The 1153433-nt window shown below is 37.0% G+C and overlaps 82 protein-coding genes, 4 long non-coding RNA genes, 3 other non-coding genes and 1 pseudogene across 152 annotated transcripts; 35 read left to right on the forward strand and 55 right to left on the reverse strand.

Annotated features, from left to right (window-relative positions):
- Positions 1 to 1391: 1391 nt before the first annotated feature.
- On the reverse strand, positions 1392 to 32605 carry LOC118277118 (zinc transporter 2). Of its 2 annotated transcripts, none has more exons than XM_035595809.2 (10): positions 32229 to 32605; positions 10878 to 11006; positions 8295 to 8457; positions 7634 to 7825; positions 6650 to 6851; positions 6003 to 6096; positions 4896 to 5020; positions 4201 to 4316; positions 3346 to 3525; positions 1392 to 2881 (listed from the first exon to the last, which is right to left on the reverse strand). In XM_035595809.2, the coding sequence occupies exons 1-9, from the start codon at positions 32361 to 32363 to the stop codon at positions 3371 to 3373; spliced, it is 1311 nt and encodes a 436-aa protein (XP_035451702.1). In that variant the 5' UTR covers positions 32364 to 32605; the 3' UTR covers positions 1392 to 2881; positions 3346 to 3370. The 2 variants fall into 2 exon arrangements, with proteins under 2 accessions (XP_035451702.1, XP_035451703.1); XM_035595810.2 differs by lacking the exon at positions 32229 to 32605 and adding an exon at positions 13371 to 13524.
- A 1315-nt stretch (positions 32606 to 33920) lies between these two features.
- Positions 33921 to 47528, reverse strand: LOC118277110 (phosphatidylinositol-3-phosphatase SAC1). 2 transcript variants are annotated; one of them, XM_035595798.2, is made up of 14 exons: positions 47374 to 47528; positions 46161 to 46255; positions 45375 to 45493; positions 45157 to 45249; positions 44484 to 44615; positions 43888 to 43996; positions 43209 to 43324; positions 42543 to 42767; positions 41723 to 41890; positions 40989 to 41198; positions 40348 to 40515; positions 39524 to 39625; positions 38135 to 38271; positions 33921 to 37499 (listed from the first exon to the last, which is right to left on the reverse strand). In XM_035595798.2, exons 1-14 carry the CDS (start codon positions 47409 to 47411, stop codon positions 37412 to 37414), a joined length of 1800 nt encoding a protein of 599 aa, XP_035451691.2. In that variant the 5' UTR covers positions 47412 to 47528; the 3' UTR covers positions 33921 to 37411. The 2 variants fall into 2 exon arrangements, with proteins under 2 accessions (XP_035451691.2, XP_050552190.1); XM_050696233.1 differs by lacking the exon at positions 40348 to 40515 and having other exon boundaries at positions 36633 to 37499.
- Positions 47529 to 47643: 115 nt separating this feature from the next.
- On the forward strand, positions 47644 to 57482 carry LOC118277106 (probable ATP-dependent RNA helicase DDX27). The gene is made up of 15 exons (XM_035595785.2): positions 47644 to 47838; positions 48242 to 48328; positions 48817 to 48958; positions 49199 to 49299; positions 49663 to 49858; positions 50453 to 50604; positions 51057 to 51140; positions 51512 to 51639; positions 52378 to 52575; positions 53233 to 53377; positions 53884 to 54066; positions 54485 to 54665; positions 55507 to 55710; positions 56224 to 56369; positions 57133 to 57482. The coding sequence occupies exons 1-15, from the start codon at positions 47743 to 47745 to the stop codon at positions 57466 to 57468; spliced, it is 2379 nt and encodes a 792-aa protein (XP_035451678.2). The 5' UTR covers positions 47644 to 47742; the 3' UTR covers positions 57469 to 57482.
- Positions 57483 to 58105: 623 nt separating this feature from the next.
- LOC118277130 (uncharacterized) lies at positions 58106 to 60017 on the forward strand. Of its 3 annotated transcripts, none has more exons than XM_035595829.2 (2): positions 58106 to 58261; positions 59540 to 60016. In XM_035595829.2, the coding sequence occupies exon 2, from the start codon at positions 59551 to 59553 to the stop codon at positions 59986 to 59988; it is 438 nt and encodes a 145-aa protein (XP_035451722.1). In that variant the 5' UTR covers positions 58106 to 58261; positions 59540 to 59550; the 3' UTR covers positions 59989 to 60016. The 3 variants fall into 3 exon arrangements, with proteins under 3 accessions (XP_035451722.1, XP_035451724.1, XP_035451723.1); XM_035595831.2 differs by lacking the exon at positions 58106 to 58261 and adding an exon at positions 58306 to 58478 and having other exon boundaries at positions 59540 to 60017; XM_035595830.2 differs by lacking the exon at positions 58106 to 58261 and adding an exon at positions 58307 to 58620.
- A 461-nt stretch (positions 60018 to 60478) lies between these two features.
- Positions 60479 to 86387, reverse strand: LOC118277105 (uncharacterized). Of its 2 annotated transcripts, XM_050696235.1 has the most exons (14): positions 85844 to 86387; positions 83750 to 84061; positions 83250 to 83354; positions 82125 to 82183; positions 81011 to 81049; positions 79085 to 79285; positions 78575 to 78672; positions 78136 to 78331; positions 77588 to 77763; positions 69387 to 69546; positions 68465 to 68581; positions 67838 to 67983; positions 67293 to 67533; positions 60479 to 66955 (listed from the first exon to the last, which is right to left on the reverse strand). In XM_050696235.1, the coding sequence occupies exons 1-14, from the start codon at positions 86007 to 86009 to the stop codon at positions 66284 to 66286; spliced, it is 2688 nt and encodes an 895-aa protein (XP_050552192.1). In that variant the 5' UTR covers positions 86010 to 86387; the 3' UTR covers positions 60479 to 66283. The 2 variants fall into 2 exon arrangements, with proteins under 2 accessions (XP_050552192.1, XP_035451677.2); XM_035595784.2 differs by lacking the exon at positions 81011 to 81049.
- Positions 86388 to 86816: 429 nt separating this feature from the next.
- LOC118277100 (vitellogenin receptor) lies at positions 86817 to 108499 on the reverse strand. Its single transcript, XM_035595777.2, has 36 exons — positions 108336 to 108499; positions 108014 to 108210; positions 107255 to 107418; positions 106742 to 106856; positions 105731 to 105907; positions 105034 to 105297; positions 104569 to 104666; positions 104371 to 104478; positions 103615 to 103799; positions 102958 to 103150; positions 102172 to 102334; positions 101589 to 101738; positions 100916 to 101065; positions 100468 to 100593; positions 99912 to 100056; positions 99306 to 99415; positions 98921 to 99013; positions 98311 to 98463; positions 97746 to 98093; positions 97275 to 97379; positions 96958 to 97120; positions 96493 to 96578; positions 95851 to 95990; positions 95391 to 95470; positions 94429 to 94610; positions 93591 to 93743; positions 92843 to 93053; positions 92222 to 92377; positions 91660 to 91762; positions 91056 to 91184; positions 90317 to 90543; positions 89691 to 90024; positions 88656 to 88825; positions 88291 to 88362; positions 87962 to 88046; positions 86817 to 87545 (listed from the first exon to the last, which is right to left on the reverse strand). The coding sequence occupies exons 2-36, from the start codon at positions 108207 to 108209 to the stop codon at positions 87432 to 87434; spliced, it is 5448 nt and encodes a 1815-aa protein (XP_035451670.2). The 5' UTR covers position 108210; positions 108336 to 108499; the 3' UTR covers positions 86817 to 87431.
- A 497-nt stretch (positions 108500 to 108996) lies between these two features.
- LOC118277114 (trifunctional enzyme subunit beta, mitochondrial) lies at positions 108997 to 118759 on the forward strand. Its single transcript, XM_035595802.2, has 11 exons — positions 108997 to 109216; positions 109578 to 109752; positions 113058 to 113245; positions 114131 to 114318; positions 114715 to 114889; positions 115308 to 115438; positions 116084 to 116185; positions 116626 to 116739; positions 117160 to 117234; positions 117425 to 117502; positions 117967 to 118759. Exons 1-11 carry the CDS (start codon positions 109153 to 109155, stop codon positions 118099 to 118101), a joined length of 1425 nt encoding a protein of 474 aa, XP_035451695.1. The 5' UTR covers positions 108997 to 109152; the 3' UTR covers positions 118102 to 118759.
- A 578-nt stretch (positions 118760 to 119337) lies between these two features.
- Positions 119338 to 120724, reverse strand: LOC118277121 (26S proteasome regulatory subunit 8). Its single transcript, XM_035595814.2, has one exon. The coding sequence runs from the start codon at positions 120605 to 120607 to the stop codon at positions 119399 to 119401; it is 1209 nt and encodes a 402-aa protein (XP_035451707.1). The 5' UTR covers positions 120608 to 120724; the 3' UTR covers positions 119338 to 119398.
- Positions 120725 to 122387: 1663 nt separating this feature from the next.
- Positions 122388 to 148488, forward strand: LOC118277117 (MTOR-associated protein MEAK7). 4 transcript variants are annotated; one of them, XM_035595806.2, is made up of 10 exons: positions 122388 to 122542; positions 123832 to 123994; positions 141056 to 141188; positions 141674 to 141765; positions 142296 to 142492; positions 143218 to 143354; positions 143929 to 144075; positions 144655 to 144881; positions 145653 to 145838; positions 147851 to 148486. In XM_035595806.2, the coding sequence occupies exons 2-10, from the start codon at positions 123833 to 123835 to the stop codon at positions 147959 to 147961; spliced, it is 1392 nt and encodes a 463-aa protein (XP_035451699.1). In that variant the 5' UTR covers positions 122388 to 122542; position 123832; the 3' UTR covers positions 147962 to 148486. The 4 variants fall into 4 exon arrangements, with proteins under 4 accessions (XP_035451699.1, XP_050552196.1, XP_035451700.1 ...); XM_050696239.1 differs by lacking the exon at positions 122388 to 122542 and adding an exon at positions 122549 to 122755 and having other exon boundaries at positions 123832 to 123961; positions 147851 to 148488; XM_035595807.2 differs by lacking the exon at positions 122388 to 122542 and adding an exon at positions 122549 to 122755.
- A 6186-nt stretch (positions 148489 to 154674) lies between these two features.
- Positions 154675 to 160456, reverse strand: LOC118277125 (zinc finger protein 568). Its single transcript, XM_050696267.1, has 6 exons — positions 160274 to 160456; positions 158203 to 158667; positions 157630 to 157782; positions 156104 to 156284; positions 155442 to 155573; positions 154675 to 154922 (listed from the first exon to the last, which is right to left on the reverse strand). Exons 1-6 carry the CDS (start codon positions 160350 to 160352, stop codon positions 154724 to 154726), a joined length of 1209 nt encoding a protein of 402 aa, XP_050552224.1. The 5' UTR covers positions 160353 to 160456; the 3' UTR covers positions 154675 to 154723.
- A 549-nt stretch (positions 160457 to 161005) lies between these two features.
- On the forward strand, positions 161006 to 228238 carry LOC118277102 (uncharacterized). 4 transcript variants are annotated; one of them, XM_050696242.1, is made up of 25 exons: positions 161006 to 161309; positions 184096 to 184125; positions 200184 to 200356; positions 201559 to 201747; positions 202553 to 202720; positions 204038 to 204188; positions 204792 to 204948; positions 205660 to 205818; positions 206155 to 206327; positions 206759 to 206851; positions 207265 to 207393; positions 209052 to 209157; positions 209646 to 209808; positions 210538 to 210746; positions 216260 to 216518; positions 217089 to 217270; positions 217701 to 217777; positions 218077 to 218625; positions 219131 to 219248; positions 219707 to 219836; positions 220428 to 220500; positions 220829 to 220965; positions 221614 to 221814; positions 222570 to 222704; positions 224124 to 228238. In XM_050696242.1, exons 1-25 carry the CDS (start codon positions 161242 to 161244, stop codon positions 224360 to 224362), a joined length of 4068 nt encoding a protein of 1355 aa, XP_050552199.1. In that variant the 5' UTR covers positions 161006 to 161241; the 3' UTR covers positions 224363 to 228238. The 4 variants fall into 4 exon arrangements, with proteins under 4 accessions (XP_050552199.1, XP_050552200.1, XP_050552201.1 ...); XM_050696243.1 differs by having other exon boundaries at positions 200205 to 200356; XM_050696244.1 differs by lacking the exon at positions 184096 to 184125.
- LOC126911105 (uncharacterized) lies at positions 193006 to 194584 on the reverse strand. The gene has a single exon (XM_050696266.1). The coding sequence runs from the start codon at positions 194390 to 194392 to the stop codon at positions 193148 to 193150; it is 1245 nt and encodes a 414-aa protein (XP_050552223.1). The 5' UTR covers positions 194393 to 194584; the 3' UTR covers positions 193006 to 193147.
- On the forward strand, positions 211163 to 213346 carry LOC126911104 (putative uncharacterized protein DDB_G0282133). The gene is made up of 2 exons (XM_050696240.1): positions 211163 to 213086; positions 213167 to 213346. The coding sequence occupies exons 1-2, from the start codon at positions 211199 to 211201 to the stop codon at positions 213331 to 213333; spliced, it is 2055 nt and encodes a 684-aa protein (XP_050552197.1). The 5' UTR covers positions 211163 to 211198; the 3' UTR covers positions 213334 to 213346.
- An 865-nt stretch (positions 228239 to 229103) lies between the features above and the next one.
- Positions 229104 to 231451, reverse strand: LOC118277136 (cytochrome c oxidase subunit 6C). The gene is made up of 3 exons (XM_035595839.2): positions 231284 to 231451; positions 230098 to 230267; positions 229104 to 229245 (listed from the first exon to the last, which is right to left on the reverse strand). Exons 2-3 carry the CDS (start codon positions 230265 to 230267, stop codon positions 229182 to 229184), a joined length of 234 nt encoding a protein of 77 aa, XP_035451732.1. The 5' UTR covers positions 231284 to 231451; the 3' UTR covers positions 229104 to 229181.
- Positions 231452 to 233112: 1661 nt separating this feature from the next.
- LOC118277101 (uncharacterized) lies at positions 233113 to 253540 on the reverse strand. Its single transcript, XM_035595778.2, is given in 10 exon segments — positions 233113 to 237136; positions 237222 to 238712; positions 239447 to 241832; positions 241960 to 242127; positions 242130 to 242414; positions 242523 to 242800; positions 242990 to 243268; positions 243600 to 243795; positions 246937 to 247111; positions 252776 to 253540. Coding segments are annotated over 9 exon segments (5319 nt in total). The 5' UTR covers position 247111; positions 252776 to 253540; the 3' UTR covers positions 233113 to 237074.
- Positions 253541 to 254287: 747 nt separating this feature from the next.
- On the reverse strand, positions 254288 to 258561 carry LOC118277134 (acrosin-like). Its single transcript, XM_035595837.2, has 3 exons — positions 258421 to 258561; positions 256995 to 257249; positions 254288 to 254485 (listed from the first exon to the last, which is right to left on the reverse strand). The coding sequence occupies exons 2-3, from the start codon at positions 257243 to 257245 to the stop codon at positions 254404 to 254406; spliced, it is 333 nt and encodes a 110-aa protein (XP_035451730.1). The 5' UTR covers positions 257246 to 257249; positions 258421 to 258561; the 3' UTR covers positions 254288 to 254403.
- On the forward strand, positions 254810 to 259874 carry LOC118277124 (coiled-coil domain-containing protein 102A). The gene is made up of 2 exons (XM_035595820.2): positions 254810 to 255051; positions 257406 to 259874. The coding sequence occupies exon 2, from the start codon at positions 257428 to 257430 to the stop codon at positions 258559 to 258561; it is 1134 nt and encodes a 377-aa protein (XP_035451713.1). The 5' UTR covers positions 254810 to 255051; positions 257406 to 257427; the 3' UTR covers positions 258562 to 259874.
- A 3452-nt stretch (positions 259875 to 263326) lies between these two features.
- Positions 263327 to 275162, reverse strand: LOC118277119 (snRNA-activating protein complex subunit 1-like). 2 transcript variants are annotated; one of them, XM_050696264.1, is made up of 8 exons: positions 274941 to 275162; positions 274421 to 274591; positions 274022 to 274115; positions 273389 to 273635; positions 266352 to 266483; positions 265510 to 265635; positions 264893 to 264992; positions 263327 to 264375 (listed from the first exon to the last, which is right to left on the reverse strand). In XM_050696264.1, the coding sequence occupies exons 2-8, from the start codon at positions 274570 to 274572 to the stop codon at positions 263937 to 263939; spliced, it is 1290 nt and encodes a 429-aa protein (XP_050552221.1). In that variant the 5' UTR covers positions 274573 to 274591; positions 274941 to 275162; the 3' UTR covers positions 263327 to 263936. The 2 variants fall into 2 exon arrangements, with proteins under 2 accessions (XP_050552221.1, XP_050552222.1); XM_050696265.1 differs by having other exon boundaries at positions 274421 to 274574; positions 274941 to 275138.
- Positions 275163 to 276097: 935 nt separating this feature from the next.
- On the reverse strand, positions 276098 to 279876 carry LOC118277133 (cytochrome c oxidase subunit 5B, mitochondrial). Its single transcript, XM_035595836.2, has 4 exons — positions 279708 to 279876; positions 278416 to 278589; positions 276715 to 276758; positions 276098 to 276417 (listed from the first exon to the last, which is right to left on the reverse strand). Exons 1-4 carry the CDS (start codon positions 279793 to 279795, stop codon positions 276355 to 276357), a joined length of 369 nt encoding a protein of 122 aa, XP_035451729.1. The 5' UTR covers positions 279796 to 279876; the 3' UTR covers positions 276098 to 276354.
- A 2433-nt stretch (positions 279877 to 282309) lies between these two features.
- LOC118277108 (uncharacterized) lies at positions 282310 to 386253 on the forward strand. Of its 12 annotated transcripts, none has more exons than XM_050696247.1 (14): positions 282310 to 282552; positions 331083 to 331290; positions 331977 to 332163; positions 333350 to 333455; positions 371451 to 371600; positions 372474 to 372569; positions 375472 to 375594; positions 377722 to 377885; positions 378519 to 378717; positions 381673 to 381864; positions 382334 to 382495; positions 383081 to 383151; positions 383885 to 384058; positions 384469 to 386253. In XM_050696247.1, exons 2-14 carry the CDS (start codon positions 331119 to 331121, stop codon positions 384662 to 384664), a joined length of 1992 nt encoding a protein of 663 aa, XP_050552204.1. In that variant the 5' UTR covers positions 282310 to 282552; positions 331083 to 331118; the 3' UTR covers positions 384665 to 386253. The 12 variants fall into 12 exon arrangements, with proteins under 12 accessions (XP_050552204.1, XP_050552206.1, XP_050552207.1 ...); XM_050696249.1 differs by having other exon boundaries at positions 382337 to 382495; XM_050696250.1 differs by having other exon boundaries at positions 282311 to 282552; positions 331977 to 332164; positions 333360 to 333455.
- A 19074-nt stretch (positions 386254 to 405327) lies between these two features.
- On the forward strand, positions 405328 to 465793 carry LOC118277107 (sodium-dependent neutral amino acid transporter B(0)AT3). 3 transcript variants are annotated; one of them, XM_050696246.1, is made up of 14 exons: positions 405328 to 405505; positions 418126 to 418918; positions 428652 to 428884; positions 429597 to 429827; positions 430247 to 430357; positions 431608 to 431849; positions 433854 to 434004; positions 434545 to 434746; positions 435366 to 435525; positions 436255 to 436417; positions 455088 to 455288; positions 460531 to 460617; positions 461691 to 461767; positions 463452 to 463594. In XM_050696246.1, exons 2-13 carry the CDS (start codon positions 418657 to 418659, stop codon positions 461763 to 461765), a joined length of 2118 nt encoding a protein of 705 aa, XP_050552203.1. In that variant the 5' UTR covers positions 405328 to 405505; positions 418126 to 418656; the 3' UTR covers positions 461766 to 461767; positions 463452 to 463594. The 3 variants fall into 3 exon arrangements, with proteins under 3 accessions (XP_050552203.1, XP_035451682.1, XP_035451679.2); XM_035595789.2 differs by lacking the exon at positions 460531 to 460617; XM_035595786.2 differs by lacking the exons at positions 460531 to 460617; positions 461691 to 461767 and having other exon boundaries at positions 463452 to 465793.
- Positions 436922 to 440806, reverse strand: LOC118277113 (juvenile hormone esterase-like). The gene is made up of 3 exons (XM_035595801.2): positions 440582 to 440806; positions 438519 to 439741; positions 436922 to 437182 (listed from the first exon to the last, which is right to left on the reverse strand). The coding sequence occupies exons 1-3, from the start codon at positions 440750 to 440752 to the stop codon at positions 437011 to 437013; spliced, it is 1566 nt and encodes a 521-aa protein (XP_035451694.2). The 5' UTR covers positions 440753 to 440806; the 3' UTR covers positions 436922 to 437010.
- On the reverse strand, positions 443737 to 449429 carry LOC118277112 (juvenile hormone esterase). The gene is made up of 3 exons (XM_035595800.2): positions 449156 to 449429; positions 444592 to 445823; positions 443737 to 443980 (listed from the first exon to the last, which is right to left on the reverse strand). The coding sequence occupies exons 1-3, from the start codon at positions 449330 to 449332 to the stop codon at positions 443803 to 443805; spliced, it is 1587 nt and encodes a 528-aa protein (XP_035451693.2). The 5' UTR covers positions 449333 to 449429; the 3' UTR covers positions 443737 to 443802.
- A 3986-nt stretch (positions 465794 to 469779) lies between the features above and the next one.
- On the forward strand, positions 469780 to 481022 carry LOC118277126 (uncharacterized). Of its 4 annotated transcripts, XM_050696268.1 has the most exons (8): positions 469801 to 470035; positions 471741 to 471977; positions 473547 to 473627; positions 474948 to 475139; positions 476119 to 476196; positions 477292 to 477516; positions 477951 to 478075; positions 480843 to 481022. In XM_050696268.1, the coding sequence occupies exons 1-8, from the start codon at positions 469942 to 469944 to the stop codon at positions 480984 to 480986; spliced, it is 1176 nt and encodes a 391-aa protein (XP_050552225.1). In that variant the 5' UTR covers positions 469801 to 469941; the 3' UTR covers positions 480987 to 481022. The 4 variants fall into 4 exon arrangements, with proteins under 4 accessions (XP_035451717.2, XP_050552225.1, XP_050552227.1 ...); XM_035595824.2 differs by lacking the exon at positions 471741 to 471977 and having other exon boundaries at positions 469780 to 470035; XM_050696270.1 differs by lacking the exon at positions 474948 to 475139.
- Positions 481023 to 486287: 5265 nt separating this feature from the next.
- Positions 486288 to 491525, reverse strand: LOC118277129 (NF-kappa-B inhibitor-interacting Ras-like protein). 2 transcript variants are annotated; one of them, XM_035595828.2, is made up of 3 exons: positions 491061 to 491525; positions 488851 to 489020; positions 486288 to 486639 (listed from the first exon to the last, which is right to left on the reverse strand). In XM_035595828.2, exons 1-3 carry the CDS (start codon positions 491269 to 491271, stop codon positions 486379 to 486381), a joined length of 642 nt encoding a protein of 213 aa, XP_035451721.2. In that variant the 5' UTR covers positions 491272 to 491525; the 3' UTR covers positions 486288 to 486378. The 2 variants fall into 2 exon arrangements, with proteins under 2 accessions (XP_035451721.2, XP_035451720.2); XM_035595827.2 differs by having other exon boundaries at positions 491049 to 491523.
- Positions 491526 to 491777: 252 nt separating this feature from the next.
- On the forward strand, positions 491778 to 496286 carry LOC118277127 (dolichol-phosphate mannosyltransferase subunit 1). The gene is made up of 5 exons (XM_035595825.2): positions 491778 to 491950; positions 492046 to 492256; positions 492449 to 492639; positions 495134 to 495217; positions 495624 to 496286. Exons 1-5 carry the CDS (start codon positions 491823 to 491825, stop codon positions 495757 to 495759), a joined length of 750 nt encoding a protein of 249 aa, XP_035451718.2. The 5' UTR covers positions 491778 to 491822; the 3' UTR covers positions 495760 to 496286.
- A 525-nt stretch (positions 496287 to 496811) lies between these two features.
- Positions 496812 to 499752, forward strand: LOC118277128 (uncharacterized). The gene is made up of 4 exons (XM_050696272.1): positions 496812 to 497238; positions 498298 to 498417; positions 499015 to 499087; positions 499507 to 499752. Exons 1-4 carry the CDS (start codon positions 496979 to 496981, stop codon positions 499714 to 499716), a joined length of 663 nt encoding a protein of 220 aa, XP_050552229.1. The 5' UTR covers positions 496812 to 496978; the 3' UTR covers positions 499717 to 499752.
- Positions 497667 to 497756, forward strand: Trnay-gua (transfer RNA tyrosine (anticodon GUA)). The gene is given in 2 exon segments: positions 497667 to 497703; positions 497721 to 497756. It is a non-coding gene; the product is annotated as a tRNA-Tyr (tRNA).
- Positions 499753 to 500587: 835 nt separating the features above from the next.
- On the forward strand, positions 500588 to 511847 carry LOC118277111 (heparan-alpha-glucosaminide N-acetyltransferase). 3 transcript variants are annotated; one of them, XM_050696261.1, is made up of 11 exons: positions 500588 to 500962; positions 503679 to 503898; positions 504436 to 504559; positions 506049 to 506225; positions 506617 to 506788; positions 507148 to 507221; positions 507442 to 507575; positions 508128 to 508295; positions 509086 to 509309; positions 509793 to 509955; positions 510251 to 511847. In XM_050696261.1, exons 1-11 carry the CDS (start codon positions 500713 to 500715, stop codon positions 510264 to 510266), a joined length of 1722 nt encoding a protein of 573 aa, XP_050552218.1. In that variant the 5' UTR covers positions 500588 to 500712; the 3' UTR covers positions 510267 to 511847. The 3 variants fall into 3 exon arrangements, with proteins under 3 accessions (XP_050552218.1, XP_050552220.1, XP_050552217.1); XM_050696263.1 differs by lacking the exon at positions 510251 to 511847 and adding an exon at positions 510095 to 510157 and having other exon boundaries at positions 509793 to 509961; XM_050696260.1 differs by lacking the exon at positions 510251 to 511847 and having other exon boundaries at positions 509793 to 510055.
- LOC126911106 (uncharacterized) lies at positions 510060 to 510650 on the reverse strand. Its single transcript, XR_007705670.1, has 3 exons — positions 510503 to 510650; positions 510260 to 510421; positions 510060 to 510178 (listed from the first exon to the last, which is right to left on the reverse strand). It is a non-coding gene; the product is annotated as an uncharacterized LOC126911106 (long non-coding RNA).
- Positions 511848 to 514700: 2853 nt separating the features above from the next.
- On the forward strand, positions 514701 to 526078 carry LOC118277306 (glucose-6-phosphate isomerase). Its single transcript, XM_035596038.2, has 12 exons — positions 514701 to 514920; positions 515660 to 515799; positions 517382 to 517550; positions 518337 to 518445; positions 518897 to 519061; positions 519725 to 519837; positions 520355 to 520481; positions 520953 to 521047; positions 521572 to 521730; positions 522359 to 522491; positions 523538 to 523679; positions 524504 to 526078. The coding sequence occupies exons 1-12, from the start codon at positions 514706 to 514708 to the stop codon at positions 524689 to 524691; spliced, it is 1755 nt and encodes a 584-aa protein (XP_035451931.2). The 5' UTR covers positions 514701 to 514705; the 3' UTR covers positions 524692 to 526078.
- A 508-nt stretch (positions 526079 to 526586) lies between these two features.
- Positions 526587 to 536613, reverse strand: LOC118277548 (flap endonuclease 1). The gene is made up of 8 exons (XM_035596394.2): positions 536379 to 536613; positions 535960 to 536025; positions 534881 to 535084; positions 533885 to 534030; positions 531903 to 532070; positions 531334 to 531552; positions 529160 to 529309; positions 526587 to 528114 (listed from the first exon to the last, which is right to left on the reverse strand). The coding sequence occupies exons 1-8, from the start codon at positions 536458 to 536460 to the stop codon at positions 528007 to 528009; spliced, it is 1143 nt and encodes a 380-aa protein (XP_035452287.1). The 5' UTR covers positions 536461 to 536613; the 3' UTR covers positions 526587 to 528006.
- Positions 536614 to 536854: 241 nt separating this feature from the next.
- Positions 536855 to 540475, forward strand: LOC118277456 (plasminogen receptor (KT)). The gene is made up of 4 exons (XM_035596243.2): positions 536855 to 537167; positions 537240 to 537370; positions 537690 to 537799; positions 538500 to 540475. The coding sequence occupies exons 1-4, from the start codon at positions 537096 to 537098 to the stop codon at positions 538634 to 538636; spliced, it is 450 nt and encodes a 149-aa protein (XP_035452136.1). The 5' UTR covers positions 536855 to 537095; the 3' UTR covers positions 538637 to 540475.
- A 116-nt stretch (positions 540476 to 540591) lies between these two features.
- On the forward strand, positions 540592 to 551066 carry LOC118277455 (mitogen-activated protein kinase 15). The gene is made up of 8 exons (XM_035596242.2): positions 540592 to 540791; positions 541034 to 541407; positions 545011 to 545217; positions 545511 to 545651; positions 546232 to 546371; positions 546735 to 546933; positions 549461 to 549622; positions 550293 to 551066. Exons 2-8 carry the CDS (start codon positions 541085 to 541087, stop codon positions 550756 to 550758), a joined length of 1638 nt encoding a protein of 545 aa, XP_035452135.1. The 5' UTR covers positions 540592 to 540791; positions 541034 to 541084; the 3' UTR covers positions 550759 to 551066.
- Positions 551067 to 558019: 6953 nt separating this feature from the next.
- On the forward strand, positions 558020 to 569952 carry LOC118277433 (uncharacterized). 2 transcript variants are annotated; one of them, XM_050696273.1, is made up of 14 exons: positions 558020 to 558249; positions 558804 to 558999; positions 561305 to 561377; positions 561975 to 562102; positions 562564 to 562635; positions 563632 to 563715; positions 564031 to 564076; positions 564329 to 564495; positions 564758 to 564825; positions 564954 to 565086; positions 566079 to 566188; positions 566727 to 566820; positions 567754 to 567867; positions 569843 to 569952. In XM_050696273.1, the coding sequence occupies exons 1-14, from the start codon at positions 558103 to 558105 to the stop codon at positions 569923 to 569925; spliced, it is 1515 nt and encodes a 504-aa protein (XP_050552230.1). In that variant the 5' UTR covers positions 558020 to 558102; the 3' UTR covers positions 569926 to 569952. The 2 variants fall into 2 exon arrangements, with proteins under 2 accessions (XP_050552230.1, XP_050552231.1); XM_050696274.1 differs by having other exon boundaries at positions 569846 to 569952.
- Positions 569953 to 571539: 1587 nt separating this feature from the next.
- LOC118277337 (GMP reductase 1) lies at positions 571540 to 592145 on the forward strand. Its single transcript, XM_050696275.1, has 8 exons — positions 571540 to 571747; positions 580910 to 581029; positions 587735 to 587825; positions 588765 to 588931; positions 589459 to 589528; positions 590009 to 590127; positions 590708 to 590924; positions 591636 to 592145. Exons 1-8 carry the CDS (start codon positions 571661 to 571663, stop codon positions 591803 to 591805), a joined length of 1041 nt encoding a protein of 346 aa, XP_050552232.1. The 5' UTR covers positions 571540 to 571660; the 3' UTR covers positions 591806 to 592145.
- A 3884-nt stretch (positions 592146 to 596029) lies between these two features.
- LOC118277336 (uncharacterized) lies at positions 596030 to 598783 on the reverse strand. The gene is made up of 3 exons (XM_035596087.2): positions 598592 to 598783; positions 597606 to 597752; positions 596030 to 597439 (listed from the first exon to the last, which is right to left on the reverse strand). Exons 1-3 carry the CDS (start codon positions 598659 to 598661, stop codon positions 596181 to 596183), a joined length of 1476 nt encoding a protein of 491 aa, XP_035451980.2. The 5' UTR covers positions 598662 to 598783; the 3' UTR covers positions 596030 to 596180.
- A 1311-nt stretch (positions 598784 to 600094) lies between these two features.
- Positions 600095 to 602283, reverse strand: LOC118277335 (uncharacterized). Its single transcript, XM_035596086.2, has 3 exons — positions 602150 to 602283; positions 601818 to 601943; positions 600095 to 601704 (listed from the first exon to the last, which is right to left on the reverse strand). Exons 1-3 carry the CDS (start codon positions 602208 to 602210, stop codon positions 600419 to 600421), a joined length of 1473 nt encoding a protein of 490 aa, XP_035451979.2. The 5' UTR covers positions 602211 to 602283; the 3' UTR covers positions 600095 to 600418.
- A 1342-nt stretch (positions 602284 to 603625) lies between these two features.
- LOC118277334 (uncharacterized) lies at positions 603626 to 610648 on the reverse strand. Its single transcript, XM_035596084.2, has 6 exons — positions 610326 to 610648; positions 609555 to 609754; positions 607191 to 609094; positions 605144 to 605406; positions 604551 to 604681; positions 603626 to 603929 (listed from the first exon to the last, which is right to left on the reverse strand). Exons 2-6 carry the CDS (start codon positions 609616 to 609618, stop codon positions 603661 to 603663), a joined length of 2631 nt encoding a protein of 876 aa, XP_035451977.2. The 5' UTR covers positions 609619 to 609754; positions 610326 to 610648; the 3' UTR covers positions 603626 to 603660.
- A 617-nt stretch (positions 610649 to 611265) lies between these two features.
- Positions 611266 to 617363, reverse strand: LOC118277659 (uncharacterized). Its single transcript, XM_035596555.2, has 7 exons — positions 617205 to 617363; positions 616699 to 616821; positions 615280 to 616063; positions 614585 to 615072; positions 613939 to 614163; positions 613191 to 613389; positions 611266 to 611580 (listed from the first exon to the last, which is right to left on the reverse strand). The coding sequence occupies exons 1-7, from the start codon at positions 617269 to 617271 to the stop codon at positions 611451 to 611453; spliced, it is 2016 nt and encodes a 671-aa protein (XP_035452448.2). The 5' UTR covers positions 617272 to 617363; the 3' UTR covers positions 611266 to 611450.
- Positions 617364 to 617931: 568 nt separating this feature from the next.
- Positions 617932 to 648121, reverse strand: LOC118277363 (uncharacterized). 4 transcript variants are annotated; one of them, XM_035596125.2, is made up of 11 exons: positions 647954 to 648121; positions 630461 to 630529; positions 629859 to 629996; positions 629015 to 629125; positions 628154 to 628251; positions 624344 to 624523; positions 623191 to 623328; positions 621732 to 621770; positions 620602 to 620761; positions 620058 to 620198; positions 617932 to 619484 (listed from the first exon to the last, which is right to left on the reverse strand). In XM_035596125.2, the coding sequence occupies exons 1-11, from the start codon at positions 648012 to 648014 to the stop codon at positions 619348 to 619350; spliced, it is 1272 nt and encodes a 423-aa protein (XP_035452018.1). In that variant the 5' UTR covers positions 648015 to 648121; the 3' UTR covers positions 617932 to 619347. The 4 variants fall into 4 exon arrangements, with proteins under 4 accessions (XP_035452018.1, XP_035452019.1, XP_050552233.1 ...); XM_035596126.2 differs by having other exon boundaries at positions 620054 to 620198; XM_050696276.1 differs by lacking the exon at positions 623191 to 623328.
- Positions 648122 to 658548: 10427 nt separating this feature from the next.
- On the forward strand, positions 658549 to 666203 carry LOC118277488 (EARP and GARP complex-interacting protein 1). The gene is made up of 9 exons (XM_035596313.2): positions 658549 to 658710; positions 659495 to 659629; positions 660965 to 661111; positions 661745 to 661831; positions 662371 to 662556; positions 663247 to 663371; positions 664555 to 664656; positions 664871 to 665005; positions 665373 to 666203. The coding sequence occupies exons 1-9, from the start codon at positions 658669 to 658671 to the stop codon at positions 665533 to 665535; spliced, it is 1122 nt and encodes a 373-aa protein (XP_035452206.1). The 5' UTR covers positions 658549 to 658668; the 3' UTR covers positions 665536 to 666203.
- Positions 666188 to 668066, reverse strand: LOC118277489 (RNA-binding protein pno1). Its single transcript, XM_035596314.2, has 3 exons — positions 667707 to 668066; positions 666871 to 667033; positions 666188 to 666562 (listed from the first exon to the last, which is right to left on the reverse strand). The coding sequence occupies exons 1-3, from the start codon at positions 667961 to 667963 to the stop codon at positions 666218 to 666220; spliced, it is 765 nt and encodes a 254-aa protein (XP_035452207.2). The 5' UTR covers positions 667964 to 668066; the 3' UTR covers positions 666188 to 666217.
- A 184-nt stretch (positions 668067 to 668250) lies between these two features.
- LOC118277465 (NADH dehydrogenase [ubiquinone] 1 alpha subcomplex subunit 10, mitochondrial) lies at positions 668251 to 671564 on the forward strand. Its single transcript, XM_035596253.2, has 5 exons — positions 668251 to 668411; positions 668484 to 669223; positions 669874 to 670047; positions 670446 to 670661; positions 671403 to 671564. Exons 2-5 carry the CDS (start codon positions 668516 to 668518, stop codon positions 671499 to 671501), a joined length of 1197 nt encoding a protein of 398 aa, XP_035452146.1. The 5' UTR covers positions 668251 to 668411; positions 668484 to 668515; the 3' UTR covers positions 671502 to 671564.
- Positions 671565 to 675055: 3491 nt separating this feature from the next.
- On the reverse strand, positions 675056 to 693810 carry LOC118277326 (glutathione synthetase). Its single transcript, XM_050696426.1, has 12 exons — positions 693458 to 693810; positions 692705 to 692800; positions 692342 to 692458; positions 691628 to 691797; positions 687280 to 687429; positions 682247 to 682289; positions 681326 to 681496; positions 680884 to 680951; positions 678490 to 678711; positions 676755 to 676894; positions 676154 to 676232; positions 675056 to 675804 (listed from the first exon to the last, which is right to left on the reverse strand). The coding sequence occupies exons 1-12, from the start codon at positions 693602 to 693604 to the stop codon at positions 675675 to 675677; spliced, it is 1533 nt and encodes a 510-aa protein (XP_050552383.1). The 5' UTR covers positions 693605 to 693810; the 3' UTR covers positions 675056 to 675674.
- Positions 693811 to 695224: 1414 nt separating this feature from the next.
- On the reverse strand, positions 695225 to 697444 carry LOC118272602 (zinc finger MYM-type protein 1-like). The gene is made up of 2 exons (XM_050696277.1): positions 695678 to 697444; positions 695225 to 695494 (listed from the first exon to the last, which is right to left on the reverse strand). Exons 1-2 carry the CDS (start codon positions 697164 to 697166, stop codon positions 695289 to 695291), a joined length of 1695 nt encoding a protein of 564 aa, XP_050552234.1. The 5' UTR covers positions 697167 to 697444; the 3' UTR covers positions 695225 to 695288.
- Positions 697445 to 697501: 57 nt separating this feature from the next.
- LOC118266141 (zinc finger BED domain-containing protein 4-like) lies at positions 697502 to 700436 on the reverse strand. Its single transcript, XM_035579517.2, has 2 exons — positions 698665 to 700436; positions 697502 to 697645 (listed from the first exon to the last, which is right to left on the reverse strand). The coding sequence occupies exon 1, from the start codon at positions 700407 to 700409 to the stop codon at positions 699564 to 699566; it is 846 nt and encodes a 281-aa protein (XP_035435410.2). The 5' UTR covers positions 700410 to 700436; the 3' UTR covers positions 697502 to 697645; positions 698665 to 699563.
- A 9300-nt stretch (positions 700437 to 709736) lies between these two features.
- Positions 709737 to 712302, forward strand: LOC126911107 (uncharacterized). The gene is made up of 2 exons (XM_050696278.1): positions 709737 to 710854; positions 711088 to 712302. Exons 1-2 carry the CDS (start codon positions 710746 to 710748, stop codon positions 712269 to 712271), a joined length of 1293 nt encoding a protein of 430 aa, XP_050552235.1. The 5' UTR covers positions 709737 to 710745; the 3' UTR covers positions 712272 to 712302.
- A 181-nt stretch (positions 712303 to 712483) lies between these two features.
- Positions 712484 to 716438, reverse strand: LOC126911108 (uncharacterized). Its single transcript, XM_050696279.1, has 2 exons — positions 714653 to 716438; positions 712484 to 713999 (listed from the first exon to the last, which is right to left on the reverse strand). Exons 1-2 carry the CDS (start codon positions 714977 to 714979, stop codon positions 713118 to 713120), a joined length of 1209 nt encoding a protein of 402 aa, XP_050552236.1. The 5' UTR covers positions 714980 to 716438; the 3' UTR covers positions 712484 to 713117.
- Positions 716439 to 721697: 5259 nt separating this feature from the next.
- On the forward strand, positions 721698 to 730057 carry LOC126911109 (uncharacterized). The gene is made up of 2 exons (XM_050696280.1): positions 721698 to 724063; positions 729042 to 730057. Exons 1-2 carry the CDS (start codon positions 723711 to 723713, stop codon positions 729772 to 729774), a joined length of 1086 nt encoding a protein of 361 aa, XP_050552237.1. The 5' UTR covers positions 721698 to 723710; the 3' UTR covers positions 729775 to 730057.
- A 552-nt stretch (positions 730058 to 730609) lies between these two features.
- Positions 730610 to 757289, reverse strand: LOC118277417 (SCAN domain-containing protein 3). Its single transcript, XM_050696299.1, has 2 exons — positions 757083 to 757289; positions 730610 to 732891 (listed from the first exon to the last, which is right to left on the reverse strand). Exon 2 carries the CDS (start codon positions 732885 to 732887, stop codon positions 731085 to 731087), a length of 1803 nt encoding a protein of 600 aa, XP_050552256.1. The 5' UTR covers positions 732888 to 732891; positions 757083 to 757289; the 3' UTR covers positions 730610 to 731084.
- On the forward strand, positions 732922 to 740448 carry LOC118267534 (uncharacterized). 2 transcript variants are annotated; one of them, XR_007705685.1, is made up of 4 exons: positions 732922 to 733917; positions 734230 to 738899; positions 739113 to 739324; positions 739807 to 740448. It is a non-coding gene; the product is annotated as an uncharacterized LOC118267534 (long non-coding RNA). The 2 variants fall into 2 exon arrangements; XR_007705684.1 differs by lacking the exon at positions 739807 to 740448 and having other exon boundaries at positions 739113 to 739781.
- A 1421-nt stretch (positions 757290 to 758710) lies between the features above and the next one.
- LOC118276120 (piggyBac transposable element-derived protein 4) lies at positions 758711 to 783452 on the reverse strand. Of its 14 annotated transcripts, XM_050696290.1 has the most exons (11): positions 779544 to 780021; positions 779399 to 779461; positions 779261 to 779314; positions 779100 to 779188; positions 767629 to 767907; positions 767440 to 767546; positions 767187 to 767369; positions 767027 to 767102; positions 766881 to 766945; positions 766749 to 766805; positions 763624 to 766649 (listed from the first exon to the last, which is right to left on the reverse strand). In XM_050696290.1, exons 3-11 carry the CDS (start codon positions 779264 to 779266, stop codon positions 764746 to 764748), a joined length of 2766 nt encoding a protein of 921 aa, XP_050552247.1. In that variant the 5' UTR covers positions 779267 to 779314; positions 779399 to 779461; positions 779544 to 780021; the 3' UTR covers positions 763624 to 764745. The 14 variants fall into 14 exon arrangements, with proteins under 14 accessions (XP_035443424.2, XP_050552247.1, XP_050552241.1 ...); XM_050696284.1 differs by having other exon boundaries at positions 779100 to 779314; XM_050696291.1 differs by having other exon boundaries at positions 767629 to 767904; positions 779399 to 780021.
- Positions 783453 to 783940: 488 nt separating this feature from the next.
- LOC118277297 (piggyBac transposable element-derived protein 4-like) lies at positions 783941 to 786688 on the reverse strand. The gene is made up of 2 exons (XM_050696427.1): positions 786522 to 786688; positions 783941 to 786383 (listed from the first exon to the last, which is right to left on the reverse strand). The coding sequence occupies exons 1-2, from the start codon at positions 786686 to 786688 to the stop codon at positions 785597 to 785599; spliced, it is 954 nt and encodes a 317-aa protein (XP_050552384.1). The 3' UTR covers positions 783941 to 785596.
- Positions 786689 to 790233: 3545 nt separating this feature from the next.
- On the reverse strand, positions 790234 to 791788 carry LOC118267377 (uncharacterized). Of its 3 annotated transcripts, none has more exons than XR_007705683.1 (3): positions 791356 to 791788; positions 790878 to 791100; positions 790234 to 790744 (listed from the first exon to the last, which is right to left on the reverse strand). It is a non-coding gene; the product is annotated as an uncharacterized LOC118267377 (long non-coding RNA). The 3 variants fall into 3 exon arrangements; XR_007705682.1 differs by having other exon boundaries at positions 790234 to 790747; positions 790887 to 791100; positions 791356 to 791786; XR_007705681.1 differs by having other exon boundaries at positions 790234 to 790747; positions 791356 to 791784.
- Positions 791789 to 796737: 4949 nt separating this feature from the next.
- LOC126911121 (uncharacterized) lies at positions 796738 to 804924 on the reverse strand (annotated as a pseudogene).
- A 4708-nt stretch (positions 804925 to 809632) lies between these two features.
- LOC126911120 (uncharacterized) lies at positions 809633 to 812253 on the reverse strand. Its single transcript, XM_050696322.1, has 2 exons — positions 812118 to 812253; positions 809633 to 810703 (listed from the first exon to the last, which is right to left on the reverse strand). Exons 1-2 carry the CDS (start codon positions 812143 to 812145, stop codon positions 810033 to 810035), a joined length of 699 nt encoding a protein of 232 aa, XP_050552279.1. The 5' UTR covers positions 812146 to 812253; the 3' UTR covers positions 809633 to 810032.
- On the forward strand, positions 809666 to 812196 carry LOC118271420 (uncharacterized). Its single transcript, XM_035587512.2, has 2 exons — positions 809666 to 809970; positions 810884 to 812196. The coding sequence occupies exons 1-2, from the start codon at positions 809666 to 809668 to the stop codon at positions 811527 to 811529; spliced, it is 951 nt and encodes a 316-aa protein (XP_035443405.2). The 3' UTR covers positions 811530 to 812196.
- Positions 812254 to 814164: 1911 nt separating the features above from the next.
- LOC126911116 (piggyBac transposable element-derived protein 3-like) lies at positions 814165 to 818340 on the reverse strand. The gene is made up of 2 exons (XM_050696309.1): positions 818135 to 818340; positions 814165 to 817934 (listed from the first exon to the last, which is right to left on the reverse strand). Exons 1-2 carry the CDS (start codon positions 818140 to 818142, stop codon positions 816500 to 816502), a joined length of 1443 nt encoding a protein of 480 aa, XP_050552266.1. The 5' UTR covers positions 818143 to 818340; the 3' UTR covers positions 814165 to 816499.
- LOC126911139 (uncharacterized) lies at positions 814165 to 827788 on the reverse strand. Its single transcript, XM_050696428.1, has 2 exons — positions 823962 to 827788; positions 814165 to 820820 (listed from the first exon to the last, which is right to left on the reverse strand). Exons 1-2 carry the CDS (start codon positions 824187 to 824189, stop codon positions 820209 to 820211), a joined length of 840 nt encoding a protein of 279 aa, XP_050552385.1. The 5' UTR covers positions 824190 to 827788; the 3' UTR covers positions 814165 to 820208.
- A 5751-nt stretch (positions 827789 to 833539) lies between these two features.
- On the reverse strand, positions 833540 to 835413 carry LOC118270976 (putative nuclease HARBI1). The gene is made up of 5 exons (XM_050696320.1): positions 835192 to 835413; positions 834915 to 835105; positions 834585 to 834717; positions 834334 to 834475; positions 833540 to 834066 (listed from the first exon to the last, which is right to left on the reverse strand). Exons 1-5 carry the CDS (start codon positions 835411 to 835413, stop codon positions 833678 to 833680), a joined length of 1077 nt encoding a protein of 358 aa, XP_050552277.1. The 3' UTR covers positions 833540 to 833677.
- A 3095-nt stretch (positions 835414 to 838508) lies between these two features.
- LOC126911140 (52 kDa repressor of the inhibitor of the protein kinase-like) lies at positions 838509 to 839591 on the reverse strand. The gene is made up of 2 exons (XM_050696429.1): positions 839502 to 839591; positions 838509 to 839423 (listed from the first exon to the last, which is right to left on the reverse strand). Exons 1-2 carry the CDS (start codon positions 839589 to 839591, stop codon positions 838509 to 838511), a joined length of 1005 nt encoding a protein of 334 aa, XP_050552386.1.
- A 2243-nt stretch (positions 839592 to 841834) lies between these two features.
- On the reverse strand, positions 841835 to 852414 carry LOC126911113 (zinc finger MYM-type protein 1-like). Of its 2 annotated transcripts, none has more exons than XM_050696303.1 (2): positions 851050 to 852414; positions 841835 to 845783 (listed from the first exon to the last, which is right to left on the reverse strand). In XM_050696303.1, exon 2 carries the CDS (start codon positions 845645 to 845647, stop codon positions 844067 to 844069), a length of 1581 nt encoding a protein of 526 aa, XP_050552260.1. In that variant the 5' UTR covers positions 845648 to 845783; positions 851050 to 852414; the 3' UTR covers positions 841835 to 844066. The 2 variants fall into 2 exon arrangements, with proteins under 2 accessions (XP_050552260.1, XP_050552261.1); XM_050696304.1 differs by having other exon boundaries at positions 841835 to 846078; positions 850975 to 852414.
- A 7588-nt stretch (positions 852415 to 860002) lies between these two features.
- On the reverse strand, positions 860003 to 866864 carry LOC126911115 (piggyBac transposable element-derived protein 4-like). Its single transcript, XM_050696307.1, has one exon. The coding sequence runs from the start codon at positions 866436 to 866438 to the stop codon at positions 864927 to 864929; it is 1512 nt and encodes a 503-aa protein (XP_050552264.1). The 5' UTR covers positions 866439 to 866864; the 3' UTR covers positions 860003 to 864926.
- Positions 866865 to 868097: 1233 nt separating this feature from the next.
- Positions 868098 to 874749, forward strand: LOC118277418 (uncharacterized). 2 transcript variants are annotated; one of them, XM_050696315.1, is made up of 3 exons: positions 868098 to 870127; positions 870882 to 871582; positions 872877 to 874749. In XM_050696315.1, the coding sequence occupies exons 2-3, from the start codon at positions 871221 to 871223 to the stop codon at positions 873769 to 873771; spliced, it is 1257 nt and encodes a 418-aa protein (XP_050552272.1). In that variant the 5' UTR covers positions 868098 to 870127; positions 870882 to 871220; the 3' UTR covers positions 873772 to 874749. The 2 variants fall into 2 exon arrangements, with proteins under 2 accessions (XP_050552272.1, XP_050552271.1); XM_050696314.1 differs by having other exon boundaries at positions 868098 to 871582.
- A 1484-nt stretch (positions 874750 to 876233) lies between these two features.
- Positions 876234 to 876765, reverse strand: LOC118266898 (uncharacterized). The gene is made up of 2 exons (XR_007705687.1): positions 876581 to 876765; positions 876234 to 876471 (listed from the first exon to the last, which is right to left on the reverse strand). It is a non-coding gene; the product is annotated as an uncharacterized LOC118266898 (long non-coding RNA).
- A 5748-nt stretch (positions 876766 to 882513) lies between these two features.
- LOC126911118 (piggyBac transposable element-derived protein 3-like) lies at positions 882514 to 892082 on the reverse strand. The gene is made up of 2 exons (XM_050696312.1): positions 886885 to 892082; positions 882514 to 882617 (listed from the first exon to the last, which is right to left on the reverse strand). Exon 1 carries the CDS (start codon positions 888872 to 888874, stop codon positions 887606 to 887608), a length of 1269 nt encoding a protein of 422 aa, XP_050552269.1. The 5' UTR covers positions 888875 to 892082; the 3' UTR covers positions 882514 to 882617; positions 886885 to 887605.
- On the reverse strand, positions 890324 to 894820 carry LOC126911142 (uncharacterized). The gene is made up of 2 exons (XM_050696430.1): positions 894521 to 894820; positions 890324 to 891136 (listed from the first exon to the last, which is right to left on the reverse strand). The coding sequence occupies exons 1-2, from the start codon at positions 894818 to 894820 to the stop codon at positions 890324 to 890326; spliced, it is 1113 nt and encodes a 370-aa protein (XP_050552387.1).
- On the reverse strand, positions 894314 to 896843 carry LOC118277419 (piggyBac transposable element-derived protein 3-like; the record flags this gene model as incomplete). Its single annotated transcript, XM_050696431.1, has 1 exon — positions 894314 to 896843. A coding segment is annotated over one exon (1275 nt), but the record flags the coding sequence as incomplete, so codon positions are not given.
- A 60-nt stretch (positions 896844 to 896903) lies between these two features.
- LOC118270336 (zinc finger MYM-type protein 1-like) lies at positions 896904 to 899123 on the reverse strand. Its single transcript, XM_050696301.1, has 2 exons — positions 897357 to 899123; positions 896904 to 897173 (listed from the first exon to the last, which is right to left on the reverse strand). The coding sequence occupies exons 1-2, from the start codon at positions 898843 to 898845 to the stop codon at positions 896968 to 896970; spliced, it is 1695 nt and encodes a 564-aa protein (XP_050552258.1). The 5' UTR covers positions 898846 to 899123; the 3' UTR covers positions 896904 to 896967.
- Positions 899124 to 899180: 57 nt separating this feature from the next.
- Positions 899181 to 901888, reverse strand: LOC118271681 (piggyBac transposable element-derived protein 3). Of its 2 annotated transcripts, XR_007705673.1 has the most exons (3): positions 901731 to 901888; positions 900342 to 901487; positions 899181 to 899324 (listed from the first exon to the last, which is right to left on the reverse strand). XR_007705673.1 is itself a non-coding variant. In XM_050696323.1 (2 exons), the coding sequence occupies exons 1-2, from the start codon at positions 901745 to 901747 to the stop codon at positions 900833 to 900835; spliced, it is 672 nt and encodes a 223-aa protein (XP_050552280.1). In that variant the 5' UTR covers positions 901748 to 901888; the 3' UTR covers positions 899931 to 900832. The 2 variants fall into 2 exon arrangements, 1 of the variants encoding a protein (XP_050552280.1); XM_050696323.1 differs by lacking the exon at positions 899181 to 899324 and having other exon boundaries at positions 899931 to 901487.
- A 6832-nt stretch (positions 901889 to 908720) lies between these two features.
- On the reverse strand, positions 908721 to 910388 carry LOC126911119 (E3 SUMO-protein ligase ZBED1-like). Its single transcript, XM_050696319.1, has one exon. The coding sequence runs from the start codon at positions 910239 to 910241 to the stop codon at positions 909093 to 909095; it is 1149 nt and encodes a 382-aa protein (XP_050552276.1). The 5' UTR covers positions 910242 to 910388; the 3' UTR covers positions 908721 to 909092.
- A 5401-nt stretch (positions 910389 to 915789) lies between these two features.
- Positions 915790 to 918689, reverse strand: LOC118277359 (uncharacterized). The gene is made up of 2 exons (XM_050696321.1): positions 918160 to 918689; positions 915790 to 916895 (listed from the first exon to the last, which is right to left on the reverse strand). Exons 1-2 carry the CDS (start codon positions 918519 to 918521, stop codon positions 916334 to 916336), a joined length of 924 nt encoding a protein of 307 aa, XP_050552278.1. The 5' UTR covers positions 918522 to 918689; the 3' UTR covers positions 915790 to 916333.
- A 34731-nt stretch (positions 918690 to 953420) lies between these two features.
- On the forward strand, positions 953421 to 956178 carry LOC118270866 (uncharacterized). Its single transcript, XM_035586651.2, has 2 exons — positions 953421 to 955481; positions 955563 to 956178. The coding sequence occupies exon 1, from the start codon at positions 953775 to 953777 to the stop codon at positions 955248 to 955250; it is 1476 nt and encodes a 491-aa protein (XP_035442544.2). The 5' UTR covers positions 953421 to 953774; the 3' UTR covers positions 955251 to 955481; positions 955563 to 956178.
- Positions 956134 to 958027, forward strand: LOC118277070 (uncharacterized; the record flags this gene model as incomplete). The annotated part of the gene is made up of 1 exon (XM_050696325.1): positions 956134 to 958027. A coding segment is annotated over one exon (852 nt), but the record flags the coding sequence as incomplete, so codon positions are not given.
- Positions 958028 to 967516: 9489 nt separating this feature from the next.
- On the forward strand, positions 967517 to 971843 carry LOC118265584 (piggyBac transposable element-derived protein 3-like). Its single transcript, XM_050696432.1, has 3 exons — positions 967517 to 967664; positions 968624 to 968772; positions 969455 to 971843. Exons 1-3 carry the CDS (start codon positions 967517 to 967519, stop codon positions 971003 to 971005), a joined length of 1848 nt encoding a protein of 615 aa, XP_050552389.1. The 3' UTR covers positions 971006 to 971843.
- Positions 971844 to 982150: 10307 nt separating this feature from the next.
- LOC118277441 (uncharacterized) lies at positions 982151 to 988173 on the reverse strand. The gene is made up of 2 exons (XR_007705671.1): positions 986462 to 988173; positions 982151 to 986174 (listed from the first exon to the last, which is right to left on the reverse strand). It is a non-coding gene; the product is annotated as an uncharacterized LOC118277441 (transcript).
- A 4761-nt stretch (positions 988174 to 992934) lies between these two features.
- On the reverse strand, positions 992935 to 999268 carry LOC126911110 (zinc finger MYM-type protein 1-like). The gene has a single exon (XM_050696294.1). The coding sequence runs from the start codon at positions 998682 to 998684 to the stop codon at positions 996456 to 996458; it is 2229 nt and encodes a 742-aa protein (XP_050552251.1). The 5' UTR covers positions 998685 to 999268; the 3' UTR covers positions 992935 to 996455.
- Positions 999269 to 999457: 189 nt separating this feature from the next.
- On the reverse strand, positions 999458 to 1007769 carry LOC126911143 (uncharacterized; the record flags this gene model as incomplete). The annotated part of the gene is made up of 2 exons (XM_050696433.1): positions 999458 to 1001851; positions 1007320 to 1007769. Coding segments are annotated over 2 exons (705 nt in total), but the record flags the coding sequence as incomplete, so codon positions are not given.
- A 1771-nt stretch (positions 1007770 to 1009540) lies between these two features.
- Positions 1009541 to 1016970, reverse strand: LOC118277509 (uncharacterized). 7 transcript variants are annotated; one of them, XR_007705675.1, is made up of 6 exons: positions 1016433 to 1016970; positions 1015906 to 1015975; positions 1015675 to 1015787; positions 1015110 to 1015203; positions 1010555 to 1015009; positions 1009541 to 1009683 (listed from the first exon to the last, which is right to left on the reverse strand). XR_007705675.1 is itself a non-coding variant. In XM_050696324.1 (5 exons), exons 1-5 carry the CDS (start codon positions 1016625 to 1016627, stop codon positions 1014981 to 1014983), a joined length of 501 nt encoding a protein of 166 aa, XP_050552281.1. In that variant the 5' UTR covers positions 1016628 to 1016970; the 3' UTR covers positions 1010018 to 1014980. The 7 variants fall into 7 exon arrangements, 1 of the variants encoding a protein (XP_050552281.1); XR_007705680.1 differs by having other exon boundaries at positions 1010555 to 1015006; positions 1015906 to 1016970; XR_007705678.1 differs by having other exon boundaries at positions 1010555 to 1015006; positions 1015291 to 1015787; positions 1015906 to 1016970.
- An 11788-nt stretch (positions 1016971 to 1028758) lies between these two features.
- On the reverse strand, positions 1028759 to 1031501 carry LOC126911144 (piggyBac transposable element-derived protein 4-like). The gene is made up of 4 exons (XM_050696434.1): positions 1031417 to 1031501; positions 1030053 to 1030458; positions 1029223 to 1029950; positions 1028759 to 1028892 (listed from the first exon to the last, which is right to left on the reverse strand). The coding sequence occupies exons 1-4, from the start codon at positions 1031499 to 1031501 to the stop codon at positions 1028759 to 1028761; spliced, it is 1353 nt and encodes a 450-aa protein (XP_050552391.1).
- Positions 1031502 to 1035803: 4302 nt separating this feature from the next.
- On the forward strand, positions 1035804 to 1038315 carry LOC118261856 (uncharacterized). The gene is made up of 2 exons (XR_007705674.1): positions 1035804 to 1037542; positions 1037705 to 1038315. It is a non-coding gene; the product is annotated as an uncharacterized LOC118261856 (transcript).
- Positions 1038316 to 1039613: 1298 nt separating this feature from the next.
- Positions 1039614 to 1041242, reverse strand: LOC118261857 (uncharacterized). The gene has a single exon (XM_035572857.2). It carries the CDS (start codon positions 1040937 to 1040939, stop codon positions 1039632 to 1039634), a length of 1308 nt encoding a protein of 435 aa, XP_035428750.1. The 5' UTR covers positions 1040940 to 1041242; the 3' UTR covers positions 1039614 to 1039631.
- A 1730-nt stretch (positions 1041243 to 1042972) lies between these two features.
- Positions 1042973 to 1046074, forward strand: LOC118281443 (piggyBac transposable element-derived protein 3-like). Its single transcript, XM_050696308.1, has 2 exons — positions 1042973 to 1043196; positions 1043397 to 1046074. The coding sequence occupies exons 1-2, from the start codon at positions 1043189 to 1043191 to the stop codon at positions 1044844 to 1044846; spliced, it is 1458 nt and encodes a 485-aa protein (XP_050552265.1). The 5' UTR covers positions 1042973 to 1043188; the 3' UTR covers positions 1044847 to 1046074.
- Positions 1046075 to 1070788: 24714 nt separating this feature from the next.
- LOC118265838 (uncharacterized) lies at positions 1070789 to 1074712 on the forward strand. Of its 2 annotated transcripts, XM_035579070.2 has the most exons (3): positions 1070789 to 1071417; positions 1071695 to 1073708; positions 1073796 to 1074712. In XM_035579070.2, the coding sequence occupies exons 2-3, from the start codon at positions 1071888 to 1071890 to the stop codon at positions 1074183 to 1074185; spliced, it is 2211 nt and encodes a 736-aa protein (XP_035434963.2). In that variant the 5' UTR covers positions 1070789 to 1071417; positions 1071695 to 1071887; the 3' UTR covers positions 1074186 to 1074712. The 2 variants fall into 2 exon arrangements, with proteins under 2 accessions (XP_035434963.2, XP_050552252.1); XM_050696295.1 differs by having other exon boundaries at positions 1070789 to 1073708.
- A 6122-nt stretch (positions 1074713 to 1080834) lies between these two features.
- On the forward strand, positions 1080835 to 1085848 carry LOC118264236 (uncharacterized). Its single transcript, XM_035576680.2, has 2 exons — positions 1080835 to 1083677; positions 1084333 to 1085848. The coding sequence occupies exons 1-2, from the start codon at positions 1083351 to 1083353 to the stop codon at positions 1085452 to 1085454; spliced, it is 1449 nt and encodes a 482-aa protein (XP_035432573.2). The 5' UTR covers positions 1080835 to 1083350; the 3' UTR covers positions 1085455 to 1085848.
- Positions 1085130 to 1090977, reverse strand: LOC118264231 (uncharacterized). Its single transcript, XM_035576674.2, has 2 exons — positions 1087478 to 1090977; positions 1085130 to 1087244 (listed from the first exon to the last, which is right to left on the reverse strand). The coding sequence occupies exons 1-2, from the start codon at positions 1088358 to 1088360 to the stop codon at positions 1086061 to 1086063; spliced, it is 2067 nt and encodes a 688-aa protein (XP_035432567.1). The 5' UTR covers positions 1088361 to 1090977; the 3' UTR covers positions 1085130 to 1086060.
- A 22255-nt stretch (positions 1090978 to 1113232) lies between these two features.
- LOC126911145 (uncharacterized) lies at positions 1113233 to 1116428 on the forward strand. The gene is made up of 4 exons (XM_050696435.1): positions 1113233 to 1113343; positions 1114807 to 1114935; positions 1115035 to 1115547; positions 1115650 to 1116428. The coding sequence occupies exons 1-4, from the start codon at positions 1113233 to 1113235 to the stop codon at positions 1115836 to 1115838; spliced, it is 942 nt and encodes a 313-aa protein (XP_050552392.1). The 3' UTR covers positions 1115839 to 1116428.
- Positions 1116429 to 1119047: 2619 nt separating this feature from the next.
- LOC126911117 (trichohyalin-like) lies at positions 1119048 to 1131260 on the forward strand. Of its 2 annotated transcripts, none has more exons than XM_050696310.1 (2): positions 1119048 to 1120208; positions 1127662 to 1131260. In XM_050696310.1, the coding sequence occupies exon 2, from the start codon at positions 1128825 to 1128827 to the stop codon at positions 1130121 to 1130123; it is 1299 nt and encodes a 432-aa protein (XP_050552267.1). In that variant the 5' UTR covers positions 1119048 to 1120208; positions 1127662 to 1128824; the 3' UTR covers positions 1130124 to 1131260. The 2 variants fall into 2 exon arrangements, with proteins under 2 accessions (XP_050552267.1, XP_050552268.1); XM_050696311.1 differs by having other exon boundaries at positions 1127662 to 1131252.
- Positions 1131261 to 1144118: 12858 nt separating this feature from the next.
- LOC118275338 (putative nuclease HARBI1) lies at positions 1144119 to 1149956 on the reverse strand. 2 transcript variants are annotated; one of them, XM_050696318.1, is made up of 4 exons: positions 1149555 to 1149956; positions 1147024 to 1148781; positions 1146414 to 1146605; positions 1144119 to 1146122 (listed from the first exon to the last, which is right to left on the reverse strand). In XM_050696318.1, exons 1-2 carry the CDS (start codon positions 1149936 to 1149938, stop codon positions 1148005 to 1148007), a joined length of 1161 nt encoding a protein of 386 aa, XP_050552275.1. In that variant the 5' UTR covers positions 1149939 to 1149956; the 3' UTR covers positions 1144119 to 1146122; positions 1146414 to 1146605; positions 1147024 to 1148004. The 2 variants fall into 2 exon arrangements, with proteins under 2 accessions (XP_050552275.1, XP_050552274.1); XM_050696317.1 differs by having other exon boundaries at positions 1146414 to 1148781.
- Between the last annotated feature and the right edge of the window lie 3477 nt (positions 1149957 to 1153433).

The following is a 1153433-nucleotide window of genomic DNA, read 5'->3' on the forward strand; positions in this document are numbered from 1 at the left end:
TTATATATACATATATATAATACACAACAAGGGAATGCATTGAATCTATCACAATAATTCACTATTTGAGCACAAAACATAACATCTTAATGGGGTAGGCAGAAGTACACGTGTTATTATGTATTATGTAACACTAATGGCCCTTTTCACCAACCACCCACTAAAGGTAAGCGTCCACAGGCCCGCATCGTACGCATCGCACGCAACGGATTTTTAGTTTGTCTCGTATAGAAACTCATACAACTGCGTCCACTGATCCGCATCGCACGCATCGTATGGACCGCATCATCAACAAAGCTTGCGATGCGTACTGATGACGTCATTCGGAATGCAAACGATGCGTACGAGGCTTGTGGACACCTTAAACCACCTCTTAACTAAAACTTACTTATCGTGACTTAGCACCTAAACTAACCCCTTACTTGTACTGTTAGGCGTCACTTACAGATTGGTGAAAAACAAATTGTCGTTGAGTGTCACCTATCTTACGTTAAGGGTTCCTTAAAATTTAGTAGAGGTCGGTGAAAAAGGCATGATTTCTCGGCAGTACCCATAGTATGAGTTTGCTTTACGTTTAAAGTAATCGGCGCATTGATTGACCGGCTCGAATGAACCAATCAATCAATGCGCCGAACGCACTATCGTTTCGATTACTTTAAACGTAAAACAAACTCGTACTAAGGGTACAGTTATGTTATGAGTCCCGTGTTATAGGAGTCTTGAGCACAAAAGTCAACGGTTAAGCTTTGGACATTGAATACTAATAATACAGATGTTTTTAATTTAAGTACATTGTTATTTCTGTTTGATGAAACGTGATTTTGAAGAATGTAACCTGTAAAAGTACTGTTTTAAAGTATATGTTTAAATGGTAAAATCTCAAGAAGTTACAATTAATACTGTTTACTACTGTTTTTTGAAATTTAAGTACATAGGAAAGGGATTTGTAATACACGACTATGGAAATACACATGAATAAATGTCACCAGAGACCTAACCAAAATACGTGTTATTGTCAGAATATCGTGGAAGTAAAATCATAAGAAGAAAATATGTAATTAGAAATTAATTATGATGTCAGGAGCCACAGACGCATTGCCGGCCTTTTAAAAAGGAGTACGCTCTTTTCTTAATACAAATTCACGTTTCATCAAACACCAACAGTCAGTCGCCATAACTTATGAATCACAATTAAACAAATAAACTGACACATTTACTTTTTTCTACGTATGTTGTAAAACTGCACGAATGGAAGGTAGGTAATAATATAATTATTGTTACTGCTACTGTATTTTATATTTTCCTTATGAAAATACTTTTTGTCATAGCTTCCTGTTCGCAATTATTTTATGTTTTCAACGAAATACATATTTTGTCATAATTTCGTCTAATATAATTGCGTCTCTTAATTTTGCATACAAGTTTTTATAGTAGAAAATCACAATAATCAAGCTTTATGAAAATCGGTCCAGCCGTTATCGAGTTTAGTGAGACTAAGGAACAGCAATAGATTTTTGTATGTAGAGATATAAAATACAGTAACAACGATAACACAAATTGCACATTTCGTTCATATTTCTTAAAAAGTCACTTCTAACTTGGTATACCCATGCAAAATAACTTCATAATTTCATTTCAGACATAAATTAAACAAATAAATATTAAGATTACAGTATATTTGGAATCAATTGCAAAATAATTTATGTACTGCCAAAAGTTGCGTATACCTTTTATTTTTCATAGTTAAATTATAGTATTTTTAGGAGGGAAAATCATCCAATGACTTCTCCCGCTTTGGGTGAGGCGAGAGAACCTGTTGGACTATCCGATCCCGATAACTCCGGATAAATTATAGTCTAAACTCTAAAATAACACATTTAATGATGATGATGCACGGTTGGCACGGTGGCGGTTGGTTCTAGCGGGTTCGATTCCCACACGGAACAACTCTTTTGTAAAAGTTAGTCTGGAATGGTTTACGCAACTTTTGACAGATCCCTAATAGCTTCACTACAGCGTTTTTAAAAAATAAATCATATTTTATGTACAAAAATCTATTTTCTTTCTATATTATACACATTTTTATACAATTATAATTGATTTTGATTATTTCGCTTTATAACTTATAAAATACGCTTTTAAAGTTAAAATAATAATAATTAAGCTAAATAAATAAATATAATGCAATATCTTTTTTATATTTAATACAATCCGTTCAACGATTACGTAACTTGTCTTTTTTTTTTATTTTTGGCACGAATTTACTAATACTTTTAATTTTACAAAGTCTACGTTTTATTATTCAACGTTTAATACAAAAAATAACAATTATTAATTATTATATTATGCGTTTTTTTTATTATTCAAATGTCAAAAATGTTTTCTTTACAAATTCATAGGCGAACACACTCAGCGAGTAGGGTAACACTGAAATACATGCTTAGTGTTGCCAGCCCTACCATTTTAATTGAACACTTTGCTGACACGCGATAGAAAAATCGTTTAAATATTATTTTGGAAATTATCTTGTTGAGATCACTGACATTACAAATTACAATACATTTTCAAAGTCTTCCTAATAAACTAATTCAACAATTTATCAATCAATCAATCTTTCAATCATATTGTCGATTGATGTCACTAACACTTGGTCCTTTAACGTTTGGAAAAATACAAAACTCGCAACATTTATCAATCAACTTGTCGATAGATAACACAGCACTGTTCAATCGTTTTAATCACTTAGTTTATAATATCAACACAGTTCAAATCAATCAATCATTCAATCGCCTGACTGATTGACAGCTGGCCCCTTAGATTGATCAATCATTTAGCGTCAATCGTTAGTTTTCTGAGGCTTCCGTTATTATGTTCTCGTTGCCTGTAATATTAATGTAATATTAGTATTTTATATTTAACAATTACAACTTACCGAAGATTGCTCTTCTCGTTGACAGTTTAAGTAAAAATGCCAAAAATATATAATTTAAAACTTTGATCTCTGATTTCTATACAATCGTGAAGTTTATATGAACGTCGAGTGGAAATATCACGAAGAAGTGTCCATTGATTCATTCATTGCTGCCGTGGAACTCATTCAAGGTTAACAAAAGAACAATAAAGATCGAAATCAATAAACGATTTCAATCCACAATCTTTAGATTAGGATCCAGTTAGAAATTAACTTTAAGAAGTTCTGTCACTGTAAGAAACAGATATTTTGGAATCACATAGCTTTTTAATTTTAACTGAAAAGAAAATAGAAGAAGTATAAAGACGAAAAAGAAGAAGAGGAAAACATCCTGTTGAACAACACAATAAAATAAATATAAGAGCGCTACTAACCTGGCTAGGCGAGCGTGGAGAGATGTCAGGGCGTGTGCGCGGGCTGCAGCGTGCAGTCGGGGCAGCTGCGCATGCGCGCGTCGTACCGCTCCACCTGCAGCGTGCACAGAGACACGCCGTGCTCCACGCGCGCTACTGCCTGGCACGCGCGCAGGACCCCCTCGCTGTCCGTCAGCTCGTCTGGGGGACAAGACAGTTTAGTATTTTACCCATTATAACGGTTGGGTTATTTTTCAAAAAACTTTAACTTTTAATTAACGAATCATTAATCTCCTGCGTTATTAAGCATCGCGGTAGCTTATTATCATCCTAATTTTTATTGGATTGGTTGAGAGCGGTGTCACAGCTTAATTTATTGAAACCAAATTTTGTGTTCTAATCTGCAGAATTGTTAACGTTTGGTTGAGGATAATGACGCCGTTAACATTTTGTGATTTTTTTCGGAAAATCACCCGGTTATATCCTAGCTATACAGGACATTAGTCGAGGAACTAACATAGTGACGACCCGCGGGCAAAGCTACAGTCAGCCGGGAGTCAACCATTAGACCGACAACTATATTAAGTCTTTGACGGCCAATAAAAAAATGTTGAAGGAAAATCCTCCGCTAACGTCGGTCACCGGTGATCCCCGTGACGTTTAAAGTGTTAAGATATAAGTTGCCGACCCGTGAGAGAAAAAAAGAGAGAGTAAAATACATATTTCATTCAAAAATATTTTAACAACAACTTTAAATAAATAACTACAGAAAAAAATATATTTATGTAACTCTAAATACAAAAAAGATGTGATTAATGAAGGAATGAATGAATGAATTAATTAATTATTCATGATGCGCCATGACACAATACATACCGATAGCTATATGTGCGGACAGTACGACGTAGTGTGTGGACAGCGCCCATACATGCAGCGAGTGCACGTGTCGTACGCCAGGCACTGACGACAACGACGCTACGCATTCACGATACCTGTGGTAAACATAATATTTGTTAGTTTTAGGGAATAAAAACACAGACGGATGGTAAGCTATCAGTATCGCTCGTGAACATAAGAGTTGTTAGAAGTCCTTTCGATGGTTTAAGTTAAAAAACTAAAGGTAAAATCAATATTGAGCAAATATTGTAACTTTTCATTTCAAATCAACTCCAATTGTACAAACTTAACGTAAAGACTACAGAGTTAATTATTATTTTAGGACTTATCTAAGGCATTCGACATGGTAACCCATTATTAGACGGGTTATTTTACATCTCCATAATACATTAATAGCTACTATAGCTGGCACATCTTTGCTACAATTGTTTATATCATATTTATAATTAGATTCAAAAGCTTGAGACTAATGAGTTAAGATCGGTAAAGAAAATTGGAGTTCCACAGGGCACAATCCTCGGTCCATTTTAGTCTACCATCAAAATATTGACTATGTTTTACATTTTAAAGATGTGAGTAAAGAGTGATTATGTTATGTTTTTATTATGTAAATGAATTCGATATTAATTTATTGTAATGAAGTAATATTTCCCTGAATTATTATATTAATTTACCTGAAGTTCTTGGGCACAGCTTGCATGAGCATGGCGAGTGCATCCCGCACGACCTGCGCCGACGTCAGTAGCACCAGGAAGCTGAACACGAATGTACAGATCGGATCCACTATCTTCGCTTCAGGCTGAAATATAAACATAGGTACATAGGTACATAAGTTTTACAAGGAGTATGGAGGTGGGTGATTCTTCAAAAAACTTTAACTTTTAGTTAACAAATCATTATTCTCCCGCGTTGTTAAGCATCGTGGTAGCTTATTATCATCCTTATGTTTATTGGATTGAGGGTTGAATTTATTGAAACAAAATTTTGTGTTTCGATCCACAGAATTTGGTTGAGTATAATAATGCCGTTAAATTTTTTAAGAACCCAGGACTTTAATTTAAATGGAGGTCCTTGATTTTAAAATTGACATACCTAATTACATCGAGTAATAACTAGTGAGCCCATTTTGAACAACTTTATTAATATTAGAGTAAAACTTAACTCAATTCAAGAAAAGTTTGTGGAACGAAAGAAATAGTAAAATTGCCTTAGTAAAATTACTTGGAACTTTGAGTATACATTATAATATAATCGACTAGCAACGCGCCTCGGCGTCACACGAGAGTTGTTTGGAAATATAATAGTATAACTTCAGTCAAGTCTGTACACGACACGATTCCAGTTTCTGTCCTGTTTTTATAACACTTCTTCAGTACCGTTAGTACGAGTTTGTTTTACATTTAAAGTAAGCGGATGACAGAAGTCGCACATAGACTATCGACGAGCAAATCAACGTATGACGTCATAAAAATCCTGCATCGCACACGTTTACATGCGAATAAACATGAATAGAAAATCCCAACGAACAACAGTTGGGCAGAAAGCCCGCCAGGCACGATCACCTCGCCTGGTTGGAGGATCCTCCTTTTCTTAGGGAACTTTACTCACTGTTCGATAAAAGTTTATTCGGGCCGGCCAATTAGAGCGCCGAACTCGCGCTTGTTTTGATTACTGTAAATGTAATACAAACTCGTACTAAGGATACTGATATAAAAATCTTGCACAGCAGTCGCATTTGTGAAATTGTCATCAAATACAATAAAATAAAATACAATACTCACATAGAACTTAATAAGTATGGAGGCGAGCAAGACTCCGCAGCTCTGTATGAGATCTCCTATCACGTGGATCAGCGCCGCGCGGAGATTTATATTCCTGGAACCAATGATTACAGTTTATTATTGTTCATATGTATTGTCGTTGTGTCGTAGCGCTACGTACCATAGTAATTTTTTCCGAATAGTTTTGTTTATTCATTTTCATTCATTGTTCATTCATTCAAAAGCATTTCATGGGCGAAATTAATTACTCAATATTTTACTAAAAGTAAAACGCGAGAACGATGTGATCAATTTCGATAATTATGTATATTATTTAATTCAAATACCTATCAGCTGAAACTAGTAGCCGTGGGAAAATATTTACGCCTAGACGGCATAACATGTAGCTCATGTAACTATCTTAACACCATTACATGTACTGCTTATGTGTAATATCACTCATAATAATACAAATAAAAAAATATTTATAATATACTAAGGCACTGTAAAAGGTTTATAGGCAAATAGCTGCACTAGAGGACTGACCGACAGACAGACGTTATTAATATATTTGCTTTGACGTTCAAAAGTGCCTTCCTGGTCTATTTGAAATAAATGATTTTGACTTTGACTTTGACTTGGTTTGTATAAATTAAAATGGTAGTTACCTAGGCTGTGAGCCCACAACACTAGCTTCTACAGCGGCGAGGTCCTTCATGTTGTAGTCTCCGTTGGCGAGCGCGCCGTTGGCGTGCTTGTGGTCGCGAGCTCGCCGGAACAGGCGCCAGCCGCGCGAGCCGCCGCCGTTGTTGTTGTGCGAGTGCGCGTGCGCATGCGAACACGCTGCGCCGCCGTGCGTGTGGTGGTGGGCTGGCGGGAGGGAGAATTGGGTTTAATACTAATATTTCTTGGAAAGTATTGTGATTTTTGGTCATTTACACCTACGGAAACAGCAGACACCCAAAAATGGTTTGTATTTCTACGATTTCTTCAAGCATATTTATGTTGGACATAAAATAAAGCCTACCGAGTGTATGTAGATCCGACAGATGAAGCTCAATTCTTATCTATGCACCACCATGTTATAACTTTATCGTAGTAAAAATTTATACCACTACGCTAATATTTGATAGAAAAAAAACAAACGTAATAAAACAGGAAATATCTATACTAAATACTAAAATAGTAACAATCCTTTACTTTTTTATTACAACAGTTTATTTTGTTTAACGAAAACACTTTAGTAAAGTATATTTGTAAACATAGAATAAGGATTTCTCGCTCTTTTATATAATGTTTATTTTCTGAAATGAAAGTTTTTTACTGCCTCGTTGGTCGAGTGGTCGCAAATGCGACTGCCGAACAAGGGGTCTCGGGTTCGATTTCCGGGTCGGGCAAAGTATTACTGGGCTTTTTTCGAATTTTCGAAAATTTCTCGGTAGTAGTACGGAGTCTGGAATTGTGTCCAGTATATGGCAAAAGGCTCACCCCCTATTACATGGGACTTATAACACAAATGGTGAAAAGTGGGTGTACATTGTATAGCGGCATTACGTGCCGTAATGTGCACCTCTGCCTACCCCTTCGGGGATAAAAGGCATGACGTTGTGTGTGTGTGTGTGTGTGTGTGAAAGAATTTTAATTCCACTCACCGATATCAGAGGCGCATCCATGTAGAACGAGCGCCAGTATGACGTTGAAGCCGACCCCGCAGCCAGACACGATCATCATCATGTCCGGCTCGATGTTGTACTCTCCCGTGTGCAGCCGCACCACCGCCACGTACACGAAGATACCCGTCAGGATCCAGATTAGCAGCACTGACAGCATCGCGCCTAGCACCTCTGGAAGTAAGGGGAATTAGGAATTAAAGTTGGGGATTGAGTAAATAATGGCGTCTAATGAGAAACTCTTAATGAGAACCCCCGATTAAATCTTTTAAAAGTGTGGGAGGGCCATGTTTTGACATGAATAGGCCAGCTCGAGGCTTAAAATGAGAATAATTTTATGAGACTAAATCTTTTAAAAGTGTAGGAGAGGCATGTTTCATCACGAATGGGCTGGCTCGACCGGATTGATACCACGGCCTTGCAGAAAACAGACGTGAAACAACGCTTGCATTGTATTTCATGTTGTGAGTGTGGTTTCCAGACGCCCAATTACCCCCTTTCCCAATCTTCCCAATCCCCGAATTCCCAAGAATCCTTAAATCCCTAAACCAAACAACAAAAATCAAACAGTGTACATGGTACATGAGTAAGCTGTAAAAATTAAATAGTTAAATAAAACAAAAAAAAAATATTGTGGCCTTACCAGCGCGCTTGTACCCGTAGGACATGTGGACATCAGGCCGTCGTTTGGCGCAGTGGAAGGCGAGCAGTGCCAGCGCGAACCCGCCACAGTCGCTGAGCATGTGAGCAGCATCGCTCATCACTGAGAGACTGCCTGCTAGGTACCCGCCGATTAGCTCGCAAACCTGTGGAAATAACGAAAGAGGAATTTATAGGGTACTTTCGGTTGGTCAAATTAATAACAGGATTCAGATTGTTTCCAACTGGCAGATCTAGAAGTGACTAGGGTAAGCCTATGTTCAACAGTGGACGTCCTGTGGATGATATGATGATGATGATCTACCTACAAGTTAGCAAGTCTCAAGTAAGGCTTCTCAATTGTCATGTCGGGCAACGCACTAATGGATTATTCTGCTATCGAAATACTATAATAAAAATTGGACCTAATATTGAGCCCTGAGCTATCCCTGTTCCGCAAAATGAAATAAATATATACAAGACTACACCTCTATCCCATAATTACGACATTTAAAGCTAAAATTAAACTTATTCATATCAAAGGAGACAATTGAAAGAAGCAACTGATTTCAATAATCCAAAAGTCATTATTTTTATTATAAGTGAACGAAAAAACCTGAGTGTGGGGTCCCACACTTAGGTTTCATATAAAAAGGTAATAGTTATAGTGGTCCTTTACCTAACAACTAACAAGAATGATATGAAAGCGTTCCTTGGTCAGAAAAAGGTTGAGAATGGGCACCCCTGGGGTAGACCAACAATACCAAAAAGCTTACACTTAACATGTACTCCCAAAGAAATTGGCACAATCACCCTTAGCCAAACAAATAAAATAAAGTACCTATCTTACACAGCATCCTGGAAAGTGGGTAAACTGTTGTATTGACAGTTTATAGGTCAAACTATGTAGGTTAGCGTTGCCCGTACTCGTGTCAACAACTTTGAATTTATTGTTAAAGCACCATTCTTGCAAATAGGTCAGAGTGATTGCATTTATTTTTATTGTGCACCCCGTGATTGCGTAATATGTGCGGCAATATATTTGATACTAGCTGATGCCCGCGACTTCGCTCGCCTGGATTATGGACTTTCTGATTAATAGAGGTAAGTAAGCCTAAGTTACTCCTTAGTACATCAGCTACCTGCCAATAAAAGTCTCGTCAAAATCGGTCCAGCTATTTCAGAGATTAGCCAGAACAAACAGACAGACAGACAAAAATTGTAAAAAATATTATTTTTATGTATATTCATATGCATGTAGTAGAACCGGTAGTTCAAGATTGCAAACAGATACTCCAATTTTATTTATAAGTAAGTAGACTTATTATTTTCTTATAGTTCCGATAAAACAAAATATACGCGTCTAATATTTCTTCATTACCTAACTGACGGACTAAATATGTTTTTAGTTTTTCATACCCCGTCAACATCCCTATTATAAAAGTGGTCCTTAACCAGAAAAAGGTTTGGGAACACCTGATATAAATCATAGGACCCTTTTTTATCGAAAGCACCTAACTGAACACTCGACGAATTTATCAAAGCCTTTCAACATTGAGTGTCGCGGATAACCACTACACATGATGACGTGAACGCGTGTATAAAGTATTTACACTTTGAGATAAACCTCGCGTCCTCAAATACCGGGCAATTGGGAACTCTGTAGGTCTACTCCGGTTCTCGAATCCGAAGTTTCGTTTAATCTTCGGCCGTAGGTTTTATTGATTTACTAATGAAATTACTTAAAATAACGTTTAATTTTTAATTTCAAATCAAAACCTATTTATTTATCTTTATTTCATTCGTTCATTTTTGTTCACAAAAGTTCGCAATAAATGGAATTGTAGTACGAAATCTGCAAAGTTTCGGACGAAACTTCGTTTTTCGTTGAATTAGAGTAGACCTCCCGATCCGATAGGTCAATGGATCGTGTAAATACCTTGTAGGTTGTCGCCATTAGGATCATTTACGGCGATCCCAAATACTAAACATCGGGCAATTTGGTGTCGTCTGATCCGATAGGTCAATCGACCGTGTTGTTATGTTCATAGGTCGTATAATTCTATAGACTTATAGATAGTTGAGTCATGATAGGCGGACAAATCGGTTAGGGACTTAGTGGGTGTTTATGTTGGTGCGATGAGCGAGCGATGTTCTAAGGGACCGCTCTTAAAGTAAATATTAATACCATTTCGACGAAAGGTATTGTGAACTATAAGTAAGTAGATTTGTTCCCTAATGAGACAAAACCAGCCTCAGCAGTAGCAGGAGGAAATTAAACTTCTGTTGTATTTCGCCGTATGAGTGAGGGAGGTTACCAGAGACCTAACCCATCCCAAGAGGCCGGCAACGCACTTGTAACTCCTCTCTACCTAGCCGGTTTAAAGCGGCGCAAAAAGCAGGAGCAGGAACGGGATGGTTTTTAGTCAATAAGGGTCTGACATTCTAACAAGTCGAGAGACCATTGGATGATTTTTGGGGGCTTAAATAGTGTTGCGAATGTCCAAGGGCCTCGCCGATTGCTTACCATCAGCCCATCAGGTGATAATGACCATTCGCCAACCTATATCATAAAAACGTTACGTACCATAAAAATCCCACATAACACTAGCGCTATAAGCAGCTGTGGTATTGCGCTGGGCGGCTGCGCAGGCGGCGGCCAGTGACAGTGCTCCACGTCCGAAGAGGGCGCCACCGGCACGTCCGTGTACGTTTCCTGGGGACAACGTAAAATTATTGTTAGTTAAATATGAACTTTAATTACTATTATGTAAGTCTGAATTTATCAGATTTGTCAGTTGTCAGTTATGGTTTGATTTTGAGTACCGTGTAATAGGCATGTGCTTCATTGCAATTTACCACGATAAATCCTATCTGCATGCTATTATTACTGAAGTATCTAAAAAAACTTACAACAGAAGTTTCGCTTCATGCACCTACCACTGGTTTGTCTCTGCATCACCCAAAGGTTTGGTTGGTGTAAAATGCCTACGGCATTAAGCCCACCTTGTGTACATATTTATGTGCATGAAGAGTTAAATAACATTTTTAAATAAATAAATTAGTCTCTTCCAGAAGAACGAACTAGAAACTGGATCTTTGTGTTCCGTAGTCAATCGCCAGAAACTACAGAGTTAGAAATTATGCCTTGTGTAACATCACATATTAAAATCAACAGCAAAATACAAAATACCTCCTCATCCATACAAAGTACAACACAAACGAGGTACCTATAATAGCCAGGCCGTAACAGCCCACACAAGAGTACTTTAGCACGTCATAACACAAAAAGCCGTTATAAGAACAACGTAAACAGTTTTACACAACGTAACGTAAAACGTTACGTCAACGTTATAACAACGGTGCTTACGGTAAATGGGGGGGTATAAATATCACGCCTATAATCTCCCTGTTGCTAGGCAGGGTTGTTTTTTACTGAGAGATTGCTAGTAAAATTTTATGTGTAGTATATACACTTAATATGAGGTTGCTTTACGTTTAAAGTAATCGAAACGAGAGCACATTCGGCGTTCTGATTGGCCGGCTCGAATAAACCAACCAATCAGAGCCCGGATCGCGCTCTCGTTTTGATTTTTTTATGGAACACAAAAATAGCAGACGTATCACTTGATGGTAAGCAATCACGGCCGCCCATTGTCACATGAGACACCAGAGGCGTTACAAGTGCGTTGCCGGCCTTTTGGGGGATTAGGAATTTAAGGGTTGTTGGGAAATCGGGGATTGGGAAAATTGGGGAAGGGGAAATTGGGCCTCCGGTAACCTCATTCACACAACGAAACACAACGCAAGCGTAATTTCACGTCGGTTTTCGGTGAGGCCGTGGTATCATTCCGGTCGAGCCGGCTTGCTTTAAATGTAAAGCAAACTCATACTAAAGGGACAGACATCACAATATACAACCACTTTATCATGAACTCCTTTTCATGATCTCTCCTCACATTCAACGGTCACCTTATACTGGTTTCGTATACCTTAATGTGTGTACTGTTCTTCGGTTAAAATACTTTAGTCTTTAAAATAATATCACGCTTCGTTGGCTCCTCGGAGCTAAGAATGTTAGTAATGCCGATATTGTACGCTCAGCCATAACTAATGGAGTAGAATCTTATTAAAATGTAATATAAAAAAGTATCGTAACAAACATTTTAAACGCAACGACCGAAACGAAAGAGTGTGAGTTAAAATAATCGTGCAGATATTTAAAAAAAATATTTTAAGTAGGTACGTATACAATAATAACTTAACTATAGCAATAAGATTTTTGAAACACCCTGAATAATTATGAGACCCGTGCGCGCAAAGAGCCATCAGACCACCACAGATGGGGCCCAGTAGTACTGATGCCTGATCCGGAGCTGCGGAGTACCTAGCGGGTTTACCGGGGCTCCGGCTCGAAGGGCAGGTGTAAGAACGGGGTGGTTTTTAGTCAATAAGAGTCTGACACTCTCTTCTCGCCCAAGTCGGGAGAAGTCATTGGATAATTTTCCCCCTTAAAAAAAGGTACCAAAACTCCCTATCAGAAACAGTACGAACTAAATATTTACTTAAACAAAGGTGCACCAGATTCATTATCTTATGAGCACAGTAAATATGATAATTACACAAATCTTCTAAAAACATATTATAGTAGGTTAAAAAACGTTACATGATCTGGTATGGAACACTATTAAATGGCTCAAAATAGAAGAAGACAGTATAGAACACCTGGAAGTCATGTAATGAGTAGCTTAAACCGGGTTAAAAATGGCATAAAGGCATTCAGTTTTTAAATTGACACGGACACTAACAATAGGTCATTAGAACTTGAAACGGGATATTAACCATGTTTATTTATTATAAGCATCCACCCGCATATACTCCAGTTCATCCGTGATCATGGCGCTTGCAACAGTGCCGAAATATCATTAACATACCGACATTAATAAACATGGTAAATATCCCGTTTCAAGTTCTAATGATATTAAAGGCATTAACCTTGCAGCAGATTGCCAAAATTCGCAAAACCCATAAAAGATGAAATTATTAACCAAAATTAGACAATAACTAGAAAAATACTCACACTAAGCATCTCCATTCTCCCTATAAACACAGTTTCTCTTTCTTTTAAATCCCAAGACCTCATCATGGCTGAATTCACTCAATCACGAGTACTAAACGATTCCACTACATTAAGGTACAAAATGTTATTTTTCTTTATACGTGGGTACTATACAAAGAGAAATTAAAGCGGCCCATGGACTCTGCGTTTTTGTCGCCTGAATGTCGCGACATGACGCGACAAGGTTACTTTTTATTGTGTACGTCGTACGACAAAAGACAAAAACAATGGATTCTTGTCTTATTTTCGACGTGAGTTATCAATCAATGAGTTTTGAGAACAACGAATTTCAATGAGAATTTATGTACGGTGTGAATAACATTAAGGTTTACGTGCTTCGAGTATATAAGTGCAATTTTAAGCATTGTCATGTTATTTTGAACATGAATTCCATCTTTTATTGTAGTTTCTTATTAATTAACTAGCTAATGAGCGGGTTCGCTCGCGTGAATTACGAACTTGGTGACTAATAATAGTAAACTTAGTTACTCCTTAGCACATCAGCTACCTACCAATAAATGTCCCGTCACAACGAGAACAAACAGACCGATAAAAATCTTAAAATATGTTATTTTCGTGTAACTAGTTATGTATCGTATGTATATTTATAATGCATGTAGTACTAAGCGGTTATTTTAATATTACTAACGGACACTATAATTTTATTTATTGTAAGTATCTAGTAACTTAGATATTAGTCTAGATATTATATTGGCATACTAAGTATAAATTAAGTAAGTATTGAGTATTTAAAAAAAAATATTTTCTCAGTGTCAATAAGTACACCGTCTAGACTATAAACTAGTCAATCATATTACTAACACATAAACAAAGGTAAAATATTGCAAAAACTCGCAATACACGCAATTAATTTACATTGTAACAAGTTCCATTCATGCCACGAACGAAATTAATTCACACGACAGACAAAGGCCGCTTTACATTAATTGGCAAACTGAGATTGTCGTGCATTGAATGCCGCGCTTTATATCTTTAGTATTGAAAAATTGTTGGTAGATGATTATTTTATTATGATTACATTTTTTACGTACCTACTATATGTATTAAAAAAATAAGGTATAGTGTGACCAAGTTATTTAATATGGAACGGAAAATAAATTGATTAAATATTTAAAAGTATTGGAATGCATTAGGAACCTACTTATATTTTTATGACAAACATAATATTTTTCTACCCATTACAAACCTAGTTGTAATCTAATCTATCTAAAAAATAAAATTAGGGGCCACTTTTTACTACATGCATATTATGAATATACATACGACATATAAGTACCTACACCTAAATCACATTTTTTGCCTGTCTGTCTGTTTGTTCTTGTTAATCTCTGAAATGGCTGGACCGATTTTGAAGGGACTTTTATTGAGAGGTAGCTGATGTACTGAGGAGTAATTTAGGCTACTTTTATTTTAGAAAAAATACTTATGCTAGTAGTAATTAGAACTTGAAACGGCATATTTACCATGTCTTTCTAATTCTATGAGTTTCCGATATTTCGGCACTGTTGCAAGCGCCATGATCAGATGAAAAAAATACTTATGTCCCAATTAGTCCTAAAGACATCAACAGACTTGTTCTTGTTAGTAGAGAGCACCCTCATTCTTCAACCCCTTTCACCAATTACGTCATTAATTGACTACTAATCCGTCGACAAACAAGACATAATACACCCAGCTTATAACCAGTAGATTTTCAATTTTATTACAAAACAGCAAGGTCGAAAGTACATTGTCAATAAAACATCTTCGGATGAAAACTCGACGACTCTCATCACTCAGAGGCGGGAGGAGGGGGAGAGGACCTTATTCAGAGGTTTTAGGAAGTTTTATGGAAATTTAATGCCCTTCTAAACCCAGTCTGAGAGCCGACAGTGAATGAACGAATCCAAGACGGTTATTAGAAAAGTTTTTACAAAGAAATCAAGTGAGGAATTGGAAGAATTTCTTTATTAACTGGACTATTTGATTCGTGATGTTTGTATTTAATTTAGTTAATGTTTTTTTAAAGCAATTTGCTGAGGTAGTATAATAATTACTTCTGGAGCTACTGAGGCTACTACTACTGGGGCTCAGGCCCGAAAAGCAGGAGTTAGAACGGGATGGTTTTTAGTCAGTAAGAGTCTGACATCCATTCTCGCCTCGCCCAACGTGGGAGAATCGCTAATATGGTCGATATATAGCCATCTAGGGTATATCGACAGTCCTCTTCATGTCTGCTCTGTATACTTCTCTCGTAACTTCTTTCATCCATTCTTTCTACCACCACCGTTATCTATAAAATATATTACCAAATCAAAATGTTATTCCTTACCTTTCGTATAAACTGAATACACACCCAAGTATATTTTCTGATCCGAATAATACGAATACAAATTCATAGTCCATATTTCAGCCTGTCAATTTGTCTAGCACTTTGTATATTAGACAGCTCGGCCTAAATACGGATTCGTCCGCAACTACACAATACAGAATACAGCAATATCATTCACTATCGATCAAATGCTGTTAGTCTATTTCTAGACATTGTTGCATGATATCTGGCTAGATTTATGTTCCTAGGTACCGAGCAAAAGTATAAGGTATAAGATTAAGGCTATATATCTGTTATCGGATAGTATTTCTAATATATAGAATAGAATCAGGCGTTACTTTGTAGAAATCCATGCTACACTAACAATACAATTTTTATTCCGCTTGTAGATGTATTTTCAGCATGCGGTGTGCAGCATTTGCAATTAAATGCTCACACAGCAGAGGTGCAACAGAAAAATACACTAATATTATAGCTAGCTTTAGCTTTCCTAATATTATAAATACCAAAGTTTAAAGGCACAATACGAGGAATTAGAAAATTAAGAAAGAAAGAAAAATGCACATGCGTGGCTTCACATTTGAAAGAATTACTCATCATTTTACAACTATTGAACAATTTTTGTTACAACTTTCGTGAAACATACCAAATTAATTATTATGTTATCGGCTTACTCACGTAACTGTTTGACGAGGAACTCGACTAATTTCACAGCACAGCGACAGTCGCCGCGTCGTGTGTCGCAGAATCCTCTAGCATGGCTTGAAACTAGTCGAGTTCTTCATCAAACAGTTACGTGAGTAAGCCGATAACATAATATAACTATTGAAGAATGTTCAACCATAGAAGATTGATTTGCTGAAGACTCACGTCCACACCTCTGAAAGAAGTCAATAAACCTAATACATTGCTTCCTCACATTCTACACTTCAGCGACAAAAAACAACAGGAAAATTGACATAAACCATTTCTTACAACAACATGCCAAGCGAAAACTTACCTTGTTACAGTTATTACGAATTGTATCGAATCGGTACACGCTCAAACGCCCTCGGCAGAGTAAATAGAGCGGTTAATAGCTTGGCAATCATTGACCGTTATTCAGTTAACTTTGATAATGAAGTGACCTGCCTAGTGCAATGTCGACTAGGAGCGTTGATCTTGTCTGCTTGTGAATTTATTAAGCCTTAAAGAAAATAATATGTATAAGGGCCATACTCTTTGTTTAGTGAGACCTTTTGATCGGCCAAGCGTGGCTCAGGCAAAGAGTTGAATATATCTATTGATTATTTGATTTTGGAGTTCATCGTACAACTTGGAGTGAATAAGGTATATTGGCATAGATAGATATATAGAATACTTAATATCCCGTGGTATGTCGGAACGCTGATCTACGCGAGACACAATTTGTTTTTTATTATGTCGCATACGATATAGGTAAAAATCGCAGATTGGTAACGAAACTTGTCCCTATACAAAATTTCATCGTATTACCAATAATTTTGAAACCCTAAACCTCCACACTACAATAAGACGATATAGGTAAAAATCGCAGCATGCTAAGAAGACTTGATCCTATACACAATTTTATCGTTTAACAAAGAATTTTGAAACCCTAAACCGCCACACAACACTGGAATACGATCCGTCTAACCGATCATTACCAAAACAAATTCTTCTACCAACGACCGAAAAAAGGGAACAATCCATCTTGTATCTCTAATCTACTTTACACAGCCGTCTATACATCTTCCCGCAAACTTTATTCGTACATAAACTAGTTTACATCGACAGCCTATATAAAGGATGTCTCCGACTTCTGACAGCTAACGGTCTGGTCATGGAAACTTTAGAGTGAGCGAGAGCGGCAGCGATAGCGGTCTTTGAATTATGTATATTCAACCACATCAACAGATTGTGACAGTCTTCTATTGCATTTTGGACCACCATGCCATAATCTCCACACTTAGCATTTTAGCTGAGCACTGGCCTTACGGTTTTTTTTTATGAAACACGTCGGGTAAACGAGCAGACGTATCACCAATAAGTTACCAGCTTTTTGGGGGTTAGGAATTTAAGGGTTGTTGTTCGGGAATCGGGGATTGGGAAGATTGGGAAAGGGGGAATTGGGCCTCCAGTAACCTCAACTCACACAACGCAAGCGTTGTTTCACGTCGGTTTTCGGCGAGGCCGTGGTATCACTCCGGTCGAGCTGTCCCATTCGTAAACTTTGAATTACATATCATCAACCACATCAACAGCTTGTGACAGTCTTGTATTGGCTTTTGAACCAACATACTCTTCACGGTTAGCATTTTAGCTGAACATTGGCTTTTTGCGGCGTGTTGATTATTTATTTATTTTGTAATTATTTTGCTTGTTTTGCCTGCAATCTCTTGTAACGGTACAAATACACTGTTTTTCTTTCTTTCTTTCGTTCTTTCTTAGGGAGCGGGTTAAAAATCTCAGACATGTTTGTCAGAGAACAGTACAGCCTGGTCTCTGTCAAATGAGTATCTCCTTAGTTGAAATTTCTCGTCACCCATAAGAAGAGTAGGACCGGGCATATTAGTGTCTTTAATCGACTTGCAAAATATTCATTTTTGACGATTTCGTACGTCTTACGAACAAAATGACCCTGAACGAACAAAATGGCTCCATAATTCCTGATGGCAATTTTTGTTTATATCGCTTGTCGCTCTCGCTGCTACATATTACCGTAACCAGCCTATAATGGATCGATGAACCACATTGTACGACCTTACAGATTCTATCGAACATCTTTCTACACGACGAGAAAAGTACTCGACTTGACTTAAGACTCTTCAGAGGACGACAGCCCTTGGAAAAAAGACGCGTTTTCAATATTCAAAATGTTACCGGATTTTCCTTCTCGAGGGCATTTTGATGTTTTGTGACTGCTTTGATTCTTACTACTGGATAAATCTTTCAAAGATTAGAGTAAATGAAGAGATGCCAGGATTATGTATCATTTACTTAGTTTGTTCTTTCTAAGATTATTTAGACACCAGCGACACACGGCGAAGGAAAACATCGTGAAGGAAAACATTGTGAAGGAACAAGGACTTCTAATTTCTAATTATAAGTTTGAAAGCGTTTGAAACGTTTGCTCAATGCGGGTTGGCGATGAATGCTCACCTTCTCCGTGTGAGAAGACGGCCTAGCCTAGAGTGGTCACTTATAGTTTTTTTTTTAAGCGTGGAAAATCATCCTATGATTTCTCTCGCCTTAGGCGAGGCGAGAGAGAGTGTCAGACTCTGACTGACTAAAAACCACCCCGTTCCTACACCTGCTTTTCAAGCCGGAGCCCTGGTAAACCCGCTAGGTAGTCCACAGCTCCGGATCAAGCATCAGCTATTGGGCCTCATCTGTGGTGGTCTGATGGCTCTTTGAGGTCGCTTATAGTTAGGCTGTTGAAGTCATGTGTTGTGATATCCAAGTTATCTGTTATTTATTAGTAATGATGTCACAATGCATTTTAAAGGTCGTTCATTAGCGCAGCCATATTTATATTATATTAGCTGTTATTAATAATATAACAATACCTACATAATAAATAAACAAAAAACAATAAATGTGAATAGTACTAGTAGATTATTGACTATTTATTATTTATTTAATTGTTTACGTAAGCACCTAGTTACAATACAAACAGGCAAGGACAGTAAAAACACGTTTCATTATAAAACAGCTACTTATTATTAGTAGTTATTATTTTATAAACTAGCTTTTGCCCGCGACTTTGTTTCCCGTGGAATATTGACAAACATTTTTTAATCACATTTTTGGGTTCGGTATCTACCTACCTAGTAACACCCCTACTATTTACGGTAGTACACTTCTGATTTTATTATACATAATGTATAGACCACGCGTACTAGCTACTATGTAGCTGTGTCGTATCGTCTATGTATGACGAGCCACATATAAGGAACAGTCTAGTATGAGACTGTGGAGATTTATGTTTTCTATATAGCAGTTACATAATGAAATACAATATCACAATATGTTTTAAACGTCACACCCACTTTTTATCATCCCTACGTGTAGACTATGTTTTAGAATGAGAATTTTCAACAACCGAAAAACCTTTAGCATTATTTTACAGTATATCGAGACAGAGACTACTCGATCCTCGGTCATTTCGCTCGGTACTCCATAGATAAAGCAGTTCACGCATTTCATTAAAAAAGTTAACAACAGTTCAGAAACCTGTGTGTATAAGCTTACAAATAAATTGAAACGAAACAACTGAATACCAGAGAGAATTTCAATCGTCCAGGAATATAACATCGCTTTTACGACGCAGACGAGGAACTTTTGTCCACTGAGGACGAAAATCAATTCACGGTTGTAAAAGGGATCCACAGACAATTGGACTCAATTGTAACGCGACAACGTACTTTTAAAAAACTGACTTGAAAAATAAAGAGGATATTTTCAATCGGATTGTTTTTTGTCACTCATATGCCATCGAATTAGTTAAGTCATGAAGATGACTAACGGTTGAAAATGTAACCGATATCAAACTAAAATCTTTGGAGCTCTAAGTGATTGGCCTTAGTACGAGTTTGCTTTACGTTTAACGAAATCGAAACGAGAGTATTTTTAGGCGCTGTGATTGGTCAGCTCCAATGAACTCACCAATAACCGAACGCGCCTTTGTAGATTCCTATGGAGATCATTGAGCAAGAAACTCATAGAATAGTAATCATACATAGATATTTCTGATATTTCCGTGGAACTAAGTAGTTTTGGTCGTAAGAAATTAAGAATATTCCATTTTACACGTTGTTACGTTAAGTAAATAAAAAAGTATCCCGTCTGCACAGCCCCTTTAAGATGATTACATCAGTATTAAATGGGCGTTAGAAAGACGGTCCAAAAATATTCTTTTGCCAAAGCGCCATACATTGGAGCTTGGAAGGGGATGAAATGAAAAGATACTTTGTGAAGAAAGATACATGTAAATTGTAAATGAGGTCGAGGAGTATTTTAATGTGTATGTGGGGAAAAGGGAATAACAAAAACATTGTGGTTCTTTTTCCGTATTAGGAATCAGGATAATAAAGTGGTTATGTACTTATATGTGTACGTGGTGGCCCGTGGCCCGGAGATTTAAGACGTACGAGGGTGCGGGTTCGAAACCTACCAACGGCAACTACCAATGTGACTTTTTCCGAGTTATATGTACTTTCTAAAATTATTTAGGCACCACTGACAAACGGTGAAGGGTTATAATTTTTAATTATAAGTTTGAAATCGCCAACCCGCATTGATGCGGGTTGGCGTCAAGCAAGCGTGGTAATTAATGCTCAAACCTTCTACATGTTGCAAGAAGAAGCCTTTGGTAAGCAGTGCTGTTCCTGTGTAGCTATATGGGCTTTGAGCATGCTGTAAATATAACAATAATATACCTATGTAGGCTTTTCTTTTAAGATATTTTAATATCGGAAAATCTTATAGATTGATACAGGTTTCAAGTGATCTAGCTAGACTTAAATTAATTTTCTTTCATGGTCAATTCGTAATTCCATTATCAATGTTGATTGTATACATTTTCTAAAGGATATATGTATGTACTTTGTCTACACCAAATTTTTGGTGCATAACTAAAAGTTCAATAACCCTACATTCGCTTCGGTTAACGACCCTTTTATTTCAGTACACAGTAACTTCCTACATTTACACAATATTACAAATACATATGCAAATAAAACAATCTACTCACACAGCGGATGTTAAAATCCTGCAGTAAAATAAAATATAGTTCACTGTTATCACGGCATTTCGTCAAAACCTTCCGATAACGCGGCTTGACAACGCTTGCTAACTATAGTACCTACCTAACTATAAATTAAATATCAAGTACAACTATTTGCTATGGGTGGTTAGTAACTAGAATGTACTTCAGTATTTTTTTAAGGGGTGAATATCATCCAATGACTTCTCCCGCCTTGGGCGAGGCGAGAGGGAGTGTCAGACTCTTACTGACTAAAAACCACCCCGTTCTTACTCCTGCCCTTTGAGCCGGAGAACCGGGATACCCGTTAGGAAGTCCGCAGCTACGGATCATGTACTTCAGTATGGAGTTTCTTGCTCGTTCTTCTCCATTCGAAGCTATACTATGGAACGAGGACCTAGCTTCACTGACAGACAGATTGATGGACAATTCAACTTGACGTTTCAAAAGTGTCTAAATAATCCTTAATTGAAATAAATGCTTTAACTTTGACATTATTTAAGTAAAGTATAATCAATTCAGATTGTTTAATAATAATTAATTTTAGACAATTCTGTTGAGGAATAATAATTATGTCATAGTCAACACTACTGGCGATTTGTCTATTCTGAGTAAACCTGTGTCTTCGGATACATGGGATAAATGTAATAATTTCGACATTAAATACTTTTTAAACCACGCCTGGCCAGTAACAACAACCGCAGCCAGGTATGTTTTATTTATTAAATAACACTGCGCGGTTTGAAACACAATTTTTTAATTAAAAATCGTGTGAACCTGGAGCCAACAGCAATTTCCACGCTGTCGTATATTTTTAATTTACTAACATCGTTGTACCTTCGCTTTTTTCGTTGATTTTAATTAAAAATATTTATAAAGTATGAAATGTCGAGCATAAATCACTGCGGCTTCACGAGTTCACGCCAAACACAGGACAGAATTTTCTAGAAAATAAATACTAAAAGTAGATTACGAATAATAAACGACCTGTATTTAATTTTGTAAATGAGTTAAGTAAAAATTATTACTCTGAATTTAAAACTGTTGGAAACGCTGAAACCAACATTTGGTTATCAACGTTCAAAATACCGTAGTTAGCACTAAATAGCTCCACTAATGGTGCAAAGCTTGGAGAATTGAGACGTTAGTTCGGTACTGCGTCCAGGTTTTGCCGAGCACTTTTCTCCAGCACCACATTTCTAGATGCATCTATCTTCTATTTCTCACTTTCCAAGAGTCCAAGTCTCGGCACCAAAAGAAACGCCCTGACCAGTCAAACTTTAGTGGTCTTTATGATATTTCTATTTCTCCATATTTTCTTCAGTCGATCCCTGTTGGATCTAGTGATAGCCATTCTTCGCCTGATCTAACAAAATTATATTTAATGCTAAATTTACCATACCAATGAATTCACGTTCAAACGTCTCTCAGGCTCATTATAAACTATTAACAAAGCTACGACAGCAAAGTAAAAGGAACTTCTAACTAATTGTCAGAAAACTTGGGACTTAGAAACTTGTAGTTTCTGTTAGTGAGACGGAGTTAGTCTTCCTAAGAAACAGAACTACAGCACAGGATCTTTGTGAACACGCGAGTTACTTGAACAACTTTAATCTGGGGCAATCTAAACTTTAACAGCACTAGTCTTCAATTGCACGGTTATAAACTGAGTTAGGGTGCTTTTCCAGCAGAGATGTGCTATGTAGCTATGCTACGAAGATGTAATAGGTAAGCTGTGAAACTATGTCACCGTTTCTAGCGATACTAAGCTATGGAGTTGTGCGAGTAAGATGTACTATGTAGAGGCGTCGTTGCAAAGTAGCTGTGCGAGGAAAATGCGCAGCTCGAGTTTGCGATGTATCAATAGCAGGAAAGCCATCCATAGCACACATCCATAACACGCATCTTTTCATATAAAAAACATAGCTTAACTGAGTCCGTTTCCACCAGTGCTAAGCTATGTGTACCAATGAATATGATTGGTGGAAGCCAAATGCATCCACAGCAACGTAGCATAGCACATCTCTGGTAGCAAAGCAGCCTTAATCTCAACTAGTTAGATCACAGTTATATTGATATTTGTTTTACTGTTTGTTTATTTGTTCCGTCTATAATTTCTGATATGAAATCTTCGAAGACACTTCAACTTGTTACAAGAATTTTGTCTTTCTTTACAACGAAAGTCACATAAAAATCTGTTCAGTAATATTTGAGTTTATTGCGCACAAGACGTGGTGCGTATTTTTATGTCCGTGCAAACGAGCAGACGGATCACCTGAAGTGACCATGCAGCATCGCTAATTTTATTCGGCTGGGTGATAAATGGCACACCCTTTTAAAATGTGCGAATAAATGTTAATCAATTTAAAATATATTTGTACTTGTTTCATAAACTGCCTCGTTGGTCTAGTGGTTGCAAGTGCGACTGCCGAACAAGGGGTCTCGGGTTTGATTCCCGGGTCGAGCAAAGTATAACTGGGTTTTTTTCGGATTTTCGAAAAAAAACTCGTTAACTAGTTAGTAGCACGGAGTCTGGAATTGTGCCCAGTATATGGCAATAGGCTCAGCCCCTATTACATAGGACTTATAACACAAATGGTGAAAAGTGGATGTACATTGTATAGTGGCATTACGTGCCGTCATGTGCACCTCTGCCTACCCCTTCGGGGATAAAAGGCGACGTTGACGTTGTGTTGTTTGTTTCATAAAATAAATTACCACATAATTAATTTAGTGATCTTAAAACCCAAATACGTCGGTACTAAGTTCACGGTCGAAAATCTCAAGACCAATATGGCAATGTTTTTGCCTTTAAAATCAATACACTAGCAGAGAAGACCTTGAATGTTTGGTAAGAACGTCTTTCAAACAATATTTACAAGGCAGAACATCAAGCTACCCCAAAACCCAAATTACGTAATACATTCTCGACTTTAACACAAAACTATAAAGTTGAGTATCAATTGAGGAGATTTAGCAGCATGGTTACTTCGCACACGATTGAGTAATCTTGGTAAATTATGTAGAACAGTTCATGAGCAATGGATCGGAATAATCTTGTTTGTTGTATAATGCCAGTGAGATTAGAAAAACATGGACACAATATTAGGGGATTAACTGATACATATTTTGACACACTTCGTAGGGAAAATACATTAAAATATGTTTGGGGATTAGGAATTTAAGGGTTGTTGGGGAATCGGGGATTGGGAAGATTGGGAAGAGGGAATCGGGCCTCCGGTAACCTCACTCACACAATGAAACACAACGCAAGCGTTGTTTCACGTCGGTCTTCGGTGAGGTCGTTGTATCACGCCGGTCGAGCCGGCCCATTCGTGCCGAAGCATGGCTCTCCCACACTTGAAATGTCTATGTTAAAATGAATTCCTTGAATTGTCCGTAAATGTTATAAAGGGCGACTTTATAGGACACAATTCAATAAATACCAATGCACTACATAAGCACTTAGTACAGAAAAACATCAAAGATATGTAGTTACGTAATTGTAAATTTGATAGGGCAGGCGTACCTCAGGGAAGCATATTAGGTCCAATCAATATAAAATTACCTACCTTACCTTACCTTAAAAAATATACAGGGTTAAAGGGTAAGTCGACCTAAATCCTTTAAGACGTGATAGTTTACATCATTTGACTGATTTAACCATGGGACCCCATATCCCAAACTTAACCGTTTTCAAATTATCGGCATTTTAACTTTTTTGATAAAATTTCCCATTTTTTTCTATTTCTCCCTTGTTTTGTCTTTGGTGGCTAAATTTTGTTTTGTTAATGCATTTTTTGTGTAGTAGATTAGTTGCTTTATTATTTAGCTAAAATTGTAAATAACTTACCAACTAGTCGTATCGAATGTTAAAAAAAGTAAATAAATTTGTGATAAGTTGTTTTTCTTTGTAAGATATTTAAAAAAAGATGACACTGTTCTGATGTGCGTTAAAATATCACAATTCTTCAGCTTTCTGATAAGGTATAACATGATAGGGAATTTGAATTCTTTGCCAAAACATCGATGAAGTACTACAAGGTAGTAATAAGAATATGATATTTAGCTTCAAATTTAACTTTAGTAACAAAATAAAACAAACTGGTTCACTTCACTTCAGAAGGTAGTGTCAGGGAGTGGTTTTTTTTAGTGGAGAAAATCATCCAATGTCTTCTCCCACCTTTGTCAGACTTACTGACTAAAAACCACTCTGTTCCTTCTCCTGCTTTTCGAGCCGGAGCCCCGGTAAACCCGCTAGGCAGTCCGCAGCTCCAGCATCAGCCCTACTGGACCCCATCTGTGGTGGTCTGGTGGCTCTTTGAGGCGCGCAATCGATGAAGACCTTGTAGTACTTCATCGATGTTTTGGCAAAGAATTCAAATTATTCCCTATCATGTTAACCTTATCAGAAAGCTGAAGAATTGTAGATATTTTACGCACATTTGCAGAACAGTTGTCATAGACTTTTTTTAAATATCTTACAAAGAAGTACAACTTATCACAAATTTATTTACTTTTTTTAACATTCGATCGTCTGCTACGACTCAGTTGGTACAGTATTTACAGTTTTAGTTTTCATAGCAACTAATCTTAACAATTTAGCCACCAAAGACAAAACAAGGGAGAAATAGCCAAAAAATGGGAAATGCTTCGAAAAAGTTAAAATGCCGATAATTTGAAAACGGTTAAGTTTGGGATATGGGGTCCCATGGTCAAATCAGTCAGGAATGATGTAAACTATCACGTCTTAAAGGATTTAGGTCGACTTACCCTTTAACCCTGTATATTGGAAAATCCCATTAATACATAGCCTAACCTAAATATTGAGAGAAGTGGCGCTTGAGAATCAAACTCGTTATTAAAAAACAAATTACAGACATGTAGAACGCATCACGTGCAATCGAGCGGTAACGATAATTGATGATTGTATAATATCAACGAGATTAGAATGCGGATTAATCGATTTTGATAGTCGAAAGTCTGATTACAATTTGTCATCTTATCGAGTTTGCGTTAATTGGCGCAGGGCCTTCGTCACAGGTCGATGTAATCATTAATTAATGAGGATAGATTATCGATATCGTAGCTTTAATTTTATACTTATCGAATCAACTTAATTATTTTGAATTAAAAACACATTTTCAAGTAGACTCATTGCTTCTTGAATGATCATAAGAATTTGGAGGATCATTCGGAGGTTTGACGTTTCAAAAGTGCCTTCCCCGTCTATTTGAAATAAATAATTTTGACTTTGAGTTTCATTAGACGACTGTAAAAAAAAATTGTATAAGTAAATATGTTTCTTTTGATGTGAGATTTTTTATCAATTTTGTCTTCAGTAATAAAAATAAAATCTCATTTGCATAACTAGCTAGTTTACGTCAATAGGAGATTACCATATAGAAGAGACAAAACCCAATAATCCGATGTTTGGTATTCACAATTCGGAAATCAAAATCGTATTTCGCGAGAACCATGCAGTTGGCGCCACTGAAGCTTATAATCCTGTTAGTTCAACCACTGCAGTTATTACCAGTCAGTCAAAATGAACACGCACAAAATTAATTGGACTTTTCACTACACACAATCATAAAACAAGAAAACACAATAGTACATACTATTGTTAGTAAATATCGATCATGTTTTTAACTACAGTTACGGTATTGCATACAAAATTAGATAACTAATTACGTAGTGCAACAACAGATGTGTCATATTAAGCAAAGACTTTCAGGGGACATGATAAAGTCAACGCATATTCATTTACATATAAGTAGATTGTTATTGACACAGTTTGCCTAGGTAGATATGTATACCATGCACTGAGACTAATCGGACACAGGCCTTTCGTGGCAAGACGTCTTTGATATTCTTTAGTTTCACTAGTCTATCATCATCATCATCATTTCAGCCACAAAACGTCTACTGTTCAACATAAGCTTCCAGATAGACTGGATAGATGACCCTGCATATCATCCAATGACTTCTCTCGCCTTGGGCGAGGCTAGAGGAGTGTCAGACATCTTACTGACTAAAAATCACCCCGTCCCTACTCCTGCTTTTCATGCCTTAGCCTCGGTAAATCCGTTAGGTAGTCCGTAGTAGCTCCGGAAGCTAGTAGATCCCTGCGACCTTTATTTAGTTCTTATACTCGTAGGGTTTATTTACCTTTTACTTACTGGTCTAACTAGTTACCTAATTATAAAAATTCAGGACCAATTAACACTCGTAAGAACACAAAATGCTTAACAAACGTCTTGAGTCGCAATTGTAACGCTAAATTTTTAGGTTAGAGTTTGAACTAATCTATAAGTAGTTTATGCCCTTTATTGAGGTTGAGGACATCTACAAAACTTTCTATAGCTAGCTTCTAATGGATCTACCACCATTAATTATTATGAACACAGTTAATCTATAAGACGTCAACGTACCTAAGAAATATCGATCAGAATATTTTACCATAGTTAGTATGATGTATCATGCTCTATAATGGAGGAAGGAGGGCAATACCCTCAGACAGATGTATCGATTCCATTCTGTTGACAAGAACATTATGACGAGCGTACAAACAAGAACACATATAACTAATAAATATACATAAGCTGCGAGGTAAACAACTTGGAATGAGGCATCGTATTGAAGCTAAGTAAACTACAATTACTTATATGAACTTGTGTAGTTAGTATTGTCGTAGTCGTTTGCTACGAAATGTATACCTGCTTAAGTAAATGGATAATAATAATAGATTTTAAATGGATATTGTGGTTTTTTTTATTATAACTTTCGTGAGACATACTATAAATTATTATTATATCGGCTTACACACGTAACTGTTTGACGAGTAACTCGACTGGTTTCAAGCCATGCTGTATATTTTATCTGAGTATCATTCTGCGACAATCGCCAATTTGATATTGTATTAGTTCGAATTTAAAATAAAACTAAAGAAATAAGAATAGTGCTTGGGGAACTATGTTCGTCAAATAGATACGTTATTGATATAATGGTAGGTAGTAACTTAGTAAGTACCCAACCCACTGTTAAAAAGGTCATAACTAGGTAATCATCCTCGATAGCTGCAATTATGACGACACGGTCAAGCTTTTCAGTTCAGTCTAAGAAACTGAACAACCTTTTGTTTAATTAACTAAAAGTCACAGTTTACTCACGTACATTAATGGAGAAAAGCTCTACTAGTTTCGAGTCACAAAGGAACTCTTCATCATGAGCAGCGTGCGCAGACGCGGCGACGTCGCAAAGCCTACGTAGGCTGCCTGCTGCTGACTCGAAACTAGTAGAACTTTTCCCCAAACTAGTAGCGATTTTTAGGTTAATATTTAGTATGTCTCACGATACAGTTTATTATAAAAATAAACCTTTTGCTTATTTGAACACAGTATCATTCAAATTCAGTAGATTTAAAAACATATAGTTATGTATTTGAATTTGCAAGTGTTCAGTGTGCTCTCTAGATTAACGAACGCAGATAAGTCTAGTGCCTAGGTATTATTTTAATACTTTTAGGCGGCTAACGAATTCTTATCGGTGTTTATTAACGCAGCCGTTATAATAACGAGCTCATTCGTTACCGGCGTTATCATCACGGTCATAAATTACAATTAAAGTGTTAAAAAGCCTAAAAATATCAAGGTAATACCTACTGTATATTTTATCTGAGTACCTACAGTCAGCGTTGTAATTTTGTTGATATAGGTGATTATTTATCATCAAATTAGTTATTTAATAATTGTTTCTATTTCCACAAGTGTACTCGACGTACTACACTCTGCGGACTATCTAGCGGTTTACCGGGGCTCCGGCTCCAGAAGCAGGAGTATAAACGGAATGGTTTTTAGTCAGGTGAGAGTCTGGCACTCCTAAGAAGTAATTTGATGATAACTAATTCTCCCCTAAAAATAGCCTACTACTTCACTACCGACGCTGCGTACGAGATTCTTGAATGAAGACCACACTCTAACTGCTGTTTTTCAACCTATGAGCTCCATAAACTACTACTTTAACCACATTGGTAATACGCTACTACACACTTTCAATTCGATCTCGGTAAAAGATAGTTTGTTATTTTGGAATAAACATAAAAGTTTTCGAAAAGTGTATTCAAAATGTTTCTTATTTTTCTTGCCTACTGTACACCACATACACTATTAATTGATAGACTTCGAATAGAACTGATTAGTGCTTATGTTTATATCTACAATAAATACTACATACTATAAAATGTACAGATAAGCCAATAGAATATCTGCATGTATTTTATATCAGTTGTAGTATCAAATGTATGTAGATAAAATACACGAAATATCTATTGTCATAGCCTAATTGATTTTATGCTTGTGCCCTTGTATACAATATACAGTAGAAGCTCCTTATTCCCGGGGTATGCGTTCCGTAAATATGCCGCGAATACAGAAACCGTGAATATGGAATGGTAATTTGTATGGGGTTATAGGGGATACGTTCCTAGATGACGAAATTAAGAAGCTAATAGTATATAAAAAAAATGTTTAATTGAACTTTCTGATCATACAGATTGCCTGATGATAATTTTATTATCATCAGGTTTAGGTCACACTAGGTTTAGGCAGAAGTCACAATCTAGACGTAGCTGTAATAAGGTCTATTTTATTTTTTTATCCTTCTACTGACGCGTTGACAAAGGATAGCGAATGTATTTTTTTAGGTTACGCACCGATATTTCGATTCGATCCGCGAATAAAGAAATTTTAGACCGCGAATATGGGAATTGGGTCGCAATTTTTCAATCCGCGAATAGTGAAACCGCGAATGAAGGAAGCGCGAATAAGGAGCTTCTACTGTATTAAATGGAGATAACAACTAATACAAGTGTAAAAACGACTACCAGACCATTTTGTGCCTATTTACATAACAAATTATAATATTTTTAATTGAATATGACATAAATAATCACTTCTTAAGTAGTCTAAATCGTAATTTTGAATAGTTTTTGAGCCCCATATAATAGGTGGTAAGTCTTATGCAAAATATGCTATGACTTCATGCTAACAAGCACAATTTTGTAAAACAAAATATTTAATTAACTACCTGTACTATATTTGATCCAGGAAATTGACACCGGTTTATTGGAAACCTTCCATCAACTAGTAGTTGCAATAAGTTTTCCTGATGTTAATATTAATAAATTAGTCTATATAAGTATGATGATTAATGCTGAAACCTTCTCCGTGTGAGAAGAGGCCTTTGATCAGCAGTGGCCCATGTATAGATTGTCAATGTAAATAATCTATTAGTTATCACATGACTATACTAATTAGTTAGAAATCAGTAGCCAATATTTATGTTATAACTACTCATTACCAATGCGTTTGTAAACCATATTAATTATGGAATATTCCATAACACCATGTTTATTTACATAATGATAAATGCAACCTATGGTAATTATTTTAATTTTTTCTATTATCAGTAGGCCATGGTCTCCATAAGTTACCATATATGCAGGTCTATTATGGTGTTAGAAGCCCCCATACTGATATAAAAATATTTGAGAATTCTATAGGGTCGCTCTACATGACATGGGAGTAAAATTAAAAGAATTCTATATAGAGTTGGCCCACATTACATGGCAATCTTATCTGGTTTAAAGTGTGTTGTTCCTTTGGGGCATAAAATCTACACTAATATAGTTATAAAGCTGAAGAGTTTGTTTGTTGGTTTGAATGTGCTATTCTCCGGAAGTACTGGTCCGAATTGAATACATAGTTAATGTTTTTTTTTTGTGTTAGATATCCAACTTTAGAAAAGATAGTTCATCTATTGTAATTTTAATACCCATTATACAATAGACATTTTGTAGTTAGTCTACAAAAAATCCTATGTGCATAACTTCCAGTTTGAGAGAAATTCTGTCAATTATTCTAACTCTGGAATTTATTTTCTAATATTATAGGTATTATTGTAGAATTACAATAAAAGGGAAATAGTTTTAAAAATTTAGTAATATTATAAATGCCAATGTTTGTCTGGATGAAATTTAGAACAGGGGTAGATTATGGTTTGGAATAACACATAATTATGACTCTTTTTGTCCCATGGGACCACAAATGAAGTCGCTGGCAGAAGCTAGTATATTAATGAATGAACTTATTCATTATTTAACTAGAGAATCCAATGAAAAAGAGAAAAGCAACATCACTATTTATCTCAGTGAAGGAAAATAAGTATTATGGTATACAAATAACTTATTTGGTTAGATAAAACAGTTTCCTGTGCAGTATACAATATTGTAGGAGATGACAAAACACAAAAAGATAAAATTGTAATGAATCTGTCTAGTTACTTACTTCGATAATATTTAAAAAACTAGATAAGTGGAACATGCTGTTATCTTATCATTATCAAATATTTCCTTTATCAGTCTCTGGATAAGGCCTTTTGGCTACTCTTTGTTTTTAGCCTTGTAAGGTTTTAATTTAATTGGTTTCTTGTAACAATAAAGACATTAGTTATTTTAAAATATAAATTTCCCTTACTAAGAAAATATTTTTTATGAATTGTTCATAAAACTGATTAGAGGCACCTAAATAATAACATACAGAAAGGAAGTAACATATTGGAAACACGAGTCAGTTTTATAGAATAAAATATAAAATGTTATGAACACAATAAACGTTGTTATGACTTTAGCGATGAAAAAAAAATACATAAAAATTGGTTTTACCTCAGACAACAAAGGTGCTCTGTCCAAATGCTCTGATGAGGCGAAAGCTGACTCGAAGTAGGGGCCACCACGGCCCCTGGACTCGTACCGGGAGGCTCCATCGTCCCACATCCGAGCTTCGAGCTCATCAGACATTCTGGCGCCGACAATCGCAAAAAAAAACAAGCAGAATCGTTCACTTTGCTAAACACATTTTTTTTCTACAAGTTCACAGAAAACTCCCCGCACGTATCACAGGATATCAGTGAATAAATGAATTTAGAAATATATTATCATTGAATTATTGTACTTTATTAGCGCACGAGATAATACGGCGATAAATATCAGTCGACTCGTTTCGCGTTATTCCCAATACCGACAGACGGACGGAACTTGCGTTCTGAAACTGCTTGCAGCGTGGCAGTCATTTATTGACGTTCCATTTTTTTCTAACTAGAACTTTCATTGATAATTTACTGACATATTTAGGCTTATTTATGATTTTTATAATATCGTAGCATATCTAAGTTTGTCGGAAATCGTTGTTTGCTGAGTCTATAATGTTTTAGACTAAATATATAACAAAATATGTGTGAAATAACTTAGACACCAATTCTTTTAAATATGGTTTTCGAACAGCCGTAGACAGAGCGGTGACAGTTTGACTGACAGCATCACAGCAATCGATATGAATGCGTTCACAAACCTAATGACGCATTCAAAATGAATTCGTTTGGAATGAATAAAAAATATGTACTTAATTTACATAACCTTTGTAAAGGTAGTTTATTTATAAACATTATGACTCACAAAGTTATTGACTTTACTACGAAATCGTTGACCTAGTACAAACGAACGAAAATATAATAAATTTTACCTTTCAATATAATTTAATTATGTAATTCTCAGTAATTAATATTAATTCACTGATAAGGAAAATGATAAATGAATGGTATGAAATATGAAGCATCCTTCATTCATAATTATATTTTAGGTGTTAATAAATAAAACAAAACCAAAGTATGATTAATTGTTTATTGAAATATCTTCTTCATAAAAATTACAAGATTAAAATTATTAAATTACATAAGATGACAAAATATAACAATATTATTTTAATAACACACCATTTGAAATAACACTGCGGAAATAAAAATATATTTTGTATCACTCAACATGGGAGTGGTAGACACTACAGAGAGGTAGATCGAAAGGCTTTAATTGTTTAATTTCTTTATAGTACATAGTTATAAATCACAAAACCTAAATAGCATCTCTATCTACACGTAATGGGTACATTAGATTTTTTTAAAGTTTATGGTATTAGTGGAGTACAGTGCCAATTTAAGGGTTAATTACTACCGTAATAAAGAAAACAAAATTACAAGATTAAAATTATTAAATTACATAAGATGACAAAATATAACAATATTATTTTAATAACACACCATTTGAAATAACACTGCGGAAATAAAAATATATTTTGTACCATAAAAATCATACAGAGGTACCTATAATCATATCATTCATAGATTTACATAAAACGAAAAAAAGGCAAAGATTTTAAATGCTTTTTTTAATTATATTCGCAATGTTATTCCTATGGTAATCGACTATCGGCCGCCTCGAGTCGTCGTTTAGATTTCGGTATCGGAAACGAAACTACACGCGGGATGTTGGGTTTTTAATTACATTTGAATTTGGAATGCGATATTTTTATGACGCCATTTTAATTTGGCGCCAAATGTTGTACCTTTTGCTGTGAAACTTTTATTTGAAATTACGGTGAAGTTAGTTATTTATCAGGAACCTTTAAAAACTATTTTTGAAGAAAAAATTGGAGATCCTAAATTCGTACCTAGCAAATGTTAGAAAGAAGCCAATGTAATGTGAGTATATTTATTTGGTCATGCATACCTTCATCATAATTGATGAACCAATTTCTATTAATTTTGGTACTTAAACAGGGCTGTTTTATTTAAGCAAAAATATGTATTTCACGTAGTAACGACATGTAAAGACTAACAAAAGTTAATAAATGTTCTCAGTTCTTTATGGCATCACTAAATAAATTCATGCTTTGTCCAAAGTAAGGTGAATGACCCGTCATAGCTGTCAGATAAACAATGCATTTTTTTATACGATGTTTATCTCATTGATATTCATCAGTTTGAATATTACAATATGTGAATTGATTATATTATTGTAAGTATTTGTTGTTAGATTTGATATCGACATAATATAATTAGGTATTAGTCTCTATTAATATATATTTTGTTTTAAGGCGTCAAAATTTAAACTTCTGTCTGTTCTTTAGCAACTAAACTCGGTCTACCAATATAATTAAGTACATATATGACGAAGAAACCATAACACTACCATTCGTTACTCAAATTTCACCTCTACTCCCTCAAAAATAAGTTCGTAATTACCCCAAACGTATTAAAAAACCCAACTTCCCGCGCATCCATACACAATAAACTGTCAATTCCTTGACCAGGAACATAATTATAGGACCACAGATCACACACCATATTTAATGAAAAGAGGTATAAAAGCTAGAACCTACATACTGGTTGGCTACCAATAAGATTTGTTCTGTTAGGACAAGACCATGCGATTTGTTGAACTTTTGACTTTATTTTTTATGATATAAAGTATATTTTTGTATAGAAATAATGGGTGGGTACTTACTGTATCGGTTTTACTAGTTATTTTAGTCCTATCGTGATAGGAGGCAAATATATAGTAATAGTAAATAGAAGTTCGTTTGTTTGGATGTTTGTCCGTCAATTACGCTGAAACTACTAAACGGATTTTGATGAAATTTGGTATACAGACAGGGTATGAGCTTGGATGATAGGATATTTTACTTTTTTATCAAACGGTAACGCGGGCGAAGCCGCTGGCAGTGCCTAGTATAACATATAACTACGAATCGCGATACTTAATAATACTTTGGAGGAATTGCTCTAGAGGTATATTACCTTACAATATAGTTCGATGTATGTCAAAATAAATTCAGTTAAAATAAATAAGTTCAACAAATCGCATACGACTTACAAATGGAATGCTAATACATATTACTACAAAATATTTATTGAACATGGCGGTTTATTTGAACTTGACGAGATAAAAAGAAAAAAATAAGGAATTCATGAATTTCGATACTTTCAGTTCAAAAGATTTGTTTAAAACTATGTTTGAATATAATTTGAACGTTTTCTGACTGCACATAAAATTAAACAAAGCAAAACTAAAATTCAGTTACCAATTGTAGTGTTTAAATCTATCTCGGTACGAGAGGAATAGAACCATAATCAGATAGTGCTATCCCTGTCTAACAGACTTCCAAAGGCGTTTTTAAAAGATCAAGTTCAAATAAACACCTAATAAATACCAATAAATTGACAATAAGCAAAAATAGCAACAATTTTGGTCTAACAAAATGTCTATGGTAATTATTTGTATAGACAAGAAAAATTAATTACTGTAAACTAATTATTATGTCCATCGCTACACATGTTGTTCAGGTTTATAAGCCCCAGTTGTGGCTTGAAACTAGTCGAGCACTCCCGAACAGTTACGCGTAAACACTATATTCTCAATAGTAATAATAGTTAACTGGTTAACTATTCCATAGCCACCCACACCCATAACCCTATCATTTATTATTACCATATTTCACAATAGTCCTGCATCAACCGGGATTGTCTTTGGGTGCACTTTCATAGTGCATACAGGGATAATTGCAGGCTGATGTCCCATTTCACATAGATTAAAATTGTTCAACGGGCCTCTGCGAGTTGGTTTTGGCCCATCATACGCCTTCCAAAGGTCCCGTGATAGGAAAAAGACTAACATAATTATAGAAAAAAACTTTGTTTCATTCAAATATACTTTTTCTTGTCTATAAAAACAACTATCCAAAAGACATTAATAATTTTGTACATGGACATTTGATCTTTACTCGGCAAAGATACAAAATGAACTCTATACTATAAGGAATAAGTTTTAAATTCAAAACTGTGGTAGACTTGGATTCATGTGTTCTAAGGAAGAAGGTTGTATATGAAGGTTTTATGAAACGCCTTTCTATTCTAGTGTTGCCTGTCTTAAAAAATAGTTTTGTTTCGAGTAATTTTCTCTAAAATATTTCATTTTGGTACAATGTAATACTCGCTAATGTTTGATTATTTTGTACTATATAAAAATGCTTGTTTTTAAATTATATTTTAGCTCATTGATATACAAAAAATCCTAAAAAAATAAGATAGTTGGGAAACAAAAAATTTTTGTTTAATATTTTAGTCTTAAGCCGTCTTTAAATCTTTTCCATTGAAGCGGAGCGGAGATTTCGAGCATAGTGATTGGTCAATTCGTGCACCGGTAAGCTCCTCTGCTCCGCGTCAGGGGAAACGCGGCCTTAGGATCGTTGTCACGCCTTTTACCACCGAACAGTTTTCTTTCGACAGTTAATGCTTTAACACATATATGTAATTGTATATCAATGAACTATAAGTACTTTAAATACTCCGAAAACCCCAAAATACTAATAACCGTTTACCCTAATAAAGATAACGCATTTCAATTCTCTATTTTCACTCAAATAACACCATTCACACAAACACAGAACCTCTTTATTTAAATTAAATAATTGAACTACACACATTCCCTAATATTTATATAGCAACCATGATAAATACTTGAAAATAAACCCTATTGAAAGGGACATAAGAACCAAGAAGGCTTAAATCACATCACCAATTTCCATTGTGAACAATTTTAAACCTTATCTTCATACTTTAAGATATTCATTCAACTAAAGATTTGACAAGGCAAGATAACATCAGGATTTTCCACCGTAAATCATTTTAAACTGGGCCTTTTCAGACTAGCGGTTAAGGAGCATGTTAAAAGGGGAACGGGAGTGCAACGAATACGACAAACACGCCTCGGCGTATTTGCGACACAGCCGCGACGTATTCGCGACACAACCGCGGCGTATTCGCTCCCAAACCGCTAGTATAGCCCTTTAACATCCTAACATTAAGACCGGTATTCAACTAAAGATTAGACAACACTAGAATAAAAAGGCGTGGTTAGCAAAAAGCTGTCTGTCTCGCTCGGCCACAGTGCGTGCGAGCGAGAGAGAGTGGGATGGGTATCGAGTTAGACGACGACAACGAGCGGCGTGTCTATGATCATAACGACTGCGGCGGCGGCAGGGCGCGCGCCGCGGCCAGCCCGCCCGCGTCCAGCCGGGGCCAGTCCACGAACTCCTTGCCGTGTCTGGAACAACATATTCATTTAAATTACTCTAAACCTAATCAGGTGGCGGCTTGTTGTTCTATGTGAAGGACTAAGGAGAGTCCTTTGTTCAACAGTGGACGTCTTCCGGCTGATAATGATGATGAAACCTAACTTGACTTGTCTAATGAATTACACTATCTATTGGTGAAAATCATAATGACAACACTTGCAAATAGCAATTACAACAGATAGGTGGCGGGTATTTCTCTCAGTCTAACATTGAAAAGAAATATTCAATCCCTGTTTGCGTCGAAACTGAGCCCAAATTACCTAATTACAAAGCTCTATTTACACTTGATTATCTGCCATTTAAAATACCAAGAATTGATTTTTGTACTCTACAAGATCTAGGTATCTGAACTGGATCTAGGCTACACTATCAGATAGATTGAAAACAATTTCTTTTTTTTTTAAGAGTACCGATTCTACACTTTGTAACGAGCACCTAGCTTCACTGAGTGATAGACTGACTGACAATTGAATTTGACGCTTCGAAGGTGCCTAATTGAGGATTATTTTAAATAAATGCTTTGACTATGGCTATACTCGTATAGTGGCTTAATTCTACATTACTATTATACTTTTTATATATCTTAAAGCTACTCGCTACGTACCTGAAGATGAAGGTGAGCGTGGCGGTGACGGCGGCGCCCCAGAACATGAGGTACAGCAGCACCTCGCTGGTGTAGCGCTGCGGCAGCGTCGCGCTCGCGCAGAACATCGACATCGCCACCAGTAGCACCGACGGGAACTACACCACATATTAAAAGGTCAGTTATACAAGAATATTACATAACTAGCTACTTCCGCGCGGTTTCACCCGCTCTGCTCGGTTCCTATTGATCGTAGCGTAATGATTTATAGCCTATAACCTTCCTCGATAAATGCGCTATCCAACACAAAAAGAATTATTCAAATCGGACCCGTAGTTCCTGAGATTAGCGCGTTCAAACAAACAAACAAACAAACTCTTCAGCTTTATAATATTAATAGTATAGATTAGTATAGATTAGTATAGAGGGTTTTTCGGTTTTTCGAAAACGTTAGTACGGAGTCTGAAATTGTGCCCAGTATATGGCAATAGGCTCACCCCCTATTACATGAGACTTATAACACAAATGGTGAAAAAGTGCCTGTACATTGTATAACCGATAGCGGCATTACGTGCCGTAACGTGCACCTCTGCCTACCCCTTCGGGGGTAAAAGGCGTGACGTTGCTTTATACAAGAATATTACAGTATTATGTTGTAAAGAGTAGAGAATAAAGTGTAATTTATCACTTTCTCACACTGGACTTCCACCTTTCGAGGCCGCTGACGACCGCAATTTATTATACCGCGGGTTATTTCATCTTCTTTTTTTATGAGAGAGTTTGCTTTACGTTGAACAAAAACGAAATTGATGAGAACGCGTTCGGCACTCTGATTGGCCGGCGCGAATGAACCAACCAATCAGGCCGAACACGGTAACGTGTCGATCTTGGTAACCGTAAAACAAACTAGTACTAAACGCTTTGTACTGCTCTTGTAAGACAAACGTGTCGGTGTATAATATGTATACCTTGTGCGCCGTAGCATGGTGCGGCTGACAGATTCAGTAAAGTTTCGTATCACTCTTGAAAGTTGCTGCGATTTAAAAATTATGCCTTAGTATTTTAGCTGTATCACATTCGTATTATGTTAAATCATTCGGAAGTGTAGTTAATTAAATAAAAACCATCCGGAATGTTCTAGTCTTTAAATAAAATCTAATGAAATGAAATAAAGTAAAGTATTGTGCGTATAACGTAACGCCATAGTCGTGTTTAGAGATGGGATGTACTGCTACGATGGATAGGTAGTCGATGTTTTTTTAGAATAAAAAACGAAAATCGTGCGTCCTTCAATTATCACTCTTTTTCTAATGTCCATCCCTAAAGAAAGACGCCAACGTCATATAGGCAACTGTCACCCGCCCCATGCTACAGCGCACTTAGGTATAGTAGAATGATGGTACAACGTACCGTGATATACTTCCAGTCTCTGTCCCTGCGCAGTGGACAGGGCAGCGTGTTGCCCTCGCCGTCCGTCACCACGTACTTACCCAGGAACAGGTCGATCGAGTCCTGGGGAACGACAACAACAGTTTTATTTTACCATTTTGAAGAGCGTAAGATCTGTTGTCGCCTTTTTTTATGGCTGAATATCATCAATGATGCCTTGGGCGAGGCTAACAGAGGCAGAAAACGGAGAGAGGTGGCCTCCTATTGTGAAACTGTGATGTCCCAAAAGGAGGCGGCCGAGCGGGATCGTGAGATCCCACCTTTTATCCCCAGAAAGCGTGCACTACATTACAAGGTATCCCCCCGTCACAAAAAAAAAAAAGGTATAGTAGAATGATGGTACAACGTACCGTGATATACGGGCAGTCTCTGTCACCTGCGCAGTGGCTCCGGGGTTGCGCTGTTACCTATCGCCGTCCGTCACCACGTACTTACTCCATAGGAACAGGTCGATCGAGTCCTGGGGAACGAGCAAACAGTTTTATTATTTTATTGTAACTTTCGTGACAGACATACGTAAATTAATTATTATTATTTGACGTTCAAAGATCTTTTGTCGCCTTTTTTTGATGGCTGAATATCATCAATGATGCCTTGGGCGAGGCTAGTGCGTGTATCATACTTTTACCGACTAAAAATCACCCCGTTCCTACCCCTAGTGTCGAGTGTTAGCCATGGTAACCCGCCGAGCAGTCCGTCGCCAAAATCGATTTTAATCTAAACATTCTGGATTACGACACCCGCCAGAAGGCTAGGAGTGGTGACTAATGTACTATATTAGGTACCTGTCTAAACCCATCACTGAAGTTGTTCTTGTAGTATCGCGTGAGAGAGTTGACCCCATCGCGCACAAGTCCCAGTCGAGTCCGCTTGCCTGTACGGGTGAAGTCTGTCTTCAGGGCGCCTGTACCCGAGTACTGTGTCGATATTATGTCTGCGTGGTCTGCCCATACCTGGGGGAGGAGACGGGAATATGTAATAATATGTTATACCGCCGATGGATGGAGATACCGTGAAGATTAACTCAACTGTAAATTACCACAAATCCAGAAACTCTATATCCGAAACAAAGATTATAAGTATCTTTAGCAAGGATCTTAAGTTTCCGTGGGATAAAAAGTAGTCTGTGACCATAATCTATCCCTGTTCCAAATTTCATTCCGATCCCTTCAGCCGTTTCAACGGGATTGAGTAACAAACATACACAAACTTTTACATTTATAATGTAAGTAAGATATAGAGGCTATATCCAATCAGGCCCTAAGTATACTCACATTACATACATACATACGCCAATTGCTACGAATCTTACATACTTCTTTCGCTTCATCAACAGTCATCAGTCTTATAATGCATGCTCGTCGGTTAAACGTACTTCTAATTAGGCCCTTTTTTAATATATCGCTAATCTGGTCGCTATACTCACATTGTTAAACAAGTTGTCGAACTCAGCATGCTTCTCGTCGTCGCTGTTGGTGACGGCGAGTATCCTGAGCGCGGCCGTGAGCTGCAGGCGCGCCAGCAGGCTCTGCACCACGTTGGTGCGGTCCAGGCAGTCCACGCAGTTCGTGCGGAACACTCCGTTCTGCCGGAGGAGGACTGTTCCTCCGCGGGAGAGGAAGTAACCGAATTCTGCCTGGAAGAGAGAGGAGAGAGAGGAAAATTAGGAAAAAATATTGATTGTTTTCAGTGTTTTCTCCTGTGTCGTAGGTGCATTTACAAACACACAATTTCACATACACATGACACCTAGAGCCGGAACAACAATCTTTGAATCACACAAACGGTTGCTCCGTGAGAGAATTGAACCCGCGGCACGTTACACATTACAAATTTTGCAGCGAACGACATCGCACAATCAATTCATGATCATGAATCCCAATCTGACTCGAAATTAAACGAGTGTCGTCGAAAATATAAAAGTTTTTTTTTCACGTATATAAATCTATACTAATATAATAAAGCTGAAGAGTGTGTTTGTTTGACTACGCTAGTCTCCGGAACTACTGGTCCGATTCGAATTATTCTTTTTGTGTTAAATATTGCATTAATCGAGGAAGGTTATAGGCTATAAATCATCACGCTATAATCAATAGGAACCGAGCAGAGCGGGTGAAACCGCGCGGAAGTAGCTAGTTAACAATAAAAATGTATAGTTACCTGTTCCAACTTGATCCTGTCAATGAGCACGTTGAGCCGGTAGTACCGCATGGAGCGGCACTCGGCGTGGAAGTCGAACGGTTCGTACCTGACGCCGGGCAGCGCGGCCGCCGCCACTGCCGCGCGGAACCCGCGCTCCAACGCTTCTTCCTTGCCGTGCTGGTCGATCTGGGGGGGCGAACGGGGAATTTAACATTTAAAAAAACCTGTTTAACCGCCGCACTCAGAGTAATTTAATGGTTACTTAACCCAGTCCTTAGCATTGTTTTCGGAACAAAATCTTTACTAAGGAATAGGTTAAGTAACCATTAAATGTCTTTGAGTGCGGCACTAAAGTGTGTTTAATTATGATTTTTGTTGTTTGTTTCGTCGCGAGTTTTATTATACATACATAACTTCACGTCTGTCTCTTAGAAGTCCCATATTTATGAGCAGCATTCCGAAATGAATATGTGCTTCTAGCATGACTTGAAACTAGTCGAGTTCCTCGACAAATAGTTACATGAATACGCCGAAAAACAACTGTTTAATTAATTTAGTAATGTGGATTCGGCTATCATTATGCCGATGGTTGTGTCGGCCAATGGTTTGATCCCTAAAAGCGTCGACATCCATCTTACGTAAGTACTCCTCAAAACGGCATGTATTGTGAGGAGGTTTCTGTGTTTGGAGCACTAACCACCGATATCTTGGAGTCGGCTCCTATTTTTATATTTTGAAATGTTATTTTATTTTGTATTTTATACGTAATATTTAAGAGAATTTTATATCTCACGAAAGTTACAATATAGACATCTTCTCATCAAATATCATCACTTACCAAATTAACCAACACCTGATTCCCATATCTCTGTTGCTGATCCCTCAAATGCTTAGTATAAGCGGCGACATGGTCCTCATGCGACAGTTGCATGGCGGGCTTGTACTTGATGTCGGGGTACTGGCTCCAGAACAACGGGATCGAACCCCGCGTCTGCACGAACGAAGACTTCTCCCCACCACGCTCTATTATCTGTTCCGTTTCCACGAAGTTCGCTACGTTACCCTGTGAGGAGGAATGGGTTATATTATTGAAGGCTGTGTTCATACAATTATATATTACAGACTTAAAAAAAGGATATTCTCAGTATGACCTGTATGTGTGTTTGTGCGCGATTATCTCGCGTTTGGCTGAACCGATTTTGTTGCGGTTTTCAGCATAGTATTTTTCAGACTAAGGAGAAGGTTTTAGGGATATTACCTGACTTAAAATAAATGGAGGTGGTAAAGAAAATTTAAGGCGGTTCTCTGTTTAAATAAAAGGTTTTATGTAAGCTATGTTTACTTAAATTTTCATGAACAAACATGTATTTTGACAAAAGTCAATATTATTAAGCGATATCTGTATGTTAATTTTATTCCAAAGCTACAAAAATATTACTAAACTAAACAAACTACAAATCAGCCAAGCAAAAGTCCACCTTATCACCTATGTCATAAGCCTCACCTGCGCATCGACTCCTCGCATGAAGAACCTGGTCCCTGCCCTGTCGACACACCGCCGCGACACCAGCGACCACGTCAACGAGTGACCGTTCACTGTCACGTTGTTTATAGACACGACTGTATACGAGTTAAGGGAATAAAGGCTTTATTCTTGTGGAGATTAAGGTTGAAAATTTGTTGTAGACATTATCTGTATCTAGACGGAACTCCGGTTTATTTTTCTTTAATTCAAATTAACTTTTGTAATTAAAAAATAGACAAGTGTAGTATACTTGTCATAATCATAGGATTATATACTGTAACTGTTGTACCCATACTGTAAAAAGGGGTAAATAGAATTGAAAGGGTGAATAGACACACCTTCTGTCTTGTGTCTATTCACCCTGGATGATAAGTTAGAATATTTTCCCAACATTTATTCACCCCTCTGCTGTATCTTTTTACCCCTGGAATTCTATTCACCCCGTTTTGCGGTACATGGTAAAACTGCAAGCAGCCCCCAACAGACTTAAAGTATATTATCCTAATTATACACTTTCAGTAGCATAACTGTCATCCCCAAGCCACCGTTTACTCATGGGGATTAGAACCACCCCTCATCTTCGTCCTCCAATTCATGATTATGACCATGATGATGATGCTCCTATCATACCTTTCTAAGGTATAATAAAAAAGGATACAGCCTTGTATGATCGGCAGCGTGAACCGCGAGAACTGCTGGTGAGAGTAGTCGCGCAGTAGGAAGCCGTTCCACAGGAACCGAGGGTCCGCGCGGTTTGCTATGGACATCTGGAAATTAATACACAAAATTACATAAAATATTAAATTCATTAGCAGTCCATTGTCTCTGCCTACCCCCCATGGGAGACAGGCGTGAGGTTATGTCACGCCATGCGTTGTTTCACGTCATACATACGTATGTATGAAACGCATAAGGTGCGTGAAACAACGCTTGCATTATGTTTCATTGTGTGAGTGAGGTTATAGAAGCCCAGTAGTCAGTAAAACTCTTTTAGCAGTGTTTCGGGTGTCCATTTGCGGCACCGTTTGCTTACCATCAGGTGAACCACGAATTATAATACTCGAATAAAATCGGGACACATCATCCTTATGAAACTTTGGCTTGCAAGTGACACATCAATTTAAAAATATTGAACCAATTTAAAAATCGATTAGACAAATATTTAGTCAACTGCAAGAAATGAACTAGTGAAAATTAACAGGATGCGGGCGTTATCAGTTATTTCAACTGCTAAATAAAAAAAAGTCTGCTCACCCTATGGAAGTCCGGAGTGACGGAGTGCAGGCGCTGCAGGCAGTGCGTGAGGTCGTAGCTGTAGGAGAAGTAGATGCCCACCGTGTCCAGCGCCGCGCGGAGCATGCGCTCGTATGTCGCGTTGTCTTCTATCTGTACATACAAACATATATAAGATCACACTTGTAAATCTTTGTATAAGTCAGTGGTGCAAATATTAAAGGCATGTTTCACAATATTAGCATACGTCACACATAACTTAAATGGAAAAAAATCGAACCATCAAATGTAAAAAAAAAACTATCTGCAAAAATTGTGTCTAACAGGTATACAAACTAAATTAACTTTTTATTAAAAAAATCACAGTTTGCTCACGTATATTAATGGAGAAAAGCTCTACTAGTTGGTCACGCTGCTCATGATGAAGATTTGACTCAGAACTGGTAGAACTTTTCTCCATTAATATATGTGAGGAAACCATGATTTTTAGTTAACACGTTAACTGCCACGTAGGTCACCGGTGACCTACATTAGTGGAAGATTTGCCTTTAACAGTTTTCTAATGGCAGTTAAAGGTTTAATTTAGTATGTCTTATGACAATTATTATAACAAAAAGTATATCTTTAAATTACGTATTTTCATGTCAAATATCAACCATAATAATACAAATAGAGTTGGTACTAGTATACATACCTGTTTGCTAGTTAAATGTGTGTTGGAGCGTGCATAAGGTATGATGTCTGTGCCCGCCAGCTGGTATATCTCGTGCCCATTTAGTTTGCCCACCTGTAGGGGAAATAATAATATTTTTTTACACTTAACAAAGGTGTGACAGGTATATGACATTAATGTTTTTGAATGCATTCATGGAGCAATGGAAAATACTAAAAAGTTAATAGTTTTTAACGTACCAAAATTCTGTATTTGGCGACAACTAAATATAATCCAGATATAAGCTTGATTGAACCCAGGAAGCCACATACTGGTCGGTATGCATTCGCTGGGATAGGAATTTTTACTGAACCAATGTCTGCAAAAAATTAAATTATAATAATATTTATCAATTTTTTCACCATAAGTAAAGAATGAGGTTGTCAAAAGTTATGTTATCAATATAATATAATAAAAAAATTACAAGTTATCACAACAAGATTTAGAAGAATTAAAAGTAATGGAAGTCAGGAACCGAAACTAGAATAAGCTGTGCTATTGGCTCCCAATTTAAAAAACACATTGGTAATAACCTATTTATGTATATTACTTAGTACAGCAGGACCTCTTTAATCCGAACCCCTCTAGTCCGAACACCTCTGTAATCCGAACCCCCGACCCGAGTCCGCGCTGTCTCGCTCTCGCCCGCCAGATACTTTCTGAACGTCAAAATACTGGATTTCTTCAAAAATGTTGAATAAATAATATGTAACGTTTATAGATTAATACAACTATTGTATTATGTATGTACCCATTATGTAGTTTTATTCGCAAAAAATACCCTTATCATCTATATCCCTATAATCCGAACGCTCCACCAATCCGAACGGGGGCTAAATTTTCCGAGTTCGGATTAAAGAGGTCCTGCTGTAGTAGTAGTAGTACTTAATTAAATAGGATAGTTTAAACCAAATAAAATAACCAATTATGAAATCATGTGATGTAATATATCAGATTGGTGTAATCTATTTATTTCTAAATATTACCTTTGACAGAAGCTTCCCCAGTGACTCTGTCTATAACTAGAATCTCTGTGGGATGTATTGTGGGCTCCAAATAGAATTTGTCTGAAGTTGTATATCTGAAAGTAAGACATTCCAACATTAGGTCAATTTTCAACTCTATTGGTTTGTGATAAAGTAGAAAATCGAAAATTTATTGGCAGATGTGCTGGCCTTCTGTGATTCAGTGATTAGTGCACTTGTTTAAACAGCTTCGAGTATCATTTATAACTACAGTTACTAACAATACATTGGGCAATCAAGATTTAAGGTATTTTGGTAAACATTACAACATATTTATTGTATACTAAAGTAGCATTTACATAAGCAGCGGCTTTGCCTGTATATATAGTATATTCTTTTAGGATTAAAAATAATCTTCCTGTACTTTTACTTTACTTTTTTTATGTCTGTACTTTTCCAATTTTAAGAAGAGTGATGTAGTAGATAAATTTAGAGATTTCAAACTTTGCTTTGCATATAAATGTAATAATTAGTTCTTTGATAAAACTTTTCTACAATAATATTATTTATTCAGTTATTAAAAATCCTAATTTAAAAGTACTAATTAAATAATTAAATTAGTAACATAAGTAATCATATTTATTAGAAGAAGATATAAACATAAGTATAGTAGCAATTTTCTTAGATTCTTATTGAGAAGCCATTTTAAATTGAAAACAAATAGCTTCTATGTATAAGAGCAAAGGTTAGCGTAAATAATGACACGCAAATTAGTTTCATTTACAGTCTTAACAAGCTTGCAATGACTTGCAATACAACATTTTTTATTTTCTACTTTTTTTTCAAGGGAATGGTTGAAAAGCATGAAGTTTATACACAATATTGCTAGTATAGCTTAAACTATCGTCAAATAATTGTATGTGACGTAATTATCAGATACGGCTGACTTAATTTTACGACTTGTATCGCTCTAAGCAGTCCCTTTATAATGCAAATTATGGTGATTGAAAAACGTAAATATAACAATAACATCTTTAAATCTTGAGCATGTCACCAGTTTTTATTCAATTTTCAATGACTATTAGTGACAAATACACCGCATATTGTACAAAATTGTATACGGCTTCGAGGAAAACATGAATGCAAGATACACGTAAGGTAAAGATTTGAGGGAGCCGTATTTACAAAATATAACGCACATGCCATGATTTTTTTAAGAAAATAAGAAACTTACAATTTAATATCATCGTGAATACTTAGCAGATCTGCCATTATCAACGATTTATCGGCAAAATAAATTTAATTTTCTAACATACACTTGTGAAAACTTGACATTTACTACATGACATGACACTAGTGTTGCTAAAATAAATTTTTATTTGAGTGATTGTCATGGTTAGTACGAGTCAAGGTTAGGAAAATCGACTAAAGCGTTATACATTATACGCAAAATCTCTGTAACAAAATTACCAAATTGACAGTTCGGAAAATGTTGATGTGAAACGGAACGTCAGAGCAACATGCGATTTTGAAGGATAACCTCCAAAAGCATTTATTTACAAAAATTGTGTCAGCATGTCGTGTGAATAAAAAGGAAATAATAATGGAGAAACCTATAGAATTACCGACGTATATTAAAACAATACAGGATGGCGAAGAAGTCGAAGATTTCTCCGAGGAATCGGATGAAGAAGTAGAGGTAAGTTATCACACCGCATTTAGTTTAAAAACATTGTAAATAATTGTGAAATATTGTTGAAAATCCAACAGCATGTTGATTTTATGCATTAAGAATTACATTTATACCTGCAGTTTATTTAAATAAGTTACTTTTAAGCTGTCCAGATAATTATAGATATTTATTTTGATGCATGGTTTTGCAGGAATAAACTGGTTAATTTGTACGTTTACTCGGTATCTCGAGGCCAGTATTATTCTATATATTTTCCCTTTTATTTCCTACATGATATAAATCACCACAATAATGTGTACAAAAAGAAAAATACTGACAAATAATTGTTGTCATATATTACTTCAATGCACTTATTTTCTAGAACACTCCAGAGTCTGCTATGTAATGAAATTGTTTTGTTTACTTCCAGTATCAACCATCAAAACAGAAAATCAAAAGGAAGGCAGATATCAACCCTAGTTTTAAATTTGTTGGATCTGTAGACGAATATAATAAGGTATGTATACTGTATTACTCTTAGGGTTTCTTCTACATTAAAATTAAAATGTGCTTAAAATAATAAATATACCTAGATGGACTTATAGAGACCACATTGGCAATATTTATTAAATAAGGGCCAAATTAAAAGTACCCTTAACTGACAAGCTTGCCTGAAAATACTGATGACTGTTGTTGAAGTGAACATAGTATTCAGTATTCGTAGCCATTAGTATTCCATTGTCTCTGCCTATCCCCATGGGAGACAGGCGTGAGGTCCCCATGAAAGACATGTATGTATATAATTATATAATAATAAATATTAGTATTGCAATGTTACAGGCCCACTTATCATCAGAATATGTGTCTGATCATTTGTCTCCCCTATCCTAGTAAAATTTGAGGTATCCCTACTTCATAATAATAATTATGTATTATTAAGTACCATTTAGTTACAAACTAACATACAATATTCCATGTTACTAAAATAATAATGAAATATTTCAGAGTCCATGGGATGACCTCCAGAAGTATGTGAAGCGCAATGTGAAGCACACTCTAGATGACAAGATTCAGATGCGGAGAGCCGCTGTCAAGGTCAACGGGAATGCTGAGGATGTGGACACAGACTCCGATGTAGAAAACAATGGTAACATATGCTTCAAAGACAGTTTAACCATTTAATCACAATTCAATATCAATAATCCAGTAAAATATCAATTAAGGGTATATCTACACTAAATACCGAGGAGCTATTGTGTGAATAGAACGAAAATCATTCATGTTATCTGTTGTATTCACGTGAGGACATGGAAAATGCGACACAGGTGATTAAAGAGTTAATATTAGTTTTTTATAATAATACTTTAACACTTATTATAATTTTCAGACAATGACACAAGAGAGCTGGAGATATCTGATGATGAACTCAAGAGAGATGAGATCAAGAATAAACCCAAGAAGCTCACTAAGAAAGAGAAGTTGAAACAGGTAGGTCTAGGTACTCTAGGTGCCATCTTTTAGTTTATTGTTTGTTCAGGAGTTCAGGAGACAGAGCTTGATGTAATTTCGATGTTGGTATAACTAGAAATATCGATACAAACGTGTGTATCGATACAAACGCGCGTCTATATCGCTACACGCGCGTTAGCATCGCGTCTGTTTCGCTACACAAGCGCGTCAGGTGTCCAAAGGCGCGTCTAACTTGTGTGCGTATCACGTCTGTATCGCTACAAACGCGCATCGATGGCGCGTTTTAAAAACGTGGTGTGCATAGGCACTAAAAGCTCCGCAGCAACATATTCCCTACTTTTATACTTTTTTATTTAATATATTATACTCCCTCACACACAGGAACTAGAGGACGAGACGGAGCAGGGCGCCCGCATCGAATACGACTCGGACTTCTTCGAGGAGCCGCCGCCGTACGACGAGCACGCGTCCTTCTACATGATGAACCTGTCGCGGCCGCTGCTGAAGGCCATCGGCGCCCTCAACTACGTGCACCCCACGCCCATCCAGGCCGCTACCATACCTGTCGCGTTGCTTGGTAAGTTGTGGACTCTTTAGTCGATTTTATGTTTAAAAACTAAAGGTACTTTGCGATTGGGAAACGAGCGAAAACGTTTAACCCTGGAAAGTCAAGGTTTTATTTCAATTAGACCACAAAGAAATTCATATAAAAGCACTTTTGAAATGTTAAAATTTAATTTTCCGTCTGTTACCTACCCATTTCTTAGCCACACTAGCGGTTGACCGCCTAGGCGGTTCAAATAACCTGACCCAGTTAGCTATTAAATTGGAAATATAGTCAACCGCAAGAGGTGGCTAGACGCACGGTCAACCGCTAGTGCGGGTTAGAAAAATATCTCATACTAGCTGGCCCGGAAAATTTCGTATCGCTTCAATAAAAAAAATTCTCACCTTTTAAACCTTCCCTGGACTTCTAATTCAACACCAAAATTTGCCAAATCGGTCTACCCATTCTCGACTTTTAGAGAGACTAACGAATAGCAATTCATCAAATAATTTATTTATTTATTCACAAATTCACATTTACAACATTACAGCAAAAGAAGAAATTAAAAAGTAAGAAAAGACTATTACAATGAATGAATAAATAATGAACACCCCTTACCCGCAGGCAAGGACGTATGTGCGTGCGCGGCGACGGGTACGGGTAAGACGGCGGCGTACATGCTGCCCATCCTGGAGCGCCTGCTGTACAAGACCTCCGGCGGGGAGCGCCTCACCAGGGTCCTCGTCCTCGTGCCCACCAGGGAGCTGGGGGCGCAGGTATGTACTCACACCACTTTGGAGAATACCAGCATTTAAAGGTTCTTTTGGCGTCGTTTGTATGATTACGAGCCCCTATAGTGACTAGAAACTAGTTGAGATACCTTGTCAAAATATTCTACATAATAAGTAGCCTCGTTATTTATTTATTTTACACTTTATGTACTATCTTACAATGGTAGACTTAATGCTAATTACTGTCACTCTATCTTAAGCCTATTTCACTCTCCAGCCTTCTAAGTAGGTTCTCCATAATAAAATATAATAACTAAATTGTCTCCTTTTCCCTTCAGCCGTTTGGTGATTAGAAAGAGTAATGTTATGATGCTGATAAAAAATAGTTTTTGTATTCCATCACATAAATCTATCCTTATAAACGTTATTTGGTTTTGCCAAGATAGTGTTCCTTATATATTTTCATTATTAAAATGATATAATTTGTGCATTCCCAGGTACACACGGTGACGCGACAGCTGTCTCAGTTCACGGCGGTCACAGTCGGTCTGTCCATCGGTGGGCTCGACGTCAAGTATCAGGTCAGTGTTTAATCACATTTTACTCCTCTTCTATAAATAAACTAATAAAATTCTACTCTTCTTAGAGGGATCAGCGTTCTTAATTTCCATTAATTTATTTAAGGTTTGCCAACAGCTTCTATATAAAGAATATAGAGTGCAGTAAATACATGTCAGTTTTGGGGTTATTTAAAGATCCAATAACGATCTATTTCACTGTTGTTACATTAATATTGGAAGAAGTATGTTTACCTATTTATACCTGATAAAATGAATTGTTTTCATGTCCACAGCAGTTTGATAGAATCCTAATAAGTCATATCTTCCTTTGTCTGTAGCAATCGATCAACATCAAGTGTAATAATTATTATTAATAATGATGCTCTCCCCAGGAAACCATGCTGCGTCGTAACCCGGACATAGTGATCGCGACCCCGGGCCGGCTCATAGACCACATCCGCAACACTCCCTCGTTCGGACTGCACTCTATTGAAGTACTCGTGCTCGATGAAGCTGACAGGTACATATTTGCTACAATAAACAATCACTTTTATAATAACTCTCGTGAAACATACTAAAGTAACTAAAAGTCACAGTTTACTCACGTAATCGTGATGTACTAAAGTAGGCTGCGTGACGTCGCCGCACGCTGCTCATGATGAAGAGTTTCTCTGTGACTCGAAACTAGTAGAGCTTTTCTCCAGTAATTTACGTGAGTAAACCGTGATTTTTAGTTAATAAATAATAATATTATTTTTCTTCTTAGTCGTTTCGCTGTTGGCATAATAATATGGCAAAGCGGTCGTGAGTTGTGTCGTTGAGGCCGAAAATTTATTGGGGCCGACCATAGCTTTCACTGACACCTGTTCTGGACCCCAAGTTATTGCAGACATACATACATAACTTCACGCCTGTCTTCCATGGGGGTAGGCAGAGACAATGGACCGCCCATTGTTATGACTCTTACATACCTCATTCGCTTCATCAAAAGTCATCAGTCTTTTCATGCATACTCTTCGGGTACTTTTAATTTGGCCCTTCTTTAATATATCGCCAATCTGGTCTATATATGTCCGTCTAGGGCGGTTTTTGCCGACGGCCCCATTCATATTCGCCTTGTATTTAGAGCTGTATATGCCATTGCGTAGAGTTAAAAAAATCCAAACAACATTTACCTAACCATGGTATTCGAAGCCAAGGCACCTTGCTCAAATATTCAACAAACAAGGTAATTAACAACATTTCCTTATCTCCCCAGGATGCTGGACGAGTACTTCGCGGAGCAGATGAAGGAGATCATCCGGCAGTGCTCCCCGAAGCGGCAGACCATGCTGTTCTCCGCCACCATGTCGGACCAGGTCCGGGACCTCGCCGCCGTCTCGCTCAACAAGCCCGTCAAACTGTTCGTGGACTCTAACAAGGATGTCGCGTTCAATCTGAGGCAGGAGTTTGTCAGGTTAGTTCATTTGCAATGACGAGAGTTAGGGAGCGTATGATGAGACGTGTTTGTCTTATGAATATCTTTAATTGACTATCCTTATACGACTAACTTACTCTACTTATAGGTGCGAGGTCTCACACACACTACACATTAATACATTACTATCTATTTCTAAAAACTATAATTTTATTATATGTTTTGTGAGACATACTAAATCAATAAAATTATTATGTTATCGGCTTACTCATTGTAACTGTCTGACGAGGAACTCGACTAGTTTCAAGCCACGCGCACGACGTAGCAGTCAATCGCCGCGTCGCGGAATGCTGTTCATGAATATGAGCCTCTAGCATGGCTTGAAACTAGTCGAGTTTCTCGTCAAACTGGAAAACTACTGGATGAAATAATTGTATTCCGACATTTCAAAGTCATAGTCAAAGTTGAATCGACCAATATGTTTTGCCTATTGTACTTTAATTCTTTCGAACCAACTTATTTTATCATTCATAATCACCTCAACGCTCAAATCTTAAAGAACTTTCCTCAAGAGTTACTCATTGAATCATCGAAACCATTTAAAAACTCGTTCACTAGTTATTGAACTTATTTAAATATACTATCAGTCACGTTAAATTCGACCTTCCACCGTACTAAATAAGCTTCACATTCCAGAATCCGTCGCGAGCGCGAGTGCGACCGCGAGGCGATGCTGGCGGCGCTGGTGTGTCGCACGTTCCGCGACCGCGCCGTCGTCTTCGTGCAGACCAAGAAACAGGCGCACCGCCTGCATGTCGCGCTCGGGCTGCTGGGCGTTAAGGTACATACTATATTATATTATTAAGTAATAAAATACGATTATTATTCCTATTAAAGCATTTCGACTATGAGGTGCACGTTATAAGTGCAATGTGATGTGATGATCAAAAGACCAGTAATTTAAAGTAAACACCTGAAATAGATATCTGTCTATTTCTATTTCTATATCATACTTACTGTATCTGCAGTAGATCCATATCAATGATAGACTGTACCTAGTGTCTCTATGTCATAGAAATACGAGATACAGTCTTTATGATATAGATACTATATCTACTAAGACTCTATTTACAGTCTCTATGTTATCACTTAGAGATACAATTTTGGGATGTAAAAAATCCCAATATTAAAAGGAATAAAAAAACATTTTATTGCACATAATCTTTATTTTAAAATCCTATACACACACATAGTCTTACACAAGTTTAAACCAACCTTTGCATTGCAATAAACCCTTATTATTTTCTATAGAATTCAAATACGTAATCTACATATGTATGTTCCCAGGTAGCAGAGCTCCACGGCGCCCTGAACCAGCCCCAGCGTCTGGACTCGCTGAAACGGTTCAAGGAGGAACAAGTCGACGTACTGGTCGCCACCGACGTGGCGGCGCGCGGGTTGGACATACCCGGCGTCAAGACTGTACTCAACTTCACACTGCCCGCCACTCTGGAGCATTATATTCACAGGGTGAGTTGGTTAGACTTACATTACATATTGACTAAGTATTTGTACTCAAAAGTCTAATTGTTTGATGGCGGTAGAGTACAATATATTTGTTATTTACTCTGATTGGCTGGCTCGAATAAACCAACCAATCAGAGCAATCAATCAATCAAAACTATACTTTTTAACCTTTTACAAATCATTAATAAATTTAAGAAACACTATATAATATAATAAATATCTGGGTTTGTTGTCTGTCAGCGGCTTCGCCCGCGTTTTTGTAGGATAAAAATATCCTATCACCCAAGCCAGCTCATACCCTATCTGTATACCAAATTTCATCAAAATCCGTTCAGTAGTTTCAGCTAATTGACGGACAAACATCCAAACAAACTTTCACATTTATAACATTAATGTGATAAACTACTATCTTCCCCTACAGGTGGGTAGAACAGCGCGAGCGGGTCGCGCGGGGGTGTCGGTGTCGCTGGCGGGCGAGGCGGAGCGCCAGCTGGTGAAGGCCATCGTGAAGCGCGCGCGCCGCCCCGTCAAGTCGCGCCAGATCCCGCCCGACATCGTCGCCAAGTACCGGGACAGGTTGGCCAGGCTGGAGCCCGAGATTGGTGAGAATTTACTTGGAAAATACTGTGTTAATCGCCATAATCAAACATTACTGACGAGATTAAATCTTATATTTGTCGAGGAATATTTGATTTGTATAAAAATTAGTTTTTTACCGTTGATGCAAGTATTTTAAGTAATCATCTATTTTTGTAACATGCTTTAATAAATAAAAACTCTAGTGTGTACTTATACAAAATAGTTTACCACCTTACTCAGAGACATTGAGTGATTACTTAATTCGTTATTAACGATTGTTAAGGACTGGGTTATTTGACCAATAAATGACTCTTTCCCACGGTAAATGTACGTAAGAACATTTTCCCCGAACTTATATAACCCGGCAACTGAAGCATATACAATGTGATAGGGTTCGGACTTCTAACCCGTTAAGGCTGAATACTACATCTAATTTTATGGACAAAAGTCGGGGGTCGAAAAGGTCGAATCCCCTCCCCTTAAAATTATGGCTATTTTAATATTTTTCTTACTTTATGTGATATCAAAAGCTGTATGCGTCGTAGAAACAAAAAAAAACGACAAACGGTGGCTAATAACCTTGGCTAATTAATTCATTACTTTTTCATATGTTTGATAATGTTTTGGTGAGAAAAAAATAATTTCTGAATAATCTTTACCGAAAAAAATCGCTATTATTCAATATTTTCAATTGGGATTTCAAACCCCCATATTACTTTTTTGTCGATAAAATTAGATGTAGTACTCAGCCTTAACGGGTTAGAAGTCCCACACCTATCACATTGTATAAAGACACTGACATATAAAACACATTTCACTTATATTAATTTTCTAACCCTTAAATTTTCTTATTCTCTTACACAGCCGCAATCCTAGACGAAGAATACGCAGAAAAACAGATGAACAAAATGGAGAAACAAACAGCTAAGTTAGAAGGAGCCATCAAGACAGAGGGAGAACAGGTCGGGCCCAAGATAGAGGTGAAGCGGCAGAGGGAGTGGTTCCAGACTCCTAAAGAAAAGAGGGAGGAGAAAGAGAGGCTCGCTCTTACTAAACATCCTGATAAAGGTATGTTGAGGGAGATTGGAGTGGGGTTTTTCTATATTTTTGGATATTTTGAGTGGTTCTTAGTGCAAATTGTGAGGGTTCGTGTTTGATTCACAACTTTTACAAGATAATAAAAAACAGACAAACAATCTATTGATCTTTTCTATGGAATAAGCCGGTAAACGACAGACGTATCACCTGATGGTAAGCTATCGCCGCCGCCCATGGACACTTGAAACAACAGAAGCGTTTTGGGTGTTAGGAATTTAAGGGTTTTTGAGGAATCGGGGATTGGGAAAATTGGGAAGGGGGTAATTGGGCCTCCGGTAACCTCATTCACACAAAGAAACACAATGCAACGTTGGTTTTCTGTGAGGCCGTCGTATCACTTCTGAATTATTAAAAATGAATTTTCAATTAGTACGCCATATTTAGCAATAATTTAGCTTTTTATATAAATGTCACTAGTAAGATAACGGCAAATAAAAATAAGTAATATTTGGAGAATTAATATCAGTACTTCTGTACAAACAGATAAGAAGAAGGGCGGTAAAGGCAAGAAGCGTAAACACTCGGAGGACGGCGATGACTCGGACGACGGCGGGCGCAAGAAGAAGAAGCCCAACAAACATAAACCTAAGGACACGCCCGAGGAACGAGTCAATCGGGAGATGGAGAAGGTAACACTATTATATTATGATATATAAAAAATTATATAAAAAAAATAAAAAAAATACGGTCGAATTGAGAACCTACTCCTTTTTTTTAAGTCGGTTAAAAATGTGAGCTACATTATTTCTTGGGATGGAAAGTATAATAATTATTGTGTTATCGGCTTAATCACGTAATTGGTTGACAAAGAACTCGACTAATTTCAAGCCTTGCTAGAGGCTCGTGTTGTATTTATGAGCAGTATTCCGTAAAACAAGCCGCGGCATTGTCACGTTTCTCGTCAAACAGTTACGTGATTAAGCTGATACATGTGTGTACGTAATTTAAGAAGATGTATCCCATAATAATGATTAATAAACATTGATTTTTATTCATATGTGTTTGTTGTTTTTAATATATACATAACATCGTATGTTCAACATAATATGTATGCACAAAATTCGCTTTTCTTCGTAAATTCGATTATCCGGATTTTCGATTATCCGAATGCCTAACGACAATAATTAGTTCGGTTAATCGAGTTTCTACTGTAAATGACTTTAATAAGTGTTGTGGTAGTGGGTTCGATTCCTCCACGGATCCACATTTTGTATGATCTGGTCTGGGTGTCATGTGTATGGGAACCTGTATGTTCGTAAACTCGCCCACGACACAGGAAAAAAACCTATGGCTTTGATTGAAAAACAATGCGATATCAGATATAGCCAGTATCTAAAACAACTAAACAAAAGTAATTACTTGATAACTAACAAAACATTTATTTCCAAACAGGTCGCCCTCCTCCAATCAAGAATGGAGAAACGCAAAAAGAAACAGCGCAGGATACGTGCAGTCGACGACGATGACGACCGCCCACAACACGCACCTAGGAAATCTAATAAAATGAAGAAGAAACAAAGTAATTTCGCCAACGACCTCACGGACACATCAAGAGCTGCAACTAAGAGACTCCGTTATGACGCTAATAAGGCCCAAAAGGACAATAGAGGGCCTCGAAAAGGCAAAGGCCCCGCTAAAGGAAAAGGCCCGGGTAAAGGCAAGCCCAATGCCAAACCCAAGGCGTTCGGCAAACCGCAGGCTGCGAAGGGACGTAGGAAAAATAAATAAATGTGCCTATTATACTTATTGTTGTTTTATTTTCTTTTCTTTTTAGCATGTGTGGTTAAATTAGTTGTTAATTGATTATGAAAAAATACTTAAAGACAAAGTCAAATCATTTATTCCAATTAAACCATATACTTAGGTACCTACTTTTGAAACGTCAACAAAGAAAGAAATAATAGTCTGTCAGTCTGTTCATCATTGAAACTAGAGTTTGGCTAACAAAAGCTGACCAAAAGCTTTTAGGTGCTTAGCAGATACGCTAGGAACTACCCACAGGAGTGTGCCTTATGAAAACCACGTGACTACTACATTTGAATTTACCGCGAAAATTGATAGTACTGAGGTTTATTCCAATACATAACACAAACAATGATATTAGTGTAAAATATAACATTTTAGCATAATCAAAATTATTGTTGTTATTTTATATCTGCCCTCAGAGTTTCCTATAAATTAGGCGATCGAATTAGTCGATTTTTACTTACTAAGTAATACAAGATGGATTCCGTTAGTATTTTAATAACAATCACTTATCAATTTTAACTACCAATAAATTATGATACAATATAAAATAAGTTTATTTGCAAATAAAACCATAAACAAAACGCAAAAACACTGAGGTGCGCGCGCTACATCACGCACGTGACGTCACCGATCGTTACTCCCGACAACGCGCGCAGTTAGTACAAGCTTTAGGCATAGACTTTGTAAACAGACCTGCGTCAATGGCTTACAGCCTTCCGCAATACATACCAAAGGCAAATATTTACAATAATGCTCATAATTTATGCATGACGTAAGTAGACGCTCAAATCGACCATAACAAACTATTGATTTAAGACTTTAGCCACAAGAATACGACTTATATTTAGGTTTAGACATTTAGTACTCATTCCCTATAACATGTCCTATCTACCTAGCCCTAGATCTGTCATTTGGTTCCGCCAATGGGCATCGTTTAGCAAGGGAAGGGGGATACCTATATTTAGTGCATCTATGCAGTTACGTGGAAGGTAATCAATCGTCCAAGACATAAATCACTGTTCGCGCAGCCGGACAAACAAGTTCATGTTTGTTTGAGCATTTGATAGCTTTTGAATAAACAAGTTGGTGATTTACATATCGTTTTGTTAGGGGAAAACAAAGGTTTAAGAGGTAGGTATTTACTGAATAAAGTTGAATAAATAATAACTTTGCAGTGTTGATATAAAGACGAATTTAATTGTTGATGCGGAATGAGATGATATTTTTTAAACATTTTAATTTGTTGATATCACTGATTTTATGATTATTTTATTGTTATTATTATGAAAAAGCGTTGCCAAATGAATTGCGACTGTATTAACTGTTATGTGCCTACTATATGTTGTGTTGGCACGTCGGCGTCTCAGCCGAGTGTGAGACGCGTCGAGACGCCACCCACCGTGGTACACCAGCTTGCGTGTTTTGCGACTAATCAGACGTAACGCCGGCGCGAGTACGTAAAGCTCTTCCCTCGTAAAGCGATGCTCGTAACTTTTAAGAAGGCGCTCTTTCTGCACATTTATATATCTGCTGAATTTTAATGCAAGTGCCAAAGTGTGGGTTTAAATGTTCGTATTTATTTATATGTAACTATAAACCTAACTACATTGAACTGGTACCACTAAAATTAAAGTAATATACCCCAGAATTTTCCATTTGCTTAAGAAAATAACAAACGACGCATCGTATAAACAAAAAACTTTTCCAAATACACACACATACACAGCGACGCTCGCCGCTTCCTCGCGCCATTTCACGTAGTGGAACGTCTGGGCCTGCGCGGTCCACAAGTTATAACGATATGTACAGTAAAGCAGACGAAGGGTTATTATTATTTTATGTTACACTTCTGTATTCTGAACTTATTTCATTAATCATTTAACGTTTAAATACACATTAAAGTCAAGATATAATTTTGGATATTAGCCTTTTCGATAGCGCGGTATAGGTACCACCTGATCCTAGTCTTTAGCATCCAAATCCCATCCACTTTCAAAACATAGGAGACCCGACTTCATAGTAATTTTATGTATAACTAATTGCCTTCTAGGATCCTTAACAATGGCAGAACAAGATGAAGCGAGGGCGCGGAGTGACGACGAGGCCGACGGCAACAGCTCAAGTTCGGACCAGCCTGCGACCAGTGGCTCCAAGTCCGTGGTGATGCCGTGCACCTCCACCACGGACTCCATGGGCCGAGAGTACTCGGAACCAACGAGAGTATACACGTATTTTACTGATGAAGAGTCTAATGAGAGCGAGGACCAGACGCGGTACCTCACAGTCACTTACACAGCTGAAGACACCGCGGAGGAAATCGCCACAGCCACCCTCATCATTAAGCGGCAAGACCACGTCGATCAGTTCCTACCCTTCGTCGGAGCCCTGCTCCGGAGTATCCAGGACGAACAAATCAAACTGAAGCTCATGGAAGATATATCTCAGATTCTGATTAATGCTAAGACAGAGGAAATACAGAGGATGCGATATCAATTATAACTGGTCGTTTCATTTCTGTCTTTTGTAAAGTAATAAATATTCTTATATGATTTTAAAGTATTCTGTGGCGTTTTAAACCATTTAGTAATGACAAAATTATACTGCATATTATAAAAAAATATATTGATTATCGTTATTAATTATCAATTTTATCACTGAGTCGTCAAAATCTATATGTACTTAGATTAATGACATCAAAAACAGGTTGTAGTCTCCGATATTTTATATTACTTAAACAAAATCTGGTTAAAATAACTTTCATTTGTGTACAGACTAAATTGAAATCGATTCGAACTGTTTGTCTGTAAATCACGCTGAAATTACAGAACAGGTTTTTATAAAATTTGGTATACAACCAGGGTATGAGCTGGTTTGGGTGATAGGATTTTATACACTCTTTGTTCCACGACAACGCGGGTGATGTCGTTGGCAAGCTAGTACCTTATGAAATATTACATAGTGAAGGGTATAAAAAATAAAACAGCATATATATCGGCAACCATTTATTCACAAGTCGCCCTTGCTTAGTAGCAAAGTTGTCTTTAAACCTATATAAACCTAATTATACAATAGATCCTGCGTCGCGGCCCACAACAACCCAACGGAATACCAACTTGAGGTTACATGCATTCCTCGACAGCAATTGAACCTTGATCCCATCAATTAAGACAGCAAATAGGCAAAAGAATGAAAAAATAAACATGATTTGGTCTGCAATTTTTAAATAATTTATGTACAGCAAAGTCACCTTTTGGTAAAATAAACTGAACTAAAATTATGAATAAATAAAAATAGGTACGGAGAATTCTAGACTTAAAACAAGTATCTAGAACAATCCTACACATAACATCAAGTTGTGATACCCACAACACACGTAATTATCATCATTTACATTTTTTACACAAACTTAAAGTCACCGAGGGCAATCCCGCCAAAATTATAAACTAGTTTACAAGAAGCTTTAAGAGATTATTAACAATAGACTACAGAGTCTAAATTATATTTAAAAAAGCTATGCTTTAACACAAGTCATGGTGTTAATCCTAAGTCAGTATATAAAGGAGCTGAGATAATTAAACAATACATAGCGAGGCTTTTGATGAACAATATTTATTAAGGTATGCAATACCAGTTTTACTTGGTCTAGCTGTGTCTGAACTATCCACACATTCAAGTATCAGTTTATATTGATTTTGCATAGCTTAATCTATAGTATGTAACTATGTACATTTTGTTGAAACATTACGTAGCTATAATGCGATTTTTCTTTAAATTTGATTTAGACTTTCGATCAAGTTGCACCATTCTCGGTTGTAAGCAGGTATATAGTGAATAGAACTAAGTTTTAACTACATAGTTTTTGAAGAAACTTTCACCAATTCAATTGGCTTTAATTAACAATTACAACAATTGTATATAAACTTAGTTTCTCCAATACTTTGTAGATGTACTTGCGAAGATACAGTGCATCCTGGTCCAAACATGCTAAATATATAGAAAGAAGTTCACATTAATTCCCATAATTATATATAAGGTATAAATCGCATAGCGAAAACCTGGTTTTCTGTCTTGTCCCTAAAACAAATAGTTTTATCAAGCCACGCTAACGTTAAATAATTATCTCAGCTTTAGGCTTCGGAGATATAAGTGAACATTTTATTTTACTACGAAAATAATAGAAAAATGAACTAATTTACTCATACAGTAAATTCACAAGAAATACCACATTCATAATGAAGTTATAATCAGTAAAATAAATATTTTATTGTCACAAATACACTCTGAAGCCTCAAACGCAATAAAAATAATTTAAAAAACGCCACTAAACCATAAAAAGAAAAATCTATGACACCTGCGTTTTATAATCTGTTACCAAACGCCACGCCCTCTCTCGTGATTGGCCAATTACACGTTTTAATCAACCAATCAGGTGACAGAGTGACATTTTGACAGATTATAAAGTCAGGTGTCGATAGTTTTTCTGAGATCGTGATTTTGGTTATATGCTCAGGCGTGTTAGTTAAATGTTGAAAGTAATATAATCCCGCAATTAATATAGATATTTTCATAGCCCACGCGGTATTCTTATAACCGAGATGCTTCGGTGTCTCGCTCAAACGAAATACTATGTTCATAATGATAATATTGTATAGTCAACATAATTTTATACATTTTACTTTTGATTGGAAGGAAAATACATAACATCACGCCTTGTTTAATCCTGGAAGGTGTAGGCAGAGGTGCACAGCACATATGCTATGTAATACCGAATACCTTTTTGTCTTTGTCTCTGTATAAAAATAAATTCACGATTACTTAATATAATCTGTCTGTCCAAGACACCGACGCATCGACGTACACGCAAGCTTGTACTTCGCATATACAAGACTAAAAAATAATAATATATTTAAAACATTGCCACATAATTTTACTACTAATTAAATAAAAACCAAAGTTTAATTTGAAACTAGACACATGTGTTTTATGTTCAAATAATATTTTATGTCTAGTCAAAATTTCGGACCAAAATGATAGAAAATTATTACTAATTTGCAGCCAAACTTGAAAAATCTTGATCAGACGTAATTTTTTATTATTTGAAATAAAATCCATGTGTCTAATCCCCAACTAAGCATTCCCTTATCAGTTTGCAAGTAGAAGAAATCGCTACATTATAGAAGCAAGTTCCACTGCTTTCAAACAGTAACCATTGCACATCTAATATAAAGGATCTTGGGTACACATCGGGCTATACAAAACCAGTAAACTAATCATGGTCTCACTTTATATGATCTTAATGAACAATTAACGGTCGGCTTACACTGGCTTTGCATAGCACGATGAGCAATCGTACGTACAAGACATTCTTACATAATTTCTTTAAAAATATCTTAAAAATTCCTTACTTTTTAGCCTTAAAAGTGACTCAGTCTTCATCCTAACATTACTTGCCGAACGATATAATTTAATTTTAGATTTTTGGAATCACTTGGGCATTTCTTTACTTCGGTTTACAGATAAATGTCAAAATTAAACCTGCTGATAGATTTTCAACCTTATTTTGAAGTAATAATGTCGATAGTACAGAGACAGTAGCTATTGTTATATTAAATTGAATGCTTTTAAATGAAACTATTGGTAACTGACGACCAAAATAGCCTCTTACATCTAAAATCTCTGAATCAATCTTGGTTTTTAACATAATTCTATAGAAGCAACCTTAAAAATCGATCTAAATCCAATGATTTTAGAAAGATTATTTAAACCCCGGTCGTCAGTAGTCAATTAATAGCTTCTGTCTCTATACCGAATCTTTGGTACGCGTCCACAGGCTAGCTCGTACGCCTCGCACGCAACGGAATTTAGTTTGTCTTGTATAGAAACTCATACAACTGCATCCACTGATCCGCATCGTACGGACCACATCATCAGCAATGCCTACATGCGATGCGTACTAATGACGTCATACGGAATGCGTACGATGCGGGTCTGTGGACGCTTACCTTTATTCTCCTTATGGATACCAAACACATTGGCTGACTGTACATAACTATTGGCTTGAAAACAGAAACTCTATATAAGATGTGCAATTACAAAACTAAAAGAAAACCTTTCTAAAACAAACCACGCCTCCTATGACCGAAATATAAATCAATTTTAGGCACTGATCACTATACCTTAGAGAATATGTACAAGTCTTAGTAATAAAACATTTTTTAATATAATATAATAATTATATATGTGTTTTTCTTTAATAAAACTATTAACTCCCCATTAGTTTAACCTAGTACTTCATTTACATTGTAGGGCATTTCAAATTGGTGTTTTGAAAGTATTGTTATTATAAAAAATATATCTATTTATGTACCAATACGAATATGAGTTCTATGTAAGCGAATTAAGACACATTATTAGAATACGGTGTTCTGGAACTGTTTTGTAGTTTATTTTGACTTGTTTAGCCCTTTCTGATGTACATATTGACATAATAATTAATCTTTAGCATCAATTTATCAGGTAGACGTCTGTTGACATTTGGGAATAACAAAATTCAATGGTCAATTGTTATAACTAAAATCGGACTAAGATTTCTATCTCTTTTTTACATAACCTGTTAACAAGAGATAGCAATATTTGAATCTATAACAAAATCAAAGGTCTATTACCTATCAAAAAGTAATAAAGAGTAACACTTTAGGCCGAAATGAATACCTGATCCCAATACATCATATTTTTGAATCTATGTTTTTAATATAACTCAATAGAATTAATATCAAAACACTACCTCAACCTAAACATTTCGTATTGAGATTAGTAACCCTAGTACGAATTTGTTTTACGTTGAACGAAAACGAAACGAGAGCGCGTTCGGCGCTGTGATTGGCCGGTGCGAATGAACCAACCAATCAGAGCGCCGAATGCGATCTCGTTTCGATTACTTTAAACGTAAAGCAAACTCGCACTAAGCCCTCAGGTATTTATTTCTAACTTTGCAGACTCAACAACCTATTTATCTGTAGATTGTTCTACTAAAGAAAGATATTTAACATTCATTACATACAAAATGTCAAAATTCTCTCTCTAGTACACATATCAACAGAAATATAGGTTTTTGAGACTAGCCATGAGCCCGGATCTGTCTGGTTAACAAAGCAAGCGTTGTATAATGTATAATATAGTTAAAAATAACTCGTGAATTACCTAACCCGCAGTATATATTATGTACTATATTGTAACAAGTACCGGTTGGTACAATAACGTCATTGTTTTATCTAAATATTTACTAATTATGCAACTTATCTTGGTAAAAGTGAACACAGGGATCCTTTTTTCCTATATGTTACTCCAGACCATAATAAATCCGGAGCTGCGGACTACCTAGCGGGTTTACCGGGGCTCCGGCTCGAAAAGCAGGAGAAGGAACGGGGTGGTTTTTAGTCAGTAAGAGTCTGGCACTCCCTCTCACCTCGCCCAAGGCGGGAGAAGTAATTGGATGATTTCCCCCTCAAAAAAAAAGACCATAATAAATGCTTGATCCAAATTTCATCCCGATCCCTTCAGCCGTTTTGACGTGATTGAGTAACAAATACACACACAAACTTTCGCATTTATAATATTAGTAAGATAAACGAGCAGACGATTCATCCGATGGTAAGATATCGGGCTACCCATGGCATAAAAGTACTTTCCGAGATTATTTAGGCAACACTGAAGGTAAGTAGCGTGAGGAAACCTGGCCTTGCATTTTCTACTTATGATTTTGGTTGCCAATACGACTTGTGATTAAAACTCACATTTACTCAGTGTGAGAACAGTCTTTTACTGAAAATAAGATATTCCGCAAGATCCCAAGTTCGATTACCAAGAGAAGTCACAAAACAAGTTTATAACGATTGTATACTAAATAAATATAATGTATAATATAATAAAATATAATATACTAGTATAATATGGTAGATATCGACCGCTGTGAGCCCCTATATACTAATATTTATGTACATAATATATTCTCTGCTACCTCTAATGTAAAATATCTTTGTAAGGCGATATACGGGATATACTGGTATTGAACGCTAGACTTGGAGTCACTGGGGGATAAAATTTAGTAAGTGGGGGGACAAAACATTAATCCGCGTATATAAATAACATTTAAAACTCGAGAATGGTAATAACTATCTTGAGGAATACTAAATTAATGGAAAATAATCCTTCACGTGAACTGTTTGAGAAAAGCTCTACTATTTTCAAGTTATATTGGGACTCTTATTCATGAGTAGCGTCCACGACTGATTGTTGGGTAAAGTCCGCTAAAGATGGTTAGAGTTTCTAGCGACCCACACCTTGCTTCTATTATTCCCCAGTGAATCCAAAGCCCAGTTTGTAATAATTACATGTCTAATATAATATGAGTCGTCTAGCTTTTTTATTGCTTGCGTTAACCTTACAACAGGTATAGTCCAACTGTATGTTCACTACAAATATCTCTTAGCGTTCAAAGGCTATATTCCAACTACATATAGTACAATATACTATGTTTCTCTATTTTCATATTTTACAAAATAGATTTCCCTATTATATTGACGAACCATTAGTAATCTGTTTAAAATCTAATAACATAACAAGGTTTAGTAAATTGTAGTTGTTTATAAATTCAATTCCAAGCTAAGATATTATTGTTTTTAGCTTATATTCAGTTAACGAGGGCGTGAGTTAGTGTGCATTAACTTGTCGGGCAGTTACAACAATATATAGTCATATATCTAGTGATATAAGTATGTACACGGTAAGTAGTATGTTACTGGAAGTCGGCGAGCGACTGGCGCCAGGTGGCGTGGAAGGGGATGCGCAGCAGCTTGAGCTTGGTGTGGGGCAGCTGCTGCGACAGCAGGCGCTGCAGCGTGGGCAGCGGCAGGATCTCCACCTGCGGGGGGCCGGCCGGGCCCGCGTGCTCCGCCGGCAGCCTGCAGCCCGGCACCGGCTTCAGCACGGGGATGCACTCGCCCACGTCGCGCCGCTTGGGCTCGCCGGCCTGCTCGCACTGGTCGATGAACAGCTCGGTGACGCGCAGCAGCTCGATGGTGACGCCCCACATGAGGTGCGTGAGCGACGCGCTCAGCCGCAGCACGCCCGACAGCACCTGGCGGTTGGTGGTGGCCGACTGCGACACGTACGTGGGGATGATGAGCAGGCGCTGCACGTTGCTGCAGGCGGCCAGCGCGTCGTCGAAGCCGGGCTTCACGTCGATGTTGACGAGCTCGAGGCGCGTGAGCAGCGGGCGCGTGGCCAGCGCGCGCAGGATGGCGGGCGCGGCGCAGTGCGGCGTGCCGCGCTCCAGGCGCACGCGCCGCAGCCGCGCCAGCCGCGCCAGCACGCCCGCGAACGACGCGCCGAACGTGCACTCGCCCAGCTCCAGCGACTCCAGACCCTCCAGGGACCCGATCACGTCGCATGCACACCAGCCCAACTCCTAAAAACATTTCCACGTTCAATATGGTATATTTACAAGTTGTACATCACACACAGTCACATAATGTCACGTCTTTTATATTGGTACATAAAGTAAACGTATACACACACATACGTATCACAACTACAAATTGCAATATCAAAAGATAAAATGACAATAACTTGATTTGCATGAATTTTTAAAAATATGTCGCCTATTTTTGCCATCGTCTGCTATAATTTTATGATTTCTTTAAAGCTTGAAACTCGTAAATGACTGTCAAATTTATCATCACGAATCAAAAACTTCAAAGTTAAAAACATCAAAATCAAAAATGTTGCAAATAAACGACACATACCTTGATGCTAGTGAGCGACAAGTGCTGCAGCTTGGTGAGCGAGGCGAGATGGCGCAGGTCCTGCGTGAGCGAGAGGCCGGCCATGCTCTTGAGGCGCAGCTCGTGCAGTAGAGGCAGGTCTGCCAGCGGCGAGGGGTCGAGCAGCGCGTCCCGGATGGCCAGCGCCGACAGCGCGCGCAGCCCCGGCAGCCCGCGGCACACCGCCTCCACGGCGCGGGCCGGGCAGCGACACATCTCTATCCTGTAACAATAGTAATCATGCTATAATAAACTGAATCTAATTCATTCTAATAAGAAAATTTTATTGTATCACTCTACACTTCATTAACAAATTTACACTGTTAAATATTTTATACGCGTTTCTTTATAATAATCAGAAAACACGCATAGCAATGCACACAGCACAGAAATATAGATACATGATGTATATTTATACAAAAATGCTCTTCATGGTAATCTATTCTACAATATCTATTGTGTAAATCCTAACAAGACACTACATTTTGTGTGCATCATTGATTAATATGTATATTCTTTAATCTTACCTCTCGAGCGTGTCGACTGTGGAGATGTGTTCGGCGAACTGTTCCCAGAAGACGGTGTCGTTCTGCGGCAGTAACATCTTGCGCAGGTCTAGTCTCTTCGTGCCGTGCCGTTTCAGCGCTGCGCATAGCCCTCCCCAGTCACTCACCTATTACAAATGAAGCACGCGATTAATATTAATTACAGTATACAATTTTTTATTTTAGAAATGCTATAGTATGTTTGTTTATTACCTATTTACGAGGTATAGTCTTCGGCACGTAACTTGGCTTTTTTTTTAAATAATAAGAAACTTCCGCCAATCGCACAGGGATTGATTCTCACAAGCATCGTGCGCAGACGCGGCGACGTTGCGCTGACTATTGAACATCCGCGTCCGCGTATTCTTAGTTAACAAAGTAACTTTCTTGAAAAAAATGGTAACAAAATCTTGCCAAGTTATCTGCCAACCTTTTTATAACAACAGGTATGGAGGCAGATATAGGTTAAATTTACATGGACTAAGCCGCTATTTAAAACTAGTTTTTAGTGTTACTCATGTATCTCATCATGACAGTGTACTGTTAAGACTACAGGTTTCCTTTACATAATGTATTGATTGGTGATATCCAATAATGAATGCGACTTACATGTGAATTCTTCATCCTAACGTGCCTCCAGAGCGCGGGCGTGGCCGACAGTTGTCGCCACAGCTTGCACACACGCGCGCAGTGGGCCAGGTCCCGCATGCCTAGGTACTGGAAGATCTGGAATTTGGGAATAGTATATTATTTATTTTATGGTGTTTGTTAAAATGTTTGGTGAAAGGATGGCAGCTATGCCAATGATTATTGCAATTTATAATAAAATAATGAGGTATTTATTCGAAATAAGGATTAAAATAAGAAACTTAAAAGAAAAGGTCTTCAGTTGTCGTACCAATATCAAGCACGAAACATGCCAAAAATACCTATAATAGATTCATGTATTTAGGAGCTATTCTTCCGCATACAGATCTATAACCACGTAAACATTTCCCCAACACGTTTTAATTCTTTTTTGTTAATGTGGGGTTCTCAAAGACATACTATTTGAGTAGCAACGCGACAGCCGCGTCGTATGTCGCAGATTGCTGCTCATTAACATGAGCCTCTAGCATGGCTTGAAACTAGTTAGTCGAGTTCCTCGTCAAACAGTTACGTGAGTATGCCGATAACACAATAATTAATTTAGTATGTCTCACGGAAGTTACAATAAAACATAATTTATGAATTTCCTCATGGTGAAACTTCACTATATTTACAAATATTTCCTACAACATTATTTTGAGATTAAATTTAAAATTAATTGACTGCACGGTTGGTGCGGTGGCTGGGCAACTGGCTGCTGCGCAACGGGTAGCGGGTTCGATTCCCGCACGGAGTAACTCTTTGTGTTATACACAAATTGTCGTTTCGGGTATGGGTGTCATGTGCATGTGAACTTATGTATGTTTGTAAACGCACCCACGACACAGGAGAAAATCCTAAAGTGGGGCAACGTTTAAAAAAAAAAAATTAAAGCTACATATACCTGTACAACTACATTGTAGTTCCTCTCCTGCGCTTTATTATAGAAGGCAGTAAAGTGGTCGGTATCGTCGGCGCGCTGCCGCCCGCGACGTCGCGGCGACATCGTCGCGGTGGGCGGAGACGCAGCGCCGTTTGCCACGCGACCGCGTCTCTTGTCGTCACTGGGGACAAAATATTTATTTCAGTTAACAAGTAGCATATTATTTTAATGAAGTTTAGTAGTTGAAAAAAAGGGAAAGAGTTATAGAGTTGGGTAGTCGGCTTTAATATAGCCATCGAGTGTTATTTTGTAACACTGATTAACCTAACGTGTTGATGTTGTAGTTGATGAAACAAATTGTTATGAGTTTAAAATAGTATATTTTAGCAAATGAACATAGAACAAGTTTTTCTGTTTTTTTTTTCTTTGATATGTTTAATTCATAAGGGGTTTGTAAATGAATTAATGAGTGCCTAATTAAGGGAAGCACTATTACTCTCACTGTAAAGTAAATTATAATTATAAAACAGTTAAGTACATACCTTATCCTCGAACAAAAACGTTCCGGTGTACCGTCAAATCAAAACGTGAAACGCATTCCGACTGTTTTTATTGTTCACTCTTTTTAACTTTTGATACATTCCTTTACATTTAGTATTTAAAATAAATAAATTAGGATAACTACTGCACGTAGTCAGTGTGGTTAAACCACAAATAGGGTAGGGATAAGCAAATTTACATGTTATTCTTATTGAAATAGAGACTAAATTAACTTTTAAAGATACGTTATTTCTTCATATAATACAATAATATACCTTATTTTGTACGGATTAACATCTAAATTTGCTTGGCAATGTTTGGAATCAAAAGATCAAGCGAAAATCTCATTTGAAAACAATCATATTTAATACATAAAAATACAATTAAATTAGAGATTAGCGCTTGAAAAGGGATACAAAATAAACAAAACCTCCCTCTTTTAAGAGGTCGGTTGAAAGCAATAAGATAATTAATTTACTTGAGAAAACTTACAATATTAAAACTTATAATAGATATTGTGGTTCGCCATGTAATTATGGCACCATGACTATTAACATAAATAAAGAAATACATCTTAAACATAGAGATATTATAGATAGAGCAAAGAAAGCATATTTTCAACTGTCCTTTGGTTAAAATGAGAGAAAAGATTGCGATACATTCTCTATGTATTTTATTACGGCTATAAGGAGCAAACGAGAAGGCAGACAGATTACCAGTACACAGCATGATTTTGCTTTAGGTTAAACGAAAACGAAATGGAAGCGAGATCGGAGCTCTGATTGGTTGGAAAGAATGAACCAACCAATCAGAGCGCCGAATGCTCTTGTTTCTATTTCGTAAAACGTAAAGCAAAGCCATACTATGGGTACTGATGGTAAGCGTTTAGCGCTGCCCAAGGATACTCGATTCACAATTCACCAACTGAGTAAAATATAATTGATCCGATAGTTGCACTGCACCCTTAAAGCGAGTTTGCTTTACGTCTTACAAAATGGAAAAGAGAACGCTTTCGGCTCTCTCATTGGCAGGCTCGAATAAACCAATCAATCAGATCGACGAAAGAGCTCTATCTCGTTAAACGTAAAGCAAACTCGTACTAAGGACATTGTTCTTTACTACGCAATCTTATCTTCTAACCATTCGGAAGTTTTATACAGGCAGCCTCTCTTATTCTATGTATTCAACCTCTGTGATCCTAAAACGGTGATGTAGTCACTAAACATAGTTTTTGTTCTAAAAGAAACACACAAGTGGAGTACCTAATGAGATTTAAAGACAATTTGAAGTAAACTAGGTACACGAAAAATAACAGCCGAATAAAGGTAAGCGTTCACAGACCCGCATCGCACGCATCGGACGGATCGTATCAAACGGATTAATTTTTCAGACTGCGTCCACTGTATCGACAGCGATTGGATTGCCGACGCGAGTATCAGCAGTCGGATTGCGGAAAATGTTTGTGAGATACCGAGAATGGTAGGTAGGAAAGCGCAGAAGTTGTTATTGTTTGTTTATCAGCAGAAGAAGAAGAATAAGTAGTCTAGAAAAAGTCGCAGTGCGTCCACTGATCGTCATTTCGTATAACGTCATCGGTACGCATCCCATGTAGGCATTGCCGATGTTCGCTGTTGTATGAGTTTCTATACAAGACAAACTAAAGTCCGTTGCGAGCCGTGCGGGTCTGTGGACGTTTACCTTAAAACTAATCATAATCCAAAAAAAATGGGATTCCATTACTAACTCGATTCCGTTACTGACTAAGTCATAAATCAATATTTGGAATACATTCTCCAGTACATTTATGTTTACAAACTAATATGTGAATAAATTAAACCTAACTTATATTTAGCCGACTTTGTCTTACTCATTGAATTGAAATTTCAAACAATTAAATAACTAGAACATAGATATTCTTAAAAAAAGTTGGTCTACATTGAAAATGTTTAGTTTAGTGAATGCATAGGTATATCATATCTTACACCTGAAATATTTTTTTAAATGGTCAAGTTTATTGTATCCCAAGAATTTTATAATAAAGTATAAAATAAAAGTTTCAGTTTATAACTTATTTTTCTTTTATATTGCATTATTATTGCACACAAGAATTGTTATTTCAGGTATAAGACATCTATGATAAAGTGAATCTATCATAATTGTTTCACTTTCTTCATAAAAAACGTAAACAGTAAAGTTACTTTAAGTATGTGTACGCTGTATATGGTCTGAATTATGGTCCTAAAAATATTTTCTTTCCTTTGTAGTATGTTAACAAAATTTCTGACTTGTACAATGGTGGTCACATGCGCCTGACCACCACTAAGGGAATTTTGCATACACGTGATAAGACACTCTTTAGCCCCGCCTCATGACCCATGAATTGACAAATGAAGCGGGTGGTGGGCGGTGCCGCCGGTTACAGCTGGACAACATCAAACACACCACTGATTAAGTAATTACACGTCACTGAGCAACGACGTTATCGCTTTTATATTTGATGAGACATTTTTTTTTCTTTTAAAACGTTGCCACACAGTAGGATTTTCTCCTGTGTCGTGGGTGCGTTTACAAACATACAATTTCACATACACATGACACCCAGACCCGAAGAAACAATTTGTGGATCACACAAAGAATCGAGAATCGAACCCGCTACACGTTGTGCGGCAGTCGATTGCCCAGGCACCGCACCAACCGTGCAGTCAAACACAAGAGTAAGCTATTACACGTCACTAAGCTACGACATTATCGCTTTTCTATTTGATGAGACATTTATGGAGTATGGCTTAATGTTTTTACTGGGTTCAAGAAATAAAATTTTAAAATGATCAGGCGTATCTGTCCTCCACTGTACCTATAATTTAGCACCTGTTATCACTAAAGTTCCGTATAACATGTGTTCTTGTGATAGCCTGTAGAACCTATTGTAAAGCTATATATTTAATGTTCACAGTCTTATTATTACATAAACTTCTACCTACTTATCATACCGTACACTAAAGTAGTTGTACCGAGTTTTAGAAAGGCCGATTTCTTGATTCTAGTAACATGACGATTTAATTTTAACCACATACACTTTCATATGAAGCGATTATCACTCTGATTTAGTCGGCCCATGCGTTCCGAAGCATGGCAAGACAAATTTGATATTTAGACTGAGGGCTTAGTACTTTGGTTTACATTTAACGAGATCGAATCGAGAGCGCGTTCGGCGCTCTAATTGGTTAGTTCTTTCGTGTCGGATTATCAGAACACCGAACGCGCTCTCGTTTCGTTTTCGTTCAACGTAAAGCAAACTCATACTAAGGGTACTGATCTTTGTTAGAAAATGTTACTTGTTCATATTCTACAACATAAAATATCATCTAGCCTTTCTAAAACTAAGTACTATTAGAATACTAAAACACAGATCATGTTAAAACATTGAAGTGTTTCCATTTTAAACCTAAATTGTGATTCGAAACGTATTGTAATCCTATTTTCTATTATACAATATTACATGCGAATGTGTGGACTAAGTCTTAGGCACTGCGGCACAATCAGCGTTTTATATAACTATTTCATATCTTTAATTTATAAATGCATACAATATTTCAGTTTATGGCCTGAACTATAGGCTAGTTTATTAAATATATTTCCTAGCAATAAATTATGTGAAACTTATCCATGAAAATATTAAAAAGATAGTTCAAAAGTGAAGTTAGTTGATATACATACTATATTTTTAATGCTTCCGGCATGCATGGTTAGAAAATCTACTTCATATTCGCTATGCAGTGAATCCAGTACAAATAGGGAATTAGAAATGTCTTAAATTCCATACCCAAAAGAAACATTAAAATGTTAATATTCCTAGCTAAAAATATGCAATTTTAGTGTCAAATGCCAGCCTAGACTTCAAAAGTGCATATTCTAATACCTAACTATAAATCCCTTGTAATATTTCTGCAGTTACTGGTTTTATGCTCATATAAACTAGTTGTAATGATATCGTTTAATAATATAGCTTCCGTTATAATCTACCTGTATGCTAAGTTCCATTTTAATCTAATCAGAAGTTTTTGCTTGAAAATGGCGCAAACATACATACATACATCATCGCGAACTTTCACATTTATAAAATTAGTAAGACAAGATAATGTCTTGTCATTTTCTTGTTCTGCCTGCAATATTTTATAACAGTGCAAATAAACTGTTCTCTCTTTCTTTCTGCATTGAGTGGTAATTAATGCCTAAACCTTCTGTCTGTGCCTTTTGCTCAGCAGTCGGCACTTATAGGTTTGATGTTAAGATAGTGTAATATAAATAGTAAGAAGGTATCATTTAGCTGCGGGTTGCACCATGCTGCGCGGGACGACGACGAACCGCCGGCCGTTGAGGACTGCCAGGCTCTGCGGCAGGGCTGCGTGGGGCGCCAGCGCCCTGCTCGCCAGCGGCGGGGGCGTCGGCGCGGGGGGCGGGGCCACTGGAGCTGGCGCGGGGGGCGCAGCCCCGGGGCCTGGGGCTGCCGCCGCCTGCACCGGCCCGGGGCCCGCGCCTGCCACCGCCCATACTCGCTCTCCGTCTGGAGTACCACCTGCCACCTAGGATAAGGACAAGTTTCATTATTTTAACTGAATTTATGAACTTCTATTACAACTAGTTCTCTGCACGCGGTTTTGCGCAAGTGGTGTACGTATTTAAAAATCTCTCTATTAAATAATCTGCAAAATCCGTTTACGTAACGGATTTCAAAGACCCAAGTACTTAAGTAGTATACAAGTATTCATTTTACACTAATAGTTATGATGAAAATAAAAATTATCAATAAAACCAACCTTCATCCTGAGCAACACCCGTTTATCCCTGGGCACTTTAGCGGGCACGGGTATGGGCACAGGCACGGGCACACGTCGGGGCACCGGCGCGAGTACAGGCACCGGCACGGGGACTGGCACCGGCACGGGTATCGGCAGACTGGATGTTGTTATACCCGACTTGTGGGTCAGCGGGGGCGGGTCCGGCCGCGGCGGGGGTGATGTTGACTTGCGACAGTTCTGCGGAAGAAAAATGTTGATAAATAACCCTCCTTCTGGCGCAGTCGGGTAAATATTTGTATCTCTGATAAATAATGAGGCATGGTGACAGAACTAGTTATACTTTAATATTTCATTTCATTAAAGACAAGTAAAAAACACTTACAACATGTTTGTGAAAAGAATATGACACCTAAGAATTCTCTTGTAATGATACAATAGTTTCTAATTGGTGAGACGATAACATAACATTAAATGAATACGATAGACTCTATATCAAACCTAACTATAGCTAAAAAGTTAAATAGTATAATAGACTGCCTCGTTGGTCGAGTGGTCGCAAGTGCGACTGCCGAACAAGGGGTCTCGGGTTCGATTCCCGGGTCGGGCAAAGTATTACTGGGCTTTTTTCGGATTTTCGAAAAAATTCTCAGTGGTAGCACGGAGTCTGGAATTGTGTCCAGGATATGGCAATAGGCTCACCCCTATTACATGGGACTTCACAAAATGGTGAAAAGTGGGTGTACATTGTATAGCGGCATTACGTGCCGTAATGTGCACCTCTGCCTACCCCTTCGGGGATAAAAGGCGTGACGTTGTGTGTGTGTGTGTAAAAGACAGACAGACAGACAGACACGTCAAACTTATAACACCTCTTTTTGCGTCGGGGTTTAAAATAGTAATTATTTAATTAAGGTAAAGAACATATTTACCTTGCAGAGGAAGGGATCCGGCGGCGCGGCGTGCGTGTAGCCGACACAGGCGGGGTGGTAGAGGCACAGACAGGCGGCGCAGGCCAGCGACGGCACGGCGCCGCGCCCGCACGACATGCTGCACGGCTGCACCACGCGCCCCGCCACCTGCGCCCACCAGTTAGTAGGGGCGAGGGACTATGCTGGCATAGCAACTCACTAACAACCAAACTCAAAGTAGACTTTGTTTTAATTAATCTTTAAAACTGGTGCTTTTGATACGTCAAAATTGACTTCATTAAATGTTAAGCCAGAACATTGCTTTTATTTCTTTATTTAATTTAATTTTAATTTAATTTTAGTAGTAAATGATGTTTTAAATTGTTTTAATTTTTACATATCTATTTATCATTGTCATGTGGAGACATCACTTGTATGTGGAATGTAAGCCTTCTCCAATGATTTTTAGATATAGTTTTATCTTTAATATTATTACTTTAGTGAGTTGCCAAGCCAGTGAGTCTTACTTATAAAAGAAAAACATTTCTAACTACATTTTTACTAACTACTCTTTAAAGCTTTGCCAGCATTGTCGATTGCATGCATTTTAAGTGGATCAAAAGAGTCTGTATAATCCAAAGCCCTTTAATTGGACTATCTATAATTTATGTAACAAATGTCTTAAAAAAAGAAAAAGAAAACTCAAAATTACTGTGCAATACACTGGGACTAATAACAAACTATGACATAAAAACAAAATTGAAGTTAAATGATGTTTTTCTTTAATTATAAACTCAATTTCTACTTTTGATAGTAATCAATCTACTAAAGGTCGTGTTATATGGAAGGATACAATACTCACGGTGGCGGGCGGGTCGGTGGGCGAGGGCGGCGGCCGGGGCTGCGGCGGCGGCGCGGGCTGCGGCCTGGCCACGACCGCACTACACTCGCTGAGGCTCAGTACCGCGGGGGCAACCAGCCACAACACGGTACCGTTATATAATCCACGCTCAACACCGTACTACTACTCTAATTATCTCTACTTCAATCGAAAGCTATTGCAAAATAAACCTCTAATACGAGTAAGGTACATTTTGCATTGATCAAACTTGCAATTTTGTATGTAGAATCATTCCTATTCACTAATGGCCAGTCTCAATAACCTATTTGTCGATATATTTGGCCACTAAAGATAGAATTTTGATACATTGAAGTTTGGAATTTAGTTAATATCAAAAGTCTAAGTCTAGCATCCAAATCTACCAAAGTATAGGTTATTGAAACTAGCCATTAGTAACATAGGACTCAAAAATTTAAAGTTACAACAAGACAGCATGGATTATATAACATTTATAAACACATATAACGTAGAAAAATTGAAAACTGATTACAGAATCAGTGATCAAGATGTTTTGTTACAAAAATAACATAAAGACGTGTACATAACATAAATAATAACGTATAACTATCCTAATTTATTTGTAAAGGAATGTATCAAACGTTTTTTTTTTGTCTTTTACCCGTATCGGAACGACGTTATGTTGAAACCGCGCTTACGTACTAGTTTTGGTTAAGAAATGTTAGATGGTAATGTAAACAAAAGTAATTAACAAGTTGAAAAGTTATTAGAACTACAATGCCTTGTATAATGAAAGATGTATTATTTATTTTTCGTAAATCGTTAAAGTTAAAACATATATTTGCATGGAGATGGCAAGGTTTATTATTGAACAGAAATTATTATGAGAGTACATATAAATAAGACATCACAGTATTAATTTACAAAACGAAATATATAGTAATAAAAAAATAAGTATCTAGTTCATATCTTCCTATGATTCAACATAAATTGAGCCTTTTTCAAATTAAGTCTGCGACTTTTTCCTATGGACAACTTTCTCAAATGTCATATATCAATTAATTTTGTTTACATCACCAAAATAAATGTTTAAACAAATAATAGTACATCAAATACCTCGGTTTCTTCCAGGCAGCAGAGTTGTTGTTGTCAGTGTTGCTCGGCGTTGTTGCTGGTTGTTGCGCCGGTTGGGGTTTTTGCTCGGCTGGTTGCGGTTTTTTCTGTTGCTTTGCTGGTGGGGTTGGTGCCGCAGGAGCTGCGTTGTTGCTGAGGCGGGAGCCCATTGATTTTACCTGGGGAGTTGAAATCAGGTTTATTAAGTTTTCTGTACCTTTTTCAGTAATTAAATAGTAAATAACCTTTATTGAATTACCTTTAAATAGGTTTTGTAAGTATGCAAAAATCGTATAGCATGATAAGACAAATGTTTAATAATGTACTGAACAAATGTTTAATCTAGTCTGAAATGTAGATCCACGAGAGACATCATTTATTTTCTATTATTATGATGATGAAGCGAAAGAAGTGTGTAAGAACCGTGGCTATTGGCGTTCCATTGTCTCTGCCTACCCGCATGGGAGACAGGCGTGAGGTTATGTATGTAGGTCTCATATAATAGCAGAAAAGAGGTTAATGTACTCATTTATTAAAGGATAATAATTCACCTTTAGCTTAGCCGGAGGTGATTTAGCGGCAGCGGTAGCAGTGGTAGTGGTGGTGGCGGTGGTGGCGGCGGGGGCGACAGGTTCAGGGCTCGCTCCCTTGGGGGGCTTCGGTTTGGGGGTCCTCTTGCCCTCCACCTGTGCTGGGGGCACCGTGGCCGCTATCGGGGAGTCCACTCGACGAATCAGTTTGGCGTCTCTGCAAAGGATATATGTCTTTAATTAATGTGAGTTTGTTGACCTAGGCGCAACAAAATCCGGAGCTGCGGACTACCTAGAGGATTTACCGGGGCTCCGGCTCGAAAAGCAGGAGTAGGAACGGGTTAGTTTTTAGTCAGTAAGAGTCTGACATTCCCTCTCACCTCGCCCAAGGCGGGAGAAGTCATTGGATGATTTTCCACATAATACACATAGAATATAAAACATTCAATAAATAATTTACCTGATAATTTCCTTCTCGGGATCATCAACGCCCAGTGGTTCTTTGAAGAAGGAGAAGTTCTCCACAGTCAGGCCAGTACCAGCTAAGTGTTCTGCTACCTGTCAAGTTTAAATACATATTTTGTTGTAAATTTGTATTATTGAAGACTTTTATAGTGTTACATCTTACTAATATTATAAGTAAAGCGAAAATTCATGAGTATGTGTGTGTTTGTAACTCAATCACGTCAAATGGCTGAACGAATTCCCAATCTTCCCAAACCCAGATTCTCCAACAACCATAAATTCCTGACCCCTAAAAAGCCGACTTCACATTCGTAACGCCTCTGGTGTTTCAAGTGTCCATGGGCGGCAGCGATTGCTTACCATTAGGTGATCCGCTTGCTCGTTTACCGGCTTATTTCATAAAAAATAAAGGAATTTAAACTAGCCACTTGTAACGTGGCACTCATAGCAAAACTACATACAGACTTTTCAATAAAAAATATTATTACAACATATTATATTATACCTCTCTAGTAGACCGCAGCTTCTTGCCATAAGGCGTATAGTAATAGATGTCGGCATTCCGCCTCGAGTGCGCATCCAGCGCGGCCCTGTACACGAGTTCGCGTTTCCAGCCGCGCTCCAGCGGCACTCGCAGTAGGGGTGACGACATCTCTATGGTCGACCGGCGACCGCCGCGGTGCGCAGGCGATGACGCCGCGCTAACCTGGGTTGGGGGAAAATGGTAGGGAATGTTAGAAGTTGAGAATTTTACATTGTTCTCACATAGTTGAAGCAATCGAAACAATGTAACCAAGAATTGTATTGTGAATCTGATTGTATAAAAGAGTAACCTATGGAGTTTATTGCTCGTTCTTCTCCATAGGAATCTACACTTTGGAACGAGCAAATAGCTTCACTAGAGGACTGACCGACAGACAGACGTTATTATTGCTTTGACGTTCAAAAGTGCCTTCCTGGTCTATTTGAAATAAATTATTTTGACTTTGATTTTTTTTTTAAACTTGCTCCACATTATGAGTTCTCCTGTGTCGTGGGTGCGTTTACAAACATACAAGTTCACATATACATGGGTTCACAGACCAAAAACAACAACTTGTGGATCACAAAAAGAGTTGCGGGAATCGAACCCGCTACACATTACTTGGCAGCCGGTTGCCCAGCCACCACGCCATCCGTGCAGTCAAATTGATGAATGGGGGTGAATAATATTGCCTGTTGTTAGACATTAAGAAAAATAAAGTAGTAAAATTAATATGGGCAAATCTCCATAACTGTAAAGCTAATTCTGACTACATATAACATTTTGAGCCTAAATACACTGATTATAAGTGCCATATTATTGGCACTTCGTTACGGTACATCTGCAAAAGTGGTAGTGTTTCATCATCACATCAGCCATTGCTGAACATAGACCTCCGCCAATGTCTTATAGTGTTAGTTAAATATAGATATTCATTAGGTAACATCCGTTAACATATTACTTAACATAAAGTAACATGCAACCATGACACCCATCAATTCTATAACACCTCATGCATTATAATTAACTACTGAATTCTGTTTTCATGTAACCATAGCAGTTTTACACATAGAGCTAATACTAAATCTACAACATTGTATGTATCACGCTAAACTTATACTGAAACATAAAATCGTTCCATCACCTCACACCTGGAAAATTAGGCTCGTTGCTATATTGACTTAAAATCACGGTTTACTCACTTAAATTAATAGAGAAAAGCTCTACTAGTTTCGAGAAAAGCTCTACTAGTTTCGAGTCACAAAGGGATTCTTCATCATGAGCAGTGTGCGCAGACGCGGCGACGTCGCGTCGTACTAGTAGAGCTTTTCTCCATTAATTTACGTGAGTAAACCGTGATTTTTAGTTAATTTAGTATCTCTCACGATAGTTATTATAAAAATATACATATTTCATTTGCTATATGAAAATAGATATTTCAAATACTCTAGAGGCTGCCCTAATGTTACTAATAGCCGAAAAATTTCGTTATTTTTTTTTGTGAAAGTCTTCCAAAACGACCCCTTAGCTGCTAAACTATTTTTTATTATTCAGTTCTTCCGTGTTCATGGCGCTTGCCATGAACAATGCCAAAATATCGGACACACATAGAAATTAATAAAATGGTAAATATCCCGTTTCAAGTTCTAATGATAAACTGAATTTTGACATTGATCCGAATCAGAACTGCGATTGACAAAAAAAAAAACAATGCCGATCTCAACCTAGTTGAGATAAAGCAGTACAAATAAACTAGCATTCATATGCAATAGCTTATGAGGTATGAAAATCATTTCGAAGCGTTGTGCATACATACTTTATCTATAGTTATATTATTTATTAGAAAAGTAATTATTTATACTCCACGTCCCATCTACGTTCATGCAAATAAGAAATGTCGGTCCTAACCTTTCTTCGTCTGATTTGAACCTCAATTTTGAATGCTGGCTAGATAAAAAAGAATACGTTTTAAAGTGTTAGTAAACCATAAAATGCCTACATGATTTGCTCGATGTTTGTCGACCGCTTAGCTTGTAAAAAAGAAGCTAAATTGATTAGTTATAATAGTTGGAAAAATTTTTGGTTTGAAGAATTGGTTTTTATCCATGAAAAGTGAATGATAGCAATAGCTCCTAATGAAAATCTAATGTATGAATGAATTGGCTTGCCTTATACAATTTGTTTAGCATGAAAGGCATGATATTTATTTGCCTGAAATGTTAAGCTAAACCATAGTCAAGTGTTAGTAAACTAAACGCTATGGAACTAAAAACAAAATCCGTTATTAACTAAATTTTAGTAATGAATCACTTAGCGGATTTTAATCGACAGTGGCGCCGTCTAGTGAGCTAATCAACCAACAAAATCGAGCAAAGATGTAGGCACCTCTAAAGTGTTTGTCCTCTAAATGAACAGACCCTCTTTAAAAAGTTATTTTGAATCAGTGATTGGTCAGTAATTGTTAGTAAATTATTTAATGCACATGCAGACATTATTTTTTTTAATTCATAATAGTCCTTTGTAAATGCCACCATTTACAGATAGTCCCATTAACATCTGATTTGTCTACTAGAGACAAAAATTTCATGTATTTTGTTAGATATGGCAAAATTTTATCTTTAGTAGCCAAACAAATTCACCAACTGTGACTCCTACATTTTCACCAACTTCTAATCGTAGTGGTTGGTGAAAGCGATCATGTGTTTCATATTTGACCAAACTATAAGTGACATTGTAGTAACAGTACTAGTAACGGGTTAGTTTAGGTGCACCCTTACTTAAGTGAGTCTTAGTTAAGGGATTATCCCTTAACTTAGGAGTGGTCAGGTAAATTGACCATGACCATGAATTGTAATTTCTTCTCTAAACTGACATATAGATCATGAATTATACAGTACCAAAATCATTATGTAATATGTTTTGTATCATATAACATGTCCTAGGTATAAAAGAGGGTCATATTCAATAAGAGGACTTTGTGAGTGTTAGTAAAAGCCTTGTAATGAGAAGTGTGAGTACTCACATCAGTGGTCCCTCCGTCGTCAGATCTTGAAGATAAGGCTGATGATGGTCTGGATCCATCTGTAATAAGAAACATTCAATTAGTGTTGTGTGTACACAATTTTTTTTTAATTGGTTAACAAGTTAAAAGCATTTTTAATGTAATTGAATTCATTCTAATGATAATGTACAATGTAGTAATATTAGATAACATTATCAAGAATTTTGAGGTTTCCATATTTTTAACATAAATTCCGAACCCTTGGTGTTTCGGGTGTCCATAGCAATAGCTTCAACCCATCAGGTGATCCTTATCCCCGTTTCCAAGCTTAACCTTGTTTTTTGTTTTAGTTTTACTTTTATGTAACTTTTTTTTTCATATTGTGTAGTATTTTTTTCCTGTTTTTATAAAAGAATAATTATGAATGTTTATATTACTTTTATATTTGTTTTAATTTTATGTTTTTGGTGCATCATGGCCGGTGCAAAATCAAATTTTTTGCTTCTTTCTTATACCATAAGAAAAATGAATTTATTAACTTCTTTGTAGATAGTAAAAGTGTAAGACCAGTTAGTCTGGTAATTACTTTGACTAGGTTTTAAGATTTAAGTGATTAATTGTACAACTTTATAATCGTGTTTTGAAACCGCTGTAAAGCAATTAGTTGAGATTGTCTAGCTGTCTACATTAGGAGTTGCAACATTGCTTACACAGCATGGAATTACTTTCAAGGCGTTTCATTATAAAGGCCATTTCAAACTATTGCCATTAATAACTTCTTTTCGCCAGATATGAACCTTTTTTTGAGGGAAGAAAATCATCCAATGACTTCTCCACCTTGGGCGCCACCAACGAGAGTGAGTGTCAGAATCTTACTGACTAAAAAACTAAAAACCACCCTGTACTTCCTACTTTTCGACCCAGAGCCCTGGAAACCAGCTAGGCAAAAACAAACCTAACCTAAATCTAGGTACAATACGACTGTACGTTACATCAAATCGTAAGATGTGGCATGCATAAGGGAACCTTCCTCTGTCCTCTAAAATATCAATCATAAACTGGGAGATGCACAAAGTTGCATTAAATATTAGATCAATTTTCATTATTTTAATCATTTTGTGTAAAGGATGACAAATAATCACATACCAGTATCCTTGCGTGGTCGCTTGGAGGCTTTACCAGGGGCAGCCATCACAGTCCTTAAGGGCACCAGGTCCTTGCTCGCTTCAGTCACCTCCGCTTCCAGCCGTTCTGAATATTAAACATTGTCCAATGTAGTACAAGTTAGATATTATGTATTGCTAACAAGTTGTTCTTAATTATCCAGATAAAAAAACAAAAGTAGTTTTTTATCAATTGAAACACAATGATATTTAAGACATACCTAATAGAAAATCACAAATATGCACATCAACATTGCTTGTATACATATTGTCACAAAAGTAAATATGTACTAAACTGGCAAGATCAATTTTATTTTTATTCTAGTCTGTCTGTCTGATTGCAGACATATCATGAAGTAAATAAAGTTCGACGGTTCTGTATCCACTTGCCTTCACCATTACATGCCATAATGAGCACCTCTGCCTGCCTCTTCAAGGATTAAAATCTAAATTACAGATTCTATAAGATGTGCTAGAACTCACCCAAAACCCGACTGTAGTCCTCAGTCTTGATTTCAATTTTGATATCGTCAAAGCCTTTGAAGTCTTCATCACCATTGTCACTGAAAGCTGACGAGGCTCTCCGTTTGATCCCTCTCTTGATATCTTCCTCAATATTATGCTCGAAGGTCTCAAATTCATCTTTCACATCCTCCAGTTCCTCCTTCTTGAGATCCACGTCAGTGTGGAGAGTCTCCAGCGGTATATCTATCTCCTCGGTCAAAGGTTCGGTTTTGACTGCTGGTTTCTCTTCTTCAATCTCTGGTTCTGGTTCCTTCTCAGGTTCCGGGGCATCTGTAAGGAATTGAGTGGGTAAGTTTATTTGTGTCGTAGTGTAGGTAATACTTAGTAAATATAGACTTTAAGCATTTAGCAGTAAGAAAATGTTGAATATTCTCTTCCTTTCTATCATAAGTAAACAGTAGGCCAGTGATGTTTTACCAATTTCAAGAGATTATAATATAATTCAATAATTCCATGTCACAAAAACAACATGATTTGACTATTCATTGAGTAAAAATGAGGTGGTAACAATAGCAGATAGATAAGGAAACATTATTATTAGGAACACATGATTAGTGTATTGCAGTTATCCTTCCGATTGCATAGGAAGGAAAAGTCTATAAATATTACAGTCAATTTTAATATATATTATCATCATATGCCACATAAAGGGGTAGCTATGTTTCCAAAAGACTATGCACTATAGCTATGCATCCAATAAATATAATGAACTAGCTACTGTCAGCGGCTTTCCCTGCATTCTTATGGGATAAAGAGTACCCTGTCTTTGTACCAAATTTCATCAAATTCCATTCACTAGTTGCATTGTGATGAACAAAGAAACAAGATATGTAATGGATCCACATATAAGTTATCTCTCATCTATTATTAGTTTTGAAATATAATACTGTATGTGAAGGATATTTATTATTCAACTTTTGCCTATTTTGTTGAAAAGTAACCAAAAATACTAAACTTCCTACTAATGAGTGCATGTGGAAACCAAAATGAGCTATTTTTAAAATTCTGACACTAAAAGCGCAGACTATGAGTTACATTTCATGGAATTAAATCAATGTCTATATTTTATAAACAAAATATTGTATAAAAATAAGCTTGGCATGAATGGTTCTTAGTTAAAAAAAGAAAATTACAACATTCCCTTATTATTAGAACAAAAATAAAGGCAGCATGACTTATGGAAACAAATAAAAAATAGAAACTCGAAATACTATAAAATAAAAATTGGGACAAAAAATAATCGGAAACAAACATAAGACAAGGTTTTTAAAATTTCAACATTTATTTACTATTAAGTAAGTAATTTATTTGTTCAAATGTAAGTAATGCAACACTAAGCCTAATGTATACTAATGGGATAATTAGAGATGTACCATTAATTGTCATTAGGAATGAGCAAGAGAAGTCGTAATACTAAAAGAAAAGTAGAAAATATAAAAATATGTTTAAACAACATGAAAATAAACAACCTGAAATGTTAGAATCATGACCACTAGCATGCTTGAAATCATTATTAGCCTGTTGAGAAAGCAAAAATGTTGCAACCACATACAGAAGATACGGAATCCATTCAGAGACAATAGTATAAGTTAATAAAATGATATAGATACAGTAAAGATTAGCATTATTAATATCCATGTAATTTAAACACACTCTAACGGTCACAATGTCCCATAGTATGCAAGTAATGCGATGATGTCACCAACTTGTGGCCACCGATTCAAAGCCGATCATAGGATTTGGTTTTACAGTGAAATGAGTTCGCTTCTGCATTACAAAACACATACAGTGTCCACATCTGTTAATTACTATCTAATTGACACTGAGATATGCTGTCTGTTATTGTGAACTGATAACTAATGAGCTAAACACAAGCAAACTAACTTTATAAAACTAAAATAAGCAATGAAAGTGAACATATTTGACCTCAATATGCAACACAATGGTTGCAACTGCAGCTTAGAACGAATAAAACTACTAAACTACTGGCCAAATGACGAATAAATATGTCGTGATGTTGGCACTTAGGTTATGTGAAAGTTTTTATTTTACCTTCTTCCATCGCTGGGGGCTCCTCCACAACAGGAGCAACAGGCTCGCTCGGCTCTCCTGTCGCTACCTCCTCTGGCTCCACCACAGGTGCCGCTGGTTGCTCATCGTTGCTAACTTTAGCTTCATCCCCAGTTGTGTTATCAGACACCGCCATTTCCTCAGACATTGTCAAATAAAACAATTTTTATCACGAGTCCACTGTCAAAATATAAATGGCCACATAACCGTGCTGTTACGACACTCCGCCAGCGCTCGGGACGAATAATCTCGGTTTGTGCGCGTCACAACGTAGATTTCCCGCTATAATGGTCGCGAAAAAAACTTTAGCCTTATTGGCATACACATAACGTTCATACGCCACAGTTTGGTGTGAATTTGATTCAATTTCAGAAAACGTACTCAATGCACTAATGTTTGCATAAAATAACAACTAATTAGACGGAATTTTGATAAAAATTACGTCCTAAATCTAAATTTTCTAAAGATTTAGAAAATGTCGATCATAAACAATATCCGCTCGAACGACGCCACAGTGGTTGTCTATGGTAAATGCTTATTGGTCTTGTCGTTTCGTTCATTCGTTCGTCTATTTTTTATATACTCTATGATAGTCAGGTTTAGTAATAAAATAATCAATGACTAATTAAATTAAATTAATTTATTCACATTTAACACAACGTTGAATAGTTGAAAAAATCTATTGGTTGCAAAAATATAAATAATTAGTGATCGTTTTTAGTTTGATAGTCATATGTGTGGAACAACACTAGACTCCCTACTTCCGTTATGGATAATTTGGCGCTTTTTTTAAAGACACGTAAACGTAAATGTGTATAATGTGTCTCTTTTTCTTTTTATAGTTATTTTTGTGGAAAAATAGCAATTTGTATTGTAAATGTAAAAGTAAAACGTTCGTTCCTATTTTCGCGATAAGTTAAATAAGTGAGTTATAATGTGAAAATGACAAAAACTGTTCCACGTGATACTTTTATTGGAATAAGTATTAATTACTTACTCGATGGCACACTAATTTATTGATTTGTATTATCTATAACTCTGCAAATCGAATAAATAATTCATAAATAACAATACAATTTTAATTATTTCAGTATTCATAGTCCAGTCATTTTGTATGAAAAAGAGAGGTTAAAAAGCTCATCCACATCAAGGTAGTGTGGATTTTGTGGTTTCTGACCGAACTGGCCAGGATATGAATGAATAAAGATGAGTTTCGAAAAGAGACCGTGGCTAACAGTCATGGTTCAGCAATGAACTGCCACACAGGCTACTGATGAGGTGAATAATATTATCAAAATGTATAATCACCTATACCAAATGATTGGACTATGAAAAATTACATTAATTTTAATTTCAATAAATTAAACTTTGTACATTTTATACTAACATAATATAAAACACATAATTCAATTACACACAATCATAATAATTAAATTATTAAAACATAAAAAATAAAGCAATAAAAATAATAATTACAAAATAATTCTAAGCTTGATCATTAATCAAGTGAATAAAAATAAACGTGCTACAGATTAAAAATTAAATTATTTTGTAGGCTCATTGAATAAAATTAATTATATTTTAAAATTCTCTGACTCTCTTTATCGTCTAAGTCGGATTCTGTGTCGGAGAAATCTGGTTGCGGCGGGGATGCGGGCGTGGTGACTGGTAGACCGGAGATGACCTGTAACAAATTACATTTACTTTATACATTGTAAACATAATTTAAATTCAAATTGGCCTGGATTGTGTGACAAGAAAATTTCAAATGTACTTATTATGTAGCGTCTACTGAAATTGGATTTCTGGCCGAAACCGAATCCTGACGTTCGGCCCCGGTATAGTTTCGGCTTCGGTTTAATGCTTTGATTGGTTATGATTAAAATATATGTATGATTGTATGCGGATTATGTTACAAATACAAAAAGGCCTGTATTAATTTTAAACTCAGTCACCAAACCGTGACCCAAAGTTCGGTTTCGGTTTCGGCAAAAATCCAGTATCGGTTGGACACAAGTAATGAGTACCAGAAATTTTCAATAGACCTTGAATACCCTGTCTACTTATGGTCATTTAATACCAAGTGGTGTTCAAACTTACATTTGGTCGTCTATCTTTCCTAAAGGGCCCATACCACATGTTTCTTACGAACTGAAGAGGGTTTATGAACTCGTGTGAAACGGAACTGAGGAAATAAAAACAGTTAGTTAAATCATAAACAAAAAACAAGGGTTTTAGGAAGAAAGAAAAAATACACAATATTCCATTTAATTCTAATTTATTGTCATAAATAAAATAAATAAATCCATTCAGTTAATAAATATATCACCTGTTTCTATTTTTTTAATAAATAATGTCAAAACTTTTGTCAATTTGATTATGTCATACGTTTTTTTTTGGTTATAAAATTGGTTAACTAAGGTAGATACCTTGAGGGATGCATCTCCACTGTCGGGTCTGATTCGGGATAGGGCGAACTATTTGTGTTCTGGAACCGCACTCTGAAAATAATTGTTTAAATTAATTTACATGGTTTATAGATTTGACCTAATCTAGGTAAGATTTCCTAATCTAGGTAAGAACCGCAATATCGATTGCAGTCACATAACGGTTTTATAAGAGCAGATTATGAGAAAAATTAATTAGTATAACGTTAAACCCGGATCCATTAAGCTACCCCCATGAGTTCACTTGAAATGGAAAGTTCAAACGATTTCGGACTCAACACAATTTATACTAAACTCAATACAACTCATACTCTACTCAACTCGACTAAGGATACAATTTAACTCACTCAGTGTAAGTGGCAGCTAACATTCTCTTCCTGGGTAGGTATACGAAGTGGTAATACACGAACACGCCAAGGTATATAGCGATTAGGCTCAGCACTCCAACGATGATGGTGAAGGAGACGCTGTGAGCTGATTTCAGTTCCTCGTACGACCAGCCGTTGAATAATGGTACCTGGGAGATGATAGTGATCAGAATATTTTTTTTTTATTTCAAACCGATATGGTCACTAACAATTTTGTTCTGCATTCAGTTCATCCGTGATCATGGCGCTTGCAACAGTTGCAAATATCCCGTCTCAAGTTCTAATGATAATGAGAATTGTCTAAAACGAAGATTGAATTGTTTTATGGGTACTCTAATTGATACCGATTTCCTAAAATGTATTTTTATTAAAATACTCTATCTTATAATTGTCTGAAGCGAAGATTGAAATGTTTTATGGATACTCTAATTGATTTCATGAAATGAAATTTTATTAAAATAGTTATAATCTCTTAAGCTAGTCACAGAGATCAATATCGCTTTCAAATATGTCGAAGACAGGAACTCATGGAGGGCTATGCTTAGAGAAAGATTCCTAAGCAGACGAGAACTTAAGTAATGAAGAAACACCGAAGAAGAAAAGGAGAAAAGCTATCCACGAATTGGCTAGCTGTAGTTAGATGCAATGAACTGAAGTGATGCACAGTCGGACGTTGCTATATCTAGAAGTGGAGGACATCGGGCAAATCGTGGTTAAATTTTATCCAAAACTAGACAGGCATTTGACTGAGATCGCTGTCACCTGATGGTAAGCGACGATGCGGTCGAAAATGGAACTTCATCATCAACAGCCTATAAATAGCTTCCGCTAACCAAAGACCTCGTCTCGCACGGAGAAGGTTCGAGCATTTACTCGTATCACCACCCTTGCTCAATCCAGGAACATGCCTGGTTAGAAACAGACAATTCACTCTGTCCTTGAAGACATCCAAGCTATAATGATCGGGAAACACGCTAGCAGGTAGAGCGATGGTAATGATAAAGAAGTTCTTACCAGTTTCTTATCAACCTCAGGACACTTCCCACGCTTCGCCAAAGCTCCGTCATCACACAGACATTTGGGCCCATCCTCGTCCACGGCGCAAATATTGTCACAGACCACATCTTCACACTCATTGACTATGTCATCACGTTGGATGCTCTCGTGGCGAATGACAAAGGTGTTGGCGTCAAACACGCGATACACGTATGTTTCACAATGCTTGGCTCCATATAGCTGGCAGCGGCTGAGGCGGAAGGAGTTGGCTTCCAAGTAGTAAATGTAGTCTTCGAAGATTACTAGTCCATGTGGCGCTTGAAGACGTGGGTGATCTGAGAGGATCTTGTTGCTGAAAGTAGTGTATTTAAAATTATAATAGTCAAAAGGGTAGGTATACAATAGTAATTTCATACAAGGGTAAGTATACAATAGTCATGTCATACAAGGGTAAGTATACAATAGTATACAGAAGTATACAGAAGATCTTCAAAATTTATCTAATGATATTCACTCGGGCTGTTCACTCCCTAGCAGTTCGCACAGGGAAGCTTGAAGCGAAGCGCTTCGTGCGAGTGGGAATGGAGTGTGAGTGGGAGTGAAGAATATTCTAAAGTTCCTATTAAAAGAAAATTGCAACTTACAAATTCTCCCCTTCATAATCCATCCTAATGATATGCGCTGGGCCCGTCTCTGCCACATACAACTTCTTCTTGAAAGAGTCTGCGGCCAAACCGGTGCAGTTCCGTACAGTAGCCAGGTCAGTCACGTGTCTGCCCGCCAGGTTTGCTGTCCAGATCACTGACTCCAGCTTCCGAGTGACGCAGTAGAACATTCGGCTCGAACTAGGCTCTACTATCAACGCTGTGACCTGGGTAAAAGGAAATTGATTGGTGGTAATAAAATTATCATAAAAATGTGTGGTTTTTGGATAGTATAGAAAGCATGCTTGTTATATTATTGGCTATACTTGGAATAGTTATACAAGAATCTTCGGCTTGATTATGTAGTTACAAGTAAACGTACTAACGTGAAGGCGATGCGGTGCGGTGCGGTTAATATTTTCACGCGAACTGGACGGGACCGTTATGTTTTTTGTTTATAATGTCAGGAACAGATCAAACCGCAATGATTCACATGCACGTAGGACATACAACGCATCCTGTGTCACCGCACCACTTCGCGTTCGTTTCTAGTTCGCTCACGCAGGACGTCGTCGCGAAAAATGCGAAAGTGGGTATATTTAGAGGATGATCAAGATGAGACATTTTTTGGGAAAATCAATCTCAAAAAAAGTACGGTTGTCTATTTCCACAACGACGACCATCTGTGCTGATCAGCGCTAAAGCTAGTCTTAAGCATAGGCATTAAAAGTTAACATACCGTGGCATCAGACGGCAGTTTCAGCAGGGAGGCGCAGCGCTTCCTCTTGACATGGCAGACTCGTATGCGCTGGTCGTACGGAGTCGTGTCCACGAAGTACACGTTGCCTGTCACCCAGTCCACCGCCACCTAATATTAAGGGAATAACGAAAAGGTTTTAAACTGACATGGTCACTAACACTAGTATTAGAACTTGAGACGGGATATTTACCATGTTCATCGACATAAATAAACTCATAGACAATAGACATAAATAAACATGGTAAATATCCCGTGTCAAGTTATAATAATAATAACGAAAAGGTTTTTAAAAACTGTTTAGAATACTGTATTATATTATCATTAAGTCAGTCACATTGCTAATATAGGCCTCCTCTAACGTCTATCCAAAGTTTGCTGAAAACCGACTGAATGATCTGGAAGTCGTTGGAGGAAGTTTTTATTCAGCATCAGTAGCAATGTACCGAACTCCTGCATTAGTTCTAAACCTTACTCTTGCTTAAGGATATCCATTTGATAGATTATTAAACAAAAGCTGTTGTTTTAATGTTGTCACTGAATTGTAAATGTCTAATCAAAATCTCATAATAGAGGTATACGTTACCCGCGATGGTTTCCCAACGTTCGTGACTGCGATCACATTCTGCGTCTCATTCACTTCTAATAACTTGCTGCCCTCTTCCGACGCCACGTATAGCTTCTTCTGCCTGTTATAAACACAAATATCAAACTAAATAAATGCCTGCAGCAATAGTTATTACAAACTAACTATATTCTAATTCATGTCACAGTGGCCCGAAGGTAAGAAGCCCGCTCCTCATGCTTGAAAGTGCCGGTTTGAAACCTACCAATGGCAATAGTACCAATGTGACTCCAAGTTAGATGTGAAGGAAAATATCGTAAGGAAATCTAGGCCTATAATTTCTAATTATAAGTTTGAAATCGCCAACCCCCATTGAGCAAGCGAAGTGATTAATGCTCTAACCTTTTCTGTATGAGAAGAGGCCTTTGGCCAGCAGTGGCCACTTATAGAGCTGATGATGTGATATTCTAATTCTATTCAAGTTCTATTAAGTCTTTGACTGCCAATAGACCAAAACTGTTGAAGGCAAATCCTCTGCTAACTTCGGTCACCGGTGACCACCACGGTGTGTTAAATCACTCACCTGACATTATAATCCATATCAGTGATGGCCGAGGCGTCAGTATCGGTGTACTCTATAGCGCCGTACCCGTCCGCTGAGATGGACCGCACGGAGTTACCCGACACGTAGAGGATGGACATGTTGCCGCGGATCGCCTTGCAGGAGCGACGGTCTGACCTGGTGATGAGGAGGTGATAATGATAATGATATTATTAATTCTACTAGAAATCACCTATCTACTAGGTTCTTGTAATTAAAAGCTTTTTCTTAGAAGAATCATGCTACAGCATAGAAGGATCAATTAGATCGATGAGATACCACGACCTCATAGAAAACCGACGTAAAACAGCAAGCGTTGTGTGCAACGCACTTTTAACACCTGGGTGTTACTGGTGTCCATGGGTGGTATTGCTTTCCACCAATTTATCCGTCTACTCTTTTGCTTTTCCTGACCGTAAAAAGCTATGATTCTTTGGCACAGAAATTGCTATGGAAGGCTGTTAAGAGAAATGAAAATCGAAAATGTCTAGCAAAGATAAGTTGATTGGAGAGCGATAAAAATAGGTAGGTAGGTCACTCCAAGGTTGACTGTTAGAGAATGCCAAATTAAATAAATAAATAAAAATAGTTTAATGTTATTACCTCCTGATGGCATAACCATGATGGCACCAGCACAGGAAGGATCCTGGCACGTTGATACAACCTTGGGAGCAGACGTCTTCAGTGCACTCGTCGATGTCCTCGCACGAGAACTGATCCTGGGACACTTGGAAGCCGAAGGGGCAGAGACAGCGCCGTCCGAATGGAGTCGGCTGGCACATGAACGTACATGTGCTGTTTGCACATGCAGTATCTGAGGAGTCAAGTTTGTGTGTTGAAGATTCTTAACCAACCAGTTACTATGAACTATATTTTAATACCATTTTATACCAGTATATTCTGATAAACGATGATGATGATTTATGATTTTTTTATTACAATAGCCAGTCTTTTAACCAAATTAGCGTGATAGGTGCGAAGGAGATATTTTGGAGTACCTAATTATTATGCGCACTCTTGAGTTGAGACACAAGAAAACGTAGTAGAAACACTGTATATACAGTATAGTTCAGGCATAGTGTAAAAATCAGGTGGTGAGCTAGGTAGATGGTCATGTGTATGGCTCGATCGCAGGATCACAGGATATACATTTTTATTATTTTTAAGAAGAACACAAAAGACATCATAAAAGTAATACACAGAACTGACATATATGTATAAGAGCGCATTTTCATTGGTCGTTAGCGCCCGCATGCGGGGTGACCTCGCATTCGAGCTAAAGAGCGACTTATCGATCAATGAAAATGTGTTATAACAGTGTAAATAGAATAGAACCATATTATATCCTCACCACAGAGTCCGTTTTCATCTGTACCGTCGACACAGTCCCTCTTCTTGTCACACACCTGTGACCATTCAATGCACTGACCATTGTTACACTTGTAACCCTCCGTACAGTCGCTGAATGTACGGGATACTGGGAATAAGTGGGAGGTCCTGTTCACTGAAATGAGGGAAAAATAACAGTTATAATATGCACATGGGAAGATCACTAGGGAGTCTTTTTTTTTTGAGGGGGGAGGGGGAAATCATCCAATGACTTCTCCTGGCTTGGGCGAGGCGGGAGGGAGTGTCAGACTTTTACTGACTGAAAACCACCCCGTTCCTACTCCTTCTTTTCGAGCCGGAGCCCCAGTAAACACGCTAGGTAGTCCGCAGCTCCGGAACATCACTAGGGAGTCTTGAAATACAAAATGGATGGACTGATAATATACGGATATTTCATAGTATAGTGACTCATCCATCTAATACTATGTGAGTAATAGGGACAAGTGATGCATTTTTAATAGGCGGCAACAACGGCAGACGCATCACCCGATGATAAAAGTAATCGATGCTGCCTATGGACACCCGCAACGCCAGAGGAATTACAAGTGCGTTGCGGGCCTTTTGGGGGTTTCGTATTGGGAAACAATGAAAAAAAAAACAATTGCCTAACACTAGGATTTTCTCCTGTGTCGTGGGTGCGTAAACAAACATACAATTTTACATGCACATGACACCCAGACCCGAAACAACAATTTGTGGATCACACAAAGAGTTGTTTCGTGCGGGAATCACGATGCACGGCAGCCAGTTGCCCAGCCACCGCGCCAACCGTGCAGTCAAATAACATAAAACTTGCTTACCCCGAGAACAAGCATCAGGCGTCTCGTCGGATCCATCATCACAGTCCAGACGGCCGTTGCAGACCTTGTTCAAGGTTATACACGTAACCTGTTGCCCACACGCAAACATTCCTTTTGGGGCACAGCGCAGGTCGCAGCCGTGCTCATCCGTGCCACCTGGGCAGTCTGTCTTCATGTTGCACCTGAGATAAAAGCATTGTATCACAGATTAGCAAACACTATCATCATTATAATCTATAATTGGACTTTGGTTCTCCCTTTACTAATAGACCCTGAGCCAAGTACCAAATTTTGTTAGTTACCTACTGTGAGTCAGTTGAGAATTTGTATAGTTATTGAGAGTCAACAGCAAAAAATAACTAAAATAGGAATAAAATAGATGTTTTATTGATTTACTTTTACTTAATTCTAATATATATACCTACAAATTACCACCACCATGTAAACCTATCACCACAAGAAGGATATTGTAGATTGATTGTTACTTAAAATGATATGATAATAATATCGTAGTTTATTAACTGCCGCACTCAGAGAACAATCGCTAAAGACTGGGTTAAGTAACCATTAAATGACTGAATACGGTAGTAAGTCTTCTTGTTAATCTTGGGATCAACAATGATGAATACGATTTACCATTTTTTCAATCCACCAATTTCTTCTCATTTTTGTTATACTTGTTACCATACCTCCATGTTACCACATAAATGATTCAAAGGATTAATTGGTTTCAAAATATAAACCAACTTCTGCCAGGGGCTCAACCGTGTTCCCGTAGGATAAAAAAGTAGCATATACTCGTATGTGTTATTCTAGACCATAATCTACCCCTGTTTCAAATTTCATCCCAAACCCTTTAACCGTTTTGACGTGATTGAGTAACAAACATACATTTTATAATATTAGTAAGATATTTAGTGCTGTTAATGGGACGTCACAATACAGCAGTAAGCAGTTCTAACCGAGCAGTTTCAGGCAAACAAATGCTAGTATTTTTTTCACAAGTATACTCCCACGCAGCACATTTTGGGGCTTCTTCTACCTGGAAACGATGTTTAGAAAATGGATGATGAAATGGAAATGAAGAAGTAGAATAAGAAGAATTGAGTTGTGTTGATAGATTGAGTAAATTATGAAGGTACCACACTTATTCCAACAATTATATTATAAAAGTGTGGAAAGAAACAAAGCTCTTTATAAAACTAAGTAGGTATACGCTTATGAGAAAAGTGCGAAGCGTTCATGAATTAAAGCAGGAAATTGGAAAGAAGACTAACGATTGATATCTTTAGTCTAACAGTTCTAATCAATTTTTATTTACCCAGCAACTAATATTTGAGATTCGGTTACAAAAGAACAAATGATTTAACAGAACAGAAAAGCACAATGAATCTTCTAAGCCAAATAAAAATGAATACTGACTTTCTCGATAACTTGAGCCTCATCACAGTCTTCTTCGTCGGAGTAATCCGAACAGTCCCGGCGTCCATCACACCTCTTCGATAGCTCTACGCACTCCCTGTCTCTGCACTGGTAGAAACCAGGGCCGCAGGTCATGTTCACTGGAAAGGTAGATCAATGAATAAAGGTTTAGGAAAGTACGTATCATTATTTAAGGGATACGAATCTTCTTATTCTTCTAGAGCAGCACCATTAGTATGAGTTTGCTTTACGTTCAAAGCAATCGCTGGCGCTCTGATTGGCCGGCTAGAAAAAACCAACCGATCAGAGCGCCGAACTCGATTTCGTTTCGATAACTTTAAGCATAAAGCAAACTGGTACTAAAGGTACAGAAGTATAAGGACGACAAGTGTTAGTATTTCGCAATAGGCTCACCCCCTGGGATTATAAATATCATGGAAAGCATTCTATGTCATTCATTGTGTAAGTCTTTCATTCTGTCTCTTGCATTAAATTCACCGAGGGAAGTGGAGACGATTATTTTCTTTTTGTTCTCCTCTAATAATATTTTCTGATTTATTTCGTAGCGGGATCCAAGACAGTCATTCATGTCCCTGGGCCCCATGACTTCAGTGTTCCGGTGTTTGCAAGGATTTAACTTACCGCAGTTGATTTCATCAGATCCATCGTTACAGTCGCGGTCTCCATCACATGTCCACGTTTTGAATATACACGAGCCGGACGCACACCTGGATTTGTTCAAAAAATGAGGTAAAATATTAAGTTTGTTTTTTGTGTCAAAGAGGTTGATTTCTTGTGCCAATTACCTATGTTAGGAGTTCCATTATAAGACACGGTTAGTCACAGTATGAAATTACATGGAATTTATTTATACCAATCTTTGTCTAGTCGAGAGTTTAATGCGGTCTTTCGGTCTTTTTGAGATCTAAAAGATTGATAAAATAAGTTTATTTAACTTATTTGGAAAATAGTCTAGGCACTTTTAAAGCCCTACTGTATCTGTACCACCCCTGGGTAAACTGGAAGATAATGCCTAACGCCTTCAGTCCGTCTTTACAAGTTTCTACTCTATATCATGTAACGTAACTAAACAGTCTCAACACTCACATGAACTCAGTTTCGTGACAAGCGTAGGTGTCACACTCTGAGAGATGTTCATCCGATCCATTGGGGCAGTCGACGTGTTGGTCGCAGACTTGCAACCGAGAGATGCAGATAGAGGTGTCCGTGCATTGGAATTCTGTGCTGCTGCAGTTGTTCGAAGGTAGCGCTGGTGGAAAAACAGAAGGTTACTTAAATTAATTACGGGAATATCTCTTATTCGATCTAAGTTTTTGAGAGCAACGTCATAAAACTATAATGTTAATTTAAATAAGGTACTCGTATCTTAAATCAAGCTTATTTTAATAAATATTTTAACAAACCTTTATTAGGTTTTTCACCAGTAGAGCACATCGAGGCCTTCTCCTTATTTATGCACAAGCCGCGACAGAATATCTCATCTGATGTACATATGTTTGCCGGATCCACTGAAACGTACATAATAAAAAAATATAATTATTGCATAGAAAGTTGTTAAGTATACTACGCCGTAGCATTTGTACTACGACGTAGTAAGTACCTACGTCGTAGCATTTTAGCTACGTTTTAGCGTACGTATTTTTTCAATAACAAATGAAACCCTTTCAACTTTAAAGTAATAATTAATTAATGTTAATATGTAGTTAAATTACATTAAAACATTTATTCATCGTAGTAAATAGTTCTTAATTTAACAAGTAATTTTAACCAATCTCGTAGACTTTGTAGCAGAATACTACGCCGTAGCGCTCGTAGCACTTCTTAACTACGTCGTAGACCTAATTAAGTTTGGTTTTCAACAAGCGACTACTTACCTATACAACCTTCCTCGTCCTCACTCTTAGGACAGTCCGTCTTTCCATCACACCGGGCATCTTGCTTCACACAAACATTGCTCCTATGGCACAGTATCTCATCCGAACCACACGCCGCAGGTTTGGCGCACTGGTTACCGTTAACCAGTAATCCAGGGGGGCACAAACACTTGTACTTCATCTCGAAGTTGGCCAGTTTCGGGTGATCTTGTGGAGTCTCATGGGGAAGTTGGACGCAGACGTCAGAACAAGGGTTCTTTAGACAGGGATGGTTCAGAAGAGGGTCTTTTGGGTCAGGTAGCGAGTTTGTGGCTTGGATTAGGAGCTGGGTGGTGTTTGGGAAAAGTGCTGAAAGAAAACGAAGGAAAATTATTTAAATACGGGTTAGGTTCTTTTCTAGGTTCTAGATTAGATTAACAAAATGTATTAAACCTTATACGACTTAGAAATAGGGTTTGAATTCATTTTTGGCGGTTAAAACTCTGATACACTGCTGATTCTCACTAAGATTCAATACCGACCTCATTTCTTAAGCCCGAAAAGACACAAAAACTGCGTATCTTACCCAGATCCATCCTCCTTATCTTCGGTGAGGCCTCGTGTATGTCAGACCAGAACAGCCTGGGGGTCTTTCGGTCTGTCCAGAAGACGTAGTTGTCTGCTATTGCGAGGCTGGTCACCGTCGAGGTGAGCTCCCGATAGTTCTCTCGCCCGGTGCCTGTTTGAAAGTGTATTATTACTATAAGTGACTGGCAAATCCAGGGAACTCTGTTTCGCCACCAATGATATTCCTTGTTTTCCTTCTTTTCTCTTTAATTTTTTCCTAAATTTTCTTTCCTGTAAACCTCACGGAGCCCGAGACCTTTCCAATGAAAGCAAAACCGTGGAAATCGGTTCGTGCGTTCTGGAGTTATAGCGTCAGGAAGGAAAACCCGACTTATTTTTATATTATAGACTAGCAAACCTGGCGAACTCCGTTTCGCCACCATGTCTTTTTTCCTAAATTTTTTTTTGCTATAAACCTCACGGAACCCGAGACCTTTCCAACAAATGCAAAACCATGGAAATCGGTTCGTGCGTTCTGGAGTTATAGCGTCAGGAAGGAAAACCCGACTTATTTTTATATAATAGATTTATTCATGTGAATCAAGAAGATACTTGATTGGGTCTCTTACCTTCAGGATGTATGAAGTCGATGATGCCGTTGCTCTCGTCGGATATAAATACCTGTTCCGTTTCTGGCACGTACCGCAATCTAATGTGGGGACCTGGATAATATGATATAGATAATAGAATATAAAAAGTACTAGTCATCGATGCTTAACCCATTGTGTGCCAGAACGCAGATCCATAAGCGAGGACTTGTAATTGGCTTTATGTTGTCTATGAAATCTCGGCATACAAAAGTTTTTATATAGCTAAAATAGTTCTTAGCTGAAGGAGATATATATCATGTTCTTTTTTATTTCCCGAAAAAGATAGAAAGAAGTACACAAAGTACCACCAACTTATCGCCAGTTATGTTGAAGATCCAAGAACACTTATAAGAGTTGAATTTACCTTTCAAATTGTTCATGAGGACGTGTCTCCGCTGGTTCCCGTCGAGCCCGATGCTGTCAATGTGTATGGTATTGTGCATCTCACTCTCCACCACAGCCACCAACATTCTCCTGCAATACAACATTCGTTATAATGTCTGTATAAATAAACATTTTAAAACCTGGCAGGACTCTTTGGTATGATAATTTCATCAGCATATCTTCACATGGGTAAGCCATACTTTCTCATGAATGCAGTGACAAGCCGGCCTCAGAGAAAACTGGCGTGAAACAACGTTTGCGTGGTGATTCGCTGTGTGAGCGACAACAACGGAGGATAAATTTGCCCGTCCCTAAAAAGCCAGCAACGCACTAGTAATTCCTCTAAGCGTGCGAATGCCCATAGGCGGCACCAATCTTCTGATTTGTTTCGTTGCGGGATCCAAGACATTCATTCATTTCCTTGGGACGAGTCGGACTTCAATGTTCCCGTGTTTTCATGTTTGTATCTATTGTAGATCCTGGTTTACAGGAGTTGCAGCGGTATGGGAGGTTGTGCCGGGCATGTCCCATAAAAAAGGCGCCACCGATTGCTTAACAAGCCATAATGTATCCAGTGCTGACTCACCCGTAGTCGGAAAGAATACAGAAGCTAATAGGCAGTTCTTGAATGTCGAACCGATGCACTATGGCGCGCTTCTGAGTCCTCAGAGATACAGCTTCCACCACACGACGACTCGCGTCCAGTACGTACAGGTTATCTGTCACGTAATCTGGAAGGGAAGAAGAGTAATGAACAGTTTCACTTCATCATGGTTATAAAAAAGGATAGACGATTTGAAAGACCATGAACCTCACAGAACACAAGAAAACTGTTATCCAAAAATTGTTGTTTTGGGTCTAGGTGTGGTATGTATGAAGGCTCCGGAGCAAGTCTATTAGAGGACCCGGTGCCCCTTACAGGTGCTGACGGTGGTCACCAGGGTGGTTTTACAGACTTTAAAATTCGACACTGCCTAAGTCTTTTATCCCCAGAAACATAGGCGGTTTTTGAAGGTCATCAAAAAATGGGATGTATGTTTGTAAACGCAACCCAACGTCCAGAACACAGGAGACAATGCTAGGGTTTTTAATTTTTCTTCACATTCTTTTTTATTTTTTTAACCAAAAATATCTAGACTTACCATAATCCATGTCGACGACGTTCTCCAGCCCGTTGTAGATCAACAAGTGCGTGACGCCGAGCGTGAAGTCACTCATGTTGATGTAGTTGATGGTCCGCCGCTGGCCGTCGTATATGAATAGTGAATCTGTTCACAAGAGAACCTTATTTAAGCGACTGGTAGAAGAACAATCTGCTGCAAGAAATTCACATTTATTTAAAGAAAAATGTAGAAAACGGTTTATTAGTGCCGTTGTTACTGAGGAATCCTCCCCGAAAATGATGTCGACTGTCCGATCGTCAAAAGCCCGACCAATCTACAATTAGTTCTCACTTATCAGACCAAATGCAGTACAGCACCATTCACGCTTATATTCTATAGGAAGGTTCTTCCACATTTGATTGAATATGAAACTAATTCCAACGCGTATCAAACTAAAGCTAATTCATATTGAGGATACTGAGCTTACCTCTATACCGATCATAGGCCATGGCCTGCACGCGTCCGATGTCGAAGTGCGTGGCGTGACACTCCGGGTTGCCGAGCGCGTTGTACTGGATCTTCGTGAACAGCTGCCCGCTGCCCACCACCAGGTACTTGGCACGGTAGTTCCCTACATCTATAAATGTTGATTTTAATAAAAATGTTAAAATTTTAAAGGTGCGTTGCATTGTAAGACCGTAGTTGGTATAGACCTGGCTGGGCTGGCTGTTTTGGTAAAGTTTTGAAGTCGCCATCAGTTTTGGCATTAACTTCCACTTATAAGTGTGGGAGAGTGATGCTTCGGCACGAATGGGCCGGCTCGACTGGAGTAATACCACAATAAACTGACGTAAAACATCGCTTGTGTTGTGTTGCGTTGTGTGAGTGAGGTTACCGGAGGCCCAATTATCCCCCTTCCTTATCATCCAAATCCCTCATTTCCCCAACAACCCTCAAAATTCCTTAAAATTCTAACCTCCAAAAGGCCGGCAACGCACTTGTAACGCCTCTGCTGTTTCGAGTATCCATGGTTAGCGGCGATTGTTTACCATCAGGTGATCCGTCTACTATAAAACTGGCGTATATTACAAAAAAAACAGTACAAACTAAAGCTGATACTGGCAAATGATCTAAGATAGAATAATGATTGGTGGACTCACGATGACACTGATTATTCTCGATCTCCATGCCGTCGGGGCAGGCGCAGACGTGCGTGGCGTTGGAGGTGACGAAGCAGAGGTGCGAGCAGTTGTTGTTGCTGCACGGGTTCGATGTCGTGTTCATCAGCACCGGGTGGTACATGTGCATCCCTGTAACATGGTGGGGTTTCAAGTTGCGCATTTCCCATAAGGATGGAGAAACGGGTACGAAAAAACCTCTTATGACTTCATTTAAACCACATATTTGTTATCATCTTGACTGACAATATACAAAAAAATAGCGATATAGGCCCATTAGTTAAAAATACAACATTATAACAACCGCACTGCATTTCCGTAATATTCCTAGACAACCTACAACATTACAACTCTTCTGTGGTCAAGGAACATGGAGCTTTTCACACAGAATTTAATACTTGATTAATTTAGTTAAAACGATTTTTTTTTAATTTTCTGTTTTCGTTGAAATATGAATTATTTATTTCCCTTTTAGTGTCTTTCTTTAATGTCTTTCCCTTTTAGTGTCTTTTTTTAAATCCCTTAAACTGCTGAATCGTATTCATCAGGCAACAAGTCCTATTACCTAGTACAGGTGTATCAAGTTTGAGTAGAACGTTCCTCTTCTGCGCGGTCCCGTGCACTTTGTCAGTCGTCTGTATGCTGTTGGAGGTCCAGTCGCTCCAGAACACCGTGTTCTCGAACACGGAGATGGAGTACGGGTGGTGGAACGGCTCTTCGAATAACGACTGGAACAAATTATACCATATAATATTATAAAGTTATCGCATGGTTTTATTTAGGTTGACTCGGTTGTGTATTTGGAATTTCATCCACTTCCTGACAAAATATCGGTCTGATTTTTGGTGCACACTTTTGAATTTTGATGACCGAACATAAATCTATTTTTTTACCACAACTACCTCCACTATGGATATCAAACTATTGACGTGAAAAAGACTTACATTCTATCCTACAAAAATAAATATCATTAAATTATCATTTATCCTCTATCAACTAAAGGGCAAGCCCTTTTAATGAACTCGATTCTACCTTACATGTATCCGTAATATTTTTCTTTATGTATCGTACTTATGTCTAATTCTTTATACTAATGTTGACTGTCTGCAGAATCACGATTCTTAGCAACGAGGGAAGGATGGTTAAGAAGTTATACTTGGCTGCTTTTGGTAAAATGAAAAACGAAATCGGGTGTCATAGACGACGCTGATCGCTAACCATCAGGTGATCCATCTACTCACTTACTGCCATCCTCCATAAAAGATTTGACGTTTCAAAAGTGCCTTATTTAGGATTAATTGAAATAAATGCTTTGACTTTGACTTTGAAGAAAAAGCTATCCACCACTCACATAAACATGCTTCTCTGCAATCATGACGACTTTAACAGTTTTGTCGACGAAGTAGAGTCTCCCGTTGGGCGCGTCCACTGCCAGGCCGGTGGCGAAGTTCTCCAAGGTGTCCACCAGCGTGTCGTGGTGGCTGCCGTCCATGCGAGCTGACATTATCACCGGCCGCTCGTGCCAGTCTGCCCAGTACATCTTACTGCGGAGAAAATTACCATTTAAGTTTTTTTTTAGCTTTAATAAGTCTGCGTTTGGCCACCAATCCGCTTTCTGCCAGAACGGCGAAGCGAAGATGTGGCCGAAGATGGAGCACACAAACTTAGAAAGTACTTGTTTATTCTGACCCTGAAAAGACCCGGTGGATTCCCTGGCTGCACGGTGTGACTTAGATAGCGTTTTTCAACCATGTTTGTTTCTATGCCCAGACCATTCCTTCTTTTTCATTTCGTTCAACAATTTTACTTTAATACAACTTATTTTAACTTCTCAAAGCTTTTAATGTCGCTTTACTTTCTTAACCTGAGACGCCTACTAAAGTCTACGCCTAATAAAGGGTGTCAGTAGTCGACAAAAAATACTGACATTCAACCAAATCTGGTTGAGACTCAGAGTCCATCTAACTAACCTAGTCGGGGAAAATGCCTATTAAAAGATTATACTAACCCATTCTTAGGATCAAGTGTGACGAATCGTGGGTTTTTAGCATAGGTCTTGATGGTGGTGCAGATGGAGCCGTCGACCCTGCAGGCGGAGATGGTCCCTCGCTCCGCATCACTGAAGTATATGTTCCCGCCCAGGTAGTCCACTGCTATGTCACCAGGGTCCTCCAGACCGAGACCTACCAGCACCTGTACATAGTCATCTGTTTTTTAATCCGCTACCTTACAAGCCTCACATACTTATGTGTTTTCTCCTGTGTCGTGGGTAAAAAATAGGTAAATCTAGAACATCTACAAACCACTAAGGCTCATGCTTGTTAAGTTTAAGCTGGTCCCAAATCTAAGTTCCTATTGAATCAAGAAAGTAAAATAGACATTGCATTGGTTACAAAATGAACAAGGTAATATTTGAGTAGCCAGTTTTTGAAACGTTTAAGTAAGGGTACAGTATCCTTAGTACGAGTTTGCCCTACGTTGAACGAAAATGAAATGAGTTCGGCGCTTTGATTGGCCAGTGCGAATAAACTAACCAATCAGAGTACCGAACTTGCTCTCGTTTCGATTTTGTTGAACGTAAAACAAACTCGTGCCCTCAGAATTTAAATTTGCACAATCCCCGATTCCCCAACAACCCTTAAATTCGTAACCCACAAAAGGCCGGCAACGCACTTAGAACGCCTCTGGTGTGTCAAGTGATTGCTTACAAAGTGATTCGTCCGCTCGTTTACCAGCTTATTCCATAAAAAGAAGTTGAACTTGCCTCCTTTGTATCCTTGACGTCTCCGAGCTGCGCTTTGAAGATAGACTGATGTCCCTGTGCAGTCTCCACCCAGTAAATGTAAGTGCCATCGAATGATACGCCGTGACCCTTTCGAACAAAATTGAAAACTATTAGCTTAAGTTTCTTAACATAGAAACCAATGGTATTTGTATATTTTAAAGTGATTCAATTTCTGACCTCTATGATATCGGTAGCCACTGTGACCATTTCTTTACTCTTGATTTTCAGGTATCTGATATCGTTCCGAGTATTGAAGAACAGCATCGCTTCGGGACCTGGAAATATAAAACATTTATAACATCACGCCATTTATTCCCCGAAGGAAAAGTAGTATACGCAGATACGCACTACTATAAAAGTGCAGGGAAATAACAAATGATGTCACCGCGTTAAGAATGCTGCTCAAGAAATATGAGTCCCAGTGTGATTTAAAACTAGTAGAGCTTAATTAATTTATTACAAAGTCAAAGTCAAATCATTTATCCCAATTAAAAATAGGTACTTTATCAATCTCAAATATATTAATTTCTTAATAATAGTCCGTCCGTCAGTGAAGCTAGGTGCTCGTTCCGCAGATACTCCTTTCGTACGTTCTACGAAAACTATATTTTAAAAATATTAAAAGCTTATTAAATGACTCACCAGTAGCATAACAAAGGTATCCATACACATCCCTCTTGTACCCAGGATCACATTCGCAAATATAGTGACCATCAGCGTTGATACATTTATGGGAGCACGGTGGACGTTCCATCAGGCACTCGTTGACGTCCTGGCATTGCTTGGTGATGTAGTCGTACTGGCGCATGAAGTGGGAGGGCAGGCACAGGCAGGTGGGCCCGTACCTCTCCGGGGAGCATCGCGTGTCGTTACCCATGCATTTGAAGTTGTCGCACATTGTGTTCCCTGTGGAGGTGATTAGGTGTTCAAATTATGAAAAGGAAAAGGTTGGTGACTGCATTAATTTTTATATATTTGAAGTGATATGACAGAGGTGCACATATCCAATTCAATATCAATTCTTCACCAATTATGTTTATAAGTCCCACGTTATAGGGCGTAATATGCAATTCCAGACTCCGAGCTATTACACAGAAAACCGAAAACATCCCAATAAGTACTTTTCTTTGCCCAGGAATTGAACCCGAGACCCCTTACTCAAAAAACCACATTCTAATAGTAGACGAGTATAATTGCACTCCAGCGTCTAAGCCAAAGCTTGTCGTTCTACGTGGAGGACTAAGGGCGAGGCCTTTGTTCAGCAGTGGACGTCTCTCGGCTGATGATGATTATGTCTAAGCCAAAATCAAGATCCTAAAAAACTAAGAACAAAACTCACAGTCCTTGCAAAAGGGTCCCTCATCGCTGCCATCGCGGCAGTCCTGCAGTCCATCGCACATCATACTGCTTGGCAGGCAGAAGGAGGCGTCAAGACATTTGTAGTTCCGGTCATCCATCGTATGCAGCTCCTGGCAGTACGAGCCGTCGACGATTGCGTGGGGACGGGACACGTGTCCTAAGAAAATATAAACGTTTTAAATGAAGGTGAAGATTTCTTCTGCACCAAGTAGTTACATAAATATATCTACGGGGAAAAGAATAGCACTCATGCTGTTATGCCTGTTATTTGTACGTGTGTGTGTGTGTCTTCTCTGAATACCTATAGACAGTTTCAGATGGATTATTCAGAAATCAGCGTTGTGTTTCGTTGTGTGAGTGAGGTTACTTATATCTTCCCAATCCCCAATTCCCCCTTAAATTCCTAACCCCCAAAAAGCCGGCAACGCACTTGTAACGTCTCTGGTGTTTCAAGTGTCAATGGGCGGCGGCGATTGCTTACCATCAGATGATACGTCTGCTCGTTTACAACCACGTTCCAACTTATTCTTGATGACTCTGATGTAACTGGTGTGCATTGGTATGGTGACGCTTTACCATCTCACGGTCCATAAACTTTGTTGGTAGTACAAAAAGAAATTTAAGGGAGAAAAGAGCAAGGCTCTTGAGAATTCGATAATGCATAGAAGCATCTAGAAATACAGCAAAACATCTCCAGATCAGACCACCACAAATGTGGTCCAGTAGGGCTGACGCCTGATCCAAAGCTGCGGACTATCTACAGGGTTACCGGAGCTCCGGTTCGAAAAGCAAGAGTAAGAATGGGGTGGTTTTTAGTCAGTAAGAGTCTGACACTCCCTTTCGCCTCGCCCAAGGCGGGAGAAATCATTGGATGATCCTTCAAAAAAAGCATATTATTGAATAATGAAATATGCCAATGTCCTAATGTCCTTTCTCCAACCTTTCTCCTAAAAGAATTAAGGAGTAAATACGGTTTGTAAATATGACTTACTGCAGAGCTCCTCAGCATACTCATCGCTTTTATCTTCGCAGTCGTACACGCCGTCGCAGACCCACAGGAAGGAGATACACTTGCCGTCTCCACATTGGAAGCCTTTGCATGTCGACTGGAGACAAATGGAATTCAAACATTAGGCAAAAAGGGTACTAAGATACTGCTTTAATTTTATTAAAAACGTTTACGTTATTAAATTAGATTTCATTTACTTTATAAAATGAGAGCTGGAAGTGTCGAGAGAACAATTTATTTAGAAGTGACACTTTGTCTTAGGTCTGGGTGACACTCATTTACATGTACGAATACTTGTATTTTACGATAAAATCAACGTTAAAAATGAAATCTTTTTTTTTGCCCTTCCCAAGAATTCGTAACCCAAAAGGCCGGCAACGCACTTGTATCGCCTATGGAAATTTGCGGCAATAACTTACCATCAGGTGATCCGTATGCTCGTTTACCAGCTTATACCATTAAAGAAGAATCTACCCCTAGATAATCACAACTTACATTAACATTGACAGCCGGCAGCGCGGTGCAGTTGAACTCATCGCTGCCGTCATCACAGTCCGGCTCGTTGTTGCACAGCCAGGACAGAGGAACACACTTCGTGGAGTCCTGGCACATGTACTGGTGGGTCTCGTTGCAGAACTCTTGGAACGGCTTGTGTTCGACTGTACGAAAGAGAAAAAAAAAACAATTAAGGATAAGCAGCCTGTTTGTGCCACTACCCAGGGGGGTGTAATGGGGCGATGGCCCAGGGCAATTTTTTTTGTCTGTCTGTCTGTATATTCAGGCATCACGTGAAAACTAACGGTTCGATTTCGATGAAACTTAGTATAATTACACCTTATTATCCTGGGCATAAAATAGGAAATTTTTATCCTGGAAAGGTACGTAGAAAAATTATTTGTTTTCAGTTTTATACTACAGAACGCGAGCTCAACAGCAGTAGCTCAATTGAGGGATCTCCTTAATTATTATGGGCCTAGCCGTATTTGAGTCCAATAGATAGATATTTATATGTCATTGCCAGAGTTACTCAAAATGGAGAAATAAAACATCCATGCGAAGACCGACATCCGCGCGGACGGAGTCGCGAGCGGAAGCTAGTTCTTAATATAATTTTACTTGAGATTAGATTAGATTAGAGACTTATTCCAAAAAAGATATTGTGATCAAACCAAGACTGCTAATTTCAAATCTTGTACAAGGCACAAAATTTTTATGTAATAAATTTGTTAAAGGTAGATAGAAAAAAAAACTTACTGCAAAAATTTTCGTCGCTACCATCTTCACAGTCCAGGTTCCCGTCACAGTACTGAGACACCGAGATACACCCTCCTCCCATGCAGGGGAACTTGTCCTCCGTCATGCACTCCGGCTCAAACATCTGCATGTCATCCGTGAGCTGAGCCGAGCACCACGCCACACTAACTATCAATACCAAGCTTTGATACTTCATTCTGAAAATAAATAACAAGATTTATTAACTAAATTCAAAATGTAAGGCTTTAAAATTAAAACATGTCTGGAAAATGTTCTTATTTATTTTATAAGTAAGTAATACATTAATCGATATAAAACTCACATTTATATTTCCTTCATTGATACTTAATAAGTAAAAAAAATAACGATTGTTTAATTATTAAAATTGATTGATTGAATTAATAGATTGATTAATTATTATTTTAATTGATACACGTGGTTGCTGGCACGGCGGAAGAGCAACGGAACGGAAATCGAGAACGTAGAGAAATCTGCAAAAAATGTTTTTCAACTACCCGCATCCATCTGATCTAACAAAAATAACTAAACGTCATTACAAAATGATTTTAATTTTATTTTTTTATTATTATCTATAGGTTCACGCTTGACCGCTATCTTATCAACGTATTTCATTTCATTGAAATTATACAAACCCTAATTTATAAATTTGGTTTTTAAACGATAAATTCATTTAATTTTTATTAGGAAAATCTTGTAATAACGAAACGTAAAATTGAAAACTCATCTAAATCATTGCCAACAATAAATCAATACTTAAATTAGGGGTGAAAAAATATACAACTAACATAATGAAATTACAGCAAATAAGAAATAAAATGTTGACTTCAATAATATAAATGCATATTGAAATGTATATTAAATTTTCACAAGACATAATTATTACTAAAACAAATAAAGTTGAAATAATATAAAAATCGTACTCATAAAACAGGCGCGATTTTTTTATTTAACTGTGCAACCCTATTTTTTACTCTGTGCGGTTGACAGGTCAGAGTCCAACTTTCTTTTAAGTTTATTAGAAGTTTAAATTAGAATTTACAGTAGTTTTTAATTTACATTAATTGTTTTAGTAGTCTCCGTCGTGTCCAGTGATAATCGGTATTAAATTTCCGGCAGCCATGGCATCTCAAATATCAAAAACTTTATTGAAAGTATCCCACGTTAGCTCTACGGCTAAATTCGGTAGGTTTTCTATTACTCCTCTATTTTTATAAATCTTATATGAATTATTGCAGTGTTTAAAGTAATATTTAGTTAATTTCATGACAAGTGAGCAGAAAAAAACATGATTTATATGGAATATTTTGTATGTTTTCGTAATACTTATATGGAGGTAAACTTTGGACTTTTGTGAGAAATAATTTGTTGGCATAGTTGGCTATTAATTTTGTTCAGTTCCCTGCCAAATTATTAGTTCAAGGTTCATGTTGTATGCATTCTGGAAGATCGAAATCTATTCTTAGTGTGTTGTTACTAGTTGGATTGATGAAGGATTTCGTTTTAATGTTTTTATTTTGCTAATTAGTGTTGATTGTGGTTTTAGACACTGCCAGGAGGGCTCTCAGTGTAGGAGCAGCTTTGCACCAGAAGAGGAACTCCCTGCCAGACCGCACAGGCAAGAATGTGGTCCTTGTGGACGGAGTACGGACTCCATTCTTGGTATCCTTCACTGATTATGCCAAGATGATGCCTCATGAACTCGCCAGACATTCCTTGTTGTGAGTACTACTTGATTAACCATTACTTCCTATAAGAAAACTCATAAAAACACTCAATGTTTACACCAACTATGTTTTTATTAATGTTTATTAGATAAATGATAAAAAAAATACAAAAGAAAGTTTTGTCAAGCAAAACAAACACAAACAGTAGTTAGGTAAATAAATAAAATGTAATTAAGTGCATTAAATTTCCAGTGGAATAAACAGAAGGTGTAAATAATTAATTTAATTGCATTTGGGGATGATTCCTATGTTGTACCTACATAACTATCTTAGAAATAATCTTATGTTATCAAAGTATATAATAGATAGTTTAGTTTGTAAATATTTACTTTTTTATTATATTATAGTGAATGTTTTTTTGTATTTCAAACATAAGTCATGTTTGGTTTGAAAATCAAATGAAATATTATTTTACATTGATTTATTTCTATAGTGCATAGTTAATGCAAAAAATCAATTGATCATTATTTCATACATATTGTTAATCTATGAAAATCTCAACAATTCATTTCCAAAAACATGTATGAATATTTACCAATAAGTATTATTACTGTAAAAGTGTGTTTATTTATTTCTCTTTCCTTCACATCATAATACAGCAGTTTTTAGATTTTTGTGTCTAGAAATAATATTTGAGAAGGAACAAATGATATAAGCATAGAAGCATATAAGCAGGCAGAGTGGGAATTTTTAAATCATTACTTTTTTTTTTATTCCATTTCTAAAGACTCAATACTAAATACTGTATTGTTTTTTCACAATAGTAAATACAATAGTGGTCCCTGTTGGGCACAGCATATAGGAAACAGGATGCTGGATGGATAGGCATTGATATTATGGGATACTAGTTAATGATCATGGCTTCACTCATGTGGATTACGGACTTAAGGACTAATAAAAGTAGCCTATGTTACTCCTTCTCCTAAATAGGTCCAGCCATTTCAGAGATTAGCCAAAACAAACAGACAGACAGACAAAAATAAAAATTGTAAAAAGTATTCTTGTATAGTATAAATATTCATATGCACATAGTAAAAAGTGGTTATTTCAATATTACAAACAGACACTCCAATTTTATTTATAAGTCTAGATACATATATAAATAATCACTATCTAGACACAGGCACCTAGTATATAGATACATGTTTACATTGTTTATATAACCTGTACACACATTTACATGCAAGCTGACTTTAATTGAAAGACCAAAGTCCGTGTTCATACACACACACATACTCAGTTACTACACAGATAACTACTTACAAATTGTATTATTAGATTAATTATATAGCATGATAATGGTACTCATGGTGGCCTGGTAGTAAAAGATGTCCACTTCTCATGCATGAGAATGTAGGTTCAAAACATAACAACAGCAAGTACCAATGTGAATTTTCCGAGTTATGTGTAATTTTTAAGAGGCTTTAGACACCACTGACATTAAGTGCGCCTAAACAGTTTTAAGTTAGAAAAAGAACCAAAAGTTTTCTATGAGTTTTGTATGAAATATTAACTTATTTATTTTTAAAAACTAGGAAAATACGAAAGTATTGTATGTAGTAAAAATTATTATGAATGTATTCGTTATTATATTTTGATAACCTTTTTATTATACAGTGAAGTCAAAATAATTTTGATTAGGGAAGATATCCAATTTTTGTTCCAAGACTCTGTAAATTGAAGAGCATATTTAAAAAAATCTACATTACTAAACTAATATGTTGCTGTTTATATAAATAGTAGGTAGATTAAAATTAATAGTTTGCAATTATAATATACTTATTCAATTTATGTAATAAAGATTTATTATTACAAAACACATGTTCAGTATATTCTTCAAATTCAAGTTGAGTAATTGCATTAATGTCTATTTTAATTTTTAATACAGAATATGTGAATACTAAATTGTTTTTAAACTAGTTTGTCAGTTAAAGACTTTTTTGTATTTCCCAATTATTGTTGCCTAACTTTGTCAAAGAAAAATAACTTGCAAAATGAAACAAAAAACATATAAAAATTTCAAGATTATACTAATGGCATTAGTTAAATTTCCTGGACATAAATATTGATTATATTTACAGAGAGTAATATGTGTATATCTGTGTCACAGTTCAAACAAATATTAAGACTTGTACGACAGGAAAGACGTGTGCTATGCATGTGAATGGCTTCCCTACTATCGATATATCACATACTCGAACTACGGTGGAAACAGTCACATAGTTTCACAGCTTAGCTATTACATCTTCGTAGCATAGCTACATAGTACATATCTGATGAAAAAGCACCCTAAAGGCATTCCATGATGGAATATCGTATCATATTCGTGGGTGGGTTTTTAGAAAGGTGGCTTATACGAATTTATAAAATCGTGTTTTTCTAGTATTTTTAACTATGAATTTCTTAACAATAGTGAGAATTTATTTATATTTAAATAATACTTTAAGATGTTTCACATAGTCTAATCACCTTAGGAACAGACTATTGCAAGTAATATAATATATGTTAATAATGGTAGTATACATAGTTATAGCTGTCACAAGATTTCATCCTATAGTTAGAAATTTCTACAGCTTGCCAATTTTATACTGTTTCAAATATTTCTTAAGTATTTGGCATGGCCTCATGGTAACACACTGTATATGGACACATCACAATGTATGATTATCTAAAATATACAATTCTAAAACTTTCATCAATGAACTTGGACTTTGAAAGGGATATAATTAGATCTGACGTACAGGAACTCATCCGATAGTAAGGTGTTACCATCCAGACTTCTCCGGCTGGTATCATAAGAGGGTTACCGTGGCTCCGGCTCGAAAAGCAAGAACCGGGTGGTTTTTAAACAGTAAAAGTCTTACATTCCCTCTCGCCTCGCTCAAGGCGGGAGAAGACATGGGATGTTTTTCCCCCCTTGAAAAATAAAATAAAAAAGGGACTACAAGGTCGCCTGTAGCGTTGACTTGTTAAACTAAAATTTCAGTTTTCAGACAGCGTCAGCATATCGGACACAAGACGTTACTGCATCTGAGAATTGACGTTAAATGAACCCAAATTACTTTTTCTTTTTTGTTTAAAAAACCTTGCCCTACATTATTATTTTTCTCCTGTATCGTGGGTGCGTTAACAAACATAGGTACATACACATCACACCCAGACCTGAAACAACAATTTGTGGATCACATAAAGAATTGCTCCGTGCGGGAATCGAACCCGCTACACGTTGCACGACAGCCGGTTATCACCGCGTCCACCGACCAACCGTGCAATCAAATACCAATGTTTCCTTGTTCCAGGGGTCTTCTCCAAAAGACGGGTATCTCGAAAGATATCATCGACTACATCGTGTACGGTACCGTGATCCAGGAGGTGAAGACTTCCAACATCGGCCGCGAGGCGGCGCTGGCTGCCGGCTTCAGCGACAAGACTCCTGCGCACACCGTCACCATGGCCTGCATCTCTTCCAACCAGGCTATTACTACTGGTATGTAGATCTGATACTCTTTGAGCTATTATTTCTATGCTATGGGAGAGATGAGCTACCAGAGTAGCGATGAGCATACCATGGCTGGTATGGAGTAAGAGTTGGAATTGGATGGTTTTTAGTCAGTAAGAGTCTGACACTTCTTCACGCAGGGCGGGAGAAGTCATATTATGATTCCCCATAAAAAGGGAGAGGTAGCACCAGAAATGCACTACTGAATCTTGGTGATGCGAGTATCTAAGGGCGGTGCTGATCACCTTACCATTAGGTGATCGGTAGAGTCCGACCGAAACTGGTTTTCCAGCCGAAACCGAAACCGAAACCGAATATTCGGCCGTGGCTTTAGTTTCGGCCGAAACCGAAACCGAAACTCACGTGGTCATGTATAAAATTACTTAGAATACTGAAATTTGGTACATTTTATCGATTATTCTGCATTAATTATTAATTAGGACATGAAATGGAAACACAGTATATTAATTTTCTTGTTGTAATGATTTATTATTTAATATAATTTAGAAAAATATTAATAATATTTTTATTATTTTTTCAAATAAAGTTGTCATCGCAAAATTTTTATTAGTTATAAATAATCAAATTACGGCGCACGACAATTCCCGAACATGGCTGCCAGCGGCCGCCAAAGCGTTGCTGACAACTTCCGAAATCAGTTTCTGTTTCGGCAAAAATTTCGGCCAATTTTGGCCGAAACCGAAATTGTCGCCGAAACTTGATTTTTGGCCGAAACTCGGCCGAAACCGAAACCGAAACCGAACTTTCGGTCGGACACTAGTGATCGGTCTGCTTGTTTGCCCCCATTTGGTAAAAAAGGAGACTCTCAACCCATCGAAAAGTCCTTTTCTCACATTATCTCTTTTTCTCCAGGCGTGGGTATGATAGCGGCTGGTGCCTATGACATCATAGTGGCGGGTGGCGTGGAGTTCATGTCGGACGTGCCCATCCGCCACTCGCGCAAGATGCGCTCCCTGCTGCTGCGCCTCAACCGCGCCAAGACTCCCGCGCAGCGACTCTCCCTCATTGCCTCTATTAGACCTGATTTCTTCGCGCCTGAGGTGAGTTTGTTTGTTTTTTTATTTGCAATTTGTAAACCTGCATGATATAACTACGGCGTTTTCATAATAGAAAATTAAAAATCTATTTAGTTCGTCAGTAAAAAAAATTAGTATTTTTTTATTTTGTCATATAAGATAACAATACTTGGATAAAATGAATCAAAGGTTTAGGATTCAGAGCAAATACGTCATTTCTACTTATAAAACGTACTTAGAAATAAAGTCACTACCTATATTTCAAATCCGCGATATTTCAAAAAAATAAAATATACGTGTCTAATATATTAAAATAAAGACGGCGATTCTTGACAAGACAGACGGATTAAAATAAATATAGTCATCTACCCTATTATTCAAGTTATATGGGTACTATAATAAACCATTTTGGTCTCCTAGTTACCAGCCGTAGCAGAGTTCTCGTCGGGCGAGACGATGGGCCACAGCGCGGACCGGCTGGCGGCCGCCTTCGGAGCCTCGCGCCAGGAACAGGACGACTACGCCCTCCGCTCGCATAAACTCGCCGCTGAAGCACAGCAGAAGGGATACTTCACTGATCTGATCCCCGTTAAAGGTACGTCTAAATATGTAGTACAATATTAATTACATTAACTTACTCTCAATGAAAAGCACATTTTTGAGCTCTTGAGTTTCCATAAGGTTACCTTATGGAAACTTTTTTGTGCATTATGAGTTAAAATAAATAAATATAATCATTATCAGATATCTTAACTAACGAAAACTAAATGTTCTGTAAAGTCAAACTCAAAATTATTTATTTCAAATAGACTGGGAAGGCAGTTTTGAACGTCAAAGCAAATAAGAAAACAAAATGTCTGTTTGTCGGTCAGTCATGCAGTGAAGCTATTTGCTCGTTCCAAAAATAGATTCCTGTGGAGCAAAACGAGAAGGAAACTCCGTAGGTTAACCCCAAAAGAGTATCCTAATCGTGATGATATATATATATGAATATACGTTTTTGTATCGTCCAGTTGACGGCAAGGACGGCGTGGTGGACAAGGACAACGGCATCCGCGTGTCGACGCCGGAGCAGCTGGCCAAGCTGAAGCCCGCCTTCATCAAGCCGCACGGCACCGTCACCGCTGCCAACGCTTCCTTCTTGGTGAGTCGAGGAACGGTATCCTTAGTACGAGTTTTGTCTTACGTTTAAAGTAAACAAAACGACAGCGCGATCAGCGCTTTGATTAATTGGTTTATTCGAACCGGCCAATCCAGAACGTCGAACGTGCTGTCGTTTCGTTTACTTTAAACGTAAAGCGAACTCGTACGAAGGGTACTGGTTCATTTATCGAGATGTTCTATTAACAGTCGGATTTAATAAATAATCTATCTATAATAAGTCTTTATCCAAAACTAGCTACTTCTACACTGTTTCACCCGTCCTGCTCGGTTCCTTTTGATCGTAGCGTGATGTTTCACAGTCTATAACCTTCTTCGATAAATGAACAATCCAACATAAAAAGAATTATTCGAATCCGACCAGTAGTTTCGGATATAAGCGCGTTTAAATAAAAAACTCGTCGGTTTTATATAGGTATTAGTGTAGATCTCTAGCAGCCGAACTTACTTGTATGGAGTTTCTGTGAAAAAACAATCTCAATAAACTTATGCCAATTTAGCTTAATTTAAAGATTTTAGATTGCTTAATAGACAAAGTGACGAGGGATAGAACAAATAAATAATACCCGTACAATCCAAATAAATAAATGACTTAATTAACGAATATTTATGCTCTATCTCCTTGCAGACTGACGGCGCGTCGGCTTGCCTGGTGATGTCGGAGGCGAAGGCCAAGGAGCTCGGCCTCAAGCCCAAGGCGTACCTGCGTGACTTCACCTACGTCGCTCAGGTAATAACAACATTGTAAATACTCGTACTACTGATTTTCTTAGTCTATGCTGACTTTCTTTGAAGGGACTGGATAAGACCTGGACTCGTTGATTTATCAAACTCATATTGTTGTATCGAGTCTAAGATAAGTATAATGTGTAATCCAAATTGTGCATTTTTTCAATAATAAGAATATTAATTCCTGGTAAAATACAACGCCTTTTTATCCATGAAGAGGTTGGCAGAGGTGTACATTACGGCACGTAATGCCGCTACACAATGTACACCCAGTTTTCACTATTTGTGTTATAAGTCCCATGTAATATTTTAAATTTAGAGTGAAACAATAAAATAATGTATCTTTGGAGCAGAGTTTTAGAAGAAAAGTGATCTCTTTAACGATCTGTCATAATATGAAGAAGACTAAGCAAGAAACTTCATGGTTACTCTTTTCCCCAGGATCCCGTTGACCAGCTGTTGTTGGGACCCGCGTACGGTATCCCCAAGATCTTGGAGAAGGCTGGACTCAAGATGAGCGACATCGACACCTGGGAGATCCACGAGGCTTTCGCTGTGAGTATACCACCCTCATCATAGCAGCCAGAAGACGACCAGTGTTTAACATAGACTATGTTCATAGGCCTTAGTACGAGTTTATTTTACGTTTAACGAGATCGAAACGAGAGCGCGTTCGGCGCTCCGATTGGCCAGCGCAAATCAACTAACCAATAAGAGCGACGAAAGCGCTATCGTTTTGTTTTTGTACAACGTAAAACAAACTCGTACTAAAGGTATACTGGGCGTGATTTGTCCCCTAGTGATTTCCAGATCAGGTGATTGGAAGCAACCTGCATCCTGGGTGAAATACCCAAACTTATAAATATCCTGTGTTTACACCAAATAAAAAAATACTTTAATTACTACCTTTAAAGATTATTGTCAGAAACCCTTTTCAGTCAGTTATAATATTCTAATCGCCTTTTTTATGTTTAGGGTCAAATCCTGGCCAACTTGAAGGCCATGGACTCCGATTGGTTCGCGCAGACCTATCTTGGCCGTCAGACTAAGGTGAGTCAGTTTATATACTAAGTCGCAACCCGCAGGCTAATTTATTACAATATTATTTATTAGAAGACCTACTTGAAAGTAATCTTTTATATTCTATTAATAGGCGATGCCGAACAACAGTACTCTTAGTACAAGATTGCTTTACGTTTAACAAAATCGATCTCTATAATGTTGTATTGTCTTTCTACAGGTGGGTGCTCCCGACCTTGACAAGTGGAACAAGTGGGGCGGCTCGCTCTCTATCGGACATCCTTTCGCTGCCACTGGGGTGAGTTACACGTCTAACGTTATTGTAACTACACAGCTCCACATAGTGTTACTATATTTGAGTGATAACCCTAAGATCTTATGTTTTCGTCGCGTTTTTTGATAAACCCCGAAAAGAAGTTTATTCAAGAGCCTGATTACATAATATAATATGAATTTCGTTATAACTTTCGTTAGACATACTAAATTATTATGTTATCGGCTTACTCACGTTACATAGAGCAACATATACATGAGCAGCATTCCGCGACACGACGCGGCAATTGTCGTGCTGCTACTGCGCAAGTGTAAGCTCATGATTATGAGCCTTTAGCATGGCTTGAAACTAGTCGAGTTCCTCGTCAAATAGTTACGTGAGTGAGCCGATAACATAATAATTAATTTGATATGAATTTCTCCTGGAATAATAAGTTTAACTTAACAATGTTCAAATATAATTTTAGTAACATTGGAAAATTTCTCCAGGTCCGTCTCGCTATGCACACTGCCCACCGTCTGGTACGTGAAGACGGTCAGTTCGGTGTGATCTCTGCCTGCGCCGCTGGCGGACAGGGAGTCGCCATGATTCTCGAGAGACACCCCGACGCCACTTGCAACTAAACCATCATCATATACGGACATAACCAGGCTGAAATAATAAAAAAGAATCCTAAAAAGGCAACAAAATTACTGCCTTATATGGCAATACCAAAAATTTGGATTATTAATGTGGCAACACAGTTATTTTTAGACGAAATGGTTAAGATATGTCCAAACATGTACTGTCAACGCACTAGCACGAAAGTTTTAATGGATAATTGCGAGGTTATGTTATTCGGAAACTAAAAGAATAATTGGCAAACAGATAGCCATTGTGTGAGAAATTATCATTCATTCACTTTGAAACGCAGCTGCTCTTCAACACAAAGGAACATAGAAATAAATGTCTCTAAAATTCCTACTACAACCAACAAATGATGATCCTTTCAATAACTTACTTTTAAGCAAATAAGTGTCAAAGAATTTAAGTCGAAATAACTCGAAAATTGTATAAAAATGTAACTAAATTTTATACAACTTTGTACACTAAGTAAAGTCAAATACTTTTGTATGTTTGTCTAAATTTTAGGACTTATATCATGTAATCTGTTAGTTTGGTAGTATGTCTGCGAGGTAAATGCCCTGATATTTATTTCATAATCATTAGTTTTAAGTATACATTTATATATCTGATGATTTATTCTTATTGTTGTTATTAAAACTTAATCGAAATATAAAATTTTTGTTTTCTTTATTTTAACTTTCACTGGTATTTCCTGTGTTACGATATAGGCCGATGTATATTACAACGTCACGCCTTTTAGCCTCGAATGGTAAGGCAGAAGTGAACATTACGGCACGTAATGCCATTGTACAATGTACACCCACTTTTTACCATTTGTGTTATAAGTCCCATGTAAAAAAAGACCAGTAATACTTTGCCCGACACGGGAATTGAACACGAGACCCCTTGCTCGACAGTCGCAATTGCGACCACTCGACCAACGAGGCAGTCAACTGTACTAAATTAAAAATAAAATATGTAAAATATATTTGTGCCTGTCTTATAAATTACCAAGTCTCCAAATACGGAAGATTTCATGGGGTGTATTAATTGTGTGTATAAAATGTTTATAGGCTAAAACTGAATGTTTTCTCTTAAAAGCAAGGTCATTTCCAAAAACATACAAGTCATCTTGCAAGGCACAGATGTAATTCCTTAGTTATCAATTCTTATTTGAGTGAAATTACGATTAGGTATAACTAATGGGAAAAATGCATCTAAGTTGTGTAATCAGAATGAAATAAAACAAACAATGATTACAAAAAAAGAATTATTAATTTCCTAAAGCATACAATACATTTAATATTATTAAAATTATTTCCAGAGTTTCTTGATAGACATATTCTTCTCCGAGTCCTTCTGCATGACCTTAGCTACAGCCATCTCGAAGTCCTCCTGGGTGACGTGGACTCTGCGCTCACGGAGAGCATACATGCCAGCCTCAGTACAAACACCCTTGACCTCAGCACCAGATGCACCAGGCATCAGCTCCGCAATCTTACGTAGATTAATACCTCTGGTCAGATTCATCTTCCTAGAGTGAATTTTCAAGATGTCAAGACGAGCCTCCTCGTTTGGTGGGGGGAACTCAATCTTCCTGTCAATACGACCAGGTCTAAGCAGGGCAGGATCCAAAATGTCAATCCTATTGGTAGCCATAATAACCTTAATGTTCTTTGTTGCCTCAAACCCGTCAAGCTGGTTCAGCAACTCCAACATAGTTCTTTGTACTTCAGAGTCTCCACCACTGCCTGACTCAATACGAGATGAACCAATGGAGTCGATTTCGTCCATGAAAATGATAGAGGGAGCATGTTCACGGGCCATAACGAAAAGCTCTCGGACCATACGACTGCCCTCACCAATGAATTTCTGTACTAACTCAGAACCTGAGACACGGATGAAGGTGCACTCGGTGTGGTGGGCGACGGCACGGGCCAGCAGCGTCTTACCAGTACCTGGTGGTCCATACAACAACACACCCTTAGGTTGAGCAATACCTAGAGCATCAAACAACTCTGGATGTTTCACGGGCAGCTCAATAACCTCTTTGATCTCCTTGATCTGTTTGTCTAGACCTCCCACCATCTCGTAAGTGGAATCAGGAACCTTCTCCACCATCATAAGTGACACAAGAGGATCTACTTTGTTTGGCAGGATTTTGTGAAGAGTGTAGCTTTCATTACGCAGCGCGACTCGGCAGTTAGCTGTAACGTCGTTGATGTCTACATTCTTGTCCAAGTCTACCACGAATTTACCTTCAGGGTGCACTTTCACTAGAACCTTCTTCTTGTCCATAGGTTTGACGACTTCGCCCACATATGAGCCCTGTTCTTGCAAGAGCTGGAGCTCCTCGCGCAACATACGAACTTTGGCGTTAAGTTCATTACGCTGGGCTTGCAGACGACGAAGATTCTGAGACTTCTCAGCAACAATCAGTTGAAGCTCTTCAATCTTCGTAATGTAGTAAGGGCGAAACCCTTCACCCTTACCAGAGTCCACCTCCATTTTAGTGAGAGTCATTTTAATGACTTATTTTGGCCACATTCACTAACAAAACACCTATTTTATTCCGACTCAACACAATAATTTCAGCCGAACAATATATTTTTCCGAGTCACGATGACGTGTGACGATGCAATATTTAAAATTCTACCAATATTTGCTAAACTATTTTTAAAGCAATGTTTAAGTATCAATTTATTATCAATATGTTGTCAAATTAGATTATAACTGCATTTTATTAAAATTACATTTATAATATCAAAATAAATACGAAAATAAACTATCAAACACATTTTGAAAAATTACCAAACCAACTTTTTTTTCGCAACTTGCCACATTTTTAAGTGTACGTTCAAATATTAATAATAGACAACAATGCCTGCGTTCATAGTTTAATAGACTAAATGATTGTTCTATTCTATTGTTTTAGTTACGGTATAATTTTTTAATGAATTTATTAATAAAGCTATCTAAAATTGGATTAGCGTAGTATCAAAAAACCTGTAATGCAATAAAATATTTTTAACAAATTCAAATTTACAAAAACGTTTTTGATTTTGTCACGAAAGTCACTATTTTTCAAGTCATGGTGACAACAATAGTGAAAAAAATCTAAAAACAGCAACAATGTAAATTAAAATAGCCCAAATTTTCATCTTTCCGTCACAAATTCACAACATGATCCATTAAACAGAAGTAAAACCTGGTCTAGCAATCCAATGAAGAATTTATTACTGAAAATGTGTCTGGTAACCACAATACTGGTCGTCGCATGCAGTACAATTATTTTAAAATTTTTATGGTTGGCCCGAATTGGTTCTTTGGCACATTGGAGCTACTTAATTGGCAATGCTTTGTATCCAACAGATCCTTCAGGAAGTTTAATTTTAAGTGCAAGCGTATTCGGTTTCATAGCGTTGGGGACTGTAGTACCCACATTCTTGTTTCCAAGATATAAGTTTGTGGCGACTGCATTGAGTGTGCCTCCTCAAATCCATATGCTTTTATTGTTACACAGAAACGTAACGCGGCGATTTGAAAACGATGCAATTGGAAAATCTGTCCAGGTTTATACGGCAGTCACTTTGGTTTCTACATTATGGACCATTTTTTCCCTTTTAAGATAGTGAAACTAGAATAGGATTATGAAGATTAGATAAACATTTGAGCAAGATTCATCAAAGACTGGAACTGTACAGATGATATCGATATAAACTTACCTATATTTAAATTGTGTTTGTAAAACAATAGAGTTCATACCCGACTGTTTGTCTTAACCGCTACAGTTCAACCAAGATGGAAAATTAATATTCTTATCCTACATACTGTTTATCTATCAATAGAAATACAATAAGAAAATCCGTATTTTACTAGATTTCTTACCAATCCAGAGTTTATCTTTACATAATAAAGAAATAGTTCACATTTGCTGTTATTCATTTCTAATACGATTACCAATAAGCATCAATACGTATAATCAATTTTTAGATCAAAGTGAGTAAAAGTCTCGTGATAAAAGTTTATTTACACAAGAGATTCACACTAATGGATCGTAATGAATGAATGAAATAGACCAAAGGCCAACACGTTATCTTGATCTCGATTAATTATTTTGTAAACTGTTTAATCACAAATGCATTTCAGTTCATGTCTACAAAGCTTCAGAAATCAATGGGATTGCGATTTGCGATCAGATAAAAATGTTTAATCAATAAGTGAGGTAAAACAACGTTCAAATATTTGTACAATACCTATACTTAATACATAGCGGTTTATTTCCAGTAGCTGAACCAAAATTCACGATAAGGCAGTTGCGTTGACGCGGTGCTAAACGGTAGTCGTTTCGCGCTTCGCGCGTAGTGTGGTGGTACGAGGCATCGTAAAATTCCTTATCCGACTACGAAAAAGTTTTAAAAACATCCTTGACAGTTGACATTGACATAAGGTTGACAGGTAACCTAGTTTATTAATTTGTAATTTTGTCAAAAAATATTGATTTATTGCGTTGAATATTTTCAGCGGTATGTTATCATTAAAACTTAGTTTAATAATGTGATAGGTGCTCAAGATTATGTGTAATAAAAAAGTTCTTGATCGATAAAGCGAGTCAATAGTGTGCAGTGTATTTGTAAAACAAGGTTTAGCATTGTTTTTATTCGTAATAAGGTAATGTTTATGTTATGTTTACGGATTAAATCGTATTTAATTATTACAAGACGTCCGAATTTTTTATATACCCTTACTGTCTGTAGAAAATCTTTACAATTTGTGTAAAAAAAAGATATAAAAAAATATTTTCATGACAAGGACAAGGGGTATTAATTTTTTTTTCAGTGCAAGGTCGAAGGTAGGCAATGACATTGCACTATAAGTCCATAAGTTCGGTATCAGGATACGAAGGAGGTTGTGTACGTCTTGACGAGTGTAAAGTGTAAAAGTGAATTTGTGTTACACCTGCTTATCTTCCTGTTGATTCAAGGTAGAATAGTAATGTCATAATGTGTCAAGTTGTCCTCTATCATGGGCAATGATTATACAAACAATATCACATGACTCTCATGGCAACAAGTGCTATTTTTGAACATATATAGACAATACTTACAGTCTTTATTATTTCTGTCATATTCCATCATATTTGTTAAGAATAATTAATTATAATATTATTATGTAAATGTATGTATTGTTAGTGTGTTTTTAAATGTGCTCACTTTATCCTTAAGTTTAAAGATGTAGTTATTTTCCAATTGGACATAAAAGTACACTTGAGTCTAATTAGAAAAAAAATTGTCAAATCTACTCTAAGTACCCACAGTTTATAAATAACTTATTGAGGTACAGAATTTGAATGAATATGTGCATTTTTTATTAGATTACCTATATTATTTTAACTATAATTTACCAGGTGCTCAGATATATTTAATTCATAGTTCATACTACTATAATATCAGCTGACTAAGAGCATGTCTGCATGTTGTAGTTCTAGCTCTGATTTTCACTTGTTACTGTTATATTTATATTTCCATCTAAAGAAAAAAATGTTTTGTACTATACACAGAATTTTATAGTTTGATTTAAATTTATAACTATACTACCACTATTAAACTACCCACAAGTAGTACAATTTTGGTCGTAATTTGAAAGTGCCAGTCAAGATGAAAAAATATAATAATCTGTTAGTACTTAATGTAATTTATATTTTTACAAATCACAGCAATTTATTAATTCAAAATTAATATTTCCAGTATGGGTAACACAAGTAAGAAGTTAGCAGCGAAATGCACGCTTCTAACAAAAGATGAACAGAAGTACCTTGCGGCTACGTTCAGGGCGGCCAGCAAGAACTCGGACAAGATACGAGAGGAGGACCTCATCGTGAGTGGCAAATTAGACGCAGTGTTGCTAGAAGTGTGTTCATTTTCCTTTATTTTTTCGATTTAGTTCACTTTTTGATTGGTGATGAAATGAGAGATAGGGAATGTTGCCATACTTCCTGATTTGCCATAATTCGGGGAGTATTTTAGCTGTTGGTTTTGTTTTCTGCAATGTGGGTAGTTTTACAATAAAACACATTCTCAAATAACTAATGAGGACTACTGATTAAAATGTTTTGGAAGAATACTTTTTAACTGCTATTATTTATAAGATATTTTGTTTATATATATTTTGAATACATTTTATTTCATCACCAATCAAACTGATCATTACATACAAGGTGTTGTAAGTAGAAAAATATCATATTCAGTTAAGTTCAGTCCTTAGCTAGTTCATTGTTTAGCTTGTTTTTATTTATTATTAAACAACCAATTTACTCATAAGAAATATTTAAATTACATATATTATGTTAACTTGATTGAAACTTAAGTCTCCTTGATAATACAATGACTGGTGTAGTTTCCTATTCCACTGACACCATTTGTATTTTGGGTGTAATTATACTTGAGACCCTATAGTAATTTACTGGCTTTACTGATCCAGTCCAGCCAGGTAAATACTCCAGTATTAAAAAAATAAAAACTTTAAATAAATGTCTATCACCCAACTCAGCTCATATATCTGTATACAAATTTTCATCAAAATCCGTTCAGCAGTTTCAGTGTGATTGACATACAAACATAGTTATTATAATGTGATTATTACTGTTGAAGTGATTCACATCTTGAATAAATATTTCCTTATGAGTACATTGGTTTTGTTCTATTTTCTATTTGTAAATGAGTTAAGAGTAACTTGTATGTAGTAAAACAATTATATTTTAAGTTCTAGTTTTGTCCCCCATTTTGTTTTTAATGAAATTGTGTTTAATTTGGTTTCTTTGTCACATAGTAGCTTCTAGATTTATTTGTTGGTGGTGGTATTACTTAAATATTTTTTGTGACTAGCAATCATCCCGTTTTTTACTTCATTGTATAGTTTTTATTTTTGTTTTGGACATGTACCTTTTGGTCCTGTTTGCGTTTTAGCACGTTTTTAATATTGCGGCTTATTTTTTTATCTGTATCTTTGATATGGCACACGTTTTTAATAGTTAGTCACAGTTTTCGTAATCGTATTGTTTTCCTAGTTTTGGCACTTTTTAAATTAGCTTCTGATTGCAATTAGCACGTTTTATAAAATGTTACGTTTGCTTTTTTTGCATATATTACGTTTTAATGGCTGAACTAGTCGTTAAAGAAACGAGTCGTTAAATGTAAAATTACATTTTCAAGAGAACAACACTAGTGGCGTTAAGATGAAACTTCAACAAATCCTACATGGTCGGCGACACATTCGCGGCGCATCTAGTGTAGCAAGTGTATTTAGGCTACGGTGACTCCTTACCACCAGTCAGGCCGTAAGCTTGTTGCCGATAGTAACTACTATAAAACAAGGTTCTAGGCATACAAATATGCCTAGAAGTGTGGGAAACCGACGTGAAACAACGCAAGCGTTGTTTTTTTACCAGACATTTCCTCTTCTCAATCCCCGATTCCCTAACAACTCCCAAATTCCTAACCCCCAAAAAGCCAGTAACGCACTTGTAACGCCTCTGGTGTTTCAGGTGTCCATGAGCGGCTGCGATTGCTTGCTTACCATCAGGTGATCCGTTCTCGTTTACCGGCTCACACATTACAAATATGCTCAAATTTTGTATTTCTCAATTGAGTATTCAGGGCCGTTCGGTCTAATTCTGTGCCCATGGTATTGTGTCGATCGGGAACGAACTGGCGACCTGTCAAAACTGTAATTAGTTAGCGCTGTGTTGTTTTTAATAGACGCATTGATTGTAAGCTTGCGTGATGTTATGTGGTTTCCGATTTTGTCGTCCGTTTCTACGCTGAGAATAGACGTTAAACACTTAATATACGAGCTGTGTGGTGATGTAAGAGTAGAATAGGATTTTGGTTTTGATTGCTGGTTAGGTAAAGTATTATTATAACTTTAAAACCGCTTTTTTTACGAGGGGAAGTCATACAATGACTTATCTCGCTCTGGGTGAGAGGGAGTGTCAGACTCTTATTAACTAAGAACCACCCCGTTCCTACTCCTGCTTTTTGAGCCGGAGCCCGGTAACTCGCTAGGCAGTCCACTGCTCCTGGTCGTATTATAACCGCTGGATGCCAGTCTGCCTGATCTCTCTCATTACAAAACATTAAAATCTTATGTCGTATGATATTTCATAACGTCAATATAAAAAGGCACTTTTATCCTCAATCATTCTTGATGAGTTGAGGAAATGGCAAATATCTGGAACGATTTAAAGCACTATAACAGCTCCAATGTTCCGTTTTCCCACAGGTGGCTAGTGTCATCAATTTATCAGCCGGTTTCATAAACAAACGGACACAATTTACGGCTGATAGAGCCGAAACTATCATTGAAATGTTTGCGTACACACATAACTTAGGCAATATTCAATGTTGCCAATATATAAATATTATGTATAGAAATACAGATGTTTCTGTATCTGATTTATAAGATGCCCAACCCGCTACCCGCTGTGTTTAGAGTTGTCGTTTTCGGGACGTCCGTTCCTCAGAAACTATTGACAATGCAAATTATATGGTTCCCTACCCTACGCGGTCCCCAACATAAGGCTCGGCCTTCAGTAATGCCCTCTAAGCCTGGTTAGGGGATCGTGCGTGCGGCGCGTCGCGTTCTGCGCGCGCCTCTAAGAGCCATCAGACCACCACAGATGGGGACTAGTAGGGCTGATGCCTGATCCGGAGCTGCGGACTACCTAGCGGGTTTACCGGGGTCCAGCTCGAAGTAGGAACAGAAACAAGAACGGGGTGGTTTTTAGTCAGTAAGAGTCTGACATGCCCCTTTCGCCTCGCCCAAGGCGGGGAAAGTCATTGGATGTTTTTACCCCTAAAAAAGCCTGGTTAGGGGATAACATAACATCTCAATATTTACCTATTTATTCCTAACACTCGCTCTTGAAGATAAAATCTCAACAGATAATGAATAGATCATGTCATGATAAGTAGGATTCGGTGATGATACAGCTACAAAGTTATCAATGAAATAATTCTATGAGTCAATCAATTGAGAAAAGCTTGTGCAATAAGTTAGTGTGTATTTTCATGATTTATTTATATATTAATAGCGGAGACCAAACTCAACAGAGAATAATATAATTAATCCTTCGATAGGATGACGCCTGAAAAGGGCCTGCGTGTTTATGTGGGAGAATTGTGCTTCGAAACGAATACTGTAAAACGGGATGAAAAGAATTAGAGGGGTGAATAAATGCAGAAGAGCCCTTTCCCAATCTTCCCAATCCCCGATTCCCCAACAACCCTTAAATTCCTAACCCCTACAAGGCCGGCAACGCACTTGTAACGCTTCTGTTGTTCCGAGTGTCCATGTGGCGGCGACGATTACTTACCATCAGGTGATCCGTCGGCTCGTATACCATAAAAACAGCAATATTTCTCACATCGTCCTCGTAATGTTATTTTAGTCGTATGCACGTACATAACTCATAACCTAAGTAGAGCGCGTTCAGTCTGTTTAGAAACTCGATATAACATGAAAAACATTTCGGAATATTTACAGCAACATTGAACATTTTGATTTATCCCGTGTTCCAAGTTTACGTTACATTACATCGATATTTTGCACCGAGCCGCGGGTTTAATGCAGTGTTTTAATTTTATTTGTTTTACTGCCAATAACTAGAATGGAGTCTGGGAAAACAAATAGAGGAGGCGTAGACGGATTCTTTAATGAGAGTAGACTTGTATGCTTTTTGTTTAACTCATTTGTTGGGAAACTAAACTCAAATTATTTATTGCATTCATGTGTGAGATATTACATAATTAAGCATATTTGTCTCAACATGAAACCAACCAAATAACTCGTGGTTTACCGAAACGCTGATCTACGCGAGACAAAATGTGGTTTCTATTGTGTCTCATATATCGGAAATCGGTAAATTATATAATACAAGAGGTTACTATTTTCATTTCTACTTGCGGACACATATATTATCTACATTTCAGTGGTTTCCACCTCATTTAATTTATTTTTTGCGGTGAAAAATTATCAAGTAAATGTCATATTATGGTACAGGTACAGGATAATTGGGCCTCTGGTAACCTCACACAACGGTAACCCTATGCAAGCGTTGTTTCAAGAAGAAGAAGCATGGCTGGGTATTTCTTCGAAATTTGATTCTTCGATTGATTCATATGGCCAAAATTTAATTTCACTTTAAGATCTGTAACACGTGTTCATATGAAAATAGATATACCAAATAAAGTATATTTACTTACTAAAAACTTTTTGTAAATTTTTTTTTTTTTTTTATTAAATTTTGGCCATATGAATCAGTCGAAGAATCAATTTTCGAAGAACTACCCGGCTCTCCTCCACTTAAATTCAGAGGAGACGAATAATCGATCTGCAACAACTCGTGGATATTACGAATCATCACTTTTTTTTTTACCAATGCATTTGCGTTCAAGAAGCGAACGTTAAGTTTAAAAAAGAAACAGAAACAACAGAACAAAGAAAAGAAAGAAACAGATATATAAGTAAAAGAAACAGATTATATCCTTCTACTGTACTTAATAGCATCCCCCATATCTATATCAACTGCGAATGATTTGAATAATGAAGAACATTAACATTATTTAATACTTTATTAAGACCACAGAATGGGTGGGCGTGCATAAATCATCAAGTCGTATCCACAAGGAAGCTGTTTCTCGTTACTATTGCAGTAGTAAACTTACACGGGCTGTTGCATTCGTAATGTGGCATAAACTATGAATTAGCAGGAAATGTGCCAAGTTCTAGTAGGTACTATTGAAGATAGGTACTAGGTAGACTCGCGCGGTTTTAACTGCTGTTAAATAGTCTCCTTTTTGGGCTTTTTTTTTTGAGGGGGAAAATCATCCAAACCACCCCGTTCCTACTCCTGCTTTTCGAGCCGGAGCCCCGGTAACCCCGCTAGGTAGTCCGCAGCTCCGGATCAGGCATTAGCCCTACTGGGCCCCATCTGTGGTCCTTTTTTTGGGCTTAGTGTCATGTTATATGGCCTTTCTCTGTAAATAGATATGATTTATCCAACACAAACTATAATTCTTTAGCTGGGACACGCAGTTCCGGAGATTAGCGCTTTCTACCAAACAAAAATAAAGCGAAGTAAAAAATAGTTCTACACTATAAATATCCTGTTATTTACCTTCTTCGACCTAAGAGGATGGACACAATATATTTGGAGGTTTCTCCTACCCAGGATTAAATAAAAGAAAAATAAGTTGCTTCTATCGTACCAGTAGTGCAAAAAGTATAATTGACTTTTTATGTCACAAGGAAAAAGATGGTCTTGCACTTCCGTGAGAGCAAAAAATCTATGAAAAGAAGCGGTCAAGAAATGAAGCAATGGAATTTGGTGTTGGTTGAGGAGATTTATAGCATTACTTTTTCTATAAATACAAACAAAGACTTGATATTCTATCTAGTAGCTATTCTATGCTAGTATAGTACTAAAAAGTTCTATTAAGAGTTGGTCAGTTTGGGATAGCTGGATATCCTGACGTCTGAATGATGTGCTTCGGAAACTATTATCACGGAACAGTGGTGTAGCGTGCCTTGACGAGGCTCTGTATAAAATTTTGTTTGCGTTTCCTTTTTTGAGGGGGAAAATCATCCAGTAACTTTTCCCACCCTGTCTCTCAAGCCACAAAGAAAGGACTTACAGATACTATAACAGTGAGCCCATGCTTAGGGGCCTTTATATGACGATATGAATTTATCTAAAGTTGCTGACCAATTTTTTAACGTTTGCTTTACGCAGAAAATAAAACATGTTTTTTTTCATCAACATCATTCTGAAATGAAAAATCGGAAGTTTTTGTTTTTTGCTTACGCACGTTGAATTAATACAGCAGATACGGCGCTAACTACGCCCCCCTGTCACAAAACAATCTCCGATCACAAAGCTCTACCTCGCATAACTTAATATTTTTAATAGCAACATTAATAAAGTTTGCAACACATGCCCATGCGCATTCTACAAAGTTTATAGCACTGGCTGTGTTCGTGAAATGATTTACACCTCACTAAACCGATGTTTACGTGTAAACTTTGTTGGAAATAGAAAATGTAGTGTTGGTTGCGCAGGCGCACGAGTGTTAGCGTTAAACGGTCACGACCGCGACCGTTTGTTTGTGTCTGCTGTTGTATTGGATTGAGTTATGGAATGGCGCTGTTGTACAATACTTTTTTTGGATGAAAGTTTGTCGGACCGTTTGTAATGCAGTTTTGGAGTTGTAGAAATGTCGCTCCTTTTTTTTTAAGGGGGGATAATCTCCCTACTACATCATAAAATCTTACTATCATCTTACTCACTCACTTCCATCCTATGACTTCTCTCGCCCAGGGCGTAGTACTAGTAGTTGGATGGGATGAACTACCAACCCCTTTTTTTGAGGAAGCCCCGGTAACCTGTTACGTTATCCGCAGTTCCAAATACACAGTACCAATCTAAATTTAATTTTAAAGCCAGAAGGAGTGTCAGACTCTTACTGACTAAAACCACCCCGTTCCTTCTTCAGAGCCGGAGCACCGGTAACCTGTTACATTGTCCGCAGCTCCGAAAACTCAGTGCCAGTCTTAAAAGAGAAACCTCTTACGATGTTCAAGGACAAAAAATTCTTTGTACACTGAAACTGTATATTGTACTAAAGCTGAACATTTTATTTTTAATTTAAAACTCTTTGTATCCGCGAGTCGTCTTCTTTCTCCTTTCACGCACATGAAGAAAAAACAAACAACTATTGCTTTGTATTAGCGATTTTTTGAAATGTAAATATTTTTACGAATTTATACACCAACGCTTATGATTCGTCATGATATGATTCAAGATTAATTTAAGATTGGTCCACAGTGTGATTTGTTTGAAAACAAACTTCAGTTCGTGCTCTCTTCTTTGTGTGAAGTTAAATTGTAAAGAAATGAGGTTGAATAAAGTTCAGTGCACGCGGTATATTCCTTTGTTTTATAAATTTTGTTTTTATTCAGACTTTTATGTCTTTTTATCCAAACATTTGTGTCCTTTTAGCGTGCTCAAGGACTCACCCACTTCTTCATGAAGTTTTGAAACCACCATATAACATTTTAAACTTTTTTTAATTTGCGTTGATCATTAATAGGTACTAACTAATCTACTTAAAATTAAAACTTTTACAAATCTATGAGGAACAACAGCCATAAGTAATTTTATGACAATCTCTACAAATTAAGTTACCGTAACTTATTACCCCAATATTTGACTGCACGGTTACCGCGGTGGCTGGGCAACTGGCTGCCGTGCAACGTGTAGCGGGTCTTATAATGCGCACGGAGCAACTCTTTGTGTGATCCACAAATTGTTGTTTCGGGTCTGGATGTCATGTGCATGTAAAATTGTATGTTTGTAAACGCACCCACGACACAGGAGAAAACCCTAGTGTATGGATTCTTCTATCCTATTTCCTAAAAATAAATGAACTTGTGGTAAGTAAGTAGTGATTGTTTGGGCCTGGCCTTGTGTACAGGGCGGCTGACGTCACTGTCTGTTTGTCTGTCCCCGTAATTTATCGGCAGCCGTCTGGGGGCGCGGTGGTACACGTGTTCGGGCCAATTTTCTATATTGGTTCCGAATTGACCGACTCTTTATGTGGTTTGTTGGGCCATTTCTTCTCTCTTGACTGCAAGGATACTTTGATGGATGAGGATCGAGTTTGGTAGGATTATTGGATTGTTTTGGACTGTGATTCATGATTTGAGGTCCCTACATCCTCATTGGTCTTGTGATATGATATAGTGACCACGGAGTTCCTTGCTCATATTAGAATAGAAATCTACACAAACAAATACTTGCAAACCGACATACACAATTTTATCTTTAAACATTCTGTTTTGTGTTTTTAAAATCCTGGTGATCTTCTTTTTTTTAAGCGTTTCTCCACACAAGTATTTCTTCTGTGTCGTGAGTGCGTTTACAAACATACAAGTTCACATACACACAACAATTTGTGGATCACACAAAACGTTGCTCCGTGCGGGAATAGAACCCGCTACACGTTGTATAGTAGCCCAGTCATTGCACTGTCCGTGCTGTCATCTATCTGATATTATATCGATCTAATTGAAATAAATTATTTGGCTTCTGTTTTTGATTAGAAATGAACCATTGATCTCCATCGTTCATAAACATAAATTAATTGTAAGACTGTCTTCAGTGGACTATTGATAATTTATCTTCCAATTCTATTTCAAGAGTAACGCGATATTTCATAAATCTTTTGTGTTTAGCTTGACATTGGCTCCAGCTAAACGGTTTTCATGTTTATTAAACATTCTGTAAACAAACTGGACTGGTGCAATTAGCAACTTAAACATGCAACTTTTTTTTCACTGCGATCCACAATGCTTATAATATCCTTTATTTATGTGTGTATTCACACAAATATTTGTGTGTATGCTCTTTGGGCTCACCGAATTCTGTGGAATTTGGCCTCTTAGAAACTAGTTACTTAGGGCGATTTCATTCGCTGCTCGTAAGCATCCCTGTAACAGTTCACTGATGAGCCTCCTCTACACAAGAGCGCCATAATCTCTATGCTTGGCCGTTGGGTTTGAGATCGCAGTTTAAAATGTTTAAAGCCTAGTACAAGTTTGCTTTACGTTTAATGATATCGAAAAGTTACCGCCTCTGATTGGTTGGTTCATTGGATCTAGCCAATCAGATCGCCGAACACTATAACCCTAATCTTGTTAAAAGAACAACAAACCCGTTGTAAACCAGGTTCAGGTTTATCAGAGACCGGAGCTGCGGACAACATAACAGGTTACCGAGGCTCCGGCTCAAAGCAGGGGTAGGTATGAGGTGGTTTTTAGTCACTAAAGGTCTGAAACTCACCCAAGAAATTGGATATTCCCCCATCAAAAAAAAAAAAAAAGAAAACAACGGTTTATCACAGAGCACTGCTCTGCTGCTCCTTCTCTGTCAAGTGTATAACTGTGTAGTCCCTAATTCGTCTCTTATAATACACACGGGTAGAGTAGGGTAACAAACTTATAGTTTTCTGCTGTCTACATTATCTTGTAGTGACGAAATTAGTACTTCTATTAGCTGATTGCCTACTGATGGTGGAAGGTCGATGGCAATGGTGGGGATTGAATTTACACCCTGCAAAGCTTAGTTAATGTAATTACTGTAGGTGACGGTTTAGCAGTAAAACCTCATTGTTTAATGCTTTGAGCTTTCATTAGTGGCCAACCCACTTCTAGAACTGTAGTATAGAGAAATTTAATGATTACTTAAACTATTCCTTAGTAATGATTTTGTATCGAAAACAATTGCTAAGGACTGGGTTAAGTAATCATATATGCACAAAAGTTATAAATGAGATCCCGTAGATAGATGAGATCCCTATTCCCTGTTCGGTTAAATCTTTACTTCACAACCTGTGTAAATGTCATACCTGCATGAGTTTTTCAAAAAAAGCACTAAAGCATCTTTTCTCCTTATTGATTCTTCTTAAGGGCTCGGCCGCATTGACGCGAAACCGCGGCGGTTTTTAACCGCGTAATTTTGTGAAACAAGGACAGGTTCTGTCTCGCGCCTGGTTTTCGACACAACACAATTGTTACGTAACTGAAAACCGCTGTGCTTTCGCGCTTCTGCAGCTAGGGCCTTTTTTTAAAGGGTTGAAAATCGTCTAATGACTAGAGTGTCAGACCCTTATTGACTAAAAACCACCCCGTTCTTCTCCTGCTTTTCGAGCCGGAGCCCCAGTAACCCGCTAGACAGTCCGCAGCTTCGGATCAGGCATCAGCCATACTGTGCCCCATCTATGCAGCTAGGGCCTAAAGCATATTCTTCTCCCATATCTAATCAGAAAACAGTGCCCAAACTCAGATACTAACTGACTATATCGAGTCTGGCTCGTGATCAGTTCAGCGGACAGTGGCGCTATAAATCTGATCGTCCAGACATTGATCACATACCGCGATGGACGTCATCCGTGTTTATATGAACGACGATGCCGTTGGGATTCTAGTAGGTATGGGCCATAACACCAGCGGACGAAGCAGCGTAGTATGAAGCATTGTTGTAAATGATGACGAAAATTGCTTATAGTCATGCTTTTAACCTCGTGCATGTTTAAGAAAGATAGCTCATGCCCGTTTCTTTACTCTAAACCATATACAATTACAAGAAGATTAGGTCAAACAAAGAAACTTACATTGGAGTTTTAGTTTTTGGAATGGCTGCCTCGTTCACTTGACGAGTGGCCGTACGTGCGTCTACCGGGCAAGGGTTCTCGGGTTCGATTCCCGGGTCGGGCAAAGTACTACTGGACTTTTCTCGGTTTTCGAAAATTTCTCAGTAGTAGCACGGAGTCTGAAATTGTGCCCAGTATATGGCTATAGGTTTACCCCCTATTACATGGGACTTATAACAAAAATGGTGAAAAGTGGGTGTACGTTGTGTAGTGGCATTACGTGCCGTAAAGTGTATCTCTGCCTATCGGTTCGGGTATAAAAGGCGTGACGTTGCATGCATTTACCTATAGTTAGTTCGCTCAAATGGGAAGAAAGAAAATTAGACTAATTGAAACTTTCATATCCTGCTACAATAAACAATGAACAATTCGCTAGTTTAATGGCCCAAAAGCCAAACAATTGTTTAGTACAACCATAGACACGTTGTTGAAGAAAACCATGCGCGCCATAAACATCAGAGTTCAACCTTAAATATTGTGAGAAAAAAAAATATAATGTGAATATATGGCCGACTGATTGATTGGTTTATTTTTGTGAACAATTTCGGAATATTTCTCCAGATTTAGGCGCGAAAAGGTTGAAGGAAGGTTGTTATGAGTTTTGAAGGTAATTTTACGTCATTGGTCGAGTGTACTTCTAACTCCGGTTTCTTTCGGTTTTAGTGAACACTACCCTAGCAGTTCGCACGGCTTGAAGCGAAGCGCAAGGAAGCTTGAAGCGAAGCGCTTCGTGCGAGTGGGTGGGATATCTACCATGAAGCGGTGACGCCTCGCCGATTGTCTTGTGGTCGATGTGAAAAGGACTACGGGGAATCAAGTTGTGCAATTCCCCCGCACACTCTCCGAAATGTATCCGGTAAAAAACGGAAAGGCTTGCGACGCCTGTGTTCAAGGCTTTGAAGCCGGGCCTCCACAAGCGCATCATCATTGAGGCTTCTTGGCACGCCTTTCTGTGTTCGAGCGCATCCAGCTGGTATTTAGCCGAGCCGTCCCAAAGGTGAGAACAGTACTCCATACATGACCGAACCTGCGCTTGGTAAAGGCTCAGGTTGTTCTGTGAAGTACCGTCTACCTTCGAGAGGATACCCAACGTCTACCAGACAGATGCGCCTTCGACTCTATATAAGAGCCGAAGTTAAGCGTAGGCGATAGAGTTACGCCCAGAAGCTAGATGATCCGCTTGGAACGGACACATTATCGGGAAGTCGGAGCCATTAAATTGACTCCGTTTGGCAGAGAATAAACGCCTGGGTTTTGGTAGCGTTGAAAGTGACCAAGTTGGCGTCACCCCAACGGTCATTGGTCATTACTTCTTTTTATCTCCGGTTTGTGAGTCCACGGTATTATTGAGCGAGAGATACTCCGGGCGTCGGGGATCGCGCGATGATCTCCGGCTGCCGTAAGTCCGGGCCTGTAAACGGCGAGCAAGGCAAGCTCGCCACCCGACCAGAACCAGAGCGCATGCAGCGCGTCGCGTTCTGCGTGCGCCCCAAAGAGCCAGTAGGGCTGATGCTTGATCCGGAGCTGCGGACTACCTAGCTGGTTTACCGGGGCTCCGTCTCGGAAAGCAGGAGGAACGGGGTGGTTTTTAGTCCGTAAGAGTCTGACACTCCCTCTCGCCTTGCCCAAGGCGAGAGAAGTCATTGGATAATTTTCTCCCCTAAAAAAAAAAACCCATACCATTTTTAATGCATTTCTGACTGCCTCGTCGGTCGAGTGGTCGCAAGTGCGACAGCCGGGTCTAGGCTTCGATTCCCGAGTTGAGCAAAGTATTGCTGAGCTTTTTTCGGTTTTATATGTATATGTATATGGCAATAGGCTCATCCCCTGTTACATGGGACTTAATAACGAAAATGGTGAAAAGTGGGTATACATTGTACAGTGCATTGCGTACCGCAATGTGCACTTCTACCTTCTTTGTCTGCCTCTATTTCTTTTGTTACATATAAAATTCGATACGCATTCCTAAAAAAATAGGTAAATTTACTGAAAGTTAGTTCCTAAACAAACGTTCACCGATTTCTTCGGAGAAAATGAGTGATGTTTTAAAAATGTTGTTTTTTCGATACTAGACGAATGTTGGAGCGACTATTTATTATTGTTTACGGCCATTAAAGCTCGCTAACTAAAATAAAAGCACGTAAAACGTACATGAAAGTCACTTTGATACGTTAACGATATTTTCATATTTGTTTTTTGAAATTTATAGTGAGATTCTTTGATGAGGTTTCGAGAGCAATGCCCAGATTTTTAGGCAAGTTATTGTAGGACACATTAGCTTGTAGTACAATGGCTGTAGACTTGTAGTACAAAGCAGGTCATATGTTGATAATAGAGAAGATACATCCACATTGCAGTTTACTTTTTGGAACGACAAATTGCAACACGTTACTTTAGGTTACTATCTGTAACTTATGTGACATTAATTGTCTTTGAATGTGATTTTTATAGTCGGATGTTGCTGAGTAACACTTGAAAGCTTTGATCTACAAATTGAAACAGCGGTGTGGATGCACAGTTAGGTTACATGTTTCGCTACCCCTATTCATCAAGTGGGTGTCATAGTAAGAGTGACATGAAAATATTTGGGGTCTCCTTTTATATAGTAACTGGCGAATATTAGCTGTCCTCTGTGAATTCGTCAAAAACAATAGGTAGATTTAACGTTGCCGTCGTGTGTAGTTTAAGTTTTCTAAAAAAGAAGCAAGCTTTTATCGTTTATGGGCCGCCTATTGAAGGGTACTTGCATTCGTTAAATGACGAAACGTGGATTACCCTTAAAATTATATCACAAAACCATCACTGTTTTAAGTGTGGGAGAGCCATGCTTCATGCCATGCTGGGCTGGCTCGACCGGATTGATACCACGGCCTCACAGAAAACCGACGTGAGACATCGCTTGCGTTGTGTTTCGTTGTGAGAGAGAAGTTACCGGAGGCCCAATTCCCCTCTTACCAATCTTCCCCATTTCCATTCCCGAACAACAACCCTCAAATTCCTAACTCCCAAAAAGCCGGTAACGCACTTGTAAAGCCTCTGGTGTTTCAAGTGTCCATGGGCGGCGACGATTGCTTACCATCAGGTAATACGTCTGCTCGATTACCGGCATGTTTCATAAAAAAATAAAAATAAAACTGTATTTTACCTGCTTTTAAAATCAAATCCGAGATCTCGTAATCCATAGTCATTTATAACAATAAACTAACGAATTAAATAAACATAGTAATCGAAAATGCCAGTTTATTATTGAGGTAAATGCACCAATCACCGTCCATACTAGATCCTGTTGGTTCGCCATACGATTTTACTTGTTGCTATTTCAAGCCTTTGTTAATCAAGATTTGGTATGCGAAATGATGAGGAAAATGTATCTTAGTCATACATTACAAGTTTGAGGAATTTCGTATGTTTATAATTCTGGTTTTCGCCTGTTCTTGTTAATATATCGATCGAAATTAATAGTTTTGGTGTAGGAAAATACGGCACGTGGTCTGTGTAATGTGTGCTTTACCTTATGGGTATATGTAGTAGTTGTTTTGTTTTTCAATCTATGAAAAAATACTCAATCACCACTTTTGACCATAAATTGTTATACAACCAATCCGTTATAAGGTATGATGGGGTTGACATATCCTTGTTTGACAAAAACCCCTTATAAAAAATAATAATAGTAAAGATTAAAAAAAAACCAATCCGTGGCAGTGGACTTACAAATTGACTCTACAGAAGATTTGGATTATTCAAATCTACTCTTCTGTAGGGTAGATCCATAGTTCAGGGATTATTGCATGGATGTGAGCGTTAAGAACTGTCTCGTTAGTCGAGTGGTCGTAAGTGCGACTGTCGGACAAAGAATTACTGTGTTTTTTTCGGTGTTTATAAAAAATATTTTGGTAGTAGCACGGAGTCTGACCAGTATGTGGCAATAGGCTCATCCCCTGTTACATGGGACTTTAACACAAATACTGAAAAGTGGGTGTACATTGTACAGCGGCATTACGTGTCGTAATGTGCACCTTTGCCTACCCTTTCGATAAAAAGCTGCTACTGAGAAAAATCCGAAAAAAAAGTCCAGTAAAACTGAAATTATCTAAACTAATAATTTATTATCCAATTATTAGTTTAGATTCACGCCTGTACTATCGTTAAATAGATATCTATTAAACATATTTCTTTTCATCTCGCATTTTATCACCGGTACCTTGAAACGAAAGTAAAGCTATCGTGTGGGACTGATTTTATAACGTTCCTCGTAAAACTACAATTTACTCACAATAAACAATTGTATAAAAATAGTTCATTGATGCGGTCTGGGTTTCTGATCTTTTTATCTAGCGTAGGAGTCGATTTGATTGTAATAAAACTAGTATAATAATATGTTACTGTCTCACATTTCTTGTTGGCAGAATAGAAAGATAATTATACATAATTTGACATAACTCCTCCTCTTTCCGCGGTTGTCGTTAGAGTCGACCAAGGGTGCTTTTCCACCAGAGATGTGCTATGCTACATTACTGTGCAATCCAATCATATTCATTAGTATATATGTTACGGTAAATCTGATTAATTGAAAGTTATTAATAAATATACAAAATTATTATTCATAATAACCACACGTTTTGGTAAATGTGAATAATCGATCGAAATTTATTACTTTTAGTAGTGATTATTAATAATTCACAACACATATCGGTGAAAGTAATAAAATAAATATAAACCCAATGTTTTTTGACCAGCATGTATTTATTTATAATATTAAACACCGTCTTACGATTATAGTAATTAAAGATCACACAAACAAGGTTACTTGTACTTGCTTTTAACCCGAAAGGACAACAAATTCACATATTCTGAATTAGAATATTAAATAGTGTCCTTCTAGGGCATATTTATCTCATTTATTTATTAGTCCTCTGTTTGAGGTGTAGCTAGAGAGACGCCACGGCGTCCTCACCTACCGCCTGACGCAGGTGCTTACCGGACATGGGAGCTTCGGCAGGTTCCTATTTCTGATTGGGCAGGAGGAAACGCACGGGTGACATCACTGTCAGGACTGCCCGAAGGACACGGTGGCGCATACGGTGGTGGTGTGTCCTGCATGGACTGAAAATCGCCGTTTCCTCAGGGATGTGGTCAGTGACGGCGACCTCTCGCGCCCGGCATTGGTTCAAGCCATGGTATGAAGCCCCTCGCTTCATACCATGGCCTGAACCAATGTTGGGATGCCGTCTCCTCCTTTTGCGAAGCAGTCATGCTAGCTAAGGAGGAGCCGGGGCGCGTGAGAGAATGAACCTCCTCACGCGTCAGCCATCGCGATAGACACTCCGGGCGTCGGGGATCGCAGGACGATCTCCGACCATCGTAAATGCGGGTCTCTGCGGACGGCGAGTAGAGGTAGCTCGCCGACCAGAACCAGACCCGTGCGTGCGGCGCGTCGCGTTCTGCGCGCGCCCTAAAGAGCCATCAGACCACCACAGATGGGGCCCAGTAGGGCTGATGCCTGATCCGCAGCTGCGGACTACCTAGCGGGTTTACCGTGGCCCTGGTTCGAAAATCAGGAGTAGGAACGGGGTGGTAGTAAAAGTCTGACACTCCCTCTCGCTTCGCCAAAAAGGGCACATTTATAACAAAATTAACAATAAAATCCTTTTAAAAATCAAATCTACCATCAAACTTATGCAAGAAAGTCTATCGTGGTACATAAAATTGTAACAAAAATAAAATTAAACAATTATTGTTTTATTAACAAAATCAACACGAATCCTAAAAGCAATCATCAACAATCATATTTGGTTTGCCTGTAAATCTTCTGTAGCACCTACAAATGCAACAAATTAAAATTTTAAAAATATTTTCATAGAATTCAACAAATATTTGTTGTGCAAGTACGATATATTGCCGTTTAAATTGAAATAAAAAGAGTCCCATAGTCCAGCAATGGACTATCTAGTTGTTGATCTTGATATAGCCACTTACTCCCATTGATTACATCAGAAACGGATCTGAACTGACGATATACTGACGGACAATTAACCTTGTTACCGTCAGGGTTCACATCCATATTTGTAAACTTGAAACTGCCTATCCGTTACGGCATGACAATATAAAAACAATGGGCCTATACATTTGTAGAGGATTATTGTATTCAGATTACTATTTCTCTCGCGTCTTCCACACAAATTAAGTGTGGGAGAGTCATGCTTCGGCACGAATGGGCCGGCTCGTCTGGAGTAATACCACTGTCTCACAGAAAACCAACACAACGCTTGCGTTATGTGTCGTTGTGTGAGTGAGGATACAGGAGGCCTATTTAATCTCTTCCTAATCTTCCCAATACCCAAATGCCCAACAACCTTATAAATTCCTAACCCCCATAAGGCCGGCAACGCACTTGTAACGCCTCTGGTGATTTCGGTGTCCATGGGCGGCGGGGATTGTTTACCATCACCTGAAATACATAAGAAGAGCTACGGAAATACTTTCAAACATAGAGACAAAAACATATGTTATTTTACGGTGCAATAGCATTCGTAGGTAAATAAGGTTTCATGGATGATTAAATCAATCACCAATGGTTTAACAGTAGGTGGATCTCTATATCTTTTTAGTAGAAAACAAATTACAATTTTTAATACCAGAAACTATCCTGGAAAATTCCAATATGTTCTTTTTCTAATTATCGTTTGTTTGTTTCCATTTCCAGAGGTTTTGGGGTCCCCAGATAGACCCGCGGCTGGCGCAGTACCTCACCAACTTCCTGTTCGGGTACGGACCGAACAAGCTGCCGTCCTGCGACTTCAACAGATTCGCTGAATTATACGTGTATAATGTTAGAGGTGAGTACATCGTAATATGTTTATATACAGACATACTTAGATATTTATATGTACCGATTTGGCTAGTTCCCGGTCGGATAAAGAATTATTATAGAGATTTTAGATTTTCGAAATTTTTTGATAATATTTCGACTAAACGATTAGCGTGGTGATTGGACAACCGGCTGCCGCGCAGCTTGTAGCGAATTCGTTTCCCGCACGGAGCAACTCTTTGTGTGATCCACAAATTGTTGTTTCGGGTTTGGGAGTCATGTGTATGTGAACTTGTGTGTTTGTAAACGCACCCACGCGCACAGAAGAAAATCTAAAAATTTCTTAAAGAGTAACCCAGATTAATGCCTCGATAAAATTATGACTACTATTACTTGGGAATCAGTATACTGTTTAACTAGTGAAAAGCGGGTCTTGTATTGTATATGCAACCCATCGCGGATTCAGATTCGGATGGAAGATTTTTCTTTCGTTTAAGTTTTGGTTTGTTGCAGGTACGTCGGAGGAGCGTATGATGGTGGCATACAACAGTCTTGGTATGGACTTCAACGATACTATTGAGCTGCCCTACCAGCTACTTAGAGAGGTACGAGTGTACGACACCTTTACTTATCTACGAAGACATATTTAGTTGCTCTAAGTATTATTTTTGTTAATAATTGAGTCTAAAATGGTTTTTGTTATCTAACCGACTCTTTTTGTATAAACGTGTGTCCCAATAAACAATTCCTGAATGTCGTCGTTTTTTATAAACGTAAAATTTTACACACACATGTGACATCTACAGATTGAAGTCGGGACAGACCTTTTCACAAACAGTGCGCTAACTTTATAGTTAAAAAAATACTACTAGACATAAATAACTTTTTATTTTAATACACTGTCATTGTAATGACATTTTATAATAAGGCAACCATTGAATTGACTGCACGGTTGGTGCGGTGGCTGGGCAACTGGCTGCCGCGCAACGGGTAGCGGGTTCGATTCCCACACGGAGCAACTCTTTGTGTGATCCACAAATTGTTGTGTCGGGTCTGGGTGTCATGTGTATGTGAACTTGTATGTTTGTAAACGCACCCACGACACAGGAGAAAATTTTGAATTATTTGTCCGCAGTATTGCGAAAGCATAGCGTCAACGTACATAAAGGTATTAAAGTCCGCGTCCTCAAGCCGGGCCAAGACGTGGATCAACAAGGGGTTCCGGGGCCGCGCGTCGCACGTGCAGGCGCTGGGGGAGGCCATCGCCGCTAGCGTCGAGGGGGACGCCGACGTCACGCTCAACGCTTGCACCTCCAACCAGCTTAATAAATGGTAAGTGGCTTTAAACAGAGTACGTTTATCACCACCTCTCCAAAGTCAAAGTCAAAGTCAAATCAATCTAATCGATAATTCCAATTAACCAATAAATACCTTTGGAATGTCAACAAATAAGAGTTAGAGAGTGCCGTTAGAGCCAACTTAGAGACTAGGTAATAGTCATTACTACCGTATAAGTGGCCACTGCTGACCAAAGGTTTTTCTCACACGGAGAATGTTTGATCATTAATTGGCGATTTCAAACTTATAATCTATATATTGTTATATAAAGATCAATTGCTGATCATTAATCTCGCTACAGCTCGAAAACGACTGGACCAATTTGACTTATTTTGGTCTTGAATTACTCGTAGAAGCCCAGGGAAGATTTAAAAGATGAGAAAGTAATGTTTGAGGCGGTACGAAGTACGGTCAGCTAGTTAGAAATAAAATAATATGTCCACATTTCTTCCCGATGTTGTCCTTTACCGTGTGTTTAACCCTAGACAGTACAGTACACTTGCCAGGTTTCGCGCACCCTCAATTTCTCGGTTTGCCTTAACCAAACCATTACGACATTCTACTACTATACTATAAACAAATATTAATTTCAAAATACATAGTCCATCCAGTTAAACTGTCCAGTGTTTACACTTATTCTGTTTTTTTTTTAACTTACTTAAGCTGTCCTTTGTTTATAAATTGTCTTTTATTTTATTTACTGTGTTATGTTATCGCAGGCTACAGATGAACACGTTACTGCGTCAGATGACGGAGGCGGTGTTCGTGAACCTGTACGGCATCAACAAGAAGACCGGCGACGAGAGCCCCGGGCCCGTCGCCAGGGCGGAGCCCTGTCTCATGCCGCTGCCTATAGGTACGGTTATTGAACAATAACTGTCACTACTACACCATTATATTAAAATTTATGTTGTTGACTGACTTGTGGTCCTTCGTTGCTTACGCGATGTCCTGTGCCAGTGATCTAGAAGCGAACACGAAGTGGTGCGGTGATACGCGACATCAACGCGATGCAGTGTGACGGCGGCTATGTCCTACGTGCATGTGAATCGTTTCGTTGTGTTTCTGTTTCTGAAATTTAAATAAAAACGTGACGGTACCGTGTCCAGTTCGCGCTACTATATCGAGCCAATTGATTGCATTCGTGCCGTGCCGCACCGCGCCTCACTGCATCCCTCATGCAGTTGTTCAAGTAGACCACGTCAGTAGATTTTGACAGATTGTTGTTTTTGCGTCATGCCGGACGTCGCGTTATGGGACGTTATTTTGTTGCATGAAGTTTTGGTGTAAAAACTTTCTCTCTATATTTGAACAGCCTCACATTATCCTTAGTAAAGTATGTCTGCTTAGTACGATGATGAATTCTTCAGTTCCAACCCTCAAAATGGTTTATTAAGCGTATTAGTAATACAGGTTTTCTTTTAATCCAGGGTTGGACTCGATGCCGGACTACCCGGCCTTCATAGACCTGTCGCACATCGTGTGGCTGAACAGCCACATCCCGCAGAAGCACCAGGACAAGTGGCGGTTCCTGTTCTCCTCGCACATACACGGCGAGTCGTTCTCCACCATGACCGGTAAGCACAATACGGAATTAATTACAAGTAGGCACTCAGTAGACTGCATGACGAAGCCTCACTTGCGCACGTTGCTCATGATGAAGACTTCTCTGTGTCTTGAAACTAGTAGAGCTTTACTAGTAGAGAAAAGCTCTACCGTGATTTTAGTTAATTTAGTACGTCTCACGATAGTTATTATAATAGTGCAATACTGAATATTGCTTTTAAAAACTAATCGACTTTTGATGTAATTTTTATAGAGTGTATGTCAAAAACAGAGTGATCCAAAGATTTAGGTTCATGTTTTTTTATTAATTTCTGTATTTATTTACATAGTAAGACTAATGACTGTTGATGAAAGGAAACAGATATGTAAGAGGTTATGTATATATGGCAAGACTATGTAATATGAGTAGTATAATATTTATGACTTACTCATATGCCTATGTTCGAGTATACTCGACTAGTTTCTAGCCATAACGGGATCAATGCTAATGATTTGTCGACATATTCACCTCTCTGAACACTAAATACATAATTAAAGAGCTCGAAACTACTGCGATACTTAAAAAAACTACATCCAAATCTCATTTCCAGGCCGAATCCAAGACCAGGGCGCCTCTCTCCTAATTATCGAGGATAACTCGGGCTACATCTTCGGAGGCTACGCCCCAGCGTCGTGGTCGCTGGGCCCCAACTTCGTGGGCACCGAGGAATCGTTCCTGTTCACACTCGCGCCCAAGATGCGCGTCTACCCGGCCACCACGTACAACAACCATTATCAGTACATTAATCACCATACTAAGACACTGCCTAATGGACTGGTGAGTAGTTTAAGACAACAACAAAACTTCACGCCTTTTATCCCCGAAGGGGTAGGCAGAGGTGCACATTACGATATGTAATGCCGCTATACAATGTACACCTACTTTTCACCTATGTGCCTATTGCCATATCCTGGACACAATTCCTGACTCCGTGCTGCTACCGAGAAATTTTTGAAAATCCGAAAATAGCCCAGTAATACTTTGCTCGACCCGGGAATCGAACCCTAGACCCCTTGTCAGGCAGTCGCACTTGCGACCACTCGACCAACAAGGCAGTCTGAGTAGATTAAGATCTTGTTGTATTTAAAAACGTTGCTCACGCAAAGATTTTCTCCTGTATCGTTGTCTGGTATACCGGGTATAAGCCGGTAAACTAGCAGACGGATCACGTGATGGTAAGCAATCGCTGCCGCCCATGGACACCTGCAACATCAGATGGGTTTTACAAATGCGTTGCCGGCCTTTTCGGGGGTAGGAATTTAAGGGTTGTTGGGGAATTGGAGGTTGGGAAGAGGGGTAATTGGACCTCCGGTATCCTCACTTACACAACGCAAGCGTTGTTTCACGTCGTTTTTCTATGAGGCCGTGGTAATACTTCAGTCGAGCCGGCCCATTCGTGCCGAAGCATGACTCTCCCACACTTAAATTCACTTTCTACAATAAATAAGCTTAATATAACAGAGCATACCACTATTCAATTGATCTAATCTTAAAATCTATTTCTAAACTAAAAATGGTTCCCAAACAATACCTAAACATTGTTTCCAGTTAATGGGTGGCCAATTTCACTTCGGTGCTATCTGGGTGAACGGCGACCCGTTCGGCGAGGGATCGTCGGCCGAGTCCTGCAGTACGTACAAAGGGTACAAGCGGCTCAGCAAGGAGCCCAACTTCCGCATCAAGAGCCTGGAGGTCTGGGGCGTCGGAGACAAGCCCATGTCTTTGAAGGAATCTGTGAGTATTGCTACTGTTTTGTTCTTTTATTCTGAAGCGTTAATGTCAATTAAACGAAGTACAGAAACTTAATACAGGGACATTCAAATGAAGTTGTCTGTTAGTCTGTACGTCAGTGTAACTATGCTGTTTCTGGGATTTTCTTGTGTATTACATAAAATATTAACTTAGACCCACAATTCTGAAACAAATTACATAAAAAATAAACTTAGGCCTAAGTTTATTTTTTATATTCTGAATCACATTCATGGTAAAGTATAAATAACGTGACGTTTCTTTTATAGAGATTTTAAAATTAGTTTGAATTTTACTCGCAAGAGGTATCAGGATATTTTAGAAGAAACACCTTATCGTGAACTATTTTAAAATTTTCACAATGAAGGCTTATAAAATAATGTCCAACTTTAAACCTCTAGTTCCAACAACGGCATCCCACGAACTTACTTCTAGAACCATCTAGAAGATTCCAACCCCATCCTAATCCTAATCCTGTCCTTATTCCCTCTCAGCTGGTGACGATGAAGAGCAGTAAGAGTATCCTGGACCCCCACCAGCCCGACAGAGCGTTCCTAGAGATTTGCGGCAAATATCCCAGTAAAAACATCGGATATTATGACTTGCACTCTTTCTGACGTCACGTTGTTAGACTGCGATGTTAGAAGTCAAAATGTCAGAATTTAGAAGTCGGAATGTCAAAAGTTAGAAGTCGGAATGTCAGAATTTAGAAGTCGGAATGTCAAATTTAGAAGTCGGAATGTCAAAAGTTAGAAGTCGGAATGTCAAAAGTTAGAAGTCGGAATGTCAGAATTTAGAAGTCGGAATGTCAAACGTTAGAAGTCTGATTAATATTGAACATTATGTATTATAGTTGAATTTGTTCAATTGAAGAAGTTGATATAATATGTACTTTAGTAAGTGCTAAAGTCAGAATGTTACAAATATGGCGTAAACTGTCATATATTTGAAAAATATTGAACACTAGCTGGCTCGGCAAACTTCGTGCCGCCTCAAGCATTTTGTTATCGCCTTGTAAACCTTCCCTGGACTTCCACAACTAATTCAAGACCAAAATTAACCAAATCGGTCCAGCCGTTCTCGAGTTTCAGCGAGAGTAACGAACAGCAATTGATTTTTATATATAGAGATAAGGTGTACATATTATTGTTGACTTTGTGCCTTTGGACTTGATCGGATGCTGACGTCAGCAATTTAGATGTCAAAGCTAGAAGTCTGAAGGCTCATATATATTGAAGATTAAAAAAAATGTAAATAGTTGAATTAATAATCATGAAGATTTGTTTCAAGGTATGCATAAAATAATGCCAATAAGTTCGGGTTACTACAGCCCGCTGGGGTAACTTTGATATATAATAAATAGAAATCCAGAACAAATAGTATATTAGTTTTTCATTGGTCTAACAGTTTGGGTCTTACGTTTATCTTGTACTAAATACGAATTTATTATAGAAAGACTATAAAAGGTAGTTTTATCAGTATTTGGTAATAGATTTGAACTATTTGTATTATTATAGTTTATTTGTCATATTATTTTTTTTATTTGAAGAGTTGTAGGTCTGTTACTGTATGTATGTAGGTAAGTCGTGTAGTATTTTTATATTGTATATAGAAAAAATATAGAATACAACTTAAAGGTGTACTTAGAAGTAATTCCTATACAGGATTATTTTTAAACCAGCTTCTGTCAACGGCTTCGCCCACGTTCCTGTGGTATAAAAAGTATCCTATCACCCAAGTCAGCCATAATCCGTTCAGCAGTTTCAGCGTGTCATCCAAACAAACAAACATTCACATCCCCCTTCCTAATCTTCTCAATCCACAATTTCCCAACAAACCTTAAATTCATTACTCCCAAAAGGCGATCGCTTAACATCAGGTGATCTGTCTTATTGTTTACCGGCTTATACCAAAAAATACAATAAACATACTTTTAGATTTGGGACCCTAGACGAAAAATTAGACTTAAACTATAATTAAATTTAAATGTATTACAGGACGAAAGAGACCTAAGTGTCCTGGACGTGAACCCTGAAGCCAAGGCAATCCTGGACATGGCAGGCCGCACGAGACACAGCGAGGGCATCCGCGAGCCCCCACCGTTATAATGTAAATACCTAGACTAGACCTAACTCTAAGTGCCGCACTCAAACACATTTAATGATTACTTAACACGTTCACTGCCACCATTATTTTTTGAAGTTCATAGCGATGTCAAAATCTAATGATTATAGCGATGCCGTCCCATAATCATTAGGTTATTGCTAGCAGATTATGTAATGAGAATTCCAAAAGGCAATTTTGGCTAATTTTCGAAATATCACTAAAACATTTAGGACACGCCTGGCGTGTTCGATGCGTAGTTATAGAAATTAGCAAGAACACGCTTGGCGTGTCGGCGGCATTGAACGTGTTAAGCCAGTCCTTAGTAATGGTTTTCAGTACAAAATCGTTACTAAGGAATAGTTTAAGTAATCATTAAATGTCTCTGAGTGTGGCAGTAACTAGCCATAATTAACTCCTATAAAGTCTTATTATATGAACCGTGGTTTATGTCAGTTTTCGTATAAAGTTTGCTGATATAAAGCAATGTTTATAGTTTCATATAAAAAGTTTTTTTTTTTGTTTTTGTTACAGTAGGTAGTTGCTATTGCGACTGCTTATGGCTAATTTCAATAATCTATCTATCTGTACATTTGCTAGAGAGATAGTATTTTAACACAAGCTGCCTCGTTGGTGGATTGATCGCAAGTGCGACTGCTGGACAAGAGGTCTTGGGTTCGATTCCCGCGTCGGGCAAAGTATTACTGGGCATTTTTCGGTATTTCCGAAAATTTCTCAGTAGTACCACGGAGTCTGGAATTGTGCCCAGTATATGGCAATAGGATCACCCCCTATTACATGGGACTTATAATACAAATGGTGAATAGTAGGTGTATATTATACAGTGGTATTACGTGCCATACACGTTACGTGTGCACCTTTGCCTACTCCTTCGGGGATAAAAGGCGTGACGTTGCGCTTCATACAAAATGTGTCAAAATTCTCTCTCTCTAGTAGTCAAATCTGCAGATAGATAGGTTATTGAAATTGGTGGTTAGTGTAAAGTCTCTGATTCGATTCTCAGTTTGAGTAATTTACGGTTTTCAGTATTCTCACATAGATTTGTCCCTCTATGTGAGATACTGTATTAAATATAAATATATTTTTATGTATTTTTTTTTTTATTTTAAGTTGACATGCGACATAATAATATTATTATAAGACTTTATAGGAAAATTAAAAAATGATATAATAATATGAGAATCTAAAGTTTATACCAAAATTAGCTGTATGCCAGTCATTATGCGTATAAGGTATAATTTGTATAAATAACGCATTGTTAATGGTGCGTCAAAGGTAACTAGAATAACTTATTATATGTACGTAGTATCTTTGATTTATTATAATATGCAGAAATGTATGAAAATTTGCCTAAAGAGTAACGCAAAATTGAACCTTATTTCTGTATCGGAAATAATTTCAAACAGTATTATAAAAGTGCCATATAAACTAAATATCGGTCTTAAATTAAGTTTACTCAATGTAAAGTTCTTCAATTTGTATATTAAAAACAAAAAAAAAACAATTTTTAAAAATTTCAATCTAGTAACATATTTGTTACCCTGCCAAAATATAATTATAATATTTAATAATTGGCATCTTAATAGGCTCAGATTAACGTTAAAATTACTAAAACAAACAACATACCGACTGAATTGACAACCTCCTTTTTGGTAAGTCGGTTAAAACTTAAAAACCACTGCATAAAATAATAAATCTTGTTTCTACCAAAATAAGAACTATAATCCTACACTAGTTACCTCTGATGTGCTATTGACAATGCTGGGAACATTATTTATATGTCAAGGTATTGAATGAAGTATTTAGTTGTTAAAAATAACCTTTTCTAAAGTAGCTTTTGTTCCTACTATTTCGAATTTTCGTACCAATATTCCTCTAAAATGTACACTGTAGCTTTTGTAGCTAAAAAGTCATTATTTTTATATACAATACGTACCAACATACATATAGTATTTCTTTATATACAAAAAATTCTATATACATGAATAGGAGTCATTTCAAAAATGAAATTTTTTTTGGTAAAATTTCGGTATCGAAAATCCGTTCTTTAACATCCTGTATATCTCATAGAAAAATGTAGTAAAACGAATTTTGGATGAAAATGACGTAATTTCGTAAGTTTATAACAAAACTAATATTCCTTTAAACAATTCCGTTGGTTGTAAAAAATGAATCGATTTTTTCTTAATTAAAAAAATAATATAATTTTTAATCTACGTCCTTAGTTCAAAAACGTCCAATATATACAATTATGTATCGCACAATTTTATACTTTAACCACCTTAACATAAGGTTTATAATGAAATTGAATTATGATCTTATTATTATTATTGATTGACTAGCTTATTAGCTTTTGTCCGTGGTTTCGCTTGTCTGTCTGTGTAGAATGATTTTTGTGGTGAAGTTCGGTAAGTTAAGTATTGTCTGCCTTATTAAAAACTAGTGTCTGCCCGCGACTTTCACCGTGTAGAATGGTTAGTTAGCTAGGCAGATTTTGTTATTTATTATAGCCTATGTTACATACTAAGTCTTTATTTACCGTGCAACACAGGCTATAATTAAACATTAAATGCAGCTTTGTAATGGTGAAAGAAGTGTTTAAATTAGTCTAGATATTACAAAAACGTTTCCTCTATAATATAATACTGCATCTACATTAAAAGAAAGGTGTAAACTCAATTTTGCTTAGCAATACATACTGCTTATCACCGCTAGGGAGCACTGCTGTCGAATAAAGTCTCTAACTTAATAGTTTTTATAACATCATCATTATTTGTTAAGTGATTAGACTGACATGACTTTAAGCGATAGTGGCGCCGCCTAGCGAGAACTAATTTGTTTAAAATTTTGCAGTTTGGAATACACAGATGGTCTAGTTTTTATATTAGTTTCATTGTAATACAGTGTAACGTTAAAAGCAGTTGATTGTTTGAGAAAATTAAAAATCAAAGCATTAATTGTTTAAATTAATCCTTAATAAGACACTTTTCAAACGTCAAATTGAATGTCCGTAAGTCTATCTGTGAATAAAGCTAGGTGCTCGTTCCAAAGTGTAGTTGAATGGAGAAGAACGAGTAAGAAATTTCATCGTTAGTCAGTATAACCTTACATAATCGGAGCTGATTGGCTGAGGAAACTAAATATGGGGTTTAAAATAGCCAATAAAAATATATAATTTGTCTGGACTACAAATCACCACACGATTTAAAAAAAAATCAAAGAAAGACCAAATACGATACTTACCGAACTTCACCATATAAGCAGTAAATGATCTGTTATACATATAAATAAATATTTAAATTAAATATAATAATAAATAAATAAATAAATTATACAATTATTATAATCAGCAATAAGAAGTGCATTTATAAATAGAGAGGTGCCTTTGTATTTGTGTCTCGTTTCTTTTTAATAATTATTAATTATTATTATTGTAAATTAGTAGCTTTTATTATTTATTCTCTTCATGGTCGGCCGCGGAACGCATTAGTTTGTGATTTTAAAGATTTTAGAATTTAATAGAAATAGTATTTTTTTTTTCTTTCAAACTGTCTTTGGTTATAATAGTATGATTTGATCAGGTTAGACAAAGTTTCATAAAGTAATATTTCGTTTTCAATTAATTGTATAATGTACTACGTTTTCAAAGAGTTCTTCTTAGCTTCATTTTAATATTCAAAGTATATTTGAATGACATATTTGCAGTGATTATTTAGTATTTGAAAGTTTCCTATAATAATTTGAGGACACTTTCTGCTTACTCTTTTAGTTTTTAGATAAATTATTTGTTTGAAAATAGTCAAAATTAGATGGAATTCATTCTCGTTTTGTTACTGAATTAATAATATGATATTTTTTGTCAAAATGTCTAAAATCTTGTATGTCAGTACGCGGCCGACCAGTATACATATACATTCTAAATATGTAGGCGTTAGTCGTATTTGTACATTTGTTGTTACATAGCTTAAGTTTTCTTAAATGTGGCCAATGTACAGGTTGTTGTTTTTTAAACCCACTGTTATGTTTCATAATATGTGATATGACTACTAGAGTGCACGTCTCCTCTATTCGTTTTTTTTTTTTTGTTTTTAGAAATCCTCACATTATGTTCGTATGGTTGTATTTGTTTTGTCAACTATTGAGATTTTAGTTCAGTTTAGTTCATTTTGCATACAAAGTTAGTGTTAACATTATTTTCTTATTAAAAATTTATCCAAAAATACTTCAAAGCAGTAAATAAATCTCAATTTTAGATAACAACAGCCTGTATGTCCACATACATATACTTTAATATGTTTAGTTTAAATTATCTCATTTCATTTCCATACTAGTCATTGCTGTGAATCATACATTTACTATTTACTTAAAATAATACATAGTTATAATAATTTATATTTTTTTAACCGATTTTGCCAAGAGATTTATTCATATTTTAGTTTCGTACTTATTTATCAATTACCAAGTTCCAATTAAATACATCTACCTCGTTGGTCGAGTAGGAAGATCTTAGGTTTGATTTTCAACTCTAGCTAAGTAAAATTACGACAATTCGGAATTAATAAAAGCAAAGAATCTGAATTAGTGACCGGTGTATAGCAATAGGTCCGTCCTATATAACATGGGACCCATAACACAAATGGTGAAAAGTGGATGTCACATTATTCACGAGCTTCGTCTCTGCCTACCCCTTCTGGGTATCATAAGTCAATTGAAAATGTGTCAACTATTAACAATAAAGTGCCAAAACTTATGTCATTTACGAAATTATTATGCATTCATAAATTTATCATAAGTCTCATAGTTAAAATTGAACGAATATCAACTTTAATTGTAGGCTTTTTAAGTCGTATTTTTCAATGGCAAATGTTTATTCAAAAATGTGTAATAAATTCACGTGAGGCTTAAGTCGTTGTCTTTTACAGAAAAATCTACCTTATTTCTAAGCCCTGTAAGTTGATTTTTCAGTAAACAGGATTTAAAAACGAGGTTTTAACATAAATAATATTAGGTGCAGTGAATAATGAACTTTATAGCTTTGGTTTAACGTTCATCATCGCCTTGTCAAGTGCCAATATAATCATTTCCATTTATTTAAGCTATTCATATCATAGAACGCGTCTAAATATTTGGTCGCTCTCTATTGAAACGTGATTTTGTATGAAAAAGTAATTGTTTGTTCATAAGATACATTATAGATTCTGAGTAAATATTAAAAAAAAAACTTTATAGTTTAGAAATTATATTTACTTCTTCATAAATAATTAATCATTCAAAAAGTTTCTTGATTTTAGTAACATTTGCGAGATAATATTATAACTTATAACACAAATGGTTAAAAGTGGGTGTATATTGTATAGCGGCATTACATGCGTAATATGCACCTCTGACTATCCCTTCGGGGATAAAAGGCGTGACGTTGCTAATTCAATAAACTCCTAGTATATTATAAAAAGAAAATATATTCTAAGCCCAAGCGATTACTTTTTCATAAATATCTCACCTCTTATAAATAATTCCATTAAAAATATCTATTTTACATTTTTTCAGTGAAATTAGCTTCGAGTAGGCTTTGCTCGTATTAATGTGAATATTTTTTTATTTCTTTACTATATTATGCTGTGTTCAAAATGTTCAATTTGAGGTTATAACTACGATTTTTCACCCATAGATGGGTCAATCTCCGTCTATGTGATTACGATTTTAGACCTTATTTTGATGTGCAAAAAGAACACAATTGAAATAATTTTGTTTTGTATTAGTGTCTCACTATAGTCTCGTATTATTTCGGGGTACACCGAAAGGTTTCGAGCTTGAATGGAAACTCTTAAGATTTATAAATCTCGAAAAGATCTGCTTAGAAAGTTTAATAAAACTAATTAAAATGAATTTATTTCAATTGATGGACATTGTTTTGTAATTTCATCTGCAAATAAAACATTCAAATTGATAAACTCATTACCTATCTCTGTGTAGCAGTCGGGTAAGAAGAAAAATGCAATGTTTATAAGATGCGTAGTTGTAACCTCAAAAGAAAGCTTAGATATAATAACATTGTGAAGCTAAGTTGTACAAAATGTATTTATTTATTATTATATTGTAATTAAAATAATATTTCACTACAATTTGTGTGAGTTTTTTATTTATTTGGTAAGTTTATATCCTCCTTCCCTACGGTTTCCCTATTTCCTAATATTATTCGACTAATTTACAAGTGTTGTGGCGTAAGGCGCGTTGCGATACGCGCGCGCCTCAAAGGGCTATCAGACCACCACAGATGGGGCCCAGTAGGGCTGATGCCTGATCCGGAGCTGCGGACTACCTAGCGGGTTACCGGGGCTTCGGCTCGAAAACCAGGTGTAGAAACAGGATGGTTTTCAGTCAGTAAGAATCTGACACTCCCTCTCGCCTCGCACAAGGCAAGGGAAGCCATAGAATGATTGTGGCCTGTGGCCCCTTTAAAAAAAAAAAACTAAAGACCTCTTCTACATAAAAGTCATTACCATACCATGTCCTTCTTCATGCTTGGCTAGCAAGTTTAAAAATTGCAGTTTTACGGCGCATTCCAATAAACTACGGATCGGTAGATGTGCCTACTACGCCGTTAAAGGTTCAGAACTAACCAGAGAACGCTACTGGCGGTCATTGTTACTCCACATCCACGAGAAGACATGGGGTGACAAAAATAAAACCAAAAATTAAAAACAATCAGTCCACTATTTAATACTAACAATAACAACAAGACAATCTTAAACTACATCCTCCTCCATCCTCCGTTTCCCTATAGAGAGGTCGATGGGTCCCTCGCAGCACTCCGCAGTTGCCTCCGGTCCCACCTTCGACTCCGGGTTGTGCCTAATAATGCCGTACATTGGAACTTGCGCGGGCACAGTTTTCTGGACCACTTTCAAAGTATTGTTGTATTTTGTCGAGTTTCGCGTGTGCATCCTGGGGGAAAGTTAGCAGATATTAGTTTTGGGATTCCATGTTGAGAAAACTACGAAAATTCGTTATGATTGGTATATGCCTGAAAAATATACCTAACAGAGTACATATATAATATGAGAACCGGTGTACTTCTAGTTACTTCCTTATGCAGTAACTAGCGGCTCTTACGCTTTTACACCAGCTACTCGGCTCCTATTTGTCGTACGGTCGTAGGGTGATGTTTTATAACCTTATTCCTTAATAAATGGACTATCCAACACAAAAATAATCGTCCAATTCTAACGAGTAGTTCAGAGATTAGCTTTTTTTATGGAACACGCCGAGCAAACTATAAACGAACAGACGTATCACCTGATGGTAAGCAATCGTCGCTGCCCATGGACACTTGAAACACCAGACGCGTTACAAGAGTATTTGTATTACAGCCTTTTGGGGGTTAGAAATTTAAAGGTTGTTGGGCTCTTTCAAACAAACAAACTTTTCAGCTTATATTAGTAAGTGTATAGGTTCAAATAATACTTGTATTTGCGGCAAGCGTCATCCCGGTGCCGCTCCAGATACCGTCGCTGGCTGAATGCCTTGTCGCAGGCAGCGCAACGCCACTGCCACGAGTGGTGGCCGCGCGTGCGCTGGTGCGCGCGGAGATTCGAACTGAAGATACATACGATTATATTTTAGAGGATATAACGAGCTGATAGATCTCCTGTACCCTTGGTATGCCGTATGCGGTATGAGTTTGCTTTATATGCGCTTTCGGTGCTCTCGTAAAACAAACTCGTACTAAGGGTGCTAATATATAGGAATTGGTGCTGTATTTAAAGTATATAACACCCCTTTCTTAAAATAGAGTGTCTTTTTCTTAAAGGTTTGTGAACGACAATAGAAATAACAGAGATATGTAGGTCAAATGCAGAATCAACTATGTTTCTTTCGGAGTACCCCCAAATCTTCGATCACTAATGTAAATTAGTGATCGAAGCCCCTGATACTTCAGAAGCGGGCGCCCTAACCTTAACCTCTGGACCACTATAACATATAGTACTAAGAGCCTCATCTAGCTATTTGAAATATTGACGTGTAAAAGTGTTATTTTATAACCTACTTATAGAAATAAATATCATTTATCATTTATACAAGTTTTCGTGTGTGTGTTACTCAGTTACACATATTTACTAACTCACCGATCAGCAAAAGTCCTGCCGCAATGTTGGTGAGGGCACGGGAAGGGTCTCTCCCCCGTATGTAGACGCAGGTGGCCCTTCAGCACCCACGGCCGGTCGAAGCTCTTCCCGCAGTAGGAACACGTGTGGGTGGCGCGCGCGCAACGCCGCGGCTCCGACCAATCGCGGACGTCTTGCAGTTCTAGGGGTAAAAAGTAAGGGAATCTTTACTTAAGTCGTGTGTGCAACAATAAACATACGAATTCCAAGTTTTTGTATCACACAAAGAGTTGTTCCGTGCGAGCATCATATCCGCGACACTTTGCGCAGTAGCTGGTTGCCCAGACACTACCGCGTCAACCGAGCAATTAACAATGAACTTAGGACTTGTTTCACAATGTCTGGATAGCCGCTATGTATCAGATAACTTTGAATTAAGATCGTAATTTGTATGCACTATCTGTTACATAAGTTTATCGAGAACTTAGATGAAGGTGGTGAAACAGGCGTTTAAAGTAAGCTTGGTTGACTTTATACGGACCGTGTCTCTACTATGAGACTACGACAATTTCCTTGAATTGACAACTAAACAATAGTTTCTATAAAAGTCGTCAGAAATTATCACGAAAATATGTAAAAAGAGCAATCGTAGTGTGTAAAATATTCACATTCATCAGAAGTTGCTAGCCAATACTCAAATCTAGGTTAGATTGACCCGAACTGAATTAGGAAAAGGCTTAGAGAGAAGCCACGATTCAACAACTTCTAGATACTTTACCGGACACTGCTGACTTGCATGATTAATGTGGTGTACCAAAGAATATTCGATTCTCGAGAGCTGCTTATTTATTTAGTTTTATTTTAAGGCCTCGTCCGTTCAAGTTTTGCTCTGTTGTAGGCGTTCCCCAAGGGAGCGTCCTGGGCACAAAACTTTCCTATATTCATTTTAGTGACACAACGCAATATACTCCAGTTTGCAGAGGTCAGTCGGTAAAATTAGAATATATATTTCACTTGCTATAGTTTTAAAATACTCTGAAATATTTCTGTTGTTTTGTTTGCTTTGTTTTTCTTAGAACGTGAAAAGATCATTGTTTATGTATTTGTATAAAAGAGAATTTAAGGTAGAGAGACCGTAGAATAGAGAAACAAGACTACATTTTTTTTTGGAAATGTCGTTCAGCAAAATATTGGGTGCTAGACTATATACCGCCGAATTATATTGTTAGAAAAATGTTTATGGGATACGACGGTAACCGAACAGCGCCGTCCATGCAAATGCTATTACCTACCATTTTACCAGTAAACAATCCTACAAACAAGACATCACTACAAATAAATATTGTACGTAAATCAGTTTAAAATAACGACAGCTCTCGGTCAGTAACGGCCAGTTTCAATAACCTATCTATCGGTAGATTTGCCTACTAGAGATAGTATTTTGACATAAGCTCCATACAAAATGTGTCAAAATTCTATCTCTATAGATAGATAGGTTATTGAAACTGGCCGTAAGTCGTTTTAGGGGCGGGTTTTCTAACACTTACCATTTTCCTTGCCATCTTCCTTGTCTACGCTGTCGACGCTATCCTTGTCGAAAGACTCGGTGCAGGTGAGCAGTTCCTTGTCCAGCTTCTCATCAGCGCTGGCCTTCACCAGGCTCTTTAGTTTCTCCGCTATCTTGTCTATTTCTGAACCACCTAACGATAGGATTAAATGTATATTTAGCTGCTACAATATTTCTTTGTACCACTTTCACGCGGTTTTCATATTGTCGGTACGTTAATTTCAAATGTAACTGTTTTCACACACTCTATATCTGTTCGGAAGGCAGACCTTTTAAAAAGTGCCTCATTCAATGATATTCTTATAAAATATCATTCGCCTCATTGTAAGCTTTATTTATTCTTACCAGTTTCTACTATAATAGGGAAATTATGTGAAAAATCACTTACGTCAATGTGGCATTTTTAAACCTCGTTGTTTATGTCATTATGTTTAAAAATTAAGAATATTTTTGGCTAACAAATTGATATGAACCTATTTAGTTCTGCCGGTACTGTGTTGTAGACAAAAATTTTGGATATATCAATTAAAATCAGTATGAAATAGAAACAAACCTTTATTATTAAACTTCAGAGGTTCCCTGCTCTTAATTTCTTCAATGATTGGAGCCAAAGGTTCCTTCCTCGGTTTCCGTCTCCTGTTGACTTCCTGTATCAGTTCGGAAATCGATTGCGTTTCGTTGTCGCATCCGTTGCGTTTCCGTCGATGCGTTTTGTCGTACGTCTTACGTTCCGTTTTTGCTTCAGATGATCTCAAATTGTACGTTTTATCTGTATCCTTCTTCGTTAAGTTTTTAGTTTTAGTTAATTCTGGTGATTTCACTGGTTTCTCGCTCTCTGACGCGTATTCATAAGGCTCCGTGTCTTGGAAATGTTGTAGAAACTGGCTTTTCTTAAGCAGTTGCAGGTAAAATCGCGTGGAGATTGGCACTTTGTCGTGGTATATCGTTTCGTTTGTTTTTAGTAAGTTCTTCTGCCGTTTTATGTTCAGTTTCGATATGCGAGTCGATTTCATTTCATCTGTAAATTGAAAATTATGATCTACTACTGCTAGCTTTAGCCAGCGGTTTTACCTGCGTTTACATGGGATAAAAAGTGATCTATGGTCTATTCTAGACCATAATTGATCCAAATTTCGTTATACATATTATGTAGTTTATTTCTATATAATATTTGACGGGAAGGAGTAACAAACAAACAAACCTTCGCATTTATAATATTAGTAGGATGGACTTTATTGGTCAGCGTTTGACCATTAAATCAACTGGTGGTGAGCTATGATAAACAACCTATTTACTCGAAACTTCAATAAAATCTCTACGTCATTAATTCTTTTACCATACCTCGCAAATATCAAATGTCTCAAGTACATAATTGTATTTGAACTGTACCAAATCAGTCCATAGGATCTTCTATCTGAGGATGAGTTTGCACTAACATCCTCGATAAATTTTCAAAATCAGACTGTTTATTTACGCTGAACCATATCACGGAGACAGAACTTTAAAACTACAATCCAAATAGAATTATTCATTTTATTTATTGAATCAAGCTACGAATTGATAACGATTGAACGATCGCCTCTACCTCCGAAGTGCTAAGAGGTTTTCGGTAACTTTTCCTCTAGCACGCCTACACAACATCCCAAAGAGGGTGTACCTCTGAAATATAATCCGCACTTATCAAGGTTTATATTTATCCTGTATGCACGTGAAACAATAAAACAATGAATTTATTTTTGTAAATAGGCTACTAAAGAGCACTTTTACACGTCAAAATAATTTAAAAAAATCTGAGGTGGGCATTTCCTAACGGACTACTCCTCTGCCTACCTCTTCAGGGATTAAAAGTTGTGATGTTAAGTGTTATATATTATTAGAATATTTATTATTTCGTGTCGTCTTCAATTTTCATTTAAAAATCATACCGGTCTAATTGAGAACCTCCTCCTTTTTGTGAAGTCGGTTAGTTATAGGTAGTGCTTCTTCGTGTACCTTTTGGTAAAGGGTTAGGGGTATAAAATGTTCTCTTGCCACATACAGAATATTTATATGAGTTTTTATATAAAAGTAATCAGTATCCGTTTGCGATGCTTTAGAGCTTTTAATATACCTATCATGGTGATAGATTTATAAAACTTAATAAATCTCGTTGACAAATATACTAAAGAGTGCGTCGGGATACGTCGTCGCCTTAAAACTATGTATCTCGTGAATAAAAACGCAGGAATTACGTATCAAAAGAAACGACAATATTCCGAGAATCGTAAAAATTCGACCAAACTTCAACCGATACAGATTCCCAGTAAATTAACAGTTCACAACTAACGGAAATAATAAAAACGTAATTGACTACGCTCATTACGTTTTCTAATGTAACATTTTCATTTAAATTTGCATCATAAAAATATTTTTATTCAAAAAATTATAGTGACACTGTCAGCACAGTTCGAAAGATAAAGTTTGGAAAATAGTGTTTGTGACAAGAAAAAACGCTTAAATCGTCCGAAAAAACCGTAAGTATTGAAGAATAATCCATTTCCTATCGTTTTAAACCACAAACTTGCCCCCACTTACACAGCGAATGAAAATATTTGAAACAATTCTTGGAATACAAAGTGACTTACTTTCGACCGAAAATTCACCAAATTCCTGTATGAAACTCCTCTTCAGCCGTCTCACAGAGTTTATAAAACACCTGGGCATGATGCCAACGATAGAAAAATATTTTATTATATTACAGTTTACTTAAAATTATAAATCAAATTATGTGAAGTTCTCAGTACTTGTGAGCACTTGCTGCAGGGAAAGACAGAAACAAACGACATTAAATTTTATTTTAAGAATTCCAAATTCGAATGTAGCGGCCATTTCTTGCTAGTCCGTGAAGGTTTTACATTTCGTTGGAATTATATTAAACCTCTATGTATCATCGCCAGTGTGCTTTTCATAAAGATTTTCCGCAAGTACATTTGTGTACAGAGCAGGTACTGAAATAATGAAATACTTTAGTCTGTTGTCGTATTCGCGGTGAGAAAAGTGTTTGAGTGTTTGTGATGCAGCGTGCCTAATCTTTTGATCTCCCGCCAAGAAGTCATTAACTTCACTGAAGAATCTATGAGTTTATTGATGACTAGGCTCTCAAAATTGAAGTCGACATGATCGATTTGGGCAATAAGTAGATTTACTGGGTAAAATCTCAGAGTTTCCTCATTATTGACAGTAACGGCTTTAAAAGATTGCCAATACTGAAAATTAGGAAACCTCTACGGTTCTGAAAAGCTCTCATCACGGCATGTGTCGTGAAAAGCGTAGATAATGAGCAGGCGCGCGGGAGGCGTGCGCGGGTGTGGCGGGGGGAGACTGCGCATCGATTATTCGGCGGCGAGCGCGCGTCGCGACTGCACGCGCGCACTCATGCTCCCGTTTACCGCCCGAAACGATCGCGACGCCGGGAAATGTTAAATTATTACAAGAAAACATATATCAGCCGGATCGGACGCGTGTGTACGTGTGACCAGAGTGTGTAGTGCATGAGGTGACGGTGGTGCGGGTGATGTCAAGCTAAGGGCGGCGCGGCCGAGCCGGCGACGACATGGGCAACTCTTGCAGCTCGGGGCAGGCACACAAGGACAAGGATAATGTATCACAACATTCTGAAGAGTGAGTACCTACTGCCGAGTGCCGAGACTATGGAGTGACGCGTGAAGGTCGCCACGCTCACAATACTATCGTTAGCTAAATGACTTGAAAGAAAACAACGTAGTTATTTATGTATCATATTTGTTGTACATGCGGCAGCCGCCGAGATAAGCGCACTGTTGTGAAATCGTCAAAATAAATCAATACATCGACCGCGCTTGCCTACAGGTTGTCTAGAAAATGTATTTACGAAGGAATTGATAAAAAGAAAAATGTTCCGAACGACCTTGGTCTGTTTTGGGTGGTCAAGAGAAACGTAAAAATGATGGAGTATTCCACACTAAGAATATTCTGACACGCGCATTTGTAGAAACTGATAAGTAGCATGAATGAACTCATTAATCAATTAAAACAGTTGGCGACATTGTTCAGTCAAGTGTCCGATCCTCTCGTTTGTCCACTCCAATTAAATATGGCAAAGATTGTTCTCTGTACCCAGAGTAGGTATGTAAAACCCTGCCCTTTTCCCATCTACGCAATGAAGTCATTTTGATGAAGAAATGTAAAACAATTTGAATCTAAACAAAAGCTTATACTTATTACAATTTTATAGATATTATTCTATAATATCTATAAATGTACCTATCTTTTCAAAATGGTTGCACGATAGCAGCATTTGAACCTAATATTAAACAAGGACATTATTTTAGAAAACTTCGTTTCACAATAAATAATCCCAGATTTAAGAATAAGACTCTCTGACTTGTGTCTTTCTAAAAATCAGTGACTGAAATGAAAGCATTCTCTAAAGTTTTCCAGAAAAGAGAGATCGAAAAAACTGTTTTAACTCATAATTTCTAGACATGAATTGGAAAATTCTATCATTCCACAAAGGATTTTTTTTTATCACTAGCATAGATCACTTTTTTCGATGTAATCTATAAATATAGAGCTACGTGTATCCTTATTTCTAAGGAATTAATTCACCCTAAATATTGACACAAAATTGGTAATGGTTATCGAAACCGATACCTACTGAATATGAGAAATAGTTAACTATTAAGAATTTACACTCATGATCACAATTTTAGTAAAGAGAAGTGAGATCTGTTCATATATAATGAGAGAGCCTGCCCATATATAATATGAGTGAGGTAATGAGTGAGTGTACTCACACTACTTATAGTGTATAAGAGAATCCTAAAGGTTTTCTGGATCAGATTGTTAATAGAAAAAATATAGCAAGATTATTAGGTTTTAAAACTAAAGAATTACAACAGACGGGGTATTGCTTGCATTTTTATGTAAAAAGATTTCCACTAACGCCTTATTGATCACGCTTTTCCAATACCCGCAATGGATATAATGACACCTATTAACATAAGTTGAAAAACCATTTAGTGGTTTTTGAGTCTATCGTATACAAAGCTACAAACAATCCAATGCATTGTAGTGTCAGTTAGTAGAGTCGTCAAAAACTAAGACCAACCAAAATAACTGCTCTAGCATTTTGTATTAATGTTATATGTTTGTAAATGCAACTGTATTTGTTTGTCCGCTACTGAAAAATAATTACACGACTCACACATCAACAGCCTATAAGTAGCCACTGCTAAGCAAAGGCCTCTTTTCGCACGGAGAAGACTAAAAGCATTAATCACCACGCTTGCACAATGCGAGTTGGCGATTATAAGTTATAATTACTTAGTAGACGCATCAACAGCCTATAAGTGGCTATTGTTGACCATATGCCTCGTCTCACGAAAAAAGGTCTAAGTATTAATCACTACGCTTGCAAACTTATAATTACTATTTTAAGTATGTTGCGATTTCCGATATTATCTTATCCTTTGACTTAAAAGATTGTATGGTTAATCCATCACTATTCGTCCTTTATCTGCTCAAAATACTCCAGAATAATATTGATTGCTCTTGCGTTGTAATAGCTATTGCCTTATGATATAAAGAAAATGGCATCTTTGAATAGAATGACCCCATTTAAAATCTATTAGGGATATACAACACAGTGGGTGACATTATGATTGATACTTTTGAGCGTCTTTTTTTTTGACGGGAGAAAATCAGTCAACAAAATGATGATTGAAATGATTAAATTTTTCTGTAAATAGGCTACAAAAGAGCACATTTACACGTCAAAAATTATAAAAAAAATCTAGATGAGGTCTCCAATGACTTCTCCTGCTTTGGGTGAGGCGAGAGAGAGTGTCAGACTCTTATTGACTAAAAACCACCCCGTTCCTACTCTTGCTGTTCGAGCCGCAGTCTCGTGAGGCGAGAGGGAGTGTCAGACTCTTACGGACTAAACACCACCCGGTTCCTATTCCTGCTCTTCGAGCCGGAGCCCCGTTATATAGATACCCGATATAGTTCGCAGCTCTGGATCAGGCATCAGCCCAACTGGGGCCTTAGTCTGCTATTACAATTGTGTCAGAATGGTCGATTACTGAGGTCAAAATTGTTGAATTTCACGAGTTTGGTAGTCTACTAATATAATGCCCCGGCAACTGGTCAGATCTTCCGCGGTTCGGTATCGAGCATCCGCCCATCTGGTCTGATGGCTCTATGCAGCACGGACGGAACGCAACGCGCCGTACGCTCGGGTCTAGTTCTGGTTGGGCGGCGAGCTACCCTTGCTCTCCGACTTTTAAGCGTCTCCCTTTCTGATACAATTCCCACAGACATTTATTTGCTTGCTATAAATAAAATAAAACAAAAATAGATACAAACAAGTTATGTTTAGCTATCATTATCGTTGGCAAAGATGTCAATGAAATGTTGGTAATTCTTATTTTTAGTCTCAATCAATCAGTCAAGCAGTAGATTATGAATCAGTCAAGTGAGTAGTTTGATTATCAGTCATTTAAGTCTTTAACTGCCAATAGAAAACTATTGAAGGCAAATCCTCCGCTAACGTCGGTCACCTGGTGTCCCCCATGGCGTTTAACGTGTTAAGCAGCACTCAAATCAAATCAAATTTATTTTCAGAATTGTTTCCATAATTTGTCAGTAACAATGTTCTTAGCCTATGTTAGTAATAGAATAATAACAAGTAAATCATAACTTTCAATTGAGAAGAATACTTTCTTTTAGGCACTTATTTTCATGTCGAAATATCGTTTATAAAATTAACTATATTTGTAAATGCTTAGTTTAATCGGTCTGCGCACGCGGCCAGGATGCCGCTACAGTACCGAGGCACTGACTAAATAGTCAGTCAAACACTAGACCATGAAGCAAATACAAAGAGTAAATGTCATAACTGGATTTCCTTTACGGGGAGCGCGGGACGTTACAAACCACGCCCTTTTCAATTTTTCATCTAGCGGTCCCATACTACAAAAACGTTGCGAATTGCCTACATTTTAATGTGCCATTTTCTGGACGCTTATTAACCTATCTACACCTTTTTACTTATAATAGTTGCTGTTTTACATTGGGCAGGGCCGTTTTTTGTGTCACAATGCACAATCACATTATGGCATCTCCTCTTTGTACTTGCTTCATGCAATGCAACAGACTAACTAGTTCCATGACGATCTAGTAATTTAATAACCTCTCAGAAAATCGATGGAAATAACCAACCCCTCACTTTTAGGTAGAGGAGTGACAACCTCAAGAAAGACGGTAGTCACAGTAGTGGACTGTGCATGCGGTGCAACTTGCACAGTGACAGCATCATGGGTAGACGCGTCTCCTTAGGGATGACAGCGTAACAGACGTTCTACCGTGGGGGCTCCGATAGACAGGTTTAATTAAGGGACTTGGTGCCCCTTACAGGTGGTGCGAATGGCTCACCAGGCTAGATGTACATTTTGTTAGTTGATATGCTGTAGACTAAAGACTAGGTACCGTGGGGGCTCAGAGCTAGGTCTTTTATCCCTAAAATGCTAGGTGTTGTATGGAGGTTTACCCCGCCACCAATAGAAAGGGGTGCTGACAAATGTATTCTCGACATATTGAATTAAAATATTACATTGTGTTACCAATTTCATTACCTACATAGATAGGTATCTACAGGTAATGAAATGCTCTCGTGGTGTCCAGGAAGTAAGACGCTCGCTTCTCATGCATGAGAGTGCGGGTTTGAAACCTACCAACGGCAAATCCCAATATGACTTTTTTCGAGTTTATGTAATTTGTAAGATGAATTGACAAACGGTGAAGCAAAACATCATGAGGAAACCTAAGCTTTTAATTCCTAATTATAAATTTGAAATCGCCAACCCGCATTGACAAAATGTGATGATTAATGCTCAGCTCAAACCTTTCCCGTGTGAGACCTTTGGTCAGCAGTAGCCACTTATAGGCTGTTGATGTGATGTCAGGTATCTACTTAATTTATTTACATACCTTCATATTGTAGCGACTATATTTAGAAATCAAGTTATAAGCTGTATATTTGTGTATACAGAAACTAATGAACCTATTAATGTGTAATTACCTCTACCAGGTGTCTACGTCATTGTCTTGTCGAGCTTACTCGTGACGTCAATGACGTACGGTGACAGACTGACAGTGACCGGTACGACTACATTGCACCGGGTTATTCGCTATTGCAGCGTAAAATGTAACCTAGGGGTCTACTCTAATTCAACGAAAAACGAAATTTCGTCCGAAACTTCGCAAATTTCGTACTACAATTCCATTTATTACGAACCTTTGTGAACAAAAATGAACGAATGAAATGAAGATAAATAAATAGGTTTTGATTTGAAATTAAAAATAAAACGTTATTTTAAGTAATTTAATTATTAAATCAATAAAACCTACGGCCGAAAATTAAACGAAACTTCGGATTCGAGAACCGGAGTAGGCCCCTGTTATAAGTTATGCAACTAAGGATACCATTAACAATTTAATTTTTAGAGGAGTTAAGTTGAAAAAAGAAAATAGTTCTGGTTTTCTTATATTTTTCTGACTAGGTTAGGGTTTAGGTCTATGAGATTTCGGAGCTGCGGACTACCCTTAAAAAGCCTTGTTTATAGGTAATATTTTAAGGAGATATTGTAACATTTTTGTAATTTCAAAGCAAATTATTACGCATCGTATACGAAAAATGAAACAAAACAAACAGATACGAGAAAATCCGGAAAGTTTATGCACACAAAATACATATCATGAACAAAATCAAATACCTAACTCATAGGAAGCTTAATATACATAATATAATATTCCTTAAGGTAAACATTTTAGATCGTAGACTACGTCGGTTTCAATGCAACAGTGCACATAATTTAGAGCACAAACATTCTAGAGCCAGGCAAGTAAAGCCTCGCCTGTGATCTCTCTGAGATTGTGCGAGATTGAATTTCTATCTGACTATCAAAGTAAAGGATACTTGCTGTAAACTTCTGTTGCTTTGTGTGATATAGAGTACCTATGTAAAGACTTCTTTCTTATAAAACTTCTTTGTGATGCGACCTTCTTAAATGCTTTCGTTGCGTCATTGTACAATTTGTGCATGTGTGCACTTGTGTATTCTCTATTCGAGGATTCAAAAGAAAATTTCCAAAGTTATAAATAAATAATAAACATTTATAAAATTAATGATCACCATTGTTTTTATTTTAAATTTGCACCGCACTAGGATTTTATCCTGTGTCGTGGGTGCGTTTAAAAACATACAAGTTTACATACACATGACACCCAGATCAGAAACAACAATTTGTGGATCACACAAAGAGTTATTCCGTGCGGGAATCGAACCCGCTACGCACCACGCCAACTGTACAGTCAGATTAGGGTTTTATAAATCAACGATGATAACTGAATTACTAGAAAATAGCATAACAGTAAACAATAGAAAAGTTAAAGCTAATTAAGTCATAGCACATCATTTAAGGATCATGAGCACTTCCTGACACTGCATTTTAGGCAAGAATGGGCCGGCTCGACCGGAGTGATATCACGGCCTCACCGAAAACCGACGTGAAATAACGCTTGCGTTTCGTTGTTTGAGATTATCAGAGGCCCAATTCCCCCCTTCCAAATCTTCCCAATCCCCGATTCCCCAAAAACCCTTAAATTCCTAACCCCCAAAATGCCGGCAACGCACTTGTCACGCCTCTGGTGTTTCAAGTGACCATGGGCGGCGGCGATTGCCTAGCATCAGGTGATACATCTGCTCGTGTTCCATAAAAAAAAGTTTCCTACATTTCTCCAAAGTAATTTTCTAATAGTAAGTCCGTTATGTGAACTATAAAATCGAAAAGGAAAGCATGCAGAAAGCGTGGAGCAACTGCCATCTGTCGTCCACAAATCACTGAGTTCTTATGACGTTCTCACTCAGCCAGCCAGACTTACATAATAATAATAGTAAATATTTCTACGACAGTCTAAACAAATTCTTAAAAAATATAATAATAAGAAATATAACATCTCGCTTAAACTTCTTAGAAAATGTAGGCAGAAGCATGCTTCGAATAAATACATTGATACACCCACTTTTCTGCCGCGATCAATAGTTAAACATTTTGCAGTATCTATCTCATAGGTAATGGTGTCAATAGGGATGATGACTGTGTCAAAAATAAATTATTACAACTTTTCAATACAATAAAATATTCAAAAATAATCACACTCTCAACTACTTCATTTTCGATTTTTTCTAGCTAAATTTCTAGAAATTAGTCTGCTATTTGACGTCAAAAACTTATGACGTCATAATAGAGTATTTCATACAAAGTTCATAGAAAATATAGTTTTTGACGTTTCGAAAAAAGTATTGAATTTGACTAGTATGAAACTAGCCTATTCATTTCATGTATCTATGGTCACCTGTCAAAATGCGTCGCCATTTTGAAAATTTTCCCGCGAACGCGTCTCGTGTGAATTGTCAAGCGGTCATGTTTATAGTTACACTCGCTTCCCACCAAAATAGAATGAATCATTTTTGTATTTCTATTAAAATACTTTACTCGCGATGAAAGCGCCTGAATCACTGGCTATTTTAAAACGAAGACGACAAGACTACATAATATTGTGTGGAATTTGAATAAAGATATGCTAAGTATATAGTTAATTTTTGAAAGACGCAGATGTAATTGATTTTGTATATTTAACTAAAGGATACCCATTCTCTTAAACATATTGGAGATTGGTACCTCAACGTGGAAGAGCCATGCTTCAGCACGCATGGGCCGGCTTGACCGGAGTGATACCAAGGCCTCACAGAAAACCAACGTGAAACAACGCTTGCGTTATGTGAGTGAAGTTACCGAAGGCCCCCCTTCCCAATCTTCCCAACCCCGATTCTCCAACAATCCTTAATTTCCTAACCTACAAAAGGCCGTCAACGCACTTGTAACGCCTCTGGTGTTTCGGGTGTCTATGGGCGGCGACGATTACTTACCATCAGGTGATTCGTCTGCTCGTTTACCGGCTTATTCCATAAAAAAACCTATATGTCGCGTGTCAAATATGATTGTGCCTAGTCTCTGTATGTGGCACTTAATTTGCTCGATATGACACCCGCAGAAAGAATAGGGGTGGTGCCAAATCTATACTTAATATTATAAAGCTGAAGAGTTTGTTTGAACGCGCTAATCTCCGGAATTACTGGTCCAATTTAAATAATTATTTTTGTGTTGGATAGTCCATTTATCGAGGAAGGCTATAGGCTATAAAATATCACGCTATGACCAATAGGAGTCGAGCAGAGCGGGTGAAACCGAGCAGAAGTAGCTAGTGTACAATACAGTAAGACCTTTAAAAACCAACTTTAAAAGGCTTTCTTATTAAATAATTCCTTTTTTCGACTTGGCATTGTTTGCACTGACATCTTATCTTAATTAGAGGTTCCTTTTGAATCAGCTGCCGGCTGCCGGCCGCCGCGTGCTACTGAGCAAAGAACGGTCCATATCTCTATAAATAAGGCCCAGCAGATAATTACAAGTCCGGTCGTCTTTAAGCAAGGAGTTTTTAATTATTCACAGCTTTCTTTTTTTGCTAGATGGATACCTATTTCTTTCTTTCATTTTTTTCTTCAATATTTTCCAATCAGCTCTGTGTAGGGATGTGACTACTTTTTTAGTTATTAGTTTTTTGATCGGGCGTCGGGGATTAAAAAGGCGTGGTCTAAAAAAAAATCTCTATTAGATCCTCAGTTTTCAACCTGTCCATCATGATCAACACTTCTATAAGTAATCATACTATTTGTAACATAGAATGCAATAAAATGTTGAAGGGCAAAATCTTCCAATGACTTCTCCCGCCTTAGGTGATGCAAGAGAGAGTGTCAGACTCTTACTGAGTGAAGCAAGAGAGAGTTTCAGACTCTTACTGACTAAAAGCCACTCCGTTCCTACTCCTAGTAACCGCAGCTATATATTTTTCTTCTCTTCTAATAAAATCTTCTGAATGTATTTCATTGCGGAATCCAAGACAATCATTGATGTCCCTGAGACGCGCCGGACTTCAATGTCCCGGTGTCTTCATGGTTGTATCCACTGTAGATCCTGACTTATAGCAGTTGCAACGACATGGGTAGGATGTCTCTACATGGAGGAATTGTCCTCAAAAAATAAGATAAGCCGCAGCTCCGGGATGTAATAAAGAATTAAGTCAGAAATTCAACCTTTACTACCTACAGAACGATGATGCTTGCACGCGCATTATAGAACACATTTCACCTTTAAGAAAGGGTAGAAATACATACATGTAGTTACATATTTACCTACATACGTATGTAAAAGGTCAGAGTGCATAGCTAAGGAAGATGTAGCGAGCGTAAACAGCGCATTTTATCATAAGGAGATATTTTATATCAAACGTTATGACGATGTTTAAAGCAAAACTGTTTATGGAATGGAAACCTTTTACGTTATATGGTAAACTTAATATGTTCTTTGAAATAACAGGCATCTTATGTGAAAGAATCTTTTATACTTTTATAGACAGAAGTGGATTGTCTCAGGCTTTTGTTGATATTATCGCTGTTGGTATATTTTGATATTCCACGCTTGCTCATTGCGGGTTGGAGATTAGTAAGTGTGGGAGAGCCATGCTTCGGCACGAATGGGCCGGCTCGACCGGAGTGATACCACGGCCTCACAGAAAACCGACGTGAAACAACGCTTGCATTGTGTGAGTGAGGTTACTGGAGGCCCAATTCCCCCTTCCCAATCACCGATTCCCCAACAACACTTAAATTCCTAACCCCCAAAATACCGGCAACGCACTTGTAACGCCTCTGGTGTCGATCAGGTGATACGTCTGCTCGTTTACTTGTGTTCCATAAAAAAATTAGTATCAAAATATTCTGCAAGCGTGGTGATTAATACTCAAACCTTCTCAGTGTGAAAAGAGGCCTTTGGTCAGTGAGCCACTTATAGGCTGTTGATGTGATGTGTGATATATTACTAACTTTCTAGCCGCTTGATCAACCACATATAAAATATACACCTAAGATACCAAAATCTATGTGTTAGGTGTCTTTATAGTGAAAGGTAGACACGAAATGGGTTTTTGTATAGTATATCATATGCAACGTCACGCACGTGCACATTACGGCACGTAATGCCGCTATATAATATACACCCACTTTTCACCATTTGTGTTATAAGTCCTATGTATCTAATAGGGTGTGAGCCATATATTAGACACGACGACACAGACTCCATACTATACTGAGAAATTTTCGAAAAACCAAAAAAGCCCAGTAATACTTTTCCCGACCCAGGAATCGAACCCGAGACCTCTTGTCCGGCAGACCAACGTTTTTTTATAATACGTAAGAATAATAAACGTCTCTTTTATAGAACCATCATGTAATAACCGAAAATCACTACAATTTAACAGCACAATGTGACATAAGTATTGTTTCGCGTCTTGTACGGCACATTGATTGCTCGGGCGCAGATAATTGTGGCTATTAGGATGCAGCGACCGCCCCGCCAGTCCACGTATCAATCACTCGACTGACACTGTTTGTTGACTCAGTCAAGTGGCCAAGATTGACTGTGTAATGAGTATAAAGTGTCATGCAATGTTTTATAATGGCCACGCCTTTTTGTTTTGTGGTTTAGGATGCCATAAATATGTGGACTTCCGTTTTTTTTTTGGCTCAGTTAGTGGCGGTAACGTGAGGTGGGGTCCTGTTTGTGAAATAGAGAATTATTTAGTGTTTAAAGTTTTTATTGGAAATGGCAAATTAACTAAAAATTACGGTTTACTTACGTAAACTAATGGAGAATAGTTCTACTAGAGTAGGCTGCGCGACGTCGCCGCGTCTACGCATGCTGCTCATGATGAAGAGTCCCTCTGAGACTCGAAACTAGTAGAGCTTTTCTCCATTAATGTACGTGAGTAACATGTGATTTTTAGTTAATTTAGTATGTCTGACAATAGTTACTATAAAAATATTGGAAATGCCATTTTGCAGCTAAATTGATTAGACAATGATCTTATGATACATATCAATCCATCCTGGCCATCTGGTACGCAATAATACGGTACTGAGCCCTTATTGGGATGTATCCATAGCAACAGATAAATCTCACACATCCATTAATTTAGATTTAAACTAGCTGACCCGGCAAACTTCGTACCGCCACAAAAACGAAACTCGCCTTTTAAACCTTCCCTGGACTTTCACAAATAATTCAAGATCAAAATTAGCCAAAACAGTCCATCCGTTCTCGAGTTTTAGCGAAACTAACGAAACAACAATTGATTTTTATTTATAACTAGCTGGCCCGACAAACTTCGTATTGCCTCAAATAGTTTTTTTTTCTCAACTTTTAAACCTTCCCTGGACTTTCACAAATAATTCAAGATCAAAATTAGCCAAATCAGTCCATCCGTTCTCGAGTTTTAGCGAGACTAACGAACAGCAATTGATTTTTATTTAGATTTAGAGTAGAATTTAGCCATGATCGTCTCACTGCAGGGCAAAGGCCTACCCTCCTTCCACTCCTCCATTAATTTCATATAAATGATAAACTAAAATCTCAAAAATACTTTTGCCCGACCCAGCAATTGAACCCGAGAGTTCACCAGACGCGTATAACCGATGCCCAAGGACGTCATAAATATGTCGTTAATTATTCTAAGTATTACCCAATAGCCATTATTGATGAAAGACGGACTTTACGAGGTACGCGAAGGCCGAACCAGGCAGAATATAAAAATAAATTGTTATCTATAACGTTACGTTAATATACTCTGTGGCGACCGGAGCGTGACGCGCGAGCCTGCGTCCTGTTCAAATTAAAAAGTTTTATTTTTGCCGCCAATTTTCGTAATTGGAATGTGACAGATAAATTAAAATAGTGGAATATAGACTATATTTTTTTATATTTACTACTCGGTATGGTGGACTTTTGTACTGCTGCAGAATCAATAAAAAAAATGATTTTATTAATCTAAATAAATAATAAAAGTATGATAAACAGTACAACCTATCGATTCTTGTTATGATGTGTAAGAAAATGCATGAACCACGATGCATAACAAAATTATTAATTGCTATAAAAATATCTCCTTCATTCAAATAGGAACAGCACCATTATAATACTTACCTTCAAACCTCTTGTTTTGAGGGGGGAAAATCATCCAATGACTTCTCTCGCCTTGGGCGAGGTGAGAGGGAGTGTCAGACTTTTCCTGACTAAAAACCACCCCGTTCCTACTCCTGCTTTTCGAGCCGGAGTCCCGGTAAACCCGCTGAGGTAGTCCGGTAGCTGCAAGTTTTAATCAGAGTTCCTTCGAGACATGAGGATATAACTATTTGCTACAGTCACTAAGTACTTGACATATGCCGAAGGAAAAGTAAGTGAGGAAATCTCAATTTTTAATAACAAGTTTGAAATCGCCGGGGCTCCGGTTCGAAAAGTTTCGAACCGGAGCCCCGGTAAACCTTCAAACCTCTGGAACCATCTTTACTAGAAAGAAAATGCACATTATGTAGCTACTGTACTGTACTAGTAATTGTCCCGTAACGAATTTCGAATTGAATTTTCGATTCCATCCGGCCTCGGCCATCTCCCGCTCAATTTCCAAACCGGATGTGTCTTTGAAGTGAGCAACTCTTTGCTGCAAGTTTTAAACAAAAGAGTTCCTACTGAGGCTGAGGATATAACATTGCTAAGTTAATATTTATTTACAACGTTCTGCGACCTGAAAATGTGAAATTGGAATGAACAAAATACTCTTGGACGTATTTTTTTTGTTGACGGGGTGAAACCTTCAAAAGGCGCCTAGTTTTTTAGGGGAAAAAATAAGGAGTGAGGGATTTTTACCTCACTAAAACCTCCCCGATGATGGCCACCATCTGCACCGGGTGTAAAGGAGACACCGGGCCCACTTAGTATACCAACCCCGGAGCCCCCATGGTTAACCCCACGCCAGTTATGACACCTCCCTATGGAGATACATTCTCTCATTTTAACTTGGACCTAACGTAAAAATAGAATTTCTTATATGGAGAGATGCATGCTATGCATGGCTATCCTACTAACGATACACCGCATACTCGAGCTTCGCATCTTTTTCGCACTACTACATAGCTTAGTATCAGTCGAAACAGTCACATAGTTTCACAGCTTAGCTATTACATCTTCGTAGCATAGCGTCACACCACATCTCTGGTGGGAAAAGCACCTTGATACCACAATTTCTAAACCCGTGTCTACTAGAAACATTAAAGAAAAACAATAAATCTGTTCAGAGAGTGCATTTACGTTTACTTTTAGCTTTTTATAATGAAAAACTTTTTCAACTGTATCTATGACGCTTTTTACCAAACAAATAGCCTAGTTACAATTTTCATTGACGCATGTTGTTTCTGACGCCATATTACGTCGACCATGACGAAAGATCCTCGTCCGCACCGGTCGAACTGTCTAATAATATAAATCTGTTCGGAAATTATTGATTTAAGAAAATTTCGGCACGCAAAAATGTGTTTTTTAAAAGCTTTTCAACAGTCACTTGATGTTTAGTGGGAGTCGTTTGAGAGGTTACACGTAATTCGTAGATTGTTTTGTAAAAAACAGCATTTGTAATTAATCGATTAATCCTTTTGATCAAATAATAAAAATTGCTTTAGTAAGTAGGTACTCAAACCAGAAAGATCTGCTCAAATACGAAAACGAGAATCAAAAACAAAATAGATTCAACCGTAAACACAATTTACTAGTCAATCCTTGGCCGATGTGCGGTCGTAAAACAGCGTTGATGTTCTTATTTATTTTTTATTCAGATCTTCTTAACCACAATCCAAAACAACCGATTAAATGAAATCTAGTTCACGTACACATCAATTAAATGTAGTAATAAGTATTTAGATGCGAGGATCACCGACTGTTGCATACTTATCGTGTGTAAACAACATGTAAAAAAAATGGCTGCCTGTCAAATTTTGGCGCGCTGCCAGAGACAAAGTAGATGATTCAATACAAGGTATTCGTTCCTCTTCCTATTATAATGGACGCATTGAATACTTGTGACCGTTTAGTCGGACGTTCACGAAATATGTAAATTAAAGCAATTATATTTTATTAGTTATAAGAAACGTAGTTTGTTTAGTGTTACTCTGGAAGCACATTGGTTTTGTGATAATAATCCTTTGTGTCTTGGTTAAAATTAGTATTTTTTTAATGTCAATGTGCAAAATTAGCCCTAAAACACTCGCGTCAACGTATTTAGGCAATGTTCCTATATCGTGAGATAGGATCTGTTGTCATTAAAGGTTTACTGTGCTTAGGCCTCATCCAAGGCGGAAAGTCAATGGATAATTTTCCCCCTCTAAAAAATCTTACAAAATTGCTAATTAGTATCAAGTGGGCGCTATTCGGATCCTGTACAATTATATATTTTTCTATTAATGGCAACAGGCCCGCCCTATTTTATGTATTTGGGACTACAACTTAATTGGCGTTCTTGGCCTAAGAAACGTTATTTAAAATTATTTCTTTTTTAAGGGGGGAAATGACTTCTCTCGTCAGGGCGAGGCGAGAGGGAGTGTCAAACTCTAACTGACTAAACACCACCCCGTTCCTACTCCTGCTTTTCGAGCCGGAGTCACGGTAAACCCTCTAGGTAGTCTGCAGCTCCAGTAGAATTACACCTGCCAATTACCATAACTTTAATAATTACTAGCAAATCCCGGCGAGTTCCTTTTCACCACCAACGATTGTCCCTGTTTTCCTACTTTTCTCTTGATTTTTTCCTGAATTTTCTTTGCTAGAAACCTCACAGAGCTTGAGACCTTTCCAACGAATGCAATACCGTGGAAATTGGTTCGTGCGCTCTGTCTGTAGTTACAGCGTCAGGAAGGAAAACCCGACATATAATAGAATAAACCAAAATTAAAACATCAACATTAATTAACGAATTAACTAAACACCTAAAAATACTGAAACAACACACATTTCTAAGATCAATATAACAATCTTAAGACCTTAACAACCATCGTTACGCCATACAGCCAACAATTACACTGTACAATGTAGGGGCATAGACAAAGCGTGACGTCACGAGTGCGTCATACAGTAACTGGGTCACCACGGATCCATAGAGAATGGAAGCGGCTTTGTATGGCCAGTTCGTTACGGGCAGACTTCGAATCTTTTTTTGTTTTAATTTTTCACGGCTTGTTAGCGTGTATGTATGTAGGCTTGTCTTGCAAATTGGTATTGGTTCGGTTATGTTTAAATGTTTGGTAATGATGTGTTTTTGGAGATGCGTTATTTTCAAATAGTATAGCGTTTAGGGAACTGTTTTTGAATGCCAACAGAAAACTGTTGAAGGCAAATCCTCCGCTAACGTCGGTCACCGGTGACCACCACGGCGTTCAATGTGTTAAAAAATAGTTGTCATTATTTTTTTGCTAACTTTTCCATGATTTGTGTCCTATTTTTAACTCGGATTCTGGTCGTTTAGATATTTTAGTTTGGTTTTAATCAGGTTGCAGTTTTTGTACATCGGTGCCATACGCATAAGCTTCTTACCCTTGATTCTCATACATTTACTATTATAAAAATTGTAAAAAGAAAATCATGTCATTACAAGCGCGATTGATGAAAATTATTTTCTTCCAGATTTGGAATCTGATCCCTTGTAAAATATTTCCAATTAAAACTTGAAGTTTACAAATATTAATTTTATTTGATAATTCGACATAATTTCTATACATATTAACCCCACTTTTAAACCCTCAATACCGATTTTAAAACTTCCCTTTGACTGAATATTAGTGTTACGTTGTTCTCACATAGTTGAAGCAATCGAAAACAATGTAACCAAAAATTGTAGGTATTGTGAATCTGATTGAAAAAGAGTAACCTATGGAGTTTCTTGCTCGTTCTTCTCCATAGGAATCTACACTTTGGAACAAGCAAATAGCTTCACTAGAGAACTGACCGATAGACAGACGTTGTTAATCACTACATAGTATAAAACAAAGTCAGTTTCTCTGTCCCTATATGCCTTTGTATGCTTAAATCTTTAAAACTACGCGACGGATTTTGATGCGTTTTTTTTTTGTAATACATAGTGTTTCAAGAGGAAGATTTATATGTATAATACATGTATAATATATCACCGTTACACCCATGCGAAGCTGGGGCGGTTCGCTAATATTATTATATTTGTTTTGACGTTCAAAAGTAGGTTCCTTCATAAATAAAGTTGACTTTAACTTTGAGATAAACGCACCTGACCAGTAGTTACTCGTCAAATGACCGGTACCTCATGCGTATCTCGGTACAGTACAGTAAGTATGACACAATAACAGTAGTACTAACTATATAATAATACCATAACTCGACATCATCAATCACCTGTACGATATTGGAGTGGTGCTGCGGGTGACGCACGCGTCCTCACGGCCGTATTCGAGAATAAATAGACACATATCATTTGAAAATAGACGCTCGATAACGTTTTGAAGGCGGCTCTTCCGTTTACCTGGTTTTGGTGGATGGTGACGTTTTTTTTAATACATAAATTGCAGTTTTATTATGTCTCTTTAATTTTAAAAATGATTGCTAACGGGCCGGGCCATCCAAAGACACTGGGTGGAATTAGCTATAGGATTATGTAATTCAGTACTAATAACACTAACATAGCATATATACGCATTTTCTGTTAGATACTAACTCATCAACAACGTATGGACTACTATTGGGTCTGATATAATATTTAAACAAATATACAATTATAGGAAATACCTTTTAAGCATTTTTTTCCTTGTGTTAGGTAGTTCCGCTAAGAGAAATCGAACCTGCAACATCTTGAAATGTAACCGTCCAACCACTGCATCATGAATAACATTTTGTAAAATCTAAATAAAAATAAAGCTACCACGATGCTTAATAACGCGACAGAATAATGATTTGTTAAATAAAAGTTATTTTTTTTATGAAAAACCCAACCTCTTTTCATTATTCTCAAAAGGCTAGTTTCCTACTAGTCAAATTCAATACTTTTTTCGAAACGTCATAAACGATATTTTCTATGAACTTTGTATGAAATACTCTATTATGACGTCATAAGTTTTTGATGTCAAATAGCAGACTTATTTCTAGAAATTTAGCTAGAAAAAATCGAAAATTAAGTAGTTCATCAAATTTATGAGTGAGAATGTGATTATTTTTCAATATTTTATTGTATTGAAAGTTGTAATAATTTATTTTTGACCCGGTCTTCATCCCTATTCATTGCCCCATCTAGTTGTATAAACCAATGTACAGTTTCACACAAGGGCGCTTGGTTCCTGAAATCTGTCCAGGCATTGTGTACGGCTAATAGGATTCAACCAAACAACTTTACGCTTTTGTTTCCAAGCTAAAAGGGAAAAATGAGCTTACGTACTCATTATTGTAGTGTGCTATTGTTCTTGTAATCTTAATAGGACGATCATTACTGTTTTAAGACTTTTTGAACTACATAAAAGTAGTTAGCAAATGGTTGTCTTGTCGTATAAAGATATTTACGAAAAAATTGCGTTTTTTTTTTGGTCTCTGGTCATACTGAATAGAGATTTGAAAGTACTGTTATGTGTGCTTGATAAGTTTTAAATGAATATTGTGGCAAATTATATTTTTCGTTGCATTTTATCAATTTGAAATCTGTAAAAAAATAATATGCTATTTATAGAAGAATGTATTTAAGTTCATGTTATGTCTATTACAATGTGTTACATAGAATGTTTTGAAATAATAAAAATGGTACTTATAGAAGACAACTTAGTTTATTTATCCAAAAAATGTTGCCTACATCCAAACCCTCTAAAACCAAACGCTCGTAACCTTGCGAAAGAAAAAGTGTCAGCCCTCTTTAAAAAAAACAATAAACACTACTTGCATTCCCTCCTAAATAAACTAAACAATAAATAACGTAATTCCAAAACCCCTTGTGTCCCACGAACTATCCAAACATTACCCGAAACTTAAAAAATCCATTACAAACTCCTTGCGATAAATCTTCGACGAGCAAAACGTTGCCAGCACGTTACCATAGACAAAGTCAACGACAAAACTTTTGTTTCTTTTATAAAGTTTCGGCGGGAACTTTGTAATTCTTTAATCTTTGCCCGTGATCACATTGATTGATTCGTATTGTCTTTCTTTACGTAATTATGTAGGCTGGCAGCTTGTCAAACTTTAACTTCAGTCACGTAATTAATTTTGATTTGTTTTATAATCGTTCCGATGGGACGGTTGATAAGTTAATTTTATTGGCTATTGCGCTGCGCATTTGTCAAAAGTCTTGAATAATGGTGTAATTTCTCTTTAGTTGGGTATTGCTCATGGTATCCTTGGTTTTTTTTTCAATCTTCAAATTACCCTTACCGACTAAAAGCCACCCCGTTTCTGCTGCTACTTTTAAGTAAACCCGCTAGGTAGTCCGCAGCTCCGAATTAGGCATCAGCACTACTGCGGCCCATCTGTGGTGGTCTGATGGCTCTTTGAGGCGCGCGCGGAACACGACGCGCCGCACGCACGGGTCGACAGACCCGCAATGGTTTCCTTGGCTAGTTTCAAGCTTTATCTAAATTAAAGTAAAAAGCAGTCTATTATTTCTTGATTTATTTTTATCTGATATTACAGTATACATAACAGATAGATTATTTATCCCGGATTTAACTTTGAGACTTAGTTAGACTCGTTATGAGACTTTCAAATGTATAAGTTTATGATTACCTGTGACAGGGTGTGTACTTGTACGTCTGTACGTCCGCTGGCTTTACGTGCCCATCCAATGGAAGAACGGATAAATGTTACAGCATACATACATAAACTTACATATATTTACTTATATGTATTTGTAGATAGTTACACTCACACAGGGTCCTGAACGTTTCCTGAACGTAATTGTACTTTTTTTCAAATGTATAAATATATTCCGCATTTATGACATGAATAAGCAACTAACATACACACAAACTATTATGAGATAGCTACTTAAGAACAAACTTCAAGTAATTGTTGAAGTTAAAATTAGGCGATACTTGAAAATCTCGGCAAACGTACCTAGCATAGGACAATCTTCAGCTAGTGTAGTGACGATATGTGCAAGGTTTCAAATCGAAAAAAAAAAACTAATAAGCGCCAATTTGTTCAAACCCAACCTGAGACTAATTTCTATGCAGTAAAAAAATCTTGATTCAATCAGACGCACTTACTATCATATCTCCAAAAAAGCTTTCAAAAATTTTAAAAAAATTCATGAGCGGTATTCCGCTACACACGACGCAGCGATTGTCGCGGAATGCTGCTCATGAATTTGAGCCTCTAGCATGGCTTGAAACTAGTCGAGTTCCTCGTCAAACAGACTCTTACTGAGTAAAACCACCCCGTTCCTTCTCCTGCTTTTCGATCCGGAGTCCCGGTAAACCCGCTAAGTAGTCTGCAGCTTCGGAATCAGTCACACTTAAGATCATAACTCCAATAAGAAAGTAAAAAAATTTAAATCGTAGTTGCCATTCATCAGTATCAAAATCAATATCAAGAGTTTATAGTAAATAGAGAACTATATAAATGATGATACACACTACATATATCGTATAACATCGCATAGGTTGTTGAGCAGTAATCGTTGGATCGGTGTGAGGTCACTCGTGGCTGCGAGCTCGTTCATACTGAGCGCAGATGCAATCTGCACTCACAGGTTACTTGCAGAAGGTTCATTGTTCATTGTGTTGGATATTTTTCTATGGAAACCACTAATATTTTGTATTTTATTTATATTCTAATAACCTTATGATAGCAAAATATTTTATTCTGCTTATTTATCCAATAGTTTTGGAGTCATAATATCAGTCAGAGCTTTGAATTCGTGACTTTTGATTAAATTATACAACTCCTTCTTTTCGCCAGTTAAGCCATTAGCCCCATATCATATGGGATAAAGCTCTTATCATTCTATATATCGGACACAATTTCAAACTCCATGCATCCCAATAGTAGTACCTTCATCAAAACTGAGACTCCTTGCTCTACAGTTACACTTACGACCAACAACAACGTGACGCCGTTTTATCCCGAAAGTGGTAGGTAGTGCAATTTACAGCACGTAATACCGCTATACAATGTACACCCACTTTTCACTATTTGTGTTATAAGTCCCATGTAATAGGTTGAGATACTTACTTTTATTTTTAAGTGGAGAAAATCATCCAATTACTTCTCCCGCCTTGGGCGACGCGAGAGGGAGTGTCAGACTCTTACTCACTAAAACCACCCCGCTTGAAAAGCAGGAGTAATATCGGGGTGGTTTGTAGTCAGTAACAATCTGACACCCTCTCGCCTCGCCCAAGGCGAGAGAAATCATTGGATAATTTTACCCCTTAAAAAAACCACCCTTGTTTCTAGTTAACCTTCTGACAAAGCTGCTGTGTAACAGTCAGTTGGCAAAACATCAAAGTGTAGCCGACGATTGAGCGCGTCCATTCCGTCAGGTGTTGCGATAACCGATCTTGTTTGATGCACTCGCCACTCGCCTTCACCTCGTCCGATTATGAACTGATTACTGATTGCACACAAACGCTTACACTTGTATACGTCACGCCTTTAATCCCTGAAGGGGTAGGCAGAGGCATGTAATGCCACTACAATTTACACTTACTTTTCACAATATATGTTGTAAGTCCCATGTAATAGGGGGTGAGCCTATTGCCATATACCGGGCACATTTCCAGACTCCGTGCGTCCGTGACTACTGAGAAATTTTAATACTTTGCCAGACTCGGGAATCGAACCCGAGACCCTTTGCTCGACAGTCGCACTTGCGACCAATCGACCAACGAAGCAGGCTTGCTCTTACATATTATTTTTACGAGCAATTTACCCGCTGCCGCTGTAGCAGTTTCTAAAAAGAAAGTAATCGTCATACGGATGATATCGGTATAATTATGTCCTTCCCAAATATAGAGCAAATGTTTAAATAAAATTATTGGTTTACTCACATGAATATACTGAGAAAAGCTCTACTAGTTTCGTGTCACAGAGAGACTTTTGCTCGTGAGCAGCGTGCGCGGACGCGGTGACATAACTAGACGTGGTTAATATATTTAGTTATTTAAAAAAACTTATTTTATCAATTACTCCGTGGCGTCTCAAATTATAGCGGGGATATGGGGTAAAAGGCTCACTCTCTATATTTCTATAACACAGGACTCATAACACAACTACTGACAAGTAATAGTACATTGTAGATACTTCGAGGATTGCAAAGCGCGAGCTATGTTATGTAATTGAAAGAAATAAGCGTGATAGACATTAAGATGAGCTCATCCGTCAGATGTACTTGCACATAATTGCCAGTTACTGTCTAAACGTGCTGCAACAAAACACCACAGCATGAATTACAATTATGTCGTAAATCATCATTACAGTATTGAGACTGACAACACACTGATTCTCACGTACTTAATATTTTGCTAACAAAAAAATTTAACTGGCTTCAATGTAAAGTTTCTTAGTGTGTATGTGAACTTGTATGTTTGTAAACGCACCCACGATACAGGAGAAAATCCTAATGTGGGGTAACGTTTATAAAAAAAGAAAGAAAATAGTGATTCTTAATTCGCGTCTCAGGTGGCGCTAGTGTAGCTTTATGTTAAATTATATAAACTTAATTGTAGAATTGAATTGAATAAATAAAAAAATAAAAAAATGTCTATTATCTAATAGAATATTTTGCTATCATTAACTCATTGATCAGTAATTGTTGATTACACTAAAAGGATCCTTCAAGAATCATACAGTTTTATGGAAAATCCTACTTCCTATTTAGGCTTTTTTTATGAGGGTTGAAAAGACATTAATTAATTTTCTCTCCTCAAAAAAATGACAATTATATTGAATTAGTCAATAAAAGAACAAACACCACACATACTTATTGAAGTTTCTTTTTATCTCCCAATCACAAACGTACCACAGAAAGGGTTAAACTGTTAACTAAGACAAGACCAAATAAGTAAAAAAAGCATTTATTTTAATGAATCCTAAATTAGACACTTTTGAAGCTCCGGCTCGAAAAGCAGGAATAGGAAGGAGGTGGTTTTTAGTCAGTAAGTAAGACTAACACTCCCTCTAGCCTCGCCCAGGACGGGAGAAGTCATTGGATGATTTTCCCCCTTAAAAAAGGCATTATTGAAACGTCAAATTGAATTATCCGTCAGTCTGTCTGTCAGTGAAGCTAGGCGCTCGTGCCAAAGTGTAGCTTCGAATGGAGAAAAACGAGCAAGAAACTCCATCGTTACTCTTAAGACTCAAAGAAAACAAACATACGATAGTAATTTATCTCAATAATCGGCCCGTGTAAACTGAATGTCAGTGTATGTTAGTTAAAATTATAATGGCTAAAAATAAACGCACTCCCGTTACTCGTCCGCTCTCGGAGTAAACAATTAATAAACTAAGTGTTATGAGGAGATAAACGAATTATTACAGCAATTGTGAATATTTGCGGCCGGGCGCCATCTTGTTTTTAGGCTTTTATTTGGCGCGCTTTTTGTAATGAATGGAGATAGATTAAATACGATGCACATGAAGGATATTTTTTCTGTTGAAATATCAATTCAGGTTTGAGAAAAATTTGCAATTGCAATTTGACTCAACTGCATCATGGGATGTACATTTTTATTAATATTTATTTATTTAAAGTAAAAATAGTAATATAGAATTCTTATAAAACATGATTTATTATAACAAACATTCAAGAAAAGAGCATACTCCTTTTTAAAAAGCCGGCAACGCACCTGTGACTCCTCTGGTATTGCGGGTGTCTATGGGCGGCGCTGATCGCTTACCATCAGGTGACTCGTCTGCTCGTTTACTATCTATTCCATAAAAAATATATATCAAATAAGTTACGAAGAGTATTAAGAGACAAGATACAATTCAATCAAGTCAGGTATAGTATATCACCATTGCACCCATGCGAAGCTGGGGCGGGTCGATGTATTTTTTTGCTAATTTTTCTTCTTGTAAAAGATACTGTTTTATATTTTAAACTGATGTTATTGCTTCATTTACACACTATAATAGACATAACATGAACATGCATAGACTAAATAAAAAAATTAAAACTAAGATTCAACATTTACAACTATATTATGTAAGAAACATAAAAAAGGGAAAATAAAAAATATAAGTATTTTTGCTTAATCGTTTTTACGTACAGGTGTTTCGTTAAATTTATCGTACACATGTTTATCGTAGATAACAAAATATAGGCTATTGTTATTAAACTATCTACATACACATATGTTTATGTTTTCAGTCACGATATAAATGATAATTACATACAGTTTTCATAACGTTATTATTTTATACAGGTACACAGTATCGACTGGAGGCCGGGACAGGTTACAAAGAGTTTCGTGTTCATTCCTTGCTAACCATTGACTAACAACCGTTTGATTTGCAGTGGGAATTGGTGCTAATTTAACCTAACTAATAACATTTGCGTAAATTAAGATAATAAACACAAAAGATTGGTTTGTTTCAAAACTTAGTATAATTTATATCATTGTGAAAGAAGCACTTCATTTACTGGTGTATTAAATTAGAAAAAAATACGTGTTGATTGGATGACTTCATTAAAAGACTTATAAAATACGAGCCAGTCAGTTTATCTACGTGTTCTTAATATTTATCAATGGCTTTTTGAATAGTTGTTGGCTTGTTTAGCATTCGTTTTTGCGATAATAATAATTAATATCAACCAGTTCATAGTTAAACTTGATATGGAAATGTTTTATATTTTTAGCAATATATTCGTCTATTTATCATTACTTTATTGAAACTATTTCAGTTTCGCTTATGTTCGACGTCTGAACTTTGACGTTCCAACTTGAAAATTTTGGCGCGTAACTGTCAAACTACAAAAAAGGCGTCAATGGTATAGATGACTAATTTTTGTTTTAAAGTTATTTTCGAAGTTTATATCGACTTGAAACATTCCGTCACTTCTAGGTACATTTCCACGTAGAAATGACGTATTTGCTACCACTCCTAAACTTTGATTCGTTTTATCTAAGTATTGTTAACTTATATGACAAAATAAAAAAATACGTGCCTAATATTTTTTCATTACCTAACTGATGAACTAAATAGATTTTTATTTTTCATACCCCGTCATTATCCCTATTCCAGATTCTATGATACTGCTAGTAAAATGTGTGTCCGTACGTTTGTGTGGAAACTATCTCGGTCAATAGCTACAGCTACCGCTACAAGTACTACACCGCTTCAGTTCAAGGCTGAAAGTTTTTCATACACTTGGCACAGCCACCAAGCATGTTTACTACGAACTTTTAACAACTCGTAACTATGAGAAAAGGTTATAGTTCCGAGAATTTCTTGTCTTGTGTGAACACTCTATGGAATGCCGTTTCGTTGTGTGTGAAACTTTACTTCGTTTGTAAGCACTTCCTTCCTTGAGTTTTTTAATTAGATTGCTTTTTTTATTGATACGACCTTCAAAAAATCAATAATGAAAGAGGAATTATCATCTGGTGTTGTTATTGTTCATGGGTGGCGTTAATCGCTTACTAACGATTATCGCAGCGTGATGCGTCCCTTCTCCCTCTCCCTCTCTCTATCTCTCTCTTTCTTTCTCTCTGTCTCTCCCTTTCTTTCTCTCTCTCTTGATCTCTCTCTATATCTCTCTCTCGTGCTCTCTCTCATCACTCTCTCTCTGCTGCTCGCAACGCAACGTGAAATGAAAACAAACAACAACTAATTTTACCTTTTACAATAGTATTAGTAAAGTACACACCTCTGCTGACCCACATTCAGTATAAAAGTCGTAGTATAAAACACTATTACATTGAGATAACACATAGAAATCTATTTATAACCATTAATGAGATTCCTTGCAACAGCTGACTCCACGCGTCTTCGTCTTAGTAAAAATCGTTTACACATATCGTTCCTATATCTTTACCGTTTTCTAACGATCACACAATAAACTCAACGTCACACCTTTTATCCTCGAAGGGGTAGGCAGAGGTGTACATTACGGCACATAATGCCGCTATACAATGTACACCCACTTTTCATCATTTGTGTTATAAGTCCCATGTAATAGGGGGTGAGTTTATTGCCATATACTGGACACAATAATTCCAGACTCCATGCTACTACTGAAAAAATTTTCGAAAAACCGAAACAATCCCAGTAATACTTTGCCCGATACGGGAATCGAACCCGAGACCCATTGCCCCGGCAGTTGCACAAACTCGTGTAGAATGTTTTCTACACCATTCGATCAGGCTATTAGTGCTATGATCAGGATGGTACTATCTTTGAATCTAAGGACATATTATATCTGAGCTAGCGACACGCCCCAGCTACGCATGGGTGCATTGGTGATATATTATGCCTGTATTATACATATAAACCTTCCTCTTGAATCACTCTACCTATTACAAAAAACCGCATCAAAATCCGTTGCGTAATTTTAAAGATTTAAGCATACAGACAAACAGACAAAAATAGCAACTTTGTTTTATACTATGTAGTGAAGAGTTGCTTTGAAATAGGATAGATGACTAATTTTTATTTTAATGTCCGTCTTGTAGATTATTTTAAAACATTAGACACGTATTTTTTATTTTACTTACGGAAACAAATACTTTCGAAGATATGTATATCGATTTGAAATATCGCGTGACGTCATGTTATACGTAGACATGACGCTGGTATTTGCTCCCACTCCTAAACTTTGATTCGTTTTATCTAAGTATTGTTATCTTATTTGACAAAATAAAAAATACGTGTCTAATATTTTTCATTACCTAACTGACGGACTAAATAGATTTTTAATTTTCATACCCCGTCATTATCCCTACACGATAAAATGTTTCGTAACACTAACATTAGAACTTAAGACGGGATATTTACCATGTTTATCTATTTTTATGAGTTTCCAATATTTCGGCACTGTTGATCCCGGATGAACTCTTTCATCCGTGATCATGGCGCTTGCAAAATAGATAATGATAAATATCCCATCTCAAGTTCTAATGTTAGTCTTAGTGACCATGTCAGTTTAAAAACTTATATTGTGTCGTAACACTCTCCTCTCTTTACACACTATTAGTGTACCTCTTTGCTTAGCCTCTTTATAATAACGCGTTCCAATAATGTTGTCTGGTTACCCATCCACGTATATTCCACAACAAACGCAGCTTGGCCCAAACGACTGACGCACCACAACTGTTGCTCACAACTCGAAGCTGTTTTGGTGACTGACAAAAATATTGATACGTTTTTGATCTTTTAGCCAACCAAACATTACCTTAAAAGAAAAACTATATTCTTGGGATGTTAATAAAATCTTTCTCTTAGCTTCACAAATCCAAAAATCTATCAAATTAGTACAGGTTTGATATATTTTCTTTGAAAAGAAGCTTTTTCTTCAGTCATCCGTTGCTTCAGTCATGCTTGCAACAGTACCGAAATATCGGAAACTCACAAAAACTAATAAACATGGTAAATATCCCGTTTTAAGTTCTAATGATATTGCTAGTGATCATATCAGTTTAAAAACATATATGTCTAAAGAAGCCTGAGAAATACAACCCGGGTCTTTTCAAGGTCAGAGTAAATAGGTAATTTCTAAGTCTGTGTGCTCCATCCTCAGCCACATCTTCGCTTCGCCGTCCTGGCAGTAAGCGGGTTGGATTTTTTTACGAAAAACGAGCAGACGTATCACCTGATGGTAAGCAATCGCCGCCGCCCATGAACACTTGAAACACCAGAGGCGTACAAGTGCATTCCCGGATTTTTGGGGGTTAGGAATTTAAGGGTTTTTGTTCGGGAATCGGGGATTGGGAAGATTGGAAAAGGGGGAATTGGGCCTCCGGTAACCTCACTCACACAACGAAACACAACACAAGCGTTGGTTGCCAAACGCAGACTTATCAACGTTAAAAAAAGCTTTTATCAAAATGCTTCTGTAGTCGCGAAATCTACCAACAGCTAGGTTATATTGCTCTGTACCAAAGCTTTCTCAATCATCCACGCGTACCATAAAATTGTAGGAACGAAGAGACGCAAATCAATTCACGCTACAAAATATCTTCGGTCGGAAAGCGCGCGTAAAACTAGGTCGGTACCGCGTCACTGTGACGTCATGCCGTGACGTCATGGCCCCTCCTCCTGCCACGCCTCGTACGTACTTGCGTAGCTACTGCTTGCTTGTGTGAGTTGTTCCGTGTCTGTGTGTGTAAGGAAGTGTTAGGGATTCTAGAAATTTCTATTTTTAAATCCTGAATTTGTTATGTGTTTGTTTACCTATAATGGTGATGCTTTTGTTCGAGCTTGGAGCTTTTCTTAGTGTTTGATACAATATTTCTTTTAATTCAATTAAATATTATGATCTTTACTACTTTCTTGAACTATTTTTCTAATCAAAAAGAGTTTTATTTAGACAGAAGCACAAAGAAGACTTTATGACAAAATGCCTCAATATCTTCAAATACTCTGAACAGCTGATGCGACTGCCAAACAAAAGCTCTTGAATACAATCACGTAGACAGCAAAATATCACTTGATTTTCCTACGTCCTAATAGTATCCTCGCATTCTATAATACATATATAACAATAAAGTTACCAACAAATTATAAAAATAAGAAAACTACTATTAAGCAAAAACAAAGAAATGTAAATTCTAAAGTTACTGGCACAAGCTTGACATTTGAATGCAGAACTGCGTAGACCCTTTTGCATCCCGATTAGAACTTCCTTTTTTAACGTTGAGTTATTTTAATCGTACATTGACGGTAGATAGAAAACATCTGTCTACACCTCTACTGGTCTCATGGATGTGATCTGACTACGGGACTACACAATCGCCGCGTCGTGTGTCGAAACTAGTCATTAATTTAGTAGTTATGTCTCACGAAATTTATAAGTAATAAAATTAAAATTCTGATAATTAAATGTACATAATGTAGTATTTTTGATAGTTTGAAACTAATTTAATACTACGTCGTTGCTCTTTTATTTTATTTGTTTTATGGTGTAGGCCGGTAAGCAATCGCCGCCGCTCATGGACACTCGAAACACCACGTTACAAGTGCGTTACCGGTCTTTTGGGAGTTAGAAATTGAAGGGTTGTTGGGGAATAGGGGATTGGGAAACTTGGGAAGGGTGGCAATTAGGCTTCCGGTAACCACACTCACACTACGCAAGCGTTATTTCACTTCGGTTTTCTATGAGGCCGCGGTATCACTCCGGTTGAACCGGCGCTTTCGTGCCGAAGCATGTCTCTCCCACACGTATAGAATATCCACAATTACGATGGAAGAACGAAACTATCAAAACAAAACTACTATAAATAAAGACTTAAAAACTGAAAATGACTGTAATTTCTTTACCTATACCTAATTCTTAAGATACTAACTGCCGTACTCAGAATCATTTAATGGTTACTTAACCCATTCATTAGCAATCGTTTTCGATACAAAATCGTTACTAAGGAATAGTTTAAGTAATCATTAAAGGTCTCTGAGTGCGGTAGTAAGGTCCATTTTGTAAGATGAAGGTTATACCAACAATCGGTATGACGTAGAAACGTCTGCCAATATTGCCGGCCCGTGCTAGTCCCGAGGTGAGGCAGTACAAACTTACAAACAGCTGATTTATTTCAATGTTTGTATAGAAAGTATAGATACACCGTAGTGTAGGGCGGATTGAAGATTCTAGTATTTTCTATCGATGTGGTAAACTTGTATAAATTGGGAATTCCTTTCATCCGATTTCATATCGATTATTAATTTTAGCCGAAAGTCATGTTAGATTATTTTGAGATTTACAGTATTATAAGTACTTAAGTATTTCTTTAAAATAGATGGAAAAAATATTGAATAAGAAAGAGAGGTCATTGATTTAATTTAAAGGTAAACCAACAGCTTTTGTATAAAGTACAGTAAATACATTGTAAATCTTTGGGCTTGTACGGTCGGTAATTACAGGTTAACCAACAATTTTGATAATAAGTGATAACTTAAGACTAAAAGCATAGATCATAGATCACATGTATAATTAAAATGACTCAGATGTTGAGGTAAAAACAAAAAATGGTCTTAAGAATAACAATCGGAAAAACTAAGTTAATCTAGGCTAATACATATAGGCAATAATAAAATAAAAAACAGTTCTAATTTTAAATATAGGGACTACCCGAACTAGGTTCTTTTAAACCTGTGTTTCAGGCTATCAAGGCTTAGAATATTTGTCGGATATCATTTTAATATCATTACCACATTACATAATTATTGAAGACTAAGCAAGGGCAAAGTGTCCTTATTTATTAAAATACACTATACTAGTTATTATATAATTTACTAAAATAAGCAATTTATTTTAACACTTCTAGCAATTTTTCCGTATCTGAGTAATTGAGGGACTGTAAATATTCTGTTAGTACTATATTACACTTATTTAAACTTACACTATAAATCTTTAGCAATCTGTTAATTTTGTTATATAAATATGGTCCTAGAAATAAATAGAATCTGTTAGTAAATACATGTTTCGTCCGAGTGTTAGTGCAAACTAAATCCTTTCTCCTATTGCCAGAAGGTACAGGGCTAAAACCAAGTTCAGCATGCTGGAGTAGTACTATATTCAAAATAAATAGCTGGCGTACTGTGAGTACTTTGCATTCCCTGTAAAGCTGGTGGGTGGGGAATCTGAATGGACGAAAGCTAGCAACCTTCAGGATTGCTCTTTGGGCACGTTCCAGGGGCAAGAGGATAGTTTTAGGAGCCCCACCCCAGGAGCTAATACAATAGGTAAGAATAGACTGACATAGGGCCATATACACCTGCCGAATTAAAGTGAAGTCTGCTATGTTACGCAAATTTTTAAAAACATATATTAATTTACGTACTCGAGTGCATAATAAGTCAATATGTTTCCGGAAGTTAAGCTGGGCGTCAATCGTAACACCTAAATATTTTATATGGTCAGTTGTTTGTAAAGTAGGGCAAGCGCATACTGTGTCAGCGGAGGTACTCACATGACAATTGTGTGCATAAATGTTTAGGTTAGTGGTAGAATTGTTAGTATTTCTTAAACTAAATAACATGTACTTGGTTTTATTTGGATTCAATGTCAGCAGGTTATTGTGAAGCCAATTAGACACTATATTGAAACCATTTTGGGCAAGTTCATAGACCTCATCTTTTGATTTGCCTGAGAACACAAGAGCTGTGTCATCAGCATATGACATAATGACACCATTTTCAAGTGACAAGCTGCTCAATTCATTTATATAAATTAAGAAAAGGGTAGGGCCCAGAATACTACCTTGAGGAATACCGAACCCACTGTTTTTTAGGTCAGAACTTTTGTTTTGACCAATTTTCACACACTGGTGACGATCACTGAGATAGTCAGAGAATAATTTTAATTGTGCTCCTCTTATACCCATTTTTTCCAGTTTGTGCAATAATAGGGAACAAGAAATGGTGTCAAATGCTTTCGCAAGGTCTAAGAAGATCCCAATAGTGACCATGCCATTATCTAGATTAGAACAGATGAGATTTGTTAATTTATGAACTGCTTGGTTTGTTGATCTTTTAGGCCTAAATCCGAATTGTTTATCTGATAGTAAGTTGTTCTTTTCAAGATACTTAATTAATCTAGTGTTTATAATTTTTTCCAAAATCTTTGAAAGGCCTGTTAATACTGCTATGGGTCGATAATTAGTGACATCGGTTTTGTCCCCAGCTTTAAAAACAGGGCTCACGACAGCTTTTTTAAGCAGATTCGGAAATATTCCTTTACTTAGGCATAAGTTAAAGATGTGTGTTAGAGGCGGTGCAATAAGGTGTTTGAATTTTTTTAGTACATTATTAGGGATGTTATCCCAACCAACAGCACAAACGTCTTTTAGTCCATCTATTATACATAAAACTTCCTGAACGTCTGTTTCTAATAATACGAAAGAGCCCAGAGAGTTATGTGCCACAGGCATACATTGAGTGATTGCATTTCTGGAAAAGGATTTCTCAGCTAAATTTTTGCCAACGTTAACAAAGTAGTTGTTTACTTTATTTGTTGCTTCAGATGGGTTCAAACAGATTGACAAAAGATCAAGCTGAGTGTCTGGTTTTGTTGGTCTGAAGGTATTGCTTTTTATAAATTTCCATATTAGTTTATTATTCTTTCCCGCTTTCTGAAGCTGTGCTCGGTCATATTGTATTTTTTGTTTTTTCAATAGAGTATTGCAAAAGTTTCTGTATCGTTTATAGGTAACTGAAAGTATTAGATTGTCTGGAGTTTGCTTCAACTTTTGATGAAGTTTGTCTCTATGGCGTATACAGCGGACAAGACCTGGGGTTATCCATGGTTTGATGTTACTATACTTTCTAGGTAATAATTTGCTTAATGTGTTTTTGCTGATGCGTGTTTGTAACGCCTCAATAAAATACTGCAACGAGGCATTAGGATCATTGGAATTAAAAACAGCGTCAAAATTGATGTCACGCATGTCGTTTTCAAGACTCTTCATATTTAGTTTTTCAAAGTTACGCAAACAGTTTTTTCTAGATGGAGATATTTGTAGAGTTAATAATATAGCCTGATGATCCGTGAGCGAAGAATTAGTAATAAATGTTTTAGATGGTGATTTTGTCTTAATAATGATATGATCTAAGCATGAACCACTCTGGTGAGTGGGATGATTATGTGCTGGCAAAAGTCCATGAAATGTGCAGATGTTCAGGTAGTTATGTGCTTGGGTTTCGGTTTTCCCAGAGGCTATATTAATATTAATGTCACCTAATAGTATAATATTTTTATGACAAGATATTTTACTTAATGTAGTACTAAGCGAGTCTAGAAATAGGTCCATGTTTTGAGATGGAGGCCTATAAATAGCCATAACTACAATGTCGGGGTTAATTTTAATTAATAGGCAATTACAGCCTGGAAATAAAGGTTCTTCTACTGTTACTTCTAAGGTATGTTTAATGTAAGCAACTAGGCCATCGTTTTGGTTAGTATTTAAGTTAGTTTTATATAGCGTATAACCGTCAAGCGATGGCAAATTGTCTGCTTGTTTAGATAACCAGCATTCTGTTAGCACAATAATATCACAGCATAAGTCGAGATTCTGTAATAGCAATTGAAAACCGGTAAAATTGCGATTTATACTGCGAATATTTTGGGTTAGTAAGGTAATCGTTTTGTTATCGGCCGTAAAAAAGTTCTTGCACTGCTCAACGTTACAAACTATGACTTCAGATACGGAAAAATTGTCAATGTCACTGATTAATTGCTCTGACATAAAGTTAGAAACTATAGAAATAAATAAAGATAAAACCCTACTGTATATGTGCTACTTAATAAATATATAATTGGCGCTCTTAGGCGCCTTCATAATCAATTGAATTAATGTAATTGTCTTCAGCATACTTGCGTGCCGGGCAGTTCATATCACCAGTGGGATGATCACACTTGCGCTGAAAGCGTTTGCAGGTCGCACAATTGGGTGGAGACGATTTGTTGGGACACTCTTTAAAAGCATGACCCATCTCACCGCAGAGGTTGCATGTGGGTCTGGTTTCGCGGCAATACTTGGCTGCATGTCCAAACTGTTGGCAGTTGAAGCATCTGGTTACAATTGTAAAATCCCTTACTGGGCATGACGTCCAATTTATAAAAATGCGGCCTTGAATTATCAGCATTTTTCTAATGCTTGCAGGTACCTCTAGGATATAATTACAGGTAGGCCGATCTTTCTTCCCTGATTTGTGGCTGACTTTTATCTCTTCTAAAAAGGACTCACGCGAGGTATTGGCCAGCTTTTCGGATAGGTTTTGTTCGAATATACAGTCCAATACTTCTTTTTCCGTAAGAGCAACCGGGACACCAATGACTGCTATTCTAGGACGGCGTTTGGAAGGCTCTTCGACTTTGAGGCCTGAAGAAACGAGTTTTTCGGAAGCTTTTAGTTTCTCAATATCTCCTTTGCTATCCGCACTTATGATTACGCCTCCATTCCTAATTTTTTTCATGCCACGGACTCGCAATTTTAATTCTTCAGGCGAGATTATTTTTTGTACTAGAGTCTTTGTGTCGTCACTGGACTGCGTCTTATCTGCAGGGTATATGGCTATAGATTGTAAATTAGCTGGGCGTACTAAATTTTCTCCTTTTTTCACCACATTGGCATAGGAAATACTACCAGTATTCCGCTCCGTTTCAACTGCCTTTTTTATTTCTTTAATTGAGTCTGCAATGTCCTGCCGACCCTGAAGATGCTGAATGGTTACATGTGCTTGGAGGGTTTTTTGCTTTAGGGACTGGTACTGTACCGCCAGTTGCGATGTACCATGCGAGACCTTACGGCAAAGGTTAGTGACGCGTAACTTCTGGTCATTATTCATTTTTCCCTCCGACACGATAGTGCAAACTTCCGATAATATTGTTTCTATGGCACCCATCCATTTCTGTATTTCTGGCGTAGAAATAAATTCAACTTCAGGCTCTGAGGACGCTGGCGGCTCTTGGTCTCTTGGTTGATGTTGTTCTGAAGGTGAGGGCGTTGGGGGTGGGCTACGTCTTAGCAATTGGCTACGCCCGAAAGGGCTTAAACCCGGGTTTGACATATTAACACAGAATAGTCTAATAGTTTTAGTTCATCTTGTACCAAACAATGATGACTCACTTAAAACAATGCGACACACTTTACTCAATATTACAACTCCGCAGAATTATTGATAGGAAAGTATAATAATTAATTAAAATGTTTCATTTTACTCAGCACAAAAAACACGACCGCTTAGTATCGAGTCTAATGAATAGTGAATAGAGATTTATTAATTAAACCGTTGCTGAACAATCCTCAAGTGAAAGGAACCACCGACAACGTATTTATTTAAGAGGAAAATATAATCATCCCCAGAATTCACCCTTAACATATCCCGCTAACGACCAACTAGATCAACAAAACAGTTAACAATTTCACACTCCTCGTTCGTACGTACCGTGAAAATATCGAACAAAAATTTTCACTTACACACACAAAACATCGACCCTTAAAAGTTGCCACTAAAAAAAGACACGCAGCAACGCGGAGTTTAGGGAAAACTTTTAATTAAAAAACTGGCATATGTTGGCAACATTTTCGAATAATATCGCTTCGGAAGCATTTTAACAAGACGTGTTTTGGAATACTCCCCTATTTGAAGTGCACCCCTAAATATTAACAAGGTAAACCGTTCTCCCTCGGTTTACGTTCCAGCCGTTTTTCACCCCCTCCCCTACCCCTGAAGGGTGGGTCGCCCCTAAGATCGAATTATGGTAGTACTTGTGTGCTTTAATTATTTATATCGTGTTTTCGTAAGTGAATTAAGTGTTTAAATAGAACCTGGAGTATTGTTGTTTGTGTGTAAACTAGCTTGTTGGTTTTGTAGAGGAATTCGTAATTTTTTTGTTGTTGCTAATCATTAGTCAGTGATATGTAGTTTTAAGAACTTTAATTTTGCCTTTTTTCATAGCATTTTAGCATCACCATTATCATCTGAGGCTATACTTTTTACTGTATCATTTAATCATTTCATTTTTTAGTTTGAATCCTATAATGAGGCTGACGTTTTTCGATGACGTCTCAGGTTTTATTGGGTCATTTTCAAATTTTCAAAAATTTCTCAGTAGTAGCATGGAGTCTGGGATTGTGACCATTATATGGCAATAGGCTCACCCTCTATTGTACGGGACTTACAACACAAATGGTGAAGAGTGGGTGTACGTTGTACAGTGGTATGGCAGAGGCTCACATTACGGCACGTATGTGTAATGTGCGCCTCTGCCTACCCCTTCGAGGATAAAAGGCGTGACAATACAACGATACGACGACGACAAATGTGCAAATGTGTTCGTTATCAAACACCAAAGTTTCATTACCGATATTACAAGTCTCACCAACATACACCTATGATATACCTAACTACATACTGTTCAAAATATCCACCCGGGTGAAGTCACGGGCGAAGCTATGTATACCTATAAATAAACATGTCAATCGCTGAATATGTTGCTAAGCACAAAATCCGATAACGGCTTTATCAATTTTGTCAACTTTTTTCCGTTAATGGCGGATGAATATGGCCATTTAATGGGTCGCGTGTTGACGGCGCGGAGTAGAAGACTTGTATCACTACGTTTACTCTACCCGTGGGTGCCTTAAGAGCTGATTAAGGAACTGCATGTTTACCAGGATGTAACATGATAACTTTAAGTGTGGGAGAGTTATACTTAGACAAGAATGGGCCGGCTCGACTGGAGTGATACCACGGCCTCACAGACAACCCACGTATAACAACGATTCTTTTGTTGTGTAAGTGAGATTAAGGCTCAATAACCTCCCTTCCAAATCTTTGCAATCCCCAATTCCCCAACAACAACCCTTAAATTCCTAAAACTCAAAACCGGCAACGGTTGCGGCGATTGCTTACCATCAGTTTATTCGTCTGCTCGTTTACCTGCGTGTTTCATAAAAAAAACTCAACAGTAAATAGCTGCTGTAATAAGTACTACATTTCGACTGAATATACCCAAAATATAAGCCAGTTATTTTATTTACAAAATGGAAGATCCACTCGGAAGAGTCGGAAGCTTTCCGCCCACCGGCTTGGAATAAGCCATCCCTTTTCTGAAGGCGACAATGATTAGCAGCTTATGATATTTTGTGGATGAAACATAGTAGAATGGGTGGTATTGATAACCCTTCTAGGGGTTTTTGAAGGTATCTATCATAAGCTTTGCTGTCTTTCCTGATTCCTAGCAAAAGTTATTGTTAAAGGTTATATGAGGTTCGCCAATTTTTATTTCTGACTTTATTCCAAGTCGCTTATTTCGCTCTCCGATTTTCTCCTTTATATTATAATTCTACAATTAGTACTTTTAAAAACTAAATAGTATTCATTTGGTATTTAAAAAAATCAGTAGTTGCACAGATTCTTGATTGTGCCTGTTATATGGCAATATACTCACTTTCTTTTAAGAGGGAATCAGAATATAACTAATGAAAAATTGGCGTTATATTGTATACAATAAATCCGAGTAAATGCTGCTCTGCTTACGCCTTCGGGGATTAGAAGGAAGACGATATATTATGAAAATTTCAAGTGTGGGAGAGCCATGCTTCGGCACGAATGGGCCGGCTCGACCGGAGTAATACCACGGCCTCACAGAAAACCGACGTGAAACAACGCTTGCGTTGTGTTTCGTTGTGTGAGTGAGGTTACCGGAGGCCCAATTCCCCCTTCCCAATCTTCCCCATCCCCATTCCCGAACAACAAGCCTTAAATTCCTGACTCCCAAAAAGCCGGTAACGCACTTGTAAAGCCTCTGGTGTTTCAAGTGTCCATGGGCGGCGGCGATTGCTTACCATCAGGTAATACGTCTGCTCGATTACCGGCATGTCTCATAAAAAAAAAAAAAAAAAAATATATGTAACTTATAAATCTTGTAATAAGTATGTAATCTGATATCGCCCAGTGGCTTTTCGCCCACAGGAATCCTGTGGACAAAAACAATGTCCACATTATTTACAAACAAACGAACAAACAAACAATTATCTGGAAATATATTTTTGCTGCAACTGTATACTTTGAAGCCTCTGGCTAAACCTCCATATTTACAGAAAACACCCAATCAAGATAGACTATTATAAATTGATCTCTCACTACCATATCTCAAACCTATTATTAGAGGTCAATATATATTGGAAAGTATACCTCTACATGCCTTTCAAAAGAAATTGTGATAACCATTATAAATTAACCTCCCATTACAATATTTTGTATTTTATATACAATTTTATATATTTATATAAAGACTGCCTCGTTAATCGACTGGTCGCAAGTGCGACTGCCGGACAAGGGGTCTCGGGTTCGATTCCTGGGTCGGGCAAAGTATTACTGGGCGTTTTTCAAAAATTTCTCAGTAGTAGCGCGGAGTCTGGAATTATGCCCAGTATATGGCAACAGGCTCACCCCCTATTACATGGGACTTATAACACAAATGGTGAAAAGTGGGTGCACATTGTATAGCGGCATTAAGTGCCGTAATATGCACCTCTGCCTACCCCTTCGGGGATAAAAGGCGTGACGTTACTTTTTTTATCTTAGTTGGTAAGCCTTAATCACTACATAGTATAAAACAAAGTCGCTATTTTTGTCTGTTTGTCTGTATGCTTAAATCTTTAAAATTACGCAACGGATTTTGATGCGGTTTTTTGTAATAGGTAGAGTGATTCAAGAGGAAGGTTTATATGTATAATACAGGCATAATATATCACCAATGCACCCATGCGAAGCTGGGGCGGATCGCTAGTAAATAAATAAATAAATCTGTCTTTGTAGTTAGAGCTCAAGATAAACTGGTGATTATATCTTTATTTGTTGTACGTAGAAAGTAGTGGAATGTTTTCTTACTTCTTTTTTCTTTTAATTGGTAATAATAACGATGTTTGTTGACGTCACTAGTAATGTGATATGTTAGACGATGTTTTTGTTTTTCTTGGACATTCTGTATTTTCTCTTCTTTTTTTGTTTGTAAATATGAAAGAGAAAACATGACTTTTTTGTCTTAATGGTATAAGAAATATCTAGTAGTGTTGTTGTTCGATAAAAATGTTAGTTTGTTCGGATAAATATTTTGCCAATTTTTGTTAAGATAAACCGAGTTTTTTGCTATATATCAGAATGAGAAACAAGCTCTTCACTATCAGTAAAATGTGGGAATTCTAAAAGACACAATAATAACTTTTAAATATAAATTTTCGTACCCCGTCATCATCCCTATTGAGGTAGAGGATTCTCTACCCACACGCTTACGAAATAAGACATAATGTTAAGTAACAATAATAAACTACAACTTCTCCAATACACATTTATTACAATTTTAACCCATAAATACGATTGTAATCTTAACCCCTAATCTACATACTACGACCTTGCTACGCGGCTACGACGCTACGATGCTACGGCGCTACGAATTTCGTAGTAGCGTAGCTTCCTGTCAACACAGACTTTTATGATGCTATAAAGGTGATATTACGTTGATAAGCAACTACTGAACAAGTATACATGTTATGTATAAATCAATGTATGAGCTTAAGCATAAGTTAAGTGTGGGAGAGCCATGCTTCGGCACGAATGGGCCGGCTCGACCGGAGTGATACCACGGCCTCACAGGAAACCGACGTGAAACAACGCTTGTGTTATGTTTCGATGTGTGAGTGAGGTTACCGGAGGCCCAATTACCCACCCTTCCCAATCTTCCCAATCCCCGATTCTCCAACAACCCTTAAATTCCTAACCCTCAAAAGGCCGGCAATGCAATTGTAACTCCTCTGGTGTTTCGGGTGTCCATGGGCGGCGACGATTGCTTACCATCAGTTTATCCGTATTAAAATTCAGATTCGCGAAATCTTTCATATTGCTACGCTGCTACGTGGCTACGGAGCTACGAGATTCGTAGTACTTCGTAGCTACTTGTCGTAGCGATAGTTTTAAGTTATAATTTTGAAATTAACTTTAGATGGTACACTTTTTATGTTGTTTTTGGCAAATAATTCATTATTACTAGTTTATTTCAGTAGTTTGCTGAAATAGGGTAGGCAGAAATGGCTTGTTTTTAAAAGACTTTTGACGATTTCACATCAATGCTAGGTTTTAATCAAATTATGCTACAAGTAACGGTAGTTGTCTTAAAAGTTGGAGCTTTTAAAGTAGTTATGTAAACAAAATATATAGAGTACATAATAGTTATTATTATGTAGTTAATATACAGTTAAAATCATCATTCATGAGCTTCTTTCGAAGCGACCAAACACGACATCTTGTGAGCTTTTACATAATTTTCGAGATTTTGTTAAGATCTCTGTTAATGGTCACATACTTTATATATATTATACATAGGATTATTTTTAATATCAACTGACATGTATCAAGCTACCGGGTACTATGCCTTACCGGGTCCATACTGGTTTTATTATATTGTTTTCACTTTATAAGATACCACCTGTATAACACATGGAATGCAAATAAAGAATTGAATTGAGTAAGCTCAAAACATTTGAAATAGAAATAGACAAATTCGCGGGTTCGATTCCCGTGTCGAAAAAAATATTACCAAGCTAAATTAATTATTATGTTATCCGCTTACTCACGTACTGTTTTGACGAGGAACTCGACTAGTTTCAAGCCATGCTAGAGGCTCATATTCATGAGCAGCATTCCGCGACACACGACGTGAGTAAGCCGATAACATAATAATTAATTTAGTATGTCTCACGAAAGTTACAATAAAATATTACCAAGTTACTTTTTCAACCCTAAAATCTGCTTCTCACCTCATCCACATCACGTCACCAATGTAACTTCTCATCAGGTCAAACTGCTGCTCGCGCAGGTCACCGTCGTACCGCGTCACGAAGCCGTCCATCGACGCGAGCGCAGACCCTCAGGCTGCGCCGGCGCACCACCTGCTCGAGCCCTCCTCCTCCATGAAGGAGAACCGGCCTCAGCTCAAGGGACCCCGGCCAATCGGATCTAGTGTTTCAGGTGAGGTTTTTTACGTACTTATTTTATGCTAACTAGCAAACCTGGCGAACTCCGTTTTGCTACCAATAATTTTCCGTTATCCTGCTTTTCGCTTGAATTTTTCCTGAATTTTCTTTGCTATACACCTCACGGAGCCTCATGCCACGATAGGACTCGTCTCGTAAGTTAAGTGGAAAAACAATCAAATGGTTTTGGAAGTGTGAACTATGAATATTATGACTGCCGGACTAGGGGTCTCGGGTTCGATTCCCGGATTGCTCAAAGTATTACTGGACTTTAGTCTTAGACTTTAGACTTTACTTTAGGAGCACGGAGTCAAGAATTGTGCCCAGTATATGGCAATAGGCTCACCCCCTATTACATGGGACTATAAGGCCCATGTGTGTGTTATAACACAAATGGTGAAAAATGGGTGTACATTGTATAGCGGTATTACGTGTCGTAATGAGCACCTCTGCCTACCCCTTCGGGGATAAAAAGGCGTGACTTTGTTTTGTTTTTAGAAAAATACACAAGTAACAACATGAAACCTAATCAATAACTGTTCCCTTGAATATAAAACATTAAAATAATTAATTAATAACATCACACAATGTCCAATTACAATAAGTAAGTCGACTTTCATACATTTGAATATTTTTGTAAAACATAGATAACAAATGTACTGAAGCGCACATCATACTACTCTATCTAGCAAATTTTGTTGATACATTTTCAACTTTATTCCTTTTATGATTAGGTCGTAATTCTAGTAGATGGAAGGGTAGCTTGAAGTGCTGTTTATTGTTATTTCGTTTTTTTTTTAATATGTGTAATAGCAACGAACAATTGTTCGCTGTTTCCATTACGTTAATGAAAATGCTATGTAAAGTATGGATATTTTTAATGTTACTTTGTAGAGCAATAAATAAAGTTTATTATGGAAATTGGAAATGGAATGTGTGTAGTATTCCCAAGTTTAAAAGTTCGGGTTTTAATGTAGAGTCCAGAAAAGCCACTACACATAATTATACCTTTGACACATCATTGTACAATTTTTATTTAACATTTTTTTTTTAACCCTAGGATTTTCTCCAGTGCCAAGGGTATACATTGTATAGCGGCATTACGTGCCATAATGTGCACCTCTACCTAACCCTTCGGGGATAAAATCTTGACGTTTCATATAAAAAAACCTTACACCAACTTTCTTCACATTCCAGACTCGATCTCCCTCTCGTCCCCGGTAGCATGTACCTCCCCGCGGGAGGACGTGCTGGGCCCTCCGATGCCCAGCAACGTGTGCGCGCTGCCCGAGGAGCACCGCTGCTGCCTGCTCGGCAAGGTGCCCGGGCTCAGGGCGCGCCGGCGGAAAGCTATGCTCATATACGTATGTGCTGCTGATTCTCAAGGTAAGCATAAACAAATGTAGGTTTATAAGTTTTTAAACTGACATGGTCACTAACACTATTATTAGAACTTATGATGGGATATTTACCATGTTTATTGTACTGTTGCAAGCGCCATGATCACGGATTGTCAGTGCCGAAATATCGGAAACTCACCAAAGTGAATAAACATGGTAAATATCCCGTCATAAGTTCTAATAAAAATGTAGTTTTTTTATGAATTGAGAAGCATTTTGGAACGAGCACCTAGCTTCACTGACATACAGACTGACGGACAATTCAATTTGACGTTTGAATAGTGCCTAATTAAGGATTAATTGAAATAAATGCTTTGACTTGAACAACTTGAATAAGATATTTACGCTGTAAACTTTTCGAGCATGCTCGATTAGTTTCGATTCACACTGAGACCCATAGGGGCTATGCATAAGTTAGCAACTGCTAATGCATGGATAAAAGGAACTGATGAAGAAGCGTTTTAGAAGAATCTTTTCAAAGTCAGAGTAAATAGGTACAATCTAAGTCTGTGTGCTCTAACTTTGGCCACATCTTCGCTTCGCCGTCCTGGCCATAAGCGGGTTGGTGGCCAAACGAAGACTTATAAATGCTAAAAAAAGAATTAAATGGATTACCATTGAGTTAGAAGTTCCTCACAGACAAGTTTGCAATAATATTTAGACTTGTCAGGCAGGTTGAAGGCAGACAAACCTTGGCTAGTGACGAAAAGTGTGTGTTGCATTTAATATGTCCATTAAACACACACCTCTCATGCATCATTAAATATTTATTTTATTGAAATAATTTCCAGACTGTTGTGCGGAGAAGGGCGCGCTGCAGTGCGGCGCGGCGGCGCGGCTGCGCGTGCGCGCGCGGCGCCGCGGCTGGCGCGTGCACGTGGCCGACCTGCACTGGCGCTCCCCGCTCGAACAGCAGCGCGACCACCGCTTCCCCGTGCTGTGCATTGCTGAGCTGGCTCGTACGTACACAACTTTTTATAATAATAATAATCATTTCTGGAGTTTCTGTCTCTGGAGCCCTAACCACCGGTAGCTTGGACCATGTTCCCGCTACTGGTCGGCTCCTATTTTTATATTTTTAAATATTATTTTATATTATGTGTTTTAAATATTATTTAAAAATGTAAATTTAGAGAATTTTAAATAAATATAGTGAAGAAATAATCATTTAATTCAGGCTTTTCACCCATAAAAATTACAGTAATAATCACAATAAAATAAGAGAAATAAAATAAAAACAAAAATCAAAATAAATCAAATAAAATTAATTAACATTTTCAAATTCCAATTAATATACTATTTTTAGATTAGTCAGCAGGTGAACCCTACAACAATGGACTTTTAGATAAGATAGGTAGGGTCAAAAAGCTGACACGAATTATATCCTAATTGTAAGGTCGTTTTTTCTGTTTCCACTGATACTAAGCTATGTAACGGTGCGAGAAAGATGTGCTACCGCAAAATCGCTGCACGTTGAAGATGCGCAGCTCGAGTATACGACGTAACGATAGTATGGAAACCATCCATATCACATTTCTATAACATGTAACACGCATCTTTCCATATAAAAAACTTAGCTTAGCTGAGTCCGTTTCCACCAGTGTTAAACTATGTGTACCAATGAATATGATTGGTAAAAGCCAAACGCACGCATCCACAGCAACGTTGAATATCACATCTCTGGTGAAAAAACACCCTAAGACTTGTCTGTCAATTTTATCAGTCACTTAGAAACAGAAAAGTTACAATAAAATCATATATTTAGAATGTCCGTACAGTATTGATCTCTTAATAGGACTTATTCTTCGGATATATGTATCTGATTCTATCCTCATAGATCATGAGACCATTTCACTATCTTCTATATACAACGTGTAACAAAAAGGGGGTATATATATCAAGTGCACGGTTTCTAGATAACATAACAAAGAATACGGGAAGAGTTTTTTAAACTTATGTTTTCATGGTACCAAGTTATGAATTTATCCAATCGCGCCGGCGCGCGAATCAAAATTAGGTAGACAGGTACTAGGCGATAAGATTGACAGAAGAAATGTTCCGTAATATTAGTGAGCGACCCCTGTAGTGTTGTGACACGTTTGTATGATTTGAAATCAAGAACTATGCGATACCAAGTATTTGGTACCATTTTTTTTAAACATATTTTAAGCTGAAACTTTGTGTAGAGATTCTATTCAACCTGTATTCATCAGTGCTTCTTGATGCATATGGGTATTTTGTTACACGTTGTATAATCTCCCATTCCAATGTTCCAGGTCAATCGGAGCTGGGTGCGGTGGTGCCGGTGTTGTTCCTCAACTCGGGGCTGGGGACTCCGCTGCTGCCCCACACGCTCGAGTGCGCGGACTTCAAGGCGGCGCTCGAGACCGCTGAGGACGAGAGCGATAAGGCGCTCTTGAATAAATGGTGGGTTATTCTGACTTTGTAGAGAGTAACTATTTGCTTTAAGTATAGTCGATGTAGAAATGATACGCACGGTTGGTGCGGTGTTGGCTGCCGTGTAACGTGTAGTGGTTTCGATTCCCGTTCGATCACCTGATCGTAAGCAATCGCCACCGCCCAAGGACATTTGAAGCACCAGTGGCGTTACAAGTGCATTGCCGGCTTTTTGGGGGTTAGGAATTTAAGGGTTGTTGTTGGAGTCGGGAATCGGCGATTGGGAATTTGGGTAATTTGGGCCTCTGGTAACCCCACTCATACAACACACAACGCAAGCGTTGTTTCACGTCGGTTTTCTGTGAGGCCGTCGTATCATTCCGGTCGAGCCGGGCCATTCGTGCCGAAGCATGGCTCTCCTTCACTTACGTTTAGGAGTCATCAGTATTATTCCGATGTAGGACAAACATTATAATAAATTAAACTTTGGGATACTATCTAGCTTCTACGACTTCTGACAGAACAACTCCTGAGTTTTCCTACAAAACAATAACCTGAAAAAAAACCGTAATTTTTTACTTGAATTAAACTATGTAATGTATGTAAATTTAAACTATGTACGTAACATTGCAGGTACGTACTGGACGCGAGTACGACGCCGCCATGCTACCGTTTAGTGCGCGGCGCGCCCGCTAGATGGCGGCGCGAGATGGCGCGCGCGCTCAACGTGCTCGTGCGCACGCTGCCGCAGGAGGCCTGCGATGCTTACCTCACTACTGTTGTGGAACAGGTATATTCATTATTTTATTCATTCAATCAAATTGTTAAAAAAGAAGAGGCCTTTGTTCAGTTATGGAATTCTTGCATCGTGGTGATGATGATCATCACGTTGAATTATTCAACAACTCTTAAATATTTTGATAAGATTCCATCACTATCGTCATCAACCGGGTGTCATTAACGGCTGAACAAAGGCTTGACAATGCCACGCTAAATATTGTGCACTAGTTAGGCTGCTCAGTGAAACAAAATTCGCATGAATTTATTTCCACACCGCGTCGCGTCTTTGTATCAAACCACAGAATTTGTATCCTTCCAAGTTTTGTCGCCTTTTATATGTGTACTGAATATATACTGTACTGAAAGTGGATGGAATCACGGAAAAAAGTACAAATTAAGTACTGTAGAATTTCTTGCAAAACTCATTGAAAATACATGCTTGTCTACAGCTGTATAATTAACTAGCTACTTCCGCGCGGTTTCACCCGCTCTGCTTGGCTCCTATTGGTCATAGCGTGATGTTTTATAGCCTATAGCCTTACTCGATAAATACACTATCCAACACAAAAATAATTATTCAAATCGGACCAGTAGTTCCGGAGATTAGCGCGTTTAAATAAACAAACAAACAAACTATTCAGCTTTACAATATTAGTATAGATTAGGTATGTCTACTTATTGAAAACAAAACATTACAATACGATTATGTGTACCCCCCCAGGAGGTACAGCACACGGTGCTAATGAGCGTGGAGGCGGCGCGGCGCTGCGTGTGGGTGTGTCGCGCGGGCGGCGCGGCGCCGGAGCCCGCCGACACCGGCGACCGCGCGCACCAACAGGAGCTGCAGCGCCGGCTCAACAACTTGCAGAAGGATCTTAAGGTATGAGTCATTATAAAATAATCATCCTAATACACAGCCCTATCCTAGCCCTAATCCCTAATCCCCAAATCCAAATGACCGGCAACGCAGTAGTAAATCCTCTAGCGTTGTCTGCTCGTTTACCATAAAAAAATATCAAGTGCAAATATCATATGACTTCATAAATTGGAATGTCATATTTTTATAAAATAAGTGCAAACGAGTGGTAAGATTATAAGATGGTAACCGATCAGCACTACTCCGGTCACGCCGGACCATTCATGCCGCATCATGCTCTTCTACACATCATAAATATTAACTTATTATCAATTACTTACTTTCACATTATACCCACAGCAACACCTGAGCGAGCGCAACGTGATCCGCGCGACGATGCGCGGGCGCGGCGGCGCGGACGACGACTACACCACCGGCGTGAGCGCCGCGCTCGGGGACCGGCTCGACGCGCTGCTCGATGCACTAGTTACCGACCACGACCTGCCTGCAGGGTATAATGGGATACCGACCAGGTACACTCCGTTTACGACCAGTTTCAACAACCTATACACCAAAAATACATTATAATCAAAACCACTCCAAAAAAGCAGCCTCTTCTCACACGAAGGTTTGAGTATTAATCACCATGCTCTTCAATGCGGATTGGCGATTTCAAACTCGTTATTAAAAATTAAGGTTTCCTCACTATCTTTTCCTTCGACATATGTCAGTACTCAGTGGTATACAAATAGTCATCCTAGATTTCGAAGCTCTAATGCTTGAGTTATTCAATAAAATATTTTGTTCACCGGGGCTATTAGAACTTAAGACGAGATATTTACGGGGTGTTTATTTGTGTCTATGAGTTTCCGATATTTAAGTCCGTCTGGAGAAGTTGATAATTTTAGTGTTTAGTGACCTCGAAGCTTTGTCTTAAGTTTAAAATCTTATATTTTGTTCCCAGTTTGTTCGACGAGGTGAACGAGCACCTGGCGTTCTGCCAGAAGGCGGCGCAGTGCACCTCCAATAGAGAGATCACGCTGAACGAACTCAAAACGTAAGTCTTTTCACAGTCATACAGATCTTTTGCAACCTTATTGAATCTTAGAGTCGTACTATTAGGTCCTTACCAGAAACGACATTAATACAAAAAAAATTAAGCCAAATAATGACCTGACAGTTACAATCACCTAATAAAGATCACAAAGACTGCACAATTGGCGCGGTGGCTGGGCAATCGCTAAAACTGGAGAACGGCTAGACCGATTTGGCATATTTTGGTCTTGAATTATTCATGGAAGTCCAGGGAAGGTATAAAAGGTGATAAAACAAATTTTGAGGCAGCACGAAGTTTGCCAGATCAACTAGTAACCTAATAAAGATCACAAAAATCAAAGCAACACGCTTTTAAACATCACTACCGCCATCTACTGAGCGCAAAAACTAAACCGTGTACTAATAATATTGCAGGTACATAACGGGTGATAGTACGGTCCCGCTGGCGCTGATAGGCGGCGCTGGGTGCGGTAAGGCCACTCTAGTGGCCCGCGCCGTCACGCAGGCGCACACCTACCAACCCGACCTCGCTGTTATTGTGCGGTATGTCCAAATTACTACCTTTTTACATACATACTTAGTCCCAAGACAGTCATTCATGTCCCTGGGACACGTGGGACTTCAGTGTTCCGGTGTTTTCATGGTTGTATCTACTGTATCCTGGCGTACAGGAGTTGCAACGGTTTTGGGACGTAGTGGTGAGCTTGTCCCAAAAAAAAACATACTTAGATCTCTGATATGCAGGTAAATATAATATGTGCTTTCAGAGAAACTGATAACTTAGTTTTCAAGGTCCTTTAGTAAAAAAAAATTCATCATTGAAACATAATTATTATGACACTATGAACCAAATGACATTTAATAGCTAGACGACCGAAAAAATAGAAAACCAAATCTAGACACACGGCAGTGTGTCCGCCAAGTTCGAGCAAAAAACCGACACACCGGCCGTGGGTTATATTACACGAACCATTTCGGGCCAAGTTCGACCCACCTATAACTCAAAATCTATTTTATCTACGCATATGAAATTTCTAGTATCTGTCGAGATCTACTTACTTATCTAAAATACAAAATTTCATTAATGTACCTACTGTAGGTCTTGAGATATTGACGTCAGAAAATCGCTATTTTTACTATACACTCACTGACTGACTCACTCATCAAAAACCTAGACCACTTCCAATGGTCGTATTGACTTGAAATTTGGCATGGAGGTAGGTCTTTAGGTCAAGGTAAAGGAAAAAATCTGAAAATGGCCAAGTGTGAGTCGGTTTTAAAAATAATGAAGGTGTAAATTCATACCCCTAAGGAACTAAAACAAAAAAAATATCTATATCTTCCAATGGTCGTACCGACCTAAAATTCGTTACGAAGGTTTGTATTTAGTCAAAGTAAAGTAAAATAAGAAAAAAATAAAATAAACCTTACAAAAATAAATGAAATCCCACCCAAAACATAAATGTGAAAGGCTGCCAAGTTCGATAATATTGGAATGCTTCGCCTATAAAAGAAGTGAGATCTAAATAAGTACCAAGTTCCATACACAGACCTCAGTTAAAAATGATATAACTTGGCAAGTTTTAATAGAAAATTATATACTTGACTCATTGCGTTTAGTAGGTTTATAACAAAGTGTGTGAAAACTTGCCAACTTGTTATATCATTTTTAACTGAGGTCTGTGTATGGAACTTGGTACTTATTTAGATCTCACTTCTTTTATAGGCGAAGCATTCCAATATTATCGAACTTGGCAGCCTTTCACATTTATGTTTTGGGTGGGATAGAACACCACACGGATTACCTGATGGTAAGCAATCGCCGCTGCCAATGGACACTTGGTACCCTAAAGGCCGTTGGTTACAAGTGCATTGCCAACCGCAGTTGCGTTGGGGTTAGGATTTTAAGGGTTGTTGGGGAATCGGGGATTGGCAAGAGGGGTTATTGGGGCTCTTTTCTATTCTCTCGACTAGCGATTAAAACCATTTGCAATAACACTAAAATAAAGAATAATTTAAGTAACCGGTAGTCCAAAACTAGAGAATACTTAATAGTTACCGTATTATAATTAGAACTTATGACGGGATATTTACCATGTTTATTTAATTTGGTGAGTTATTATACTTATCCCGTCATAAGTTCTAATAATAGTGTTAGTGACCATGTCAGTTTAAAAAAAAAAGTTACCGTATGTTTCCAGGTTCGTGGGTCTGACGCCTCAGTCGAGCAGTTCCCACATGCTGCTGAAGTCCATCGTGGACCAGTGCCACGTGCTGCTCACCGGCACCGTCTACCGGGGACGGAATGTAAGTACAACTGGTGCATTGTGTGGACAATTGACAACATGTTTGTAGTATGGAACTGTTGGAAAATAGAGTGGAGTAGGCGTTGTGACGTCTCGCGCAAAGTTTCATGTATTAAAGAGAAATCCAGTTATGTCACAGTTATGATACAAAGAGAAGACAGTTATGTCTTCTCTTCTCTGTCTCTCTTTGTATTTGGTTATATTTATGTATGAGAGACAGTGGATGACTGCCAAAGAGGGGTTTGGATTTAGTATTTAGTAAGTTTAGTATTTAGGTCATAGGTGATAGTGCCCAACTTTTGAGTGTGTTGAGGTTAGAAAGCTAAAATTTAGTGTTCAATAGCACGATTTTGGGAGAAGGAAGGACACTAATAAGTCATATTTTAAATGTCTCTTTTATCGCGTGGGCGTAATAATGTCGCGTGTTGTTGTAAACTGAGCCTAATAGAGATTATAATAAAGATGATCACGTGATTGCCTGGTCCCCAGGACGTGTACTCGCTGTCGGCGGCGCTGCCGGGGCTGCTGGGCGGCGTGGGGCGGTCGCGGGGCGCGCTGCTGTGCGTGGTGGGCGCGGACGCGCTGCGCGCCGCGCGCTGGCTGCCCGAGCGACTGCCGCACCACGTCAAGATGATCGTCACCGTCACCGAGGGTATGTAGTCCTTGTACTGGCTGCTAATTATATTACACGACGATTTTTTTAGTTATAATCGATATATGTTCAAATACTCAAACGCCATTCAATTTTAAGTCGGTCTCAAAATTAGTTCTGTCACCATACATTATGGCTGATTTACACAGGGTCAGTAACTGACTACAAATTGGAGGCAAGTCAGTGCTGACCCGAAAAAAACCCTGTGTAAACCAATTTGAAGTCAGTGGCTTGAAGTCAGGGCTGACTTGAATATTCGGACACTGACTTGTCTACTGACCCTGTATAAATCAGCCATTATTTGTAAAATGACAGAGATAGCACCATATTTAAGTAAAAATTAATATTGAGTAGCATTTCAGTATTGGGGGGTAAATGATACATTAGGCAATTTAAAATAATATAACGCCTCTGTAGCAAACTGCCTCGTTAGTCAAGTGGTCGCAAGTGCGGCTGCTGGGCATGAGGTCTCGGGTTCGATACCCGGGTCTGGCAATATATTACTGGGCTTTTTTCGGTTTTCGAAAATTCCTCAGTAGTAGCATAGAATCTGGAATTATGGCCAGAATATGGCAATAGGCTCACCCCCAATTACCTACATGGGATTTATAACTTATAACAAATGGTGAAAAGTCGGTGTGCTTTGTATAGGCATTACGTGCCGTAATGTGCACCTCTGCCTACCCCTTCGTGGATAAAATACGTGACGTTGCTTTGCATATTTTTCAGAAAAAGACGAGCCATCAAGTTCGGCAATTATGGCGGTCCTGTCATCGGAAGATGGGCCCAAAGTGGTGCGGGCCCCGCCGGTGGGCCCCGACGAGGCCAAGGCGGTGCTCACTGCCTGCGCCGCCACGTACAGCAAGACTGGGGCCGCCTCGCCACCTGAGGCCGCTGTGAAGGCCGTGCAGAAGTGCACTCTGCCGCTTTATGCTAAGGTTGGTTTTTGTTTGGCATAAGACTAATGACTATAGCCCGGGTAATAAAGATAAAACGAATAAAAGTTTAAGAAAAGAAGCGAATACGTCATTTCTATGTATAAAATGTACCTAGAAGAGACGTCACATAATATTTCAATATATCTTATCGATATATCTTTGAAAGTATTTGTTTCCATAATGTTACATCACTAATTTAGTATCATTCGTTCATGTCATTACCCCGTCACTATGGTCTGAGGTCAACGACCACTGTCGTTCTAGTGTGTGTCGAGTGCAGTCGCACCTACTTTATATATTAAATAATTACTATTGTAATATAATGTAAAATACAAGTCATCTCACATCAAGTCGTTTAATTTAATAAACACAATAACAAAACATGGTGTCAGAAGTGAAAGTAACAACGAAATATAGAAGATTCGTGTTAACGGAAAAATTTCAAAAACAAAATGTCTACCGAAGACGTCGGCGACACGAGGTGCCGTGTGGCCGGTCTGGAGTGTCTTAAGTTGTCGTCGGAGGCAACCGCGAACAACGCGGAGGCGTGGAGGAAATGGTGGCAGCGACTGGAGCTGTATCTGCTGGCATCAGGTTTAGACAGGTCGGAGGAGAAGCGGAAGGTGGCCATTCTGCTTCACAGTATTGGCCCTAAAGGTCTCGAAATCTTTAATACCTTTAACATCAGCCTGGATGAAGCCAAAATAGAAGACGTCAAGGTCAAATTCGACCTGTACTTTGAGCCACGCAAGAATCTTACCATGTGCAGGTACATGTTTTTTACAAGGAGGCAAGCTCAATCTGAGAGCATCGACGATTTTATCACCGATCTGGAGATAAAGAGCCAGGATTGCGAGTTCGGAACCCTGCGCGAGTCCATGATCCGGGATATTTTCATCGCCAACCTGCACATGGATTTGTCACACATCCGGCAAAGGCTGTTGCAAGAGCCCAACCTCACCTATGAGAGGATGCGAGAGTTGGCGAAAACCCTAATTGTCGCACAGCAGGATGCAGATAAGATGACAAACAAGTCCATCGTCGAAGACGGCGAGAAGGTGATGCAACTGCGTCAAAGGAGCGGCGGTCGACGAGTCTGTCGACAGCGTGCTTCAAGTCAAACGCCACATCGGGCCACGTGGAAGTCTCCCAGTCCGATGAGGCAGTCAGCATCAACGTGTGGTCGCTGTGGGCAGTCTCATCGAACGAAGTGCCCAGCGATCGGAGTACAATGCAGGTCATGTAACTCATTTGGTCATTATGCTAAGTTTTGCTACAAAAATAAACAAGTCAGACAGTTGCATTCATCAACTTCCACAAAGTCGATACAAAATGAGAATTATTTTGTAGGAATCTTAAACAGTCAGTCGAGTCAAAATCATCTTAGTCATTCACATAAACAGTCACACAGTCAGCCACAAACACAGTCACACAGTCAGCCACAAAAACAGTCAAAAAGTCAATCATATAGTCAAACACCAGTCAAATCGCACTCACACACCAGTCATACAAGTCAAAGTCAAAACAAAAATAGTCCAAGTCTAGGTAATCTCCATGATGACAATGCTTATTGCACTGAGAGATTACACCGTCATAATAAAAACAGTCTTACAAGTCAAAGTCTTTATAAAAATAGTCCTATAAGTCAAATAAGTCGAAATAAAAATAGTCAAAATGCTCACTTTAATCATCATTATCATTGCTACACTAATAAAAGTCAGTCCGTCAGTCGTAAGACAATAAATAACAATAAAAACAGTCATAGTCTAGGTCAAGGACATGTTAATTATAATAAATCTAATAAGAACAGTCAGTCCGTCAATAAGTCACATAATACACACTTCCAAAACATTCATCACCACAAGTACACTAAGAAATCACATCATTGTCAGTCAAATGTAAGTAATACAGCATCAGAAACAAATAATCACAACATGCATTCAAATATACCAAACGTAGCATCTCATCTAAATAATTTAAATCAGCAAATTAGTCATGTCAAGGGTAATTCAGTTTCAGAAAATCATTATTCAGGTAGTTCATGGAAAATAAATTTACATGTGGGTAACCGAAAAATAAATTGTGTCATAGACTCAGGCGCAGATGTAAACGTCATATCTGTCAAAAACTTCAAATTTCTTAATCTGTCAAAGTCACAAATTGATAAATGTCATGTAAATGTCACAGGATTTGGTGGCAATAACATTCCAATTCTAGGCAAAGTAAATTTAAAATGTAATTTAAACATAGAAAATAGAAATATTTGTGAAAATATAGTGTTCATTGTAGCAAATATACTATGTCCAACTGTCTTAGGTCTTCCCACTTGTGAAAAATTAGGTATAATAAAACGTGTATTTTCCGTCACAAAACAAGATTTTTGTAAACAAATTCTTACACAATATGATGATTTGTTTAAGGGTCTTGGATGTCTACCCCCAGTCTGTCATCTGAAACTCAAGCCTGGTGCAGTTCCGTGTATAGATCCGCCAAGGAAAGTTCCGTTTGCGTTGCAAGGAAAGCTGCGCGAGGAATTGGATCGCATGGAGCAAATGCAAGTCATACAAAAAGTCACAAAACCAACTGAATGGGTAAATTCTGTGGTAGTCACTGTCAAAAGTTCAGGTCAATTAAGAATATGCTTAGATCCTAGAAACTTAAATAATTGTATAATGAGAGAACATTATCCGTTAAAGTCTATAGATGAGATAAGGTCACAGTTAAAAGGTGCTGCATGTTTTACGCATCTAGACGCTTTCTCAGGTTTCTGGATGATAAAGTTAGATGAATATAGTTCAGATTTGTGTACTTTCCAAACACCATTTGGTAGATACAGGTATTTAAGATTGCCTTATGGCATAAGTGCTTCGTCTGAAATATTTCAAAGAATTATGATGAATTTGTTCGGTGATTTGGAAGGAGTTTTAATTTTCATTGATGATATTTTAGTACATGGTCCTAATGAGTCGGTTCATAATGAACGACTACATAAAGTTATGCAAAGAGCACGTCAAGTTAATTTAAAATTTAACAAGTCGAAATGTAAATTTCTAGTGTCAGAGGTATGTTTTCTTGGTTATGTATTTAATAAAGATGGTGCTAGGGTTGATCAAGAGAAAGTCAAAGCAATACTCGAGATGCCCACACCAACCAATGTCAAAGAGTTGCAAAGAATATTAGGTATGATTAATTACCTAGGTCCATTCATCAAGAATTTGTCAGAAAAAACTCAAATATTAAGAAATCTTTTGAAAAAAGATTCAGTCTGGATTTGGGATGAGAATCATGAGAAATGTCTTAAAATTTTGAAAGAGGAGATCACAAGATCACCAGTCTTAGCTCATTACAATCCACAAATTCCATTAGTCTTGTCAGTCGATTCGTCAAAGTCAGCATTAGGTGCAGTAATTTTGCAAAATAATAAACCTATTGCATATAGTTCTAAAACTCTCACCATAACCCAGGAAAGATATGCTCAAATTGAGAAAGAATTGTTAGCAATACAATTTGGTTGTGAAAAGTTTCACCAATATGTTTACGGTCATAGAGTAACAGTACATACCGATCATAAACCATTAGTCTATTTATTTAAAAAACCACTTCATGATGTACCTGCAAGATTACAACGTATGATGTTAACCTTGCAAAAATATGATTTAGAAGTCATACATGTACCTGGTAAGGAAATGTATATATCAGATACTTTGTCAAGAGCAGCTATTCAGGAAAATTATGTACCTGAAAATGAGTCTGAAATGTCATGTCATGTAAATTTAATGTATTCAAATCTTGCAATTAGTAAAGAATATAGCACAAAATTAAGTCAGGAAACTAAGAAAGATGAAAGTTTGCAATTGTTAAAGAAATATTATTATGAAGGATGGCCTAAAAATAAAAACAATGTAAGTCCATCATTAAAACCATATTGGAATATTCAAGCTGAAATTCATGTAATTAAAGATTTAATATTTAAAGGTTCAAAATTAATTGTTCCTAAGTCAATGTATAAAGAAATGTTAGATAAAATACATAAAGGTCACCAAGGTATAAATAAATGTTTGAAATTAGCTAGAGAATCTTTGTATTGGCCAAATATGTCTACAGATATAAAAAACATAGTAGAACAATGTTTAATATGTGCTAAATTCAAACCATGTAACCAAAAGGAACCACTACAAAATTTTGAAATTTGTAAGTATCCATGGCAACAAGTCGGTATAGATTTAATGTATTTTGATAATTTAACTTACCTAATTGTCACTGATTACTACTCAAAATTTATAGAAATTGCTTTGTTAAACAAAGACAGTCGTTCAAGCAATGTAATCACACATTTAAAGTCAATTTTTGCACGTCATGGGATACCATTATCTTTAGTGTCTGATGGTGGTCCACAATTTCAGTCAGTAGAATTTAAAAATTTTCTAAATGAATGGGACATAGAACATGTAGTCACTAGCCCATATCATTCACAGTCAAATGGTCAAGCAGAAAGCTCAGTCAAAATTGTCAAAAATATGCTAAGAAAATGTAAGGAAAATGGATCAGATCCATACATAGCATTATTGCATTATAGAAACACACCTAAGAATAATCTGTCGTCACCCGCTCAATTGTTAATGTCTAGAACTCTAAGAGATAACATACCAGTGTCATATAAAAGGTTAAAGCCAAAGGTTGTAAGATTTAAAGAATATGAAAAGTCTGTTGTCAAAAATAATTTAAATAAGTCAAAGTATTATAATAGGAATACTAAACCATTGTCTATGTTACAACCAAATGATCATGTATATTTTAAGAGAAATCCTAAGAGTCATTGGGAACATGCCACTGTGAAGGAAAGATGTCCAGATAATAGGTCATACATAGTAGAAGATATAAATAAAGTCAGGTATAGGAGAAATAGGGTACACTTAAGGCATAAATATTGTAATGGCAGTGACAACCCTACTCCTATGAGGTCCAATTCTTCGCAGGGGAGAGATGAGGGTGACAGACAGGAGCCGGAGAATCCAAAATTCCCACAATTGTATAAGACTAAGTCAGGTCGTGTTGTGAGACCAACACAAAGGTTAATCGATGAAATAGATTAATTTTTTAATTTAAGAAGGGGGATGTTACATCACTAATTTAGTATCATTCGTTCATGTCATTACCCCGTCACTATGGTCTGAGGTCAACGACCACTGTCGTTCTAGTGTGTGTCGAGTGCAGTCGCACCTACTTTATATATTAAATAATTACTATTGTAATATAATGTAAAATACAAGTCATCTCACATCAAGTCGTTTAATTTAATAAACACAACAACAAAACACATAAGAGAAACATAAGTATTTAGTATCTAGTATTTTAAAATTTTTTAAAATTTTATAAGACGGACGTTAAAATATAAATTATTAGTCATAGTTACCCTCACTTTTTCTGCATACTCTAATCCAAAAATACTAAGAAAGAATCCCAAAAAAAAATAGATCACAACTTTAAACAAATCTTCATAAAAACCCTTTCAGATCCTAGCATGGCAGATCTCGCTATCAGCGGAGACCTTCACCGAATTAACGGAACCAGAAACAACACCAGAGCTGGTGATCTGCGAGGACTTGGAAGGTCAACTGATACAGATCCTCATCACCACGGAGGCGGCGCTGGGCGCTGAGCGAGTGAAGACTTGTTTGGCACTGCTCACTGCCTCCAGGCGGGGGCTGGATGACACTGAGATACTGGATATACTGGCTCATGATGACCTGTTCCGGAGCGAGGAGACTTATTGTAAGTATTTTAGAAGAATTTATTTGAAAGAATTTTGATTATTGTGGGAGAGCCATGCTTCGGCACGAATGGGCTGGTTAGACCGGAGTGATACCACGGCCTCACAGTACACCGACTTGAAACAACTCTTGCGTTGTGTTTCATTGTGTAAGTGAGATTACCGGAGGCCCAATTACCCCCTTCCCAATCTTCCCAATCCCTGTTTCCCCAAAACTCTTTAAATTCCGAACTCTCAAAAGGCCGGCAACGCACGCGTAACGCCTCTGGTGTTTCAAGTGTCCATGGGCGGTAGCTATTGCTTACGGTGATCCGTCTGCTCGTTAACCGGATTATATTACCGGTTTGACTGCACAATTGGCGGGGTGGCTGGGCAACCGGCTGCCGCGTAACGTGTAGCGGGTTCGATTCCTGCACGAAGCAACTCTTTGTGTGATCCACAAATTGTTGTTACGGTGCTGGGTGTCACGTGTATACGACATCCACGACACAGGAGAAAACTCTAGTGTTGGGCAACGTTTAAAAAAACTAATTTATTATTAGATTTCTACTAACCAGTACATTGTGTCCCAGTACCATGGGCCCCCGCCTCGCTGGTATGGCCGCAGCTGGCGGCGCTGCTGTCGCCGTGGCTGCGGTGGGACGCGCGCGGCGCGGCGCGGTGGCGGGACGCGGCGCTGGCGGGCGCGGCCGCCGACCGGTACCTCGCCGACTGCGACACCGCCGTGCGACGCACGCTCATTGACTATTATGAGGTAATACTGTCATACTGTACCCCTTTTCCACCATTTACGAGATAGCCCGACTAGTTTCAAGGTACGCTAGAGGTTTATAGTTCCTGGAGCTGCGGACTACCTCGCGGACTTACCGGGGCTCCGGCACAAAGCAGGAGTAGGAACGGGGTGGTTTTTTGTCAGTAAGAGTCTGACACTCAATCTCGTTTCGCCCTGGCGAGAGAAGTCCTTGGATGATTTTCCCCCTTAAAAAAGGGGCTTATAGTTATGAAAAGTACAGCACGATAACTGACGTGGTGAGCGTCTTAAAGTCAGTCCTGGCTTGAAACTAGTCGAGTAACCTATTTTAATTTTATCGAATTAAATTAAGGACGACTTTCGTTCTTTCTTCTTGTTTAGCAGCCCAAATAAATCCATTTCAGTCGTAGTGATACTATAAAACAATTTGCAGGGTAAATGGTACTCGGAGAACGATCCGAAGATGGCGGGCCGTCTGGTGTCACAGGAGAACAAATTCTCAGAGGAATAGTAAGTTATTTACCAATTAAACATAACTAATTATGTAAAATGCACTTTATGTACGTATTCTAGACTCCGGAGCTGCGGACTACCTAGCGGGTTTACCGGGGCTCTGGCTCAAAAAGCAGGAGTAGTAACGGGGTGGTTTTTAGTCAGTAAGAGTCTGACACGCCTCGCCTCGCTCAAGGCGGGGAAGTCATTGGAAGATTATCCCCTTTAAAATAAATGTACTCTAGACAAAAGTCGATTTTACTTTGAACACGACTTCTAGCCTTCTGATTTCATTAATGAATATCCCTTACCAACAGCTACAACACAAGAAAGCTAGACGAGCTGCCATTCCAACACTACCATATTTACAAAGATGACCCAACCACGTTCGCGAACCAACCTTACTTCACCCAACTGGACTGGGTTCACGACAAGCTAGCTGCAACCGACTGCTGCCATTTCCTTGAAGACATAGCTTTAGTCCACCTCGACCCCCTACCAGAACACATTGAAATCTTAAAAGACGTATTCGAAACTCACTCCTACGCGTTGGACTATGACCATCGCCAGTTCTACGGGCTTTTACGAATGACTATGGAGAAGAGACAGCGCAATGGACATCAAATCAAAAGTAAAATCGTTCAGGATTGGATGAAGGAGATCCAGGAGCCTCCGGTACCGACGTTGTACCCTGAGAATGTTGATTTCTGGAAGATTATGGAGTGTAAGGAAAAGCGGGACTTTTCTATGCACGATGGATTTGATACCAAGACTTATGATTTGATCGTCAGGTTCGATAGTAGGGGGAAATTTGTGGCTACTGTATCGACTGAGAGGGAGGAGATCTGCGTTTGGGATGTTGTTAAGTGAGTATCATTTGGTTTTCTGTGTTATTTTTTGTTGGGGTAAGTTATGTAGTTGTACTGTTTGTCGTTCTTTGAATGGAGTAAAGTAGACCGAATTTATGCGAAGTTTATGAAAAGAAAGATATATTCGCTGATAATTTTCATCGAGAATTGAGTCTTGTATTTTGCATAAAAGACTGTCTTCTTACATACATACATAACCTCACGCTTGTCTCCCATGGGGTAGGCAGAGACAATGGATAGCCAATGCTACGATTCTTACACACCTCTTTCGCTTCATCAACAGTCTACAGTACCCTCAGTACATGTTTTCTTTACATTTAAAGTAATCGAACGAGAGCCCATTAGGCAGCAAACTCGTACTAAGGGTACAATCTTTTCATGGATGCTCATGGGTTAAGGGGACTCTTAATAAATATGTACTTCTATAAAACAGTTTTAATCACAAGTAATCGTATACCGTGTCTATATATTGTTCCTAATTATATTGTCTTTAACTTAACAGATGTCAGCTAGTAAGGAAGATGGTGGGTGTGACACACCCCATCAACTTGGTGCCAATAGACGAGTACAAGTGCGTGGTGCTATGTCGCAGGGAGCTGAGGGTCTACAACTTGGATCAGGTATAATTATATTTTTTTAATTTCCAACACACCTATGGCGTCACGCATGAGATATATGCATAATTAAATACCTCTAAGGTAAAATATATTATGTAACTTTGGTTTGGAAAATCAAGAGATATGTATATAACCTTTTTAGGGTTCTGTATATCCAACAAAGTCAAAGTAAAATTATCACACTTAGTTAAACTTTAGAAGTTATTAAATTTTTAAATGTTTAATTATAAAAAATATATAAAGCAGTAGCCTGCCAGTAACTTGACAAATCAAAGCTACCGGTCAAGGCTCAAGAGAGAGGAATTTCCGGACAATACGCACTATGTCCAGAAGTACTGCTTTCTGCATCAGGCCCTTGACCCAACCATCTAACATTAGCCTACTCAGGTGTTGGTCGAGGCTTTTGGCTATGAGGCCAATATTCCTTTCATCAACATAATACCCACTTGTATCTTCCCCAGGGCACATTCCTGGTGGCTCTAAAAGGCGTGATGAACCAGAAGATGCCGTACTACGGGCTCCACGACCCGACGCACCTCGTCGCACTCTCCAGGAACAGGATGTACGTCAACCTGATGAATATTGAGACTGGTGAGTATTTTTTTCAAACGGGTGCGTTTACAAACCCGAAATAACAATTTGTGGATCACACCAAGAGTTGTTCCGTCCGGGAATCGAACTCGCTACACGTCGCGCGGAATCCGGTTACCCAGCCACCGCGACAACCGTGCAGTCTAGAGTCTATAATGTTCTAATACTGACTTTTACTAAAAATAAGGTTCTGTTCGATTAATTGCAGTTACCAATACGCTTAGTACGAGTTTGCTTTACGTTTAAAGTAATCAAAACGAGAGCGCGTTCGGCGCTCTGATTGGTTGGTATATTCAAGCCGGCCAATCAGAGCCCGAACGCGCTCTCGTTTCGTTTTCTTTCAATGTAAAGCAAACTTGTACTAAGGGTACGGTTATCGGGTAGTGGTAGTTCGAATTGCGCACGGAGCAACACTGTGTGATTCATAAATTGTTGTTGCTGGTCTGGGTATCATGTGTGAATTTGTATGTTTGTTAACGCACCCACGACACAAGAGAAAATCCTAGTGTGGGACAACGTTTTTAAAAAAAAGATAAATATTATCTCCGATGAGAAACTCTTCTACAAATATATTCCTAATCTAATTTCCAGGTGACTGTGTGACGACATTCAAGGCTGGAGAGGACAGGTTCCTCAACTCTCTGCTGGTGTCTGGAGATGGAAGGTGAGCGACTTTAAATATTATTAAAAGTAAACTTAAACATTTTGTTCTCACCTTTTAAACTTTCCACAAACAATTTAAGCCAAATCGGTACATAGGTTTCGAGTTTTAGTGAGACTAACGAACAGCAATTGATTTTTATATGTATAGAAAATATAACATTTGACAGGGACTAAATAACAGCGCTTTTTGAATCTGAAACTGTAAATTCGACCTTTTGAACTGCGACCAACACACGCGGCAAACGTGGAATCGATGGAAATCTTTTCTTCGAAAATTACACAGGTTGTTGATGAAAATTTTGTAAAAATATGATTCCTTCCTATTCCAGGGTGCTAGTATGTGGCGACGAGACTCAGAAACCGTTCCCTCTGCTCGTCTGGTCGCTCACGTCTCGGAAACTGCTGTACGACCTCAGGATACCGCACCACGACTTCATCACTTCCAAAGCTGCTATTACTTATGAAGGTAACATTCGTTTATATGGCAAAGGGGCGGCAAACGAGAAGATACATCACCTAATGGTAAGCACTCAGCGCCACCCATGGACACACCCGCAACACCAGAGGAGTTACAAGGACGTTATTAGATGTTTTTTGAGGATTGGGGATGAGGGGGAAGAATTAGGCGTCCGGTAACTTGTCGAGGCGGCGCACCGGTTTTCTTTGAGGCCGTGGTAACACTCCGGTCGAGCCGGCCCATTCGTACCGAAGCAAACATCTTTTTTTCTTTTTTTGTAAGACGCCGGTAATCGAGCAGACGTATTACCTGATGGTAAGCAATCGCCGCCGCCCATGGACACTTGAAACACCAGAGGCGTTACAAGTGCGTTGCCGGCTTTTTGGGAGTTTGGAATTTAAGGGTTGTTGTTCGGGAATCGGGGATTGGGAAGATTGGGAAGGGGGAAATTGGGCCTCCGGTCCACACAACGAAACACAACGCAAGCGTTGTTTCACGTCGGTTTTCTGTGAGGTCGTGGTATCACTCCAGTCGAGCCGGCCCATTCATGCCGAAGCACTCCCACACTTCAGCATTAATCTCTCACGAGAAGCAGTATTGTTGCCACTATGACATTCCCATCGAGGTGATCCAATCAAACAAGTTCCTTTGCCTCAGGTTCCTACGTCTGCGTGGTGTCTCGCGAGCTGGACGAGCCGAGTCCCAACTTCATAGTGGTGTACGACCTGCAGTCAGGCACGCTGTTCAAGAAGTGGAAGCCTGGCTGTGACACCGTGGCACTCGCCATCAGCTCCATCGACGGCTGTGTCGTCTCCGGACTGGCTGATACCAGGATACTGGTGTGGGATCTTGTTACTGGTTAGTGGGTTTTTTAATGTTCTTTTAACGCATTCAGTGCCACCGAGTTCGCCTGGAAAGTCCACGTAAATTTTATTCCAGCGCCGTAGACTCGCATCCACCACGCAATTCTTTAGATTAGGGTATATTATTCTTCAGTATTATTTTAAGCAGAAAATACACATACATTTTGTAAAAAAATAGCAAAAACCTTGAACTCGTTATGTGAACTCTCCGGGCAAGTTGATGGCACTAAATGTGTTAATAGCTTTTTTTGTGGGGTGATAAGATAGTGGACGATGTATTAAGGCTTTTTGGGGTGTATGGAATTAAAATGGGAGGTGATAATTTGCATTTGTTTGGCCCTGTTTATCTCCTTTTAATTTTGTCATCAAAGGTTATGTTCTGAGTCTTATAAAAAAGGGGGAATCACAACCTTTTTTTGTTTTTTGCGCATTTTACTAATGAAACGAATAGGAAGATAAGAATTAGGCTCAGTATTTGGTGAGTCCTTGTAAACTTAAAGAATTGTGATCACACAAGATGTTCCGTAAATCTCTCATACAAAATTAGGACTCATTATTATCACGCAAATTATTGTAATAGCAAACTAAACGCCCACTAAACTAAAATAAACTTCGGAAATCTAAATTATGAAAAATGTTTACTCAACCATGTATTAAATCTAATCCCTATCCACCCTGTGCTTATTACACGAACAAAAAGAACATTTATTATAATTTATTCATCAATCTTTGTTTTATTCTTTCCACCAGGCAACTGCCGGCTGACACTGCGCGGTCACGTGGCGGCGCCATCTATGTTGCGTCTCGCGAAGTCGGGCGGAGTGCTCATGTCCACGGACGATACGTGCAAGGATCTCTCCGTCAGGCTGTGGGATCTGCACACCGGTTCGTATTATTAATAATTCAATAAATAAGATATTATACCTAATGCGCTCTAACAAGGTGCGGCTGACAAATTCAGTAACGTTTCGTATCACTCTTGAAAGTTGCTGCGATTTAAAAATTATGCTTTAATATTTTAGCTGTATCACATTCGTATTATGTTAAATCATTCGGATGCGTAGTTAATTAAATTAAAACCAACCGGAATGTTCTAGTATTCAATTAAAATCTAATGAAATGAAAAATAAAGTAAAGTGTTATGCGTATAACGTAAAGCCATAGTCGAGTTTAGTGATGGGATGTACGGCTACGATGGATAGGTAGTCGATGTCGCGTCGTTTAATTATCATTCTTTAAAAACCTTTAATTATGTGGGTAAATCCACTGTAGACGCGGCTCTCTCTGCCCAAACCACAGTGACATTATCTGAGCAGAAATATGTAGTAGGCATTTTTCTAGACATTTCCGGCGCCATTGATAATGCGTGATGGTACTTAATCTAACATATACAAACTAATATACGCTTGTTTTCTTCACGGTTCTTTAAAACTGAAACTCTGAAACACCTCAGGGCTCGGACATAAAATATTTATTTTGACAAGTATATACACGTAGTAGACTGCAAAACTAAATAACACACACATTTAATAAAAAAATTCAAGAGAATTAAATGTATGCTGCGAGTATCGATAGCGATAAAAAAAGATTTTTCTAATGTCCATCCCTAAAGAGAGACGTCAACGTCATACTGGCATCTGTCAGCCGCACCTTAATATAGCGCACAGGGTATAGAAGAATAGGAAGACCTATAGGCATTAGGGTTATGGGTTTGAAAGTTGAGAGGTAAAAAAAAGTTTAAATTTAAAAAGTTAACAGCTTCTATAAAGACGTTATTTTAATATTGAGCGTTAGCGGTATCTTATATCCGGAGCTGCGGACTACCTAGCGGGTTTACCGGGGCTCCGGCTCGAAAAGCAGGAGAAGGAACGGGGTGGTACTTAGTAAGAGTCTGACACTCCCTCTCGCCTCGCCCAAGGCGGGAGAAGTCATTGGATGATTTTCCCCCCCTCAAAAAAAAAGCGGTATCTTATGATTTCATCATTTTTGTCATGTGTTTATATTTTACACAAAACCACTATGCCAAAATCTACAGTGGCGCCACTTGAGAAAAAACGAAGCCACTTATAAACACCAAATCGATCACACAAAGTTACACGATAAATATTACACGGACTAATATAATGCAACGTGACGCCTTTTATCCCTGAAGGGGTAGGCAGAGACGCACATTACGGCACGTAATGCCGCTATACAATGTACACACACTTTTCACCATTTGTGTTATTAGTCCCATGTAATAGGGGATGAACGGACTAATAACCAATTATATTATAATTAATAATTGCTATTTTATTTCCACAGGCAAACTGATAGCAGTATACACACCACCAGAGCGAATAACATCATGCGAGGTGTTACTCGGCGGTTCGGTCTTGGCGCTAGCGTTAGAAAACTATAAAGAGGTCCTATGCGTCAAGCTGTACGGTCCCACAGTAGAATCTGTGCAGAATGGTAAGGAGGCAGAGTTTGACGATAGAGAGTATGGCGACCAAAACCTAGAGGGGCGGACTTTCGATGTAAAAGGACTGGAAAACTCATAGCAGGTCGCTCGGTAAGGTAAAGGTTTGGTATGTTAATGATTGTGAAAGCCACTGCGTTTTTTTTTTTTATATTTTTGTTGTGTGATGTTCAACGTAAAATTAACAATTTTACTACTAATATTCATGGTACCTAAGTGTCGATACTCCCGCAAAATAATATTAGACCTGTCCAGTACCTTATTAGCCGTCTGATTGGCTGGCGCGAATAAACCAACCAATCAGAGCGCCGTACACGCACTCATTTCGTTTTCGTTCAACGTAAAGCAAACTCGTTCTAAGGTTACAGGAGTAGGTGCAGTGATATTACTCAGATTAAATGAACAAATATTTGAGTGTGCTGTGCTTTCGACATAATTAAAAATGACTAATATCAAATCTGAATCAAAATCATAACTAACCAATTTTACGTTGAACATCATAATGAATTTGATATTATTAAAATTAAAAATACGTAAACATAGGAAAATATATCAATCAACATGTTATTATTGGGAAAAATAAACAAAATATTTTTGAGCCATAATTAAAAAAAAATAACAACCAATCACAGTGGCTTAGGACCGCAGAGATGGAAAGAAAAAAAAGAAATTAATAAAAAAAACATTAATGTTTGATCTATTACGCTTATTAATAATTACATTATTAAAATTAAATAATTATATTGTATTTAGTGAATTCTTTATCTGTAATGTTGATGTTTAGATGTAATTTTGTGAAAAATAGGTTAAGATTTATGTATAAGTCTACGTATATTTCGTTTTTTGAACCTTTTTCTTACTATTGCGTAATATTTTGTAGCTTTTATTCGATATTTTTATCTTCTTGGAAATGGCCAATTATTCCTAAGAGACGGTGATCATTTTAATAATAAATCTATCATGAAATGTTTTCATATGAAAATCGCGCTGGTAGTCTCGACAAAGATTACGATAGAAATCGGTCGTTACGTTGTTAATACAATTTCAACTTTACTGTAAAGGTTTAAGGTTGAAAATCTAATTTAAGTATATAAATTCTCGATTTAGCGACCGAATTTTGTCGTTATCTATGTTGCACTCCAGCCAGCACAATGTGTTATGCCTATTCAAAGCTAAAACAACTCAAGTTTTATACTGAAGCAAGATCAGTTGTACATCGTTTCAAAATCCCGATCTTGCTTCAGTTATTTAGTTTTGAATGGCTATAATGCGTTACCTACCATAAATTCACACATTCTTCGAACCTCCAAACAAGAAAAGAGGAAGAAAATTTAGGCTTCGAACTTGTAACGAATTCACAATCAAAAAAAACAATGGAAATTAAAATTATTAAATATTATTTATCATCTACTTCATTCAGTGAAATATGGAGTAGATATTACGTAATGTGATTACATACAGTATTTCCTTGTTCGGAGCCAAAGCTGCAACTGCACAATTTACAAAATAAAATTTGCCGCCAAACGTCACCATTTTTATTCTTCCTCAACTGTCACTCCTTAAGGTCTGATTCCATTAAACATATGTACGTAACTCAATTAAATCTTTAGCTTAGTTATCACCCTTAGCATTTTATAACCTTATTATCTAATTATCTAATATTTTGTTTTTATTTATTTATTTATATTTCAACTTCCACTAAAATCCTTGTAAATGCCCTCGTTTTATTTCTACTGCCATTTTATACTTCTTATATTGTAAGCAAATAGCAAATTAAATATAGGATAATCATTCATGTTTGATTAATAATAAGGAATGCACACAATAGTTACCTAATGCACAAAATGTTTTTATTTAAAACGCGCGAGATGACATGGATATTTGAAACCTTTTTTTTCATTGTTTTGGAAATAATTTGATAAGTTATTTATACCAAGAATGTAAGAATACCAGGGCCGGTGGTTCTATATTGACAACGACAGGAATCGATCGCTCTGTCCTGTTTTTAATTGAATTTTATCCTTGCCTCTTTGTAAGAAAGTTGTATTTCTCATACCTCATTACCATCATTGTAAAAGTGTTAATGAAATTGTTGACGAATTAGACACCGATTTCTGTCGTTATCATTGTAGAGACCTGAACCCAAGTACCAGGTTGGTTAGAAAATATACGGTTGTATGTAATTTCTTCTAACGTCCCTTTCTTGGGACCCCTTATCGGGTAGCACCCATAGTAAGAGTTTGCTTTACCTTACACCGAACGGGCTTTAGTTTCGATTACTTTAAGCGTTAAGCAAACTCGTACTAAGGGTACAGAAAGAATCGTTGAATACCTAATAAAAAGGTTTAATTTATTGATGTAATGAAAGCGCTAGATTTGTTATGACCCATGCATTTTGGGTAAATTCTTGTGAATAACAAATGTTTTTCTTCGTCAAACATAATATTGCTTAGAAAACAAACTTGTTTCAAATCCAATGAATATTTACCCAAAAATGCAAGCATTATGTTACAATTTAATTTGTTACACGTTTTGGCTGGACTGAAGCGCGTTTAATTTTTGAACTGTTTATTTTGTCCGTGGCTGTAAAAACTATATTCGACCAAAGCAATCTATTATAATACCTAGTTCGTAATCGTCTGAGCGTGAGATAAGTAGTCATTGTTTCTGTTCATAGAACCACACCTTAACTGGAAATCACTTGATTATCTAAATTATTTTCTGTCCTTTTGGCGCAGTTTTGTAATAAAATTATGCTTGAATATAAAATGTATATTTCTTTGAAAATTTTAAGGAAATAAACAAGTTTTCTGAATGAATTGTAATAAAAAACTAATCACAATATTTACTTCTTTGATCAATTTGTAGAAACCCATAATTTAAGGTAAACAACAAAACAATTTCTACTTATCTCATTCTAAATCTAAAGTTAATTGAGTAAAGTGATTGAACTGAATCTTAATGTCTTCTATGTGATTTATTTAATGTAACTTCCGCTGCCATATTTAACATCTAATTTTAAAATAACAATTTAATGTTTTTAACTGTGTAAGTTAGGCCATTCACACACTAGCGACACATTGAGATTTGATTATTATCTGTGGCCGTAAGAGTCGTGTGTGGTCAAACCTTTATTTAATTTTAAGGGTTCCGTAAATCTTTCTTTGTTTTTATTTGTCGTCCGTTTCGTCCGTCCGCAGAAATAAGATTAATTTCTAAATGCCTGGTGCATGAACAGCTTTCTGTTTACCTTATAGGACCTTTGTTTATTTAATAGGATTGAAATATTTAAGCTGTTGTGTTTGCTCAATGAGTTTCGTGATGTATTTACGGAACCCTACAAGCGTACAGTTTTGTATAGCTTGCCTAGATACCTGTCGCACAAATGTGAATGTTTTGATTTTTAATCGACAAGCAGATTAAACATTTCGGGCACCAAGAAACATTTGGTATGTTTATCATTGTTGAGTCTTGTGACTCAAATGATGGCGCCAATGTCTGTCTACAGTCGTATTAAAAATCAGAATCTTCAATTGTATCTATTTTAAACTAGCGCCCAAAGTTCGCTCGCTGGAGATTAAAATATTTTCGCGTTGATTCGAGCGAAAATTAATGGGACGCACAAACTGGGCGCACACCAATAAAATATTTCAAATTTCGAATCGTGAACAGTGTTGACAATCCAAAAAAATATTTTCTCAATTGGTGTGTGACCAGTTAATTTTAAAAGAATATTTATTTTAGCAATGATATAATACTTTGTAGTGGAAACAGGCTGGTACCTGTCTTACTGATATTCTATGTTAGTCAAAGTAGCGATCAATTTGAATTAAAATCTAAGTGACTAATGTAATATAATCGATAAGACAACGGTGTAATCGATTGAATTGTTAAATTATTTATGTATTCTGGAAAGTTACGTATTACTTGATGTCCTGATTAAATTATTGGAAAAATATTGTTGCATTTATTTTATTTTACCTAACGCCTAAAATTTACTAAAAAACGTTTTCTGATAGATTACATTACAACATTAGACGTAACATTAGTATTTTTTCTTTTCTTACAAAATTAAATACTTTCGACGATGAATTGATTTGAAATATCGTGTGACGTCACAATTTACTACATTTTATAGGGTAACGTGACGTAACGACCTCCCACTCCTAAACTTCACTCCGTTTTATCTAAGTACCTATTGTTTACTTACATGATATATTAAGATAGATATATTTTTCATCATGTAAGTGACTGATTTTAATATCCTGTCAACTATTAGGTACTAATTATACTACCTATTATACTACTAGGTAAGTCCCGATGTGACTTATTGGCGGTCTGTCTTTTGTAACTAGACTAGCTGTTCCTGACGTCACAAAGGGCCGTAGAACACATCAGACGTCCCCTCCACCTGTCACCACTACTCAGGAGATATTATAGTGGACAAACGTGTGTGCAAATACAGTGCAATCTATTCCCTCACTCTTAATTCGATTGGATGGCAGCCCAAAACGATCGGTAATCTATCAGGAGTCTTTCTCTCTCTCTGGATCTTTCATCCTACTTTTGAAACGTCAACAACACATTACACACAGCTACTGTATCCTTAGTATAAGTTTGCTTTAAGTACATAATCGAAACGAGACCGCGTTCGGCGCTCTGATTGGTTGGTTTATCTAAGCGGCCAATCAAAGCGCCGAACGCTATCTTTTCGATTACAACTTTAAACGTAAAGACAACTCATACTAAGGTCACCGAGCCAATGTGCGAACCGTATAGTCTTTGGTAAAAGGTATTATGTATTTAAAATTAAACTAATATACGTTTTTAAGTAATTTTATTTATAGTTAAACCATTTTCACAGCGAAATAAAATTAATACTACACTATAACTGTTCACATTTAGCAGGATTGGAAGAGACCCTTCTTCCTCATCTCTTCAAACTCCTTCTCAGCGTCGTATGTCCTGGAATTAGAGAAACAAACATTAAGTTTAATATATTACAAATAGTTTCGCAGATACATTGATTTGAAATATCGCGTGATGTCTAGTTACATTTTATACATAAGAAATGACGTATTTGCTCCCACTCTTTTAAATTTGGATTCGGTTTATCTAAGTATTGTTATCTTATATGACAAAATAAAAACAATAGTGTCTTATATTTATTAATTACCTAACTGACGGACTAAGTAGATTTTTAATTTTCATAACCTGTCATCATTCCTATTACATCCTCTTCGAATGTGTAAGAAATAATATTTTAATGTTTTCCCTATAACTATAATCAGATAAATAGAAAGATTGGTCATGCTTCTATATAAAAATGGATTTTTATGGAATAATCTGGTAAACAAGCACACATTAAAAATGTCTGACTGTAGAAAATTTAATTATTTTTGTTGTGATTTATTGTCAGGGCAAGGTTTTTAAATATACAGCCTATAAGTGCCCACTACTGAGTAAGGGCATCTTTGCACACATAGAAGGTTTGAGTATTAATCACCACTCATGTTAAGGCGATGTGGCTATTACGGTACAAGTTATTAGAAATTAAGGTACAAGTTTCCTCACAATTTTATCCTCCAACCTTATGGATATTCAAAAATCTTCTCTTCAGCAGGTAAATTAGATTTAGATTTCAGCCATGATCATCCCACTGCAGGGCAAAGGCTTCCCTAACCTCCTTCCAGTCCTCTGTTTAAAGCTTTTACTGCCAATCCTTGTCATAGATATCGAATTTGTCTCGCCATCTCCAGCACATAATTTACAAAATAAATAAATAAATATTTTTCTCAATATCCATTTTATTCTCACCTGTAGAATTCAGCGTACTTCCTCTTGCGCTCGTTGCCGACCAACTGCTTGACGGCTACAGCGGAGATGCCAGCGAGGACCAGAGACACGATCAGGTTACGCTTGATCTGAGCGTTGAGGAGACCCCTCATCATGGGCTTGCTAGCGGTGGATACTGCCTTGTCTGCCATCTTTAATGGAAATAGAGTTTTATTGTATTGGCTAGAGCTAAACTATTACAAAATAAATATAGTATTATTGTAATTAACAAGTTTATAGCAAAGAGTTCAAGAGTTTGTTCTATAAGTTTTTTAACTGATATGGTTACTAACACTTACCTTAGAACTTAAGACGGGATATTTACCATGTTTATGCATGGCACATGCAAATATCCCCTCTTAAGTTCTAATGTTAGTAAGAGTTGGTTCGTTTTTGAAACCATTTTGTGAAGAAAAAGTAAAGATGTGTTAAAGTATTTGAAAATGGATCGTAGGCATTGTCCGATGCAAGATATGGATTATATGACAATGCCTCCTCTTGAGGTTTGTTGACATTCTATTCTATACTACAGCAATGTTTAACAAACACTGCTATGTATCATCATAATAATTTTTGTCTAGTGCAGTTGAAGACATCTTAAACCACATGATATGTATATCATCATTTCATTATTTATATTTATACAAGTTTTATACATATTAATATTACAGAAAATTAAAATATTTTGTCGTAATCATCACAGATTGTATTTTTCTAAGTGCTAAGTACCAATTCCTAAATCTTTTCCTGAGTAATAGTTGTAACTTAATTTTAAACGCCTCAAATAGAATACAGAGTTAACCTAACAGTTTTTCTATAATTTTTGGGTTATATCGGGATTAATTTCTATCCTATCAGATAAGCTGATAAGTCATCGAAATCAAAGTATTGAATTTAGAATAATATCCCAAATAATACAAAATTACACGCCATTATGCCATATATAAGATACGATTTCGTTATTAAGGGAATAAAAATGCCTTATTTCACAATAAAAATTACACAAATGAGGAAAATAATTTTCATGAAGGATGGGTGTCTATTGACAACGAGCTTACATAACATCTATTTGACGGCATTTTTTCATCGTGATCGACTACTAACTATTTTAAAGCCAAGTAAATTATAAGCAAAAACATGAAAAAGTTAATTATATAGATATACTTACTTTTATTTATTTAGTTTTACGAAAATTCGTAAAGAACACGAGAACAGCAAGTGCAATTTTCAACTGATTTCTATTACAGAACTTATTTTTGAGATAGTTAACTGTCTGAATGTCTATTTGCCACTACGACGACCTTCACTTTAACGACCAATCACAAAGCTTAATCATGACGTTGCGTAAAAAATTAAGATCAGTGATTGGTGGAAAGATACAGGTCCGTTCTCAATTATTGATTTTAGAGTTTTGACAATCCGTTTCGTTCCACACAAAAAATGTTTTCAAATAAATAATATAATAAAATGATATAAAATAACAAAACATAATTGATATTGTACTTATTTAATTTTGACTAAGAAGAAAATATAAAAGCGTGATAAAATTTCAGCATTTTTGCAAATAAAAAAAAGGGATTAATATTTAATAGTGTACGCACACTACTGATGATACTTAAATCCTTTATTGTAATCAGTGCCAGTTTTAGCACTATTAGCACCCTGGGCGAGCGTCGTTTCCTTCGAGCCTCACTGTGCACGGCAGTATGTAATCATTGTCACCATCTTCCCTGAGGCCATTAAGTTGGGTTCCTAGAGTCCCTAGTCCCTAGCTAGCGTCAATGCGGTTGTCTTCTCGACGCTATCTACGAGCAGGATCAAGCCTGTCGCGATCGTGGTCAGCAGCCGTGTTTTGGGACATTGGTGTCATAAAATGAGTGAGCACTTGACTAGGTACCCTGAGTCTCTCCCGATGTATTAATATTTCCTGATCGACGGGCAAACTGATAGACCAACATTATTGAGACAGACGAGACCTACAAGAAGTCTAGGACAAGTTCAATCCTAAATTACTTTATTCTCGAAAATTATACCTAAACGTTCCGCAGAATATTGAAGATTTTATAAATGCCCAGTGTAGGAAATGATCAACCCTACCGTCCTTCTATAAGCAAATATCCTTTTACAGAGTGCACGGTTAACACAATGAATTTACGAAATTTAAATTTCAACAATCAGCTGATTGAAGTAGCTCAACCCATCCTTGAAAATTCACATACGTCAAAATGGTTGAGGTTTTATGAGTTGATCCTTGAAGGTCAAGGTCACTTCCACCATGTCCGAAAATAACGTATGAAAACACTCTTTTTATTGAGATACAAGCTGGCCCGGCAAACTTCTTGGACCGCCTTAAACATTTTTTTTCTCACCTTTTAAACCTCCCCTGGACTTCCACAAACAATTTAAGGCCAAAATTTGCCAAATCAATCCAGCCGTTCCCGAGTTTTAGCGAGACTAACGAACAGCAATTGATTTTTTATATAGAGATTGCAAAATTTAGAATTTACAGTCTTACTAGGTCTAGCTAGAAAACAAGAGCAGTTCTTGAAAAATCTTTGCGAAATATAAATATTGCAGACCAAGATCAATCCCACCCTTTCCCTTTCTCTAATGAGCAAGTTTTTGTATTTTAAGAAGGATGGTCATATAAGCTCAATCAAACTAAAGTCGATAACTGATATTTAAAAAAGTGTTCATTTTCTCTTTAGAGGACAGCATTGCACCCTACTGCTAATCGGCTACTCTCTGAATCGAGAAAAAGCATTATCAAGATATCAACTGATTACCAGGAGCTATCTTTGCTTTCTTGATAACAAGTTTACTTAAATATCTCATTTATTTGGCGAGTCGATACAATGTTCGTGCGCTCTTCACACACTACAAATAATGTTACAAGATTTGTACACTTTAAATTTTAACCATTCCATGCTTCGGATCCTGTAGTGAGAGGGTAGGTGTTGTGGGAAATAAAAAGATAGTCAAATTAAAACCACAAAATATTTTTTATTCATTTATTAATAAACTAACTTTACAAATTTAATAATAGCAGAACAATAATATTCCTTATTTCTCCATTCGTAATAATATGATAAATCAGCATGACTCGATCGTACTTTATATCAATATAATTTCTTCAATCGTTATAATATGTTGATAAATCAGCTTGACTCATCGTACTTTTATCAATATAATAATTATATGATTTTTAAAAATAATCTAGAAACGACAGTGAAAGCAACTTACAGAGAAAATAATGCACAATATAAAACTGAACTTCATAAAATTGCCAGCAACGAAAAATAATTACAGGCATCGTTTATCATTGTCCTAAATTGATTCCCCGCGGCGCGTGCCGCCCAACACGAACTAGAAAAAATATTACAAATAACATAAAGTTAACTTTATTGTATCAATTCTTTCATTTTACTATTTCTGCATGTATTTACAAGTTCCATAGAATGTAAACAAAACTATAACCTACTCTCGTGTGGTGTAACCCCTAAACTATATTTATAAGTGTTATTAAAACTATTTGTATTTCTCTTTCTTCATTGTAGATATATAAACGTACAATATAGATATTTATTTATCGGCATAAATTACTATCATTAGTCGAAAATAAAAACAAAACAAAATAAACTAAATGATAACTATACACCCAATATACACAGCTAGTTGAGAGTTCATTCACTATAATTATATGGTACAAGCTTGCAAGTCATACTTTTATATTACAGTATAAGGCTCTTTGCATGTCTACAGGAGTCGCTCGGTCCGAGCGATTCGCTAGTCTCCACGTCTATTTACACGCCACTCCCCAAACTAAATATGATTTTAAAGAAAACAAGTACTTAAAACGTAACATATATTAATATCCCCATCTATACATAAACATTTACAAGAGATTGTACATCGGCCGGACCGATTCAGTAATGAATAATTTAAGAAAAACAAAGGTTTGTTACAAAACACTCCCGCCGTCCGACGCCGACAGACTAGCCGCATCTCTATACACTAACATTTGTTTAACAGACACATTACCACGGCACACAGTTATAGGGCACAATTTATTCAGGCAATAAATTCATTACTAATTATTAAAATATTTTCTCATTATATCCTACGTACGTACTATACACGTTATGTATTGTAGCACTATCACTGTCCGACTAACATTGAACATCTTCGAAAGAGGGAGAGGGGAACAAACAATGACTTCGGGACAAATTATACAAATACTGTAATGTACGGCGATCTAAGCTAACAGTGTAAAAGCTGTCTAAAACTGTGCTTTAAATAAAATGTCACATCCAAATATTATTGCTCTTGGGTTGTATCCCTATACACAGGAACGAAACAAGTCTACGCGAGCCGCGGGCGGCCACAGATGTCGATCTTACAATCAATTTATTACGCGGTTACACAACTATACATCTGTAGCGCACCCCCTGTCGTCTTGTCCACCATTTAATTTAAGTTTTGTCACTAATTTATTATATAATTATGATTTTGTCCTCAAATTGTATATTGCAAGGTTCAATTTAGTTACAACCAATTATTATTATTTATTATAAATGATGAACATTAAGGCGAGCGATACCGACACACGACATTCCTATACTCAAGTGTTCAAAAACCGTGATAAAAAAACACTAGCGTCTATATTAGATAACTAAATTCATTCGATAACCAACTATGCTTAGTGCGTAGTACAAGCTAAGATTCACTGGTTCATTATCTATGGGTTTGGTGTACAATCTTGGGATTGAAATTATTTCAATTAATGGTGGGAACACAGGTCGACAAATGGAGGGGAAACGAAATAAATGGGGCGTCAAAATAAAATTTTAGTTTTACTGGAAGCCCGAACAGACAAACTGTTAAAACATTCAGTCGCGATTATTATCTCATTCACTAAGAAATTATCAAGTTCCACATTTAATTACAATTATTGGTCGTGAATTCTCTTAAATATAAAAACGCTAACGTTACATCGTAATAGCGGCCTGTGCCTTGCGCGGGAGCGCGGCGCCGCCTCAAATTGAACCTACCATCGATATACTCGGCTATTTCAAATATACGCCGAGCACCGATGTCGCTTGGTCGAATTTTCATATTATATTACAAATAAAATGCGCCGCGCTCCCGCCAAGGCATAATAAAAACTACAACGTTGCGTTCACGTCACCGATCGACGTCACGAAGTTACGTGCAAAAACGTATGAAAATATTTAACTTTATGCATTTATTTCATGCTCTTTATATCTCTCGGGTATTTATACTATTATAACAATGTGCCTATATGTCGAGTGCATTTTGTACAATAACGATACACATCTATTCACTAGTAAACTAAGGCTCTCCACGGAGTCTTGCTGGTGGCAACGTTTCAAGTTCCCCGCGCACGCTGTTTTACCATTGTCATTAGTCGATTCGTCAACATCACTATATGTACCTATGGTTACTAAATTCTGTATAACTACAACTTTGTTTTAATTGATACAATCGGCTAATCGCAGTGTTAAAACGAGCACGTTAGCTTCCACACTTATAGACGAACACGCTTAAAATTACTTGATAGAAATAAACTTACACTTAAAAGAACAAAAAGTCGAGTGTTTTATAGTGAATGGTAACATTTGTTCACTAAAAATAAATGATGCCGACAGTGTGACTGGCGGCATTTGATTGGGTCCGGCGTAATCGATTCAACGCATCGCAATCGATAAATATCAATAGATTAGGATTGCAGGACGGATTTAGGAAGAATTAATTTTAGAATAGATTTTGTCGTTGTGTAAGTTCTGGACTTTATAGATTATAATATTAAGCATGCCAATCAATTGATATTAATGTTTACTCATCGCACCCATTTATTTACTCGCTACTGTTTTAGATATAATGTGTTTTATCGTAGACGCATTAATGTACATATGTGAGGATAAAATTCAACTATTCTAAAATCAATTTAGCTAAATCCATTTCTATTCCCGACCAATTGGAATAGAACAGTTTTGTACAAGCGACGACCACACGGCCACAGTCATTATATGTATTTATAAACACACGTTCATTTATTGTATTCGAGTGTACAATACAATTTCAATAAATAAATAAAATTAACCAGATTTATCTAGTTCCATAATATATTTTCAACATTATTATTGGTATAAAATTAATAATTCATATTATAGACCATTTCAATAACATTACATGATCATTTTCGTCAAGTTTGGTGGTGGCCGCTTGTACCCAAGCACTAACAACGAGCAGCCGCGACACATCCGACATACATCCACAAACATTTCATGTTAACTCATAACACAGTACTCCTCAAACGTTAGTATTGCAACCTTACTACTCCTCACACTTTGGTGTTAATTCACAATTGATTTAATTACTTGAGATTCATTAAAATGAACAATTACCAATCGCGAGTTAGTGCAAATCATTTCGGATTAATTTTCAACTCTCAACATATTTTACAATTTAGTTAATTTTAAATACATAACTATGGTCGTGACCCGAACTGGTTTAAAATAAACATTGAATAGTTTTACGAAGGCGGGCGCGACCCGTCACATGCTTCTGACAACGCTCTGTGTTCATGTAGTCGTAGGGACCGTCACGAGTACTAGTGTAGTTCGGTGCGCGGTGTCGGGCGGAGACAGAGACAGCGTTACCTAGCGCGGGGCTCACGCCTCGCTCGCCGCCAGCTCGCACGCCTCGCGCGCCTCGCGGGGCTCGCGCGGCTGCCGGGGCTCCCGATGCTCGCGGTGATCGCGGGGCTCACGGTGATCGCGGGGTTCGCGGTGATCGCGGGGTTCGCGATGTTCGCGATGCTCGCGATGTTCGCGGTGCTCCCGGTGGTCGCGGTGTTCGCGAGGCTCGCGGTGTTCGCGATGCTCGCGGTGCTCGCGGGACTCGCGGGGCTCGCGAGACTCCGCGCGGCGCCGCCGTCACTTGTCTTTGGAGCTGCGCCGCCGTCGCACGCCCGCCGCCGCACCCGTGCCCTCGCCCACTGCACACACAAACACTAATGTCAGTACTGTCCGTAGTAGCCTAGCGTGACAACGTGTTAGTCTCTGTATTGCTAAGGGACTCACCAGCACTGCGAGTTTTGCGTCGTACGGGTGTAGCCCCGGGCGGGCCGGGCGGGCCGGGCGCGGGCGCCGGGCCGGGAGGGCCCGGGGGCGTAGGCCCGTGGCGCACGGAGCGCCGCGTGCCCACGGCCTCGGGGGCCTTGGTTGGCGCCCGCGGGCCGCGCAGCTTGGTGGTCACCTTGCCCCGCACCTTGCAGATGAGCGGCTCGTCGCTGTCGCTGTCGGAGTCCTTGCGCTTGGCGGGCTGCGCGGGCGCGGGGGGTGCGGGGGCGCGAGGCGCGTCTCGCCGTGGTTTCTTCTTGGGGCGCGCGTCGTCGTCCGCGCTGAGCGTGGAGGCACCCGAGCTCTCGGACTCGCGGCGCCGGCGCTTGGGCGGCGGCGCGGCGCGAGGCGGGGGCGCGGGGCGCGGCGAGGGCGCGCGCTCCAGCTTGGCGAGCGCGGGCGAGTGTCGCGGGGTGCGCGGGCGCTCGGCGGGGCTGCTGAGCTTGCTGCTGGAGCGCGTGCGCACGCTGCTGCGCGCCACCCGCTCCAGCGCGGACGGCGACGGGGACTCCGGCCTCTTGCCCGCGTACTCCGGCGTCGGGATCTCGATCAGCAGCTGTTCTAGTAGACTCTTATCCGGGAAGTCCGCCTTCAGCGGTAGTCTCTCCAACTTAGGTTCGTGCTTTTCGTCGGTCTCGCTGCGCTCCGTGCTCGCGTCGCCGTTCTCTGTGCGCTCGGTGCGTTCCTCCTTGACGTCGTCGACGGGCCCGAGCTTCTCTTGGTTAGAGTACGTGTAGAGGGGCGGCGACACCCTGCTGGGTGGAGGATCGAAGTCCTCGAGTTTGACTTTATCCCGCAGCGGCGAAGTGTCCGCGCTGTCAGGGCGCGAGGTGTCGGTCGGCGTGGTGGCGGGGGGCGGGTCGAGTGCGGGCGCGGGGTCGTCCCGCAGCGCGGGGGGTTCGTCCCGCAGTATGGGGGTGGGGGGCCGCGCGGGGCCGGGCGCGGGCGGCGGGGGGCGGCGCGGGGCGTCGTCCCCGTTGACGTGGTCGGCGTGCATCTTGGCGAGCTCGGCCTCGATGTCGCCGAGGTCGTCGATGTCGGGCGGGCCGGGCTCGTAGCGCGGCGGGCCGGCGGCCAGCGACAGCCGCTCCAGCAGGTCGTCGGAGGCGGGCGCGGGCTCGATGACTCCGATGATGCGCTGCACGGAGGCGGGGCTGGTGGAGCGCGGCATGTCGAGGCGCTCCTTGCGCTGCGGCCCGGGCGGGGACTGGCTGGCCTGGTTGGGCGACTTCTCCGACAGAGCGTCCATGGACTCGATGCCGGAGTCCTCGCCCTGCGCCTGGCTGGCGGGGGAGCGGCTGCCGAACTTGTCCGCGTCGGGCCTGGCGGCGCGCTCGGCCACCAGCTTGCAGTAGGACTTGTCCTTGGGCCTGTCCTTGCGGCGCGGTGACGTGGGCGGGGACTCGGCGCGGCTCGTGGGTATCGTGCCGACGTTTGTCGAGCCCGGAGGTTCTGGAATTAACCACCACGTTAATATTCAAATTATAAACCATTTGTCCATAATTAAGATGCCGCGAAAACAAATAAATAAGATTGGAAACTATTATTACATTAATTATTCCATGAATATTACACTAATGTTTTTCTTAGCAAAAAATTAAAAGTAGGTATTTATTTAAGATATATTCAAAGTTAAAATTAACTTTTATCCCTAATTTCTCAACATAATTTGCTAACATCATAACTAGAACCAAAATTACATTTGCTTTGTTTATCTAATAATTAAACTTGTAGTTAGTATAGAGTTATTGAATCCGCCGGCGGTTATGTTCAGTATTGCTATAGTTTTCATTACCTTAATGGTATGATCTTCTGTTTAGTTCACAATGCATGCACACAATACACTGTCGTGAAATAACTCTGTCACTCTGTAGTTAGGTTTTCTTATAGTAAATTAGTTTTAGTAGTGCACAGCAATATACAAACTGGATATTCCAAACCCACTGTAAGAGTGACAGAGTTACTTGAAGCATACAGAAATGGTTTAGGTAGTACTCACATTTACACTTTCGAGTTAGTCCAACGAGTTTCAAGTAATTAGGCGGCGGTGTCGCGATTCGAACGACTTTTGCGACAGAACAACGAATACCTCATCAACAGCACTTAATGAGGTACGTCTACTATGTTCTGTGTTCTCTTTACATCTCACATAATATTCTTTAACATAGTTGAAACATTTGACTGACCTGTACAAGAACTGTGGCTGACCTTCCTCTTCTTATCAGAGGTGAGCAGACCATTGGGTGAGGTAATAGCACTTTCGGCGATTGTCCGTTTCAACTTATTGTCATCTTCGGCAACGCGCCGCGACTCCACAAAGTGTTGCGAGTCGGACACGTCGCCACTAAGCGTCCACTCGAGGTCCTTATGACACTTGATCAACCTACTACTGTCCAACTCACTAGCACCGGTTTTACTTTCACTATCAACGTCTGATTGCACTGTTTTCCCCTCTGACTTGACACTATCACATTTCACTTCTGTTTTAGGAGTAGGTAACTTCTTCTTGGCGTCGTGATTGTTCGGCTCTCTGTAGCCCTCGTTTTGCGCGTACTTCCCTTCCTTGTCCAGCGTGTCATTCCTCCATTCCTTGTCTCGCTCCTTGTCCGAAGACTTGCCACTCTCATTGAGTATTTTTAGTTTCTTCTTCATTTTCAGGTCTAGGCTCACCTTGTTGTTCAGCTTGTTGTAGTCGTGTGACTTGGTCACGATGTGAGCGTTCTTAGAGATAGTCTTCATCCTGTACACGACGTTGTTGTCGCCCGCGATCTCGGTCTTCACGGCGTCGCCCTCGTAGTGATTGTTGAGCTTCATGCCTTTCGCATTTAAATACTCTTCATCAGTCTTGTTCTCAGTGCTTTCACTAGATTTTGAGGCTATAGACTCCTCAGAGTCCCTCCGATGTGACTTGTCATCTGACTCTGAAGATTTTCTGATTTTAATCTTCTTTGTGTGCAAGTCACCAGGGCCAAACTTTTTCTTTTCCTTTTTCGAATTTTTTATAACAGCGGAATTCCGCCCTCGAAGGCTTATATGGAGAGGCGGTACCCTTAGTTCTCCGTCTGTTGGCTTCTCGCCTTTTTGTTGGTTGACAAAGCTGATGTCAGCTTTGTACACTGTTTGGACCACTGGTTCATTCTTATCGAGTTTTAGCCTGAGTTTGATGGATTCTTTCTCAGTTTGTGGGGACTTGGGGGCGTCGATCGCGGGGGAAGGGAGCTTAAGGGGCGAGGGGCGTGATAAGGCAGCTTTGGTGGATTTGTTGTCTCTGACAATCTTGTCTTTGAGCGTGGCGGGTTTCTCTTTAGCGCCGACAGTTCGGGGCTTTCCGCCTTTCTGTGCGAGTTTGTCGTCTCGATCTTTCTTGACCAGCTTATTTCTCATTCTGAGGTCATCGTCGGGTCTCCGCGGGTCATCGTCGGTAGTCGACGACTTGGCGATACCGAACATTTCGGGCGCAGCCTCTACTGCTTCCTTCACTTCGCAGTTGGCGACCGTCACCTCTTCGACTTTCTTTTCCGGTTCTTTCGGCGGCGGCGGCGGTACGTCATCGTCCCTCATGAGAGTTTTGATGAGGTACTGTTTGCTCTGCTCCTCGATCTCCTGCGCCGAGGCCTGCGAGCCGACCGTGGCCGTGGCCACCGACGTGGTCGCCCTCACGGGCAGCTTCAGAGGGGGAGGCATGGCCTGCCTGGCGCTGGAGGGCGGGGACTTGAACGCGGGCGTCGCATTCTGCAGCTGCGGCGGCGACGGCGCGTGCTGCGCCGAGTTGTGTGCGCCCTGCAGGCCCAGGGCTCCCAGCGGGGACTGAAGCATCGTGTGCGGCCCGTGCGCACCGTGCGCACTGTGTGCAGTGTGCGCTGAGTGCACGCCGTGCGGAGACTGAGCCCCGTGCGGAGACTGCGCCCCGTGCGGAGAGTGGGGCACCGCATTGGCCATGTTGTGGTGGACTGCGGGGTGTGGGTGTTGCGCCGCGCTCTGCAGCATGGCACTGGTCGGGATCAAGGAGGCCGGGTGCGGGAGCGGGAGCGCGGTTATCGGTAGCGTCTGCTCCGGCGCGGACTGCGGGGCCTGCGCGGGTACCGGGGACTGTACGTGTTGCACCGGAGACGGGGTACTCGACGCCGACTGATGTTCGTTCTCAGACTCTTGTCTTCTGAACTTGTTCGAGTGGTGCGGCACGGGAGGCGGCGGCATGAAGGTGTCGGGTCCGTCGAAGGAGTCCGACTTAGAAGGCACGTCGTGGCGTTGCGGCTCCGCGTAGGAGCCGGGGTACTGGTCGCCCGTGATGTCCTGCAGCACGGAGTCGGGCGTGTTGTTGTGCGCGTTGTTCCCGGACAGCAACATGTCGAGCTTGGCGCTGGCGTCCAGCTCGGAGATGGCGGAGAAGGCGCTCTCGTCCAGGTTGAGGTCGTCGCCCAACGTTGGCCCAATGAGGTGCTCCAGGTCACTGTCCGGGAGCTCCAGCAGCGCTAGCGAGTCCCGGTAGGGTTCGTTCCAGTCGGGCTGCGACGTCGCGCGGGACGCGGCGCGCTGCCGCGCTATATATTGCTGCTGATACCTCTGGAACTCCTGGAATGTGCACAAACAACATTGTGAGTCATTTCATCAGTAAGAACAAATTGAACACTATTAGATCTTACACTATTTTTGAACATAATTATCCAGTTACACTAAACAAACAGAAATGAAGTCTCACCTGGAAGCTAGACTGAGTCTTCTGGTCCATGGAAGCAGTGGGAGGCGGGAGTAACGCCTGCAAGTCCTCAGGCGTAACTCGGGAGTGCTGCGCGTGTTGCGGCGGGGGCGCGGGGGGCGCGGGCGGCGCAGGGGGCGGGCGGGGGCGCACGCCGCCTTGGCGGTAGGGGGCGGCGGCGGCGGCGCGGGGAACGACACCGCGTAGCCCGGGCCCGGCAGCCGGCCGCCGGCCACGCCCGCCACGGCGCCCGCGCCGGCGCCCGCCACCTGCACGCGGTAGGCGGCCGGCGCGGCCCGCCGCACGAACGTCGGCGGCCGCTGGCTGGGCCGCGGCGCGGGGGACGCGGGCGGGGTGCAGGGGCCCGCCAGCGGGGACCGCACGGACCCCGCCATGGGGGCCGGCGTGCGCGCCGTGCGGTACTCCGCGAACGGAGGACGACCCACCGCCAGTTCCACCTGTAAACACACGATTATAACAATAAGTACATTTTTATAAAGTACCAACTTACGACTATTTATTGCTTCCAAAAGTATATAACATCATATTTTTATCAGTTGACTCACCTGTCCATCTTCAAGTCGATCTAGCTTAGCTGGATGCTGTGGCGGCTTCGGCCTGGGAGCGGGCGCGGCCGCATCGTTTTGTAGTAGGTTGACAAGTAACGGGGAGGACATGGCGACCGTGGGAGGGGTAGGAGGTGGACCAGGAGTGGTCGGGGTCGTGGGGGGCTGGGGGGAAGCCGCGGGGTACGGCGGCGGGGGTCCGGGGAACGCTGACGTCGACGGTCGCGCGAACGGGCCGTCTGATTGCGGCCTTATACTGCTTGGAGGACCCGCCAGTCCTGGAAGAAACAATTTACAATTAAGTTCAACGTAATTATATTAATATCGTAGTATAGTAATAGTAATGCGTGTATAATTCATACAGACATTAGGTTAAAGGACATTTTCTAAATCTAACCATGAAATTTAAAGGCTGAGAGATAACGTTTTAAGGAAATTTCGTACACCCATCACAGTTCCAAACTCACCCATGGTATTCTCCTTGCGATGTATGACCCTGGCCTGCGTCATACTGCCGAAGGGGAACTCGCAGCGGTCGGTGGTCGGCGTGGGAATGTTGTGTGGTATCTTGCCGTCCATGGGACACACGGTGTTGGGCGACTTGAAGCTGTCGGGCGGCGCCGCGGCGGCCGGCGGCTCCGTCGCGCTGCTACTGCTCGCGCCGTCCGACTCGCTCAGTATGCGACCGATGCCGCCCAAACCAGCTAGCAGTTCCGCGTTTGGTTGCGATCTTGACGTACTTGCATCTATAATGGTGGTTTTATTAAGTCAATAAGCTAAACCATAACATCACAAACTATACATATAACTGTTAAAAGGTGTGAATTAAGAATGCAAAATGTAAAAATAACATCACTTTTATTTTTACAAGCAAAACTACAAATCCTTTATACTTGTGAATTTAACCTGTATGAAAAACTATTGGTGCATTGCGTGGACTCAAAAGATACCTTCAATCCATACCATATGATGGTAGATAACCAATCCAAGAGCTATCTAGAAGTGTTTGAGTGGCGACTTATGATACTAGATGAACAATCCAAGAGCTATCTAAAAGTGTTTTGAGTAGCGACTTACCATCAGGGTCGGTGTTGATCCTGAGTTCGGCGCCATGTTGCAGGCGCAGCGACACGGCGGCGTCGCCGTCGAGCTGCACGGAGAGGATGCCGAGCGCGCGCAGCTGCGGCGCGCCCGCCGCCGCCAGCGCTCGCAGCCGCGCCGCCGCCGCGCGCGGCACCGACAGCGTCACGCGCACCGAGTTCCAAGGCTCCACCTACGCAACAACAATACTATACTGACACACTGCTAAAATGACACTATACTGACACACTGCTAAAGTGTAGAATAGCCATGCTTCGACACCAATGGGCCAGCTCGACAAGAGTGAAGCATAAAATCGGCATGAAAAACGTCAATGTTTGTATGCAATCTCTTCTATTCTAATGAGAAATTGTCAATCCACAAATATGATAGTTTTAAGAAATAGCACGTGTTTGAAGCCCTCTTCTACTCTAATGAGAAATGGTCAATCTTCAAATATGATAGTTTTGAGCACGTGGTTGAAGCCGCATGAGAAAAACTAGTCACCTATAAATTGTAAACAATTTTTGTGTATGACACTCTTACAACATTTCCATATATCTAGAAAACCCTAAAACACCTATCGTAATGTGTACACATTTATAAATTACGGAAACTAATAAAAAATACTAAATAAACTATCCCATTACGACCACAACAAAACAAACAATAATACTTTTTTATTATATTGGACAGGAACACTTGCAGTTAGAGCCTCTTCAACCATAGATTACCATAACAATAGAGAATAAACTATTAAACTCGATGTAAAAAGAAACGCATTAGTCAACTAGGAAGTGTCGTTTGGCCCGGGAGTAACCAGCACGTATGGTTGGCTCATAAAAATTTTGTAGCTGATGATTGGCCGTACCCGCCCAAATAGCTTCGCAAACTTAGCTTTTATGACGAAAACTCGCAAGCAATTTTATCGTGAATAGTACGTTTAAGTCGTGCGTGGCCCGCTTTACAACAAGGACGTATTAAGCTACCCGCTATAAATATACACAAAGCAAATCCTATTTTATGTATGAATTAAGTAAAAAAATACGTCGCATTTTCTTTTTTTCGTTTGAAAATCTGCATAAACTACGTTCAACTTTGACATTTGCCGGCATAATTTCTGTGCTATATAATTTAATTGAATAGGTAAATTTATTCAAAATCTAATCTGTGCAACGGGGTTTACATTAATGGCGTAATAAAATTGATTAATAAAGTTAATGGGAATAGGATGAGTAAAGGGGGTCGTTGCGTGTTCAGTGGGCTAATGATGGCGGCAGATTTAATTCTTCGAAATGATAAAATAATCTTGAATTGGTATTAATTAGAAAGGTTAAGCTCCGATGACCGACGCTTGACGAGCGTTTTGCACGTAATAGCTAAGTTTGCGGTTATGTTTGCAATTATTACATCGTAGTCATACGCGCGAATACTGAAATGCTACTCAATTTTAAGTTGTACTAAAATATCGTGCTATCTCTGTCATTTTATAGAGAATTGATAGCGACAGAACTAGTCTTGAGAGCGTCTTAAAATTGAGTAGCGTTTGAGTATTTAGGCAATAGTTGCGTGCGTATGCGTATGCGCGGATTATCGCGTATTTAATTTTCTGTTTGATTTAGACTTATTTTGTGATCTGTAGGAACTTTACACACGTTTGTTTGTCTTACATAGGTAAAGTAACAAAATCCTATGTCGAAAGAAGTTATGAAACATGCGATTATTCGTTTGTATTAGATAGTCAACAAGTCTTTGGGGATACGATATCTGAAACTGACACACGTAAGTATTTGGTTCTTGTATGGCTTCAATCGGAAACCGCACTCAGCAGTAAGTTTAATTACGAAAATTAAGCTTACGTATTATGTAATAAATACGGGGATCGTCCTCGGAAATGTACTCTAATGCGTAAAAAACGAAATAATCGTAAATAGATGAATTTTCTATCATTTTAACATAAAAAAGTAACATGGATCTAATAAATGTCACTATTTGAGATATTTTTTTCACCTTTATTTTGCTGCGCACGACGCGGTGTAAATATTTTACTGTCTTTACGAAAAATAATCTTTTCGTTTTGTCTAAAAATTAATCTAATAGTTTACAAATCCAATTTAAGAGAAAATAAATAAATTATTTCACTTCACTGCGACATTCAGAAACATAGCACGCGAGTAAACAAGAAAAAGTACCGCGATAATGCTCTATTATCTGTGGTCTCCACAGATAATGTTATACAAGTTTGGCGCCAAAATAGGCGTCAATATAGATAGATAAATATAGAAGATTTTGACTTTTCAATACAATTGAATATCCCAAAATAATCCTACTTTCATTCATTAATATGACGATATACTAATGTTTACATATTAATGTTTTAATTTTTCTAGCATTTTTTTGAGAAATTAGTATGCTATCTGACGCAAAAAATTATGACGTCATAAGTTGCGATCTCCTACAAAATTCATAGAAAAGTATAGTTTTTGACATTTCGATAAAAGTATTGAATTTGACTAGTTGGAAACTAGCGTATTGACAAAGTGTGTATCTAGTAATTACGTTTCACCAGGTGATTCAACAACTTGTGCAATTTTTTATGAATTTTCGTACCAGTGCGAAACTTGTGTAACTTTACTTGAAATGTCATTTAATTTTCAATATTGTGCAAGTTGTATGTAATTTTTTAAATATAATACTGGAATAAGAATTTGAAACCAATTCAATAACGTTTATTGGCTTTTTCAAATATTTATTTACTTTTGTAAAAACATAAAATAGAGTGGAGATAATGACCAAATACATCTAACCAAAAATATTTTTTTTAAAAAATAGCTATTGCAGAAAGCATTTTATTAAAGTAGCATATCTTATTAATGTGAATTAAAATAAATTATACTTCAACCACCCATAAAATTATGCCTTATTGCTTTTCCTACCCCAGGTTGACTTGAAAAAATCTAATTAGAGACAAGTAGTAGCTTTCTACCTGATTTTTGTAATGTTACAATCAAAACTCTTACACAGTCAAAAATCTTTTTTAATTAAATCATTAAAAACTAAACTATAAAAATCAGTCTAATATGGTTGTGACCTGAAATAATATCAAGACTTACCAGACTGTTTTCCTACATTTTAAGCTGTATGATACATTATGAATTATGTTTAATTATGAGCTTTTACTTAACTTACAAATGCAATGTAAGTAAAGAGGAATCTTGCAACTAAATTTTGAAGTGGATGTATCTTCTGATCGAGCTGTAATATTGTATCCTACATGTTTAGTTCATTTCAAATGATGTAAAAAGCATCTGAGATTAGTACTATTTTTATTTACCTTGTTAACTTTGAGTGTGTGCGGATGCGGCTCGGCGAGCAGCGCCCGTAGTTCGCGCAACAACCGGCGCAGGCGCGCGGGGAACCGCGGGTCGCGCAGGTCGCCCTCGCACGTCACCACCACGCCGCACGACCCGCCGCCCGCCGAGCCTAGCCCATCGCTGTCCGCTGCCATGCTGGGGGTGACAAACTTATGTTACTGATAGCTTTCAACAAAAATGTTAATTTCAAAGCTAATTTGTTTAGGATTTTAACACATTCAGTGCCACCAACACGCCCAGAGAGTCCACGTAAATTTAATTCCAGAGTTGCACCCTCTATGCAATTCTTTAGATTAGGATCTTTATTTCTAAATTTACATGGACTCTCCAGGCGAGTCGGTGGCACTGAATGTGTTAATTATAACAAAGTTTAGTCTTCACAATGTTAAAACATAAAACATTTTAATCCTAAAGACAACTATAGTAAATTCTGGTTGAACATGTAACATTGTTTAAAAAATTTAAATATGTAAATTCACCCCTAAATTAATTATTAAAATATAAAAAAGACTATTAATAACATATATTTATCCTACATGAATGCAATAAGAAATACTCTTTCTTACAACTTGAAATAAATTTTTTATGTCCCATGTGTAAAAGTTTATCGCCTATCTTTCATTATTAAAAGAAGATAAAAGTTTTCCTAAATGGCTAAGTAAAGGTTAACACCCACTAACTGCCGTACTCAGAGTCATTTAATGGTTACTTAACCGATTCCTTATTGTTTTCCATACAAAATCGTTACTAAGGAATAGTTTAAGTAATCATTAAATGTCTCTGAGTGCGGTAGTAAAACTGCACGCATAGACATTAAAAAGTTTAATCGACGCGGCTTTTTACCGCGCAGGTAATATTAACCGCGTGTAAACTTCGCAGCACTAGACATAGAACCGCGCGTAAACGCGACGCTGCAAAGGTCGCGCGGTCTACAGATTTTATGTGCATGTAAAAAAATACTACAAATATTAAAAAATACTTTCATGATACTGTAAAATGTAGTAGTTTCTTTCAAGAATACTAAAATATACCTTTTTTGTTATAAGTGAGACTAAAAAACGCAGTTTTAGTTTTGATAAATTGATCAATTTCAAAATACTTTAAAAATATGCTAACTTGTTGTCTTTTCTAACTAACTTTGCAAAAAAGGGTAATGTATAGTATTATTTATTTTCATTATCATTGCAAAACATCAAAACTACTTAACTTGATAAAACAAATAACAACAAAGCAAGCAGATTTATGAATCTGCTGACAAAGCAATGTTTACTAATGCATAGTGTACTTTATTTCTGGGGCTATGCAAAGTTTATTATCCTAATTCATAATTTATGAATATACATACCTAACTAGCTAGTTCCGCGCGGTTTCACCCGTTCTGCTCGGCTCCTATTGGTCATACCAATAGGAGCCGAGCGTGATGTTTTATAGCCTTCCTCGATAAATGCACTATCCAACACAAAAAAAAAATATTCAAATCGGACCAGTAGTTCCCGAGGTTAGCGCGTTCAAACAAACAAACAAACAAACTCTTAAGCTTTATAATATTAGTATAGAAGTATAGATTACAAATTAAAGTACAAATAGATGATAAAACCGAATCTTCACCATACCATCAATTTGGATCGGCGGTCCAGCGGTATCAATTGAAAATGTACGGCAGCCCATGCGCCACACGATCAACTATGGTTCGGAGTGCACCATATTTAAATTTGTGGTCAAACCTGAACCAAGTTCGATCGTCTGTGGGTACTCTTAACACTTCTTTATAATAATAATTAATATTACAATATACAAAAAAATCAGTAAGTAACTTGTAATAAGCAGGTGGATAGTACTTGAATCACCCCAACCACCTGTTACTCTTCCCACATGTCAATAGGGGGTTATAATAAGCACAGATTAGAAACAATATTTGTAATAAGGACTTTTTTGGTGCAATAAAAGATTTTTTTTATGTAGTAAAGCACAAATAACTGCTTCTTCGAGTTTGTTTTAGAAATGTGCAATATCCAGCTAATATTGTAATTGAGAAAGATGTTATGTTTGTTTATTACTTATTCACGCAAATACTGCTAAAGGGATCTGGATGAAATTTGGGACTGAAATGGATAATGGTCTGGAATAAAACATAGGCTACTTTTTATCCTATAGGAACACAGGCGAAACCGCTAGTAGAAGCTAGATTGTTTATATGGAAATCACAAAAAAATTATGATTCAAAAATGTACTTTTATATTTTACACTAGAACTAGTTTCATATAATATTTTAGTTGAGCCTGATTACCCCGAATAGGAACTTTTTGGACATTAACCTCATCAATCAACCGTGTTGTGTTTATGAGTATGCTTTACACTAAACATATCATAATGTTCACCATCAATTATGAAGATATAACTATTCATCAACAAATATTAATTATCAACATACTTTTAAAATTATTTTTATAGTAAGTATAGAAAAAAATTAATTTTAACACTTTAAATGCCGCTGACCGACCAGTGACCGACGTTAGTGGAGGATTTGCCTTTAACATTTTTCTATTGGCAGTCAAAGACTTAAAAATAGTAGTTAGAGAAATTAATTGGAAAGGTCAAGGAAAACGCAAATCACAATGGTCTATTTGTCTATAATAATTTGGTACCCCTATTTTCCTTAAGACCAATCTGAACTTATCAATAACAGTAAATTATTATTTTTATACCAATTAAAACTACAATCTTGTGGCAATGACATCACAGTTTACATCATAGTGTGATAAGCACTTATACTAATATTATAATTGCGAAAATAACTCTTTCAGTCTGATTGTTGCATTATGAGTGTTGAGTTGGTAACTGGTAAACTAATTTTGATTACATGTTTGCTGTGGAGATTGTTTAAAACTTAGAATTAATGGTAATTAATGTGTGTACAATGTACATTTTTCTTAGAAATAACTAAGGTATTGAAATAAATACTATGTTAATAAAGTCACAGGCAAGAATTACTAATATGAAAATTAACTAATAAAATTAAAGGCACTACACGTAGGCTGCGCGACGTCGCCGCGTCTACGCACGCTGTTCATGATGAAGAGTCCCTCTGTGACTCGAAACTAGTAGAGCTTTTCTCCATTAATGTATGTGAGTAAACCATGATTTTTAGTTAATTTAGTATGTCTCACGATAGTTATTAATTAAAATATTACAATTATCTTCATGATCTAACAACTTATTTCTTTTAATACTATAAATATTGTACCTACCTCAAGCTATTACTAGCCACATTGTTGTCTCATAAAAAGTTTAATTCATGAAATGATGTAATCAAATCAGCTGATTGTTTTTACTAAGAAACACATGTATTCAAGGTCACAAAGAGAATTTGTCAACGAAACCTATATTTATACACAAAATGTAATCATTATGTATTTGGACAATGTAGGCAATAGGTACACAAAATTTAGTTCTAAAAATATTTGGACAATGTAGTGTAGGTAATAGGTATACAACATTTAGTTTCAAAAATATATATTTTCCTAAAATAAAACTGCATTCTAAAAGGAAATAAGTACTTTACATGATAACTTGATAACAGTGATCAATTTCAGTATGAAGTCTAGTTTTATGAAGTATGAAGTACAGGGAGTTGTAAATATTTTAACTTTTTTTTAAGGTTTGCTGTGCATTTTTTATGTTTGATGTATAAAGATTTTGTCTGATATGATTAAATTATTGACTACTTTATAATGTTATGTGTTTTATTTGGTAATTTATTTTTCATCTTGAGTTGCTTTTTTATAATAAGGAATTTAGATATATGAATGCTGTATACACCTATAAGTGACAACATTAAAGCAAATTGGTGTAAAAATATAATGTGTCTAATTTAGTGAATAATTGGAAAATAGTGAAGAATTGGTGTATCTTTAAATAAATAAATAATTAGATAAATACTAACTCTAAGTAATAATTCAAATTAGAAAATTTAACTATATAAGAATCTCTTTACACCTATTTAGAATTTCCCTATAACTACCAAAATTTTATGTAATTAAATTATCCTTCTAACATTACAAAATACTGTAACAACTGTAGAGTTACGAGAAAATCATTAAATATTATTCTTATCATGCTTTCGCAAGCAATCTTTAACTACACACAAAATACGTAAACATACTGATATAGAGGCTTATCTCATTACAGTGAAACCCAACCCTTATTTAAAAAAAAAAACCTATATGCTTGATGATCATAAATTTTCTGGACTATAGATAGTGGTGTTACATGTCAATACTAATGTCTTTTGAGAAATTATTAACTAATAGTTTGTTTATTTATTTATTGGAATTTAGTTAATTAATGATAAATAATTCTGTGTAAAGCTCTTTTGCATATCAATATTTAATAATAAATGTGAGAAACTTTAATTTAAAAATTAACAAATCAACCAGATAAAAAAAAAATCTTTAATAAATGGTTTAGTTTTTGCTTTTCTTAATAGATTACTGTCATTGTGATAGAGACTAATATTTTCACAAATAAATGAAAGGTTGTTGTCTACACTGTCATTAAAAAAAACATTGTAAAAATTACTGAACAATCATATTTGTATCATTCTTCATTTAAAAGAATTTAAGAAATAAGTATTTTTAACAGTTGTATGTGAACAATGTGGAATATTATGGTATTAAATAAAAAAATACTGAATAAAACTAAGTACATATAGATAGATACAAAACAAAACATACAATTTTCATTATATATGAGTTATTAAATCCTAGCAACAACTAATTTCTATTATTAATTACTCATACTGCTTATCAATATATTCGATAGTTATGGTTTTAATCAACTTCCTGAGATTAAAGGATGTGGTTTACTAAAAGTTTGTTTAATGTATTTGTGTTTTATTATAAATTAACATGTAAATAAAAATAATATTACTTGTCCATAGTTCTTTTATAGTTTAATTAGAATTTTATTGGACTTAACACTTATATACAAGTAGAAAGCTATAAAATGTAATTAATTTTAATAGAAACAGTAAGTTATGAAGTCAAGGGAAGTCAACTTTAATGTATTTTAATGTTTCAGACACCTGAAACCATTTAATCCATACAATGTATCATTTGTAGATGATGAAAATTAACAATTACTTGCATAATGATAAACATATTTCTTGAAAAAAAGCATTGTTTTAGTCTGTACATCTAACAAGCAGGTTGTATATCTCATCTGAGTCTAACAATAATCTATCATGTGTTACTCAAATAGGTTATGTGTTTTGTCTATGGTACTATTTAATTGTTAATTTGTTTTGAATAATACTACTCATTGTCCCTTTATTGCCTTAAAATACACTATCTACAACTACTTTGTAATATTGTATGCAAAGATGTTGTGTTCTTGAGTGCATTAGTGAACTGTTAACCTTTTAACACACATTTGACAGTTTGCACTATTTGCAAACAATAAAACGTAATAGGACGAAAATAACAACGTCGAGTTTGTAAGAAAGAGTAGCTCATCGCGTACAGGTGCACAGCCTTCAGAGAGCATCCCACTCGGCGTGCGTACAAGCACAACTACGTATCGACAACACGGCGGCATGTTACACAACTACGAAAAACCTAATACTGTGACACTGCCGTCGAGTTTTTCGGCTGTAATCGGCGCTTTCAGGCGGCCGCAGCGCGGGGCACGTCTTCGCCGGCCGACCGACGTCCTGTCACCCACCAATGTGTCCATTTTGTAATGAACATTGCACTACCCAACACCCCGCCGAATGTAAATAAACTAAAAAAATACACTCACCTCTCATACAATGTCACATTCCGCTCAATTCCACACAATTTCTATTCCCTTGTGTCCCAAATCATGATGGAAAATCAAGCGCAACATTACCGTCCGGCTCGGACGCAAAGCAATATCGTTCCTATGGTCAGTGTCCACTCTACACCAAAAACATATGACACACCACTACTGTCCGGGTCCAGGTGCTCCCGGGAAACTGTCCGGGACTTATTTTTGCTTTTTCACAGACGATCACACGACTAGAATCACTACAATATCACCACGGGTCGAATTCACTGAATTATATTCCAGTGACGCAAAGCTCATATATCGTGAAGAGCAGCAGCCATTTTGAAATGTACGGGGAGAACAGTCACAGCATGGAACATTCGTAAATTACAGCCGCTCCCGTCTCTTGCTACACTCTAATATTGGAGTGATAGTTGAAAAACTTTATGCAGTTTCCATTTTAACACTTTAGGTCACAGAACTTCACTCCATTTTCTTATTGAAACTATCCAAAACAACCTAAGCGACATCCGATAATTCCAGCTTACCCCATTTGCATGACACACATAAAATAGCAAAAAAACACTAAAAACACTTAAAAACGTACATAAAACGTGTCGCGCCGAATTATGAGAAGTTAAAGCATCGCATCAGTATAACAGTCCATTAGAAAAATCGCTAAAAAGATTGGTATATAATTTACAAATAGTTAATTCGGTACGAACAATAACAACGGCCGCCATTTGCAATTTTCAACTTGACATGCGCACTGACTCGCAGTAGACAAACATACGTGACGTAGCTTTAGACAAGCGTTTAATTTATCTACTTTTTATTTTCATTTATTCGACATAAAAAATATTATTTTAATTGTCACATAGAATAATTATAAATTGATTGCAAATATGTCATGGTTTCTGCTCAAATTAAATTAATTTCATGAAGTTATTACTAATCTTTGAATTTAGTTCGCTGTTTCAAAGTCATATCATCAGCCTTTCATGCTCCACTGAAGGCTACTTTTGATTGGTAGATGGTGTTATCTCCATGTTTTTATAATAATTTTAGGCAGTCTGATTGGCTGCCGCCATGAAACGTGATGAAACGAATCACTTCCTGTTGCTAATTATAATAAAATATTTTGAAAATGGTTTGCTGAAGTTTGGAATGTTCAATTATTTTAGTAGTTTTTAATATCTCCAGAAATCAACAGCTAATTTAACTTACATTTCATCGTTATAAACAATTTAAGGTGACTACGGGATCCTGTCTATCAATATAGGGTTATTCACAGGGGTTAACTTGGCCGGCTTGGCCCCAAATCAAATACCCCATACTTCAAGTTATGAAGCATGTAAATGTAAAGTATGCTTGATTTCATAGAACTTTTACTAATTGCGAAGTTAACCACTAGATAACACTGGTTACAATGGTCAGCAATTTCAAAGAAATATTTAACAAAAATGTTGAAATTGAGTAGAAACCAGTTTCTCGAGAAAATCGAATTACAAATAAAATAAATAATTACGATTTGTACTTTCTAGTGATTTAATTACATACAACAAGATCTAATCATATGAATTGATCCAAGCAATAAAGTAATTAAAGTCGAAAACATATAAGTATTCTAATTCTTCCTGCTATTTTAGACTTTCAGCAGGGACTGATTGAAACAGTCCTTTCCTCGCCATTTCATCAGCCCAATCTTCAAATTCACCTTTACTGAAAAATAAATATAAAAATTAATGTTTGCTTTAAATCAAACTACAATGGAAAGGATTTGAATATTCAACATTAACTTTTATCCGATTATTTCGTAAAACATGTCCGACTTTACTTTGAAATATTTTACATTGTGTTTTTATATTTTTGTCTTGTATTATCAAGGTCACTATCCCGTGTCATCAATGTTCATGGAAAAGTAATACGTTTTAAATTTTTAGACTGCAGGTACCAAAATACATTCAAAATGTGAATCGACTAAATTTAATAATCACCTAATTTATTAGTGTGGCAATATTAACTATCAAAAAACAACAGCAACACTAATCAGTCGCACAGACAGAAAAAAAAAGTAAATGAATGAGCAAGACAAGTTGGTGTGATTGATGCATTTTAATTTTATAAAGTTTCTTCATAAAATATAAGATTATCCATTATCTATTGATATGTGATAAATAGTGCATCTGTTTCTAAATATAGTTCAAATAACTGAACGGGAAACCAAGTTATTCCCGGTATATAAACAACAACTGTTTTGTTGATTTTGGAACAAACACTTTATGAATGTGAGTATTCCATTGGTATTTATATAAAACTCAGGAATATTTTAATATTAGATATTATTAGTTATTTCTGTGATACAAATAAGTAGCCTGCTATCTTTAAATAAGTGCTACGATTCCTATTATAATAGAAAAATCATTTGCAAAATTTCACCATTGCACCATTCATGCTGCTAATGAAATATGTATTTTAAGCTAAAGTATATAAAATACATATTCTAATGTGATAAGGAATATTTGTATAATAAGTCTAGATGTTTAAGATTACAATTATGTAGAAAATTGATAAAGAAATTAACAATTTAATGAACAAAGTTTGGTTCTAAGAAGATAGGAGCTAATGAATCACTAACACTAATGAGATGGAGTAAATAATAGACAGTAGGAGGCTATTAATGCTAATAGACCTTGTCTTTTATTATATCATAGACATTCAGAGTTTCATTTTTAATAAGGAAGCAGACAGGGTATGAGTATGAGGTACCAATTGTCAAATAATAACTAACTAACTGTATAGTCTTAATTATAATTATGTGTATTTGTTAAAGATATTTCAGTGTCCAATTAAGTCACTATAATAGTCTAAGGGCCTATTTCACAATGTCTGTATAGCTGCTAAGTCCTACATAATTTTGAATTAAGAATGTAATTTGTATGCACTATCTGTCGCATAAGTTTATCATCTAATATTTTCGAAGATATTTAATGTGAAATATCACTTGATGTCATGTTGGTAAAGGTTGGATAAAAATAATTAGTCAACAACATCTTAGTCCACTTTTTTTATTAATTTTTTTGAAGAACATAACTCATCCTATGTCTCCTCCCCCATTGAGAGAAAAGAAAGAGTGAGATTCCTACTGACTAAAGACCACCCCATATACCTAGTCTTGCTTTGTGCCTGTTAAGATGTCCGCACTGCCAATATCTTATTACACCTACAGCATATCTTTACCACTGACAAGGTAAACGGAAGTACAAAAATGATAAGAATCAGTACAAAATATTATTCATAAGTAATTGTTATGAATGGTAGGTTCACAATGCAAGGAGGATGTATGCAAATAGTTTGTATCTTACAAGAATAGAATTGACTTGCAAACAATTTTATAAATATGCTGTTACACCCATTGTTATTTTTTTATGTTTTAAAAATAGATTTTAAAGGCTCCTTGAACTTTTAGCTCGATGATATTTTGTGTTATGATAAGTTTAAACAAACTGAAATGAATTCAATTTGCGAATTCAAATATTTCAGTAATTCTCATTTACAAAATATATTTAATAATTCTTCACACTTAATAATTTTCAAGTTTACTGGTGTTTTATAAGCACAAAGTAATAACTTGTTACCATTCTACATATAACTAATAATTAAGTAATCTGTCCAAATGTCTATTAGAGGTGTATTCTAACAATCAGGTAGGTATAAAATCTATACTTATTACTTATATTACTTATTACTTATTTACTTATATTTACTTATTTACTTATAATATTATAAAGCTGAAGAGTTTGTTTGTTTGTTTGAACGCGCTAATCTCAGGAACTACTAGTCCGATTTGAATAATTCTTTTTGTGTTGAATAGTGCATTTATCGAGGAAGGCTATAGGCTATAAAATATCACGCTATGACCAATACGAGCCAAGCAGAGCGGGTGAAACCGCGCGGAAGTAGCTAGTAATATTATAAAGCTGAAGAGTTTGTTTGTTTGAACGCGCTAATCTCCAGAACTACTGGTCCGATTTGAATAATTATTTTTGTATTGAATAGTGCATTTATCGAGGAAGGCTATAGGCTATAAAACATCACGCTGACCAATAGGAGCCAAGCAGAGCGGGTGAAACCGCGCAGAAGTAGCTAGTAAGCAATAAATGTTTTCTTTTAAGAAAAAACCCTGTAAATAAATAAAGATGGGGGCAGAAAAATGCAATAAAACTCTTACCAATAGAAGTCCGCGTAGGCTTCCCTCCTACGCTTCCCTAAGAAGACGTAGGTGCAGAGTCCAGCTAGTGTTGACGCCAACAGGGCTTGGGCTATCTTACGCTTCGTCTGAGCCCAGTGCAGACCACGCATTATTGGTCTGGAGTGGCAGGGTGGCGGCGGCGGGGGCGGGGGGCATACTGTTGGGCACGGCGGGTATGGAGTCGGTGGGCAGGGCGGGCACGGGGGCAGACCCGGGTCACACGGATTCATTGTACTGGAATAGGAGTAGAGTTCAATTTCTTCCCTTATTATGAGTTTATTTTTTTACTTTAAACAATGAAACAATTATAATAAAGTTAATATCAAGATTGTATCTTGTGTCGTGCAATCTCACGATGCTATTAAGTTATAACTATCTCTTTGTTTCCAGGTAACTTCGCTATAAATGAAAAATGGCCCAAAGTTCACACGGAGGTAGTCACAGGCGCAGCAGAGACCACGATGGAGGCGCCATGCGGTATACAAACACTGATTGGGAGGCCAAAGAGGCTCTCTATCAACGAGAACTGGATGAAGCTCGAGCCAGGGCCACGCAGATGGAGAAAACCATGCGCTGGTGGTCCGACTGCACTGCTAACTGGAGAGAGAAATGGAGCAAAGTACGCAACGAAAGGAACAAAGCTCGAGAGGAGTCTAAACAATTAAAGAGTAAAGTAGACGCACTCACCAAAGAGCTGACCACGTCCAAAACAGAAAAGAATGATCTAGAACAACAACTAATAGAACTGAAACGAGACAACGAAAAGCTTTTAAGTTTAGGAGAAAGTAGGATACTAGCAGGCGATCTCACCACTGAGGACGGTGTAGAGTTGAGGCGGAAGAACGTGGGGTATCTCTCGCCTAATGAACCTTCCATACGACAGAGGGCGTCGTTAGACTCGCACAAATTCTCAAACGTAGATAATGTCCTCGCGAACAAATTGAGTGAGCTCCGGTTAAGGCTAGACGAAACCTGCAAGTCCCTTCAAAGCGAGAAAGATGAAAAAGCATTCCTACTCTCAAAGATCGAAAATTTAACGGCAGAACTACACAATACCAAGGTGGAAATGGCTCATAGCGATAGAACATTAGGATCCACAGACTCAAGCCATAGCGAGGTAGAAAGGCTACAAAATGAACTGCAGGACGAAATAGCAGCCAAACAGGTCTTAGCAGAGAAAATAGCGGAACTCAAAATGGAGATAGAAAGGCTAAAATCTGAGAACACGATACAGTGGAGCAAGCGAGAGCTGCTCGAAACTGAGAATATAGCGATATTGAGAGAAAATAAGAAGTTGTATAGCCAAGTTTGTGAACTAAGGGAACAGATACATAAGCTGAACCGAATATCGGACGGGAGCGCTTACTTCAGCGATCAGAACAGGCTAGATTCAAATATACTTTACGTTAGAAAGACTAGCGCGAGTCCTAGGTCCCATGAATCGAGTAACGGCTCATCGGAAGCCAATTTGCACTGCGACGCTAAAACAAACACTTCGGGCGAAGACGACGAATTAGCAATAGTGGAAAGAAACGATAATTGCTGAACAAATACCTTTTCTCAGCTTATTTCCTGATTCGTAGCAAGAACACAAGTTATCACGGTTCTGTCAAAATTGAATTAAGAAGTAGTTGCGTCATGTATTCTTCTTAATCGAAATTAGAGTGCGAGGTAGTCGAAGGAGGTTGTATTTCAGTGTCGTTGTTTACGGTTCTCGTGGGTGAGTAGAAGGAATTGTAGTATCTATTAGTACATGGAATAGAGATCTCATTGGCATAGCTCGATAGCAGTCATCAATATTATTTAATGTGTAATACATAGTACCGACGACTTTATGCAATACAGGGATAATAGTTGAGATGTATCAAGTTCTGCCCAAGTTTTAATGGTCAATTTAGAATTTTAGTAAACAGACAGTAAACTGGAAGATTAAGGTAAGCGTCCACAGGCCCGCATCGTACGCATTCCGTATGACGTCATCAGTGCGCATTTCATGTAGGTATTGTGACGTCATCAGCACGCTACGCATCGCATGTATGTATTGCTGATGACGTCATGGAATGCGTACGATGCGGACATTTGGACGCTTACCTTTAAACAGAAAATATGCGATAAATACTGATAGTCTTCAGATATTTAAAAAGCAAATAAATCGTCATAGAAAAAAAGCAGTGCCGCGCGTCTTTACGGCCTAGTTTTATTTATAGTTCCGACTTCCGACTTCATAGATCGTAAACCAGCCAAATTAATGTGTTATAGTTAGATTCAGAAATAAATTGACGCCAAAATAAACGAATGCATTTAAAATCATTCCATTGCGTTCCATTTGAAACGAAATACGTATTAGAGGGTACAAGATACAAGTACCTATTTTATGCTTAACATTTTAGCTGTATGCTAAATTAAATTACACGTCAGGTAAGGTTACAGTGTACGGAAATGTGTTTTTAAGACTACATTACATACTTATATTATTTAACACATTAAACGCCGTGGTGGTCACCGGTGACCGACGTTAGCGGAGGATTTGCCTTCAACAGTTTTCTATTGGCAGTCAAAGACTTATTTTTTGATGGGGGAAAATCATCCAATGACTTCTCCCGCTTTGGGAGAGGCGAGAAGGAGTTTCAGACTCTTACTGACTAAAAACCACCCCTACTTTTTGAGCCATAGCCTTGGTAACTCGCTAAGTCGTCCGCAGCTCCGTAAGTAACCTTACCTTGACGTGGTAGGATAAAGAAATTACCTAATAAAGTAGGTACTCCATTAATGTGACGATTAGAACAAGATAACACATTAATTATTATGTTATCGGCTTACTCACGTAACTGTTTGACGAGGAACTCGACTAGTTTCAAGCCATGTCTTTTTTTTGAGGAAGGAAATCGTCTAATGACTTCTCCCGTATTTTAGGGTCAGATTCTTACTGACTAAACGCGGCGATTGTCGCGCTGACCACCTCGTTCCTTCTCCTGCTTTGAGCCGGAGCGCCGGTAACCTTTTACGTTGTCCGCAGCTTCGGATTTCTTCAGAGTCGGTTTCAAGCCATGCTAGAGGCTCATATTCATGAGCCGTATTCCGCGACACACGATGTAGTACCGACTAGGGCTATAGACTTGAAACTACATAGTCGAGTTCCTCTTCAAACAGTTACGTGAGTAAGCCGATAACATAATAATTAATTTAGTATGTCTCACGAAAGTTGTAATAAAATTAAAGATATTACATCATACACACGTTAGTGATTGTTGATCATTGTGATAGTCTAGTTTTACATTAAGATGACTCGGGCCGAGATAAATAATGTGTCGCTTAGCATCATCATCACTACATAGTATAAAACAACGTCGCTTTCTCTGTCCCTATGTCCCTTTGTACGCTTAAATCTTTAAAACTACGCAACGGATTTTGTTGCGGTTTTTTTAATAGATAGAGTGATTCAAGAGGAAGGTTTGTATGTATAATACATGCATAATATATCACCATTGCACCCATGCGAAGCTGGGGCGGGTCGCTAGTTAGGTATATAAACTACAAGACGGCCACTGCTGAACATAGACCTCCACCAATTACTTCCACATCGACTGGTTGTGTCACGTGTGTTCTTTAACAAAGAACCTAGGTAAAATGTCCTCCATTTTTAGTAGTATTAGAAATTAAACCAGATGGTACTTATCTAATCTACCAAGAGAAATGAGTGAAAGATTACAGAACGGTGACTTAAAACCATGCCGGCTCCAGAGCAGGAGTAGGAGCCATCCTACTCCTGCTTTTGAGCCGGAGCCCCGGTAACCCGCTAGGCAGTCCGAAGCTCCGGAGATTAGTGATGTCTAGGTGTATCGTTCTTTATAGAATATTTTTATGCTATTTTACGACGTCTTCCAGAAACGTCTTCAAAGTAATTTCTGTCTTACAGTAATTATTGGTGACACCCATGTGTGTTGATAGTATTCTATCCCTATTACCGACGATTTAACATCAGTGGATAGAATAGTGATTCTTGAAGAAGGAAGTAAGTAAGTACGTGCTAAGCGATATTTATTTATCTCGGCCCTAAATAAATCCAAATAAAAGTCCAACGTCAATAATTCACAAAAAGCTCAATTTAGAGATCTGCTACTCTTAATTTTGGTTGGCCAATCACAAAAACAGATTCGTTAATATTTTTTTTTTGCCACCGTGTTGGTTGTGGATAAAGACTATTATTGCGTAACAAAATAGCGAGAGTTTAGAACTTCACATTCTTTGAAGCATTTTTATTGGTATACGAATTTCTACCTTAAAGTGAAAAATCGTCTACCAGAGAAAAGTCGAACAATCGTCGATAGCTACGATCCACTGACATTATAATTTCAAATAAAACGAATATTTTAACTTAAAGAACAATTTAATTAATCAATATTTTATTTAAGGCCTAATTTGCTGCGTATTTTGTATATTTTTTTAAGTTATTTATTTGCTTAACTTGCCCTTAAGAAACAGCTTTATCTAATCATGAATTATTATTTTTCGAATGTGAATATTTTACCCAATACTGTATGTATTAATTTCATAATATAATTAACGATGTATTTCAGTAGAATTGTCGTCAATCTTTTTACTCAATTTCCACTGGTGATTGAAACTAAATACTTTTTAATTTTGAAGTTGTGTTGCAACAGTAATAATACCAGACAAATTAATAACCGATCTCCATGCAAAATATCCAGTACCATTAGTACAAGTTTTCTTTACGTTTACGTTAAATCGAGAGCGCGTTCGGCGGTGTGATTGGTTGGTTCATCAGTCAGACCGCCGAACGCGATCTCGTTCGATTTCGTTAAACGTAAAGGAAACTCGTATTCGTTATGCCCTAGGATCGATCCAAATTGGGATAAATTTAATAGAAGGAGGTAATATCAAAAAATTACCATCAATAGTTATTATTGCCAATGACACAAGAAAATTTTAGTGTAGGGCAAAGTTTAAATACACTAATTTAGGATTGAGATTGGTTATTAGTTATTTCGTCTTTTAGTCAAAAAGTTTGGCGATAATTTTACTAAAACTTGCAAATATAAGTAATTTAATTTGTTAGAACTTGCAACGGGATATTTCGGCACTGTTGCAAACGGATCACGGATGAACTGGGGCCTTAGTCTGCTGGAGCTATGTAGGTTGTATAGCTCCGTCCCTCTTGCACTAATTTATTGACCATTCTGACACAATTGTAATAGCAGACTTAGGCCCCTGGAGTATATTGCGGGATGTTTATGAGCTGACAAATCGGTAAATATCCCGTTGCAAGTTCTAATGATATTGTTAGTGACCATGTCAGTTTAAAAACTTATAATTTAATTTGTTCAAAACCTTCCTTTCATTAGAATTGGCCTAAGACATGAAGTTCAAAGGAAAGTGTCCTACAATGAATACGATATAATTGTATAGTGAAATATTATGATATACCTAACTGTTAGCTATCAATAAACAAATGTCGTGTATTTAAAGTTTTTGCTGTTTTATTCATCACTAGCTTACCCGCCACACTTCACACCACCTCAAAAAATTTTTCTCTCCTTTTAGGCAGTTGTCCCACCGGCAACGATGAACGAGTAACGAGTAGAGCTAGAACTAGCAACGAGTTAAGTGAGACGTGGCGAGCGAGTGTGTAGTTCTGATATTTGTGTAGCTCGGCTATAAGCGAGTGTGCGAGTGAGGCGGGCGATTACTCGCACTACTAGAAATGACCACTGGTTGCTCGCTCGGCGTTTGTTTTAATCGCTTGGCGAGTGTCGCCGAGCGAGTGTTATCTTTCATAGCTCTTGTCGCTCAGCGACAAACTAGTGAAGCGAGCACTCGCCGGCAGTGTGAACAGTCAGCGATCAACTATTTGTATATGCATCTCTTTTGTTTACACGGAAAGTATATCTATTGTGCGTTTCTTGAGCGAGTTTTAATAGCCGATAGTTAGTCGTTCACTCGCCGTTGGTGGGACAACTGCCTTAGACCTGCCCTGGACTTCCTTCCACCAATTCAAGACCAAAATTAGCCAATTGGGTCGACCCGTTCTAGAGTTTATTTAATAAGCGAGACTTACGAACATCAATTGATTTTTATATGTATATATGTATAGAGATAAAATCATGCCATTTTTCCCTAAGAGTTAGGCAGAAGTGCTTATACCTATTACCTACATATTCGATGGAATTTATGCTATTGTAAAGAGTTTCCTGTAAATTATTGTCCCTGCCATGCCCCTATTTTTGGGTTTAATACTCAACAAGTTTATTGTGTACCAAAAACAATTGCCAGAATAAAAAAACAACAACAAATACTAATTAAACGTTTATTTGAAAAAAATAAACTGTACAATCTCTGTTGGACATGAATCAACAAAAACTATATTAAAATAATTATCACAGAGAACAAAATAAAAGAAAATATACTTATGTATTTTTACATACAAGTAACATACAAATCACAGTGTTGCCAAAACACGTTATAAATCAGCCTTAACTTCTTGTATTATAAGACACAATAGAAAATACATTGTGTCTCGCGTAGATCCGCATTTCGGCACACGACAGGTAAAGGTAATCGTCCACAGGCCCGCATCGTACGCATCGCACGCAACGGATTTTAGTTTGTCTTGTATAGAAACTCATACAACTGCGACCACTGATCCGCATCGTACGGACCGCATCATCGGCAATGCCTACATGCGACGCGTACCGATGACGTCATACGGCATGCGTACTATGCGTGCGATGCGTCCTCATCTAATTTTCTTTTTCATAAATTTTGACGTGTAATAGTGCTCTTTTGTATTATTTGCCTATTTACAGAAAAATAAGATGATTTCATTTCGATGTGTATGCGGGTCTGTGGACGCTTACTTTAAATCTATCTTACTGCTAATATTTACACTACAAAAAATCATTTTCACGGATCCTTATTCTCAAAATTGGCAACAGGTAACATACCCATACGTTTGAACCTAGATTTAACAATAGTCTTCTTCAAATCACGTTTATGTTTAAACACTTCTTGATTGCTATCATCTGTGCTAACAGACGATTGTGAGGCCTGATTAAAATTGTCAATGATTTCAATTTCATACGTCCGTCTTTGGTCCTCATTTTGTATGATATCTGGTAACATTTCTATTTCTAGATCACTTGCTTGGGACGTAGGTTGGGTGAAGTTTGTGAGGTCTAGTGGGTCATTGTCTCCTTCCTTGTCAGAATCGTGCCTGATGGTGTAGTCTTCGCTCTCGTCTGAGTTGCTCGCTTTCCTCACCCGTTTCTTGGCTTTGCTTCGAGGGTTGGTATAAGTCTTGGGGTTTGGGGGTTTATTTACTGGTGCTGGTTGTTGGTTTGCTCTGTTGAAAATGTTGTTTATTAGATATTATAGTATTTATAGTACTTAAGTATGGGAAATATTAACTAAAAATCGCGGTTTACTCACGTAAGTTAAATACGCTGCTCATGATGAAGAGTCCCTTTGTGACTCGAAACTAGTAGAGCTTTTCTCCATTAATTATTTACTTGAGTAAACCGTGATTTTTAGTTAATTTAGTATGTCTCACGATAGTTATTATAAAAATATGGTAAATATTACATTACAACATGTGATAGGGAACAATTTATTCTGTTATATTGTGCTTAATACGACTGTGCTTCTAGTTTTAGGTATTTGTTATTTCTATTAATAGATTTATTTTCCAATTTGGTAAACATTATTACTTGACTAATTCGACAATAATCTGTGTAGCAGAAAAATCGCAATTTTTCTACCGTGTTGGTTTATTTTTTTATACATAAAAGTATTATTAATATATGGATAGTTACTTTTTATAGGGTGTACTTTTTGGAAGGAGTAGTTTATTTTATACATACCTGGACGCGACGTCCATCCGATGCCGTAGTGGCTTCACCTTGGCTTCCATCGCCTTCTTCTTTATACTCTTAGCTAGTTCAGTACAGGGGACGGGGTCAGCTGAGAAATACATCAAAATTAAACATTAAATTTAACATTACATGCTAAGGTACCAAAAACACTGAGCTGCAGAATATAAGGTGTATAAAGTTCCCATTTCCAATACATTTTTTTTTAAAGATATAAGTCTTTATGATTTCTATGCTATAATGGAGGCTGAGCCTATATTCATCGGGCTCCAATTACATAAAAAAATCTCATCGCAAATTATTAGTATTACTATTTTTTATACCAAGAGGGAGAAAAAAATCTCATGGCTCACCTGATGGTGCCTACGTACGCTTGCAACATTTGGGGCATTACATGCGCCTTGCGGTCCCTTAAAAAAAGCCTATTTACTGAAGAACCCCATATTGTAGCCTTCTGGAAAAACCTCGGCAGGAAGTTCATTTCACAATCGGAGGATTACGATTCCTATACAAACATGGATATAGTCAAACCCAATAGTCCTTCACTTCACCCAAGAAATGAATCTAGTCATAAAATCATGTTGCTATCAACTTATATAGTTTCTTACCCTCCTGAGCCTCCTCAACGTCCTGTTCATCATTGTCATATATCCCGCTGATGACATTCCGCAGACTCTTGTCCAAGCTCACGGCGAAGTCAGGGTCTACGTAGCTGAGGTCTTCTGGTTTTACACCTGGAAACGTTATTAAGGATATGAAGGACACTTGAAAGTTAGGCAGGTTATTAGAAATGAGCAATAAAGTTTTAAAAATCTTATTATTCTTGTAAATATTTATTTCTGTAAATAGGTTATAAAATAACACTTTTACACGTCAATATTTCAAATAGCTAGATGAGACCGGCATTTCCTATCCGACTACTCTGAGAAGAAATGCCGAAACAAACTCAGAGGTCATAGTCTCTTTTAAAATCCAGACAATGAAATAGAGGATAATGTGAGAGAATAATATGACACCGTGTTGAATTATACTACAGTATCTCTAGTACCTATGAGTTGCTTTACGTTGAACGAAGACGAAACGAGAGCGACGTAATGCAAAGTCGATATGATTGGTGGAAGCCAAGCGCATCCCCAGCAACGTAGCACATCTCTGGTGGAAAAGCACTCTAACAAATTAACATTTTGATTACTGAAGATATTAAGAAAAATGCCCAACCCAGAAATGTAATTGCCCTACTCAGGAACTAGAAAAAAGAAGCTTGTCTGTGCTTCACTAGCGACTACGTAATAATGTAAAAAGTCCTTATATTTCGTGGAAGAATTACCAGGGGCCTTAGTCTGCTATTACAATTGTGTCAGAATGGTCGATCACTGAGCAGTGCGAGAGGGACGGAACTATGTAGGTTGTATAGCTCTGTCCCTCTCAGGTATATAATCGAGGTACTTACCAGTGATATTTTCTTTGGCATTGCAGTATCGTATCGTGAGATGTTTCAGCTCCTTCAAGAGATCCAGCTCTGTGTTCTGCCGGTAGAACACTCCTTTAGGACGAGAGTCTTTCTTGTCTTTACCACCGTAACCTGTTAAAAAAGGGTAAAGAGTTCAGCAATTTTAAACTTTATTCCTATCTATACTAATATTATAAAGCTGAAGAGTTTGTTTGATTGTTTGTTTGTTTGTTTGAACGCGCTAATCTCCGGAACTACTGGTCCGATTTGAATAATTCTTTTTGTGTTGGATAGTCCATTTATCGAGGAAGGCTATAGGCTATAAAACATCACGCTATAACTATTAGGAGCGAAGAAATAAAGGAAAATGTGGACAAAACGGGGGAAATTATTAATTCTTGAGGGCTTCTGTTGCGTGCGCTGCGAAAATGGTTCAAGATACGAAAATTATATGTATGAAAGAATTATTCCTCTTAAAATGATCTAAAAAAGTCCGCGACAGTATATGTCTATCTTTTAGGATTAACTTACTAGAATCGTTTTTATGGTAATCAAACTGGGTCGAAATTAAAGCATTATTTATTAAGAGTTGTATTAACGAAAAAATATTAATCATTATCAAAATAAATGTGTTGTTCATTAAGAGTATTTAATTGTGAACAAAATTGTCTTTGACAACACTAAACTTCAATTAACATCTTAGAAGATATTACAATTTTAAAATAACTCCGATATAAAATTCACCCGCGCCGCATGATGTGCGAAACACGACGCTGCCAGGAGGAGAGGCATTGTTTGCGAACGACGCGGAGCCTGGTGTAACTATACTCAAAAAAATTATAGTCTTACTAACGAAGTAAAACATTTTTTGATCATTGACCATCGAAAGCGTTTGTTTACAGCGTAAAATGGCAAAAAGCGGTTTACCACACGCCCACATTTTATTGTGGCTGTCTAACAAAGTACAACCAGATTCTACGTATAGTGCAATAATATCGGCTGAAACATTTGACAAACAAAAAAATCCAATTCTTCAATTTATTGTCATAAAAATATGATAGGGTATAAAAAATATGGTCCTTAAGGATTTCATAACCTTGCGTCACCATGTATAAAAGAAAACATTTGTTCTAGAAAGTACTCTTTCTTTTTTTTTTGAGGGGGAAAATCATCCGTTGGCTACTCCTGCCTTGGGTGAAGCGAGAAGGAGTGTAAAAATCACCCCGTTCTGATAAATTAAACGACTATTCACTTGGTTTAACTTGTATATTAACTGTATTATGTTTTACAATAAAAATATAGACGCGTACACTACGATGTCACGGAGTAGAGAGAGGCGGGAAAATAAAAATGGTCAAGCGTAAGTTGACAGAAAAAGGCGCGAAATTCAAATTACATTCTACACTCCCTCTGAATTCAAGCCTTATTAAACAGATCTACAACATTTTTAGATTAAATATACGGTTACATACTATGTAAATAAATTATTTAACAAAACAACATGTTTTATACCAAAGAATTATATGAACATATTCCTAGTTTAGATCTTAAAAATACAAATTTATCTTTGGCTAAGCCCTTGGTAAGTATATCTGCAAATTGGTTGTTACTGTTAACAAACATAAGTGAAATTGATTTTTGATGATACTTCTCCTTAATAAAATGATATTTAGTTTCAATGTGTTTACACCGATTATGAAAGTTTACATTCTTTATAACACTGATAGCACTTTGACTGTCTAAATGAAGGCACAATGTGTCTTGTTTATATTCACCAATATCACTGAGTAGCTGTTTGATCCACATGGCCTCTTTGGTGGCTGCACAAGCTGCCATGAACTCGGCCTCTGTTGTAGACAGAGCCACAGTTTGTTGCTTTTGGCTAGACCAAGTTACTGCTGCACCACTCTTCATAAAAACATAGCCAGTGACGGAGCGTCGTGTATCTAAATCGTTTGCATAGTCAGCGTCGCTGTAGCCAGTGATTTCTGATGTCTGTGTGGTCTTTGCATAACACAATCCATAATCCTTGGTAGCTTTTAGGTATTTGAATATCCTTTTGACTGCATTCCAGTGCATTTGTGTGTAACAATTAAGAAAACGACTCACCAGACTGACAGCAAACATGATATCTGGTCGACTCACAATGGCCAGGTGCATGAGGGAGCCCACTGCCTCTCGGTATGGTATGTTTTTCTCAGGCTCTCCCTCTCCTTTCTGCAGCTTCATGTGAGGATCGACCGGAACGCTGTTGGTATTGGCATCAATCATATTAAACTTATGTAACATTTGTTCTATATATTTAGTCTGATGTACAAATATACAGTTATCAAGCATTTCTATTTGCATTCCCACAAAGTTACTTGGAACATTCAAAACTTTAATTTCAAATATAGTTTTCAGATCTTTGGTTATTTCCTTTAATGCAAATTCATCTATTGAAAATAACAATCCATCATCCACATAGAGGCAAAGATAGCATTTCTTATTATTAACTAGACCAACATAGACACATTGATCGGCTGAACTGTTAACAAAGCCAAACTTTTTCAATACTGAATTGAATTTATTATTCCAGCAGCGAGGGGCCTGTTTTAAACCATATAATGATTTGTTAAGTTTACATACCATATTTTCTTCACACGGCAGGCCCTCTGGTGGAGACATGTAGATTGTTTCTTCTAGTTCGCCGTATAAGAACGCCGTCTTGACATCAAGTTGAATAATATTGAAATTATGTTGAACGGCTGTGGATAACAATAATCGAATGGAATCATACCTCACTGTTGGTGCAAAGGTTTCCTGGTAGTCTATACCTGCAGTTTGTGCATATCCTTTAGCACATAGTCGAGATTTGAAGCGAGGACCTGTTGGTTCATCTTTGATACGGAACACCCATTTGCATCCAATTATTTTGGCATTTGGGGGTTTTTCAACCAATGTCCAGGTATTGTTTTTCTGATGGGAATGTAGTTCTTCACTTATGGACTTTTCCCATTTTTCTTTATCAATAGAATTTACAGCTTCTCTGTATGTTACTGGAACATCTGCGAGAGTCTCTTCATGTTGGCAAAGGTAAGTACTTTCATCTGAACTTTCTGTATTTATAATGTGTTTATTTATTTTCTTTCTAGGTCTTAGGGTCATGTTGCTGGCAACAGGAGCTTCAATTCTGGTGTCAGGTAAGTAATCACTGTCTGAAGTAGATCTGTTCTCTTCTAACACAGTTTCATATGAATCATTGTTAGTGTCACTTTCTTCTGCTTCCTTCTGAATAATGTTGTCATTATTTGTTGCAGAATTCGTCGACAATTCCACAGGAACATAATCTCTCTTTACAGTTGACTCTAGGAATGTAGCATCCCTGCTTTTGATTACTTTTCGTGTGCCAGGTATTATAAATCTGTAACCCTTGGTGTGATCACAGTACCCGATGAAAATCATTTTCTGAGCTTTGGGGTCCCATTTCTTGCGTTTCTCTTTGGGCAGGTGTACCATTGCTTCACAGCCAAATATACGCATGTGACTTATATTCGGTTTCTGTCCTGTCCATATTTCTTCAGGAGTTTTGAACGACAAGGACTTAGTCGGTGAACGATTGACGACATAGGCAGCGGTGTGTATTGCTTCACCCCAGTATTGTTTGGGTAAGTTTGCATTAAGGAGCATGCACTTCGCTCTTTCAACAAGAGTCCTATTCATACGCTCAGCAGTCCCATTTTGTTCTGGCGTATAATGCGTGGTAGTTTGGTGTATGATACCAGCACTTTTCAGATAGTCGGAGAAACTCTTGTTGACATATTCCAAGCCGTTGTCAGTTCGTAGGACTTTTATACGAGCATTCTTCTGATTTTCGACTTCATGTTTAAATTCTTTAAACTTTTCCAGAGCATCAGACTTGTTTCGGAGAAAGTAAACATGTATCTTCTTCGAATGGTCATCAAGAAATGTAATGAAGTATTTGGAACCTCCTAGTGTTTCTGTTTCCATAGGTCCACATATGTCGGAGTGAACCAGATTGAGTATGTTACTAGCCCTTGAGCCTTTACTCTTAAAAGGTAGTCGTGTCTGTTTACCTTCTTTACATGTGACACATGTTAGATCTTCTATTTTGTTCGGGAAAATTACATGGTCAGTATTTTCAGTCATTTTGCTGAGACTGTGAAAATTCAGGTGTCCCATTCTCTGATGCCATAAAGGATCTTTTTCTTCAACATCTGACATGCATGCATAGCCTCTTCCAGACATATTTAGCCGGTACATGTTGTTGACTGCACTTGCTGTTGCTACTATCTGACCTTTACTGTTCATAATAACACAGCCTTCTTCGTTGAATCTTACTTGGCCACCACTTCGGATTATCTGACTCACTGATATCAGATTTGTGGCGAGTTCAGGAACACATAGTACATTAGTGAATAGTACTTTATTCTCTTCACCTCTGTCATTATAGACATCTAAGCTCACTTCTCCAGAGCATTGCACAGATAACACTTTATTGTCTGCAACTCTTATGTTTTGTATGACAGGAGTTGTTATATTTTGTATCAAAGTCTTATGTCTGGTCATATGTGAAGATGCACCTGAATCCACATACCATGCATCATCTTGACTAGTAGTTGCAATGAACACGGCAGCATAAGATGATTTGCCTGACTTTTGTTGTGTATCTTTGGTTTTGGATTTGCATTCCGGACTTTTATGACCATATTTATTACAAGAGTAGCACCTAGGGCCTTTAGATGGTTTCTTTTTATAGTTGTGTGTTTTCTTATCGGCCACAAATGCTGTAGATGTATTATCAGGTTGTCTAACATCTTGTAATAGCTTTGACTTAACAGAATCTGATGTTATCTTCATGCCAGAGCTTTCTATTGCTATAATCATTGGTTGATAGGATTCAGGCAGACCGGAGAGCAGCAGTGTGCCGAGCCACTCGTCGTCTACAGCAAAACCAATGTTTCTGAGCTTGTGAGCAGTACTCATTATTTTGCTTACGTATTCTTCTACATTTTGACATCCAGTTAGCGACGTGTTGCAAAGATCACGCAGCAGACCCACTCGGCGTGTCAGCCCAGAGTCGTCGAAGGCTCTCGACAGATTATTCCAAACTTCTTTTGCAGTGCTGGCCTCTTGAATGTGTACATAGTTTGTTGGATCGACTAAGAGAATTATCTTCGTTTTAGCCTTTGTGTCTCGTTTCTTATCAACTGGAGTGTCTGTGTCGGATTCGATGCAGTCCCACAGCTCCTCGTGTTGCAGGTAAGTTTTCACTGCAAATCGCCAAGTTGCATAGTTTTCACGGCCGGTTAACTTTTCAATTAATGCCATTTGATTATTTGCTGCCATTTTACACAATTAAACTCAGTTCTTATACGAAAACACTTCAAAAGTCTGTTTGAGAAAAAATGTTTGTCGGCGTATGAGGCGTTCACATTCAAAGTCTTATTTTCACTTTTCACTACTATATTTTGCACTGTCTTTACTTCTGAGCTTTACTGGGCCCATAACCTGATAAATTAAACGACTATTCACTTGGTTTAATTTGTATATTAACTGTATTATGTTTTACAAGAAAAATATAGACGCGTACACTACGATGTCACGGAGTAGAGAGTGGCGGGAAAATAAAAATGGTCAAGCGTAAGTTGACAGAAAAAGGCGCGAAATTCAAATTACATACATTGATTTGAGCCGGGGCTCCGGTAATCTTTTACGTTGTCTGTTAGACTATTGGGTCCCATCTGTAGTGGCCTGGCTCTTTGAGGCGCGACGCAAGGTATGCACGGGTCTGGTTTTGATCGGGCGACGAGCTACTCTTACTCGCCGTCCGCAGACCCGCGCTTACGGTGGCCGGGGATTGTCACGCGATTCTCGACGCCCGCGCCCGGAGTGTCTTCTGCGGTGGCTGGGGCGTGATGAGGATCGTTCCCTCACGCGCTCCGCCTCCTCCTTAGCTAGGATGACTACTTCGCAGAAGGGGGAGACGGCGTCCCTTTCCCCCTCGCTCCGCACCTTGGCCTGAACTAGAGCCGGACGTGAGAGGATACCGTCGCCATTCACATCCCTAAGGACATGGCGATGCTCAGCACATGCAGTGCACACTGCACTGTATGCTCCACCATATCTTCCGGGCGGTCCTCGGAATGACGACACCCAGACGAAACGCCCGGGTGTTTCCTCCCGCCGAATTCGAAACAGGTACCAACCGAAACTTCCGTGTCCGGGAAGTACCTGTGTCAGACGGTAGGTGAGGACGCCGTGATGCCTCTCAGACCACTCTTCAAAGAGGGGACTTATCACTGCTATAACGCGTATGTAGCGAGCCCATCTAAAAAGTACCCTAGGAATTTTATTTCTGAAACACAAACCGGGGTGGCGGTTATCCAACCTATAGACGCAGGTTTCCGGAAAACAGTGGAAACACATATAGTATAGAAATGAGTGTGGATTGTTCCTTATAATCATAATCCAGTGCTATCACGAATTTTCAATGCACAAATTAACCGTGGGTAACAGCTATAATTTATGAAACTGAGATAGTTGTTTGCAAAAATAAATATAATGCCTAAAATAACTATTCCACGCGGACGAAGTCGCGGGCACAGCTAGTATAAACTAAAGTGATTTTTATTTTTTTAACCCCTGGTCATCTAAATGTAGATCTACGTGAGATAAAGTATTGTTTTATGAGTTTTTGTATACCGGTAGTCAAAAAGAAGAAAAGTAACAGTTAATAAAGCATAAGGATCACCAGACAGTAAGCGAACAGCGCCGCCCATGGACACCCGCAACACCTGAGTAGTCACAGCTGCATTACCGGCCCTTTAAATAGGAGTACACTCTTTTCTTGAAATTTTGAAGGTCGTATCGGTTCGGAAATACCGCCAACGACAGCTCATTCCACAGTTTACATAAAAGTTAACATGTATTTGACTGCCATTACGTGCCGTAATGTGCAGAGGTGCACATACCTACCCCTTCGGGGATAAAAGGCGTGATGTTGCGTGAATATGTATTTTATTGTGATACCTTACCTTCCAAGTACTTTCTGATGGGATATTCCATGCCCCTCTCTCTAAGCACGGCCTGGTACTGTACAGGACCCTGTATGAGCACTGATCCCAGGATATAGAGCACATCCTGCCTCCTATCCCGCCTGGCAACCACCTCTATCCTCTGTAGGGCTGGTAGATCATCCTGGACTATCCGAAGATGTGCAAAGTTGGCGTACGGCTGGAGATTTAGAAGACTGTAGACCAGGAAAAGGCCTGTTACTGATTCCTGGGGGAATGAACAGTTTTTATAGTGATTTGGTAGATAGAAGCAAATAGCTTCACTAGAGGATGGATTGACAGACATGACATTTTTATTAATATTGCGTCTTCCCGGTCTATTTGAAATAAATAATTTTGACTTTGACTGTAGTTTGGTATTATCAATGTGTTCATTTGTGTGTTAGTGTGTGTGTGTTTGTTAATTTCTTTTTTAAAACTTAATTTTTTAATATCAATTTATTTAATTGTAAATATGCATTTTTTCTTAGTTTAAGTTTACTTTGATCCATTTATTAGTTTCTATACATTTTATAGTCAGACCCAAAAAATAATGTCTGGTTGTATTTTTTGCCATTTTGTCATTAGAAAGTAACAGAGTAAAATAAGAGTTACCTCAAAATTGCTAGTATCAGCCAACATGTAGCTTTTGGCAATGTGTATCACTTCTTCACTCAACTCTGCTATTTCTGCGCCTGAGGATCTGTTGCTGAAAACACAAAGAGTTCCTTATTTTACAAAAAAATATATGTTTTTATTGATAATGTCTAGGTTTAAAAGGAAACATGAATATTATTGCTAGTGGCTACTAGTAGCTGTTGTTGATGATGATGACATCACAAATTATTTAGTAAATACTATAAATTGAAAAGTGATTGAGTTTGAAATGTAAAATTAATCACAAGATTTAGTTACATGAAATAATGACTAGTAGATAACACATTTAAATAACTAGTTTATGTTCTAACTTCTATACACTTGATAAAATAATAAAAATTATAGAAAAGAACTTACTGGAATATACATGCAAACTCCATACTCTTCCATACTTCGGAGAACACCTCGAAGGTGACGGTGCCGGCTTCCAGGCAGCGGTGTATGAGCTCATCACAGTCATCCGTAAACCCATCCGCTATGTACGCCAACCCAATGTGCTGGTGGAACATGGCTGATAGACAGCACTCACTGAATTTTATGTAAAAAGATACTACTAGTATTACTTGCTAGTATTACATAGTTTTGGTAATCTATTTATTTAACACATTAAACGCCATGAGGAGCAAAGGTGATTGGCGCCAACGGACTTCCACAGATTTTTGTTGGCAGTCAAAGTCAATGTCAGTAAGCAATGTTCAAAAAAAAGAATCACATTATAAATTATTAATAATAAATTCTATATTTGCTCAAATGTGGTACATTGATACAGGTGTTAGATACATATAGGTAGTGTTTATATTAAGTTTGATTCTATAAACAGCGATAATTAATTGATAATTGAGAGATATTATAAAATTAAGTTTGTATTCAAGCTTACCTTGTTGGTAAACAATAGTTCGTGGTATTTTATGGTTAGTTTATTCCATAGGAAACTACAACCAACTTCTTTGTATACTTCTTAAAATTTCAAATAACTTCTTAATGTGTTCGAAATATCTAATTTATTTCAATAGTCCGCTTTCAGAACAGAAAATTAAATCAAAATATTGCACTTCGGCACCTCTATTGACAGTAATGACATGAATGTGTCAATGTGAATAAGACAGCTGTCACTCTGTTAGATACGTAACTAGTCTGCTTATTTTTTAAATCTGATTAATTCTTTTTTGGGATAAATTTTTCTATAATTAATAAAAATTAGGGATCAGAAAAAAATATTGAAATTAAAATTTAAAAAATTTAATTTGTATACCGGACTGACAAAACATTCAATCAATGTACTTTTCTTGCATTCCTCACAGAAAATACATATTTTTTATTTACAAACTAACCCAGTTTGGCGGAACGGAGTTATCACCGCTTTACAGAAAACCGGTGTGATACAAATACAATGGATGCGCCGTATGGGATTATAACAGGCACAATCCTCCCCTTCCCTCAAATTTTTAACAAGAAAAGCTCCATATATTAGATGAGCGAATCTGTTAATGGGTAAAGCAGTTTCTGAAATTGACCCAAATATGCTTTCCTTGTTACGAAGCGTTACATGTATGCACTTTTAATTTTATTGAAGACACAGCCTATACTTATCATGCCCTTTTTAGTCATGAATATGAATTCTATTTTCTTGTTTGTTTGTAACGCGTTGGAATGCAGAGTTTCCGAGGTCGGCCTATAATCAACGCGATATTCCTAGACTGTGACCGTAACCGTTCAGGTTGATTCACCACATCCGGCAGGATTCGACCTACCGCTTCGTTTGCGGCAGGTCCTGCTACGTTAGCAGCCCCCGGAGGCTGCTTTCCTTTCTGGACTGATGCGTATGGGACACTACGCTAACGCCTACTCTCGCTTATACAGCGGATGTCTGACTCCCCCAGTCAGCGGCCCGCAGGCCTCTCCTATAGAGGTTGTAGATCCGCCTCACGGCGCAACCATAAATTAGGATTTAGGTTTATGAAACCTTTCCATCCACATCTGGTAAAACTAAGCTAGGATACAGGGAACTTATGGTATCATAGAATAAAAATAAAATTTCCAACGCCGTAAATAAGATTGTTTATTAAACTACACTGACAAAGTGAACCAACAAATACACTTCTAACGCAAGGCAATAAAACACGTTTAGTATGCTTACAATTATTTAATGATTTGTCGATTTTGGTAATAATGTTCAACTAACGCATCTTGGCTGGTAAATACTATACACACGTGGCAGTGTACCGTGGATGTGCGATGCGCATTATTGCTGTTACTCCACTACTATAGAAACTAAACATATTTAGACGCGTTTAGACGGGCTGCTTCTCAATCAGTTTGTACCAGTGGCCACACTCGCAGCGGCGGGGGTGATCCTGTAAAATAAAATAAGTATTGATTTAATACATTTTCTATGTTGAAGAAAAATGCACATTTCTTATTAATGTTGTCATACATTTTTTATACTGGTATTACCATAGCTACTATAGTAAGGTACTATGTATTGCCAGTTGCAATTCTTATTTTTAAATCAATAGAAATCATACAGAAACATTACTGTCACTATAACAATGTGTAGCTGTTTTTAAATTTATTCTAACACAAAGTAAGAATTTACTGCTGTTTTTTGCAAACTTTGAAGTAAATAACATAATTATAGGAAATACAATTACCTTGTGTAACCAGAGCCAGGTGACGGCTGTGGCGTGCTCTTCACCTGTAAACAATCAGTCGTAAATTCATTAACAATACAAATCAAGTATAGTATTGTCTTACTAAGTTACTAAGCAAGTAAACTATAATTTATACTGTGGGGAGGTCTCTCCTTCTCGGGTTTGACCCGGTGAAATTGAGCATCGCGTCCCGCGACCCGCAGGAAAAACGGTGCTCATTGCCCCCTACTAATTATTAATTTATAGAATGTCTGTACCATTTATTCCATTTTATTATTTTGTTTTAATCAAAACTAATACAGTCGACTCTCGTCAGTTCAAACCTTCGACAATTAGAACCTCTCTATAATTCGAAGTCATCTCGAGGTCCCTAAAAAAACCTCTTTATACTTCGAAATAAATCAATACATTTTTATACACTGACCAAATGGCTCGTCAATTCCAATTTATCGGCATCACAATTACATTAAATACCGAGTTTTTGAGTCAAATTCAAATTCGGACCATTTGATATTTCAAACATTTGGTAATCCCTCCAGTTTCGAATTAACAAGAGTCGACTATATTGTTATTTGTTTGAAAAGTATTTTTACCATAAGAAGGTTTACTTTTCAGGGTAATATAGGCTACTGTTTCCTTTGGATTTTGTTACAAGGTATGTATTTGTAAAAAAAAAACTTTTTAAATGTATGTCTGTTGCCATGGAGAGATACAAAACATGTGACAAAGTTCCTGCTCTGGCAGTATGCCATAATAGTCAGAAGTTCTCTATAATATTGATTGTATAATCACAGCATTACATTGTGTTTGGGCATGACAATGAGTATTTTGAAAACAAGAGCTTGATGTGCCTTGGTCAAATTATACTATGGCAGATATGCAGACTAAGTTAATTCATTTTTCACAATTAGGTGTTGCATATTCTTTAATTTTCATTAATATTTATAATGTTTATATGACAAACATAATTATTATAATTTCAGATACATCACACTAATATTATAAATTTGAAAGTTTGTCTGTCAATCACACTGAATCTACTGAATGGATATGGTATGAGCTGACTTGGGTGAAAGGATACTTTTTATCCCATGGAACCTCAGATGAAGTCGCTCCTTTTAATAGTTTAAGGAATTATTGATGAAGGTCATAGTTATAGTTAGTTTTTAATAAAAACAAATAGGTAGATGAGTAAGATTGTAAAATAAAATATTACCTTAAAAGCAATATGGTAAGGTATTTAATAGCCTGTCAAGTGCTTTACAGGTAAATGTTAGGATAATAAGTCTGCAGTTTATCAGTCAGACACTTATTTAGTATCTGGTTGGAGTATGTGTATGTAAGTGTAGATGGGTGTGGCCCATTATAGTAATATTATTGTTTTTTTATTAGCCATTAACTAGTAGCTGGTGAAACAGTAATACTGTTTCTTTTTACTAATAAGTATTAGTTATTTCACTAGGATTGTCAAGACCTCTTTTGCAGGAAAATCTTTGTATTAGACTATTCAAGACACTTTTCTTGGCAAATATAGGAAAGTGATGCTTTATATTTTATGATGTATTGTATCAATGGCATTCAACAGAAATCATAGCTTCTCTTACAAAACATCACTGATTATACCCTGATATTTTAAAACACGAAAACATATTTTAAAATTACCAATGTCAAAGAAAAATGTAACTTAAGCCGTGTACTTACATATGCACCCAACAATACGGGCGTCGAAGCAAGAGGGCACTAGGGTGGGGTTGTCACGGGTTCCAGCGGCTTTCTTCAGCACCTTCATGTTGAAGGGGTCATCGTTGCCGGCCTGCATGGCCAGCAGTTCCTTCCTCTCCATACCAGTGGCATGCTCCAGGGGGTCGGGCATCACTGGTAGAAAATAAAATAATCTAAGTTTTTATATACTCCAGTTCATCCGTGATCATGGCACTTGCAACAGTGCCGAAATATTGTAATCTGATAGATATAAATGAACATGGTAAATATCCTGTTTCAAGTTAGTTAATAAAATAATCATTAGCAAAATAATATTGAGATTGAAATTTTCAGAACCCTGTCAAAAGAGAACAAACACAAAGTAAAGGATTTTGTTACCTATAATTTTTAGTTTTTATAAGACTTTATTTGAAATGGAAAATATGAGATTTTCTGATTATGTTAGCAACAAAGAGTTATAATATCAGATATCTTATTAGAATGTGTTGATTAATAATTCTAAATGTATACAGGTAAACGGATATGTAAAGTTTTACATCATAAAATAAATACAAGAACAAAAATAACAGGAAAATTGTGTTTAACAAATACCTAATGTTTAAAAACCAATAGTGAATACATTTTAAGTAAAGGATTTCATTGTATTACTGTTTAAAATCATAGAAACTTAAAAAAAAAGAACTAGGATAAGGAAGTTCACATAATACATTGGCCCACTATTGATTTTTTACAGCTGTCAAAAAAGTATGAATGACCTTGCCAATTTGAAACATTGTGATTTCGGTTTTACTATTAATAAATGTACAAATCGAAGCCATTACACTATTTTGTAACAACTACACTACACAAGGACTTAATCTCAGATTAAAGTGATAAGAAAGATAACCTAAAATTCTAATAATTTTACGACATAATGGTTGAAAGGAAATCAATACAAGTATTAAATAAGTTTATTGGACGAATAGTTGATTATTACAGGGTTCTCAATTAACTTTTTTATTCATAATCGACGAACAATAACAAAAATAATCAATAAAACGTGCTGACATGAAAAATGACGTATTTATTTTTTTATCTCTATACTACTGGAAATTAATGTAAAAAGGTCAATTTTCTCATAATTTTAAGCGGATATTTTCCTTTACATAGGACAAATATTATTGATCATATTCATCCGATGAAATTTTACGGGAAATTTGACATTACGTAACTAAAGTGACAGGGATGGCGATTCAAGTAAAACCTGCACTGGAAATATAAAGTTTTCTTACTTTTGTCGGCATATCCCCGTCGGGCAGTGGATAAAAGAACACTTTTAAATGCATTTCCTCTAACAATTTGCCTGCATAAGGACGCCATTGTGCTGAATTTTTCACTAGACCGCTTTTCACGAATGCAAGTGAAACAATTTTTTTCGTATAAACTAGAGAAAGACAAAACCGTTAGTTTCCGTAAACATTTATCAGTAACCGGAAAACCGGTATTCTTGTTAGAGAATTTTCTTAATTATAGTATAATGTAAACGCAATTTAATTTGATGCTACAAATATCCAAAGAAATCTTAATTTTACATGTGTTTTTTTTAATAATAAAGTGTATCTATTCAAGGTTTTACATTGTTTCGGTATTTTTATTTGGAAGCGCCATCTGTACGCTATAGAGTGAAACTTCAGTAACCACAAGATCTTGCTTTGTATATTGAGGTTCACAAAGTTTTCTACATGGAGTACCGCGACTTTTGAAATTATCAAGAAATATATCTAAATTTATAAAATTTATTCATTTCACTATAACAACTACAAATTACCTATACATAAATTACTTTTTTCTTTGAATAATGAATATTTTACTTAAAAATGCGAAAGTTTCTGAGTTCTGTGTTTGTGTGTATTTTTGTTATTCAATGACGTCAGCACGACTGAAGAGATCGGGATGGAATTTGGAACAGGGGTGTATTATGGTCTAGAACTGGTCGAAGTTTACTTTTTATCCCACGGAAGCGCGAGCGAAGCCGCTGTTAGGAGCTATAAATTTTCACAAATTTTAAGTGAATACAATAATAATCCATTTTCGATAATCAAATATGCACGAATTGATTCTAAAAGAATCTATACTCAAATACATAGAATACAGTTTCAATAACCGGCCAACAGACAGGTTATTGAATGAAGAATTCGGTTTGGTATTCCCACTTTCACAACCATACTTATTGAAACTTCTTTTTTAATAAGTAGTAGATAATAATGATCGTCCCTGTAAAGAAAGTCAATATAATAAAACAAAAGGTTCATCCTTCGTGATTATCTTTTATTTAATGTTCATTTAATGTTGACATGATTGGTTTTTGTTTCTGCTTGTGAAAATGATGCTGTTTTATGCTAAATAATTGTGTTTTCGAAATTGTATGTACTTTACTTTGTTCATTAGGCCCTATGAAGCAAACATGTGTTTTTTTATAAGCAATCATTTATTTGAATTGTTTTTCAATAAAAATATTTGATGGTTTGCCGTGCAAGACATTTAAAACAATTTTCGTATTGCGCTATTTATAAATGTCAGTTGATCTGTTACTGTTGTCTGGAAAAGCTGAAACAAAAATATATTTTTTAAACATTTATGAATGTTACGAATACATTTTTAGATGTATTGACGGTAAGATATGAATTTAAAAATCTATAAAAAATGAAAGGAAATAAGTACTTACTAATAGAATGAATCGTACTTTCCGACGGGTTTTAACAATTTTGTTAGCACATAGTACCAGTATAGATACTATTTTTGGACGAAATCAATTTCTTGTTCGACCACTTCTCTGTATGAAACACCCCTTGAAGGAGTTTAGTCGGACATCTATTTCACCTTCCTCCAACTGGAAATAAATAAAAAAGTCAGTACCTACCAATAAATAAATAAATGAGAAAATACTAGAGTAAAAATGTTTTGTTTCACTTCACACTTTAGTAAAATATTTTGTCATTAATTTCATTAATCAATATTGTTTGTACCGCATCGTCTTGGTAAAGTTCCCTGTAGCATGAAGGTGACACACATTCTCTGACACAGCGTGTTTTTAGAAGTCCTGTGGTTTGACTGCATGCTCCGCTTTGCTCACATGCGGTCTCAAACTCTCTAAATGTCATCTCCTGGAAATTAAAATAGTAAATAAACTTATTCGATAAAAAATGCCGCAGTGCACAACTTATAATCAACCTACGTTTTTCGGCGTATCTTTGTATTGATATTCTTTGAAAGTAAAAGCTACTGGAGCTTGCTCAGCAAGAGTTTCTTGTACTTCATGAGTAATTAAAACAATACAATAGCCAAGGAAAATGTAAAATATTGTCATTTTATGAAATAAACAAGCTTAGCTCGTAGACTTTTTGAAAATCAATAAAAATGTTGTCAGTCTCCTCATTCCATTGTATTTAAATACAACTTTAGATATATTCCAAAATGAAATTGATAAATCTAAATTAGACGAATACAGTTATTGCCAATTAATTTAATAATGTTAGTTGTCTGAACGATTTATGTAAACAAATAAAAAACAATAAATAAAACCGTAAAGTTCCGACATACTTAGAAACTACAATCGATAAAATTACCTCTCTATAGATTTTGCTTATAATCTGTGGTATGATCACATTTCCAATAGGGATGTTCAATCACACTTTTCAATCGACTAAATAATACTATTGAATATCTATCTCCAAAACTAAAATAGATAAATCAATCAAAATGTTTATATCTTCTTAATAAAAATGTTGGAAGAATATCAATCTTACAAACCATTAGTCCATTGCACAAAAATCTACTAAACTTAATGAGCCAACACTAGTCTCAATCACAGACAAAAAATAATTAAATTATTATTATTGTCTACGATCCTACGATCTGTCAAACGATCGAAACGAAACGCTTCGCGATAAATTGGATTTATTATTGAATGGAAATATTGCGGATTTTCTTATTCGATTGCTATCTGAAATTTTCGGACCTATCTGTTCTGTGAAACAATTCAGTGTGTGTTTTATTTTGTTTTGTTTCTTTGTGTTAAAAGAGGAAGTTACTTTCTACTGATTGAGGGGACAGGATTCACAATAACAACAAAAATTGGTGAGTGTAATAATAATTATTATTTACTGTAATAAATATAAAAGCTGTTAGGTTTACTTATTTACAAACGTTTAATATCTAGAATCTATGAATACAAGTAACAATTGCGTCACCACAGGCGATCGTAAAACAATGAATGTCTCACTTTCTAGTTTTATCATTTTCCAATTATATTTTTTTTAATCGTATTAGTCTTATGGCACAGACTTCACATGCATACGGCCATACGATAACGCTATACGGCTTCTGTTATATGCAGGACCTCTTTACATGAAAACTCATTGGTGATTTTTATATGTTTTTAACTGAGAGAGATGGTGTAAACTATAAATTACTTTGTACAAAGTAAAAGGTGAACAATGAAAGCTGTTTCACGTGTGAACTCGTGTAGAACTGAACAATTAGTGCTGCAATTACTGGTGATTTGAAACTGATAATTGGGTGATATCAGAATTTTTCTTATATCACCACTATATTTATATCAAGTTTTTAGATAAAGAATAAATTCTTATTACTTTAGACCTTATTATTTAGATAGATAATTGTAGCTTATTATTTAGATAGATATTTCATCATCATCATCATCATATCAGCCATAAGACATCCTCTGCTGAATATAGGCCTCCCCCAATGACTTCCAGATAGGCCGGTTGGAGTGTATCCAGGGGCTTCTGCAATCTAAATCAGATAGATATTTACAATAACTGTAATTTACTTTACAACATGTATTGTCATCCCTATTGATCCCATCCGATAACAATGTGTCTGACAATTGTCTCTCTAAATATTAAGAATAACTATGACTAAAATATTTAAAAATATTAGTAAATAGACTATAATTATTAAAAAAAGTAGAGTATGCTTTTACTAGAGAGTATTATCTGCTAAAAAAATTCAATGCTCTTATAACTTGTTAAATATACTTTTATTTTCATTACTTTGATAATAATTATCTATGGTGAATGAACATAGCCAGTATTATTTACAAAAAAATCAAAATTAAATCTTATTTCCAAAACTATAAGGTTTCTATTACAATAAACTTTTACACCCAGTTCACAAGATTGTTTCTGTTAATATGAATGTATGAAAAATACATTACATATTTATAAAATTGAATTTGGAATTCAATTTCTTTGCTGCCAGTTTAGCTGTTTGCTTGACAATCAGATGTTATAGGAGTGCTGATGTATTTTTAATATAGGATGCCATGAAGTTAGAAAAAAGGATTTTTATTACTTTTTGGACAAAGATTTGTTGAAAATATTGTAAATTGCAAGCTGATGTTACTTGTAGTCTTCAGAATTAATATTATAATTAAGAATATTTGATAGTTTTAATGAACAAAGCTCCCCAGCAGTTTGCCATAATCCCCACACTTGTCAGGTAGCTTGGGGATCACAGTTAGTTCACCAGTATAGTCTCAGGAAGGTTCAACAAAGACAATGATGATTCTTTTAATGAAATGATAAAAGCAGAACGGCTTTGCTTCAAAAGCACCTCGCTTTGAAAGCAAAGCCTTTCCGCTTTCAAATGACTGATCTGTTCTATTTTTGTGTTAAAAAACATTGCCAGTGATAGCTAGCTAATACACCATAATAATATACCATCTAAAATATTCAACATCATAAGAAAAGACATGTGTCTAACGTTTTAAATTAATCTACCAGTCAGACATTAAAATATAATTTAGTCATCCACCCTTTTGTCCCATAGATAGTCGCCCAGACACCACGTCAATCAATCTACCTCATTATCAACCTGACGTGTGTGAACGTAGTCATATGGTTTCAATAGAATGGTCATTATATAATTCTAATACTGTGTTATGTACCTATTACCTAGTCTACTTCTAGTTGATACATTATAAATTATGTTTTGATGGCCGGCTCCATATTTGTACAATAGGAATCAATTACGGACATGGCATGTGTTGAAATAGTAGGAGTAATAGAGCTGTTATGTAAAACGTAAATAGAAGAATTTATTCAGACCAGTATTGAATTCAAAATTCCTGTATTTGAGAAAAATGTAGAAAGTAAAGAAATATTTTTTGGCTAAATCAGTGTTTTGTTGGTGATCTGTCTCAATTTCAACAAAATACATAACTTTTAGAGTCGAGGGCTCCCTGTAAATTATTGAGCATTTACACGCCATGTTATTGTTGCTACTGATAGCAGATAGTATATAAATGTACAGACAAATTGAGAACCTCCTCCTTTAATCAAAGTCATGTTTAACCACGTAGGTCACCAGTGGTCAGAGTTAGCGAAGCATTGGCCTTCAACAGTTTTCTAATGGCAGTCAAAGGCTTAAGATGGGCATCTTACGTCCCATGCATTTTGTAAGAAGAATTACACCAGTTACTTATTAAAAAGTTGCGATATATGCGTATATCATGTACTTGAAACATCCGGGGTCAATGTGTATGTGCACCTATCATTATAATTATAATACGTCATAATTTCGTCATACAAAAGTACCATAATGACTTTACGACTAAAGTCTAAAGATTATAAAAAATTTTTTCGCCCTACCATTAACCCTTCGTATGTTTGGAACGTGGATCCACGCGAAACAAATGTGTTTTCTATTGTTGTCTTATATACATACGAGAGGTTAATACAACCATTAATACATAGTTTTTGTAAATACTAGTGGTCGCCTAGTGGTCGAAATTCGACCATATACGATTTAATTTACAATAGCACTTAACATACGTTCAAGGATAATTTTAATTTAACTCAAACTCAAACAAACTCTTTTGTAAAACTCATTTCTCTTTTATAAATCATCGCAATGTCTGTCAATTTTTACGTTTTGTCAAATATGTTCAGATATTATGCATGTGTTTGTAATGTTTTATTTATTGATTTAATGTATTTTATAAGCATTATTTTTGAAAAATATTAGCGTTCTGCACTTCTCCTACACATAAACTATAAGTGTACCAAATTTTATGCTCCTACGTTCGCGCAATTTTCGTAAAAAAGGGGTATAAAGTTTTTGCATCACGTATTAATATATAGATTCACATGCAAGATGCATTAGTCTTTGTATTTTGTTTTTCGAAAGACCATTATATGGACACAATCATTATGTTGTTAGTTTTTTTCCCTCCTCCACGTTTTTATACCTCTCCGTTCACGATCAGCGTCGCTCCCAGTGCAAACTCGGTGCAGCCGCACTCACAAACACAGCAATACAACGTAAAACACACCTTATGAGCTATAGTGTAGAGTATATTATCCGCTGCACATGAAAACTTTCATGAAACTGACTGTCAAGGTATTTTGTTAGTTATTCAGTAAGCAACTAGGTCGGTATTCAGTTGTGTGGAGTTGATTAAATTATGTTCATTGTGCTGGCAGGCTTGTTGTGCAACTTTACTCTTTTTGACATTAATTGGCTTTGCCTTAGTGAATATAGAGTATAGGCAGGTTTGTGATTCACACGAAATAGAAATAAAATAACTACGAAATCCCACGTATACTAAGTAATTATCTTCATTCACGTGTTAGGTAAGTTTAGGTCATTCAATCGCTGAATCTGTTTCTCAAAGCGTAGTTATTTCTTTTTGGTTGTCTTTTTTACAGTCAAGGCCTTTGAAATATCTAATGAGCCAGTTTGTTTGAAATAAAGAGTTTAACATAATTATCTAACCAAGTTTTCATACTAAGTACCTACCTAATACCTAGTTATATAGCTTCATATGATGTTTTTCTTTAAACTGACATGGTCACTAACAATATCATTAGAACTTGAGACGGAATATTTACCAATTTGTCTGCTCATAAACATCCACCCGCATATACTCCAGTTCATGATCATGGCGCTTGCAACAGTGCCGAAATATCGGAAACATTGTTTGTCATTGAAATTGATAAACATGGTAAATATCCCGTCTCAAGTTGTAATGATATTATGTTATTCTTACATTTAAATCTAACTTTTAATCTCAGTCTAATTTTCCTAGTCGTACCAAAAGTCTGTTAGCACGTTCATGTAGATTTCTGTAATCACCGCTAATGGTCGAGTGTCCAATTAATTTAGTTCACGTGACTAGAAATCGAACACACGCCTCAATCAATATCTGTCTACGTTATCCACTGGATTAAAGAGATTAGACGGGTTTTAAAGTGTTTTGGCCGTCAAAAATGCCTTATTTGTTCAGAGGCAATGGAGACAAGGGACTTTTTTTTTTTAAACTTTGACATCTTTTAAACTGATATGACCTTTATAATAACTATCGTGAGACATAGTAAATTAAATAAAAATAACAGTTTACTCACGTAATAATACAGAGAAAAGCTCTACTAGTTTTGAGTCACAGAGGGACTCTTCATCATGAGCAGCGTGGGCAGACGCGGCAATCCAAAACCTGTGGATTAAGATAGAGTTTCTGTTTAAAATTGTAATCTAGTTTCTTAGTGCGAACCGCTAAGGAGTGGAATTCCTTGCGTGCCTTCAAGACCTGAGTGAACAGATTGTTCATAGGTAGGCGTGTTCCATCGCCGGCCACATCATTGCTTACCACCAGGCGAAATAGTGGCTAAACGTCGTTGAAAAATATCGATCCAGATGTTTTGTATTTGTTAAGTTCGATCGGTCATAATTTCGTGTAAGTAAATGAACGGAAATCCGCATATTTTTATATCTTATCTTTATTATAAGCACTTAATAGATATTTTTGTTATACCCAGTGCAAATGTACCAAGGGACGTTAATGTCGCTTCGTTTCAATGTGTTAAAAACAAAGCATATTTATTATGATAAACAAAATATATGGAATTCCTGTGAATTTGTAATCTTAAAATGGAAATTCCGATGTTATTGTGATTGCCTCACTTTTGTCTGTATCTTGTTATTGTTTATTTAATATAATGGTGAAAGATACGCATTAGGTACATGACATTGGATTAATAGATTAATTGGTAGCGGTTATTACAGACACGTGTGTCGATTTTAAGCGTTGTTGAGGAATGTTAGACAGCGTATAATCTTTGTCAAAAATGTAAAATTTGTTTAATGCTAAACGTTTTTACGTTGAGAATTTAGGAAACGCTTTGAATAATGATAATCATCGATATAATAAACAGATAACTATATTGATGAATGGAGAACATTTGTTTAGTGGTTTCAGATTTCATTTTCCATAGAAAACAGTGAGCAGATGGATTACCTGATGGTAAGCAATCGGTGCTGTTCATTTACACTCGCACAACGATAGGATGCAAGTGCTTTGCTACCTTTTTGGGGATTTAAGGATTAGAGATTGGCAGAACACAGTAGCCTTATTTTCAAATATTGTCTGGACTTTAAATGAGACAATGACCTCTGAGTTTGTGTCGACCTCATCTAACATCTAGTAATTTTGACGTGTAAAAGTCGTCTCTTTCCTTGCCTATTTACAAAAATAGATTAATTTTTCACTGATTCCACACGGCGAATCACAAAGAATACGTTGTTTCATGCTGGTTTTCTGTAATGCCATGGTGTACTGGTGTCACTTCGTTCCAGCCGGCCGATTCGTGACGAAGCATGGCTCTCCCGCGTGTGTATTTATTCTCAACACGTGATGTTGACAATGACGTAATTAGTAATTGTTGTTAATTAACAATTCCTGTTAGATATAATATCCTGTTATACTCGAACGTGTTTTAGTTCTAGTGGTCTTCCATTCATCAGTCTTTCATCACCAGTCTGTTAGTAGATGTCTTGAAAAGGCAATTCCTAATGCAATTTTAATAATTTCATCCTTAGATATAAAGATATTGTTGTAGATTTATAACTGGGGAATTTCTCGGTTTTTTAAGAAATATCTGTATTAGCACAGAGTCTATAATTAGGCCCTCTGTATGGTAATACGTTTGTTCAGGGAATGAACCCTGACTCATAACATAACTGGTGAAAAGTGGGTGTTGAATCTTGCTAATATCATAAATGTGAAAGTTTGTTTGTTTGGATGTTTCTCCGTCAATCACGCTGAAACTACTGAACGGATTTTGATGAATTTTGGTATATAGACAGGGTATGAGCTGACTTGGATGATAGGATACTTTTATCCCACGGGAACGCGGTTGAAGCCGCTGGTAGAAGCTAGTACCTAATATGCACCACAATTTATATGATGAGGATGGATTGAAATGCATGACGTTATGTTTACGTCTGCAAAACAAATGCATCACAAATGGGACCCAGTAGGGCTGATGCCGACCCAGAGCTGCGGACTGACGTAGATGTTTACGTAAAGATATTCGGACTGTTTCAATGTATTATTGTTCCAAACGTGTTACCGCACGTGCTAACTGAAATAACAGATACTTTTGCAAACACTAAATCGGTTTGATGGCTTCAGGAATGTAGAAATGACTCACTAGGTTCATGCAGACAAGCGGTCCGCCGTTTAGCGGTGTTTGGTGCAAAGTGTAATAATATTGCATGCCGGCCAGGTTTGCCTACTAGAAATGGTATTCATGTAACTGTACTTAGTTTTATGATAACTAGGTGAATTTGGTCAAAGTACGTAACACTTTCTTTTGTTAGAGATTTCTGGGTTTGTTGTTAGTGTCGTCGATGTTTTTGTGATGTTGTAGGTGATATGACAGTAATGAATTCTCTTTTTGGGACAAGCCCGCCACAACCTCCTGCACCTCTTGTAAGCCAGGATCTACAGTAGATACAACCATAAAAACATCGAAACACTGAAATCTCGGAAGACTGTCTTGGATCCCACAACGAAGTAAATCAACGACCAATGAACATATTATTAGAGGAAAAGAAAAAGAGATTATTGAGGACAGTTAGCCTCACATTAATGATCTGATTACGCTTATAAAAACGTTTTATAAACTCTAATACAAATTGGTACCAAAACATTTGTAAGAATTCTTCTACTTTTTAATAACATTCAAAGGGTTACAGAATCTGCCTTTTGCGGCAATATTACATTAAAATAATCATTCTGTATACGTCTGTGTTAACCGCTCTCCTTTAGCAGCAGCATATTGGATATTTTCTGGAGTGCAGCCAAAACTGTAACCACATCTATCAAGGAGGCTGTATACGCCGTTGCCAACATTTTTCCATATAGCCTGTTAGACTATAAAGTAAAATTGCTGACGATTCTAGACAATATGCCGCCACTGGCAAATATGAGAATATTGAGTATGAGAGAAATTTTGAAATACAGTCATAGATAAACTGAATCTAATCAAATTCGGAACATTTGCGCCAAGCAATGGCTTTTATAGAGACCAGTCTTAATAACCTATCTATTAAGTAGATTTTTTTTTTCAATTTTTTTTGGGTGGATCGAACACATATAGTAGTTTAAAGTGTTTATAGATACATTAGGCGTCAAGGATTTGTGACCAGCTCCTCGATCACCGGTTTACTGCATAGATAGGGACCACATTAAGTAGATTTGGCTACTGTAGATACGAATTTTGACATAAGTTTCGTACAATTATGCCAAAATTCCATAGCTAGTAAACAAGAGACGACAAATAGGAAACAGCCCATAATTAAACCTAAGCAAGACAAAGGCATGGATGTAGGTCGCTTCCAACCGGCCTATCTGGAAGTCATTGGGGAGGTCTATGTTCAGCAGTGGACATCTTATGGCTGATATGATGATGATGAAGACAAAGGCGTAAAACAATAATTTTCCATACAAATAATATGTGGAATAGTTACCCATACGGTTGGAAAATAAACAGTTCCATGTAGTATGGAGCTTATGCAAGCAGACAGTGTTTATTTATTAAATGTTCTATAAAAAGATCACTTATTGAACAAATGTGGCCAAGGTCGAAAGGGTGGATTAGAGCGCAGTCGAGCATGGATCATAGTAAGCATATTATAAACGTAGAAGTATGTTGAATATCTTTCAATGAGTTTTATACAGGGTTCACTTTTAATCTCATCTGGTTATTTTAGAGATTGACGTGTAAAAGTGTTATCTTGTAACCAACTTGCAAATAATAAATATCATTTATCAATCCCCCAAAAGAAAAAAGGTAGTAATTTCCAAAAGAAAACAGTAGTCAGTTAAAAGAGGGACTTATCATCTTTAATTCCGAAACTGGATCCATGAGAAGAATTAGATTTCGGAATCTTAATAATAGGCACTTGAAATTCTAATGATTATGACCAGATTATTTCTGTACCTACTCCGTAGAGTGATTGATAGCCGCGACTACCAATGGACCTCAGGAGTATCAGTTAAATTATGCGCGGACCAGCCAGTCAAAAGTCAAGGCACATTCCTAATATGAATTCAATATCAGCTGGATCGATTTGACCACCTGCGTCAGTTGCACGATGCACGTGTGTCATACATTTATTTATTCATCTTCATCGATCGCTCCCGCCACCTTGTACCTTGACAAATGTTGTTGTACTCTTTATTGCATCTGCAGTCCTGTTATATGACCCTGTGTCCTTACCTTCTGTGTGGTTTATAGTTCATTTTGGCTTGGCTTTTTTATTTTTTGTTGTAACGGTTGTGTCTGTTGTTACTTTTATTTCTTTGTCTTTATTGGGAACTGTGTTTTGTATATGCTATGTTATTGTATATGCTATTCAGTCAAGGTGTGGCAGTTCACTTCTTTGTCGAAAAAAAAATCAATGAACGTCATTCTTATGTTAAACACATGGCATCTTCTATCACTTCCATGCCATTCAAAGTCACTTATTTTGGTAGCACAAAAACTTCATTTCAATATGTCTATAATACTATTTACAAAGTAATTTATTTTTTCAACGCTTAGGAACTTGACACAGAATTTGCGTCATTGACATGTTTGAACACAAAAGTTCTATTCTATATCTATATTGCATTGATCTTAGTACCCTTGTCATTTTTATCGTCACACTCGATGCGATAGATTCTTATTTCTACTTCTTCCTGACTTCTAAAATTCTATCTCAATTACTTCAAACAATAGTATAATTTCTTCTGAACATAAATATTTGTATTGTTATCTAACCGACGCAACAGACAGTGTCGTTATGTTTTATGGCTGCTATCTCCACAATAGTGTAGAGCCTGGCACTCTCCAACGGTTTACGTACGTGTAATTGAGCACATATTTGCGGTAGTTTTGAAGATAAAGGTCCTTTTCTGCCCATGTTTGGCATTTTCCATATTCACTTGTTTATTTTATTCTTTCTCCTTGGCGTTTTTCAATTGGATCCAGGGAAATGGTATCATCAAGTAGTGACTGTCTTTCAGTATTTTGGAGCAACTATCTATCATCTATCTTCTACAATCCGCTTGAAGATATCACATTCTTGGTTCCAGGCATTGTCAGATATTTTGGGATTTTGACTAGCTGTTATGACTCTCATAGATTTTAGTTTCTTCATGATTTGTTTCGTAATTTCTTTGATATGACTTGGCACTGCTGCTCTCTATCATAAAAGTCAACAAAGATTTATCATTTCATTTATGGAGGGGTCATTATTCGGAGCTATTTTTGTGATGTCATACGTGGCTATAAAAGTGATACTTCAAGAGAATTGTTCTTCAATTATTAAATGTGCTTGTGTTTTGAAAGTGATTTTCCTGAACGATGTTCATTTTTCCTAGAATGGATCGGTAGAGGAACAATTTTGTCTGACTTATTGTTAAAATTCTCAAAAATGCTAAGAAAACGAGGTTCCTTGCTTGATTCTTAGATAAGACAAGGATTTTCAATTTTCATAATTTCATAAATATAATGGTATTATATGCTTAATATGATGCTGATTTTAAATACTAATTTGAATCAACAATGGAAGGAACAAAAATATTTGTTCTTTTGCCATTTTTATCTACTTCTTTATCTGTTTTCGCAACTGCAAGTTTTTGTGTTCTCGTGAAAGATTCGTGTAATTATACAATATTATGCTTAATGAGGTCATAGGTGTGCACAGCGATAGCGTCTGTTGTTCCTTTCATCATTATTTTATTATCTTCATGTTTTTTATTTATAACATTTACATACTAGAATGAACTGGAAAGATGAAATTACGTCATATTTTTGGATGTTAACTACCCTTAATTGACCATTTCTTAGGTCATTTGTCTGCATATTAGGTAGGTTACTTAGAAACGATACGTGGAGTTTCATAATCTATAATATAAAAATAAGTCGCATTTTTCCTGACGCTATAACTCACGAACGCACGAACCACCGCGGTTTTGGATTCGTTGGAAAGTTCTCAGCCTCCGTGAGGTTTATAGCAAATTCAAGAGAAAAACAGCAAAACAGGGAAATTATTGGTGGTGAAACGGAGTTCGCCGGGTTTGCTACTTCTGGTTATACATAAATTCTTATTTGAGACATTTTCTAGTTCTCCTTTTTTGAAGTCATTTAAAGTAACCAGATTTGTGTTCAATCGTCTAGTTTCTTTCCTTACTGATTTCCTCGAAAGTTCTAGAGAGCTGAGTGCAAGGCAACGTCTGCTTTTGTTTTTATTTTTCTCAGCTAATGACGCTAAACCTTGACTACCATAGTCAAAAGGGGCCCAGTAAGGCTGATGCTTAATCCGGAGCTGCGGACTACCTAGCGGGTTTACCGGGGCTCTGGCTTGAAAAGCAAGAGTAGGAACGGGGTGGTTTTTAGTCAGTAAGACTCTGACACTCCCTTTCGCCTCGACCAAGGCGGGAGAAGTCATTGGACGATTTTCCAACCTTAAAAAAAGCATTACCATAATGGGTTTGCCGTGATTCCCAGTCCTCATACTTACGGGCGTTATGAATAAATCTGAACTAGAGCCCCTAACAACAAAATCAGTTGCAAAACCCGTCACTAAATCCGGTCAAAATAAACAAAGAAGTTAAGGTTATCTACCTGATTATAGTTCAGTGTGCTGACTAAAATATTTAACATATGATAGCCGTTAGAATTTGATGTGATGCTAATTCATCACACTTTCATATGCGTGATGTATGCATTTTGTGTCACGTAGTACGTAGTGCAGTTATTGGAGACAAATGTCAATGACCATTTAGTATAGTGTTATATTTGCATTCGCAAGTTCTAATTGTAATATGAGTGTGGATTTGAAATTCTATACTTTAAATGGATATTGTAAACTTTTATAATGGTAGGAAACCTTTTTTCTAAGTTAATTCAGGTTTGACATCGGTGTGTGTTTTTTTTTTTTGAGTTGGGTAAATCATCCAGTGACTTCTCTCGCCTTGGCTGAGGCGAGAGGGAGTGTCAGACTCTTGTCTACTGACTAAAAATCACCCCGTTTCAAACTTACTTTTCGATTTGGAGCCCTTGTAAACAGCTAAGTAGTGAAGTTAGTTTTAACATTCATATTAGCTGTCCAGAAGCAGAGCAATAAAAAAAAAGGTCTCTACAATTACAATAAAGTACTTTATAGGCGAAGATTGGCCGCAAAAGGCTTTAAACAGATAGGAGTGGAAGGATGATCATTGCTGAAATCATCAAACCAATTCAAACCACTTTATAGGCAGACAGTCCACAAAGATAGCAGTAAATTCATTAGGAAAGCTGAAAATGCAGTCAAGAATTTACGTAGTAACCAAAAATAAACCATTTTAATCAGGCAACAAGACCCATATTTCCTTCATTTCACTCAACCACGTAGACTGCATAATTTCCACACCAAGGCCTTTTACACCCCATACTATTTTCCATTCGCAATGCACCAAGTGCCATGTTATCTGTCTACAATGCCTTATCAGTTGGAATAACAATGAATGAGTATCATTGTTTTGTTGTACAAGGATTATAAGGTTTATTGTCTACTGTTTGTAGAGAATTTACTTTACTTTAGCACTTTCTCGATGTTTTCTAGTTGAGATGCTTTGTGTTCAGCAGCAGTTGATGTGTCATATTCTGATCTGATGGTAAGTGAACAGCGTCAGTCTCGAACAACTGTAACACTATTGGAGATACAAGTTTATTGCCTGGTTTTTAATAAGAATTGGCTTTTTTTTCGGTTCTTCTAACTTTTTAGCTAAATTGCGGAGCCAAAATGTCTGATCTATTGATGATGTGGATGTTTGAAACCTTTGAGGAAAACGGATGTAACACTGAAGTATGTATAGAATAGGAAATATACAGGAAAATATACTCCAAGGTGGTTGTAACCATGATAACATTGTTTTGTAAGAAGCAGTGAATGAAAGCTGAGACTGATCTCGGTCTCGATGTTACGGAGTGGTGTTGATTGTCAATTGTCTACAGTTTCAATGCATACAAACAGTTCGGTGCATACGTACCGGTACACACACACACACACGCACGCGTGCGTTCTTGTTATGGCAATCAACGGATGGATCTTTCTAGAATCACGAACCAGAAGTAATTCGCAAAAAATAATTTGCACTGACGACATTATGAAATCAAAATAGTTCATCTTACCGGTTCTTATGTGGCATTTAGTTATTAGGTTGTAGTGTTTTTAATGCATTTTTTGGCATTTCATTTGCGTCACATTTTGTTTTGAATTTTCTTTTTTCAGAATTCTTATTAGTTTCTGTCTGTGTCTGATTCTATATTCTGTTTACGATTCTATATACTCTAATTCAGTGTCTGATTTGACCAGCCAAATGGCGATGGATGTCCGTAGTTATTTAACTAAACGCACATAAACAGATAAAACAATAATATCTAAAACTCGACCTTAAGTAAATACAGAACCGGAGCTGCGGACTGCCTAGCTGGTTACCGGGGCTCCGGCTCGAAAAGAAGGAGTAGGAACAGGGTGGTTTTTAGTCAGTAAGAGTGACACTTTCTTTTAAGAAAGCATAGGATAATTTTCCCCCTTAAAAAAAGTAAATACAGAAAGGCTTATAAATACCATAACAACAGATTTTCCGACATCAGTCGAGGAATCAAAACACATTGCTTCAAGTCCGTAAGCGAACGTCACAATATCTCGATTAATTTCATCACCAACCATGATATCACACGCAGTTATAAAAAAATAAAAAAATGTTATAAATTCTCCGATAACGTAACCTTACTTTCATATCCGATAAATATTTATATGCCTTGTTCTAATCAATTGTTTCGCGTGTCGAGTACAAAGTGCTAACGTACCAGTGCATTCAGTACGTTTGCACTTGATCGTTCATACACGCGGAAAATGGCAGCATTTGACTTCTATTCATAATTATATTGTGTTACTCATCATACCTATATGTGCCAGGAATTATACCTATGTGTATATTAAGTGTCTGGAATTTTTTACTTGTCAAGGAAAAGTATTTCGAGCTAATCTTATAAATTTAAAATGGTTATGGTTTTTCCTTGTTGTGAATAAAACAGACTTGTTTATCGTTTTTTAAGTATAAATATCTTTTTGTACGTAATACTCCACCACTGAGCAAAGGAATAAGAAACAGAATAAGGTTATAAGAATAAGGTTTGATCACGTTTGCTGATTTGTAGTCTGAATTCGGTTAGATGTTCGACAATTAGCAACGGAACTAACGAAAATATGGCGCACTGTATAGTCTGTAGTTCAGAAAACTCTATGCCTTTGCTTCCAAGGAGATTTCCGAACTAATACGACCTTCAAACCTGCAAGAAAAGAGCGTATTCCTTCTTAAAAGGCCGATAACGCACCCGTGAGTCTTCTGGTGTTGTTCATGAGCGGCGCTAATCGCTTACTATCTGGGGCCTTAGTCTGCTATTACAATTGTGTCAGAATGGTCGATCATTGAGCAGTGCGAGAGGGACGGAGCTATACAACCTTCATAGCTCCGTCCCTCTCGCACTGCTCAGTGATCGACCATTCTGACACAATTGTAATAGCAGACTAAGGCCCCAGGTGACTCGTTTGCTCGTTTGCCTCCTATTCCATAAAAAAAAAAAACAGTTTACTCAAGCTACGATAGGACGTACGAACTGACACAGTGACGTCACATTTTATTATGATCATTAATGTCAGTATTATGGAACTGTGTATTATTCAATTGTTTCCTCAGTTTTAGTAGGTACAGAGCGGTTTCAGTGCGGTCAGTACGCGTGCACCGATCAAATACCTATTGCAGTGTTTGGTGGCCGTTGCAAAGTGACTGCTATTGTATGTGGATTGTAAACAAGCCAGTTGATAGTCTGTTAAGGTAAATTTTGTTACCTTATCTACATGGTATTGTTGCGTAGTTATTGTGTAGATTGTGAATAAAGAGTTTCTGTGGAATGTCGAGTATGTTAGCTATGGGAGAGTTTTCCAATGGGTTCTATCGTATTTTTGCTCAATAGATGGCGTTAGTGTGAACCTCTTATTCTTCGTCCAATAGGCAATTAGTTAGTGTCACATCATTGGACGTTTAGTATTTGATAGCTGCTGTGATTGGACAAAAATATCACTTCCTACATTTGCGCAATTTGATGAACAAATTAACTTTAGCCATTACGCTGAAAGAAGAAATTGATAGTGTGTCGACATAGTGATTGGTCTTTACAGGAATCTTTAGTCTTAATCATAGGTAATAGGTAAGCTAAGTTAAAAATACCCTAAAATGTCTTGTCATTGTTTTAGCTGTGACTAGGTGGCGCCTCTGTCGATTATGATCTTGTTTAGAAGGACAGTGTTGAGATTATCACTGTCGTTTAACGTTAAAAATTACATAACCTTTGTCTGGAAACCTTTCCACTTATAGCTGTTAGTTGTACCGCGATAATTTCATAGAATAAAATGACTCATACTAGTCTGCTACTAAATAAGAACGTAGTCATATACGCTTTGTGGTTTAAATCTACACGATTTTATTATTGTTAATTACAGTAAACTTGAATTGCCTATTATAACCTATTAAATTAGAAAATTATATCACGGTGTCTGGAATTGAGCCCAGTACATGGCAATAGCCTCACCCCTATTACTTCTAACATAAATGGTGAAAAGGGGATGTACCTACATTGTACAGTGGCATTGCGTGCCGTAAAGTGCAAGTACACCTCTACGTACTCCTTCGGGAATACATAAGGCGTGGCGTTGCTAATAACCTATAACTATCGTAAATTAAGAATTTGTGGTATCATTGAAAAATATTTTCTAAGACGATGGCATTAAGACTTCAATTTGGCAAATGGCAAAAAGATCTCTAGATAATTCTACTGAAAATCCTTTAATTCAGTATAAGATCCGTCAACAAACGTTTAAAAATAAGTTAATTGATAGCTCGTTGTAGATCATCGAGTAAATTGTTTATACTAATTGTAAATATTATGATCTTCGGAACAGATTTTTGTGAAATTACGACGAAATAGTTTCCGTAGTGTACTTGTTTGGTTCTTTACATCATTTTTATGGCGTTTTTTGTCAGATTTCTAAGGAGTTTTTGATCTTGTAGTCGTTTTGGGTATTTTTTTGTTTGCGTTGCAAACTAAAGTTATCTTTTCACTCACATATTTGAAGTCGTTAATTATTTTGAAATGTTTCTCATTTAATTACATAAAGTATAAATAAATCTCCCGATAGATTTCGATCAAGGTGGCCATTCTATCTAACTAGACTAGCCTACGCAGGAGATATTATAGTTCACAAGTGTGTGCGCAAACACAGGTGCACTCTCTGTTCCCTTACTCAATTATAAACTATATTATAAGGCAGCACACATTCTTTTACGATCACTTGGAACAATTATCAAAAGTACCTAAAGAATTACACCTATTTCTATTCTTACTTTAGAACCCTTAGTACGAGTTTGCCTTACATTTAAAGTAATCGAAACGAGAGTGCGTTCTCGCTCTCTGATTGGCCTGCTCGAATGAGCCAACTAATCACAGCGCCTCATCCTGGGGGCTTACTCTAATTCAACGAACGAACGAACAAACGAAAAAACTTCGCTGATTGCATACTACAATTACGGTGTATTTATTGCGAACTTTCATGAACAAAAATGAACGAATGAAATGAAGATAAAGAAATAGGTTTTGATATGAAATTAAAAATAAAACGTTATTTCAAGTAATTCTATTAGTAAATCAATGAAACCTACGGCCGAAGATTAAACGAAACTTCGGATTCGAGAACCGGAGTAAGCCCCCTGTTCTCGTTTCGATTACCTTAAACGTAAAGCAAACTCATACTAATGGTACAGAAAATAACCTGCCTTTGTACAAGTTGTTATTACTTCATGTCATACTGTATGTCATATTACTCAATTACTTACGGTGTATTTTTTGTTCACAGGTAAGCATTAATCTTCGGTCGTTCACCTCCAGCTAGTAAGTTGTTGTAAATAAGTAAGAGTTGCAATTCATAATAGTGTATGCAGTGTTTTTGTTGAAAATAACATTGCTTGTGCATTTTACATTCATTGTTAAGAAATGTCTTTGTTATTGATATCAAACTAATTTGATTTACCTTAGTTTGAAGAAGGTATCTGTGAAAGTACAGAGGTTTGTTATATGCTTGCATGTTCACTGTTCCCGTTTGGCAGTAACGGGAAGGGTACAATAATGGCCGAATTACTCATCTCAATCCAAAATGTGTGGAAATGGATCTACATCTATTTTGGACAGACACTCCATAAGTAATGCCAAAAATCGATCCATATCTATAGATTTTGGATACGTCATCAATTTCGGCAGTAAGTAAACAGACACTTTAAAGAAAGGAACAACAAACACGTAACATTATGTTGTATGTTATAAAAACATCCGAGCAGGTTAATCAGTGTCAATCAAATGTTTGCACTGCAATATTGGCAATTGGTGGCCAACATTGTCCCCAAGGTCACACGTGATTCACCTTGACTTCCAGCGTGTGAATCGATTGAATCGTTGCTTTATTTATCATGTGGTGTGACGATCACCTTCCATTGTAACGGTCGATGGAGTTGTGACGATAGAGGGGGTTGGGGTTTAGTTTCGTGGAAGACATGTTGGTTGAAATAGGTTTTATGTCTGTGGTGAATGGGGGTTTGCTTTGGGTATTTTGGCAAAGTTTTTACTACTTTATAGATATATCATAGACTGCTAGACTATGAGCTTTATCTACATAAGAGGGTTTGCTATAATCTCTAAGAGTTATAGGCAGGTTGGAGCATACAGTTTAAAAGGTTGGGTTTAAAACAATAACAACCTAATTAACATTTGGGATTTTAATCGGTTCCGAGTACTACAAAGTAAAAACCAGTTAAAGGAAACCTGTTGTATGACAATTTGCGAATATCTTCAAGAGGAACTACAGCCTCAAAACGTATTTTGGCCAGTCCTTCGTATTTTCGCAACTTCGGATCACTTCGCGGTATCGTCTAATTAATTGCTCGGGAGTACTATTATTTTTGACTTCCTATTTTTTGCTGTTATTTTACCATTGCTTCTGTTTGAAAATTGCGGTCATAATATCAGTATTTTATGTGAGTGAGAATGATGAGTTTGAAACGTCAGTAGTATTTTTAAGGCTCCAATTTATTAGAACACCATGGTTGCAAGATTATGTAGTGTCTGTAGAGAGACATCAGAACAAACACTAAGGGTTATTTGGTTATCGATAGCTAGTCTCCATTTTATTTGTGGGCTAAAGGTATATTAGACTCATAATCAGTTTAGTTGGGATCATATACATTCTCATCTTCAGAATAATCAGAATTAATAAGATCTTTTGATCTTAGGCATTAAATATTCATCTCCTATGTTACAGCTTAGGTTACAAGAGGTTTCACTTAATAATTTATGTATTTATTACCGAATATTTAAATAATTATTTCATCGTATTTAAGCGGAAATTACACTTCCGTTGAATTTATGATTAGTTATATAAAATTAAACTGGTTTCTTGATTAAATTATGGTCATCAATAACATAAATTATTTATTGATTTATTTAATTCGTAGGATTCATTTGCGAAATGTCTTCTGAGTACGAGATACGTGGTTCTGGAGAATTCCTTTTGTTCAAAGTTGAACTATTTTTGTTTTTAAAATTCACTATGCTAATATGGGACAAGGAGTCTACAAGGAGATACATGCTCAGTTTACTGGCAAGAGACTCACCTCCTAGCTGAAAAATGAGGTGTTACATTAAATTTGAACTTTAACTTAAACCGACATGGAATAAAATGCAATGGCAAAAATAACGTCATTACGTGTTAAAGTTCATGACTTACCACATTGCCAAATAAAAGATAGCGTTCAAACGAAACGAGCAAACGTAACGGACGTCGACACGGCATCCGGCGCCTGCGCAATGACTAACACATTTGCACAAAATAACGAACGATCTTCCATTTTTAGGGCAAGGAACCTCTTGTTGTAGCTTCGTGCGTGAAATAGAATCTTTGTTGTAACGGGTCAGCGGGTTAATTTAGTACATTTTTAACTCTATTGTTTTGTTATGAAAGTCGAAAATCGATTAAAGGAATTTGGGGAAGGTTATGCTGTCTCTGCCATCATCATCTTCAATAGTCTGACAGTCTTTCTCGTAAAAGGAAATTTGCTGTAATCCCCTCGCTTAGCAGTCGGTTTGCGCCTCGTAAGGACCTAACTACGGTACTACACGGTGACCTCACCATTAGATGATACTACTGCTCGTCTCTTGGTATTCGTCTAGATATTCACTGATCGCACTTTTAACTCTCAACCTCTCCTCTCTCAAATCTCTGAAGTAAATTAAAAGTCTAATTCCATTAATTTAATAGCATTTGAGTTAGACAGCGTGTGAATTGTGGAGAAAAGATTAAAAACAAAGTACCTTATTGACTCTTTTGTTTTGCTGACATTTCTAGCAATTGTTATTGGATTTTTAAGATTGATCAGTCTTTCTGTAGCTTTTATCTGTTGACGTCTTGAGGAGTGATGTTTTCTCCCTTGAAAGGTATTTTATTGTTGCTTAAGTATCAATGTAATGAGTAGCGACACATGACACAAATCATGACAGATGATAGAAGTCGCACATAGACGATCAACGAACAAATGAATGGACGACGTCATAAATCCTACATCGCTCATACGAAGTTTACATGCGAATAAACATAGATAGAAAATCCTAACGAACAACAAGGGCAGAAATCCCTCCAGGCATGATCACTTCGCCTGGTCGGAGCCTCTTTTTCTTAAGAAACTTTTCTCTCTATATCAAATCTTAGCTTAAATTATGGAACAACAGCCGTATTCTATTATTAGATGATCCTATTCTTGAAAAGACTCTTTATCCCGATCATTACAGTATTAAATTATTCACAAAACAACCAATTCGCCCACGCTATGAGTAAACGCTCTCAAATCTTTAAGCTACAAATAGAATGGTTACCTTAAACACGTTGAGCCCTTAAGACGCTCTCAATGCGACTGGAGGCTTTAAACGACCTATTTACTGAGAAATGACGTCATCAAGCGATCTTTTAGAATTACCCTCGTTTTAATAAAATGTTTCTTTGAGATTTAATGTGCCTGCTGGCTATGGAAGTGGGAAAAGTAAAGGGAAGGTATTTGGTACTTACTATTTAATTGATGAATAAATGCGTTTGTTGGTTTAGTTCCAATAAACTTACCGATCGTAAATTTGCTTACGAGCCGTAGAATTTTGACATAAGCTCCATACAAAATGTGTCAAAATTCTACGGCTCGTAAGCAAATTTACCGATCGGTAGTTTATTGAACGCGCCGTTAGGAATCTTAATCGTAAAAGTCTTTAGGAGATTGAATAGAATATCGGGTAACCCAGAGCCTGGAATTTGACCACGTACGGGTACTACTAATAATTTAAAGTAATGTTTCAATGGCGAATACTCAGTATTATGACAAAACAAATGCACTTTTACCTATCCCTTTGGGGATAAAAGCCCCATGTACTTTTAATTTGTCCTTAAAATAGAAACAAAATTATTACTATATCGTATTTATAAATAAATCCTTTCTATTTCATATGATAATAACAAAGTTCCTGTTGGTTATAAATAGCACGATTGTTCGTGAATAACGTATCTACATATAATAGCTAAACTTATTTCAATAGGCGCTTTACAATTAACATTAACAGAAATATAAATACTGAAGAACGTAATAATAGTAGATATTTATTGAATACTCCCAAAAATAAAATGGATTTTTTTTTCAGTTTTTTTTTTAAATCTATCATTTTCATTTCAATGTCTAAAACTAGAACGTAACGTAAAATTAAAACGATAGTGGATGTTAATTACAATAGCCTAGTTTTCTGCTAGTCAAATTCAATACTATTTTCGAAACGTCAAAAACTGTATTTGTTATGAATGTTCCATGAAATAGTGAGTTAAGACGTCACTAGATTTTACGTCAAACATGCAGACTTATTTCTAGAAAATTTCGAAAATTAAGTAGATAATCAAATCTATGAATGGAAGTGTGATTATTATTGAATATTTTATTGTATCGAAATAATTTACTCTTGTGTGAGGAAACTGCCCAATTAACACGTGCTTACCCCTTCAGAGACAAAAAAGGTTTGACCTAATGTACGAGTAATGTAGAGCGCCAAGAATTAATTACTAAAATCGAAAGATTACAAAAACACAATCTACTTTTAGGTACCTACTCCGTTTAATTATAACCTGAATTTCATTATAATCTGCTTTAATCTGGTTCCAATGACTAACCACTAAAACGAACTGGGTGTGCTAAAACCCCTTTTCAGGGAAAAACATACCTAAGTATTTGTTTTACGATATTTTATCTAGCCTTCATATTTTCATCGAAATTGGCCAAAACAATACTGAACAGGTGTCCGGAAATGCCTCTAGTATCTCTGTGATTCACGTGTTTATAACTTTTTTTGTTTGTTATCATAAGCCTTATCGTTATCTTAATGTTTTCTATCAATTATTAGGCAGATGTGATCAATCAAAATATAACTAGTATGACGCAATGTTTTATCTTTCTACGCTGCAGAGTTTCGGTTTTCTGGGATGGTGAAGTATTATTCTAGAAACGGCTTAGGATGTCTTTGTAGGCTGGTATGTATATTTGCCAAACGTTATGATTTTAACCTTAACAAGGCAAGGGTCGACTTGAAGACATAAAAGAAAAATGAGAAAAATATATTGAATTCAGTCTAGTATTTTAGAAATTCTGTGACATTATGACCTACAGCTGAACGCTCACTTTTCAGCTAAATCTATTTTGGGTAAACATTTAGCCAGTAAACCAATTATAAACGTTGTGCATTTAAATAAACCTTCTTCAATGTGTTTGTTTATTATAAGACGCAGTAGTGAGTCTTAAATCAAAGTCTAATCTAGGAACTTAGTGTTTATAAAATATAAAACTAGGTTAGACCTAAATAGCTCGCAAGTAATAAGAATCACGCATGGCGTATGTAAGTTCAGGAGATATCCATCGGCACACATTGTAATGTAAATAACTAAATATAAATAGTAAACATTATAGCTATATTTGTTTGGATATCTAATAAAAGGTATTGGAAATGTTTCTTAAGGTAACTGCGCAAAATTTCACATCAATTGTAAGTACAGTTTGTATTTGTATACCGCTAACGGCTAGACATAGCGAACTATACTTTAACAGTGACTATGTACACCTTTTTATACCTATGTTCTACAAATAAACATTTTGATTTGATTTGATTTCAAATTGAGGTCGATAAAGCATTTATGAATTCTCTGGTATTGAGGAAAACGCTAATCGCTTACCATCAGGCGATCAGCCTGCAAGTTTGCCTCCTATCCTATAAAAATCCAAAGAAGTGATATCATTGTCGCGATCTACATTTTTTTTGAGTGGCAAGAAAAACATTGGTTTTAAAATTCACGTAATAAATGTTTTTGCAACATTTATCGATTACAGAATTTGATCAGCTACGTGGACCCCGTCTGACTGAACTTACTCTTTTTTTCTCAAGTCTTACACATGTGAAAAACATATAAATAACTACTTATAAAACTAGTAAGAGAGCCGGTACGTGGCTTGGTAAAACGAATAAAATTGAACATTTCTTTTAAAGAATATTAAGCTGATACTTTGCTATTAATGGCTGAAGATGTGTTTTTGCAACCAGCCAATTTGTGAGCCGTAAAAATTTAAAAGCTCGTCATTCCCGTTTACTTTTTGTTTTATATCTGCGTGTACGCACACCGCGTACAGCTTTAATTGTGTTATATTACTCAGTATTAGCCAGGAGTCGACGACCCGCGGAGCTGTTTGTTTCCACTAATTCAAGATGGCCGCCAAAATTCACTCGCGTCTTGATGCGCGTGAGTGCGTCACTGTAGAACTGTCAAATTGTGTTTTGACTTTCGTTGTTCCAGCACTTTCAGGCTCCAGCTGTAGTTTTAAGTTCTAAAATCTCTATTAAGGGTTATCTGCATTGGATTTTCAATAGTTTTAATGATTTCCAAAAACAAGATATCAGATGCCCTAAAAGTTTGTCTGCGTATCGACTCCAGAAATGGCGATGCCAATAAATCTTAGCTATTGATTGGTATTCTGTGCTGTACAAATGTTTCTAATACGGGTGAGACCAGTACCAGCAGTTTGGTGGTAGTGACCGATGGTTGAGCGTGGTCATCCATTCTATTCAAATGAAGTTTTTTACAAATGAAATCTATTAATTTAATCATTAAATAATTAATGAAATGTAAAGATTACAGATAATTTGCTTACGTAAAACCTTTTCACGAAATACGTCAAAGTCGTAACCAAGTGCCAAGTTCAGAGGTACTGTTTTTTTTTGACGGGGGGAACAGTTTATGCCTTCTCCCGCGTTGGGTGAGGCGTTAGGGAGTGTCAGACTCTTATTGACTAAAAACCACCCCGTTCCTACTCCTGCTTTGAGCTTGAACCCCGGTAACCCTATACGTTGTCCGCAGCTCCGTGCGTTGTTCGCAGCTCCGGTGCAAAGGTACTAATGAGTGCAAACAAGTGCAAGTGCACATGTGTCCTAATGAAAACGCAATGTTTTGATCATATTAAATCAATATAATGCATTACATATTCCAGTATTTAATTAAAGTAATTAACAGATTAATCGTTCATATCTGTTCTGACCTATATTTCAGAGTCAGGGTACACAGGTTTTGCGATAACCTTTTGGCTATTTCAAGAAGAAACACGTTTATTTCAACATACACTGGGAATATGTGAAGTCCCAACGTCATTTTTCCTCTCAATCTGATCCCAAAGTCCGGAACAGAGGTACAGAATTTACATACAAATAGGTATCAAATTGCAAAGTTAATGAAACCGGTAATATCTCGCATAATTTAATCTTGACCTTGAACTAGGAAAAACTGGTTTGAAACGGTATTCAATTAAATCTGAATAGACGCATAAATTAAGTCTCTCTTAATGGAGGATCGTCTTCCTATATTTTTATAAACAACCTTTTTTCGGTGTGAAAGCGTAAGCACCCTTTTGAAAGGCCCTGGAAACGATACCTACTAGTTATGGCAAACACTGAAATGTTCCAAAACAAATGTTTTCTCCGAAGTATCATATTTTCGTATTTGTCCAAAATCTCTCCCAGAATGGCTATTTTTGGATGTAGCCTTAAGGAATCGGATATCATAGATAATCGGTTATTTGAAGTGAAATCCGGGATATTTGTTGCCATACACTTTTTGCTTGTAGTGGAATCTTTCTTTGTAAGTAAAAACGGTGTAACAGAAGTAGACGATCAAATTAAACAGATTTTTTTTTTGGGAATCCCTGTCTTTTTTGCCGGGCATCTAATGGAGACGAAAAGCCATATGAACTTGTACTTTATACAGAATGTACCTACACGTACGTTAATTAAAGTAACGCGCAAAATAATTCAAAGAAACATTACCAGAATGACTTGCGGAGCGATAATATTAAAGTCATGTTATTATATCTCTTAAGTTTAGGTCCTATTCTGATAAATATTAAGATATTATCTTTATGGGTTGAGTCGACAATTTTGAGTCATATTTTAACAAGTATTAGTAGTAGGTACCTATAGTAGGGCTTGTTGCAAAGTCGCAGCTAAAGGGACCTTTTTATTTAAAGGCGGAAAATCATCCAATGTCTTCTCTCGCCTTGGGCGAGTTTCGAGTCGGAGCCCCAGTAAACCCGCTAGGTATTCCGCAGCTTCGGAAGACAAAATACCCTACGTTTCGTTTGATTAGGCGTCGTATTCTCCCACTTTAATACGTTCTGCAACAAGTGTAACGGACTCACTGCCATTTCTGCTTGCTAATCTTCTTTGTAATTTAAAACAAGATGTACAACAATCCTTAAATAATTCTTAAGCTTCCATCTTATTCATTCATCTGGCCATACAAACGTTTATTAGTTACTATAGGTAATTGAGACAAAGATGTTCCAATTGTGACGAACAGTGTTGTTGAACTTACAATTTGTTAACGAACCTTATCTAATTTGCTTTTAATTTTAACCATGAAGGAAACGGTTTTGTATCGTGACTGCTGATTGACTGTTATAATAAGTCTTTTTTATACAAAAATAGACCTTTTTATTATTGTTATTGTATGTGAATGGACGCTAATATGACCTAAAACTGCAACTGCTAAATAGCACTTGAAATTTCGTTGACCTAATTGCGGTCCCCAGGCCGCTTACCAAAGAAGAGGTTATGAAACATCCTCTTTTAAGAGGGGTGCCTTCTTTCAGCTGATATTCATAACGTGAATTACAATCTAATAGTGACAAGTTTCAACTTGGAATAAATAAAATTTATACAGGCGCCTTCCAGGTGTTTTAATAGTAACTTTGCTATTAATGTAGACAGTTCTCGAATATTAATAAGATATTTTAATGATATTTATGAAATTGATGGTACAGAAACCAGCACGTCAAGCTCTCCAATTCATCCTTCAATTGATTTGCAACCTTATTAGTTCGCATTAAAGTCTTTTCAGCTACTACATTTTAAATTCATACTTGGGTAATTTAATCAATTATCTGCTCAAACCATTCATAATTCTAATTCTAGTAACAACTTTAAAAGGTCATAATTGTTGTTTTTTCAAACGGTTTGTTGTCAAACGAGAAGGAAGTAAAATGTCCGTGACGTATTGCCATTCTGCCAAGGTCTTTACCGGCCGCTCAGCTTAGAGGATTAATTTTTGTCTATTGCCGTTTTTTAAAAATGGATTATCGCGCCATGTTTGTCGTTTTTTTTCTACGGATGTATTTATTTTGACTAAATTAGTTGGTTTGCAAATAGTTTTGTTTCTTTTTTTGCACAGATGTGGAAAAATTGCATTTGGGTATCTTAATTTTGAAATGCTCGATCCAATAAAATTCTATATTTTATTAGAAGATCATACTAAAGGCAGCTGCGTTGCAGTATAACACTCACTCCCCAACAGATATGATTTGAGTCCCATGTGATAAGGGATGAGCTTAAAGCCAGCTACGGCTAAAAGCATAGTTTCGGGTTTCAGAAAATAAAGACCTAATGACCTTCATTTACTTAAGGTTTAACTTAAGGGCTACTTATAAAAATCCAAGTATGCTAATAAGTACGTGATGGGAGAGAGAAAAAATATTACAATAAATACCAAAGTACGGCAACTTTTACAACACTTTATGTGAAATAGTTTCTGGCAGCTAATTGGGTCGAATGAAATTATTTTTACGAGTATATTCAAACATTTAAAGAGTAGTTATTGGAAACTGAAATATTTTAAATGGTCAATAAATACGAAGACTTGAACCTGGATAAGAAAAAAAAATACTACTATAATATTATGTTTTTTTTTTATTCTAAAATGAATAAATTTACAATTTGTATAATTCAGTTTTAATAATTTAAATAAAATGATTCACAACACAATAGACTAGATCAGACATACGTGAACTCTATGCGCGTCACCACAAACAATAATTAAAATTTTTCTTTTATACTGTACCATTTTCCCGCCGTGTCAAAAGTCAACGTTCTAAATATAAAAAAGAACAAAGGAGTATGTACACACGGTGAATAAATAAATATATAACGAGTTTTACATTTGGATAGCATTATTCGCGTTTGGTATTGGCTTGAGCGCAGTTGACGTTGAGTGTTCGAACCGGTATCATATTCGCTTGATAATTATTTTATTTACTTTTGTAACGAGCACACGCGCTGAGCTTGCCGCTTTGTTTGTGTTGTTATTTCAAACGCGGTGGACGCGCGCGTGTTCCAATTTTGAATTGAAATTCCTTTTTTTCTTTTTAATAGTTTTAAACTTAGAATCAACATTAAATGTTTTTAATTAGTTTATGGTGATAGTCGATTTATGTGTGTTTATTAAAATCGACTAAAGTTTTGTGTTGTGTTGTGGTTTGTTTAAAGTGATATGTATTGTGTCAGTTTGTGAATTAATTCGTGGAGAGTAGAGACCACTCACTCGTTTTTGGCACCATATTTTGGCAGAGAAATAACGGTCACACAGAATTACAGTGAATTATCCAAGAATGTTGCGCCGTAAGTACTTTGTTTGAACATTCTTTCATGTCTTATGTATTATAATGTAATTTATTGTTAATAATGGGGAAAAATTACAAAGTCATACGGTTACCCATTCTTATCACGGTTAATTCAAGGGCAAATCAAACAATATCCACAAACTGCAAAAACAATACCGATAACTAGACATCTTACGATTTTTATCATTCGGATAACACACAGAAGTGCCTTTTCAGCTATTTTATCATAATAGAAATTTTTATAAAGTTTTCCTTTACGTCAAATCAAAATCTGTAAATAAAAACAATTTTACGTTGGATTTTGTAAACGAACGATTTTTTTTCTTTTATAAATGGAAAAATGTCAAGAAAGCCTGAAACTGTCTTGAAAAGGTGCTATTAATTAAACCTTAGCTTTTCAAATGTCCAAAACAAAAATCCATGACTTGTCGTGAAAATCGATTATGAAGCAAAACAATTAATATTAATTACTGTAAAAGTGTTTACTCAAGTACTCAACTAATAATAAAAAAAAAAAACAAACCGATATTCAACGATAATTTAAATAACATTCATTAGTTATACAAATAGGAAGAATATGCCCATAACATAACATCGTATATTGATTCTTATTACAATTTAAAACTTCTTTAAATAATTACTAAATAATAATTTTTAGTAATATTAAATGTAATAAATGTATTCTTTATACCACGCCACTGAGCTCGATCTTCAGCTCTTTGCATCCAACTACTGCCAGCTAGCTTGTTGATATCATCACTCCACCTATTCATAATCCGGGGCTGCAGAAAACTGCAAGGGTTACCGGGGCTCCGACTGAAAGTAGGAGTAGGAACGGGTTGGTATTTAGTCAGTATGTGTTTGACACTCCCTTTCGCCTCGCCCAAGGCGGGAGATGAAAATCTACCTACTTATAATAATAATAAAAAAATGATTAATTGTGTGATTTATGATATCGAAGAAAAAGTACTGCGTATTAATTAACGTTAACGTATGATAAGGCAAAAAAAAACCCGATAAGTTTCATTGACCTCAAGTAATCCGAATTGAAGACAGAAAATTTTCGTTCTTAAGCGCCTGTTTCACCACCTTCATATAAGTGGCCGATAAACTTGTGTGATAGATAGTGTATACAAATTACGTTTTTAATTCAAAGTTATCTTATACATAGCGGTTATCCAGACATTGTGAAACAAGTCCTAAGCTGGGTAATTTTTGTTGGAAATATACTTAGTTGAAATTTCGAAACATTGTTTTATGTGACCGATTCCACTGATACTAAGCTATGTAGCCGTGCGAGAAAGATGCGCTATCCGTAGCACACATCCGTAGTGCGCATCCATAGCACGCATATTTCCATACAAAAAAAAAACAGCTGAGTCCGTGTCCACCAGTGCTAAGCTATGTGTACCAATGAAAATGTTTGATGGAAGCCAAACGCATCCACAGCAACGTAGCATAGCACATATCTGGTGGTATTAAAAACATAAGTAAATTCTTCAGTGGTTTATTGCATAGTGGCTAAAAGACAGTTTTTTTGAGAAGTAAACTTAATATAACGAATTGAAACTGCCTTTTTGAGTAATCAGAGTAAAAGAGGTGTCTAAAACAATTTCCGATGTTATACCGGTCTTTACCAATACTTCAGTCAATATAGGTATTCCCTCTAAACTACTTTGTCTAGTCTACTTGTAATTTCGGCGAGACAAGCTCTATTGGGCGACGTGTCACGTGTGGCGAATTGATCATTGAGTTCCTGCGCGGAATAAATATTAGTGCGACCTACAGACTTATGTACCGGATATAAGTCATTGATTTTGTATAGCCTCGCGTTTTAAAAACACATTAAAAGTCTATAGTTACTTAGGAAAAAAAATGTCAAAAGAACAAATTCTGTTCGTAATGTGGTGGAGTGTACTCGCTAAATGTTCAGAAGCTATCTTGTCAAATTGTTTGCTAATAGATTTTAAATAAATGTTTTGTTTATTCATGAATTTTCGTCTGTATTTGTTGCATTTACCATTTCCACATTCAACTAAATAAAGATCAAATGAACCTCTAATGGAATAACTAGGCTATGTGTAGCCCAATCTGTGACTCCATCCATTCTATCCATTCAAGTTTCAATTGTAAGAGATGTCAATCAACGCCATAAATACTAGTTTGCAACATTGCATAAAAACTCGAAAATACCATGTTAACACTAACAGCCGTACTCAGAGTCATTTAATGGTAACTTTATCCAGTCCTTAGCTATTGTTTTCCAAACCACAATCAGTTGCAAAGTTAAATGTCTCTGAGTGCGGCAATAAAAGTAGCAAATACAAATATTAGTATTTAATTTCCTATGCAGATGTCATTTGTCACACCAAAAGCATACTACTTATGGCGAAGGTTTAAGATTCGATGTCCCACACAAATGGCTTCAACAAATAAACATTGTAGACATACCCAACTACTTATCAGATAATTTATGTACATGAATACGTAAATAAGTACACTGTACAGTTGTGCACATATATGTATATACACAACAGAACTATGAATGTAAATGAAAATTTACATTAATGTCTTTGACTCAAGGTCGTAATTTGATTTGCAAGATGGTTGCATAGTTGCCATGTCATTTAGGTGTTCAAGTAACCAAACCTTTATCTAGTTATCGTAACATTGAGTTACAGTCAAATTAACGTTTCAATTGTTAAATATATTAGTAAGAAGAAAGGAAGACCCCTTTTGCGTTTGTTGTATGACTGTGACTGAACTCAAAAACAACCGGATGGATATTTTTTCGATGGACTTATTAAACGTCTGAGGAAGTGTAGAGATATTCCATATTTCCTCCACAACTCTTCTCCTTCTTATTCTCCTTAATTCCCAACTTCAAATAACCTAACCTAACTACCAAAAAAGCCAGCAACGCATTTGTAACTACCATCAACTTTGTGATACGCGTGTCCATGGTCGTCACCGATTGCTTACCATCAAGTGATCTGCCTAATCGTTTGCTGCCCTATCCTGTAAAAACAATACTTAAATATAGAAATACATTACACAGCTGAAAATAACAAAGATACTACATTATTTATGTAGCATTTCGAATTGAGCGGACCAAACTCCGTCATGAAACTAAACTTAAATAACACATTAAACTTACTACAAAGTTATTGAATATTTGATAACGACTTTAGGCAAGTATTTGGTATTAGTTATAGCAGAACTTTCCTCGTTAGTACTGCGTAATATAGTTTTATAGTATGACTAATAATAACAATAAATGTGTATTTTACCAGATGGTTGGATGACTGTGCTTCGCAGGTGGGTTGATAAAGAGATAACCCTCCTTATTGGGGTAGATAAACATGAAATCGCTTTAATTTCACGAAATAGTAGATATTAAATGGAACCAGTATGTACCTGTTATGTGTTTCATGTAATTAGGGAGCGAGACTGTTGCCATATTCCTTCTACCAAATTAGTTTTGTTTTTTTATAAGCCCGTAAACGATCAGACGGACCACCTGACGTTAAGCAATCGCCGCCACTCATGGATACCTGAAACACTAGAAGCGTTACAAGTTCGTTGCTGGCCTTTTGGGGATTAGGAATTTAAAGGCTATTGGGGAATCGGGAATCAGGAAGATTGGGAATGGGGTTATTGGGCCTCCGGTAACCTTACTCACACAACGAAACACAACGCAGGCGTTGTAGCCAAACACATAGAACATGTAGAAAATTGGAAAATCTAATAATCACAACCGGGGCGTGTATCTATGTAGTATACACTCTGAAACAAAAACAAAGCATGAGTAGTTTCTATTACACTAAATCAATCCTCATTAGTGGCATCGTCTTTAGCCAATAATAAGGTCACTAAATACCCTTACGTAACATTTTAAAAATAATAACACGCTTATGTATCATGACGTAGCAGCTTATGTGTTGTGACGTCACTATTTCTTAGCTTATACTCGTACTAAGGGTAGTGGTGTCATGGCCGACCGACGAGTACAAATCACTGCCAAATCTATACTCTATACTATAATCTATACTAATACTAATATTATAAAGCTGAAGAGTTTGTTTGTTTGTTTGTTTGAACTCGCTAATCTCCAGAACTACTGGTCCGATTTGAATAATTCTTTTTGTGTTGGATAGTGCATTTATCGAGGAAGGCTATAGGCTGTAAAACATCACGCTATAAATAGGAGCCAAGCAGAGGGGGTGAAACCGCGCGGCAGTAGCTAGTATACAATATTTATCATTCATAGCAAATAAATATATAGGAAGAATTATTTGATGGTCAATAATGATACATATGTGGAAGTATAAATTGATTTGATTATGAGAATAACTATTGGCTGAATGATTATAGGCTTTGTCTAAAAAAAGTGATTGTAGTCTTTGTAAATTGATCTCAATTCTCTATGATTCATAATGACTACTCATAGGATTAGTTGTTCCATTTTTTACTGTTGTTCTATCGGAAAATAGAACGTTAGGAACACGAATTCTTTGTCTTATGGATGCCAGAAGAAGGAATTGAAATGTTCTATTAAAAAACATAGACGTTGCAATGTAAAGTAATTTATAGAAAACAGATGAGAACATTCGTCATACTATAAAAACAATTGTACTCAAGGAAATATTTCTCGTTGATCTATTATTATAACTAAGACTTTTATTAGCTCATATAAAACATTGGTAAGAGGAGATCCTTTTATATAGAGGAGTCCCCATAGTCCACTCGCAGTTTGCCAGGATTTGTTGACAACGTAATGATTTTAGATCTTATGCCCATATGAAACATGAGTCTAATTTTAGGCCAAAGTAAATTAGTGGAAAAATTACATCGACTAACCTTTCGCTGGCCTAACCTTTGACACTTCTCAGTAGAATGTGACGTCACTATACACGATGCCTACATGGCCTGGCTGGCTCGTATCTATTTAAAGTTTACAATTCTGCATTATTTATGAAATGCATTTTGGTTCTGAGAATACTTATATTTGTTGATATTTCTAAAGATCTGTTTGTTTTGTTGTCTATAATGAGACGCAGCTGGTCTTTGGAGAAATATCATTGTTGATTAGTTAATTTCTTGCAATTCTATAAAATACTACGTATGGAATACTATGAAATACTACGTTATACGTGCAAAAGTTAAAAAAAATATTAAGTCGGTTTTTAATGAAGGTCTCTGTCTTATCTTACCATCCAAAGCTATACTTAAACGAGCAAGAAACTATTTAAATGGATGCTGTATTGCCAATCATATGTATAAGAAACTGTCAATTTAAAATTTGACATGAAATAGAACAGAATTGACGTCATCATATTATTGGTATTTCTTTGCGTCAACTCATGAACAAACATTGATTTTTTTTTGCAATTTCATCGTCTTTGGTGTAAGAAGACGAGTTTTCTAAATAAAAAATACAATATCATTAACGCGTTAGTTATAATAAGTGATTCATAGTTTATTATTACGGACTTATCAATTTGCAGTGTCAATATTTTGATCAAAGTCCACTTTGAATAACGAGAACATCTTTAGATGAACTACGATACATGAGATGGAATATACCATTTATAAATATGTATTATGTATATCACACTTCCTTAACACTTTATGAGCGATTAATTGTTACAATTATCAATACTAAAATGTGGGATTTGACTAGACTACTAGGCGTCGTCAACACGCACACGCACTTATTTTTGGAAATAGACAATTTTGTGTGATGTTACATATGAGGAATTTGTTTGTTTAAGAACCAATAATAGGAGAATGGATTGAGAAGTTCTTCATAATTAGGACCTGTATACCTGGTAATTGTGTCTTTCCAAAGGTTGATGAGCTATATCATCATCAGCCTGTTCCCGTCCACTGCTGGACATAGGCCTCTCCAATGGCACGCCACTGAGCTCGATCTTCAGCTCTACGCATCGAACAACTATGATGATGATCTATATATTGATTACTATCTATACTATCGCCGGGTACAGCCTGTAATCAGTCTATAGTATAGTAATCATATAAAATTCCTCGTCAGCATTCCATAACATCACTTACCTGACACTCAAGACGTCTGTCGTAAGCCTGTGGAATTGCGTCTCCACGTTCCTCCACAAACCGTCCTTGGCACATCTCCAAAATGTCACAAGACACAAACGTTGTACAGTAATAAGTTTATTACATGAATCAATATTTAATTCATTCATTAACAATCATCGAGCTTCATCAGTATACAAAGCATGATTTTTTTTTGAAGGGAAAATCATCCAATGACTTCTCCCGCCTTGGGTGAAGCGGGAGGCAGTGTCAGACTCTTACTGACTAAAAACCACTCCGTTCCTACTTCTGCTTTGAGCCGGAGCCCCGGTAACCTTTTACGTTGTCCGCAGCTCCGGATATACTAAGCATGATTTGACCCCTAGTCTAACCGCCGTACTCAGAGTCACTTAATGGTCATTTAACCCAGTCCTCAGCAATAGTTTTCGGAACAAAATCGTTACTACTCACCGAGTACGACAGTAACAGCCGCACTCAGAGACGTTTAATGTTTACTTATACTATTCCTTAGTAATGATTTTGTTCCCAAAACAATTGTTAAGGACTGGGTAAAGTAATCATTAAATGTCTCTGAATACAGTAAGTCTATCATCGAAAGCTGACGATTCTTAAATAAATAATTATTCAATTCTAATCTATTAAGTCTTTTTCTCTCAGTGTTTCGTTTTGTTTGAAAGCTTGTTTGATGTGTTATCTAACGAGACATGAAGTTGTAATGTCTGTCTAGTGTCTACATACTTTTAAATCTAGGTTGATTGGTATAAACAGTGGCATAGATAGAAATATGAAACCAATAACACGATTACATCATATTATAAGTACATTGAATAGGACATTGTTGATAGACTAGGTTTGAAGGTCTAGCTAGAGAATCTCGGCTATGGTCGTTGTTGGCTCGATGTTGGTTAAGTGGTTTCAAGTGTGACAAGGACTCTCGGGTTCGATTCCTGGGTTCCTTGGGTATGGCAATAGGCTCACCTCATATTACATGGGAAATGGGACTTATATGGGTAAAAAGTAGGTGTACATTGTACCGTATACAGTGGCATTAAGTGCCGCAATGTGCACCTTTGCCTACCCCTTTGGGGATAAAAGGCGTGACGATACAAAAAAACAAAATAAACGATTGATGTGGACAATAATAGGCAAAAGAAGAAAGTTTTGTCAAATTAAAGAATCACATTTGATAAACTTATGTTCAAATAATATATTTGCTGTGTACAGAACGAGCAGGAAACTGTTCAAACAAGAAATACAATAAATATTATTAGTAGGTACTCATTACGTCTAAATATCAGTAAACAAATGCCTACTGACCTCCAATCCCCTCGGTAACAACACTGATAACAACACAGAAGTCATGCTAAAATTAGATGAATTATTATCATTAAATAACGTTCTAGAAAAATATCCGCAATTCACAGTGTCAATGATAAATATAACAGATGATGTATAAGAAAAAAAAAACAATGAATCTGTTTAACCAGCCTCATGATAGTTTCGTTCAAATTAAAGGTTTTTTTAAGGGGGAAAATCATCCACTGACTTCTTCCGCATTGGGCGAGGCGAGAGGGAGTGTCAGACTCTTACAGACTAAAAACCACCCCGTTCCTACTCCTGCCTGTCGAGCTGGAGCCCCGGTAAACCCGCTAGGCAGTCCGCAGCTCCGGATTAGGCATCAACCCTACTGGGCCCCATCTGTGGTAGTCTGATGGCTCATTCTGGTCAGCTAGGCTCATGATGGTTTTGTCCAAAGTAATGGTTGGAGTTCATGGATCCACGTCACACTCATTCAGTTTTCAATTTGGCACGTTCCAAAGCACATGTGTTAATTTATAGGGCTCTAACATCTGTTAGATTAATGCTAATTTGCTATTAACCTACTGATTGGTACTAGAGACTGATTTTCGGCTGCTGACGGTTTTGTATTGAAATCTCGCGTGTACAATTCTGTAGATATCAGTTGTTAGTGTGTTTATTATGTTACTGATTTTATTTCTCTGGGTTATATTTGCTCCGAAGCTGCGGACTGCCTAGTGAGGTATCGGGACTCCATTGCAAAACAGGAGTAGGAATGGGGTGGTTTTTAGTCAGTAAGAATCTGACACTTCCTTTCTTCTCGCCCAGGGCGGGAGAAGTCAATGGATGATATTATTCCTGTCAAAAAGGAAATGTTATATTTGCTTACAACACAGTTGCATAGGTTTTCTTTTAATCAATGCAATGAGATCATATTACTAGGATCCTATCATATTCAACAGAGTATTAATGGAATATGAAAACAGAATACACAGAGAACATGTAGATGCACATTTAATGCAACCATTACTCATTCTGTTTGAAGATATCAAGGCGGTCGTAAATTAACATATTCGACGGGACAAATGCTTGTATTCGTCACGAAATTATTGTATTTTTCTGCCAAGTCTCTCTAGTCTACATGGGAGCTAGCCAAATCACCTGCAGAGAAACTATTTGGAGCCAAATTTTCATTTAATAGCTTACACGAGATTCTCTAGTCACATTTGGTACAAATGCTAGTAACATTTACGTGAATGTTCAGATATTTTTTCCTGTCAGATTATAATTTGTTTTAAGTATAATAAATGGGTTTTAAGTTCAGGTAGACAAATTATGTCCATTTGTATACGATATATCATTTCCTATTTTTTTTGATGTTTATCTCCGTGATCGTGTGTAGATAAATTAGTTGTTTTTTTTTTTTATTTTAGTTCCTGTTCAGCAACGTTATAGTTGCATTTAAACAGTTCTTTAGATATTACAGTAGAAATTATAGATATTCTTTTATTTATATTTTTTGTTTACCAGAGAAGAGACATTTAATAATAAACTAGCGATCCGCCCCAACTTCGCATGGGTGTAATGGTGATATATTAAGCATGTATTATACATATAAACCTTCCTCTTGAAATCACTGTCTACTAAAAAAAACCGCATCAAAATCCGGACAGAGAAAGGGACTTTGTTTTATACTATGTAGTGATGAGATTTAAGATTTTTCTTTTGAAACACAATAATTCTAAGTTTATTTTCCACACAGAAGAAACATTATAAACCCCTAATTAGCGAACTATCAACAGTTATGACGTAAACAATCAGTTTGTTGACAAGTGATAGGGGACTCAAGGCGATCGTCGCGCCGCCTCTGCGTAAACTAACCGCCAGTGTGTACATGTTCACATTAAACTAACAGTCAATATTTACCAAATAACATCTGTATCTGTGGTTTTGATGGCTGCATTTTGTGGGATTTTTGTTTGTCTGACCTTGAGATTTGGTGCTAGGATTTTTTTTTATCGTGTTTGTTGTTATTGGTATTATTAAAGTTAAGTGGTTTTTGTGGTATTCATGGTAGAAACTATAAAATACTTGGATACCGAATAAGGAAAAGATCTCGTTTTAGACAAGCAAAATACTTATGAGAAAAATATGATCGCCTGCGTTTTTATCCGTTTTACTGATATAAAATGGAAAACTGCATTTTCATATTTCAAAAATCAAAATTTGGATGTAGTCGTACATCAGAATTATTTTATACAGATAAAATATTCACTAATCTCTACTTTTATGTATCGGCCCAGTTGTTTTTCCATACGTGATAAGATAACACGTGAAACTGACTGGTGTTTAGCCCAGCCTATCTTAATTAGCACCAGGTTCTTTTTTGTTAAAATGATGTAGTGTAATGCCTCAATTTTTTCGAATTCATAGCTGCGGACAACTTAACGGGTTACCGGGTCTCGAGCTCGAAGCAGGAATAAGAACGGGTGGTTTTTAGTCAAAAAATGTCTTGACATTCCCTCTCGCCTTACCCAAGACGGGAGAAGTCATTAGGTGATTGATGACGATCCCCTTAATAGTTTCTAGTCGGTGAATTCTTTTGTCCCTATTCTCTAAATGTCTTCAGATCCTCCTAAATGTTATCTCTGCTATTAGATTCCAAAGCTAGTATTCTAGAAAAGGCCCTTTCAATACACGTCTACTTAATTGAACAAGCTTTGAGGCTTACAAAGTAACTTTTATTGGACAAGTACCTAGATTTCCAATTGCGTCTACAATTTCCGCAATAAAATTAAATTAGCTCTTAAAATGGCACTAAGTGCTCATGGAGTCTTTTTACATCCTATTAGACATTTCATCATTACTATAAAATTGATTGCTAGTCGTCACCAGAGGACCAAAAGGAAACTGTAGGATAAATTTGACACCTTGTAGAAAGCCATGCGCAAATACTTAACCCCGAGGGTTTTTTAAGGGAAAAAAATCATCCAATGACTTCTATCGCTTTGGGCGAGGTGAGTGGGAGTGTCCGACTCTTGCTGACTAAAAACCACCCCGTTCCTTCTCCTGCTTTTCGAGTCGGAGCCCCGGTAAACCCAGTTGTCCGCAGCTCCGGACGCGCAGAAGGCCTAAGTCCTGTAGTGGAACGCACATGGTTGAAATAAAAAGTTGTGCTCTTTGATTGATCGTATGCTTAGTTCCGTTGAGTGAAGGAAGTGAGTCTTAATAGACGCAGATACATTTGCCAAGTCGGTTTTTCCTAGTTTTTGTTCGATAGATAATTTAGAACTTTGTTTTGATGATGTTTAGCTTTTTTTGTCTATGAATTTGATTTGTCTTGTAAGCAGGCTGTTTATAAACTATCAAATATTAGTATTGGTAGATAAAACTGTGGTAGTGCAGGTTTTAATTGGTAGTTAGGCAAAGGTACGCTCTTAATTTCGATTACGCTCTTAATCTTTGATTCATTGTAGAAAATTTTGAAGCAACATTTTTTTTTTGACCTTAGCCAATAAGAAAACTTCATCGTTTGTGTATAAATAATCCAAGGTCCTGAACTTGCTTTGTGTTACCTATCTACTAAGTTTCCTGCAAAAACATGTTATAAACAAATAAAAAGTGCGATATACGTACGTGTATAATCAGTAGCTGCCTACTGATGCTTCATTATACGTCATAACCGTGTTAAAGGTTAGTGATTTCGTCTTGTGTTTTTCCGCAACGACGCGACGCGACATACAAACGACAGCTTATCAACCTAGTCCTATATGTTCGACAGGTTTTCGACTATATCCCAATAGGATAATGTTAAAATTCCATTAAAGAAAGTTGCAGTGTAGGTGTAGGTTGATGTGCTGGCATCTTTACGTAAAAAAAATAGTTGACAGGTGTGTTTTTTCGTATTTGATAAGTTGATAATGATTAGACAATGCTGAGCGATCGATATTGCTGCAAAACCAGTTGTGAAGATAAGGGGGTTTTTGCAGTATCTGCCCAGTAACTGCGGTGAAAATAATAAAGTATGTTTTAAGTGAATCGTTTTGATTTGTTCAAAATCAATAAGAGCAGAGTACTTGTACATATAGAAAATATCGGCAATTCGGCAGTGCATGTATTCTACAAATAAAACTGGTGAAAAGACTTCTTACTTAAGATACTTATGATCGGCTACAGATTGACTGAAATTATAGGTATAATTTACTATCAGGTGTACCGTCTACTCGTTTGACTCCTACCACAAGAAATATGTTAAAGTTTGTTAGGCCTTTCTTTTTATGGATTAAACGATCAATATCTTGCCTTTAGAATAACCTCATTCGTTTCCTTAATGATGTAACGGAAGGACGTAGTACAACGTGCCAATGGTGTGTCCTTCAAAAAGGTCAGTTGTAGAGTAGTATTCATGAGGCACGTGTAGTCTGAGTAGATGTACGAACGTGGAGGAAGTCGGCTTTTATACGTGAGGGCTTTAGATGGAAGCAAAATTAGTACCTAGTAGTAGTAGATGGTTATTAGGATCTGTACACGAGGTTTGTGTCCCTTAAAAACGACAGTGACGTAATTTAAGGCTTGTGCTTCTTTGTATCGGTTAAGAAGGAATTTAGCGTCTTTTTGTATGTAGGTGAAAGTTAGTAACATCTATTTTATTATTATGTATGTTCGCTTTCATTCACGGGACCACAGAGCTCCATTCCGGACCTTTGGAAGGCGTACGAGGAGCCGAAACCAACTCGCAGAGGCCCTTTGAACAATTGTAATCTATGTGATATGGAACATCATTATCTGCCATGGTCGCCCGTCCCACTGCGCTGTTTTTTCGTAGAGCTCTCTCAGCAATCCTTTTCATATTTCTCATAGGCATGAAGTTCATCCCGCTATCTCCTTCTGGCCCTGCCACAGAACAACTATGTGACTTAATTTTACTGACTGTCTTCCATAGTATCTTGGTTGAGATTTTTTGCTTGCTTGTCGTTGGTAGTGATTTCGAACGCGTCTGTTTTAATCTTATTTTTAGCTTTTTGTACCTATCTAAAATGGGCTTAAGATTTCACAATATATCTTCTATCTTCTTACGATTTCAAAACCTTCATTCTTTCAGGTCACTATATCTATCAACTTACCTATCCTTCTGAAAATTATGAATTGTAAAATAGGCACTAGTTTGATACTCATCTGACTTTCTGAGTAGTTGAGATTTTTTATTCCATTGAAATGGCAAACAACCTTGCGGTCTTACGATCCATTTTATGATAGGCAGTTATTGTAACACTAGATTTTTACCCGATATTGTAGGAAGGGTATTGTATTTTGCAACACTTTTTTCAAGGGAGAAAATCATCCGATGACTTCCCCGCTTTGGGCTAGGCGAAAGGGAGTGTCAGACTCTTACTGACTAAAAACCACCCCGTTCCTACTCCTGATTTTCGAGCCGGAGCCTCGGTAACCCGCTAGGCAGTCCGCAGTATTTTGCGACACAAGATGAATCTTTCGTGCGTTCATGTCCTTATTAAATTCCAATTGCGTATTTTGTCCGTACATGTAACAGGAAGGCATGTTTTACGTCACATTTTTATTAAGTAAATGTGACGTCGGCATTTCTTTGAAGGAGCCGTTGTCACCATATCCGTTTCGATGGAAGGGTGTAAATAAGGTCTTAACAAATAATATTCTTCGCTGGTTATTATTTCTATAAGTTCCATTTAACTTATTTTGAATGCAGGTCACTTCCAACCGACCATTATGGACGTCATTACAGTAGACCTTTTTTTGATGACGGGAGAAAACCTTCAAAAGGCGCCTAGCACCTAGCACCCTCAACACCTAAAAGGGACACCGAGTCCTCTTAGTATACCCGTTGCGGAAGCCCTATAGTAGGCCTATGTTCACCTGTGAACCTGTTATGAATTAAACCTAATAATTACTAAGTTAGGATCGTGAATGAGCATAATGTACGTATTGCGTAGAAATTGGACGTGACATTTCTTCTATTTCAGATTTAGATATTGACTACCTTTATCAGTAAGTAAAGAAATCATGGCCAATCACTCTGATAGAAACAAATAATCTTGTAATCAGAGTCTGTGATGATGTAATTTTTGTGCAATAGATGGCGTTAAATTAAAAACATTTAGTCCAAAATCGTTCGCAGTACTGCGTAGATACTTTCACGACCATTCAGCTCTTTACTATTACATAAATGGACTTATATCTACCTATGCGTATGTATAAGCAATACACGTGCAGTATATGAATCATATTCTTGATTAGGTGTGCTAATCATCAATAATATTAATTAATGAGCACACGCTGTGGAGATGCACTCGACTGCATCTTATCGCACTTGTATTTCATTCAGAATGGATGAGTATGCATATGCATGCGTGAATATGCATGCGTTGTCTGATCTTCTTAAGGTGTGAATAAGGATGTAATTTTGTTAACAAAATGCTTCGGCATGAATGGGCCAGCTCGACTGGAGTGATACCACGGCCTCACCGAAAACCAAACGTGAAATAACGCTTGAGTTGTGTTTGTATGAGTGAGGTGACTGGTGACCTAATTAGATCCTCCCAATCTTCCCAATCCCCGATTCCCCAACAACCTTTAAATTCCTAACCCCCAAAAGGCCGTAACGCCTCTGGTGTTTCAAGTTTTATGTTTCTGGGAGTTTTGCATTAGCAGTAGTTGCTATTGAACGTCTTGCATTTGTGTCTATTTATAATCCACATTTTAAAGCACTGAGACGATCTAATCAGATGTATTTTTTATTTCTATTGACCTTCCTCAACTAGCTTGCTGTTATTTCTAGTCTAGCTGTATCATTTGAAATGTCCTTCCAGCTTTTGCAATAAAAATCGCCACTACAACGGTTTGACCTCAACAGTTTTCAAATCAAACGAATCGGTTAACCTCGATTTGCTATTTTACTCTTTCACAAAATAAAAACTTTCTCTGCTATATTTTTTTCAATGGGAGGATATGAATAAAATAATACAGGCAGAGGTTCGATATAGCTATTGTCAATTGGTTTTATTAAGTGCCAATGTTATTGTTTACAAACAATACATTGAATGTATGTGGGTTAATTGGACATGTGGCCCAAATTCTATTCATGGTACAGTTTGTTGAATATTTATCATTTTTGAAGCACCATGGTATGGTAATAGCTCCCCCGGTAGACACTGTTATAAGGGCGGGTGGGTATATTGGTTAGGAACATAATTGACGAAAAAGGTATTATAAAAATTGCTACTATAGAGGGCGTTTATGACAATTTTTGGCATATGTGTGTTATTTGTTGGCGTTCAATTGTCTCTGTCTACCCCCCTGGGAGAAAGGCGTAAGGTTATGTATTTATGTATGTATGTGTTGTTTTGATATTTTAGTACAGTTTCTTAATAACATTTAACGGAAATCCCACAATCTAAAATTACACTCTAACAATGAGAGATACGTGGAAACATTTCGACTTCTGCTCAATATGTAAACAAAAGTTTTCACACATACACAATTAGCTATAAAACACTAGTGAAACATACAAATAAACAGAAAAGCTAAATAGTTTACGAGTTGCGCTAATTGTAGCAGTTATCTCGAGTTTTGTGACCCAGTTATGCGTCGGCGCACACGTTCGAGGAGCGAGGGCAATGCGCAGGAAAACGAAACGCCCTGTATTGTTTCTATTTGTTTCATTGTGTGTATGTGTGTGTGTGGCCTTGAATGTAGAGGTTTCCATTAGGAGTTCACTCCATGGGCATTGTTGTCTGATTAAGTACTTGTTAAATTTCGTACTATCGATGTTGTGTGGCCAATAACACCAATGTTGGTTCCAATGTTCTTGTGGTTAGGATGTGGTATTCCCGTGGCCTCAAAGAGCCATCAGACCACCACAGATGGGGCCTAGTAGGACTGACGCTTGATCCCTAGCTGTGGACTATCTAGCGTGTTTACCGGGGCTCGAAAAGCAGGAGTAGGGACGTAGTAGGTTTTTAGTCAGTAAGAGTCTGACACTCGCTCTCGCCTCGCCCAAGGCGGTAGAAGTCATTGGATGATTTACCCCCTTAAAAAAGAATGTGGTGTTCAGCCCCGACCAATTGTAAAATGTAGGCTTGGCAATTTCCGACAACATTTTTTTAAAGATATCATCTATTTGCTACGTAGATAATTGTAAGATAATATTTTAGGTAAATTAGTTTTATCAAATTCCAATGGAATGTTTTTATTTTACACGTTTAGACAGCGGTTCAGTTCAATAAGTATATCGAATAGATTAGGACGAGTATTAAGCAGTTGACGACAGATTTATTGATGACCAAAGTCTATAGAGCGGTTGGAACGTTCCGAGTGCCTCTTGAATACAAAGTAACTGCCAATCAGTACTTTTGTGTCTGTAGTACGAGTAGCTTCGATGTAGCTAATTATTATATTATGTGTCTTATGTAACTTGGGAGTTATAATGTGTATAAGTGTGTTGTAATCTGTTGGCCACGATGTATGTAGTGTAGATGCTATAGTGGCCCTAAAATGTTTCGGGATCCAAGACAGTGATTTGTTCATGTCCCCGGGACGTGTCAGACTTCAGTGTTCTGGTGTTTTCATGATCGTAGTTACTGTAGATCCTGTTTTATAATAGCTGCAGTAGTTTTGTCAAAAAAACTTTCTTTCTGTTATTTTGTTGTTGTCAGTATCCACTAGATAAAGTTTAAAATGTAACATATGTTAAAGAGTATTAGCTGCCAGTTTCCATTAGAAACTTTTAGGAGACTTATGAATTCTGCCATAAGTGACACTTTTGCTAAAAGTCCCTTCAAGTCACCCCAAATATGCCGCAATTCTTAACTTTTTGCTTTAAAATTTTTCTATAGCAACGAACTAACTAAAGTAAAGTAGGGTAAAACGTTTATGACTATTAAAAAAACTCTAAACGTGGACAGATGTTTGTATGTTAAGGAAAACGCCATAGATAACACCTGGCCCTTTGAAGGCACTCTACATACTTGTTCAAACAAGTTCGCATACATTTTTGCTTCATCTGTTTACTTAGTGAACCAGTTTTCCATCTCACATCACATAAACAGCTGGCCATAGTCTACTGCTGGACCATGAGCCTTCTCTAAATAAAAGGGATTTGTCATGATCTCTTCACTTAGGCTGGTTAGACGTCACAGTTTAACGTACGAGTTTGCTTTATGTTTTAAGTAATCAAAATGAGAGTGCGTTCGGGGCTCTGATTGGTTGGTTTATTCGAACGGGCCAATCAGAGCGCCGAACGCGCTCTTGTTTCGGTTACTTTAAACGTAAAGCAAACTTGTACTAAAGGTACTGGTTTTTCAGAGGCGTAACTGTTTAGTCTCTGTTTAATGTGTTGTCCCTTAGTTTTATTCTCAAATGTATTCTGTCTCTACCAACGTCACACGATAAGTAAGCATGGTAACTATCCTATTTTAAGTTCTAATGGTAACCTTATAACCTACCTCAAGTAGTCAAACACAGACATGGAAATAATATTTGCTTACGACCAGATTGACACCTCAAACATTGCTCCAAGGTTGTCCGGCTTTACAAAGCTATGGAAATCTGTTTCTTTTTTTCTGTTTGAAACCTTTTTGTTGGGCCCTTTAGAAGCAAGGACATGCCATGAACCCTTTAGCTGTTGTCCTTCGAAAAGGTCGTTTGTAGACCTTGTGTTTGTGACGCGGAAAACGCATGGGGTTGCCTTAAATTAGCCTTGTCAAAGTTATGACTATTTTGTTGTGTGTATTATATGATTAGTTCGACTGCCTTGTTGGTCGAGTGAAAGTCGCGAATGCGACAGCCGGACAACGAGGGTCTCGGATGTTAAGATTCCCGGGTCGGGCAACGTAATGCTGGACTGTTTTCGGTTTTTCGAAAATTTCTCAGTAGCAGCACGGAGTTTGGAATTGTGCCCAGTATATGGCAATAGGCTCATCCCCTATTACATGCGATTACATGTACATTGTATTACGTGCTGCAATGTGCACCTCTGCCTACCCCTTGGGGGATAAAAGCGTCGCGTTGCATAATGTATGAAAACTTGAATTTGTGCTTGGTTTAATCTACAGCAACATCTTTATCATCATACGTTATTATGTCATAAAATATTTTCAGCTTTATTTCGATTATAGTAATAAATCAGTCGAAATCTCTAAAAACGATCCTATCTTATTATCGTCTGATTACTTGCCGCTGTAATTTCCGTTCATATCGCGCGTGTATTTAATTGACACTATCCATTCTTAAAGCTTATAACTCTGCTAATTATTGTAATTGAATATGCTAAATAATGAAGTTAACATGGCCGGTATTGCTAGCCGTCAATTTATTTGTTATCGATGCAAAGTCCAATACTTCTCATATGTACAATAATATGACAATGTTTGTAACAGTTGGCAAATATTTTTAAATTCTATTGTATGCATAAAATTTGGAATTTTACATGATGTGATGAGCTAAGAGTTTACGAGAATCTTCATCTTCAGTTGACTTGCGTTGAAGGTTGATCCCTTCAAAGCAAGACTACCAAAAATAGTGCAGACGAGGGTATGGAGTTTTGTTCGTTGAGGAAAAGCAATTCATGAATTGCGACACAAGTTTTTGGGAATTAAATTCTTACTCGATTGGGATCTGGAGAAGAATCTGTACTAAAATTCAAATGCAATGCGCATTACATCATTACATCATACAGTTTGGTAATGAGTAATGACCATAAAAACATTGTTACAGGTTACACAGTACCTATACATTTTAATGGTATGCTTGTAATCATAGAGGAAGCCGGTGTTTGTGATAACAACGCAATAAAACCACCAAATGATGTAACAATTTTTGTAGGCACTATTTTAATTCCTATTCTAAACATTAATTAACGAAACTAATGAGTATTTTCCAGACTTTAATTTTAGGTTTTTTATTTGTAATTGAGCAAAACTACTGAGACCACACAAGGTGGCTCATGCCAATCCAGACATTTACTAAATATTTACAACTATCCTAAACATTTACTTTAAAAAATTCAGTCACTATATTATTATAGTGACTGAATTTTTTTTAAACGTTTGAAATTGTCAGTACTTTTATGGTGGTTTAATGTAACAGCTTGTCATGCAGTTTATAAATTTCATCGCTGAAATAAATGACTAGCGTATAGTTTCACTCTCATGAGCCATCAAGAAAGATCATCATTGACAACGGCTTTGGCAGCCAAGCCTTGGTATATTTAAAGACATTCGGGAATTCGGGAAGTGACATTATGAAGTGGTCTATTTTTATCCTAGACAAGACATCATTATCGTGCCTTTTGGAAGGACAAAAGCCGAAAGTATTTCACCTTCATCCTACTTCTTAAAAACGTAATTTAGTGTAATGTCATGCCAATTAGTTCGTCATCTTTTGGGTGAATATCGACTTCGAACCGACTAATCTGGAAGAAGTTGGGGAGTGTTATGAGGTTCAGCACTGGATGTCTTCTGGTTGATTAAAATTCTGTTAGCTAAAATTCAAATCCATTGCAAAAATATAGAATGAAAATAATATAACTTACCTTTAAAACCGCTTGATAAATCTTAGCCATTCTATGTCCATTCTATGGTTGAGATTTATCAGGCGATTTTATGATTGGTGGAAGCCAAACGCATCCAGAACAACGTAGTATAGCACATCTCTGGAAAAGCAGCCTATGATATGCATAATTGAAAGTTCACATATAAGTCGGGCTGTCCTTCCTGACGCTATAACTCCAGAACGCACGAACCGATTTCCAAGGTTTGTAATTCAAACGCCCATATTCTGCCACACATCATTATTGTACGGGGACGAAGTCGCGGATAAATGCTAGTCTTGTAATGAAAGTGCACAACCGGAGTTATAAAGTAACCATACTACGTTCAACGCGTTCATACAGGTCGTGATTCAAAGGCGCTGCCCACCAGTTGCATAAACACCATAAAAATGTTACACTTACGTCTCTGTGACGTAACTTCCTATATCTGGGTATTGGTAACAATTGTACCAAGAATAGCTCCTGTTTGGTTTGCCTTTCATTTATGGCGAACATGTCAATATGCCCAAAATAGGTACTACTAAATTGTTTTCTCAATGTTGGCAGTTTTTTTATTTGTGTAGACCCTTTTTCTGCTGTTCTTTCGAACTAGTTTTTGAAGAATCCTTTCCTTTTCTCTTGGCTCATTCACCAATGTTCTAGGTCCTCAATTTTTGTTGAAATTTTCTTGCAGTATCAGCTCCTTGTATTCATTAGATAACTCTTTAAAATGCTCATACGTAGATATGTAGTTTTTTATATCCTGATTAAAGAATAAAAGACAAAATTTCGTTTATATTCTAAAATTGGCACAATTAAAACTTTTCTTTCTGAAAATCTTAAGCCACACTCCTCATCGAACCATAATCACATTCACTCCGTTCCTCGTTCCGGCTTCCATGTTTCATAACACAGCCATAATTCTAATGGCTATACTACGTGACAATGTTTAACGGTGCTTGTACTGCGCGCCATTCGTTCCCATAATCTTCGACCTTCAAACTAGAGGGTACATCAGGGATGAGTCATGGTGTTTTATAATACCAGTACATACATATACCTATTAGATTACTTTATATTATACTTACTTCCTGGTAAAAAAGGTAATAAATATCGCCATATTTTATTCGGTTAGGGCTTAGGTAGAGTGATATTATCCGCAAAAGGGACTGATAGTGGAAAAACGAGACAGTCCGGTTAAAAATCGCCTCTGACGCAATATGTGGATGTTTGGCAAAGACCCTAATACTTTTGGCTTTATTTTTAGCAAGAACATTGCCCTATCTTGTTTTTTCTCCTACCTTGTAGGTGCGTTTTAGTCATCACTCCCAGACACCAAATTTTCTGGATTACAGAAATATATTTTCTCCCTTTCATTTCCAATGAAAATATAAATGAAGTACCCAGATTAGTCAAATCAATTCACGCACAGAATCTCGATACAGTTGGACGGCGACGCACTTTTGATCTCATCGTAAGGCCGCGAGTAATTTTAGAGGCGCAGCGGTGCAATGACCTCGTGCAGTGAACACGTGGGTACTTACGTAATCGTGACACACGTGATGCTGATGATACGTCACTGTTTTAAAGTTATAACGTCAAGCGTGTTGCTGGTTGGTGTTTACGCAATGGATTTTGCAATAAAAAGGGCTAATTATTGATTAACTTGCCATTTCTCTTTCTATAGGATTTTCCCACGAAGAAAAACTACCTACACTATTCCTTTTAAAATAGACGTTAAATTGTGATATGTTTAATACTTTTGACAAAGTTTTTGGAGATAGTGTCCATTTGACATTCGTTGTTGTTCAGATTTCAATGCTGACTTTAACTACTGAAAACGTAAAAAAAATATAGAGCATCGGAATTATTACTGAAACAAAACATTCAATATTTTTAAGAGAAGCAGTGATTCATATTTTTCTGGTGAAATTATGGTGTAAGCACATTTAATTTTGCGATGAAAACCTTACCTGTATTACACGAACGATAATTTTAATCCTTAAGCGACCTAAATGAGGACAAGAGAATTTATTTAATAATAAAGTTAAAGTCATTTATTTCGGGACGTCAGAGGGCCTAATACGGAATTAAGGACACTGGGAACCGGAGGAAACTTGTAATCGATATCTTCAGGGTCACATACCGGGAGCCCTTTTGCGTATCTACTACGCATCATATACAGACCCTTGCACGTTAAGCTATCCTTATCAAGCAAAAGAATTTCGCCTTTATTACGACCGTTGTTAAAGTTGAAAATGTGCTAAAGATTTTTGACTAATTCGGATACCATGACGTGCTCTCGTCCTTATCAGTTTCCCAAAGGTTCGCCCTTTTTCGCAGCTTTTGTTTTTCTTTTCTTTGATTATATTACGTAGAGGACATTTTACTTGTACTAGAAAGGTCGATGGTCCTCCATGAAGGTTGTAGTGTCAAAGACAGGATTCCTATGTTCATGCCCTATTGTCTTTTTGGCTATTTCATTATTTTTATCTCAAGTTCGTGGATATCGTGTTTAGGTCTTTGAACTCGTTACTGGGTTACGAATAAGGTTTCATTTCGTATGTATTTTTGTTTAACGATTCGTCTCAAGTGCGATATTTTTGTTTTATTGACTTCTTGCTCTAGTTTTTAGAAGTAATAAACATTTGAAATGGAAATGTGTATTCCTTTGCTTTTCGGAATAAATATTATTATAAGTCAAACATAAACGTTTCATGTTTTAACCTGATTGTATTGCTTCAACAGATTCTGAAGTAAAAATCAATGAAAAGTCAAAAGTCAAAGTCAAAATTATTTATTTCAAATAGACCGGGAAGGCACTTTTAACGTCAAAGCAAATATCACAATATTAATAAAACAAAATGTCTGTCTGTCGGTCAGTCCTCTAGTGAAGCTATTTGCTCGTTCCAAAGTGTAGATTCCTATGGAGAAGAACGAGCAAACGATTCTGTGTTCCCTGATGGGTATAACCTGGGTGTCTTCAAAGCCCGAGTGAATAGGTTGCTTATGGACAGACGTGCCCCATCGTAGGCCGCATCATCACTTATCCTTATCAGGCGAGGTAGCGGCCAAACGTCGGCCCATTTAACATAAAAAAAGAAACTCCATTGGTTACTCTTTTTCAATTAGATTCACAATACAATTCTTAACAGGATTCCTCATCCCGTATTTTTTCTTTTACACAGAAAACTAACCATATCTCCTTTCCTTTGATTCCAGTTCCCCAAAGCGACGGTGACCGTCGCTCACCGTAAGATGCGTTCGCTGCTAGCGTACTACGCGGATGCAGTGATGTCGGCGGCGGCTCGGGGCGCGGGCTGCGCGCTGGAGTGCAGCGGGCGCGGCGACTGCATGAACGGCACCTGTCTCTGCGAGATACGGTACTCCGGGGACGAATGTGCTGGACCTAACATGCCTTACCATGCCTGTGAGTATTGGGTTATTGCTATACAGGGTGTAAGCGGAACGCTCCCAAACGTCGCAAACAGGTGATGGTAAAAAACGTGTATTATTTAAAAAAAAAAAAGAATTCAATGTTTATTTTAATTAATAATAGTTGTAATCTAATGCTGAATTTTAATATAGCATGAATAATACAAACACAAAAACGATTAAAATTATAAAAACATAAACAATTTGTGGCGTTTTTCGGGAGCGTTCCGCTTACACCCTGTATATGGTAGAGAAACAATTAGTTTTACAATAGGGTAAAAGGATGGTAAAGAGGCAACAGACTGGTAAAACGTGGTAGGAAATGTTGAGTGAGGATTTACATGCTTATAAGACGAAATCTTTTTAAGTTGCTTGTTTTAAATGGAACAACATCTAACCGTAAGCGATCAGCACCCGCAGCTTAGTTGGAGTTACACGATCTAACCCCACCATGGGAATAAGGATTAGTGTTTTTCTGATATCGGAAGATTCCATTAATACATATTTTTATGATTTTCTATCTGTCGAGCGAATACCCAACGCAATACTTTTCCTCATCATCAGCCGAAAGACGTCCACTGTTGAACAAAGGCCTCACCCTTAGTCCTCTACGTAGAACGTTTTATGATCTCATTAAAACCATACCTCAGTAACTTCTAATATAATTTTCAAATTTTCCAGGCATTGGTGGCGTGTTCCTCCTGGTGGCATTTGTATGTGCGGTGCAGCTGACGATATGCGTGGTGACGGAGTACCGCCGCCTGAAGGCCCCCACCTTCCTCCGAGCCTGTAAGGTCACCACGCAGAAGATGCTGTACCTCGTCGCCTTCCTGGCTTCTCTGATACGAGGCGCCTACTTCGTGTCACCGGTGAGGATCTTATTGAATTTTGTATCATCATCATCATCATCATCATCATATCATGACAAGAAGCCCATTTTTTTATGTACATTTGTAGAATTCATAGTAATTTTGTATACAGTGAGTTTAGGGCTTATAGCGTTTTAAATCCACTGGATCTACATAGACTGTTGGTTGAACAATAATTAAGATCGGCTGTCAAGTTCGAGATTGTGTGTTCCACCCCTCATTTATAGCGTGGAATGATTCTTCGATGTAATGAATAGACGTACATCACCATTTATTATGTTCAGAATGAAAACTATGTGTATGTGAACTTGTATGTTTGTAAACGCACCCACGACACAGGAGAAAATCCTAGTGTGGGGCAAAGAAAAAAAATATTCCATTCGCCAATAACGTTGTTTTACCAAGCAATTGAGCAATCTGTCGTGATTGGTCGAATAAGTATTTCAATATATGTTGCAATACTCTGATCGATATCAAAATTGATGTATAGGTAAATAATTATTGTCAAATATAAGATAAAGTAAATGAAATTGTCGATAATTAGGTGTTAAAGGTTATGCTCTAGAATGTTGCAATTTTGGAAATGTTTTCACAATTATATGACGGTGATAAATATGGCTGGACCTCGTAGATGTTTCCATTATATGTTAACTTACATTTCTTTTTGCACTAAACGATCTTCACACTTTAAAGAAAAGACCGTATATTCCTTTTGGAGGGCTATTCTACCAGAGATTTGCTATGTAGCTATGCTATGTAGGTGTAATAGCTAAGCTGTAAAACTGTGTGACTGTTTTCACTGATACTAAGTTATGTACCTGTGTGAGGAAGAAGCGTAGCTCAAGTATGCGATATATCGATAGTATGGAAGCCATCCATAGCACGCAACTTTCCATATAAAAACAACATAGGTTAGTTGAGTCCGTTTCAACCAGTGCTAAAGCTATGTGTACCAATAAATATGATTGGTGGCAGCCAAAGGCATCCACAGCAACGTAGTATAGCATTTTCCTGGTGGAAAACCAACCTTAAACTAAAAAATATTACGGACTTCCTATATCATCAAAATTATTGCAGGAAAAGTAATAAATTTTCAACGTAAGCGACAATTTAAACGGTCGTCTGCCACCCGATGTACAACATGAAATGGCACTACTATTATTTTTATCGTATTTTCCAATTTTTGTATTTCCAGTCGGCGTTCCAAGAGGGGTGGGCTACGAGCCTGCTCTCCGCTTACTACCCACTCCTGTTGTCGGGATCATCGCTCATCGTCTGCTTTTGGGCAGAGGTAAGTCATTTTTAAAAGATTTTTCTGCAACTATAAGTCAACAGTTAATTTAAAAAACCTTCAAAGTCAAATTCGTTTGAGGTTAACTAGTAAAAAGAGTGATATCTAAGTGACCGTTGATCCTTTAATGTTGTTATAATGGATTTAATGTTGTTATATTTCGTAATAATGGAGAAGAACTAATAAGAAATAATAAAAATGTTAACTACAAGATAAACCAGGCCTTTGAACTCTAAGAGGCTTAAAACTACATGTTCAAGACATAAATATTTGCCAATCAACTGATTATTCTTTTATGAAACCATTTATCATCAAAATCAACTTTATTTCATAAGCGATAAAGACGATTTTAATAGTTCGAATGCCTCTAATGACGTGCCGATATCTAATTCTCAATGAGTTTGTATGGAATTGCTTCGTCAAATGTGTCCTTGAACGAAAATAGTACACGCCAGTGAATATCACAACAGAACGCCGGGATTACAAACTATTTTTACAAATGAAATTAGTGTGTTCGTAACTAGAGTTCAGCGACATCTATTGATATTGGCTTTAACTACGTGCACATGTATGTAACGATACGTGACCTAATGTGGAACTTTATCAGTTGTTTGAAAGTGACGCTAGATGGCGCTGTGATGCAAATTATGCGCAAGCGACGTTTACGCTAAGATTAATTCGTTGTTGACAGATGTCTCTAGTAGTATTTCAAGAAATGGTGGTTTTAGGGAAAAAGTGACAAATTTTTATCATGAGTTATTTTTGTTTCTCTGTAACATCTACTTGCTAACACATTATGGTCCTGAATTTCTCATGTATTAATGAGTGCAGTGTCATACTCTGTCACCGGATTTTCAACCTTCGGATTTTTGCTGAGCATGGCATATTTTGAATTTAGGCATATTATCCTACAACAGAAATGCTCATATGTAATTGTTTTAGTTTCTAAGCGGAGGGCTGTGACCACACGTGCGTTTGTATACACAGCACAATGTAAAAAGTTGATTGCATTTATACAGGCGGTTTGTTTTGTTACATACATTTATTATTGAGCTTAAATTCCACTGATTGTTGAGACAAGAAATAGTTTCGACTTTTAAAATTCCAGATTTATCTTGCTTGATACAACCGATGACTTCGAAACACGAGTGTTTATGGCAGGCCTATATTATGGTTGAACAATAAATTTCCATGCGTTTAACCGTTGGGCTTCTCCCAGTTGTGCAGTCTCTTTTGTGCCTTTAGGATTAAGTCATTCTGTCTCCTGTATTAAATTCACCGAGGGAAGTGGAAACTATCATGTTTTTTTTCTTCTCTAATAATATCTTCTGGTTTATTTCGTTGCGGGATCCAAGACAAGTCATTCATGTTCCTGGGACGTATCGGACTTCAGTGTTCCGGTGTTTTCATGGTAGTAAATATCTACTGTAGATCCTGGGTTACAGGAGTTGCAGCGGTTTTGGGAGATAGTGGCGGCCCTGTCTCATTGTAAAAGAAATACTATCAGTCGACAATAACCAAGCCCACACACAAAACATCTGAATCGTCCTGTATCCCTACACAGTCACATGTTACCACATATGAGACTTGTACAAATGACTATTGTAACACCAGGTCGCGTGTAGATGCTAGATAGTGTACCTGCACAGATTAACACCGTATCACACCATCTGAGATCTTATCACCATAGTTATGGTCGCTCCCGTTGTAGTTCGACATTATAACTGCTTTTTACACTGTATTTTTGCAATGTCATCTAACTTGTCTGCTCGGTCTTCGCTGTGGTTAAGCGAGCACCGACAATGTATGGAATTGGACATGAGTTTATCTTTAACATCAACTTTTTCTAATCTTCTGTTCTTTTCGGTTATTGGTAATGCTTGTAATCGAGAGCGCGATCGGAGTTCTGATTGGTTGGTTTATTCGAGCCGGCCAATCAGAGCGCCGAACGCGCTTTCGTTTCGATTACTTTAATCGTAAAGCAAACTTATACTAAGGTTACTGTTTGGAGAACTGAACCAGATTGGATATGAAAATTACCATTATAAATAAAACAATTGTGAATTTGAAACAATTAATCAAGATCAAAATACTCGCCTAATATACTAAGGGTATTGTTTGGAGTCTTGGGATTCAACCAATCTGATCCAGAATTGCACACACACACAAAATATGCATTGTTAAACGAAGTGTCCTACGGTTTACGGTAAAGCACACTTGCATTCTTTGGTATTCACTTTTATGTTTCTGAGAATTCGTCTTTGTTTATTTTGAACTTATGGCTTCGTGAAACCACGCTGTTGTTACATACATGTTCCTTTTTCATTCACGGAATCCAAAGCCTTCCATAAGGAGCATTAGCTTAGGGCTGTGCCGGCTATGTAGGTACTTTAATACGAGCGCCCATAAACATCTTACATCTTCTTTTGAAAGTTCTAGTTTCTTGTACATATCTGTTTTGTTTACTAGTTTGTTGTATACCGGTTACCGGGGCTCCGGCTCGAAAAACGGTAGTAGGAACGGGGTGGTTTTTAGTCAGTAAGAGTCTGACACTCCCTCTGCCTCGCTCAAGGCGGGAGAAGTCATTGGATGATTAAAAAAAAGTGTGTTAGTATTATTGTCTCCTTCATTCTTTTATACACAATCATAAAGTTCACAAATAATTAATTGAAAACCTCACGTTTAAAATTAAAGCAAGAATTTTAGCATGACACTAGATATAAGGCCGTGCTGACTATCACAGAAACCTAATACCTCCAAAGATTCCACATCCATTCATAAATACGAATCAAGTTTAGATTTAGCAACCTCTTGACCTTCGATATTATTTCTACGTTTGTAGGTCAGAGAAAAATTCAAGGTTTCAAAATACAAGAACTCAGGGCAAGTTCACAGGACATTCTACTATAGTTAACTGACACGAGAATTCCCCTAGCTTGCAAATATTACGTACTCGTTGACGTCGTTAGGCAAATAGAAGGATTAAATATTTATTCTATTATCGCAGACATCTCTCAACTAAACGATATGTCTATACTCGAAAAGTAATGAAAATATTTTGCGTTCGAAACCTTGAATTTGAAAATATAATGGATTTTCTAGGTTATATGTTTCGTAGGCCAATTTGCGTTGTTTTTGGCCTAAAAATAATAATTTAGAGTGTGTACCTAATTCTGAATCAATCAGGGTTAGGAAATCTGGGGCGTCAGGAAGGGGCTTAAATTCCAATTACTACATTTTACCAAAACAAACACACAGGTCAAGCTAAGTAAAGGCGTTTATTGATACCAGATGATGTCATTATTAAATACACGCATAACATTTGAATAACGGACAACAGACGAAGAAAAAGTCTTCATCCGGAAAATCAGTGAATAGCACCTGACCAATGCCTTAGACAAGTCGATACAGTTTATGATAAACTAGTTGATCTCATTCGGTTTTACCCGACCCCTCGGGTCTTATTGATCGTATCGTGATGTTTTTATATCCTAGCCTTCCTCGATAAATAAACTATCCATCACAAAAATAATTTCTTAAATCTAACCACTTCCTAATCTCCAACCCGCATTGAGCAAGCGTGGTGATTAATGTTCAAAACCTTGTATTTGTGAGAAAGAGGCCTTTGGTCAGCAGTCACCACTTAGCACTTAGCAGTGGCTGTCGATAACCAGTTCCTGGGCTAGAAAAACTGTACGATTGTCAAGATAATTTGCCCATAACTAATTCTTAGGTAGCTAGAGTTACTTAATGATTTTCCTTTGACATCATTCTTTACGCTTCTCTGGATTATCCTCTAAGAAAACAAATTGCCTTCATTTGTATAAGTAAATACTAAATAGGCGCTGTAACCATATATTTCCTTACTTAATGCTTACATTTATTATCATCTTATTAAAGTAAATAGTGTTTTTATTCATTATTATTATTGTGAGAGAAACATGACTGGAAGATGATCTCATTGATTTTATTGAAATTGTAATGTTTCACTATATGTATAACAGTATAACAGATGCTTTGTTGTTTGTTTGTCTGTCATATTATCGTGCATTATGTCGTATGTTTAGTATATGCAAGCAAGTTATGTAATACTCACTATGTAATATTCAAATGACAACTCATTGATTCACTGTGTTGTTTGATGTTAAAAGATTTATGGGATTGCAGTCAGTGATGGGTTGAATTATACATATCATCATTATATACATGCATATATAAGATAGTGAGAAGAGGATGGCTTGTAGAGATGAGTGACTACAATGTGACGTCATATACACAAATAGGGGAGAATAGAAAAGATGAAATGATGGAATCGGAAAGTCTCAGTCCGTCTCAAAGATCTAATTCTGGACATTTAACTAAACACTAGGATACAATCATTGGCTCCAAAAGCAACAGTAAGAATTTCAAGAGTAATTCAACTTATGGTAGTAGGACTTTTCAATAATAACACACATAAAATATGCCAAACTTACTATAGTAGCTCGCCAGACACGATCACATTCCGGAGCTGCGGATTACCTAGCGTTTTTACCGGAGCTCCGGCTCTAAAAGCAGGAGAAGAAACGGGGTGGTTTTTAGTCTGACACTCCCTCTCGAAGTCATTGGATGATTTTCCCCCCTTCAAAAAGACGACGATCATGTCATTAAATGCCTTATCCGACCACTAGAGAACATGACACGATCACATACAGCCTCCTTTTCCGATCAGTAGAGAACATGATACCGTTTTCATTAAAATCAATAAAGAAATTAACGCAACCAATAAATAATTACAGTTTACCAGCAAACACGTGCAACAAAATAACAAACGGCTTTAATTCCACAAAGATGGACGCGATTAGCTTACTAACGGTCTCTTTAACATAATAAAGTGTACAGACTGTTCGTTGGATGATTTGTGATCAGTCTCCTGGCCTTTCCTTAACTAGGTTGGGGTCAGTGCTGATTTTTACCTGATGTCGCGGAATGTCAGTGTTTTGAGAACGCTTTTTGGTACTCCAGAGCACCATTAGGTATGATTGTCAAAGACTTTTAGAGGTTAAGAGGTCCGGCTCGAAGTAAGAGTAGGAACGGGATGGTTTTTCATTAGTTAGTTTGTCTCTCTTTTTCATCACCCAAGGGAGAAATCATTGGTAGTTAATCATGATACATTTCATAACGTCAATACAAAAAGGTTGTAAGCGCGCGGTCCACGCGCTGACAGCGAGCTTACAGCATGTTCGTATTGTCCCAAAGGAAAATCCACCGTGGCGCAGCCGTGTCTGTGCCGTTTATGTCTGCGGTGACACACTATGAGTCAGTGTTAGCTTTTTCAAAATTAAATACAAACCACAACACAAATACAATAGTTACAATACAAGACGAAAAAAGGTTTTGCCTAAATCACCAGGTGATTCATACTAGTAGTATTTGATGGGTATTACCAAATAACAAACGTTATGAACGCTTCTTTACCGTCTTTGTAGTACCAGCTAGTGCTTGGAATTCGCGACCGCAGTCTAATTTTTTGTTTAGTTTTGAAGACTCTGAGTCAAGGTACCATCAAAAGCTTAAACACTTAATAAATCTTTGTACTTATCTTTCCGGATTTGGGACTGTACCTGCCTTGATTTTGGATTTTGAGTTTTTGTAGGAATATTCTGGAAGGAATTTCGGCCTTTAAAGGATTGTTTTGTATATGTCAATGGGTGTAGACCATAATTTAATTGATATTTAGGATGCATATTGGACAGGTTTTTGAACCTGACCATCCAATCAAAATAGCAGTTGAGTTTTCTTCTGCTTTTTGTATACTTTGCTCCACATTAGGATTTTCTCCTGTGACGTGGTTGCGTTTACAAACATACAAGTCATCCAGCACATGACATCCAGATCTGAAACAACAATTGTGGATTATAGAAACAGTTGCTCCGTGTGGGTATCTAACCCGCTACACGTTGCACGACAGCCATTTGTCCAGCCACCGCACCAACCGTGCAGTCAAGTTTGAAAAATAAAAGATCCATTATTTTTTATGTTGTTTGAAAAGTACTGGACTGTCTATCTGTCTTGTGAACGGATGTAAGCGCATACAAGTATTTACCCACTCTCATTAACTTGTAGATATTGTTGCATGTACTTCAGGAACAAACAACACCGATTGTTGTTTTAATTTACGTTTCATTGTTATTGTGATCAAAAAGGTTGAAAATTAATAACAAAATATTTATAGACATCTAAGAAAAACCCAGACACGCATTTATCCTTCCGAAAGTCAAAGTCAAAGCGTGAATGTCCTGATTAGATCATTACATTATGGAAAATTTTGTTTAAATTAAATTACGTAGATATTGTTGCAATGTGCAATTACAAAGTGGTCTAAGTTCTATGTAATAATTTATTTATTTATTACCATTGCTTTTGGAAGTATAATTCAATATGGAAATTGGTTTAATACGACGACGGGTGGAAATGGTATTAATATAGCATTATTATAGTCGAGATGCCATAACTTACCTACATGACAATTTTAATGTAGATCTTATATGATTTTTATAATAACTGTCGTGAGACATACCAAATTAACTAAAAAACTACAGTTTGTTCACGTAAATTTATGGAGAAAAGCTCTAATAGTTTCGAGTCACAGAGGGACTCTAGTTTAGACCGAGAAGGTTGCGTGACACGCTGCTCATGATGAAGAGTCCTAGTGGAGTTTTTCTCCTTTAATTTACGTGAGTAAGCCGTGATTTGGTTAATCTTATATGATCTGCTCAAAGACAAGATAATATCGTGATGGGTTTGGTGATGCCAATGTACTTAGGCTACGGTGACCGTTCACCATTTGCAGTCCTTAAACTAAGCTTTTTTACTACAGTTTTATAAATAAGAAAAAGAACTTGTTTAATATATTTATGGTTTTGACTAGATCACTATTGATCCACACCAAAGTGTTAACTATGTAATAACATGTTATTATGCAAATTATGTATGAGTAGAACATTTTTTTTGTTGCTAATTTGTTCAATATATATAACCTTGTTAGGAGGTTATGAGTATTTATAGGTAGTGGTCATTTATAACAGGTAGTTCAAGGGCTTTTTATTAGGTATGGGGACCAGAAACTTGATTAAACCGTTAGGTAATTAAATGGAAATAGAATTTTAGTACTTTAATCGTCGAGTGGGTCGCAATGGCGATTGCAGTGTCAGAAATAAACACTAAAACAAGATTTGTATAAATTCTCATGGCATCTAGAACAATATTACGATGTTTTCGCCCTTTTAATAACAAAGATTACAGCTTGCTTGATGAAAAGCGGTTACCGTAGCGAATGAACGTCTACAACACCATTAGCAATAATCAGTATATAGTTAGTTCCACAGGTGACTGGTAGAGGCGTTGTTGTCGCTAGCGACTATCAACAAATACTATTGCTTCAAACTCATGGTAGAGGTACTGATGAGGCGTGATGCTTTTCTGTTGTCATGACAACCCTGTAAACATGATAGGGCCACGTAAAAACAAAAGAGTGAACGAATGATGTCACCAATCAACATTATGTTAGCGTGCGGCTCGGTGGTGTAGTGGGTAGAAGGACAAACAATGTCGGCCCACCATCCGCTGGTTTCATGTTCTCAGTACACACGCACGTAGGTAGACACCATTTTTTTGAGGGGGGTTAATAATCCAATGACTTCTACCGCCCTCAAGTGAGGTGAGAGATTGTGTCAGAGGCGTTGGACTAAAAACCACTCCGTTCCTACTCCTGCTTCGAGCTAGAGCCCCGGTAACCCGTTAAGTTCTTCGCAGCTCCGGACGCACGATCCGGAGCTGCGGACTACCTAGCAGGTTTACCGGGGCTCCGGCTCGAAAAGCAGGAGAAGGAACGGGGTGGTTTTTAGTCAGTAAGAGTCTGACACTCCCTCTTGCCTCGCCCAAGGCGGGAGAAGTCATAGGATGATTTTCCCCCCTCAAAAAAAAAAAAAGCTCCGGACACCTACTTAATTGAAAGTTGTTGAATTCTTACTCATCATATTAGTCGTAGACGTACACTGCTGAACAAAGACCTCCAAAGACTTCCATATTATTATATTTTTATTGAAGTTATGAATCATACGGGCTGGTACTGAAAATTAGCGTCGCGAACTCGAGCCTTCGTGCCCGGGCCTCGGCATTAAGCTGTGCACCAGCCTTTTGCGCCACGACGCACCTCAGATTTAATTTTATTGTGTAACTGTATTCTCAGTCACTTGTGTGTCGTAGCGTAATAAACAGTTTTTCTTTCTTCCTATTAGCTCTCGTCCAAAAAAATGCAGCTAATTGTTGCATACCTTTGGTCACGTGAATATCTTCAACAATACGCATGCAATGGAGATCGGTTTTGAAGATAAGGCGTAAAAAGGACACAAACAAACTTTGTTTAGTATATTTAACATTACAAAATACAGTACTTCCCCAAGGCAATATAAGCTGGAATTCATGACCGAATAACATATTAAGAACCGGTCTTCCTAAATCAAGGGTTTGCAAACAAACAACACACACACATTCTATGCAAACCCAGTATAAACTGACCCTTGAATTGTACCAAAAGATCATACAAAGCGAGACCATTATAAACTGGTTGTAGAGCTCATTTTGTAACCAAGTGCACTTACGGTGCAGCGTCTAAAAATACATTTTTGATGTTGTTTTTATTTTTGAATGTAATGTGACGGTGCAATCTCTGTATCAAGCTCTTGCAAGATCATTTTATTAAATTAGACTTGTCAGTGCGAGATAGTGTACATGAATAACTTTAAGCATGCTTTCCCACCAGAGATGTGCTATGTAGCTATGCTACGAATATGTAATAGCTAAGCTGTGAAACTATGTGACCGTTTCCACTGATACTAAGCTTTGCTAGCTCAAGTATGTATCGATAGTAGGGAGCCATCTATAGCACGCATCTTTCTACATAAAAAACAACAGCTGAGCTGAGTCCGTACCGTCCTTAGCTACCTCATTCAGAACTAAGTAAAAAAAAATCGAACTGAAAATCGTTGTCATGTGGCTCATGTGACATTTTGAATTAATTAATCGCAGTAATTTATGTGTACATAAATAAATAAAAAATAGGTTTAACATAATTTTATTAATAAAAAATAGGTAACATAATTTTGTTCTCTACCTAACATACGGAAAAATATATTAGCCATCATTCGTAATATTTTTTGCTATACTATGCACTTGCAATATAAAATCTGCACAAAATTTGTCAGTCAGGCATTATAGCACAGCTTGGCCCAGGGTCCATAGGATAATCACAAGGTTTACCGCACCGGAGCTCCGGCTCGAAGCAAGAGTTGGAACGGGGTGGTTTGCAGTCAGTAAGAGTCTGACACGTCTTCTCGTCTCACGCAAAGCGAGAGGAGTCCATTCGATCCGTCCTCTTCCCTCCAATAACCTATGTGAACCCAATCATAATTTATTTTGAGGGCGGAAAAATCATCAATAGCTTCTTCCGCCTTGGGCAAGACGAGAGGGAGTGTCAGACTCTTACTGACTAGGTTCAAAACCACAATCTGATTAGTGACGCATTTAGGTCCTACCATTGTACCTCTATTAAGTGGAAGGTACAGCTGTGATCTCATCACACATTCTGGGTCGCTATGTTTTCCGAAATACGGACGTGTTTTATTTTTTATTGATTGAATTTTTAATTTATCCTATTATACAGCAAAAAGTACCAAAGGGTCGGTTTAAAAAAAGAGGTTTGTCTGACCTTGGGCGTAATTAGACATTCTTATAAGCCTTTATATGTATTCCGTATTTATTTATTAGTGTTCGTTAAGTAAATAATATGTATATAGGTACCTACAAGTGCATCACTGTCGCATGCATCTTAAAGGAGATTGTCCAAATCTGGCTATTTTTGACCAGGCTGCTCAACAAAAATGTAATTTACCAATAATTTTATTTATATTTTAGTAAATGTCTGATGCTAATAACTTTGTGTAAATTAGCACTATAAAAAAAACGATTTTTATTGGTATTTGTTATGATAAGACCAAGTATTTGTAGTAGTTGGCTTTGAATTTGACTTTAGTGCTGCCAATCTGCTGTCAATCTGTTGTGTTTTTCGTCAAAATGACAGATATTATTCGCTTTGTTCTTTTGCATTGTGAGTGTCGCAACTGCAGTTTATTGCGTGGGAAAATACAAAGTAGACATATTAGTAGAAAAACATATTTTGTATATATATTATATGAAAATAACACTAAAGGCAGGACAGCCATAAAACATTATTACTGCAACTGCATGGTGGGTCATAGAACAGTAGGTTGATGTGCACATATAATAACTATTATTTGGTTTTTGAGCTGGGCAAGGTACCAGAAAATTATTAATCCACCTGCCGAGTTCCTCGACCATATTTTAATTACATATGAATCGGATTAATAATGCATTTTAATAGAAAAAAATGTTTTATTTCATGCATAACCAGTTTCAATAAAATGTAAAAAAATATCTAAATATAAATCTTGATACAAAACTAAGTTTGTATCTTCATTCTTACTGATATGAACTAATAAATCAAACATATATTATTAGCTGAAGTGCTTGTTCAAAAATAGCCAAAGTCTTAATACAAGTTGGTCAATCCCCTTTATCGAGATACACGTGAATTAAGATTAGGTACGTTTAAGTCTTTCATTTGTATGCAACGTGTCGACTAAAACCATCATTATTATCTTATCTGGTCTAGACTAATAAATAAAATTTAAGTATCTGATTGTAATACTGAAACATAAAAATAGCTTTTTATTACATGCATAAAATACGTATACCAAAATAATATGTTTTTAAAATTTTTGTCTGTTTGTCCCGGCTAATCTCTGAAATGGCTGGACCGCTTTTGACGGGAGTTTTACTGCTTGTGTGACTTTATTTTAGAAAATAAAGTCACAAACTTTGTAATCCACGCGAGCGAAGTACCTGGCATCAGCTAGCTATATTTTATGATTGACGCTAAAGTTTTCGAAAACAATTAACATAGCATGTAAGCTAGACCAAATTACTAAAAAATAAAATAACTGGGTAATTATTTACATTGAACCAATTTTTGGACCAGAAACAATAAATTCCAACAACACAATGTTGCTTGATCATCCTGTAAATTAACAAAAATATTTCTTGGGTCCCGAATTTAATTTCTATGCTCGTCCCTCTTGCAACCACTCGATGTAGAGAAAATTTGCATTTATTAAATACATTATTACACCTAGATATATAATTTACGACTAATTTATAGTTTTTTAATATAACAATAAATTAAAGTCACGTGTAAATAAATTGGTACAAAAGAACAATGCTTTTAAGTGCACATTTTTTTAAATTAGAGACAATAAAATAATATAATGCAGTCTTATTGATAAAATAAACGTGATCTAATAGGTAAATGGCACCTAATGTAATTTTTACCCGACTGCGCCAGAAGGAGGGTTATGTTTTTATTGGATTTATTTTAAGTAATATGTAGCTATAAAATCACAATATATACATATTTATGCACTTTAATAATAAAAATACTGGACTTTATTGGAGGCTTCAGGGCTAGGCTATCCTTTGCGAAGAAGGGGTCTAGTCATATCCCACTTGCTTTACATGGATGACCTCAAGTTGTTTGCTCCAAATAATAAACAACTGATGGAACTACTGAAAATAACTGAAAAATTTAGTAGTTCCATCAGAATGGAATTTGGAGTAGATAAATGTGCTGTCATGCATGTGAAGCGAGGAGGATTGTGGAATCTGAGGGTCTAGAACTCTCAGATTTCACAAAACTAAGAACGCTCTCCGCAAATGATACTTACAAGTACCTGGGTATGTCAGAGGGATTAGGCATTAATGGACCGGACATGAAACAATCGTTACGGGAACGCTTCTTTGGCCGCCTGAATAAAGTGCTGAAAAGTTCATTATCAGGCGGAAACAAGGTGCGAGCCTATAACGGTTGGGTCATGCCGGTCCTGATGTATTCTTTTGGTATACTCAAGTGGACTCAGACTGAACTTGACGCCCTGGATAGGCGAGTCCGAACACTGCTGACTGCAAATCGTATGCATCACCCTCGTTCATCGATCATCTTATTAAATGCTAAGACCCTTCATAACCGTGAGGTGTGCAACCTCAGGGAATATTTCCTGAAAGTAAACGAGGGTATGCATCGAGAAGTAGCAGCAGTGGACAATGGATTCACTCCACTATCTTTAGCAAAAGAGAACTGGCGCAAACCTGTGGTATTAAGCGTCAATGACCGCAAGGAGGTATGGCATAGCAAGGAGCTCCACGGACGCTTCTTCCGGGCCCTTCATGGACCCAGTGTAGATTTTCTGGCGTCCGTATCTTGGCTACGATTTAGTAATCTCTTTGGTGAAACTGAAGGATTTGTCTGTGCAATTATGGACGAAGTTATCCTTACGAATAACTACCGGAAATATATTATTAAGGATGGGACCGTTGACATATGTCGGGCATGTCATAGTCCTGGTGAATCCATAAGACATATAATTTCTGGTTGTGGTCGTTTGGCTAATGGTGAATATTTGCATAGACATAATCAGGTGGCCAAGATTATCCACCAGCAACTTGCTTTGCACTATCAACTTGTTGAGTTTGAGGTTCCATACTACAAGTATGTGCCCGATCCAGTTCTCGAAAACGGCCATATCACGTTGTACTGGGATCGATCTATCATCACTGACAGGACTATTGTAGCCAATAAACCTGATATAGTGGTGATAGATCGGCAAGCGCGCCGCGCGATGATAGTCGATATCACCATTCCTCATGACGAGAACCTCGTGAAAGCTGAAAAAGATAAACAAATAAAATATCTTGACTTGGCTCACGAGGTTGTCGACATGTGGAGTGTGGATTCGGCTATCATTGTGCCGATAGTCGTGTCGGCCAACGGATTAATACCCAACAGCCTCGACAATCACCTTAGGAGGCTGGGGTTGGGCGGATGGATCAAGGGCCTGATGCAGAAGGCAGTACTCCTCGAAACGGCACGTATTGTGAGGAGGTTTCTGTCTCTGGAGCCCTAACCACCGGTAGCTTGGACCATGTTCCCGCTACTGGTCGGCTCCTACTTTTATATTTTTAAATATTATTTTATATTGTATGTTTTAAATATTATTTAAAAATGTAAATTTAGAGAATTTTAAATAAATATGGAGATTAAAATACTGGACATTAAAACAGTATAAAAATGGTTGAATAATAATCATAGCAATCTTTTCATTTATTTTATTTGACATTTCTATTATATGTACAAAATTAATAAAAAATAAAATCCTTTTAAGTAAGGATTTTTTCATATACATATATTAATTTTGTTCTTATATTGACGTTTTTTTACGTAATTGTTGGAAATCAAAATTTCAAAACAGTATAATCCCCTATAATAGTTCGAACATAAAGTCCTATGTCCTCTAGATGTGGCAGAGGGCATCACAGGTCCTTCATCTCGATTTTGAACTTCCCGCTTCACCGCGCTCCACGTCACTCCGGTGCCCGTTACATATAAAAAACTAGCTACTTCCGCGCGGTTTCACCCGCTCTGCTTGGCTCCTATTGGTCATAGCGTGATGTTTTATAGCCTATATAACCTTCCTCGATAAATGCACTATTCAACACAAAAATAATTATTCAAATCGGACCAGTAGTTCTGGAAATTAAGGCGTTCAAACAAACAAACAAACAAACAATCAAACAAACTCTTCAGTCTATATTAGTATAGATAAGAACTTAAAACTGCACTACAATTTTGAACAGAGATCCTTAGCTGGCAACACAATGACCAATTAATATCGCCAATTGGACTCAGTCATCTTGATTAAAAAATTGGTGTACTATTCATCTGCTAGTCTCTAGTTAGGTAATTGCGAAATTGCCGTATCCGTGGGTGTCGTATGCAGTCGGATAGTAGGCGGATCAAGAGTAACAGACTATAAAGGTTTTATATGCGTCTAGGTCATATTTGGAAGTAATGAATGTATGCAAAATTATTAGTTGGAAATCGTAAAGAAAATCGTAGTTCTTTTTACATATTAGAACGTTTTTTTTTTACAAATAAGATTATGTATTTTTTATGGAATAGGGAGCAAACGAGCAGACTGGTCACCTGATGGTAAGCGATCAGCGCCGCCCATGGACACCCGCAACATCGAAGGAGTTACATATCACATAAATGCATATTCCAAACATTAAAAAATCGTTGTGGCTTTAATATTTTTGCTGACAAGTAATCGGCATTAAATCTCCGAAACACGTTACATAGTTTATAGCATTTAAGAATTTTGGGAACACAAAAGGGTTTTTCTTGCTTTACCTATACAATAATAATAAAAAAATATTTAAATTAAATGTACACGCGTCACTTGTACGTCACAGATTTAGGTACAAACCTAAAAACGTAAACATTATTCAGGTTTATACGTATCTGTTTAAGTTTTTAATCGCGCGCGCTTCTAATCACACCGCGAGCGCGCCGGCCATTCTGCCAGTGTTGCAATACACCCTACACGGAATACGCGCCGCGCGCGCCAAAACACACGCGCTTTAAATTTAAATTACGAACATTCTTTATTTATTGTTTTTTTTTCTCTCAGTTCTCAAACAAAAATATTGCCAGCAATATTATCGTGATTTATATTGTGAAAGTTTTTTTTTTCTTAAATAGTGTTGTGATTATTTTGTTTTCGGATATATTTGCAAGGTGAGTGCAATGAACTCGTGCCGTACTTCCTATCTGATGCATGAATGATTATTTTCTTTTCTTTTTTTTTAAAAGCTCGCCGTGAACTCGTGTTTTTTAAAGTTCAAGAACGTTTTAGGTCAGTTATGATAGTTTTATATTTTTTATTGAAGCTTGATTTATTGTTTTAGTTTTTTATCTTTTTTTTTACTTAGTATGTGCGTACCTGAGGACCGTAAGGATCGTAATCTGTCATTGTGATTAAGTATTATTTTATTTAAATTAAATTAATTAAAATAAAGTAGTTACTTGGTTTGTTTTTTACGTAGTTAAAATATAACTTATTTATTATATTTATTAATAGAATTGTACTTTGATAGGCGAACGTCGTAAATGTTTTGATAGGTCAGTAAATATAGAACTAAAAATAGACTATTTAATTAAACTCAAACGAGTTTACTGTTTTCCTACGTAATTGTATAACTAACTGATGTACCTGTGTAATCTATAAATATGAAAATTAGCATAACTATCGCGTTTTAGGCATTCATTATAATTTAAGTGAATCGTTGATAGCGATAGTACGAATAATGCGATTTAAATGAAATCTATTGAAATGGCCACTGTTCATTTTAAAGGACAATGACTTATCCTTAGACCCTTAATAAATACATCTGTGTTCCGGTGTCCAGTGGATGGTCGTTAGGAGTTTATATTTAGTCTAAGCATTTTCTGATGTTTTTTTTTTTTTTTTTTTTTTTGAGGGGAGACGATCTTCCAATGTCTTCTCCCGATTTTCAGAGGTGGTCTACTCCTAAGTTAATAACGAATATATAAAAATAAATAATAGAGGGACTGAATAAATACTATCCCGTTCTTACTCCTGCTTTTCGAGCCTGAAACCCAGTAGTCCGCTAGACAGTTAACAGCTCCGTATCGGCCTTATAAAAATGAAAAGATCTCATTTGAACAAAAATATAACTTAATCTCATCTTATAAATGAACTATTACTTGGTAACTAACAATATGAAAGCCTATATAGAATCTAATATTGTAATGAGTTTAGTCTATATCTACATTTTAATACATTACTATCTATTATTACATCATAATGACAGAAATGTTTGCAATATGACAAAAAGTTTCTACAATAACATTACATGTTGCGAACGATACAATCATTTTCGCGGTACAAAAGGTTTGTAACAAAAAACTGTCTGCCATTTTTTCATTACTGGAAGTCAATTAAATACAAACCTGAACCTATTTCACGCTAATTTAAACACGTAGATATTTATTCAAGAAGCATCTATGTTTTAGTATTTTTTATTACGTAAAACTTATTTTTAAACGGTATAGGAAAACCTCTAATGACTTAATTTAAACCACATATGTGTTATCATCTTGGATGACGATATACGAAAATAAAAATGAGCCAAATATACCCAGTAGTTAAGTCAAAAAGTACATTCTTCTCTTGGAGCTATTTTGAACACTCTTTACAAATACGGTATTATAACAGCCGCGCCGCATGTCCGTAACATTTCTAGACAAGCTAAGTAGTATTTATCAAGAAATATGAAGAATTTAATACTTGATTAATTTCATTACCTATTTATTTTGTTTGATTTCTTTTTAATTTTTCGTTGAAATATTTAGTTATATTATGCTTCTGTGGAAGAATACTACTACTATACTAGTTTCATTTAAGTCATCATGAGTCATCATTACACTGTATACTTTTTATCTAGATTTCAAAAATAAAGATCTAATTTCAAGTATACTAGAGACATAGTGACCTATAAATAGTCGATAAGGCTCTTATCATATGAATCCCAAAAAAAAAATAATAACCGTGACCTTGCTGACTGTCTTCGCCTTCTTAGGAGCCCGTTCGCCTTCAATCTCCCAAAATATATACCTACCATTGAATGGATTGACGTATAGTGACGTATCCTTGTTTCCAGTCTATAAATACTTGTCCAACTTATCATAACTTTACTATTTTTTCTCCAGTGATTGTTTCGCGTGCGCTTCAAAGTCAAAAGTCAAAGCTTTATGTCAATTAATATTAAATTAGACACTTTTGAAACGTCAAATTGAATTGTCCGTCAGTCTGTTTGTCAGTGAAGCTAGGTGCTCGTTCCAAAGTGTAGCTTCGAATGGAGAAGAACGAGCTAGAAACTCCGTCGTTACTATATAAGTTTTTAAACTCACATGGTCACTAACACTAGAATTGGAACTTAAAATGGGATATTTACCATGTTTTTCAATCGGAAACTCATAGAAATTGAAAAATATGGTAAATATCCCGTTTTTAGTTCCAATTCCGTCGTTACTCTTTTATTTATTTATTTATTTATTTATTTATTAATAAAGGTTTACCAACAGCTTCTGTATACATAATATTAAGTACAGTAATAAATACATATCAGTTTTGGTCTTATACAGTCGCCAATTATAGGTTAACCAACATTTAATATTAAGTGATAACTTAAAACTAAGAGAATATGAATTATTTTTAGAAATAAACTACTTTAAATTACAATAACAAAATTAAAAAAAAATAAACTTAATACAATAAACAATAAGAGAAAAAAAAATTAAATGAGATCAATCACCTAACATTAACATTACAAAGTTTAATTTAGCGTAATTACTAATACTACTCTTTTCAAAAATATTTTTTACAATCTCTCTGATACATTATTTGCGGATACAAATAATAACCTCGACTAATCCCTATAACCGTATTAGTTCCTCGTTTTAATTTATTACTCCAATCAACCTTCTAGCTCACAATTAAAATTCATACAAATTAATACATCCGATTAATTAATTAATACGCTAAATACAAATGTGTAGCAATGGAACGAACCTTCAACTTAGCGATAATGTGAACTTGATACTCCGCGCATACCAGCCGCAGTGTAAACATGCCTAGTTATCATAATATATTATTATAATTATATAACAAACATCATTTGTATGTTTGTTTTGATTCAATAAACAGATCGTTTGCCTTCTGCGTCTGATCATTATTTCACTCGCTACAATTACTGTTATAATTGTTCGCGGATATTTATACCTCATTGTGTGCACATCACTAAACAATACAAGTACACTGAATCTTTCAATGGGTAGATATTGGTCAGTTATCGGTCTATCGATTTGAATGGACATAACTAAGGACATAGTGAGAATGATCAATAGTATTCCATAGTACAGTTTTCTATTATTGCCATTGTCCTCTTAACCCAAATGTTTTTCTTTAAACTACAATGGCGTTACTCAACGCTTCACCGGTCTATTTTAAATAATACTGTTTATTCTATTCTCTATAAAAAATAAAACGGCAAAGACATAGAGTAGCGCGGGTTGATCACCTTTTGTATAAGGAATTCGAAGCAATTAGTAGTTTTGGCGGCAAAACTAATTCGCGCTTTGCAAGTTTTATTATCTATGGATCCTTGACTCGTCGCGAGGCTTGCACTTGACCGAATTTTCGTCAAAATATTAATAAAATTCGTATAAAGATAATAAATAGCTTCTCTAACTGCCAAAGGTTTCTCATTATGAATATTTTTTTCATTATATTTGTTTGGTATGAGAATATTGTCTAATATTATTTAATATAGCCTTATTATTAATTCGCTGATCATGTTTTATTGACGTGTTTTTTTCCTGCCATCTTTATGTAAATTATTACGCACTGTTTATGTTTTGGGACTAGCACAAAACAAGAACTGTGTTCTTCTTATTTCTGCCCATATACCAAGTCACTTGAGGTAGTCACCATAATATGTCTTTGTTTTGCATTCTTTTCTTAACAGACATCCACTCATCACGAACCCTAATCTTTGATATCATTCTTCACATAGTATTAAAGCATACGCAAATATCGTTAAGACTAAATTGTATTTATTTGAGATACATATGCACCCTATATTTTGGTAAATAGGTAATATAATTCAAGTGAAAAGGGTATAAGAAAACGCCGATAAATCAATTTACATTAACCTAAAAATCTTGACAACTATTATATCAGTCATTAACTGATTTCCAAATACTCGAATATCAAATCAGTGTCAGTATGACAGCTTCAGTACCACAAATAGTACGCAAATATGTATACTACGCAAGATTGGCTTCTAAAATAAGAATTAAGCCGAAAGGTAAATAAATCACATTCATTAATATTGTACCGTGAGCCTAAAGATGTAAGGTCGAAGTTATACATTAGGTAATATTTTAAACCGCACGTGGTCAACTAGCAAATTTGTTTTGTATGTTATTGTAGGATTATGGTGCATTTTTATAATCTGAAATCGCCAAAAAAACATTTTTATTATGTATAGTCAAAAACCTAGATCGATTCACAGTTTTTGTGTTAAGATATAATGAAATAATGGTGGGTGTTGGCTATTTAAACTTTTTGGAACTGAACTATTGTGTTTCGTCACACTGCTTACACGTTGTTTAAAAACAACAATAATAAAAAATACAATTTTCCTTCGAATTTATGTCGAAATACATGTCTCATCTAACATAATTTGCAATACATAATATAATTCGTATTGCTTCTATTAAGAAACTACAGCATCAGCAAATTCTATGAAAGATCAAGGATAAAACAAAAAGGACTAGGTTTCGTAAAACGTGGTCCTCTGAGACGATACGAGTTTTGACACAAATCATTTTGTTACGCAATGCTTTTCCGCATGCTTCAATAATTTATTGCCCCCTAATAATTAATTTTATTATCATCTGTCTATACTAATATTATAAAACTGAAGAGTTTGTTTGTTTGCGGGCTTATTCTCTACAACGACTAGTTCGAATAGAATTTAATCTTTTTTGTGTTGGATAGTCCGTTTATTGAGAAAAGCTTGTGAAAAAAAAAACTGATGCTTGTAATATAAAAAAATAATAAAATCAGTTTGTTCATTATTTTATGAAATGTCAGTAAAAAATATTGGTTACTTATATTGACATGATATTCTGTGGTCCTTGTGGTACTAGCTTTCATCAATTCCTATTCCTGTATAACCGGGCGACCTAACAAGTGTCATGCACCTTTCCACAAGGCGACTTTCTTTAAGTATACGTAGTTTATATGTACTAGTGCAAGCTTGTGGCTTCACCTGTTACGTATTTTTCTTATTTTATAATTTTTTCAAAAAATATAAGATTCTTGTTGTTTCAAGATTGATTTTTGTTATTATTTTTGTGTAACTTATAACGTCACGCCTTTTTAGTCCCCGAAGGGGTAGGCAGAAGTGTACATTATGGCACATAATACCGATGTACACCCACATTTCACAATTTGTGTTCCACGTGTAGTTCCATGTGTGTAGTTCCATGGAGCCTATTGCCATAAAAAATTTGGTGTTATATGAATGTTTACGCAAAAATAGCTTCAGCTTTTAATTATCAGTTGAAAGTTGCTACAAAAGTATCAATACTGAACGTGTATGGTAAACAGACGTAAGTTTTGTTGAATTTATTGTAAATAGCTGATTATAGAGGCAGACATAACAGCTTTCAGGTTCTGCCAGACAACCTGTACAGGATACAGGTATGCAACGTGGGTGACATTATGTGCACACGTGATTTTTATTGTCTTTAAGTGCACACTTCCATTTTATAGGACCAGTATTTGTCAATTGAAATTAGATCTTGTTCCTCACATTTATGCATCTAATTTCCATTCATTTTTACACTAGTTTATAATTTTTCAAGTGCACCGTATAGGTAAAGAAGTAATATTTTATTATTTTTGTATCACGTGTGAAGTCACGTTTGGATTTGAATTGTATATAACATTAAAGCTATGGGCTTGGTACGCGATGATGGCAAAAGAGCTGACCGTATGTCATTATTTCCTTGGAAGATGGGCAGGCATTTAGTATGGGACGCCATTTGCTTTGATACTCTTGCGTTACCCCATCTTCTAAGCTCACCATGACGAGCCAGCCAATATTTTTTTTAAATACTATTCTTCAGTGAACTATGTATCTCTATTATTTTTCTCATATTATTCCTGAAACTTAAAAATAGTTCATTAGGAAATGAAATGTTCCAAGTTATTGTTTCCGAAACTCCGAAGGCTTTCTGGCAATACAACGTCTATAGTATTTATTTTTCCTAAAACCAAAGGCAAAGTCACTAGCTACACCTAGTCATTAAATGACAACGCACTATTATCTAATAATACTAATAAAATAAATACAACTGCACTGACCTCAGCTGCGTCTATATTTTATCTCTTAAAACAAAAAGCCATGTAATTCATTCATATAAATTATTCATGTACTTTAATAGGTGTCGTTTTATTAGGAGTAACAAGCAAAGCACAACACAGATGTTAGATGTTCCGTATAGATAGAAATCTATGATATCTTCATATCTTGTGGACTTGTTAAAAAAACCGATACCGTGGTAGAGGCCCCTAGTTTGAAGGTGGTACTTTGACGGAGAAGCCTCCTCAATATAAATAATGGTTGCGGGTCATACGACGATTCGGCTCGAAATAGATGTAGGAATGGGGTGGGTTTTAGTTAATAAGAGTCTGCTGCCTCTTGCCTAACCTAGGATGAGGTGAGTCAAGAGACAATTTTTACTCCTTAAAAAATTGTTATTACAGCTTTGGGTGATTAACTGCCTTCACACCAACGTTGATTCGATTAGGGAATCATTCTTTGTGTGATTCCCAAATAGTAATCACAATAATTTTAATATCAAGCAAAGTAGCCCTTTTGTTTCTTGGTCCTAAAGGTCGCAAGATTCTATTAATATACAGTAGAATCCGGTTATAACGACTACCAAGGGACCGGTGACATTACGTCGTACTAACCGGAAGTCGTATTAAACGAACAGAAAAAAGTTTTTTTTATATAACAGATATTACAGTTAAATGCCCGTTTAGGTGATGAGCAGATAAAAAAAATCATTTTAATCAAAATAGTTATTTATTAATTATTCAAATTATGTAAGGATGTGTAATGCACGTACATAATGTACCGCTTTCTTATATGGAAGTGTAAATCTATTCTAACAACTTTACATTTAATGCAAATGGTCTGTAATTTTTGTTTATTTCTGGTTTTATTCGCGTTTTATCGCGTCACTTGGATTTACCTACAAATACGTACTGCCATAAAATAAACAGTCAATTTCCAATCAGAGGCGTCGCGCGGGGCGATAGTTGAGATAGCTAATCATTTATTTCATTATTTTCTATGAATTATTTGTAAACACGGCAACGCTCGTCGTTTTGTCGTTGTAACCGGACAATTATGTGTGAAATTCGGTCGTTAAAAGCGGTTGGTCGTTGTAAGCGGAGTCGTAATAAACGAATGTCTATTAATGCAAGTTTATACTAAAACCAAACAAATGCCTAAACTTTCGTCGCTAAAAACGGTTGGTCGCTATAATATGCGAAGTCGTACTAAAGGGACTACACTGTAATTATAGTCGAGTTAACATTCCATGTATGCCAATAATTATTTAATGTTTTTAATTTTTATGGTATAAAACGCAAATACTTATATTACGTTTAATTATTTGAAGAATTAAATGCAATTATTCTGGTACTAAAACAAGACTTAACTATAGTAAAACGTTAATGACCAATAAACAAATAGCCTAGTCTTTTCTTGAAAACTGTAGAATACGTAACTCTTCTTCATTAGTTCAAGAAGAAATGTTACTAATTTTCCCGGAGTTCCGAACGACATAGCAGGTTACCGGGATCAAGCTCAAAGCAGGAGTAGTAACGGGTTGGTTTTTAGTCAGTAACGGTGTGACACTCACACTTCTCGATTCACTTAGGACGAAAATAGCCTTTAAACAGTTATATCGTAACTCAAACAAAAAAAAAAACGCACGGTTTTTACATCACATATTTATTATATAGGTTGTCCACAGCTCCGGGATATAGTATGGAACCATGGAATATAGGTTGAGCTTATTGTCTGAGCTTGTGAGCCGAGCAATGACGTAGTCTTAAAGAGATACATATTATTGCGTTACAGATATGTATGTTAATCACGATATGGTGTGGTCCCGTTGAATATAGAGCCCGATTTACTAATGACGCCTAAGTCTTTATGTACAGTTTTTTTTTGTTAATTTATGGGTAGTATTTCCTAGTTTCCAGAATTACATATTAGGTAAATATAAGATAATTTATTGCAATCACCGAAAATACCATTTGTTTAACAACTTTTTTCAGGTCATTAAAACAAAAAGTGCTACGTATAATACAAAGTGGTTGGATTGCGTATTTTTTTATGGAAACAGGAATTAATGCCTATTGTTTAGTGACGAAATCGACCCATAAATTACTGGCTAAGCATTAGTATGTCTTCTGTGTGTACAGTCTTGTATACTTCTGTCCACACATGCATTATGCAGCTTATGATGAAGGGCTCCGGTTTGGTTCAAAATTAGTCTAGCATCCCTGAGAAAATTGAACATAAATAATATTGTGGCGACACATTGACAAGTAACAAGTGACAGATGACAGAAGTCGCACATAGACTATCGACGAGCCAATCAATGGATGACGTCACAAATATCCTGCATCGCACATATGAAGTTTGCATGCGAATTAACACGGATAGAAAATCCCAACGAACAACAGTTGGGCAGTAAGCCCGCCAGGCTGATCACCTCGCCTGGTCGGAGGATCCTCCTTTTCTTAGGGAACTTTACTCTCTGTTCCCTAAAGTGGTGACCCCCGACGTGATTGAAAGCAACCTTCACGGAGCAGATCAGCACCGTCATCCTAGCTCTGGCACCGCTCATCTCAAGCATCGACAGCCGTCTCAACAGGATCGACCTCCGGTCTTGGGGGGGAGTGATGTGGCGACACTGACAAGTGACAAGTGACAGATGACAGAAGTCGCACATAGACTATCGACGAGCAAATCAACGGATGACGTCATAAATATTCTGCATCGCACATATGAAGTTTGCATGCGAATTAACACGGATAGAAAATCCCAACGAACAACAGTTGGGCAGTAAGCCCGCCAGGCTGATCACCTCGCCTGGTCGGAGGATCCTCCTTTTCTTAGGGAACTTTACTCTCTGTTCCCTAAAATATATTCAATTTAAAGTTAAGTTGGTAATTTTATTTGTTTTAATGTGAGTTCATTTCACTTATTCCAGGGGATTTGACATAAAAATTTGATCACATTTTGTTTTTCAATTTAGTAGACAAGATCTACCTAATTTACAATTTTAGGTGATCCATTCGCTCCATTCTAGTCTAAAATTTGCAGTTCTGCACTTAATTATAATTTTTGAAACGTGATTTTGAATATTTTTCCATAAATAATATGTATTTTGATACTGGAGGATTTTGAGTCACGTTTGTATTTCCATAAATAGGCAGGTTTGGTTATTTTTATACGTTTATTGACTGTGGCAGGTAGTGTTCATTTAAAAAAAAAACATCTTAGTAGTTACCTAAATTTAAGAAGATATGTCTTTAAATGACAGGCTTGAATACTAAGACTTCAAAATCTTTATGAAGATGTATGTTTATTCAGGGTTTCATCACCGTCATCATATCAGCCACAAGACGTTCACTGCTGAACCTCGGGCATCGAACTCCTATTAGCTTGTTCGATATTATACTTGCGACTTTTTGTCTAGGCAAGCGTAGTGTAGGGCGCCCTCCAGCTAGGTGAAGTGACGATATCCGCAAAGTGGCTGGTAGTGGTTGGATGCGTAGAGCTGAAGATTGAGCTCAGTGGCGTGCCATTGGAGAGGCCTATGTCCAGCAGTGGACGAGAACAGGCTGATGATGGTGATGACTTTTTGTCTAATAAAGTATTCCTTAGTTTGTCCTCACTTTGTTATTTATCGCTTAATAAAGCAATTTTAGAATTATTATTCTTTTATTCTTGGCATTTTTGGATTGATCCTTGACTTTTTTGAATTGGTATTATTAATAATAATTGATATGAATTTTAATTTTCGAAAATTCTCTGCGTACCTGAGGACCATCGGTGTTGAGAGTTGGAGCTCAGTAGTTGATCCTGTAAGACTTCTGAAATACATGGTATTACTATAATTTATGAAATTCCTAATATAACAAAACTTCTTCTCTAATCTTCTTGAAAAAATTTAAAGAGAACGAAATAGGACATAGCCTAAATCACGCGGACAATGCTATGCGTAAACGCCAGAATTCAATCACTCTTTTCTCAACACTGTCATTCATAGCATGCCAAACGTATGCGGATTGTCGACCTCACAAGGTTGTAATGTAACACAATGTTATGTTATCTAACACCAACCGGTCAGTTTAGCCGTAACCTTAAAATTTTGACTCGCCTTGGACCTGCCACGATCTGCCGAGTTCAACCAGTATGTTAATTAAATCAATAATCAATTAATACAATGTATATTATCGTAACTCTTAAAATGACCCATATTCTTCTTGACAAGGAAATCCTTGTTTTGCTTAAAGAAGACAATAATTAGTCTTAATAATTAGATTTAAAATAAATGTGTGTGTGACATTTGGATACTAGAGAAAGAATGTTTGACACATCTATAAAGCCTCGTCTCTAATAGGAACATTTGTTGAGCGACGTGTGGCCCAGAGACATTGGGCGATGTCGAACAATGTCGGGCAACGTCGGACAACATTGCCGCAACATTGTTGACTGTGCAACAACGGAACAGGTTCAACAATGTCGCGGCGTGACACTTGTCGCTCAACAAATGTTCCTAGTAGAGACGAGGCTTAATATTAAAATGTATCGCTAAATGAGTTGCTAAGCGCAAATCTCGGGAACAGCTGAACCGATTTCATTAAATATTTTTGTCGTGTTTGCCATTGTTAGGAGAAGATGCTTGTGTAAGAAATTTTTCCAAGGCGCAACAACGTTCGCGGAGTCCGTTAGTTTTGTATAGTCTTACGTCTTGTAGCCAAAACAAACGATAGTTTGGTTATTGAGACAGATCGTAATGCGAATCACGTGATTCATTATGCACTTAAGTATTCAGTGTTATGTTTTTTCATAAACTTGTATAAAGATAAAGAGAGTTTATTTGCAAATATGGGTTATTACAATTGAATGTGGTGTTTAGTTACATTGCGATCTCAGCCGTATAGTTTTTGTATAGTTAAACCAACAGTTTCCCATCTATGCAGGCCCTACAGCGTTTTTAAGGGGGGAAAATCATCCAATGACTTCTCCCGTCTTAGTCGAGGCGAAAGGGAGTATCAGACTCTTACTGACTAAAAACCACCCCGTTCCTACTCCTACTTTTCAAGCCGGAGCCCCGGTAAACCCGCTACGTAGTCCGTAGCTTTGGTCAGGCCCTTATGTTTACTTACGTACTTGTTTGTCGATATTTTTTTTTGTACCTTATTAGGTTGTATAGTAAAAAAATTGTTTACTGTTATGTTAGATCATTATATTTGTTGTGATCAATTATATTGTCGATCGTTTATTAATAGTAATAAACGATTTGAGTTATTTATATCGATTCTATTTCAATTATTTCTATTCGTCCAATGTTTTGTATTAAGTTTGCTTTTATTACAATTACAATGATACTAAAATAAATATGACTTTATAAAAGATGATGTTTTCTTTAAACATTCTTCTGGATACTTATTAAACTGTTACAGATATTTTAAATATGTAAACTATCCGTATACTATCTGAAGTATCCTTGATATTGTAAATGATTGTAATATATTATGTACTAAGGACCAGTTCAACAGGTCCCCAATTAGTTTTTAGTTCCTGATTTTTACTGACAGACAATACATATTAATTTTTATTGATTTATTTGTATACTACGAATTCACGTAAGAATTACCTACTTATTGCCTTATTTAAATAATCTTGATCCAGTTGTTGTTTGCCGCGCTATAACTGTAGCTGTAAGCCCTTAACGTGGTTTGAAATTAGTCGAGTTACCTCGTCCAGTTACGTGAGAAAGGCGTAAAGCATAATCAATATGTCTTATGAGAATTTTAATATATAGGTGGATAGGTTAGGGCTCGTCGTTAGTGCTGATAAACCGTCGGTACATTTTAGAGCAAGCGTAGTAGCACTGCAAGCTTAGTGTAGGGCCCTCTCCAGCTAGGTGGAGTGACGATATCCGCAAGGTGGCTGGTAGTGGTTGGATGCGTAGAGCTGAAGATTCAGCAGTGGACGAGAACAGGTTGTTGATGACAATTTAGAGGTAAAATATTCGTGATGTCATACTAAATACTACGTGTACATAAATTAAAATCAACAAATATTATGATGTGGAAATATCCAATATGAAAAATTAATGTTTTCATTAATCATTGGTTATACTTATAACGTCTGGCGCTGTGCCATCGGTGACCTGCGCATTGTATGGCGGCCTTGAAAGGGCTTGTCGCATCTATTGTACCCATAAGTCTCGGTACTGGCTTTGTGATAACGCCCGAATACTCAAACGCTACTCAATTTTAAGTTGTACTTAAATATCGTGCTATCTCTGTTATTTTTAACCCCCGACGCAAAAAGAGGGGTGTTATAAGTTTGACGTGTCTGTCTGTCTGTCTGTGGCATCATAACTCCCGAACAGATGCAGTGTTTTCAATTTAGTTTTTTTCGTATGAAAGGGGACTTATGTGCTTATAACACAGAAAATAGAAATATAGCGGCGCGGGCGGCGGTATACAGTCCGTATGAATGCGGTCCCCCAACGCGACGTATTTTTTTAGAATTATTAGTACATTCTTTGGTACTTTAAGATTAGGTTTATTTTATTATTTTTTACTTTTTAAAGGGAAATTAAGTTTTTATGTCGGGGGATTTTTAAATTTTATAAAGAATTGATAGTGACAGAACTACATTTGAGAGCGTCTTAAAATTGAGTAGCGTTTGAGTATTCGGGCATAAGTCTCTGTACTGGCTTTGTGCGATACTATTTATAAGTAATAAACATTTATTTATTTATAATTCCGTTCATAATATGACATATATCTGACGTTGGTATGAAAAAAAAATGCGGTTTTTTTAATTGGGTTTCAAAATGGTGGAATTTACGTTAGGTTGTTTATCATTGTGATGTCGAGGCTTAATTTTATTAAGGATCTACCGTCTTAAATGATTCATTTTCGGGAAAACTAATGTCGTGTGTAGTCAATCATTAGTTGGTTTTATAGTTTGGGTTTTTGATTGAGCAGTTTGTTAAGGAAAAGACCACATCGATGATAACGGGGTTATGAAAATTAAAAATCTATTTAGTCCGTCAGGTAGGTAATGAAAAAAATGTGCAGATATGTTTTTTTATATTGTCATATAAGATAGTAAGTAATACTTAGAAAAACGAATCTAAGTGTAGGAGTGGGAGTAAATACGTCATTTCTATGTATAAAAGAATGATACTTGGAAGTGACGCCACACGATATTTCAAAGCGTATAATAATAATATTTAATTATAAAGTATTTGTTTTATTAAGAAAATAATGTGTCTAATATTTTAAAAAAATCTACAAGACGGACATTACAATTAAAATTAGTCATCTACCCTATTGAATCACTTGGTTTTGCCTTATAAACGCACTTGACTTTAACGTTCCGATTTTTCTCTTATAAATTCTGAATATAACCTTTTTAGGTTACAAGGTGAATGTACTCAAGTCTATGATGAATTTCTGCTGTCGGATTACCAATAAAAATAAGAAAAGTATCTGCTTTGTATATTGTGGTTCATTGACCCCTTGCAGTTACTCAACAATTGCTCAATTGTGTACGTACTCACGTTGCGACCAGGTCTTTCATGACCGTTCTCGTTCAGAGAGAAGATGGATGGACTGCGAGACGGGGGTATACCAGAGAAAGGAGTGAACTGATGTGATAATGGCAAAATGGAAGAAGACGTTTTACACTGAACCTTAAGTTACTTAGAATAAGGACAAGGATAAACTCTGCCCATGTTTTATTATTAAAAGAGATAATATTAGTAGCACCAAAAATCAGTAGGTACATCTTTTTTCAAACGTTGCCTCACACTAAAATTTTCTCCTGTATCGTGGGTGCATTTACAAACATATAAGTTCACATACACATGACACCCAGACCCGAAACAACAAGGTGTGGATCACAAAATGTGTTGTTCTGTGCAGGAATTAAAACCTTTGTGCGGCAGCCGGTTGCCCAGCCACAGCAGTCGTGCAGTCATTATTATTATTATGCTTAAGTAGCAATATAAATAAAACATGCACTTAATTCACTAATTGGCATACTTTTTGTCAATCAAGCTGTCAATTTAATTATTTTATTGATCCAGCCTTATCAATAATTCAGTTCTATATATAGTAATACCTATATTTAGTTATTTTAATTGTGGTTTTGCTTGAAATGTAAAATTCACTTGTGTGTGGAAACCAATTTCGCGGTTCATTTAATTTGTCGTTACGTAGCTTGTGAATTAGGAATTATATTGAGCGTGCCTTTTTACATAACTTATTGTTTACTTTACAATAATTGGTATTTCCAATTTTCTTTTTTATTTTCTAGAAGTTTCCTTTTACTTAGGGTCTCAGAGACCGTGAATAAGAAGGATGCTTTGCCTCCAGAGATGTGTTATGCAATTGTAATAAGCTGTAAAACTATGTACCGTATCCATGGATACGTAGCTGTGTGAGGAAGATACGTAGCTCGAGTACACGATGTTTCTATAGTAGGGAAGCCAATCCTAATAGCAGACTTATTCTTACCTTTTTTTTGAGGGGGGAAAATCATCCAATCACTTTTCCCACCTTGGGTGAGGCGCGAGCGAGTGTCAGACTCTTACTGAATAAAGACCACCCCGTTCCTTCTCCTGTTTTGAGCTGGAGCCCCGGTAACCTTTTACTTTATCCACAACACCGCATTTTTATTTTTAAAGATAAGAATAAGGAAGATGAGGTATATACCTCAGCTTGTAATCAGTTATTTCTACATCACATGCAAATAACTCCAGCTAATTAAGATAGTATATGATGCGAGATCACGTGTCAGTGTGACCGTGCCTAGAGATTGCCCAGTTTGCCCACTAACCTCTCGACATATGACCCTAAACAACACCGCGATATATTGTCAACCATTTAACTGCGTGGTTGGTATTTTAGTGTCGAATTATTCTCAATGGCGTTTTGCATTGTATTTGAGCTATTAATTCTGATATCTGATGTGATTAAGATTTAATTAAAGCTTACCAATAATATATACTAATTCCTAGTAACTTGCACATTGTGCACGTTGTGCAAGTTACTAGGATTATTGGTTGATTAATTATTTCGCGTTTTGGTCGGTCTTTCTTTCATGCGGATGTTTTTAATCCGTTAAAGTAGGGATCTACCTACCAGAATAAAATAGAGATACAAATAAATACTTGTATGTATATTTTCCAATCAAAATCATCATACATTTCTATATTAATCGCTTTAAATTTTGATGTCATTAACTCCATTTTTTTCCTACCAATCGTATGATGTGGTAAAATATTGAACTCTCCTCCACTTATATATTATATTTTTTATCTCTGTCTGTCTATTTGTTCCGGCTAATCTCTGAAATGGCTGAACCGATATAGAAGGGACTAGACGGGACTAGACGGGACTTTTATTGGCAGATAGCTTATATACTAAAGAGTAACTTAAGCTAATTTTATTTTAGAAAATTAAGTCACAATGTTCGTAATACACGCGAGCAAAGCTGCGAGAATCGGCTAGTCTTATGTATAAATTATGTCAGCATGATTTTTTAAATCAAAACTCATAAAAAAACATAAACATAAGTCCTAACTTCCTCATTTCTTTATCTAGACTTCCGACACACGCATTTCTTCAGTGTTAGACTCAAAACAAGTTTCGCTCACGTCAGTACTCGATATGGTCGTGACCGTGACCAAGTTTTCGGTTATCAACACACGTTTTGATTCCTAAACTACGTTTTTGAATTTCCTGAGTCTGGTTCTGACCCTGGGATTTGCATCTATCTCTATGCAAAGGATTTTTTTTTATTGAAATACGAAATTGTGTCTATTTAAGTCTTTTAGCAAGGGCAACTTCTAAATAAGTTCGGATCTAAGGACGAAATGGCGGATGATTGCGAAACGTTTTGTTTTGATTTTGTGTTCGGTATTTAGTAATAGCCTTATTATGTAGGAGTGAAATGATATAAATGACGATATGTGGGTGGGATCTTGAAACGTATTGATCAGATCTAAAATTTGCAAAGTTGAAATATTCTGCCTATCTAAAGACATTTTATTTCTCCAAAGGCAATGTTAGCCAGAGATATACACCCTACATTTAACATTTCTTTTCGTTTGTTTTAAATGCCTTCTGACAATGCCGCCATCTTTTTATAGTGTTGGGACACAACCAACTTACTACTTATTATAGTGATGTAACAATTGTTAAGTAAAGGTTTAATATCCTAATAACCTTCCTCAATTATACCTGCTTTAGTACCAACGTAGATAAGATTTCAGTTACATGAAAACCTTAATGAAATAACCGGAATTTAATTTCCCAATGAAGAAAATATTTACCGTTTTGCATTTCAATTTTATGTTTTCACCGATAAGGTGATCACGTTTGGTGAATATACTTTTTTTATTGTTTTGTTGTTGTATTGCTAGTATTGCGGTTTATTGGTCGTAGTCGTTATTTGTATGCGCATGAGTTCGACCGTACCGTGTGATTGGATTGTGGTTTCTTTGAATTAATTTTTATGTGTAAGTAAATAGCTTTACTTACTAGTAATATAGTACGTAGATGACATAGCCAACATAGTGTGTTGGCTACAAGATGTTCACTGCTGAAAATCTCTGTATGCTGCTGAGTTTCTCCCAATATTTTCGCTATTAACGCTATCGGTTTCAACCTACCGTAAATCGGTTATCCATTCATCCATCAACTTCCTATCGTATGCGATATTAAATTATCAGTATAAATGTAATGCTTCTGCCAGTGGTTTCGTCCGCGTTCCCGTGGGATAAAATCTTATCATCCAAGTCAGCGCATACCAAATGTCACCAAAATCTAGATTGATAAACAAACATACAAACAATATTTTTTTTACATTTATTATATTATGTAGTGTGTGTAATCTTTCCATTCATTTTGCTAAACATTCACATTCTAAGAAAATTCTACCTCTATCATGGTAACTCTTTGACCTTGCTTCGATTGTATGGTGTTCAAAGAAGGCCTATCTAAACAAAAGATAAATAAACAACCCTATCTTATGCGATCGTGACCAGAATAGCTTCGGAAAAGGTTTGCTTCAGGTCAGGGTTATTAGATAAGGGCCACATTTGATATCAGGCGCTTCTAGCTAAACTTTTGCCATACATTTTTTAACGCCGTACCGTTATAATGTAAAATCTATGAATCTCCTATACGGAATTTGTGAAAAGTGGATGATTTATATGATACGGTAGTAGAAAACCTAAATTAGTCCATCACTTATTTAGTTTATCATATAAGTTAAACAATACTTTTACTAAAACCAATTTCTTTTTATTTTAAAGGACCTACGACAGTTTTACAAATAATAATCTCTTTTTAAAGGAAATTAAAAACACAAAATCTGGCCGGAAACAGTTAGGTATGAGTCATGGAACTGAATAACTTTTTATTAGCACTTTTTGCCTCATACAAACTGTATTGCATCAACTTGTGTAAGAAAATACTATGTTTCCTTAACCATGACCTAACCTCATAAAGAATTAAATGTATTAAATACCAAAACAACAAAATTAAAATAGTTTCAATATAAAACAGTAACAAAAGTTCAAGAATAAAATAAAATAATCGTAATCTAGGTTTATTTATAGCTATAAGGACCTAGAATTATTGTTTTTAGAGCTAAATTGCACATATTATGTCCTTTAACTAGATAATTTTGGATCTGTGACCTCTATTCTTTATTTATGTTATAGAACCTTGAACTTCAACGTGTATGAATGTTATAAACATTATCATTTTTATTATATAACAACTTATCAGGTCGTTTAATCGTTATCGGGATTCATAGTGGTCCATGCAGAGCCTTATTATTCCTAAGGCTAACTAGGCAAGCGCCTTTTTTTTTTTTTTTTTTTTTTTTTTTTTTTTTTTTTTTTTTTGAGGGGGAAAGTCATCCAATGGCTTCTCCCGCCTTGGGTGAGGCGGGAGGGAGTGTCAGACTCTTACTGACTAAAAACCACCCCGTTCCTTCTCCTGCTTTGAGCCGGAGCCCCGGTAACCTTTTACGTTGTCCGCAGCTCCGGATCAGGCATCAGCCCTACTGGGCCCCATCTGTGGTGGTCTGGCTCTTTGAGGCGCGCGCGGAACGCGACGCGCCGTACGCACGGGTCTGGTTGTGGTCGGGCGGCGAGCTACCCTTACTCGCCGTCCGCAGACCCGCACTTACGGTGGCCGGAGATCGTCACGCGATCCCCGACGCCCGGAGTGTCTTCTGCGGCGGCTGGGGCGTGAGGAGGATCGTTCCCTCACGCGCTCCGCCTCCTCCTTAGCTAGCATGATTGCTTCGCAGAAGGAGGAGACGGCGTCCCATTCCCCCTCGCTCCGCACCATGGCCTGAACCAAAGCCGGACGCGAGAGGTCACCGTCGCTGATCACATCCCTGAGGACACGGCGGTGCTCAGCCCATGCAGGGCACACCGCTACTGTATGCTCCACCGTGTCCTCCGGGTGATCCACGCAATGCCGTCACCCGGGCGTTTCCTCCCGCCGAATCCGAAACAGGTACCTACCGAAACTTCCGTGTCCGGTAAGCACCTGCGTCAGGCGGTAGGTGAGGACGCCGTGACGCCTCTCTAGCCACTCCTCAGACTACTCCTCCTCAACTAGGCAAGTACCTATGACGCCAAATTCATAGGTTCAGGCCAAGCTTGCTAAGGAGGAATCGGGGCGCGAGAAGGAACGAACCTCCTCACGCCCCTGCCGTCGCGAGAGACACTCCATGTAACTCACTGCCCGACCAGAACCAGACCCGTGCGTACGGCGTAGAGATGGGGCCTAGCAGGGCCGATGCCGACCCGGAGCTGCGGACTACCTAGCGGGTTACCGGGGCTCCGGCACGAACCATGATTGTGTTATTCTACACTATAATCTATCTTTGTGCCAGATTTCATTCATAACCATTCAGTAGTATTGGCATGAAAGAGTAACATATACGCATACACGAATCCATATAATGATCGAGTAATAAGCAGAGGTAGCGGATTCTCCGAAGGTCATTAGAAATCGTGAGTGCACTTGTAGGCTAATCTATCTAATTGAATATTGAAAGATCGACAGATATTACCAAGTAGCGTAGGCTCTGATTAGAAATTATACTATATTTAGAGAATTAATGGAGTGCTCAAAGAAAAGTATGATAAATGATCTTACTATTATCGACACAATTTCATTTTATTTATATTATAAATGCGCAAGATTGTGAGTTGGAGTGTATGTTTGTTCAATCAATCACGTTAAAACGGTTTGAAGGTTTCCCTCCAAGGTAATTCTTTAAATCCCACTGAAACGCAAGCGAAACCGGCAGAAGTTAGTTAGTTTATAAATTACGTATCATAGTTACATTCAGATTTTTCAGAAAGCACTGTTATTCAGACTCTATCAAATGTGTTGTACCTTAGTCGACTCTTAGGACAATCGCGAAAAGAGCAAATATAATCCCTTTAGATGATATCATAATAATGACTAATCAACAACAAATACTACACCAAACTACCTAATAACAAACATCGTACCCAATCTAATAACAAATAAATCATTAAACTTGTTTGTTTACAACCGAAATGTTAAAATCAAGCTGTATATATTCAGGCGTGGTGGGCAGACATATTAATTACATGTTTAATTGCACTGACGAAGACGGCAGTTCAATTGTTTTCGCTGATCGTTGCTTGAAGGCTGTCATAATGTGGTGTGGTTTCTATTGCTAATTCCATGGCACTCGTTTTGTTGTATGACATAGTTTAATAGGCTAGTTTCCTTTGTTTCTCATTTAATACATTAGACGCCATGTCGGACAACGTTGTCCGACACTAGTGGAGGAATAGCCTTTAACAGTTTTTGTGAAAGGCTTAATAATGGACAGGGTGCAATGTTATATGTGTATAACCTGGAAATAGTTTGATCCTGGAGTGGAATCAAATGAACCGCTTTTTGATATTCTAGTTACATATGCGAAAGTTTGTGCATTTGTTTCTTCTTCATATCAAAACGGCTGAAGGGATCGAGATGAAATTTGAAACAGGGGTAGATTATGGTCTGGAATAGCACACAGGCACATATGTAGATAGTTTTTATCCCAGAGAACGAGGCCGAATTCGTTGAATCAAGCTAGGATAGCTATAAGGATATAATGAGTTTTTCATATATCTATGCAAAACTCATTATATCTATGATAATTATATAAACAGTAATTAATAAACTTATAGGTAATCATTAAAGTGATGTATTGTATATATAATCATAATTGATGATTACTAATTTCCGTATTAATAAGTTACTGTTTTTCCGCGTGGATGAGGCAGAACCACCAGAACCACTCTAGGATTCCCTATGGTGATGTTTAGTCAGTACCTGATGTTCATGTTCATATGTCGACGGTGAGTGTTTACAATCCTATACTTCTTAGAATTTGCCGCTACAAGCTAGGTGTAAGTTGCCTTCTCACTGGAGCTGCGGATTACCTAGCAGTTTTATCGAAGCTCTGGCTCGAAGGGCAGGAGTAGGAACGGGGTGGTTTTTAGTCAGTAAGAATCTGACACTCCCTCTCGCCTCGCCCAAGGTGGGAGAAGGCCTTGCATGATTCTACCACCTTAAAAAAGTGTCTTATGAAGGTTTCCAGTTGACGATGAGTCCATATTGAAGTATCTTAGCAATATATTACTTGAGTTATTCTTAAACTTTTGTATATTTGTTAGTATGCCACTCGAAACTACTGAACGGAATAAGATGAAATTGAACACGCAGACAGATTATAACTTTACACGTGAGAAAATCTTTATCTTATCATCGGGAGCGGTGCCATTCGCAGTCATTAATCTAATTAATAATTAGAGTAACAGTAAACTGTAATTAGTATTGTCAATAAAACATACTATTACTATAAAAATATTAAGTTATTAAGTACCTACTTCATTGATGGCGGCATATTAACACCGTTCTCAGAAACATCTCAATTACAGTTCAGTTGTATTGTGTTGTGTTCAACAACTACTGTAGTTGAAATTCCAATGTGAGACTGTTTACAGAGTTATTTAAGGTAAGCTTAATGATACAAGGGTAGCTCGCCGTACACAACGGATTTTAGTTTGCCTTATATAGAAACTCATACAACTGCGTCCACTGATCCGCATCGCACGCATCGGACGGATCGCATGAAACGGATGGGGTGATGGGGAACGTGCGATGCGTACGATGCGGGCGTGTGGACAGCGATACCATGAACCGCTTTATTCGAGCCGCGCATCTAATCGTCGCTTAAGCAACTCGGTCTTTAGAAATTGTTTCCGATACAAAATCATTGCAAAGGAATGGTTTAAGTAATCATTAAATGACTTTGAGTGCGGCAGTACGACTTTAATGCATAAACGGCTGAACAGATTTTGATTAATTCTGTCACCGAGATAGACGGGATTTGGAAGCTTTTTTATTCCGCATACAAAATATTGTAGTCAAGCGATAGAAGTAGGTTCAAAATTTTTGTTTTATAAGAGTAATGTCAGGAGTCTAAACTAGTGTTCGATATTATTAAACGGTAGATAATTAAATAATTAACAAGCGTTTATGTGTTTTTGCTTGTTTTTAGTTGTTGTGTTAAATGTTTCAGTTCGCGTGTTAATGTCTTATTATGTATGTTAGTATTTTTTGTAGTAATTATATTTGATTCATAATATGTAATTTTGTAACAGATCTGTGTTAGAGTTCTATCGTAAATAGGTCATCTTTATCTTTTGCACTTTTCATTAGTGCTTCATTTTCATTAATCTTTTGTTTATTACTTTTGTTAGGCAAATACTGTTTGTATGCTCATCATCATCAACAGCTGTTTGTATGTTCGTCCACTGCTGGACATAGGCGTCTTCAATAATACGTTACTGAACTCGATCTTCAGCTTTCAACAGTATTAGGGCAAGTAATTTTTTTTTTTATGTAGGTACTCTCAACCAATGTATTGTACCTTTAGTAGGAGTTTGGTTTACGTTACACGAAAACGAAACGAGAGCTCGTTCGGCTCTCTCATTGGTTGATTCATTTGCGCTGGCCAGTCAGAGCGCCGAACGCACTCTCGTTTCGTTTTCGTTCAACATAAAGCAAACTCGTACTAAGGCTACAGTTCCACAACGTCTTCAAAACCTTTTATAAGATTTCTTACACCTTTGGTTATGTCTTAAAACTGCGACTAACCACAAAGGGATGATTAACACCATCCTTTAAGATTTCGGTGACTTACCTATGATCCTCAATTTGACCAAACGTGAGAATTATAGCAGACCTCCTCTTAAAAAGGTCGTTGTTAAACAGCAGACGTATCATCGCTGATGATGTTGATGTGACAAACATACAGTAAGACCTTTTATAAAGGAAATACACTCTTCTAAATATAATCCTAACTTAAAACCCAAGTTCACACGCGTTATACAAATGACATAATTGTCTAACAGTTTATGGTTATATGTAAAACTGTTCGTGAGCCGCATATATTTAGTTTCCAGTTGCTTTTACATAATTATGTCGTTGATAGGTATTGACAGTCGTGACATGTATTCCATTATTGCTGGGTTTGACTGTAGTGTTGTGAAGAGAGATTGGACTTGTGTTAAGGATGACAAATGGATAGGTAGTCTTCCCAATTCCTCAACAACCCTTAAATTCCAAACCCCCAAAAGGCTAGCAACGCATTTGTAACGGCTCTGATGTTTCAAGTGTCCATAGTTGGCGGCGATTGCTTACCATCAGGTGATATGTAGGCTCGTTTACTGGATTAATCCATACAAAAATAGAGAATCTTATTTGGCTCATTTCTTTACTTGTAGATTTCAGTTTTTCTCCAATGGGGTTCGTTAATGATTTATCAGGGCACGACCACTATCTGGTTCACCATATTTGGTTCTTAGATTCCTAATTCCTAATCTGATGTTAAATTAATATCTAATAACGGTTAATGTTGACAGTCCAACATCTTTTATTTCTCAAGGCTCATGAAAATCTAAAGCACATTTTCTCTTGTCCCCAGGTATTCCACCTTCGCGACATCCGCTGGGAGAGGCCCAGGTTTCTGTCGAAGTCGTTCCTCGCATTCGTGACCTTCAACTTCATCAGCTACTCGCTGCTGGCAGCTGAGGTGCTCACCACGAATGTCGCTGGCACGTCTCCGAAGGAAAAGGTAAGGATTGTGAGGATTTAAGACTCTTCGGATTTTTAGTCAATAAGAACCTGATAAACTTTAATTTTATTATAACTTTCGTGAGACATACTAAATTAATTATTATGTTATCGGCTTACTTACGTTACTGTTTTACGAGGAACTCGACTAGTTTCAAGCCATGCTAGAGGCTCATATTCATGAGCAGCATTCCGCGATACAAGACGGCGATTGTCGCGCTGCTACTGATAAACTTTATAACAAAAATCATGAATAATAGCTTGATCCAATTTAGTTTACAAAACAAAGATTCGGTCAAGGAGAATAAAAATATGTGTCAAAGATTTCACGAGATTATGATTGATTGATACATGCATGCGAATTGATATTTGTCACGAATTGACGAATTGATTTAAAAGGTTTATCGTTTACCAGAGAAGAAAGAAAGCTGCTTCCCGGTCTCTGTCAAATGTGTAGTCCTTTAATCGGCTCTTATGACATCCGTGGGAAGAGTGGGCATGATGACTATTATATTCTAATCTGTCATCACAACATGGCTTAAAGCACAAATAAACAATCGAACCAAAACATCACCATACCATCAATTTCGTTCATTGGTCCAACACTAGGTTATATATAGAAAATATACGGGGTTCGTCTGCCCCACAATTGAATATGTTCAAAGTCAAAGTCAAAGCATTTATTTCAATTAATCCTAAATGAGGCACTTCTGAAACGTCAAGTTGAATTGTCCGTCAGTCTGTCTGTCAGTGAAGCTAGGCCCTAGTTCGGAGCGCACCATGTTTCTGGTCCGGCCCGAACCAAGTTCGATCATCTATGGGTACTTTCACGACTGGTGTCTGATGACATTCTAACCGTCGTGTTTTGTTCCAGAGTTTCTACCAGCACGTGTTCAACGGTTGCTACGCCGTGCTGCTGTTCATCGTGGTGACTTTCTTCCTTATCTACGGCGTGGAGGTTTATTTCAAGGTAACATTATTTTTATTTATTTATTTGCTTCAGGCATCTAAGGCCCATAGAAAAATACTATACATAGATATTACATACAATTGAATTATATACTAATACATATTTTATATAAAAAATAACTTAAAAACTAATAGCACACGAAGCGTCGGCGCTCCTTTTAATGATTTGATTTTTTTGGTACGTAGAAGGTCTTTTTGGCCAATCACGACAGCCGTCATTGAACGTCTAATGTTGTGACACTAGCTAATTCCCTATTGGACGAAAATAAGAGGTTTACACTAGGTTTATCTGGTGAGCGAAATACCGTAGATAACTATTGGAGAACACGTAACTAACAAAAAGTGTTAAGGGTTCTCTCTTGCTACATTTGGGACCACTTTGAAAACGTGTTTAAAGTTTTGTTGTGAGAGTCACATCAGTTTCCTTTCCTCTGTAAAAAAGACGGCACGTTGTCCTTAGACCCTGTTGTATTTTTTCTCATTAGTATGTAAGTATGTTACTGTGAAATATATGCTTATAAATTACATTCATTGTGTCATACTAAGTAACTACAGTTTCGTAATGTTTCTGTCCGTACATGTTAATTGTAAATTCGTAGTAGTACGTGTATGAGGTACGATGCATGCTAAACAGTGGAGATATATCAAAAGTAGGTATTGTTGCGGCCTTACTAAGTATTTTGGTACTTGCTTATAAGAGTAGGACATTAAAAGTTAACTCCCTAAACATATGGCATTAATAATAGTTCGTTAGAGTAAATAGAAAACTTTGATTGGTTTTTTATTTACTCAAAATTAGACTAGGAAGTATCTGCACCCTTAGTACGAGTTTACTTTACGTTGAACTAAAACGGAAAGTTAGGGCGTTCGGCGCTCTGATTGGTCAACACGAATGAACCAACTAATCAGAGCGCCGAACGTGCTCTCGTTTCGATCTCGTTAAACGTAAAACAAACTCGTAATAAGCCCTTTGTGCGATATGGGTTACATGGTGCTTTTAATGGTTCAAGTGGTCTCAGTGCATCCAAACTTTACAGTATCTAAAACTGGTATTTAAAGAAGGTGCATGTTCATCAATCAGTAGACGACTTGTGGTTGATATGACTATTATCACATCAAAAATAAATTATTTTAAACTGACACGGAAGTGATTAAAAACCACACATTCTTAGTATATCTCCTAGTTCAACAAAAACAAACCAATAATAGTCCTACCTAACAAATACTGCAAAACAATACGTCTATAATATCCCTCCATTTAAGGAGATTCTCTCAACCACTCGACATTGAGCAGACAATATCGGTATCGGTATCAACAGAAATCGTTTATGGTGAGACCTTGAACAGCTACTCACGTTCAAGGTCGTATAGCCTCAATACCTTCACTCACACTGAGATATAAAACCGAGCTGTTGAATTTACCAGGTCTAGGGGACAACCGCAAGGGTTACCTGGACTCTGTCACGAAGCAGGAGTTGGAAGGGGGTAGTTTTTAGTTAGTTAGAGTCTGACACTCTCTCCAACATCACCCAGGGCGGAGTAATTCTATGATTTTCCTCCTCACTCAATCGTAAAACAAAACAGTAGCGTTTATTCCCCGAAAAATGGCAAATGTCATGTGACACCGATTTTTTACAAAATAAAAAAAAAGGAATACGCGATCATGCGTTTCCTTGTTATTTTATAACATTTTTCCGCTTAATAACGTTACATCATTTAATCGCATAGATTTAGAAGCCAACCAAAGATTTTCTTTAGTTTTCCGTAATCATGATGATGCATCATTGATTATTATTGATTATTCAAAATCTGTTATTTACTTGCGGAAAATACTAATTATTTCTAATAGATCAACATTCTTGATATGTAACGTGTATCAGCATCATTATAAGTGACCACGGTCTCAAATAAATTCTGGCGTGAAACAACGTCACCATGTGACCTCAGGGTTATAATAACCCTCCATGCAAAAACGAAAGCAACGCATTACTAACAACTCTGTTATTGCGGGTGTCTATAGGCGGTGTTGATTGCTTACCTTCAGATGATCACTCCGCTAGTTTGCTAGTCTATCACGTACAAAAATATATCGGCTATTTTATAACCTTCACTACCAAACATTAAGAACCGTCAGTTTGCCGTGCTTGTTCCTGTGTACTTGCAGAAAATTCTCATAACAATCTTTCCTGATAGTTGACCATCCCTGACAAGTCAGGTACCTATTTTCGCACCAAGTGTACTTGGCTATAATGTCCCATTGTCTGTTCGTTAGCAGATTATGTGCCATCAACACCATGTTTGTCCCAACATACGGTTATGGTGCCCGCGTTATGTGCTAATTCCATGAATTGTTGGCTAAATGTCGCATTGTCTATTGATAGGTACTTACAAGGAAGGAGATTGTTGGTAACATTTTAACAGAGACTCAAGTTTCTGCTCTTGTATAAGTCGTTGGGGTCTATGTTAGTCAGTGGATGGCTTGTTGCTACTATGATAATGGTGAACAAGCACGGAGTCGGGAAATGTGTCCAGTATATGGCAATAGGCTCACCGTCATAGGACTTAATATATTGTGAAAAGCAAGGCGAAGCAAATAACATTGTATTGTGACTTTCCATCTCATAATGTGCACCCTCTGTCTATCCCATCGGGGAAAAAAGGCGTGACGATATTTATTTCCTCAAATATTCCCAATTTTTCTCGTATAGGTCTTGAGTCTATAGCAGGAATAATCCTGATATCAATGGTTCAAATATTATTTGCTATGTATGTATAATATTATGGCTATTGGATATGTAACCTATTATACAGTATGTTCGTGAGTTTTCTTATTAATTGAGGTGTTCTTTTTAATGTATGTCCTGTTAGTGTTGTGGTTATAAAATGTTCTGTCTTGTCCGCAGCTCCGCGGCGAGTTTCTGAAGGAGACCAAAGTATGCACGATCATATCGCCCCGGCCGGGGCCGTCGAGCGCAGACGATGGCGATGACGTACAAGACACGCTCGTCACCAAACAGGTACGAATCGTACGTATATTACCACTTTACTATATTATTATATTAACTAACCTCTGCCAGTGACTTTGCCCGTGTAACTGAGAAAGAAGCCTGTGTATTATTTCAGCCTATATCGTTCTCTGTGCTAATTTGCATTAAGTTCCATTCTGCTTTACTGCCATGAAGCCATGATTAAGTAACAAACGTACGTCCAAACTTACGCATTTATCATAATAACATGTTATTGTAAAAATAGCATCTTGTCTTGCGGAATAGTCTGCAAGGAAACTGGAAGGTTTCATTAGTAAAACTCGTTGTTTAAACTTAACGACTTAATTGATAACATTCCCACTATAGAAATTATTAAGTACGTTATTTTAGAACTGAATACAAGTAAAACTATTGACGCATTGATTTATTCCCTTTTTCAATCCTCATACATTCCCGCAAATAAAACGAGGGAAGGCTATTGACGCATTGATTTATTCCCTTTTTCAATCCTCATACATTCCCGAGCTTAGCCATGACCCACTAGATCATCCACGGCCCTCTAGATCATTCATCACACCACAGACAATCTGTCATAGTGACAGATTTCAGTGAGATACCTACCATAGATACACAACAGAAATATAGTCCTTCATTTCTTCGAATTGGCCCCGATTTTGTAAGAATATCGATACAAAAATAGCCGATGTTACTCCCTGAAAAAAACTTTTCCAATAATGACTGAATTTTAAAAATCGGGCCAATATCAGTTTCAACCTTCAGTCTCTCGGTTATAAAACAAAAATGTTTCCTCTTTTTAATACTAGTTTGAATTAAATATTGGGTACTTATCTAAAAATTATGCATATTATGTACCAAGTTGACATTTAAGCTCTGAGTCATCCATTGATTCGTATGTTACATTGATCCCAAGAAACGACCAATTCAAAGAAATAAGTTGAGGATCTAGGAAAATTGTTTACCTATATTAGCAATCCGAGACTGTCCACCGCTAGACTATATAGGTATCTTCTACTTAAGAGGGGTTTTCCATAATTTCCACGAGTGTAAACATAGCTAAAGGTTCATAGGTGCTGTCCGGTCTCTGTTAAATGTTTCTTGTATAGTGCCTTAATCGGCTCTTGCGACATCTACTGGAAGAATAGGGTTAGGGAAAAATTGGCTTGTATGGCAATCTGTAACACCAACAGCTATGCTTATTACGTCTAAGTGATTAATAACAGTCTGATGTTAGTTGTCCTCCTTCAAACAATAACAGACCTTGATATGAATAATATTTACATTAATAATATCCTGGAATGTGTCCACAACCTTATTCTCCCTACACGATAGTTTTGAGATCGTCATACTACGCGTGATTGTGAAAATTATCAATGTCTAAAGAATTCATACGGACGGACACCTCAACTTGACATCCGTGTTAGACTTTCTTTTAAATATCAAACAATGGATGTACGTATTATATTTATAAAACATTGATTGAATGGTTACAATACTGTTTGCATTGCGCTCGCGTTACAACTACGCGTATCATTTCTTCTGGATGACAGCAGAATTGAATACATAGTATGTTCACCACCCTTATTTTTCCTGCAGTTATTGTAAGGGCTAAGGGACTACATATTTGACAGGTCGGGTAATACTGCTCTCTGATATGATAACCTTTATAACCGGAATGGACACGGCACGGTTCCTGCTTCACTTTGAAAACAACATAAAAAGGCTGTAAGCACGCTGCCAGCGCATGGACGGCTCGCTTACAGCATTCTTGTATTGACGTTACAAAATATATATCATACGTCCTAAGATTTAATGTTCAAAGTTTATCGCTGGGTTGGAGCGGTGTGCGATGTCTTTACAAGCCGGCTGCGAAGCGTGGATATAATGATACAACCTTTCATGTAGAGGAGATCATATACATGTTCAGCAATGAAGACCTTATCTGTGAGAATATAAATATGAATTGATGGTACAAGATTTGTCTACTCTAAGGCACTCTCAAAGCGTTATGATATCTAAATCTTAAAAAACGAGCAAAAAACCCTACAAAATTTTTAGAATTTCACTTTTTTCTATATCTTACAAATGTCTTTTGCCCTACAAGACAGTTACTCGTTGATTTATTTATCATTCTATTCTTTCCCCCAGGGCATACAGACAGACCTGGCCGCGGACGGCTCGGTAGACCCTCGCTCCGTGGACGTGTCGCAGCTGCATCAGTCCCGCTTCGGCCTCATCAGCCAGGCCCTGATGCTCATCCTCATCGCTGGCTTCCTAGCTTCCGAGACACTCAGCGAGTTCTGGAAAACCAAGTGAGTAGCAGTTCACTTTTTGTTATGGTATAAGCCGGTAAATGAGTAGACGGTCACCTGATGGTAAGCAATCGCCGCCGCCCATGGACATCCGAAATATCAGAGGCGTTACAAGTGCGTTAAATGCCTTTTGGGGGTTACGAGTTTAAGGGTTGTTGGGGAATCGGGGATTGGGAAGATTGGGAAGGGGGTAATTGAACCTTCGGTAACCTCACTCACACAACGAAACACTACGCAAACGGTGTTTCACGTCGGTTTTCTGTGAGGCCGTGGTATCACTCTGGTTGAACCGGTCCATTCGTGCTCAAGCATGGCTGTCCCACACTTATTAGCAAATTGTATAATTTGTCAATAAATGAGACCTTTTTCTTAATCACATGTCACACTCTCATTCATAAATTTAATGAACTACCTAATCTTCGATTTTATCTAGCTAAATTTTTAGAAATAAGTCTGCTATTTGACGTCAGAAACTTCTAACTTCAAAATAGACTATTTCATACAAAAATCATAGAAAATATCGTTTTTGACGTTTCGAAAAAAAGTATTGAATTTGACTAGTAGGAAACATGCCTATTGGGAAAAGTCTCAACCTACGTTTTTTTATACTCATTCTTTTTATTATATTTGCAGAGTACCAGTGGTATCCCGTAACTGGCATGACCTGGTGTTCCGTCTAGCGGAGATCGGTGTAGCGCTATGGTTCCCGTGTGTACTGTGGAACTCCATGGCTCCGGAGCGCCTGTGGTTGCTCAACCCGCGTCGCCTATTGGCTCGCCAACTCGACGACGCGCGCCTAGCCGACCTACTCGCCCAACATCATGACGCCAAGGTAATGTGGCATTTGTTTTCATAGGTCATAGGTGTCATTTTTGTTTGAACGTGATTTTGCTAGATGGTTTTTTGCGTGTTTATAAAGTTAAGTAAGGTTTTAAAGAAGTTCAATTTTATTGGTTGTGTGATAGGATTGGTGGTCTTCAAATTTTATGTCGCCATTTTTAAGTAGGTACGTATAGGGGGACTTATTTAATTATTTTCACGAAAAACTTAGTTCTTGAAATACAAAATTGTAAAATGCAATATTTATATAGGTTATCATTATATCGTTAAGAGCCTTAGTTGAAGCTTTCACCTCTGATACGCCATTATCTTTGTGACGTCATGGATAAGGAAAATGGCGCCGGCGGCCATAGGAATTTATTGCGTAGTACTTATGTCGTCATTCGTAGTTTAGATATGATTTTGGCGAGAGATTATGGAATTTAGTTCAGAGGGTCTAGTACTGTACTAGTAGTGGTTCGGCAAATCGGCTCTCTGATTGGCTAGCTCCGATTAGGCAATCAATCACAGAATAAAACGCAGTAACGTTTTGATCGCGTTAATGTAAAAAAACCTCGCACTGGGCCCTAAGAAGGCTTATGTAACATAAACTAAATAAAATACTGTTTCAAATCCAATTATTTCTCGACCTTATACGAAGATCAGACCTAAAAATAACTGAAATACACAAAGAGTCGTAATAATGTAATAGTACAATGTTATACAACATTCAATACTTCTTGAAAGCCACAAGCTGTTTATTAAATAAACGAATGTAGGCCACAAATCGATATTTGTTACAAAAGGAAACAATTGAATTAGATTTTTCATGGATTCACTGTCATGGTCTTCTTATACATACACGTTCTTAAATCACTACATAATATAAAACAAAGTCGCTCTCTCTGTTCCTATATCCCTCTGTATGCTTAAATCTTTAAAACTACGCAACGGATTTTGATGCGGTTTTTTTAAATAGATAGAGTGATTCAAAAATTTTCATATTAAGTATAATCTTGTAGTATAATCTAGTTAGTTTAGATTATACCTACATAACAGGCGATAATTAGGAGTGCTTTATGTAAAGTTATTGTATTATAACAGAGAACAAAGAGAAAGTGATGATAACACAGAACTAATTACTGTAATTACTTGATAACTTTATGAAGGCGCGAAATGTCGGTCGTTCACCTTTAGGTGCTAAGATATAATATGAGGGACAATCAACTATTGTTATATTACTTCAATACTTTTTACTTGATCACTTTTTAAAGTTAGTTTAAAATATTGCAGCTTACTAACGTTGAGTGAGATTGCTCGATTAGTTTCAAACCACGCCAAGAGCTTACACTTGGCTTGAAAATGATCGAGCAAGTTACTCGAATACAGTTTTTATTGATTTAGCTGATATAGGTATCTCACACCTTATAAAGCTAATTTATGAGATTGTTTAGTGTTTAGTCCTAGTGTTTCTTATAGTGGTAAGTGTGAGAGCTAACGTTTTGGGTTCGATTCCCGAGTTCGGCGAAACTGTGTTACTCAACCTAGGGTCTAATTAAAAAACTCTCATACAATAGTTATACGGTGACATCTATATATATAAAACTCTTCCGTTACTGAGTGACTGACTGACAGACAACGCACAGTCGAAACTACTGGTCGTAGACAGCTGAAATTTGGAATGTAGGTTCCTTGGGATATGTAGGGGAGCACTAAGAAAGGATTTTTGGAAATTCAACCCCCAAGGGGGGGAAAAGGGGTAAAAACGTTTCTATGAAAAATCTTATTCCTTGGGTTTATAAACTTGAAACTTGCCATGAACACGTACATAGGCAAGTAAATATGTTTGACATTAAGTATAAGTTTTTTCAAACTACCCTCCAATCGTGATTTAGGGGAAAATGCGATTTTGAACAGAGGTTCCTTTAGTAACATGAGTGAGCACTAAGAAGGGATTTTTGAAATGTCAACCCCCAAGGGGGGAAACGGGATAAACTGAGCCGGGGCTGCGGGAAAGTTCTAACGAGATACCGTGGCCCCGGAACGCAAAGGGCAACTGAAGGAACGAGGTGGGTTTTAGTCAGTAAAAATCTGACACTCCCTTCCGTTCCACCCAGAGCGGGAGAGGTCATTTGATGATTTCCCATCCTTAAAAAAAAAGACTTTGTATGAGATCATTAAAAAACGCTATATATAACCGAATTACACGTGGGCGAAGCCGCGGGCGGAAAGCTAGTTCATTTATAAGTAAGTTTGTAAGTAGGTAGTAGTAAGTAATTAGGATAAATATACTCGTATAAATAATAAGTTGTTCAAATTAAACTATTACAATTTATATAAGTTTCAGGTTTGTTCAAATATTGTATCACTTTATGGCACTGGATTATTATATTTTTTTATTATAATAGTTATTTTGGCACATAGCCCTTTTATCACTCGTTTGTATGTCCGTATGTCGGAAAATTCGTGAGAAACGAAATCCGTTGTCCTATTTATTATTATAATTATATTTTTATATTATTATCCATTGATTCATTATGGTCGAATGGTCTTCAAGCTTTATATGCTATGCTTTTGTGTGATATTCCAATGTAAGACAGAATTATATACCTATATACTGTCTCCATATATTATGTACATATTTTTGTCTAAGAGATTGCACATCTCTATTTCAAACGTTGTCGCATTGATATTTTGTTTTTAAACACTATTATATTTGAAGATTGACGTAATTTTTTCTTCATATTTTAATGGACTTTTTGGCCATGATCCGATCGTGGTCGAAATGTAAAAATTTGTTGAAAAAATCCCGTCATTCTTTATAATGTGTACAGAGTGTTGAAAAATTCACATTTTTTTTTTGTCGAAAACATGTCCTTAGCTATATATTGCTTCATCAATGTTTGGGAATGGAGTTTGCACATCACCAGTACCTAGGTTCCTTCAAAACCTGTTGGTTTTTTCCCAGAATTTGGTGGAAAGTCACCGTTTGTCTTGGACGGAGAGGGCTCAGTTGGTCGTGAGGGTGGTCTCGTTATGCCGGTGTATTGTAGCCAGGACTATACTGAGTGTGTTGAAACCACAGTTAGCTATTAAGAACAGTGCTGAAGATCCAGGTGATACTGTACTGGACTTGCCTGATAGACTCGGTGCTAAACGGGTAAGTGTAGTTGTTGGTGTGTCGTGTCGCGCATTTGCGAATTTGTTTTCACTTAGGACCTTAAGATGCTATGTCATTAAAACGGGATATTTACCATGTTTATTAGTTTTAAGTTCTAATGATATTACTAGTGACCATGTCAGTTTAAAAACTTATATCGTTAAGATGTTATTTTATAGGTGATTTGCTCTTCGGTATGTGGACAGTTTTAGTCAACAGTTCACACAGTTTCCTGGCCTATTTCAGATGACTGAATTCTATTATGAATAAAACTAAAATGTATTTGTCATGTAGCTATAAAAAAATATAAACCTGATTGTTTCCTATATTGTTAATTTTAATATTACTTAGGAAGAAATTCGCTCGCCAAACAAATTATTTGACTTGGAGTCCTGACTGCAGGGTCACCGTTTTTTTTTGTTTTTATAAGAATCAATGTAATATTTACAAACACACAATCGGTTTACAGCAGAATGTGGAGACAGACTCGCTGGTGGGCAGCGTGGGGTCGGCGCGCGACTGCTGGATCTGCTACGACAGCTCGCGCTCCGAGCCGCTCATCCGGCCGTGCCGCTGCACCGGCGACGTCTCCGCCGTGCACCACGACTGTCTCAGCCGGTGGCTGGTTGAGGTGAGTGCATGTTGTAATGTAGCTTTTACTCTTTATGACATAAAATTTATGATATGAATACTATAGTAGTCATACTAATCATAAGTAAGTATGTCATATAGGAAGAGTCGCGTGGTTACGTTGCTAAGCGACGGTGTTGTTACAATTCTTGTGTGATTCACAAATTGTTCTGCATCTGAATGATTTCTATACTTTAAAACGCAATCATGGTACAAGATAAAATTCTAGAAGAATTTACCACTCCCCATTTTTTTTATGAAACACGAGCATACGGATCACCTGATGGTAACCAACCGCCGCCGTCCATGGAGATCCGAAACACCAGAGGCGTTACAAGTGCGTTGCCGGCCTTTTGGAAGTTTGGAGTTTAGGGGTTGTTGGGAAATCGGGGATTGGGAAGATTGGAAAGGGGGGGTAAACGAAACGAGAGCGCGTTCGGCGTTCTGATTGGTTGGTTCATTCGCGCTGGCCAATCAGAGCGCTCTTGTTTTGTTTTCGATCAACGTAAAGCAAACTCGTACTAAGGGTATTGGTTTTATGTTTTCCCATTAATCATTGTACTAAAGGTGGTATTTATGTTTACAGAGCGCGGCCAGCCCTGACGGCCTGAAGTGCAAGGTGTGCAACACGCCCTACATCGTGCAGGAGACGAACAGGTTTGTATACAAGAGTTACTAAGCAAAACCAATGCTGCCTTAAGTTTTAAGTTCGTGATCTTAAATTATAATCGTTACGCTATTACTTATGCAACGTCATTAACGTCATTAATGATATTTAATTTATGCAACGTCACACCTTTTATTCCCTAAGGAGTAGGCAAAGGTGCACCTGCACATTACAGCATTTAATTTCAACATTTGTGTTGTAAGTCCCATGTAATAACGAGTAAGCCTATTGCCATATACTGGGCACACTTCCAGACTTCGTGCTACTACTGAGAAATTGCTGAAAAGCCGAAAAAAGCCCAGTAATACTTGTCCGACCCGGGAATTGAACCCGAGACCCCTTGACCGGCAGTTGCACTTATGACCTCTCGACCAATGAAGCAGTCAAGAGGCATTCAAGGACCCTTGCAAACATATTTTATAAGAAATGTTGAACGTTATTGCAAAATAACGAATCCTTTTTTAGTACTATAAACTAATATATATTTTTTTTTTTATTAAAAAAAACGTTGCCCCACACTAGGATTTTCTCCTGTGTCGTGGGTGCGTTTACAAACATACAAGTTCACATGCACATGACACCCAGACCCGAAACAACAATTTGTGGATCACACAAAGAGTTGCTCCGTGCGGGAATCGGACCCGCTACACGTTACGGCAGCCGGTTGCCCAGCCACCGCACTAACCGTGCAGTCATCACCAAATAATTGTTTTATGTTTGCAGAGTGGTATGGGAGCGCGGGTTCACGGTGGCGCACTGGGCGCGCACGGCGCTGGCGGTGGCGTGCATGTGCGCGGCGGGCGCGGCCGCCTGGGTCTGCGTGCAGCTGGCCGCCTCGCCCGTCGCGCGCGTGCTCGCCGCCGGCGCCGCGCTGCTCGTCTGCTACGTCGCCATCAGGTAATAGAATTTTGATAGTATAATTGAGTATAAAATAATGATGTTGAGAATAAATTACAAGTGAGTTAGTATCCAGCTTTTCAATTTAGCTTTTTGATTTAAATGAAGTTTCTTGCTCGTTCTTCTTCCTAGGAATCATCTACACTTTGGAACGGTCAAATACGTGCAGTAGAAATTGTTGATATTATTATATTTGCTTTGACTTTCAAAAGTGCCTTCTTAATCTATTAGAAATAAATAATTTTGACTTTGACTTTGAACGAACTTTAGACATCCATTTATTTTTAACTCTGTTTATTTCTATGTATGTAATACCTCTCCAATATAATTTTCAATATAATTATTTTCCCCTTCAACTGTCTAATTAAACATAATCTTCATTTAGTTCATCATACAATAACTCCTTCCAGATTCCTCGGCATGAACACAGTGAGCGCGTACCAGCGCGCCAAAGTCTCATCCCTGCGCATCTTGACCGAGCCTTTGACGGAGATCACGGGTCAGAACGACCAGGGACAACTATCCACCATCAGCAACACGGTCACTGTGGAGATAGCATCCAAAGTCGTCCTCGAACGGGCGCTTAAGGGCGAAGTGAACAAATAACTTTAAATAAACTCATTAAATAACGGCCAATAACTGTTTGAAAAACGGTGATATGTCAGTACAAACGCAGTGAAGTGATGTGATACAGTGGTAATGAACTCGATATGTATTTCTTCGAGACTTAAGAACTATTCCCAAGTATTTTCCAGGCAAAAAAACTGTTAAATTGACACAAATTTTATGTAAATTTGAACTTTAATAAGACTTTGGATGAAAAACATGTGAAAAATTACCATAGAAGTGTGGTTTCTTAAACGTAGTCGATTAATCGACTAACTCGCGAGTATACGGACTAATCGACTAAATACTTGTTTGTATAAAGTATATTAAAATATTTTTTAATTCTTCTCCTTTATTTTTTCGGAGTAAGAGCTTATTCCACGCGTTAGTATTGCCTTAATTATTTCATTATTGTATGTAATTAAGATACCTAAAAATTTCACGTAAACATTTTATTGTTATTCTCTTTATGCCAAATGCTTTTTTATTGTAAATTCTAAATTAAATGTATGGAAAATGAGACGAGAAGACATAGTTTGAATGTAATAATTAAAATATTTATAATTTGAAGCACGACACTTAATTTCTTTTTAACAAAATGGCTGCTATGGTTTTGGCGCGTAATTTGACGTTTATTATTTTTTTGTCAAACGTCAGTTGGTAGGCCATAGAGTTTGGCACGTACTGTAAAAACTTTTTTGATTTCGTAAGTAGTCTTTTTGTTTGATTACTTGTATATTTATTTATTAAGATCTCATGGAGTCGTGCTATCATAGTTTCTTTTAAAAGTCATTTCCATTTTCTGTTATTATTATTTTTTTGTTAAGATGATATACGTACTATTGAAATGGCGGTGTATTTTGTGAATAGTTGTTCGCAAATATTAGTTTTATTTATCAGTGATATATTTTTTTATGATTATGATTGTGTACGTATTTAATACTGGCGGTATTTTAAGAAGGGGACAAATGAGTTTTTTTCACCTGCGCCTAACCTTTCTGTACTAAATACATTAAAAAAGACTGAATGTGACTAATTTTATCTATCACAAGAAATATTAGAATGTTACGTTTCTACAGGACTGGAAGCTTAACCCTTAGTACGAGTTTACTTTACGTTAAACGAGATCGAAACGAGAGCTCGTTCGGCGCTCTGATTGGCCAGCACGAATGAATTAATCAATCAGAGCGCCAGAGGCTTTTACTTTCAATCTCGTTAGACGTAAAACAAACTCGTACTAACCCATCAGTTAATATATTTTCAGCTTTATTACAAAAAGATAGTATTTGAAATGTATTAAACAAATTCACCAATTTTTTTTCATTATATCTTGCTCGTTTTTTTATTTAATCTCTAAATACGTACACAAACATAATTTCAGAGAACTATTCACAAAATATATCTTTTTATTTAAATTGTAATGAAAGTGAAGTAAAATTTGTTTGTAGAAAGACTAGGAAGTATTGAAGAGGCTATGGCGGGGCTCGTTCCTAACCGCTGCCAGTTGTGATATTAATTCAGCGGTTTTTGATTTATACAGAAATCCTTATACATACAAGATAAATAAATAAATATTATACATTACCTTACCCTTTTTTGTTTTATTTTTTGGTTGGTTTCCTTTTTTTTTGTTTTAGTTTGTTTATTTGGGGGCTTAGAGACCACGTCAGCAGATGTAGGATATTATTGTTGCTTTATCATTATTTTTTCTTATTGTAGTACATTATCCAGCTGCAGATTTGTGTAGTTACCGCACCTGTTTATACCTGGCTGCGGAGAGGTGCGCAACGGCAATTACGATTTTTCAAAGTTGTTATACATGACAAATTGCCGTAAAGTGAACGGAATTTTGTTTTAAAACTTGATGAATTATTTGTTTCTCACGTAATCAAAAATACTAGCGGCCAAATTTTTTTACCTGGTAGATTTTTATTCTCCTAATTATAAATATGAGTAATAATGTAGATTTTAGCATGTAGTCAATAACTACACAAATCTGCAGCCGAATCTTAGACTATTGTTTTGATTAAATACATTTTGCACATTACACTTCTGCTTAAAATACATGTACAAATGAATGTTGTTTGTGCCAAAACATGTAACAAATATGTACATAGTGAATGAATCAGACATGTAGCTTTTGATTTGCTTTTCATAAAAGTGAGATTATAAAATGCTTTATCAGCTGTATATATAAGGGAAATGAAAGTTAGTAAGAAAAATGAGAGAGAGAGAGAGACAGACAGAGATTGAGAGAACCGTGATAGAGAGAGAGTTACGAAGTTTAAAAAAAAGTCGTGAGATACTTTGAAGCCACTGTTTCATTTGTGATGTTTGGTAGATGGCGGCATGGCCTGTGTTTCATTGAAAACTTAGCTATTGTAGTGTTCATCCCCATTATTATCAGCTCGTGTTCGTTCGCTGCTGGACATAGGCGTCTCCGAAACAGGAAAGCGTCCATAGACCCGCATCGTACGCATTCCGTATGACGTCATCAGTACGCATCGCGTGTAGGCATTGCCGATGATGCGGTCCGTACGATGCGGATCAGTGGACGCAGTTGTATAAGTTTCTATACAAGACAAACTAAAATCCGTTGCGTGCGATGCGTACGATGCGTGCTTGTAAACGCTTATCTTAACAAGTCGTTGAACTAAATATTCAGTTCTTCTGTTTTATTTTATCGCATTTTTTTTTTATTTGTTTGTATAGCATTTTATAAGACTCCTGTGATGTCTACTGCTCTAGATAATTTAAATCTTTCAGTTTAATTCACTTCAATTCAACCCATTATCTGCCAAATGACAAAATAATAGATTTAAAGCTTTATCTAGCAATGCTTAAAGTTCAAAATGTGTTATTTCTAACGAACATCTCAAAACATCTTTGCATTTTGCTTTCATATCAGAAAATTTGTTAAAAATAAACATAATGATGTTTATCTATTATATAAAAATAAGTCGGGTTTTCCTTCCTGACGCTATAACTCCAGATCGCACGAACCGATTTCCATGGTTTTGCATTTGTTGGAAAGGTCTCGGGTTCCGTGAGGTTTATAGCAAAAAAAAATTTAGGAAAAAAGACATGGTGGCGAAACGGAGTTCGCCAGGTTTGCTAGTTTTGTATAAAACCCCCATCAATGGAATATATGCCCAGTTTATTAGTCAATAAGAATGCTTTTTGAATATCTTCTTAATTACTTTAGTAGTGGACAGTAGAGGCTATGCTCGGAAAAGTTCTTCAATTTGAAGAAGACTTACTATAGGTTTGTATATTTATTAAAATATTCTTTATTTAACATATACGTAACTAGCGACCCGCCCCAGCTTCGCATGGGTGCAATGGTGATATATTATGCATGTATTATACATATAAACCTTTCTCTTGAATCACTCTATCTATTAAAAAAACCGCATTAAAATCCGTTGCGTAGTTTTAAAGATTTAAGCATACAAAGGGACATAGGGACAAAGAAAGCGATGTTTTATAATATGTTAGCATTCAAAAGTACCCATTATATTGGTAATACAAATTCAGATAACTGCAATCTTATTTCCCCCTGTAAATAAATTGTAAACGCTATATTTTTCTAGAATAATTCGCCAAAATGTAGATAAAAATAGTTTCTATTAAATAAGTGTAGATAAAAGAATAAATAGTGAAGTTGTTTTCTGCCAAACTATTGAAATTGTAGTTTGAATATATTTTCTGCGTAGGTTTAATATACTTAAGTATCGAATTTTATCTAGAACCTACTACTTGGTAAGTTAAGCTTAAGGATTGTCCATAATTCTTAATCTGGAATTCAATGTAAAAAAACGTAAACGTGAAATCTGGTCCCACTTCCAATAGCTATGTGTGTTACATCATTGGATAGGTAATTTTGAGCTGAATAAAAGTTACTATGGTGCCAAGTTCCAAATCTTAGTCCGTTCAGAGTTATTCTTTATTAAATATGGTAGTTTTATCATTACCCAAGTAATGCTATTTTTACGTTATAATTACATTTATGCTTTATTGGAACTTGGCGCCATAGTAACTTTTATTCAGCTCAAAGTTACCTATCCAATGATGTCAACACACATAGCTATTGGAAGGTGGGACCAGGATTTGCATCCTCCTTTAAAATTATAAGTATTAAAACAAAATTGTAGACAGCGCTTAAATCTGTCAATTAGAATTTAGAATCTGTGGAAATTTCGCGCCATTTAAATAATATTTTTATTACAATTAGAGAAATATATCTATATTTTGCTATTCTATTCTTGTGGCGTAGATTGCTAGAGTTGTGTGATTTTAAAATTAATCAGTAGTTTACCGCGTAGAACGAAAATAATAGTAAGTCTTAAGTACATAGGTTATGTGTGAAAACTGTTGACAATAGCTATTCCATTTATTATATTTTGTTATTAAATTATGAGCCGCATTATCCAAAAGGCAAACTAGGCAAGTCCTATTAGATTTTACACACCTTACATTAAAACTGCACAGTTAAATAGTAGGTCCATACAGCCTACACACTTTACGATTTAAATGTTCATTTTAACCTGTACAGTTTTATCTGTTCTTGATACGATTAATTTAAAATTGTACCGTTCATCTGTTTGCTTTTGCTCTACATAGGTACCTGTGATGACCTGCACAATTAAATCGTAGGCTCACCGTCACCTTAGGCGCCATGAGACGCGCGTGCCCAAATGTCCATTGAAAACGACGAAGTCAAAAAAAATAGGGCTGCCTATGAGGTGCTTGAAAGTTTATTTAACACGTTAACCGCCACGTCGGACATTAGTGACTGACGCTTAGCGGAGGATTTGCCTTCAACAGTTTACTTTCAGAAGTTAATGCTTTAAACAAATCTTAAGCAGACTAACTCTTTGTCAATTAGCACCATTGTCAAAAGCGGAAGAGAAATTAAAAAAAAAGTTAAACGATAGCAATTTTTCATGGTGCTAAGTTTGCTTGGGATTTAACACAATAATGAACAATTAATTAAATATGTCGAACATTGTATTAATAATACATTGATTTAAAAAGAATCAATTGATTTATTTTTATTGTTGAATACGTTTATAGGTATAAAGTGAAGCTTGGATATTAGATATCGTAAGTGACCCGGTTGTGGCCACTTTAAGAATTTTGTCGACTTTGAGGCTTTCTTAACTAATAGTTTTTGCTATCATGAACATATTTCTTGTAAAAAGTTATTTAACATGTATTAACCTTGCCTAAGAAAACCCTTTTTTTAAAGAACGTCTAATAGAAAAATAACTGTATAAAAAAGAAAAAAAAAGGGTGTTTGTGCCATTTTTGGCCAGATTTGTGCCATTTCTGGCCACGGACGTGTGCCAGTTCTGGCCATCAAAAATACAATAAAAGTAATCAACATTTATTAATTAAATTTGACATTTTAGAAACAATGGTTTTCATTTAGTTTGGAAAATATGAAATATTATTACTTCACTTGAATTTAACTTACAAATAAAGAGATCAACATTTATATGACGTTGGTAAAAGCTGCAAAGTAAACTGACCTCCCCTTTGTGTGAAGGCAATTTATTGCATCTCTGAAAATGAAAAATATGTATTTGTTGATATGTAAAGCCAAGGAAAAATAATAAATAAATTACGATAAATGACTAGAAGTGGGGCGTCTATGTACAAAAGATTTGGCCAGCCATGTGGCCAAAGATAGAGAAATTCATAATTTTGTCTCCATTAGTGGCCACCTTCTAATAACCGCACTTCAGAAACATATGGCGACAAAATAACTTTAGTTCCACTTAGACAATATATTCTTCATGTAGTATTAACATAAACATCCAAACAATAAGCAAAGATTTTAAAAATAAAAACCAAATCCTCACCCGCTCGCCTTAGCCTTTTTGTTAAGATCTTAACAATTTCACCCTCAACTAAAAAGAATGACTTGTTGCATCGAAGTGAAGTTTGACACATCAAAGCTGCCAACGGTATCAATGTCTACAATATTCAATATTTTAAATACTATACATCACAGAGTAATTTATTTGTCCATGCCTTAATTATAAATATTTGAAGGCCCAAATGGCCACAAAGGGGTCGATGGCCACAACTGGGTCACTTGCCCTATATGTCATGTATGTAACTTTAGATTATAAACCGCCGTATTCAGAGTCATTTAATGGTTACTTAACCCAGTCCTTAGCAATTATTTTCGGAACAAAATCGTTACTAAGGAATAGTTTAAGTAATCATTAAATGTCTCTCAGTGCGGCAGAAAGAGTCATATCATTTTCATCGAAACTAGTGCAGATGTTAAACTTTTTACTTATTTTATGAAGACGTTTTATCTATATGTTTAAAGTAGGCATATATCTGTTGTTGTCATTGAGAATTGATTCTCAATCGTGAGCGTTTTACTGACGTCTTGACCTTCAAGATTAGGTCTTTTTCTTCCACTTCTTGACTATTTCCTTCTTCTATTATTTAGACTAAGAAGATTAAGAAGTAATAGAATTGTATTACTTCTTTAAAAGCACATGTGAGTCTTCTGGTGTTTTGTGTGTCCATAAGTGAGCTGATCGCTTACCATTAGGTGATCCATTTGCTCGTTTACCCAAATTCATCATGCAATTACTTCTCCCGCCTTGGGCGAGACGAGAGAGAGTGTCAGACTCTTACTGACTAAAAACCACCCCGTCCTTACTTCTGCTTTTCAAATCGGAGCCCCAGTAGCCCGGCAGACCGCAGTAACTTACTACAGAAAATATTTTAACTTATATTTTGTCACTGATTAAAAACGCTCATGATTGAAGTTTTACTTACAAGCAATTTAATGTACGTATCTCTGTGTTGTAGGCACTATTATATTTACTTATAGTTGAAATCAACTCCATTATAACATTTCCAATTATTCCGTGACATTTTCTTAAGTATTTTTCCAAAATGAAAACGCATCTTACTAGATACTATGCTAGTTTCAAAATTCTGCCAATGTCTTGTAAAATTTCATAATATTAACGATTCGTATCGTCTAAAAGTTAGTGATTTTGTATTAAGTAATTGATAAAAATTGTAATTTATTTATTTATATTAGACTTCTATTTATTCTTGTACTGTAAATATTACGTTTAAAGCTAAGTTTCCAGTAATGTGACGTAAAATCTGGATGGTCGTGAAATTAAAGTCAGTTGTAAGTAGTAAACATTGTTTTATTTGTGAAGTTAACAGTTAAGCCTTGAACCTTCCTGTCCTTATTTTCCCAAGTCCTAAGAATACCGGTTTTTTTTGCATTAGCAAGTACCTATAACACATACCACAACATAATAATATATTTTCATGTAAAATGTTCCCAAAGCGAGACAATATAGTGCGCGGAGACAAAATCTAATCAAATCTAATTGTAGAGCCAAGATTCATACTGAAGTTACGGCAAAATACCCACAGCCGTAGTTCGTAGCGCGTAGTCCGTAACGCGTAGCTCTTAGTGCATATTTTGTAGCGTTGACCGTAGCGCGTAGTAGGTTTTTCTCACCTTTAATCTAATAATTTTGTAACTATAAAATCTATTGTAGGTATAGAAGATAAGTAATACGTCACGCCTTTTATTAGGCAGAGGTGCACATACACATTACGGCACGTAATGCCGCTATATATTGTACACCCACTTTTCACCATTTGTGTTATAAGTCCCATGTAATAGGGGGTGAGCTTATTGCCATATTCTGGACACAATTTTAGACTCCGTGCTACTACTGAGAAATTTTTCGAAAAAAATCCCAGGAATACTTTGCCCGACCCGGGAATCGAACCCGAGACCCCTTGTTTGGCAGTCGCACTTGCGACCACTCGACCAACAAGGCAGTCAACATTGAATTCAATTATATAATTACGAATGATGGAGGTTTTTTTAAGAAGGGAAAATCATCCAGTGCGTCCTCCCGCCTTGGGTGACGAGAGGGGGTGTCAGACTCTGACTGACTAAAAACCACCTCGTTCCTACTGATGGTATTGTTCCTAACAATGAAGAATGGATGGTAAAAGATGGTAGTTACCTCAAAATTCCTTGTTTTCGTAACATTTCATTTGCGTCACAAACATGGCAAGGGTATTTAAAACCACAAAGCAGTTTCTATTCTCAGTAGTACACCCCAATGAATTCGTAATCAAAGTTAAAATTAGAATACAGTTGCTGGTTAGTTATGTAAAATAGCAACGTCACGCCTTTTATCCCCGAAGGGGTAGGCAGAGGTGCACATTACGACACGTAATGCCGCTATACAATGTACACCCACTTTTCACCATTTTTGTTATAAGTCCCATGTAATAGGGGGTGAGCCTATTGCCATATACTGGACACAATTCCAGACTCCGTGCTACTATTGAGAAATTTTTGAAAAATCGAAAAAAACGCAGTACCTAATACTTTGCCCGACCTGGGATTCGAAAGACCACTTGTCCGGCAGTGGCACTTGCGTTCATTCGACCAATGAGGCAGTTATGTAAAATATCACGTAAAGTACTTATTTATAACAAAGTAAGGAGTTTGAACTTACGAAACGATTTCACCATGCCCCTGTGATCCCTTGCCCCTAGTTTGAAATTTTATATAACTACCTAAGAAATATAAGATGGTGCCACCTATTATTAGAATTGTTGTTCAATTATGTACTTGTTTCTTTAAAAGCTCTTTAGTTTACATTTTTATTAAATTCAAACTACGTAGCCTAACTAAGGCCATTTTCAAAACTGCGTCAGCAAAAGCACCTAATTTAAATAGGTTTACAATGCAACACGAGAAATATTTTAATGAATTAAATTGTGTCCAGTATATGGCAATAGGATCACGCCCTATTACATGGGATTTATAATGTATACAAAATACAAATAGTAAAAAGTCAGTGTACATTGTATAGCGGTATTACGTACCGTAATGTGCACCTCTGCCTACCCTTTCGGGGATAAAAGGCGTAACGTTGCATTTGCATGGTAATCCAATGTATCAAGATGTTATAAAATGGTCAAAAATACTAAAGATTAACTGAATAAAACACAAATCATACGGTACTGAAATTCAGCGAAGTTTACCACACCGCTCGATAGATGGCGTTGGGAATAGATTTAAAACTCGCTATGGTTTCGTTACGACTCTGGGTATAAATACGGACACCACAGCTATTGCAAGTCAAATACTAGTGAGCTGTGCGACTGAGCACACGTTATGGGATCTTCCATTCTATTGAGAATGCGAACATTTCATACGTAGCTCAGTATCAAAACCACGGGAACATTAATAAATGTATAAATATTTTTGCATAGTCAGTTGCATGCCTACTGACTTTATATTTCCCATAAAATAAAGTGCTATCTCGTTACTAAATATTCATATATTAATAATGTTTAGTTTCATGAATTACTAGCACAAAAGAATTGTCCTCAGTATAAAATGACAAGGCTGAAGACAATTTAGACAGGAGTAGGAACGGGGTGGTTTTTAGTCAGTAAGAGTCTGACACTCCCTCTCGCCTCGCCCAAGGCGGGAGAAGTAATTAGATGATTTTCACACTTAAAAAAATATCATAAAAATTTAATTAAAAATATTCAAGTTACCACCTCTCCTCTTCATGCAGGCGTTGTAATAATTGAGTAAGATACTTTACACTATACAGAGAATAAATGATTGCAAGGAAACATTGATTGGGTAGGAATTTGAGGATTAGGGATTTCGTCATCATCATTATATCAGCCGTAAGACATCTACTACTGAACATAAGCTACCCTCAAACATAGGCCTCCCTCAACTAGGTATTTGAAGATAACGAAATCTACTCGATCATCACTACAGTAAAACTGTGGAATGAGCTGTCGTCGCCGGTACAGTAGAACTCCAATTATCCGAACTCCGACTATCCGAATCACAAAAATTGTCCAAAAAAAGTCTAAGTGCGCTATTAAAAGGCCCCCCCCGCGAAGCCAGTGTTTGCGCGTCAAGTCTTGTCTTCTTGAGTTGTCTTAACTTGCCGTTGTCCCTACACTGACTTGCCCCGCAATTTAATTCAATAATGAAATAGTGCAATATCAAAACGTAGCTTTTTATCTCTCCAAAGGCAAAATTTTTTTAAAAATCCGATTATCCGAATATTTGATTATCCGAATGGGTCCCGGTCCCCATTAATTCGGATAATTGGAGTTCTACTGTATTTCCGAAACAATACGACATTCAAACATTCAAGAGAAGAGTGTACTCCGTTTTAAAAGCCTGGCAACGTTGTGTCTCCTCTGGTGTTGCGGGTATCGCTTACCCTCAGATCACACAACTGTTCGTTTGCTCCCTACTTCATAAAAAAAAACAAACAGCACCGCATATAAAGACTCAACGCCAAGAACAATGTAAAAATATTGTAACATACATACAGGGGCACATATTCTCTGATTGAAATCGATACGATCACATTCCGCGCGTTCAGCTGTAGTTGCATATAAAATCTATGCGAGTTGGCACGCGACGGCTCCAGTGCATCGATTTTCCCATTTTTGGCTACAAGCCAGCCTGTACTTTCAAGGTCATCTGAATGTCTGATTTTAGTGCCTAGTACTTACATTTAGGTTCCAAGTTGTGCCTATTTATTTGATGGTTAGGTTTTGGGGCACAAACTGTTTGAGAAGTAAGTAATGATATTAGTGTTATGTTAGACAAAATCTTGATGCTGTTTAAGTGACAGTGAATAGTTATTAAGCTCCGAAATAAGATGTATTAGCTTTTTTTTTAAGGGGGGAAATCATCCAATGACTTCTCTCGTCTTAGGCGAGGCGAGAGAGAGTGTCAGACTCTTACTGACTAAAAACCACCCCGTTCCTACTCCTGCTTTTCGAGCCGGAACACCGGTAAACCCACTAGGTAGTCTGCAGCTCCAGAGAGGTGTATAAGCAAAAGCGGAACATTGGAAGATCTACAGCGATATAAAAGAACTCTGAAATAAGTAAAATAAAATAAAAAACTGTTGCAAATATGCAAAAATGCAAGTTATACGAACACTTATTGGAGTCTGAAGCTGCCTCGAAGCTTGGCCAGACGCCAGACAGATTACCGTGGTACAAGATTGAAATTTCCAATTAGCTTTTTAAGTGGATTTCTTAATACCACGTTATTGAAACTTTTTTCTCTTTCATTGGTAAAGAATTCGAATCATGAAGACTTGGTTTTTGATACTATCATGTTCATTAGGACTTGGTTTCTGATACTGTAGAAAAAGTTTCATTGGATTTAAAAGTGTTAAATTTATTAGAGAAAGATTAGATTTCTTTACATAGTCTAATCATTAAGTAAGAATACAATCAACACTTGTTAATTAAAAACTGGAGGGACTTCAAAAATTTCAAATTGTCGAGAGTTTGATGCAGATAAGTTAAAATTAACGAGTCATTTGGTTTCGTAAAATTAAATTTTTCGTTCGAATTATCTAGTGTATAAAAATGTTTTGATTTAGTTCGAAATATAAAGTGAATTTTAGGAAACCTGAGATAATTTTCAATAACGGAAGGGTTCGAATTAACGAGAGTTGACTATATAAACTATAACTAAACATCATTATTTTTTCTTGATGGAAACCCCATTATGGATATAGGCCTCCATAATATAATAATAATAAAGATATAACACAGTAAAATTTTCACGTAATATAGTGTTACATAAGTCCTTTCAAAACCGAGAACCAGTAACTCCAATTCCGCCTCGTTTTATGACCAAGCGTTACCACTAGACGTACACATTACATTACATTGAAATTCGTCCCTCAAAAGCTTTCCAAACTGTGCACCTGATATTTGCATTGCATTCGAACCACATTTGCATCGCATCTGGCCACTGTGGACTACTCTTGCACCGCTCTACGCCCCAGTACCTACTTAGGCTCAATCTACAGGACTTTCTCATTAGTGAAATAGATTTAGAATTTTACTGAATGAATGAATGTACACCACATTACGGCACTTAATGCCACAGTACAATATACACCCACTTTTCACCATTTGTGTTATAAGTCCCATGTAATAGGGGTGAGCCTATTACTATATACTGGGCACAATTCCAGACTACTACTGAAAAATTTTTGAAAAACCGATAAAAGCCCAGTAATACTTCGCTCGACCCGGGAATCGAACCCGAGACCCCTTGCCCGGCATTCGCACTTGCTCTCTCGGCCAACGAGGCAGTCTTATCTTATACCCATAAAAATACGCTAAACATGCATAACTTCAACAGCTTCATCAATCTATACTAATATTATAAAGCTGAAGAGTTTGTTTGTTTGTTTGAACGCGCTAATCCCCGGAACTACTAGTCCGATATGAATAATTATTTTTATGTTGGCCACGTCATGACCAATAGAAGCCGAGTAGAGCGGGTGAAACCGCGCTGAAGTAGCTAGTATTTAATATACAAAGTGCCTGCAGACAGAAAACATTATCTTTCAACATAATTTAGATCAAGTAACTCACAAAATTAACGTATAAAATAAACCTGTACAACATACCTCTTTGTAGTAAAACTAGGCGAAATGTTAGCATCTGTAGTCCTTTATATATAACAGTGCACCTGACTGAAGTTTCACAGTTCAATAATGCAAAGGTTTGCACTCGTATGCGGTGGCTGAAATATAACGTAGCTGAAACGTATACTCTGATTCACATCAAGCTATACAAAACCAATATAAACTGACCGTCGAATGTGCGGTAAGGTCATACAAAGTGAGACCAAGATAAACTGGTTTTATATATCCTGTATTTACCTATGTACCTGAGTCTGTGTGTTACCTCTGTTTATTACGTCACTGAAACATACTTTTTACCGCGCTAGGATATGTTGCTGAATGTTTAAAACGTTCTAGTTAAACTTGGTTCAAAATTGGTCTAGAATATCTAGCTTCCTTCTATGTCAATGAAAGTCACAAAAAGATTTTTCCTGTGTCGTGGGTGCGTCTACAAATATACAAGTTCACATACACGTGACATCCAGACCCGAAATAACAATTTGTGGATCACACAAAGAGTTGCTCCGTGCAGGAATCGAACCCGTATCGAAAACTAGCGACTCGGTCAGTCGGTAGTAAATACCACCCCGTTCCTACTCCTGCTTTTCGAGCCGGAGCCCCGGTATACCCGCTAGGTAGTCCACAGCTTCGCACCAGCCGCAGCTTCGTATCAGACAAAAGGTGACCAGACCCACAATACAATCCGAATTAACGGTTATGTCATAATTTCAATGGTGTGTCTATATTTAGACCATCACACATTGTACTAGAGTAACACAATTATAGCATGACTCATGTGGAGTACTCGTTGTATAGGCAGAGACGGAGTCGCTGTATAGTTTTTGTTTTTGTAAGCGGGGAAAATCATCCACTTACTTCTCCCACCTTGGGCGAGGTGAGAGGTGATACTCCCGTATGTTGTTGTTGCTGTTCTTCCTGCTTTTCGAGGCAGAGCCCGAGTAAGCTCACTAGGTAGTCCGCAGCTACGGAAGTTGCTATAAGTATTGGCCTGACTAACATCGATCGAAGTCAACATTGTTAGCACAAAAGTATTGACGCGTAACTCCTACAATTCCTGTGTCTTCTTTTTGTAGTGATTTTTGCACATTTTAGGAAGTGTTTTTACACTTACCGTCGAAACTATGGCTTTTCTCTTTCTCTCTCTCTCTCTTTCTTTTTCTCTTTTTCCTTCACACTTACCGCATAACCGCATGGTATAAATTCATCTACAGCTGAATAAAAATCTTCTATCTTATCCCATTGTTAACTAAATTAACTAAAAATTACCCAGGGATTTTTCAAAAATCCTCTTTTAGTGCACTCACTCTCACTCTTCAGATTCGAGATCCGAGATAGTAAACCTCCACATGTTTCTAGTACTTATCTTCTCTTCGTAATATGACCCTTCTCTCTTAATCCGACCCTGTTCATAACTACAAAGGTATAGAATGCGCAGGAGTGCGCACGAGTCAAAGGGCGACTCACTCATTATGAGTCAACGTGTGAATGGGACGATCCCATACCTTTTGAGTGGGATTACTAGGTCATTGCCGAACCTATGCCGAAATTGCTTAATAAGAGCAAAAGGGAATATTACTTTAGAGATATACTTACTATAATGTAGTTCTCTTTTTAATGTGTAAAACTGCTGATTTCTAGTATATTTACTGAAAATATTAAGTAGTAGTATATTAGCTAGGCATAAGATATAAGATAACAACACAATTTCCTATGGAATTTTATAAAGAATTCAGATTAGATTGTTTATATTATAACTTGCGTGAGACATACTAAATTAATAGATTTAATAGGTATAAGTAAGTGCGCGTGATTCTAAGCTGAGCCTGAGGCGCGATTGGCGCACAACTCGAATAGAAAAATCTAGGGGAAATGTCATTCAATGCAAGAACCACTGTCGCAAACTAATTTCTGTATTCCGGAAGCGCGACAGTCGCCGCGTCGTGTGTCGCGGAATGCTGCTCATGAATATAACCCTTTAACATGGCTTGAAACTAGTCGAGTTCCTCATCAAATAATTACGTGAGAAATACGAAAAACAGATTAGATTAGCGTCACTGATCGCTTACCATCGTTTGATTCGACACGTCTGCTCGTTTGCCACCTATTCCATAAAAAATAACTTGGTTTTGGTTGAATACATGGAATAAGTTTTGAATCTTTCATTCACCTAACTGTGATGAGTTTATTTGTAAACACTGTGCTCTATTAAAACGCGCGCTATTAAGTAGTCACTTTAAAAATTTCAAATGGTAAACACATAAACATTTCATTTAACCCATTGATACCTTCTTTTGCGCACCCAACGAGGCGGTTGATAGAAATAATAAATTGAATCAGCTTTGATTGTCAGCCAATATGCAGCTGATTGGAGGATGTCAGCTGTGTGGACACAACAGGCAATATAACCGGCAGAGCTAACTCGACTCATCAATATGCAAACACAATTCTTTTATATTTTCCTGCCATAGTCACTTTACAGAGAAATGCAGAAGTTTCTGTGGTAAACGTGACAGTATCGTGAAGGCAAGCGGTTGCGGTGCATTGATACGGGTTAAGGCAAACGCGCTCTTGGTGCCACGACACCAGAGGAGTTACGAGTGCGTTGCCGCTCTTCAAGAGGAGCTGGGGGAGAGAGTTTAGGGTTTCTGGTAATCTCACTTACACAAGGAAATACACCGTATGGCTGGAGTCGGGTATTATATTTATTGGATAGGAGATGTATAGGAATTTGTAAGTTAGTAAAAGCGTCCACCCACTCTTTAATATAGAGCAGTAGTTCCCAATCAATGGTCTGTGAACTACCTACCAGTGACAAAATATGGTCCACAGAAGAAAGAAAATACACAAGACAATACCTCTGTCCAAAATTACTACAGAAAAAACTAGAATTGAACTAATGTTAAGAAGAACAACTGATTTCAGTTATCAAATTGTTACTATATGAGAACGAATTCCGATGACTCAACTTTTCGTAAAAAAATGTCATGAAAAAAAACCCTAGCCAAAAAAAAGATTAATACAAAAATGGTGTCTGGACCATGAAAAGGTTGAGAAACCCTGGTGCAGAGCCACGTTTTTCTAAACAAAAATAAGTATTTGCACCTCTTGGTTCTGTTATACCTATTTAAATTTATTATTATATAAACAGAGTGATTGCTCAAAATATACCTTCTGTGTATACGTGCCTTACAATATTGTTGTTCTTCAGCTGACGAGGGGCACCTTACATATTCATGAGTCTGCCTTCCCGCGGGGACTGATTCAGTTTTCATCATGTAAATACTTTCTAACTAGGTATATTAGAATATAACAAACTATATTTTAAATATTTTCTTTGTTTTAATTTTAGAAATGTGCATATTAAGTTATAACGTCGCGCCTTTTATCCTCGAAGGGGTAGGCAGAGGTACACATTACGGCTTGTAACGCCATTATACGATGTACACCCACTTTTCACCATTAATGTCATAAGTCCTATCTAATAGCAGGTGAGCTTATTGCCATATAACGCGCACAATTCTAGATTCCGTGTTACTACTGAGAAATTTTAAAAAATAACGAATGTACCCCAGTGTTACTGTAGTCGCACTTGCACTCGACCAATGAGGCAGTCATTCTAATATAGTTTTTTTTCTTTATTTTAATTAGTACTTTTATAATTTATACAAAAGTATATGCCAGTCCCATCGGACCTTACCTACCTATAAACCTGATATAGTTTGAATGTGACAATGGAACCATTAAAATATGCATTGGCATGAACTTAACAAGTAAACAAACTTAGTAACTATCGGATACACCTACAACCGAAAATAGACTAAGTTTAACAAAATTACGTAAAACGTGCTTCTAACTACAATACCATAGTATACCTTACCTATCCATGACCAGACCTAACCAGTGTTCAGTTGCCACCACTATGCACCTACCTCATGAATAAATTCATTACGTTGTACATTTTTCACTTAGTCTACAAGCGAATCGTTTTGTAAAGAAAAATGTCTTCTAACTTATTACAATTCATAATAGTTAGGTACCGTGGTATTGCCGTGACATTGTATCAAAGTAAAACGCAATAAAACGCTCAAATTCTATGACGCAAATTCATAGGAACTCATTATAGGCAGAAATTTTTTCATTGCACCAATCCCTGTCAAACACATTCAATTTCAAACCTTAACTTAAACATATAGAGTTCAAAATTCATTTTATCCACATTTTCAGTGTACATTGCGACTGGATATGACCTCACGTTACGAAAATAGCCGAAGCTTCACGAAGGCGGGCGAGTAGAAACAAGATGGCGGAGGGTTTCCCGCGCATGCTCACCCCTCGGATCATGTGACGTCACTTATATAGGGATGGGGTAACTCCAACATCCCTTGTGTGTTGTCGATGTTTTTCAGTAATCGAGAAACAGTTTTATTTTTAAATTAACTTAATTTAACTTAGGTTTAGCATTGCCATTCAACGTGGCAATGCTGTTAGTCTATTTGGGCATCATAACTTTCTTCGACGCTTTAAGTTAGTTTTCATACATATAAATCTATAATATTAATATTTTGAAAATAATTGCATTATAATTAGAACGCGTGTGTATGTATCATTATACAAATTATTTTGTGTAGGTACATTGACAACTATTTTTTTATCAATTTAAATATTCATTCACTATTGTTATTATTTTTTGATGTAAACAAGCAAGTACTTATAATTTATTTCTAAAATAAATTTGTCCTACCAGAACCGATTTAACCTTGATATTGAGATATTTAGAGCATATATCTGTACACATACATAATATACAACGTAAGTATATTAATTATATATTACATAAAAGGCTCACTGTACTAATAGGCAATCAATTTTGCAGTACCTACGCATCTTTGTGACAAGCCGTTGTCTTCGTAAACATTATAATTAAGATAGTGAAGAGTTATGAGCGTAAAAATAGCTTCCGATGACATCGAGCGAGGTAAAATATTGTACAGAATCAATATGACTGTTATGATATTACGTCGTATGTTTATTTTCAAGGATATATGTTATGATATAGTAAAATAGTTTGTCTGTCAGTAAATGCAATGTGTAGCTAATTCATTAGGTGCATATTTGCATAAATTTCCCTCTTTTGAGTTAAGACTTAAAACAATATAAACTAAATTCAACCATTCTTCTTAATTCCACCATTTTTTTTAAGTGGGGAAAATCATCCAATGTCTTCTCTTGCCTTAGGCGAGGCGAGTCGGAGTGTCAGACTCTTACTGACTAAAAACCAATGATTCCTACTTCTGCCCTTCGAGCCGGAGCCCCAGTAAACCCGTTAGGTAGTCCGCAGCTCCGGATTAGGCATCAGCCCTACTGGGCCCCATCTGTGGTGGTCTGTACCCTTAGTATGAGTTTGCTTTACGTTTAAAGTAATCGAAACATAAGCGCGTTCGGCGCTCTGATTGGCCGGCTCGAATATTCCAACCAATCAGAGTGCCGATTGCGCTCACATTTCGATTAATTTCAACGTAAATCAAACTCGTACTAAGGGTACTGTTCTGTTGATGGTTCTTTTAGACGCGCGCAGAACGCGACGCGCCAATCATAAAATCATTTGAGGCACTATTGCCTCATATATGATGAATCCTCATATATGAAAGGTTTGTAGTCCGTAGTAAGGTTTGTAGTCTACATTTTGAGACATTAGGAAATGAGGAATAGATAAATAAGTAAATAAAACAAAACATATAAACAACAACGTAACTAAGTCAGGGTCGAGTCTGAACCTTCATTGAACTAGGTATATGGCCAATTTACCTGGCTTATCTATCATTTGGTGTTTTTGTATGCCCTAGATTCATTAATGCATGATAATATGGTGGAAGTCTAAATAATTATAATATACCAACGACTACCAGCGACCTCGTATGTATCTCGTAGAAAGGTGATACCCGTTTTTTCTGATCCCATAAGAATTTAGGGAAATCTTCTTTGAGTGTTCTCTGCAAATCTCAAGGAAAATTCATGCTAAGTTTCAGTTTCCTAGATCGAGTAGTTTCGGCTTAGTCTTATCTGTTAGTAACGGAAGAGATATTTTTTCCTAGTTTCTGCTTACGATGTTGTACGCATAATCCCGTTTATCCTGTTCCTGTAGTATTTTCGAGAAATCCTTGAATATAACCCTATCTGTCTGTCTATCTGTCCGTCTCCTGGTTCTAAGGTACCTTCCCACCAATTTTCAGCCAAATCGATTTAGTTGTTATAATAACACGAGTGTATTTAGTATATTATATAGATTTATTTATTAGAATGGAAAGGTGCAAACACCAATGACACTACCCATTTAACATATTACTCCTTATTAAAGAGTAGCAGTTTGAACCGGAACCATACTGTAAGTCAACACACATTATGTCACAATTACCTGATTAATTCGTAAAGTGATTGATAGCAGTTACTGTAAACAAACTTTCCTCTTCATTATCAATTTTGTTTATCTTATCTCTTGAGGCTCGCCTGATAAAAAACAACGTCACAAATATAATATTGTGACGTTTTCCGAAGGTTGTATTATATTTTTAACACACATTAATACCTCACAGAAAACCGACGTGAAACAACGCTTTCGTTGTGTGAGTGAGGTTGCCGGAGGCCCAATTACCCCCCTTCCCGATTTTCCCAATCCTCGATTCCCCAACAACCCTTAAATTCCTAACCACCAAAAGACCGGTAACGCACTTGTAACTTCTGGTGTTTCAAGTGTCCATGGGCGACGACGATTGCTTACCATCAGGTGATCCGTCTGCTCGTTTACCGGCTTATTTCAGTAATAAAAAAAGGAGGAAAGACAATATTTATAGGTCTTATGAAAAATGCACTAACTCTAGAAGGCTTGCAGTCTTACCTGTAATTTAAGCTGCCATCATGCATTTTTATACTTAGCAAGCATAATCATCATCAGCCTGTTCTCGTCCACTGCTGAACATAGGCCTCTCCAATGGCACGCCACTGAGCTCGATCTTCAGCTCTACGCATCCAAACAAGAATAATATGACATCTTTACTTAAAATACCTACAATTGTATGCAAAATGTAAATAACCGGTTTTGACCCGTAATTACCGCATTTGTTATAATTAATGTTATCGTATGAGTAAGAAACCAATCATTTTTATTGTGATTTAATTACCTTATTATAGCTTTTCATATTGCGTTTGTTGCAGTACATAATGCTCCTTCTTTGATACGTAAAAAAACAGTGTTTACATTGTTTTATTTTTCTATCAAAAGGTAGCTAAACTTTAACAGAGTAGTAGCTGTGATATCTGTAACTGTCAGTGTTATTTTAAAAGGACTAGACGAGATTTAAAACCAAAAGGCATAATACAGTGAATACCTTAATGAATTTATTCTATTAGATAATGCAGTTTTTAGAAAAAAACCAGAAACTATTTTATATTGATACTTAAGTAGGCAATGTATATATGTCATGTGTGGGGAATGTATATGTATATGCCATGTTTGTAACATAAAAATACAATACTACCTAATCACCTATTAGTAAAAACCCTAAACTATATCTTATATTGATTCTTAAGTGGGCAATGTATATGTCATATTTGGGCAACAGATATATGATATTTGGGCAATGTATATGTCATATTTGTAACATAAAAACACAATAGTCAATCAGCTGTTTCATCACTTACCTACGGGAGTTAGAATCAAATGCAAAGGTAATTCAGACAGAGTGACGGCACGGGCAGTTATTAGTAATTAAGATATAGCATCATAGGTCACGAGATCCAAGGAACAAACGTTTTATTAATACACCAGTACCGTCTATGAACATTACACATTCTTGTTAGAATTATAACTGCTGTTTAGATAGGTATCTAGAATTTTTCAAACTTTAAATTTTATTTAAGTAAAATTGTTTGTCGAAAAATCTCAAAAAGTTATTATAAAAATCCTTTTTCCCGCTATAAAATAATGACAAGAAGTAAATTTGTTTTTCTTAAATTGATGCGTAAATTGTTTCATAATATCATAGAAATGTTTTTTTTTTATTAAAGAACACGAAAGTCAATGATGTGAAGCTGAATTGAAATTATCGATATTCATCTAAAAACAAGGGTGTCCCGTCCCTAGCGGTGTCGATGTCGGCAGTCAGTAGAGCACGCCCGACGTACGTAGTGCGCGCGTCGCGAACCGATTTAAAAAAAAAGGAATTTCGGAAAAAATATATCGAAAATTGTACGAATAATATTGTTTGTTAATTTGAATATTGCATGGACGCTATTCAGTGATTGGATCTCGAATTTTGTAAGTTTATATTTTTTATTTTTCTATTTATCTTCGCACTCACGAATTTACGTAAGTGTAATTCAATTAGGATGTTATAAAAAATGTTTAATTTAAATCTTTTAAAGCGTTTGTATCGACAAATATATTGTGTAGCAGATAAATAAACATTTACACGTTTATAAGATTATGAACAAGATCTAATTTGAAACCAATTTTAATATTTCGTCTAATTTTATACAAAGTTCTAATAATTAAAATAAATAACAATCATAAATAAACAAAAAACAATTCAATTAAACTTAAAAAATCATTAAATATCGAAAAAAAACTTCACAACGTTACGTAAACCAAAAAAAAAGTATCAATCGAATCAGATTTAAAAATTCGAACACTACAATTCTGTCTATGCTTTATTTTTTTAAAAACAGTGATATAAAATCTAAGCAGGCTAAAGAAAAGAGGTTATAAATAAATAGACCTGAAGTCCACATGTTGAAAGGTGTATTTATTGATTGCGCGCGGCAGACTGGTGGGCAGAGGGGGGGGGGGGTGCTGGATGCGCATAGGAACCATGGGGAAGGTCAGGGGAGTTGGGCCTCACGTGGCCACTATTTAGGAAGTGAAATTTGCACCATAGATGTGTTTTTCTCAGCTTTTCTGCGTCTGGTAAATATTTGTTTGCTCCATGCGACAATTTTCTTTGTTTTCCCTTAGATTTAGTAAGGAACGTTTTGTCTTATAAGCACGGTATTGAATCTTGGAATCAAATAACTAGTTTGGTAAAAGTTTTTTATGTAATATATCCGAAGTATATTATTTAATTGTATGTAGTGCCCACAACATAGGTAAGTATAAGTATATATATATCATTTCATAGACAACGGGCAGCAGTGGTATCCAGCCCGCTGCGTCGCAAAGCTTGGCGATTATAACAAACCCTGTTATGTAGAGGAGGCCTGATAATTTGTGTATTTACCAACGGCATGTACCAATGTGACATTTTCCGAGTTATATGTACTTTCTAACTTCTAAGATTATTTAGACACCACTGACAAGCGGTGAAGGAAAACATCGTAAAGTAACCTGGGCTTATAATTTAAAATTATAAGTTTGAAATCGTCAACCCGCGTTGAGCAAGCAAGGTGATTAACACTCAAACCTTCTCCGTGTGAGAAGAGGCTTTGGTCAGCAGTTGCTACTAATAGGATGTTGATGTGTCATGATGTTAATGATAATTTGTACATATTACATAATACGTATTGTTATTACATACATATTTAAAAGAATCCTAAATTAGACACTTTTGAAGCGTCAAATTGAATTGTCCGTAAGTCTGTCAGAGAAGCTAGGTCCTCGTTCCAAAGTGTAGCTTCTAATGGAGAAGAACGAGCAAGAAACTCAATCTCTATCTATTTTTAAAACAATTTAAGGATCACACAGAGATTTTTTCGTTCAGCTGCCGGCCACAAATATGCATCAAGCTGAATTTATTTTTAACAAAACTCATGAACAATTGCAGCGTAGCATTGACATTAAGATTACAGGGTGTCACACAGGAAGCTACATGTCAGTTGTTTCATGAAAGTCATTCAGTCGTTGCCTGCGTGGAACAAAGCTCATCAAGGACACTGGACAATGTGCATGTGAATGGAGCATCTCATTACCATGTCATTGTGTGGATTTTGTACTAGTTCATTCATAAATAGAGACAGACATACATACATGTATACAGTACGGAGATCACTCATATGACTTAAATGAAACTACAAGTATTACTAGTCCACAGAAGCATAATACAACTAAATATTTTAACGAAAACCGACGATAAAAAAAAATGAGTTTTCAAACAAAATAAATAATCAAATAAATTAATCAAGTATTCAATTCTGTATGAGCAGCTCCAAGTTCCTTGATCACAGAAGAGCTGTAATGTTGTAGGTTGTCTAGGAATGTTACGGACATGCGGCGCGTATAATGCTGTATTTGTAAAGAGTGTTCAAATTAGCTCAAAGAGGATAATGTACTTTTTGGCGTAACTACTGGGCTTAATTTGCAAAGTAAATTGGTGAATACGCTACTGAAAAAAAAACACTATCACTAAAGTCTATTTCTATTACGCAATTTATCAAAATGTGTTTAGTCGTTTAAACATTTAGGCATAATAGACAAACAAAGAGATCCTACTTTCGCATTCATTTTGACTTTTCGAGATTCTGATTTCTGAAGATTGAAAGAAAGAAAATTTGTGGCCGTACAAAAATCAAAATAAAAAATACATGTCTAATATTTTAAAATAATCCACAAGACGGACATTAAATTAAAAATGTCATCTACCCAACTCCTTACTCTAATGTTACTCCAATATTTTACCTAACCAGGGAATTTCAAACCTCGTTCACCAGTTATACCAATGAGTCACAAATACAGCTTCCACGTCGTGATATAGAGGCAAACCCGTGGCAATAAACTGTACAATTTTAGTGCTAGCAATCAGTTTGTTTATTTGCCTATGTTAATAAAGTGCGCAGTAAAACACGCGAATAGTGGCGCTTACGACCTTCTTGCATCGTGTTGCTACGAGTATTTTTATTTTTAAACTAACTTTCCTGTTGTTTAGTCTATCGCCAAATATCAACCACAATAGAAAAACCTGTATCTTGTTCTTGTAATTTTTTGCCGGATTTTTTAATTTTTTTGAGGGGTATAGTCATCTGTTGACTTAAGATGAGAGGAGAGAGAGCGTTAGACTCTTACTGACTTAAAACCACCCTGTTCCTACTTCTGCTTTTAAGCCAGAGCCCCGGTCTCTGAGGCGGTTTGTAGCTCCGGCTGTTATTATTGTTACAATAGAATCAAGAACCTTATTGATTACCAAATTAATATACAATAGCTTTCTAACTATTAGGATTACCATAAATAGTACAGAAAATCAGGCAAAGTTTCAGTTTGCCATAACTTTCACATACAAGTAAGTCGTAGATCGCAGTTTTAAAAGTTCAGGGGGCCTACTCCGGTTCTCGAATGCAAAGTTTCGTTGAATCTTCGGCCGTAGGTTTTATTGATTTACTAATTAGTCCAGTCATTTGGTAGTTTTACCTGGAAAGTTTTCCGGGAGTGTTGAAAATTGGTGAATTTATAGATTTGGGTATGCTCTTTTCGAATTTCAACTTTGCCACCTCGTACAACCGCCGCTCGCGCCGCCATATTGAAAAAATGGCGCCTAAAAACGGTTTTTTATTAATATCTCCGTTTTGACGCATTTTACGAAAAAATATTTATCTACAAAATTAAACTAGAGAAAATTTCCTACAATTTATGTATTGATAACTTTTTCGTAAAATCAATAGTTTTTGGCGTACGAGCGCCGAAAAGTATTATTCATCTGCACCACCACGTGTACAAACAATGTGTGTTGTGCAGCAACGACTGTCGCAACCGAGGGCTGGGCTCGCTGTCATTGCAGAGGTAAGTCCCCTGTTTGAGGAGTGGCTAGAGAGGAGCCATGGCGTCCTCACCTACCGCCTGACGCAGGTGCTTACCGGACACAGGAGTTTCGGTAGGATCCTGTTCTTGATTGGGCGGGAGGAAACGCCCGGATGTCCTCACTGCGAAGACCGCCCGGAGGACACGGTGGAACATATAACATAACACATATAACATCAGAAACAGGAACCTACCGAAACTTACGTACAAACAATGTTTGTACAACACACATTGTTTGTAAACGGTTTTTTATTAATATCTCCGTTCCGATGCATTTTACGAAAAAATATTTATCTACAAAATTAAACTAGAAAAAAATTCCTACAATTTATGTATTGATAACTTTTTCATAAAATCAATAGTTTTTGGCGTACGAGCGCCGCAAAGTATTATTCATCTGCACCACCACGTGTACAAACAATGTGTGTCGGTTCGGTAGGTTCCTGTTTCTGATGTTATTTGTGTTATGTTATATGTTCCACCGTGTCCTCCGGGCGGTCTTCGCAGTTATGATACCCGGGCGTTTCCTCCCGCCCAATCAAAAACAGAATCCTACCGAAACTCCTGTGTCCGGTAAGCATCTGCGTCAGGCGGTAGGTGAGGACGCCATGGCGCCTCTCTAGCCACTCCTCAAACAGGGGACTTACCTCTGCAATGACAGCGAGCCCAGCCCTCGGTTGCGACAGTCGTTGCTGCACAACACACATTGTTTGTACACGTGGTGGTGCAGATGAATAATACTTTTCGGCGCTCGTACGCCACAAACTATTGATTTTACGAAAAAGTTATCAATACATAAATTGTAGGAAATTTTCTCTAGTTTAATTTTGTAGATAAATATTTTTTCGTAAAATGCGTCGAAACGGAGATATTAATAAAAAACCGTTTTTAGGCGCCATTTTTTCAATATGGCGGCGCGAGCGGCGGTTGTACGAGGTGGCAAAGTTGAAATTCGAAAAGAGCATACCCAAATCTATAAATTCACCAATTTTCAAAACTCCCGGAAAACATTCCAGGTAACCCCTTTTTATCTACCAAATGACTGGACAGAATTACTTAAAATACCGTTTTATTTTTAATTCCATATCAAAACCTATTTATTTATCTTCATTTCATTCGTTAATTTTTGTTCACAAAAGTTCGCAATAAATAGAATTGTAGTATGCAATCTGCGAAGTTTCGTTTTAACTTTGAATTAGAGTAGGCCCCCAGGTTTATTGTAGAGGCTACTTGCCTTACGATTTAAAACTGCACAGCAGTTTTAACGGTTAAACAGTTACTGCACAAACTCCATACAGTCTATACCTTCAGTTAAAATTATACTTTCGACGTAACACACACACACACACACAACTTCACGCCTTTTATCCCCGAAGGGGTAGGCAGAGGTGCACATTACGGCACGTAATGCCGCTATACAATGTAAGTCCTATGTAATAGGGGGTGAGCTTATTGCCATATACTGGACACAATTCCAGACTCCGTGCTACTACCGAGAAATTTTCGAAAATCCGAAAAAAAAGCCCAGTAATACTTTGCCCGACCCGGGAATCGAACCCGAGACCCCTTGTTCGGCAGTCGCACTTTCGACTTAACTGTACAGTTTAATCATGTGTACCGTGTAATAGAGAGCACTACTGCTAGGTTCCTGCCAATCCCACCAGAGACGACTAGCAATGTTTTTTTATTATTTTTTACCGTTATTTACCGTATACATTTCGGAGAGTGTGTGGGGGAATTGCACAACTTGATTCCTCCTAGTCCTTTCCATCATCGAACCACAAGACAATCGGCGAGACGTCACCGTTTCATGGTGGATATCCCACCCACTCGCACGAAGCGCTTTGCTTCAAGCTTCCTTGTGCGAACTGCTAGGGAGTGGAACGCCTTGCCGGAGTCTGTGTTTCCTGATGGGTATAACCTGGGTGTCTTCAAAGGCCGAGTGAATAGGTTGCTTATGGGCTCCATCGTAGGCCGCATCATCACTTACCATCAGGCGAGATAGCCGTCAAACGTCGGCCCATTTAACACAAAAAAAAAATGCTAATATTGAACAGTTTCCAAGTAATAATGGTGTTGTTATGAAAATTATGGAACCTGTCAGCCTGGGGCCAGTGTGACATGATTATATTAGCAGTGCGGCCCTTCAGGGACTTGAGGCTGCCGCGGCTTTTCAATACATATTTATGTAATGTAACATAGCGCCTATTTACTTTTGAATGGATTTTGTAGTACTGTAATTTGTTTGATAGAAAAATGTAGGGGCTCTTTGGAATAGCTTCACTTAGACCCGACTACTAGGCAATTCTTTCTTTAAAAATATTTGTTTGTTAACTTTCAGTGTTTTCAAATTCAAAGTCAAAATTTCTTACCTATTTCAAATAGACCGGGACGACAATTTCTAAATAAAAAAATACTTGACTTTGAATTGAACCCTAACTTTCTACATAAAATATTATTGGGTGTCAGGTCTAGAAAATTCTTCTTAATAGTTCGTACGTATTAATCCAAAATTACAACAAATGTAAAATATTGTAACCCCCTTTTCCATGTGTGAGGAAGCCTTTATTAGCAGTGAGACAGTTACAGGTTTAAAATACTCATAATGATGTTATATAAAATATTGCGCGTATTACATTGATACAATTAACGGGTTAAAAGTGAGAGTAACATGAATCTAATACACACGCTTCTACTTGCCCCTTTAGAGAAAAAATCGCATTATGATATTATTGTAAATACCACGCTAACAATGTTTGTCAGGTCGTTGACCCAATACTCCCGATATACAAACTCTAAGCTCTTGACTCTTGAATTTCATGGAAAATTTCGCCACAATGACGTCACTCCCTAGTATTGTGGGTAGTACTTTGCTAAAATCTATTGTTTTACTTTTGTTTTGATTTAACTCTTAGTAATGATTTAGGGTGCTTTTCCATCAGAAATATGCTATGTAGCTATGCTACGAAGATGTGAAAGCTAAGCTGTGAAACTATGTGACCGTTTCCACTGATACTAAGCTATGTAGCTGTGTGAGGAAGATGCGCGTATGCGATGTATCGATAGTAAGGAAGTCATCAATAGCTCGTATCTTTCCATACAAAAAAGCTTAGCATAGCTTAGCTGAATCCGTTGTCACCATTGATATGCCATGTGTACCAATTAATATGATTGGTGGAAGGCAACCTAAAGTGGTTTTTATTAAACATCAGTTTATTAATAACAGCTTAAAGTGTGAGTCTAAAATTATAATATTATGAAATTAATTTGTCGTGAAGAGTAAAGCGTCGTGGCGCTCGCTCGTTCGATTAATTTTCACTTAGAACCCAAGTTTGTATCAAAGTAATTTAATAACTTTCAAGTTTTGCCTCGGGGTTAAGTACTATTTAAGTTTTTGGTAAATTAATAATGTAATCTCTATCGTAGGAAGATGTATTATTTTAACATTTCAGTATTCCTGAAAGGAATTTTTGCTGTGTATACAGACAGGTATTATTGCTTGCACACATACACATATTTTTCCAAACTAAAGCTTGATTTTGAAGTTTATCCTTACATACTACTGAATTACTATTCATGATAACGTTAGCAAAAATACAGACAAAAAAATAAACGTTAGTAGCGCGCGATTTTACGTGGATAACACATATTAAATGACTGTACATAATTAAAAAACTATAGCTACTTAAAAAATTTAATTACAAAGAAGATACCAAAACAGCAGGGAATTTTCTAAGACCCTATCTTGAAACACAACAGATTAAAAAGAAAGGTAAAAAATCCATAGTAATTTTCAATGTAAATAGTTCAAGGAAAACACTACTATATCGTTTACCAAACGTATACATTCGATTCTACCTATATATTATGTATCGTATGTTTCAATAGGTGACGTGTGAAAATTACAAAACTTTGCACGTACGTAGCGAAGTGCAAAGTTTTCTACATTTTCTCTACGAGTTTGTTTTAAAATGTATTGAGGGACGCTGTAACAACGTTGTAGCGTGCTGCAGTAAAAATGGCGGATCTATTGTGGTTACATTTTCTTTTATTATCTGTGCTTGTGGTATTTTACCGCTTACTGTGAATCCTAGTTTTATATGGTTTCAGTTCTGTCTTTTTACGAAAGAAAATTGCTGCTTTACTCTTTCTGCAAGTGTCGTTCAATTTTTTTAAGGCCGAATCATCCAATTACTTCTCCCGCCTTGGGCGAGGCGAGAGGAAGTGTCAGACTCTTACTGACTAAAAACTTCCCCGTTCCTACTCCTGCTTTTCGAGCCGGAGCCCCGGTAAATCCGCTAGGTAGTCCGCAGCTCCGGATCAGGCATCAGCCCTACTGGGCCCCCATCTGTAGTGTAGGAGCCCGCTAAGGAACTATACATTGACAGAGACCGGGCTGCAGTGATCTCTGATAAACCTAAACCATTTAATTATGATTATGGCAAGCGTTCTTATGTTGAGGACATTCACAGTAAAGTGCTAAGCTAAGTTAGTGGTTGTTATAGATTATGAAAACTTTAATATTTAATACTAGTTTCTACCAGCGGCTTTGCACGTTCCCGTGGGATAAAAATTAAGATTTTTGATATTTATGTTGTTGATTTTTTTCTGATAACAGTTGGACTTCAGGAACACCTTGCGTATGTATGTAGATTGGTAAAAACTGGACTTAAGCCCCAATATTACGTAGGTATAATTGTCAATAATAAATAATAGAAACTTTCATTTGCAAAAATACTCGTATTGCCGGTCACTTTCACAATAAATACCGGTTCCTTTTCATTGAGTTTCAATTGTTAAGGGATGAAAGTAGACTAGGGAATGGGGAGACTTGGTAGCTATGCACAGTGTGCACCTGGCCTTACGTAGAAAGTTAGTGATGTGCGAAAAAATATTTAGAATAATGTGTAAATTGAACTGAATAAATAAGATTCATTGTATGTACTTATATTGTTGGTGGTGCATTAGTCAAATGGACGACTATTTAGATTTGAAAATACGTAAATACGTATTTTGGTACGAGGTGGACAGACGACCTGATTAAGATCGCAGGAAGTCGCTGTATGCAGGTCGCTTCCAACCGGTCTATTTGGAAGTCATTGGGGGAGGCCTATGTTCAGGGGGATGAAATAAGTTTTTGTTTCTTGGGATTTTTCTAAAGTCAAAGTAATAAGCACGTGTTTAACCAGTGTCCGGTGTATAACCAATCTGTTACCTGAAACTCGTACCAAAACCAGTGGAAAATTGGAATTCATCTCATTTAGTCCTCATTTCTCACAAATAAAACTTCCTTTCATTCTTCAGTTAGCTAATGAGTCCCATAATAGGGTGTGATTTAAATACTGACATTATAATAAGGCCTCTTTTGTCCCTACCTCGCTAAGCCCCTAAGCCCCTAAGCCCCCAAGACACATTGTCCATATCTGTGGGGCAGACAGCTGTCAAACACAATACGGTCAGTGGGTCGACACAGATCGATAGATATACAGCCAATGATGAAACTGCGGCCTACTCTAATTCAACGAAAAACTAAATCTCGTCCGAAACTTCGCAGATTGCATACTACAATTTCATTTATTGCGAACAAAAATGATCGAATGAAATGAAGATAAATAAATAGGTTTTGATATGGAATTAAAAATAAAACGTTATTTTAAGTAATTTTATTAGTAAATCAATAAAACTTACGGCCGAAGATTAAACGAAATATCGCATTCGAGACCCGGAGTAGGCCCCCTGTATTCTTGTCTCTTATAAACTTTTCACGAATCCAAACTGACAGTTACGAACTGTCATTCATTTGTGGCGGGAACTTTTGACGTTTTTGGACTTATGTGTTGTTGTCTTTGCTGCGAACGTTGTTAAGTAAAAAAATATATACTTACTATCTTTATATCACTTTTCACTTATATTATAGTGATTTGATATTTTTTTAGATACTTACCAAGATTTTTATTAATGTCGGAAGAAATCTACTTACTGAGAAACTATTCCAATTATTTAATAATAAACCTAAAATCTTTGTTAATTTAGGTATAAAATCGCGTTAATCTCTTGTTCTTGAAGCGGCAATTAGGCGCCAGCTTTTACAACGGCCATAATTTTAATAGTCAGCTTCCTACAAAGATAAAATATATGACGGAGGGTAACATAAAGGGGCTGGCATATGTTGATTGTCAAATCTAAATTGTTTTATGTAATTTTGCATTTAGGATAGAGGACCTGGTACAGAAGGAACTCCAGTAAAGTAGTATTTGAAAATTTATTTTTAGACCGACTGCCTCGTTGGCCGAGTGGTTGCAAGTGCGACTGCCGGACAAGGGGTGTCGGGCGAAGTATTACTGAACTTTTTTCAGTTATTCGAAAATTTCTCAGTGGTAGCACAGAGTCTGGAAATGTGCCCGGTATATGGCAATAGGCTCACCACCTATTACATGGGACATACAACGTTAGTTGTGAAATGTGGGTGTATATTGGCATTATGTACCATAATGTGCACCTCTGCCTACCCCTTCGGGGATTAAAGGCGTGACGTTATAAAAAAATGATTTAAAATAAAGGTATGTAATATTATTGAAATTATTAATCAACATTCAAAAATCCAAACTCAATTTAACCCAAACGTATAATCTTGATCCCTATTCTATTAAAAATATCGACCAAAATATCCCCTTTTCTACCAAAAATAGCTTACCAATACATTGTCATATATCACGTCACGGTTCAATACATAACCTAAGCTACATAGCTCAATAACACTAGTTGTTAGTGCATGGATTAAGATTACTACAGATACCTACATATATGGGCTTTAAAACTAAGCCTCATAAAAGCCCTGTTATCAATCAGTAGCTAATTTTAACTGGTGATAAAAATATGCATGTGACAGTGCGGTTTCGATTCTACAATGGAAAATGTAGCTCTTACAAGCTTTTATTTAACTTTAAATATACGTGGGTATAGTGGAATCTTGCACATAAATTTTGAACCAGATATTGTACTCAAATTTTGTATAAACGAAGCCACTAATAGAAACTAGTTAATATATAATAACAGTACAGTAGGTACCTACTAGGTACATAAAAAAGATTTTTTATGTTAAACGATTTTAATGTCATCAAGAATTTGATTAATTCGATTTATCTATCATCGGCAAAGGGGCGAAATTCCAATTACAAGACCTAAACAAACAGGTAAAGCTAAAACCGTTTAAAAACGTTAATTCTCGCCAAAACGCGATCCTTTTGCAAAATTACACACACACTCACACAAACACATTAACACACGTACGCTCCTATCACCATACAAATTCATCTCTTTAAGCATAGGTACCCCTTTTTTAGTCTCCCCCATCTTGAGAACACGGAGGGTAGATCCCTCGTAAGACCTTGACATACTTTCGATCCGACTGTTACCGGATCAAACTGGATCGAACCGGTGCGCGGCGGTTTGTGAATGTGAGTGTAGAGTGCAGTTATTGCGAATTTATGTTTTATGTTAGTGTTGGAGAGTGGCATTGGGCGTACGATATTTTAATTTAGATTGAATAGAGATAGATTTTAAATTATTTCTTTTATGCATAAGTAACTGGTGAAAAGTTCGTCAAGTTTGTGCCTAACGAAATTATTATGCGTGTGTTTAATGTATTTCGCATATCATTCTTACGGCGACGAAACGGCTTCGACGAAACTGTTGGACCAATCCTCGAATAGTTTCAGACGACAATGGGACCTTTAAAAATAGACTGTAGCAAAAAAAACTTAAGTCAAGGTTATAATTATCATCTGTTTGCCTGGAAACTGGTAAAGGATCACAAGCAATACACAAATACACCATAAAAGCATATAAAACAGAATTATTCCTTTAATTCCTATTATTTAACCATGAATTTATAGGAATTATAACAAAATCTTCACCAATTTCACCCAGTTTTCCACGGCATTTATGTCTACAGACCCTGTAAGGCCGACCTGCATCAATTTCTCACGTTCCCTATAAATCCCCCGGTCGCCATTACGGCACGATATCGGGATTTTAAGATTTTACACTTTTCGTAAAACGTCGCGATTGTAATCTCGAAATGATTAGTAGAAGTGTTTGTTTCAATCGATGTGTTTTTAATGTGATTTTGTGTTTACTGTTTTGGTGCTTTAGTAAATGTGTAAATAATAATTTACATACCAACATACTTCTTTATTTTTCTGAACGTCGGATACACCGTGTATAAATATTTGTTCTCTTTGCCCCTCTGTAATTTAAAAAAATATATAAATATAAATTTACCGCCAAAATGAATAACCTATCTCGATAAGAATCGATTTTTGACATTAGTTGAATGAACTTATTGTCAAAAATTGATTCTAATCCACAGAATTTGAAACAAGTTAGAAAGAATTTGAACAAAGTTATTACGAGTATAATTATTAATATATACTGCTTACAGACAGGCTTATAGATCTTGAGCCAGGAGTTGAAATTATCAACATCTTTTTATGAAATGTAATTACGGATACCTACTAAACAAGTTTTTTTTTCACTTTACATCGAAAATGAACTAAAAAAATCGGATAGCAAAGAAAAGTGTCACACAGATCATTAACATTCAGTAACAGTAGGCAAAGGACATTAAATCGTTCAGCCTTGATTGTCAAACTGTTACATTTGTCACCGAGTGACGTCTAATTTCCTTACATAGTCTGTGGACGAAAGCGCGACACGAAACGTTGATGGCGGGAAATAATTAAATGGCGTATTTTAGTTAATGTTTTACTTACATAACTTCTCGCCTGTCTCCCATGGGGGTAGGCAGAGACAATGGACTGCCAATTGCTACGACTCTTACATACCTCTTTCGCTTCATCAACAGTCATCAGTCTTTAGTAAATGCTTTATCATTTTTTAACTGTAATTTTGGTTGAATGACTACTGAAGTATTATAGGTAGGATTATAGGGTTGGGTTTCCAAAAATTTAGCTCGGTTAGGTAGTACGGAACGAAATTAGGTATAATATTTTCTCTGAATTAAGCACTGAATCGAATAAAACCGAAATAAATCACTGAGTATCATCCTCACCTACTCTTAGTAGGTACCTTTTACAAACACAAATCTCATTTCCACAAACGAAATTAATAAAGAAACTTTTCTTTTGTTTCAGACGCCCGGAATACTTCAATTCTCTTCCTTGGACAGTTTCCTACACAAAAATGTCTAAATTAAAATAGCATTTTGATCTTCAAACACCAGAGGAGTGCAATACGATGTTGTTTTCTCATTAACGTCGCAACAAGCCTTCTCATATGCACAGAGAAACTTACAACGTGTTCAGAGATTCACTAAAATTACGTCAAAAATTACTACAAAGGACAACAACGTACTTTAAAGTAGTCGAATTCGTTAAAAAAGACGCAATACGATACTTCACGTACGACTACGAAATACATCAATAGCGTATTATGAACATATTCATAGGCAATCATTCTAATAATCTTGTTAAACTTAAACATTAAAAAGACAATAAAATAATCGTCGAAGTGTCGAAGTATAAATCAATTAAAATAATAATAATTTTAAGTAGAGCAATTTCGAATTGATTCTAAATTAAAAACTAAATAAATTAAAAAAGTTAACTACTAAAAAATAGCATAGATAAAAAATATCGATTTGACAGCTAAGATTGACAGTTAAAATGGCGGGAAAGGCTGAAGCGATTGGGCCGAGAAACGGTCATGAGTTGGCGCCTTTGAACGCTCGCGCTGACGGCAGCGAGCGACCTCATGGAGTTACCATCGTACTCCAGGGCTCAAGGGGCTCTCTGCAAAGAGAGGCTCCTGATGAAGACCGTGCGGCCTGGTCAGGCAAACTGCAGTTCTTCCTATCCATCATCGGATACTCAGTTGGTCTTGGAAATATTTGGCGGTTCCCGTACCTGTGCCAGCAGAATGGAGGAGGTAAGTTTCTTTTTAACTTATTATACTTAGAAGTAGAGACCTATCGAAACGAAACGAGAGCGCGTTTGGCGCTCTGATTGGCCAGTGCAAATGAACCAACCAATCGGAGCGCCGAACGCGCTCTCGTTTCGTTTCGCTCGCTTCGCTCTCTCGTCAAACATAAAGCAAACTCGTACTAAGGGTACAGATATTTTATACGGTTTTCGCCGTAGAATACTTATAAAAGGTAGTTCTTAGGGATGGATTTCGTGAACGTGGGATTACGTCGACGGGAGCTACCAGCGAAAACTAAACTTTCTAATTAAACTCTACGGAATTGGGCAATCCAATTAATTGTTTTGTTAGGTCAGTAGTTGTAAGGTGATTACTGATTAGTGTTTAGTTCTTCTTTAGCTGGCTATTTACGGACTAACTCAAGGTTTTTCTAAGTTTAAGTTAAGTTATTTTGGACGATGCGCGACGCACGAAATTAGGTTTAACGTCCCCAAAATTTTCTGCAAGATACCAGTACTAACTTTGATATCTTATTCAATACACCTTTTGCTAATGCTATTGGTATATTTTTAATAGCTTAAGTGATCGAAAATATAGGATTTTAGAGTAAGAAAAATAAATTGTATGTATTTGGTCGAATACAGGAATATTGTCCGATGTATGAAATGAAACTCATTACGTACTGCATTATAGGTTCTACGTGTGATCAGTGAAATACATATATTATTAATTGAGGTGTAGGTCGAGAATCAAAAGAAATTTGAAAAAAAGAACAATGATTGTATGTTGCTCACGTAATCAAGTTCAATTAAACTTTTATGAACAGAAGAATGTACAATATGAACGAATTATATCTTTATCCAATCATAAATTTTAAAATCGCGTGATTTTCTTTCCGTGTCTACCTTCAACATAATGCATTTCGCTTAGAAATTCGTTGAAGTTTATTCGAACTATCATTACCTAGACAGTTATAAAGGTTAATATTTATTTTGTTTATAAACTTGAATAGGTAAATACTAAAATAATTTATTATGAACTTATTTCTTCTGACCTTTAATTCTAAATAAAATAGATTGACTTGGCCATCGCATGAAAACACAAGTATATATGTAGATATATTAGTAGTATTATATGATTACGAATTATGATGGTATATTGCATGATTACGTGCGATGACCAAGTTGATCTATTTTATTTAAAACGTAAAATAAATGTATTATTCATATTATAACAATTTACCCAATAACTTAAGTAGGTACTAAATAAAATAACCAACTAGGTATTTATTACATGGATCTCACAACTTTTTACGGTAGAAAAACTGATAAGGTGCGAGACTTGAATTTTTTTACAGAATGTTTTTGATGGTACATAATTTTCAAAGTAAAATTCATTTCAATATTACGTACAAAATCGTGGCACAATACGGTTAACCGCGTCATTAGACCGGCTTAACACTCCATTCCATTCGTTGAACCAGTTTCAACCGCTTCAAACTGAAACAAGGCACTGAAATTAGCTGAAACCGCACCGAGGCTCGCGTTTAGGGTTGGTCACTTTGGCAATGAGGTCATATTTTAATACATTATAATGTATTTACATCTATTTGTCAGGAAGTTTGCAAATTAATCGTAGTAGGAATATTGTCGCACTAGTCATTCTGTGATGAGACATACGCCCGAATACTCAAACGCTACTCAATTTTAAGTTGTACTTAAATATCGTGCTATCTCTGTCATTTTATAAAGAATTGATAGTGACAGAACTACATTTGAGAGCGTCTTAAATTTGAGTAGCGTTTGAGTATTTGGGCAATAGAGAAGTTCAAATAAACCTACTACTACTATAACTTATAATAATATTGTACTGGCCACATTTGGCCTGTAAACAAATTAGGTATTGCTTAATAAATGGAATGACTGCTTCGTTGGCCGTTAGGTTGCAAGAGCGACTGCCGGGCAAAGGGTCCCTGGCTCGATTCCCGTGTCGGGCAAATAATTTCTGAGCCTTTTTTCGGATCTTCGAAAATTTTTCAGTAGTAGCATGGTGTCTGGAATCCTGCCCAGGATATGGTAATAGGTTCACCGGGGATGGGGAAGATTGGGAAGGGGGAATTGGGCCTCCCTATTATATGAGAGTACAGTAGCATTATATACGTGCTGTAATGTGCACCTCTCTGCCTATGCCTCAGGGAATAAAAGGCGTGACGATATAAAAATAAAAAAAGTTACCTACGCCGACGATAACTTTTATATTTTTATACAAATTATAGCTAAAATGAGCACTCTACCAACTCCTTAGGGACATAACAGACATGAAATTTCATTATACATCGGTCACCGACCTTATAGAGAAGTCTAATATCATTTACTTTTAAACAGCATAAAATGTAGCTGCACTTTACTTATTCAACTCCCTAGAGTACAGTTTCAAAGTGCTACCGATATGCAATAGTAATAGCGTATTGATTTTATAGAGCCAGTGTACTCACTGGTACTCAGGTCACACTGTTTGAGTCGCTCACATACATACATACATATATACATTAAATATACTTCATATACAGTCGTTAACGGCTAAGACTTTCTCGGCTTTAAGAGTACATATATACGCCTGTTTCCCTTGGGTTAGGCAGAGACAATGAAAAAGCGGTAATTAGTTATAACTATAATTAAACTGACTGCCGGGCAAGGGCTCTTGGGTTCGATTCCCGGGTCGGGCAAAGTATTACTGGGCTTTTTTCGGATTTTCGTAGCACGAAGTCTGGAAACGTGGTATATGGCAATAGGCTCACCCCCTATTACATGGGACTTGCAATATAAATTGTGAAATGGTAATGTATATTGGCATTATGTGCCATAATGTGCACCTCTGCCTACCAATTCGGGGAAAAAGGCGGGACGTTATAAAAAATATATAATTAAACTAATAATAGGTATAACTATTAAATGCCGAATTGGAAAATCAAAACAAATTAGGGTAATGCACTAATAGGATTTTCAACTTTGACGGTGTCTATTTCTATAAATTTTCAATTTCAAAGTCTACTAACTACGACGTTCTATCGGATGTTTAGTATTAGGCGTGAATTTATAAGAAAAAGCAGGCAATATTTTACTTGACAACCAAGTCTAATCTCTTTTTTACTAAAAAAAATCACTGTTTACTCGCGTACATTAATGGAGAAGAGCTCTACTAGTTTCGAATCACAGAGGGACACCTCATCATGAGCAGCGTGTGCAGCCTACAGACGCTGCACGTCGTCGCTACGTCTGCGAAATTAATAGAGCTTTTCTCTATTGTAAACCGTGATTTTTAAGTTAAATAAACTAAACATGTTTAAACTCAAATTCCATAATAACATTCTCATTTCCAAACCACAACTGTTGCAAAATGTACACCACTACACAACACTGCTAACCCCATAATTGAGATGTTATGATAGCGATCCCACCTTTGCAACCGTAACCCTTTTCCGGACCACATTTCGCGACGTCCCTACTCCCTAGGGGGACGGGGGGACGGAGATATCACCCCCCACCCCCCTTATACATACATGTGTAAATATGTGTGTGTAATGTGTGCGTGTGTGCGTATCTGTCTGGCCAGTTGCGGATCCAATAGGATTACGTGGTTACATGTGACACGTGGAATAGTAATCATGGAGTGCTAACTATGTTGTGTTGTGTTGCAACTTGCTGTGTGCATACAAATCAGTGGTGTTTGTGTTGGGTATTCAAATTGGATTGGACTATTAGATTATTTGAAATTGTAGGTAAATGCATCATGGTATTTTGTTTGTTGACGTATTTAAGCGTTACTAATATGCTTCAGTCCTTACTTTAACAATTTGATTATGTTTATATTTTTTATAGTCTCGGGTTCGATTCCCGGGTAGGACAAAAGTATTACTGGGCTTTTTTCGGTTTTTCGAGAATTTCTCAGTAGTAGCATGGAGTCTGAAATTGTGTCTGCTCTGCAATAGGTTCACCCCTATTACATGGGACTTACAACACAAATGGTGAAAAGTGGGTGTACATTGTATAGCGGCATAACGGTGCGTTGTTATTTAATTCTCAAAAATACATAAAAACTATAAAACACACATATTTTACACAACCTCCCTAAATCTAAAACTAAAACATTTTAACCACAAGCCCGTTAACACAATTAACCACATTATCACTCCATGCCACCTTACTTCATGGCAAAAATCTACTTAAAGCCACAATCTGCAATCAAAGCATGAAAGCAATTTGCTATGCACCTGTACTATATACTTTACCTACCTATATATACTTCAGCCCGGGCAAAACGTCCACGCAAGCAATTTTCATCCTTATGCACCATAGAAATAAAATTGAAATTACTGTGGAATATATCATGCACCTACGTTTAGTATTATATGTATGTATAAACGTCGTCCCGGGCATAGCTGTAGCTGTCAAGCAGATGATTTTGCACCTTGTTCCTATAGAAATAAAATTGATATTGCTATGTGTACGGTGGTAGTGCAAGGCTCGCTTTCAGTAACGAGCAGATGATTTTGGTCCTTGACTGTGTTGGAATAAGATTGGTATTTCTGTGGCGTGTGGTAGTGCAAGTCTCGATGCTAGCTGCATCGATCTGTTTGAGGGTTCATAGTGAACGATATGAAAGGTCGGTGTTGAGAGCATATTGGCTAGGGAGTAGTAGGGAGATGTGATTTTAATTAATTAATTTTGTTGACTATTTATGCACTGCTTTATTAATAGTTTTGTGGGGCTTAGTTTATAATTAATATATAAGATTCTTACCTGGGTGGAAGTGGAATAAATATTAGTTTGAAAAAATAGTAACGTAAAGTTTGAAATAGTAATGATTTTTCCTAAAGTAATAATGCAGTGGTAAACCGCACGCATTCGCACAAATACACAATACCTATTGTGTATGTGAATTTGTTAAATGTCCGATTAAGTAGAGATTCAGTGACCCCACAGTCAAACCATTACAACGATTTTGTGGGGCTTAGTATATAAAAATGTAATGGAATAAATAAATAAGTAATCGGAACACTGATAGTCACACAAAAAAGTAATTCGCTCTGTAATCAAATACGCGACACGTTACACAGCAGTCAGTTGCCTTACCACTGTAAAAAAGAAATTACCACTCTAGGTCAAAGAACAACTCCGCTTAAATAAATTGAACATGTGATTAGTCAACTAGTTTGTATTATTAAAATGTGTACCATAAAAAAAACTATTAAACATGTGTATAGATTGCCAGCCTACTAAACAATGAAAATAATTTCGAAGCACATTTGTTTTAAAAACCATAAAAACTTAGTCCTCTTCAAAAAAAAAACATACAGAATCAAAATAACCGATAGTCTAAAATAAAAAATCTCTCTGTCTACCACTTCGGTAAATAAGTCGTTATATTACCATTATATAACCAACAAACCACTGCAAATACATACCAAGAGCCTTGAAACTAAAGTTACTTAGATACCTTCTTTCGTAGTCAAAGGCTACCGTAGCACGTAGTCCCGTAGCACAGACTACGAGATACGTAGCAATTTCGTAGCACTGTAACTATTTTAAATTCAATCTCCAATTTTTGCATGTATTATGTAGGGCATGTAGGCTATATAATAAAGTAACGTAAAGATTATATTCTTTCGTAACCAAAGGTTACTGTAGCCCGTAGCAAATACTACGAGCTACGTCGCAATTTCGTAGCACTGTCGCAATTTAAAATTCAATCTCCAATTATGCATGCAATATGCCTATTGTAAAGGGCCTGTAGGCTATATGATAAAGTAACGTAAAGATACTTTCTTTCGTAGCTAAAGGTTACCGTAGCACGTAGCAAAGACTACGAGCTACGTCGCAATTTCGTAGCACCGTAGCTATTTTAAAATCAATACTTAGACCAGACAACGCGGTGTCTAAAAATAGAATGAAAGTTTATGTGATTAGATAGAACGTAAATAAAAATAAATACCGATTCTTATCTAACAATTACACCCTTATTTTGTTAGTATTAAGAGCTATTTTTCAACAAAAAAAGAATTGAAAGGTCATGTATGGAAAAAATAGATATATCGTTTACAATAGGTCTGTATTGTTTGTTCGTAATGTGATTCGTATGCTTATGTAACAGATACGGTGGATGTTATTGCCTTTAAAAATGTTTTGTTGAAAGGTCAGGCCTTATTTTTGGATATAAATAGACCTGATGTATTAGGAAACTGACAGTACCCATTTCAGTTGTTAAATATCCATTTTCTTTTTCTGTCTCTATTGTACTGAAATAAACAGCTTCGGGTTGGCATCAGCTCTACTGAGTCCGACCTATAGTGCCCAGTGGCGCCCTACGCACGTGTCTGGTTTTGGTCGGGCGGCGAACTACACTTGCTCGCCGTCCGCAGACTCGCACTTACACTGACCGGAGATCATCACGCGATCTCCGACGCGACGCTGGAATGTCTCTCTCGACAGCTGGGGCGTGAGTAGGTTCGTTACCTCACGCGCCCTGCCTCTTCTTTAACTAGCATGACTGCTAGTCATAGTGGGAGGAAACGGTTTCCCAGTCCACCTCGCTCCGCACCATGGTTTGAACTAACGCTGGATGTGAGAGGTCACCGTCACCAACCGCATCCCTGACGATACGGCGGTGCTCAGCCCATGCAGGGCACACCACCACCGTATGCTCCACCGTGTCCTCCGGGCGGTCCTTGCAGTGATGACACCAGGGCGCTTTCTCCCGCCCAATCAGAAACAGGAAACTACGGAAGCTATATGAAAGGGATACCGTTAAAACTGACTATAAAGCACTATACAACACTATAATAGTGTCGTAGTTATATTTAAATCTAACCAATTTTCGTTGGCAAAAGTGCAACGTACCGAGAACAGAGTGAACAAACAAACGGCCAGTGCAAACAAACTGCTAGTTGGTTTAAATTGTTATTAAGCTGACCCTTTATTACTGCATCGGTAGTCAGGTTGCAGTGCGGCGTTGAATTTGATTCGTGCCTTGGGTAGGAAAATTATTTTATTGTATTGGGGTTTTGAAATTCATAGTAATAGGAGAAAATGTAAATATTATGATAACAGACAAAATTAAACTATGAGCAAATACTTAATAAAACGTTTTGTTTTTTTGAGGGGGAAAACCTTCCAATGACTTCTCCCGCCTTGGATGAGGCGGGAGGGAGTGTCAGACTCTTACTGACTAAAAACCACCCTGTTCCTTCTCCTGCTTTGAGCCAGAGCCCCGGTAACTAGATAATAACCCTCCTAAGTATATAATTCTCCTAAGCCTGAGGAATACTATGCTGAATACCACATTAAAATCGGGTTCAACCAAACGTGTGATAGCACAAACACACATACAGGTCAAACTGAAAAACTATTTTTTTGAATTCGATTTAAAAAGTTTACGTCTAACATACATACATACAGAGAGAAGAACCACCTTTTTGTAAGTCGTTTGAAAAAGTTTACGTTCATGAATTTAAGCGATAGATATACAATACCATATACAGGCAGACAGATAAATCAAAATTACATAGCTTTGGCATCGGACTAGAAATGCTTTACAAAAGAAAAAAATAACAGAACGAAATGTATTTTTCTTTTTCAAGATATTTCCATTTCATCTAACTTCTTTACATACATAACTGATAACTCTTTTATAACAAAACTGGTACTATCATATTAAATTAAAATAAAAAAGGAAAATGTATTTTTTGGCAAACTGCCAGAGTTTTTACAATATTCGGTCGGGTACCTTACCTACATCAATTATGTTGTTAAACCCTTTTTGTTTTTTGTTGTCTGGGGACACACTGCTGTACAATCCTTTACTGGAACCATTTCGTCAAATTTTCGGGCCCCTAGTTCACAAATACTTGGCCATTGAGTTGTCAGCCAGTTATATATATATATATATATATATATTATATATTATTAATATTATAAAGCTGAAGAGTTTGTTTGTTTGATTGTTTGTTTGTTTGAACGCGCTAATCTCAGGAACTACTGGTCCGATTTAAATAATTCTTTTTGTATTGGATAGTGCATTTATCGAGGAAGGCTATAGGCTATAAAACATCATGCTATAACCAATAGGAGCCGAGCAGAGCGGGTGAAACCGCGCGGAAGTAGCTAGTTTACTATAATAATAAAGAAATCAGATATCAGTATAAGAGTATATTTTTTATGGAATAGATGGCAAACGAGCAGACGAGTCACCTGATGGTAAGCGATCAGCGCCGCCCGTGGACACTCGCAACACCAGAGGAGTCATATCAGCATAAGAGTGTTGGGGAGCACTTAGAAAGCATTTTCCTAAATTCCCATGGGAACGGGAATCACCTGTTTATGCGTAGGAAGTCGCTGGCAAAAGCTATTTAGTAAATTAATAAATAAAACATGACGTAATATTATGAAATACCACATTAAACGACTACCCAGAAACCCAAATACCAGTACTAAAATAGACTAGCAAACCATTAAAAGTAACAAACTAAATAATCGTAGAGCTAAAACTACACCTACGATTAATTTTTAATTTAACTAAGTGTACAATACACATCAAGCTACACATAACCAGTCTAAACTGACCTTTGAATTTGAGAAAAGATCATTTAAACAGAGACCATGTTAAACCGGTAAAAATAGCTCCTCGGCTTCACAACAAGCTATACAAAACCAGTATAAACTGACCGCTGAATGTGAGAAAAGATCATTCAAAGCGAGGCCAGGATAAACTGGTTTTGTATAGTTTTATATGTAGCTGTATATTATACATACCATAAGTGCTTGTCCTTGAAAATACTGTCGTGGACATTTTCAGGCGACATGTTTGCGTTCAAGGCTGTTTTTATTTAAATATGTGTATCACATACACGTGCTTTTTTTTACTAGCTATTTAGGTTTAAAACATTACTTAATATGCGAATGGAAATCTTAGCTGGAAAGCGTGATGACAGAAAATGACTGAATGATTTTCAATGTGAATTGGAGGTTTTTGGACATATTTTTATTTATGAGATATTGAATATAATACTATTATTAGAACTTATGGCGGGATATTTACTATGTTTATTTACTTCCATGAGTTTCCAATATTTCGGCACTGTTGCAAGCGCCATTCATGGCGCTTATATCCCGTCATAAGTTCTAATAATAGTGTTACTGACCATGTCAGTTTAAAAACTTGAATAGAATAGTCCTTCACGTAGAAAGAGAAGCCGCCACCTGCATCGCTTCATCTACTTTTAGGGAAGGCCTTTGTTCAACAGTGGACGTCTTTCGGCTGATGATGATGATGATGAATTGAATATGATGGTCGTTCTTCAATGCAGCGTTCTTTGTCTAGTAACCATAACAATTTTTATTTGTCATTGATTTACTTCGCAACTCTTCGTGGTCTCAAACTGTCCTTGAACGGCACTGATTACTTACCATCAGGTGATCCGCCCCGCTGGTTCGTCTGCAGTCCGTTAACACAAAAAAGCAAGCTTCAAGCTTCCTTGTGCGAACTGCTAAGGAGTGGAATTCTTTCCTAGAGTCTGTGTTTTCTGATGGGTATAATCTGAGTATTTTCAAGACCCGAGGGTATAGGTTGTTCATGGGCAGACGGGCTCCATTGTGGGCCGCATCATCACTTACCATCAGGCGAGATAGCGGCCAAACGACAACCCATCCTAATAAATCCTAATAAATATCTTCTTTGTCCACAGGAGCGTTCCTCATCCCGTTCCTGATCATGTTGGTGTTGGAAGGGATCCCTCTCTTCCTGATAGAGATGGCTATCGGCCAGAAGATGCGGCTCGGCTCCCTGGGCGTGTGGAACACCATACACCCGTGGCTCGGCGGTATCGGCATATCCAGCTGCATGGTCACTCTCTTTGTGGCCCTGTACTACAACGTCATCATCACTTGGGTGTTCTTCTATCTGTTTAATAGTATTCGGGTGAGTTGTATTGTTATTTACTTAATTAATTATATGTATATACTGGTTTTCTGAATCACTCTATCAATTAAAAATTAAATGGCTGTGACGTATGGACAGACGGACGGACAGACAGACATACCGAATCTATAAGGGTTCCGAGTATTGCCATTTGGCTACGGAACCCTAAAAACTCCATCAAAAGCCATTGCGTTGTTTTAAAGAACTAAGCACACGTAAGGACATACTGAAACAGCAGCTTTGTTTTATACTATGTAATGATTGTATTCCAAATGTACAAATGCAGTCAAAAGTACTCTTGCTCTTCGTAACTATCATACCAGCAAAAAAATTACACAAAACTGTGATAGAAAAATAACCGTCCTTATAAAACAATCCTCTTGAAATCTGCGTCAGCCAACAATGTTGCAAGTCTGGAGTGTGACACAGTGAGCGCGCGGTGTATCTTTTATGCGGGATTCGAACCCAACACTTATGCAGCCACCGGCGAACGACTCTAACGTGCCAACAGCGTCGCGCGCGCCGGAATATGCGCATGATTTCAGGCAGAGGGCGTGATGAGCGCAAAACTCGAGTCACCAGTAGTAGTGTCGCTAAATACTGCTCATTAATGTGAGCCTGTAGCAAAGCTTGAAACTAGTCGAGTTCTACATCAAACAGTTACGTGAGTAAGCCGATAACATAATAACTAACAACCCTCCTTTTTCCACAGCTGTCTGCCGACTCTCTACCCTGGGCCCACTGCCCCGTTGACAACGGCACTCGTGAGGCAGAATGCAACAAGGCTTCCTCGACCGTCTACTTCTGGTACCGCGAAGCTTTGGACGCGTCGCCTTCCATCGACGAGCCAGGAGTACCGAGGTGGTGGATTGTTCTGTATCTCCTTCTGGCTTGGATCATCGTCTTCTTTATTGTGATGAAGGGGATCCAGAGCAGTGGAAAGGTGAGTTTCTCTCTTCTGCTATATGGTTTTTTTTATGGGGAGAAATCATTGGAGAGAGAGTCAGACTGTTACTGACTAAAAACCACCCGTTCCTACTCCTGCTTTTCAAGCTGGAGCCCCGGTAAACTCACTAGGTAGTCCGCAACTTTCAGTTATATTATATTTTCTTTATAAGATTTTAGAAGTATCTAAGCTTTTTTGCAAAAACCGTCGTGAGACATACACAACTACTAAATTAATTGGACATACAGTTTATTTACGTGAACTATAGGTATTTGAGAAAAACTCTGCAACTTTCAAGTCAATCCAGGACTCTTGTTGCACCATCATTTCCCTGGAGGCAGGATCCTCCCCGAAAAGACTCCTTGACTATGATGCAAGGGAAATCATCATGATCATCAAACACTGCTTTGTTTCAGGTCGTGTATTTTACATCTCTGTTCCCGTACATCGTGCTGACAATCTTCTTCATCAGAGGCGTCACGCTCCCTGGTTCTGCCGACGGCATCATCCATATGTATAAACCGAAGGTAAGATCTACATACTTAGTTCAGAAGGAATTTAGGTAGAAAGGAGTGTGAGAATTACTAACTTCTAGTGATCTACTGGAATACCTAACTGTACTAACAGACCATAAATACTGATGGAAAATCGGTATTTTGGCGGTTTAATTGTAATATGGTTACTTTCAAACGTTAATATATTTTGCTATTAACCGACTCCCAGAAGAAAAGAGGTATTTTTATAATAACTATCTTGAGACATACTAAATTAACTAAAAATCACGGTTTACTCACGTATATTAATGGAGAAAAGCTCTACCAATTTCGAGTCACAGAAGGACTCTTCATCAGACGCGGCGACGTTGCGCGTTTTAGTTAAAAGAAAAGAGGTACTCACTTCATTTTTATACTTACTTTTTTAAACATGATCTCTAAGAATTACAAAATCAAAAAGCCAAATAATACATTACCCCAACTCAACATAATACGTAACAATTTGCCCCTAAAACAGTGACAGCGTTCTACGAAGTATCTTTGATAAAGCAAAGTGAGTCTAAAAATAGTTTCTTTGATGTCGTAAGTTACACGAGTCCGTTTGCTTTTACGAGGCTCCCGGGGTCACACATATAAACCTTTGCGAATAAATCCAGTGTAATACTGTCGCCATTAAAAATATTACACTTTACTGTTGGATGTCTATAAAGATGATCCCGGTTGTTAAATAAATGGCAGTCTCAATGTCAATTACTTATCTAGCGGTAGATTTACTGAGAAGAAATGGATTGACACATTTTATATGAAGCTTAAGTTCAAATTATATCTTTCTATATTCTACATAGGTTCTGGTCTTTGTGAAATGTGTAGTCCCTTAGTCGATTCTTAAATACGGCACTCACACATATCATCAGCCTATAAGTGGCTACTGCTGACCAAACGCCTCTTCTCACACGGAGAAGGTTTGAGCATTAATCACCACGCTTGCTCAATGCGGGTTGGCGATTTCAAACTTATAATTAGTAATTATAAGCCCAGGTTTCCTCACGATGTTTTCCTTCACCGTTTGTCAGTGGTGTCTAAATAATCTTATAAAGTACATATAACTCGAAAAAGTCACATTGGTACTTCTCGTTGGTAGGTTGCAAACCCGCTCTGTCAGGCATAAGAAGCGGGCACTCACGACATTACATGATACTATGACACTCGCGGGAATACAAAATTCCACTTGAAAAAAAACTTGAACCATACAAATATCTAAATAAATAAACCTTTCTTTACAGCTGGAGAAGTTACTAGATCCAACAGTTTGGTTGGACGCGGCGACTCAAGTCTTCTACTCGTTCGGGCTTGCTTTCGGATCGCTCATCGCCTTCGGTTCCTATAACCCTCCGAACAACAACTGTGTGAGGGATGTCCTCTTGGTCTCCGTGTGTAATGCCCTCACTGCCATCTACGCGTCCGTCGTGATCTTCAGCATACTTGGATTCAAGGCGTTCACCATGGTAGAGACGTGCATGACCAAGTGAGTGGTGCCAATGTTGGTACAAATATTTATGTTGGCTTTTGGTGTAAATGGCAAATTAAGACGTTTTATGGTGCTTTTCCACCACTGATGGTAAGCTATGTAGCTATGTTCCGAAGATGTGCCACCGTAAAGTAGCGGTACGAAAAAGATGCTCAGCTCGAGTATACGATGTATCGATAGTAGAGCCATTCATAGCACGCATCCATAGCACGCATCTTTCCATATAAAAACATAGCTTAGCTAAGTCCGTTTCCACTAGTTCTAAGCAAGCTATATGTACCTAATATCATCAGATACCTAACGTATTATACACAAAAATATAATCGAATTTGATCAATCAATTCGGTAGCTTTACGCGTTTATACATTTTAATATTTTTTCAATTTACATATAGCGCAGTAATCTATGAAGATACTAGAAATAAGTAATTACTACTGAAATAACACATATATTAACAATAGGCATCGTAGGAAAAATCCTCTGGTCAATCAATAAAGCAGTGCTATCATTTTATATCTGTCAATCATCATTAATTGGTTCCCGCTGTTATATTTATTGTTTTGATTGCTCTGTATCATATAACATCTACTAGTAATAAGAGGTAGGCAAATATCTGATTATTTCCAGTTTTTTCAGTTACTTATATCTGAATATGATACTGAATCTTTTACCAAAATACCAAAGTACTGAAACTATAAAAGTCTTAACAGTCCATTGCTAGACATTGGGCTTCTCAGCAGTTCTGTCTTAGAGGGGTTTGCCATAATCCCCGCTTGGTATTCGGGCTGGATATCACAGTATAAAATTTTCAGGCACTAAGGCGTGCTACGTCAAAATGTATTCACATATTTTGTTCTTTAAAAAATCTTACCCCACATTAGAGTTTTCTCCTGTATCGTGGGTGCGTTTACAAACATACAATTTCACACACACATGACACCCAGACCTGAAACAACAATTTGTTATTGAGAGAGAGAGAAAGAGAGAGAGAAACAAAAGAGTTGGTCCTTGCGGGAATCGAACCCGCTATACGTTGCGCGGCAGCCGGTTGCTAAGTCCAATTTGACAGTTTGTGACTCGCATAAAGAGTTGCTCCATGTCTTAATCGCCGATACACATTCCGCGGCAGCCGTTTGCCAAGTCACCGCACCAATTTGACAGAGCCTTAATAAAAAGCGAGAGGATATAATAATATGTTATGGAAATGCCAACAATAATTTAATTTGAGCAGGGGCTCGAAACCACTTAACAAATAAGGTCGTTGATCAATTAATCACTTTATAGCCTTCCAGAGCGTGCTATAGTTCAGATTGCACTATATTTGATAGCCTATAGTCTACGAGGCTATTAGCCCTGATTGATGTGTTGCCACCATTTCAAATTGCATGCACGACCTTCCCCCAACTAAATATAGACGTTCAAGGTCGTAGGGTGAATACCGACTTTGTGTTAAAGGTTGAAAGTTGATTTTGGTTTGTGTGATTCACTTTCTGGAGTTAGGAATGAAGATTTGTATCTTTATTGTTTTGTTTTTATTTTTATTTTTTTGTACAATATTGGTAAGTAATATGGACAATGACGGGGTATATAAATTGAAAATTTATTTAGTCCGTCAGTTAGGTAATGAAAAAGTAGTATAAGATAAGGTGTAGATGACTATCTTTTATTTAAAAGTCCGTCTTGTAGATTATTTTAAAAACAAACCAATACAACGCACTGTCGACCATAATATATTTATTTTAAACTAGCTTTTGCCCGCGACTTCGTTCGCGTGGAATAGTGACTTCTGGCAAATTTTTGGTTTTAACCACATAGTTCCCGATATCACAAAATAAAAAAATGCGTGTCTAATATTTTTTCATTACCTATAGTTTTCAATGTGTGAATATGCCTGTTTGTCTATCGCTTAAATTAACATTAAACAAGGAATACTATACTGCACTATAGGTACTCTATATGCTTTCATAAAAACTTCTACTAATTTAAACTATACTTTTCCAGGGAGATCAAGATCCTGGCAGCCCTGAACGTGTCAGGGTTCACTCCGACCTCCTCCCACGACTATTACCGCGAGGAGTTCGACAACCTGAACGATAGTCTGGTGGCCAAGTACAACCTCACTGGGTGTACCATGAGCAGGCAGTTGGAAGAGGTAAGATGGCTATTTGGATATTTTGCTCTCAATATCTTTGCAGTGTAAGAAACTTTGCAGACTTTTGGCAGTAAAGATACTTAATTTAAATTAAACCTGACATGACATATCGAGTATGCATAAATAGACGTACTTACTGCCACACTCAGAAGCGGAATCATTTAATGTGAATTTTCTTAGTAATTATTATTCCTTAGTAACGTATTTCTAACAAAAATAATTGCTTAGGACTGGGTTAAGTAACCATTAAATGACTCTGAGTACGGCTGTTACCCATTATTTTGAATTAAGCCACTCAGTTTTATGGGAAATGCATGACTTATCTCCACAATTTCTGGACTAAGTTTCGAAAACTTTGAAATGAAATGAAATGTGATCCACAAATTGTTGTTTAGGGTCTGGGTGTCATGTGCACGTGAACGTGTATGTTTGTAAAAGCACCCACGACACGTGAGAAAATCTTACGTTTTCTTTTTTAAGAAAAGATAAAGAAAGAAAGAATCTTCACCCATTTACAACCAAAACCTTTTACCTCTCCAGGCGGCTGAGGGCACCGGTTTAGCCTTCATCGTGTTCACGCAAGCGATCCTCAAGCTGACTCCAGCTCCGTTCTGGTCCATCATCTTCTTCATGATGCTGCTCTCCTTGGGGCTCGGCAGTCAGATCGGCATCATGGAAGGCATGCTGTGCACCATCTTCGATATCGACTTCTTCAAACGACTTAGCAAGCCTGTTATTACTGGTGAGTATTTTTGGACAAGTTTCTGTATATTTTAAGGCGAAAGTATTAGAGAGGACTGTTAGGCCGGGACTTCAAGAAGGCTTTTTAAAAAGATTTTTATTTGAATTAGAAGGATTTAATGAGATATAAATTTACAAGGTTGGATTTAGGAGATGTGTGGCTCTCAGGGCTGCTGATATAGAACTAACTAGACCTCCTAAGTTGGGACCTAGAGACGGTTACTTATCTTAATTGGATAATACATGGAAATACTGCCAATATCTATACTTGATGTCGTGAACAATACTGGGAAGGGTGCATCTTCCAATGTTTTAATTAGATTTAGGTAACTTAGCCAGGCTAAAACAGTAAGAATGATGGTTTGACCTGATGGTTATCAAAATGGTTTAGATCTAGTTATTATTTAATGAAAAAGCAAAGAACATAAATATCAGACTTGGCATTTTTGTGTAGTTTTCGATAGGGTATAACTAAAATAATGGAACAAAATGAATTTTCAATCTTATCATCATCATAATAGTCAGCAAGACTTCCACTGCTGACCAAGACCTCCACCTTAATCCTTACTACAACCTATATACACTTCAATTTCTAATACACTCCAATAACAATCCCTCAGGTATTGTCTGCACATTCTGTTTCTTCGTGGGCCTGATATTCACGACGGGCGCCGGCGAGTACTGGCTCAAGATGTTCGACTCCTTCGCCGGCACCATCGGCCTGGTCGTCGTCGCGCTGCTTGAGATGGTCGCTGTTATTTATATCTATGGGCATGTCAGGTAAGAGGCTTGTAATTATGCTAGATAGAAATCCAGCTAGACTCTAAACTATTAAAAGGCCCGATTAACTTGAAGTAACGAAACTTCCACTCTAGTCATAAAGGTAAAATCAATTGCATCTATTGCTGGGGATGAAATTCAGTCCTTGTTTAGACAAATCGATCACGACATATTAGATTGAATTTTATTATATCACGAATCACAGTTAGCAACTTACTGTTCTGAAATATTCCCATTAATTCTAAAGCCAAGGATAGACTAGAGGCCAAATGTTCCACGGCCTGTATCGGCGACAATGCACGACTCATATCCGTAACGATGTCACCAGACATGTCGACCCAACGTCACTAGCGATATGTGTCGCAGAACATTCATGTCCTCTAGACTGGGGATAAATGACTAGGAAGTGAGGTATTTTTGCCTCACTAAAACCACCCCGATGGTCTATAAGGGGCACCGGGTCCACTAATAGACCTGCTCCATAGCCCCCACGGTGCAAAATGCGATGAACTGTTAACCGACGAGCATCCTTGAAAAGACTGATGACTGTCTCCCTGAAACGAAAGAAGTCGCTGTCCAGAATTGCACAGCAGCATTGGTGGACCACTGTCTCTACCGTCTTCCCTGAAGTCGGAACATTGATCCCCTAGTGTAGGCTTAAACCGCATTTATTACAAAAGATCTTTTAAACTTAGTGTTATTTTACGCTTCCTACTACTTCCATTGCAGGTTCACCAACGACATATACGAGATGACGGGCTACCGGCCGGGCCTGTACTGGCAGATCACCTGGAGATACGTCGGCCCGTTCATCGTGACCTGCATCCTGCTCTCCTCGCTCGTCTTCATGCTCATCAACCCCCCCACTTACGGCGCTTGGAATGCTGATGAGGTAAGTCCAATTTAGATTTGTTGTAGGTTAAAATTTTGATCAAAGTCAACCTTGAAGTCAAGATCAAAGTCAACGTTGAAGTCAAGGTCAAAGTCAACGTTGAAGTCAAGATCAAAGTCAACGTTGAAGTCAAGATCAAAGTCAACGTTGAAGTCAAGATCAAAGTCAACGTTGAAGTCAAGATCAAAGTCAACGTTGAAGTCAAAATCAAAGTCAACTTCTAGCCAGGTCTGTACTGGTACGTCACCTGGCAATCTTTAGGATCGTTCATCGTGACCTTTCAGGCAAAGCATAACTGGCACTCTTTCGATTTTTCGAAAATTTCTCAGTAGTACCACGAAGTTGTGCCCAGTATATGGCAATAGGCTCATCCCCTATTACATAGGACTTATAACACAAATGGTGAAAAGTGGGTGTACATTGTACAGCGGCATTACGTGCCGAAATCTGCTCCTCTGCCTACCCCTTCGGGGATAAAAGGTGTGACGATAAAAAAACACAAAATATAACCAGTCTCTTTTAATTAAATTCAGAATGAAGATTACTACACTATGCATAATAATAATTATTCTAGTAGAATTTTAATGAAAACTTTAGCTCTTCTTATCGTATTTTTGCATGAAGAGGTCCCAGAAAGCCATCCTGTGTCTGTAGGCATAGTCTTTCATAGACATTGTGACGTCAATGTTCATGTATTGTCTGGCGTTACCAGATACAGGGTTCCACGTCACTGGGAGAAGGGGCGTCTTCTGTGGCGTCGGGTTTCTGAAAAAACAATTTTATATTAAACTAGCCACTTCACCGTTTTACCCGCTCTGCTCAGCTCCTATTGATCGTAGCGTGATGTTATATAGCCTATAACCTTCCTCGATCAATGCACCATCCAACACAAAAAGAACTATTCAAATCGGACCAGTAGTTCCTGAGATTAGCGCGTTCAAACAAACAAACAAACAAACTCTTCAGCTTTATAATATTAGTAAGTATAGTATAGATACTTTTATAAGCCAGCTTTTATGTAGCTTACTATTTATGGTCATGCAAGCTAAATATGTCTATAAAATTTTAGTTCGATTGGGTGAAGATAGCCTGCTTCAGCAGTGTACTTAGTCCGGAGCTACGGACTAATTCATTCAAGATGAAACTCGGGGCTCTAGCTCAGACTAGGCAGAAGTAAGAACGGGGTGGTTTTTCATCAGTAAGAGGCGGGAGGGAGTGTCACTATCGTCTCGTCCTGTGACGGGAGATCTTATTGAGATGATTGTCCCCCGTTAAAAAAAAGCTGTGTACTGTATCACGGGCTGACTGGCTGATATGATGTGATTCTATCATTGTAATATCACAAATCACGTGGGTGAAGTTATGTTTAACAGTTAGTATGTACATGCACAAATAAATTCAACAGCGACGTAATTGGACACTCAACGCGATAGTATCAATCAGATTATTTGGAGGGCTCTTGTAATTCCACATTTCACTTTGTATTCTAAATTGATAGGAAATAATACATTTACAAACTTAATTGTAACGATTGGAGTTTCTTGCTCGTTCTTCTCCATTCAAAGCTACACTTTGGAACGAGCGCCTAGCTTCACTGACAGACAGACCGACCGATTATTATTTATTTCTTTATTTGTTGACGTTTCAAAAGTACCTAAGTTTTTTTTTTTAAAACGTTGCCCCACACTAGGATTTTCTCCTGTGTCGTGGGTGCGTTTACAAACATACAAGTTCACATGCACATGACACCCAGACCCGAAACAACAATTTGTGGATCACACAAAGAGTTGCTCCGTGCGGGAATCGAACCCGCTACCCGTTGCGCGGCAGCCAGTTGCCCAGCCACCGCACCAACCGTGCAGTCAAAAGTGTATTGTATAATTCGAATAAATGATTTGATTTTGACTTTGTAGGGCCTAGAAGAATAGGACTTAACAATCTCTAAATACTTACCAAACCTGTTAAAATATCCTAGAGAAAAGAGAGCAAAAAAGCCCCCAGTGACTAGATAATACTAATTGAGCCGGCTCATTCGTGCCGTAGCATGGCTCTTTCACACTTATTGTAACACTATCTACTTAAACATGATAAAAACACTCACCCAAGCTTAACAAAGTTAGCCCACATAGTCGTCATGCGATCCCTCATCAGCCTTTGTTCATCAGAAGTCAATTTCACACCAGCTTCAAACAAATACTTCAGTTCTTCTGTGTGTACCGCCCCTGCACCAGTAATGTTCTGGTACACACTACCCCCTATATAAGAGAACATATACTTGTATACCCTCCCTCCTTGTTCCAAGTACTTAGACACAGATTTCTCAACAGCATAGTTCAATTTAAAGTCAGAAGAATAATCGCTCAACTCCAACATAGACTCCGGCCCAATCTTCTTGCTTCCAAGGTAGAAACTCCTCGTAATATTACTCAATGTCTCCAATTCACAAGTTTTCAAAACGAAATGATTCTGCAAATTCTTGTAGAAGATATCTCCCAAGCTTTCGTAGAACTCTGCCGGTTTGTTCGCGTATGTCCCGAAATCTTCTTTACTGTTGTACCCGATCATAATAGGTATGTTCTCAATCCGATCTGGGTTACTCAAGTGATTTATACACTTAGTAACGAATTGCTGGGTCCCCTTAAAGCGAACTTCTTTGCACACCGTCATTTTATACCCCAAGTTCTTCGCTGCATTCATCACTAATACAGGGTTTTCTTTAGCCAACGCTTGTAAAGCTTCTTTTGTGTTCACAACTCTAAACCCTAATTGATGTGCTAGTCGTATAGCTGCATCATGATCTCGGTTCCCATAAAACCCTGGAGCATACAAGGAACCGCTTTGGATGATCACTTTGTCAAACAACGTTTCGTATTTGGAGTAGAGATGCAAGTCTACGGCACCACCTCCATAGCTTTCCCCCGCTATAGTGACCTTGGATGGATCTCCTCCAAAGAACTCTATATTCTTCCTCACCCATCTCAGAGCTCCTATTTGGTCCTTTAATCCCTGGTTTCCTGGCACAGCAGGATCGTTCAAACACATGAATCCGTAAGGACCAAGTCTGTAGTTGACTGTGACTACTATAATGCCATGTTTGATCAAATGTTCGCCTCCGTATTCTTGGGCACTGCCAAAGACGAATCCTCCTCCGTAGAACCAGACCAATACTGGTACAGTGCTGTTAACATTGGCCGAATGTGGCACATATATGTTGAGTCGAAGACATTGTAGGCTGCCTCCGAAGCGCTTCGTCACTTGAGGACAAAATATAGAAGAGTCATTGGCGTAGAATGGCTTTTGGAAGATCGGATGAACTAAGTAGCTCTGGAAATTAAAAATCATAGATTTAAAATACCTACATTATAAATCCTTAAAGATTTAATCATTTTGTCTTTGACGAAGTCTAGTGATAAAATTCTAACTGGTTTTATTTTAACATCTTTTGGGTTATTATTAAAGAACTAGTGATAAGTAATTTTATTATATTTTAAGATCTTTTCTGTAACCATCATCAGAACACTATAATGTAGTATCAACTGAACTGATTGTAGATGATAAAAAAACTTGCTATTCGATTCTATAAAAATCACTGTTTACTCACGTATTTTTTAATGGAGAAAAGTCACAGAGGGACTCTTCATCATGAGCAGTGCGCAGACACGCGAATTCCTCTGTGACTCGAAACTATTAGAGCTTTTCTCCATTAATGTATGTGAGTAAACCGTGATTTTTAGTTCATTTAGTATGTCTCACGATAGTTATTATAAAGATATCATGATTAGGTAATTTAAAAAACAAAGGTAGCTGTTACTCTTTCATCCATCGTATTTGACTGCATGGTTAGCGCGGTGGTTCGATTCTCACACGGAGCAACTCTTTGTATGATCTACAAATTGTTGTTTCGGGTCTGGGTGTAATGTGTAAGTGAACGTGTATGTTTGTAAACGCACCCACGACACAGGAGAGAATCCAAGTAGTAGAACGGAGTCTGGAAACGTGCCCGGTATATGACAATAGGCTCACCCCTTATTACATAAGACTTATAACACAAATGGTGAAAAGTGGGTGTACATTGTATAGCGGCATTACGTGCCCTAATGTGCACCTCTGCCTACCCCTTCGGCGTGACGTTGTGTGTGTGTGTATTATTATAAAAAAACTTACTCCAAAAGGATTTTCCTCGTTAACCTTCGCATATGGTACACCAAAAAAAGTACTATAACCATCACGTTTGGTACCAATGACAATACCCTTACTTGTGATCACACTCACATCTTCAGTCTCGCACCTCGAAACGACTACAATTGATAACAATGTAAGAAAAATATAAAACATTTTGCTCCGAAATGTTGAACAATATTGAACCTAAGTGCTGGTGGTACCTCTTATTTATAATGGTTGTCGGTGAAGTACTGTCTTTTGGAGTTCCTTGAGTGTTTATTGAGACGGTCTGGGAGTCCCCGTTGGTGCGGGTTATTTGCATTGCTGATTATGTGTCATTGTGTTCTAGGTTGTTAAATGATTTATATGTTTTGTAAATCGTGTGACGACAGCAGAGTAGAATATCCTTTTTTTAAACGTTGTACTCTAGGATTTTCTCCTGTGTCGTGGGTGCGTTTACAAACATACAAGTTCACATGCACATGACACCCAGACCCGTAATAACAATTTGTGGATTACACATAATATATTTGTCACATTTCCTCGTCATTTTCATTCTTTCTGCGGGATTACATTCGCATCCAATGACTTTTCCCGCCTTGGTGACGTTACTTTTAGGTACGTTTTGTATGTAGAAATGACGTATTTGCTCCCATTACTAAACTTTGGTTCGTTTTATCTAAATATCGCTATCTTATATGACAAAATAATACGTGACTAATATTTATTCATTACCTAACTGACGGACTAAATCCATCATCTTCCCTATAATATGCACTGAAACGTCGAACTCTCATGAAGCACTATACTTACAAATTAATAATCTTAATTAAACACACATACGGAACCGCACCAAGCCAAACATACATGTTTTCTATACGAAATGGCTACAAGTTACAACTAAATGAATCATTTGTTTCGCTAACAATACTATAGTACTACTATTTGAGGCACAACAAATGTCACCGTTTATGTAAGCAAAGACAACGAACGAACTTGTTTTGTGTAGCAGCCATACTTTTTAAATAGACTTATTAAGGTACCTAAAGATACCTAGGTATAATTTCACGGTACTACTTACCTGCCCTTCGCTAGGGGCCCAGGTATCCGGAGCTGCGGACTACCTAGCGGGTTTACCGGGGCTCCGGCTCGAAAAGCAGGAGTAGGAACAGGGTGGTTTTTAGTCAGTAAGAGTCTGACACTCACTCCCGCCTCGCCCAAGGCGGGAGAAGGAAGAGGGCGAAGCAAGAGGGAGTGTCAGACTCTTACTGACTAAAACCCACCCTGTTCCTTCTCCTGCTTTTCGAGCCGGAGCCCCGGTAAACCCGCTAGGTAGTAAAGCACTTATAAGCATAGTAACTACCTATAATAATACGGTACGGTACTAGTATAATAATACGGTTTGAAATTACTTTCCAACTAGTCTAAATCAATACTTCGAAATGTCAAACACGATGGTTTTATTTTAATTTTTATACGACGACGTATCATGTACTAAGGACAGTTTTAAAAATTAAAACTAGTGAATGAACTTTAACGATGTTTGACTAACAAAGCCGAGATTGCCAGATATGTGAGTGAGGTAACCGGAGGCCCAATTACCCTTCCCAATCTTCCCAATCCCCGAATCCCCAACAACCCTTAAATTCCTAGCCCCAAAATACCGGCAACGGCAACACTTGTAACGCCTCAGGCGTTTCAAATGTCCATGGGCGGCGGCGATTGCTTACCATCAGGTGATACGTCTGCTCGTTTACCAGCTAAGCTATTCTTATATTATACTAGCTGACTTGGCAAACTTCGTATCGCCTCAAACAATATTTTTCTCACCTTTTAAACCTTCCCTGGACTCCCAAAAATAATGCAAGACCTAAATTTACTAAATCGGTCCAACCGTTCTCTAGTTTAAAGTATTACTGAGCCTTTTTCGGTTTTTCGTAAATTTCTCGGTAGTAACACGGAGTCTGGAAGTGTGCCTGGTGTATGGCAATAGGCTCACCATCTATTACATGGGACTTACAACACAAATCGTGAAAAATAGGTGTTGTAGGTACATTGTACAGTGGCATTACGTGTCATATTGTGCACCTTTGCTTTGCGTTCAAAGTCAAGCTGAGTTTGAACTTTGAACCAAGTAATGAAATAAATATTATGTCATTTCCATATCGAATAGACTACACGATTGGTGCGGTGGCTAGGCAACTGGCTGCCGCGCAACGCATAGCGGGTCCGATTCCCGCACGGAGCAACTCTTTGTGTGATCCACAAATTGTTGTTTCGGGTCTGAGTGTCATGTGCATGTGAAATTGTATGTTTGTAAACGCACCCACGATACAGAAGAAAATCCTAGTGTGGGGCAACGTTTTTATTAAAAAAAAAAAGAATACTATGCTATATGTATAAATGGTAATACGGGAAAACATAGCACAATGTAACGTAGTTAATAAATATAAATACCTTGAACTATAAAAGGTGTTAGAGGATAATTGCATCGATAAATATATAGGTATGCAATAATATATTGACATACATATTACTATTTCATAGCCTATTTACAGAATTAAATAGATAATATAATTTAATATTAAAATTATGATTTATTGTTGTGAAGTACCTTTACCGACGAGCATGCATGAAAAGACTGATGACTGTTGATGAAGCGAAAGAAGTATGTAAGAGTCGTAGCAATTGGCGGTCCATTGTCTCTGCCTACCCCTATGGGAGACAGGCGTGGGGTTATGTATGTATGTTATTAAATAGTATACATTCCCACTATAGGTAAATATCTCTTCTTACTAGGGAAATATTATTATTAGGCTTGCTTAAAGTGAAACGGTGATATCAGACTAATACGTCAAAATATTCGTTTTCATACCGGATCCTTACTAAATATTCGTCTCCATACCGGACCCTTACAAGCTAAAACTACCACGGTGTTCCTCCACTACCTGTGACCGTGACCCGGGTTAGTTTTGTGGAATCGCCCAGTCACATCTGACTCCCTCAGTCAGTCACCTGCAGGCCTCTCCTTACTTTTATTCCAATACTAGCTACTTTCGCGCGGTTTCACCCGCTCTGCTTGGCTGCTATTGATCACAGTACACAGTACAGAACAAAAAGTAATAAAACAGTAGGTACTTAATTAAACAATTTAATTACTAAATATAACTATTCTCATAATTATTATGAAGTACCTATAATAACCCTAAGATATTAGATTCCTTTTAATTTAAAAGAAAGTTATTCTTAGTGTATGAATGCCAGAAGAGGTTCCAGAAAGCCATCCTGTGCCTGAATGGACTCTTCTTCACTTGCATGTCGAGGTCAATGTTCATGTACGGCCTGGAGGTCTCTGTCGCAGACGGCCAGTGCAAGGGCTGGAAATCTGCAGGAGTCGGGTTCCTGGAAAAATTGAAATTTTCATTCGAATTAATTATTAAATCAGTTTTAATTCAAATAAGTATTGATATGAAAACTGCATTATTTAAGTTTAGATAAATTCACATCATCACGTCACCAGCCTATAAGTAGCCACTGCTGACCAAAGGCCTCGTCTAACACGGAGAAGGTTTGAGCATTCATCACCACGCTTGCTCATTGCGGGTTGGTGATTTCAAACTTATAATTAGAAATTTAGAGAAATATTTATTTAACAAAATTTATAGAGATATCAAATTCCTACCCCATGTAAAAAGTACGGTTTGTATGTGTTATTCGAGACTATAATCTATCTCCATACCAAATTTCCTCCAAATCGATTCAATAGTTTAGTAGAAAGAGTAGGAAACATACACGATCACAAACTTTCTTATTTATAATATTACATTACAAAAATGTTATCGAGATAATAAATTAAAAACAATTAACTGCCGCACTCAGACACATTTAATGATTACTTAAACTATTCCTTAGTAACGATTTTGTATCGAAATCAATTACTAAGGACTGGGTTAAGTAACCGTTAAATGACTCTGAGTACGGCAGTTAACTTGGCCTTTGAACGAACAACTTACCCGTGTTTGACGAAATTAGCCCACATTCTGATCATCCTTTCTCTCATCATAAGCTGCTCAGAGTTGATCAGCGGCGCTGCCCATATCCAGTCGAAAAGGAACTTCAGCTCTTCAGTGTGAGAGGCACCAGATCCAGTGATATTCCTATAATCACTAGCACCAGTGTACGAGAACAAATACTTGTACACCCTCCCCCCTTGTTCAATATACCTGTTGGTAGACCACTCAACACCATAGTTGATCGCGAAGTCCGATAGAAAATTACTCAGTTCCGATTGTGCATCAGGCCCAATCTCCTTGTATCCCAGGTAGAAATGCCTTATTATACTGCTGATCTTTTCACTCTCTTTTTGACTGAAAACAAATGTTTTTTCAATCTGCAACGCGAATGGATCCCCTAGATTGTCGTAGTAAGATTGGGGTTTGTTCGCGAATTCGAATAACATCTCTTGGCTTGTGTACCCAATCATTATTGGCATACCATCTATCCGGTCTGTGTTCCCCAAATGGAAGGGATTCTCAGTAATAAAGTTTGGTACACCTATAAATTCCTTTTCCGCACAAACTGTTAGGATCATACTCATGTTTCTAGTAGCAGCGTTTACTTCAGAAGGTTTGGCTCTAGCGAGTATTCTCAGAGCTTCACTAGTTATCGACACATCATATCCTAAGTGCCTTGCCAGTTTAATTGCCGCTTTATGATCCGGTTTCACGAAAATCCCTTCAGTCACATACATAGAACCACTTTGTACAATAGCTTTGTGAAATAGAGTTTCGTATTTTGAATATAGATGTAGATCCACTGCCCCTCCTCCGTAGCTCTCGCCAGCAATGGTGACTTGATTGGCATCACCACCGAAGTGTACTATGTGGCTTCTGATCCACCTCAAAGCTTCAATCTGGTCCTTCAGTCCTTGGTTACCAGGTACGGTCGGGTTGTCTAAACATAAGAAGCCATAGGCTCCTAATCTGTAGTTCACAGTTATGACAATAATGTCCTTTTTGACCAAATGTTGGCCGCCATACTCCCCGCCACTGCCAAACACGAACCCTCCTCCGTGGAACCAGACCAATATTGGCCGCAAGTTCTTCTTGCTGGCCGTATGTGGCACATAAATGTTGAGGTTCAGACATTGTATGGTGCCATTGTCGTTGAAGTATACTTGTGGACATACTACTGAGGAGTCGTTGGCGATTAATGGTGTGTCGAATTTTGGATACTCTAAGGCGGGCTGGAAAAGAGAGAAAAAATATAAATTAATGCAATGTCTTATTGGTTGAATGGGCAAGTGCGATTAACGAGCAAACTGCTACGTGTAGGACAAGGTATTTGTTTTAGGTTTGGAAAATTCAATGTAGTCAAGGTAATAAAAATTAAACTAGGTTTAAAATTACATTACAAACATCCTAACTGGCAAAAAATACTAATATGATATCTTTTTTAATCTTATTTATTTAGAAACTTTTAAATATGTTATGTGACAGTTCCATCGTAATTTGAGTTATTTAATAATTTAATTTGATTAAGAATTTTAATTTTAAAATTTTCGGTTTTCATGAAATATTTAGTTGTATTATACTGCTGTGGACAAGTACTCCATATTTTATATCCCTAGTAGCACCATAATTACTTATACCTATGCTCATTGCTCACTACTCAGCATAGATAACAAGTTAAGTTATATTAAGTTCGCCTTAAGTACCACTATTTTATTGTATTGTGTACATTAAAGATTAAATAAATAAATAAATAACATTCCAATACCGAACAAATACCGCAAATTATTTTCATTATCTACATTCCAATTGTTATAGCATATTTCGAAAAGAAAAATATAACATTTCATTCATTATTTCAGGTTTCAGTTTATCCTATTGAACTACTTATGTGGTCATTCTAAAGTATAATAGGTACGTTTCATAATAGTTAGGTATAGTACTATAGTCATTTTAAACAAAGAAACAATCAATCCCAATTTAATGTTTATAAAACTCATGTGAATTTAATTTTGTGAATGACATAACATCATGAATGTAACGTCATGCTTTTTGTACCCCGAAATTACTTCAAAAACAAGGTTCTCTGTGTGACCTGTATGTACATATGTATGTTTGCGCGCAATTATCTCGCGTTTGGTTGAACCGATTTTGATGCGGTTTTTAGTATAGAATTTTTTAGATTTAGAAGAAGGTTTTAGGGAGATTAGCTGAGTAAAAAAAATGGAGGCGGTAAAGAAAATTAAAGGCGGTTGCCCTTTTTTTAATAGAAGTTTTATAATGTAGCTGTTTTTTTCAGCAGTTAGTTAGCTCTTTTTATCTTTTTATAATACGTTAGCCCCACACTAGGATTTTATCCTGTGTTCTGGATGCGACAACAAACATACGATACGAAACAACAATTTGTGGATCACACAAAGAGTTGCTCCGTGCGGGAGTCGGACCCGCTACACGTTGCACGGCAGCCGGTTGCCCAGCCACCGCACCAACCGTGCAGTCAAGTCAAACAATTAGGTAATGCCAAGAGTAATTTACATTTACATTGATTAAGTATACAATTCTATTGACAAACTTGTGTTCAAAGATTCTCTATTAGAATAGATATTTTATTATGTTGAGTCTACAGACTATATGTCAGTTAATTGTTGTACGCAAATACCTAACAGTTCACTATTTTCCTTATACATAATAGTCATCCTACAACATGTAAATTGTAAGGAGGATGGTGAATCACATAAAAAATTCCATGAATGTGTGTTCATAACATAAAATCTTATCTTAATAAATTATTAATAATATCTAAATATTATGCCTCGTTGGTCGCAAGTGCCATTGCCGGACAAAGGGTCTCGGGTTCGATTCCCGAGTCGCGCAATGTATTGGGTTCTTTTTTTCGGTTTTTCGAAAATTAGGTCGGAAAATGTGCCCAGTATATGGCAATAGGATCACCCCCTATTACATGGGACTTAAAACACAAATGGTGAAAAGTGGGTGTACTGTATTGTAGCAGCATTACGTCCCGTAATGTATTGTGCACCTCTGCTTACCCCTTCGAGGATAAAAGACGTGACGTAATTTAAGAACAAACGTAAAAAAGTAAAACCCAATATTGTTCTGGCGTAGTACAAAGAGCACCTTTGAGTCATGATATCATTCGAATGAGTTCGTATTATTCACCTCTGCCTACCCCTTCGGGGATAAAAGAAGTGACGTTGTTTATTTTATTTTTTCTAAATATTATATTAAGTTTCTTGCTTGTTTTTCTCCATCTAAAGCTACACTTTGGAACGAGCACCTAGCTTCACTGACGGACATATTGACAATTTAATTTGACGTTTCAAAAGTGCCTAATTAAGGATTAATTAAAAAAATGCTTTAACTTTAACTTTGTAAATTAACTGAAATAACAACAGTAGTTAGTTTGTACATATAAATAAAAATAAATCGTTAAAACGTTTGCTTTCGTGCATGACTGAGCGAAATCACCAAATTGATTATACGTATAGGTAAATTGATTTCTATCATGCTGTTTATTATCAGGATAAAACATTTAGCGCCTGTTTCACCACCTTCATATATGTAAGTGCCCGATAAACTTATGTGACAGATAGTGCATACAAATTACGTTCTTAATTCAAAGTTATCTGATACATAGCGGCTATCCAGATATTGTGAAACAAGTCCTTATTTATAGGTATTCAAAAAATAAAGTTAACAAATTAAAAACGTATCTCGAAAAAAGAAATCTAGACTAAGATATAATACTAAAGTTTATTTGTCCCTCTTTAAGCTGTATCTACTCAATAAATCTTTTTGAAATTATACACACACATACACGTGGTTTAAAATACGAAGAAGTAGGTACATATGCTAAATAATGATGATGACGGGGCAAGAAAATTAAAAATGTATTTAGCCCGTCAGTTAGGTAATGAAAAAATATGAATCACGTATTTTAATAAAATTAAATAAAATTTAAAATAAAAATATATAAAATTATTATATTTAAATAATATGTTAATAAAATGAACTTTGTTTCGTTTTACGCAATTACGTCATTTCTACGTACCTATAAAGCGTACCTTAAAGTGACATAACACAATATTTCGATTCTATATACCAATATCATCGAAAGTATTTGTCTCCGTAAGAAAATAAAAAAAACGTGTCTTATGTTTTGATTTAATCTACAAGACGGACATTAAAATAATAATTAGTCATCTACCCTTTTCTTCAATGTACTTATTTATACGAAAAATTTCGAATTAAAAGCCACAAAAGGATACAAAATTTTTAAAAGATAAAATATATTTTACGACAGGTTTTATTTTAATAGAAAAAACAATATTTTAGTAGAATCTTAACGTTATACTATTTAAACCAAATTATTTTTATGTGTTTATTATACTTCTAATAAAAACCTAAAAGGTATATGAACAAATTAGAGGCTGACCGACATTAGAGGAATAGCCTTTAACACTTTTTTAATACAATAAATTGTAAGACAAACAATATACGAGGAGGTAAAAATAGATCTAATTATTATTAAAAAACAAACAAAACATACCCCAAAAGGATTTTCCAGGTCAACCTTAGCATAGGGCACGCCAAGAAAAGTGCTGTACCCATCCCACCTATCACCCAAAATCAACCCTTTACTCGTCACAACTTGGTCCTTATCTCCATAGTTACCGTAACACTGAGATATAAACACACACAAGAAAATAACTAAACACTGCACCATTTTACTACAACGACTGATGTGTACTAGTCTGTTTACGGCTAGTCGAGTTATAAATACAATTGGCTTGCAAGCCTCGTAGGGATCCTCAGACGATATGATACTGGGAGTTCCCAACTTATAATACGAACTCATTCGGATGATATCATGACTCAAAGGTGCTTTGTACTACGCCAGAACAATATTGGGTTTTATATTTTTTTCTACTTTTGTTCTTAAATTACGTCACGTCTTTTATCCCTGAAGGAGTAGGCAGAGCGCATTAAGGTACGTAATGCCGCTATACAATGTACGCCTACTTTTCATTATTTGTGTTGTAAGTCCCGTGTTATAGGGGGTGAGCCAATTGCCAAATATATCGGGCACATTTCAGACTCCGAGAAATTTGACCGAAAAACCAAAAAAATACCCAGTAATACTTTGCCTAACCCGGGAATCGAACCCAAAACCCCTTGTCCAGCAGTCGCACATGCGATCAGTCGACCAACGAGGCAGTTCTTAAATTAGGTGACATAATATCGCGCCTTTTAATATCTGAAGAGGCTGGCAGAGTCGGGCTTGCGGTATTATGACCCCGGCTCGAAGCAGGAGTAGGAACGGGATGGTTTTATATAATAAGAGTCTGACACTCCCTCTCACTCGAGACAGGAGAACTAATTGAATGATTTTACTTTCCAAAACAAAGGGTAAATCTAAGTAGGAAATAACTACCTGATTTTAGCTACCGTCATACTAATATTATAATACAATACACTACTTTAATATGTTTATTTGTTTGTCCGTCAATCACGCAGACACTCCTCAACAGATTTTGATGAATATTGGTATATGGCAGGGCAAACTACTGGCAGAAGTTACTGTGTAAAAAATACGTTTTCATTAAAATAACCGTAGGCATAGACTGCGTACGTATGAATTTTAATATGACCAATAAATGAGTACGTTATAACCATTGTTGGTTTTCCCCCAATTACCATTTTCGTAGAAATCTTCCGGTGTTGCGGTTTATCGTGGGGTTTTCCATTATTTGTTGTCATACATTACCTACCTATATTATAAATATATTTCCACAGTAGACTGCGCGACGCCGCAACCGAAACAACCGTCTCCAATACATATTTAACATTTTAAATTCCCACGAAAACGATAGCTAATATATACTAATATAATAAAGCTGAAAGCTTAGTTTGTTTGAACGCGGTAATCTCCGAAACTACTGGTCCGAATTGAATAATTACTTTTGTGTTGGACAGTGCATTTATCGAGGAAGACTATAGGCTGTTAAACATCACGCTATGACCAATAGGAGCAGAGCAGAGCGGGAGAAGCTAGTTAATCTATAAAGACTCTAAAATAAAAGTTTATCAGTCAATATTCATTCTTTCATTATACGCTACCTATCCTTAGATTAGCAACACGATGTCTTACCCATTAACCTCTTGTCTGTCGGTATACGAGACACAATAGAAAACACATTGTGTCTCGCGTAGATCTACGTTCCGACGTAAAACGGATTAATGAATGTTTTTAAATATAGCACTACTCGTATACGGAACCAATAGTTCTGAGGTTACAGTTTTCCTCAAACAAAATGTATGCGTCTCATGAGTCATTCGTTGAGAGTCGGAGACGAAGGTCGTAAATATTCTTTGGTGGCGTCTAATTTGTGTTTAAAATATTCGCAGAATTTACATAATTTACATACATAAAAATTTCTATGTCGAGTGAGTTGCGAGTCCTTTCAGCGTTGGATTTTATTTTTTTATATCATAAGATGGCAAACGAGCAATTTTTTTCTTTTTTTGAAACGGAAAATCATCCAATTACTTCTCCCGCCTTGAGCGAGGCGAGAGGGAGTGTCAGACTCTTACTGACTACCCCGTTCCTACTCCTGCTTTTCGAGCCGGAGCCCGTTTAAACCCTATTAGCACTACTGGGCCCCATATTTGGTTGTCTGATGGCTCTTTGAGGCGCACGGAACGCGACAGCGAGTTACAAGTGTGTTGCATTTTTGTGGCTTTTTTAATTTCTTATTTCTTAAGCAATTGCATAGGACACGGGCCCTGCAATTGGCTCATCTCTTATGACATACGGGTCTTAAAGCCATAATTACATTACAATAGCCTATACCTCGATTAATCGATTCGCACTCGGATCGGTCTCATAGTCTCACTTCGACCATTGACCTCTGGGAATAAAATAACCGGAATACTATGACAATATACATAATTATGTATGAACAAACTATCTGTAAGTACATGGCATTAATAATTATTCATTGGAAATTAAATACAATGGAAAAGCAATTGCAAATCATACCTATTACATTTAAAATACACATCACCTATTATGTTTATTGCACGGTCACCTACTATGAGCCATTAACTAAGAACTTCATCATAGTCATCAGCCCGTCAGCACAGGTAAAATAGACCACAGGTCACGCGCACCTCGAAGAGCCATCAGACCACCACAGGTGGGGCCCAGTAGGGCTGATGTCTGATTCAGAGCTGCGGACTACCTAGATGGTTACCGGAGCTCCGGCTCGAAAAGCAGGAGTAGGAACGAAGTGGTTTTTAGTCAGAAAGAGTCTGATACTCCCTCTCGCCTCGCCCAAGGCGGAAGAAGTCATTAGATGATTTTCCGCCCTCAAAAAAAAGCTTACCGGGACTTTGATTCGAAGTAGGAGTAGGAACCGGGTGATTTTTAATCGGAAAAGGTCTGACACTCTCTCTCGCCTCGACCAAGGCGGGAGAAGACATTGGATGTTTTCCGCCCTTAAAAGAAATAACTCTCTATACAAAATTTCATGCAAATCCGTTCAGTAGTTTTTATGTAAAAGAGAAACAAACACACATGCTCACAAACTTTCATGTTTACTTTATAATTTTAGTAGAAAATAAGTATCTAAGATCACAGTACATATTCGCATTTCAACTGTACCCATATACGTATAAAGGAAATTATTGATAAAACAATTATCAATCCTTATGGCAAATGTGGCAAAATGTGACTATGTACCACAGTACACAGTATAAAGTCGCATTTTGCCATATTTGCCATAAGGGTAATGCCTTTTATAATGATAAGGAACAAGTATTGTGACACACTTAGTTATCACTTAACATTTTTGTTTACCACTTCTGTTAGTAACTAGTCCTCTACCCGTGACTTTGTCCCAATTTCAAGCAGGTATATATAAAATGTTTCTTGTACGGCTAATATCTGAAATACATAAAAAATGCAGTCAAAGATTTGCATCTATCTTTAAAAAAAAAAATGCTCCACGATTAAGATTTTCTCCTGTGTCGTGGGTGCGTTTACAAACATACAATTTCACATATGTACACATCACACCCAGACCCGAAACAACAATTTGTGGATCACACAAAGAGTTGCTCCGTGCGGGAATCGAACCCGCTACACGTTGCACGGCAGCCAGTTGCCCAGCCACCGCATCAACCGTGCAGTATTTATATCTCTTAATTCGTCTAGTAATTACGTATGATACATAATTATGTATGTCAATTCATTTACATATATCCATAGAAGAGTATGGTGGTTGAAACAACTTGTATTTCATTATGGATATTGCGGAAATTCCCAAATGAGTAAATGTACCTAATGTAAATAAAACCATAATTTAACTATAGTCCGGTCAAATTAGACATTCGGTGCTACATAAATTCGCAACAAGCTGAATTTCGGTACAATTGTTCAAAACACGATTATAAACAATAGCTGAAAGTTCCCCATCATTCCCGTGTGTGGAAAAAAAATATTCAAGTTTAAATGTCAAAAAAATTAGTTTTTCGCGATTTTCAGCAAAACGGTAAGTTTTATCAGAAAAATACCTCAGACTAAATTGTAGATCATTAAATTATCTATAAAAATATATCAATACTTTTTTTCTCACGAGACACCGTTTCGGAGATATCGCAGTGTAAAAAGTTGTAACAGTTGCAATTGTCATAAAATGCACACGTTTCCACGCCACCTATGAGGTAGTGTACTTAGCGCGTTTAGGGTTCCGTAGCCAAATGGCAAAAAACGGAACTCTTATAGATTCATCATGTCTGTCTGTCCGTCCGTCCGTATGTCACAGCCATTTATTTCCGAAACTGTTGGGTCTACATAGTTGAAACTCTGTAGGTTGATGTATTTCGATAACCGCTATTCGAATTTTGAATAAAAATTCATAAATTTAAAAATTAAAGGGGGCACTCCATACATGGAACTGATTCAAAAAAATTTTTTTTCAGCAAACTATCCATTATGGGTGTCTATGGATAGGTCTTTAAAAAAGAGATTAAGGTTCCTAAAACCATTTTTCGTCGAAATCAACCGTTTGAATGTTAGACGCTTCCAAAGTGGAATAATGAGTGTCGGGAGGACACTCATTTTTCCACTTTGGAACAATGAAAAAAAAGTATTGATATATTTTTTATAGATAATTTAATGATCTACAATTTTAGTCTGAGGTATTTTTCTGATAAAACTTACCGTTTTGCTGAAAATCGCGAAAAACTAATTTTTTTGACATTTGACCTTGAATAAAAAATTTTCCACACACGGGAATGATGGGGAACTTTCAGTTATTGTTTATAATCGTGTTTTGAACAATTGTACCAAAATTCAGCTTGTTGCGAATTTATGTAATTTCACCCTAATTTTTTGGTCTAATTTGACCGGACTACTAGTAATATATGGCCATAGGAATTTTGCGGAATAATTAATAATGGTTTTTATGAACCTAATGTGGTGTCATGTTATCCCATACATAGTTTTAGTACCTACATATTCATATGGTCACGTACAATGAACTTTGGTAAAAACAAATATCTATTCTATACATATGTATAATAAATCTGTAGAAGGGTCAATTCTGTACATTGAAAATATTGAAAAAACAAATAGCAGTTGTTACTGGATCGATACCAAACCCAAATATGTGATGAAATTTTTTTGTCTGTTTGTCTGTCTGTCTGTTCAGGCATCACGTGAAAACTTACGGTTCGATTTCGATGAAACTTAGTATAATTATACCTTATCATCCTGGGCATAAAATGGGATACTTTTTATCCTGGAAAAAAACGTAGAAAACAATCTACAGTTTTATTCATAGACGTTGTTCTGTATTCAGCACCGTAAACTGTAGCTGATTTCTTTAATTATTTGGGTCCAATAAATATTTATAAGATGCCATTGTCAGTGTTACTCAAAATGGAGAAATAAAACATCCACGCGAAGTCCGACATCTGACATACATAAATCATGTTTTCAACATTTATAATAGCTAAATATATTAAAAGTAGGTTACTGATTGTGTTTTCCCCTATCATAGTATGAAACAAATAATTATGACGCAGATCCAACAGACTGCCTCGTTGGCCGAGTGGTTGCAAGTGCGACTGCCAGGCAAATGGTTTCGGGTTCGTATTGCTGGCCTTTTTTCGAAAATTTCTCAGTAGTAGCACGGAGTCTGCAAATGTGCCCAGGATATGGCAATAGGGTCACCAATTATAAAAATATTTATTAAAACATGTATGTAAATACCCCGACTAGGGTGGCAGACAACCATGCAGGGTACCTGGGGCTGCGGCTCGAAGCAGGAGTAGGAACTGGGTGGTCTTTAGTCATTGAGAGACCGACACTCACTCTCACCTTACCCAAGGCGGGACAATCCAATTGATCATTTTCTCCCCTAAAAAAATGTACCTAAATTCAATAAAACTTAAAACAAAAATCTTCTTCACAGGGTCGCGTAGTAAAGACTCCGTATCCGACCTGGGTCCTTGTGATCGCAGTACTGATGATACTGGCAGGAGTTCTACCAATACCTGTGGTCCTTCTGCTGCGCCGCTTCCAGTGCCTGCAGTTCGACGTGGACATCCACCAGGGATCCATCAGGAGGATCGAGACTACTGTTTCTACCAAGGAGATGATGAGCGATCAAGATGTAAGTATTGGAGACAAGGACCATTTTTGGTCCTTTGATCCGCTGATTGAATTTCGATTCTATGCTTTTGGTTTTAAGGTTTGGAGTTGTTTTGGCAAGAATTTTGGGCTATTTGGGGTTATTAAAAGGTGTTGGGTTACTTGAAGTTTGGCAGATTTTGGGAAATATTCAATGAATAAATATACCTATTAATAAGCGTGAGGGTAAGACGATTTCATTGGATACATTTCATACTTTTTACTGAGAATTTTTCAAATCGAAAATATATTCGATTGTTTATAGGTATAGAACTCGTTACTATTTTTACAATACTATTTTTCCAAACCCAAAAAACTGTTTAAAAAAAGACAATATCTTCACTACTCTGTGTTTGCTAAAACTAAGCTATAATATAACCTAATATTATCAAGCTAGTATCATTACCTGTGTGTTTAAAGCTAACAATATCATATTAAATGGTTACATGAACATTTCATTACGGCTAGATACAATATACATTTTGTAAATAACTTTATATACAGGAAAAGTGCATCAAATTTGATTATAAACATTATAAGGAAAACCACACTTGTAACGACTAGTGGGCTGCACATAAACTATGTTGCCATCTACTATTGTCTAATTAAGTCTTTGACTGACAATAGAAAACTGTTGAAGGCAAATCCTCCGCTAACGTCGGTCACCGGTGACCACCACGGCGTTCTATGTGTTAATTAACTATTTTCTAAAACTACAATTGTAGACTCAAAAAAGATTAAGTATTTGACTTGTATTTTTTAATTTTCTGTTGACCCGGCAGTGATCACCAAGTCACTTGCCAAGAATGAAGATTTTGGCAAAGATGTATTTATTTAGAAATAAATGATTAAGTAAAACATGATCAAGTTTGATACACTTCTCTCTAATAACATGGACGCAGTCAGAAAACTAAGTGAAATTGTTAAATCCCACACGATTCCCTTCCTGTCTCCTTCTGTTTCGTTTAATCTTGTTCTTTCTAGATCTTCAATACTGTTTGAGCCTGTTTCCTTCAATTACCCTGTTCTTCATATCTTCAATCCTCTGCTGTTTCATTTACACTGTTCTTCGTACCTTTAATTTCTTTTCATCCAAATCTGTTCCCTTACGTACTTATCTTTAATGCTGTTTATCCTATTCAGATTATTTATTTATTTATTTATTTATTTAAAGCTTTATGCACAAGTACATGGGTGGACATAATGCCGTTGGCATTCTCTACCTGTCTGACCCTTGGGTGGTGCAGAGAACATAACAGGCGGGTGCATGGAACATGATAGATTATTTAAAATGAGAAATGATACGATGTATATCGAACATATACGCAATAATACATACTAGTCCTATAAACATATATTAATAATAGTGATATAATATAATATGATACATACATAAAAACATATACATATATATATATATTTTACATATACATATATATATAAATATATATAAAGATATATATACACATAAATAATACATACTACATGCAGAAAATAGTCAATGTGATGAATCAGCCAACCTCTTTAGTAAAAGCTCGCGAATCTTCCTCTTAAAAGTTAAACGACTTGACACCATCCTGATATCCCGGGGGAGCGCATTCCACAGAAAAATGCCTTGCACGAAAAAGGAAGAGTGGAGAAAGTCAGTGCGATGAGTGGGACATTGGAGAAGACGGTTATGGGACGAACGGAGTTGTTTATTGTGGTTTGCGCAGATGTACTGGAAATAGGGGGATAGATAACTAGGCGAAGAAGGAGTATCTAGAAAGGAGAATAGAGTGGTTAGCGCCCTTTGCTCCCTGCGCTGGCGAATGGGCAACCACTTTAATTGCAACCTATGTGCAGAAATATGATCATATTTACGCAGGTTGAATACGAATCGAATGCAGTTATTCAGAAGTCGGTCAAGTTTATTGAGGAGATCTGCATTCAGGTCGTAGTAACAAACATCAGCATAATCGATAATAGGAAAAACCAAGGCCTGCACCAGCATAGCTTTCGTAGCGGAAGGAAGCAAGTTCTTCAGTCTGTATAGCACCCGTAGTGATCCGGTGACCCTTTTGCATACGTTAGTGACCTGTGCATGCCACTTCAAATTTGAATCAATGCACAGCCCCAGATCCTTTACCTCACTACTCAGAGGGATAGCCACATCATTAAAGGAAACAGCCGGTAGATTGGCCCTGTCAATCCCGCTCAGCGTACGGGTGCTTCCTAGGATAATGGCTTGGCATTTCAGTGGATTCACCGCTATGCCAAACCTCTCAGACCAATTCTTAATGGCTGCCAAGTCACCGTTGATCTTACAGATGGCGTCAGACAAACCGTCAACACCAGCCTGACAGTAAAGCTGCAAGTCATCAGCGTAAAGATGGTACGCACACTGAAGTTCGGAAGTTATGAAATTGATGAAGATGGAAAATAAAAGAGGAGATAGAATGCCGCCTTGAGGAACGCCAGTTTTTAATTCGCACCAGCCAGATGAAGTCTCATCCAGCTTGATCGACTGCTGACGCTCCTGAAGATAGGAAGAGAACCATTCAAGTGATTTGCCAGAGATCGCAAGATGGGATAGGATGGCTAAAAGGATATCGTGACTGACCATATTGAAGGCGTTAGAAAAATCTACTAAAACCAGAACCGTGGCCTTAGTGTCCTCAAGGCCAGTTCTAATATCGCCAGTCACTTTGAGGAGGGCAGAAACAGTACTGTGTCCTGGCCTGAATCCAGATTGGAGAGGGCTGATAAGTCCATTGCAGTAAATGTACTTAGACAGTTGTTTGTGGACACAGGCTTCAAGGACTTTGGATAGGAAAGGGAGTATTGAAATAGGCCGGAATTGAGAGGGTAAAGTGGGAGCAGGGACTTTCGGGAGAGGACGAACAAAGGCATTACGCCATAGGGATGGGAAAGTTCCGGAATAGAGGGAAAAATTTATGATATGGGTTATCGCTGGCAGGACGTGATCCAAAATTGTGATGATCATGTGGCGAGAAATATTGTCACACCCTACCGCTTTGGATTTAATGGATAGGATTATCTTACTGACCTCTGACGACTCAACAGGCATGAAGTAAAAAGGAATAGAAATGTTAGGACGCACCAGACCAGCGATATGGGACAACGTATGTTCTTTGACTAGACGATCCATAAGAGGGACTGTGGAGAAATGCTTATTGAGATCATCTAAGCCAATTGTGCTGGGTAGGTCTGGATATTGTGTTTTGCCGATACCTAGAGTTCCAAGGAATTTCCAGATATCGGCAGAAGAAGAATGAGAGATATTTACGAGAACATGGCGGCGTTTGGCGTTACGTACCATCAGGTTACACCTGTTTCTTGCAACCTTATACGCTGCCCAATTTTCCTCCGTACGGTCTTTGCGATGATTACGAAAGGCACTGTCACGGCGCCTCATCGCAATCTTGATCCCCGGCGTCATCCACGGCGCAGGTGGCCGCTTAATCTTCACTTTCTTAATGGGAGCGTGATGGTCGTAGAGTTTGATCACCGTTGTGTTAAAGATTTTAACTTTATCATCGACTTCAGTCGCCTCCATTAGAGGCTCCCAGTCAATCAATGACGCATCACAATTTAATTTTGCCTCATCCACCCGTGCAAAGCAACGCCTGTACAGGACCCTGGGCTTCACCTTGGGCGGTTTTAGGATGTAAGATAGGAAGATCAAGTCATGGTGAGAAAAACCAGGCGCGTCATGCTGACCATGACAGGAAACAAGGGAAGGATCAGAGGTAAGGATCAAATCAAGCCAGGAATCATCACCCGTGATATTGTGGTGAGTTGGATTGAGCGGCAATATGTGAAAATTGGCTGATTCAATTAGATGAAGGAGTTTACGGGATCGATGGGATTCATGGGATAGGAGATTAGTGTTAAAATCGCCCATGACTATGTGATGCGTGTACTCAGAACCCAAAGATTCAAGAACCGATTCGAAGTCAGTGAAATAATCAACAGTGGGAGGACAGTAAACCACACCCAATACAACTTTCCCCCCTTGGCAACAAACTTCAAGAAAAAGGTACTCCGCAGTACAGTTGGTAGGAGAAGTAGCGAGCACCTTATATGAGAATTCACTGCGGAGATAAATACCTACACCACCCCCTCTTTTAACCATGCGGTCATTCCTTATTAGAACATAACCTGGGAGGGGGTAGGTTGTGGACAGCAGTGGAGGCTTGAGCCAAGTTTCGGATATCAGAATGGCGTGGACGTTGCTATTATTGAACGTGTCAAATAGTTCGCTGTGGTGACTCGGAATGCTTTGTGCATTTATGTGACAGACATTGAACAAGCGATTATTATTGTTGACAAAACGGCTGTGGATGAAGTCAGTCAAGGAGTCAGTAGCAGAACAAAAACTGTCAGCTTCGGAGGATATATTGGCTGTTAAAAAGGAATCATCATCATCAGACATTAGCAAAGTAGTAAATATATAAAATAGTAAATATATAAAATATTTAAATACTAAATATAAATAAATATATGATAAATTAAATAATATTAATAATTATTTAAATTCTGCACTACAAATTATCTGATTCAACCGGCGACCCTGCACCACCCGCCAGCCAACATCAACAGAAAAAAACAGAAACAATAAAAAAAAAATAAGACAAAACACAAACAAACATTCAACAATAATTAACAGACAGCTCTAAGAGAAAAAAACAAATTATAAGCTTAGCAGCAACAAAACACATTTACAATAAAAAGTAATTAGAAATTTAAGAAAATTAAAAAAAAACAAACAACATACACCTATCAATAGACGTAACAAAACGCAGGTATAAGGCAAGACGGTATACGTTTTGCCTTATACCTGCGTTATTATGTTAATCTTGTTTTACCTAACTTTTAAATCCCGTTCCATCATATTCTATCTCATTTAGTCCTGTTTTTCCTATTACCTGCCTTCCCAATTCCCAATTCTCCAACAACCCTTAAATTCCTAACCCCCAAAAGGCCAATAACGCACTTGTAACGCCTCTGGTGTTTCGGGTGTCCATGGGCGGCGGCGATGGTTTACCATCAGGTGATCCGTCAGCTCGTTTACCGGCTTATACCATAAAAAAGGTTCTATCCATCCCTCCCGTCCGTTTATTTTAATCCTTAAATTCTGTTTCACCACCATGACTGCGTCCGAACTAACGTGACACCCCATCCCCCCATGCTAACTGTACATGCGTTGATGTGGCGGTAAGGTGCTGTCGCCCGAGAACGCGCCCCCCGCTCCGGCGCAGCTCGTGGCCGAGGCAGCCGGCACCAGGTTCACTATCGGCGACTTTGATGTAAGATCCATGTTGCTTGTGGTCGGAGACTGAATTTGTGTTTTTTTTTTTTATTTAAGTAGATATGATATTTTACTTTCTTTGGAAAGATGAGTATACTTTGAGTAAAATTACATAACCTAAGTTGAGTTTTACTTGAAGATAAGCTCATAATCAATACTCTTACTGTCGTACTCAGACACATTTAATGATTAACTTAAACAATTCCTTAGTAACGATTTGCTAAGGACTGGGTTAAGGAACCATTAAATGATTCTGAGTACGGCAATTAGTACGAGTTTGTTTTACGTTTAACGAAATCGAAACGAGACCGCGTTCGGCGCTCTGATTGGTTGGTTTATTCGAGCCGGCCAATCAGCGCGCCACACGCGGTCTCGTTTCGATTTCGTGAAACGTAAAACAAACTCGTACTAAGGGTATAGATCCAAACGCGAGAAGTTAAATAAAAGGTTATTTTTGTTCACGATTTCTTTAAAAATTCAGTCTTTGAACTAATACATCTCGTATCTCGTTTCATTTTGGTTTGGGATTTTTCGTTTCAGATTTTTTTATGTACCTAAAATTAAAAGTCTACAAAATATTTTTTGTTACTTAACTTTTTTTAAATATGTAGTTTGAAAATACTTTAACCGTTGTAATTTTGTCAGATGATTTTACAACAGACTAACTAAAGATATATTATTAGTCTGTAATTTTTTTATTTTACTTTTTTTTTCAAATGTACAGTATGTTAACTAACAGAGGGCGTTCCTTTAAACTCGTTAATCTATATCATTAATAGATTAAAATAAAAATATCAGCATAGAAAAATAAGCAATAAATTGTAATGTTGCCTTCCTTCAACTACTTTTGCACAGAATGTTTCTTTTACGTATCGATTTAAAATTTTTGGTGAATATTTTAATATTTAAAAAATAAAATTGTTTTGTTTTTGAATGGTAATATTTTTTAGCATGTATGGATGCTATACTATTGCGGGTTAACAGGAACGCCCTCTGTTAGTTAACATACTGTATTTATTTTCTACGTCTATGAAGTAAATATACAATGTAAATATCTTCAATCCGCCGCAGAGTGTGGACAGCAGTGACGAGAGACCCAACAAACGTTTGCCCGAAGTGATTGCACGCGGCCGCCCCAAGAAATAAATGTTCGTGTTTTTTGACAAACTCGCTTTTAACATAACAAAAACACAATCTCTTTTTGACAATCTACAATCTTCAATATTTATTTTGATTGTACCTATTTATTTATTTATTGGTAGGAAACTCAACCTTATTTTTACCCGACTGCGCCAGAAGGAGGGTTATGTTTTTTCTGAGTACATATAGAGTGTGACCTAATTGCTGTTCTTGATAATAAGGGCTACTAAGATTGACTTTATCGCCAGGATCACTAGTATCGGGAGTGGTCACATGTCCTATAAACCATTTGTTATGAAGCCATTGACTGCACAGTTGGTGCAGTGGCTGGGCAACCGGCTGCCGCAAGTCAAGTCAATAAATAAATGTTGAAGACAAACATTGTCAAATTGGGATTGAATTAGCGTGCTTTATGATAAAATATCGTCAAATGTAACTAGAAAAAAGATATTTACTCAATTACTATTACATAACACTTCTCAAACTTATTTTAGAGTATGGGAGAGCCTTGCTTCAGCACGAATGGGCCGGCTGGATCGGAGTGATACCACGGCGACACAGAAAACTGACTTGAAACAACGCTTACGTTGTGTGTGTTACCGGAGGCCTGATTAAATCATCCAATGTTTTTTCCCACCTTGGGTGAAGACAAAGAGAGAGTCAAACTCTTACTGTCTAAAAACCACCCCTTGCCTATTCCTGCTCTTCGAGCCGGAGCCCCGGTAACATGTTAGGCAGTCTGCAGGGAGGTGTCAGGCATTTTATGAAACGTCAAAATAAAATTAATTGTTTGTTACTTGACTGCCTCGTTGGTCGAGTGGTCGCAAGTGCGACTGCCAGACAAGGAGTCTTGAGTTCCATTACCGGGTCGGACAAAGTAATACTGAGCTTTTTTCGAAAATTTTTAGTAGTAGCACAGAGTCTGGAATTGTGCCCAGTATATGGCAATTGGCTGATCCACTATTACATGGGACTTATAACACAAAATGATGAAAAATGTGTTTACATAGCGGCATTGATTGGGGATAAAAGGCGTGACGTTGCGTTGTTTGTTAGTCTATCCGTTACAGAAATAACTGACAGTAGATAAGGATAATATTGTAATTAATTCTATTTTCAAATAGTTACATTTGACGATATCACCCGGTGACATGGTCCTACGCTTCGCATGATTGTATTTGTAACTTATACACAGGATCTCAATATTACATTATTTCTTTATATTTTTTAGGTAATTTTACTAATTATTTTTGTCAATATGGGTGTTACCTGTTTGCACACTAATATATAATATATTATTATTAGTAAATCGTAGAAATATTGATTATCTTTGTGTACCCTTGCACGCAAAAATAGGTCATACTAATTATTTTTTAAGTTATGCATGTTTTTACACAAATAAAAATATATTTTGCTGTTGTTTTTATTTTGTATTTAGTACCTACCTATCAATGTGAGTATTTAAAATAAATGTTTGTTACATTGTAAATATCGTTTCACTGCTTTTCATAATTATTAAGAATTCACTTTCACTTTCTCATATTTTTCATTAAACAACAATTCATAAATAATTGAACACTAGTTACATTTAGATATTAATTTTAATAGATGCACTATTTAGCAAGCAAAACTTTTAAACTAAAACTGAAAGAAAATATTTCAAAGTTAATTTATTTATTTAAATTTCCACAGTCTTCAGATTCAGAGGACAACATCCGCACGACCGGCCGCTTCGACGACTCGAGCAGTAGTGACGAAGAAATTCTAAATACAAATAGCACAAAAGGAAACGTTCGTAGACTAGCGATGAAGCCCATTGGTCGAAAGCCGACCACATTCAAAATGGACGTCGTCGACGAATGACCGTTACTTTTGAAATTCACATTTCTTTTTTCAAATATATTATTCGAAACCGCCAAAACAATTGCATTGTGTAGAATTAAATTATTTAAGTCTTGGGCGGTTTATTTATGAAACTTTGAATATTCCATTTTCCAGACAATATTTGAATTAAACTTCTCATTTTTATCGTATGTATTATAATCAGTATAATAGACAACAAATCATTTAGGTGTAAGCAGAAACGAAGGGAAAGACTTAGGAAGATTGAAGGAAAGGTAAGATATTTCTATTTCAGGATGGTTAAATTTAACACTTAGAAAGTTAGTTGATAAATAAAATTACTTTTGTCAAATTGTAATATTGTAATTTTAAGAGCGACCCCTCCATACTTATAAGAATACTGATCGAATAGTATTTTTAGGGGAAACATCAAAAAGGGGGGGAAAGTCAGGAGTTGATTTTACCTTTAGGAGTCAAACTTACCCTTTGAAGATCTGAGTCAGTGTAATTGCAAAAGCTTTCATGGAACACGTGGGGTAAATAAAAGTGAGTTTTTACCTAAGGGTAAAACTAACTCCTAATTATGATTGGTATACATAATTTGTATAATTGTTGACGATATTTATCAAAATTGTTGAATTTTCATGCACACAGACTTTAAATAGTGTAACATCATAGCAGTTTTAGCTATAGCTCTTATTTCAATAAGGATAAGGATTAAAATCTCGTGTCTAAAAAATCAATCTTAGGGAGCGTGTTTTAAAATTTAACGAGATCGAGATTATGGGTTCCATTTTAACAGATAAAGTAGGAAAAATTTATAAAAGAAAAAGAAGTTAATAAACCATTAAAAATTGTAACGGATTCGTTGGAATCGGATGAAATTTCTTCATATTTTTATAATAATTATCGTGAGACGCGGCGACGTCGCGTCGCGTAGCCTACTGGTTATAACCGTGCGTTGACGCCGACGGCATCTGCGCACGCTGCTCATAATGAAGAGTCCCGCTATGACTCGAAACTAGTAGAGCTTTTCTCCATCAATATACCGTAATGAATCCATCTTTACATCAGTTTTAAAAGCAGTGGGTGAGTCAGTCTTAGAGCTTCGAATTAGACCAGTTAAATAAGTGTTTACGAAAATATTTTTGGTAAAAGTAAAAGTAAAGATAAAATTAGAAGGATCGATGTTAATGTGTTCGTATAGAGGAAGGGCTTTAACTAATTGGCAAATATAACCTATATGGAATATAAAAAAATGTTAGGCTATGTATTAAATTAAAGAAGTATTGTGGTAGTGAAATGTGTATAGTGATGGTTGGGCATTCGGGAGGACGGAAACAGTATTTTTTTGTCATAAACTACAACATTATTGAAATAATATGAAATGTTAAGTTTACTATATTAGATTTTCCATAAAAATTTTAGTTCATTCAGTAAAATTTATATGAGTTTGCTTTACGTTTTATAAATTCGAAACGAAAACGCGTTTGGCGCTCTGATTGGTTGGTTCATTTGCACCGGCCAATCAGAGCTTCGAAAGTGCTCTTGTTTCGTTTTCGTTCAACGTAAACCAAACTCGTACTGAATGCATAACGATTTAATGGTTCATTATAATTATTAACAACTTATAAAACACGATTATCGACTTATAATAACAATTATCAATTAAAATCAATAGATTTTTTTATAATCAGTCATATATTCTCCTCCTGACTTTGCCCGTGGTAAGTAAATATAAATGAACCAATGATAATCTCGATCTAGTGGCCATTGCACTATAAAAACGTTGATTTGAAAACAAATATACGTTTAAAACGAAATGTATTTAAATTCATTATTATGTATTTCATTTTTAAACAGTTTTATGAAGTTTAATAAGCTGTTAGAGATTTGACTGAATGGTTTTCTGACACTTTTGAACCTAGGCTACCTAACCTAAACATTTTTTATACCCTGTGGTATTGTATATAGATCAGAGATGACAAACTAATTTATGATTCGTCTAATAGAAAGCAGTTACGAAAACGAAACGAGAGCGCGTTCGGAGCTCTGATTGGTTGGTTCATTTGCGCTAGCCAATCAGAGCGCCTCACACGGTCTCGTTTGTTTTCGTACAACGTAAAGCAAATTCGTATTAAGGATATACAGATCAAAAGTGAAAAACTAGTTTATGATTCGTCTAATAGAAAGCAGTTACCAGTTTTACAGTTTACAGAAAATACAACGCGAAAACCTATTGATCTATTTGTATATCATTCAGTAAACATTCAGTCAGTCTCTACGCCTGTTCAGACATTCTGGCAACTGGTTAACCGGTGTAGAACGTCCAAAAGCAAAACGTGTAAAAAAATAACGTACACAGTTATACCTACAGTTTACAACTGGATACCAAACACCGGGTACCCAGAAACCAGAGCGGTATGCTATTATAAGTAAAAATGTGTAGATCTTGTACTAAGCAAGTGGCAATTTAAAATGTGGTTAAAATTAAGCGTTCACACGCCCGCATCGTACGGATCATGCGCATTGTACGCATTCCGTATGACGTCATTAGCACGCGTCGCTTGTTTGCATTGCCGACGAGCGGTCCATACGATGCGGATCAGTGGACGCAGTTGTATGAGTTTCTATACAAGACAAACTAAAATCCGTTGCGTGCGATACGTACGATGCGGCCTGTGGACCTTTAGCATGCCGTTTTTTGAAGATCCAATCATTTTAAGGTAACCTATCTACACCTTTTTACTAGTAATACCATTGCCAGTGCGAAAAGAGCCTAACAGTCGTCGAAATAAGAATTAAAATTAAATTGTTTATAAGTTAAAACTAAAGGTACTAGATTGGCGATGCTAGTCACTGATATTAGTCGTAGTATTTATTAACACGCGTACGACGCACAGCTGTTAGCCTGTGTTATTGGGTCAGGTTGGATTTTGACGCGGTTTTAGTAACCCTTAGTACGAATTAGACGTTACATTGTGTTAGAACGATCACTGAACAGTGCAAGAGGGACGGAGCTATGTAGGTTGTATAGCTCCATCCCTCTAAAGTGATAGAAACGAGACCGCGCTCGGCGTTCTGATTGGTTGGTTTTTTCGAGCTGATCAATCAGAGCGCTGAACGCGCAAAGGACCTAGAATTTCAACTTTAAACCTTTGTAATAAAGTCGAGAATCTATTGCAGTTGTTTGGGGTAACGTCCAACCTGACCCTTAGTTTGAATGTAGGGTAAGATACGCTGTAATTATTGCAAAATTTATTATTAAATAAAAATATTTAGAAAAACGAAATTATCTTTCTAAAAGAAAGCTGAAAAAACATAAACAGGTTTCAAATTTAAAAAGATGCTTTTTAAAAAATACGATTTAAATTTTTAAATTTTGAAGTTTCGGATGTTTATGAGCATTAGTTACCTATGTTTGGTAAGATAAAGTTATAATATTGAACTTAAAAATGACTAGAAGTCGTAAAACACATTGTTCAACTCAGAAACGACTTTATTTTCTACTATTTAAGGTTGAATTTGAATTTGTAAACAAACTGTTTCATATTTGTGGAGGAAAAATTGGGAATAAAAGTTTCTATATCCCTATTGTCATTACATTAAATCATGATATTTACGCCATTTGCGGCAAACCGATTACCGGACTGGTATTTTCATAATACATATTATTATAATTACCTAAGTAATCGATTTTTCTTACCGATTATAGAAAACATGAACGTACGTAAAAAATAAATTAACAAAAATAAGATTTGTCCTTACATACATTTTGTCTATGGACAGATCAACATGACAGTTAGTTTTTTTTTCTTGTAAAAATAGTAATATTTTGCTAAAGACATATAAATCTCAATATTTTATATGTTTCCGAAAATCTTAATTGTTAATTTTAATTGCGATTACTAAGCTAAAATAATTGCAGTGGAATACAGTACGGAAATGTAAAATATAATTTAAAAATATTATTAATAATAGACATCACTTTTCGAATTTTAAACAGTTGGCGCGCTGTTGCCGCGAAAACAAAATGGCAGTATTTTAAACATCAACATTTACTTTTTTAACACTTCAAAATAACACCATCATTTTGTAATAAAATAAATATCCCACATAGGGTTCCCAACTATACTGTTAAATAAAAACAGTATTATACTGTTTTTCACTAAATTATACTTTTTACTGTTGAACAATAATAAAGTATACAAAATACTGTTTTCAAAATGCTTAACACTACACAGTGTTAAATGTTAGACGCTCACACATATTAAAAAAAAAAAAAAAAATACTGTTAATTTTTCTAAAATACTGTTTACTTTCCTTCTCAGACCTAAATATACTTTATTTCTTGTAAAAAAAGTTGGCAACCCTAATCCCACAGTACAATTTTATCATGCAATTTTCTGATAAAATGCAAGAAATCTACAGATTTAAGTTAAATGCGTATTCTTATGTCGAAAAAAATGCTTTCAAGCAATAAATTGAATGTTTTTCGCGACAACAACGCAAACAACTGCTGTAGTAATTAATAAATTGTAGACTAAGCTATTGTTGCTCGCGCGAGCCAATGTTCTGTAGATATCCAAAGAAAAATTCTCTAGCTGTAGGAAAACATGATATTAGCGTAAGGTGATTGTAAGAACATTTTCAAATGCAAGAATAAATAAAGAATTCGCCATCATTTTGTGTTTTTATTTAAACCTGTGAACAGTTTCAGCCCAAAATGTATTCTGTTATGAGATTAGATAGATAACAGCCTGTCAACTACAACGTAATTTTTTAACGGCAATTTAACCAATTACCGTCGTCAATGGACACACGCAGCAAAGAGGAGTCAGTTGGGCCTAAAAACAAGATCCAACTCTTTAAACTGACAAAGTGCTTGATATTCATTGCTCTATGTAGTGCTCTATTTATCAAAATTCATTGCATAGTTTTAAAGATCTAAGCACACATTTAAGTTTGAGAGAGCCTCGCTTCGGCATGAATGGACCGGCTCGCCCGGAGTGATACAACGGCCTCACAGAAAACCGACGTGAAACAACGTTTGCGTTACGTTGTGTGATTAAGGTTACAGGAAGTCCAATTACCCCTCTTCCTAATCATCCCAATCCCCGACACCCCAACAACCCTTAAATTCCTAACCCCAAAAAGCTGGCAACGCACTTGTAACGCCTCTGGTGTTTCGGATGTCCATGGGCGGCGATCCGGCTGCTCGTTTACCGGCTTATAACATAAAAAACTACATAGGGATAGACAACAGCAAAATGACTTTGTTTTATATTAGGTATGTAGTGGCAAACATATAAGTCACATATAACCAGAAACCGGAGCAATAATGTATGTACTTATCATTCTAAGTGAAGGCATTTTTTCTACTAGTCAAATTCAATACTTTTTTCCAAACGTCAAAAACGATATTTTCTATGAACTTTGTATGAAATACTCTATTATGACGTTTTAAGTTTTTGACGTCAAATAGCAGACTTATTTCTAGAAAATTAGCTAGAAAAATTCGAAAATTAAGTGCCTACTTCATATGAATGAGATTATTTTTGAATATTTTATTGTATTGAAAAGTTGTAATAATTTATTTTTGACCCGGTCATCATCCGTATTGAATACGTGACACTTTGTACGGTTGGACTGGTGACTGGGCAACTGGCTTCTGTCGTCACCGCGCTACCGTGTAGAGGAGTCACAATGTACCTAGTTTATATTTAAACCTAATAGGGATGATGACGGAGTATGAAAATTAAAAATCTATTTAGTCCGTCAGTTAGGTAATGAAAAAATATTAGACACGTATTTTCTTATTTTGTCGTATAAGATAACGAACGAATCAAAGTTTAGGAGTGGGAGCAAATACGTCATTTCTACGTACAAAACGTACTTAGAAGTGATATCACGCGATATTTCAAATCTATAAATTTTCGAAAGAATTTTTTTGTTTACGTAAGAAAATAAAAAAATACGTGTCTAATATTTAAAAATAATCTACAAGACGGACATTAAAATAAAAATAAGTCATTTACCATTTACAAAGCGGACTTTTAGACAGAATAATTGAAATAATATAATATATAGGTAGGTAAATAATACGTACATACGTCATTTTAACGGGATAAAACTATACATTAATAAATGACATAGCTACGTACCTAAATATAGTTTCACAAACAGTTTACTTGCTTCATCTAGTCGGTGCAAACACGTTGCTCGTTTTTATTATATTTTTATTTATATTTATTCATTAATATTTTTGAATAAATGATAATTTGAATATTAATATTTGAATAGTGATAAATTTTCTATTATTTGATTCTTTTTGTTGTTAATGAAAGTGTTGAATTGGAAAATAATAAATATGAATAAACGAATGTATGTTGTGACTGGATTGTTTATGTTACAGTGTTGTAACATTATTGCTGGTAAGTTGCTATTTGTTTGCATCTATATAAAAATATAATAATATTATACCGTATAGGAGACCTCAAAAAAAAAGTCAAAAGTCAAAATTATTTATTTCAATTAGACCAGGAAGGCACTTTTGAACGTCAAAGCAAATATAATAATATTAATAACGTCAGTCTGTCGGTCTGTCCTCTAGTGAAGCTATTTGCTCGTTCCAAAGTGTAGATTCCTATGGAGAAGAACGAGCAAGAAACTCCATAGGTTACTCTTTTTCAATCAGATTCACAATACAATTCATGGTTACATTGTTTAGATTGCTTCAACTATGTGAGAACAATGTAAAACTAATATTTAGTCAAAGTGATAGAAAAAGAAAATAACCCTGAGGACAACAAACTTAATGCAGTCTGGAGCTGACCAGTCCCAGTTGACAGCGCTCGTTCACCAACATGGCACGTACACCAGCACCGCCCAACTCAACCATGTTGCAGGGAATCGAGCGATCCAATGCCCGTGCCACCGCCAATGAGACCTTTGAGTGAGCATGACAACTCCAAGCTGACACAAATGCATTCTACTAGTCTAATACAGTTTTAGCTAATTACCTCTTTGCATTTAAATTTGCGTTTAAATTAAATCATTACCTCTTATGACTTCATTTAAACTATAGGTATATTTGTTCTTATGTATCTTGACTGCTTGACTGACGATGTACGAAAAATGAACGAAATAGTCCCATTTATAATAACAACACCTATAATATTTCTTATAGGTATATAATTTTTATGTCACAATGTTAGTTACCGTACTCCTCCGAAACGCATTTACCGATTTTTACCAAATTTTATATGCGTATTCAGTAGGTCTGAGAATCTATTTTTTTATAAAATAATTTATAAGGCAAAACGACGTTTGCCGGGTCAGCTAGTACAAATATAAATCTCCCGAGCGATTTCGATCCTGGTTACCAGTCTGTCTAACTGTGACTAGACTGGCTCACTACGCAGAAGATTTTATAGTGCCCAAGTTTGTGCGCAAACACAGGTGCACTCTCTGTTCCCCTTACGGACTACCTATAGGTTACCGGGGCTCCGGTTCGAAAAGCAGGAGTTGGAACGGGTTGGTTTTTAGTCAGTAGGAATCTGACACTCCTTTTCGCCTCGCCCAAGGCGAGAGAAGTTATTGGATGATATTCCCCCCTCAAAAAAAAAAACTCTCTGTTCCTTCAGTCTCTGAACCCAATGGGATAGTAGACTGACACGAATGGAGATAGGTCTAGTGGAGGACAAAGGCTTTACATGCTTTCCGAGGCAAACTTTCTAACTCTTTTTTTTTTTTGAGTAGGCAAAATCATCCAATGACTTCTGCCGCCCTGGGCGAGGCGAGAGGGAGTGTCAGACTCTTACTCACTAAAAACCACCCCGTTCCTTCTCCTGCTTTTCGAGCCGGAGCCCCGGTAAACCCGCTAGGTAGTCCGCAGCTCCGGATCAGGCATCAGCCCTACTGGGCCCCATCTGTGGTGGTCTGATGGCTCTTTGAGGCGCGCGCGGAACGCGACGCGCCGCACGCACGGGTCTGGTTCTGTTCGGGCGGGCGGACGGTGGCCGGAGATCGTCGCGCGATCCCCGTCGCCCAGAGTGTCTGTCGCGACGGCTGGGGCGTGAGGAGGTTTGTTCTCTCACGCGCCCCGCCTCCTCCTTAGCTAGCATGACTGCTTCGCAGAAGGAGGAGACGGCATCCCAGTCCCTCTCGCTGCGCACCATGGCCTGAACCAGCGCCGGGCGCGAGAGGTTGCCGTCGCCGACCACATCCCTGAGGACTTGGCGGTGCTCAGCCCACGCAGGGCATACCGCCACTGTATGTTCCACCATGTCCTCCGGGCGGTCCTCGCAGTGATGACACCCGGGCGTTTCCTCCCGCCCAATACGGAACAGGAACCTACCGAAACTCCCATGTCCGGTAAGCACCTGCGTCAGGCGGTAGGTGAGGACGCCGTGGCGCCTCTCTAGCCACTCCTCAAAGAGGGGACTTACCGCTGCGATGACAGCGAGCCCAAACTTCCTAACTCTGGGCTAATAATAGTACTTACTATCTTCATATATATGTATTACTAGCTGACCCGCGCAACTTCGTTTGCGTGTATCCCGCTACTTCGACAAATACAGTCAACGCACCAACACATATTGGATACTAATTTTCAATTCACAATAACTTTTCTTTCCCTTAACCGCGTTTAAAATATTAAAATGTTTTTTGGTTTCTGTGACTCTTCTTTGATCGCCCCCCCTATCAGTTTTTGGAAAAAATATTTAAGTAATGTACAGATTTTTTTTTGTCTTATATGTATAGATCAAAGTCGTAGTACCTACTTTTTAATATTATTAAAGGGACGCTGCCCCCGCCGCCGCGGCCGGCCCGTACCGTGCCGCAATACTAATATCGTGATATCTCCTAAACTATATGTCTAAATAACACACTGTAAACTGCAAAAATAATCTAAATTAAATGCTCGTGATGATGAACTTACTTATTATGATAAGGATATATGTATTATTGGTTATATCACCAGTTAAACATCACCCAACGAATTAAATGTTTTTTTAATACAGAAAAGTAGTTTTTGTGACTTAAATAAAAAAGCTGTATATATGTCATCGCGGACTTTTTTGTAGAACTAATAAAGACCAATGTTTTTGCTATACATTGTTCTTACTTGTATCCAACGGTATAAGCGGCGCACGCACAAATGCAATCTTCAATTAGATTTTTTTTCTGACTTCTTGGACATAAATCGCTATAACTCAGCTAATATAGTTTCAATGTATTTCAATTATATATAAAAACCTGTCGGAGAAAATACTCTTTCTATTAGTGAAAACCGCATCAAAATCCGTTGCGTAGTTTTAAAGTTTTATGCATACGAAGGGACTACAGACAAAATGGGCGACTTTGTTTTATACTATGTAAAGATGTATGTATAAGATGTATTGTATTCATATATTTATTCTTTTGAGCTTGTGTTTTGACTTAGCATCAATCCGCTTTATTTCTCTGCACTACCCTATGGTTGACCGTTAGAGAATGCCTTAAGGCATTAAGTCCGCCATTCACTGTTTTGTGATGAAGTTTAAATAAATAAATAAATAATAGTCATTTAATACATCACGTTGCCGGTTGCCACGTAGCATAGCAGCTAATCACCCAACCACTGCGCCAGTCATGCGATCCAATACATATAAGGATAACATAGGCTAGATATAGTATATAATAATATAATCTACCTATAATATAAAAACAAGCCTGGTTTTCCTTCCTGACGCTATAACTCCAAAACGCACGAACCGATTTCCACAGTTTTGCATTCGTTGGAAAGGTCTCGGGCACCGTGAGATTTAAAGCAAAGAAATTCAAGAAAATTTTCAAGAGAAAAGCAGTAAAACAGGGAAAATCATTTGTGGCGAAACGGAGTTCGCCGGTTTTGCTAGTTTTATGCATAAATAAAAAATGAGAAAATAATTTATATTTCAGACGAACTCGGGAAGGAGAAAATATATCGGCCATGTACGAGTAATGGACGGAGACATCAGTGGGTTCAGTATTACCAATCAAGTACGTATTTGTAGGTACAGTAAGTACAGTTACTGCTATTTACTATGCAGGCAAGAAAAAGTATTGACAGAAAGTACCTATTTACTCTGACCTTGAAAAGAACCGGGTTGTATTTCTCAGGAAAGATAGAAGCTGAAAGAAAGCCGTTTGTAATCATGAGTACAAACACGTGTTTAAATATCCTTCACTAATTACCAGTCACCCAGTCACAGTTTTCTCACGCGAATGGGCCGGCTCGACGGGAGTGATTACTAGTGCTACGGCTTCACAGAAAACCGACGTGAAACAACTCTTGCGTTGTGTTTTGCCCAATTACGTTGCTTGCTGTGCCTAATTAATCCTAATATTCCCAAGCCCCGATTCCCCAACAACCCTTAAATTTCGCACCTCTAAAAGGCCGCAACGCATGTGTCATACCATGTGTTACGCCGTGTCCATGGGCGGCGGCGATTGCTTACCATCAGGTGATACGTCTGCTCGTTTACCGGCTTATTACATAAAAAAACTCCTATATGTATAATTTAGTACAATAATAGCTACTGTATCTGTATACAGTCAATACTTTTTGTTACCTGCATAGTAAATAGATATAGATATTTTAAAGCTGGAGTAGTTTGAACACCCTAAAGCATGGATGCACAGACCGCGGCCCGCCGATAGAATCCTGGTGGCCCGCCGACAGCAAAAATAAATTGCTACAAGTAAATTTGAGCCAAATATAAAAAGATTGTGAGCACTATGCAGTGCCACGCTTCAAATTAATAAATTCTTTTTCAATTTTAATACATTATTATCAATTCTTTATTAATTACCTATACTTCTGGCGGACCGCAATCCGTTCATAATTTGTCCGAGTGGCCCCTAGTCTGAATAAGTCTGTGCATCCCTGCCCTAAAGGTACAATTCCGAGACGCGCTGCAGACTGCAAACTGCAACCGCAAACTGCAAGTGACACTTGTTTCTATGAACATCTATGAAATTGATGCCAAGCGCGGCAACACTGCTGCCTGCAGACGCAGCGACCGCAGACTGCAGCGCCAGTCTGTCAGTCATTCTGCCTCGCATGAAGCTACTGGAATAACTGAGGCACGGTTCTGTGCATTGTGCAGCCACGGCATGCAGCCGCAGTTGGAATAGCGACCGCAGGCAGCATTGCGGTCGCCTCGCCCAATGCAAGAGAAGTCATTGGATGATTTTCCCCCCTCAAAAAAAAGGCAGTATTGCGGTAGCCACATTGTCGCGTGCGGTTGCAGTCTGCGGCTGTCTTGAAATTGTACCTTAATTCCTGGAATTAAACCATGTTATTACTGATTGTTTCAGAAAAACCAATTATGAGTCTAAACATAACTAAAAGTTCGGTTAAGGAAACTAACTTTATTATGTACTTGGAACCGTTTGACAACTCAAGTACGGTTCAATCTATAGACTGCCTCAACAAAACAACAAATCTAATAAGAAGCATAATACAACAACATACTATACATATTTCGGCCTCCCCGAGCGATTATGAATGTAAGTATGTACCTATGTGGTTAGGTTATTTTTTTAATGGGACAAGCCCGCTACATCTCCTGTAAGCCAGGATCTACAGTAGATACAACCATGAAAACACCGGAACATTGAAGTCCGGCGCGTCCCAGGAAAATGATTGCCTCTCTTGGATCCGGCAACGAAATTAATCAGAAGATATTATTAATGGTTAGGTTCGGGTTGCCAGATCCAGACTGATCATTTCCTGGATATTTCTAGTGCCACGAACAGAATTTGAGTTTTGGTGTCCCGTCCGAGACAAAACTGTAAAAGTAGGAATTAAGTAGGTACTTAGAACTATCGGTTACTGAAAAAAGCGAAGCGAGCAGCTTACCCTTCTCGCCCCTAAACTCAGACAGCGCGACTTGCGAGCACGTTTGATTTGACTTTCGCTGTCAGAGTATTACATTTTTATGAACAATACTAGTATAGTTTAATTCCGGGACAGCAAAGTAAAATTACTGGACACGGGACAGCACACAACATTCCGGGAAAAACCCGGAAATCCCGGCCAATCTGGCAATCCTAAGTCAGCTCACTACGAGACGCGTTGCGACTTACCTACTTTATATGCTTTTTTAACTTACATTATTTGCTGTTTAGTTTTAAGTATATTTTTGAAGCACCCTTTTTAAAGGTTTAAGCCGGTAAACGAGCAGACAGATCACCGGATGGTAAGCAATCGCCGCCCATGGACACTTGAAACACCAGAGGAGTTACAAGTGCGTTGCCGGCCTTTTGGGGGTTACGAATTTAAGGGTTGTTGCGGAATCTGGGATTGGGAAACCCCCTTCCCAATCGGTAATTGAGCTCCGGTAACCTCAATCATACAAGGAAACAATGAAATTGTTGTTGCACGTCGGTTTTCTGTGAGGCCGTGGTATCACTCCGGTTGAGCCGGCCCATTCGTGCCGAAGCATGGCTCTCCCACACTTATCTACTACTTATTTTGTTTTTACAGCACATAATAATACTATAATCAAATATTATAATGACAAGGAGTCCACGGAGATTAGTTGCGACAAATATGAAGATACAGGTAAGTTGTATAAGATAATATTTATTCCTGTCGACTAAATGAATTGACAGAATTTAACCACCATTAAAATATTTCACTTTTTAACCACCGTACTCAGAATCATTTAATGGTTACTTAACCCAGTCCTTAGGAATTGTTTTCGATACAAAATCGTTACTAAAGAATAGTTTAAGTAATCATTAAATGCCTTTGAGTGCGGCAGTAAGTGTTTTAAGTTTACCTAGCCTATACTAGGTACTTAGGAAAGTAAGCTTGTCCCAACCTATTATTCGATAACATTTTTTTATGGGATAGAGCTGTAAACAAGCCCACGTATCACCTGATGGTAAGCAATCGGCGCCGACCATGGAATCCCGCAAATGCAACACCAGAAGAGTTACAAGTGCATTGCCGCCCTTTTGAGGATTTGGGGATTGAGGGGGCAGGAGGGTAGGATTAGTCTCCGGCATCCTCACTCACACTCTAGTATTGTTTCACGCTGTTTTGTAAGTCATGCTATCACTCCGGTGGAGTCGGCCTATTTGTGCCGAATTATGGATCTTCTACGCGAAAAAATTAGCTAGGTATAATTATTGTCATGTTAAAGGTACGCGTCCACAGGCCCGCATCGTACGCAACGGATTTTAGTTTGTCTTGTATAGAGACTCATACAACAGTGTCCACTGATCCGCATCGTACGGACCGCATCATTATCACTACATGCGATGCGTACCTACTGATGACGTCATACGGAATGCGTACGATGCAGGCCTATGGACGCTTACCTTCATTCACGTTTCGTTATGTCACAAAGTCAAAGTCAAAGCATTTACTTCAATGGATTCTAAATTAGGCACTTTTGAAACGTCAAATTGAATTGTCCGTCAGTCTCTCTGTCAGTGAAGCTAGGCGCTCGTTCCAAAGTGTAGCTTCGAAAGGAGAAAAACGAGAAAGAAACTCCATTGTTACGCTTTTAAAAAAATATTTTGTACAATATCTCTGATACACTATTTGATCATTTACCTTTACCATTTATATTATGTAGGAACAATGTAACGACAACACATCGTCAGAACTAATGGGACAATAAAACCAACACTTTATTTCATGTTACAGATGTCGAAGATGTTAACATAGGCACAGTAACAACTTCGTCTCATGAAATTACAATATATCCAAAACGTTATGTAAACATGGCCTTAAACAGATCGTTCGATCAAGCAGGAGTCTACTGCCTTTACTATGTGAGGAGTGGCAATGATACGGTCGTTAATATTACTCGTCATGTCACCAAAATACAGCTGGTATATAAGGACACTTATACCAGTTCCGATCTAGAAGGTATGAAAAATTGTTTCAATATTACAAACAGACACTACAATTTAATTAAATTTATTAGTGTAGGTTTAGATAACCTGGCTTTTTTTTAATGGGCCAAGCCCGCCACATCTTCCCATACCGCTGCAACTCCTGTAAGCCAGGATCTACAGTAGATACAACCATGAAAACACCGGAACACTGAAGTCCGGCGGGTCCCAGGGAAATGAATGACTGTCTTGGATCCCGCAACGAAACAAATCAGCTGAAGATGTTATTAGAGGAGAAGAAAAAACAACGATAGTTTCCACTTCCCTCGGTGAATTTAATGCTGGAGACAGAATGATTTAAACCTAAAGGCACAAAAGAGACTGCACAAATTATTAAAATGTAAACATGCACCTTTAGGAAAACATCATCGGTTACCTACTTACTAGTTTCGGTATTTTATTTTTCAGGCCCTAATCATGAAGACAATAGTCAACAGATGTACATGATTGTGGTTGGTATAGTAACCGTAGTTGCATTAGTGATTGCCATAGCCATACTATACAGAAACCGGCGCCGCAAGAAAACTAATGATGTAAGTACCTTTTTTTTATGAGACATAACGGTAATCGAGCAGACGTATTACCTGATGGTAAGCAATCGCCGCCGCCCATGGACACTTGAAACACCAGAGGCTCTACAAGTGCGTTACCGGTAAGTGCGGTACCTACTTTTATACTTTAAACCCGGACATGTAGAGAGGATGGATGAAAGCAGATTTACGAAATCCGGAGTTGCGGACAACGTAACTGGTTACCGGGGCTCCGGCTCAAAGCAGGAGAAAGAACGGGATGGTTTTTAGTCAGTAAGTCTGACACTCGCTCCCGCCTCGACCAAGGCCGGAGAAGTGAATGGATGATTTTCACAATTAAAAAAAAATTGGAGCTGTCGGTAAAGGGCGCTCTAGACGGACACATAACGATCAGATTGACGATATACAGGGTGACTTTGAATTCGACGTATTCCTCTCGGGAGGTGATAGTACAACTAATTTCCTACAAAAATAGCCCTGAGTTCCTTGAGCGGAAAGTGGCTAGTTTCTGAGATATTCAACATTTTTGGTTTTGGTAAAAATATCCCGAATGGATTACAAAAACATCAATAAATAAAAAAATACTGGTTGGATTTTAGTTATTTTAGTTTTAATCAGTTGCCAATACATCAGTTATCATTTATAAATACTAATAATGGCAGAAATATCATTCGTTTTAAAATAGCAAGTAATTTCCTATGAATTTTTGTTTTGTTTCACTAATTTGGTCAATAGATAACTGGATTTATTTCGAAAAAAATATATGACACTAAGCGTACAAACTATTAGAAAAACTTCCTTGGTTTATTAGCTACCTAGAAACGTAAAATTATTTACAATATTCCCAAAAACAAATGAATTAATTGATGATAAGTAGAGTGTAAAGAGAAAAGCGCAATATCAAAAACATCTTAATTTGCAAAATTTTGTTCAAAATCATCTTCCCTACGACGAATACATGCCCGAACACACTTTCTTATCCCTATGACGTTCACTCTTGGGCTGAATATGCGTTTTATTTCGTCACTATGTTTTGGAGAAGAATTTCGATGCTCGGCCAATTCCCTCTGCATAAACAAGGGACTTCATGTAAAAATCAACCAGCGTTAGATTCTGGACACCGCGCTTGCCATGTAGTTGGACCCCCATGCCAATATAACGCCTGGGAACCAAGGTATCCAACCATTGCCCCACAGTAGTTCGATAGTGCGCTGGATAAACTATCACAATATCCATTATTAGCCACAAAAAAGTCAACAAAATCCGAAACCATTGTTAGCGCATCGCGGTTTTAATTCCAATGTTTGCTGGGGTATCAAAAATAATTATTTGATTGGACCCTACTTTTCATCCAACAATTAAAATGGTGAGAATTATGAAAAAAAATTAAGAAATGTGCTAGGGTCATTGTTTTAAATTTGAATTTAGAAACAAGATGAATGAACTTATTCTACTTATTGAATTAATTTATTAATTTGATTAACGAATTTATTCCACATGACGATTGTCAAGTGCATTATCGAACTACTGTGCGGCAATGGTCGAAAACATTGATTCTCAGGCATTGGATTAGTAGGGCGGTCCAACTACATGGCATGCACAATGACCAGAACCTAACGCCGGTTGATTTTTACATGAAATCTCTTGTTTATACAGAAGGAATTGGCCGTGTATCGTAATTCTTCTCCGAAACATATTTGAAGATAATTACGAAATAAAACGCATATTCAGCCCAAGAGTGAACGTCATAGGGATAAGAAAATGTGTTCGGGCATGTATTCGTCGTAGGGAAGATGATTTTGAACAAAATTTTGCAAATTAAGATGTTTTTGATATTGCGCTTTTCTCTTTACGCTCTACTTATCATCAATTAATTCATTTGTTTTTGGGAATATTGTAAATAATTTTACGTTTCTGGGTAGCTAATAAACCAAGGAAGTTTTTCTAATAGTTTGTACGCTTAGTGTCATATATTTTTTTCGAAATAAATCCAGTTATCTATTGACCAAATTAGTGAAACAAAACAAAAATTCATAGGAAATTACTTGCTATTTTAAAACGAATGATATTTCTGCCATTATTAGTATTTATAAATGATAACTGATGTATTGGCAACTGATTAAAACTAAAATAACTAAAATCCAACCAGTATTTTTTTATTTATTGATGTTTTTGTAATCCATTCGGGATATTTTTACCAAAACCAAAAATGTTGAATATCTCAGAAACTAGCCACTTTCCGCCCAAGGACCTCAGGGCTATTTTTGTAGGAAATTAGTTGTACTATCACCTCCCGAGAGGAATACGTCGAATTCAAAGTCACCCTGTATTAAAGAGGGCCAAATTAAAAGTACCTTTAACCGACGAGCATGCATGAAAAGACTCATGACTGTTGATGAAACGAAAGCGATGTATCAGAAACATGGCAATTGGCGTTCCATTGTCTTATGTATGTAAGTTATACCTACTATAGGTACCTAGTAATAAATAAGCTATCGCACTATAAGCCTCAATTTTAAATGGCTCGGGGTCTACATCAACAGCCTATTAGTGGCCTCTACTGGCCAAAGCCTCTTCTCCCACGGAAGTTTGAGTATTAATCACCACGCTTTCTGAATGCGGGTTGGCGATTTCAAACTTATTTAATTAATTAGGAATTATAAACCCAGGTTTCCTCACGATGTTTTCCTTTACCGTTTGTCAATGATGCCACCCATTTTTGCCATTTTTGGTTAATGTGTAATTAATAAACTCATTCATTAATTTTCAGACACCAAATGAAGTATCATACGTGGAGTTGGACATGCCTGAACAAGTAGTAAACACGTCTATTAAGGAAGAATCGCCGTACGCACAAATTATTGGGGAGATGCGACCTCCTAACCTTGCAAGCAAACCTACTTATAAGCCGTAAACTGTACCTCTTGAATAAATGTTCTATACCGCCATACTAACATTTGTCGAGCGACATACTGTGTCACTTAAGCTTAGTCTCCACTAGGAACATTTGTTGAGCGACATGTGTCCCCAGAGACATCAGGCGACGTCGAGCAACACCGCCGCGACATTGTTGATACTGGAGGTCTACTCCGGTTCTCGAATGCGAAGTTTCGTTTAATTTTCGACCGTAGGTTTTATTGATTTACTAATAGAATTACTTGAAATAACGTTTTATTTTTAATTTCATATCAAAACCTATTTATTTATCTTCATTTCATTCGTTCATTTTTATTCACAAAAGTTCAAAATAAATAGAATTGTAGTATGCAATCTGCGAAGTTTTTTCGTTCGATCGTTCGTTGAATAACATGTTCCCTGTCGCACAGTCGATGAAGATTCAACAATATCGCGGCGATGTCGTCCGATGTCGGCCGATATCGCCCGATGTCTCTATGTCGATGTCTCAATACTTAGATAAAACGAATCAAAGTTTAGGAGTGGGAGGAAATACGTAATTTCTACGTATAAAACGTACTTAGAAGTGACGTCACGCGATATTTGAAATCAATATATCATCGAAAGTATTTATTTCCGTAAGAAAATAAAAAATACGTGTCTTATGTTTTAAAATTTTAAAATAACCTATAAGACGGACATTAAAATAAAAATTAGTCATCTACTTACCCTATTGTATGTCAATCAATTTAAGGTAAAAGGAATTGAGAATAAAAACAATAAAACTTTGTGTAGAGAAAGATAAATTTATTTAAATATTTAATAAATTACTTTTAGAGATTCTCCATTAAGCCAAAACATTAAACATCGTCATTTTCTACATTAAAAATAGGAATGATTTAATACATTTTAGATAATTTAAAAACAAGTAAGTTACAGAAATACATTCTTAATTTTTCAGAAGTAAATTTATTTTAAACATTCTTAATTATAATTGATAAACGGTTTAAACATTTTGAAACTATACAAGAATAATAATTCATTTATACAAAGCCAGAACTGACTTAAAAACGTGTCAGTTTAAAATTTTTATTTCATTTTTAAGATTTATTTAAAAAATATTGCACTATTTTTTTAAAAGCTTATTTATAACTAAGTACTAAGCCTAATTTTTATTTCGTCACAATTTTCTATAACATCTATGCCCCCCTATTAAAGTATACAATCCAATGATATGATACATGATTTAAAATTTTAAGTACACAAAACTAAAATATACACTGGGGCAGATATTTTTCAAACGACTATAGCTTTTAACTACATAGGCATAGAGATCGAATTGTATTAATTTCTAAATACATTAACTGTCATACTCAGAGACATTTAATGATTACTTAAACTATTCCTTAGTAACGATTTTGTTCTGAAAATGAGTGCTAAAGGTAAACGTCCACAGACCCGCATCGTACACATCGCACGCATCGTACGCATTCCGTATGACGTCATCGGTACGCATCGCATGTAGGCATTGCCGACGAGCGGTCTGTACGATGCGGATCAGTGGACGCAGTTGTATGAGTTTCTATACAAGACAAACTAAAATCCGTTGCGTGCGATGCGTACGATGCCGGCCTGTGGACGCTTACCTTAAGGACTGGGTTAAGGTAAAGTAAACATTAAATGTCTTTGAGTACAGTGGTAAGTTGTTAGAAATACTGTCAGTTTAATACTCGATGAAACTGAAGTACGAATCTTCAAATATTAGGCATTGTTCATACCGAATGTACTATATAGTCGGCCGTTGACTGTAAACGACCTGTAGTTTTTGGGCGTTTCTTCAAAAAACTTTAACTTTTAATAAACAAATCATTATTCTCCCGCGTTATTAAGCATCGTGGTAGCTTATTATCATCCTTATTTTTATTGACACAGTTTAATTTATTGAAACCAACCTTTGTATTTCAATCGGCATAATTGTTAACTTTTGGTTGAGGATAATGACGCCGTTAACTTTCTTGGTTTTTTTTTTGAAGAATCACTCTTTTGGCTGTTCCATAAATTATATTAAACGTTTCGTTCACACCGAACCGACTATTCGCTTTTACGTAGAGCGATGTAGCCAGTGAGCATACTCACAGACAATGCGTTTGGTATAAGTAACCGATGCCTAAATGTCAGACAGGCTATCAGAGTTAATATTGCATACAGAGAAATAATGCCTTTTTGAATCCGACATATTTTATCGTATTGTAAGTAAATCCTGCTAAAATACAGTACCTACATTTCATTGAAATTCCATTTAAAACTTAATAAAAGCAATTAAATTAAAACAAAAACTAATACAACTAAAATTAAAAAACAATACTAATTCTAAGAGATTTCTTTAAATACTTAATAGTTAATACATTTTGAGGCTAGTTTCAATAACCCATTTGTTTGTAGATTTGCTTACTATACCCTGTGCGCTATAACAAGGTGCGGCTGACAGATGCCAGTATGACGTTGACGTCTCTCTTTAGGGATGGACATTAGAAAAATCTTTTTTTATCGCTATCGATACTCGCAGCATACATTTAATTCTCTTGAATTTTTTTATTAAATGTGTGTGTTATTTAGTTGTGCAGTCTAACTACGTGTATATACTTGTCAAAAGAAATATTTTATGACCGAGCCCTGAGGTGTTTCAGAGTTACAGTTTTACAAAACCGTGAAGAAAACAAGGATATATTAGTTTGTATATGTTAGATTAAGTACCACCACGCATTATCAATGGCGCCGGAAATGTCTAGAAAAATGCCTACTACATATTTCTGCTCAGATAATGTCACTGTGGTTTGGGCAGAGAGAGCCGCGTCTACAGTGGATTTACCCACATAATTAAAGGTTTTTTAAGAATGATAATTGAACGACGCACGATTTTAGTTTTTTATTCTAAAAAAACATCGACTACCTATCCATCGTAGCCGTAAATCCCATCACTAAACACGACTATGGCTTTACGTTATACGCATAACACTTTACTTTATTTTTCATTTTATTAGATTTTAATTGAATACTAGAACATTCCGGTTGGTTTTAATTTAATTAACTACGCATCCGAATGATTTAACATAATACGAATGTGATACAGCTAAAATATTAAGGCATAATTTTTAAATCGCAGCAACTTTCAAGAGTGATACGAAACGTTACTGAATCTGTCAGCCGCACCTTGTTAGAGCGCATTAGGTATAGATTATTTTTTATGGTATAAGCTGGCAAACGAGCAGACGTATCACCTGATGGTAAGCGATTGCTTACGTTAATTATATTAAATAATAAATTACTCCATGGGCAGTGCTGATTAGCACTGCCCATGGAGACCCGTTACAAGCACCAAAAACGTTACAAGCACCTTACGCCCCTTTTGGGGATTAGGAATTCGGGGTATAGAGTGAGGGGGGTGCAATTGAGCCTCCTGTAACCTCACTCTCACGTTGAAACACAACGCAAGCGTTGTTTCACGTCGGCTTACTGTGAGGCCGTGGTATTACTCTGGTCAAGCCGGCCTATTCGCGTCGTAGCATGGCTCCCCGATACTTATAGATTGAATTAGGGAAACAGTAGCCCTTATTTTAATACATTTTGTATGGAGTTTATGTCCAAATTGTATCTCTAGGAAGCAAATCTACCTATAGACTGGTTATTGAAATAAAGTTTTTAAGTACAATATTTTATCTTAGTCAGTAATTTTAGAGTCAGTTCATATCTGACGGAAAATGCATGGAGCGTATCAAAGGGCTAAAAAACATTTTGAAAGATTATCAACCTAATTACGGAATAATAAGGTTTAAAATCTATTGTTGACACTTTCAACCTTTCACTTTATGATGAGTTAGTGCCGCGTTATTTTCTAACATATAGCTAGTGGCATATGAATAATAGATTTTAAACTTTATTGCTAAAGTGTAAGGTTGAATATATATTGCAAGCGCTATGATCATGCATGCGTGTGGATGTTTATGAGCAGACAAATCGGTGTACCCTCTTTCTAGTTTGTTTTTAGTTCCAGTTTCATACTCCAGTCAATCCGTGATCATGGCGCTTGCAACAGTGCCGAAATATCGGAAACTCATAGCCATAAATAAACATGGTAAATATCCCGTCTCAAGTTCTAATGATAGTATTTCTCTATCATTTATATAATGTAAGTATCTATTTCTATTGTAGTAAGATTAACAATACATTGTAATAAGTTAAAATTTGATTTGAGATTTTTACTACGGTACTTATTAAAACACTAAAAAAATTTGCTAAATCATTAAAATTAAATTTATTAAATATAAGATCGAATGATTCGATGACCCAGCGAAATACTCGTTGAATATTATTAAAAAAATATATAGTTTTTAGTTTTTTTATGGAATACGGGCAAAAGGGCAGACGGATCACCTGATGGTAAGCGATCATCGCTGCCTATCGACACCCGCAACACCAGGGGCCTTAGTCTCTATTACAAGAGGGACGGAGCTATACAAGCTACATAGCTCCGTCCCTCTTGCACTGATCAGTGATCGACCATTCTGACACAATTGTAATAGCAGACTAAGGCCCCAGAAGAGACACAGATGCGTTGCCGACCTATTAAAACTGCTCTTCCCTTGAAGGTTTAAATGTCGTATCGATTCGGGCATACCGCCGACGACAGCTCATTCCACAGTTTTGCTGTGCGAGGCAGAAAGTTTCGTGAGAAGCGCACAGTTGTGGCCTGCCAACCATCTATATGATGGGGATTGAAGTGCTGTTGTGTAGGTCGATGGCGAAAAAACGCACCATTAAGCCTCGTATTCATAGTAAAAATTTTGCTTAGCAACAGTTGATCGTTGTTGATGAATAGCGAGAATGCTACTAGAAACTTTGTTCAAACTAATATAAACTGATGTTTTCGCTCGCCGGGCGTTAACTCTGCAGCATGGCGGGATCAACTCCGCAACACAAGTGTTGCCCGCAATATGTTTATGCAACCGTGTTCTAAACAAAATGTTTACCATGAATACAAGGCTTATAATTCATAATTTTAACAATATTCAACGAGTACTTACACTAAAATTGCCAAACTCGTTCGTAAGCTGTCAAAAATAGGCTCCAATTTCGAATTCTCGGATAAGAATGCAAGCCAATAGAGAGATTATAGAGAGAGCCTCCGAAATACTTTCATTTCTATCTACATTACATTAAAGCCAAGCTTTTTAGCTACACTACAGCTTTTAATTTGTAATACAAAAACAGCTATTTTATAATACCAAGCGATAAAAAATCTACAAGCACCATTACTGTTACGCGCCAAAATTTGACAGCTCACTTCCAACCACAGACAATACCACCAACCTTCATGGTTGATAGCAGAAAGGGCATAGACTAAAAACGTACCGTTACATGGCTTCGCTCTTGTTATTTTTCTGCGTCAGCTTGCTCAAAGTGCTTAATTGTGGGAACGCTGTTTTATTTTGTACCGGATTTAGTTTCGAAGTCATAAATATAAAGGGTTCGTACAAAGATGGTCGATCCATCGCAGACACTTCAAAATGGCGGATCTTTTCCCGCGCGCACCAGTTCGAAGCTTTGGAGCATGTGTTTTCTAAACTATTGACGTCATCAGGACCCGTGCGGTTGCCTATTACTAGCATTACAACCTGGAAAATGCAAAAGAAATATCTGTCAATAAATTGGTCTGCCTCGTTGGCTGATTGACAAGTGCGACAGTCGGTCTCGGGTTCGATTCCCGGGTCGGACTAAGCATTACTGGTTACTACCAGTACGTCTTTTTAGCTACTGCTTGTAGGTACTATTTTTTCGGTTTTTCGAAAATTTCTCAGTAGTAGCACGGAGTCTGGAATGATGCCTGATATATGGCAAAAGGCTCACCCCCTATTACACGGGACTTATAATACAAATGGTAAAAATTGGGTCTACTGTAGGTACATTGTATAGCGGCATACGGCACTACTACGCCACGTATGCCTTAATATGCACCTCTGCCTGCCCCTTGGGGATCAAAAGGCGTTTTGATCAAAGGCATGATTGCTAGCGCGACTGGCGCATGAGACGAGCCTTAGTTAAAGCCTCAAATTAAATGACCGACTCTAGTAAATTCTCGACGAAGGACAAGTAGAACCACAGTGCAATGCTAGTATAAAAAAGACAAACAAATTCGCGTGTCTAATCAACATTTCACTTAATTTTAGCGTGTTGAGTTCATGGCCACAGCCATAGGGGACGTCAGAACGACATTGGCCATGGTAATTCTAATTAGGTCGGTATGTTAATAGATGCTACAGTTTTCATGAATTCTACAGTTAGTCAAGTTACTTTGTAATGCAAAAAGTACTGAATAGATCTCCAAACGAATGATTCATTCAGAATTTAGTACAGAGATAGGCAGACAGAGTATAGTCTGGCGTCGTATCGTCACACTTTTTATCCCCGAAGAGGTAGGCAGAGGTGCACATTACTGCACGTAATGCCGCTGTACAATGTACACCCTCTTTTCACCATTTGTGTTAAGTCCCATGTAATAGGGGGTGAGCCTATTGCTATATACTACAGTTCCAGATTGTAGGTACTGTACTGGACAAAGAAACACAGATGGTGAAAAGTGTGTGTACATTGTATAGCGGCATTACGTGCCGTAATGTGCAGTTCTGCCTACCCTTTCGGGGAAACAAGGCGTGACGTTGCATAAAGAGCGATTCACAAATTTTGGATAAAGATCACCGCTAGAGATCTTAGACTGATATTGGTTATTAATCTATGTCGTAAGTAAAGAAAGCAATTATCAATTAGGAAATGATTCAATTCAATGACATAATCAATATTTTTAGAATGTAAGTGTAATGTTTATCAGTAATAGATATCTTATCGAATCTGATTAGCATTCACACTTTATTTTACTTCCGCAAAAGTAGAAAGGTTCAAAAAAGTTATGTTGACTTGGAGGTAATTTCAATAACCTTTGGTGAAAATTAAAAATTAATTAACTAGTGATTAGGAGGTCTCATGTCGTGGTGGCCCGGAGGTTTAATCCCGTTTCTTACATGAGAGTGCGGGTTCGAAACCTACCAATGTGAATTTTTCCGAGTTATATGTACTTTCTTACATTATTTAGACACCTCTGAAAAACGGTGAAGGAAAAAGATTGTGAGGAAACCTGAGCTAATAATTTCAAATTAGAAATTTGATATCCGCATTAAGCAAGCGTGGTGATTAATGCTCAAACCTCCGTGCGAGAAGAGGCCTTTGGTTAGCAGCAGTTACTTTTAGGCTGTTGGGGTGTGATTAAGAGGTCTAAGATAAAATTTCCAAGGAGGGCATAATATTATTGAAAAGCTCTGGAATTACTCTCTATGTTGGTGTATGCTAATAGATTTGCCCTCCATTATATACAATGATATGTGCCTTTAAATAAATTACGAAATACGCCCTTGTATGACTCTGTTCTACTTCTCATGGGAAAAAAGAAGTAGAAAAATCAATAAGCAGTGACTTTAGAGGTTTCAAAGTCAAAGTCAAATAATTTATTCAAATTAAACCATAAATAGCTACTTTTGAAATGTCAACAAATAACGAAATAAATAATAGTCAATACTGCTATTGGCATATATTTTCGAAACTTGTTAATTAGTATCTGTGTAACGTGTGACAGTTTGTGTATATTTCAATCACGCTGCAACAAAGCATTTTTATTAAAATATTTTTGTGTCATAGACAGGAAGGTAAAAACTCTACATTTTGTTCTTAGCAGGCCAAAAACTAGTGGATAATCACGAGACCCTCCTCGTTTTGGGAAACCGGTCAAAAACAAGTTGTGTGTTAATTAAATAAATTAATAAATATAAATACATTACCTCCTTCTTATCCTTGTTCCTGTCAATATCCTTCTTCAAATACATGAGTACATCGAGTGATTCGGGTCTGGTGGTGTCGTACACCATGACGAATCCTTCAGCGAAGCCCAGGTAGTGGCGCTGGAGTACTTGGTTGGCTGTCAGCTGCATTGTCGGAGACTGCGGCGGTCCTGAGAACGAGCCTATTGTTAGATGATGGTGTACCATCATGACTCACTTTTTTTAATGGAGAGCATCATTAAATGACGTCTCCCGCCTTGAGCGAGGCGAGAGGGAGTATCAGACTCTTACTGACTCAAAACCACCCCGTTCCTACTCCTGCTTTTTGAGCTGTAAACCCGCTAGAACCATCCGCAGCTCTGGGGGTCTACTCTAATTCAACTTAAAACGAAGTTTCACCCGAAACTTCGTAAATTTCGTACTACAATTACATTTATTGCGAACCTTTGTGAAAAAAATTAACAAATGAAATGCAGATAAATAAATAGGTTTCGATTTGAAATTAAAAATAAAACGTTATTTTAAGTAATTTCATTAGTAAATCAATAAAACCTATGGCCAAAAATAAACTAAGTCTGAACCTAGAGATGTAATCTCTACGGAGCTACGGATAAGGTAACAGGTTACCAGGCTTCGGTTTATAGCAGGAGAAGGAATGGGATGATTTTTAGTCAGTAAGAGTCTGATACTCTCTCTCGCCTCACCCAAAGCAGGAGAAGTTGTTGGATGATTTGCCCTCTTCAAAAAAAAGAAACGAGATGAGGTCTCTGAGTTTGTTTCGGTATTTCTTGTCACAGTGACTAGTAACATGGGAAATGCTGAGTTCATCCAAGTAGTTTAATTTTAAAATGATGATTTGTAAAAAGTACAGTCTATTTACAGAAATGAATACAATTTCATAAGTAGGTAAGGTATACATAATAAGCTGATAATGGATACATGTAAACATTTTTTCTATATTTCCTGAGAAATACAACCCGGGTCTTTTCAAGTTCCGAGTGAATAGGCTTTCTAAGTCTGTGTGCTCCATCTTCAGCCACATCTTCGCTTCGCCGTCCTGGCAGTAAGCAGATTGGTGGCCAAACAAAGACTTATCAACATTAAAAAATAAAAAGAAAATGTCACTTAGATATTCCTCTCATGCACACATCAGCATTTTGCAAATACCAGAAGAGTTCTTGTATTTAGAGGAAATGTTGGTCTTTAGAGGAAATGGTTAATTTGTATTAATAAATATATTTACATAATAAAGTGAAATTTATTTACATCTTAGTAGATATATTTTTTCCTGAAAATTGACAAAATTGTGAACTCGGTACCTATATTAAAAACAAAATTATTATTAAATAGGTGCAATTTATTTTGCTGTGCTTGTTATGGCTTCTTTAAAGTGTTAATTTTGAATAGCATTGTAGCTGACATCAGGGTAAGACATGATAATGGTGATAATGAATAAAAAATATATGACAATTAGGGTTCCCAACTATACTGTTAAAAACAGTATTATACTGTTTTTCACTAAATTATACTTTTTACTGTTGAACAATAATAAAGTATACAAAATACTGTTTTCAAAATGCTGTTGTTTTCATTTATTTTAATTTTAGTTTTGATTGTCGTGAGGCCTACGAAGCTTTTAAAAATGATTCTAAATTGATAAGTTGTGCGAGAAGCACTAAAAAGTATGTCTTTAAAACAATAAAAAAATAAAATACTGTTAATTTTTCTAAAATACTGTTTACTTTCCTTCTCAGACCTAAATATACTTTATTTTTTGTAAAAAAGTTGGCAACCCTAATGACAATCTACTATTCTAAAATTTAAATGTTTAACACATGCTATGCCAGAACGCAGATCTAAGAGAAACTCTGTGTTTTCTATTGTGTCTCATATACCAACAGACAAGAGGTTGAGTATAAAAAGTAAGCAACAAGGCCAGTAGTCCAAAAAACCACTGGTTTTGCTTGAAAAAGCTAGAAAACTCTTGAATGTGTTGTTAAAATTCAGACAAAATTTTTGGGAGATAGGTAGCTTTTTAAACTTTATTTACACATTTAAATCTTTTAAAAATCGAACAGTCTTCTTCTTCTTACCCATAGACAAGCATTAAGAAACAAAACGCCAATATGAAAGCAGTGCCAAACTGCCAGCCAGCCTGTACAAGCACTCAAGCAAAAATAAATCAAACTAGACTAAACCTTTGAACTCGCCTGTAAGCGGGGGCTCCAGTCCCGCCGTATCATAGAAACAAACTCTTTCTTTAGTCCCCCTATCAGTTTCAATATTGGCCACATAAATATCCTCAATGGTTGGATAAAAACATGATTTTAAATTCACATTCCCATATATGAGTTGTTCTAATACTGCGGTTTTGCCAACCCCTTTCATCCCACATATAACGACTTTGCTCGTTTTCCCCATTTTCGCAACTTATGTTCCGAAAGGTTTCACTTTCTAAACATTGCGGTGGTTATAACAATACTTGGTTTGGTTCGTCAAGCGTTCAATGTAGGCTAATATTACGAGTTTTAGTATATTGTGCTTTATGACTTTAAGCTCGTTTCTGTATTGTATGGTTACTATTTTTCTAATTTCGTTGTCGTAAACTCCACTTTTACGAAACGAACGATTTCCACAACACCACAACTCGTACTCGAACACTTTGTTGATGTTGACAAATTCTTAGATTTGACATTGACTTTGACGTCAACCATTATCTGTAGCTTTGTTGCGTACCACGCAGAAACATATCCATGAAATATGATTTATAACAATATCATTTGTTCAAAAATAGTAATCATGTAAAATCATTTGGAATAAATCAAAATTAGTTCATAATATTTTTTTCTATCGAAAACATTACCTAAATCTTAGTTTAAGTTTTTTTATGACGATGTTAAGGCGATGACGTTGTGATGTGGTGACAATTTTTGACAATAGATTTGACAGCGATACTTTTAACAAACGAAACCATGGCGGCCACAGCTTTAGATTCGGAAATCACAAAAAGTGATAAATATTCCATATTATTACCTACTTACAACGAAAGAGAGAACTTACCCATTATAATATGGCTTATAGTGAAATGTTTAGATACAAGGTAAGGCCCGGTAACCTTTATTTAACACAAAAATGCGACATAAACATCGATGTTTCATATCATATTTTTATGTAAATATTTGTAAATTTCCGCAGTGGATATGACTACGAAGTGATTATAATCGACGATGGAAGTCCGGACGGTACCCAAGATATTGCCAAACAGCTGCAAAAGATATATGGGTCTAATAAGATCATTCTTCGTCCGCGAGAGAAGAAACTGGGTTTAGGCACTGCTTACATACACGGTATGAAACATGCGACCGGTAATTTCATTATTATAATGGACGCTGACCTTAGTCACCACGTAAGTATAAAGTATTTTATTAATTTATCAACATAATATCAATTATTTGTTACACAAAGAGTTCCTGTTGTTATCTACGTCTTCTTGATAACATCAAAGCATAGTTTTTGATATTTCAAAACTTATTACTATTCTTAATTGAAGTAAACTATTCACTCCCCTAAAATAAAGACTTATGTCTAATTTTTTTAGCCAAAATTCATCCCAAAGTTCATAGAACTACAAAGAGAGCATGACCTCGATGTGGTATCTGGTACCCGGTACAAGGATGATGGTGGTGTCCATGGGTGGGACTTTAAACGGAAGCTGATATCACGGACTGCTAACTTCATCACCCAGATGTTATTGAGGCCTGGCGCTTCGGATCTTACTGGGTCTTTTAGGTAAGAATTAAACTAGAATTCTCTGAAAATCATTTTAAAGTTGGAAATGTGTCGTGGAACTATTCCATAACACATTGCCAACATTTCCTGGTGCATTGATGGGTTCTTTCACTAGGATAAAGAACACTCAAATCTCGGGTAGTACTTCTGACCCCACTAACTTTAGACCTATTTCAGTACTACCTACATTCAGTAAAATTTTTGAAAAAATTATTCTATATCAGTTGCAAAGATTCTTTAATAGAAATAAATTATTACATGGAAACCAGTTTGGTTTTACAAGGGGTCGTTCAACAACTGATGCCGGTGTTGAACTTCTTAATAACATTTATGATGCATGGGAGGACTCGGCCGACGCATTGGGTATTTTTTGTGACTTATCCAAGGCGTTCGATTGTGTCTCTCATGAAACACTGATCAGGAAGCTATCCCATTATGGAATACGGGGCAGCTCTCTGGATCTTCTTATTTCATACTTGAGTGATAGGATTCAGAGAGTCGACATTAACGGAAAAGTTTCCTCCGGGTCTATTGTTAGGATGGGTGTTCCGCAGGGGTCAATTCTCGGCCCGTTTCTCTTTCTTATTTATATTAATGATTTACCTTACCTTGTGAAGGATAACCATGGGATAGTACTGTTTGCTGATGATACATCTTTATTGTTTAAACTCAAACGTGGACAATTAGTCAGTGATCATGTAAATAATGCTCTCTCAAAAATAGTACGCTGGTTTAGTGCCAATAATTTATTACTTAATGAATCAAAAACTAAATGCATTAAATTCACAACACCAAATGTTAGACATGTGAAAACCAGCGTGCTAATCAAGGGCGAGGAGTTGGACCCTGTAGATTCAACTGTCTTTTTAGGTATAACTCTGGACGCTAAGCTACAGTGGGCTCCACACGTAGATAAGTTGTCGAAAAGACTCAGCTCTGCAGCATATGCCGTTAAAAAAATTAGAAATTTGACCGATGTAAATACAGCGCGATTAGTATACTTTAGTTATTTTCATAGTATCATGTCATATGGTATCCTCCTGTGGGGAAATGCTGCTGACATTCAGTCTGTCTTTGTGCTGCAGAAAAGAGCCATTCGATCAATTTATAATCTTAGTCCGAGGCACTCTCTTAGGGAACTATTTAAAGAAATTAATATATTGACTGTTCCTTCTCAATACATTTATGAAAATGTAGTGTATGCTCACAAGAACATTAATTTATTCAAAAAGTATTGTGATATACATAATATAAACACTAGAAGTAAAAACAAATATATTGTTCCCACTACTAGACTTAAGAAAATAAGTGGTTCGTTCAGATGTCAATGCATACGCTTTTACAATAAAATTCCCAGCGATATTCAAAGTTTGAGCCTGAATAAATTTAAAAATGTTATTAAAGAAAAACTGTATAGTAAAGCTTTTTATAAAATTAAAGACTACTTAGATGATAGTCAGGCTTGGGAGTGAGCCGCTATAATGTCCACACAGGTCATGTTGACATGTTTGTAACACAAGTTACATTTTTATACAATTTGACATGATATACATTAATATCATTCGATATTTTTTTGTTTTCACATATTATTTTTAAAATTGTTAGTTTGAGGACCGTGCGAGAGTTTGCCTAGTCATTTCACTTTTAGTTAATTATATTCTGACAGTGTGAGCATTTGTGTGGCCTACCCAAATGTTCTTTTGGTAGGTATTGTTCGTCGGATCATTCAGCAACAGCCGTCAGCTGAGCTCATTGTAAACTGACACATGCGTGCTGCCATCTGAACAGGTCCGCTCAAACTGCTGTGGTTCTTTCCTCAAAAGACCACTACAGAATAAACTTGCACAGTTCTCCGACATCTTTAATTGATTTTGTCTGGACTTTAAAAGAGACTATGACCTCTGAGTTTGTTTCGGCATTTCTTCTCAGAGTAGTCGGATAGGAAATGCCGGCCTCATCTAGCTATTTGAAATATTGACGTGTAAAAGTGTTATTTTATAATCTATTTACAGAAATAAATATCATTTATCATTTATCATTTATTTATTTAGAACATTATTGGATCAAAAAAGTAGATTTATCTGTGCAAGAATCGACTAGACAAATACTTACTAACTGCAAGAAATGAACTAGTGAAAATTAACAGGATGTGGGCGGTATCAGTTGTTTCAACTTGCTGCCTGTCTACAAAATAATAATAAAAAAAGAATCGAACCTGCATTCTAAAATCCAGTGTAACTTTACAAGTGGGAAAATGTACTTTATTTCTGGAAACTAGCTTCTGCCGATGACTTTGCCCACATTCCTGCAGGATAATCTATGTGTTATCTACCCCTGTTCCAAATTTCATCCCAATCATTTCAGTCATTTTGACATGGTTGAGTAACAAACATACACATTAACTCCAACTTTCGCATAAGTGTAATAATATATTAATGTAAGATAACTAATTTACATTATATGATAACTTACAATATGTTTGTTATTTTTCCAGGTTATACAAGAAGGATGTCCTCCAAAAGTTAATAGACAGCTGTGTGTCCAAAGGCTATGTGTTTCAAATGGAAATGATTATTAGGTAAGGTCTTTGAAGTTTCATGGTTACTTCATTTATCTAGAACAATATATTTTTTTAATTCCATCAACATCATTATACCAGCCCTGCTTATCTTGGTGTTAGAAATAAGCCACTTGTCATATTTCTCCGTGTTATCTGTCAATCAGACCTAATCTGGAAGCCTATTGTTTATTTTTACAGATAATTTCAGTGGCTGAAATGATGATGATGCCTAATACATTGCGTGGCAATGCTTAATCTCATTGACCGAGGAAAAGAGCAACCCTCTTCACAAGAATAATTTCGACCTGAATATGCCTATATTCTATTATTCTGTTTGAACTAAATTATTCTTGAACTAAATTATTCTATCTACTCTTCAATGATTGGTCAAAACGATTCTTATAATTGATATTTTCTTCCCCAGAGCAAGACAATTGGATTACACTATTGGAGAAGTGCCAATCACATTCGTGGATCGCGTCTACGGCGAATCAAAACTTGGAGGCTCAGAGATCATACAGTTTGCCAAAGCATTACTGTACTTATTTGCTACTACATAAAGTGCTATTTCCTACATTCCGTGTATAAAATATGTGTTAGTACAAGATTTGTATGTATTACCAAGATAATAATATGGTATCCTAGTACATAAATATTGGAAGTTATATATTTTTTCTTCCCGTATTTTTTATAAATTTGTTTAAAATAAGGCAAGCCACTGCAATAATTATTATTAAAATCTCTATTTTAAACTGTTTATGTACAAAAATATGTTTTAATACAGTAAATAAACCTGGTTACAGACTTGCTTTTAATAGAAACATTAAAAGATTTATTTCTCAAGTCTTCCAATATAAATTATTGACCATGTGATCTTTTACACCACCCACGATATCGGCTGGAGTTAATTTAAACTAAGAATCATTTATCTACAATACTTGCCTACATAATTATTCCTTTTTGTGCAATTTTTCAGATAAGTACCAGAAATTATTGTTCCAAATACCTATTTGTGTTAATACACACTAATGTATAAGATAAATTTTATAAAAACTAATAATAAATTGATATTTTTTAATTTTTACAACTGATGTTTTATTGATGTCACACAATTATATTTAAACCTATGTATTGGAACCAAATTAAATAAAAATTCTTTTTTTGTTTCGAAAACAGCTTTTCAAACGCACTATTAGTTAAGCTGAGCATTATTTTTCTTTATTTTAAAATTAAAATGAGGCCTAATAAGACTGGAGAGTTTGTTTGTTAGAAAACGATATTTTCAGAAATTACTCGTTCAATTTGACGCTACAATCAAAAGGAGCCGAGCAGTGGGTGAAACTGCGAGAGAGAAACTAGTAATAGCTAACTGAAGGGTCAGTGGGTCGTTTTAAGAGCGGATTTTAAAGAAAAGAAGTTAAGTAATACCTAAGAAAAGAACTTAAATTTAACATAATAGTAAAGTATTTATATACAATAAAACTGTACCTATTATATTTTATCACAACATAAAATTTTCTGCAGGCGTACAATTTAGCATTATCAAAAGATTTTACGTATCTACGCAGTTTACTCATAAATAAGTAGGTACGTTTCGTCACGCCCGTCCTCATACTCGGCTATTTACTCGATCGATTATATTTCGCGTACTATATACACCTAAATTATTTACTCAGGTGAAAATAACATTATTTACTTACGCAGTAACTGAACTACTTATTTAATTTATAATAACTTAAATAAAAATTATTTCATTACAATTTACGCGCCAAAGCAGCCATGTTGTTTTTATTTTTTGTCATTCTAATTTCAAATTCGTCTGCTGAACTTTTTTTATTTAGGAATTTTGTCGAAGATGATAATAATGTTACGACTGACACGCAATATAAACTTCGTGATTTGTATAAATATAATAATAAGGGTGATCCCTTATGGGTTTTATCTTTGAGCGGCGATGATTGGATGAACCCAACTTTAAGACTCGGCAGCAGCAAAGAATTAGAAGATTTTTTTCAATATATCGGACCTTTGATGAGAATGTAAGTGTGAATTATTATTTTCTCGATAATTTTATGTTGAACAATTGATTCGCTGGTTTTACAACTTGCTGTTATGTACGATTTTAAGACTGTAAGCTAATTTCACACATTCTTTCACATTATCTTATCATCATAAATAAAATTGAAAAAAAATATCGTAGTAGCTGTGGCGATGTCCTTCAAGAGGTTTTTTTAAAACCAATCTGAAATAGGCCAAATAGGGGATAGTCGGGAAATATTACCCACTCTACAATTTTTTATTTATTTTTGAACATTTTTGACATTCAAATTAAATACTCACATAATTATTCAAAATTACTGACTACCTACTGCATAAAACAATATAAAAAAATGGTCAACATCCCTTCCACCAATACCTATTCTGAAACTATAGTGAAAGGAACAGCTATTTCGACACATTTCTCGAACCTTCGATAGCTCAGTTGGTAGAGCGGTGGACTGTAGCTGGTTTTCTAATTGATATCCATAGGTCGCTGGTTCAAATCCGGCTCGAAGGAATTCTTTTTGTATAATGTTATATTTAATGATAACATTTTTATTTTACTACAGATAAAATATAGGCACTGATAAACGTAATCTACCTACTGATAAATCACTACATAGTATGTATAAAACAAAGTCGCTTTCTGTCTCTATGTCTGCTTAAATCTTTAAAACTACGCAACGGATTTTGATGTGGTTTTTTTAATAGATAGAGTGATTGAAGAGGAAGGTTGTATATGTATAAAATATTCATAATATATCACCATTGCACCCATGCGAAGCTGGGGCGGATCGCTAGTGATAATATATATCGCTATATGATAATAAACAAAATAGTAACTTGATGCAATAATGTGTGCAATGATGATACATTATGCATCGTCGTCTTGAACCGAAATATTTAACCTTCGTCTTGAACCACTATATCAATTTAAAAAACCGCACCAAAATCCGTTGCGTAGTTTTAAAGATTTAAGCATACAAAGGGGCATAGGGACAGAGAAAGCGACTTTGTTTTAAACTATGTAGTGATTTATATATTGTTATGTCATACAGAACTCGAGGGCGGTCTTCGCCAAGAGTGAAGAAAAACGACCCAAATGGAAAGAATTCCAATGAAGACTCACTGCAAGCACCATCGCAGAAAGATTTTATGGCAATGATCAATAAGTTCGCGTAAGTAATACACCTATGTACTTCACGAATGGGCCGGCTCGACCGGAGTGATACCACGGCCTCACAGAAAACCGACGTGAAACAACGCTTGCGTTGTGGGAGTGAGGTTACCGGAGGCCCAATTACCCCTTCCCAATCTCCTAATCCCCGATTCCCCAACAATCCTTAAATTCCTAATCCCCAAAAGGTCGGCAACGCACTTGTAACGTCACTGGTGTTTCGGATGTCCATGGGCGGCAGCGATTGCTTACCATCAGGTGATTCGTTTGCTCGTTTACCGGTGTATAACATAAAAAGCCTAATAAATTAGCTTCTGCCAGCGACGTCGCTCGCGTTTCCATGGGGTAAAAGATGTGTTATGACTTATGTTATTCCAGACCCATAATCTATCCCTGTTACAAATTTTATCTCGACCCCTTTAGCTTTTTATTTTTGATGTAAAAGGGTAACAATCATACAGAAACTTCCACATTTATAATATTAGTAGGATTAGATTCTTTAGGAAAAAATATTTTTTAAATTATTTTCTCGAATTAAAAATATTTTTCATCATAATTATTAGCTTGTTTTAACTAGAAAACGTTGAATTTTCCTCAGATTGACATCCAGTGTTGATCCAGATGCGTATATTACTGATAACAATCAGGAATATGACAGTCCGACAATCTCAGTAAGTATCGGTTAGGTCGTAAGTGGTATATATCTACCCGGAGCTGCGAACTACTAAGCGGGTTTACCGGGGCTCCGGCTCGAAAAGCAGGAAAAGGAACTGGTTATTAATCACTAAGTGTCTGACACTTCCTCTCGCCTCACCCAAGGCGGGAGAAGACATTGAATGATTTTCCCCCTCAAAAAAACTACTGAATACAAAAAAAATCCTAACGCTAACCAGAAAATAGCTTGCTACGTAACTGTTCGAGCAGTCAACTTCAAAGTTACTCAATATTAGATATGAGTCCCGATCGTGGTTTGAAACTAGTCGACAACCCTCGAACAGTTACGGGAGTAATCCTTATTTTGAAATTAGTAGCCATTTTTATTACGATTTTATAGAAACGTAGGTATTTAGTATTTTTTTTATGTTTCCAGATACATTTTAAAGGGCAGAACTCAGTACTATTAGTATCTTTGGGAAGCAAACAATGGCACTACATAATCAACAGTCGTTCACTGCCAGAATGGTTTTATGAGGCCCACGACACTTTTGAAAATCCTCTCCCTCTTCCAGACGATGTCAAAACACAGTTTTTTAATTCCTTATGGAATTTGCTGCATGTGATATTTGGTTTACCTGTTTAATTTCTTTAAGTGATTAGATTAAATTAAGTAAGCATTACAAAATTGTGCATTATTTTCTAGTAAAAGCCTTTTTGGTCCCACGACCATAAAGGCTCCCCCATACAAGCGCGTTATAATATCGCTTATGTTAATGCGATAATTATGTTTACAGTATATTTTGTATTAGGATGGTCATGTAGTTACACATTGCTACGTGTATAACGCCGCATTACAGTAGGACGTTGCGTTTCTCCGTCCTGCAATATTCTGATATTAAATGGTAATATGTTTTATATCAGGACGCAAACGACCGTACACACGCCTGCGATAATAATGCGCTTTCTCATTAGAAATATATCTGACGATAAAGACACAGCTGTGTGCAGGAATCGGGACGCACTATCGCAATACCGCATGCGATATTATCGACTGATAATAACGTGCCCGTGTAGGGGAGCCTTTTAAATGTTATGTGAGTAGTGAGTGATCGGTACATTCACATAAACGCCCTATGTGGCTACACATCACAACAGCTTGTGTGTCATATGGAATTTGAACCTGTGGCGATTTCATGTTCAGTACCTAGTGTAAGAGAATTTATTGCTATAGAATATTTCAATATTCTAGATACATCTACTAGGTTTACTCGTATAACCTACCCAACGCTTGACTTCAGATCCTGGCCTGTGAGCCAGGACAACAGGACAAAACGAGTTTTTTAATTGAATTTGTTTTAAAAATCATGATTAAAAATGTTTTTAAAGTTTGTTGAACTTTACACAGCTCTCTTATTTTAACCCAAGTTGTATAAAAGGGAGTGGAATGCTGAACGATATCGAAACGTAAAAGTTTTTATATTACCTGTGGTTTTTGTTCATTCATTGATGAATCACGACATTGACGTTTACGATACTTCGCAAATCGCTGATTGTTTTTTGTGACTAGCAGTTGCATTGTTTTCAAACTAAAATATTATACATATTTTCGCGAAACTGATGTAGGATAAATCTAAAAAAAATGTCGTTCGGCAGTTTTGAGAACGTCGGCTCTTTTATAAGGGACTGCAATGGTTCTAAATTGAGATACGATCAAGCTTGTTTACAAATTATAACAAACACTGATGTGAGTTTTTGGAGTCAATATGAAGAATGCGAGGGATGTATTCTTCTGGGAACTGCGAATATATCGGATACCCGTAGCTTGGTGCTGGGTACAGGAAGCCCACTGAACTATAAAGTGACAAATGGCAATGGGGTAATTTGTAATGGTAAGTACTTAAGTATATGACACATTCTTTGCTAAAATGTTGTTCTACCGTAATCGCTTGTCTTTGTTCAACTGTAAACACGACACGCTCGATGATATTTTAAAATTAGAATATCTACGGCGAACAGACTATAAAATAAATATGATAGCAACCATAAATTCACTCTATGAAGGTATCATGTGAATGTAAATTGAGATTTTAAGTAAATCAGCAACATTTTGTTTTTAATTGTATGAGTCACACACAGCTGCCCATTTCTGGTGTATTGTGAAAGTTTCAGCTGTCGAAGTTATTTCATAACTGGTTACATAGGCTGAACATGAAGTTGCCTTGGTTCAGTACACATAATATTAACTGTTACTCAAGGTCTATGATACTATTATCCTACTTAAATACCATACTCAACAATTTACTTAGATGAAACTATATCTGTATTCACTTTAAAATAACCTTATATCTAAACTATGTAAATTATACCCATGTTTTGGCCAAAACATTTTTTGCAAACAACCTGTTTTCTAGAAACCTTTTTACAGGTAAATGGCATTATGACCTCTATGGTGCTATGGCTTCTTTTTATAGGTATTTGTTAATAATACAACTTGTAAACAATGGTAAATGAAGGCCCTGAGGTTTATAATTTACTTCTTTTATGTCTACCCACTTTATGAGGTCAAAGTCCCTTTAATTCTGAATACCTACATCATTTGACAGTCCACTGCTGGCCTATGGACTCCCTCTACTTGATCATGAGTATGCACAACAGCAAATATACACACAATCTTACAACCTTTTGCATTTATAATATTAGCAACATAACCTGCCTCAATAAATGGACTAACCATAAAAATTGTTTTTTTCTGATTGGATTAGTAGTTCTGGAGAGTAGCATGTTCTAACCAACAATTTGTTGGATTTTTTTCAATTTCAGCTTTAAATAGTAAATAGTACTTTAAGATTAGTTGAAATTAATTAATAGGTATGATGATAAAAGTTAGAATTAGTTGAAAAATGAGGACCAGAAAAATATTTTAGAAAAGGTTATTGAAAACTAATACAAAGCCAAAGAGAAAGATTTGTTTATGAAGCAATAAATACAATAACAACTCAAGTAATCTAATCTTAAATCTGTAAAAGAAACCTTCACTCAATAAAGTTAAAGTTCACATTACAATGTTATTAAACTGTACATAAGGAAGCTATATAAGTAATCCAATATAACCCTATTATCTGAGTTCACTCACATGATTCATTCTCTGTGATAACTATGCAAATGCATAGACTAATGTTTGTGCACTATGGAGGTTTTAGTTCAAGACTGCATTATATGTGACCTCCTTTTGCTATTGGCTTTTGTATTGGATTTCTTTTTTTTTTTTTCATTTTATGTACCTATGTAGTTGTATATTGTATGGGTAATTATTATGTTACCCTATTTCCGTTGGTATGAAATTTAAAAAGATTTCTTTGAGTTGTTTCCGATACTGTGGAAGTAGTTGGATAATAAAATATTATAATGGGTGGTTCAATATAAGGCCAAATAGGAAATCACACTAATATTATAAATATGTTTTCTTTTTATGTTTTTCCGTCAAATCAAGCTGAAACTACTGAACGAATTTTGATGAAATTTGGTATACAGACAGGGTATGAGTTGACTTGGGTGATAGGACTTTTTATCCTACGAAAACGTGGACGAAACCGCTGGCAGAAGCTGTAGCTGTATGAAATGGGCGAAAAAAAAGTTTTGTTTTGTAACAAAGAAGGAGAATAAGTATAAAATAACAAGTTTGCAAATTGATTTGCTCAGACTATCTGCATTTAAAGCAAATTGAAAATAATCTCAGCCTCACAAATGACCTCTTTTATTGAAATAGCTGAACCAAACCAGTTCCACTGCATATCAGTAACGCATTTACTTTGAATACTCTAGGTATTGAATTAGTCATTTTATGATATTGACAAATTAATGCATTATAGCTATAGTAACAGATTGGTGGTATATTTTAGACCTTATTGTTAAGTAATAAAGTTGTAATGAATGACTTTGTCGATCGAGTTATTATTACGATCAACAACACTTTTCTGAGGAGTGAATATCATAATATCATTATCATCGAATAGCTCCTCCTGCTTTGGGTCAGATTCCTACTGACTAAAAACTACCCTGTTCCTACTCCAGCTTCGAATCGAAGCCCCTGCTGCTAGGTCTTCCGCAGCTCCGAAGCAACAAGGACTTGGAGTCCTATTCTCGCGTTGTTTTTTTTTTTGAAAAATTCTCAATACTGGAACTTGAGTCTAAAATGCCCAGTGTATAGTTGAGGTTCATCCTTTAGTACATGAGACGTACATAAATCAAAGTATTAACTGCCGAAAGAAAAGTGAAGGCAAATTCTCCGCTAAGCGTCGGTCACCAGTGCGGGACTGCGACCAGAACCAGTGTTACGTTGGTCTGCGTGCGGCGCGTCGCGTTCCGCTCGCCATATAACCAGACCACCACAGATGGAGCCCAGTAGGGCTGATGCCCGATCCGGAGCTGCGGACAACGTAAAAGGTTACCGGGGCTCCGGCTCAAAGAAGGAGAAGGAACAGGGTGGATTTTTAGTCAGCAAGAGTCTGACACATCCTCCGGCCGGTTAACGTGTTAAGGATTATTTTTGAAATAAAATTCGCCGTTGAAAAGATTACAATAATTTTAATTTCTTTATCTTTTCAGGCACCTATCAGTTCGCTGAGTATGGCCAGTATATCCTGAACGTCACCGACGTCAAAACTGACACATGCCTCCCGCGGATGACAGCGGAACCGGATGCGGCGTACCTGCCAATTCTGACAGCCGTTGTCATCCTGTTGTCTATGGCCACTCTATGGTATGTCGTGAAGGGAGTTGGAAAGAGAATCGTCGCCGGTCGGCTGTATGCTAGATATTTTGCAAGGTTTGTATTTATTGTGGTTTTATTAGAGTTTATAATCATATAGAATAAGACATCTTTTTGACAAGAACCTAGCTGGAGATCATTTTATTGGAAAAAAACGTTCCGCCATTCTAGGCTTTTCTCCTGTATCGTGGGTGCGTTTACAAACTTAGATACAAGTTCACATATACACTCCGACCCGAAACAAAAATTTATGGATCACACAAAGAGCTTGCTCCGTGCGGGAATCGAACCCGCTACACGTTGCGCAGCAGCCGGTTAAATAATAGAATAAGGCAGAGGTGCACATAAAATGGCGCCTACGATTCATTTTATTGGTTCCAATTATTTTATCAGTCCCATATAATAAAGGAATTAACGAAATGCTCATTTGACAGAGACTACGCAACGGCATTCTCGAAAAATCTACACCATTTTAATGACATGGCTAAGAGCCCCAGTGACGGCTTGAGACTAGTTGAGTTACCTCGTCACACAGTTACATGAGCCTTAAAACTTATTTTTTTAATTAAGAGTGCCTTTATCTGATGGTTACAGAGAGGACAATGAGTTAGGTTCGGAGACTCGAGTGCTAACTACCGAAGCAAGTGTTCCGAGGTCACCGACTCGTTCCCGACTGCGCTCGCTTGATATCTTCCGAGGATTCGCCATCGCTCTCATGGTAAGTTATCTATACTAATATTATAAAGCTGAAGAGTTTGTTTGTTTGATTGTTTGTTTGTTTGAACGCGCTAATCTCAGGAACTACGGGTCTGATTTGAGTAATTCTTTTTGTGTTGGATAGCGCATGTATTGAGGAAGGTTATAGGCTATAAATCATTACACTACGATCAATAGGAACCGAGCAGAGCGGGTGAAACCGCGCGGAAGTAGCTAGATAACAATAATCAATGATTCAGACCAGGGGGCCTACTCCGGTTCTCGAATCCGAAATTTCGTTTAATCTTCGGCCGTAGGTTTTATTGATTTACTAATAGAATTACTTGAAATAACGTTTTATTTTTAATTTTATATCAAAACCTATTTATTTATCTTCATAAACATTCGTTAATTTTTGTTCACGAAAGTTCGCAATAAATAGAATTGTAGTATGCAATCTGAGAAGTTTTTTCGTTCGTTCGTTGAATTAGAGTAGGCCTCCAGATTGAAAACAAAATCTATATACACATACTAGATTTGTTTGTTTGAACGCGGTAATCTTCGGAATAATATTTTTTATGTTGGATTATTTATCAAGGAAAACCAAACCCGTGCGTAGTAGCTAGTAATTTATATTACAAAAAGGGATATAATGTACGGGGAAAGTTATTTTATGTTACAGGGGCGAGCCTATTGACAAAATTCCAAACTTTGTATTAGTAATAAATTTAAGAATTCCAAAAAAATACAATAATTCTTTTTGCGACCCGGGAATCGAACCCCAGACCCTTTATTCAACAGTCAAACTCGCGACCACTCGATCTACAAGACAGTCTAATAATGTGCAATCGGATCAAATGCAGCACAGCAGTTTAGGTGATGTGATGAAACACACATGTTACACTAAATAATAATTCGGATAAGGATAATAGTTATGTGTAATGAACCCATTAGTATTGCTTATCTTTGTCCTTGTATTATTGTAGTAATAATTTAATAATTACTATGATTATCGAAGTAATCTCGAGAGTGTACTAATGGTCACTGGTAGGTGTGTTGAAATCTGTTTTTAACTAACTGAAAATCTCTTTAATGTAGATAAAAGGGATGATGACGGGGTATGAAAATTAAAAATCTATTTAGTCCGTTAGTTAGGTAATGGAAAAATATTAGACACGTATTTTTTTAATTTGCCATCTATAATATAAAAATAAGTCGGATTTTCCTTCCTGACGCTATAACTCCAGAACGCACGAACCGATTTCCACGGTTTTGCATTCGTTGGAAAGGTCTCGGGTTCCGTGAGGTTTATAGCGAAAATTTAGAAAAGCAGGAAAACAGAGAAAATCATTGGTGACGTAACGGAGTTCGCCGGGTTTGCTAGTTAATCCATAATAATAACATTTTTTTTTATGTTAAATGGGCCGACGTTTGGCCGCTATCTCGCCTGATGGTAAGTGATGATGCGGCCTACGATGGAGCACGTCTGCTTAACTTCTTCCTACCCACAGATCTTCGTGAACGCCGGCGGCGGTGGTTACGGCGTGTTCTCGCACAGCGTGTGGAACGGCCTCACTGTAGCCGACGTCGTGTTCCCATGGTTCGCCTTCGCCATGGGAGAGGCGCTGGTACTCTCACTCAACGCTAGGCTCAGGACTTCCCTGCCCAGGATCAATGCTTTGCAACAGGTACGTTGGAAACAAGTGAATGAGATATTAATTTGGCGTGATGTTTATTTTCATTAAATGAAGTAACATATCTCAGTATTTATCACCTTATTAGACTAATATCGCATTTGTGACTCCGCCGGTGTTGCGGGTGTCCGCTTACCATCAGAACCGTCTGCTCGTTTGCCACCTATTCCATTAAAAATATCTTTATAATTGACGCTGACTATAAAAAACCTACATCTAATAACATGTGGGACGTACTAAATTAACTAAAAATCACGGTTTACTCACGTACATTAATGAAGAAAAGCTCACCCATGACGGGAGAAGACAATAAGTTATTTTTCCACTATAAAAAAACACTTTTAACTTATAACATTTCAAAAAACATTTTAACTTTGATCTCCAGGTCGCGACTCGCTCCCTACTGCTCTGCCTTATCGGCATAGTGCTGGGTTCGTCGAACTCGTCCTGGGTAGACGTGCGCCTCCCCGGCGTGTTGCAGCGCCTCGCCGCTATGTACCTCGTTGTGGGGGCTCTGGAGTGCGCCTTCATGAGGACCAGCCAGGATATTACACCAGGTACGAGGGGGCGTTAAATTAAATAGTTTCTAAGGTTTTTAGCGTGTTGTGATTAGTTAAAAAAATAAGACCCCCAAAAGTTTTTAATGTTCATATCACAAACTTGCTTTTCTTATTAGTTAAAATACGTAATATTTCTGTTACTTGTTAGTTATATTATTATTTGCTATCAATACAGATCAAAAATTGGTTACCAAGCTATACGAGCTCGTACATATACTGTCAATTTTAATACATTTGCAATCTTATGCCTTTGTGGTAAAATTGAAAGTCTACTAACATTATATTTGAATGAGCTTTTCATTACGTGGTTGTGCTAATAAGCGAATTAAAAAGATATTTTCGTTTTTACCTCGCAGGTCGTTCCCTATTCCGCGACATCAGTGCTGGTTGGCAGCAGTGGTTGGCTACATTAGTGCTCGTCGCTATACAGGTAATTTACTAACTAATAAAAATATCTTACTATGGGCTCCGTTGTGTCTCGAAACTAATCGAGCTACCTCGTAATTCGTAGTAAAGTCGTATTAACGTTATTTATTTAACTTTAACCCGTTATCTGTCGGAACGCAGATCTACGCGAGACACAATGTGTTTTCTATTGTGTCTTATATACCGACAGACAAGGGGTTAAACATTGTGTATATGTACCATAGGTGTGTATAACCCTGCTGGTACCTGCGCCGGGATGTCCTAGAGGGTACATGGGACCCGGAGGCCTGCATCTGTCTGCCGTCTCCAATGTGTCTCTACAGAACTGTACTGGAGGCATCGCTGGGTATATTGACAGGTATAGTCTAAAGTCTAAATTCTTTTAAGTATTTTAATATGATGTGTTTAGGGACAGGGTGTGATGTTCCCTAAACTAGGAAAAGGATACACTGGCCTGGCGAAGTGATCATGTCTGCCTATCCATGTTATTTCACTTAGGCGATGTGATCTGTTGATTTTATCGTCGATCTTATATAAATGCATCGCTACATACATTATTGACCCGGTAAACAATGAAACGCCTTAAAAAAAATCTCACCTTTTAGACTTCTACAAGTAATTCAAGACCAAAATTAGCGAAATCGATTGAGCAAAAAAAAAACAGACTAATAACAAAACAACAAAATTTCGCGCGCGCGTGCTTTCGCATGATCAGCTGTAAGCGTTATCGGAAGATTAGTAGGTATTTTAGAACTTTACGCGCGCGTGCTAATGAACTTTTGTTGTTGTGATAAAGAAAACCCTTCTTCGGGAAAGCTGTTTGTAATCATGAGTACAATCACGTGTTTAAATATCGTTTAAACAATATTAATTGTATTTTTAAAAAACCTATATGATATTCTTGTTCCAGACTAATCCTAGGCCCCGCTCACTTGTACCAGCGTGGCTCTTTCCGCAAGATATACCACACCACGGTGCCTCACGACCCTGAGGGCTTGCTGGGCATCCTTTCCGGAGTCTTCGTGGTCCAAGCCGGGGCACACGCCACCAGAATCATGCTGGCTTATAACCATGCTAGGTAATGTATATGGGGATTAATTAAATATAGGGTTCTTTGTGCTAGGTATGATCTAGAACTGTGACTAGGTGATTAAAATGTGATCTACATGCTGTTTGCCAAGTGTGGGGATTATGGAGCAAAGTAAAGTTCGTATACAATGTGATAGGGGTGAGACTTCTAACCCGTTAAGGCTGAGTACTACATCTAATTTTATCGACAAAAGTCGGGGGTCGAAGGGGTCGAATCTCCTCCCCCTAAAAGTTATGGCTATTTTAATATTTTTTTACTTTTTTTGATATCAAAGGTTGTATGCGTCGTAGAAACAAAAAAAATACGACGAACGGTAGCTCATATGTTTGATAATGTTTTGGTGAGAAAAAAAATCATTTGTGAATTATTTTTACCGAAAAAATCACTATTTTTCGATATTTTCAATTAGGGGTTCAACCCCCCATATTATTTTTTTTGTCGATAAAATTAGATGTAGTACTCAGCCTTAACGGGTTAGAAGTCCCACCCCTATCACATTGAATAATAGCTTTAAAACATGTAAACTGCTAAAGCTACGTGTGTGGATTAGTGCAAACCTCATTTAGAGAAGTCTTAAGTCTGTTACTTACAACTACTACCAATTACGAGTATGACCGCGATCTCCAAACCGTTTACCAAGTGTGGGGATTATGGTAAATTCTGTTTAAAAATCCTAAACACGCTGATGACGTATGTTTCATCACATATAATACAGAATTAATTCATTAAAATTTTCAAAAAATACTAAAATTTTCGTTTTTTTTTTTCCGTTTTTCAGGGCACGAATAATGCGTTGGGTGTTCTGGTCGATAATCTTCGGCGTGTCGGGCGGAGCCCTGTGCATGTTCTCTAAGAACGGCGGCGTGATACCGGTGAACAAGAACCTGTGGTCGGTCTCCTACTGCCTGGTGACGTCATCGATGGCCATGTTCATACAGGCTGCTCTGTACTTCATCGTGGATTTGAAGACTAAGTGGGGAGGCAGGCCCTTGTATTACGCTGGTGAGTTTATTTTGGATTTTGTGGGTGTAGGTTTAAGGTTGGGTTTACGTTGTTTTTTGATATTTATTTGTGGTTAATCTTAGCAATATTATTGTACTTACTAAAGTGTAATTTTTTACCACGGGAATGCGGGCAGAAGCTGGTTTAATAAATTATATTGACTTGGTCGAGTTTGAATTGAGCAAAGTATTATTCGACTTCTTGAGTGCACGGAGACTGAAACTGTACCGTACAGTTAAGTAGCACAGTGTGTGTCGCGGGTTCGATTCTCGTACGAAACAACCAGATCTACAAATCGTTTTTCTAGATCTAGGAGTGATGTATATGTCAAATTATATGTTTGTAAACTCACACTCACCCAGTATACAGACACTAAAACATATGGTACTTAAAAAAATAGAAGACTGAATATTTTTAACACATTTTCAACCTTATCGCTATCAAAATAAAGCTTAATTTACATCATTTCTCCATTCTTTTCAGGTCAAAACGCCCTATTCCTGTACATAGGCAGTGAGCTCCTGAAACGTCACTTCCCCCTCCACTGGGCACTTATAGCCCCCACGCATGCGCAACTACTGGCTACCCATGCGGCCGCCATGTTGATTTGGCTGGCCGTCGGCGTAGCATTGCACAGGAAACGCATCTTTATCACCCTGTAATAAAGCATATTTTACTTTGATTTGATTTGGTTAGCCGTCGACGAAGTATTTATTGCATAGGAAACGCACTTTGATTGGATTCGATTAGCTGTCGACGTACGTTACGTGGGAAATGAAACTTACCACCTTGTAATAACGTCTGTTTTACTTTGATTTGATTCGGTTGGCCGTCGGCGTAGCATTGCATAGGAAACGCATCTTTATCACCTTGTAATAACGTCTATTTTACCTTGATACTATTTGGTTGGCCGTCGATGAAATATTGTGTAGGTAATGAAACTTTATCACCTTGTAATAACGTCTGTTTTACTTTGATTTGATTCGGTTGGCCGTCGACGAAGCATTGCATAGGAAACGCATCTTTATCACCTTGTAATAACGTCTGTTTTACTTTGATCTGAGTTGGTTGGTCGTCGACAAAGTATTGTATAGGAAATACATCTTTATCACCTTGTAATAACGCCTGTTTTACTTTGATCTGAGTTGGTTGATCGTCGACGTAGTATTGTATAGGAAATACATCTTTATCACCTTGTTAATAACCGTTGTTTTGGCTTGAAACGGTAATGAATTGTTTGTATGTTTTGAGTTCGTGGTTATATTTTTATTTAACTTCTATTTTGGTGTGGTTCGCTATCTTCTTATCTCGAGGTGTCTCTCAAAATTCTACAATGGATTTCCGACTTTAATGCAAAACTTTAAGGTTGAAAATCGACTTCAACAAAGTCTCATTTACAAACATATCGACTATAAGAGTAAATCTCAAAAGATAATTCAAATATAACCACGAATCTCAAAAAACATTAGAATAATAAGATTTTCGCGCTCGACAGGTGGCGTTGGCGTAGCTTAAAGTCATCTTGGTCATATCACTAACAAAAGTTGACTGTATAAACTTGACATTGGCTGATGGTCCAAGAGACATTAAGCTACCCTAGCGCCCTTGAGCAAGACTTATAAAAATGTAACTAAATTTTGTAAAGAAAAGTGTTGAACGCCAAAATTTGATTTCTAAAGAGATATAAAGGTCTTTAGAATATTCTTACTTTAGTCAAAAATGTTTATTTTCATATAAAGAAAAGTGTATGACGCTGGATTTTAATCCTTATTGCGATCGGTATAGAGTGTATTGTATATTCAAGCAATAAACGCTTGCCTTAGTTGGAGAAAGACAAATAATAAAGGTTATAATTAGATAAAGGAAATAATTTTGCTCAAAAATTGCGAAGAAATTGGGATTGAAAAAGAAATTGTTTGTTGACACGATTCATATCAACATTGACAGGCCTTGACGATCCACTGGACTATGCCTCCTCTACTTAAACCAATCATGTAACAGTTAACATCACTACATAGTATAAAACAAAGTCGCTTTCTCTGTCCCCCTTTTTTTAAGGGGGGGGGGAAGTCATCCAATGACTTCTCTCACCAGGGCGAGGCGAGAGGGAGTGTCAGACTCTTACTGACTAAAAACCACCCCGTTCCTATTCCTGCTTTTCGAGCCGGGGCCCCGGTAACCCGCTAGGTAGTCCGCAGCTCTGGATTTCTCTGTCCCTATGTCCCTTTGTATGCTTAAATATTTAAAACTACGCAACGGATTTTGATGCGGTTTTTTTTAATAGATAGAGTGATTCAAGAGAAAGTTTTATATGTATAATACATGCATAATATATTACCATTGCACCCATGCGAAGCTGGGGCGGGTCGCTAGTTTTACAAAAAATCTAGAAATTTATATTTTTCTAATCTATAAAAAAGTTTGGGCGCGAATCGTGTCAACAGAACAGTAATTCATTTCATTCATTCGTTCGTTCATTCTTTTAACATTTCATTCAATTGAGAGAGAAATTAAGAGCAATAAATTACGTTATTCTTATTTTAGTTTTTTTTTTGCATTATTTTAACCACAAATTGTATAAAATGTATAATTATCCATTAAAACTTAGGTTAGAGTCATGTAATCAAATCTTTTTTTTTTAATAAAGAAGCCAGTTTTTTTCTTTTATTGTTTCATCGCGATTCGGATTGGATTGCCATGTTAAAAATTGTTTTGGTATTTTTTTGTTGCTGTCATACTAACTTTTGCATATTAGATTTTTTTGTTATAGTTTGTAGAATTTAGTATTGTCGGTTAAAGTATTATTGGGTGTTTATACTTGGTTGTAATAAGGAGTGAAGTATTATGCTCAGTATATGGCTATTGGCTTGTACCTTATTGGCTACAAATATATTAAAACCAGTATAAACTGACTGTAAAATGTTCGGAAAGTCCATACAAAGCGTGACTATGGTTTTCATTAGGTACCGTATACTCCTTCGAGAAATAAAAGAAACGCGTTATGTTTGTTTATTTAGTTACTTAATATGGCAATCTCATCAGAATCTCGCATTTCTTTTTCTATTTATAAATAATCATTAATTTTAAAGGTTTAATGATTTTGTTAAGACAAACTATCTAAACGTATGACTTATTAACGTCCAATTTTGATAACCTGTCTATAGATTTGCTTAACCAAGCGTGTGCATACAAAAGTAGACTCTAATCATCGGAAATAAGGTCTATAATGGCCCTGTGTGTAGATTTGTTCATGTTTAATAACTGGTTCATACAAAAGTGAACTCTAAACAGCGGAAATAAGGTCTATAATGGCGTGGCTTATAGGGAAAGAAAGGATTTTGATATAAGCGCTGAACAAAATGTGTTTAAATCTCTTTAGTAAGTGAATCTATAGATGGAGGTTATTGAAATTGGTGTTTATCTGTTGGCCATTAGAAAGATATGTCATACTAACTGCGGCACTCAGATACATTTAATGATTACTTAAACTACTCCTTAGTAACGATTTTGTATAGAAAACGATTGCTAAGGACCGGGTTAAGTAACCATTAAATTACTCTGAGTATGGCAGTAAATGGTCAATATATTTGATCTGTACTGTAGAAAAGGTATATTTTAATATTATGTTTAGATGTATAAGTAAAGTACGGGGAATGTTCTAATTAATTTAAAGGAAAGTTTTCGAGCAATAACTAAACGCTTTTTAAGTGAATAACTTGTGAAAGGTGATTGATCTTTTAAATTATGTATTGTATTGTAGAGGTTTATTTTAGAAATTAATAATACTACTATAAAATCTGGTATTGCACTGTGTTTAGCGGACAAACATACATATACAGGGTGTAACAAAATACCCATATACATCAAGAAGCACTGAACAGGTTGAATAGAATCTCTACACAAAGTTTCAGCTTAAAATACGTTAAAAAACCCTCATGTTTTGCACAGTTTAAACAAAAATCACATTCCCTGTTCTTTACTTATGCCTTTAAACAAAAATGATCAGTTTTATATTGTAGGCACTAGTTCAACGATATTATAGTTATATTTACTTAACATATTTTATGTAAAAAGCTTGACAAAATATATCAACTAACGAAATCACTGACAAAGCGAAATCTACCTTAGTTTTATGATAATAAAGTTGAAATTTCATTATCGCATTCCGTTTTTAAGGACCCAAATGATAAAGTACTTTAATGTAGTAGGAAAAGAGTTGAAATTTTAATAAATAGCATTTCTTTTTTTGCCTGTGGGTCTAATGAAATTAAGGTAAGGTAATATTGATTTGAACAAATAAAAGATTTTGTTGTTGTCAAGTTTTTCAAAGATTATAACTTCATGTGATTATAATAAAAAAGTTAAGTTTAATTCTTGTTTTATTTGTTGCAACACTGTACTGTTTGTACTGGTATCCTTTCTTGGTAACTCTGGGATTCTAGCAGCTGATTGGCTGAGTAAATCTTGTTGAATGTGGACTAATAGTAGCCTATCATAGTGTGCAGAGGCGGATTAAACCTAAAAGTCAGTTTATACTAGCGCAGAGTCGAAGCGCATCGAAGCGTCTTTCCAAAACTGAACATAACAAATTCAACCTTAACTCCACAGCGGAAGGTTTTTTTATAATAGCGCAGAGTCGAAGCGTTGTTCGTGCGCAGACGCGCGAATTCCAACGAATGCGCGCGCCTTTGTAAAATCTCAGAAGTAATGTGTGCGTTATGCTGTGGAGTATTAAATTCGCCAAGTTCTCTCCTTTTCTCGTTAACTGGGTGCGCTCCTATTGGCTGAATGATATCTTGAGCTAAGAACGTACTTGTTTCGAGGCAATATAATGCCACTTTTGACAGAGGCACTTTAATAGTTAGCCGTTCTCTAAATACGTCCATTGCTGACGCTGCTGTGGTCACTACTAGTCTGGCTGTGGTCACTACTAGTCTGGCTGTGGCATACCACCGCAAATCACACTCCCCTCACCGCGCCCCGCACCGCCAGAAACTTTGCCCACTGTGTTCGGTTTAATGATCAACACGTCACTCGTCAAGGCATTATGTGCCTTGTAATAAATGATAAGTTTTCCGTATTCTTGAATCTCATGTATTTTTTTACAGCTAATTGCAATAAATACTAAGTAATATAACTAAAATGATATTTATTTTTCTAGTTAAAGCAACAGAAGACCAACATATTTCTCCATCAGCATTATGATTACTGTCATTAAAAATACTTTGTAGCATCTCTTTACAAACTGAATGATTTACAAATATCTTAATTAATAACACTCAATCTATAAATAAATGATAACAGTTATGTTTCTTTTACATAACGAAAACAAAACAGAAAACTTAAATATTTCGACACGTAAAACAAAACGCGAATAACCTTCAGATATCATTGGGATGTCAAAAAGACATTTGTTATCACGAGCAATACAGTTAGTTGGCCGCAGCTCGCGAAATATCTGTCTAACTTCAATTAAAATCATGGAACCCAAAGTTAATTTAAAACAAGACCCAGCTTTCGTAGAAATACAGAAATTCTACGACGCTAATGCCGACAAAATCAACATACAACAACTGTTTAAGGAAGATGCCGATCGCTTCAACAAATTCAGGTTTGTATACTTTTTACTTAGTTTTTTGTCTCTTATATGAATTAAAACGTGTCGGTTTTTATTCTAAATATTAGTTTTGTTATTTTTGAATGGAATAAAGCGGTGTTTGTAGTAATTTCGTCAAGTTATATCACCGATTTAGTGAAAGTTATTGAAAGGTCGCGCATGAACAAATCAAACCAATGTCAGTTTTTTTTTTATTTAGACGTGATAGCAGTGACCTATGACTTCGAAGTTTCAATTAAAAGTATTTTATTTTTCGAGATAAATATCAACATCATTAAACTTTTTAAATTAATTTATTATGTTCTAATTTTTCTCTCAATTATTATAATTAGGTAGTTCAAAAAAATTACAAATAATATTTTTTATATTCATCTTAAATAATAATTATTTGAAATATCTATTACAATAAGGCCAATACCATCACAATTTTTTAAATAGGTTTATTTTTTTTTTTTGTAAGATTCCATTGCAATTCAAATATAAATTAAGTAATGCAATATCCTAAATATAATTATTCAAATAATTTCCTGCTTCATTTATTTAAAGTGTGTCTCATGTTAATAATATTTAAATCTTAAAAACCAATAAATGGCTGACATTTCTCACTACTTATTAGAATTTTTAACATAATTTACTACAATTTTATTATAACTTTCATGAGACATACTAAATTAACTATTGTATATATTGGCTTACTCATATGATAATTTACTACTTTAATTTTATTTTGTAGTCTCCGCATCCCCACTCCAAATGACGGAGACATCTTGCTGGACTACTCGAAGAACCGCATCAATGAGCAGGTGTGGAGTCTACTGCTGAACCTGGCCAAGAGCAGGAATGTGGAGAAGGCCCGAGATGCTATGTTTTCAGGTTGGTTACAAACATACATTGTGTATGTAGAAGCATTTTATTTCACCAAGTTTGCATTCTAAACATGTAAGCAATAGGGATGATGACTTGGTCAAAAATAAGTTATATGCTTTTCAATATAATAAAATATTTAAAAATACTCTTACTACTATCACTCTCATTCATAAATTTGATGAACTACTTATTTTTTAAATATTTCTAGCTAATTTTTTAGAAATAAGTCTGCTATTTGACGTCAAAAACGTATGACGTCATAATAGAGTATTTCATACAAAGTTCATAGAGAATATCGTTTTTGGAATTTCGAAAAAAGTATTGAATTTGACTAGTAGGAAACATGCTTATTGTAGGCAGGAGTATGAACTATTAAATGACATGAAGACAGCTACTTTTTGTTAGCTATGTTATAAGGCTAGTTCCAGATGTAATATGTACACTAATAATTCAAAAAGCATATGGTAAACCACATAAGGCTCTTGGTTTTGATACACAGATAATTTTTAACCAACTTCCCAAAAAGAAGGATGTTCTCAATTCGGCCATTGGAAATGTCCATTCATACTAAATATCATTTTTAACCATGGCTCTCCTACACTTTAAACCTCTGCCTCCATTAAGGTTTAAAATGTGAATCATTAACGCCCGAATACTCAAACGCTACTTAATTTTAAGTTGTACTTAAAGATGATGCTATCTCTGTCTTTTATAAAGAATTGATAGTGACAGAACTACATTTGAGAGCATCTTAAAATTGAGTAGCATTTAAGTATTTGGGCACATTCGGGCATAAGTTATGTTTTGCCAAGTATGGTTAAAACACCTTTTATCAAATTGCCCACCTACACTACATAATATATATTATGTATATTATGTATATTGTCAAGTACTGTTAAATGTTTATCGTTTTATCTCTCAAACACTTTACCATTACTATCTTCATTATTGACAGTGATTGTGTAACAACTTGTATTATCTATGTCCTGCTAATGTGTTTATAACCCACACTCTAGGTATAGGTAGATGCTAACATTATAAGTGACGTAATTCTGTTTATATTTATTTACAAACTGGGCAACTTAAATAAATACACTAACCTTACGCCTGTCTCCCATGGGGGTAGGCAGAGACTATGGAATGCCAATTGCAAAAAAAGTAAATACTAAACCAATACATTAACGGCGCATTCCAATAAACTACCGATCGGTAAATTTGCTTACGAGCCGTAGAATTTTGACATAAGCTCCATACAAAATGTGTCAAAATTCTACGGCTCGTAGGCACATCTACCGATCCGTAGTTTATTGGAATGCGCCGTTAATAAATAAATGGAGATGTCATTTAAGATTTGTGATGTTGTGTTTTTGATGTCATCTTATTACCGGAGAGATAGAATATTGCAGGCTGCTCTCACTTTTCAACAGTTAGGGTCCTTTTCCACCAGAGATGTGCTATACTATGTTACTGTGGGTGCGTTTGGCTTCCACGAATCATATTTATATTGGTGGAAATGGAGTCAGGTAAGTTACGTTTTTTATATGGAAAGATGAGAAATGTACTAATATCTAATGTCTGTTATAACTAGGTGAGAAAATAAACTTCACGGAGGACCGAGCAGTGCTGCACATCGCTCTACGCAACCGGCAGAACCGGCCCATTCTGGTGGGCGGCAAGGATGTCACGCCAGACGTCAACGCGGTGCTCGCACACATGAAGGAGTTCTCCGGACAGGTCATCAGTGGACAGTGGAAAGGGTAAACTGATTTATAAGATACCTTTTTTTTTTGGGGGAAAATCATCCAGTGACTTCTTCCGCCTTGGGTGAGGCGGGAGGGAGTGTCAGACTCTTACTGACTAAAAACCACCCCATTCCTTCTCCTGCTTTGAGCCGAATGTATAAGATACCTATACTCTGTTTCATCTGTAAGTATACTGCTACTTTTGGTATTTGTAGTTATTAGAGTTTGAACTATGATAATATCGTATTCAATTAGGCATGTACAATGTTTTATGTGGACTTTATCGTTTAGAAAATTAACTGCCGTATTTAGAAACATTTAATGATAACTTAAGCTATTCCTTAGTGACGATTTTGTATCGAAAATAATTGCTTATTATTGGGTTAAGTAACCATTAGAGGTCTCTGAGTTAGGCTGTAAGAATAAATAAGAGAAGTAATAATAAATAAGAGAAGAACAAGCCAGACCCAACACAATTATTGTGTACAACTTACTGGGGCTCTGAGGCTTTTTTTTAGTGTTGGTAAGTCTGCGTTTGGACACCAATCCGCTTTCTGCCAGAACGGCTGCCGCAATATTTAACATATGTTGTAATTCTTGAGATAGTAAACAATTTTTATTTTTTGGAAAATTCTATAAAGACAAAGTTGTCTCATCATCAATCTATAACAATGTCCCTCTTCTAGTCAAATACATCTTCTCTTCTGATATGGTGAAAGAGAGAGACAAATTACATCATTACCCGACACCTCATACTTAGCAGTCGCATTTAAAGTAACAAGAAAATAATTGATCACCCAGGTACACAGGCAAGCCGATCACAGATGTGATCAACATCGGTATCGGCGGGTCCGACCTGGGGCCGCTGATGGTAACCGAAGCTCTGAAACCCTACGCCAACCAGCTGAAGGTAAATAAATAATTACTTTTCGTAATTTATTATGGGTATGTCTATAATTCTATAATGTTGTCCTTACTTGTATGATAATATATCGTCTCACCTTTAACCCGTTGTCTGTCGGAACGCAGATCTACGCGTGACACAATGTGTTTTCTATTGTGTCTTATATACCGACAGACAAGGGGTTAATCCCGAAGGTGTATGCTGAGGTGCACATTATGACCCGTAATGCCACTGTACAATGTACACACATTTTTCACCTTTTGTGTTATAAGACCCATGTAATAGCCTATTGCCATATACACCTATATTGGGCACATTTCTAGACTCCGTGAGAAAATTTCAAAAAACCGAAAAAAGCCTCAGTAATACTTTGCCCGACCCGAGACCCCTTGTCCGGCAGACAGCGGACAGATTTTCAATTTTCATACCCCGTCATCATCCCCATTCTATCTACCAGGTCCACTTTGTCTCCAACATCGACGGCACCCATTTGGCGGAGGTGCTGAAGCGCCTGAACCCTGAGACGGCGCTGTTCATCATCGCCTCCAAGACCTTCACCACGCAGGAGACCATCACCAACGCCACGTCAGCCAAGACCTGGTTCCTTGAGGCTGCTAAGGATGTAAGTGAAATCTTCTTTATATGCTTAGGACTTCAGTAGCTTTTGTAGTGTATATTGTTGGAATAACGAAATAAAAAGTAATTGTGAATGATTTGTTCATATAATACGTTTTATTGAGGGGTATAACCATTAAATGACTTCTCCAGAGATTCGGAACCTATGCAATGTAAAGAAACAATGGGGCTTTGTCCAATAGGGAATTAGCTAGAGCACCATTGGACATTCAATACTTGACAACTGCTCTCATTGGACATAATAAGCGCAATCTACATTTTCGCTATCTGATGGCCAAAAAAACGGTAGCCTCCATTTTCCCAAATCATTTGTAATATTAGTAAGAATATATACAGGAATTCAACTATTCTTACGTATGTACACAACTATCAAATTCAAAATAAATTTCTTCAAAACAATATAACCAAAAATTGTATTGTGAACCTGATTGAAAAAGAATAATCAATTGAGTTTCTAACTTGTTCTTCTCCATAGGAATCTACACTTTAGAACGAGCAAATTGCTTCACTAGAGGACTGACCGACAGACAGACATTTTTAATATTATTATATTAGCTTTGACGTTCAAAAGTGCCTTCCTTAGCTAATAATTTTGACTTTGACTTATATGAATTCTGTTTATAACCACGTACTCCATATTTTGTTGCAGCCATCAGCCGTAGCGAAGCATTTCGTGGCACTATCCACTAACGCGGAGAAGGTGACAGCGTTCGGGATAGATCCCAACAACATGTTCGGATTCTGGGACTGGGTGGGGGGCAGGTAATTATACACTCTGGTTTACTCTTCAATCATCACCACCATCATCTTTGATATACCTAGTATATTCCTCTTCTAAAACACAAACTCTTGCCTGCCGACGGAATAGATCCACCTGAACTTAGAAGAAGAAATAAAGATCAGAAAAATGCAGTTTATTTCCACCATTACAAGAAATTGTAAGAAAAACTAAAAAAAAAATATGTTTCTTTCCTGAAGAGACCATTTCAGAATCAACTTGCACGGTTTTCCCGATTTCAAAAAAGGAGGCAGTACATTTTAATTGTTTTTTCTGGACTATCTCTGAGTTGTTTCAATTTTTCTCCTCGGTTTCCTGAGACATATGTTCTATAGTTTAATTTAAAAATGTGTAAACACGTTTTAAAGAGTAATCTAGTAGATAAAATAAAATAAAAATAATTTATTCACCAAAAAGTTTCCACTACAGAAGAATAGTCAAATCTCAAACTCCATTCTTCTTCTTTCTCTCTCTCTTAAAATTCTAACTCTCTCTCTGTAGGTACTCTCTGTGGTCGGCTATCGGTCTGTCTATCTCCCTGTACATCGGCTACGACAACTTCGAGAAACTTCTAGAAGGAGCCAGCTTCATGGATCAGCACTTCACCACTGCGCCGTTGGAGAAAAATGTAAGATATATACTAACTAGCTTCTGCCGGGGGTTTCGGTTGCGTTTCCGTGGATTAAAAAGTAGACTACATGTTATTTTAGACTACAATCTATCGCTAATCCAAATTTCATCCTGATACCTAGGAGGACATTTAATTTTCAACCTTAACGCGGGTTCACATTAGGTCCAAAATTTTTATTACTATCTGGCTCTAGTCTACTAATGGTTTTTATACTACTACTAATTTCTGCTAGCGGCTTTGCCCACGTTCGCGTGGGTTGAAAAGTGGCCTGTGTGTTTGTTATTCCAAACTATAATCTACTCCTGAAACACGAAAACCATATAAAGACAATTTCGCATTTTTTGCAGATGTGCCAATATATTGACTAGGTGATTGATAGCTTAACACACAAACTTTCCCATAAAAATAGATCATCAATGCCTCCAACCAGATTTAGTTCTTATGTTATGTTTTATTGTTATTATGTAGGCGCCAGTGATCCTAGCGTTGCTGGGAGTCTGGTACTCCAACTTCTACGGCGCGGAGACACATGCACTCTTGCCCTACGACCAGTATCTACATAGGTGAGTTATGTACATTAGTTGCTATTATGTACAGTGATTGTCAGGTCAATTTACTCCAGTCTGTCAGTGTTTTTCATTGGTAATTCGACTTTTTACCAGAAGAATAAAGTTGAAAATCTAAAATATACAGGGTGACTGTGGGATACCTTCAATATTTGAGGATGAGTATGCGAACATATATCGTGAAATAAAATAACATTAAAACAAAATATGAAATAGATATTTTGTATTCATATAGAAAGATAATTCAAAGACTTTTTTCCAGAAAAATAAAGTTGAAAATCTAAAAAATGAGGCAGAACGATTGACCTCCTCTAGTTAACCTCTTCTCTTGTTAAAATATTTTTTTTTGAGGGGGAGGGGGGACATCATACAATGATTTCTTCAGCCTTGGGTGAGGTGAGAGGGAGTGTCAGACTCTTACTAACTAAAAACCACCCCGTTCTTACTCCTGCTCTAACACCATTTGGTGAGCAAAAGAAAAAGGCCAGCTCTTAATAAAATATATTTAATTTTCGTCTCAGATTCGCCGCCTATTTCCAACAAGGCGACATGGAGAGTAACGGTAAGTATGTGACCCGGTCAGGGGCCCAGGTTGACTACAGCACGGGCCCCATCGTGTGGGGGGAGCCCGGGACTAACGGGCAACACGCCTTCTACCAACTCATACACCAGGGTACCAGGTTAGTTGAAGAACATACGCCCGAATACTCAAACGCTACTCAATTTTAAGTTGTACTTAAAAATCGTGCTATCTCTGTCATTTTATAAAGAATTGATAGTGACAGAACTACATTTGAGAGCGTCTTAAAATTGAGTAGCGTTTGAGTATTCGGGCGTTAGTTTACTAAATACTAAGATTGATTGTACAATGTAACACGCATTTTTAAATTATAAGGTAGATGACTTATTTCTATTTTAATGTCCGTCTTGTAGATTATTTTAAAATACACGTATTTTTTATTTTCTTACTGAAACAAATACTTTAGAAAATATATCGATTTAAAATATCGTGTGATGTCACTTTTTTTAGTTACGTTTTATACGAAGAAATGAAGTATTTGCTCTTACTCCTAAACTTAGATTTAGTTTTATCTAAGTATTGTTATCTTATAAGACAATATAAAAAAAATACGTGTTTAATATCAAAAAAAATAGTGATTTCTTTATTAGGTAAGGAAAATTCCTTACCTAATAAACAAATCACTATTTTTTATAGGCAACATTTTTTTGTCATTTTACCCCAAAATTACCACAAAAAAAAGTAGATAGAACCCTCTAAAACTCATGACACCTCACTTTACATCACAGATTGATCCCGTGCGACTTCATTGCGCCGGCGCAGACCCACAACCCGATCTCGAACGGCGTGCACCATAAGATCCTGCTCGCCAACTTCCTCGCACAAACTGAGGCTCTCATGAAGGGGAAGACTGCTGATGAGGTAGGTTTTATATAAAACACATGAGATTTATTTATTACTTAACTAGTAGGTTCCACATAAAACACATGAGATTTATTTATTACTTAACTAGCTATTAGCACGACTTCGCGTTAGCGTTTAATTATGACTTACGACACAATTACGGTATTTCGTTGTATTTTTTTCAAGTTACTCCTTAGTACATTAGCTTCCTGCCAATAAAAGGCCCGTCAAAATCGGTCCAGCCATTTTAGAGATTAGCCAGAACAAATAGACAGACAAACAAAAATTGTAAAAAATGTTATTTTCAAATCGAAAATGTTAATAATATTGCATTGCCGGATTCAAAACAAGAGTCGAACCGGAGATCCGTACTCGGCAATTTGCGATTACTCGTATCTACAATCTCAACAATGTAGTATTATCGATAAGCCAGTATGTATATTGTCTATCAATAAAATTAATCTAAAATCTCTCGAACGATGTCGGCTTTTGACAGAAACTCCATACAAGTAATATATAATGTGTGACATTTGTCCCTTTTATTTTGAGGGGAGAATGTCATCCAATGACTTCTCCCGCCTTGAGGCGAGGCGAGAGAGAGTGTCACTCTTACTGACTAAAAACCACCCCGTTTCTACTTCTTTTCGAACCGGAGCCCCGGTAAATGCGCTTAGTAGTCCGCAGCTACGGATTAAGCATCAGCCCTACTGGGCCCCATCTGTGGTGGTCTGATGACCGGGGCTGCGGCTCGAAAAGCAGGAATCGGAACAGGGTAGTTTTTAGTCAGTAGGGGTCGCGTTCCGCGCGCGCCTCAAAGAGCCAGACCACCACAGATGGGGCCCAGTAGGGCTGATGCCCGATCCGGAGCTGCGGACAACGTAAAAGGTTACCGGGGCTCCGGCTCAAAGCAGGAGAAGGAACGGGGTGGTTTTTAGTCAGTAAGAGTCTGATACTTCCTCTCGCCTCGCCCAAAGCGGGAGAAGTCATTGGATAATTTCCCCCGCAAATTTCAGCCATGATTAAACATTAAACAGGTAAAATGATTTATGTATTTCTCTTTTCAGGCTAAAGCCGAGTTAGAGAAGTCCGGCATGGCAGCGGACGCGGTGGCTAAGATCCTCCCGCACAAAGTGTTCAAGGGCAACCGTCCCACCAACTCCATAGTCGTCAAGAAAGTCACGCCGTTCACGCTCGGAGCTCTCATTGGTATGTAGAAAACACTTTTTAATTTATTCGTTCATATTTTTAACAAAGTAAAGTTATATAGGTGTTGCCTATGAATCAATATTTATTTTCTTACCTGCATATCTAATAATTTGGCTGACTTTACCTCATTCAAAGGTTGCGTTGTAAAGGTAAGCGTCCACAGGCCCGCATCGTACGCATTGCACGCAACGGATTTTAGTTTGTCTTGTATAGAAAGTCATCATCATCCGCGCGATCCGTGCGTTGCGTCCGATCCGTGCGATGCGTGCGATGCGTCCGATCCGTGCGATGCGTCCGATGCGTGCGATCCGTACGATTCGTGCGATGCGTCCGATCCGTGCGATGCGTCCGATCCGTGCGATGCGTCCGATCCGTGCGATGCGTACGATCCGTGCGATGCGTACGATGCGTCCGATCCGTGCGATGCGTCCGATCCGTGCGATGCGTCCGATCCGTGCGATGCGTCCGATCCGTACGATGCGTCCGATCCGTGCGATGCGTGCGATCCGTGCGATGCGTGCGATCCGTACGATGCGTACGATCCGTGCGATCCGCGTACGGGCCTGTGGACACTTGGTATCACTTCAGTCAAACCGGCCCATTCGTGCCAGCATGTTTGTTCACCACTTATGAGTCCTACACCAAATACAATTCCAGATTTCGTGCCATTATTAAGAAAGAATTTTCAAAAAACTAACAAAACGTAATAATACTTTACTCAACGCGTGAATTCTGTCACCCTTTGCTTGACAACCGTCTACAAAGTGATCAAGATTATATTCACACAAATATGAATTAATGATATATTTTTACTTTCTCCACAGCCCTCTACGAACACAAAATCTTCACTCAGGGCGTAATTTGGGACATCAATTCCTTTGACCAATGGGGCGTGGAGCTTGGCAAGCAACTAGCTAAGGCGATAGAACCAGAGTTACAGGACAATAGCCCCGTATCAAGCCACGATGCGTCCACTAATGGACTCATTAATTTCTTAAAAGCTAACTTTTAAATTATAATTTCTCTTACTGAAGCCGTTTTCTAATCGTTCTTGAAATTTATGTATGTAGGTTGTTATGAGAGTTGCATTTGGGAGAGGTTTATACTTTATAGTCATTGTTGTTCGTAAATCGTCAGTAAAATATATCTATAATGAATTATTGTGTACCATCTTTCTTTGTGAACCCTCACACCGCAAAAAAATGAAAAGGTTTCCGAGATAATATTGAGATAAAAGCCTGTGTTGCTCCCTGAAATGAGACTTAAGAAGATTTCAATTAACTACGGTGTCGTAGTTTTGAAGCCTATTCAATATAAACAAACGCAATTTTAATATTACAACTTAAGACGGGATATTTACCATGTTAATTTATGTCTATGAGCTTTCGATATTTCAACACTGTTGCAAGCGCCATGATCACGGATGAATTGGAGGATGGGAAGGTGGATGTTTAAGAGCAGACAATATCCCGGCTTAAGTTCTAATAATTAAACAAGACCATCAACCAAATCTACTCTCAGAAACTACGTTCAAATAAATATTATGACAATACTCGTTAAATTATGGTAAAGATTTTATATGAAAACAAAAAGGAACTTAAAAAAATCTTTATTATTCATAATTATTGTTGATTTTTTCCAATTCTATGATTATAAATTAAGTTATTAAATTATTTTTAGATGAAAATGATAATTATTTGAATTAAAAAATGGCGCCTTAATAATTATTTTTGACGTTTAACTTTTTAAATTATTTTTTTTAGAAGAACGTTTAACAAACGGCATTTTATGCTAAGAACACATTTATACCTATTATGTATTTAGAAAGATATTTTCAATCAACATTTTTTTTTCTCATTTTTGTTAATTTTATGAATGTGTAATCGTTGTTTTTATTTATGTATGAAAATGAGCTATTTCTTTGCTTTGGAATTTTAAGGAACAAGTAGATTAAAAAATGGTGAAGGATACTGAATGAAGTTTGTAAGCTTTTGTGCAGCACATGAAATAGGAAATTTTAAGGAAAAAATTAAAGCACATGTTTTACTTGTATTTTGAACTTAATTGCAATACTAATATGGTAGAAATTATAAGTCAGTACTTACAAATGAATCTGAAATAAATAATGTAACAAAATTTCGTATTTAGGCATATTTTAAACTAAAATCGGAACTGTTTTGATTTATTATGTTTCTAGTAAATAACGACCAATTTCAAAATGTTATTAGATATGTTAGAAAATGCTCATAAATCCTTATTTGTGCTTTTATACTAAGTGTATGCGTTTTATTGTGTAATATTTAAATGAAATGTTACTCCTAGAGGTATTTATATTATGTATTGAATATTATAATCAATGTTATATACGTGTTATAGTAATAAAATACTGTTATGCACGATTTTCTGCGTTTTATTGTAATTTAGAAATACTGGGATAAATAAAAATGCGTTGCAATAAGTCCTACAGTAGGCGACGAATGCAACGCCTTTTAGCCCTGATAGGCAGAGGTGTAATGCCTCTATACAATGTACACCCAATTTTCATCATTTGTGTCCCATGTAATAGGGGGTGAGCCTATTGCCATATACTGGGCACAATTTCAGACTCCGTGCTACAACTGAGAAATTTTCGTAAAACCGAAAAAAGCCCAGAAATACTTTGCCCGACCCGGGAATCGAACCCTTGTCTTGTCCGGCAGTCGCACTTGCGACCACTCGTCCAACGAGGCAGTCTATGATTAATAAATAAGTCCTAGTAAGCCAGGATCTACAGGCATCTGTAGATCATGGCTTACAGGAGTTGCAGCGGTATGGGAGGTTGTGGCGGGCTTGTCCCACTTAAAAAAGGACAGGCATCCAAGAATATTTTTATTCAAAGTTTAACTATGGTAAAGAAAACAACGTAAAACTATATTTAAAACAATTTATTTCAAAGAGGAACTTATAAATTATTTTCATATCAAGCGTTTATTCCAATTATTAAGTCACAAACATTACTGCCATACTCAGAGACATTTAATGATTACTTAACCCAGTCCTTGGCAATTGTATACGATACAAAATCGTTACTAAGGAATAGTTTGAAGATTATTAAATGTCTCTGAGTGCGCCATTTAACTGCGGTCCAGCGCATGTCAATATAAAAAGGTCCTGTTTTTAGGTAAATATTGTCTAGGAATAATGAGAAAGTTATTTTCATTAAGCCATGTGGATAACAGAGTAAAATACATATTTTCAACACCTCCAAATCTGTCCGCGGGTATCGTAAAGGAACGTCCTGAAAAGCAAACGCGAAGCGGTGCGATGATATGCGAATCAACACAATACGTGCATGTGAATAGTTTCGTTTTGTTTCTGTTTTTAACATTATAAACAAAAATCAAGCCAATTAATCGCGTTTGCGCCGCGCCACACCGCTTTACCACATCCCACGTCAATACATTTTGACAGATTATTGTTTTTTATGATGAAGCTTTACATTATTTTTAGGAATGTTAAACATACAAAATAATCATCATCTCGTTTAGATTCCTACGCAAGTTTGCAATTTTTCTAAGAACTTTATAAACTTAACGGTTCTTGTTATTTTCCAGTAATATATACAAATCAAATCAATCAACAATCAATTCACTCATCGTAATAGCAGATCAACAATATCAATTTGTAATCGAGGTAGTAATTATAGTATTCAGCAAATACTTAGATGACAACTTATTTAATAAGATTTTTTTACATAGTTATGATTAAGTCTGATAGGGATGATGACCATATATGAAAATGAGACACGTTATTTATTTTTTGTGTGTCAGATATACTTAACACATTGAACGCCGTGGTGGTCACCGGTGACCGACGATAGCGGAGGATTTGCCTTCAACAGTTTTCTATTGGCAGTCAGATTTAAGAGAAAGACATCTGACGGGCCACGCAAATTCAATGTAAAGGTAAGTGTTCACAGGCCCGCATCGAAAGCATCACACGCATCGCAAGTAAGCATTGCCGACGAGCGGTCCGCACGATGCGGATCAGTGGACGCAGTTGTATCAGTTTCTATACAAGACAATCTAAAATCCGCTGCGTGCGATGCGTACGATGCGGGCCTGTGGACGCGTACTTTAAACGCCATAAGCCTTTTCTCGGTAAAAAGTGTGCCTAACCGATAAGACATACATAAATAATGACGTAAGTAAGTTTCGAGTAAAAAAACGTAAATCCAATGTTTTTTCATAAACCTAACAGTCATCTCCCTATCCACAGTGTAATGTTATGTAAAAACAGTCTAATAACAACCTTATTCTGACTAAGATATAGCTGCAAATTGTGTAAATTACTTCGGTTTGCGCCCCCTACCGCCGCCGACGGATGCCTTTTTCTTCTTAGCTGCATTCTTTTTGTCTTCCTCAGCTTTGCGCTTGGGGTTTGGAGTTGTAGATATCTAGAGAATAAAGTAATACATTATTATTATAACTTTTACAAAACAACGACACAACACAACGTCACGCCTATTGTCCCCTCAGGGGGTAGGCAGTGCAGCCACTTTTCATCATTTGTGTTATAAGTATGTCTTAGGGGGTTTTTTTTTTGTTGTGGGAAAATCATCCAATGACATTTCTCGCCCTGGGCGAGGTGAGAGTGAGTGTCAGACTCTTACTGACGATTTTATTTTAAAAACCACCCCGTTCCTTCTCCTGCTTTTCGAGCCGGAGCCCCGGTAAACCCGCTAGGTAGTCCGCAGCTCCGGATCAGGCATCAGCCCTACTGGGCCCCATCTGTGGTGGTCTGATGGCTCTTTGAGGCGCGCGCGGAACGCAACGCGCCGCACGTACGGGTCTGGTTCTGGTCGGGCGGCGAGCTATCCGCACTTACGGTGGCCGGAGATCGTCTCGCGATCCCTGACGCCCGGAGTGTCTCTCGCGACGGTTGGGGCGTGAGGTTTGTTCACTCACCCGCCCCGCCTCCTCCTTTGCTAGCATGACTGCTTCGCAGAAAGAGGAGACGGCATCCCAATCCCTCTCGCTCCGCACCATGGCCTGAACCAGTGCCGGGCGCGAGAGGTCGCCGTCGCCGACCACATCCCTGAGGACTTGGCGGTGCTCAGCCCACGCAGGGCACACCGCCACCGTATGTTCTACGGTGTCCTCCGGGCGGTCCTCGCAGTTAGGGGGTGAGCCAATTGCCATATACTGGGCACAATTCCAGACTCCGTGCAACCACTGAGAAATTTTGAAAAGAAAAGGCCCAGTAATACTTATTTATGCGGCAGTCGCACTTGCGATTCCTCGACCAATTAACCGATTGTGCTACCGGTGGTTACCGGTGGCCCAATGTGAGGTTTTACACGACTACTCGCAACGCAAACACAAGCGTTTCTTGTTGGTTTTCTTTGAGACCGTGATATTACTCCGTTCGAGCTGACCTATTCGTGCCGAAGCATGGCTCTTCCATACGCTGGAAATATTTATTTAGATTGTAATATTTACCGTAAAGAATCCGTCCAGGCGTCCCTGCGTGGTACCAGTTCGTGCCTTCATGAGTTTCTTGGCGCCATTCCTGACTCGTTCCTCATTAAACTGCTTGTCACCACATAGGTACTTCACTAAGCCTTCCTCATCAGGATCCGTCCATTTTAACTGCAAAATATTATAGTTTCTATTAAATACACAATAAGAGTTATTATTGTAGTTTGATTTGATCTTTGATTCATTTTTAAATCAGTATTTTATTCATATCCTATAAAATACTAATAATACCTACCTAGCTTTGCAATCGTAAACAGTACAGTACCCTTAGTATTTGTTTGCTTTACGTTTAAAGTAATCGAAACGAGAGCGCGTTTAGCGCTCTGATTGGCTGGCTCGAATAAACCAACCAATGCGTTTTTTCTCGCGCGCGCTCGCGTTTTCGCGTAATTTTAAAGTAAAACAAACTCAATTAATTATTATGATCGGCTTACTCACATAATTATTTGACAAGGAACTCGACTAGTAGCCGCGCGACAATCGCCGCGTCGTGTGTCGCGGAATGCTGCTCATGAATATGAGCCTCTAGCATGGCTTGAAACTAGTCGAGTTCCTCGTCAAACATTTACGTGAGTAAGCCGATCATAATAATTAATTTAGTATGTCTCACGAAAATTACAATAAAATCATAAAACAAAGTCATACTAAGGTTACAGACGATAAACAGTGCATATCGGAAAGAGACATTTTTGGGTGATATTATGATAATTTATTTGTTATCTTTATATGATTGATGAAGAGTGTGCTCGATCAGTTTTGCAGTTCATAATGTGCAGTGCACGCGGCGACTTTGTTGATTGTATTTTTCCAAAGTGCAAAATTTATTGATGTGAGTGGCGCATACATATAGGGTGCAGTTTTAAAACCGCGGGGGCATATCACGGAAGTCATAAATGTTCAATTTAAAATAAGGTTTCTGATCAATAGTGAAGAACATGGCTATAATAAGTTATTTAAGTTTAGCAGTATTTCAGAATAATTATCAAAAATAAAGAGAATCAACTCAACAAACGCATTGTACGAGTAGGTAAGTGCAAATGTTTATTCGCGTTATAAATAGGTTGATTTAAAAGAAATTCTTTTGTGTTCATGAATTTATAATCCGCGTAGATATGAAACGATACGATACGATATCAGCTGATCAGCTGATTCGTAATACTAAATGCATTTCCTATTGAAATATTTTGTACCTTATAAACAATTTTAAACTTAGTAAGTGGGGTATCCTTACTAGTAAATAAATTACATAATAGCACTTATGTCACTCGGAGTCTGAAGATTTTGTTCGAAGTTTCATTCAAAGTCAAAGCATTTATTTCAATTATCATATAAAAACTGAATTTTCATAATTATTGAGACGGAAGTTCAAGGTCATGCGAAAAAATATCGCTAGCGACCACCACCGGTAGGAATGCGTGTGCGTGATAAGTGAGCGTTCGCATTTCTTATTGGTATTTTAATTTAAGGGAATTGGTATGATAATATTTAATATCAAATACGTGTTTTAATTTGTGTATTTCGAGGCGAGCACGGCTTATAAAAGTAGTTCACACTTGCGCATAATTTCCAAAAAAAGTTACCTACCATTTTTTATTGATTGATTGGTCGAGCAGTGTTTTAAAGCAAGTTACAGGCGGGCGGACAGTTTATAAATACCTACAGTTCACACTTGCGGATTTCCGTAATTTACAAAACAAAAATAATAATTACCTACCATTTTTTTTTATTGATTCGAACTGAAAATCGATAGCCAAATTACGTCCTTGAATAACTATGTCACGGTTTCAAAACTGCACCTTGTACATGCGTAGATAAGGCTTATTCAAGCAGGCAAAGCCGTGGGTAAAAGCTATATAATAGGGATGATGACTGGGTCAAAAATAAATTATTACAACTTTTCAATACAATAAAATATTCAAAAACAATCACACTCTCATTCATAAAGATGAACTACTTAATTTTCGATTTTTTCTAGCTAAATTTCTAGAAATAAGTCTGCTATTTGACGTCAAAAACTTATGACGTCATAATAGAGTATTTCATAGATAAAAAAAGTTCTTAGAAAATATCGTTTTTGACGTTTCTTAAAAAGTATTGAATTTGACTAGTAGGAAACATGCCTATTATAAACTGACCTCAATATCTTTAGGATCAGTGATTTCAGGTTCCAAGAACAGCTCTCTAGCTCTCTCATAGTCCCAGTTTTCAGGCGGCGGGTATTTGTTCGTGTCTATGTTTTTTAATATTTCCTCCAACGAGCGGTGTTGGCGTATCAACTCTATGGCTCGCTTCGGTCCAATGCCCTTTATAGAGCCACAGTAGTCGCATCCTAGGAGGATGCAGAGGTCTATAAACTGAAACAGAAAATAAAAGATATTTTAATGTTGAGCACTTCAAATTTTTTTAAGTCAGAAGATCTCTAAAACCTTGTCCTAAGTCTGAAAAATATTACGCTGAAAACCGTATTAAAATCGATTATCCTTTACGAAATAACGAATGTAATGATATACATAGTATATAGGGTGACTGGTAATTAGTGAACGATATTTAAACACGTGATTTTTACCACCATAACAATACACATAAAAATATAACTAAAGACTATATAAAAAAAGTTTCTTTGGGAAAGCTGTTTGTAATCATGAGTACAATCACGTGTTTAAATATCGTTCACTAATTACCAGTCACCCTATATACAACATACCTCTCTCTGGTTAAGCTCCAATCCTTTAAGTACATCATCGAGATGGAACTCCTGCACGGGCATCTTGCGAGCTTCAGAGAAGGTGAGGTGCCGCAGCAACACATTGGTGCCGAACGTTAGCGCGTCCATATCTTCGGTCGCCGAGGCGAACACTTTGCCAGCTTTCACCTAGAAATATTAAAAAGATATTTTCGATCATTCATTTATTTCTTTTACTTGTTTGTTACATTTTTAAATATTAAATTAAAAAGAAAAAAAATTAAACATTTAAAAATATAAAAAGCAGTAGCCCACCAGTAACGGGATAAATCCAAGCTACCGGTGGTCAGGGCTCAAGAGAGAGGAATTTCCGGACAATACGCGCCGTGTCCAGAAGTACTGCCTTCTGCATCAGGCTCTTGATCCAACCATCTAACGTTAGCCTACTCAGGTGTTGGTCGAGGCTTTTGGCTATAAGGCCATTGGCAGATACGACTATCGGCACAATGATTGCTGAATCTACATCCCACATGTCGACAACCTCATGAGCTAAATCAAGATATTTACTGGCTTTATCAAAAAGATATAATTATTTTCATTACTAATGACTGGTGATAAGTATTTTATTCCGTTATGTCGTGGTGCCCTGTATTCTTAGTACGAGTTAGCTTTTCATTCAACGAAAAAGAAATGAGAACGCGTTCGGTGCGCTGACTTAGGTAGGTTAGTAATTCGCGATGGCCATTTCATGTCAGTCAATTCTGTTCTTGAATTAGTTAACATTCTGTGCTACATGCTTGCTTGCATGTTTGCTTGCATGCTTATGCTTTAGGATATTATGCTTAGAAAAGTTATGCTTTAGAACTTTATGCTTAATTATTATTATGGTTAAGTAAATTATGCTTATAAAAAATAATTATGCGTTAAATCATATTATGCGAAAATATAATTATGCCAAACAAAATTATGCTAAGGCATATTAGGTCTTACAATTTTATGCAAATGGATAGGGTGCCTGAAAAAATATTAGACAATTTTATTTTGTCATATAATTATAAGGATAAAACGAATTAAAGTTTAGAAATGCGAGCTAATACGTAATTTCTATATTTCAATTCAATATATTATTCGAATAACCGATAATAGAGCCCAGTCTAATATTTTCGCCCGACCCGGGAATCGAACCTGAGACCCCGTGCCCGGCAGTCGCACTATGCATTACTCAGGCCAACGCAGTCAGTCAGCATTTATTTCGATTTCATGTCTGTCAAGTCTGTATTCTATGAATTGGTAAACATTCTGTGCTGCGATTACATCTTCCTGGTACGCTTATTCTACGCTCTAACGCACGAACCGATTTGCTCGGTTTTGCATTCGTTGGAAAGGTCACGTGCTCGGTGAGATTTACTAGCATGCGTATCACCTGATGGTAAGCAATCGCAAGATGGACAGCTTGAAACACCATTGATGGCGAAACGGAGTTCGCTGGGTTTGCTAGTTTTTTTATAATTATTATTTCGATTTCATGTCTGTCAAGTCTGTTTTTGAATTGGTAAACATTCTGTGCTGCGATTACATCTTCTGGTAGCTTATTCCACGCTCTAACCACACGATTGCAAGTGTTGTTTGGAAAAACACGTCGGTAAACGGTGAGGCTGTACGTATCACTCTGATCGAGTAAGCCCAATCATGCCGCTGCCCATGGCTCTCCCACACTTGAAGACACCAGAGTCGTTAACAAGTGCGTTGCCGGCTTACTTGGGATCTATAGGAATATTATAAAGCTGAAGAGTTTGTTTGTTCGGGAATCGCGCTTATCTCCAGAACTACGGGTCCGATTTGAACTAATTCTTTTTGTGTTGACACAACGCAAGCATTGTTTATCTGAAGAAGGTTATAGGCTATAAAACATCACGGTCTATGCCGGCCAATAGGAGCCGAAGCAGAGCGGGTGAAACCGCGCGAAAGAAGCTAGTAAAATATAAAGAACAATGGTTACTGACCATAGCAGCGCATTGTGCCTCAGCCTCGCACGGTGCCTCCACGACGGGGATGCCCATCAGCTTCAGTAGCTGACGCGCTTCGTCATTGTGCACCTTCGTCACCTTTACTAGACGGCGGTTGAACTTCTCTATAGACTCCTGGTCACCTAGTAATAAGTAGCATGGTGATTATTATTTTATTGTAACTTTCGTGAGACATACTAAATTAATTATTTCGAGTTCCTCGTCAAATAAACACGTGAGTAAGCCGATAACATAATAATTAATGGTGATTATTATTTATTTATTGCACATACTAGCTTCTGACAGTGGCTTTACCCGCGTTTCTGTTGGATAAAAAGTACCCTATGTCTTAACCCTGTTCTAAATAATAATTATCATCCCGATTCCTTCAGCCATTTTGACGCGATTAAGTAACAAATCTATACTTTAATATTATAAAGCTGAAGAGTTTGTTTGTTTGAACACGCTAATCTCAGGAACTACTGTTCTGAATTGAATATTTTTTTTTGTGTTGAATAGTGCATTTATCTAGGAAGGCTATAGGCTATAAAACATCACACTTTGACCAATAAGAGACTAACAGAGCGGGTGAGCGGGTGCGCGAAAGTAGGTAGTCTCTGATAAACCTGATTCCTTCTGTAATCTCCAACCTACTTGCCACTTGCAGAGATTACGGTAAACCCCTCGTTTTTAGGTGGCATACAGGTGCACTCTATGTTCCCTCAGTCTCTGAACCGACGGGATGGCAGAATGAGATGTGAGTTCCAAGGTACGGAACATGTGAAACACTGCAGATCTTCCTGACTAGGCATGGGAATGGTCATTTTACTCTGAATATATCATTATTCCTTTTTACCCACTGCATTATCTAACCTGCAACATGTGGTAGGGCAACAAGCACCGCAGTAGGAGGTTCAATACTGCCACAGTGCACCGTAATGGCCTGTTGATGACAGCTTAAATAAAGAATAAAATAATTATATTTATTCTTACCAGCTTCAGTAGCTTTCTGCAACTCTTTCTCCGCTTCCTCTCTCCTCTCCGCTCGTTTGTTCAGCTGGTGTGACTTCATGTCCGGTGGTTTCCCATCAAACACGTACACCGGTTTGATGCCATTCTCCACCAGTCTGATAGTGCGGTAGAACGTACCCATCAGGTGGGATGTTGTCTCTCCATCTACTGATACTAGTTGAGATCCTGGAATGTGACGTTAGTTAGGAGTTAGGAAGTGTTACGTTATTGAAGTAAAGTTATCGAATATTTGTATAAAATCGAATATATTTGTACAAAATAGCAATAATACTTGTCAATATTTTAATGCTAAGCTACATGAAGACCGCTTTCTCTATATGATTACTCTGAGACGAAATATATCCAACATCACACCTTTTATCTTCAAAGGAGTAGACACATGTGCACATTATGGCATGTTGCTATACAATATACAGCTATGCACCATTTGTGTTATAAATCTCATGTAATAGGGGGTGAGCCTATTGCCATATACTGACAGACAGAGGAGAATTATTGGGACCATCACACAGATCTCTTTTGAAGTTCATACTAAACTGAAATGAAGTGGGAAATCTGTGCCAGTTATTTATATTAGTCTTTTTGAGTTCATACTAAACTAAAATGAAGTGGGAAGACTGTGCCAGTTTTTTATAGTAGTCTTTTTGAGACAATCAATGACATGACACCCACAATCATATCACTACATAGTCACTTCGTACTAGATAGTAATTTATTTTTTGTAATGGGACAAGCCCGCCACAACCTTCCATACCGGATCTACAGTAGATACAACCATGAAAACACCGGAACATTGAAGTCCGGCGCGTCCCAGGGACATCAATGACTGTCTTGGATTCCACAACCAAATAAATCAGAAGATATAATAAGAGGAAAAGAAAACGATAGACTTCCCTCGGTGAATTTAATGCCTAGGAGATGTCTTGGTCTCTCATTCTGGGCAAAAGAGACTGCACAACTGGGAGAAGCCCAGTCGCCAAGCACCATGGAAATTTGACTTAAAACTAAACTAGATAGGAATATCAAAATATGTCGCTTACCTTCACTCCTAACAGCAATTAGAAACTGGTACAAGCTCATATACGCATCAATTGCTATTTTGCGTCCTATAAACAAAATACAAAGTTGTTTGGTTATGTAGGTTAACAAAGGAATTTGCTAACGTACGATCATAAAATTGTGATTACGAACATAATTTTTCTAATTAATCTTCAAGCGAATGAGTGTTATTAAGATTTTTAGCTTCCCAAAGCCTCAATTTGAGGCTCAAAGTCTGATATTGAGGCCAGTGTTAGCCAACAATAGGGTTTATGTCATTCATAACTGGTGATAAATCAGTGAATTTCAGTTAATATTCTTAGTCTGCTAAAGTAATGTTCAAGCCTATGGCTTTAGGAGGCAGGATTGTTTCGTATTTTATTCGGTAAAGTTAAAAATATCTATCATAAACACATCTTACCGAAGTAGTTTTTGATCTCCATTTCTTTGATTGCATGGGGAGCAATGTCTGCTATTAACTTAGATAAGCCTAGAATACCCATCGTGGATTATTAAAACTAAGAACTAGTGTAGAATAAAAGAACTTATTATGAATTTTGTGTATCAAATGTTTCTTTCATTAACGATTCTACCACAGGTTCTACGCTCTAACAAATTTGGCGGGAACCCGCAACGGGTTGCCATGCAGACAAATAGTGTTGGTTTTACATCAAATAGTATTGATAGTGATGTGTGTTCAGTCGAGAATAACATTTTAAACATATTAATATCTAGTTCGTCTATTATAGCTATAAATGGGCGATTTTTCCTATAAATACCCAAACTAGATAAATATCCGTTTTTAGTCTAATATTTATTTACTCAAAATTTATAAATTTTAAATATTTATTCGAAAAATCGCCGGGCCTACTTAATCATAGTTAATAATTGGTTAATTACATAACAAAAGTCTATCTGCACTTATCATTTTCAATAAAGTATGACAGAAATCTTATCTTATCGACGTTATGAAGTATGAAGTAACAAAACGTACAATATAATAAAATGTTTTGACAAGGCAACAAAGCGCAGAGAGTCAGAGACGACAGCACAACATTACACAATTTATATTGTAGGGCAGGGCCGCGATCGTGTTTTGTTATTGTAATATTAATTTATAAACTTTTAAAACTTCAACATGGGAAATTATTTCACCTCAGGAATGGAGGAAAACATAAAAAAGAATCAAGAATTTATGCACAGGATAAATGTATGTATAATTTCTTCTATTATAATCTGAATTTATCGTAATATATTTTTATTCATAATGTTTTGTTTCTAGATGGAGAGGCAAATACAACTTCAATATCAGATGCAAGAGCGACAAATGGCGATGCAAATTGCTAAAAGTAGGGACACCTGCCTTTGGTTAACTACATTTTATGTGGTTGCTGGAGTAGGCCTTAGCAGTGGGTAATAAAATTATCTTACTTTATAGGGTCAATGGTCACATAGAAATAGTTTTAGTCAAAGATCAAATAATTATATTGTATTATTATTTAACAAGAATACTTAATTAAACGAATACCTCGTACGTGTATCGCTTATATCTTAAAACATATTTTTTTAATTAATTTTATTGCTGTTGATCGATTACGTTTTTTATACTTTCGAATGAATTTTCATAATAGTGATTATCGTAATAAATGTTTTTGCATTATTCTCTTAAAGACACCGAATATTATAAAAAATAATTATTGGCAAACTATTAATAAATTGTGTTTTATTACAGGTTCAGAAGGACTAAAAGATCATATTTTTTGATACCTTTAGTACCTCTCACATTTGTGACTCTCTACTATTGGGATCTTGCGTATGGAAATAAAATACACAGGATAAGAAGTAAGTTGTTTTTTTAGTTCACGTAATATCGTAGAATATATTGTGAGTCTCCTAAGATGAATTTATCATGATCACCAATCTCCATGCATACAAAATTATCTATAATTAAATCCATCATAATGAATCACTGGCATTTTCACATTTGGATTCTAGCCAATTTCATGATCATTTTCTTAAAATTATTGAATAGATGTGATTCATTTTATTCGGTCATTGTGAGTCTCACATTTTGAAGTTTTACTGCATTTTAAAATGGCCTTCACCTTGAGCTGTCGTGCATTTACGTTGCTTGCCTAATCATTTTGAGGCTTATTGCATTTGTAGATTATCTCAATACCATTCGTCTAGATAATCTTTTGAGCATATTGTTTATTATTTACTTCTTCCTTATCGTAATATAATTGCACATAATTTAACAATTGACTCGATACTCGTATAATTATTTATGTATTAACGAGCAAACCTGACGAACTCTACGCTCGCCACCAATGATTACCCAGTTTTCTTGCTTTTCTTTTAATTTTTTTTTCTTTGCGATAAACCTCACGGAGCCCAAAACCTTTCCAACAAATGCAAAACCTCACTGGACCGTTCTGGAGTTATAGCGTCAGGAAGGAAAACCCGACTTATCTTTATTACCCGACTGCACCAGAAGGAGGGTTATTTTATTTATTAATTAATCGGTTCAATTATATTACAGTGGAGGCGGAACACATCATGACACACGAGCAAGACTCCCTCGAATGGCCTTGTGGCCTGCCCACACCGTCGTCAATTGACCTCGGACGTTTGGACGTAGAAGAGAAGAAGAAAATGCATCCCTCCTTGTTCGCGTAACTTGATACAAAGCTCAACGATAACGTGTGCCTTTACCGCAACTTAGATCAGATTTAGCGGTAGATTAGACCTTCGTACACCGCACTTCCAATGGCAAAAACTAGAAACTTATGTTATACGTTGATGAAAATGAAATTACAGAACCCTTAGTACGAGTTTGCTTAACGTTCAACGAGATCGAAACGAAAGCACGTTCGACGCTCTGATTGGTTGGTTCATTCCCACCGGTCAATCAGAGCGCCAAACAGGCTTTCGTTTCGTTTTCGTTCAACGTAAAGCAAACTCATACTAAGGGTACAGAATATTGTGAGACCCCTAACACGCATTTTAGGTCTCCGTCCATTCAAAAGTTCCTCATTACATTCGCTTTAATTAAAAATAGTTGCACAGATGACCTAGAGCTAGACTAATATTACAAGGCCTAACAACTTTTCTCTCTAGGGACACGTAATAACTAAACCATTGTGTTTTTTTTGAAGTTTAACAACGTTGCAATGAGGAGTAGGGTATTATATAACTTATAATACCTATTCTCATTGGAGTCAATGTCAAACTGTTCCTGACAGAGAGTTGTTAAGTTTCAGTACAGCAATAAAGCACACTAAAGTATTTTTCGATACGACTCGCTGTTCATACTAATGTTTTCGCCAATGGAAAATGCGGTCTTAGTAACAGCTAGATTTTAGAGGCACGAACTAATAATGTTTAAGTGGTAGTTTCATTGAAATCATTGAAAAATTCGTATTTCGATCAAGTATTACGGTTTTTTCTCCTTTTTAAAGTCGTTATTATCCAATCCGATATCGTTTTTACAAGTCATCATGACTATGATGGTACGATTGATATAACGAAGGCCAATATGGAGTATTTTTTTGCAAAAAATATACAAATAAGTGTGTATGTGTGTGTGTGTACTTAGTATTCGGTTACTGTTTGGCTTTTATGCTATTTATTTAAATGAATCAAAAAGAAAAATTTTATCTCCACTCGCCAATATTGGTCCCATAAATTGGGTTTTAAATTAATGTACTTAGTACTTATTAGCCGCCTGAAAATTAGGAAATAATCGGAGTTTGTTAGGGCTTACAATTAAAAAAGTCAACTTTGGTGTGTTTGTGTGAAATTCGAAATTCTTAGAATAGATTTATTTTGTTGTTGATTTGGGGACGAAGTTGCAATACCTTAGTGAAAGGGATTAAATTATTTCTTGTGAAGTATCCCTTGTCTTTGCTGTGAAGTTGTCAGAAAAACCGGTTAGGCAGTGGCTTGAGCGGTTTTTCTTTTAAGGAATGAGAAAATTCCTACTTTTCCAAAATCAATAAGCTGTTAAAACATTCATTTGTACGTTTTTGGGTACAATTTTATTTGTATTTCAGAGGAAATATTTTGTTAAGTATTTTTATTTTCTTGTTATATATGAGCAATATTATTTATCATGTTTGTTATGCACATTGTAGATTTATTTTTATATTTGATGGATCGACGATAGCAGTTTATTTTTAGGGTATTTATTTTTGTTTATCGTATAAGATAAATACTTATCAATTCAATATTGCCAATAAGTGCATACCTATTATCTACAAGTGTATCAGAAAATACTAATCCTAAATACGATAATATTAATAATATTCGTGTTCAAGTCTTTCCATTAATACTCTATGAAACTTTACTTCATATTATATTATGAACTTTATGCATTTATTAAATAACCATTTTAGTGAAATACTTAAGTATTACAAGACAAATATTAGATGTAATTCCTCACAATTTTAGCGTGTTACTTATCAGATTGACTGTAATATTATTGTTAAATAAAATAAAGAAATTAAATAAATATAATGTTTTTATTTCTAGTTTTATAGTTATTTTCGTAATAATTTATTGAATATTAAATATTTACACTAATCATATAAAATCGATTGTAATATATTCTGCCAAAAATATCGATTATACATTTTGGTGCACAACTATAGTTGACATCCGTGGTTACCATGGCAACTGACAGGTTGTTTGGGGAACCGTAAACAAATGAAACTCGATTGGCAGAATTCAAATGTGCCGATGTCTATCTAGTAATATTGACAAAATACCAAGATTTTAACAAAAATAGTTTATGTATAATGGGATTTGTGAGATATTATTACTGTTTTTTTACGTAAGTATACGACAAAACGGTTATATTTAAAATTAAATTAATAATTTTCCAATCATCAGTTGTATCGACATATTCCTCGTTGCTTAGCGTAAATAATCAATATTTTGACAATGATGGTAGTCACGCTTTTCTGATATTCAAATAAGCTCACGATACCCTTCGAATTTACATTTTATATAGCAATTTGATAGCAAAACATGAAAACTGCGAATATATGAATTTTAATTTTGTATCGATTGCAGAATTTGATTTTACAGTCTCCGCGTAAGTATTTGTGTTGAAAAGAAGTTCTGATGTCACAAAATCAAGGTAAGAAAGAAGACCGGAAGAAAGATGTGGGCCAAAAGCCATTACAAAAGAAGGTCCCTGATAAGAATATGTCAGAGATTGACGAGCACATTCTTAAACGGTTTGAAGTCAAGAAAAGACTGGGGAAAGGTGCTTACGGTATCGTTTGGAAGGCAGTTGATAAAAAGACCAAGGATGTTGTTGCGATTAAGAAGATATTTGACGCTTTCCGGAACCAAACGGATGCTCAGCGGACTTTTAGGGAGATAATTTTCCTTCAGTCCTTCCGTAACCATCCTAACATTGTGAAGCTACATAGTATTCACAGGTAAGCCCTTTATATATAACATATATAGGCAGGAACTACAGAGCACTGTCTATTACAATCTTCACATAATTACTGTTTAGTTTCCATCGAATCTCAGTGATATCCTGTTACTTATGCCCTAGAATATAATGTGTGGTTGAATTTCTTACTTATGACTCCACGGGGCTGGTATGTACTAAGAATAAAAGCCCCTAAAATAAAAGATTAAAAAAAACCACATTGTTGCTTTTTAATTTTTTTTAATTTACCGATTCAACTAAGGCCATGTTTCACAATGTCTGGATAGCCACTATGTATCAGATAACTTTGAATTAAGAACGTAATTTGTATGAATTATCTGTCACATAAGTTTATTGGGCACTTATATGAAGGTGGTGAAACAGGCACTAAGAAAAATAAAAAGATTTTTTCTGCCAGTTTAAATCTGTTGTTTTAATATTTAAAATCTAAACCTAAGTAGGGTAAACTACCCAATTATCAGCACTTTAAGAGTTAGTCCTAATTTAAGTCAATTTATTATTGTGAAAAAAGGCTTTCACCCGTTAAGGTAAATTTTATAGTTATAATATTTAATAAGGAAGACAATAATAAAAGAAAAACATGATTGACCTCTATTCAAGATTATTTAGACAAGTAAGAATAAAAAATGGGTCTGTCACCATTTACTGGCACCATCTCCACCAATTACTAGCATAGAGCAACCCAATTATCAGCACCTCACTATCACTGTTAGGAATTGCATTAAAAAAATTAGTTACATTATTAAAACCTGTTTTAATTTATTTTTTACATAGTTAGTAAGTAGGTAACAAAATAATTACTTATAATCTAATAATACTTTTATCTGTATAAGTCAAGCAAAAAGAAGAGGCTCGGCCGTACCATCCTTTGCTCTAAGCCATTCAGGCCAATTTCGACCGCCTATAACTTCATTGTGGATAAAACAAGAAGCCTGAATTTTCAAATCCTAAGCAGGCATTATACAAACATGGTATATTTGAATTTTCATTAAATTTTAACCATTACTTTAAGAATTATAACATGTTAAAGTTTCGAAATTTTGTCACTGACTGACAGATCATCAAAAGTATAAAGCACTTTTAACAGACATAGAAGCTTAAAATTTTTGAATAATATTAGTATTTAGTACCTATATCAGGGGAAAAATCAAATATTTTGTAAATTCAGTCCAGTTTTTTAGATACATCAACTGCATCAATAACTTTGTAATCCTATAAAAATGTATGGGGTTACAAAGTTATTGATACAGTTACAATTTCATCACACCAATAACTTTGTAAACCCATATAAATGTATGAGATTACAAAGTTATTGATGCAGTTACATTTTATTGTTTAATGAAATCATTGAATCTACAAAAAGAAGTGAGATACCATCAAAAACATTCTGTAAAAAAATCCAAGTCGCGCACCTCATCAGTTTATTATGTACCTACCGTAAAAAAATGTGAGATCCATGTAAGTAATACCAAGTCGGTTATTTTATTTAGTTCCTACTTAAGAGACCTTCTGTCTTAAGTTATAATGTAAATTATCAATCATTCATTTATTTCTTTTACTTGTTTGTTACATTTTTAAATATTAAATTAAAAAGAAAAAAAAAATAAAACATATGTAAATTATTGTTATCATATCAATATTACATTAATTTTACGTTTTAAATAAAATAGATTGACTTGGCCATCGCATGAAAACACAAGTATACCTACTTTTGTTGACATTTCTCGTATTAAATTGTTTAGTCTATTTCATGGCAACGAATTACGATGGTCTATTGCACGATTACGTACGATGGCCAAGTAAATCTCTTTTTTTTAACACCTTTCCGTTCAGATGGTTTTTCAGTAATCAAAATGTCCTGTAATCTGACTGGTGTTAGTAAATATTGTTGATTATCAAGACATAGTAATTACGCACTACTAAAATAATCTCTAAAGTTGTCGTAGCTTGCATACCATCTACAAAATCTCTGCTAATAATACTGGTAATAAAACAAAAAATAAGAAGAGAAAAAATAAATAGAAAGAAATAAGAAGAGATGATGATATTCTAGGGAAACCAATTTATCAGCATGCTTCTGGTCCAATTATCAGCACCATGCTAACATTTGGATTTTGATGGTATAAACTAGTTTTACAAAGCAAAATCAATTCTTTGCATAAGATAAACATAATTTACATTAAAAAATATGAAATTAGTATTTATGTACTTTTTTCCATTTATCATCACCAGTGCTGATAATTTAGAATTTACAAAATATTCGATCCATTTATCAGCACTACCTATTTTACCAATTAATCACCAAAACCTCAAATTCTACTCTTCAGATTATCATCAAAAATTATCTCAAATATCAGAGAAATCAGTAGTTTCAATATTAAATTTGTAAAAGATACGATATATCATAAAATGTAAACACGTGACCTTAACGGCGATCACAAGAAATAGGCAAAAACAGAAGAAACTGCAAGACACAAATGTTTGTTTACATAATTTCCATCAATTTGAGGTCTCAAAGTATGATTTTCCCAATAGCAGGATTCCAAAAACATACATTTATTTATTTATAAGTGTGGAAACCCAAATTAGTAAGTGAAAACCTTAGAATTGGTCGATTTATTCAGAGTGCTGATAATTTGGTGCAGTGCTAGCAATTGGGTAGTTGCCCCTACATACAATATTTCCGTATCTAGATTAGATTTAATGATTTTAATTGCTTAATTAAAAAAAAAACTGTTAGAATTTTGTCTTATTTATTATCGGGAGAGAAATATGGAATATATACTATTGCAATTTATTTTATTTATCCTTGTAGCTAATTACTTTGTTACCTAGGTGCAAAGTAGGTATTTCCTTACTTAATAATAATTATGCCAGCATACAGTTCATAGATAGTGTATGTAGACTCTCAATATAGTTTAAAAATTTGAATATACATAGTTATTTTTACTGCACCTTTTCAAAGTGTCTAATGAAGACATGTGTGTGACATATTTTTTACATAGTATTTGTTGCTTGGCACTACTAAGGGTCAAGTTGATTGAGTTGAGAAAAAAAAATGTAGTACTTAAAGTAGTTAATTTTCTATTTACTAGTACTAGGAAGTATCAAGTTGATATAAGTTTTTAAACTGACATGGTCACTAACACTATTATTAGAACCTATGCTATTTACCATGTTTAACTTAATATTGCAAAAAAAAATGTAATAAATATGTAGTTTAGAGACAGGAATTGTATCAATTAATGGGGTTTCTGTACATAAAAATGGATATTAGCATATTAGGATAGGGGTCTTATTAGACAATGATACTATGTGGTGTACATTTTTTATTATTTTGTTAGATACCATTCTGCTAACTAGAGCGGTAACGTATTTTTGTTCAATTACTATAGCCATCTTAAAATAAATATCCAACAGTTTGTTACCAGCTAATTCTTTATTGGGCGAATAGACGTGGGGTCTACACTAAGCACTATCTGGTAACCTAACAGTATCTTTAGGTGAACTGGACTTAAAACAACACCAGCGCCATCTACGTAGCGCAAAAAATGGTTTAGTAACTGTTTTTCCTTTATAACAGGGCTCTGAACAACCGCGACATATACCTCGGCTTCGAATACATGGAGACCGACCTCCACAACGTGATCAAACGCGGCAACATCCTCAAGGACATACATAAGCGGTACATTATGTATCAGATGCTGAAGGCGACCAAGTACATACATTCAGGCAATGTCATACATCGAGATCAGAAACCTAGTAATGTTTTGATTGATAGCGCTTGCAGGTAAGTTTTTGTTTTTAAATTTTAGGAATTTTCTTACTACTATAGTAGGTTTATTGAAGTATGAGAGCTACTGTTAAATCTATCTACATAAAAAGAAATATTTATACATTTAAAAAGTTTTTTAATAGGAAATAAATGTGCTTCAAGACAGACGCTCACAAAAGAGGAGTGTTAATGCGATTGACCCAAAATTGTTTTTAATTTAAAGGAAAAATAAATACCTAGCTCCACTTGGTAAGCTAAACCTAAGCTAATCGAGTTAAAATATGTACCTACCAATGTTCTATAAACAGGGTGAAGCTAGCAGACTTCGGTCTAGCGAGATCGGTGTCCAGTCTGTACTCGGGCGGAGAGGAAGGTGCTGACCCATGCCTCACTGACTACGTGGCTACGCGCTGGTACAGAGCGCCTGAAATACTCATCGCGAGCAAAAAGTAAGTTAACTATCATTTTTGGAGTTTAATGGCAGGGGCAGCGTAGGATGTCCAGGCACAAGGTGGACAGTAGATCTGATTAAAGTCATAGGCAGGATGTGGGTCGCTTTCAACCGGCCTATCTGGAAGTCATTGTGGGAGGCCTATGTTCAGCAGTGGACGTCTTATGGCTGATATGATGATGATGAATAGTGAGGATATTTATTAGTGGGCGGAATGTCATTGGCGTTGTGTTTCGTTGTGTGAGTGAGGTTACCGGAGGCCCAATTACCCCTCTTCGTGATCTTCTCAATCCCCGAGTCCGCAACAACCCTTAAATTCCTAACCCTCAAAAGGCCAGTAACGCACTAGTTACACCTCTGGTGTTTCGAGTGTCCATGGGCGACGGTGATTACTTACCATCAGGTGATCCGTCTGTTCGTTTACCGGTTTATACCATAAAATATTTTTCGGCAAAGGGTACCAATATCCTAAAACTGCGACCAGCTACTGAAAGATGGACAGAATCCTCTTACTGTTCTCTGATATCTTGCAGCTGATGAAGATGAGCATTAATGATGGGGTTTCCATTACCTTCCAGTTATACTAAAGGCATAGACATGTGGTCCCTGGGCTGCATTCTAGGCGAGATGTTGACTGGGAAGCCGCTGTTCCCTGGCACTTCCACTGTCAACCAGGTCGAGAGGATCATGTCTGCGTTGCCGAAACCTTCGCCTGAGGGTAAGTTAGCAATTAGAAATGTATTAAATTATTTCTTTTTATTATTTTTTTCTGGAGTAATTAGATGTAACCAGTCTTAGGAATAAAGAGAGATGGTGATGAGATGACAGAAGAGAAGAATAGGTACATCTGTCTCCGTCCAGACCTACTCTTCCTGCGGGTGCCATAAGAGTTGACTAAGGCACTCCGTAGTTAACAAAGGCTGTTTTTTATCAGCGTTCTAAGATAAACCTAGACCGTTTAAACTGTGATCCCCAAACAGCTTGTTTAGTATAGTGATTATGATAACTCTCTCTCTTGACTCTTAGGCGTTGTTAATGATGATGTTACAACAAATAGCTAACAAAATTCATTTCCATATAGACATAGCGATAGTATGCAGTGGTTACGGCTCATCCCTGATCAGGGAGCAAGCGAGCAACACTTCAGGAGGCGCATCTCTGACGTCACTCCTGTCTTGTGCTCCGAGAGACGCCGCGGACTTGGTCCAAAGACTGCTCGTCTTCAACCCTGCTAAGAGGCTCAGTGCTGAACGGGCTTTGGACCATGAATATGTTGGCAAGTAAGTGTAACTTGTTGTACAGTACTCCTCGTGGGTCGTGAGATGACCACCCTTCTTGTAGAGTACCTTGTGATAAACATTGCACATCGGCTTTTTGGAATGAGACATTTTTTGTGTGATATTAGTGCTCGTAGCGTGATGTTATTGTAGCTTTTATTGATAAATAGACTATCTAACACAAAGAGATTTTTTAAATTCAAACCAGTAGACCAATAGTAGGTATAAAAATAACGTATTTATAAATATTTTTTTATACGTTGCCCCACACTAAGATTTTCTCCTGTGTCGTGGGTGCGTTTACAAACATACAAGTTCATACACACAAAGAGTTGCTTCGTACGGGACTCGAACCCGCTACCCGTTACGCGGCAGCCAGCTGCCTAGCCACCGTACCGACCTCGACGAGGATGCTCGTGCAGTTTCAGCGTATCCTTGAGAAGTCCGATCAAAGGTCGATGTGCAATATTTAACACCAGATAATGTAGATAGATATTTATTGTGATACCTTTTTTTGTAGCGTATTAAAAACGCAAGATCTGTTTGTTTATTTGTTTGGCTGCTTCGAAATTACTGAACAGTTTTTTATGCAGTTTTCATTACTGGATTGTTTTTAATAAATAATTTATGACTTAACTAAAAATCACTGTTTCACTGTTCACGTAAATTAATGAAGAAAAAAATAAATTAATGGAGAAAAGCTCTACTAGTTTCGAGTCACAGAGGGACTCTTCTTCTTGAGTAGCGTCGCATCTGCGGCGACGTCGTGATTATTAGGTAATTTAGTATGTCTCATGATAGTTATCATAAAACAGATCAATGATCCTCGGCCTAAAATATTAATTTTTAAGTGTAGCTTATGTAGCTAATTTATAAAAAAGCTGTAGGTATAAAGGCAGTGCCGGCGTAAGGGCCACTGACACCCCGGGCGAAAATATTGTGGCGCCCACTTGAGGGAAGCAATATCAAGCGTTAGTAGTAATTTTTAATTTTATTGGCGCCCCCTAGAATTTGTCGTTCTGGGCCATCGGCCCATCACCCCCTAACGCCGGCACTGTATAAAGGTTGTCAGATAACTTGGCAAGATTTTGTTATCATTCTTTTCAAGAAAATTACTTTAAAAATACTAGTACTAATACTCTAAAAATACGCGGACGCGGACGTTCAATGGTCAGCGCAACGTCGCCGTCGCCGCGTCTGCGCACGATGCTTGTGAGGATCAATCCCTGTGCGATTGGCGGAACTTCCTGATTATTAAAAAAAAATTACGTGCCGAATACTATATGATGAAGTTTAATGCAAATAATTTCACCTTTAATGCAAATAATAATGACGTCAGTCTTCATAGTCTACTAATATAAAATTACAAAATTCCAATTAAAAAACCAAAAAATGAAAACATTTATTTCGTGCGTATATCTACCTATTATCTAGCTATTATGCAGTAGGTAAGTAGTAGATAGTACATTTAAATACCTACATAAATATCTCGCCTGGTGGTAATAAAAACAAAATAAAAACAGCATTTCATGAATTGGATTACATTATCAGATCGGATAAAGAAAATAATCAATTACTTACGTTTATTTTCTCGTGCTGTTTATATGTATACAAGTTTCGTTTTCACGATGACTTACAAAAATAAGCAAGATTAACCGATTTCATTGAAATCGCAGAATTAAAGTGACGATGCATAATTACTGGTCTTTAATTTTATTAATCACTGGGGGAATTGCATGTCACACCAGCTAATCGACTTTAGTAAGAATTTTATTAATGAATGCCTCGTTGGTCGAGTGGTCGTAAGTGCGACTGCCGAGCAAGGGTTCTCGAGTTTGATTCCCGGGTAGGGCAAAAAACGCCGTTTTTCGGGTAACTATTCGAAAATTACTCACTAGTCTACGTGAGTCTGGATATTGTGTCCGGTATATGGCAATAGGCTCATCTAGGGGATGAGCCTATTGCTACATGGGACTTATTACATAAATAGTGAAAAGTGGATGTACATTATTCTGTGGCATTACGTGCCGTAATTTGTAACTCTGCCTATCCCTTCTGGGATAAACAGGCGTGGCGACACGATTTATTAATGAACTATTTTTGTTACGTACATAATGCATGCATGTAATCTGATTATATTAATCACTAGTAGGAGGTACTCTTCTCGTGCGTCGTAATATTGCGGCTACACTGTCGCGATAACGCAAACATTCGCGCTGTCCAATCTTGTCAAGTGTACAGTTATGGCTAAACACATGAAGCATGTACAAAGTGGAGATGCCATAATGCAATAAAATTGTGCAATGTAACAAAAAAAAAGCAGCATGGGTCTGTTTTTTTGGCCCAATGACATTATAAGTAGAAAAGTGTAGACAGACAGGGTATCGTCGCGCGATTCCCGTAAAGTGTCACGCATTATGTTAAAGGGAAATTCAGTTATGACATCTACTCTTTGTATTTGCTTCAGAGGAGGTCAGCAGTGGGCTGTTGGTGATGATGATGATGAGTATGATGATATACCTACTTCCAGATTCCACCGCGAGCGTGATGAGCCTACCCTGATGTCAGATGTCCTTCTGCCTTTGAGGGATGACAAGCAGATGTCAGTGGATGACTACAGGAACAAGCTGTACAGCATCATGGCGAAGGGATCCCAGGCCTATGCGGGGCAACATAGGAAAGTGCATTCTAGGTAGGTAATATCCGGAGCTGCGGACTATCTAGCGGGTTTACCGGGGCTCCGGTTCGAAAAACAGGAGTAGGAACGGGGTGGTTTTTAGTCAGTAAGAGTCTGACACTCCCTTTCGCCTCGCCCAAGGCGAGAGAAGCCATTGGATGATTTTCCCCTTCTAAAAAAAGAAATAAAAAAGGTAATACAGTAACGTGTTCTATGCGCCCCGTTACCGTAGCTTCGGTTCAAATCAGGAGTAGGAATGGGGTGGTTTTAAGTGAGCAAGAGGCTGATATTCCTTCCCGCTTCATCCAAAAATGAGAAAACAGTACCCTTATCCTGTACGTACGGGGTCTTAGGTACCACTTACTTTTTCCTTAGGTCATTCTGTAAGGGCTTTAGGTCTTCAACTCGCAGTTGTCGTAAGGGCCGACAATTACTTGGTACTATATTGTTGCTTTCTTTTGAAAACGAAACTGCAACATTTATTAAGATAATAGGTAAATACACATATGTGGTCACGGTACAGGAGCATACATTTGTCACCTTCCCTATTCTTCCTATAGGTGTCATAAGAGTTGACTAAGCAACTATATATTTGGCAGAGACCTCGCTCAACAAAACTCTTTGATAAACCTAACCCTTTTTGTAAATTTCCGTAACTAATCCGTTTAAAATGCATTCCTTGCAGTAACAAAACACATCCTCTACCGACAACCACAAGCAAAAGCAGCAAGAATTTCCACGAAACGGAATTAGCCAAGTCTTACTCGAAGACCAAACACTTGAGTTCTTCAGCAGACACCAAGAGTCGCCCAAAATTACTGAGACCCCAACTAGATAGGCCTTTGAAGGAGCAGAAATCTGAACAGAGCGTCGCAAAACCTCTCAGAGCGACGAAAATCTTTGAACAACGCCACGAATGGGTGGAAAACACAAATTGCCATGGGGACTACTTTCAACCAGTGATGAGACAAAGTCCTTCAGAAACCGGCTTCATGAGTGGAGGTAAGAAAACTTTGCAGCATAGGAGGAATTCCACCTCATTTTCGACTGTCACCATCGGGGGTGATGCGGACTATGGGAGCTGTGGCAAGCTAAGACATGGGGTCATAACAGCCAGTGCCCTCATGGACCTAAGGACTAGCATACGATAGGTAAGCGATCTATCATATAGGTTTGCGAATCTCTTATAACTTGATGTGAATGCTCCAAAAAGTTTGCGGATGAAATTTTAACTGATATGATGACGAATGGTGGTTTTTGATTTTGAAAATTTGTGCTTTGGTTTGTTGTGGGATTTTGGGAAATTGTGTATGAGGTTTGTAAGGAAACGGCTAGTTAGCTTGTCGTTTGTGTCTTGTAGTTCGAGAGGTTTTATTGTCAGCAAGAAACTAAGACCAAAATTGTTGATATTGGAGTGTATAAGGTTCTACTTTATATCTTAACTTAAATTTGATAAATCCCTCATTTTCGTGTTTAAAATTTTTCATTACCTATGTCCGTAACAATATTATCTACGAATAAAGTAGAACTTTATATTCTCTTTTAAAAATCTCTCTCGTCACACAATTATAACTATGAATGCTTCATAGTAATACAACAAGAATCTTATTGGTAGTCGAGAATTTGAGTAATGTGTTCGTAATTTTATAGGCTGTGGCGTAAGAGTGGTTTGTTGGGCGTTTATACTCTGTGGTAAGGTGCTCCCACATTGCCGCCAAAAATGTTTACAAGCATTAGTAAATTATTTTTTTGTTTATGATCTTTTTAATTAATGGTTTTACGAAAATATGTTCAATAATGCGACGGACGTCCACCCACAAGGTAGATCGATGATCTGATAAAGGTAGCAATGAGTCACTGGACTTACTCACCCTCTATTATATTGAATTTATAACACAAGTGGTGAAAAGTGGGTGTACAATGTACATTGTATATTACGTGTCGTAATGTGCATCTCTGCCTACCCCATCGGGGATAAAAGGCGTGACGTTGCAAAATAAGAGTCACTGGATTCAGGTCGCTTTCAACCAGCAGATCTGGAACTCATTGGGGAAGGCCTATCATCGGAGGTGGACGTCTCGTGGCTGATATTATGAAGATTATTAGTAAACATTTTTAACAGTGATGTGGGGGCACCGTATTTATGATTTGCCCTGTTTTTGTAACGAGTTTTTATAGTCGAAATATCTTTTATTGTGTACCTAACCAGTCTTTACTTTTCGCTTCGAAGGAGTCGTAACAAAAGTAATACATGTCTGATTTCAACTTTGGGAAACTATTTTACGTCGTAGTCCGAGCATCAATAATAGTCAACACGGCTTTAATCAGTATATTGAATTGTTTGTTAAATTACCCTTAAATATGTACTGTTAAAGGACAGATAATGCGTCCATTTCTGTTCTCCACTCAAAAAACGGCGGGAAACAATCACTAATGTCACTTTGAAGTGAAAAGTTTAGACTTGCATTATTAAAAAAAAAACTGACACCTCTACATGGTTATGGTTTTTGTTTATGGTCATATTATTATATTCCATTCAGCCTGTGTTACGATGTCTAGTCAATTTTGTTGGATTTTTGTTTAAAAGTTGAGTTTTATTTTGAATGAAATGTTTTCAGTCCGTCCATTTTTAAGACTATGTTTGGGCGTTTTAGATATCGGCAGATATTATTAGGCTTACTTTAAATTACATATATTATCTACTGATTCGTAGCTAAATGGGGCACTAGTTGGGTTTTTAAGTCTGATTGTTACTCATGATCCACGATTGAAAGAAAAGTTATTGTGTTGATCGAAATTCTTAATTCTCTCACAACGATATTTGTCGAAATACTCGCCTCCAAAACTAAAGAAATTGGTGAATATGAAAAGGGTTGTATTTTCATCATCATGGTAAACGAGCATTATCGAAGCTCCTTTTTTGGGAGTGGACATTCTTAAAACATATTGCACACGTAAGTGAACTAACGAAACAATGTAAACAAGAATTGTATTGTGAACCTGATTGAAAATAAGTTACCTATGGAGTTTCTTGCTTCTTTTCCTGTTCTTACGTATGTAAGTCGATAATATCTGCCGATAAAGCCACTAGATTTGATGTTAATTATAAATAAATAAATAAAATGTTAGTTAATATTTTAGGCTTAAATGTGTTGTTTTAAAATTAAACAGTATTCTAGATATTCAACCTAGAGTTTGTATAAAATTATCTGAAATATTTCTTCGCATTGCTGCTCAAATAGTGTCCTTTTTATGGGCCTTATTATCTTATTAGACAAAATAGTAAAGTTCCTCAATATAAAACAAAGAATTTCTACTTAATTACACTATTATATAACTCTCATCGATATCCGTGATTTTGCAATTTAATTATTCTATTTTTTTTGTGCTACCTATGGCACTATTTGAGCGATACATGGTGCGATGAAAAAAAAACCCGATTTTATATGTTTACCTATAACACTAATTACAAATATTATGTAAAGTTACACTGCCATGGTTATATACTATAGTACTGAAATATATAATTATACAACAGACAATTAAATAGAAAATTCTAAGTAGAAAGGTATAGTTTACTATTAAATACACACCTCCTACATGTATGAAGTTCACAATGTATATGAATAGTGAAAATTGAAGTACCTAACTGTATACATACCGATCGAGCGTGGACCCGTAGGATTTTCTTTTGAGTGGAAAAATCATCCAAATACTTCTCCCGCCTTGAACGAGGCGAGAGAGTGTCAGACTCTTACTGACTAAAACCACCCTGTTCCTACTCCTGCTTTTCGCGCCGGAGCCCCGGTAAACCCGCTAGGTAGTCCGCAGCTCCAGATCCGGCGTCAGCCCTACTGGGCCCCTCAGTGGTCCAATGACTACTTATCCCTTAAACTAGATAACATTAATACGGTTTTTCCTGCAATATGGCTTTAACCTAAATAGCAACGGATTAATTATAGACAACCATCGCCCTAGTCATGGGCGCTGCTAATTCTTTTGATGCCGCTGCCGCTGTCACTCTGTGGCTTGTCACACGCAGTTGGACACGCGTCTCGCGGCATCCTCCTGTGTTCTGGCGCCATAGGCACTTGCCTAGTTTACCGTAGAGGTACAACTCTGGACCTTAAAAGTACAGGCTTTTAAATTTCCCTCGCCCAGACCCCTGGTATATATTAAAGTTACTTATGTTTGTGGCAAAAGTTTCAATAAAATTCTATTACTCATTTGTCCTAAATTAAATGTATTTAATATAGTATTACTAGACGATAAATTTAACTATCTCAAACAAAGATTTGCTCAGATTTTTAGAGAATAAAACTTGCATACAAAGTGACCTTATATTTGTAATGGCAATACTGTAGAACCTCTGTAAGTCGAACTTGGTTTTTTTATACTACTGATGACAATGGCGCTTTGCCTTACTTCTAAAATCAATCTAAATTTTAAGACAGATTGTAAAATTTCGACGCATTGTACGCATTCCGTATGACGTCATTGGTACGCATAGCATGTAGGCGTTGCCGACGAGCGGTCCGTACGATGCGGATCAGTGGACGCAGTTGTATGAGTTTCTATACAAGACAAACTAAAATCCGTTGCGTGCGATACGTACGATGCGGGCCTGTGGACGATTACCTTTAAACAGGTTCAGTGAAAGAAATGAGATCATTTTTTCGAATTACTTACCGAGGTTCTACAGTATAAATAAAGAATGTACAATTTTAACGTAAAATCTTCATAAATGATCGAAGTGTAAACACGATTGGATTGTGTTCAATGATTTTATTTTAATAGTTTCTGCACGTACCTTTTAAAAACTTCGTAAATTCAATGCAATATAATATTGTTTTTGCAATATCGATAAATAATTTTAACTTTGTCTTGACGAGTTTGGTGGTTATTTTTACCCTTTTAGGCTCCGTTCACACAGACCGGCTCGGAGAGGAAAGCAAATTTTTATCACGTTGAAAATAGCTTTACGTATTTGTATTAAGGTTTATTTTTTTAATGTGCCCTGTTTTTGTCATTAAGCCTCGTATTCATGGTAAACATTTTGCTTAGCAACAGTTGATCAACGTTGTTGATGAATAGCGAGAATGCTGCTGGAAACTTTGTTTAAACTAATATAAACTGATGTTTTCGCTCGCCGAGCGTCAACTCTGCAGCATGGCGGGATCAACTCCGCAACACAAGTGTTGCCCGCAACATGTTTATGCAACCATGTTGCTAAACAAAATGTTTACCATGAATACAAGCCTTTAAACATGCTTGACGGCGCTTGGTGTGAAATAATAAACGGAGCTGACCGGCTCCGATCGCGTGCTCTTTCTTGCTCGCGCAGCCGATCGGCTTCGGCTTCAGGCGGTCTATGTGAAATAGTTGGCGACTCCACTATGAAGCAAGTATAACAGCTCACACATAGGGCCCACTTAGTTTTAAGTCAAATTTCCGTGGTGCTTGGCGACTGGGCTTCTCCCAGTTGTGGAGTCTCTTTGTGCCTTAAGGCTTAAGTCATTCTGTCTCCTGCATTAAATTCACCGAGGGAACTGGAAACTATCGTTTTCTTTTCTTCTCCTCTAATAATATTTTCTGATTTATTTCGTTGCGGGATCCAAGACAGTCATTCATGTCCCTGGGATGCGCCGGACTTCAATGTTCCGGTGTTTTCATGTTTGTATCTACTGTAGATCCTGGCTTACAGGAGTTGCAGCGGTATGGGAGGTTGTGGCGGGCTTGTCCCTTTAAAAAGACTCCGCTTTGACCGACTCCAACGGTACATGATCCGGTTTGTGTGAAAAGAAAAATCCGCGCCGATGCTTTCCGAGCCGGTCTTCGTGAACGGACCCATACTTGTAAGGGTAAATAATGATACCCTGTTGGGGTAATTTCGAATCCTTGTTTAACGTTGTACGTGCAGAAATATTGGCAACTTCGAGCTATGTCTGTGACGTAGCCTAATTACTCTTGGTTGGTATAGTGTGTTTTTGTATATCGTATTTTACATGACGAATAAACGATTGTATGTGATGTCTTATTTGTTTTATTTTGGCTAATTTAATTTATCCTTGTTCTATGCACAGACTAAATAAATAATAAAAACTAAGACTAAAATATTTACATCTTAAAACTATAGATATATAATAAAATTATAAGAAACATAAAAAAAAAAACGGAAAATGAATTAAAACTAACTTAGAGCGTCGAAGAAACAGTCCTCATCGGAGTTGTGAGGTATGGTTTGGTTAATTTAATTTATCCTATGACAAGTTTGTTGTTCTAATGGTTGCAAGTCACAACTGCAACTGTTAGGCTAGCCGCACACACTCAATAATATTGTCAATGCAAGATTGTCAATATCTTCATCAATAAAATGATCCCCGCACACTACACAATATTATTGTCAATTTTTCATTGTAAAATCTGACTCAGTCGATCCGCAGCTAGATTCATGTGCGCACGTTGAACATAATGGAAAGAAAGAAATAAGTCGTTGCATTGAGTATTGCATTAATTTTACTAACTAAAAAAAGGCAATCAAGAAAGAAACGATGGATTAAGGACTGGATGAGAAAAAAAAAGCTACGAGTGAATTTGTGAATTTTTTTATTTCTTTTTTCGATTTGTGAATCTTCTTTAATTCTTTCCGAAATTTGTTCGTAGGGAATTAATTTTTCTCTTTACGTCTTCTCTTGTACTATTTGGTTTGATTTTTTTATAAATCTCGAGCAACTTATCAAGCGCATTATTTTTCTTAACTGTATCACGATATGCTTTGCAGAATGTATTCCATAATTCTGGATAAGTTTCCCATGTTTTAATAAATTCTGGCAAATAGTGTTTTTCCGTAAGGGTACTATCAACACTATTTTCGCTTTGGATACTGTTTTCGTCTTCCATTTTGAACAAATAACACGAACGTCCGCCTGCCTTGAAATCTTTTCCTCAACTAAAATATTGCCGCGCGCCCGCACACGTCAATATGATTGACAATACCCCTGCCTCCCCCGATATTGACGTGACAAAATCAGAATTTCTGGATAATCTACAATATTATTGAACAATACCGCAATACAGGTCGCACACACACAATATTATTGACAATACGTACTTTATTGACAATATTATTGAGTGTGTGCGGCTAGCCTTAAGTAGGTAACTGGACTGCAGCAAGTTTCATTTTTGCGCCTTTTGGTTTTTTAATATTTAGTTTTTTTCGAATGTGTTGCTAATCGTATTGAATAAGGGGCAAGTTTATTACCAAATACCAGAATCTAGACACACTATTGTTCCAGAAATCTAATAAGAGTTGACTGTGTTTTTACCCGACTGCGCCAGAAGGAGGGTTATGTTTTTCGAGAGTATGTATGTATGTATGTATAATTGTTTGGCACGCGCTGCAGCCTTAACGGCTTGATGGATTTTGGCTTGAGTGGTGTCATTGGATTCGTATTTACTGTGAGAGTGACACTGGATATATCAAAATGTAATAAAAAACAAAATGGCGGATTTTTGGCGCCAAATTCGAATATTGCTCACTCTCTAGTCTGAACGACTCGATGGATTTTGGCTTGAGAGGTGTCGTTTGATTCGTATTTACTGTGAGAGTGACACTGGATATATCAAAATAATAAAAAATCAAAATGGCGGATTTTTGGCGCCAAATTCGAATATTTCTCACTCTCTAACCTGAACGACTTGATAGATTTCAGTTTGATAGGGGTCGTTAGATTCGTATTTACTTTGAGAGTGATACTAGATATATAAAAATATAATAAATAATAAAATAAAACTAAAAGAAAATAAAATAAAAAAGGTAATTTAAAAAACTAAACCATTCTATGATACCCATTCTAGATAGCCAGCCCATATGTGCCCTCACTAAGTCTTCATCGTCATAATATTTAGAATGGGTCCCGACTGCTTAAATTTTTCTTGTATTCTTGTTTTAGGGTTTTTTCATTTTCATGTTATAAAGAAACGCAGTCGGGTTTTTTAGTTTTTTAAATTACCTTTTTTTTATAATAAGCAGTAGGCTGCGCGTTGTTGTTGCCTGCGCACGCTGCTGCACGATGAAGAGCCCCTTTGTGACTCGAAACTAGTAGTGCTTTTGTCCATTAATATATGTGAGTTAAGGTAAGCGTCCACATGTCGTACCGCGTACGCATTCCGTATGCGTATGACGTCATCGGTACGCATCGCATGTAGACATTGCCTATGATGCGGTCCGTACGATGCGGATCCGTGGACTCAGTTGTATAAGTTTCTATACAAAGCAAACTAAAATCCATTGCGTGCTATACGTCGTTTTTGGTAAAGAGTCGACTGGTTTGACACTCTACCAAGGAGGTTAATACTTTATGCTTAAAAAGCTGGCCAGTAATAAACACTCTTCTATCAAGAAAACTGAAACGTCATGTCGTGCAATCAAGTTGTCAGTTTTGTACAAATATACAACTATAGATCAATAGAAAAAAATAGTAAAATCAATAACAATGAAATATTTATGTTTGTTACTAGTTAATTATATTCTTGTATTGTTAATTGTTGACCATGTTTCGTGTAAGAGTATGGTTCCCGTGCTCTCGTTGGAACAGACCAGCCCTGCGCCCCCAGCCGCCAATAGGTCGCAAAATCTTAAGGTATGTGATGACTTTTTATCCCCGTAGGGGTAGGCAGAGGTACACATTACGGCACGTAAAGTCACTGTACAATGTACACCCACTTTTCACCATTTGTGTTATAAGTCCCATGTAATAGGGGGTGAGCCTATTGTCATATACTGAGCACATTTCCACATTCCGTCCTATTACTGAGATTAAAAAAAAAAAAAAAACGAAAAATAGCCCAATAATACTTGCTATAAACCTCACGGAGCCCGAGACCTTTCCAACGAATGCAAAACCGTGGAAATCGGTTCGTGCGTTCTGGAGTTATAGCGTCAGGAAGGAAAACCCGACTTATTTTTATATTATAGACTAGCTACTTCCGCGCGGTTTCACCCGCTCTGCTTGGCTCCTATTGGTCATAGCGTGATGTTTTATAGCCTATAGTCTTCCTCGATAAATGCTCTATTCAACACAAAAAGAATTATTCAAATCGGACCGTCAGTTCTGGAGATTAGCGCGTTCAAAAAAAGAAACAAACTCTTCAGCTTTATAATATTAGTATAGATTAAGTTCAATTCCTTCCCCAGTACCTCCCCTTCATAATGCTGATAGACAAAGACATGGACACGAGTGAGTATTGGCGGGAGACGGAGATTCTATCTCTCGTGCGGAACAATGAAATCGGTATAGACTACGACAAATGTGAGCAGACCGCAGCCGAGCAGAGCGTTGTGCGCATCAACAGCTTCAGGACCGTTCGACCTATATGCAGGAATACTATTGGTAAGAAAATGTTTAGTTTTATGATAGAATTACTAGTTACAAAAGTTAGTGGGCAAAAGACAGAGATACTTAGACTATAATATTAGCATAGACGGATCACCTGATTGTAAGCAATCGCCGCCGCCCCTGGACACTTGAAACACCATAGGCCTTACAAGCGCATTGCCCGCCTTTTGGGGGTTTGGAATTTAATGGTTGTTGGGGAATCGGCGATTGGACAGATCGGGAAGGGGGTAATGGGCATTGTTCAAAAAAAATTACCTTGTGTTTTTATTGAATTTTTCGATAATATAGACCATTTAAAGAAACTAATTTGAATATTTTGATAAAAGGATCAGAAACCACGTCAAAAATATTTTTTAAGATTTTCAAATTTTTGATATGGGTGACGTCATCATAAGGCTCAGAACGATAGTATCTGTGCCATAGTGTGGTTGCATTAAAAAAGTACAACTGTCAATAATAGCTGTCTGAATAGAACTGTCAATAATAATAACCTTAAAATAAGCTGTAAACAATAAAACATGTGATAAAACGTAATTTAACATATGATATGGACAATAATGGGACTGATAATATCATAGGAGTCTATTACTTCTGTGGTACTTACATTAAAATGATCTTCGCGACAATACATAGTATAAACTTTGTAATATTCCGCACCAGCTTCTCGACACCACTTCTCTTGTAAGTCTTCCCTATTGCGAACGAAGATTTTGTTTGGACAATTTTTACAATTACTGCTGCAACTTGGAACAAAGCACTTTCTGTATTCCATTTTCACTTTATGCAGAAGAAACTTAGAATTTGAATCTTTGTATTTTTTGTAAACAAAACCGAAACAAACTGACATGACATTTATATTTGACAGTTGTAGGCTTGACTTAAAACTTTTTAATTTTTGAAACATGAGGCAACGATACTAATTTATACGTCCTATTATGACGTCATTTGAAGGACAAGCAAGGTCAACCGTATTTTAACGAAATATCAATAAATAATAAATATTTTAAATTATTAATTAGTCCATAATGATTAGTAAGTCTATTCCTCGAAATGGTTTTTCAATTACGAAATTTTATAAATTATGAACAATGCCCATTGAGTATCAGCCTTCGGTAACCTCATTCACACAACGAAACACTACGCAAGTAGTTTCATGTCGGTTTTTGGTGAGGCCGCCGTATCACTCCGGTCGAGCCGGCCCATTCGTGCAGAAGCATGGCTCTGCCACACTTATTATTATCTATTGGGGTATGCAATTTCAAAATATGTCACCCCTAATCTTAGAATTCCTAATCCCTAAAAAGACCAGACCTTTTGGTGTTGCGAGTTTCCATGAGCTGCTCATTTAGTAGCTTACCTTATCAGGTGATCCATCTGTGGCCAAGTTTGTGTGCCATAAAACATACTAAACAGCTATAAAGAAGTCTGGAAAGGTTCCAATTTTTGGCGTATGTTCATAAATATTTTGTTATTCAGAACTTATACCTCAGCGTCGTAGTTTCGGCGAGACATGCTCTTGCGACAGGTTTCGCCCAGAAGTGTTTAAGGTTAACAATCGGGCTTACATACACCATCATAAGTGTCCATGTGTTACAAGAAGACGGTTCAACGTAAGAAGTGAAACAAAACGAAAGAATCAAATTTTTCGGAGACTTTTTTCACCGCCTACCTCGGATGATGGTCTTGATAGTAAAATTGTTTATTTATCATAATCTTTTTTAATGTGTGTATTAAAGGTGATGTCTATAAACTAGGCCCCTATTAAGTTTGAATTGAATGTAATGTACTTATTAGAGAACTTCTCTCTGATATTAAGTTCGTGCCATAAATGTCTTATAGTCTATTGAAATGTGACATAAGTTTCCCATTTTTTAGAGGACACCATTTTATTTTAGGACATATGGTCATTAGAAACTTCACCCTAAGTTTGTGGAGTCTTTGGAGCCATCCTTGTTCATCGGCCACCATCTGATGATCAGTTTATCATGGTCTCACGGTATGATCTTTCCATAGATTTCACAGTCAGATATACTGGTTTATTCACATGCCACAAAAATAAAATTTCGTCATCTAAAAATGCAATACTCGCTCCTTAATTTGTAATATATCAATGGACCATTGCGAAAATAAAAGTTTAATTTGCTTTCAATACGAAATTTCACATTAATTTATTTACAAACCTATATGAATTACTCTTTGGGATTGCTTAAAGACTAAAGATTGCTCAATATCTATTGAGATATTGAACCTAAAAAGCAAGAATTGAACATTTGAAATAACATGTTGTTATTTTTTCTAGATTACCAGCAGTGCCCTCAATGCCCTCATTTCAATAATCATACTGAATGCGAACTCTTCAGGGACTCTTGCAAGTAAACATATTTTTTTGTTGATGTCGTACTTTGGTAACTCGGTCAGGTATATCCTGAGTAGATACATACATCATAGTATTTTACGAATCTTAATTTTATAATGGTAAAAGTGAGCCCGTCTTTTTGTATAATAACTATCGTGAGACATACTAAACTAACTAAAAAAAATCACGGTTAACTGACGTACATTAATGGAGAAAAGATCTTCTAGTTTCGAGTCATAATTTTAGTTTCGAGTCACAGTTTCGGGGGTTACCGGGGCTCCGGCTCAAATCAAGAGTAGAAACGGGGTGCTTTTTAGTCAGTAAGAGTGATACTCTCTCTCGCCTCACCCCAGGGCGGGAGAAGTAATTGGAAGATTTTTCTCTCTTAAAAAAGGGGGTTACCGGGGCTCCGGCAAAGCAGGAGTAGGAACGGGGTGGTTTTTAATCAGTAAGAGTGACACTCTCGCCTCACCCAGGGCGGGAAATGCCATAAGATGATTTTACACCTTCAAAGATAAAAAAGGGACATGAACAACTGTCCCTATAATAATATATTAACTTGACTAACTGCTACTTACATTTCCTTGTATATAGCATATGATTATCTTTGCAGGGAACGTAGGGTAAGTCCGACGGAGTATCGTACGTACTGCGACCGCAAGTACGGCAAGTGGCGCGCCATGTTCCTGCCTGCTGACTATTCGCAGTGCAGGTGCTGCGACGAGTGCATCTTCTTTAGAGGTAAATAACGAATAATAATTTTAAGTCTTTAAACTGACATGGTCACTAACACTATCATTAGAACTTGCGACGGGATATTTACCATGTTTATTTGTGTCTATGAGTCTATGAGCTCTGTTGCAAGCGCCATGATCATAATTAAGACATAAATAAACATGGTGAATATCCCATCGGAAGTACTAATCAAAAAAGGTTTTTTAATATCCGTAAAGAACGTTAAGAGTGAGAGAGCCGTGCTTCGCCAATAATGAGCCGGCTCGACCAGAGTGATACCACGGCGTCACAGAAAACCGACGTGAAACAACGCTTACGTTGTGGGAGTGAGGCTACCGGAGGCCCAATTACCTACCTCCCTTTCCAATCTTCCCAATTCCCGAATCCCCAACAACCCTTAAATTTCTAACCCCCAAAAGGCATCTATCGTCGATGATTGATTGGCTCATATTGATTGATCATTTCAGAGCTGGATCAATCGTGTGTGGAAGATGAATATAGTTTTGAAACTGAAGAGTTTTTGCCAACTACTACAATAGGTGCGTATGATTGCTTATTTAGGAGATTATAATCTTTTTTTCGAACATTGCCCCACACCTGGACTTTCTCCTGTATCGTGGGTGCCTTTACAAACATACAAGTTCATATACACATGACACTCAGACCAGAGAGAGATATTATATTTAGCCAAAAAACGCTGAAATGTATCTGCGGTATTTTTTGTGCCTAATACATATAATTATGTACAATATCGTATCCGAAGATACGCACGCACTTAAAGTTGCGCAATGAAAATACGTGTTCTGCGTAAAACAAACGAAATTGATGGAGAAAATTGAATTTATTGAAGGTAATAGGGAAAGCGAAAGAAAGTTGAAGGAGAATATTTAGTATTCCATTGTCGTCCCCTTGGTAGGTGGGGTGCTTTTTTTAAGGAAATATTTTAAGTGTGGAAGAGCCATACTTCGGCACGAATAGACCGGAGCGACGACGGGAGTGATACCACGGCCTCACAGACGACCGACGTAAAACAACGCTTGCGTTGTGTTTCGCTGTGTGAGAGAGGTTACCGGAGGACCAATCTCCTTATCTTCACAATCCCCGATTTACCCAACAACTCATAAATTATTAACCCCAAAAGACCGGCAACGGACTTGTAACACGTCTGATGTTGCGGGTGTCCATAGGCAACATATATTTTACGTATGTTGTGAACTCTTAGTCTTAGTACGAGTTTACTTTACGATGGACGAAAACGAAACTAGAGCGCGTTCAGCCCTCTGATTGGCCGGTGCGAAAGAACCAACCAATCAGAGCGCCAAATGCGTGCCCGTTTCGATCTCGTTAAACCTAAAACAAACTCTTACTAAGCGCTCAGAATACTAGGAAAGTGAATTTATCATACACGACCCAGTTTTCCATGAAGGTCAAAGATGAAAGGCATGATTTATACGATGTAATCTCCAGCTCCAGTGCAAGTGTTGGCTGTGCTCCAAAGGCGGATATTAAGCCAAACTTTGCAATAAATGTTGTAGATTTCCGAGCGGGATGTAACCCGTATTGGGGTCACCCAGAACAAGAGTTCCGTGCCCTAAGATGCGACAAAATTCTGCGGAGATGTGAGTTGTTCAACTTTATAAATTCGTCATGTCTGTCTGTCTGACCATCCGTCCGTCCGGCCGTCAGTCCGTATGTCACAGCCATTTATGTGTTTTTTAGCTAATGCCAACGACTTCGCCTGCTTTCCCGTGATTTAAAACGTAGCCTATGCGTTATACCATACCATAATCTACCCCTGTTCACAATTTTATCCCGATCCCTTCAGTTTCTTCGTTTTGACTTGATCAATCAAGTAACAAACTCCAAAATTTTTATGTATTTTGGCATATTTTGCATTGTGTTTATGATTTAGACTTATTTTGTTATATTTTCAGGTGTCCCTGTAACAGTACCGCCGTTACCAAACGAAACGTTTAATATGTAAGCCACTAAAATTTATAAAATCTATGTTAAAATCAATATTACGATAATACGATATTTTTAATCCAGAACTTATCTATAATGGTCTAATACTCAAACGCCATTCAATTTCAAGACCCTCTCAAGAATAGTTCTATCACTACAAATTCCTTGTAAAATGATAGAGATAGCACTATAGTAAAACCTAAAATTGTGTAGCATTTCAGTATTCGGGCGTAAAAATACAGTTTACTTTTTCTTTTTTTTTCGTAGCCGTCGTAGCTTCCGCTACGAAGCCGCTACGAGCGGCGACTGTCCGATCTTCTGTCGTGGCTACGAATGTAAAGGCTCGTTAGTTCCTGAACAAAACTGTGTTCCTGGTGGCTTCCTGCCGGACAAAGACCAATGCAACTGCTGTGGCCGATGCAGTGTATATCATCGTAAGATTTAAAATATATCTGTCCTTTTCTTACTTGTAGAGTTGTTAGGCTAGTGGTTTTGGGAGGAAAAGAGATAGAATTTTGTTCGCTAGAAGATGAATAGATAGATAGATCGTTTAGCTTCGTTTTATTTAAATACATATTTTATTGCTCAGTTTAAGACAATACGCACTTTTTCTTACTGGAAAGGGTTGTAGTGAACAACTAAACAATTGAACATGTCTTTATTTTTTATTAAATTTCGTTATGTAATTTTTTTTAGAATTAAACGAGAAGTGTGCAGAGTTCAAGAAGACTTTTCAAAAGGTCAATGGCACTGTGGAGATTGAGGTAAGAGCTAGTTGATTATGAAGGAATTTGTTTTTTTTTTGCCGAACCCTATGCTGTAGATAACTTAATTAGCTCAGCAAAGTGTTGAGGTTTTGGGTACGGCACAAGATATGCTTATTGGTGTTCAGGTGGAAGAAGAGTTCCTAGAGCCAGGGTGTGATGATGGACTGGTGTGCAGACAGGGTCGTTGCCAGGACATACACACGGTGCGTCCTTCTGTCGGCCCCCGACGGAAGAGGGATGAAGATATTTTAACTAATGGTATTTTATATAATAAATGTCCTCACGACATTTAAGCTAGAATAGAAATCATTTTCACCACTCCTATCTTCTTTCCGTGGGTGTCGTTGAATTGCAATTTTTAACCCGTTATTCAAGCTTAGAGATAAGGGCAAAATGATTTCGAGAAATGCTCTACTAGTTTCAAATCACACTGGGATTCATAAGGATGAGCAATTCATACGCGGTGCGGTGTGGTGTTTCATGCAAAATGAACAAATTATTAATCTAATTTAAAAAAAGGAAGGAGTTTCTTAGTTTGACCTGTATGTATGATGTGTTTTTTTTTTTTTTTTTTGATAGGACCACTCGTAGTTCAGCACGCTAAGGCTGTTGACTACTTAACCGGACTATCCCTAGGGTGGCCTCTAACAAGAAGTTAAGGCCCCCAGCCAGGGCAACTAAAGCTAAGATTAAAAACTATATGACCGCATCACTGAGGGCACCCCCTGTGGGGTTCGAACCTCGGCTCAGCGGGGCCATAAAGGGAGGGCAGCAAGTCGGGACAGGCTGGGTCTGATTATTTAATTAGGGAGTTTATGACTCTACTAGCGGCTCAGCTGCGCGGGCTGGCTCGGATTGCAAAGGACGGGGGGGGTCGTTACCAGGACGTCGCGACGGGCCCCGGCGGCGGGGCCGGAACGTGGAACGCGGTCTGTATCTGTTTTTCCGGAGAGTGCTAGTTTCCCTACGGCTTTCCTGCAAGATGGTGATGGGATCATCGGGCTGGACCAAGGTATGCCTCGGACGGCGAACGCGGGAGATTTGTGAAGGGTATGATGTGTGTGTGTGTCTGTATGTGTGAATCCACGAATATCTCGCGTTTATCTAAACCGATTTTGAAACACGTTTGTTACATTTAAGAGCACTTTTCTAAATATTAAGACTGATGAATTTCAAGAAAGAATTACATAATCTGTTTTTTATTTTACGTTATTATTATACAGAGTTACGAATACGTTTTTATTGTACAGAGCCATGTAAACGTGAGTTGAAGTACTTCAAGAAGAAGTTCGGTCCAGACGGTCACCTGCATTACAACGCGCCACAATGCACTCCGCTTTGGTTATATGCTCCCGTCCAGGTAAACTGTTAACTATTAACTGTCACAAATAAAAATGCACTCTAATAGTGTGTCGATATGGTAGAAAATTCGGTGGATATTTTGATATTTTTATATCTATTGTATAGATTATTTTAAAACATTAGACTGCCTCGTATGTCGCGTGGTCGCAAGTGCGACTGCCGAACAAGGTTCTCGGGTTCGATTCCCGGGTCGGGCAAAGTATTACTGGGCTTTTTTCGGTTTTTCGAAAATTTCTCGGTAGTAGCACGGAGTCTGGAAACGTGCCCGGGATATGGCAATAGGCTCACCCCCTATTACATGAGACTTATAACACAAATGGTGAAAAGTGGGTGTACATTGTATAGCAGCATTACATGCCGTAATGTGCACCTCTGCCTACCGCTTCGGGGATAAAAGGCGTGACGTTGTGTGTGTGTGTGTGTATGTGTGTGTGTGTGTATTAAACAAGTATTTTTAATTTTCTTACCGATATAAATATTATCTATATATTAATTTCGTTCGATTGATTTCATGAATTCTATCCTCATGCTTGCAGTGTCGTCGCTTCGTGTGTTACTGTGCTTTGGAAGATGGCAGCTTCATCGTAGGGATCAAAGTCCCGCGGGTTGAAGTATCCAATATGAATTGCGGTGAGCTTCAAACAGGCCGTGTAGTACACTGTATAGTAGTACAGTACTAGTATTTATAATAGACTAGTGGACCCCGCGCACTATGAAAGAAACTTAGTTTCCCTTTCCCTTACAATAACAAACCCAACAAAATATCTTTATATATATAATTCTTCTGTAAGTGTGTATGTCACTGAACTTCTCTTAAACGAGTGGACCGATTTTGATGAACTTTTTTGTGTGTGTTCAAGGGGATCTGAGAATGGTTTAGATTCACAATTTTGTCCGCTGGACAATGTTTTTTTAATTAGTTTTTAATTTATTAGTAGTTGTTGATTTTGGAATGTTTTACATTGGATCTGACAGACGGCGCTACCATCGCAGTGTCAAATATTAATGACGTTAGATATTGTCATAACATTTGAATAACAATTTTCATCAAAAAGGTCCAGAATGTTTTAGCTTATTAAAAAAAGTTTAAAATTTTCAAATTAAAGACGTGTAGACAGGACAACGTCTGTCGGGTCCGCTAGTATATATATATATATATATATATATATATATATATATCAATATCGGTTCAGCTGTTCTCGGGATTTGCGCTTTCTCAAGTGTACGGAATAGATTTGACAAACAACGAACAGAAGCGCGTCTGATAAACCCAAATTTAAAGCTGCTAACTGTATTGAGATTATGGTAGCATCTCTTATTTAGATGAGGCTCATAGTTCAGCAGTGGACTGCCAAGGACGGTTGATAATGAGCTTATAAGTAAACTACTTACGCCGGAATACTAAAACGACACTCAATTTTAAGTAACATTTAAATATCGTTCCATCTCTTGTCTTTTATAAGGAATTCGTAGCGATAGAACTATTTCTGAGAGTTTAAAATTGAGTGACGTTTGAGTATTTCACTATTGGATTTTCACTTTGAAACTTACAATAAACTACAGATTGCGCTCGTGAGCGGTGTCGCACTGGTTCAGATGTGGAGTGTGATGGCTACGGCAACTACAAGGAAGCCGTGTTCACACCACACCTTGAGGAGTGGAAGGCGCAGGACGAGGGTAAGGAAACATGTGGTTATATGATTGACTGCATGGCTGGGCAACCGGCTTTTTTAGTGGGGGAACATCATCCAATGACTTCTCCCGCCTTGGGCGAGGCGAGAGGGAGTGTCAGACTTTTACTGACTAAAAACCACGACGTTCTCCTTCTTACTTTTCGAGCCGGAGCCCTGGTAAACCCGCTTGGCAGTCCGCAACTCCGGACGCTTGGTAGTCCGCAGCTCCGGACGCTAGGTAGTCCGCAGCTCCGGATGGGCAACTGGCTGCCATGCAATATGAAGCACTCTTTCAGATTGTCAGTATGTATATGTGAGGACCATGTTAGATCAAAGGGTCCCTCAGTATATTAACTTAGTAAGTTCTACCATTTGTGTTGCGCGTTGCAATGTCCGCATTGTTCTCACATATTATATATACAATTATTGATTGGAAATAAGGTAAGCTAACCAAATAAGGCCTACCTTATTTTTGTTACCGCCTAGCTCGTAGGTTTAAAATGACAATGGGCTGATAATTTCAAAATCTTATATTTATTTATTAAACTTTGTAATAATGGAATAAAAATGGCTTTAGAAACAAAAATTACAATTTTGTAAACACAAATAACTAAAGTGTCACTTTGGCCTTATTGGGAACCCTATGTCTTAATAAGGCCCCAATAAAAACTAGTAAGTATTCAACTTCTTAATTATAACAAAACTTGTCAATGCTTATAATAAATGTAATGAGATCTTATTAATTAATTTTGGTCATTATACATCAGGCTAAACGAGTTTCTCATCATGTAATACCAAGTAACATCTTTGAAGTCATCGGTACCCCAGCATCAGCCAAACGAATGAGAATACCTTCTTGTTCTGTAGCCAATTTAGCGACCGACCTAGCTTTCGCGTAGTAGAAACCACTCTTTAGATGATGCGTACTTCTTTGGAAGTTATATCTGGCTGCATCAGCCTACCGGGTAAAACAGGGTGCATAAAATTCGAAGGGTGAATAGATACTATGAAGAATTTCCCGATATCCATTCACCCCTTTTCTGTATCTATTCACCCCGTTTACTCCTTTCTACCATTTTAACAGCGTTTTCCATCTTTTGCAAAATCCATTGGCTTTCTTTTTGACAGAAGCTGGTGATCCGTTTTCTATGAAATTACTGAAAAACAACTATGCCGTAATAAGGCCTACACGTTTTTTTTGTAGGCTTTATTAGGGCATGGCACATAGGTAAACAAAACAACGATTATATGAAATACACCGATATTATAGCTATTTCAATAAGTGAGGAGATGGCTAAATGTATAATTGTCATATAGACAAAACACGGCACGTCGTATACTGATAAATATAAAAATACTAACAGTTTACGCTACTCGAATTTTATAAAAACTAAAGTACGCTCCACGTCGTGATTGTTATCGTCTGTAGGTTCCAACATAATCGCGGCACGGGTTGCTTGCTGTGCTCAAATTAATTAAGTAATGTGCATGCACACTTCTGCAAACTTTGGCGACCATTTGACATCGGGAAGAGGGAAATTTTCAAAATAGGCTTTATTGGGACATAGGCCTTATTTGGTTAGGTCACTATGTTACAGAAACATGAAACTTGTAAACATGTATTTTTTAAAAGAGTAACGTCTGGTGTTTACTTTCGAATCTTCACTTTGGAACGAGCGCCTAGCTTCACTGATGGGCAGACTGACTAACTGACTAACAGACTATTATTTATTTCTTTATTTGTTGATATTTCGAAAGTAGTAGGTAATTTCAGATTTTATTGGAAATATTTTTAATGCGACATACTTTGAGCATTTTAAAAGGCTTACTGTCGCACTCAGAGTCATTTAATGATTAGTTATAGTTCCTTAGTAATAATTTAGTATCGAAAACAATTGCTAAGGACTGGGTTAAGTAACCATTAAATGACTTACAGTACGGCGGTTACAATAATTAATTTAAATTATTCTCTTTCACAGCAGCGTCGGCCACTCCTGTCCCCGTGGCTCCGGAAGACCCTCGTTCCACCCTGATGATGGACCTGACCTCTATGCCGCAATGATTTTAATATAGATATAGTATTCATTCACTATTGACTTTTATTTTACTTTTGTTAGAAACTTTATTTGAATAGAAGTCATTTGGAATTCGAAGCCTGAGACGTGAAAATGTATAGAGATTTCCCAATTCTTATATAAATACTCAGTATCTAAGCAAGGTCAGATTAACCATGTAGGCTGTAGCAGGGAAATAAATAACTATTAGGTATCTTTTTGTATTGCCTACCTACTGATTGTTTAGAGCTTTATGAAATTAACAGAATAAACATAATAAGTGCTTAGGATTTGAGGGTATTCCTCGATTTCCCTGGGATCTCATCATCTGATGCTTAGCACGGTACTAATACTCATGCAAATTCGTTGAGAAATGCTTAAATAATCGATGTACAATCCAAGTATCGTGAAAATGACATCGTTCAAGAACTTCACGAATACATTTTTTTTTGTAAACGTTCTGGATTATTTACATCCTTAATTTTAATGGCAATGTCCAACTCAAGGGTCCAATGGTAACATTTACTACCCCGGCCCCGTTTCGGCTTTATCCGGCACTGTATCTAAGGAGCACTGACTTTTCGCGTGACATTTTTCTTGTCCTTGCCATTAAAATATTTAATTTTAAAACGATACTACCTAATTAATTAATTTTCTTACAATATTAATCATCTTACGATACCTAGTACCAATAAAGTACTTGAGATAATAATCATATAACTTGCATTGGTTTTATCAATCACGCATTCACGCATACATAGTGCATTCATTAAAATACCTATTACCAAGTACCTATCTGACATTTGCAGCGTAAGGTTAAACGCGTAAAATAAAATGGTCACCACTAGCTTCGTCCTCGGTCGTATTCCCAATGTCATTTTAATTTGGCAAGACTATCTTCCGCGTTGCGCATGCCCCAACTAAACAGCTGACTTGTTTTATCAATAACATGCTCTCAAATGCGACGTGAAAAAGAAACTAGTTAAAATAAGAGGGAGAATTTTCGTTTTGTGTTGAGAAAATGTTAAGTTTTTTTATAGTGGAACGTCGGTCATTAAATAACCTTCACCTAGCGACTGAAAGCGAGTATTTCTGGCGCCCTCGTGACGTTTCGTGTCACGCTTATAAACAGTGTTGCCAGTGAAGGAAAAGTTACCTGATTTGTTGTAGTTTTTTTCTTATTAATTTAAAACTTGTGTCTTTTTTGGAAATAACATCAAAATCTTTATTGTTGCATTTAACTTCTTCTTATTGATATTATTAGGCGACTTCTTTACCGCCTTATTAATGTATGCAAAGCGAAACATTTTCGTGGTTCTAATTAAACATATTCACACTGTTTATCTTTCATGTTCCATTTTGTTATTACTGCGCCACCACGTTTTTTAAAATTAATATCTTTTTATTTAAAATAATAATGTTAAAAATGTCTTAAACTTTTTATATTCTATGGTAGTTATAACATAAATTAATTAATCTAAATAAACCAGTCATTGTAACTTTCCATTACGCCCAAAAAATTATAACATAGTCACTACCATAATTCTAAAAGAGTTCATTGACCTCCCATACATACAACAGCTGACGAAAATCTATATTCTACTCGATGGGAAAGTAGTTTCATTTCCTAGCAACACTGCTAGCATCGGGCAGTCGATACAGCGCGCGGGAAGGGACGCGCGGCCGTGCACAGCGCTCAGCAAAACATTTTTACGATTACCAAAGACTTTAGTTCAGTGAAAAATGCCTAATATTATAAACGAAGTTAAATTGGACTTCAAAGATGTCCTCCTGCGACCCAAGCGAAGCACGTTACGCAGCCGAAATGACGTAAGTGACATTTTAATTTTTTAATTTTCTGAAACGTTAGATGATCAAGGTTTTGTGGAAAATGCCTTGTGAAAATTGTCTAAGGAGGTTCTAATGTGCGAATAGTTTATTTATTCTTCAGATAATTTTACAATATAATGAAGCGTTTGTTTAGTGATTTTTATAGTAAAATGAATGTAAACGTACGTATTTCAACGTAGCTTCGTGTAGATATTCTATTTCAGAAAAAAGTTTTCGGTAACCTTGGCTGAGTGTTTCAGTGTCTGACGTAACACGATTGGAGAAACTCTTTCTAAAGTGATTGAGATAACGTTGATAAACTCGATACAGGCTCGCTAGTAATCTGTGGATTATTTCCTGACTACTGTTTTATCTGAGATTAGTCAGATTATGTTTAATGACTTTATAAATAAACATATCTACCTACTTAGATGCACAATTTCACAATTTCGAGACGTAGTGAAAATGCTTTAGCTTACATTTTTTTTAAATCCCAAATGTTTTTAAAACCTTAATAATATTTTGTTTACGGCAAACTTTTATTTTATTTTTATTTTTTAATAGGTGGTAGAAGAAATAGGGTAGATGACTGATTTTTATTTTAATGTCCGTCTTGTAGATTACTTTAAAATATTGGACACGTATTTTTTATTTTCTTACGGAAACCAATAGTTTCGAAGATATATTGATTTGAAATATCGCATGACATCATTTCTAGGAACATTTTATGCGTAGAAATGACGTACCTGCTTTGATTCGTATTATCTAAGTATTGTTTTCTTATATGACAAAATAAATAAATACGTGTCTAATATCTTTTTCATTAACTGATGGACTAAATAGATTATTAATTTTCATACCCCGTCATCATCCCTATTATAACAATGTATGATGATCGATGTATGAACACGGTTAAACGTTCCGTGAATTTCTTCAAATACTTACTACATAATATTTATGTATTATTGTATATTTATTTATTTATTGGAAACTACAGCTTACTTTCTTAAGTACATAGTATGGTATGTAAAGGAACATATGTGGGGCTCGGAAGCCAATTACCGAGTTATACAGAATGCATTAAATAAAGCTAGAATGTCGAGAAAAGATATTTAAATAATAACCCAACCTTGACAATCGGGTAAAAAAATATACATAAAAACGACGTTATGCTTTATTCCCGGGTAAATCTTATGAGTCTCATGCTGGAATAATTATTCAATTTTTTTAAAATATACCTAAATCTACTCAATAAGCTAATAATATACTTTGCTTAAGTGGGGACGATTGCATATCATAGTTTCACACACACTTTTCTGAAAACCGCATCAACATAGGTTCATGTAATCATGAGATAGTTGCGGACAAACATACATATGTATATTAATACATAATAATTTAATATAAACGCACAGGTTAATCTGAGAACCTCCTTTTTTGAAGTCGAAAACACTAAGTAACGTATTTTTAAGAAAAAAAACATAAACGTTTGTTTTTCGTAATCTATTAATAAGGTGTAACACAGCTGATCGAATGTTAAAAGTGTAACACAAAAAATGAAGCAAACACTTTCGATTTTTCGTTATTTTTTTGTGTACGGAAAATCATTCACTGTCTTCTCTCGCCTTGGGCGAAGCGAGTGGGAGTGTCACTTACTGACTCAAAACCACCCCGTTCCTACGCCTGCTTTTCGAGCCGGAGCCCCGATAAATCCGCTAGGTAGTCCGCAGCTCCGGATAATAGTAAGAAATGGGTGGGCAAAATGCAAAAACCAGTAATACGTAGAATTTGCATTTCGGAGAATAACACGCATAGTGTAATTCACATTAAAATTAGAATTTATTATAACTATGTACTATAGGTATAAAAAGTACATAATAATCATGAAATCAAACCACTTATATACTATGTGGGTTGTAATAATATAATATAGTTAATCTATTATTCATCTATTTACATATTCCGGGGAAGAACCAAATCAAGTGTTGCCATTGTACAAAATAGCAAAAAATATTACCTAACTGTTTTATTATAACTAGATTCAAAACTAACAAAGAAAGATCTGTGTCATATTTATTACTTAGTACTTGTAATGCTTTTTTATGGGTTAAGCCGGTAAACGATAAGACGGATCACCTTAGGTAAGCAATATTATAGGGATGATGACGGGGTCTATCGGGGAAAATCTATTTAGTCCGTCAGTTAGGTAATGAAAAAATAATAGACACATATTTTTTTATTTTGTCATATAAGATAACAATACTTAGATAAAACGAACTAAAGTTTAGGATTGGAAGCAAATACGTCATTTCTACTTATAAAACGAATCTAGAAGTGACATTACGCGATATTCAAATCAATATACATATCTTCGAAAGTATTTATTTCCTTAAGAAAATAAAAAATACGTGTTTAATATTTTAAAATAATCTACAAGACGGACATTAAAATAAAAATTAGTCATCTACCCTATTACAAGGCAGTTGAATTCATGGCATTATGTTAAAATGATGTATTCGTGTATCTAACGACGATTGCATAGTATTTTCGTTTTGTTGAAACTCCAATAAAAATTGTCCATAAACACATAAATCAAACGGTAATAAAGTACCTAGTGATGACGTCATATGTCGTGACGACCTGAAATAAATTATTGTAAAGCTATCCGTCACTGTCAAATTTGTTTAATCAATTATCGACCTTATTTCTTTGTCGTCGTCATTTTTATATCGTCACGCCTTTTTATCCCCGAAGGGGTAGACAGAGGTGCACATTATGGCATGTAATGCCGCTGTACAATGTACACCCACTTTTCACTATTTATCTTGTTAGTATTGGTAGTGAGTCTATTGCTATATACCGGGCACATTTCCAGATTCCGTGCTGCTAGTGAGAAATTTTCGAAAAACCGAAAAAGGCTATCAATATTTCGCCCGACCCGGGAATCGAACCCGAGACCCCTTGCCCGGCAGTCGCACTTGCAACCACTAGGCCAACGAGGCAGTCTTATTTCTTTATTATTAATTTATTATAATATAGCACTATTATTTATTCAATTTCATTCAGCAAGAATCAATTTGTATGTGTTTAAATAAGCAATCGATTTACCTGTCAAACATTGTGATAGGGGATCGATCCAAAAAGAGGTTACTCGCGAAAGAGGTCGCTCAGCGCAAAATTTTCCTGCGACCTAATTTGGTGAACGAAAATATCCATATACCTGTTAGGTATATAAAATCAATGTACCGTTCATCCGTAGTGAGTAAATACCCATGATCTTCAAAAGACAGGTCACCTAGGATACCTATGTTTTAGGATTAAGTTAAATCATGTCTTTACAACATAATCTAAATCAAGATCCTTTTACCTCGTATTCTTCGATTATTTTGTGAGTTCCGAGCAAAAGATAGTGAATCTATTTCAGATTTCGTGCTATACTGAAAATGAATCTTGTGCACGAATTGAATTCACAAAAAATGGTCCGCAGGATTAAAATATATGTAGACAAGACGTATCTACACAGTTGTATCAAAGGAGACAACTGAGAATGAAAAAATGAATGAAAAATCAGAGTATGGAACCACATGATGTAATCTAGATGACCACAAAAGTAATCGTGGTCCCTAGCTTAATAAGAATTATAAATGTGGTCCTTGACCAGAAAAATTTGGTAATTTTGTCTGCTAGAAACAATTAAATGAATTTGGCAGGCGATTTGTACCTCACAGTTCAGGTTTATCAGAGAACACTCCTGTTCGGTCTCTGTCAAATATGTAACTAGTCCATTAAGTCGGCTTTTACGACATCCATGGGTAGATTAGGGGCTCGTGACAAATGTTTTTTACGCAAGAAGATTTTATGAGTTCATTATTATTGCCCTATATTACTACCATTATGCAATATTGCCCATTTGAATAGCTGCCAAATTTCCCGTTCCTGTTTATGCTAGATATGTCAAGTGTTCATACTCGACTGCCGAGCTAATTGATGAACCGTGTTGGTAAACAAAATCTTTGATGCTGGTGTCAGAAAATAGCATCTAATTTTCAAAATAGGTTGAGGTTCTAGGACAAAGAATTCTTGAAGTCTTGAACACATGTAACGTTATGCCTTTTATCCCCGAAGTGGTAGGCAAAGGTGCACGTTACGGCACGTAATGCCGTTGTACAATGTAGACCCATTTTTCACCATTTGTGTTTTAAGTCCCATGTAATAGGGGGTGAGTCTTGAAGACAATTGTATGAAAATGATACCGTTTACAAGTTTATCGCTTTCGTTTCGTTTTCGTTTAACGTGAAACAAACTCATACTAAGGGCACTGTATACGGCATCATTTGGACTTACACGTGTGAGCGTGAACTCCACGTAGGAATATAATATTGTCTACATTTTTAGACTTTTCCTAGGAGTCTAGTCTTTTAATATAGATAATGTAGGTGGCTTATTTATCCGCAAAAAATTGAGCTAATTAGTGTTAGTAAATGGGAACTGTCGCGTCAATCACCACGCCTACGACTTTGATTAGGTCATCCCTGTGTGCGGACGTAATTGAGGCTATACAGATTACTGCAAATATAGAATTATACCTATACTTAAACATACATACTGACTGCCTCGTTGGTCAAGTGCTCGCTAATGCGACTGCCGGACTAGGGGTCTTAGGTCCAATTTCCGAGTCGCGAAGTATTATTGAGGTTTTTTTCGAAAAATTTCTCAGTAGTAGCACGGAGTCTGGAATTGTGCCCAGTATATGGCAATAGGCTCACGCCCTATTACATGGGACTTATAACACAAATGGTGGGTGTACATTGTATAGCGGCATTACGTGCCGTAATGTGCACCTCTGCCTACCCCTTCGGGGATAAAAGACGTTATGTATGTACATACTAACTATCATACTCGGAGGCCTATGTTCAGCAGTGGACGTCTTGTGGCTGATACGATGATAATAATGCATTAAAGTGTTATAAACAGATAAACTCACTCTTAGATAGTATTACTTATCTCTAATGGATGGATTATCTCCATTAAATACTAATCTACACTTAAGATTAGAAATGCGAAAGTAATTCCGTTTTTTACTCCTAAACGACTGCGTCGATTGTGATGAAATTTGCTATTTGTATAGTTTGAAGACTTTGGAATTCAATGGAGGATAGATAATTCGACGAACGTTTTCTTTTTTAATTACCAGTACATAGTTGAGTATAACGAAACGAGAGCATGTTCGGCGCTCTGATTGGCCAGTACGAATAAACCAACCAATCAGAGCTCCGAAAACGCTCTTATATTTTATCAAAATAGAGCACGTAGCGTACTTTAAACGTAAAGCAAACTCGTACTAAGGGTTTAGAAATACTTACGAATACGTTTCTTTTTTAATTCATAAAATTTTCAGTAACGCAGACATTAGCTAGGTAAATCCTTTTCTTTATAAGTACTTAGGTACACAGGAATTATACCGTAACTAGTGAAAAGTCGATGTTATATCTAATAAGTGCGTCTATGCGGACAAAATCGGAGTCTACTGTTATATAGTAACTTTCTTATTTGTGTTGCATATATTTCAAGGTGAAACCTATTAGAGGATCGGTACCATCGCGCGAAGGACAAGGTTAAACATATTCTAAGTAACTGGAGTCACGAGAGACATCGTTACATTAACTGTAATGTTTATTTTACAATTTTTGCGCTGGCTAGATGGCGCTGTGATCGAGTTAGAGGATGTTGTATGATAATAATGTATTTAATTGACTGTCTTGTATGGGCTCAAATGTGGTTACTGAAGTTCATTTCATCACATTAATATTATACATGAGAAAGTTTGTTTATTTGGATGTTTGTCCGTCAATCACGCTGAAACTACTGAACGGATTTTGATGAAATTTGGTATACAGTAATGATGTAGTCTCTTTTTATGTTATGTGATAGGGAGGCAAACGAGCTGACGTATAAGGATTGATAATTATTGCCCATTTAACACCAGAAGAAGTTTAAGTGTAAGTGTGGGAGAGCCATGCTTCGGTACAAATCCGTCACCTTCTGCTCGTTTGCCGGCTTATACCATAAAGTCAAAGTCAAAATTATTTATTTTAAATAGACCAGGAAGGCACTTTTGAACGTCAAAGCAAATATAATAATATTAATAACGTCTGTCTGTCGGTCAGTCCTCTAGTGAAGCTATTTGCTCGTTCCAAAGTGTAGATTCCTATGGAGAAAAACGAGCAAGAAACTCCATAAAAAAAGAAGAGTTACAAGTGCGTTGCCGGCCTTTTGAGGGTTAGGGATAGGAATATTCAGAGTTTACAGTTTTTTTTTATGAGAATCGAGCAGACGTATTACCTGATGGTAAGCAATCGCCGCCGCCCATGGACACTTGAAACACCAGAGGCTTTACAAGTGCGGTACCGGCTTTTTGGGAGTTAGGAAGTTAAGGGTTGTTGTTCGGGAATGGGGCTGGGGAAGATTGGGAAGGGGTAATTGGGCCTCCGGTAACCTCACTTATACAACGCAAGCGTTGTTTCACGTCGGTTTTCTGTGAGGCCGTGGTATCACTCCGGTCGAGCCGGCCCATTCGTGCCGAAGCATGCAAAGAATAGGAGGATTGAGCCTCGGTTAACCTCATTCGCGCGGTGTACTGTTATAATAAAATCTATACGCCGTAGAATCCAGAGATTGACTTGTCAGTCTTGTCAGTCTCGCATCTCACCTTGGCCTCAATTCTCGACTAACGAACTTCACCGAAAATATCAGCCGCGAACCGATTTCTTTTATCTCTTGTCGAAATTTTGCAATGGCCGTCTAGACGGTACTTTTATTAGTCTGATAGTAAATTAGTTTGATAAAGTATGTAGTAGTTATTATGTAATTTTAATTTTGGTAGCGTTTCTTTTGATATTCATTTGGAAATTTAGAGCAATTGGTATCGGATTTTCTTTCCGGTGCAGGCAAAGTATTGTTAAGATTTGGTTGTTGATTTTTTTAATAGTAACTCTGATTGTGCTTAGTGTATGGTAATAAGCACATTTCCAATTACATATGACTGATATAACTTTTTATTAAGAACGTAATTTGTGTGCACTATCTGTCACATAAGTTTATCGGGCTCTTAAAATAGGTGGTGGGTTTTATATAAAAAAATACACTAGATTACATCTTGAAAATATGTTCAACTTTTTGCCGTATAGGTACATGGGAATTGAACCTACGTCTTCAATATAATCTACATTTATCGATTAATTGAATTCCTTACATTAACACAATACAATATACAAACCTAATCGATCGTCCTAGATTAGGGTTCATCGTACTTACACTTGAAAATAGACCTTATTTCAAAGTTATATGGTCGGTTCTTGGTAATCATTGGTAGGTTGACCGCACATATTGTCTTTAAGAAATTAATTCTCTATGCTTTGGTCTTGTTTACACGGTTTACACACCCCTATACGCAAACCAGTATAACCTGACCCTCGAATGTGTGGAAAGTTCATACAATGCGAGACTATGATAAACTGGTTACTTCTTGTGTAACTTTAGTTTGTCTAGCTATGTAGATATACTATGACGTCATATGGGATATGATATGTCGAACAAAAATCCTATCTATATTAGACATCAATCAACGAGTCAAGGTCAGTAATACCTTTTTTTTTTGTTTTTTTTTTATTGTGGGGAAACCTTCAAAAAGTAGCCTAGCTTTTTGGGGAGAAAGTGTAGGATTTTTACCTTTTATCAAAATTTTCTACGATTTGTCATCTCCGCATCGTCTGGCAATCATGGGGATTATGATAAACCAAAAATCAAATCTTTAGAGCCCAAATTTTTTTCAACAGTTAATGTAATTATTATATTTATCAGTTTTATTAGTCTGCTTTTAAGTTTCTTTTCTTCCCCTCTTATTATTTCTTCTGATTTATTTCGTTGTGGGATCCAATAGATGTCTCTGGGACGCGTCGGACTTCAATGTCCTGGTGTTTTCAAGGTTGTATCTACTATAGATCCTGTAGCGGTAAGGAAGGTTGTAGCGGGCTTGATCCCAAAAAATATTCAAGGTCTGTTTTTAAGAAAAAGCCCAATATTTATAAAATAAAGTTTTAAAGGTTTTGTCACGTTTTGATATAGCTTGTCGAATGTTCCGTGTGAATGTCACCGTCGACTAAGGTTTAAATGCTATTTATCTAGACTAGGACTAGGACTTTAGACCTAAGTGTAACAAGGGGGACTGCTCAGTGTACCATGACGACAACCGATAAGCACTACCCCTATTACAGAGGACTTACCTGTGACTTTTGTCTAGCAGTAATCGATCGTGATTTCTGTCTTTGTGATATATTTCAAAACTACTGAATAATTTTAACGCAAAGAAATGTTCACTATGGACTATGCTACGACCTTTGTTTAGAAAAGAGCCGCAATTGTCGCCGCCCATGGACATCCGAAACACCAGAGGCGTTACAAGTGCTTTGCCGGCCTTTTGGGGGTTAGGTATTTAAGGTTGTTGGGGAATTGTTAAGGAAGGGTAATTGGGCCTCCGGTTACCTCACCTACACAACGCAAGCGTTATTTCACGTCGGTTTTCTTTGAGACCGAGACTTAGAGTGGTATAATGGGTCTCTCAAGCTGTTTCGTGTTACTTTTTAATATAGCCAGCTACTGTATACTTTCAGTAACATTGTATTACGTGGACACCGAGTTGGCAACACGCCCAAACGTGACGTGACGTCACGGGCGAAATGGGAGAATTGTTGGCATTTCTTGTAATTGTTCCTACTATAAGATATTTACTCGAATCACTTTGTTTTAGTCCTGAATATTATAAATAGAAGTATTTTTTTTTATACACGTAACTGTTTGACGAGGAGAGTCCGCTGCACGACGTTCGCGGCTTCATGCTTTCGTGCGATGCTGCTCATGAATATAAGCCCCTAGTGACGCTTGAAATTAGTCGTGTTCCTCGTCAAACAGTTACGTGCGTAAACCATTAAACATAACAATTCATTTAGTTTCAGAAAATAATAAAAATATTCTGTTAGTCTTAGTCTTTGACTGCCAATAGAAAACTGTTGAAGGCAAATCCTCCGCTAACGTCGGTCACCGGTGACCACCACGGCTTTCAATGTGTTAAATAATACTTACTAAAAACATTTTTTTTTGTTTCAGGTGGATTTGTACAGGGAGATCACATTCCGTAACTCGGGGCAGACGTACAAGGGAGTCCCTGTCATGGCAAGCAATATGGACACAGTAGGCACCTTCGAAATGGCACGGGAGCTTTCTAAGGTAAGAATAAGTAAACACCAGATGATGGTTTTAGCAAATTAAGTCATTATGTCATTAGTAATCAGACTGAATTTCCTGCAAGTTTTTTCTTGTCACCATCAATTGCGTCGAAACTTCTGAACCGATTTACTCCTAAAATGTACTTCTAGATTTTAGTGAGGTTTTTTTTTTTTTTTTTATATGTTTATTTACATTTTTTCTCCACGGACTCTTGGTCCGTGCCCTTGTCATACAATTTGTTTTTCTTTTTACAATAAATTTTATCAATATGGTATCTACCTTACACACTACAATTTACCACAACTATTCAATTATAACTACAAAAATACTTAAGAGTAACATATTTGTTTGTTTTTTTTTATCCACTAAATTAAATTTACCGGCGGCTCTGCCAAGTCAGTCCACCGGCGCGCTGGGAGAGCCGACCTGCCCCAGCAGAAGGCACTCGTTCACGAGTATGACGTGTGTGTCAGCAATTGGTCCAGTCAACCATTTTGTTGGGACCGGAACAACCCAACACACAGCGCCACCGACTGTAGGACATTTATGTGTGCATGACGCCTCAAACCCTGTCGGGTGGGCTGACTTCAACAGAGCTTACAGAAGTCAAAGAGTTAACAATTATATAATTATCTATATAGCAGTTATGTACTTATTTACGCTTTCCGCATACACATTATCCCCCGCTATATAAATTTTTATTTTAGTCCAAGGAACATTTCTCACCCAAAAGCGCCCCCACAACTGCCGCATCTCTGTGTTTGATGGCCATTTTCAGGTTGTAGTCCATAATCCTATGGTCGCTCTCTTCAGCAGCCCTTCTGATCAATTTACTTATCGCGTCATCACAGTTGTCCGTGTAGTAGATGCAACTATGTGTGTGACGCGATATTGCAACTACTGCATGTGGTACGCTATCATGAATTTTCTGCCTCTTTGTTGCTGTGTTCACAACTACCACATTCGCGGACGAAAGTCCCTGAGCCTCGTGTATAGTGAGGATGCGTGATCCATCGCCCGACCCGTAGCCCTGGTTCTTAAGGGTTTCCTTTTCTGCCTGGGTGTGTACCAGGTATAAGGTGTCGGGGAGTGATTTTGGGATCATCGCTCCCGAGAATCTTTTTGTCTCGAGGGATCTCACGCCCGACCTGGACGAGTATATGCCACTGTAAACTGTGTTGAGAGCATAGGCCACGTCCATTGGATTCCTGTGGGTACACAGCAACTCCTGACTTATGGGTGTGATATGTGTAGGGCGGCCGTAGTGGAGAGGGAAGAGGTTGTCACGATCAATGAACGGAAGCTGATTTATGTCACCAATTAGCAGGACCTCCTTGGCTAAAGTTATTCGGGCGGCCATCACCACGGCTCCAAAGTGGTTCATAAGAGCCTCGTCTACCATTAGTCGAGTGCAGCTCTCTCGCCCCTTCAAGCCGTTTACTAGGATGGACGCCATTGTTCTAACCCTAGATTTGGTTAGTAGTCCCCCAAATCGGCAAGATAGTTTGCCTCTGAGGTCATTTGCTGCTTCAGTTGTTGTGGTGACAATTAAATCTTTGTCCGCATCAAACTGATCCACTATCCAAGTCGTTTTACCGCATCCAGGGACCCCGTTCGTCCAGTGAAATCTCGGAGTGCACCAGCTCTCAAAGGTTATGCCGTCCGGTCCGGATTCCGATATGGATTTTGCCATTTCTAATATCCCATCGTCTAGCATAATCCTGGTACACTTGGCAACCACCACTAGGGAATCGTTGGGGGGAGTTTTAAACTTCACTACTCCGCATCGATTTGATTCCTTCTCGTCCAGAGACACAAATCCTGCAGTGGCGTTGTAAGCTGCCATACTACGACTTATAGAGGTTCCTCTCAGCACTCTCGATGTATTATTGTCGTATATGACTGCTTCTGCTGCTTCGAGTCTATCGTCCAGTATCAGCTCGTTACCTTGCAGATAAGTCTGCAGGATGGCTTCGCAATTCCGCAAGTTAACCTGCTTAGTTGCTTCTATTACTGCGACAAACTCGAGAAAAGCGTTTATGAGATGGTCTCTGGGAGTGGCGGCTTGTCGAAGCTTCGGTGGACAAACGTGGCCCATAGCTGCTCTTGTTGGGGATGACCTAGAATGAGCAGACTGTATCTGAGTGGGACAGCTCTCCGATCCTTGAGTGGACTTGGATACATTTTTCCTGAAAGGTGACGCAATGAGTCCGGTTACTGAGCATATGGCTGTTGTTATTGCCCACATTCTGCCTCGGGACTGTAGTTTTTTATTTTCCCTTTCGGTGGCCCGCTGTTGTTGTTGCAGAGCGCTCTGTTGCAAATATTGTTGCTGTAAACGCTCTGAGCCGCTTGGAGAATCCACCCTTGGCTGGCGCGGAACTGACCTCTTGAGGAAGCTTAAATCTTCCCCCTGTCCTTGTACACGATGACCTCATGATGTTCCGAGGCCCTAATACAGCCCATAAGGTCTGCCGTTTTCCCTTTCTCATAAGCCACCACTGCAGCGTCTACGCTAATTATTCTGGAGTGTATGCCTTCTACGTCTCCCCACTCACCCACGCCTGACAGCACCTCACATGCTTGTGCAAAACAAGTTATAGAGTCGACGCTGGAAAACATTGCGATTGTTTTATTGCGTGTTCGCAACAATCGACAGCTTCGACCCAACAGTTTCATGTCTGGTAGTGCGTCATAGACTTTACGTCGCATGCTTGTTCTGGATGTGCTGCCATTGATCAGGGAGGCTAGGCCCGGTGAAATAGTGAGCCATTTGCTATTCCTTTTTTCGCAGAAGGCTATCCCTAGTCTTTCGCTGCTGGTGTTCATGAATAGGGCTACACCTCGCAACCGTATTCCTTTGGTGCCGCGTTCTCCATGTAGGAGTATTTGCCTCTCATTGATTATGAGCGGCTCATTAGTACGAGGGGTCTCGGGTACTGCCGTGGAAGTTGTTAGTTGATTCTCCAAGGTGGCTATTTGGTGTCTATTGTTTAATGTGCTGTTTCTTTCAGCTGCCCTGCTAAAGATAGTGTCTATGTAGCTCAGGAAGTGCGGTCTTTTGACTTTATCAGCTAGAATGGCACTCAGATTGGAGGTATCCAGATTTGTATCTATTTGAGTTTCCAAGCCGGATCTGGCGGCCAGAAAACGGGGACAGTCGAGAATAATGTGCCATACTGACTCACTGATGGTTAAGTCGCATTCGCAACCTGCATTTTCTTTTAATTTGAATCGATGCAGGTACTCAGCGATTCCTCCATGTCCAGTCAACGCTTGTACTTGGGCAGGTGTTAACTTTGTCGATCTCACTAAACGATATGCCTCATTGACATCCGGGAGAAACGTCTTAGTGACCTGCCCAGTAGTGGAGGTGGTATACCTGTCCTGCCACTTTCGGATGGTTTCGTCTCTGATTTTCTTTTTGACGTAGGACATAGGTACCATACAGTAGTCTGCCGTGGTGTTATTTTTCTTTTTGGCAGCAATTTTAGCTAATTCGTCTGCCCTCTCATTCCCGGCCGCTCCGACATGGGCCCTCAGCCAGTAGAACCGGATTTCTCTTCCCTGTTCCTCCACGGTCTCCACACACTGCTTTATTTCTTTGGCCAAACGATGGGTAACTTTGGGGTTCTTTAAAATGTCGAGTGATGACCTAGAGTCACTCATGATGTTTACTCTAGTTGCCCTGCTGTCAAGAACCATTTTGGCAGCTCTGTTCAAAGCGTATAGTTCGGATTGGAAAACCGTGCAGGAAGGGTCCAGGCTAAAAGTGGAGAACACCGACTCACGACCGTCCTCCCACCAGGTCAAGGCAGAACCGACGCCTCCCTCAATTAAAATTCTAATTTAGTGAGGTTAAAATTCTACACTAAATTTTCTCACCAAAATCTTTTTGGGCTTTTTGAAGGTTTTCCCCCGTCAAAAAAAGATCCTCACCATAATTTAGCGCCTAACGGTACCCGTTTTTAGTGTTGTACTTACAGCCTGATTTCATTCAAAAATTTCATATTTAAAATAAAAAAAAATCTTAAAAAAATTGAATAACCGACTTTACTAAAGAAAATCGGTTAAAAGAACACTAAAATCTTTGATTTCGGAGATTGGTGTTAAATAAGAAACAAACAATAATGAGAAACACCTACTTTCGAAATCAAAATTAATTTGATCCTTTTAATGTATTTTTAACCGTCTTTCTTCAGTGAAGTCGGTTATTTTTATCTCTATTTTTTTAATGGAATGTTTGAATGATACCTTACTCTCAGAAAATCTTTGGTTGGTGTTAAAAAAAACAGGCTGTATACGTACATATGTACGGGGGAATTGCACAACTTGATTCCTCCTAGTCCTTTCCATCATCGAACCACAAGACAATCGGCGAGGCGTCACCGTTTCATGGTGGATATCCCACCCACACGCACGAAGCGCTTCGCTTCAAGCTTCCTTGTGCGAACGGCTAGGGAGTGGAACTCCTTGCCGGAGTCTGTGTTTCCTGATGGGTATAACCTGGGTGCCTTCAAAGCCCGAGTGAATAGGTTGCTTATGGGCAGACGTGCTCCATCGTAGGCCGCATCATCACTTACCATCAGGCGAGATAGCGGCCAAACGTCGGCCCATTTAACATAAAAAAACATATGTAACATACATATAATGAACAGTGTTGATTTTAGCCACAACAAATCAAACACGTGCCGAGATAGCTCCACAGTTCTAGGAAATATACGTCATCTGATTACATGAATAGGCCATGTACACATTGAAGAGTTACTCGGAATTTAATTATTCTCTGAAGCCGTAATAGTGGCGTTATTGTTCACTTGATTTCGGTTAGGTTTCTACTGTTATGGTTTAGCATTATTATTTTACAAAATTAAGCATCGAGTTTAGTTTTGAAAGTCGAAAATTTCAATGATGTTTTGATTTTAACAGTGAAGGTGCTTTTCCATCAGAGATATGCTATGCTACGTTGCTGTAGATGCGTTTGGCTTCCACCAACATTCAGTGGTACACATAGCTGAGCACTGGTGGAAACGAGCTCAGCTAAGCAATGTTTTTATATGGAAATGCGTGCTATAGATGGCTTTCCCTATTAATCGATACAACTCGAGCTGCGCATCTTTCTCACACGGCTACTTTGTGGCGCATCTTCGTAACACAGCTACATAGCATCGGTGGAAACGGGGTCCAAAAAGGCTATTGCAAGCTGTGTGGTGAAAAAACATAGGACCTAAAACAATAGTAAGCTTGTTATCTTAAGGATATTATAGAAGGAAGAGAAAAGGGCCATTCACATTTGCAGGACGAAGTTAGATGAGTCAGTTGTTATTATAAATACCTATTACAATGTAGGCGTCCTTAGTCTTTACGCGACAGACATGACAAAGTAGTAATCTAAATATTTATGAATGCAATGTTTATATGCGTTCCGCAGTTTTATAGTATCAACGTATATACATAGGTACATCTGTATACACACAATATGTTAACTAACATCATAGAGCAACGCGGACCTCGTCTCAGTACGAGGCCCGCGTTGCTCTATGACAACATAGGCCATTCCTTTAAACTCGTTAATCTAATAGATTAAAATCAAAATATCAGCATAGAAAAATAAGCAATAAATTGTAACGTTGCCTTCCTTCAACTACGTGCATAGAGTGTTGTTTCCTTTACGTATCAATTTAAATTTTTTGGTGAATATTTTAATATTCAAAAAAAATAAATTTGTTTTGTTTTTGAATGATAGTGTATTTTTTTAGCATATATGGATGCTATACTATTGCGGGTTAACAGAAACGCCCTCTGTTAGTTAACATACTGTATAGTGGGTACTGACACTTTATAAGACATAGAGCGTTAATATCCTGTTTAAGAGAATCACTTTTTGATGCTCATTTATCCTGCTTTATTTTATAGGGAAAATCATCTTTCGTTTTTGTTAAAACATTGTCCCACACTAGAATTTTCTCCTGTCTCGTAGGTACTCGTACAAACATACAAGTTTACATACATATGACACCCAGGCCCCAAATAACCATTTGTGGATTACACAAATATTTGCTGCGGGAATCGGATCTGCTACACGTTGCTCGGTAGCCGTGCAGTCAATCAATAAAAGATTTCTTGACTTGTAATAGTGAAAGATTTATTTAATCAGTTCAGTAGTTTCGTAGCCTATTACATGCTTACCAACAAAAAATGAAATCTATTCTTCTTTATAATACTACTAGCGACACGCCCTAGCTTCGCATGGGTGCAGTGGTGATATATAATGCATGTATTATACATATAAACCACCCATCTTGAATCACGCTATCTTTTAAAAATCCGTTGCGTAGTTGTAAAAATTTAAGCATATAGCATAGATTAAGGGACATAGGGACAGAGAAAATGACTTTGTTTTATACTATGTAGTGATTAGTTTATATGTATGTATGTATGTTAGTTAGTACTACGTACCTTATGTACGCAAAATTATGAGAACCGGATGGTTGAATTGCAGAATACTTATGTATGAATGACTAAACAAATATATGTATATAAAATGAACAGTAGCACCCTATATATTATGAATGTGTTTACTTTATAGGTACAATGTAGTGATTATTATAATATACTAGCTGGTCCGACAGATGTCGCTTTGTTCAAATTCTTCCCTACATAAAAACCTTTTTGGAATTTTAACGATACATATTATTTTTCCAGCACGGACTGTTCACATGCATTCACAAGTATTATACTATTGATGAATGGAAGAAGTTTGCTGAAGAACATCCAGAATGCTTGCAACAAATGGGTAAGTAGTTTAGTGATTTTAACCCTGAATAAAGTGTGGGAGAGCCATGCTTCGGCACGAATGGGCCGGCTCGACCGTAGTGATACCACGGCCTCACAGAAAACCGACGTGAAACAATGCTTGCGTTGTCTTTCGTTGTGTAAGTGAGGTTACCGGAGGCCCAATTATCTTCAATCTTCCCAATTCCCGATTCCCCAAGAACCTAATTCCTAACCCCCAAAAAGCCGGCAACGCACTTGTAACGCCTCTGGTGTTTTGGATGTCCATGGGCGGCGGCGATTGCTTACCATCAGGTGAATCGTCTACTCGTTTACCGGCTTATACTATAAAAAATACAGGTTCAAGGCAATAACATGTAGGCATTTTTAAGGATTAATTGAAATAAATGCTTTGAGAATTTATTTTGTTGTGTTTTTCCTTAAACTGATGAATTAGCGCTGACATTAGGCGATCAATTTCAATTGTAACAATCTTGATTAAATAAATCAATTGCAAAGAAGATTAATAGTACCTACAGACCTAGATAACTACTTGATGTGCGTATTTAGTATCGTATCGTATCATCACGTCTTTAATCCCAGAAGGGGTAGGCAGAGGTGCACATACGTGCACGCACGTAATGCTACTGCACCCACTTTTCACCATTTATGTTATAAGACCTATGTAATAGGGAGTGAGCCTATTGCCATATACTGGGCACAATTCCCGACTCCGTGCTACTACTGAGATCGAAATCCCAAAAAAAAAACAGTAATACTTTGCCTAACCCGGGAATCGAACCCGAGATTACTTGTTCGGCACTCACACTGGCGACCAATTGACCAAATACGTAGTATTGATTAAGAAATGAACGTGAATCCAATAGATAGACTATGACAAGCAGGGTATGGTACAGAAACGATCTGATGATGATAATGACGATGATGAAACTGTTTCCAGCCGCCAGTTCAGGCACAGCAGAGGCAGACTTCGAGCGGCTGACGGAGATCCTGAACACCATCAAGGACCTGAAGTTCATATGTTTAGACGTGGCCAACGGATACTCACAGCACTTCGTCGAATACGTGCGGAAAGTTCGGGCTGCCTTCCCTACTCATACTATCATTGTAAGTAAAAACTGATAAAACTGTTAAAGCATTAATTGCCGAAAGAAATCTGTTGAAGGCAAATCCTCCGCTAAGCGTCAGTCCTGGTGATCGACGTGTCAGTTATCGTGTTAAATACAAATACGGTTTTTTCAATTGAACTATTCGAGGAAAGCTCTACTTCTTTCAAGTTACACCAGGACTCTTCTTCATTAATAAGTGCAAAAAAATAAATAAAAAAAGATAAGTTTTGTACACTTTGAAGAGTTGACTTTTTGACAAAACTTTCCAACAGAATGATGTTCAACTATGAAGAGTTGACTTTTTGACAAAACTTTCCAACAGAAAAGAAAAATGTTACCTACATCTTGAATATTTTATTTAGGGCACACATGGGATCGTTGTGAACCCGATGTTTTGATGTCGATTTATTCATCATAATTAGGTTTTCAGGATCAGGATCAGTATTTGTAAGTCTACTTTGACCGGACTATTCTAAGAAAATAATATGAATTATTGTGAGAAAATAATTGCTTGTATTTTTCCAGGCTGGAAATGTAGTGACCGGTGAGATGGTAGAAGAATTAATTCTGTCTGGAGCTGACATTATAAAGGCAAGTCGCTTGAACATTTTTAATTCAACAAAAACATTACCCCACACTAGGATTTTCTCCTGTATCGTGGGTGCGTTTACAAACATACAAGTTCACATACACATGACACCTAGACCCGAAACAACAATTTGTGGATCAGATAAAGAGTTGCTCTATGCAGGAATCGAAACCGCTACACGTTGCACGGCAGCCGATTGCTATGCCACCGCGCCAATCGTGCAGTTAATGTAAATGAATATTAATATTGGTTATGAAGAAAAGATGTATCATTTGTGATTAGGATAAGAAAAAGTAGAAGAAAGTTAAAAAAAAACAACGTCACGCCTTTTATCCCGAAGGGGTAGGCAGAGGTGCTCTTGAAATTTAAAAATGCATTGGTTATGAAGAAAAGAATAACACTATCAGTTATGATAAGAATAGGAAAATGTTGAAGAAAGATAAAAAAGTAAAGTCACATTATGCTTAACTTTTGTCTTGCAGGTAGGGATAGGTCCAGGGTCGGTGTGCACTACTCGTATCAAGACGGGTGTGGGATACCCGCAGCTGTCCGCTGTCATAGAGTGCGCCGACGCAGCGCACGGTCTCAAAGGACATATCATATCGGTAAGTAATACTAAAAAAAGTAATGCGTCAGTTTTGCGGAAAATTACGTGACTCTTAAAATAACAAGTGAAAAGTACCTAAATGTTGGTACTTAGATACATGTGTGACTTTTATAGGAGCAGACGGATCACCTGATGGGAAGCAATCAGCGGCGCCTTGTGCCTTTATGCTTAAGTCATTCCTGTCTCCTACATTAAATTAACCGAGGGAAGTGGAAACTATCGTTTTCTTTTTGTTCTCCTCTAATGATATCTTCTGATTAATTTTTTTGGGGGATCCAAGACAGTCATTCATGTCCGTGGGATCGACTTCAATGTTCCGGTGTTTTTATGGTAGTACCTACTGTAGATCCTGGCTTACAGGAGTTGCAGCAGAGATGGAGGTTGTGGCGGGATGGCCCCAAAAAAATCGGCAGCGCCATGAACATAAGTAACACTAGAAGAGTTACAAGTGTGTTATTTTGGGCCTTTTGGGCATTTGAGATTTCAAGATGAAGGGAGGATTAGTCCTTCTACCTTAATTGCAAATGTTCACAAGATTAGAAGCAGTGATATTGATATTGTTATAATTGCTTTCCCAGGATGGTGGATGCACTTGCCCTGGTGACGTGGCGAAAGCATTCGGAGCTGGTGCGGACTTCGTGATGGCTGGTGGCATGTTTGCCGGCCACGACCAGTGCGGCGGTGATGTGGTCACCACTGCTGATGGAAGGAAGGTCAAGCTGTTCTACGGCATGTCCTCGTCTACAGCCATGCAGAAACATTCTGGTGGTATCGCTGAGTACCGGTCTTCCGAAGGTAAGGGTTTCTTTGGTTTATACCGGTTTGATTTTTGTTGAGAGAGTTTTTTATACGATGGTGCCCCATTGGGAATGGAATTTGTACTTGATTGGCAATGTGATCGTGATGCCTCTGTTCTGTCAAACGGACTAGCTATACTGCTAGCTATAGTAGTATTTTAACGATTAAAAATGGCTACACACTCGTAATTCCAAAGAGTATGCGAGTAAAATTGTTGTGCATTATTCTCTCATTCTTAACTCATTTATAAGGTGTTCATTTTATCCATGATGTTTAAGTACTAAATACAGCTGGAGAAGACTCTAGTTATAAGCTTCTTTTTTACATGGGTCAACGTTTGCTCATTCTTTCGTTTGGTGGTAAGCGTGTTAGTGGTAACTTATCGCAAATTATGGTTTAGGAAAAAAGAGATAAAGTTCCCTAAGAAAAGGAGGATGCTCCGACCGGGCGAGGTGATCATGCCTAGCAGGCTTTCAGCCCAACTGTTATTCGGTGGAATTTTCTATCAATGTTTATTTGCATGTAAACTTCGTTTGTGCGATGTAGGATTTATGACGTCATCTGTTAATTTGACCGTCGATCGTTTATGTGCGACTTTTGTCATCTGTCTCTTGTCAAGTGTCGCAAAAACGCCATAATTATTCAAATTTATTTGTATAAATAAATTTTAATTGTATAATTAAAATCCATTATTTTCGCACATTACAGGTAAGACGGTGGAAGTGGAATACCGAGGTGACGTAGGAGCCACGGTCAAGGACATTTTAGGTGGTCTCAGATCAGCCTGCACGTACGTAGGAGCCGCCCACTTACGGGAGCTGCCGAGGAGAGCCACCTTCATCAGATGCTGTAGACAAGTCAACGATACCTTCTCCTAAATAGAACAATTTTCCCAAATCTTACTATGATAGTCGAATCTGATTGCGATAGTAAAGGCTCGTTTACATGATACATTTTTCTTGTATATTAGAAGAGCAATAATTGAGAAGTTTCCTCAGTCGTAAATAAATTATTTCGACGTTTCCATACAATAAAATATAAAAAAAAAAATAGATTTGATGATCTCCTTAATTTGCGATTTTTTTTTATCAAATTTTCTAGAAATAAGTCTGGTTTTTGACGTGGAAATCTAATGAAGTCATACAAAATTTATAAAAAATATAGTTTTTGACGTTTCGAAAAAAGTGTTGAATTACATATACATACATATATACATATACAACATACAAGGGAAAATCCTAAAGTGGGGCAACGATTTTTTAAAGAAAAATTAAAAACTCTAAGGCAAGAAACTTGTATCGTGTAAATAAAGCCTTAAGATCAAAATATAATATTGCGATTTTGTGCGATAATCTTGCTTTGATAGTTAAATCTTAATGCGATAGTGGAATCTTACTCTGATAGTGAGATCTATTTGGGACAGTTTGGCTTGTTTTTTTGCCGTGTAATTATGGACTTTGAAATTTATTTTTTTGTTGTATGAAAGGAAGTATTCACATTACTTCGGTTTTATGAAGATCTGACTAAGATAGTGAGATTTTACTTGGATAGTAAAATGTTTTAAGATTATGTGGAGTTTATGAACAATTATGTGAAATGTTTTAATGATATGATAATGTTATGGAGTAACGTTTTCTACTTTTCTCTAATACCTAATACATACATAGGTATATTTTGGTCTTAAGTAAATCGTTTTAAAATATCAATATGAAAACGTAACTTCATAACACAAATCTCTTATTTAATTAATTTCGAGATTGTAACTTAATTTCATTGCATTAAGGTTTAAAAGGACTTGGCAGAAATACCAAACAATATAATTAAACTTAGTTCGAAGGTTCCCATTTGCATCACTAGCGCCAACTGGCGGGAAGTGAGGGAACTAATGTCTTTTTTTACGCTATTGTCCTTAAAACTTATTGATTTGTTCTTTAAGTAAGTATCCAAAGATTTTTTCACTCTCAATGTAAAGCAAGTGGCTTTTTCAGGGCGGTTTATAAATGTGACTGGTAAAGCTTGCGTCGAATCGAAATGAGAGCGCGTTCGGCGCTCTGATTGGTTGGTTTATTCGAGCCGGCCAATCAGAGCGTCGAACGCGCTCTCGTTTCGATTACTATAAACGTAAAGCGAACTCATACTAAGGGTACAGGTAATAAAATAAAAATTGCTCGTTGTATATCTACCCTATTGGAAAAGCAGCCAATCATGGGCTAGCTAGCTGTGCGGTCAACCGCTTGTGTGTACGGGGGCTTAAAGATTTGAATATCAGTCACATTTATAATCAGTTAATTCTTTTAAAATATCTCTTAGATAGCAATCTAAATACGTACTACGTACATTTTATGCTAGCCTAGTACATTCACTTGCGTATTTCATACTGTACGAAAATAATCAACTCTTTTCACAGTTATCACAACCGATTTTGAGTTCTATTGCGTAAGAAATAAGAATGTCATCGATAGCAAAAGTGTTTGTAAACATTTGCAGTTAAGTTAGCCTTATTTCAATGCAATAGAACACAAAATCGTGAGACGAATCTTAAAGTAAGCGTTAATACAATTGCAGTTAAACGTGGGTACACGAATATATGCCTTGCGTAGATATTGTTAAGAGTGATTTTACAATCACACTAGATAATTAATATCTTTTAATTATTAATCTGTTGTAAGTTGCCTCGTATGCAAACCTTATATAAAAAATAAAAATTACGAAATGATTTTTTATTTACTTAAAACAAATGAGCACTGTTTTCACTACAGTTAAATATAAACTATACATTTAAGGTAAGCGTCCACAGGCCCGCAACGTACGCATCGCACGCATCGTACGCATTCCGTATGATGTCATCAGTACGCATCGCATGTAGGCATTGCCGACGAGCGGTCCGTACGATGCGGATCAGTGGACGCAGTTGTATGAGTTTCTATACAAGACAAACTAAAATCCGTTGCGTGCGATGCGTACTGTGGACGCTTACCTTAAGAAAGAAATGTGACGTCATAATATTGTCAGCGGCCATTTTGTGGCGTTCGAAGCACAAATAGCAACGAGGCAACACAACGATCATGTCACGAGGTTCACAAACATTGCATAAATATAAAAAAATAGCTTAAAAACAATCAATTTGCTGGTGCTAACTTTAATCTCTTAGATAGGACTAGGAGTATTTTCAAAGAAGCGGAGATCGGACTATATTAAAGACATATTTGATATTTTTCACTATTAATATCCCCCCTTCCCAATCCCCGATTCCCCAACAACCCTTAGTAAATTCCTTACCCTCAAAAGGCCGGCAATGAACTTGTAACACCTCTGGTGTTTTGGGTGTCCATGGCTGAGGACGATTGCTTACCATCAGGTGATTATAGCATAATAATTATTAATGATATAGTCGGGAAACTCATAACTGAACTCTTTTTGTATGATCATATAGTTAACCATATTAATTTATGGCTCACTCACATAGTCTTTTCGAGGATGCCCGACTTGTTTCGATTTATACCGGGGTTCATAATCACGGACTCATTCGTGACGACGTTTTAGAATGTTTTATAATAAAAACGAGTGATCTTTTCGATTTTTTTAGTTCTAAGTAAAGTGTAGGTTGGGTTTTTAATCATTTTGTTCGTATACATGTTTCAAGAAGTATTGAGTTTGTCTTGTATCTAGTCCGATCTCCCATTAATCAGCTTTTAATAGAAATAATAGTTCAAACTTAAATAACTATTTATTGTAATAGTTTTAATTCGTCGTTTTAAGCTTTTATCTTGAATTTATTTAATTTAAAATGTGATTTGTGTCCTTTAGATAAGTAAATTTTTATATTATATCTAAATAGTTCCAAAGAAGTGGCGCTGCAGTCGATTTAAATCTTCTAAGATTTTTAATGCGCGCAAATTAGTACAATGTTTTGAATTATATTAAATTTTAATGTAATTTTTAATTTAAAATGAATCGTCATCAAATTTATTATTAGTAAATTAGTACTTAAAATATTTTTTCTTTTAATTTTGGACTTCTTAAATATGTTTGATGATAATTTTCAAAATCATTTGGTTATGTAAGAAAATGTTTATAAGACGTAATGAATACATACTTAACATATTTTTCCAAATATGTATATAAAAATAGTTCAATAATAATTCCGCTTGGGAGCAAAACGGAGCCACTGGCGTTTTGCTTTTTCATTTCTTGATCAATCATTTCTGATACAAGTATTTTCTATTAGTAACGTAAAAAATTAAGTGTGGGAGAGCCATGCTTCGCCACGAATGGGCCGGCTCGAACGGAGTGATACCACAGTCTCACAGAAAACCGACGTGAAACAACGCTTGCGTTGTGTGCGTGAGGTTACTGGAGGCCCAATTAGGTACCCCCTTTTCAATCTTACCCATACCCCGATATCCTAATAACCATTAAATTCCTAATCCTCTGGTGTTTTGGGCATCCATGGGCGGCGATTGCATACCATCAGGTAATCCGTCTGCTCGTTTACCTGCTTATACCATAAAAATGGGAGTATTTTGTGGTAAAACAAATAATTTTAAAGTTATAAAGCGTTCTTTAAAATGAGAAAAACGCTCCGTTCTTTGCTCCTAAGTGTATAATTGACAAAATCTTGATGTCAATAAAGCACAAACATTGAATGATTATGAATAATTTAATATTAAACGTGTCCTACTTTTGTAATTCTTTTTTTAATTGTAATTTTATTTTGTGTTAAAAGACGAAGAACGATTGTTTGGCGTTCTAAAATATAGTTATTGTACATAACTTCTATGGTTTTATTTTGTTATACATACCCATATTATGAAAAAAAAATACGAAAGTGAGTGAATAGAGCAAATTTAAGTTAAAATAAATGAAAACTAATCTTTATACTATGACGAATTTGAACCACAACTTTACTCACTTTTACTACCTGATATCTCCTAAAGCCACCGCAACCCAGGTTCGAACTATACCTATATAGGGGGCTTATGTAGAAAAAATAACTGTTTTTATACTTTAGGTAGAAGGGTCGCGAGCTCTTAGGCTAGAAACTATTGTTGATAAAATGTATTTTTTACTGTCACCATACGGGTAAAAAAATAAAACCCAAACCAAATAATACGTATTTTAATAAACCAACTGAAAAAAGGCAATCACAATTGCTTTAGATCACCTCAAAGTGATCAAAAATCTGATAATGTGACAAGAAAATTGCAACCGTGAGCAATGGACACAAAGTTCTTTATCCAGAAATAGCTTCGGTTAACATTGCTTCGTCGTGCACACCGCGTTGCCATTCTTCATGCAGTAACAAACATTGCAATCTACCTTGTAGGTCTGGCCTTTGGGACAAAAATTATCTTTTTGGACGAAAGGTATAAACTCCACGACCACAGATTTATCTTGAGACTTGCTCTCTGTTCTTGGCGTCAATAATAGTGATTTGGAAAACGTTAAACCATCTTCATCCTTTGACTGCTTGGAGCAAACTTTCGATGTGCACGCCACAGTCTTCCCATCCGCCAGACATCTACATTTATTGCAATCCTGCTGGTAGAAATGTAAAGGCTCGCAGTACCCATGCATCGAGGCAAGCAACTGAGGCGTTGCGGTCATGTCTTGAGTCTTACACGAATCGTCGATGTGACAGAATTCCCTTTTTACACCATTTTCTACAACGCAGTGACAGATCAAACAGTTTGCCTGGTACGATGTTCCTTCGACACAAGTATCTGTGTCGTTATCGTCCGATTGCTTGCAAGAATTCATAGAACACCCAAAGTACTTGACTCCTTCACGCATGAAACAGTGACACGTATTGCAATCCTTCTTGTACTTCGATCCTGGGATGCAATTGTACTCATCTTGTATATGTTCCACCAGATCGTATTGAATCTGCGGTAAGGAAATCTTCGTATGATTCTGCAGACACTTCTTTGCAGTACAATAAATAGTATCTTTCTTGTTACAATGACATAAGTTGCAACCCTTTTTGAATATCACACCTGGTTCCTTTTGGTAGCAGATAGAATTTTGGGCGATGGCCAAGTTGTTATCTTCTTCGTTAGTGCAATTGTCACACACAAGGCGGTTGTTGCGGAGACAGAGGCAGGTTTGGCAGCCGAGTTTGTAGCGTTTGGTTGGAGTGCAAGTAGCGTATACTTCTTCCACAGTTTCTGTATTGTGAGATCGTTCAACGTTTTCTTGGTGACATTGTCTTTTTGTGCAGTACTGAGGATCGATGCGTCCGTTTGAAGGACAGAAGCAAACGTTGCAATCGAAGAGGTAGAGTTTTGTCGCAGAACAGTTGGTGTCCTTAGTAGGTACTTTATGTTCTGTCGACTCAACTGCGTGGAGTATTTGGAAGATGTCGCGGCAGACTGGATTGGGCCATTTGCCGTCTTCGGTGCAAACACAGAGGAGCTCGTTCTTCCTGTAGTGGACTCCTGCCTCGCAAGCTGTGTCGTCTGAACGCCAGACGCCATGGCCGTTCATGCCTACGTCCATATCTCTTATGGCATCTGAAAAAGATTATTTATTAAGAAAATGGAATATGGAGAAAGAGCAATAGGAATATATCAAGTGACTGTTCTTGCACGGTTTTAATATTTTAACTATTTTTTGTCAATTTAAACTTAGATTTGGTTCCGTCATCAGTATTCTTTTCTGGTCTTTAATTGAACCTACCATTAAAATGGCCAAACATGTCGACTTCATTGCAAGCTCGTGCATTGCATGTGTATGCACTCTTCATGTTACAAGAACACCAGTTGCAGTCGTTCAATGCAATCGTATTTCTTTGGCAGCGCTCACTCCACACTTTTTCGGCAACAGCTGGAAATATACCATAATTAGAACACATTTGTTAATTATCATCATCATATTAGCACGAGACAGACGCTGCTGAACATAGACCTCCAATGACTTCCAATTCAACTGGTTAAAAGCGACTTGCATCCAACGGCTCGGATTGGATCCGGTTGTCAGTATGCTTGCTTTGCACTTGTCGGTACAGGGCCTCCATTTGAGAACCTATCTGCATGTAATACGATGGTAAAAACAGAGATAGGTAATTTCGAACAGAGTATGAAATCTGCTATTTCAACCAATTTGGTTAGAATAAGATACTAGAGTCATACGTCGTGTCATTCGTTAGGAACCTTAAAAACTTTTCAACTGGACAAAGATACCGTGAGTTAAATAGTAAGAACACTTGGATTAGTGCGTCTAGTGACAGATTTACCATCTTTTTTATGATATAAGCCGGTAAACGAGCAGACGGATCACCTGATGGTAAGCAATCGCCGCCGCCCATGGACACCAGAAACACCAGAGGCGTTACAAGTGCGTTGCCAGCCTTTTGGGGGTTAGGAATTCAAGGGTTGTTGGGGAATCGAGAATTGGAAAGATTGGGAAGTGGGGTAATTGGGCCTCCGGTAACCTCACTCACACAACGAAACACAACGCAAGTGTTGTTTCACGTCGGTTTTCTGTGAGGCCGTGATATTATTCCGATCGAGCCGGCCCATTCCTGCCGAAGCATGACTCTCCCATACTTAATCTATTTACCATGTCCACCAAAGGGAACGTGCATAACGTGGCAAAGTTACTCTTCTAAGCATACCATATGAATATAAACCTTAAAAATTGAATCTTGTGTAAAAACTACTTACGTTTTTCATGGCGGTACAACACAACTGATCTCACATTTAAATATAATAAAAATATCACTTTGAAAATCATCTTTATTGATATATGACTTATAATTCAATTTCCAATATTGTCATTGTTCATTCATTTTTATTTCAAGAAGTAATTTAACTAGCATGGGCCGTGTTGAGTTTCATAATTGGTTTCCATTTTATGGGCATCTGCTATGCCTGATGTGCATTATAATTGATTTTTGAAAATAATATTTATATGTATCTACGTAGGTCATAACTTCCTTTGTTCTTAATCCAATGTATCCTTTACTGTCTTCGTTTTGTGACTTTTTTTATTTAGATATTGAGCTAAAATTATGGGGAAAGAGTTATTCAATTGGGGATCCGGTAAGGCCAATAATGTTGAGTTATGTGTTAAACAAATAGAATGCATGCTAGATGTAGCAAATTACTGTATTTTTAACTAACAAACCCGGCGATATTTCACATTTCGCCAACAATGATCTATTCCCTTTTCATCCTGCTTAAAAATTCTCTGACTTGACTAAAGTAATTTCAATATTTTCTTTGACTTCCATTATCGAATCTTTGCTTCCAACGACCTTCCAACGAATATTTGCAAACGTTATTCCATAGAGTTCTGGAGTTATAGCGTCGGTAAAGGAAAACGTCTGGGGACGACGGGCTTATTTTTACCGGCATAGAACCAAACGGTACTGTCTCCACGTCTACTGTGACATCGGGTTACCCCTTACTAACGGGATCAAAGCACCTAGCAACCTACCGCTGTGTTTGCGGCAGGTCCCGCCACGTTAGCGATAGGTTGCTCCCCTTCCTCGAGTGGAGAACAAACTACAATTTACAATACGCCTACACAGCAGACGAAACAACAATCTGGACTCCCCCGCAGTCCAGTCAGTCGACCGCAAGCCTCTCCTATGGAGGTCGTAAATCGGCTACCGCCTCACGGCGCTGACGACCGGACGCGTCTACGGCGAGAGAGGTCTCTGAAGAATTTCAGATTGGTGTGAACTTAATCTGGTCCAGTTTAACCCCACTAAGACACAGGTTTGCGTATTTACCAATGAAAAACAACCGTTGGTAGACTCACCTCAAATTCAAAGTACCAAGTCCATGGGCGGCGCTGATCGCTTACCATCAGGTGATCCGAATGCTCGTTTGCTCCCTATTGCCAAAAAAAGACCAGGAAATCCCCCGTTAAGCCAATAAACGAGCCAGCGGATCAGTACCTGATGGTAAGTATGCGTTACCGACCTTTTGGGGGTTTAGAATTTAAGGGTTGTTGAAATTAAGGATTGCGAAGATTGGGAAGGGATAATTAGTGACCTCATTCACTCTTTCATTGTTTCATTGAGTGAGGCTGTGGTATCACTCTGATCGAGCCAGGTTTGGGTTAGGCTTGGGTTAGGTTTGGGTTAGGTTTGGGTTAGGTTTGGGTTAGGTTTGGGTTAGGTTTGGGTTAGGTTTGGGTTAGGTTTGGGTTAGGTTTGGGTTAGGTTTGGGTTAGGTTTGGGTTAGGTTTGGGGTAGGTTTGGGTTAGGTTTGGGTTAGGTTTGGGTTAGGTTTGGGTTAGGTTTGGGTTAGGTTTGGGTTAGGTTTGGGTTAGGTTTGGGTTAGGTTTGGGTTAGGTTTGGGTTAGGTTTGGGTTAGGTTTGGGTTAGGTTTGGGTTAGGTTTGGGTTAGGTTTGGGTTAGGTTTGGGTTAGGTTTGGGTTAGGTTTGGGTTAGGTTTGGGTTAGGTTTGGGTTAGGTTTGGGTTAGGTTAGGTTAGGTTTAGGATGAATGAAATTCCCTTTATTTAAAATAAGATGAATCTTTATTTTGTCCGTTTTTCTCGAAGACAAATATTATTAGTGCATAACAATTTACTATTTTTTAAACAAAAACATGAGTTGCAGCCGTTAGTGGTCGTTTCCCCGGGTGTGCACTTCGTTCCGCTTGATAGAGACACCATCGATTTCCTTAGAGCCACTTGAAACACTTTATTCAATACTCTAGGAAGATTAATGTTCAATGTGTCACCAACGTATTGGTATTCAGCCGATTTAACTCCTTTTGCTAACTCTTGTAATGTTTTTACGTCTAGCGTCAATGCAGCTGGTAGGGATATTGTAGCCGAGGGTGAAATCGTTGGTGTACTCTGAACTTCAATATCAACCCCGTCTTCCGAAGAACTAGAGTCGTCATCGATATCTTCATCAATTCTAACGCTATTAATCTCATCCGCTTCTGGTGCCGGGTATTGCAATTTTAATAGTGTTTGCTTAGGCATAACAGGTGGCAAGAGTATTTTAATAGGTTTTACAGTACTTTGTTTGTACGAGCGCACCGGAGCAGCTGTTGATTTTTCCACAACTTGTTCCTCTGTATCAGAATAATATTCTTCACTACTACTACTACTACTAGAGTTACTTTCCTTGCCTAGAGTTAGAAACTGAGTTTTGGTTTCATTGCTCTCTTGCTTTACTTCATTTCTTTCAATTTTCAGTCCCTTCTTTGGCTTCAAAACATTCTTGAATTTTGATACTGAAATTGTACTAGTATTTACTGAACGTGGTTTATGTGGATGTGTACTGGTATTCGCTGAAAACGAAAGTCTCAATGGCCTCTGGCTCTCGGGGACTAGTTCGAGAGCTTCTCTTATCAAATCTGTGCCACAAATCCTCAGATTATAGGAGCCTAATTCTAACTGTTTGGAATAGTCACTGCCTGTATTGCATATGAGTTTGTTTTCATTGACGCAGTAACAGAATTGACAGGGAGCTAGCGAATACCAGTTTTTAACTTCGCACTTGCTATAGATATTGTTAGATTTTGTAGAAGTTCTTCGAAAAGCATCTTCCTCGCATGCGTTTCTTGTGCAGCGGTCATTGACGATTTGGCCGTCGGGGCCACATCTGCACACATTACAATCAATACGAACGTAGGAGTCGGGTGTGCATTTATGTGTCTTAATTGTAGCTGGTGCCAAAACTTGGAAGGTGTCGCTACAGCTCTTATGTGGCCATCTCCCATCCTTAGTACAGATGCAGGTCATCAGGTCTTGTACGTATAATTGGTTAGGATAGCAAAATTGTTTGATATCATCGAGATCAATGTGAGCTGCAAAATAATTGACATCTTTAGTCTTCTAATCTATCTAATCTTATCTGCACTATTGTAACATTGCTTACACTACTATTTTCATATTTGATTAGGAACGAAACAATACTTACTTGAATTCTTTTTACAGTCTAAAGTTTTACATTCGAATACGGTTTTTGAGGAGCATGTGCATCTGTTGCATTCGTTTTCCACCACATCTCCTATGTGACAGGGCTTGATCGGGTGTTGCAGGTTATCTAAAATAATCATATGATATTTAACACATTGAACGCCGTGGTGGTCACCGGTGACCGACTTTAGCAGAGGATTTGCCTTCAACAGTTTTTTATTGGCAGTCAAAAACTTAAGCATCAACTTTCTGTGCACGGTAAGAATTTAGACAAAAATGAACGTTACAGGATTATCATTAAAGATGAAATTAAATTAACGTTTGTTTACTTACCCACATTAGATGTAACTATATTAATAGAAATATATAAAGAGAAAGAAGATAAAAGCCACATAGCGCTAGTGGATTGAATAAAGAATGATTATCCAACGAAAGGAAAGTAATTAGACCAATTGGTACAATTTTATGTGATTTTTTATTATGATTGTTGAATTATTGCTCTAGTTAAAGTTTGAATTAGGAAAGTTAACCAATACTGAGAAAATAGATCGGCAATGCACTCTCCCAATAGTAACTTTGGTACCATCATGTGATCTGTGTGATGAGGACTATTATAATGATGGATCACGACTTCAGGTTTTATTTGCTTAGAAATAGGTACAAACCAGGTATCCAATTATTTTATATAAAAAAGTGAATGGAGTTTCTTGCTCGTTCTTCTCCATTCGAAGCTACACTTTGGAACGAGCGCCTAGCTTCACTGACAGACAGACTGACGGACAATTCAATTTGACGTTTCAAAAGTGCCTTATTTAGGATTAATTGAAATAAATGCTTTGACTTTGACTTTGACTTCGAATCCCAATTTTGACGAGGAGGGAGGTTTTTAGAAGCAATTAGGCTAAAAATATTATTATTGATGTAAATAAAAATTACTGAAACTTTGCGACCAGACTCTACCAGCAGCATTATCATCATTATCACATTAGTCACGAGACGTCCACTTCTGAACATTAGCCCCATGACTTCTAAACCTGTTTTCAAGCAAAGCAGTTATAGCTCGCCTCCCGACCAGAACCAGATCCGTGTGTGCGGCGCGTCGAATTCGCGCGCACCTCAATGAACCAACAGACCACCATAGATGGGGCCCAGTAGGGTTCATGCCTAATCCGTAGCAGCGGACTACCTAGAGGATTTTTAGTCAGTTTTTTTAAAAAAAAAAACGTTGCCCCACATTTGGATTTTCTCCTGTGTCGTGGGTGCGTTTACAAACATACAAGTTCACATACATATAACGCCCAGACCCGGAACAACAATCTGTGGATCACACAAAGAGTTGTTCCGTGCAGGAATCGAACCCGCGACACGTTGCACGGCAGCCAGTTGCCCAGCCACCGCGCCAACCGTGCAGTCTTAAAAATCAGTAAAAAACACCTCATTTTTTTATGAAACTGGCGTATGTTTAGATGTGGTAGAGCCGTGCTTCAGCACGAATGGGCCTGAATGAGTGATACCACGGCCTGACAGAACACCGACGCAAAACAACGCTTGCGTTCTGTTTGGTTGTATGAGTCACATTAGTGGAGGCTCACTTACCCTCTTACTATCTTCCCAATCTCCTATATCCCCAACAACCCCTAAATTCCTAACCCCCGAAAAGCCGGCAACGCACTTGTAACGTCTCTGGTGTTTCGGGTGTCTATGGGATAAAGAAAGAAAAAATATAGAAGGTAAAAATGCTTTGATTTAGGTTTTTAAACCTCTTAGTCACAGCTTGTGTAAAGAGATAAATAATGGACAAGACGATACTAAATAATACAACATTTATTTAAACGAACAAATCATTACACTACTTTTTCATCCTTATTGTAGTGTTTAACATAAATAGGGTGTTCTCCAAATTTCATGAAAGATGGAGTAGCATTAACGCAAGCCTTGTCTTCACTCTTGTAACAATGTTCTTCGACAAGGATTCTGTCCGATTCACATTCACAGATAAAGCAATCGTCCGTCAGTTTGCCTGGTTTCTCGCACCTGTGCATCGTGTGGTTGTGAGGAATCGTCACCTGGATCGGGTATTTCAGGGTTCCATTCACTGTTGTATTAGTATTACCTGTTATGAAATGAAGAAATAAAGGTTATTATTTAAATTTTTAAACTGACATGGTCACTAACACTATCATTAGAACTTGAGACGGGATATTTATCATGTTTATTTATGTCTATGAGTTTCCGACATTTCGGCAAAGTTGCAAGCGCTATGATAACGGATGAACTGATGAACACAGTTAAGTTCTAATGTTAAGGTTATTATTTTTTAAACACTTATGTATAGGCATACAATTTAGCTTGTTTTTCTTTTTGCAAGAGATTCGAAATAATTTTATAGTGTATCTGATGTTGAGCAATTAACCTAGCTTACAAACGAGGCCATCAGACTACCACAAATGGGGCTCAGTAGGGCTGATGCCTGATCCGGAGCTGCGGACTACCTAGCGGGTTTACCGGGGTTGTGGTTCATAAAGCAGGAGAAGGAACGGGATGTTTTTAGTCAGTAAGTGTCTGACACTCCCTCTCGCCTCGCATAAGGCGGTAGAAGTCATTGGATGATCTTATCATCATGATACATATGGTGTTCGAGCTGTGTTAAGACCAGAAGGACTGCTTACCATCAGTTCGACCGTAAACTAAGGTGCTACAGAGAGAAATTATTATGGCAAAAAAGATTATTTACCGCTTCCAACTCTCCTGCCCATAGGAACATAGTTGAAGTTTGGGAACGCCTGTTCACAGTACTGATGCGGGGGCAGCGGGCGACAGAAATGGTTGATGTTGCCCATGTAAGGACAGATGCATATCCGACACCTTGAAAATTAAACTGAATTATTAATAAATTATCTCAGAAGAAGAAGAATAAAGAATACATCTATAGCACGCATCCATAGCATATATACATAGCACTCAACCGTAGCACATATCTTTCCATTTTAATAACATATCTAAGTGCATGCGATCGACAGCAACGTATCATATCATCCTCATATTTTTAAGTGTGGAGAGCCATGCTTCGGCCTCACAGAAAACCGACGTGAAACAAGTTGCTTGCGTTGTGTGAGTGAGGTTACCGGTGGCCTAATTCCCCCCTTCCCAATTTTTTCCAATCCCCAACAACCCTTAAATTCTTAAATAACTTCCAAAAGGCCGGCAACGCACTTGTAACGCTTCTGGTGTTTCAAGTGTCCATGGGCGGCGGCGATTGCTTACCATCGGGTGATCCGGCTGCTCGTTTACCGTCTTATATCATAATAAAAATATACGTTTCAATACCTTATAATATACTGGGATCCTGGTGTACAAATTTGTCTCTCAGAACTGTCGGTGACATTGTAAGTGATACAGTTCGATTCCCTTCGAGTATTGATGAATGGTTCCTCTTCCTCTCCTTCCCTATCAGTTCCCCTCAACAGACTGGCTACTCCATCATCAGCATCCCTCATTTCCTCCTCAACTCCTTCAGTGTCACCACCAACAAAATCATAGCCGAATCTATCTTCACTGTAATCTCCTCTTAAAATACTCAGTGGTTTTGACTATAATGTAAACGAATGGCGTTGTAAGGTACAAACCATAAGTAAAAAAAAGATACGCGTCCACAGGCCCGCATTGTACGCATCGTACGCATTCCGTATGCCGTCATCAGTACGCATCGCATGCAGGTATTGCCGACGAGCGGTCCGTACGATACGGATCAGTGGACGCAGTTGTATGAGTTTCTATACAAGACAAACTAAAATCCGTTGTGTGTGATGCGTACGATGCGGGCCTGTGGACGCTTACCTGTATTTACTTATGGTTCGTTGCTTTTTAGTTTTGTTTCAGGTTTTAGTAAGCAGGAAAAGGTTTTGTGTTAGCAGAAGTAAGTATAAATCGATAATAAACAATACCTACAGTTAATTTTCCAAGTACCTTTAGTGTGTGTATAAGCACCGCTGTCTTTTGGCAATAGAAAGTAGAAACAGAAGATATGAAAAATGTGGAAATCCTGCATAGTATTGATTGAATAAAAAAAGCTAGGTAGGAGTGCAATAAACATTTTGATAGTATTACACATAAATAAAAATGATAATAAAATACTTCTTGATATTTATTTCGATATACTTAATACTAATTGATAAGTTACAATTATATTTACTACATGTAAAGGCAACATGTCCTGTCAGAAATGGCAACTTTTTTCCTCAAGCCATTTCAAAATCAAAAAGTGAAGGACAGATATCATCATTTGAAACATTCATTAAAATAACTCCTAGATTATAAGAGAAGTAATAATATTGATCATCATCATCATCATCAGCCGAGACATACACTGTTGAACAAAGGACTCCCTCTTAGTCTTTAATTGATTGATGAACAAATTCAAATTATGATTTTGAACCATAACCCATCATAATCTTAATTATTATGTTTTTTGGCTCACTCACGTAATTATTTGACGAGGAACTCGATTAGTTTAGAGGCTCATACTTATTAGCAGCATTCCGCGACACACGACGCAGCGCCTGTCGCGCTGCTCCTGCTATCGACCCTCTAGCATGGATTGGTACTAGTCGTATTCTTCGTCAAATAATTACGTGAGTGAGCCGAAAAACGGGATCATGAATTTAGTTAAGTGTCACAAAAGTTATAGTATAAATAACATAACATAATCTTATTTTCCCTGACCATCACATGTCAGTTCATTCTGAATTTCCGATTTCTTTAAGGGCTTGTAATCCCAGTCTGCGAACAGAAGAAACATTACGTTGCTACGTGGATATAGTCAATTCGAGAATGAACTACATGATACAAAAGTCGGTTAATAATTCATCATCAGCCCCTTCTCGTCCACTGCTGGACATAGGCCTCTCCAATGGCACGCCACTGAGCTCGATCTTCAGCTCTACGCATCCAACCACTACCAGCCACCTTGTGGATATCGTCACTCCACCTAGCTGGAGGGCGCCCTACACTACGCTTGCTTAGCTAGCTAGTTTAATAATTATAATTTTATTATGAAATGCAGTTGACTTCGTCAGAGAATTTAGTAAAAGCACTTTTTTTATAAAACATTATGTAATTCGATATACATACATTACATTAATGAGATCTATGTCTAAAAGCCCCATCGGTCAATCTCTGGGGTAAGTCCCACGTGGTTTCTTACACGTTTTTAAATTAACAACAAGCATCCCAACATTCATTTCAGTAACACCTTCCATATGCCCAAATAACAAGTTCTGCTGCATTGAAACTTGTAATAAGAGTAATGAGTCTGTCAAATCAAACAACACAAAGAATTCTTCTATTCGTACGAATCGTCTCTGTCATTACTTACTGTACTAATAATTTTCGATTTGTCACACGACGCGGGTGTACACGACGCATACTCTCTTAACCCAACGTCTGGACAGATACAGATTTTACAATCTTGTTGAAACTCCTCACCGGGAAAGCAGAGGTCCAAATTCTTTGTCGAGTCTTCTACCACCTGGTTGCCTGATAGATTCTGTGACAGCTTAAATATCTTTTTCCAAGGTGTATCTGATTCGGAGCATGTTCTATTTGTGCAAGCTTTGTCCTTCTTATCTCCATTTGGTGGACAGACGCAGATGTTGCAGTCGTCACTAAACAGCTCACCCGGAGAGCAGGAATCAGACCTCAGGAAATTAGACTCGCATTGATTTTTAGTGCACTTGTGCACGTTTTTGATACCATCTGTCCCACAGAAGCAAATGTTGCAATCGACCGTGTAATAGGATGACGGTTCGCATGAAAATTCATTGAAGACCGGCTTGTATTTACCGCTACAAGTGTTGTTGGTGCACGATCTATCCTTCACTAACCCAGATGGACTGCAAATACAAAAATTACAATCTACTTTTGTGATCGATCCTGCAACACATGTAGGCATCGTTTGTGTTTTCATGGACTCAATGCGACTCCTGTGCGACTCTTGTATTGTATTCTTAGATTGACAGTCATCAAAAGTACACCATTTCGCGTTGATTTTTCCATCTTTTGTGCAATAACAAGTGTTACATCCGAATTCAATGAATGTATTTGGTTCACAAGTTACATTGTAATCAATGATGGAATTATTATCTATTAATACTCTTTGAGTTTTCTTAGGACCAGTAATAACATCAGTGACTGAAGTGCAGAGCTTGAGATTAGCATTACCGTTTTCTGGACATAAACAATGCCTGCCCTGGTCGACTATAAGAGAATTAGGCTCGCAAGTATCACCACCATTAACTTCCTTTACAGTATTTCGGTCTATGGAAGTGTTTGTGTCCTTCAACACTCGTTCTAGCATGATCAACTTATTCTGGAACGAGCAGACTCTCGTGCAATACTTTTCTGTGGTGAAACCGCTTCGGGGACAAAAACATTCCATGCAAGTAGGCACCAGCTCTCCAGGACTACACGTGCTCTTAACAGAGTCATACTTGAAGTCTTCAATTTTCAAACATTCTTGTTCTAAGCAACTGCTTTCGTTCACAACGCCCTGTGAGTTACATTCGCAATAAATGCATTTTGGTTTCGTATATTTATTGGCTGTACACGGCATTGTGATATTTCTCAGATTAACTAAAGAAGTGAGTGGATTAAGTTTCTTATTGCAATTCGTTTTAGATCTCATAGTTTCATCGGGTACACCTGTTTCTGGACATCGGTAAACATTACAATCGACTCGGTAGAAGGTTCTGGGTATACATCTCCTTGCTGATTTAGGGAGCTTATGACATGTTTCTACGCATTTATTCTGAATAAAGGAACCTTCATCAGAACATAAGCAGTGTAGGCAGCTGAACAAGTACATGACCTTTGGTATACAAACGTTCTGTGTGAGCATGTCGAGGGAGACATTGGGGCCTTTTAGGGAGCATGAGGAGTCAGTGGCGCAGCGGGCTTCTGACATCTTCCCAGACGCAGGGCACACGCAGAGACTGCAATTGATGTAGTAAGACCTGAACGGAGTGCACCACAATTCGGACCCCATCTCTAAATTAGTCGTATTCTTCTTCGTTACATCTTCAGAGCATTCTGTGTCTGTGCAGAGGAGCTTTCCATTATCCTGACAGATGCACTGGCTACATTCCTCCCAAATGATCTGGCCTGGTTGGCAGGTTTGTCGTCGTCCTATCGTCTGACATGTGCCGTCACTCCAACGGCCCATACTGTTGCAGTAACATAGTCGGCCATTCATTAAGAACTGTGTGTTTGGTACACATGAATCTGTTGAGAAATCAAATGTTATAATATACAAAAATGGATATAAATCAGAAAAGGATTAGGGGCCTGTTTCACAACTCTCCTATAGGTGTAAGTAAAAGTTACAACTCGTACGAATCGCTGCCCGCGCGGCGCAATACTCAGTAGTCCAACCTCAGCGTCCAATGACGTCACAGTGAGAGATGCGCAGTTAACTCGATCAGGTTGTGTGAGGTAAATAGTTCATACAGCTAATATACAAATTATCCCCTTCCCAATCTTCCTAATCCCCGATTCCCCAACAACCCTTAAATTCCAAAAGGCCGGCAACGCACTTGTAACGCCTCTGGTGTTTTATGAGTCCATAGGCGGCGGCGATTGCTTACCAACAGGTGATCCGTCTGCTCGTTTACCGGCTTATTCCATAGCTATACAAGTGGTTATTCAGAGTTTGTGAAACAGGCCATGAAAAAATAGCACTTACGATAACTGCCATCCCCAAGGATTGTTTTTGTGAATAATGTAACAAATACTACAGTTATAAACATTACGACGGTTACTAAAATGGCGGCCTCCAAAATTATACAAAATAGTTTCCAAGACTCGATTTCACAAAATTAAACTTCAGTTCCATTAAACTGTGTACAACATTTCTAGAAAAATATTTGATTGGTTGTGTAGACGCTGAAAGGACGTAAAACAAGTATTTATTACATTTTTATGATGCAACGTTTGGCGAGAAATTAATTGATTTCTGTTTTAAGATTGATTCATATTTTCGACTGCTTTTTACATACCAAATAATTTTTACAGGATTTAACAGGTTTTTTTATTCTAATAATAAGAAGTTGCGTTGCTGTGTTTAATACCAGATTTTTTTTAACATTGAATACGCCATGTCAGAACGTTGTCCGACACTAGTGGACGAATAGCCTTTAACAGTTTTTTTTAATAACACATCCATTTATTTCTACCGGGACAAAACAATGAATATAATATTTTTTTCTTGAATACTGAGATGTTGCATTGCGGTGTTTATTAACACATTTCTTTATAATCATCCAATGACTTCTCCCGCTTTGGGCGAAACGAGAGGGAGTGTCGAGACTCTACTGAATAAAAACCACCTCGTTCCTACTCCTGCTTTTCGAGCCGGAGCCCCGGTAACCCGCTAGTTAGTCCGTAGCGCCGGGTCATATGCAGATACTACGATTAGTATTTACACAGATATTTGAAACAAATTAATATAACTCACCTGTTTCCTTACAATACAGAAGACTTGCGTAAAAAAAAACTATTAAAAAATATTAATAACTAGCAAACCCGGCCACTTCGCCACCAATAATTCTCCCTGTTTTCCTGCTTTTCTCTTGATTATTTCCAAAATTTTCTTTGCTATAAACCTCACGGAGCCCGAGACCTTTCCAACTAATGTAAAACCGTGGAATTCAGTTCGTGCGTTCTGGAGTTATAGCATCAAGAAGGAAATCGCGATTTATTTTTATATTATAGAAGAAAATAGTTGCATAATTAACTATAATAGTTGCAGTATTTTATGTAGTTTTTATTAATAGTTCCACTTTTATTCACTGAATATAGATAATGATTTTTCTTTTTAAATAATATGTTCTTGATTTTACACAACGCTACTTACACATTTAACTGCAAAGTTTTATAGTCACATTTATTTTATGACCTAAAATAAATTTGCAATAACATTATATAGAAAAACAAATAAAGAAACATAACATTTTAACATTTACTACATAAGTATTGTACGCTTATTGCTAAGAGTAACCTAAGAAGTTTCTTGCTCGTTCTTCTCCATAGGAATCTACACTTTGGAACAAACAAATAGCTTCACTAGAGGACTGACCGACAGACAGGCATTTTTAAAAATATTGTAGTATTTGCCTTGACGTTCAAAAGTGCCTTCCCGGTTTATTTGAAATAAATATTTACTTTTTTTGGAACACGCTGGTAAACAACCCTATTGTGAGAGATAATAAAACTTGTGAGGAACTAGTATACGACAAGAGGCTCAACCTCGTTGTTTCACGTCGTTTTTCGGTGAGGCCGTGCCGAATCATATAACTGGTGTTATTTGGGTGTTCATTGTATACTTGGAATTAGGAAACATTATGTGCACCTCTGCCTACCCTTTTGTGAATAAAAGGTATAATAAAACAACTTCATTATCGAATACATTTATTCATTGCTTCAGAAAACCCTTAAAATTAAAACATTATTCGTAAGTCCGGTAATGCAAGCCATAGTCGTCTTTATAGCTATTGAGTTAAAGTCCATGTTGAATTAAGTATTTTGCTGCTCCTGTTTAAGTCCGGGAGTGCAAGCTATAGTCGTCTTTATCGCTATTGAATTAAAGTCCATGTTCAAGTAAGTATTTTTGCTGCTCTTGTAATTCAACTGCCTCTCTGTAATTGAGGCATCTTTTCTGCGTACAACGTAAAGTGCGGTCTTTTTGACAGTAGCACCTGTTGCAATCATCACTGGATAAAAAAAAATACATGTAATTAGTTATATTTCTTATAATAACGCAGATGCGGTGACGTCATCGACGTCTACGGACGCTACTCATGATTAAGAGTCCCTGTGTGACTCGAAAATAGTTGAGCTTTTCTGTTTTAATGTATGTGAGTAAACCGTAATTTTTAGTTTTACTAGTTTCTACCAGCGGCTTCAACCGAATTCCCGTGAGATAGAAAGTATCCTATTACCTAAGTCAGCCCATACCATGTCTGTCCATATACCAAATTTCATCAAAATCCGTTCAGTAATTTCAGCGTGTTTGACGGACAAACATCCAACGAACAATAAAACCGTCTCATTTATATAAGTGTATAGTGTGATATAGGGCTTAGAGCTTACACTACTCATAAGCTGAAGCGGATTAAATTTAGATACGAAAAATAAGCGTAATAGGCCCAGTATAATAGTTATTTATAAAAATACAAAAGTTTTTTTTTCTTTGAGCTAATTTGAACACTTTTTACAAATACTGCATTGCAACAGCAGCGTCGCATGTCCGTAACATTCCTAGACAATCTACAACATTCACAGCACTTCTGTGGTCAAGGAACATGTAGCTCTTCATACAGAATTTAATATACATTATAATTTTACTATAACTTTCGTGAAACATACTAAATTAATTATTATGTTATCGGCTTACTCACGTAACTGTTTGACGAGGAACTCAACTAGTTTAGTCTCTAGCATGGCTTGAAACTAGTCGAGTTCCTCGTCAAACAGTTGCGTGAGTAAGCCGATAATTCATTGATTATTTCATAATAATTATTCAGAGTTTAATACTTGATTAATTTAATTATGTATTTATTTTGTTTGTTTTCTTTTTAAATTTTCGGTTTTCGTTGAAATATTTAGTTGTATTATGCTACTGTGGACTAGTAATCCTCGTGGTTTCATTTAAGTCATATAGGAGATCTCCATACTGTATACATACAGGTTAAACAGAGAACCCCCTCCATTTCAAGTGTGGGAGAGCCATGCTTCGGCACGAATGGGCCGGCTCGACCGGAGTGATACCACGGCCTCACAGAAAACAGACGTGAAACAACGCTTGCGTAGTGTTTCGTTGTGTGAGTGAGGTTACCGGAGGCCCAATTCCCCCTTCCCATTCCCGAACAACAACCCTTAAATTCCTAACTCCTAAAAAGCCGGTAACGCACTTAAAGTTTATATCCATATGGTATGGTTAGAAGAGTCACTTTGCCACGTTATGCACGTTCACTTTGGTTTACATGGTAAATAGATTAAGTATGGGAAAGCCATGTTTCGGCACGAATGGTCCGACTTGATCGAAAACAGAAAACCGACGTGAAACAACGCTTGTGTTGTGTTTCGTTGTGTGAGTGAGGTTCCCGGAGGCCCAATTACCCCACTTCCCAAACTTCCCAATCCTCGATTCCCCAACAACCCTTAAATTCCTAACCCCCAAAAGCCTGGCAACGCACTTGTAACGCCTCTGGTGTTTCGGGTGTCAATGGGCGGCGGCGATTGCTTACCATCAGGTAATACGTCAGCTCGATTACGATAGTCTCATAAAAAAAAAATAGAAGTCGGTTAAAACAATTCTTACTGGTAGACTTTGTCAGGTATGCATTTTTCTGATTTCATATCGAATGTCCTTCTTCCACTGATACTCCGCTGCATGGTTTCAGCTTCAGTGATGCAGTTTGCTTTAGCGACGCAAAAAGTGGTGCCATTACAGGTGCACTCAACGCATTTAGACTGCAACACCATATTCTCCGTGAAATCGTTGGAGTTGCATGGAAGTCCTTGAAAAAAGTAAAAATGCTTTATTTACTAACATCTCCTAAATTTTAGAGAACCCAGAAGCTAAGATAGGTGACGCTGAAATACAAATATCTGTTTTCACGGGCCTATAAATGACACCTAAATATTTAGTTTTCTTTTCTGGATTGTGGGTGCGTTTACAAACATACAAGTTCACATACACTTGACAGCCAGAACTGAAACAACAATTTGGGGATCACACAATGAGTTGCTCCGTGCGGGAATTGAACCCGCTACCTGTTGCATAGCAGCCAGTTGCCCAGTCACCGCGTCAACCGTGCAGTCAAATTTACCAGTTTAGATATTCAAATTTCGGATTTTCGAAAAATTTCTCAGTAGTAGCCCGAAGTCTGGAATTTTGCTTAGTATATGGTAATAGGCTCACCCCCTATTACACGGGACTTATACATAACACAAATGGTAAAAAGTGGATGTTGACATTGTACAGCGGCATTACGTGCCGTAATGTGCACATCTGCCTACACCTTCGGGGATAAAAAGCGTGACGTTGCATTGATATTAAAACTTACCAGATTTCTGCATAGCCTCCGCTTTATGCACGTCAGAAAAGCTAACACATAGCATTTTGTCGCACATTAGATTCTGGAATTCATCGCAAAGGCAAACATTACAGTCGACTTTATAGGTGGTGCCTGGTGCGCAAGGAGCCGCAGTGTTGGGCAGTTCAGGCAGATCCCTGAACTCTTTGTCCTTCACCGGAGGCCTAACGTCCTCTGGTTTTAATAGTCGAACCACTGAAATAGAAGTTACCTTTGTTCTATCAAAATTATCTTCATATCCATCTTTTATTATAACTTTCGTGAGACATATTAAATTAGTTATTATGTTATCGGCTTACTCACGTAACTGTTTGACGAGGAACTCGACGCGTCGTGTGTTGCGGAATGCTGCTCATGAATATGAGCCTCTAGTATGACTTGAAACTAGTCGAGTTCCTCGTCAAACAGTTACGTGAGTAAGCCTATAACATAATAATTCATATCCATTTTTCTAAATTACCACCTTCCCACGACCGCAATGGTTTGTTCTCTCTGAGTACTCCTAAATGTGTATCCCCAAGTATCATTCACATTTACGATTTCAAAACTCCCAGTTTTATCCTCTGTTCGAAACTAATGGGATTAAAGACTTAACCACTAATTTTGTTAAATTTACCTTTTGTTTCATTGCAAGCATTTTCATTTGAACACGATGCCGACTTATTTGCCTTGCAGTAACATCTTCGGCAGCCACTCTGGTAAATTCTTCCTGGCATGCAAATATTACTGAGTGGCAGTGTAGGTAACCCTGTAGTGCCTATGTTTAGGTACCTCTTATTCTCCCTTCTAATAATTCTTCTTATCTTCTTTTTCTTTCCTATAATACTGTTTAGGTCTACGACTTTAGATGAGCTGCTACTTTTCTTTGTTTGTATCGGTTCTGGATCTGGTTCCTTGATTATTTCCGTCTGCTTTTGATCGATGCATATCGCCTTAGTACATAACAGGTTATTGTGATATCCACAACGGCATGTATTGCAGTCCATCTTATAAGTCTGTCCGGGAACACATTTCATCCCATACTTAATATCTTGTAACTTCTTGGATTTCGTCACATCTTTGGCTAAAATCGGTTTATGAAACGGAATTGAAATGCGATTATTTCTATTCATTTTATGATATTATTCTTTATACACCATGAATTTCTACCATTAAAAATTACTGTTACTAAAATTATTTCTTAAAATAAACCTATAATAAGGAAAATAAAATAACATCGAATCTAATACAATAACAATAACAATCTAAAAATCAGAAAAGAAATAAAAACGAGCAATATTACAAACACTGGTTATGGAATGTTAAGGAGACGCTACACTATTGCTAGACAACAGTCCTCTAAGAGATTTTATATCTAACACGTAATCTTCCAGGCAGACCATGGTGGTACAGGATGGGAAACCATCCTTAGTACAAGAACAAATGTTACACTTGTAACGGTATCTCCTCCCGGGCTGACACACGGCGCCAACTACACTCTTCAGTTCAGGTAGAATCTCTATCTCATTCTTCTTTTCAGCCCTCACAGCTCCTTTCTTATGCTCACAAACTGCATCAGTGCACACCAGATCACCGTTCTTACAAAGGCATTTGTTACAATTGACTTCATAAACAGCATCTGTGTTACAATCCACCCTCAAAACAGACCTAGTTTTTCCAACATCATCCAATTTCATAATCTCTCTAGTCGGTACAATTTGAATCGGTTCATTTAAGATTCTTATGCAAAGGCGGTCTATGTAGTAGTTGATGTCGCTACAAGAGCACAGTTCGTTTTCTGTGCGTAGGACGTCGCCGTACGCGCAAATATCAGCCTTATGTCCTTGGCCACAGTACCTATTAGTGCATAAAGTTACATCGATGATGCCTTTGGGGGAACATCGACATAGGTTGCAATCTATGAGGAAGTATTCGTTGGGTGTGCACGCGACACTGGTTCTTAAGTAATAGTTGTTAATGCCCTTTTTTGGGTGGAGATAGTGGAACTCCTCTTCGCAGTTCTCGGATTCCCAGTAGCCGTCGTTGCTACAGGTGCAGAATCTGTTGTTGATTCGATATAAATTGTTGGGTTGGCAGTCTTCTGTAGCTTCGTTGCCTGCGAAGATTAATTTATATTATAGTGAAAAATACATCACATTATTGTTATAGTTGGTCTATTAAAAGTTTAATAATTCAATTTAAAGTTCTTGTGTTTTAAAATGTTTTATTTAGAATAATCGAGCAAGGATCAGAAAGGTTCCATATACTTAAACAAAAATGTTAAATTAAAGATTTTGCAGAAGCTGTTACGTAGCGACTAAGTTAACCTAGCACTTGAGTCCAATTCTTATTGCTTACTTAATCCTGGGGGCTTACTCTTGAACTGAATTGATTGACATTGATATGGTGCCACTTATGGTGGTACTTGCATACCAGCATTTGCCCGCGGCTTTTAAGATGTTGGTAGAAGGTGTCGTTGAGTAAACGAGTAAAGAGTATTTTGTATTCATTTATCTATTACATTAGTTTATCGGGTACTTTTTTTAAGGGGTAAAATCATCTAATAAATTCTCCCGAGGCGAAAGGGAGTGTCAGACTCTTACTGACTAAAAACCATCCTGTTCCTACTCCTGCTTTTCGAGACGGAGCTCCAGTAAACCCGCTAGGCAGTCCGCAGCTCCGAAGTTTAACGGGTACTTATACATATATAAATGTGGTGTAATAGGCAGTGAATATTTCACTTTCACTTACTCTGTGCGTCATCCTCTTCGCACTCCTTGGGACGACAGTGGAAGATTCCCTCAGAGGAACAAACGCAGAGGTGACACGGACCTCGAACTGACGTAGTGGGCACACATTGCTTCGCCGGCTCCACTAGGCCAGGTATAAACTAACTTTAACTGTATCTACTTACAAATAAGAACTAAAATTGCATGGCTACAGATGATAGGAATATGGAAGAATAATCTGCTGAACTGTATTGACTTACAAATAAGAGCTAAAATTGAATGACCTGCTACATATGAGAGAACATCTATTTTGAATGGCTTTTCATAATTTTGTAACTATATGATTTGAAAAATACAGGTAATTAAGTAGTCAAATCTTGAATAATTATGCGTACAAAAACATTAACAATTAAAACGCAAAAACAAAAATATCTACAATAAGTACACACAATAAGAAAATAAACAATTATTTCTAATTTTTGTATTATTTTAAATAAAAAACGAGATATACAAAAGAAAAATACTCACATAAAGTCGTGTCTATGCCGTTCAGTAATAAAAGAATTGGTACAAACGCGACCATACACATCAACATCCTTCAATCGTCTGACTTTTTTAAAGACATCAATTAAAAACAACGCCATCTATCGGTCACGATCCATAAACTTTCTAATTTTCTTCCCAATTAATATTGATGCAAAGATTAATAATTAATTAATGATTAACTGATTAATGTACGGCTATAATTTTTTTATAGCCTTAATTAAGCGTGCATTCATACCTACTTAGGTAGGTACATGCTAGGCAAAGATTATAGATACGATAATGATACCTTGTAAGACATTCAGACTCCGTAACTACGGTTTCGTTTTGGAAAAACGCAAACCCAGGCATCAAAAGGCGTTCCGACTTCGCCTGTAGGCGTCATAATCCACAATAGCTCTCCTGCAAAGCGTATTGCTTCATCACCAGGAGTGGAATTAGAACAGCTCCACCCCTGAACACTGTTTCACTGTGTAGAAACGGACACCACAGGCAAAACCATTGTGACCATTTAACCAACGAGACAGTATTATGCAGACTTTTACTAACAGGCAAAAAAATAAGATTAATTGCTTACCGTCTGATCATGTTATTCATCTGTGCATTTACCGGCCTATATCATTCAAAAATGGTACAAAACACTATACATTTTAGAGAAAGAAATACCACTGATAATATTTCGGGTTGTTACAGAAAAAGAAACACAAATCAATAAAATAAACTCATTTATTCGTTCCATGATAATTATTTTTAACTCAAATTACTTAAGTTTTAATTACGTATCGCCTAATACATGATGGTACGTATTATCTAAGTTAAGCCACGTATTACTATTCATTATTTAACTACTAAACATTCAAGTGATACTATTCGTCCGCCGAGCAAGTAACCAATATTTGAAAAATCGACTAAAGTATCAAAAAATCGACTAAATTCTTCATTATTTTTACTAACACATTAGACGCCATGTCAGACAACGTTGTCCGACACTAGTGGAGGAATAGCCTTTAACAGTTTTTTGTTGGCAATGAAAGGCTTAATATAAATGTATGATATTAAATACAAGTTATAAATTAAGTAATTGCCATATCAATATTATGTTTTACCGACTTCAAAAAAAGCAGGAGGTACTATGTTCGGACGTTTGTTTTTTTTAATTGTTCACCGATCACTCCGCCATTTTTGGACCGATTTTCAAAATTCTGTTTTAGTATGAATGGACTATAGTTGATCTGTTTTACAAATAATAAAAACATTTTAGTTACTCACTCGGCCCACTCAACTCTTATTCTAAAGGAATGAAAATGAAATGAAAAAACAAGCATTTACACACAAAAATCGCGTGTTAGCCAACTAAGTTGATAATGCCGATGACACACACACACATCAAAATGAAAATAGGCTCTTCACACTTACTATTATTAAAAATAAGTTAGTTTACTAATACGTAAACTGAATACAAGGCACGGAAAAACTAATAAATGTACTTATACTTTCAGTATTCAAACAAAACTAATCGATTCATCGATTATTCACTTTTAGTCGATTTTAAAATGTCGTTTAGTAGATTTATTTCATTTTCAACTGCGAAATAATCGATGATACCGAAATTATTAGTTTTAACTAACGTTCTCTGTAAATATTGTACAATTATGTGAAATATTAAAATAACTAATCGTTCATTCGTATTACATACTAAGTAAAATTAGTCACAAAATACTTAAAAAACACAAAACATTGAAATGATACTAATGCACACAGTTACTCGATCGACAAATCGACTAACAGAGAGTCTGATCGACTGCACAGCTGCTACGAAAACAAAAAAAAAACTCATCTTGAAATGACACGATATTAAAAAAACGTTTTATACACATTATGGCAACATCATACTTTGAGTGGAAAAAAGGAAAATTAAAATCAAATTCACTGGTGTTTATAAATAAGAAAAAAAAGACACTGATTAATATCACAAACAAAAATTAATGACGCAAAAAACCGTAACATTTATTAATTTGTAACAAAAATCCGGTAGTCTTTAAACTATACTAGCGCCCTCTACGGATCGCAAAAATTTTAGGGGAAGATGGAAATCGTATCATATCAAGATAAGTATAGGGTTTTTAATTTAAATGTCTGATGTTAGGGCTTCGTCGCATAAACGCAGTGTGCAGAAGACACTCCTGCCATCTGCTGAGCAGGTGCAGTCGTTACAGTCACGTTTGAACTGCTCGCCAGGGTTACAACGGAAGCCTTGATCCGATTCTGAAGTAAAAATAAATAAGTCATTATTAGATGCGTGAAATTATTTGTGAACAAATAGTAGGTACTTTTATGGAAAAACTCCCGAAAAAATACAGAGAAAAATAATGGATAATAGTGTTTTATGTAACATGAGTATAGATAGGACAATATGTTGTATGTAATGAGGCCCTATTAAAGGTACCCTTAACCGACGAGCATGCATGAAAAGACTGATGACTGTTGATGAAGCGAAAGAGGCATGTAAGATTCGTTGGCGGTAAATTGGCGGTCTTCATTGTCTTTGCCTAACCCCATGGGAGACAGGCGTAAAGTTATGTATACATGTATGTACAATATGTATATAAACCGTTTAGGGTAAAGTGTTAAACAATAATAGGTACATATATTTTAGAGAAGCTCTACTAGTTCCAAGTCATACCGGGAGTTATAATTACGTCAGGCGGGAGATATATCTTAAAACTAGTGAACTTTTCAGAAGAGTTCACATTACTATTTTAAATTAAAACGATTAGTTCCCACACCCACTATCTTCTCTCTCTTTCTATCACGATGTATTCAGTTAGTCTTACCTACCAGGTGCATGGTCGGTTTCAGTCTTGCACCGTTTGAGAGTGCAGGTCGCGAACTGGCCGTTGTCAGTGCACTTGCACACGTTGCAGCCGCGGTCGAACACGCTGCCTGGCACGCACTGCATCGAAAGCTGCTCGGATATTTCTGTAAGAAGATTAGATAGAGGAGTGATACCACGGCCTCAGAGAAAACTGGCGTGAAACCACGCTTGCGTTGTGTGAGTGAGGTTACTGGAGGCTCAATTACCTCCCTTTCCAATCCCCGATTCGATCCCAACCATCCTTTCTAACCCCCAAAAGGCCAACAATCCACTTCTAACGCCTCTGGTGCCTCTGGTGTTTCAAGTGTCCATGGGTGGAGGTGATTGTTTACCATCAGGTGATTCGTCTTCTCGTTTACCGGCTTATTATATACCTTTGCAGCCTACTCTACACTATGTTAGTTTTTTTTAAATTAATTAAAGTGAGTAAACCGTGACTTTTAATTAATTTAGTATGTCTCACGATAGTTATTACAAAAAAAGATAGTTATTATTATTAGATTTTACCTCGTTTACTCCTAACTCCAGTGAAGGCACTAGCATGGTTGTTGTTGAGGGCGTTGCAGTCGTGTCGAGTGCATGAGAAGTCCTGTCCCTTGTTGTCACAGAGGCACTTGTTGCAGTCCATCCGGAACTCCTGGCCGGGCTTGCAGGCTTTGGGCGGCTCCTACTAGATACATTTACTACGTTGTTATTTGTTACTTTGGAGTTATAAAGGTGCTCCCACACAGCAGTTATATAACGTTATACAACAATGTGTAACAATATAACATTTGAAATAGCGTGTAACATACTCTACAATTACTGTTATAATTTGTTTAAACACAAATGTTAAATCAGTCTCTAACGTTATATAACTGCTGTGTGGGAGCACCTTAAGGTAAGCGTCCACAGATCCGCATCGTACGCATCAGACGGATCATATAAAACGGATTAATTTTTCAGACTGCGTCCACTGTATCGACAACTTTCGGATTGGCCGAACGAGTGTTTAGTAATGCGATTGCCGATCCGATCCCACTTTCACTCGGATTTTTGGCATTGGATCAGAGGACGCAGTTGTATGAGTTTCTATACAAGATAAACTAAAATCCGCTGCGTACTTCTATACTAGCATCATCAACATCATATGATTTTCAAAGTGTGTATGCTCTCTAGATGACTCTTAAGCACCGTCAGATCATTTTTGTCCGTAAATATCGTATTGTCACGCCTTTTATCCCTGAAGGGATAGGCAGAGGTGCACATTATGGCACGTAATGCCACTGTACAACGTACACCCACTTTTCACCATTTGTGTTATAAGTCCCATGTGATGGGGCTGAGCCTATTGCCCTACACTGGGCACAATTTTAGACTACGTTCTACTACTGAGAAAAAAGCTCAGTAATAATTTGCCCGACCCGGGAATCGAACCCAAGCCCCTTGCCCGGCAGTTGCGCTTACAACCACTTGACCAACGAGGCAGTCTAACACTATAGCTGTCAAAATTGGCTATCATTATAAGACTAACAAGACTTAACGCTACAGAAGTGCCATCTGGTGAGAAAGAAACTGTAACCAACATTAATAATGGAAGAACTAAAATCAAAGTATATATAATTTAAAGTTAAAAAAAAAAACAAATAAAATATTACCGTAGTTAGTGATCGCACTTTTCTCGATAATGTGGCGTTCTGAAAAATTTAAAAAAAAAACTGTATTAGTGAGAATCTTACCACAGAATACTTTATGTATGAAAACAGAGACAACAGATGAAATTGAACCTTAAATTTAATGTACAAAAGTATTAATCTACGTTGGGTTAGTCAAGGAATTTGAAATAATAAAACAAAAGATAGTGAACCAAAGAAGTTTTTATTATTAGTGACACTCCACCGCTTAAAAAAGGAATATTACATGAAGCCCACAACCTTGAAATTAGAATATAATATAATTATTATGTTATCGGCTTACTCACGTAACTGTTTGACAAGGAACTCGACTAGTTTCAAGCCATGCTAGAGGCTCATATTAACGCATGTGTTGGTTTACTAAGCAGCAATCTGCGACACACGACGCGGTGATTGTCGCGCTGCTACTTTCGAGTAGCAACGTAACAAACAGTAAGTAAGCCGATAACATAATAATTAATTTATAAGTAAGTAAGTCTCACATAAATACCAGTAAAATAAATATGTACCACCACCACTATATCAGGTTTATTGGCTACAATAGTCCTGTCAGTGATGATAGATCGATCCCAGTACAACGTGATACGGCCGTTTTCGAGAACTGGATCGGGCACATACTTGTAGTATGGAATCTCAAACTCAACAAGTTGATAGTGCAAAGCCACCTGATTATGTCTATGCAAATATACACCATTAGCCAAATGACCACAACCAGAAATTATATGTCTTATGGATTCACCAAGACTATGACATACCCGACATATGTTAACGGTCCCATCTATAGGAAATTTAGTAAGTCTCACAAATACCAGTAAAATAAATAAAAGAAATCTTCATTAATTTACAGCTGTACAAAAATTCATCAACTTTAGTATGTACCTACAGGGGTTTAGGTAAAACATAAACATAATTATAAAATAAACTTCAACGTATACATATAATAGGTAAACTTAGATAGAATTAAAATTAATCCCGAAAATCCTCACACCAGAGAATAATAAAATACCACAAGTAACAGGGATGATGACGGGGTATGAAAATTAAAAATCTATTTAGTCCGTCAGTTAGGTAACGAAAAAATATTAGACTCGTATTATTTTTGTCATATAAGATACCAATACTTAGATAAAACGAATGAAAGTTTAGAAGTGAGATCAAATACGTCATTTCTACGTATAAATGTAATTAGGAATGACGACACGCGATATTTCAAATCAATATAATATCTTCAAAAGTATTTGTTTCCTTAACCAAATAAAAATACGTGTCTAATATTTTAAAATAATCTACAAGTCGGACATTAAAATTAAAATTAGTCATCTACCCTATTGTAAAATCTAATGTTAAGTAGTTTTAATGAACCTTTAACCAAACCAAAAACCCAAATATATGATATTTAAGTAAAAAAAAATAGTCATCAGACCTTTTGGTCTTCTGGTAGTTCCTCACAAGCTCTTCTGGTGCAAGCATAGGACTTTCCATCAGGGTTACACCGACACATGTTGCAGTCCAACTCAAAAACTTCATTAGGTCGACATTCCTTCTTTATCACGCGAAGATTCTGCTCGAAAGACAAGTAAAAGATAACATAGTTCATGATACGATTAAAGCTAAAGTCAAAGCATGTTTTTCAATTAATCCTAAATTGGGGCACTTTTGAAACATCGAATTGAATTGTCCGTTAGTCTGTCTGTCAAGGAAGCTAGGCTCGAAGTTAAAGTATTAATGATTCAAGCTAAATTGTTTTTAGAACTCAATTAAGCAATATATACAATGCAAACGTTACCTTACAGCAAGCAAGACTCCGATATAAAACAGATAAGTTCGAAAAAATCTCGCATTGGACACTTGGGCTACTGAGAGTAAATTGTTGAGGCAAATAAGCAATTCTTTAATCCAAAGGATAGACATGCAAACATGCAAAGCATTTCTTTATCGTAGCAAAGTTTCTTTGATCCATGTATAGGTGCCCAATTTCTTCAAAATCTCCAAAAATGTTTGCTTATTTTGGTTTCTATACGAATATTTCAACTATGGCTAATAGTTATAGATAGAAAAGCTTTCTTCTGAATTTGTTGAAACTGTTTAACTTATTTTTTAGATAGGTAGACCAAATTAACGTGGCAACAAACTGTCCTTTATGAGTACAGTACACTTACTGCCACACTCAGAGTCATTTAATGGTTACTTAACCCAGTCGTTAGTAATTGTTTTCGATACAAAATCGTTACTAAGGAATAGTTTAAGTAATCATTAAATGACTCTGAGTGTGGCAGTTAGTATAAGTTTGCTTTACGTTTAAAGTACCTAATGGAAAGGAGAGCGCTCTGATTGGCTATTTTGAATAAACCAACCAATCGGAGCCCCGAACACACTCTCGTTTCTATTACTTTAAGCATAAAGTAAACTCATACTAAGGGTACGATAAAGACTCTGACAAGAATCACGTGGTAATGTATGCAAAAACTAGGCACATGAACACATATGAAAATCCCCAAGAACAACCCATTTTACGATATACCACATACATTTTCCCATCACCATTAGTCATGCTAATATCTTGTGAAAATTCCTACTTCAGCTGGTATTCCTCCGATATCAGGTTGGTCTTCAGGCAGAAGAGGCACGCAAACCCGGCGGGTGCAGTAATAGCTAGTCCCATCTTCATTGCACCAACAAGTGTTACAGTCTTTGATGAACATACGATTGGCCTCGCAGACCCGAGACTTCGTTTTATTTTTAGCTGACTTCGTTGTCTAGTGAAATTAAATGGAATGAAAGTTAGTTCTACAATGGTGATTGTCTACGATGTCCAAATATGTGCTGTAAGCTTAGTACGAGTTTGTTTTACGTTTAACGAAATCGAAATGAGAGCGTATTCAGCGCTCTGATTGGCCGGCTCGAATAAATCAACCAATCAGAGCGCTGAACGCGCTTTCGTAAAGCAAACTTGTACTAAGCGTACTGTTAATCACGGGTAATGGAACTGAAACATTGAAGTTTTTAAACAAGGAGATAATAATTGACATTAGACAAGGTTGATCAGTACCCTTAGTACGAGTTAGCTTTACATTTAACGAGATCGAAACGAGAGCGCGTTCAGCACTTTGATTGGTTGGTTCATTCGCACCGGCCAATCAAATCGCTGAACGCGATCTTCTTTCGTTTGCGTTCAACGTGAATCAAACTTGTACTAAGGGTACAGTTACTCGTGTTGGAAAGAACAAATGGAAAATACTAAAAGGTAGGTATAATCGTAATCAGATAAGAAATAAAAGAGTCTTTAGAGCAAAGACGAGAGATGAATTTAAACGTTGAACAAAGAAGTGAAGCGAAAGGAACATAATAATTTGTGTGAGGAATGATATGAAAACAAGAAATGAGTGCATTAATAAATGTCATAATCAATAGAGAACATGTACCAAGTGTTTTAACTAAATAAATCAATGATGGGTTACAATAACATCATAACTTGACCATTTTAAAGAATAACCTGTAAGATATTAAAGAATAAAATACCAATTCTAGTTACAAAAACTTTGGTTTTAATTTGTAAAAAATATCATTACATTCCTGTAAATTTTTTGGTAACTTAATTAGTAGAAATATTGTAATTTTCTCCAACATTCACAATTTCGCAGCTTTATATTCTTTTTCTGTCTCAAAATCACCCAAATATGGCACTGCAGGTTTTATTTCCTGAAATTGTAAAGAAAAATATCAATTAACTACAACTACGTTTACTCAACTCATTTCGAACTACACCCGGGGCTCATAATCACGGGCAACATGCGCAAAAATCGATGCGGTGAGCGTTACACACTTTTACAAGCAAAAAGCAAAATTTTACCCTATATCTACACACCTTGTCGAGCAAAAAGCAAAATTGTACCCTATATCTACACAACTTGTCGAGCAAAAAGCAAAATTGTACCCTAAATCTTAATGGATAAAGTGCAAAATACCTTGAGTTCATGAAACAGTTCAACATCAGCGGGCAGTGGGCAGGGTTTATTGGTACATGTATAGTCAGTGCCTAAAGAGTTACAGCGGCATGTGTTACAGCCTATATAGAACGTGTTGCTTGCTCGACACACTGAGTGGCGTTCTATGTGATCCTGGCCCTGAAATTATTAAAACAGATATATAAAACTTACCGAACATCAAAATTAGGTAGATACAGGTACTAGGCGATCAGATTTAAGAAGAAATGTTTCGTAATTAGCGAGCGATCCCTGTAGTGTTGTGATACGTTTGTATGATGATTTAAAATCAAGAACCATGCGACACAAAGTATTTGGTACCAATTTTTTTAAACGTATTTAAGCTGAAAATTTGGGTAGAGATTCTATTCAACCTATATTCTTCAGTGCTTCTTGATGTATGAGTATTTTGTTACACGCTGTATAAGAGGGGTTTGCGATAATTTCCGTGCCTGACAGTCGAATTCAAGACCGCATTTTAATAGATTCGGGATTATTGGAAAGTGCTACTGCAGTCAAAGCTTACAAATTTAGATTTTCAACTCTATTATTTTCATAATATAAGGTCCAAAGTCCAATGACAAAAAAAATGCCCAATACATACCTCACTTTGCATAAAGACTTCCACCTCTTTGTCTTTATCCTCGTCTTTACCAACTTCAGTCTCCAAGCACTCATTGTGAGTGCAGGAGTAGCTGAGTCCGTCGCTAGCACATCTGCAGGGGTTGCAGTCTCTCATAAACTCCTCATGAGGCTTGCAGATCGATCGCTTTAAGATCACCAGGTCATGTTCCAGATCTAAATCTCCTATGTCGTAATGATTTTGATTCTGAAGAAGATTTGGTAGTTTAGAAAGAGTGAAAATCATTGTTATGATATAATAACATAATGCAGTGTTAAGCCTTGAACCGCCGCACTTATGCCCGAATACTCAAACGCTACTCAATTTTAAGTTGTACTTAAATATCGTGCTATCTCTGTCATTTTATAAAGAATTGATAGTGACAGAACTACATTAGAGAGCGTCTTAAAATTGAGTAGCGTTTGAGTATTCGGGCATTAGACATTTAATGCTTACTTAACCCAGTCCTTAGCAATTGTTTTCGGAACAAAATCGTTACTAAGGAACAGTTTATGTGATCATTAAAAGTCTATGAGTACGGCAGAAAATCTGCCGTGATTGCAGGCTTTAACCATATACCACGGTCTCAATATAGGGCAGGAGCAGGAAAGGAGTGGTTTTTAGTCAATAGGAGTCTGACACTCCTTAAAAAGCTATTGGATGAATTTTAGTTCTCACAAAAAGCCTTTATGTTGAGTCTTCTGTAATAAAAGCCAAGTCTATTGCCATACATCAGGCACAAAAGAACAGGCTCCAATAATAAGAATTAAGAAAATGAAGGCATATGACAGATCACCTGATGGTAAGCAATCGGTGCCGCCCATGGACACTCGTACCTTCTGGTTACAAGTGCATTGCTGATCTTTTGGGGATTATGGATTTCAGGATTTGAAAATGGAAGGGGAGCATTAGGCTATCGGTAATCTCACTCTTACGTTAATAAAAAATGCACTTACCTTGCATTGAATGAATTGTGCATCCCAATCACCAAATTGTGCAAATGTAACACATGTAGAAATTAGTTGTCGATGTCAGTAACGAACATCGATGTAAAGTAAAAATAAAAACCGTTTTTTATAACAAAGTATATCGGATTTTCGCGGACACAAACGGACCCTTATTAGTGACTTGTAAAACAACACATATAGGGTGTAAACGGAACGCTCCCAAATGCTTTAGACAAGGGACGGTAAAAACAGTATGTTTAAAAAAAGGAATTCAATTTATTATTTTATGTAATAATAGTTGTAATCAACTGTTTAAGGTTGATGTTAAATGATAAATGATATTTATTTCTGTAAGTAGGTTATAAAATAACACTTTTACACGTCAATATTTCAAATAGCTAGATGAGGCCGGCATTTCCTATCCGAAACAAACCCAAGGTCATAGTCTCTTTTAAAGTCCAGACAATGAAATAGAGGATAATGTGAGAGAACCGTTGCATGAATAACACGAAAACAAAACATCAACTTGCACAGTTCATACACATTATTATTTATTTGATCGTCTGGACTTTAAAAGAGACTATGACCTCGGAATTTGTTTCAGCATTTCTTCTCAGAGTATTCCAATAGGAAATGCCGGCCTCATCAAGTTATTTTAGAGTTTGACGTGCAAAAATAAATATCATTTATTATTTATTAAAAAAAACGGATTAAAATAATAAAAACATAAATTCTGTAGCGTTTTTCGGGAGCGTTGCGTTTACACCCTCATTAAAAAAAACTTGTGATACTTAGATATCTTGATGCGTTACTCGTAATATATATTTTACTCACCGGGACTACAATTTCAGTTTTGAATGGTTGACTGGCTTCATCTTTACTATTTAACTCGGTATCAGCAATCAGGATCTCAGGAAAACTATCGATGCTGCCTGGAAAAATCAAACACCAGAATTCTTTAGTAACGCCAAGCAACGTCACGCCTTTTATTTCCGAAGCGGCACGCAGAGGTGCACATTACGGCACGTAATGCCGCTATACAATGTACACAATTTCACCATTTGTGTTATAAGTCCCATGTAATAGGGGGTGAGTATATTGCCATGTACTGGGCACAATTCCAGACTCCGTGCCTCACTGCATCTCGACTGTTAATCGTGTGAGCGCGTCTAACTGACTAAAAACCACTCTGTTCCTACTTCTGTTTTTAGAGCCGGAGCCCCGGCAACCCGCTAGGTAGTCCGCAGCTTTGGTATGTATTACGATAGTTATTATAACTTTTAATAAGTAGGTAATTAGCGACCAGCCCCAGCTTCGCATGGGTACTATGGTGATATATTAGACATCACTACATAGCATAAAACAAAGTCGCTAATTTTGTCAGTTTGTCTGTATGCCTTAATCTTTAAAATTACGCAACGGATTTTGATGCGGTTTTTTGTAATAGGTAGAGTGATTCAAGAGGAAGGTTTCACAATAACAAAATACAGGCATACCAATGCACCCATGCGAAGCTGGGGCGGGTCGCTAGTGTATTATATATAGAAACCTTCTTCTTGAATCATTCTATCAATAAAAAAATCGCATCAAAATCCGTTGCGTAGTTTTAAACATTTAAGCATACAAAGGGACATAAGGACAGAGAAAGCGAATTTGTTTTATACTATGTAATGATGGTATAAAAATGTTTATTACCTGATCTCCTACAGAACTCTAAGGTACAAAGTCCAAGTCCATTCTCGAGGCAGATGCAAGTGTTGCAGTCTCTCTGGAAAGTCGTGTTTGGCTTGCAGAGGACTGGCTCCGCTGAAATGATACGTAATTCAATGTTAATAACAGTCATAATCCTATTACCATTATAAACGTTAAGCTGCTTCTTTGATCTAAAAGTTACTGGGATTTCAGATTTCAATAATTAATTTATCAAAGTAGCATATTGATAGCGAATATTGATGGTGACCGGGTATTAAAATTAAAAATCTATTTAGTCCGTCAGTTAGGTAAAGAAAAAATATTAGACACGTATTTTTTTTTATTTTGTCGTATAAGATAACAATACGGTACTTAGATAAAACGAATCAAAATTTAAGATTGAGAGCAAATACGTCATTTCTACGTATAAAACGGGTCTAGAAATGACGTCACGCAATATTTCAAATCGATATATCTTTGAAAATATTTAATTCCCTGAGAAAATAAAAAATACGTCTAACTTTTAAAATAATCTACAATACGGACATTAGAATAAAAATTACTTATCTACCTTATTGTTTTTTCTTAAAACTGAATTATTACAGCTCTGATGTTGCGGTTTTCCATGGACAGTGCTGGGGCCTTAGTCTGCTATTACAATTGTGTCAGAATGGTCGATCACTGAGCAGTGCGAGAGGGACGGAGTTATACAACCTACATAACTCCGTCCCTCTCGCACTGCTCAGTGATCGACCATTCTGACACAATTGTAATAGCAGACTAAGGCCCCTGATTGCTTACCATCAGGTGATCCATCAACTCTCCCAAAAAAAAATAAAGGTCTTACCAAATACGCCCTTATCGCAAGTGTCTTGCCTGAGGCACTCGGCGACTCCTTCGTCGGAGCAGCGGCAGTAGTGGCAGTTGCTCTCCCATTCGCTGCCCACCAGGCACTGCACCTCCGTCGGGTCCCTCGGCTGTGATTCTGAAATGTTCAGCGATTACATTTTAGGGGTGTTCTGTACTAAATATTAGCAAAGTTGCCCTGGCAAAGTTGCAATAAAGGTAAACACCCACAGGCCCGCATCGTACGCATCGCACGTATCGCACGCAACGGTTTTTAGTTTGTATTGTATAGATACTTATAGTACAACTGCGTCCACTGATCCGCATCGTACGGACCGCTCATCGGCAATGCCTACATGTGATGCTTATCGATGACGTCATACGGAATGCCGATGCCAAAAATCCGAGTGAAAGTGGGATCGGCAATCCGATTGCTGAAAATCGCACAAGTGCGTCAGTGGACGCAGTCTGAAAAATAAATCCGTTTGATACGATCCGTCCGATGCGTACGAAGCGTGCTTGTGGACGCTTTCCTTTTGTCAATACTTTCATCGCTGTGTATGGCAAAAATAACAAATAAAAGTAATACGTATACCAACTCACCGTGTCTGTCAACTTCTTTTTTTTCTTCTGTGCATGAAGGATCTATCACCCCAGGTGAACATTTTATGGCTGAAATAGAAAAAGAAAAATAATTAGTTTTACTCTATTATTTAAAGCTTGTATGTTTGTTTGCGCGCTATTCTCAATAATTACTGGTCCGAATAGAATAACTTTTCCATACCTACTTACACTAAGTATAATTTCATTTTATGTAGAGCTATTACAGTGACGTAGATACGTATAGTATACGGTTGTATACGTACGTCGAAACAACGACTCAAACACTGCGTTTAATAATTACTTAATTGACAAATGTCACATTGTAGATAGTCATACTTCATGCTGCGAGTCTAATGTTCTACATTTTTTATGAGAACAAATTATTATAACTATTAACCATCCAGTAAAACAAATTGTCAACTACTTTTCATAATAAAAATAAAGACTTTAAGTATATTTAGTGAAATTCTCACTTTACAATAACGATATTGTTTATTTATTCCCGTTTGACAGCTTTGACGTTTAATTTCGCGCCATAAATCGTAAATATGGCGGCGAAATGTCACGTGACACGATTCGGGCGAAGCGCGCCCGGTCGGTCCTCAAGTTGCCCTTTAACCTTCACAATTATTGCAGTTCTATTAATAGCGACAACAATTGGTTTCAATAATTACATGCCGACGATCATCTTTGATGCTCGGATATTACGAAATTAACAGAAAAAGGAAACACTGATTTTCCGCAGATATAAATGGTCCTTTTTTCTTGCTATCGATGATCCCGTGGAAGCTTTAGTTATATTATATTAGTTATAGATTTAAGTATGGGAGAGCCATGCTTCGACACGAATGGGCCAGATCGACCGAAGTGATACTACGGCCTCAAAGAAAACCGACGTGAAACAACGCTTACGTTGTGTGACTGAGTCCAATTACCCTTTCCGATCCCCGATTCCCCAACAATCCTTATATTCCTAACCCCCAAAAGGCCGGCAACGCACTTGTTACACCTCTAGTGTTTCATGTTTCCATGGGCGGCGGCGATTGTTTACCGTGATCCGCCACATCCCTGATGGAAAAGTATCCTTTATGAAGGAATTTAATCACCTTCAAAGGAAAATAAATACTAAATTAAATTCAAATTCAATAAAATTCCACTCATCATCGTTCCGGATTTGTGGTTGAATTCCGCAAAATTGTTGTCAATAATAAAACTTCATAATATATATATTTGTTCCTTTAACAATAAATTCCTATTAAAGTTGTAATACTTGTAAAGACACGTAAAGTAAAATTCATCAGAAATGATGAATGGGACATTTATAATTAGTGCAGAATTACGCTGCTTTTCCACGAATTAATATTTTAATTATTATGTTATCGGCTTACTCACGTAAATGTTTGACGAGGAACTCGACTAGTTTCAAACCAAGCTAGAGGCCTTTTTCATGAGCACTTGAGCAGCATTCCGCGACACGCGACGGGGCGATTGTCGCGCTGCTACTGAGAATATGAGCCTCTAGCATGGCTTGAAACTAGTCGAATTCCTCGTCGTAAACGCGTGATTTACGCGAAATAAAAAGAAAAATACGGCGTAAGCTACGCCCGTAGTTAACGAGTAACGATGGAGTTTCTTGCTCGTTCTTCTCCATTCGAAGCTACACTTTGGAACGAGCACCTAGCTTCACTGACAGACAGACTGACGGACAATTCAATTTGACGTTTCAAAAATGCCTAATTTAGGATTAATTGAAATAAATGCTTTAACTTTGACTACTCTGCGGCCATGTCCATCATGAAACCGCCAAATCCCCAATATTCCCTATATACCATTCCCATTCTCAGAAGAATGATTCAGAAAAGTTAACAGTAAAGTCCTTACATTACTACACAACTATAATTAGTATACAAATAAGTGTAACACAATGGCATATACCCAAGTATTCGTAGTAAGCGATAATATAACGAGTTCTCAGAACAGAGATAAGCCTGCCTTAATTAGAATATAACATCACACCTTCTTAGTACACTGGGAGATAAGCAGAGTTTTAAATCTAACGCACTTCTGTATATGTGTTACAGTAAAACGGGGTGAATAGAAGTCAAAGGGTGAATAGACACATGAATGGGGTGAATAGATGTTAGAACATTTTCCCAACTTTTATTCACCCCTCTTCCGTATCTATTCACCCCGTTCTACGATACATGGAATATGACGTCTATTCTCGTAGATTAGGCACTATAAGTTGTATCTTGTTGTGAAAATGTTCATAATACATCATCATCTGAAAGATGTTCACTGTTGAACAAAAGCTTACCCCTTTTTATGAGGGGGGAAATCATCCAATGTCTTCTCCTGCCCTGGGCGAGGCGAGATTGACTGTCAGATTTAAAAAAAAACACCCCGTTCCTACTCTTGCTTCTCCTGCCCTGGGCGAGGCGAAAGGGAGTGTCAGACTCTTACTGACTAAAAACCACCCCGTTCCTACTCCTGCTTGTCGAGCCGGAGCCCCGGTAAACGCGCTAGGTAGTCCGCAGCTCCGAATCAAGCTGGAGGGCACACTACGCTTGCCTAGACGCGGTCTCCACTCTAGAACACGTTTACCCCAATGGTCATTATAATAATAACTCCAACCCGTTGTTTTAGGTATACCGGTACTTTTTTATACAGGAAGGAAAAACTAGTTAAAATTGTGTCATTCATTACGATGACGTCACCAAAAAGTCATAAGATTGCACAAAAAAAATGTGGAACTATGAAGTCATCAAAATATTTACTTTTAATACATGTATTACAGTTTTTTACTTAACGCGATAAAAGGGAATCCCGTTCATAGTAAATATTTATTTCAGTTGTTATTGAATGAACAAAACAACAAAAAAATATCAATCTTGTTTGCCCCCAAAACTGTAAACACAATTTATTGACAAAAATATCTGTAAACATATTTTCTAGTATAATTATATTAAACCTATTTTTTCATTAACAACCCGTAAAGGTAAACGTCCTCAGTTCCACATCGTACGCATCGCACGCATTCCGTATGACGTCATAAATACCCGATCACCGTTAAATATTTTATGAAACGGCTAAAAATAATAATTGATCTTAATTAAAAATCCCCGGACTGATCTTTGTTTTTGTCTGAAACTCCATATAATATAACTAATTTAAAAAATATTGATTTTAGGGAGCTTTTTTGAGCAGCGGACTACCTAGCAGGGGTACCGGGGCTCCGGCTAAAAGCAGGAGTAGGAACGGGGTGGTTTTTAGTCAGTAAGAGTCTGACACTCTCTGTGTTATTTCACGTCGGTTTTCTGTGAGATCGTGTCATCACTCCGGTCAAACTGGCCAATTCGTGCCGAAGCCTGGATCTCGCACACGTAATATTTTCTCTTATTGTTTCGTTTATAAATGACTATAGATTTAACAGAGACCAGACAGCAGGGATTTTTAATAATCCTGAACTTTTTGACCATCAGATGAAAATAGACAGAATCAGAATGATGCTGATGATTGACTAATAAATCATAAGATCTTTTCTTATAGTTAGGCCAAAAAATTAACCAAAACTTAACCAAACGAAGCTGGTACGGTCCGCTAGTTGACCACAGAAGTAAAGTACAATTTGTATGGGAACTGTGAGATTATGCATATTATATGGTGTTATGACTGTAAGGGGACAACGGCGGGTAATGCCCTCGACTGGCTCGCCCACTTACTCGTCTCTTCACCTGTACACTTGAGGACAAAATAACTAGCACACCGCTAAAAATAAATTGTTAAATTCTAATTTTTACCGTGACAGTCTATTCCTGGGCTATAGGCCTCTTCAATTCAAGATGGTTTGCCATAATCCCTATCTTTGACTAGCAGGTTAAAGATTCCAGTTTAGGAGTAGCAGAGAGCACGCTGCCGCCCGGTCTTTTCAAAGTCAACGTCAAATCATTTATTCCAATTAAACCATAAATAGATACTTTTGAAATGTCAACAAATAAAGAAATAAATAATAGTCTGTCAGACTGTCCGTCAGTGAAGCTAGGTGCTCGTGCCAAAATGTAACTTCGAATGGAAAAGAATGAGCAAGAAACTCCATTCTGAAAGGAGAAAGAGAGTAGTCTCTATAAAATGTGTAGTCCCATAATCGACTCTTGTGACACCCACGACGCTAATAAATATATTCTACTCTACCGTCATTATACGACTAATTAATAATGAATGGTCATAATTAAATAAAGAGAAACGTAAAACCGTGTCCAACATCAATCATTGACTATCAAACTCAAAATAGAAGTTTAAAATAAAGCTCGTAAGGTGCTGTTATCTCGTATGTATTTATAGCGAAACTCCGCAAATATCTAGACCATAATTAGTATCAGACAAACCATTCTATTTTTAACTGTACGCTGTGTTAATGACATTAATTGTGAACTTAAACGCAGAACGGAGGTAATAAATTAAGAAGGAAGTTATCTAAACTTGTATCGTTAAACTAGATCTATTTTTGAAGCGTAATGATCAAGGCATGTGACTGATTTTCGTTGTTATCAGTGAATATTATATATGTATTTATTTCACCTACATTACTACTTGATAAGTCAGCTTTAAGTTTCGTGAAAGTCTCTTTTATTGAAGATAGACTGGTACTGTCAAAATATGTATTAATACATTCAATAGGGATGATGAAAATTAAAAATGTATTTAGTCTGTTAGTTAGGTAATGAAAAATTATTAGATACGTATTTATTTATATTGTCTTATAAGATAACAATACTTAGATAAAACTAATCAAAGTTTAGGAGTTGGAGCAAATACATCATTTCTACGAATAAAATCTAGCTAGAAGTGACGTCAAAACGAGATTTCAAATCAATAAAAGTATTTGTTTCCGTAATAAAATAAAAAATACGTGTCTAATGTTTTAAAATATTTGTAGATTATTTTTAGACGGACATTAAAATAAAAATTAGTTATCCTATTGTATTTCAGTTCTTTAACTCTTTAATAGGATATAAAATGGCAAAGCAAGGAAAATTTTGGATGCAACTAAATAAATGAACTAATTATGAGTTTAAAATCAAGTAACTACGAAAGATAATACGAAACTTGAGTATTGAGATTTCATTTCCAATTTCACCATTATCCCATAAAAATAATTCTCACAGCAAATATAATACATTACTGCTAAAGATCTACAATTTACTCATTCGAATTAGAAACTTGCAACGCGAAAGCTGGCCCGTTAAACTTGGCTTGCAGTGTAACCAGGACAACTGTATGCGGAGCGCGCTAAGCAACAAGCCAACTTAACGGTACACTATCAGGCTATAAACCCAGCTAATGATTGCAAATTTATACAAAGTCCGGTTCCATATTATTTTGTTTACTTTGGACAATAATATATCGATGTTTACCATATTATATTGTATCTATATCTATACATATAATAAAATCGTAGAAAAGTGCTGTCTGTACATTGAAAATAAAAATAAAAAAAATAGCAGGGGTTATTGTTACGATGTCGAACCCAAAAATGTAATTAACTTTTTTTTTGTCTGTTTGTCTGTTTGTCTGTTTGTCTGTTTGTCTGTTTGTCTGTTCGTCTGTGCGCGCTAATCTCAGAAACGGCTGATCCGAGTTGGATGCGGTTTTCACGAATATATTGTGGGATGCTTAAATTTACATTTAGTGTTTGTTTCATGTCAATCGGTTCATAAATAAAAAAGTTATGTCAAATTAAAGAATCACGTCGAACATTCTATGCTTATACCATTAATCTCCGCAACTATTTGACGGATTTGGTTGAAATTTGGTACAGATATAGTTTAGATTAGGTTCTAAACTATAACTTAAAGGACATAGATATATTTTTATTTCAAAAATCAAAAAATAAAAATAAGAAATAAATTATTTATAAATAATTCTATGTCGATCGTTACACGACTTCGGTTCATGTTATTGTTTTAATTTATCGAAAAAAAGTAAATAAATAGTAAAAAGGTATGAAAAATAAAATAAAATCAATATTATAAAACATTTAGTACAAAGAAAATGCTCTAACGGAGTATAGATAATTCTATGTCGATCGTTACACGACTTCGGTTCATGTTATTGTTTTAATTCATCGAAAAAAAGTAAATAAATAGTAAAAAGGTATGAAAAAAATAATATCAATATAATTAAACTTTTAGTACAAAGAAAATGCCCGAACGGAGTTTTTTATTTTATTTTATTTATTTTTTTTATTATTCCGAATAATCGGATTTTTTCAAAAAAATTGCCATTGAAGAGAATAAAAGCTACGTTTTGATATTGCACTATTTTTTTATTGAATTAAATTGCGGGGGAAGTCAGCGTAGGCACAACGGCAAGTTAAGACAAGTCAAGTCAAGACTTGACAAACACTGGCTTCGCGGGGGGCGCAATAATAGCGCACTTAGACTTTTTTTGACAATTTTTGTGATTCGGATAATCGGCGATTCGGATAGTCGGAGTTCGGATAATTGGAGTTCCACTGTAATCCAAGTTGTCTTTATCCTCGATAGATGGCGTTGGGATCGAAATAGATCGCGCTATGGTTTCGTTACATTCATTTGGTTGGGTATCGGCCGAGCGCTTCGGTACTATCGTAGAAAAAGTGTATTATCAGTCGTATGATTATTATTTGTCTGTAGTGGTCCTGCTGTTTCGTATACAGTAGAGCCTCGATAATCCGTACTCAAGCTAATCCGAACGCCGCTGTAATCCGAACTGCCGCTGTCTTTATCTATAACTGAAAAGTGTGCCATACTGGATAGTTTGAAAGATGGAGTGTCTGGAACTTCTCTTTCCCTTAAGTATGGTGTTGGAAAATCGACAATTACTGATTTAAAGAAAAAAGAACAGAAGATACGGTCGTTTGTAGCTCAAACCGAGAAAGGCCCAGGTTTGAGAAAAACGCTTAAATTGCCAGAAAATCCCGTTCTCGAAGAAGCACTTTTCACTTATTAATAAGTAACTTGTGTAAAATGTGGTTTAAATGTGTATTTTACTAAACCTCAATAAATATATTTATATCAAAATATAACTAATTTTTTTTCTATACTGTATTATGTGTTTATTTCTATAGTACATATTATAATCCGAACGCTCCGTGAGTCCGAACAGGGGTAATTTTTTGGTAGTTCGGATTATCGAGGCTCTACTGTATTCTAAATTGGTTTCGTTGTATTTGTCAATTAATAAGTTTATTTGTTGGGTTTTCCTGGTTTTTTGGTTAAACTATTTAACGTAGGTTTAGTTTGATATCGATTATTAGTAGTTACTGTAGTTAGTTTTTTTAATAAAATTGTAAGTCTAATTTTTTTTTTAATTAGATTAGATTTAAGTCGTTTCTTTTAAATTATTTAGTTTAAGCTTGGTTATTATAGCATAGAGGATAGGTTGTAATATAGTTTCTTTTTTAATTGTTATAAATTCGTAATCCGTAGCTTTCTTTAGTTTTAAGTTAGTTTAAGTCCGTTTTTAAACTATTTTTTCAATGCCCTAAGTGAGTATACATCTATTAAATTCAAACGCAGAGCTCATTATGTTGATTTTTGAAAAGTTCCCTGGAATATCTTCCACATCGCATTTTTGAAGAGATCCCGCGAGATCGGGAACTATGTGGTTAAAACCAAAAATTTGCCGGAAGTCACTATTCCACGCGAACGAAGTCGCGGGCAAAAGCTAGTTGTATCTATATCTATACTATCTTCTATATTATAAAGCTGAAGAGTTTATTTGTTTGAACGCGCTAATCTCCAGGACTACTGGTCCGACTTGAATAATTCTTTTTGTGTTAGATACATTTATCGAGGAAGGCTATATATAGGCTATAAAACAACACGCTTTGACCAATAGGAGCCAAGCAGAGCGGGTGAAACCGCGCGGAAGCTCAATGATACGCTAGTTTCCAACTAGTCAAACTTACTAAACAATACTTTTATCGAAATATCAAATGCGATATTTTTCTATGAATTAACTATATAGGAGATCGCTACTTATGAATGACGTCATAAATTACGCGTCAAATAACATACTCGTTTTTAAAAAAAATGCGAGATAATATTAAAAATTTAGTATAATTCTCAAATGAATGAATGAAAGTACGATTATTTTAGGATATTATATTATATTGTATTGAAATGTGAAAATAATTTATTTTTGACCTAGGAAACTACCCAGTTTTAGTTGTTTTTGTGTACCGTTTTCTTTGATCGGATATGCAAATTGTTAATTTGAATTTAAAGTAAATAAATATTAGCTAGCTTAGAATACAACTGTAACTTAAAATATGTTTTACAATTCGATAATGTCGCGCAAAGTGTTTAGAATAGAAGTCATGTGTATGTGAACTTGTATGTTTGTAAACGCACCCACGACATCGGAGAAGGTACAAGTTTGGGCAACGTTTTAAAAAAAGTACTTTGTTTTCTCTCGAAGAATAATTTACTCAACGAATGCCCGAATACTCAAACGCTACACAATTTTAAGACGCTCTCAAATGTAGTACTGTCACTATCAATTCTTTATAAAATGATATATCTCTGTCATTTTAAGTACAACTTAAAATTGAGTAGTGTTTGAGTATTCGGGCGTAATTCTACTAGAAATGTTGCATACATGTAGTTGGGAGAAATGAAATAGAACATTTATCGAATAGAACATATGCATTATATAGCTCTATTGTTGGTACCATAGGCTAGCTTTCTTAGGCAACCTACTTGAACAAACTATGCTGCAGGTAAAAGCAAAATTTCTATAAATAAAATACCAGTTGCGACTCTACATAAGGCTTGAAACACAGGAAAATAATGGACAGGTATAGGTATTGTAAAATAATGCAATTTACATCAAATATAAAGACCGGTAGAACAGGTTTCAAAATGGTCACACAATGTGCTTTTTCCTTGAATGAGAGTATATTTAAACTTATTCTTACTCAAGGAAAAATGTTCTAATATTATTATTTCATTCCTGTGTTCCAAAATTGAGAATGCTCGTGACCATCTACATTAATGAATTGCTATAAGCTTCCATTGAACAAGCTTTTTATCACAAAACCTTGATAGTTTCCAAATGGTCAACCAGACTATTCTTAAAGTGCTTTTCCACTAGAGATGTGCTATGTAATAGCTAAGCTGTGAAACTATGTGACCGTTTCCACTGATACTAAGCTATGTAGCTGTGCGAGGAAGATGCGCAGCTCGAGTATGCGATGTTTCGATAGTAGGGAAGCCATTCATAGCACGCATCTTTCCATATATAAAAAATTGCTTAGCTGAGTTCGTTCTTCCCATGGTATGCTATATGTATCAATGAATATGATTGGTGGCAGCCAAACTCATCCACAGGAACGTATCATACATAGCACATCTCTGGTGGAAAAGCATCCTTAAGCTTAAGATTGCAATGTACGTATGTGAGATGGGTTCTTGCAACTAAAGACAATTCTGTCGGTTTGATAGCAACCAAGCTTACGGCTCGCCTGATGGTAAGCCGACACCGAAACCTAAATACATCTACAACACTAGAGGTATCACGAGTCCATTGCTGACGATTTAAGAAGGTGTTTAATTGCAAAGAATCGTTAAAGGACAGTTTCATAAAAATGCCATGTTCATAAATAGAAACACAGAAGACGACCGAAGCAGTATTAGGTGTTTGGGGCAGAAGTGAGATTGGATACAAAAAAAAAAGAACAGTGAAAGAAAAGAGGATTGTGTAATGAGAGGTATAAAGAAAAAGGCAATCCATCAAGTAAAACTTATGGTAGGCAGGAACAGAAGAAAATAATAGAAACACTAAACAACTTGGGATAAAAGCAAGCAGAAGAAATAGATGTTACGCATGTTACTAATAGTGTACTTACACCGGCCAAATCAAAGCAAAGTCTAGTACCAATTACAAAGGCTAAGTTAGACGAGAATTCAAATTCTATTAGAATAATAGTAAATAGCCCAAACGTAGAGATAGATGTACAAAATCCGGCTGTGCAGCGCATGGACGATGACGTCACCTCTGGATAGCGTCGTCCAACAATAATTATGAATGAACGCGTCGAATGTGATCTCTGACCTTTGATAAGGTTGTGACGTAGACGCCGTAGTCTTTGCCTATTGATAATATGCACTTGTGAACACAATTGGGGACTCAGAGACAGAGCGTATAAGTTTTAATTTGTAGGTCGGCGAAGTTCGACCGCGCAATCGAAGGAGACAAACGGTTGAAGATTCGCAACTGTTGCTGGTAGCAAACTTTTTGAGCGCAATTTCGCTCGTGGTACACCATTCTTAATAACTTTCCTCTAGATTAGAATCACTCTCTAGCTACTATTCTTTTTTATATGGAATAAGCCGGTAAACGAGCAGACGGATCACCTGATGGTAAACAATCGCCGCCGCCCATGGACACTTGAAACACCAGAGGCGTTACAAGTGCGTTGCCGGCCTTTTGAGGGTTAGGAATTTAAGGGTTGTTGGGGCATCAGGGATTCGGAATATTGGGAAGGGAGGAATTGCCTCCGGTAACTTTACTCACACAATGAAAGCGTTGTTTCACGTTGGCTGCCGAAGCATGGCTCTCCTACACTTAACCATTCAAAATTACGTTTAATAAATTTTGAGTTCATAGTGGCTAGATCATCGTCATTGTCATCATAAATAGCCGTAAGACGTTAACTGCTGGAGACCTCTTCCTTGGCCCTCTACGCCGAACGACAGCTAGCCTATATCCATTGGCTCCCCGCGACTCTGGCGATGTCGTCAGTAGATACAGTGGCAGATTTTTAGTGACTTTTCTAATTCTTTGTTGGAAATTGTGGATTTGATCTGTAACTTGCAGCTGTCTCAATGTCTGTGCCTACTTTTAAATAGTATTGTTCTATGTGATCAATCGACTCAAGTTTGGTGTAATTTGTCATAAAAGTTATCATATTTGCCATAATTTTAAGTTTCAATGACATTATTATATACCTTACCGTGTCAGAAATTCTATGCACCTTGCAATTACACAAGATTATGGAATTGAATAAAATTGAATAATTCGTTTGTCCTAAAACTGGATCCCGCTTGGTTTATACATACTTGTGATCAATTAGGCATTAATTTCAAAGTCTTGCAAAATATTTTTCCTATATTTCTATAATCCCTTATTTACGTAGGTATCTCCACCATCAGACTCGACCTTGATTCAGAGTGAATCAATAACAAAACAATGGATAGTTTTTGCAATAATCCAGTTCTTGCGACAACCTCATTAGAAGGAGTCACATGCAATGTCTTGGTCGCTTGTACAAAGCATACAAAGTAATATTTAGATATTATGTTAAAGATAGAAAGGATAATATAATATTATAAAAGGATTGGCCATAGAAAGCTCTACAAAGAAATGAGTGGAAGGAGGGTAGGGAGGATGCAGTGGGACGACCATGGCAAACAAAAAAAATGTAGAAGAACTGTTCTAAAGATTTTGTACTACCAGAATGGTACAACGGCCTTCTGGAATACATACGTGAAACAACTCATGCGTTGTGTTTGAAAAAAGCTACTAGAGGCTACCTCGCTACTCTCAAAGGTCGGCAACGTACTTGTAACTCTTCTGGTGTTGCGAGTTTCCATTGCTGACCATATAGTCGCCTGCCAAACGGAGGTATTATCATTTCCTTCAGAATGGAGTCTTTGATCAGCAGTGAATCTAATCCAGCTGATGATGAGAATAAAGATAGTTCCAACGAACATAATTGAAAATCATGTGAAAAAAATTAGAAATTCATTTAAATGTGAGTTGTAGAAAAGGATGATCGCAGAAAAGATTGAATATAGTGGAAAACGGTATGAAAGAAAAATGTATTTAAATGTGATTGCACACCAAGATTAATCCTTTTGGCCTTCTCAAACAATAACAAGCGATGCAATGTTATTTCTTAGGGTCGATTTATACTAGCGCAGATTCGAAGCGCATCGAAGCGTCTATCCAAAACTGCACATAACAAATTCAACCTTAACTCCACAGCGTAAAGGTTCATTTATACTAGCACAGAGTCGAAGCGTTGATCGGGCGCAGACGCGCGAACTCCGACGAATGCGCGCGGCTTTTTAAAATCCCAGAAGTAATGTGTGCGTTACGCTATGGAGTTAAGGTTGAATTTGTTATGTCCAGTTTTGGAAAGACGCTTCGATGCGCTTCGACTGTTCGCTAGTATAAATTGATCCTTAGTCGTTTTAAACTGCTTATGCATATGCCAAGGTTGACCTCGACCTTCGGAATCTGCAACACCGGTGATAACATGCAACGATGTCAAATACCTAATGCAATTAGTGACACAATGGCGTGATTGCTAGTGTGGGAACTGTTTTCCTTGTGTATAGAGCTAGAGACCACACGCCGCGACGCTGTTCTACTACCCGGATAGAATTATATAGTACAAGCTTATTTTTAATTCATCATACTTATCTATTGTATTATAATAAATTCTAAAGTATTTGTTCCTCTGTTCATTATTCTTAGGGATTTTTTTAACTTTAAGATTACCTACTATCCAAGGGTATTGTCTTGTAACTCTTCTGGACATTCGTTTTGGACACAAAATATAGGAATACCTTTTCAATTATCAAAGTAAAACCTTTCTTTTTTCATCAGGGGGGAAGGTCATCCAATGACTTCTCCCGCCTTGGGTGATGCGAGAGGGAGTGTCAAACTCTTTCTGACTCAAAACCACTCCGTTCCTTCTACTACTGGACTTTCCTTTCCTTTTAACTGGAGTCCAATAACGTGTTATGTTGTCCGCAGCTCCGGATCGGGCATCAGCCTTATTGGGCTCCATCTAGCTGATGGTGGTCTGGCTCTTTGAAACGAAACCTACCAGTCAAAGAGAAACCTACCAGTCAAATAGTTAAGTAAAAAACACTTCATTCAATACCTGAAACGAACAAGACCAAAAACGCCACTAGCGCCAAAAAGTGCAAACATCAAAATCAGCAATTGATGCCAAAAATAGGTGAAAAGGTAATCTAATAAAATGTGTGACAGAAAATAGAACCAATGTCTAAGTAATAAGAGCTTGGCGCCTCACTAATCAGACCAATCACACCCAATTGTACCCAATCGAGCTTTGATTTGCGTCAACCAACCACCAATCACATGAATTACAAATAGTTTACTAAGAACAGTTTTTTTACGTCTACTACTAAATTGTTACGGACTTTGGACCACCGGTGGTTGGCGCCAGACTTAGATAAAAGCTTTCCAGACGTGAAGCTATTTTTTTTCTAGACTCAAATTATTGTTGTTGTCTGGTCAAAGTGTGACTGACTGGAGGTTATGAATCCCGGTTTGTCAAAACTTATGTATCCGATTTCTTAAATAATCCCTATTGACCGGTAACTGTTCCACTGCTAGAAATACCTTGGCCTTTTTTATATAACGTGGGCCTTCATCTAATGCCTTCTCAGTCTTAGGTGAGACGAGAGCGAGTTTCAGACTCTTACTGACTAAAAACCACCCCCCCTTCTTTGCAAGCCGGAGCTCCGGATATGTAGTGCAGCTCCTGCATAGGAATTCTTCTTGTATTGTGAAGGAATGATCATTGACCACTACATTTGCTCGAGATGAATAATCGTTTCAGACTTATTATAAATCCAGGTTCCTGAATCTTTTCTTTATAATGTTTTTACCTTCACTGTTCGTCAATGATGACGTCCAAAACCACTATTTAATAAAATTGCTCTATCAGTTTTGGGAAGCCCTCCTCCCCTCAGGAAAGAACGATTCCTTCATCATCTACACAGTGCACAATGTACTCGTGTTTCAGTGAAAAAAGTCAAATCTTTGAAGACATTATTGTTCCATATTTGTTTAAGTCTTTGACTGCCAATAGAAAACTGTTGAAGGCAAATCCTCCACTAACGTCGGTCACCGGTGACCACCGCGGCGTTCAATGTGTTAAATCTGAACAACTTTTACTTAGAATTACAAACGCCAAAAAAACCCACAAACACTTAACTGTTAATGCAGATAAAAATTTTAAAACAAACAACAGTTTTAAGTTGTATAAAACATAAAGATTTTTCTTATTTACTTTGTAATTTGCACTCATTTCGCTGCTAAGTATTAGGTACTGTTATTACCACTGTGCAGTGAATGACTGCAAAATATAATACATATTTTGTCACAAACCTTATTTTATCTCTAGATGTCACATTTACTGAGACCTTGTAGCAGCATTCTCTATATCTAAAGCTTATCCTCCTCGCACCATCCCCTCAAATCCTTAAGACTGTACAGTCGAAGTGGGAGAATTAGCTACAAATAGATTTGCGGCTATTATGCGCTTTAAATTAATATTTTATAAGAAATCGCTTGTAGGTTAAACTATAAACCTATTTGTCACTAATTAGTGTCATTTGAACAAATACGCCGAGTTGTGTATTGGACATATCACGAGGAGAGAGACGCTACAAGCTGAGAATTCTGGGGGCCTACTCTAATTCAACGAACGAACGAAAAAACTTCGCAGATTGCATACTACAATTCTATTTATTGCGAACTTTCGTGAACAAAAATGAACGAATGAAATGAAAATAAATAAATAGGTTTTGATATGAAATTAAAAGTAAAACGTTATTTCAAGTAATTCTTTTAATAAATCAATAAAACCTACGGCCGAAGATTAAACGAAACTTCGCATTCGAGAACCGGAGTAGCCTTACTGGTGTATTGTCAGGACCCGTGACCAGAGTTGTTTACTCGCAGTATTTTTACAATATGAACACGTTTTCGTATTAACTCACTCCACGCGAATGATGCAACTCTATGTCATATGTATTTGTCACCTAAATTAGGTATATTAACGAAAAATCTTGCGGGGAAATTTTATGAATTCATCTGTTTCTGTGGAATTCCCGTTGGAGGATAATTTTGGTACCTATTACATTTATTTAGGTAAACGGTATTTTTTAGTTCGTAGAAGTACCTATTTCTTCTTTTTGTGAAGTTTAAGGAAAATCGAGCTGGGGCTGATGCCTGACCGGAGCTACAAACAACCTTACGGGCTACCGGAGCTCCGGCTCGAAGTAGGAGTAAGGAACGAGGTAGTTTTTTTTCACCAGAGATGTGCTATGTATATGTAGCTATGCTACGAACATGTAATAGCTAAGCTGTGAATCTATGTACCGTTTCTACCGATAATAAGCTAATGTAGCTGTGTGATTAAAATGTGCTATGAAGATGCGCCACCGTAAAGTAGCTATGCGAAAAAGATGTGCAGCACGAGTATGCATCGAGAGTATAGCCATCCATAGCATCTTTCCATATAAAAAACATAACTTAACTGAGTCTGTTTCCACCAGTGCTAAGTTATGTGTACCAATGAATATGATTGGTGGAAGCCAAACACATCCACAGCAACGTAACGTAGCACATCCCTGTTGGAAAAGCACCCATAGATTCCCGCATGAAATAAGGTTTGTATTAATACACAAATTGTTATTCCTAGTCTGGATGTGATTGTGCATATGAAATTGTGTGTTTTGAAAAGTTCTCAGGAAAAATCTTAAAGGGCAAAAATTGTTTAGGTAAAAAGCGTAAAACATTAGCTATAGGTACCAACAGGCGTGTTCAGAGTCAGATAATAGTTACTTAAATCAATCCTTAGTAATTGTTTTCACAGCAAAATCGTTTGTAAGTAATCGTTCAAGTACCGTGTGAGTTTTTAATGATTACATTAAACTTAAAACGGGATGTTTATCCGTAATGAGCTTTTGAAATATGAAAAACTAATAAAATTGCTAAATATCCCGTTTTAAGGTGTAATGATATAGTTCAATCAAGTAATCATCAAATGTTTCATGAGTACGCCGTTTAGAGACTGTTAAAAACAAACCGCAAATAAATATTGAATGGCGACAATTAGATTTAATTTTAAAAACAATATCCCCGGCCCCGGGATCCCGCGATGGCTCAGTATCCGCGCTGATACCGCAGTTATCGGAACTAAGCTTTGCTATCGTCACTAATCATTGTCCGATTTCACGAGAACCGGGGCGGTTTAGATAATTACCAAACACATCACACCACGCCTTCTTATCATGGCTACATCACGCATGAGGTATAGACTTTATGTAAATTAGATCCGGGGCTGCGGACTACCTAGCGGGTTTACCGGGTCTCCGGTTTGAAAAGCAGTAGTAGGAACGGGGTGTGTTTTAGTTATTAGTTAGTCAGTAAGAGTCTGACACTCACTCTTGCCTCACCCTAGGCGAGAAGTCATTGAATGATTTTCCCCCCTCAAAAAAAAACTACCATCATCCTGGACAAACTGTGAGAATCCATAACTGGATTGTCAATCTCCTAAATACATATTTTAATTATCTCAACGTTATAGTCAAAGTTAAACAATCTTTAGTTACGGTAATCTTATTGCAATAGGGATGATGACGGGGTATGAACATTAAAAATCTATTTAGTCCGTCAGTTAGGTAATAAAAAAATATTAGACACGTATTTTTTCATTTTGTCATATAAGATAACAATACTTAACTACGTATAAAATGTACCTAAAAGTGATGTCACGCGATATTTCAAATCGATATAATATGTTCGAAAATATTTGTTTCCGTAAGAAAATAAAAAAATACGTGTCTAATATGTTACAACAATCTAAAGACAAAATAGGTACGATTGAAAAAAATACCTATTTCTATTTCTCAAATTAAGTATTAGACCTAATAAATGAGGATTTGGTCATTGGGTAGCCTTAGGATTTTATCCAACTTGAATCTAAAATCCCATAATCGAGACAACCTTATTGGAGGAATGGTCTTAAGAAGAGGGGGAATTGTCTTAAGAGGAATGTAATAGAAATATTCAGAAAAAACTACTTAATAATGAAACAAAGTTCTAGACAATTATGTAGGAGTCGTTAAACAAATATTTTGATTAAACATCGTTTATATTAATAAAATAATATACATTTTAAAAAGCCTGATAAAGATAAACTACAGGTCGAAGTATACAAAAGAAAGTAAACGACAGCCCCTTTCAAGAACAGAGGAAAGGTGATAGCTCCATTCATTAAAATATATATCTTTTCCGCCTTAAAATGAACCTTATTACCAAGAGAAAAAGGTTTGAACAAAAATCCTCCAGAGATGCACTCATGTCCCATATCTTATATCAATGTTATTGAGAATATTGATTGCCAATAACTGTGATGAAGGCCAAAATGTTTCAAGTTTAGTCACCACATGTAAAGGAGTGTTCAGGCCTGACCGTCCGTTAGAAATAACGATTTCATACCCTCTGACACAACCTATGACACTAAACACAATTAAAGCCATTTTTAATCAAAGAAAAGAAAGATAAACACTAGAAATGAGTACCAATTTTTTAGTTCTCAATTTTAGTGATTATCACTTTTCGTATTTTTTTGAAAGTTTCTCCAGGACTGGTGATTAAAACAGGGTATCCACTTACCCAGGCCGTCGCAGTAACTCGCCAAGCACACGAGCAAACAAACAAATATCGACCACTTCATCGCACTAACAGACACCACACTAATATTAATTATCCGTCGGGACACACGACCGCCGCCCGCCGTCTCCAAGACACAACTGATATTCCTTCGCGTACAATTCAAATGATATACTCCTGCGCAACATTAAATTTACCGTTCGATTTATGAATTTTTTCGCCCCTCCCCTCATTGTTCGTAGTGTATAAGGGCGATGTTGATGACAATATAATTTTATCGCCTGCAAACATAGCTTGGCTGTTTATTATCTATAATTGTGATTATTTTTAATAGGTTCTAAATACGGTAGAGTTTGTGAATTAAAGTGGTCTGTTGTTGGACCGGCGCGCTCCCCCTGACCCCTTGGCAAATAGTCGCGTCTGATAAAACTGTAGTTTGTGAGTGTTTCGTAGAATTTTTTTTGTTTAGTTGCAGTTTTGATGGTCACGTTGGGTGTCAGTAAATATTATTGATGCATTGGACAGTGGACTGTAAGCCCGATACAAACGTACACAATTACGTATTTTGTTATTACATCATGATTATTCTTGTTTATTATGTTTTAATTAATTATAATGCTTATTTATTAGTTTATGTTTGTTTGTCTGTTTGCAGTTTGTATTTGAATTTATAGGTGCCATATTGTTTGAAGCAAAGCCTTTTTTTTAAACAATTAGATACGTGACCTTATTTTACTTGTTTGCCTAATATCCAGGATTGTCTTAAAACCGCGACAAACAAGCAGTTGCCGCCTCAAAATGGGGTAGATGATTAATTTTTATTTTAATGTCCGTCTTGTAGATTAGTTTAAAACATTAGATACGTATTTTTTATTTTCTTACGAGAAACAGATACTGTCAAAGATATATCGATTTGAAATATCGAGTGACGTCACTTCTAAGTACGTTTTATACGTAGGACAGACGTATTTGTTCCCACTCCTAAACTTTGATTCGTTTTATCTAAGTATGGTTATCTTATATGAAAAAATTAATAAAATACGTGGCTAATATTTTTTCATTACCTAACTGACTAAATAGATTTTTAATTTTCATACCCTGTCATCATCCCTATTAGGTATCGGTGAGTTAACTGCGATCCCCAAGTCGCCTGCCAAACATGGTGATTATCGTAAACCTTTCATGGAGACCTCCGATACCCTCACTTACTAGATTAGACGAAATGTAACAACATTACTTACGTCATCACTTTAAGCTGGTAGATACATAATCTGTAAGGGGGTGGTACTTCCCCAGACGAACCGGTTCAAGTTGCATAAAGATACCCTTCTTACCAACGGTTGACACGTTTTAAAATCAGTGTTAAACTTACACCTTTACTTAAACACTTCGTATTCAGTGTAAGTTAATGGTTACTTAAAACAGTCTATAGTAAGTGTTTTCAGAGCAAAATAATTACGAACTGCCACACTCAGAGACATTTAATGATTACTGAAACTATTCCTTAGCAACGATTTTGTATCGAAAACAATTGCTAAGGACTGGATTAAGTAACCATTAAATGACTCGTGAGTGTAGCATTTGTTACTCTTTTTAATTAAGTATAGAAATCTTGACTGATTTCTTATTATTCTTAACTTTCAAAAGTACTTTTGTCAAAAACAAATGCTTTCACTTGACTATATTTTTGAAATAACTATCGTGAGATACTACTAAACTACTAAATTACTAATACTAATAAACTTAATACTTCTATGCTACTAAATTAACTACAAATCACGGTTTACTCACGTATAACGTTTTTCCTCTGTGACTCGAAACTAGTAGGTAGAGCTTTTCTCCATTTAACCTGTGGTATACCTGTTGATTTACGCGAGATACGATGTAATTTCTATTTTGTCTCATATACCGGCAGAGAAGAGGTTATATACGTTAGTAAACAGTGATTTTTAGTTTACTTTGATTTGACTTATCAAAACTGCGGCACAAATATTGCATTTTATTGCAATTATAAGTTTCAAAACAAAAATTAACATAAATCTAACATCTAAATTCTAAATGCCCGCCATTGGTTAAGGAGTAAAAGCTTTTAAAAAGTCAAATAAAAGGCAAAGGTATCGGCGAAATGTCTTCGCCAGCCTATCACAAAATCCGTTCGCATACCGACCGAACCAGAGTCAAAGGATCCGCGATAACTTTATGCGCTTTTTACGACTATAAACTCTTATTCTCTTTGGTATGTTGCGTTTAAATTTAGAATTCGCATTTTCCAATGCTTTTAGGACCGTCGGATACTAAGCGAATTGAGATAACAATGAATGATATATTTTTTTAATGTATTTTTTTGGTAAGATATATTGAAATGGATAGCGTAGAGCGAAGACATAGATATTTGCATTCTTAAGACTAGACTTAAATAAAATGAAAAAATAAAATTATATTTTCCTTTTTCAAAAAGTTAAAGTAGTTAGTAGTAGTAGTAGTAGTATGTCTCACGAAAGTTACAATAAAATTAAAATGTGTTTCGATTGATTTTTAATAATCCGTATTTTATTTCCTTTTTTATTTTATATCCTTTTTTCAGACAGCCTAAAATGAATCAGACAGCCAGGCAGATAGCCTGAAGTGACGGACAACCGAACAACAAATACCACTTTTCTGTGTTCATAATAAAGCTTTAAGCAAAAACAAGTACCTATTAACTATTGTTCCAAGTTCTAACGAACATTTGGAACGAAAACTTTCGAAAACACAGTTACAACCGTAAGTATAGAATCTCAGCCGGCCAATGGGAACAGAAACTACCAATGGCTAATGTCCGAATACTCAAACGCTACTCAATTTTAAGACGCTCTCAAATGAAGTTCTGTCACTATCAATTCTTTATAAAATGACAAAGACAGCACGATATTTAAGTACAACTTAAAATTGAGTAGCGTCTGAGTATCCGGGCGTAACTTTGTTATTATTATTTATGAGACGTACGACAGTTTAATATCTGTGGCTCTAGTGAAAAGGGATGTAAGTCTAAAAATGCAACTTTACAGGAGACGCAAAAAACGCTCCGCGCGATGTTTCAAAATTTGTAGCGGTCAAACTGCTGCCGAATTAAATACATGTGATGTGTTTTATAGGTAAACTTTTTATGCTCTTTGCTATTATGGAGTCATTTTTTACGTAAACTTAATAGTTTCCGAAATAGTGACTTATACCAACCACAAAATGAATGCCTTAAGGGTATAAAATAAGTTATACCCCTTTACATTTAAATCAAAAGTTTATTTCCACAAGTGAAAAAGGATACGCATTTGGAATATTTTTTATGATAACTAAGTAATTCAATGGAATAATAAGTGATTAACTATCAGAAACACGTGTATTTGTTATAAACTTACCATCAACATGATTAAAATTTAAAAAATATGAAAAATAGTTACTTATTCCCTTTTTCACATTGATTACAGACAAGTTAAGGGGGACATAAAGACTTATATGAATCATTTTGTGTAACTTATATCTAATTTTGAACACAAGTAAAACTAAAAAAATACTTTATAGTGTTTTTTTAACACAAGTAAAACTAATAAATTACTTTATAGCGACCAGCCATTTAAAAACGAAATATTATTTACTTTAAAACAATACCCCTGGGAAACGCTGCAAAAACCTTTGGCGTATAAAGTGGATCGGAAAATTGGTCTACTTATACAACTAATACTGAGTCATTCCCGCTCGTCCACACCCTGTCACCTCACGTCTAGTCTAAGAGTTAATAAAGAAAATATGAAAATTACTTTAAAAGTACATACCTACTAATTCTAAAGTATTTTTTGCGTATTTTATACTAAATTTATAGCATAAAATGTTTCACATTTTAATTTTACACACTGAGTATTGTATCAATATGAATTTAAATACAATTAATATGTAAAAAGTTTAAAAAGATACAATCTCCTGGATATACTATTATTTATGATAAAAAATGTTAAATTAACATGTGTCATATTTTTATGTTATACATTTAGTAGGTATAAAATACGTAAAAAAATCTTTAGATTTATTAGATGAATGTATATTTAAACTAATTTTCATATTTTCTTGATTAACTCTTAGACTACACGTGAGATGACGGGGTGCGGACGACTAGGAACAATGCGTTCTATACGTCCACAGAGTAGATGAACAGAACGCAACATTCCCAGTCGTCCGCAGTGCGGACGAGCGGGAAAGACGCCTAATACTTAGTGATAACAATAATAACATAAAATAGGTCCGCAAGGCAGCTTGTGGCGAGCTGTTGGGCAGTGGCGACCCCACGGACCTGACTCCCGGGAGAGGCCCTATTTTTCGACTCCGGTTAGTACCTGCGACTAACCGGAGAGGCCTCTCCTACCTCATTCTTGCCTTAACCGGCTGGTTTGAGTGGAGATTCGCAAGAGTGGAGTTGCCTTCAACTCCAACTCGGGGAAGGATGTATCCCAGTAAGATGCTGGTAGGGGTCTTGACCATACTTCCGGGATTGCTCTAATAGCCGTGGGATGCCTCTCCTTCCTCAAGTAGCTCAACGTATGTTGCCCCCTTGTCGCTACATGCTAGCCGTTTTCGCGGACCCAATAATTGAGTTTGAGAGTCACCCCCTGCCTGTTTATCCGTATGTATCAATATTGGTCAGGGGCAGGGGCCTTAGTATCCCATAGTTAACCGGTTAACTATTCCACAGCCACCCACACCCATATCCCTATCATTTCTTTTTACCATATCTCACAATAGTCCTGCATCAACCGGGGATTGTCCTTTGGTGTATTTCCATAGTGCATACAGGGATAATCGCCGGTTGATGTCCCATTACATTTAGATTAAAATTTTTCAACGGGCCTCCGCGAGTTGGCTTCGGCTCCTCGTATGCCTTCTAAAGGTCCGGGACCCTGTGGTCCCGAAATAGGAAAAGAACAAAAATAAAATAGTAACAATTAATAAACGGAATAACAAAAAAAGCACCGAGTAATAAGTAAAATAACCTATGTCAACAAGTTACGACTCTTTACAGGAATAAACACTTATCATTCGTATTTAATTTTATTATTGTAGGAAATATTATTAGAACAGAGACTAGAAACTCAGTGTAAAAGGGTACATATTGACTAAAATCCATACAATTTTATGATAACATTGAAAAACAATAACAGCTTTGGTTTAGCAAAAAAAGCATCGAATAAATCGAGTTGCAGCGCGCTCCCCACCCACCCGCACTGTACCCCGAATCGTTCATTCGTAACTTTTTTCACGTAAAATGAAACATACTCGTAGGATATAAATACAGTTAAATCGATTTAAATTGATTAATTTCAATATTAAAAACGTGAAAACAGATGTCAACAGACTTGTTTTTGATTTTTCTGTTTTATGTAGGTGAAAAGAGATTTATGTCTAGTAAAACCATTATTCACTAAACATTTTTTAAAGAACAAGTACACTTAAGCCGTTTTACGCCAAATAAAACGAAACGCTGGAAATCTATAATTAGTTAAATTCCTACTCACAAAGTAAAGATGTCATAGTTCTGTATAAAAAAATTTGAATATACTTATACCCGAACTTTCCATTTTTTTTTTGTTTGAGTTAATCCCTTTTGCACACTGTAACTTCTTTATTTTTAGAGATAGGTTAGATCCGTTTTCACCAATCGATAGAGCATTTTTTTCTGAACACTTTGGTGTACTTAACTCATTTTCGGCAAAATCGGACTTATACCCCTTTTCACTAGGGCCACAGATATTCGGTACACTTGGTCACTCTACATGTTGAGGATATGTCATGTTTCTGTGAATTCAATTTCTTTATAAGTACTTTATATAGGTACCTACCATGTGGTACTTACTGTCATTATATTTTGACAGAATACTGAACTGATGGACATTTTGTAACACTTTTTATGTAGTTGTAGTCATTAGCAAATAAATCATTTGCTTCGACTTTGACTTGAAACCACCCCGTCAAGCCGAAGCCCCGATTACCCCGGTAGCCCCAATTACCCCCAATTACCCAACAACCCTTAAATTCCAAATCAACGTCGGCAACGCACTTAAAACACCAGAGTTTCAAGTGTCCATGGGCAGCGGCGATTGCTTACCATCAGATGATGCTTCTGCTTGTTCCATAAAAAGAAAACCTGCCAAGTCCTCCGAAGCTCCGGATGTTTAACTACCCAATAGGGTAGTAAACATCCGGAGCAGAGGGTAGTTAAATAGCCAATAGGCTATTACCATAATAAATTCTAATCAAAATAACTAAAACCGTATATTACCAAGATATTTCACAATTATCTAGTCATCAATAAAGAAAAGTGCAAATGCTTTTTTTAACAAAAACAATTTTATTTGGTAAACAAACAGATATTATATAACAACAAATTACAATCACATAGTCAACACTTAATACAAAACAGTTTCCACACTTAAACTAAACCTACATTTGCATCAAGAACAAATTTTTAACAAATTAGGTACAGAATGAATAAAATTATTTAAAAATATTTTCCAAAAAACTCGTAATATTTTCGTAACAAGTGCACGCTCACCTTTAATCTCGTTTTTTAATGATCCCAATGGCCAGTCTGTTGCTAACTCCGGTTTTGTTTTTAATTTTTTTATGGCGCGAACTCTTTGATGCTTTTTTTTATAATCTGTAGACAAAAATACTATAAGGTTTTTTTATAGGTCCTGCGTCAAAAGTTAGAAAATATTTTTAGTTGTTTTTACATAGGCAGATTATTATTATTTAAGTAGTTATTTTTGTGCAAAAGTACGTCTTCCTACGCTTAAATACGTGGAAGAAATATTTATTTGGTATTAAATATAGAATTTGATCGATTTGCGGAGGTTTATATTGAGAAGTAATACGTTTGAGTGTTATTTAAAAATAATCTTAGATTACTATCGGTATTCGGACCGTGGGTGATCGTGCGTAACCTACATAAGCCAATAAAAATATTGCGAAATACAAATTCATATGAAACTTGAACTATCCGTAAATACCGTACGATGTGCGTAAATTGTAGTTGATTTTAACTTACTTTAAAAAGCCTGCCTTTTGTACACATATGGTCAATTGTTGGATTGAACTATTAAAAGGCGTCTTCTACATTATTACCTAAGTAGCGTGTTTTTATCATCCAATGACTTGGGCGAGGCGAGAGGGAGTGTCATATTCTTACTGACTAAAAATAACCCCGTTCCTATTCGAATCAAGCATCAGCCCTACTTGGCACTATCTGAGGTGGTCTGATGCCTCATTAAGGAGCGTGCGGAACGCGACGCGCCGCATGCACGGGTCTGGTTCTAGGGTTGAAGATTGTAGTTAAAAGTTTCTTTCAGTCAGAAAGCTTCGCTATCGCATATCATACCCACTATATCTACTATATCTTCCTTTCTACAACTTAATATGTATTTAGGAAAAACGCCAGGAAGGGCAAAAGACGTCGGTAATCGACTTAACAATAACATATCCGGGGGAGCCCTCTAAAGAAAGCGATACAAACAATATAAAATAGATATAAATAATAGGTACGTAGTTATGCGCACGCGTATCGACCTCTGACCATCAATGAGAACGCGTCGTAACAAAGAAAATGACTAACGTGTTATCACATTTCTAGTAAAATGATAATAGACTAACAACGCTCGCAAACACGTGACGCGGATTATTAAGTGCTTGCCTTAGCTTACCTCTTGTGACTTCTCCCGAGAAAAGTTTAAAAGATTTTTCTCTCGAGAAAAAAAGTATTTTTGGGGAAAATCATCCAATAACTTCTCCCGCCTTGGATGCAAAGGGAGTCATGTCAGACAGTCTCCTTGTGACTAACACCCATCCCATTCTCCCATTCTCACTCCTGTTTCAAGCCGAAGTCCCGGTTACCCATTAAATTGTCTGTATCTCCAGGATTGTCCGCAGTTCCGGAACCCGGAGTGCCTAGTTCGAGTTTTTCACCGATTCGATTGCGTTAGTATGAACTGCGAAGTTGCTCTTTTAAATGCAATGGTACCTACGCTAACATTAATAAAAAACATAATTAGCAACGCATAAAAAAAAACTATAAACTCATTCATACGCACATTACATTCTTGAAATTCTTCAGTGAAACAAACACCTAGATTTAATTTTACATAAAAAAAACGTGCAAACAGAATTGTAATTAAGTTTATTATTAGATAGATTTTAATAAGATATCATCGTTAGTCGACAGCCTCGCACGCGCCCTCTAGTACCTTTAATAGACACCCTATTTTTATCTCTCTTTCTAGAGATCATCGATGTATTAAACCCTATAAAAAAATCCTACTTTTTTTATGAAAAACGGGGGGCATGCCATCAGTGTAAGTGATCAGCGGCGCTGATGAATATGTACCTTTTTTTTGAGGGAGGCAAATCATCCAATGTCTTCTAACGCTTTGGGCAAGGGTGTGTCAGACTCTTACTGACTAAAGCCACTCCTAGTTTACGAGGCAGAGCCCCGGTAACCCGCTAGGCAGTCCGCAGCTCTAGGTCGGTATCAAACCCCCCTGGGCCCCATCTGTGGTAGTCTGATGGCTCTCTGAGGTGAGCGCGGAACGCGTCGCGCCGTACGCAAGGATTTGGATCTGTTCTGGCGACAAGCTACCCTTGCTCGCCGTCCGCAGACCCGCATGTATCTATGAGTAAGTACCTGCAAACGAAATTTTACCAAAAGTGCGTTGCCTAAAAAGAAAATGGTCTTATCTTAAAGGTTTTCAGATTGAACGGTTCTTCAATTCCAGACTTACGATTGAAGATTTTTATTTCGGTCGTTAGATAGTCTGATATAATTTATTAATGTGTATTCAATGGTGTGATTAGTAAAGAAGCTAATGAATCACATGGGCGGTCATGGGGCGGAAATGTCGATGATACTGACCGGAACACTCATACGATAGGCGTGGGAACATCCTCACTACGTAAAAATGTGATTAGAAACAAAATACTTACTATAGTCAATGATGATAATGGAATGCTAAACGATTTTGGTTCAACATACCAGCCAGAAGGTGACAAACTAGTAGGCCCATCACTTGTTTTTTTCTTCTCCTCTAATATCTAATATCTTCTTATTTGTTTTGAGATCCAAGACAGTCATTCACGTCCACGGGACGCGCCAGACTTCAGTGTTTTCATGGTTGTATCTACTGTAGATCCTGGCTTACAGGAGTTGCAGCGGTTTTGGGAGGTTGTGGTGGGCTTGTCCCACAGAAAAAAGACTTATCACTTGATAGTAAGCAATTAGCCCCATCCACAGACACCCAAAACACTAGAGGTTTTACAACTGCATCACTAGCTTTTAGTAGGTGATGAAAGAACAAGCGTTGTTACACGTCAATTTTCTGTGAACCCGTGGTACGTCGTGAAGCAGTTTTCAGCGGCTTCCTGCGAGGTGAACTGCATTGCACAATACATACTATGTAATTATCTTTTCACAAGTTAATAATTATTACTAGTCCCATATAAAAGGGGAGGAGTCTATTGCCACACACCGTATTTTTTTAAAAGAAACAAATAGTAGATACCTAGCCCCGACAAGGAGTCAAAACTCGAAAAGCAATTTTTTGCATAGCAGTTGCGATAATAAACGTTCAAGTTTAATCTTTTAAAAAACGTTTTTATTATGTAGGTAAGTATGGTACCTATTTTCTTTTAGTAGAATGATTTTAAGTATAAAACGAAATGGTGATTAGTCGAAAAAAATTGGTAGTAATTTAAAATACGCGGGTGGTGCTTACATGTCTGACCATCGTAGGTCCCCGTACCCATCATGGCTTACCTACCACTCGGCGAGATAGTGGACACACCCATTACATAAAAAACAGTTAAGTAAGGAGTAAGGACAAATACGATAAATAAATAAATAGTAAACAAAGCAACTCTGCAACGTAAGTCGAGCGTTGCATTATGCAATTAAATCATTATTTACTTTACTTCCCATTGTTGTCATACAAGTTTGAAGTGAGTTGATTATTAATAATTTTCTTGTTAGAGCTCATTATTATGTGATTATCTTTTCATTCTTACACGGAAACCGATATATCTTTATGATTAAGGATGGGTATAAAACTAAAAATCACGACTATGATTCATCGTAGGAGAAAAACGAAATGCATAACACGGTGAACTGCCAAATTGGATTATATTTAAGTTTATTGTTTTGATGAGTTCATCACAAATACTTATAACGAGTTTTGAATGTAAAAGAAATCGACACATTCAACGGCAACTAGGAACCGTGTGAAGCTGGGGCAGGCAGTTGCCATTATTTTAATTTATAAAACTAAATACTTTATAATTTTACGTAACTTATAAATAAAATTTTGTTGCCGTTTTTTTATTCCGTTTCTAGATACAAAGTTATTTCTTAAACGGACTGTTCGGTTTCATATTCATTCATTTACAAATATCACTCGGTGCTGAAATAAAACGTCGAATGACATTAAAAAGTTGTCAATGTCATTGTCAATCTACGTATTTGACTTTATTTCTCAATGTTGGGATTTTGAGCATGAAATATACATCTGGCCCGTTCTTTCACATAAAGCTACGGTAAAGAGTAAAAGAGAAAACAATACCAAGTCCAAAATGTTTTATCATTACGACTACTGTGCTGATGTAAACAAATATTAAATTTTTAGCTAATATAATAATATTTTCAACTTGCAATGGAGGAAGGAAATTCAATAATATACGGTTTAGAACACCAGGTATGTAAATTAACTATAAATTCGGATTTTATGCTCAAAAAACATATTAAATGTAACCTTTCATTTAGCTGATCTTTACTGGCTTTGAATTTGAGTATAATAATAGTACGTACCTATTTAAATTGCGATCGAGCTACCAAGGGAATAAAGAACTGCACGTACAGGTCGCTCTGGTAAGCGTGGATTATGAAAAAACCTGTTTATATTACTAACTTTTATTCAGTATTCAACAGCCCGTGATAGGCCACTGAACTAAACTTGAAACCTCTTCTATCGTCACACGTTTCATCTCTGAAAGGGTAGGCAGAAGTGCAGATTACGGCACGTAATGCCACTGGTCAATGTACACCCACTTTTCACCGTTTGTGTTTTAAGTCCTATTTAATAGAGGGTGAGCCTATTGCCATATACTGGGCACAATTCCAGACACTGTGCTACTACTGAGCAATTTTCGGGAAACGGAAAAAGCCCAATACTTCTTTGTCTGAACTGGGATTTGAATCTGGGACAGAGACCTGGCAGTCTCAATTGCGACCATTTGGCCAAGCAGTCACTTATGAAGGTTTGCCATAATCTTCATATCTAGCAGGCAAATTGGAGATTGCAGTTTAGAAAGTTCTGGTTTATCAAATAACTGATATAAGTATATCTAAATATCAAATAAGTAACAAAAATCTGATTAAAACCTCGAAACACCCTCGGAAGACTAGAGGTGGCTACAAATGGCTAGTATATAAGTGCTCTTGCTGATAATAAAGATAATAATATTTTATTTCTGTTACAGACAAGAGCTCTCTCCCCTCAATACGGAGAGAGTGACGCAATCAGGTTCCTAATAGGCACACAGAGCCTGAAGCCTAATTCCAATCAAATACATGTTGTGGAACTTGAAGAGGATACCGGAGCCTTGCATACTAAGGTAAGATGTCTTTCTAGTATATTTGTAGTTCTAACTAACTTTTATCTGTGACTTCAAAGTCAAAGTCAAAGCATTTATTTCAATCAATCCTAAATTAGGCACTTTTGAAACGTCAAATTGAATTGTCCGTCAGTCTGTCTGTCAGTGAAGCTAGGCTCTCGTTCCAAAGTGTAGCTTCGAAGGGACAATAAAACCAATTTGTAAAGAATATAAAATAGCGGTTGTTTCAAACATAGTGCATAGTGGCCATAGCACCCACTTCGCCTGAGAAGGAGGCTTCTATTGTTTTTTATGGAACACGCCGAGTAAACGAGCAGACGTATGATGGTAAGCAATCGCCGCCACCCAGGGACACTTGAAACACCAGAGGCGTTGCATTGTCGGCCTTTTGGGGTTAGGAATTTAAGGGTTATTAAGGAATCAGGATTGGGAAGATTGGGAAGGGGGAATTAGGCCTCCGGTAACCTTACTCACACAACGAAACCCAACGCAAACGTTGTTTTACGCCGGTTTTCGGTGAGGCCGTGGTATCACTCAGGTCGAGCCGGCCCATTCGTGCAGAAAAAATCCCTTGTCATCATACTTATTATAACTCTTTGATTTTGACTGCACAGTTGGCGCAGTGGCTGGGCAACTGGCTGCCGTGCAACGTGTAGCGGGTTCGATTCCCGCACGAAGCAACTCTTTGTGTGATCCACAAATTGTTGTTTCGGGTCTGGACGTCATGTGCATGTGAAATTGTATGTTTGTAAACGCACCCACGACACAGGAGAAAATCCTAATGTGGGGCAAAGTTTTTTTTTAATAAATAAAAAAAAGGTCTTTGCATTATACTAGGAATTCTACAATGTGATAGGGGTCAGACTTCTAACCCGTTAAGGCTGAGTACTACATCTAATTTTATCGATAAAAGTCGGGGGTCGAATGGGTCGAACATCCCCCTAAAAGTTATGGCTATTTTAATATTTTTTTTACTTTTTTTGATATCAAGGGTTGTATGCGTCGTAGAAACAAAAAAAAAACAAACGGTAGCTAATAACCTTGGCTAACTAATTCATTACTTTTTTTATATGTTTGATAATGTTTTGGTGAGAAAAAAAATCATTTGTGAATTATTTTTACCGAAAAACCCACTATTTTTCAATATTTTCAATTAGGGGTTCAACCCCCATATTATTTTTTTTGTCGATAAAATTAGATGTAGTACTCAGCCTTAACGGGTTAGAAGTCCCACCCCTATCACATTGTATATGCCAAAAAAACCCTCACACATCAGCGCCATCTGGCGGGAACAACAATATTATCTCCCATTGACTCTTGCTGTCACATTTGCAGGTGTTCAAGCATGACATCGGTGAGGTGTGGCATCTCCGGTGCTCTCCACACGACGCAGCCACTCTGCTCACCACGCACAACTCGTATGATCCTGCCACCTCGCAGTGCACCATGGGAGTCTCTATATTTAAACTACCAACTGTTGAGGTAGGTGTCTGTTTTATTACATCATACCATACCTTTGTCCTTTAGGGAACAGAGAGTAAAGTTCCCTAAGAAAAGGAGGATCCTCCGACCAGGCGAGGTGATCAGCCTGGCGGGCTTTCTGCCCAACTGTTGTTCGTTGGGATTTTCTATCCGTGTTAATTCGCATGCAAACTTCATATGTGCGATGCAGGATATTTGTGACGTCATCCGTTGATTTGCTCGTCGATAGTCTATGTGCGACTTCTGTCATCTGTCACTTGTCAAAGTGTCGCCACAATGGGATACAGAAGACATTACTCAATAGACAATAGACATGGCATGTATAAATTCATCTTAAACTATAAATTCACCATCATCATCAGCCGAGAGACGTCCACTGTTGAACAAAGGCCTCCCCCTTAGTCCTCCAAGTATAACGACAATAGAAAAATTAGAAATATTTTGGTTAATCCAAAAATATTCAAACCCTCCCCGATAAGTTAAGATAAAATCTGTTTATTACATAAATTGTGTGTATTTCTCATGAATGAAAGAAGTTTTGTTCGTTTTACTTTCTTAAACCCCTCCCGATACCAAAACCTGGCTACGCCTATGCAGCATAGTATCAAATAATGACAATATTCTGTTTTGCAGGTAATACCGAAAGACTTGGATGATCTGAGCGCCATTCAAAGCAGGAATGCCGAAGATATGGAACTGCTTCTAACCATCAAACCAGAGGTAAGTAAATTATTTTATTTTATTTCTACTAATTTCAAGTCATACCGGGACTCATATTTACTAGCAGATTTGAGTTACTATGAGTATAGTTGAAGCTATTGTGTGTTTGTTTGAACGCGCTAATCTCCGGAACTACTGGTCCGATTTGAATAATTATTTTTGTGTTGGATAATTCATTTGTTGAAGATGGTTATTGGTTATACATGGCTGCACGGTTGGCGCGGTGGCTGGGCAACCAGCTGCTGCGCAACGTGTAGCGGGTTCGATTCCCGCACGGAGCAACTCTTTGTGTGATCCACAAATTGTTGTTTCGGGTCTGGGTGTCATATGCATGTGAACTTGTATGTTTGTAAACGCACCCACGACACAGGAGAAAATCCTACTGTGGGGCAATGTTTTCTAAGAAACAAAAATAATGAAAGAAAAATACACCATCGCACTGCTATCAAAAGCTGAGCAGAGCGGGTGAAACCGCGCTTTAATAGCTATATTACTATAATAGTTTACTATAGATACAAAATGTTAATAATTATCTCTAGAAACCCGAAGAAGAGATACGTTGCGCAGAATGGCACCCGACGGACGCGAGTAGAGTGGGCGTGGTCTGCGAGGGCGGAGTCCGAGTGCATGACGTCACGGGCGGCGCCGCCATCAGCCGGGCCGCTGCGTCAGCCCGACTCAAGTTCACTGGCGGCAAGTGGAACCCACATCAAGGACATACGCAGGTAACTAAGCTCATATACTCATAAAAAGTCAAAAAGTCAAAGCATTTATTTCAATTAATCCTAAAGCTAAGGCACTTTTGTTTGAACGTCAAATTGAGTTGTCCGTCAGTCTGTCTGTCAGTGAAGCTAGGCGCTCGTTCCAAAGTTTAGCTTCGAATGGAGAAGAACGAGCAAGAAACTCCATCGTCACTCTTTTCAAAAAGATTATCATCATCATAGATCGGAATAGGTAGATTGATTTTTTGGTACTTGTATCATAAACGCACACAGAAAGATTAACACGGATAAGTCATTATCCTGAATATAATAACGGTAGTTACGGATTAAATTAAGTATTTAATGTTGGTAGTGATATTATTACCGCAGTATTTTTTGTTTGCGACTGTAACGAAGATACGATGGTTTTCAAATTCAGTGCTACAACACTACTACAACATGCATTGCTAATCGCACGGGGTCCGGATCAAACTAGGGGTAGGAACGGGGTGGTTTTTGGTCGGAAAATGTCTGACACTCAAGGCCTCTCCCCTCACCCAAGGCGGGAGAAGGCAATGAGTGAATTGCATCCCTCAAAAAAAACGTATGTCAGTGATTTCTAATATACAAAGTACATAACTCGGAAAAGTTAATTCGTCGTCGTAATGTAATGTTTTACGACAATTTAATGTTATTATTATTATTTTATTGCAGTTCGCAGTGCTACAGGACACACATATAAAATGCTACGACACTCGCTCCGACTGCACTAAACCGTCGTGGAGCATCGACAATGCGCATACGCAACTTGCCAGGGATCTCGATTTTAATCCTAACAGGTAGTTCATTTACTTTATTTTACTACATGCTGCGCTTCAAAACTCAAATCGCTGACGTTGGTCAGAAAGCTGCAAGTTTAGAAGTGGAACTGGGCTGGCCACGGCTGCCGCATGTCGGATGAGCAGTGACTAACGCCCGAATACTCAAATGGTACAAAATTTTAAGTTGTAGGTACTTAAGTATCGTGCTATCTCTGTCATTTTATAAAGAATTTATAGTGGTAGAATTTGGGAGCGTCTTAAAATTGAGTAGCGTTTGAGTGTTCGGGCATAAAACTCTCAACTGAGTGGAGCCCACTCGACGTCAACAGACGTCGTGGCAGGCCCAGAAGATCACCACAGATGGCGGGACGAACTTGACACCTACAGATAAGGATTGGCCGCAGAAACCTCTGACTCTGACACAAAGAGGAGTGAAAGGAGGGTAGGGAGGCCTGCCCTGCAGTGGGACGAACGCGGCTAAAAAAAAACTACTAGCTCGTGCCTACGTACGGCTTCACCCATGTTTATTTATTTATTTATTTATAAAGGTTTACCAACAGCTTCTGTGTACATAATAATAAGTGTAAGTAAATACATATTAGTTTTAGACTTATACAGTCGCCAATTATAGGTTAACCCGCATTTAATATTAAGTGATAACTTAAAACTAAGAGAAATATGAAATAATAATGATATGAAATATGTTCCTGCAGGTTATAAAGTAGCATATGTGTTAGGTAGTCCAGACCATAATCTACCCCTGTTTCAAATTTCATTCCGATCCCTTTAGCCGTTTCGATCGAATTGAGTAACAGACATACACACAAACACATAAACTTTTTAAAAGGCTGGAAACGCATCTGTGACTCCTCTGGTCTTGCGGGTGCTCATGGACGGCGCTGATCGCTTACCATCAGGTGACTCGTCTGCTCGTTTGCCACCTATTCCATAAAAAACTTTCGCATTTATAATAAGACTAGCTACTTCCGCGCGGTTTCACCCGCTTTGCCCGGCTCCTATTGGCCATAGCGTGATTTTATAGCCTATAGCCTTGCTCGATAAATTCACTATACAACACAAAAAGAATTATTCAAATCGGACCAGTAGTTCCGGAGATTAACGCGTTCAAACAAACAAACTCTTCAGCTTTATAATATTAGTATAGATATTATGTTAATTTATTGTTTTACAATGATTTCAGACAATTTCACTTAGCTAGCGCGGGTGACGACGCCGCTCTCAAAATATGGGACTACAGGAATGGAAAGGAACCTATCTTCAGCAGAACTGACCATTCGCATTGGTGAGTTCATCAATTCTAATAATAATAAGAACTTTTTTTAATAAGGGCACCCGTTTATCAATTTACGAAAATGTGGACGTAAAATATTACAATTTATCTCCCGTTTAGAATCCTACGAAAGTTTATAAACTTCCTAGTAAATTTATAAACTTACGGATCTTGTTATTTTCCGGTGACATATATAAGATTAATACCTATTTACATCGTTTGGCAGGGTATGGACAGTCCGCTACAACACGTTCCACGAGCAGTTGTTGCTGTCAGGCAGTTCGGACGCGCGCGCACTGCTCACTGCCGCCGCTAGCGTGTGCTGCGACCTCGACGATGACGGCAAACGACTCAGCCAAGTGTCAGTATAACTCTATTTTTTATGACAAACAAACAAACAGAGTGTACCTTTAGTATGAATTTGATTTATATTTAAAGTAGGTAATCGAAATGGGAGCGTGTTCGGCGCTGTGATTGGTTTGTTTATTCTAGCCGGCTAATCCCTTGCCCTTAATAATATGTGTTTTGTCAGAAAATCAGACTTTAAACCTCCTTCTTGTTTTGAAGTTGGTTATAACTGAACCCTGCTATTCAGTGTATCTAACACTTTTCTGAAAACGGCATCACAATCGATTCAGCCAATTGCGAGATGTTTGCCGACAAACATACAGTTCAAACTGAGAAACTCCTTTTTTTCAAGTCGATGAAATATTTTAATTTCTTTGCAGTCTAGAAGACGGAGTACTACAATCATATGAACAGCATGAGGACTCAGTGTACTGTGCAGAGTGGAGCGCTGCGGAGCCCTGGACCTTCGCCTCCCTGAGCTACGACGCCCGGCTCGTACTCTCGCGAGTCCCCAGACATTTTAAATACAAAATATTGCTGTAAACTCACAATAAGCAATGGAATCTAGTATATTTCTATTTATACACAAGGTGTTATAAAATAAAGGCAAGTTGCATCTCCATTTGGAAGAAGAGGGTCCTAAGATGAGGTTTCCTAGTAGGCAATTCGCTTGTGGTATTTTTTCTGTAACACCTTGTACAATGATTTTATTGTAACTTTCGTGAGACATACTAAATTAATTATTATGTTATCGGCTTACTCACGTATCGTTTTGACGAGGAACTCGACTAGTTTCAAGCCATGCTAGAGGCTCATATTCATGAGCAGCATTACGCAACACACGACGCGGCGATTGTCGCACTGCTACTGGCGATTCGAGCTACGCGCCCATCGCGCCCTCTGCCTGGAATCGCGCGTACTATCCGGCGCGCGCGACGATGTTGGCTCGTTAGACTCGCTCGCCGGCGGCTGCGCAGGTGTTGGGTTCGATTCTCCTCTAGCATGGCTTGAAACTAGTCGAGTTCCTCGTCAAAACGATACGTGAGTAAGCCGATAACATAATAATTAACCTTGTACAATGTTCAGTTTTCATATTTTAACATTTAATGCAAAATATTATTTAAGTTTACTTTGTTATGTCACATTCCATGTAACACATTATTCATTAAGAAGTAAAGTATTTAATAAAAACACATTGTATTTACAAATAACTTTTATTTACAAACTAAAATCTCTCTGCGACCCTACTGGCAACATTTCTCAAATTTCCATAGACTTTAGATGGAGGCGAACCCATAATGAGGTTGCATATCGCTCTTCGCGCCAACGCGATATTCTGATAACTGCCAAGAATATGAATTTTTGAGTCTGCCAACACTATTCTGGTTTTAGTAACATTTTCTATGGTGAATTTTGTGCGGCCGGCTTTGCCCGCAAGGCGGCCGATAGCGCGACTCAAATGGTCACCATTTAACGTTTTCACATCTTTCACTTCAAACGATTCTACAAATAAATCGTCCAATCTGAGTAGGGCGAGGGCATCGTCAACTTCAAATCCATAGATGAAAGCCTGAAATTGGAAAAAACAAAATGATAAGTAAATTCTACAATCCACACATCATGCATCAAGAGATTACATCATTTGAATTCGATAATGTCATGTAAACTAAAAGTGTACACAAAATTACAGCTGAATCACTTGAACATATCATTTTATAACAACAATTGTGAGACATACTAAATCAACTAAAAATCACAGTTTATTCACGTAAATTAATGGAGATATACACAGAAGTGGATGAAGAAGGCATTGATAGCTTAGGATATATTTTATCAAATCCGAATGGCTTCGAAAAAGGTTATACATAAAATGTTTACCTTAACGAAATCTGCAGCTTTCTGTAAGTTGGCAATATCTTTAGTTTCGGGTCCAACCTTTATTTCAACATTACGAGTCTTTGTATTAAACCTCACTTGCAGTAGTAAGTGTTCCACGATCGGAGTGAAGATTTTCAACCAGGCCTCTTTCAAAGGAGTGTATCTGAAAAAAATAAGAATACAGTAATGCAAGACTCAATTCTAAAATTAATTTTAATACTTGACTGCATGGTTGGTGCAGTGACTAGGTAACAAGCTGCCACACAAATTGTAGCGGGTTCGATTACCTCACAAAGCAACTCTTTGTGTGATCCACAAATTATTGTTTCGGGTTTGGTTGTCATGTGTATGTTTGTTTGTATGTTTATAAACACAACAACAACACAGTAGAAAATAGTAGGGCAACATTAAAAAAAAGAAACGAACTGCTGCTTAATCTTATACTAACTATTCCTTAGTAACAATTTTGTATCAAAAACAATTGTTAAGGAATGGGTTAAGTAATCATTAAATGTCTCTGAGTATGATAGCAAGTTTAATATTTACTGTATAGTTAGATGCAACTTGTAAACAAGTGGTTTATAAGTCAAAGTATGTTTTGTAAACATAAAAAAAAATTCTAAGATAAGTATGATATTAGTTAGTTTGAGATTTTAAGCCAGTTTTTAATCTAATATTATGGACACAAAATATTATTATTAAAATATTAATAGAAATTGTAGATATGAGTATAAATATTTTCACAGACACAGTATAATTCTAAGATTTTATAAGTAAAAGTGTGTGCGTGTTATTTATTTACTATAATTTCAATAATAAAAATTTTGAGGTTATACCTGTGTGCTGGAACTGCGATTTTCCTCAAATTCTCTTTCGACTCATTTGGCTCAGAGTTCTTCTTCTTCTTAGGCCTCGACCGACTGTGTTTAGCTTTTCCTTGGATCCCATTAAACTCTTCAATTTCCATGCCATCGCCAGATTCAGATACTGCCCTACGTTTTATGTTTTTTAGTTTCACCGTCTTCTTTGCAGGCAGGAATTCTTCCACGTTTATATTTTCTGATTCCATCTTTGTTGCTGCTTCGTCAGTCATGTCGATTTATTAATATAAGTGCTCAAATTCACGAGATTTTTGTTGCAAAATAAAATATCACATGGCTAAATAAAAGCACAGACTAAAAAGGAACATAGAATGTTATGACAATAATGTCATTTCTTTCAACCATTGCCAGACCAAATATTATTTTGTCTCTGGTTTTATTTGTAAAACTAGTTGAAAGCGTGCTGAAAACGTTTCTGAAATAGCTACATAATATAAATGTCTATTAAAATACAGGCTATTGACACCATTAATGCTAAAATACTCCAATAGTAAGTTTGGAAATAAAAATCAAATTAGTATTTTCAGGCACCTCTATTTACAGTTGCGTTCACATGTCACTAAAATTAATATTTTAGAACGACTTTAAATTTCATTTTCGAACGCTGCTTATGTGAATGGTTATGTCACAGAAATAATTTTTGTTATGAGTTGATTTGAGGTAAGATTTTCCAATTAAAATGTTTTTAATCGCCACAAAAATTACAAAAGCTCATTTATAATTTTATTTTAGGTATCGTACAACAAGAGATACCTCGAGTCAAAATGTCTACGCTGATGAAACTGGGTGTTGTAAAGGTTCTTACGAACCAGGGCCAGGGATGTAAAATAGCGGCATGCACGTTCGTGCAGAACCGTAACATCGCTGGCAAGTCTCTTAGGAGCTCGCTACCCTGCCCTCCTCCGAAGCCACCTCCATTCGACTATGTAAATAAAGACTACACTTGGTTGAGGAGTTTGTTCGACCGTACGACTCATAGGTTCGATGACAACTCCAAAGTCGTCGTCGTTGAAGGTCCAGTGGCCGTCGGCAAGACCAAGTTCGCTGCCATGCTGGCTGAGGACCTTGGAATGAAGCATTTCCCTGAAGCCAACATGGACATCCACTATAAGAGGCCGAATGGATGCGACCTTCGCATGTTTGACTCACAGATCCCCGAGGACACTAGGACCTTCGACCATGTCAACTTCAACTTGTGTCCGAACCATCGTTTGGCGGGTAACTTCCAGATTATGATGTACATTGCGAGGTACAGCCAGTACATTGATGCTCTGACCCATTTATTGAACACTGGTCAGGGAGTGGTGTTGGAAAGGTCTCCGTACTCTGACTTCGTGTTCCTGGAGGCTATGTACCGCTCCAAGTACATCAGCAGGGCAGTGCGTCAAGTGTACTACGAGCTGAGGGCTGAGAGCCTTGAGGAGCTGATGCGCCCACATCTTGTCATCTACTTGGATCTGCCTGTACCCAAGGTAAATATGAAACTAATCCTACTTTTACTGTCTGATTCAGTTAACTATTATGCTTTTTTTTCTTCTATAACATGGCAAATAATTTAATATTTCAAAAATTCATTGAATTTGATCTTATATTAATGTATAGTAACTTAGAACTTATACAATATTGTAGCTTAGAATGAAATCAATTTTTTTTTAGATTTTAATCCTATTTCAAATATTGCATGCTGTTCTAATAAGAAATTGCAATACTTTCCTTGATATCATAATTTCACTTTTTATTAGTAATCATTTATTTTACTCTCATGAGCACTATGAATCAAGAACAAACATTTATGCGAGTAAGCCGATAACTAATATAATAATTAATTCAGTATGTCTCCTGAAAGTTTTAAGTCTTTGACTACCAATAGAAAACTGTTGAAGGCAAATCCTCCGCTAACGTCGTTCACCGGTGACCACCACGGCGTTCAATGTGTTAATAAAAAAGTTATGGGATTATTATTGCAATAATAAAATGGATATTTACTTTTTAATCTCCATTTGAATCTATACTGTGGAATGAGCACTAACAGACTATTCTATACTTATGTGTAATTTAGTTGAAATAAATACTTTTTGGTTTTATCTAACTTTTCATACCATATCTTCACTTGTATTTTCAGGTCCAAGAAGCGATCAAGAGTCGTAGACTAGAGCATGAGGTCGGCGGACGCGCGATGACGACCGAGTTCCTCACGGAAATCGAGACACAGTACAAGAACAAATACCTTCGTGACATCTCCACGCACGCTGAGCTCCTGGTGTACGACTGGAGCGGTGGCGGCGAGGCTGAAGTGGTCAGTACATTTCTTAATATTATTAGAAATTTACCATGCTTGCTTGCTAGGGTGTGAGCCTATTTTTTTTATGATAAATGGGCCGATGTTTGGCCGCTATCTCACCTGATGGCAAGTATATGTATTGCCATAATCTCAGAAATTTTCAATGTTTATGAAATATCCCGTTCTTATATTGATATTTCGGCACTATTGCAAGAACTAGACATGATAAATATCCAGTTTGAAATACTTAGTACATATAACTAGTGACCATTTCAGTCTAAAAAATGTTATGTGCAGTGTAAAAACAAATTGTATGTTTGTAAACCCACCCAAGACATAGTGAACGAGAAAATCCTAGTGTGCAAAGACTTCTTAAAATAAATATTACAAAATATTGTTTAATTATTTTACAGGTGGTTGAGGACATTGAGCGTCTCAACTTTGACCAGTACACGGAGCGAGAGGAACCTAAAATGAAGGACTGGCGTCTTCCCCGTGAAGTCGACTGGGCAGACCAGCGCATGTTGTACACCAACCAGAAGTTCTTCCTGATGAACCTCTTCGGCATTCCCAAGCTGAACGTGCCCGAACTTATCACCAGTGCTGATGATGCGTATGAAAGGCAGAAGGTGAGTTTTCTTTAGTAATATTTGCCTCCTGACCTCCGTAATCTCGTCATCCCTAATCCCGTCAAGAGTTATCCCGCCACCCGAACAGGGGCCTTAGTCTACGGAGCTATGTAGGTTGTATAACACCGTCCCTCTCGCACTGCTCAGTGATCGACCATTCTGACACAGTTGTAATAGCAGACTAAGGTCCCAGAACAGTTTGGTTTTCGGGTGGCTCGCTCTTTGAGTTTTCAAAGTGCCATCAAACCACCACAGACCACCAGGGGCCTTAGTCTGCTATTACAATTGTGTCACAATGGTCGATCATTGAGCAGTGCAAGAGGGACGGAGCTATACAACCTACATAGCTCCGTCCTTCGATCCTTCCTTCCGACTAAGGCCCCAGTAGGGCTGATGCCTGATCCGGAGCTCAACCTAACGGGTTGCCGGGGCTCCGGCTCGATAATGTTTATGTTGATGGGCTGTTGATGTTTTCTTTGCCATCTCCATACGTTATTTAAGTATTAGGATATTGTTAATAAAATGGTTATTTTATGTTAATAGATATGTATTTGGTTTTTAAGTTTTATACTGCATTTATCGTATTAGGTGTGCCTGTAAAGATAGATGTAATGTTTAGGTAAATAAATAACAGTATTTTTATTGGCACACAATGACATAAGCTAATGATACTCTGCTTATTTACATCCCTTATTCCATAAAATAGCTTGTTTTACTAATTATACAAATTTATTTCTCCAGGTGATCGACGCTCATCCCAAATTTGCGTACATGGAGGGCTACAACGACGGTGGCAACCTGTTCAAGGGCAAGATGTCCAAGTACACAGAATATGTATAATCAACACCAGCCTCTGTAGATTGTTTATTCTAATATAATAAATTTATTTAAAAACACTGTTTATTTGAGTCTTTTGCATACGAAACTAGCAAACCCGCTGGCGAAACGGAGATCGCCACGAATGATTTTCCTGCTTCTCTCTTGATTTTTTTCTAAATTTTCTTTGCTATAAACCTCACGGAGCCCGAGACCTTTCCAACGAATGCAAAACCGTGGAAATCGGTTCGTGCGTTCTGAAGTTATAGCGTCAGGAAGGAAAACCCGACTTGTTTTCATATAACAGATCGACTTGAAGGGGTAGAGGTGCACATTATGGTACGTAACGCCAATGTACACAATGTAGGTTAGTATACACAGTTATACATCCCGTGTAATAGGTGAGCCTATTGCCATAATAATATATTGGGCACATTTCTAGACACCGTGCAACTACTGAGAAATTATCGAAAATCCGAAAATTACTTAGTAATACTTTGCCTGACGCGTGAATCAAGCCACCGAGAAATTTGCACCAGTCGCACTATACTTCAATCGGCCATCGAGGCAATCGATAAATCTTTTACGTCAGATATGAATTGAACCTTAGGGTCAATTTATATTAGCGCTGAGTCGAAACGCCGTTCCAAAACTGTACATAACTTAGGTCAACCTATGAACTCCACATGTAATAGGTGAGCCTATTGCCATATTAGAGATATTGGGCGCATTTCCGTCGAAAATTACTTAGTAATACTTTGCCCGACGCGTGAATCAAGCCCGAGACCCTTTGCACGGCAGTCGCACTTGCACTTCAATCGGCCATCGAGGCAATCGATACTATCTTTTACGTCAGATATGAATCGAACCTTAGGGTCAATTTATACTAGCGCTGAGTCGAAGCGCCTTTCCAAAACTGAACATAACTTAATTCTACCTTATTCATATTCATTTATTTGCTTTCCACAATGTATGTAGGTACATAGATGTTCTTAAAGGTAAAAGTAACAATTATGGACGCAGTTTAATCTAATAAATAAATGTAAAAATTCAGGCTTAATAATTATAATTTTATATTATTATAGGTTATCTTAACTCCACAGCGTAACGCACACATTACTTTTTTTTATTAGAGATTTTAAAAAGGCGCGCGCATTCGTCAAAATTCGCGCGTCTGAGCATACTTTTGCGAACATACGATACGACTCTGACCATGCTAGTATACAATTGACCCTTATCGCAAATATGCAATCGGAGTTAAGGTTCATTTGTTCATTGTGCAGTTTTGGAAAGACGCTCCGACTCTGCGCTAGATTTAAAAATCGATCCTTAGTTTTGGTAGTAAGTTTTCATTGTTTCTAAGCAAACTGCAAGCTTTGTAGGTAATTGTAGGCCGTCCCGCTTATGCCCGGTTTACATTATTCGACAGTTGAGTAACTGGATTGTTTACTGGAAAAATGTAAACCATCACTGGAATGAACTGAATCCAGTAAGCATATCCAGTCCAGTAACTGGATTCGCGGTCTAATTTCGTTCCAGTGCGATCAATCCAGTGCAACTGGAAAATGATAGACGGCCAATCCAGTGCCATTCCAGTGCTGACGAAGTACACACGTGTTTTGTTTTTGCGGAACTTTTTATTCGACAATAAAAGGATTTAACAATTGAATAAGTTATCTGAAGACGAAACTATAAAGTTTGGCTCTGTTATGTATACAGAGATAATCCGTGTTTATGGGAAATAACAGTGAAAATTCTAAAAACAAAATTATGCGCCAAACTGATTCTGATTTCGCTGATCCAATTTCTCACCCAAATCCGTTCCTTTTTTTAGTTCCTTATCAACCTCATTAATAACTTCTTGTAGCAAGAGTGATCCGAGCTCAGCTTGAAAACATTTTCGAAACCCGATCTGCTGATCTTGAAATCATTGTCACTGCGTGTTCGGACACTTCAACGGCTTCTAAATGACTGGTCAATGTAGCACGTACAGATCCAGTCCAGTAAGGAATCCTTAGTTTTGGACTGGATCGTTTTCATTGGACTGCAATACTGTAAGCTTTGTAGGTAATTGTAGGCCGTCCCGCTTGTCATTTGTTGGTTGCATGCGAACGTCAAATGTCGCATATAGCACTGCGTCAAGCGTGGAATTTGGATTGGAAGGAAAAAATAAAAGTCAACTTTTTATATTTCACGCAAGTTATTTATTAAAAACATATAAAGTTACGTCTATGTATTTATCTCAGCACCACAGATCAACTAATTCTCGCAACAAACTTCAACATTTCACCAAAATTAACAAACCATATTACAGAATAGAATTAAATAATTAAAACTGAAAGAAAATACTGAAATTATAATGAATCAATAAACAATAATGTCACAAAAATTATAATTAAATTAAAATAAACATTATACATGTACAATTTAAATTTAATTAATTAAAGTTTGTTGCGACCATCAGTCATCCAATCCTACCTAAATAATGATTAATTAATATTATTATTTTTTAAATAAAATCGCACAATCTGCTATCAAAATAGCACAAGGCAATTTTATCATCACAAAGTAAAACGAATCGTGTTTATAAAACGACGGAATGTGTATAAAAATAAATTTCAATTCATTATTTAACAAAAATTTATGGCAAGGACTTCATTAAGCCTTTAATAAAATTAAATAAAGACAAAATAATTAGATAACTTATTAATTTAAATTACATTTTCGCACACAATTATTAAACTTCACAAATAATATAAATGCAGGTAATTTGGATATACAAATAAACTTTTTTTTTATAAAATTCAAATCGACAATCACCTCAAGTTGAAAGATAATTATTTTGTTAACGAGAATTCCTTCGCATCGTAATGCTATCTATAGGTAAGCGTCCACTGGCCCGCATCGCACGCATCGGACGGATCGCATCAAACAGATTAATTTTTTAGACTGCGTCAACTGTATCGGCAGCGTTCGGATTGCCGATGCCACTTTCACTATTATTCGGATATTCATTGGTACACATCGCGGCATTCGGATGCGGATCAGTGGCACGTATGAGTTTCTATACAAGACAAACTAAAATCCGTTGCGTGCGATGCGTACGATGCGGGCTTGTGGACGCTTACTTTACACGGAACGGGGCGTGTTAAAAGGCACTGTTGGCCAAAATTAATAATCATAATCTAAAATTGATCGATCTCGATTTTTGACATAAACTCCAATAAAGTGTTCAAACAAATTTGACATTTCAATGTCAAGATTTTGAATTGAGATCGGTTATTAATTTTGTGTTAAATGTATCTAAAATATCACATATTATGTATTATGAATTATTTAAATTATTATTTTATTCATTAAATTCATACTAAAAATATAAACTGGGGAAACTTTGGTATGTAAACAAGGAGACAATATAAATTTTCCATTATAATATAAGGAGTTTTAAAAGTATCTGCCACGACTTTAATGGGAGGTAGTGGTATGTTTGAAGATTACAATAGTAACTATAAGTTTATAGATTGAGTTTTTTTCATACAAACACGTGTTTTTGTTATAAAAGAGAAACCGTCACTGTCTTTGTTAATTTTCGTCGATTTTAACAGCAATTGTTTTTATTAAGGAATCGTGCGTATTTGAGAACCACGTTATGCAGAGTAGAGTCAATGTTTATTTAACTTCTTAATGTTTTCAAATTGAATTAACTGATCCGGGGTGACGAAATTCCTTCACTATTATAATCTTCAAACACAACACTACCTCCCATTAAAGCCGTGGCAGATAATTTTAGAACACCTTACACAATTTGGTATTTTTTGTAGTCAAATATTACTGTTGTATGTATGTTAAATTAAAATACTGAATAACAGTTAAATTTTCGTTTTGATAACCTGTATAACTAATCGCATTTTTCGCTATTTTATAATATTTGTGCCACATTAATAATAATTTTAATATAATGACACCAAAACTAATCGATACGAACTAGAGATGGGACATCTCTAGTTTAATATACAGAGTGTCCTCACAAATTGCAAAGTTATACAGGCTGTTGTTTTTACATATCGAAAACTTATACAGGTGTGTACATTTTTAAACAGAGTGTGTATTTTTTTGAAACTCAAAAAGTGTATATGCGAGGTGTATGTGTGTGTATAAAAATAAAATAAAATAATGTAATTTGTGTATAATATAGTATTACATGTCTACTAAGAAGGGAGAGTCTAAGGCCCCGAGACCGGCGGCTACTCCGCCTTCGTCGGCGTCCGCTAGCTTCGTGCGAAGCATGTGTCCTACCTGGCGATTGTGGAATATCTTCTCATTTGTTCTGAAATAATAAATAATAATTTACTTACAAATACTAGTTGAAAATTAATGTATTATTTAATATAAATCTCTTCTTACTTTTTCAAGAAAAGAAATTAAAACTAATAACTTCAAATATATGTTCAACCAAACTTCACGCCTGTCTCCCATGGGGGTAGGCAGAGATAATGGACCGCCAATTGCTACGACTCTTACATACCTCTTTTGCTATTTTATAATATGTGTGCTAATATTTAAAGTTACCTTGCTGGTCTAAGATCATGTTCAATAGGAATATAAACCATTATCCCGACGCCTGGCAATTGAATTGGAGATCACTATAAACGGAATGAATATTATAATAAACTCACCCAATAATAACGCCAAAAATGCCAAGTTCAGACACTAAGTCGACGACAGGGGGCGGCATCGTCGCACCGGGGCGATCATCTTGTACCGTAATATTAAATTTATTTAAATTAGCCTTGTACCTGATAATCCAATACCGGCGGCGGTTCAAATTTATTTTATTACAATTTCAAAATCTTACATGTTGATCAAACATAGATTAGATCAAACGTTGCCTCGCTAGGTTTTTCTCCCGTGTTTGCGTTTACAAACATAAAGTTCACATACACTTTACAAGAATATAACAAAGGCAGTACTAGTCAAATTCAATACCGAAAGTAACGATATTTTTTATGAACTTCGTATGAAATCCTATAATGAGTCATAGTTTTTGACGTAAATAAGACTTATTTCTAGAAATTAGGTAAGTAGTTCACCAAATTTATGAATGAGAATGTGATTATTATTTTATTGTATTTAATTATAATTTTATTGTATACATAATATAAGTGACAATCAGACTTATACAGTATTATAATTTATTTTTAACTTAAAACTAAGAGAAATATGAATTGTATTAGTTGTGACCAGTCATCGTCCCTATTTGTGGATCAAATAATAAACTTACGAGTGGTGGTAGGATTCTCTCCATGAGAATGTAAGCGGCTCGCTCCCGGCTGTGGCGCATGCGCTGTAGTGCCTCGCGGACTTCCGCGCCATATACATTATGGCCACCGCCTTCCCGCTGCGGCTTCAAAACGAACCTACAAATATAACAACATGCCTTTTAAACAAAATAAAATGGAAAATTTATTAACTTGTGCAACGTCATAGGCGTAGCCATGAGGGGGGGTTTGGGTGCATCCGCCTGTTTGGCTAAGTAAGAATATGATTATTACATATTACATAAATTGGTTTATTCACTCATGTATGAAGGACCCAGGTTATACCCATCAGGAAACACATTTCCGGCAAGGAGTTCCACTCCCTAGCAGTTCGCTACAAGGAAGCTTTTTTTATGTGCAACGTCACGCTTTTTATCCCCGAAGGGGTACGCAGAGGTGCACATTACGGCACGTAATGCCGCTATACAATGTACAACCACTTTTCACCATTTGTGTTTATAAGTCCCATGTAATAGGGGTGAGCCTATTGCCATATACTGGGCACAATTCCAGACTCCGTGGTACTACTGAGATATTTTCGAAAAGCCAAAAAAAGCCCAGTAATACTTTGCCCGACCCGGGAATTAAACCCGAGACCCCTTGCCCGGCAGTCGCACTAGCGACCACTCGACCAAAGAGGCACTGAGACACTAACTAGCTTCACTGACGGACAGACTGACAGACTATTGTTAATTCTTTTTCTTTGTTGACGTTTCAAAAATAGGTACCTGAGTATATGGTTTAATTGGAATAAATGACTTTGACTTCAAAGTAGTGCTACATTTAATTATTCTTTATTTTTTTGCATTTTACATTCAGAAACAAAGTAACGCGTTTAATTAAATCATCTAGCTTTGATTAAATATTCTAAGCATATAAATAACAATGGAAAATGTTAACGTTTTTAGACATGTGTGTAACTATGAAGCACTTGATGTAACGAATTTTATTGATCTGTATATACCTTAGTTTTGGTCAGTTTTGATTGTACGACAATCACTAAGTATACTGAAGTTTTGTCGTAAATCAAAACTGACCAAATTATATGCATCTAAGGTTTTGATGACTTGAATTTCTCATACAAAATTAACGACAAATTGTACTATGACGTCACAATACAACATCTCATATATTTTTTTTGTGTGTGTTCAAGGGGATTGAGAATGGTTTAGATCACTTGTCCGCCAATGTTTTTTAATTAATTTTTAAATAGTAGTTGATTTTATGTTTTACATTGGATCCGCCAATACCATCGCAGTGTCAAATATTTGACGTTAGAATTGTCATAAATTTGAATAATAATTTTCATCACAATGTCCACAATTTAGCTTATTAAAAAAAAATTAAAATTTTCAAATTATAATAGAAGGACAACGTCTGTCGGGTCCGCTAGTTTTTGAATGTATACTGCATAAGAATGTATACTACAGAACCAACTTGCACGGTTCTCTCACATTATCCTCATTTCATTGTCTGGACTTTCAGTGACTATGATAGTTTGTTTCGGCATTTTTTCTCAGAGTAGTCGGTTAGGAAAAGCCGGCCTCATCTAGCTATTTGAAATATTGACGTGTAAAAGTGTTATTTTATAACCTATTTACAGAAATAAATATCATTTATCATTTATAGGTATTTTTTTTTATTTACGTAATATTAACATTAACATTATGCATTGTAAAGAAAAATCGACTTACTTCTCGGCGTCTTTGAGTCCCATTTCGACTGCCCTCTCGCCGTTTTCGTCGAAGTCCAATGAATAGAGGCCGGTGAATATGTCCCGGACGCGGGACGTGCTGGGGCCGGACCCCATGAACTTCTCCAACACGCCTGGCGAGGCCAACGCTTGCTGAACCTTCTTCGTACCAGCCAACTGGTACTGAATCGACGGACATTTGATAGCCCTGGACAAAATAATAATAATATGTATATCGTCATGCCTTTTATCCCCGAAGGGGTAGGCAGAGGTGTTCATTACGACACGTAATGCCGCTATACAATGTACACCCACTTTTCACCATTGCTGCTATAAATCCCATGTAATAGGGGGTGAGCCTGTTGCCATACACTAGACACTATTCCAGGCTCCGTTCTACTACTTAGAAATTTTCGAAAAACCGAAAAAAAAACAGTAATACTTTGCCCGACCCGGGAATCGAACCCGAGACCCCTAGTCCGGCAGTCGCACTTGCAATTTTTAGGATAGCTCATTTACTGAGAAAGGCTAGGCTATTTCACGCTAGTGATAGTTAATACGAGCAGAGCGGGTGAAACCGCGCTATACGTGGATAAAATTTGTATGATCTTTAACAGGTAGGCTACTCTTTATTTTCTAGGATTTTCTTCAGCGCGTCCCATTCCCTCTGATTTTGGATGGGTACTGGGTAACCGGCTCGCTGTAGCCGATTGCCCAGACCGGTAGTACACTACGGCGAAGCCGGTACTGGACGATTGTACAATACAAAATAGTGACGATAATTATTACGTGGACCTTTTTTTTAAACGAGCTCTGACGTATTACAAGCTATCGTTTTCTTCTCCTCTAATAACAACAACATCTTCTGATTTAATTATTATGTTATCGGCTTACTCACGTAATGTTTTGACGAGGAACTCGACTAGTTTCAAGCCATGCTAGTAGCAGCGCGTACACATTGCCGCGTCGTGTCGCGGAATTCTGCTTATGAATATGAGCCTCTAGCATGGCTCGACATACTAGTCGAGTTCCTCGTCAAAACATTACGTGAGTAAGCCGATAACATAATAATTAATTTAGTATGTCTCACGAAAGTTACAATAACATCTTCTGATTTGTTTCATTTGCGGTATTTAAGACAGTCATTCCAACATTTCCTTGGGACGCGTCGGACTTCAGTGCCCTTCCGATGTTTTCATGCCAAATGTACGCCGCAACTGTGGGGATCCTGGTGCACAGGAGTTGCACCAGACGGTATTCCTAAGGATGAATGGCGGGCTTGAATCCCCAGGGTAAAATACAAGCGTATTGTTTCCTCGGCAAACTTGCAATGTATTTTTTTCTTTTTTTATGAAACACGGTAAACGGCAGACGGCATGACGTGGACCTGATTGTAAGCAATCGCCGCCGCCCGATGGAACACTTGATGACACCAGAGGCGTGCAAATGCGTTGCCGGCTTTTTGGGGGTAAGGAATTTAAGGGTTAAGTCAATAAAACATCAACATCTTCTGATTGGTTTCATTGCGGGGAAGGGACAGGCGGAATTTCCCCGGTAACCTCACTCACATAACGAAACACAACGCATGCGTTGTTTCACGTCGGTTGTCTGTGAGGCCGTGGTATCACTCCGGTCGAGCCGGCCCATTCGTGCCGAAGCATGGCTCTCCCACACAGCTATTGTTTAACTTGCAATGTATGTATTTATGTATGTATGTGTGTGAAGTGGAATCTTGCTACTGAATCCCCGCCGCCCATTTTAAGCAGGACAGGCGTTAGTATGCCGGTTTTAGCTTCGAGTTTGCTGTACGTTTAAAGTAATCGATACGAAATCGGGTTGGGGAGAATCTGCCTGGTTGGTTTATTCGAGCCGGCCAATAAAAGCGCCGAGTCGCGATTTTTTTCGAAATTCGTACTGAAGGGTCAGTACCCACAGAATATCAGTGTATCTTCAACCGATTGAGCTGAAATTCTATATACTCGTTTAGTGTGCATGGCAATAAAAGCTAAACTACGAAAAAGGATTTTGTAAAAGACTTTAATTTGTCTAACATTTTACCGGTTCACACCGATGGGCACCGATAGTGAAGACCGGCCCTAATGCTTAGTTCGCACTACCAATATTTTAGTCTAGTCTAGTAGCAAGTGCTTAAGTACACAAACATTTAATAGAATACTTTGTTGAATGCGAAGTTTTTAGAACAGTAGCGAGAGAGAGCTACTAAATACTTGCTATTTAAAATTGAAATGTGCGTTCAAAGGGTAAGGTTTATTTTCGTCTGAAGTTAATCGAGTATCGATGGGTGTCTATCTAATTGGTTGATTAAGACTAAAATATTAGCGTAGTGTGAACAAGGCATGAGTGAGTGTAAGCATAAGAAGACTTGTATACTTACAGAATAAGTTGTTTCTTGTCATTCAACGACGTTTCTTCAAAAATCTCATTTAACGTCTTCCTATGAATCTGCAACAAATTGAGAATAAATCTGTTAATTACATAGCAGATCACATAAACGTAAACAAAGAGTTAATTCCGTTAGGGAATCCCTTCCCTCGATTCCCGACCTCCCAATCAGGGGGTGAATAGAAAAAAATAAATATTAGGATTATTAGTTTGTTTTAGAGCTTGTTTTTGGAAAATCCGATTCCCCAACAACCCTTTTTTTTTGGTGATGTGGGAACAATCATCCAATGAGTTCTCCCGCCTTGAACAAAGCCCGACAGGGAGTTCAGACTACTGAGAAATTTTCGAAAAACCGAAAAAAGTCCAGCAATACTTTGGCCGACAGTCGCACTAGCAACCACTCGGCCAACGAGGCAGCCTTTAACAAAACTTACCATAATATCGGGCCTCTTCTCAGCAATCTCGAACTCATGGAACCTTTGGTCACAAATGTTGTATGACACCTCTTCGACTACGAAGAGTATCACCGCATCTGGTACGCCGAACAGATCGTACGCGTCAGTTATACCGGAACACAAGCCCGACAGAGCTTTATTCTCAGGCATCTGAAAAATAAATCAACATCAATGATAAAGAATCTTGTATACTCCGAAAATCGATAATTGTAGGTACTATTATTTAATTATATGGACCACTATTTAATTGAATTGTGTACATTATTGCCCGAATACTCAAACGCTACACAATTTTAAGACGCTCTCAAATGTAGTTCTGTCCCTATCAATCTATCTTTCTTTATAAAATAACAGAGATAATACGATATTTAAGTACGACTTAAAATTGAATAGCGTTTGAGTATTCAGGCGTATGCCTCATCTCCACTAGGAACATTTGTCGAGCGACATGTGTCCCCAGAGACATCGGGCAATGTCGGGCAACGTCGTGCGACATCGCCAGGACATTGTTGAAACTGTTCCTTGTCGCACAGTCAACAATGTCCGACATCGCCCAATGTCTCCACATGTCGCTTGACAAATGTTCCTAGTGGAAACGAAGCTTTAAAGATTGAAACCCAATCCGAAAAACGGTTTGAATATAAAATACATATTTTTATTGTAACTTTCGTGAGACATACTAAATTAATTATTATGTTATCGGTACTCCACACACAGTAGCAGTGCGACAATCACCGCTTCGTGTGTTGCGAAATACTGTTCATGAATATGAGCCTCTAGCATGGCTTGAAACTAGTCGAGTTCCTCGTCAAACCGTTACGTGAGTAACCCGATAACATAATAATTAAGACATATTTTTGTAATGAAAACATCAAAAATTAATTTGTTATTTCTACTTACATTTTTAATTAAGTCAGGATGTCCTAGCTGTCTCAGAATATAGCTGAAATAAAAAAAAAAACAAACTGATAAACAATATGATACACATAAACAATAAAACATGTAGTATCGTATGACGTCATCTTTGTCTCTGGTCATTGTTCCTTTCATACTTCAAGATCGAAATTAATTTGACAATTTATTACCAACATATATAATAAAATAAATATAATCGATCGATTGTTCGTTTCATTTCAATCGACTACTAAACTACGGAAATCATTTGAAAAGCAATTATTTCATGAATTGCATCATTCGTTTAACAAGAGACAAGAGTGACGTCATTTTGACAGTTACCAAGTCATGCGCACATACAAACAAATGTGATGAACATATTCATTACTCATTACTCTTCACAAACTAAACATCATGCTGAATTCTAAATTTAAAAGAAAAAGAAGAAAAAGAAAAGAAAAAAAGCTCTTTCTTCTTCTTTTTTTTATTTCTAAATTTAAATACTACAACTACACCTTCGTTATAGAAATAAAGATCCAGCCACGTCACAGAGGGCTTAGTACAAGTTTGGTTTACATTAAACGAGAGCGCGTCCGGCGCTCTGATTGGTTGGTTCATACGTGCTGGCCAATGTGTTTTTTAGTTCTCGTTTCCTTTTCGTTCAACGTAATGCAAACTCATACTAAGGGTACTGATGAAATAAGTCTTTTTATAAACGACCATAGATTTTAATCTTATTTAATTATTATAAAGCAAGCTACAGGCCGATATTAATATCCGATCTAAATCCAAAATCCCCTGGGGTTTTAGCAGAAATTCAATAAAACTAAATACTTAGATACTTTTTGATCTGAATCGAAAAATTTTGGTTCGTGATTCAGTTTTAATTTCGGCCGTAAATCAATAATAGGGTAGATGACTAATTTTTATTTGAATATCCGTCTTGTAGATTAATTTAAAACATTAGGCAAATATTTTTTATTTCCTTACGAAAAAAAAAAAATTCAACGGTTTTTTGATTTGAAATATCGCGTGACGTCACTTCTAGGTACTTTTTGTACGTAGAAATGACGTATCTAAACTTTGATTCGTTTTATCTAAGTATTGTTATCTTATAGGACAAAATAGAAATACGTGTCTAATATTTTTTCATTACCTAACTGAAGGACTAAATAGATTTTTAATTTTCATACCCCGTCATCATCCCTATTGTCTTGAATAGTTTTCATCCAATTTCGTACATTGGCCGTGTATCAAAAGCCTTATTAAAACGTTCTACTTATAACAAGCGTATGATTAAACAAAAAATACAAAATACAGTCAGATTAATGAATTATAACGTGCAAGAATGACGTGCAACAATTGAAAGTTCTATCACTAATACTACAAGCAAAGACCAAAGTATTTAAGCTTAGGAGGTACAGTAATAGAGCGAGCACATTTTTTTTTTTAAATCATTTCATAAAATAAGAGAAATGTCAAATTTGACGTTTGAAATTCAAACAGAAATATTGTCCATGTTACGGTTGCCAAACAAGAAAAAAAAAATTGTCTATGTTAAAAAAAAAACATGCTTGCAGTGCTGATACGTAAAAGTGAAATATAATATTCATAATATAATATAAAGGCAACTACGATAAACCAGATCTAAAATAAAATATAAAATACGTAAAATCACGCCTTTGACCCCTTTGGCAAGCAAGGTGCACGTTTAATGTAACACTCATTTTTTGTTGTTATGTTGAAGGGAACAATACAGGTTTCCAACCAATGCAACAGAGGATTCGAAAGTTAATAAAAAAATATTAAATTTTACTGGAGAAGAGTATCTCTCCAATGAGATACGAGCCATACCTTTTCGAGTACGAAAAGGCAAAAATATGTTGAGTACATTTACTCCTAAAATTAATAACTAATATCAATCGAAAAATCTCTGGGTAGTTCTATTGACACAAATTCAATAGAATTAATGTAAAAAATCGATCTTATTCTAAAAACAGAGTTTCGGGCTTGTGTAAATTAAAAAAAGTATGCAGGCAGTAGTTAGGTACCTAAGCATCATATTTAAGCATACCATGGGACAAAGAAGTAAGTTTATGTATGCATGTACACATAAAATAAAAGGTAAGATGTCAAACATTAAATAGATATAACAAACAAGTGACGAGATGAATTATGAGACAAACGATAAGATCAATAGTTTCAAGTCAAGTACCTATCATCACTACATAGGTACTATGAAACAGAGTCGCTTTCCGCCATGTATGTTTATATCTTAAAAACTACGTAACGGATTTTGATACGATTTTTTCAAATTGATAGAATGATTGAAGAGGAAGTTTTACATGTGTTATTATTACACCCCGTTTAACGCGTATTCATATTGTATCGTATTAGTTTTGTAGCAATTTAATAAAAAAAAAATAATCCTAGTTAAAATATTGTTGCTTTTTTCGACGTTTAAAAGAAAGTTACAACGATTAGCAATGAATTTGGTAAGATATAACATCGTGAGTAATAAAAACAAATGCAAGAAATGTGGGTTAAACTCTAAAAAACTTTTAAATCTCAATAGACAGTGAAATCGCGTAGATTACATAAAAAAGGAAAATGTAGAAACTGCGGTCGGGCAACGAACCATTGCTTGGTCAATCTATAGTTATTTTTTTTAAACTCAGTTGCTGAGTGTTGCTGTTTTAAAACAAACTAGTTGTATAGTCTGTATTAAAATTGCAAGTTATCGTTGATTTTACAACACCAGTGCGAGGGCAAACACTGGTGGTCTCTCTGTCTCTGTCCTCTCACTCACTCTTCATTGGTATTTTATACGATAAATGATACACTCAGGAAAGTCAGGTGCTTTCGCCTTTCCGATTCTTTGGGTTACTACTTATAGTAATTTTAGTTCAGTTAGGTTTTTGAGGGGAAAAGTCAATCATCAGATGACTCCTGCCGCCCTGGATGAGGCGAGAGGGAGTGTCAGACACCTGACTAAAAACCACCACATTCCAACTACCAAGGGTCCTGAATCCAATTCCGATCGATCGATCGTGTATCTAAACAAAATAAATCCAAAATATTTAAATCAAACGTTGATTTAATTTAAATCAACATTTAAAAAACGTTTGACAGCTAGTCTGTCAGTTCTGACATCTGTCATACAAACAAAAATGGCTACTTAAGAATGAATCAGCACTTTGTTTCATTACGTACATACTCATATTTAATCTTATGAGTAGTTGGTAATTAGTAAATAAGATAACAGACTACTATCTACACAAGATTTTGTTCATTACGAGCAGTAATGATACAATTATACACGATGTTAGGTAACCCATTGAAATATTTCTATGATTAAAGGAAAAGTCAAAATCTCAAGGCTTCTTTGAAGGGGGAATCATCCAATGACTTCTCCCGCCTTGGACGAGGCGAGAGGGAGTGTCAGACTCTTACTGAATAAAATCCACCCCGTTCCTACTCCTGTTTTTCGAGCTGGAGTCCTCTAGATCAGGCATCAGCCCTACTAGGCACCATCTGTGGTGGTCTGATGGCTATTCGAGGCCAAGAATTAGTCTTATAACTGTTTTCTTTTAGTTCTGCATTTATTATAATAGTAACGATTTAGCCTTTTAGCTGAATTCTTCCACCGTGACGTTTATTTCTCAAAAGAGGTTACATTTTAATAATTTCACTAATGCTCGTTTTACCCCTCCTAAATTTTTATGGTACCTCTAATAGTTTAGGGGACATTTAAAGACAATTTCGTTTTGACCAATCTATAAGTGACCCTTAACAGTAGGTACGACTGTACAAGGAGTCAGTTTATTATATGTGTTACGTCACTTTAAATAACTTTAATTAAGAGATCGTTTAGGAGTCATTGGTGAAAATTGCCCTAACTTCTTTTATACCGAGCTGCGAATTACAACGTAAAATTTTTTTAATCCCCATCATTAGTTACTTCTCATACATTACTTTATTTATTTTATTGGAGTAACTCAATATATTGTACCAAATAAAAATGTATGTAGTACTTTATGTTTTATAGTATTCGACGCTCTTTTTAGAATCGAAGGGATTTGGACTCCATTTATATTGAAATAGAGCAGCTTTTCCTTGAATTACAAACAAAAATTGTATAATTGTGTGTTAACATAAATTGTAAATAAAGGCTGAGTAGTGGATTTGTGGAAATGTGATGTTTGTAACATTAAACTGAACGCGAGAAACGTGACAATGAACAAAATGCCACGTCATGTGTGTTTACATATATTGAAATATTATTCTATCGATAACACAAATAAAAAAAGCACAAGGAAACGTTGTGATATAGACGACAATGTATCAAGTGAAATCTGTGCATGTGTGTACGAATGGAACATAGGTAAGCACCAAAACAAATTTTGAAAGATGTGTACCCTAGGCCATACCCAGCAAAGATTGGACAGAAATACACATTTCAATTACTGTTTACAATAACACAATCGTTCTCTTCAATAAATTAACTTACAATTTTGAAAATTAACGGATTTGAATAAACCGACAATGCAGGCGTGGACAGGTAACATCTCTCAAGTGTACGTGCCAGGGCAAAGGGATCAAAAGCTTACAATTCAAATAAATAAATACATGCACGTGGTCTGATGAGAGTCAACTAATATAATACTGCTTACCTAAATCTATATACGACTTAATATCTGGAAATCAATTAAATGCGTCATACAAATTACATCTAAGAAGCAGCATATATCTACCATGCCGGATCTGCCACCAATATGAAGCAAAGCGTAGAGTGCAACAAACAACGGAAGAATACGAAGATGTACGAAGATACACGAAGCACTAAGTGGTTGAGGATAGATGCAGCGTGCAAATAGAAGAAAAGAACAGCAGCCACATGAGAGATGTTGAGCTGTTTGGTGGAGGTAAGTGTCTGGGTACGCGGCAATTGTCAGTAGTCCAGTAAAGAGGCGATATGCCTTGCAAGGTCCGATTGCCGGGACCCAGACATTACCCACGCCGTGCAGCGGTGTCGGTACCGAGACATTGTTGGTAGAAACGACGTCATGGCTCCAAAGCTTGAGGCCACTGTGTTAAATTCCACTTGCTTGATTTTATTACTCTCCGTGTTCTGCATCAGGTAATCGGACCGGAAGAGACCGAGGCTGACCGACTGCAAATATTTAATTCTGTGAATTTCTGTCCAATCCACTCAAAGTTATATGAATACATGATGTTGATATAATTTATTCTTCATTTTCTCCGCGTTTGCACCGCCACCTTGTCATCTAATATTTACAAAAATATTCTAAGATAATTAAGACATAATTTCCAATTAATACATATTCTTAAAATAAAGCATTGTGACTTATTTAAAAAAACTCCGTACATACCACTGTTTTTTTTTAAATGTTGCAAATGCTCAAAAACTGTAATGCTGCTACAAAACACAGGACATGAGATGTTTTTTGTTTTTGTAAAAGAATAAGAAAGCGATAACTCCAATTATTATAATCACACTAGAATTTCTATAATAGATCTTTGAGGGGCATTACAGTTTTTGAGCTTGAATTACAATTACTAAAAAATTAGGTAAACAATAACTAATAACAGAAAATATCAAATTTAACTTCAAATAAACTTTTTAGTCTTCCATTTAACGCCGAAATCTAAAATTTCCTATGCAGCTTATAATTATGATTTATTCTCATAAATACCGTACCTAATCATTCCTTGCGAACATTAGAAACAAAACGGTTTGTGGTTTAGGAAAATGAATTATTTTCCTATTAGTTATCATTTCAATGTTTTACCCACATGACTAAACAATCAACAACAACATTAATTATTCATATGCAATAAAACTCATCAGTAATATCCTTAAAGATTTCATTTATTAAATGCATTATCCCTTTAGCTAAGATTTAAGGAAGGAAGCTATACGGAAGCTTTAATCATTGACTTAATTATAATATTATTTTCCCTTAAAAAACGTCCTGTTTATGCTGTGATTGACTAAATCTTCCTCATATTACGTTACCCATGATTCAATGGAAATGTTTAGGGTTTTACTTCAAAACAATAAACCGTGATTCAAGTCAAGTCAATGTTAATTGTTAATATATTCCATTCATATTATCCTCGTTTACGTAAACTTTCTCGTATGACTGTTGTTTATGTTTTTCCCATCACATCATACACCAACAACCTAAAAGCCACTGCAGACTTCTCACACGGAGAAGGTTTTTCCCATGGAAATAAATTATTTTACTCTACGTAAGTCAGAGGCGGATTAAGCCTAGAGAGCGTTAGAGGCAAGCACATCATAGGAGCCCCTATTTTTCTTCCGCCACTCTATAGGCAGTTGGGCATGTGCATCTCGCGTTACCCCTCTCCAACCTTACGCCCTAGACACTTGCCTAGTTTACCTTAGAGGTACATAATAGGCATGTTTCCTACTATTCAAATTCAATACTTTTTTCGAAACGTCAAAAACGATATTCTCTATGAACTTTGTATGAAATACTCTATTATGACGTCATCAGATTTTTACGTCAAATAGCAGACTTATTTCTAGAAATTTAGCTAGAAATAATACAAAATTAAGTAGTTCATCAAATATTTTTGACTATTTTTATATAGGTATCGAAACTTTGAAATAATTAATTTTTGACTGAGGGAACATCCCTATAGTTCCCTACACAAAACCCATTTCCGCCTATTTTATTTATTCGTCAATTTGTGTTACTGTATCTTTTCAAAATGTTTTGTATTGATAATAGATAGGTATACAAGCACCTAATGAAGACAATAGTCGGTAGTTGATATTAAAAGGAACAATATTGACAAGTAGGCATGTACTGTTACATTCTACGTTAAATATACAAGGCAGAACGTGGCATTATATACAGCAAAATTTACAAATACAGTTTCAATTTCAACTATAGTACTAACTACAGCCGGTTGTTTGTAAAAATCGTGCAATCGAAAATTTATTAAAAATATAATATCGCACCCTTAGAAAGAAAGTTTTTTTAAACGTTGCCCCACATTAGGATTTTCTCCTGTGTCGTGGGTGCGTTTACAAACATACAATTTCACATACACATGACACCCAGACCCGAAACAACAATTTGTGGATCACACAAAGAGTTGCTCCGTGCGGGAATCGAACCCGCTACACGTTGCGCGGCAGCCAGTTGCCTAGCCACCACGCCAACCGTGCAGTCAAAGTAACCGAATACTAAAACAGCAAGTTGTCCCACAAATTGCAGAAAGTCTCAGAAAATTATAGTATTGAATACATTTTAGTATATCTTTTCCGTATTCCATGACATAGATGATTTTTCCTACATTCATGGATTTGTTCTTTGGTTGTAGAGTATATTTTTTAACGCCAGTTTATGATATAATAATCGAATATTACGGAAATTTTGAATTAGACTTTCATTCTAAGGGTGTAATATATCCAATGGTTTCTGTCATTTTAATTTGAATCCCGAACACTGGGGGCCTACTCCGGTTCTCGAATGCGAAGTTTCGTTTAATCTTCGGCCGTAGAATGACTTGAAATAACGTTTTATTTTTAATTTCATATCAAAACCTAATTTATCTTCATTTCATTTGTTAATTTTTGTTCACGAAAGTTCGCAATAAATAGAATTGTAGTATGCAATCTGCGAAATTTTTTCGTTCGTTCGTTGAATTAGAGTAGGCCCCCAGTTTTGTTGATCAATTATTTAAGTTGGACTTAAATATCGCGCTATCTCTGTCACATTACAAAGCATATGTAGAGACAGAATTATTTTTGAGTGTCTTAAAATTGACGCGTGTATATTTCAATCGATCAATTAATATCTTAAATTAGATCGCCTTTTTTGATATTTATTGATATAAAATTTTAGTTTCAAATAAAGTTTTTTTTTTTTGTAAATGCAACAGATTTTTATCCAAACATCCGGTGTTATTATTAACAATAAGCTGGTTTCATTTGCTAGCTAGCTATCTATGACTATAACTTAAGCATAACGAATAATGTATACCATATCAAATTTAAATAAAGATTATTTGATTATAAAGTTATACATTGGCAACATTGGTCATTTTTTAGCGGGCAACAGGTTCAGTTGTCCGTAATTAAATAATTTAAACAATTAATTATATTACAATCATGCAATTTTAAACTAATAAATCTATAGAGCTGTAACAGCCACATTGAACTAAAATATCTAATTTTAGTGTTGCCCTACATAAAAAAAAAATATAATACTAGCAAAGTCTATGTTAAAAATTAGCACAATCTTGATTAAGAAACATTAAATTAGATCATTCTTTTTGACGTAGGAATGTACGCAATTATTCATTATTACTTTACATAACATTTTAGAAAATTGTGTACAGTCCTAGAGTCAAGTCAAAGTTATAAAATTTTAATTTTGCTTTTTTTTATTTGAATATAGGCAGTTAGTGTGTTAGTCACGATAATAAAAAGAACTAGAAATTGTCATACTTAGTGGTGGGTATCATAATTTTTATATAAATGCATTAAAATTTCGACTTGACTGTAATTTTTTTAATAAAATCACTTGGTGAGTTGTTTTTTATATTTTGGTCATATTTGATGGAATGCGATCCCTTCCTAATGTTCATAACGGATGTGACAGTACACTGCTGGACTATGGCCCTCTCAATATAAGAGGTTTTGTCATAATCGTCATGCTTTGCAGGCAAGTTTTGGAAATCACAAAATTATCAGAGAGCGCGAGTAATCCCGTAGTCGGCTCTCAACACAAGATGGATAAAGGACAATGTCTAATGTACCCTGACGCCACTACACGGCACTTCCAATTATAAAAACCAATTTTTCTGATACCAATCATAAATATTGAACAATTTCTAGTAATCTATGTATTAAACATAAATGACAGGCACAACTGAACGTATCGCCCGCCCGCTTTTGTTATTTTCAAGCAGAGTCTGTTCACTAGCCCCATTCACACATTATTATTAATATTATATACTCTATATAAATATTAATACTATTATAGTAATGTCCTTCACAAAGGTTAGGTACTGTTTATGTGCAAAACAGTTGTGTTACCATAACCAATTTATTGTATGTATTTACTCAATAGGCGCGGTTTGTTAGTTACTTAGAATATTTTAAAAATAACCGCGTCCTGTCTTATTATTTGCGACATCTGAACATTGTATGAAAATAAAATTTAAAACATCACATGCCTTAATATTTATATTGGGCATGTGAGCCTAATTAGCAACGATGCTTAGTTAATGTAATTAATGCGTGTAAAAAGACAGTAATATAATCAATTTTTCAAAAAAATGTGTGAATGTGGCTTTCTAGGAACGAGCTCCACGATCCTCTACCTCTGTATTTCTCTGGAAACGGGTCCAAGGTGTCCGAATCCTGACGCGATGCTGTTGATTTCCACCTGCTTCCAGGAGCAGTATGGGGTGTGCTTAGCACACTGGTTCTCGGTGTGTGGACAGCGTGATTCCAGCATAATGTCGGAGCGCAGCATCCCTAGTGATATTGGCTACGCCACACAGCACATTTTACATGACATTTGAACGCCGACAGTTAGTATGAACATGAGCGTGATACAAACATTGCCGCACATGCAAAAACGATTTTCTAACTCAAACGTTTTTTTTTTCATCTCTATTCAATCGTTTGTGCCTGTGTCAAGATCATATGAACATAACAGGAGTGTGATTGGTTTTCTTTACTAAAATAATTTTGATTTACCAGGGAATAAAGTCCCTTATTCAACGAAGCAGGGCTATTGATTCTCCATTTGGTTGTTACTTCTGCTAACTCGCATTTATATCTACTTAGGCACTGAGTCTCAACAAGATTTCGCACAGTGACAACATTTTACACTCATACTCATTTATAACTAGGACATCATCAAACCCAGTTACCGTTTTAAAATAAAACTTAATATGAGGGACTTAAGGCGCAAAGTCTGTTTTAAAACACATGTGTGTGAGTGTACACAAATTTAACAATTATATTAATCAGCAGCTACGTAAACCACACTCATGTTTTGTTCATAAAAGTAAATAATGATGAGTTACCTGTGTTATGCCCTCATTGCGTACTTTCACCCATATGTCATATAAGCTCTTCGTAAACTCATCAACTTGCAATGCATTTTGTAATGTATGCTCCAAGAATTCATCGTTATGCGCCACCTACGATTAAACAAACATTTTAAGTCACTTATAACATTGTATATCTCATTGATTTACATTAAAATGTTATTCAATACTTGTTTCATATAGTAAAAAAGAATTTTATTGTTTATTTTTATCCTTACATATTCAAAAATACAATGATGAAGTAGGTATATCGTAAAAAATGTGATTATTATTACATTTCGTGGTTGCTTTTTGCTTTACTATAAGAAATATAATAACAATAATATATGATACACATACCTTATGCATTAGTTCGTTTAGTATAGGCTGTAACTCAACAGCCTTCTCAAATTCCGTTTTTGGAAATGGCGATGGCAGTAACACGAATGGTGCAACCTGTAAAAAAAGTAAAAGTCAATATTTATTTTAATAAATGGGAGAAAAGTATTTTTATTGATCAAAAGTTAAGACAAAATATAGAACATACTCAATTTTAAAAAAATATTGTCATCTTGAGATATATTTATGGTACTTAATTAATTTTTTTTATTTCTAACAAACATTTAAAAAAAAAATTACTACAATATTCTATGGTATTTAAATTATTTTTCTTGTGATCTAAATTAGGAAATACTTGTATGCCATTGAAGTAACTACAAATAAATATTAAAGATACATTGTATTTAATGCATTATAAAAAAGAATAATAATTCAGTTTTCAGGTAGTTATTTAAGCAAGAATATTTAATACTATTATTTCATTTAACTGCTTACTATGAATATTTAGACTGTTTAGATTTATCAAGATTATATAGGTACCTCTTAGCAAAGAGTCTCATCTTAGAAGGTAACCATTGTGATTAAAAGATGCTATAAATAATGAGCTATAAAAATTTACAATCCCTATAAAGAATAAAACATTAGCTATAAAAACAATACCTCCATATGAATTCCATTTTATACAAAATTTTCAATACAAATTAGAAAACAGTGATGTATTTTTTAAATGAATGATGTAGTAAATGTTGTACATAAAAAAATAAATAATATAACCTGAATAACATCTTTGTTGAAATGCTTCTTATCTCTCATGGCTACTCCATGCATCAGACCCCAGTCTCTAGCCTTTTCTATCACGGTCACTAACGCTTTATGCTCAATGGGGAGCGGAATACACGATGCAAAGCGAGCTTGCGACATTTTGCAACACAGAAATATCACCAAATAAATATTTAAGACCAAATAAATTTAACGATTTCAAATGCACAACTGCTTTGCAGAGCGCTTGCTTCTATGCTTAAAGCTGAACGACGTTTAAGTAATTTTGAAGAATTTGTTGTATTATATAGTCTGCCTAATAGCTAATTCATCGTTGCATTCGGTTTTTTTGTGACAATGACGTTTGTTATTGTCAATTATGACAAATTTATGATGACAGTTGTCACTTGTCAAACCAGACAACAACAATCACATTCACATTAAATACTTCATAGATCATTCACTATTAGTATTTATTTGAATAGAACAGTATTATCAGAAACACATTATTGCATCTTAGTCATAGGCTGGACTGGCTGGGTCCTCGGTTGCAGTGGTGGAAATACAATATTAAGTGACAATTATCCCCTGTCGGGCACAGCAAATGTGGTACAAAATTTGTAGGAGAGAGGAAGAACGTGCTTATTTTCTGGCGGAAAAAATAACCAGCCTGTGTAAATTTGATTAAAATTTTGATTAGGTATGTCATGATTTTTCTAATGTTAAATATTTATAACCATAATTGCTTACTTTACTTAATTTCTTTTTTTTACGTTTTCTACTTTTTTTTTCTAGCATAATATGCTAGATATTATCTACAGTTTAGCCCTATGATGTGGTTGGCAACACTGTATATAGTCTATGGTATCTGTATATAATCTATGGTGTATATAGTCTATGGTACTGGTTTCTCTCCTCTCTCGGTTTCGACTCGCTCGACGGCTCGGCTCGACTTCCATTTTTGTTTTTGCTCGTTTGCTGAATGCTGTTGCTTGTTAGGTTTTTGTCTGTTGAAACTGGAAAGATAAGGCGCGTGGTGTCTTAAATTGAAAATTAACTGTTATAATCGAATCATGTCGTGATAAAAAGGAGTTGTGTTGTTGAAATATGAAGATTTTGTGGCGTACGTTGTGATGTGATTCTACGAGGTGGTTTGGTTTTCCTCAACCATTCCATGATGCGGTTTGGCATTCAATCGTGTCGTTTCGTTTGTCCATCAATCTTGTCGTTTTATTGTTTGTGTTTCGTTGTTCTCTCTTGGTTGTGTCTGGTCGAGGCAAATAGTAAATATGTAATACTCAACTATTTCGTTAAATCGTCAATGTTGTTATATTTTGCGAGATTCCGAAAAATTATAAATGTCTGTGGAATTGGATGAATTGGTTGGTCTCACTGTTGGGTGGGTCAGAGATTATCTTTATAGTTGTTGTGGGTCGCTAGGAAAGTTTTAGTTTCCAAAGGAAAAGTCGAAGTGTTCGTTATTTTGGGTGGACTGAACTGACTACAATTCGTTACTACATGTCTATTTATACTAAGACTTATCATATTGGTCTCACGACCCTTATACCAATTAACTAATCAGCATTTAACTAAGGACTCAAACTTCCCTTGAGAAAGGTAAACAAGACATAATATGTCTTGTTTGTATAAGGGTATAGAAGCAAAGGTGACCATCTCCACTTTTAGTGGCGTAGCGTGCGTTGGCGGGACCCCGTATAAAAAATTGTTTGGGGGCCCTTATATTGTTTGGGGGTAAAGATTTTTCACAAAAGAAAAAAAATATTGTGAAAAGAAATATTTATTTATCATAACATAATTTAACCATTTTACAAATAAAAATCAAATTTTAAATATTCATTCTCCTTGCCTTTTTTTCGGCAAACTGATTTATTAAATCATTTATGGCTGATGATGATTTTAGTTTTTCTAAAGTTTCTACCTCTATGGACAATAGTGAGAGGTCTGACAGCCGTTCTTGTCCCATCGAAGTTCTTAAGTAATTTTTTATCAGTTTTAATTTTGAAAAACTTCTTTCAGCAGTTGCGGTTGTAACTGGAAGAGTCAAGAATAAAAAGCATGCTGTGATTACCTCGGGAAAACTAGATGCAAGACTATTGAATTTTACTAGCAATAATTCAATGAGTTCTTTGATGGAATAAATTTTTTGAATTTCAGATTTTAAGCATGTTTTTAGAGCCTTTAATTGGTCACAAAGATTAACTGAGATGTCCTTACTGTATTTAACCGACAGTTTTCCGGAAGCGATAAATATCTCTTCGTTTGAAGAAGATAGGAGTTTCTCCGGTTGTAATATTTCGAACATACTACTCAGGTCGCAAAGGCTCTGAAATCTTTCTTTAGTTTGAGAAATTAATATATCTAAACAACAATAGTATACATTGACTTTGAAATAGGATTCCGGGTCGGAAATTCTCTCATCTTGTGATAATTCATCAAAAAAACGCTTCGTTATCTTTCGCCTACTGTTTTTAAAAACAGTTGTTACCCCCCACTCTTTTGCTAAATCTTTGGACTCATTTAGCAAACTATTAAATGAAATCTGATTTCTTAATTGGCACAGTCTATTTAAAAGATTACTTAATAAAATACTAGATTTCTGTAAGTCATTATTTTCATGCTGTAGAGCTTTAGAAATAGGATTAATAATTTCAAATAGTGAAGAAAAAAATGTAACGAGCACTAAGAAATCATAACTCTCCAAAATATTAATTATATTTTTACATTCTTCACGTTCATCTTTTTTATTTGAAATTAAATTTAGTTGGTACAAAGTTTTCATGATTAGTAAAAAATTTTTCTTTACCGCTAATAAAGCGTCGTTCCTAGAAGACCATCTGGTTGGACATACCTTTTTGAGGGTAATCAAATATTTTTCAGATGGATCGTCACTTAGCATAGCCCAGCGTTTTATACTATTGCCAAAAAAAGTATATATTTTTTCTAAATTATCGAAAAAAGTCGATACTTCACGAACGTGTCTCGCAGCATCGTTTAAAACCAAGTTTAAAGCGTGCGCAGCACAATGAACATAATCGGCATTTGGAGCATGCTCTTTTATTAGGGTTTGTAATCCTCCATAAACACCCGACATAACATTTGCTCCATCGTAACCCTGTCCTCTACATTTAGTCAAATCAATTCCATATTCTTTAGTCAAATTTAAAATGTCAGTTTTCAGACCTGCAGCACTGCAATCGGTTACTGCTATAAATCCTAAAAAGGACTCACAGATTTTTATTTCTTTAGGCACATTATCATCATTTTCTGTAACCGAGATATATCGAAAAACTACAGAAAGTTGGTCAATTTTTGACAAGTCTTGTGTTGTATCCAGAATTATTGTCAGAAATGGAGCTTTTTTAATTTCTGAGATAATATTGTTCCTAACGGTGGTACCAAGCAAACTAATAATTTCGTTTTGAATCGTAGGACTTAAATAATTTATTTCGCCTTTCGGTTTTAGAAGAAGTTCTTTTAAAGTTGCATCATAGTTAGATAGCAAACGTAAAATTGCCATAAAATTTCCAGAATTAGAATCATGCCCTCTCAAAGATAGATTACAAGATGCTAAAGTAATTATAACATTAATTATACGATGCAGTACATCTCTCCAGAATGTAATTTTACTATTGATTTCACTTTGCAATAGAGTATCGATGGTATTTCCTTGCAACCAATTATTATAAGAGAGTGAGGCATTCATATGCTGCTGTGACTTTTCATGGTCAAGTATAGTTTGCGTAAAATTGCTTCTAACCGAAACACCGTTAACCCAAGCAGAGGAGTATGATTTGTTTTGACGATCTGCTAATAACCAACAGAAGTGACAGTACGGTTTGTTTAAAACGTTAGAATAACATAACCATGGTCTTACAAGTTTTATGCCTGCCTGATTGAAATATGAATAGTAATAGGCCGAAAAAGGTCGGTTACTTTCTGAATCTTTTGGAAATGGTCCTTGTGGTTTAAATGGACCCAATTTAAAAATTATTTTTCGTTCGCATTCAGATAAATTGTCACCAAAATTTCCTCTATCTGATGAAATTATATTACAATCTTCAAATATATCAGAATCGTTGACTTGGTGTTCTTCAATTTCTGGATGGACATCCGATGAAGTATGTGCTTGGCTTTCTTCTATTTCCGAATGGATATTTGACGAAGAACGTGCTTCAGAAGAATCTAAAAATAAACGAGTATTCGTTAAAAAATAAATACGAATGCTTTGATACTAAACTAAAAAGAGTTATATATAAATAAATAACTTTACTGAGGGTCACAGTTAGAGAGTGTTCAGTTCAGACGCATACAGACTCTACACTGATAAAAAAGCTAACTTGACTCAAGAGCCAAAATCTTGAACCAAGAAACTCATTTGGAAGAAAATGAGTTTCTTGAATGAAGAGAATAAATTCTTGAGTCAAGAAATTGTTCTTGATTCAAGTAAATTTTTCTTGTCTCAAGAATTTATTCTCTTGATTCAAGAAACTCATTTTCTTCCAAATGAGTTTCTCGGTTCAAGATTTTGGCTCTTGAGTCAAGTTAGTTTTTTTATCAGTGTACGCGGATTGTGCTCGTATTAGTAGATACAAAATCACCTGCGGCCCGTCCGTGCGTTACATTACACCTGCGTGCTATTTGAACGCAGCGCCTAGTGTAGTGGCCATACGAAACGAGAACAACCCGAAAGCGAGTCTGCACATCTGAAGTTCTCAACACGCAATTTACGATACGATACAGACTGATAGACAAACAACAAAACAAATTGATCCTATAGATAAGTTAGAGTTTTGGTTTTTTTTTGTTTCGTGGCACGGAACCCTAAAAACAAAATTCACCCTTCGCTACAGGTAAATAATAAACCAACCACGCGTATCTGACCACGCAGATCCACATTAGCGTCGTGTAAAATAGTACTTGTGTAAATTAGTAAGTACTTCGGTTTTTCGAAGAACTAATTTTACAATTAGACATTTATTTTTAGACCTCATCCGTTTTAAGATTTTTGCCAAACCAATTTCATGTAAAAGTTTAATTAGTAAGGAGTCTCCAATATCTTTTTTAGATTTTTGGAACAGTAGTTGTGAAAATCGAGGGGGGGGGAGACCACTTTTTGTGACGGACAGATTGACAGACCGAAATTAAAAGATTTCCTTGTTTATCACTACGGACCCCGAATAAATGGGTTGAGTAGTACTTACCTTTCCAATCTAAATCACTCACAGTATCTTGTCTCTGAAAAAATGAAGAAATTTTGGGCACTTTTTTTATAACCTCTTCCCTTTTCCGTTTACTTTTTCTTTTCTCAGCACCGCTGGGATAATCTCTTTTCCTTTCACTCATTTCTCTTACAAATCGCTACTAATATTGTTAAACCAGAAGAACAATATTGTTTGTACTGAATTACAATGTAATGCACAATTACATAAAACGCGTGAATAAACACTGCACTGCACTCCGTGGTTTAACATCCAATGTAGAGTATGTACGTACACGTATATCGCGATATCGACTTTATTATTGAGGGATTCCCCGCTGAGTTGCAGATGAAGTAAGTAAAACGGGGAAGTCCCGCAGCCCGCCATAACGTTGTAGAGTGTTGCCAACTTTTGAACGCACGCTTAAGGCGGGATAAAAAGTAATTGCTTTATAGAATTTTGTCATTTGTAAAATAAAATAAATTAGGAAGTTTTTATTTCTTTTTCCTTACACACTTTGGGGCCCCCGTGGCCCGGGGGCCCCGTATAATTGATACGGCAGATACGGCGGTAGCTACGCCCCTGATTACGGGTGTATAGTGTTGTCGGATAGTAACGGCGGGCAATCGAGTCCAGGGGTCTGAATTTTGTATTTACTTTCCACCATAATAAGGGATCATCACTGATAGAAATACGTTTTTCTTCATTGTATTCATTAAGTAAAGCCTTCCAAATAAGAAATTTGTCCAAATCTGCATGTTCCTCGGATGTAGTATTATCATCATCGCTGCTCAGTAATATATTTGATAAAATTGTTTGGACATTGTTCTTAACATTGCTAGATGTGCCAGCTATGGGCGACGCTAACCTTGCTCGCTTTTCTACAGGAACGTCAATATTTTTTATTCGATTTGATTTGATTTTTTAGTTCGCACACATAATTGTAATTGGTGTACAGTACAATTGATATCAGGTATGTCAGCGAGTCTCATTGCTCGTATCATGTTAGATCCGGAATCGCGAACAAAACAGTGAATTTGGTCATTTGTTATGCCCCATTCCATTAACATTTCATTAATTTTTTCTTGGATTTGGTCTCCTGTGTGTCTTTCATTAAATGTGTGACATTTTAAAATAATTTTTATCCTTTTAAAATTTTCGTTGATGCCGTGAGCTGTTAAACTCAATAACGATACATTTGAACTAGGTTCGCTCCAAATATCTGTAGTAAATGACATTTTCTGAAATTGTTTCAGCAAGTCTTTTATATTCTTCGCTAGTCTTTCATATAACTCGCCACAAATATTATCTGTGAAAAACTGTCTTCCCCTTAACTGATAATTCGGCACCATGAACTGTAAAAGTCGTTTAAATCCAATACCTTCCACGAAATTGAAAGGAAGGTCTTGCAATGCAATCATTTCAGAAATATATTTATCTATCTCTTTAGATTTAGGATTAGAACTACACCATTTTTGATTTTTTATAAAAGCCTCTTGGACAGTTATTTGTTTTTTGACCTCTTGAAGAGGTGTTGTTGAAGTCGTAGGCCGTTGTGAACATTTCTTTGAAGATTCTAATTTAATTAATTCTTCATATTCAGTAGCATGCACCGACTTTAAATGACTTTTTAAAGAAGAAGTGGTACCTCCCTTTCTTGAATATATCTTCTCACAAAGTTTACACTTTGCCGTAGTAGCACAAACTTCATCAAAATAGTTCCAAATAAAACTAGTTTTTGGTTTCATTGTTCAATTCAATTAAATGTGTCACATTCAATCGTTAATAAAACACACCAACACTTATTAACAACTCTTAAGTTTACTTGAAACTCTACCACACTTGCTATTCCAATTTACTTCTCCAATGTTCTTCATTTTAATTAAGTAGCTAGGAATAATTATTAATCTAAACTAACACATTATTTACAACTTAAAAATACCAAAAAAATAAGGAATAAAAACTGACTTAAAACTAAAATAAAGGCAATAGGCGTGGTTAGGTGTGGTTAGGCGTCGAAGTACTCGTCCGCATCGCTGTCATTGGGGAACGTTCCCAGAAGACTGGCCGCATTGCCACGTTGTATGGCAATGCTTATCTTTTGACCGAAGAAATAGCCAGCCTTCTGGTCACGCGTAGAGTCGAATAGCTTATGTGCAATTTCTCTATATAGAGAATGTGCACCAGGACCCCATGGCCCAAGTGTTTCGACCCCAAACGGCTCAAAACAATAATTGCCAACTAAGTTAGAATATTTGCGCCGCTTGAGGTCCTCTGCCGCGGAAGCAGCCGCACCAGCGCATGCAGCAGTACTTAGGAGATGAGATGGCGCAAGGGTGTCTACACACGTAGCGTCCCACACCAAAGGCCTACCCATCTTCCAAGGCAGCAACGACATACCATCTGGTCTCTTGCCATCATCACGTACCAAACCATTAGGTTCTAATACGGCTGGTACGCCGGCTGAGGCGAGAGCACGACGAATAATGTCGTTGATGCTGGCATGACGACATATGCGGCCTGCACTTCTACGACATGAAAGACCATGGTGTCCCGAGCCATCGACTCTTTCTCCACAGTGGCAACAATGCGGAGAGACACAGGGAGCACCCAACCGTAAGCACACAGCTAGCCGGAACGTAATGTCATCCAACATAGTTCCTATGTAGGGTGACGGGAGCGCCTGAAGCCACAAACCTGATTCCCACTCTCACACAGCCAATAAGCGAGCTCGCTCTGCAGCATTAGAAGAAGAGTTGATTAATGACTCACGAATAATACTGCACAGCGGCACGTCCCATTGTCTCTGAGAAGAAGGGTGAACAGGTAAATCAGTAAGTGGACAGGCCATTTTCCAAGCTTCCACTGCATCAGTCAAACACGGCACCTCAAAACTAACCAGTGATGGAGAAAGAATTTTCCTGACTAATTCAGAGGTACTGTGGACCGATGAGAGAAATGCTGGTAAGCTAATACTTGAAATTTTGCGGACGCCGAGCCCACCCATGCGAATGGGAAGGGTAGCTTGTTGCCAAGCACGGTCATCCAAAGCCACATTAAGTATGGATGATAATGTGTGTCTGATAATTTTGTCTACATTTTCCAAAATATGTGAATTTTTCCATATATGAGATGCGCGGAGAATATAAGTAAATTTTGGTCCAAAACAACAATACCGAATCAGAGTGAAAGCCGAATGTGAGTTGATTTTGTGTAGTCTATCCGAAATATTATTGAAATTTTCTATTTTGTCTTCGATAAATGAAGGAAAACATTCATCGAATATTGGGGAACCTAGGAGGTGAAGTGAATTTTTATCCTTAATTTTGATATTGGGAGCTATTTCCTGAAATTTTGATAAAATCGTTTGTCGGTCAGTAGAGTTAGGTATATAAATTTCACATTTAGATAAATTTAGGTCAAGGCCAATGGAATTTAGTCTTTCTTTTAATATGGTAAAATCTTTTAAAACAGTGTTGACGTCACCTCCTAGAGTTCCGTCATCTAAATACCATACGTTAAATGACAATGCCAGAATCTCTATAGAGCTCTGCCCCACCAAAAACTATATTGTACAGGCATGCCAAATGTAGCATTCTATTGCTGCTCTATTAGAGATAACTAAAAACAGGATTAAAAGCCTTTAGAGCTTGCGGTTTCTATATAAATCTAAGAACAAAATATTACATTTAGGTTAGGTACCAGTTTAGATTAATTGCAGTTATAATGGTAGAAATAATTAAATTAACTGCTTTATATTATTACAATGCTATCATAGGGTGTTTAGCTATGAAAGGAAGGAATGTCATCACCAATATCACCTTTAGTAATCCTGCTTTTAATTCATAATCATAACGAAACAACAATGTAAACATAACAGACAGAACGAATGTCAAATAATGACTTTTTGGACATAACTGACACACGCACGCCAATGACGTTTCGTTACATCTAATCACTAACGTTGAAACACAAAATAATGATTAGAATATGCATTCATTATAATATATATTATAAAAAAAAAAATTAACTAACAGTATGTATTTATACCAAATTCATATTAAAATCCGTACACATTACATTAATAAATCTTTTTTTTTATTGAATGACTCTTTGTGTTCCTTTTGCAAGCGTACTAAGAAACGCAGATGGTCGCGATAAATACAGGAAATAGGCCTTGAGTTTTTAAATACTTTTTATTTTCTAATCTTTATCCGCAACTTTATCAGAATTATAATTAAGTAACCAAGGGTCTTATTTTCATTGCTTAATATTGATTAATTTACATTTCTTGTACATTGATGAAATTAAGTGGGGCAGGATCTGGCATTGTCATTTGGAATTTAGTTCCCGAATAATAGGATTTATGGCTAAACTAAAAATGGCAGGTCCAAGAGGGTCTCCTTGTTGACAACCGACGGCCGATTCTATTAAATTGTCCTTATATAGTAATTTCGAAGGGTTTCGGTAACATTGCCAAAGAAAACGTTTTTTATGTCAACCTTTAAAATGACCTCACTTTGATTGCTATTTATAAAAGTAGAAAGGGCATGTACCGCAGCCTCGCAGCCCCCTTTGGAACCAAAGCCTAATTGTGAGGGCTGGAATTTGCTGGCCAACGACTCATTGTAAAATGCACAGCAAATTTTGGCTGCGATACGCCTATAGGTGCAACCTACGGCAATGGGACGAATACCGCCATCCCTCTTCCGCAGGGCACATAAATAAGCCCCGTACAAGACGTCGATGACGGACTCGTTCACATTGCCGGAGAGCATTAAATTAATTAGGGCCGTCAACTCCCTCAAAAGGGACTCACCAGCTTCCCCGGCGCTTGAACACGTTAGGTCCTTTAGATGTTGAGGGGACAAGCCGTCGAGGCCGCCGGCAGAACCATTTCGAAAGGAGTCGATGGCCCCACGAACCTGTTGGGCAGTAATGGCGAGGGTATGGAGTTGAGGGTTTGGTGGGTCAGGGAAAGTGAGGTCATCTGCCGGGGAAGGGTGCTTACTCTGCAAGGCTGTAACAGTCTCTGCAGAGTACGCAGCGACCACGTCACTGCTAAATAGAACCCTAGCAGCCCCACGAATATCACCATCTGCTAATTTGGACTCTACATGATGCAGCAAACCTTTGTGAGAGAAGTGTACACGTAATTTGGGATCGAAAGGTTGTGTCTTCAAAAAACAATTATCTTTAATTTGGGTTGTTAAAGTTTTTTTACTAGCCAAATCTTTCTGCACATGTAGAATCCTAAATGGGAAAGTTAATAATTGCTCCCAAGCACTCGGAGAGTTCTCTCGGGCTACAAGAGCAATACAACGTGCCAAACTTGAAGCCACGGATGCTCTCGCACCTCGAGGAACTCTCTTTAAAATTGGGATTGAGTTTTTGAATTTGGATAGAGTTTGCCAAAGTTGAATATTTTGAACAGGGGAGTTGGGGAAGGAGCTGAGGCTGACACTGGGGAAGGATCCACATTTTTGTGTTTATGTACCTTGCCCAGATGTATCCTCAGACCCCGTTCACCCTTAAAAAAACGTGCTTGAGAGCAAAGAGGGCATCTTACCAGAGTCCCATCCAGGAATGCGGCAGGTTGACTGGCGCTCTGACCGGCGTAGCTGCTGCTTCCAACATCATAAGGCATATAGCCTGGACTATAAAAGTATACTTAAGATAAAAAAGATATAAAAAATGCTTAAAAAGATAAAAACACTATTTACACTACACGACATTGACAAAATCCGTCAAAATATTTAGCACTAAAAAAATTAAAATGTAATGGCCATCTTGTGGCCAGTACTCCTTGAGGCGCCGCGCGCCGCTGCGTCGCGCAGAGCCGCGGCTCGCCGCGCAGCGCGATGCGACGACCAGTATGTTGGCTTTTACAAGTGTTTTAGGTATTCAACAGCCACGGTTAGGATACTTTGTACCAAGACGCAAGTCGCACCAGTTAAGCCAGTCACAATACCGCGTCTTGAGCTATGCGGAGCGTTAGTTGGTGCTAAGATCGTAATACATCGGTTATACATAATTTCGTATTATTGTAAGCATTTATAATTTATTAGTGTAAATAATTTATTTATTGGCTGTCACTAGTGACACGACATACATCCATATTATGATGAAACTTGAAACTCAAACGCACGAACAAAACGATTGACCCGATCCCGAATGCAAAACAATAATAAATGAAAGAGTAATTGACAAAACTACGTGGAGCGGGGGACGCGCGACAAGTATAAACAAGTTCGTGACTGCGGCCATGCGCCGCCCGCCCCGCACCGCTGTGCGTCGACCTCTGATATAACCTCCGATTTAAAAGTTTCGGAACCGAAACCGAAATCGGAAGTGTAAAAACAATCGGAAGTTCCGACTTTTCGGAATCGGAACCGAACCTCCGTAACATCCCTGCTTTGCACGTGTACTGCACATCCTACACCTCCGAAATTTAGATAGCTCTGGCATGTGTGTTCGCAACACCCGCTTTTCTTAGTTCCTCAGGTCTGCCGTGATAAAACTAAAATGCCGTTATCTGCAAAAGTAATTTTTTTCAATAACGCGAAAAAACCGCGGATTTTTTTTAAACGGATGCCACTTTTCGATGACAATTACCTATTAGAAATTTGAAGATACCAAAATATAGATAAAATAGCATACTTTCGAACTACCTTACCCTATCATATCGTAAATATAATTTTATTTCATGAAAAAGCTTTTTTTGTGTTTTAGTTCATCAAAGATGTAACAGAAATCATAATGGATGATAGACTAAAACGCCGCTACGTAAAGCGTAACGGCGTTTTAGTGTATCAATTTCATAGCAAATTATTGTCTATTAAAATGCAAAAAAATATCTCTTCAATGATTAGCTAAAATGGCGTTATTGCACATAACGACAATTTAGCTAACAATTATGTATTTTAGAACTAATTCATGTTAAACTTTAGTGCGGTTAAATGCACTTTACTGCTTTTAAGTCTGATAACCTTTAGATGCCTGTTAATTAAAAGGATAAACTTGAATCAATGTTAAGCTAAAACGTCGTTAAACTGAAAACCTGTCACTTTAACGACATTATAGCGTAACAATATAAAAACAATGTGAACTATTTCCTTGCACAAAATGAATTAAATTTATTGAAATTTAAGATATTTTTTAAATAAAAGTCCCAGTTTTATCAATCAACAAGTATTTATTGTTAATATGTACCTAGATACCTACTTCTTTATTGCTTTTCAAATTACACATAATTATGCTTAAACTTATAACTTTCACAAACTTTAGGTACTTATATTATTTAGATTTTTTAGGAACTTTTAGTTCTACAGAATAACACTAAATCACATCAGTTATTTATCAATATTAATTAAGCAGGTACTACTTGTACTTTAAATAACATAACATAAAAAAAACATACAAACTTCAGTCTTTTATTAAACCTGAGATATCAATCAATTAATACTAAGTCTATTATAATCTTCTCTTTGAACACAAAACTTTATATTTTCTAGTATCATATAAAAAACAATCATCAACTAAAAAACAAAAACAATAGTATTCCTTATATAAATTTTAGTTCTTACTTTTTACTTACATTTATTAAAACCTTCTTGATAAACTTTATAAGTTCTTAAAAACACAGTATCCAAAATCGTATCACAGTTACATTACATAAAATTATTAAAAGTTATTATGCCTATGTTTGAAATTATTAATTAAGTAGTTAAAATCAGTCTCAATAAACAAACACTAGGTACTCTATATTATTGTTATTCTAATCAGAACTTGTACCGGAATGTTCATTTTTTCTTGTTGGTAAGTTTTTCCAAAATAACAATTTGTGAGGGGGAATTACGTTCGTTAGGTTTTTAAGTATATCTGCTTTTCTCTTAGGTTCTATACCTTTCGGTTCACTTCTAAATTCTAACACCATTGCACGTGGGTTTTTCAAATATTTATCATTCAGGAAACGAAGAGTTATATATGATGCATCATCGAAATTATTTTTGTACATAAGATCATAACTTTTACGTACGAAACATACCTCAACTATATTTTTTAAATAAGCTCTTGGACTGGATGTTTGAATCCTTCTTTGGGACACGTAGTTAGGTATATTTAAAAAGTTTTCTGGCAACATAGACTGAACGATGACTTTTGATTTATTTATGGAAGATACACACTCTTCAAAATCTGTAAAATCATAAAGCTTACCTTTTTTCTTCATAGCCAACTCTACCTGGTGATGCACTTGATCGCAACTCATAAAAGTGTGGCCGGGTTCAAAGTAATGTAAAGTTATTCTTTGTGTGGCAATATCTTCACTATTAATCATATGAGTGAGCATCGCATACAACAGCCAATTTTTATTCTGTGAGCTGCAATTGTCGAGCCAGATGTGAACATTTTCAACATCTCTGTTACGCAATAGAAAATAATAAAATGCTGACATTATATCTTCCTGCTTTCTCCCTGCAATGCCATCATGCCATATAACTGTCAGGGGTTTAAATTCTGCGGTAATCTTACCAAGTGGTGCAAAGGTTTGATTGTAGGCTGAAAGCCGTAGACAGAAAATTGCGGCTTTAAACATCTCCAATCTAGGTAACATAATTACTTTTTCTAGATCAGAGCTATAAAATATTTGTGTATTATTTTGTTCTTTTTCCTTATGTGTTGTGTACAGATCTCGCGCCTTTGTGTATCGTTGATGATGAGTACTCCAATCCACACAAACTGTACACTCTTCAAGTATCTGGACTGTGGCGTCATGTGATGTTTCCTTTTTGTGGAAATTATAAGCCTCGCACAATTCACACTCCTCGTTACCGAGGGCGGTAAAGGATATGTTCATACTTTTTAAATGTGACCTGTATAAGCTGTAGGAAACTTGTCTATCAGGGTATGTCTCACAAAAATGTTTATGCATTTGAGTTTTATTAATATCACTTGGTAGATATCGTCGCAGAGGTGCATGTTCACGCCTATAGTGTGGTTCTAACGGGTTAAACGATTCAATGTGTTGATTCAGTAAATTGCGATCAAAGGCAGGTGTTTTCTGGTGTTTGCCACGTTTATCTATTGAAGAATCAGTAAAAGTTTTATGTAGTATCCGGTCATTATTTTTCAAATATCCTAGAGTAGTAAGAAAAAATATTTTGCATACATCTTTTTGAGTGCCATCTTGTTTTTTTAATACAAAATTTCTTTTTGGTTTCCTTTTAGGCTCGCTCGTAATTTTTCTTTTTGGCACTGCTACGTAAGTGTGTGCATCAACAAATGCATGTTGCTCCTGCCATGACATATCCCAGTATGCTTTATTAATCGCCTCTCTATCCTCTTGGTTCAGTAGCGTCATACATTTCTTTAGGCACTTTTCATTGCACCCAGGTTTGACACAATGTTCGCTCTTTTTTTTATTTTTGGCATCCAATCTTCGCTGTAGTAACGGGGTGTTATATTTCCTTCTTTTTTGGTGTGGTTGTAGTATACCTGACAACGTAGAGCAATAATTTCCATCAACGGAATTACAGCGCTTGCGGAGGCATAGTCGCTCGGGCGTAGTTTCCATACAGGTAGCACCGATAGAGTTTCTACGTCTTCGTTCCAAATTAAAAAAACTCCTAACTCCGTCATCCACAGGCATTAAAGAACAGTAATTGGGCATAGTTTTCTCACTGGTAGCACCAGTTAACTCACGACATCTTTTTGTTAAAGTCTTTGTGACCTCATCATCATTGCTTTTCAGTATTTTCTTCTTTGTTTTTCTTGTACTTTCAGATATATCAGACATGTGGCTTTCAGAGGAATCAGAAGGGCAGTAATCTTTGTCAATAACGGAGTCGTCTGAATCAAAATCAAGAGGACTATTTTCACAATATGTTCCTTGCAAATTTAACGGGATTTCTTCATCAAGCGGAGACAAATCATTTGGTGACATTATTTCGTTGCATGTTAAATCTATTTCGGTAGGATCATTTATAGGAATTTTATGCGGTAAAATTTCCAATTCGTTGAAAACAGACTCTGTACTTAAACTCAAAAAATGATGTGAATTATATGTAACTTGTGTCTCGCAAAACGTATCAAATACGCTGCCGGTCATAGAATAGGGCTCCGCGTATATTCTGTTAACAAACTCAGTCAGACCAGGGCCAGGTTTTTTTTAGATTCGGTTTGGTTTGGATTTTTCTTATCCTGAGGAATGTCAGGTTTTCTTGTAGGTTTGGTTTGGTTTGGGTTTTCCTTATCTTTAACCATATCTAAAATAGTTTTGGCTCTGTTCCCAGAGTTTCTGTAAAAAGAAAATAAAATACTAAGTGTGTGTACCTAGGTAAATATTACTAATTTTAAACCAACTATCTCATCATGAACATATCGTAACAAAATAAGTATAACTTAGTGCGTGAAACAAAACAAACTTTATCATTAATAATATTTAGGATTTACTAGCAAGCAAACTATAATATATGTATTTGTGAATGTTTATTTCAGTAAAAGTGCAAATGTAAAGTAGGTTACCTATTTCATAATAAACTCAAAATTAGTATGAGCAAATAAAAACTAACTTACCTAAATCGATGGCTCGCCACCCAAGCAGCACACAAGCGTTGGTATCATCCATAAAACAGCCTATTTAAAACTTATAATTCTTTAAGAGACTTACAAGAGTGTCAAAAAATTATTTTCTCTTTACAAGAGGGGATTATCAGTTATTATACAGCTCAATCTTTATAAAGACTGTATTATGGAATCGGTTTAAGCTTAGGGTGTCTTAATAGAATACCAAAATTCTATAATAACACTTGAAGTATTGTGTGACACTTCAAGTAGTGTTTTATCTTTAAAGCTGTATAAAGGCTGTATTTTGTATGAGATAACTTCCCCATTACAGCTCTAAGTGTTATCATTGTCTCACCCGATACATTTTTCTGTACAATGGTACACTTCAACACCGTTACCGAACTTCGTTTTAATGGCGTAATTGTAGACCATTGTAACTACATTAGTTTTATAATTTCTGTCAGAGAAGGTACTATAATACTAAAAATGTAAATACCAGCTATAATACAGCTTTAGTCTTTTTTAGTGACTCGAATCTTGAACTTCTTTTTAATGGCTTAATTGTAGACTATTATAAATACACTAGTTTTATAATTTCTGTTTGTGAGAATATAATAACACTAAAAAAATAAATACTAGCCACAGGTACAGCTTTAGTCTTTTTAACTGACAGCTGTCAGCACAGTTCTTTAGCAGATTCATTTAGTGAAAGCTAGCAGTGAAACTAAATTAAAATCAATAAGTATGTGGAAAAAAAGGAAAAGATCTGGTGCAATGAAAAGGAAAATTGAAAGGGAATATTTAAATATTTGTAATTTCCAACCAAGCAACAGCGACAGCGGTGAATCATTACTTATTGACGAAGGAAAAGATGTATTCACGAGTCAGACAACCTTCAGTCAAGTGTCAGTTCCATCAACGTCCAACGAGGGTTCCGTAACAAAAACTATAAATATTTCTACAGATAATCACTAAAGTTGTGTGGAAAGCGTGAATTCAGTTCAAGTTTCGGAAATTTCAAATGATGTTTCTTCATGCAGCATCAGCAGCACAAGTAATTCGAATGATGAGGACGACGAATTTAGTAAAAATCTTTTATTTCGTCAGCAAATAAAAGAATGGGCTATAGAAAAAAATATATCTCAAGCAGCTCTGAATGAACTCAGTAAAATTGTAAATAACAGATTTCCGGGATTATTACCAAACGACGCTAGAACAATTTTAGGCACCGTCAGACAAATAAATATCAAAACAGTGGGAACAGGCGAATACTGGCATAACGGTCTTACTGTGCCTCTGAAAAATTTGCTGGAACATTGGACAAATTTCCCAACTGAAGTTACTTTAAATTTCAATTTCGATGGCCTTCCCATATTCAAAAGCTCCAATAAAGAGTTTTGGCCGATTTTGTGCAGTGTATTTGAAAGACCTGATGTTGAGCCTATTGTGATTGGTATCTATTTCGGTATTGGAAAACCAAATCCAATTGAACAATATTTAGAGGATTTCGTAAACGAGATGGAATATCTAATAAAAAATGGACTATATATTGGACAAGCAAAAAATAAAGTGTCTATTAGATTAAGATGTTTTATATGTGACTCTCCAGCGCGAGCGTACATTAAAGGTAACTTCAAAATGAAATAAAAAAAATCAATTTGTAATCGACCAATGTTTTCTAGAATCTTATGGTCACCAAAAACATTAACATATAGATACAAATACAGTGCAATAAGTTTTTTCTATTTTGTTTGCTTTTCTTCTTTCCTTTCAACTACTGTTAGTTGAGGTAGACTTTCGGCAATTTCTTTTGTGTAAATTGTGTGATAACTTAAAAAATATTTTATTTAATATTTTCAGGTGTATGCAACTTTAACGCCAAGCACGGCTGTTTAAAATGCGTTACTGTTGGAGAATATTCGCATACATCTCACACAGTGACCTTTCCTGATTCTAATTGCCGCCCTAGAACTGATCAAGAGTTTCGTGCAAAAAAGTATGGACCTCACCACAAAAAAGACTCTCCTCTGCTGCGACTATCTGTAGATATGATAGAAGACTTTCCAGTGGCAGATTCTCTACACCTTGTGGACTTAGGAATAACAAAGCGACTATTAGTGGGTTGGCGCAACGGTAACTTTGGGAAGTACGTAACCAAATGGAGTGCCAAAGATGCCGAAACTGTTTCCAATTTTCTAACGAAACGCAAATTGCCATCTGAAATTCATAGGTCGGTGAGAGGACTAGACTGCATTTCTCATTGGAAAGCATCGGAATATAGATCTTTCTTGCTTTATTTGAGTATCATAATACTTCCAGATGTATTACCAAATGACGCACTAACTCATTTTCTGGCATTTTTTTGCGGAATTACAATATGTTCGAGTGAGAACTACAGTAATTTTCTTCCGTTGGCAAAAGAGCTTCTTCAGTGTGTTTTTGTGGACCATTTTAAAGACTTTTACGGCGAGGATTATATGACTAGCAACGTTCACAACGTAGTACACATCACGGATGAGGTGCAACGATTTGGCCCACTTCCTACATTTAGCGCGTACCCTTTTGAGAACAAGCTTTTTTCAATTAAAAGGATGCTGAGACAGGGTAACAATCCTCTTGCTCAGGTGGCGAAAAGATGTAGTGAAGTTTCAAAAATAACAAAGAACAGAGAAAATCAACAACTTGAAAATCGTGAACCTTTTGTAACCACGAATAGCAGGAACCTAACTGTACTGCATCTCAAAGAATATATAATTTCAACAAAATCTAAAGATAAATATTTTTTATGTAATAGTAACGACGTTTTGGAGGTAAAAAAAATAAGTGTTGTTAGCAGTGAAATAAAAATATATTGTTATAAAATTTGGGATTTGGTAGAAGTTTTCGAAAAACCAGTGAAATCATCGTACTTGAATATATTCAAAGCTAAATTACCTGCTAGGCGGACAGACACTATTGTTGGTCCCCAAGACATAAAAATGAAATTGGTGTGTACTGAACACAATAATCACTTATACTTCGTACCTCTTTTGCATACAGTATAAAAATAAAAAATAAAATTTGTAATCAACATAATGGTTTATTATTTATATCCGTTCAAACAGAAACAGTTTTTACAGGAAAATCTTAGCTACGCCATTACTAACTAGTAAAGCTACTCATTTAACAAGGTCTAATTTAACAGCTTGGCATAAACTGAAAAGATATGCTTATAAACTAAGTTTTAATTTTTTTAAGGACAATCACAGCCACGAGATTGCGTGTATCGTTTAATTATAAGTTTTGTCTTAAGGACAATTACAGCCGCGAGATTTCGTGTTTCGCTTAAATTATAAGATACCTAAGTAAAATCTTAAGGAGGATCAAAGTTACAAGCATTCGTGTTTTGCTTAAATATAAGTAAATCTTAAAGACGATCACAGCCACGAGATTTCGTGTTTCGCTAAATTATAAATATCTTATGGACAACCAAAGTAAGACATGGCTATCTTCTTCGATAACTACTTCTTATTCTTCGATATCTCCATCTTCCTTTTCGTTATCGTCATCTTCGTTTATTTCGTCTTCGTCGTCGGCATCACTTGCACCCATTTCCTCTTTGTCGTTTACATTTTTTTCATTTTCAACTTTATTTTGATTCATAATTTGGTTTAATTCATCGTTCTTAATAACATCTTTTTTCTTATCATCAGTTTCAATTTGGTTCATGACTTGATCCGATTTGTTGTTTGTCAAATTTTTCTTTTTCAGTATCGTCTTTTTAGTTTCATCTTTGTTCTTTTCTTTTTTTTCTTTTCCATCAGCTTTATTTTGGTTCCTGACTTGATTTTCATGATCTGATTTTAATTTTTTAGATTGTAGTGCAACTTTTTTCGTTCCGTTATTGTCTATTACATCTTTTTCATTTTCATCAGTTTTATTTTGGTCAATGACTTTTTTCCTTGATCTGATTTATTTTTAGTTAGACCTTTATTTTCTTGTGTTACTTTTTTTGTTCGTCTTCGTTTTGTTGAAGCTCTTTCATTTTTACTGAGCTTCCTCTTTAAAGAATTTTTTAAAACAATTTTAAAAAAGTTTTCATTATTTTCTTCGGTATATGTTTTATCCCACAAACGTATCAACTCATAGAAATATTTCAGGATGTTTTTATATCCTTTCAAACCAATTTTTACATCTTCACTATTCCTACTGCCACCTGTCCATGAGCATTTACAGAGAAAGTCTCGGGAAAAAAACATATCCAATACTTTATAACCGCATGTTGCTCCATTTCCTTCAGAACTTGAGCAAACAAAAGAAAATTGCTTTAATAATTTATTTTTTTGAGTTTTATCAGAGAGTAACAATTCCATTTTTTCTAGTTCTCGTATGGAGTCGATTGGTTTTATTTCGAATGTTTCCCTCTCGAATAAATCTGCCTTGGCCAATGGAACGACATCTGTACTCATTTTATTTTGGGTTTTGGAAAATCCATCTTCTATTTGAATGGAAAGACTTGCCACTTTATGAAAAAGTTTTTTTTGGTTGTCTATCAGTACCTTTATAGTGTCAGACATATTATTTTGATTGTTTAAAATTAATTGGAGGCTTTTTTGAATCTGATTTAATTCGGTAGTTTTCTGAGTTTGATTGTCGACTGATATTGATGCCAACTCAGACTCATCTACATAATAAACAACATTCTCGGTAGCAGCAGTTACTTCAGCCGGAGGTAATGGTGTGGACATTGTTACGACAGATGAAGTTGAAGGTTCCTCTGATTGTGAGAATGCCTGGAACCATTAAAAAGACAAATTATCGCCGATGTCATGAAAACCATCTAGAAAGACGCGTACGGCGTAAGTACAAATTTTATTACGCAAATATTATTGAGCGTGCGTCAAAATTTGGAGATATAGCGTGCTTACAGACGAACGACAAACCAGCGATACTGCATCATCTTTCTTATCTGATCGACGCGTAATTAGTATTTAAACAGAGAATCGTTTGCTGTCACCCTCTGAGCTTGATACCTACTTGCAACGCGATTTGAGTTCCAAAAGCGATTGAGTTGAATGAAACATGTTGAAATAATAGAAGAGAGAGAGATAAGACCGGTACAAAGTCAAAAGTGTCAAGCTTGGCGTCCACTTGACTGTACTGTATGTACAGTCACGAGCAATAATATGTATACAACAAAGAACTTTGTCACATTAAAGCTTCACATCAGTGTCACAGAAGTCATTCAATATTGAAATATGACATAGTCCTATGTTGTATACATATTATTGCTAGTGACTGTACATCAATTTAAATGGGTAGGTACGTAGAAAAAAAGCGCCACGTACATTATGTAAGGCGATTTTAAGATTGTTGTTATTTAAGTAGATTTTTTTTATCGTTGATTTTAGGTTGGTTTTTAATTAAAAAAATACTTGGTACTTACCAACAACTGGCCTGCTAAGGCGTTAAAATTGGTGTTATTAATTGTTGTTATGTTACTTTCTGTCACATTATCAATCTCTGTGTCGCTATTTTGAACCATAATATCTAGTTCTCTGGCTGCTTCTTCGTATGATGATAATATCCTTTTTACATTACATTTTGACGCAGACCAGTTATTAAGGGGTATGGAGTTTTCGTTTCTCACTAATTTGTTAACATCCAATCTTTTTCTAGGCCACCGTAAGACTCCTTTTGATTCCCATGAACTTGGGATTATACAAAGCTTTTTTTGTCCTTTCTCTAACGTCTCTATGATTTTAAATGGCATGTTTTTCTGAAAAATATAAAAAGTAAGTAAAACAAAAAGTATAATACCTACACAACACACTTATAGTACTACCCGGTTCAAATGCTATTATACCTGTCCCTCTTACTCTCCGGGCATGATAGAATTGAGTGAAAGAATTAGAGTAGGGCTTCAGCCCCTGATTCACGAACCGTCGGAAACGGAATCGGATTCGAATTCTGTGCTTTGTTTTTGTCTATTCTATAATGAGTGACAGAGACAGGGCATACATTCCGCTGTCGGGAGCGTTTCCGACGGTTCGTGAATCAGGGGGCAGGTTTCATGTTATGCTCCGCGCGCGCCGTGTCTGTACACACGCTGTATGCATGAGTGACGCTCCATTCAAAAAGGTCGTGTCCTAATAGCATTAAAACCGGATAGTACTTCGAAATTCTTCACAAAGTTTTCTTAGTGTTATAATCAAAACTAACATTTTTGTCAAATCACACCAACGTAATACTCGATACTTTTGGAAATTCTTACACTTATTACCTATGTATAATTATCATTTACGTTTATGTAACTTTCAATTATGAGCTTTAGATGAGTTGATAATTTATAATGACATAATTTATGTACTGTATTTCAACTACAACTCACTATAACGTACTATAACTGTCAAAAAATGGCTCTGCTCGCCAATATACACAGACACACTAACGTCGCGAGCGGCAGCGCAGCAGCGGAGCGTGCGTGTGGCGGGCGCGGGCTATATTACCTTAATAAATGCAAATTACGTATGTACGCGTGGCCGGCGGGCGGCGCGGGGTGCGTCTCGTAGCCACGCATGAGTCGCATGACTGGCGCACCGATATCACCGATAAATTTTGTCAGTGTTGTGCGTGCGACGACGCATAGGTACGGGCGCGCTCACATACAAACCGTTTGCGGTGCCTATCTATGCCTATGTATAAAGTCAGCGTATGTACTCATTTGTTTCTACTATGCCGCTACTTTGTTAATACGACTGCGTTCCAGAAGAAGCGCTTAGCATTGGACCGTTATAAAATGAAGAAAGTGGTGCAAAGGTGGTAGTGGCGGCGTCACTGGAACCTCAGGAACTTTAAAGTTGATACAGGATCTCAAGACTACAAGCGCTAAATATCTAAATTAATGTAAGAGGAAATCCCTGTATATTCAAGACTGACACAAAAAAGTCAAACTTATGAATTCGTATGGCTGACAGATGACAGCGTTACTTTCCTTTTCAACTACGTCCCTTTACGATTTATTTATTTATATATTTCATCCGTGTTGGACTTTCCCTATAGGTACTTCGTTTTTTTAAGATTTTTTTTTCGCGCCACTCGCACGAATGAGTGATAATTAGATTCAAAGTAGTACCTATCAGTCGTAGTCAAGTAGTACCTAAATAGTACATACTTAATAGTAATCAAAAGTAGTAGGCCAAAACTAGTATAAGGAGTAATTTTCAGATTTTCTAAATGAAGGTTGACTATGACAAGGCTTTCGGAAAATTGATCACTACGTTCCTATTTTGAATTTTTTTCTGCCAATTTGCCGCAAGAAAGCTATCCATGAGCTCATAAGCGAACCAATTTGGTTTAAAAATATCATCTGTTGATGATCCAGATCGAGTAGAGTCACTAATTTTCTTTCTGTAAAGGCGATATGTGCTCATTAACGATTCTCGCTTTTTTTTTAAATCTTCGATTGAGAAATTCATTCCCATATTTTGTTGAATGGTGCGCCATGCATCAGCTAATAAATTTTTATTTTTGTGGTCCTTTCGAGTTGCGTCCCATATTATTGGATGTGCTTGATAAAGTTCTATAAATTCTATTACTTTTTCATTTGTCCAAGCCGGTGACGATTTTGTGGATGAGAAAGCCATTCTCGCTCGACGTATGCACTCGCTGCGTGTTGTAACAGAACTGAGCAAAGCGCCAACGTGTGGACAGATCGCGAGCGTTGGCGCAGATTCCTTTGATGAAACCGACACGAGCCGGCCAACTACCAACGCTCGCCCTAACGTTGGGACCAATGCCATTTTCTAGATCCACACGTTGGATGAATAGCGTTGGGGCCAATATTGGGGCCAACGTGTGGAGCCGGCGTTAGTGTGAGATAACGGCATTTTAGTCTATCAATGACGGACAATACATTTTTGTTTAGTTTTGAAAATGCCGCTACGGGTTTGTAACATACGATAAGTCAAAATATAAGTGTGTCAAATATTAACCAATAATGCCGTTAAACATCGTTAGTCACGTTTAAGTCTAACATTTTCAATTAACGGCGTTATAGTCTAAAAAAAGGGAACTCCTTTAATAAAAAAAAGAATACCAATAAAACAGTTAAAGTACGTTAATCGCAATGTAGAGTACAAAAGTCTGTTAACGGCAATCTAGGCAAGTAACCATATATATGTTTTGTGATAAAAATATCAGTTAATGAACCTTTTTTTTTTTTTTTGAGGGGGGAAAATCATCCAATGACTTTTCTCGCCTTGGGCGAGGCGAGAGGGAGTGTCAGACTCTTACTGACTAAAAACCACCCCGTTCCTTCTCCTGCTTTTCGAGCCGGAGCCCCGGTAAACCCGCTAGGTAGTCCGCAGCTCCGGATCAGGCATCAGCCCTATTGGGCCCCATCTGTGGTGGTCTGATGGCTCTTTGAGGCGCGCGCGGAACGCGACGCGCCGCACGCACGGGTCTGGTTCTGTTCGGGCGATGAGCTACCCTTGCTCGCCGTCCGCAGGCCCGCACTTACGGTGGCCGGAGATCGTCTCGGGATCCCCTACGCCCGGAGTGTCTTTCGCGACGGCTGGGGCGTGAGGAGGTTAGTTAATGAACCTTAGCGGCTTTATAGGCTCACAAAGTTACTTAGCGTTATTTTTGCTTATCACACACGTCAGAAATGTGTACTTAACGGCATTTTAAAAAATATTATTTCCGAAACTATTAAAGATAATGAAAATTTGACAACACAGATCGATAGATAGATCTTTTTCTCATTAATATGGCATCAAAAAGTGAAAATCGACCAGATGTTGGTTAACGGCATTTTAGTTATACCACGGCAGAGGTACTGCAGTGGCACCACCTTTTTTGGTTTTGAATACTGGAGCAATTTTTTTTCGTGACGTAAAATTATTTATTAGGCCCCGGCCTAATCGCAGACGAAATTCTTTATGAGTATTTGGCCGTTCCGAATGAGTTGTCATATAAACAATCTTCCAGCAAAAACCATAAAAGTCGATGCCAATTCTTGCGAGATTTGCGCCCAAGTGGGTATGAAGCTCTAAAGTGAACAAAGTGATCAACTCCTCCCATAAACTCAGTGTACTTCTTGATTGAAAGAGGACAAAACATTTTTTTTTTTTGGTACCATCTTTTTGTTTCCGCTCAATCATTTCCACAGCTCGAGGATTGAATGCAGTAAGGTAAAGTCACCAATCATGGACAGTATAAGCAATTTTTTTTCGTTTTCGCTTTGTAGTTTTTTAATTTTACATTAGATATTCTTTGGAATTTGGAGGTAACTGAAAAGCTCTTTTCTTAATCAGTATTCAATGTTTAATTTCCGTTTAATACTCAGTACAATAAAATATTACAAAAAAACAATACCCCTACTTAGACACCAGCAATGGACAGTAATAATCCAGTGTAGGACACCCAATTATTGACATAATCTAATTATGAACATCCATTAATGGACAGTAGGTAATACAACAACAGTACAATAGTAGTTTGAACAACAAGGTAGTTATCGAAATACAAATAAGTAATCAAGTAAAAGACAAAAGTATTCGTTATTAACGAAATGCTTCTCTTTACGCAATCCGGCCAACTATGTTATTAATAAAAAATAAAAATAATCGAACATTACTAACAATATCAGTCTTCGATTTGTAGTCAACATTAGAAAACCGCTATAAAAATCATCATTTCGTCTTAAACCAACTTTAAACAAAATAAAACATCTTCGCACAATCATTAATAAAAAACAATTAGGACATAATAAGACTCGAACTTAAATGTCTTTCACTACTATTATTTCACAAAAATCACGTTATTTTGCATTATGAACAATCTAACGTTGTCTTCTTACACAAATAAGTTGAAATAAACCTTTTTAAAGGTTAAAAATAGAAATTACAAATTCAAAACATTCTTATTCAACGGAGATCTATGTCTTCTCTGAGTTTTCACAGAGATATAACTATTGATAAATATCTGTCTAAAAATATTGTAACAAATAATATATAGTTATAAAACCTCCCAAAAAGTAACATCTTCTTACTATAATAAATAAGAATGTATTGCAATTGAAAACTTAACATATAAATGGTAAATATTTTTCCATTTCAGGTACTTTAAAAAAGCCCCTATTGTTGATAGTTTTAGGCTTTTGATTTTTTTCCATTATAGCTTCCCTATTATACCAAATTTGATCTAAGGTGTCGGGCCACCGAAATATATTTCCTCTTGATAGAACCATTGTACTTATTTCGTAAGTATTGTTATCAATATTTTTAATCAACCCGGGAAAGTATTCTCCTTCGTATTTAATTATAACATATGTATTTTTCTTTAGTGACTGCAAGGATAGGTCTTTTAGAGGAATATTTTCATCTGACTCTAGTGATTCAGTAGTGAGTTTTGGGCAGTTTATCTGGTCGTCTTCAGACAACTCTAAATCTTGGTCACTTTCTTGATAGGGTATCATTTTCTTCTGCTGATGAACTAGATGATTCAATTCTCTTTCTTTTGTTACTTACAGTTTTTGTTATTTTCTTTTTATTTTTAACTTTCTCTCGTTCTTCAGATGTCTTCTTTTTTATTTCTTAAGGCACCCCCTTTTTTGGTTTTGAATACTGGAGCAATTTTTTTTCGTGACGTAAAATTATTTATTAGGCCCCGGCCTAATCGCAGACGAAATTCTTTATGAGTATTTCGCCGTTCCGAATGAGTTGTCATATAAACAATCTTCCAGCAAAAACCAAAAAAGTCGATGCCAATTCTTGCGAGATTTGCGCCCAAGTGGGTATGAAGCTCTAAAGTGATCAAAGTGATCAACTCCTCCCATAAACTCAGTGTTCTTCTTGATTGAAAGAGGACAAAACATTTTTTTTTTTTTTGGTACCATCTTTTTGTTTCCGCTCAATCATTTCCACAGCTCGAGGATTGAATGCAGTACTTAGTTGCAACAAAAACATCTTTTGTATCTTTCCATTTGATAACAGTTACTGGTCCATCACCCTGGTATATAAATTCTCCCGGTTTCAGGACTGTTTCCTTTCTCTCTTCACTGTTTAGATTTTTTGCTGTCAATACATCTGGTAAACCCTTGCGGTTTATTCTTATGGTTCCAACACTATAAATATGTTTCTCAAATAAAATCTCCAATAATGGAAGGCTGGTGAAAAAATTGTCAAATGCTACCAATGTGTTGCTTGGCAAAGATTCACATAAATCTAATATTACTCTAGCGCCTAAGTTCTCTTCTGTTCCACTATCAACTTTCCCAGAATAAAATTGAAGGGCACAGGAAAAGAAGGCGCTCATTAACATTCTCATTGTTTTGAGTAATCAAGTAATTAGACCTAAAATCTCAATTTTCTCATAAAAAGTACATAGAATATCATATTTAATCATGTACACAATGAACCCCACATATATTTCTCAATTGCTGATATTTTTTTTTTACATTAACTTAGTTATTAAAAACTTTAAGTTTTCATTGCCAAAGTCCCAAATGTAACTGGAAAGAAGGTGTTCATTGTCGCATTGAGCTCCTTTTTGTATATTATTGAAATGGTTATCACAAAAAATGTTATTGATTTATAATAAGGTAAAATGAAACAAAGTATTAAAATTTACCATGACATTTTAATTATGGGGTAAATTTGTGTAATACAAAATGCTAGCAGGAGAACAAAACTTTTTTAAATGTTGAAGATCATTAAATTTTTCTTGAGAAATTGGTAACTTCTCTGTATACAACCTTCCAGGCAAAACAAATTCATTGTTTTGTACAATGCTGCTCTTTGTTTTCTTCTTCCTTCCACTAATGCATGCAGATTCCCAAGGCCCATTATAAGTAGAACGGAAGCCAATTTTGGGGGTAGCCTTATCAATTTTCAAAACTTTTATTGGCCGTGAAGGAAAAGAGGACTTTTTGGCATAAATTGTATCCAAATGGCTAGTCCATGATCTGAAATAAGATGTATCCACCTCTATGACTTTGAATGGACTAGGTTTGGAGCGTGCATCTTTAAAAATTTGGGTCCATTCCTGTGGAAGTTCAGCTCGTGTTTTGGATTTCACTAAACCCATATTTTTATCACACTCCATATGAGGCCATGAGAGCCAGAGCAGCCTAACTTATTAAACAAAAAATTACAGTATTAAGGAAAAACAGTGAGCCCTGATTTAAAATAATTTTAACTTTAGTAAATAAATATATTATGACATTATTTGCGGTCTTACTTTCTTATTATGTAATATTCCTTAACTTTTAATGATTTTACTAACTCTAGTCATCATATCCATAAAATTATTTTCAGTTAGGCCACTCTGGCATTTGGGGTTTCGGGTGTATTGAAGAAAAAATTAAGCAGTTAAGCCAAACTATTTATTAATTAAGAAAAAAATAATTAAGATAGACATCCTTACCACACTTTATCACTCAGCAGGTGATTGAGTGAAGTAGGGGTGTCTATTATTGTAAAGATAATTAAATTTTAAACATTTCTTGCTCACTCAATCACTATCCACTTCTTCCTCTCCCACATACAGATCGTTCGGTGCTGATGCATTTGCTTTTATGTTATTATAAAAGTCATGATATACTGGGGGAATGTATTGCAGAAGTTCTATCAAGTCCTTTTTCTTCTCCACGCTAATTTGTTTTCCCAAGGGATAAAGAAGGTCTAGCTCCAAGTCAGCAATATTGATGGAATTCCTTTTCTTAATGTTAACGTTTTCAAATAAGACCTCAGGATTATTTGAATATTTAAAAAATATTGAAAATGGGTGGATCTTGTGGTAAAGAAGCCACTGAATACTCAGCCACTTTACTTTTGATTTCTCTGCAGTGACCTTCCGATTGGTAATATTATTTTCAAGTTTTTTCGTTGAAACAAAATCATCTGTTGTCATTTTCATAATTTTAAAAGCATTCTTCTTTCTTGCAGCTTTTATAACTTTAATCCAATCGTCCGGTATAAAAATATCCTTAAAGATTTTTTCTGTTTTTCAATCAATCCGAAGTCTTGATCACATGCCAAGTAAGAATGACCACTTACAAAAAATTTATGGTCTATTTTTTCTACAACATAGTTTGGATGACTAGTAATATATTGACAAAGACATTTAATATAAAGCCATTTTTATATTTCTGTTCTGGCCACCACATTGGTCAGAATATAAGATCAATGTTTTAGTCTTGACGTTTTCTTTTATGTAACGCAATAAACAAGACCGTATTTCCTGAGGCCCTCTCGAAGCTACTGTTTCGTCCCATACACACATCGTCGCAATGTCAGTTGCAGCATCATGTATGCCTAAGTTGTATGTCCATAGCTGCCTTTTATAATAACACACTCCAGTTGATATTACTGGAGTAGGTAATGTTTTCATGAGGTCAAATACGATTACAGTAACGTCTGTATCTTCTTTAGCAAGATTTTTATCTATTTTGTAATTGTCTTTTGCTGAGTCAGCTTTTGCAAGGTGTACCTTTTTCTGTAACTCAAATTGTTCTTTTGCTTCTTGTGAACTAGCTGCATCTATCTTAATTTTAAGGTTGTCACATTTTTTGCAAGAATCAGATATAGGGGCATGAAATGATAGGTTGAAGTGTTGATTAAATACTTTTCTGAACATAAAATCTGAAACCCTTTCTGACTCTGGAGTATCATTACAGTAAAGAGCATACATTTTCGGCAAACTTAGATCCGGCGCTAAGAATCTTCTGTTCGTGCTCTTGTGTAGTGTGTAATGTGATTCATACTTCGGGAATTTATCAATGAATTCTTTGACGCGTTGAATCTTTTCTTCACTTGTCTTATTGACAGGGGCATGCCTTCCCCTTGCATCAATGGGTGGTGTAGGAATGGACAGTTTCCTTTTTAAAACTCTGGATAGTCTTCCATCAGATACTGCAAATATTTTTTTGAAGAATTCCTTACATACCGTAGTGGACAATCCTTCAGAATTCGGCATTGTATACACAGAGGCGTATTATCCCTAAGGCAAACTAGGCAAGTGCCTAGGGCGCCAGGTTACACAGGGGCGCCACGAGACGGGAGCGCTAATGTGGCCCTATGTAGGCTGCGGCACCAAAAACAAATTAGGGGCGCCTATGCGATGTTTGCCTAGGGCGCTGTCTAGCTTTAATCCGCCTCTGGTATACACCCTGGTATTGGAGCGTCTAGAATCAGTTTGTTGGCCATTCGTGGAAATAGAGGATCTCTTTTTAGGTAACACTTTCACTAATGAAAAGATGTAAGATGACTGCAAATCAAAATTTTCCATAGCATAAAATCTATTAAAGAGTTCTTTTTGCTGTTCAGAATTAATTTTATCATGGCATTTCTGTGCACATTTACATGGTATATCTGTGTTTATACTTTTCGAAGGGACAGTGTTACCTTTTGTATTTACATATTCGGCCTCCTACGCACTGGCGACCATAGACGCGGCCAGGCCGCCGCGGCCATGGTCGCCGTTGCGTAGGCAAGCGCGACATGTGGACGGCCGAAAAATTTGCAGTCGACTTCCAAGGGTGTGTCAAGATGGACGTGCAGAAGATAATCACGCTAACTGTGCTTGTGTATTTACTACGAAAACGAAAACGGAAGATTTCACGTAAAAGACAGTTTTGGGTGCATCCATTACTTTGCGAGAGAAAGACTAAAGGATTATATTATACTTATTTTTTGGATTTAAAAATGTATGAGAAGAGATTCTTTAATTACATGAGAATGTCAACGAATACTTTTAACCTGTTACTGGATACAATAAAACCAAAAATTACTGGAACTGGTAACAACTATCGGAAATGCATTCCAGCAGAAGAAAAATTAGTAATAACAATAAGGTAAGCTTTTTCTTTTTTAAATACAGAATGTTTAAAAAATACGTGATATATTTTAAAGGGTGTTTCGGAATGGAGTATTGTGTACAGGAAAAATAAAAATAATGTGATAGGGCCTTTTTTTACTTAAACTGCTAAATGGATTTTTTTGTAAATTTGAATTATACAAGACTCGTTTCTGAATCGCCCTAAACCACCACTGTTGTGTTTTTCACAACAACCTGTAAAATTCATTGACCAAGGTTTTGCCACTTTAAAAAAATTATGAACTATTGTTCAGTAGTATTCTATTTTACGACTTTGAAAAGGAGAGGAAAAGGGCTTGCTTATAACATGTTTTTAAATATTAAAAAACTGAAGTAGATAATCAAATTATTTGTATTTTCATAACTTAAAAAATGGCAATTGTGAACAATTAATCATTGAAATTGGGAAATAGGTCTATCATTTCTGAATTTTGAGAAATATCAGAATAATGAGTATGATTATCGCTGTAATTTGAATCATCTGATATCCTGTTGGTAGTAGAATAACCTGAATAACTCGGTCGATTAGGGTCATATTCTTGGTCGTTAAGAGTATTGAAATTACTTGAATAGTTTATGCGCGCTGTTGTAGGTGTACAGTTCGGTTGGTATTTTTCTATAATTTCCATGATTTCCATTTTCGCTTTGGTCTTCATTGCAGCAGGGATTGTTTGAAATCTTTCGAGGAGGGATAAAAGAAACAGTCTGTCACAATTTGAATCATTCTGTGTAGTCGCTATGGTCTTTTGCAGAACTGAAATTAGAGGGTCTGTATCGGATTCTTCGTTTGGCATTTTTTTCTTCTTTTTGTTCTAAGCGACTTTGATGCAGACTGTTGAGTCTCAAGATCAGAAGATCTTGCACTTTTATTTTCTTGACTTGCCTCTTCGAGACTATTTTCTGTTGCGTTTGTGTCCAGCACTGATTTCAAAAACAGTAATTGGTTGAAATACACCCCTTTCACACGGCAGTCCAGTTTTGCAGGATCGGCTTTTTACGGTATCCTGCTAAACTGGACGCTGTGTTCACATGGCAGTTCAGTTTTGCAGGATTCAGTAAAAAGCTGGTTCCGCAAAACTAGACTGCCGTATGAACACGGTTGCATCCTGTTTTTTTACCATTCCTACGCCGGTTATCAGGTGAAATGGACGTAAATACTTTCCTAATTTTCTATTGGTATTATCGGCGTCGGCAGCGAAATAGAAGATTCTGGGTTCATCCTATTCTGACACAACGCTCGAATTTGGGTATTTTTCGGAATCTTATGAGCGATTTGAGAAGAGATGAGTCAAAATTTTTCAATTATTTTAGAATGAGTATGACCACATTTGACGATCTTTTAAAAAGGGTGAATGAAGATTTAAAAAAACATGATACAAATATGAGAAAAAGCATCACACCTGAAGAAAAGTTAGCAATATGTTTAAGGTAAGAATGAAATACATATTTAAAGTTTAATATTTATTACCAAACACAATAAGTTATGTATGTATGATATTTTCACAAGATGATCGTTAATATTAATTAAATATTAGTGAAATCCGGAAAATCAGAGCTCTGCAATTCAACTGATTGTGCAGATGGCGATGACTGAACGCTGTAATGCGGTGTGAAATAACCTGCTGATTGATAAGAGTTGTTAAAAGTAGATGGTTGTTGAGAGGACCATTGGTTAAAATTGCGGCTTTTTATATTTTGCAACAAACTTATAACACCTGCTTGAAATTGTAATATTTGATCATCGTTGAGTGAAGCTAGTGTAGGAAGTAAACTTTTAAAAAATGACAAGTTACGATCTTCATTCTGCGTATTCGGCTGACTTTTCATCTGGTGATCAATGAAACTCGCCATTTTTTGATCCATTACAGAAAGTCTCTGCCTTGGTAGTACACTTCTCTTAAGTCGTTTAGCACCACCTGCAGGATTTCCTTGTCCTGGACTTCCGATAATAGGTTCATTTTCACTTTCTTCATTTTGGATAGGATTTTCCGTATCACCCTCTTCAATATCTGCAGCTTTGTTACCGCCACTGTCTTGTGTTTCAGCCGGATCCATATTTTTTTTTAAAAACAACAACTGGTCGTGATAACAGTATTTTTTGGTATTAACTGCAGCAGATCCAGATTTATTTATTTTTATATTTAGCACATAAGAATGAAGAAACCAAGTCACAGCGGTTCTATGTACATGAATTACAAGAATTTTTTTTCCATTGTATTGCTAGCGGTAGTGGATTCGAATTATAGATTCACCTATATCAGCGTAGGCTCTTATGGCAAAGAATGCGACTCCTCTATATTCAAAGAATCTACTTTCTGGAAAAGATTAAATGATGGCAGTTTAGATTTACCAGAAGCTCGTCCTCTCTTTACAGGTTTGGAATCACGTGTTCCATTTGTGATAGTGGGTGATGAAGCATTTGGTTTGCATTATAATCTGTTGAGACCCTATGGAGGAACTCATTTAGATAAAAATAAAAGGATATTTGACTATCGATTAACAAGAGCCAGACGTTATGTGGAGTGCGCGTTTGGAATATTGGCAAATAAATGGCGAATATTTCATCGTCCATTGGACGTAAGCACCAGTACAGCTATCTCGATAGTTAAAACTTGCGCCGTGCTTCATAACTATATCATGCATAATGAAAGTTCATATGCGAACATTGACAGCAACGATTCAACGATATCTTTGGAAAACGTACGTAATGAGCCAAATACACGAGGTGGACGCTGTGCTAACACAATACGAACAGAGTTCACAAATTATTTTGTTTCTGAAGTGGGAGCTGTACCTTGGCAAGACGAAGCAATACAAGGATAAACGAAATAAATATAAAAACTTACCATAGCTTTGTCTTTCTTTTTCCTCAAGTTCTTGAAAGTCTTCTCTCAAAACAATGCAAACTTCGCGCCATGCTGCAGTTCGCAAGTTGTTATCTTTATAATTTTCCAGCGTTTTATCCCATAATATAGGCCTAATTTCAATTAGTGTAATAAGAAGTTCGGGATCAATATTTGTTTGCGACATTTTTCGACGAAACACAGCAATCTCGGCGCCGCGCAAAAGAGCAATGCGCGAGCGCTACACATGTGCGGGTGACGCGGCGGGCGCGGGGCGGGGGCTGCCACCACTCCACTATCCCGCTAAAAACAGTGTCCAGCAAAAAACCGCATGCAGGAAGCCGTGTGAAGATTGCTATTGAAATACGAGGGGGCGTTTTTATATTCGCGGAATGGGGGATAAGGAGTGGAAATAAAAAAACCAAATTATTTTTCCTTTTCAATATATTTATCTGCAAGACGAATACATGTTTCAGATCTTTCAATTAATTTATTAATACCATCATAAAAAAAAGATTTCTTTTTGTCTATAAAATACGCCGAAACTGCCTCCTTGACTTCATCATCGGTGGTAAATTTTTTACCCCGTAGCTCTTTTTTCATTTTTAGAAACGGTTAATAATCACTCGGGGTCAGGTCTGGGCTGTAGGGTGGGTGTTCTAAAATATCGAAGCCCACCTTATGCAGGGCAGCCATCGCAAGCTCTTGTGAACGGGCGCGTTGTCGTGCAAAAGCAACACACCTTTCGTCAATTTTCCCCATCTTTTCTCCTTAATGGCTTCTTGAAGTCGCTTTAATATTGAAGCGTAGTATTCCCCGGTTATAGAAACACCTTTATCTTTATAGTCGATTAATAATAATCCTTCCGAGTCGCAAAAGACCGTTGCAATGATTTTCCCAGCTGACTGTGACACCTTAAACTTCTTAGGGGGTGCTGCGCCCTTTTTATGCCACTGCATGGAATCTTGTTTCGACTCAGGTTCATAATGATGAACCCAAGTTTCGTCTCCAGTAAAAATTCGACTCAATACATCATCCTTGTCTTCATTACAGAGGTTCAAAAATGCACGTGTACACTCTACGCGCTGTTGTTTTTCGGGCGGCGTGAGCATTCTCGGCACCCATCTTGCACTGACCTTAGTCATGCCAAAATGATCATGAAGAATTCTAAAAATGATTGTATCGGATACTCCAACCATTTCTGCGAGTTGTTTCTTCTTTAGTCGAGCATCTTCCAGTACATTTTTTTCAACTTTTTGGATAAGTTCTGGCGTGGTCACCTCGATACTCCTGCCCGGCCTCGGATCCTCTTCAATGGGTTCCCTACCTTGTTTAAATAAATTGTGCCACTTGTACACCATGGTTTTTCCTTGACAAGAGTCACCGTAAACCAATGACATCTCATTCATTATGGTCGCAACTGTTTTTCCTTGCTTGGTAAGGAACTTTATAACGGTACGATATTAGATTTTTTCCATATTTCACTTTTCACTCCCGATTTTGTTGCTTGATTGACGATAACTCAAAGACTAATTATCTAATTGCAATGAAATCTCGTATTTATACTAATTATGAGTCACTGAACACGTTACTACCTAATGGGCGTAATCCTCCCCCCACAACCCTCTCATTCCGCGAACTTAAAAACGCACCCTCGTATATGTGTGATTAAACGGGATCCCGCTTTTTACTGGACTACGGATCCAGTTCCTAGTGACAAAACCGAATGGCACAATTCGACCGGATCGGTTTTTTGCAGGATCCCGCATGCGGGATGCTCGTGTGAACGCTAGCATATAAACACATTCGCCATCAAACGGGATCCTGTAGAAAAGCTAGCATATAAACACATTCGCCATCAAACGGGATCCTGTAGAAAACGGGATCCTGTAAAAAACTGGACTGTCGTGTGAAAGGGCTGATAGGTGTATTGTGATTTACGTTTTGCAGCAGAACCACTTTTGACATCTTTAAGACGGCGCAGCTCTCTTGTGAAACAGTCTCTAAGGTTTTTCCATCTTTTTTGGAGAGTAATGCCTGTAAATCAATAAATAAATGTATTACATATTACAAAACTAATATTATGTTTATTAATGTGAATTTTATTTTCAGGTATTTGGCTACTGGGTGTTCTTTATCTCATATAAGTCATGAATACCGTATAGGGCTTCCTACAGTATCGGAAATAGTATTTGATGTTTGTGAAGCAATATGGGAGATATTAAAACCAATTGTGATGCCACAATTGACCAGAGATAAGTGGATTCAAACGGCTGAAGGTTTTCAAAAATACGCCCAATTTCCTAATTGCATTGGAGCCATCGACGGCAGGCACATTAGAGTTATCAAACCACAACATTCGGGATCTCTTTATTACAATTACAATAATTATTTTTCAATCGTGTTACTTGCAATATGTGATGTAAATTATAAATTTCTTTACGTAGATATTGGAGCATACGGCAAATGCAGTGATTCGTCAATTTACAAAGACTCTGTATTTTATCATAGGCTTTTAAATAATGATCTCGATATTCCGAGCAATAACCCCATCAAAGAAAATGGCCAATCAATGCCGTTCGTTTTAGTGGGTGATGAGGCGTTTTCACTATCGGAACATATGATGCGACCGTATGCTGGGAGAAACTTGAATAATGTAAAGACTAATTTTAATTATCGACTATCCCGTGCCCGCCGCTATATTGAATGTACATTTGGAATATTAGCCAATAAATGGCAGATTCTTCACCGACCCCTAAACTGTAGTCTTATAAACGTTTTCCTTCAACAGCATATTTTTTTTGTGTTTCTTCTCTTAGTTCTTTTATCATGGCAACATTTGTAGGACACTGGTCACATATTGTTGAAACCACCTTTAGTCCTGTACTGTTAATATTTTTAATGGTTTCTAATAACAAATCTTTTAAGTCTTGCTTCTTTATACCACTTTTTGTAAATGTAAATAGTATGGGTTGTTTTGTTTTACTTTTAATGCCCTTTATCATAAAAACAAGGGCACGATCCGCAATATCCTTTGTTTTTTTTATGCCGTCATCTGGGAAACCAATAATTTCATTTAAAAAGTCATTATACACCATCCCAGGTGCTAATGACACTTCATCAAATAACAAATTTACTAGGTCTTTTTTTTCTAGTACTATTGAGTGATTTGTCAAGTGGTTTATTTTGACATTTTTCAACAATCTAACAGAAATTATAGGCTCTTGCAGTCATATGCTGATCGACGAAGGTCACACACTTGCGTAATGTGCGTTTTTAAAGTAAATTTTCACCGAGTAATATTTCAGCATTAATGCCTGGTTTCATGCGGAATGAACTGAGAACTTTTTGCAAACAACGTTTTGACGGTAATATAAACATTTTCTTCAAAAGATTATATGATTTCGGACTTTGTTTATAGATGGACAAGGCCATTATTTTTTCATTTGTGGTGTATCGATTAATAAAAAAATTCTTCCTAAAAGTCTTACAGTTAATTTATTTTTGTAATTATCCATAAATAAATCGTGTTTAACCCTAGTTTCTATTGTGTCATATTTATTTTGAATATCCTAGCCCAAATGAATCGAAAAAACATTTATAAAACGCTAATAATTGAAAAATCATCGCCTTTTTTTTGTGTTCCCCTAATTTTGCCGGTGTGTGTATTTCAGCATTAATGCCTGGTTTCATGCGGAATGAACTGAGAACTTTTTGCAAACAACGTTTTGACGGTAATATAAACATTTTCTTCAAAAGATTATATGATTTCGGACTTTGTTTATAGATGGACAAGGCCATTATTTTTTCATTTGTGGTGTATCGTCTTCCTCTTGGTCTCTTAGTGCCCTTCAATTGCAATTTCATAAAAAGGATGATGCAAATCTTTGTATGGAATCTGGTACCCGGTCCAATAGTGATGTGTGATATGTCGTTGGTAAGGTACTATCTTCTAGAACAGTGGTTCTTAACCTTTTTGTCATGACGGCCCATTTCACCAAATGTTTGCTTTGCCGCGGCCCACCTAGGTGGTTTACCTAATAGCTATCTAATTCTAAACTATACTAAAATATCGAAATTAAAGGTTATGTGATAAAGAAAACTAATACAATTTAGTACTCGGTATTTATTCTGGAAAACTCGGAAACTTAAAATTTAATGAGATTTTTGTGGTTGCATATTCTTAACTAACTTCTGTATTCTCGGTTCCGTGTTACTGATCGCCAATCGCATGTCGGCAGAGGCGTCTAACCGGTTCCGATGCTTGTTTTTAATAATTAGAAGCGTCGAAAACCCCTGCTCGCATAGATATGTGGATGAAAATAAAGTTAGGTAACGGATTGCAATGTCTCGAACCTTCGGGAAAGATAATGCTTTTTGAGTCCAAAAATCTTCAATATTTACTCCTGATTCGAAGGTATCTTTCAAATTCGTGTCATGCTGCAATTCAATCACCTCTTCTTGAATTTCATCAGCGACTTCGGAAACGTTAACAATGAAAGGATTCCTAATCAGTTTTTGAATACTTTTGTCCTCACATTCAGGAAAATAGCGATTGAACTCACTTTTTAAAGTAGTCAAATGGAGCATAATATTCTTCTGAATTTCTTCTTTAATGTCTGCGCCTTGTCTGTTAATGATTTGGTTGAGCGTATCAAACGCAGAAAAGTTATTTTTTTCGACCTTATTGGTCCATAGCTCTATTTTAGCAATAAACGCCCTAATTTTATCTTCATATGCAAATATGTTGCTCATGCCTTGCAACTTCAAATTTCCTGATCCTTGCAGTTGCAGGTTCAATTTATTTATTTGTGCAAAAAAGTCGACCAGATAAGCAAAACGTATTTCATATTTGGGATCACAGAACTGATCTAGCAACTCTTTATTTTCCTTGTTAGTTAAGAATATTTTGACTTCCTCTCTTAGTTCATACAACCTAGCCAGCATGTTTCCTTTTGAAAGCCAGCGAACTTCTGTGTGAAAAAGCAGAGTTTCGTGTTCAGAGTTCATGTCAGAACACAACTGCTTGAATAGACGAGTATTGAGTGCGCTCTTCTTAATATAGTTAACTACTTTTATAGCTGTCTTCAGAGCCAAGGTAAAATATTCCGGGAGCGTTTTGGCAGCTAATGCTTGACGGTGAATAACGCAGTGCGTCGTAATTGCGGATGGATTTTTGGTTTTTACCAATGTAGCAAGTCCAGAGCGAGAACCAAGCATAGCAGGAGCACCGTCAGTACAAAGCCCGGCAAGCCTTTCCCACATAAGTCCATGTTTCTCAATATATTGACTTATTGCATGCATAACATCTGCACCTTGAGACGTTGTTTCAAGCTCCTGAGAAAATAATAATTCTTCTATAAACTTATTATCGTCCTCCAAAAATCGAATAAATACAAGTAATTGACAGCATTGCGAAACATCGGTAGACTCATCGCATTGTAATGCAAAATAAGGGCTGTTTTTAATCTTGTCAATAACTTGGTCTTCAATATCATTTGACATTTTTAGAATGCGCGACTTAACTGTGTCATTAGAAAGCGGTATTTCACGAATTTTCTTTACCGCTTCCGCGCCTAAAAGCTCTTCTGCAACTTTGAGCATACAGGGCTTTATTAAAGACTCGCCGATTGTGTGTGCTTTTTTCGATTTGGCAATCAATTTTGAAACTTCGAATGATGCAGATAATGTCTTTTCCGACGTTGCGTAACTTGTTCCACTGGGTCCAATTTTCATTTTTTTAAGATTTGCTAGTTTGCCTTCAAAGAATTCTCGCGGACGGTCACAAAACTTCGGATGCACGGTCTTCATATGACGTTCCAACTTATTCGGCTTTAAAGCTTCATTGGAAAGAACAACTGCGCATAAAACGCACTGCGGTCTAGTTTCTCCATTAACTTCTATTGAAGTAAAGCCCAGCTTAATATAGTTGTCATCGTATTTTCTTTTCGGTGGCATTTTTCTGAAACCGAAGTTTCAATCTTAATACGGGCGGGACAAAAAGTGCGATTTTTTGACAATAACAAACAAAAACTATCTTCGTACCTACGTTATGTACTTTATTACAAAGATATTATTTTTCGAAATAACTTCAGTAAGAAAGATTTTTTTATTTGAGTTGGCACATCTTAATGTGCCAACTCAAAACGGCACTAAAATCTGCGTTGTTGCAATTTAATAAATTTTGAGATAATTACTACTGCAGAATATGAAATAACACTATGAGATTATAGAATTTTATTATTACCTATTACTTTCATCACAAAACATTAAATAACTCGGAAACTAAAACCTGTTTTTCACGCGGAACGTCACTTACCTGTATTGTGCCAATTTTCAAATAAAATGCATTGTCAAAGCAGTGAAATAAGCCTCAATTAAAAAGTTGTATGATTTAAATTCGAACAAACAAACCTACCTACCAACACACAAACAAAACAAGTCAAATATGACTCTTTTTAATTGTTCATTCAAACCTAACTTAACCTACAAAAATACCTAAAGATTTTCCTTTTTATGATAATAGGGTATATGCATGTATTTTTTAAATGTTTTTAAATGGTAATTTACATCATTATATAAATGTTAAAAAAAACCAGCACCAAAAAAAAAAAGGAATTCGGGTAAAAAAAGCAGTTTTAAAATAATAGATTCGTAACTGCATTTTAAACGACCGTCATTTTGGCGCGCTCGCGTGACGTCAAAGTCTATAATAACAGTTGAAACTGCAAAGTGTTTTGGGTCATAATTTGTATATATTTCGTGTTTTACGTGAATTCACTTCAATTACATAATGCAACAGGATAGTAAACCGACTTTTAAATATTGTATCGTGCCCAAGTGTAAAAATACAAATAGAAATGCACCAAATAAAGTATTTTTTCTTGTCCCGAGAGGTGAGGACGTAAGGAGAAAGTGGTGCAAAATCATGAAAAGGGACATGATATCTCCATCAACTTGTTTATATTGTTGTGAAGATCATTTTGACGTAAGTAATTTTTCTTTCAGAACACTTTTTTTGTTTGTTTAGCTTTGCCCGCATTATAACCTCTATTCATCACACACAACATTTACAACCTAACTCGAAAAAATGTCACAGAATCACAGATCTGTAAGCATAAGTAACAAGATTAGACTTACTAGTTAAATATCCCATGAATTTCAGACTGATATAACAAGTACAGCATACTGCAAACTAATATTTATTTTAAAAATGCTGTTTGATTTATTTATTTTAAACATTTTAGACATCATAAATCCATTTCTAATTTACTTATAAACTTTTTATTGTTTGTTTTAGTTAGAAGAAGACACAGCTAATTATATTCAGTACAAAATAATGAATATACAGGAAAAACAGAAAACTGTATTACGATTGAAGAAAGGCATCCTTCCTCACAAATTTCAGTGTCAAAAGAATACTACACCACAGCCGTCATTGGAGAGGCAAGCTTACAAAAAGAGAAGACACTTAGAAATAATTGAAGAAGCTTTATCTGCTGTGCCTGCTAAACAAAGTGTCAGCACTCTAACTGTATCATCGCAAGTTGATCATGAAGAAGCAAGTACATCTTCATCTCAGATATACGCAGAGAATATAGAAATGAAAAACCTTTGTGAAGCTGGTTGCAGTGCTTCATTATCTACTGAGAACAGAATATATGTCGATAAAGCTGTTCAAGTGAATAGTAAAAACTATTACCGAAGTAAAGGTGTTAATATTAATTTTTGTGCCAAGAAAAAAACACTGCGACATCTCCATTTAAAATATCAAAAAAAACCATTTCAACTTCCCCTTTAAAAATAACTCATACATCTGCAAAAAGAGTACTCTGCAGAGATAGTGATAGTATTGAATCAGTCTCTTCTGCTCAAGTTACTGTGCTATCATCATTATCTTCCGAACCAGATATAAGTTCATCACAATGCAGTTGGGCTGAAGAGGCTGATTCATATACTGAAGCACAATTTAAAAGTCAAATGCGTACTTGTACTTTAGTATCGATTGAAATGGAACCTAAAATGTTGATAGGTTTACCAAAAAAGTCATACTATTTAATAAAACTATTAAGTGATAACATACCTCTACCCACCGTAGATATTTTAATTACTTTAAAGAAAATAAAATTAAATGAGTCTGTCAGTATCTTAGCAATGCAATTTGGATATACGCAGAGTACAATAAGCAGAATTTTTAAAAAAGTGTACCTGTATTGGCAATGAAGATGAAGGAACTTATTGCATGGCAAACATCTGCTAAGGTTTTTAAAAAATTACCTATAGCATTCAGGGCCAGGTATTCTAATGTTATTTCTATAATAGATTGCCTAGAAATACAAATTGAAAAGCCAACGAATGCAGTCTACCAGTCACTAACTTGGTCGCAGTACAAAAAGTGTAATACTTTGAAGTATTTAATTTCTTGTACCCCTGATGGCTTGGTCACTTTTATCTCTGATGGCTACGGAGGCAGGGCAACAGATGTGATGATAGTGGAAGACTGTAGTTTTCTTAACTATTTACAACCTGGTACTGCAATTATGGCAGACAGGGGCTTCAAAGACATATCCCACTTGTTAATTAAAAAGAATTGTACTCTTATACGGCCCCCTTCTGTTAGTACGGCTACCGCTTGTACCAAAGAAGAAGTAAAGCAGGCAAAACGAATTGCTGCATTGAGAATTCATGTTGAACGCGTCATAAGTAGACTAAGAGAATTTCATATTTTACTTCCTCATGCATGTGTTGACCACCATTTAGTCCCTGTTATAGATGGACATTATTATAATAGCCTGTGGTTTAATAAATATGCAAGATTTTTTAATAAAAAAGTAGATTTATTTAATTTTTGTTTTATTTCTACTTATTTAAATATTACAGGAAAAATGGCATTGGCCCAAAAAATAGTACATTTATGTAAGTAGGTTGAAATTGGGGTTTCTGGATCAGATGGGATCCAGAAACACCCAATTTCAACTATCATTCACATATTCGAAAGTAGGGGTTCCGAGATTAGATCCAGAAACACTCAATTTCAACCATCATTCATATATTCGAAAATAGGTGCAATGATTTAATTATTCATGAAATTAATATTAAGGTATGTATTCTGCGACGCACCTGTATACGTGTAATGAGCAAGTGTGTATCTGTGCTAATACAACTTATCCATTCAGTATTCAATTGTGTATTCGATAATTCAATATCATCTATTCAGCACATTGCAGTGCAAATAATTGAATGCGGTTATACGTTCTCCGATGTCGTCTTATATAAAGCTTACGATATACGTCAGTGATGCGATAACTTATTTATGTCATTTCCACAAACAAGGTACACAAATATCATTATTAAAACTAGGGAGGTCCTGGGTTTGGTCCTGATTCGAAACAAGTATAACTAAGTATAGTTTTCTATTAGTAAAATATAAACACGGTTACACAGATATAGCTTGGTATGTAAAATGATGTATGTATGTATATATGTATGTCTTGATAAGTTAGACCTTATCAAGGTATAGCACCCTATCTACTTCTACAGGAATGATCTATTTACTTAAAATTTTATGACGTAGAAATAAAAAGCAAATAATATTTAGAATGATTATATTTTAAATATCAATTACATGAAGTTGAACTTAACTTTTTAACTATTTTAGTAACTAAATACTCAGTTGAACTCATGATTTCATCAATATCGCTTCGCACTAAATATTGTATATTGACGCTTGCACTATCTGGATCACTGTCTATTTCGTCCATATGACGACCATCCACATCATGTACAATTATTTTTATTATTCGGCGAACGGTCCCGGACTCTTTACGCATGACAAAGGATTTGTTTTTAAAAGATTTTGATTTATTTTTTTTCTTCTTTAATTTTTCCTTTTCTATTTCTTGCTGTCTACTCTCCTCACATGCCTGTGCCGACACTTCGGCGTACCAGCTCTCTCGGTCTTGAGCATAGTAAAATGGATTAAAAACTGGATCTGAGCTCTCTATCAAATTCTGAAATAAAAATATGCATGATTTTAATTGCGTTATTAAATAGAATTCATTGTTAACATCGATAGTCGTTTAGATACTTACGTTACGTTGTTGGTCAATGTTATCTAAAACAGGACTGTAGGAAGGTGAGCGTGACATATTCAATTCTACGTCTAGACTTTGTTAAATACCTAGAAAAAAAAAAACACTCTAAATTAATATTTCATTTACTATTATTTTATCTCAAAAAGATAAATAAAAATAAAAACAACTATGATTAAAACATAGTGTTATGTAGAAATAAATATTGACTTATGTACTAGACATATTAAATAATGATTGTACCGTCTGATAATAATGTTGGTAATGTTTTTTAATTGTTGGATAAAATACTGAGAAATAATATTAAAACTTACCGATATTACACGATAAAGACAGCTGCAACAGTCAGGTGTGTTTATCGATTTTTCTCTTTATATATAATTTAATTGTAATCTATAGAGTTCAAAATCGTACGTTTTTGCTAGGTATTACATTCTATACGAAAATGGTGTGATGAAATTGAAAACATCTCAACACGTGCCCAACAACTTTGCAATGTAAGTTGTAATTCTTTTTAAGGGATGGATCAAAACATCAAAACAAAATAGCAATATCGATATACTATTGTTACGCCTGGCTTTGCCCGCTATTATTAAACATTTTTCAAAGTTATAATTTTTATATATAATAAAAAGATAAATAAAAATAAAAACAACTATGATTAAAACATAGTGTTATGTAGAAATAAATATTGACTTATGTACTAGACATATTAAATAATGATTGTACCGTCTGATAATAATGTTGGTAATGTTTTTTAATTGTTGGATAAAATACTGAGAAATAATATTAAAACTTACCGATATTACACGATAAAGACAGCTTAAATAATTTTTCTCTTTATATATAATTTAATTGTAATCTATAGAGTTCAAAATCGTACGTTTTTGCTAGGTATTACATCCTATACGAAAATGGTGTGATGAAATTGAAAACATCTCAACACGTGCCCAACAACTTTGCAATGTAAGTTGTAATTCTTTTTAAGGGATGGATCAAAACATCAAAACGAAATAGCAATATCGATATACTATTGTTACGCCTGGCTTTGCCCGCTATTATTAAACATTTTTCATAGTTATAATTTTTATATCACCTGAAAAAAGAAGGTAATATTTTTATTAGTTATTAATTTACTTATAAAGAAGTGTCGGTACATCTATCTGCTGGGATCGAATACAAGATTGAGTGAATCGATATATATCGATTCACTTAATCTTATGTGGTGTGGTTTACACCTTCAAAAAGATTTAAAATTATTGATGAATCAGTACTTCTATAAAAAAGTATTTTATATTAAAATATAAATATATATATATATATATATATATATATATATCCATAAATATTCTATTCTCTCTTAAAATAAAAGTTTATGAAAACATCACTGTCTTTTGCTTGACGCAGTCGGGTAAAAATTTTTACAGTAAGCTAAACTTATTGTAACCACAAAAGAGATAGGCACAGAAGGTTGGCTCCATACAACGAGTGACGACAGATGCATGTAAACATAGATGGGTACGTACATCAGTTGCATGGATCCATGGCAAGTCGTGAGCCAGTGCCCGCGCTTCGCTTTTATGTTCGTTGCATTATTGCTCAATATAGGGAGCTGGCCTTCTATACTTATCTATTTTGTGACTTGTAACCGTGTAGTATTACAATATTGAAGACAATGTAAACTATCGTATTTGGATGCAGTCAACTGACACAGCATTTTGATTACACGTGCCATTTTTCATATTTGGGATAATATGACGTAGATTTACCACTATTTAAGAGGGTAGCAGTTGAAGTTCGATTGCAATACATTTCTACAAGGGCTAGTAGAATCACTGACTACCTACGAGATTACCAGTATCTACCAGATCTACAAGATGTAAGTAACCTTGGTTTACATAACCTTATTATCTATTATACAATTACGCTATTGTCCAATCATTCTACTATTCGATTATTCTACTACTCGATCATTCTACTATTCAATCATTCATTAATTGAGTAATATAATAAAACATACAAAACAATTATTTATCCACTTAATAATAAAATACTAATACTGTTTATTTAATAAACTTTACTTTACTTTCAGGTCCACGCAAATGGCCGATCAGTTGTTCCCGTCTTCAGATGAGTCAATAGTTGACGCTCCAGTCCCAGTCAAGACCAGTAAAAAGAAGCGGAAGACTGCAGAGAAGGCATCGGGTAGCCAGCCTACCGCTAGTAAGAAGACTAAGTCGAGAGCTACGGTGCGTGATCTCTTCGGCACGGATAGCGACGATGACGAACTGGATCACAGCGTCGGTAAAAAAGCACCACCTATCTATTCCTATGTTACGCGTAGGCTAGCTAACGGTTTCTCACGACAAATTGATGAAGAGAAAACTGGGGCTTTTTATATTGAGCTAAAAGTTTATAATAGTGACGAAATCGAGCGGGTACCACCAGTCAATCGATGGCGGCACTCCGTTATAACTATCAAAAATAAAACTAATTCGGACACCGAGTCCTGGAGGCATTTAAATGCATTCATAAAGGAGACAAGGAAAGAATTTAAAAACCGTACACCTACTTTTATAAGCTCGTACCAGTAGAATTAAACAGCTGTATAATAAAGAATAGATAATGAAGTACGTAATCATAACTCTCAATTAATCATTTATATGGACCTGTATAATCATTAAACTGTATTTACTAATTAACCTAAGACAACTATGTATTTTAAATGTAGTTTTGTTTAATTAAATGTATGTATATCTTATAGTATGTATCATTTTTCTTTTCAGTGAAATCACCCTCTACTGATTCACCATCAAGTTATATGTATTGTGATAAATGTAAAACAGAGATACCGAAACCTGAATTCAGATATCATAAACGAACTAATATCCATAAATCGAATTGTTTGATAAAGTCAAAGTTTGAACATATTGATATAATAGCTACAGCATTTAAAAACAGAATAATGACATATCGCTTAAACCCATCTATAGAAGACGAGTACCTCCTGCCGGAGGCGTTCTTAGATGGAAAACGAGACGATGTTTATAAATTAATTGAGTTATCATTATTAAAACATACATGTATTAAAGTTAACTTTGAGCTGTTTGCTTACTTTGTTTTACCTAAATCAGGTGAGCAGCAGCTGAAGTCATTTAATACAAAATACGAAGTTATTTATAAGAGTACTGATTTTGATCAGATTTATTTAAATATGAGAGAAACTTTTAAGATGAAATTAACTGAATTTGAGCACTGTGAATCGGGATGGTCATTCACATCACTAAGTCATTTAGAAATAAATATAAATAAGTATTCTCCCATGAGAGGTGGATCTTATATAGAACTACCCGTTGTTATTAAAAATACGAAGAGCTGTATAAATGTCTACAATAACGATGAATATTGTTTTTTATGGAGCATCTTAGCAGGATTTTATTTCCTTAGTCGATATTTAATATAAAAAACAATGTCAAATTTTAAGAAAGTTATTAAAAATACGAAAGCTATATATTTTCGTCCTTCAACCCCATGAATATTATATACTTACTTGCAGTCAATAATTATTTAGGACAAGCTCTTATCCGCATTTTAATTCGATATTTAATATAAAAGGGATGTCATTCCCACCATCCGCCAAAGACATCAGGTTGTTTGAAAAGAATAACAGTAATTTAAGTATTAATATTTACGGATTGGATCAACATTACACTGTAACTGGTCCTCTTTATGTGACAAATTTTAAGAAAGATAAGCATATTAATTTATTGTATTTCGAGAAAAATGACAGAGCTCATTATTGTTTGATCAAAGATCTTTTACGCTTAGTGAGACGTCAAGTTTCCCGTCATAAAGGTCGAATGTATTTATGTGAGACATGTTTGCAATTTTTTACTAGTGAAATGAAATTCCACTCTCATGCCTGTTCTAAAATTATAACATTATTACCAGACAAAAACAGCACGTTACAATTTAAGCATTTTGAGAGACAGCAAAAAATCAATTTTGTTATATACGCGGATTTTGAAAGTCTATTATGCAATTATGATGAAGAAAATACTAATAAAAATACTATAAAAAATAAATTACACCTGCCTTCATGTTTTGCATATTATGTATGTTGTTCACATGACACTAGTTTAAATAAATTTGTTACTTACACAGGGACAGACTGTGTACAAGTGTTTGTCAAAAAATTAATTGAAGAAACAAAATCAATACATAAGGTTTTGATTACTAAAAAAGCTATGAAACCTATGACTCCAGAACAAATGAATAATTATCGTAGTGCAAGTAGATGTCATATTTGTAAAAATTTATTATTTGATGACAAAGTGCAAGATCATGATCATATTACATCAGAATATAGAGGTGCAGCTCACTCACACTGTAATTTAATTTATAAAGTCTGTCCATTCATACCTGTCATATTTCATAATTTATCTGGCTATGATTCCCATATATTTATCAAGGAATTGTCTAAATATGATGGTGAAATAAAAATAATTCCAAAAACAAAAGAAAAATATTTATCCTTTACAAAAATTATTGAAACTGATAAATGTTATAAACCTTTGCAAATTAAATTCATAGATTCATTCCAGTTTCTTAGCACAAGTCTCGATAATCTGAGTAAAAGTTTAACAGACAGTGATTTCTTAAATTTAAAATCACATTTTCCTGATGACAAAAAATTCGAGTTAATACGAAGGAAGGGTATATATCCATATGAATATATTGATTCATGGCAGAAATATAATGAGACACAACTTCCACCAAAACATTGTTTTTACAATAGTTTGCAAATGAAACATATAACTGATAGCGAGTATGAACATGCGCAAACCGTTTGGAATTACTTTAATATTAGTAGTCTTGGTGAATATACTGATTTATATTTAAAAAGTGACGTATTATTATTATGCGATATATTTGAAAATTTTAGAAAAATATGTCTACAGCATTATAATCTCGATCCTGCACACTATGTAAGTTCACCTGGTTTAAGTTGGGACGCCATGCTCCTTTACACGGGTGTTCAACTCGAGTTGATTCATGATTTAGAAATTTATAAGATGATAGAAAAAGGAATACGTGGTGGACTAGCACAGTGCTCTCACCGATATGCTAAAGCCAATAACATTTACCTCCCTCATTTTGATGATTCTAGACCGTCGTCATATTTAGTATATCTTGACTGTAACAATCTTTATGGATATGCAATGACTAAAAAATTACCTATATCAGATTTTAAATTCATGACAAGTTTCGAAATGGCCAATTTTTGTTTGTTTGATATTCCTGACGATGCTGAGTACGGTTACATTTTAGAAGTTGACATGATGTATCCAGATAATTTACATAATTTACACAAAGATTTGCCTTTCGCTCCGGAAAAGTTCATACCCATAGGAGGGAAAACAGAAAAGTTAATCGCGAACTTGTATGACAAGTACAACTATGTTATACATTATATATATTTAAAAGAATGTATTAGACATGGACTTATTTTAAAAAAAATTCATCGGATACTCCAATTTAAACAAGAAAACTTTTTAAAAAAATATATAGACTTAAATACTCAATTACGTCAATCAGCTAAAACATCATTTGAAAGAGATTTCTTTAAACTTTTGAATAATTCAATATTTGGAAAAACTATTGAAAATAAACGAAAACAGGTTGATGTTAAACTGGTGACTAAGTGGAATGATAATAAGAATAGAACAAATAAAACATTATGTGCTGAGAAACTAATTGCAAAACCAAACTTAAAAAGTATTAGTGTTTTTAGTGAAGATTTTCTTGCAATTCAATTGGATCCTGAAAAACTTGTTTTAGATAGACCCATATATGTTGGCTTTGCCGTACTGGAATATGCTAAACAACATATGTATAATTTCCATTATGACTTTATTAAAAAAAAGTACGGTGACAATGCAAAACTGTGTTATACCGATACTGACAGTTTATTATACTTAATACATACACAAAACTTTTATAAAGATTTGAATGATAATATATTGAAATTTGATACTAGTAATTTTGACATTAATAATCCTTATTGTATACGAAAGTTAAACGATAAAATTCCCGGCTTGTTTAAAGATGAATTAGGTGGTGATGTAATAACCGAATTTATTGGATTGAGAGCAAAACTGTATTGTATTAAATCACTGAAAACACAGATTAATAAAGCTAAAGGTGTATCAAGGCCAATTACAAAAAGTTTAAAAATATCTAACTATAAGAAAGTTTTATTTAAGAATATTACTTTTAAATGTAAGATGAATATGATTAAATCAAGCAAACATGTACTGTATTCACAGGCAGTTAATAAAGTAATTTTAAATAGAATAGATGATAAAAGATTAGTTCAACCAAATCAAATAGATACATTACCTTGGGGTCATTGTGATTACATATGCTAGAAATTTTGTATTATACAATGTATACTGCTATGATTCAAAATATATAGTTGTATCTTAAATAAAGATAAGATTTGCCTAATAAACTATACATTTGGTTTATATTTGACTTTTATTTCCTACAGACTTATATAAATCCTGAAACCTATAACAATCATCATTTTGCAATGAGAATCTTGTACTCAACACCTGTTTGACTTAATATAACAAAATAAAACAAGTATATATGTGTCTGTTAAGTAGTTTTTGAATTAATAGGTAAGATGAAGTTGATCAAGCAACCCATATCCCTCAGTGTTAATAATATAAGATTAAATGACTCCGTTCACCATATCAGACATAGCGCTTTATTACCGAATACCATTCGCTGTATAATGTGTGGTCCATCAAACTGTGGTAAAACGAATGTTATGATTAGTTTACTACTGCATCAAAATGGGCTCAAATTTAGAAACCTTTATCTTTACTGTAAAACTACTTTTCAACCAAAATACCGTTTCTTGACTGAAGTTTTAAAAAGAGTACCGCAGATTAACTTCTACGAATTCAGTGATGATAAAGATGTAATTTCTCCGAGTGAAGCATTAACGAATTCTGTATTTATTTTCGATGATGTTGCATGCGAAAATCAAGTAAATATCCGCAATTATTTTTGTATGGGTAGGCATAAACAAATAGATTGTTTCTATTTATCTCAAACCTATTCAAAAATTCCAAAACAATTATTACGTGACAATGTTAATTTTCTTATTATATTCAAGCAAGATGATGTGAATTTAAAACACATTTATGAAGAGCATGTTAGTTCTGATTTACAGTGGAAAGAATTCAAGAATATTTGTCGAACTGTTTGGAGTAAACCTTATAATTTTCTACTTATTAATAAAGAATCGTCACTAAATAATGGAAGATACCGACAGAATTTTGATATATTTTTTAAATTTGACTGACTGTTTTACATATAAGTAATTAACATGCCAAATCAAATTCAGTATAACTTGTTCTTTAGCTGAACGTAGTTGTTATATATAATATAACATGGAGAAAAATATTAAAATAGAATTAATGAAGTCTGTAGACTCCATAAAGAATAAAATAAAACAAATGAAAAACCAGGAACACTCAATGAATTTGTCACTTGATAAAATGTTAAAACCTGTCACAGATCCCCTTAAAACCCTTGTTGATTCGAATAAGACAATAGAGAAAATACAAACTTTTGAAAATACACACTCTAATTTTGAAGACATGGAATTGGATGACATTAATACTAGTTCATCAACGAAGTTTGAAGAATGCTACGATCCACAACCGAATCCTATACAGATCGTTAAAAAGTCTCCCCAGACGGAATTAGTGGATGATTTAGAAATATCATTAGAGGGTCGTGATATCCATGATATTTATGATGGGGTAAATATACCATTTGGAATAAGGAGTGCAAACAAAAAATTACTAATGGGTAATTCAATAGTTTCATTTTCTAAAATAGATAGTGTGAATGATGACAATGTCGTTTTAATTAAAATTGGTGACAAAAGCTACAATTTAACCCCTGGTTTAAAAGAACTTTTACTTCGAAGAAAACCTGATTTGAAACTAATATCGAGCAAAGATAAACTTGTCTATAAAGATATGTTGCATTATACAAATGCACATAAGAGAGATTTTAATCCCAATGGGCAAATAAGAGGCGATAAAGGTATAAAATATCGTGAAATAATCAAACCATTGTTTTCTGAAACGTTAAACAATAATGTTGTCACTAAATTTGGAAGAAGCTTACCAACCCTAAAGAAATACAAAAATAACACTGACTTGGTATATTGGGATGATCCTAACGAACTGGTTGACAGATTGAAACTATTAATTGCTTCGCGAGATGCCGGTAATACAAACCATGATAATGAAATTTTATCAATAATCGAAGAATTAAAAGAAGCTGGCATAATTAAATAATAAATAGTCATATTAACATGCTTTTTATTCAGTATTTTAGCTGAATTCAAGGCAAATATACTAAATTGTGAACATGAGTAAAGCTGACGTGGTAAACGAAATTCATAAAAATGCGAGGGTGAACTATCCACGAAGACGTGTTATCATGAAAGATATAGACGACTTGTGGCAAGCAGACTTAATTGATATGCAATCAATTTCAAAAGAAAATAAAAATTACAGATATATTCTTGCTGTCATTGATACATTTTCGAAATATGCTTGGGCCTTTCCTATGAGAAGTAAAACCAAAGAAGATATGTGTAACTCTTTCAAAACTTTGTTAGATAAAGGACGTGTTCCTAAAAATCTGCAAACAGATAATGGAGCAGAATTTTATAATAACAAATTTCAGAAGCTTATGAAATCGTATCATATTAACCATTATTCAACTTTCTCAACAAAAAAGGCTTCAATAGTTGAACGATTTATCAGAACATTGAAATCGAAAGTCTATAAAGAATTTAGTTTAAAAGGCAATTACAATTGGGTAAATAATACCCTCAATGATGTTATTTACAAATACAATCACACTCACCATCGCACTATTAATGAAATCCCTGCTAATGTGAACAATATTAATAAAAAACTGATATTAGAAAGGTATATAAAATTGTTAAAAAATGATAATTTAAAAAGCAAGTACAAAGTAGGTGATTATGTACGTATCAGTAAATACAAAGGAACATTTGAAAAAGGTTATACTCCCAACTGGTCAACAGAAATATTTAAAATTCGTAAAATACAAAATACAACTCCTATAACTTACTTAATCGAAGATACTATCAGAGGTCAGCCTATTTTAGGTGCATTTTATACACAAGAACTTCAAAAAACAAAACATCCCAATGTATATCTAGTCGAGAAAGTTCTTAGAAGAAAAGGTAACAGGGTTTTAGTAAAATGGTTAGGTCTATCTTCAGCTGAAAGCAGTTGGATTGATAAATCGAATGTAATATTATAAAACTCGAATCACGTAACTATTTATTACAGTATTCAAAGCAGAATCATCAGTCTTATAATGTGTTTTGGAGAGAGTAGTCTTCTCAATTGGCTTATTAATAATATACCATTTGAATTACATTTACCAGGATATAATTACTGTGGTCCTGGTACTAAATTAATAAAAAGACTTACACAAGGAGATAAAGGTATAAATAAGTTGGACGAATATTGCAAAGATCACGATATTGCATATCACAAATCATCAAACTTAAAGGATCGACATAAAGCTGATTTAATTTTGTTAAAAATGGCAAGAGAGCGAGCTGTTGCTTCCGATGCCAATATAGGTGAAAAACTCGCAGCTCGCTTAGTAAGTAAGGCTATGTTAGCAAAAATTAAAACTGGTTCTGGTTTGAACAAAAAGTATTCTCCAAAAATTATACCTGGAAAAGGGTTAAAAAGTAAATTAAAATCTGTTATTACAAAAGCAAAAAGACACATAAAAAAATTAAAACCTAAGACCAAGAAAATGGCTATAGAATTAGCTATTGCCGCTACCAGAGAATTAGCTGATGATTCATCGATTAAGCTCCCTCGTATTATTCCTATTCCAAAAACTGGCGGAGTACTACCTTTGATTCCTATTTTTGCGGGATTATCAGCGGCGGGGGCTTTAGCAGGCGGTGCAGCTGGTATTGCTAAAACCATAAATGAATTCAAAATGGCTAAAAAGCTGTATGAAGAATCGAAGAGACACAATGAAAAAATGGAAGCTCTATGTATTGGGAAAGGACTACACCTTAAACCACATAAAGGCGGACTTGGAATTTTTGTATCAAAAGAAAAAACTAATAAATCGGCTACCCAAACGGGCCTTAACTAACTTTGACATTTTAAAGTACGGAAATAGAATTCCTTATTTTAGAGGTGTCTTTATGAGAGATGAGCTCCCTAAATATCCTAATAAAAAAGAATGTGGAGTTATTAATTTAGATAGTTCTAAAAATCCTGGTTCTCATTGGGTAGCCTATGCAAAATATAATGATTATGTTGAGTATTTTGACAGCTATGGAAATCTAAAACCTCCGAAGGAATTCATAAAATATGTTGGTTCCAACATACAATATAATTATGAAAATATACAACGTGATCACCCCTTCAATTGTGGACATCTATGTTTAAATTTTTTAAAGAATTTTTGGTATAATCAAGAAATAAAATAAACAGGATCATATAAAAGAGTTCAGTATGCAAGCATGTCTACTACGATTACAATCTCTGGAAATAAATCAGAACTGGTCTCGTATTTTCAACCACCTCTTCATTTATCTGATCAATACGAGTGCGGTTTACTATACTTTTCAGTAATAAAAAAAGACCAAACGTGCCCGTTAATAACAACAGTTTAACAGCTGTAATCAGAATCGAATGTGATCTTGTGCACGGTTCATATTACAACGGATTACCGACTCATTTTATTCATGAATTTATATCTGATACTGCTCCAGGTCGCAGCTACACAGAAATACCTCAGAACGTTATTTACTTCCCAGTGAACAAAAATATAATTTCATCCATATCTGTCAGGATCGTAGATCAGTTTGGTTACTGCATTGACTTTGGTGAAGAACATATTCAATTACGTCTTCATTTAAGAAAAGCAAAATGATAGTATATAATAAAAACCCTCCAGTGAAAATAAAACGTCCTATTCCGTCAACAACCGTTAAGGTGCACAGACGTAAGAAAAACGTGAAGAAATTGACTAAATCAAATAAAGATTTTCTTAAAGCTTTAGGGTTTAAAGTATGAGTATACTACAGATTACTGATTTACCACACTTTGATAGTTCAATCGAAAGCTATGAAGTCCATTCATACAATCCCTACAATAACAGCTTTAGAGAAAACGATGAAATCAGAATCCCCATACATCAGCAAGACATATACGTGCTACCATCAGCCAGTTCAATCTACATCGAAGGCCAGGCAAAGCTGTTCGGTAAGGATGGGCATCCGAGCAAGAAAACTGTTACGTTCACTAATAACCCTGTTATGTATTTGTTTCAAGACATCAGATACGAAATGAATGGAATTGAAATAGATCGTATAAAAAATTCCGGAATAACATCAACAATAAAGTCATACATCTCATTAAATGAAGCAGAAAGTAAAGTTGCTGCATTGTGGGGTTGGAATTTAAACGGGTTCCAAAGTGATGGGCATTTTAGCGTTGTGGTGCCATTAAATAAGATTTTAGGGTTTGCAGAGGATTATAATAAAATTGTAATAAATTGTAAACACGAACTTATATTGAATAGGAGTAATTCTAACTTAAATAGTATTATTCTTACTGATGAAAACGTCCAGCTTCAAATAGATATACAAAGGGTTCAGTGGAGAGTACCACATATAAAAGTTTCAGATAGAGAACGTTTAACACTTTTAAAGCATTTAGAAAGAGATAAACCTATTCAGATGGCTTTTAGAAATTGGGATTTATATGAGTATCCTTTACTACCTAAAACCACAAAGCATTCTTGGTCAGTAAAAACTGCTTCTCAATTAGAAAAGCCCCGGTATGTAATTTTTTGCTTGCAGACTAATAGAAAAAGTAATAAATCAAAAGACAGCTCAGTATTTGATCATTGTGATGTGACAAATGTAACGCTATTTTTGAATTCTCAATATTACCCTTATGAACCTTTAGGTTTAAAGTTTTCTGAAAACAAGTACAGTATATTATATGAAATGTATGTGAAATTTCGTCAGTCGTATTATAGCAGCCCAATCGATCCCTTGCTTGATCTGAAAGATTTTAAAGAAAAAGCACCACTTTTTATTATAGATTGTTCAAGGCAAAATGACTGTTTAAAAACAGGTCCGGTAGACGTAAGGTTGGAATTTGAATGTTCAACATTAATACCAGATAACACAACTGCCTACTGTTTAATTATTAACGATCGACTTGTGGAATACAAACCGTTAAGTAACATTGTGCGCAGGCTATCATGACTGCAATTGTAGATGTTCAAGGTTTCAAAACAGAAGCTAATGAATTTATAATAAAGGAGATTGCGATATTATGCGATAAAAAAATACAGGTATTTCTAATAAAACCTCCATTTCCATTTTACAATTTGACTAAACAAGAACGGCGACAAGTAAGTTGGATTGAGCGCAATAGAAAGATACACTGGAATGAAGGAATTGTGCCTTACTCAAATTATCAGAATTTGGTTATAAATATTTTAAGAGATAAATGTGTTTATGTCAAAGGTTCAGAAAAAGTGTCATGGTTAAGAAACATTGTAAATAGTACTAATGTTAATAACTTAGAAGATAAAGGTTGTCCTAGTTTATTAAACTTATATAAAGAATATGAAAACTCTCATGATCTGTATAGCTGTATTAATCATGATTCAGTATGTGCATTAAAAAATGTTTTCTGTTTAAATAAATGGCGTATAGACAATGTAGTATAAACACTCTAAGTAACTAATAAATTTTTGAAATAAATATTTTCTTGTTTTATTCCTTAAAGGTCGATTATATAGTAATTCCCACAGTTCATGGTTTATTTCTCGAACAGATGATCGAATCAAACGTATTGGCTAAGTGAATACAATGAAAACCATATCAGGAAGTGCATCGAATGAATGATGAGTGATGTCATACAACATGCTTATCGTTAAAGTAAACAAAGGGCATGAAGTAGTCCGCTATTTTGTTACATATTTGATGACACGTTTGTGACGAGTGATTGAATATGAGTACATAGTACCTATTTTTGAATACAGTAAATAGTAGGGTAAATTGGGTGTTTCTGGACATGCATATTAAAATGAATAGATAAATATAGGAGCCACTAGATCATTCTTTTCAATTAAATGAATGATAGTGAAAATTGGGGGTTTCTGGATCTCCTCTGATCCAGAAACCCCAATTTCAACCTACTTGTGTATTAATCTTTCACACATTTCTTTATTATAATCCACTTCAACAATAGTTACATTTTTCGATTTCTCAAAATCAGTGTGAGCAACGCAGAATAATGCCTTATTTTTTTGTGATAAGTGCATTTGCAACTGCACCTGTGCCATGCATTTCGCAGATACTTCATTATTTTTTATATACTGGCAAACTGATTTTTCAGATGAAGGGCATTTAATTTCAATACTGTAATCATCAGTTTCACCATCAGGGGAAGCACCCATAATGGGATATAAAGGGCTTAATATGATTCCACATTTTTTTATTTTTATTTTCTTAATTTTTTGCACCACTTTAATGACTTCACTCTCTAACTCTCTGCCTCTTTTCATGGCATCCGTGTCACGTAATTTTGATGCTCCCATAATAGTTTCCGTTAAGGACCCTTCAAAACTTTTGCAATGGGCTGCTTCATACGCTTTTGAAGCGGTAATTCTTGCATACCGCAGCTCATACCATAAAGGACAGTCTCTTTGATTTATGGTTGCTTGTGCAGCTTCATTACACATTTTTGTATGCATTTGTTTCTTACAATAGTCAATAAACTCTTGAGGGGTCTTTGGTTTGTCCTCCTGCACCATACTAACCAAATAATGAATGGATAGTTTTTCAATATCGCTGGGTTCATTATAATATTTCGTCAGTTGATTGTCTGTGTCACCAACTTCTTTACTATATTTTATTAAAAGAGACAAGAAACTTTCCCCGCTAGAAGTTGAAGCCTGTGCTATATTAGCATCGCATACAGGTTGTGGCTGCTTCTTGGGTATGTCACACATATCCTTCGCCTTAATAAATTTAAGACTTGTGCCCACTGATGACAATTTTGACTTTTTCCAGTAGCATTTTGGAGGCTGAGTCACCCTCGTCCGTAGGAGAGCACCCTTAAAAAACTGAACCCCTACACGTGGCCTCTGGGTGGTGCTAAACAGGTGACACTCAGGTGGTAGGTTTCGGCCGACGGCATTATAACCACCCACCGAGCAAAACCGTGTCGCCAAGCGGCCTAGCCGTGTTCCGCCACGATGCTCGGTGACGCCGCACGAGAGGATGGGTCGAAATGTTTGTTTCACTATGGGTAGACCGATCTGGCGCGCGCTGGTGTGGCTGCATCGGGTGGCCAGTCGCGGAGGGTAGCGGGATCAGTGGCACGGTGCACCGCTGGCCGACCGCAGATAGTTGGGGGCCCAATTAGCGTGCTAGCCACACGTGAAAGGCTGCCCCGCCATCTAGCGAAAAATCCCACGTATACGCCATCGTGCCGGTTGGCGACCGGAAGAGAGGGCCCGATGGATTTACGTGGGGGGGCTCGGGCGTCCCCGCAGTCTCCAGGCTGGCCTCCCATTGATGTGGCTAACTGCAGTGCGCGTCTGGGGTCGCCTGTGTGGGGGAACATTTCACTGCCATCCTCTCAGCAACTTATTTACGATAATGAAAACGAGAGCTAAGAAAAGGGTTCAACAGCGGCTGCACTCCTCTCCCTCAAAGTGCACCTCTCCAACATCCGAGGCTTGCACTCAAATCTCAATGCGGTCCATCACCATCTGGAGACTGAGAACCCAACGCTCTTGTTTCTCTCGGAGACCCAGATCAGATGTCCGTCGGACGTATCATACCTGAACTACCCAGGCTTTTCTCTGGAGCACAATTTCGTTCCCCGTGCAGGCGTATGCCTATACGTCCAAGACGGCGTCTGTTACCGGCGTCTCCGAAACTTTGAGGACCCCAGTTTTTCAACCTTGTGGATACTGGTGGACACAGGCATAGAGAAAATCCTCTATGCCTGTGTCTACCGGTCGCACAGCGGAGATTTGGAGACGACCAGATTAGCGCAGCACCTTGTGGAGACGGCGGATGCGGCTCGGCAGAGGTACCCTTCGGCCCAGTTGGTGTTACTGGGGGACTTTAACGCCCATCACCAGGAGTGGCTGTTCCCATACCAGTGCACTGACCATGCTGGGAGGGAAATGCGTAAGCTTGCGCTAACGCTTGGCCTGACCCAGCTGGTCCAGGAGGCCACAAGGGTGCCCGATGTCGACTCGCACACTGCCAACTGCCTAGACCTTCTGCTGACAACTGATCCAGACAGCTACTCGGTGTCAGTATCTTCACCCTTGGGTAGCTCTGACCACTGTCTGGTGAAATCCGTATCCACGTACTCCCCACCGGATCCTTGTCCCAGAGGATCTCGGCGGATGTGGCGGTACAAGTCAGCAGATTGGGATGGGATGCGATCCTTTTTGCATCCTATCCTTGGCGGCCTGTCTGCTTCTCTACTGAGGACCCGTCAGCTTGTGCGGATGCCATAACAGGGGTGTTGCGTCAGGGCATGGAATACTACATTCCATTCTCGGACGCGACATCTTTCGGTGGGACTCGTCCATGGTTCGATGCCGACTGCAGACGTGCTGAAGCGCGAAAGCATGCGGCATACTTGGCATGGGCGGATGCCAGGCGTCGTAAGGCTGACGACACTCTTCAGAGGAAGAGAGCCTATAACAGGGCTGCCAAGTCATGCAAAAAGGCATTACGGATGGCCCGGTTCAACCACATTGGCCGAATAGGGAACAAACTGGCTTCTTACCCAGCGGGTAGTAAAGCATTCTGGTCCCTGGCCAAGGCGGTTGAATCGAACTTCTGCCGCCCTTCACTCCCACCTCTCCTGGGGCCTAACGGGACGCTGGCACACACCGCGGTAGAGAAGGCAAACCTGTTTGCTTCTCTATTTGCGGAATCTTCACGTCTTGATACTGGTGGCGCTATACCTCCTTCTCTAAATAACGTATGCGAGACGAAAATGTCGAAAATTCGCATCCGACAGAAGGAGGTGTATAAGACGTTGCGTAATCTCGACGTGAACAAGGCCAGTGGCCCCGACGGAATCCCGGCCGTGGTTTTTAAAAACCTGTGCGCCTGAGTTGTCTCCAATCCTGACACGCCTGTTTCGACTTTCCTTGGAGACTGGTCAAGTGCCGGTTGCATGGAAGCTGGCCAACGTGCAGCCTGTGCCCAAAAAAGGTAGTCGTGCCGACCCTAACAATTACCGACCAATCTCGGTCACGTCCATACTCTGTAAGAGTATGGAACGTGTACTTAACAACAGGCTCCTGGCATACCTTGAAGGTAACGACCTCCTCAGCGATCAGCAGTATGGGTTTCGCCGCAACCGATCCACTGGGGACCTTCTTGCGTATGCCACCCACATTTGGAGCGAGGCCATCGAGAAGCACGGGGAGGCAATAGCGGTCTCTCTCGATATATCGAAGGCCTTTGACAGGGTTTGGTACGACAGCCTTATCGGCAAGCTTCCTGCATATGGACTTCCCGCTGATCTGTGCAGATGGATTGCAGACTTCCTGAGGGATCGGTCAATTCGAGTAGTCATAGATGGCTGCTCGTCTGACCAATTTGGTATCAACGCCGGAGTCCCTCAGGGGTCAGTACTTTCAGCAACGTTCTTTTTGCTGCACATCAACGACCTGCTTAAGCCCGGTATCTTTGGGTATGCAGATGACAGCACAGTTGTTTTTTTTTTTTTTTTTATATGTTTATTTACATTTGTTCTCCACGGACTCTTGGTCCGTGCCCTTGTCATACAATTTGTTTTTCTTTTTACACTAAATTTTATCAATATGGTATCTACCTTACACACTACAATTAACCACAACTATTTTCAATTATAACTACAAAAATACTTACGATTAACATATTTGTTTGTTTTTTTTTTTTCCACTAAATTAAATTTACCGGCGGCTCTGCCAAGTCAGTCCACCGGCGCGCTGGGAGAGCCGACCTGTCCCAGCAGAAGGCACTCGTTCACGAGTATGACGTGTGTGTCAGCAATTGATCCGGTCAACCATTTTGTTGGGAACGGAACAACCCAACACACAGCGCCACCGACTGTAGGACATTTATGTGTGCATGACGCCTCAAACCCTGTCGGGTGGGCTGACTTCAACAGAGCTTACAGAAGTCAAGGAGTTAACAATTATATAATTATGTATATAGCAGTTATGTACTTATTTACGCTTTCCGCATACACATTACCCCCGCCATATAATTTTTTATTTTAGTCCAAGGAACATTTCTCACCCAAAAGCGCCCCCACAACTGCCGCGTCTCTGTGTTTGATGGCCATTTTCAGGTTGTAGTCCACAATCCCATGGTCGCTCTCTTCAGCAGCCCTTCTGATTAGTTTACTTATCGCGTCATCACAGTTGTCCGTGTAGTAGATGCAACTGTGTGTGTGACGCGATATTGCAACTACTGCACAGTTGTTGAAAGGTATGTGTCCGATGCGCGGACTAGCGGAACACAGATCCAGTCTCTAAGAGAATCCATGGTCGAACGGTTGAACTCGTCCTTGAAGGCGGTCTCCGATTGGGGTGACGCCAACTTGGTCAGGTTCAACGCTACCAAAACCCAGGCGTGTCTATTCTCTGCCAAACGGAGTCAATTTCCGCTGGCTCCTACTTTCCGAAATGTATCCGTTCCAATATCGGATCATCTAGAGCTTCTTGGCGTAACTCTATCGCCAACGCTAAACTTCGGCTCTTATATAGAGTCGAAGGCGCATCTGGCTGGTAGGAAGTTGGGTATCCTCTCGAAGGTGAGACGGTACTTCACACCAAAACAACTGCTGAGCCTGTACCAAGCGCAGGTTCGGTCATGTATGGAGTACTGTTCTCACCTTTGGGACGGCTCGGCTGAATACCAGCTGGATGCGCTCGAACACATTGAAAGGCGTGCCAAGAAGCTCATCAACGATGATGCGCTTGTGGAGGCCCGGCTTCAAAGCCTTGAACACAGGCGCAAGGTCGCAAGCCTTTCCGTTTTTTACCGGATACATTTCGGAGAGTGTGCGGGGGAATTGCACAACTTGATTCCCCCTAGTCCTTTTCATCATCGAACCACAAGACAATCGGCGAGGCGTCACCGCTTCATGGTAGATATCCCACCCACTCGCACGAAGCGCTTCGCTTCAAGCTTCCTTGTGCGAACTGCTAGGGAGTGGAACTCCTTGCCGGAGTCTGTGTTTCCTGATGGGTATAACCTGGGTGTCTTCAAGGCCCGAGTGAATAGGTTGCTTATGGGCAGACGTGCTCCACCGTAGGCCGCATCATCACTTACCATCAGGTGAGATAGCGGTCAAACGTCGACCCATTAAATGTAAAAAAAAAAAAAAAAAAAAAAAAAGCATTCAATACTGGTGGAAGGTGGCTCTTCACTGCGTCTATGTACCCAGGCTAAAAAGGCAATGGCATGTTTACACCCTCCTGTAAAATAATATTCTTTATGTAGGTTGGTATTCAATAACAATGATTCAAAAAATTTTTGCTCTAACATCTAAACACAATAGTACTTAACACAAAATTCACATAATAAACAAAAAATAAATACTGTTACCTACCCTTGTGAGCTGCACAGTCTTCACATTGTACTGATAAAACAGTTTCTTCAGCCTCATCACACACAAGTGTTACAGAATAACACTTCTGTCGGACATTGTGTTCTGGAGTTATTCGAGCCTTCACAGTGCATATATTACCCTCCTGTTTCACTTGTACATATCCAACTGCAGAATCTCCATATGTTTCTCGTGCAGATCTATAAAAAATAAAACAATATAGAAATAGGTACATACAATCGAGTTTTGGTTTTACCGGAAAAGCGTTTTCATCTAATAAGGTATTTTGATACCATAAAGTACTTAATGAAAGTGCAGTGATCGCTAGCAGTTCAAGCAGTCATCATCATCACCATCATCCCGTGTTAGTCCAGTGCTGGACAAAGGCTGAGCCCTATGTCCAACCGTGGACATAAGCCTCAGCCTATGTACTTATGAGAACTTGAGGGAGTGCAAGGCACGCCACTTATACTCAAGCAAAGTGTCAAGTTAATGATACAAAGCAGCCTCAGCTTCAGATAATATGTTTTTCACACAATACAATAAATAACCTTAAAATGTTCTCCCATTCGCATTTTAAGGTTATGTTATTTCCAGGCTATTTCTATTTACTTATAGGTAAAAATTATCCAAAGAAGGCGTCGAAAACCAAATAAATATAATATTTATTGTGTAATTACCTTGCTGCTTTCACTCCTTTTATTTCAGTAGACGTAAAATCCGAATTTGATGTGAAATACGCGGTCATCATAAACACATCAATTTTTGGAAGATTGTCCGATTGTGCCTTGACGTAACCAATATCAGTCATTTCCTGTGACTTTCCTGCCACTCTTTTACGAAACAATATCACTTCAATATCAACTCAAAATCACAAAAAAACTGAATTTCGTTGCAAGCATTCAACAATAGCACTTGTTGATATTTGTTATTATAGACTTTGACGTCACAAACTACTCTGACCAATAGCAATGCGTTTCAACTAATTTGAATTTCCCGCTTATTTTGTGCATTTTGCAATAATTATTTTCTTATTCAAAACAAAATTATATTGAAAATTATTGATAGATTTATAAATCTAAAGGAAAAGAGATTATATGAAAAAAAAATTATCGTTATTTGAATCATGCGCATATACCCTATTATTTAAAACTTTGTACACGGTACTTACACAATAAGAATCTTACCAGATTTACAATGTGACGAAAATAAAGTTAAAATACTACGCGCAATAGCTAATTATATGCGAAATATACCAAACAAAATAATAAGTACCTATTCACTTTACTTACCTAGCCTACGTAGTATCTGGAGTAGTTACTTTTTGTAACTCCCTTCGTAGACTAAGGATATTTTGCTTTGTCCAATATAAAAAAATATACAAACAACTGAAGTATTCAATAGGTATCACCAAGGAATTTTTTATGCGCTCATTAGCATTAATAAATCTGCGACGATCAAGTGACAAGTGACGATCAGAAAACCGCGCCCCCCGCGCCCGCGCGCACCGCCGCTCCTGCCCGCAGCGCCGCTCCCGCCCGCGTCGCGCCCCGCCGGCCGCGTCCGCCATCCCCGCTCTCGTGCACCGATGATCGCGTTTCGCGCCGCGCGGTTTACGAGGACCATAGATATAGAAATAAAAACTTAGGGGGTCATCGTCAGAGATGGCTTCGCGGCCCACTTGGAATGCCTCCGAGGCCCACCAGTGGGCCGCGGACCACCGGTTAAGAACCGATGTTCTAGAACAATGATTGATATGGCGCTTGTCTTTATTTGTAGTCCGTTCTGAACACCAGACTAATATGTTATCAAGGCAATGTGGATTTTCCGTTAAAAAAATAAAAGGAAATCTTAAAAAATAATGAATGAAATGAAATACTATCATGTTTCCTTTGTTTATTTAATACCTCTAATCACAGGTTACAAAATGATACATTACAGGTTACACAAGTAGGTAAGTTTTACAAAAAAAATGTAACAATTAATAAAGAAAATAACATGTGGGGTTTAGAAAATCTGATGATGACAATATTATAATGAAACTCATTTACCTTATATAATCATTCATCGTCTACCAACAAATCGTTAAGGAACAAGGCAGGAGCTACGAATCCCTCATGCCTGGCATATCCTAAGTACCGTCCGGTTGGACATGTACAATAAGATTGTGAAATATTATTATCATTATTATTTATCAAAATATAACAATAGTATCTTCTTGCTCGAATGTGTCGTGATTGGATACGGCCTCGCATGAGCCATGAGTCTTCGTTTAAACCAAAATCAGGCAAGTCTTCTAAAGCATTTTGCCTGTATACTTCAATGGTGTACACTCCATTTTGAAGGTGCTCACTGCAGTACGATCGTGCAAGCTTTACTTGGTAGGTACCTAAAGCCAACAAAATAACCTGCTCTTCGGTGTATTGTGGGAACTGTACATCATTTGCTTCTAGACGCACAAAGTCTGCTCTTCTATTGTTCAGTCGTTTCGTTTCTACGTAATTATATAGAATATTGGGTGTATCAATCTTCCTCCTTATTTCTTCTACAAACATATCAGCGTATTGGTTGTTATCGATGGGTGCATGGAAGTGGTTCATAATGGCGGCAGCGATTTTAAAATCGTTAAAGAAATGCATCAACGCATTATTAAAATATTTTTGGCGGAACAGTTTGAAATCTCGCTTGAATCTACCGTTAACCACTTCCACCACCCACCGGCACATGGTCACCTTTCGGGATTCGTTTGCTTGTGCGGTAGTTAATTGATATTCTTCTCTGTCCTTTGAAGGTGGAACGTGGTATTCATATCCACAAGCTTCAATATCGCCAAGGCTGTCTCGAAATCCACGATCCAGGATAAAAACATCGTTGGGTTCCAACAGAACGTGTGTTTATGTTGAATAATTAAAACTCTTGATTACGATTATCCAAGATGAGTTTAATTACGTATTAGATTACAAGTTAGAATTATAAGAAAACGTTAGCTACAATTATTACAAAATGTTTGGTTTATGACAGCGCGTGTGGTCGCGTGCGCGCTGGATGGTGGAGTGGCGGTTGGCGGGGCCTCAGCGACGCGGCTTGCTCGCGCGCTGTCATGGCCGCCGGCATAGGGACGGGGGATGGTCGATGATAATTCCCTTACCAAAGTTTCGCGGAAGTTTCGGTGGGTAAGAGGTCGCTGTGTGCGGAGGAGGATGAATGCATTCAGGACACTAACATTTAATAAACGTCTGAAAAACTTCTTATACCACACCCGATTCCGCCGCCTTTCTATTGGGTACATTGCGATCATTTGATCTTTGCGATCAACACCACCCATGCACACATTATAGTCCGGTACTATAGAGGGCTTTAGTACGTCGCCACACTTCACCGTTGCTAACCCATGGTACGTCGAGATAAGAGAAACGAGGTTCTTATCTCGCCATACCACCAGATCCACATCGCCTGAAGTGCAGCCACGAACTTGGCCTACAGCCAAAGCTCCTTTGGTGAGATTGGTCAGTTCAGTGGGAACAAACTGACGGTTCAAACGAAGGGTTCCGACACAGTCGAATCCCCGTACCTTTAACTCTCGCGCAAGCGCAGGAGAGTTATAGAAATTGTCCATCCAAACCGTGTGGCCCTTGTGCTCAAGACCATTGAGAAGTTTAAGCACAAGTGCCGGCACAACCCCAGACAAAGGACTATCTTGTGGAGATTCGTCATGCCCTACGTGTACTTCAAACCGCCACAAATATCCAGACTGCGACTCACAAACCTCGTAGGTTTTGATTCCTACTGTGGCTGCTTTGTTTCGGATGAACTGATTAATGTCCAACCAACCCTTCCACTGTGTCAGACTTTCATCTAATGCTATATTTTCCGATAAAATGTATAACTGTTGGAACCGCTGGTTAAGATGGTCTATAATAGGACGCACCTTAAACAGCTTCGCCTCCGATCGCGTCATTGTGTGTGGGTTGCAGTCATCATTATTGGAAAAGTGAAGACATTTGGAGAGCAAGAAGTATCGGTCAAAACTCATCGTTGCTGAAAACCCAGGAGAAGATAGTAAATCCTGGGCTGTATTCCAGTACGAGTCTGCACGTGATTTCACAATAATCCCAGTCGCTAGGAGTATTGCGAAATACACGTACAGCTCATCTGGATTTGTATCCCGCCATCGCGTGATACGGCTGCTTGGTAAAAGTAGCCCCTGATGAATCATGGCCGTTACCTCTTGTTGAGCATATCGATTTGTTTCCATTGCTATGTGCTCCATTATTTGGCGATCCCATATAGCAGTAAATGCCTCATATGGGCTCGACAATGGAACAGTGGGGCCACAATTAATTTCGGAGAATGGTTCCTTTCTCAATTCAGGAGGAATTTGAGGTTCTGAAAAACCTCTCCACTTAAAATCAAACTTATCGTATGGCTCGGCGCTGGCTTCGGGGTCGGCGCTGGCTTCGGGGTCGGCACTGGGTTCAGGCTCGGCGTTGGGTTCGGGCACGGGCTGGGCGCTAGGTTGGGGCTGCAAGCCGGAGGGAAGTTGAGGTGGCCACTCAAAGCCTATAGCAGCGTTTATCGGTGACACCTCAGTGTCTTCCTCAGACATAAAAAGTCTTTCAGCTCTCCTCGGCAGATGCACTGGCTGAACTAAATCTTCATCTTCATCAGCGCTGTCAGCATCATCTTCACTGCCTGTATAAATAATAATAATATACTGTAGTCTGTTTTACCTATGTAAACAGATATATACAGGAAAATTTTTTTTGGTGTGGCAATTTTTTAATATGTTATTCATTAAGCAAATTTAACAAACACGTATTTTTTCTTTTTGTTACGTTCAGTACAAAAAACTAAAGTTATGACCGGTGAAAGATTATCCAAGCAAAACATGATTTATGGTCGTACGCTCGGTTATCAATGAGTGTGGCGCGCGCCGTGCGGCCGTTGTTTACCGCGTAGTAGTGGCGACCGCGTGCCGTACCTACAGCACGCGGCGACTGACCGCTAAAGCCTACAAGTAGCTAGTTTAGTGTTTAGTTTTCTTTAAGGTATTAAATCCAATTTTCCCTTCATACTTTGTAGGGCTTAGGACCTTCAAAATGCAAAAAGTAGGCAAGTAGGTACCTATCATTAAATTTAGTTTATTACATAATACATGAAATACCTACACGAATTATCCGAGATTAGTAAAAAAAATAAATAAACTACGATAGACATTAAGCATGCTTACTTTCTGCATTAAGGCGTATTTAAAAAATTGGAATCAACTAAGTATTTACAATAATATTCGATTAAGATTGTTTTACTTACAAGTTAAAATTGTGTCCTTTCCACTATCACTAATCACTAGGTATACTTTAATAATTGTTCAAAATGAAGTCCGTTTTGTTCTAGGCATAATCGTGCACGTTTGCGTAAATTGTCTTTCAGTTTATTTAAAACGTTAGTGTCATTTTTCACATAATTAAACGCGTCTATTATTTTCGTTTTTAAATCTTCGAGACTTTGGGCCTCTTCGACGTACACCCGGCGTTTTACCTCGCCCCAGAGATAAAAATCACAGGGAGTAAGATCCGGTGACCTAGCCGGCCACGGGATCGGTCCACCGCGGCCTATCCAGTTCTCTCCGTATTTATTATTTAAATAATCGCGCACACTTGCCGCATAATGTGGCGGAGCGCCGTCGTGCTGGTAATAAAAATTATTTAAATAGCCCAGTGGGACGTCTTCTATTAAACTTTCAATAGTGGTACTTATCATTTCTAAATACCTTTGTCCAGTCAGTGGGCCGTCGATGAAAACGGGACCAATTATTTTATTATTAATTATTCCCGCCCAGACGTTCGCACTAAAGCGCACTTGGTGATGAGTTTCTCTTACTAAATGGGGATTATTAAACGCCCACCAATGTTCATTGTGTATGTTATACAGCCCTACTCGTGTAAACAAAGCTTCATCCGTCCAGAGTATGTTGACATTAGGGTGACTTAGAAGCCACTCGCATAGGGCTCGACGTGGTACCGGGTCGGGGTCGTGCAGTTGTTGTACCGGCTGAAAGTGATATGGGTGCAGCCCGGCTGCATTTAGAAGCTTCCACACTGTGGCTCACACCAAAGCGACGTGCTGCGTCATAGGTACTGGCCCGTGGGTCGCGTTCAAAGAACTCAAATATCGAGTCCTCGATGTCGACCGCCAATCGAGGTCTGCCAGAACCTTGAGCATGATTGGGCGTCGTGAACTGGCCGTGATCCAGTAGTCTTTGGTTCGCTGCTAAAATAGTCCTTCTAGTAGGGACTGTGGGATTGAGTATGCCCTGAGCTCGCATTCGAGGAATACTCTCTCTTTCATAAAGCCTTCGAGCTGCTAGAAGGCTCTCATTGGAGAGTAGATACACTCGCACCATTTCATAATATTCACGATTCGTGTATTGAGGTTGTCGCGACATTGTTTTGTCTTATTTTGATGTAAATAACACACACACACTACCTACACTGAATTCGGAACTCGTCACGTTACGAAGGCGCGTGCGGCGCGGGTGGCGGAAGCGCTCGCGCGGAACAAGGAAACGACACCTGTTTATCCCGAATGCGCCTGAGACGGACTGGCGCCTGGCGATGACGCATCGGCGGGCGCGCCGCACGCCTCCCCCCGCGCCACCCGCGCCCCGCGCTGCTGCCTGCGCGCGCTCATTGTCAAAATTATGTCTCCGATTTATTTATTTCAATGTGGGATAAGATAAAAAAATATTAAAATTTTTTTTTTGAGATAATTATGAAAACGTGTTGTATTGCCGTTATCCGCTTATATGCCCGGGCCGTTTCAAATATCTCTCGCCATATTGTCCGGCGTGCCAACGCGCACGGAGCCACGCGGCCGAAATTCGGCGCGTAGAGCGAAAAACTATTGGCATGACTAAAGTTACTATGAAAAGACTATAAAGTACAGTAGAGTCCGTTTATAATGACATCGAAAGGAATTGACAAACACGTCATAATAAGCGGACGTCATACAAAGCGTTATGTATAAATGAAAATCTTTTTTATGTAAATATGTATGTATTAAGTATTTTAATACAGAAACATAGTATATTTGCATATGTGTAAGACCATATTAAATCAAAATCAAAATTGCACGTAATCAGCAGATTATTATAATAACACATACAAGTGTATTTTTTATTGTAAGTAATCTGTAATTTTTGTCTGCTTTTGTTATAGAATAACAAGACACTATTGTGTATAGAAGACATAGCTATGGTCAAATTATCATTTTCAATATTGCTGTGGACAAATCGTGATAATAATTCTGCAGCTTTTAATGTCAATTACTCACTGAGATTCAAAACAAAAACTAGGCACGTGCCGAACGTCGTCGGGAATTAACGAACATTATTGAAGGTAAAGAATCGTGCCGGTCATTATAACCGGACATAATTTATTAAAAATGGGTCATATAAAGCGGCATGTCACTGTAAGGGAAGTCATTATATCCGACTTTTTTATAAGGAATTTTATATGAAAACCAAACTTCGTCATGCAATTACGTTATAATAACCGGTTGGTCAATATAGGCGGAGTCATAATAAACGGATTCTTCTGTATATATGTTTTCTTATTTAATTTGAATGTAGGTACAATATGTATTATTTTGTTTTGCATATACGACTTGTATATTTAACTAGGGGACTTGGAAAGCAGCAATAAGTGCGTTTTTCAGCGCGACTTATAAATATTAAATCATAGCTCAAAATCTAAAGCGATGACATATGCTTTTTAAATGTAAAATATGTTCTTTAAATTATAGTTATTCAGATAAAAAATAAAAACATACACCTCACCATACAAAATTATTTTATTTTAGGCCTCCAAAATCAGCCAATAATTAGCCGCCGTGCGGCGGATTTCGTGACAACATCAACAGGTCTTAGATACCTAAATACAAGTATAAAATCTAAAAAAAAATATTGTCCTAGATAGGCAGACTATTATTCTAAAAATCAGGTAAAAAATATAGATATGGCATGCACCAGTGCTTAAATATATGACTCAATGTACAAATATTCCTATTCAAATGCTGAAAATGTTTACGTTTATGTTTATTTTTTGTTTTACACAACATATAATACAGATTAAATACATATGTTACAAGAAAGAACATTTATTAACCTTTCTGAAAAGGTATCACACTTATACATTTCAAGTAAAAAAAAACACTTTTAACTTAAAATAAACAAAACATAGCCAAAACGTATTACAAAACGGTCGGCATAAAGGCGCGACACACTATCCGCGTACACAAAAAAGTTTAAAATAAATTCTTTGTTTAGAAAAAACAACAGAAAGTCGTTTTAAGTGTAATATGACTATGAACTTGGAATATTTTAAGGGCGAATACACATGTGAGATCGAAACCGGATTCAAATTCTATAATTACATACAAATTATTTAATTGTATCATTGGGTAGCTAAAGGATCAAATAATTCTTAATTAGTCATTTATAATAAAAAAAAATAAACCGGCAAGTCGGACTCTCTACACTAAGGGTTCCGCACAAACAGATAATAGGTAAATTGCGGTTTACGGTTTAATACGTTTTAAAAAAAAACTACTTATCAGATCTCGTTCAAACCAATTTTCGTTGGTGGTTTACATTCGAATTTACATTATGTTTCATTTTTATTTGGTTAAAAGTTATAATGTTTAGATACTTAAGTGCTAATATAAAACTGTTTGTTTTCCTAATAAAAAAAATAAAATAAATAAAATTATCGTTCTCATATTTCAGAAGTAACGAGGGCAGGACGCCAAAGACACAAATTTTACCACTTTGGTAAAATATAAAAAAAATCCTTAAAACTCTAAAAAACTGTAAAACTCTAAAAAAAATACGTTAAAAAATTCAGTGCACTGCAATCCCTCGACATAGGCCATAATATCATGACAAGTTATGTGCCATTACTCGGTGCATAGCTTGTCATGATATTCCTTGTAGCAATCAGGCAGGCACAAAGCTACTAAGCACGTCGAACACTGCCAAACAGTGCTGCGCGTCTTTTTTGCTGCATAGCAAAGCTTGCAGCGTAACTTTTTGATCTTCTGAGGCAAATGCATTGCCGCCCTCTGTCCTGATGGCCGTACTACAAGTGCCCGAGAAGGAGCCGGATGCTGGTAGGCTGCCCGAAGTTGTGTCACTATGGTGTTCCTGAAGTGGCGGTACTTCATTTCATTACCGTGCGTATAAATAACGAACGAGTTATGAACGGATACGTTTAAGAGTCGCCGAAACAACTTCTTATACCATATCACGTTCCTAACTCGCTCTATGGGGTAGGACGACAGCATCTGATCTTTATGATCGATGCCTCCCATAGTGTTATTGTAGTAAAGCACAACCTCGGGCTTGTATTTGTAGTACCCGTATTTCTCCTTACCTCCGGATTTGACGCCGTGGCAAGTCGAAATCATGGATACTACGTTACTGTCCATCCAAACGACGATGCAGAGGTCTTTGGTAGAACTGAAGCAGATCTCACCAGTCCTCATGTTCTGCTTAGTCTTACCTTTCAACGATTCGGGTACATACTCTCTTTTAAGCCTGAGAGTGCCAACAGTGTCGGTCTTATACTTTAGTTTCAGGATTCTCGACAAAAGTGGAGAATTGTAAAAATTGTCCATCACTAAAGTATGACCCTTTCCAAATAGTGGTCGCATAAGGCTGAACACTATTTGGCTAGTGGCACTCTCCGGCTCGTTCTCGACATCATGTCCTGCAGCCGCTTGCGTTGCCTCTTGTGGCTCGTGAATGTGACCGCTGCCCGTGTAGATTTCCATCTTCCAGAGGTAACCCGTTCGCGATTCACAAAGCTCGTAACTCTTTATACCTACCCGTGCTCTTTTCGTTGCTATCAACTGCGCAAACGACAGCCGCCCCTTCCATAGAAGGAGCGACTCGTCAATTGCCACGTTTTGCTCGGGCAGGTATAAAGAGCCGAACTTGTGGTTTAGGTGCTGAATAATGGGCATCACCTTCTGGAGTTTGGAGGTTGACACGGGGTCCAAAGTTGTGTTGTCTACAAAGTGTAGACAACGTTTGAGTAAAATAAAGCGGTTGTAGGGCATGATGTCGTCACAACCCAACTTCACGCTTTCCTGTATGGGATACCAATATTCCCGTTCAACGGGAGTATAAACTAATGATTGTAGCATTAATATGCACAGAAACCTCCACATCTCCTCCTCGTCGGTGTCTACCCAACGGTTCATTCTTGAACTGGAAGATGTGGGGAGCCCGTCAATGATATGCTGTGCGTAACGGTTAGTTTCTCGAACCATCAAAGAAAGAATATTGGTATCCCATATTTGACGGAACACGTCAAGTGGAGTAAGACCCTCCAGGTCGAAAGTCGGCCCACTAGGCCCAGAAAATATTTCCCGCACACCTTCAAAATTGTCCACTTCACTCGACCAGTCAAAATGGAGCAACTCTGCGTTGTCTGGCGCTGTGCGGAGAAAGGCGTCATCGGCGGCGTTCATGACTTGAACCTGGTCCTCGAGGAATGGATTTCCTTCGACCTCGTCATATTCATGAACGTCCCGACGCCGTAATGGGCCGTGGGGCTCGTCGTCATCCGGCTCGATATCACTGCCGGCATTTGCACTGTCGCCAACGGTGACGTCTTCACCTTGGTGGGCGGGCGCGTCGATGGCGACGTTGGCAGGGCAGTCGACAAGCATGTAGTTTTTATCGGCAACGGGAACGTTGACGATAAAAGCTACGGAATCGTCTGGATAGGCGCGCTCTGTACCGGCGAGCGCTTCCTCCTCCGTCTCCTCAACGGCCTCCAAGTCGACACCAATATCTGTGGAATAAATAATAGTATTCATTACTTTTTGCTGAATCAAATTTAAAAGACGCTGTTTGTCCAGACAAACTGCGTCTTTTAAATTTTGAAACTCACCAAAATTGTAAGACACGCCCGACGTTCCAGAACCAGTCTTCATTGTAATTGTTGATGCTGAAACATTGTGCAATGTGTAGTTGAATTTTACTTATTTTGTAAAGAAAATTGTGCGTGTAATGTGATACTTACAAGGTGTGCCCCCCAACTCTACCTCCTGAGCCACAGAAGGTGGATTTGAAATGATTTTCATCATCCTGTGAAAATTAAAGTATGCCGTTAACAATAAGATATTGAAGATTTCACTCGACCATGTTAAAGTTAGCTTAGGTTCTTACTTCTCTAAAGGACTTTCGTTTGCTCTGCCTAGGGCATGGCTCTGCGGCGACACAGCGCGTGCGCGTCGTCTGATTACTGAATGGAAAAGAATGTAATTTGTTAACTGCTAGAATTTAAAACAAAAAGACAAATTTCGGCATTAAAAAGCATTGATCTTACAAATCGGACGGGGAGGGGTGCCTTCAATGACATCCTCATCGTCAGTCGCGTCGTCGGGTGTGACGGCGGAGGGTGGGGCCTCGGTTGTGGAGGCGATTGCACTGTCCTCCTCCCTGCAGCCACTTACGTCATCGATGCGTAAGTGGCTCGCTGTCTGCGTCTCCACCACAGCTTGAGAAGATTCTGAAACATTTAAATGAATGAAACAAAGTTCTAATAGTGGACAACGTTGCACGCTTAAATCCGTACGTACTTTCCCAATACCGAGGATTTGGTGGGGGAGGCACAGACGGCGTCCCGGGCAACAAAAGAGCTGGGTGCCAGCATCGCCCTTCTATCCCCTTTTTTTTTCCTTTAGGGCTGTAATTAAATGAAATTGTTTTAAAATGGTGTCTATCTTGCTAAAGAATACGGTGACAGTGTAAGGCTATAATATACTAACGCAAGATCTCCGGTGGGCAATAAATAGTTGCCCACCTGCTTTTTGTCCTTCAGAACAGCCAGGGCCTGCTTTTGGGTAGGGGTCAGCCTGCTCATGTTTCGCGCGTCCCTAGCCCTCGCGGCCTTCGCCAGACGAAGCTCTTCCTGAAGTGTAAGCGGCGGTCCAGATTGGGGTTGCAACCCCGACGGCCCAGGTTGGGGAGGGCGCTGCGGCTGCAACCCCGACGGCCCAGGTTGGGGAGGGCGCTGCGGTTGCAACCCCGACGGCCCAGGTTGGCTGCTGGCGCAAATTAAAATAAACAGAATAAAGACGAATAAAAATAAAATAAAAAATCCAATTTTGAAAAAAATATTACTCAAACTGAAGCTCGCGGGCGCATAGGGGACGGCCGCGGCCGTGTTACGCAGTAAGCAACTCAAAAGGTTTAAAAATATATTTATTACTTATTAACACAATTATAATTAATAATAATCTTACAATAGAACTAGTCTAAGATATATGGATTTACGATGATGTCGAGAGTTCGGAATGGAATGAATTCCAGTGCCACAGGCCGGGTTTATATATGGAACAATTCAAATAAACACTTGACAAGTCCGTGGGAACAGAGAACGTTTGCAAATCAATCGTACACACTTATACAAAATTAAGGGTCTTAAGGGTACACTTAAACAAAATATCGAACACACTTATACAAAATTAAGGGTCTTAAGGAAACACTTAAGCAATATATCAATTTACAAAATTAAGTGTTTTTAAGATAGGCTAAATAATATTGAGATGTTCACATATTAATCACACATACTTATGAAGTTAAGGGCCTTTAAGTTAGACTAAACAATATAAATCAACTTATGAAATTAAGGGTCTTAAAGATATAAATCAACTTACAAAAAGATAGGCTAAACAATATTGAGATGATTACATATTAATCACACATACTTATGAAATCTGAGATATGACATAACACCTCCCCCCTTAGAATAAAGATAGGGTGTTAGCGCCCGATCTTTGGGAATTCGAACTTGGTGGTCTGATACGGATGTTGTCTTCGTCTTCGTCTTCGGAGATGCTCGAAGTCTGTGGGTGAATTCCTCTCATAGGTATAGCTACCTGCGTCGATCTTCGTCTTGATGAATAATCGAAACAGTTGTTGAATATTCTTATGCAACCTCCTCCGTGTGTTGTGCGTCGTCGCCTTGTGTTTGGGCATCCATTGCACAGTTTAATCACGAAGTAAGTGACAATTAGAAAAGCTATACTAATGTAGACCCACATGAAGCTGGAATGGTTTCTTTGGACAAATGATTGAGACTCGGTTGCTTTCTTCATCCTCTTCAACTCCTCGGAGTATCTGTCCAGGTGGTGTTGTATACTTCGGAGTGAATCCAACGGTGTTTCGTTGATTGTAATGGGAATCAATCTTGGGGTGTCCATGCTCTGGGTTTTCTCATAGCAGTCATCTGTTCTGATATCTGGGATGACTATGGGGATTGTTACATTTTCCTCTGCTTCTTGGTAGGCCGCCAGGGTACTATAACCTGTATGTAGTTTGCAGCCTTGGGGCAACGTCAGTACTCCTGCTCCTTGCAATTTGAAGTTTGAAAGTTGGTTGTGGCATTGGAGTATACAACTGATCTGACGATCTAGGACGTACAACCATTTGTTAAAGTCCAACGTTTGGAATGTTTGGACTTCGGCGGGAAATGTTGACGTAGTGCAAGTCTCCGGGATTTGTTTAGAATTGCTGAACAAGATCTGGATCTCGCAAGTTGGACGAGCTTCGGAATCGTACACGACGAGATTCCTGCAGACGCTTCTTCTTGTTGCGAAAGTTTTGCAGGTGTCCAGCGAGCTCGTAGACACATAATGTTGTCCACCAGGGTTCGTGGCCAGATATACGTGCTCAGGGAGGATTGTAGAATGGAAAGAGGAGTTTGGGTGCTTCATAGGGATGGAATATAGGTGGTATAGAGTGAAGAGTTCATTCTGAACGAGAGGGAATTCCAAGATATATACTAGACGATTGGAATAAACGTATGCCGACAAATAGGCGGAATCTAATAAGGTGCGAATTAGAATTAGAGATTCGATTGAGTTTATTTTTAATACTATTTTTAAGGAGAATATAAATTTTATAAACGATGAAGACTTATACTATATAATTAGTTTTATGAGAGAAAATTTTTAAACTTTAAATATAATTTGGGTCGTGGAAGGTTCGCAATAAGGATGTAGTATTATTTAAGGTAGTTGTATAGTGAGAGACCCTAAAAATAAGTGAATAAATTCTAAGTGAAATAGTAACTAAACTAATGTATGATAATGCTAATTTCTTATTCTAAATTATTAATAAATGGTCTTATTCGGTTGGCATGTACTAGTTGGTTTTTGCCAGCTTTTCTAATTAAGTAGTTTTCGTTGAAACCTACACGTATTATGTCGTAGGGGCCATCCCATTTAGCGTCTAAGTTGTTAGGGTTTGGTACGCGTAACATAACCTTATCACCTATTTTGTATTCGATAGTATTTTTAATTTGTCTATCATATCTTTCTTTGGCTTTTTCTTTCATTTTTTCGAGATTTTGCAAGGCAGTGTCACGAGAAACTCTTAAACGTTCATTTAAATCTTTTAGATAGTCACAGGCAGAATAATCAGGGATTGGCTTCATTGAATAGAAGGATCGAGGTTTAAATCCGAAAAGAAGTTCGTGAGGAGTGTATCCTGTGGAGCTATTCACTGAAGTATTATGACACATAATTGCGAATGGAATTATTGAATCCCAGTTTTTCTGGCGTCGATTCCGATACATACGTATATGATCACGTAATGTTGCATGAAATCGTTCGAGAGCACCGTTTGTTTGTGGATGATAGGCTGTGTTAAAACTGTGATTGGATCCAAAGAATTTGATTAATTGTTTCATAATATTATTCATAAACTCTGTACCTTGATCTGAGTGAAATCGTTTAGGAACACCATAGTGCTGACAGAAATGAAGTAGTTGTTTAGCTATAGTTAGTGCTTCTTTGTCGGGTATTGGATACGCTTGAACATAGCGAGTGAGGTCGTCTTGTAACGTTAAGACATATCTATTATTATTATCGCTAATTTCTGAATAGGAGACTAGGTCGATTGATACTCGTTCGAAGGGTTCAGTCGATTGGGATGTTATGACCATTGGGGCTTGGAAAGTCTTTCTTTGAATTTTATTTCTTTGACATACGAGGCATGAGTCAATGTAATTTTTAATGTCGTTAGTCATTCCCTTCCAGTAAAATTCATTGCGGATTTTTCTATGAGTTTCGATCACCCCGCGGTGTCCTGATAATGGTTCATCATGATACATTTTTAATATATTAGGGATCTCGTCTGATTTGGGATATTTGACACGATTTTCGCATATGTAAATCTCGCAGTTGTAGGTTTCTGCTAAATATGCTGAGATGCGTTGTTGTTCATTAGGTAGTAATTTACAGGTATGGTCGTACTGTAAATTAGGGACGTAAAGTTGAGACGGGTTATGTTTTTGAATACAGGATAATAAGGCTTTGAAATAACTTTCGCTATCCCAAAAATCATAATGATTGGGTCTATTATAACAGAAATACAAATTTTGTTTCTTATCCGAGACTAATAAGTCTGCGTCATAAAGTGATTTTGCTGTATTTATATAGGAGTCTACATGTGAACACAAGCTCATGGCTTCGTTAAATAAATCGTTCTGGTCATGATAATTACAAGGTGAGGGGATGAAAATGTCTTTATGTCGAGGATCTAAGAGTTGGTCAGAAGATGTTTTTAATTTCGGATTAGTGATATTTAACTGTCCTGAATTCTTTAGAAATTCGTAATGTTCGTAGTTCAGTTGAAGATAATCTTCAGATTCGGGGAATTTAGGGCTATCCTGTGTACGGTCGATTATGTTTGAGTTCATTATGGGTGGACGAGAAAGCGCATCAGCATTTGTGTTCGTTTTGCCTGCTTTGTATATTATGTCGTAATCATACTCTTCTAATTTTAATCTCCATCGAACTAGTCGACTTCCAGGGTCTTTAATAGAAAAAAGCCATGTCAATGGTTTATGATCAGTGACGATCTTAAATTTTCTTCCGAACAAGTATGGACGAAAGTGTTTTACTGCCCAAACAATAGCTAGTAATTCGCGCTCTATAGTAGAATAATTCGATTCTGCTTTATTTAGAGTTCGTGAAGCAAATGCTATAGGTAGATCTTTCCCTATCTGACCTTGAGAGAGTATTGCTCCAATTGCGTATATGGAAGCATCGGTGGTCAGAATGAATTCTTTGTTGAAATCAGGATATTGTAAGAGAGGCGTAGTCGTTAAAATATCTTTACATGTATCAAATGCCTCTTGCTGAGAAGGACCCCATATGAATGGAATGTCCTTTTTAAGAAGCCTTGTTAAGGGTTTTGTAATTTTACTGAAGTTCGGAATGAACCTACGGTAATAACCTGCAAGACCTAAGAATGACTTTATATCTTTGCATGATTTAGGAATTGGAAATTCTCTTACGGCTTTTACTTTGTCAGGGTTGGGTTTTACTCCCTCACTAGAGATTATATGACCTAGGTAAGCTACTTCTTTTCGCATAAATTCACATTTATCTGGTTGGACTTTGAGACCATATTTCCTAAGTCTGTTAAAGACTTCTGTGAGTTTTTGTTCATGTTCTTGAAGACTGGATGCAAACACTACGATGTCGTCTAGATAAACAAAGCAACGTTCACCTTGTAAACCTTGAAGGATATTGTCCATAGCACGTTGAAATGTAGCGGGTGCATTTTTGAGGCCAAAAGGCATCCTAAGGAATTCATAGTGTCCGTATGGTGTACTAAAAGCGGTTTTTGGAACGTCTTTGGGATCGAGTTCGATTTGATGAAAACCTGACGCAAGATCTAAGGTAGTAAAGTATACAGAGTGCCCTAGTTTATCTAGGATATCGGTTATGTTGGGTAGCGGGTAACTATCTCCTACTGTGACTTCGTTTAGTTTGCGATAGTCAATTACTACTCGCCATTTTTGTTTCCCTGATGCATCTAATTTCTTTGGGACAACCCAAATGGGGCTGCTCCAAGGTGACGTACTAGGTTGAATAATGTTTTGATCCAACATTTTTTGAACTTGTGATTTTACCTCTTGTTGATGTACATAAGGAAATCGATATGTTTTAGTATTAATGGGAATATCTGTAGTGGTTGGAATTGTATGTTTGGTATGGTTGCTAAATGTCAAGGGTTCGTTTTCCGTAATAAAAATATCCGAAAATTCTGAAATAATGTTATATAAGGATTGTTTTTCTTCATTGTTAAGATGATTTGTTCGAATAAGTTCATCTAGACTTATTCGTGCGTTTCCTAATGCATGTACGTTTGTTACATTTAGTGGAACATCATTTATGGATTCATTGATGTTAGGCAGTTGTGTTGCATGGACTTTGGGCGTTAATAGTAGTTTATCCTTGTTGCTAGAGTTCACACAAGTAATAAGAAAGATATTATTTTTAACGGTGACTAACGCATTAGGTATAGTAATATCATCAGTAATGAGCTGTTTTTCGATTAGAGCGGGTCCATCTTTAATATCCTCAGTAAAACAAGTGATAACGGTTTCGGATCGTTGAGCTATGTGTTGTTTACCGTCCGCGTTTTCAGATGTATTTTCTCCGATATAGAACAACTTGTAAGTACGATCACGTATGCGCATCGTCTTTGACTGGACATAGATGCTGACGTTGAACTGGCTCATGAAATCGTTGCCCAAGATACCGTCTGCTTCTATGTTGAGATTCGCAATATGGAATTGGAATTTAGGAAAATTGTCGAGAGAGATTGGGGCCTTTCCGAAGCTTTGAATGGAGGATTGATTTCCTGATATACCTACAATCGACACGATACTCGATTGATCTAGAGGTGCATTGCCAATTTTTTCTATGTTAAGGACAGAAATGGCAGCACCTGTGTCGATTAACAAGGTGACAGGTTTACCTTCGATATGGAATCTACAGTGTAACAGATTTTCTGGAGGAACGTTTAAAGTTGAAATGGTAATAGATTTAGTAACTTTGGAATTGAATTCTTTTGATTTGTTCTGAGGTTTGGATTTAGGTCTAGATTTTCGTTTAGTATTATAATTAGGATTTGGTCTAGAGTTAGAGGTAGAGTTCGCTTTCGAACTAGAATTTGAATTTGATTTAGAGTTAGAGTTAGAGTTTGAATTCGAACTAGAATTTGAGTTTGAGTTAGAGTTAGAGTTTGATTTCGAACTAGAATTTGAGTTTGAGTTAGAGTTAGAGTTTGAATTCGAACTAGAATTTGAGTTTGAGTTAGAGTTAGAGTTAGAATTTGAGTTTGAGTTAGAGTTAGAGTTAGAGTTAGAGTTTGATTTCGAACTAGAATTTGAGTTTGATTTAGAGTTAGAGTTAGAGTTTGATTTCGAACTAGAATTTGAGTTTGATTTAGAGTTAGAGTTTGATTTAGAACTAGAATTTGAGTTAGAAATAGAGTTATGATTTAGTTGTAGACATGTTATGTCCGTTTGAACACAGGCATCACGTAGTTGTCCCCGATGGACTGGATATAAGAAATCGTGATTCCTAGAGTTAGCAGTGATGGAGTTTGTACACTTAATTAATTTAGTTGGAGGTTCTCCATTTGATGGGACATGTCGGAACTCGACATTGGCGTCTGGACATTGTAGATGTGGTTGGAAGCGGTTTCCGAATACATGTCCAACTCTTCGGCCGCCTGCGAGTTTAAATTATTCACCATTCTCGTGGTATTCGAGGGAATAGGTCGTGGTTGAATTAATGGCGCGCGTGGTGGATGTGTTAGATTCGGCTGTTTTAAGCTGTTATTATATGCGCGCTTTCGGCATTCAGTGATCAAATGTCCCGGTTTTTTACAATAATTACAGGTCTTAGGCGAGTTTGGATTAATATTTCCTTGTGTGTATTGCGGAGGGGCCCTAGGTTGCACCGACATAGGTTGCCTTATTTGTCGAGGCGTATTCGCAACAGGGGTATTTCTAAAAAGCTGTTGCCTAGCTGTATTCATATTACGAATCTTTTCTTCCTGCGTAGCAAAGTGCCCTGCATCAGACAGTGATTCGAATCCCCGAACGCGTAGCATCATACCAATGTCTGAATTAATACCGTTTGTAAAGACACTGAGCGCTGTTTCCTCAGTGGTAGCTTTGCGACCTTCTAGAGTCCGATCTTTTATTTCAGTTGTTAGTTTTTCTAGGATTTTACTTCTGCACAGATCTACCCTGTGGAAGAACTGCGTTACAGTCTCCTGGGGTTTTTGGAATAAGGATTGGAGTTCTAAGTTTAAATGGGCTAATGTTTTACCAAGCGAGAACTTTTGAATGAGAAAGTTTTTAAGATCTTCCCATCTAGTGAATTGTTTCGCATAGACGTCAGATGATCCCGGTCCTGTGATCTTATTAATCGCGCACGTTAAAAGAGCGGTGGTTTGATGGACCGCAGCAAGTTGGAATGCACTATCGCACGAACGAATAAACCGATAGACTTGAGCATTTTGTGATGTGTCAAATTCGGGAATTAGTTTTTGTAAACAACCTAGGCTTAATTCGTGTTTCTTAATGTCTTTAGTATCCGTCATTGTCGTGGATTGATTTTAAGGTAAAGTAAGACGAGAATGATTTAGGAAGGTTAAGGAATAAGGGAAAATATGAGCAATATAGATATCTGAGCCACTTACCACAGTAAAACAATCAATATGCGGATAGACATCGCTGGTTCGGCAGGGAAGTTTAAAACCCTTTCAGGTACCGCACTTGTTCACAACCTAACAGGTACGTTATCCCTGTCTGACTGCCCTAAGCTATCCTACCGACTGCGCCAAATTGTTACGCAGTAAGCAACTCAAAAGGTTTAAAAATATATTTATTACTTATTAACACAATTATAATTAATAATAATCTTACAATAGAACTAGTCTAAGATATATGGATTTACGATGATGTCGAGAGTTCGGAATGGAATGAATTCCAGTGCCACAGGCCGGGTTTATATATGGAACAATTCAAATAAACACTTGACAAGTCCGTGGGAACAGAGAACGTTTGCAAATCAATCGTACACACTTATACAAAATTAAGGGTCTTAAGGGTACACTTAAACAAAATATCGAACACACTTATACAAAATTAAGGGTCTTAAGGAAACACTTAAGCAATATATCAATTTACAAAATTAAGTGTTTTTAAGATAGGCTAAATAATATTGAGATGTTCAAGTTAAGTTAAGTCAAGTTAAGGGCCTTTAAGTTAGACTAAACAATATAAATCAACTTATGAAATTAAGGGTCTTAAAGATATAAATCAACTTACAAAAAGATAGGCTAAACAATATTGAGATGTTTACATATTAATCACACATACTTATGAAATCTGAGATATGACATAACAGCCGCGGCCTCGGCCACGGCGTCCTCTTCCCCGGCCCCGCACTCCAGTTTCACCACGAGATGACATAATTTGTTAAACGAAACCAAACAACCACCAAACCAGCACCAAGCGTCTGCCATGCATATAAAAAAAATAAGCATTTTATTTATACAAAAAGCATTTAATTTTAATTTTTATTTCCTCATTTTTTTCAACAAACTTAGTTTTTTTTAATTAAACCAATGAAGTGCGAATCTGACTCGCGGTCCCGTTTTTACCCTTTGGGTACGGAACCCTAAAAACAAACTGAATACAAAATAAACATCGTTGTAAACCTATGTAAATAAAATTTATTATAACAAAATAAAAATAATAATTAAGAAAAATATTTTTTTTTATTATTATGTTTTTTTATAAACACAACACCACAGCAAATACTAAATTTATTGAACAAAATCCAAAGTCCGTAATCTGTAAAATCGAAAACTCAGTTCAAAGCACAATGTGTATTCAGCCTTACCGCGTCGCCACTTATCGGTAGGTACTTGACTGCCGCTTCGAGAGAACAATTTTACAAATAGCTAATTTGGTTTAATTTTGACATAAACTGTTATTGTTTTTTTGATAATTCCATTCAAGATGAATAAATGTAACTATTTTAGTCGTATTTAGTTCACAACTTAGTCAAATTACGCTTAAATTTATCTAGAAAATTGAATTCGACCGCACTGAGTTCAAGCAAATTTCGTACGGAGTTTTTCGGTTCTCCAAAAGTGTCCAAATTGTTGTGTGATGTAGTGTAATTTTTAATTTAATGTGTTAATTGTTATCTTAACTTAGTCTACAAAAAAAATCAGCACGAAATTCGACTGAAAACTATATAAAAATAATTAAAATGTACTCACCCGCAAAGTATCCTGTCACAGAACAGCACACACTAATGTTTATTTTTTTCCATTAGTTCATTCTCTATTATCGCGCAGTAAAAAAATATGACAGCCACATGTAACCAATAGGAAATGTTGTGGGGAACTCAAATTGACCAATAAAAACGTCGCACGAGGTGCCACTCCAAACATATGGAGTGCTTAACGCAGATAAAAACAAACTTTCGGCTTGGCGACTACCAGTCGCCACGGGCGCTTTGACGTCATGTTGGCATGGCGACCGCCAGTACCCACGAGCAATTGAGCGGGATAGAAAATATATGAACGAGAATAATATAGAATGAGATATGAAAATTTTGCCACCCCAAAAAAAATTTTCCTGTATATGTATATATATATACACTCGCGAGCAACCAAATCGACTCAACCTACATGTGCGCATTCGTAGATGTTTTCTTAAAAAAATACTGAATTGTTTTTAAATTCCGATATACCATTAGAAAGCTTACAACTTCAGCTTTAAATTGGTACCATTATTATAAAAATTGTATTAGCACTTTTTTAAAATATTTAACTTAATTCAGCGGACAAGAGTATTTGCTCACTACGACACCAACAAGTTATAACACAAACTACCCCTATAAAAGCTCCACATTAAGGTTAACTTTATCTGTGGCTTATCGAAAGTTGATCATACACATCTCCGTAAAAACGCTTCATTTTATTTCCAAAAATTATGGATAGGACACCAGAAGAAGCCGCTCAACTCGTTGCTCTACTGGAACAAGGACTTAGTCAGCGAAGAGTTGGTGCTCCGCTGAGTTTGAGCCAATCTGCAGTATCAATAGTGTACAGAAGGTATCAAGATACTGGTGCCTACAATCGAAGACCAAGAATAAGCCGCCACCGGTCCACCTCGGAGAGAGACGACCGTTTTATTATTTCAACTTCACTACGAAATCGTCACTTGACCGGTGTCGATGTTCAACAGGAACTCAGAAGAGTTCGAGGAGTGGCTGTCAGCGAGTGGACAGTACGAAGACGGTTGGAGGAAGCCAACCTCACCCCTAAACGGCCTGCCACAGGCCCGAAATTGACGACCCGCCATCGGCAAGCGCGCCTTCAATTTGCCCGAGAACAACTCGATTGGAGCATGGACCAATGGAGGCCAGTCTTATTTACTGACGAATGCAGAATGTGTCTGCACGGTAGTCGTCCCACAAGTGTTCAATTGGATTCATGTCCGGGCTAAGCGCTGGCCAGTCCATTGTTCGTATTCCGCTGGCCAGTTCATTGTTACATCGAGGTGTTCTCGGGCAAATTGAAGGCGCGCTTGCCGATGGCGTGTCGTCAATTTCGGGCCTGTGGCAGGCCGTTTAGAGGTGAGATTGGCTTCCTCCAACCGTTTTCGTACTGTCCACTCGCTGACAGCCACTCCTCAAACTCTACTGAGTTCCTGTTGAACATCGACACCGGTCAAGTGACGATTTCGTAGTGAAGTTGAAATAATAAAACGGTCGTCTCTCTCCGAGGTGGACCGGTGGCGGCTTATTCTTGGTCTTCGATTGTAGGCACCAGTATCTTGATACCTTCTGTACACTATTGATACTGCAGATTGGCTCAAACTCAGCGGAGCACCAACTCTTCGCTGACTAAGTCCTTGTTCCAGTAGAGCAACGAGTTGAGCGGCTTCTTCTGGTGTCCTATCCATAATTTTTGGAAATAAAATGAAGCGTTTTTACGGAGATGTGTATGATCAACTTTCGATAAGCCACAGATAAAGTTAACCTTAATGTGGAGGTTTTATAGGGGTAGTTTGTGTTATAACTTGTTGGTGTCGTAGTGAGCAAACTCTTGTCCGCTGAATTAAGTTAAATATTTTAAAAAGTGCTGATACAATTTTTATAATAATGGTACCAATTTAAAGCTGAAGTTGTAAGCTTTCTAATGGTATATCGGAATTTAAAAACAATTCAGTATTTTTTTAAGAAAACATCTACGAATGCGCACATGTAGGTTGAGTCGATTTGGTTGCTCGCGAGTGTATATATATATATATATATATATATATATATATATATATATATATATAATCTTACATATAAGTAGGTACTACTAAAAGATAGGTCTCAGAAAAATATTCATTTACCATGATTCAAAATTTGGACCATTTCCTCGTCCCTCAAAGGACGAGCCCTGACGGCTGACGATGAAGATGAAGCCCCGACTTGAGGAATCCTTAGAAAATAAGAAAATTAGTACCAGTATCATAATAACTAAATATATAATTTTGCTCATTTTTGAACTTACAAGCATCGCCTCGAAGCCGGAACCTCCTCGCCCTTTCCAGTAGAGTCATTATTTCTATAACAACAAAAAGATGTAAATATTTTTTCTTGTTTCATAAAATAAAACTTAAGAAACAAATAAAATAAAATGAAAACTTACGCGGTTCTCTTTACAGCGGTAGTTCGAGGAGTTGACTGCCCGCTCCCACCACATTCAACATACCTGTAAATATAAGTATTCGATGTTAATTGTTGCGGTAGTTAACTAATTGCATTTGAAAATTAAAAAATAACAGTATACTTACAGAGCGGGAGACGGTGGAGCCGAGCACATCGGAAACTCTTGACTCGTGGAGGGGGAGGGGAGCACCATTTCTTGTATGGACGACCATAAGGATTGATATCTACAAAAAAGTGTTAATTTTATTACCATATACCAGAATAATGAAACACTTGTTATAGAATAAACTATAATAAATTAACATTAATTTACCCTTCAGGTACTGTCCTCACTGACGGCAGCTCCCTCCTCCTGCTTTCATGGAGTGGCCTTTCCATAGCAAGAACCTCGTTATAGCTCTGCAACGATCCACTAGTTACACTGAAATATAAATTAACTGTTTAAAATACTTTATTCATTATTAAAAATATTTATAAGCATTTTGTAAGTAAAACTAAAAAGCAATATTACGAGTCAGAAACTGAGGGCCTATGAGCACCAAGACCAGCAGTACCAGCACCAAGACCACTACCACGACCGCCGCGCGTGCGAACACGGCCCCTGCCCTGGCTGCCATAAAGGTCAAACATATATGCTGTTGACGTAACCGGCTCCCGGTATGAGACTATTGAACTCTTATTTTCATTACAAATTTTCACGTTTTTGAAAGAAATATTATACTACCTATGAAATATATCAAAACTAATTATATTTACGTCTTAGATCTAACATCAACTTGCCTTTTCATCCATTTTTGGTTGAAATATGACGACAATAAAATCATCGTCACGTATTCGACATTGAACATGCTGAGTTACATACCGATTTTTAGTGAAAATAAACAGAACTATTATATAATTAGTATACATAATCAATAATTACTTACCCTTCCATCGTTTTTTCTATTAATCAGCTAGTCACTTCGGATAACACACAAGTTTACACTAATATAAAAAAAATAATGTCACCTGGGCGATGGCGCGGTTTTGACTGACTCTTGTTTATATTTTTTTCACTAGAGCTGCGCGAAATTTGGATTCACTAGTCAGCCTGTTTCTTCTTTATGCATTTGTAATGTGTTAGAAAGGGTAGGGTATATACAATGACGTGCTTTAGAGCGATTATGAGAACACACTTACCCATACCGGCCCCCGGTATGTCAACATTTGCGGCGAAAATGTGTTTATACCGGGGGCCGGTATTTTAACATACAAGAGGCTAAATAGTAAAACACTTATGTATACAAACATAACAGCTAGTAATACTCATTTATTACTTACCTTTAAAATTTTCTGCACGACAACAAAACAAAACACGCCTGCCACACGTGAAGCGTTCGCGCAACTGACTCGATGGTGTGAGTGCGATAGTTAGTAGACCGAATGAAACAGAAGATGGTCGATTGTTGTGTTTCATACTAATAGTCTTAGAGAAATGAAGGTATTCCATAATAGGATACTATTTCATATTTGGTGACTTTCCTCTATGTACTTGTAAAATTGTATTATTATTTTAATTACAACACGTTTACACCAATAGTTGACAATTGAAAAAAACACCTTTTGCAACTGTTAATTTAGTCCATCTATTGGTGTAAACGAGTACTATACTGGAAAATGTTTTAATGTGTTTAATATTATACTTTTATTTTGTAAGATCTACAAAAGTTCAGTATAGCTAATTGTTTAATTGCAGATTAAACTTAAACATATTTGCCGTAAAAAATATAAACATGTATGTACACCGAGCAACATTAATCGGTATACAGCCAACATAACTATAGCTATGCAATACCTTTACATGTGTGGGTAATTTTATAGTAATGTGCATAAAAACAAACGTAATAGCCAAACGCCTATTACGCACACAGTTTCATCACGCATACACTTATACTAAATATCATTTTCGTGAGGGTATACGTATTAATTCATTAAAGAAATATAAATAAAAACAAGGGTAAACATAAAAACAATACGTAACAAACATTGAATAAATCAAATAATGAACGATCGAGTTACAAAATTATACCCATATAAATATAATATCTTCTCATCATTTTTTATGTTATTGAATGAGATACGATATTTAGGTTGTCCCTTCAATTGCACGTATGGCGCAATGGTTATCGCTTGCGGATATACTGATGAGATGCGGGTTCGATCCCAGCATCGCGTTCTTTTTGTAATATTTTTTAAACATTATTGAATGCAAATTTTCTAATGTTTCAATAACTAAGTAAAAATTTACAATGTTTGAAGCAACCACGGAACTCTCGGGTTATTTTATTTGGCCCGTTTATGAAGTAACTACCGACAATCCGCAATATTTTTCTCACACAACCCACATGATAAAAAGTTTGTATTCTTAGTTGTCAGTCTACGAGTATTTATTAATAATTATCCACAACTCTTAGTCGTGTTTAACTTAATTTATATCTATCCATACAAAGTTAAAGTTAAACATATAAACATAACATAGTCGATGTTTTGCGGAAGAAGAACATATAAATTATTTGATATTGTAAGGCGATTAAGAATATTGGTGAGTATTCTTTACCTATACAAATTACTATTTTAATTTTATTCTTTGTTCTTCACTTTTTATGCTTATCTATTATTAGAGTTTTATGTTTATAAATAAATTAATTTAACTCAAGTTATTTATAAGTGTATTTATAACAACCTAAGTATCTAAATATACAAAGTTATTTTTATCATATAGACCAAATGATTATTATATAATTGACTCATTTATTTTGTATCCACAGAGGAGAAATAAGAAATGCAGTTATGGATCGGCTGATATGGATATTCTGGAAACATGAGATATAGAATCACGCTAACGACGTGAAATAAGTAAATCCGGAGATGAATTCTTCGTTTAGCCACCACGGCATTGTGCTCAAACGCAAGGTTGATTCGGATTACTTCCAATGCTTTCTTCTCCACACGCGTAACAACACGCGCCTATGCTGCAATCTGTGATATCACCTTCATTCTGCTGTTTTACGTTGCAGCAAGTCAGCGCTGAACGTAACAATTACAAATCTATAATAGCTCATCGATAAAACAAAACCAATTACAATCTACTAGTTTGATCTTAATTTTGAAAATAATGTTGTAATTTTACTAAATATACATTTGATTATTTGGATAAAGGTAAAATTAAATGGTGTAAAAATGTGTGCGGCCTAATAGGTGTGATTATAGTGAACGAATTACTTTAACTAGTGGAATCATAAGTGTATCAGTTGAATTTATTTTACTTAGTAATTGTAAACCTTATTTATACAGACATAACATTCATAATTGTTTAGCAATGTGAACAAAAACAAATTTTAATAATAACTGCATACACACGTTATCGCAATTTGATTTTTTGTCTATTACTAGGAATATCGAAAGTCTAAAGGAGACGGTGAAGTGATGTTATTGTTATGCTGTTGGAAATTGTCATAATTTCTTTCCATTTAACATGTTGATTCATTTCACCACTCGTATTAGCTTAATTAAATTTAAATTGCTATAGATTGTGAATGTTAAACGTGTCTGTATTAAATAATTGCCCCACGATATTTTTTCATCCAAATTTTTCATGTTTTTTTATTTATTGGACATAATAACACATAAATAATAAATTATTTACAATAAAAAATAATGTTGTTTTATTCAGAATCTGTTTCATTCATACTTTGATTTTATTATACAGAAAACAAAAACAAACATAACAAAACAAAGAAAAACAACATAGTAAATAAAGAAAATGAATACTTTTGGCTAGATTCGAACCCACATTGTCGTAAACGATGTTTGAAACTGGTTCATTAACCACTCGTCCACGAGCACTACGTCTGTTTAAGTGAAAATGTTTATTGATATCATCGATTGTAATTATTATTAACCTTACCCATGTATTAAATTATAAAAATACGTATACCGACACAAAAATTATAGTATTTACCAATGTGTGCGTAATAGGCGTTTGGCTATTACGTTTGTTTTTATGCACATTATTATAAAATTACCCACACATGTAAAGGTATTGCATAGTTATAGTTATGTTGGGTGTATACTTATTACCGTTGCTTTGTGTACATGTACTTACATCACTTGATATGCTCGAACGAGGACGATCCTCTGTAGACACAGTAGATCGTGCGCGATTTCTGTCTTGTATGAACATCATAGCTTGAAATGCATACCATTTAGAAACGTATATTTCGTCTCGTCCGGCACCGCTTCTTAAACTATCTTTCACTTTTTTATTTTCTTTCGAAAATGTTGTTTGTAAATTTTTTATCTTCTTTTCCACTTCCTCCTTAGTAATTTCAAATGAGTTGGCTATTTCGAGCAGTGCATCATGACGTTTTATTTTATTACGGTAATCCTTGTGAATAATGTCCCATAGTACTGGTTTGTTTTTGTATTGCTCAATAAATTCCAAAGTTCTTTCATTCGTCCACGCGGTCGCCGCCATTTTGCCATGCGCGTCACGAAACAACCGCGAGCTTCACACAACTGAACACAACACAAACAAGCCAGGTAGGAAGCGCGGCGCGCGGGCGGGGGGGAACAGTCGGAGCGCGGCGCGTTTGATCAAGCATTATATTCCATTCTACCATCGATCGATGCCGTCGATCGACGATCGATCGATTGGTCTGGTGGAAACTATCGATCGACGTCGACTATTCCATTCTACCATTGATCGACGAACGATCGATTGGTCTGGTGGAAACTATCGATCGACGTCGACTATTCCATTCTACCATCGATCGATACCGTCGATCGACGATCGATCGATTGGTCTGGTAACACCCTAAAGTGATCAAAGTGATCAACTCCTCCCATAAACTCAGTGTACTTCTTGATTGAAAGAGGACAAAACATTTTTTTTTTGGTACCATCTTTTTGTTTCCGCTCAATCATTTCCACAGCTCGAGGATTGAATGCAGTAGTTGCAACAAAAACATCTTTTGTATCTTTCCATTTGATAACAGTTACTGGTCCATCACACTGGTATATAAATTCTCTCGGTTTCAGGACTGTTTCCTTTCTCTCTTCACTGTTTAGATTTTTTCCTGTCAATACATCTGGTAAACCCTTGCGGTTTATTCTTATGGTTCCAACACTATAAATATGTTTCTCAAATAAATCTCCAATAATGGAAGGCTGGTGAAAAAATTGTCAAATGCTACCAATGTGTTGCTTGGCAAAGATTCACATAAATCTAATATTACTCTAGCGCCTAAGTTCTCTTCTGTTCCACTATCGACTTTCCCAGAATAAAATTGGAATTCATATAAGTACCCTGTTTTTGAATCGGCCCTTGTCCAACATTTATATCCTCTCTTTATAGGTTTCTTGGGCATATATTGTTTCATGTGGCTGCGCCCCTTGAATCTTATCTTAAATAGTGATATGGCACAACCGATACTTAGCGTAAATAAAATCAAGTATCGTTTTTTTACAATAACTTATCCTGAAATAATGTGTTTATCTTGAAATAATGTGGTAGGTACTTATTTAAACGTAATAATACAAAATTAATAATGCATAACGTATATTATTAATTACACAATTACAGGTTAATAACAACATCTTTATTCTGATTCAAGACGCAATAATTAATGAGAGATCTTAGCGGTTTCTAATTGTTTAAATCAGCTTAACGGATAATTGACGACGCAGTCAAATTCAAAGCTTTACATCACTTATTCATCAAACGACACGTAACAATACATGCAAGTAAACGTTATTTCACTTGGTGCCACATTTGCACAAATCGTATGATACCAGGTCTTACAAGTCACACATTGTATCATGTCCAATTTTGTGCTTCTTTGGCATAACCGACAAAACCAATCGTCATTTGTGCTATCTCTTGTTGATATTGGGGCATCAACTATTGTTTTCTTCTTATATTTCTTGTTAGCAGTTCCAAGCTCATCTTTTTTTCCTGTGATCTAACTTTGTTCTCCTCTTTTTTTACCTTCGCTTCTAATTTACTCTGTGCAAAAATTTGCCACCTATCAGAAGTGATTACGCTAGGTAATTTAATTTTGGTTTTTGTGGTGCTATTTGGAGTTTCTGGCCAAAATAAAGCGTCTTTGAATGGCGTGGGTTTCTGGATTCAAGAATATCACTCTGTGATTCCCTGAGCAACGTGATAGTCTTCAAAGCAACCGATTATGCACAGGTTCACGTCGCAAGTGCAACACTTAAACGATGTACAAGAGTCTTTGTTTTTAAGTCTGCACCACTTGCAACGTGACTTCCTCTTATTTGTTTTTGTGGGGAAGTGCCTTGTGGGCAGCGGCTGTTGTACTTTTGGTGGACGAAATCTTTGTATGATTTCGTCCGCCAATAGTACTCTGAACTGCCGCTGTGCCATCAAAGATGGTTTCGGGAACATCACAAACGCGTTGTGGATGGACACGTTTAGAAGCCGGCGGAACAGCTTCTTGTACCAGTTGATGTTTCTTACCCTTTCTATGGGAAACGCCTGCAAAAGTTGGTCCTTTTTGTCGACGCCTCCCATAGAAAGGTTGTAGTCTAGAACTACCTTAGGTTTGTACTTGGAGTACCCATATTTTTCTTTTCCGCTGACCTCTACCGGGTGGTATGTAGATATCAAAGTTACCACATTCCCGTCCTTCCACGCCGATATTGTGAGATCCCGAGTCTGGCTAAACGCCACTTCCCCGGTCCTCATATTTGACTTATTTTTGCTTCGCAAACTATCGGGAACGAACTCGCGATTTAAACGGATGGTGCCCATCACGTCTGTTTTTTGAGTCTTGAGGGTGCGAGCCAAGAGGGGACTGTTATAAAAGTTGTCCATAACTAATGTATGCCCCTTATTTAGTAATGGACTTACTACACCCTTGTGCAAATTAATCTGAACACGGTGATATTTTTTGGAAAAACTGTTTTATTGGCAAAAAAATTAAATTGTGTTTACATTATTAAACTTAATACTTAATGTGGCCACCCTTGGCTTTTAGCAGCATCTGAACTCGCTTCGGCATAGATTTTACTAAGGATTGACATTTTCGTCTCTGTACCATACTGCAATAACTGACTCGATGAGTTTCGTCTTGGTCGTGCAGTCCATCGTCCTGAGCCTGGTTATACAAATCGACCACAGATTCTCTATTGGATTGATGTCAGGTGAATTACCAGGCCAATCCAAACACTGTATACCTTTGTCAGCGAAAAATTTCTTCACCATCTTGGAAGCGAGGCACGGGGCTAGGTCTAGTTGAAAAATTGGATTTTCGGTATTTAACTTTGAGAGCTCAGGAACCATCCGATCTTCATAATACCTTGATGTATTTTTCACTGTTCATCATCCCTTGTATTGGCACTAATAACCCTGTCCCACAATATGAGAAACAGCCCCAGAACATTTGTTTCACTGGATGTTTTACTGACTACTCAATGTAGGCTGGTAAAAGCGGCTCACCATCGGTTCGGCGAACAAATTGATGACGCATACCCTGAACGAAGAAGTGACTTTCATCCGAAAATAAGACTTTTTTCCAGTCGTCCTGAGTCCAGTCCTTATATTTTCGTGCCCATGCCATTCTCTTCTTCTTCATAGGAGCAGTCAATAGCTGTTTTTTTTATAGGCTTTCGAGCTTTTCGCCCAACCTCCAAAAGACGACGTCGCACTGTTGACGCGTGCACTTGTGTCCCACTGACAGCAAGTTCTTTCTGTAAGTTGTCGCTGGTCTTCGTAGGGTTTATCTTACTGTTTCTGATCAACAGCATGTCTTCCTTTTTAGTGGTTTTTCGTTTTCGACCACATTTTTCTGCTCTTTGCGGTAGAACAGACCCAGATTCCCTATTTAACTTAGTAATATTATTCACCGATCCCAATGAAATGCCACACGCTTCTGCTATTTGTCTTTGAGTCTTAGAAGTATACTGAGATAGAGCAATAACCTTACTTCGCACTTCTATTGAGATATCCATGTCTTTTACACCTCCAAACAACCACCAAAAAACGGGAAAAACTTTTAAAAATTCTCAAAAACAAAAGAAAAATTATTATAACGTAAATAAATCACCAAACCTCGCGCACGTGTGCAAAATGAGGTTATAGTGACACTCAAGTGATATTGTCAGTGATTTTGACAACATATATGGGGTTACCACAAGGAAAAAATAAGAAAATATGATACCAGTATGAAAATTGTACTGTGTTCAGATTAATTTGCACAAGGGTGTAATTTTAAAACTATGTTTGACGTCGCACCCTCAGGCTCACGTTGGTCCCCGCTAGTTTCAAGATTATGCTCTTTCTTACCGCTATATACCAGCATTTCCCAGAGGTATCCCGTACTGGACTCACAAAGTTCATAGCTCTTTATACCTACCTGAGCCGCTTTCGTCGCTATTAGCTGTGAAAAAGACAGTCTACCTTTCTACAGTAATAGCGACTCGTCTATTGCAATTTCCTGCCCAGGTAAGTATAAAGAGCTAAAGGGCAATGCCAAGTTTTCATAGAAACTTCGGCTAGAACCGACAGAGATAAATGTCACATAAAAAAATAGGGCAAAAAGTATAGAATATTATGCACTAATAATATTTTAAAGAAAAGTTCACCAAAATGTTATAGAGAGGAAAATAGTTTTTAGATTTTGAAACATAGATGATCGTTAAATTGGCCGATTTATGTTATATAAATGTCTAATAAATGGCTATCTAGCATGACGCTAGCTCTAGTAAAACAGTAAGTCAATAAAAATGGATGTATAAAATAAAACAAAAATGAGAAGTGCTTATATTTTTTATTTATCATTTACGTTGTCATATTTAATTAACAAATTATCCAAGAATTGCGCAGGCGGTTCTATATTTGACTGATATCTAGCCCATCCCAAATACCAAATGATCGTCATTATATGTGCACAGCAACCTACGGTTCTACGTCCAACCATACAGTTACAACAATATTGTTGAACTCTTCCATTGTCATTGGGATTTATTAAAATATAAACGTAATATATTTTTCTACTTACATGGCGACTTTGAATTTTGCGTCTAAGAAGCCATGTATTTTCGGAGAGAGACAACTCTTCCCGTAGGTTGCTAAGATGAGCCTCTCTGCACACTTCCACTGTATAGGAACCATCAAACCGTATATGCTCCCCATAGTATGAGCGAGCTTGTTTGAGTTGATAGGTACCACATGCAATTAATATTAGATCTTCATAACTCAGTCGTGGGAAATCAGTAACATTGTTGGAATCTACATTTATACTTATGAAGTGAGCTCTTCTTCTGTTATAATTGTTGTTATTGACAAAATCAGCTAATGTGTTATTTAAAAACATTTTCTGATGTATCACTTCTACAATTTGTGATGCGTCTGTTCTGTCCGTATACCGAGTGTAAAACTTATTTATTAAAGCAGCAGCTATAGAGAAATCTATCATTAGGTGAGCTGAAGCTCTATTAAAAAACTCTTGGCGGAATAACTTAAATTGTTCTTTAAAAATTCCATTAACTGCTTCTATTACCCACCGGCAAATTGTCACAGCTCGTGTTTTATTTGCTGCTAATGTCGAATTGTCGACAACTGAGTTTAGTTGATTATTATGTAATTCTAAATTATGCATTTAGGAAAAAAGCGAAATAAAAATATTTTTGTATAAGGAGACTATTATTGCACATGATTAGCAAAACATGTTTTTTTTTTAATTATTTTGATAACATTTAATTGCTGAATAACGATTATCGATATCCGCTTTATTTTTGCTGGTAAGTTTTTTTCTGATAATGGCGTAGAGGTATATTTTTAATGCACTATTATTCGTTGATTGCCTTTCAAAATATAATTCATAACGGTGAGCTTCTTTTAGATTGACTGATAATTGATAATTCACAGTTTAAAATAAAATTAATCATGATAATGAAATCTGTGCATTACGAGACCAAAACGCAGCGCGGCCATGATTGTACGTCAAGTGACGTCACATTTTATTAAACATTACCGCTGGACGTAAACAATGACAGCAAAACTCCATCAGTTTTGTGAAATGTGACGTCACGTTATGGAATGTCACGTGACACGCTGTTTTCGCGCGACAATTCAAATGAATGAAGAAAATATATTATTTTTCTATTAAGGTGAATGTTCCGAGCTCTTCATGGCTCGTTTCCCGATAGATGGCGCTGAATTGAACATTTTCAGTTTTATGTTGTTTTGAGTGTCATTGGAACAATATTAAGTAACAGAAATATTAATGCGAAAATCAGGCATCCCACTTTATCGGACTTAGTCAAATTATCGCCTCAAAACTCATCCGATTTGCCATAAAAGCGAAATATTAATATCCAACTCTGTTTACAGTCATTTATACACACATAGACATAGCGCCTACTTTAAAATCAACCTTTCTTCAAAATTAACCACTAGATGGCGTGCATTTAAAAGTTAATAGGCTGGTACCTGTAGAAATTATGTCTTGGGGATTAGGAACTAAAGAACACCATTTGATGCTATTATGTTCTAAAAATAAAAGGTATAAGTAGTGTTATATTTAGGTACTAAATAGCATAAAACAAAGTCGTTTTCTCTGTCCCTATATCCATATGTATGCTTTCTACACTAAGAATTTTGATGCTGTTTCTTATAATCGATAGAGTGATTCAAGAGGAAGGTTTATATGTATAATACATGTATATTATAGTAGGGAAACTGATAATTTTGCACCCGTGCGAAAACGGGGCGGGTCACTAGTTTGGGAATAAAATGAATGTCAAGAATGCAATGTAAGACAGTTTTATTTTATTATCTTATACATTATTTAATAGAATGTATATACTAACCTGCAATTATTACAAGTATTTATGTGACATGAATGCTTGATACGTGACTGATTATTAAAAAATAATCTCATTCAAAATAATAATTCAAAACTATAATTCATAAACAAGGCAACCAGAATAATAGATTGCAATCAAAGCGGAAAAATGTTTGAGAATATCTAAGCATCCATAATCACTATACTACATAAGGAAATAAAAAAGCAACAACTTTCCTTTTTGTTTTTCAGAAACCTTAAAATAGGTCAATGTATTCATATCACATTATGAACATTATGTTCATTACGACGAGTACACCATTTCAGTTTTCTGACATCAAAAAAAACATGACTGTAAACATTGATAATGTAGATTCTAAACACACTACTATAATAGTACAATAAAAAAAACATTTGTCGTGTTGTTTTCACTCATCCTTCCTCATTATTGCCTGGAAACTACCGCTACACAGCTGCTGCGAAAGAAAATTACTATAATTAGTATATTTTGTGTTTAACTTTTGATGTGGATGAAAACAATATCCCACAAGAAAAAAATATAATATAGATTGAAATCAATGGAAATCATAAAATAAAATTGTGTACCTTTCATACCTAGGTATACATTTCGCATTTTTTTGAACATGTCTCAAAACTATTTCTGGCAGAATACATTCTTTAAAAAAGTGTATTAACTTTGGCATCATATTGCTGATAAAGTCATTATATTATCTCGACAAACTTCTATAACAGTCAAAGGTTCATTGACTGAAATAAAACATATGAAGTAGCATTTATCCATGTTACTGACACGCATTTGTCCTTGAACCTGAAATAGATTTAATATTATAGTAAGAAGATGCTAAAATAAATTATAAAGTAGACATGCAATAGAATTTACTTGATAGTAATATTCATGCTTTTTATTCATAACTAGAACATTATTATCCAATGATAGAGCAAAATTGAAAGGAAATCGTTTTTCTTGGTATGGTCATGTGAAGAAGAGGGATGAAACGCTTATTACTAAAAGAGTTCTAAGTTTACATGTAGATGGCTCAACAACTGATGACTCTATACGTACTTGAAAACTAAAGTTTGTTTACAATGAAGCTGGCCACAACTTGAGTTATAATTTACAGGTTTACTATCTTGTCGTCCACATGTATCCAACTGAATGCGCTTTTCACTCGTTTTGACGATTTACGGGCGCCTGAATATTCGTGGCGTTGATACGCCAGCTTTCTCGTAGGACCCCGACATAGTAGGTACCTAGATGTAAACGGAATCCGAAATACACAAAAACTAATTATATAAGTACAAGACAATATTATGTTACTTTTATAAACTCAGTACCTATTCGCATAAAATTGAAACGAAATTATAACAAAACCAGATCAAATCGCTTGTAATTGCAGCAAAATGTAGTCTCATGTCATGAAAATTATTGCAAAGTAAATATCCATACCATAGATAAAACAGAATTTATTAAATACGTTCCGAAATTCAGAAAAATTATAGCAATAAAATTTTACTTACCCAAATTATGATATAACATCAATTGAAAAATCGCTGCAGAACAACCATAATAAAATCATAAAATGATATTACGTAATTATAATATATTATATAATTATAATTATACTATAACATTAGAAATTTAAAGATACTTGTTTTACCGTCCGTTCAACTGATTTTGAGTGTATCGGAACGCGCGGGATTCATGTAGCAGACGCAATATAATGTGACAAATAATACTAATGTTTGTCCGTCCAAAGTTATTTGTATTACTAATCTGAGAAAACAATATAATATCGATCGGTGATTTCTAATATGAGGATTTTAGTTTGTAATAGCCAGCTAAACTCACGGGCTGACTTACTAATATTTATTAGTTGGTAGGTATTTTTATTTTGAAATAAAATTACTTACTTATAAACAACATATACTACAATACTTTGCAATAATCATATTAAATTGGAAAGAAATACATACAAGAAATATTACTTCGAATCAATGAATTTTCATTGATCAAAAACATACAAGAAATTCCGCGCGTAAAGCCTACCTAGCGTAATGCTACGCAAACTCTTCGAAATGTATTTTATTTCAAGTCAACCATCTGATGGTACTAAATAAGTTTGGCAACGTGTCAAAGGTCATGTTCGACGGAACGGCAACATCGTATTTTGTCTACGAACGAATTTAAAATTTTTTATTGTTGCCAGTGACAATAATAATAACTAACGCTAACATTTTTTTCACACACGACCACAATGTTTTATATTTTCGTTTACGATAGTTAGTTTTAAATTATTGTAATGTTTTTTAATGAAAACTATTGTTATAAAATTAGTAATGATTCTTCAAATTTACATTATCGGGTGCACGCCATCTAGCGTTTAATATTATAACCTATCCAGACATTCCGATATGTTTGATTGTCAAATTGCACTAACACTAGTAAAAGAAATGCCAAATTTTTCACGGTTTTCAAGACTGTTTTTCTCCATATATAATGCGAATTATTTACCAAAAAGTTATATGCAGATTCTTGACCATACAAAAGTGATAAAGTGATTAGTTTTGTGCAAAAAGTGTCTATGTACGGAGAGTATACCGTGAACGAAAAATGTATGAAAAGGCGATCGGAACATTCACCTTAAATAATTATATTTCGAGAAAATAAATTATTGTAAGACTTAAAAAAGAAACATCTGAATATAATACAAAACTTTTTCGAAAACTGTCAAGTAGCCAATTCTAATACTTTACGTTAATGTTTTGTCTGAAAACTATTGTCATGTAAATATCTAATAAATAATAATAATCAAGTCTAATTAATAATAATCATCATAAATAATTATTATATAACAAAATTAGAGACAGATATGACAATGTATAGGAAACGATTGCACGAACTATTCTCACGTCAATATCCAGAAATCACAGTATCCGAACAGCGCGTATCAGACCAAATGAGAACAATATTAAAAAACAACCGACTCTCACAAGACACACTAGACCAAATAAAAGAAGAAGTACGCAAGGCTCTAGAAGAAGAAGAAACTAATGAGAATTTGAACTTCGAAAATATGTCAGAAATCACTTATAATACCCAACCATTCATTGCATCACAAGCTACGGAGCAATCATCTAACTTACAGGATATTTCTCCAATCACATCTAGCACCGACCCAAACACTCAATCATCAGTCACAGATTTATCATGCACACAAAATGTTACATTCTCTCAACACGCATCCACACAAACAAATTTCATTTCAGAATCTTTATTACAGCAGGCACTAATCACTCAACCTAGAGAAACGACAGATATTGATATAGCTACACAAGAATTAATTAGCCAAGTAGAAACCGCACTTATTCAATACACAGGTACAGATCCAACAGCACGTCCTAAACTACCAAAACTGAGAGGGAATAAGAAACTCTACCAGTTAGTTGATGTATTTAATAAACAAGTATTGAACCGATTCTATTCCATAGACTCTGATTTAATATGTATCCATACACTCATATATTGCAGCGCATACGTTATTTGTCAAAACCTAGGATATAAATTAAGAGCACACAAACCATCATCTAAATCCCATAAAAACCCTAAACCTTCTTGGCAAATAAGACTAGAAATAGATATAAAAAATTTAAGAGTTGATATAGGTAGATTAACACAGTATATAAATAACAATAGATCCAGAAAAATAATAAAATCAGTAGAAAGAATATTTAGGAAAACAAAAGTACATACCGTCCATGAACCAGACAATGTAAGGCCAGAAGAATATTTAGATACATTAAAACAAAAATTAATTTTAAAGTCACAGCGATTAGCAAGATATTTAAAAGCACTACGAAGAAAAGAAGATAACAAACTGTTCGTAAATAACGAGAAAAACTTTTATAGATCATGTAGAGGCAATAGCATACAAAGTGATAGCAATAAAATTCCTGAGCCAAATGAACTCAGAAGTTATTGGGCTAACTTATGGGAAAAACAAAATGACCATAATGATTATGCAGAGTGGATTGATGAAGAAAGAAATAGGATGATTGACGTAGAAGAGCTGGAGTTAACTGATATCACACCAGAAGATATAGCAATAGTCACATCAAGATTGAAAAATTGGAAAGCAGCTGGCATAGATAGCGTTCATAATTTTTGGTACAAAAAGTTTTTCACACTTCATCACATACTAGCTAAAAACATCACAGAACTCATCAGGGGTGAACAACCGATACCCAGATTCATTACAAAAGGAATAACTTACATGCTCTCTAAGAGCAGTGATACATCAAATCCTTCTCAGTACCGTCCTATTACATGCCTACCAACCATCTACAAACTTATCACTTCACTCATCACGCGAATAACTAATAGCCATCTGCATCGTAACAATATAATGTCAGAAGAACAGAAAGGATGTAGGCAAAATCATAAAGGGTGCAAAGAACAGCTCATTATAGACTCTACCATTTTAAAATGTGTTCATGCACAAAAGAAAAACCTGTCCATATCCTACATAGATTACAGAAAAGCATTTGATAGCGTCCCACACTCTTGGCTACTTAGAATTTTAGAAATATATAAAATAAACCCTACCGTAATTAACTTCTTGGAGAATGCTATGTCTGATTGGAGAACAACTTTACACCTTACTAATGGTACAGATTCTATCACCACAGACGAAATTCATATCAGGAATGGTATTTTTCAAGGAGACTCCCTCAGCCCTCTATGGTTTTGCCTTGCCTTGAATCCTTTGTCGCACCTACTCAATAACACTGATAACGGTTACAAATTAAATTCCGATACAGCCATAAGTCATCTCATGTATATGGATGATATTAAATTATTCTCCAAATCTAAAAAATGCCTAGAATCCCTAATAGAAATAACTACCCGATATAGTAAAGATATTAATATGTCATTTGGTCTAGATAAATGCCGCACACTACACATTCAAAAAGGTAAATTAATTAGTACTGTTAATAATACAGACGAACCTCCTGCTGCGTTTGAATCTATGGGGCCTACTGATACTTATAAATACTTAGGTGTCCACCAGTCTAACATTATAGATCATATTAAAATAAAAAAGGATTTATCTGCACAGTTCGCACATCGATTGAATGTATTATGTAAAAAACAACTCCACTCAAAACATCTTTTCAAAGCTATCAATACTTTTGCAGTTCCCGTATTAACATTCTCATTTGGTATAGTAAAATGGACACGAACAGATATCCGCAGTTTAGAAACCAAAATCCGGACCACATTAACGAAACATAATTATCATCACCCGAAGTCAGCCATTGAGAGAATTTCGATAAATCGAGAAAAGGGAGGAAGAGGGCTCATAGATTTAAACGTGTTGTGGCAAGGTCAAATCCAAAACCTTCGTAATTTCTTCTTCGGCAAAATCACCACTAGCAACATTCACTCAGCAATAGTTGAACTCGACAAAAACTGTACCCCACTTAATTTATCTAACAATAACATTAGCTTCAAAACCCCGCAAACACATACCACTGAGAAGATGAATAGATGGCGCTCCAAGGAACTACACGGAAGACACCTGCATGACTTAGAGCAACCCCACATAGATATAGACGCCTCGAATAAATGGCTAAAATTAGGTTCACTTTTCCCCGAGACTGAAGGTTTTATGATAGCCATCCAAGACCAAGTCATTAATACAAGAAATTACAAAAAATATATACTTAAAGATACCACTATTCAGAACGACAAATGCAGGAAGTGTCACCGCGCAGCTGAAACAATCCAACATATCACCAGTGCATGCCCTAACCTAGCTCAAACTGACTACACCCATAGACACAATCAAGTTGCCCGTATCATTCATCAAAAGTTAGCCATAAAATGCAATCTTTTACCCCCTAAAGTCGAGCCATATTATCAATATAGTCCTAAACCGGTGCTGGAGAATCAGAGTCACAAGATATACTACGATAGAGCAATTTTAACCGACAAGACAATTCATAATAATCGACCTGATATAACTATGATAGATAAACAGAAGAAACATACATACATTATTGACATAGCAGTCCCTAATACACACAACCTACAAAAGACAATAACCGAAAAAATACATAAATATACAGATTTAAAGGAAGAAATAATCAGAATTTGGAAGATGGAAAAGGTATATATTGTGCCTTTGGTGCTCTCCAGCACCGGAGTAGTACCCAAACATCTGCACCATTATCTACAACAAATTCAGCTACCTAAAAATACATACATGACAATGCAAAAAGCCGCCATCCTAAATACGTGCCGAATAGTTCGGAAGTTCTTACAAGAAGATGCGAATATTGAACCTAATCCCATAAATGGAACTCACTTGGCTTAGGCCCGTGGTTTCATTAAATTACCGACATTCTTAAAATGTCGAGACAAACGAAAGTTTGACCGAAATAATAATAATCATCAGTAATTACTTTTACACAGAACTGGTCTCACAATTTAATAAATAAATGCAAAAATACCGCCAAAAATCTAGTACTGTTACCGGCGAACAGAAAACCACACAGAAGTTGAAAAGTACTTACCATCAGCTCAAAACTTGATATCACACACTTAGTATATAATATTAACTTACCAATGTTTTACAAATTCACTTGAAAATATCCACTGAACACCAAAAATATGCCCATATAGCGCGTAAGTCCTCCGCGTAACTCACGTAAACAAAGCACTGAATTTAAACTTTTTTTTTTAATTGTTCAGTACACTTATCAATACTGTTGACGTATTTGTAGCATGAAGAAATGTTCATAGTTTCGAGTAGAAGCGAGATATATGATAAGAAACGTAGAACGAGGGAAAGAAACAGAATATACACGACACTAGGCCAAGCGAACATAAAAACTTGTCCCTTGGTACGTTTTACCGAAAAAATGAAAAAGTGTCACCTGTCCCTTAGTAACCTCAAGCGGTTATACCACAATTTTATTAATTGTTTTGAAGTACCAAACCATCACTGGTACCTGTTGTGTTTGCTATTGTTGAAGCCGAAGACTGAGTACAGTGAGCACCATAGTCCACAGTGTCATCAATTTCAAAAATATCATTTGCTTCTACTGCAATGTTGTGGAGCACATGCACATCACTGCACATACTATTATAATGTTGGCCGTCGTAGATAGTTTGGTAGCCAAACCAATGTGTAGGTATGGAAACCGTCTTTTCCATACTCCAAATAACCGTTCCACCGAATTTCTTGATTTTATTTGCACCTTGTTATATCTCTCTTCTTGTGCAGTTCTGGGATTTGAAACCGGAGTCAATAAATATCTGAAATAAAGATTGATTCAGTTTAAAAAATACCACATGGCACATATTAACTATAATTTTACTTTTTATGAGTATAAAATATTATTATATTTATTTACCTAGTGCAAAGGTATCCTCCATCTGCAATTACTCAATTTCACTATTGTGTAACCTTATATTTAGCCGTGAGTTTCTGAAGATTCGGCTATCATGTGTACTGCCAGCCCAACGTACCACTATATCATGTATCGTCAAATTGGGGCCACCAACTACTTGCACATTCAATGAAAAGTATCCTTTTCTGTTCCGGTACTGCTCTGTATGAAGAATGCCTCTAGGTTTAGTGATTTTGATGTGAGTGCAATCGATTGCGCCTACAATGTTTTTCAGTCTGCTCTGCCAATGCATCCAAGTTTTTCAAAATCGTCTTTTGTATGCCTCAAATTTGAAGGAAACTTAATAAAATCTGCCATCGGTACGATTTGGCTGACTAGCCGTTTTAATCGTACTACCAAGTTTTTTAATCGTACGTACCATGGGTGTGTAAATTGTACCACTGAATAAAAGACAGTAAAATTTTTAACCAAATTATTTATTTTCAGTACTTAGGTAATAAATAAACGTAATGAATACCTCTTTGGTGATATAGGCACAACATAATCAACACATCTATAAGCTTTCTTATAAGAATAACATGATTGTACTATACTATTGAGATCAATCAACAACTATAATGTTAATGAGAAGATTTTACTATAATATTGAGATCAGTACAATACAAACATAATAATAATAATGAGAAAAAATACAGTTTAACTGTATTCAAAAAAGAAGGTAACGTGAAAATATAATAGTTTTGTCAAAAATGTTATTTGTAATATAATGAAAATTCTTATTGGAAACAATCATCGCAAATGTCTGAATTGGAAGTACACGTCTCATGTAGCCACCGGTGACAGCGAACGCACTGAATCCAATCGACGACGTGTGGACCCTTTTTATCATAGTAATAACGATTGCACTTTCCACATATATTTTCCAGATCGTCATCGCTGTCATCATCGTCATCTAATTCCACAACAAGCGTCTCATCTAAATCATTGCTACTAGTAATGGAAGGGGATCGTTTCCTCTTAAAACTCTTGCATTTGCCCTTGCCTTTGGATACAGCTGGTTTCTTTTCTTTTTTAAGCTCAGCCAACTTATTTTCTGTTTCGACATCGAAAGAGCATTCTCAGAAAATTCTTTGAGGCGGTATGTAAGAGATTTTTTTACAGATTCATAATTTTTAATCTCTTTAAAATTATGCACTTTCTTTGGCGTTTCCGAGACTAAAATATGTTTACACTGGTTACAATTATTTTTAATATTTTTTAACAATAAAGCCATAGACATATGCACGTGCTTGTAGTTCGCTACTTCCTTCCTCCAGTTCCAGGGAGGAAATAATATTTTCTTCAATTTCTTTTTCTAATTGGGTTAATACTGTATGCTCAGATTGCGCCGTTTCAGTGTGCATGTCTGTGGCTGGTGTCAGGAGTAATTTAAAATTTGTAATTATGGCACTGTTGTTATCCAGCTCACAATTGCCTGAGCTAGCATGTGCCATATTGCTTATCACAGCAGTTTTTAAACCAGCAACGAATTGTGCGACTGTTGGGTTGCTATTGGATCCACAGTTAATCCTTTATGGAAAAAAAAGGTAGTGGGAGGGTTAAATAAAAATAAAACTAGACCAAATCAATTATTTTTAATACTGTGTAGTGCCTTCCCACTAACCTGGACGTTTTGCCAACTAAGTGTGCTCCGTGTGATGGTCCAGCAGCAGTAGTTGACACACCTTCCACAAGGCCTTCACCACATATCATCAGAAATTGTGAAAAACGCAATCGGCGGCGTTGAGGCTGCTGTTTATTGTAAATGACCATGACGTTTACCATGGTCCTTGCTACCAAATGGAAAAACATTTTTTTCCACCATTTCATGCATTTCCTTTGCAGGCTATAATACGAAACATACTGGTCGTTGAGATCCACACCGATTTTATTCGTATTATAATCCAAGACGCAGTCCGGTTTAATTTTTTTAGCTAAACCTCCTTTAGCTTTAACTGTAATGTCTCGTCATGCTGAATGGTTGATAAATGAGGACAAAAATCAAGAGACTGAATTTAAGTTGCGTAATCGCGTCATCTCTTGCAAAGCTCTTTCGTCGTGTGGCCTACTCAACAATTTGTTTGCATCTAAGTCAGACAACGCTATTCCTTCCAAGGTTTTGACCCGACTCAGAGCAACATAGACCTGTCCTTTGGCGAAATTTTTCTTGCCTAGATCTATAACAGCTTTTTAACCGACTTCAAAAAAAGGAGGAGGTTCTCAATTCGACCGTATTTTTTTATGTTATTTTTGGAGTCGGTGTCAGCCTAGGAAACGCCAACAACCTAGCACGGCACGGGCGGAGTGGTTGTTAAGTACCTACTTACAACTGGTGTATAACTGTAATGTTTTGTTGTGATAATAGGTAAATAACAAACCTATCTTAGTTGGCTGACACCGACTCCAGGGGCCTTAGTCTGCTATTACAATCGTGTCAGAATGGTCGATCATTGATCAGTGCAAAAGAGACGGAGCTATGTAGGTTGTATAGCTCCATCCCTCTTGCACTGATCAATGATCGACCATTCTGACACAATTGTAATAGCAGACTAAGACCCCAGAAGTAACAATAATTGTACCTACTTACATTATAATGTGTGTGATGAGTTAGTAAAGTTAGTTGATATATTAAGTTGTCGAAAAATACGCATTTTTTTTTACGTTTTAGTGCATATTAATTTATGCGTATCAATTTTCAATCCACTTGACAATGTTTCTAGACACTGCATTTTTTTATTAAATTAATGTCAACCCCTGTAATTCGGGAAGAGATTTCGGGATTTGAAAAAAATCTCCTTGATGTGTTCCCATCATAGGTGTTCCCAAACCCTGCCTTCGGAATGTCCACTAGTAACCCAATGGGGTTACTCTCTTTGAAAGCCTCTTGAATTTTCTTTTTCCTATCTGCCACTATATTTCTATGTTCTTGAGTCCTTGCCTGCCATTTTGTTATAGGTATTTTATAAGATAAATGAAGGAGTGATTCAAAAAATCGAATTCTGGCATGTAATGTCGACAACCCAAATTTAAGAGTATCGGGATTCTCTATGTTTTTTTTAATTAAGTTATTGAAGTCCTTTGATGTCTGTCCACATATATAGCACCTCATGGTAGATGACGTGTTTGTCGCAGCATTGCAAACCTTTGCATCAACCATGGCCGTGGCTGTAGCTCTCGCGTTCTAACTACATACAAACAATGCACATGTGTGTGTAGGATATTAACTCGGCTATAAATGCGTACAGCGCGGATCACGATAAGACGCCGTGTTTTTCTAATAAACAGTATGAAAGGCGATCACGAGCTCAGCTCGTGATCGGCGCGTTAAAGAAAAATATGCATGCCGAGCTGAGCTCAGCTACAAAATTTATAACAAAAATAAATTTTCAGGAACGTTTTACAGACTTTTAGATACAAAAACACAATTTTTTTTTTTTTTTTTTAGAAAAATTAAATTATATTATACAAAATGGGCTAAAACGAACTTTGTATCTAAATCGACACAAAAAGACTTTAGGCACAATAAAAAATAACTAACTTAAATAGGAACTTCTGTGAGATCAAAGGTTAAAAGAAAAAAATATTAAATTATTTAGCTGTTATAGACTATTTCGTATGAAATTCACGAAAACAGTTACGTTTTTCTGTAAGGCACAGCCTTGTATCACATTTCAGACAACTTATGACAGTCTGACCCGTTGTGCAGTTCCTGCACCGACCTTTCTTTATAACAGTGGGTATATGGTGTAAACCATCAGTGCGAATATCCTTTTCGGGTCTTGGAACAACGGGTTGTTTGATTTTCACCGCATTAGTTACTACTCTGCTGACTGTTTTTCCTTTTTGCAAGAGCGTGTACGAAACGCTTAATTTAAAATCTTTTAAAGACAATTTTTTTTTTTTCATTTAATATTTTGCAATGACGCCGATACACTAGCCAGCTATTGTTGACACAAATATCTATCAAATGGTAGTATACAGGGTGTCCCAAAACTCAACGATAATCTGAAACCGGATGAAAGGGCAAGTTATACCAGTCCTAGGAAAATAAAAATAAAATCCATATCACTCAGTTCAGCGATATTAGACATTTAAAAAAAAAGTTGAGATTCGACACCCTCGGTCACGTTTTCAAGTCCTCTGATCACCAATATCACAATTTCGCTGTGATTTTTTTTGATTTCCTGATCTTCATTAATGATGCTATTAATGGCAACTACAAATAAATGCAAAAAACATTGTTAATTTAATAAGTTAAGTTTTAGTGAGTCATGGTTCACAAAAATATTGTTAGTTAACTTTGACACTTCATATTGAAAAAAAAAAATGTACTACACTACCCTTGGCAAGTTATTTCAAAAGATGGCGCATCTAATCAAGATTTCAAAATGGTGCAACACTTGCCACTTTTCTGGCCATTAAAAAAAATATTTCTTATTTTTTTCAAACATTAGGAATTTCTTTGTAAAACTTTTTATTTAATTATTCTCCTTTAACTAAAGTAAATGTTCGAATTGTTTTCCTCCAGCACGAATACAGGCTCTACAACGCCTTACAAAGGACCTTTTCACCAGTCGTGCAAAATTCCTTGCATTTATTTCTTCTGACGCTGCATCAATTTTCTGGCGAAGTTCTGATAGATTTTGTATTGGTTTTGAATAGACTTTTTCTTTTATGCATCCCCAGTAAAAAATATCAACTGGATTTAGATCGGGGGAACGAGCAGGCCATAAAATTGAACCACTGCGTACGATCCATCTGTCAGGATATTCTTCGTTCAAATAATCTCTTACAGCCCGAGCATAGTGCGCGGGACAACCATCTTGCCGAAACCACATTTCTCTGTAGATACTAAGCGGTACGTCTTCTAACAAATTTGGCAAACCGTTTTGAAGAAAATGCAAATAGTTGGCGCCATCTAAATTTTGAGTTAGCTCACATGGTCCAATTATTCGTCCGTTTAAAATTCCAGTCCACATGTTTACTTTGAATTGGTATTGGGATCGGTCTTCACGCATTAAATGCGGATTTTCGACGTGTCATTCATGAAGGTTGTGTAAGTTTAAATACCCGTCTCTTTTAAATGTTGATTCGTCGGCCCATAAAATTTTATTTAGGAATTCCGGTTCTTCACGAATTTTCGCTAAAATTTTCGGCATTCATTTGGTCGTGATAGTCGCCGGTTTTTGTGTCTGCCTTAAACATTAACAGAGCATTATCTACAAAACCGGCTTCACTCCCCGCGTGCACTATTATCCAGCGACGTCCCGGGCTATCGTTCCGTCTCACTCCAACATCAGTTGGTGTTTGCCAACATTTTTTTACGGTGTAGTGTGCGTGTATCCATGTTTCATCGAGATTCGCACCTAACAAGTCATTGTCTTTCATGCGACGTAAATATCTAGCCCTCCATGCTTGTATTTGTGGCCTTTCTATTAGAGCCAGTCTTTTTTGGTAGCATCTTTTAAATTGGTATCCTAAATCACTTTTATTATTTTTCGCAGTGTGGTTTCACTGCCTGTGTAATTTAAGTCTGTTTTTGCAGCTGCCAAGATCTTGCGCATGGTTGGTATTTCTTTTCTCACTGTATACATACTGTGAATTATATTTTTTAATCCAGTTAAAGAAAATCCGTCGAAATATTCCTTTCTTCGTCTCTTTGCTTTTGGAGGGGTTTTCATTTTGCTGCCACTGGCTGTTGCAGACTCATGCTCTCATCGTAATTTTGTCACTGTATTTCTTGCAGCGCCGTAGCACACACTACTCGTTCCGTCACTTTGGTAGATTTTTGTAACACATTTAAAATGTCCGTCACAAGTTGCTTGGAAATTAACATGCCCTCAGCAGTGTCCGAAGCATTTTTAAGGGAACGGTTTATTTATATCTTTTCCCAATTTCGACTTTGTTAGGCTCAACGTTTCTGCTTTTCGCCACAGATATCTCTTGAAATGAGTATAGCACCCCACAATTTTTATATTTGGAAATTCATGTTGCAAAGCTTGTATAAGAGGCTTTTCAAAATCACATGTGATGGTTTCTGGGTTCCACTCCGGTATTTGGTTTTTAATTAAACAAAATAATGTTTCGTAAGTGGCAACTGTTCTATTGGGCAGCAGAGCATAAATAGTGGGAATAATGTTCGTATGATATTTCGTACTCCCAATATCGACATGAATGGTGAATAGCTGATAGAACTTTCTAACGCATGTTTTAAACGTTCCATCACAGAAGAATCTGTTTGAATGTGCAATAATTTCTTTCATATTATGGTGGGCAAAAACGAGAATTCGTTGATCTCCGATGCGATCTGCAAGCAAGATATCTTGAAACAGCTCAGGTACAACTGTATTAGCCATATTATTGAATGATATGCGTTGAACACCCAATGATTTGTTCCTTTTTCTATATAATTTATTTTTCACACTTTGGAAACGTGGGATATTTGCAACAAAATTGAGTCCTTTCTCTTCTATTCGCTCAATAGTATCAAAGTATAGACTTGAGACAAAAGCAGCTAGATTATGCTTTACTTGATCCTCGCAATCATTTAAATTCAATAGAATCTCGTTATTCGTCAAATCGCCTTCATGATTATGATCAGTTGCTTTTAATATAGTGGTGTTATTGAAATTTAATACCTCGACAAGTTGACTTTTTCGAGCAACGCCACATAGAAGATCCATCTTTATTTTTCCTTGGGTGAACATATTTATATCCATCTTTTAATAGAATTGGACGATTTCTTTGAGAATTGATGAATGAAAATGTATTTCTGTTAGCCAATGATGGGCCTGCGATTTCTTCTGTAGACATATTTGTCTTTACATGAAACAATAAATAAGATTTTTTTATGAAAAAATTAAAATATAGCGGCATTGCTAAAATGCCGCTATATTAAAAATAGCTTAAAAAATACAGTGTTGAATCTAAAACTGAGTACCAACTTACCTATATTAAAATCCACGTCACTTTTAAATGGCACAAATACTGCACTTAATGCACACCCGAAACGAAGTAAACTGATAACGAATTATGACCAAAGGGGTACCGGGTTGGGATTTATTACCTGCTCCAACCAATCACAGCAAACTACGTCATTATTAGTCGCCAGCTGCCGGGTATACAATAAGTGTAATAAAACCGATTATTCCCAGTTGTCCCCTCTAGGGACAACTGGGAATAATCGGACAATCCCCCGGAGTGACAGCTGGGAATTGTCTTCCCAGTTGTCACCGGGGTGACAATTCGTGCCTACTGTTCCCTTTGAAAGCTGACTAGAGGGGACAAATGGGAAGTATGTTTCTCAGTTGTCACCGGGGGGGGGGGGGACGGGGACAATTGCTACGATTTAAAATAAAAAGTACCATTAGATTTTTGATTTGTTATGCCATATAGAATTAATTAAAAAAGTCACAATGTCAACACGCTAACAACAGTCGAAAAAAAAAAAATTAAGTTATTAAATAAAAATGTCAGAAGAGAGTTATATAGAATCAAATTTTAAAAATCAACATTATGTTTCCTTTAATTGCTACAATCACAGATTATTAACTTTAATTAATGCTAATCGTATAATTACAGATGGTTTTTGAAACACTAAGAAATATATACCTACTAATTATGTACTATACTATAGACATAAACTTAATGTCTAAGTGTTTCCAAAAACCATGCAGAAATTCCATTTGCATATCTTGTATGAATTCGTCCTTGAGTACATGTTTCATTTTTTTACCATTGTGTGTCGGACTGTGACCAATGATGCATCCTTTTGTATAATGTTAAGAAAATGTAAGATATTGGGCTTCTTTTTCCCTACTTCCCGATTCAATTTGTTGTGCCAGCCCTCCAAACAGTTAGTGGTGCGATGCTGACTTCCGAATACATTCCAAGTTTGTATAAAATCTTCTTTTAACCATTGCTTTGTCATATAGGCTCGAAACTTTATAATGTTCTCGTCTTCTGTTTGCTTCCGTGTGATATATGACCAACCGTTTATAACTTCAGATGGTGGTAGTAAAGGGAGTACAGCGCTCAATGCTACTTCCCGGATTTTTGCTGGATTGCTCGATTTCGTGATTTCAAGATCGCGCCCTTTTCGCCAAATAGCCTTGTTAAAATGATAGTAACATCCGCTCACTATTACAGATGGAAAAACTTTAGCAATGGCGCTCATAGCTGCTTTTTCATAATCAGTTTTGTATTTTGTGGGATTCCATCCAGGTACTTGGGATTTAATTAAAGAAAATAAAGCCACGTAGGACGATTGTTGTCTATCACTCATTAGAGCGTACACAAGTGGCACGATGTTTGTACTGTTCACAGTACTTCCAATATCACCATGTATGGTGTATAATTGATCAAACGGTCTTGGACAAATTTTAAAGGTTCCATCGCTGTAATAATCCTGAACTGTAAGTAATAACTCTCTTGCTCTTTGTGTACAAAACATAATTATTCGTTTATTATCGTAGTAATAATCTGCCATTAATCTATTTTGTCGCATTGGATTTTATTTTGACCAGGACACGAATCGCAATACAGAAGTAGATGTTTGACGGTGCCTCGGGAATCCACTTTCTCTGTGTACTTTGACAGAATGGTGTATATTCCAAGTATAGCAAGAGCCTTGTCTTGTCTTTGATTCATAAAAAGTTAAATTGTAAATTGCTAGCTTTTTGCTATAATAGAGCAACATGCTTTGTTCGTATGGTGTGTTTAACACTTTTTCTAAAGCCACATCCCTCTAGTAAACTTAAACTGTCCCTAAAACCCTTATCCAGAATGAAAACATAATCTTCTCTGAAATATGATCTTAGAGAAATTCCAGAAGAAAATAGACCGGACATAATTTCAGCGTCTGATGTAGTTGCTTTGGCCATAACAATCAACAATATATCCATCACATGCAACAATCATAAAAGGTTTTAGCAAGTTCCTGTACTTATGAAGGGAATAGGTTTGTTTTTGGAATATGTAGTTTGCGCTTTTATTTGTATATATGTGCCATCACATATTACAATGGCATTGTTACCATTTCCATAAAGTCCATTTGGTATTAACAAATTATGTTCCAATAACTGTTCCCGCCTTAACTGATTTATGCCCAGATGCATAGGTAAAAAAACCTGAAGGAGGACCTCTCTTACTTTGTCCATTAAAGACTCCAAGGTATGTACGCCGTGGAACTTTGAACTAATGTGGCAATTCTCTCATCTGAATCACCAGTTCTCATTTTTAATAATAAAGCTGCTAAGCCTAAACTTCCTCTTTTTATATGACTAAGGCGGGATACTTCTTGTAGCAAAGTATTGAATTTGACTTTTGTTAGGCCTATCCAATACTCGAAAATGCTATCTTCCATTTCTTGCACATTGTCGAAGTCCAGCGATGGATTGAATGCATTAACAAAAGATGCAATGCTGTTTTCAGAATGGAATAGTGTCTCCCAGTGATTACCTAATAAAAGTTCCGAGCAGATTCGAGCCAGGCTGGGCAAGTAATATTTATGATTGCTCAAAACAGTTGCACGTAAATTATCAGATATACCATGCAGTGTGGTACTAGTACAATTTGAATACACACAATGATGGGTAGCATTAGCTGCTCGTCTGTATTCTGGTAGAACTATAGTCTGGACATTCACTTGAAGATTGGTACTTGACTCTGATGCAGTAGATCCAGAAGGCTGATCATCCTCTTGAGATTTCTCTTGCTCTGGGTTGGAACTGCTAGATACAGATCCAGTGTCATTTATAACATTACCACGTCGAGCTTCTCTTTGAGTGCGTAACCAACAAGGATGGCACACACGATCAGATTCAGTAATCTGCAAATAAAGAAAAAGAAATGAATATTCAGTCATTTTAAGCTCCTAAGCAGTTGTTGAAACTTGGAATTCCTCGCTCATACATTCTTTTAAACGCGGAATCCTCGGTCTAAAATCATTGCGTCGCCTGCGTTTAAAAACCATCGAATTGGTGCCTCTTCTGATGAACCATTATGGTTATTTAATATGTTCTGCGTTATTGTAGCATCAGACTTTATGGCCGCATATGGTCCAGAGACTTCAATGGCCATATAGCATATAGCCATTAGGGTAGAGTTATGTTTTTTTCTTAATTTAAAGTTTCCTGTATTTTCAAACATTGATCATTTCTTTATTTCTGACAATATACCACTTGTATAATAAAATACTATATGAAATTACCTTAACCCTTTAAGGCCGGGAAAAAAGAAATTGCGTAGGTCGTCTTCGATCTTATATTCTAAGTAACCATGTCCAAAGTCATCCTAGAAAAATAATAAAAAAAATCCCACCCCCTCCCCCCTGAGAAAACACCATATCACGATAGTGCGATGTCGGATTTACTTTGGCTATCAGAATTTTGTTAAGGTATAATTTTGTAGTTTTTAATGAAAAAAAGGCATAGTTGGGCACCAGGCGTCCTTTCGTGTAATCCTTTATATTTATTATAAAGTGTCCCAAATGGAATTTTATTGAAGTGAAGCAGCATTAATAGACAATTCGCTATTTCTAATTTTTTCTATTGCCTCTTCCAATGACTCCTCTGTGTAATTTTTATAATTGCGGGATCCCGCGGTCTTTTTGTAGGTGCGAACCATGATGCAACTATAACAAAAGCAAAAATGGGGGTTACATTGATAATTTGTATATTACTCCTATAAGACTGGGTACTACAACCATGGAGGTGAAATTGATAACTATCAAAGTCGCCTCGTTTATCCTATTATATTTTATATTATATTGTCATTTTAGTCCCTTCCACAGTATCGATTTCGAATAGTTATTTTCCACCAATATTTAATAGTTATGTTAAATTCTGAAACATTCCCCCAGACAAATTCCCGGAAAATTTGGGCAATCTGGGCAGCATCTGCAAGGCAGAAGGTTGTAATTTTTATATCTTTCACCATCTCTTCTCCACAATATTTTACGCCCATTCTTATCCGTCTTGAAAGTCTTTTCGTCGGTAAATATAACTACATTATTTGCCCAATCAAAATTTATAAAATTTCTGGCAAAATTTAATCGCTGTTCCTGGTGCATTGTTGATAGAAGTATCTTTTTGGCTGACTTCCTGCACCTTAAACCAGCAAAATGCAGGTGCCTCCTTATAGTTTGCCTGGAGACATCGAGTGCCGTTGCTGTAGTGCGCGTTGAAAGAAACGGATCAACTTTGTGCCTGGCTACGAATGTCGTATAGCCTAGCAGACGAATTTCCCTTCGGTTTCGGTCCAGGTCGGCAATTTTCAATACCACCTGTCTCCGCATATCTGCGCACCCATAACTGCACGAACTTCCTCTATTGAAAAAAAAAATGTTATTTAAAATACCAAGATACATTATAAAGTTACTGATCAATAGGAAAATTTATATAACGGATTTTCTATATTTTCCCAGAACAGCAATAATCGGAATTACTTTGTTTGTCCATAATTAATTTTATTTACAGTGATTTTGATTACTTTACAATGATAACCAACGCCGGATGACAATGTTCACTAATTTTACAATTTTCAATGAACTAAGGAGATGAGCGTGATCGCGCAACCGCGTCCGATGAAGGAATGTGTCTCTGACCCTTCCTCGTATCGGCTGGGTCCTATAGCGTCCTTAAAAAAACCTTTCTCTTTGCAGGGTCGCAGCCCTTAAGGGCGCTTGTACACGCTAAGAAAATTTACCGTTCCTGCGGCAGACAAGACAAATTCTTCGTGTATACGACAAGAATTTTGTCTGTTCCACACACGAAAACTTTTCGTGTCTTCCGCAGACAAGACCAATGGAAACGTGTACACGACACGATTTTTTTCGTTCAGTCGTCAGTCGGGCGTAGGGCGCGCAAGTAATAACAAGTGTGATAATCAGTGTGAGTTTCGTTTATTTATATACCTAAATGTTAACTACAAAGCAAAAAAGAATGATAATAGCATATTATTATTATAACAAAATAAAAAAAGAAACAAAAAACAAGAGACTTTACTGGGTTCATCCAATTATACAAGAGAAAAATGAGTTTGGTGGGTTCATTACCCTTTACCGTGTCATGCGACAACATGAGGAAAAATTTGTGGATTATTTTCGCATGAAAATATCTACGTTTGACAAGCTTTTGACAAGTATAGAAAATAATATACGACATGAAAATACCAAAATGCGAGAAAGTATTCCTCCATACATTAGATTGGCCGTAACATTAAGGTAAGTAATTTTTTTAAGCATATTGATTTGAACGTTGTACAATAATAAATGTCTTTGAAGTGTTACATGTTTCCAAATTCAACAGACCCCTCATGTTCATATTCTTCAGAAAAGTCAAACTGAAATTCATCTGTATGCGATGTTTCCACACTACTAATAGTTTCGGTGTCAAATTGAATGGATGTAGATTTTTGAGTACTGTAACCTGGTCGAGTCGAGTATGATGGGCCGGCTACGTTAAATGACGACGTAGAAGGCTGCGTTGTTTTGTAATACTCAGTACTCCATTGATGCTGAACATCACTTCCCTTTCGTTGTTGCGTAGCACGCACAAGTTTTAAAACTTCAAACTGGAAATCCACCATTTCCTCATCACCGAACTTATCAACGCTCGGAGCTATACTTTTAAAAAATGACATGGCACGGCTCTCTTCTATTTTGGTAACAGTCTTTATAAATTCTGCCATATTTTTGTCCACCTCGCTAATATCCTGTTTCTTTTTTTTCGCGATCGGTGTATGTTCTACGGGACTTTTTTCCACGTTTGTTGTTTCGGGTATATTTGAGTCAGTGCCTCGGCGTGTTACAATTTTTGTCAAAAATAACATTTCGTCGTAAAAATCACATTTACGAATCTTCTTAGCTCCCGATCCCGATTTCATTTCTTTAAGTCTTCTGTGACATTTCATCCACCTATCTCGCAAACTTGTCCATTTTTTTGCTGTAGACTTTGCTGAAACCAAAAACGAACTACCGTAAGAAAGTAGGTAGGTACCATCTATTGCAAGTAGACATAAACTTCATATAAAAAAGGAAATGACCTCATTGTAAGAGTAAGAACACACTTGCAATTAATCGCACTGCAAGTTGCAAGTGTGTTCTTGCTCTAAGACATTGTTACAATTTTTTACAGATACATGGCAACTGGAGATGCCTTCGCACGTCTTCATTTCGATTTTCGAATCGGAATAAAAACAGTAGCGAACATTGTACGTGAAGTTACTCATCATATTTGGTCAGAATTATCTACAGATTATATGCGAATGCCAACACAAGAAGAATGGTTGAATATAGCACAGGGATATGAAATAAAAGCCAATTTTCCACACTGTCTTGGAGCAGTGGACGGGAAACATATTAGAATAATTAAACCCGAAGAAAGTGGATCAATGTTTTTAAATTATAAACATTTCTTTTCTATTGTTCTCATGGCTATTGTGGATTCCAACTACAATTACATTTTTATTGATGTAGGGTCGTATGATAAAGAATGTGATTCAAATGTTTTCAAAGAAACACAGTTTTGGAAAAAACTTGTTGACAATACGTTAAACATACCATCCCCATGCTCTATAATAAATATTAACTATATATTACCATATGTTTTTGTAGCTGATGAAGCTTTCGCACTTCATGTTAACGTACTTCGACCCTACGGTGGTAACGAACTCACAAAAGAACAAAAGATATTCAATTATCGCTTGACAAGGGCAAGAAGATACGTCGAGTGTGCATTTGGAATAATGGCCAACAAATGGAGAATTCTGCACCGATCTTAAAACTTAAGTCTCGATTTAACAGTTGCTATTGTAAAAACTACTTGCGTTTTGCAAAATTTTATTCATACAGAAGAAGGTCACGTTGAGCCTTTCGAATCGAGACCGATTAAATAGTCGATTGCATTTAGAAGGCAATAATCTGACAGCAGACGAAATTCGTCAAAAATATACTGAATATTTTTCCTCTGATGAAGGATCATTGCCATGGCAAGATAAATACACATAAAAAATAAGTTCTAAAACTAAAACCCGACTACTAAATTTTAATCCAAAAAGTGTGAAACAAGGAAGTATTCTTACCTGCCATATTGTTTAAATTAACAATTACATGTCATATTTTATTTCATGTTTATACGTATTTTATTATAAGTATTAGTCATTATCGTTTTTAGCAAAGCCGTGGTCGTATGCTATTTAGCGCTATTGAACTTATGATTGCTTGCAACTTAAATCTTTTATTGTAGATGTATTTAGTGTGGGTAACGACAATGATTAATATTTATAATAATATATAGTTATATAGAATATACCTAGTAATCTGTATTTTTGAAAATTGTAAAAAGATAGTAATATGTTGTAAGTACTTACCATATTCATTTTTTTTGACATTTGTCATTCGGTCGAAGTCTTTGTTTAAGATAATAAATATTTCTCTCCATGCTTCGTATGTGAGTCTTTTATCTTTATATATCTTTAAAGTTTTGTCCCACAATACCGGTCGTCCTTCTACTAAAGTTATAAGTCACCGACCGAGAACTCATCAGCCATTTTGTACTCTACGCTGCAATACACGTCCACACCAAACGCACAACAAAAACTACCTGTTCAACCCTACTACACCGCCCCCCGCCGCTCCGCAACAACGTTCGCCGCGTCGTGTCTTGCGCAGACAAGATTTTTTTCGTGCACCGCTGCGAGCAGTGTACACAGTTATTTTCTAGTTACGACACGAATTCTTAGGTATGCCCGGCGTTTTTTCTTAGCGTGTACAAGCGCCCTAAGTGATAAAATAAGTTTTTACTAGCAAAAATAATGTAACTGACATCGCGAACCGAACGAAGTTGCCGACTGTACTTTTTACTCTACATGTGTGAGTGTGCCGCTAGAAAGATACAGAGCATTTGTTGACTTTGAACAAAATTCTTCAATTTACGTGTTATGAACTAGAATTACGATAATTTACATTGCTTAAATGGTTTCCTAGATACATTTCCTACCTATTTATAGAAATTTTGTACAATATTAAGTAAATTAAACACATTATTATCATAGAAAACATCGGGTTTCAATAACGGTAACTGGCGCCTCATAAACTTTTCACACTTTATTTACCAAAATAAACGATAAAATATAAAACCAACATTTGAATCACAATCTACACAATATTTCCAGTAATCTGATATATAATTTCAATATAATTACTTACCGTTTCCTTTTAAAATTCATTTTTAAAACGCACTACACACTTCACAAGTTCACCGGATTTCGAAAATGGCCGACAATATTTTCCGAGAAAGAGAATAAATTTAATTTTTAAATGTTGTTGCTTGAAATATTTAAAAAAATTAAGTTATTATGTTGGCTAAACTGTCACTTGTCTATAGAAATAATTTTACGTCAACCAGTCACAGTAGTAATAGATTTGAACGACTTGAAGTCGGCCATACCGCTTATGTTCCAACGTTGGTGCATAAGGCACGTCGGGTCCAAATCTCTTACGCACCACCGTGTGTGCATATGACACTCCATGGGTTAATTGGGATTTCCACATCCGTGATTTTCATCAGGATCCCATCAACATTTTCATACATTTCTATCTTGCCTGTATGGCTTTCATTATCAGTCAGTGAGCTCGTATGGGTTGAAGTCCTGTGAAGTTTCCAATATCATCTCCAGGTGATGGCAGTTCGTTGATTGTCGCAGACGTTTTTTGAGCACACAATTTTGTCAAAGTCGAAGAATTATTGTTATTAAATCGATCTGAAAGTAAATCATTTTAAAAATATATTTGCCTCCAAACATTGAATAATCCTTCTGAGGATTTGTCACCTTTCCAACGTGCATGTCCGTTGCGGTAAAAAACTTCGAGATTTTCAGGACTTATTTGTGATTCAAAAATTTAACTCTGCTTAAGGCAGTTGTTCTCAAACTTTTGGTTCTATTATTTTTAATTTCCCGGGATAGACCCATTTTTAATCGACCAATAAACCAACGACTAAAATAATTTACCTATGCTATATTGCCGCTCCCCTGATTGTGTGATTTTTTCTTTTAATTGACGTAATGTACATGGTTTACTGATGTAGACTCGACTCTTTATATGTATAACCCCATAAATAGAAGTTAGGTGGGGATAAATCTCGGGGCTTACTACCATCTTTACGAAAACATTCTTATTATAAGGAAGTTTTACATCAAACATACAGTATTATTACTTTGATTCGTACGCTGATCGTCAATTTGCAATGAAAATGGATTCCTGCTAAGTGATGTGAAAGAACGAATGAAATATAAAAGTTTGTCTATTCCCTGCTCCAACCCTAGAAAGAGACAACGCTATGTTAATGGTCGTAAATTGTGAAGCACTGTCTCACACATATTTTTTTGTTCCGAAAGTTAAATTTAAGTTCAAATGTTTAACCCATATATGCTCAGAACTTTTTTTAACACCGATTTTTATAATATTTATGTATGTTATGTATGAATGATCACATATAAGGCTAGTACTAGTAGATTTTCGTTTTCAGTTCGAGAAGTTCATTTTTTTCAGCGGGTCATAAACGACCCTATGGGCACATATACTCGTTCAATAGTATGAAATCAGTACCAACCAAATAAAAATGCGTTATAATAATGTTAATCAGTCTTTATTAGGAACAAATAATAAAACACACAGTTATAAAAACACATGACTAACTAATAAAAAGAAATGGTGGGGACATTAGGAATGAAATTCTGCAAAACACTTATCATGCAAATTGACGTTACATTTGCGACACATTTTGATTGTTTTATTTTTACATAACGCACATCGTTTTCTGACCTGGTCAGTCAGAATAATATGATCAGCTGAATGTTTTCTAACAGAAACCGGTACATTTGTTCTCACTTGCGGACGTGGCCCAGGTTGAGATCTTATATTCCCATATTTCAGGAGTAATGTTCTTGCAATAGACCGACGAAATTCTAAAGTATCTACGTTTGCCCCGTATGATCTAGCGAGTAAAGCAGCATTATTGACAGCGACGTCTATCAACCACATCAAAATGGGCATATACCATTTTTTTCCTCTGATGGCAATCCGGTAAACGCCCACATTAGCATCAAGTCTGTCTACTCCACCCATAAATCGGTTGTATTGCTGAACAACATTTGGCTGATCAATATAAGCCATCACAAGCTGTTACAGAAATTAAATAACATAGGTGTCATAGACAGGGCCCTCAAAATGCTCTCATCTTATTTAGAAAATAGAAAACAAGCCGTGAAAATAGGTAATTACACAAGTTCAGTTAAACACGTGCCATTCGGCTGTCCTCAAGGATCAATTTTAAGTCCGCTATTATTTTTAATATATATTAACAATATTAACCAAATAGGACTGTCAGGACACCTAACATTGTATGCGGATGACACATGTATTTTCTACTTCGATAAGTCCATTCACAACATTATAAGTAAAGCACAGAAAGACCTGGACTTACTCAGCGAATGGCTAAAATATAACCTATTGACAATAAACACAACAAAAACTTCATTTATGATATTTGCCGCAAAAAATAAACCGATACCCGAACACTTACCTCTCACAATCAACAATGACGTAATAAAACGCTCTAACTACGAAAAATATCTTGGTCTGTGGGTAGATGATAAACTCACCTGGAAAAATCACATCGATCATGTCAAAACAAAAGTGGCATCAGTACTGGGTGCTATACACAAAGCTGCAGGTTGTATTCCGAAAAAGATACGCTATATCATATACAACTCATTAGTCAAATCACATCTGGAATACCTAATTGAGATCTGGGGATCAGCTGCTAAGACTAACCTAAACCCACTACAAAGAACCCAAAACAAGCTCATTAAAACCCTATTCCATTATAAATATTCTACACCAACAAAAACACTGTATGAGAAATCTAAATTACTCAATCTAACACAACTATACACATATAGCACATGTGTTCTCATAAAAAACATCACCAGTCATGCCATTCAATCAAACATACAGTTACATAGAAAAAAATCACACACAACTTAAGAAACAAATACAAACTAGAACTAAAGACGGCACGAACAAATTATGGAAAAAAAACGCTTTTGTTTGAGGGAGCACAGCTGTTCAATAGATTACCGGACGACATAAAAAACTGCGATAACATTAAAGCATTCAAAATTAAACTTAAAGAACATGTTCAAACATTGTAAATCTCAATCTCATTAAAACAAAACGAATGTAACTTCTTACCGCACTAGAGGATATTGTCATATTATTTTGTTATAGAAAATAAGGAACACTATGTATCTCATTTTAAGTGAACAATGTATACAATGTGATAGGCGTGGGACTTCTAACCCGTTAAGGCTGAGTACTACATCTAATTTTATCGACAAAAATAATAATATGGGGGTTGAACCCCTAATTGAAAATATTGAAAAATAGTGATTTTTTCGGTAAAAATAATTCACAAATGATTTTTTTCTCACCAAAACATTATCTTACATATGAAAAAAGTAATGAATTAGTTAGCCAAGGTTATTAGGTACCGTTTGTCGTTTTTTTTTGTTTCTACGACGCATACAACCTTTGATATTAAAAAAAGTAAAAAAAATATTAAAATAGCCATAACTTTTAGGGGGAGAGGATTCGACCACTTCGACCCCCGACTTTTGTCGATTAAATTAGGTGTAGAACTCAGCCTTAACGGGTTAGAAGTCTCGCCCCTATCACATTGTATATGTTCTTATGAGAAATAAAAACTCTTTAAACCCATATCAATTTTCTGTTTAGCAGCAACTGAATATCGACGTGCTTTTTGAACAGGGTGCACTCCAAATTCATTAGACAACAATGTCACCACGCTGTTGTCATTCCATCGTACAGCACAGATGTTGTCATTTGTGTCCAACCTATAATCATAAAATCCTCTAGGCTGCTTTTTGCAAGACTTAGCATCTATCAGTGGACACTTGTCTATCCTATTTTGGCGAGCAGTTCCAGTTATTTTCACATTGTTTTCTTGCAAAGAGCTAAGTAAACTAGGAGCGGTAAAAAAGTTGTCACAATACACAGAAAATAGTGTTTCAGGGTATTCGGTCTTCACCGTATTCATCAATTTGGTAACAACATGTTCGCCTAGGCCTGTTTCTCGCGCTTCAGATCTTCCTTCGTATAAATCAGCTTGTAAGCAGTATCCTAAGCGAGTCGCAGCTACCCATGCTTTGAAGCCGAAACGGATTGGTTTGCCGTGAATGTGCTGCTTACAGCCATGACGCCCGTAGTATGGTATCATTGATTCATCGATACTCAAGTTTTTTTCGATGGGAGCATACATTAGAAACTTTTTGTTCATGATGTTGAACAATGGCCGAATTTTGGCCATTTTATCACCTGCACGTAGGTTACCATTGTCTGCAACGTGAAAATACCTAAATATTTCTTCAAATCGATTTCGCCGCATCGATTTCACAACTAAAACATTGTGGGTATCCTCGTTGGTTTCCCAATACATACGTCGTCTCGGTAAAGGCGCGTAACCGCTAAGGAGCAATATACCTATGAAACAGCTCAACTCATACCCTGATAAACAAAAATTATAATTGTGCTTTTCAACAGCGTACATTACGGTGTGTCTGACTATATACCTTATAACATCTTCACTAAAAAAGAATTCTATTGGTTCACTTTCTTTGGTAAGTGTGAGAACAGCTCGTGGCAGTGGAGGTGACCACTCACATTGTTGGTAACGAAGGTCTCGCTTTACCCATTTGCGGGGCCTGACGATGCGCTGCCGTTGCTGACTACGTTCTGAAGAAGTTCCATCAGCCCGGGTTTCAACATGACGAGAACGTCGTGACCTGTTTGAGCTGGGTCCTGCTGCCGGTGTAAGGGTTTCTAGGTATTGAGAACTAGTACTAGGACTGACTAATACCTCATCGATAGTTCTGTTTTCTTCATCATGTTCTTCACGTTGTCGTAACACCATCTCCGCCGGAGCAAGTAATTGATGACGGTTCAATCGATTTATGCTATCACAATCTTCTTCACCTGAATCGCCATCCGACATGGTACCATCACAAGGCGGATCGATATAAATATCAAGGCCCTGAAGATCTTCATCGTCATCGAAATCCTCCAGGGCATCGGCTATTTCATGTGTCGAGAGTACGTGACGAGACCTGAAATCAAAACAATACAATATAAAACACGATATGTGCCCACGGGGTCGTTACCGACCCAAGAAAAGATATCAACTGATTGTAGATAGTCAAATAAATCGTTCACGTAAAAACAATAACTATATCTATAAAATACTCATTAGATTTCCAATAAAAACAATTATTATGGTAAAACAATATAAATTACACAAAATACTTACATTTTCATCCGATCAGTCGCGAAATTTTTCCAGAAATGAACATGTATAAACTTGCACGCCTAATTGTCATAAGAAAAAGTTGTCAACTTTCAATAAAACTGTACCATGCATCATAATTGTACGTTAAAGAATTCATAGATGGCGTTATAATTAAAATTCAATGAACAGTTCGCGGTTACTATGCATTTTAAAGTTGCGTCATAATTTTGGTCGTTATCGACCCTATACCCTATATATGGGTTAATTAAAACACGATTTAGATGAATGTTTTTGTGAAATAAATATTTAATGTAGGTGTTTTTGTTTGAATCTACAAAAATAGTTAATTATTTAATTGTCAAAAATATACAAATATTTGGCACGCTCTGCAGCCTAAACGCCTTGATGGATATATAACCATATATATTTTTTTAGGATCTTAGGTGACGCGTTTCCCAGAGCCGCTGGACGAGAGAACTTCGCGTAATATGGCCCAGCTGCAAAGCAAGATTATTACCGCGTGGCTGTTCTCTTCCATCGTGGTCCTGCTGTTGTGATTGGTTCTCTTGAATCATATCTTCATTGCTTAGTTGTGGCACAGGTCTATTAGCACTATTGCATATGTTGTGTAATATAACCCAAGCATTTACTATACGCCCTGCTACATCTGGTGCATAGTGCAGTACTCTGTGAACAAGTAAGTAACGAAAACGTGCCTTGAGAAGCCCAATCGTACGTTCCACTATATTTCTTGCATGAACATGTAAATCGGTGTAATATGCTTCAGGTGTGTCAGTTGCAGCATCCAATATAGATGTCATCATAGTCTTTCTTAGCGGGTATCCAGAATCATTTTTATCATTTTCATCTTTATATTTTCATATTTATAATCATTTTCATCTTTCTTAGCGGGTATCAAAAAAATTATAGTTACACGCTGCGTACGGTTACTCCACATGACTCTACATGCATTAATTGAAACAGATTCTACTAGAAAGTAGAATAAACGCATCCACCATTTATTGGATTGGAACGACGTCCTAATTTATAATGAGAACGAAACTGATCAAATTGATCAACCCCGCCCATTCTCTTGGTGTACTGCGCAATAGCAAGAGGGCATTTTATGAGGACCTTATTGCCGTCTTTTTGTGTTCGTTGTACATCGACAATGATTTTTGGGTCAAATCTAATTGTTAGAACACTTACAGGTTTCGTATGTAATGTGGCGGGAACGGAGCGGTTCTTCTCGGCTTGGCGCTTTGGTATTTTCATTGAAGTGAAGACACTCCATAATTTTTTTGTATCTTTTCAGTGGCATGACATCCACTATAAACTGAACATGTTACATCTGGTTGGTAGACCAATATTGCGTCTCTTCCTGTAGCGGATGTAACGACATCAGCATGAAAATGCCTAAAAGAGCTTTTGTTACGCAGTAAGAAACTTAAGAGCGCTTGTAGACGTCCGTTTTTTTCACCGGATAACGGACCGTCAATAAGGGTCGGTTCATATCTGACGGATGATGCGTCGAGCGTATCATCGGTCGCGTCTATTCGGTCGAATGGGTCGGTTCATATCAAACGGAAAATGCGTCGAGCGTCTAGTCAGTTTCTACGTTAAGCATCTACAGAGTGGTTGTGTTGTGTGATATTGAATTTTAAAATGAAGCCTATCGAAATAATTGCTATTTGGGAGGCTTTAGAACAAGACCGAAAAAGGAAACGTCGATATTGGGTGCATCCTTTAAATACTAAAAGAATATCAAGTGGCCAATTTAATTGTCTATATGCAACGTTAAGAAACTATCCTACAAAATTTATTCAGTATTACCGCATGTCCATAGAATCTTTTGATGAACTCCTTACGATTGTGAAATGTTTTATAACTAAATATGATACGAAATTTCGATGTGCCATTACTCCTGAAGAAAGACTGACTATTACATTGAGGTAAGATATTATATGTAGATACAGGTAAGTTGTATAATAATAACTGCTTTTGTTCTTGACATTAGTATTTTAATATTATTGACATGTATATTAAAATGATACAAAAATCCAAAATCAACCAATTTTTAAATAAACGTAACGGATTAACTCTGCATTAATGCTTCAATATCTTCTTCAATTGAAACCTGCGAGGTCGCTGATTGTGGTGAGTCCGTATAGTAGTCAGTTGTATAGTAACCGGTGTGTTCAAACTGAGAAGTCTGCGGCAATGACAGACGACCTTGTTCGTAATTACCTTGATCGGACTGGATGTTACATTGTTGCACTGTACTTGTTGTAGCAAATCTATATTTTTTTACCAAATTCATAATATCTAAACGGAAGTCAAAATTTTGTGCTTCAGACATTTTTTTCATCTGTGGAAGTAACGACAGCAAAAACTGTTTATCTGAATCACTATCATCTTGTGAAGATTTCTCCATACTGTTAATTAATGACCTCTGAAACATTGTCATACTCTGGTCTTTGCGACTGGCACGCTTGGAACTGAAATTTGACGATTCGCTTCCAGTCTCTTGTAGTTGGTTCTCTTCACCACTTGTTTCATAAAATTCAGCTTCTATATTACTAGTTGTAGGGCGCATTTCTCTTAACACATCTAAGAAACGAAGCATTTCTACGTATGGCGTTTTCCTCTTCTTTGCAGCAGCAGAACTTCCACTGCGAACATTGTTCTCTTTTTTTTTCTCTCTAACATATTAGTCACGGAGATGTTTCCATTTTTTCTGGAGGTCAATAACTGAAATAGAAATGGTACATGATTATTAAAAAACGGAATAATTATTTAATTTAGTAGGTTATAGATTAGTTAATGATTAATTAAGTTTAATTTATTTTCAGATATTTATCAACTGGAATGAGTTTTAAAACATTATCCCTGGACTTCCTGACGGGAGTATCTACAATATCCGGAATAATTAAAGAATGTTGCAAAGTGATATGGATGATGCTGCGAGAAACAGAAATGCCTTGCCCGAATGAAGAAATGTGGTTAAATATAGCTGATCAATTTTATGAAAAAACAAATTTCCCAAACTGTGTTGGAGCAGTAGATGGGAAACATATTCGCATAAGAGCTCCGAATCTTAGTGGTTCCCAGTATTTTAACTATAAAAAATTCTTTTCTATTGTCCTTATGGCTATTTCAGATGCAAATTACTATTTTGTAGCCATTGACGTTGGTGCTTATGGCAAAGAAGCTGATAGCAACGTTTTTAAACAATCAATTATGGGTAAAAAACTTTTAGAAAATGACTTCAATATTCCGGGAAACAAAACTTTACCAAATTCTAATGGACCCCCAAAACCATTTGTATTAGTTGGAGATGAAGCGTTTCCTTTACAGAAAAATATAATGCGGCCGTATCCTAGTGGCAATATTGATAGAGAAAAACGAATTTTTAATTATAGACTCAGTCGAGCGCGTAGATGTGTTGAGTGTTCATTTGGATTATTGTGCAATAAGTGGAGAGTACTTCACACTGCCATTCTTACCGAACCCGATTTCGCTATGGAGATAGTGAAGGCTGCTTGTATACTTCATAATTTTGTTCTTCGACGAAGAGACAGCTATCTTAATGAAATTCAAATATGCCACTTACAGACTTTACCCACAGCAACATCAACTAGAATAACGACTGCCACCGATAATAGGGATTTTTTTAAACAATATTTTTGTAACGAAGGAATATTGCAGTACCAAGACCAATATACAGGGTTAAAGGGTAAGTCGACCTAAATCCTTTAAGACGTGATAGTTTACATCATTCCTGACTGATTTGACCATGGGACCCCATATCCCAAACTTAACCGTTTTCAAATTATCGGCATTTTAACTTTTTTGATAAAATTTCCCATTTTTTTGGCTATTTCTCCCTTGTTTTGTCTTTGGTGGCTAAATTTTGTTTTGTTTTTGCTTTTTTGTGTAGTAGATTAGTTGCTTTATTATTTAGAAAACTAAAACTGTAAATAACTGTACCAACTGAGTCGTAGCAGACGATCGAATGTTAAAAAAAGTAAATAAATTTGTGATAAGTTGTTTTTCTTTGTAAGATATTTAAAAAAAGTCTATGACAACTGTTCTGCAAATGTGCGTTAAAATATCTACAATTCTTCAACTTTCTGATAAGGTATAACATGATAGGGAATAATTTGAATTCTTTGCCAAAACATCGATGAAGTACTACAAGGTAGTAATAAGAATATCGATATTTAAGCTTCAAATTTAACTTGAGTCAGATAACAAAATAAAACAAACTGGTTCACTTCACTTCAGAAGGAGTGTCAGGGGGTGGCTTTTTTTGAGTGGAGAAAATCATCCAATGTCTTCTCCCACCTTGGGCGAGGCGAGAGGGAGTGTCAGACTCTTACTGACTAAAAACCACCCTGTTCCTTCTCCTGCTTTTCGAGCCGGAGCCCCGGTAAACCCGCTAGGTAGTCCGCAGCTCCGGATCAGGCATCAGCCCTACTGGGCCTCATCTGTGGTGGTCTGATGGCTCTTTGAGGCGCACACATAAAAATCCATAGGGGTCAGGTCTGAACTTCTAGCTGGCCACGGTATGTACAGGTCCGCCTCTCCCGATCCACTTATTGGGATAATTAGTGTCCAGTGCGGGCCTGCGGACGGCGAGCAAGGGTAGCTCACCGCCCGAACAGAACCAGACCTGTGCGTGCGACGCGTAGCGTCATCAGACCATCAGACCACCACAGATGGAGCCCAGTAGGGCTGATGCCTGATCCGGAGCTGCGGACTACCTAGCGGGTTTACCGGGGCTCCGGCTCGAAAAGCAGGAGAAGGAACAGGGTGGTTTTTAGTCAGTAAGAGTCTGACACTCCCTCTCGCCTCGCCCAAGGTGGGAGAAGTCATTGGATGATTTTCTCCACTCAAAAAAAGCCACTCCCTGACACTCCTTCTGAAGTGAAGTGAACCAGTTTGTTTTATTTTGTTATTTGACTCAAGTTAAATTTGAAGCTTAAATATCGATATTCTTATTACTACTTTGTAGTACTTCATCGATGTTTTGGCAAAGAATTCAAATTATTCCCTATCATGTTATACCTTATCAGAAAGCTGAAGAATTGTAGATATTTTAACGCACATTTGCAGAACAGTTGTCATAGACTTTTTTTTAAATATCTTACAAAGAAAAACAACTTATCACAAATTTATTTACTTTTTTTAACATTCGATCGTCTGCTACGACTCAGTTGGTACAGTTATTTACAGTTTTAGTTTTCTAAATAATAAAGCAACTAATCTACTACACAAAAAAGCAAAAACAAAACAAAATTTAGCCACCAAAGACAAAACAAGGGAGAAATAGCCAAAAAAATGGGAAATTTTATCAAAAATGTTAAAATGCCGATAATTTGAAAACGGTTAAGTTTGGGATAAGGGGTCCCATGGTCAAATCAGTCAGGAATGATGTAAACTATCACGTCTTAAAGGATTTAGGTCGACTTACCCTTTAACCCTGTATATAAGAATACTAATAATCTATATATTAATACGTGATGTAAAAACTTTGGACCGCTTTTTACGAAAATTGCGCGGACGTAGGAGCATAAAATTTGGTACACTTATAGTTTATGTGTAGGAGAAGTGCACCCCGCTAATATTTTTCAAAAATAATGCTTATAAAGTACATTAAATCAATAAATAAAACATTACACACACATGCATAGTATCTGATCGTATTTGACAAAACGTCAAAATCAATAGACATTGCGATGATATTCTCACGTCATATATGAATAGAGTTGTATAAAAGAGTTTGTTTGAGTTTGAGTTAAATAAAAATTATCCTTCAACGTATGTTAAGTGATATTGTAAATTAAATCGTATATGGTCGAATTTCGACCACTAGGCGAACACTAGTAAACATTAACTTACGTGATTCATTTTTCTTTTTTGTATCATATGTCTCCCACTCAACTATTAATATTTCTCCAATTTCCTCCCAAGCCCGTCTCTTAGCTTGTCGGTCGCTATAAGATTTTTCTTTTATGTTCCATAGACATATTCTATTTTGCACTTCCGTGATAAATCGTTCTGTATCAAACATTTTCAAAAAAACTTGGAACGGCCTGTACACAAACGATCTCTGCTGATGTTACGCCTAGTCTGAATGCATCAATCAAAATACACGTAGCGCGTGGCGCGCGCGACGTTGCCGCTCTTACGTCGACCGATAATGCGTTGACGGAAACGGAATAGACGCTGTACGCTCGACGCACGACGTATCATCGGTTGAGTGTGAACGGTCGAGTGTTTTTCTATACATTTGTCTGTTCTGGCGTTACGCGACCGATAATACGCGACGCATGTTCCGTCAGATATGAACCGACCCTTAGACAAGCGTTTATTATAGACTAACTTAAGGTTACAATGTTGCTTATTACTAAGTACATATACTACTTCAGACCTTCAGGAATAGTCCTGTTACGTGAGGCCACATTTTGTACATTAGTATGAGTAAGACCTAAATGCATTGGTACAAAATGTTCTTTTAAACATTCTTTAACAATCTTAATTTATTTTCTAATGTAGATTGTGGCAATTGAAAAAGAGTTGCCAGTCTTTGATTGCTGTCTCCTGTCCTAAGCTTAACAAGAAATATGCTCAACGCAAGGCTAAGATTTTTAACCGCATTATTCAAACTAGGAATGCTATTTAATATTTCGTTAGTTAATAAGAGTGTTCGGGAGCTCAGGTTGTTTTGTAAGTAATGAGTGGACTGTATTTTCAGTTAATTACTGTGTAATCTTCAAACAAGTTAAGTACAATAAGTAGTAGGCAAAAAAAACATTATTTTCGTGGACGCGAGTCGTTCGTGTCGACCGATTGCGAAGTGAAGTTCGCCGCCTCCACTCGCCGCGCGCCGGCTGGCTTACACCGCGCCCGCACCTCAGCCGCCGCCGTCGTTCTCCTACATGGTCACGCGGTTGATGCGTGAACAAAGAGTCTTTTATTGTTTAGCACACTTAACAGTTGACTTAACATTAATTATTGGGTAACTTTATAATGGCACAGTTCAGTCTCAACATTGTCATTGTAAGAGTAATTACTTTTTCAAATATGTAGAGACTAAAATCACTAAATATTCTCAATTCAAAAATAATCAAATTTTTTTTTTAGTTTTTGGTGATTTATTAATATAATTATCAATTACTCTTATTTTAATCATAAACTTAATAAGTAAATAACAAGGAATAAATAAATAAATATCTAAACCTTTATCGCAAGTTTCACAAGTTATTCAACATTGAATAATCTCAGTCTCAACAATGTTATTTTAAAATGAATAAATTCTTAGTAGGTTTTGGTAAACGATTAAAATAATTATCAAATTATTCGTATCTTAAACGAACCTTGTGTAAACACAAAAACTAAACAAATATCTAAAGTTTTAACGTAACCTACGTAACCTACGTTGTCACAGCATTAGTTTTTCTGTCTCATAATATTTAATCGAGTACTACATATAGTAGGTAAGAAGGTTGTTAATATATCTAATAAGATTTGAATATTGATGACTAATGAGAAAAGCTAAATATGTTACAAATAAAAACTTTAACAATTAACGTAGATTCAAATATGTCAAATCAAAATAAACGTGAAACGAATAAGACGCTTGCCTTCGGCTGCTGCCAGTAATTTTAGGATTTGGTAATATATATTTGATCTTTTAGCTGTACCCCTGCTGTATCAGGTTCCAGAGGCTCACAAAATGTTTGGCATGCCCTACTTTTCAGTCTTAACCCACTTGTTCCTGAAACATCAATATACCTCGGATCTCATTGAATTTCATTTATTATTATTATAATGTAATATATTACTTGGAAAAAATTATGAAAAAAATATAACATGTTTGGAAAACCGGGAAAATGGTGTCCTTTTAAAAGAACGTTAGCAAAATGTGCTACTATAACAGTCATGGTAAAAGAAATACAAAAATTAGAGTTTTACAAGCTTTTATTTAGGAATATGAAAGTTTTCAAAGCAAAATTTGGGATGCAATGTTACATCACATTTGGGGCAATAGAATTTAGCTTTCTTATGACATATAAAACAGCGAAGTTGGTTCTCTCTATATCTAATTATATGGTCTTTACCATCAAAACGTGAGGTTTCACGGTAATTCTGAGAGACTCGGGTTGCTCTACGTTCAAAGTTTCAAGAAGACTTACCGCAACGCTTCTGCGGAAATGAAGAAAATCGTATGCGCCTTTATTGTTTTTATAAATTTGCCACGAATTATGTAAAGCCATGTCTATACCGTGACAAATCAATGAGAAGTACCATTTCTTTCCTCTTATTGATGTTCTGTACAGACCAATATTCTGATCAGACCTGTCTACACCTCCCATGTTCTCATTGTATTGCAGCGAGCAGCGAGCTCCAATACCTGCAATTCTGTTTGTTTACATGTCCATTTAGATGGAAATGGGCTACGTCAGAGAATAAGATGTTGTCAAAATTACTGAATCGAGTTAACATTGTTTCGGCATATGACTTACGCAAATTTAAATTATTAGGGTTTAGTTCTTGCACTAGCTGGATCTTATATGGATGTAATTTCAAATCTAATTTCAAAATACGGCGTAATGATGTGCGGGATAATCCTAATCCAGCCGTTTGCGTGTCGATAAACCTGGATCACGTCAAACAGAAGCGGAAACTTGCTGCACGTTCTCTTCGCTCCGAGAAGTCCGCGGGCCGCCGGTTTGTTTCACATTGTAGATCCCGTCTCTTCGAACTTCTTCACCCATTTCTTTATTAAAGGAGCACTTGGACACTGACTTAAGTCGTGTAAACGATATTCAACGCGAAATAAGCGTCTCACAGTAATGAGCGAAAAGTTGTTTAAATAAAACTGTTTCACGCAGTAAACGCGTTGCAGCCCCGTGAAGCGATCCATTGCGACTAAATTTCCAAGAAGCGAGCTATTGCCCGCGCCCGCGCCCCGCGCGGCATTAGTTTGCGCGGTAAGTTACATTTAAATGTTAACGAATTCTTGGCCCACCCTGTATATTAAATATTATGATGAAATTATTACTTATAATAAAATGCCTGCCTGCATCTTTGGATCGCGCTGCTGCCGCGCGCGATCGGAGCGCGATGGATCGTCCGGTGTGGACCCGGCTATTGAATTGAAACACACTTTTTCAGAAGACATTGTTTAGTCACACTTTTTTCAGAAGACATTTCTTCAGTGAGTTGTTTGAATGGCTTCAGGATTTTTATTATTTCTGGCAGTGTCTGCCATTCGCCTTAGGTAAGATTTTCTACTGGATTGTGCAGGATCCCAAGAGACGCTTCTATAGTTTCTTGAAGTGAATAAATCCTCTCAATCATATCCAGGGTACTATTCCATATTGTTACTACGTCCATTTTGAGCTTTAAGGGTTTTTGATTAGGTCTCAGCTGGTCTTGCATTGCAATCAATTTATTGTTAGCTATGGGACTTTTGTGAAAATGTTCTACAATAGCTTTTATTTTTTTTATCAGCGCCTCGAGTTCACTTTCATGGAGTCCTGCACGCACCACTAAATTAAGAGAGTGAGCGATACACGGCAAATGCGCAAAATTGGTCAAACGTATAGCAGCCTTCATATTTGCTGCGTTATCTGAAGGAGGACAGCCTCCACATAAAAATAATAAGTTGAACTTGTTTTTTTGGGGGGAGGGGGGGGGGTATCAATCACAGCAACCAGTAATCCAGTGGGTCTGATTATTTGGTAGTGTTCATTTCCAAAATGAAAAAAAAACTTTCTTATGCTCATAACGTCGTTTTTCATCTGTTCAAGAACCTTCCGGAGCACGTCTAGTTGGTTCGAGAGGTTCGATATGTTCCTCTCGATTTTGGATAGGCCTTCGCCCATGGAATCCCATTTGGGATCCCCCGGTGTGCCCACTGCGCACAACCTGGTCTTCTCATGCTCCTTAATGTTGTTGAGGTTCGATTGCTTGACATCTTCCTTGACCTCCTTAATTCCCTTGAATGCCTCAAGGGTTTCGTGGCCCAGCCATTCCCTGATTCCTTTAGCCTCTTTTTTGGTGTCGGTGAGGTCCGACCGCATGAGGGAGAGCTCTGCCTTAAGTGCCATGACATCCCGAGTGCGTCTTTGCCCTTTTGAAGGAGACCGTTGGCCTCCCGGGTGGCAAGGTCCATCTCCACCCCTGTGCCTCTTCTCGGAGTTCGGTAAAGCATGCTTCTCCTTTCGGGTCGGGCAACTTGTCCCGCCGACGAAGCAACTGAGCTTTCCTCATCCGAGACGATCTGACGAGGAGGGGAGATCCCGCACTGTTCCCAATCTTGTATTGTAAGCTCCGAGATCCTGCTGCGATCTTCCGACTCGGGTATCATTGATGGTGCCTTTGTTACCTTTGGCGGCTCCGATGAACGCGCCTTCTTTTCTGATGCGACCGATCTCGCCACGGTGGTCTCAAGGACCTTTTCCCTTAGGGACTTGGTCGCCTTGCTGGTGGTTTCCGTGGTCGGTTTGCGGGTGGTGGAGGCGGATACATTATTGGACGACATTGTTTTGAGTGTTATTTAATTTAGAAATAAGAAAAAAATGTATGGAATGAGATGGTTAGTTAACTTAATACGATAATTACAAGATCTATACATATATGTGTTTTTTTTTTTAATCTATACTGAGCAAATTTGTTGGACTCACTTCTGCTTCAGCTGGTGATCTGCTTCCGCTGTCCAGTGAGGAGCCCGCTATTGGCAGAGCTCGATGGTCTGAACTCTGTGTGCGCGCTGGTGGTGGTGTCCAGTGGATTCCTGTTCGCCACAGGATTGGTCTTCGTAGGTGGCGCCGAATTTGCGATTTCTGTTGGGGCCAAGTAAAAGAACTTTTCTCACCCTTTCAAATGAGCCCAAACTCGGCTGTCCTAGCTCCAAGGGTCACGAAGTTAGGTTGCGAGGGGGTGAGGTAGCCCAGAGGGGCGAGGGGGGGAGGTTTCGTGTGGAGTTGAGGGGGGGTGAAGTGGGTGGGGGAGGACTTGTGAGGGGTTGGGGGTTGAAAGTAGGGGATGACTGGCCTCCTTGTGTCTCTGGAAGGGCCTTTGAATCCCGAGTCAGATGAACCTAATCTCGGGGGGGGGGTAAGTGGAAGGGATAAGGAGTTCCCTCGGGCGTACCTGGTGTTGAGCTTTGAAGTCTCCAGGCTGGTGTGTCTACCTCCGGCAGATTCCTCGGGTGGCTTCGGAGTCTCCAGTCGGGGCTAAGATGGTCGGTTTGACGTCACGCCGCCTTGCAGGATTCTTTAAATTCTCCCACTTAAGTCGCATCTGTTCAGGAGTCCGCATTTCACCCGTAACAGCACAGAACTCCTCCGCTATTGATTTCTAAGCCAGTTCTTTAAGTTTATTGTTCGTGGCATTAGTCGCTCTAGTAGTTATGACCTGATGCTTGGAAATCAGATCAAGCAGGAGAACAATTCTATCCTTAACAAGCGACTTAGCCTTTATCTGAAAATAAATTACAATTTAGGCGCGAATTGGCGACAAAGAAAGCCTTTTGTTTACGTAATTGTCATAATTAATCGTAACTATATGAAACATAGAATCAATGGATACGCAATAACTACATTTTGTTTATCAGCCATATTAAAATATCTTTGCACAAGGAAATAAAACTAAATAAAGATTCAAACAAATCAACGACCGATAGTGTCGTTTGGTGACGACAAATTTCAAAAATGCGTTTTATTTCTTCATGTTCCGAAATATTTTGTGTTGTCATTATTTGCCATAATAAGTCCAGATTTTTACGTATACTTTAAAAAAAAATGGTTTTAAAAGAAGAACAATATTACAAAAACTAATATTGTTAAAGAAAAAATATATATTTAAAAACTTTTAAGAGGAAGCAGTTTTTGTAAAAGTAAAAACAGAACGCTTCGGAGGGATGACACTAACGAAAGATAGCTATTCAATTGCGTCACGTTTTCTTCCGGTATTTGTTCCCAACAGAGTTTCAGGGCGTTTATGAGTTCCAGCTGGCTGTTCACATCACTGTAATTTTCTTTCAGTTGTCTTTTGAGCTGATCCCACAAATGTTCAAATGGGGTTAAGGTCGGGACTCATGGCCGGCCATGGTGAGATGCCGATATTGGCTTCAGAGAGTGCTCTTTGTGTAAGATGAGCTGTGTTTTCGCTAACCCGATCATCTGTAGCGTGTAGAGTTCTGCTAGGCGTTCAATTGCAGTTTCAACAATAAGAACATCCGCATCATTTCTGGCTTGTTTAGTAGTAATATTTGCAGCTTGTAATTTTTCACTTAATAACATACTAATGAGCTTATCTTTGTTATTTCGATTTGATAAGATTTTTTCTTGAGTAACAGGTTCAACCATTGTTTCATCGAAAAAGACTTCATACGTTTTTGAAAGTGCAGCAGTTCTTCTCTGCTGCTCCATATCTTTTACGTTCTTACTGTTGTCTGAATATCCGTCAAATACAACAATTTTGGAACTGTAATGCCTTTGTAAATAATTCATATATTTATTAAAAATAATAGAAAAAGTATGTTTTCGCTTGACAGAGCACTATTTTGTGATAGGAGTTCATTAAAGTAATCTAATTTTGTAACAATTAAGTTCTTCTCATTATGTTCAGGGACGAGGTCTGGATTCGTTGCCATATTATTCTCATTTGTTATTGTTGTAACGTTGTTGGTCCCGATATTTTCAAAAACAATGTTATTGGTTATTGGGTAATTTTCAATAATTTTATCTTCTTCCAAGTGATTGTTAATTTTTAGTTTTGAAGAATTCCTGCGCGAGTCTATTATCCGTAGCAACTTCATAGTGAGCATCAATTAAAGATACCGCTATACGGAAATTAATGAACATGTTCGGTAATGTTCAATTAAAATACGTTTGTTTTAAAAGTTTAAATCGATTTTTTAACTTCCCGTTCACCGCCTCCACAACCCATCTACATACAGTTACTAAACGAGAGACATTTGTCTGCGCTGTTGATAACTGGGTCGCGTTTCTATCCTTAGTCGGTGGCATGTAGGCTACATGTCCAAAATGAAGACATCCTCTCGACGTAGTAAACAATGCAGCACATGCTGCTCATTGTTTATTATTTTCTGCATAATAATCGCGTCCGAAGTCGTTGCAGAGAATGGACCCAATACATCTATTATATAACCATCGCTATTAACTAATATAAATGGTTTTAATAAGTTACGGAACTTGTGATGGCTATAAGTTTTTATCTGGAACAAAAAATTGGAGCTTTTTTCAATATACTAGTCAAAACAAAATAAGGGCCACCATGTTTTTTTAGTATTCTTATTAAGTTATTAAGTTTGGGGGTGGGAAAATTATTGAATTTAATTAATTGATTAATTTTTAATGTAATTAACTTAAAATTAATGTTTGGAATAAAAAACAAACGTCAATGAAAATAAAATAATCATTTTTTCGTAAAATTATGCATGACAAAAAAGGGTTTTCTTAAAAAAGTAAGTTTTTTTTTAGTTTTTTTTTTTTACTTTTGTCAATACCGTGTATGGCCTCCCCTCTTCTGAACACATTCTTGAAGTCTGGATGGCATACTCTCAACCAGGTGTGGCACCGTTTCTTCTGGAATTTGTTCCCAGCTGGTTTTGAGCACATTAATGAGTTGTGCTTCGTTGTGCATAGGCTGATTTGTGTTCCGAACGCTTCTTTTCAACAAGTCCCACATGTGCTCAATTGGGTTAAGGTCCGGACTGTTGGCGGGCCACGGTAACACCTGTACACCAGCTTCGTCTAGAGCTTCCCTGGTGGCTCTAGCTGTATGAGCGCGGGCATTATCGTGCATTAATTTGAATTCCGCACCAATTCTTTGTGCGAATGGCACCACATAGGGTCTTATGACCTGCTCAATGTATCGCTGAGCCGTTACTGTGCCTTCATTGAGAATTACAAGCTCTGTTCTACCAGAAAGTGAAATTCCCCCCACCCCATTACATTAGGACCCCCAAATCTGTACTTTCATGGATGCAAGCATCTGAAAATCGCTCACCTTCTCGTCTCCAAACCCTGATACGACGATCATCACTGAAAAATTTCACTTTGGACTCGTCTGTGAATAATACCGTGCTCCAATCACTCATGTCCCATTGCTGGTACTGCCTTGCGAATGATAATCGGTTTGCACGATGCGCACTTGTCAATGGAATGCGTACTACGCGCCTCCTAGAGAATTGTTGATCTTCATGCAACCGATTTCTGATGGTTTGGTCACTAACGCCGCAAGCGGTTTTGTAAGGAGCGAGCGGTAACGAATCGCTCTCTGCGGGCAGTCAGGCGTATATAACGATCTTCCTGTGATGTGGTTGCTCGAATCCTGCCTGATCCTCGTCTCCTGGTGACACTCCCAGTCTCTTGAAATCGATTCCAACCATTCTGGATCGCACATCATGTATGTAGTTGGTAAATAAACAAAAAGGTAATCTAGACACACGGCAGTGTGTCCGCCAAGTTCGAGCAAAAAAACCGACACACCGGCCGTGGGTTATATTACACGAACCATTTCGGGCCAAGTTCGACCCACCTATAACTCAAAATCTATTTTATCTACGCATATGAAATTTCTAGTATCTATCGAGATCTACTTACTTATCTAAAATACAAAATTTCATTAATGTACCTATTGTAGATCTTGAGATATTGACGTCAGAAAATCGCTATTTTTACTATACACTCACTGACTGACTCACTCATCAAAAACCTAGACCACTTCCAATAGTCGTATTGACTTGAAATTTGGCATGGAGGTAGGTCTTTAGGTCAAGGTAAAGGAAAAAATCTGAAAATGGCCAAGTGTGAGTCGGTTTTAAAAATAATGAAGGTGTAAATTCATACCCCTAAGGAACTAAAACAAAAAAAATATCTATATCTTCCAATGGTCGTACCGACCTAAAATTCGTTACGAAGGTTTGTATTTAGTCAAAGTAAAGTAAAATAAGAAAATAAACCTTACAAAAATAAATGAAATCCCACCCAAAACATAAATGTGAAAGGATGCCAAGTTCGATAATATTGGAATGCTTCGCCTATAAAAGAAGTGAGATCTAAATAAGTACCAAGTTCCATACACAGACCTCAGTTAAAAATGATATAACTTGGCAAGTTTTAATAGAAAATTATATACTTGACTCATTGCGTTTAGTAGGTTTATAACAAAGTGTGTGAAAACTTGCCAACTTGTTATATCATTTTTAACTGAGGTCTGTGTATGGAACTTGGTACTTATTTAGATCTCACTTCTTTTATAGGCGAAGCATTCCAATATTATCGAACTTGGCATCCTTTCACATTTATGTTTTGGGTGGGATTTAAACTACTAAAAAACCCGACTGTTTTTATTTATTATTTTATCTTCTAGAATTAGGTTTTAGTCACAAATTAATATGAATATGTGCCATATAATTACATTTTTTCGTGCATAGTGTAAGAATAATAATAAAATAAAACATATTGTAAAGAATATAAAACCCTTTTAATTTTGCTAAGTTACATTTTACAAAATTACACACTAATTAAGTCTCGACAAAAGATTACTAAGTGCTGCCCTGCCTTGAAGCAACTCACTTTGGTTGCTAGCAGCACCAACACTGTCAGACGCATTATTATGCTGCGCATCATCTTCTACTTCCATTACAGGTGGAGAAGGTAAATTAGCCTCTAAAGCCATGTTGTGTAACACACAACAGGCAAGTACAATATTCCCATTAACCGTAGGATGGTAATGTAAGGTCCTGTGTCTTAACAAGCACCTCCAATGTGACTTCAGCAATCCAAAACAGCGTTCTATACAGTCCCTTGCTTGTACATGTCGCTGAGTATATGTATCTTCAACAGAGCCAGGAACTGCATTTAATATTGGAGTCATCAGCCATGGCCGCTGTGGATACCCAGAATCACCTAAAAAAATACATAAATAAATATTAGCACCATGTTATAATTTATTTGCCACACAGCAACTAATTAGTTTTTCATATATTTTTGAATAAAATGTTTTTATTAACATAAAACAAAAATATTTGCCCTATAATTTAAATTTCACATATTTTTAGATTTTATTTAAAGGTAAAATTGTAGTCTTCAAGATTGTTAGCATGGTTATGGTACTTAAATTTAAATAACAAATTTATTCTTTAAACAAAAATACTACATTATTTATTAACCTACCTAACAACCACACTTGTTCTCCATTTTGGTGCAACTCTCGCATAAATGATTCCATTCTGCTAGATGCCCATATGAATGAGTCATGGGTGGCTCCTCCAAACTTTGAATTAACATTTATAATTTTTAAATTACTGTCGCATACCTGTAAACAAAGGAAAAATTTAAGAAACATATAAATACATTTCTGTAGTTACATACTATTTCAAGCATTAATAGTTATTATTACAAGCCACAAGCAAATGTAAACTTACCATTTGTACATTCAATGAATGATAACCTTTTCGGTTAAAATATAAATGCTCATCTTCTGATGGCTTGACTAATGCTATGTGGGTGCAGTCTATGCATCCAACTACACCCGGGATTCTAAACCGCCGCTGAAACCTATGGAAAACATAATACATATTTTATATTATAGTCAACAATTGCTTTTTAGATACATATTTAGAACCTAGTGTGGATACATGGCTCAATGAAGCATTTTCTAATACCTGTTGGCCTTAAAGTATATTAATAATGTTTAGTGTAAAATACTAGTAGTGAAGTATATAAATATAGTTGACATAACTATCATAACTTACTCAAGTCTTATTTGGGCTCGTTGTTGTGGCGACCTCGGAAACACAATCCATTTATTTATAATGGCTGGGTGGCTCAATGCATCAACAACCTGTCGTATGCACCTACTAGCAGTTCTTTGCACCAAATGCTGCGATAGTCCAACAATGCGTTGATATGAACCCGTAGCTAAAAAGCTGAGAGTACACAAAACCTGAAACATGATTTCATTGAGATATGATAAAGGCACTTAATAATGTTATGTACCTAAGTAGGTAAGGTTAGAAGAACAAAACGTACCTTGAGTTGTAAGCTAATCTCCCGGGTGCCTTTTAATGAGGTTAAATGCCGCAAATCATCACAAAGACTCCGAAATGTTTGTTTGTCTAACCTAAATCGATGAACAAATTCTAAATCTGGTATATTTACAATTTCGTCCAGTTTACGCCGATCTAATCTCGTTTGACGTCTCTGCAATGCTGCTTCATTATTTGCTGACCAAAATAATCGTAAGGAATGCATTTTCACTACTTAATTTACTTAAACTCACTTAACAAAAATAACAGTGTTTACTCCTTCTCACAGTTAGCGTCAGGGACCGACCTCCCGCTAACAGAGCGTGTCGCGGAAACGTCAAAATATCACTAGCGTTTGTCAAAAGTGCCACTTGTCTACCATTTTGATGAAAATTTTTGGCGTTTACGTTTTACGCTCACTCCAACGTTCCTTTCCGCATGAGGAATAATGACTTTGTCTACCAATTTAGCAGCAGTCACGTGACATCGAGTTAGCAAATGTCAAATCCATACAATTTGATTTTTCTGTTGGCATTAACGCTTACAGAAAAGGGATTTTGTCTAGGCCCCAAGGAATGCTTACTGCACTATGGTTGGCTGTATCATCATCTAAAATAAGGAAAAGTAAAATAATAGTTATAAAAGTGTGTAAAACATTTGATGGAATATAAATACTTAAGTTTAGGTATATCTCAGTAATTATTATAATGTCACGTGATGGGTCAACTACAGTTTCATTCTTCTTGTCTACTTCGGCATCACTAAAATATATTGCAGCGTCTTCACATGGATTGGGTAACAGGTGCAGACAAGGCTGAAATCTGAGCTTCATGTTCTGTCAGAGTGTTTTTAACGCAGCGCATGGGGCGCTGTGTGCCATATATTTCATACAATTTTCGAATTCATCGTATAAACAAACACTAAGCGCCCCATGCTTTTCTCATAACAATACTAATTCTTCCGCCCACTATTAATGTTCATGTTAATAAGATTTTTTAATTTTTAGTTCGGTTCATTAGAAAAGCATGTTTTTTTGTTTTTTTTAAACTATATTTTATTATATATATTTAAGGGAACTATTTCCGGATTTGCTTCGGTGACAAAAATGAATTTGTGTAAATTACGACGGCTGTGGCACAACGAGCAAGATAAAAACCTCGTTGGGAAAAATTTACCCTTTTGCCGCCGACAAACTTGGCATTTCTTGCATTGAAGCTTTCTACTGTATTATTAGTTTGATTGTAAACAAAACTATACGCGTGTAAAGAAAGACTATGAGCCAAAGGGGACATTCTTATTATAAGGAATTTCTTATTAACATTCTTATTATAAGGAAGTTTTACTTCAAGCATACAGTATTATTACTTTGATTCGTACGCCGATCGTCAATTTGCAATGAAAATGTATTCCTAAGTGATGTGAAAGAACCAATGAAATATAAATCCATCACCCTCTACATTTAATGTAGCCGCTACCTCAGTCCATTTCCTCCGGGAGTATTCTTTCGCATGCAGAGATCTATTATATGGCTAAGCGATGTCTTTGTTGTGCATTAAAAACTCCCAGAGAATATCGAGCTGACGCTCCGAAACTCGACGAGCACGTCCGCTGAAAGTAGATAAGGATTACAACAAAACAGAAAAAACAACCACTTAAAATTGTTTCAAACCGGGTCATCGAATAGGGACAATATCATTACTGTGAAACATTTCTTACTTTACGTATACGTATAGGATATTTGTGTTTAAAGAAATTGATTTACATAAACTTCAGACTTATCTTGTTTCCATCTTCATTATTTAATTTGTAAAATTAAATTAAATCTCAAACAACAAAGTTTCAAATATCCTACTACTAAACAACGTCAGTTTGACAGCGCAGCGCAGAGAACTTCGCGTAATATGGCCTATCTGCAAAGCAAGATTATTACAGCGTGGCTGTTCTGTCCCATCGTGTTCCTGCAATTGTGATTGGTTTTCTTAAACCATATCTTCATTGCTTAGTTGTGGCACAGATATATTAGCACTATTGCATATGTTGTGTAATATAACCCAAGCATTTACTATAAGCCCTGCTACATCTGGTGCATAGTGCAGTACTCTGTGAACAAGTCAGCAACGTGGCTTGAGAAGCCCAATCCTATGTTCAACTATATTTCTTGCATGAACATGCAAATCAGTGTAATATGCTTCGGGTGTGTCAGGTGCAGCATCCAATATAGGTCATCATAGTCTTTCTTAGCGGGTATCCAGAATTACCTAATAAAAATTAATAGGTTAATAGTATGTCAATGCTATAATATTATCATATAAGATGCTTATCTTAACCCTTAAAATAAAATTATCAATACCCTAATCTTCCTTTTTTTCTAAAAATTTTTTTAAAACATTCAGTGCCTCTTTCATTATTTCCTGCCACTGAGCCTGTAAAGAGAGCTCTGCATCTCTCTGTCTTACCCTCTATTGTATCTCCATCTCTCTTATTCTTAACTCCTCTCGTCGCAAATCCAAACGCTCCTGTTCTATCATATCATATCTTTTCTCACGCTCCCTAGCATACTCTCTAGCATTCTTGTCATTCTCTACACACATTTTAATCAAACTAGTTTTGGATTTTTTCGCTGGTGGAGGTTTCCAGGTCTCTTCCTCGATTGGAGGATTGGTGGTTGGTGGTGTTGGTGGAGGCACTGGCGAAGGGCAGGCTTCGTGGGGAATGGTGAATGGTGGGAATACAGTTGGCTCGTTGCTGGTCCCAGGAATATTCCAATCTGTAAAAAGATAAACATAATACATCAAATATTAAAGGCTTAGGCAATGTTTATATGAACATATTGTCCGCTGTTGACTGTGAGTGTGTTCACTGTCTGCCATATTATGGACACGGACTCTGTCTGCAGTATGCATTTTCACCAAGTTGACAATATGTTATGGTGTAAAATACATGTGCGAACAAAACAGAATATTTATTTATTTTACCCTTATTTTGTTCTTCAATTATGGTTGCAGTTAGAGCCTCTGACCCATCACCATCTTCCGCCTGTAATCAAATTTATATAATCATCAACTAATCAATATTAACTTAATAATTAGATAAAACTTAAATAATGTAATAAGCAAACCAAATTAAAGCCAGCTTCTTGCACTGCCATGCCAGTAGCCAGTGCCGGTTTTAGCACTACTAGCGCCCTGGGCGAGAATTCTTCGGCGCCCCCTAACTGCAATTCAATTACATACGAAAAAAGGCAATGTGTACAATGAAATAACTATCTATTTAAAAAAAACATTTATTTAAAAAACTAATAAAATTTCACTTTTCTAGCCTTTACATCGGCGAACTCCTTATTAGACGTTCAAAGTCCATGTTTTCTGCAATTTCGTTTTCGATTGATAAAGTTGCTAAGTTTGTTAATCTAGATTGAGAGATTGTCGATCGTAGATATGTTTTAATCAGCTTTAGCTTGGAAAAACTTCTTTCTCCACTAGCAACCGTTACAGGTATAGTCAGTAATATTCGAAATGCTATCCATACATTTGGATACAGTTCCTGTAAGTTGCGATCTTTAATAAAATTTAAAACATAAGCAGGGGTAGCCACATTCTGATCAGGCAAAAAAGATTTCAGGCTTATGAGTTCATCACACAACATACAACCATCTATATCTGATTTAGAATTCACAGTTAATTTCAATTGGAGATCACTACAGAGTTTGACAAGGTCGGGTTTTTCAGGAATCTGTTTTATATTGTACAAAAAAGACCAGCAATCCGAGTACTCATTGAACTGTTCAAATCTTTCATTAACTGAAATTAATGTAGCGTCCAAGAGAGAGTTGAAAAATTCTACCTCAAATTTCTTTTCAGGAGAAACAATAGGCTCGTCGCGGGCAGTTTCATCAGCTTGACGCTTAACAAATCGAATTCTTTTTGTGGCCTTAAACACAGGTTCAACTTCCAGTTCTTCAGCCAATTCTTTTGCAGTTGAAATGGCGCTTTTAAAGCCTGTATTTCTATATTCCTTCAAGAAAGTGCAGCATTTTTTCAACATTTCTGTGCATTTACTGAGATCTATATCTGGTGATTGTAGAGATTTACTAACGACGTTAATTTGAAAAAGTATGTCATACCAAACAACCAATGAAACTATGAAACTGAAATCTTTTAACTGTTCAGCTAGAGTAGTAGCCTCATGAGAGACTTGAACATCAGTTTTATAAATTTTAAATTGCCAAAGTAGGGCCTACGCAGACCGGGACGTCATGGCAAGGGATTTTGCCGTGAGTCAGCGCACACCGGCTGCTTAGATACCGCGGCATACCAGCATTTTACCACGGCATGCCACGGCGTGCCGCGGCATTCCAGCACTTTGCCACGGCATGCCCCGGCATGCCCCGGGGTGCCGCGGCATGACAAAGCACGCCTCAGCGACTCCTGCTGCCTGCAGTCTTCAGTTGCGTTTGATTGAGTGTTGGTGTGCCTCAGTTTTACAATGGTAGATTGGGATTTAGTGTTGATATCGATTATTGCAGATGAAGAAGAAAGTGCACAGGCTAATAATAGGAATAGAAGAAGATTTTGGGTTGATAATTTATGGAAAGAAAGGGAATCAAAGGGTGAATTCAATAATTTATTTAATGACTTAAAATACGACGTGCAAAAATTTTATGACTATCATAGAATGGATTATGAGAAATTTCAAGCACTGTTGAATATATGTCGACCATATATCGAAAAACAGAGGACCAATTTTCGCAACCCCATTGAAGCCGATCAAAGATTATCCTTGTGTTTGAGGTGGGCAGTTAAATGATTGTATACGTTTAATATTTTCTTCTTTTATTTAATTAAAAAAACAATTTTTTTTGCCAAATACAATCATGAATTGTAGACACATAATAACGATTTTTATGTTTTTGCACTGATAAATCTTCTCACTGATAATTCCTGGATCTTTATTTCTTTTTACTTAATTTAGAGTACCTACTAGTTTAGATTAGTTTCGTATTCAGAAACTGCAGTTTTGTAGCCAGACCCTGAAGCAGCTTCATAGCCAGGGCCCGAGGCGGTTTCATAACCAGACCGTGAAGCAGGTTCATAGCCAGAACCTGAGGCGGTTCCAAAGCCAGACCCCGAAGCTGCTTCATAACCAGAGCCTGAGGCAGTTCCAAAGCCAGACCCCGAAGCTGCTTCATAACCGGAGCCTGAGGCGGTTCCAAAGTCAGACCCCGAAGCCAGATCTTGAGGTGGTTTCATAGCCAGATCTTGAGGTGGTTTCATAGCCAGATCCTGATACAGCTTCATAGCCCAAGCCTGCCGCGGTTCCACAGCCAGATCTTGAAGTAAAAGCGGTACGGCATGGTCGTTGATGTTGCAAATTGGTAGAGACATCTTCAGATGTTGGAGCTGGAGTTCCCTCTATGTAGTTTAATTCGGCGTCAGTTACCATATTAAATATTTGTCTCTTTATTCGGACCTGCTCTCTTTTTGGTAGCTTTTTTACTGTGGCAGCCATTGTTTGAAAGAACGAATCAATGGCGTCCACCTCCTTTTTCGATTCAATATATTTATTTAGTATTTCAGCAGTTGTTGTAGGTTCTGGTATTATTGAGGAATGGTGTGAATCATTGGTCATTCGCGAAACTGAACGTTCATCGCTATCAACGACAGCGGATTCTGCAAAAGAAGTCTGCGTATCCTCTGAAGAGGAGTCCAAATTCGAGGTTTGTTTTCTGTGCTGAATGAATTTTTTCAAAAACTCCAGCTCTTTTTCAAACTTGATAGGGCGTCGCTTTGTGTACGGGTCACCACTCTTTGTTTTTCTGTTATTCAGAGCTTTCCTAAAATTATTACGTATATTACTCCATATTTTCTGACATTCTTCACCTAAAACAAAACATAAGCAGGTAAAATGGTATAGAATCAGAATAAGTAGGTAATGGGAAAAGGCCTTAGATAGTGACTAGGTGACTAGGTTAGCACCAGCTATGTTTATGGGATTATATTGAGCTAATTTTTTTCTAAGTAAAAATTACCACTGGCTTTACGGTGAAGGAAAATATCGTGAGGAATTCATAATTATATATACATAAATATATCGTATTATTTAATTGACTTTGTTTAACTGTACCCTGTCTTTCACTCTGCCTCACTTACCCCTCTTTATATTATCTTTCAGATTTTTGATCACGGGAAGTAGCTTCAAGTCTCTAGGTTACAGCTATCGTATGGGGTTTAGTACAGTGCGCTCTATAGTACATGAAACTTGCCAAGTCATTTGGAATGTCCTAAGGCTTAGTGTTATGCCAAAACCAACAAGGGAAAAATGGACGCGAATCGCGATGGAATTTGATGAAAAATGGAATTTCCCGAACTGCATCGGTGCAATAGATGGTAAACATTTTAGGATAAGGGTACCTCGCAATAGTGGAAGTCTCTACATGAACTATAAAAAGTTTTTTAGTATCGTGCTACTAGCGGTTGTGGATGCAAATTATAAATTTGTGATTGCAGATGTAGGATCATATGGACGAAATAGTGATGGAGGTATAATGCAAAACTCAATATTTGGAAAAAAATTTACTTCTAATGCCCTCGATATTCCCCCAAAAAAACGTTTACCGAGGACAGATCTTGAGTTGCCCTAAGTCAAAGTCAAAGTCAAAGCATTTATTTCAATTAATCCTAAATTAGGCACTTTTGAAACGTCAAATTAAATTGTCCGTCAGTCTGTCTGTCAGTGAAGCTAGGCGCTCGTTCCAAAGTGTTGCTTCGAATGGAGAAGAACGAGCAAGAAACTCCATCGTTACTCTTTTCAAAAAATGTTTTTTACAATATCTCTGATACATTATTTGATCATTTACCTATTGTATATATATGTAGGAACAATGTAACTACAATACGACGTCAAAACTATGGGACAATAAAACTAATTTGTAAAGAATATAAATTAAAAAAGCGGGTTGTTTCAAACATAGTGCCCACATATGTACACTTACAATTTTGAAATAATGCTTCTATACAAATAAAAAATAATCTTTAATTTAATTTTTCAAATAAAAAAAAATGAATAACTGCTTGATGCCACAGGATCCCTAGACTACATTGGAATAAATTAGTACTTTAATTTAACGTGTAACTAGTGATCGTATTAGAGCATTGTCTAGTGTGAGCGAGTGTCCAGTGGAGCCGGACCAACATGCTGCCACACATTTTTATCTTCAATATAATCTGACAGTTTATAATATGCCTGTTTACACAGTTCACGCTTTATACAAGATTTAAATTTTTTCTCGTTCAGATTCAGTATGGTGGTTGGTAGTTTATTGTAACACTTAACACAAAATCCCATGAAGGATTTCTGCACTTTGGACAATCGGAATTGCGGTATAGCTAACTTATTTTTACCTCTCGTATTAAAATTGTGTCTGTCGCTTCTTTTTTCAAACAATTGTTGATTTTTTCTCACGTACATAATATTTTCGTAAATGAATTGAGAAGGCACTGTAAGAATGTTTATAGTTTTAAATAGTTCTCTCAAAGATTCGCGACGGGGCAAGTTATATATTGCTCGAATAGCTCGCTTTTGCAAAATAAAAATTGATTCTACATCCGCAGCTCGCCCCCACAGCAAAATGCCGTAAGACATTATGCTGTGAAAATAACTAAAATAAACAAGCCTTGCCGTACTTACGTCCGTTAGCTGCCTAATCTGTCTAACTGCATAAGCAGCTGAGCTTAGTCTCCCCGAAAGTGCTTTTATATGGGGCCCCCTATGTTTTTATAGCAGACGAGGCTTTTCCGTTAACCACAAACATTATGAGACCATTTAGTAGCGACCGATTGACAGATGAAGCAATGAAAATATACAATTATCGTTTGAGTAGAGCCAGGCGTATCGTCGAAAATGCATTTGGTATACTTCAAGAACGTTTCGAATTATGTCAAAAAGGAATTCAGGTTCAACCAAAATATATTGATAATATCATTTTAGCATGTACTTGCTTACACAATTTCATCATAGGTGGTACAAGCACAGAAAGTCAAAGTATAGCAAGTGTAAGCATTAATTTAGAAAACGATAATAATATGAACAATGCATTAGATGGTACGACAGTACGGGAGATGTTTAAAGATTACTTTAACTCTGATGAGGGCTCGATTCCATGGCAAAACGATATTGTAAATAGACATTAATACCGTGTGAAGTATTAAAATATAATTATATTGCAAAAATATTTACCTGTTTTATTCATTTCTGTCCCAATTATTCTCCACGCATTGTTCTTCGTTTGAGTGTTCATATAATGTTTTGATGACATATTATATAAATAATCATAGGCTTGAACTAATGTTATTAATTTTTCCTCCATGTTGGAATAAAAAACGTAAAAAACTGGTCTCCGAAAAAAACACGTAGGTACACAGTCGTCAAAGACGCGGGCGCAAATGGATGGTCAATGGTGTGCATTCCCCGCTTCTCTACCCCCACCGCCGCACCCCGCAGTATATTACTACGAGCGCTGGAGTCCGTGTCATGCCGTTGCCTACCGCAGTATGCCGCGGCATCCCGCCACGGGAGCCTGTGACGAGCGCCGGAGTCCGTGTCATGCCGTTGCCTACCGCAGTATGCCGCGGCATCCCGCCACGGGGGCCTGTGGCGTGTCTTTTCGATTAAATCCCTTTCAATGCCACGGCATCATTTTAAAGCATAGCAATTTATGTCGTATTTCTGTAACAGTACGGTTGAATGTCCATTAGTAAAAATTAAAATCCCTTGCCGTGTCTTTTCGATTAAATCCCTTTCAATGCCACGGCATCATTTTAAAGCATAGCAATTTATGTCGTATTTCTGTAACAGTACGGTTGAATGTCCATTAGTAAAAATTAAAATCCCTTGCCATTCCGTCCCGGTCTGCGTAGGCCTGTAATTAAAGCGTCATGGATGGCACTAATTTGATAACGAACTGCTTTGACACTGCTTATTCTTGCTTCCCAACGTGTGTCACTGAGCTTTTTTAGAGTATATAATCCCAGGCTATCGGTTAGAATTTTCCATCGATGAACAGAAGCTGAAAACAATGTGAACAACCTCTGAAGTACCCCAAACAAAGTCACTGATTTTACGGAAGACTTAGCGGCATCGCATAGTACGAGATTGTAGCTATGACAGCCACAAGGTACATAAACAGCTAAGGGATTTATGTCTTGAATTCTCCTTTGAACACCAACATTTTTCCCTTTCATATTCGCCCCGTTGTCATAACCCTGACCCCTGCAGTCGTTCAATTCAAGTCCGTGTTTATTTAAAATATCAATAATAACTTCAGTTAGTTTTTCACCAGTCGACTGATTTACAGGCAAAAATTCTACAAAATGCTCTTTTACTGATATTTTATCGTCATTTGATGATATATCAACAAATCGTATTGTCAGTGAAAGTTGTTCTACGTGACTAATGTCCGGTGTACAGTCAGCTATAATAGAATAATATTTTGATTTCTTTGCGCGTGATATGATTTCTGACTTCACTTTTTTACCCATCAGCTCTATTAATTCATTTTGAATGTCTTTTCCGCAGTAGTGGTCTGCAATATCACCCTTCATAGCTAATCGCAAGTGCTCCTGCATAACTGGATCAAATTTAGCTAGTAATTGTACTAAGCCCAAAAACTTTCCGTTATTTGGCGTATATAATTTGTCAGAATTACCTCTGAACGCCATATTGTTTTCAGCTAAATAAAGTGTAATATGCATCAATCTAGATAAAACATTATTCCATCTTGTAGTTTCCTTTTTAATCAAATATTGCTCTTGGCAATCTATTGTTTTGCCTATTTTTAAACGTAGTTCAGTTTCAATCCATGAAAGGTAAAACTTCTTATGTGAAGTGCTATTCTCGTGAGTTTTTAACATTTCAGACAAGTGTTTCCAGTCGTTATATCCTTCAGATACTAAACTCGACGTTGAGCTACTATCAAACAGCCGGCAACAAAAACAATAAACTCGATCCTTGGAAATGGAGTATACTAACCAACGACGCTGAATTGTCTCACTGTTTGCTAGTTTTTTTATGAAATGAGAATTAGAAAAATGTCGCCCTGTATCATTTTTCGGATAATCATCACAGTGAGTTTGCAGTGGGCCGGTATTTATAATATGATCAATTATTTTGCTATTTCGAATAGGTGGCCAAGTAGCTGGATCCGCTATATTCGGGACAACAGTATCAACATCATCTAATACATGTATTTGTTGTACATCAATAACAGATTCTTGAGCAGCATCTGTAATCGTAGCACAACTTGCTCCCTCACTTCGGGATTTTTCATCCACAATCTCTTGAGTAGCTATTCCATCGGACTTGCCAGACAGAGGCTCTACTGCCGATGCATTCGTTTGTATTGCAGATGTAGATGCCACATTCAACTCTTGATTTTTTGTTCTGATATATTTATCTATATTCATAAACTTCTTTGTTTTTTGAAATTCCTTTTCTTTTTCCGCTTTCCGTTTCCTATATTCTGACCCAGATGGTTTTCTTTTGATAAAATCACCCACCCTGTTCAGACATTTTGTACCTTCTAGTTGTAATAAATAAAATCTGCAACAAATTAAATCTGTATCAATCGAAACATTTATAAAAATAAATTGATTGCAATAAAACTTCGTTACAACGCTATTGACGTTCCAGAGATTATGCTGCCCAAACGTATAAACATATAAACAAATTTTATAAATATTAATAGATAGCAGAGACCGAAAAACATAGTATTTATTTATTTACATTGCACGTCTCAAAGTTACAACAATTACACAAAGTTATATAAAACAATTATGTGACACCCTGTTAGGGTGTTACAAAGATAGAGAGCCTGGAGCCAATTTCAATAATTAACCTGTGTAGCGATGAGGTTCCATCACATGCACCTGGCAGGCTAGATGTTGACACACACTGGCAGGCTGCGTTGTGACACGGGAGAAGAATTGAACGTTTTGAATTTGACTAGGTTGTCAACGATGAGAAAATTTTATTGTCAGAAGAATTTTAGCTTTCGTGTAAGACACAACACATGCTAAATTGGCGCCCAACGTGGGGCCGACCATGCCGCGTACTAGGCACGCTGCAAGAGCTGCCATGGACGCAGACCGGCCGAGCGATGTCAGCGATCGCGAGATTTTCGACGAGGCTACGGAGCAGAGTCCTGTACGGGCCCCCGAACTTGTCACAGCGTCCGACCGTGCCGGCATTTCCGTAAGTAAGGACACCGAAACGTTCCTTACAAATATTATGGAATCTTTTATCAAAATGCAGGCGGATACGAATAGGTGCCTAATAGAGACGCTGCGGTCGTTGCCAAACGCCGGCGCCTCGTGGCAGTCACCATCGTCACCGTCGCTGAACACCACTACGAGTTCGTCCGGGAACTTCGCGAAGTGTACCGCGAGGTTCACTGGTACTTCTCAAGAACCGGAGGTACTAGAAGCCTTCATCGACGCGGTCCAGGTATACAAGGAGTGTGCGGACGTGAGTGACGATCACGCGCTGCGGGGACTCCCGATGCTGTTAGAGGGCGACGCCGCCGTGTGGTGGCGCGGCGCCCGCAACACCATCACCACCTGGAAGGACGCCGTGTTCCGACTTCGCTCCATGTACGGGACGCCGAAGCCGGCATACAAGATATTACGTGAAATGTTCAGCCAGGAACAAAAAGACGAACGTGCAGAAGTGTTTGTGTGTAAACTTAGGTCTCTAATTGTAAAATTACCATACGAAGTACCTTTGCCTATGCAAATAGATATAATTTATGGTTTGTTACACCGTCGAGTACGTAAGCGGTTACAGCGTAGTGATATTGTTGACATACATAATTTTGTAGAGAAGGTAAGGGTCATCGAAGACGCGATCTCCGAACTATCATTAAATACCGAAAATTTTTGCGGCAATACGGCAAAATCTAACGTTTCCTGCTCGCAAGTTTTACGCGATCACCATAACAATAAGATCGAGTCTACCACTACCACTAGTTCCGACGTTACTACGGACTCGAAAGTCACTAGTAACTCGAATGAAAATTCGAAACGCGATAAGCACGTTCGTTGCAAGTTTTGTAAGTCTTACGGCCATAGCGTAGCCGATTGTAGAAATTTAAAAAATAAACAAACGGTTAACGCACCTTCAGACATGAAAAATAGTAACAATAGTCCTAATCCGATACGATGTTACGGATGTGGCCAGGTTGGAGTAGTAAGGTCAAAGTGCGAGCGCTGCCTTGGTAAAAGTGTACCCCCGCGAACTTGCGATTTTAACACCTTATCTGACGATGAGACCACGCACACCCTACACATAAAACCACCATCACATCCGACCGTTTATATTAACATCGCCGATAGGGTAGGCGCGGCTGTTTTGGACACAGGGGCTAGTTGCACTATAGCAGGTACCTTGTTGTATAAAATTCTAATCTCGGAAGGAATTCAGTTTTGCGAGTCAGAACGCACCATTGGGCTTGCGGACGGCTCTCGAAGCTTAAAACGAGTACTCATTGCAACGGTTCCTGTGTGGTTAGAAGGTAGGCTGATAGTTAATGATTTCCTAGTGTTACCTGGGGAAAAAACGGTAACACTGTTGGGTCGTGATTTTATCACTAAGGCTGGTGTCACACTTGACTTAGCTCAGGAGTCATGGTATTTTGCTGACAACCCTGAGAAAACATTTTCATTTGTGCGTTCTGTTGTTTTAAGTGGTACTGAACTGATGCAAGCCAACATTTCCGACGTATCCCTGCGTGCTGACGAAGGTAATGTGTTATCACCTGAGCACAGGGATGTACTCAACGTCTTCTTAAAGAGGAGATCGGCCCAGTTTGCTGCCGAGGGACCACCGACAGACTTCGCCACTCATAAAATCAAAATAAGTGAGAACCAAGAACCTATTGCTTCACCTCCCTACAGGCTATCACCGTTGAAGAAGCAAGCGTTGGAGAAGGAACTCCAAAAGCTACTCAGCGCTGATGTGATAGAGGAGTGTGAGTCTCCCTGGGCTTCAAACGTTGTTCTGGTCAGTAAGAAAGACGGGAGCTACAGGCTTTGCGTTGACTATCGTAAACTCAACGCTGTCACGGAGCCTGACCGTTACCCACTGCCCAGAATCGAAGATGTGCTTCATGATGCCAAGACGTCCAAGTACATGACGACCTTGGACCTTCGGTCAGGTTACTTTCAAGTAAGCATGGATCCAGCACATAGGGATTTCACTTCTTTTACGACACCATTGGGGACGTTTAGATTCAAACGCATGCCCATGGGTCTTCGTAATTCTGGAGCTACTTTTCAAAGATTGATCGACCGTTTCAAGTCCAACTTGCCAGGTATCACGATAGTAGCTTATTTAGACGACTTGCTCATACTGTCCGAGGAGTCATTCGAGAAGCACCTCGCGGATTTAGAGGCTGTGTTCGACCGCCTTGCTATGTTTAACCTGCGGGTGAACCGAGAGAAGAGCCACTTCGCCCGAGATGCCGTGAAGTTTCTAGGTCATGTCATCGTACCAGGTGGTATTCGCATGGACCCAGAAAAGACGTCTGCTATAACTGGCATGCCGCCCCCTCAGAACGTGAGGCAGCTGAAGTGTTTCCTGCAAACTTCGAGCTGGTTCAGGCGCTTCATACCGGGTTATGCCGAGGTGAGTAGGCCTTTGACTTCTCTGCTGAAGAAAGGGAGCACCTGGGAGTGGGGCCCCGAACAGCAGAACGCTTTTGAGACCATCAAGTCCCTCCTAACATCGGCTCCTATTCTCCGTCAGGCTGACGGGACGAAACCATTCGTCCTTAGGACCGACAGCAGCGGTTACGCGCTTGGAGCGGCTCTACTCCAGGGGGAGGGGACCGATGAGCGACCCGTCGAGTACGCCAGTCGCCTCCTCACAGCCGCTGAAAAGAATTATAATACGACGGAGAGAGAGGCACTGGCTGTAGTATGGGCGGTGTCGAAATTTAGGGGGTATATTGACGGCGCCGATGTGACAGTTAAGTCCGATCACCAACCGCTTAGGTGGCTCATGAGTTTGAAGTCACCAAGCGGCCGCCTGGCCCGGTGGGCGCTCAGTCTTCAGGAATATAACCTGAAGATCGAGTACACTCCTGGTAAGGCAAACGTGATCGCAGACACGCTGTCACGTCCTGTATGCGCGACGGAGGATATTGAGGGGACTGAGTGCGACTTGCGCCTCGCCGTAGTTGACCTACCCTCGCGCAGCCCTAGGGACGTCAGAGACGGCCAGATGAAGGACCCGGAGATTCGTAAGATCGTCGAGGCGTTGGAATCCGACGATCCCTTTAGGGGGAGGTGCTGGGCAGATAAAGGGTATGTAGTAGTCGACGGCGTGTTGTACCGTTATGGTCCCGACAACGAAGAAGATGATGACGCCAGTTTGGTGGTACCGGAACATGAGCGCAAGGACGTGCTAGCCGAGTACCACGACGCTCCCACAGCCGGCCATTTCGGGGTGGAGCGAACTTTGCATCGTCTCGCAGGTAAGTATTACTGGCCCGGGATGCGGGCTTACGTTACTCAGTACGTCAAAAACTGTGCAGCGTGTCAACGATACAAAGTGGACACGCGAAAACCCGCTGGCCTGCTGCAAGTTCCAGCTATGTCACGTCGCTTCGAAGTGTTCGCTGTAGATCTGTTCGGGCCATTACCGGAGACATCCTCCGGTAACAAATGGATCCTCATAGTGGAAGACACCTGTACAAGGTGGGTTGAGTTATTTGCCCTTTCATCCGCCACTAGCGAAGAGTGCGCCAAAACACTGGTGAACGAGGTGTACCTGCGTTATGGGACGCCCAGAAGACTCATCAGCGACAACGGCGTGCAGTTTGTGAGCGAAGTGATGCAGCAGACGTGCCACGCCATGGGCATCAAGCAGGCCCTGACGTCGTTTTACCACCCGGAGTCCAACCCTGTCGAACGAAAGAACCGCGACCTTAAGCCACAGCTTGCTATACTGGTTGGTAAGGATCATGATTCCTGGGATAGTCATCTTCCCGCTATTCGGTTCGCCATGAACTCTGCGTTCACTGCAAGCACGGGGCATTCCCCCGCTTTTCTCAACTTCGGGCGTGAGATACGCGCTCCCGCCGACGTGTTGTCTGAGATGCGTGCCATCGTCGAGAACGATAATGTGGTCTTGTCTATTACCCCGTTCCTTAGGAAGCTTTCAGCCGTGCTACTCGATGCACGGGATGTGCACGAGAAAGCCCAGGAAGCTCAGAAGAAGTACGCTGATGAGAGTCGTCGCCCAGCGCCAGACTATAAGGTAGGGGATCTCGTACTGCTTAAGACTCAGGGCTCTAACGATACGATTAAGGGGCAGACTCCGAAGTTCATTCCCCGCCGGGATGGACCGTATCGCATTCAGGAAGTGATAGGTAGCACGACATACGCTTTGGAGCGTATAAATGACGGCGTCTCGCTAGGGAGGTATCACGTTTCTTTGTTAACACCGTTCGTTGGTCCCATCCAAGCTCCTATACAAGTGAAACGTAGGAGGGGTAGACCACGCAAGAACTAACCCGATCGCGGGGACGTTCGCTCAGGTTAGAGGGGGAGACTGTAGCGATGAGGTTCCATCACATGCACCTGGCAGGCTAGATGTTGACACACACTGGCAGGCTGCGTTGTGACACGGGAGAAGAATTGAACGTTTTGAATTTGACTAGGTTGTCAACGATGAGAAAATTTTATGGTCAGAAGAATTTTAGCTTTCGTGTAAGACACAACACATGCTAAACCTGTTATTTTAACATCTTATATACTTTAAGTATTAGGGAGTGTGGTATAGATAGTAAAAATAAATTTGTACTTACTTATTGATGTGATCCGTCAAAAATTAAACACCTACTTATACACTATTTATTTGTCTACTTTTTAAATAGCCAAAACTAATGTCACTCTGTAGTTCGAACAAGAGCATCGTAACGTAGCGTTAAACGTTTGATTAGGCCTCTTTTCCATTACACGGTTGTTCAAACGTACGGTGTGTAAGCCGTACGGTTGAAAAAACGTGCTAGCTTGTACATGATACGGCAAAATCACCGCGCGAGACATTGGTAAGTACTGGCTAGTAGCGCTTTTTACTCGGGCTGTGTAGGACGTGCTGCGTCATGAATTTTCTTACGAAAAAAAATATTATAGTTGCTTATTACATATATAGGAAAAAGAAAATAGAAAAAAAAGGGAAGTAAGGTTTTGGATACATCCGATTTTAGAAAAAAGGGAGGAATATGGCGCGTTTCATACACTTGTCAAGAATCAATTGAGAGAAGATGAAGACAAGTTTTACAATTATTTTAGAATGCAGAAAACTACATTCGACAACTTGCTCCAAAAATTATCCCAGGAACTAAAACATCAAGATACTTTTATGCGAGAGAGTATATCGCCCGCAGAAAGATTGGCTGTAACTCTGAGGTAAGTAGGTACAAAATTAAATGACATATTTTAGTTTAAAATTGTTTATTGCACACAAACAAAATTATTACATGTAATTGAATTTTAATAATTATTAATTTAAGAACAAGTAAATCAAAAAATACACTACGCTGAAAATGCTACTCAAGTGCGGTACTAAAATCGAATTCGTCTTCAATAGAAACTTGAGAATCTGCCGAGATACTTTCCGCATTTACACTATGTACAGATAATTGTGATTCGGGTCGGTAGTGGATTGGCTCTAAACCAGAACCGTGTCCAAAATCATGAGAAGACGTCTGTGGACGACTTATTCCATAGCCCGATCTAGCAGCTGTAGAATATCCATATGTTGACGATTGCGCATTTGAGGATGCTGTACCACTTAAATATCGTTGATGGCCTTGATCCCATTGGTTTCTTGATGTAGGTATATACTGAGTACACTGTCTTTGTTGAATATTTTTAATTATTGAAATTACTTGAAACTGAAAGTCTATCATATTTTCATCACTGAACTTGTCAACTGTATCAGCGATTCCCATAAAAAAGTTCATACTACGGCTTTTCTTTTTCTCATCTCGTTCTGCTGAATCCATAAACTTCATAAACCTAATGTCAACTTCACTTAGTTCATTTTTTCTTTTTTTTTTAGCCCTTTGCGTCTCACTCCGTTCAGTGTATCCCGAGCTTGATTGATTCGGGACTGCACTATCAAAATTTTCATTACTGAGGCTAGAATCATGAACATGTTCAGTCATGTTAGAATCGGTCTTGCGATGCTCAACATTTTTTTTAGGAACATCATTTCATCATAGAACATACATATATTTTCTTATTTTTTTTGCTGAAGAACCAGACTTACATTCATTAATTTTTTTGTCATATTTTATCCAGCTATCTTTCATATTGGTCCACTTCTTCATCACCATTTGCCCTGAAAATAAATAATAATTATTAAATTCAAAATTTATAAAAACCCCCGACCTAAACTGAATCGACCCCGACCTAAAATGGGGTTTTAGTATTTGAACCTGAACCGTTTTGTTTTATATTTCAGGTATCTAGCAACAGGAGATACCTTTACTGACCTATACTACAGCTATAGAATTGGAATAAAAACCATAAGTTGCATCGTACGTGAAGTATGCCACTACATTTGGTTAGAACTGTATAAAGAATATATGAAAATGCCATCTAAAGAAGACTGGCTACACATTGCAAGCAAATTTCAAGAATCTTCCAACTTCCCGCTGTGCTTAGGAGCGGTCGATGGAAAACACATCAGACTTATTAAGCTAATTGATAGTGGCTCGATGTTTTTAAATTACAAAAATTTTTTTTTCTATAGTTTTGATGGCAGTAGTAGATAGCGATTACAACTTTACGTTGACGTTGGCGCCTACGGAAAGGAGTGTGATTCCAGTGTGTTTAAAGAGACCCCATTTTGGAAAAATTTAACAAACAACGGATTAAATCTACCCGATGCAACACGTTTGCCTGGAATTGACTACGATTTGCCATATGTGTTCGTTGCGGACGAAGCCTTTGCTTTGCATTATCACTTGCTTCGTCCATTTGGTGGTCATCAGCTTGATCAATTAAAACGTACATTTAACTACAGACTCACCAGAGCGCGAAGATTTGTTGAATGTGCGTTTGGCATTTTATCCAATAAATGGCGAATTTTTCACCGGCCAATGAATGTGTCCATCGATTTGGCAGTTGATATTGTGAAAACATGTTGTGTTTTGCAAAATTTTATACATAAGCAGGAAAACTTTCAGTTTCACAATGCGAGTGAAAATGAGTCCACCCTTGATTCAGAATCGGAACTAATCCAGTTACCTATCACGAATGCAGTTCGCGGAAGTTTGGCGGCTAATGAAGTTCGCAACAGATTTGCACAATATTTTGTATCTAACGAAGGTCGCCTCTCCTATCAAAACAACTATGCATAAGTAAAAAGTTAAAATATCTGTAACTTACCAAACTTGTTTTTCTCATCACCACTTAAATCTTCAAATGTGGGCTGGAAATGAATAAATATTTCTTTCCAGGAATCATATTTAAGCCGCTTATTTTTATAATCGTCGATGGTCTTATCCCATATTACAGGCCTTTCTTGAATCAACGTAATTAATAATTCTTGATTTATGTTCATTTTATAATAAAATCGCGAAACAGCGTATATAAGCGGTCACGAATCCGTGCGTACGTCCGGCACCGTCGACACACCCCGATAGACTGCCATACAACACTGGTGAAAATCACGCCGTGCGTAGACGCGGCGCGCCGAGGGCAGTCACGGCGCACGCGGCCGCGGCGCCGTGCCTTGGCGCCACCGTGCATGTCGACAAGCTCATATAGTGATCCATACCACACTGACGACCGTGCCTACACGCGGCGAATTAACCGTAGATTTTCACGGCGAGAAACCGTGTAATGGAAAAGAGGCCTTACTGTGTTTGTTTGTTTTAAAACAATCGAATAATTATTTTAAGAGCGTCCACTTATGTCAAGCAAGAAGATGATTGTGTTCTGTTTCGTCAAAAATTAAAAACAGATAGATCCCGGGGAATCCCCGACCATAGAAAAACACATTGTTTCTGTATGTTTGGGAAGTCGGGGATTCCCGAGAAATTAAACCGATTGAACACAACGTTCTAGTGCTGCCAACTTACAATTTTTACCTAAATTTTGGGAAAATTACAAGTAAGTAGGCTGGGTCGGCGAAAAAAGACAAGAAACTATATAATATTTTTTGTCGTTAAGTTAAATGACTGTTACCATGTATTAAAAAAAATAACTCTAATAGTAAACCTCTGCTTTAATATGGGAAATTATCGATAGGTGTAGTTAAATACGGAAAAACTCGAATTATTGTTATGCTATAAAATAATATGCTGTTCTGTTTTACCATAATATTTTTCATGTTGAGTTTCCTTTCAATTCATGCTGACAGTGAGGCAACTTGAAAACAAAAAAAAACCCTCACGGTTCTTGTCTTTTTTTGACCTAGTGGGCCTTGCTCAATGAGCGAGGGAACAATAAGGGGGTGCCTGTGGAAAATTATAAAAAATCAGATAGAGGCGCCGGACGAAAATGGGCGCCGCGGCCTGCGGCGCCCCTTTTGATCCGGCGCCCCTGGGCGGTCGCCCAACCGCGCCCTACCCTAACGCCGGTACTGCCAGTAGCCGCTTGCATTCCAACTATTTGCATGACCCTGTTTTCAAGGTCAGTCAAACATAATTTTTTGGAGTGCAGGCCCACCACCAGTGCCATTAGCTGCCCTGCTAATTTTGACACACTTCTTTTTACAATTATTTTTGTAATCGCTCCAAACCTTAGCAAAATGAAAAAAAAGAAAAATGATGCAGAAGTTTCCAAGCAAAAACAGGAAATGTAACACAAACATATAGGTGCAAAGCGTGTAATAATAAAAATGTACGAGTAAACATACTTTTCTCCACTTTTCCTCAGACCTAGGTTCTCCTGAGCCTTCACTATTTAATTTTGAGGTGAGCTCCTTCCACTTGGCCTGGATGTAACTGCGACCCCGGGGGCCGCCCGAGGGTTTAGACAAATCTCCATTGCTGACATTAAAAATTGAAACACATTAAATTATTCTCCAGTACAAAAAAGGATCTAGTCAAACAAACATTTTGAATTTTTTTATTATTAATTTACTTACCTTTCCATGAATTCCACCATTATCTCATATTGGAGTTGACTTGTCCTCATTTTATACTTTGTTTTAAAGTTTTAAATGTAACAAACAATATTTGCAAACAATCAACCGGCAAATGTCGGCGGGAATGTCAAATACGACGTTCGGAAATCATAAAGAATTTTATAAATTTATGAAACTAAGTACTTAATTTTTTCATAGATAATGTCATGTTATATTTCTTTTAACTCGCTTTAAGAACTTTTTACACATAATATTTATTTCCTAAATATTATGTCATAAAACGTGTAGACAAAGGTGGAAATATATTTTAAATTTAATTTAGTTTTCAGACGAAATCTTTATGTTCAACAAGTCATTCAAATCGTTCACTTGGCTGCTTCTCTAGTTTACATTAGCATGACGTCACTATTGAATTCGATTCGAGCTCTCGATAGTCGAAAGAATAGGCTTCGTGCTGCCACACTCCGTTAACGTCTCATGACGTATCGTCGTCTCGATACATTTACATTACGAATGCGATAGTTATTCGTGCTTGGCACTCTGTACTCTGTGAACAAGTCAGTAACGTGCCCTGAGAAGCCCAATCATACGTTCAACTATATTTCTTGCATGAACATGCAAATCAGTGTAATATGCTTCGGGTGTGTCAGGTGCAGCATCCAATATAGGTCATCATAGTCTTTCTTAGCGGGTATCCAGAATTACCTAATAAAAATTTATAGGTTAATAGTATGTTGTTTGAGAAATATATTTATTGTTTGCGGTTTGAAGTTTTGTTCTGCTGCGGGTGGCTACGACACGCAGCTGCTCGCAGCTCGGACTCGTGGTGTACACTGGCGGGCGGCGGGCGGTCTCGGAACCCGGCTCGCTGACATGGCGGGCGCGCAGCTGTGTGCGGCACGCAGCCGCTCACAGCTAGGATTCATGGCGCACCAACGAATACTATACTCCTCTACGAGGAGAAGAATTGTCACTGCCTACGAAAAAAAATATCCCGTCAAATTTAGTTCCTGCGAAGTAGGGGCAGAGGGCACTAATCTCGAATGTGTTCAACTGGCGGGAAATTAGAAAAATCTACCAATTGAAATGGCGGGAAATTTAAAAATCTATCATTTCGTTTGTGGCGGGAAATTTAAAAGGATAAGCCAGGTTGACTAGATCCCTTTACTGTTTACTATTAATTTTGAATATTTTGTCTCAAGCAACACAGATATTTCCAACGCGTGTAAAAAACTTCGAAATTGCTCAAAACAAAATATTGCTATAATAAAGGTCCTTTGGGTCAGTTGGGTTTAATAAAACAATGACATTTAAGAATTGTTTAAAATTTTTATTTTCTTTGCAAGACGTTTTTCAGAATAATCACTGGCGAATCCTCTGTTCACCAAAACACAAAATCTTTTTATCAAAATGATTGCAGTTGATTGCTCAATCATATTTATATTGGCCGACAAATGCTCTGGACATGTTTTTAAAAAATCAAAATTGACCTTTTGTCTTATTACCTTCAAACAATTATTTTTAATATTTTCTGAATGAGGTTTTTTTCTAGATACTCATTAATAATCTCGGCACATTTTTCTACACAAGCTATGAAGCTGTGGTTTGCATATTGAAGGCTATGCTTGCCGTCAACATATTCTTTAAATTCAGTAAACTGATGAATTTCAGTGGGCTTTTCGGCAAGCATAGCCACCTTACATTGTTCACAGTCTTTAGAATATTTTTTAAAAATAAAACCACAGACATACGCGCAGGCTTGTGTTTCCGCCGAGGTCTCTATTTCGTCATCGCAAACACTAATTTCATGTCCAGAAACATTGCTGCCAGGATTAGGCTCTATGTCATCAATTTTAACAGTTGTTTTGGTCTTGGAAAAGAGATATTTAAAATTCTCCAGTAACTCGGCATCATCTTCCTCGCAATTTCGATTGCTCTGCACGATATTCCGCAAATTGGTTACAATACTAGTCTTTAGGCCGGCAATAAATTGAGAGACTGTGGGATTGTCGTTTGAGCCGCAGTTTGCTCTAATGCAACCGAAGCAATTTTCCAGAGGATCTTGATTGATCCTCCTTGTAGCTATTGCATGGATATTATGCTTTCTGTTAAGGTTATCCCAAAGTCTCTCATAACCATTTAATAATTTGAGCCAGCCTGTTTGCGAGGGTGGTTTTCTTGTGCACCCTATGAACTCCATTTCATTTAAAATAATTTTTGATTTTTTAATCAAAACTGTGTGGGGACTTCTGGAAGTCCAATTAGTGCTAAATGGTTTTCCATGATTCCTATCGGAGGAATTTGCATTGAATAGGTCAAATAAATTATTAAAATGTTCAAGAAAACTTGCTGTAGCTATAGCTTCTGCAGGCATCTCATCTGTAACAATAGTATTATTCGATAAGAAATATGAAAGAGAGTACAGTGCGACATAAAAGAGATGAAATTAAAAAGTAGCAACATCGTCGTGTCGTCCTTTTCCAACCAACATATTGGTTGAAACGAGACGACACGACGATGTTGCTATTTTTTAATTTCATCTCTTTTATGTCGAGCTGTAGGTACTATTTGATCACAGCCAGATTTGCATTATTATTTTGTATTAACCATTTTTATTTAGTGTACGTAAAATTCCAGTTTGTTTGCAAGAAGAAAAATTAATATTTATTTAAATAAATAAATATACGGGACATCTCACACACGGTCTCTGATCCCAAACTAGGATACCCTGTACTATGGAAACCAGAGACTGATAAACATACTAAGTATTTAAGTCTTAAATAAATACATATACAATTATATTATTATTTATTTAACTTATTGCACTAGTTGTTCAAGGGCGGACTTAATGCCGTAGGCATTATCTACCAGTCTACCTTTAGGTTGAGTGGAGAAGTATACGGTAGGTGCAACTAACAACTAAAATTACATTTACCCCTTAATACCCTGTTATTATTTATCATTATCACCAACTGGAAACGATGGCAAGTTCTATTTCAGAAAAAACGAGTTTACTTACTAGTACTTGCTTTCGAATATATGCCCATTGCCACAGAGTGGCTAAATACTTGCACTGCCAGCTTGACCCGCATTTTCTCTTTTCCATTTGGTTGGATATGTCGTTTTGATAGTTTTGGAGCAAACACAAAATGAGGGTTTGAGTTGTCAATTTCAAAAAACTGCTCGATATGTTTCCAAGATGCGACACCTGAAAAATAAAATTGATTGATAATCAAAGTTGTGTTAGTGTCCCAGAGATTTACTCTTGTGATTAAGCAAATAAAGACTATCTCATCTTACTCCAAAGAAAATAAGAGAAAATGTGTGTGCTATAATAACATGATGAGCATGAGTGTTTACCCTGTGTCAGGCTGTAATATTTGTATTTATGTATATATATCAGTCTCTGGTGCCCATAGTACAGGCTCTGCCTAGTTTGGGATCAGGTGACCGTGTGTAAAAATGTCCCGTGTATTATTATTATAACAGTTAGAATTACCTGTTGCAGTTGTTGTAGTTGTAGTGGTAGATTGGACAGGGATGGGTAATTTTACGTCATACTTCATAAATAAATTCCTGAAGCATTTTAGGAGATGCGGAGGATCATGCAAAGCAACGATCTCATGGCCTTCAAACTCAAAGTAGGGGTGGTCTACACTGGATCCCAAGTTCTCTAGAGATCTTACATTGACCCCATCCATGTCACATACTGTTGCACAAATATTTAGCCCTGATTGCAGACATTCGTGCAGAACCTAAAAATTTATGTAGGTAATTGAAAATAAGCAATATAGTATTCCATATATCTATATTACAAATTTATAACAAAAAGAAATGTAAGCTTGGTGTAAATGATATGTGATTTGACGGGTCCAATTCAGTGTCAACTAACATTGTACAAAACACCCAATATTAACATAGATAAAAAGAAAAATATCTTTACCTCTTTAATGAGTACAGTTAATCTGTCTGCAGTGACATAATCGCCAGACAAATAAAAAGTTACTGGCTGCTTCTTCATTTGCCTTAACCATACAACCATAAAAACCAAAGTATGGGAGGCAAATACTTTGGATTTGCCTTGATGTCCGTGGTCCTGGTATCCTTCGATTTCATCTGATTTTGGGTTATAGTTAATATTTTTCATTATAGACATTTCATCAAATGTCAGGATACACAAATTATCAGCATCTGTATTTTTTTTGGTGAAATTCTTGATGTTTTCGAAAATCGTTTTATTTACTCCTGGTTTTAAAATGAATTGCCCTAGAAGCCTTCTCAATGTTGATGGGGCTGGCAAACAAAGTAGCCTGTTTAAAACCTTGTATGTTCGAGGAGATTTTTTATACAATTCTAAAGCCAAGAACTTTTGGTTTTCACTCCATCTCCTTCCTCGAAGCCTTCTTTGGCCATTTTGCAATTCTCCTTGAAGCAGCAATGCCATTGATGGACTGATTTTTAATTTCAAAAGTTTAGCGACATTTTCATTGTTATGAAGCATCTGTAGAATATTGATGTTTTTACTTCTTTTTAATTCACTTTTGAGCTGTCCAATTTTTTTCAACAAATATTTACATTTCTTGTAAATTTTGCTATCAGAAGATATGTTCTGTTTTTGCTTGGACTGTGATGTGACCTGAGATGTTCTCTTCTGTAAAAAAAAACGGGATAAGAAAAAATATACAATTATTACTTTGATATGGAATCACTATTTGTTCACATATTGAGTAATTTATTACTTAATACCTAATTCTAGGAAATCAATTGTCAAATAAATAACGAACCTTAGAAACTGAAGGCATACTTGTCTTTTTCTCCAAAATCCCTTTTTGTTCTAACTGAATAATTTGATCCTTATCCTAAAAATTTAATAGAAACAACGATTTGTGCCTCTGTCGTCCCACTATCTTGTCCCACATTCCAAAGAATTCCTCGTTCGTCCCACTTGAGTTTTAAAGTCACCACTCGTCCCACATTCCTGGCAAATTCAAAGTACAGTTGACAAAAAATATTGTAGGTATTATATCTTCCAATAAATTGAAATAATAGTATTTTTTAATAACATAAAGATATTAAATACTTCCAGTTCTAGGTATGCATCCGCGATGCATGTTTTTAATTTTAATAATTAAAAGATCTATTGCAATTTAGGAAAATCTTTATTATTTAGTATCACAATCAAATCCAAATCACAGTAGGTACTATTAATTACACCTATCAATATACACATTTGTATTTATCTTATAGAAGTACCACGTTAAGACAAATCACTACATAGTATAAAACAAAGTCGCTATTTTTGTCTGTCCCTCTGTCTGTCTGTACGCTTTTTAAAGATTTTAAAATTACGCAACGGATTTTGATGCGGTTTTTTGTAATAGGTAGAGTGATTCAAGAGGAAGGTTTTTATGTATAATAATATCCTATTTTGATAAATAAACATATTGATTTTTTCGAATTTTGCACCCGTGCGAAGCCGGGCCGGGTCGCTAGTATAAGTATATATGTATTACACATGTAATATTTATCTGAGATACTTCAACATAATTAGAACTACTTATTTAAAAAAACCTTTATTACGTGACTAATATCACAATCAAATCACAATCACAGTATTTTAATTAACCTCCTATTTATGAAAAAGTGGTATTTTAACAATTAAATTTCCAAAAAATCAACATTTGTATATAAGTAACAGTCAAATAATTATAGACCGTATACACATTTGTATTTACCTATATGTACCTTATAGAAGTACCACGTTATGTTTTTATGTTAATGTGGTATTTCAACATAAATTGAAATATTTATATTTAAAAATCTTTATTACGTAACTAATATCACAATCAAATTACAATCACAGTATTTTAATCAACCTACTATTTATGAGAAAGTAGTATTTTAACAATTAAATCTCCAAAAAATCAACATTTTTAAACTTATCATTAATATAGACACATTAATATCATTAATAAACAAAAGGGCTGATTTTTTCCAGGCAATGGCCCAGTGATATAGTGCCATTCAACATTGCCGTTACAGAATCAAATATATATTTGTCATGAGCTATATCATCAGCACGCCGAGGTTTACCTTGGCGAGCTAAAGAAAGAACAGCGTCGTTTTTGATCACATTCAAAAAGCTAATGATGTTTAGCTTTCCCGAATATGTTCTGTTTAATTTAGCGTTACTGCCTTCCACTGGGTTATTTGTTCTGTAGATATCCCCCCAAAAATCCCATTTGCCTCGATAATATTCGTTGTCAAGCCATGCCGATACAAAATAGTCATTGAATTTCTCAATATTGAGAGTTTTCGGACAATCCTCCATTATATATAGCCATCCATCGCATTTAAGTTCAGATGGTAGCAAAGCTAACGCTGTGCATAGAGCTATATGCTTTTTGAACATTCTCTTTTTATTTAACTTTTAACGCCTTTGCTCTCTTCCAAAGTGCTTGACTAAAATGGAAGTAACAGCCTTTGCATATTACATCCGGAAAGATGTTACGGATTGCGTTCATGGCTGCTTTCTCATAATCAGTTCTGAATGAAATCGGATGCCATTCTGGAAATTGCGATTTGATAAGAGCAAACGCAGTCTCATATGTGGACTCTTTTTTGTCCATTAATAAGATGTATATTAAGGGCACGACGTGAATTTTCTCACTTGTGCTGCCAAGGTCACCGTAAATCACATATAATTGTCTGAATGGTTTCACTACACACTTAAATGTACCATCTGCAAGGTAATGTTTCACGTGTTGATGAAGTCCTTTACTATTTACATCAGCGAAAGCTAATATCCTTGTTTTTCTGTACCCACAATCAAATAAAACAAAACTCATGTAACTTACTGGAATTTTTACTTCAAACGGCGTTTTAAATGTAGCTTTCTTTATTTGCTGGGCTTTGTTTCGAGCACTATACAAGCTGTTCTTAACATTCGATAATTCAGGTAATTTTTCTATCTTGTCAGTACCTTTGTCCAATAATTTTTTTATGCTTGAATTGAAGACAGAAGGAATCGATTTTCCTTCAGAAGATTTTGCTTCTTGCTTGCAGCGATGTATTTCTTCTTTGATGTCATTTCTTGCTATGCTGGGCGTACAAATGTCATGACGAAGAATTTTCGTCACATTATTATTTGAAGTCACCATTCCTCCATGACACCTTCTGTTCACACATCTCCAGACGATTGAGCTATTTTTGTTCTCTCGCTTTTTCGTATATTCGTAACCGGCATGTAAAATAATAGGCACACCTCTTTGTGATTCAATAAAGGTTATCTCTTGGGATGTAGAAGCCTGACTGCAGCCAGTCTGAAGATCAGCTCGGGATGATGAAGCCACTGGCTCCATGTTTCAGGATGAAGAAGCCACGGCTTTATATCTGATCACCTGCAATCATCCAGTGACATTGACAATTGACTTTTGACATTGGCATTAATAGCTCAACCAATCTGTCATATCAACACTATTGCCAGCTAAAGAAAAAAATCTATCATATTCTACTATCACGTTCTGTTTTACGCAAATTATATATAATGGAAGGTCAATTCCAAATACTATTCGATAAAATGAAGATCGAAATGCAACATCAAAATGCTGAATTGAAGGACTCGATTACAAAAAGTATCATGGACAAAATGGATGCCAAAATCACTTTTTTTCAAAATGGCGGATTTTTAGTGTGCCAGGTTCCATACAAAAATGTTCGAACCCCTTTCTAGTTAATGTGAAAAAGGCTTACTCATTTAAAAAAAAATACTAGACGATTTCGTGAAACAGGGCCATAGATAAAGAACTCCATGACAGGACCTAGGAAACAGGAAAAAAAATATTTTTCAAAATTTTATATGCGTCTCCTAAAAAGTAGCGATGTACTCTTTTTCACAGGAGGCACAGAGTTAAGTATGCATATAATAAAAGACCATAATCCTTAGACAGCAACTAATATAAAAGTAAATAATTACCACAATAGTGATATAAGTCAAATCATTTATCATGACTTCACAAATTATGAAAAAATCGACATAATTATAATTATTACTTACCCTTTAAAACTTCACAAATATTGAACCTCACTCTATGAATACACCACGCTTAATGTAAACACCTCATATTTAAAATTAGCAGATGCACTTTGTAACCGCATTTGCTCCGATTGCGCTGATAACGCAAAGCCACGCCATTGGTCAATTGATTAATACAAAGAAAACAGAGCGAGAGAGCAAGCTCTAATCCGGTCGCACAAAAATACCGAAGCTATAAACATTCAAAAACTTGTTCTAGGTTAATAATGAGGTTAATAATAAGGTTTGTACTTAGGGTCGGCTATGTGTACTTTATATTAATGTCTTCAATCTAAACCTAAAGTTTGATCAGAAAAAAATCTGTCATGGTGGCGTAACTTGTAATTTTATAATTTATATTATAGTGGAGTCTCGGATTGAATTAGTTCATCAAATTTTCCGCAACATGAGGTTATTTATCTTTCTGGTCAGTCAGGTTTTTAGGCTGACTGTACAATTAAATCAAATTTAACTCATATGAAGAAAATGTGGGACGAGCCAGGCATACGAATTGGGACGAGCGGGGAGTAAAATATTGAAAATTAAGTTTTGGGACGAGCGAGGCATAGAAATTTGGACAAGTGGGGATTTTTTTATGTGGGACGAGACTCTGTGGGACGACCGAGGCACAAATCGAAAAAAATACTGTAATCAGTAAATATTGAAATTTATTATGAGATCAACACAATCACATATACTTATAATTAAATGGCACTATCGCTACCAGTTATAAAACATAAGATCTTTTCAGAAATTAACAATACAACTATACTATAATCAGTCATAAATCGTGAAAAGGCATGAATTATCACAATGAGTCATAAAATCTAAATCACTTTATAAAAATAAACTAACTCAAAATAATTCTTCTCAAAAATTAACAATAAGTACCATAATTTCTAATCAGTCATAAATCGTTTTGAATTATCACAATCAGTTATCTTATATCTGAAAAACAAAGATGTTACTAATCAATATTCGCTAAATTCTTGTGGTATTCTTCGAAACAAGAGGGGCATAGAGGAGGTTTATCTATGCACCCTTTGCAACGATAGCTTCTCTCTTTTCTAATATTTTTTTTATTACAGACTTTGCACTTCAGGAAGGCAAACTTCTTTTTTGTTCCAGGTCTAGATGGTACTTGCTCCGGCCAGTGACCACTCATTATATTTTCGGATTCAGTGGCTTTCGTGGGCTGAAATGCAGTCGATGTACTGGGTCGAAATCGCCTGTTATCATAAATGCTGCTTGTATTGACGATGTTTATTCCTTTCAGATTGCGATCACCGATACCAATCATTATTTTGATCAATCCTTCACGGTAGTTTACGTAATGGTATGTGGAAGCATTGTTTTTCTTATATTTTTTGAAAAGGAAATATGCATTCCACACTCCAATATCCAAAAAGTGAAATAGCACTTTTTTATACCATCTAATGGTTTTCCGGGGACATGAGTAGTAGGATACCATTTGATCAGAACGATCGACTCCAGACATGTGTCTGTTATAAAGTTCCACTTCTGCCGGTTTCAACCTTGTCTTGCCAAATCGGTTCCGCACTTCCACTATCGAAAGATGCGATGTTAGTGGTAATCATTAGGACAGGCCGTTTATCCTTCCACTTTGACACATACACCTTGTTCTTGCGTACCCATATGTGCTCACCTGTTTTCAACTTCTTCTTTGTGATGTTTATAGGATTTCCTTTACGATCTGACCGCAAGGTGCCGGTGCAATGAGTTTTTAAATCTATCAATTTTTGTGAAAGATTTACAGAGTTATAATAATTGTCCATGAATAGATGATGCCCGCGTAATAAATATGGACGCATCAGTCTCATGACAACTTTTTCAGTCTTAGATTTAGACTCACCCATGTCCTGTTCAGTGGTTTCTTTACCAGAGTACATTTTTACATTTAATACATAGCCATCAGAAGTTGTGAGTTCTAAGAATTTTATCCCATAGCGGGCTTTTTTTGACTTGATGTATTGACGGAAGTGTAAACGACCCCGAAATAGAACTAACGACTCATCTAGAGATAGCTCTTCACCAGCGTTGTAAATTTTACGAAAGTTTACTGTCAACATATCAATGAACTTCACGATCTTATTTTCACCCTTTGCATCTAATTCTGATGCACAGATACATCGCAAAATTTGTTCATACCTGCGTCCAGATAATATGTAGCTAAAAATTGGGTGATAATATAATGGATTGGACAACGAAAACACATTTCTTTGTTTAGGACATCTAACGTGAGCTTGAAGAAGGGTAAGTCCTAGAAATTTCATCACTTCCTCGCAGTTGGTTTCACGGTATACAGTTTTGCGGCTATGTCTGGTATGGGGTCTACTAGTGTTACATAGAGCGTTTCCATAACTGTTGGTACAATTTACCAGATATTCTATAAAGTTTTGAGGGAATACGAGGTGAAAAATGTCGATTACACTATTCATCCCATCAACGTGAACGGTTATACCACATTGAGAATGATCAAAATTAAAATTGGGTATTTCAGTAACCGTCTGACACCAGGACTCCTCTATAACAGGCGTGTTTGACCTCCTAGTAGTTACATTGATAGGGTTTGGCTCAAAAGTAACATCTTGCGACACATTAGGATCTTGTTCGTCAACCATAGGCACACCTGTTATCAATGGGACAGGTTCTTGTATTAGATCTACAGATAAATCCAAAGTTTGTGCAACCTCAATGTTCTCACGCTGTTCTTCGGGTTCAGAACATGACGTTTGGTCATCATCATCACTAGACGAAGAAGATTCGGACTCACCAGAGGATATAGCAGCTTGTTTCTGTCGCCTGTGTTTTATTTGAGTGGTCTGAGTTTCGTCTTCAGAACTACTGAAATCTGTGGCTGTTGGTTGATAGTCCAAGTCCGATCCATATTCCCCATCATCAGCAAACGGTTCTTGACTTGACTCAGGAGTAGACGCCGCATCAAACAGGTCCTGGAGTAATTTTTGTTCGCGTTCATACGAGTCCCGAGACGACATACATCTGCAATTAATGTAACGTATGATTTTGATACAACTAAATAGGTTTCAAATATACATTAGCAATGTAAATAAGTCGCTTAGATGTGACACTAGGCTTGAATTAGTACTTTGCAAGCATAAAATAACATCAAAACGTAGAAAACAAACAATACTTGCCTTCTAAATAAATATTGCGCGCGAAAACATGCAGCGACACGTGCGCGCGCGCGTGCACGAGGTACTTTCTTTGAGTGAGCTTATCATGATGTATTGTGCGAGTACGACGATCTTATTTGTACCTTTGGTGACAGTTTGACATGCCGTGCCTTATGATAGTATGAAAAATCGACCGTCGTATGACGTACTGATTTTACGTAAATAAAAATGTGAACGTCGACCGACGTACTGTCATATTGCGTTTTAGGTCATGACGCCTAAGGGCGGTACTGTCCGTCAACGTGTTAATGATTTTTTTTTCTTGACGTTCTCAATCGTAGCATCTCTTTCTACCTTCCGTATAATTACTAATAAATTATTGTATGCTTGAAGCTTCAAATTTTTGTCTTTGTAATCGTTGCTTCTAATTTTCCAAAGACAATGGTTATTTCGGAAAGCTTCTATAAATTCGGTTAGCAGTTCATGCGAATAAGTTCGAAAATCACACATTTTGAGATTTTGAAATTGATTTTGAAATTTCTGAATCAAAGTTAACAAAAATTGCTATTTAAATAAGCGTTCACGGACTGGCGAAACAAAATGGCGGCTCGCGGCTCGCAGTGCTGCCACACGTACGATTTCAAACCGGTTGGATCGCCGACGAACTTACTCGGCGGTTTTAAAGTACGCGTACTTACAGTGACACACGAGCGAAAAAGGTCGTCGAGCCATAAGTACGCGAACTTACTCGCGTGTCTATCACCCCCTTTAGAAACACAAAAATACCACAAAATGTCCCTCACTACTGCCAGTAGGGCGTTAGTACGATCCTGTGGCATAAAATGCTAACACAGTCAATACCTGGAAAAAAGTATATTTAAACATGAGTTAAGGTACCTATTGAGTTTGAGCAGTAACTGTAACTGATTTGTTGACCATAAGACTGAGTCATAAAACATACCTTTGATTCAACTGATAAGTCTGTGGGTTTTTTAGGAGTTTTCATCAAAGGCCTCAAATCATCACACATAATGTGTATCCAGCACGTAGCTCCATACGACGCCGCTTTCTTGAAATATTAGCTTCCGTATTGTCGGATTCTAAAAATTCGAATAATGCGTATTCCATTTTCTGTCTTGTGTGTGAAGAAAGAACTACAGTAAAACCCGTTTAAGACGATTTCACAGGGACTTAACCAAAAACGCGTCTTAAGCGGGAAAGCGTATTATGCGGGATATAGGGAAATAAAAAACGGACCTACTACATACGTATGTATTAATATTAGGTATTGAATTATACATTTAAAAATTATGTACGTTATATAAAGTGCCGTGTATCTATCACGTTATTTAAAATAATTATAGTTCACTTTATTCAAATCTTCACACTTGTTGCTAGCTCTGCTCCTACATAACTTGACAACATAGTAACTATTTTATGATCTTTCTAAGCTATAGTTGACAAATCAACTTCCTCATAATGGCACCTATAAGTCATTGGATGATTTTCCCCCAGCCCCCATCTTTTTTTGAAGTCGGTTAAAAAAGAAAGGTCCTGTGCATAAGAACCTTAACAATTGTTCATAACGTCGCGTCGTCCTGACATCGTTGAGACAAACACAGGGTGGTAATATAAACTGTTGACAAAGTAAAAAGTTTTCGCTTTTGGGATATATGTATTGACTTGGCCACCATGCAAGCATAGTTCTTTTTCATGTATTAAGTTATTTTCTTGAAACATTTTAATTTAGACAATCAACATTTACATAATACTTTGTAGAGCTTGTGAGAGTATGTTGCCTTGCTCTTGGGTGGATGTTTGGACAATTGTGACGTGATTGGTCTCTTGTGGTGAACTCATGGGTACAGGCACTGGTTGTGGTTGCGTATAAACTTGTTTGGTGACAAGGTAGTTACTATAACTATACTCCGGTATTGTATTTTGGTATAGAGGCGACTGGTTGATAGTAAATGGGGATGAAGTGCTGGAGTCCGAGTAAATTACTTCAGGAAATGATTGTGACATCTGTGTTAACCGTTCCTGAGTCATCACAGATTGAAGTTTTTCCTGACATATCCAAACTTTTGCAAAACAAATCAAACTCATCTTCAGTTTGGACTTTGGCTTGCTCGCTTATAGTTTTTAAATTCTTTAATTGCTCTATCAATCGACTAAGTTTAAATTGAGAAAAATCACTTTCGAACCATTGTAAAAAAAAGAAAATACTTTTTTGTACTTAACGGGGACAATAAAATTGTAAAACAAAACAATTCTAACTATAAATGGCACAATCAGTCTTAAACATTCTCTTTCATTACCAATATCTATCATAATTAAAAATTTGAGGGGAGAGGGAGGCCAAAGAAAAGATGGATGGATTGTGTGAGGAGTGATATTAAGGAAAAGGAAGTTAGTGATAGCATGACGGGTGACAGAGTGGAATGGAAGAAAAAAACATATTGCGCCGACCCCAAATAACATGGGAAAAGGACAGGAAGACGATGATTATCTATCATAATTAAAAAATGCCTAATATTTAAAAAAATGTTAACGGATGTTTATGTAACTTAAATCTACAGGAAATGTATAATAGGACTGTTGTCTAGCAGTACTTCCAGTAACGGGTGTAGGCAAAATAAACTTCATTTCGTCGTCTTTCACATAAGATAAATCCGGGACATTGGGCATGACAAACTTACCCTTTTTGTACCTGAAAAATGATACGTATAATTCCAAGGAACTGTGATTTCGTTCCTCAAAAACTTTTCCAACAAAAAATATCTTCTGGTTTTTAGAACAAAATTGTACTAATACGTATTCACCTTCATTTGGTAAGCGTTCAAGTGGTCTTGTCAGTAAATCCTCTGTTAGAATGGTTTCCTCGATTTCTACCCAGTCTCCTCCATCGTCTGTTTCGTCATTCAAAATCATATCATCTTCATCTGAAGATGACGAGAGGGACGAAGAAGAGACGAGAAAGTGACTCAGAAGATTCTGAGTCACTTTGTAGCACCTGACGGATTGCTTTTTTTCCTTTTGGTTTCTTTCTTTCGTTTGGCTGATTTCAGTTCTGCAATAGCATTTTTTTCAGGTGTGTCTGTGGCTATAAGAGCGTTTACACATTACGCCGCAGCGGCAGCATTTTTCGCCGCCGCGGTATCGCAGGAGCTGCGGTGTTTCACCGCAAAACCCGCGACACAAACGCGGTCTATGCGGCGCGATCATAAACCAGTCTTCCTCGATCATTCAAACAGAATGGACAATACCGTGGTTATTGCGACGCTTCTTTGTGCTCTGCGTCGTCAACGTAAAAAGAGAAAAACAAGAACAGTTTGGATCGATCCATTTCTATCTTCAAGGAAAAGTAACGGAAAGTTTTATTGTGATTATGAGAGCTTGAGAAGAAATCCTAAGAAATTCCGTAATTGTTTCCGAATGAGTATTGATACATTCGACCAAATATTAGAACGTGTGCACAACGGTTTGCAGCGCAAGGATACGAACATGAGGGAATGTATTTCTCCTCCTGAAATGTTAATGGTGACATTGACGTAAGTAAAAAAAACTGTATTATAAATCAAAATCAAGTTTAATATAAATCACAGTAAGGCACAAATTTTCACAGTAAGGCACAAAGTTTAGGTAGTACTAAGGCTAACATTAATTAAAATCGGGTAATGACTCGTCGGACATTGGTGATGCTATGATCTGTGTATAAGAACTCAGAGAACTTGTAGATGGCGTGCTCTGATAATGATGATTGTATGCCTGTGTATTGTATCCAGTCTGATAGCCATAATTAGATGAGTTTTGCCATACACTATTAGGGTACTGAATTTCTGTTACAATTTGTAGTACTCTACTCTGAAACTGCAATACTTGTTGATCATTAAAGTTTTCGAGACTTGGCAAAAGACTATTAAAAAAAGACAAATGTCTATTATCCTTTTGTCTTTTTAAAATGTTCAAAACTTATCTGGTTTGCGTTTGCGACGCGATGTATTTGAAGTACTCATTGAATTAATTTGTACTGAAGTTTGCTGTTCATTAGGAGTTTCTTCGCATGGTAGTTCAGATGGTTCCTCTAGATTCTGAGTTACGAGCGACGGAGCTATTTTTTTCAAAAAAGATAATTGTTCAAAGAAATGGTATTTTTTCATAGCACTTGCAGCTGATCCGGATCTCTTTGTTTTGATTTTTGTTAGGTATTTAAAAAAATTGTCCTTCACATTCTTCCATTTTTTAAAGACAGATTTACCTGAAAAAAAAAATGTTAACCCTAGATTATACTTTTTTGTTTTTCAGATATTTGGCCAAGGGACATACATTCACTGACCTGCACGAAAATTTTAAGCTTGGAATATCTACTATAGCTGAAATAATAAGATGTACATGTAAAGTGATTTGGAATGAACTATCACAAGAATGTTTGCCAGAATTAACAGAACAGCGATTAAAAGAAATTGCAAGAGAGTATGGGCCAACTCACACCGAAAGAGCGGCGAAGGGCAGCGGAGCGCAGCGACCCGCTCGGTAGAGAAGGCGCGAGGATTCCCGTGACTGCTCGAGAAGTCGCTGGAATGCGCGAGAAGTCGCGGGACACCGCGCGCCATCTCGAGCCGCGATGAATTTACGGGTCGTTCTATGCGCAGTTCACTTTCAATAAAACTCGAGGAAACTTGTGTTTATGCAGTGAAAATGAGTATTTTGGATTTAATTATTATTGCACATATAAAAGAAGAGGAAGAGGCCGAAGACATAAGGAGGGAAAGATTTAAAAGAAACTTTTGGGTACACGACGTGTGGAAGAAAAGACATTTGTTTGGCCAATTTCGTACATTTTGCACAAATTTACATCTGTATCCTAGCATTTATTATGACTATTATAAAATGAACTATTACAAATTTGAAAGTTTGTTGGAAATTCTCAGGCCACATATTCAAAAACAAAATACCAATTATAGATTGGCTATTCCCGCTGAAGAAAGACTATCGGTCTGCCTCAGGTGAGTAAATAAGTAAAAAGTATATTTATATTCAATTGTATTGTTATATATTGTTCAACATTAACTCCAATCAACAACACTCCAAAAAAAACATTGTTTGAAAGAAAATTTAGGCAACAGTTCTTTATTAGTCAAATGTCGTATTGATAAAATTGGTTTCATAATCCTCTTCAGAGGATCTTTGTTGTGATTTCGACACAGCGTGTGGTATATAAGGCGACGGAGGTGGGTCGAATGAGCTTAGTGAGGAGTTTGTCTCGTAGATATTTTCTGTGTTCGTTTCTTGATAACTTGCTGAAGTCGACGGTATTTTGGATGGTTTGTATGAAAAAGATGTAATAGTTTTGTTTTCTGCAGCCGGTATTATTGATGGTGTGTATGAAAAGGATGTGGTTGGAATGTTTGTTTCATTGTAATTTTCTGCCACTAGATCTAGGACTGATACTGATTGTTTCCAGTGGATACTCTGAAGAAGGTGATATGGTTGTATTATTTCCTGTGGCAGATAAGTCGAATTCAGCTGTATCTCGTGTCATGTTACCACCGGTGTCATCGGCAAGTCTTATTTCCGTTTCATTTATGAGGCGAAAAATTTCTCCTTTTAATTTGGCTTGAATATTTTTAGGCATTGTTTTCACAGTTCGGCCCATGGTTAAGAAAAAGCTAATAGTTGGGTCATCTTCCATTTTCTTTTCTTCAATATATTGTTTGAACAATAAATTTGACATTTTGAGAGGCTGTTCGTTGGATAAAGAGGTCCGGTTTGATAGCTGCGACTGTGGCCGTGGTGACGATGATAACTGCGAATGTGGCCGTGGTGACGATGATAACTGCGAATGTGGCCGTGGTGAGGGTAGAAGCTGCGACTGCGGTCTTGGGGACATAGACTGATATTCGCCATCTGTGGTAATATCTGTATCTTCTGGCGAACTCGTTAAATTTGAAATTTGTTTCCTGCTTTTCATGAAGGGTTTTATGAATTCTAATTCTTTTTCAAATTTTAATGGGCGTTCTACTTTTCTAGCTGACCCACTTCTACTCTCTCTTAATGAAATGCCCTTTCTATAACTATCTCGTAATTTCTTCCAAGACTTTTGGCAATCATCCACTGAAAATAGTAGTAATATACTTATGAATATAACAATCTTGTTATGTTTTATGGTTTTTAATTTTTATGATGGTAACATAATAATATACACACACGGACAAAAGTAGACAAACTACCGGGGCTGTTACTCTTGATTTGTCGATATGTGTAACTTATACTGGTGATAATAATTAAATTTTGTTTCAGATTTCTAACTACTGCTATCAGTTTCAAAGCGCTAGCTCACGAGTATCATATGGGATATAGTACTGTACTTCAAATTGTTCACGAAACTTGCTCCGCGATATGGAAGTATTTACGGCCGCGTGTTATGCCCAAACCAACAGCTGAGTTATGGACCAAACTAGCAAAAGAATTTGAAACTCAATGGAATTTTCCTAACTGTATAGGAGCCATAGATGGAAAACATGTTAATATAAGAGCACCTTGGAACAGCGGCAGTCAATTTTATAACTATAAAAATTTTTTCAGTGTAGTTTTGCTAGCCATTGCCGATGCAAATTATCGATTCGTTGTAGTCGACATTGGAGCATATGGTCGCAATAGTGATAGTGGCATTTTAAGCAGCTCCAGATTAGGACAATCATTGAATAATAATACAGTGGATATACCACCTAATAAATGTTTGCCAGGTACGACAGAAGCATTGCCACATGTTTTTGTTGGAGATGAGGCTTTTCCGTTACACAAACACATAATGAGACCTTTTCCTGGAAACCAAGTGTCGACAGACGTCGAGAAGAAAATATTTAATTATCGCCTGAGCCGTGCAAGACTTATTGTAGAGAGCAGTTTCGGAATACTAACACAAAAGTTTGAGGTTTTTCAAAAGAGAATTAAAATGCAACCCAAATACCTAGACATTTTGATATTAGCGTGCACTTGTTTACATAATTACCTAAGAAATGATGAAATATTTGAAAACATAAATGAAACAGTGCCAATAAATAGTATATTACAAAATATTCAAGAGGGTTCAGTTTCCCAAGAAAATGCTATGTGTATAAGAGATAAATTTAAGACTTATTTTAATTCTTGTGGTGCAGTTTCTTGGCAAAACGAAATGATTTCCCGTAGTTAAATAGATTTAACATCAAAATGGTGTCAAGTTTTACAAAAGACTGTGCCGTATGTAGGTAAACTAACGAGTTCTACAATTTGCTGACGACATCGCAACAATTTAAAGTTATTTTTAATTTTAATTAAAATATAAAAAAATGATTTATTTTAATTTTCAAATAAAAATACATACCTATTTATATACGTTTTTCTTTTGCTCCCAGCTCAGCAGTGAATCAAATAAATGGGATATTATTAATTGCACATCAAATGAAAATAATCTCACATCAATTTATTCTCAAATATGTATATATAAATATATATCAAATAAATTACTTCACAACAAATAAACTAAATGTTTAGCAAAACTAGTATTGCAGATAATTCGAAAATGTACATCAATACTACATTACTTTTTTTTCCTCTATTGCGAGACAAATAATATATGACTTTTGCATACAAAAATTACTTTTTTTGATGTACGTTTAAATACCTACCACCCAAATAAAAATAATTAAACTAATACATACCAGACATATTCATTTCAGCGCCCACTTTTTGCCAAGCGTTATTTTTCATATGTTTATCGCTGTAATGCCTTGATTTTATATTGTACAGGCAGTCGTACATTTGCACCAAATAAATAAGCTTTTCTTCATCCATTTCCATTACTTCTGTATTCGTTGCACTGCAAGGAATGAATGCGAAATAGCGAATGCCCGCGCACAACAGACGCACGCGGCGGGCGTCGGGGCGAGGGGCGGGATATTGCCAGCGGCCGCTCGTGACTGCTCGAGCATTCTCGGGAATTCCCGAGAATGCTCGCGCAGGCGCACGGCTCCGTTTATGGAATTCGCCGGAATTCCTGCGGCTCCGCGGGCATCCGCGCGCCTCGTTCGAGTTTCTCATGCGATAATAGTATTTATAATAATAAAAATTAAGTTAAAATTCTCATGACACTGAAACTGCGCTCCACTTCGTTGCCCTTCGCCGCTCTTTCGGTGTGAGTTGGCCCTATGAGTCTAAAGCTAACTTCCCTCACTGCATTGGCGCCATGGATGGTAAACATATCAGAATGATTAAACCTAACAATAGTGGATCGCTTTTTTTCAACTACAAAGAGTTTTTCTCTATAGTATTGTTTGCTGTAGTTGATGCAGACTACAGGTTTATTTATATAGACGTGGGCGCATATGGAAAAGAATGTGACTCAACTATTTTTCAAAATTCTACATTATATGAGCATATACAACGGAACCAGATAATACTACCGCACCCAGAACCACTATCAAGCACTCGAAGTGAAGATATGCCTTTTGTTTTCGTTGCTGACGAGGCTTTTGGTTTGAGTCCATATATCATGCGTATAGTGGAAGGAACTTGGCCAAAACGTGTGTTTAATAATTTTAATAATCAAGAAACAAAGCCTCATTAATCCAACCGTTGTCTGAGCATCTGAGAAAGCTTTACAAATGCTCAGACAACGGTGCTGGACCATCCTTCTCGAGCAGAGGAGTCATCCTTTTTCGAGGAAAAATAAACATTGGCGGGATGTATCCGCCTGCAGCACTCATAGCACACAACAAAGTTATATTTTTCCCCCTCTCCCAGCTGGTTATGGATCCCACTCTCTTCTGTCCTTTTGTAACCAGAATTGTCCCGGGAGTCTGTACGGTTGAAATGCCTGTTTCGTCGCAATTATAAATGTTTTTTTGAAGAAATCTATGCTTTTCCATCAGCTGACCGAGTAGATCATAGAACAGACGTACCTCTGATTTGTAATACAATTGCACTTATCAAGGTCATCTTTTAATTCTTTCATTGCTGTAGGCGTCAAAACATTCACTACAATAGCTTCTGATTTCGTACGCACGCATATAAATTTGGGATCAAAACATGATTGCATCAATTTCGACGCACAATCATTAGAACGAAAACTGTGGTTTTCTTGTATCGTGTGATAAGCCCAGACGCCTTCTGCCGCGGCAATATCCAAGTCTTTCAAAGTTGGCGTGTCCGATTTCTTGAAAAAGTTTAACATCGAAGAACTCGAAGCGGCGGCACGATCGGCATTTTTATGTTTCTCGGACTTTATATGCTGTTCAATATCACCACCACCACTGTGGGAAATACTAAATTCTGTACGACACTTTTCACATCTGACATTTGATGGAGTATTTATTTGTTTGATAAACGGATATTTTTCTTGTAAGCTAACATTGAACTAACACTTGTATTTCTTGTTTTGATAAAGTTCATAAAGGGTACTTTAGTACAGCTTTTACTTCCTTTCCAGGTTAACTGGTAAACAAGTTCGTCCGTGAATAAACATGTCGTTAACTGTAATCCAATCTTTGATATTTTTAACATTCCACTCGTATTGCATATTCTAGAAAAATATTTGACCTGATATATTTATAAAAACAAATATTATATACCTAATATGTGATAAATATTTTATAGTATTAAAATAATAGTATCCATACCAAAACTTTTTCGAAATCCGTGTCAATGAGTTGATCTTCTAGTAATTCTAAGTTTTTTATAGAATTAATGGGAAATTCAATATTCCTCTGAGCTATTTCCTCATCAAACTTTGTTGATAAGGAAGTACCAGCAGTACTAACAGTCTCAATATAAGATTGTTTATGTTTCAAAATATCGTATAATTTGTCCAGTTGTACTTGTATTGCTTTAAAGCCTCTGTAAGTTTCTTCTTTAACTAGAAAATATAATATATTAATATTAATATTTATTACTTATGTTTTTTTTTTTCAAAACGCACCCCCAAAAAATAAACCGGAGAACGTACGTCGAATGGAATCACTTACGATTTTGGAACTTTAGATTCGATTCTTTGAGAATTTTGTTTTCTGCTTGTAATCCACTGTTCTCTGTTATGATTTGATTGAATTCAATCAACCTCAAACTTATTTAAGTTTCACCAGTATGACTCTCAGTTTCAGGTATTGTTGTTAAATTCTCATTCGTTGCTATTATTTTTGACGCATCAGTTTCAATCGCTATTAAGATTATTTTGTCTTATTGAAGCACTTCGCTTTCTTGCGGACTTCTTTAAGTTCTCCCACTTAAGTCGTAGCTGTTCAGGAGTCCGCATATCACCCGTAACAGCACTGAACTCCTCCGCTATCGATTTCCAAGCCAGTTCTTTAAGCTTATTGTTTGTGGCATTAGTCGCTCTAGTAGTTATGAGCTGATGCTTGGAAATCAGATCAAGCAGGAGAACAATGCTGTCCTTAACAAGCGGCTTAGCCTTCATCTAAAAATAAATTACGATTTAGGAATACGATACGATCACTAGTGACACGTTAACTTAAAGTATTAATTTATTCCAATATAGTCTAGGGATTGTGTGGCATCAAGCAGTTATTTTTTGATTTGAAAAATTAAATTAAAGATTATTTTTATTTGCATAGAAGCATTATTTCAAAATTGTAAGTGTACATATGTGGGCACTATGTTTGAAACAACCCGCTATTTTATTTTATATTCTTTACAAATTCGTTTTATTGTCCCATTAGTTTTGACGCCGTATTGTCGTTACATTGTTTCTACATATATAATCAATAGGTAATTGATCAAATAATGTACCAGAGATATTGCAAGAAGCCATTCGAAGCTACACTTTGGAACGTGCGCCTAGCTTCACTGATAGACAGACTGATGGACAATTCAATTTGACGTTTCAAAAGTGTCTTATTTAGATATAATTCTATTTTTGCTTTTACTGCCTCATACCGACATTTTTCTAAAATTAAGTCGTACATTTTATTTTTAAATTTCATTTCTAGTTCATGTAGTTCACTTTTATGCTTCATGTTTAGCTCGTGCTCTTCTTTGGCATATTGGGCCAAATCTATTTCTCTACCTTGCTTTTTATTAAGCAAGTCGATTTTTTTCTCAGCATGCATTACAATTTTTTTCCTTGTCTCCAAAGGAGTAAATACCGATTTCCTCTTCTTCAGGTTAAATGCTGAAACATAAATTTGAAGTTAGTAAATTACTGAAATTTAGACTATAACCCTTAACTGCATGAATTTTTATTTTGGGCCTTGAAAAATCCTAGGGGTCCGAAATAAAGTGTACATTACGGCAAAAATAATGAAAAAAATCAAACTACAGTTTTGTGTAAAAAAAATAGTTTTATTTATTGATGTAATATTACATCATCATGCAAAATCGTCTTAAATTATCTTACTAAGGAGCAGTATGAAAATCTGTAAAGCAGTTATTAGTGCAAAGTTCAAGCAAAGAGGTATGTTGCATTTAGAGCATGCCCATTGGGTTGTTCCTTTACATTTCGGAAGTTTACAGCGTAAACGCTTTGAAAATATGGGCCAGTGCGCAATACCGTCAGAACGCACGTCCTTACAAGGAAGCGGATGAGCTGGTCCTCTTCGTTTCTTAGCTAGTTCTTCTAAGAAGTTGTTGCTTGGCCGACCTCTTTTGTTCCCACATTGCACAGGGTATCTGCCAATTCATTTCGAAACTCTCCTAGATTTGGCAGTTGCTTTTTAGGGATACCTTTTGCACTTATGTTTTTCTTGAAGAGAACCCACGAGTTGATGACGGCGAGGTCTAGCAAATGGTAAAATAGTCTCATATACCATTTTTTACTTTTAACCTTTAAGGCGCGGGCCCACCGCGGCGCACGGAGAGGCTACGCACGTGTATTAAGCTTCGCTTTGTAAGAAAATGTATGTGGTTGTGTCCACTGCAACCCACGGAGAGGCTACGCATGAATTGACGTCATTGATACATGCGTGGCTTGCTCGAATAGGCGGTTACATAGCTCAACGCTGTCAACGTGGGTCTACGTTTCCACTGGAGTACACGAATATGACCCACGACTATGTACAGCTTGCTTATCGCAGCGCAGTTTTCAGTCATACACCTTGTGGAACGGACGCATTTCATGTTTCTCGTATAAATCGTATCGAGGTACTGATAGAATGGCATTGACACTGACTTTGCTAGACAGTTCTTCTGACGATGAATCCGAAAGTGAGATTGATGATCTAGTCTTGGGTGAATTGCAAAAGAAAAGAAAACACCGGTTCTGGATTGAAAATCATATTAAATTCAGAAATAAACATGGAGAAACAAAACATTATTTATGACATTAAGTGATGAAAAGTTTGAAAATTACTATCGACTATCACGAAAAGACTTCCAGATTATTCATGAAATGATTAAAAGTAAAATAGAAAAAAGGAATACTAATTATCGGGTATCTATAAGTTCTGCTGAAAGACTCGCCATCGCCATTAGGTATGTTTTTTTTATTAATTATTTTTGAATGGTTCGAGATTCAAACAGCTGGAAATGTATCTTGAGGTTGAGGCAAGGGGTTGGCGTCAGACACGGGTCTCACATCAGGCAGGGGGCTACAACCAGGCAAGGGGCTGGCGTCAAGCACGGGTCTCACATCAGGCAGGGGGTTGCAATCAGGGGGTTGCAATCAGGCAAGGGGCTGGCGTCAAGCAAAGGGCTGGTTTGATAATTTGTGGCGCTTCTATAGCCATAAGAAGACGAATTGGAAGGTGTGGAGGAGTAGTAAGTATTCATTGAGTCATAGGACAATGCTTCTTCTTCAGCACGAGTAATTGTTTCAAAAATTTCTCTTTGGACTCGTAGTTGTAAGTACTTTGGTAGATCACGTGTCTTTTGACAGAAACTTTCAAATAAATGAGATAATGCATCTTGTGGTCGATTAGCATCAGTAATATGCTTTCTTATTTCATCTCTTTCAGCTCGTCTTTGCTCTCGATTTTTCTCTCGGCGCTGAAAATCTCAGTAATTTCCAGTTGCTTGCTGTTCTTCTTCCCAGATTGAATTGTAGATGTTGTTGAGAGTGAATATTCAGCCGGTGGGGGAGGTGATCCAACAATATCAATATCCGTAATTATTGTATCAGATGTGTTTTCAGTGTCGTGTCCTTGTGTAGGATTCGAAAAATTTGAAAAAGTTTCGTTATTTTCTCTGTGTGGCAGTAAAAATTCCATTAAATTCTCATATTTCCACGGTTTCATATTTTGTGCTGCCTGTCCTGTAGTAGTCTTACGTCTTCGAAGAGCTTCTCTATGACTATCTCTTAATTTTTTCCAATGAGATTTAGCTTCCTTACCTAGAACAAAAAAAAACATAATAATTGTACCTATGTTACAGATATATGGCAACAGGAGATTCATACCACACCATAGCTTACAGTTATAGAGTAGGAAAAACCTCTGTAGCAAGGATAATCGAGGAAGTTGCCGATGCTATACGGGATTGCTTAGCGCCTCTATATTTAGAAGAAATTAAAGATGAACATAAGTGGAGAAATATTGCTGAAAATTTTAAAACTTCATGTGACTTCCCTCATTGCGTTGGAGCTATTGACGGCAAGCATGTCACAATAAAAGCACCTCCAAACTGTGGATCAGATTATTTCAACTATCTTAAAGATCACTCAATAGTGCTTTTAGCGGTTACTGATAGTAAAAAAAAAATTATAATGATAGATATTGGATCAAAAGGCAAATTTAGTGATGGGGGAATATTACGAGAAAGCAACTTTGGTCAGAAGTTATTTGCTGGTAATCTAAATCTTCCGCCTGATGAAGCACTTGTAGAAGGTGGCATCGAGGTTCCATATGTCTTTATCGGGGATGAAGCATTCCCTTTATTATGTAATTTGATGAGACCATTTCCCAGAGAAAACAACATTACACAAAATAAAAGAATTTATAATTATCGTCTTTGTCGAGCAAGACGAGTGGTCGAAAATGCGTTTGGAATTCTGAGTGTCCGTTGGAGAGTTTACAAACGACCTTTTGAGTGCAAAGTAGATACAGCCATAAAAATAGTGAAGGCAACTTGTGTGTTACATAATTATTTAATGGAACATAGTCTCAACTACAATTCTGTGACAAATGAAGATATAGCAGCAACTCCAGTTGAGAACCAACTTTTTGACTTAACACATTCGGGATTTAGAAGTTCTAATGACAGTTTCTTTATCAGGGAAGAATTTTGCAATTATTTTAATCATACGCATGTTTTGAGCTGGCAAAATGCCCGTGTCACAATTTAAACAGTACACACGGCTACACATCAAGCTATACAAAACCAGTATAAACTGACCGTTGAATGTGCGTTAAGATCATACAAAAAAAATAACAAGTATTTACTCACCGTTCGCCATTTCGCATTCCCTCGCAATCTTGTCCCAAGCCAAATCCTTTTTACCGATGTCTCTGTACGATATATCGCTCATTTTCCATAAACTGGGTGTAGCTTTACTTTTTCAATAAACAACTCCATAATTAAACCAAATATTATTGACTAAATAAAAATAAAGCCGCCTGTCGTAGTCATCAAATGCACGCACGCGCCACGAAACCTAGCAATTGACAAAATGGCGCAGGCGTCGCTCGCTTTCCCGCCCGTCTCACCTCCCCACACCTCCCGCGGTGAAGCCCGTGTCCGTGGATTGCAGTGGCACGTGCGTAGCCTCTCCGTGCGCCGTGCCACGCTATACATAATCGTGGGTCATAAGTGGAAACGTAGACCCACGTTGTCAAACAAATTAATACACGCAGCTAAAATGCGCCGCGTGCCCGTGCACAGCATGCGCCACGGTGGGCCCGCGCCTTAATCGCTCGGGATCTAGACGACTCCTTTCGTCACTAGCAATATTTCTTGCAACCAGTGGTCTCGAACGTCATAGAGCGAGATCGGTAGAATTGCCAGATAAAATCGGTATATTTCTACCCAAAATCGGTATTAGAAAAAAAAAACACAATATTCTATCTAATTCGTTTATTTATTAAAAAACTTACAGACTAATTTATAACAATGACGCTTAAGTATAATTATTTATTATGGTACCAATATTCTTTGGCCATAGCCGAGGTCATCTTGGAATTAATTTCAAAATCATAACAATTAGCTGTATTAAAGAGTCGTTTTGAATGTAATAGGCTAGTGATTGATTCAGTAGACAGCCTATTTCGCTGTTTTGTTTTCAAAAGATTAATATGTGAAAATATGCGTTCAACGTTAGCGGATGAATGGGGAAGTGATAAAATATAAAAGATGAAATTAGATAACAATGGAAACATTTGAGTTTCATCGCCACGCTTTAATAAACTTACTTCATTCCAAAATAGTTCTACATCATCAGGAAATGTTTTGATTTGTTCACAATTTCTTAAAATGCGCCACTCTGTATCAATTTCCTGGAAATCATTGCTGTGAACAATATTGGGAAAGAGCCTACTCACAGGAACTATCGAAGCAGTTTTGCCAATTTTAACATTTTTTGGATCAATTAGGTCTAAACCTTTTATTGGGTCATTTTTTAATGGAAAACGCGTGGTTATTTGCTTACAAGCTTCGATATAAAAATCTACGCATCTGCATTTAAACAAACTTACTTGATCTGAGTTTAGATTTTCTGAACTACTTAGTAGTGTATTAGATGCAGCAGCACCACAGTATACGGCGTCAATATCCATAAAATTTCTGGGATTCTTAAAATCAACATTTTCGATTGGAGTGCTAGTTAAATATTCTCTTTTTAAAAAACAATCAAAATTAGTTTTTAATGTTCCAGTTATTTTTTCATATAAATTATGAATTTTCGGGTGTTCCGCTTGCATTTCTTTATTTAAATCGGTAAATAATGGTAATACAAAATCTAAAAATTCCAAAAATAATATCGTAGTTGGATCTTGGAGCTTCTGTAATATATGTTCTGCAGCTAAAAGATGATCATTGTTAGAGATTTGATCTATAAAAAATAGTTTTAGAGCAAAGAGTTGTTCCAGCGTGTTTGAGAGGGGTGGAGTATTTTATGTACTTTTAACACGTTCGCGGACACTCGACCGGATTTTGCAATGCTACTTTGACACTTAATTTTTGTATGGAATGCTATAGGCGCACCGTCACTGATAAAAATAATTAATTACATACATAAAGTCACAACTGCTATAGCCTTCGCCTGCTTTAGCCGTTTCATCCCCGGTAAATAGATTATAACTGTATACATTGGACGCACCGGCTATAGCATTGGACTGCTAAAGCAGGGGTGTCACTGATGAACAGTTTGTACTACATAGACAGGACGCACCGGCTATAGCATTGGACTGCTATAACAGAGGTGTCGGGGACGAGAAGTTTGTACTACATAGACAGGACACACCGGCTATAGCATTCGCCTGCTATAGCAGCGATGTCAATGGTTAATAGTTTTTAGTACATAGATAGGACGCGCCGGTTATAGCATTCGACTGCTATAGCAGGGCTGTCACTGGTGTATAGATATTACTATACAAATAGGACACAACGGTTGTAGCCTTCGGCTGCTATAACCGCTGTGTCACTGCGGAAACGTATTTATACTAAATTAAAAGGACGCAGCGGCTACGGCCTTCACCTGCTGTAGCTGATGTGTTACTGGTGAATACTTATATTGGTTTGGTTGGGTCTGGGAAAGTCACAACGAAAAGACAATATTACACTAATTAAATTATTTATTTTTATGGTAAGGAAGCATACATAGCGCCAACAACAAAGTGTTGAAGGTGTGTGTTTAAACATAACAAAAAATCTTAAATTTTTTCTTAATTATTTTAATTAAATCACAGTATATAGACATCTTGTTTAAAACAAGTTGTATACCTACCTATTTCAACACATTTTATTATTTTACTTTTGTGATAGCTCGTTCTTGAGACAAAATAATATAACAAAAAATAAATGAACATACTTCTAACCAGAACATAACATTTCTCCTTATTTTAATTATTATATCTAGAATAAAAACTAGATCAGACTTAAGTTAATCACAGTACTGTCGGTAATCAAATAGTATCATCAATAAAAAAAATAACTTTATGTCAGACTTAAATCTAATCAGACTAAATTAACTTTATACTCTGCATTGCCAAGAATTATAATTAAATTTTTAGTCACAGCACAATAGCATTAATAAAATATAAATATAATAAAAATCGTTACCTAAATATTATAATCTATACTATAATAAATCAGTCAATATTTTCTGCTTGGCAATGCCATTGCTCAAAACATCCAGGACATAAAGGTGGTTTACTGGTGCATCCTTTGCACCGAAAACTTGTTTCCTTTTTAATTTTATTTTTTGCACATAGGCGGCATTTTAAAAAAGCTTTGTTACGTTTGCAGTTTTCTGTTTTTGGTATCGGTTCAGGCCAGTGTGTGTTTAACAGTTGCGAAGACGCGCCTTCTTGGGAACTGCCCTGATTACTATTTGGTAGAGTCATTCCTGAATTATTTGAAGTTCTCGGGTTTGTTGGCTTTCTAGAAGAAATAATGTTGGAGCAAGTCAAGTTGTCAAATCCTAATAAATATCTAATGATATGTTCTCTGAAGCCCAACATAGTTTCTTTTTCGTTGCAATGTTTACGGAATATATAATAGGCATTCCAAAATATGGAAATGTCAAAAATATGGAAAAATACTTTTTTGTACCACCTCACTGTCTTTTTCGGGGTTGAATAGTAGGCCAACATCTGATCTGAAAGGTCTATCCCAGACATATATTTATTGTACATTTCGACCTCCTTTGGCTTGGTTATTTGCTTGCCAAATCTGTTCCGTGTTGTGACCATGCGTGGGTGGTGTTGTGTTGTGATCATGGTCACAATTCGTTTGTCTTTCCAAGCTGAAACGTACACCTTTCCTTTCCTGGTCCATACATGCTCACCTTTCTTAAGTACTTTGCGAATAACATTTTTTGGATTGTCTTTTCTATCTTTCCTTAAAGTGCCTGTAGTATGCGTCATGCAACTTAAAAGTTTGTCGGATAAGGCCACGCTATTATAATAATTGTCCATATAAAGCTCGTGACCCAGGTATAAATAAGGCTGCATCAGATTCAAAACAAGCTTTTCAGTCTTTGATTTTGAACTAGTTTCAGTGTCTATGTCAATACTAGTTTCAGTTTTACCCTGGTAAATTTTAAAATTTAAAATGTAGCCATCACTAGATGTTAGTATGTAAAATTTTACTCCATATTTTGCTTTCTTTGATTTAATATACTGTCTGAAAGACAATCGACCGCGAAATAATAACATAGATTCATCTAGAGAAAGCTGTTTATGTGGCTTGTATAAACTCTGAAAAATAGTAATCATGTGATTAGCGAAGTCTAAGACCTTGTTTATGCCTTTAGCATTCCCTTCGTAAACACACAAGCATCTCAACAACTGTTCAAATCGTCTTCCTGACATACAGTGATTGAATATGGGATGGTAATATAATGGATCACTGAATGTGAATAGTTTTCGAATATTTGGTGTTTCGACATGAGACTGTAAAATACATAAGCCCAGAAATCGCTTCATTTCTCCAATGGAAGTAGGATTAAAAGTTCTTTTTCGGCTGTGTCTTGTGTGTGGTCTATTCATATTGCATAATGCAGCCCCGTACTTGTTAGTGCGTTCAACAAGTTGCTCTATTGTAGACAGAGGGAAAAAACGATTAAATATTTCAATTGGCGACGTATTCGCATCAACATAGAACTGAGGTCCAACAGAGCCGTCGTTAAATTCAAACTCTGGTATAGGAGCAGTGGATGTTTGCCATTCTTCGTCTGTGATACGTGGTGACCTAGGACGATGATGAGATACACTAGGTACGTTTAAAAAAGAAGATGTACTAGGCTGCTGATAATCTAGAGGTGTCATAGGTTGCTGCTGATTGTCAACCACTTGCGATCTTGGAACTTGTTCTGTAGCATCGGTATTTGGATAAGATACTGAACCTTCACTGTCCAGCCAGTCAATCTCTTGTATGAGCGTTTGTGATTCCATTGATCTGGGTGGTGTGGTATCGGAATTAAACGAACACATGTTAATAATGTCTAGTGACTGGATTGCCTTATCTACATTTTCCATATTGACTGGGGGCGATACAGCCATTGAATCTGCTGACTCAACTGAAGCAGGAACACGAACATGAATTCCCAGTTCTTTTAACGTTATTGGGGAATCGACTAAAGGCACTTGTTGTTGTTGAACATGGACGCTCTCACCTTCTAAGGTATGTGGAGTATCTATAGAAAACACCTTATTGTGTTTCGACTTAGGTATTAAATTTAGCTTACCATTATCCTCTTCCGAGTCAGATATGTGAGTTGTGGACGATAAGCTGTCTTCATTGGGTATGTAAGTCGTGTCTGAACCATCACAATCCTTATAGGGATCCTGTTCCGACTCACTTGACAATGATTCGCTATCGCTTGAAGTTTCGGGTTTTTCTGAATCAGCAGACAACTCATCTGTGTCCACATCATTGAATAATTTCATAATTCGTTCATTTTCTTTTTCGCATGGGTAATTTTTTCGTTTATTTCCATTTAGTCCTTGTCTCGACATCTGAAAAGTATAATTTAACACTCAAATATGGTACCTAAACATAATTATATGAATGAAAAAGCAGTGTATCAGTAGTAAATCACCTTTAATAGCAATTAAACCCAGGTTTAATAGCTATCCCACAACCATCACACAAAACATTGTCGTTAAATAAGCTTGATCAACCTTATTTTAGTAGGTCAAAACTATGCACAAATACCTACACCAGAATGTAGAAATTCGTAGAAATATTGTATCATAATGTTTGTTTATATTGTCATTATCATAATATCATTAAATTCCATTGAAATATTTGTCTTATTTAGTCAGAAAAATCAAATAAACTCACCGTTGCGGCACAACAAAAATCACGTGCGAAAAACGTCACAACACTCCGCTCCGCGGGGCACTCGCCGGCCAACACTGAACTGACTGAACCAATCGCCATACAATTCTCGCTGCTATGACCGACGCGTCAGTGTGCGTGCGCACACAAATAGCGACAAGTAGCGACACGTTTGACGGCGTAAAAAGTGATGTTATATGACACCTAGCGATTTGAAACTTTTAGTTTGGGGGCACTTAATATCGAAATATAGGATAACAGTATAGAAAATCGTCTGCTAAAGCCGTTATGCCACTTGAGCGCGCAAAAAAAATACGGCTATAGCCGGCGCGTCACCCTGAGTAAACTACTGATTACTGCTATAACCGTCGCGTCCGCGAACGTGTTAAGTCGCAAAACATTTGGAAGTTTTTAAACTCTGCCACTCTTTTTGGACTAGAAGAAAAGTAATTGTAAATGTCTCTTACAAAATCCTCTATAAAGCGTGGCAATTTGGCACAAGCATATGACGCGCAAAGATGAAACGAATGGCAGGCGCATTTAAGTATAAAAATGTTGGGAATTTAATTTTGCAGCAACGTTACAACAGAATTATTACGTCCCATCATTACGTTTGCCCCATCAGATGCAAAACCTATTAGATTATTTTTAAATGGAATATTATTGCTTCTAAAAAAGTTTACAATGTGTTCAAACAAGGTTGCTGCATTAGCTTCTTCTAATGGAATAAGAGCTAAAAAAGAATCTTTAACCCTTAATTTGGCAGAATTTTTTTTTTACATAAACCGATTTTTTTTTATTGAAATCGGGTTTAAGACGTTTTAAGGCATTACAAAAAAATACGAAAAAATATCTTTACGTTTCAGTTTTCCTGAAAACTCATGTATGACACAGCATACATTGCCAAGTGAATAGAAAACCAAGGGATCAAAGTCGTGTATGCTGGGATATACATTGCCAAGTGCAGTGACTAATGAAATACCGACGGAAGTGAGTCCTAAAACTTATGAAATTTCGACGGGAGTTTATCCAGGAGCAGGAATAGCAAAAAAAATACAAAAGATAATAATAGTATAAACGTTTATTGAACTGAAATGACTAATTTACGCCTTTACATGGTAATCTAATTGACAGTTTCTGGGATTCTTCCCTGTTACGAAACATAGCCGCACTTTGCATTTCATGCACAATACAGTGGTAAGCTTCTGACATAGCTTGCACCTGCCTTGAGTGGTCATTATCATAAAATGACCAATGGCATCGTATCGTAACGATTCCACTGGGTTAGCTGATGGCACACCTTTTCTGGCTTTGTCATTTTTATCAGCACGACCAAATTTTTTCAGGCCTTCGTATATTTCGTACCTAAAATCTTTTAGAGGTATATATTGCTTGCTTGATTGAGCTTGATCCCGCCTATATAAAAGCCAGGCATTATTTATGCATATGTCAAGTATTTGAACAAAAAAACCTATGTACCAACGCCTACTTTTAAATTGTGTTTTATAGAGAGATATAAGCATGTCGGCTAAGTCGACTCCCCCCATATGTTTATTATACTCCTTGACTATTTGGGGACAGTCGACATCGATTTTGCTTTTTGTCTCCTTACAGTATCTTTTCATTTTTTCGACAGGTTCTACGCCTACATATGAACTAATTAGGGTAACAGGTTTGTTATCGTTCCATCTCACTACCGATAATCTATTTTTGTTGCACACTACTTGTGAATAACTTCCTCTAGGCTTCTTTTTCATCTCTTTCTCTGAAGGCAACACTTTTTCTGCTCCTCTAAGTCTATTGTTTCTTATAGTCCCCAAACCAAATATACCGTATTCTTCGCGTAGAATGTAAAACAGCTCAGGGCAGGAAAAAAAATTGTCACAGAAAACAAAAGCCGGTTTGAATTTTATGCTTTGACATAAAGCGATTACAATTCGTCCTCCGAAACCTATAGAAGCTTCCTTATCTGAAAACGTGTAAAATCTGAATGTATCTTCGCCACCATAAAGAAGAAAATCATATACCATGCCTGAGACTCCGGCGCGGACATAATTTTTGAAACCCCACTTGTTGGGTTTGTCCTTCATATATTGACGGCGTTTTCCAGCTTTGGTTCCTTTATACGGAATCATCATCTCGTCTATACTAAACTTCCGTTCATTTTCCTGTGCTAGACAATTTTGTCTTACTTTCTGCACAAATGGCCTCACTTTGTAATATCGGTCGGAATCCTGTATATTATTGTCAACGAAGTGCAAATTGCGACGTATTTGTTGATATCGTTTTAGTGTCATCAAATCTGCTACTAAGTTATACCTGTATCGTAAACTCCAAAAGTCCGTATATGCTGGCATATTCACGACCCCCATTATAATATGTATGGCTAGAAAATCGCGAAGCTCATCTTCCGTCAAACCAAGTGAACGTCCAGTGTTTCCTATTGAGTAAGAATTTGTTTGCTCTACGATATCTGTTAGAATGTCTGGCGAAAAAAATTATAAAAATAATCCATCGCTGATATATCCGGAACATCTGTATAATTGGAGTCTTCTTCTATAATAGCTCTGTGTCGAAAAACGGCTTTTTTCCACTGATAGTTCAAAGTAAACTTTTTCATTAGTCTCAAAGTAATTTAATATTATACTGGTACTAATTTTAAATAAAACAACGTAATTGATTTAATTATTTATTGGTTTCTTTTTATAGTATAATTATACGTTTGTTGTATGTCATGGTCATTCTTATCGAATTTCATTATTTTGCCCTTTAAAATTCTGTTTACCCCTGTACACCAACTGTGTATAATCAACTTGATTGCAAGATTGTTAATAAATTTAATCAACAACTCTTTGTGTTTCATACAGGTTATTATATTATAATCACATGCACAATTAATCATAAACTTATTTTTTTTTATATACTTACATATAATACATTTGATTCTGGGCAATCACGTAAGCATGCTACAATCAAATGATAAATATCTGGCATTAAATTATGTAAATTATTGCGGGGAGAAATAATGATTTTTTTGTATAATCAATTTCATAATTGAAAGATTGCAAATCAACTTCTGATCTACATAAATCACGCATGCAAGTCTTAGGGCGCGTTCACATATAACGACCGTTTTAACAGTTTAATGTTTTAACGAATCCGTCGAGATAGTAATCGAGATAGTATTCACACAGCATTTATAGGATCCTTTTTAACGGATCCGTTGCTACTGGAGGTGATTCAGGGCGAGTTCACATAGAACGTCTATTTTTACAGGATCCTTCTTAACGGATTTGTCGCTACTGGAGATAGTATTCACACAGCATTTACAGGATCCTTTTTAACGGATACGTCGCTACTAGAGATACGCTGCACTTTCGTTCTTTAGTGTTCGTCCACTTTTCTACGAGGATGGACGTTGTCGTGTTGTATTGGTACTATCGTCGTCTGCGTTTGAGGAAGCCCCGGCGTTATTGGATCCATCCATTATTAAGGGAAAGATGTAGAGGTGCTGCTTTTGTGCGTCAGCTAAAAGAAGACGAATCTAAATTTTTTGCTTACTTCCGAATGACGACGTCTACTTTTGACCTTCTTAAACGATTAGAAAAGGATTTAAAAAAGAAAGACACTACCTGGAGAAAAAGCTTGTGCCCTGAAGTAAATCTAGCGATATTTTTAAGATAGGAACTTTAATTTCTGTAATTATTAATTAAAACTTTAAATTACAAAGGCTTACAAAAACAAACACTTATTTTAAAAATTACTTAGATCTGGGAAGTCTGACTCCTGGCTCACTGTAGATTCTACTGATGGCGAACCTTCTACTGCTGGTGTAGAGTCAAGATGATGTGGCCTACTAAAATAACCTTGGGTGTGGTAATCAGGAGTGCTAGAACTTTGTGTCCATGAGAGAAGCAATGTTCTCTCAAGTCAATACCCGCAAATTTGAGAGTTTGCCCCTGAGACTTATTTATTGTCATGGCAAAGCAGACTTTTAGGGGAAACTGTAATCGTTTAAATTCGAACGGGATATCGTTAGGTATTAATGGGATTCGTGGTATAAATACAGTTTCCCCTGTTGCACACCCAGTTAATATAGTGGCTTCCACTATATTGCGATGTAACGCTTTCACTTGCAGTCTCGTACCGTTACAAAGTTTTGGTGGTTTTAAATTTCGCAACAACATAATTGGAGTACCCACGCGCAGAATAAGCTTATGATAAGGCAAACCTGGCGGTTTCAATGAATTTAAAAATTCTACAGGGTAATTAGTAGCGTCATCCGTATTAACTACAGTATCAATCGAAGTATAGACCTTTTCTTCGCCCTCAAACGACATGAGCAGGATATCGTTGATAGCTGCTGCTTGATCGTTCTTTGGAGTAAGTATGGCACGCTCACATAACCATTCAATAGGCTTGTCATGTATATGAATAATGTCTGGATAAACTTTAGACAGCAATTCTTGAACCGTAGTAACAACTGTGCACAATTCTTCCGGGATGGTTAACATGCCATCAAACGATGGAAAATCACCATTACCGATTTTAAGAAGGAGATCTGAAAATCTACCAGCAGACTCATCCCCGCCCAAATGTGCTCTCATATTTTTAGAGAGCTTAAGAATATTAACCTGGGGCCACAAATTAGATCCAGATTCCGTATATATGAGACCGTTTCTATAAACTTCAAACTTAAATGGGAATATTAATCCTGCTGCTATTAGTTCACACAATCCGCCATAAGTAGCATTTTTTGACGTCGCTTTTTTAAGAATGCTGAGATGAGCGCTCAAATCACAGGGTTAGATGTTACTATTATCAAACAGTTTGATGTTATTTTGAGGACATTGTCTTCTGGGTTCGAAATAAACTTGGTTGAATTTAATGAATTTTGTCTTGAAACTAGAAGACATTACTTTAGTCTCTATTCGTGGTACTATATGCCTGCTACTGTACATAAAATATTAGTACACAGTACTGAGGTCATCAAAGCGGCATTGCTTCCAATTGGGCAGCTTTCCGAAGAGGCTCAAGAAGCACGTAACAAAGATTGCCGCAGATTTAGGGAGTACAACACCCGCAAGTGCTCACGTGTTGCTACGAATAGAGACTTGCTCTCCATGTTAATAATAACATCTGACCCTTTGATCAATAGCCTTCGTGAGATTCCCCAAAAAAAGCCGGAAAAAATATGTGCAGAGAGGTATTAAAGTTAATTGTAAGCCCGACCATAGTAGCATCAAGACCGGAAACGTCATCATATTGTCGCACATTGCCACAAAATGATGACGATTCACCAGAAGATTTTGATGATGATTCTGATGATTAGGTTTAGGTTAAGTTAATTTGTATAGTAGGCATTTATTTATTTAATGCAATTTTATTGTTAGTTTATTATTTCTAAATATATTATTTTTGTTTTCATATATATATATTTTGTTTTTTATTACAAAATCATACCAAAAATTATTAATAATACCTCAATATGACTACTTATATATAAAAGCATCGTTAAATATTATAAAATAATATTGTCCACCTAGCATGTTCTACGCGGTACACTGTGGTGGGGGTTGAATGGGGGTTGAATTAATCAAAATCGTATTTAAGCGAACGTCATCATAAAATTCTGATTCGTCATCAGGACTTCTTCATAAAATCTAAGAAGATGTATACAAACTTTCATCCCCTATTTTATCCCCTTAGGGATGGAATTTATCAAAATCCTTTCTTAAATCATATCATCCCAACTATAGTAAAACTAATCCATTTTTTTGAAAATTGGATCAGAGTGTATTCATAGATGTGTGATGGTATCCACATATAAAAAAAAAGAAAAGATATTTTGATTTTGAGTTTTAAAACCGTTCCAATTATGGAACAGTAGGATGATACGAGGCCGTCAGCGCATAAGGGGCCTAAGCTTAACATAGTTAGTATGGAGATAATGAGGTTTGAAATGTTTTATGAATTTAAATTGAATATATAAGAATTATTATACTTGAATTTAGTTTACAGTTGTGTATTATTTATGTATTATGGTACATTCTTTGTGATGAAGTAGATTATTTTGAAAAACAATCACAAATAATTTTTTTTTTGTGGCATAGGCCATTTATGCATTTAGAGTAACTGTATATTTTCTCCTAAATCCAGAAGGTTAGGCCAAAAATAAAACGCAAATGTAACTGAAATCACATTTTTATTTCAAATTAACATTACTTAACACTTTTAATTAAACAGAGTATTACATGGAATTTATATTAGTCATCAATAGGTTCATCATTGAAAATAATATCAACTGCAGTATTTGATGTTTTTAACTCATTGTAAAAACAATGATTTACAGGTGGTATAAAATTTAGTAACTCCATTAAATCTTTCTTTTTTTTATCACTTATGACATGACCATCAGGATATAAAATTTCTAGGTTCTGGATAACATGTGAATTGCGTTTCTTCAGATCAACCTCATCAAAAAGTACATCATTGTTATTAGAGTACTTAAAAAAAAACTTGAATGGATGCATTTTGTGAAACTTAAGCCATTGAATTTTCAGCCATTCGACTTTTCCTTTGCTGACAGAAACTTTTCTGTTTGTTATGTTTCTTTCAAGTGACTGAGTGGAAATAAAAAGATCTTTAGTCATATTAATGATTTTGAATGGTCTTGTTTTTCGGGCAGCCAAAATCACTTGTTTCCAATCTTGAGGTACATAGATGTTTTTAAAAAAACGTTTCTGTTTTTCTACCAGACCGAAATCTTGATCGCAAGTCATATACGAATGGCCACTTACCAAGAATTTGTGGTCAATTTTTATTGTAGTGAACTCAGCATTGGAAACAATGTATTGGCATAGAACAGCCATTTTAATATTGCGGTTCTGGCCGCCACATTGATCTGAGTACATAATCAAATGTTCACACTTTACAATGTTTTTAAGGAAATACATTATGCAAGAACCTATTTCCTGGGGGCCACGAGAAGCTATGCTTTCATCCCACATAAACATATACACATCATTTGTTTTCATATTATGTATACCAAGACAGTATATCCACAGTTGACGTTTATAATAGCATATTCCTGTACTTATAACTGGAGTTGGTAGAGTCTTCATTAAATCAAATGAAATTATACATACACTTTCATCATTCTTATACATTTCTACATCCTTTTTTATACCCTCTCTTGCTGAACTTGCTTTGAGTAGATGCAACTTCTTTTCATTTTTTAATTTCAGTTCATCATTATTGTTGTCACAAACTTTTATTTTTATGTCTAATGAATCACAGTGCTTACAAGAGTCAGTAATAGGGGCATGAAAACTCAAGTTAAATTCTTCATTAAAAACTTTACTAAAAATGAACTTGGAGGCTGGGTTGCAAATTTTGGCTTTATAAAGTCCATATAAAATATTTATGTTTAAATCTGGTGCTAAAAATTTGCGGTTCATTGATTTATGCAATGAATAATGGGACTCATATGAAGGAATAGAGTTGATGAAACTTTTGATTTCATTAATCTTATCAATGGGTGTTTTATTTGCTGGTACCGAATGACCTCGACGATCCAGAGGTGGAGTTGTCTCAGAACTTTTATTTTTAAGTAATCTACTAATGCGACCATCTGAAACACATAGTGTATCTTTAAAGAACTTTTTGCATACTAAAACTTCTTTGGTGTTTTCATGGTTGTATCTACTGTAGTTCCTCGCTTATACAAGTTGCAACGGTTTAGACTTAGAGGTTGTGGCGGGCTTGTCCCAATAAAAAAAAAAAACTAAAACTTCTAGTCCTTTAGAGTCACGTAAGTAGTAATGCCTTGTCATTTGTCTTCTTGAGTTTTCATTACTGGTGTACGTACGAGACTTTGAAACTACTTTGATAAGCGAAAACAAATAAGATGTTTGCAAGTTGAAATTCGCCAAAGCATAGAATTCTTTGAATATCTTAGTTTGTTGGTCACAATTTATTTTTAAGTGACATTTGTTTGGACACGAGCACAATCCTACCTTAGGTGTCTTAGCTGGTACAGTTACCCCCTTGTAGTTGAAATATTCCTCTCCTTTATTACGTTTTGATTTCTTCACATTCCTAGCCCAATTCTCAGTTTTTCTTATTCTCTTCTTTGGTTTCCCTGTGATTCTGTCTTCTTGTAATCTTGAACTTTGAAGTCCCTCTTGTAAAACATCTTCCAAATTGGTTAGAGCTAGCACTATTCTGATCAGCTTCTGACGGACAATATTCTGACCCTGAATCTTGGTAATCAGAACCAAAGAGCGCTGTAACAAAACTTTCATTGAAGTAAACATTTCCACACCAAAATAAACTGAGTAATTATTAATTTTCTAGGTACTTACATAGCATATTAGTTTCCACGTCTTCTGCGCTTTCCAAATCTTCCATAGTGAATAGTTTTATAGATTTTCAATACAATCCACAAGATAAGATGCCGATCTTTGTTCATACAAGTGTCTTAAAACTTTACGCGCGGTATACGGAAAAAAATTTGACATTTCGATGACAGCTGTCAACCTAACCCGCCAAAATAGGGGGTGTTGCCAGGATGCAAAAATGGCCTAAGCTGGTTAGGCCACTTTTACACTGTAACGTAGGCAAAAACAATGCATGCAAAAATAATGTTAACGACGCCATCTTCTAACTAAGGGTGAAACTAGAGATAGGCCGGTTTAACATTAAAATTTATCAAGTTTCGAATGAATTGCAATAGATAAGTACGATTATGAAAAATTGTGGGTTAGGCCACTTTTGAGCTGACGGCCTCTAAATACATACATGTAAGTTATCGCTAGTGGCTTTGGATTTTGTTATGAAATAAGACTATTAGTAGACTTTTCATATAATATAATAAAAACTCAATAGCTTATAATATTTTTTAAATATTAACAAAAGGTACTTTAATATTAAGACATTTTTAAAATTAATGTTGCATTACATAGCAAATGGTTATTATAAATGGAAAAAGAAGCAAAAATCAAAACAACATCTTTTTGTAGGTATGAATTATTTTTCATACAAAATAATATGTTTTATAATATGTTATTTTGTATGAAAAATAATTGAACATTTGCTATGTAATGCAACATTACATTTTATACATTTCATGGTTGTGTTTTTGTGGCACAAACCACACCTAGTTTGTTTATTTTGTTTATCAATTAGATGCCCCGTTCCATCCAGTCTAATGGCGTCAGGTACACGTTTTATCACTGCTAATGATGATCTTGGAGTTGCCGCACTTGAAGTTTTAGACGCAGATGAATTTTTCATAAGAAAGTACGAAGAAACAACATCTCTCGTAAAAGATAGAAGGTCATGTGACGTACCGTTAGATTTTTTTGCTGCTGGCGAAATTTTATAAAGCTGAAAAGCGTTATTCATTGCTACATTTATTGGAAACATGAGCAACTGCCAATACCATCTTTTCAGACGAATCCCGATTCGATAACATCCCACATTTTGATCAAGTCGGTCCACGCCACCCATAAATTTATTATAATTTATGAAGCAACGAGGTTGATCAACGTCCTTCTTCTGTTTGTCACAATAACGTTTTACTTTGCCAATGGGTTCCGAGCCAGACTGAGTAGATGCTACCGTGACAATATTATTGTCATTGTATCTCACAAGAGTGATATTAGATAATACATCGGTGCATTGTTGATGAGATCCTCTACTGGTTTTCTTCATTTCTTTCGGATCCTTGAGCGGTGCCTTTTCTGTTCGGTTAGCTCGTATAGTTCCAGTGCCATCATGACCCAGTTTTTGCAACTCGTCAAGAAGCGGTAAGGATGTAAAAAAATTATCAAAATAAAAACTGTAGTTTCCCTGCGGCAGTTTCGATATCAGATCCAGAACAACTGAGGCACCAACACCAAGTTCAGGATGGGTATTTCCAGTACTTGCTCCCTGATATAATTCGCCATAAATCAAGTAACCGAGTCGAGTACATATTGACCAATTTTTGTATCCAAATCTGATTGGCTTCCCATGGATATGTTGCTTTGTCCCATGTTTTCCGTAATAGGGAATCATGGACTCGTCAATACTCAAATTTTTATCTCCAGGATAATATTTTACCCATCTTGCATTGAGCATGTTCCATAAGGGGCGAACTTTTGCGAACTTATCATCAGGTGCAAGATTATTATTGTCGGCAACATGAAAATAACGCAATAAATCCTCAAAACGATTTCTTGACATTAGACCTGCTACGGTTGGAAAACTGCAGTCTACTTTTTGTTCCCAGTACATTCGATATCTTGATACACTGTTCAGTGGCGTAGCGTGCGTTGGCGGGACCCCGTATAAAAAATTGTTTGGGGGCCCTTATATTGTTTGGGGGTAAAGATTTTTCACAAAAGAAAAAAAATATTGTGAAAAGAAATATTTATTTATCATAACATAATTTAACCATTTTACAAATAAAAATCAAATTTTAAATATTCATTCTCCTTGCCTTTTTTTCGGCAAACTGATTTATTAAATCATTTATGGCTGATGATGATTTTAGTTTTTCTAAAGTTTCTACCTCTATGGACAATAGTGAGAGGTCTGACAGCCGTTCTTGTCCCATCGAAGTTCTTAAGTAATTTTTTATCAGTTTTAATTTTGAAAAACTTCTTTCAGCAGTTGCGGTTGTAACTGGAAGAGTCAAGAATAAAAAGCATGCTGTGATTACCTCGGGAAAACTAGATGCAAGACTATTGAATTTTACTAGCAATAATTCAATGAGTTCTTTGATGGAATAAATTTTTTGAATTTCAGATTTTAAGCATGTTTTTAGAGCCTTTAATTGGTCACAAAGATTAACTGAGATGTCCTTACTGTATTTAACCGACAGTTTTCCGGAAGCGATAAATATCTCTTCGTTTGAAGAAGATAGGAGTTTCTCCGGTTGTAATATTTCGAACATACTACTCAGGTCGCAAAGGCTCTGAAATCTTTCTTTAGTTTGAGAAATTAATATATCTAAACAACAATAGTATACATTGACTTTGAAATAGGATTCCGGGTCGGAAATTCTCTCATCTTGTGATAATTCATCAAAAAAACGCTTCGTTATCTTTCGCCTACTGTTTTTAAAAACAGTTGTTACCCCCCACTCTTTTGCTAAATCTTTGGACTCATTTAGCAAACTATTAAATGAAATCTGATTTCTTAATTGGCACAGTCTATTTAAAAGATTACTTAATAAAATACTAGATTTCTGTAAGTCATTATTTTCATGCTGTAGAGCTTTAGAAATAGGATTAATAATTTCAAATAGTGAAGAAAAAAATGTAACGAGCACTAAGAAATCATAACTCTCCAAAATATTAATTATATTTTTACATTCTTCACGTTCATCTTTTTTATTTGAAATTAAATTTAGTTGGTACAAAGTTTTCATGATTAGTAAAAAATTTTTCTTTACCGCTAATAAAGCGTCGTTCCTAGAAGACCATCTGGTTGGACATACCTTTTTGAGGGTAATCAAATATTTTTCAGATGGATCGTCACTTAGCATAGCCCAGCGTTTTATACTATTGCCAAAAAAAGTATATATTTTTTCTAAATTATCGAAAAAAGTCGATACTTCACGAACGTGTCTCGCAGCATCGTTTAAAACCAAGTTTAAAGCGTGCGCAGCACAATGAACATAATCGGCATTTGGAGCATGCTCTTTTATTAGGGTTTGTAATCCTCCATAAACACCCGACATAACATTTGCTCCATCGTAACCCTGTCCTCTACATTTAGTCAAATCAATTCCATATTCTTTAGTCAAATTTAAAATGTCAGTTTTCAGACCTGCAGCACTGCAATCGGTTACTGCTATAAATCCTAAAAAGGACTCACAGATTTTTATTTCTTTAGGCACATTATCATCATTTTCTGTAACCGAGATATATCGAAAAACTACAGAAAGTTGGTCAATTTTTGACAAGTCTTGTGTTGTATCCAGAATTATTGTCAGAAATGGAGCTTTTTTAATTTCTGAGATAATATTGTTCCTAACGGTGGTACCAAGCAAACTAATAATTTCGTTTTGAATCGTAGGACTTAAATAATTTATTTCGCCTTTCGGTTTTAGAAGAAGTTCTTTTAAAGTTGCATCATAGTTAGATAGCAAACGTAAAATTGCCATAAAATTTCCAGAATTAGAATCATGCCCTCTCAAAGATAGATTACAAGATGCTAAAGTAATTATAACATTAATTATACGATGCAGTACATCTCTCCAGAATGTAATTTTACTATTGATTTCACTTTGCAATAGAGTATCGATGGTATTTCCTTGCAACCAATTATTATAAGAGAGTGAGGCATTCATATGCTGCTGTGACTTTTCATGGTCAAGTATAGTTTGCGTAAAATTGCTTCTAACCGAAACACCGTTAACCCAAGCAGAGGAGTATGATTTGTTTTGACGATCTGCTAATAACCAACAGAAGTGACAGTACGGTTTGTTTAAAACGTTAGAATAACATAACCATGGTCTTACAAGTTTTATGCCTGCCTGATTGAAATATGAATAGTAATAGGCCGAAAAAGGTCGGTTACTTTCTGAATCTTTTGGAAATGGTCCTTGTGGTTTAAATGGACCCAATTTAAAAATTATTTTTCGTTCGCATTCAGATAAATTGTCACCAAAATTTCCTCTATCTGATGAAATTATATTACAATCTTCAAATATATCAGAATCGTTGACTTGGTGTTCTTCAATTTCTGGATGGACATCCGATGAAGTATGTGCTTGGCTTTCTTCTATTTCCGAATGGATATTTGACGAAGAACGTGCTTCAGAAGAATCTAAAAATAAACGAGTATTCGTTAAAAAATAAATACGAATGCTTTGATACTAAACTAAAAAGAGTTATATATAAATAAATAACTTTACTGAGGGTCACAGTTAGAGAGTGTTCAGTTCAGACGCATACAGACTCTACACTGATAAAAAAGCTAACTTGACTCAAGAGCCAAAATCTTGAACCAAGAAACTCATTTGGAAGAAAATGAGTTTCTTGAATGAAGAGAATAAATTCTTGAGTCAAGAAATTGTTCTTGATTCAAGTAAATTTTTCTTGTCTCAAGAATTTATTCTCTTGATTCAAGAAACTCATTTTCTTCCAAATGAGTTTCTCGGTTCAAGATTTTGGCTCTTGAGTCAAGTTAGTTTTTTTATCAGTGTACGCGGATTGTGCTCGTATTAGTAGATACAAAATCACCTGCGGCCCGTCCGTGCGTTACATTACACCTGCGTGCTATTTGAACGCAGCGCCTAGTGTAGTGGCCATACGAAACGAGAACAACCCGAAAGCGAGTCTGCACATCTGAAGTTCTCAACACGCAATTTACGATACGATACAGACTGATAGACAAACAACAAAACAAATTGATCCTATAGATAAGTTAGAGTTTTGGTTTTTTTTTGTTTCGTGGCACGGAACCCTAAAAACAAAATTCACCCTTCGCTACAGGTAAATAATAAACCAACCACGCGTATCTGACCACGCAGATCCACATTAGCGTCGTGTAAAATAGTACTTGTGTAAATTAGTAAGTACTTCGGTTTTTCGAAGAACTAATTTTACAATTAGACATTTATTTTTAGACCTCATCCGTTTTAAGATTTTTGCCAAACCAATTTCATGTAAAAGTTTAATTAGTAAGGAGTCTCCAATATCTTTTTTAGATTTTTGGAACAGTAGTTGTGAAAATCGAGGGGGGGAGACCACTTTTTGTGACGGACAGATTGACAGACCGAAATTAAAAGATTTCCTTGTTTATCACTACGGACCCCGAATAAATGGGTTGAGTAGTACTTACCTTTCCAATCTAAATCACTCACAGTATCTTGTCTCTGAAAAAATGAAGAAATTTTGGGCACTTTTTTTATAACCTCTTCCCTTTTCCGTTTACTTTTTCTTTTCTCAGCACCGCTGGGATAATCTCTTTTCCTTTCACTCATTTCTCTTACAAATCGCTACTAATATTGTTAAACCAGAAGAACAATATTGTTTGTACTGAATTACAATGTAATGCACAATTACATAAAACGCGTGAATAAACACTGCACTGCACTCCGTGGTTTAACATCCAATGTAGAGTATGTACGTACACGTATATCGCGATATCGACTTTATTATTGAGGGATTCCCCGCTGAGTTGCAGATGAAGTAAGTAAAACGGGGAAGTCCCGCAGCCCGCCATAACGTTGTAGAGTGTTGCCAACTTTTGAACGCACGCTTAAGGCGGGATAAAAAGTAATTGCTTTATAGAATTTTGTCATTTGTAAAATAAAATAAATTAGGAAGTTTTTATTTCTTTTTCCTTACACACTTTGGGGCCCCCGTGGCCCGGGGGCCCCGTATAATTGATACGGCAGATACGGCGGTAGCTACGCCCCTGACACTGTTGTACCCAGATAGCAACAAAATAGCAATAAAATGTTTAATATCCGTCGTACTAACCCGAAATCCATGTTTACCCTTCTGGATTGCATTTTTTTCAGTTTCAGAGCGTAGCAATTCGAACACTTCTTCATCAAAAAATAATTCGAAAAATTGAATGGGGTTTTCGAGGTGTTCCAAGAAATCAGGCTCACTGCACTCTTTCTCAGGCTTTTCTGAAATGTCTACAAACCTCCATTTTCTAGTGACTTCAGCACGTCGTTTTTTTGGCGGTGGCTGAGTCTCTGATGAAGCTGATGATGTGCTAGGTACGGGGTCCTCTCTTTGTGCGACTTCAACGCGTTCATTTACTATTCTTGACTCAGCTTGAGACGATCTGGTGACCCGGAGTTCAGCTTCTGCGAGTAACTGATGCTTTGACAAATTATTTATACTAACAAACTCTTCGTCACCACTGTCTTCGTCGCTATTTTGCCAATTATCAGGAGGTGTAATGAAAAACTCTGCCTCAAACACATCGTCATCTTGTTCCAACTGCGATATTATCTCATTCAAAGTCAATCTGCAATAAATAACATCATAACAATAAGAGAATTTTGGTAATTTAGCAAAACATATTCATACATTTTACATGGGGGTATGTCCCTACTGTTCCACTAATTGAACGGTACAGAAAATACACTTTTATTCACACACTAATTTTTTTTTTCTGTTTTCATGTGATATTTTGAAATCGCAACAATATTACGCGTATATAAATAACAAACAGTCAATAGTACTTATATAAAATCACATAATTACTTACTTTTTTCGATTCGCCATAATTCTCACCAAAAATTGTTCACAGAAATAAGTTTTGCTGATTATAAAAAGCGCGCGAAGCAAAATGACAACTACTCAACTGACAGCTAGAGATGTCAGTAATACCAACATAAAAACATTAATTATTGGACCGAGTTTTATATATTTAGATAGGGGTTTCCGAGATTAATTAAGTACCATTATTAAATAAATGTGGATATAGGACATACGTGCCTGCTACCAGGGTGAAACACAGCTGTCAACATTTGCCGTTGGGTGGTAGAGGTTGTAAATGAAAGGTTTAAAAGAGATTTAAAATTATTTAGCACAATGTTATTTTAATACAGCCTCAAAAAGTTTAATGAAAGATTTTAATGTGGCTGCTGCTCTCATAAATAGATTTCACCCTCCCATATTGGACAGAATAGACAGTGGGGCTATCATTAATCAAATTAATATGAATAGACATAACATATTAGGTGATTTTATTGTTAACAATCAATACAATAGACGTGGCTGATTTTGAATCAATAAATGTTCAAAATGATAATCTAAATGATTTTCCCCAGTTGTCATATTATGATGAATTAATTCTTGTATCCTTGGTTACTTATCAATTAAAGCAGACACGGTCCTATTTTGGTGAACATATGCGGGGAAATGATGCAGCAGCCTTCGACAGCTGTCGGCTTAGGTTAGTATATAAAGTAAATACTTTTAGGTTATTATTGTAATTGTATTGTAGGTAGAAGGACCGTAGGCTGCTGTGCGCATATTATTATAATGTGCATAATATGGTATCTCAGTTGGGCAAGGTACCAAGAAAATATCGTACCCCCTGCACAATTCTTAGATGACATTCTCCTAATTATTGAATAAGAATAATACATATTTTATACTCATTGAGTGAGATCGACAAATCGTTCGAAGCGCCGGCGCGCCGTGATTGGTCCGCGGCATCCCTTTGACACACCACCCGCGCGCCCCGTACCTGTGACGTGTTGCGAAATAAATATCCTGAGTGCAAATAACTATTGTCTTTTATCTCAGAAGTGGGATGAAATTAAGTTTTGTGTAAGTATTTACCATGGGTTCGCATAAAACGAAGAAAGAAAAAAGTGAAGGCAAATTACGACGTCGGCTTTTGGCCGAAATAGAAAATCGTCGCTTATTGAAAGTTTGCAACATGATGACGATGATGCAGAGAAGAGTAATTTTCATGAACTTCTGACAAAAGTCCAGGCCGATAATGATCTCTTGGATAAGCCTGAAAGAATTTATAATATAGACAAATCAGGAGTTCAGCTTAATAATAAGCCTGGCAAAGTTGTTGCAAAGAAAAGTGCAAAAGTAGTAAATTCAGTTACATCTGCAGAGAAAGGTGAAACAATGGCTGTCGTAGCCTGTTGCAATGCCATTGGTAATTTTCTCCCACCAGTAGTAATTATTAAAGGTGTGAACCGGAATTCGAGAACGGTCTACCACTGGGCTCAAAAGTGTACATGAACAAAAAGTAGTCATACATAAATATCGATCTTTTCTATAAGTGGCTTACGGAACACTTCATAGCTTTGAAGCCGCAAGTTAAGGTTCTACTTATTTTAGACGGGCACTCATCTAAAAAAGAAGAAGGCGTCCTAATCCTGTTGATGGAATACCGATGTGGAGGAAATGTGCACCATCTTACTCATCCTTTTTCCAACCATCTGAATATAATGTTCGCTCATCGCAAAAAACCCAAATAATCGACCAGCTAAAAAATCTTTCACCAGTAGAAGTCTTTGATAAAATATTCGATAGCGAAAATGACTTGATCCTAAGTAACACTCTGCTTTATGCAGGACAAAATAATAGACATGGATTTGTATTAGATAGAGAAGATTTGCGGAGATTTCTGGGGATACTTATATTGTCAGGATGTCATAGATTGCCGAGAGAGCGTTAGTATTGGAGTTATGATGAAGATTTAGGAGTTCCTCTTATTGCACGGTCCATGTCTCGAAACAGATTCCTGGATATAAAAAGAAACCTGCATTTAGTAGACAATAGCTTAGCATCTACTTTAAATGATAAGATATTCAAAGTCAGGCCGTTGGAAGAATGTCTAAATCAAAAATTTTGTCAAAATGGAGTTATTCATGAAAATATATCGATAGATGAATCGATGATAAAGTACTATGGCCACCATCCATCTAAACAATATATCAGAGGCAAACCAATCAGAATTGGTTATAAAAACTGGGTAGCAGCTAGTTCTGATGGTTACTGCTATGTATTTGATTTATACTGTGGAAAATCTACTGAAACCACAAAAACACCTCTAGGGACTCGTGTAGTTATTTCACTTTTAGATAAAATGCCTGCAGTACCTGGAGAGCACAAAATATATTTTGACAATTTCTTTTCTAGTTGTGACTTGTTTATTCAACTGTAAGAGGCTGGGTTTAGAGCAACGGGAACAATAAGAGACAATCGAACAAAAAAATGCCCTCTTACTTCGGTGAAAGACATGAAAAAATCTGAAAGAGCTCAATTCGATTATCGTTTCGATACAATGAACCAAGTTTTGCTTGTCCGATGGAAGGATAACAGTGTATGCACGATTGGTACGAACTTCGACACAGTAATTGAAAGTATTCGAGCTCAATGTTTATCCGTCGCGTCGAAGAAGAAAATGCTTTCAGTATTAATAAGATGGTTATACCATACAAAGGCATAAAAGCAGGTAGTCGTCGCCAGTATAACCCAAATAAACCAAGTAAGTGGGGTTTTAAAAATCTGGTTCGAGCAGGCGTGTCTGGTATCATATACGATTTTCTACTTTACGGTGGTGACGATACATTTAGAGGCAGTTTACCGATACAGAAGAGTCTTTGGGTGTCGGAGGGAAGATAGTGTTAGCGTTGTGCAAAACTATAAGAAAACAAGCATGTAGCGTATATTTTGATAATTATTTTACGTCTTTAGAATTAGTATACATAATACGAGAAAATTACGGTATATTAAGTTTGGGGACTGTAAGAAAAAACAGATTAAAAGATGCAGAACGTAAAATGACCAATGACAAATTGCTGAAAAAGAAAGGAAGAGGGGCATTTACCTAAGTGGTATGCAATGAAAACAAATTGAGTGTGGTCAAGTGGTTTGACAATAAGCATGTCAGACTGGTAAGCTCTTATGTTGACGCTTTTCCTCTTGAGAAAATCAAACGGTTCAGCAAAGAGTCGAAAAGTCGTGTCGACGTATCATGTCCACAAATTGTCAAGCATTACAACCGCCATTGTGTGCATTTGGCGGATATGCTAATTGCATTGTACCGCACGAGTATAAAATCTCACAGATGGTATATGAATATTTATTTTTATTTATTTCTTTTCCATATAAATTACATTATAATATACTAAGCCCCACAAAACTGTTGTAATGGTTTGACTGTGGGGTCGCTGAGTCTCTATGTTAATATATTAAACATTTCTACAAATTAAAAGTGTCTAAGTAATATAATTTTAATTTACGTTTAAATCTATTTAATTTTGCTTCACTCCTTATGTCTGCTGGCAGATTGTTCAATAGGTAAGGAATTCTCTTGTTTAGTGTCCTGTCACCATAGTAATTGGTGACTCTGGGTACATTGAATTGTTTATGTATTTTTTGTATTTTGTTTCGTCTAAGTATTATTAGAAAATCGCCTGATTGCTCCCGCTGCGTCAGGTGGTGGGCGACCAGCTGATGGCTAGGCACACGCAGCGCTGCTAAGTTGCTGCGACGGCGTAATGGATCAGTCGTCTCTCACTGGCTGGTGCATAAAGTGTTGCGGCGTGATAGAATGCGCCCGTACAAGGTACATAAAGTACATGCGTTGGTTCTTGGTGACTGTGAGCGTCGTCTTAATGATTGCCGCTAGCTAGTGGACCATCAGCAACGGAGTAGGTTCATTGAGCATGTCATCTAGACGGACGAGGCAACATTCACAAGGAACGGTCTGTGGAACAGAAGGTTCACGTGTGGTCACAGACTAACTCTTACGCCTGCCAACAGCCAACAAACTGGACATCAAACCCGATGGTCCGTCAACGTTTGGGCGGGAATTTATAACGGCCAAATACTGGGACCAGTATTTTTGCCACAGCGACTCGATGGAGCACGTTATCTGGAACTGATTAACGTACATGTGGACAACTTTTTAGATACGTTGTCGCTATCAGACTACTGAAATACATGGTTCCAGCACGATGGTGCCCCGTTGCACGTAGTGAGAAGTGTCCGTGAGCGTCTCTCGGTGATGTTGGAAGACCGGTGGATCGGCAGGCTAGGGCCACAGGCTTGGCCACCCCGTTCGCCCGATCTAACTCCCTTAGACTTTTTTGTGGGGGTACGTTAAGGAAAGTGTTCGACCGCGAGTCCTCTAGTGCGGATGAAATGCGGCAAAGACTAATAGACGTATTTAATCAGTTACGTGAGCATTCTAATGAAGACCCAACTATGATGCCCCGTCTTCATGCGGAAACATATCGCCGAGCCCGCCTCTGCATCGAGATGAATGGGGCACAATTCGAGCTCCACCTTGTTCGATCGCAAAGGATTTAGTTAGGTAAGTGTTTTACAGTAAACAATACGCTTCAACCTTTACCTACGTATTGGATGAATAGGCGCGTGTTTCGCAGTACCGCCCGCCGCGCCGCTGGATCGTTGCGGGCTCTAAAATAGGTACGGTAGGTATGAAAATTGCGCGTGCGTGCGAAGTCGTTTACCTTAAATTCTGTACGCGGTACATTGCGGTTTTAAAAAAATACTAAATCACTAATACATTAACCATTTGGTGATGGTTATTGTTATTAAACTGTGTTCGTATAATAAAGCAAAAGTCTTTTGGCTTCGAGATCGTTTTCCTCACACCCAGTATGCCCTCATCTAAAGATGAAATCTATCTATCCTCATCTTGAATACCAGCTTACTTCACAACAAGCCAACGATTCAAGAAAAGTAACCATGTGCCGTTAGATGGTCGAAACCATTAATGGCAAATTAAAAAATCAGTTCCGCAGCAAGTCATTTATTTGAAGAAATAAGAATAGCTGCAGCATTATTAAATGCGTTTGGGGTACCACTGACTGATGATCATAGGCTGGCTAACACAGGAAATAGTAAATCGTATACCCCACCATAGTCCTTGGAATCAACTAGCCGAATATGTCATTACGAATAATATGAAAAGAAGAAGGGCTGATTTTGAATTTATGAATACTGAAGTTCCTGGGCTGGATGACTTACCTATTTTAAGTGAAAACGATCTAATTCTGTAAGCACTTGGAACGTATCAAGTACAACAAGCTTGTAGCTACTACAGAGAACATGTAAAAAATGACGTTTCATATGTGATTAAGTATGCAGAGAACCCAATATGATTTTTCGGCGGAAACCTATAACTTTTTTTTTTTTTAAAGAAACGTTGCCCCACACTAGGATTTTCTCCTGTGTCGTGGGTGCGTTTACAAACATACAAGTTCACATACACATGACACCCAGACCCGAAACAACCATTTGTGGATCACACAAAGAGTTGCTCCGTGCGGGAATCGAACCCGCTACCCGTAGCGCGGCAGCCAGTTGCCCAGCCACCGCACTAACCGTGCAGTATAACTGGATTGATCCGTGGCTTCTTAGAGGCAGGATCCAATCCAGACATTCATCTAGACGGATATATTATGTATATATTCTGGTAGAAAGACTGGAAGGGCAAGATGCACAAGGGCTAGATGCAGTATTGGGCCACTATTGCTCATGTATAATCGGGAAACGGACCTTAAGACTACCACTGCCACTCGGAATCCTCTGACTCAAACAAGAAAAACGAAAGCCGAAGCTGACAATGTTCTAACAAAGATAGCAAAGAAATTGGAAGAACCTCCACAAGTGAAACAGCAATATGACTCATTTGGTGAACTTCACTAAGGGTCGAGGGGTAAAAAAATTCAGAGGTTAAAACCCTTCTAATGCACAAAAATCATTCTCAGAGGAAGATAGCAGAACTGGCTGGTGTTTCTAAGTCTGCAGTAAATAAAATAAAAATAAATTTGGATGAAGATCAGCCAATTTCGCCAAAAAAAAAGGCAAATGTGGAAGAAAACGGAAAACTACAACACCACGATCCGATAGAAAAATCCGGGATATATGTTTGCAAAACAGGAAGAAAAGTGCTGGATTGTTAACCCAGATAGTACAGGAGTCTGGAATACAAGTTTCTAAGAGAACTGTACAGCGAAAGGTGGGCAGAGGAAGGCCTGACCGGTCATCATCCAGCTAAAAACACGACTAACAGAGGCGATGAAGAAGAAACGACCCGGGCCCGTGAACACCGTCTGATGAGTGTTGAAGACTGGAGCAAGGTCAGTTTTAATGTCAATTTATATTATAGGTACATATATTAATGTTATGTTATATTATCCAAAAACTTTTCATTAAAAGTTATAAACATTTGTTTTTCAGGTGTGTTTCTCAGACGAATCAACATTTGAGATTCTAGCCGACAAAATCAACTTTGTCAGATGGCGCCCTCATGTTTATGCATGACTTAGCACCACGCCATAAAGCAAGGAGTGTGACAAAATTTTTAGTAGACCACAATATACCAGTTTTACCTTGGCCTGCCAATTCTCCAGATACGAACCCAATCCAAAACTTATGGGAAATTACTAAGGCGGAAATGGCCAAGGAAATTATAACCACCAAGGTAAAACTGATTGAAAAAATAATAAATGTGTGGCACCATAACCCTAAAATAAAGGAAAGTGCCAAACAGTGCATAGAAAACATGCTAAGGAGGATCGAAGCACTCATTCAGGCTAAAGGAAATGTCACAAAATACAGTGGAGCGTCGATTATCCGAACGTCGCTCAACCGAACGACCGCTTATCCGAACATAGTACGCGCGGGTCAATGCCCCCACCTCTCACCACCGCCCGCCCGTCAGTTTAAGGGGTGTCCACTTAAGAAATATACCGATGTTTTCTTTCGATGCAATGCATCGAGGTTATGCATCGATATTATCCGATTTATCGGTTAGAAACATCGATGTTTTCTCAAAATCGAGTTCTTTTTCAAACATTGCACCACAGAGCATTAGTCAGCCCCTGACACGCTATAAAAAAACACAATTTTTAACTACCTATTACTTCTACAACAGCAATTTTCTTGTCTGCCCGCCTGTTGTGTGTTAATCCAAAGAACGAAACTAAAAAAGAGACCTTTAATGCAAACCTTCGCTGATTCAGTTGTTAATGAAAAAAACAAGGCAATTTAAAAACTTATTTATTTTCAAAGTACAAACATATAGGTTAAGGTTTTCCAAAATAACACTGGATATAGGCTATATCCAGTGTTCTTTTGGAAGACTTTGCAAAAACAAAAGCTTATTTAAACGTTGCCCTTTCAGCCTATTTCGTTGCTGATTAACGATTTGTGCTGCTTTAGAAAATAAACGCTCAGATGGTACTGAAGTTCCCACCATAGTCAAGTATTTGTAAGCTATGATGTGTAGCTTAGGAAGCTGGATTTTCAGATCATTCCAAATGTCCAATGGGTTTTCATTGAGTCTCCCTACAGGACTACGCAAGTATATAGAGAGCTCGTCAGAAATTGCATCGTCGGACTTTGCCGTTTTCCAGCTCTTGTGGACTAATTTGTGGTGATCTTCCCACAAAGAAAAGTTATCTTCAGGTTTATCAGAATGATCTAAAGAATCAGATTCCACGACCTCATTTTGTATCGTAGTTTTCATTAATTCTTTGACTTTTGCTACAGCCAAAGAGCAAGCAGCTAAGTCTGTAAAATGCATTTTTTTAAACCTCGGATCTAATATCGTAGCTATAGCGAGCGGAGTTACTTTCTCTATAACACCCATTCTCTTGTCAATCTCTTTAAGTATCAGCGACTGCAATTCTTTGGCAAGAGGTTCTTCGAGTTTAAGAGGCTTAATTTTTAAAAGAAGGCAGTGGATCAGTGGTATTACCTTACTGCTAGTACAATACTTATCACCCGACACTTCTTTAGTTGCAGCTTCGATTGGCCGCAGAACTTGTAATACTGAACAAAGAATTGATAATTCTGACGCAGTAAGCATCGGTGGTGCATTTTTGTGACGAATGATTATGTCATTAACGATGGTACGAAGCTCCAAAAATCTTTCTATCATGTAATATGTACTATTCCATCTAGTTGGGACTTCTTGAATCAATTTAGTCTCTTTCTGAGTGGCTTTACGTAATTCATTACTAGCTATATTGCTCTGTTTGAACCATGTTACAATATTTTTGACTTTAATTATCAAGCTTTGCAGTTCTGTACACTGTTGCATAGAATTTTGTGCCACTAGATTCAAAATATGGGCAAAACATGGCATATGTCTTTTTCCAAAAGCCAGATCGACGGCCTTTACCATATTGGCTGCATTGTCTGTCACTACAGCCGAAACTTTATCACTAGCAATACCCCATTCACTACAAGTTTTTAGCAGCATTTCAGCGATATGTTCTGAAGTATGACGTTCATTTGACTGGTACACTCCAAGAGTAATTGAAAATAGTTCATTGCCAATACCGAAATGTGCAGTTATTCCTAAAAACTTCTCATCGTCATTGTTTCAGACCACATGTCAGTAGTAAGAGTAAGGTTTTCTATAGTTGACAACTTTTCTTTGAAGACTGTTGCTTATCGCGGGTACTCCGGCTAGCAATGCCGTCATTGACGGCATTGCTAGCCGGAGTACCCGGTGTCGCTGTACTGATTGATGACGTCATCATCAGTGGACGCACTATGCCAGAGATGTCACAACGTCTGGAGAAGGTCCTGAAGCGAATAGAGACGGCCGGTTTGCGTCTCAATATGAGTAAATGTAAGTTCACTAAGGAGCGAGTGGAATTTTTCGGTTTTGTTATCGACGTCGACGGAATTCACCCGGCACCAAGTAAAGTGGAGTCGATACTGAATACACCAGAACCTAAGAATGTCCAACAGCTACAAGCTTTTCTAGGCTTGTATAACTTTTATGAACGGTTTGTTCCTCATAAAGCTACTGTCCTTGAGCCTTTACACAGGTTGCTCGACAGATCCCAGGAGTGGGTGTGGTCAGATAGAGAGCAGAGCAGTTTTAATACTGCTAAGCATCTTCTATCTTGTGATTTAACGCTGGTGCACTATGATCTAAATAAGCCGTTGGTTCTAACCTGTGACAGTTCCGAATATGGAGTGATAGCCGTCTTGTCTCATGTGATGGGCAACGGACAGGAACGCCCTGTGGCCATGGGCTCTAGGACACTTCACACGCACGAAAGACGCTACTCCCAACTCGATAAAGAAGCGACTGCTATAATGTTCGGCATAAGTAAATTTCACAATTATTTAATGGGTAGGTCATTTATGATAGTAACTGACCATAAACCGTTACTAGGCATATTTGATCCGAAACGCCCTATCCCCAATGTTTTGTCACCTCGTCTGACGAGAATGGCCTTGATACTCACTTCCTATAGTTATGACATTACATACAAGCCAGGGCCACAGATAGGTAACGCTGACGGGTTAAGTCGCTGGCCACAGCCTGTCCCTGAACAACCGGAGCCAATGATGGCCGATATATTACTTATGGCTGAAGCTCCTGAAGATTTTCCTGTTGACGTGGACACATTAGCACACGCCACAATACGTGACAAAGTCCTCAACCGGTTCAGTCATCACATTCTGTGTGGCTGGCCAGCTAAAGAATCAGACGATCAGCTACGTCCATACTGGTTGCATCGTACTGAGCTGTCATTGCATGAGGATTGTGTTCTGTTAGGTTGTCGTGTGGTGGTACCATCATCACCATCAGCACGAACTGGACACGTTGCTACCTGCAAGGAATTACGACGCGCTTAGGTACTTTTGTTCAAACGGCCGAGCGCCGCACCAAGTGATTTCCCGCGCAAGTAAATTGGTGGTCGGCAGACGGTAGCCTGACAAAATGCTTGACATAGCGAATACCTACAGTTGTATGCAATACTAGAATATTATTGCTTTAGCTTATTACTGGATAATTCTGGAATGCGCTGTTTGGTAACGAAGTATTACAAGTTTATTCGTGTATATACTTAGCTGTTGTTTGAATTCCGCCGAATAAAAATATTTTTTAATAACATGACAACCAATAATAAGATTAATAGATATGAATAAAAAACAGGAGGTGTATCTAAGTTCGTAGATTTGATATACGTATTAAAAACTGTATTTTTTTTAAGATGACTTTAGTATTATATTCGGTGGGGGCGTCGCTATGTTTTATTTCGTTTGGGCCTCGTCAGGCACATATATGCACATATTATTATTTATTTATACAGTTGATAAACATACTTATATATGTGGAAATACATACCTACATATTATAGATAAATTACACCCAGACACAGAACAAATATTCAAGCTCATCACACAAATATTTGTCCTGGGTGGGAATCGAACCCACGACCTCACGCTTCGCTGTCCGCTCATCACCCACTATATATATGTGTCACCGTACCCATCCTATGTGAAATAGACTATACGCAACGGAGGCAGTCAATAATAGGATGTAATTCATTTTTATTTCCAGGCACAATCTAACAACGCGTCGACATTGCAACAAGCTATAGCAACAAGTCCAATAACCGTGCAGTAGGAACAATGGTCTTCAACTCCATATAACCCAAAAATAGAACCATTCGATGATTTCGCGTCTGGGCTCAACATACATTTTAATAATGGAAATTTTATACAATTAGACATATTTCAACAATTTTTAGATAATGAACTAGTCACGCAAATTATTACCCGTATAAATCAATATCATAATTATTTTTTGCTAAATGTGCCTTTGTCTGCCCACTCTAGATTGCACAGATGGCACGACATAACCGTTCCTGAGTTTTACATTTTTATTTCAATAGTGATGTTGATGTCGCGAAACAAACATTTGACCATCGAAGAGCACTGGTCTACAGATCCATTATTATTGTCACCAATATTTGGCAGCCAAGAAATCGATTTGTTAATATTTTAGGCATGTTATATTTTTGTAATCCTTTTCAAAAAGTGATTAATCATGCCCGCCAAAAATATAAACAATTATTAACACCCTACAAAAATGTGTGTGTAGACGAGAGCATAGTCCCATTTAAAGGGAGACTTTCAATGAAACAATATCTCCCGAAAAAACGAAACCGATTCGGCATTAAATTATTTGTCCTGTGCGACGTGACTAGAGATGGGTTGTAACAGGTTAAACACTATATCTGTTATAACTGTTACTGTTACATAAAAATAACAGATCCAAATATCTGTTACTAAATAACAGCCTGTTAATATTGTACGGACGATAAAACGTCTTCTTTATCTAGTACTCTTTAAAACCGAAAATCGTATAGAAAATAGATATAAAAGAGCATTTTTATTTATGTCGTCCAGTTACTACTACAAATTTGAATAAATAAATTTAAATTTTTGACCAACATGAATTAAAAGATTGAAGAGATAGGATATACGAGTACTGATTCAATTCATTCTATGTACATAATCACTTATTCTATATTTACATTTACAAGTTTATTTATATTTACAAATTCTGGTTTAAGAAAAGCAGTTGCTGCAATTTTCTTACCCCTAGCCGGGTCCGCCTTTCATTAAGGATATTCCCTGCTGCAGAGAATACCCTTTCGCAAGGCACTGATGAAGCCATGGCGTTGAGCTTCGTGGCTGCTATTTTGTATAGTGTCGGGTACACCGACTTGTGCTCTCTCCACCATTTTAAGGGGCACTCGTTACGATTAATAATTTTATCATCGTAGTAAGGGTGTTACCAGACCAATCGATCGATCGTCGATCGACGGTATCGATCGATGGTAGAATGGAATAGTCGACGTCGATCGATAGTTTCCACCAGACCAATCGATCGATCGTCGATCGACGGCATCGATCGATGGTAGAATGGAATATAATGCTTGATCAAACGCGCCGCGCTCCGATCCGCTCCGGCTTGTTTGTGTTGTGTTGACGAATGAAAGAACTTTGGAATTTATTGAGCAATACAAAAACAAACCAGTACTATGGGACATTATTCACAAGGATTACCGTAATAAAATAAAACGTCATGATGCACTGCTCGAAATAGCCAACTCATTTGAAATTACTAAGGAGGAAGTGGAAAAGAAGATAAAAAATTTACAAACAACATTTTCGAAAGAAAATAAAAAAGTGAAAGATAGTTTAAGAAGCGGTGCCGGACGAGACGAAATATACGTTTCTAAATGGTATGCATTTCAAGCTATGATGTTCATACAAGACAGAAATCGCCCACGATCTACTGTGTCTACAGAGGATCGTCCTCGTTCGAGCATGTCAAGTGATGTAAGTACCTACATACATGTTTATATTTTTTACGGCAAATATGTTTAAGTTTAATCTGCAATTAAACAATTAGCTATACTGAACTTTTGTAGATCTTACAAAATAAAAGTATAATATTAAACACATTAAAACATTTTCCAGTATAGTACTCGTTTACACCAATAGATGGACTAAATTAACAGTTGCAAAAGGTGTTTTTTTCAATTGTCAACTATTGGTGTAAACGTGTTGTAATTAAAATAATAATACAATTTTACAAGTACATACTTATGACCTTTATTGATACAGATCACACAGTAGCTGTCACTTGTGTACAGAGTATTAGTCCAAAACAAAACTAGAAATGGCTTATATAAAAAATGTTACCTTTCAATAAAAGTGAAATTCACAACTAATAATCACGATAAAAAAAAATAGCAATTAAAATTATCACAGGGTGCTACAGCAGCAGTAAGATTCCAAGGTTACTTACAATACTTGTATTGCCATGCAATCATACCATCGTTAGAACAAAAATATTCAGCGAACTCTTCTCTCACTAGTTCAGCTGGAGTTGGTATGCTGTAGAATAGTACAGATGACTGAATTTCTGGCGGCTGTGTTATTTCGGAATCTGCACTCTGATTTATGTTACTTGAATAACGCAACTGTAAATACCTATAACTCTCACAATTTCTTCTTAAATAGTTGAGAAGATAAGTCGTAGCTAACACTATGTTTTCCACATTTATCGGCTGAAGATGAAAAGGCCTTCGAAGACAGCGAAATAATGCACTTAAAATGCCGAACGTGCTTTCTACCATTCGGCGAGCCCTACTATAATTAAAAATTCGCACCTTTGATCCTTTTCGCCCTAATTCGAGAAACGGCTTCATTAAATTTTCAGAAAGAGGAAAGGCATTGTCACCTATAAAAACATATGGTGTAAGACAACTTCTTCCAGGCAATTCACTTTCTTTTGGGATTCCTCGTAGATTCATGGAATTCAAAATAGTATTTCCAAACACACCACCGCACAGTGTTTTAGAAACCCTTGGGGGAGGACATTTTTAGCTAATAGCGTATATCGATGTAGTTAGTCCTAATAAGGGCCAACTCACACCGAAAGAGCGGCGAAGGGCAGCGAAGCGGAGCGCAGTTTCAGTGTCATGAGAATTTTAACTTAATTTTTATTATTATAAATACTATTATCGCATGAGAAATTCGAACGAGGCGCGCGGATGCCCGCGGAGCCGCAGGAATTCCGGCGAATTCCATAAACGGAGCCGTGCGCCTGCGCGAGCAGTCACGAGGGCCGCTGGCAATATCCCGCCCCTCGCCCCGACGCCCGCCGCGTGCGTCTGTTGTGCGCGGGCATTCGCTATTTCGCATTCATTCCTTGCAGTGCAACGAATACAGAAGTAATGGAAATGGATGAAGAAAAGCTTATTTATTTGGTGCAAATGTACGACTGCCTGTACAATATAAAATCAAGGCATTACAGCGATAAACATATGAAAAATAACGCTTGGCAAAAAGTGGGCGCTGAAATGAATATGTCTGGTATGTATTAGTTTAATTATTTTTATTTGGGTGGTAGGTATTTAAACGTACATCAAAAAAAGTAATTTTTGTATGCAAAAGTCATATTTGTCTCGCAATAGAGGAAAAAAAGTAATGTAGTATTGATGTACATTTTCGAATTATCTGCAATACTAGTTTTGCTAAACATTTAGTTTATTTGTTGTGAAGTAATTTATTTGATATATATTTATATATACATATTTGAGAATAAATTGATGTGAGATTATTTTCATTTGATGTGCAATTAATAATATCCCATTTATTTGATTCACTGCTGAGCTGGGAGCAAAAGAAAAACGTATATAAATAGGTATGTATTTTTATTTGAAAATTAAAATAAATCATTTTTTTATATTTTAATTAAAATTAAAAATAACTTTAAATTGTTGCGATGTCGTCAGCAAATTGTAGAACTCGTTAGTTTACCTACATACGGCACAGTCTTTTGTAAAACTTGACACCATTTTGATGTTAAATCTATTTAACTACGGGAAATCATTTCGTTTTGCCAAGAAACTGCACCACAAGAATTAAAATAAGTCTTAAATTTATCTCTTATACACATAGCATTTTCTTGGGAAACTGAACCCTCTTGAATATTTTGTAATATACTATTTATTGGCACTGTTTCATTTATGTTTTCAAATATTTCATCATTTCTTGGTTTCCAGGAAAAGGTCTCATTATGTGTTTGTGTAACGGAAAAGCCTCATCTCCAACAAAAACATGTGGCAATGCTTCTGTCGTACCTGGCAAACATTTAATAGGTGGTATATCCAGTGTATTATTATTCAATGATTGTCCTAATCTGGAGCTGCTTAAAATGCCACTATCACTATTGCGACCATATGCTCCAATGTCGACTACAACGAATCGATAATTTGCATCGGCAATGGCTAGCAAAACTACACTGAAAAATTTTTTATAGTTATAAAATTGACTGCCGCTGTTCCAAGGTGCTCTAATATTAACATGTTTGCCATCTATGGCTCCTATACAGTTAGGAAAATTCCATTGAGTTTCAAATTCTTTTGCTAGTTTGGTCCATAACTCAGCTGTTGGTTTGGGCATAACACGCGGCCGTAAATACTTCCATATCGCGGAGCAAGTTTCGTGAACAATTTGAAGTACAGTACTATATCCCATATGATACTCGTGAGCTAGCGCTTTGAAACTGATAGCAGTAGTTAGAAATCTGAAACAAAATTTAATTATTATCACCAGTATAAGTTACACATATCGACAAATCAAGAGTAACAGCCCCGGTAGTTTGTCTACTTTTGTCCGTGTGTGTATATTATTATGTTACCATCATAAAAATTAAAAACCATAAAACATAACAAGATTGTTATATTAATAAGTATATTACTACTATTTTCAGTGGATGATTGCCAAAAGTCTTGGAAGAAATTACGAGATAGTTATAGAAAGGGCATTTCATTAAGAGAGAGTAGAAGTGGGTCAGCCAGAAAAGTAGAACGCCCATTAAAATTTGAAAAAGAATTAGAATTCATAAAATCCTTCATGAAAAGCAGGAAACAAATTTCAAATTTAACGAGTTCGCCAGAAGATTCAGATATTACCACAGATGGCGAATATCAGTCTATGTCCCCAAGACCGCAGTCGCAGCTTCTACCCTCACCACGGCCACATTCGCAGTTATCATCGTCACCACGGCCACAGTCGCAGCTATCAAACCGGACCTCTTTATCCAACGAACAGCCTCTCAAAATGTCAAATTTATTGTTCAAACAATATATTGAAGAAAAGAAAATGGAAGATGACCCAACTATTAGCTTTTTCTTAACCATGGGCCGAACTGTGAAAACAATGCCTAAAAATATTCAAGCCAAATTAAAAGGAGAAATTTTTCGCCTCATAAATGAAACGGAAATAAGACTTGCCGATGACACCGGTGGTAACATGACACGAGATACAGCTGAATTCGACTTATCTGCCACAGGAAATAATACAACCATATCACCTTCTTCAGAGTATCCACTGGAAACAATCAGTATCAGTCCTAGATCTGTGGCAGAAAATTACAATGAAACAAACATTCCAACCACATCCTTTTCATACACACCATCAATAATACCGGCTGCAGAAAACAAAACTATTACATCTTTTTCATACAAACCATCCAAAATACCGTCGACTTCAACAAGTTATCAAGAAACGAACACAGAAAATATCTACGAGACAAACTCCTCACTAAGCTCATTCGACCCACCTCCGTCGCCTTATATACCACACGCTGTGTCGAAATCACAACAAAGATCCTCTGAAGAGGATTATGAAACCAATTTTATCAATACGACATTTGACTAATAAAGAACTGTTGCCTAAATTTTCTTTCAAACAATGTTTTTTTTTGGAGTGTTGTTGATTGGAGTTAATGTTGAACAATATATAACAATACAATTGAATATAAATATACTTTTTACTTATTTACTCACCTGAGGCAGACCGATAGTCTTTCTTCAGCGGGAATAGCCAATCTATAATTGGTATTTTGTTTTTGAATATGTGGCCTGAGAATTTCCAACAAACTTTCAAATTTGTAATAGTTCATTTTATAATAGTCATAATAAATGCTAGGATACAGATGTAAATTTGTGCAAAATGTACGAAATTGGCCAAACAAATGTCTTTTCTTCCACACGTCGTGTACCCAAAAGTTTCTTTTAAATCTTTCCCTCCTTATGTCTTCGGCCTCTTCCTCTTCTTTTATATGTGCAATAATAATTAAATCCAAAATACTCATTTTCACTGCATAAACACAAGTTTCCTCGAGTTTTATTGAAAGTGAACTGCGCATAGAACGACCCGTAAATTCATCGCGGCTCGAGATGGCGCGCGGTGTCCCGCGACTTCTCGCGCATTCCAGCGACTTCTCGAGCAGTCACGGGAATCCTCGCGCCTTCTCTACCGAGCGGGTCGCTGCGCTCCGCTGCCCTTCGCCGCTCTTTCGGTGTGAGTTGGCCCTAACACAAATTGCAAAAGTCCAATAAGTAATAACACAAAGTGCCCATGTCAATTATTTTTAGTTTTCGAGAAAAAAAATACTAAAGTTGCTAATTCGGAGTGTGGTCTAAATAGAATATTTAAAAAAAAATCTTTTATCTTTAAAATAAAGAGCAAAATTTGATATCCGGATTTTATCACTTATATTTATGTGTTATTCAAGCTTTACAACACGAATGAATTGTAACTAGGTACAAAGATATTTGCAAAAAATCCAATTTTAGTTTCTATTTTTTATTTTTTTATTGACATAGTTTCCGCACGAAATCTTCATGGTAAATGATAGTTAGCCTTTTGTACTATGTATTTAAATTAAATCAGCCACATAATCCGCGGTATTACAAAATTATGTACAATTGCAAAAAAAACCAAGCGCCTTTATTTATTACAATTAGCAAAGTCAACAATCAGCACTTTGCTTTTCAAATAATACAATAATTTTAGAAAATGATGCTTAAAATAAATTCTTAGTTAATCTACCATATAGCAAAAGTCATGTCATGATAGTTTGCAATTAAAAATCGTGTGGTGACTATTACTAGGACCTACGTAATTGAAAGAAATACACATTAAAACATGTATACAGGGTGACTTTGAATTCGACGTATTCCTCTCGGGAGGTGATAATACAACTAATTTCCTACAAAAATAGCCCTGAGGTCCTTGGGCGGAAAGTGGCTAGTTTCTGAGATATTCGACATTTTTGGTTTTGGTAAAAAAATCCCGAATTGATTACAAAAACATCAATAAATAAAAAAATACTGGTTGGATTTTAGTTATTTTAGTTTCAATCAGTTGCCAATACATCAGTTATCATTTATAAATACTAATAATGGCAGAAATATCATTCGTTTTAAAATAGCAAGTAATTTCCTATGAAATTTTGTTTTGTTTCACTAATTTGGTCTATAGATAACTGGATTTATTTCGAAAAAAATATGTGACACTAAGCGTACAAACTATTAAAAAAACTTCCTTGGTTTATTAGCTATCCAGAAACGTAAAATTATTAACAAAATTCTCAAAAACAAATGAATTAATTGATGATAAGTAGAGTGTAAAGAGAAAAGCGCAATTTCAAAAACATCTTAATTTGCAAAATTTTGTTTAAAATGATCTTCCATACGACGAATACATGGTCAACACTTCCTTATCTCTATGACGTTCACTCTTGGACTGAATATGCGTCTTATTTCGTAATTATCTTCAAATATGTTTCGGAGAAGAATTACGATACACGGCCAATTCCTTCTGTATAAACAAGGGACTTCATGTAAAAATCAACCGGCGTTAGATTCTGGACACCGCGCTTGCCATGTAGTTGGACCTCCATGCCAATATAACGCCTGGGAACCAAGGTATCCAACCATTGCCCCACAGTAGTTCGATAGTGCGCTGGATAAACTATCACAATATCCATTATTAGCCACAAAAAAGTCAACGAAATCCGAAAAAAGCAAACCATCGTTAGCGCATCGCGGTTTTAATTCAAATGTTTGCAGGGGTATCATAATTAATTATTTGATTGGACCCTACTTTTCAACCAACAATTAAAATGGTAAGAATTATGAAAAAAATTAAGGAAGTGCTAGGGTAATTTTTTTAATTTGAATTTAGAAACAAGATGAATTAACTTATTCTACTTATTGAATTAATTTATTAATTTGATTGACGAATTTATTCCACATGACGATTGTCAAGTGCATTATCGAACTACTGTGCGGCAATGGTCGAAAACATTGATTCTCAGGCATTGGATTAGTAGGGCGGTCCAACTACATGGCATGCATAATGACCAGAACCTAACGCCGGTTGATTTTTACATGAAGTGCCTGGTTTATACAGAAGGAATTGGCCGTGTATCGTAATTCTTCTCCGAAACATATTTGAAGATAATGACGAAATAAGACGCTTATTCAGCCCAAGAGTGAACGTCATAGAGATAAGGAAGTGTGTTTGGGCATGTATTCGTCGTAGGGAAGATCATTTTAAACAAAATTTTGCAAATTAAGATGTTTTTGAAATTGCTCTTTTCTCTTTACACTCTACTTATCATCAATTTATTAGTTAGTTTTTGAGAAATTTGTAAATAATTTAACGTTTCTGTATAGCTAATAAACCAAGGAAGTTTTTCTAATAGTTTGTACGCTTAGTGTCATAATTTTTTTTTGAAATAAATCCAGTTATCTATTGACCAAATTAGTGAAACAAAACAAAATTTCATAGGAAATTACTTGCTATTTTAAAACGAATGATATTTCTGCCATTATTAGTATTTACAAATGATAACTGATGTATTGGCAACTGATTAAAACTAAAATAACTAAAATCCAACCAGTATTTGGGGCATTTCACGTCAAGCGGACAAGCAAAATTAAGTGAGGTCGCGAAATTTGTTCATATTCTGGTAAGTTATACTTCTAGTGGATATGAATGAGCACACATTTTTTTTTTTTATATGGGCCTTTATTGCTGAGTTATGAGCTTTTAAAAATTTACAATGTATGAAGTCCATACTTTTTGGACGCTTATTATTTGTATCAATCAATTTGTAAGAGAAAATTAAAAATATGGTGTCTTAAAGTAGAAAGCCTGTAGTTTTTAATTTTTTTATCAAATTCCAAATTTGAATTTTCTTACATATAGTAAACCGGAAGTAAAGATTTTAAATGGAGTTTTGGGTAACTTCGACATATTTTTTTTTAAATATTTTAATTTTAAATTAAAGCTATTTTTATCATTATTCTTCATATAAAAAATTAGAACGTGATCGCCAATAGTTTCAAAGTTAGAGCAAATTGAGTACATACACATCGCTATGTGCGCAACATCTAGTACTTATTTAGTGTAGGTAGATATAAGATTTTTTTCCAAATCTAGTTAATTTAGTGTGTAAATCTAGTTACTTTAGTGTGTAAAAAACAGTTATTATAAATCGCTGCTATAATATATGAATAGACTGCTAAAAATATCTAAAATAATGCTATTTGGTGCAAAATACTAGTACTCATATAGGACTGGTAAGGTTTCATTAATTGAGATTGAAATAATAACATTAATCATAATTTAAAACTTTATTTCGTAATTTTAACAGTTTTACTATATGCACTATTACTTGTTATTTTCACACGTAGACCTTCTTTGATAGGAAGAAAACTATGAAAGTTTTTGGTTCCGGGAACAGTGATAGCGGAGGCAAAACGGATTCGTAAAAAATCTCGCTCCTGTTGGATACTTTCTTTCGAACAGTAGTATATTGACGTTTCAGGTAACGATGATTTTGCCCATTCATATAACTTTAAAGGTGAAGTGATAGCCTTATTTGCAGACTGCAAACTGGCACGGGGTGCTAAACGTTTGAGGTTTCCTCCAAGACCATCACATGGCCCTTTTCCATGAGCTGTTGCATGAAAGTGTAACTGAGCTTCTGTGTTAAAATCTTGTTTGTAATAAAATAGGTTCACAAAATTAAACCTATTCTTAAAATGTTGCGGAGCTCCGTCTGTAATGTATTTTATCATAGAAACTGCAATTCTGTGATCAGCAAGGTGTTGGTGCAGTATTTTTTGAAATGCGTAGAATGTGGCAGTATCGTGCTTTAAATCATCCGAAATCATGACGATGCTTCCATGTTTCATATTATTTCCATCTTTATAATAATAAACAGATGTCAAAAGAGTAGCTTGATCATTATTCCAATGAAACGATTGTACAGCATCTAGTACGACAAAACTATAATTTTCGGCAAAATCACATTGAACGAGAATGTCGCCTTCAGAGATAGTTTCCTTCAAAGTTCTAAAATAAAGCGCTTGTTGTTCAGCGATATAAGCATGCGGCTTTAAAATGTCCAAAGCTTTACACAGACAATCGACAAAATCATCAGCAGAAAGCACTTGGGTCACAATCGTGAAGCGGTCGGTACCTTCCCATTTTTCAAACTGAATATTTGTAACTTGATTTTCATCAAATATCATTTTCAAATGATCACGTATTCCGTTTAAACCTGGACAAGAAGAGCAACTCTCATTTGAAGATTTTGCTGTCTTTGTAGACATTAAATAACAGTTCGGCGTTGGATTGGCACACATCATCATTTGAAGACACGCTTTATAGGATGAGAGATGCATAGTAGTTCCAGATGTTAAATTGGCCACATCTCCTCCTCTCAACATAAGTTTAACATTTTGGTGATAAATACATACACACACCATATGTGTTCCAGAGTCTCCAGCGAGGACGCATTGTTTTGGTCTTAAAGTAAAAAATTTTGTCAAGCCAACTTTTACGTTCGGGTATTCAATTTTGAACTTTTGATAAAGTTCATCTATGTTGCACATCAAAAGTTGTTTTTGTATATGCGTTCTTTGCCCATCTTCTAATTTAATGGATACAAAATCTTTTCTGCCTGGCATGACTCGACTAATATCTTCGCGGAGATAATAATTTTTTACCAGGGTTTCAGTTTCAGGCGGCAATTTTCGGCCGTCGCGAGGATTCGGCGAAGTTAAGATGCCAAACACTTCTACCAGTTGTTTAGCTTTTTTTGCTTGGCGTCGTGATGTTCCGAATTCTTGAGCCAACCTATTTTCACTCCAGGACTTCGGTGCAATAGTGAGTATCATGGTTTTAATGGAAGGAGAAGAAGAAGGATTATTAAATTTTTCTTTGAGCTGATTCAAAATTTCGTCATATTCCATTGACACGTCCGTCTGTGTTCCAATGTGTTGGTACTTGTCTTGCGGGATGAAGGCTTCATCTTGGGTGGTTTGTGAATAATCACTGGATGCCTGACTCGATTGTGACTGGATAACATTTGTGTCTGGAGGTGATTCATATAATAGTCGCTTCCTGCACGATTCACAGACATAAACGTCAGGCGAAATTGTCCACTTTTCACTTAATGTTTTTGAAATTTTCCTAACTTTCACGCGTTTTTGATGACGCGTCAAGAGGAACGGATTATTACATCGATCACCGTAAGATGCCATAATAAAAAAATTGAAAATCTAGTAACGCGTCTAGTTGCTGAATAGTCGAAACGTCAACTAAAATTAACGTATAATTTGAAAATACGAAACAATGAGGCGTCGTATAGCTGTCTCTGTCTAACAAACATTGATGCTAAAGTGTGCTTGTTAGTGTTACTGTCTGTAGCTACGAGATGGCGCTAGGTGTACTAATACTAAGTTTCACAATAATAATCATAGTTTTTAGAATCGTCTTTTGTATGAACTTGTTATTTTTGTAATAAATTATTGTACTCAAAATGTTAATTATATTTTAATTAATAAAAATCGGTATATATGATTTTTTCTGCATACTAAAATAAACAAATAACGTGAAAATAGCGCAGTATTTTAGCATGATAGTGCTTAAACCAGACTGTTTGGAACATTCTCATAGCGATGTGTATGTACTCAATTTGCTCTAACTTTGAAACTATTGGCGATCACGTTCTAATTTTTTATATGAAGAATAATGATAAAAATAGCTTTAATTTAAAATTAAAATATTTAAAAAAAAATATGTCGAAGTTACCCAAAACTCCATTTAAAATCTTTACTTCCGGTTTACTATACGTAAGAAAATTCAAATTTGGAATTTGATAAAAAAATTAAAAACTACAGGCTTTCTACTTTAAGACACCATATTTTTAATTTTCTCTTACAAATTGATTGATACAAATAATAAGCGTCCAAAAAGTATGGACTTCATACATTGTAAATTTTTAAAAGCTCATAACTCAGCAATAAAGGCCCATATAAAAAAAAAAAAATGTGTGCTCATTCATATCCACTAGAAGTATAACTTACCAGAATATGAACAAATTTCGCGACCTCACTTAATTTTGCTTGTCCGCTTGACGTGAAATGCCCCATTTTTTTACTTATTGATGTTTTTATAAAAAGTTCGGTTTTTTTACCAAAACCTTAAATGTAGTATATCTCAGAAACTATCCACTTTCCGCCCAAGGACCTCAGGGCTAATTTTGAAGGAAATTAGTTGTATTATCACCTCCCGAGAGGAATACGTCGAATTCAAAGTCACCCTGTATATTAAACATATCTATATTCGTACTGGCCAACACCAACGCGTCCTCTTGTGAATACATTTTGAAAGAAACTGATGGAATATTGCCGGAGTTCATCGATCAACGTCGACCGGTGCCAGTAGTCGAACAGTATCTGTCGATCAATTAAAGTTACCAGACCAGTCGATCAACATCGATCGACGTTGAACGATGCCATCGACCGGCAATCGATCGATTGGTTTGTCGAACAGTATCTGTCGATCAATTAAAGTTACTAGACCAGTCGATCAACTTCGATCGATGCCGTCGATCGACGATCGATCGATTGGTCTGGTTGCCAGATTGATTTGATTGGACGTGGACACGACGTGGGTTCAACTTCCTCGATATTTATTGTTATATTGTTTGTTGTCACTGCATCACGCGAATGTGGAGCTGCAACCAAGGAAACCATTCTTCGTTTGGTTTCTTCTGCCACATGTGGATCATCAAAGTAAAATTTGAATCTCGGGTCGAGAAACATACAATTTCCAAAAGTCTTACTATTATTTAAGTTATAAAACCTCCGTTTTATATTTCCTATGAGGTCCTGGCGTATTTTGTCAATATCTGACATGAAAACATGTTGTTCCCCTAACTGCTCCAACGCTTTTATAAGACCTACCGTAATGGGTATCACTAGGCTGCCAGTAATATATTTTTGGCCACTCATGTTGAAATGTTAAAATTTGACTTTATGATTAATACAACCTTATGCTGAGTTATAGACAATTTGACACTTTGTTATCTGTGGTATCTCGTTTCGATTATTAAACTACATAAATTTCTGTGATCTTTTATTTAATAAATTCATCAGGTTATGGGCCCAGGCCACCTGATCGCTTTCTCAAAATTGTTTAATAGTATAAAACAATATAAAATAATATAAAAGTTTCATTGAATCCGTAATAAATGTAGTTCCGAATAATCATAACCTTAAAGTCAACACTCATTTGTTTTTCTTCCGAACTCTTCATCAGCAAAATGTCTTCTACAAACACGATGGCACTGATTGAAAAACTGACTGGAAGAGAGAACTATCCAACGTGGAGATTCGCCGTTCAAACGTATCTTGAGCACGAGGATTTGTGGCAATGCGTCACAGCGGAAGAAAGAGTTGACCCCAAACTTGACACAAAAGCTAAGTCAAAAATAATTTTATTGGTACATCCTATCAACTATGTACATATACAAGAAGCGAAATCTGCCAAGGAGGTGTGGAATAACCTCTCTAGAGCTTTTGATGATAAAGGGTTGACACGAAAGGTTGGCTTATTGAGAGATCTGATAACCACAACATTAGAATCTTGTCAGAGCATAGAAGACTATGTAAACAAGATTATATCAACAGCACACAAGTTAAGAAATATTGAGTTTGATGTAAATGATGAATGGCTTGGTACGCTATTGCTAGCTGGCTTACCTGAAGTCTACCAGCCAATGATTATGGCACTCGAAAGCTCTGGTGTGGCAATAACTGCTGATTCTGTGAAGACTAAGCTATTACAAGATGTAAGAAGCTCTGAAAGTAGTGCATTATATGTGAATAAATACAAAGGGAAACAGTTACAGTTTGCCAAACAAGCTACAGAGAAAACATCTAAAAGTAAAGGTCCAAGATGTTTTGTGTGCAATAAATATGGACATGTAAGTAAACACTGTTGGCATAAGAAGAAACAGTCGGATCAAAGTGGAAACTATGTGGCAGTACTATCTGCTACTGAAAACAATGAAAATGGATGGTTTATAGACTCTGGTGCGTCAATGCATATGACGATGCACAGTGACTGGCTATATGATATAATACCACCACCGATTAATACAATAAAAGTGGCAAATGACAAGAAACTCTTAGTGAAATCTTGTGGCAAAGTAAATTTAAATGTGATTGGCAGTAATGGCAAAATGAATACAATTCAAGTAAAGGATGTTCTTTATATTCCTGGTTTGGCCACCAATCTTTTATCTGTCAGTCAAATTATTAAAAATGGATGTAAAGTACAATTTGATGAGAAAGGTTGTAAAATATCAAACAGAAATAATGAACAAGTTGCCACTGCAAAGATGAGTAATAATATGTACAAACTAAATACTCATAGTATGCCTGCCTACACATCTGTAACAAAAGAAAATGACTGGTATTTATGGCATCAGAGAATGGCCCATTTAAACTTTGAAGACTTGAATAAATTAACAGAAAGCTCTGGATTTAAGCTAGAAAATAAAGAAAAAGTAATATGTATTTCTTGTCTTCAAGGAAAACAATCAAGAATACCTTTCCCTACTGAGGGATCACGAGCTCAAAATGCACTGGAACTCATCCACTCGGATGTTTGTGGACCCATGGAGGTATCATCCCTTGGAGGTGCTCGTTACTTTGTAACTTTCATTGATGACTTCACTCGAAAGGTATTTATATACATATTAACTAAGAAATCAGAAGTGTTTGAAAAATTTAAGGAATTTAAAGCCTTGGTGGAAAATAAACTTGGTTTTAATATAAAAACACTCCGTACTGATAATGGGAATGAATATTTAAGCAATGATTTTCAGCATTTTCTTAAAAGGTCTGGCATTTCTCATCAAACATCCGCCCCCTACACCCCTCAACAAAATGGTTTAGCGGAGCGAATGAATAGAACCCTATTAGAAAGAGCAAGATGCATGTTGCTTAACGCAAAACTACAAAAGCAATATTGGGCTGAAGCAGTGACAACAGCAGCATATATCACAAATAGATGCCCGACAAGGGTGTTAGATTATTTAACACCAGAAGAAAAATGGAGTGGTAAAAGGCCGGATATTAGTCATTTAAAAGTTTTTGGTTGTGAAGCTATGGTTCACATCCCTAAAGAAAAAGCCAAGAAGTGGGATCCAAAGGCAATAAAGATGATTTTTGTGGGCTATAGTAATGAAACAAAAGGCTACAGGTTCTTTGATCCAAAGACAAGAAAAGCTTTAATCAGCAGAGATGCAATTTTTATTGAAAGTTCTGTAAAGAGAGATTATGCAGCTATGCCATTATCTGAGTCGGTCTCCGAATCAAAAATTGAAAATGAAAGCCCGACTAATAATGACACAACATCTGAAAGCACTGAAGACTCCTACCAATCAGATGATGGATCTATATATGAACCAGATGAAACACTTGAGGAAATGGAATCATCAGAACGAAACATAACAACTAGATCTAGAATGCAGACTGCCAAAATGCAAGGTAATACATATATGTGTGCAGATGAAATAATTGATCAATATGATGTTCCAGAAACCTATGCTGCAGCAATATCCAGTGACAATGTGCATGCTGAGAAATGGAAACAATCAATCAATGAAGAACTAAGTGCACACCAAAAGAACAACACCTGGAGTTTAATGGAAAAACCAAAAGGAGTACGACTAATTGACTGTAAATGGGTCTTCAGAATAAAAGATAATGGGTCAGTTTTTAAATCAAGGCTATGTGCTAAAGGATGTGGACAAATAAAAGGAATTGATTACACTGAAGTTTACTCTCCAACAGTCAGATATGATTCAATAAGAGTCTTACTCTCAGAAGCTGTTCAACATGAATATGCAATGATGCAGTTTGACATCAAGACTGCATTTCTATATGGAGATGTGAAAGAAGACATTTATATGAAAGTTCCTGAAGGTTTGAATGTCCCACCAAATCAGGTATGTAAACTTAATCGTTCACTCTATGGTTTAAAACAAGCACCAAGATGCTGGAATCAAAAATTTGACAATCTGCTTAAGAAATTTGGATTTAAGAACAGTCATGCAGATAGATGTGTTTATCTTGGAAATGTTGATAATAATAATATCTATTTATTACTTTATGTTGATGACGGCCTACTGATGTCAAAGTCAAACAAAGCTTTACAGAAAGTAATATGTGAACTTAAAGATAATTTTGAAATCACACAAAGTGATCCAAAGAATTTTGTAGGAATGCAATTAGAAAGGTTTGAAAAATGTATTTTTATCCATCAAACAAAATACATTGAGAGATTATTATGTAAGTTCGATATGAATAATGCTAACAGTAATAACATTCCAGTTGACCCGCATACAACTCTAGAAAAGGGAACTGAAACACCAGACAAGAACATACAATATAGAGAAGCTGTTGGTTCACTAATGCACCTTGCAGTGGTAAGCAGGCCTGACATCATGTATGCAGTCAGTCTGGTGAGTCGCTATTTGAATAGTTATAATCAAACACATTGGAATGTTGTCAAGAAAATATTTCGATACTTAAAAGGGACAAAAGACTATGGCCTATGTTACTCGCCCTCAAGGAGCTGCCTTGAAGGCTACAGCGATGCAGATTATGCAAAAGACACTTGCACACGCAGGTCTTTGACAGGATATGTATTCATAAAGAATAGTGCAGCTGTAACATGGGCAACACAATGTCAACACAGTGTGGCATTATCCACTACTGAAGCAGAGTTCATGGCTGCATGTTCAGCAACCAAAGAAGCCATATGGTTAAAAAGATTATTAATAGATATAAATGCATTTAACCAGAACTCTATTTGTTTAAACATTGATAATCAAAGTGCAATTTGTTTAATTAAGAATGTAGATTATCACAAAAGATGCAAGCATATTGATATTAGATATAATTTTATCAAAGAAAAATATTTAGAGAAAGAAATAGATCTTAAATATGTAAATACCAAAGAACAATATGCTGACATCTTTACTAAGGCATTACCCAAAGAAAAATTTCAATATCTTAGAGATAAAATTGGTGTTAAACAATTGTCATTTTTATAAAATTATATTAACTAAATGTAACAACTCAAGTTGTAAGTGTAGTTACTAAAAGTTTATTAATGTAAGTGTGTAATGGGTAAAAGTAATTTAATTTAATTAAAGAGATGTAAAGTTTAATTTGGTGAGAGTGTTCAATTCTTTTGTTTTTATAAGTATAACTTGTAGATGTAAAGTTCAAATTTGGTGAGAGTGTTGAAATGTTAAAATTTGACTTTATGATTAATACAACCTTATGCTGAGTTATAGACAATTTGACACTTTGTTATCTGTGGTATCTCGTTTCGATTATTAAACTACATAAATTTCTGTGATCTTTTATTTAATAAATTCATCAACTCAATTCGCGTGTGACTTCTTCACACGGATTGAGTATCTGACACAATTCTTGGCATAATTCCCACTCGTAACTAGTGACAGGGCTCATTCCAAGGTTTACCTGGCACTGTTGAGGGGTTCTCGTATTTCCACACATCTTTGTAACATATAGTAGGTGGAATTCCACCTCGTTGGAACCTCCTGTAGTGGTCGTTTGGCAGTGGTACCGGCTTGTTCCTGGTACCGTTTCAATTTTTCCCACGCCAGATTGCTTTTTTTGAAATGTCGGACTATTCCCTTCATTTTATTTAAAATCTCAGCAATCTCTTGGCTTTTTAAAACGTCACTTACTGCCAAATTTAGGGTGTGTGTGTAACAGGGGAAATGTTTCCACACCAGTTCCCTTTCAATAGCACTTTTAATATTGGCGCCATTGTCTGTAACGGCCAGAAGAATTTTGTCACTGACATTCCACTCCTGGCAAATGGATTTTATTGTGTCAGCTAAATTTTTCGCCGTCTATCTTTCAAACGATTGATTTTGACGAAAAATGGTTTTAGGAACCATGACGTATTTTTTAATGTCCTATCTATAGAGAACCATCACGGATAGTTTAGATGAAAAAAAAAAATTTGAATAGATGCAGTGACCGCGCGCTCTCCGCCCTCTATTTCGAAAACGGTTCACCGTGTAATAAAAAAATACACAAAAGTTGTAGAGAATTTTGTATTGTACAATATTGGTATTAAATGCACATACCTACCCTTAGGAAATGAGATATTTCCAAAAAACCGCAAAAAAAAAACGATTTTTGGGACCTTTGACCCTGAATTTTAAAAGTTGCTTACACCCTACCATATGTAGGTTTTGAGACAAGTTTTAGGGGGTCAATATACAAAGTATTTACAGACTTACAGCTGGGTATCTCGAATTCCGAGATTCTTAACTAATTATTTAACCTTATTTGACTGGACTATTTCTAGTATTTTAATACCTGGTTTCTGACCCTGGTATTTGTACAAACTCGTACTTGCAAGCCCTGGTATCAATGTTTGCAAGTATATCTCATCCCTACAAAGGACTGAAAACACGAAAAACATGTAAGTAAAAAGTTATAGTTTAGCGAAAATCATGCCAAACTTTAGCATGACAAATGTGGAATAATATGAAGTAACGAAGTAAGTAAGTTAGGTTTTGCCATATTTGGCATTGTATGCATTAGTAGCTATTTTTGCATTTGGTCAGATTTGGGAATGTATGAAGTGAAGCATTATTTGATATTTTTTCAGAAAAATGGATCCAATACGATTCTACGGTCTTGATATACCAAATGAAAGCGAAGATGATGATGATGAACTAGTGGGGGATGATCCGGATGATCAAGATTATGACCCCAGTGGGAATTCTACGAGACGAAGAAACGTAATTATTTTCCCCTCTGATTCTGATGAGGATTCTTCATCAGATGAAGGTGAGCAGGCCTCTGTTGATCCCTTAGCTGCTGGTCCATCGCGTTCGCAAGCCAAACGCAAAAATATACCTGTCCGCTTAAACTGGCAAGACAAATCTCTAGATTATAATGAAGCTGATTGCGCCTTTTTGGGAGATCAAAATATTCCTCAAGAAATTAAAGATTTGGATACGCCTCTTCAGTTCTTCTTATATTTATTCACTCCAGACACGATTGAATATATAACTCAAGAAATGTGTCGTTACTCGGAACAAACACGAGTGTCGGCATTAGGAATGGCAGGCAAAGAACTTGAAAAGTTTATAGGTGTACTAATATATATGTCTATCATGCATTTCCCTACTACCTGAAGACTAGAATAGCTGTTCTAGCTTCACACCTGTAAGTAATGCAATGACTTGCAATCGGTTTGAAGAACTGAAGAGGTTTCTTCATTTTACTAACAATGAGGACACTGTTCCTATTAATGACCCCAATTATGACAAGCTGCAAAGAATAAGACCGCTTATAAACAAAATTCGCGAGAGTTTGTTGCTTTTACCTAGAGAAGAATACTTGGCAATTGACGAGCAAGTAATACCAACAAAAGCAAGGACTTCTCTAAAAAACTACAACCCTAAAAAACCACACAAATGGGGATATAAGGTTTTTGTTTTGAGTGGTGCGTCAGGGCTGACATATGATTTTGAACTCTATGCAGGTGCACAGTCGAATGTTGTTTTAGAAGGTCAACTGACTTGGGAGTAAGCAGTAATGTAGCTATGCGCTTATCAAGCAGTATTCCACAAAACATGAATTATAAATTGTTCTTTGACAATTGGTACACAAGTTTGCAGCTTATGGCTGAATTACATAAAAAAGGTATATTTCCGTTAGGTACTGTAAATCGGAAACGGCTCCCTAACCATGATCTTTGGAAGATCATGGTTAGGGAGCCGTTTCGCTGGACAAATGACAAAAAAGGTAGAGGTTTCAGCGTTGAAAAGGTCGTAGAGGTAGAAGACGTGGATATATCCGTGGTAACCTGGCTGGATAACAAAGTTGTCAACTTGGCATCAACCTATGTTGGAAAATATCCTGAGGGCAGTGTTGCCATTTTAGTGCTTCCGGCACTAAATCTAGTGCATTTTTGGTATGTTCAGTGCGCGTCCAAGATTTTTAGTGCCTAGTGCAATTTCTAGTGCTTTTGTCATGTCTGCTCTTTAGTTATAGATAAACTGATGAGGCGGCCTTTTCCTGAAATCATTGTTAAGTATCTCTCGCATTTACACGAGTTGAATATCGATGATATTGTCATCAGTCACCACACTAGTGTCTATCGACCCGTGTCGTTTCTCGTTGTATAGTATAGTATGCTCTGTGACCGGGGAATTCCCCTGAAGTATATTCGTAGGATTAACTATCACGGTCTACGGTTATAAGTTATTTTTTCAGTACTCGGTGAACTCATTCCTTACGCGTATATGCCTAAATAAGTTTTGTTGTGCGGTCAGGTTACATTGTGTCCTTTGATAAGTGATTAGTTTGAACATTTATACTTTCTGTTGACTATAACTATTTTGAAATGGAAGTACCACCTCAGAAAAAAACTGTGTATAAACAAAGGTATAAGGGGGAATGGGAAAACATAGAAGATTTTAAACTTTGGTTGAAACCTGAAACTGGTGATGATACGAAAGCAATGTGTACATATTGCAAAAAAAGATTTTCTGCAAGATTAGCAGATATACAAAAACATCGTGATTCGGAAAGTCACAAAAAAATTCAAAACCGTATTTAGACAAAAAGCAATTGCGTATGAATACGTTTACACAAAAAGCAGATGCCGATAAACCCTCTCTTGAAGCTGAAGGTGCTCTTGCGATGTATATTGCCGAACACACATCTATTCAGGCAATTGATCACCTTACTGAATTATGCAAAAATAAGTTTTGTGTTTCCAAAATACACCGAACAAAATGTACGGCCATTATTCGTGAAGTGTTAGCACCCCACTTTAGAAGTACTTTAAAAAATACCCACGCCAATGTGCGTCGGGTTTAACACTCTTATTTTCGAAGATCAATCTCCAATGCAGAAAGTAGCATACTTGACTCCTATCAACGTATCTCTTACCGATACTGCAGTGGTAAAAGAAACCTTATGCGTGAGTAAAACGATCGCTGCTGAATGTGGAGCAGAATACATACAGGTCTCCTACGATTTGCAAGTAGCTAAAGTTGCTTTTGTAATTCAGTCTACCGAAAAACCGACTTTTGACAGAATATTTGTACATCTTGGGATGTTTCATGTGATGATGGCGTTTCAAGGCTGTCGGCAAATTCATAGAGAACAGTAGATTTCGCAAAAATGGAGACTCGACTCAAGCAATATGAAAGGATATACTCCGTGGATGACTATATTTCTATTATGAAACTATGCATAACCAAAAACCCTTTACAGGTGCATAAAATGTAACGAACAACGAACGAACATACTTACTGTCTGCTTTACCTAAACGTATGGAAGCATATCATGAAATTACTAGTGTTTTTGGAATATTTCGACAGCTAAAATCCCTTACAACATAAGAGATTTTGGAAAACGCCTCACGTATGGTCAGTGCTTACGAAGATGATTTGGAGAATAGCCTAGGCGATGAATTAGTGCAGTTCGCTGAACTGCGGAAAACAGTGGCTACTGTTATTGATAACAGTTTCACCTTCTGTCAAAAGTTTTGAGCAAATGAAGCAATTTGTGCTAGTAAAGCAATACAATGACATGCTCATTGCTCTTGACCGCACAAAAATGAGGACCAGACGTTGGTATCTGTCCATATTTTCACAGTTACTAGTCATCTGTGTCAACAACGCGTGGTTGATGTACAGGAGAGATAATTTTCGAAAGGTAAACCTTTGAAAGAGTTTCGCCTTGAAATTTATACGCGTTACGCGACAAACGAAAAAAGGTTGATAAAACAACAATTAAAGATTTGAACCCTGATGAAAAAAATAAAAAACCTAAACGTCCTAGGCCGGTAGATGATATAAAATATGACAATATCGACCATTTTCTTGAGCACGGTACAGAATATGGTCGATGTGCTTACTGTAAAAAAGGTTTTACTACTGTTTTTTGTCTAAAATGTAAGGTTCTAGCGCGCCTCCTAATTTATTCTATATTGTCTATAGCAAGGGCCAAAGAGTAAAGATAATTATAATGTTCATGAGTTGGTAGGCCTGTGCGCGGATGGCACACCTGGCGTGTTATCAGCCAATCACAGTGCTTCCCGCTCTAAAAAACCAAGCGACGCCATCTCAACGCGTCGCGTATGCCCCCGCTCGCCCTACTCCCGCCAGAACGACGGAAATGATGTAACACGCATCACACCTGTATTACAATTTTTAAAATTTTGTTCAATAAAAGTTTATTTCAACTCTACAATTTGGCTCCCAACGTCGCGGCCGAGTGTTGTGAATACGTATTACTTAAAACATCGTATTTACGATGCCAGCTGCCCGCTGGACGGACGATATCGTACAAACGGCTGGCAAACATTGGATGGAGACTGCGAAGGACCGGGACGCATGGAATTCTCTAGAGGAGGCCTTCACCTTCGAGAACGAGGGGTTCTTACACACATAAAAATTTCAAAATGCATGTAAAATTAACAGTTTTTTTCCCCAATAGATCATTGAAAACTAGAAAAAGTTTTAATTTTTTGTATATTTTTTTCGTAAGAAATAAAAGGCTTTTTTATTTTTTTATGTGTGTGTGTGTGTGGCAATGAGAGGCAAAAAATGGTGGTGGATGGTAATTTTTACTTATCTTGTAGATATGGCTGTATCAAATGCTTGGCGTCTACATGTAATTGCAAGGAAGAAAAGTAATGCCGAATGTATGGACCAGTTGGTATTTAGGAGAAGTATCTCCCGGACTTATTTGCGTCATTCAAAACCCTCAAAAAACCGTCAGACTTCAAGTATAATAGCCGATGTAAACCATAACAATAACGGACACACTCCTGAAAGAATCGTAAACCCATTAAGATGTGTTATTTGTCATAATAGAGTCCGTTGGCGTTGTCAAAAATGCTCATCAACACTCTGTTTAGAGAAACCTTGTTTCGGACAATTTCATACTTGATCTGCCCATTGTACTCGCTAAGGTACACCTCTCTAACTTAGCCATAAAAAAATTTTTTTCGTTATTGTCTATCTGAACTTTCTAATTTAGTGTTTTTTAGTAAATAATTAATACTGCAAAAATATCCATAAAATATTAGCTGGGAGAAAAGATGTTGATGATGATGAGGACAATTTGCAAGATAAAGCAAAAAAGTTAAGTGAGTGTTATAAAAACAACAAATAAACTAGATTTTCATCAAATATGTTTTATTTATACCTTTAGTTCTAGTAGTAGATAGTGTAAATCACTACAAGAATTGAAAAATACTTGTAGTGACACTATTTACTCGTATTAGTCACGTGGTTGAACAGTGCTGAAAAGTAACCAACATCTATACATACACAGTGTAGCTATATATATAAAACCGACAATTTACTGACTATGAAAAAAGCTTAGGTCTTGGAGCTAAAGTTGTCATAGCTCTATGCAAGACCATACAGGAAAAATCAGCTACTGTGTACTACGACAACTTTTTTACGTCGCTCGAGCTTATCCATTACTTACGCAATGAATATGGCATTTTCAGCTTAGGAACGATCAGAAGTAACAGATTAAGAGGCTGTCAAGAAATGTTGCTCTTTGACAAACCACTTGCAAAGAATAGCAGAGGTGCCAGCCACCAGGTTGTCTGCAATGAGAAGAAGCTTGCTGTGGTCAAGTGGTATGATAAAACTGCAACTAGGCTAATCAATAATTAATTCATACACATACATATAGACACTAACTTAAAACCGTGGGGTAGCTTAGAACAGCCTTACCTCTCTACTGTCTCCCTGATTAGAAACGGACCCCAAACGAGGGTTGATGTAGACTGCCCACAAATAGTCAAGCAGTATAACGCTCACATGGGTGGTGTTGATTTGGCCGACATGTTAGTGTCATTATATCGCTCTAACTTTAAAACAAAAAGATGGTATATGGCTTTATTTGCTCAAACACTTGACATTTGTGCCAATAATGCCTGGCTGCTGTATAGGAGAGATTGCCAAAATAGCAAGAAACCATTAGCTCTGAAATAAAAACGCTATAACGATGGAAAAACGAGAATAAAAGCCTGGACTTACAAAACAAAATTTCGAGTTTAAACAATTACAAATCAACTTCAAAAGGATGGATTAAATGTAGAAAATATGATCGGAATCGGCGTTGATGGAGCAAACGTTATGGTTGGTAAATATAATTCAGTGACTGCTATTTTCAAAAGAGATCTGCTCTGCCTGTTTTAATTATTGTGAAATGCATTAGCCATTCTTCGCATTTATACGCGGAAAAAGCGGCTGAATTATTACCACGCCAATTAGTTTCTTGTAAGTGAAGCCCATAATTGGTTTTCATACAGTCCTAAACGTTTAGAGTACTACAAATCATTATTTGAAACCATGAATAACAATAGGAACCCAAAAAAAAATCAGGGACTTAGTGGTACCCGCTGGCTCGCTCGCTATCAAGCTGTTGTTACTATATTGGATCAGTGGGACGAATTAAAGCTGCTCTTTTCGATTGCTAAGTCTGATGATAAATGTTACATGGCAGAACAGCTTTATGATATCATGCGAAGAACTCCTTTCAAAGCTCTCTTGATTTTTTTAAGGAATGAATTGAAAACTGTGACTCAATTGTATTTACTTTTTCAAAGTGAATAAACATAAACATACACCCAATAAACATTTAAGACGTCGAGTAGACGTTTTGGTAACAACTTAATGTTATTTAGTATAGTCATAATATAAACGTCATAAGGACGTTTACTCGACGGCATTTGGGCCCATTTTATATAACTTAAGGCGCTAAGAGTTTCGTATAACAGTCATATAAAACACCAACTTAGTCGCATAGTAGTCATATACGCGTCGGCGATTTGACTACATGTCGTGTAATGGTAGCTGTTGCGGCGTGTATTCGACTTAATGTCACAAAGGTATGTCTTTTATTTTTAATGCTATAGTATTTTTTTTCTAACAGTGAACTAGACGTCGTCCGCGCCCAATAACGCAGAGGCGCGCTGCAACCCTGCCTGTAGAGGTTAGGTAGGAGCTTCTGTCTCGGAAGCGCGAAGCCGAAACCTCGCGATGTATTTTGCCTGACGCGCCACCGCGCAAAAGACGCGCCCGGTAAGTTACATATTTACCGGTTTACGTTTTTACCGGTTTATTACATATTTACAACAACTTAACATTACATCAAGCCTTGGTAACGTTTTTTTTTTCTTTGTAGATTACCTTTTCCGGAGCGCGAGGCATGTATCTTTGAAGAGCCGCAATCGCAACCGGAACCGCAAGCCGGTCGAGTTATAATTCTAGGTAATGATTGATCCGAAAGTTAATTCTTATTTTTTGTTATCCGTTTTGTTGTAATTGAAGTGAAATTATTTGTTTTAGAGAATTTTCAATTGGTGCCCCCCCGGCAAAAGGAAGGTAGGTATAGATATCATACCATAAGTCGAAATCCGTAAGTAAATGCTTAACAAGATCTATAAATAGACTGCACGGTTGGTGCGGTGGCTGGGCAACTGGCTGCCGCGCAACGGGTAGCGGGTTCGATTCCCGCACGGAGCAACTCTTTGTGTGATCCACAAATTGTTGTTTCGGGTCTGGGTGTCATGTGCATGTGAACTTGTATGTTTGTAAACGCACCCACGACGCAGGAGAAAATCCTAATGTGGGGCAACGTTTAAAAAAAAAAACTTATAAAATTACTTATTGCTGTTACAGAGGAGCTAGAAGCTGGCGGACAAGGAGGAGCTGAAATCATCCAGCGTATCGGTACGCCAGATTTGGATAACGCCCCCAATTCTCCCAATTCGCTAGATAGCCTAGATCCAGGCTGTCTTAATACAGAGGCTAATAGGGCCTTGATGGCAAAAACTCCCCAGAAAAAGGGCTATGTCGGTTATATTTATACGGATGAAGAGTAAAGCGTCCCCTTAATGTTTTTTTTTTTATTTATTCCCCGACACACACACACACGAAACGGAACGAAACAAATTGTTGTTGTTTTTTTATGAATTATCCACATTACCAATAACATACAGATACATTTGCACACTATACATATACACCAAAATATACAAACTAAAAACTAAAAAAAAGGTCAGGATTCTTTGTTTATATTCTTTTCAGTCATTCTTGGTCAAGTTTTGGTTACTTTGAGACATACACAATATAATTTAGTAGAATTTTATTTCAGGAAACAATATGGTAGCGAACGCTGAAGTAGAAATTTCTGTTGCGCCTTCCACAAGAACACAACGTACTTCGATTGGTATTTATTCAACTAGAAGTCATATTTTAAAGACCGCAAAATAGTAACGGTATATGTTTGTTTTAGGGGTTAACGACAAAGAATTTGACGAAATAATTGACGAGTGGATGAAACCCACCGACGACCTGAGCGACTGCGACATGGACATAGAAGACGAGGAACACGTCATCCCACAGATTACCTCACGCAATGCTTCGGCAGAGCCTGCAGTTCTCGCCGACATAACTCCTCGCGAGACCCAAGTACTTGACGTAGAAGACAGACAAAATGACCTGGCAATTAGGGAGCTTGTATCGACTGACTGTTACGATTTCAAATGGACAAGAGACCGACAGATTTTTACAGGACGACGTGAGAATTTTACTGGAACTCCAGGACCTACTTTTGAAATGACAGACCAGACACGTATTGTCGACATTTTTTATAAAATGATAGACATTGACTTTGTTGACAGAATTTGCACAGAGACCAACCGATACGCTGACCAAAAAATTAAAATCTTGAAAGACCAAAATAAGTTCCTACCGACTATACGACTTTATAGATGGATACCGACTGACAGGAACGAAATGATCAGTTTCTTTGCCATAATTATTTTACAGGGGCTATACCGGTATAATGGTTTCGGCACTATGCCTTATTTTTCTAATATTATGTAATAATCCCCCATTGCAAATATTTTGCTATCTATAGGTAATCATTTTCCAGAAGATGAATGCGAATATTGTAATTAGTCAGTTAACCATACAAAATTATTAATCATTAAATAAATTGTAAGAATTTTGGAAACGCGCTTCAATTCACATAATAGGTAATATTTATCTTATTTTAGTAATAATTTGTACGAGAGTTAAAAACATCTATAAAAACTGAGTTTAGCATTTTTCATCTTAAGGCGCTACCCCTACAGGGGCACCGTAAAAACGTCCTCTTTTTCGTCGCAAAGTTAGCCATATTGATACATAGTACAAGCCCAAAAAAATACTGCGTATAGTCTAATGTATAAATAAAAGAGTTATGGAAAAATATTTTCAAAAAGAAAACCCAGAACCCTGAAAAATAAAAAATCGCAAGAAAGTGAACGAAAAAACTTTTTCGTCTCGAAATGCTCAAAATTTTGAGTGATGACTTTACTATCTTTTCTATACTATATTCTATATTTTTATACTCTATACTATATTTTTTGCAACTATCAAAATAGAAATTTAATCAACTAAAGACATATGCAAAAATATTTTGAAATATCGTTGTACTTTTTTTTTATTTTTAATATTATAAAACTGCGAAATATCCGTCACATTAGCGGACACGCGATTCAACTAAAATCTAACGCATAGCCATTTTCAACCGTATTGCGTACCGCGATGCACTACTATCGCGCGCTTGGTAATGACACGTCCAGTCTGCAGCTAACTCTCCTAGAGATAGGTCACGTTACGCATGCGGCGCTCAGCATTACGTAAATTCGTTTATGAAAATAAGAGCGGCCGTACACGGACTGCTCGAGCGGTCGGCGTCGACTGCTTGAAGCTGTTGACGGCTTGAACTTGAAGTGTTCGCGACTGCTCGAGCAGTCGTGTGTACGGCAGCGAATGAATGGCTATAGTTCATCGTGCCGTCGCGGCTTCAAGCAGTCGGTTATAACTGCTTGAAGCCGTCCGTGTACGGCCGCCCTAAGTTATTTCGTGAAAATTGACACTGTTTTTATTTTTATAAGGTTTTTGTGTGACAGTTGGACACTTGTTGTGGTTACTATTTATATTTGGGACTCGTGATTCTGTGTTTGTGTGATAACTGATAAGTTGATAACAAGAACAAAACAATGGGAAATAATATAAATAAAAAATATAAATAAAGCGCTACGACGTATTTGTACAAGAAAACGGAGAAATCAACGCAAAAAAAAAATACTGCTTCTGAGTAAGTACCTATAGAAAATTTAATTAGTCTAATTAATTATGTACGCAAAACGGCACTATCAAGCTAGGCGTTCCAGTATAAGCTCACCTCTGATTGTACGACAAGCCTACACACCGCGAGATCAGCTTATACTGGAAATTGTCGACGTGTGGTACCTACGTACCCTTACCGTAATCTATGAATTACAAATTATTATTATGGTGTTATGTGGTCATATTTTCTCAAAATCTGAAACACAGTTTACCTCTTGATTAAACGTAATAAGTAGCCTATGTAAATAAAATACTATTATGATTGGTATCACGATGTACCGGCCGGCCGGGCCGGCGGCGGCGCGCGGCGCCGGGGACCGCTAAGAGTACCTAGTATGTTGGTGATTCTTAGGGGAAAGGAGGATAAAACGTGTCCAGTCCGAATACTTTTTCGAAAATAAACTATATTTAATAAAAATTGCGTTTTAATATACTTTAATTACCAGCACAACTATTTACAAAACAAAAAATAACATTAATCATAGTTTACCTAAAAATTTTAACCAAAATCTTCCTTAAACGTCATTATCTCGCATGTCCCACAACACTGCGCTTGGTTATTTCGTCTGATAAAAAAATCAATTAATACTAAACGTCTTAATTTTTTTATGCCAAATCATCCTCTAGTAATCAAAGTTTCCTAATAACCATGCACTATCTCAATTTAATTAATTTTACTACAGGAAACCAATACGGTTTAAGTTTGTCATAAATAAATATCATTATACGCAGCAAGAATTGCTTCAATTATTACTCTGTGGTTTTCTACTTTACGTTACGTTTGATGCCTGCGGCACGTTCCCCGCACCTCCCTCAGTCGAGCTGCACTCAAACGGAGTGGACGCGTTGTGTTTGCTGACCAGGGTCCTTAGACAAAGTAACATCGCTTGGTAGCGAAACGATATCTAAAATCGTCATCGTCTCAACGATAACGACAAATATTTCTTAGCCAAAGTAACATCGCGATCGTTATCGTTGTGTCGAATCGATTATTCGCTAAAAAGCAAAAATATTGTTTATGGTAACGAAAATTTAGCTGTCAGTGTCACTCAAGAAGTTCAAATCGGATTATTCCCGCGAGTTATTACTGTTTTCGAATTTTACTGATAAGAATAAGTGAGTTGGCGATCGCCGTACTTCGTGAGGGTGATGTTATCACAGTCAGCGACGTTGGAGTGCTGGGTGACGTCACGGGATCGGCACGGTGCCGGTGGTCGCCGCGCCGGTGGGCTTCAAGTGGTTGTGCTGCGATGTCCTTAGCCCAGACGTAAATATCCGAAAACTGCTGGGCTCAAGTGCTTCCCAGGAGAAATATGACTTTATTAGTTCAATTTCGAACTAGCCCTCGCATAAGACAGTCCACGTTATTTCTAGTAAGTAATATAGTCTTTGTTTTAAGTAGTCGTTTTACTTGAGTGAAATCATAGAAATAAAGAGTAGCTAAAGTATTGTAAATTATAATAAAAACAAAACTTTATACTAGTAAGTAAGTGAATAGAGTATTATTATTCTAAATTGTTGTTTATATTAAGTTTTAATTATCATTAACTTTGATATTAAGTTTTAGACTTAATGATAATCAAAATAGACTATTTTTTATAAATTACTGGTGTTCTAATCTATTATATTTTTTAGTGATAGTGATGAAACATGGAATCAAGAATGCGAACAAGTTCCCAACAATTGTCAATGCTGCTTGAGGATATGGCAAAGTAAGTAAATCCCAGTTGTATTCACTAGTATGTAATGTACGAATGACGCAATCTTAACAATGAAGTACTTATACTGAATCTTTGTTTGTTTATGTTACAGTCATGGTGACCCGGCGAGGCCTCTTGCTGCATCACTAGGTTGGGTACGGTCAGACCGACTGTGGACTGAACTGACAAACATATTGAATGCTGTTGGTGGTGGTGGCAGCAAGACTACAGACAAGTGATAAAAAGTAAGGATCTAATGAACATTTTTGGAAAGACTGGTGCGATGGTAGAACGGCTAGCAAGCTATTTTCTAAAGGGTTTTGGATAAGTGGGGATGAGTAATAATTTTCTCTGTTATAACTGGACTGGGGACTTTTTATAATTATAATGATGATGATCAATCTCTGACACCCATAGTAAGAAAGAAACAAGAAATGTTTATTGGCATATACCATAAAACATTTGCTTTCTTAGTTGTAAGTTTTCTTTTAAGCAAATATGTAAAAGAAAACTTACACTAAACTTACATTAAACTCCTTACTACAAAAATTCAAACAAGTACATATAATAGTATAGTACAAGCTATACTTTGGTGTCCAAACCCGCATGTTATTGTTATTTTTCAAAAGTTCATGCCAAATTGGCTTTTTAATCTCATTTACACTTATAACATATACATATATATTATACTATAACAATAACCCCTGCTATTTTTTTATTTTTATTTTCAATGTACAGACAGCACTTTTCTACGATTTTATTATATGTATAGATAACTATAACTATGGACAAGACTATAGAAAAACTAGGATTTGATGTAAGTACTAGGTATACACCTTCAAGGGATCTGCTCAAAAATGAGCTACTTAATTGTCTCTAGTAGGCAGATGGCAAATTAATAAATCGAAATGTTTTATAAAGTATTCTTAATAACATTAGTCAACCAAGTAACTTCACTTACATGAAAGACACCATTTAATTTTTTGATAAATTAGTTTTTAACTTGGTTAATCTGGTTATGAATTATTATTTATAAATATTACCTATTATATAAAAATTCTTATACATAAATATTTAATATAAATAATATTTCTCCATCCACCAGGCGTGGTCCGCGGTTGAGATCGCCAGCGACACCGCAGTCTGCTGTTTCTCCCGGCCCTCGTTTGAGCGACCCCCTTCGAGATAGCGGCAAGCGAGTAGCTAAAAAGCTAAGAGCACACAGCACCTGAAAATTATAATAATACAGATTTAGATTATGTGGTTTTATTTTTACTTACCTCTACAGCAGTTAATAAAGTATTGTGTCGTACCACAATATTTTTGTTATATAGTACCTATAATATATAAAACTAACCAGACGAATAATGCTTTAACTCAAGTTATTAGGATCAATAACCAACAACATAAGTATTTGGTTGCCTGCAATACATATAATTATATTGTTTAATTAATGTAAAATTTCTTACCTTTAGTTCCAGGGGAATCTCAGTAGAACCTTTTAATCGTGCATGAGCTTCTAGGTCCTTGCATAATTTCCTAAATGCTCTTTTATTAAGTCTGAAATGTTAGATGAAAAACAATTCAGGCATTTCTCCAATTGTTTCCAATAGCCGTCGCTGATTTAATCGGTTTTGACGCCTCTCCCAGGCGTTCTCATTGTGCACAGCCCACAATAAACGAAGAGAATGCATTTTATAATTTATTTAACCTGCAGTAATGCATCTAACATAAAATAAATACTCAAGAGTATGTCATCAACCAAGGTCAAAAATCAGCTGTAGAATGAAATCCGGCCATCTTGTGTCGATATTAGTCGATAACTACAACGTTTTAGCGTTCGTTTCGTTATCCTTAATGACGATCACGATCGAGGCGAAGACGAACACTGAAAGTGCTGCTTGTCTACGCATTTGTATGGAGTAAACACGATAACGTTCGCTAACGTATTCGTTACTTTATGGTTTCGTTATGAAATGTTACATTGTCTACCAAATTGCGATAACGATGTCGATTGACCACGTGACTTAACGCAGCTCCATACATTTTAGACTTTTCTAACTTCGTTATCGTTTTTAAATTGCCACCGAAGAACATAAAGGCAGTAGAAAAACGCCGTCGGGCACAGCAACGAGAGTGTAAAAAGAGAAAATATTTAGAAATAAAAAACGATCCAGAGTTATTAGCCATAGAACAAGAGAAAAGGCGTATAAAGTATAAGAAAAGAAGTAGGTAAAATTAAATCTATAAAGGAACAAACTACTCGTGCTCAACGTGAGCAACGAAAAAAATGGAGAGAAAATTCCAAAAGGTACTGAAATTTTACATACTTATGATTTTTTTTTTTATTTAATATAGGTACAGGCAAATGAAAAAACAAGAAAAAACGACGCCTACGCCGACATTTGAACCTGTTTTAATAAAAGCTTCAGGAGAGGCTAAAGACGACGCGGAAAGGCAGACTAAGACTGAAACGTTAAGCGATCCATTACATCAAGATTCTCCTTCTATAAAATCCGTCGTAAGAAAAATACGCTATAATGAGTATAAAAAGAGATGTGTATTGATAAATACTATTAATAAATATAAAAAGACCAGTGAAAGGCAACGAAAAACAATGTAACCTGCGTTGTTGGAGCAGCCACTGCAACTTGTGCTAAGTGTGCAAGTCTATGCGATGTTGATGACCAGTACTCTATTGTATTTTCAGAAAGAGCAAGTCGTGGGGTAGTTAAATATTCAGCGATATAAAAATCTAAGTCCAATGCAACAGTACCTCCTGGTGCCCGAATTCTTTGACTGAGGTTTAAAATATCTTCAAGACTTTGCAGATCGGACTGGAAACTGTCACCTGATATAGAATTCAAAGTTGTAGGATCACGTGAGCAACCTGGAGATGAAAGTGAAGTTGATGTATCACCTCCTGACCTATTTCATGCACACGCGTCTCTACCGCAAGCATCTGTTGGTGAAGATCTTTAATCCAGCGCTTCGATTTCTGTCTCTCGTCTTCAGATAAGATCAATTTAAATCTAGGATCTAAAAATATTCCCATTAAAAAGCCTTGTTATCTAACAGAGTTTTTTCTCGCCTTGTCATAGCGGCCACTAGATTGTGTGCTAAGGATAAATTATTTTTTTGTTTTTTTTTTGTCTTGCAAATCATCCAAATCAATTCAATTTAGACGAAATAAGTGAGTGAGGTTACCGGAGGCCCAATTCCCCCTTCCCAATCTTCCCCATCCCCGATTCCCGAACAACAACCCTTAAATTCCTAACTCCCAAAAAGCCGGCAACGCACTTGTAACGCCTCTGGTGTTTCAAGTGTCCATGGGCGGCGGCGATTGCTTACCATCAGGTAATACGTCTGCTCGATTGCCGGCTTGTTCCATAAAAAAAAAAAAAAAAAAAAAAATATTGCGCGGTATGTAGCACCGATTTTGCGTCGACCCGAGAATCGAACCCAACACCTACGCAGCCGCGAACGAGTCTAACGAGCCAACATCGTCGCGCGCGCCAGATAGTACGCGCGATTCCAGGCAGAGGGCGCGATGGGCGCGTAGCTCGAATCGCCAGTAGCAGTGCGACAATCGCCGCGTCGTGTGTCGCGTAATGCTGCTCATGAATATGAGCCTCTAGCATGGCTTGAAACTAGTCGAGTTCCTCGTCAAAACAATACGTGAGTAAGCCGATAACATAATAATTAATATCTTCAATTTCATAAGTGGCCGACGTAGTATTCTTACAACACTACGACATTTTTCAATTACAACTTCATGATCATGTTTTAGAACGTCTTTAATGCACAATTGCAGAGTATGTGCAATTGCACACGCAATCTGTCGGACCTCGAACAAATTTTCTATTTCAACGTTTTCATTCAGAATTGATGCATTAAAAGATTCTAGACCTGATTCAAAGTTAAGATTGTGATATTGTAGTTCGTCTTCATCTTCACTTTCACTGTTTTCTGTAACAGTCTCACTGTTATCTAATTCTTGATTTAAAAGCTTTGAAATTTTTATGTAGTTTGCACCATTATCTGTCGTCAACGAATAAATATTGTGTAAATTAATTCTAAAATTCACCAGCACTTCTAAAAGTGTAGACTTCAAATTTTCTGCGGTTTGCCTGCAGAATATTTCTTTAAGGGCCAGATTTCGTACCACAATTTTGGCATTTTTTATATATTGTATATTTATACCGATGAACTGCCGGTCCATACATGTTGCTGAGTCCATCTTCACAGATACAAGCTTATGTGCCATTTCTGCTGCTATTTTTTCATGAATCGGGTATGCTTTTTCATTTATCTAATCATCTTTGCTTGCCTGATTCTTGTGAGTGAAGTTTGAGTGATTTTACTTATATCAATAGACCGTGATATGTCATTGCTGGTGCTAGACTATGGGCTTTAACATTCTAACCTTTTTGCTGTTCGCTTCCTCTACAAAATCAGCGGATATCAAAGCTTTTATCTCTCTAAATGCTTTATCTTCAAGTAATGAGAACGGCCGTCCATGAATTGCTACAAGTTTAACGCAACAGTCTAATAACTTAACGCGCTTTTTCTCATTTTCCTCGTCTTTTCGGTTTTTACTTGTAGGCTCGTTCGCTTTAGTAGTCATATTTTTGTTAATAGTCAACACCTCTTGATATTTGTCTTCATGTTTTAATCGTAGATGGTTCTGTAAATTACTCGCATGGTTACCCTGGAAATAAGTAATAAGAATAATTTATTTCGTGGCAGGACACAATCGGTTCGGTTCGGACTTCGTACTTTGTTGTAAACAGACGTGCCGAAGTATTATAAAATTAATAAATAAAAACTCGCTGAATCGTGACCTAGATTACCTACTGACCGAATAAGTCTGTCTAACGTGGGCATATTTTTTCTTTCTAATTATTGAAATAAAATGTGATAAGTGTTACAAGCCAATAACTGTGTGTGTGTGTGTGTCCACAGATACTCCTAAACCCGAGCCCGCACACGCATCTCACCCTCAGACGCCCACCCAAAGAACGAGCTGGAAGTGATCTCAACGCCAGAAATACAGAACTGGATGAAGACCATTGACCAGTATTTAGGCGAAGTGTGTGTTATTGCATCAGAGAGCAAATTAAACTCGGAACAAAAAATGCGCATAAGTGCTTTATGTCGAAAAATTGGTCACGGCACATCTCAGATGGCTGTCCAGTATCAGTCCGTCAAGATGAAAGCAGTTCTAGCCAATTCTACGGTACAAAGACTTGAAGACCAAATTAATATATCGCAGCAACTACAAGAACTTAAGACGACAATTGGAGCCTCTATTAAGCCGAACACGGGATCTTCCTTTGCTGACATGGTTAAAAAAGGTACCAACAAAGGACCATGCCCATTTTTGCCCCAGAAACGCCCAAATAAAGTAAATTACAAGATTGAGGTAATAAATAAAAATTTGAATTAAATTGTTAATTTTAAGTCCTAAGAAGCACTGGATAAAAAATAAAAAAAATACGACTTTTTGTTGACCACCGATCGGGGCTTTTGACAGAATAATGTTTCACTCATGCTTTTTGCATTTATCACGGTCTGGAATCATGTCTTTTGGCCGGTTTATTCACTCGTTGTGTTTTTACAAATTATTTTGAATAATGATAAACTAGTATTATAGTGTTGCTGTTTTATTTGTATATTAATGATACTATCGGTAAGATTAACTTCATAATAAGTAACCGCATGTAAATTATCTTACTAGTAAAAAATATGAAACGTTATTTTTTTTAACATCTTTTAAGACTGGCAACACTGATTCATTCATTCACTCTGCGTCTGCTGCTGTGTTTACGTTTACTCCGATTGTGCTTTTCCGTTCAATTTAAAATCTACTTCGGCTTTTCTTATACGGACTTCGTTGTGTTTTGTGATTTGGACTTTTCGTTTGTGACACAAAATGTTGCGTTGCTTGAACTGTGGGTTACGCGTTCAACGCATACAGAGGCATGTTGTTACAACTTTGCCTCAAGAGTTGCTAATTATCTTGTCTATTTGGCTGAGAATTGAATATGTAAGTATCATTATTATATACATTCAGAATCTGCAGGACGGTTATACACGGTGTAGTTTTGAAACTACAATATATCAGAAGATTGTAATAAAACTCATAAATAATTATGTAAAAATACGATACTTCGTCAAAAATCAATAATACTTTATAATACTTGTTATTTTATTTTTCTAATTTTAACTGATTTTCAGAATAACTAACATAATTACCTTCTGAAATATCGTGCAACTTCAAAACTATACCTTGTATAGAGTATGCATGCACGATAACTTGAAACGTGACTGCGAGAAAAATATATTACTTAATACAGTCGAACTTCAACTCTTATCGTGGACGTGTAAAATATTTTTTTTGTTTTCTTAGTTAATCATTTCTTATGGTATGTGAGACCTACTAACACCGACTGTTTTGTTTTCAGCTCCCTATGGAAGATGTAATATGTCATGCATGTTATGTTTTCTTACAAAATGCTGATGTAAACACACCTAGAATATTAGGTCATACTAATATCTGTGCTGGCTGTGGCTGTTCTTTGAATGAAGCTAGACTTCATTCTCTCGAAGAAAATGGACCATTATATGATTTTTTTCCATGGATTAGATCAGTACAGGTATTTATCTAAATCCTTAAACACCTATTAAGTACTACTTACATTGAATATGATTAATGGTAATGACACATAATTATAACAATTTGGAAAATAATCCTTATAACTATATCAGTGGTAATAGTTTTTACAATGACAATCATTTTATGCATTTTTTTAATATATTCAAGTATGATAAATGTCAGAGCTCTCTTAATTTGCATTATATTGTTTATTCAACTTAGTAAATCAAGAGATTGTGTATTTTATATTTTTTAACACTGCTTTATTTTTAACAATCATAAATATTTTCAGAATGGAAGAGATAGCTATGCTGTTTGTCATAATTGTTGGCGGCGAGCTAGCCGACAATTTGAACAAGATTCTCAACGAGAAATGGCTATACAACAATTGCCACCTGTACCTGCTCCTGCTCCAGCACCTGCCCCTGCTCCGGCACCTGCCCCTGTCCCGGCACCTGCACCTGCTTCTGCCTCTCAGCTGGGCCAGAGATCAGTTGGGATGGTCAATTTACCTCATTACAAGAGAGCTGCTAGTACATCAAGACACTGCATTTATTCCGACTGCGGTTATGTACCTATGCATTTAATACCAACATTTATTAAAAATATGTTAATTGTAGATTACAACTATTATGTGCCCCGGTATTCACGTGTTTGCCATCACCATTTGTATTCTAATACTTGGCGTGAATTACCAGAACAATCATCTTCAATATCAAGTTTTAGTATAAATCAAATAGAAGATTTAGTTAATATGGCAAAACAAAAAACTGTCACATTTAATTTTGAATGTGTTGAAGAAATGCCCAACCACATATGCCATTATTGGACTGGACTGGAAGTGTCTGAATTCATTATTTTATTTAATGAGTTACCTTTAGCTAATCAGGTACCATCACCAAAATCTGCTTTGGCTATCTTTTTAATTAAAATGAGAACAGGGGACAGTAACAAGAGATTGTCTTCATTATTTAATATACCTCGATCAACTATGGAGAGGCACATGAACATTGTACGCTTATGTTTTATGGAACATTTTGTACCATTACATATTGGATTGCAGCATCTTAATAGAGAAGATGTCATAAGAAGAAATCTGAGTATTCCAAATGCTTTGTTTGGCAATCCAAATGGCTCTGATCAAACCAGACCTGCAATCACAATATGTGATGGCACTTACATATATATTGAAAAGAGTTCCAATTATTTCTATCAAAAGGAAACTTATAGTTTACACAAATATGTGAACCTCGTTAAACCATTTCTTTGTGTGTGTACAGACGGGCACATTATTGATGTGATCGGCCCTTATGCTGCCACTCAAACCGATGCAGAAATAATGAAAGATTTATTTACTGATGAATCTGGACCCATGCGATCATTCTACAGAGAGGGAGATGTATTTATACTCGACCAAGGATTCAGAGATGCGATCCCACTGTTGGAGGCCTGTAATTATAATGTGCAGAAGCCTGAGTCGTTAAATGAGGGAGAACGACAACTAACAACTATTCAGGCAAACAAAAGTCGATTAGTGACATTATGTCGATGGGTAGTGGAAGTAGTCAACGGACGATTTAAAAGGGACTTTAAATTATTTCGCCAGGATTTTTTTAATAGAGCTCATGCACATTTAATGAGTGATTTTAAAATTGCAGCTTCATTAATTAACAGATTTCACCCCACGCTTCAAGATCGGCCAGATGCTTCTCTTATTATAGAAAGAGCCTTGAGGTATCAACATATTCCTAATTACTTAGCAGAATTTGTAACAAATTATAATTTAAACAGGCGATCGGTTATGTTTAGACGCATAGACGGCAGGTTTCCTCAATTAAATATATTTCCCGTATTTAGTTACTCAGAATTGATTATTTTCGCATTGGGCCCATATCAGGTAAAACAAGCACGATCATATTATGGCGAACATGTTCGACAAAATGGCTTGTATGAAATTGAAATATGTCCTGAGCTGGAACACTCTGAAGAAATGGTTGCGGCCGTTGGAGGAAATAGACCTTATTTATTAAGGGGTCGAATCCAGTCGCGCCATGTTGGTCGGCGTAAATATTTTACGTATATTTTAATTGACACTCAGCCCTCGAGTAGTAATTGCTTAGATGCAATATTAGGTTACTGTTGCAACTGTCTCGTGGGTAACAGAACAGTGGGATGCTGTTGCCACGTTATGGCCATAATATGGTATTTGGGTTGGGCTAGACACCAAGACAATATATCGCCGCCAGCATCATTCTTAGACAATATATTACTTGTAATTGAAGAATAAAACATTTAACACTTATACTGCTTTTTTATTTTATTCGAAACTTGTACTCAATCGCCACAAACCTTGAATGCAGCAATAGATCAGTATTTTATCAGTCAGAGAACATTATTTTACCCCATTTAATTGAAACAACCTAAGTATTAGATCTGTTAATAAAATAATTATTGTAAATGCTTACAGATCAGACAGTACCTACCTAATACAAATGTTGGTATTTTTATTTGCCTTTAGGTCAAGCAGTTAATTGATGTCAAATATAAAAATATAGTTTAATACAACCCGTTCTATTTTATCACAATATGCTTTTATAATCTCATCAAAAATACCCATTTGTTGTGAGTCATTAGTCTCTTTCCATATTGAGTTCTGTTTACTCGAGTACAAGTTTTGCATCGAACCTAATCGTTTTCACATTTATATTGACACTATACTATGGAAACAAGACTAGTAGATAGACGTAGGCCAGATCAGTGTCCTTTTATACTTAAATATAAGTGATGATCATGAAGTTCCTAATAAAAAACTAATAGCATTGCTGTCCGTAAACGATACAATGCATATAAAATATCAGTAGTAAGTTATCATGTTTAATATAGAATTACTTGTGAATCGGTGCTTTAAATGACATAAAATCTTGATATTATAAAAATACTATTAAAAGGCTATCATATGACATAGGGCTGCAATTTGGGCATCGCATGACAGTGCTGACTTTTAGCTCCATACTAATATGGGCATGGTCCTTTATTCAGCCCTTAAATTTGAGCTCAGTGGCCATATATCCCAAAAATAAGCAGACATCCAGTGACGAGACAAAGTCGCCCAGAACAGAAATTATCTGCCTAGAACAGATGAAACTACAAGTAAGAGGACTGCGCAAGACTAGAAATGGTGGTGTTATCATCAGCACTGAATCCAAAGACGACATTGAAAAGGTGAAGAAATCGATGCAGACAACAAATTCAGGCCTTACAGTCGACGAACCTCAGAAAAGGAAACAAAGAGTCGTAATTATTGGAGTGCCCTCATCCATGCAAGAGATGGAAGTTTTTACTTGTTTGTACAATCAAAACCTAGCCGAAAAACTTCAGGAATGCAGCCTCGAGACGTTTTTGTCCTCCATTAAGCTAAGCCACAAATCAGGTAAGAAGGACGCTGACACCTGTAACTTTATAATTGAAGTATCTGCACAGATACGTAAAGCCCTAATATGCAAAGACAGAGTATTTGTTAATTGGTCTTCCTGCCCTGTAAGAGACTTTACCCTAGTCACACGTTGTTATAAATGTCAGCAGTACGGACATGCGGCTAAATCATGTCGAGAGACCACCTACATGTGTGGCCACTGTGGTGAATCGGGTCATTCCATCAAAAAAGGCCCTAAGAAAGCAGAAGAACCAAAATGCGCTACTTGCTTGCATTTCAAAAAGCCAAGTAATCATAATACAGGTGCAGCGGACTGTCCAACGAAAATAATGGCAGAAAATAGATACATAAATTCTATTGATTATGGAGGCGCCTAGGAGCGCCGTAAATTACGATTCTTCTTGGCCTTAGTTTTAATTAATATGATTAATAATCTTATTAGTGATGTAGATAATTTCTCTGTATCTCAATCGCAAGTTTGTGACGTTGAGGACTGCAAACAATATCTCTCCTCTTACACTAGCCCATTAACCATATTAACCCAAAATATTCGCAGTGTTTTTAAGAATTTTGATAACTTTAGCATTTTTCTAAAACGTCTAGACATAAATTGTGACATTATTGTCCTAACTGAATGTTGGCTTGCTAAACAATATAATATACCACAAATTCCGGGATATTGTATGTATAAGAGTAACTCAACTTCCAATCAGAATGACGGGGTGATGCAAGAGAACATCTAAATGCGTCTGTCGTGGAACCAAACATGGACGACTGCAGTAGATTGTTAGTTAAAATCGGAGCCGAGTTTGCGATACTGGCTGTGTATAGATCACCCTCTTTTACGAATGTAAACAATTTCACTAACTCTCTAAACGACACCTTGCAAAACCTATCAACTTTCAAAAATATAATTTTAACTGGAGATATTAATATCAATATTCTTCCTGGAAGTGCGGACGCTGCGGCTGAGGAATATCTAAACCTATGCGCGTTCCATGGTTTGCTTTCCGCCCACATGTTTCCTACACATCAAAGTGGCTCCTGCTTGGATCATATACTGCTCAACTCTAATTCCCCTGCACTAACCGTTGTAACTAACTCAACAATAACTGACCATAGTATCTGAACTCAATTTCATTGTAATTTCAAATGATGAAGACAATGAAACAAATGATATACAATTTGAATACATAAATCAATACGTAGATGATGACTTTGACGTGTCTATGATTGCCCCACCTGATACACTCCATACGAAAGACCCATCAACTGATATTACTGAACCTACACCATCATCTTCAAAAGACTCAGCAGTTAATGTTAGTAATCCCACACAATTGTCTTCAGAAGAACATATAGTTGAAGTTAATGAACCCACACCATCGTCCTCGTTGAATAATGTGGCAAAATTAGTAGAGTATAGTGATAGTTCTGATTCTGAACTAGAAGAACCCAGAGTTAAAAGGAAAAAGCGCTGCCAAGTGAAAAAAAGTGAATGGAATGTTGAGAAAAATAGATTAAACAGAGAAAAAGGAAATGAATATTTTGGAAAAAGAAAAGAATCAGGCAATTGGATAAAAAATATTTGTAAACCAAAGAAGGAAATAAAACCACGATGCAGATGCTTAGAAAATAGTAATGGGGTAATGAAATGTCACATGATAACTCAAGAGAACCGAAAATATCTATTTGAACAATTTTGGGCTATGGATTGGGGCGAGAAAAAGGTTTTTATAAAATGTTTAATGAAAATTATTCCAACCAAAAGACAAAGAGATAGAAAGGATCCTAATAAGTCGCAAAGGAAAAATACTATGGTTTACTATTTAAAGAAGGACGATGATATGGTAAGAGTGTGCAAAACATTATTTTTAAACACCTTTTCCATCACTAACTTTCTTTGTTGGAGTTGGAAGTCGGAAGATACGTTAGTAAGTAATACTGGCGAAAATATTTCTCAATCTGTACAGTCGGTCCAACCTCAAACAGCTACCACGGAAAAACAATTTTTAGATAAGTTTTTAAACGAATTGCCTAAACTACCTTCGCATTATTGCCGTCAGAGAACTTCTCTGTTGTATTTACAACCTGATATTATTTCTAAGCAACAGCTGTATAAATTGTACAAAGAAGAATGCCATTCTAAGCATGTCAAACCATTAAGCATCGCCACATTTTCAAACACTCTAACTTTGAACAAAATATCATTATTTAAACCTAAAAAAGACTTATGCGAAACATGTAATGGATATGAATTAGGCAATATAACTGAAGCTATTTACAATGAACAAATACTGAAGAAAAAGGAAGCTAGAGCAGAAAAAGACAAAGACAAAAAAAATAATAGGTTTGTATTTACTGCTGACCTCCAGGCTGTACTAATGGCACCAAGATCTAACGTGTCATCTAACTATTATAAAACCAAACTATGTGTTCACAATTGGTGTATTTATGATCTGAAAGCAGGAGATGGGTACTGTTTCTTATGGAATGAAGCTGAAGGTGGCCTAACTTCTGAAGAATTTTCTACAATTTTGGCAAAATTTATTACCAAAGAAGTTGTACCCAAAATGGACGAAAGTGACCGAGAAATAATATTTTATACCGATGGTTGCACATACCAAAATCGTAATACCACTCTCAGCAATGCCATGACAAATATTGCAATATATCATAACGTGACCTTAATCCATAAATACTAAGAGGTTGGACATACACAAATGGAGGTGGATAGCATGCACGCTATGATTGAGAAGAGGCTTAAAAACCAAACCATCCATGTACCTGCAGAATACCTTAATGTATGTCGTACTGCAAAATCTAATAACAAGAGATACAAATGCGAATACTTGACCTTCGATTATTTTAAAGACCTCAAACAAGTCGCATTTTATAAATCAATTCGTCCAGGAAAGATGAAAGGTGATCCAAAGGTCTGGTTTTGTATATTAACATGTTCAGTTTAGAGTAAAAGTTGTTTGATAGTAGAATTTAACACGCGTTTTTGTTGACAGGTTACTGATATAAGAGCTCTTCAATATAAACCCAGTGGCGAAATATTTTATAAATTGAGGTTTGGAGATGAATGGAAGCTACTGAATCAAAGAAAAACCCCGGTTGAAGCTGTTCCTGTGGATAATTTAAAAAACCTGTACGACGAACGTCGCAAAATCACAAAAAAAAAATTTTTGGATTTGCAACAGTTAAAATCGTCCATGCCCCTTGATTATCAGGGTTACTATGATAACTTATCTCACGATGATTGAATATTGTTCAAATACACCAATTTTATTGTTTAACTTTATTTTTTTACATTTCAACCTGTGCTTATAATTGTGAGTAAAAGCTATCAACTCCATATTTTGTTTTATTTATTGTTATTATGAAATCTATCAACTCAAAATTCGCAATAAAATATACACGGTTAATTAGAATGTAATTTTTAAGGGGTGAACAGGTTAAGAATCTTTTAAATTACCAACGGGATTTTTGGTTATTCTTTCCGAGAAATAAAATATTTTTTATTCAAATTTTCGACTCCCCTGTAAAATTACCTTCAAAGGAGTTATTCGTTTTTCGAATTAACGTATTTTGCTTTATGTTCAAACTTTACTAATACCTATATTTTTTTCTTCCACAGCTCAAACTTGTAGAGACAGATGGAGACGTATAAGAGATAATTACAGACGCGCTAAAAAGTTAAGGAAAACAAAAAGTGGACAAGCTGCTACAAATATGAAGAAACCAAAATATGAAGATTTATTATCATTCCTTATCCCCTATATTAGCAACGAGGATGAAACTTTATCAAATTTTCCACCAAATAATGTTTCCCAAGACTCAAGTAATGAGGATAATAGTCTTTTAGATGATATTCATAGCCGTGATAGCTCTGGTTCAAGTGCTGGTACTTCACAAAGCACTATAAGAAATCGTCCTGGTTCTTCAAAAGACAGTTCACCTCGTCCTTATAAAAGAAATTCTAGATCTATAGATATTCCACCACAGCTTTCACCAACACACTCGTTATTGCAAGAGTATTTAGAAAAAAAATATAGGGCCCAGAAAAATAAATCTGACAAAATAGTTGAGTTTTTCAAGAACATGGGGGAGACTGTTTCAAACTTTCCGGAAGATGTACAAATTAGTGTAAAACGTGAAGTTTTTAAAATAGTTACCGATGCAGAGGAGTTGGTTTTCAAGGAGAAGTCTAAACCACAATGTGTATTAGAAATATCTCAAGAGAGCGCACCGCCCATAATCGTTGTTAATTCAAACGATGTTGATGCCCAACCTTCAAACCAAATAATAACACCAACTTCAACAAACGTGAATCCAACTGATATTGACACACAGGAAGAGATTTCTCTTGATCTTGATGATAACGCATTAAATGCTTTTTTAAATTCTATTCAACAAAAAAAAAATAACCAATGAATGGTATTTTTTGAATGTTTTGTAAATTATTTTTTTGTGTTTTTGTCTTGCAAATCATCCAAATAGAGTAAAAATCACCTACAGTAAGCTGTTCTTTTTGAAGTCTTGCAGCACTAACTTCTTCAGATGGCTTTAAGGTATTAAGAATATTATTTATTTCAATCCACACATTTTCATTTAGTATTTCGAATCACATCCACACATTTTCAAATTTCGTCACAGTTGTCGCAAAAAGTTTTAAGCTCTATTAATCTTTCTAACATGTAATACGTAGAGGACCATCTAGTGCTGTAATCAAGAATTGGCTTTTTTAATTTTTCCAATCTTATCTTCAATTTCATAAGTGGCCGACGTAGTATTCTTACAACACTACGACATTTTTCAATTACAACTTCATGATCATGTTTTGGAACGTCTTTGATTTTAATTATTTTGAATCATTTTTTTTTAATTTACCTATGTTGACCTTGGAGATGCACGCGAATTGTTGACATTGTGATAATTATTACTAAAGTTTTTGTTTGTGTTTGCGGATATAATTGGATTGTTTTGTTTGTGTTCTTGACGGATATAATTGGTTTTGGTGGTGGTTTGGTGTTGTTATAGACATTGCTACTGGTAGTGGTTTTATCATATTTAAGTATATATTTAGCTTGATTATGGCTCCAACTGTAAAAAAATCTAAAACCTGGGAGTATTTAACGGATTTGGGAGGCTACAAAGCCAATGTATTTGCACGAAAATTTTGTCGCACAAGGGTGCAGGCCCCTATAATTTAACCCGACACTTAAAATCCGCTTACCCCCTTGTCTTAGCTGGGATTCAGGAAGATCGTATATCCATAAATAACCACGCTAATGTTACTACACCTGCGATTCCATCTACTTCTCAAGAAGAGTTGTCGACAGCCTATCCAGATGGTTCCACACAATCTGAGCAAACAACTTCAATTCCGAATCGTCGTCTTATAGTTAAAAAGAACCAAATTAATGAATATTTTTCTAAACCGCTGTCATTAAAAAAATAGAAGCTGTGAATAAGATGCTCCTTCAAATGATTGTTAAAAATTATTTGCCATTTTCCATTGTCGAAAGTGATTCTTTTAAGTTGTTTGTACGAGAATTGTCTCCTTCCTATGTACCTCCATCAAGAAAGACATTATCAAATGCATTACTACAAAAGTTTTATAACTTTGTAAGAGAAGATGTCACAAAGTCACTAGGCCAAGCAGAATATATTGCCTTAGCTACGGACGCCTGGACATCGGCTTCACACCAGCAGTATGTTGCCATAACGGCACATTTTGTTGACAACAGTAACATTAAGGCAGTTATGTTGGAACAGAATTTAGCGGACTTAATTCTTAAAATTTGCAGTAAATGGAATGTCACCGAGAAAGTAGTCTCAGTAACTACTGACAATGCCAATAATATTCAAGCTGCTGTTTCAATATTAAAATGGAAGCAAGTTCCGTGTTTTGCTCACACACTGAATCTAATTGTTCAAGCAGGTTTATCTGAAATAAAATAAATACAAAATAAAGTAAAAAACATAGTAAAGCTTTACCGAAGGAGTGTTTTAGCTAGTGAGTGCCTAACTGTTATGCAAAAGTAGCTAGGCGAAAAACAGGTAAAAGTGAAACAAGACGTTATAACTCAGTGGAACTCCACGTTTGATATGTTCGAGAGGATTTTGGAGATCAAAAAAAGTGTAAATTCCACAATTGCCACAGATTATCCCAACATAGGGGAAACACTATAGTTATTGGCCCCCACACAGTTATTGGCCATTTTGACTTTGATGGCCTGGAATAAGCAATACTCTATTATAATGGTAGATTTAAAAATGCATCAATGGCAACACTTTCATCCTCTGTCAAATAGTTTCAACAAAACTCCGCTAGGTGAAATGGTTCCTTTTCGTCGAGTGATCTTTTGCCGGGAGGTACAATGTAAGTAATTTGCTAAAAAAAATGTTAAGACTGCTACTTTTTGTAATGCAATATTTTATCAAGTATATGTAATAGTGTCGTTATTCAAATTCTATAAAATAGTGTCTTGTTATGTGCTATAAACAGTTTTAGGACGTAAAATAACCTACTTTCATTATAACCTCAAAATGTTGTAGTGGCCAATAGCTGTCACAATTATTTGAATGACTTATAGTTATTGGCCTCCTATGCCAATTGCTATAGTTAAAAATAAATAAATAAATAGCGTTGTTAATGAAAACATCGTCTTCTGTTACAATAATAAGCGTCATATTCCATTATTATCATTTTCAAATGCCTGTCAGCAGTTATTGGCCTAGGCCAATAACTATGTTATCCGTCAAAATAACTTGTAGAAAAAGGAGGCCAATTACTATATGTGCTTTTTTTCATTTTGAATAAATTAGTTTTAATTAGGTCTTTTCTTTTATATCAGGTTCATAAAGGAAAAATAATGCCGAAGACACCACAATACACAAAAGAGGCCCTTGACGAGGCTTTAGAAAAATCAATACAAAAACTATGTCTTTGCGAGCAGTTGCAAAAACATATAATATACCAAGAGCTACTTTACAATTCTGTACCTCGGAGGTATACAATAGTAACTCCACTTTTTTTGAAAATATGTTTATTGCACCATTAAAATCGCAAGAAGAAGTTCCACTTAATGGTATACGACATTAAATCCTATTACATCTATGAAAAGAAATATCCAATCGTATATGACATTAAATCCACTAATGTCTAACTGGTAAAGGACCTCAAATGACCATAAGATTATTTACCTCTACGCTTTGCGCGTACTTAATGTTATTCATTGGAGTTAATATTCTTTACCTCTGAATGAAAACTCGCGCGCGCCGAGCTATATATCATGCCATTGATCTTTATTTCTTGGTGTTAAGATACTTTTTACAATAACAAAAATTGTTAGTGGTTTGGTTGATTCTTGTGGTAGTATTAACTCATAGTAGGGTCTCCTCTACAGTACCTAACAAAATATTACTACAAGTGGATTCTCGTTTACATGTCATATGTTTCTATATTAAATACAAAATAATAATTGCAATTTTTTATCTTTAATACTGTGTTTTAAGGTCCATTTTTAAGTGTCATAAACACAACGGGTAGTTAGGTACGCAATGTTCAAAGTAGGTCGCGCTGAAACTACTGAACGGATTTTGATGAAATTTGGTATATTATTTATTTGCATCAGGCATTTATTTGCAGGTTTAAAAACAGGGTATGAGCTGACTTGTGTAATAGAATACATTTTATCCGGGTGCGGGAAATAGTTCCTTCGGGATGCGGGTGGAACGGCAGGAAATAGCTAGTCCATTATAACGGATAAATATAATGCTTGCAACCCATTAATTTATTAATTAGATAAATAATCTTTCTCGCCTAGTATAGATATGTTTTTCTATATTATAAACAACGAACTATTGCCCGCAATAGTTCTATATGCTTCTATATTCTGCAATGGGTCATCAGCTCCTTTTGTGCATAGAAAAAAATCTATTGCGGGAGGGTCTGTACCATACTCTGCTATTGTATGGATGCAATTCCGAAAAAATGAGTTTTTTTTTTTGAGGGGGAAAATCATCCAATGACTTCTCCCACCTTGGGCGAGGCGAGAGGAAGTGTCAGACTCTTACTGACTAAAAACCACCCCGTTCCTTCTCCTGCTTTTCGAGCCGGAGCCCCGGTAAACCAGCTAGGTAGTCCGCAGCTCCGGATCAGGCATCAGCCCTACTGGGCCCCATCTATGGTGGTCTGATGGCTCTTTGAGGCGCGCGCGGAACGCTACGCGCTGCACGCACAGGTCTGGTTCAGTTCGGGCGGTGAGCTACCCTTGCTCGCCGTCCGCAGGCCCGCACTTACGGTGGCCGGAGATCGTCCCGCGATCCCCGACGCCCGGAGTGTCTCTCGCGACGGCTGGGGCGTGAGGAGGTTTGTTCCCTCACGCGCCCCGCCTCCTCCTTAGCTAGCATGACTGCTTCGCAGAAAGAGGAGACGGCATTCCAGTCCCTCTCGCTCCGCACCATGGCCTGAACCAGTGCCGGGCGCGAGAGGTCGCCGTCGCCGACCACATCCCTGAGGACTTGGCGGTGCTCAGCCCACGCAGGGCACACCGCCACCGTATGTTCTACCGTGTCCTCCGGGCGGTCCTCGCAGTGATGACACCCGGGCGTTTCCTCCCGCCCGATAAGGAACAGGAACCTACCGAAACTCCCATGTCCGGTAAGCACCTGCGTCAGGCGGTAGGTGAGGACGCCGTGGCGCCTCTTTAGCCACTCCTCAAAGAGGGGACTTACCGCTGCGATGACAGCGAGCCCAGCCCTCGGTTGCGACAGTCGTTGCTGCCATTCCGCCATGAGATCGCGCCGGAGCTCGTCCCGCCACGCACTGATCTGGCGCGGCAGTGGAGTTTCGCCCCGGCGGCACGCGTCGGCGCGCAAACTGAACACGTGCGCGAGCACCTTCGCCTCCAAATCCCACGGCGGTAATCCGGCAAGGAGGTTAGCCGCCTCCCCGGAGATCGTGCGATATCCACGGATCACCCGGATAGAGGGCCATGGAAAAAATGAGATTAGTTCGATGTTCTACAAAACTTCTTTTGACCAGGAAACATTCGAAAAAGTTAGAGACATAATGTTTCTGAATGCCGAATTCCAATAACATCCCCAAGGTTTATTTAGAGGTAAACAAAAGTATGATATTTTAATGCTCTCTTAAAACACCTTAGTTAGTATATGTTTCGAGGTAAATAACCTCAAGTCCACAAAATCAGATAAAAATTCACTTTAGTAAAATGTTATGTAATACAATATAATTCCATCAAATAATAATAAAAAATAATGTTGAGTTTGTTGCAATAGCTTTAAAGCTACTATGTCAAAATTGCATTCAAAGTTTCGTTCCGCGCATTTTTGCCTGTCCTGTAAATTTTTTGTTTTATCAGTTAATGTTGTATACCTCTGAGGTACAGAATTTAAACTAAAAAATCCTACTTCGAAGTCTCCTATTCCTTTTTAAATAAAAAATGCTATGAATTTTGATTAGAATAATGGCTTGATTTTCCTTGATGACATTTTATTTAATTATTTTTTATTTTTTTTTTAAATGTCATTGGTGTTGATAACGATTTTATACAGTTATTTTTTAATTTTAAATTAGGATATTGCTGACGAAAAATTCCACCATTAGGGGGTCCAGAATCATGTACTGGATTTGAGGTACCTATTCGTTTATGCGTCGATGTCAAAAACACCCTTTTCACGTTTATTTGGTACGGAAATAGTTTCAGACCCTGTGAAGGACATAGGTTTTATTCCATGATTCATCACTAAAGGAAAGATTGTATGAAATTGTGATAGCACGCGGACATTTGTGATTTATTGTATTTGTTTCTTTTAGGAAAATACCAGCGGCGTTGAGTTAATTGATCAAAATGCAAGTAATCAACATTCATCACTAGCCGTCGACGTTATTGAAATCCCATACCATCAAGCTACGAAGACTACAGGAGTCCCAGGAAGCAATTCAGAAAAACTAGATGATATAGCCCAAAAGCTCGACCATTTAATAACTACAGCAAATGCAAATGAAATAAATGTACAAGTGCTGTTTGACAGGCAGCAAAATGTTAATAGAGGCTTCAGGGACTCCTTACCATTATTAAGAAGTTGTGGCTACAATGTACATATACCATTATCCCCAGAAGATAATGAGCCACAACTAACCACAAGCCAAGCCAACAAGTCCAGAGCTGTTACGTTATGTCGTTGGGTTGTGGAGGTGGTGAACGGTATTTTTAAAAGCAAGTTTAAATTATTTAGACAAAACTTTTTTAATAGGGCTTCCAAGCATCTCATGATGGATTTTTCTGTAGCTGCAGCTCTTATAAATAAATACCACACCAAATTAAGGGATAGGGATGATGCCCATGAAATAATCCAAATAGTTAATAGAAACATGAACATAAACAATGATCTCTCAGACTATGTTAGGGTGCATAATCTCAATAGAGCTAGGGCAGATTTTCATAATATAAATGTAGACAGGGAAAATATAAGGGTTTTCCCAAGATTACATTACGGTGAGCTAATATTGATTGCCTGCGGGATATATCAATTATTAAAACAAGCCCGCTCTTATTATGGAGAGCACATCCGATTTAATGGATCTTACATTATTGAAGTTTCTAGGGACCCTAGGAATAGAACGATGGAAGAAGTTATATTTGGGTCGAATTGCTACTTGATAAGAGCAAAAATTGCAAGTAGGCATATCAGTCGCAAAGTATACTTTGTGTATATTTTGGTTAGCAATACCGAAGCAGGTCGTGAAGCAATAAAGCAGTATTGCTGTAACTGTATTGTTGGCCGTCGCACAGACGAGTATTTGATCTAAAAAATCGATCAAAAGTCGAAAACTCGAATATTGCTTTACAACTATTGTATTGTAAAAGCCCAATAGCTATTACGTCACTCAACAGACAACTTGGCCGCACACCGCCCCACCATCAACCGTAGCAACAGTCGGAACCCAGTTGTTGCGTGAATCGTATGTCTTTGTTCTCGACACTACAATTAAATCGTGATCTTTAAATTGTATTTAATCTGTGTTTGGTGAAATTGTGTGATAACCGTTATGGATATTTTGAAAGAGGGTATGTAGTTACTTTATAAAAGCATATTTATTTTGATATTACACTTGATTTAAGTCACATTTTGTACCCTCAATACAGTCAAAGAAAAATGCAAAAAAATTTTAGTGAACTCTGTCATTAAAGGTGTTTTTGTTTGAGAGTTAAGTTTAGTTAACTTATGATTTTGGATTTAACATATAGTTTCATTATTCTTGACAAGATTTTTAAAGGAAAATGTCCCGCATAGTCACGCCATTTTTTTATTTAATTTTTTTACGGAATTAGTCGAAATTAACTTTTATAAAACAATGTTTTATTTTTATTTTTCTATTCCAGAATATCCAATGACGTCGATGGAAATGACTAGAAAATCACTCTATGAAGTCATAAAACAATGTTCGGACAAAAAAATAAACCAAAAGTTCGAGTATTTAGAAAATCATCTTAAAATAATCACAAAATGCCCTAAAAATCAACAAGGTTCATTGAGAAGTGCCTTAAAATCATTTAAGTACCAATTTAAACAAAAATGGACAGCTGCTAGTAACAAGGAAGAACGGTTCTTTACAAAAAATGAACAATGGCTCAATACTTTTATCACACTGCCTGCGTGGACAACAAAAAAGGCCGGGAGACCGTCAAAAGAATTCAAGGAATTGAGCGATCAAGCAAAGAGGCGCTAAACAAAGGATTTGAGGGAACAAATACCCTGTGAAGAGTTGACCTATGCAGCTCAAATGAGTCAACGTGCTGCAGGACATGGTGACGCGGCTAAAGTTATGAAAGATAGATATGACTTTAACGCCAACAAGAGCCAAAAAGTACAGAACACGGTATAGTTCAACTCAAAACGAGGTAAAAAAGCATACACCATCACAAGCATTAGCTATTTTCGTGGAAGCTGATTTAACAAGAAAACAATACGAAGTAATTCACGCTGCAAATAAAAACATTTATCCGTGTTATTCACTTGTTAAAAAGGCAAAGAAAGATTGTTATCCGCGTGAAGAATCTATGAGAGTTACAGAAACATGTGCTGAAATAAACTTGCAGGATCTTTTAGATCACACATCTGCACGGTTATGTATGTACTTAGATGAAGTACTCGAAAGTTTAAATGAAGAAGAAATAAGCTCTTTAGAACTAATATCCAAATGGGGTTGTGATGGTTCCCAACAACAACAATTTAAGCAAAAATTTGGTAATAGTACAGACAGTGATTCGTCTATATTTCAGAGTTCATTTGTGCCCTTACGACTGATTTGCAACGTTCGCGTTGGTGACCAAAGTAAGATTATTTGGCAAAACCCAGTTCCTTCTTCTGCAAGATACTGCCGACCAATCCGAATCCGTTTTGTTCATGAAACAAAAGACATCACAAATGAAGAAATCTCCTACATAGAAAAACAAATAAAAAACCTGAATAAAAGTGTAATACCAAGAACAGATGGTGGCACAACCCTTTCCTCCTAACGGTACTTAGAAGTACCACTACATTTTTCGTCTAATAACTTACGTACGTAAACAATTTATGTTAACTACAACTGACGATCCTTTAAAGTACTGTTTCCGTAAGCCAATCACAGCGCGTTATTTGAATTACCGTGTCTCATTGGCGAATAATTTGAAGAGCGAGTTACAGCCTGTCGAAAAAATTTTCACTTCGCTGTGCAGTGCAATTGGAAATGTTTTATAAATAGAATATAATATAGACGTGAGAGTTCGTCCAATTAAAAAATGGGAAGGAGTGAGGACAGACAAATCGGATGGGTCGCAGGACAAGGGAGTTAGAGGACGGGAATTGAGAACAGCCTCTATTTGACACAGACAGGTTGCCAGCTCTTCGTAAGTGAAGTTAGTGAGACTTAGCAACTTTCTTAGATGGTTCTTGGTGGACTTTACGGCAGCTTCAGCCATGCCATTAAAGTGAGGGGAATAAGGGGGCGCAAAAACAAACTTAATGCCCTGCTCTGCCATTTCAGATGCAACATCGGATTCAATTCGTTTTAAGTCATTATCAGCCCCAACAAAGTTCGTGCCATTATCCGATAGTATGCTTTGAGGTTTACCACGGCGAGACGTGAAACGATTCAGAGCTGCAATAAAGCCTTCTTTTGTAAGGTCGGTGACGAGCTCCAAATGGACCGCCTTTGTTGCATGACAAACAAAGATGCATAAATAGGACTTTGTAAGCTTACAACCGCGACCTTTTCGGTCAGCTATCAGTACTGGGCCAGCATAGTCAACACTAGAGTTAAAAAATGGAAATGTAATGTTGGTTCTGGAGCATGGAAGTTGACCCATCATTGGTTGTATATTTTGACACTTATATCTAAAACATTTTAAACATTGTTTGACAACAGTTTTGGCAAGATTCCTGCCGCCTAAAGGCCAATAGTTAAGTCGCATATTTGCCAATAATAACTGTGGACCAGCGTGAAGCAACCTTTTATGTTGCATGTGAAAAAGTATTCTAGTAAGATGATGTTTACTACAAAGTAAGATAGGATATTTTGTATTATAATCGTATGGTGAATTATCAAGCCTGCCTCCTACGCGTATAATTCCTTTTGTATCTACAAATGGTGTTAATGAAATTAAACGATTTTTATGAGGCAGTGATTTTCCCGACTTCAAAATATTGCACTCTATTGGAAACATATCTGCTTGTGCACTAAGTAGTAAACTTGTTAAAGCGTTATCTAATTCATCAGTGGAAAGCGAACCTTGCAGTTTACAATTAGAATTTTTTAAATTATGAATGAATCTATAGATGTAGGCAATGATTCTTTGAAGACGATTGAAATTAGAATTATTTTGAATTAAGGACCGAATTATTGAATTGTTAGATGATTGATTGGAATTAATAAGAGTGTCAACTTGATCAGTAAAATTACACACTACTTCAGGTAGATTTTTGTTCACGCTATTACAGGGTATAATAGGCCAGCTACTTTCGCAGCTGTGTAAGAAACTAGGGCCCGTCCACCATAACGAACATGCACCGATGGAATCGGCCCTCGCCCCGCGAGAAACAAGGTCCGCCGGATTGTCCTTCGACGGTACATACCTCCACTTATCTCCAGCAGTGCTTTCCTGAATTTCGGCGACTCGATTACGTACAAAGGGTTTTAGTTGATTTGGTAATATGTTGAGCCACCCCAACACGATCATCGAGTCGCTCCAAAATAATCGCTTGTCTATGGGCATAGTCAAGGATTCTGTTACGGTAGTACACAGTCTTGTACCTAATAGCGCAGCACAGAGCTCAAGGCGCGGAATAGTAACAGTCTTTATTGGTGCTACACGATTTTTGGACACCAAAAGTTGTACATTTACTGATCCATCACTACATACTGATCGAACGTATATGCATGCGCCATACGCCTTTTCTGACGCGTCGCAAAAAATATGCAATTCATGTTCCACCGCTAGGTTGCAGCACACCCATCGTGGAATGTTTAAGCTGTTTAAACTAGGAAGTGTGCGAACAAAATTAGACCACATTTCGACTATCTCAGACGAGACTTCATCGTCCCATTCGGACTGTTCAACCCATAGTCGCTGCATTATTAACTTTGCTTCAACAATACAAGGGCCAACCAGTCCTAGCGGATCGAACACTTGACTAATCACAGAAAGAATGTGTCGCTTTGTTATTATTTCCTTTGCGGAAATATTAATTGAGAAGGATAATGTGTCAGTATTGGAAAACCAGTGCAGACCCAGAGTTTTATTCGATGACTGGGAGTGACTGGACAAGTCTAATGAACCAGATTTACCCGAGTTACCAGCTATTTCTTCGAGAATTTCTGGACTATTAGATTGCCACTTACGCAGAAAAAAATGAGCAGATGAGAGAATTGAATTAATTTGTTGCATCTGAAATGGCAGAGCAGGGCATTAAGTTTGTTTTTGCGCCCCCTTATTCCCCTCACTTTAATGGCATGGCTGAAGCTGCCGTAAAGTCCACCAAGAACCATCTAAGAAAGTTGCTAAGTCTCACTAACTTCACTTACGAAGAGCTGGCAACCTGTCTGTGTCAAATAGAGGCTGTTCTCAATTCCCGTCCTCTAACTCCCTTGTCCTGCGACCCATCCGATTTGTCTGTCCTCACTCCTTCCCATTTTTTAATTGGACGAACTCTCACGTCTATACCGTGTTCACAGGTTCCTGACAAAACCATCAGCTGCTTAGACCGCTTCAAAAGGATTGAATACGTTCGTCAACACTTCTGGCAGCGTTTCTCTAATGAATATGTTTCATCACTTCAACAGAAAACCAAATGGTCAGTCGCTTCAGATAGGAAGCTCAGAGAAGGAACACTTGTACTCATCCGAGAGAAGGCGCTTCCACCACTTGTTTGGGCACTAGGTCGTGTAGTACGAACCTATGCAGGTGTCGACGGCATCACACGCGTGGCAGACGTGAAGACAAAGAGAGGAGTCATCACAAGAGGGTTTAACAATATTTGCCCTCTTCCCTTCGAAGACGTCAACAGGCGGGAGGATGTTCACGCATCAACCGCGTGACCATGCAGGACGACGGCGGCGGCTGAGGTGCGGGCGCGGGGAAGACAGCCGACGCGCGGCGAGCGGCGGCGGCGCTCTTCACTTCTTCGCAATCGGTCGACAGAACGACTCGCGTCCACATTTACAGATACAGAACACTTTTTTCTTAACCTCAAGTGTACATTAAATACTATATAAAATACTTTGTATTATTAACAGGTAAGTACTATTTTTTTTACAAAATTACGATGTTTATACCTTTAACTACATTTCTAATTGCTCATATAACTTATCATCACTTTATTTTATATGAATATTTGATAAAAACTGACGCGGACTTAAAAGTACCGTCAGGTGATCGTGGTCTCAAAAATTATGTATTTTTATAATAAGCATACTCGATGAAGTAGGTATTTTGTCTTATCATAAAGGTATGTTTTTTATTTTTTATTATTGTTCTGACCTATTTTCTTATTGTTTTAGCCATTGAGATGGACATTACAAACAATACTGCTCTGATTGAAGCCTTGTTACTAGAAGAGCTTCCGGACTGCGACGAAGATTCTGATGCAGGTGTATCCGAAGATGAAGTGGCAGATCTTCAACTACCCTCACCAAGAGGCTTCGATGAGGTATTTGAAAGAGCTCTAGATAGTGTTTTAGCTGAAATTCCGCCATCGTCACCGTCAAACGAAGATGTATTTAGTGTTGTGTAGGACATACAAGAGGCAGTACATTTGTCCCGTACATGACGTCAAAATGTAAGAGCGGCTCGGCACTATAAAATGTACCACTTCAAATTTTATGTCGCGGTAGCGGTAGACGTCCTCGTCTGTCATCGTAAGAGTAAGAGGGACAGGGGAAGCTAGCCTCATGCTACACATTCAAAAATGTACCGATAGTCGAAAGGAAAGAACAAGACCGCGACAAGTGATAAAATTATTTTAGAGGCAGCAAAATCGCCAAAATATTATTTTTAAATTGTAATCTTTAACTTTTTTTATATTTTTATAATTTTTCTATATTTTTCAAAATAATACATATTTTGGTTTATTATTTTATTTTCCTCCAAAAACCCCTTTTTATCAGTTCAGTGTACTGTTCTTACTTTACGATGTAATACATTAATATGTCATGCCCTCAAAATCAAACAGACTATTACAATGACAAACTAACACAGTAATATCAAACATTTCAAATGTACTAGTTCCTTCAAATGTGTTGCCGGGCTTCAATACGGCTCGCCTCATTTGAAGTGGGACATTGTACCGGCTCAGTACAAAAAAGAGGCTACTCTTACAAACTCTTTTTTAAATTGTGTCCTACCCAACACTAGATGTATTGGAGTGCCCAATAAATCAGGTATCCACATCTCCAATACCTGGATCTAGTGTTCAGACTGATCTACCGGTTGCAAATACGTCTTCACACAGACCTAACCAGCGATTGCCAGAACCAAATCGTAAATGGAAAAAGAGGGACCTAGATACAATTTTACCGGAATATCATGCAGATACTGGAGTAGTAGAAAACTGTTTTGCTCACTGCACCACACCAACTGATATATTTTTAGTATTGATTGGAGGTATTATAGACAATATTGTATATCAAAGTAACCATTATGCTACTCAGAAAGGCAAGGTATTGAATCTGAAAAAGGAGGAACTCCTGACATTCATAGGTATGAATTTTTTTATGGGTTACAACACTCGTCCGGCATGGAGAGACCATTACTCTTCGGCACCTGATCTCAACAATGCACTTATTTGCAACACAATGCCAAGAGACAGATTTGCTTTTATTTTATCTCATCTGCATTGCAATGATAACTCTCAAATGCCAAGAGACTGCAAAGATAAGTTATATAAAATCAGACCGATGGTTGATGCACTCAATAAAACATTTCAAGAGGTGTATCATGGTACTCGCGAGCTGAGTGTAGATGAGTCAATGGTTAAATTTAAAGGTAGGTCTGTTTTGAAACAATACCTACCTATGAAGCCCATAAAAAGGGGGTACAAGTTATGGTGTCTTGCTGACCAGAGGGGTTATATAAAGAAGTTTCAAATTTATCAAGGAAAAGACGAAGAAATGAACTCAAAATTTATCGGCTATGGCTTGGGAGAGAAAGTAGTTTTAGAATTGACGGAACAAAATTGGGGTGAAGGGAAGGTAGTTTACTTTGATAATTTTTTCTCGTCTGTTGCTTTGCTTGAGAAATTGAAAACAGAAAACACCTACGCATGTGGAACTATCCGAAGTAATAGAAAAGGGCTGCCCGGAAATATGCTCGCTGATTCTCAAATGAAAAGGGGCGACAGTGATCATCGATTTTCAAATTTGGACATTGGATATTGGAAATGGAAGGATAACAAAGTGGTTCATTTAGTATCTAACTTTCACGGGAACAATGAGGCAACAGTGTCACGTAAAGAAAAAAATGGATCGAGATCTACCATTACATGCCCGGTAGCTGTCAAAGATTACAATACTTATATGGGCGGCGTAGATACAGCTGATCGTTTGAGAGCTCTTTACTGTATAGATCGCAAATCTCCAAAATGGTGGCACAGATTGTTTTGGGGTCTTCTAGACATCGCATTTGTCAATTCGTATGTTATCCATGGACTTATAATGGAACAAATTCCCCTAAAAGAGTTTCGACGTTCTGTTACTCAAGGTCTGATGACAATGAAAGATACTAATCAGAAAAGAAAGACTTCTACTGATAGTATAACGAAAGGCGGCTCTTCCAAAAGGCGCAAGTCTGACTATTCCACTATAAAAGATGTACGCTTGGGTAACAAAGGTATCCACTGGCCTAAGTTTGTAGAAAACAGGGAAGGTGCGAGGTTTGTAGTATGAAGAAGATTCAATCGAAACCTCATAGCAAATGTTCACATTGTAACGTGTTTTTGTGTGTAAATGAAAAGAAAAATTGTTTTGTTGAATATCACGAGGTTAATATGTAGTTAAAAGTCTATTAATTTAATTATTACTAAGTAAACATTGGATCTCATTACTGTTATTGTTTCTATCAAAGTTCCTAACATTGTGATAACACGAAGTTCCTGACGGTACTTTAAAGTCCAGGTCATGGAAATAGTACTTCTAGGTATAATAAAAATCTAAAAAAAATCTGTGCGTTTCCTTTTATCTACCTTATTATAATAATAAAGTTCAAAAGCAGAAATTCTTTAAAAACCGTTACCCCGGCAGGAAAGGGTTAACAATAAAGCACACATTAGCTTTTACCATGGTTGATGCAAAGGTTTGCAATGCTGCGACACACATATATGTGGACAGACATCAAAGGACTTCAATAACTTAATTAAAAAAACATAGAGAATCCCGATACTCTTAAATTTGGGTTGTCGACATTACATGCCAGAATTCGATTTTTTGAATCACTCCTTCATTTATCTTATAAAATACCTATTAGAAAATGGCAGGCAAGGACTCAAGAACATAAAAATATAGTGGCAGATAGGAAAAAGAAAATTCAAGAGGCTTTTAAAGAGGAAATGGGGTTACTAGTGGATATTCCGAAGGCAGGGTTTGGGAACACCAATGATGGGAACACATCAAGGAGATTTTTTCAAATCCCGAAATCTCTTCCCGAATTACAGGGATTGATATTAATTTAATAAAAAAATGCAGTGTCTTATTAGAAACATTGTCAAGTGGATTGAAAATTGATACGCATAAAGGTCATTGGGCGGAATCCGACCCGGTCGCGGACACGAATGAAAATGTTATCAAATGAAAGAGTATAAATTTATTTAACATTAGGTATGATTATTATTTTTTTAATCCATGGGACAAAAAAGTTAGAACCAAAAATAGACGAAATTAAGTCGCAACTTTGACATACTTCCCAAATCGATTAATGAAGCTGAAAATTAGCATAGATGTTAACTACATGATTATAAACAAAATGTCAAAAATCCCCATCGATTCGACTTTTACCAAATGAAATATTCAAGGTCAAAAGGTCAAAATTACGGTTTTTTGTATTTTTCTCGAAAAGGGCAAGTTTGATTGTACAAATATGTTCAACAGAGTTGTAGATCACACAATTTTCTACAAAAATGGTTCATCACTTTTACCCTTACGACTTTCCATTCGTGAGATATTGCGGTTTTAATGAAATAAAACGTATTTTATATAATACTCGCGGGGTTTTACTGCTGCTCGGCTCCTATTAATTGTAGGTAGCATAATGTTTTATAGCATATAGCATAATTCGATAAATGAACTAATTAACAAAAAAAAAAAAAATTCGATACGGACTACTAGTTCTGGAGATTAGCGTGTTCTATAAATTCTTCAGCTTAAAATATTAGTACTACTTTTCCGCAGTTTCAATCGATGCTGGCCTTCTATTAAGCATAGCGTAATGTTTCATTAATTATAACCTACCTCAATAATTAATGGACTATCAAACACAAAAGGAATAATTCGATTCGATGTTGTAGTTCTGGAGGTTTGCGCGTTCAAAGATACAAACTCTTTAGCTTATATATTAAGTTACTAAGTATTCCGGCGCTGTTTTAATCGCTCTGCTCAGTACTTATAGACCATTATTATATTATGTTGAATAATCCATTTATCTAGGAAGCTTATAGGCTATAAAACATCACGCTATGATGATATACTAGGAGCTGAGCAGCGAGTAAAACCGCGGAAGTGGTACTTACGCGCTAATCTCCAGAACTAATACTGCGATTTTTTTTTTGGTTTTGGATAGTCTACTTATCGAGGAAGGTTAAGCTATAAAATATTACACGACGGTCAACAGGAGCCGAGCAGCGGATGAGACCAAGCAGGAATTTTACTATTATTTGAAGCTGAAGAGTTTGTTTGAACGCACTAATGTCTAGAACTACTGGTTCGCACCAAATTATTATTTTTGTGTTGAATAAGTCCTTGTATCGAGAAAGGCTATACGCTATAAAACATCTCGCTACAATTAATAGAAGTTGAGTAGCAGATAAAACTGTGCGGAAGTAGTACTAATATTTAAAGCAGAAGAATTTGTTTGAACACGCTAATCTCAAGAACTATTGACCTGCATCGAATTATTCTTTTTGTGTTAAATAGTCCATTTATTAACTACAATCAATAGGAGCAGGTAAAATCGCGCGGGAGATAGCGAGTCAAACTCATTGAGTTTTGTAAACTATTATTTATTTATTTAAAACCCTGATATCTCACGAATGAAAAGTCGTAAGACTAAAAATGATAAACCATTTTTGTAGAAAATTGTATGATCTACAACTGTGTCCAACATATTTTAACGACAGAACTTACCGTTTTCGAGAAAAATGGAAAAAACCATAATTTTGACCTTTTAACCTTGAATATTTTTTTTACCAAAAGTGAGATCGATGGGGATTTTTGACATTTTGTTTATAATGGTGTACTTAATGTCTATGCCATTTTTCAGCTCTATGCGAATTATGTTAAGGATATTAATCACGCCGAATAAATAATTATGTTAAAATTTATTTTTCTCCACTTTCCCACATCCCACAAGAAAGCGACCCTTACCATGATAAACTAGACACATTTTATTCATATATCCCGATAATTTCATTTCTGTCCGCCGTGGGTTTTTTTCCCATACATTTTGCCCATTGACCTTTGAAAACTTTGCTGAACAAACTGCAAAGCTTTATGTGGAATTGTATGGGTGGCACCCCATGTCGCCTACAATGCACAAAATTTTAAGACATGGGGCCACAGTAATCGATCTCGCTATTTTGCCTATTGGCCAGTTGTCGGAAGAGGCGGCTGAGGCAAGAAACAAACACTTCCGCATATATAGGCAGAATTTTTCTAGAAAATTTTCGCGCGAAGACTGCAACAAAGACGTATTAAACAGACTTCTACTAACTTCAGACCCTTTTCTTAGCAGTAACAGGCAAAGGCAACGGAAAACTAGGAAGCCGTTTTCCGTTGAGGCATTAGAACTCTTGGTCCCGGAAACATCGTACGTCTCGTCTACAGACTTTGAGGAGGACGATGGATCTAGTGAACATGAATCGGAGTAGAAAATTTATGTGTAAAACTGTTTTATTTAAAATTTTACGTGTTAATGGGATTTAAAATACAAATTATCACTTTAAACTACTTTTTATTCTATATCCAATCGATAATTGTCACAAAATAATTTTGATCGACTTTCTATGTCAAATACTCCTCTGTGCGTCGTACAGTTGGATGCTGTGCCCATGTCATGACAGTGATATGGTATTTGGGGTGGGCACGGCATCAATCTAATATTTTTCCTCCTGCTCAATTTTTGGACGATGTCTTAGTATATGATGAATAAAATGTTTTATATTAATATAGTGTTTTATTTTCAACCATCTTTTAATAATATTTTTAGCTTTAATATGTTATATAGGAAGATTTTCAATAACTTTTTAATACTTATGTAGGGCACATTAAAAAAACCTTGTAATTTGGAAACTCCAACTATTTTCAATAATTTTCTTTTATCAATATATTATTTGTGGGGCATACTAATAGTAACATTCGATGTTACTTGTGGGCACTCAGGGCCTAAATCACTATGGCGGCTTGGCATCCCCCTTTTGGGAATTACCGAGCATAGAATACGAAAAGTATCTCGAACATTTGTCTGCACAGGATCCGTAGTTCAAGAAAAAAGGGGTGGAGATCATACATCAGCGAAAAATATTCAGAAATTGAGTGCAGTTAAAAGATTCATTGAATCGTTTAAGTGACTACTAGATGGCGCACCGCCAGGCTCCGCCTGGGCCTGTAATTCATCTGGTTGGATGAATTTGGAAGTTTTTACAAAATGGTTTGACCATTTTTTAAGCCACACGAAACCTTCTGCGGAAGATCCAGTGCTGTTGGTTTTGGATGGCCATCTTTCACACACAAAAAAATTGGAATTGATTATAAATGCTCGAGAAAACCACGTCACTATTGTCTGTCTGCCTCCACACTGCACCCATAGACTGCAACCTTTAGACGTCACCTTGATGTATCCCTTGAGCATTTATCACAGTCACTCGAAAAATGGACGAACAACAATCCTGGCAGACCAGTGACTGTATTTCAGATTGCAAAGATTTTTGGAGAGGCTTATTTAAAAGCAGCAGTCCCAATAAATGCCATCAATGGGTTTGCCAAAACTGGCACATTTCCTTTCAACCCAGATGTATTCACCGAAGCTGATTTTATTGCTGCTGCAACGACAGAAATGGAATTTAATGAAGATTCCAGTGTAGTAGAAGTGCCAACAACGAGTTCAAACACAGGTCAACTACCGGCCACTGATCCTTCACTACAAACCCACAAAAAAGTTGTTTTGAATTTACTGTCTAAATATGTACACAAGGGATATTCCGTTTATATGGATAACTTTTATAATTCAGTGAATCTTGCACAGAAGTTATTGACTCTTAAAACATATTGTTCGGGTACTTTACGTGTCAATAGAAAAAACAATCCAAAAGAAGTTTCACAAAGAAAACTGAAACGTGGCGAATCCATAGCGAAATTCAATAGTAGTGGTATTTGTGTTTTGAAGTGGAAAGACCGGCGGGACGTTCTAATGATTTCATCATAACATGGATCTGACATGACTAGCGTTACGAATCGACGCGGTGAAACGGTTTCGAAACCTGAAGTTATAGTAAAATATAATAGATACATTGGTGGTAGAGATCACCAGGATCAAATGCTGGCATACTACTCATGTGAGCACAAGACCATACGGTGGTACAAGAAGTTAGGGGTGCACGTGTTCCAGCAAATGTTGTATAATTCGTACACGCTGCACAACATTTTTTCGACGAAGAAAAGTTTTTATGATTATAGGCTTGAAATCATAATGAAATTGTTGAATACTGATGTAGAAGACACAGCGCGAAGTTCAGTTCCAAAACGCCAAGTGCACGTCCTTCAGCAATGTTCTCGTAAAAATGCTACTGCCATATTTGATGGCACTTGTGTATACTGTATATTTACAAAAAAGTTCAAATTATCTGTTCTAGAAAAAAACATACAGCCTGCACAAATATGACAATTTAGTTAAACGTAACGTAAGTGTGATGGACATATTATTGATGTAGTTGGACCACATGCTGCTACTCAAACTGATGCCGAGACTATCAGCTTTAAAAATGCTGTTGATAAAACAGAAGAGTTAACGTCCAGATACGACCAACACCAGCTAGAAAAAGAATTATGTCGCCAGGAAAAATCAAACGACAAAACAATGGTTCAGGAAAACTATGTTGTTGCATGTTATGACCTCCTCCAGGCAGTACTGCCTCTTCCAAAAGGAGATGTACCTACTTTATATTACAAATGTAAGCTCAATGTTTGTAATTTTACAATAAGTGAATTAGCAAAAGACTATTGTGATTGTTTTGTTTGGAGCGAGGTTGAGGCGCTAAGAGCTAACGAAATAGCAACGTGTGTCTGGAGATATCTGACAAAGAGGGCTTCGGAAATAAATGATAATAATTTGTAAATCACATTTTATTGTTATAATTGCTGTGGCCAGCAAAAGAACAAGTTTATGTTTTCTATGTATGTATATGCCTTAACTGTTCTCAAAATAAAGTCCATTACGCACAAATATTTAATAAGTGGACATACACAAAACGAAAATGACTCTGTTCACTCTGTGATACAAAAAGCCGTCACAAAATGCTTACGTTCTGGTCCTGTGTACACTCCAGCTCAATACGTGACCATAATCAGAACTGCAAGAAAGAAAGGCAATCCCTACAATGTTACTGAAATGCGCTATTCAGATTTCGTTGTTATAAAAAATCTTACAGAGGCATGCGGAGGTTAATTTTCATAACACGTACGACTCTCGCACAAGACACATATAGCTCCGTTGTCTAAAAAAAGTAATTTTTGAGCTAATCGCGTGTAATCGTTGATAAGTGATCGCAAATAACTCGACGCAACTGGAAAAGTGTGGGCAAACTTGGGACTCTGCGGAATCAGGAGCAAGGAGCAGGACAGTGGTACCGATCAATAATACCAGGAAGGTCAGTGAAACCACCACGTTCCAAAAATTCTGAACATTGGTATAGCCTCATCTCAACCAGCAGGCATAAATAAAAACATACAAATAGCCAGTTTTGGCTCCAAACCTGCCAAAACAAATACCATATGTTACAGAAATAAGCATAATAAATTACGATATCGCCGCATCATCAAGTAAGCGATCGTGACCTTGATTCCGGCACGCACAGTCAGCACGTCCGTCACAATCATCGACGGCGGCGACCGAACGTGATAAATAGACGAAACTGCTGACACTACACATTCCATTGTCCACAACAATTACATCACCAAGGGCTACGGGACCGACTCATCAACAAAGACTGCAAAAATTTGGCTGTCAACGATTGAGAAGGACAACATCTACTGGCCTTATTCGACGGGTTGTCGCCTTCACACTCAACGAACGAGATACATCAGGACCAATAACACCAGTGGTTCTACACACGCCGTGCATGCTACACCACATTCCGACTATAGCAGGACATCAGCGGAACGTCGGAAAACAAAACACAGTATTTATATAGAGTAATATTATATTACGTATATTACTAACAATAGATCTTGTTAAGTACAATAACATACTAACACTTAACCCGTAAGAAAATATATTTATATTGTAACAACCCAAACACACACAAAACAACATTTCGACTAAGTTTTTATTGACTTTAAGTAAAAAATAATTAATTAACAACAATGTCTGCCACCAGTAGCTCTCGCGGTAAGCGCTCGGCAGTTGTCGTGGTAACGTCACCGTCTCCCGTCAGAGAGCCGGGAGCGAGCCTTCCACGGTCCGGGGTGGCGTCGTCGTTGACTCCACGGATTTCGGGGCATTTAATGGCCGCGGCAGTGACGTCATCTGCAAGTGAAGGATCCATCACCTGCTCGCCTTCCTCTAAAACCCAAGCGGCAGAGGCTATTCAAAGGGTTGAAACATGGGCGCAAGCCGAAATCCTCTCGGATGACGAGGCCTGGGACTTTAGGACTCAGGATACCTTGGATACACAGGGAAGGAAAAGCATGTTGCCCGGAGATGGACGGCGCTCAGGCATTGCAATGGACATGGCAAACAAATATGCCAACGAACTACTGCAGCGGGGAAAAACGGCTCTGGAATCCGCCATAGAATGTCTTCAATCCCTGTACGAGACCTGTCTCGCCCTCTCAGACTCTCGATCTCGGCATATGTTAAGCCTGGAGAGGGAAAAGTCACGCCACGCTAGGGAAATCATCGTCATCGAAAGAGCCCATAACAAGAAAATTGCTGAGGTAACCAAAGACCTGACCTCAGAGGTAGCATTGGCCCGCAACGATTTAGCGATGAATCTCGAGCAGACAAAGGCCATTCGTTCTTGGCTGGGCTACGAGACCCTGGAACCATACAAGAGGATAGAGGACATTCTGAAATCCACCATGGAAATAAAAACTACCGTTGCTAGGTGGAACCATTCCCAATAAAAAATATCTTTGGTAAGAGGCGATTTTAGATGGCGCACCAAAATAATGTTGCATTTGTAATGTGTTTTGTGTTTCGATAACTTCTTCACATCTATTGAGCTTTTACGTTATTTGCGTAACGATTATGGTATTTTTGCTTTGGGGACAATCCGAACAAACAGATTAAGAGGAGCGCAGAAAAAACTACCCACAGATAAAAATTTGAAAAAAAAGAGGCAGAGGGTCTTACGCACAAGTCGTATGTATGTAATAAAAACAAGATCGCTGTCGTCAAATGGTACGATAACAAATGTGTTATGCATTGTGCATCTAATACAGTCTGTGGTTCGTTACCAGAAAGAACATGGAAAAAAATGCCAGGGAGTTGTCCAAATATGATAAAAGAATACAACACCAACATGGGCGGCGTTGATTTAGCAGATATGCTGATTGCATTATATCGTACGCCTTTCCGAGGACATCGCTGGTATTTACCAATCTTCTCGCAAATGCTGGATATTTGTGTAAACAATGCCTGGCTTCTCAATCGCCGTGATAGAGAAGTCAGACAAGAAACCTAAAAGTCGCTGAAATCATTTCGTATTGAAATATTTGAAAGCTTGCGTAGGTTTGAGAGAACTGATGCGGGAAATACCAACAAAACCTATAGAAGCATAATCAAGACCATACATAAACCAGTTGCCGAAAGACCTCCTGATGTTGTCCGATTTGATCAAGTGGCTCATTATCCAACGATAGCATCCACCAGAGGTCGATGTATGTTTTGTACCAAAGGGCTAGAGACTTTGTATATTGCCTGAACGCAATTGTTTTTTGCAATATCACACAAAGATATAAGTTTTTGTGTTGTGATATATACTAAGTATTGAAAAGTCTGATATTTTAGAATATATTCGTGATTGACCTAATTTTTCCAATAATTTAGGTGTAAGTAAATATAAGCTTTAAAGGCTGATATAATAAATGTCGACTTAATTTTAATAATTTTACGATAAACAAAATAATTGTTGTGTTATTTCACATTAGAATGTGATATATTTGTTTTTTGTTTTTGTTGTGGAAAGCCTGGCAATGTGGCAAATATGATACAAAGGCATTATAAGGTTGATTGTTGATGATCTGACAATGTACCAAATATGATACATTAAATATATCGTAGATTAATACATATATAATTTTTATTTAATTATTTACCTCTTCCATGAATACCTATGAACCCATTTTATGTAAAATATTTCACATTACAATAAAAAACGCCAAGTATAGGGTTAAAAAACAATAAATTAAAAAGATACATACATAATAAAGTAAAACATAAAACATGTATTTACTAACAAAAAATTTAAATCTCAAGGAATAATAATATATATATTATACTTTTATCACATAGGAAGTATTCAATTTTCAATGATGCTGTAGAGCAGCAGTACCATTGCAGAATAAAAAATATGTTAAGACAAAAAATAATCCTAGAAACTGAAATCCTAGAGAAAACTGCAAGAGAATCTACGAGCACAAACTCAAAGAAAAACAAAGATTCATATATTTTTAACACGCTTTTATTTCAAAACAGATCCTTCCGAAGCTAAATTGTCAGAACCACTTTGTTCGACAAAACCTGAAATTCTTAGCTGGTCCAGACAACGATAATTTATTGCTAAATAGACATCTTGAGATTAACATGTCGTTATATATTATATTAAGTATAATATATTAATGCTGTCATCAGGCACAGTTGAGAGTTTATTTTCATATACTACATTGATAAATATACCAAAATCTCACAATATTTCATAAAACAAAAATACAACAACAAAACTTTTAATTGATAGAACTGTTATATAAATATATAAAGCTGAACAATCTGTTTTTATTGTTCGAATGCCATAACCTCCAGAACATCACGCTATAATCAATATGAGCGAAGCAGAGTTGGTGAAACCAGAAGAAGTAGCTAAAAGTAATAAGTAAACGATAAAACCAAACTATTATAACATTTTGTCATACCTAGTTGAAATGTAACTTACTAAAAAAACACAATAAAATCAAGCAGAAACCAGCAATTTTCCTTTTATTCTCTATTCAAATAAATAGGACATAATGATATGCTAAATAAATATACGTTAACCTATCGAAAATAAATATATTACTTTGTTTTACCAATTAAATAATATCACAATAATCACTTTAATAAACACATTTTGAAGGTTAACTTTAATATCCTGCTGTACGACCTGGTATTAAAAAATAGGAAAAGAATCCCTGTTACACTATCCATAATGGCTTTAATTTTATATTTATATGCGAAACAGCCAAAACTAAAACTTGTTTGTGGCTTGACTTGACTTTTGAGAAAATGAAATAGGTAATATAGATTATAGAAGTTCAGAAAAATCATAGACTTAGCAATTATACTGCCTCATCATTAGTCGATTCACAAATAAAATAAAGAACTTAGTCTGTAGTTCATCGGTTATGTAGTCTATGGTTTATTTTATTCAATGGGCGGCGCTGATCGCTTTATAATCATCATCATCGTCAGCCGAGAGACGGCCATTGCTAAACAAAGGCCAAAAACTGATCGCTTATTTGTAAATTAATTCGAAAGTAAGTAATTAATTCGAACTCATACTGAGCAATAATGACTTGGATAAAATCGCCCATGTCTAATCTAATCTCTAAAGTTATAAATTGTAAGATATGTAGCTTGCTTTAGATGAATAGAATAAAAAAGGAGGTCGTCATCGAATTTTTAAAAATGCCTTAAAATTGCCGTGAAAATTGTTTTCTAAATAATATCATAGAGCATTTAGTAAGTCTGTGCGTATAGCGAGAATGTGAGCTCATACAAATCTTTAATATCATTCAGTGGTTACCACTCTATGGCTATGTGTACCATAAACTCCCGCAATTTTTTTTTTTTTCTTATTGTTGTTGTTGTTCACCTTGAGTGTGTTGTAATATTTTCAGTTTGGATTGATGTTTTTCTTTTATTTTCTTTAACTATTCACGTTTGCATATCTTCAGAAACCATTTTGATACAATTACGATAATTCACTGTTGTTCACAGGGCTGTATTTATATTTTTATATGTTTATTACTTACAAGTTTTATAAAGTGCTAAAAACACTGCCTTAATGGCTGTTAGCGTTCTCTAACTATATTTTTATGTATTTATAGTAATATATTGTGATAAAAGTGTATAATTAATTTGTTTCCAGCGATATAAATTGATCTTACGGTAGTTTGAGTCTAGTGATGCACAGCAATATCTTGTTGGTTATGTAGGAGGTTACCTTCTTGTAAGAAGCTTCTGTTATGTTGGACTTTCTGTTGCTGGGCTCAGTGTTGGAATTTGATACTTGACTTACCGTTTGAGTTTACTAGAATCATTAACCGTAATGTCCATAAAAGTGTTTTGGCCACAATACATATTTTTTGAATTATTGGATGATTGTCATACTTGTTTTAATAATAATAATAATAACTCCCGGGAGAGGCCCTACTTTTTAACTCCGGTTGGTACTCGTGACTATCCGGAGTGGCCTCTCCTACCTCACTCTTGCCTTAATCGGCTGGTTTGAGTGGAGATTCGCAAGAGTGGAGTTGCCTTCAGCTCCACTTGGGGGAAGGACGTATCCCAGTAAGATGCTGGTAGGGGTCTTGACCGTACTTCCGGGATTGCTCTGATAGCCGTGGGATGCCTCCCCTTCCTCAAGCAGCTCAACGGATGTTGCTTCCCTTGTCGCTACATGCTAGCGGCCGTTTCCGGGGGCCCACTATTGAGTTTGCGAGTCACCCCCTGCCTGTTTATCCGTATTTTTCAATATTGGTCAGGGGCAGGGGCCATAGTCCCCATAGTTAACCGGTTAACTATTCCACAGCCACCCACACCCATATCCCTATCATTTCCTTTTACCATATCTCACAATAGTCCTGCATCAACCGGGGATTGTCCTTTGGTGTACTTCCATAGTGCATACAGGGATAATCGCCGGCTGATGTCCCCTTACATTTAGATTAAACTTGTTCAACGGGCCTCTGCGAGTTGGCTTCGGCCCCTCGTACGCCTTCCAAAGGTCCGGGACCCTGTGGTCCCGTGATTATGTAATGAACATACATAATAATAATAATATATTTATTTGCCAGAAACACGGTAAATACAGTTGTTACATAAATATTTAAAAGAGATCAACATGTTTCGCTGTCATAGCAGCATGCAAATTATCCAAGTTATTTTACTTGAAAACTTATACATTAAACTAATGTTTACAAAGTAATACATTGTAGTTATCTCAATGACTTAGGTAATACATAATACATACGCATTTTAAGAACAGGCATAAAGGCGAATTAAATAATTACATTTTTTATTTTGTACCCAAAGGACTTACACTTATTTTTCACAAAATATTCATCTATCTATCTATAGAATAATAATTTTCTTTTATTAGCCATTCCTTTAGAGCAGTACAGAATTTTTTATAGGGGAGATCACTTATAGACTTAGGTAACGTATTGTATATGAGGGGAGCCATATAGACACAACTACGCCTGAATAGTTCCAGTTTAGGTGCAGGCATCTCGAGATGCCTCCATGTTACTTTTCTTTTATTTCTGTCGTCTTTGTCTTTGGCTTCTTTGGTTTGTAGTAGTTATATAGTAAAACGGGGTGAATAGCAATGATTTTCAACGTTGTCCTAAGAATTTAACCTTCGGTATGCCTGGTAACAGAAAGTTACATGGTATGCCTGGTGGGTCTATCAGACCTGGATTTTTAACTTATAATTTCCCTAATATTTATGAATAAATATGTTATTAAGTAATATCAGTATTTTTACTAGAGGTGTATGTTACAAAATAAAATAAAATTATTATGATTTCAATTAAACTATGGCAGTATTTTTAAAGGTTTTCAAACTTAGTTAGGGGACGCCGGGGCTGAAAGTTCCGATTTTTATATAACACAAAATTTTATGATAAAAATGATGAGATTTCAATTTTGATATTTGATTTTATTAACAAGTCTTAATCGGTCTCTGTAATAGTTAAGTCATTTCTGCTAGTTTCTCAATATCTTTTTTTGTACAGGCATATTTATGCAAAATTTCGGAAGGGAACTTTCAACCCCACTTTGGGGCGAGTTGTTCCATGTGTGGGGTAAATTGTGCCACTTGGATAATATAACATTAAGTGTAAGGATAATGTATGGTTTATTTAAAATAAAACAATAATTTCAATAGTTACATTTATTTAGTATATATTATATATATAAATCTTTTATTAATTCAACCATAATAAAGATTGCTTAACCTAATTACAAAAATAACTGCACTTATTTAACTACATAATTCAACAGGCAACCTTCTTGCAAACGTTTTATTAATAAATTTAATGAAAAGTGAGATCAAACTTGCAATTATAATTAAATAACAAAACGAAACTTCTAACGTCAATATTATTTATCATCTTAAAGTTATTAAATTATTTATATTAAGTGAAATAAAATTAAAATGAAGACAAATCATCAGCCTTGTTTTAATCAATCAACTTTGGTAACTTTTATTCTTATTCATCACTCTTCTTCATCTGACTCACAGTTGGGACACACATACATAATATTATCAGTTTCATTTATACATTTAACATGTGCCCAATTTTTACACATGCCACATTCTATCCACTGTTCTCTTGGAAGTGAATTTGAATATGAATCACAACAAATGATGCAGTACCATTCCAGATCCTCATCATCACTATCACTCTCGCTTTCTTGTAAAACTCTTCGTTTAGCTTTTTCTTGAGCTTTTCCCTTTCCTTTGCCTTTTCCTTTGTAATTTTTGTTTTCTTTCCCCTTGTTTCCAATGGTTTCGCCTTTCCTTGCTTTCTTCTTTGCCTGTTCTTCAGCTAATGCGTTTTTTTCTGGCGTGTCGGTTTTCGGGGTGCCTTTGGTAAAGGCTTTACAATTTCAGGATTAAACACAGCTGAAGCATTTGTCTTTACTGGTGTGCATTGAAGTCCTTGGGGACTATTAATGGCCACAGAGGCAGCCTGAGATACATCACCCTGATCTGTTGCAGATTGTTGGGGTGGTTCACCAATCTGACCCGATGTCGAAGTGTTTATGGTTGTAGATTCCAGCTGAAAATTAATTTGAATATTGGATGGTCCTGGCTGGTCATCCATTTCACTCGTAACTGAACTGCTAGAAGGCTGGAGGGGTTCCTCATTTGACGCAGCTTGAGACGACGCAGCTTGAGACGACGCAGCTTGTAACAATGGCCGATCTGTCACGAAAGAAGGTGCATAATCCTCCTCTGTAAAAACGCCAGGGTTAAAGGGACATATTCCAGCCTTTTTAAAAGCGTTCATAATTGTTACAGGTGTTGCTGCTAAAGGCCATGCCGATTTAACGATTCCGGGAATTTCATAAATTGACATTGTTTTTCCCGGGTGATTCCGTAGCCAGTTGTCTTGACCTTTAGTACAATACGATTTAAAAGGCCCATTGATGCCCACATCCAGTGGCTGTAGCCTGTGTGTGCAGTGAGGTGGGAACGACAGCATTATTATAGAGTTCGCTTTAGCTTTCTCAACTACGTTGATGTCTACGTGTGACGAGTGGTTGTCCAATAATAGTAACACTGGTTCTTCTGGAGTGGGTTTCGTGAACTTGATAAAGTGATCAATATATGTGAGGAATTCAGTAGCAGTCATCCATCCTGATTTATTCCCAGCTCCAATTGACTCAGAGGGCCCATCTCTTAAAAACAAGTCTTTGAATTTCAAACGGGGAAACACAAACATTGGTGGAATCGTGTTTCCTGCGGCGCTTGCTGCTAACTCTACAGTAACTAAAGTTCCACGCTCAGCAGAAACGATAGCACCAACCTGTTTTGCGCCTTTTTGTGCTACAATCTTCTTCGGCTTTAAGACAGTCGTGACTCCAGTCTCGTCCAGGTTCCATATTCTAGAAGGTGATAACTTATATTTGAGTAGAATATCGCCGAGCTTTGTGAAAAATTCATCTACATTATGTTTGTTAAATGCAGATGCACGTCCTGCACTTGTCGCTTCTGGTGTTCGTATAGACAATACTGGGTTCCTTTTAATAAAGCCAGTGAACCAATCCTCCCCAGCTTCTCGATTCTTAAGCCACGAAGGAGGAATGTTTCCCAAAGAAAATCTAACTGCGCATTCATACGCTAGTTTTCGCACCTCTCCTGGCAGCAAACCGAAGTATATAGATGAACACTTTAAAATGTATTTAACTAGCTCTTTTTCCTGTTCCGCAGTAAACACTGATCTGCTTTTATAACCTACGGTAAGATCTTTACCAGCTCTCATTTTTTTTACAAATCGATGTAATGTCATGTGGCAAATTTCTAATTCTCTGGCTACCGTTTTTACTTTTCTTCCATCTTGTATGACAGCATTGGCAGCTTGGCGTAATAACGTTTCAGATGTTTTCCCTCTCTCAGTTTTCCGTTTGTAGGCACGTACCATCCTAAAAAAACGGAAAAATATACCTCAAAAATGTATAAAAAATTTAAGTATCGGTTGGGGTAAGTTGTTCCGGGGAACAACCAGCCCCTTTGGGAGGGAACTTGTAGCCCCAAATTATATTTTTGTATAAAAACTGTCATGCTAGCAAATTCACAAATTCAATTAAAAAAACATTTAAGCTATAATATACCTCACTAATGCCACTCTGAAATTGGAAAGATGCACATAAATCGGGCAATATTAAATGAAATTAGACCAAAAAGTATAAATACGAAAAAATTTACTCACGTGGTGTTCTAATAGCGCGGTGCACACAGCCACTCGTCCGCCGCTGTAACTAAGATGGCGGCCAGCGTGGCGCGTCTCCTGTTGCTTCAATGACGCACTTCACGTGTATTGCTATCTCTTTTCTTTACAAAGTTATTACTGTCGGAACAACGTGCCCCGGGAACTTTCAGCCCCGGCGTCCCCTACCGCTTCAATCGTTCCTTGCTCTTTTTCCTTTAATTTTTCCTTTTGGCTTGTGTTTCCTGTATATTGTTCCGCTTCTTTTACAAGGTGGTAGAGCCCTTTCTAGCAGTTCGTATACTGTTGCTTTTATTCCCTTTTTCAAGTTTCTAGATTCCTCTAGTTGTCCTTTGATTTTGATAAGGCAGGATCTAGCTTCTTTCGTGCGGCTCTCGTAGACTTTTGATGAAGCCGAATGTACGCTTTGTGGTTTACGAGGTACGATTGTGGTTGGCTTGCTGCTCTGGGCATTTTGATCTAAGCGCGTTGGTGTTAGCTTTATTGATGGCTTAGATAGTCCTGATTGTTTTGTTGGGCTAGCAGTGGTACGGTACCCTTCTTCAACATTGGCAGCGTTTGAGGTTCCTGCCTCTTCCCCTGTTTTCTCTGGGCTCTTACTCTGCGGGCTGGTTTGTGTTTTCTTAACTGGTGTCCTAATTCCCATCATTTTTAGGAAGCAATTATTTGCTGAGGATGAGTGCAACGTCAAGAGATTTTAGGGTACTGTATAGGATGCTCCGGTTAGTGTAAAGTTTAGATAAGATGGAATCAATGTATAAATATTTAAAGTAAACTATGACACACAAAAGGAGATTCAAAAGAATCTGGTCAAATAAAGTCTTTGTTAAAGGGATTGTCAGTGTGCGCGGACAGATGACGACGGGCACGCTTCGCAGAATTGTAAGTAATGGCCGAGTTCATTACCTGTTGTCGAAAATGTATATGACGAGGTGTTAACTTGTTTCCGAATCTAAGACCTTCGTTTTGTTGAAGTTTATTAAGATTTATTAGTAGTTGCCATTTGATTTGTTTGTCATTATTATCAAATAACAGTATTCTTTTCGAACGTGTTTCTTATTAATTTTATAACATGGCAAGGGTCTATAAAAATGCAAACGTTTTCTCCCGTGCATGGATGTGGAAAATAAGTCTTCATAATACTGACGTCAGATAATTTACAGCCCAAAATTTCAGCTGCATCAAAGTTTGCAGAACAACCATCAAATGTAAGACTTAAAACTATTACGCCAACCTCATGGCACTTCTGCAAGCATATTTTTATTTCAAGCAAATTTGCCTTTGTTTCAGCATTCACACCGGCTATCAGAAAGTAACCCACAGGTAATTTCCAATTTTCGTTTAGGGCAACGAGCATAAATACTAAAGCTTGCGTTGCCATAGTCTCGTCTTCTTCACCTTGCATAGGACCTGCTCCAAAATTAACTGCCCCCAATTTTTGATTGTTGTGAAAAAGCTTCTGTCTCCTGATAGCTATTTCGTCAAAGACTAAAGAGCAGAGTACAGGTTTATTTGAATTTGTGTTGGATTGGGATTTCTTCTTCAAGGCTGCAAATGCTTCTGTTGTGAAACCGGGTTCTGCATTAACCGTTGAATACCATCTGCAAATTATCCTAGGATGTGGAAGAGCTTTATTGTAGCATTCCCTAACGTATTTATATGCAGCTGGAGAATAGTAGTGTAAAGTCAATGCGAATTTGGGTCAAACACAAAATGTGATGTTCAGAATTTCCTCAAAATGAAACTTCAGATATGGTTTTGAAAATCAGCCTTTATTTGAGTAATAGTCTCTAATAATCTTTAATAATATCAAAACAGATCAGTCTTACATATTCTTTGTAAAAATCACAATTTTTAATTTTATGAGATCACAGAAGGGACGTAATTGTCTACAGATAATAACATAAACCTTATTAGCTAATCAAATTATTATAATTTGTTAACAAAATTTAGTTGGTAACCATCAAAATTAAATTCTCTTTCGTTACATGATTAATAATGATTAAAAAAATACGGGTATTTTAGAAAAAAAAAAATTATTTTAAATAATTCACAGAATGGACATCTTTTCTGTAGAATACCAGACAATACCGAGTGTGCACCTTAAATTAACCACTTAATCAAACAATTATGACTAATTCGAAAAAAAATCAATAATGTTAAAAGTATTCACTTCTCCAGTAAGCAAACAGTGCTCGAAAAGTACAGTAAAAAACAATCAAAATATATTTTCGTCGTCAGAATCGTCCCATATAAAAGGCATACGGCGTTTTTTTGGCGCCGTTTCTTCGGACGAGTCAGAGTCATTTAAGATGATACGTCGTGTGCTTTTTATAGGTCTATTATAACTTTGTAAAGGTAAGTTTTCTATAGGATTATCAGGTGTCAATCTATCAGAGAAACCGGGTGATAATGTTTTAGTTGTAGCAATACTAGTTCCTGTACTTGCAGGTGAAATAGCTTCAAACAAACAATTCAGATTGCTGGAAGGCCCTGCTTGAGGAGATGCCGGTGATATATTGATAAAGTTATGATCAGATAATTCAAAATTGTTATGGAAAGGATCTTTAAACTGTATATTAATCTGTCCAATTCCATAATGCGGGCATCTTTCATAGGCAGCGCAATCCAAGCAGCTTAATCGACGGGCATGGATAACATGAGGATTTTCTACATGCCATGTTATTTGATGTATTTCGAGAGTACCTTTAAAAGGACGTGTAGCACTCTCCTTTAAAAGTAAGTCGATTTCAGGAAACCTCGACTCGTCGATTTTGAAAACCTGTATACCTTTACAGTTAACTGATAAACATGCCATTAAATCATCCAAATTAGACACATCATTACCCTTTGCAACATGAGCATCACAAAGGCGCTTGATACATCCTCCAACACCGTCGGGAGCACCTTTCCCATGTCCTCGCTCAGTAAAATGCCAAATAATAGATGTGATAGAAAATTCTTTACTTAGTAACGTCGCGATTAAGAAAAACATGGACTTGTTGCGGTATTGAGTTAAGGGACCATCGCTCAAAATGTGCAAAACTTGCAAATCAGGGGATAACTCTTTAATTTTTTTTATTATGGCAATTAAGTGAACGCATATAGCAACTGGGTCATGTCGCAGGTTCTCTGATGCAGTACAGAAAGGGAAACTATTTATATAATTGTTTGGGGGCTCGAAATTTGTATTATAATATACGCTTGTATGTAACAAGATTTGCGATTTTGATCCACCGAAATGCGCCGATTGGACCTCTTGCCCATACTTACAATTATAATTTTCTGAGAAGTCTATGTGTAGTAGCCCCTCAGCAGTAGATAAATTTTGTTTAACTTGTTGTATGGATTTATTTTGATGAATCATGTTTCCCACGTGTTTTCTTAAAGTAGGTAAAGGACATCGGGCGTTTTCTACCCGATTTTTTAAAAGTCGCGAACATAAACCAAAACATTTTTAAATGAAAGTGTTTGCAATCATATTTAATATTGTGTAGTTATTTTGATTCACAATAATGGGAAAATGGAAATAATTAGTAAAATGAAAATGATATTTTAAGTTGACTATTTTTCCTAATTACTAAACGACCGCTCAGTAAGTTAAAATATCACTCCGTGGTATTTTTGTAAACCCAATCAGACTAAATCCGTCAAGTTGATGTGCATGTTTCGTTCTCACTCTCGCCCATAGTCCTAAAACTGGTATACATATGTTGCGCTCGCGCAGGTAGCTAGCTTATCTTACTACATCGCAGTCCTTCGTCATCATCATCGCAGTCCTTCGCCAAAAGTTAAGAGAAAAATATGTTGTTTTAATTATTTTTGATTCCCTTTTTCCTCTTCAATTATTGCCCAAAAACATTTATAAATATTTTTTAAATGTCCAATTTCTCCTTATTGCCACGACCCACAGATATGGGAACTATACCATTGTGAACTAGATTTAATTGCCTATCCACCGTACCTAATTTTATTTTTGTTCGCCGTAGGTAAGTGTCCCATACAAAAATGCCCGATGTTCTTTAAGATTAATTTTTCAAAGAGAGCTTTTTTTGTAGTTTGAACTTTTTCCTTAATCCTTTTGCGACACTGCTTAGTAATATTTTTAGTAACCACAGGAACACTTTTTGTTACCCATCTTTCAAATGATATAGTATCATTAACATCAAAAATATTGCTCTGCAAAGTTTTATCTTTACATCCGGAACACTTATTTTCTAAGCAAGCCAAGCTTAGCGCATTATTACAGCATAAATACTTAAGCATGTCCGATATAGATTTATAAGAAATTATTTTAGCATTATAAAGAGATTGAATTATAAAAGTATTATTAGCATGTACGATACATAAGCAAGTGTTCCTGGCGTCAACTTTTGGAAACAGGACCCAGAATGGGCGATATGTCCTAAAAGTTTCATACGACAAGTTAATTCCAGTTTCATTTATAAAAGATTTATGTAGGTTTAAAAGAGAATCATTCAGAAAACGTATCTGTTTCTTAATTTTCCTTCTTGTTATAGTGTCTTTTTTTCCTGATGTAAGTGTGCTATTTCCATCTTGAATCAAAAAATCTTCTACTGCTTTTTTTCTTTCTTGCACTTTCTTACACTTTCGTCCAAGTACTTTATTTTCTTCGTATTCTCTATTACAAGATCTAATAACTCTCATACGGTACTTTGCCATTTTAGATTCCAGCTCAAGTACTCTTTTTTTTAAATAATTGTTTTCTAATCTCAATCTTCGCGCGTTTCGTTTAACAACAGCATTTCCTACATTAATACGCGAACATGAAGGACTAGACGGTGGTGTGTTTTGTTCAACGAAACGCGAAGCATTTTTATTTATTTTTTCCTTCTGGCGTCTTATTTTGGCCTTTTCTCTCCACATTTTTCTGATTTGACGTTGTTCTCTAGGAGTATAGTCTTTAATAGTTTTAATTTTACCTTGTTCTTTTTTTCGCGCGTATCTTTCCCTGTCCTGTCTTCTTCTTTCTTCTAAAGCTGCTTCGTCCATTTTGGCACGTGCACGACGGATGCTGAGTTTCTTTTGCTCACGTCTGCGCCTTCTTTTCTCTTCATCAGTAAGCTGAATTCTGTTTCTACTTCCCCGTGGCATAGTTACTGTAACAATAAGTACATATATTTATATATTACCTGTTTAAGCTTAAGATTGATCCCTATCCTATTTGCCAACCACATACATGTCTTTAGATCGACCATGCTGCCTAGCTTGCCGCCAGCTTTACTTGCGGAGAAAGACATTCCACAGGTAAAGCTGGCGGCATGTATGGATGCCCAATTAAAGACAAATGGATGTTTCAGTCGGTAGCAAACGTTATATAAAGTATTTCCTGTAGACAATAGTATTTCCTGTAGACCCATGCTCCTACAGGAAAGATGTCTACCGGAAAGACATCGTGTAAAAAACAAGTTATCTTACAATATGTTGAGGTTATAACGAAAGCATTTTGGATTTTGCAAATCAGTCCCCAATTCACATAGAAGCCCACAATTCATATAACTTTTAAATGTCTACTTACCTTTAACCCGGCGTCATGGGGGTGGAAAAGTGTTACACGGACGTTGGGGTGGGTCTCACCGACCCGTTCATAATGTCGAAATTATTTCAATAAATTTATAAATAACAAAGACTATTTTTATGCGTGTTCATATTTTTGGGTATTTGTGTGATTTAATAAAACACAAATATTATGTTATATTATGTTTTAATTATATATAATAACATTTAAAAAAAAGAACTAAAATTATCAACAAACATTTTCTCTTGTACTTAAATGTAATTATATTATTATTATCAGTCTTAAAATTTAATGGCACTTTTTTGTAGGTAACTAAATAAATTAAAAAAATAAACAATTTATCATTTGGAATCATTATCTTTGGTACAGTCAACACAGAAAGGTACTATATGTTCTACGCAGATATATTTGTTGGAATATCATCATTATCAGACTCTGAGATATCCTGTTCTGTGTCAATTGAAATACTACGCTCACTCAAGTAATCTTCTTCGTCACACACATCCTGGTGTGACAACTAAGTATCAGAGTCAGACTATTGTAAAATTGCCAGAATACGCTGTCGTTCAGCCTCTTCACGGTCCATTTTTTACTAAGTACCTACAAAAAATACAAATAAAATACATTGAACTATATATAACTAGCTACAATTGTAAATAACAATAATAATCAAAAATAAAAATGATAAAAACACAGATAATAAGTGAAACAATATGTATAGAAAATGGCGCGAAATTGTTACACCGACTGCGGGGATGGGTCTCACGTACCTTTTTTAACTTTGTGCTCCTGTATCTCCCACTGCGGCTGTGACATGACTAACGTGTAGCTTGCGACGTGTAGGACAACTCAACAGCTCCAGCTATTGAGAAGAGCAGCAACGTCACACGCATAGTAACCGAACTACAAGCGAAATAAAATGTGGTGGGTCGCACAGACCCAACCCCATGACGCCGGGTTAAACACGTAATGCAGAAAAGATCTTCAAAACATGACCAAAATTCTGTGTTTCTTCTTAAATCAATGATTTTTCTTCAAGCCGACGCCATTTATCGAAATCACAAACAAATGAATGATGAACAAAACAGTGATGCCAACCTTATCCAATAAAAGTAATGGGTGCGTTCGAAATATTTAAAAATGTGCGAGTTTTAGGTGTCTACAGAAGAAGACTTACCATCAGGTGAGATAGCGGTCAAACGTCGACCCATTAAATGTAAAAAAAAAAAAAAAAAAGACTACAAATATCGGAACATCATGTGTATTGGCTTTTTTGTGTCAAAATGAATTGCTAATTTTTTGTCTTCGTTAGTATAGAAACTTGGTTCAATTTGACATGTTTATATAATTAAAATTATATGTTTATTGCTCTTTAAATATTTTTAAACTTCCATCAAACTGCGACACTATTGATCCGAACAGTCTACAGTAGGAGACATTTTAATATGAAAAAGACTATAAAAATTATAATTTAATTTTAAAGTATAAAATAATGACTTATCTAGTAAGCCCACAACTTAATCTTAAATAATAAAAATACACACGCACTTAAATAATGTACATCTAGGATAAAAGTAGCCTGAACATTTTTTTATACGTTTTTGTGTTTGACCCATTTACGTAAGGGCGCAGTACACATAATAAATGATGTCTGCTCTGTTGATTATTTTTCTTCATTAAAGATTTATGTAACTCGACAACTTCTGCTTTAGCCATTAAATCAATCACAGCATTTAAATTGAGACCAAATTTCTTTTTCAAATTTTGTACAATTGTTTTGTAAGAAGCAGTATTTTCTTAAATTTCTCAATGAGTTTCTTTTTAGCTGCCGATTCCTTGCGTAATTTATTTTTAAGTACAATTTTTCTCGGAGTATCAAAAATTGAATTTGAACTGCTTACTGATTCGGATAATGATTCTGATACTTCCTGTTCACATGTTGATGGTTGAAAAAAAAGTATTTTTTAAGCCTGTAAATATTCTAGCGGTACAGTAAAATCAATCGCCATATCGATGCTTCCGACAACAAAGGTCGTAATCACCAAAATAGCACTTTTGGTAATCAACAAAAAACAAAAAATAATTTCGTTTTTGGCTTATATCTTTTTAACTTTAAAAGTTATAAAATTGTGTTCTATACAAGAAATACGTAAAATACGATGGTGTTTCATAATATCGTGGGTTAAGAACTAGAGTAGCGTAAGGGCAAAATTACAACTTCTCAGGAGAGCCGAAAAACAATTCAAATTTACCTACCGTTAACTTGTAGGTCTTTTATGGCAAAATCTATAGTATCTGTATATCTGATTTTTACTTAAAATAAAGCTTTATTTATTGGCTACAGAATACTGTAAATTCATGGTCAATAAAAAAATGGTTTCATTTAAAAATATATATTTTTCTAAAACTGGTTGACATACGTCATAATAATGGACTGCATTACTTTAATTATTTAGTGCAATAGTAGCGTAACCCACCCTTACGTTTTTTTGGCACGGAGAAAAATTACAAGGCTACAAAATCAAACTTTCTGCGTTAATAACGTATGACAAGATACGCCATTTGAGCAATACATTGAAGGCATAATTCGGTGTCCTATTCGCTCGTAAGTCGAGTTACAATTGTTGTGCTCATAACTTTATTGACAAAATAATGTCAAGATTATTGTAAGTAGAAATACTTCCTTTTAGCAATAAACAAACTTCTTTTCTTTTTATGCGTTATTATTGTACTAAGCAATCTACACACTACATCGTTCCAGTTTTTCGGCACATACAAATATGGGGATTGAAAAAGCGAATAGTGAAAAAAAAATTTTTTTGAGTTTTTGCCCTTACGCTACTCTAGTTCTTAACCCACTTATATTATATTATTGCTATTTATGTCAAAGCCTTATTTCAAAAGTTAGCTTGGACATACACCCCAGAAAATTCAAGAAGTTGGTATTTACGACCACTAACAAATCAATGGAGAACGATTTGTCTAACGGAAGTTAGAAGTATGCACCAGTTTTAAAATGCAATAGTTCTGGGTTTGGTTTTTAAAACCATATACTGAATCAAAAATGAGTGTAAACACCACGATCTGATGCGATGGTATGTAACAAACATGGAAATATCTGAAGCAAATCAATGAAGTTAAGACTGTAAGTTGAGTTTTCATTACTTGTAATAAAAACAATAAATAAAACACAAATTGACATAATTAAAAAAAGTTTTTTATTCATTGACCGCCATCGTTTAATAAAAATAGTTGTTAAGCAAGGCACTAATACAAATTCAAAGTAAAAAATTGTCTAAACCAATCACTTAAATTTCCATTCGAGGATCTTGTACATCAATCATCATTCATCATCATTGTTTGTGCCGCGGCTCGAAATTTTTACACTTAAGTAAGTATATTATAGGCATCGTCCCGTATAATTTAATCAAGCGTTTGTTACAAAATGCCTATAGTGTTCTACCTCCAACGGCGTACCTAACCAGCCAGACATAATTCAAAATATTAAGTAATCATTTTGTTTCATTGATTTCAAGAAGATTTTATAATCACGACATTTTTTTAAAACGTATTGATAATGAATTACAAAAAAAATATAAGTAAACATTCTACCAAGCTTACTGCTCTAATATTTTAATAAACAATGCCCATTTTCACCAACGCCCTTAAAAATTTAGGTAGTTCATCTTTCTAGGTGTTGTTTGTTCGGAAATCTTCTGTACTATGGTCTACCTAACTTTTAGTGTCGTTGGTGAAAATGGGAAGGTGTTATCGACAAGATAATAAAAAAGTAGATGCAAAACATAATACGACGACGAGTTATAGAAAATCAGGTCTTCAAATTTCTGATTAATAATCTTCTGTCATTGGATAGAAGATCAGAAATTAATTTGAAGACCTGATTTTCTGATAGAAGATAATTAATCAGAAATTTCATCTTCCTCGTCAGTCTCAGGAAGAGTATCAATGACATTATGAGACTGACAAGGAAACTGTTTGTATTCGGCATGAAACCGTTTGTGTATTGTCCCCTGATCACACAATCGTTGCAGATCTTTGTATTTAGCTGCGGTAATTGGTAGTTTATCCGTATATAGCTGTTTTGGAGTCAACTGCTTTACTCGATTATATTGTAATTCTAACATTTCTTCTGTATTTTCTTTTGATTTATTCTTCCCTTTTCCCTTTTTTTTACGCTTGACATCTTCGAACAACTTGATTCGATGTGTAATTGCATCTTCTTTCATTGAATACTTGAGTTCTATTTGGTTTAAATTGGTCTTTCTGAAAGTTGCTACCAGTGCCGGTTTTAGCACTACTAGCGCCCTGGGCGAGAATTCTTCGGCGCCCCCTAACTGCAATTCAATTACATACGAAAAAAGGCAATGTGTACAATGAAATAACTATCTATTTAAAAAAAAACATTTATTTAAAAAACTAATAAAATTTCACTTTTCTAGCCTTTACATCGGCGAACTCTTTTATTAGACGTTCAAAGTCCATGTTTTCTGCAATTTCGTTTTCGATTGATAAAGTTGCTAAGTTTGTTAATCTAGATTGAGAGATTGTCGATCGTAGATATGTTTTAATCAGCTTTAGCTTGGAAAAACTTCTTTCTCCACTAGCAACCGTTACAGGTATAGTCAGTAATATTCGAAATGCTATCCATACATTTGGATACAGTTCCTGTAAGTTGCGATCTTTAATAAAATTTAAAACATAAGCAGGGGTAGCCACATTCTGATCAAGCAAAAAAGATTTCAGGCTTATGAGTTCATCACACAACATACAACCATCTATATCTGATTTAGAATTCACAGTTAATTTCAATTGGAGATCACTACAGAGTTTGACAAGGTCGGGTTTTTCAGGAATCTGTTTTATATTGTACAAAAAAGACCAGCAATCCGAGTACTCATTGAACTGTTCAAATCTTTCATTAACTGAAATTAATGTAGCGTCCAAGAGAGAGTTGAAAAATTCTACCTCAAATTTCTTTTCAGGAGAAACAATAGGCTCGTCGCGGGCAGTTTCATCAGCTTGACGCTTAACAAATCGAATTCTTTTTGTGGCCTTAAACACAGGTTCAACTTCCAGTTCTTCAGCCAATTCTTTTGCAGTTGAAATGGCGCTTTTAAAGCCTGTATTTCTATATTCTTCCAAGAAAGTGCAGCATTTTTTCAACATTTCTGTGCATTTACTGAGATCTATATCTGGTGATTGTAGAGATTTACTAACGACGTTAATTTGAAAAAGTATGTCATACCAAACAACCAATGAAACTATGAAACTGAAATCTTTTAACTGTTCAGCTAGAGTAGTAGCCTCATGAGAGACTTGAACATCAGTTTTCTGAGTTTCAATTGCCAAAGTAATTAAAGCGTCATGGATGGCACTAATTTGATAACGAACTGCTTTGACACTGCTTATTCTTGCTTCCCAACGTGTGTCACTGAGCTTTTTTAGAGTATATAATCCCAGGCTATCGGTTAGAATTTTCCATCGATGAACAGAAGCTGAAAACAATGTGAACAACCTCTGAAGTACCCCAAACAAAGTCACTGATTTTACGGAAGACTCAGCGGCATCGCATAGTACGAGATTGTAGCTATGACAGCCACAAGGTACATAAACAGCTAAGGGATTTATGTCTTGAATTCTCCTTTGAACACCAACATTTTTCCCTTTCATATTCGCCCCGTTGTCATAACCCTGACCCCTGCAGTCGTTCAATTCAAGTCCGTGTTTATTTAAAATATCAATAATAACTTCAGTTAGTTTTTCACCAGTCGACTGATTTACAGGCAAAAATTCTACAAAATACTCTTTTACTGATATTTTATCGTCATTTGATGATATATCAACAAATCGTATTGTCAGTGAAAGTTGTTCTACGTGACTAATGTCCGGTGTACAGTCAGCTATAATAGAATAATATTTTGATTTCTTTGCGCGTGATATGATTTCTGACTTTACTTTTTTACCCATCAGCTCTATTAATTCATTTTGAATGTCTTTTCCGCAGTAGTGGTCTGCAATATCACCCTTCATAGCTAATCGCAAGTGCTCCTGCATAACTGGATCAAATTTAGCTAGTAATTGTACTAAGCCCAAAAACTTTCCGTTATTTGGCGTATATAATTTGTCAGAATTACCTCTGAACGCCATATTGTTTTCAGCTAAATAAAGTGTAATATGCATCAATCTAGATAAAACATTATTCCATCTTGTAGTTTCCTTTTTAATCAAATATTGCTCTTGGCAATCTATTGTTTTGCCTATTTTTAAACGTAGTTCAGTTTCAATCCATGAAAGGTAAAACTTCTTATGTGAAGTGCTATTCTCGTGAGTTTTTAACATTTCAGACAAGTGTTTCCAGTCGCTATATCCTTCAGATACTAAACTCGACGTTGAGCTACTATCAAACAGCCGGCAACAAAAACAATAAACTCGATCCTTGGAAATGGAGTATACTAACCAACGACGCTGAATTGTCTCACTGTTTGCTAGTTTTTTTATGAAATGAGAATTAGAAAAATGTCGCCCTGTATCAGTTTTCGGATAATCATCACAGTGAGTTTGCAGTGGGCCGGTATTTATAATATGATCAATTATTTTGCTATTTCGAATAGGTGGCCAAGTAGCGGACAACAGTATCAACATCATCTAATACATGTATTTGTTGTACATCAATAACAGATTCTTGAGCAGCATCTGTAATCGTAGCACAACTTGCTCCCTCACTTCGGGATTTTTCATCCACAATCTCTTGAGTAGCTATTCCATCGGACTTGCCAGACAGAGGCTCCACTGCCGATGCATTCGTTTGTATTGCAGATGTAGATGCCACATTCAACTCTTGATTTTTTGTTCTGATATATTTATCTATATTCATAAACTTCTTTGTTTTTTGAAATTCCTTTTCTTTTTCCGCTTTCCGTTTCCTATATTCTGACCCAGATGGTTTTCTTTTGATAAAATCACCCTGTTCAGACATTTTGTACCTTCTAGTTGTAATAAATAAAATCTGCAACAAATTAAATCTGTATCAATCGAAACATTTATAAAAATAAATTGATTGCAATAAAACTTCGTTACAACGCTATTGACGTTCCAGAGATTATGCTGCCCAAACGTATAAACATATAAACAAATTTTATAAATATTAATAGATAGCAGAGACCGAAAAACATAGTATTTATTTATTTACATTGCACGTCTCAAAGTTACAACAATTACACAAAGTTATATAAAACAATTATGTGACACCCTGTTAGGGTGTTACGGAAAAACTCGAATTATTGTTATGCTATAAAATAATATGCTGTTCTGTTTTACCATAATATTTTTCATGTTGAGTTTCCTTTCAATTCATGCTGACAGTGAGGCAACTTGAAAACAAAAAAAATCCCTCACGGTTCTTGTCTTTTTTTGACCTAGTGGGCCTTGCTCAATGAGCGAGGGAACAATAAGGGGGTGCCTGTGGAAAATTATAAAGAATCAGATAGAGGCGCCGGACGAAAATGGGCGCCGCGGCCTGCGGCGCCCCTTTTGATCCGGCGCCCCTGGGCGGTCGCCCAACCGCGCCCTACCCTAACGCCGGTACTGGTTGCTACTCTAATGTTTCTCCAATTAATATTCTTTAAGGTTTCTTTTGTAAAAGTGTTTGACGCTATTTCACTCCAGTTCAAAAAATCTGAGTAGTCCATCACATTGACTATATAAGGCCTTGGCCGCTTTCTAGCTGATTGAAAAAATGAAGGCCACTGAGATGGACTCCAAACTATGATTCTTTTAACTTCCCTCTCTATTGTAGCGTGCATTGAATCTGCTGGCATATAAGTATGTCCCGGCAGTAAAAAGTTTATTTGGATAACTTGTAAGTTTTTAGAAAACATTAAGTAATAATTTAATGTGGCTAGATTTAGAAAACATTAAGTAATAATTTAATGTGGCTAGAACGGTTTTATTTTTGTTTTGTCCCCCACACGAGTCGCAATAGAACAGTAAATTACGAACGCCTTTTTCATCAGCAATTTTTAAATATTGATACAAGCAAGTTGCGATTTCATCGCTGCCCTTTTTTCCATCACTTTCTCCCCATGTGAAGCAATATCCATCTTGAGTACTACTTTCGTAAATAGTAAAATTATAGACTGCATATTTTCGTGAATAATAGAGTAACATACTTTCCCCATGAGGGGTGTTTAAGACTTTTTGCAAGTCGAAACTAGAAGTGACAGTATCATTGTTAAGACTATGTAGTTTTTGATGAGCAGCAAACCTTCTATAGCTTGCTTTCTTTTCTAGGATGTGATCTTTTAACTTTTCTTGTTCCTCTTCAGTTATATATTACTAGTATTACTAGTATATTATACTAGTTACGCCTCTCACAAGTCCCGTAAGCATACTTCAGTATGCTTACGGCTTACGGGGCATCACAAAAAGTAAATATTTCTAATCACAAAACAAGATAAAAATCCCAGCAATATTATTCAGTAATATAATTACGTTATCGCGTGGTACTGCAGATTTCTTTAAGTACACTCTTCCTGTCTTTGTGGTGTATTTGTCGTTTTCTTGAAAATGCACGGAACATATGCGTGAATAATCTGAAGGTAACCACGTTTCTTCGCTGCGATCCTTCTGGACAAATTTAATCCATAATTCTCTTGTTTCCTGACACGGCCGAGGAAACCTTTAAATCCAACATTTAACATTAACATTATTATCGTCGTCGTATATACGTCGATAGTGTCAAGTCTACGCATACAAATGTTTTACTCTTTGACATTTACGTAAACATGGCCGCCGCCGCGGTGACGCGTTGCAATTGAAAAATTATAATTCAATTAAGCGTGTTTTAAAGATAATAAATGAACTTACTGGTGAAAAGTCACTCCATGACTTTTACTTATGTTTGTTTGTGTGAACAGTATCTCAATGCACACGAAGGCATAATTTAGAAGGCAGACTAAGTGAGTTGGAGTGCGCGCGCTCTAACTCGTGTTACAAACAATCGAGTTGAGGCGTCTTCTCTAGTACGTAGTACATTATAACTCAATGAATTTTATGTTGTTTTTCTTGCCAACATTTCTATAGAATGTTATTTTGTACATATTTGGATTGGAATTGATATCAATATTTTCAATGATACCCAACGTAATATGTCCAAGTTCGTTTGAAATATCTAACAAGAACTGTATCCCCAATACTATATTTCTTCGAATCATCAATATTATTTTTGGTCTCACCATCATCATATAGCCAAATAAGTGGGAAATTTGATTTGTACGTTCTTACCCTGCGCCGATCTTACCCCAAAGCACCTTAATTCCCACCACACCAACACAATTTCATTATAACTATAACAACAAATATATTGAAAACATCATAAAGTTACAAGATTAAGAAGTTTTTAGTAGTTACCGGATTTTTTTTCGGCATATTTGCATAGAATCTCCAACTTTTGGGAAAACGACCGCTGTTTTTACGAAAACTTTCATTGACAACTTTTAAATTTGTCAATGTCAAAAGGTGCGTTCCGTTTCTACATTTTTTTTTTGCATTCATAAGCATTATTTTGTCTCTTGTACGTCTTTGACATTTTGTGGGGTGTTTTTGCCTGTTGTCGGAGACATGCATACCTCCTTAATCAAAGCAGATAGTCTGTCAGCTGTGACAAAACCACTTGATAAATAATAAGCCACTGGCTGCTTAAAATACTTTCTAACTCCAACTACCATAAACACAAGGGCATATAAAGCTGCCTGTGGAGATCTACCTTGTGTAGCATGGTCTTGAAATCCTTCAATTAAATCCGCCTTAGCCCTCTATTTTTTTTTATTTATTTCTTTCAATTCGATTCAATAGCATAAAAATAAAAGACACGTATTTTTTTATTTTTCTATATTTTTAATATTTATGAAGAAAATCACAAAAATAGGGAGTGTTGCCTACAAGCAACATTGAGGTAAGTGGTAAAAATTTACTGTAATAATAAGATAGGTTGGTAGGTTAGGATAGATGAAAGTTTTTGAAACAATTCTTGGTTTTCGTATAGCATAATGCTACTCCGCACTTTTCACAGACATTATGGGTAAATCCTACGCACTTTGGAAATTTGCATCTGATTTTTTTATCAGACCATTGTGGCCAATGTCCGATTTGGTCTTGACGTACCGCTTTTGGAGGCACATGTTGAGCAGGTCCTTTGTGCTTTTTTTCTTGGATCTCGCTTTCTAGTGAACGCCGACTAGATATCGACACCTCCTACGAATAATATCGTAAGTGCGTTACATTAACTTTACAGTACAGCTGTTCAAAGTTTCGCTCATTGTTTAATGATGATAGTTCAGTGAGATGTAAAGAAATATTTTTAAAAATTTGCATGTAAATTACGATATAGGTAAGTGATAATCCTGTGTAGTAATTGAATTCATATTTATTCTTGTTTTTGAGAAAAGTCACTTAAGATATTTTACGTCGTCCGTCATAAGAAATAAATTGTAGTATGTCACACTTACTATGAATCACGTCGGACAGTAATTAAAACCATTTAACGTATGTCATAGATGCTATATTGTACTTTGTAAGAATGAGTAAAATAAGTATTGTAAATAATAGATAATACATTATACTCTGTTAAAATTATTTGTAATAGTATAGTAAATGACTAGATTGATAATAAAAAAAATATTGTATGTTTGTGAGTGTGTACTTGTGTGTGTGTGTGTGTTGTTTAATACAGGAAATTTCAACCAGAGGTAGGTATCTAGTGTTGATTTAGGTTTCCTGGTATAAGAATGCGTGTGTAATAGTATTATGTATTTAGATTTCAATTCGATTTGATAAAAAATGGAAGTAATAAAACAACATGTACCTAATTAAACAGTTTTATTGAGTAAAACATCGTTATTATTCATATAAATTGCTTAAAAGCTTTAATCATACCTCAGACTATAATCTTTTTTTAAATCTCTTGCTTTGAGATCCATCAATATAACATAACTTAAAAATCTTTTGGTAAAACAAAAAAAAAAGATTACAAATATAACAATCAGTTTTAGGTAACCGTAACCGTTTTAGTTAGACAAGTAGTACCTACCTACGAAAAACATAAAAAACAATTAAAGAAAACTATTAGGCAGTCTTTGTTACATCTTGTAAAGTAGTTATTCAAGTTTAAAATAACACTATCAGACTTACTCAATGGCACAAACACAATACGTAAGTAATAATAATCCTTAGCCTAGGTGTGTAAAATAAAAATAAAAAAGAGTAAAGTCGCGTCTCCCTGTAGGTAAATCAACAGTAATTTAGCTCCTAAACTAATCGAGATCAAGATCAGAATCGCGATCATTATCGTTAATATTTACCGATGGGAGATTTGTAAAAAAATCGTGATAACCTCTAGGAATAATTCCCGAGTTACACATATTAATTAAATCGTCTTTTTTGGCTTTAGGAATTGGGAGGTTACTTTGGTACAATGGTTCGACTGTCACAGAAGAATCTGTTGAACATTGCCGTCTCGTATTTTTTTTTACCGACAAAACATAATAATCATTACTAGCCATATCATATTTATAGTACAACTTATGAGGATTTTCAGATTTTACTAAAACTTCTTTAATTTTGTTCCATTGTACCTTATCTCCATTATCACTCTTGTTCCAATTCCCTTGTAACAAAGACTTAAAATTATAAAAATGTGTGTCCATTTCTTCCACTATATAAGGCTTACCGTCTTGTTTAGCCCAACGTACCAAACAGTACCACTCATTTGGAGTGTAAATGAGTTTATTTTTGGCTGATCTTTCTATTAACGCATGAACGCTATCACCCTCATTTTGAGTGTGTCCAACTTCTAAAAAACAATGGCGAATAGAAACGTGACAAGTAGCGGCAGCATACATATACATCGCATAGACTATTCGATTGCGATTTTGGCCCACACAATTATCTGACCAGAATCTAAACTCGTTTGTCCCTGAGTCCTTATGTTTTGAAATAAATTTCATTAAGCAGCTGGAAACCTCATTAGCTCCTCTTTTACCTTGTCCTTCGTGCCACATATAGCAAGTACCTTCTTTATCCGCTAGATTAAAAACAGTGAAATTAAATATTGACAATTTACGTTTATAATAAAGAACACTCAAATTACCGTGTGGAGCATTAAGTACTTTCTGAAAATCGAATGTAGCTGTTAATATCTTTCCGTCCGAGGTTTTGGCTGCTTCTTTATCCAATAACTTTCTGTTACGTGCCAGAATTTTATTAGATAGATGCGATTCAAATAGCTGTGTTTCAACTAATGTCGGTATAGATTTATTTTTATAAATGTGGCATTTGTCACATTGGTCCTTCTTAGGTATGTAAAAACTTAGCTTAAAGTGTTCGTTAACAATATCACGATATTGCCTTTCAGTCTTAGCTATAGAGGAGTACACCTGTTCGTCAAACCACTCTTTGTATAAATCAAATAAGCGATGAAAATTCAAATCACCGTCTAAATAAAGCTTATCACTTCTACTTCGCGTGTAATGAGATTCCACGGGTTGAATGGAGTTGATGTGATCACACACACTTCTAACAACATCTTCAGTTATTACCTTACGATGATTATCATGTCGTCCTCGCTTGTCCGATTCTATCAAACCATTAATAACATCTACTTTTTCCAAAGCAGTGTAGACAAATTGTTCACTAATAGAAAACGTATTTAAAAATGTCTTTTTACACACAACAATTAAGTCGTCTTCGTCACCTCTTTTAACATGCAGTCTATATATTAAAGTAAAATTACGCCTTGATGCTGTATCTGTAAAAACCCTACGTTTTTTTTGTTTCAGCACTAAGTGAGCTACAAAACTCCACTGCTTTTCCCTGTTACCTAAATTCCAAAATCGATTAAAATTAGACATTCTTTCATCGCTACTAATTCTCGTAGAACATTTTTGTCTACAACTCTCTGGACACATCGGTTTTAATGATTTCGCAAGCCTAGTTGTACCGTCACGACTCTTATATTCTTTGCCTAAATTTCTGAACTTCTTCCTCTTATTATCTATCCAATCTGCAACATGTTGACGTCTAATATTACCTACATCTTTACGAGAAATCTTTTTTCGTTTCCTAGAACAGGTTGGCGTTGACTCGGAAAAAGAAGAAAACGGAGTATTCGCTTGGGGTGTTGATAGTACATCGGTAGCGGAAGATATGACTGAAAACGGTTGTTGTATAGCATTTTCAATATACTAGGTTTTGTACCTAATTTGCAAAGGGTCACAGCAACTTCCAAACGAAAATCTGCAGATGATAAACAACCTGATTGGAGGCCTTTATACTTATTTACCCTTTTGTACAAAAGCCAAGCATTGGCCATAGTCAAATCCAAATAATGGTAAAACAGACGCATGGGCCATCGTTTACTTCTCAAACGTATCTTGTAAATCCCCATGATACTGTCAAGGAGGTCAACACCACCCATATGCCGATTGTATTCTCCTATAACATTGGGTCGCTTTATATTTACATACTTCAATTTTTGTTTGTCCCATCTACGAACATCACTTTCGGGCTTCTGTCCTGCAAAGGTGGACGCCAGGCTGACAATTTTATTGTCCTTCCATGCAACAGTTGAGACGTCGATCCCGTTGACATCGGCCACATATTTTTCCGAATAGCCTCGTTCTTTTTTCATCATCAACTTTTCAGTTGACAGCTTACAATCCGGGATCCGATTTCTTCTGATAGTACCCAAACTGAGAATGCCTTCTTTGGCCAGGTATTCCAACAAACGGAGTGATGTAAAATAATTATCAAAATAAAGTCTAAAGTTCTGGTGTCTTGGAATCATACGAGCTAATCGCATGACTACGTTAGATGGGGCACCTAAATCTGGCTCTCCATCCAAGACGACATTTTCTTTGCCAGTTTCAATTTCAGTCTTATAGGCAAAACCTGTAACACCACTCAAAACATAGACTTTATAGCCCCATTTGTGGGGTTTGTTGGGGTTGTATCTCTTCAATGTGTTCCGTGATTTAGTTGAGCACATTTGCTCGTCCACACAGAGGTGTTCTTCAATTGGGATGTTACTGTAAGCCTCATTCAAAGAATCAACTAATGGACGTATTTTGTATATGCGGTCATGATCAGGATGTTCCCTAGGGAGGTTCTTACTGTTGTCATTGAAATGCAGCGACTGACGAATTTTTTCAAATTTGTTCAAGCTAATGGTCTCTTGTATTAGAGGTGTTCCGAGTATAGGGCTCCAGTGGTTCGTTACTCTAGGTAATTGTACAAGTGACATTATATATACCACACCAATGAATTGCCTGACATCCGCCTCTGACACCCGAAAAGTGCTATTGGGATCTTTCTGGACTTGGTACAAATTAGTTTCTTCAGAAATCATCTTGATAAGTTCCGGTGAAAATAAGTGGAAAAAGTATTGTATAGGAGTGTCCAACTCAAGCAGATCAGAACCTAGGGTCTTGTTTCCTGTGAACATAAGCTGCAATTCACTCAATTCAAGATTCTTTTTTTTCCATCTCAAATTCAGTTTAGGTATCTTCTCCTTAGCAGGTTTCTTGGCGGGAGGAGCTTGATCACTCATTTCTCGTGATGGAGCATATTCTGTGCTACAGCCTGGGCTTTCATGATCGTCTTCGAGGGTTTGTATTATGGAATCAACATCAATATCCACCTCTGGCACGTCATCTTCAAAATTATTCAACTCTGGGACAAAGTCAGGGTCTGCGAGGCTGTCGTTATCGAAATCCAAGCCATCCTCACTATCTGCGTCATCAGAAAGAGTAGCAGCTATGTCTTCGTCACGAAGACAACGCTTAGAAGACATCCTGAAATTAATAAAATACACTGTGGGTATTGTAGGTAATCTTACAAATAAACAAACCTATTTGTCTGATGTAGCCTACGGGCAACAAACGGTTATCGTAAAAAAAAACAAGCAAAACATAAACTATTGTCAAAAATATCTATATACGATAAATTTCAAACACTTACCTCTTCAATCGTGCACGAAAGTAAACAAAAACCCCCGTAAAACAATTTATTATTATTTATTGAAATCACACACGCAGAGCACTTTTCAAAAATGGCGTCGGTTGAACGACTAACTAAATTTTACGACACGTACCGCCATCTAGTCATATTCTTTTGAACTTGACGGGCAACTAGGATTGTAGACTAATGGCTACAGTGAGTGAATTGCTTAAAAAATAATTAATATGCGTTTAGTAGAACTTCAAACGGTATGTTGCTTATAGTCTACAGTATGCCATAGAGGGTTAGGATTGTACCATAATTTTTTTCTTAAGGACATTTTATCCCACAACAATATGTACTCACGTTCAGAGGGGCTAAAGTGTTTTGTTGTTTTTTTCAACATTGTTAGTATTATTTTGTGTGTCCCCACATTCATCTTAAATTTACTTAAGAGGGATTTTAATGTGCTGGGTGCTGGTAAACAAATCATTCTCCTGAGCAATTTGTAGCTTGTTGGTGACCTCTTGTAGAGCCTCAATGCTATTATTTTAGTCTCCATGTTCCACCTGCGACCAGGCTTCTTCCTCTTATAATTCTGCAGTTCCCCTCGCAGTAGCAGGGCAAATGACGAACTCATTTTTGTATTGAGGATTTCTTTGATTGTGTCATCTATAATATAAAAATAAGTCGAGTTTTTCTTCCTGACGATATAACTCCTGAACGCACGAACCGATTTTCACGGTTCTGCATTCGTTAGAAAGGTCTCGGGCTCTATGAGGTTTATAGCAAAGAAAATTAAAAAAAAAAAATTCAAGAGAAAAGCAGGAAGACAGGGAAAATTATTGGTGGCGAAACGGAGTTCGCCTGGTTTGCTAGTTGTTACTAATAATGTTTAAGAGCGTTAACGCCAAATCCGCGGCACTAAGTTTAGGTAATTGCAATGCTCTCTCTCACTCACACAGATACGCGCGTGTGTGTATAGTTGGTGCGCTCGCTGTCATTATAGTCAAACTAACCAATGTTGATCCTGATCCTGTTGAGTTTTAATTAATGAAACTTATTTAATCGTCAGTTGATTTTTATTAACTATTTTTATTTTTATTACAACCTTGTGAAATAAAGAGGCAATTTTGGATACTTTATAAAGTATAGTAACAATCAGGGGAGAAAAGTTACAAATGTAATACAAATGTAAAATCTTAGAAAATTTCAGAATAATAGACCACATTTTCAAGTTATAATTATAAACAAGAAAGACTAAGAGTTTTTAATTGAAAATTATTAATAATTTTATAAAATTAAAAAAAAATAAAAATTAAAAAAAAAATAGTTAAAATTAATAATTTTATAAAATTATTAATAAGTTTGTAAAATTATTAAATATTTTTAACATGTTTCGGTAAATGTGAATAATTGGTAGAAATTTATTACTTTTAGTAGTAACTAGCAAACCTGGCGAACTCCGTTTCGCCACCATGTCTTTTTTCCTAAATTTTTTTTTTGCTATAAACCTCACGGAACCCGGGACCTTTCCAACAAATGCAAAACCATGGAAATCGGTTCGTGCGTTCTGGAGTTATAGCGTCAGGAAGGAAACCCCGACTTATTTTTATATAATAGATTATTAATAATTCACGACACATATTGGTGAAACTAATAAAATAAATTAAAACCCAATGTTTTTTGACCAGCAGGTATTTATTTATAACATTAATCACAGTCTTACAATTATATTAATTAGAGATCACACAAATAAGGTTACTTATACTTGCTTTAAAACGAAAGGACAATAAATTCACATATTCTGGACTAGAATATTAAATAGTGCCCTTCTAGGCACATTTATCAAAAATTAAATAAATTATAATAGAAAAAGAAATCAATAATAGGAAAATCCCTAATTCTAAACATGAAATCAATACACGTTGAAACAAAAGTCAAGCATTAGAATGTCCATGGACGTGTATGACTAGAAGGTAGTGGTCCGTAGTGGCATCGACCTAGACTTACGTGGGTCAACAATTTCTGGCAATAGGCACTTATTATAATAGTCTATCAACCTATTTTTCATTGCCTTCTCCCAAAATTCATCGTCTCTGGTAATTTTTTCCACTTTCACGGGCAACTCTTTACCCGTCCAGACTGCAAATAGACATATTTTTTTATCTGCAATGTGTAATTGCCCTTGCATTTGATAAAACCATTCGTGTTTTTTGTTTATGGTCCCATCTGAATGCCAGAATTTTATTTTTTTATCTCTGATGGCGTCGTCGGCATTAATACCAAATGCTGAGATCGGACACTTAATTTCAACAATACCTTCCTCATACACGCCATCGGGTGAAGCCCCCAAAAAGAAAAAATCTTTGTCAATAAAGAGGCCACATTTATCTATTTTTATATGCTCTTGGATTTCGAGTTGTGAAATTGCAATCGCTTCGTTAGTTTTTCCATGCCTTATACTGCTTATATGGTCAAGAGAATATGAATATAAATGGCTTTTTACAAGTGGCGCAGAGCTAATATTTTTTCTTCTTTTGCACACTTTGCCAAATGATGATGCCGTTAAAAGACACCTTCTCAATTCCAGCCAAAGTGCACTTTCTGCTTGAAGAATGGTGTCTCTTTCCACTTCTTCTTTATTGTTGACCTAAAAATATAATATACCTAATGCGCCGTAACAAGGTGCGGCTGACAGATTCAGTAACGTTTCGTATCACTCTTGAAAGTTGCTGCGATTTAAAAATTATGCCTTACTATATTAGCTGTATCACATTCGTATTATGTTAAATCATTCGGAAGTGTAGTTAATTAAATTAAAACCAACCGGAATGTTCTAGTCTTTAAATAAAATCTAATGAAATGAAAAATAAAGTGTTCTGCGTATAACGTAAATCCATAGTCGTGTTTAGTGATGGGATGTACTGCTACGATGGATAGGTAGTCGATGTTTTTTTAGAATAAAAAACGAAAATCGTGCGTCGTTCAATTATCACTCTTAAAAAACCTTTAATTATGTGGGTAAATCTACTGTAGACGCGGCTCTCTCTGCCCGAACCACAGTGACTTTATCTGAGCACAAATATGTAGTAGACTTTTCCGGCGCCTTTGATAATGCGTGGTGGTACTTAATCTGAAAGATCGTGGTTGCTTTAGTAACATATACAAACTAATATACACTTATATTCTTCACGGTTCTGTAAAACTGAAACTCTGAAACACCTCAGGGCTCGGTCATAAAATATTTATTTTGACAAGTATATACACGTAGTTACACTGCACAACTAAATAACACACACATTTAATAAAAAAATTAAAGAGAATTAAATGTATGCTGCGAGTATCGATAGCGATAAAAAAGATTTTTCTAATGTCCATCCCTAAAGAGAGACGTCAACGTCATACTGGCATCTGTCAGCCGCACCTTGTTACGGCGCATAGGGTATAACAAAGTTTGATTCATTCAAAGGGCAAAACAACATATAAAATGGATGGGTTCTTGCAATGAATCATGGGTGTACCTGTTCTTGAAGATTTTGTAGAAAATTGTTTTTTGCCATCTCGTATTCATCTTTGAGCATATCTGGCTTTTGACATGCTTTACCATAATCAGCTTTGTCGTCGTAAATTAGTCGTCTCTTGGGAAGACGTATTTTCTTTCCGGATTGTTTCCTTTTGAGTCGTGCCATTTCTATCCGTTTTAGAGAGATACCTAGAATAAAAAATCGCGTTTTAAGTTATGAGTATTCCTTATAAGGAATTTATATCCTGCCAAATTACTATGTTTGAAGTACGTGACTAGCGACCGGCACCTTGAAAGCAAAGTTTCTAGATAAGGATTTTCTTTGATGCTATCTTGAACCGACAAATTGAGCGTGTGAGCGACATATGGATGATGATGTGAAGATGTTCGGTGATAGCTTTTTTCATATTTGAAGCGTTATCAGTTACCACTGTAACTATGTTGTTCGTAATATTCCATTTTGCAAAAATATTTAAAATAGTTTGTGCTATAGCAGAATGACCAGTTTGCACTTCTATGGTAGATAAAACTGCAAAACGAATTTGAATTCGCATACATAATGTGCAGTCACCGTTATATGTATAGGCTCTGTTACTATCAGATGACCACGTGGCAGTGGTGGCAGAAATGTAGTTAGTTTTTTCAAATTGGTTTTTGAAACTGGTGCATAATAGTTCATATTCTTCGGATAACACGTTCTTCGATAGCACTTTTCGGGATGGTAACTTGTGTCGAGGAATATACAGTATGGGTATCGCTCTTATACAATAATTTATACTATTACATAGAAGTACAATCCACATAAACAAAAAAAAATTAACGAAAACCTTAAATTAAAAAAGTGATTTTTTCAAACTAAACAAACAATTAAATAAATTCAAAGAACAAAGAACTCCGTGTATGCACCTTGACCCCAGAAGAGCGGCAACGTTGCGTCTGCGTTCGGGCGCGCGTAGCGCGGCTCGTTGGCACACACACACACACACACGATGACATGCCGGCTCATTGACTCTGCTTATTGAGTTGTTGTGATCAATGATCATGGATTTATCTTTGGAGGCTACCCTTGCGAATGCGATTTCTCGCCAATTTTTTTTTGTTAATGGCTTTCTTTGCACACAACACAATTAAGCAATGGCCCAGTAAAATTTTTAAATGTTCAATGTGTCCACCACGGTTTTGGACACATAAGCTATATCGCAGTACGATATTGTGTCGAACCCTGCGCAATAAATTTCGGTCAGGATCCAAGGCCATTGCTTTTAATTTATTGAAAGCGTCGACAATCCGTGTTCGGAGGTTAGCTTCGCTTTCTGATAACCTCGCGTAAACTTCATTTTTAATGAATCCCCATAAAAAAAGTCCAGGGGAGTTAGGTCGGGCGATCGTGCCGGCCATCTTTGGGGACCAAAGCGCCTAATCCATTGGTCTCCAAACATTATGTTCAGCCGCTCTCTTGCAAGGAGTACGGAGTGTGCAGGAGCTCCGTCCAACTGGAACCATACTCTTGAGTTTGCTGCCACAGACAATCCATCTCTGAATCCATCACTCAGAAATTGGATCGTCACAGAGTTCTAAGAACTGAGCATTCAGATTTCCGTCAATGAAGAACGGACCCACTATGTTTTCTCCGTGAACATTTACGGAAAACCGGTACTGATGCGCTGATTCCCTTATTAAGTGGGGATTGGTATGGCTCCAGTGACGCATGGTCAGTTGGTTCCACATGCCGTTTCGAGTAAATGTGCTTTCGTCTGTCCAAAACACATTCCTCACGAAATGTTGGTCCTGAGCAATCCGGTCTAACACCCAGCGACAATACGTTTCTCTCACGGGCTTGTCACGTGGCAGCAGTGCCTCCAAGTTTGCTGTCCAGCAACTCCATCATGGGTATTAGGCATCAGCGGCTGATTGTCTCGGAGTCTTTGTACAGCACTAATGATTGTACGTGATATTTGCAACCAAGTCTCATAAATTGGAGAATATTTTTTATTGTAGGGGTTCGAAGTTTCCGCACAATAGCATGAGCTTCTTCCACTATATATATGGACTCATCTTCATTTATAGAGGCGTTGACAGCAAGCTGCAAGGTGTGTGCTGCACACCGTACCGACGTTATACAATATGCCTGCTCTGTATCATCTGAATCACGTTGTAGTGATATTTGTATGAGTTCCATTTCAATATTCTGATTAAACTCTTCATCTGAGTCGGTCGGACGATCTCTTCTAAATCAATCAATAATTAGTTTATCTCATCTTCGCTATCTGATCGAATTGCGTCCGTTGGGTTTGGTGTTGCAGATACAAGCATATTCAATGTTTCAGGTAGAAAAGAAGACTTCTTATTTTTCTTTACTACCCTTGAGGCACTAAATAAGGGATCTGAGCTTAAAAGTAGCCTATTCAAAATGTCTCTGTTACAGGACTCTCTAGAGATTTTTCTTGAGTAATCCTGTCTGTATAAAATGCTTGTTGCGTGCTTTTGCTGCTTCTTCAAATAGTTGCCCTATGGGTAGCAATGCAATTTTTATTATGTCTGATCCGATTGGGTAAAGTTTCACATATAAGCAAGCAGTTTCTTCTGAATATTTTTCTTTTATCTCGAATCCGCATGAAATCGTTTCCAGAATTACTTTCAATCTATATATCAACTCGTAATCTATTCCTGTTATATTTGACGATAGTTTCGGATCTTCAAAAAATCTGCTGCTAGTACCGTCATTAGTGTTTCCGAAGTTTGGTTTCGGCATGTCAACTAATAAGCCAGTGTCATTGCGAAACCTGGTCTGTAAAGGCCTTAAACTGGCGCGCCGTAGGGTTATTCTTGGCTCCTCCATGTCACCTTATATTATCAAAAAGCATCGCGAGGTGATCTTGACTAATTTTATACATTAGCATATAAACAAGTACCCGAGTACCCATGTTTTACTGCTTCGGCACAGTCAATGAACCTAATAAAGCCTGGTTTTCTTGAGCTTTGTATTAACAGTCTATCATCTAGACATCTTTAATCTTGTTAGGTAGCCGACTGCTTTGTCTAGGAATCCTGAAGGCTCCATAGAATTAATTTCCGTCAGCGCTTTCTTAAATTTCTATTAAAAAGAGCTTCGGGAATATATCAAACACATTATTAATTATCATCAAAAATTTCGATGTTGCATTGCATCACTATTTTTAAATGCAGGTAGTTTTAGTTCATTGCAACAAAAGTCTATAACAGGGGTGGCCAACTTGATTAGACATAAGATCTACTGTTTACTAACAAAACCCTGTGCGATCTACCACTTACATACTTCTTGAAATCTTAAATGAAACAGCATAGTCACAATCATAATTTTTTTTATTATTGAACAGTCTTAATCAGTCTTCTCCTTTTCGTATCACATATTTATGAGATTGTTTCCTTAAATTTACTTAATACCTACTTTGGAATGGAAGTCTTGATGATGTTTGATCAATTTAACCTTTGTAGTACAGCCTTAGTGTGGTGGATGTTATAGAGTCTATAACATCCACCACACTAAGGCTGTATAGCTGTGTTGCGAGCTTAACCTTCATTTATTGATTTTGAAAATGAATGTGACGGTAACGCAAAGACTAATATATATAGAATGAGATATGACTGGCAACGGGTTTTTGCACCGTTGTAACTCCAGTCTCGTCTACATTCCAGATTCTACTAGGGGGAAAATTGTATCTTTGAAGCACTTCTTGATATTTTTCGAAAAATGAATGGACATTAGTACAGTATAAGGATGTTGCTCTGCTTAAGCTGGTCGCCTCAGAACTCCGAGTGAATACTGTCGCGTTGCGCTTCATAAAACCTGCAAACCAATATTTGCCAGCCTTACCGTGTCTTTTCCAAGATTCCGGAATATTATCTATCTTGTATCGCATGGCAAGCTCGTAAGCTAAATTTTTCAATATTATTTTCCTCTTCTTGTCCTTGAGATTGTACTGAATAAGTTGCTGCTTCGGTATCCTCTGCGTGATGATGATTATCAATATGGAGAGATGTGGGAGGTGATGTGGTGATTGAAGCGGTAGCAGGAGTGTAACAGATTTAATAAACAACTCTGGATTTGTTTGGGACAGATTGATAATTCTTGGTTTTATTTTCAGAACAAGATGAACTAAAGTTTGACGACGGAGTTTGCGTTTGATATAACATATTAGGTGAAGTTTCGGGTACAGGAATATATGAATAAAAGGGGGAATAAGCACGCCTTGACGCTGGTGTAGCTGAACGTTGACTGAAGTTATCTTAACTTTTGACACAGATGTCACAAAGCGGTCCAAAAGTTTCACCACTTCTTCAGTGATGGAGCTTTGTCTATTAATGGCCGCAGCTAAATTATTAATAGCCTCAGCAATTTTCAAGGTGAGTTCGGCGTTCCTTGCGTCTATAGCCTCCGGCCTCGATTAAGCAGCTTCAAGAGCTGCATGGTCTGCTGCATCCATAAAAAGAAAAATATTTTGTTACAACAAGTTATATACTTTACCCTAGAGTGGGGAGTTAATGGTCTTAACAAATAATTGCAAAATCTTTACCTTCTGATGCGTATTGCCGTGTGGATTTTTGGCGTTTGCGTCGCTTTGGAGGCTTGTTGCTGGTAAATGCTGAGCAAAACTTTCCTGATCCAAGCTGAAAAATAAAATAATTACAATCACACTAGTTTTTCAATTATCCTAATTATTTCAACTCATTTGTAAAAAGTTGTAGTATGCACACCTTATTTCTTGTTGTACAGTTTCCACAAGTTCATTTTCATAATTGTCTAATAGGGTATTAAAATAAATGCAATATTATCATAATAGTTACGAAAGAAACAAGGTTATTTTGTTAAAGTATAAAAGCTAAGCAAATTAAGCACAGAGTACCAAGCTAGCAAAACTTTCGAGCAGGAGTTGTTCAAATTATTGATAGTAGGACTAGCTTCCACCAAAGGAATTGTGATAATTGGCTAATTAACAAAAAAAACATGCAGTTATTATGCAAGTGAGTCAACAATATGCAAATAAAAACACGTTGTAACATAATAAACAACTGTCACATATTAGTTACACAAGTTAGAATAACTTTCAAATGTGCAAAAAAATGAATGTTAATGCTTACACTGAGTGGGTTATGTCGGACACCTTGAAGTGGCTCTCCTACATCTCGCCCTAAGATATTATATAAGCGCTCTTGGAGCGGGGTCAATATAATTTTTTTTGCAGGACCACCACCTTAAATAAAAGTTATAAAATGATTACTATTATATGCTTCACACTAAAATATTGCAATAGCAGAGTGAACCCCGGTAACCGCTTGGGGTATAATGAATTTAAATAAAGAATAGCTTACCTGTAGCACTCAATTCACTTTTCTGTGATTTAATTTTTTTTAAAAGCTTGCTTTTATATTCGTTGTAGAACTAAAAAAAAAACAAAAATTATAATAATGGTACAATTATCATCTTAAGGTCGATTTACATCAAACGAGCGAATGCTCATTCTATCCCCACTACAGCTAATTTTTCTAGTGTAAACAGGCGTAGAGCATTCCTTCGTTGTTCTTAGTGCGTTCGCAAAGATTCTATGGAATATTCTAAGAATGCTCGCTCGCTTGATGTAAACGGCGCAAGAGCGCGCGAACAGTTGCTTAGAGCGTTCTAGCGTGTTCGGACGTGCTCGCGCCACTGAGCGGTCTCATCAAAGCGTTTTAGTGTTCTAGCTCTAGCTCTATGTTCGTTTGATGTAAATCGATACCTCTAGCTTTCGTTTACACTAAAAGATTACGAAAGAATGCTCTTGTTCTAGCTCTAGCTCTATGTTCGTTTGATGTAAATCGACCTTTATAATGCATCACTAATTATACCGTTAGGTACTCACTGAGCGCCACACTGCCGGCGTTTTATTAGGGCAGTCCACCGACACCGCATTTAAAATTTGGGCACACTCCATCCAGTACCGTCTCATAAGACTTCGCCCTTCATTGGTGCGGCTGCAGTGGCCAAGCGCCAGGTCTTGGTGGTTTTCCAAAAAATCAATAAGGGCCGAAATTTGTTCAATCAGCACCATTTTCATTCAGTTTGTCTTTGTTATTACTACTTGTTATTAACAAATTTAACAATGTTTGTAAATAATGTCACATCAAAGAGTAATAATAAGTAGGTATAGGGAAATGTCACATTTGACTTTGTCAGCCAAGCTGACAAAGAGAGATGGGGCCCAGTAGGGCTGATGCTTAATCCGGAGCTGCGGACAACCTAGCGGGTTTACCGGGGCTCCGGCTCGACAAGCAGGAGTAGGAACGGGGTGGTTTTTAGTCAGTAAGAGTCTGACACTCCCTCTCGCTTTGCCCTGGCGAGAGAAGTCATTGGATGATTTTACACAGAGAAAATAATACTAAGTCTTTTTATGTACATTTAATTTTGGTATATTCAAACTTTTTACTACTTCAGATTACTTATAACACTAATAAATAACATGTAAAATCTGGCATGAATAAATTTTCAAATATAGTGGTAGTTTTTCGAAAATAATTTCTACCACACTGGTTTTATATAATGGCAATACGACAATGTCATTCTACTACAATTCCATTACGAGACCATTGACTGATCAATGATCGACCATTGTGAATTAACAGATTACGAACTTATAGCAAAATGACAATGGGATCGTGTGGGAATGACACAATTTTTGAAAATAGCAGACTTGAGGCCCTGAAGAATACTGATATTCTGAGACCTGTCAATTGGTGGTGTAGTGGTTCCATCCATTGGATCTATGTTCGGAATATTCAGTTCAGATGGAATGTATTCTGAAAGAACGCTTTCACTTCGTGGAGAAGCTTCGTTTTGTACAACGTCAGGTCCTCGATTTGATGTAGCAGCTGTGATCTCCATTGGTTCTTGATCAGGAACATTTTCTGGCTGCTGTTTAAAATTTTCAGATGCAGCCCCCGTGGTCTGCACTGGTTCAGGATCAGTAACATTTTCCGGCTGTTGTGCAACACTTTGAGATTCAGCCCCTGTGATGTCCACTGGTTCAAGCAAATGAATATTTACAGGCTGCTAGGGATGGGTAATATCGCTTTTACTCTATATCAAATCGTATCTATATATCGGTTTAGAATATCGGATATCGCATCTATATATTTCGATATCTATATATTGGCCGAATCAGTGTGGAACTCTGAAACGAAAGTAGTACCGTACTGTAATTTTAGGTTTCGGTTTTGTTCGATTTATGTACATCATTGTATTTTAATTGTAACTGTTTACTCGAAATCAGTGAATGTATTGTTTGGTTTGGTAGTGTTGATAATATGAATATGGCACTCAGAAATGATATTAGTAGGTACAGTCGTTTCGGATTTTTAGATTTATATTTTTATCAATTATTTAAATAGGTCAAGTATTTATCAGTGAATTGAACTTTCCTTCATACTTTTTTATTTTTCTCAGGCTTAGGACTGACTGCATTACTAATAAGCTACTAAAGAAATTACTGTTGTATTTAATTACTGTAATGCAGGCGTATTTATAAGTTCATTTCATCATATGTACATTTTGTCAATTATTTACAAATATTTACAAGCGTTTTTTTTTTCTTTCTTCTTTTTTGGTTATTTACTTATATAGGGAATCAAATCTTTTTTGGTCCAAATTGACGTTTAAGAAAGTCAATTGCTTAACTTTTTGAGATGTTAGTCGCGTCCGACGATCACTGATAATGAGGCCCGTTTTACTAAATATCCGTTCACAGGGGACAGATGAGGCCATGATATTTCCATATTTCTGAAAAAGTTTGGCGAGATGCGGGTAGGTGAATTTGTGGATACACCACCACTCGAGAGGACAGCTCCATTTGTCTCCGTGGAAGGTTGGCAGCGGATCGTCATTAATATAAGTGTCGATTTCTTTAATGGCCTTCGACAAAGGAGTCCCAACTGGGTGTTGCTTTTGGCCTATAATTTCATTTTATAGCCCGAAATCCATCAACAGTGTTTCTGCTACCGGCCGATGCTGAAGGAAGTGACGACACTTCTTGTGCACTTTCTTCAGCAATCATCGCAACTAGCATTTCCTGCACGCAACTTTTGGTATTTCTGGCCTCATTCTGATCGCTAAATACAGATAATTTGTATCTGGGATCTAGAAATGTGCATATAGAAAATGTTCTGCTTCTTTCAATTAGGCCGAATCTTGTCACCAGCCCTGTTCTCAAGCGATACACGACATCTTTTGTGGCTTCATAGAGTGGTTCAGCTATAAATTTATCACAGGCTGTTAAAAGACAGCGTGTCATTACAATGACTAAGCTCCCAGTCATGTATTTTTCACCACTGATCGTTTCTGTGGCTTGATCAAACGGCTGTAAAATTTTTGTTAGTTCAGCCAACAACAGCCATTCCATTTACCCATTATTTTAATATAAATCTTTTTTTAAAACCGCCATTGTGGCCCTCAAATACTGCTCCAATTCTACGAAGCGCCTAACGTACGCCTTTTGGATGTTAGCTGCGTTATCTGACACCGCGAAATTTATTTTATTTGTTAGTCCCCATTCGGCCACAATACTATTCAGCATTTCCTGTATATTTTCACTGGTATGGGAGTCAATAAAATTACAACAATCTAATAGTATATGTTTTAGCTCTAAATCATCTGTCATATAGTGACCAGTAACGGCTATGTACGACTCGTTGGATCTCGAAGTCCAAAGATCGGTAGTAATACATACGGAATTATTGCATTCCGGGCCTAATTTTATTTTTAATTCTGCTTTGGTTTGGTCGTACAAAGCAGGCAACATTATAGTCGAAATTGTTGAACATATCCTTAAAATATTCGATTTTTTTTCTATTTTCCGAAAGTCATAGAACAAAAGTAGTCCATATGATATGAACCTTCTTGCAGGGCAGTTCGCATAATTTATAAATTACTCTGTAATAATAATATAGGAACAAAGTATGAAAATCTAATAAGGTACATTGAAATGGCACAATAATTGTTTCTTCTTAATGTCTATAAAACAAGTCTTCTTAAAGATCTATTAAAACAGTCTTAAGTCTTTAAATACCTAATAAAGTCTTCATTGTCTAAATTAATAGTCTCAAAAAATCAGCATTATATGCTTATCAACTGACATATATATATACTTAATATATATATATATATATATATCCTCCTGAGTACTGAAGTTCTAAATTTAGGACAACCAAAAAAATAAAATATTTTACCGAAGTGCACCAGTTTAGCATCAAGTTTTTTTCGTGAAACGAAACGTTGTAATTTAATTTTTAGTTAATAATTATAATTTTAATTTTAATTATAATTTTATTTTTTCTTGTGTCTATATAATGGTAAGATATCATGTTGTAAAAATCAAATCAATAAACGAAAATATCATACCCTCGGACTCAGGAGGATACATGCTTATCATATATACAGGGTGCAGATTTGAAACCTTGACAGAACTCGGGAGCATGTCACGGAAGTAAAAAATGTTCAATTTAAAATAAGGTTTCTGGCCAATAGTTAAAAACACAGCTATAATAAATTATTTAAGTTTGGCCGTCTTTCAGAATAATTTGTCACCAATATTCAGAATCGCCCAACATGTCACGCACACAGCGTAACAAGACAGCGTCGAAGGTCAGTGGGCGGGGCCACGCGAGACGCCGCGCGAGTAGGCAGTTAGAAAGCGAAAAGAAAAATAATCTCCAACATTCATTCATTACTGATTTGATTGTTAACACATTTTCAATAATCTTAGAGTGCAGAAACAATCAATAAAAAAAGTAGTACTCGTATCTTCAAAGAAAACGTAGGTATCAGCTGATTCATAACACTACGTACCTAATGATTTACTTATTACGTTTTATTGCAATCCTGCTGGATACTAATAATTTAAAACTTAGTTATTTAAGGTCTGAATTATGAATACACATCGCTACGAATAGGTAGGTAGGGATCTAATCGAAACGCTCAGCTGTTTGCGAGCATAATCTTAGGTACCTAGTAACCATAGAGCAACGCGGACCTCGTACCGTACAATGTCCGCGTTGCTCTATGCTACTAATATCAACAAACGCATTGTAGGTAGGTAAGTTCAGCCCAAAGTTTTATTCGTGTTTTAAATCGAATGATGTAAAATTTTGTTTCCTATTTGAATAAAATCGTTTATTAACCATTTAGTAAGTGATCATAGGTACGGTACTTATCAGTTGATTCATAATAGCTGATAAATTATGATTTATTAGTAAAATTTTATAAACATCCTGCTGAATACGTAAAACAAACAATTTCAAACTTAGAATCGTAAGATCTGGATAATAAACACACATAGGTAAGTACGTAGGTAGTCCAAGCGCTCAGCTGTTTGCGGGCGTGATGTTAGATAGTTTACTAACGTACAAAATTGTTCTGTCTACCTAGATAGTTCTTCAGTTCAAAGTTTTGGTAGATGGTATTAAAACTGTTAATATGAAATTACTTTTGGTATTAAATAGTTCATAAGTATGATCTAAATCTGAAAATGGTTTCATCCGCATAACCTACGTACTACGTACCTATCACCTACTTTATTGTTAATTTGTTATTGCCTAACTAATTTCTAACGATTAGTATACTACTTAGCTACTTATTATCCCTACACGTAGGTTCCTGCGGTACTTATCAGCTGTTTCATAGTAGGTACTAGTTAAGTAATGATTTACTTATTATTGTTAGTTTGTTATTGCCTAACTAATTTCTAACGATTAGTATACTACTTAGCTACTTATTATCCCTACACGTAGGTTCCTGCGGTACTTATCAGCTGTTTCATAGTAGGTAGGTACTAGTTAAGTAATGATTTACTTATTATTGTTAGTTTGTTATTGCCTAACTAATTTCTAACGATTAGTATACTACTTAGCTACTTATTATCACTACACGTAGGTTCCTGCGGTACTTATCAGCTGTTTCATAGTAGGTACTAGTTAAGTAATGATTTACTTATTATTGTTAGTTTGTTATTGCCTAACTAATTTCTAACGATTAGTATACTACTTAGCTACTTATTATCCCTACACGTAGGTTCCTGCGGTACTTATCAGCTGTTTCGTAGTAGGTACTAGTTAAGTAATGATTTACTTATTATTGTTAGTTTGTTATTGCCTAACTAATTTCTAACGATTAGTATACTACTTAGCTACTTATTATCCCTACACGTAGGTTCCTGCGGTACTTATCAGCTGTTTCATAGTAGGTACTAGTTAAGTAATGATTTACTTATTATTGTTAGTTTGTTATTGCCTAACTAATTTCTAACGATTAGTATACTACTTAGCTACTTATTATCCCTACACGTAGGTTCCTGCGGTACTTATCAGCTGTTTCATAGTAGGTACTAGTTAAGTAATGATTTACTTATTACGTCTTATTGCAATCCTGCTGAATATCGCTCAGCTGCTTGTTTTATTTTTGTGTGTTAGAACAATTTCTTTAAATTCATCGATGTTTTTAATGCATTCTTAATCCGATCTAAAATAAACAAGTTTCTGCTAGCGGTCTAGCTATTTAATCAGAATAGCGCAGTGGCGGGCAACAACCGATAACATAATGAGTCGCGGGTTCGATTCCAGCATGGAATAACTGTGTATAATTCACAAATTGTTGTATCGGGTCTGGGTGAGATGTAGTTATGTGAATTCAGTAGTTATGTAAAAATTGATATTTAGAGAGCCAAAACTACTAATGTAATTTGAAAGTTTGATGCATTACAGACCTTAATTTTTGCCTACATGTTCTAAAATTCGAAAACGAAAAGTTATTGACAATATTGGCATGTTTGTTAGTGTAATAACATTTCGTCAATTGTAATTTAGATTGATGTATTTAAAATTGTTATGAATGAATATTATCTAAATCAAAGCAGACTGGGTGCGTCGATTTGTTTGTAGGCAGGTGTAGATTTATTCTTACAAAGTTTTTGTTAGGTAGTAAGATTCGAAAGATAGTCTTAGAGTGGATTTATGTATTGAACTACATAAGCTCATTACATCTTACCTACTCTAATTAAGTAGGTATGTGATAGTTAGACGTATCTGTTCTTTACACATTCATAACAAAGTAGGCATTTACAACAAATAAATAAATGACGTACCTAAGTTAAGTGGAGATACTGTTCGAAGTTTCCACCTTCGCAATCTATGCAAAGTTGTGCACGACGTCGCTGGTTCTCCTTCAACTTACGCAACACTAACACATTTGTTCTCACTGTATCGAAGGCACTGATCACTTTCACGCGTAATTGGTCAACATCATCGATCTCGTCCGTGTACACCAATCTTTTGATGTCTCCCCACAAGTAAAAGTCCAGAGGTGTCAAGTCCGGCGACCGCGGAGGCCACGCCACAGGTCCACCACGGCCGATCCACTGGTTGCCAAATCTTTCTTGTAGGTACTCACGTACTTGTCGACCATAGTGTGGGGGAGCACCGTCCTGCTGATAGTACAGGTTGCGATGGAGTGCTAGAGGAATGTCATCCAACATATCCTCGACTACGTGTCGCAACAGTTCTAAATAGGTGACGCTATTAAGGTGCCCATTTATAAAATAAGGTCCAAGTACGTGGTTGCCTATTATGCCAGCCCACACATTGAGACCAAATCGTACTTGAAATGCATGCGGTTTTGTGACATGCGGGTTATGGTCGCGATGTGCCCACCAGTGTTCATTGTGAACATTGTACACCCCGACTCGAGTGAACAAACACTCGTCTGTCCACAAAATGTTGGCCTCTTGATTATCGAGCAACCAGCGGCAGAATGCAACCCGTACGGCGTTGTCACTCGCGTGTAGGTCTTGCACCTTTTGAAAATGGAAGGGATGTTGTTCTTCCCGTTTCAATAGGCGCCACACCGTAGAGTGGTGTACTCCAAACCGTCGACCTGCCTCCCGCGTACTTGCCCGTGGCTCTCGCTGGAAGAACTCCAGGATATCTTCCTGCAAGGCAACAGGCAGGCCTTGGCTGCCGCGACCTTCCGCATGCCAAGGAACGTCGAACTGCCGAAAATCCCGTAGCCTCTGGGTTGCAGCTAGCATGACGGCCGGTGTCGGGGGTTGGCGGTTCGGAAACATTTCGCGGAACATTTGGATGGCACGACGCACGTTGTTTCCACTGATGGCGTAAAGACGGACCATCTCAACTAATTCAACATTCGAAAAATTGTCTGTCATAGTGAAAACACTGATTTTAGGTACTTATTAGCAACTGAATTTCAATGTCACGCGGAACTAATTCGCAACTACACCCTCTCACGGCAGTGACAAGCACATACTGAACGGAATGCGTGTGCATTATGTGCGTGTGCGTATGCGCTATAGGGATGAAGCGCTAGGGGGCGGGGCCAGTGGCGAGTTCGCGGTTTCTTATTGGTAATTTGGAAATTGGTAATAATATCGAAATACGTGTTAGCATTTGTGTGTGTAATGCCGCGTTTTAAGCTAGTTACATAACGTTCGAAATGTGATAGGCGGAGTTCTCACTTACGGATTTCCGTATTTTACAAAAAAAAAAAAATTACCTACCAGTTTTTTTATTGATTTGGACTCAGAATCAAAAGCCGAGTTACCTCCTTGAATGCGTCTCGGTTTCAAAAAAACACCCTGTATATATATACAGGGTGTAACAAAATACCCATATACATCAAGAAGCACTGAAGAATACAGGTTTAATAGAATCTCTACACAAAGTTTCAGCCTAAAATTCGTTTAAAAAAAAAATTGGTACCAAATTCTTGATGTCGTATGATTCTTGATTTTAAATCATACAAACGTGTCACAACACTACAGGGGTCGAGACATTTCTTCTGTAAATCTGATCGCCTAGTACCTATTTACCTAATTTTGATTCGCGCAGCGACGGTGCGTACGTAAGTACATTAGACGCTTTGTTTGCCTAGTACCTGTATGCTAAAACTTGCCTAAACATTAAAATGAAATAGCTAAAATTTGCCTAAACATTAAAATGAAAAATTTATTTAACTTACATTTTTAAAGATATGGTTCGATGTGACTACCGTGATAGTGAATACACAACACACTTTTGCTTGCTTGTAAAACAAATCTCAATCACAATCACAACAATATCAAACACCTTCTGAATGCTACGTTAAATCTTCTCTCTTACAAACACTGTTACAATACCAACGAAATATAATTCAACTCCACATTAAAGAAATTGATAATATTTTTTCGTAAAACTAAAATTATAATATTTTTCCGAAATACTGAGATGACTGAAACGTTCATGATGACAATATTATGTCAACCCTGACAACTAGGCCTGGCGATCTGAGATCTTCTTCCCGCGAACCAAAAAGGTTGATACCTATTTAAAATCGGTTCACATTATTATTGAATCGGTAATGTAAATTAGATTAGGAATGATATTTCTATGTATTCCACTGTAAAGAAATGCATTGAATAGTAGCCAATTAAAATACAACATGTGTGTTTTATCTATTAATTTAATCAAATACGTATTTTAGAAATAAACGTCGAATTTGACTACAGGCTCTTATTAGCCCTGAAAAAGTTAACAACTTAGCCTTAGTTTACAAGTAACTAATGTAGTTACAAATAATATTTGATTTTTACAGTGTCCTTTTAACTATTATGAAATACATCGAACCAAGAACGATAAATCGTATTTTCTTTAAATCGGTTTCTTTCGGAGCGAGTCCCCCATCATCAATGACAATATTCCTATGTACAGAGAGAGAGGGAGACATCCAAAGAGAGTAGTCAACAGACGATGACAACATTTCCATCTCTCTCACATAATGCACTCAAGCAATGCGTGCGACTGGGAAACAAGATTTTATCGTATTTAATATGAAATTAGGGATCTGTGAGTGCGCAACCGTTTTCCAATTTATGTAATGACAATTCTCGTTTCTTATGGATTCCTAGTACTTTTGCATGTTAACTAAACTAAGCTGCTGAGTTTTTCGTGAAATTTTGTCTATCTATCTGTAAATTCTGTCGATAATTTAATTAAAATGAAGAACGGAACCCCTGTGAGCTTATTTGTACTAGGAGACACATAATTTGCTTAGAATTGATGTTTAGGGTTCAAATATTACGATATGAAATCCTTTTTCGTAGCGTCTTCAATTATTATAATAACAATTCTCGTTTCTTATGGGTTCCTAGTATTTTTACATGTTTTTCTCATTAAGACTAAGCTAATTTGCTGAGTTTTTTTTTTAAATTCTGTCAATCTCTCTAAACGCCTCCAAGTAAAAACGTTTATTAAAAAATTATTCAAGAACGGAACCCACTGGGAGTTTTTTGTACTAGGACACACATAACTTGCATAGAATTGATATTTAGGGTTCAGTTGAACACAATATTATGATATGAAACCCTTTTTCGTAACGTCTTCAATGTATGTAATAACAATTCTCGTTTCTTATGGGTTCCTGGTACTTTTGCATGTTTTTCTCATTAAGACTAGGTAAGGTAGGTAAGAGTAGGAGGTACCCACAACAGAGAGATAGGAGACAGAGATTGACAGAAGTTCACGAAAAGCTCAGCAAGTTAGTTTAGTCTTAATGAGAAAAACATGCAAAGGTAGATTAGTTCACTCATTTGTTTGAGACCATCTTATCCAAGTAAAACAAAAAAAAACGGTATCTCTTTGTATCACGTAAAGACCAGATATTCTTTGTTTTTTATGAAAACCTTTCTTCTTAAAACAATTTTTACGAAGAAAAAAAAATGTTACGAAAAATAAATATCCGGAACCCTTTTTTCATTTATTCGAAGAAATACCAGGAGTAAGGGTTTTGATTTTATTTAAGTACATTGAGTGCACTTGCACTGACACCGATCAGCTGATTTCTTGCAAGTGATGTAATGATTTCATTTCCAAATGTAGGATTTCATGTATCTTATGTATTGGAAAAATTCATAACTTCGTTCCATGCAAACATGAGTTTAAAAAACCCTTCCCGTATAGTTTGTTATGTTATCTAGAAACCGTGCACTTGATGTGTATACCCCCTTTTTGTTACACGTTGTATATATATATATATTAAATATATATTAGTTAAAAAATTAAATACAATAAAAAAATTATCTGCTTAGTGGAGTACCACAGCAACTAAGCAGCTAATTAAATTAACGAAATAGATAGTAGTTTGAATAGGTCATATGTTTATTAATTTTACTGATAGGTTGTGTTTAGTTTCTCTTCACATTCATCACGTACATAGTTATCGTATACAGTAGAATCACAATTATAAAACCAAAAATTTACATCTTCTAGCAGTCCCTTAATGTCTTTCTTGGTCATTGGTAAGCAAAAATGGTATGGTCTACACGCTTGTATAACATATTCATCACAGTTGCGACACTCATTGGTAATTATAAAATGTGTTTCGTCCCATGGCCACTTTAACCCATAATAATAAAATTGCAGTAGGTCCTCCTTTGTTAAAATTTTGTCGATGTCCACAAAAATTACCATTTTTATGCTTTTTGTTACTGCTTACAAGAATTGTTCGTTCATATTAATAATGACGCAGACACTTTCGGTTAACGACTGGCTTTTATTTTAAAAAATACAATGACAGCTGACCGCTGGTTGTTACTCATTACTTCAGATAGATGGCGTTACTAGTTATACATAATATATTTTGTTATCTGTAAATTATTACAACATCCCCACTTAACAAAATATACAAAGAATCCCAGAAACATCAGTTTGACATAATGCCCAACATTTTTACAAATTTATAATGTTTACATGATGATAAACCTTTGGTTAGCAAGTCTGCTGGCATATCCTGAGTAGAAACATACTGAATTCTAATTAACTTATTTTTAATAGTAACGTACGATGACGAACATCAATATGTTTTGTTCTATTATGTGACTGCTGACTAGTTGCAAGCTTTAGGGCACTTTGATTGTCACAAAACAATGTTATTACATTTACATTTCCTGTAAGTTCACTTAATAAATTACTCAAGTATACTGCCTCTCTTGCAGCTTCAGACAGTGCCACGTATTCAGCCTCTGTACTAGAGAGGGAGACTGTCTTCTGTTTCCTGCTTTGCCATGAGATCACAGACCCACACATGGTAAAACAGTAACCAGTATAAGACTTCCGGTCCAGACTGTCACTGGCCCAATCTGCATCAACAAAACCCTTCAGTTCAGTATATTCTTTCCTATAAATTAAACAATAATCTTTAGTCTTTTGTAAATATTATAAAACTCTCTTGGCATAATGGTAATGGTTTTCATTATAGCAATTATTAAACTGACTAAGATAACTTGTAGAGTATGCAATGTCGGGTCTTGTTAACACAGCCAAATACATAAGATTGCCTATTAGTTTTTGATAAGGAATATCCTTTACACATTTTTCAGATTGTTTTATATCCAATTTACACTCTATTGGGGTATCAACAGTTTTATGCTCAATAAAATTAACGAAAAGTTCTGTCATGGAACCTTTAGGTGCCATTTTCACCAAAGAACCTGCTGGTAAATTTTCCAAAAATTCTTCCCGTTAATCTTTTTCCCTTCAAAATAATCATTGGTGGAATGAAGTTTCCAGTAGCATTCACGCAAGGTGCTATAGTGACATTTTCTGCATGTCCTTGTGCTATAAGGTGAACCCTGCGAGAACCTTTTCCAGCCAAGACTCTTTGTTGCCTATTATCGTTAATCGGCATCCCTTTTCGTCGACATTATACAATCGTTCTGGGTGTTGATCAATATTTAGCTCATATTTCGCGAATGGCTTTGAAATGTTTGTCAACTATCTGCTTATTTAGTTTTTGAGCCCTCGCAGGGTTCATAAATTGTGCTTTTCTTAGAGAAATATCTTTATTACGTGCGAGGAAATTATTAACCCTCTATCACTCATGAAATCTGTTTTTATTTATTTCTTTCAATTCGATTCAATAGCATAAAAATAAAAGACACGTATTTTTTTATTTTTCTATATTTTTAATATTTATGAAGAAAATCACAAAAATAGGGAGTGTTGCCTACAAGCAACATTGAGGTAAGTGGTAAAAATTTACTGTAATAATAAGATAGGTTGGTAGGTTAGGATAGATGAAAGTTTTTGAAACAATTCTTGGTTTTCGTATAGCATAATGCTACTCCGCACTTTTCACAGACATTATGGGTAAATCCTACGCACTTTGGAAATTTGCATCTGATTTTTTTATCAGACCATTGTGGCCAATGTCCGATTTGGTCTTGACGTACCGCTTTTGGAGGCACATGTTGAGCAGGTCCTTTGTGCTTTTTTCTTGGATCTCGCTTTCTAGTGAACGCCGACTAGATATACTAGGTTTTGTACCTAATTTGCAAAGGGTCACAGCAACTTCCAAACGAAAATCTGCAGATGATAAACAACCTGATTGGAGGCCTTTATACTTATTTACCCTTTTGTACAAAAGCCAAGCATTGGCCATAGTCAAATCCAAATAATGGTAAAACAGACGCATGGGCCATCGTTTACTTCTCAAACGTATCTTGTAAATCCCCATGATACTGTCAAGGAGGTCAACACCACCCATATGCCGATTGTATTCTCCTATAACATTGGGTCGCTTTATATTTACATACTTAAATTTTTGTTTGTCCCATCTACGAACATCACTTTCGGGCTTCTGTCCTGCAAAGGTGGACGCCAGGCTGACAATTTTATTGTCCTTCCATGCAACAGTTGAGACGTCGATCCCGTTGACATCGGCCACATATTCTTCCGAATAGCCTCGTTCTTTTTTCATCATCAACTTTTCAGTTGACAGCTTACAATCCGGGATCCGATTTCTTCTGATAGTACCCAAACTGAGAATGCCTTCTTTGGCCAGGTATTCCAACAAACGGAGTGATGTAAAATAATTATCAAAATAAAGTCTAAAGTTCTGGTGTCTTGGAATCATACGAGCTAATCGCATGACTACGTTAGATGAGGCACCTAAATCTGGCTCTCCATCCAAGACGACATTTTCTTTGCCAGTTTCAATTTCAGTCTTATAGGCAAAACCTGTAACACCACTCAAAACATAGACTTTATAGCCCCATTTGTGGGGTTTGTTGGGGTTGTATCTCTTCAATGTGTTCCGTGATTTAGTTGAGCACATTTGCTCGTCCACACAGAGGTGTTCTTCAATTGGGATGTTACTGTAAGCCTCATTCAAAGAATCAACTAATGGACGTATTTTGTATATGCGGTCATGATCAGGATGTTCCCTAGGGAGGTTCTTACTGTTGTCATTGAAATGCAGCGACTGACGAATTTTTTCAAATTTGTTCAAGCTAATGGTCTCTTGTATTAGAGGTGTTCCGAGTATAGGGCTCCAGTGGTTCGTAACTCTAGGTAATTGTACAAGTGACATTATTTATACCACACCAATGAATTGCCTGACATCCGCCTCTGACACCCGAAAAGTGCTATTGGGATCTTTCTGGACTTACAAATTAGTTTCTTCAGAAATCATCTTGATAAGTTCCGGTGAAAATAAGTGGAAAAAGTATTGTATAGGAGTGTCCAACTCAAGCAGATCAGAACCTAGGGTCTTGTTTCCTGTGGACATAAGCTGCAATTCACTCAATTCAAGATTCTTTTTTTTCCATCTCAAATTCAGTTTAGGTATCTTCTCCTTAGCAGGTTTCTTGGCGGGAGGAGCTTGATCACTCATTTCTCGTGATGGAGCATATTCTGTGCTACAGCCTGGGCTTTCATGATCGTCTTCGAGGGTTTGTATTATGGAATCAACATCAATATCCACCTCTGGCACGTCATCTTCAAAATTATTCAACTCTGGGACAAAGTCAGGGTCTGCGAGGCTGTCGTTATCGAAATCCAAGCCATCCTCACTATCTGCGTCATCAAAAGAGTAGCAGCTATGTCTTCGTCACGAAGACAACGCTTAGAAGACATCCTGAAATTAATAAAATACACTGTGGGTATTGTAGGTAATCTTACAAATAAACAAACCTATTTGTCTGATGTAGCCTACGGGCAACAAACGGTTATCGTAAAAAAAAACAAGCAAAACATAAACTATTGTCAAAAATATCTATATACGATAAATTTCAAACACTTACCTCTTCAATCGTGCACGAAAGTAAACAAAAACCCCCGTAAAACAATTTATTATTATTTATTGAAATCACACACGCAGAGCACTTTTCAAAAATGGCGTCGGTTGAACGACTAACTAAATTTTACGACACGTACCGCCATCTAGTCATATTCTTTTGAACTTGACGGGCAACTAGGATTGTAGACTAATGGCTACAGTGAGTGAATTGCTTAAAAAATAATTAATATGCGTTTAGTAGAACTTCAAACGGTATGTTGCTTATAGTCTACCTACAGTATGCCATAAACTCTATGGCATAGAGGGTTAAGCCATTTCTTGCCCGCAGTCGAGGTTTTATCACTAAATGGATTTTTTATATCATTCCTTTCGCAAAACAAATATGCTTGCTTCCGTATTATTTTTGGGGTTAATGTTACTTTATAGGCTTAGTATGACTAAAGAAAAAAAAAAAAAATACGTACTTTTAGGAAAGTTACAGACAAAAAACTGTTAGTTCCAAATCTGGAACAACATGCAATACAGCATACGTAAAATTGGTTCCAGAATCGGAACATCATGCAGTTTAGGTAATTTGGAATTGGTGGGGGTACTTACGATTAAAAAAAAAACATTATTTTTAAAGAATGTAATAAATATTTTAGACAGTATGAAATTGAGTAAAACAATTACGATCTTTGTACAGACACAAATAACATTTGCACTTTTGGCAAAATATTTGGGATTTTTGCTTACATCCCACCATCTTACACCTTTGACGATCGGACTTCCACTCGGGCCAGTGGTTAAATCCATCCACTGCGACTTCGACTGGAGGCATATCTAGACGTCGACGTCTTTTTATTTTATTGATATTTTCAATATCTTCGTTTAAAGGGCGTCCTATTTTACGTGTCGTAGGTGAAAAAATTCTTACATATTCTTACATTAAAATTTCCGCCAACATTAATTTAAAGTCTAGTAATGGCAAATAAACTGGAACAGGAAATACCCTGGACAATCAATAATAAATCACTGTATGCCCGGCTGTACTTTTGGTAATATTTTGGAGAGAATTATTAATTGTAATTTTAGTCATGATGCTACCCTCATAATTATTTGTGCAAATAGAGGTAGTTTGAATAAAAATAATTTTCTTAAATATCATAGTTCACTTGTAGCACTTAAACTAAAGCAAATAATTTTGTTTACATTACCTTACAGCAATAGCTTGCCACAGGAAGAAAATAACCATAGATATAAATTAAATGTTGCAATGTGTAATTGCATAAATTATAATTTATGCAATTACACAAATGTACATATTATTGACACCAACAATTATGTTGGTAAACATGTATATTTGACGAAAGATAGGTACTATCTTTCCAGGTATTATTTAAGACAGATAGCTGTGTCGCTATCATATTTTATTAATATAACAGCCAAAAACTTGGCTAAACAGGTTGCTCCTATTGAGCAACATTCAAATATTGACATAGCTCAAAATAATTCTATTAGTGTTGACATTCCCCATAATTTAAATTAAAAAATAAGACAAGAGAGTCCACCTCTTGCAAATATAACAGTAATGTTATCAATCTGGTTCACCAAAATATTCAAGGTTTCTTGAGTAAGGAATTAGAAATAGAACTATTTTTAAATTGTAATAGTATTGATATTCTGTGCATTACTGAGCATTGGTTGAAATCTCATCAACTAATGTTCAACTTTGGTAATCATCAGATTGGTAGCTCGTTCAGCAGGGAGAACGCTATACATGGTGGTTCACTAATTTTACTAAACAACAAACTTAAATTTAAAGAACGCAAGGATATAGTTAGTTACTCTGTTGAACGTACTGTTGAAATAGCCTGTGTGGAATTAGAGCGGTTTATTGTTTTAAGTGTGTATAGACCACCTACTGGTTTGTATGACTGTTTTGAAACAGTATTAGATGAAGTACTAAATAAACTCAGTAGTTCAAATAAATTCATCATTACTTGTGGCGATTTTAATGTAAATTTGTTAGAAAATTCTAGTTTAAGTACAAAAATTGTAAGTTTATTTGCCTCATTTAACCTCACGAACCTGTTTCTGGAGCCCACTAGGATAACTCCTACTAGTGCCACTTGCCTAGATAATATTTATACTGACATTGTACCAACTAATAAACAAATAATATCATTGCTTGATTCAGATCATTGTGGACAATTAATTTCAATAACAAATAAAGTAAATAAAGTGTCGAAACCACATATTATTGTTAACCCAAAGACTGAAAGACGCATTGAAACTTTCAAATCTAAACTCACTGATAAAATACCTTTATTATTAAGGAATAAAAATTCTAATAACTTGTGTGATGAATTTTTTAACATTTACCATACCGAGTTTAAGTCCACCTTCACACCTAAAACCATACCAGCTCATGGCAATGCGTCTTTCAATCAATGGGCAACTACTGGCATCTATAAGAGTAGGAAACGCTTATATGAACTTTATAACGAGAGGACATATATTAATACAACTGAATTTAGTGAATATGTAAAGAAATATTCTAAATTATTTAAAAAAGTTTGCTCAATTGCAAAATCGTTATACTTGAGCTCTAAAATAAAAAACAGTAACAATGTAATTAAAGCGACCTGGAGTATTATTAACAGTGAAACAGGGAGGTCTAAAGAGAAGAGTAGTGAATTTAGTCTTAAAATTGATAATAATGTAATTAAATCGGATGCAGAAGTCGCAGCTGCATTTGAAAACTTCTTTTCGGACGTTCCTGTGTCCACTACTAAGTCTTTGAACTCATCTCCCACAGTTGCAGAATCTTTACTAAAAGAAAATGTTGCAGCTTGCAATTTAGGCTTCTCTTTCGAACACATAGATTATACAGATATTGTCAAAACGTTCCATACCTTGAACAAGAAAAAGACTGCAGATCTGTGGGGTAATTCAGTGTACATTACCGGCTCTGTAATAGATATTGTAGCACCCGTATTAGCTCTAATCTTTAATAACTGTGTCGATCGTGGTGTGTTTCCTGATCTCATGAAGAATAGTAAAATAACTCCGTTATTTAAATCGGGTAGTACTTCTGACCCCACTAACTTTAGACCTATTTCAGTACTACCTACATTCAGTAAAATTTTTGAAAAAATTATTCTACATCAGTTGCAAAGATTCTTTAATAGAAATAAATTATTACATGGAAACCAGTTTGGTTTCACAAGGGGTCGTTCAACAACTGATGCCGGTGTTGAACTTCTTAATAACATTTATGATGCTTGGGAGGACTCGGCCGACGCATTGGGTATTTTTTGTGACTTATCCAAGGCGTTCGATTGTGTCTCTCATGAAACACTGATCAGGAAGCTATCCCATTATGGAATACGGGACAGCTCTCTGGATCTTCTTATTTCATACTTGAGTGATAGGATTCAGAGAGTCGACATTAACGGAAAAGTTTCCTCCGGGTCTATTGTTAGGATGGGTGTTCCGCAGGGGTCAATTCTCGGCCCGTTTCTTTTTCTTATTTATATTAATGATTTACCTTACCTTGTGAAGGATAACCATGGGATAGTACTGTTTGCTGATGATACATCTTTATTGTTTAAACTCAAACGTGGACAATTAGTCAGTGATCATGTAAATAGTGCTCTCTCAAAAATAGTACGCTGGTTTAGTGCCAATAATTTATTACTTAATGAATCAAAAACTAAATGCATTAAATTCACAACACCAAATGTTAGACATGTGAAAACCAGCGTGCTAATCAAGGGCGAGGAGTTGGACCCTGTAGATTCAACTGTCTTTTTAGGTATAACTCTGGACGCTAAGCTACAGTGGGCTCCACACGTAGATAAGTTGTCGAAAAGGCTCAGCTCTGCAGCATATGCCGTTAAAAAAATTAGAAATTTAACCGATGTAAATACAGCGCGATTAGTATACTTTAGTTATTTTCATAGTATCATGTCATATGGTATCCTCCTGTGGGGAAATGCTGCTGACATTCAGTCTGTCTTTGTGCTGCAGAAAAGAGCCATTCGATCAATTTATAATCTTAGTCCGAGGCACTCTCTTAGGGAACTATTTAAAGAAATTAATATATTGACTGTTGCTTCTCAATACATTTATGAAAATGTAGTGTATGCTCACAAAAACATTAATTTATTCAAAAAGTATTGTGATATACATAATATAAACACTAGAAGTAAAAACAAATATATTGTTCCCACTACTAGACTTAAGAAAATAAGTGGTTCGTTCAGATGTCAATGCATACGCTTTTACAATAAAATTCCCAGCGATATTCAAAGTTTGAGCCTGAATAAATTTAAAAATGTTATTAAAGAAAAACTGTATAGTAAAGCTTTTTATAAAATTAAAGACTACTTAGATGATAGTCAGGCTTGGGAGTGAGCCGCTATAATGTCCACACAGGTCATGTTGACATGTTTGTAACACAAATTACATTTTTATACAATTTGACATGATATACATTAATATCATTCGATATTTTTTTTTTTTTTCATATTGTTTTTAAAATTGTTAGTTTGAGGACCGTGCGAGAGTTTGCCTAGTCATTTCACTTTTAGTTAATTATATTCTGACAGTGTGAGCATTTGTGTGGCCTACCCAAATGTTCTTTTGGTTAGTATTGTTCGTCGGATCATTCAGCAACAGCCGTCAGCTGAGCTAATTGTAAACTGACACATGCGTGCTGCCATCTGAACAGGTCCGCTCAAACTGCTGTGGTTCTTTCCTCAAAAGACCACTACAGAATAAACTTGCACGGTTCTCCGACATCTCTAATTGATTTTGTCTGGACTTTAAAAGAGACTATGACCTCTGAGTTTGTTTCGGCATTTCTTCTCAGAGTAGTCAGATAGGAAATGCCGGCCTCATCTAGCTATTTGAAATATTGACGTGTAAAAGTGTTATTTTATAATCTATTTACAGAAATAAATATCATTTATCATTTATTTATCAACATCTTTCTGTTTTATATGTCGTCTCCATAATAACCAACTGTTAACACAGACGAGGTCAACAAAATAGAAAAATAGTCGGTGGTTCATTTCTTGCTCCTAATTTTTATTCTATAAAAGCCTAACATTGAATCAAGCAAATCCACGCCACCCATGTATTTATTATAGATTGATATAGACTTTGGGCAAGGAATATCAATTCTAGTCTTATCTTTCCTTACGAATCTATTGACTGTCGCCATTGGTTCTTTACCGACATAAGATGAACATAAACTAACTACCTTGTTGTCGATCCAAGTAATAACCGATAATTGAACGTCATCTACGACTGAAGATTCTCCACACAATAGCCACATTCACGTTTCATCAAGGCTTTTTTCTGCAAATCAAAACCTGGTACTCTGTTCAGCTGTATAGTCCCTAACGGAAGGAAACCTTTTGATGTAAAGTAGCCATTAGTGGCAAACTTGTGTACCAGTTATCCACAAATATTTTGTAATTCAAATTATTTGGAACGGTCTGCAACAACCTTTGAACAATATTTCCCGGGACTCCTAGATCTGAACAATTTTCTGGTGGCCCACAATGCTTTCCAAAGTCATAACTGAATCCAGTAGATCCACTCAACACGTAGTTCAAATAACCCCACTTATGTGGTTTTTTGGCATTGTACTGTCTTATTTTTGATGTACGAGCTTTGGTAGGGATCATTTGCTCATCGATTGCTAAATATTCTTCCTTTGGAACTTTTAAAAGCCTATCGCGTAATATATTTAATAATGGGCGTATTTTCTGAAGTTTGTCATAATTGGGATCGTTTTAGGCTTTCGCTCTTTATTTTTGTCAAAAATATGTAAAACTCTTTTTACCTGTTCGAATTTATTGCATGTCATTACGGATGCCACCTTTTCAATAAATGTCCCATCTTTTCAATAATGACGCGTGGTAGGAATATGTAGTACTGACATATAAATTAAAATTCCAATAAATTTCCGGATGTCTTCATGGGTCACTTCAGTCGAATTTTCTGGTGCAATTTGAGTTGCATATAATATTACTCTGAGTTTCTATTAAGTCAATCACTGATGATGGAAACAGAAACTTGAAAAATTCCATGGGTGTTTCTAGCCGCTTAATTTCGTCGGGAAGGGATTTATACAAGAAAAACGTTACTTGATTCATTATACTCAATGCCTTCATCTGTCCACACTGCCTTAACCTTCTTAGTTTTTTTCACCGTCGAAGATGAAGAAGGCTGATTTATCATAACTTGTTCCTCATCACCAGAATCAGAATCGCTACTGCTTACTTCACTTTCTGGTAAATAAACACTTTCTAAAGGCTTAGGAATTGACAACATTTCAAAACTGATACGACATGGAAACAAAAATACCATTTCTTTATTTTCGTATCCTGAGTTCAAATATATTTATTTCATATTTTTTTTATTTGTCATTTCTGAGAAAAATAATTAAAATCACAAAACGTGTGATGACGTCATACATACGGCAGAATGCAGTCGTTACCTTTGCCTTAGCATTTATGGTTTCAGATGAAAACATCAAGTGTCAAATGTCAATGTTAATGTCACTTGAAGTTGTAACTTGAAAATATTTACATTCGAAATCGAAATTGATTTTACACAATATTTTTCTATCGAATCGACACACTGCTTATTTTTATTATTAACAACTGTTCAAAACAATGGATTTCAATGAAACATATACGCCAATGAAGGATCCAAAATATTGTTTTGTACCAGCCTGCAAAAACAATTCTAGAGATACCCAAAAAACTTTTTTTGCGGAACTCAACAAAACAAGAGTGGTGCAATGCTGTGGGTAGATCATGTCCTAAACGTGTTATATATATATGCGAAGATCATCTCAATGTAAGTAACTAAACACTGATTTTTATATCCTGTTACCTATAGAGTAATATTGTAATAACTGTTACCACATCTTTCAATTAACTTAAAATATATAACATAATAACTTACAATGTAAGTAGGTTGTTGTTATTCATTTAAAATATAAAATTTATTTATTTTTAGTTGGAGGAAGATTTGGAGAACTATTGGTATTGGACAACAATGAAAATGCGACCGAAGTTGAAGACTCGGCTACCACAATCTCTTGTGAAGATACCAATTTCAACTGTTCTTCAAGAAATTATTGAACCTCAACCCAGCACATCTTCAACAGCTTCCTCATCACTTCATTCAGTTTGTAAAAATCCATTCACTACAAAAGCCAGCAAAGGAGTACAAGTGAAGCCAAAAACATCAGATAGAATTACTTATTGCACCATTTCCAAAAAGAAGATAAAGAAACCTTTATCTGAAGTTGATGAGATGGAAGAAATGGTGTTGCCTTCAACACAAGGAAGTTCTACTTCTATTGAAATGTCAGAAATCTCATCAGAAATCTACACTAAAACTGTAATTCAGACCCGGAGAACCTTTATGCTTGACCTTATTAAAAAAAACCACAAAATTATATAGGCTTACCAAAGAATTATTATTGGTTAATTAGTTATTTAGAAAGTAATCTCAATGTAAAATCTATAGATATAATAGTAACTTTGTATAAGATTAAGAATAATACCCCTTTCTACCAAATCTCGGATTTTTTTGAGATATCATTAACCACATTATGGAGAATATTTTTCAGAACTTTGAGTGTTCTATCCAAATTCTTCTCACAATTTATATTTTCTCCTAAAGTGTATGATGTCAAAAGAAACTTACCAATCTCCTTCAGGACCAACAAAGACTACTCAAATGTATATTGCATTATTGACTGTTTTGAAATAGAAATCGAAAAACCTTCAAATCCTATTACCCAGTCTCTAACTTGGTCACAGTATAAAAACGCTAATACGTTAAAATATTTAATATCTACAACACCTGAAGGTTTTATCAACTTTGTGTCTGTTGGTTTTGGGGGTCGTGTATCTGATGCCAATATTGTAGAAAACAGCGGTTTTCTGGATGTGCTGCCACCAAAATGTACTGTATTGGCAGACAGAGGATTTAAGCACGTGGACGCATTGCTAAGTAGAAATCAAAATAATCTACTTCGGCCACCCAGTGTTGCAAAAGATCAAAAATTGACAAAACAGGATGCTATCAAAAGTAAGGTCATTGCCAGTCTGCGTATTCATGTTGAGAGGGTGATAAGGAGAGTAAGGCTATTCAAATTGTTAAAACCACACTCTGTACTAAATAATAAATTAATTCAACATTGTGACGATGCAGTCATTGTGGCATGCGGGTTGATAAATCTACATAGTCCTATTATTAAAAATCAATAAAATAATGTTTATATAATGCCTTACTCGTGCCTCACTCCTTATCTCGTATCGTGAGAGTAGGTATTTCACAATCCTGGGTCTGAATTAGTTTTAGTGTAGATTTCTGATAAGATTTCTGACATTTCAATAGAAGTTTCATGTCAATTTATCTATAAAAATATTATGTTCGTTCATGGGATCCTGTGTTAAGTGTTATAACAAAATTCCAGAGGAAATAAAACACCTAAATGAAAGACAATTTAAATTATGTATTAAAAAAACGATGTGTAGATTAGCATACTACAAATTGAATGATTATATAGAGGATAAAAATGCTTGGAAGCAGGCTGGTCCAGCTCCACAGGGTTACGAAAAAATAAAGTAATTCCAATAATGGAGTTTCTTGCTCGTTCTTCTCCATAGGAATCTACACTTTGGAACGAGCAAATAGCTTCACTAGAGGACTGACCGACAGACAGACGTTATTAATATTCTTATATTTGCTTTGACGTTCAAAAGTGCCTTCCTGATTTATTTGAAATAAATAATTTTGACTTTGACCTAAGTGTATATCTATATAGCATAGTCTTAATATCTATTATTGTCTGTAAATTGTATTTTGATTGATTAAATCATTGTAGACTACCCAAAAAAATAAAAGATGCAAATACGATTTATACTGATTTTTATTTAGCACTTTGTAAAACTGTTTTAAAAATAAATTGTTTCCAAAATTCTTCAGCTCCATCTAATAAACCTGTCACATACTTTTTATCATAATCTACCCAGTACTTATGTAGGAGTTTAGTTTGTTCAAAAGTAGGATCAGCAATACAAAACAGTCCTTTTAATTTTTTTGCAGCATGCATTTGAACCATAATCTGCGCTTTATATTTTTCACATAGTATACCATCTCTCACATAATTTTTTATTGTATTCTCACTTATAGGGCATTTTATTTCGATCACAAAGTCGCTACAAATCCCATCAGGTGATACTCCAATGATAGGGGATATTAAAATCAACCCTGTGTGTTGAATTGCTCCGAATTCTTTTTCTAACTCCTTGACTACTTCTTTTTCTAACACTTTGCCCCTTCTGATGGCTTTGGTTTCTGGCACCTTGTAACCTCCGAGAATGCTTTGTACTAAGGCACCATTCTCTGTTTTACAGTGAATAGCTTCATAGATCTTGGACCCTGTGACTCTCCCTTGACGCATAGAATGCCACAATTTAGAGTCAGCTTGAGATTTTGTAGCTTCAGCAATCGATTCAAGTACATCTACAGTAAGTTTACTTGCAGAAAAAGATTTAAAATTGTTGTAACAGTGATCATCTACTTGGTGTATAAACTGCAGCACTAAATTGAACACACTACAGTCATTTAACTGGGGCTGTTGATTTCCACAGTAATTTAAAATCATTCCTGTTACAACTTTACGTTTCTTACATTCTTCCGAAAACATGCCAATACTAACAGTCATGTCCACATTATCTGGAGTTCTCTTCTTTTTGCCAATGTTTTTTGCCAAGATGAAGTTCTGGTGACTTACAGCTCCAGCTAGTTTTGGTTTAGTCCAATAACAGTGAGTAGATGTAGTCGATGGTTCATCTGACCGTTTTATCAGCCACATGGTAAAGCATATGGCGTGCTTGCAGCCTCCTGCAGAAGCTACACAGTCATTGCATTCTACTGTGATAATCTTCTCAAGAGATTCATCGATTACAGCTGTAACCTGATAAAGCCTAGCTTTTACCTTATGTTCCGGTGTTACCCTGCATTTAACAGTGCATAAGTTTCCGTCTCGCTTGACTTCTACGTATCCTACAGCTGTGTCTACATATGCTTCACGTGACGCTAGTAATGCTTTGGCACTACGTGTTTCTGCAATATTATAGCAATCATTTTCGTGCATATATTGCAATAGCATTATATAGTCAACTTTCGGCAAGTTTCTGCTATCGGCAACTAGGAATCCTTCCGAAACTTTCATGATGAGTTAGTAATGAGGATAACAACACAAAAATAACAAAATTTGTAATCACACAATCACAAGCTCGCCAACGAGTTTGACAAGTTCTCAATGACAATAGATACATTAGACGTTAGACGTCTATGTTTAGGTTTTTTTACGCATCTCAGTGAGGCAAAGGTATTATCGCCATTCAACCGTAATTTGGCGCTTACGTCTTTTTAGAATACACTGAATTTCAAACTCGAAATTATGAATGAAAAGTACATAATTTCGAAAAATGAAAAAATATGGGTACCCTTGTTTTCGATTTACTTTTATATAACATAATAATACATGCATGTTAAAAATATGAAATGTTGTCAATTCCGCGTTCATCATCATCTGAAATATTTTCATCGTCACTAGTGTCTGGGACAAAAGTAACAACACGTGGTCGAGTAGACATTTTGTCTGTAATAAAATAACAAACAAGTTACTTAATGCATGATGTTCCAAATATGGCCATAGCTATTTTAGTATGTATGTAGGATTGTAGAACAGGTAGAATGTTAAGCATGAATGAGTGTGAGTGAGAGGACATGAGTGTGAAAGAGAGGAAGGATGGAGGGGATTTTGAAAAAAAAGGAGATGGCGTAACGTTGCAACCGAGTGCGTGTGATCTGTGTAATCTTATTCAAGAAAATAAAGACTAAAAGCTAAAACTGCATTTTCTTCGCCGCCCGATCCTACAAAATTGGGGGCCCCTCCGGGATATCTACGAAAAGTACGACAACATCTGCCCGGCGGGAGAAATACGACGTGTGCAGTTTGCGACCACGTGCACGCTAACGACGGCGGTTTGCTACGGTTACGAAAACGGGAAAGACGATAAGACGGAATGCTTAAAGACGCAAAAGAACGCAGGCAGCACGACTATGCCGACTGCTCTGATGGAAACGAGGTGAGCAAACGTGGCGACAACATGTTTCAGATGACGGCCGAGCTGATTTCTACCTTCAGCGGTCGCGACACCACTTATTCGGTGACGCGGTGGATAGACGACGTAGAATCCACCGCCGAAATCTTCGAATGGACACCATTTCAGTAGCTACTGATAGCAAGAAGAGCGCTCACGGGCACGGCACTGCTATGGTTGCGGGCGGAGCGACCACACAAGACATGAGAAGAGCTCAAAGCGGCACTTGTAAAATAATTCCCAGACCATGTCGATATCAAATCTATTCATGAATTAATGAGCAGCAGGAAGAAACGGCCTAATGAGACTTGCTTAGACTACATGCTCATTATGAAAGAACTCGGAAAACGCGGAAAGATGCCCGACTATGTCGCAATTAAATACATAGTAGATGGAATAGTGGATATAGAAACAAATAAAATCATGCTATATGGTATAACATCCTACAATGACCTTAAAGAGAAGCTCAAGATTTATGAAACCATAACAAAAAAAATGCAAAGTGTGGTGCAGGTGCAAAGGCGTTCAGCAGTGAGTAGTAGCAGTAAACATCGTTCAAGTGGCAAAACATGGATTCGGTGTTATGGATGTGGTGAAGTTGGACATGCATCAGCCGATTGCCCGCATAAAAGCAAAGGATTGAAGTGTTTTAAATGTAATCACACGACTAGTCGAAACGCTTTCTGCGTGTTACTTGCGTTGTCTCAGATTATTGTGAGAAATTTGTTTTCTCCATATTCTGATATCACTTTTAAAATTATTTCACATATGTAATTACTGGTGTGGCGATTTTCAGCCGTTGCAATGCTTTTCACAAAAACTGGTTCTGGATTTTCAATTAACAAATGTATTGTACCTTCGTTTCTGCAATTTGACCAACCATCGAAAATTAAGTGTAGACATGGTTGCAATTTAATATTTTCGATGCATTTCCTTATAAGTTTTGCCCAAAATTGAGGTAGAAATAGCTTTTCTAGTAGGCAACTTATATAGCGGCTGAAGAGCATTGAAAAAACTTATCCATAGCGGGTGTTCAACAATTGAAAAATATGAATAATATAATGAAAAATATAACTTATTTTTGTTTAACCCATATAGGGTCGATAACGACCAAAATTATGACGCAACTTTAAAATGCATAGTAACCGCGAACTGTTCATTGAATTTTAATTATAACGCCATCTATGAATTCTTTAACGTACAATTATGATGCATGGTACAGTTTTATTGAAAGTTGACAACTTTTTCTAATGACAATTAGGCGTGCAAGTTTATACATGTTCATTTCTGGAAAAATTTCGCGACTGATCGGATGAAAATGTAAGTATTTTGTGTAATTTATATTGTTTTACCATAATAATTGTTTTTATTGGAAATCTAATGAGTATTTTATAGATATAGTTATTGTTTTTACGTAAACAATTTATTTGACTATCTACAATCAGTTGATATTTTTTCTTGGGTCGGTAACGACCCCGTGGGCACATATCGTGTTTTATATTGTATTGTTTTGATTTCAGGTCTCGTCACGTACTCTCGACACATGAAATAGCCGATGCCCTGGAGGATTTCGATGACGATGAAGATCTTCAGGGCCTTGATATTTATATCGATCCGCCTTGTGATGGTACCATGTCGGATGGCGATTCAGGTGAAGAAGATTGTGATAGCATAAATCGATTGAACCGTCATCAATTACTTGCTCCGGCGGAGATGGTGTTACGACAACGTGAAGAACATGATGAAGAAAACAGAACTATCGATGAGGTATTAGTCAGTCCTAGTACTAGTTCTCAATACCTAGAAACCCTTACACCGGCAGCAGGACCCAGCTCAAACAGGTCACGACGTTCTCGTCATGTTGAAACCCGGGCTGATGGAACTTCTTCAGAACGTAGTCAGCAACGGCAGCGCATCGTCAGGCCCCGCAAATGGGTAAAGCGAGACCTTCGTTATCAACAATGTGAGTGGTCACCTCCACTGCCACGAGCTGTTCTCACACTTACCAAAGAAAGTGAACCAATAGAATTCTTTGAATTATTTTTTAGTGAAGATGTTATAAGGTATATAGTCAGACACACCGTAATGTACGCTGTTGAAAAGCACAATTATAATTTTTGTTTATCAGGGGATGAGTTGAGCTGTTTCATAGGTATATTGCTCCTTAGCGGTTACGCGCCTTTACCGAGACGACGTATGTATTGGGAAACCAACGAGGATACCCACAATGTTTTAGTTGTGAAATCGATGCGGCGAAATCGATTTGAAGAAATATTTAGGTATTTTCACGTTGCAGACAATGGTAACCTACGTGCAGGTGATAAAATGGCCAAAATTCGGCCATTGTTCAACATCATGAACAAAAAGTTTCTAATGTATGCTCCCATCGAAAAAAACTTGAGTATCGATGAATCAATGATACCATACTACGGGCGTCATGGCTGTAAGCAGCACATTCACGGCAAACCAATCCGTTTCGGCTTCAAAGCATGGGTAGCTGCGACTCGCTTAGGATACTGCTTACAAGCTGATTTATACGAAGGAAGATCTGAAGCGCGAGAAACAGGCCTAGGCGAACATGTTGTTACCAAATTGATGAATACGGTGAAGACCGAATACCCTGAAACACTATTTTCTGTGTATTGTGACAACTTTTTTACCGCTCCTAGTTTACTTAGCTCTTTGCAAGAAAACAATGTGAAAATAACTGGAACTGCTCGCCAAAATAGGATAGACAAGTGTCCACTGATAGATGCTAAGTCTTGCAAAAAGCAGCCTAGAGGATTTTATGATTATAGGTTGGACACAAATGACAACATCTGTGCTGTACGATGGAATGACAACAGCGTGGTGACATTGTTGTCTAATGAATTTGGAGTGCACCCTGTTCAAAAAGCACGTCGATATTCAGTTGCTGCTAAACAGAAAATTGATATTGATCAGCCAAATGTTGTTCAGCAATACAACTGATTTATGGGTGGAGTAGACAGACTTGATGCTAATGTGGGCGTTTACCGGATTGCCATCAGAGGAAAAAAATGGTATATGCCCATTTTGATGTGGTTGATAGACGTCGCTGTCAATAATGCTGCTTTACTCGCTAGATCATACGGGGCAAACGTAGATACTTTAGAATTTCGTCGGTCTATTGCAAGAACATTACTCCTGAAATATGGGAATATAAGATCTCAACCTGGGCCACGTCCGCAAGTGAGAACAAATGTACCGGTTTCTGTTAGAAAACATTCAGCTGATCATATTATTCTGACTGGCCAGGTCAAAAAACGATGTGCGTTATGATAAAATAAAACAATCAAAATGTGTCGCAAATGTTACGTCAATTTGCATGATAAGTGTTTTGCAGAATTTCATTCCTTATGTCCCCACCATTTCTTTTTATTAGTTAGTCATGTGTTTTTATAACTGTGTGTTTTTTTATTTGTTCCTAATAAAGACTGATTAACATTATTATAACGCATTTTTATTTGGTTGGTACTGATTTCATACTATTGAACGAGTATATGTGCCCATAGGGTCGTTTATGACCCGCTGAAAAAAATTAACTTCTCGAACTGAAAACGAAAATCTACTAGTACTAGCCTTATATGTGATCATTCATACATAACATACATAAATATTATAAAAATCGGTGTTAAAAAAAGTTCTGAGCATATATGGGTTAAGAAAATATTTAATGTTTATATTTCTTAATTGAGTTTTTTTATTTAGTATTATGTTTTACCTTACGTTAAATTTAAATTAGGTAAAAAACTTAAACAAATTGATTAAATTTTGAAATCATTTGTTATCACCCACTATAACAACCCATGTGTGGATTGAAATGGGTTATTATTGGGTTTTAACCTACTTGTGGGTTATAACCCGGGTCAAAACCCATCTCTAGTCCCAATTTTGATTTGTGAAATCATGATCATGTTAGTGGTCATTGATGGAAGGAAATAAGTCTTCAACTATAAACGTTTTTAAAGCTTTTGGTACGATTTGCTGTGTGGTACCGGATCTTGTTAGGTTTATTGTCGTCATTTAAACACTGTTTTACTTCCTTTACACAGATTCGACACATCTGTATAACCTTTTCCGAAGCATATACTAACTTTACTCTGTTTTTTTATGAATTAAAGTTTTTTCATTAATCGATCCGAGCAAACCTATTATAGATGTTTTGCACATAATTTTTATTTTTGGAGTCGAGTAGACATCAAATTCAGCCGTCTACAACTTTCTCAGCAAAAGGTGATAGAAGAGTTTCAATCTCATCGATCAAATCGTCAGTAAAATTATTAAAATTTACTTCATCGTTGGTGTCACCGGCATTGTATTAACGCACAGTTGAATAATTGATTCTTTCTAATGTAGATGTATAGTTCAGTATTGTTATTTTTTCCAATGGAATGCAGTTAGTTCGTTTATTTGCGTTAATTCAGCATTAACAAATTTTTTTTTTATAAATTGCTTCGAACTGGAAACTTGAAGAATTATCGCAATAACTACCATGACTTCTGACAATCGAAAAAAAGAGCTATATGTGATCTTGACTTATCCTGTGAAGTGGCATATATTTCAGGCAACTTTCTTGGTTTTGTATTAAATCTTGAAAGATAAATTTAGTACTCTCAATGCAGATCAAAATTTCCAAATAACCGGTGTATCGTGGAGAATCTAATAAATGCATTTTACGTGAATCCCCATTGCGGTTTTTCGCAAAGGCCGATAAACTCATTATCACCGTTTTAGCTTCATCTAGTATTTTAAAAGCCTTCTCAAAGTTTCCAGAGTTTAGTGCTTTTTTGTAACCACTCTGACGTGACCGAGAGTCCAATATGTCAAATACGTCGTTTATAAGTGCAATAAATTTCGAATTTGGAGTAGACCCATTAAACTCCGGCAAATTTAACGCTTGTTCTCAATTTTTCTTCTATCTCTATATCTAACTCTTGTTCTTGTACTCTGGATGGTGAAAAAACACCATATGAAGTGTGGTCTGTAAAAGATTTTGAAACCTTTTTGAAATTGAAACCTTTTGGGACTCCAGTGTATGCACATATTCCCAAAGAAAAGAGGAGGAAGTGGGATAACAAAGGAGGAAAGGGCATCATGGTTGGATACGGAGAAACAGTTAAAGGATATAGAATATACTTTTCACACAGGAATGATGTACAACTGAAGCGAGATGTAATTTTCTTAGAAAAGGAGGAAAATAATAATGAAGTCGAAATTAAATTGAATATAGAAGAAAATGGTGATAAAACTAATCAAAAGCATAATCAATCAGAAACTACATCATCAGATCTCAATGAAAAAACGTTAACTGCATTTACATCAGAAGAGTATGGATCTGAATATTATATTGATGAAGAAAGTAACAGCTCAATAGAGCCAACTGTTGAGATACGTCAAAAAGAACCCTCCAAGCGTATAAGGAAAGCTCCAGATTATTATCACTGTCAGAATGTGAGTACTGAACAAACTGAACCGGTCACTTACAAAGAAGCTATGAAGAGAAGTGATAGTAACAAATGGATGGAAGCAATTGACAGAGAGATGCAAACACTAATAGAGAATAATACTTGGGAACCATGTAATATATAAGAAAATGAGAAGGTTTTTAGCACTTACAGTGCTAAATGGGTATTTAAAATTAAAAGGGGGATCAAAACTTACCCCAATACAAAGCTAGATTGGTTGCGAGAGGGTTCGAACAAGATGATGTTTTAGACGTAATTGATTGTTATGCGCCTGTTGCTAAACTGTCTACTGTTAGGCTCTTTATTATAGTTGCAACAAAACTTAATTTACCTATAATGCAAATGGATGTAACTGGGGCATTTTTGTATGGAGACATCAACGAACGTGTTTATGTTAGCTTACCAGATGGAGCCTACTCTGGTAACAATAATATTGTAAAATTAAACAAGTCACTTTATGGTCTCAGAAATTCACCAAAATGTTGGAATGTAAAATTTAATACCGTTATGCTTAAAGTTTTTGTTAGATCGAATTGTGATTCATATCTCTATACAAAATGTATTGATGGTGAACAAGTTTATTTACGGTTGTATGTTGACGATGTTTTGATCTTTGGATCTAAAGACTTAACATTTGTTTTTAAACAATTTATAACAAAAGTTATAAATTGTTATTGATGTTATACAACTTCATTTAACAAAATGTTTTAGAACTGATTACAATATGATACAACAAAATATAACTTTTGTTGTATAACATCACCAGAGGCTCAGCGGGACGTTAGCGGAGAGGCGCGGGGGAAAGGGGGGTTTGCGCGAGCATTCGTCTCCGACACGTACTCAGCTTTAGTCGGTTCATTCGGTGCAAAGGAGAAGCACGTGTTATATGTGATTTGTCAAAATGTCTCATTTTACTTGGAGTAATAAAAATGTGATCAAATTGATTGAACTATTTCAAGAGAAACAAGTCTTGTGGAATACGCAGATGGATGAATACAAGGATCGAAATAAGAAACATGACGCATGAATGCAAATTGCGGCTGAATTTAATTTGGATAAACAGTCGATTGAAAAAAAAATGGAAGAGAACTGTGATGGAGACTGGGGAGGCGATCTCGACGATAGAAGGTCAACTAAGTACATCTTATTTGTTCAAGTTTTCTGATTTTTTAATATCTTGGTGTTCCAAGAAACAGGTATCTGTCAGTTTATCTTCTACAGAGTATGAATATGTAGCCATAAGTATGGCAGCCAGTGAAGCCTGCTGGCTGGTTAATTTGTTAAATGATTTTAATGTAAAAAATGTCTGTCCAGTACATATCTATTGTGATAACCAGTCTGCCATTTCAGTCGCCTGCACTGACACTGTCAAAAGGTTAAAACATGTAGATAACCGGTATCATTTTTTAAAAGAATTAATTAAAAATAAAAAGCTGTGCCTGAAATATATAAAAACTAGTGATCAACAGGCAGACATGTTGACAAAATCATTATGTAGAGAATTGATCACTCGATTTTTAGAAAAATGTGGTTTAAGTAATGTATTGTTGTATGGTATGATTACATTGAGGGGGGGTGTTAAAATATGTGGCAACAATGTAATCCCACCATAATTTAATATTGATTAAATCATAAAAAAAAACTTAAAATTTTGAAAACTACAAAAGCCAAGAGCCCTGGATGTCTGCCTCTATGAATTTTTGTGTTTACAGGATGATCATCAGCCCCAGAGGCAGATATGTGCATTTCTTCGAGGGCCCGGGGGCCTAATTTTACAAAAAAAGAACAGATATTACTGATTGCAGCGATGGAACCTTACACCCATATTATTGGCACGATACTATATTACCAGTGGCATTAATATCACACCGTTATCACAATCTAAGTCAGAGAAAGTTTAAGCAGGATAGACATTTTAAGAAAAAGGAAGTCATCTGCTCTCTTTAACAAAGGTACCTAAATTATTATTTCAAGTCATTCAGTTCAAATCTTGTTCAGAATTCACAATGGCTTATAGTAATATTATATATTAAACTACTTTTCTTTATTCCAGAAAATAATACTAATGTAGAACTACCAACTAAGAAATGTAAGACAGCAAATGAAAGTTTCAAGATATTGTCAGAAGAGAAGTTGGAGCTGGTTAGACAACAAAAACGATTTAATGAAAAGAAAAAAAGGAATTTAATGAACAAATGTACAAAAAAGAACTTTTCAGAGCTGTAGTAATTTTGTTTTTATTTTTTTTTTACAATGATACAAAATATCCCTCTATTAGTAGGCTTCGTTGCAAATTAATACTTCCTCTTCCATACCGTTCTGGTACAATATCATCATCCCTACTTTCCATAATAACAGGAAACTCTTGATCTTCAGGGGGTATGTTTTCCTTTCGTATTATAGCTAAATTATGAAGTACAGCTGTCGCTATGATTATGCCAAGTACTCTATGAAGGTGAATACTTATGCCCCTGGATAATATAGGGAATCTCCTATTCCATATACCAAATGCCCGTTCAACCACATTCCTAGTCTTTATTTGTGACTCTTGGTAATGTGTCTATCCTGGTGTATTCACATTATTTTCTGAGGTGTCATCATAAAGTTAGTTTGGGCATATCCACTGTCACCTAGTAAGAATTTGTCATTATATTTACCCTGTAAAAAATTGCGTTTTAGTAATGGTCCTGGATTACCACCTGGTATCATGTCTTCGACATGTCTGTCGAGCGACGTCTCCTATCTGAGTCTCAAATTCAAAATCATTAAAAGGATTTTCATTCGTTCCTCTTTCGAAAACTTCTTCACTTTCTTCAATAAGTTCTGTATTTCTTATAGCTAACAATAAAGTTTCGAATTGCTCTGGTCCTCTTAATTTGTTAAACTGTTCGCTCTCAAGTTTAATTGTTTCCTTTATTTCTATAAAGGTCAATGGGCAAATTGTATGGGAAAAAAACCCACAGCGGACAGAAATGAAATTATCAGGATATATGAATAAAATGTGTCTAGTTTATCATGGTAAGGGTCGCTTTCTTGTGGGATGTGGGAGTATGGAGAAAAATAAACTTTTACATAATTATTTATTCGGCGTGATCAATATCCTTAACATAATTCGCATAGAGCTGAAAATTGGCATAGGCGTTAAGTACATCATTATAAACAATATGTCAAAAATCCCCATCGATCTCACTTTTGGTAAAAAAAATATTCAAGGTTAAAAGGTCAAAATTACGGTATTTTCCATTTTTCTTGAAAACGGTAAGTTTTATCGCTAAAATATGTTCGACACAGTTGTAGATCATATGATTTTCTACAAAAATGGTTTGTCGTTTTTAGTCTCACGACTTTTCATTCGTGAGATATCACGGTTTTAAATAAATAAATCATAGTTTACATAACTCAATGAATTTGACTCGCTATCTCCCACGAGATTTTACCTGCTGCACGGCTCCTAATGATTGTATATATGGACTATTTAACACAAAAATAATAATAATTCTATTCAGATCAATAGTTCTTGAGATTAGCGTGTTCAAACAAATTCTTCTGCTTTAAATATTAGTACTACTTCCGAACAGATTTATCTGCTACTCAACTTCTATTAATTGTAGCGAAATGTTTTATAGCGTATAGCCTTTCTCGATAAATGGATTTATTCAACACAAAAATAATAATTTGGTGCGAACCCGTAGTTCTAGACATTAGTGCGTTCAAACAAACTCTTCAGCTTCAAATAATAGTAATACTCCTGCTCGGTCTCATTCGCTGCTCGGCCCCTGTTGACCGTAGCGTAATATTTTATAGCTTAACCTTCCTCGATAAGTAGACAATCGAAAACCCAAAAAAAATCGCAGTGGTAGTTCTGGAGATTAGCGCGTTAAGAGATTCAAACTAACTGTTTAGTCTTAAATATAAGTATCACTCCCACGCGGTTATACTCGCTGCTCGGCTCCTAGTATATCATCATAGCGTAATGTCTTATAGCCTATAAGCTTCCTGGATAAATGGACTACTCAACACAATATAATAATGGTCTATAAGAATTGAGCAGAGCGATTGAAACAGCACCGGAATACTTAGTAACTTAATATATAAGCTAAAGAGTTTGTATCTTTGAACGCACAAACCTCCAGAACTACAACATCGAATCGAATTATTCCTTTTGTGTTTGATAGCCCATTTATTGAGGTAGGTTATAATTTATGAAACATTAGGCTATGCTTAATAGAAGGCGAGCATCGATTGGAACTGCGGAAAAGTAGTACTAATCTTTTAAGCTGAAGAATTTATAGAACACGCTAATCTCCAGAACTAGTAGTCCTAATCGAATTGTTTTTTTGTTAATTAGTCCATTTATCGAATTATGTTATAAGCTATAAAACATCATGCTACCTACAATTAAAAGGAGCCGAGCAGCAGGTAAAACCCCGCGAGTATTATATAAAATATGTTTTATTTCATTAAAACCGCGATATCTTACGAATGGAAAGTCGTAAGGGTAAAAACGATGAACCATTTTTGTGGAAAATTGTATGATCTACAACTCTGTTGAACATATTTGTACGATAAAACTTGCCCTTTTCGAGAAAAATAGAAAAAACCGTAATTTTGACCTTTTGACCTTGAATATTTCATTTGATAAAAGTCGAATCGATAGGGATTTTTGACATTTTGTTTATAATCATGTAGTTAACATCTATACCAATTTTCAGCTTCATTAAGCGATTTAGGAAGTATATACAGGATGCGACTTAATTTCGTCTATTTTTGGTTGTAACATTGTTGTCCCGTGAATTAAAAAAATAATGATACCTAATGTTAAGTAAATTTATACTCTTTCATTTGATATCATTTTCATTCGTGTCCGCGACCGGGTCGGATTCCGCCCAATGACCTTTGTTTTTTATGTTTAGGTTAGGGTTAGTTAATTCTTCTTCTTCATTTCGCCATGGAATATACAGCATAAGCTGCTCTATAAAAATTATCGGGATCATCTACAAAACTGAAACGTCTAAAACGAATTATTATCCTTGGTCTTGCTTTACGTCGTAAACTCGTAAATCCTAGATTTTCTTGCAATGGCCACCAGTTACCAATCATTTCATCTATTTGGTTTTGAGAACATTTACTATCTGGACTGTTCTTTGGTTCTGATGCTGATATACGTGTACAACGTTTAGAATAAAAAAATAGGCTGCAAAATAAGCTAAACTAATGTTTTCTAAAGCGACAGGTCGTTTAGCGTAATAATCGATGAAACTATTTTGGAAAATGACAGATCAAGTTAGTTCTAATTTCTTGCATACTCTTTAAAATATGTATGTAGGTACTCTTTCTTGGGGTAAACTAGTGTTTAAATATATTTCTACCTCACTAGCTCGTGATAATGGCAGACCTGATATACAATATATTGCTTCCTGCGCAGAAATTTCACTGGCGTTCAGAAATACGTTTGAAATAATACGCAGAGACTTCTTTACACAATTTATTCCTTTCTGAAGCCTCTTCTACAGCATCTCGAAGCAAACGTGACATTCCTTTGTCCGCTTTATTTATTTAATTTACAATATACACTGCGCAAGCAAATGGATCTAAGATGTACTGAATATCCATGTTTGCATCAACATTTGATTGAAAAATGTAAAGTAATTTATCCCGAAGCTGATTTAGCGTATGTTAAAAAGAAAATAGAATCCCTAAGGAATTCCTACAGGCGCGAATTGCGCAAAATACGCCAATCAACTAGAACGGGTTCATGAACAGACGAGGTATATGTACCTTCTCTTTGGTACTTCAATCTGCTCCAGTTCACTTCTGATCAAGAGGAAGCCCGAGCTGGAATATCTTCCTTAAACTCTCCGTCTGATTCTTTGACAGATGAGTCATTAGTAAGTATCGTACCGACATACCTACTTAATATGTTTACATATACACGGTGTAGTTTTGCAACTGTACAATATTTCAGGAGATGTAATAAAACTTATAAATAATCATGTAAAAATACGATACCTCGTCAAAAATCTATAATATTTTGTAAATACTTGTTATTTTATTATTCTTTTTTCAACTGTTTTGGCTATAATTTTTAATGTACCTGAGCCACAACCAGAAACAACCACAACACCCCACCCACAAGGTACGCCTGATACCTCTGCTGAGGCAAATCATGAAAATGATTTAGGCGATGATTTGGTTAGGGAAAGGGCACTTCGCAACATTTTGGTAGCCAGAATAAATAGTCTTCAATTCTTCATACTTAATTCAAGTGTTTTATTGTCTGTTCTACAAAAACCTCCTAATTAATAAAATGTATATATAACTAACTTAACTACCTTAAAAACTAATTTAACCTTATCTTTACCCTTAAAATAAAATTATCAATACCCCTAATCCTCTTTTTTTTTCTAAATATTTTTTTAAAACATTCAATGCCTCTTTCATAATTTCTTGCCACTGAGCCTGTAAAGAGAGCTCTGCATCTCTCTGTCTTACCCTCTCTTGTATCTCCATCTCTCTTATTCTTAACTCCTCTCGTTGCAAATCCAAACCCTCTTGTTTATCATATCATATCTTTTCTCACACTCCCTAGCATACTCTCTGACATTCTTGTCATTCTCTACACACATTTTAATAAACTAGTTTTGAATTTTTTCGCTGGTGGAGGTTTCCAGGTCTCTTCCTCGATTGGAGAATTGGTGGTTGGTGGTGTTGGTGGAGGCACTGGCGAAGGGCTTCGTGGGGAACGGTGAATGGTGGGAATACAGTTGGCTCGCTGCTGGTCCCAGGAATATTCCAATCTGTAAAAATATAATACATCAAATATTAAAGGCTTAGGCAATGTTTACTTGAACATACGAGGTGTGTTCAAAAAGTATCGCGAATTTTGTGTTTTTTTCAAAAATTATTTATTTATTCATGAATATCTCGACTGCAGCAATTAACATGGTCGGTACTACATTTTGGCCAATTTTGTTTTATTGCATTAGAAGCCTTGAATACCTATAATCTTTCACCTCACAAAGTATAAAATTTCAAAAAGGACGTTTTCTGTGTTTTTCAATTGGAAAATAGTCGGATGTTTTTGTGTCGCTCGATTAACAATGTAGGTAGTCATGTTGCGACGCTCTTCACGGGGCGCGCGGGGGTTGAGGAGACTCGTGCGCCGCGCGGATCTGGCAGTTCCCACTTAGTTAGCGGGGAGAGCGCACGCTCGTTGTCTCTCCGATCAACTCGACCGTTACAATGCAATATTGTTTATTTTAATGATGTCTCGGTCTCGGCGAATGTTAGATTTGGTACGGCAACATGTTCCGGAGCAAGATAATCCATTAAAAACAAATTTAAACGACACCGAGGTTCAAACACAGTCCGGTCAGAAGAGAAAAAGTAAGTATTACATATTTTTGTCCATATTTTTTAAATATTTATATATTATTTTTAATAGGGAATAAGTTAAATTTGTACTTTTATTATTTTTAATCACACTATTCTAACAAAAGTAAAAAAATAAAAATGTGCGGTTAATACTGTCGTATGTGCCAGATCCTACAATCTTAAATGATTTTCATTTTAGTTTTTGGGTCGGATGTACCATATCCTACAATATTACTTGTTGGGTTAGCAATAGCGTTTGTCGTATGTGGTACGACCGACATTGTTTATTGTAAATCATATAATTCCTAAGTTGGATGTGGTAAAACCGACTTTGTTATTCGGATAATATATCGTAATAATTGAGTCGGATATGTCTTTGTCATACTATTTCGTCTAGGTACCTGTTTTACAACTTTTTCTTTGGGTTTTCCTTGTTTTATGTTGTGATTTACTAGCTGTTTCACTCTTTCTTTTGTCGTAGTCGGTTAACAATTTACCTATCCTATAATCTATTCAGGATTCTGTTCTAGCTGTTTGAGCGTAATAAAATACACAAACATTCAAACATGCCAAATTTTCATGAACTTTGTTATGTTCAAGTGACATATAAATTGTGTGGGGAGTATAGTCTTTATTTCGTCATCAATCACACGTGCCTTCGTAGTCGAGTGGCTTATGCTGTTGATACATGAACGAGGTGTCTTGAGTTCGATCCCAGGTCGCGGACATTCTTTTTGTTTTTTGATTTTGTAATTTTAACTGATTTTCATTATGTGTGGGGTAGGGTGAAGCACTTCCGACATTTCTGTTGTATTGGATGGACGTGTGTCCATAAATAAAAATAAGGTCATTGTGAATTATTTGAGCGCCATCATCTACCGTACTTAGTGGAGAAATATTATCATATTGAGAGACTATTTAATATACTGTTAAAGGCATAGTGATTGTGCAAGTGTATCCAAATCATCCAAACAGGGGTAAGTGTTAGTCTTAAGGAATGTATAACATTGATTATCCATGTTAGGTATTTATAGTTATGTTGTCATTGTTATAGCTTCAAGCAACGCCCTTTTTAGTTTGGATTTTAATACATGTAACAAGACCCTGAGAATACGAGCTAGCGGATTGAGGTGCTGGCAGAGTTCACCAGAAAATATAACTCTCCTGGCGTCCAAATTAGATTAAGTTTAGGTTAAGTCTAACATAGGTTTAAGTCTAGCTATTAAGTAAATCCGCAAATGTGTATTAAATGGGCATACAATAACCGACGCGTTTCATTTGTGCAAGTTAACCCGTAACAAAATAGCGCCCAACGTTAAATGATTATAATAGCTCTGTAGGTATCTGTAAATTGTTTTCGTTAGTTTAGTTTTGAGTTTTATTAACAATTTTAGATTGAAGGGTAGTTGTTAGGTAATTGGTTTAATGTGATATTGTAACTTTTACTAATTGTACGTTTGTGGACGATAGCTCACACTTATAGTTTTTATATTTTGTGTTAAGTAATCATCATATTTTGCGTTATGGATCCTTACTATTTATTAAAAGAGGAATTAGAGTATGAACTTCAGTCGAGAGGTGTTTCAATTAAGGGAAATGTCGATTTGCTAAAGAAACTCTTGAAAGAATTACTTATTACGGAACAGTCGGGGACAGTTAATTACGAGATCAGGGCTCCTCGGTATGTTTTAGCAGCGCCTCTCGCGGAACTTGATAGTTGCAAAACAAAATTAGCAACCCTAGCCGCGTGTATTGACGAAATAACGGGAAAACCCGATAGACATTTATTTAAACGACTAGTGTCACGGTTGTACCATGTAAAAAATAGATTGGTGCTAATTAAAACTGATACAGAGGCCGATGATAAAATAAAGACAGAATTATCCACACACTGTCATACCCTCTTAAACAGGCTTGTAGCGAAAGATGACATCGAGGATCATAAGGACGAGATTACTTCGGAAATTAAGCAGATTTTACAGGAAACTTTAGGCGACATAGGGGATAATATCATCAGGAAATTAGAGGATGATAATTCTTTAAACAATAGTTATCATGATCCGGAGGAAATTAAACCAAAGTTACTAAGAACTTCTACAGTGGATATAGATTTCTCGAAGCGTAAACTTGTACCGATTAGTCAATGGGGAGTCCATTTTTCAGCTGACAATAGCCTCAGCGTTAATGCATTTATTGAGCGTGTTAATGAGATTAAAGAAGCCAGGAATGCAACCGATGAAGATTTGTGGCGTTATGCGATAGATTTCTTTAAGGGGGACGCCTTAATATGGTTCAGGGCTAACAAAGTTTATGCTACAAGCTGGAAGGAATTAGTGCTCTTATTAAAAAGAACGTTTCAATCCCCATTTTACCAAGATGATTTGATAGCGGAAATTAAGGCAAGGACACAGGGAAAGGACGAGTCTATCACAATTTACATGTCAATTCTTCAAAACATGTTTAATCGCTTACCGTCACCGATCACAGAACAGGAGAAGATAACAATCATCTTACGTAACATACAGCCATATTATCAAAGGGCCATTTGCCGAGATGTTTTTTTTTTCTGTCTCCGAAATAGTGGATGTTTTGAGGATAGTTGAACGGACTAAAATAAATTGTGATAGATTTGAAGAACCTAGAGTTCAGAGAATTAATTTAGAACCTGATCTAGCTTATAAAAATCCAGTAGTCAACAAAACTTTTAATGAAGTTTCGACAAACATTGAAATTGACAACGTTACTTCAAAATCTCAAAAGGCGGGAACTGGTAGGTGCTGGAATTGTCGCGAGGTAGGACATTTATTTAGGTCATGTACTGTTCCTAAACAGCGGTTATTTTGTTACAAATGCGGTCGCTTCGGAGTGACAATTAAAGACTGTGTATGTAAGGGAAACGCTGTAGGGGAAAGTTCCAAACCTGCCAAATAAACTTTCCCCTAGATAGAAATGGTAAGGAGTGGCAGGACTGGCTTAGGGCGGTTAAGAATTTTATGTCTCGCGGGGAATTGAATCCAGTAGTACTAGAAAAGGACAATGATAATAGGGACTATATACTGATAGATATTTTGGGCATTACATATGTGGGTCTCTTAGATTCGGGAGCAAACCGAACTGTCATTAATAGTGAACTAGCAAAGAATTTAAAAGGTTTAGGGTTGAAAACATACCGCTCGCAGGACTTACAGGTTGCTACTGCCGATGGTAATCGTCATAACATCACAGAAATCATAGATGTCCCTGTCAAATTCAACGGTCGTTTTAATGTAGTAAGGATGATGGTCATGCCTAACTTATCACAAAAAGTTTTATTAGGGAAAGATTTTTTTACTACGTTTGGTATATTCATTGATTTTAAAGGAGAAACGTCAGATTATTGCCAAATGGTTAGCGCCTTATCGTCTCAAGAACCAACTGTAATGTCAAGAGATGATCTAAGTGAAGGGCAGCAGGAATCTCTAACTCATTTGATAAACACAATGAAACAAACAATTGGATCAGGGTTAGGACGCACAACCATCATAAAACATGAAATTGACACAGGGAATTGCAAGCCAATACATCAAAAGCAGTACAATTTTTCACCAGTAATCAGAAAAGAAATAGAACGTGAGTTAGATGAAATGTTAGAAAAAGACGTAGTGGAGCCGTCTCATAGTCCCTGGTGTTCTCCAGTGCTAATTGTAAAAAAACCAAATGGTGACAATAGGTTGTGTTTGGATAGTAGGCAAATTAATAAGGTCACTAAGAGAGATACATATCCGCTACCTAGAGTATCAACTATATTAGACAGTCTTAGAAACGCCAGATTTTTGAGTACCATTGATTTAAAATCAGCATTTTGGCAAATTGAATTGGAGGACTCGAGTAAGGAAAAGACTGCTTTTGCTATTCCGGGCCGCGGATTGTTTCATTTCAAGGTTATGCCCTTCGGTCTTGTAAACGCTTCCCAAACTCAGCAAAGACTGATGGATATTTTATTTCATGCATTAGAAGGGAAGGTCTGGGCATATTTGGATGACATAGTTATTTGTTCAGTAAATTTCGAAGAACATATTGAGACGTTAGGAAAAGTTATGCATATTTTAAAAACCGCCAATCTAAGCATTAATGTTGAAAAATGCAAGTTTGCAAGGCCAAGTTTGAAATTCTTAGGGTATATAGTTGATAAAGAAGGACTTCGCACGGATCCCGATAAAGTTGCGGCTATTCTGAATTTTCCTAGACCCAGAAATATGACTGAGCTTAAGAGATTCATTGGACTGGCTAGCTGGTATAGGCGTTTTGTAAAGGACTTTTCCATGGTGGCAGCACCTCTACACAATCTCACTAAAACAAAGAAAAGTAAAAAGCTTATATGGAATGATGAAGCTGAAAAGTCATTTACAGAACTTAAAACACTGCTCACAACGACACCGGTGATGTCTTGTCCAGATTATAGTAAGCCATTTATAGTCCAATGTGACGCTTCTAGTAAGGGTATAGGGGCGGTACTTTGCCAAAAGGTTGAAGGAAATGAGCAAGCAATAGCATACCTAAGTAGGAAACTCTCAGATAGGGAAAAGCGATACTCCACGTCAGAAAGAGAATTATTAAGTGTAGTTCATGCAATTGAAAAATTCAGACCATATTTAGATGGAACAAAATTTACGGTAATAACAGATCATAGTGCACTGCAATGGTTACATAAAATGAAAGATCCTCACGGGCGACTGGCTAGGTGGGCAATGAAACTTCAGCAATTTAATTTTGAGATCGTCCATAGACCAGGAAAGAGTAATACGGTGCCTGACGCCCTTTCTAGAGCTGTCGAATCAAGTATAGAAATTAATTCGATTAACATAGGTGAAACTGATAAAGATGATTGGTACAAGGCAAAAGTAAACAAGATTTTAAGTGGTGAGGAACGCGATGTAAGTTGGAAGGTTAGGGATGGTCTTCTATTTAAAAAAGTGAAACTTAAACAGTATCCTAATTGTGAGTCCATATTTAAACTTTTTATTCCAACTGACTTGCGAAATAAGGTAATAAAAGAGTGTCATGATGAGACCACTGCAGGACATTTTGGTATCAGGAAAACTCTTCTCAGAGTGAAGCAATATTATTACTGGCCTCACATGATCCGAGATATCAAGCAGTACATAAAGTCTTGTGAGACCTGTGCAAAATTTAAAGTTCCGCAACAATTACCGCTAGGACACATGGGACAGCATAGGGAGGTCACGGGACCCTGGCAGGTCATATCACTGGACTTGATGGGCCCTTTTCCGAAAAGCAAACTCTGTCATACTATGCTTTTGGTCATTACGTGTTGGTTTAGTAAGTTTACTCTCATGTTTCCTCTTAGAACGGGGAAGACAGAAAAAATATGTGAAATATTGGAAAGTCAGATTTTACTCTTCGGAGCTCCAAAGGCCATCATATGTGACAATGGCAAACAATTTGTATCAAACATATTTCGAGATTTAGCGCTAAAGTACAGGTACAAAATTTGGTTTACTCCAAATTACCATCCACAAAGTAACCCCACAGAACGGGTTAATAGGGTGATAGGCACTATGATCTCATCCTACATAAAGTCAAAGAAGCATAATGAGTGGGACGTCAACCTTAAAGAAATCGCGCACGCCATTAGAACTGCGGTACATGAAACTACCGGGTATACGCCCTCATACTTGTTTTTAGGGAGAGAAACTTCAACCTCCAGCTCAGATACTGGATGGGATTTGATTCCAGACATCAACAATTTGCTGGTTAACACAAAATTTTTCATAGAAAGCCAAATAGTTAGAAATAAGGTGTATAGGAATGTCATCGAAAATATGAATAGATCTCATATTAGAAGCAGCAAGCTTTATAACAGGAAACGCAATGAAGGGTCTTTTCAAGTAGGGGACGTTGTCTGGAAAAGAACAAAGTACTTATCGCAAGCACAAAATAAATTTATGGCCAAGTTGGCACCAAAATATGAAAAAGCTATAGTGACAGCAAAACTATCAGAATCGGTCTTCCGTTTAAATAATACTCTTGGCAAACCTATTGGTGTCTGGCATATTAAGGACTTAAAAAAAGTGTAAAAAAAAAAAAAAAAAAAAATTTTTTTTTTTCCTTACGGTGGGGGTATATGTTATGTTCAAGGGACATATAAATTGTGTGGGGAGTATACTCTTTATTTCGTCATCAATCACAAGTGCCTTCGTAGTCGAGTGGCTTACGCTGTTGAAACATGAACGAGGTGTCTTGAGTTCGATCCCAGGTCGCGGGTATTCTTTTTATTTTTCGATTTTGTAATTTTAACTGATTTTCATCATGTGTGGGGTAGGGTGAAGCACTTCCGACATTTCTGTTGTATTGGATGGACGTGTGTCCATAAATAAAAATAAGGTCATTGTGAATTATTTGAGCGCCATCATCTACCGTACTTAGTGGAGAAATATTATCATATTGAGAGACTATTTAATATACTGTTAAAGGCATAGTGATTGTGCAAGTGTATCCAAATCATCCAAACAGGGGTAAGTGTTAGTCTTAAGGAATGTATAACATTGATTATCCATGTTAGGTATTTATAGTTATGTTGTCATTGTTATAGCTTCAAGCAACGCCCTTTTTAGTTTGGATTTTAATACATGCAACAAGACCCTGAGAATACGAGCTAGCGGGTTGAGGTGCTGGCAGAGTTCACCAGAAAATATAACTCTCCTGGCGTCCAAATTAGATTAAGTTTAGGTTAAGTCTAACATAGGTTTAAGTCTAGCTATTAAGTAAATCCGCAAATGTGTATTAAATGGGCATACAATAACCGACGCGTTTCATTTGTGCAAGTTAACCCGTAACAACTTCTGTTCTCTCGATCATTGTTAATATTAGTAGGAGAGGTAAGACGATGTGCATTCTACGATCTTAGCAGTCTAATCATTATTTTTTATTAATTGTAGGAGAAGAATCCCCACTTCCAGAAGAATTTCAAGAGGATCTTATACAGCTGCAAGACCTACTAGGAGATGTGTTTACCGATAGCTCCGTGAACCTGACAGAACACATTCTTCTTGCCATGGATCAAGAAATATCAGCATCAGTCGCTCCAGAAATGTTGAGGTCAAATAAAAACTTAGATCTTCCAAACATTCCTACACCTATCGTTTCCAGTACGTCTCCACTAAAGGTATCAAACATCACAGATCCTAATTATAACAAGGATGGGGTACTCGACATTCACGACAATAGCCCAGACGAGATTTTAAACACAACTCCTATGCCATCACCTATTCCACCACACGATCAAAATTGTGAAAATCCGTTTTGTACTTGTTGTGTCGATTGCATAATACCCCAGGTTGATTATGGAAACATAGGAACACCATCGGGTTATTCAGAAGTTTCTACAGATGTACCTACACCATCTTCTACAGCCAGTTCCAGAAGGAAAACTCTTAAGACTGATAGGGGAAAGAAACGCCTAGTTCATAAAAATAATTGGATTACAGTACAAAGAAAATTGAAGAAAAACACCGGGGAACAGTTTTTGAACAAAAAAGGTAAGGTGGTTGAAGAGAAACAGTTGAAAGTACCGTGTACGGATAAATGCAGATTAAAATGTAAACAAAAGTTATCTCATGAACAACGTTTACGAATCTTTAAATATTTTTGGCGTTTAGGTGAGAAGAAACGACATTGGGAGTTTGTCGATTGTGATAAAATACACCAATAAAATTCCAAAACGCCGTCAAACAACTGAGGTTACAAAGCATGATAGACAAAACACATTTCAATACTTTCTTCCGGATGCTGATAAAAATGCAGTTGTTGTTTGCAAGACAATGTTTCTTAACACCATATCACTAAGTGAGCGTGTAGTAAGCACAGCATGGAAAAAATATGACGGACAGTCTGTGGTAGAAGAAGATAAACGAGGACGCTATGAACATGTGAAACGTGTTTATAATGACGACATGGTTAAGAGTGTCTGTGATCATGTAAGATGTTTACCTATTGTCGAGGCCCACTATGTTCGAAAAAATTCCAGTAAGCTTTACTTAGAAAGCATCGAAAGCATCTCCCGTATGTACAAGCTTTATTGTGAGTGGTTTGATTCCAGCAAATATTCTTCACAAGCAAGAACCAAAAGACAATACCGAGAGATCGTTAGTTTGAATTTTAATCTAGCATTACATAGACCAAAGAAAGATAGGTGCGATATATGTCATGTGTTTGAAAACAAATCTTCACCTACTGATGAAGAAAAACACGTATTTTCTAAACATCAAGTTCGGAAGAAGAAAGCCAGAGATTTGAAGAAAGCAGACAAAGGAGAAGCGAAAACCAATAGAACCATCGTTGCAGCTACATTTGATTTTCAAAAAGTTTTAGTGACTCCTTATGGTGAAGTGAGTGTACTATACTATAAAAGGAGACTGGCTACCTTAAATTTCACCGTTTATGATCTGATTAGCAACGTAGGTACTTGCTACATGTGGCATGATGGTATTGCTAAGTGAGGATCTGTAGAGGTGTCTAGTTGTCTTTTAGATTTTATCAAACATCACGTTGAAAGAGGTGTTAAAGAATTCCGATTTTGGTCTGACAACTGCGCTGGACAGAACCGCAATAGAATTGTTTTTCGCTCTATTTGTTTGTGGCTAAAAAATTCGGAGTAACTGTCACTCATCGTTTCCTTGAAAAGGGCCACACACAAAACGAAGGAGACAGTGTCCATTCTACAATCGAGCGAGCTTGCCGCCATAAGTCAATTTGGGTGCCCGAAGAATGGTATTGCTTAGCTCGATGGGCTAAATCCGAAGGCACCCCTTACATAGTAAAGGAGATAAAACAAGAGGAAATCTTCGATTTTAAAACCCTGCTTGCTAATAAAAACTGGACTAAAAATACGGCGAATCAAAAGGTTATGTGGACTACCATAAGAGAAATAAAAGTTAATGCTGAACAGTTTGATCGTATAGAGTACAAGTACGATTTTGATGATGAGCCAAAGACAATTATCGTAATAAGGGCGGGAAAGCGGAACTGCGGAACCAACAACGTTTGGCAAACGAATTTGATTTGAAACGGGCTTATGACGGACATTTACCTATCAGCAAAGACAAATACAAGGATTTGACAGATCTCTGCAGAACGGGAATTATACCCGATCGTTTTCATAGATTTTATTTCAACTTACCTAACACAGATGCTGCAAATTTGGTTAATTCTCAAGATGATGATGATGACTCGGAGTAATTTAGTAGGTAGATATAGGTTTAGTTGATTGTGCCATAATAATTATAATGATTCGACTGTGATTCCTGAGAAAGTAGATTGGTAGTTAGAATTAAGAAGAATAATTTGTGTTATGTTCATTCCTAAGAGAAAAGACTGTTTAAGTTTAATGTTGTTATTAGATGCAAAAAAACAATATTTTAGTCATTATTACCTACCTATGTCAGAATACCTATTAGAATTGCAGTATTTATTTGATCATTTTTGTTTTTAGAAATTTTAGAAGTTCTTTGTTTAAGTTAAGTGTTGATTATTGTTAGAAGAAAAGTTAATTACGTTATTGTTGTGTTTTGGTTTTTTTATAACTAAGAATGCCCAAGAAAGTGCCTTAGTTTATGAAACTTTTACCACGTCTTAATATGCGTTTTGATAGTTCCTATTCTTTATTGTTATTTAAGTACCTGATACAGATTTAGTGGTACTTACTTGTCAATTATTAAAGTAACCATTTGATTAAAAACAAAAATTTGTTTTCATTGCTTGACCATAATCCTAGGTGTTTATGAAATAATGTCCTGGGAGAGAATGTTAACAAATATGTACTCTCAAGCTTTGTTAGCAATATCTGCCAGATACAAAACAACATGGTATAAGTGACCGGGACAAAGCATTGCTGTGGTAGGTAGCAGACGTAGTTGTGCCGAACAAGATAAGAAATATTTTGAAAATTTTGTAAGCTTTAAAACCTAAATTATAGCAGATTTTTAATTGATAATAGTTGGTCATATATGTAGTATCTACATGATAGTGAATAGAATGTGCGGTTAACAATGTATGTTTTCCCACTTCCAACATAGTCGATAATTAAAATTCCAATAAATATTGTAGGATATACCACATCCGACAAAATCGATCAATACAACTCCAATTAATAATGTAGGATGTCCCATTTCCGACATTTTAGTAAGATGTTCAAGCGGTTAATAATGTAACATGTGCCTTTTTTCAGGTTTCCTGAACATAATTGGAGTTTTTTTCTTAATTATCTTATAGAGTACTTAAAACTATTTCATCATACCAAATATTGTAATAATCCCCGGTTTTAGGTTGATTTAATTCATCTTAGAAACTTAATCTGGCCGTACTGAAAAAACGTACTTTTTCAATTCCGACTTTGTTAATTGCTGCAGTCTATCTATTTTGTCCCCTTCAAAGTAATCCCCATGAGATATTATACACTTGTGCCAACGCTTTTTCCAATCTTCGAAGCACTTCAAAAAATCATTTTTTTTTTATCTTGTTCAGCTCCTCCTTCGATGCCGTCTTTATCTCGTCAAGCGTAGCGTAACGTCGTCCTTTCATGGGCCTCTTCAGCTTAGGAAACAAGAAAAAATCACAGGGGGCCAGTCTGCTGATTCTGAAAACGGCCAAAGGAGTAGGAAAAGGTCAAGAAACCCTGCTAATTGGTCTATGAATGTATAGAAATTGCGTAAGCTCAAAGAATAAGAGTGTTTCTGAAAGAGCGGTCAAGGCTCCATGCCCAGATAAGTGCAGATTGAAATGCAAAACAAAAATTAATAAAATATTACGCAAATCGTTGTTCGACATTTTTTGGCAATTAGGTGACCTCCAAAGACAAAGGGAGTTCATTGTAAGGCATACTCAAGCTATTAAGCCTAAATACAGATACAGTAGTACCCAAAATTACAGGTCACTCAATTCTGCATTTTTCTTTGAGATTGAAGACAGTCGTATTAGAGTTTACAAGGCTTTTTTTAGAGCTACTCTAAACATAAGCGACCAATGCATTAGAACAGCTCTTGCAAAACGACAAGAACACGGTTTCATTGAAGATGACCGAAGGGGTAAGCACGGACAGCATTCAACCATAGATGCTGATATAAAAGAAAGCGTAGTCGCTTTCATAAATTCTATTCCTAGAATATAATCACATTACCTTCGATCTCAAACGACGAGGGAATATATTCCTAGTGATAAAACTCTTGCAGATCTATACCGTGATTATAAAGATCTACGCGAAAATGAACGTTTACCATTCGCTTCCGTATCAACTTTCAATCGGATTTTTAACACGCAGTTCAATATTTCTTTTCATATTCCAAAAAAAGATGCATGCGACCTATGTGAAACATATAAAAATGCTAACGATGAAGAGAAAGAAAAATTGCGTGAGGCTTATGAACAACATTTGAAAGAGAAAGTGCTCTCCAGATCAGAAAAGGAATATGACAAGAAAAGGACAGACGCAATTATTGCAGTTTACGACCTTCAAGCTGTGATGCAGGTGCCTAAAGGACAAGTATCCTTTTTTTTTAAAAATCAAGAATAAATTGCCTAAATTTTACAATTAGTGACTTGTTTGCAAAAGACGTAATTTGCTTCTTTTGGGACGAGATTGAAGGTAAACGCGGTGCAGTGGAAATTGGGTCCTATGTTTTGGAATATTTGCAAATGTTGGTTGCGAAGAATACATATAACAGTGTTGATATAATTCACCCTGCCCAAGTCCGCCACTCCTTTCTCGATATTGTGAAGGGTCTTTCTGACCTCTCCGACCGCGAGTTCTGCCTCCAGGTTTAAGGCTGCAGGCGCTTGGGTTGGCGGCTCTTTGTCGCGGAGAACGCAGAGGTCAGAGGAGACAATCTCCAGTCTCTCGTAGATTGGTTCCAGCACCTCTTTGATATTGATCTGGGGTTGAGGTCGAGGAGGAGAGGCCTGAGGCCTATTGGAGAGATCTTGAAGCTGCCTAGACAGCTTGGCCATCTCCTCCTGGAACACGTTTGTGGTGAGCAGCAGTTCCATCATCACACCCTGGTTTTGCTGCTCCGGTGGCGTATCGTTTTAGATATTAATGGCTGGTCCAGGTCTTCCTTCAGCCTTCCCAGTGCCTTCCGGAGCTCGTCCAATTGATTTGATATGGACTTGTACTGTGACTCGAGACGCGATATGCTTGTCCCCGCCAATTCCGGTTTGGAATCCCTCGGAGTGGATGGATACTCGCGCCTCGTTCTCTCGTGCTCCTTCTGGTTTTGGAGGCCCGCTGACTTAATTTCTTCCTTGACCTCCTTTATGCCGTTGAAGGCCTCAAAGGTTTCATGTCCCAGCCATTCTCGGATCCCCTTCGCCTCCTTCTTCGTCTCCGAGACGTCTGTTCGCATCAGAGAGAGCTCTATCGTCATTTTCATTAGCTCTCGAGTATGAGCCCTCTCAACCCGCACAAGTTCTTTTGCGTGCCTTCACCGCTCCTTCTCGAGGTTGAACTTGTGGCGGCTCCTCGAGTCTGCCAGTGACAGAGCCGTCTCGTACAATCCTTGGAGGCAATCGTGTGCAATGGCTTTGCACTCCCGCTTCATGTTTCCAGCCGCTTCAAGTGCGGCTTTTCCTTTCTGCAGTAGTGTGTTAGCCTCCTGTGTGGCCAGGTCCATCTCCACCCCCGTTCCCCGCCTCGGGATTCTGTAGAGGATGCTTGGTCTCCCATGCTCTGGTTGTGTGGACCGGGACTCCACAGACGCCACCGAGCTGTCGTCATCCGAGTCAATCTTTCGGAGGGGTGAGATACCGCACTGCTCCCAGTCGATAACAATTTCGGAGATCCGGGTGCGGTCTTCAGGGGTAAGGAACTCCGGTGTGGTTGCTGCAGTGGACTGTGGTGGTGTGCTCATTCTGTTGTCAGGTTCTGAGCATGCCTTTGCCACCATGATCGGTTCGGTGGTCGATGGACGCGCCGCCTTTTCGGACACCACTGATTTGGCCAGTATGAAAGTCAGGCAATGGTGCAGACAATGGAACATAAGGTGCTATTTCTTCATCAACAGCGGGTGCAAGCATTTCAGGGTGAGTATGAAAGTCAGGCAATGGTGCAGACAATGGAACATAAGGTGCTATTTCTTCATCAACAGCGGGTGCAAGCATTTCAGGGTGAGTATGAAAGTCAGGCAATGGTGCAGACAATGGAACATAAGGTGCTATTTCTTCATCAACAGCGGGTGCAAGCATTTCAGGGTGAGTATGAAAGTCAGGCAATGGTGCAGACAATGGAACATAAGGTGCTATTTCTTCATCAACAGCGGGTGCAAGCACTTCAGGAAAGTCAGGCGATCGTACAGACAGTGCAAAACAAGGTGAAACTTCCTCGTTAGGTGATTCTTCGTAAGACTGACGTGCATCGCCGTCTAATAGTAATATCTGTCGATTAGACATACCTTGAATATCGTTTAACCTTGCGTTCAGTGATTTTGGGTCATAATCAGTATAATCATTGTCATGTTCGTCATTTTCGTCCTCCGACGAAAACATCTCATGAAGCGCATTTTCAATTTGATGTCTTTTTAATACCTGTATAACAAAAATACACTAAAGTAGGTAAATGCTGACTGACAAATCGATGATGACAAATCACGTTTATCACTACCCACAAGTTATATTTCGATAAAACAAAACCTAATTTCCTCATAATTTGTAGAGTGAATAAATAAAAAAGAAAACCCGCGGCAAAAAGTTAGCACAAAATAAAGATTACAATTCACCAGGCAATGGGCATATAATTCCCACAATGCTCCTTCACAGGCTAAGGTTATATGGTTCCCCCATTTTTCATTTCGTTATATCATGATATTTTTCAAGTGCTTACGTATAATTTATGCACATATCACTAGAAAAACTCAAATTCTACAGCATATAAAAAAATTGTACGACTTACCTTTCTCCGATCCGCCATTACGATTAAAATTCACCGCACTTTCCACAGAAACAACAGTTGAGCGGATGACCAAAGAAAAAAATGGCCGTAAAAGTGACATTTGCGTTTCGATTCAAGCAAATTTTGTTGTGACCATAGATAATATTTCTATTTTTGCGTTTTTGACAGATTGCGGTAAATAATTTACCAAAACCTGGGAAAAACATACTAAAATCGATGTGGGGGGACCTCAACCCATAGCCTGGTTAAGGGTTAGGCCAGCCGTACACGGACTGCTTCAAGCAGTTATAACCGACTGCTTGAAGCCGCGACTGCGCGATGAACTAGTTTGATTTTTTTCATTATTTTTGCCGTAATGTACACTTTATTTCGGACCCCTAGGATTTTTCAAGGCCCAAAATAAAAAATCATGCAGTTAAGGGTTAAGGGCTGCCGTACACACGACTGCTCGAGCAGTCGCGACCGCTTCAAGCCGTCAACTGCATGATGAAATTCCATCGTGCCGTCGACCGCTCGCGAGCGGTTGCGAGGCATACACCGACTGCTCAAGCCGTTGACTGCGCTAGAGCAGTCGACAACCGACGGCTCAAGCAGTCGACGCCGACCGCTCGAGCGGTCCGTGTATGTCGCTCAGCCGCTAACTGCTCGAGCAGTCCGTGTTCGGCCGCCCTTAATATATCTCTTGGACATTTCATACAAAGCGCTGCGATTTTATTACCAGTACACTCTTCAGGCAAGTATTTTAAAAATGTTCCATCCAGTAAGAGAAGCCGCGTTTGCGACGATGATGAACTCTCGGCGGTGTGGGTTGGTTGCACAGGTGAAACCGTTTCTAAAGCCGGGTACACATTGGTGCAATGTAACTTGTAATGCAACATGCAATGCAAGAATTTGGCGTCCACATTGCTGCAATGTATCATGTAAAGTAACAGAATTCCCATAGTGTAGACGCCTTGCGCGCACGAACCGCGTCTACTACGCGCACGAACAGATTGTTGCAACTCTTGCGCGTAGCGACCCGAAATTTGTCGGTTTTTTCCCCGAACACAAAGAGGCGCGCAGTATGCGCGGAGCGTCAGTGTGGACAGGTTGTGTGGTGTGTGCGGCTAGACGCGCGCGAACATGGAACAAGACGACGCTACTGCGGCGGAGGAGGCGGTTACATTTACGTGGAGTGAAGAAAAAGTGCTTCAATTAATTGAAGTGTACAGATCAAAGGAAATTTTGTGGAATCCACAACATGAGAATTTTTATAAAAAACATTTTAAAGAGGATGCATGGATGGAAATTGTTAATTTGATGGAAACAACACAAGAAAAATGTTACAGTAAAATGATTAGTAATAAAGTAATAAAATGTCGTTGGACTCATCTATACATATAATAAAATCGTAGAAAAGTGCTGTCTGTACATTGAAAATAAAAATAAAAAAAATAGCAGGGGTTATTGTTATGTCGATGTCGAACCCAAAAATGTAATTAACTTTTTTTTTGTCTGTTTGTCTGTTTGTCTGTTTGTCTGTTCGTCTGTGCGCGCTAATCTCAGAAACGGCTGATCCGAGTTGGATGCGGTTTTCACGAATATATTGTGGGATGCTTAAATTTACATTTAGTGTTTGTTTCATGTCAATCGGTTCATAAATAAAAAAGTTATGTCAAATTAAAGAATCACGTCGAACATTCTATGCTTATACCATTAATCTCCGCAACTATTTGACGGATTTGGTTGAAATTTGGTACAGATATAGTTTAGAACCTTAGAAAGGACATAGATATATTTTTATTTCAAAAATCAAAAAATAAAAATAAGAAATAAATTATTTATAAATAATTCTATGTCGATCGTTACACGACTTCGGTTCATGTTATTGTTTTAATTTATCGAAAAAAAGTAAATAAATAGTAAAAAGGTATGAAAAAAATAATATCAATATAATAAAACATTTAGTACAAAGAAAATGCTCTAACGGAGTATAGATAATTCTATGTCGATCGTTACACGACTTCGGTTCATGTTATTGTTTTAATTCATCGAAAAAAATTAAATAAATAGTAAAAAGGTATGAAAAAAATAATATCAATATAATAATAATCAAATAAAAATCAAAGAAAATGCCCGAACGGAGTATAAATAAATAATCCAAGTTGTCTTTATCCTCGATAGATGGCGTTGGGATCGAAATAGATCGCGCTATGGTTTCGTTACATTCGGGTCGATTTCAAATTTGGGGCCAAAAGCATATATTTTCATTTATTTCTCATGGTGTAGAATGTATCGTAACTAAAATTATTTTAAATCATGTAGTCTTATGAGACGCCCAAACGCCAGTTACAACGAATCTTTTATGATTGTAAATTAAAAAGATAGATCTAAAAGTAGTACCTATTTCTCATTTGTGTTAATGCTCCAAAACCTTATTTTTTTCTTCATGTCTTTATAAAACGAAAACGCGTCGAGGAAAATCAAATTTTATCGTGGCACTGTTTTGTATATACTTTAAAGATGAATTATTAGGTATTAAAACCAATGCTGGATTAAAAAAAAATAGGTTTTATTAGCTTTCTAAAACTGTTTGTTTTTAAAGTATCATTTGTGTGACCGTATCCAAATGCACCAGTAAACAGAATTTATCCCTGCTTCACCCTGCCCTTTACCCCGCGCGCATCCCGTTTGTTCAGTCGTGACCGAACACGCGTGGTCGTCAGTTGTGTGTGTCGTTATTTTAAGAGAAATTTCAAATATCAGGTAAGATTTTGACTTTTGTATAAAAATTATATCATTAGTGTTTTGTCACATATCGTGCTTAATCAAATGTGTTTTTTGTTTTTGATTTGACTGCCTAACAAACCATTGAAAGCATATTTCGTTTCTAATGTACGGTATATTCTAGAACGTTCCATTTACGAAATAAATTCGAATTACTACCAAAAATCTCATTCGTGTCACTCTCATTTGTGTCGATTCACGAGTCACACGAATTATATGGAAAGTCACACTAATGATACTTTTTTTTTACTTTTAGATTAAGTATTATATAAAATGGCGAAACCAAAAAAACAAAAAAGTGAGGAAGAATTAGAGAGACGTAGAATAGCTAGAAGACAAAAATATCAAATTATTAAAAACAATCCTGAGTTATACGCTGCTGAGCAAGAAAAAAAAGACAATATTACTTAAAAGCGAAGGAAAAGAAAAAAATTAAAAGTATTAACGAAATGAGTCCACGCGAGCAAAGAATTCAAAGACGAAAATGGAAAGAGAGTGCCAAAAAGTTTTATAGAAAGAAAGTAAGTCAAAGAGTGATAGAAAACGTTGCAGTTACTGAAGAAAGTTGTGATACAGAAAATGTTAATTTGAATACAGATCCCTTAAACATAGAAAAAAAAGAAATAACATCGAAACTAAGTACGCGTGAATTAAAACTAATTAAAAGAATCAAAACAATGAAACTGCAGCACGAAAAAGAGAAACGAAATTATATATTATTATTAAACAGATACAGGTTCAGGATAAATTATTTAAAAAGGAAAATATATACACTAACAAGTGAACAAAGTATTGACTCAGAAAATACAAAAAATGAAGACAAGAAACAATTATTTGATAGACTTATAAGTGCTCAAATCACCCGGAAATTTACATCAACTAAAAACAGGAAAGAGAAACGCGTTATCACTAACTTAATCGATAAAAAGGAGTTTAAAAAATTTAAGGTTGCTACTGACCTTCGCAAAGTTCATCTCCGAGAACGATTTAAAAAAAATGCACGAAATACCATCAACGTTCAGCAAATAGTAGAAAAGTTTTACGAAGACGACATTAACAGTCGCATTACTCCAGGTAAGAAACAATATAAGAAGAAACATGGAACCGTTAAACAAGTTAGATATCTTTTAGATTCTATGAAAAACTTACACAAGAAATTTTTGGCTGAAAATACTAAGATTAAAATTAGTTACACGACTTTTACAAGACTCAGACCATTTTGGGTCTGTCTTCCAATTGACGACCGTGATACGTGTGCCTGCTTGTTGCACACAAATTTTAACTTATTGATAGCCGCTCTTAACAAGAATAATATTCTTCATGTAAAAGATAGTCAGAATTTGATAAAGGAAATCTGTTGTGATAAATATAGCCTAGATTGTCTTAATCGCAAATGCGCTTCATGTAAAAATAAAACTGTACCATATGAAGAATTCCAAAATGATAAAGAAATACAGTACATGGTATGGGAAAAAGATACAAAGAAAGTAGATACTAAAGAAATAAAGATAATCAAGAAGAAAGCAAAGAGATCTGATCCACGTAACCTGATAATTGAACTGGAAAATATGCTGCCAAAATTTTTATCACACACAAGTAATATTGTCAACCAGTACGCTACTATTAAATGTTTGAAAGAAGCTCTAACTACTAATGAAGCCTTAATCCATATGGATTTCTCTGAAAACTATTCTTATAAATATGCGGAGGAAGTACAAAGCATGCACTTTGGTGGCAGCCGAGGTCAAGTATCACTTCATACAGCGGTGGTTTATTTAAAAAGTGATTCCAATGCTACTCAAGCATACTCTATTTGCACAGCCAGTGAATGCACCCGTCATGATGCAGCAGCAGTGTGGGCTCATCTGAATTATTTAATTAAATTTGTGTTTAACAAATCATCACAAATTAATCGCATTCACATTTTAACAGATAGTCCCTCTAGCCAGTATAGAAATAAATATATATTTTATATTTTAACCCAATTAAGGAATGACTTCCCAGAGTTAAATCTTGTCACATGGAATTACCAAGAAGCTGGGCACGGCAAGGGTGCTCCTGATGGCATTGGAGCAGTGGTCAAAAGGACTGCGGATTATGAATTAAGGTGTCATCAGGATGTCGGAGACTTTGATGCCTTTGTTAACATAATTCGAAGAAATATAAAAAACGTAGAAATGGGTATTATTAAGGAGCACGAAATTAAATTAAAGGAATTAATGTTGCCTAAAGATATTGCTACTTTCAAGGGGACTATGACAGTTCATCAGGTATATTTTATACATTTTTTTTTAAATATATACTTACTGATGTTACCATACAAAATATAATAATAAAACTTATTTTTTTTCTTTCAGGTCGTTTGGACTTCCGGTTCTGCTTATCTAGAATTTAGAAAACAGAGCTGTTTCGAATGTTTAAATGTCGCTTGTAAACATGGCAAACATATGAGATTTTTTAAAATATATAATACTCCCATTGAATCTACAATGCAAAATGTAAAGGTCATCCCGGAAAACAAAATAATTAAGGTACTTAGTGATGTTACCATTCGCTATGCCAATATTACCGATCCAATGTTACATGACAGCGTGCCATCAACTTCAAGTCTCCGCAGTGTTCGACACTCCTGGACCAACAAATCATTTATAAATAATCAATCAAAAGCGACGGGGCACGAAAAAGAATTCCTTGAATTTATAAAGAAATGTGAAGATGATGATGATGATGATTATCAGATTGATTAATTAAGTACCTATGTAGGTATTAATAATATGGATATTGTTATTGTATTGAACAACGATTAGCGTTAACGAATCTTGAAGACTGAAATCGGAAATGTATACCAATGATTAGCTTAGTTGATTAAGTTATTGTTTTGGAATTAAGTTTAAAATAATTAATTTCTGTACTACGGTCAGGTCAGGCCAGCACATCAACCTACCCCAATCTGTCAAAGTTTGGAATGGAACTTGACACTTTGTACACTGTTGCAGTAAAATTAAAATCTTTTAAAGAAATTTGACAGTAGATGAGGGTAGGTTGATGCGCTGGCCACTGCACCTGCTACTAACAATGTTAATGATAAATATTTTATGTTTTGTTGATTATTTAGTAACGTAGAAAAATAAAAAAAATATACTTTCATTAGTGTAACCAGAGATCTCATTAGTAAATCACAAAATATCATTAGAGAAATTATGTTGCTCATTCGTGTCACTCAAAAATTGGTAATTTGCTTGTTATTGGAAGAAATTAAAGGTTTATTTGATTAGCATGTGTTTTTTTAACTAATGAACGCACCTAGATATTTAAACATTACATTTTCAAATATTTTTTAAATATCATGCAATTCGCACTTTTTTGGCCCCAAATTTGAAATCGACCCATTCATTTGGTTGGGTATCGGCCGAGCGCTTCGGTACTATCGTAGAAAAAGTGTATTATCAGTCGTATGATTATTTGTCTGTAGTGGTCCTGCTGTTTCGTATATTCTAAATTGGTTTCGTTGTATTTGTCAATTAATAAGTTTATTTGTTGGGTTTTCCTGGTTTTTAGGTTAAACTATTTTACGTAGGTTTAGTTTGATATCGATTATTAGTAGTTACTGTAGTTAGTTTTTTTAATAAAATTGTAAGTCTAATTTTTTTTTTAATTAGATTAGATTTAAGTCGTTTCTTTTAAATTATTTAGTTTAAGCTTGGTTATTATAGCATAGAGGATAGGTTGTAATATAGTTTCTTTTTTAATTGTTATAAATTCGTAATTCGTAGCTTTCTTTAGTTTTAAGTTAGTTTAAGTCCGTTTTTAAACTATTTTTTCAATGCCCTAAGTGAGTATACATCTATTAAATTCAAACGCAGAGCTCATTATGTTGATTTTTGAAGAGTTCCCTGGAATATCTTCCACATCTCATTTTTGAAGAGATCCCGCGAGATCGGGAACTATGTGGTTAAAACAAAAAATTTGCCGGAAGTCACTATTCCACGCGAACGAAGTCGCGGGCAAAAGCTAGTCCTTAAGAAATTTTGAAATTGTCCAGTTAATCTCATATCGGCCATTAGTTTTGCACCAGCTCTCTGACTATACAACTCTGTACGCCACCAACGTCGATGTCTTCTGCGTTTTATCACATGATTCACTATTAATAATGAAGCACTGACTATCATCAGAGCCCGCAATTGGTCGTCACGATCCATTCCTTTGCGTGTTCTTTTGCAGACTGAGCGATCCGTTCGCGCGCATCTCGGAGTAGGTACATGCGCGGTTCGTGCGGACGTTGTGCGCGCCCCGCGTCTACACTGATGCAATGCTCGTTTCGTGTTGCATTGCATGTTGCGTTGCAGCAGTCTGTACCCGCCTTTATGAATCATTTATTTCTGAAAGAGTCATTGAAATGTTACTGTCTTAGTCCAATTCGTTTATCGACGCCATTTTATGTTAAAAGTCTAGGCGAAAACAATGTATTTTTAACTAAAACACAAACATGTATGTATGCTAAAAGCTTAAACGACACGAGTAAAGAGATTGGTTCACGTAGCGAGCGAGCAATGAGCACTGAATGAACGACGCCCCACGCACGCCCGGCGCGGGAGTGATGAAGACGAAGATTGTATAACTGACGTGTGGGACCGAGAGGCGAGAGCAATGTACTCGTTCGGGCCGACAAAATGAACACGTTACGACTTCAAATGTTTTTGTTGTATACCTACGCTGTAGAAATATTTATCAATGCAACATAGTTATACATAAAAATAAACACATATTGAAAGGAGATATAAAATTTCCTTTATCTACAAGCAGTTATATTTTTCATGTAGAAAGAAAGATTTAGAAAAATTAAGCTATACTTACAGCATTTAACCACATTTTTATTAATTTCATTTTGAGACATAAAGATAATTGTTAATTTTAATTGTTAAAAAAGTTAAAGTTAAAACAATTAAAAAAGTTAATTGACAAACGTTAATCAAAATAATTTAATTGCAAGGTGCAATTAAAAGTTATATATAGAGATATAAAGATAATGCACTTCACTCAACAGAATGTTGATCAAATTATAACTATAGAAGTGCATTAATAACAAATATAAAAGCAATAAGTGAAAAAGTGATTTTAAAATTCAACCGCCGAATGTAAACAATAATTTCAAATGATTTCCAAAACTGAGGAGTATATTAAACAACAATATTAAACAATTAAACAACATTCTGTTGATCAAATTATAACTATAGAAGTGCATTAATAACAAATATAAAAGCAAAAAGTGAAAAAGTGATTTTAAAATTCAACCGCCGAATGTAAACAATAATTTCAAATAATTTCCAAAACTGAGGAGTATATTAACGAACTTTCTACTTTGAAGAGCCTAGGAATCTACAATTTCAACCTAACTGATAACTGTCACATTGGCCGAATTAACGTGCTTTCGCCTTCCGTGACAAGTGACTCGAGTTCGATCCCGACGACAATATTTGTCTTTTTGTGAATGTTTGAAAAATATTTAATAAATATATATATATATATATATATTTTTTTTTTAATTAACTTTAATAAATATTTAATATCCGACATGAATATGCCAGTATTAACTTGCCCCCACTGCCCAGGATCAGCTCGTGTTTTCTCTGTGCACGGGCTGAAAGTGCACATCGGGCGCATGCACAAACATGCATCGCGTTCTGGTGCAGTGTCACAGCTCTCGCCGGTCATCACAGTTGACACATCATCGTCGGGACAGGCCCCCCCGCCGCATTCGCCTGCCCAGAGTCCCTTAGACAGGCTAGTTGCCCTCAAGGCTAGTATTCCTGTTTTAAGACATATACCTAAGGGTGCTCGGAATCAGGCAGCAGGGAAACTGTGCGATATCATAGACTCGTGTGTTGCAAATAATGGGGTAGATGAGTGGAGTGCTCTTCTTTCTTTTGCATACACGGCTTTAAGGGTCCCAGCGAAAGAGTTGCCCGGTAACATGACATCTAAGGTCAGGAGGTCGGATTCCCGGTCCAATAAAAAATATATCGAAACAAAGGTTTTTGAGGGTGATTTGAGAGGAGCGGTACGGCTTTTGATGTCTGATGATTCGTTCGCTCGGGGGGATGCCGACACCCTTGCTTCACTGAAGTTTAAGCATCCTGATCCTTCGCGTCCTCTCGGTTTTCCACCAGAACCTGACCCTTCTTTTACGGTATTGTCAGTCACTGTGGAGGACGTACTATCGGCGCTGGCTTCTTTTTACTCTGGATCAGCAGCGGGTTTGGACGGGATCCGTCCGGGGCACCTCAAAGAGTTGACCTCTGTGTCTGCCGGGGACAATGGAAAGCGCCTTGCAGGGGGTCTGGCTAGGCTTGCGAATTTCTTGCTGAGCGGTCAATTAAACCCGTGCGTTTGTCCGTTCCTGTACGGTGCATCCCTCTTTGCACTGGAAAAAAAAGATGGCGGATTAAGACCAATAGCAGTTGGAAGTGTCTTTCGGCGTCTTACTGCAAAATTGGCTTGTCGCGCAGTCAAAGAGGATATGGCCCGTTACTTACAGCCTCATCAGCTGGGTTTTGGCACACGTCTGGGGTGCGAAGCTGCCATACACGCGACGCGAACATTTGTGATGGACCCGGAGAACGAAGCCGCGGTTGTGCTGAAGCTCGATATTCGCAACGCGTTCAATACATTGGAGAGAGACGTTCTGTTGAGTGAGGTAAGGGAAAAAATTCCATCTTTGTATCCCTTCCTTCATCAGGTGTACAGGCTGCCTTCTAATCTTTTCTCCAATAACAGTCTAATTCTTTCTAAAGTGGGAGCCCAGCAGGGGGACCCTCTCGGGCCACTTGTTTTCGGTTTGGCCATTCATAAGGCGATCGTTGAGCTGAAATCCGGCCTAAACGTGTGGTATCTTGACGATGGCACTATCGGGGGCAGACCTGAGGACGTTTATCAGGACTTAGAGGCTCTAATCCCTGGAGGTGAATCCCTCGAAGTGTGAATTCTTCCCCTGTAGCACTGCGGCTCGTACACACTTTTCTCGTTTCCACTCCTCTCTTCCTGGCCTCAGAGAACTTTCATGTTCGAACTTCAATCTTTTGGGATCCCCTATTTTTCCCAGTGCAGTTCCTGAAGCCATTGCTGCTCGGACTCGGCTCCTCCTTTCTACTCGCGAGCGACTTAAAGATCTTTCCGCATACGTTGCGATTATCCTGTTGCGCATGTGCTTCGCTCTTCCGAAGATCACATATCTGCTGCGGACCACCCCCACTAGGCTTTGTCCTGAGGAAGTTTCCTCGTTGGACAATGCATTGAAATTGGTAGTGGAGTCTATTCTAAATGTCTCCTTAGATGGGCCCCAGTGGAGACAGGCGGCTCTGCCTATTCGATGTGGTGGTCTCGGGATTCGGTGCGCACGGGATGTGGGTCTGCCGGCTTTTTTGGCGTCTGCGCATGGGGTTGCTGACCTAGTCACTGTATTACTCGCTACTAATGGTGACGGGGGAAGCTTGCCCTTTGTATCGGATGCTGTGTCGGCTTGGTTGACCCTCAACTCGGGTGCAGCAATCCCGGAATCAAAGCATGTTCAGCGAGCGTGGGATGACATCGGGGTGAAGCAACTTCAAGAGCAGTTATTAGAGGGTGCGGTGGGTGTCGAAAAGGCCAGACTACGAGCAGTGTCGCAACCTGAGTCTGGGGCATGGTTACAGGCGATTCCTTCGCCTCACTTAGGCACTCTGCTCGACGATGACTCTTTGCGTGTGGCGGTGGCTCTCCGCCTGGGCTGTAAGGTGTGCGAACCTCATACATGCACCTGCAGTTCCATGGTGGAGGCCGACGGCCATCACGCACTGAACTGTCGGCGCTGCACAGGGAGGTTCCCGCGTCACCATGCCTTGAACGACATAATCCGTAGGGCTCTTATTTCGGCAAACATCCCCTGCGTGCTTGAGCCTCCAGGTCTTAGCAGGTCTGATGGTAAGAGGCCGGATGGACTGACTCTGGTGCCATGGAAAAACGGGAAGTGCCTAATCTGGGACGCAACATGCGTGAACACTGTCGCCGCCAGTCACCTGAGTCGCACCATGCACACTGCCTCTGCCGCTGCTGAAGATGCCTGTTCTAAAAAAAGGCTTAAGTACGCTCTCTTGGGTCAGCTTTACCATTTTGTGCCGGTTGCTGTGGAGACTCTGGGCTGTTGGAGTGCGGAGGCAAAGAGCTTTGTGGGGGATTTGGGTCGTAGGCTCGAGGAGGCCACTGGTGACTCCCGGTCCGGGTCGTTCTTGGTGCAAAGGATGGCCATCGCAATTCAGCGAGGCAATGCGGCGAGTGTTATGGGTACTTTTGCACCGGGAACGATCAGGGGCGGGTTATTTAATGATTAATATTCCTTATTAGAGTAAATATAATTTAAAATTATCTTCTGTGTAAGAAAATACATCTTTATTTTAATAAATGTGTGGCGGTCCAGAACACTCGGACCCCACCTCAAAGCGCAAGCGAAATCGCTCCGCTTGTGGACAGTGCGACCGCACCTCAAAATCACGCCACCTCAAGTGTCAAGTTGCAACGTAAACAAAGTTACAGTTTATATTTCGGATGTAATAAATTATAGGTATTGTTTATTCATTTCATTGTTCATTGTGTGAACACGCGCACTGTGTATCCGTCTTAGTAAGGAACAATATACTTTCAGTCGTCATCGGTCTTTCATTTGGTCTACACCTTAGATCACACACTACCACCCTCTAAATTGGTGACCCCGACGTGATATCGTTGTAAAAAACAATACAGTAAAACAGTGAATTGAATAGAAGTATTACAATTCTTTTTACTATCTGTGTTTTTATTCTCTGTAATTTGTTACGATTCTCCCATCTTTAACCATGACAGGACGAGTGAATCCTGACTTACTGAGACAAATAGGGTATGAAGAGTCTCTAGAAGCCACTGTAGTGGAGATACCTCAAACAAGCACTCATCCATTCAAAGACGGTTGGTCACCACAGGTGTGTACATCAATTGCCCTGAGAATGAGGTTCCCTGAGAAAATCTGGGATTCCTCCACCCAGAGAGCCATCCCAACTAGCACAGACAGGCTGCATAAGAGTTGTATTTGAGTTTCCTTTTAAACTAAAAGCTGTACAGTCAGGCTGTACAAAGGCTGAATAAGCGCTTATACAGCCGTTATAATCGTAAAAAGGGCCCAAATTATACAGCTTATCGCGTTAGTACAGCTGTATAATAACTGTACAAGAACAAGATAAGCTGCTTAACAGCTGCATTAGAGCTGTTGTGTGGTATCGGAGGAAACCAATAGATTACAGTTGACCTCTTGTAAATACCGTGTAAAGATAATAGTTCAAAATCGGTTTTTGAAGAGAATTTTAGATGAATACAAAAATAAAGTACTTAATTGTAATTTATTTTTCCCTCCGGAACTTATTGTGACAAATGGCAACCATTTCAGTTGCTGTTGTTATTGTGTAAAGTATTGGAATTTTTAGTGGTGGCACTTGGCTAATACATGAGGCGAACTTCAAGTGCCGATTCATATTTATTGTGAACCTATGCATATATTTTAACTAAATTTTCACGGGCCGGCAAAATAATCAAGCAAACATTACAGAAAACATCAAAAAAGGTAAGTGAGTGCGTTTGTTTTTGAGGTTAGAATAAGAAAATGTAATTGAAATAACTAACCAGAGGACAAAAATAACACAGTTTTATCTTATAATCATGATTTGGATGTGGCTGTGGCCAAATAATGACTAAAATCCCTTTATTGTTATTTTATTTTTGTCTTTATTTAATTACAAAATGGCGAGAATTTAGAACAGCCTAAAGAGTATTGACAGTGTTGTATAGTCTTATAGGCTGTACTACATAAGATATGAATTCTACAATGCAGCGATTAGTTCTTAATCAGTTTTATAATAGAATATTTGTATTATTTCGGCTGCATATCAGTTTCTATCACACCACTTATAATACTATTTAGAGATACGTACCAAAATTAAAAAACCCTGAGCTTAAGACGACTTTGATTAAAACGACACCTTCTACCTTGTTGTCATTGAGGTTTTGTACTTTTTTTAAGATTACAAACTTCTAATTTTTTACTAGCTTTCTGCCCCGCGGTTCCACTCACGACCTTATCGATTCTTCCGTGGGAATGAGATATTTTGCCGTGGTAAAAACTATCCTACATACTATTCCTGGACCTAACCTATACGTGTGCCAAGTTTCATCCTAATCCGTCGAGTGGTTAATGCGTGATTGAGTAACAAACATCCTAACATCCAAACTTTCGCATTTATAATATTAGTAGGATAGTAGTATATTTATAGTTTGTCAACAGCTTTCAAAGTTAGTACCTAATAAAAAATAGATTGAATAATTGCAGAAAAAAATTCAAAATAGGAACGTAGTGATCAATTTTCCGAAAGCCTTGTCATAGTCAACCTTCATTTAGAAAATCTGAAAATTACTCCTTATACTAGTTTTGGCCTACTACTTTTGATTACTATTAAGTATGTACTATTTAGGTACTACTTGACTACGACTGATAGGTACTACTTTGAATCTAATTATCACTCATTCGTGCGAGTGGCGCGAAAAAAAAATCTTAAAAAAACGAAGTACCTATAGGGAAAGTCCAACACGGATGAAATATATAAATAAATAAATCGTAAAGGGACGTAGTTGAAAAGGAAAGTAACGCTGTCATCTGTCAGCCATACGAATTCATAAGTTTGACTTTTTTGTGTCAGTCTTGAATATACAGGGATTTCCTCTTACATTAATTTAGATATTTAGCGCTTGTAGTCTTGAGATCCTGTATCAACTTTAAAGTTCCTGAGGTTCCAGTGACGCCGCCACTACCACCTTTGCACCACTTTCTTCATTTTATAACGGTCCAATGCTAAGCGCTTCTTCTGGAACGCAGTCGTATTAACAAAGTAGCGGCATAGTAGAAACAAATGAGTACATACGCTGACTTTATACATAGGCATAGATAGGCACCGCAAACGGTTTGTATGTGAGCGCGCCCGTACCTATGCGTCGTCGCACGCACAACACTGACAAAATTTATCGGTGATATCGGTGCGCCAGTCATGCGACTCATGCGTGGCTACGAGACGCACCCCGCGCCGCCCGCCGGCCACGCGTACATACGTAATTTGCATTTATTAAGGTAATATAGCCCGCGCCCGCCACACGCACGCTCTGCTGCTGCGCTGCCGCTCGCGACGTTAGTGTGTCTGTGTATATTGGCGAGCAGAGCCATTTTTTGACAGTTATAGTACGTTATAGTGAGTTGTAGTTGAAATACAGTACATAAATTATGTCATTATAAATTATCAACTCATCTAAAGCTCATAATTGAAAGTTACATAAACGTAAATGATAATTATACATAGGTAATAAGTGTAAGAATTTCCAAAAGTATCGAGTATTACGTTGGTGTGATTTGACAAAAATGTTAGTTTTGATTATAACACTAAGAAAACTTTGTGAAGAATTTCGAAGTACTATCCGGTTTTAATGCTATTAGGACACGACCTTTTTGAATGGAGCGTCACTCATGCATACAGCGTGTGTACAGACACGGCGCGCGCGGAGCATAACATGAAACCTGCCCCCTGATTCACGAACCGTCGGAAACGCTCCCGACAGCGGAATGTATGCCCTGTCTCTGTCACTCATTATAGAATAGACAAAAACAAAGCACAGAATTCGAATCCGATTCCGTTTCCGACGGTTCGTGAATCAGGGGCTGAAGCCCTACTCTAATTCTTTCACTCAATTCTATCATGCCCGGAGAGTAAGAGGGACAGGTATAATAGCATTTGAACCGGGTAGTACTATAAGTGTGTTGTGTAGGTATTATACTTTTTGTTTTACTTACTTTTTATATTTTTCAGAAAAACATGCCATTTAAAATCATAGAGACGTTAGAGAAAGGACAAAAAAAGCTTTGTATAATCCCAAGTTCATGGGAATCAAAAGGAGTCTTACGGTGGCCTAGAAAAAGATTGGATGTTAACAAATTAGTGAGAAACGAAAACTCCATACCCCTTAATAACTGGTCTGCGTCAAAATGTAATGTAAAAAGGATATTATCATCATACGAAGAAGCAGCCAGAGAACTAGATATTATGGTTCAAAATAGCGACACAGAGATTGATAATGTGACAGAAAGTAACATAACAACAATTAATAACACCAATTTTAACGCCTTAGCAGGCCAGTTGTTGGTAAGTACCAAGTATTTTTTTAATTAAAAACCAACCTAAAATCAACGATAAAAAAAATCTACTTAAATAACAACAATCTTAAAATCGCCTTACATAATGTACGTGGCGCTTTTTTTCTACGTACCTACCCATTTAAATTGATGTACAGTCACTAGCAATAATATGTATACAACATAGGACTATGTCATATTTCAATATTGAATGACTTCTGTGACACTGATGTGAAGCTTTAATGTGACAAAGTTCTTTGTTGTATACATATTATTGCTCGTGACTGTACATACAGTACAGTCAAGTGGACGCCAAGCTTGACACTTTTGACTTTGTACCGGTCTTATCTCTCTCTCTCTTCTATTATTTCAACATGTTTCATTCAACTCAATCGCTTTTGGAACTCAAATCGCGTTGCAAGTAGGTATCAAGCTCAGAGGGTGACAGCAAACGATTCTCTGTTTAAATACTAATTACGCGTCGATCAGATAAGAAAGATGATGCAGTATCGCTGGTTTGTCGTTCGTCTGTAAGCACGCTATATCTCCAAATTTTGACGCACGCTCAATAATATTTGCGTAATAAAATTTGTACTTACGCCGTACGCGTCTTTCTAGATGGTTTTCATGACATCGGCGATAATTTGTCTTTTTAATGGTTCCAGGCATTCTCACAATCAGAGGAACCTTCAACTTCATCTGTCGTAACAATGTCCACACCATTACCTCCGGCTGAAGTAACTGCTGCTACCGAGAATGTTGTTTATTATGTAGATGAGTCTGAGTTGGCATCAATATCAGTCGACAATCAAACTCAGAAAACTACCGAATTAAATCAGATTCAAAAAAGCCTCCAATTAATTTTAAACAATCAAAATAATATGTCTGACACTATAAAGGTACTGATAGACAACCAAAAAAAACTTTTTCATAAAGTGGCAAGTCTTTCCATTCAAATAGAAGATGGATTTTCCAAAACCCAAAATAAAATGAGTACAGATGTCGTTCCATTGGCCAAGGCAGATTTATTCGAGAGGGAAACATTCGAAATAAAACCAATCGACTCCATACGAGAACTAGAAAAAATGGAATTGTTACTCTCTGATAAAACTCAAAAAAATAAATTATTAAAGCAATTTTCTTTTGTTTGCTCAAGTTCTGAAGGAAATGGAGCAACATGCGGTTATAAAGTATTGGATATGTTTTTTTCCCGAGACTTTCTCTGTAAATGCTCATGGACAGGTGGCAGTAGGAATAGTGAAGATGTAAAAATTGGTTTGAAAGGATATAAAAACATCCTGAAATTTTTCTATGAGTTGATACGTTTGTGGGATAAAACATATACCGAAGAAAATAATGAAAACTTTTTTAAAATTGTTTTAAAAAATTCTTTAAAGAGGAAGCTCAGTAAAAATGAAAGAGCTTCAACAAAACGAAGACGAACAAAAAAAGTAACACAAGAAAATAAAGGTCTAACTAAAAATAAATCAGATCAAGGAAAAAAAGTCATTGACCAAAATAAAACTGATGAAAATGAAAAAGATGTAATAGACAATAACGGAACGAAAAAAGTTGCACTACAATCTAAAAAATTAAAATCAGATCATGAAAATCAAGTCAGGAACCAAAATAAAGCTGATGGAAAAGAAAAAAAAGAAAAGAACAAAGATGAAACTAAAAAGACGATACTGAAAAAGAAAAATTTGACAAACAACAAATCGGATCAAGTCATGAACCAAATTGAAACTGATGATAAGAAAAAGATGTTATTAAGAACGATGAATTAAACCAAATTATGAATCAAAATAAAGTTGAAAATGAAAAAAATGTAAACGACAAAGAGGAAATGGGTGCAAGTGATGCCGACGACGAAGACGAAATAAACGAAGATGACGATAACGAAAAGGAAGATGGAGATATCGAAGAATAAGAAGTAGTTATCGAAGAAGATAGCCATGTCTTACTTTGGTTGTCCATAAGATATTTATAATTTAGCGAAACACGAAATCTCGTGGCTGTGATCGTCTTTAAGATTTACTTATATTTAAGCAAAACACGAATGCTTGTAACTTTGATCCTCCTTAAGATTTTACTTAGGTATCTTATAATTTAAGCGAAACACGAAATCTCGCGGCTGTAATTGTCCTTAAGACAAAACTTATAATTAAACGATACACGCAATCTCGTGGCTGTGATTGTCCTTAAAAAAATTAAAACTTAGTTTATAAGCATGTCTTTTCAGTTTATGCCAAGCTGTTAAATTAGACCTTGTTAAATGAGTAGCTTTACTAGTTAGTAATGGCGTAGCTAAGATTTTCCTGTAAAAACTGTTTCTGTTTGAACGGATATAAATAATAAACCATTATGTTGATTACAAATTTTATTTTTTATTTTTATACTGTATGCAAAAGAGGTACGAAGTATAAGTGATTATTGTGTTCAGTACACACCAATTTCATTTTTATGTCTTGGGGACCAACAATAGTGTCTGTCCGCCTAGCAGGTAATTTAGCTTTGAATATATTCAAGTACGATGATTTCACTGGTTTTTCGAAAACTTCTACCAAATCCCAAATTTTATAACAATATATTTTTATTTCACTGCTAACAACACTTATTTTTTTTACCTCCAAAACGTCGTTACTATTACATAAAAAATATTTATCTTTAGATTTTGTTGAAATTATATATTCTTTGAGATGCAGTACAGTTAGGTTCCTGCTATTCGTGGTTACAAAAGGTTCACGATTTTCAAGTTGTTGATTTTCTCTGTTCTTTGTTATTTTTGAAACTTCACTACATCTTTTCGCCACCTGAGCAAGAGGATTGTTACCCTGTCTCAGCATCCTTTTAATTGAAAAAAGCTTGTTCTCAAAAGGGTACGCGCTAAATGTAGGAAGTGGGCCAAATCGTTGCACCTCATCCGTGATGTGTACTACGTTGTGAACGTTGCTAGTCATATAATCCTCGCCGTAAAAGTCTTTAAAATGGTCCACAAAAACACACTGAAGAAGCTCTTTTGCCAACGGAAGAAAATTACTGTAGTTCTCACTCGAACATATTGTAATTCCGCAAAAAAATGCCAGAAAATGAGTTAGTGCGTCATTTGGTAATACATCTGGAAGTATTATGATACTCAAATAAAGCAAGAAAGATCTATATTCCGATGCTTTCCAATGAGAAATGCAGTCTAGTCCTCTCACCGACCTATGAATTTCAGATGGCAATTTGCGTTTCGTTAGAAAATTGGAAACAGTTTCGGCATCTTTGGCACTCCATTTGGTTACGTACTTCCCAAAGTTACCGTTGCGCCAACCCACTAATAGTCGCTTTGTTATTCCTAAGTCCACAAGGTGTAGAGAATCTGCCACTGGAAAGTCTTCTATCATATCTACAGATAGTCGCAGCAGAGGAGAGTCTTTTTTGTGGTGAGGTCCATACTTTTTTGCACGAAACTCTTGATCAGTTCTAGGGCGGCAATTAGAATCAGGAAAGGTCACTGTGTGAGATGTATGCGAATATTCTCCAACAGTAACGCATTTTAAACAGCCGTGCTTGGCGTTAAAGTTGCATACACCTGAAAATATTAAATAAAATATTTTTTAAGTTATCACACAATTTACACAAAAGAAATTGCCGAAAGTCTACCTCAACTAACAGTAGTTGAAAGGAAAGAAGAAAAGCAAACAAAATAGAAAAAACTTATTGCACTGTATTTGTATCTATATGTTAATGTTTTTGGTGACCATAAGATTCTAGAAAACATTGGTCGATTACAAATTGATTTTTTTTATTTCATTTTGAAGTTACCTTTAATGTACGCTCGCGCTGGAGAGTCACATATAAAACATCTTAATCTAATAGACACTTTATTTTTTGCTTGTCCAATATATAGTCCATTTTTTATTAGATATTCCATCTCGTTTACGAAATCCTCTAAATATTGTTCAATTGGATTTGGTTTTCCAATACCGAAATAGATACCAATCACAATAGGCTCAACATCAGGTCTTTCAAATACACTGCACAAAATCGGCCAAAACTCTTTATTGGAGCTTTTGAATATGGGAAGGCCATCGAAATTGAAATTTAAAGTAACTTCAGTTGGGAAATTTGTCCAATGTTCCAGCAAATTTTTCAGAGGCACAGTAAGACCGTTATGCCAGTATTCGCCTGTTCCCACTGTTTTGATATTTATTTGTCTGACGGTGCCTAAAATTGTTCTAGCGTCGTTTGGTAATAATCCCGGAAATCTGTTATTTACAATTTTACTGAGTTCATTCAGAGCTGCTTGAGATATATTTTTTTCTATAGCCCATTCTTTTATTTGCTGACGAAATAAAAGATTTTTACTAAATTCGTCGTCCTCATCATTCGAATTACTTGTGCTGCTGATGCTGCATGAAGAAACATCATTTGAAATTTCCGAAACTTGAACTGAATTCACGCTTTCCACACAACTTTCGTGATTATCTGTAAAAATATTTATAGTTTTTGTTACGGAACCCTCGTTGGACGTTGATGGAACTGACACTTGACTGAAGGTTGTCTGACTCGTGAATACATCTTTTCCTTCGTCAATAAGTAATGATTCACCGCTGTCGCTGTTGCTTGGTTGGAAATTACAAATATTTAAATATTCCCTTTCAATTTTCCTTTTCATTGCACCAGATCTTTTCCTTTTTTTCCACATACTTATTGATTTTAATTTAGTTTCACTGCTAGCTTTCACTAAATGAATCTGCTAAAGAACTGTGCTGACAGCTGTCAGTTAAAAAGACTAAAGCTGTACCTGTGGCTAGTATTTATTTTTTTAGTGTTATTATATTCTCACAAACAGAAATTATAAAACTAGTGTATTTATAATAGTCTACAATTAAGCCATTAAAAAGAAGTTCAAGATTCGAGTCACTAAAAAAGACTAAAGCTGTATTGTAGCTGGTATTTACATTTTTAGTATTATAGTACCTTCTCTGACAGAAATTATAAAACTAATGTAGTTACAATGGTCTACAATTACGCCATTAAAACGAAGTTCGGTAACGGTGTTGAAGTGTACCATTGTACAGAAAAATGTATCGGGTGAGACAATGATAACACTTAGAGCTGTAATGGGGAAGTTATCTCATACAAAATACAGCCTTTATACAGCTTTAAAGATAAAACACTACTTGAAGTGTCACACAATACTTCAAGTGTTATTATAGAATTTTGGTATTCTATTAAGACACCCTAAGCTTAAACCGATTCCATAATACAGTCTTTATAAAGATTGAGCTGTATAATAACTGATAATCCCCTCTTGTAAAGAGAAAATAATTTTTTGACACTCTTGTAAGTCTCTTAAAGAATTATAAGTTTTAAATAGGCTGTTTTATGGATGATACCAACGCTTGTGTGCTGCTTGGGTATAGCACTGCATCCAGTGATATTAGCCCCGAGCCTTCTGAAGAGCATATTATACAAAACATACTTGCAAATATGGATTCCTCGAGCACTAATAGCATTGATGGCACTAATACTAATTAATTTACGTTGCTCGCTATATCCATCTTGTACTCTTTAAAATTTATTTTACTGGAGATTAAAATACAATTATAAATAAAATGTATACGTTTTCTTCAACTTACCTTTACAAATATCTTCAATTGTTTTATCAGTTCTTTACAAACTTCTGGTACTATTTTACGTATTAGTTGTTTTGACACTCGAAAAGTGTACGACAAAGAAGCATAAGAATCTCCAGTCGACAAGTACCTCAATGTAATGGCTAGTCTGATATGAAGACTAATAGCGTTCCGTAATATTGTATCCTGTTTGGCTATGGAAGGTGCGATCATTTGCAATAAAGTTTCAAAATCAGATGATGACATGCGAGTAAAATTCACAAACGATCCGTCAGACATTCGGAGATCACTTAGAATATTAACTCTTTTTTCTCGTTGTAATAAGAAATTCCGCATCCACCACCTTCTCTTTCTCTTAGGTTTCAACACACTCGATATAATTACTATGTATGCAGCACTAATAGCCACAACCTCCTCGGGCGACATTTCTATAAACACTGAGAAGTGTGGTCGACAAAATGTTCCGCGACATGTATGTCGGCACATTCCACGTAGTTGTTGAGGAACATGTTCAGCAACTTGTTGCTCCAATTGTCCCCTAGTGTATCCGTGGCTTTAATTAACAATATTTTTGTGAACCATGACTCACTAAAACTTAACTTATTAAATTAACAATATTTTTTGCATTCATTTGTAGTTGCGATTAATAGCATCATTAATGAAGATCAGGAAATCAAAAAAAATCACAGCGAAATTGTGATATTGGTGATCAGAGGACTTGAAAACGTGACCGAGGGTGTCGAATCTCAACTTTTTTTTAATGTCTATTATCGCTGAACTGAGTGATATGGATTTTATTTTTATTTTTCCTAGGACTGGTATAACTTGGCCTTTCATCCGGTCTCAGATTATCGTTGAGTTTTGGGACACCCTGTATACTACACTTTGATAGATATTTGTGTCAACAATAGCTGGCTGGTGTATCGGCGTCATTGCAAAATATTTATTGAAAAAAAATTCTCTTTAAAAGATTTTAAATTAAGCATTTCGTACACGCTTTTGTAAAAAGGAAAAACAGTCAGCAGAGTAGTAACTAATGCGGTGAAAATCAAACAACCCGTTGTTCCAAGACCCGAAAACGATATTCGCACTGATGGTTTACACCATATACCCACTGTTATAAAGAAAGGTCGGTGCAGGAACTGCACAACGGGTCAGATACGAGGCTGTGCCTTACAGAAAAACGTAACTGTTTTCGTGAATTTCATACGAAATAGTCTATAACGGCTAACGGAAAATGCCGAAAGCATCTGCATTAAAATGTTATTTTGGATGTGTTATCGATGGTAAGTTCTTATTTATAACATTTCTATAACAAGTAATGATTCATTTCAACTTTTTATAAAGTCTAATGTACAAATAAAACACCTACATTTTATTAAAATTTTATTTATAGGACCGCTACACCGATTCCCCAAATGGGAATATCCTCACACTGAGAGGTTTAATCAGTGCAAGTCTGTTCTCAGCATCGCAACCCAAGAGAGAGGAAATAATTAATATATATAATTCTGTTCGCATATGCCACAGACACTTTGAGGATTATTATAAATCACGTAGTAAACTTTTGACCAGAAAGGCAATACCTACATTGAATTTGGGTATGTATTTTTACTAATTCTGGTTTATATTTTTCTTTAGCTTGGTTACATAACAACTATGGTAAAATTTTATACTACATGTATAAAATTATGTAGTAGTATATAAAAATTTGCATTTTTATATACTTAGCTGTTAAGTACTAAAGAAGAATGCACAAAAATAATTCAACAAACTCAAATACTATGGATTTCTTTGTTTATTTATTTACAATGCTGGCTCCATTATCAGAGAAGCTTGAAAATACCACAAAATGTCATCAAAATAATATATGTATGCTAGAGGAGAATGGCAGAAACCCCATATATTTTCAAAAACATTTAAGACATTCCATGACATTAATACTAGATTTTTATGTAGCAAATGACATCATTTTTTTATTTATTTATGATATGTTTTTCTTATATACAAATATTTTATTTACAGACTTGTCACAAACTATACAAATAACAATGCCATTGGCTGAGCAATTTGTTGTTGGAGAGGCATCAACATCAACTCCATTTAGCGGTCAGTATATAACATTCAACAAACTCAATAACCATATGATCACATTGTTTAATTCAAGAGTATATGGCCACCTTTGGGACTTCATCATCAGAAAACTTGTCTTGAAACTGCCATAACTATTTAACTCTAATGTGAAAAAGTGTTGATTTCAAGCTATTTGCAGAATAAATATATAATATAAATTTGGGTGTGCGAAGTAGTTCCCACGGGTCGCGGGTTAAACCACTGGCGGCAGCTAGTGTTTCAATATTATTGTACATTTATTCTAATGTGCAAATATTTTATTTACAGACTTGTCACAAAATCTACAAATAACTATGCCATTGCAACAAAGTCCACAAATAACTGTGCCATTGGCTGAGCAATTTGTTGTTGGAGAGGAACCAGCATCAGCATCAGTTTCATCAAGAGGTCAGTAGAGAATACCTATTTAAAAAATGGTTTATAATTTTCAATAATGAGTAATCTCAAAATCTATCTCAGTTGGTGTGTAAACACCAACAGTTCGTGTTTACACACCAACTGAGATAGATTTTGAACTACACTAATGTTTTTAATGCATGCTTTTATGATTTTATTTACCAACGTCTTATATGAAACTTATATTAGAATTATTGGTTATTTCAGCTCCTGAGAAATGCTTTAAGAAGGGAGAATCCAGTACAATTAAAAAGCTTACAGAAAAACTGCAAGAAATGCGACAAAAGTGCAAATCTCAATCAAAAAAAATTCGCATAGCAAAAAAATTGACAATGTCAAAATCATTTCTTTCGACGATAGAAAAATTGCCTGATGCAGCACAAATTTTTATGAAATTGCAATTGAAGGGCACTAAGAGACCAAGAGGAAGACGATACACCACAAATGAAAAAATAATGGCCTTGTCCATCTATAAACAAAGTCCGAAAGCATATAATCTTTTGAAGAAAATGTTTATATTACCGTCAAAACGTTGTTTGCAAAAAGTTCTCAGTTCATTCCGCATGAAACCAGGCATTAATGCTGAAATATTAGAAAATTTAAAAAAGCAAGTGCAGCATATGACTGCAGAAAAAAAATTAGTAAATTTGTTATTTGATGAAGTGTCATTAGCACCTGGGATGGTGTATAATGACTTTTTAAATGAAATTATTGGTTTCCCAGATGACGGCATAAAAAAAACAAAGGATATTGCGGATCGTGCCCTTGTTTTTATGATAAAGGGCATTAAAAGTAAAACAAAACAACCCATACTATTTACATTTACAAAAAGTGGTATAAAGAAGCAAGACTTAAAAGATTTGTTATTAGAAACCATTAAAAATATTAACAGTACAGGACTAAAGGTGGTTTCAACAATATGTGACCAGTGTCCTACAAATGTTGCCATGATAAAAGAACTAAGAGAAGAAACACAAAAAAAAATATGCTGTTGAAGGAAAACCAACGCAAACAACGTTTTTTGAGGTAGATAACACAAAAGTTTTCCCTTTGTTTGATACACCCCACTTATTAAAGGGTGTCAGAAATAATTTATTGAATAAAGACGCAAAATATATGTTTAATGGACAAGAGAGATGGGCAAAATGGGAACATCTGAAAATGTTACTGGCCATTGATGTTGGTGATGATGAAATTCGTCTGGTCAACAAGTTGACTGAAAGTCACATAAATAAAGATAAATTAAAAAAAATGAAGGTCAAGTTAGCTGCACAGGTATTTAGCCAAAGAGTTTCATCAGCGCTTCGGTTTTCTGGAAGTAAGTGCATTTTGTTATTAACATTCGAATAAATATTAATAACTTTGCTGCTCTGAATTCGGCCATTTGCGGCCTCGCGCTTTGAGTAGTAGTGTTTTATTCGTATATTTTTGACTAGTGCGAAGTCTCTAGTAGCCAACTTCGGAGCGGCAAGTTATTTGACGAGTATGTACTGTAAGTTAGTGCTACAGACATAAAATTGAAACTTAGTATTTCTACTTTAAGAATAACTCGCTGTTTCTCGCGGTTTCACCCGTGTCTTGGGGAAACTACTTATCGTTCCCGAATAAAATATAGCCTATGTTACTCGGGATGAATGTAGCTTTCTTATGGTGGTGAAAGAATTATTGAAATCGGCACAGTAGTTTTTGAGTTTATTAATTACAAACATACACACAAGCAAAAATACAAATCTTTCCTTTTTATAATATTAGTGGAGGTAACAATAATATTATTAAATGTTTTTTGGTGTTTTTTATTCTAGAATATTTGAATATCTAAACATTTTGATAAGTATTAACTAAACTAGACACTGGAATCCTCAAAGATTGTTGATGATCATTTGATTTTGGTTCATTGTGTGGTCTGTTACAATTTATTATATTGTTTGGTAAGTAACAAACTATGTTTTTTTTTTTCAGAATATGGAATTTTACCGGCAGAATGCGAGGGAACTGCAGATTTTCTTTTAATATTTGACAAATTATTTCATTCTTTTAATGGTCATTCCTATCAAGATGAATCAAAAATATAATATAAGGGCTGTGTAAAAAAGAATTCCCCTCACTTCCAACTATGGGATGATTTAGTTCCTGTATTAGAATCAATCAGATTTAAATCAATCATTAAAAAAAATGGTATTGATCAAATTAAATATGAGATGATTCCTTCAATAAAAAATTGGATACTAAATATAAAAACTTTTAAAGAAATGTGGGAATATTTATCATCCAATTATAGAATCACAAATTTAATCACAAGAAATTTTAATCAAGATCCTCTCGAAAACTTTTTTAGCAGTATTAGAAGTAATGGTGTCAGGAATGTAAATCCAAATTGCTATCAATTTATTAACCGATTCATGGCCAATGACTCAACAGTTGAGTCATTAAAAATCCTTTAGGGAGGCCGATGACTCAACTGATGAGTCGAATCAAAATTCTAGAAAAACAGATATTCAAAAAAAAATATCACTTAAACTACCATTTTTCAGACCTCATTAAACATTGGCGTGAACAACAGACCTGTACCTCTACCATGAGTTTGCCTTGTAAAATTTCCGCAGACACTGTAGTTGAAAAAATGTATGCAAACTGGAACAGCGCCTCTAGCGGATAGTTTAAGTACCAAAATTGGTAGTATGAGTTGCTCTAACTATCAATGTCATAGTTTACTATACTACAATGAGTGTAGTTTAGCTATGATCGTTCATTCTTTTCAAACAATATTGGTACCATGAGTATAACTAAACTTGTAGTTTAGCCGTTGCTATAGCGACGAACTATTACTACCGTAGTTGCGGCACTCACCGACTTTTACGTACGTGAAAGCATCTATTTATATTTTTCAATAACTAATATTTTTGATTTAACTATGTTTGGTACAACATATTTTGCATGCCACATGTTAGAAACTGCTGCATTAGAAGATGACAGACAGGAACAAAGGAAATTTCAAAGCAACATGCGTGAAATCAATTCGACATTCGACAATTATATTATTATGTAATATGATTGTATATTTGTTTTAGAATGCTTGTTGGCGAGTGTTTGCAAGTGCCACTGCCGGGCAAGGGGTCTAAATAGGGGTCTAGGTGTAATTAGTGGGATAAATTAATAATAATAAAGTAGACACATTGAAAAAATATGTTTATTTATTTATTTAACAGAAGTTGCTGAAACAAATCTTGGCACCGAGCTTGTTGCTGAAGTTACATCACCACATTTCATGTTGTCAGGCTGTGTAGGTATTCCACTGGAATGCTGAAAATTAATAAAGTCACAATCATTACTAATTTCACAGGATGACTTGCTGTTTATAAAAAAACAGTTACATAATTATTATAGCCGATATTCTTTTAAAACAACAAAAGTCTAGCACTTTTGTTGTCACATGCACGTCGTTTGCCTAGTAATAGGTACTTACTTGTACCATATATGTATGTTACGTTATGTACAATTTTATTTGAACTCACAAGCTTGTCTGTTGAAGGTTGTCCCACTATGTAGCAGTCCTTGAAGGCTGCTTCCCTTTCTCAAGCGGCGCGCGTGGAAGACTGCGCTGACGCCTACTCTCGCCCATGTAGCGGACTTAGGTTTTGCTTAGGTCTCCATTTCTGTATAAACAAAATCATATGTTGTACACAACACTATACAAGAAATACCTATTAATCAACCTAACCACTACAGTCTTCTATATTCCTCATCTAAGAGGAAGCAAAGGGTCATATCCCAACGTTCCTTTGGTAAAAAAGCCTCAAGCATTTACTGGCGCAAGAAAACAAACGTCTTTGATAAATTAAACTAGGTAAACAAAATGTATAAAATATTATTATCTAATGGAACACTTACCTTTCCATAATCTACCATCATCTCAAATTTGAGCCGCACTTGTCGTAGGTATTTCTTTTAGAAAAAATAAGAAATAAATATGTATTTGCAATCGCGGTATGTCACGTAAACAAACATGATATAAAAATTAAAAATGTCCGGCTGACAATCAATGTCAAAGCAATACTAATAAATTAGAAAATAATGATTTGAAACATAAACGTCTTTTCTCTCTTTCTAAGTGATGTAAATAAAAAGAGTAAGAACTACGATGCTTGAAATTAGATACAATGAACGATACTACGAACGATATAGATTCAACTATAGCGAGGGTAGTTAACATCAAAACATCTCATGGTACGAACATTGAAGCCATCTATTGTAGTTGCGTTGTCACATTTACTACTGTAGTAGAGTAAGATGTCAAAACTACGTCAACTCATGGTAGAGGTACTGGCCCTTCATTTTAGAGAATATTTTTAATAGTCAGGTCTCATAAACCTTTTGTAGAAGAAGTTAAATCTACTTCGATTTTTAAACATACTATTATTTTGATATAGGTAAAGAAAGAAAACATGTTTATTTGGCACATCAGCACAGACAATCAAAGTATAAATAGGTAGGATGACAAACCTTAAATCTAAATAAGAAGCCAACCAACAAGATATATTACAAACAGCCTAACAAATGACGCAAAAATACATTTAACATGGCAACATTACGTTGCACCACTAGCGCCACATGCATATGCGTTTTGCGGTAGCGTGTATGAACTATTCGACAAGTATGTGTCATTGTGACTGTCACGCGTTGTTTTGAGGCAGGATAGACATCATCGAAGAAGAAGTTGTCACAACAGAAGTTATAGACACTCAGCAAGCAGGTGTTGAAGCCTCTTCAATTTGGATACCAGGCAATCCAACAGAACTTAACACATTTTTATTTACTGGAAACCCTGGTATTAAACAAGCCATGTCAGGTAGACAGCCTATTGATTATTTTAATCTGGTATTTAATATGGATTTTTATACTCTTTTATTGACATCTACGAATAGAAATGGAGAAATTATTAAAAGAAATGCCAGCGGTCCTCATGCAAGATTTCGTAGATGGCAACCAGTGACAATAGAGGAGTTCAAGGTGTTTCTAGGTTTAATCATGCTTATGGGTGTCATTAAATTGAATAGATTGTCTGATTACTGGAAAAAACATTATCTTTTTGATTTAACCTTTACCAAGTACATGTCTAGAAATAGATTTTTTATGATTTTGAGAGCACTTAATGTACAAATGGAAGCAGGAAACCAAAGCCTAAATAAAGTGAAAGCCTTGATTGATTTATTTAATAAAACTATGGAAGACTTATATTACCCCGCTAGAGAGGTTACAATAGATGAGTCAATGATATTATGGACCGGTCGTTTAAATTTACGTCAGTACCTTAAAAATAAAGTCCATAAGTATGGTATAAAATTATATATGTTAGCAGAAAAGCATGGTATTTGCATGAAAATACATTTGTATGCTGGGTCTCAAGACCAAGTCGTGGGAGGAAAAGATCACGTAAAGAAAGTAATGCGTGTTTTAATGAGCAATTACGTTCATAAAGGCCACTCTTTATATGTGGATAATTATTATTCAAGTGTAGGCATGGCTGAAGAATTCTTAAATAAAAACACTTATATAACTGGTACATTACAATTTAATAGAAAAGGCAATCCTGTACAAGTAATAAATACCCGATTGCAGCCAAATGAAGCATGTATTATGCACAATAGTAATAACGTTACGGTCACAAAATGGAGAGACAAGAGAGAAATTAGTTTTGTAAGTACAGAGCATAATAGCGGATATATACAAACACAAAATAAATATGGAAACATTTCCTTTAAACCAAAAGTGCAAGTCAAATATAATAAATATATGAGAGCGGTTGATAAACATGATCAAATGTTGAGTTACTATTGTGCTGAACATAAAACATTAAGGTGGTATAAAAAAGATATCATTCATGTAATTCAAATTAATGCCTTTTTAATGTTTAATTTAGACAGAGAAACAAAAATTAGTTTGTATGACTTCAGGCTTCAAATTATTGAGTTTCTCTTGCCTGAGAAACCAAGCGTAGAAAGACATTCTGTGCCAGGTAGGGTTCATGTTCCTGACCATTTGCCTAAAACAGGTGGAAAAAAATTAGGAAAAGATGGAGGCAGTGTTATAATACAACAAAAAAAGAGTGCAAGTTTATTTTGGTTGCCCAGATTGCCCAGACTTTCCTGGGTTATGTCTGGGGAATTGTTTTAGAGCATACCACAATTATTAAACTAATTATTTTTTTCTTTGTTGATTAGTCATCACCATAATATGACTGCCATAAGAATACGATTATAATATACCAATTATTGTAAAATATTTGTACCTGATTTTTATAAATATGATTCTTGTAATTATTATTATTAATAAATGTCTTGTTTATTATCTTTCTTTATTTTTTCCCTTCGTATTGTCTAACAGTATTAATTAGTTTTTCATAACACTCCAAACGTTTGTCGGCTGGTACATTTCTCAACCGAAAAGCAAGCATTATGCCTAAATCATGCTCAAACTGAGCATAAATTGGAGGCAACTCATCTTGTGTATTCAATTCTGCTGTAAAATCCTTAGAGAATAATGCATTAAAATATTTTTTTGCTGCACAGCAAACATGTTCTGATTTTTTTCTATAGAGACCTCATTATTCATTTTATTTTCATTCTTAAGATAACATTTTTTTTTCTTTCAATATGTTCGTCTTCATCAGAGTCCAGAATTTCTTCAATGCTAGTATCTGAACTGTTATTAGAAACTACATTGCAACTATTCCGAGATTCAGTGAATTGACGCTTCTTTGGTATACTTTTTTCCAAAATCGATTGACTAGAGTTTGGAAAACTTTAGTTTTCTTTCTCGTCATTTTGTTGATCATAGAAATCAGTAAACAATGCCTGGCTACATTCAGTAAAATCGTCGTTCTCCTGATTATCTACAAATAATATTACAACAATAAATAATGATTGAATACATATAGGTAAGGTTACTAAAATGTTTACTATCTCTGCAATATTTAATTAAAACGAACAAATACTACCTTGAAACGCCATATTCACTTTTAATATTCACTACTTCGAATAGGAGAACACAATAAAACCTTGCTGGTTGTCAGACTGGCTCGAATGACGGCGAAAAGCATTAAATCATTACAGGGGGCCAATGACTCAACAGTTGAGTCATCCTTCAGGGAGGCCGATGACTCAAATGGTGAGCCACCGACCAATGTATGGGGCCTGGCTGAAATGTTCACGAAAATGAAGGTGGCAATGAATCGGTTAATGCTTATAAAACTTTGATTGTTAATAATTATAATTCACCACATTCTACAGGTGCCAATTGTGAAGAAGATTATAATTAAGCTATGCAATCATTATATTGTTTAATTGGAAACAAACGTGATGATTCTAATACTATTGATTTTGCATGTAACATTGATTCCTTACTTAATGTGGTGACGGAAATAAAAATGAATGATTCTCTATTGCATGCTGAATCGAAATAATATGTAACAGGGTATGTGATTAAGAAATCGAAGGCAAAGGTTTTCAGAAATTGTACTAATTGTGTGAATAGTTTGTGTAGATCCAGTGTAGATTTGGATTCGTTTAATTATGAAATTGATTACACAAAAAGATCATTATTTCACCCAAGTGATAAATTTATAGATTTAATGAATAATATGTCTTATGTGATTGTTGCATGTCTTCGAAATAACCGGAGGAAATCAAGTTTTTCATTGATTGTGCATGTGATTTTAATATAATAACTTGTAGGAAACATAAAGCTGATTTGATTGATTTCATTATTAATCTTTCAATTAAATTGATTGTACATAGTTGGTGTTTAGGGGTAAATAGGTTATTAAATGGAAAAATTAGATGTTTTGATAGGAATGACCAAATTAAAAAGCAAGCTTTTGATTTCTATAATAAAAGAAATTTTTTTTCTTCCTTAAAATTTGTTTTTAATTCATTTAGTCTGACCTGGATCGTTTAATAAATCAGTAAATGATTGAAAATACAACTATTTACTTTTAATTTAGGTTTCAGTTAATAATTTGTTGTATTTTTGATCATTTATTGATTTTTTATTAAAAATAAGAATAATATTTTAAGTAACACGGCCCGCGAGTACTACTAGCGCTAGCACCCAGTTTGAGCGCCATCTAGCTTGAGAGGAAAATATAGTTTTGTTAATTTTGGCCCTCAGAGTGGCGTATCTATAAATAGTCAATAATCTATGGATGAGACGCTTGTTGTGGAATTAGATGACGATGATGACAGCGATGACGATCTGGCAAATAACGGGTGTCCCAACAAGAACGCAAGATTTAAATTTGGCGGCATTCGAAGTGTCATTGTTTGACATTTGAACAAGTGTTATTGTTAGTTAGTATAAGGTACGAGGTTACTAAAAATGGAGCGCTACACGATTGAAAATGAGGCAGGTCAAGCGCAAACAGTCAATGATGGTGTTCGGTATCGTAAAATATGATTTTTTCGTACCTCGAATTGAAGAAATGGATTTGGAGGGCATGTGGTTTCAACAAGATGGCGCCACATGTCATACAGCCAGAGAAACAATTAAATTGCTGCATCAGTCATGTCCCGGTCGTGTTATTTCACGTTTTCGAGACCAGAATTGGCCGCCTAGATCATGTGATTTATCAACATTACAATTTTTCTTTTGGGTTTCTTAAAGTCGATGGTTTATGAGAATAAGCCGACGACGACTCAAGCCTTAAAAGGAAATTGGACGCTGTATTAATGAAATACCGCAGCATTTATGCAAAACGGTCAATGAAAATTTCGTCAAAAGATCGCGTATGTACCGCAAAGCCGCGGCGGCCATCTGCCCGATGTATTGTTCCATAGATAACCTCATCCTCTCTACTTTACGATATTATAAAGTTTTCACGATTTTTTTAAAAATATCTGCGTTTTATCTAAAATTTAAATCTTGCGTTCTTGTTGGGACACCCTATATATGTGGAAAGTGCAATCGTTATTACTATGATAAAAAGGGTCCACACGTCGTCGATTGGATTCAGTGCGTTCGCTGTCACCGGTGGCTACATGAGACGTGTACTTCCAATTCAGACATTTGCGATGATTGTTTCCAATAAGAATTTTCATTATATTACAAATAACATTTTTGACAAAACTATTATATTTTCACGTTACCTTCTTTTTGAATACAGTTAAACTGTATTTTTTCCCATTATTATTATTATGTTTGTATTGTACTGATCTCAATATTATAGTAAAATCTTCTCATTAACATTATAGTTGTTGATTGATCTCAATAGTATAGTACAATCATGTTATTCTTATAAGAAAGCTTATAGATGTGTTGATTATGTTGTGCCTATATCACCGAAGAGGTATTCATTACGTTTATTTATTACCTAAGTACTGAAAATAAATAATTTGGTAAAAAAATTACCGTCTTTTATTCAGTGGTACAATTTACACACCCATGGTACGATTAAAAAACTTGGTAGTACGATTAAAACGGCTAGTCAGCCAAATCGTACCGATGGCAGATTTTATTAAGTTTCCTTCAAATTTGAGGCATACAAAAGACGATTTTGAAAAACTTGGATGCATTGGCAGAGCAGACTGAAAAACATTGTAGACGCAATCGATTGCACTCACATCAAAATCACCAAACCTAGAGGCATTCTTCATACAGAGCAGTACCGGAACAGAAAAGGATACTTTTCATTGAATGTGCAAGTAGTTGGTGGCCCCAATTTGACGATACATGATATAGTGGTACGTTGGGCTGGCAGTACACATGATAGCCGAATCTTCAGAAACTCACGGCTAAATATAAGGTTACACAATAGTGAAATTGAGTAATTGCAGATGGAGGATACCTTTGCACTAGGTAAATAAATATAATAATATTTTATACTCATAAAAAGTAAAATTATAGTTTATATGTGCCATGTGGTATTTTTTAAACTGAATCAATCTTTATTTCAGATATTTATTGACTCCGGTTTCAAATCCCAGAACTGCACAAGAAGAGAGATATAACAAGGTGCAAATAAAATCAAGAAATTCGGTGGAACGGTTATTTGGAGTATGGAAAAGACGGTTTCCATACCTACACATTGGTTTGGCTACCAAACTATCTACGACGGCCAACATTATAATAGTATGTGCAGTGATGTGCATGTGCTCCACAACATTGCAGTAGAAGCAAATGATATTTTTGAAATTGATGACACTGTGGACTATGGTGCTCACTGTACTCAGTCTTCGGCTTCAACAATAGCAAACACAACAGGTACCAGTGATGGTTTGGTACTTCAAAACAATTAATAAAATTGTGGTATAACCGCTTGAGGTTACTAAGGGACAGATGACCCTTTTTCATTTTTTCGGTAAAACGTACCAAGGGACAAGTTTTTATGTTCGCTTGGCCTAGTGTCGTGTATATTCTGTTTCTTTCCCTCGTTCTACGTTTCTTATCATATATCTCGCTTCTACTCGAAACTATGAACATTTCTTCATGCTACAAATACGTCAACAGTATTGATAAGTGTACTGAACAATTAAAAAAAAAAAATGTTTAATGTCAGTGCTTTGTTTACGTGAGTTACGCGGAGGACTTACGCGCTATATGGGCATATTTTTGGTGTTCAGTGGATATTTTCAAGTGAATTTGTAAAACATTGGTAAGTTAATATTATATACTAAGGGTAGGTTCAGATGACAAGCGCTCAGCGCGCGTTGAACGCGCGTTGAATTTTTGTATAGTGTTCACATGGTGCGCGCTTGTCAGGCGAACGACAAACGAACGAACGAACTTGACGAACCCTAAAATACGTCTATCCGCGTCGAAAGCGCGCGCTCAACTGAACGGAAACATAGAAAACCAATGATCTCAAAGCGGCGTTGACGCGCGCTGACAACAGTCGAGCGCTAGCGTAGCGTTGAACGCGCGCGTTAGCATGTGTACGGCCTGAATAAAATGTATGTAGTTGTAAACGCGCGTTATCAAAACGCGCGTTGAGCGCTTGTCATCTGAACCTACCCTAAGTGTGTGATATCAAGTTTTGAGCTGATGGTAAGTACTTTTCAACTTCTGTGTGGTTTTCTGTTCGCCGGTAACAGTACTAGATTTTTGGCGGTATTTTTGCATTTATTTATTAAATTGTGAGACCAGTTCTGTGTAAAAGTAATTAATAACGCATTAGATATTTACATGACAATAGTTTTCAGACAAAACATTAACGTAAAGTTTTGTATTATATTCAGATGTTTCTTTTTTACGTCTTACAATAATTTATTTTCTCGAAATATAATTATGTATTTAATAGAAAAATAACACATTTTTTTCATTCATTTGAATTGTCGCGCGAAAATAGCGTGTCACGTGACATTCCATAACGTGACGTCACATTTCACAAAACAGTGGTGGAGTTGTGCTGTCACTGTTTACGTAATGTACAGCGGTAATGTTTAATAAAATGTGACGTCACTTGACGTACAATCATGGCCGCGCTGCGTTTTGGTCTCGTAATGCACAGATTCAAATATAACAAATTTAAAGGGCAATGCCAAGATACGGCTTGTCACCGACAAACATTTCATTATCATGATTAATTTTATTTTAATAAACTGTGAATTATCAGTCAATCTAAATGTGAATGAAAATTATATTTTGAAAGGCAATCAACGAATAATAGTGCATTAAAAATATACCTCTACGCCATTATCAGAAAAAAACTTACCAGCAAAAATAAAGCGGATATCGATAATCGTTATTCAGCAATTAAATGTTATAAAAATAATTAAAAAAAAACATGTTTTGCTAATCATGTGCAATAATAGTCTCCTTATACAAAAATATTTTTATTTCGCTTTTTTCCTAAATGCATAATTTAGAATTACATAATAATCAACTTAACTCAGTTGTCGACATCAGTGTTGCCAATTTAGCATATTTTATGCTATATTTAGCATAATTTTATATCGTTTAGCTTTTTCTTTTGTTATTTAGCATATAGCATATTTTTAGCATATCAATTAATTATTTAATAAAAGTTAAACCATGAAACAAACCACTGTCTTGATACCTTGCGATGTAAATATCGTCGACATTTCATGAGACCTAAGGTGGCAACACTGCCCTTTGCAGATTTATCACAGTTGGCAATATCATTATTATCACTGCCACATTCCAACGCGGAAATTGAACGTGTTTTTAGTCAAATGAATATAGTCAAAACTAAGCTTCGCAACCGTTTGTCGGTAAAAACTTTAAATGCCATTTTATACATTAGATTCGGCCTAAAGAGGGCAGGGAAATGTTGCTATTCGTACACAGTTCCGGATGACGTACTGCGCTCTATAGGCACCAAAGAAATATATAGTCTTGGCAATGAGGCTTCCACGTCTACATGCACAACGGCTGTGGATGAAGACCAGGATATAAATATTTTATTTGATAATTTACACGATTAAAACCTAACATATATTTGATAACAATGTTGATTAAATAATATTTGAAGTTAAATGACGTTTTATTTGACATCGAAAATTATTAGCATAATTTTTAGCTTAAATTATAAAGCATTGGCATAATTTTGGCAAGTTTTCAACAGCCTATTAGCAAATTTCATGTTAGTCTTGTTGGCAACACTGGTCGACATTAGCAGCAAATAAAACACGAGAACCTAGGCCTCAGAAGGACCTACCGCTGGACCTTCACCATCGCAGACGTATCGAGAGCCATTATCGGCGTGGACTTCCTAAACTTTTATGACCTGCTGGTGGATTGTAGGAACCAACGTCTGATCGACAACACCACGACCTTGTCTGTTCCTGCCACGAATGGCAACTCCGGGGACGTCGCGTCCGTGAAGGCCGTGGTTGGTGACAGCGAGTACCATCAGATATTACGTGAGTACCCAGAGATTACCCGCCCACCAGGCAGACAGCTACCAGGCAAGCACAACACGGTGCACTACATCAGGACGACGCCAGGACCCCCGGTAGCATGCAAGCCTCGACGTCTGGACCCTGCTAGACTGCAGGCAGCGAAGAAGGAGTTCGAGGAAATGCTCGCCAGCGGAGTGGCACGACCTTCGGAGAGTGCATGGTCCGCACCGCTACACCTGGTGAAGAAGAAAGACGACGGATGGAGACCATGTGGCGACTACAGGGCACTTAACGCGCGAACAATACCGGACAGGTACCCCGTCAAATTCACGACTTCTCTCACCAGCTCGCAGGTTGTACCGTGTTCTCTACTATAGACCTCGTAAAAGCCTACAACCAGCTGGAGATAAACCCGGATGACATACCGAAGACCGCCATTACGACACCCTTTGGTTTGTTTGAGTTCCCCTTCATGACCTTTGGTTTGAGGAATGCGGCTCAGACTTTCCAAAGGTTCATAGACGAGGTATTACTTGGCTTGGAGTTCTGCTATGGCTACATCGACGACATTGTGGTGTTCTCCGCGTCTCCTGAAGAGCACAAGATGCACTTACGCCGGGTATTTGACCGGTTAAAACAGTACGGCATAGTCATCAACACAGCTAAGTGCAACATCGGTCAAGCAGAGGTTGCATTTTTGGGATACCGTGTGTCAGCCGAAGGGACTAGGCCCCTGGAGACAAAGGTGCAGGCAATCCAGGAGTTCCCAATACCCAAGACGGTTAAGGAGCTGCGCAGGTTCTTGGGTATGATAAACTTTTATCGCCGATTCGTCCCAAACGCAGCTAAGCTTCAAGCACCTTTGAACGCTGTCCTTGCTGGGCCTAAGGTAAAAGGGTCACACCCGGTGGACATGACTCCGGAACTGCTGAGGGTTTTCGACGACTGCAAGTCTTCGCTATCCAAAGCGACTCTCCTGGCTCACCCAGACGCCACAGCAGAGCTAACCATCGTGACCGACGCATCCGACACTGCCATAGGAGCCGTTCTTCAACAACGCAAAGGTGAGAACTGGGAACCTCTAGCCTTCTACTCTCACAAGCTCAGCAGTGCTCAGAGGAAGTACAGCCCGTATGACCGAGAGCTGCTAGCAGTATACGAGGCCATCAAATACTTCCGGCACATGGTGGAAGCCAGAGCGTTCGCGATCTTCACGGACCACAAGCCCCTCACCTTTGCCTTCAAGTCAAATAAGGAAAGCTGCTCGCCGAGACAGTTCCGGTACCTTGACTTCATCGGACAGTTCACGACGGTTATAAGGTACTTACCCGGGCCAGAGAATGTTGTTGCAGACGCACTGTCGCGTGTGGAAGGGATATCTGCAGCTGGCATGAATTTCGAGGATCTTGCAAAACTTCAGGACGAGGATCCTGAACTGCAAGATTTACTACGTCACGGCTCGTCACTGAAGCTAGAGAAACTAGCCACTATCTGCAGCAACTACTTGCCAGTGTACTGCGACGTTTCGATGCAGACCCCTCGCCCGTATGTCACTCCGACGCTACGTAAACAGGCTTTCAACTCACTGCACAACCTTCATCACCCGGGAAAAGCCGCTACAGTGCGACTGGTCACGCAACACTTCGTGTGGCCAGGGATCCGTAAAGATTGTAGAGAGTGGGCAAGGCAATGCGTAAAATGCCAGACGTGTAAAGTATCACGCCACACCAAATCCCCACCTACATCCTTCCTTACTCCCTCCTCTCGTTTTTCCCACATTCACATTGATATCGTCGGTCCCCTAAAACCTTCTTATAATTACAGATACTGCCTTACCGCCATCGACAGATTCACCCGATGGCCTGAGGCGTACCCACTGGAGGACATCACGGCGGAGAGCTGCGCCGCCGCGCTGGTGTCTGGCTGGATAGCCAGGTTCGGTTGTCCCGCACGGGTGACCACTGACCGTGGTCGTCAGTTTGAGAGCCACCTCTTCAAGACGCTCACAGTCTTGGTTGGCGCGCATCATCTTCGCACCACCGCCTATCATCCGGCGGCAAATGGTATCGTGGAGCGGCTGCATCGGCAGCTGAAGGCTGCTATCATGTGCCACGATTCTTCCCAGTGGACCGAAGCTCTGCCACTAGTACTGCTCGGAATGCGTAGCGCTTGGAAAGACGATATCCAAGCTACGCCGGCCGAGCTCGTCTACGGGGAAACGCTCACTCTTCCTGGCCAGTTCCTGTCACCGAGAGAGGACTACGCGGCGGCTGACGTCACCGAATTTGCCAACCGGCTGCGCCAGCAAATGGGCAAACTCGCTCCCCGACCAACTGCTTGGCATACAACGGCTACGCCATTCTACGTGCCCCGAGACCTGCACAGCTCTTCTCATGTGTTCCTGCGACGAGACCATGTCAGAAGTTCGCTGGAACCGCCCTACGCTGGACCCTACAGAGTGATACAGAGACATCCAAAGTACTTCACCATTGATGTACAAGGTAGACCAAACAACGTCTCCGTTGATCGTCTCAAACCGGCCTACGTGATGCGTGAAGACACAGAGGTCGCTGAGCCAGGGACCACGACCACGACCACGACCACGACCACGACCACGACCACTACCACTACCACTACTTCCAACTCGAGCACTACGGCTGCCGGCGACGCAGAGAAGACGACAAGAAGTGGACGTCGAGTGAGATTTCCTGATTTCTATCGACCGTAGTCACGGTCTGGCCGGGGAATATGTGGCGGTCCAGAACACTCGGACCCCACCTCAAAGCGCAAGCGAAATCGCTCCGCTTGTGGACAGTGCGACCGCACCTCAAAATCACGCCACCTCAAGAGGTCTTTTGTTAATAGCTTACACGTGCCGCGCGCACGCAGCGAGCGAGTGATTTTTGTATGAAAGCAGCCGAGAATGTCCTTGAGAGACCGGCACGAGTAACCACGACGGGGCGGTCACCGGGCAGTCTGCATCGAGCTAGCTTACGCGCTGTACACCTCGCAATCGTTCCCGTGTTTATGATAAGTTATGCTTTTACGCTTTGTATGTTAAAGTAGTGCTTAATGTTTGGCTATATTAAACAATTAACTACGCGCATAATAATAATCTTCATTTTTGCTTTCGTCTATTTCATTTTCCTACTCACGCTTTGTTGCTAGATTACATAGCTTGTAGCTTCACGGTATATGTGGTGTGGGTTCGATTCCCGTGAAAGTTAGGGGTAAGCTAATTTGGCTTATTCCTACAAATGCTTTATTAAAAGTTCAGTTGCGATTAACTTAATTGTGACAAGACAATTGACAAATTAATTGATGAATGCCCAACACTGCTTTCATCATTACCTTGTGTATTTAAACAGCTTACCTCTTGTTTGTGTAAACAGTTTTATGCTTTTGTTTCAGGTTAGAGTAGCCAACTATTTGTGTCATGCTTGTTATGTGAGAGCTAATAGAGAATTAGCCCGAAGAAATGTTATTGATGCAGCTAGATTTGAAATTGTGGAAGAAAACCAAACTATCCAGGAAATTCAAGCACCAGTTCCTCCACCTCTCCACCCGGCCCAGCTATAAGGAATGTTCCAGATGCATCTACAATTGTCCTACCGAATTATAGACGCTATGCTAATACATCTAGAAGATGCATATTTGATGGATGTCAGCGTAATGCATGTCATTTAGTGCCTACCCTGATTAAATCAGCATTACTGTTGAATAATAAACTTTATGTACCTCGATGTGCTAGAGTGTGTGAAGAACATTTACAATCAAATGAATGGGAATTATTATTGGATAATACAAGTTTAAGTAATACTTTCACAGCTATTCAAGTTGAAAGTTTATGGGATAATAAGCAAGAAGAAAATGTTATTGATTTTGAAGACATAGAAACAATGCCTAATCATATATGTCACTATTGGACAGGGCGCACTACCCAAGAATTAATGGAATTGTACAATAGCATACAGTCTGTTGTTTCCAAAAGCTCGAAAACTGCATTGGCAATGCTTTTAGTTAAATATAGAACTGGTGACAGCGACGCTAATGACCCACAAAAGACGATAATGACCCACAAATCCAAAAATTTGTGAATTATATGAAAAAGCAATGGCTCCACGAAGATTTTTTAAAAGTCTGGTGTGCTTTTGGGGAGACTCATCGAACCACAAACTTCATTGAAGGCTGGCACCATAAATTGAACAAAGCCGTCGGTAAGAAGAACCCAAATGACAATGCCAGATCCTGCCCCACTCAATTTCATAAATGTACAAGAAAAGTAAATTAATCAAAATTTATGCAATGAAAATAGGACCCTTGGTTACTTAATAATTATTCTGATAACGTTGCGGATAAAAAGTAGGAAATAAAAAGAATTTAAAAAACCCAAGGCCTATTTTCTGTTCCTATGGCGACCATCTGCGTTTCTTAGTACGCAACACGAGGAAGAAAACAAGTTATTCAATAAAAAAAAGATTTATTAATGTAACGTGTACGGATTTTAATATGAATTTGGTTTTAATACGTATGTATTAAAACCGTTTGTTAGTTAATTTAATTTTTTTATAATATACATTATAATGAATGCATATTCTAATTATTATTTCGTGTTTGAACGTTAGTGATTAAATGTAACGGAACGTCATTGGCGTGCGTGTGTCAGTTATGTCCAAAAAGTCATTATTTGACATTCGCTCTGTCTGTTCTGTTTACATTGTTGTTTCGTTATGACTATGAATTAAAAGTAGGATTACTAAAGGTGATATTGGTGATAACATTCCTGCCTTTCATAGCTAAAAACCCTGTGATAGCATTGTAATAATATAAAGCACTTCATTTAATTATTTCTACCATTATAACTGCAATTTACCTAAACTGGTACTTAACCTAAAAGTGGTATTTTTTTCTTAGATTTACATAAAAACCGCAACGTCTAAAGGCTTTTAAACATGTTTTTAGTTATCACTAATAAAGCATCAATAGAATGCTACATTTGGCATGCCTGTACAATATAGTTTTTTGGTGGGGCAAAGCTCTATAGAGATTCTGGCATTGTCATTTGATGCAGTTGTTGCTCATACTTAAAGAAGATTCTCAATTATACACCGTTCGCAACATTCAACATCAAAACAATACACAACCATCCAGAAAACGATTATCAAAGTCAATACTTAATGATATTTTTATACAAGATGCTCAGATGGATTTCGTAAATGGTACTATTACGATTGGGACCCTCCTGGAGATTTTACGACACTAAACTTACGAATGGTCAAAAAGCGAATATTTCTGAATAACTGTTGATTATATTGTGATAAAAGAGAGACTGATTTTAAAGAGAAATTATTAATGTGATATTAGTTGGTAACTAATCTTAATATATAAATGTGATTATTTTGTGTTATAAAGAAGGCTGATTTTATAGGAACAATTATATAATAGTAGGTAAAAAAGAATTATTTACATTTTGTACTGTAACCAGGTTGTTTTTTTTATTATTACATCTAAGTACAATTAGACAAAAACACTTTGTTTTAGATTAAGAAATGATTTAAACTAATCTTAATAAATAAGTAGAAAACCTGATCAGTTTTTTTCTGTTACGTCCCTACCTACTAATATGTTAGAAATTCAAACATTATTTTATAATTTTTATTTAACTTTATCGTTGTCAAATAGACATTCTGAAAAATGTTACTAGTTGAGAATAAAAATTCGCATCGAGAGACGCTGCTACTCCATGCGATTTGGTTTTCCGAACGAGTAACACTACTCGTGTACTAGTGTTACTAGATGAGAATAAAAATTCGCATTGAGTCACACTGTTACTCCATGCGAATATTTTTCTCAACCAGTCACACGGTGACACGATTTAGTGTGACTCGTTGCGAACAAAGGACTGAAATCAGTAAACGCTTGTTACCCTCGGAACATGTTCAAATACTTGCTTTATCTACATTGCTAGACCCAAGGTTCAAAAATATTCACTTTCAAGACCGCATAGCATGTTCGAAAGCAATCAAATTAGTCAAAGAATTACTAACTACTACAACGGAAGCAGAAGTAATTGAAGAAGTTATGAGTGGTTCGCCAGATCCAACAGAAGAATTTAATTTGTGGAGCGAACATTATAAACTTGTAAATGTCAAAAACTCTACGCCTTCCCCTCATGATCACGAAATGCCTTCCGAGTTAAGCTACTTTTTGAAAAATACAGTATCTGATCTTAAACAAGATCCTATCCAAGTTTGGAATAATGTCATCGGTTCCACTTACCCGAAATTAAAAATAATAGCGCTGAAATATTTGAGTACTATCGCGACATCAACGCCATCCGAAAGACTGTTTTCAAAAGCTGGCTCTACTCTTTATCAACAAAGAAATAGATTAAAAGGTTCTTCTTTATCAAAATTACTCTTCCTGCAGTCAATTGATAAAAAATATTGGAATATGTAATCATTTGATCTCTTTCTTAATAAATTCCGAACTTTTACACTGTGTTTTATTTTTTTGTCAGTTATTATTGCATAAATCATCGATGATATCCAACATCGATGTTCAGTTTTCGATAAATATCGAATATCGATGTCGGGCTTTCGATTATGACATCGATGTCAACATCGATGTTTTTCGAATATCGATCATCCCTACTCTGCTGAGTGGTTGGATAGCCCGTTTCGGCTGCCCATCCGATATCGTAACCGATAGAGGTAGGCAGTTCGAATCGGCGCTTTTTAAATGTTTGTCCGGCATTGCTGGTTTTCAACACTGCAGAACCACAGCCTACCATCCAGCCTGTAACGGGTTGGTGGAGAGATTCCACCGTCAGCTCAAGGCTGCTATAACCTGCCACGCCAATGTCAGTTGGGTGGAATCTCTTCCACTAGTCTTACTAGGCGTTCGCAGTGCTTTTAAAGAAGACGCACAAGCTTCTGCCGCCGAACTTGTGTACGGCCAACCACTGCGCCTTCCAGGTGAATTTTTTGACCCGCAGGCTGATGAGACTGTTGACACAACAGATTATTTGTCAAGGCTCAGGAGTTTAGTTCGGCAACTACGACCATCACCAGCTGCCAGGCACAACAAATACAACAAGTTTTTTATATTTAAAGATCTACCAACCTCATCACATGTTTTCCTTAGGGACTGCACTGCTGGTGGTTTCAAACCGGCATACTCTGGTCCACACAAGGTCATCGAGCGAGGGGATAAGGTGTACAAGATTGTGGTAAACGGTAAACAGGTTACCGTATCGATAGACCGCATTAAGCCGGCCTTCATACTGCGTGACCCAGACACTCCCTACACACCACCTACCACAAACATTCATCACAATACATTTCAAACACCTTCTAACAACAACACTCATCAAAACACTCCAAACGCGGATAACCGGAACTTGCTTGATCCTGGCGATGGCATCGTCAAAGCGACGCGGTCAGGCCGCCGCGTTAAATTTCCAGACTATTACCGCCCTTGACGGGCTCTGGAAGGGGGTGATGTGGCGACCTATTCTTATTTAACTCTTTGGAGTGGCGACTCCTGTCAATTGATTTAATTTAATAAAAGAAAAAAATTAAAGTGACAGGTGTCAAGGGTCGCACGTAGGCCATCGGCTAGTGGCGTTTGCATTAGGCTTCTGCTTACTCGGATTTTATTAATGAGCGTTACCCCGATACAATTGTCCGCGCTTTTATATATGTTATTCTGTGTTTTCTAATTATTGTTTTCATCTATCCGTTCTCGTCTAATCTTTCACTCCTTCTATAAACTATACTTGTGTTGTGCTGAACTCTTATGAACTTCAGTGTATAAAAATAAATTATATATATTTCTACTGTGAGAGACTTTCTTATTCTTCAATCTTCATACTCCACAACCTACAAACCGTTTTTTTACAGGCTGATGAGCAGGTGAATGAGCGAATTGGACAAGAAACTCCGGTAGTGAACCCTAATGCAGATACACAGTCAGATTCAACAACACATTCACAACCTGCAGCTTCAGTAGGGTCAAGAAATACCACACCACAATGGCAACCATCAACATCACTGCAATCTGGCCACACAATACCACCAAAAAAATCAAAACATGAAGACCCTCGAGTAGCCGAAGCCTACCGTATTTTAAAAGATACACATGATTCAAAGATAAGGGACAAGAGTCAAGCTTTTGGAAATCATGTTGCTTCAAAACATCGCGAATACTCAAAAAGGACGAAAGCGTATGTTGAACATTACATAAATAATATACTGTTCGACGCTGATTTGTAGTACAATCTAGCCAAACCTTATAAGTGGGGGTACAAAAATCAAGTGTTGAGTGGCGTATCAGGGTTCAGTTACGACTTCGATATTTTTGCTGGCGATCAAAGCAACATTTTTCCAAGTGATGCACCAGATCTTGGTGTCAGCTCCAACGTTGTTACACGACTCACATCTACTGTGCCTCGAAATGTAAACCACAAAATATTTTTCGATAACTGGTTCAATAGTATAAAATTGCAAGTTTACCTGTATAAAAATGGATTGCTGCCATTGGGAACCATTAGGATGAACAGAGTACCTAACGCTGATATGCCTACAGAAAAGGACCTGAAGAAAATAGGTCGTGGTACTATGGTTGAGAAAATCGCCATCGTCGATGACGTAAAACTAAGCCTGGTATCATGGTATGACAATAAAGTGGTCAATTTAGAATCTAGGACGATGACTGAAGCTGGTTTTGTCAAAGCACAATCGGACAATCTACCGAAAATAGATGCTTTCATGATGACAGCATATTTTGCATCAAATCCCGATTTTACGAGCTAAGAGATCAGAGGAGTGAAAGCTGCAAGGTAATTATTATGTTTCATAATACATTTTAGACCATAATATACCTAGATTTTTATTCATAAATGCACACAGCAGTTTACATATATTAGGTTCACCAAAACATAACCTATACATATCCAGTTGTCATTAAAATTACTCTGAATCGTACTCTTATTTTACGTCTATAAATATTTTTTTTAGTATTGAAGTTCATCCTAGTATAATAACTTTGACTTTGTGTGTATCTGAGATAAATATATAATGATTTAATGTTTATAAATTGATACCTTGCTTTACGTGGACTGTTTTGTTTGAGTGTTTATAGGTACTTGTCTATTTCAGGTCTACACGAGAATCTTATGGTGATTCAGCAGTTGGATATGTCCAAGTAAAACGAGATGGCGTCATATGTGTTGTTAAGGCTCGAATTACACCTGAACATAATGTGCTTGAAAATACGAAAAAACACTTTGTCGGGTGTTTTTCGAGTAGTATTTGTGCACTCCGATACTATAAAACTCAAAAGCCGCCTGTAATATGAAGCTCCATCGTACAAAATGTAGTGAGATTTTAAAAAATGTTTTGGGGCCGCATTTTAAATCTGTCTTAAAACAGGACATTGGTGATAGTAAATATAGTCTCATAATTGACGAATCAACAGACATCCGTACACAAGTACTTAGGCATCGTTATACGGTATTTCAGTTCTTCTATGAAGAAAATAACGTCGACGTTTTTAGCTTTGAGTCCACTAGATACGTCCGATGCAAGAGGTATTGTAAATACTATTCTTAAGACAGTGCAAGGTGAAATGGAGTTAAACCTTCAAAATTTAGTAGGATTGGGCACCGATAATGCCAGTGTCATGATTGGTATTAATAACGGCGTATATAAAATTATGAAAGAAGAATACGGTTTGCCACATTTAATTCTAGTTAAATGTGTTTGCCATTCACTCCAATTGGCCGTTTCTCACGCTTCAGAAGAAACTATCCCTCGTAACATCGAATCCCTCCTAAGGGAAACGTTTAATTGGTTTTCCATGTCACCAAATCGACGTCAAGAATATGCGGATAACAGAAGAGTGGGCCGTTGTAACCATTGAATCGAATAGTAGAACGAGTAGCCGAAGCTCCTGGATATTGGCCGCAATACTGTTTCGCGTATAACACGTGAGAAAATTGGCCCAGATGGGATGTCTGAAAATAAATTATCGACTCCCAACAAAAAGCTGACCAAGGAAAACCAATGACAGATTTAGATGGTTTCGCTAAGATTGCTATTAGAAATCATATTTATGGTTATTATAGAAGAACAGAACTAGTAGCCCCGAGCTACCCACATTTCTCAAGCTCCTAAAAGTGTTAAAAAAAGCCGACTTGTTCAAAGGAGATATTACTTCGTTGCAGCAAGTTATAAAAGATAATGGCTTTGTTTACAAAAAAAAAAAATAATAACAAAAGAAAGATCATTATGGAGAGGACTGACTTTGCCCTAGCAAGATGTACATTTTTAAGGAAGGCTAAAAACATAACTAGATTGGAGCTGTCTTTTTGGATGAAACGTGGCTAAATGCCAACCACACAGTGGGTAAAAGTTGGACCGACGATACGGCACAATCGTGTACCAAAGTGCCGGAGGGCAACGGCGAACGCCTTATTATTTGTCACCCAGGTACAGCAAGTGGATTCGTTCCTAATTGCTTACTAGCTTTCAAGTCAAAAAAAACTACGGAGTATCACGAGGAGATGAACTACGAAAAATTTAAAGATTGGTTCATAGGTCTCTTAAATAATTTAAAAGAGCCTATGACTATAATCATGGACAACGCAACCTACCATTCGGTAAAAATCAATAAACCCCCAAACCAAACCAACCGCAAAAACGAGTTGGTGCAGTGGCTGAGTGAAAACGGAGTTACAGCAGATATGCAAATGTTAAAGGCGGAGCTTATTGACTTGGTCCGGCGTCATAAGCCAGCAACTCCCACATATGCTTTAGACGAGATGGCAAAAGAAAAAGGTCCTTCGACTACCACCCTACCATTGCCAGTATAATGCTATTGAGCTGATTTGGGCCAAAATGAAAAGTATGCTTTTAATTTCAATTTAAATTACAAGCTGCAATAAAAAATCAGCTTTCCAAACGTATAATTTACTTTAGGTCACGCCGCAAGAAATAATACTTCGCCACCATTTACGGCAAATAAGATGTTGGTATTATTAGAAGAGGCCATCAACAGTATTCAACCTGAAGACTGGTCCAAGGTCATGAATAAGACAAAAAGAGAAATTATGTCTGATTGGGATCGTGACATCCATAATGACAACATAATGGAGTAATCGTTAATTATATCCGTCACAGATACAAAAAATATATCTAATGGACAGCGTACATAAGTTTCTTGTGGAGCATCCAAGACCTAACCCATTTTTCAATAACAAGCCAGGCATTGGGTGGTGGAAAGCTTTTTTAAAAAAACACCCTAAGTTAAGCATCAGGGCTTCTGTAGGTGTGACAAAAGCTAGCTCATGCGTGTCTGAGAAAAATATAAGAGAATGGGTTAATGAGATTCATGCATATGCAAAAAGGAATGACTGAGGTTCTCAACCAACCAAGTAGAGTTTTTAATGTAGACGAGACTAATTTTCCGATTTGCTTAAGTTCTGGACTTGTTGTGGCTGAGAAAGGATCTAAAAATGTTTTTAATATTGAACATATTAGAAACATTTAAAAAAATATATTTCTTATTTACTCTTTGTTCACGCCACTTCAGCTTTCACTGAAAGAGTATTTTCAGTAATGAATCTCAAGAGGCGAGAAGAGAGAAATAGAGCGTCAATAACTTTGATCAAAAACGAATTCTTTATTTATTTCAATTTAAATTATTGTTTAATTGTCAAACAAGCTTTGAAACATTTAAAAATAACAAAAAAAAATTAACATGTGTTAAAAGCACACAATACGTTTTTAAGACAAATAAAAGAAAATTTGAAAAATATTTTCTTGTTCTTCCAAATACTTTTTTTTTTCCTCTTCAAACGATTGTACAGTAATTCCCCGCTTTACGCGACCCCGTTATGCGCGGTTTCTCTATAACACGAATTTCAAATTTCGCGCTCAAATGCCTCGCATTACGCGAAAGAGTGCGTATAAACATAATGTAGTCATCAACTTCTCTATGGTTGTGGGAATCCCCGCTTCCTCTGAACATTCTTCCTTCGACTTTGTTCTATGGGGATTCCCTCGTTCGTTTCGTTTGTTCCGTCATGTTTAGTTCGGCTGGCAATCGTGTTTTGTGTTGTGTACATTTATTGGAGATACATACATAATTTAACGCTACGTCAAAAATGTTGCCTGTAAAAAAAAATAACATATAAGCGTAACTTTGGAATTGAAGATGAAAGTATAAGGAAAAATGGAGGCAAAGCAACAATTGTTGGGAGAGATTTTGGACTCTCAGAATCGACTGTGAGAACGATTTTCAAAAATCGGGAAAAAATTAAAGTCTCCAGCGCAAGTTAAGTTGCATAAGTGCAACAAAACTTTCTCGTTCAATATCCTCTATCTTAGAAAGAATGGAGAAGTTACTGTCAGTTTTGGATCATTTGGTCGATCTACCAATGACCAATCAGGGAACACATTCTCTAAACAACTCATTGACATTGGTAATGGCAAAGTTCCTATAGACATCTTGACTGGCTAAACCCGATCAAAAGATGAACTTATTCAGAAGATGTTTACAGATGTTTCTCAAAATTACAGAAATCATAATTGGTTGAGCGAGCGAGCTATATTGGCTGCAAAAAACATAGATGTAAATGAATTAAATTTCAAAATTCAAGAACAAATTACAAGCGAATCTGGGATATATAAATCAGTTGATTCGGCTACTAACCAAGATGATGTAGTCAACTTTCCACCGGAATTTTTAAACTCGCTGGATTTGCCAGGATTGCCACCTCACAATCTTCAATTAAAGTTTGGATCGGTAGTTATAATGTTGTGAAATATCAACCAACCGCGACTTTGCAACGACCACTGTCGTCCCATCGCGTCCTCCTGGCCGTGCCAGTGCGAATGGTATTAATAACACCCTTATGTCCCAGGCATAAAGGCTTTTTCGACCGTCTTTAGCCGATTCCGCGTCGTGGGGAGACCACAGTGCATTGTTTCCATACCTAGCAGAATTAATATTCATTTTCCTAGTGTGCAACGTCAACCCAATACCATTGATCTTGAATTTTATGAAATAGATTTTGCCAGTTCTTTGGCGCTTAAAATGAATCTCTCACAACACAATTATGTACCCGAAATTATGAGATCATTTGCGCTGTATGATTTTGAGCAACGATTTATTGTTTTTTCCATCTACAACTAGATCTGTTCTTCCTGGATGTCCGCCCGTAAATCTATTTATTAACACAGCTTTCAAATTAGAAACAAAAAATTAAGAAAGGCGATTAAAATGCGGTAGGAATATGTAAAAATAATGAAAACGATGTTGCGGAGGAAAGAAATAAAATACCGAAACTGAATGTTAAAGAAAATAAAAATGCGAACAGGAAAAGAATTTCAAGATCCTATAATGAGCTCGCCGAAAAATAAAAACAGAAAAATAACATGTCTATCAATTTTATAAAGAGTAATAAATTATAATCTATACATATAATAAAATTATAACAACTCCATGTCTGTACATTACAGATATTTAAGAAAAAATAAGATGGGGGATCTTTATTCAACCAATAGAAGCGAAAAACATGATTTAAAAAATTTTTGTCTGTCTGTCTGTCTGTCTGTCTGTTTGTTGTTCGCTTTTCACGCAAAAACTACTGGACGGATTTTGATGAAACTTTTTTGTTATATAGCTATTAGTCCTCGCTAACATATAGGCAATCTTTTTTTTGTTTTTTTTTTTTTGTTTTTTTTTGGAAATTCGCCCTTTAAGGGGGTAAAAAGGGGAGGAGTAAGTTTGTATGAAACTCCGTCAGTTTTGAAGCTAATTCGATTAAAATTAATATTCGGCTATTTGGTTACAAATTAAGAATGATGCAATGAGGATTTTTGGATAGGGGCTGAAAAAGGGGGGGTAAGTTTCCATGAAACTCCGTTAATTTTGAAGCTAAATCGATGAAAATTAACGCTTTTTACGTGAATTGCCCTTCGTTTTGTGACATTTACCTGTTTAAAGAATCATAATAATAATAACAATACGAAGAAGGGGTCTAGTCATATCCCACTTGCTTTACATGGATGACCTCAAGTTGTTTGCTCCAAATAATAAACAACTGATGGAACTACTGAAAATAACTGAAAAATTTAGTAGTTCCATCAGAATGGAATTTGGAGTAGATAAATGTGCTGTCATGCATGTGAAGCGAGGAGGGATTGTGGAATCTGAGGGTCTAGAACTCTCAGATTTCACAAAACTAAGAACGCTCTCCGCAAATGATACTTACAAGTACCTGGGTATGTCAGAGGGATTAGGCATTAATGGACCGGACATGAAACAATCGTTAAGGGAACGCTTCTTTGGCCGCCTGAATAAAGTGCTGAAAAGTTCATTATCAGGCGGAAACAAGGTGCGAGCCTATAACGGTTGGGTCATGCCGGTCCTGATGTATTCTTTTGGTATACTCAAGTGGACTCAGACTGAACTTAACGCCCTGGATAGGCGAGTCCGAACACTGCTGACTGCAAATCGTATGCATCACCCTCGTTCATCGATCATGAGGTTGTACATCCCGCGGAAGTGTGGGGGTCGAGGCTTATTAAATGCTAAGACCCTTCATAACCGTGAGGTGTGCAACCTCAGGGAATATTTCCTGAAAGTAAACGAGGGTATGCATCGAGAAGTAGCAGCAGTGGACAATGGATTCACTCCACTATCTTTAGCAAAAGAGAACTGGCGCAAACCTGTGGTATTAAGCGTCAATGACCGCAAGGAGGTATGGCATAGCAAGGAGCTCCACGGACGCTTCTTCCGGGCCCTTCATGGACCCAGTGTAGATTTTCTGGCGTCCGTATCTTGGCTACGATTCAGTAATCTCTTTGGTGAAACTGAAGGATTTGTCTGTGCAATTATGGACGAAGTTATCCTTACGAATAACTACCGGAAATATATTATTAAGGATGGGACCGTTGACATATGTCGGGCATGTCATAGTCCTGGTGAATCCATAAGACATATAATTTCTGGTTGTGGTCGTTTGGCTAATGGTGAATATTTGCATAGACATAATCAGGTGGCCAAGATTATCCACCAGCGACTTGCTTTGCACTACCAACTTGTTGAGTTTGAGGTTCCATACTACAAGTATGTGCCCGATCCAGTTCTCGAAAACGGCCATATCACGTTGTACTGGGATCGATCTATCATCACTGACAGGACTATTGTAGCCAATAAACCTGATATAGTGGTGATAGATCGGCAAGCGCGCCGCGCGATGATAGTCGATATCACCATTCCTCATGACGAGAACCTCGTGAAAGCTGAAAAAGATAAACAAATAAAATATCTTGACTTGGCTCACGAGGTTGTCGACATGTGGAGTGTGGATTCGGCTATCATTGTGCCGATAGTCGTGTCGGCCAACGGATTAATACCCAACAGCCTCGACAATCACCTTAGGAGGCTGGGGTTGGGCGGATGGATCAAGGGCCTGATGCAGAAGGCAGTACTCCTCGAAACGGCACGTATTGTGAGGAGGTTTCTGTCTCTGGAGCCCTAACCACCGGTAGCTTGGACCATGTTCCCGCTACTGGTCGGCTCCTACTTTTATATTTTTAAATATTATTTTATATTGTATGTTTTAAATATTATTTAAAAATGTAAATTTAGAGAATTTTAAATAAATATGGAGAATAACAATACGAAAAGACGAAATAACCAGGATTTGGAGGCAAGATAAAGTCTACATTGTACCTATTGTCCTATCTACTACTGGAGTCATACCGAAACACCTTCATCACAGTCTAAAACTACTAAACATCAAAGATACTACCTACATCAAATTACAGAAAGCCGCAATTCTGAATACTTGCCGAATAGTACGAAAATTCATGCAGATTGATGAAAATGACATTTCACCACCATCAGCACCACCACCACCACCATCCCTTCAAACCATTGATCTTCTAGACTAACTATAACAATTACAACATAGTAACATGTGCTTTACTTGGCTTAGGCCCGTAAAGTACATTATACCCGGCCGTGGAGCCGAGACTTTAAACAAGTATCGAAAAATAATAACAATAACACCGTTAATAATAATAATAATAATGTCCGCAAGGCAGCTTGTGGCGAGCTGTTGGGCAGTGGCGACCCCACGGACCTGACTCCCGGGAGAGGCCCTACTTTTTAACTCCGGTTAGTACTCGTGACTATCCGGAGTGGCCTCTCCTACCTCACTCTTGCCTTAATCGGCTGGTTTGAGTGGAGATTCGCAAGAGTGGAGTTGCCTTCAGCTCCACTTGGGGGAAGGACGTATCCCAGTAAGATGCTGGTAGGGGTCTTGACCGTACTTCCGGGATTGCTCTGATAGCCGTGGGATGCCCTCCCTTCCTCAAGCAGCTCAACGGATGTTGCTTCCCTTGTCGCTACATGCTAGCGGCCGTTTCCGGGGGCCCACTATTGAGTTTGCGAGTCACCCCCTGCCTGTTTATCCGTATGTTTCAATATTGGTCAGGGGCAGGGGCCATAGTCCCCATAGTTAACCGGTTAACTATTCCACAGCCACCCACACCCATATCCCTATCATTTCCTTTTACCATATCTCGCAATAGTCCTTCATCAACCGGGGATTGTCCTTTGGTGTACTTCCATAGTGCATACAGGGATAATCGCCGGCTGATGTCCCATTACATTTAGATCAAAATTGTTCAACGGGCCTCTGCGAGTTGGCTTCGGCCCCTCGTACGCCTTCCAAAGGTCCGGGACCCTGTGGTCCCGAGATTATGTAAATAATAATAACAATAACAATAATAACACCGTTTCAGAACTATTTATACTACCCATAAATATTTTACAAAATCAAAAAAAAAACCATTATAAAAATAATAATAAACAGTGACATCACAGTGACAGTGACACAATAAGAAAAACCTAATATTATATACTAAAATGAAGAAAACTATATAAAACCATGTTGACGAGAGCCAGGAGGACACGAGGCGCACCCCCACCATCCCCGGACTCGTCGCTCAGCTCCGCCTCGCCGTCGCCGGAACCCAACCACGAACCGGTGACAGCAGTAGCGTCGAGCTCGAGCGACGAATATTTCTCCCCACCGACGTCGCCGCCACCTGTACGTCGGCCGAGGAGAGGCCGGCCACCGACGGGCTTGGGAGCCAGGGGTCAACAGACCCCGGGACGGGTCCCCGCTGCCGGTGGTTGTGCGCGGCGCATGAAATGGACTCAAACAATAAATGAGAACGTCATGCGCGCGTACTACGGTGCTACGGAGGGAGGAACCAACCTCACTGCGTACCGTGAAAGGATGCTGTCGATGTTTCAGGTACTCGAGCCATCCGTCAACGTCTCGGCTCAACGACTCTCGGATCAGGTGCGGGTCATCCAACGCAATCGTAGATTGGACGAGGCTGCACTTGATCGGCTACGCTCAGAAGCACTGCGCAACCGTGTCGTCCCCGCCCCACCACAAGAGGTGGTACAAACACCTACAGCGTCACAAAATGTGACACCGACCACTCCTGCCGCTGGAGTGGAGGACGACAGGGTTGAACAAGTAAGTACTCAGTGCAATGAACGACTGAGGAGTGCTTTGGAGGATGCAATTCGTGAGTATAGATTTGCTCCTTTAAAACCAAAACTGCCACGTTTGCCCATGTGTGGAAGAAATAGGGCGCTGGTAAGCGCTCTGGATTCGCTACTTAAAACATATTTTGAAAGTAGCGAAAACCTCTATGATACACACTCGATTCTGTACTGTGGGGCGGTAGCAGCTTGTCGAGTAGCTAACGTCAGATTCTCGAATCTTGACGCAGCAGTCCGACCAAAACCAGCAGTACCAGCCTGGCAGTGCAGGATTGAACGTCGTATCAGTGAGGCCAGGGTGCTTATCGGCAAACTATCCTGCTTCAGGGATGGCAATACTCGTCCTAGAGTGATGCGCTTTGTAAGACGTGCATTTGTAGGGACTGAAACCAGTCCTCATGAATACATGTCACGTGTTACAGAGCGCATCGATTTCCTGAAGCAGAAAATCTACGCATGGGCAAATCGTATCAGGCGGTACAAAAAACGAGTAGAGCGATATACTCAGAATCGCATGTTCCAAAGAGATCAGAGATGGGTATATAGAAATTGGGAACGATCCAACCAAGATGTGACTGATGGGCGGCGACCGGATGATGAAGCCACTAACACATTTTGGCGCAACATCTGGTCGGTGCCTGTCAGCCACACAGAGGATGACTGGATCTGTGATGTTGAGCGAAGGTGTGAAACTGTGCCAGAGATGGAGGAGGTGATAATCACCTCCTCTGATGTGAGCAGTGCAGCCTGTTCGGTCCCAAATTGGAAATCACCGGGGCCAGACGGGCTGCACAACTTCTGGCTCAAATGGTTCACCAGTTCACACGCTCGCTTAGCATCGCAATTCCAGGCAGCTTTAGAAGCTGGATCGTTGCCCCAATTTCTAACAACAGGCGTTACCCATCTGCTCCATAAATCAGGTAGTTCCACTGACCCCAAAAATTATAGACCAATAACATGTTTACCAACGGTCTATAAACTTCTTACATCTATTTTGAGAACAAAAATAACAAAACATATTGAAAAACATTCCATTATGTCTGTATCTCAAAATGGATGTAGGAAGGGGTCTCGTGGAACTAAGGAGCTACTCCTCATTGATATGGTTGTAAGCCAACAGGTTCGTCGGTCCCGAAAGAATTTGTCTACATGCTGGATAGATTATAAAAAGGCATATGACTCTGTGCCACATACATGGCTCATGAGGGTGCTGGAGTTGTATAAGATAGATGCAACTCTACGCGCCTTCTTGCAGTCATGTATGAGGCAATGGAGTACTGTGCTTTGCTATCCGGGATGTAGACAAATCCAAGGGAGTGAAGAACCTGTAAGGATAGTGCGAGGAATATTCCAGGGTGACAGTCTGAGCCCACTATGGTTCTGCTTGGCCTTGAATCCTCTCAGTACTTTATTGGAGGCTTCAGGGCTAGGCTATCCTTTGCGGAGAAGGGGTCTAGTCATATCCCACTTGCTTTACATGGATGACCTCAAGTTGTTTGCTCCAAATAACAAACAACTGATGGAACTACTGAAAATAACTGAAAAATTTAGTAGTTCCATCAGAATGGAATTTGGTGTAGATAAATGTGCTGTCATGCATGTGAAGCGAGGAGGGATTGTGGAATCTGAGGGTCTAGAACTCTCAGATTTCACAAAACTAAGAGCGCTCTCCGCAAATGATACTTACAAGTACCTGGGTATGTCAGAGGGATTAGGCATTAATGGGCCGGACATGAAACAATCGTTACGGGAACGCTTCTTTGGCCACCTGAATAAAGTGCTGAAAAGTTCATTATCAGGCGGAAACAAGGTGCGAGCCTATAACGGTTGGGTCATGCCGGTTCTGATGTATTCTTTTGGTATACTCAAGTGGACTCAGACTGAACTTGACACCCTGGATAGGCGAGTCCGAACACTGCTGACTGCAAATCGTATGCATCACCCTCGTTCATCGATCATGAGGTTGTATATCCCGCGGAAGTGTGGGGGTCGAGGCTTATTAAATGCTAAGACCCTTCATAACCGTGAGGTGTGCAACCTCAGGGAATATTTCCTGAAAGTAAACGAGGGTATGCATCGAGAAGTAGCAGCAATGGACAATGGATTCACTCCACTATCTTTAGCAAAAGAGAACTGGCGTAAACCTGTGGTACTGAGCGTCAATGACCGCAAGGAGGTATGGCATAGCAATGAGCTCCACGGACGCTTCTTCCGGGCCCTTCATGGACCCAGTGTAGATTTTCTGGCGTCCGTATCTTGGCTACGATTCAGTAATCTCTTTGGAGAAACTGAAGGATTTGTCTTTGCAATTATGGACGAAGTTATCCTTACGAATAACTACCGGAAATATATTATTAAGGATGGGACCGTTGACATATGTCGGGCATGTCATAGTCCTGGTGAATCCATAAGACATATAATTTCTGGTTGTGGTCGTTTGGCTAATGGTGAATATTTGCATAGACATAATCAGGTGGCCAAGATTATCCATCAGCAACTTGCTTTGCACTACCAACTTGTTGAGTTTGAGGTTCCATACTACAAGTATGCGCCCGATCCAGTTCTCGAAAACGGCCATATCACGTTGTACTTTTTTTTTTTTTTTTTTTTTTTTTGTTGACGGGGGGAAACCTTCAAAAGGCGCCTAGCTTTTTGGGGAAAAAACTAGGGAGTGTGGGATTTTTACCGCACTAAAACCTCCCCGGTGGCCACCATCTGCACCTAAAGGAGGCACCGGGCCCTCTTAGTAGACCAACCCCGGAGCCCCCGTGGTGCAACGCCCGTAAGGCACTTCTCTATGGAGACCTATTTGCCATCCTTATCCCTCTCTGTGCAATATAGTGCACGACGACACGTGACCACTGTGCCGCCGTCTTCCTTGAGGTCATTGAGTGGGCGCCTAGATTCCCCACTCTATGCGCCCATGACCCCAAAGGTTTATCTGCCAATACAATATAGGCAAGGTATCGACATGTTAGGCGCCGCGGCGGTTGCCACCTCGACGCCTTCTACGGGTGGGATCCCTCTCACGATCCCGCTCGGCCGCCTCCTTTTGGGACATTACAGTCTCACAAAAGGAGGCCACCTCTCTCCAGTTTTCTGCCTCTGTCAGCATAGCTGTAATTACTGCTGGCAGAGACAGGTCTCGCCCGATCCTGGCAACTAGGACCCGCCGCTCAGATTCCCATGCTGTGCACTCCTCAAGCGTGTGCTGTGCCATATCAAAGTTACATCCGCAATGATGGCAATTTGCCGTGGCCTCTCGCCCAATCTTGTTCAGGTACTCACCGAAACAACCATGTCCGGTGAGCACCTGAGTGAGCCTGAAGGAGACGCGCTCCTCTCTCTTCAGCCAGGCTTCGAAGTGCGGCAGAATGGCTTCGACAACGCGCTTGCGTGAGTACTCCGGCTGTTCTAGCCGCTCACGCCACCGCTGGAGCGCGTGTCGCCTTTCCCGCCGCCTCAGCCTGACGAACACCGTTTCTGGCACCCTTCCGCCGTTTTGGCGGATAGTGCGAATTTGGTCATAGACCTTCGCATCCATATCCGCCAGGATATCCAACGGCGGAAAGCGAGCCAGTAGAGTTGCCGCCTCAAAGGACACCGTTCTGTATCCTCGTGCGATCCGGATGGCCATTTTCCGCTGCAGACGATATATTTTCGCTCTACAGCGTCGGACGCCTGACAGTCGAGCTGACCAAACAGGCGCCCCGTAAAGGACCATCGATCGCACGACACCCGCGTAGAGGCGGCGAACTTCTTCTCGAGGTCCCCCAATGTTAGGCAGCAGTCTGTGCAGGGCACCCACTGCCTTCTCGACTCGGGGGACCAGGCGTTCGAAATGCTCTTCGAAGCCCCACCGACTATCCAAGGTTAGGCCTAGATACTTTAGGTACCTGCCTACCTGGACTTGCGCATCTCCGATTCGTACCGACGAACTGGGCGGCTCCCTGGTCCTCGGCAGTTTGTGAAACCAGAGCGCCTCCGTTTTTTGAGGCGCTATCTTTAAGCCCAGTTCGTGAATTGAGGCCACGACTTTTGCCACACCGAGTTCTGAAAGCCGGATGGTCTCCTCGAAGGTATTCCCACTGGCCATAACTAAAGTGTCATCTGCATAACACACAATATGGACGCCAGCGGGAAGATCGACACGCAAGACGGCATCGTAAGCGAGGTTCCACAATAAAGGACCCAATACCGATCCTTGTGGAACTCCGCACGTAATTTCCCTCTGCTGAACGCTACCGTCCCGGCCCACATAGCGGATGCGCCGGTCACGTAGGTAGGCCCCGACAATGTTCTGCAAATAAGGAGGGACCCTATGGTGAACTAGGGCCTCCTGATTGCCTTCCAGGGTAGGGAATTAAAAGCGTTGACGATATCTAGGCTTATCGCCAACGCAACCCCACCCCTAGAAACTGCCTGATCCGACAGCGAGCGGACGCGCAGTATCGCATCTATTGTGGAACGCTGCTGCCGGAAACCATACTGACATTCGGACAGGTCGGGACCAACACGCGACAGGTGCTCGACGAGCCTTTCAGCAATCACTCTTTCAAAGAGCTTGGAAACCTCGTCGAGCAGGCAGATGGGACGATATGCAGAGGGAGACTCCGCGGGCCTGTCTTGCTTCTTCAAGAGGACCAATCCAGCCTCCTTCCAGGGAATGGGAAACACGCTTGTTTGGAGGCAGCTGTCGAACAGTCGACGCAAGCGGTTCCCAAGAGCATGCATAACCAGAGCCCACACTCGGCCAGGAACACCATCCGGGCCAGGTGCGGTATTACGAACACTCATTCGACGCACGGCTCGACCCAACTCCCCTTCGGTTACCCCCAAGTCAGAGGACCAGTCTGAAGGTAGGGGCAGTGAGGGACTGTCTCTTACTACTGGGAAGAGCGTGCTTATCACCCTTTCCAGCAAATCCGGATCCATAGTCTCCGTAAGTGAGGGGCCCACGGACGGAGTTTGCCCATGACCAGACGATATGGTCTTCCCCAAGGATCCCTGTTCAGCCCATATATATCACGTTGTACTGGGATCGATCTATCATCACTGACAGGACTATTGTAGCCAATAAACCTGATATAGTGGTGATAGACCGACAAGCGCGCCGCACGATGATAATCCATATCACCATCCCTCATGACGAGAACCTCGTGAAAGCTGAAAAAGATAAACAAATAAAATATCTTGACTTGGCTCACGAGGTTGTCGACATGTGGAATGTGGATTCGGCTATCGTTGTGCCGATTGTCGTGTCGGCCAACGGATTAATACCCAACAGCCTCGACAACCACCTTAGGAGGCTGGGGTTAGGCGGATGGATCAAGGGCCTGATGCAGAAGGCAGTACTCCTCGAAACGGCACGTATTGTGAGGAGGTTTCTGTCTTTGGAGCCCTAACCACCGGTAGCTTGGACCATGCTCCCGCTACTGGTCGGCTCCTATTTTTATATTTTTAAATGTTATTTTGTTTTTTATTTTTATAAGTAATGTTTAAAAATATAATTTTAGAGTGTTATAAATAAATATATATAACAATAAGAAGGCTTTATGATTGCAATCCAGGACCAAGTAATTAACACAAAAAACTACAGGAAATATATACTAAAAGACCCCAATACACAAAACGACAAATGTAGGAAATGCCATAGACAATCCGAAACTATACAGCATATCACAAGCGCTTGCCCAACTCTCACTCAGACTGACTATACACACCGACACAACCAAGTTGCACACATCATCCACCAACATCTTGCCACTAAACATCAACTTCTTACCGAACCTCCCAAGCCTTACTACCAATATATACCAAAACCTGTGCTGGAAAGTACCAATCACAAGTTATACTTCGACAGAGCCATATTAACAGATAAAACCGTGCACAACAATAGACCGGATATTACCCTTATAGACAAAGTTAACAGAATAGTTATTGCCGATATAGCTATTCCGAACACCCACAACTTACAAAAAACTATAACTTAGAAGATACACAAATATACAGAGCTGAAAGAAGAAATATTAAGAATCTGGAGAATGAACAAAGTATATATTGTGCCATTGGTACTCTCCAGTACAGGAGTCATCCCTAAATATTTACACCATGGAATCAATCTGATAGACCTACCCAAAAATATATACATAACCATGCAGAAAGCCGCAATTCTCAACACATGTCGGATCGTGCGGAAATTCTTGCAAGAAGATGCCGTTGAAAACGAATCCCACCATGAAGTTCACTTGGTTTAGGCCCGTGAGCTTCATTAATACCGAAATTCTTAAAATTTCGAGAAAAAGGAAATAACAATAATAACATAAGCTGGGAGTACCTCCACGCGGTGAAGGCGGTAACAGTTCAATACTGGCTAAAACTCCCATTTTATTGTAACTCATCAGAATAGATGCCTTCGGGCTTATGTTGTTTTGTGGTTTACGTATAATAATTTGGAAGTAGCCTACCCGGTAACGCAGGGGAGCAGCCAACAAAATCTTATACTCTACAGTTCTTAGTCCAAGTAATATTGTGACAAGAATCATTATGCCTAGACGAAAGAAATCAGGTCTTTCTCAATATTCGAGAGCCTCTAAACGCCAGAGACAAGTTAGATCTCAAGAAACTGAGGAAGAACATGAGGCACGTTTAGCTGCGAGGCGGGAATATTATGCTGAATTGGTATCTTCGGAAACAGCTTCGCAAAGAGAAGAAAGATTAGCTACGGTTCGAGAACAAGTAGCTGGTTCACGCGCCTCAGAAACGATGAATCAGCATGAAGCACGCCTTACAGCCGACCGTGAGCGTCATGTCGTATCTCGCGAGTCCGAGTCATTCACTCAGCGTGAAGAGCGTCTCACTGCTGACCGTGAGCGTCATATCGTATCTCGCGAGTCCGAGTCATTAACTCAGCGTGAAGAGCGTCTCTCTACTGACCGTGAACGTCACGCCACATCCCGCGAGTCTGAGTCATTCACTCAGCGTGAAGAGCGTCTCACTGCTGACCGTGAGCGTCATATCGTATCTCGCGAGTCCGAGTCATTAACTCAGCGTGAAGAGCGTCTCACTGCTGACCGTGAGCGTCATATCGTATCTCGCGAGTCCGAGTCATTCACTCAGCGTGAAGAGCGTCTCTCTACTGACCGTGAACGTCACGCCACATCCCGCGAGTCTGAGTCATTCACTCAGCGTGAAGAGCGTCTCACTGCTGACCGTGAGCGTCATATCGTATCTCGCGAATCCGAGTCATTAACTCAGCGTGAAGAGCGTCTCACTGCTGACCGTGAGCGTCATATCGTATCTCGCGAGTCCGAGTCATTCACTCAGCGTGAAGAGCGTCTCTCTACTGACCGTGAACGTCACGCCACATCCCGCGAGTCTGAGTCATTCACTCAGCGTGAAGAGCGTCTCACTGCTGACCGTGAGCGTCATATCGTATCTCGCGAGTCCGAGTCATTAACTCAGCGTGAAGAGCGTCTCACTGCTGACCGTGAGCGTCATATCGTATCTCGCGAGTCCGAGTCATTCACTCAGCGTGAAGAGCGTCTCTCTACTGACCGTGAACGTCACGCCACATCCCGCGAGTCTGAGTCATTCACTCAGCGTGAAGAGCGTCTCACTGCTGACCGTGAACGTCACGCCACATCTCGCGAGTCTGAGACATTCACACAGCGTGAAGATCGGCTCTCAGCTGACCGTTCTCGCCGTGCAATCTCACGTTCTCTAGAAACAGATGAGGAAAGAAGTTCACGGCTGTCTGCGGATCGCCATCGCCATGAAATATCCCGGATGTTCGAAAGCGATGAACAACATGATTTGCGTCTGTCGGCTGCTCGCAGCAATTAATAGGACAAGACAATTCATGGCTTTGTGAGCGAGCAATACTTACGCCCAAAAATGACCAAGCCGCTGCCATCAACCAAATTATTCTAGAGCGAATTGAAGGAGACCAAGTTGTATACCGGTCTATAAATACAGTGGTAGATCAAATGGATGTTACAAATTACCCGGTTGAATTTTTAAACTCTCTCGCTGCACCTGGACTCCCCGCACATAATATTACTTTAAAAGTAGGCATTCCCATAATGTTGCTTCGTAATTTAACACCCCTAAGCTGTGCAATGGAACTCGGCTAAAAGTAATTGCACTTCGAAGTAATATCATAGAAGCCGAAATTCTCACGGGTTGTGGATCTGGTGAAGTAGTATTTATACCACGCATACCGCTAATCCCAAATCATTTCCCATTTCAATTTAAGCGCGTGCAGTTTCCCGTTACTCCATGTTTTGCGATGACCATTAACAAGTCACAAGGTCAGACACTTCGAGCCGCTGGTGTCGATCTTAGGACGAGCTGTTTTTCACACGGACAGCTTTATGTGGCTTTCTCGCGTGTCACTAGCTCCGATAATTTGTTTGTATTGGCTCCTACAGGTAGAACATCAAATGTGGTGTATAAAGAAATTCTTTAGGCTTATAGCGATGTATTTCGACGTTCGGTATGGTGGAAGTACAAAGTGTCCTGATCAACATATATGAGAAGTGGTTATTTAACTGGCATGCAACACCTTCACTTTAAAAACATACGGAAATGACTCTATTATAATAGTTTTTTATCTTCTGTTGGCGCATTAACATCTCTTGGCGAAACGGAGTTCGCGGGCACCAGCTAGTTATTAATAATTCTATTCGACGATGCAAACGCTTAAATCCTGAGTACAGACTAGTTGAACAAAAGCGATTAGGTATCAATATTACATACCAAGAGGAGCTCGTATTTGCTCTGTACATAGACAGGAGGCTAATTATGTCAACCTGTACACTGCTGAGTATAGCCTTAATGGCTTTACTTCCACACATATAGAGGAGATATTTTTATACTTATAGAAGGGCTTAATAACATATCTTATGAGAATATTCAAAACTACCCCGATAACCAAGTACAGTATTTTATAGGCATTACCAAACAACAACATCAACAAATATTAGATGTTACACCAAGGCTTAAGAATATGCACCGGGGTAGTTTTGCATTAACAGCCTTGTTATGTAAACTAAGGACTGGAGATTCAGGCGATAGACTGTCATGTCATTAATATCGGTAGCAAGAAATATTTTGTTACATGATTATGTGCCACAATTTCTTGGGTTTTCTCATTTAACCATACAATGGTAAAGAGAAGAGAAAGAACAGAGGCAAAAGAACCGAAGCAAAGACCGCTGCTGATTATGTCACAAAGTTAGCTAATGCTGAGGCCACACTACCGTGATATGCCAATTAATTATTGCCATAACTTAAACAACATCCAGGTGTAACCACGATTTATGGTCATAATTTTACAATGCCAATCAATATGGCAAATGGTGGTAGGCAATAGCTCCGGCGGCGGTCTTTTTCGCACATCAAAGAAGATTACCGCAGTATTTAATGCGTTTGTGGCCACACTACCGTTTGTCCAGTGTGCAATATGAGCTCACCGGCGACGCACGTATCGACCGACATGGAGTGGTCAAATGAAAAAGCGCTCGAGTTTTTGGAATTATTCCAATCCGAACCATCTCTTTGGGATACCCGACAGAAGAATCATAAAAATCGCAGTGTACAAAATGATGACTGGCGTCGGATCAAACAAAATTTATCATTTCCAAGTACGATAGATGATTTGAAAAAGAAAAAAGAATCTTTGATGAATTATTACCGAAACCATCTAAATAAATATAAAAAGTCATTACAATCCGGAGCGGGTCCAAGTGAAATTTATAGTACTAACTGGTATGCATTTGAACTTATGAACGGTTTTCTACGACCAGTTTATGAATCCAACAGTTAATTGAATTCAGAGCTAAGTTTTTATTGTACCTATTCTTATTTTGTGCTCAAGTTTTCAAGTAGCCTACGCTGTCCTACCTGTTTTTCCCACTAATCCCACTAATAATACAAATGCAGTGACTTCAGAGATGGTCCCGTAGTGAAAGTTGTTCATTATCACGGCTAGAATACTCATATTTTTCACGGGTATTTCAAAAATAGCAGTGTATATGTTACAGTCAATACTCTTAACCAGTCAAAAGTACTATTGACTAACAAAATCATTCAAAAGTACTTTTGACTAAACAGGTTGGTTAAAAGTAGTTTTTACAGCACAGTTAGCGCAGTGTCTGAGTGACTGTACTGCTGCGCTGTGTGTCGCGTTTTCGATTCCCGCACGGAACAAATATTTTTAAGACCTACAGGTATTTGTTTCGAGTCTGTGTGTTTTTCTAACTACAACCTGTAACATAATTAATGCACACTGTCTTAGGGGGTCATTGTACTCATCATTATGAACAACTTTTTCAGCTGATCCATACATTTTTGTTCACGTGACTTGTTGAAATGATGAGTACAATGACCCCTTAAGACAGTGTGCGTTAATTATGTTATAGGTTAAATGTGATCAATTAGTTGCGAATCTTCGCACAAGAAAGAGGATCAGGAAATGGTGGAGACCAATTTTTGTCTAGATGTGTCGGTGGTCAACAGCTGGCTACTTGCAAGGAAAAATGGTTGCAATAAGGAGACGGCATCGTTGTTTGCATTTAGAAGGTATGTGGCTCGGAGCTTGATTGCCTCACATGGAACTTCACCGCATCAAGGTCAGAAACCAGCTAAACCTTTGTCCGCCACTCGCTATGATGGCAAAGACAATTGGATTGTACCCATAAATACAGAACGCCGCTGTGCGAATCAATGCGGAGGGAAATCAAAATTCAATCTAGATGGCGTTAGTATGCACATTTTGATATACATTTCTAACAGTTTTCTATACGAAAGGTGCTAAAGTTTCGAATATTCCTTTCTCAAGTCTACAGAAAAGATACAATAAAAAAAGTAACTTGACACCTCGCCTGGGACGGCTGACTGTGTTTAGCGCTGAACAAGAAAAGCAGACTTGATAAAGCAGATGGTGAATATTTTTTATGGATGCACAGCTGTAGAAATAAGAAAAGTGGCGTTTGAGTACGCTGAAAAAATGAACTTAAAGGTACGGTCAGACGTGCTTATTACTAGCACGAAAGCATGCTTTTATTGAGCAAGTGCTCATTAGTAGCACGTGTGTAATGTAATGAGCATGCTTATTTAGAGCGTGCTCAAAAATCAAACAACGTTTGATTTTTGGGCGTGCTCCGAGCACGTCTGAACAGGTTTGCTTATTAGCATGCTATCATCGATTCTGTTTCGAGCGGCGGACGTCTGTTTTACAAGAAAATTAAATCCGCAATATGTCGCGTTGGGGAGAAGAAAAAACTTTGCTTTTTGTGTCACACTATAAAAGTTACGAATGTCTGTGGAACACATTCTCCTTTATATAAAAATAATATTGCACGTAATAATAAAACACAAATTCAATCAGTCTTCTAAAATGGCTGGTCGTGTCTGGTTGGCATCTTTTATGGCTAGAAATTATATATCTGTTTAGGGTTGCCAACCGTACTCTAAAATAGAGTATTCTCTATAATTTATAACACTAATAAAGTACGCTAAAATACTCTTTTTTACACAATGTTTATGCCAGTCTGTAATAATATGCAAAAGCTGCAATAGCTAATTTGGAACAAAATGACTGCCCATTGTGGCATGAGTTGTGGTATGGAAGGATCACAGCTTCAAAAGCTTATGATTTTGCACATTGCAATACTCTTGATGGAACGTTAACGAAGACCATTTTGGGAGCAAGAAAATTGAGGGACACAGAGGCTATGAAAAGGGGTAGATTGTTGGAAAGTCAAGTTTTAAAGGAAGTAGAAAAAATTCGTAAAATAAAAATAAGTAAATGTGGATTAAACATAATTAGTACAAATCCTATTATAGGTGCTTCTCCAGATGGTGAAAATAGTGTGTACAGTATAGAAATAAAATACCCAACATCAGAAAAAGCAATGGGACGATATGTTAGTTCAGGAAATAAAGTGCCAAATATATGGCACAAGTGCAACTACAGATGCATTTTTCTAATAAAGCAAACGCACTGTTTTGTGTTGCTGATCAAGATTTTGAAAAAACAAAAAAAAATCAATCTTAGAAGTCAACTACGACCAGCAACTGTGAGAAAATTTGTTAGAAAAATGCAACATTTTTTGGAATAAAGCCATCTTTCCTAAACTACATATCTATGACTAGAGTTATGTCCCAGTAACAAGGACATTACTACACAGTCATTACAAGGACATTACTCAGGACGTTTTTAAAAACCCTTTTGCCTTCGCCCACAACCTAACTCTAGATAGATTTTTTTTTGTGTTTATTGTAAGGGTACTGCATTTGATTTCTGTCTAATTCTGTTAATCTGTTTTTTATGCTATGAAAATAAAACAAATGTAAATATATTATATATATATTTTTTTTTTTTATTAAAACATCCTGCATATTTGCCAATCCACAAGCTACTATTATTACATCATCTATGAAAGGAATTAAATTATATTATATTAATTAATACGCATACACCCAGAACAAATTGCTGAAATTGTAGGAAAACATGTAAACGCCAAAACAATCAGAGTTCACTTCCGCTTATTAAGGCGCCCGGAACATGTTTCAGGAACGCCATCGCCTGCTGCGCAATGCTCCAGCTCGTCGCAACAACAGCAATCATACAGCCAATAGATAACCACAATGGCATTCTGGTATTAACCGAAGCAAACGCCCAATACCAAATAGATACCTACCACCTGGCAGTTATCTACAACACAACAAAACTTAGAGATATATATGTAGCAACTATTATACTTTAAAATTAAAACAGAATAGTTCATTAGATTTAACAACTACATTTAAGCAAATAGATTATCTCATAGATAACATAGAAAGTAAGTTACTTTATTTAGGATTCGTAATCTTAGGGTTTAAGACAAGCTATCGCCAAAAGCGCGGCCTAATAAATAGCTTAGGTTCAATAATAAAATCAATAACAGGTAACCTAGTTCAAGAAGATGCAATGAAATAGATAACGCAATAAAATCGTTAAAAGCATCATTAAACAATAATAAAATAAATCAGCATAAAAGCATTTCCATTATGCAAAATTTCATGAAAGATTATGAAAATAACTTAAATGTAATTAAAAACAATCAAATAAAAATTTACAGGGCAATAGACAGATATGCCACACGTAGGAATGAAGCTGGTTAAGTGATGTCAACATACGGTCGGTCGAAATGAACTTCTTAACAGCAACTATTTTCAGTCAAATAGAAAATTCACTTCAGCAGCTTTATGATAGACTAGAAACCCTAGAAAATGCAATAACATTCTCTCATCTAGAAAAGATGCACCCTAGTATACTAGACGCGTCTTACCTTATAAAAGAACTCAATCAAGTACAAAATGAAATCAATGGCAATCTAGCATTCGCCCCAAATATAAACAACATTCACCTATGGGAAAAGACAAAGTAAAAGCCCATAGTACTAATGAAACATTGAACTTCATTCTAGACCTACCTATAGTTGCCAAACAACCCTATAACCTCCTACATCTATATTCCATCCCTAACAACAACGATACTATCCTTTTACCAAAAAATCCTTACCTTATCTTGGAAAATAACGAATTTGCATACCCCCACGAGCCCTGCGACACCATAACAGACAATGAAATAATTTGTAAACACCTTGAATGGAAAACTCTCCTACATTCCAACGATTGCATAGCCCAATTAATTCAACACCAAGAACCACATAACTGCACTTATGCCAAAGCAAATTACGATAATAACATCATCCAACAAATCAAAGACAATAGTTGGATAGTAATCATGAAACAAGATTAATACATAAAAACAATCTGTAATCAGGATGTGCAATATCAACTCAGTAAAGGTGTTTTCATAATAACGACAGACAGTAGTTGCAAAATACAAATACGAGATAGAACCCTATCCACCCATCAAAAATATATCAATATTAGGGAAACCAAATGTAACCCCTATTAAATTGAAACTAGACAGCATAAACCTGGACAACCTGAAGGATGCCCTACGCCGCTCAGAAGACATCAGCGATCCTGAAGAAGATGCAATAACCATCCCTGCAACACCCAGCTGGCCATCTATCACCATGTATGTTTTAGTATTCCTCACCGGAGTAGGAGTCGCAGTCTACAAACTCTGGTGGCAACGTAGATCGGCGCAAATCACAGCTGATCCTGAACCTGATCCTGAAGCAGTCCAGCTTCGGTCACACCCGTCGTTACGCCTCCATCTTAAGGGGGGAGGAATTATGTCCCAGTAACAAGGTCATTACACAAAGACCACCTTTGTCACTTAGACGTAATTAGATAATATGATTACATCACATATCGCTTCCTGGTACTTGTAACAGGAAGCCATTGTTCAGTTTATATCCCTTTATTATTTAGATAAGCCTTCATGTACTCTTTAGAATTAATAAAGATCAGTCTTGCTCTGCTCTTCAAGCGGAACACACCTAAAATATTGTTTTTATAAACCCTTTTGCCTTCGCCCACAACATAACTCTAGATAGATTTTTTTTTGTTCATTGTAAGAGTACTTACTGCATTTGATTTCTGTCTTATTCTGTTAATCTGTTTTTTATGTTATGAAAATAAAACAAATGTAAATATATTATATATATATATTTTTATTAAAACTCCTCATATTTGCAAATTTAGGCTTTATTAGGAAGTAAAGTCTATAAGTAACTACTATCTTGTACTATAATAACATCAGTAGCCCTATCACCATATCCATCAGAGATAAAATTGATCAAGCCATCAGGTGTACATGAAATTAAATACTTTAAGGTGTTACATTTTTTATACTGTGACCAAGTAAGTGATTGATGAACGGCATTTGATGGTTTTTCAATCTGAATTTCTAGGCAATCAATAATGGAAACAACATTACCATACCTACACCTAAACGATATGGGTAAATTATTGTAAATATCTGATGATGCTGGCCACACGATCAAGTACTTAAGTTTTGCTGCTGTAAGAGAAATACTTCTAGAAAATATTCTACAAATAGTACTTTGTGAACATCCAAATTGTAGTGCCAAGATGCTAAAGGACTCATTTAATTTAATTTTCTTGAGAGTTATTAATATGTGTTTATGTTGGAAGTTATGAACGCAACTGAAAAATGTCAACACTTGTCTATGTCAATTATTGTTTTTAAATTTTTATCTCTGGTTGTTTTACCCTTCAAAATGTCTGTCACGTATTTTTATTTCTCCTAACTTAGAATAAATATTTAATTAATTTAAACCTATCTTTGGGCTTTCATTTCAACAGGTTATGGGCCCAGAACGCGTAAATACTGCCGTTCAAAGTTAGTTTTGCGTTTCGAACAGTAAATAGAAAAAGTAAAATCGCGAGTATAGCTTCACGTATAGCTACCGCGCTCGCGAGTGTTTTGTTTTTTCTTTTTCAGCTATTTTCAGATTGAATAGATAATACAAATAATATTTATTAAATATGGCTGGTCATAATTCATTGATGTCTATTGAGAAGTTAACGGGTCGAGACAATTGGGCGAGTTGGAGTTTTGCAATGAAAGCATACTTGCAACACGAAGACTTGTATAATTGTATTTTGAAAGAACCAGTAGATACTGACCCAAACTCAGTCAAAAAGGATATCAAAGCTAAGTCAAAAATAATATTATTAGTTGACCCGATTCTATATGTTCATATTCAAGACGCTCAGAACGCAAAACAAGTATGGGAAAATTTGGCGAAAGCATTCGAAGATAGTGGTCTGACTCGAAAAGTTGGCTTGCTAAACTTTATTTCTCCTAACTTAGAATAAATATTTAATTAATTTAAATCTATCTTTGGGCTTTCATTTCAACAGTTTACTAGGAAGCGGAATATTATCATTTAAAGTATGATAAAATTTTCATTTCTCTAGAAAACTAAATATTGGTCTCAAAATAAAGTATTCTGTTTTCCATGCAGACTTTTTGGCAGTTCACAAACTCAGATGGTAAAGGGAGGATGCTGTGACTGGAAACATTTAAGAAGTATTTTATAAAGACATGAGAATACCAAAGAACATATGGCATTTATGTTCCAATGGATAACATTAGAGAGAGACATAAAACACGAGAAAACAATAGACAAAGAAAATGAAAGGCTAATTCGTGAATCTCAAAAACATTGGTACAATTTGTTTGAGAGGTTAATCGATATTATTAACTTCTTAGCCTCTCATAATCTTGCATTCAGAGATTACAGAGAAGCTATAAAAACAGACGGTGACTTTAGTAATAGTGGGAACTTCATTGATTTATTTAAATTGATATCAAAATTTGATCCTACTTTACGAGAACATAATTATGAGACGTATTACTGACAAACAAACGTATCCGTTCCAATATCGGATCACCTTGACCTTCTGGGCGTTACTCTATCGCCTACCCTAAACTTAGGCTCATAATATATAGAGTCGAAGGCGCATCTGGCTGGTAGGAAGTTGGGCATCCTCTGGAGGGTGGGACGGTACTTCACACCAAAACAACTACTGAGCCTGTACCAAGCGCAGGTTCGATCTTGTATGGAGTACTGTTCTCACCTTTGGGACGGCTCGGCTAAATACCAGCTCGATGCGCTAGAACACAGCTCTTAATATATATAAATTCAGAGTTGGAATGTTTGGACTCATACAATTCCTTTAAAAACAATGAAAAATTGTTATGTGCTGCAAAAAGTACAAAAAAATACCTTTTTAAAAATACAAAATAAATGATACTCTGTTTTGTAAGTCCGTACTCTTTATTTACCACCTTTAAAATCCTTACTCTATTTCTTCTAAAAACAGTTGGCAACCCTATATCCGTAAGAAAACCAGAAGCCACCAGCATAAATCGTATCACGGCATTTAACCCTTAATTTGATTCCGTTAAGTATAATCAACACTGAAAACAAAAAATGTTTAAATTATTTTTTTCTCAGTGAACTAGTTCTTATTGGTGTTTAGTCGATTAGTAGTTTAATCTATTTTAGTGGAAAAATATTTTTTACCAAGTGGCAACACTCAATTAGGCAGTGTCAAGTCAAAATGGCGTCAAGACGAAACGCACTGCGAGCTGTGCAGGTAAATATATTATATTTGTTTGTAAAATGACTGAATATTACAAATACGGTAAATGTTTACGTTTGTATAATAGGGGAAAGTACGGTATATTGGACCGTTAGTTAAATTGGACCACCACGATATCTAAAAAAGTGGAAGTTTTTTTTTGGCTTGGCAACTCCATACGACTCGTAACTAACTTCATGTTGTACCGCCATTTTTGTTTTTGGCATTAACTTCTTCGACTGTGTGTTGTTTACAAAAATATAATTTCATACTTTTCAATGTAATTTTTAGTGTTTTGATCTAAGGACATAAATAAAGCAAGCAAAGGTAAGCTTTGAGTTCTCATATTTATAGTTTCTATTCATTGTTTATCAACATTTTACTACAGTAAGTTGAATACCGGCTATTGTAGGTTATGTTTTTGGAAAGTCTGTTTTATTTGTAAATTGGCTAGTTCGGTAAAATGAACTGGTCCAATTTAACAGACCTATTTTTATTTTGTTTTAGATGACAGCAAAAACCTATTACAAATGGAAACCGGATGATTTGCAAAACGCAATACATGATTATAGAAGCGGAGGTGTTGGCTTAAATGAATGCCGCTAGGTTGCACAAAATTCCGAAAGCTACACTGAAGAGACATTTAGATAAAAGTTTACCGAATGAAAGTGTGGAAATAAATAAAGGCAGGCCTACTGTTTTTAACAATGACTTTGAAAATTTGTTAGTTCAACACATTTTGACGCTGGAAGAACATATGTTTGGCTTAACAATTACCGATATCCGCAGATTAGCTTACCAAATTGCAGAAAAGAACTCTATTGCTCATAATTTTAATAGCACAAAGAAGATGGCAGGCAAGGCCTGGTATTATGCTTTCATGAAACGACATAATGATAAAATCAGCCTTCGACAACCGGAAGCCACCTCCTTAAACCGAGCTAAAGGATTCAACAGAGAAAATATTAATAGTTTTTTTGATATATACGAAAAAATTGTTGAGACTAATTGCCTGACTCCTAATAAAATATTTAACGTAGACGAGAGTGGTTTCCAGACAGTACAAAAGAAGCCTCAGAAGGTTGTATATCATTAACAAAGTTCGTTGGTGTGTGATTGACTAACAAATACGTATGTTGAGTATACTCAACAACACTGCATGGTGTGATGTATGGTGGCAGTTTTGTGTGTTAATTATGCTTAACAATAATAGAGGCTAATACACAATGTATAATGCCCGTTGATGCATTGTTTGCCTGTTTTTTTGTCTTGCCACAGTGCTTTTTCTAATATATCAATAATCTTTTGCACTCAGCACTAACCTGCACATTGTCATGCAAGTAAGCATACTTGGATTGGTTGCCTGCAATACCGTTTTTACATTTCAGACTTCAAGATCAAGTCGTATTTTGGCACTTGTACCGCAAGATAATGCTGCTTCCGAAGTCAGCGGAACATCGGACTCAGAAAATGAGTTCAGAATTTCTGAGTCTTCTGAAGCGCCATCTATTGACTCGTCTCTAGAAAGGCTTCATATAGATTCTTCTGATGATGATGACCTGAACATTGCTGAAACTGTCCATACCAGCCCTGGTGAAAATGACAATTGTGATGGTGACCCCTTAGTAAATAATATATCGCTGCCATCTGTAAGTTCGTTACCAACTATGTCTCCAATTTCAAGTATACCTTCAATAACACCATCTTTCATAATTAACCAAATAGGTAACTCTCCTCAACATTCTCTGCATCCTTCTGTTTCGACACCTACTGCAAATCGTAATACTCGTAAAAGACGCCGTCAGCAAAACACAACCTCGAATAGGCCTCGTCTTACGACGACTAGCCGTAAAACGAAGAAAATTGATTTGAAGTTCCAATGGTCAAAAGGGCGTTTTCAATATTGTGCTGAATTAGAACCGGATGTATAAGAAAAACATATACCAGACGGCAAAACACCACTAGATTATTTTAGCGACTTCTTTTCGGATGATTTGTTTGAAGAAATATGTCACTACACAAATATGTATTCAGTTCAGGAAAAAGGCCGATCTATAAACTTGTCAGTTGCTGAATTGCGCAAATTTATTGCCATAAAAGTGATTATGGGAATAGTGAGCATGCCTTCGTACCTAGATTATTGGGCCGCTGATACTCGATTTCCGATGGTTGCCGACTTGATGCCACTAAAGCGATATCAAACTGTACGTAGATATCTTCATTTTGTAGATAACACAGATGCTAACTCTGATCCCTATTTCAAAATAATTTTTCGAATCCTACACAAGGACACGACACTGAAAACACATCTGATACAATAATTACGGATATTGATATTGTTGGATCACCTCCCCCACCGGCTGAATATTCACTCTCAACAACATCTACAATTCAATCTGGGAAGAAGAACAGCAAGCAACTGGAAATTACTGAGATTATTCAGCGCCGAGAGAAAAATCGAGAGCAAAGACGAGCTGAAAGAGATGAAATAAGAAAGCATATTACTGATGCTAATCGACCACAAGATGCATTATCTCATTTATTTGAAAGTTTCTGTCAAAAGACACGTGATCTACCAAAGTACTTACAACTACGAGTCCAAAGAGAAATTTTTGAAACAATTACTCGTGCTGAAGAAGAAGCATTGTCCTATGACTCAATGAATACTTACTACTCCTCCACACCTTCCAATTCGTCTTCTTATGGCTATAGAAGCGCCACAAATTATCAAACCAGCCCTTTGCTTGACGCCAGCCCCTTGCCTGATTGCAACCCCCTGCCTGATGTGAGACCCGTGCTTGACGCCAGCCCCTTGCCTGGTTGCAGCCCCCTGCCTGATGTGAGACCCGTGTCTGACGCCAACCCCTTGCCTCAACCTCAAGATACATTTCCAGCTGTTTGAATCTCGAACCATTCAAAAATAATTAATAAAATAAAAACATACCTAATGGCGATGGCGAGTCTTTCAGCAGTACTTATAGATTCCCGATAATTAGTATTCCTTTTTTCTATTTTACTTTTAATCATTTCATGAATAATCTGGAAGTCTTTTCGTGATAGTCGATAGTAATTTTCAAACTTTTCATCACTTAATGTCATAAATAATGTTTTGTATTCTCCATGTTTATTTCTGAATTTAATATGATTTTCAATCCAGAACCGGTGTTTTCTTTTCTTTTGCAATTCACCCAAGACTAGATCATCAATCTCACTTTCGGATTCATCGTCAGAAGAACTGTCTAGCAAAGTCAGTGTCAATGCCATTCTATCAGTACCTCGATACGATTTATACGAGAAACATGAAATGCGTCCGTTCCACAAGGTGTATGACTGAAAACTGCGCTGCGATAAGTGAGTTGTACATAGTTGTGGGTCATATTCGTGTACTCCAGTGGAAACGTAGACCCACGTTGACAGCGTTGAGCTATGTAACCGCCTATTCGAGCAAGCCACGCATGTATCAATGACGTCAATTCATGCGTAGCCTCTCCGTGGGTTGCAGTGGACACAGCCACATACATTTTCTTACAAAGCGAAGCTTAATACACGTGCGTAGCCTCTCCGTGCGCCGCGGTGGGCCCGCGCCTTTATATAAACTACATCCGTGTCTATGGAACTTTCAATCTCCTGAATACAAGATAAAGCAAAAACGGGATGCAGCATATAATTCCATAGTTAATGGAATGAATATAACGGGATTCGGTACGGTAGAAGTTAAAAACAAAATTAAAAATTTACGGTCGACGTACCAACAAGAAAAAAAAAAATTCAAGAATCGAAGAAATCCGGAGCGGGTCTCAGTAATGTGTACACTTCTAATATTAAATGGCTGAAAGAGATGGAAGAGGTGTTTTCAAAAGATTTAAACAAAAATGTTTTTGAAAACGTAAGTACTTTTTATTGTTATTTTTTATGTTATAAGAATGTAGATAAGGGAGACTGGGGACACTTGATTCCCTATTTTTATTTTTATCGCTAATTTATTATATTTTTTACCGTCGTTGAATGTATTATACTTCCCAGTTTAAAGGACCATGCCCATATTAGTATGGAGCTAAAAGTCAGCACTGTCATGCGATGCCCAAATTGCAGCCCTATGTCATATGATAGCCTTTTAATAGTATTTTTATAATATCTAGATTTTATGTCATTTAAAGCACCGATTCACAAGTAATTCTATATTAAACATGATAACTTACTACTGATATTTTATATGCATTGTATCGTTTACGGACAGCAATGCTATTAGTTTTTTATTAGGAACTTCATGATCATCACTTATATTTAAGTATAAAAGGACACTGATCTGGCCTACGTCTACCTACTAGTCTTGTTTCTATAGTATAGTGTCAATATAAATGTGAAAACGATTAGGTTCGATGCAAAACTTGTACTCGAGTAAACAGAACTCAATATGGAAAGAGACTAATGACTCACAACAAATGGGTATTTTTGATGAGATTATAAAAGCATATTGTGATAAAATAGAACGGGTTGTATTAAACTATATTTTTATATTTGACATCAATTAACTGCTTGACTTAAAGGCAAATAAAAATACCAACATTTGTATTAGGTAGGTACTGTCTGATCTGTAAGCATTTACAATAATTATTTTATTAACAGATCTAATACTTAGGTTGTTTCAATTAAATGGGGTAAAATAATGTTCTCTGACTGATAAAATACTGATCTATTGCTGCATTCAAGGTTTGTGGCGATTGAGTACAAGTTTCGAATAAAATAAAAAAAGCAGTATAAGTGTTAAATGTTTTATTCTTCAATTACAAGTAATATATTGTCTAAGAATGATGCTGGCGGCGATATATTGTCTTGGTGTCTAGCCCAACCCAAATACCATATTATGGCCATAACGTGGCAACAGCATCCCACTGTTCTGTTACCCACGAGACAGTTGCAACAGTAACCTAATATTGCATCTAAGCAATTACTACTCGAGGGCTGAGTGTCAATTAAAATATACGTAAAATATTTACGCCGACCAACATGGCGCGACTGGATTCGACCCCTTAATAAATAAGGTCTATTTCCTCCAACGGCCGCAACCATTTCTTCAGAGTGTTCCAGCTCAGGACATATTTCAATTTCATACAAGCCATTTTGTCGAACATGTTCGCCATAATATGATCGTGCTTGTTTTACCTGATATGGGCCCAATGCGAAAATAATCAATTCTGAGTAACTAAATACGGGAAATATATTTAATTGAGGAAACCTGCCGTCTATGCGTCTAAACATAACCGATCGCCTGTTTAAATTATAATTTGTTACAAATTCTGCTAAGTAATTAGGAGTATGTTGATACCTCAAGGCTCTTTCTATAATAAGAGAAGCATCTGGCCGATCTTGAAGCGTGGGGTGAAATCTGTTAATTAATGAAGCTGCAATTTTAAAATCACTCATTAAATGTGCATGAGCTCTATTAAAAAAATCCTGGCGAAATAAAGTCCCTTTTAAATCGTCCGTTGACTACTTCCACTACCCATCGACATAATGTCACTAATCGACTTTTGTTTGCCTGAATAGTTGTTAGTTGTCGTTCTCCCTCATTTAACGACTCAGGCTTCTGCACATTATAATTACAGGCCTCCAACAGTGGGATCGCATCTCTGAATCCTCGGTCGAGTATAAATACATCTCCCTCTCTGTAAAATGATCGCATGGGTCCAGATTCATCAGTAAATAAATCTTTCATTATTTCTGCATCGGTTTGAGTGGCAGCATAAGGGCCGATCACATCAATAATGTGCCCGTCTGTACACACACAAAGAAATGGTTTAACGAGGTTCACATATTTGTGTAAACTATAAGTTTCCTTTTGATAGAAATAATTGGAACTCTTTTCAATATATATGTAAGTGCCATCACATATTGTGATTGCAGGTCTGGTTTGATCAGAGCCATTTGGATTGCCAAACAAAGCATTTAGAATACTCAGATTTCTTCTTATGACATCTTCTCTATTAAGATGCTGCAATCCAATATGTAATGGTACAAAATGTTCCATAAAACATAAGCGTACAATGTTCATGTGCCTCTCCATAGTTGATCGAGGTATATTAAATAATGAAGACAATCTCTTGTTACTGTCCCCTGTCCTCATTTTAATTAAAAAGATAGCCAAAGCAGATTTTGGTGATGGTACCTGATTAGCTAAAGGTAACTCATTAAATAAAATAATGAATTCAGACACTTCCAGTCCAGTCCAATAATGGCATATGTGGTTGGGCATTTCTTCAACACATTCAAAATTAAATGTGACAGTTTTTGTTTTGCCATATTAACTAAATCTTCTATTTGATTTATACTAAAACTTGATATTGAAGATGATTGTTCTGGTAATTCACGCCAAGTATTAGAATACAAATGGTGATGGCAAACACGTGAATACCGGGGCACATAATAGTTGTAATCTACAATTAACATATTTTTAATAAATGTTGGTATTAAATGCATAGGTACATAACCGCAGTCGGAATAAATGCAGTGTCTTGATGTACTAGCAGCTCTCTTGTAATGAGGTAAATTGACCATTCCAACTGATCTCTGGCCCAGCTGAGAGGCAGAAGCAGGTGCAGGTGCCGGGACAGGGGCAGGTGCCGGAGCAGGGGCAGGTGCTGGAGCAGGAGCAGGTACAGGTGGCAATTGTGGTATAGCCATTTCTCGTTGAGAATCTTGTTCAAATTGTCGGCTAGCTCGCCGCCAACAATTATGACAAACAGCATAGCTATCTCTTCCATTCTGAAAATATTTATGATTGTTAAAAATAAAGCAGTGTTAAAAAATATAAAATACACAATCTCTTGATTTACTAAGTTGAATAAACAATATAATGCAAATTAAGAGAGCTCTGACATTTATCATACTTGAATATATTAAAAAAATGCATAAAATGATTGTCATTGTAAAAACTATTACCACTGATATAGTTATAAGGATTATTTTCCAAATTGTTATAATTATGTGTCATTACCATTAATCATATTCAATGTAAGTAGTACTTAATAGGTGTTTAAGGATTTAAATAAATACCTGTACTGATCTAATCCATGGAAAAAAATCATATAATGGTCCATTTTCTTCGAGAGAATGAAGTCTAGCTTCATTCAAAGAACAGCCACAGCCAGCACAGATATTAGTATGACCTAATATTCTAGGTGTGTTTACATCAGCATTTTGTAAGAATACATAACATGCATGACATATTACATCTTCCATAGGGAGCTGAAAACAAAACAGTCGGTGTTAGTAGGTCTCACATACCATAAGAAATGATTAACTAAGAAAACAAAAAAAATATTTTACACGTCCACGATAAGAGTTGAAGTTCGACTGTATTAAGTAATATATTTTTCTCGCAGTCACGTTTCAAGTTATCGTGCATGCATACTCTATACAAGGTATAGTTTTGAAGTTGCACGATATTTCAGAAGGTAATTATGTTAGTTATTCTGAAAATCAGTTAAAATTAGAAAAATAAAATAACAAGTATTATAAAGTATTATTGATTTTTGACGAAGTATCGTATTTTTACATAATTATTTATGAGTTTTATTACAATCTTCTGATATATTGTAGTTTCAAAACTACACCGTGTATAACCGTCCTGCAGATTCTGAATGTATATAATAATGATACTTACATATTCAATTCTCAGCCAAATAGACAAGATAATTAGCAACTCTTGAGGCAAAGTTGTAACAACATGCCTCTGTATGCGTTGAACGCGTAACCCACAGTTCAAGCAACGCAACATTTTGTGTCACAAACGAAAAGTCCAAATCACAAAACACAACGAAGTCCGTATAAGAAAAGCCGAAGTCACTGAATAAAACGACACTATCAATATCCATAAAACGTAGCCGAAGTAGATTTTAAATTGAACGGAAAAGCACAATCGGAGTAAACGTAAACACAGCAGCAGACGCAGAGTGAATGAATGAATCAGTGTTGCCAGTCTTAAAAGATGTTAAAAAAATAACGTTTCATATTTTTTACTAGTAAGATAATTTACATGCGGTTACTTATTATGAAGTTAATCTTACCGATAGTATCATTAATATACAAATAAAACAGCAACACTATAATACTAGTTTATCATTATTCAAAATAATTTGTAAAAACACAACGAGTGAATAAACCGGCCAAAAGACATGATTCCAGACCGTGATAAATGCAAAAAGCATGAATGAAACATTATTCTGTCAAAAGCCCCGATCGGTGGTCAACAAAAAGTCGTATTTTTTTTATTTTTTATCCAGTGCTTCTTAGGACTTAAAATTAACAATTTAATTCAAATTTTTATTTATTACCTCAATCTTGTAATTTACTTTATCTGGGCGTTTCTGGGGCAAAAATGGGCATGGTTCTTTCAATATTTATCAAACATTCGAAAGAGGCCAAGTTATTTTTATATTTCAGGTCATAAATTAATAAATAATCAACTCTTCCTGATATAATATCAGGGAGAGTAGTTTTCGGCCCAAATATCATGAAAAAATACCAGTTCACCGTACATTTGGGAGATTTCTACTGTTGTTACCGATTAAAATATCTATAACATCGTTAAAATATGTCGCCTAGGGATGAAGTGTCCCTAGTTTTCCCTATTTCTTAAATAAAATTATGAAATCATTCTGTTTTGCCACGATACGGCACCTGCCCCACTGAAGAACTCTGCATATTTATCTCGAAGCTCCCTTGCTGTACGTGCTGCATTGTTGGCGCTATGATCAGTGATAGTTGGCAAAGTAGCTATAAGTTCTCGCCTCCAACTCCCCTCAGAAACGGATCCCGAATCTATATCTTCTTCATCAACACAACCCCTTGGAAAGTAATGGCCGGGACTTGTGAGACGTAACCAATTGTGCAGCGCACATGAGGCGCGAATAATTTTATCGGTGGTTTGGTCATTAGTTGGTATGGGTTTTTGAAAAATTCTAAACCTGCTTGCCAGAATACCAAATGCATTTTCGACGATTCTTCGTGCTCTAGAGACTCTGTAATTGAATATTTTTTGTTTCGTTGAAAGATTTGTGCCACTGTATGGTTTTAATAAATATGATTTTAGTGGAAACGCATCATCTCCAACTAAAAATCCTCCTTTTGGAAGCAAATTATTCTCAAGATCACTACGTAATTTGCTGTTTTTGAATATCCCGCCATCTGAATTTCTTCCATTAGCCCCAATATTTACATATCGAAAACAATAGTCGTGATCAACCACAGCCATCAAAACCACACTGTTGGAACCCTTGTAATTAAAATATTCACTTCCACAATTCGGTGGTGCTTGAATTATCACATGCTTCCCGTCTATAGCGCCGTGGCAACCAGGGAAATTCCACCTTGTTCTGAAGCCTAATTCTATTTCTTTCCATTCTTCATTATTCTGCGGTACCTGAAACAATAATTTATTTTCATTTCATTTCACAGATTCCTGGTCCTACTAATGAAGACACAGTTTCTCAGGACAGTAGCTCTGCTACATCTTCGCATTCAAACATCAACCAGGAAGTATTAGCTAATACAAGCAACGACCAGCAAGCACCACTTACTGTAATTACGACTACCACTGGAAATACTGCGAGAGCTAAAAAGAGAACTAAAGAAATTTTTCAAGCTGTTTCTGATCTCAAAAAGTTAAATGATGGGATAAATTCTGAGAGTGAAACCGTATTTGATGTGTTTGGAAGGAGTGTTGCATTACAACTTAAGAATTTATCGGCAGAGAATGCTCTAATAGCACAAAGTAGAATCCAGAATATTCTGACAGAATTTGGGATAAAAGAACTTAGACAAAGAACTACTTCGTCTTTTTCTAATCACAGCTACCAAACGCCGTCTTCTGTATATTCAGACACGAGTAATGACTATTATCAGTTTGATGTAACTTATGTGGATTCTCCGCCACAACTACCAACACCAGCTCCCTCTACATCGCAAACAATCTTTGCTGCAACATCTACTCCTGTACCTAATGTCAACGCTACGCCAGATTCTATGAGCACTAATGACATTGTAGCAGCTGCGATGTTTGCAGCTATGGAAACAGATGGAAGACAAAAAGTTTGATTTTTATTTTTGTCTTTTTTGTACCCTTTGTTTGAAATTAATAAAAAAAGTAATAAATTCACTCAAGTTTTATTTTTAGTATGTAAAAAAAGTACGTACCTTTAAATAATTTTCCAAATAAGTAAATATTGCATCCATGACTTCCGGTATAAGTGATGATATTGCAGCCCGAGATACTCTGTAAAAAGCCTGCAAATAACGGTAGCTCGCGCCAGTTACCAAATAGCATAACGCTATTTGTAGTTTAGTCTTTGCAGTTATAGCTTCTCTCATGACTGTATCTTCCCTCTGTATCAATGGAGTAATATTTTCTAACAATGTATCAAAATGTTGTACATCCATTCTTAAAAGCATTCTTAATTCATCAGGATCTTCTACCTCTAATTCATTAAAAACAGTTTGCAGCAGTTCATTTAATTCTTCTACTAATAGTGGAATAAGTAACTTAGTATATTTTCTAATTATCTTTTTACGATCCATCATGTCCGAACTGTAGTCTCAATAGAACTGAACTGACTGTGCTTATTTCAAAACGTGTGTGAACAGCTACTCGCTTACTACACTGTCTCGGCCGAGAAACATTTTACTGTCTCGCCGATTTGCTCGGTACGTGTGATCAAGGCATTATAGCTTACGAGAGCTTAGTACGCTTAGTACGAGAACTTGTTGGGAAGTCATATCAAAGACTTAGCTGACCGTTGCATGCAATTGTCCAAAACAGAATTTTTAAAGCTTGCTTATGATTTAGCTGAGAAACTTAAATTACTGCATCGTTTTAACAACGAAAAAAGAATGGCAGGCAAACATTTTTAATGATGACTTTATAAAGAGATCCAGGTATAAATCTAAGGCCACGTCCGCACAGGCAGGCGGCTTGCTTAGCGCCTAGTGTCTAGCGCGTCACCTAGCGAGCATCTTAGTAAAACGAACGTTCTAAAATGAACGCGACTAGCCGCACTGCGCGCTTTGCGCCAAGCTAGTCGCTTGACGTGCATCCATGTAAACAAACGTGTTGGTTTTTTGTTGCGAGCCGCTAGGCAGGTTAGAAGAAAACAATGGATGAAATATTGATTGCTGCAGTTTTTAAAAGAGAACCTCTGTGGAATCCTTTCTGATATCGAAAAGCAAGTGAGCCTTTCTAAGGTAATTGTTTACTGTAAACTTCTCAGACAGCACCTTAATAAATACGACACAAACACATTAACAATACAAACACAACATTTTGTCGAAACTTTGAAAGAACAGGTATACAAAAGATTTTATGAGAAAACAGATGTCGAAGCTCATATGCTATATGCTGAAGCGAGTATTTTAGATCCTAGGTTCAAGCAAAGAGGATTTTAAGACATAAATACATATGAAAGAGCACTGTCGGCCCTTAAGAAGAAGGTCGGCCTTAACAACGTGGGAAACATCGTTCCGATGGTAATGCAGCCATCCACTTCTACGACGACTCATCATCGTCATCCATTTGGCAGGATTTTGACCAAGAGGTAGCTGCGCTTATTCCAACTAACCCTATTGCTACTGGAATTGTACAGGAGCCGCTGATAAATCGCAACGAAGACCCCCTTGTCTCGTGGCACAAGCGGAAACACGTGTATCCGATATTGTATAATTATATATTTAAGTTCAATTCATTAGTGAAAATGCATTCTTTAAGATTAATAATGAAGCAGCATTGCAAAGACGTCAAACAAGAATAAATCGTCGTAAACTGGACCAAATTGTAAATATACCGGATTTGGAATTTGTTCATCGTTTTAGGTTAGATAAACAAACTTTTTGGAGTCTCTTCTTGTAATGATTTGTGGCATTTAACTCATTAAAAGTGAAATTAGTTTACAACTCAAGATACGTTTTAATCTTCTAACCTTACCTACTTAGGTACATAACATTATTAAGTGCCTTTATCATATCTCAATGAAATCATGTTACAGGTTTGATTGCTGAAGTCACGCTGGAGGTGTTTACTAAGACACAGTACCTTGCATTACCATCCTATGGTTACTAAGAAAATTGTACTTGCTTGTTGTGTGTTACACAACATGGCTTTAGAGGCTAATTTACCTTCTCCACCTGTTATGGAAGTAGAAAATGATGCTCAACATGATAACGCGTCTGATAGTGTTGGTGCTAATAGTAATCAAAGTGAGCTTCTTCAAGGCAGGGCAGCACTGAGTAATCTTTTGTCCAGACTTTAATGGTCTTTGTTAGTGTGTAATTTTGTGATAGTTAATGTATAATTTTGTGTTATGCACCCATTTTTGTGATAGTGTATAATTTTGTGTTATGCACCCCATACATATGTAGAACAATTGTAGCATGCAAGTTTTGTTGAAATTTCCGCACCTACTGATGTGGCAGCACGGCTTATCAACGGAAAACCCTCCATAGTGCGTTTTCTTTGGGAACGGAGAAAGGTCGAGCCTCAGTATACACACAATTGACAGGACAGCGCGTCTGGAGGATATGCGGAGAAAATGGCGTCATATTTGATGGCTTGTGATAGACGAAATATCGATGGTGTCTTATGAAGTTTTATAAAGTATTCATCTACGTTTACAAGAATTAAAAAAATCTCAAGAAGTTTTTGGTGGACTTAATATTTTAGTTTTTGGAGATATTATGCAATTGGCACCTGTTAAGGGCAGCTGGTGCATTAAGCATATGTATGCTGTGATTTATTAATTAGATTTAGTTACTACTAAAAGACTGTTACTGTGCCATTATGAATTAAATACTTAACTAATTATTTTTTGTTTTCTACGGAAGAAGTGTTCCGTTCAAATAATTTATTGCAAAAGCGTATGAAGAATGATCTCATATATTTTATAGTATTAAATCACATGTTATAAACATGATGATCATTAGTAACGATTATTTGCAAATAGATAAATGTTCTATTATTTTAGTTAAGCAGCACACTATTTTTATTATTCCATGACGTAACGTTAAGACAGTTTTTTTTATTATAAAACAACTGCTTCCGGTTAGACTGGAAGCCGACCCTAACATAGTTGGGAAAAGGCTTGGCAGATCGCGATCACCCAAATTAATAATAATGTGTTTTATTTTATTGCAGACAGGTAGTGGCAAACCAGATTACATTCCACCCGATGAAATCCTAGAGAAAGTGACAAGTGTTTTGGGATCCACATGTGAGTGGGTGTGATGTTTCATTTGGTGGTGATTGAGTAGGTGCTACAGAAAATGTCATCTTTGAATTGGACAATGCTGATGATTGGATGCAACAACAACTTGACACAAATGATACATCAGTTAACATCCAAGATGAATCACTTTTGCCTACAAGGACAAGTATAAAAAAGAGGAAAATAGACTTTAGTTCCCAGGCTGGGACTTCAGGAGGCAACACAGGCGAACCAGGTGCAAAATATATATAATATGGAATGACCTCTATGTCTAAGCCTCTGCAAAGCAAAGGTAAAATCACTTCTTATATTAAGAGTGTTTATGTTATTTAGTTTTGTAAAAAAAAAATATAGTGGACACTTTGGGTGTTAGCCCAAAATATGTTGCTTATACTTTAGCCAATGCATCGTCTGAGTTGGCAAAAGAGTCTCCTCTTTAGCCACCCTAGAGGTAAAACTGTTCCTAAAAATAAAACACCTCACTCAGTAGAGAATTCGGCCATTCATTTTATCAAAAGTATACCAGCAATACCATCCCTCTAAAGCATTCACAGACGATCGAACTTGGTTCGGGCCGGACCACGAACATGGTGCGCTTTGAACCATATTCGATCGTGTGGCGCACGGTCCGTGGGACATTATTATTATTAATATCGGTACGGCTGGTTCGGAGCGCTTGCACATCGAACGCGGTGCGTTCCGAACCGGTTCGATCGTGTGGACGGCGCACCGCACCATTTTTTGATCTAGTCGCTATTGTGCCACCGTACGCGCAACACGTCGCGACGTGTTCTCAGACATGGATTCGGAGCAACGCCAAGAA

This window comes from Spodoptera frugiperda, chromosome 10 (assembly GCF_023101765.2).
Source record: "Spodoptera frugiperda isolate SF20-4 chromosome 10, AGI-APGP_CSIRO_Sfru_2.0, whole genome shotgun sequence".
Lineage (NCBI taxonomy): Eukaryota > Metazoa > Arthropoda > Insecta > Lepidoptera > Noctuidae > Spodoptera > Spodoptera frugiperda.

What these genes read in the sequence shown, in the direction of transcription:
- LOC118277118 (XM_035595809.2), bottom strand. Translation starts at nt 32,363, where the DNA reads ATGTCTGATGAGCTCGAAGCTCGGATGTGGGACGATGGAGCCTCCCGG. An exon ending in TGTTATGTGGGATTTTTATG is followed by an intron (nt 8,458 to 10,877) that starts GTACGTAACGTT and finishes TTATTTCCACAG; the next exon opens with GTTTGCGAGCTAATCGGCGG. An exon ending in CCATACTTATTAAGTTCTAT is followed by an intron (nt 5,021 to 6,002) that starts GTGAGTATTGTA and finishes TTTATATTTCAG; the next exon opens with CCTGAAGCGAAGATAGTGGA.
- LOC118277110 (XM_035595798.2), bottom strand. Translation starts at nt 47,411, where the DNA reads ATGGCAGATCTGCTAAGTATTCACGATGATATTAAATT. An exon ending in CACATTTAACTAGCAAACAG is followed by an intron (nt 44,616 to 45,156) that starts GTATGTATACTA and finishes TTGTATGTACAG; the next exon opens with ATAGAAGACAACGCGACATA. An exon ending in ATCAGGTGTTGGTTAATTTG is followed by an intron (nt 41,891 to 42,542) that starts GTAAGTGATGAT and finishes TCGCCCCCCCAG; the next exon opens with ATCGACCAGCACGGCAAGGA.
- LOC118277106 (XM_035595785.2), top strand. Translation starts at nt 47,743, where the DNA reads ATGGAGAAACCTATAGAATTACCGACGTATATTAAAACAATACAGGAT. An exon ending in CATACCTGTCGCGTTGCTTG is followed by an intron (nt 49,859 to 50,452) that starts GTAAGTTGTGGA and finishes CCTTACCCGCAG; the next exon opens with GCAAGGACGTATGTGCGTGC. An exon ending in TACTAAACATCCTGATAAAG is followed by an intron (nt 55,711 to 56,223) that starts GTATGTTGAGGG and finishes CTGTACAAACAG; the next exon opens with ATAAGAAGAAGGGCGGTAAA.
- LOC118277130 (XM_035595829.2), top strand. Translation starts at nt 59,551, where the DNA reads ATGGCAGAACAAGATGAAGCGAGGGCGCGGAGTGACGACGAGGCCGAC.
- LOC118277105 (XM_050696235.1), bottom strand. Translation starts at nt 86,009, where the DNA reads ATGTCTGAGGAAATGGCGGTGTCTGATAACACAACTGGGGATGAAGCT. An exon ending in AGCTGCGGTCTACTAGAGAG is followed by an intron (nt 78,673 to 79,084) that starts GTATAATATAAT and finishes TAAACTTGACAG; the next exon opens with GTAGCAGAACACTTAGCTGG. An exon ending in CCCGAGAAGGAAATTATCAG is followed by an intron (nt 78,332 to 78,574) that starts GTAAATTATTTA and finishes TATCCTTTGCAG; the next exon opens with AGACGCCAAACTGATTCGTC.
- LOC118277100 (XM_035595777.2), bottom strand. Translation starts at nt 108,209, where the DNA reads ATGAAGTATCAAAGCTTGGTATTGATAGTTAGTGTGGCGTGGTGCTCG. An exon ending in ACACTTGATCCTAAGAATGG is followed by an intron (nt 103,151 to 103,614) that starts GTTAGTATAATC and finishes TTTTCTCCGCAG; the next exon opens with TAAGATGTACTGGGCAGACT. An exon ending in GATATGGATTATAATGTCAG is followed by an intron (nt 91,763 to 92,221) that starts GTGAGTGATTTA and finishes TGTTTATAACAG; the next exon opens with GCAGAAGAAGCTATACGTGG.
- LOC118277114 (XM_035595802.2), top strand. Translation starts at nt 109,153, where the DNA reads ATGGCATCTCAAATATCAAAAACTTTATTGAAAGTATCCCACGTTAGC. An exon ending in TAGCTCTACGGCTAAATTCG is followed by an intron (nt 109,217 to 109,577) that starts GTAGGTTTTCTA and finishes TTGTGGTTTTAG; the next exon opens with ACACTGCCAGGAGGGCTCTC. An exon ending in ACTTCACCTACGTCGCTCAG is followed by an intron (nt 116,186 to 116,625) that starts GTAATAACAACA and finishes TCTTTTCCCCAG; the next exon opens with GATCCCGTTGACCAGCTGTT.
- LOC118277121 (XM_035595814.2), bottom strand. Translation starts at nt 120,607, where the DNA reads ATGACTCTCACTAAAATGGAGGTGGACTCTGGTAAGGGTGAAGGGTTT.
- LOC118277117 (XM_035595806.2), top strand. Translation starts at nt 123,833, where the DNA reads ATGGGTAACACAAGTAAGAAGTTAGCAGCGAAATGCACGCTTCTAACA. An exon ending in ATACGTGTATAATGTTAGAG is followed by an intron (nt 141,189 to 141,673) that starts GTGAGTACATCG and finishes GGTTTGTTGCAG; the next exon opens with GTACGTCGGAGGAGCGTATG. An exon ending in GTCGTTCTCCACCATGACCG is followed by an intron (nt 144,076 to 144,654) that starts GTAAGCACAATA and finishes TCTCATTTCCAG; the next exon opens with GCCGAATCCAAGACCAGGGC.
- LOC118277125 (XM_050696267.1), bottom strand. Translation starts at nt 160,352, where the DNA reads ATGCCCAGGTGTTTTATAAACTCTGTGAGACGGCTGAAGAGGAGTTTC. An exon ending in TGGTGAATTTTCGGTCGAAA is followed by an intron (nt 158,668 to 160,273) that starts GTAAGTCACTTT and finishes TTCAATTTACAG; the next exon opens with ATGAAATGAAATCGACTCGC. An exon ending in GACGCTTGCCGCAAATACAA is followed by an intron (nt 154,923 to 155,441) that starts GTATTATTTGAA and finishes ACTTTCCCCCAG; the next exon opens with GATGCACACGCGAAACTCGA.
- LOC118277102 (XM_050696242.1), top strand. Translation starts at nt 161,242, where the DNA reads ATGGGCAACTCTTGCAGCTCGGGGCAGGCACACAAGGACAAGGATAAT. An exon ending in CCGTCTACCGGGGACGGAAT is followed by an intron (nt 209,158 to 209,645) that starts GTAAGTACAACT and finishes CCTGGTCCCCAG; the next exon opens with GACGTGTACTCGCTGTCGGC. An exon ending in GGGTCTACAACTTGGATCAG is followed by an intron (nt 219,249 to 219,706) that starts GTATAATTATAT and finishes TATCTTCCCCAG; the next exon opens with GGCACATTCCTGGTGGCTCT.
- LOC126911105 (XM_050696266.1), bottom strand. Translation starts at nt 194,392, where the DNA reads ATGTCAAACCCGGGTTTAAGCCCTTTCGGGCGTAGCCAATTGCTAAGA.
- LOC126911104 (XM_050696240.1), top strand. Translation starts at nt 211,199, where the DNA reads ATGTCTACCGAAGACGTCGGCGACACGAGGTGCCGTGTGGCCGGTCTG. An exon ending in TCCCACTTGTGAAAAATTAG is followed by an intron (nt 213,087 to 213,166) that starts GTATAATAAAAC and finishes GATTTGTTTAAG; the next exon opens with GGTCTTGGATGTCTACCCCC.
- LOC118277136 (XM_035595839.2), bottom strand. Translation starts at nt 230,267, where the DNA reads ATGGCAGACAAGGCAGTATCCACCGCTAGCAAGCCCATGATGAGGGGT. An exon ending in AAGTACGCTGAATTCTACAG is followed by an intron (nt 229,246 to 230,097) that starts GTGAGAATAAAA and finishes CTCTAATTCCAG; the next exon opens with GACATACGACGCTGAGAAGG.
- LOC118277134 (XM_035595837.2), bottom strand. Translation starts at nt 257,245, where the DNA reads ATGAATCCGTGTGACCCGGGTCTGCCCCCGTGCCCGCCCTGCCCACCG. An exon ending in GCCTACGCGGACTTCTATTG is followed by an intron (nt 254,486 to 256,994) that starts GTAAGAGTTTTA and finishes TTTATTTTTCAG; the next exon opens with TAAAGGTGAATTTGAAGATT.
- LOC118277124 (XM_035595820.2), top strand. Translation starts at nt 257,428, where the DNA reads ATGGCCCAAAGTTCACACGGAGGTAGTCACAGGCGCAGCAGAGACCAC.
- LOC118277119 (XM_050696264.1), bottom strand. Translation starts at nt 274,572, where the DNA reads ATGTTCCACCAGCACATTGGGTTGGCGTACATAGCGGATGGGTTTACG. An exon ending in CTGATACTAGCAATTTTGAG is followed by an intron (nt 273,636 to 274,021) that starts GTAACTCTTATT and finishes TCATTCCCCCAG; the next exon opens with GAATCAGTAACAGGCCTTTT. An exon ending in CATCAGAAAGTACTTGGAAG is followed by an intron (nt 266,484 to 273,388) that starts GTAAGGTATCAC and finishes CTTTTTTAACAG; the next exon opens with GTTACGGTGGTAAAGACAAG.
- LOC118277133 (XM_035595836.2), bottom strand. Translation starts at nt 279,795, where the DNA reads ATGGCGTCCTTATGCAGGCAAATTGTTAGAGGAAATGCATTTAAAAGT. An exon ending in ACGGGGATATGCCGACAAAA is followed by an intron (nt 278,590 to 279,707) that starts GTAAGAAAACTT and finishes ATTTTCTACCAG; the next exon opens with TGATGCCCGACCCCCTGGAG. An exon ending in CCGTATTGTTGGGTGCATAT is followed by an intron (nt 276,759 to 278,415) that starts GTAAGTACACGG and finishes GATTGTTTACAG; the next exon opens with GTGAAGAGCACGCCACAGCC.
- LOC118277108 (XM_050696247.1), top strand. Translation starts at nt 331,119, where the DNA reads ATGCGTTCGCTGCTAGCGTACTACGCGGATGCAGTGATGTCGGCGGCG. An exon ending in TCACCAAACAGGTACGAATC is followed by an intron (nt 375,595 to 377,721) that starts GTACGTATATTA and finishes TCTTTCCCCCAG; the next exon opens with GGCATACAGACAGACCTGGC. An exon ending in CCCAACATCATGACGCCAAG is followed by an intron (nt 378,718 to 381,672) that starts GTAATGTGGCAT and finishes GTTTTTTCCCAG; the next exon opens with AATTTGGTGGAAAGTCACCG.
- LOC118277107 (XM_035595786.2), top strand. Translation starts at nt 418,657, where the DNA reads ATGGCGGGAAAGGCTGAAGCGATTGGGCCGAGAAACGGTCATGAGTTG. An exon ending in GTAGAGACGTGCATGACCAA is followed by an intron (nt 431,850 to 433,853) that starts GTGAGTGGTGCC and finishes ATACTTTTCCAG; the next exon opens with GGAGATCAAGATCCTGGCAG. An exon ending in TATATCTATGGGCATGTCAG is followed by an intron (nt 435,526 to 436,254) that starts GTAAGAGGCTTG and finishes CTTCCATTGCAG; the next exon opens with GTTCACCAACGACATATACG.
- LOC118277113 (XM_035595801.2), bottom strand. Translation starts at nt 440,752, where the DNA reads ATGTTTTATATTTTTCTTACATTGTTATCAATTGTAGTCGTTTCGAGG. An exon ending in ACGAGGAAAATCCTTTTGGA is followed by an intron (nt 439,742 to 440,581) that starts GTAAGTTTTTTT and finishes TTTAATTTCCAG; the next exon opens with AGCTACTTAGTTCATCCGAT. An exon ending in GCTAACTTTGTTAAGCTTGG is followed by an intron (nt 437,183 to 438,518) that starts GTGAGTGTTTTT and finishes TTGTTTTTTCAG; the next exon opens with AAACCCGACGCCACAGAAGA.
- LOC118277112 (XM_035595800.2), bottom strand. Translation starts at nt 449,332, where the DNA reads ATGGTGCAGTGTTTAGTTATTTTCTTGTGTGTGTTTATATCTCAGTGT. An exon ending in ACCTGGAAAATCCTTTTGGG is followed by an intron (nt 445,824 to 449,155) that starts GTATGTTTTGTT and finishes TCTCTTTTCCAG; the next exon opens with CCCGCCTTAGAGTATCCAAA. An exon ending in GCTAATTTCGTCAAACACGG is followed by an intron (nt 443,981 to 444,591) that starts GTAAGTTGTTCG and finishes CAATTTTTCCAG; the next exon opens with GAACCCGACTCCTGCAGATT.
- LOC118277126 (XM_050696268.1), top strand. Translation starts at nt 469,942, where the DNA reads ATGAAAGTGTTGAATTGGAAAATAATAAATATGAATAAACGAATGTAT. An exon ending in CTCCCCGAGCGATTATGAAT is followed by an intron (nt 475,140 to 476,118) that starts GTAAGTATGTAC and finishes TTGTTTTTACAG; the next exon opens with CACATAATAATACTATAATC. An exon ending in GCCGCAAGAAAACTAATGAT is followed by an intron (nt 478,076 to 480,842) that starts GTAAGTACCTTT and finishes ATTAATTTTCAG; the next exon opens with ACACCAAATGAAGTATCATA.
- LOC118277129 (XM_035595827.2), bottom strand. Translation starts at nt 491,271, where the DNA reads ATGGGGAAAACGAGCAAAGTCGTTATATGTGGGATGAAAGGGGTTGGC. An exon ending in GCTTACAGGCGAGTTCAAAG is followed by an intron (nt 489,021 to 491,048) that starts GTTTAGTCTAGT and finishes GCTCGTTCTCAG; the next exon opens with GACCGCCGCAGTCTCCGACA. An exon ending in GGAACAAGGATAAGAAGGAG is followed by an intron (nt 486,640 to 488,850) that starts GTAATGTATTTA and finishes TGCATTTTCCAG; the next exon opens with GTTGTAATGCTAGTAATAGG.
- LOC118277127 (XM_035595825.2), top strand. Translation starts at nt 491,823, where the DNA reads ATGGCGGCCACAGCTTTAGATTCGGAAATCACAAAAAGTGATAAATAT. An exon ending in ACGCTGACCTTAGTCACCAC is followed by an intron (nt 492,257 to 492,448) that starts GTAAGTATAAAG and finishes TAATTTTTTTAG; the next exon opens with CCAAAATTCATCCCAAAGTT. An exon ending in GATCTTACTGGGTCTTTTAG is followed by an intron (nt 492,640 to 495,133) that starts GTAAGAATTAAA and finishes TTATTTTTCCAG; the next exon opens with GTTATACAAGAAGGATGTCC.
- LOC118277128 (XM_050696272.1), top strand. Translation starts at nt 496,979, where the DNA reads ATGTTGTTTTTATTTTTTGTCATTCTAATTTCAAATTCGTCTGCTGAA. An exon ending in ATCGGACCTTTGATGAGAAT is followed by an intron (nt 497,239 to 498,297) that starts GTAAGTGTGAAT and finishes TATGTCATACAG; the next exon opens with AACTCGAGGGCGGTCTTCGC. An exon ending in GCAATGATCAATAAGTTCGC is followed by an intron (nt 498,418 to 499,014) that starts GTAAGTAATACA and finishes AATTTTCCTCAG; the next exon opens with ATTGACATCCAGTGTTGATC.
- LOC118277111 (XM_050696261.1), top strand. Translation starts at nt 500,713, where the DNA reads ATGTCGTTCGGCAGTTTTGAGAACGTCGGCTCTTTTATAAGGGACTGC. An exon ending in GGATCAATGCTTTGCAACAG is followed by an intron (nt 506,226 to 506,616) that starts GTACGTTGGAAA and finishes TTTGATCTCCAG; the next exon opens with GTCGCGACTCGCTCCCTACT. An exon ending in CAGCCAGGATATTACACCAG is followed by an intron (nt 506,789 to 507,147) that starts GTACGAGGGGGC and finishes TTTACCTCGCAG; the next exon opens with GTCGTTCCCTATTCCGCGAC.
- LOC118277306 (XM_035596038.2), top strand. Translation starts at nt 514,706, where the DNA reads ATGTCAAAAAGACATTTGTTATCACGAGCAATACAGTTAGTTGGCCGC. An exon ending in CCGAGATGCTATGTTTTCAG is followed by an intron (nt 515,800 to 517,381) that starts GTTGGTTACAAA and finishes TGTTATAACTAG; the next exon opens with GTGAGAAAATAAACTTCACG. An exon ending in AGGGGAAGACTGCTGATGAG is followed by an intron (nt 522,492 to 523,537) that starts GTAGGTTTTATA and finishes TTCTCTTTTCAG; the next exon opens with GCTAAAGCCGAGTTAGAGAA.
- LOC118277548 (XM_035596394.2), bottom strand. Translation starts at nt 536,460, where the DNA reads ATGGGTATTCTAGGCTTATCTAAGTTAATAGCAGACATTGCTCCCCAT. An exon ending in GCAGAAAGCTACTGAAGCTG is followed by an intron (nt 534,031 to 534,880) that starts GTAAGAATAAAT and finishes ACTTATTACTAG; the next exon opens with GTGACCAGGAGTCTATAGAG. An exon ending in AGGCACAATGCGCTGCTATG is followed by an intron (nt 532,071 to 533,884) that starts GTCAGTAACCAT and finishes TAATATTTCTAG; the next exon opens with GTGAAAGCTGGCAAAGTGTT.
- LOC118277456 (XM_035596243.2), top strand. Translation starts at nt 537,096, where the DNA reads ATGGGAAATTATTTCACCTCAGGAATGGAGGAAAACATAAAAAAGAAT. An exon ending in AATTTATGCACAGGATAAAT is followed by an intron (nt 537,168 to 537,239) that starts GTATGTATAATT and finishes TTTTGTTTCTAG; the next exon opens with ATGGAGAGGCAAATACAACT. An exon ending in TAAAATACACAGGATAAGAA is followed by an intron (nt 537,800 to 538,499) that starts GTAAGTTGTTTT and finishes ATTATATTACAG; the next exon opens with TGGAGGCGGAACACATCATG.
- LOC118277455 (XM_035596242.2), top strand. Translation starts at nt 541,085, where the DNA reads ATGTCACAAAATCAAGGTAAGAAAGAAGACCGGAAGAAAGATGTGGGC. An exon ending in GACCATGAATATGTTGGCAA is followed by an intron (nt 546,934 to 549,460) that starts GTAAGTGTAACT and finishes ACCTACTTCCAG; the next exon opens with ATTCCACCGCGAGCGTGATG. An exon ending in CATAGGAAAGTGCATTCTAG is followed by an intron (nt 549,623 to 550,292) that starts GTAGGTAATATC and finishes CATTCCTTGCAG; the next exon opens with TAACAAAACACATCCTCTAC.
- LOC118277433 (XM_050696273.1), top strand. Translation starts at nt 558,103, where the DNA reads ATGAAATATTTATGTTTGTTACTAGTTAATTATATTCTTGTATTGTTA. An exon ending in TGAAGATATTTTAACTAATG is followed by an intron (nt 565,087 to 566,078) that starts GTATTTTATATA and finishes TTTATTGTACAG; the next exon opens with AGCCATGTAAACGTGAGTTG. An exon ending in AGTATCCAATATGAATTGCG is followed by an intron (nt 566,821 to 567,753) that starts GTGAGCTTCAAA and finishes AATAAACTACAG; the next exon opens with ATTGCGCTCGTGAGCGGTGT.
- LOC118277337 (XM_050696275.1), top strand. Translation starts at nt 571,661, where the DNA reads ATGCCTAATATTATAAACGAAGTTAAATTGGACTTCAAAGATGTCCTC. An exon ending in TCCCTACTCATACTATCATT is followed by an intron (nt 588,932 to 589,458) that starts GTAAGTAAAAAC and finishes GTATTTTTCCAG; the next exon opens with GCTGGAAATGTAGTGACCGG. An exon ending in TGAGTACCGGTCTTCCGAAG is followed by an intron (nt 590,925 to 591,635) that starts GTAAGGGTTTCT and finishes CGCACATTACAG; the next exon opens with GTAAGACGGTGGAAGTGGAA.
- LOC118277336 (XM_035596087.2), bottom strand. Translation starts at nt 598,661, where the DNA reads ATGATTTTCAAAGTGATATTTTTATTATATTTAAATGTGAGATCAGTT. An exon ending in GTTGTACCGCCATGAAAAAC is followed by an intron (nt 597,753 to 598,591) that starts GTAAGTAGTTTT and finishes GTATATTTCCAG; the next exon opens with CTGTTGCCGAAAAAGTGTGG. An exon ending in CATGTTTGGCCATTTTAATG is followed by an intron (nt 597,440 to 597,605) that starts GTAGGTTCAATT and finishes AATCTTTTTCAG; the next exon opens with ATGCCATAAGAGATATGGAC.
- LOC118277335 (XM_035596086.2), bottom strand. Translation starts at nt 602,210, where the DNA reads ATGTGGCTTTTATCTTCTTTCTCTTTATATATTTCTATTAATATAGTT. An exon ending in TATAGTTACATCTAATGTGG is followed by an intron (nt 601,944 to 602,149) that starts GTAAGTAAACAA and finishes TGATTATTTTAG; the next exon opens with ATAACCTGCAACACCCGATC. An exon ending in AGACTGTAAAAAGAATTCAA is followed by an intron (nt 601,705 to 601,817) that starts GTAAGTATTGTT and finishes ATTATTTTGCAG; the next exon opens with CTCACATTGATCTCGATGAT.
- LOC118277334 (XM_035596084.2), bottom strand. Translation starts at nt 609,618, where the DNA reads ATGTTTATAACTGTAGTATTTGTTACATTATTCACAAAAACAATCCTT. An exon ending in GGATCCCAGTATATTATAAG is followed by an intron (nt 604,682 to 605,143) that starts GTATTGAAACGT and finishes TTAATTTTCAAG; the next exon opens with GTGTCGGATATGCATCTGTC. An exon ending in GGGCAGGAGAGTTGGAAGCG is followed by an intron (nt 603,930 to 604,550) that starts GTAAATAATCTT and finishes ATTTCATAACAG; the next exon opens with GTAATACTAATACAACAGTG.
- LOC118277659 (XM_035596555.2), bottom strand. Translation starts at nt 617,271, where the DNA reads ATGTTGATGTGTATGGTCGCGTTTGTACCAATTCTTTTATTACTGAAC. An exon ending in CGGCATAGACACGACTTTAT is followed by an intron (nt 616,822 to 617,204) that starts GTGAGTATTTTT and finishes TACCTGGCCTAG; the next exon opens with TGGAGCCGGCGAAGCAATGT. An exon ending in TGCTTGCAATGAAACAAAAG is followed by an intron (nt 614,164 to 614,584) that starts GTAAATTTAACA and finishes CTTCTATTTCAG; the next exon opens with TGGTTCGACTATTAAAACCA.
- LOC118277363 (XM_035596125.2), bottom strand. Translation starts at nt 648,014, where the DNA reads ATGAAGTGGTCGATATTTGTTTGTTTGCTCGTGTGCTTGGCGAGTTAC. An exon ending in GAGTTACTGCGACGGCCTGG is followed by an intron (nt 630,530 to 647,953) that starts GTAAGTGGATAC and finishes TTTCTATTTCAG; the next exon opens with CCATAAAATGTTCACCTGGG. An exon ending in AACTACCAGAAGACCAAAAG is followed by an intron (nt 621,771 to 623,190) that starts GTCTGATGACTA and finishes TAAATTTTTCAG; the next exon opens with AACGCCACATTATCGAGAAA.
- LOC118277488 (XM_035596313.2), top strand. Translation starts at nt 658,669, where the DNA reads ATGGAGGAAGGAAATTCAATAATATACGGTTTAGAACACCAG. An exon ending in CCGGAGCCTTGCATACTAAG is followed by an intron (nt 659,630 to 660,964) that starts GTAAGATGTCTT and finishes TCACATTTGCAG; the next exon opens with GTGTTCAAGCATGACATCGG. An exon ending in TTAAACTACCAACTGTTGAG is followed by an intron (nt 661,112 to 661,744) that starts GTAGGTGTCTGT and finishes TCTGTTTTGCAG; the next exon opens with GTAATACCGAAAGACTTGGA.
- LOC118277489 (XM_035596314.2), bottom strand. Translation starts at nt 667,963, where the DNA reads ATGACTGACGAAGCAGCAACAAAGATGGAATCAGAAAATATAAACGTG. An exon ending in ATCGCAGTTCCAGCACACAG is followed by an intron (nt 667,034 to 667,706) that starts GTATAACCTCAA and finishes TATTTTTTTCAG; the next exon opens with ATACACTCCTTTGAAAGAGG. An exon ending in AAGCTGCAGATTTCGTTAAG is followed by an intron (nt 666,563 to 666,870) that starts GTAAACATTTTA and finishes TTCCAATTTCAG; the next exon opens with GCTTTCATCTATGGATTTGA.
- LOC118277465 (XM_035596253.2), top strand. Translation starts at nt 668,516, where the DNA reads ATGTCTACGCTGATGAAACTGGGTGTTGTAAAGGTTCTTACGAACCAG. An exon ending in TGGATCTGCCTGTACCCAAG is followed by an intron (nt 669,224 to 669,873) that starts GTAAATATGAAA and finishes TTGTATTTTCAG; the next exon opens with GTCCAAGAAGCGATCAAGAG. An exon ending in ATGCGTATGAAAGGCAGAAG is followed by an intron (nt 670,662 to 671,402) that starts GTGAGTTTTCTT and finishes TTATTTCTCCAG; the next exon opens with GTGATCGACGCTCATCCCAA.
- LOC118277326 (XM_050696426.1), bottom strand. Translation starts at nt 693,604, where the DNA reads ATGTCGCAAGCTCGCTTTGCATCGTGTATTCCGCTCCCCATTGAGCAT. An exon ending in GCAATGAGGGCATAACACAG is followed by an intron (nt 691,798 to 692,341) that starts GTAACTCATCAT and finishes TGTGTGGCGTAG; the next exon opens with CCAATATCACTAGGGATGCT. An exon ending in GACAAGAAACAACTTATTCT is followed by an intron (nt 678,712 to 680,883) that starts GTAAGTATACAA and finishes TATACATATTAT; the next exon opens with TATTATTTTGTCCAGGGCTA.
- LOC118272602 (XM_050696277.1), bottom strand. Translation starts at nt 697,166, where the DNA reads ATGAATGCCTCACTCTCTTATAATAATTGGTTGCAAGGAAATACCATC. An exon ending in AAAACTGTCGGTTAAATACA is followed by an intron (nt 695,495 to 695,677) that starts GTAAGGACATCT and finishes TGACTCTTCCAG; the next exon opens with TTACAACCGCAACTGCTGAA.
- LOC118266141 (XM_035579517.2), bottom strand. Translation starts at nt 700,409, where the DNA reads ATGAAACCAAAAACTAGTTTTATTTGGAACTATTTTGATGAAGTTTGT.
- LOC126911107 (XM_050696278.1), top strand. Translation starts at nt 710,746, where the DNA reads ATGGAATATCTAATAAAAAATGGACTATATATTGGACAAGCAAAAAAT. An exon ending in AGCGCGAGCGTACATTAAAG is followed by an intron (nt 710,855 to 711,087) that starts GTAACTTCAAAA and finishes TAATATTTTCAG; the next exon opens with GTGTATGCAACTTTAACGCC.
- LOC126911108 (XM_050696279.1), bottom strand. Translation starts at nt 714,979, where the DNA reads ATGCCATTTAAAATCATAGAGACGTTAGAGAAAGGACAAAAAAAGCTT. An exon ending in CCTTAGCAGGCCAGTTGTTG is followed by an intron (nt 714,000 to 714,652) that starts GTAAGTACCAAG and finishes TAATGGTTCCAG; the next exon opens with GCATTCTCACAATCAGAGGA.
- LOC126911109 (XM_050696280.1), top strand. Translation starts at nt 723,711, where the DNA reads ATGTGGACGGCCGAAAAATTTGCAGTCGACTTCCAAGGGTGTGTCAAG. An exon ending in AAATTAGTAATAACAATAAG is followed by an intron (nt 724,064 to 729,041) that starts GTAAGCTTTTTC and finishes TTTTATTTTCAG; the next exon opens with GTATTTGGCTACTGGGTGTT.
- LOC118277417 (XM_050696299.1), bottom strand. Translation starts at nt 732,887, where the DNA reads ATGCCACCGAAAAGAAAATACGATGACAACTATATTAAGCTGGGCTTT.
- LOC118276120 (XM_050696284.1), bottom strand. Translation starts at nt 779,266, where the DNA reads ATGCTTGTAAGTTCAAAAATGAGCAAAATTATATATTTAGTTATTATG. An exon ending in AAATCCTCGGTATTGGGAAA is followed by an intron (nt 767,370 to 767,439) that starts GTACGTACGGAT and finishes TAAATGTTTCAG; the next exon opens with AATCTTCTCAAGCTGTGGTG. An exon ending in AACGAAAGTCCTTTAGAGAA is followed by an intron (nt 766,946 to 767,026) that starts GTAAGAACCTAA and finishes TAATTTTCACAG; the next exon opens with GATGATGAAAATCATTTCAA.
- LOC118277297 (XM_050696427.1), bottom strand. Translation starts at nt 786,688, where the DNA reads ATGGTGAAGAAATTTTTCGCTGACAAAGGTATACAGTGTTTGGATTGG. An exon ending in GAGTCAGTTATTGCAGTATG is followed by an intron (nt 786,384 to 786,521) that starts GTACAGAGACGA and finishes CCAATAAAACAG; the next exon opens with TTTTTCCAAAAAATATCACC.
- LOC118271420 (XM_035587512.2), top strand. Translation starts at nt 809,666, where the DNA reads ATGTTAACTACAAAGCAAAAAAGAATGATAATAGCATATTATTATTAT. An exon ending in AGATTGGCCGTAACATTAAG is followed by an intron (nt 809,971 to 810,883) that starts GTAAGTAATTTT and finishes AATTTTTTACAG; the next exon opens with ATACATGGCAACTGGAGATG.
- LOC126911120 (XM_050696322.1), bottom strand. Translation starts at nt 812,145, where the DNA reads ATGACAAATGTCAAAAAAAATGAATATG. An exon ending in TGTCAAAAAAAATGAATATG is followed by an intron (nt 810,704 to 812,117) that starts GTAAGTACTTAC and finishes TTTTGGTTTCAG; the next exon opens with CAAAGTCTACAGCAAAAAAA.
- LOC126911139 (XM_050696428.1), bottom strand. Translation starts at nt 824,189, where the DNA reads ATGTTTGATACAGAACGATTTATCACGGAAGTGCAAAATAGAATATGT. An exon ending in AAATTCGACCATATACGATT is followed by an intron (nt 820,821 to 823,961) that starts TAATTTACAATA and finishes CGTGACTAATAT; the next exon opens with GTTAGAGAGAAAAAAAAAGA.
- LOC118270976 (XM_050696320.1), bottom strand. Translation starts at nt 835,413, where the DNA reads ATGCATTCCTTACGATTATTTTGGTCAGCAAATAATGAAGCAGCATTG. An exon ending in AGATTAGCTTACAACTCAAG is followed by an intron (nt 835,106 to 835,191) that starts GTACGTTTTGTT and finishes ATCATGTTTCAG; the next exon opens with GTTTTGTGTACTCTCAGCTT. An exon ending in ATTCATTGAATGTACAAATG is followed by an intron (nt 834,476 to 834,584) that starts GTAAGTTTACAT and finishes CTTTGTTTACAG; the next exon opens with GTATGCGACAGTAATTTAAA.
- LOC126911140 (XM_050696429.1), bottom strand. Translation starts at nt 839,591, where the DNA reads ATGCCGCGGCACCCCGGGGCATGCCGGGGCATGCCGTGGCAAAGTGCT. An exon ending in CATGCCGTGGTAAAATGCTG is followed by an intron (nt 839,424 to 839,501) that starts GTATGCCGCGGT and finishes CGGTCTGCGTAG; the next exon opens with GCCCTACTTTGGCAATTTAA.
- LOC126911113 (XM_050696303.1), bottom strand. Translation starts at nt 845,647, where the DNA reads ATGAATATAGATAAATATATCAGAACAAAAAATCAAGAGTTGAATGTG.
- LOC126911115 (XM_050696307.1), bottom strand. Translation starts at nt 866,438, where the DNA reads ATGTCGTCTCGGGACTCGTATGAACGCGAACAAAAATTACTCCAGGAC.
- LOC118277418 (XM_050696314.1), top strand. Translation starts at nt 871,221, where the DNA reads ATGCGCAGTTCACTTTCAATAAAACTCGAGGAAACTTGTGTTTATGCA. An exon ending in AGACTATCGGTCTGCCTCAG is followed by an intron (nt 871,583 to 872,876) that starts GTGAGTAAATAA and finishes ATTTTGTTTCAG; the next exon opens with ATTTCTAACTACTGCTATCA.
- LOC126911118 (XM_050696312.1), bottom strand. Translation starts at nt 888,874, where the DNA reads ATGGGGGTCGTGAATATGCCAGCATATACGGACTTTTGGAGTTTACGA.
- LOC126911142 (XM_050696430.1), bottom strand. Translation starts at nt 894,820, where the DNA reads ATGTTTACTTCAATGAAAGTTTTGTTACAGCGCTCTTTGGTTCTGATT. An exon ending in TACCAGCTAAGACACCTAAG is followed by an intron (nt 891,137 to 894,520) that starts GTAGGATTGTGC and finishes TTGTGGCCCCAG; the next exon opens with GTTAATATTCTTAAGCTCTC.
- LOC118270336 (XM_050696301.1), bottom strand. Translation starts at nt 898,845, where the DNA reads ATGAATGCCTCACTCTCTTATAATAATTGGTTGCAAGGAAATACCATC. An exon ending in AAAACTGTCGGTTAAATACA is followed by an intron (nt 897,174 to 897,356) that starts GTAAGGACATCT and finishes TGACTCTTCCAG; the next exon opens with TTACAACCGCAACTGCTGAA.
- LOC126911119 (XM_050696319.1), bottom strand. Translation starts at nt 910,241, where the DNA reads ATGCTGCTAAAAACTTGTAGTGAATGGGGTATTGCTAGTGATAAAGTT.
- LOC118277359 (XM_050696321.1), bottom strand. Translation starts at nt 918,521, where the DNA reads ATGCGCAGTTCACTTTCAATAAAACTCGAGGAAACTTGTGTTTATGCA. An exon ending in AGACTATCGGTCTGCCTCAG is followed by an intron (nt 916,896 to 918,159) that starts GTGAGTAAATAA and finishes ATTTTGTTTCAG; the next exon opens with ATTTCTAACTACTGCTATCA.
- LOC118270866 (XM_035586651.2), top strand. Translation starts at nt 953,775, where the DNA reads ATGATTGCCCCACCTGATACACTCCATACGAAAGACCCATCAACTGAT.
- LOC118265584 (XM_050696432.1), top strand. Translation starts at nt 967,517, where the DNA reads ATGGCAGAGCAGGGCATTAAGTTTGTTTTTGCGCCCCCTTATTCCCCT. An exon ending in TTACGAAGAGCTGGCAACCT is followed by an intron (nt 967,665 to 968,623) that starts GTCTGTGTCAAA and finishes TTATTGTTTTAG; the next exon opens with CCATTGAGATGGACATTACA. An exon ending in CACCAAGAGGCTTCGATGAG is followed by an intron (nt 968,773 to 969,454) that starts GTATTTGAAAGA and finishes ACTCTTTTTTAA; the next exon opens with ATTGTGTCCTACCCAACACT.
- LOC126911110 (XM_050696294.1), bottom strand. Translation starts at nt 998,684, where the DNA reads ATGATGTTGATACTGTTGTCCGCTACTTGGCCACCTATTCGAAATAGC.
- LOC118277509 (XM_050696324.1), bottom strand. Translation starts at nt 1,016,627, where the DNA reads ATGAAAATGGTGCTGATTGAACAAATTTCGGCCCTTATTGATTTTTTG. An exon ending in AAGTGAATTGAGTGCTACAG is followed by an intron (nt 1,015,788 to 1,015,905) that starts GTAAGCTATTCT and finishes CTTTTATTTAAG; the next exon opens with GTGGTGGTCCTGCAAAAAAA. An exon ending in TCCGACATAACCCACTCAGT is followed by an intron (nt 1,015,204 to 1,015,674) that starts GTAAGCATTAAC and finishes TTTATTTTTCAG; the next exon opens with CTTGGATCAGGAAAGTTTTG.
- LOC126911144 (XM_050696434.1), bottom strand. Translation starts at nt 1,031,501, where the DNA reads ATGCCTCCAGTCGAAGTCGCAGTGGATGGATTTAACCACTGGCCCGAG. An exon ending in AAGGTGTAAGATGGTGGGAT is followed by an intron (nt 1,030,459 to 1,031,416) that starts GTAAGCAAAAAT and finishes TTGATGACGCAG; the next exon opens with ATAGTGAGGATGGCTTGGAT. An exon ending in ATTTCTGAAGAAACTAATTT is followed by an intron (nt 1,029,951 to 1,030,052) that starts GTAAGTCCAGAA and finishes ACAATTACCTAG; the next exon opens with AGTTACGAACCACTGGAGCC.
- LOC118261857 (XM_035572857.2), bottom strand. Translation starts at nt 1,040,939, where the DNA reads ATGAAAGTTTCGGAAGGATTCCTAGTTGCCGATAGCAGAAACTTGCCG.
- LOC118265838 (XM_050696295.1), top strand. Translation starts at nt 1,071,888, where the DNA reads ATGAGTCCACGCGAGCAAAGAATTCAAAGACGAAAATGGAAAGAGAGT. An exon ending in GGACTATGACAGTTCATCAG is followed by an intron (nt 1,073,709 to 1,073,795) that starts GTATATTTTATA and finishes TTTTTCTTTCAG; the next exon opens with GTCGTTTGGACTTCCGGTTC.
- LOC118264236 (XM_035576680.2), top strand. Translation starts at nt 1,083,351, where the DNA reads ATGCCATTTAAAATCATAGAGACGTTAGAGAAAGGACAAAAAAAGCTT. An exon ending in CCTTAGCAGGCCAGTTGTTG is followed by an intron (nt 1,083,678 to 1,084,332) that starts GTAAGTACCAAG and finishes TAATGGTTCCAG; the next exon opens with GCATTCTCACAATCAGAGGA.
- LOC118264231 (XM_035576674.2), bottom strand. Translation starts at nt 1,088,360, where the DNA reads ATGTGGAAAAAAAGGAAAAGATCTGGTGCAATGAAAAGGAAAATTGAA. An exon ending in AGCGCGAGCGTACATTAAAG is followed by an intron (nt 1,087,245 to 1,087,477) that starts GTAACTTCAAAA and finishes TAATATTTTCAG; the next exon opens with GTGTATGCAACTTTAACGCC.
- LOC126911145 (XM_050696435.1), top strand. Translation starts at nt 1,113,233, where the DNA reads ATGAACAGAGTACCTAACGCTGATATGCCTACAGAAAAGGACCTGAAG. An exon ending in AAGATAATGGCTTTGTTTAC is followed by an intron (nt 1,114,936 to 1,115,034) that starts AAAAAAAAAAAA and finishes AAACATAACTAG; the next exon opens with ATTGGAGCTGTCTTTTTGGA. An exon ending in CTACCACCCTACCATTGCCA is followed by an intron (nt 1,115,548 to 1,115,649) that starts GTATAATGCTAT and finishes CCAAACGTATAA; the next exon opens with TTTACTTTAGGTCACGCCGC.
- LOC126911117 (XM_050696310.1), top strand. Translation starts at nt 1,128,825, where the DNA reads ATGCCTAGACGAAAGAAATCAGGTCTTTCTCAATATTCGAGAGCCTCT.
- LOC118275338 (XM_050696318.1), bottom strand. Translation starts at nt 1,149,938, where the DNA reads ATGATGGATCGTAAAAAGATAATTAGAAAATATACTAAGTTACTTATT. An exon ending in ATTTGGAAAATTATTTAAAG is followed by an intron (nt 1,148,782 to 1,149,554) that starts GTACGTACTTTT and finishes TTATTGTTTCAG; the next exon opens with GTACCGCAGAATAATGAAGA.